At 40.6% G+C, this 1003944-nt stretch overlaps 1 protein-coding gene and 1 long non-coding RNA gene across 5 annotated transcripts; one reads left to right on the forward strand and one right to left on the reverse strand.

Moving 5' to 3' along the window:
* The first annotated feature begins 6422 nt into the window (after positions 1–6422).
* On the forward strand, positions 6423–936826 carry LOC134336513 (alpha-1,6-mannosylglycoprotein 6-beta-N-acetylglucosaminyltransferase B). 4 transcript variants are annotated; one of them, XM_063030784.1, is made up of 18 exons: positions 6423–6989; positions 9597–9724; positions 145266–145404; positions 382322–382452; positions 486810–486883; positions 543649–543813; positions 620942–621112; positions 631288–631457; positions 728640–728771; positions 812309–812442; positions 846584–846714; positions 858825–858980; positions 886121–886267; positions 912154–912270; positions 919056–919130; positions 930315–930592; positions 934094–934179; positions 936628–936656. In XM_063030784.1, the coding sequence occupies exons 1-17, from the start codon at positions 6874–6876 to the stop codon at positions 934146–934148; spliced, it is 2319 nt and encodes a 772-aa protein (XP_062886854.1). In that variant the 5' UTR covers positions 6423–6873; the 3' UTR covers positions 934149–934179; positions 936628–936656. The 4 variants fall into 4 exon arrangements, with proteins under 4 accessions (XP_062886854.1, XP_062886853.1, XP_062886855.1 ...); XM_063030783.1 differs by lacking the exon at positions 934094–934179 and having other exon boundaries at positions 936628–936826; XM_063030785.1 differs by lacking the exon at positions 934094–934179 and having other exon boundaries at positions 6423–6564; positions 936628–936826.
* Positions 917620–951418, reverse strand: LOC134336514 (uncharacterized). The gene is made up of 3 exons (XR_010015812.1): positions 951320–951418; positions 936710–936905; positions 917620–917899 (listed from the first exon to the last, which is right to left on the reverse strand). It is a non-coding gene; the product is annotated as an uncharacterized LOC134336514 (long non-coding RNA).
* Positions 951419–1003944: the final 52526 nt, after the last annotated feature.

Here is a 1003944-nt window from a genome sequence, read left to right on the forward strand (position 1 = left end):
ACAATACACAGCTCGAAAAATAGAATTTAAACAGAAATATGAGGTGAGAAAATCCAAGAAAAATTTAGAAACCTATAAAATAAATATGAGAAAATACAGGTTGACATTCACTAATCCGACTACCTGTAATCTGGTTCCTGTGATAATCCGCACTGATTTCAAAATTTCCGCGCAACTGTAATTTCAAATTTTCTGGGTCACCGTACCAATCTGCTGCACATTGTTTTGGTTGCGCTAGATCTGTTCATGTGTTGGTGCACTCTTGTAAGCACAGACAGGCGATTCCTGCTTGTTTTCCTGCATTTATTAATATCATTTGCGTGAGGCCAGGCCACCCGGCACCCACCCATCTCACCCGCCAGCGGCAGGCGAGCTGGCGTGCAGCACACTGCCCTCCGGCGTTGCCCGGCTGGCGCTCTGTTCTCTTCTGCCTACGACCTCAGATCAGACGTGGTGACCCGCTGAACTTAAGCATATTACTAAGCAGAGGAAAAGAAACTAACGAGGATTCCCTCAGTAACTGCGAGTGCAATGTAGTCTTTGGGGTAACTGCAAGTCTGTGTCTTTGCTATCGCTTTGCTCACACTTGAGTGCTGTTAGTGGGTGTGCTTTATTTTTTGCCGGTGGGGAGGGGGGATTTTTGCTCGCTGCCACTTACGTGCGTGACAGAAGGGAGCGGTGGGGGGACCTTAGGGGTTCTAACATTTAACTGTCGTTCATTCTTTGGGACACTCCTCTGTTTTCGTAGATGGTTGTGAAGAAAAAGCATTTCAGGATGTATATTGTGTACATTTCTCTGACATTAAATAGGAGGGAGGAGAAGATGACGGCGCGATGCAGTGCGCGCGGCCATTCCAAATGATATCGATATGTGTCAACTAGGGGGCCGTGCAAAATCCTGATTTGATGGAGACAGCCTTGAGAAGCACAGAGGAACATCTGGTAAAACTTCTGAAATGCCTGCTTCGCTGCTGCTGCTACTGTGCGATCGAGAATCTCCGGAGGGGAAGGCCCCAAATCCTCGGCTTTGCCTATTGCCTGTTGCTGGGGCCGGGGTCGAAGCGCTTGGCAGAGGTGGTGCTCGGTGCTTGGTGTCGGAGAGCTGGTTGGAGGTTCGGAGTTTTTGGACGGACTCGGAGTCAGACTGTGGTCGGATGCTTCCAGGATGCTGCATCGGCAAGTTTGCGGCGCTGGAGGTTCACCGTCTGCGTGAGATGATGGGACTTTCGAGAGACTTTGAGACTTTTACTGTGCCCATGGTCTGTTCTTATCAAATTACGGTATTGCTTTGCACTGTTGTAACTATATGTTATAATTATGTAGTTTTTGTCAGTTTTTCAGTCAGTTTGTCGTGTTTCTGTGATATCATTCTGGAAAAACATTGTATCATTTCTTAATGCATGCATTACTAAATGACAATAAAACAGGACTGCGTGTCCTCATAATCGTAAAAAAACTTTGAATCTTTTGACATTTTAAAGGTATGATGAGGTGGTTAGCTATTGCTTAATGTGACCCTTCTGTAACCTGGCATTTTCACTAATCCGGTACTCCTCAGGTCCCAATGGTGCTGGATTATAGAAGGTCGGCCTGTAATACATTTGTTCTATCCATGGGCATTGAATCAAAGTAAGCCTTTTGCTGGGCCTAAAAAGAGCACATTTGGTGAAGATATTCCTGGTTCTGAAGAGTACATCAAAATGCTCAGCAGAGGTAAATGTTGTTACTAAAGCAAGCAAGCCATAACAGGAGGGAAAAAATGTCAGGAAAGAAGTAAAAATAACATTGCGTGCTGGTTGTCTGCAGTTCAGTTATTTTATATGTTTTGATTTTGTTTAATAGAATGTAAGAAAATTATCATTTACTAATAAAAGCGCCGACATATGATAAAAGAAAACTAAATAAGATACATAAAATGTGAAGTATATTTCATTATTTACAAGTATTTATTTAAACACATACTTGTGCTCAAAACCCCATATATTTAGCCAAGAAGAATAGTTTGACATAAAGCCCATAGTTTGAACATGGGCTGCTGACCATGACATTCAAACACAAGGGCTGAAGTTAGCCTCATTTTGTAACTTAAGACATGGATAAGAGTTGTACTAATAGATGAGCTAAATCGCAAAGAACATTTGATTAGTTCTGAATTCATATACCATCAACACCCTTGTTTGTGTAATAGGATCCAGCTATTTTCAGCTACCAGCTGCAAAATGACATTTATCTAACAGGAACAAGTTTTAATTCTCTATGGCTTAACAGAAGTAGTGTCCATTGAAGTTGTATGTTGGGTGTTGTTAGCCACCCAATAATATCGGGGCTAACAGTGAATTTTCTTTATCCCCTTCATAGTGTAGAAATTTCAAAACTGGAGTTTGCCAGTTGGCTAGCTGATTGCACCTCATTGTATATGTAGGTTGGAAATTTCATAATGGCCCGTTTACTCAATAATTAGACGTGTATTCCATGTCCAACGCAAAAGTTTAATAATTGAATTTTTGATCAGGTTTTTTGTTAAATAATGAAGTTATAGTCTAGACTTTGCACCTCTGCTGTTCAGCATCTGTCCTCCTAAAATATCTTTGACAAGTCTAAGTCTTGGTGAACGGACACTTTCTTCATACTGGGAAAGGTCAGAGTCAGTGAGGGCTGTTTGTATTTCAACATTTAAACAAAATGGACTATATATGTAGAGAGTTGTATTTTATAACCGTGGTATCCATAAAATGATATTGCTTTAAGATATTAATCACTACTGTCATACTGATGTTCGCATGTGTGTTGATGTGTCAGTTTTACATATGCATCACATCTTTGTTGGGCAAGTGTAAGATATTCTTTTAAAAGAACAATGACTGGAAATTAAGGAAAAATTCCAAAATATGTGGATTTTATATTGGGGCTGTTGTTTAGTGTGTTGTATATTTTCTCTGGAATACAGTTTTTTTCCCCAACAAAACAGCATGATGGACAACTTCATTGTGCAGTTTCAGAATTAACTTAACTGTTTGCAGACTTGAATATTAGAACAAAGGCTTCACAGATAACCATTTCAAATTTGATCTTTACAACATCTTAAAATAATCACAGCTATAATTATTCTGCAACTGTAGTAAGCATCATAGTTATCAGGGGGAGGCAGAAAATAGAACCTGAAAGTGTAGAGAAAAAGATTTGAAACAGGAGACAGTATATTAAGGGATGGATGATCTCCAAGGTGTTGTAAGATTAAAATTATATGTATTTTTAAAAAAGTAGACACCATAGCAGCTTTATAATTGATTTTGGGTGACCTTATAAGATGTAGCTGGAATTATTATTGATCCAATTGTTAAATTTTCAAATGAAGCATTTGGTTGGGGGCTGGGTAGGGGCAATTTTAAATCCACTGTTTGTAATGGAATTGATGTGACAATGGCTTGAAAACTAGAAGATAATACAGAAGAATCAGTCTTGCTGGCTTTAGCAATACTTGTCTTTCAGCCTTTTAAAAGGAAGAGACTGGACTACAAAATCAATTAAGACATACCCGAAGGAAAATTTAGTGATGTACAAATACCTGAGGAAGTATTTTCTTTCGAATTTGTTTCATGTATCTAAAACGATATTTATACTAAAGGGAAAAATTAACACGACTCCATTGCATTATGTTCAAAGCTTTCTGAAGGCTTATGTTTGGCAGTGTTATTTGGGCATGTTATTTGAGGCCTGAGCATTTAATATCTGATCATGGGTACAGCTTCCAGTGTAGCTGCCTTTACCATATAGAGTGAGATGAACTTTCACACGTCATTGTGCAAGAAGGTTGCATCGTAGCCTAATATGTAAGCTCCAATGCACACATTCGCAGGTGGTTGCAGAGGGTGATAGACTCTACTAGTTCCAGCCCAGACACAAACATCCGCTCTGCTGAGGGTATCTTCAAGAGGCAGTACCTCAAGGTGGTATCCATTATTAAAATCCCTCACCATCCAGGACATGGCATCTTCATGTTACTGCCATCGGGGAGGAGGTACAAGAGCAGCTTTTAAGAACAGCTTCTTTCCCTCTGCTGTCAGATTTCTGAATAATTCATGAACCAATGAACACAACCTTGTTATTTGTCTTTTCCACTGTTTATTATTTTTGTAACATAGTTTTTTTTGTCTTGCACTACATTGTTCCCACAAACCAACAACTTTCATGATATATGTCAATGGTAACAAATCTGATGTTAATTCTGAAGATCTGAAAACGAGGATAACTTTGAATTAGCAAAGAAAGAAGTTAAGAAAAGAAAGGAGAAATAACAGTTGGGGAAGGTTTTCAAAGTGGAAATTGTTATTTATCTAGTAATAAAGAGTAACTCACTGAATTACACTGATAGCCAAAAATATACCGAAAACAAATAGCTGTCTGTGCAGCATTTACTTCTGTCTCTATTTTTCAATCCTCCATTCTCGTTCTCTCTGACTCTGTTTGTATCTCTCGCTCTTTCTCTCTCTCTCACTCACTCTCTGTCTCACTTCTCTCCCTCTGCCTCTCTCTGACTCTGTCTGTCTCTCTGACACTCACTGTCTGTCTGTCTCTCTTTGTCTATTTCTCCTCTCCACTAATACTCTTCTCCAAAAGATTCCTGGAAAACAGCCCTGCTGGAACTTTATTGAGCTGGAGGTTATGGATAACTATGAGAAAGAGTGTTATTGTTTCTCTTGGGTTACTAACAATGACAAATGAAATGTGCCTTTTTCTGCAAGACGCCAGCACAATCCAGGCGAATTGGCAATTAAAACGCTCTCATTAAACCTGGCCAAATTCATTCTGAAAAAAACTGCATACAAGTGATTGCGATGATTCTGCAGGTACATTTCCATACGAGAAAAGATTGGAACTCCTATCTCCTAGATGTCCCTACCTGAGCTGTTAACATACAGTATATCATGTGTTAGTTTGTATGCTGGAATGCTGCAAAAATAATTCAATGGTTTCTGCATGTTTTCTCTCTCTGAAGACAAGAGAAAGAAACATTTCCATTCAGGTCATGTCTCACATGGGCAAAGAACAAGTACGTTTGTATGAGATATTTGTCTTGAAATCCATTTTCTAATTTGCTCCCAGATATGACACACTTCCTTTTATATCAATTTTCTCTTCCCTTCATTCAGTTTATGCCTGTGGCCCTCCACTTCTAAAAACCTTCACGGCAGAAGCCGCATTAAAAAAAGGGGGTAGTTTCTTCAATTGCTCCCAGCAACCAAGCCATCACAAAGCAGTTTGCAAAACCAAAAACTCGCTCTCTATTAAGGAACACCAACCACAATTTAAGAATTGCTAAATGACTGAATTTAAGTGCATATATTTTCCATTTCTGGAGACATTTAAATGAAGTGAAAGAATATTTCCCAGCAGAATTCAACCATGTCAGCTCTCCCCCTGTGCATGTTAGCAAGGCCGGTGTGCACAAGGCAATCTAACCTCAAAAATAACTGAAACTTTAACCTTGTTTGAAGTTTCACATTTTATTTCTCAGCCCTGGTAAGAGCTTTGCATAAACAAGGGAAATGAACACTAAGCTTGCAACAAATGAAAAAGTAAATTTGTTATTTATTTTCCCTTTAAATGTATCTTCAAAACTAGAAATGCGAAAGCAGGAATGCCTCTGTTTCCATGGACTGGGGTTAAGATAAGGTATTACTTCTCATTCATGGATAGCTTAATACAAGCTAAGGAATTCAGCGATCAGATGTTTTATTGAGTGCAATCTTTTTAGTATTGTTAGCAGCTGAGAATATGGATACAAATATAAAAGGTTAGAAATTGAATCTATTTTTAGTCAAAACATAATTGTTCTGGGATAGAGAGCAGTTATTTGAAGGATCATTTTACAGTTCTATTTAAGATTTAAAAAAATGGAAATATCTTGAGAATGCAGCTGAATCATAAATTAAAAGTAATAAAATATGAATGGAATTCAAAGATTAATCTCTTAAAAACAAAATATTTGTGGCTTAAAGAATAAATGAAACTACTTTTCCTAAAGTTTGTATGGACGTTTTCAGACAATACTTTTGTTAAACTTTAGTTATCAAGATTTAGGACATTATTTTCCTGCAGTCCCTCAGAATTTTAGCAGAGTTGATAACATAAAAAACGTACATTGCCAATATACTAGATAGGAACATATAGAGTTAATATACCGAAGTGAATGAGTGCACCAGAAGAGCATCTTTAGAACACTAGGTGTTGCTGTAACACTATTTTTGCATCAAGGTAATGTAGCAGTTCATGGTTTGTGAAAGAAATAAAGCGGCTATGATAGAGAGGCTAATGCATTCTAGCTACCCTGGTTGGATTATGATCTGTCACTCAGCATCTTATCCCCTACCCTAATCATCTGTCCAAAAGGTTGAAGCTGAGGTTGTTGGTAGCTGCTTGTATTAGCTCTGGCGGCTGAGTAAAATGCTTCTCACCCCGAGGACTCTGAGGATGCCCTGCCTAAGTGTGTCAATGGAATAGTCATATGGCTCTGAATAACAGCAAGCTCTGAACATGAGAGGAAACAACCTTCAAGCAACTAAGGTGCGTTTTACCTGCAGTCTCCTTGACTCCTCTTTAGCTGATAATTTTGGGATATCTTCGGTATCTTGTATTCATCACTAGTTCCTGAAAAAGTCACCATAAAGCTAGGAGCAGCATCACTTCTGCTTGAACAAAGACTCACAGTGCAGATGGAAATCCTGGCACATTGGTTTTAAATCCAGCGAGTCAAAAGTTGTGGATGGATATTATGTGCTTTGACTTGAATAATTTCCTGAAATCTTCTGAATATCTGATATTATCAAAGTCTAATATTTAAGCGATTTAACTCATTTTACACTGGACAAGTTTATGTTAGAGGATAAGTATTTTTCTCAGATAAAGATGTACTTGCTTTCAAAAAATTCTGCAAACTCGGATGGCAAAATAATGGTGCGAAGGTTCCTTGTAACCTTAAGGCCTTTTAGGTAAGTTTTTCATTTTAATTAAAAATATATATCTGGATATTATTTTGCATTGTTTGCAGATGCTTAATTGAACCCACATGGAACTCATATGTTTTAGGTCTGTGTAAAGTAAAACTTGTACTTCATTCTCATTGCGCCTGCTGGTAATTCGTATGGCACTGTATCTTGCTTTAATTTTTTATGTATTAAAAAACAGCTTGATGATGGCAGAATTTGTAGGGCTTTCTTTAGTTATGTATTGAGCTTACCTTGAATTGGATATGCTTTCTACTGAATGTTGAAATGAGACTTAAGACTAGTGAAGAGAGCCACAAGAGATTAATTTCCCCTTATGTATTCCTTTCATTGAAAGTTACATTTAAAGTATTAAGGATGAGGTGTGAAATCATGACTGGAGAGCGGGAAGAAACAAGAGCCAGAGAGTTGGATAGTCGGATAAGGATCATTCACCTTTCCACTGTGGGATATTGTTGTCTTTCACCAATATATTCTCCAGTGATTGGTCTGTTTTCTTTAGGTCTATTTAAACATACTGTATATTCAGTACGATCTAGAGAGGGATTTTGTCTTGATGTTTATCTGTACCATTATAATAAAATCAAAGCAAAGGTATAAATTGTGCATGTCTGAAATGCTGTAGGTTATCCTTGGCCACTTGTACTAAATGTATACAGCTGTAAATGTGGCAGTAATGGACGTTATACTCTGCTATTGTGTATATACTTGGTGCAAATGCCTGAGGTTCTCATTCTCAATTTTAAAAAATGGATATGTCATTAATCTTGATTGTATTTAAATTATTATTTATTTCAGTTATTAGTAGCAATTAGCCAAAATTATTCCTCAAATTGATTAACTTTGCAAAGTATTAGATTGCTCCCTGCCAGCGGCTTTCACTCCTGTAGGGTTGGGAAAAGTTCTTAAGTATGAAGGAAGAGCTATTAAACATTAATGAACATTTTTTTAATATTAAGATTAAGGATAAAGTATTTTGACAATATTTGGATAGATTTGATTTTGCAGTATCATTTTATTGTTTACAACTGTGCAAAATTATATAACTTGACCCATGCTGATAACACTAGAAATTAGGCATTCTAACTGAGAGGATTAATGGTTTTGGGTAAAATATTCTTAAGAAGATGAATATAAGCATGAGAATATGCTGCTCTATTTGTTTCTGTTTTGCAGTTTTAGGTGCTCAGTACTTGCATGTTCTTTAAGACCTCAACATAATCTTATTTCATTGTCAATGTGTGGAACTTTGACAAAGGTAATAGGATCACTGTTATAGATGTTACCATGCCTAAATAAGGATAACTCTGGTATATCTCAGAATAAGTCAGCTGAGGATGTGCTTTCACATAATGTCTCTCATGTATTAAATTATTCACCCACTTCTTCTCATGCCTGAGGACAATAGAATGAGGGGCTAGGCTGGAATGATACTAAGCTTAAGGATTGATTGAACAAGAGTGCCATTGTGCCTTTATGCCTCAACTTGGACATAAAAAATGTGTGATCTTTTAAACCCATTACAAATAACAGCTGAAAACCATAATATGTTGTATAAATCTTTCAGATTCAATATACCTGTGTAGTCAGCGGAAATTCTGTGCATGGTACTCTTTCCAGTGTATGTATGAAAAAAATGGAGTGAAATAATACCTTGTTTAACATAAGAATAAACTGGAAAGAATGCAAAGAAGATTAACAAGAATGTTGCAGGACTCAAGAACCTGATTCAGTACCTCTCTATGATGTTAGGACTTTATCCCTTGGAAGGCAGGAGAATGAGAAGTGACTAAGAGGTGTACAAAATCATGAGGGGCATAGATGGGCTGAATCCCAAGGAATTAGAACCAAAAAATAGAGGGCATAGGTTTAAGGTTAGAGGGAAAAGATTTAAAAATAGATATAAGAGGCAACTTCTACATGCGGAGGGTGCAGCATATATGAAATGAGCTGTCAGAGAAGGTAATTGGGCCAGGTACAATAGCAATGTTTAAGAGACATTTCAATAAATCTGTGGTTAAGAAAGGTTTGGTGGGATAGAGCCTATGGACTAGCTTAGGATGGCACCTTGGTCAGCATCGATATGTTCAGCCAAAGGGCCTGTTTCTTACTTTATGTATTACGTTATGACTCTAATATAATTAGAAGCAGGAGTAAGTTTTGCTCTACCATTCAATATGACTATTACAGTTTTTTAAACCTCTGTACCAATTATTTGCATGAGTCCCTTAATTTCCTTAACATCTAAAAACTTAACAATCCCATTCTTGAGTTCTCGGTGACAGAGTCTCCACGGTCCTCTGAGGAGAGTATTCCAAATATTCATTATCCTCTTCATGAGGAAAGTTGGGACACAAATTCTCAACCCTGTCCTAAATGGTTCATCACTTGTTTACCATCCAACTATTGAAATACAGTATGTAATGTTTAAACAAATAATCAGAGCTCATAGATCAATTAAACAGAATTGTAAACCATTTTGCGACATAAAACCAGTCACGCAGCAAACACATTATTGGATTTCTAACAGTTGCAGATAATCTTAAGCTTTGAATTTGTATTTAGTTTAAGGCATATTTTGTTTTCTTCTAGGTTATTTGTGGCTGGAATTGGATTTTTTACCCTCTGTTTTATAATGACCTCACTTGGCGGCCAATTTTCAGGCAAGAGATTGGGAGACTCACCCTTTGGCATCAGGCAATTAGGCATCAAACCAGAAGGTAAAGCCACATTTACATTAAATGTAAAAGTAGATTAATCTATTGAGATGTGATATTCAATATAAGGTGAGTACCATCAAATTGTTTTAGTATTTGACATTGACCTTTTACATCCAATTGGAAGTCCCCTTATGATTGTTTATTCCTGTCTCATATGTCATAGTTTCATACATTGATCTGTATCGAGTTGCAATGCTATTTTATGTTTCCACTCTACTACAATGTGAAAGTGATTGAATTACCTGCTAACTAATTACTTTAAGGATTGGTAGAAATACCTAACCCCAAGTGTTTTATTGCAGAATACTGATCAAGTGAAAATAATTTCAGTACTGCTATTAGACTAACCCATAAATCATTTGATATCAAAGCATGGATAATATTCATTTGGTTCTGACCATAATAAATTGATCTTTTGAATTGGTGTTGTCCAGAAACTTTTTCTTCAGATTTTTTTTTAACAACACAAACTATCAATGAAAACTTTCTCAAATTTCAAATTTAAGATAGCATTATCTCCTATTTTTGCACTAACTTTAAAGATGCTAGGTGGTAGGTCTCTATCGATATTGATGCAAAACAATATGATATCATAAGGAATTACTTGTAGTTTGGACGGATCTTTTTCATTGTAGTGCTAGAAAAATCAAGATGACTTTCATTTTATCTGTACTTAGGTCACTTGCTTTGGACTTTTCCAATTCTGGCAAATTTTGCCATGACATGAGATATGTACATTATTTTGTTTTACATTCATAGTTTGTACCCTCATTGACTGAAAATATACAAAACAATGACACCTTAACATTAGTTAGTGTCATAGAGCACTACAACACAGAACCAGGCCTTTCAGCCCATCTAGTTCATGTCAAACTGTTATTCTGCCTAGTCCCATTGGCCTGTAACTGTCCTATCGCCCTTCTTACCTTTCCTGCTCATGTTCTTATCCAGACTTCTCTTAAATGCTGAAATCAATCTCGCATCCATCATGTTCTCTAGCAGTTTGTTCCACATTTGCACCACCCTTTGAGTGAAGAAGCTCCCTCTCCATTTCCCCATAAATATTTCACCTTTCACCCCTAACCTATGACCTCTACTTCTAGTTTCACCCAAAATCAGGGGCAAAAAGCCTGCTGGCATTAACCCTATCTAAAGCCCCTCATAATTTTGTATACTTCTATCAAATATCCCCTCATTCTTCTATCTTCCACCTCCTATTCTATTCATCCTTTTCCTTTAACTCAGCTCCTCATGTCTTGTTTAATTTCAATATAACATCCAAACTTCTGTACTGAATACTTTGAGTTATGAAGAGAAATATGCTAAAAGCTCTCTTTATAACCTATGTACCTGTGTCATCACTTTCAAGGATTATGTATCTATACTACCAGATCCCTCTGTTCTACTGCACTTCTCAGTGCCCAATCATTCACTTTGTAAGTCCTATCCTAATTTGTCTTCCCAAAGTGCAACCCTCACACATCTGTATTAAATTCCATCTTCCCACCTTCTTCCTCACCTGGTTTTACCTATCACTTGCCATCTTGTACTTCTTCCCTTCCCCCATCCTTATTTGTCTCAAGACAGCAAATGCTCCTTTACTACAGTCTGGACATGATTAATGACCTCATTATTCTTTTGCCTCAGTTCTGTAGACTCTGTGTGCATCTCCCCCAAGTAAATACAAACAGTATGCAAAAACTCTCATTTGAGGTCTCTCCATCTCTTTTGACTTCATGCATAAATGACCACGCTGATCTTCAAGAGGACCAATTTTGTACCTTGCTATCCTTTTGTTCTTAATATATCTGTAGAAGGCCTTAGGATTCTTCTTCATCTTGTCTGCTAGAGCAACCTCATGCCTTCTTTTCGTCCTTTTGATTTTCCGCTTAAGTGTTCCCACTTATATTCCTCAAGTGCCTCATTAGTTCCTTGCTGCCTATACCTGCTATACATCTCCTTCTTCTTAACCAGGCTTCAGTATCCCACGAAGCCTTTTATTCTGACAGGAACATACAACTCAGTACTCTTAAAATTTCACTTTTGAAGGCCACCCACTTACCAAGCATTCCTTTGCTAGAGACAACCTATTCCGATCTATACTTGTCAGACCCTTCTGATACCATCAAAATTTGCTTTTCTCCAATTTAGAATCTCAGCCTGAGGACCAGTCCTGTCCTTCTCCATAATTATCTTGAAACTAATGGAATTACGATCACCAGGTCCAAAGTGTTCCCCTACACACACTTTTGTCACCTGTCCTCTTTCATTCCTTAATAGGAGAACTTGTATTACACTCTCTCTAATTGGGACCTCTACATATTGATTAAGGAATCCTTCCTGAACATATTTGTCAACCTCTATCCCATCTAGATCTTTTATGGTATGGGAGACCCAGGAAGTATTTGGAAAGTTAAAATCATACAATCAAAGCCTTATTTTTCTTGCAACTGCCTTTATCTCTCCACTAATTTGCTCCTTTAAATCCCACTGACTATTTGGTGGTCTATAATATAATTCCATTAATGTGGTCATCCCTTTCTTATTCCTCGGTTCCACTCATATAGCCTCAGTAGATGAGCCCTCCAGTCTGCATTGTCTAAGCACTATCATGACATTTTCCCTGACTAGTAACGCCCCCTCCCCATTTAATACTTACTCCACCATCATGTCTAAAACAACAGAACCCCAGAATACTAAGCTGTCAGTTTTGCCCCTCCTGCAACAAAGTCTCACTAATGGCTATAATAGGAGGTTTGTACTCTGCCGAGGGCTAGATCAGTGGCATTTAAGTCTGGTGATCCAGCTCTTATTATTGCCTTCTAATGCCCGTACAGTCTCGCAATCAGTCGAATTGATTTCAACTGATTGTGAGTCTGTACTGGCATCAGAAAGCAGTAATAAGAACTAGTGGTGGGAATTCACCAGAAGTTGAGATCCAAAAGGGGTTCACTAGGGCTGCATTATCTCCCCTTTATTATTTAACATTTACTCAGAGGTAATCTTCAGGGTGTTGAATGATGAAGCTGGTTTCCAAATTCTGGAGTGATGGTGAACAACCTGAGGTATACAGATGATTCAGTGTTGTTAGCCAAGACTGAGGATGAGTTACTCAGAATAGTAGGTAAGATAAGTGCTGAAGGAGAACGATTTGGAATGAAAATAAATGCTGCAAAGAGGACGATGATGGTAGCATCACAGAAAAAAGAAGTCCCCAAAATCAGTATCAAAATTAACGGCATAGGCATACAGCAAGTCAAGAAGTTTGTGTACTTGGGACAGATGGTCACAGAGGATGGGAAATGTGATACAGAAATTAGATGAAAAATTGAGATTGCAAGATCAACGTTCTGCAGCCTGAGTGACGTGCTGTGTGGCAAGAGGTTGGACTTTGGGCTGCGTTGTAGAATTTGGAAATGCTACGTCTGGAGCAGTCTGTAGTATGGAGTCGAATCATGGACCTTACGCAAGGAAGCGCAACGACGACTGGAGGCATTTGAAATGTGGTGTTTAAGGAGAATGCAGAAAATTAGATGGGTGTTGAAGGTCAGTAATATGGAAGTGTTGAAGAGAGTGAGGAGAGAAAAGGAGTTACTGAAGAATGTGCAGAAAAGGAAGCTGGAATATACCGGGCACTTGTTAAGAGGTGGTGGACTGCAGAAATTGTTATTGGAAGGAATGATAGAAGGGTTCTGGCAAACTAGTAATAGAGGAGCAGAAGGCAGTGTGGACAGGGCCAGTGAACTTAACCTGTTCTTTAACAAATTTGACAGTGTGGCCCCTGCCCATCCCACACATGAGCCATCTGTTGTCAGCCCCCAACCAACACATATTCCCCTCTCCCCTCCTACCCCTCCTCACAGTCACCCACCCTGCTGTCATGACTATACCCCTTCCCCACACGAAACCACCATGGTGGGCTTCACAGCTCTACAGGTGAGAAGACAGCTGAAACGTCTCAACCCAAGCAAGGCTGCAGGACCGGATGGTGTCAGTACCAGGGTGCTCAAAGCCTGTGCCCCTCAGCTATGTGGAGTACTTCGCCATGTACTCAACCTGAGCCTGAGACTCCAGAGAGTTCCTGTGCTGTGGAAGACGTCCTGCCTCGTCCCTGTGCCGAAGATGCCGTGCCCCAGCAGCCTCAATGACTACAGACCGGTGACGTTGACCTCCCACATCATGAAGACCCTGGAGAGACTTGTTCTGGAGTTGCTCCGGCCTATGGTCAGGCCACACTTAGATCCCCTCCAGTTTGCCTACCCGCCCCGACTAGGAGTTGAGGATGCTATCGTCTTCCTGCTGAACCGTGTCTACACCCACCTGGACAAGCCAGCGAGCACTGTGAGGGTCATGTTTTTTTGACTTCTCCAGTGCATTCGACACCATCCGCCCTGCTCTGCTGGGGGAGAAGCTGACAGCGATGCAGGTGGATGCTTCCCTGGTATTATGGATTCTTGATTACCTGACTGGCAGACCACAGTACGTGTGCTTGCAACACTGTGTGTCCGACAGAATGATCAGCAGCACTGGGGCTCCACAGGGGACTGTCTTGTCTCCCTTTCTCTTCACCATTTACACCTTGGACTTCAACTACTGCACAGAGTCTTGTCATCTTCAGAAGTTTTCGAATGACTCTGCCATAGTTGGATGCATCAGCAAGGGAGATGAGGCTGAGTACAGGGCTACGGTAGGAAACTTTGTCACACGGTGTGAGCAGAATTATCTGCAGCTTAATGTGAAAAAGACTAAGGAGCTGGTGGGAGACCTGAGGAGAGCTAAGGTACCAGTGACCCCTGTTTCCATCCAGGGGGTCAGTGTGGACATGGTGGAGGATTACAAATACCTGGGGATACAAATTGACAATATACTGGACTGGTCAAAGAACACTGAGGCTGTCTACAAGAAGGGTCAGAGCGGTCTCTATTTCCTGAGGAGACTGAGGTCCTTTAACATCTGCCGGACAATGCTGAGGATGTTCTACGAGTCTGTGGTGGCCAGTGCTATCATGTTTGCTGTTGTGTGCTGGGGCAGCAGGCTGAGGGTTGCAGACACCAATAGAATCAACAAGATCATTCGTAAGGCCAGTGATGTTGTGGGGATGGAACTGGACTCTCTCACGGTGGTGTCTGAAAAGAGGATGCTGTCTAAGTTGCATGCCATCTTGGTCAATGTCTCCCATCCACTACATAGTGTACTGGGTGGGCACAGGAATACATTCAGCCAGAGACTCATTCCACCGAGATGCAGCACTGAGTGTCATAGGAAGTCATTCCTGCCTGTGGCCATCAAACTTTACAACTCCTCCCTTGGAGGGTCAGACATCCTGAGCCAATAGGCTGGTCCTGGACTTATTTCATAATTTACTGGCATAATTTACATATTACTGTTTAACTATTTATGGTTCTATTACTATTTATTATTGTAACTGTAACGAAAACCAATTTCCCCCGGGATTAATAAAGTATTACTATGACTATGACTATGACTATGACTATGAAAGAGGGAAAGAGGACGGCAGTGAACCACTTGGTACGATAATGTGAGGCAGTGGACTGGGTTGATTTATGCTGAGGCCAGAAAAAGAGTGCAAGGTCGAAGAAGATGGAGATGCATAGCCACCAACCCTGGATTTGGGACGGCACTCACTGACTGACTGACTGACTGATCCAGGTCTGTATAAGATAAATAGCTGTGATTTGTGGAGGGCTATTTCAAGAGCCAAGAAACAACTCTGGGAGAGGTTGGAGGTGACATTAGATGCACGTCAGCTCTGGTAGGTTTTTCAGGCCATTACTTCCTACAAATTTAAACTCAACCTCATGAATGACAGTGATGTGCCACTATCCGACGAGCTCAACGCCTTTTATGCTCACTTTGAAAGGGAGGATAAAACCACAGCTATGAGGATCCCTGCAGCAACCGATGACCTTGTAGTCTCTGTCTTGGAGGCCAGTGTCAGGCTGTCTTACAAGAGGGTGAACCCTCACAAGGCAGCAGAGCCCGATGGAGTACCTGGTAAGGCTCTGAAAACCTGTGCCAACTAAGCTGGCAGGTGTATTCGAAGATATCTTCAGTCTCTCGCTGCTACAGTCGGAAGTTTCCACCTGCTTCAAAAGGGCAACAATTATACCAGTGCCCAAGAAGGACAGCGTGAGCTGCTGCAACGACTATCATCCGGTAGCAGTCACATCTATGGTGATGAAATGCTGTGAGAGGTTGGTCATGGATAGAATCAACACCTGTCTCAGGAAGGACCTGGACCTATCACCAGAGCAGATGCCATCTCAATGGTACTCCAGGCAGCCTTGGATCACCTGGACAACACAAATACCTATGTCAGGATTCTGTTTATTGACTATAACTCAGCATTTAACACCATCATTCCTACAGTCCAAATCGAAAAGCTACAGAACCTAGACCTCTGTACTTCCCTCTGCAACTGGATCCTCGACTTCCTAACTGAAAGACCACTATCTGTGCAGATTGGAAATTACATCTCTATCTTGCTGACTGTTAACGTTAGTGCTGCACAGGAGTGTGTGCTCAGCCCACTGCTCTACTCTCTCTACACTCATGACTATGTGGCGAGGCATAGCTCAAACAGTATCCATAAATTTGCTGATGATACAACCATTGTTGTCAGAATTTCAGACGGTAATGAAAGGTCATACGGGAGTGAGATAAACCAATTAGCTGAGAGATGTCGCAGCAACAACCTTGCACTCAATGTCAGCAAGACTGAAAAGCTGATTGTGGACTTCAGGAAGGATAAGACGAGGGAACACAAACCTATCCTCATAGGGAGATCAGAAGTGGAGAGAGCGAGCAATTTCATGTTCCTGGATGTTAATATCTCTGAGGACCTAACCTGGGACGCAACATGTTGATGCTGCTATAAAGAAGGCAAGGCAGCAGCTATATTTCATTAGGAGTTTGAGAATATTTGGTTTATAAACTAAAACACTCAAAAACATCCACAAATGTACCACAGAGAACATTTTGACTGGCTGCATCACTGTCTGGCTACTGCACAAGATTGAAATAAGTTGCAGAAAGTTGTAAAATTAATCAGCTCTATCATGGTACCAGCCTCCGTAGTATCCAATACATCTTCAAGGAGCGGTGCCTTAAGAAGGCGGCGTCCATCATTAAGGAAGGAGGTACAGAAACCTGAAGGCACACACTCAGCAATTCAGGAACAGCGTCCCTCTGTCAGCTAATTTCTAAATGGACAATGAACCCATGAACACTACCTCACTTTTTTTATATCTACTATTTTGCACTAATTATTTTAACGTAACAATTTAATTGACATTCATATGTATATATACTTAATGTAAGTTTTTTCTCTATTTTTATTTATCATGTATTTCATTGTACTGATGCTGTAAAGTTAACAAATTTCACAACATATGCTGGTGTTATTAAGTCTGATACTGATTCTGAATATCACAATTCCATATATTGGACCATGCTCTAATTTCATCCGTCTTGTCTGTAGTGCTCCTTACATTGAAATAGACTCTAGTCATAACATTCTTCTTACCAAAGTTCCTGTCTTTGCATGTAGATTTAACATCACCTTTCCCCATAAGCGCTTCCTTATCTACCCTGGCACTCTGGTTCCCATCCCTCTGCAACTCCAGTTTAAAATACAAGATTGCACTTACCTTTTATTAAGCTGCATTGAAATAGACACAACTCAGAACACTCGCTCACCATACTCAACTTTTTGGTTTCTGTTTTTGTATGTAGATCTAACGTCATCTTTTCCCACAACTACCTGCTATCACACTCTGGTTCCAACCCTCTGCAACTCTAATTCAAAATACAAATCTCATCAAGAAATTATTTTGAATACTCAACACTCAACTAACCTAAGGATTCAAATAATAGTTGCAATCAATTTGAACTTTGATTTCACTGTTATAAACATAATTTCTTATAATTTTGTATTACCAGCATCATAGAAAAGTAAGCAATTCTAAAATTGGATAAGGGCCAACTATAGCTGTGTTATTTTCCTGACAACTAGAAGGAAATATACCAATCTGTATCATTATTGTCTTGTATTTCTGATAAACATACCTCTTAAGTTCCATTGCTTTTATTCTTTTTCTGCATACGTTTTCTGTTCCATTATATTTGCCTGTCAATCATAAAAATATAGCTATTAATTGCACATCTTTTATTATGTTCTTGCAAAAAACCAAAAGTAGCTGGAAATTAGATTATGTAGTGCCATGTCTTTCAGTGCTATTTCATTCGATTCAGTAAAAAAAATGTAAATGATAGTGAAAATTAGTGACTTATAGCGTTGATTGCAAGGACAGCAAATTTTCATTTCTGATTTGTCCATGCATCTGCTGTCTCGTGCACAGAGGGTTCCAGCTATGCATAGCTGTGCTTATCAATTTGCACTTCTATCCTGGAGATGAATTATGGGATTTTTATTCACATCGGAACACAGCCTGTTTGTGCAAAAGCAGACCCCTGCAGTTCCTTTTCAATTTAAAGGGAATCTTCTTGAGCAAGTCCCAGCCACATGGTACCCATCTTAAGTAGGGCTCTTTAACATTAACTTAGTAGTTCTTTTTATATATCCATTTATTCTCCCATCTCACTAGCTCACTACCTTTGCCTGACCTTGCCTAATCTTTCCGGCAACAATTGCCCTTCATGTTGGGGAAGTCCAGAACGAGGGGCCACAGTTTGAGGATAGAGGGGAAGCCTTTTTAGGACCGAGATTAGAAAAAACTTCTTCACACAGAGAGTGGTGAATCTGTGGAATTCTCTGCCACAGGAAACAGTTGAGGCCAGTTCATTGGCTATATTTAAGAGGGAGTTAGATATGGCCCTTGTGGCTACGGGGGTCAGGGGGTATGGAGGGAAGACTGGGGTGGGGTTCTGAGTTGGAGGATCAGCAATGATCATAATAAATGGCGGTGCAGGCTCGAAGGGCCGAATGGCCTACTCCTGCACCTATTTTCTATGTTTCTATGTTTCTATGTTCAATAGGTGTTTGTAGTTCTTCTCCTCATCAAACCTCATCCATGAATGGTGACTACAGGCCATCACATCTCCCAATCAATGACTGAAAACAACACTTGCCACAACTTTCCCTTCTGATCCTTGACATTCCCTACCACTCTTAAGGCTTTCTTCTTCACAAATCATGTCCTTTCCTCTGAACTAGCCATGGCATGAGGCATAAATGATATCATTTACAACTCTGTAGTGACGCAATGAATGAATGAAAGGCCTTATAAAACTGATTCAGTAACGTTCAAAATCTTGAATTCTATGCTAATGAATTTCTAAGCTAATGAATTTCTAAGTAGCATTACCATGACCAAGATAGTTGTTGGTCAGGCATGCTGTGAAGGTTTAAAAGATCTACACAAGTGTTGAGGTTTTAACAGATCAGAAATTAGAATACGGTAAATCATCATCATCATCATCAGGTGCCGTGCCCATTTTGAGCTTTGACTGCCATGGCCCACACACTCCTGTTTCAGGTTAAGTGGATCAATTCATTGGTATTCATTTCCAGTTCTCTGGCTGCTGTCTCCATCATCATTTGTCTTTGTCTTCCTCCTGCTTTCTTCCCTTCAATCTTTCCCATAATTACCGTGCATTCTAACTCCTCTTTCCGAATCACATGTCCAATGAAGTTACGTTGCCTTTTCATGATCTCATACATTATTTCTCTTTTTGTGTTTGCTCTGTTCATGACATCCTCGTTAGATATTCGTTTCGTCCATGATATTCTTTGCATCCTCCTCAAAAACTACATCTCTGCTGCTTCAATTCGTTTCCTCATGTTACTAGATATTGTCCAACATTCTGAGCCATATAATATAACTGGATAAACGTAACATTTCAGTACTCTGAGGCAGGTTGTCATGCCTAGTTTAGTATTGGTCAGTATACTCTTCATTCTCGTAAAGGTGTCTTTTGCCATCCCTATTCTCCTTTTGATGTCCATGTCGCACCTGCCATCTGATGTCACCCAGCTTCCTAAGTAGCAAAAGTTCTGTACTTGTTTTATGTCTTCCCTGTTTATTCTCAGCCTGCAGATAGGATTCTCCTTCTTTTTGGATATCACCATACATTCTGTCTTTTTGCAATTGATACGATATTACAAAAAATAAGAAACACCTTGGGAATCAAAGTTGGTGGTGAAAACGTCAATAATTTCTGATATGCAGATAACACTGTGTTAATTGCAAGTACGGAGGACGAACTACAAAACTTAATTGATTAATACAATAAATACTTTAACCTTTTAAAATTGTACATAAATTGGTGACTCGAACATTGCTGATGGGTTTTTCTATGGTTCATTGGCATGATTCAAGAATATATTTTTCACCAGTGCTTTTCACGGAGACTCAGCTTAGTTATTTTAATGTGCATGGTGTATTTTTATTATAATTACTGACATGCTGAAAGCAATTACAATGAAGTGCACCAAGCACTTTATATAATTATGACATGGCTCTTAGTTCAGTTCAGCAAGCATTTTAAAAGAATTTTTGATCTGGGGCATTTGTACAATAGTTAAGTTTTATTGAGCAAAGGCAAACCCGGAAGAACATGATGAGCCAAGCAGCATCTGTGGAGTCATCATCCCGAAGCAGGGTCAAGACCTAAACTGCTAGCTATCCTTTTGCCTCCACAGATGCTGCTTGACCTGCTGAGTTCATCCAGCAGAGCTTGTTCTTTTGCTCCATATTTCAGCAGTCTCTTGTGTACAAATTGATTATATTTGATTCCATTCCTAGAATTCTTCCCAATCGTCCCAAATGTTTCCATCCTTCACATTCCTTGCCATTCCATGACCATTTGGATTAATGGTTTTGAGTGGCAAGATGTTTCTCAGAAGTCATGCATTCAGGCCACATTTCAGCAGAGGATTAAATTTTCTCTATCCAAGGAAAGCTATGTTAATTTTGTTTTTATTCAGAAATATCTTGACCCTGGAAAATAAGGTGTTGGGAGGACTAAGTAATTGTGGGATGAGCAGTTGGAATGAGAGATACTGCTGTATTACCACCAACACGGTTCTCAACAAAATCCTCCAAATCCACTGGACAGATAAGTGAACTCACATGAACATCCTTTCCTGCCTACCATCTAAATTATACACAGTAGACTCTGATGATTGTATGCCTAATGGCAGACTCCCTACTTTGAGTTCCAATATAAAAAGGGATTAACACGGTACAGGAAATGAACCAAAGATGTTCTCAGTGCCTCTGTAACAAGGGATGACATCCCCGCCAACTCCTAGCAATCCTCGATCTTTGACCAATCAAAACAGAGAATGACCATTTAGAAAGAGATTGTGAAACTAACTCATCAATTCAGTGAGCGTATACAGAATTCCAATGTAAACAGTGAAAAGAGCTTTTCCAAACTGCTAAATTGCATCCTGAATGGCAGATTCTCCTCCTCCAACAGAAAATAGCTACATCCCAGCAGTTGTGTTTCTTTTCTAAACTTTATTAATATAATTCTTGGATACCTCCTACTGCTTTCATGAATTCTCCTTTCTAGAGTGAAGTAAAAGTGAAGGATATCTGATTATTCTATAAAGACACAGCAGCACCAATAGTTAAACCATATTTTCAATACAAATTATTTAATTTTCTGCCTGTCAATTCAGTAATATATTAAGGATACAAGTTCATTAATTTCTTAATTTTTGTTTGGGACATGTTTATTCATGCCTCTGTATTTCTTATTCCTACTATTTCAACTTCTTGTAAACACCAATATTTTCTGATTTTCCTATACCTTTGTGTGGTCATGTCATTTCGGGCTTTTAATCTTTTTCTTTGACAGCCAATTTTTTCTGGATCTTCATTTTTCCTTTCACAGTGCAGAAGTCACTGCAAATTTCATTATCTCCTCTTGACTAGGCTCTTTAATTGGATGACTGTTGTTTTTAATTAGCAATTTTAACCTGGTTGCAAATGAAAAAGATGTTATATTTCTGATTATGTACCTTGATTATAATTCACCATGCTGTATATACACTACCTCACAGAATGATCCGAAGTTTATTGTCGCAGAAGGAACTATTTAGCCCATTGTGTTCATGCTGCTTTAAAACGACCCAGTCTGATCGCATCACCTACTTCTCAGCTCATGATTTTTCAGTCACATTTTAAACAAATTGAGGGTTTCTGTCCCTACCATTTTTCAGGTAGGGAATTCAGAACTTCCACTGCTCTCTGAATGAGGAAAACATTTCTCATCATCACTGGGTGCAGTTACTATTACAAGAGAGAAGCTGCTCAAAAAGCTGAAAGACCTAAAAGTACGTAAGTCACGCGGACCAGAGGAACTTCACCTTGGGGTTCTGAAAGAGGTAGCGTTAGAGATTGTGTGGCATTAGAGATGATCTTTCAAAAATCATTGGATTCTGGCATGGTGCCAGAGGACTGGAAACTAGCAAATGTTACTCCACTCTTTATAAAAGGAGGAAGGCAGCAGAAAGGAAATTATAGACCAGTTAGCCTGACCTCAGTGGTTGGGAAGATGTCAGAATCAATTGTTAAGGATGAGGTGATGGAGTACTTGGTGACACAGGACAAGATAGTACAAAGTCAGCATGGTTTCCTTCAGGGAAAATCCTGCATGACAAACCTGTTGGAATTCTTTGAGGAGATTACAAGTCAGATAGATAAAGGGAATGCAGTGTATGTTGTATATTTGAACTTTCAGAAGTCCTTTGACAAGGTGGCACATATGAGACTGCTTACCAAGTTAAGAGCCCATGGTATTACAGGAAAGTTACTAACATTGGCTGATTGATAGGCCGCAGCAAGTGGGAATAAAAGGATCCTTTTCTAGTTGGCTACCAGTGACTAGTGGTGTTCCGCAGGGGTTGGTGTTGGGACCACTTCTTTTTATGCAGCATATAAATGATTTAGATGATGGAATAGATGGCTTTTTTGCCAAGTTTGCAGATGATATGAAGATTGATGGAGGGCAGGTAGTGTTGAGGAAACAGGTGGGATGAAGAAGGACTTAGACAGATTGGGAGAATGGGCAAGAAAGTGGCAAATGAAATATAATGTTGGAAAATGCATGGTCATGAACTTTGGTAGTAGAAATAAAAGTGCAGAATATTTTCTAAACAGGAAGATAATCCAAAATTCTGAGATGCAGAGGGACTTGGGAAGAACACCCTAAAGGTTAACTTGCAAGTTGAGTCGGTGGTGAGGAAGCATTCATTTCAAGAGGTTTAGAATACAAGAGCAAGGATGTGATGCTGAGGCTTTATAAGGCACTGGTGAGGCCTTTCCTTGAGTATTGTGAACAGTTTTGGACCCCTTATCTTAGAAAAGATGTGCTGGCATTGAAGAGGGTCCAGAGGAGGTTCACAGGATGATACCAGGAATGAAAGGGTTATCATACGAGGAAAATTTGATGGCTTACGGTCTGTACTCACTGGAATTCAGAAGAATGAGGGGGGATCTCATTGAAACCTTTCGAATGTTGAAAGGCCTAGACAGAGTAGATGTGGAAAGGATGTTCCCCATGGTGGGATAGTCTAGGACAAGAGGGCACAGCCTCAGGATAGAGGGGCACCCTTTCAAAACAGAGATGTGGAGAAATTTCTTTAGCTAAAAGGTCGTGAATTTGTGGAAACTGTTGCCACATGCAGCTGCGGAGGCCAGGTTGTTGTGTGTAATTAAGGCAGAGATTGATAGGTTCTTGATTGGACATGACACCAAAGGTTACGGGGAAAAGGCCAGGAACTGGGGTTGAGGAGGAGATTAAAAAAAAGGGATCAGCCATGATTGAATGGAGGAGCAGACTCGATGGGCCAGATTGCCTAATTCTGCTCCTACGTCTTATGGTCTTACGGTCTTATAGTTCTTTCCCTGTTCATTTTAATTCTGTGTTCCATGGTTTTTGAACACTGCTCAAAAATATAGTTCTTCTCACTTACTCTGTTTTAGCTTTGCATAATTTATGCATTTTCTTACTGCATTGCAAATAAAAGAATAACAACTTATCTAACCTTTTTCCAAAATTAAAATTCTCCAGTCCTGACATCATCCCATAAATCTTCTCTATATCCTTCAAATAGTGTCGAGCTAGCAACTCGGCCTCATTAAAAACCAGACAAAAATGCTAAAGAAATGGCAAGGTTTGCTGCCCGATACGCCACAATGCACAGAGAGGAACAACAACAGCTCTACACTTCAAATGTAGCTATGTCCAACATTTAACAAGGTTACCAGAAGTAACAGACAGGATAGACAAAGGAGAGTCAGTTGATGCTATTTACTGAGATTTTCAGAAGGTTTTTGACAAGTTCCCACACATGATGCTGCTAAACAAGAGCTCATGGTATTACAGGAAAGATACCAGCCTGAATAGAAGATCGGCTGACCAGCAGGAGGCAAAGAGTAGGGATAAAGGGAGCTTTTCTGGTTGGCTGCCAGTGACTAATAGTGTTCTGCAGAGGTTAGTGTTGGTATTGCTTTTTTACATGTTACAGTATATGTCAATGGTTTAGATAATGGAATTGATGGCTTTGTGGTCAAGCTTGCAGATGATATAAAGATAGGTTGAGGAGAAGGTAGTGTTGAAGAAGCAGGGTGACTGCAGCAGGCCTGAGACAGATTAAAAGACTGGGCAAAGAAGTGGCAGATGGAATACAGTGTAGGGAAGTGTGCTGTCATGCATTATGATAGAAGGAATAATGGTGTTTAAATCTCAGAAGCTGGTGTGGTTGGGAGCATCTCGTAACAATCTTATGCCTCTTTTGGAGCCATTTCTCTTTACACTGGTTTGACCAGCCCAGAGTGATGTCAGTAGTCCAATTAACTCTTGGATTGGGGGATGAAAGCTAGGGATGACTCAGAATGAGTGGTATTTCTGGGGAGCGAACGAGATGTAGACAGATTAACCTTCAGCTTTGGATACTCCATCCTTTTCATGGACTCTCGTCACTGTATGATTGAGCCAGCATGGACCCAGTGGGGTATCAGAGTCTGTCGTCCACTGTGACCAGCCGCAATGAAGGTACTTCCAGACAGAGCCTGGAGATTCATGACCTCCAGGCAGCTATTGGTCAATTTTTGCAAGGAGGAAACCGGAGGTCACTTGGGAGAATCAGTCAGTCCAGCTCTAGACCCAGTACATCTTCCAAACCTGGAGAGATTCGACAGTAACCTGGGTTTTTGCCGTGACTTCCTCATTTAATGCTTGCTAACATTTGAGCTTCATCATCCCGGTTCCCTTCAGAGCATGGAAAAGTGGCCTTCATTCTCTCTCTCCTGACTGGAAGAGACCTGGACTGGTCCACTGCGCATTGGGAACTTAGGTCAGAGTTCTGTGCGGATTCAGAGGAGTTCATGGCCGCCATGAGGAATGTGTTTCATCACCCTGCCGGAGCCAGCCAAGCTTCAGACTGCTTGATGTAGATTCGACAGGGGGGATAGTCAACAATCGGCTATGCGATTGAATTTTGGACCTTGCCCCGGGAGAGTAGTTGGAACAGGGAGGTTTTGGCCACACTACACTGCCACAGACTCCAAGATGAACTGAAGGACATCTCAACTTGGGAGAACCAGCAGAGAACTCAGAGGTTCTCATTGACCAGACCATCTGCCTCAATAATTGCCTGGCAGAGCAAAAGTGAGACCACTTCAGGAGGTCAAAAAGAGCCCCCCAAGCCCAGCCCCTACACAATGCAGTTTCACTCCCTAACCTTGGGCCATGACCAGTCTGTTTCCTGTCCAAGATCTAGTAGAGCCCATGAATGTTGATTGCACTAGACTCTCAGCCAATAAGAGGACCCAACATTGGAGTCAATGTTTCTGCTTTTACTGCGGGGAAGCAGGTCACCTATGGGCCGAATGTCCAAAGCTGCAGCCACCTGGGGAACTGCCAAGACCATCCGGTGTTGGGAGGACAGTGATGGTAGCAACCACTATGCCGAATCCCACAGATGCTGGTGGAGTTCACCTGGGGTAAGAAATTGAGGCAGGTGAAGGCTTTTGTGGACTCGAGGGCTGCGGGTAATTTTCTGGATTTTAAGACATCCCATTGGTTTGACATACCACTGTGAGAGTTGAGCAAGTCTTTGCCCGCAACTGTCTTGGACAGACAATCACTAGGTTCCGGGCAGATCGAGCAACAGACTGTGGAGTTGCAGATGAGGATAGGGGATTATGTGGAAGACATTAGTTTCCACATTATTGACTCACCACTCATACCCCTGATCCTTGGTATCCCTGGCTGTCCCAGCATAACCCATTCGTGGACTCAAGAGAGGGGAGAACCATTACTTGGTCCAGTCGTCATAAGAGGTTTCGTTTATGGCATGGTGTTCTGACACCCAGACTTTCTAGTGACTAACAACCTATTAAGGGCAGGATTCGGTGCAAGGGAACCTGAGACCTTCTGGAAACCTAGTCCAGTCCTCAAGAGTTCAGAAGCCGGTTCTGGCCAATGGAATAGCGTGAGTCCCGACAAAGTAGTTGGAATCCCACAGGAAATACAGTATAGAGAGAGAATTTCTAGGCCAGGGCACTCTATCAGCCGCAGAGAGAAAAACCATGGGGGACTACTTTCAAGTAGCTCTGCAGTCTAGGATTATTCAACTGTCCACATCTTCCACTGGGGCTGAGTTTTCCTTCATCACCAAGAAGGATGGTAGACTAGGGCCCTGCATAGACTATAGGGGGCTAAATATGATCACTGTTAAAACCCGGTACCCCCTCTCTCACTCTCTGTCTCTCTCTAAACAAGGCCTTCGGGATTCTTCAGAGAACTGCAATATTTGCCAAATTGGACCAGTGGTGTCTACAACTGCATTCGTGAGAGAGACGAATGGAAAATGGCACTCAACACATCTACGGGCCACCTGGGTCATACCTTTCAGGTTGGCAAACGCTTCAGCAGTATTTCAAGCCTTCACCGATGATATTCTCTGGGAAATGCTACAAAACTTTGTGTTTGTCTCCCTAGACAACAAACTAATTTTCTCCTGGTCCGCTCAAGAATAGATCCAGCACTTTAAGCGGGATCTACAACAGCTTCTTGAGAATCAGCTATTCAACCAACTTGAGAAGAGTGAATTCCACATATCCACAACACAAAATAATCTGCAGATGCTGTTGTCAAAGGAACACTCAAAACACTCTGAAGAACTTTCTTCAGAGTAAGGGTGTAGCTATGGGAACTCGCATGGGACCCAGCTACGCCTGCCTCTTCATTGGTTATGTGGAACAGTCTGTGCTCCAAACCTATTCTGGTACTGCTCCCCAACTTTTCCTTCAATACATTGATGACTACATCTGTCCTGAAGAAGGGTCGCAGCCTGAAACGTCGACTGTACCTCTTCCTAGAGATGCTGCCTGGCCTGCTGTGTTCACCAGCAACTTTGATGTGTGTTGGTCTATCTCTGACACTTCTCTCCCCTTTCTCGATCTCTCGGTCTCCATCTCTGGAGACAGACTGTCCACTGACATCTTCTACAAGCCCACTGACTCTCATAACTACTTCGACTATATCTCTTCCCACCCTGCCACATGCAAAAATGCCATTCCCTATTCCCAGTTCCTCCGTCTCCGCCGCATCTGCTCCCAGGATGAGGCTTTCTATTCCAGGACATCTCAAATGTCCTCTTTCTTTAAGGATCGTGGTTTCCCTTCTACGGTGATCAATGATGCCCTCACCCGCATCTCCTCCATTTCCCGCACTTCGGCCCTCACCCCATCTTCCCGCCACCACAACAGGGACAGAGTTTCCCTTGTCCTCACCTACCACCCCACCAGCCTCCGGATCCAGCACGTTATCCTCCGCAACTTCCGCCACCTTCAGCAGGACCCCACTTCTAAGCACATCTTTCCCTCTCCACCCCTCTCCGCTTTCCACAGGGATCGGTCCCTCTGCGACTCCCTGGCCCACACGTCCCTCCCCACGGATCTCCCACCTGGCACTTATCCCTGTAAGTGCAAGTGCTACACCTGTCCCTACACCTCCTCTCTTGCCACCACTCAGGGCCCCAAACAGTCCTTCCAAGTCAGGCAACACTTCACTTGCGAGTCTGTTGGGGTCATCTATTGCATTCGGTGCTCCCGGTGCGGCCTCCTCTACATCAGTGAAACCCGACGCAAATTGGGGGACCGCTTCGTCGAGCACCTCCGCTCCATCCGCCAAAACAGACAGGATCTCCCAGTAGCCACCCACTTCAACTCTGCTTCCCACTCCCATTCAGATATGTCCATACATGGCCTCCTCTACTGCCATGATGAGGCCAAACTCAGGTTGGAGGAGCAACACCTCATATACCGTCTAGGTAGGCTCCAGCCCCTTGGTATGAACATAGAATTCTCCAACTTCCGGTAATTCCCTCCCCCTCTCTTCCTCTGTCCCTATTTCACATCACCTCCCTCATAGTTCCGCCTCCTTCTATTGCTGCGCATTGTTCTCCTGCCAATCACCTCCCTGCTTCCCCTTCCCCACCCCTTTGTCTTCAAATTACTGTTTTTTTCAACTACTAGCATTCTTCAAACCCTCCCCAAAGTTCTTCCTTTAGTCCTGACGAAGGGTTTTGGCCCGAAACGTCGACTAATCTTTTCAACTGATGCTGACTGACCTGCTGAGTTCCTCCAGCACATTGTGAGTGTTCCACATATCCACAGTCTTCTTCCTTGTGTTTGTTATATTTAATGGCAACCTTCAAATGGATCTTGATAAGACCCATGCCATGCAGAATTGGCCGCAACTCACCTCTGTGAAACAACTCCAATTGTTTCTAAGTATTGCCAACTTCTACAGGCGGTTCATCCGCAATTTCAGTTCAGTTTAATTCAATTTTAGCTCACCAACCTTGCCCTTCCATTGGACCCTGGAGGCCAAGGCAGCTTTGCAGAGGTAAAGCAAAGGTTCACCTCCACACCTATCCTAGTTCCACTGGATCTGGGCTTACCTTTTGTGGTGGAAGTCAACGCATCAGACATGGGAGTAGGAGCCACCTTGCCCCAATGACCTGCCTTGGATAACAAACTGCATCACTGTTGCTTCTATTCAAGACATCTTTCTTGCATAGAGACAAACTACAACATCAGGAATTAGGAATTATTGGCTGTTAATCTGTGACTGGAGGAGTGGAGGCACTAATTGGAAGGGTCCGAACATACATTTATGATATTGATTGACTAAACAACCTAGCCTACATCCAGGATTCAAAGAGGCTGAATTCTAGACAAGCATGTTTGTCCCTATTCTTTTATAGATTCAACTTCCTTATTACTTACCACCCGGGATCAAAACATCAAAAAACAGACACCCCTCTCTCGACAGTTTGAAGAACCTGACAGGAAAAAGAACGCTTCAACAGTAATTCGCAGCTCTAGAGTGGTGGCACCCATCCACTGGAACATAGACTTGATAGTCCACCAAGCCCAAGAGCAACATGGGGCAGAGCTGGGTAGTGGCCCTCCTGGATGTATCGTTAGGAGGTGCTCAATTGGGTCATACATCAAAACCTGGCTGGGCACTTGGGGTGGCTCACACCCTAGAGTTTGTCAAGAGACGTTCCTTGTGGCTAGTCATGACTAAACATGTTTGGAAATATATTCTTTGTGTGTGAAATCTGTGTATGAAATAAAGAACCCTGAGCACAGCCTCAATGTCTTCTTTCTACAGACTTTGTCACTGATTTTCTGGCATCTCAGGGTAATTTGGTAATCATAGTGGTCATGGGCTGATTCTCCAAGGCCTACCACTTCATAGCCCCTCCTAAACTACCATCATCTTCATGGATTGCCAAACTCATGTTACAGAATTCTCAATCCCACTCCCCCCCTACCCTGGACATCATCTCCAATCTCAGCCCTACGTTTCCCTCTAGGCTTTGGAAGGCCCTTTGTGAGCTCATTGTTGCCTCTTCCAGTCTGCCATCTGGGTTCCATCCGTAGACTAATGGGCTATTGGAGAGGGTTAACCAGGATCTAGAGAGAACAGTCAGATGTCCAGCCTTGGGAAACCCTACCACCTGGAGTGAAAACCTGATCTGGGATAAGCTTGCACACACAGAACACACTTCAGCATCTGGCTTTTGGGATGTGCCCTTTGAATGTCAGTTTGGGTACCATTCTCCGCTGTTCCTGGTACAGGAAGCAGAGGTTGGGGGTTCCATCAGCAGATCAACTTGTCCAGAGATGTCGCCAGAAATGGGTTAAGGTGAGAGAGACATTGTGGCCAATTTGTAGCAACAATGAGACCAGCCCAAACACCGGAGAAGATAGAGACTAGCATTTCTTCCCAATCAGCAGGTCTGGCTCTCAACTAGAGATCTCCCCACATAGGGTGAATCCAGAAAATTGGCCCCTCGTTACATCAGTTCATTTAAAATCCTGTGACGTGTCAACCCAGTTACCTATTATTTCCAACTCCTGAGCATCATGCAGATTCACCCCACATTCCATGTTTCTGCCTAAGGTCCTTGAGTGCCAGATCCCTGGGTCTGGCTCCCAAACCTCCACCACCCCCCAGAATTGAGGGATAACCTACCTACACAGACTTTTGGACACCCGCATTATTCGAGGTAAAAGGCTGTGGATTGGGAGGGATATGGCCCAGAAGAGAGAAGCTGGATTTCTTCATGGGACATCCTAGACCCTACCTTAATAAAGGGCTTTCACCTGTACTATCCTGATTGCACTGGGCCATCAGGAGCCAGGCATGGAGTGGGGGGTGGTGGTGGTTCTGTCATGGTCCCAACTGAACAGTTGCAGGCATCCAAGTTTCATCACTCCAATTCCCCAGAGTATGGTTAGCTACTGCTCTCCCTTTGAGACTGAGTCTGAGTTAATTCTAGACCTTACTCTGAACTTGGGTTCACCAACATCTATAGCTCACCCGTTACACCAAATGACTCGACCACTTATAGTATTATTTTGAAATATTTTGATTCTACTGTAACCTGATGATCTGAAATTCATTGAGAACCTCATAGCCAGTTTTTGTATTATCATTTGCAAATATTTGTATCATTGGTCCTATATTAAATTTTAAACCCTATACGTTTTGGACTTCAATACTAACCCCCCTTGACTCTCAAGGCTAAATATGCACATTTGTTTTCCTTCTGGTTCCTTTGGCTACATTTTTGGCCTATTCTTGCTTGCAATTATGTTACTCCCACACAGTTTCTTTTTCTTCAGGCTTGGAAAACAGTAATAAAACAGCAGCAATAAAGGGACAAAGGGAATATAGAGAAGCTGACAGGCACTCTGCCTTGCTAATTATCAACACAAAAGCAGATCTAGAATAGGATTCAACTTTATTACATGGTGTAAGATGGATTCTATTCCTTTGATGTTCTTATTCCACATGTCTGAGACTGATAGAATGTGGGGTATGGAGTATCAGATATTGTTGAAATCAGAAAAACAGTAGACTGAAAAGTGCCATGATAACAAGAAGGGGGAAACAGTATAATTTTTGTTCATTATGTAGCTGTAAAGGTGACCTAAAGTAAACCTGAATTTTGAAAATCTACATTAATAATTCAACTTTCTGGATCATTAGGTGCTAACTGTACAATGTTACACTCAGGGAGTGTCCTCCTTTCTGTCAGTATCCGTACAGCTTAGAAACAAGGAACTGCCCATTGGCCTCATTATAACCCATAAATTTGCATAAATATATTTAAATATGTAGCACAGTCAATTCCCTGTATAATCGCACAGGCACCATCTTTCTGTGCTGCTGGTCTTTTAAAAGCAAACACTAAGAGGCCTCTGCATTGCTTTAGTATAAAAATGCATCCTTAAAGCTGAGGATGAATGGTTTTGGGAAAGCTATATTTTATTTGTTGTTTCTAAGTAAAGTATTAATATTTCTACAATGTTTTGATTCTTTGTTAAATGATGAGATGAAATTCATTTGCAGACCTCTAGATTTGGTATTACTGATGTTCCTACTGGTTATCACCGCCCCCCCACCATCTGTAACTACCACGTGTACGTCTCATTGCTGACTTGCATTTTGAGTAATAAAATCCCAAATATAGTTGTGCCCACTTTTCCATCTCTCCTTCATGAAAGGGTATCTGCCAGATGTGTATCAAATGGAATTTGCCCGATGTGTATTATCTTGAACAAGGACGGTTTCATGTAGATTACCCATTTACAATGATGTAGACCAGTGCTCATTTTGTTATGGAACAAAATCTGCAGCATAGGTTTAGGGCAAGGGAAACATGATTTAGTGAGAATTTGAGGAAAAGGAAGGATTAAAACCTGGAACCCACTGCCTGAGTTCGCTGATAGAGGCAGCTACTCTCATAACATTTAAAATAAAACATTTAGATGAGAATTTGAATTGCCATGGCATCGAACGTTATAGCCTCAGTGCTGTGAAACAGGATTAATATAGGTAAGGGCTTGCTGGCCTATAGGTGAGTGGGTCTGTCTCCATGCTGTACAATTCAATGAACTGCTACTTCTGCCGTAGAGATAACACCAAAAGTGAGTAAAATCATGCTTCTCCTTGTTATTATAACTGAAAGAAATTAAATAAAACATAGTAACCACAGGGTGCCATCACTGGAAGCTATATCTGCCTTTCAATATAAAATTAGTTGTGTTGCCATAAATACTAATTTTTAAACTGTATTAGTGACTTTCAAAATCTCAACCCTTAAAATCTAAATGGGGCTAAGAGCTCCCATAATGGGGAATCACACCTCCCAAAAATGCCTATGGGTATTGTGATATTTGGTTAACATGTTTGTCGTTCATGCAGCATGCCAGTGTTTGCAACCTGCTCACTTCAGTAGTTTAAGTCTCCAGTCAGTGCTACTGATCAACTGGAAGCATCAGCCAAATGTTGCAAAGCCAGGCCTACTTGATACCATCTTGCATTGCTTAAAGCTCGTCCATATCTCTGAAAGGATTGGTTTCCAGTGGCAACCTGTAAAGGATGTATGGTCTTTGTAAGTCATTTCTTTTAGAATGGATTGCCTTGTTGACTATCCTTGTGCGAAAATGGATGGCAAGCTTCAAGCAATTGCACAGTCCTTCAGTTCCAGCTTCAAACATTTCCACGTCTATTTGCAAAATACTCCATCTTCTTTTCTGAGGCTGCAGTTGCATTAAAAGCCTTCTGCCACAACCTCCACCTTTTTCACCAGCTTGTCCTATTTATCTGTCTGGTCATTTTTCTGGATGTGTTGTCTTCTCAGGGGAACTTCTAGTAATATATCTGTCTGGAATGTTTGTGAAGAAACTTGGCAAGCAAAACATCTTTCCTATATATTTTTGTAATTTGTAATTTGAAAAAGCTATAGTAAAGGTGAACACAAAATCATGGTGACAGACAGTAAAAGAATCAACCAACAATTAATCTTTACTTAGTGATGTGTCTGTTCTATGGCATTGATAGAGATCCCTTGTTGCTTTTTCAACAAGGTTAAGAGTACATCAGCTAGAATTTGGAGCTGCAAAGGGTAATGCTATTATCAAATAAATCTTATTTACAGATTGATCTGTCAATTATATCTGTTCACGACAAATGTTCACCATCAAGTGGTAACTCTGAAATGCTATCTCAGATCTCTTCCTGTGTAATGAGACAGGTAAAATTAATAGTCTTGTAGCTGGGATCCACTTGGAAAGAATGATCACATTTGATATTGTGACGTTCACTGATCTTAGCAATTAACTTGGAGACGTTTCATCACCAACCAAGGTGACATCCTCAGTGCACAGTTGTTGGTGTTCCCCTCTGGGAGTGCTTGTGTTTACATTGCCCCCATTTGCTTGTCTCGGTCTTGCCAAATTTTGCCAACAGGGGCTATATAAACACAAGCACTCCAAGCACTCCCAGAGAGAAACACCAACAGCCCTGCACTAAGGATATCACCTCAACTGGTGATGAAGCACCTGCAAGCTAGTTACCAAGCTGGGCAAACACTGCAACATCAAACGCCTCAACCTGAGCTACCAGTATGCACCTCCAACCTAGAGTGATCATAGTATTATTGAATTTCTCATGCAAATGGAGCCGGCAATGTTCACTGTAAAACCAGTGTATTATGTCTGAAAAGGGAAACCAAAACAGGTTGAGAGAGGAGTTGGCTAGTATAGACTGGGAACAAAGGCTGTATGGTGGGACAGTTGTCAAAAAATTGAAAACTTTCAAAGCGATTTTTGTACAATACTCAACAAAAGTATATTCTGGTTAAAAGCAAGGACAGTGAGTGTGGGGGAGAGCCAGCCTTGGATAACGAAGGAAATAAAGGAAGGCTTCAAACTAAAAGCTCATGCATGTACAGTAAAGTCACCAAGAGCAGTGGAAAACTGAAAGACTGGGAAAAATTCAAAAAGCAACAAAGAACTACTTCATGAGGCTTAGAAAAATAGAGGGCTATGGGTAACCCTAGGTAATTCTTAAAATAAGTACATGCTTGACACAGCATTGTGGGCCGAAGGGCCTGTATTGTGCTGTAAGTTTTTGATGTTTTCTATGTTTTCTTTTAACTACTAAGTAAGCAATAAGGAAAGGGGAAATAGGTTATGAAAGTAACCTAGCACAAAATATAAAAACAGATTGTAATTTTTTTGTAATTAATGAAGCAGTAAAGGATGGCTGAAATGAGCGTAGGTCCCTTGGAAGATGAGAATGTGGAGCTAATATTGGGTAATGTGGAAATGGTTTAGGTTTTGAACAGCTATTTTCTGTCGGTCTTCATGATGGAGGAGATATCTAACATACCAAAGAGAAATGTTAAGAATGTGATGGAAGGTTAGGACCTTGACATAATCACTAATACTAAAGAGATAATGCTGAGAAAACTAATGGACCTAAAGATGGATAAGTCTTTTAGTCCTAGTGGAATGCATCTCAGGGTACTGAAAGAAATGATGGAAGTTACAGTAGAGGTACTTATGATAATTACTTGGATTCTCTGCGGGTGCTGGAGGACTAGAAGACAGTGAATGTCATGCTAATGGTTAACAGGATGTAGCAAAAGGCAAGTAACTATAGGCCAGTTAGCTTAATATCTGTAGTCAGGAAAATCCTTGAAGCTATCATTATGGAAGAAATAGCGACACATCTTGGCGGAAGTAGTTCCATGAGGCAAAGACAGTATGGATTCAGAAAGGGTAGGTCCTTTTTGACAAACTTATTGGAGTTCTTTGGGGATATAATGAGCACAGTGGATATACAGGAACAGGTGGATGTTGTATACTTGGATTATATATGTAATCATGGAGTAACACGCACAAAATGCTGGAAGAACTCAGCAGGTCAGGTAACATCTGTGGGGACAAATAGAGTCCTGATGAAGGGTCTCGGCCTGAAACATTGACTATTTATTCCTCACCATAGATGCCACCTGACCTGCTGAGTTTCTCTAGCATTTTGTGTGTGTTACTCTGGATTTCCAGCATCTGCAGAATCTCTTGTGTTCATATCATCACAGATCGAGGATCAGCTAACCAATAGAAGGCAGTGTTGGATTAATGAGTGTTTCTCTGGTTGGCAATTGGAGCACCACAGGAGTTGGTGCTGGCCTGCAGCTGGTCACAATATACATTAACAGGTTGGAAGAGGGGACCCAGTGTGGCATATCTGGGTTTGCTGATGACACAGAATTGAGTGGAAAAGCAAACTGTGCAGAGGATGCTGAGAGTCTGCAGAGAGATATTTAGAGTATATAGGCTAAGTGGGTAGGCACGGATCTGGCAGATGGAGTACAATGTTGGTAAATGCAAACTCGTCCACTTTGGAAGGAAAGATAGATCATTATTTAAGTGGTGAAAAGTCGCAGTATGCTGTTATGCAGAGGAATTTTGGAGTGCTTGTACTTGAATCCCAAAAGATTGGCTTGCAGGTGCAGCAGGTTTTCAAGGAAGCGAATGGAATGTTAACTATTGAATTTGAGAGCAACTGTAAGATTTTAAGATTGATTTATAGAGTTACAACTGTACAGGGTACTGATGAGGCCATACCTATACTACTACCTGTACTTTTGTTTTCCTTAGTTGAGAAATGTTACACAGGCTTTGTAAGTAGTGCAGAGGAGATTCACAATGTTGATTCTGGAGATGGGGGAGGGAGAGAGTTAGCTGAGGAGGAGAGATTCAGTTGCCTGGGACTATACTCACTGGAATTCAGAGGAATTGAGAGGGGATCTTATAGAAACATGCATAATTATGAAAGGGATGGGTATGAAAGATAGATAGATAGATAGATAGGACTAGGATACATAACTTCAAGGTTCGGGGGAAGAGATTTAGGATGGAGATGAGGAGAAACAGTGTTTCCCTGAGAATAGTAAATCTGTTGAATTCTCCGCCTAGGGAAGAGTAGAGGCTACCTTATTAAATATGTAAAGACACAGTTAGGTAGATTTTTGCAGAGTAGGAGAGTTAAAGGTTATGGGGAAAAGGCAGCCAGGTAAATCTGAATCCATGGCCGAATCAGCCATGATTTGAATGAATGGCAGAGCAGGCTTGATGGGCCAGATGGCCTACTCCTGCTCCTATTTCTTATTTTTATTTATTCAGAGATACAATGTGGAACAGTTCCTTCCAGCCCAATGGGTCCAGGAAACCACCTATTTAATCCTAGCCTAATCACAGGACAATTTACAATGACCAATTAACCTGGTAACCGGTGCGTCTTTGGACTGTGGGAGGAAACTGGAGCACCTGGAGGAAACCTACGTGGTCATGGGGAGAGTGTTCAAACTCCTTACAGACGGCATTGGAATTGAACTCTGAACTCCGACTCCCTGAGCTGTAATAGTGTCACGCTCATCGCTATGCTACTATTGCACCCGGAATAATATATACCGTATGTTTTTATGGTCCCTTTATATATGTATGTGATATCTCATCATATGCTGAACAATTCCGTACTTTTTGTAGATACAATGTTAAAGATACTGGGAATTATAGAATCCAGAAACTGTAGACAAATAATTATAATTTCCCTCTGTCAGCACTTTGGGATATTTGAAACTGAATTAGAACTTGTGATCTTAGTCTAACCTGATAGTTTTTTTTCTCTCTCATGATAGTAACTGAGGTGTTTCTGGAGGCAGCAGGACATGACACTTTTTCTTTGATAATTAGGTCATGGATAAATACTAGACTGACAAGTTAATGTCCCCCACTATAAATTTCTTCAGTTTCAGCTCAGTTGAAAAAAGTGCCTTCACTCTTTTTATTTGCCCAATAAGGAGACACTAGGTTGTCTTCAAGTAATTTAAATACAAGTAATGGGTAATCTAATGGGAATGGTTATTTTTAAAGGGGCACCGCTAATAATCAGAATCAGATTTAATATCATTGGCATATGTTGTGAAATTTGTTGTCTTTGCGGCAGCAGTACAATGCAATACATAATAATATAACAAAATGATAATTAAGTCAATGAAAAAAAAAACAAAAGAAATTTACAGGGCTAGAAATTCATTCACATAGCTCCACTGAAACAGATACTGTGCTGTTTAAGGTCAGGGTAACCCAAGATAGAAGTATTACTGCGCACTCTTCTGAGAGTTTTAACAAAGTTTGTTACAATTCTTCTTGTACTAAACGTCTTCAAATGAGACCAATAGTAGTGCAATATATCCAGTCATTCTTTAGAGTGGATGGCCCAAAGTTTGGCTAATGAAATAATTAGTCTTTTAAGCAGGAAAGAAAAGTGGGTGGCCTGAGAAAGTTAAAACAGAAATTCTACAACTTTAGAACACTGGGAGATGGATAACAAACTGTATAATCATTTTGGAATCATTAAGATCAGAATCTGAGGGTCAAAAGAAAAGGGCTAGTGAAGACAAATGCAGGTCTCCTACAGTTAGAAAAGACAATATTATAATTTGAAACAAAGAAATGGTTAAAAAAAACACCCATACTGTAGTGACACACATAAAATGCTGGAGGAACTCAGCAAGTCAGGCTGCATCAATGTAGGGAAATAAACAGCAACGTTTTGGCATTTTGTGTACGTTGCTCAGGATTTCCAGCATCTGCAGAATCTCTTGTGTCTCTGTAGTTCTGTCTTCACAAAGGATAGCTCAAATAACCTCCCAGATATGTTGAGGAGAGGAAGGAACAAAAGTTGAAAAAATAGTGCTGAGAAAATTAATGGGCAAAAGCTAGCAAGTCTCCAGGGCCTGATAAGGTACATCTGTGTTCCGAAGGAAGTGGCCCTGGAAATAGTGGACAGATGGGAGATCATCCTACAAAATTCTTTAGACTCAGGACACGTTTGTATAGATTGGAAGGTGGCAAATATATCCCTATTGTTTAAAGAAAGGAGGGAAAGAAACAATAGGCAATCATAGAGCAGATATCCTAATATCAGCGGTAGGAAAGATCTTTGTTTATTGTAAAATAGTGGAATACTGGAAAACAATTACAGGATGAGACAAAGCCAGCAGGAATTTATGAATGGAAAATCATGTTTAACAAATTTACTTGGGATTTTGAGGATGTAACTGGTAGAATAGGTAAGGGAGAAGCAGTGGGTCTGATGCATGCAAAAGTGATTGGGTATATTATATCGGCATATGTTGATGTGGGGAATTAAAGAACAGGAATGAACAAGTTTTTTTCATGAGTGGCCAGCAGTGATTAGTGGGATGCTGCAGGAATCAGTGCTTGGGCTCCAATTACTTGCAATCTAAATAATTTAGATGAGAGAATTCAAGTTTACGCATGATATAACATAAGGTTTGGATGGGAAGTGGAATGAAAGCTGTGAGGAGAATACAGGGAGGCTTCAATGTGATTTACACAATTTGGAAATTGGTTAAGTGTATAAATATTTTGGTTCTGAAAACAGACAGATTACTAGCTGGATTAAAAGCAACACACACAATGCTGGGGGAGCTCAGCAGGCTAGGCAGTATCTATGGAAAAGAGTAAACAGTCAACGTTTCAGGCCGAGGCCCTTCTTTAGGACTCTTGTGTTTGTGTTTCTACTAGCTGGATTATGTTAGATTGGGAGGAAGGAGGTGGAATAAGTCATAGGTGTCCTTGTACACTTACGTTTGTGGGCAAGCATTTAGGCACAGCAACCAGTCATTAAGGTAAATGAGTGACTTGTGCCCAGGAGCTAGAGTATCTTGCTGTGACGGTAGAGAGTCTTGTGGTTTGTAAGAATCTGATCTCATCATCTAAGAGATCAGGTGGGCATGGCGTATGGGAAGGAGAGGTTAATACTCATTTGAAGAAAATAGGTTCTATAGAAATTAGGCAAGTGGGATTGAAGGGGTTGCTCTGGGCTGAAACAGAGAAATATAAAAATATGAGGGAGTGCAAAACAAGTTTACTCAACTGACTTCTGATTTAGCAGGATTACAGAGAAATTGGGTCTATTAAACCCTAAATATGTGATTGGAAGCATTATCAGGACTGCTGACTCCCTCCAGCATTTTGTGTGTGTTGCTCAAGATTTCCAGCATCTGCAGAATCTCTTATGTCTCTGAAACACGGACTATAGTTCTGTCTTCACAATGGAGGGTACAAATAACCTCCCTAATATGTTGGGGACAGGAAGGAGCAAGAGCTGAAAAAATAGCGCTGAAAAAAACTGACAGGCAAAAGCTAGCAAATCTCCAGGGCCTGATTGGAATCACACTTTGGCACCCAAATACTACACGGAGGTGGTGATATTGGGTTTCAGTTTAAGACAATGGACAGGAAATACATTAGAGTTTCTGATACAGAGGTGGTATTTATGGAAGTGACCGAACTCAATGATTTCATTCTTTCCAATTGTTAATTGGAACAAATCATTGCTAAAGTACTGGCTGTTGGAGAAGTCTGAAAATCAAGAGACAGTTGACAGGTCAAGAAAGGTGTAGTCCGAAAGAATGTTCTGGTATTTGAAAGGTGTAAATGGTGTGGAACAAAAAAATCAATTTAGTTATTGTCCTGTTGCATCAAAATGTATTTGTTGTGCGTTGTGAGACTGACCCTCTTTGCCTATGGCTGGCCCAGTTGGTCCTATGGCTGCTGAGGTGTGCTGATGCTGACAGGGGACATTTCTTGTGTTCTGAAGGTATTGGGAAAGGAAAAGGAAATGGATCAGTGCAGCAGGGATGTGGAGGTGTGGATAGCCGGCAGTACTGGATGAAGATGTGAGGGATTGGGGGGAGAATTGCTCGGGCATGGCGATGAGGATGTGACAGGGTGGGAATGGCAGTAAAGGTGGGATGATCACAAATGTGTGCATCACACAAAATGGAGATTGGAATGTGTTGGAGTGGGAGGCATATTTGTCGTTGAAGAATAGGATGGGAAAGGCCAAGGACAAAGGCAAGTATTTTTTAAATTAAGAAGTAGGCTTTCTTGGTCACCACCGAGGTAATAAAATCGACTTGTTCCATTAGTGCCCAATGACATTCATCCCCAGGATGATGTAGTCCAAGCTTTCCTGCAATGTTTGTATCATCACATGCACCTTGATGAAGAATATACATATAAGTGTAATTCATGGCAGGAAATGTCTTGATTCATTTCAAATTGGTGATTCATCCTGGAAGCTAACTCTGGATTAAATTAACTTCCACCTGCAAAACCCTGACAAAGAGCTGTCATGCGATATGATTTTTTGATGACTGTTTTGATATATTGCTAATGTAGCTATGAAATGTAGTCACTGTTGTAATGTGGGAGGTCTGGCAGCCTACCAGCATTCAGCTAGTTTCCATAAACTGTAGTGTTACAATGACCCGATAATCTATTATTTTTAGTGATGGTGTGTGATTGGACAGTACACTGGGGACAACTCCATGTTCATTTTTGAAACAGTGCTAAGGTAGTATTTACTTTCTACCTGAAATAGAAGATGGAGCTTTATTTTAACTCCTTGTCTGAAAAATAGTAGGTGCATTTGTAAACAAAAGAAAATCTGCAGATGCTGGAAATCCAAGCAACACACACAAGCTGCTGGAGCAACTCAGCGGGCCATGGAGCACCCTTGGAAAAGTGTATAGTCGACATTTCGGGCTGAAACCCTTCATCAGGAATGGCAAAAAAGATGAGGAGTCAGAGTAAAAATGTAGGGGGAGGGGAGGAAGAACCACAAGGTGATAGAGGGTTGAAGTAAAGAGCTGGCAAGTTGATTAGTGAGAGAGATACAGGGCTGGAAAGGGGGAATCTGATAGGAGAGGACAGCAGGTCATGGAAGAAGTAAAAAGGGAGAAGAGCACGAGAGGGAGGTGATGGGCAGGTAAGGAGATAATTAGAATGGGGAATAGTGTAGGGCGGCAGGGCTTTACAAGAAGTTCAAGAAATTGATGTTCATGCCATCAGGCTGGAGGCTACCTGTGTAAGGTGTTGCTTCTCCAAGTATGGCCTCATCACGACAGTAGAGAAGGCAGACATCCCACCCTGCAAAAACTCATTTCAGGGAGGTAGCACCATCAATTTGCGGGATACTCATGGAACTTCCGGGAGAAGTGGGATGTCTGCAATAGAGTAGCTCCTTAGCAGCTAACCAGCTAGTTTAAATAATGTTAGCTATGCTAATGAACGAATGACACCTGTTAAACTCACCTCAACATGTCTTTTACAGTCTTAACCCACCATGGACAATAGAAAAGTCACTGTTGCAAACAGTGCAGCAACTAACACTATCATTATTTTTGACCCCTATTAGGCAGGGGTACACTTTAGTGTAGTCTGGGGTGACGTACGTTTTATATTTTCTTTTTTTGGAACACTCTGCCATGGCACGCTCTCTCTCTCTCGCTCGCTCTCTCATGCGCTCTCTCTCGCTCTCTCACGCTCTCTCTCTCACTCGCTCTCTCTCGCTCACCTTTGTCGCGCTCGTGCTCTCTCTTGCTTGCTCACTCTCTCGCTCGCTGGCTTGCTCTCTCACGCTCTCTCTCTCTCACTCACGCTCTCTCTCGCTCGCTCTCAAAAAAATTGATTTCCAGGACATTGTATATAATTTGTGAGCATCAGGGAGTCACTATTAATATGCGGGAGACTCCCGGAACTTCCGGGAGAGGTGGGATGTCTGAGAAGGCCATAGACTGACATGTTGGAATGGGAATGGGAAGTGGAATTAAAATGGGTGACCACTGGGAGATCCCACTTTTTCTGGCGGATGGAGTGTAGGTACTTGGCGAACCAGTGTTGGGTCTCTCCGATATACAGGAGGCCCACTTGGGAGCACTGGATACACGTAGATGACCCTGACAGACTCACAGGTAAAGTGTCACCTCACCGTGAAGGACTGTTTGGGGTTCTGAATGGTAGTGAGGAGGAGCTGTAGAGGCAGGTGCAGTACTTGTCCTGCTTGCAAGAGTAAGTGGCAGGAGGAAGATCAGTGGGGAGGGATGAATGGACAAGGGAGTCAACGTAGGGAGCAATCCCTACGGAAAGCAGAAAGTGGGGGGCAGGGAGGGAAGGATGTGCTTGGTGGTGGGTTCCCACTGGAGATGGCAGAGGCACATTTGTTGGTCATTCATATCCTTATTGTTGGAATTTTTTTTGATTTACGTGTGAAATTTCAATAACCTATCTGTACCTATCCACAAAAAACTAAACATTCTGGAAACACTCAGGTATCATCTACAGAGAAGTAGATTTGTGTCAGTAAAAGGTCATTAACCTAAATGTTAATTATATTGCACCATTAATGCTGCCTGACCTCTGAAGTATTCAGAGAAAATTCCCTTTTTCTTTCAAACTCTAGGTATCTACAGTATTTTGTTTTTATATTGAAGTTTATAATGCAACTAAAACATATTGTGAACTAATTAAAGTCACTCCGAGTTGGGCTTCCTGTGCTGTGAAAATGCTTTTTGAAGTAGTTTGCACGCACCTGCACCTTTTCTGAAAATCATCCTATTCTTAGGAATTCAGATGCAATCAGAGATCCTAGATCAGTGAATGCTTTACCATGGTTATAAGTCTGGAAAATGTCTGCAGAATTTTGAGATTCTTAATTTGAATCTTTGAAAGACAGGAGAGGAAGTAAGAAGAAAGACAGAACAAAATTTAATTTATTAAAAACCAATTTGAGTGATTTTGATCAGTGTATGGCTCACTTTCTGTGAAATTTACAGAAAATCTATTTTGCTCTTTACGGATGCTTCATTTTTTCCCATTAATATGCAATTACAGTCTACATTAGTTCTGTAATTTCACATTGATTAAGTTGACCAAAGGTGAAATTTCAAAACTGCGAAAGATGGAGAGGTAATGTTTTTTGATCAATAACTCCATATTTTTGGACCTTGTGTTCTAAAATAACACATAACGATGATGTGCTTTGTAATGAAGCATTTCAGTTTAAGGTTGTTAGTGTATATAATACAATGATACCTGTTCTATTAAAGTTGGTCTAGGTGCTGTGTAATTGATTTGCTGTTTTCAAAAGGAGAAAGATGTTTATTCATTGAAATGGAGCTTAATTATTATAGCAATGATCTATCAGAATACCACCTATATACAGTCACAAATATTATTTCTTAGCTTTCTTTTGCAGAAAATAGCCAAATGTCAGGATTGTCGAATATTTCAACATAGCATTTTCAATCAACATTTTAATGCAATTTTAAATCAAGTTTACAATGTTCACTGTTACTTTCAATTGCGTTGAACACGTGTGACCATAAATTAAAATGCTCTGCAATTAGACATTTCACTTCTTTTGAACCTATGTATCTATAAGGGTTTCAGATACGTACTGATCAAAATAATATTTGTTTCCAAATTGTCAATATTTTCAATTAGGACAGTAGTGTCTACTTCAGTGATTTTTCTTTATAGTTAGCAGGAATTAGAGGAGAATAGCAGAAAATAATGGCACACACTTATTACATTTTTAATTTACTGTGCAAAATGTATCATAAATCATTGTAATTGGGCATTTTCCAATCAGATCAGACAAATGTAAGCATTTGCTTTTTTGAGTAAGTTCACAGTTTACTTATATTTGTCTAAATTATGTCGAAATAACATGTAATGCATTTTGGATGATATGGATGATTTTGTTTCTATTTTCTGTACAACTTTCACAGTCAAATTACACTGGACAACAAGTTTTTTCAAAAGTGTTGCTTCCTCAGAATTTTTTTTGTTTATGATAGACTGCTTGAAGATGAAGACAAATATAATTTCAGACTACTTGCAGTTCGAACGTAGGTAGGAAGGGATTGAACAAGGGGGGATTGCCATCCCCTTCTCGCAATTCCTCCCTCTCCGCTGCATCTGCTCTCAGGATGAGGCTTTTCATTCCAGGATGAGGGAGATGTCCTCCTTTTTTAAAGAAAGGGGCTTCCCTTCCTCCATCAATTCTGCTCTCAAATTCATCTCCCCCATTTCATGCACATCTGCTCTCACTCCATCCTCCCACCACCCCACTGGGAATAGGGTTCCCCTGGTCCTCACCGACCACCCCACCAGCCTCCGGGTCCAACATATTATTCTCCGTAACTTCCGCCACCTCCAACGGGATCCCGCCACTAAGCACATCTTCCCCTCCCCCCTCTGCTTTCCACAAGGATCGCTCCCTACGCGACTCCCTTGTCTATTCGTCCCCCCAATCCCTCCCCACTGATCTCCCTCCTGGCACTTATCCTTGTAAGTGGAACAAGTGCTACACATGCCCTTACACTTCCTCCCTTACCACCATTCAGGGCGACACTTCACCTGTGGGTCGGCTGGGGTGATATACTGCGTCCAGTGCTCCCGATGTGGCCTTCTATACATTGGCGAGACCCGACACAGACTGGGAGATCGTTTTGCTGAACACCTACGCTCTGTCCGCCAGAGAAAGCAGGATCTCCCAATGGCCACACATTTTAATTCTACATCCCATTCCCATTCTGACATGTCTATCCACGGTCTCCTCTACCGTAAAGATGAAGCCACACTCAGGTTGGAGGAACAACACCTTATATTCCGTCTGGATAGCCTCCAACCTGATGGCATGAACATTGACTTCTCTAACTTCTGCTAATGCCCCAACTCCCCCTTGTACCCCATCTGTTATTTATATACACACATTCTTTCTCTCACTCTCCTTTTTCTCCCTCTGTCCCTCTGACTATACCCCTTGCCTATCCTCTGGGCTTTTGCCCCCCTCCCCATTTTCCTTCTCTCTTGGCCTCCTGTCCCATGATCCTCTCATACCCCTTTTGCCAATCACCTGTCCAGCTCTTGGCTCCAACCCTCCCCTGCCTGTCTTCTCCTATCATTTTGGATCTCCCCCTCCCCCTCCCACTTTTAAATCCCTTGCTAGCTCTTTCTTCAGTTAGTCCTGACGAAGGGTCTCAGCCTGAAATGTCGACTGTACCTCTTCCTAGAGATGCTGCCTGGCCTGCTGTGTTCACCAGCAAATTTGATGTGTGTTGCTTGAATTTCCAGCATCTGCAGAATTCCTCGTGCTTGCGTCTTTAGTGACATGTTGCATTTCATGGTTTTATATGCTTGAAACATGCTTTCAACCAGCTGCATGTAGTTTGGTGCTCTGTAGATGCCGAAAAAAATTTCAACAACTTCCTTGAATGCCTTCCATGTGATTTTCTCCGGTCCCACTAGAAATTCTTCAAATTGCCTATCATTGATGACCTGTTTGATTTGTGGATCAACAAAACTGCTTTCCTTAACCGTGGCAACACACATAAAAGTTGCTGGTGAAGGGTCCTGACGAAGGTTCTCGGCCCGAAACGTCGACTGCACCTTTTCCTAGAGATGCTGCCTGGCCTGCTGCGTTCACCAGCAACTTTTATGTGTGTTGCTTGAATTTCCAGCATCTGCAGAATTCCTGTTGTTTGCGTTCCTTAACTGTGGTATCAGTTATTCTGGGAAGCATCTGTCTCAAATATCAAAATGCTTTATAGAAATTTTTGTGCCTGGTGATAGCAAATTCCATCCTTACAGTCCTGAACACAATAATTATTACTAAAACCTGTCCTGTCATGCAGCAGCTGCGCCGCCTAAGCCTGCCTGGACAAGATAGGAAACTTTACAGCTTACATTGTAGGCAACATTTTAATTGACTTTTGAATTATGAATTGAAATAATAAACATAAGTTTATTAAAAAAATGGTGCATGATAGGGAAATGTCATGGTGATTTTCATGATCAGTAGCCCAAAATTCATAAGATACATCTAAAGCAATTCAGGAAGCAAAATCTTTGTTGTCCAGGAGAGTGTGGCTCACTAACAGTGGATGCAGGAAATTAATTATCAATGATGGGCAAAGGGATAGGGATAATTAAAAGCATATATTGGCAAAAAGTAATGTAAATGTTTAGAAATCTTGGAAACATTGAAGAAAAGGGATAAAAGAGAGGGAAAGAATGCAAAAAATTAATTAAAAGTCAAAATATGGCAATCAACTCAAATGAAAGTCAAAGATGAGTTTAGTGTCACATGAACAAGTACTGTACTTATATGTATGCACAGGTGTAATGAAACACTTGTTTGTGGCAGCACCGCAGACATATAGCATCATATGATCAGCATTCACAAGAAAACATAAATTAAACATGAATTATACACTTTTTTCACAATTAGAACAAAAATATTAAATTCCATTCTAGAGCCAAGTAGTCAAGGCGGCCATTGTGTTGCTAAACTGTCATGATTAGGGTTTTGCTGGTGTAGATTTTTGAAACTGAAGTAATAAAGCGATTTCAATTTTTTAATATCCTTTTTAAAGAATACTTTAACTGCCAGCTGTTCTTAATTATTCATTCGATGTCAGAGGATGGGGTGAAGTAGATGTCAGAACTTTTATGTTCCTTAGAATGGAAATGCATTTGAGCTCACTAATCTGATAGTGCTGCATTCTGTAGTCGACAAAATTAATAACCAGGTCTTTATGAATGTCGTAAAATATGTTGGCAGGACACAGTGAGGAGAGCAGGATGGGAAAATAGATAGTAAATGCAATTTTTCAGCAGCGAGTGAGATAACGCATTTGGAAATAAAAGTAAGAAATGCAAGAATATTCTCTTTAGAAAAATGCTGAAAGATGATAAACAACAGAGGCATATGGGGTTCAAATTTACTAAGACAATTATTTTGGGATATTAAAAGGACCCAGAATACTACTTCTAGTCTCATGAAATAGTGTGATTGTGTGACAGTGTGGAGATATGTATCTACCAAAGGAGGAGTAAGGCACTTTTCCCTCCACTAGCCTGCAGATCACCCTTGGGCAAGGCGTAGCACCTGTTTAGCGCTATGATCAGGGTCATGTGAAGCCATGCGAGCAGGTGGTGGATGGTCGTATGAGCAGCTGTTGCACATCACAAGTCTTGCTTATGCCAGGCAGACTATCTCTGAAGAGTATTGATAATGGCTGGGGGTCACCTATCTTATAAAGACACTGCTCAGAAGAGGGCAATGGCAAACCACTACGGTTAAAAAATTTACCAAGAGCAATCATGCTCATGCGATCATGATTGCCTATGTCATACAACACGACACATAATGATGATGAGGATGATGAAATGATGTGAAGGCCCCACAGTGCATGAAGTTTGATGTTTGAACATAGATATACAAAATCACGGAATTGTAGTTCCTCAGAGAGATCTGTTCAATAAATGAAGAATGGCTGCAAATATCTTAAGGTTAGAAACAGAAGTCTTTGAACCATGAAGATTTTGACATCCTTCTGCATAATAGGAATTTGTCAGTGCAGTACCTAGTCTAATATCATTGGGCAACTTGAAGGATGTGTACCTAGTGAGTCTTTTTCCAGGTACTTTGTGGGAGGATTGGACATTTTATTACATTTCCTCTACAGTAGATCTGTGTATGCCTGAAGCAAAGCTCTAAATCAAATGGTATATATTAGACATCCGAGGAAATAAAGGGAAACATATCCACCCAATTCCCCTGTTTCTTTCAAAGGCATCCATATAGGCATTGCCAAGGTTAAAACTAAAGAAAATTGGACCCATAATTTGTTGACAGTGCAATTGTTATAAATCTATGAAATTGTAAACATTTCACTTTTGACAGGTGTTGACTTGGAGTACAAGACCAAAGAGGTAATAACAAATTTGTACATGGTAATGGTTGCAATTGAGAATACTTTCCAGATTTATGTATTAGAGGAGTTTACAGAAGAATTTATGGTGTTAAGTATACATCATAGATTCACTCATTTGAAATGAGGAAATATTGCTTTGAGATAGTGACAATAATGGGATTATTTACACAAGCAGAGGAAAATGTGTCGATTTAATAGGGCTTTTAAAATTATCAAGGAACCTTACAGGCTTAAGGAACAGATTATTTCTTTAAGTTGAATGCTCAGTGACAAGAAATCGATATAAAATAGTCATGGAGAGTTTGAGTTTAGAGGTTAGAGGAAATTTATTTACAAGGAGAGTTGATAACAGCAAGGCATGCTTCATATTAGGGAGTAACAGCACTTTTACTCTTTAATAAAATGAAAGCCATGATCTGAACCAGAGGAAGCTACCAGGCAATGGAGAACTGGGATTAATTTGAGACCGTTCAAACATTGATTCCATTGGGTGAATGTCCGTTTTCCGTTGGATATGTTTTTGATTCTATGAACAAATGAAAAAAAAGGTAATTTCAACTTTTTTACTTTTACTGGTGTAATGTAGCTTCAGCCCGGCGAAATGTGACAGTGATTATATTTAGTGTAGGCAGCAGTTGATGCCTCAAGAGTAAAACCTGATCTGTCACAACGAGCAATTGCCTTTGAGGAAAACCCAAACTCTTTCACAACAGCCAGATAATCAATATTAATTATTTCTATCATCTTAGATGGATGGGAAGTGAAAAGTAATTCCCTTGGCTATTGGATGAGTTGTTTATTGTATCTGACTGACTGCAAAGCCCATTGGAATTTAGTGAGTGGCCAGACCACTTTTATTTGTAGAACATTAAGTGTCAATAAACTTTCAAGTGTCACACAGACTGAAGTGATTTTCTCTGCTATTAACCATAATGCCTCTGGACAGAATTTTAAATTTGCTTTGAGGTTCTCAAACTAACAGGCTAAAGGGAACTTGACAGATACTTTAGCTTTGACATCCATTTAAAAAAAAATCTCAGTCACCTGGCTTCTTCACAATTTAAAAGACAAGGGTAAATTCAATTGAGTTTGATGAGAGTGTGAAACAGAGACAGGATCGCACACAAGTGATTATTCTCCACTGAGTGTATTTCAGAATACAGAAATGCTAAATGTAGACTTTAATGTAGAACTGTTTTATGATATGAATCAAGACATGATCCTTACTTATTTATATGAACACCATGAATAAAGAGCACATGCTACATACCATTAAAGAAATTGAGAAATAGGGTCAAAGAACCTTATTACACCAGGAGATGAAGAAATATATTAAATTATGCTGAAACTTCATGGCCTTTCTGGAGTGGCAAGATTCAAAGGAACTCTAATTGACATCTGGCCTAAATTGAGGATCACATGGATATCGTGAGGTATAACAATGCCCCAGTGAAGTACTCGACTTTCAGAAGGACTAGGTCTAATTTTAGATTCTGTGTCACAGTACGGACTAGATGGGAAGTGGTGCACGCTTGGATATCCAAACAGAGTGTTGTGACATAATTAAATTTCACGCAGGTGAAACTTGGCCATTCTGTGAAGGTGATGGAAGGTCCTGGAAAGCACTGCTTATCCTGCAGGGCTTATGTCATTAGTTGAGGATGCTCTAAATATATGATCAGGTGTGGACATCAGCTGCACATGGCAACACAGGATTCACCTGCTGGGATCTGGAGCAAAAAGTGCAAATAATTGGAGGAAGTCAGTGGGTTGAAGCAGCATCTGAGAGGGAAAGGAATTGTTGATCTTTAGTATTGAGACCCTGCATTGGGACTGATAGCTGGTAAAAAGCTGAGAGGGGAAGGGGTGAGACATGGTTGGTAGGTGATAGGTGAACCAAGGAGGGGTTAAAGATAATGGACAGAAATTGCCAGTGGGCATGTGGGAGGGGTGGCGCTGGAAGGCAGAGGCACGTAGCTGATAGGTCAAAGCAGGTCTCAACAAACACTTTCCTTCCACAGAAATGAATGTGATCTTATTGAACATAAAAAAATCTTATTGGGTTGATAGGATGGTTGCAGGGATAATTGACTTAATACCTGCCTGAGGTATTTAGATTCATGGATCACAGTTTCAAAATATGAGTTATTCATTCATCCAGAAGATATTGGGTATTTTGAATTTTCCTTCTAAAGGCGTCATGAAGGCTCAGCCACTGAATATATTTGAGGAAGATCTTCATGCATTTTTCAGTTTGCAGCATATCGAGGGATTGGCCAGGTAAATCATCATCCCTGCATCCACCGTTCTAATTCATCAGGAAAGTAGCATGTTAAATAAAAAAAATAGGCAATATATTGGCTTATAACAACCACAATACATAGATTCAGCCTTAAAGTAGGAGTGAAATAAGAAAATGTTAAAGCAAGGTGCTGGAGATGTATGTCTTATTTCTGAAAAAATTATGGATATTGGGTCAACTGAAATTTGCAAGGCTGAGATTGATGGATTTGTGTTAATGAAATATATCATTAAATATGGATTAGTGGATTTCAGGTACCTGCTGACTATAACCTTGCTGAGTTACAGAGCAGACCTCAAATCTTAAATGGCCCGTGCCTAATGCTATATGCTCAAATAATAAAAGAAGGAAGTCATACAATATAGTTGAATGCTATAATTATAATTATTCACTGCAGGTTATGTATGATGTTTAGAAACTTTATTTTCAACTTTGCTAGATCTGAAAATGGCAACTTGGCAATGAAAGAACTTACATTTGTAGTTTTTAAAAAATCTCAGTTTATTTAAAGACATTGAGATATTTTCCATAGGTGCTATTGTAGTAGATACAATATAGTAACTATTGTAGATAGTATTGTAATGTAGGTGCTATAGTAAAGGGAAATTGTACTTGGCAGATTTGCCAGAGTTCTTCGTGGATGTAGCAAACAGGAGAGGTAAAGGGAACAAGTAAATATACTACAATAGGATACAATAGGATCATTGGTGCAAAATATCGGGATCCCGTGCAAGATAAAAATCATATGGAATTGTGAGCAATATATTCAATTGATTAAGGATTGCTAACTGACAGAAAATAGAGGGTTAGGATGAATGGGTTGTTTTCAGATTGATGATTATTAACTAGTGCGGCGCTACAGGAATCAGTGTTGGGGTCTTCAATATTTCCAAATTATATTAATTACTTGGCAGGAGGCTTGGAATATATAGTAGCCAAAAGATATCAGTTTGTGAGGAGGATACAAAGAACATGCATGTACATGTTTAGATATGTCGAGTGATTGGGCAGGAAGTTAACAGATGGAATATTATCTTAGAACATTTCAAATTATTCATTTTGGAAGGAGGAAGACTGATTTATTTCAGTTCAAAGGGATTTTGGATGCGGTAGAGGGGAGAAATTGGTCCTTTTACATGATTCACCATTTTTGGTATGCAGGTACAGCAGGTAATTTAGAAGGCTGATGGAAAAATGGCCTTTGTTTTTAAGGGTGTAAGTTTAAAGGTAGGGTACTTTTTATATAACCTTACAATTCACTGTTGAGACCACACTTGGAATGTTGTATACAGTCTAGGATCCATACTTAAGGAAGTCTGCTTTTGCACTGGTAGCACTGCAGAGGATTCACGAGGTTGAATCTTGGTATGCGGGAGTTGACATCTGAAAATAAGTTGCGCAGAGCTGAGAAAAAATGACAGATGAGCTGATTGAAACAAATAAGATTTTGGGAAGGGGAGGGGGGCAGAAGAATGTTTTGCCTAATGGGGGGGTGGTGTAGTCTGAGCCAGGGGGCATGATTTCAGCATGGGAGATGGAGATGAGGAAGAATTTCATCTTTCAGAAGATCATGATTTCTTTTGATTTTCTATCATAGAGAGCTGAGCTTGACAGGTATTTTAACTGCTATGATGTAGGGTAGAGACGGTATCCTGAGCATGGCAAAGGACTGGGAGATGAAGGTCGATCTTGAAAAGGAGCTGGTGTTCCCACCAATAGTAGAGACCACACTTCGACCAGACATTCTACTATTGTCACAGAGTGCAAAGAAGCTCGTGGTGATAGAGCTTGGGCGACCCGAAGCCAAGAGGCTCACGAGAGGAAGCTTGCAAGGTACGAAGACCTGGTGGCAGACTGCAGACGGCAGGGCTGGCAGACGTGGAACGTCCCTGTCGAAGTGGGGGCAAGAGGATTTCCCGCCATGTCATGCTGGAAGATGATGGCAGCTTTAGGGATATAAGAGAGAACCAGGAAGAGAGACGTTAACACCATGGCCCAAGCAGCAGAGAGAGCATCCAGTTGGCTTTGTCTGCAAAGGGACGATAGTAGTTGGATGTCTGACCATCGGGGGTAGAAGACTGATCACTTTCTGCTGTCCCACCATCCCGAGGATGTTCCGGGTTAGGGGATGAAACGCCTGAAGACAGATGGACCCGGCTGATGACGCGATGGTCCAGCAGCAGAAACATGACAGCTGTTTAAGGTAATTGAGTGGTGTTGGGAGAGAATGTGAAAGAGTTGTTGAGGCTGGGTCTGGACTGCCCATGATCTCATTGAATGGTGGAGCTGGCTCACACAGTCACTCAGTTAAATGCTTCCATTCCTTGTGTTCTGAGAAAATGCTTCAGTCACCTTGCACACTAAGGCACCCAAAAAGGCAAAATGACCAGGCCATCTGCTTTTAAGATGTTGCCGATAACTAATAGTCTGTATTCAGGAGGTATTGAAAAACTCCCTGCTCTTCTCATTTTCAACTTCCTAAAACATTGAGGGTTAATTGAGATTCAACTGAGCATTTCATCTGAAAGCTCCTTCCCTGTCAGCAGTCCCACAGTATTGTACTGAAGTGTTAATTCAATGTTACAAAAATTGAAGTCACACAATAAGTGAAAGTTTTCCTGTAGTGCCATTTTCTGAATAAAGCTCTTGGCTCCATTGCTTGGCTCAGTAGGCCAGTCAGTTTCAAAGTCCTGGGGCTTGGTAAAAAGCGTATAATACACTTAAGTATATGAATAATTCATGGGAAGTCTATCATGAAACATATTAATTTTACAGATTTGTTTACAGTGGTTGGGAACTGAAAAACTTTAATTGTTCTGGACTGGACTGTTGCTGTGATTTTTTTAAAAACTGCCACTGTGTTGTTGATGAATTCATTGGCACAGTTTTCTTTGCATGTCTGATTAAGATTGTTTTTCTGAAAAATGTCATTATTTGTTGTTGTGCAACACAAAAATTCATAAGCCTGGAAGTGACCGTTTTGTGTCCTTCTGAAGAATAAATGCTACACTGCATTAGGATTATGTGCAGTGTTTAAAACCTGAAAAAGCTATCTTCCTGTTTTGAACACTACTGATAGTTGAAGTACTTCAACGCTCACACAACAGGGGAGCCAGTTACAACATTGCTGTAATCTATCTTCTCATAGCATTTTAAGGCCCTTAACCAGATATCCAAGACATTTTGAAACACCATGCAATAGTCGTATTTGATTGTGGTCAGTATTTTCAGACTGCAAATGGCCCACAAACAATGGAAATAAACAATAGTGACAGAAGTGTCATCTGCAGAGTGAGAGAGCAGAGAGGATTCATAAATGGCGCAAAAAGGATCAAGCTCCTTTCCTTCTTCAGCAATCTTGAGAATTTCAGAATGGTTAATGGAACCCGACTAATGAATAAGGCATGAAAGTGATGTGATAAAGAATACAGATGATTTGTGGATATTAATCTTCCCCCACTTGGAAGATAAGATCACAACCTGATTCACCGCATGCCCAAAGTACAGCAACAGCTAGCTACTACCAAGATAGTAAAGAAATGGTCTCCAGAGGCCATCTAGGCCTTGAAAGGCTTCTTTGAGGTTACTGACTGGAATGTGCTTTGTGAACCATATGGAGAGGACATTCATGGACTTACTGATTGCATTACTGGCTATACCAACTTCTGTGTGGTCACTGTAGTACCGTCAAGGACTGTTTGCTGCTTCCTTAACAATGAACCATGGGTCACCAGTGAGCTAAAGACTGTTCTCAATCATAGAAAGAGAGCCTTTAGATCAGGAGACCGGGAGGAATTGAAACATGTGCTGAGGGAACTAAAGGAGAAAATCAAGGTGCTTAAAGGGGAATACTGGAGAGAGCTGGAGAACAAACCTGGGCAGAGTAGCACACAGGTGGTGTGGAGAGGCATAAAGAACATCACTGTCTTCAATCAGGCTAGCTGTAGAGCCTCACAATGCAGCCGTGAATGGGCTAATGAGTAAAACCAATTCTTCAATGGGTTTGACAATTACCCTCTTGTTCATACACCCCTCAGCACACCAGTCCTGGTGCTGAGGCACCCAATGCCCCCTCAGCACCAATGCCTCCTCTCCTCCCTGCTCTCTCATCCCCCCCTCCAGTTCAACACAAGGATGAACAACATAGGCTATCACTATCTACATCCCCTCCTTGCCCTACACTTACCATCCACACCTCCACATACCGACTGCTATCATCCTAATCTTCACCTCCCCTAGCCCCCTCCTTCCACCAACTCCCTAGTCATCATGGAGTCACCTTCATTACTGAGCAGGTGAGAAGGTCTCTGGGGAATCTCAGACACGGCAAAGCATTGGGACCGGATGCTGTGAACTCCAAGGTACTGAAGAAGTGTGCTGAGCAGTTGTGTGAAGTTCTCCAGTGCATTTTCAGTCTGAGTCTCAGCCTGCAAAGGGTCCTGACTGTGTGGAAAATATTACGTGTGGTCCCAGTACCCAAGAAGGGCCAACCGTAAGTCTTGAAAGACTACTGTCCAGTGTCTGACCTCATACATCATGATGACCCTAGAGAGGCTGGTCCTAGCTCTCTTCTGACCCCTGGTCAGATCAGCCCTCGATCCTCTCAGTTTGCCTACCTGGAGAACATTGGAGTTGATGATGCTGTCATCTACCTGCTGAACAGAGCCTACTCCCATTTGGACAAGCAAGGTGGCACCGTGAGGATCATGTTCTTTGATTTTTCAAGTTCCTTTAATACCAAGCCCTCATTGTTGTGGGGGGGGGGAGCTCTGTTCAATGCAGGTTGACACTTCCATTGTGTCCTAGAGAATGGACTGGCAGACTACAGTTTGTGCGGCTTTAGATCTGTATGTCAGACATGACTATAATAGCAGATGGGCCCCACAGGGGACTGAACTGGCTCCCTTCCTGTTTACGCTGTATACTTTGGACTTCAGATACAACACTGAGTCAGTCACTTGCAGAAATTCTCTGATGACTCAGCAATAGTTGGGTGTATAAAGGAAGAATGAGAGGATGAATACAGGGCCCTGGTGGAGGACTTTGTCAAATGGTGCAAGCTGAATCATCTGCAGCTCAACATCAGTAAGACAAAGGAGATGGTGATGAACTTTAGGAAGACGAAGGTTGCATTATCCCCTGTTACTATTCATGGTAAAGACCTACGAGTACCTGGGGGTGCACCTGGATGACAGACTTGAAGGGAGCACCAATATCGAGGCTATGTACAAGAAAGGCCAGAGTCACCTCTACTTTCTGAGGAGACTAAGGTCCTTTGGAGTATGCAGACCTCTCCTTCACATGTTCTACTAGTCTGTTTTCGTCAGTGCATTCTCCTATTCATTGATGTGCTGGGGCAATAGCATTAACATGGGTGATGCCAACAGGCTCAATAAACTGATTAGACAGGCTGGCTCTGTTACAGAAATCAACCTGGACACATTGGAGGCTGTGGTAGAACAAAGGACCCTATGGAAAATCCTGGCCATTCTAGACAATGTTTCTCATCCTTTGCATGCCACTTTGGCTGAACAGAGGAGCACTTTTAGTAATAGACTAAGACAACTGTACTGCTCCAAAGAGCACTACATGAGATCCTTCTTGCCCTCTGCCATTAGGTTCTATAATGACTCAGTCTATAGCTGGGGAAGTGATGACCCCCTCCTGCTAGACTGTTTGAGGTAACTTATTTTTTATTCTTTCTTACTTCTCTTTTAATATTTGTATATCTGTGCAATTGTAGTGCTACTGTGACACTAATTTCCTTTGGGATCAATAAAGTATCTATCTGTCTATCTCAACTGAAATGGTATCACGAGTTAATATCTATGCTTGGCTTTAGATACAAAGTAACATAATTTATAATTAGCTCTTAGTTTCCTTGCAGTGTATCAAAAGGAATATTACTATTATATAAATAGCTCTGCTGCTGGCAGCACCTAGGGCCATTGAAAGAAATGTCAATGGCAAGAGTATAGTTTGCAAAATGATCCATTTATTTCTATATATGGAACAATGCAAATTTTCTTCCCAATCATGCAGATTAATCACAAGTGTTGTGGTTACATGTACATCAAAATAAAATTATGTTTTTGTATCCCAAATAAGAAATGCAGCATTCTTGAGATGGATGCCTGCTTTTCACTCAGAAATAGTTCAGATTGTAACAATCGCAAACAAAGCATGCTAACTTCGATAATGTATGACTTATGTTTGAACTCTTTTCTCTGTTGGGGTTTGGAAGGAGCCTGTTACATTGAAGTCTATATGTTTATAGCTGTTTTGAGCACCTCTCGTAGAGATATGGTCATGTCACAAGCAGTGTGACAATTTCTTTCTCAGCACTGCTGAAAAATTATTGATGTGATAAAGGAGAGGGTCCAAAGGAAGAGGAAGTTCACAAGAAATGATCCTAAGAATGAAAGGGTTAACTTATGAGGAGTGTTTGATGGTTCTGGGCCTGTACTCACTGGCGTTTAGAAGAATGATGGGGGATCTCATTGAAATCTATTGAATATTGAAGGGTGAATGTGGAGAGAATGGTTCCTATAGTGGGGGAGTCTAAGACCAGAGGGCACAGCCTCAGAAAAGAAGGGTGTCCCTTCAGAACAGAGAATAGGAGGATTTTTTTTTTTTAGCCAGAGGGTGGTGGATTTGTGGAATTCATTGCTACAGATGGCTGTGGAGGCCAAGTCTTTGGGTATATTTGAAGCAGAGTTTGATAGGTTCATGATTAATAAGGACATCAAAGGTAATGGGAAGAAGGCAGTGAATATATTAATATTTATATATTGATTCTATTTTGTTAGTTCCTCCTTTCTGACACTCTATATTGTAGGACTGTGGATGAGCCATTAATTTCTCCAATATTGCATTTCTTTATTTATTTCTGGGGGGCAAAATCAGTATTTATTGTCAATCCCTAATTTACATCACTGCACTACAACTGAGCTGTAGATAGTTAATTATCTTCCACTTTGCTCTGAGCTTGGCACTACATATAAACCAGACTCAGTCAGCATGGCAGGTTTCCTTCCCTGTAGAATATTAATGAACATGACATTTTTTTGAACAATAAATGGTAGATTTGTGGTCAACATGACTAGTACTAGCAATTTTTAAAGTTACAGATTATATTAATTATTTGAACTTAAATTACCCAGTTGCCTTTGAGCAGACCCATTCTTCTGTGTCCAGACCCATAGTACAGTAATTTTAACAATGTTCCATAGTACTCTTATTCAGCATTAGCTGCACCAACCCTATACTGCTTGGCTTCCATTCCACATGCTTCCTCAAACACATGGATTCATCCTTTTCCCTGGCAATTTACTTCAGGTTATTCTCAGCACAGTTTCACATAATGGATCATCATGAGCTGGATGTTGGTGGCAAATGCTAATATTTTCCCCTGCAGGTGGCAAAAATCTCAGGACTTGGTGGAATTGAGATGTGCTGAATTATAGACACTGGACCATGAGCCTCCTTTTCATCTGAACGATAAATGAGAGGACAAGGAAAATATGTGATAACTTTTTCTTTGATTAATTCAGTTCACTTCAATGATTTTTATTTGTTTAATGAGTTTTAGGTCATTTTAATTTATTTAGGTTTTTAAAATATCAATGAATTTTAAAGTTCATTAATGTTAATTGATTTTTTTTTGCAATTTTGATCCCTGAAATCCAGAAGCACTCATACAGATGCATTCAATACCTTTAATAGTGTTGATAGCTGGAAAATATAAGGCCTTTGCTGCTTGTCAGTGTCTGTTCTTCAGGGTTTGTGGTGAGGCTAATGTATGTTTATTTTTATCATGTTCAGCTATATTACATGACCTAGCCTTTTTGGAGTAGTCCATAAGGGTTAAGTCCATACCTTCTCTATTTGTTGGGATGTGTCGAAGTGTCTTGCCACTGTGCACGTTTGGTCTCAATGTATTGTTGATCTCTTTGGTTGAGCGAATAATTTGTAATGATAAATGGCTCTGCACATCTGAACTTATTTGTATGCAATATGTGGGAAGATAGTCTGAAAAGTTAGGACTAGATAAGTGCTGTATTTTCAAGGTACTTCCCAGATATGTCAGGATAATTTTATTTGGCTGTTTTGCATGTTCACTATACTTGGATTCATATTTAGTTCTGCTGTATAGGCTTAATTTCTGTAACACTGGCAATGTCTAGTAATAATATTGTCAAAACAGAGATATTGTAAATGTTAGGCTTAGATAAGAGAATTTCAACCTAAACGTAAGCATTAGGAAAAATCAGAGAAAGGAGATAAGAAAATGGGAGAGGTTTGTGAAATGAATGTAGCAGATGTAATCTGCTTGTATACTCAGAAGCCCTTTATTAAACAGTTGATTAGAATATTTGGGGCATAGGCAAAAGGTGAGTGGCAGTATGGATGCAAAGTTAGCACTAAGGCAGGAAACCCAGAGTTGTGATAAATGTAGTCAAAGCTAGGGTTACCATTTTTTAAATATGCATGACAAGTTGGTGAGCAGGGTAACATTACACCTTGTAAACAACACGCACTTTGAAAGGATGGTGAACACTTAAAATGAGTAGTAATAAACTACAAGAGGGCATAGATCACTCGGATGGGCAAATATTACAGTCTAATATGATATATTTTGGTAGAAAGAACAGGAGTCCTGGTTCTAAAGAGAATACAAAAATAGTGCATAAATAGAATGAAGTTCATATTTGTGCACAAGTCTTTGAGAAAGCAGATGCATATCAAGTTTTGATCTTCTTAAATAGAGGCATTGAGTATAAAACATGGAATTTGTATTGATTTAAAAATAATATGAGTTAGGCCCAAACTGAAACATTGCTTCAAATTCTGATCAAGTAACTTTATAAATGATATGACCATCCCATTACAGGTACTGAAGGTATACAGTGTGTTAGAAAGTTTGTGAACCCCATAGAATTTTCTCTGTTTCTGCATAAATATGACCTAAAATGTGATTAGATCTTCACATAGCTCATAAAACTCATTTGTTTTAATGTGAGGAGTTTTATAAGAAAGGTGGATGAGCTTAGAGCATGGATTGATACCTGGAAGTATGACGTTGTAGCTATTGGGACAAATTGTTTAATGGGAAGGATGTAATAATAAAAATGGAGGTCTTTTAAAGGTGAAATTTTGAGCGTACAGAATCTTTATGTTCCTGTTAGGTTGAAAGGAAAGGTTAAAAGTTTCAGGGAGCCATGGTTTCAAGGGATATTGGAAATTTGGTTCAGGAAAAGAGAGATATCTACAATAAATGTAGACAGCATGGAGTAAATGAGGTGCTCGAGGAATATAAAGAATGTAAAAAGAATCTTAAGAAAGGAATTAGAAAAGCTAAAAGGAGATACGAGGTTGCTTTGGCAAGTAAGGTGAAAATAAATCCAAAGGATTTCTACAGTTATATTAATAGCAAAAGCATAGTGAGGGATAAAATTGGTCCCTTAGAGAATCAGAGTGGACAGCTATGTGTGAAACCAAAAGAGATGGGGGAGATTTGAACGATTTCTTTTCTTCGGTATTCACTAAGGAGAAGGATTTTGAATTGTGTAAGGTAAGGGAAACAAGTAGGATAGTTATGGAAACTATGATGACTAAAGAAGAGGAAGTACTGGCGCTTTTAAGGAATATAAAAGTCTCCGGGTCCTGACAGGATATTCTGTAGGACCTTGAGGGAAATTAGCTTCTCTAACTCACATGTTTTGGTCATGTCCTTTGTTGAAAAAGTATTGGAAAGATATTTTTGATATTATTTCAACGGTTTTGAATATAGACTTACAACCTCACCCAATTACTGCTATTTTTGGGTTACCAATGATAGAATGAAATCATTTAACCTCTTCAGCTCGTCGGATGATTGCATTTCTTACTTTAATGGCTAGAAGATCCATTTTGCTGAATTAGAAAGAGATTAATCCTTCTATCACATTTCATTGGTTTTCTCAAACTATGTTGTGTTTAAATTTGGAAAAATTAGAAGTGTTGTTTATGACCCCTCAATTAAATTCAATAAGACTTGGAGGCCATTTATTCAGCATTTTCATATGATGTAATTTGACCATTTCCAAACTTATTTTACTTCTCTGTAATGTTGGTTGAGAGGAATGGAGTCGTCAACACTAAGGTTTTCTTTTCTCTTTTTTTTTAGGATGTTACTAAACAGCCCATGTCTTTTTTTTTTAGTTTAGTTGATTAATTCTGTTTAGTTTAGTTTTTTTTGGGGGGGGGTTATTATTTTTTTCCTTTTTCATGATTTTTTTTTAGATATTTTTCTTTGTTTTATATTACAGTATTCATTTGTATCCTATATGATTGGGAGTTTTATCATTTACGTGTTATCTGTCTTTATAATCACTCATGTTAATTATAACAATGTATTCCCAATAACTTTGTACTACTACCATGTTATGTTTATTTTTATGAAACTAATAAAAAGATTGAAAAAAAAAATAGTGTTCCTGGAAGGACACCACGGAGGAAACAACTGCTCTCCAACAAAAAACATTACTGCATGTCTCAAGATTGCAAAAGATCACCTGGATGTTCTACAATGCTTCTGGGACAATGTCCAGTGGATGGATGAGATAAAAGTTGAACTTTTTGGCAGGAATGTATGTTGCTATATTTGGAGGGAAAAAGGTACCAAAACCTCATCCCAACTGTTAGGCATGGTGGAAGGAGCATCACGGTTTGGGGCTGTTTTGCTGCCTCAGGGCCTGGACATCTTGCAATCATTGAGGGAACAATGAATTCAAAATTGTATTGAGACATTTTACAGGAGAATGTCAGGGTAGCAGTCCATCATCTGAAGCTTAATAGGATTTGAATAAGGCAACAAGACAATGATCTGAAAAAAACAAGAGTAAATCAACAACAGAATGATTTAAAAAGAAGGGAATTCATGTTTTGGAATGGCTGAGTCGAAGTCCTGAACTATAGAAATTTTGTGGAGGACCTGAAGCAAGCAGTTCATGGAAGGAAACCCACCAACATCCCAGAGTTGAAGCAGTTTTGTAAGGAGGAATAGCCTAATATTCCTCCAAGCCAATGTGCAGGACTGATCAACAGTTACTGGAAACGTTTGGTTGAAGTTATTGCTGTACAAGGGAGCCACACAAGTTATTGAAAGCTGAGGCACATACTTTTCCCAACAAATACATGTAATATTGGATCATTTTTCTCAATAAATAAATGACAAATATAATGTTATTTTGTGTATTTATTTAATTGGATTCCTTTAATCCAGTTTAAGGATTTACATGAAAATCTGATCACATTTTAGGTCATCTTTATGCAGAAATAGAGAATATTCCAATCTTTCCATGAACAAGGGAATTTAGCTTTAAGATTACATTAGAGAATAAGAATTTGTTTGCTTTTGATTAATGAAGGCTGTGAGAAAATTTGAGAGAAGTGTACAAGATTAGGACAGGTTTAGAAAAGTAAAAGGAGAGAAACTGTTGTCTGTCAACATTTTCAAAGGGGAGTTGAATAGATACTTGAGGGAAAATAATCTACAGGGATTGAATAGGGAAATAATGTTGAATACATTGTTTTGTAGGAAGGCTGAATGACTGCAGTCCATGCAGGAATATATTTGTGACTCTATGATTCTCAGTAAGTTTGTGTTGCCATTTTCTGAAAGTTGTCTGTGAACTACCATCAAAGGTCTCATTGTTTTGCTGTTACTACATTTTAAAGTGCCCACTGCAGAGTTACATTAATCCTATTTATTTTTCACAGTCACTGAACAGCCAGAAAAAATTATGATTTCAAACACTGAGTAGCATTTGGCTATCTAATAGCAATTTAAGTGTATGCATATCCCAAATGAGTTCATTCCCACTATGCACAGCACATTTCTGTTTATCCAACTGTACTTTTACATTGATACAGCTGTGGTATGAGTTTGGTAGAGAGCTCACAATTAGTAGGAACCTGCAGGGAAGCCTAGGAATGCAATAAAAATGAGTATTGGGAAATAGCGTTGACAGATTGGCACTGTGCCATGACAAAATGGTTCTAAGTTAGGAGTTTGAATTTCCCTGGAAGGAATTCTATGCCATGATGCTAAAATAATGAGCCTGTATGCTATTAAATAAGGACAGCAGCAGACGTCTCTTCCAGAAAAAAATGCAAATCTGCTCAGCCTCATCAGCATACCCATAATAAACAACTTAAAGGTTTGAAATAAAATAAGGAAAATTGAAAATCATCAGTGATGTTTAAAATCTTTAAAATATTCCATGCATTATTTTAATATTGGACAGCTGTTACAGTTGTACGTTTGCTACTGTTTCAACCTGTGTTCACAATAGGAATGCAATGAAGTGTGTTATTAAACTAATTTGTATGCATGATTGAAATTTTTAATCCAAAATATTTTAGGATATAAATATCCTAAAATTTTTAATCTTAAATATTTGTGACATTCCTTGATGGTAGAAGTCTAAATATAGATACTGCTGAAATGATGTGAAAATGTGAGTGCATCACATAAGCTGGTAACTGAATATTGGAATTCATCCTATAGATCTGGGCCTCAAACTTGGCTTTTCTATTTCTTTTTTCTTCATATAGTAACCACCTTTTCATGCTATGAAAAGCAGTGGGTGGAAAATTCTGAAATGGCAATGGGAGTGTGTTTGGAGAAAGGCAACTAATAGAAGGACCAGATATTGATTAATTTAAATTGGAAAAGCACTATTTTTAAAAAAATGTGGTTTATGATGCTTGATGAACCTACTTTTTAAAGTTAACATTGAAAACTGAAACTAAATGGATTTGATTCCAGTGGAGGAGATGGTAATACTTTTTTAAATTTGAAAATATTAGCTAACAATTCTAATTTTGTGATCTATCAGTTAATTGGACATTAATAACCAGCCAAAAGGTAGTTTCAAACTGATATTCATAGATAAGTTGAACCATAGAAACTACAGCACAGAAACAGGCCCTTTGGCCCTTCTTGGCTGTGCCAAACCATTTTCTGCCTAGTCCCACTGATCTGCACACGGACCATATCCCTCCATACACCTCCCATCCATGTATCTGTCCAATTTATTCTTAAATGTTAAAAAAGAACCCGCATTTACCACCTCGTCTGGCAGCTCATTCCATACTGCCACCACTCTCTGTGTGAAGAAGCCCCTCCTAATGTTCCCTTTAAACTTTTCCCCCCTCACCCTTAACCCATGTCCTCTAGTTTTTTTCTCCCCTTGCCTCAGTGGAAAAAGCCTGCTTGCATTCACTCTATCTATACCCATCATAATTTTATATACCTCTATCAAATCTCCCCTCATTCTTCTACACTCCAGGGAATAAAGTCCTAACCTATTCAACCTTTCTCTGTAACTGAGTTTCTCAAGTCTCGGCAACATCCTTGTAAACCTTCTCTGCACTCTTTCAACCTTATTTATATCCTTCCTGTAACTTGGTGACCAAAACTGAACACAATACTCCAGATTCGGCCTCACCAATGTCTTATACAACCTCATCATAACATTCCAGCTCTTATACTCAATACTTTGATTAATAAAGGCCAATGTGCCAAAAGCTCTCTTTACGACCCTATCTACCCGTGACGACACTTTTAGGGAATTTTGTATCTGTATTCCCAGATCCCTCTGTTCTACTGCACTCCTCAGTGCCTTACCATTAACCCTGTATGTTCTACCTTGGTTTGTCCTTCCAACGTGCAATACCTCACACTTGTCAGTATTAAACTCCATCTGCCACTTTTCAGCCCATTTTTCCAGCTGGTCCAAGTCCCTCTGCAGGCTCTGAAAACCTTCCTCACTGTCTACTACACCTCCAATCTTTGTATCATCAGCAAACTTGCTGATCCAATTTACCACATTATCATCCAGATCATTGATATAGATGACAAATAACAATGGACCCAGCACTGATCCCTGTGGCACACCACTAGTCACAGGCCTCCACTCAGAGAAGCAATTCTCTACCACCACTCTCTGGCTTCTTCCATCGAGCCAATGTCTAATCCAATTTACTACCTCTCCATGTATACCTAGCGACTGAATTTTCCTAACTAACCTCCCATGCGGGACCGTGTCAAAAACCTTACTGAAGTCCATGTAGATAATATCCACTGCCTTCCCTTCATCCACTTTCCTGGTAACCTCCTCGAAAAACTCCAACAGATTGGTCAAACATGACCTACCACGCACAAAGCCATGTTGACTCTCCCTAATAAGCCCCTGTCTATCCAAATGCTTGTAGATTCTGTCTCTTAGTACTCCCTCCAATAACTTACCTACTACTGACGTTAAACTCACCGGCCTATAATTTCCCGGATTACTTTTCGATCCTTTTTTAAACAACGGAAGAACATGAGCCACTCTCCAATCCTCCGGCACTTCACCCATAGACAGCGACATTTTAAATATTTCTGCCAGGGCCCCCGCAATTTCAACACTAGTCTCCTTCAAGGTCCGAGGGAACACTCTGTCAGGTCCTGGGGATTTATCCACTTTAATTTTCCTCAAGACAGCAAGCACCTCCTCCTTTTCAATCTGTACAGTTGCCATGGTCTCACTACTTGATTCCCTCAATTCCATAGATTTCATGCCAGCTTCCTTAGTAAATACAGACGCAAAAAACCTATTTAAGATCTCCCCCATTTCCTTTGGTTCCGCACAAAGCCGACCACTCTGATCTTCAAGAGGACCAATTTTATCCCTTACAATCCTTTTGCTCTTAATATACTTGTAAAAGCTCTTTGGATTATCCTTCACTTTGACTGCCAAGGCAACCTCATGTCTTCTTTTAGCCCTCCTGATTTCTTTCTTAAGTATATTCTTGCACTTTTTATACTCCTCAAGCACCTGATTTACCCCCTGTTTCCTATACATTTCATACAACTCCCTCTTCTTCTTTATCAGAGTTACAATATCCCTTGAGAACCAAGGTTCCTTATTCCTATTCAATTTGCCTTTAATCCTGACAGGAACATACAAACTCTGCACTCTCAAAATTTCCCCTTTGAAGGCTTCCCACCTACCAATCACATCTTTGCCAGAGAACAACCTGTCCCAATCCATGCTTTTTCGATCCTTTCTCATTTCTTCAAATTTGGCCTTTTTCCAGTTCAGAACCTCAACCCTAGGACCCGATCTATCATTGGATGATGCTTAATTTATAAAGTATGAATTTAAATAAAAACATTGTTATGTGTGTTATTGACAAAATTAACAAAAATGTCTGGGAAAAGCTGTTGGCAACAATATATTCGCACAGTAGCGTCTAACCTATTAAAAGACATCTCTAAGCTTCTGTAGTCCCCGATAGCAGCGAGCAACAATCCCCCTTCCCCATCTATTTATCAAGCACTTTTCATCAAATTACCAGCTCAGGATATAGGGTGTGGGGAAAGAAGTGTGTCATCTGTCACCTCAAGTCTCTAACACAATTCACTTCAGACATAACTGATTTATCTAGGCCTAACTCCATTTTTTTTTCTGACTGTTCACCATTACCATTGCTTCCTCAATAGTTCAAAAACTTGAAGAAAATGTACTATAGATGTTGGATATCTAGAATTAAAACAAGACATAATGAAACACTAAATAGGTCAGACAGGATCTGTGGGAGGAGGAGCAGATTTTTAGTTCAAAAATCTTTCATTGGAACTGGGAAAGAGAGTGACAAATACATTTTTGTTATGTTTTCTAATTCCAAAACATTCAACTAATTGGAAGAAAAGTAAAAGAAGTTTGAGAGAACTTGTATGCTTCATTTTTACTTTAAGTGAGGCATACAGATGTGAGCAACACACATAAAAGTTGCTGGTGAACGCAGCAGGCCAGGCAGCATCTCTAGGAAGAGGTACAGTCGACGTTTCGGGCCAAGACCCTTCGTCAGGACTAACTGAAAGAAGAGGTAGTAAGAGATTTGAAAGTGGGAGGGGGAGGGGAAGATCCAAAATGATAGGAGAAGACAGGAGGGGGAGGGATGGAGCCATGAGCTGGACAGTTGATTGGCAAAAGGGATATGAGGGGACAGGAGGCCCAGGGAGAAGGAAAAGGGGGAGGGGGGGAAACCCAGAGGATGGGCAAAGGGTATAGTCAGAGGGACAGAGGGAGAAAAAGGAGAGAGGGAGAGAGAGAGACAATACCTTTTGCCCATCCTCTGGGTTCCCCCCCCCCAACTCCCCCTTTTCCTTCTCCCTGGGCCTCCTGTCCCATGATTCTCTCATATCCCTTTTGCCAATCAACTGTCCAGCTCTTGGTTCCATCCCTCCCCCTCCTGTCTTTTCCTATCATTTTGGATCTCTCCCTCCCCCTACCACTTTCAAATCTCTTACTAGCTCTTCCTTCAGTTAGTCCTGACGAAGGGTTTTGGTCCGCAACATCGACTGTACCTCTTCCTAGAGATGCTGCCTGGCCTGCTGCGTTCACCAGCAACTTTGATGTGTGTTGCTTGAATTTCCAGCATCTGCAGAATTCCTTGTGTTTGCATACAGATGTGATGTGGCAGCATAATAACGTATGCCATTTACGTACTTTTACATACAGTATAACCCGCAATGAATTATGTAAACAACAAAGAATGCTTAATCAAGCAATATATTTATAATATTACTTAACTAATACTGAAATATTAAATACACAACACTCATCCTTGCTTAGTTATAAAGTCCAACTCAAAATGGAATACACATATACAGTATACTATATAATGCTACTATAAAGACATTTACAGCATAGTAAATTTTAAATTGTCCCATTCAGGTCTAAAGATTTAATCACTGTGGACAAGAAGGATTGGGGGGAATAACTCTGCTTGGCAGGCGAAGCTTGAGGCTCTTAAAAAAATCTCTGGTTCTGGGGTCTCCTCTGTGAAATGGTTCTGAGAACTCTGGCTACCTTTCTTCTTTAACAATTGACTTTGCTGTCCTCAGCTGATTGATGTGTTGTCTCCAGATGATATCAGATGCGATCTCCACTGTGTAGGAGAGTGGTCCAGTTCTGTCCTTAATATTTCCAAGCATGCACTTTTAATCACGTCTGTAGTCCCTTGCCAGGACTGCTTCTCCAGGAGTGGGACATCAAGCTTTCTTGTTTGAGGAGCCTTCAATTTGTCTCAGTTGTTTGTCCAGCTTACTCCTTCTGAGACTGGGTTTGAGGAGATTGAAGAGTGAATGCACGGGACAACCCAGGAACAGCATAGCTGGTGAATTGTTGATTGTGAATGCATTTCAATAGTTAAGGAGGAAATTGGAGAGTGTTTGATTCAGAGTCAGTGCTGTGTATTCTGCTGACAATACTCACAGTGCTTTCTTTAGACTCTGGACAAACCTTTTTATCAAGTCATTTCTAGCTAGGTGGTATGGTGCACATGTAATATGTTTTATTCCATTTATTTTCAGAAAAGACTGAAACTGTTCCACAACAAACAGTGGTTCATTGTCAATGACTAAGTATTCTGGAACACCAGTCCTTGAGAAGAGACTTCTCAACACATCAAGAGTGTGTGAGGCTGTAGTGGATGCTATTGGGAACACTTCTGGCCTCTTTGTAGCTGTGTTCACTACTACCAAGACATTTGTCCCCATGAATGGTCTGGCAAAATCTACATGAATCTTCTGCCTGAGCAATGCAGGCCATTTCCAGGGATGGAGAGGTGCTGCTCTTGGCATCTTCTGGATGTGTTGGCATCTCAAATAGTGCAAGGCAAGCTGGTCAATCTGCTTCTCTGTCCTAGGCCACCAGACAAAGCTTCATGCCACTGATTTCATTTTAACCACACCTAAGTGACTGGTGTGTAGCTCCTCTAGCAGCTTGGATGGTACAACAGCTGTCAATCCCCACGTAAGGTAAACTCCGTCAAGGGCAAGTTCATCCCAGTGCTGGTACAAATGGGGGAATTGGAGTGTGGGGTCCATTCTGGTTTTCCTTTGGATCATCTCTGCTGTAATAGGGAAACTTCCAATTTGCATTAGGGAGAATACGTCAGGAGAAGTGTCCTCTTTTGTGAATTTTTCAGATATTTCCTTTTTCAAGGGTAAATGGGACAATCCTTCAGTATTTCCATTATTAGTCGTCCAATTGAATTTGACCCTGTAATTGTGACCTCCAAGAAACAGAGCCCATCTCTGTATTTGTGCTGCTGCTGTTTGTGGAACACCCTTCTATGGACTGAAAATAGACAATAGTGATTGATGATCAGTAATGAGGGTAAACTCTCTCCCATTATAGATAGAGTAATACATCTTGCGATGCACTCAGACGCATCGTCAGTGATGTAACCTGGGGTCACAGGTTGTTTTGGGTCTTTCAACATCAGACACCCTCACCCGGGCGACCCAGCTGGGGTTGATCAGGCCCTGAATTGTGTCTGAGTAGCATTCTGCGAAGGATCTCTTCTCCTGATCCACAGCCATCTCGAGGCTCGCTCTGCTACCTCTATGGTGTTCCTGATGGCTTTCCTCATCTGGGCTCCTGAGATGTTATCTGGCTGTAGGCTTGGCAGAGGGACTGACCAGCAAACCCTCTGCAGCCCACCTCTGGGCACAGAGTATGCCTGCCACCCCTTGCTGTAGCACTGCTCTACCAAGTTTTGGTACCTGGTCTTTTTCCTTTCATGGGCCTCCTCTGGTCTTCCCAGGAAATGTTCAGCTCCAACAAGACCAGCTGTCCAACATGACTTTGACAGTGGCAATATGTCTGGCCTAAGCATTGTTGAGGAGATATACCCAGGGAATCTGTTCTGTTTCCCTAGGCCAACTCTCAATTGCCGGTCCTTAGCTGTTTCTGAGAGGCTAACATGTTCCTTGGATTGGGTTTGAGCCTTCTGCCCTGTCTTGATAAAATCAGTGGCTTGCTTTGTTAGGTGATGGTATTTGGCTTGGGTGATGGTTATGCACAAGGTGTCAGCCACCGTCTTCAGCACCTGGTCATGGTGCCAACAATAATGCCCCTTCCCCAGGGCTTTTGGGCCTCAGCTCGGGAAGTGCTCTAATGTCCTCTTCCCTCGGCACAGGGAGCACGCTGGTGTTTCGACCTTGTCCCAGCAGTAGAGGTTTGCTGGGCTCGGCAAGACGTCATGGACCGACTGGATCAGGAACTTGATGCAGTGGGGTTCAGCTCGCCAAATCTCCCCCCACAAGATGTTGCGCTCTGCTACCTGGTTCCATCTTGTCCACACGCCTTGCTGGCACGTACTGTAGCTCCTCTATAGCAGCTCACACCTCCTGCTGGACCAACTGGTGCCTCGCTCTTCTTTGCACCTTATTGTAGCAGACTGTTGGGAAGCAACCCAAACCTGCCCGTCGCGATGCCACTGAGCCCACCAGCACACTATGACACAGCTGTGCTTTGGCTTCTTCAGCTGCATCCTGCGCCCTCCACCTCACTGGCAGTATGTGAGACCTTCAGGTTGCTGGACTCTCTGTATTGCAGCACTTCCCTTGCATGGGTGAGCATGAACTCCTCTCTCACACTACTGATGGGGAGTTCCAGTCTGTTCTTCTTCCCGTACAAGGCTATGCTGCTTAGGGTCCTAGCCAGACCCAGCCACCTCCGTAGGTGCTGGCTGATTTTTCTCTCAAAGGTCTCAGCTGTTGACAGTGGGACATCATAGACTAGCAGGTGCCACAGAATCCGAGGGAGAGTCCAGTGCTTTTAAATCCAAGCCTTGAATTTATCTGGCAGCCCTGATTTCTCCACAGCAGTCAACCATTGCTGGAGCTCTTCCCTGTTGCTTTGATGGATGCTGTGTCCTTCAATGAGTTGTTAAACATCTTGTCAGGTCTTATAAACTTTCTGGTTGAAATGTTTTAACTAGACTAAAGGCCTCTCTGTCAATCTGTGCATAGTTTTTCTCTGCAATGGTAAGGGAATGTGATTTAAACACCATGGGGCCTTCATTTCCATCACTCATAACATGTGATATGACTGCACTTATCCCATAAGGCATGGCATCACAGGGAAGCTTCAGTGGACAATGTGGATTATAATGTGTGAGTTGTTCCACTATTTAAAAAAAACTAAATGGAGACCAGGAAAGTATAGGCCGGCGAGTCTGACATCAGTTGTGGGAAAGTTATTGGAAGGTATTCTAAGGGACTGGATATATAAGTATTTAGATAGACATGAACAGTTTAAGTATAGTCAGCATGACTCTGCGCGTGGTAGGTCATGCCTAACCAATCTTACAGAGTTTTTCGAGGATGTTACCAGGAAAGTGGATTAAGGCAAGGCAGTGGATGTTGTCTACGTGGATTTTAGTAAGGCATTTGACAATGTCCTGCATGGGAGGCTGGTCATGAAGGTTCAGTTGCTCAGAACTCAAGATGAGGTAGTAAATTGGATTGGACATTGGCTTTGTGGGAGGAGGCAGAGAGTGGTAGTAGAGAGTTGCCTCTCTGACTGGAGGTCTGTGACTAGTAACGTGCTACAGGGATTGATGCTAGGTCCTTTGTTGTTTGTTATCTACATCAATGATCTGCATGATAATGTGGTTCATTGCAAGTTTGTGGATGACACCAAGATTGGGAGTGTAGTGGACAGCGAGGAAGGCTATCTTGGCTTGCAGAGGGATCTGCATCAGCTGGAAAAATGGGCCGAAAAATGGCAGATGGAATTTAATGCAGACTCGTGTGAGGTTTTGCACTTCGGTAGGACCAACCAGGGTAGGTCTTACACAGTGAGTGGTAGGGCACTGAGGAGTGTGGTAGGTCAAATGGATTTGGGAATACAGGTCCATAATTCATTGTGAGTTTCATCACAGGTTGATAGGGTCGTAAAGAAAGCTTTTGGCACATTGGCCATTGTAAATCAATGTCTTGAGTACGGAAGATGGGATGTTTTATTGAAGTTGTATAAGATGTTGGTGAGGCCCAATTTGGAGTATTGCGCAGTTTTAGTCATCTAGCTAAACAAGGTTGAAAGAGTGTAGTGAAAATTTACAAGGATGTTGCCAGGTCTGGAGGGCCTGAGTTATAAGGAAAAATTGAATGGGTTATTTCTGTATTCTTTAAAACGAAGAAGATTGAGAAGAGATTTGTTAGAGGTATACAACTAGAAGTCATGGGTTAAGGGTGAAAGGAGAGAAGTTTAAAGGGAACATGAGGGGAAATTTCTTCACTCAGAGGGTCCTGAAAGTGTGCAATGAGCTGCCAGCACAAGTGGTGCATGCGAGCTCAATTTCAACATTTAAGAGATTTGGATAGGTACATAGATAGTAGGGATATAGAGGCCTATGGTTGATGGAAGTAGGCAATGTAAATGGTTTTGCATGGACTAGATGGGCCAAAGGGCCTGTTTCTGTGCTGTACTGCTCTTTGACTCTATAGCTCTGTCTGTAGGTAGGCCTCAGCTATGTCCACTTTGCTGAAGTGTTTCCCTTCGGAAAGGTTTGCAAAGATATCGTTTATCCTGGGCAGAGGTTATTGACCTACTGTCGATATTGAATAGATGGTGACCTTAAAATCACCACAGATCCAGCAGATCCATTCTCTTTCACTACTGGAACCACTGGTATTATCCATGGGCTCCACTCACCCTTGGAAAGAATTCCTTCAGCCTCTTTGAGGTCTAGCTCACTGGCTACTTTATCATGGATGTTTTAAGAAACCGGACAGCTTTGTAAAGCATGGGTATGGCAATTCATTAGCATTATTTTACCCTTGAACATGTTTGAGTTTTCCAGTGGCATTCCTGAACACTGCTGTGGCATCATCCAGTACCTTCCTTAATTCGTTTTGCATTGACTGTATTGCAGGGGATGTGGAATGTAAATGGCAGATGGATTTCCAATCAAGTTGTAGTTGTCTCAGCCAATCACGACCCCACAATACTGGCCCTTTTGTTTTTGCCACATATAAGCCCGACGTGGCTAGTTGGTTGGTGTATCTCAATATTATGAATGACATTCCCACAGGAATTTAACTTTTCTCCAGTATAAGTTCTTAATTAGATATCTTCAGGCTTAATTTCAGTATCTTTGAAATGCCGTTCAAACTCATTTTGAGGAATGAGTGAAACAATCGAGCCAGTACCAATTCCATTTAAATTAATTTGCCATTCACTTTTGGTGTAAGCCATTTTGCTTGTCTCTTATTAGTTTTCACATTTTAAATCTCAAGGCTACTTAGTCCTGTGTCACTCTCATTATTATCAGATTTTTCATCAAAAACATGCAGATTAGTGCTCTTTTTGAAACTGCAACTTGATTTTTTTTAGCTTTTTCTCTTCCCTGCCCAACATGAGCTTTGTATGTGTCCTACTTTGTTGCATTTTTTCCAAGTTTCATCTTTAAACCTGCATTGGTCTGGTGTACATATGTGAGCCCCTGCCACAGTAGTAACACAATTTCTTCAGCCGGGCTGGGTTTTGCTTAGGTACTGTCATTTTGTTCATGCTCACTTTTATAGCTGACTGCAAATTTTTTGCACCTCTCTGGTTGATTTAGCAATTTCTAGCGCTCTTTTAAATGTAAGTTGTACTTCAGTTAGGAGCAGTTCGATGGGAATAGGCAGTTTAGAATGGTTTGGCATGGACTAGATGGGCTGAAGAGCCTGTTTCTGTGTTGTACTTTTCTATGACTCTGTGACTCTATTTCTTGCTGCACTTTTTTTGAACTCGAACATCTTGCTGTACCTCAACACATAGGTATTCATCTTGGGTTTGTTTAAAATACCTCTTTGCCACTGTTCTGTTTTGTACCTCCAAAACATAGAACGAACTGGGTGGAAAACAAGGGGAGACTGGGAGAACTAGTTAGCTTCATTTTTACTTTAAATGAAGCATGCACATGTAAAACATGGTAACGTCATGATGTATTATTCATTTATTTTTACATATAACCCATAATGCATTGTGCATTCAACAAAGAATGCTTAATCAAACAATGTATTTACACTATTACTCAAATATTAAATAAACTCCGGTCTTGACCACACAACGTAACTCGTTCCACATATGCTGCTTGATTTGATGAGTATTTTGGTATATTCTGATTGATTCTAGTTCAGAAATATGTCTGTCACAGCCTTCAAATATTCAGTGGCAGCCTCCAAATATAACCTTTTTGGGGTATAGAAATACGAAGAACTTTTGAGATAAGAAATTAATCTGCTTCAAATGCATGATTCTTTATCCTGAAACTATTCCCCCTCACTCCCAATTATTCTATGATGGAAACATCCTCTTAGTATTTAACCTGTTAAACCCCTCTGCATTTCAATAACATTACCTTCCATTCTTCTAAACTTTGGAACATAGACCAACTCCATCAACTCTTTCTCATTGGACAATTCCTTTGCTGTAGGATTTCTTCTGGTACACCACAGGCCTTAGACCTCAAATCATAAAAACAATTTATGATCCTGGATTCTTAAATATATCACATTGCCATGGATAAAGACATTACCAAATTCTATGTAAACTACATTAACTGACAGCCCTTTTCAATATATGCTGCTGTCGTTTTGAACAGGCCAGTCAAGTTGGTCGCATGGGATTTCTCCCAACAAAATCATGCTGGCTGTCTTTGATTAATCCCTGCTCTTCCAAGTGTAATTTCTGCACAAGGCATCTACTCAAATGTAGTGTTGATTTATCAGGCAGGTGAGGAGTAAATATGGAGAGCTTGTTGCTGTTAAGAAACTCTGGACCATTGTATTCTTTCCTTTCCTTGTGCTGAAGTCCTGTCCTATTAAACAGAAGAAATGCTTTAATAGTATGACCTATTTCTTCCACATCAAAAATGTAATGGAGTTAATTAAATGAGGTAAACAAATTGTTTTGACCTTTTGAAATAAATTTATCTGTATTTCAAACCATGTTGCATAAGATTAAAAAAAGTGTAATGCTAATTATCCAGTCTTGATAATTACATTGGAAGAAGAAGTACTTGCAGGTGTGTTTGATACCATTATCTGGCATGCTGAGTGATGAGCATTGAATTAATGTATCATTCATTAAATTTTCCTGTTTTCAATATGTACTAATGTGAGCGATGTCAGTGATGATGAGAGCAACAATTTGCCATTTGTTGCATTTATGTTTCTGTCTTCATAACATCCTTTAACTTTTCACTGAGAATGTAATTTGATTTCATTCTGTAAAGGGCATTATTAGGTTTACCCTTTTGCTCATTCTTTAGAGAGACCTGCATCGTTTTTCAACTTTCTGAAGTAAGATTTCCAATTTAGTTTCTATCTGTGGGCAGTTTTTGATGTATATCTAATTCTTGAGGGATTTGGGTTAAAGTGTTAAAATTTACGAGATATACTGTAGGAAGAGAGAAATTTCATCCTGTGTCATTGGAATCTGTTGAATCAATATTTGGGCAAATAATGCACAAATCCAGTTCAGAATCCAAACACTCATTTGTGAATTGATTCTGTTTCTAGTTGAGATATTTGACTTAGGTGATGTCCCTCTTTTTAGTGAGTGGTGATTCCTAGCTAGCTTAATTACTCCATAAAGTATAGATATGGGTGGATCAATGCTTATTTAATTGGAGAAAGATGTCTGAAAAATCTGCTACCAGCAACTTTTATGCCAGCAGAGACCTTAATGTGATGTAGTAATGCAGTAGCAATTATAGTGACATTTCCACTCACTCAGCAGTTGTAAAGTAATTAATTCAGGATTTGCCTACTGTGTTTAAATTGTACTCAACATTGTTTTTCAATTAATGCTTTGTAATTCATGCAGGCTTCGTAAATTGCTACATTCCCCTTCTCACCGGGTCTTCATTGCTGTTGTGCAGTTCCCAATGCTTGAATAATTTGACCTAAACATGCTACTGTGAGCAGTTTACTAATAATATTACAGTAATGCAACAAACTTTATCCTGCTCACAATAACGTTGACTAAATTTTTTTATTTGAAATTTGCATATGCACCATTCTCCAGTGTGTTTCATTGGCTTGTAATGAATCTGGCATTACTCTGGCTTATTAGTACTGCCTGGATACATCTAACTTTTAAATATATATTCATCAGTCAAATAAGCATTCACAACAGCTTTAGGTACTCTTATAAATTTGACAGAAAATACTGATATTATTAAACAAAGAAAAATTATTAATACAGAATAATTATGTTATTATGTTCAATGGGTGCTGATCCATTGAAACTATTGATCTCTGATACCTATCTCTAATATTTCATCAAATTTCCTGTCTGGATCCAACCTGAAATTTGTAACTTGAATAAACGTAATTTATACTGTAAGGTAGGCAGTATCAGTTGTATGCTGACAATAATTTCTATTGATTTTAAAAAGTGTTTTGGAGACTTAAAGAATTCTGAGCATTTCCTGATTAATTTATTGAATTCTTAATTTTGTGGTCTTGTATGTTGTTTCAGATTTCAGCAAATGCCATTTTTGATAAGTTTTGCAATCTAACAAAGAAATATCACTTATATCATGATGTAATTTCAGAGAAGAATAATGTTTAGCTTTATTTTATTTCAAATTTTTTTAATCAAAATATTTAGGGATATGAAGTTCACCAGTAGCGATGGCACTGAGGAGTAAAGAGCTGTGATGGTCATTATGAAGTAGACATATGTTGTGATTTTAAAAAATGCAGATGTTGGAAATCTGAAATAAAATAGAAAATGTAGATAACATGCATTTAAGCTGTTGATGAAGCCACTTAGTTGATAGAAAGTAAATAAGCAAGGAAATATATAAAAACATGCCAGAAATGTGGAACAATCTCAGCAGGTGGCATGTCGTGGAAAAGAAAGAGTTAATTACAAATGGAGTACTTTTAACAGACCTGGTCAGTTCTGGTATATATAAAAAAGTAAATTCAGTATCGAGCTTAAAAGGCTGCAATGTGCCCAAGAAGAAATGAGGTGGTGCGGTTTCTCAAGCTTACCTTGGGCCATGTAGCACAGTGCAGATAGCCACAGACACATAGGTCAGAGTGGGATGGAGAATTAAAGTGACAGACAATAGGATGCTCAGGATTGCCCTTGTGTTCTTGGATGCATTTACTCCATGAAGCAATAGATATAGAAGAAACAAGATTGTCCACTAAATTAGACGAAGTCGGAGAGAATCACTGCATCACCTGCAAGGTCTGTTGGATCACTTGAGAATCTATGCTGAATTTAGCAACAAATGGTCTGCTGGAGGAACTCAGCGTGTTGAATAGCATCAGTAGTGGGGAGAAGGAATTGCTAATGTTTCAGATTGAAACCCTGCATCAGAACGTCTGAGGCAGGGTTTTGATCCAAGGTGACAATGAATTCTTTTCCGTTTCACCACACCCCTCCTTCCTCCAAACAGGTGCTACTTGACACACTGAGTTCCTCTTGCTGATTGTTTGTTGCTCCAGATTTTAACATCTGTCGTCTCTTGGGTCTCTTAAATTTAACAATCTTGGATAATCAGCCTTTCCAGTTTGTGTCAGTACCAGAGAGTTCTGAAATAAGGTCATCCACCTTTAATACTAAATCAATTTTCCCTTTACCAATGCTGCTGATCAGCCAAGTATTTCAAGCATTTTCTGCTTTTATTTTTGCAACATTTGGCTACTGCCAACCATGACAACTTACAGTATGTCAATTATGATTTAGATGTGTCAGATTATAATAATATCAATTAATTACTTCTCCCCCATGTCCGCAGCATAATATCTTGTTTCCTCAATGCTACCTGGATCTCCAGAACAGTTAAGCTGTCCTCTTCTCTTGCATTTTGTTCTTGTGTTCTTAGCTTGATCAAGGCCACAAGAGAACCAGATTCTAATACAGCAGGTAACTGATGCATTTACTGTATGTTGTTTGACTCTTACAGCGATAACATATTGAAGCACCTTCAATTACTCCAAAAGACTGAGGTTTGGTAAAATACTGAAAGGCTTTTATTCGCTGTACAGTACGACCTCCACAGTGAGTGTCTGCCCCCGGACTGAGGGGGAGGGGCAAGGCGAACACCTTTATACAGGACTCTGTGGGAGGAGCCACAGGAGCAGTCAGCAGAGGTGTGTGTCCAGACAGGTAACCGAGTTATAACATATATACATGGTTTACCACATTCACCCCTCCTTTTTTTAAAAAGAGTCCCGCGGGGTGAGGTGACTGACAATATTTACAAGAAGTATATTTACAGGTTAAGTCTATCAGGCGGTCGAGTTCGTCACTGTGATCTACATAGCACCGGCGATGGCGGTTGTGCTGGCTCCGGCCTGACTTCAGGTGTCAGCATGTTAGGCCTCAGTAATCCCTCGTGTGTGTGCGTCGCGCCCAGTATGGGAGTGTCGTGTGGTGTCTGTATAGGGTTTGGGGTGCACGGTGTCTTGTAGGTACATACATTGGTGGGTACGGGGTCAATAGTCACCACGGAGTGTTCAGGGTAGGGGCCCGGAGCTCCTGCGGGAGCCAGGTCGCGGATGGAGACCGTGTCCTCCCGCTCATCAGGTAAAACCACGTAGGCATACTGGGGGTTCGCATGAAGTAAGTGAACCCTCTCGACCATCGGGGAGTATTTTTTGCTCCTCGCATGTTTCCGAAGCAGCACTGGCCCCGGGGACGTCAGCCAAGTTGGTAGGGTGGTTCCAGTGGTCGATTTTCTGGGAAAAGAAAAGAGCCGCTCATGAGGGGTGGCGTTGGTGGCCGTGCATAACAGGGAACGGATGGAGTGGAGTGCCTCGGGAAGGACCTCCTGCAAGCGGGAGACCAGCAGTCCCTTTGACCTGAGGGCTAAGAGTGTGGCTTTCCACACCGTGCCATTCTCCTTCTCTACCTGTCCATTCCCCCGGGGATTATAGCTCGTGGTCCTACTGGTTGCAATTCCTCTAGCCAGTAGATATTGGCGCAGCTCGTCACTCATAAACGAGGACCCTCTGTCACTGTGGATATAGCATGGATATCCGAACAGAGTGAAGAGTTTGCGCAGGGCTTTTATAACTGACGTGGTAGTGGTGTCGGGGCAGGGGATGGCGAAGGGGAACCGCAAGTACTCATCAATTACGTTAAGTAAGTACACATTGCGGACGGTGGAGGGAAGGGGGCCCTTAAAGTCAACACTCAGTCGCTCAAAGGGGCGGGTGGCCTTGATGAGTGGTGCCTTTTCGGGTCGGTAGAAGTGCGGTTTGCACTCTGCGCAGACTTGGCAGTCCCTGGTCATCATCCTGATCTCCTCAAGGGAGTAAGGCAGCTTCCGGGCTTTCACGAAGTGGAAAAGCTGGGTGACTCCCGGGTGGCAAAGGTCTACATGTAGGGTGTATAGCCGGTCGATCTGCGCGCTGACACGTGTTCCCCGGGATAGGGCATCGGAGGGCTCGTTGAGCTTCCCAGGCCTGTACATGATGTCATAGTTGTAGGTGGCGAGTTCGATTCTCCACCTCAGAATTTTATCATTTTTGATTTTGCTCCGCTGTTGATTATTAAACATGAACGCGACTGAGCACTGGTCAGTTAGCAGGGTGAACTTTTTGCCGGCAAGATAGTGCCTCCAGTGCCTTATAGCTTCCACTATGGCCTGGGCCTCTTTCTCTACCGCTGAGTGCCGAATTTCAGGGCCTTGAAGGGTACGGGAGAAGAACGCCACTGGTCTTCCTGCCTGGTTGAGGGTAGCAGCCAGCGCAAAGTCGGAGGCGTCACTCTCTACTTGGAAGGGAATGGCCTCATCCACTGCATGCATTGCTGCTTTGGCAATGTCCCCTTTTATGCAGTTGAAGGCCGTGTGGGCCTCGGCAGAGAGGGGGAATGTGGTGGACTTGACCGGGGGCGGGCCTTGTCTGCATAGTTAGAGACCCATTGGGCGTAATTCTGTTCTTGAGAAGCGAAGCTCAAACAATATTATACAAACATTTGTACATTAAGGTATCCTGGGACTGGATCAACTTACAATGAAATAATGAAATGTCTATCTACTGAATTGGAAGCCTTTTACAAGTTCAAGACATTATTCATGAGAGAATGAACATACATATTGATTTAAAGAATAGGGTTTTGCGTAATTGACGTTTTTGGCTAACAGGTGGTTTTGACCTCTTGTGTGGTGCTCTACCACAATGGTGAATATAATTTTTAATAAAACCTTCCCAAGTAGACATATGGATATTCAGGGAATGGAGTGATTTGGATAATGTGCAGGCAAAAGACATTTAGTTTATTTTGGCAGTGTGTTCAGGTTCAGCAAGGACATCAAGGGCTGAAGGGCCTGTTCCTGTGCTGTATTTTGCAATGCTGCCTTTTCTTCCAGAACTTCCGCCATCTCAGTGGGATCCCACCACCAGCACATCTTTCCACATCTTTCTGCTTTCTCCAGGGTTCGCTCCCTACACAACTCCATTGTCCATTCATCCCTCCCCACTGATCTCCCTCCTGGCATTTATCCTTGCAAGCAGAATAAGTGGTACACCTGCCCCTACACCTCCTCCCTCAAAACCATTCAAGGCCCCAAACAGTCCTTCTAGTTGAGGCGACACTTCACCTGTGAGTCTGTTGGAGTGTCCAGTGCTCCTGGTGTGGCCTCTCGTATATCAGTGAGACCCGACGTATATTGGGAGGCCGCTTCAGTGAGCACCTACACTCTATCTGCCAGAAAAAGTGGGATCTCCCAGTGGTCACCTATTTTAATTCCTCTTCCCATTCCCATTCCGATATGTCCATCCATGGCCTTCTCCATATGATGAGGCCTCACTCAGGTTGGAGGAACAACACCTTATATTCTGTCTGAGTAGCCTCCAATCTGATGGCATGAACTTCGATTTTTTGAACTTCCAGAATTGCCCTCACCCCCCTTCGCCGTACCCATTCTCTTTTCCTTCTTTCATCTTATCTCCTTGCCCACCCATCGCTTCTCTCTGGTCCTCCTCCCCCCTTTTCTTTTTTCAATGGACTTCTGGTATCTCCTATTAGATTCCCCCTTGTCCAGCCCTCTATCTCTTTCACCAATCAACTTCCCAGCTCTTTACTTCACCCCTCCCCCTCCTGGTTTCATCTATTACCTTTTGTTTCTCCCTCCCCTCCCCCCACTTTCTAACTCTACTTATCATTTTTTTCCTCCAGTCCTGCTGAAGGGTCTCGGCCCGAAATGTCGACTGTTCTCTTTTCCAGAGATGCTGTCTGGCCTGCTGAGTTCCTCTAGCATTTTGTGTGTGCTGCTTGGATTTCCAGCACCTGCAAATTTTCTCGTTTGCCTTTTCTTCTATATGTTCCACTGTTTGTTTAATTAAATATTGTGAGACAATTATCACATCTAAGTATTATTTCTGAAGGCCTATAGTTATTCTTTTTTGAAAGGCTATGAGTGAACCATTTGGATTTGGAAAACAGTTTGTCATGTTTCATAACCCTAAAGTGATCACATTCATTGAATCTACTTCCACGGTTTCTTCTGTTGGAATTTAATACATTACTCTCCAGATTGATAGCACAGTACTGTAATCGCTTAGCTGACATATTCTATTGCAGTGGTTCCCAACATGGGGTCTACGTTAATGGTAAGCATCCATAGAATTAAAAAGGTTGGGAACTCCTGCTCTATTGTCATCTGCAGAAATTCTGGCCTCGGCTGATATAAAGGAGTGGCAGAAATGCCAATTTTAAGAAAATCTGATGTGGAATTTTAGTCCTGAGGAATGCATGTGAGGGTATGCATCACACAAAATGCAAACATTGTCTACTGAGCCAACCACGTAGGTCACAGGGTTTGACATGCAACAATTAATGTATTTTACTCTCCTGTTCCACACTTATTTTTTAAAAAAACCTTATTCTCTCTTATTTTCAATTCTTTATCTCTGGTCACAATTTAGAAAGACTAATAGTGCAAAAAGGGATCATAGAAGAAGTCTTGAAAGTACTTTCTATTTGATTGTAGTTCAGCAGTCTGATAGACTTTTGCGTATGAAGTAATTTCAGGTCTTGGCTTCTGTAAAGATTTGAAAATTGAAACAATATTGCCAATGGTTATAAACATAAGACATTCTGCAGATGCTGGAAATCGTGAGCAACACGCACAAAATGCTGGAGGAACCTCCTGCATTTTGTAAGTGTTGCTTAACTGAATTATTCCTGCTCAACTGTTTTGTGTACATTGTATTCCTGGGCCTGTTGGCTTAAGGAATTAATATGCAGACATTTAATTTGAAAAAATTGGGGCATTTTTGTGACATTTAGGTGTGCCCTGAATTGGTTCATTTTTGAGGTCATAAGATCTCTTGGTTTTCAAATGCATAAAGTGATTGCTAATGTTGAAAACAATCCACATTGGAGCAAAAGAAAAGTGCATGTGCTTGAAATCCCAATTTAAAACAGCAGATACTGGCAGTACTTGGTAGGTCAAACAGTGTCAATGTAGAGAGAAACAGAGTGGAGGATTTGAGTCAATGGCTCTTCATCAGGACTTATCTGTTCTTGTTACAGGCTTAATAATTCAATTGTCTTCCTTTGATGTATAATTCTATGAACTGTATTTAACTTAGCTTACATTATGAACCATTTGTGACTACTTCAGAGCAGAACAGTCAGGATACAATTAACTTGCGTTCATGTTCAGGAAGAAACTATCTTAAGTTTCACTAACCCTCAATAAATGTTGCTGTATGTATCAAATATCCCTCTAATGTCAGAAACAAAATCCTTCATCACATTTTCCCAGAAAATACATCTGGGAAATCTGATTAGAGAGAGGAGGTGAAAGCTTAGTCAGAGCATTCTGCTTTAATGATCAATCGGCTTTGTCCTGGTTTTGTTCTGTGCTTCAGATCTTGGTTTCCAAGATTCATAATCGTGTTAAAAAGACACTATTGTAGAGTGGTATTTCCTGCCCAGGCTATGCCTATACCATGGTCAGTTTTACTTTCCTCCAAGCAGGAATACAAATTCAGAACTTGAGGATGGGTAATAGTTAATAATCACTAGCACATTTTTATTGCCAATATTTAACCTGATGCCATAAAACCTCATGCGTGCAGAATCAATGTTGATGATGTCAACGTTGTGGATCGCACTACACACCTCCATCCCCCATATAAAGTCTTGGGGCCTTTCACCTTTTTTCTGGAACTATACCCAACGAGTTCTCCTCCATTAACAGTCCCACTTACATGGAAGAACATGTTCTTACAATAAACAACGTGTCAATCGCTTCCTCCCACTTTTTACAATTCTAAGATATAGTGATGGGTGCTCTGTCCTGCCCTTTTGTGGGCCCGTGAAACAGTCTTCATTCCCAAACTGCTCATGCAATTCTCTCCCTACTCACTTGCTGTTACATCAACAACAGTAGTGTAGTGGTTAGCACAACGCTTTGCAATACCAGCAATGCGGGTGTAGTTCCCGCTGCTGCCTGTGAGGTTCATTCTCCCCGTGACCATGTAGGTGTCCTCCGGGTGGTTCAGTTTCCTCCCACGGTCTAAAGGCGTATCAGTTGGTAGGTTAATGGGTCATTATAAATCGCTCCATGATTAGGTTAGGATTAAATCATGGGATTACTGGGCAGCACAGCTCAAAGGGCCAGAAGGGCCTATTTTACATTGTATCTCAATAAATAAGTTGCAGTAGCACTGGTTTCCTGCACTTGTGCAGAACTCATCAACTTTATTACTATTAAAATTAGCATCTTCCACCCTGCCCTCAAATTTGCCTGGACTATTTCTGACAATTATCTTCCTTTTTCTACACCTCTGTCTCCATCTCAGAACTCAAGCTGATATCTACCATAAATCCGTGGGCTCCTTGACTACACGTCCTTCCACCCCGTCTCCTGTAAGGATGCCATTCCTGTTTCTCAGTTTCTCTGCTTCCACTGCATTTGTTCTTGAGATCCAGTTTTCCACACTGGGATTTCAGAAATATCCAACTTCTTCTGGAAATGTGGCTCATGTGCATTTCCTTCATTTCCCGCACATCTACTCTCACAACCCATCCCTCCCCAGAGGTAGCTTCGTTTGTCCCTAATTTTTGCCCACCAGCCTCCACATTAAACAAATCTTCCTTCTTCATTTCCACCAGTCCCTATGGTAACACACACCCAACCACATTCCTCACCTCTCGATATCCTTTTCTGCTTTCTGTAGGGACTGGTCTCTCTATGACTCCCTGGTCTGCTCCTCCTTTCCTACTCAGCCCTCCCTCTCTATCCCCTGTTACTTTCCTCTCCAAGGTAGGAGGTGCAATATTTTTCCCTTCACCTCCTCCCTTGCTATCATCCAGGGATGTAAGCAGCCCTTCCAGGTGAGACAGAGGATTACTTACATCTTCTCTTATTTTATTTATGCCTCTTCTATATTGGCGAAACCAAGCATAGGCAAGATTCTGTTTTGCAAAGCACCAGGGTGCCATCATGAGTTTCCGGTTGAATGTCCATCAATTCCCTTTCCTATTCCCACACTAATATTTTCAACCTTCTCCAAAACCATGTAAGGCTAAACACAAATTATAAAAATAACACCATGTAGATTGCCTAAACCCCAATGGTGTGAGCACTAAAGTTTCCAGTTTTGGGTATCATGTGTTCCTTTACCATTCCTACCAGTCTATCCAGGTTCTTTCCCTCTTTTATTCACTTTTTTCATCCACATCCCTCAACTACTGCGACTCATTACCCTCCGCTACCATCTCCCATCACCCACATACCTATTCACCTCATCTCCCGACTTCCTCATCTGATTCCACCTATTACCCAGCATCCTCTTGCTCACTCTTCCCTCTTGTGTCTATATTCTTGGTCCTGATGCACATTCTGGACCTGACACACCGAGCATCCTTTTACCTCTGAGGAAGATGCACGACTCACAGGTTGTTCAGCAGTTTATTTCTTTTTTTGCTCTGGATTCCAGCATCTGCATTCTCTTGTGTACCCATCTGTGGATGCTCCTTCATACACTGTTTTCTGTGCTTTACAGTTACAAGTGCAAGCTATGGAATTGCCTTCATATTTTATAATTCAGTGATATCTGCAAAGTGCTACATTAAATAAACATGTAAGTCCCTTTGAAGATAAATACATATTTGAAATAACAAGCCATACTGTCATAATTATTGAACCTCTTAGTTATCTGGTGTTGAATATTTTAATCTTGATTTTTGATGTAATGAAGAGAATACTGGAGCCAGTTGTAAAGCTGTTGTCCTATAGCACCCGAGACAGATTTCAATCCTGAATTCAAATGCTATCACTATGGAGTTTTTATGTTCTCTCTGTGACCATGTGGGTTGCTTCTGAGTACTCTGTTTTTTCCACATTCCAAAGAACTATGGGTTGTTATTTTAATTAGTCACTGTAAAGTGCCCTAGTGTGCAGCTGAGCAGTAGAAGCTGGGAGAAATTGATGAGAATGTGGGGTTAATGTAAGATTAGTGAGAAGTTGATGGTCAGGGTAGAGTCAATGGACCAAAGATCGGTTTCCATGCTCTATTTCCCTACAGCTCTGAAGTAAACATACAACAGTACCCCAGGTTATTTTGAACACTGCATGTTACAAAATATGTAGGGCGTGACATATAAAATGTTATATGCTTACTTCCACAAAACATAAGCAGATTTCAATTATAGCTAGCTACAAACATGGCATTAGTTTAGTTATTGTACCATTGCATGGTACAAGGTTGGATTTCATTTCAATTATAAAACTTGGTTTACAAAGCAATGGAACTTGTGACACCATGTTTTGTAAACATGTTTGAAGTTTTCAGAAACTGATGATGCGGAAAACTACACTCGGCGGTTACATTGTCAGGATATCTGATTTTCCCAAACAATGTGAATCCAATGTCAGAATTCACCTTCTCACATTTTCTCCTCCCTGGCACAATGCCCTGCTAGAGCAAGAGACAGATTAAACTCAATCAATCTTGGAAAACAATGGACTGCCTTGCATCTTCTATTTATACTCAAATCTGTCTCCAAGGAAAAATGCATTGTTCAAAGGGAAAACATAGACATTTTATTTACACATTTGTGAGAAGATTTGTGGGCATGTGGCCAAGTGGTTAAGGCACTGAACTAGCAACCTGAAGGTCGTGAGTTCGAGCCCCAGCCGAGGCAATGTGTTGTGTCCTTGAGCAAGGCACTTAATCACACATTGCTCTGCGACGACACTGGTGCCAAGCTGTATGGGTCCTAATGCCCTTCCCTTGGACAACATTGGTGTCGTGGAGACGGGAGACTTGCTGGTCTTCCAGACAACCTTGCACAGGCCTGCGCCCTGGAGAGTGAAGACTTTCCAGGCGCAGATCCATGGTCTTGCAAGACTAACGGATGCCTTAAAAAAAAATAACTGGTGAAGTAACAGAAATAATAAAATGGGGAATTTTTGCTAAATTACAGTCAGGGGAAAAGGAAGCAGGAAACAGCAGTTTACAAGTCAACAGGACACAGGTACTTTTCAGCTGCATTAGATCAAATATAAACATGATAAATTCTGTAGATATTGGAAACCCAAAGCAACACAACACAAAATGTTGGAACTCAGCAGGCCGGGCAGCATCTATGAAAATGAACGAACAATCAATGTTACAGGCCAAGCTCTTTCTTCAGGACCTTCTGTAGTCATTAGAGAACATCAGCTTTATTCATTTCCATAGATGCTGCCTGACCTGCTGAGTTCCTCCGGCATTTTGTGTTGTGCTACATTAGACTAAATGTTTGCTTTGGATGTCATTGATGACATGAGTTGGGTTACTGCACTAAGTTAAAAGACAAAGTAAGAGTTCTCCTTCAGAAGTGCCATTTATTTGTTGAGAAACATTTGAAAATTATAAAGGTAACCATGTTAGTGATCATTGAGTCATTGCTGTTATCCTTTCATCTAAACCAAAGTTGAGTTGTAATAATGTGATTCAATAGAGTCTCATTTATCATCTCAGCTATGATGGATGGAATCATATAGCTACTGCACCACCTAATTCATCTGGAATTTTATTTTAATTCCTGTAATCTTTTGTACTTTATGCAAAGTTGACTCAAGTAATTTGGTAGAGCACCTGCACAGGATGAGCTGAAAACGCTGTGAAACCCTTTATTTTTCAATTATTTTGAAAATATACTTCCTGTGCATTATGCAGCTGGCATTTAGGACAGCAATGAAGGTTCTCTGTCTCTATCTTTATAGAAGGATTCTTCATTGCTGTTTCCATAACAATTGTTTTTTTAACCAGTTAGGGTCGTTAGCCCTGAGCTGAACTCTGAACCTCGAGGACTGGTGACCACTCTTAGTCTAGCCTTTACCCTTTGACCTATTTGGCATGGGTGACCCTACCAGGAGCCAAAACACAAGGCCTTAACTCCAGTCGACATAGCTCTCCAGGTAACTGAGGAACGCAAGTCTCCAAACCCTATGACAAGGTTGTGGTTCACTTGGAGGGTTTGAAAATATGAACAGATATAAAACAGTTTTTATAATACAAAAGGTTTTTATTTTGATGATTTTTTTCAGTATATCAATTTTTATTTCACTGGTTTGGACTTTGAGCATTTCCTGGTGTGAAAAGCATGTTGAAATGATATACTGTGTAAAAACATTTTGCATAATTTCACTATCAGCAGGAGAATTAATTGTATTTCTAATTTCTTTGTAGTGTCAGATGCAAATCAAAGAGAGTAACATATTTTATCTGGCATCACAAGCTTTAGATCTTTAGTATTATTTCTGTCCTCTACCTCTTGAGTAGATTAGAAACTACTATTCAATAATTTTATTTTTCTCCTGAGATGAGGAGGAATTTCTTCTCTGTAGTGTTGTGAATCTCAGCTGAATCGTAAGTATCTTGCAGCCTGAGCTCTTTGGGCTATTAAGGAACCTAGAGTTATGGTGATTGTACAGGGAAGTTGCACTTAAGGCGAAGATCAGACCAAGGCCATGATCTGATTGAATAGTGGAGCAGGTTTGGAGTTGTGCAATCTAATACTACTGTGCTAACCTAATTTTTCAAAATCTTAAAAAGGTAACCTTTCATGAGGCGTTTGCATTAACTCAACAATTTTATACCTGTAAAAATATTGAACATATTCTCCTGTGGTTTCCTTATATTTAATTTTATCAGGCTCTTATAGTGCTCCTTCTGGAAAACTTTGCAATTTACTGTTAATCACATGACTGATTGTGAGTTCTTTTCAAATTCTTCCTCAGCTATTAACTTCTCTAACGTTACTTTCTTGGTATAATGCACATATTGAAATCACCTTGAATCTTTTTTAACCCATTTCACAGAAAAATATTCTGCAATTATTATTGATTTACTTACTTAGACTAACCTCCTTCTTGATGGAGCAGTCCTGATGCAGGGTCTTGACTCAAATATCGACTATTCCTTTGTTGCACAGTTGCTGCATGATCTGCAAACTTCCTCCAGCAGTTAATTTACTGCAACCTTCTTCACAATTTGACAAAGTGACCTGTGCAGAAAGCATAGATAAACTAAAATAGGGGATGGACTAATATTGGTAATCAATGCACAGATTCTGCACAGAAATTAGATATTCATACAGCAAAACAATAAGGTTGGAATTTAACTTGTACTGAATATTCTTGGCCTTTATGCAGCAAAACTAAGAAATGATAGGTCCAAAATGCAAAATTATTAGTTTATGTGCTAAATGATACTCTCGAGTGGCAAGATAATGTGACTAAAATGCTATCTGACCAGGTTCAATGAATAAATAATTCTCTATTAAATGCTTGAAGATCACTTAAAATGCTGATATTTATTGACCATCCCTAACTGCCCCCATAGATTGGAAGATCAATTCAGAGGGCATTTGAGAGTTGATCACTTTGCAGGATCTGCAGTCACATATAGGCCTTAATTAGTAAGGACAGAAAATTTCCATTCTGAAGCACAAGTGAAACAAATGATACTTTCAATAGATTTGTAATTGCCTTTACTGATATAAGGTTTTCATTTTGGTTTATTTAATTACTTGAATTTATTTCCCCTTCTTATAATAATAGGATCTGTGCTTGTGTCTGTGGATTAATAATGCATGCTTCTGTTTACTTGTAAATTCAGCAGCACAATAGGGAATCTTGAAAAAATACCATTTGAACATCGCTGACCATTTTGTTATTTTGACCGAATAAGTAAGTATCAGAAGGTATTTTTCTCATAAGCAGATAGCTTGAAAAAACTGCTCTGGCATTATTTGGATATTCAATGTTTGTTTGAGCTCCCGGTGTTGTAGGAGTTTTAATAAACTGAAATACAAGTACTGTGCATCTGAAGAAAAATAATGGGATCAATTTTTCTAACCTAGTTATCAGAAGAATAAGCCATTCATGCAAACTTTATATAGTTAGTTTCCAGCCAGGCAACTATTGGGATTATTCTGTGTTCATGTCTTCATCAGTGGTAATTTAAATGGCATTGGCTTTGTTATAACTCTTCAAAACAGTTACTTGTTTTCTGTGTTTTTCTCTACCTCCTTAATCTTTCTAACACTAAGCCCAAGCTAAATTTCTTCTTGATGTCCACTTCACTTGTGGAGAAGGTATCTTTCCTTTTCTTAAAGCTCTCCTACCCTGATGCAACCAATATCATCAAACTCATCTTCGTCATCCCGGCCATCTCCTCACTTCTCCTTGTCCTATTTCTCTCATCACCACATGCCACTTAAAATTCTCAAACACATTTCTTATGGAAATGCTGTTATTGCTGTCCTCCCACAGGCTCTAGACAAAGTGGTTTCCCATTCTTTATGATTTCAGTCATCTTGGTTCATCTTTATTATTTTTTGTTCTTGTTCTCTATTTAACCCAGGGAACCTGTTCCTATTCTATACCTTCACAGTATCGTCTGGGTCAATTTTGATCTGGCCCAAGAATCCCCTCATAACAAGTGTCTATATCAAATTTTGAGCCACAGATCTATTTAGAACGTATAAATAGCCTATCTGACATTAATAAATGGGTGATTAATCCTTAATTAATGTTTCAGAGATCAAAAATCCATTTCAATAGATACCGGTCAAATTTGACCTGGAACAGCCTCAATGTACCAAAATTTGTAGCACCTGTACAAAAGTATAAAATTTTAAAATATTTTCGTTTTTGCACATTTTGGGTCACTTTAGGAAAAGTCATCAAATTTTGGCTAAAAAATGGCATTTAGGGTGTTATTACTGCTGTCAAATGTCAAAATGGGTCAAATTTGACCCGAACAGTATGTAAGGGTTAAACTATTCTGCACAGTATTTCCTGACCTTTTATTCATCTAATAGCCAAAGACACGCTCAATCATTAAAATTTTGATGACATTAGCAATTTACTACATGAGTGGAGAGGGGATGCATCCATCCATTGTAAACGTGATCCAAATAGTGTTCTAATAACCTATGGTACTTACTTCGGCACTTGTAGAACAGAACTTTTCCTCTGCTTCTTGCCCAAAACAAACTCTGTTAAAACTTAGACAAATCAACCCATTATGTTTTCTACTGACAAGGTAGAAGACGTGCATTGTTAGCAATATCAATTCAATTAAAAGGATGCTCAATAAAGTTGAACAGGTACCTGTAGTGTGAATATTGTGAACTTCCTTCCATTGCATTATTGAGATTTTATAAAAGCTGCCCAATGACCAATGATAGGAATGGTACGTGGTTATTAAATCAAACAAGATGTTCCAGTTAAATGTTACATGCAAACCAAGATATATTTTGTTAGTCTGCTTTATGCAAATGAGAATATTTATTTTTTAATAAAACACTGAGCATAAAACATGTTAGAATTTGACATTTTATGTCTGTGGATAAAAAATATTGAATATCTACAACTCGTGATCAGTGATAGAACTATAGAATCCAGACATGACATGTGAAAATCGCTTTATGTTTTCTATCAGTTCATATTATTTATGCTGACATTTCATCCCTGCTTCTCTTTATCTTTACCACACAATCTACTAGAGGGCCCAAGTTATCAGGAAAGGTTTTTATTCTTTGGAGTGTAGGAAAATGCAAGGTGACCTTAGTGTCATAGAATAATACAGCATGGATACAAGCTTTTTGGCCCATCGAGTCCATGCTGACCATGATGCACACTCGATTCTCTGTGTTTAGCCCACGTCCCTCTAATTCCTTCCCTGCCATGTACCTATCCAAGTGCTTCTTAATTAATACTATTGTACCTGCCTCAACTGTTCCCTATGGCAGGATGTTCATAAACTCACCAACCTCTGTATAGAGGAAATTGCCCCTATGTTCCCTTTTTAGTCTTGCCCCCCTCATCCTAAATTTATGCTCCTTAGTTTTGGTTTCCTCTACCCAGGGGAAAAGTCTGTTACCAGCCAAATTACCTTTGCCTCTCACAATTTTAAATATTTCTATAAGGTCATCCCACATTCTCTTATGCTCCAAGGAATAAAGTCCTAGTTTGTGGAGGCTCTTTACTCCTGGCAATATCCTCTTCATTTTTCTATGCACTCTTCCCAATTCAATCACATCTTTCTGATAACAGGGTGACCAAAATGTTCACAGTACTCCAAGTATGGCCTCACCAATGACTTGTCCAACGAACAACAGAATTCAACATTTTTAAGTAAATTTATTATTGATGTATGCATAGGTTACCTTGGGATTCATTTTCTTGCAGGCATTTACAGGAACAAAGAAATACAATAGTATTTTATTAAAAACTATACAAAAACAAACGAAGACTGACAAACATCAGTGTGCAAAAGAAGGCAAACTGTGCAAATAAAAATCACACTGAGAACATGTGAAGAGTTCTTGAAAGTGATTCTGTAGGTCATAGAATCAGTTATCTCACCACTACTCTGAAGTTATCCATGCCGGTTCAGGACCCCGGTGGATGTAGTGAAATAGCTGTTCCTGAACCTGGTGGTGTGGGACCTAAGGCTTCTGTACCTCCTGCCCAATGGTAGTGAGAAGAGGGCATTGTGTGGATGGTGGGGATCCTTGATGATGGATGCTGCTTTCTCGTGCAGCACTCCTTATAAATGTACTCACTAGTGGGGAAGGCTTAGTGTGTGATGGACTGGTCTGTATTCATCACTTTCTGTCGGCTTTTCTGTTCCTGGGCGTTTGTGTTTCCACGATGTAACTAGTTAGGCTACTCGCCACTGTCCATCTTTGGAAGCTTGTCAATGTTTTTGGTGACATGTTTGGTGACATTTACGCAAACTTCTAAGAAAGTTGAGGTGCTGCTGTGTCTTCTTTGTGGCGATACCTATGCATACCTATGATGATACCTACCTTTGTCCCAGGATGGATCCTCTGATATGGCAATGCCAGGGCATGTAAAGCTATTGACCCTCTCCAGCTACATTTCCCTAATGAGGACTTCCTCATGGATCTCCGGAGTCTTCTTCCTGTAGTCGATAATCAGCTGTTTGATCACATCTCCCATACTTGAAACCCTGACTGATAAAGGCTTCTGTGCTAAATGCCTTTTTCACTGAACTGTCTACCTGTGGCACCACTTTAAAGGAACTACGTGTTAGTACTTCTCTCGGTTCCCTTGCATGCTCAGCCATTCATAGTACAAGCTTTATTCTAATTAAACTTTCCAGAATGTATCACGTCACACTTATCTGTATTGAAGTCCATTTGCCATACCTTGGACCACTCCCAAAATAATCAAGATCCCTCTGTAATCTATTATATCCTTCTTCACTATCAACAACACCTCCTAATTTTGTGTCATCTGCAAACTTGCTGATCAAGCCTTGTGCATTCTCATCCAAATCATTTATATAAATAATATACAACAAGGGTCCCAACAGAGACCATTGGGGTACCCCACTAGTAAATGGACTCCAGTCAGAGAGTTGACCTTCAGTCATCACCCTCTGCTTTCTATTAGAGCCATTTCTGAATCCAGTTAGAAATAGCTCTCCCTGAATTCCATGAGACCTTACCCTCCGGACCAGTCCACAATATAGAAAGTTGAAGGTCTTGCTAAGGTCTGAATAGAGAGCATCCACTGCCATCCATCACCCTGTCCTTATCTACCCTTTTGGTTACTTCTTCAAAAAACTCCAAAGGATTCTTCAAGCATGAATTCCCACACACAAAACCTGTCACAATGGCGGGGGCATCGGGAGCAAGGGTGGACCCAAATGCAAGACACATCTCGTGAGGTTACTTAAATTTAGTTTGTTGTTCGAAACCAGGAGAGCAAGGCAGGAGTAGGAATAGCGAACTGGACAAGGAGTGAGGTCTACGACTAGGCTGGAACCAAGGGTCTGGGCTAGGACTCAGAATTGGCTCCCAGAACTAGAGGAGATGTGAAGAGGCTCAGGTATGGACTCTGAGCCCGAGACTGGGCAAGGACCCAGTACCTGGGTCTTGCCTCAGGCTTGGACCTCAGAACCAGGCATGGACATGACATGGGCTAGGGAGAGGAGGAACATGGGAACACAGAGCCTTGGTCTCGGGAGAGCAGGTACCTGGAACCATGGACACATACACAGAACACAGAGTCGGGACCCCTCCTTGGGTACAGGACATAGGGCCGGGACTCATGACCCTCCGCGGGGCGATGGCAAGACGGCCTGACTTACCCCACGGAGGCGAGGACAAGACACGACAAGAAATGACCCCCGCGGGGCAACGGCAAGATGGCCTGACTTACCTCACGGAGGCGAGGACAGGACACGACAAGACATGACTCCCCACGGGGCAACGGCAAGACAGCCTGACTTACCCCACGGAGGCGAGGACAGGACAAGACAAGACATGACTCCTTGCGAGGCAACGGCAAGACGGCCAGACTTACCCCACAGAGGCGAGGACAAGACAAGACAAGACCAACACGAATGAACATCAGACAGAACCTGTCTAGCTCCGGTAATGGAACTAGACCAAAGTGCAGGCGGGGGCTGCAGACGAGGGCTAGAGGCGAGAGGGGCAGAGAAGGGACTCAGACAAGGGGGTAGGACAGGAATCACAGACCGCCAGGGCCAGCACTAGACTCAGAACTGGAAGCTGCCAGGGCCAGGACTTGACATGGTACTTGAACGCCGCCGGGGCCAGGACGTGGACATGGCACTTGAACGCCGCCGGGGCCAGGGCGTGGATGTGGTACTTGGATGCCGCCGGGCCAGGACGTGGACGTGGTACTTGGACACCGCCGGAGCCAGGACGTGGACGTAGTACTTGGATGCCCGCCGGAGCCAGGACGTGGACGTGGTACTTGGATGCAGCCGGAGCCAGGACGTGGACGTGGTTCTTGGATGCTGCCGGAGCTAGGACGTGGTGCTTGGAACCTCCGGGTAGTGCTGAACTCTCGACTCGGCCGGGGACTGTAGACAGCGGCTCTTGATTCTCTCCGGCGGGTTAACTGACGGACCCACCTTGAAGAGGAAACTTTGCAGGCTTGCTTCGGCGAGGTAACTGGACAGGGTTGCTCCGGTGAGGAAAGGCGAATTACTGGCACTCGCTTCGGGCGGAGACAATGCTTGCTCCGGCCAGATGACATTGGCACGCTGTGACTTTGCAGACTTTGCAGACGCTCCCCCACCAAACGGCTGAAAGCCGGAGATTACAAACTACCGGTTCAGCCGAGTGTTAATTGCCCCTAATCACCAAAGTCGAGGAACACGGGAAAACAGGGAATCAACGGTCCCAATCGTAAGGTAAACAAGGTAAATTTAAAGGGACCCCGATCCAGACCATGACAAAGCCATGTTGACCCTTCCTAATCAAACTCTGTCTATCCAAATACTAATAGATCCTGTTCCTCAGAATTGTAATAATTACCCTACTATTGACGTTAGGCTGACCAGTCTGTAATTTCTTAGATTGTCCTTGCTATCCTTCTTAAACAACAGAACCACATTAGCTATTTTAGTGCCTTCAGGAACTTCACCAGGTTCCTAACGATGAAGCAGGTATCTCTACATGGGTCTTGCTAACTTTTTCTTTAGCCTTCCACATAGTCCAAAAACGCAGTCAGGCCCTGGGAATTTATCTACCCTAATGAACTGTAATGCTGGAAATACTTCCTCCCTGGTAATGTGAATATTCTCCAAAACAGCTTCATTTATTTCCCTTATCTCTTGAGTGACTATAATTTTTTCCTCAGTAAACATCGAGCAGAAATATTTGTTAAAAATCCCACCTATTTGCTGCAGCTCACAACATAAGCAACCCAGCTAATTTCAAAGGTAATCTATTCTCTCTCTGGCCACCCTTTTACTCTTAATATACATCACTGTGCAAAGGCTTTAGATGCATATATATAGCTAGGGTGCCTAAAGCTTTTGCACAGGACTGTAGCTATAAAACTCTTGGATTTTCCTTAACCTTGCTTGTCAGATCCATCTCAAACTCTCTTTGCCTTCTTGATTTCCCTTATCTTAATCTTAATCTTTTTACAATTGTCAAGGGAATCGCTCCATCCTTACTTCCTAGACCCGATGTATGCTTCCTTTTTCTTGATTGTAGCCTCAATATTTCTTACTATCCAAGGTTCTCTAAATTTGCCCAGTTTACTCTTCACCCTAACAGTAACATGCTACTCCGAGATACTTGCCATTCATACTTTTCTTTCCAACAGGTTCACCCAATCAGTTTCTTCTAGATCCTGCCTATTGTCAAATTAGTCCTTGGTCCAGTTTCAGACCCTAACCCATGGACCTGACCTGTCCTTTTCTGTCTCTATTTTAAAACTTATAGAATTATGGTCACCACCACTTAAGGAAATGTTTAAAATTATGAGAGGCATAGTTAAAGTGGTTGATAAAAATCCTTTCTCCAAAGTAAGGAAGACCAAAACTAGATGGCATCGATTTAGGTTGAGAGGAGAAAGATTTAAAAGGGAACTCTGGCAACTTTTTCCACACAGTGGACAAGGAGTACATAGAATGAGCTGTCAGAAGTGGTTTGGACAGATATAATAGTATCACTTAAAAAACACTTGGAGTGATAGTACGTAGAACATAGAAGAGTACAGCACAGGAACCGGCCATTTGTCCCACAATGTTGTGCCAAACCAGCTAAAAAGCAAAACAAAGACACTCAAGCACTAACTCCCCCAATCTACGTCATATCCATTTCCCTCCACCCTCCTTATAGCCATGTGTCTATCCAAAAATCTCTTAAAAGTCTGTAATGTATTTGCCTGTACCACTGTACCAGGCAGCACAACCAGACATCCACGAATCTGAGTAAAAAAACTTACACCTCACATCCCCCTTGAACCTATCTTCAATGCATGCCCTCTGTTATTAGACACTTCAACCCTGGGAAACAGACGCTCTTTATCCTCTCTATCTATGCCTCTCATAATCTTGTAAACCTTTATCAGATCTCCCCCCTGCCTCCGACACTGACAAGTATCAATGGAGAATCAATCTACGATGAGCTCAAGATGTATATTGAAGATAAAAATATTCTGATTAGCAACATGATTTCTTGTGCAACAAATGGAGCACCATATATGACAGGCTGCCATGCTGGCTTAGTGGCATTTATGAGAAAAGGAATCCCAAGTCTGTTTGCAATCCATTGTGTAATTCATCATCAATATCTCACAGCCAAAAACCTCAGCCAATGGTTTTTTTCAAGCATGACTCTTGTAATATCTGCTATCAACAAAATTAAAACTCATCCATTAAATAGCAGGGTATTTTGCCAGTTATACCAAGATAACAATAAAGAGTTTGAATGCTTGCTTTTTCACACTGAAGTGCGTTGGCTGTCAAAAAACTGCTGCTTAAAACATTTCTTTGATCTTTTTGACACTGTGGTTGAGTTTTTGCTCAAAGTCAACAAGAACTTGGGAAATAAGATTGAATTTCTACGTGGAGAAGTGGCATACCCAGACAATCTGCCTGACAAAATGAACATTCTAAATATGAAACGGCAGGGTATGAATTTCAATTTAAGCCAGCTAAAAAGCGCAGTGTCCACTTTTACTGGAAAATTGGAAATATATGAGCAAAACCTTAGGAGAAGGATGTTCTCACAGTTTCCCTGAATGGAAAGTATAGCACTTTCTTTCATAGATGGTGATTTGCAAGAGTACTGCTTACACCTGTAGTCGCTGAAGAAGGATTTTCAGGATTCATTCAGAGATTTGTTTGATCTGGAAATTTGGGGCAGGGTAATTAACCCATTTCTTTGCAAGGTGGAAGAACAGGAACAGAGCTTGCAAGTATGTGGCTGCAGTATCATTTTAAGTTTCCTGGTCTTTGGAGTAGAGCCAAGCTGCTCTTCATTGTATTTCCATCCTCCTACCTACTTGAAAGAGGCTTCATTGCAGTGAAACACATACTCACAAAAATAGAAACCACTTGGACATTGTTATGCATGCAAACTTAGGGCTTTTGCTGTCACAATTTGAACCAGATATTTCAGCTCTTGCTAAAAACCATCAAGCTCAAGGATGACATTGATATCGAAGCTGCTGTACAGTGCACAGGTACTGTGTAAGCTAGGTTTAAAAGACAAATAAGAATTTAAAGCAGTTTAAGCAGTTAAAGCAGCAAAATTAAAATAAGTTTTCTCACGTTAGCACATGGTAGACATGTTTTTACACTATGGGGGTGCTGGAAAGTATATTGTGCCTAAGAGGGGCGATGGCAAGTATGAAGGTACTTTGGGGGCTGTTGGCAAGTATGAAAGTGCTTTGGGGGGGGGCGTTGGGCTAAAAAGGATTGTGAAATACTGTTTTATACAAATGTACGTTGAGATGTTTCTCAAAACAGCTTGGTCTCTACTAAACAATGTCAAAATGCAATATTTATTTTGCAGAAATATGAATAATATTATTTGGTATCACCTCTATTTACTGAAAATAACTCATACCTATTCTCACTTACTATTGGAATCAGATTCTTTTCTTTAAATCTTTTTATTAAGTAAGTATACAAAAAAGGTAAGCCATATAAACATTAATACAATGTTAAAGTATAATAAAATTCCAAAAGATAACAATACCAAAAAGAAAATACTACAAACAATGTAATTTAAGCATAAGAAACCAAGATAACATAATAGTATACTAGATTTTATATATATCAATGGAAAAAAAGAAAAAAAAAAACCCCAAAAAAAAAACCCACCGTGCAACTAACTAAAAGCAAAGCAAAGCAATGGGCTAACTTGAAACCAAACAGAGTTAAACTTAAAATCACGTCCTCAATCCCGACCTCCATTAAAACAGTGAAAAAAAAACAAGAAGGGTAAATATTACATTAAATGAAAATATCGAATAAAAGGTCCCCAAATCTGTTCAAATTTAAATGAAGAATCATAAAGGTTACTTCTAATTTTCTCCAGATTCAAACATAAAATCGTCTGAGAAAACCAAAAAAAGGTAGTTGGAGCATTAAGCTCTTTCCAATGTTGTAAAATACATCTTTTCGCCATTAAAGTAAGAAATGCAATCATTCTACGGGCTGAAGGGGAAAGATTACTAGAAATTTTAGGTAGTCCAAAGATAGCAGTAATAGGGTGAGGAGAGATATCTATATTTAATACCTTAGAAATAATATTGAAAATATCTCTCCAAAAAGTTTCCAAAGTAGGGCAAGACCAAAACATATGAGTTAAAGAGGCTATCTGCCCCGAACATCTATCACAGAAAGGATTAATATGCGAGTAAAAACGCGCTAACTTATCTTTGGACATATGTGCTCTATGCACCACTTTAAATTGAATTAGGGAATGTTTAGCACAAATAGAGGAAGTATTAACTAATTGTAAAATCTGCCCCCAATCATCCACAGAAATGGTAAGCCCCAATTCCTGTTCCCAATCTACCCTAATCTTATCAAATGGAGCTTTCCTGAGTTTCATAATAATATTATAAATCATAGCCGATGCACCTTTCTGACATGGATTAAGGTTAATTATCGAATCTAAAATATATATAGGAGGAAGCATTGGAAAGGAAGGAAGTATAGTACTTAGAAAATTTCTAACTTGTAAATATCTAAAAAAATGTATTCTTGATAGGTTATATTTATTAGATAATTGTTCAAAAGACATAAGGGAACCATCTAAAAATAAATCCAAAAACCGTAAAATACCCTTAGTCTTCCAAGTTTGAAAAGCGCGATCCATAAAAGAGGGAGGAAAAAATATGTTACCTAAAATAGGAATCGCTAACCCGAATTGATTAAGATCAAAAAATTTTCTGAATTGAAACCAAATACGCAAAGCATATTTAACGATCGGGTTAGAGACCTGCTTAAGGCGTTTCGAATCAAAAGGAAGAGATGAACCTAAAATAGAACCAAGTGTATAACCCTGAACAGATTGTAATTCCAATGCTACCCATTTAGGAATAGATAGTATATCCCGGTCAAGTAACCAAAATTTCATATGTCGAATATTAATAGCCCAATAATAAAATCTAAAGTTAGGTAATGCTAAACCTCCATCTCTCTTAGCTTTCTGTAAATGTATTTTACCCAGTCTCGGATTCTTATTCTGCCAAATAAATGGAGAAATTTTAGAGTCGACTTTATCAAAAAAAGATTTAGGAACGAAAATTGGTAATGCCTGAAACACATATAAAAATTTTGGCAAAAAAAACATCTTAACTGCATTAATACGACCAATCAAAGTTAAATATAAAGGAAACCATTTAGATGAAAGTTGAGTAATATGGTCTATTAATGGTAAAAAGTTAGTCTTAAATAAATCTTTATGTTTACAAGTAATTTTAATCCCAAGATATGAAAGGTAATTATTAATCAATTTAAATGGAAATTTATAATATAAGGGAAGATGTTTATTAATCGGAAAAAGTTCACTCTTACTAAGATTTAATTTATAACCTGAGAAAAGACCAAATTGTGCTAATAACTCTAAAACAGCAGGAATAGATCTCTCAGGATTAGAAATATATAAAAGTAAATCATCAGCATAGAGTGATAATTTATGGGACTTTAATCCCCGAGTTATCCCAGTAATATTTGAAGATTCTCGAATAGCAATTGCAAGAGGTTCTAATGCAATATCAAATAATAGGGGACTAAGAGGACAGCCTTGTCGAGTACCACGAAAGAGAGGAAAAAAAGGTGAGTTTAAAGAGTTAGTACGAACCGAGGCTACAGGGGAGTGGTATAACAGTTTAATCCAGGATATAAATTTCAGGCTAAAATTAAACATTTCAAGCACCTTAAATAAATAAGGCCATTCTACTCTATCAAAAGCTTTCTCGGCATCTAAAGAAATAACACACTCAGGAACATTTTGTGAGGGAGTATAAACGATATTTAACAATGTACGAATATTATAAAAAGAGTAACGACCTTTAATAAAACCCGTTTGGTCTTCCGAAATAATAGAAGGAAGTACTTTTTCTAGTCTATTTGCTAATAACTTAGAAAAAACTTTAGAATCAACATTTAATAAAGATATTGGTCTATAAGATGCACATTGAGCAGGGTCTTTATCCTTCTTTAGTATTAAAGAAATTGATGCTCTATTAAAAGATTCCGGAAATTTACCAAGTTTCAAAGAAGCCCCAAAAACCTTATAGAGCCAAGGAATCAATAAAGAAGCAAAACATTTATAAAATTCAACGGTAAACCCATCAGGGCCAGGAGCTTTCCCCAGATTCATAGAAAAAATAACATTCTTAATCTCATCCATTGTAATGGAAGTATCTAATAAAGAAGACATATCCTGTGAAATCTGAGGAAAGTCTAACTTATCTAAAAAATCATTCATATATTTAGAATCTCGAGGAGACTCTGATTGATATAAAGAAGAATAAAAATCACAAAAGGTTTGATTAATCCCCACATGATCCAATATCAATCGATCATTTTGGTTATAAATCTGATTGATTTGAGATTTAACATAATTAGATTTCAATTGATTAGCCAGCAGCTTGCCAATTTTATCACTGTGAACATAAAAATCACTTCTTGTTTTCTTTAATTGGTTTACAATCGAGGACGAGAGTAGTAAACTGTGTTCCATTTGAAGTTCAGTTCTTTGTTTGTATAGCTCCTCAGAAGGAGCCATAACATATTTCTTATCAATTTCTTTAATCTTGTCCACAATTGCCATCTCCTCCTGCTTCTGTTTCTTCCTCAAAGCAACGGAATACGAAATAATCTGACCCCGAATATAGGCTTTAAAAGTGTCCCAAAGAGTGTTAACCGAAATATCTTCTGTATGGTTAATTATAAAAAAAAGCTCAATCTGTTCATTCATAAAATTAACAAAGTCCGAGTCCTGAAGCAATAGCGAATTAAAACGCCATTGTCTATTGTTTGGTATATTGGCCATAATTTTAATAGAAAGCTTAAGTGGAGCATGATCCGAAATGGTTATAGAATCATAATCACATTTAATCACTGAAGGAATGAGACGAGAATCAATAAAAAAATAATCAATTCTTGAATAGGAATGATGAACATGTGAAAAAAAGGAAAAATCTTTTTCCTGAGGATGCAGAAAACGCCAAATATCCGTCGACCCAGAATCAGAAAGGAAAAAATTAATCAAATTTGCAGATTTATTAGGTAAAGTCCGTAAAGGAGCCGAACGGTCCAAAGCTGGAGATAAACAGGTATTAAGATCTCCGCCCCAAATCAATGAAAACTCGTTCAAATTCGGAAACTGATCAAACAATGATTTATAAAATTCCGGACAATCCATATTAGGAGCATAAACATTAACCAAAACTACTTTTTTATTAAATAGTAAACCACTAACCAATAAAAATCTACCATTCGGATCAGAGATAATATCCTGTTGTATAAAAGTAACTGAGGAATCTATAAAAATAGAGACGCCTCGAATCTTAGCATTAGAGTTCGAATGAAATTGTTGTTCCTTCCAGAATTTGAAAAAACGTAGTCTGTCCCCCCTCCGTACATGGGTCTCTTGTAAAAATAAAATTTGTGCTTTAAGTCTCCAGAACACTTTAAAAACTTTTTTTCTTTTAATAGGATGATTAAGACCATTAGTATTCCAGGAGACAAAATTAATAATAGACTCCATAAATCCTAAAGTCAACCCACGACAAGGAGGATTGACAATAGGCGCGACCCACAAACCCGGAGAGGAAACAGAACATACAAAAGATACCGGGGAAAAGGACGCAACCAGTACTTCAATAATGTATATAGCCCAAAGAAAAATAAACTAAAACGTGAAGCCCCTCCCGCCACCCCCCAGCCCAAGACCCCAAGGCAAAATCTAAAGCAGACCCGCCAGAAAGAAGCAAGCGCTAAAACTACCCCCATGACTTCCGGTATACGCTCCCTAAAAAAAAAGGTATAAATATGAAAAGGATCAGCTAATTGTAAAACAGTAAAAAAATAAGTAAAAAAAAGTTAACTCAATTAGAATACACACAGAACAGAACAAAAGCCGGAAAATATATATTAAAAAAAACCACAATAAACCTCAAACTCATGAATAGACACAGCAACAAAAAAAAATAGGATTATTAACATAAAGTGATTATAAAAAGCAAAACAGAATAAAATTTAAACAAAAACTACAAAATTTAAGGCCGCACAGGAAATACGTAAGATGACAAAAGGGAAGTAACCACCCAGAATCCCCTGGGAAAAGAAAGAAATGACGCAGTTAAAAAGAAAGTTTAGTAGCCATATTAAGAAATCGAAAGTAAACTTTTCTGCCCAAATAGGGCACAGAAAAGTTAAAACCAACCAATTCACAGCCTCCGATCGACGGAGAAAATTAAAAAGAAAGCAATTAAGATGTTGGAGATGAAAGTTGATCCAGATAACTCTGGGCATCCGATGGAGAATCAAAAAAACGAAGGGCTCCATCTGCCATGCGAATCCTTAGACGTGCAGGGTACAGCAGCGCTGGTCTTAAATCCATCTTATAGAATTCCGACATCACGGATCTGTAACGGACCCGTTGGTCCCAGATTGGTTTACTGAAATCTGGAATCAGATTCATATGGTTATTTAACTTGCTCATGGAATTTTCAATTGTTGGAATAGATACAGTATATCTTGTAAATTCTTTCTTTGGTATTGCTGAATGAAATACGGAAGTTTGCATAGAAGTAGCTAATTAATAACTTGATTTTTTAATTCAAACTGAAGATTAGTTTAAATATCTTGAAGAATGGAAGGTTTAATTACATGGTTGCATCAAGTAGGTGCCACATTGTGAACATTATGCTCTTCAATTGTTTCATTGAGATTTTGGAAAAGCTCCGAGATTCTTAGTTATTCCAGCTACCCAGTTGGTTGTCATGCATTAAATTGCCTACTTTTAGCATGCAAATTGACTATTTTTTTTCTAGGATATGCTCTCTCTAATTTAATACTGGGATACAAAATGCTTTGATGAAACCAACAGTCTAATGAATGATAACATCATGGTTTAAAAGTCTTTTGGTGGCTCCTTAGTAATTTAAGTGGTTAAGATATGTTTCATTTTGGAGTTATATTAAGGTAAACAGATGAAGATTGTTTCAAACATTGACCTATGAGAGAGAATTAAAGAAACAATTGGTTTCTGATATTTGAAGCTCAGTGATTAAAAGTCAATAGAGTTGTGATTCAGATTTATTTATCACATGTATATTGAAACATGCAGTAAAACACATCATTTATATTAACAGTCAGCATACTTGCAGGGGTAGCCACAAGTATTGCCATACATTTTGGCCCCAACATAGTATGCCCACAATGTTTAGCAGAACAGCACGTGTTACAACAGCAACAACAAGACAGCACACTAGGATATTCAGGCCTTGACTACTGGACTCCCATGGACCGGTGGTTTACTTGTCCTCATGACTCCGACTCAGGACTCGCTAATCTGGGGATTGCTGGTCTCCTCAGCATCTGTCAACACAACCTCCAGGATCACTGCCTTTTCAACCATAGAGAACTCCGACCTGGTATCTCAACATTGGCTCCTTCCCCTGGCTATTCATTAAATACTCCTGATCTCTAACTCTCCCTTATCCTTGTTCCTGAACTTTAACCTTCCCCCCCAACTCCCCATTCTGTCCCAAAACCGTCACTATAATTTTAAAAAAACAACTAAATCTGAGCCACATTATTGACAGACATTACAGCTTGAAGCCATCTTGACCCAAATATAGGTCAAGATATAGGTCAAGACTGTAGCCATTTCTTTTCTACTCAGATGGCTATTCACTAATTGTCTGCATATATCTTATGATTTAGCATGAATTGAGGTAAAAGACTATTAGATGCTGCATTTTGGGAAGAGAAACGAGGGTGGACTTTCACAGTGAATGGTAGGGTCCGGAGGAGTGTCGTAGAACAGAGAGACCTAGGCGTACAAATGCATGGTTCCCCCTGAAAGTGGTATTGCAGGTATCAAGGGTGAAAGAGGATTTTGGCATGCTGTCCTCCTTTAGTCAGTGCATTGAATATAGAAGATAGGATGTTATATTGCAGTTGTAAATGACATTGCTGAGGCCACATTTGGGATATTCCATCTGGGGTCTGACCAGGGTCCTATATAGCTGCAACATTACCTCTCGGCTCCTAAACTTAGTCCCACGACTGATGAAGGCCAATACACCATATGCCTTCTTAACTACAGAGTCAACCTGCGCAGCTGCTTTGGGCGTCCTATGGACTCTGATTTCAAGATCCCTCTGATCCTCCACACTGCCAAGAGTCTTACCATTAATACTATATTCTGCCATCATATTTGACCTACCACTTCACACTTATCTGGGTTGAACTCCATCCGCCACTTCTCAGCCCAGTTTTGCATCTTATCAATGTCCCGCTGTAACCTCTGACAGCCCTCTACACTATTCAAAACATCCCCAACCTTTGTGTCATCAGCAAACTTACGAACCCATCCTTGCACTTCCTCATCCAGGTCATTTATAAAAATCACGAAGAGTAAGGGTCCCAGAACGGATCCCTGAGGCACACCACTGGTCACCGACCTCCATGCAGATTATGACCCATCTACAACCACTCTTTGCCTTTTGTGGGCAAGCCAGTTCTGGATCCACAAAGCAATGTCCCCTTGGATCCCATGCCTCCTTACTTTCTCAATAAGCCTTGCATGGGGTACCTTATCAAATGCCTTGCTGAGATCCATATACACTACATCTACTGCTCTTCCTTCATCAATGTGTTTAGTCACATCCTCAAAAAATTCAATCAGGCTCGTAAGGCACAACGTGCCCTTGACAAAGCCACGCTGACTATTCCTAATCATATTATACCTCTCCAAATGTTCATAAATCCTGCCTCTCGGGATCTTCTCCATCAACTTACCAACCAAGCTGAACAAAATGGCCGATTTCCATACTGTATGACGCTATAATATGTGTTGTCACACCCTTTCCCATATTCACCCATGACCAATTTAGCCACCAGATTCCTTTCTACCTCCCATCGCAACCACTCCCCATCTATTCCATATGCCTAGTATTCCCTAATGGTTCCCATTAACACCTTGCTTACTTCACGGATTCCAATACAGGCACCCTTTGCTTATCACCCTCCAGTAGCTCTTTCCACTGTCAACCGCCGCCCCCATGACTGCATGCTTGTCTTTTTCTAGATGTCACCCACCTGACTTCCTCTCCCGCTTCCACATCTCCATTGGCTCCATCTGCCCATTATCCGCTATCCCTCTTCCTATCACCTACCAGCCACAGTCTCACTCCTTCTCCCCCTGTCCTTCCTATACTGGCTCTTTTCACTCTTAGTCCTGGTGCAGAGTCTTGACTCAAAACATCAACGCACGTGGATGCTGTTCAATCCTCTGAGTTCATTTGGATCTTTCTGTTTTTGTCTCAACCTGTACAGATTGGATGGGTTGTAGCTGAGGTGAATGGGTCGAGGGGGAGCAATATCCTTGCAGGTAGGTTTGCTAGCATAGTTCGGGAGGGTTTACATTAATTTGCAAGGGGGCTGGGACCCAGAGTGATAGAGCAGTGAAAGAAGTGCATGGAGTAAAGCCAGATCTAACGTATAGAGAGGCTTTGAGGAAAGAGAAGCAGAATAAAAGGTGTAAAGGTAGTAAGGTAGAAGGGCTGAAATGTGTGTACCTCAATGCAAGAAGCATCAGGAACAAAGGTGATGAACTGAGAGCCTGGATACATACATGGAATTATGATGTAGTGCCCATTACAGAGACTTGGCTGGCACCAGGGCAGGAATGGATTCTCATTATTCCTGGATTTCAGTGCTTTATAAGGGATAGAGAGGGTGGGAAAAGGGGAGGAGGGGTGGCATTACTGGTCAGGGATACTATTACAGCTACAGAAAGGGTGGGTAATGTAGCAGGATCCTCTTTTGAGTCAGTATGGGTGGAAGTCAGGAACAGGAAGGGAGCAGTTACTCTACTGGGGGTATTCTATAGGCCCCCTGGTAACAGGAGAGATACAGAGGAGCAGATTGGGAGGCAGATTTTGGAAAGGTGCAAAAATAACAAGGTTGTTATCATGGGTGACTTTAACTTCCCTAATATTGATTGGCACCTGATTAGTTCCAAGGATTTAGATGGGGCAGAGTTTGTTAAGTGTGTCCGGGACGGATTCCTGTCACAGTACGCGGACAGGCCGACGAGGGGGAATGCCATACTAGATCTAGTACTAGGTAATGAACCAGGTCAGATCACAGATCTCTCAGTGGGTGAGCATCTGGGGGACAGTGACCACCGCTCCCTGGCCTTTAGCATTATCATGGAACAGGATAGAATCAGAGAGGACAGGAAAATTTTTAATTGGGGAAGGGCAAATTATGAGGCTATAAGGCTAGAACTTGCGGGTGTGAATTAGGATGATGTTTTTGCAGGGAAATGTACTATGGACATGTGGTCGATGTTTAGAGATCTTTTGCAGGACGTTAGGGATAAATTTGTCCCGGTGAGGAAGATAAAGAATGGTAGGGTGAAGGAACCATGGGTGACAAGTGAGGTGGAAAATCTAGTCAGGTGGAAGAAAGCAGCATATATGAGGTTTAGGAAGCAAAGATCAGATGGGTCTATTGAGGAATATAGGGAAGCAAGGAAGGAGCTTAAGAAGGGGCTGAGAAGAGCAAGAAGGGGGCATGAGAAGGCCTTGGCGAGTTGGGTAAAGGAAAACCCCAAGGCATTCTTCAATTATGTGAAGAACAAAAGGATGACAGGAGTGAAGGTAGGACCGATTAGAGATAAAGGTGGGATGATTTTCCTGGAGGCTGTGGAAGTGAGCGAGGTCCTCAATGAATACTTCTCTTCAGTATTCACCAATGAGAGGGAACTTGATGATGGTGAGGACAATATGAGTGAGGTTGATGTTCTGGAGCATGTTGATATTAAGGGAGAGGAGGTGTTGGAGTTGTTAAAATACATTAGGATGGTTAAGTCCCCTGGGCCTGACAGAATATTCCCCAGGCTGCTCCCGGGAAGAGATTGCTGAGCCTCTAGCTAGGATCTTTATGTCCTCGTTGTCCACGGGAATGGTACTGGAGGATTAGAGGGAGGCGAATGTTGTGCCCTTGTTCAAAAAAGGTAGTAGGGATAGTCCGGGTAATTATAGACCAGTGAGCCTTATGTCTGTGGTGGGAAAGCTGTTGGAAAAGATTCTTAGAGATAGGATCTCTGGGCATTTAGAGAATCATGGTCTGATCAGGGACAATCAGCATGGCTTTGTGAAGGGCAGATCTTGTCTAACAAGCCTGATAGAGTTCTTTGAGGAGGTGACCAGGCATATAGATGAGGGTAGTGCAGTGGATGTGATCTATATGGATTTCAATAAGGCATTTGACAAGGTTCCACACAGTAGGCTTATTCAGAAAGTCAGAAGGCATGGGATCCAGGGAAGTTTGGCCAGGGGGATTCAGAATTGGCTTGCCTGCAGAAGGCAGAGGGTGGTGGTGGAGGGAGTACATTTGGATTGGAGGATTGTGACTAGTGGTGTCCCACAAGGATCTGTTCTGGGACCTCTACTTTTCGTGATTTTTATTAACGACCTGGATGTGGGGGTAGGAGGGTGGGTTGGCAAGTTTGCAGACGACACAAGGGTTGGTGGTGTTGTAGTTAGTGTAGAGGATTGTCGAAGATTGCAGAGAGACATTGATAGGATGCAGAAGTGAGCTGAGAAGTGGCAGATAGAGTTCAACCCGGAGAAGTGTGAGGTGGTACACTTTGGAAGGACAAACTCCAAGGCAGAGTACAAAGTAAATGGCAGGATATTTGGTAGTGTGGAGGAGCAGAGGGATCTCGGGGTACATGTCCACAGGTCCCTGAAAGTTGCCTCACAGGTGGATAGGGTAGTTAAGAAAGCTTATGTGGTGTTAGCTTTCATAAGTCAAGGGATAGAGTTTAAGAGTCGCGATGTAATGATGCAGCTCTATAAAACTCTGGTTAGGCCACACTTGGAGTACTGTGTCCAGTTCTGGTTGCCTCACTAATGGAAGGATGTGGAAGCATTGGAAAGGGTACAGAGGAGATTTACCAGGGTGCTGCTTGGTTTAGAGGGCATGGATTATGATCAGAGATTAAGGGAGCTAGGGCTTTACTCTTTGGAGAGAAGGAGGATGAGAGGAGACATGATAGAGGTGTACAAAATAGTAAGATGAATAGATAGAGTGGATAGCCAGTGCCTCTTCCCCAGGGCACCACTGATCAGTACAAGAGGACATGGCTTTGAGGTAAGTGGTGGGAAGTTCAAGGGGGATATTAGAGGAAGTTTTTTACTCAGAGAGTGGTTGGTGCGTGGAATGCACTGCCTGAGTCAGTGGTGGAGGCAGATACACTAGTGAAGTTTAAGAGACTACTAGACAGGTATATGGAGGAACTTAAGGTGGGGGCTTATATGGGAGGCAGGGTTTGAGGGTCGGCACAACATGGTGGGCCGAAGGGCCTGTACTGTGCTGTACTATTCTATGTTCTATGTTCTAACGTTTATATTCCATTCCTTAATGTATGAAAGCAGGTATGTTATATGCCTTCTTCACCAGCCTATCTTACCCTTAGGTTTAGCTATACTACAGGAGTTAGGGACTTGAACCATAAGGTCCTTCTATTTGATATACATTTATTTTTCAGCCTGTCATATTACTGACCACAATACTTGCAACATCTACAGAAAGTTGCCTTTGCTCTGCATTGCCTATTTTATCTTTTGTCCTGTGCTTCACCACAAGCTATTAGAGTCAGAGCAATACAACGTGAACAGATCCTTTGGACCAACGTGTCCATACTGACTAAGGTGCCCACCTCATCTTGTCCCATTTGCCGCATTTAGCCTGTTTTCTCATAAACCTCTCCTATCCATGTACTTTTCCAAATGTATTTTTTAATGTTGTTATTGTACGTTATTGAGCCAGTTTCAGTGGCAGCTTTCCATATACATGCCACCTTCTGTGTGAAGAAATTTCCCCTCAGGGGCTTTTAAATTTTCCCATTTCGCCTCAAAGATTCCTTTGGTTGGCTATCCAATATCCTTGCGCTGGCCTTGGACTCCCCCTGAGCTATGTGCACTGTTCTAGAGTTAATTCTGTTTCATATTGAGCCATTCTTTTAAACTGGATTTCTCTCCTGAACTCTGATGATCTTCAGAAATGATTAATAAAGATTCAAAACATTTTTCTTGTTCTTGGTTGGAAGAACAAATAACCTCTATCTTGAATTCACTCAGTTTCAGCCCTTTGGGTTGTAGAATCCCTTAAATACACAATATTTTGAGTGAAGAAATTTCTCCTGAATATCCAGCAAAATTTCCAGGCTACTCTGTCCTAAATTGTCTTCCCTGGTGTTAGGTACCTCAGTGAATATAAACTTTACTTCTCTTACTTCTTGTAAGAATTTTCAATGAAATCATCTCTCACTCTAAGGTTTCGACCTGGTATAGACACAGCCTGTGTAATCAATATGTCTTTACCTTCATCTGTTCTGATTTACTTTGTAAAGCCACTTAAATATATAGTGCAAAATTTTCTTTCAATGTCTTCATTCTTTAATTAGGTTATTTGTCTGGAAATCCAACAGCGCAGGCCTTTTTATTTATTGCACTTGAATGAAACAGCTCCCTGCCTGTCATTGCAGGTCCATACATTATCTTAATTGGGAGGAATCTCACTTGATGTTCAGTGTTTGGATTCAAGCACTATATAGTATATTGGCATCACTCTCTACAATACCGGAGAATAGACAGTAAATTAAGCTGACTAAGTGCTTTATTAAACAAAAGTCTTTCATGTAGGGAAAGATAGAGAACATTTCTTTTTTTTATCATGCCAACTACCAGACAAGCAAACCCATTATAGTATGCTTCACACTAGAAACATAACAACATGAACAATAAGAACGAAAAGTGCTGGAAATACTCAGCAGGTCAGGCAACATCTGGGGAGAAACAGTTAATATTTCAGCCCTACTCTCAGCTCTGCTACCAGAAAGTTCAGTGGTGGAGCAAAATGTCAGATATATAACATCTGATTTCCAGTTTGTCCTTCCCTTCTGTACTTCAATGAGCAAGCAGTCATAAATTGGCTTAACCCATGAGGATGACACAGCTACCAGTACTATGAGATCCCAGAGAAGAGTGTGATTTGTTCCAATATTTGTTTGACAGTCTTTTCAGGCAATTTTTATTTTATTTTTAGAGATACAGCACAGTACAGGCCAAGCAACCCACCTATCTAACCATAGCCTAATCACAGGACAATTTACAACACCAATTAACCTACTATCTGGTATGTCTTTGCAATGTGGGAGGAAACACGAGCACCCGCATGAAACCCTCGAGCTCACAGGGAGGAACGCATTTACAGGATGACATCGGAATTGAACTCTGATGGCTTGAGCTGTAATAACTCTAACAAAGTTAGAAAAATGATTAAACTGATTTTACCTTTTCCTTTTTGAGCTGTCTCTGAAAGCTGAATAACCTGATTTTAAATTGGCTTATGCTAAGGAAGCAAAGGTCCAACATATGAGGCTTGAACAATTAAATTTCTCGGTCTTATAATGTTTGACGAACTGATAATTCTCTCATTTGGAAGCATTTTCAATGGTACTCATACTTGGGAAGTACACTTTAAAGCGGGGTGAGAAACTGCTTGTACCTTTAGTGAATATTTATGGAAAGTATAAATGAAGAACTGAGTTACAAAGTTTATTCCATCCCATCCTCACTTCCATATACTTTACTTGCCTGAAATGCTCATTGTTGTTTGGAATGGCTTTACCGGCGGTGCCCATGCCTACAGTGAGGAAACAAAATTACTTGAAATAAAATTATTTTCTGAGGAGCAAAACACCTTGATGGCGAAACCCCTTTTTACTGGGTGTTTCTGGAAATGCAGCTCGTTAGCACCTCGCAAACAGCAACTGAACTCTGCGCTGCGAAACCCAACTTTCTCAGGCTCCGTCCGTCGAGGGTGGATATGACTTTGGTCTGCCAAACCCGTGAAGCTGGGATCTCGCCCACCCAAACCCTGGTTTGTGTGAATGCTGTGTGATTTACTGTCCCCTGCAATCGCCCATCTGCAAGAAATAACTGACCGTACACTGCATACAATTATAAAGAAAATATATTCATAAATGTTAACTTAACCACAGAGTTATTAAAGAAAAGAAGGGGAGAAAAACACAAAATGGGCCCATTATACTTAAGCAGTCAAATATGCACTTAAGTTGGAGCTCATCTTGAAGTTGTCTGTAACTCACATGCTGGAACTTCGGTTTGCACGAAAACTCACTCCACCTTTGAATGTCGTTCAAAGTCCATCTCGAACAAATGGGCTCCGTCATGGAGTATTGGTCCTTCCTCCTTGAAGCCATTCATTTGCACAGAGCACCATATACAACAGGGACAGCATCCTCACCCGTTTTCTCTCCCGTCTTCTCCTAGTTCCTGCCAAAAAAGACCTTGACCCATACCAGTGTCTCTCACAAAATCTTTCTGCCCAGCATTGTCCAGAACCTCCTTTCAGTTCCACCATCCTGATTGGCTGACACCACATTCCTAAGTTGAACAACAAAGCCCCTTATCTCAGCTCAAACCCAAACAGACTGAAACCAGAACCGACTGCTCTTACAGAACTGCTGAAATGAAATACCTACAGCATAGCAGTAAAAATCTTAACCAGGGCATTACATTGGCATAACAATCTTCCTTTAAAATCTGCATATGGGGAGATTTAATTCTCTGGCACCTGTCCCAAACCTTTATCCCTCTAGTTTGTTTTCGTGCTTGAATTTCGGTTATGTATGAGCAGGATGTTTTTCCACCTAACCATTAGAAAATCTGAATCATGTTATTCTTTGTAGACTAACTCTCTCCATCTTCCTGCGCATTTGTCTGAGACTGAAGCAGATCATTGAAGCAGCCGTGTTACGCTGTTTGAACTGAGATAATTTGTAGACTCCCTCCTGTGCAACCTTCTGCATTCTGCCCTGCCTCAGGCAATCTGCTGCTGAAACCACTTGTGCCCTTGTTGAAAGTAGACATGTATTCCAAAGCTGTCTTGGCTAGTCTCTACCCTTGCACCTTCTTTACACATTTCCTGGCTAAATATGCACAGTCCATTTTTACAATCACCAATAACTTCTGTTGTAGTTTGCTCCTTATCCTGAAATGTGTTCATTTAAAAATTCTCAGCCCAGAATACCTTAGCTCTTTCTGGCATCTCAGACCTCCCACAGTCCTTCAGCCTGCCATGAGATATAAGATTCTAAGGTATAGGAGCAGAATTAGGCAACTCAGCACATCAAGTCCACTCTGCCATTCCTTCATGGCTGATGTTTTATCCATCTCAAACCCATTCTCCTGCCTTTTCCCCATATCTTTGTTGTCCTGACTGATCAAGAATCTACCTACATCTTCTTTAAACATACCCAATGACCTGGACTCCACAGCCATTTGTAGCAATGAATTCTATAGATTCACTACCCTCTGCCTAAAGAAATTCCTCCTCATCTTTGTTCTGAAGGTCTATGTGGGATCTCAGATTCTTGCTCATGAACAGCATTGCAGGTGTCCGATTTGTTATCGCATGAACAGAGTTCTGATACACAAAAAGGAAATAGTCCACCTTGTACTGTTGAGATATGTCTTCCTTGTCCATAGGTTTACTGGACTTCTTAAAGGTTTGGATAAACCTTTCAGCAAACCCATTTGTTGCTGGGTGGTGAGGAGCTGACTTGAAATGTTTGATGCCATTTTTCTTCATGAACAGTCTGAATTCTTCTGATGTGTGTTGTGTTCTGTTGTCACTCACAATTTGTTCTGGTAAACTATTTCTGGCGAAGATAGTCCTCAAAACAGAAGCAGTCTTTTCTGACATGGTTGACTTCATTGGTAAAACCTCTGGCCATCTCGAATGAGCATCCACGGCAATCAGAAACAGGGAGTCCATGAATGGCCCAGCAAGGTCAATATGTACTCTTTACCATGGCGATGACAGCCACTCCCATGGGTGTAACGGTGCCTGTCAGGGTGTATTTTGAACTTTTTGGCATCCCGAACAGCTTTTGGCCAAGTCTTCAATCTGTTTATCTATTCCTGGCCACCGCACTTAGCTCCAGGTGAGACTGTTCATCTTGACTGCACCCAGGTGTTCTTCATGCAGATTTTCTAACACTCTGGTGTGGTTACACAGGATCCAGCCATCAATGTCCTGTGACATACCAACAGTTAGTCTCGTCTCACTGAGAACTCAAGAAACATAGGGTTTACATGAGCTGGTCATCCTTACATAGTGATGTCATAAACTTTTGACAATGTCAGGCCATTCCTTGTTTCTCTTTGTATTTCCAAATTTGCTCCTGGCAACTGGTCCACCAGTGAAAGAAGACTTTCTTCTTCAGTTACTAACAGTGGAAGACATGTCAAGCCATCAGCGTGCTGTGTTGTTTGGTATGCTTGAACTCTATGTCATAAGAGTGGGCTCCGAGGAACGGTGTCCAACAATTGTAACTGGGTAGCAGTCATCACTGGAATTCTCTTCCTGGGATTGAAAATGGGCACAAGGGACTGGCGATCTGGCATTAGCGTAAACCTTTGTTCGTATAGGTTGTGGTGGAACTTCTTTATTCCCCATAGTAGACTAAAGGCCTCTCAGTCAATCTGTGCGTAATTGCATTCTGTGCTCGTTAGTGACCTCAAAGCAAATGCAATTGGACATTCAGATCCATCTTTCTTAGTGTGTGACAAAACAGCTTCATTGCCATAAGGGGACATATTGCATGCCAGTATGATGGGCAGGGATGGATCATAGTGGGTGAGTAGTTCATCAGATGTTTCCTTGAATGCTCTTTCACATCTTTCTGACCATTCTCAATTTGCTCCTCTCTGGAATAGTGCATTCGGTGGATGCAGCACTGTAGCAGTGTCTGGGAGAAGCTACTACCACTGGTTTACAAGGCTGAAGTACCACATGAGTTGCGACATATTTTCGGGTTTGGGTACCAATAGCCCGGCTTCAATGTTCTCTTGTGACTTATGTAAACCATGCTTGTCAATGGATTGTCAATGAATGAGATTTCATTCTTGAAAAACTCACATTTTTCTCTCTGTGTGCAGACCATACTCACTTAGCCTGGTAAGCGCTTTATCAAGATTCTGGAGGTGCTCTTCATCATTCTTGCCCATCACAATGATATCGTCAAGGTAACATTGTGTTCCTGGGATATCTTGGAACACTTGGTCCATTGCTGTTTGCCAAATTGCTAGAGGTGATATGATACCAAAGATGAGACAATTATACTGGAACAGTCCATTGTGAGAGTTGATTGTGAGGAACTTCCTCATTGACTCCGCAATCTCCATTTGCAGGCTTGCGATAAGTCAATCTTTGAAAACCTTTCCCCACCTGCCAAAGATGCAAAAATGTCTTCTATTCGTGGTAGGGGAATCTACACAATATACAGCACCAGGGAACAGCATATGGCAGTGGCTCCGGCTTCCATTTCTTGATCATTGGGATAATGAGCTTGGCTCAATTGCTCCACTCAAGCTTGGAGAGAATTTCGTATGCTGCCCCCAAGCTCTGAAGTTCAGGTTATACTTTTGAATGTTGTGCATAAGGCACTGGACACACCTCATGGAATCCTGGTGTTGCTGCTTCATCCAGTTCAATTCTGGCCTTCATGCCTTTGAGTTTACCAGTCCCCTTCTCAAACACCTTCTCATTAGAATTAAGCAGCTGTGACTGTCTCTGGTTAGTGCTACCATTTGGGCTGCAGTTGGCTGTTGACGACACATTGAGAGATTTAATTGTATGCTAGTCTAGTTGAATTTTTCTCAACTGTTCTTGTCTGAAAAGTGCTGGCTCTCCATTTTTCAACACATAAAGCTGTAACTGTTATGTTTGGCATCCATACATCACATTCAATTTCAGTTTGCCTTTGGGAAACACTTGTTCGCCAGTGTAAGTCTTTAGCATCACTGAATTCTTCTCTATTGGCAGCTTAGAAAACAGTCTGTTGTAGTCAGCCTCTGAAATTATAGACAAAGTTGACCCTGTATCCAACTCCATTTTCAGTTTTACAGCAGATGCATCTATTATGATCCATTTGATTTTGTGATCTGTTTCAGTTATACTATACAGTTCTAGGCATGACAGTTTACCTTTGTCAGAATTTATGTTGGCCGATTCTGTTTTACATTCAGTAACTTTATGCATTTGCTTAGTTTTATATTAGAGACTTTTTACTCAGTTGTGCTTTTTGTCTGCATTGCACATTCTCTCTATGTGACCTTGCCTGTGACACTTTCTGCAGACTTTTTGTTTGAACTAACAGTCATTTGCATCATGGAAGGATTTGACACATCGATAAGCTCTTTGGCTTTTTGCACCATTCAGGGACATTTTGTGCATTTCACATTCTAACCTCCTTTTCTGTCATTCTATTGCTTCCTTTGCTGCAGTGTCTAACGATATTACAATGGTCAATGCCTCTTCTAAGCTTAGGTCTCTTTCAGATTGCAGCCTCATTTGAGTGCTTTAGCTGTGCATGCCACATACAAGCCTGTCCTTTAATGCATCAGAAAGCCCATCTCTAAAATCACAGTACTGGGAAAGTTTGCAGAGTTCTGCAATGTATTCGGAAACGCTTTCATCCTTTGCCTGGTTCCTTTTGTAAAATCTAAATCTCTCAGCTATTACCAGCAGTTTACAGCTTAAGTAATTTTGTAACATTGTAATGATTTCATTGAATATCTTGCTTGCTGGCTTTGTAGGGGTTACTAAGTTGCATAAGAGATGGTATGCTCTTGGGTCCATTAAGCTAAGAAGTGTAGGAGCTTTCTTTTGCTCCTCCACATTGTTCATGTTAGAACACAGTTCCACCCTCTTGATCTATGACTCCCAGCCTTCATTAATACCATCAAATTCACCAACTTTCTCGACTAAAGCCACCGTCACGTTATTTTCACTTTAACTTGGTTAGTTTTGTGTCTCTCACTGTGTACTCTGCAGTTATTCACTTTGTTAACATCCTTGACAACTTTCTCCGTACGCTTTAACCCTTTCCTCTTGCTGTCTCGTACCACAACTGTCAGAGCAGTTAGTGATGTTGTCTAACATTCAGGTTCATACTCGTCACAAATTTGTTGTAACTACATACCAATTAAATAAAAGCACACACACGCGAAATGGCTTTAACTGGTGTATTCACACTGCAGCGAGAGAGTGAAAGAGACCAATCAATGCACATGCATAGACACAGATCAATATGCATGTGTGGACAACAGTCCATACATTGTGCTAAAGGGAGTCATGGCTCTAAAAGGAATAGATCCATACATTACACTTGTCTGCACATGCGTAGACAACAGTCCCTATGTAGTGCTAATGGGAGTCATTGTTTTAAAAGAAAATAATCCATACGTTACATGTATCATTCTTGTGAAGCTCCTCTGAATCCTCTTCAATGCTAGCACATCTTTTTTTAGATAAGAGGCCCACATCTGCTCACAATACTCTAAGTGCAGTCTGACCATTGCCTTATTAAGCCTCTTCATTAAATCCTTGCTTTTATATTATAGTATTTTTCAAATGAATGCTAACATTGCATTTGTCTTTCTCACCACCAACTTAACCTTCAAGTGAACCCTTAGGAAATCTTGCACAAGTGCTCCTAAGACCTTTTTCACTCCTGATTTTTGAATTTTCTCCCCATTTAGAAATTAGTCTTCGCCTTCATTCCTTCTGCCAATGTGCATGACCATACATTCTCCACACTATATTCCATCTGGCACTTTATTACCCATTCTCCCAATCTGTCTGAGCCTTTCTGCAGACTCTCTGCTTCCTCAATGCTACCAGTCCGTCCACCTATTTTCATATTGCCCACAAACTTGGTCACAAACCCATCATTTCTGTCATCCAAATCATTAACGTATAACGTGAAACACAGTAGTCTCAACACTGGCCCTTGCAGAACATCACTAGACATTGGCTGCCGATCAAAAAAGGGCTCTTTATTCCCACTCCTTCCTTCCTGCAAGTCAATCAATCTTCTATTCATGCTAGTATATTTCCTGTAATACCACGGGCTCTTACCTTGTTAAGCGGCCTCATGTACTGTATCTTGTCAAAATCTTTCCGAAAATCCAAGTAAACAACATCTACTGACTCTCCTTTGTCTTTCCTGCTTGTTATTTCCTCAAAGAATTCCAGCAGATTTGTCAGGCAAGTTTTCCCCTTAGCCACTCCACTTCCTCTGCCTCCCTGCCTGTCCTTTTGATACAACGTGTGTCCTTGGATGTTAAGCTCCCAGCTATGATCTTTCATTTACGACTCAGTGATGCCCACAACATCATACCTGCCAAACTCTAACTGCTTTATAAGATTATTTACCTTCATTCGTGTATTACGTGCATTCAAATATAGCACCTTCAGCCCTGTATTCATTACCCTTTTTGATTTTGCTCCTCTGTTACACTTCAACTCATCCCACTGTCTACAGTTTTGCCCTATCATCTGCTTGTCCTTCCTCACTGTTTCATTACTCACTGCATCTGGTTGTATACTATTTGCCCCACCCTCAGCCCAGTCACTCTGGTTCTCACCCCGCTGCCCAACTGGTTAAACCCTCCCCAAAAGTTCTAGCAAACTGGCTTGCAATGATATTGATCCCCCCTTGGGTTCAGGTATAACTTGATCTTTTAGTCCAGGTTATACCTTCCCCAGACAAAATCCCAATGATCCAGAAATGTGAAACTCTGCCCACCTACAACAGTTCCTCAGCCACACATTTTTTGTCAAATCATCCTATTCTTACCCTTACTGGTGTGTGGCACAGGCAGCAATACAGAAATTACTATCCTGGATGTCTGGCTTTCCAGTTTTCTATCTAACTTCTTATATTCTAACTTCAGGACCTCCTCCCTTTTCCTACCTATGTCATTGGCACCAATATCTGCTATATCTTTCGACTGTTCATTCTCCCCTTTAGAATGCTGTGGACCTGATCTGAGACATCCCTGACGCTGGCACCTGGAGGCAACAGATCATCCTGGTACCTCTTTCATGTCCACAGAACCTCCTGCATGCTCCTCTAACTATGGAATCCCCTATCACTACTGCACTCCTTGGAAACTGTGGCACACAGAATATCCCAGGCAGATAAGTTAAAGAAGAATCCTAGAGGATTTTTTCAGTATACTAAGAATGAAAATGTAGCTAGGGAGAGCATAGGTCTTCTTTAAGATCAATGTCGTAATCTATGTGTAGAGGTTTGGAAGATGGGATATTCTTAAATCTGGTATATACTTTTGGTATGCATTTATCATGGAGAAGTGAGTTCAGGGGAGGGAACAGTGATATCCTGGAACTTATCAACATTACAAAGGGGGAGATGTTTGCAGACTTGCACTGCATAAAGGTGGATAAATTCCTGTTGCCTGACCAGGGTATTTAAGGATGTTATGGAGAGCAATAAAGAGATTAATGGGATTTTGTATGTATGGATTTCTATATCCTGATTCGCCAAAGGTAAGTTAACAAAATGATAAGCTAATGTTTGTTGGATTCTGGTGTTTAAATCCAAGGTTCTTTCAGAAGTCAGGAAAGAGGCAAAAAACTTGTTGCTTCATGATAGTTTTATTACAAGTTGATAGAACAAAGAAAACAGGGACAGAATATAGGTTAGTTGAAGAAGCAAGAGAAACTAAAGATGGCACCTAGTATAAGACAAATATTTTACACTACAGTTAAAAAATTCATTCAAATTCATAGATAAGGAGCAACCAATTAGAAAGTACTTATTCGAATCCTGCAACACCGTGTTGAGAAAGCACTTATAAGCATGAAATATATTCAGCACCCACAACTATTTTCATATTTTACTGTCTCATTTTCTAAATATAAAATAAATTGAAGTAGGATTTTTTTGAACAAATCTACAAAACATCGTGCATCATGCCAAATCAAAAGAAAAATTCCAAAACCTGTCAGCAATTTACTAGAAGTTAAAAACCAAAATTGTGAGGCTGAGAAAATATCCATCCCTTTTATAATTACTAAGCTATGTTTCCTCAGGTGAAATGTACAGTATTACGTTATATGCTAACCCAATTTGATACTCTAGAAAATTGGAGGACCATCTGTTTTCAATGAATTTATAATATAAATACCCCCTCTCTCTGCAAGGTCCCAACAATATGGTTGAATTTCAAAAGACAGAAAGACAAAAGACAAAAAAGACAGAATTCCAAAATGAAGACAAAAGAGCATTCAAGGCAAGTCAGGGAAATATAATAGAGAAGCACAAATCTGGGGAAGGGTACAAGACCATTTTAAAGAGACTGAATGTATCTCAGAGCTCAGTGCAGTCTATCATAAAAAAGTGGAAAATATATGAAACCACAGCCACACTGCCTAGGTCAGGTTGACCCTCTGAACTCTTGCTTAAAAAAAAGCATATCATTGCCCATCAAGCAACACACATCAAAGTTGCTGGTGAACACAGCAGGCCAGGCAGCATCTCTAGGAAGAGGAACAGTCGACATTTCGAGCCAAGACCCTTCGTCAGGACTAACTGAAGGAAGAGCTAGTAAGAGATTTGAAAATGGGAGCACTTCCAAGATCCTTGCAAAGCTTCAGTGGCGCTGAATCACTGATACTCATTGCCTGACTGCTAGCCACAAACTATTTATTATCTACGGAATTAACTTCAACTTTTTTTTTTGCAATCCTTCTCTCCTCCTATAATACAGTCCTTAAAATTGACCTCTTCCTGTCTTTTATATCCTGTTGAGACTGTCCGTCAAATTTTGCTTGTCATTCTGTCCCATCAACAGAAAATTAATGCATATTGTTATTTACATTCAGCTTTCATTTGTTAAAGAAATAAACACTGATAATTAATGCAATACACAAGAAGACTGCAAGATTCCATTAAATTTCACCATTTTTTGTTCTAATAAAGTGATGCAAAGTCATTTCAGACATTAAAATTAATTGATTGAACAAAGTTGTATTGAATTAAAGCCAAGGTCTTGGTAGAAGGAGCAGTGTCAGTAGTAGTCAGTGTTATTCAGACATTCAAAGTACATGCCATAACTAATGTTAGCAAAGTGCACAAGCTCCAGATGCTCTATGGAATTGTGCACCTGATCCATAGCAACAACAGAGGTGTTGAAAAAAGTCTCACTTTCAAACCTCCAAAATAGTCGAACACACTTTTGGCTGAACTAAATTTAAATGTGTAAAAACAGCCTATTTCTTAAATTTTAGCATTCTTCCAGAAATTGTTGCTTTCACCCCATATTCCAGAAACTGCACGACATGGAGCCTGCAAATGGCAGCACTTTTACTGCTTTTCTGAATTGTGGACCTGTCAAAACTCAGGACAGACTAAAAACTATCCACGTAAGTTGCTTTCAGAAAATATCCATTCCAACCAATTCAAGGAAAAATAAAAGTTTAAAGGCCAGATGAATCATTTGCTCAAATCCATTTTGTATTGTGCCTTTCCAGGCAGAATCAAGGCAAGTCTGAATATTACAGGAAATAATAATAGTATTTTTATTTGCATTTCAACCAAATTCTAAGTGTGCTTAAAAATCCACTGTAATTCATTGACATTCTGTGATGAAAATATTACTGAAATGGTGCTGAGTTAGAAAATCAGCTGTGATAGTGGCAAATGGCAGAGCAGACTTGAGAGGCCTTTCAACGCGTTCTTGCTTCTGCTCTTCCGAACAGAAAACTGCATCCGTTTACCCTGTTTCTTTAAAAATAATCCTATTTGTGTATCATGGTAATAATATCACCTAAGGAAAGAGAACTAATGCTGAATGCTTCTAATAAAGTGGAACTAAAATTTCTCGGACTGTAATGTTTGAAGTTGAAAACCAAGTCGTAAAAAAAAGAGTCAAATAGTGCAGTGCTTAAAAGCACCAATCAGCCAGCACAGTGTGAATATTAATCCTATTAGCAGCATGGTAACTTGTAAAATTTATCCTGAAATGCAACAAACTCAATAGATTTAAAAACAGTCACCTAGGTATATATAGATTCTCAAACATTCTACAGATTATTATTGACTTTGCATTTGTTTCTTTTCATTTAAATAAATGGTCCTAACTTTGATACCAAACAGAATGATTATCAATGCATGTTGATGTCATCAGCATGCCAAATTATAGAACATCAACCTATATCTGAAAGTTATCCATATAGACGTGGACTTCTTCATTTACTGAGGAGTTGTAAATGGATTTGAATCTTGTACAATCATCAGAGAAAATCTCCATTTCTAACTTTATGATGAAGGAAAGGTTATTGGAGAAGTAGCTGAAGTTAGTTAGGCCTAGAACTCTTGTTCTGAGGAAGTACTGCAGTGATGTTTTTGGGGTTGGGATGATTGATCTCTGACAACCACATTCACTTTCATTTGTGTGAGCTATTTAAGTGTTCTCCATTGATGCTGAGCAACAACAGTTTCACGCAGGCACTTTAATGCTAAATTTGTTCAAATGCTTCTTGGGACAATTTTTTTACCTCGTCTCTGATTTCAGCTGTATGAATCATTAATGGAACAAGGCTATACCGAGATCTGGAGTAGTGTGGTCATAATGAAAAAGCAAAGTTGCACATTAGTAAGTAGATTAATGGTGAGTAAGTGCTGCTTGATGGCACTGTTGATGACAGCTTCCATCACTTTGATCAAGAGTGGACCAATTGTGAATTAATTAGCCAGATTGGATTTATCTGCTTTTTGTGAACTGTACATACCTAGTAAAGTTTTCTTAAAATTTGGTGTATAGTTTGTTTCAAATTTGGGCTAGAAGTACAGCTAGTTCTGGAATGCAGGTCTTCAGTACTACAGATGGGATATTGCCTTTGCTGTGTCCGGCAATATCAGCTATTTCTTAATAGCATGTCCAGTGGATAACAATGTGTGGATACTGGCTTTGTACAGAAGAGTTTTTGTATGACCGTGTCCTAAAGGTAGATGGCAGCTGGACTCCCCTTAACCTTCATTAAGGATGTTATTCTATCAATACTCAAATCTAGTGATATTGATGGATACCAGACTGTAGACTTGAGTCGTGAGTGCAGTTCTCCTTTAAGAAAACGGGAGCGGGGCAGGTTCGCTGGGCTACAGGTATGATTGGAATGCATAGGCATTAGGTGCCACTGCCAACTAAGCTGCTGGTGAATGTACAGTCTCTGGAAAATAAACATGAAGACCTCAGAGCAAGATTGCAGTACCAGAGGGATATTTGGAACTGCTGTGTACTTTGCTTCATGGAAACATGGCTCACACTCGCCATTTCAGAAACAGTGTGCCAGATCAATGGCTTCACCATTCTCCACAAAGACAGGAGAGCTCAGTCTTTTAATGATATGGGAGGTGGAGTATGCTTTATTATTAACTCATTGTGGTGCATGGATGTGGTGTTTTGTTTCACTCCTGCTTACCTGATCTGGAATACCTAGCAGTCAGATGTTGTCCATTTTATCTGCCAAGGGAGTTTACTGCCATTATCCTGGTAGTGGTGTAGAATCCACCTCAGGCCAACGTCAGGCAGATGCTGGAGGAGCTGAGCAACATGATCAGTGGTCACATAACAGTACACCCGGAAGCCTTCCCTATCATTGCGGGGGAGTTTAAATAGGCCAGCTTGAAGAAGTCTCTGAACAACTACTACCAACATTATCACCTACAGAACCAGAGGAGCCAAAACACTTGACCACGGTTAAACCACAACAAGAATGCCTATCGTGCCACTCCATGCCCACATTTTGGAAAGTCTGATCATCTGGCTGTACTTCTACTCCTGGTGTATAGGCAGAGACTAAAGACTGCAGCACCAGCAGTGAGGATCAAGAAGGTCAAAGGAGGTAGAGGACTGTTTACAGGATGGCTTTGAGTCAGTGGACTGGGCAATATTTAGGGACTCATGTTTGAATCAGAATGAATATGCCACTGATATCACCGACTCCATCAGGATCTGTGTGGATGAGTGTGTGTTTTCAAGAATATACTGGACATACTCCAACCAAAAGCCATGGATGAACCAGGAGATTCGTAGTCTGCTGAGGGCTAGATTGGTGGCCTTCAAGAACGGTAATCTAGAGCTATAACAAGAAGTCCAGGAATGACCTACGGAAGTCTATTTTAAGAGCAAAGAAACAATTTCAATTGAAGTTAGAGACAGAACCAGATGCACACCAGCTCTAGCAGGATTTACAGGCTACAAGGCAAAACTTAGCATCGTGAGTGGCTGTGATGCTTCACTTCCAGAGCAGCTCAACATCTTTTATGCACGCTTTGAAAGGGAGAACAAAATTACACCTATCCAAATCCCCTCAGCATCTAGTGACTCTGTGATCTCTGTCTCGGAGGCTGCATCAGAGCATCTTCAAAAAGGGTGAACCCTTTGCAAGGCGTTGGGCCCTGATGGTGTACCTGGCAGGGCATTGAAAACCTGTGCCAACCAAGTCAACCAAGTGGTAGGAATGTTCAAAGACATCCTCAACCTCTCACTGCTGCAGTTCAAGGTTCCCACCTGATTCAAAAGAGCAACAATCATACCAACGCCCAAGAAGAACAGGATGAGCTTCCTCAATTTAGATAGATAGATAGGCATCTGTTAGTCTCGTGAGACTATGGATTTGTGCCTTGGAAGGTTTCCAGGGTGCCGGCCTGAGCAAGGTTGTATGGAAGACTGGCAGTTGCCCATGCTGCAAGTCTACCCTCTCCATGCCACCGATGTTGTCCAAGGGAAGGGCACCAGGGCCGATACAGCTTGGCACTGGTGTCGTCGCAGAGCAATGTGTGGTTAAGTGCCTTGCTCAAGGACACAACACGCCGCCTCAGCTGAGGCTCGAACTAGCGACCTTCAGATCACTAGACCGACGCCTTAACCACTTGGCCACGCGCCAACACAACTTCCTCAATGACTGTTGCCCAATTGTACTGAGAGCTACTGGGACAAAGTGCTTTATGAGGTTGGTCATGGCCAGAATTAACTTCATGCTAAGCAAGGACCTGGACCCGCTGTACTTTGCCTGTCATCGCACCAGGTCTACATGGATGCAATCTCACTGGCTCTCCACTCGGCCGTAGATCACCTGGACATAGCAATACCTACATCAGGCTCCTGTTTATTGATTACAGCTCAGCATTCAATACAATCATACCTCCAGTTCTAGTCAACAAGGTGTAAAGCCTGGGTCTCTGTAGCTCCCTCTGCAACTAGATCCTTGACTTCTTCACCGAGAAACCACAGTCTGTACATATCGTTAATAATATTTCCTCCTCACTGACAATTGCCGCTAGGATGTGCGCTTAGCCTACTGCTCTACTCTCTCTACACCCACGACTGTGTGGCTAACCACAGCTCAATCAAAAGCCATATAAGTTTGCCAATGACACAACTATTGTTGACATATTTTCAGATCGTGACGAGGAGGTGTATCAGGGTAAGATTGATCAGTTGATTGAGCTGTGTCGCCACAATGACCTTGCAATCAATGTCAGTTAAACCTAGGAACTGATTTATTAATTCATGAAGGATAACTCAGGGGAACACTCACTAGTCCGCACTGAGGGATCAGCAGTGGAAAAGGTGAGCAGTTTCAAGCTCCTGGGTGCTAACATCTCTGAAAATCTATTTTGGGTTCAACATATTGGTGCAATTACAAAAAAGGCATGGCAGCGGCTACAAATGGCATGGCAGCGGCTATACTTCTGCTTGAGGAGACTTGGTGTGTCACCAAAGACTCTTGCAAATTTCTACAGGTGTACCGTGGAGAACATTCTAACTGGTGCATCACCGTCCAGTATGGAGGGACCACTGCATTAGATTGGAAGAAGATGTCGAAAGCTGTAAACTCCATCAGCTCCATTATGGGCTCTAGCCTCCCCAGCGTTGAGGACACCTTCAAAAGATGATGAATCAAGAAGGTGCCCCAATTAAGGGCCCCAATCATTCTATTTGTCTGGAGAATCAGTGTAAGCAGATCCTACCTTTTCAGTTAATCTCTTCAGTCAGAAAAGTGTTAATATCCAACCCGGTGGCTTAGAGTGTCAGATCAAATGACAAAATGCCTTCATCATCACCTTTTTGTTGATAAGATGGTGCTTTCTGGCCAGGTTGGTGTGTTTGATATCTGAAAGGAGAAAGTTACTGTGGCAGGGTTATGGTGAAGGGAGGAACAATGTGGTGGTGAACTCATGCTTGTACTGTTAGTAATTTATAAATCAGGTTGTGGGATACAATTGATGTGGAATGTGAGAAGGTTAACTATTGGTGTTCTGTCACATTCAAAGACTTGATTACAGTAATTGGTAATTGCCATTATCCACCCATATCCCACCCCTCTGAGAATGGGTAGAAAGTGGTATTAAAGAATGTAGTTGCCCCTGTCCTTTGTGCCGTATTGTTGCAGGTGCCAGTTGTGCACTCAATTCTTTCATGTGTTGGAGGGAAATTGTGTTGGTTAGCATGTTGCAATATATTTCAGTAAGATTCAACTCTCTGATTATATGTATTGACTGTATTGCTTGGAGCTGCATCAACTATGTGAATTCATAGAATATATGTTTGCACACATTGAAGTTGTGAGTTTTAATTGATACAGATTGTTGGCGATATGTCAACAGTTATTTCTTAAACATAAAATGCATCATGTCATTTTATTTGCAAAAACCTATATTGGTGACCCTTATACTTGTGATAGTTGGGTTGTTTAGATCAAATGTAAGTGTAATACTACATTCATGTAGATATGTAATTTGTAGATGTGTTCACTGATTTTTGATGACCTGTGTGACACCAACTAGTTTTTCATGTTCTATCCCTACGTCCTTGCAGCTTGACATTCATTTTGTCCTTGAAATCCAGCTTTTCCTTTTGCTGCTTTGATATTTGCATGCATGTCTTCCTGGCCTCCTGTTGGAATAGAGTCTGTACCTGTTCCTGTTAGAAAATATAAATGTCTGCTTGTGCTAAATAAAGGCTTCCAAGCAGCTTCAATTACTCATGTGAAATGTCTCCTATCTCCGGACACAGAGGACTTATGTTTTTAAGTGATGTAGGGTGGCTTTTATTGATGCTTGGCAGTTTGAACAGGTGCTAGCTAATCTAGACATTGTGTTGATGCTAACAACAGAATGTTTAGCTTATTTGGGTGGCTGAGGTCTTGGTAATGAGGCAGTGGCATGAATTTTCTGCTTCCTGCACCAGATTAATTGTCCATTGCATTCTCAACAATTCTGTCCGGTGATATTTAATGGCAGCATTGCAGATGGAAGTGTAAATGGGATTCAGTGGGTTTGCACGTAATTGTGTTGACTAATGATGGAAGATATTTAGGTCATGGTTGGAGTATCACATGCTGTTCTAAGTAATTGGGAAGGAAGCATATTGCAATCTTGGCAAAATGAAATAAGAAAAGTTCACTTGAATGGCATCATAAATGAAAGATTATATTAATAATGAAAGGCTCATCTGTAACCTTACCCAACATATATCCAGGATGCATGAATCCTTAACAAACTCCCAGGTGCTGGAACTGGAGATACTCAAGATCATCTGGGAAGCTGAGGGCTTCAGACATGAAACTTTTATTGAGGTGATCACAACCTAGGTAGAGATATTTAGTGATAAAATAAACTTGAACGAGGCAGTTGACTTTGAACTTTTAAGTGCGGAGGTGCAGATGGCAGCTGCGATTTTTATTGACTGTTTCTCCTCTGTGTTTACTAAGGAGGACATCACTGATGCCGAAGAAATGAGGGTAATAAGTAGTGAGGTATTTGATCATGTGTATCTTACAAAGAAGGAGGTATTTGCAACCTTGAAGTTTATTAAAGTGGGCAAATCCCCTGACCTAGTTCATCCCCAGACGTTATGAGTGACCGGGGAAAAATTCTGGAGGCCTTGTGGCGATATTTCCTTTGTTATGAGCTACTGGCAAAGTTCTAGAAGAATAGAGGATGGCTGATGTTGTTCTATTGTCCAATAAAGGTAGCAAGGATAGTCGAGCAACCACAGGCTAGTGAGCCTGATTTCATCTGTAGGGAGGTTACTGGAGGGAATTCTAAGGGATAAGATCTATCATCACTTGGATAGTGAAAGCCTTGTCAGGAATAGAAAGCAGGGTTTTGTGCATGGGAGGTCATGTTTGATGAATATTTTGGGCTTTTTCCAAGAAGTAACTGAGGGGATAGTTGAAAGTTGGACAGTAGATGTTGTCTATATGGACTTTAGTAAGGCTTTGACAAGGTCACCCACGGCAGACTGATCTGGAAGGTGAGGTTGAATGAAAATCCACCAGGCGAGGTGAATTCAGAACTGGCTTGATGATAGGAAGCAGAGAGTGATGGTTGAAGGCCAATTCTCTGACTGTAGGTCTGTGACTAGCGAGGTGCCCCAGGGATCAGTGTTGTGATCTCTGATTATAATTATGTATGTAAACGATTCATCTATCCCGGCAGTGTAGTGCACAGTTTGCTGAAAGTGGCCATGTAAGTTGACAGGGTAGAGAAGAAGGCATTTAGTGTGCTGACCTTTATCAATCAGGACATTGACTCTTGGAGCAGGGATATCATCTTTCAATTATATAAGTCCTTGGCGAAGATGCACTTTGAGTTTTATATTTATGCCCTGAAAACGAATTAATAAGCTTCAAGACCTGGCCTCAATATATCCTATGCAATTGGATCCTCAAATTCTCCACTTGCAGACCCCAGTTAGTTTGGATTGACAACAACATCTCCTCCCCAATCACAAGGCTTTGTGCTTTAGCTCCTGCTCTACTCACTTTATACTTGTGACTGTGAGGTCAAACACAGCTCTAATGTCGTATTTAGATTTGCTGATGACACCACTGTCACTGGCCAGATCAAAGGTGGTGATGAATCAGCATATAGAAGGTAGATTGAAAATGTGGTTCAATGTCAGCAAGACCAAAGAGCTAGTTACTGACTCCAGAAGGAGGAAACCGAAAGACTTGTGCCAATCCTCATCAGGGGATCAGAGGTGGAGACGGTCAGCGACTTTAAATTTCTTGGTGTTATCATTTCAGAAGATTTATCTTGGGTCAAGCACTTAAGTGCAATTACAAAGAAAGCACAGCAGCACCTCTACTTCCTCAGAAGTTTGCGAAGATTCAGCATGAGTATATTGACTGGTTGCATCATAGCCTGGTATGGAAACACCAATGCCCTTGAATGAAAGATCCTACAAAAAGTGGTGGATATGGACCAGTCCATCACAGGTAAAGCCCTCCCCATCATTGACACGTCTGCATGGAATGTTGTTGCAGAAAAGTGCCATCCATCATCAAGGATCCCCACCACCCAGGCCGTGCTCTATTCTCACTGCTGCCGTCAGGAAGAAGGTACAGGAGCCTCAGGACCCACATCATCGGCTTCAGGAACAGATATTACCCCCCAACCATCAGGCTGTTGAACCAGTGGGGATAACTACCCTCAACTTCTCTCACCTTATCACTGAATTGTTCCCACAAACTATGGACCCACCTTCAAGAACTCTTCATCTTATGATCTCAATATTTATTTCTTCTTTTTTTTTCGTTGTATTTTGCACAGTTTGTAGTCCTTTGGACATTGGTGTTTATCCATCCTGTTAGGTGCAGTCTTTCATTGATTTTGTTATGTTTCTTGGATTTGTTGAATATGCCCACAGAAAAATGAATCTCAGGGTTGTATATGGTGACATATATATACTTCGATAATAAATTCATTTTGACCTTTGATATTTGCTCATCCTTTTATAGGAAAGACATTGTCAAGCTGGAGAGGGTGCTGAAGATATTTAGAGGATGCTGTCTGGACTAGAAGCCGTAACTTAGGGAGAGGTTGGCCATGATAGATCCTTATTTTTTGCAGCACAGGAGAATGATAGGTGGCTTATAGAAATTTATAAAAATCATGAGGGATATGGATAAGGTGGACAAAATTTTCACAAGAATATGGTATGAGGTATTTTCACATGAAAGGATGGTTATTAACTTTTTCTGACCTTTCATACAAATTGGAAAATATTTCACCTTTAAGAGGACTGTTTGAATATTTTTTACAGTAAATTCTGTATAGAAAGTACTATCCAATGTCCCCTCTCAGCTGTGTGCTTGTGTGCACACACACATCTTTTGCTACTAGCTCACCCTCTTCCTCATTGTCCTGTTAAGTATATTTCACGATTGTACACAATCACATTTCCTTTTCCGGTTTCTGATGTGGACAGTGTTGGCAACATGGAGTTTGTAATGATTTGTCTGCAGATTTTAGAACTGGCTTATTTTTACTGTTTTTATTGAAGAAATTACTTCCACTTAAAAATTCAGTGCGCATATGTTGTCACTAGGCAAAAAAAAGCACAAGAATTTTGCACACGCTGGTCATTACAAGTTAGAAGGAACATTGATACTATCTTATTTTCACATGAAGGGATGGTTATTAAAAAATACAATTTTTTAGCATATTGCATTTGACAATATCGAAAGACATTTAAATCTTGTAAAAATCAATGCTCCATTAAAATAAAATTAATTCAAAAAGTGAAAAACAAAATATAGCAACAATAATAAACTTAATTACTTTAATATGACATTACATGTTACACCATTGTCACTTGCAGTCATTATCTTCTCCCATTGAAATGAATAGGCAGCAGATTCCATTGCATAAAGTTAGATTTGAAAATACTATATAGTTCAGATGTACAGAAAGAGATAAAAATTCACTATCTATGCAGTGGATGGAGGGGAGTATGAAGGTAGGAGACAGCTGCTGGAAGGAGATAAGTGGGTATGCAAAGTGCTACCGGTGCTGGATTCTGCGAAATAAAGGAGATGAGGATGGGAACCATTAGGGGAAAGGTGAACCACAACTCAACTAGAATCACATTGGGAAGGGCAGAAGTGGGGGGGAGGGAGGGAAACTGGTGTTAAATAGGTGGATAGAAGTCAGGAGGAAGAAGGGGGTGAAGATGGGTGAAAAAAGGCTGGGGGTTGTGTGGGGAGAAGGGACAGAAATGAAAGGACTGGAGGATTAGAAGGAGAGGGGGAAAGGGGAGAAGAGAGGGTTAACTAAAATTGGAAAACTCAATATTCATGCCTTTGTGTTATAGACTACCCAAGAGGAAAATAAGATGTTGTTCCTCCAATTTGCATTTGGTTTCATCCTGGCAGTAGAGAGGGCCAAGGATGGGCAGGTCTTTGTGGGACTGGGAAAGGGAGTTGAAATGGTCTGCAGCCAGGAGCTTGGGATGGCCAGTGCGCACTATGCATAAATGTTCTGTGAAATGATTGCCTAGTGTGCGCTTGGTTTTGCCAACGTAGAGGAGGCCACATCAAGAGCATCAAATGCAGTTGATAACATTGGAGAAGAAGCACGAAAACCTTTACCTCATCTTTACCTCACTTGGCACGTGGCCAAGTGGTTAAGGCGTTCGACTAGCGACCTGAAGGTCGTGAGTTCGAGCCGCAGCCGAGGGAACGTGTTGTGTCCTTGAGCAAGGCACTCAACCACACAGTGCTCTGCGACGACACTGGTGCCAAGCTGTATAGGCCCTTGCTCTTCCCTTGGACAACATCGATGTCGTGGAGATGGGAGACTTGCAGCATGGGCAACTGCTGGTCTTCCATACTATCTTGCCCAGGCCTGCGCCCTGGAGAGTGAAGACTTTCCAGGCGCAGATCCATGGTCTCGCAAGACTAATGGATGCCATCTAGGACTGTTTAGGCCCCTGGAATATAGTACAAGGGCAAGTGTTACATCTACTAAGAGGGCAGGAGAAACGGATGATGGAAGATGGGAGCACCAGTTGGCACCCAATTTAAATCCTCTATTGCCACGGTTGATGTATTTATAACCTTAATGCTACTGACCATACTCCTCTTTTCATCTGTCAGTTTCCTATCTTTTAATTGTGAAACCACAGGCTAATACACTGTCCAAAGCATTGCTATTTGTGCATGACTCAATATCAAATGATCAGTTCTCTAGCTATCTTTGCAATCTAACTCCAATCAAAAACTCACCTGTAAACGGAATGTCTGTGAATATCTAAATGATTCCTTCTAAAGCTTCTTACTGGCTCTTTTTAATGACCTTTTAACAGTCTATTCAGATAAGATATTGACTACATGGACTATTATTGATTCTCTTTCATTTGCTTTCTGGTGCATTTTCTTATTTTCCCTGCCGCTCCAAATGTACGGCAGTGGAATACGTTTATACCTTTTAGCATTTACAATCTCTTGTGAACAGCAGAGCTTTTACTTTCCAGGTTGAGATGTGTTTTAATGATCTATCTTTCTAATAGCTTAAAATCTGGAAGATCCTTTGAGAAAAAAAACAAGTACATTTTTCTGTCTTTGGGCTTCCATTTTAATCATACTTTATAGTGTAATTTCATATTCTTGCAGTTGAATGTGTTGAATGTGCTTGCGTTATATCTTTGTTTATTCAACACCTTATTAAAACGTGGCCACAAGCATTCATCATGTATGTGAATTCCTAATTAACTGTGTTTTATCTGATACCCTTTCATCAACAAACAACTGAAAGGTAAGCAACACACTCAAAAGAATGGTCTTAGCCCATCAGGCAGTATCTTTGGAGGGAAATAAACAGTTGATGTTTCAAGCCAATATCCGTCAACAAGACGAGAAAAAATAAACGACTGGGGGAGAGACCAGAATAAGTGACTTGGGGAGAGGGAGGAGCACAAGCTGATGGATGATTAAGTAAATCTAGGCAAGGAGGGAAGATTGGAAGGTGGGGAGAAGGGAAAAGGAATTATGTGAGAAGCTGGGAGGTGATAGGAGGAAGAGGAAAAAAGCTGAAGAAGAAGAAATCATAGCAGAGGGCAGTAGACAATGGAATAAAGACAACACACACAACATGCTGGGAGGATCTCATCAGGTCAGGCAGCATCTATGGACGTGAATAAACAGTCGCTGTTTCGGGCTGAGACCCTCTTCGGGACTGGAAAAGAAGGGGGGAGATGCCAAAATAAAAAGGTGGGGGAAGGGAAAGGAGGATAGCTAGAAGATGATAGGTGAAGCCAAGTGGTTAGGAAAGATGAAGGGTTGAAGAGGAAGGAATCTGATAGGAAAGGAGAGTGGACCATAGGAGAAAGGGAAAGAGGAGGGGACCTAGTGGGTGGTGATAGGCAGGTGAGAAGAGGTAAAAGGGTAGAGTGGGGGATAGAAGAAGAAGTGAGTGGGAGGGAATTTTTTTTCACCGGAAGGAGAAAATCAATATTCATACCATCAGGTTGGAGGCTAACCAGACCAAATATAAAGTGTTGTTCCTCCACCCTGAGGGTGGCTTCATCTTGGCAAAATGGGAGACTAGGGACTTGTCAGAATGGGAATGGGAATTGGAATTAAAATGTTTGGCCTCCGGGAAGTTCCCTATTTGGCTGATGGAATGGAAGTGCTCAGTGAAGCAGTGCCCTAAGTTCCGATGGGTCTCACCAGTGTAGAGGAGCTTTCATCAGGAGCCATGGACGCAATAGGCAACTCCAGCAGATTTGCAGGTGAAGTGTTGCCTAACCTGGAAGGACTGATTAGGGCCCTGAATGGAGATGAGGGAAGGGTGAATGGGTAGGTGTTGGACTTCTTCTGCTTGAGGGATAAGTGCTGGGAGGGAGATTAGTGGGGAGGGAAATCCCACTAATAGACAAGGGAATCATGGAGGGAGCAATCTGTGGAAAACAAAGAGGAGGGGAGGTAAGGATATGTTTGGTGGTAGGATCCCTTTGGTGATCATGGAGGCTGTGGAGGATGATATGTTGGATGCAGAGACTCATGGTAAGTAAGGACAAGAGGAACTTAAGGTGGTAGGAAGATGGAGTGAGCACAGACGTTCAGGAAATGGAGGAGATATGAGTGAGGGTGGCTTCAATGGTGGAAGGAGGAAAAGTTACCAGGTTCAGATATGGCCCAAGTCCGGAGTGAGGGACACTGAAGCAGGTCGACATTTCACTGACTTTAATGCGAACAGTATTAATGGGAAAATAAAACAATAAACGCTAGGCCAAACAGGGCCGTTAACTAAAACTCTCAAAAGGAAAATGAAGCCTACACTGCAGCTGAAAAGAACATCTAAACATTAAACGGATACCGCTAGTCTTCAGAGTCAGTTGACTCGACAGTCCAGTTTCTCAGGGAAGGCTGAATGCAAACAGACAGCGAAGCGTAGCTGTGATCTGTCCTGAGTTCAAGTCTCGGCAAACACTACGACGGAATGAATGGAGTTAAATAATAGCACAATGAAATAATGTCACGTGCATTTTCACGAGCGCAATTGCTGTATCTGCTGCGCTACCGAATCCATGGTTGTGACAGGGAATTCCCATTCTCTGAAGTAAGAGGACTGAGAAAAGGGAATAATATTCTTACAGGAGACCAGATAGGAAGAGGTATAGATGAGATACCTGTGGGAATTGGTAAGTTCATAAAAGTGTCAATCGACAGTTTGTCTCCGGAGATGGAGACACAGAGATCGAGAAAGGGGAGAGAGGTGTCAGAAATGCTTACCAGAAGTTAGAGAAATTAATATTAATGTCATCAGATTGGAGACTACCAAGGTAGAAAATGAGGTGTTGCTCCTTCAATCTGCACCTTACCTCAATGTGACAGCAGGGGGGGCCTTGGACAGACATGTCAATGCGAAAATGGGAAGTAGAATTAAAATGGCTGGCCACTGGGAGATCATTGCTGTTTTGACAGACGGAGCAAAAATGCTTGACAAAGCAATCCTCTATTCTGCTTTGGGTCTTACTAATTTAGAGGAGGCCACATTGGGCGCACTGGATATAATGAATGACACCGATGGATTCACATGTGAAATGCTGCCTCTCTCTTTAGGGCCTTGAATGGTGGAGAAAGAGGAGGTGTCAGGGCAGGTGTAACATTTAGAATGGTTGACAGATATTGGCAGAGACAAATGAATGGACAAAGGAGTCACAGAGAGAGCAAACCCTGTGGAGATGTGAGTTAAGGAGGAAGATGTTCCAGGTGGAGGGATGCTGTGGGAAATGGCAGAAGTTGCAGAGAATAATATACTGGATGTGGAGGCAGTATCGGCGCAGATAGAGCGAGCCGTTCAGAGAGGAGAAGACAAGACAGAGGAGTTCCGATGCCCATACACTCTGGACACCGAGCCGATTTTGAGAAATTGAAAGCAGTGAAAGCTGGGCCTGAAGCGAGTCGCTGGGCAGTATGTTCTAGTCCCAGAGCCTTTTGCTGCAGCTGTTTCCAGATCCTAGTGCGAGGTATGATATGCTGTTTGGGCAATGTAAACAATATGCTGGGAAGACAAGGTGTTGGGATTGAATACGTAATCCTGCGATGTTCACTCCTCTCTCCATGGTGCTGAGGCTATGAAGACTGCCCTGGCTGCTGTGCTCCATGCCCGCTGGACTGGTAAGTGAGGCTTTAGGCCTACTCTAGGCTGCTTCAGGGTTTGAATCTAAGGTTTGGAATGTTGTTGCTTACTTCTATTGTTTGCATAATTTGTGTTTTTTTTTCCATTCTCTGCACATCGTGAGTTGGTCTTTATTTTATTTATTTTTTAATTGGGTTCTAACAGGTTTCTTGCTTTGTGGCTGCCTGTGAGCAAACAAATCTCAAGGTTGTATAATTTTATACATTCTTTGATAATAAAAGTACTTGGAATCCTTTGAACTCTTTGAATCATCGGGTGGTAGGTGAGGACTATGGACCCTTACCCCCGTTATATGGAGGAGGGTGGGGATGTGTGGTGTGAGGGCAGACATGTGGAAATGGTAGAGATGCATGTGAGAGGTGTCTTGATAGCCAGAATTAGGTTTAATATCATTAACAAATGTCATGAAATTTGTTAACTTTGTGGCAGCAGTACAATGCAATACATGATAAATATAGAAAAAAATTGAATTACAGTAAGCACATATATGTATATTAAATAGGTTAATTAACATAGGTAGTGCAAAAACAGAAATGAAAATGAAACGTGAAGGTAATGTTCATGGGTTCAATGTCCATTTAGAAATCGGATAGCAGAGGGGAAGAAGCTGTTTCAGGATGATGAGTGTGTGCCTTCAGGCTTCTGTATCCCCTTCCTGATGGTAACAATGAAAAGGGAGCATACCCTGGCTGATGGGGGCCCTTAATGTTGGACACCGCCTTCCTGAGCCTCCACTCCTTGAAGGTGTCTTGGATTCTTTGGAGGCTAGTACCTGTGATGGAGCCAGCCTCTGTAATATTCAAAATATCTTAAAGGAGCAGTGTCTCAGAAAGACGGCATAACATTAAGGACCCCACTACCCATCCATTGAGAGGAAACTCCAGTTTCTGAAAAAAAAATAGAGGACAACTTCTATATTCTGAAATGGAAAGCCTCATCATGGGAACGTATGCAGCTGAAATGGAGGAACTATGAGAAAGGATTAGCATCCTTGCAAGTGTCGGAGTAGGAAGAGGAGTATTCAAACACTGGGGATGCTGTACCCATTTCCTGTTATGCAAGTGAACTCCATGAGTATTTAAAAAACAGCAAAGAATAGCCAGCAAGTACAGGACTTTACTTACTTGAAACCCCAAACTTGATGGAGCTAGGGCTTTACTCTTTGGAGAGGAGGATGAGAGGAGACATGATAGAGGTGTACAAGATAATAAGAGGAATAGATAGAGTGGATAGCCAGTGCCTCTTCCCCAGGGCACCACTGATCAGTACAAGAGGACATGGCTTTGAGGTAAGGGGTGGGAAGTTCAAGGGGGATACTAGAGGAAGTTTTTTACTCAGAGAGTGGTTGGTGCGTGGAATGCACTGCCTGAGTCAGTGGTGGAGGCAGATACACTAGTGAAGTTTAAGAGACTACTAGACAGGTATATGAAGGAATTTAAGGTGGGGGCTTATATGGGAGGCAGGGTTTGAGGGTCGGCACAACATTGTGGGCCGAAGGGCCTGTACTGTGCTGTACTATTCTATGTTCTATGTTGATGGCAATCGCACATAATAGTTTGGCATAGAACTGAGAGAACTTCATGACCAATAATTTCATTGACTGACATTGGTGAAAATTACATTTTTGGAATATCCTCCTTTTGCACTATTTTTTCAAGCTGTCATGACTTAGAAATTGCTTCACATATTTTTTGACATTGAAACAGCTTTGAAGATCATGCTAACATCAGTTGTGAAAGTTGCAAAATGTGTGAGAGCTTCAATTATATATCTTTCAGAAATGCATGGCTGGATTTCACTGTATAACACTGAGCTGAAACTCACATTCTGATATTCAGCGTTAGTATGTTGCCAATTCTTACGCAGTCACAATGTGGACATTTGAAAGAGACTGTATACGCTCGAATCTGGAGCAACAATCTGCTGGAGGAACTCAGTAGGCAAGCTGCATTTGTGGTGAGGGACAAAACCGCACACTAGGACATATTTGAATCTTGGTTCAAAACTGTACCCACAAGATAAACAACACCTTTTTGCTAAAGGGTTGTGTTGATATTGAATGAATGCTGCAATGGTGGGATTGGGGGAAGGATAATCTGAGGTTCAGGTAGATGCTTGGAGAATAGTTATTCTTTGCCATAGATGCCATAGTATTAAAATAATGAAACAACTTTATCTTGTTAATTAATAATTTAAAGAAGATTCACATTTGTATTATGATGGTAGAAAATGAATGTGATACATCTCTGCTCTAAGTAGTTCCATTTTAGGCAGAAGTATTAAAAGATAATTTGATAAAAAATATTGATGACTGGCAAGGATATGGTGAGTCTGTGTGAGAGGTGTGTTGCTGTCTCACTTATAGACTGTTAACAAGCCATAATTTATGAATTAGATTGGTCTATCAACCATGCACTTGGACCATTCTGTAAGTGACAGCAAGGAGATTTATGGTGTGCACCAAACCCCTTTGGAAATAACTAATGAAGTCCTTTATTGTTTAGAAATCAGGTATGATGTTTATTGTTTGTTAATGTATTTTGTGGGAATTTAGAAATAAAAAATTAAGAAAATTTGGAAAAAATGGTAATTGAAAAATTTTTAAAAACTGAACCTTAATTTACAGTGTGTCTAATATACCTGAAGTAAGTGTTTCATTGTAAATTTGCCTCCAGCTATTTACACAAGGAAGTAATTTGATTTCATTTTCAAAGACATCCATGAGAAAAATAATGCTTTTTGGACTTGCACTTAAAGTAACTCATTAAAATGTTTCCACAACCACATTTTCAAAAGTGTCATGGAGACTACAAGTAAAGAAATAGAGGTTAAATTTAGATTTAATTATGAGGCAAACAAGACTTTTAAAGTCCTGTAAAATTTAGAGCTTCTGCATTAGTTCATTGTTACAGTACTCTTTTTGAAGTAAGGTCACCTAGATTGCTGTCTGATCAAATTAATTCAAACATCTTCAATGGAAGTAACTTGTGAGGCTATTAGGTTTGCAAACATATAGTACTCTGGTTAGATTAATAATATACACCTAGAATAACTTACATTGTGATTATTTATTAAACCTTCAGTGATGAAGGTGTGTGCGGGATCTCTTTTAAATTAAATATGCTGCTAACAGATAGTGATAAATTTGATTCTCTTTGTGTCAGGCAAGTGACAAAAGGTGTTATTAATGCCTCAGATAGATCTTTACCACTTGCTGAGTAAACTTAGCAACAATCATATAAGAAATGCCACTGGAGAAATTAAAATAAAGCAGGCGATCCCATGTTAATAGCTGCTCTGATTACTGAAATTGCCCTTTACAGAAGTTACAAATTATTACCTAAGATTTGAAATACAAGATAAAACTCACTCTTACAAAATTGTGTGTGTGGGGGTGGGCATGGGGAGAAAAACAAAAGCAATACAAGGTTAATTATTTTTCAACTTGCTTTTCACATCAACAGATGATGCGGTTTCAAATTAAGGAAAATTTTGACATAGGAATGCAACATCCCCTTCATTACTTGGGGGGGGGGGTCACCTTGTGTGTATCTTGCTTTATTGATATGTGGGCAAGAATTTGCAGTTTTAAAAAATACACACAAAGCGTATCTTGATTTTATATTTATTTACAAACAGCAAATATCAAAACAACTTTTCACAGCAGATGCTTTAGTGATGTGACAATGTAACTAACTTTGTTACATTCAAACTAAATTACAGTAGGAAATATAATGTTTATAATCCAGATATATCGGAATGATCCTGAATTTTCTCTCTCCTCTCTCTTAAAATACTCTGCACCCTCTGCCCTGTGAGGAACTGGCAACCTTATTTTTCAACAGAGGTCCCCTAGTTTTAGATTCTCAAATAAGAGGAAATAACCATTTTACATTCATCTTGATAAGCACCTTTAGGTGTTTCAATCAAGTCAGCTCTCACTCTTCTCTTCAAGCGACACACATAAAATGCTGGAGGTACTCAGCAGGTCAGACAGCATCTATGGAAGTGAGTAAACAGTCGACGTTTTGGGCTGAGGGTCTCCAGGATTTTCTGTGTGTTGCTTGGATTTCCAGCATCTGAAGATTTTCTCATCTGTATGTCAGTCTTCAAAATGTTTGCACAGGCTAAACTTGCATAAATTCCTCATAAAGTAACCTACTTGTTCTATACATCTGTCTAGTAAACATTCTCTGTGTTGCCTCTGATATATTAATATCCCTCTGTAAAATAAAATCATCAATACTGGATGCAGTGCTCTTGCTGTATGGTCACCTATGTGCTGCATAAATAATGCATACCCTTTGTACTTTCATATTTATATATATATGTTTTATTTTTGCATTTAATTGCAATAAATAAGAACATTCTATTAGCTTTCCGAGTTACTTGCTTCACCGACATACTTGCCTTTCGCACAGCTCCTAGATCTCTATACATCTCAGCTAACCATGTAGAAGTATGCATTTTTAAAATTTGTCCTACAAAATGGGCAATGTCACATTTTCCCACATTATATATTTTTTTGATTCAGATTTTTGCCCACTCTCTCAATCTATCTATGTTCCTTTGCACCTTCCTTATGCCCTCTCCACATTTTACTTCCTACTTCTCCCTGCTATGGTCACGAAATTCTACAACCCCACCTTTGGTGCCTTCATTAAGCCAGTTACGTAAATTATAAAAAGTTGTGGCCCCAGCACAAGTCATACTGGCCGTCCCTATTTACATCTTGCCAACATGAAACCCAGTTATAGAACATAGAGCACTACAGCACATTATAGGCCCTTCAGCCCACGATATTGTACTGACCTTTTCATGCGCTAAGGTCAATCTAACCCTTCCCTCCTCTATAGCCCTTCATTTTTTTTTCCAGCCATTTAACTATATAAGAACTTTTTAAATTCCTGTATTATATCTGCCTCTACCACTATCCCTGGCAGGGTGTTCCATACACTCACCACACTCTGTGTAAAGAATTTACCTCTGACATTTCCCCAATACCTTACTTCAGCCACCTTAAAATTCTGCCCCTGATATTACCTTCAATCACCTAAAAATTTTCTGCCCTAGGAGAAAGTCTCTAGCTATTCACTTGATCTATGCCTTTTAACATCTAATTCATCACTATCAAGTCAACTCTCATCCTCCTCCACTCCAAAGAGAAAAGTCCAAGCTTGCTCAACCTATCCTCACAAGACATGCTCTCTAATCCAGGCAGCATCCTGCTAAATCTCCTCCGCACCCTCTCTAATCTCCCCTGCGCCCTCTCTAAAGCTTCTACATCTTTCCTGTAATGAGGTGACTAGAACACGCCTACTCAATCATGTCCACTCTCTATTGACTGTTCACAAGGTGATGTTTTCTTCACATAGATATGTAACATCCTACCACATGAGCTTTTGTTTTTCACCATTATGCAGCTTCTTGCCAAATGCCTTCTGAAAATCTAACTACAGCACAGTCATTGCTTGCCTTTATACACAACACACATGTTATTGCTACCATTCTGTTATACTGAATATTAACCTGCTTTGCAAAATGCACTCATTTCATTTGCAGCAATTTACTTATTTTGATCAAACATTCTGTAATTACTGTGGCAGCATGAGAAGCGACGTATTCAGTAAATGCTGTCTGAAATTGAGCTCTATTTTGCCAAAAAATCAATGATAAAATATATGTTCACATATCTTGGTTTTACATAGCAACTGCAGTATAGAATGTATTTGCTTTTGACAGCTCTTAAGCAATTTAGACAATTTAGTAATTTACAGATGAATAGCGTTTTACAATTATTCAGTCTGTTCATGGCTCATGGCTTACATAATTACCCCAAGGTTTACAATTGTGAGTAGAAATCTATTTCACCCTTTACAGCATTCGCGTTCCACTCAGAGCCTTTCTGCAAACTAAAAAGCATCCAGCGTAAAGCTATTATTTCACAATATTTTAGACTAGATAAACTATATGCATGCTGGATTTCTTGAAGGCTTTCAATGAGGTCCCATGCAGGTTAGAGCACATGGAACTGGAGCTAGTATACTGATGTGGATGTTGAATTTGCGATTGCACAGAAAAATCAAAATTGGAATAAACTAGTGGGGTGATACAAGGATTGGACACTAGCTATTAACAATCTGTATCAGCGATTTGGCTCAGAGGGTGAAATGGTATCTTTTCACCAGGTTTGCCGTCAACACTCAATTAATTGGATTGTTAATGTGGAGGAGTATGTAAAAAGATTTCACGGATATAGACATAGAAACATAGAAACATAGAAAATAGGTGCAGGAGTAGGCCATTCGGCCCTTCGAGCCTGCACCGCCATTTATTATGATCATGGCTGATCATCCAACTCAGAACCCAGCCTTCCCTCCATACCCCCTGACCCCTGTAGCCACAAGGGCCATATCTAACTTCCTTTTAAACATAGCTAATGAACTGGCCTCAACAGTTTGCTGTGGCAGAGAATTCCACAGATTCACCACTCTCTGTGTGAAGAAGTTTTTCCTAACCTCGGTCCTAAAAGGCTTCCCCTCTATCCTCAAACTGTGACCCCTCGTTCTAGACCTCCCCAACATCGGGAACAATCTTCCTGCATCTAGCCTGTCCAATCCCTTTAGGATCTTATACGTTTCAATCAGATCCCCCCTCAATCTTCTAAATTCCAACGAGTACAAGCCCAGTTCATCCAGTCTTTCTTCATATGAAAGACCTGCCATCCCAGGAATCAATCTGGTGAACCTTCTTTGTACTCCCTCTATGGCAAAGATGTCTTTCCTCAGATTAGGGGACCAAAACTGCACACAATACTCCAGGTGTGGTCTCACCAAGGCCTTGTACAACTGCAGTAGTACCTCCCTGCTCCTGTACTCGAATCCTCTCGCTATAAATGCCAGCATACCGTTCGCCTTTTTCACCGCCTGCTGTACCTGCATGCCCACTTTCAATGACTGGTGTATAATGACACCCAGGTCTCGTTGCACCTCCCCTTTTCCTAATCGGCCACCATTCAGATAATAATCTGTTTTCCTATTTTTGCCACCAAAGTGGATAACTTCACATTTATCCACATTAAATTGCATCTGCCATGAGTTTGCCCACTCACCCAACCTATCCAAGTCACCCTGCATCCTCTTAGCATCCTCCTCACTGCTAACACTGCCACCCAGCTTCGTGTCATCCGCAAACTTGGAGATGCTGCATTTAATTCCCTCATCCAAGTCATTAATATATATTGTAAACAACTGGGGTCCCAGCACTGAGCCTTGCGGTACCCCACTAGTCACCGCCTGCCATTCTGAAAAGGTCCCGTTTATTCCCACTCTTTGCTTCCTGTCTGCTAACCAATTCTCCACCCACACCAATACCTTACCCCCAATACCGTGTGCTTTAAGTTTGCACACTAATCTCCTATGTGGGACCTTGTCAAAAGCCTTTTGAAAATCCAAATATACCACATCCACTGGTTCTCCCCTATCCACTCTACTAGTTACATCCTCAAAAAATTCTATGAGATTCGTCAGACATGATTTTCCTTTCACAAATCCATGCTGACTTTGTCCGATCATTTCACCGCTTTCCAAATGTGCTGTTATCACATCCTTGATAACTGACTCCAGCAGTTTCCCCACCACCGACGTTAGGCTAACCGGCCTATAATTCCCCGGTTTCTCTCTCCCTCCTTTTTTAAAAAGTGGGGTTACATTAGCCACCCTCCAATCCTCAGGAACTAGTCCAGAATCTAACGAGTTTTGAAAAATTATCACTAATGCATCCACTATTTCTTGGGCCACTTCCTTAAGCACTCTGGGATGCAGACCATCTGGCCCTGGGGATTTATCTGCCTTCAATCCCTTCAATTTACCTAACACCACTTCCCTACTAACATGTATTTCGCTCAGTTCCTCCATCTCACTGGACCCTCTGTCCCTTACTATTTCTGGAAGATTATTTATGTCCTCCTTAGTGAAGACAGAACCAAAGTAATTATTCAATTGGTCTGCCATGTCCTTGCTCCCCATAATCAATTCACCTGTTTCTGTTTGCAGGGGACCTACATTTGTCTTTATCAGTCTTTTCCTTTTTACATATCTATAAAAGCTTTTACAGTCCGTTTTTATGTTCTCTGCCAGTTTTCTCTCATAATCTTTTTTCCCCTTCCTAATTAAGCCCTTTGTCCTCCTCTGCTGAACTCTGAATTTCTCCCAGTCCTCAGGTGAGCCACTTTCTCTGGCTAATTTGTATGCTACTTCTTTGGAATTGATACTATCCCTAATTTCTCTTGTCAGCCACGGGTGCACTACCTTCCTTGATTTATTCTTCTGCCAAACTGGGATGAACAATTGTTGTAGTTCATCCATGCAACCTTTAAATGCCTGCCATTGCATATCCACCGTCAATCCTTGAAGTGTCATTTGCCAGTCTATCTTAGCTAATTCATGTCTCATACCTTCAAAGTTACCCCTCTTTAAGTTCAGAACCTTTGTTTCTGAATTAACTACGTCACTCTCCATGTTAATGAAGAATTCCACCATATTATGGTCACTCTTACCCAAGGGGCCTCTCACGACAAGATCGCTAATTAACCCTTCCTCATTGCTCAAAACCCAGTCCAGAATAGCCTGCTCTCTAGTCGGTTCCTCGACATGTTGGTTCAAAAAACCATCCCGCATACATTCCAAGAAATCCTCTTCCTCAGCACCTTTACCAATTTGGTTCACCCAGTCTACATGTAGATTGAAGTCACCCATTATAACTGCTGTTCCTTTATTGCACACATTTCTAATTTCCTGTTTAATACCATCTCCGACCTCACTACTACTGTTAGGTGGCCTGTACACAACTCCCACCAGCGTCTTCTGCCCCTTAGTGTTACGCAGCTCTACCCATATCGATTCCACATCTTCCCGGCTTATGTCCTTCCTTTCTATTGCGTTAATCTCTTTTTTAACCAGCAACGCCACCCCACCTCCCCTTCCTTCGTGTCTATCCCTCCTGAATATTGAATATCCCTGAACGTTGAGCTCCCATCCCTGGTCACCCTGGAGCCATGTCTCTGTGATCCCAACTATATCATAATCATTAATAACAATCTGCACTTTCAATTCATCCACCTTATTACGAATGCTCCTTGCATTGACACATAAAGCCTTCAGGCACTCTTTTACAACTCTCTTAGCCCTTTTTAATGCTTGCCCTGGATTTGTCGGCCTGCCACTTTTACTTTTCCCCTTTGTACTTTTTGCTTCTACGCTCACTTTACACCCCTCTGTCTCTCTGCACTGGTTCCCATCCCTCTGTTGTGAACTAACCTCCTCACACCTAGCCGCTTTAATTTGATTCCCACCCCCCAACCATTCTAGTTTAAAGTCACCTCAGTAGCCCCCGCTAATCTCCCTGCCAGGATATTGGTCCCCCGAGGATTTAAGTGTAACCCGTCCTTTTTGTACAGGTCACACCTGCGCCAAAAGAGGTCCCAATGATCCAAAAACTTGAATCCCTGCCCCCTGCTCCAATCCCTCAGCCACGCATTTATCCTCCACCTCATCGCATTCCTAGACAAACAGAATGAGTAGAGAGAACAGAGCAGATGGAATATAATGTGGAAAAGTGAGTGGTTTTGCACGTTGATATACTAGAAAGGTAGATTTGTTAAATAGTAAAAGGTTATTCATGTTGAAAGGGAGCTACAAGTGTTCATACCAGTCACCGAAGGCCACCTTGCATGTACTAAAATCAATTAGAAGGGCAAACATTATGTGAACATATATTATGACAGGGTTTGAACACAAAAGTAACAAGGACTTACTGCAATTGTACTGTATATGGCTGTTGTGAGACTGCAGCTAAAGGACTGTAGTTTTGGTTTCCTTACCTATGAAGAGATGTTGTTGTCATAGACTGAACCTGGTAAGGATTCAGTAGACTTGTTCCAGTGATAGAATATTTGCTATATGGGAAGGGAATAAGTATTTTAGAACTATATTCCCTACAGTTTAGGAGAATGAGATGAGATGCCAGAAAAACGTACACAATTATTTAAATGAATTTTAAAAGAAATGATTCCACAGTCACATTTCTTCCCCATTATGATGTTTTTTTCTGAACAACAACTGAACCTCTTGACCATGTCTGCATGCTTTTATTCATTGAGTTGCTGCCACATGATTGGCTGATCAGATATTTGCATTAACAAGCAGGTGCACAGGTGTACCTGATAAAGTGGTCACTGAGTGTACTTACTGTAGTACAAAATAAAATTAGTGTAGTCGATGAAATACATATCACCAGCACACTGTAATGCTAAGTGATTGTCCGAATAAATCATGAGAATGTATTGGTTGGGTGAAGTATGATGAACGTTGTATATACTGGATCCAACACAGTACTTTTAATCCCATGAATTGATTAGTTTTTGCATTAATTTAGCATTAAACTAGTAAGTCAAAATAGGTTTGAAGTTTAACCCTTAGGTAGAAAACTGTTAACAGCCAGGAATTAGAAGGCTCAGCAGATTTTTCTACCAAGTGCTTTGATTTGACTGTGACGTATATCAAGTCTGAACTGATGTACAGCAGATTGAAAGTACTTCATTCTTTGAAATTCTGTAAACAGACACCAACATGTACCACAATCATGTTGTACAACAGTAGCATTTGCACAAGTGAGATGTGATTTCTATTTAGCTGCTAGCAATTCACTGTAAAATTACTCAACATCATATAACAAAATGTGTTTTCGTTTTGTATGCACAGTTAAAACAGTCTATTGCTACAGTTAAGTGCGGGTATGGGGTTTTGAGTGTGAGCGCTCAGGAAGATGGATAAGTTTCAATAGACGCCAGATCTTGAGGCTTGTATTTTATTGAAGAAGGTAAGCATAGAACAGGAAATAGGTTCTTAAATGTTCCTCTTTTCTGGAAAGCAGGATTTTAAAATAATCAAAAATTAGCATGTGGCAAATTCATTGTGGACTTAGGTAACAATAAATTAAAGGTAACATGAGTTTGTAAGCTTATTTAATAAACCAGTCTCCTTTAGACTTTCAGCAAAGTTGCGCAGATTTTGACTAGTTAAACTGGTGATCCAGCTCCCTTTTGAAATTTACCACGATTTACTTCCACTGGTCTTTCAGGCGGTTCAATTTATATCATAAACATTGGATTATTAAAAAATAACCTACTTGTTTTCCCACACATTTTGGCATTTACTTTAAATTGTGGGCCTTCGTTTATCTAGCTCTTGCTAGAGATGATATTTTTAAAAGCAACACCAACTGAAATGGTTTGGAAAATTATCTAATTATTTTAGGGCAAGGCAAATCACATTGCAAGTTGTGGTGGTTTATGCAACACGTTTTTTTTACCTTTCGTTTGCATCATTACCCCATTGTAATAAAAATGCATTCTTTCTTGCATTAAAGGAATTGGACTAGAATCCCGTACGCTGAAGAAAATGACAGATATGTTGGAAATAATACTGAAGCGAATGGAGCCTTTGGCTAAACTGGAAAATGTGAGCGACTTCAGAAAGCTGGAGGAACTGAGCTCTGCTATAAATCAGTAAGTGCCAAAGTAAAAATAGCCATTTTAATATCCTGTGTACTTGACAGTTGCCAAGTTGTTACATTCTAACTTGCATTCTAAAAACCTGTGTAATACTATGCTGCTCAAAGAGAAGGTAGAAATAGGGTCTTATGAAGAAACAGTGTAACTTTTAAGAAATGATCATTTGATAATGAATGAATCTATCCACCATCTCCAAAGTAAAACATTACTGGTTTCCAATCTAGTTTTAAAGAAAGCAGATCCATATTTAGGTTTTGGTTAAAATGATACAGATCATCCTGTTTTTAATAGCATGTTAAATCACTCTGAATTGAATGTTTCAATATCCAAAATATTGATACTTTACATTTTATTCCCTGTTGTATCTTGTTCTTCTCAAGGAGCCATTCTAAATCAAGGATGATAGGGACTGTAATTTTTCTAGTTTGCTTATCAGCAGCTCAACATGCTGAAGTTTGCCTTGTATATAATACTACATTTAGTATCTATTTGATTTAACTGATGGATGGCATATTTGACATGGAATTTGAAAGTTACAAGTTTCACTCTGTCCACTCTTCCAACCTTGAGCACTTAGTCTAAATGGATACGGATGAGGTGCTGTAATCTCTGATACTTCGTCATTTGCTTTTTTTTTGCTAAAGGGCATCTCTAATAAATTAGCAAACTATTCAGAAGTTGTGTATCTGCCTAAAACTACTCTTAATCACTGAACTAACATTAACAATTCTTAAAGATAAAATATAGTTTAAGGTATGCATTTGGAATTTGGTTTTTGCAATCTCTCTCGAAACCCTATCCGTCTCTTGGCAGTTTTTATGGCTTTTTCAGTGTGTCTGAATAGTGCTTTTTCCCTCAGAGCAAAAAGTTTGATTATAAAATCACTGTTAGAGGTTTTATTTTAGCATTCTTTTGTTGGAATGATAGAAGCTGTTGATTGGTGATCCTAAGGAAGATTCTGCAGTGGGCCTTATCAATGGAAAAGGGTTCCTCCCTTTGTGGTTTGCCTTTGTGTAATGACAGTAGTCTGACTGTGTATTTATAATTGAATTATTCAGGTCTGAGGGCCAATCTAATTTGCAAAGATAAGATTTTCAAAAGCTTTCTACGTTTGAAATTTTGATCAACAGAGAATGGTTGTCTCTTATTTTTGAAATTCTTTTTGTATTATGACAAGTGGCCTTCTTGTTAAAACACTCAAGTTTTTAATATCATTCAGCAAATTTATGAAATAAAGAAATCAATTCACAATGGATTAAAAAAACATATGAACAATGGGGTACTTTTCACCAGAACTTATTTTCTTATTTTAAAGTAAAGATACTTTAATTTCTTGTAATGATGCAAGTAGCTTTGTAATTGAGTAATAATCTATTTAAAGATGGTTTCCGATGCAAAATTTGCCTGAAGAAATGGTATATTAATGACAACATATTATAAAGGAACTATTTTGATCAGATGAATGCCATGTTTCTTTTACTCATAATGTATGTGGCAATGGCACAACATTTTCTTAGGTATTTCAGAGAAAAATAATCTGCATACTTAATCATGAATAATGTTGTTAAGATCTAGTTTAAAATTTACTGTAAGTTTCTTAAGAACAATGCACAATTACAGAATAAATAGTAGAGGAAAATTGATTAGTTTGCAAGGGAGGAAGATGAAGTGGAAGAGAAAACAGAAACTTCTAGAAATATATTTTCCTGCTCTAATGAATCTCTGCTGCCACATGATCAAGCCATAGGGTTAGATAATGTGACAAGAACACTTGTCTTGTTATTAGTGGGATTCTCAAAACATGAAATCTTAGAGAAAACCTTTTGCAATGATGCTCTTCCGCATTTCCAGTATAAATCCAATATAATAGTGGCATGGTGCAAAGAAAATAACCTATCCCTCAATGTCAGCAAGACGAAGGAATTGGTTGTTGACTTCAGAAGGAGTAGCTGACTGCACGATCCAATTTACATCGGTGATGCGCAAGTGGAACAGGACAAAAGCTTTAAGTTCCTTGGGGTCAATATCACAAATGACCTGACTTGGTCCAACCAAGCAGAGTTCACTGCCAAGAAGGCCCACCAGCGCCTTTACTTCCTGAGAAAACTAAAGAAATTAGGCCTGTCCCCTAAAACCCTCACTAATTTTTATAGATGCACCGTAGAAAGTATCCTTCTAGGGTGCATCACAACCTGGTATGGAAGTTGTCCTGTCCAAGACCGGAAGAAGCTGCAGAAGATTGTGAACACGACGCAGCACATCACACAAACCAATCTTCCGTCCATGGACTCACTTTACACCGCATGCTGTCGGAGCAGTGCTGCCAGGATAATCAAGGACACGATCCACCCAGCCTACACACTTTTCATCCCCCTTCCCTCCGGGAGAAGGCTCAGGAGCTTGAAGACTCGTACAGCCAGATTTGGGAACAGCTTCTTTCCAACTGTGATAAGACTGCTGAACGGATCCTAACCCAGATCTGGGCCGTACCCTCCAAATATCTGGACCAGCCTCCCGGTTTTTTTGCATTATCTTACTTTCCATTTTTCTATTTTCTATTTATGATTTATAATTTAAATTTTTAATATTTACTAAGTTTTACTATTTTTAAAATATTTTTAATATTTATTATTTGTAATCCAGGGAGTGGGAAGCGCAGAATCAAATATCACTGTGATGATTGTACGTTCTAGTATTTCAATTGTTTGGCGACAAAGTATAAAGTATAAAGTATCCCATAGTTTCTTGACTGATAAAAGGTTAATTAAGAACTTCCACTTTTGAGGGACTAGTACAATCTTGTACAATTCCCTCCCCATTTTGTGATGTTTCTTCCCAACTCTGTGTACCTCAATTATATAATAAATTATGGTATTTTGTAATATATTACTGCAGGCAGGTACTGTTATTTTTTGTTGTAATAACTGTGTTGTTATTTACATTTTTAAATTTTGTTTTCATTTATTCATTTTCAAGCACAAAATATTAGGGATCCTTAAATTCTGAAGTAACATCAGAAAATACTTGATGTATTGAGTAATCTAGTTAGCATCTGCAGATCAATAAACCGTTAAGATAAGTTAATGCTGTATCCAGAAATCATGATAAAATCCGAGGTCCTGTCATATTATCCAACCTTAAGCCCTGATAAAGAAACAGCCCAGAGTCACTGGTTCATTTCCCCTTTATTGCTGAATAATGAATGCTGTTTTTTTTTAATATATAGTACTACACTAATATGCAGCCTTAAAGGGTGATTTGCACAGTCCTACACAATGTTTACAATTCTGCTGCATAGAGAAAACTTGTATAAGACAAACTCAAAACATTGGTTAACAAATTGAGAGTGATTTTATTGCCAAATTTCTCCAGCACTGTTTATTATTTTCAACTTGTTGGAAGCCTCTAAAGATTCTAGTAAGGGTCTATACTAAGAACTGAAAATCTATGCACTTTTTATTATTTTTGCTACAATTGAGCAATTATGCAATTATTTGTACAATTTAATCTAGTAATCCCCTTGTTTCTATACATTCATCATTCAGGTGTATAGTAGCATAGTGAAAAAGAATCCTTCATCCATTACAATTTATACAAGGTTAAGAATCTGCTTCCAGCTAAAATAGTGTTCACCTTGAGTCAGGACAATACTATTAGACGAGAGAGAAAGTAATTAGCTTTAATGTAGTTGCTGATTTCTCTGAACTTCATGCTCAAATTAATTAACAACAAATCTGCCTTTCAAGCAGAAGAGAATTAGTCAGTTTGATGCCCTAGTTTCAGCTCTTTGAGCTATAGGTATGGATTAAATGTCTCATTTACTTTCCTCCCACTCCCATCATTCTCCCTCTCAAAGTACACTCTGAGTGACAGCAAATGGCCATCATCCATCATTTTCTGCTGAGGCTCTCAAAATGATCTTGATAGGCTAATAGTGCTTACAACTTCTGTATTACATCTCGTCCGTCTGCCAAAAGTTTAAATTACCTTAAAATTGCATGTACATAAAGAGATCTGCAAGTGGATCAATTTTTGAGAATGCTGGAGAATATTTCTCATTAACTATCCAATTTAATTCTAAGCTCGGATGGCTTATCAAAGTTCATTTAAGTTATAAAGCAACAGAACTTCAATTATTTTATTTTGACTCCAAATTCTAGAATAGTCAATTTAATTCACATTGGATACAGAAGCAATAATTATTTGCATTATTTAATATTATTGCATTCTGCTGTGTCCTGGTTTTAATTCTTTGTGAAAATGGTTCTAGCAATAAAGTAAAATATTCTGATTTAAAACTAATTTATATGGACTCTTGGAGCACGATGATGGTTTAAGCTGTGGCAGCAAAATGACTATAATATTTTATGTTTTCTTTGAACCAGAGAAAAATAGGAAAATGTAACATTTTAAAATGATCAGTTAAATTGTTGGTTATCACCACTATTGACTACTAAAAGCATCTAAGAAATCAGGTAAGTTGTCCCCACCCCCATCCTTTTCTCCCTACTTCTGATTTATACAGGGTCCACACACACCCTTTATTCCAAACTAAATTCCACTGGCTTTCTATCTTGCAGTTTATTTCCCTTTCTCCACCTACTGCATCTGTCCATCACCACCTACACCCCATTTGTTCACCATCCCTATTTTATTTGATCCCTCTTCACTTCCCATTCTTATCAGAATCCATAATCTGCAGCCCTTTGTTTCCTCCACCTATCACTACCAAACCTCCGTTCTATCTCCATCCTTCCCTCCCCACTTGATTCCATCTGCCAATCACCTTCTCCTCAGCTAGATCCACCTATCACATGCCAGGTCTTGTCCCACCCCTCCCCTTCATGTCTTTATATTGGCTATCTTCTTTCTACTCTATCAGTCCAAATGAAAGGTCTCAACCAGAAGTGTTAACTCTCATTTCCCTCCACAGATGCAGCATGACCTGCCAAGTTCCTTCAGCAACTCATTTTTGGCTTAACATTCTGGCATTAGGAGTCTCTTGTGTCTTTAAGAAATTATTCATGTCATTCAGCTTTTGTCATTAATTTAATCATAATTAATTACATTTTCCCATTATTAATTTGCATAATGAAGTCTGATTTGGACAAAAATGAGCTATTACTTCAGAGATATATAGACAGGTCTTGGTGAATAACATACAGTTTTTATTACTTCTGTTGCCTGTGGAATTGGGTGGAATTAACTACTTCAAGGAGATCTTGAAGTACTTCTAGTAAGATAGCTAGTTTCATTGTCTTTTTTAAAAGTAGTTTTTACAATCGTAACACTCTGCTGGACTTTAAGATCTTAAAGTACAGCAGTTGCTTATGGCAGAGAAACTGAAGGAGCTGGACTTACTGTGGACCATGAGGGTGCCTATGACAGAGAGGCATTCGTGCGTGACGAAGGTGTGCAGTGATCATCTTAATCACTTTTCTTGTGATCGCAAGTTCATATTGGACATTGCTGGTGTGAAATGCTGCAAGTCCAATTCATTGGTTTATTGGTGAACCGCAGGGTCAGATGGCAGAGGAGCTGTCTGTCCCCATTCATAGTGAGGACTTGGCCTCAAGCTGTGGTGTCACCTTTTTGCAGCCACTCGGGGAGGTGTGGGAGTTGGGCGCTCCACTGGGGTGCTGGAGGTGGTGTGATGTGGCATCAATGCTGGAGTCAGTGCTTCCGCCACCCCCCCCGGCCCCCAGTGCTCACTAGGCAGAAGATAAGCTGTATTGTGTTCAACTGCAGACTGCTGCAATGTGGATTCAGGGACTTGGGCTACTTTTTTTGTGTGTGAGTGTATTTTACTGAGATCTTTTCAGTGCTGCATGTGCCTTGTGTTGTGTATGACTGTTGGTGCTGTGTTCTTCTCCTTGACCCTGGAGTAACGCTGTTTCGTTTAGCTGTATTCGTGGATGAATGAAAACAAGCTGGAACTTGAACTTGAAATAATCGTTTTAATAATAAGAAGAAGACATGCTCTCTTCTCATTGTTACTATCAGGTAGGAGATACAGAAGCCTGAAGGCACACACTCAGTGATTCAGGAACAGCTTCTTCCCTCTGACATCCGATTTCTAAATGGACATTGAACCCATGAACTTTTTGGAATATTATTTCTGTTTTTGCACTTTTTAATTATATATACTTAATTATATTATATTTTAAATATATATATTTACCGTAGTTGATGTTTTACTTTTTAAAAAATTATTATGTGTTGTAATTTACTGCTGCCACTAAGTTAACAAATTTCATGACATCTGCTGGTGATATTAAATCTGATTCTGATTCTGAACATTGATGCTCTAGATTCCAGCATTTGCAGTCTCTTGTGTATCGAAATCACCTTCTTACCTGTGACTAGGTTTTCTACAAGGTCATGCATTAGTCATCTATCTCTAAGATTAGCTTCGCTTGTTCCTTCCCCTTCGTTTTTTCCCTCTGTTTGAGTAGAGGACATTCTCACCTTGACCTGCTGGGCATTTTCTCCTGTTCTGCATTTCACTAGTCCTACATTCTTCTGTTTCTTTTCTCATTCTCTATCTACTTGCATTCACCCATTGACCAGATGACCTTATTTACAGTTTATCCCCATGGTCAGCCTGGTTTTACCTTCACAGAGATCTTCCCTCTCTCTTCAACCATCTCTGAAGCTTAACAAGCTTCTTTTGTCTTCTTTTCAGTTCTGACCTGAAGTGATTCTCTTCCCTGGTGTTTCTCTTCGCAAAGTTGCAGCCTAACATGATTAAGTATTTCTAGCATTTTCTGTTTTAGATTTCCAACAATAGCATTTTTTTTAACTTTCAACTCCCTCTTTATGTTTTGGAAACCTCTTTATCACCATTGTTACCATTGTATGTCAATTATTGATGCTGATTATTGTTAGCCTTGGAAGAAGGGAGAAACCCTTACCTAGATATTTATCACTCTTTCATATGTTTATTGCCTATAACTTTATGGATAATCAGAAATACTTATTTATATAACAGAAATGTAATTTAATACCAGAAACTAGGTTAGTAGAGGAGATGGGTGGGGGGGGGGGTCTGGTGGATATACACACCTCATTCTTCACCCCACTGATAATTGAGTTCCCTACTATCACTACTTCCTTTTTACAGGTTTAGGTTTAGGATTAGAGAGGGGCCTGTGGGGCTTCTCTGTCCTGTCTACCACCTCAGATGTTTCCTGGTCATCTTCGAGCATCACTAGATGTTCAAAATGGTTGGACACTTCCAACTCTGGGGTTGATGCCCCTAGACAGTGTGCACCACGTACCCTGTGCTTCCTTCCCTTGATCACCCAGCTGTCTCTTTCCTTCTGGTCTGGAGTCCCAACCCGTGGCTCTTTTCGGGTGCACACTGTCTCCTGAAAGGACATCTGGAGCACATCTGCCAATTCTCTACAACATCACAGGTCAGCTACTTCCTATTCAAGTTCATAGCATTTAAGTTTGTAGTTGGCTGTAAAAATAGGCTGTTCCCCCTTCAAGACAGGAAAAAGCATCTTTCATAATGCCTAAATTATGTGGATTTTTAAAATTTATTATCCTTGCCACTCACATCTTTTCTTATCAATATTGTTTCTGAGCTTTGTGTGACTTTTCTACATTCCTTTCCAAGTAGTATGTTTAAAACTTGTCCTAAGCTTGTGTTGAACAATAGATTCACATTACTGTTCATTGTTACTCTTGTTACAGCTCTGCTGTAATGTGAGCTACTTTTGATAGTAGGAGATGGGCAATGTGACAAAAGAAGCAAGGTTTTATGCTAGATATTCTGCTGGTGTTTTTAGACCATAAGACAAAGGAGCAGAAGTAGGCCATTCGGCCCATCGAGTCTGCTCCGCCATTTTATCATGAGCTGATCCATTCTCCTATTTAGTCCCACTCCCCTGCCTTCTCACCATAACCTTTGATGCCCTGGCTATTCAGATACCTATAAATCTCTGCCTTAAATACACCCAATGACTTGGCCTCCACTGCTGCCCGTGGCAACAAATTCCATAGATTCACCACCCTCTGACTAAAAAAAATTCTTCGCATTTCTGTTCTGAATGGGCGTCCTTCAATCCTTAAGTCATGCCCTCTCATACTAGACTCCCCCATCATGGGAAACAACTTTGCCACATCCACTCTGTCCATGCCTTTTAACATTCGAAATGTTTCTATGAAGTCTCCCCTCATTCTTCTAAACTCCAAAGAATACAGTCCAAGAGCAGACAAACGTTCCTCATATGATAACCCTCTCATTCCCGGAATCATTCTAGTGAATCTTCTCTGTACCCTCTCCAACGTCAGCACATCCTTTCTTAAATAAGGAGACCAAAACTGCCCACAGTACTCCAAGTGAGGTCTCACCAGCGCCTTATAGAGCCTCAACATCACATCCCTGCTCCTATACTCTATTCCTCTAGAAATGAATGCCAACATTGCATTCGCCTTCTTCACTACCAACTCAACCTGGAGGTTAACTTTAAGGGTATTCTGTATGAGGACTCCCAAGTCCCGTTGCATCTCAGAACTTTGAATTCTTTCCCCATTTAATAATAGTTTTGTGAAATTTATATACCTTAATCACAGGGAAAGCTTAGTCACAGGTGGATGGAATGATAAAACAAAAATATGATTGATATTTTATGATTAATGACGTGTTTATTTTAAGATGACTGTCAGATTTTTACTATGACGGAAGGACCACCACCCCAATGGTAATCAGAACACCAATTGTAATTTTATTATAATCTGATTTTTTAGCCATTAATCCTTGTGGGCACTGCATAAGGCTTCATCCGTCAAAAAAAGTGCTTTTTCTTCAAAATCCTCCCAACAATGAAGTCTCCAAAATAAAATCCTACTGATTGTTAATGAAAATAGATACATCTAGAGGAGAGAATACACTAGTGGTAAGCTGTGTAAGAAGGGAAAGTGGTCTTGGCTTGGTCATGATGGGTCATAAGATCTGTCCAGTGATTTATGATATTCCTGACGTTCTTTTCAAGGAATCAGTTGTACGTCTTTGGAGTTGTATAGACTCTCTTTGATTGTTTCCTTCTTTCTGAGTGGTATTTCTGAGTATCCATACTGTTAACCCTAAGGCTCAGTTCTAAGATAGTCTGATTTGTCTGTGCTCTGTTTAGCTGAGATATCTGCTTTAGCTTAAGTTCCATAATCTTCCTTTGTCAAACTTTATCACATAACTTAGCAATATTCTTATAATTAATTCTTTCATTTTTTTCACTTTTGCTTATATCAGATACAGTTATTTTTCCACAGGAATAGTTCTCCTCTTTTCAATAGCTTTGGAGCTTTCCTACAAATGAATCTTTTGCTGTTTCTCCAAAGTTATGTGTCAGAAATGGCTGTGGTATTTAAATTGAAAATGATTTCAATTATAGACTTATGTAGCAATTATATGTGGATTGAAGTATTGTGTTCATGAATATTCTGAACTCTGAAAATTTATGAATTCCTTGAAATAATGAAAACATTCTTATTCTTAGCTTCCATTGTTCTTAAATTGGGTAATTTTATAAATGATTTCAAAGACCTGTCACTAGTGAAATAATTCATTGTAGACTGGTGTTTGCTTATGATAAACAGATCAAATTTCCACCCACATACTATAACTGAGCTAACAAAGAAACAATATTCAAATGAAAGGATGCTATTATGAATATAATTACACATTAAAATGTTCTATTACTAAGAAGCAGTTATTTCAAAGAAATGATCTCATAATCCAAAATCTACCTTTTGTGTTTGCAAAAATATATCTAAGCAGTCAATCAGCTAGAATATTAAATAATTGTTCCTGTTAAAATTTGATTTTTGTTTTGTTTACTCTTAATATCATTGTCTACTATAAGAAATGAAAAAGATGGGCTGGAGATTTATATGCAGTAACAAAACCTATCTCCACAGACTAGTTTCTGCTTCCAGCCTTTCCATCACAATTTCTCATCATTCCCCCCATTTTGAAATGTTTTCCCAAACCTGGAGTGGCATTGCCAACTCATTTTAAAACAGCCTCTGGAAGATGCTGAGAAGTAGCTTACTTCAAACAAGACGTCTGTTCATGAGGATCTTCTAGTTGTGACTTTGTCAACTTGGAAGATCTCTTTTGGCCTTCTCCCATTTAAAAGTATTTAAAACCAAATTGTGGACTTGCTGCCAGTTGGGATATTGGTCAGCACTGTTAATGAGCTCACTCCAAGGCAGCTGCACAGACTGCTGTGGAGAGGCGAGAGAATAATGAAAGAGTTATGCATCTGCGGTGGTTGGTTAGTTGGTGGGAGCACAGCAGAAGAGAAATTAGGTGTTGGTGTCACTTGAGAATGATTAAGACCATGAGACGTAGGAGCAAAATTAGGCTATTCAGCCCATTGAGTCAGCTCTGCCATTCTATCATGGCTGATTTATTATCTCTCTCAACCCCATTCTCCTGTCCTCTCCCTGTAATCTTTAATGCCCTGATTAATCAAGAATTTGTCAACTTTCACTTTAAATGTACCAATGACGTGGCCTGCACAGCCATCTGTGGCAACAAATTCCACAGATTCATCACCCTCTGGCTAAAGAAGTTCTTCCTCATCTCTGTAATAAATGGACATCTCTTAACTCTGAGGCTATGCCCTTTGATCCAAAGTTCTCCCACTATAGGAAAAACTTCTGCACATCCACATCCGTATCGGTTTAATATTATGCTACTGAAGATGTGTGAGAACTGACTGGCGGTTCCCAAAGTAAGAAATGCAACTAAATAATTAATTAATAATACTTTTTCTGTAAAAGAAGAAGTTTATGGTAAATGATGACCACAAACAATGAAGAAGCAAATGAAGGCAAAGCTGACTCGAGGTCGAGGCGTGCGAGTGCAATGCAAAGTTGGAGTGAGGTTGAACATGTTTAAGGAGAGGTGGTCGGAGCCAGGTTGAGACGGAGTCGAAGGAGTTTTGGAGCCCGTCCACCTAAACTGAGGGTGAGGTCTAATCAATCGATGTGCTGGGCCGATTTGGAAAAGTTGAGTACAGGCCGGAATGTGACAGCCGGCTCCAGGCTCAGAGCCTATTGATGTGACAGGGCCTATGTCTTCGAATGAGGTATGACCCGATGTTTGGGTGATTTATTTGCTAGGCTTGATGGATTCAAAAGGCAGGGTGTTGGGCACGTAGGTGAAGTCTGGGCCAGTTCTTCTTGCTACTATGCGACGTTTGCTCCGCTCTTCGCTGCTGTAAGGCTGAGGCTGCGGGCCTGTTCTAGCTGCTCCGGGCTTCATGGGCGCAGACTCCCCAATGCCTTACTCTGCTGTGTGGTGAAATGAAGCTGAGGCTGCGGGCCTGTTCTAGCTGCTCCGGGCTTCATGGACGCAGACTCCCCAATGCCTTACTCTGCTGTGTGGTGAAATGAAGCTGAGGCTGCGGGCCTGTTCTAGCTGCGCCAGGCTTCATGGATGCAGATTCCCCAATGCCTTACCCTGCTGTGTGGTGAACTGAAGCTGAGGCTACAGGCCAACGCCTGCTGCTCCGGGCTCCATGTCTATGGACTCACTTCTGTTCTGAATGTCGCCGATTGCTTTTATTGTTTGTGTTTTATTTCTCTCCCTGCACATTGGGTGCATGATGGTCTTTTTTTAATGGTTTCCTCTGGGTTTCTTGTTTTGTGGCTGCCTGTAAAGAGATGAATCTCAAGGTTAATAAATGAACTTTTAATTTTACCCAAATCTTTCAATATTTGATAGGTCGGAAAGAGATTCCCTCCCCCTCTCATTCTTCTAAACTCCAGTGAGTACAGGCCCAGAGCTATCAAACACTCTTCATATGTTAAACCTTTCATTCCTGTGATCATTCTTGTGAACCTCCTGTGGACCCTCTCCAATACTTGCACATATTTTCTTAGATAAAGGGCTCAAAACTGCTCAAAATACTTCGTTCGGTCTGATCAATGCCTCACCATGCCTCAGCATTACATCCTTGCTTTTGTATCCAAGTCCTCTCGAAATAATACTAACATTACATTTGCCTTCCTTATCACTGACACAACCTGCAAGTTAACCTTTAGGGAATCCTGCATAAGGACTCTCAAGTCCTTCTGCATCTCTGATTTTTGAATTTTCTCCCCATTTAGAAAACAGTCACAACTTTATTCCTTGTGTCAAAGTGCATGACAATGCACTTCCCTACATTATATTCCATCTCCCACTTCTTTGCTCATTCCCCCAATCTATCTAAATCCTTCTGCAGACAACCTGCTTTCTCAGAACTACCTGCTCCTCCACCTATCTTTGTATCTTCCACAGACATAGCAACAAAGCCATCAATACCTTCATCCAAATAATTGATGTACAACGTGAAAAGAAGCAGTCCCAACGCTGACCCTTATGGAATACCACTAGTCACTAGCAGCCAATCTGAAAAGGTTCCCTTTATTCTGACTCTTTTTTTCTATCCATGCTAGTACCTTTCCTGTAATACCAAAGGTTCTTATCTTATTTCTTAACCTCGTGTATGGTACCTTATCAAAGGCCTTCTGAAAATCCAAGTACACAACATCCACTGCTACTCCTTTATTTCCTCAAACAATTCTAACAGTTTTCTCAGGCAAAATTTCCTCTTTAAAAAACCATGCTGATTTTGACCTATTTTATCATGTGCCTCCAATACCACAAAATCTCCTCCTTAATGATAGACTCTGACATCTTTCCAGTCACTGAAGTCAGGCTAACTGGCCTATAATTTTCTTTCTTCTGCCTCCCTCCCTTCTTAAGGAATGGAGTGACATCTGCAATTTACCCGTCCTCTGGAACCATTCCAGAATGTAGTGATTCTTGAAAGATCATTACTAATGCCTCCACAATCTTGTCAGCCACCTATTTCAGAACCTTGGAGTGCAGTCTGTCTAGTCCACATCACTTACCTACCATCAGACTTTTCAGGTTCTCAAGCACTTTCTCCTTAGTAATAGCAGTGACTCTCACTTCTACCCTTTGACACTCTCATATTTTGACATTCTGCTGGTGTCTCCCATAGTGAAGACTGAAACAAAGTACTTACTAAGTTCATCCACCATTTCTTTCCCACTCATTAATACCTCCCCAGTGTAATTTTCCAGTGATCCGATATTGACTCTCATCTCTATTTTACTCCTTATATATCTAAAAAAAATTATATCCTCTGTAATATGATTGGCTAGCTTACCTTCATGTTTCATCTTTTCTCTCTGGAGCTTTTTCTGGTTGCCTTCTGTTGTTTTTTTAAAGCTTCCCAATCCTCTACCTTCTCACTAATCTTTTGCTTTTATGCTGCTTTTGTCTTCCTTTGTTAGCCACGGTTACCTCATCCACCCTTTGGAATATTTCTACATCTTCGAGATGTATTGTTCCTGTGCCTTCTGAATTTCCCCAATAAACACCGGCCATTGCTGCTTTGCTGTCATCCCTGCTAGTGTCCCCTTCCATTCAACTTTGGACAGCTCCCTCTCATGTCTCTGTAGTTTCCTTTACTCCATGGTAATACTGATACATTTGATTTTATCTTCTTCTCAAAATGCAGGGTGAATTCTATCATATTATGATCACTGCCTCCAAAGTATCCCTTTACTTTAAGCTCCCTAAGTCTAATCTGGCTTGTTATATAACACCGAATCCAGAATTACCATTAACCTAGTGGGCTCAACCATAAACTCTTGGGATGAAGCACCAACCTACTTTTCCTAATCTACCTGCTTATTGAAATCCCCCTTATTATCAGAATATTGCCCTTTTGCCATTCTCTTTCTATCTCCCATTGTAATTTGTAGCTATTGTTTGGAGGGGTCCATATATAAACATAGAAACATAGAAAATAGGTGCAGGAGTAGGCCATTCGGCCCTTCGAGCCTGCACCGCCATTTATTATGATCATGGCTGATCATCCAACTCAGAACCCAGCCTTCCCTCCATACCCCCTGACCCCTGTAGCCACAAGGGCCATATCTAACTCCCTCTTAAACATAGCCAATGAACTGGCCTCAGCAGTTTGCTGTGGCAGAGAATTCCACAGATTCACCATTCTCTGTGTGAAGAAGTTTTTCCTAATCTCGGTCCTAAAAGGCTTCCCCTCTATCCTCAAACTGTGACCCCTCGTTCTGGACCTCCCCAACATCGGGAACAATCTTCCCGCATCTAGCCTGTCCAATCCCTTTAGGATCTTATACGTTTCAATCAGATCCACCCTCAATCTTCTAAATTCCAACGAGTACAAGCCCAGTTCATCCAGTCTTTCTTCATATGAAAGACCTGCCATCCCAGGAATCAATCTGGTGAACCTTCTTTGTACTCCCTCTATGGCAAAGATGTCTTTCCTCAGATTAGGGGACCAAAACTGCACACAATACTCCAGGTGTGGTCTCACCAAGGCCTTGTACAACTGCAGTAGTACCTCCCTGCTCCTGTACTCGAATCCTCTCGCTATAAATGCCAGCATACCGTTCGCCTTTTTCACCGCCTGCTGTACCTGCATGCCCACTTTCAATGACTGGTGTATAATGACACCCAGGTCTCGTTGCACCTCCCCTTTTCCTAATCGGCCACCATTCAGATAATAATCTGTTTTCCTATTTTTGCCACCAAAGTGGATAACTTCACATTTATCCACATTAAATTGCATCTGCCATGAGTTTGCCCACTCACCCAACCTATCCAAGTCACCCTGCATCCTCTTAGCATCCTCCTCACTGCTAACACTGCCACCCAGCTTCGTGTCATCCGCAAACTTGGAGATGCTGCATTTAATTCCCTCATCCAAGTCATTAATATATATTGTAAACAACTGGGGTCCCAGCACTGAGCCTTGCGGTACCCCACTAGTCACCGCCTGCCATTCTGAAAAGGTCCCGTTTATTCCCACTCTTTGCTTCCTGTCTGCTAACCAATTCTCCACCCACACCAATACCTTACCCCCAATACCGTGTGCTTTAAGTTTGCACACTAATCTCCTGTGTGGGACCTTGTCAAAAGCCTTTTGAAAATCCAAATATACCACATCCACTGGTTCTCCCCTATCCACTCTACTAGTTACATCCTCAAAAAATTCTATGAGATTCGTCAGACATGATTTTCCTTTCACAAATCCATGCTGACTTTGTCCGATCATTTCACCGCTTTCCAAATGTGCTGTTATCACATCCTTGATAACTGACTCCAGCAGTTTCCCCACCACCGACGTTAGGCTAACCGGTCTATAATTCCCCGGTTTCTCTCTCCCTCCTTTTTTAAAAAGTGGGGTTACATTAGCCACCCTCCAATCCTCAGGAACTAGTCCAGAATCTAACGAGTTTTGAAAAATTATCACTAATGCATCCACTATTTCTTGGGCTACTTCCTTAAGCACTCTAGGATGCAGACCATCTGGCCCTGGGGATTTATCTGCCTTCAATCCCTTCAATTTACCTAACACCACTTCCCTACTAACATGTATTTCACTCAGTTCCTCCATTTCACTGGACCCTCTGTCCCTTACTATTTCTGGAAGATTATTTATGTCCTCCTTAGTGAAGACAGAACCAAAGTAATTATTCAATTGGTCTGCCATGTCCTTGCTCCCCATAATCAATTCACCTGTTTCTGTCTGCAGGGGACCTACATTTGTCTTTACCAGTCTTTTCCTTTTTACATATCTATAAAAGCTTTTACAGTCCGTTTTTATGTTCTCTGCCAGTTTTCTCTCATAATCTTTTTTCCCCTTCCTAATTAAGCCCTTTGTCCTCCTCTGCTGAACTCTGAATTTCTCCCAGTCCTCAGGTGAGCCACTTTCTCTGGCTAATTTGTATGCTACTTCTTTGGAATTGATACTATCCCTAATTTCTCTTGTCAGCCACGGGTGCACTACCTTCCTTGATTTATTCTTTTGCCAAACTGGGATGAACAATTGTTGTAGTTCATCCATGCAACCTTTAAATGCTTGCCATTGCATATCCACCGTCAATCCTTTAAGTGTCATTTGCCAGTCTATCTTAGCTAATTCACGTCTCATACCTTCAAAGTTACCCCTCTTTAAGTTCAGAACCTTTGTTTCTGAATTAACTATGTCACTCTCCATGTTAATGAAGAATTCCACCATATTATGGTCACTCTTACCCAAGGGGCCTCTCAGGACAAGATCGCTAATTAACCCTTCCTCATTGCTCAAAACCCAGTCCAGAATAGCCTGCTCTCTAGTTGGTTCCTCGACATGTTGGTTCAAAAAACCATCCCGCATACATTCCAAGAAATCCTCTTCCTCAGCACCTTTACCAATTTGGTTCACCCAGTCTACATGTAGATTGAAGTCACCCATTATAACTGCTGTTCCTTTATTGCACACATTTCTAATTTCCTGTTTAATACCATCTCCGACCATACAGTAACTCCCATCAGGGTCTTTTTACTCTTGTCGTTTCTTAACCCTATCCAGAAGTATTCTACATTTTCTGATCAAATGTCACCTTTTCCTAAAGATTTGATTTCTTTTTTTTTACCAACAGAGCCACCCCACTCGCTCTGCCTACCTACCTGTCCAGTAAATAGTAAGGGTAATTGTATTCTACTCTCCCAGTTCTCATGTTGCAGGCCATGCATAATTCATTGATACTAGGACCTTTGTTAATGCAATTACTGTCAGAAAATAAGAAATCTGTGCCTCACTTTGTGACAATGTCATTATGTGTGTGAAATATGATGGGGGAAATGACATCTAGGCTAGGTGAATCACCACAGGAAATGGCAATTCCAGTTTCCTGCTGGAGAGTGTTGTTGTTCGTCCATCGTTGGCGTCGATGAGGACCTCGACACCATAATGATGGTGTCAAGACTAGCGCGTGATTTGGATTTAAATGAGGGAGAGTTGTGCAGGGTCAGCCTCACTCTCTCTTCCCAATTCCCATCTGGATCCAGTGGCAAGACAGAGTCTAGACAGCTGGAGATGGGACTAGGTGCAGTGGATGACCAGGACGTCTGGAGAGTACATTTTCTGCAAATGGGCACAAACATTTTAAACCATGCTCAAATAGTATCTGCTGGTGATTCTGCATTTAAAACACAGGCACAGTTTGTAAAATCCTTTAATATTTCAGTAAAATTTGAGTAATATAGTAAATACTATTGTTTGACTAAGTATTCTTTGTTTACATAATTCATTAAGGGTTACATGTAGGAAGTACGTGAATGGCTTATGTCATCATGCTACATGTCATATGTGAGCGCCTCACTAAAATAAAACAAAGTAGACACATTTTCCTGGTTGCCCTGTTTTCCATTCAATTAATTTCTGGAGTTACAAATTATAACAGTGGTGACAAATAAGTTTTAAAATGAACCTGAGACAACTAACTACCTATTGAAATGCAGCACATTTTTCTTCGAAAGCGGGGAGAGAGATAGCCGAGTTTTGAAAAAAGGCGGAAAGCAGATGAAATTAAGAAGCAGTGAGTACAGCCATGGATTCATAAACAGGGAGTACCAGGTGATCATGATTCATTTAAAAAAAAGCAGAAATGGCTGGCTACATTGGCAAGATTGCACAACAGAAAACTGGGTGATGTACAAACGTATATTGAACAAGTTGAGCATTATTTTAAAGCAAATGGACTAGCTGATAAGAAGTGAGTGCTGTGTTGCTGAGTGTAATGAATAAAAGCATGTAGCTTGCCTAGAAGTTGGACTGCTCCAATGTAATTAACTTGCAGCACAACTTACAGCGATTTCAACTGCTCTCTGAAATGATCAATGGAAGCAGCAGCTAGAGAAGCAGTCAGGAATGAATGCGAGCATAAACAAAGTTGCATGAAATCTGCCTGGCTGAACAAATCATGTTACCATTCTTAAAGTGGGATTAGCACATTTACGTTTAGCAAATGACTTACCAGACAATGCTGATTAAAACTCATTTGGATGTCTGTGGTGTGGGTGCAAATTGGGAGGTGTGACGTTTGTGTTGTTGATACTTTGTAAATATGGAATTGTCCTTTGATGTTTAGCACATGAAGTATTGAGCCAGACATTTTGACTGAAAGCATCTGCATATGATGCCTGCTGTACTTAGTTTTTGAATAAAGAAGCTGCTTGGTATCTACTAGTACTTGTCTCCAGTAATTTTATTCAAGCAATAACACTATAAAGACAGGGACTCACATCCACCAGACCAAAGCAGGTTCAAAGGTGAAACTTGAAGAAAATTCAACACAGTAGGACACATATGTAATGGGTTGGATTAATCAGACCCAAACTATTCGAGTGTCCAGGAGATGTGGTAATAAGTGTAGAAGCACAAGTACGTAATTTAAGACTAATTTATTATCATAAAATAGAAAGCACAGATAAACCCTACAAAATACTATGTAGCAAGTCACAAAGGTTTCTGCAAGGCATACAGATTTCAAGACTCACAATTCTTAATCACCATTTAATTGTTACTGTTGTTGGGGGATTCCAAATTCCCAGCTGCGCAAGAAACCACCTCTGGGTCCTAGACACTGATCATGATTTCTGGCCCTTGGTTGAAGTCCAATGAAGGCGGGAAAGGCAACTCCATAAAGATGGGTTTCACAAGCACAGAGACAAACAAACTCTGATCTTTTGTCTCAACACAGCCTGCTTTTTTTTCCCCCAAGTACATCCTGTGTCTATTCACTTAGTGTTCAGCATACCCTCATAAATCAATTAGATATTGTAATGGTCACTCCTTGCATTCCTTTGACTTACGTTGACGTTTACATATAAGAGATAAACCTGAATCCAAAATGAATCCATCGAGCCAACTTTCAAACCAATTGATAGACGTTCGCATTTTAATGGTGCCTGAGACTCAGAATAAGTCCAGCTACTACCAACAAATATTCTACAGATACTAGCAGTGCTTACTGTACAGACCCCACATGCTACAATATCAGAAAGAGCTAAATTGTCATTTGACCTTCCAGTGTTTGACAAAATCTAGTATAACACAACGTACAAAGAGCATATTGGGCAGACAGAAATAAATGGACTGCACAGGGAAGATAAAAAGATAAAACATCCAGTTGCAGTCTTAAAAAGATCACTAATCTGCATGATGTTGATGAAGTATCTGATAATAGTGAGAGTGACACAGGATTGGGCAGCCTTGAGATTTAAAATGTGAAAACTAACAATAAATTGGCCAAGACAACTACATCTTGATTGGAGATCCATCCACCATTTGCATGCCACATCCCCTGCAAAAAGAGTCAACTGAAAGTGAACTAAAGAAGGTACTGGATTATGCCACAGCAGTGTTCAAGGATCGCAATGGAAAGCTCAAACATATCAAGGGTAAAAAAGTGTTAACTGAAAATGCCACAGCAAGTTTTACAAAGCCTGTCTGGATTCTTTTACCTTCCATGCAAAAGTAACTGGTGAGCTTGATCACATGGGGGGTGAAGGAATTCTTTCCAATTTTGAGTGGAGCCCATGTGCAATGCCGTTGTCACACTGCCCAAGAAGAATGGGTCTGTCAGGATCTGTGGTGATTTTAAGGTCATCATCAACTCAGTACTGAAAGTACATTAATACCCTCTGCCCAGGATAAAGAATAGATACCTTTGCAAGCTATTCTAGAGGAAAACACTTCAGCAAAGTAAGTAAGCTAAGGCTTACCTACAGATAGAGATGAAAGAAGAATCCAAAGTTTTTCTCACCATAAACACATAAAAAGGACATTATTACCAGTATAGGCTTATATTTGGAGAAGCATCTGCACCTGCACTCTAGCAGCAAGCTATGGACCAGGTGATGCAACATTGCCCAAGCAGTCAACATTACCTGGATGACATCATTGTTACTGGTGAGGATGACAAGGAACATCTCCAAAATCTCAAGGAAGTGTTAAAAAAGATTAGAAGATTATAAACTCAGAGCATGGTGCAATAAGTATGAATTCTTTAAACCAAGCATCACTTATTGTGGTCACACCATTGATGCACAAGATTTACACAAGTATGCTGAGAAGTTTCAAACTGTGGTGGATGCCCCAAGGCTACGGACTTGTCTGAGTTGCAATCCTTTCAGGATTTGTCAATTACTATAACAGTAGTCAAATCTGGCTACTGTGCTCCACCCCTTGAACATATTACTACGGATCGGGAAGAAATGGCAGTGGACAAAACAGTGTGAGTTGGCTTTCTGAAAGGTAAAGGAAATGGCAATATCAGACACTGTACTCACATATTATGATACACAATGTCCAGTGAAGCTTGTCTTTGATGCCTCATCTTATGGTATAGGTGCAGTCATGATGAGTAATGGAAGTGAACACCCCATAGCCTTTGCATCAGGCTCCTCTACCACTGCAGAGAAAAATGATGCACAGATTGACAGAGATGCCTTGTGTCTGGTTTGGGGTATGAAACTTTTCAACCAGTACTTGTATGGGAGAGAGATTACCCTCATTACTGATCATCAACCACTGACGTCCATTTTTCAGTCCACAGAGGGGTTTCCACTAAAAGCTGCAGCACGAATGCAGAGCCGGGCTCTGTTTCTTGGAGGACACAATTACAAGATCGAATTCAAGAGGATGACTGTTCATGGAAATACTAATGGATTGTCCCATTTACCCTCAGCAAAGGAACGACCTGAAAAACTTACAAAAGCATTCTTACTCTTCTTGATGTATTCTCCCTAATGCAAATTGAAAGTCTCCCTATTATGACAGAGATGATCCAAAGGGAAACCAGAAAGGTCTATATGGCAACCCTAAGTGTCTGGAATGTGCAGCAGAAATTCCAGTTCCCCAATTTTCACTATTGCCACGATGAACTGTTCCTTCATGGGGATTACCTCGTGTGAATTGAGAGTTGTTTTACCATCCAAGCTGAATGCTAAAGTGTTGGAGGAGCTAAATGCAAATCATCTAGCAATGGTCAAAATGAAGGTGTTGCTTTGAAGCTTTGTCTGGTGGCCTGGGATAGATTAGCAGATCGAGCAGCTTGCTGTGCACTGTTCAGGATGCCAACTCCTTCAGAAGATGCCAAGAGCCACGCCTCTCCATTCCTGGGAATAGCCTGCATTGCCCTGGCAGAGGATTTATGTGGATGTTGCCAGATCACTTTTGGGCCAGATTTCTTTGTAATAGTGGTTACAGCTACAAAGTGGCCAGAATTGTTCCCAATAGCCTCCACTATAGCCATGCACACCAGCCTTCTCAATGACTGGTGTTCCGAAACACTGAGTGGACCACAGTTTGTTGTGAAACAATTTCAATTATTCCTAAAAATGAATGGAATAATCTATATTACCTGAGCACCTTGCTACTCAGCTAGAAATGGCTTGGCGGAATGGTTTGTCCAGTGTCTAAAGAGAACACTGAGAGCAATGTCAACCAAAAAAAAACACTGACACTGAATCAGAAGCTCAACAATTTCTTCCTTGCATATCGTGATGCAGCACATTTGACACTGAAAAACTCACCTGGGTTGTCCCTTGTACTCACACTTGGATCTCCTCTAACCCAGTTGCAGAAGGAGTATGCAGGACAGATGGCTGAAGCAAATTGAGGGGCTCCTCAAACAAAGAGTTGTGATATTTCACTCCTGGACAAGCAATCTTGTCGAGGGACTACAGAGGTGATCAATAGTAGGTACTTGGAAAGATTAAGGACAGAACTCAAGCACTCTCCAACACAGTAGGGATTGTGTCTGATATCACCTGGAGATGACGTATTGATCAGTTGAGCAGAGCCGAGTCAATTGTTGGAGTACAAAGGTGTCAGAGCTCTCAAAATCACTTCCTGCAGTCCCAGAATCAACTCCTACAACTGATACAGAGGAGGCCCAGAGCCTGAGTTTGTTTCAAAGTCTCACGTGCAAAGCAGATTGACCCTCCACCCCTTTTCGAGAAAGACGTTATCCCACAAGAGTAGGAAATCCTCCACAGTCATAAAACCTTTAGGTAAGAATAGGACAATTTAAAGTTTACTATGCTGTGGATGTCTATATAGAAGTTGTATTATATAGTATACTCTATATTAAATGACTAGAGAGCAATACTTTACATATTTGAGTTGAGACATTCTATATTGAATTAGAATTTACAGCTAAACAGGGAGGAGTGTAGTGTACCAAATATTTCAGTAATAATTGAGTAATATCTTAAATGTATATAGTTTGATTAAGCATTCTTTATTTATATACATAATTCATTATGGGTTACATGTAAGAAGTACAGTACATGAATAGCAGATGTCATTATGTCACTGTGTCATATGTGAGCACCTCACAAAGGCAAAACTAATCAGACATGTTTTCCTGGCTCATGTATTTTTCTTTCAGTTAGTTCCTGGAGTTGCAAAGCATAACATTGTTCATAGCTGTGATTGTCCAATTCATTCTGAAATCTTTAATGTATTAATTCAAAATATTTTGAAGTATGCTAAGTTGAGCAAGGACATAAATAATAAACCTATCAGGCCGAGCTGGTAATTCCAAATGCTGAATTTATCTGGAATGGATTACATTCCATTGAATTTCTGCAGTTTTCTGACACATTTAGATAGAAAAATCAATGAATTCTCCATTCCAGGTAAATGCTCAAATCTTCTCAATTTTACTGAAAAGTGTTTTGATTGTGAAAATGGTGCATTTGGCTGCATTTACTATGAGAGCTATAAATAAATTGGTGAGACCTATAAGCTATGAATAGCTTTAAAACTTAAGAAATTAAAACAAAATTGTGTTAAATGTCAAACTTACTAGATTCTGTCTGCTTCTGTATTGATGCTAATCATATTATGAATTATTCACATACTGTAAATAAGGGAATTTAAAGAAAATATTAAGGAAACCTCATTGATTGGCAAGCAAATATTCATTAGGTTAAAGGATGTGCATTTATTATGAAAATGCACACATAATTCTACAGTTATCTGGTTTCACATTATTGATATTTCAAAACTAGTTGCAGTCTTTTTTCTTATAACTGATCCCAGAAATGAATGTTCTTTCTGTGTAGGTCTTGAATTATTTAGAATGATTTAAAAGACAGTATTGGTTTCCATATAAAGTTTGCTTTAAGTTTTACCGAAATGAAGTTTAGAATGAGCTATTTCCTTTACTGTTCTGTGTCTCCTAAAAAGTTGTCATGGTTCATGGAGCTTAGAAAAATAGAGGGCTTTGGGTAACCCTAGGTAACATATAAGGTAAGTACATGTTCGGCACAATATTGTGGGCCAAAGGGACTGTATTGTGCTGTAGGTTTCCTATGTTCCTAAATCTATCATTTAGTAGGAAGAGGACCAAAATCTACAAGTGGGACAAATATATAATCTGAATGTAGATGTCTATGTGATTCATATGCACATACATATTACGTATACTTGGTGTTCCAAAATAAGTAATATCTAACCTCGGCTTTTCATAAGTTCTTGTTACTACCTATAGACATAAAAATCTCTATATTATCAGTCTTGCTATGTTTTTTCTTGACTGGAATGGACACTTTATTCTACTAGCTGTCATTTTAATAGATTAGGGAATTGTTGTACAATCACATAGCTTGTGCTGCTTCTTGTACTGATATAATGCAACTCTATTCTCCAGAGTTTTAAATTGAATTGGAATAATGGAATATTTAAGCATTTTGAGGAAGGAAGGATGACAGGAATGGTTACTGGATTATACATCATCCTTAATGGGAATGAAATCTAAGAAATCAAACTTATCATCCTCAGGCACCTTATTAATCCTCAGTTTTGATTATGTAGTCCTCTTTGATTCTTTGTCAGTGTACATTCACATTGGTTCCATAGATTAAAGCCTAAAAATGTACTGAAGTAAGAGACTAGTTAAATCCACTAAATTCAAGTAGCTGCAACTCCAGGAAATTCCAAGAAGGTCATAAAAGCCAAGATATGCACCTATGAACATAACCTTTCTTTTCAAGAAGTTTTTGTGGAAATTAGAGCATTTCACTGTTTTATGTGCAAAAGTAATAATTTTAATGCTTAGACTAGTAACCAGCAAAAGTAAAGGTGTTCGCAATATGGAAATTGGTGAAGCGTAGCATATGGGCAGCAAAGCTTTAGATGAATTAAGGTTTACAAGGATTGATGGAAGATAATACAAAGTGGGTCTGGAACTGATGAAGGCAGGCTGTGTCAGTGGCATATGAAGGTGATGTTTTTGTAGTGAATTTGACTATCTTTGTGAAGATTATTGCATGAGCTAATATAGGTGAGGATTAGGATTATTGGCAGGGGCACATTGCTGGGAAACTAGTAATGTTACTTTCAGTCCATTTTCAGATCATCCATGACTAAATATGGGGCAAATGGCTCATGAAGGAGACATGAAAGGGGGCAGGGAGAAAATTCATAGTGCTTACAAGGTGCTGTCCTTGTGGAAAATATCTTCTTCCTATTACTGTATTAGGTCTGAATTGTCTTACTGCTTATTTCTCATCAACTATCAGTGACTAGAATGACAAAAATCATTGCTTTACGAAAACAAAGATATGCAACTGATGCTATTTAAAGACTGTTCTCTCTAGGCGTGGTGTAATGTCTATTGTACATGAAAGTGCATGTGACTGATACTAGATAGAAACTATCTGGCAACAGTCCCCTGCGCAATTTTGCAATGCAGTGTCCCAAATAAAGAAAGGGAATCCCAGCTATTTTCTCGATTAGTTTAAGAGTTGTCTGAAATGACTGGCTGCCCTGATTAATTGATGGCCAAATTAACCTGAATCCACTGCATGTGTAAGATGCACTATTTTGCAAGTACCACTAGAACTCCTCCAGGTCTAGAAAGGATTTAAAGCTTATGGAAAACACTCATACTGTTTTCCACACTTCATCCCTCATCTTAAAATGCATGCAATTGGGCAAGATTTTTTAAGCCAATCTCACAGTTAATGGTATTATTGAGAGCTTAAGGAAAGTTAATGCAACATGCTTTCAGCTTTAGAGAGTATAGTTAAGGACGTTCCAGCATTGTGTGAGAGATGGATATTTAACAGTGATTTGAATTATTTGGATAATATTAGGAGCTTTGGTTTGGGTGAAAGGACCAAACTTGGAGAGAGCTTGGATGTGGGTGGGTGGATTGAGAGAAAATAAAGAGCTGTAGTCTTTCCAGGCTAGTACGACTGGAATCCTGGGAAGAAGAAATTGCTTGCTAGGCAAATATCTGATGCCATAGTAGCAAAGAGGTTGACTTTTGAATTGATAAACATACAAAAAAAAAACTATGAGCTTCTTATAACTGAGTACTTCAGATGACAGTTTAAAGTAATTGAAAATGTTGATTTAAAGGACATTTTTTTAAAGAAGTTATCTTAGTTGTTCAGTTGATTTTGATTTGAATAGGGTGAAGGAACCTTGATCTAAACCAGCCAGGAATGATGACTAATGTCCAATGACTAACAGTTTTTCAAAGTTGAATTATTAAAGATTCTTGCTTCATACTGTGTGTAAATACAGGCCTTTCACAAATTAATTTACATCCTTCAATCATTATTACAATGAACTGGAAGGATTAGAAACTTCCTTCATGAGGGGAATGAAAGGTAGATGAGACTTGCCTTGTCATAGTCATGCATCTTCAGGGAGCAGGATACAAAGTTAATCATCTCTCACTCTTGGCAATTTTATTTGTGTAGAAAGATCTGTGAAGTGGGATGAACATATAAAATAAATCGTAATTAAGAACAAAATGCATCATGGGAATGCTATATTTCCTGTCTTTATGTAATGAAGTTCAATGAAATCACCAGATTTGCTTCAATAAATCAATATGGTTTACAATTTTTTTCTTAGCTGTTTTCTCTCTCTCTCTCTTTCACATACACACACACACACACACACACACACACACACACACATACACACACTCATTCCATTTCCCAATTGCGTAGGTGAGATTATAATCATTTCTTAATCTGCTAGTCACACCAGAATCATTTACTAGGACAAAGACATTTTACTAGATTAATTTATTTTGTGATTACTGCTTGTCCTGCAAGGAGAGTAGATACTGGAAGATGCTTCTTCTCTCGTGATCTAATTAAGACCATAAGACATAGGGGCAGAATTAGGCCATTTGGCCCATCAAGTCTGCTCCACCATTCCATCATGGCTGACTTATTACCTCTCTTAAACTCATTCTCCTGCTTTCTCCCTGTAACTTTTGACACCCTGATTATTCAAGAACCTATCAACCTCTGACTTAAATATACCCAATGACTTGGCGTACATAGCTGTCTATGGCAATAACTTCCACTGATTCACCACCCTTGGCTACATTTCTATTTTAAATGGACATCCCTCAATTCTGAGACTGTGCCCCCTGGTCTTAAACACCACCACTAAAGGAAAGATCCTTTCCATATCCACTCTAAATAGGCTATTTAATATTCAATATGTTTCAATGAGATGCCCCCCTCATTCTTCTAAACTCCAACGATTACAGATTCAGAGCCATCAAACACTCCTCGTATCTTAACTCTTTCATTCCTAGGATCATTCTTGTGAACCTGCTCTGAACCCTCTCCAATGCCAACATATTCTTTCTTGGATAAAGGGCCCAAAACTGCTTACTCCAAGTGCAGTTTGACCAATGCCTTATAAAGACTCGGCATTAAATCCTTCCTTTGATATTCTAGTCCTCTCTAAATGAATGTTAATATTGCATTTTCTTTCCTTACCACAGACTCAACATGCAAGTTAACTTTTACGAAATCCTGCACAAGGACTCTCAAGTCCCCTCGCAACTCAGATTTTTTGACTTTCCCCCTTTTAGAAAATAGTCTATGTCTTTATTCCTAGTGGCAAAGTGCATGACCATGCACCTCCCTACACTGTATTTCATCTGTTTCTTCTTTTCCAATCTCCCTACCTGTCTTAGTCTTTTTATGGACATGCTACTTCCTCACACTACCAGCTTCTCCACCTATCTTTGCATGATTCACAAACATGGCCACAAAGCCATCAATTCCTTCATACACATCATTAACACACAATGTGAAAATAAGAGGTCTCAACACCAGCTCCTGCTATACACTGTTAGACACGGGCAGCCACTAGAAAATGCCCCTTTTATTCCCACTATTTGCCTTTCACGAGCCTGCCAATCTTCTAGCCATGCTAGTGTCTTTCCTGTAAAACCATTGACTCTTATCTTCTTAAGCAGCCTCATGAGGGACCTTGTCAAAGGCCTTCTGAAGATTCAAGTGACTATCCTTTATTTATCCTGCTTGTTAGTCCCTCAAAGAATTCCAACTGATATGTCAGGCAAACTTTTCCCTTTAGAAAACCATGCTGACTTTAGCCGATTTTATCATGTGCCTCCAAGGACCCCAAAACCTCTAACAGACTCCAACACTTTTCTAACTGCTGAAGTCTGGCTAAGTGGCCTGTAATTTCCTTTTTTCTGCCTCCCACCCTTCTGAAAGAGTGGAGTGACATTTGCAATTTAAAAATTATTACTAATGCCTAAACAATATCTTAAGCTACCTCTTTCAAACCCTGAAGAGCAGTCCATCTAGTGCAGGTGACTTACCTGCTTTCAGATGTTTTAGTTTCCCAAGCACCTTCTATTTAGTAATAGCAACGACACTCACCTCTGTCTACTGAAACTCTCACATTTCTGGCATTCTGCTAGTGTCTTCCACAGGAAGACATCTCCCTTACCTATCTTGGTATTTACCTAGTCTATTTCTGACACCTCCCACCCCTTTATTGATCTCACTGTCTTTCTTTCTGAAGAGAGATTACCTACTGATGTCTATTATAAACCCAAGGACTCTCATAACTACCTGGACTATACCTCTTCCCACCCTGTCACTTGTAAAAGTGCCATCCCATTTTCTCAATTCCTCTGTTTCCGCCACATCTGCTTTCAGAATGAGGCTTTTCATTCTAGAACAAAAGAGATGTCCTCTTTTACAAAGAAAGGGGCTTCCCTTCCTCCACCATCAATGCTGCCTTCAACCACATCTCTTCCATTTCATGCATGACTGCTCTTACTCCATCCTTGTGCCACCCTACCAGGGATAGGGTTCCTCTTGTCCTCACCTACCACCTCACCAGCCTCTGTGTCCAGCACATAATTCTCCAGAACTTCCAGCATCTTCAACAGGATCCCGCCACTAAGCACATCTTTCCCTCCCCTCAACTTACTGCTTTCCACTGGGATCACTCCCTACACGACTCACTTGTTCATTCATCCCTCTGCACTGATCTCCCTCCTGGCACTTATCCTTGCAAGTGGAACAAATGCTGCACCTGCCCCTACACCTCCTCCCTCACTACCATTCAGGGCCCCAAACAATCCTTCCAGGTGAGGTGGCACTTCACCGGTGTGTCTGTTGGGGTCATGCACTATGTCCAGTGCTCCCAGTGTGGCCTCCTGTATATTGGTGAGACCTGACATAGATTGGGAGACTATTCACAGAGCACCTACTCTCTGTCTACCTGAAGAAGTGGGATCTCCCAGTGGCCACCCATTTTAATTCTACTTCCCATTCCCATTTTGATATGTCAATTCATGGCCTTCCCTACTGTCGTGATGAGGCCACAGTCAGGTTGGAGGAACAACACCTTGTATTCTGTCCGGGTAGCCTTCAACCTGTTGCATGAACACTGATTTCTCAAACTTCCAGTATTGCCGCCGCCCCTTCACCATTCCCCATCCCCTTTTCCCTCTCTCACCTTATCTCCTTGCCTGCCTATCACCCCCCTTTGGTGCTCCTTCCCCCCTTTTCTTTCTTCCATTTTCTTACTCTCCTATCCATGGTTCTCTCCTATCGGACTCCCTCTTCTGAGCCCTGTATCTCTTTTGCCGATCAACTTCCCAGCTCTTTACTTTACCCCCCCCCCCAGTTTCACTGATCACCTTGTATTTCTCTATCCACTCCCTCACCTTTCTAATCTACTCCTCATGTTTTTTTCTCCAGTCCCACTGAAGCATCTCGTCCCAAAACATCAACTGTACATTTTTCCATAGAGCTCCCTGACCTGCTGAGCACATTTTGTATGTGCTTACAAAATACTTAAGTTTGTCTGCTATTCCTTTGTCCTCCATTACTATCTCTCCAGCATCATTTTCCAGCAGTCCAGTATCCTTTCTCATCTCTCTTTGCCTCTTTGTATCCTCTTTTATATTATTGGCTAGCTTACCTTCATACTTCATCTTTCTTGTCTTTATGGCTTCTTTAGATGTCTTCTATTGATTTTTAAAAACTTTCCAATCCTCTAACATCTCACTAATTTTTGCAATATTATACGGCCTTTCTTTTGTTTTAATGTTACCTTTGACTTCCCTTGTTAGCCATGGTTGCCTCATCCTCCTTTTAGAATATTTCTTCATCTTTAGGATGTATCTTTCCTGTGCCTTCTAAATTTCCCCTATAAATACCACCCATTCTGTCATCATCCCTGCTAGTGGGTCCTTCCAATCAACTTCGGTAAGCTCCTGTCTTATTCCTCTGTAATTCCCTTTACTCCACTGTAATACTAGTACCTGTGCATTTTAGCTTTTCCTTCTCAAACTTAAGAAAGGGAATTTTCCTGGGGGATTTACCAACTTCAATTTTTTGCAAACTGAAATGGGAAATCATATTTGTATCTTATTTATTAAACAACAATAGGCTATTAATGGTGAAAACTGAATTTAATGTTTGTAATTAGACATGAAGCTTCATGTTGACCTCTGCATAACTTCATTAAAATCTCATTAGCGATGTGCTCTGGGTAAATTTGAATTTGTAAGAGAGAACGTGATCAAAGATAAACCCAATTAAATCAGAGAATAAATGATGGAATTAATTTAGTTACATTTCTGAAAGTGGAAGGACCAAACATATATATGATATAAAACTGTCCATTTGTAAGATGTGAATGGAAAATGTCCAGAATATTACTGATTTGCTTATGATTTCCAAATATTGTTAAATTTCTATTTGCATTTATTCGAAATGTTTTCAAACAATAACTTCCTCAGCTCATTTTAAATTCCCATCTGTGTTTTTTGCCTTCGCAATCAACTATTTTAGCACAATCCTGCTCAGCTTCTCATCTCCCCATCTCCCATTTGATAAACTAGATATCAGCTAGTTGTATGTTGTTCTCCAAATCTTGTTCAGTCACTCTCCTTACTGGTAGCCTTCACTCTGAATTCCCTATTGTAAAATTATTGCTCTCATTTTTTACTCCTTCATTGTCTGTGCTCTACTATCACACTCCACTTTTGTGCCTGCATTTCCTGCTCCACACTTCAAATCTCTTTGTTTTTATTTAACCTTGGTCATTTGTGTATTTTCTAGTCCTTCATCCATACTATTAGTACTTTGCCTTCAACTCTGACACCCCCATCTGGTAACCCCTTCTTAAATTTTTCACGTTCTGCAACTCTTGTTACAGTAGCTTACAGTAGCCTCCACGACTAAGACATTTTGTTTTTCAAAAAAAAAAGTTGGAAATTCTCAGTGTCTGTGGAAAGATAGGTATTACTGGTTACCCCTCCCCTGAGATGAAGATGGAAAATAAAGGAAATGTAAGGGTTAGAGTTGGACTATATGAAGGAGGGAGCAAAAGTAATAAAATATTTGAATTCCTATGAGTACCAATATAGTTACCAATTAGAGGAAAAGGAGTTAAAAGATGGTGGCTGTGTAGAACAGACAGAACAGAAACAATGACCCTTCCGCATAAGGATAGGTACAACTTGGGCCCATGCGGTGTATCATAAATGCATCTTAGATCTGGAGAAAGTGAGTGGTATTGAAGAAGTTCTGTCCATCAGAGTGAATTCAATGAAGTACATGATTAACTATGTACGTGAAGGGGAACTGTTTGGGATTCTATTCAAGGAAGAAACAAGGGACCTTGTTGTGGAATTGGGGTGTGAGGGACTGGACATATATGGGGAGATGAGCTGGCTGGGACATGGATACTGGAAACTATCTAGAGGTGTCACATGGGAAGGGACTAAATCAAGAGAGAAAGGACAGATCAAAGGGAGGGAGTAAGTTCAGTGGAGCAAGTGCAATTAGCAGTCTGCCTAGATGGTTCCCTTGTGGAGACATGAAAGACTGCAGATGTTGGAAGCTGGAGCAAACTTAATGGAGTTCTTTGACCATATAATGAGCACAGGGGATAGAAGGGAATGGATGGAACAGTTGGAAATCAGAGAGTTGGGATACATGATGTTACTCTGGTTGGCAATCAGTGGTGAGCGGTGTGCCACAGGGGTCGGTGGTGGGCCTGCAACTGTTCACAATATACATTAACAACCTGGAAGAGGCAGCCGAGTGTAGTGTATCTAGGTTTGCTGATAATACTACATTGAGTGGAAAAGCGAATTGTGCAGAGAGATATAGATAGGTTAAGTGAGTGGGCAAGGGTCTGGCAGATGGAGTACAGAGTTAGTAAATGCAAGAATATCTGCTGTGCTGAGGGACTTGGGAGTGCTTGTGCACGAATCGCAGAAGGTTGATTTGTAGATGCAGCAGATATCAAGAAGGCAATTGGAATGTTGGCCTTCATTGCTGGAGGGTTTGAATTTAAGAGCAGGGAGGCTATGCTGCAAATGTATAGGGTATTGGTGAGGCCACACCTGGAGTATTGCATGCAGTCCTGGTGTCATTACTTGAAGAAGGATATATTGGCTTTGGAGGAGATGCAGAGGAGGTTCACCACGTTGATTCCAGGGATGAGGGGGTTAGATTATGAGGAGAGATTGTCACCTGGACTGTACTCGCTGAATTCAGAAGAATGAGAGGAGATCTTATAGAAACATATGAAATTATGAAAGAGATAGGTAAAATAGAGGCAGGAAAGTTGTTTCCACTGGTAGGTGACACTAGAACTAGGGGACATAGTCTGAAGATTCAGGGGAGTAGATTAAGGACAGAGATGAAGAGGAACTGTTTTTCCCAGAGAGTGGTGAATCTGTGGAATTCTCTGGCCGATGAAGCAGTGGAGGCTACCTCAGTAAAAATGTTTAAGACAAGGTTGGATAGATATTTGCATAGTAGGGGAATTAATGGTTATGGGGAAAAGGCAGGGAGGTGGAGATGAATCCATGGTCAGATCAGTCATGATCTTATTGAATGGCAGAGCAAGCTCGACAGGCCAGTTGGCTTACTCCTGCTCCTATTTCTTATGTTCTTATGTAAAACAAAACTGTAGGAGGAACACAATAAACACATGAAAAATGCTTGAGGAACTCAGCAGGCTAAGCAGCATCTATGGAAAAGAGTACAGTCAATGTTTTGGACAGAGACCCTTTGTGTGTGTTGCTTGGATTTTCAGCATCTGCAGATTTTCTGTTGTTTGTGGAGGAAATCAATAGGTGAGGTAACCTCTGCGAGATAGTGTGATGTTTGTCAAACCACAAAGGTACTCCTATGCTGCTGGGTTTGATAATAAAGGTGAGGTTGATTCTTAGTAGTGGAGAGCTGCAAATTCAGAGAGAGGCTGGTTGGAGATTGTGAGGATGATGGGAAAATTGATTCTGTCAATGTTGCATTGGTGGTTAGTGGTGAATAGGTCTAGAGGGTCAGGAGACAGAAAGAGACTTCTCAGAATTTCAGCACCTGAAGTTGTTTTATTTTTGTTTACACTCTTTTAAGTCTATATTTTTTTTATCTCCAAATGCATTCTTTTGAGGTGTTTTGGTACATTTTTTACTGTGTAAAAAGATGCAAGTACAAACTTTTGAGATTATGGGCTGGATTTTAGTGTAAAATTAGCAGCAAGGTGAACTGTTCAATTCCTATTCTTGTCTAAAATATACAGAAGTGTCCGTTGACATAAATGCAGAAAATGCTGAACTTGTTACCTGAGTTGCAATGTTCTTCCAAAACTTTTCTGATCATGCATTTTCCCATTTGAATCCCTATTCATAGACTAGCATGAAGCTTCTTTACTTACTTCAAGAATACAAATTAAACTCACGGACAATTTTAGTGGAACAACTTACTCTCTTATCTCGATCTTTAAAAATGAATCTTTACAAATATGCTTCTCATTCCTTCAGGTTTTAATCTATACAGCTTTGTTCATACAGGTTCTTGGTGATCTACAGAGGGTACCAAGCTGTTTATCCGACAGCTTGCTGTGCAACATCATCTTAGAAAGACTATGGCAAAATACAACTCCAACAACCTCAGTGGTTGGAGGAACTTTTAATTCACTGTTCTTAAAGTGGATGTAGTCTATCTAGATCTCTAAATAATACTAAAAGAATACTTTTGCCTGGAAACAAACCATTTGCATCCTTTTTTAATTTTTAAGATGTGTGTTACTATAAGCATTTTTTCATATATTTTAAAAGTGATGACAGTCAATTCTGCTTCATTGCTTAACAGGAGAATTGTCGCATTTCAACTTAGAATGGCTGTCACATGCGCAATCCTGTTAATACACATAGTGCTCATTTCTGCCTTGCCTGACAAGAAATACGCCATTAATGTACAGCTTGCATCCAGTTTTTCACATACCAGAACATGGAGTAAGCTCTGCATCATTGCCAACGACATGTGGAATTAAAGTATCCCTTTTGAGAAATCCGTGATTTGTCTTCTGATTGTATTTGCATGAATGTTAATTGCATTGTGTGTTGGAGGTCAGTGCTGTGATCTTGCAGCATCACTAGACTATGCACACACAATCACAGGGGAATAGGTTTATGGCCACAGGCACTCAAAACTATGTTTCTCCTCTGTACTCAATCTTCCTTCTTTTCCAGTAGCCCCTCCACACGCTTGGTCTTTTAGCTCACCAACATGACAGACTTTATGCTGCAGTATTGTTGCTGTCATGGAGTGTGGACTTTAAGGCATTGACTTATAGCATTAATGTGTAACCTGTAAGCCCTGCATTCTTTTGTCTTTAGGATATATGCAAGCCAATTTAATGAAGGAAAAAGATGTGCAAACAACTTTAATGATATTTTAAAAGTATATTTCATGGATTAAACTTTCTTTGTTGATCCCCCAACTCAGTGTGAGGCCCAAATGAAGCATTCATTTCATAGACCTGTGATGGGGTCCTGAATTACCTCTATGAACTGTGCTTTTGAAAAGAGACAGAGAAAGAAAGAGAGAGAGAGAGACAAAGAATAACTTTTGGATTTCTGCTGAGGTTGGAGAGAGAGAGCATCGAGCAGCTCGTAAGTTGCTATGGTGACCGAGGGTGGCATTATTTGATGTACAATCGATGTTACGATTTTTCGACAGTGTGCTTATAGTTCCCAAGGCCATGGCATGCTAGTGCATTTCTTACACAGACAAAGGAAGGAGGAGTTATTTGAGAGACAGTTGGTACTTAGTACGGTGAGATAAATAGGAGGTTAGATGATAGACCTCAGGCATATGTTTTTGGACACTAAATGAACTTTGTTGTGCCCAGAGAAAAAGTGGGTTTTTGAAGGATCGATCAGTGGCTCTTGCAGTGAGAAAAGGGATTGACTGGTGGGGAGTTGTCCATGTGTCCACCCTTGCCTGTGTTGATGATTCCACCACAGAAAAACGGTCCTCTTTGTTGTGATCACAGTCGGTGACTTTTAAAGGATTTCAGAGGACAACCAGAAGATCAATGGCATCAGCTCACCTGAAGACTCAAATCTCTTTCCCCCCCCTTCACTACTCAACTCAACACCACGAACCGAAGTGAACTTTACTCATTGTCTTAAGACTATCTGTTTACCCCTAGACTTGAAGAAGCTTGGTTTTTCATATATATTTCCACACTTACTGATATACTTACTTATATAGAATCATTGCTAACTCTGTTTGATTTATCTACATTTATATTACTGTATTGCGTAGTTACTAATAAATATTATTAGTTAATAGCAATACTGGACTCCAAAGCGTTTTCCATTTCTGCTGGTTCTTTAACCCGTTACGGAGTACGTGACATACCAAAACTGGCTGAGTACCAATTTCTAACCACAGTTATGTTACACTCTCAGTATTCACTTTTGACTCATTAGTGTCCATTTTTAACAATCCGTAAAGTTTAACATTTGTTGCCATCATTCATCTTGGCATCTGTAACAAATTAAAGTTAACAAACAAAAATATTGTTAACAACAAGTAGACTATAAGCAAATGTACATGATGTGATTCAAAAGTCAGGTCTTTAACGGTGCGGGGTCTACACTGAATTTAAAACCTGTTGCTAGTAATTCTTGACAAGTGTTGGAGTTGAATAAACTCTTCTCGGGTTTTCAGCTGGGTATTGATATCAATTATAACTGATGTTTTGATAACAAACTCTACCATCTTCATCAGGGATATTCATCATATACACTTGGAAAGCACTAGATCCTTTTTCAAGAGTTAAAGTATTATAATCAACGATCTGTTGGAATGGGCAGGATAGACAAAGGAGGGGATTTTACTTGAACTTTGACAAGATGCCGCATGTAGTGCCTTGAATCAAGGTAAGAGCCCATGGTATTACAGGAAAGAGACCAGCTTGGATAGAAGATTAGCTTATTGTCAGAAAGCAAAGAGCTTTTGACAATAAGCTAAGGTTGCAATCCTGAGGCTTTTTAAGGGATTGATCAGACTGCACTTGGGGAGTATTGTGAGCAGTTTTGGGTCCCTTATCTAAGAAAGAATGTGTTGGCATTGGAGAGGATCCAGAGGAAGTTCATAAAAATTATTCCGGGACTGAATGAGGTAATGTATGGTTACATACATGGTTCTGTGTATGTACTTGCTGGAGTTTCTTTGGGCTGTGGGTGGTAATCAGTGGAATTCATTGCCAGAGATGGCTGTGGAGGCCACACCATTGAGTATATTTAAAGTGGAGGTTGATAGGTTCTTGATTAGTCAGGGTGTCAAAGGTTATGGGCAGGAAAATGGGATTGAGAGGGATAATAAAACAGAATTTGAGAATTGGAGGAGCAAATCTGTAGAAAGATAGCAGACTGATGTAAGAAACAGAATGTTGTAATAGTAGGGGATTTTAACTTTCCACACATTGACTGGGCCTCCCACACTGTGAAGGGGTTAGATGGCGTGGAGTTTGTCAAAAGTGTTCAGGAAAGTTTTCTAAATCAATATATAGAGGTACCAACGAGAGAGGATGCAATATTTGATCTCCTATTAGGGAACCAGACAGGTCAGGTGACAGAAGTACGTGTAGGCGAACATTTTGGGTCCAGTGACCGTATTGTCATTAGTTTCAAGTTAATTATGGATAAGGATAGCTCTGGTCCTCGAGTTAAGGTTCTAAATTGGAGAAGGGCCAATTTTGAGGAAATGAGAAAGGATCTAGGAAGAGTGGATTGGGATAAGTTGTTTTCTGGCAAGGATATGGTCAGTATGTGGAAGACATTCAAAGGCGAAATTTTGAGAATGCAGAGTTCCTGCCAGGATTAAAGGCAAAGTTAACAGGCATAGAGAATCTTGGCTTTCAAGGGATATTGGCAATCTAGTTAAGAAAAAGAGAGAGGTGTATAGCAGGTATAGGCAACAAGGAACAAATGAGGTACCTAAAGAGTATAGAAAATGTAAGAAAATACTAAAGAAGGAAATCAGGAAGGCAAAAAGAAGACATGAGGTTGCTTTGGCAGATAATGTGAAGGTAAACCTGAAGGGTTTCTACAAGTATATTAAGAGTAAAAGGATAGTAAGGGACAAACAAGAGGAATTCTGCAGATGCTGGAAATTCAAACAACACACATCAAAGTTGCTGGTGAATGCAGCAGGCCAGGTAACATCTCTAGGAAGAGGTACAGTTGACATTTCAGGCCGAGACCCTTCGTCAGGACTAACTGAAGGAAGAGTTAGTAAGAGATTTGAAAGTGGGAGGGGGAAGGGAGATGCAAAATGATAGGAGAAGACAGGAGGGGGAGGAATGGAGCCAAGAGCTGGATAGGTGATTGGTAAAGGGGATATGAGAGGATCATGGGACAGGAGGCCCAGGGAGAAGGAAAAGGAGGGGGGGGAACCCAGAGAATGGGCAAGGGGTATAGTCAGAGGGACAGAGGGAGAAAAAGGAGAGTGAGAGAAAGAATGTGTGTATAAAAATAAATAGCAGATGGGGTACGAGGGGATGTGGGGCATTAGCGGAAGTTAGAGAAGTCAATGTTCATGCCATCAGGTTGGAGGCTACCCAGACGGGATATAAGGTGTTGTTCCTCCAACCTGAGCGTGGCTTCATCTTAACAGTAGAGGAGGCCGTGGATAGACATGTCAGAATGGGAATGGGATGTGGAATTAAAATGTGTGGCCACTGGGAGATCCTGCTTTCTCTGGCGGACAAGGCGTAGGTGTTCAGCAAAACGATCTCCCAGTCTGCGTCGGGTCTCGCCAATATATAGAAGGCCACATCGGGAGCACCGGACGCAGTATATCACCCCAGCCAACTCACAGATGAAGTGTTGCCTCACCTGGAAGGACTGTCTGGGGCCCTGAATGGTGGTAAGGGAGGAAGTGTAAGGGCATGTGTAGCACTTGTTCCGCTTACAAGGATAAGTGCCGGGAGGGAGATCAGTGGGGAGGGATGGGGGGGAACGAATGGACAAGGGAGTCGCATAGGGAGCAGAGTGGGGGGGGAGGGGAGGATGTGCTTATTGGTGGGATCCCATTGGAGGTGGTGGAAGTTACGGAGAATTATATGTTGGACCCGGAGACTGGTGGGGTGGTAGGTGAGGACAAGGGGAACCCTATTCCTAGTGGGGTGGTGGGAGGATGGAGTGAGAGCAGATGTGCGTGAAATAGGGGAGATGCGTTTGAGAGCAGAGTTGATGGTGGAGGAAGGGAAGCCCCTTTCTTTAAAAAAGGAGGACATCTCCCTCGTCCTGGAATGAAAAGCCTCATCCTGAGAGCAGATGTGGCAGAGCCGGAGGAATTGCGAGAAGGGGATGGCATTTTTGCAAGAGACAGGGTGAGAAGAGGAATAGTCCAGATAGCTGTGAGAGTCAGTAAGTTTATAGTAGACATCAGTGGATAAGCTGTCTCCAGAGATACAGACAGAAAGATCTAGAAAGGGGAGGGAGGTGTCGGAAATGAACCAGGTAAACTTGAGGGCAGGGTGAAAGTTGGAGGCAAAGTTAACAAAGTCAACGAGCTCAGCATGCGTGCAGGAAGCAGCACCAATGCAGTCGTCGATGTAGCGAAGGAAAAGTGGGCGACAGATAGGTTCGGAACATAGATTGTTCCACATAGTCAACAAAAAGACAGGCATAGCTAGGACCCATTGGGGTGCCCATAGCTACACCTTTAGTTTGGAGTAAGTGGGAGGAGCCAAAGGAGAAATTATTAAGCGTAAGGACTAATTCCGCTAGATGGAGCAGAGTGGTGGTAGAGGGGAACTGGTTAAGTCTGGAATCCAAAAAGAAGCCGAGGGCTTTCAGAGCTTCCTGATGGGGGATGGAAGTATATAAGGACTGGACATCCATGGTGAAAATAAAGCGGTGGGAGCCAGGGAACTGAAAGTCATTGAAAAGTTTAAGAGCGTGAGAAGTGTCACGAACATAGATAGGAAGTGATTGAACAAGGGGGGATAAAACCGTGTTGAGGTATGCAGAAACAAGTTCGGTGGGGCAGGAGCAAGTTGAGACAATAGGTCTGCCAGGACAGGCAGGTTTGTGGATCTTGGGTAGAAGGTAGAAACGGGAAGTGCGAGGTGTGGGAACTATAGTGGATGGGAGATCCCCTGAGTGGATAAAGTTGGTGATGGTGTGGGAGACAATGGCCTGGTGCTCCTTAGTGGGGTCACAATCGAGGGGTAAATAAGATGAGGTATCCGTGAGTTGTCGCTGTGCCTCGGCAAGATAGAGGTCAGTAAGGGACAAAATTGGTTCCCGAGAAGATCAAAGTGGTCGTCTATGTGTGGAGCCTCATGAGATGGGGGAGATCTTAAACAATTTTTTTGCATCAGTATTTAGTCAGGAAACTGGCATAGCATATATGGAAGGAAGGGAAACCAGCAGCAGTGTCATGGAACATATAGAGACTAAAGAGGAGGAGGTGCTTTCTGTCTTACAGCGAATATAGGCAGATAAATCCCCCAGGCCTGACATGATATTTCCTCAGACCTTGAAAGAGACTAGTGTAGAAATTGCAGGGGCCCTGGTAGAAATATTTTAAATGTCCATAGCCATGGGTATGGTGCCGGGGGGTTGGAGGGTGGCTGATGTTGTTCCGTTGTTTAAAAAAAGGCTCCAAAAGTAAACCAGGTAATTACAGACCGGTAAGCCTGACATCAGTAGTAGGTAAATTATTGGAAGGTGTTCTGAGAGATCGGATATACATATCAGCCGAGGGCTGATTAAGGATAGTCAGCATGGCTTTGTGCATGGTAGATCTCTGTGACTAGTGGTGTGCCTCAAGGATCTGTGCTGCGACCATTGTTGTTTGTTGTCTACATCAATGATCTAGAGAATAATGTGGTAAATTGGATCAGCAAGTTTGCTGATGACACTAAGATTGGAAGCGTTGTGGACAGTGAGGAAGGCTTTCAAAGCTTGCAGAGGGATCTGGACCAACTGGAGGGGTGGGCCAGAAAGTGGCAGATGGAATTTAATGCAGACAAGTGTGAGGTGTTGCATGTTGGAAGGACAAATCAAGGTAGGACATACACAGTAAATGATGCGGAGGAACAAAGAGATCTGGGAGTTCAGATACATAATTCCCTGAAAGTGGCGTCACAGGTAGACAGGGTTATAAAGAAGACTTCTGGCATCCTGGCATTCATAAATCAAAGTACAGAGTAAAGGAGTTGGGATGTTATGGGGAAGTTGTATAAGATATTGGTGAGGCCAAATTTGGAGTATTGTGTACAGTTCTGGTCACCTAACTATAGTAAGTATAAGGGTTTTTTTTTGGTCACTGCGTAGTCTAATAAAAATGGCTTCTTTGTTATGTTATAATTAAAAGGGCTTCTTTGTTATGTTAACTGCTGAGAAAGTCCTTCCCACTAGCAGTTTGTTTTGGATTATCTATTGATAAGAGGACAAATGAACCAATTGCGATAGTTGTTATGCTTTTGGTGTGTCTGTAAGATATTGTATGCGCGGGGTTTTGGGCAGAAGGCAGGAGAGAGAGAGAGAGACAGAGGATGGACCAGGTGCTGTGAGTCCACTAACGGGGTCGGACCCTGAGCGGGGCGTTCGGCGAGGAGAGGAGACGGAGACGGACTCGTGTGGAGTGTCTGGTCGACCACCGTTGTTGGTCCCAGGTGGCCGGTCAAGGTGGTCCAAGGGGTCGCAGGGTGAAGAAGAAGGGTCCTGAGCTCCAACTGTTTGTGCACGAAGAGATTGAACTTTGATAAGTGTGGCTCCTTTTATTTTCCCTCTTAAATTTTATTCTCTATTAATTATATAGTTCCAGTAATATCTATAAACTGTAAATCATTTAATTGTATCTGGTGTATTGTCTGTTATTTGGACGGGTTAGGGTACATCACAAGGCATCCACACAAACTTATAACCCAGTTTGGCGGGGCCGAGGGCTGTTTCCCTAGATGACAGCGAGCCGAGCGACCCTGAGGCTGGCCAGGGGGGCTACAGAAGGATATCTGTAAGATTGAAAGAGTGCAGAGAAGATTTACTAGGATGTTGCCAGGTCTTCAGGAGTTGAGTTACAGGGAAAGATTGAACAGGTTAGTACTTATTCCTTGGACCGTAGAAGAATGAGGGGAGATTTGATAGAGGTTTACAAAATTATGAGGGGTATAGACAGAGTAAATGTGAACAGGCTCTTTCCACTTAGATTAGGAGAGATAAATATGAGAGGACATGGCTTTAGGGTGAAAGGGGAAAGGTCTAGGGGGAACTTCTTCACTAAGAGAGTGGTGGGAGTGTGGAACGAGCTGCCATCTGACGTGGTAAATGTGGGCTCACTCTTAAGTTTTAAGAATAAATTGGATAGGTACATGGATGGGAGAGGTCTGGAGGGTTATGTACTGGATGCAGGTCCATTGGACTAGCAGAATAATGTTTCGGCACGGACTTTAAGGGCCAATTGGCCTCTTTTCTGTGCTGTAGTGTTCTATGGTTCTATGGTTCTATGAAATGATGGCATAGCAGAGCAGACTCAATAGGCCAAATGGTCTAATTCTGCTGTTATGGTCTTATAGCCTAATTCTGCTCCTTTTCTTAAGGTCTTATTGTCTATGGTCTTTTCCAAATTTTCATTTTCTTAATCTTGCTGTGAAATTCAGATATATGAATCATTACCTGATCGTTTCTAATCATTACTAAATGCGCAGTTACTTTTGATCTAATATTCAGCTTGACTTCACCCAGCAGAAATTTACCAATTTTAGTTATCTTACAAGGGTTCAGAATTGTAGTTGTGAAAGAATACTTGCTCTCTTTATGTATTTGTGTGTACGTGAAATGTAATCAAAAATAATTTACTTACCAAACAAAAATTGAGATTGCTAAGTGTGAAAGGTAAGATGAATTCTGTAATTAAATATTAATTCACTTCTGGAGAGCTTTGCTAAATGACATGGCATTCAGAAAGAATCAATCACATACCAAGAACTTTCTCTAATATAGAGCCTAGCAGATGGAATGTGTAAAGAGGAAAGTAATTTCAATGTGGTAAAATAGCTCCTTTTGAGAAGTTCATTCATGCCTGCTAATTGAGGTTATTTCAGCTCATTTATACCCTATTTTGAGCTGATGTAAAAAAAAACTACTAATTATAAAGAAGTATTTTGTTCCATTTATTACAGCATTCTCTTAATTGGGATAAAATAAAATCTTTATTTCATTTTATAATTTTGTATCCTGTTCCCATTTTTTTAAATATTGGAGGGAAGCAAGGCAGAAGACGTTTGGAGGATTATGATTTCCTTTATTTTTATAAATCTGGAAGAAAATTTTATTTTGTCTCTATTCTGAGGGTAAATTTCTCAAGAAATGTAACTCCAGGATGTTGTAGGATCAAGTCCTTTTGTTGAAATTTACAGAAATATTTTAAAAGAGATTTGATAGAATTATGCAAGACAATGACTCATTTATTTTGGATAGGTAAAGGAGAGTTGCTGCAACTTTTTGGTGAAACATTCAAAGAGAGTGTGAGGAAAAACTTATTTACAAAGTGATAATTATGATCTGGAACATACTTCCTGTGATGCCAAGCAAAGCTATCGGATGATTGATGTTAATGAGAGAGATAAGAAAGACAATGGAGAAACATTCAAAATGCTAATAAGAGAGAAGAGAGGGATTAATGGAAAAGAAACACAATTCAGAATATTGACAGACCGGTTGCTTTGAACCTGAACTGTTTGAAGTTTGATGGACAGGTGATACCCCAGCAAGGGGATAAAAAGAGAAGGTTTGCTAAGGCACGCAACACACCACGAGACCCTGGAAAAAGCAGTGTACCCCCACAAGTGGTGGAAGTTTAGAGGTCCGGTTCGCAGGAACCGACCAGAGGCTCACAGGGTGTAAAGGTACAATCGATGGGAACCTGGGGTGTGTGTCTGCCCTTGCCTGGGTGCCGGGTTCATCGCAGAAGAACGATCGTATCCGGAACGTAGGTGTGACCACAGCGGGGATTAGAAGACACAAAAGGGTCTGCCCGAAACCAACTGCGAAGACATCAAAGGTCTGCCTGAACCAAATTGCATCTCTCTCTCTCTCTCTCTCCAACGGTACAACAACAGCAATTACTGCGAACTGCACTAAACTGAACTGAACTCTACTTCACTTAAGACTGATCATTTTACCCCTAGACCGTGATAGAGCTTGGTTGATTCCTATTACCCTATTTCTGTGTATATGTGTGTATTATCATTGCTAACCTGTTACATTGATATCCTTACGATTAGAGTACTGTGTTACTTATGTCTTTAATAAAACTTTATTAGTTCCTAGTAATCCAGACTCCAACGAGCATTCCATTTCTGCTGGTTTTGCAACCCAGTTACGGGGTCCGTAACATAAGTGGGGATCTTGTCCGGGACTTTGAACGCCAAATTTGGGACTGGTAAATTGATTGGGTTAAAATTCCCAAAAGAAAGAAAGGGCAAACAGCAGAAATGGAGATTGAGGTATTTCTAAAGGCGCCAACCTTGGAGGCATTAGAGGATGCCAGGAAATCAGAATTGGCAACTGTTACCAAACGGTTGAATCTTTTTAAGGGGAAGCCAACAATTAGGAGAGTGGAGATGCACAGAGCTATCATTGAGCATTATGTATCTAAAGGTGTGTTTCCCCAAGGGGAGCTGGAGGTGGTGTTTATGAGCAAACCCGGTGGAGAAGCAGTGCAGCTGCAGATGGAAAAATTGAGACTCGAGCACGAGTTCCGAATAAAACAGTTGGAACGAGAAGAAAGAGACAAGCAGTTAGAACGGGAAGAGAGAGAGAAGCAGAAGGAAAGGGAGTTTGAGCTGGAGAAATTAAGGATGATGCTAGAGAGGGGCCAAATGCCGAACCAAGGTGGAGGGTTCAGGGCAACCCAGGAGGTTAGGTTGTTTCCTCCATTTGAGGAGGCCGATGTTGTTTGGTACTTTCTACATTTTGAAAAAGTCGCTGCAAGTCAGGACTGGCCGAGGGATAAGTGGGCTGTTTTGCTTCAGAGTGTCCTTAAGGGGAAGGCTCGGCAAGCTTACTTGGCATTGTCCGCAGAAGATGCCCAGAGGTATGATGTGGTGAAAGAAGCTATACTCAGGATTTATGAGTTGGTCTCGGAGGCATACCAGCAAAGGTTCTGGAATGTGAGGAAGCACATATTTAGAGTTTGCCCGTGAAATACTGATGTATTGTGAGCATTGGTGCACCTCGAGAGGGGTCAATAGGGATTATGACAGACTGCTACATCTAATACTGATTGAGCAATTTAAAGGTTGTGTCCCTGAAGGTATGAGGCCCTATCTAGATGAGAAAGAGGCAGAAACCTTAGCCGCAACTGCTAAGTTAGCGGATGAGTACGAGTTAACACACAAAGCAAAGTTTACCCCGACTAAAAGCTACCAGAAGGGTAGTCGAGAGGGCGGAGAAAGTCCGCCGGAAAAGCCAGAAAGTAAGTCGGGGACTAGTGAGAAGGATACGGAAGACGGGAAGCAGTTTGGTAGGAAGTCTCCAGGGGTCATATGCTATAATTGTGGGAAAGCCGGTCACATTGCATCCAGGTGTTTTGCCCCATAGAAGGAGACGGGGAAAGGAAAAACGACGACTCCGACTGGCTGTATTGACCTGGCAAACAAACTGCTAGGGGAGAAGAGGTCTGATAGAGTTCAGGAAGGGCGCGAGAAGTTTACTTCAGCTGAATTGGTGTTGGTGAAGGAGGGGTCAAACCCAGTTCGGGTACGTACCCCGTAACTGGGTTGCCAAACCAGCAGAAATGGAATGCTCATTGGAGTCTGGATTACTAGGAACTAATAAAGTTTTATTAAAGACATAAGTAATACAGTACACTAATCGTAAGGATATCAATGTAACAGGTTAGCAATGATAATACACACATATACACAGAAATAGGGTAATAGGAATCAACCAAGCTCTATTGCAATCTAGGGGTAAAATGATCAGTCTAAAGTGAAGCAGAGTTCAGTTCAGTTTAGTGCAGTTCGCAGTATTTGCTGTTGTTGTACCGTTGGGGAGAGAGAGAGAGAGAGAGAGAGATGCAATTTGGTTCAGGCAGACCTTTGATGTCTTCGCAGTTGGTTTCGGGCAGACCCTTTTGTGTCTTCTAATCCCCGCTGTGGTCACACCTACGTTCCGGATACGATCGTTCTTCCGTGGTGAACCCGGCACCCAGGCAAGGGCGGACACACACCCCAGGTTCCCACCGATCGTACCTTTATACCCTGTGAGCCTCTGGTCGGTTCCCATGAACTGGACCTCCAAACTCCCACCACTTGTGGGAGTACACTGCTCTTTCTAGGGTCTTGTGGTCTCGTGTTGTCGCGTAGCAAACCTGCTCTTTTTATCTCCCTGCTGGGGTATCCCCTGTCCATCAAACTTCAAACAGTTCAGGTTCAAAGCAACCAGTCTGTCAATATTCTGAATTGTGTTTCTTTTCCATTAATCCCTCTCTTCTCTCTTATTAGCATTTTGAATGTTTCTCCATTGTCTTTCTTATCTCTCTCATTAACATCAATCGTCCGATAGCTTTGCTTGGCGTCACACCCCCACCCTTAAGAGGATTTTTACCGGGTAAAAATTATGGGCATGAATGCACATTATTAGATACACACTAATATACAGGTAGTCATCAGCTATTCAGCTAATACAGAGAACTTTAAGTTTTAACACCTTGACAGACAGTCAGCAATCACATTGTCCGTTCCTTTTATATGTTTTATTTTAATATCAAATTCCTGTAAGACCAGGCTCCAACTTAGTAACCGTTTGTTTTTATCCTTCATAGTGGCCAAAAACACTTAATAGATTGTGATTAGTGTAAATTATCAGTGGTTTCCGTGCCAGACAAATATAAACCTCAAAATGTAGTAATGCTAGTACGATTGCCAGTAATTCCTTCTCCACAGTGGAATAATTTCTCTGATGGACATTAAACTTCTTAGAAAAATAAACCACTGGGTGGTCAATCTCCTCTTTGTCTGTCAGTAACAATACCGCCCCGGCCGCTTCGTCGCTAGCATTTGTTGCTAGGGAGAAGGGTTTTGAAAAGTCAGGCGCATTCAATACAGGGTGGTGACACAAAATCGCCTTCAGACTCTCGAAGGTTTGTTGACAAAGGTCATCCCTCACAAACTTCTCATTCTTCAGCAAGAGCTTAGTAAGAGGGAGGGTAATATCCACAAAGTTTTTGCAAAACTTCTGATAGTACCCCACCATCCCCAAGAACCTTCTCAGGGCTCTCTTGTCCGTCGGGATGGGAACTTCAGAGATAGCCTGCACCTTAGCCTGCATCGGTGCCAGCTGCCCCTGTCCTACCGCAAATCCCAGATAAGTGACCTTCGTGTGGCTGAATTCACTTTTTGCGAGGTTCACTGTCAGGTTGGTTTCAGACAGCCATTTAAACAGTTCCTCTACTGTCACAATGTGCTCCTTCCACGTGTCACTCCAGACCACTAAATCGTCAATATACGCTTCTGTGTTCTTTAACCCTTTTATCACTGAATTAATCATCCTTTGGAAAGTCCCTGGGGCGTTTTTCATGCCAAAAGGTAAAACATTATACTTGTATAACCCGGATGGAGTGACAAATGCTGAGATTTCTCTAGCCCGGTCGGTTAAAGGAATGCACCAGTACCCTTTCAGCAAATCGATCTTTTTGATGTACTTAGCTCTCCCAACTTTATCGATGCAATCGTCTACCCTTGGGATGGGGTAAGCATCAGTTTTTGTGATGGCGTTCACTTTTCTGTAATCTGTACAGAATCGTATGCTCCCATCGACTTTCGGGACAACCAGACGGGGAGACGCCCATTCCGATTTGGATGGCCTAATAATATCTGTAGCTAGCATGTGTTCAATTTGTTTCTTCACTAGCTTGCCCTTTTCCAAGTTCATCCTATAAGTGTGTTGCTTAATAGGCTGGTCTGAGCTGACAACAACATCATGTACCGTCCCTTTGCATCGCCTCGGGACATCCGGACACACATCGGCATGCCGGTTAATTAGCTTTATCAGCGGCTCGCTCTGTTCGGGGGTTAAGTGAGAGACCTTATCAGCAAAATTGGCCAAAACAATAGAGTTCTCCAATCTGGTCAGCACCATATTTATCTTTTCAAGATGAGTTTTCCCCTTATCATTTGGCACCCCAGCCTCATTAATTTTCGTGATAACACCAACTAGGTCTGCTTTCTTATCGTGGTAAGCTGTTAACATATTAATAGGCTCTAACTGTGTCGGCTCACGTCTACAATACTCAATAATATCCTTCCTCATGTTCAGCCAGTAAAACTCTTTCATAATTCTATCGACTGTTTTTCTCACCCCAAAATGTCCACCGAGGGGTATCCTGTGGGCCAGGTTAAAAATTTCGTCCCTATAACTTTTCGGCACTACCACATTTTGTCTCTATTCTGAGGGTAAATTTCTCAAGAAATGTAACTCCAGGATGTTGTAGGATCAAGTCCTTTTGTTGAAATTTACAGAAATATTTTAAAAGAGATTTGATAGAATTATGCAAGGCAATGACTCATTTATTTTGGATAGGTAAAGGAGAGTTGCTGCAACTTTTTGGTGAAACATTCAAAGAGAGTATGAGGAAAAATTTATTTACAAAGTGATAATTATGACCTGGAACATACTTCCCGTAAAGCAGGGTGGATAGAGAATTGATCAGTCTTCAGAATGGAAATGGTTAGTTACTACAGTGATATTAATTGAGGTGTCCAACATTGCAGTAGAATTGGAAAAGACTGGCAAATAACTGCTTGTTTGCAGTTCCCCCGCTTATGTTTACCAAACTTAGTTGCCCTTCCTTGGACTATCCAGCCATGGGTATGAAATTTTGAGGCCATGAAAGAACACCAATGTTGATTTAAAAACAAAGAATGGCCTGCAAAAAAACAGGAGTTGAATGGCAAGAGTGCACAGTGAACAACTTCAAATCTCCGTTTAAAAATGTTTAAAATTTATATTTCTGTCATCTGAAAGCACTAAGTATTCATTAGAGGTTAGATGAACTAATAGCACAGACAAAAATAAGTGGACTTGATCTAATAGCTAATTGTAACGACAGTTAAGAGGGAATTTTCCAGAGTATTTGCTATTAAAAAAGAATAGATGAAATGGAAAAGAATGTGATTTAGCCTTTAGTGATGAAAGATGGAACTAAAGACAATAGCGATGAATAACCTTGGCCTGGAAAATTCTGAGGTAAAAACAGTATGAGTGGAGAACAGGAATAACAAGGGATGAAAATACTGACAGGTCTGGTAGATGGATCCTTATGTGCATCAGGATTGTTAGCTTTTCCAGTGAAAATACTTCTTTAGTCCTCTTGCATGAATGTGGATATATTGACTTTGATAGCTGAGCTCTGCCAGCCTTTTCCCAATTGTGCTCAGCTCTTCAAACCCTTCTGGAATCTATGGCAAGGTTAGAACATGCAGGGCATGCCTCATAACTTCACACCGTAACATCGAATCACTCATTTTTATTTGCTGATTTTGAGTGGTTTATTCAGGGTGATCGATGGCAACTGGGGCACTTCGGCGAAGAATAGCCCTGCGGCCTACATTGGCTAATGGCGCAGTGCTGAACTGAACTAGACAGTACTACTGGACTCCTGGTTTGATACTTGATATTCTACATCTTGTTTGCTCACTTTTTGCCATTTGTGCAATTTGTTCTTTTATTTCACACTTAAGACGTTTGATGTTTTCTTGAACGGGTTCCATGGGGTTGCTTTGTTTCTTGGCTGCCTGCTGGAGGAAGAATCTCAGAATTGTATTCTGCATACAAACGTTGATAATAAGTGCACGTTGAATGTTTGATAACGTCTGCTGGGGAATCTGTTATCGGACCTGGCATTGGCCTAGACCTTCCACAGAACTCACCCACCTGTTAGCTGATAGGGGTTTGTAGGGCATCATTGTAAGGGTGCCTGAAGGCAGGTCATGGGAAGAAGTTGGTTAGTGCTAAGTGCTTTGGTTTTTAATAGTTGTTTATTTCTGTGATTTGAGTTAAACTAATAAATGGAGGCTGCATGGCATGCCAGGTCTGTGGCAGAAACTGTACTAAATGGATCTCTAGTATGCTTCCTGTGGCCTGGTAAACCACAAATGCAGAAGTTGTCATCAGCTGAGGAGGTTGACCTCTGGGCTTTGGAGTTAGTGCATGGCTGACATTGCTGCAGTCACATCCACGAGGCTGAGCAATTTTGTTGATGGCACTTTTCAGGCGGTGATCACCCCAGGGCTAAGGAGAGGGCTTAACTGATTGCTGGGCAGACAAAGAGCAAGCAGGGTGTTCAGGAGATTGCTGATGGCATTGTGTCTTTGAACCAAACTGATTGCAGGGTGGTGAAAGGGGACAATTTCTATTGGGAGTATTGCCAACCATTAGCTCAGCTGTACAGAGAAACGGGAAAAGATTAAGAGAGAAACTGTTTAAGGGGATTCTTTAGTGTCAAGATTAGGGAAACATAATCTGGTTTTGCAGATGTGATTCAAGGATATTATGTTGCCTCCCTGTTGCCAGGATCCAAGACTTCCAAAATGGCTGCAAAACACTGTAGAAGGGATGAGTGAGCAGGAAGAGTCACCGTCTTTGTTGACATGACTACACAAGTAATAAAAAAGGTTGAAACTCTGTTAGCAGATATAAAGGAATTAGGAAACAGATTGCAGTGCTGTTCCTTAAAGGTGAATGCAGAAGGATGCGTAGTTGGAAGGAGGGCTCTAACTTCCACAGGTATTGGAACAATTCAGTGTTCTGAGGTCCAAAGGAATATACTAATGTGACCTATCTGCCATGTTGAGGGATCAAGAGTGACCCATTCGCAATACCATTCGCTGGCATTTTATACTGATTTACATAGATGGTAGGGCACCTTCACTACTGTTCAAATATTCAGTTGATCACCCCTTAACCAATAGTGAGTAATCCATCACTTCTGACACTGTCGCTGGATGATCGTCATGTGACTTGCAGACTTCTGCCTTTTGTTACGGTCAAGTGCTCTTCTGCCTAAGATGCCTCTTTATTTGGTTAAAACCTACACTCAGTTTTCATTTGTTATTCAGACCAAACATCGGAGTGGGGAAGAAATGTGATCTAAGTGACTTTGACCATGGAATAATTGTTGTTGCCAGTCAGGGTGATTTGAGTATCTCAGAAACTGCTGATCTCCTGGGATTTTCACACACAGCAATATCTAGAGTTTCCAGAAGACGGTGAAATAACCAAAACAAAAAAATCCAGTGAGTGGCAGTTCTTTGGGTGAGAATGTGTTATGAATGAGAGAGGTCAGAGGAGAATGGCCAAACTGGTTGAAGCTGACAGGAAAGCGACAGTAACTCAGATAACTGCACATTACAACAGAGCAGTGCAGGAGAATATCTCTGAATGCACAACACATCGAACCTTGAGATAAATGGTCTTACAGCAACAGCAGCCCATGAACATACATTCACTGGCCACTTCATCGGGCACAAAAGATACCTAATAAAATGGCCACTGAGTGTAGGTTACTATTATGATGGTATCAGGAGCATGACCATGATACTCAAGGACCACATTCCCCCTGAGGCGTTCTGGTCTCTTATTTCATGCAATGATTGATACCTGTATTTACTTGAGACAACAAGATTAAGGGTAAACATGCTTACACGAAGAAAAAAGCTTGAACTGCCAAATTTAGACCTCCTTGGGTGACCACATGTTGGAGGTCAATTAAGGGAAAATAGAGATGTCTACCTCAGACACGAAAACCTTAATATATGCAGAAAGCCCGGAAAGTGTAAAATTAAAAGAAAAATGTGAAAGCAATGGTGTCAGAAGGGGAGCATTGGGAACGGACCCAAGTGCAAGACACAGACACTGAAATACTAGGAACAGGACCGGACAAGACCTAAGGACAGGTCTGGTCGCAGACTAGGATTTGGGACAGGAACACAAACTAGGCTAGGGAAGCAGGACCAGGAAGAGGAACTGGGAACAAGGAGCCTGGGTGTGGACTCCAAGCCAGAGACTAGACAAGGACCCAGAACCTGGGTCTTGACTCGGGCTCAGACTCCGGGACTAGGCGGGGACATGACTTGGCTATGGGACTAGACAAGGCTTGGGGTCTTGAGGCTGGAGCTTGGAGACAGACTGGGAACTGTACATCAACATAGAGCCGGGACTGGTCCTTCGAAAAACTGGGACTCAACTTTAACACGACACTAACATGAGACTGGACAGTACATAGACATAGAGCCAGGACTTATCCTTAGACAAGCCAGGACTCGACTTTATTTCCACACCAAGGTGGGACAGGTCCATCCGTCAGGTAATGGCAGAATGGCCTGACTTACCGCACAGAGGCGACGACAAGAGGGGACAGATCCAATCGTAGGGTAACGGCAGAATGGCCTGACTTGCCTCACAGAGGTGAGGACAAGAAGAGGCAAACACCGAAGAACGACAGACAGTTCCATCTCTGCATCGGGGTTGCTCCGAGTCGCAGTTACGGCCAGCAACCTCAGCTGGCTACGGAAACTGCCAGATCCCTACCTAGCTCGGAGTGGCTGACGACCACTCAGCTGGCCCGGGAAATGGCCGAATCCATACCGCAAATACAGCTCCGACTACTGACAGCAAGGCTCCATGAAGCGATGGTTCTCCAACGCGGCTTAAAGATGGCAAGTGGCCACTCTAGCTTTCCACTGGCAGGTTGCTCCCAGGGAATCTTGCCAAGACAAACCAGCAGCCCACACTCAACCCCAAGGCCACTTATATTCCAAGCCCCAAGATGGGAAACAGGTGCCTATGATTAACCCAACCGAAACAAGGGACAGCTGGAAGACCCGGAGTCCTGAGTCTATGGACCAGACCATGACAAATGGGGAAAAAGAAAAAGCAAAATGAAAGCTAAAATCAACAAAAACTCAAAATTGTTTGATAAGTGCAAAATTATATGGCCTATTTGAGACCAAAGAGAGGCAAGTGAGGCAGAGAATGTACGTAAGATTATGAATGAATGCTTTCTTGCACATTTTCCAAAAAGAGGAGAGAAAGCATGAAATATTGGAGGATACATACATACTTTATACTTTATACTTTATTGTCACCAAACAATTGATACTAGAACGTACAATCATCACAGCGATATTTGATTCTGCACTCCCCGCTCCCTGGAGTACAAATCGATAGTAAATATTAAAAATTTAAATGATAAATCATAAATAGAAAATAGAAAATGGAAAGTAAGGTAGTGCAAAAAAACCGAGAGGCAGGTCCGGATATTTGGAGGGTACGGCCTAGATCCGAGACAGAATCCTTTCAGCAGTCTTATCACAGTTGGAAAGAAGCTGTTTCCAAATCTGGCCGTACGAGTCTTCAAGCTCCTGAGCCTTCTCCTGGAGGGAAGAGGGACGAAAAATGTGTTGGCTGGGTGGGTTGTGTCCTTAATTATCCTGGCAGCACTGCTCCGACAGCATGCGTTATATATAATGTGTGAGTGGAAGTTTCAAGATGTTCAGCATCTCTAACCATAATAAATTGATTGGTTTGGGTGAAATATATCTAAAGCTATTAAAAGAAGCAGAGAAGGAAATTGCAGAGGATCTGATAGTTGTCAGGAGTGGTGATAGATGATTGGAGGACTGTTAATATTGTGACATTGTTTAAAAATTAATGTGTTACAAAGTTCAAAGTAAATTTATCAAAGTGCATATAAAACACCGTATACAAACTTGAGATTTACATTTTGCAGGCATTTACAAGAAAATAAAAAAAAATAGAATTTATTGAAAACCATAAATAACAAAGAGAGAAACTATGAATGTGCAAAAGATTCAAAATGTTGCAGGAACTCAGCAGGCCAGGCAGCATCTATGGAGAAAAGTATAGCCGATTCTTTGGGCCAAGACCCTTTGGTGGGTCTTGGCCCGAAATGTCGACTGTACTTTTCCCCATAGGTGCTGCCAAGTCTGCTGAGTTCCTCTAGCATTTTGTATCTGTTGCTTGGATTTCCAGCATTACAGATTTTCTTTTGAATGTGCAAAAGATGAAAAATCATACAAATAATAAAAAGGTAAATAACTAATACAGAGTTGCAGAGTCTTTAAAAGTGAACCTATAGGTTGTTAAATCAGTACAGTGTTGAGATGAGTAAAATTATTCATGGTGGTTCAGGAGTCTGATAATTGTAGGGTAAAAACTGTTCCTGAATTTGGTGGTATGGCACCTAAGGCTCCTTGCCTGAAGATAGAAGTTAGAGGAGAGCATGGCCTGGATGATAGGGGTCCATGGTGATGGATGTTGCCTTCTTGTGGTAGTGCTCATTCTAAATGTGCTCAGTGATGGGGAGGGTTTTTTTTCAATGAATGACTGAGCTGTATCCACCACGTTTTGTAGACTTTTCCCGGGAATTGAAGTTGCCAATCCTGACTATGATGTAACCAGCCAAGATACTCTCCACTGTGCACCTATAGAAGTTTGCCAAAGTTTTAGATGACATATGCAAACTCTATACAAGCTTCTAAGAAATTAGAGGTTCTGTTGCACCTGCTTTCTAATGGCACTTACATACTGACCCCAGGAGTGAAGCCAAAGGGCTTCACTTTATGGCCAAATCATTGGAATCAGTTCTGAGGGGCAGTCTACTAAAACTTCATTTAGAATAGCAGAGCTTAGTCAACATGAATTTGTTAAGAGGCAATGTCTGACCAACTTGATAGGACTTTTGGGGAGTTCATGAGGTCAGCATATTTGATTTGGATTGTACTGAGGGATAGGACAAGGTCCCACATGGAAGGCTGTTCAAAATAGAAGTGTGTCAAATTGAAGGTAAAGTGGCAAATTGGATCCACAATTGCTTATTTGCTGAGAAGAAAAGGCTAATGGTTGAATGCTATTTTTGTTACTGGAAGGTTGTTACTTGTGATTTTAAAGGTCTCTGCACATTGTCCCTGCTTTTTGTAAACTGTATTAATGACTTAGACAAATGCTGCAGGGAATAATAAAGAAGTTGGCTTCTGAAACAAAACTTGATTATGTCTTTGAGAGAGGAGGAAAGCTTTAGGCTGTTGGATGATGTACTGTATATGGTCTGGTGATTTGGGCTGAAAAGTAGCGAGTAGAATTCAGGCCAGAAAAATAAGGTAATACATTTGGGGAGATAGAATAAGGCAATGGGCATAATAAGTGGGAGGTACTTGGAATGTGAGGCAGTGGATTTAAAATGCAGTGCCTGCCAGGGCTTTCCGCTCAGTTTCAGGTAGCAAGAGCCTAAAAGATGCATAGGTGTAAATTCATTGGGTAATTGGACAATGAAAAGAAATTACATTTAAGCGGAGTGGCCACAGTTGGATAGGATTAGAGTCAGGAACTGAGCCTTTGGCTCAAGAGGATTCAGCAGGAGGAGGCTGAGATGAGGTTTCTATTAAGTTCTCTTACTTCCTTTATTACTGCACAGATAGAGCAGTGAGAATAGAACCCAGGTCAGAGGTGTGCTCCTCTTGCATGATTTGGAAAGTCAGGGACGCCTGCATTGTCCCCGATGACTACACCTGTGAGACATGCATCCAGCTACCACTACTTACAGACTGCGTTAGGGAACTGGAGCTGGAGATGGATGACCTATGGATCATTCAGGAGACGGAGTGGTTAATTAAAAGGTGTTACTGGGAGGCAGTCACTCCTAAATTGCAGGATGCTGGTAACAAGGTGACTGTCAGGAGAAGGAAAGGGAAGAGGCAGCTGGTGCAGTGTACATTTGTGGCTGTTTCCCTCGATAACCATTACTGTATATAGTTTTGAATACTGTTGGGTGGGGAACAACTGAACAGAGGCAAGCCACAGCAGTCAAGTCTCTGGCATTGAGACTGGTTCTGTGACTCCAAAGGGAAGGGCAGAGAAGATGTGAGCAGTAATGATAGGGGATTCACTGATTATGGCAAAAGGCAGAAGGTTCTGTGGATGAGATTGAGACTCCAGGACAGTATGTTGCCTCCCAGGTGCCAGGGTCAGAGACATTTCTGACTGAATCTACAGTATTTTTAAGGAGGAGGGAGCACAGCCAGAGATCTGGTCTACAATGCTACCAATGACATGGACAAGCAGGATGATGAGACCCGCAAAATGAGTTCAGGGAGCTGTGTGCTAAGTTAAAGGACAGGACCTCCAGTGTTGCCATCTCAGGGTTGCTATCCATGCCACATGCTACTGAGGCCAGAAATAAGAAACCAATGCAGTTTAACATGTTTCTAAGTAGATGGTGCAGAAGAATGACTTCAGATTTTTTTTATCATTAGGTTCTCTTCTAGGGAAGGTGAGACGTACAAATGGGATGGTTTGCACCTGAACTGGAGAAGGATTAATATCCTCGCAGGAAGGTTTGCTAGAGCTGCTTCAAGAGTTTATATTAGAATTGCAGGGGGGGTTGAAACCAGAGTGACAGGTCAGTAAGTGGAGTGGCTCTATGGAAAGTTGATGTAAGGTCTACATGTAAATACATAAACCAAAAGGCGGGGTATGGTAGGACGAATGTTCTGAATTGCATATATTTAAATCCAAGGGGTATTGTACGTAAGGCAGATGAACTTAGAGCATGGATAAGCAGGTGGAACTAGGATGTTGTAACCATTACAGGGTTCCTTTGTTTTAGACATGATAGACAGTAGATATTAAACAGGGAGGGGTGGCATTACTTATTGGGAAAATGTCACAGTAGTACTCAAAGTGGACATACTGGAGAGCTCATCTACTGAGGCCATATGGGTGGAACAGTGGAATAAGAAAGGGTATATATTATAGATTTACCAATAATCAGCAATTTAGAGGAGCAAATTTGGCAGTTGCAAGAGAAATAAGGTTGTGATGGTTGGTTATTTTAACATTCTGCATATTGACTGGGACGCCCCTACTGTTAGAGGAGTGGGTGGGACAGAACTTGTCAAATGTGTTCAGTAAACTTCCCTTAGTTGAAAGGTAGAGGACGTGATACTGAATCACCTCCTAGGGAATGAAGCAGCACAGGTGACAGATGAGCGTGTAGAGGAGTACCTTGGATATAGTGATCATCATTACATTAGCTTCAAGATAATCATGGAGAAGGATAGGACTGGTCCTTTGGTTGAGATTCTAAATTGGTGAAAATCCAAAATTGATGGCCTCAGAGGAGAGGTGTGGATTGGGATAGGTTGTTTTTCGCTGAAGAGATGCTTAATAAGTGGGAGGTCTTCCAAATCTGGAAAACTGGAAATTCACATTTAGCATGTTCCTGCTAGAGTGAAAAGCAAAGCTAACAGGTTTAAGGATCTTTAGTTTTCAAGGTTAAAAAGAAGGAAGCATATATCAATTATAGGCAGTTCGGATCAAATAAGGCACTTGAGGAGTATATAGGAAATGCAAGAGAACACTGAAGAAGGAAATTAGAAGGACGAAAAGAGAACATAAAGTTCCTTTGCAGACATGGTGAAAGCGAATCCCAAAGTCTTCTCCAGATATATGAAGAGCAAAAGGATAGCAAGGGACAAAATTGATTCCTTTGAAGATCATTGTATTCATCTATACATGGAACAGAAAGTCATGGGGTAGATCTTAAATGATATTTTTCCATCAGTGTTTACTTATGAGATGGACAGAAGGTCTATAGAACTGAGGCAAAAGAAAAGGGAGGTCATTGACTGTATTTGGATTACAGAAGATGACATGTTTGCTGTCTTGAGGAAAATTAGGGTGGATAAATCCTCAGAGCCTGTCAAAGTGTTCCCTTGGATCTTGTGGGAGGCCAGTGCAGAAATTGTAGGAGCTGTGGAAGAGATATTTAAGATGTCCTTAGCCATGGATGAGGTGGCGGAAGACTGGAGGATAGCAAACATTGCTCCATTGTTCAACAAAGGCTCTAAGAATAAGCTGTGAAATTATAGGTCTCTGAACCTGATGCCAGTCATGGAAAAAATTATTGGATGAGACAGGATATATAAGTAGTTGAATTGACAGGGCATGATTAGCGATATTCAACATGGATTTGTGTGTGGTAAGTTGTGTCTAATCAACCCTATAGGGCTTTTTGAGGAGGTTATGAGGAAAATTGATGAAAGAAAGTCTGTGGATATTGTCTACATGCACTTCAGCAAGGCCTTTGACAAAGTCCTGCATGGAAGTCTGGTTAATCACATGGCATTCAGTATGAGGTAGAAGACTGGATTCAACATTGACTTAGTGGGAGAAGACGAAGTGTAGTAGTAGATAGTTGGTTCTCTGACTGGAAATCTTTGACAAGTGGTGTGCCACGGGATTCAGTGCTGTGTCTGATGTTGCTTATCATTTAGATTAATGATTTAGATGATGTGGTAAACTGGATCAGCAAATTTGTGGATGATGCTAAGACTGGGGCATATTGGACAGTGCGAAAAGCTATCAAAGCTTGAAGCATGATTTGGACCATCTAGAAAAATGGGATGACAAGTGGCCATATGGAATTTAATGTAGATAAAGTGAGAGGTGTTGCATTTTGGGAGGGCAAACTAGGATAGGACTTGTACAGTGAATGGTAGGGCCCTGAGCTGTGTGATAGAACAAAGGGATCTGGGAATATAGATTCATAATTTCCTGAAAGTGGTGTCACAATAGATAGGGCCATATAGAGAGCTTTTGGCCTTTATAGATCTGAGCATTGAGTCCAGGAGTTCGGATGTTATGTTGAAATTGTAGGAGATGTTGGTGACACCAAATGTGGAATATTATGTGCTGTTCTGGTAATGTGTCTACAGGAAAGATAACAATAAGAATAAACGAGTGCAGGGAAAATCTGCACACGATTTGCTGAGACTTGAGGTCCTGAGTTATAGGGAAAGGTTGAATAGGTTCGGGCTTTATTGCTTGGAATGTAGGATTCTTTCCATTCTTCCCATTTCTTGATGACTGACTTAACTATACTCCATGGGATATTCAGTGACTTGGGAATTCTTTTGTATCCATCTCCTGACTTGTGCTTTTCAATAACCTTTTTGCGGAGTTGTTTGGAGTGTAATTTTATCTTCATGGTGTAGTTTTTGCTAGGATACTGACTCACCAGCAGTTGGACCTACCAGGTACAGGTGTATTTTTAGTACAGTCAATTGAAACACCTTGACTACACTTGGGAGTCCAAAATCAGATCACCATTTTACTAATTATATGACTCCTAAAACCAATTGGCTGCATCAATGCTGATTGGTGTCATACTAAGTGGGGGTGAATACTTTTGCAATCAATTATTTTGTCTTTTATATTTGTAATTAATTTAGATCACTATGTAGACATTTGTTTTCACTTTGACACGGAACAGTCTTTTTCTGTTTATCAATGTCAAAAAAGCCAAATTAAGTCGACTGTGATTCAATGTTGTAAAACAGTAAAATGTAAAAACTTTCAAGGGGGTGAATACTTCTTATAGGCAGATGACAAGGGTATGGAGGGCTATGGTCTGGGTGTGGAAAGATGGAACTAGGCAGAGAAACAGGTCAGCACAGACTAGATGGGCCAAGTGGCCTGTTTCTGTGCTATAGAGCTCTGTGACTGTGTCTCTGAGATCGAGCGTTGAGAATGTGTAGCGTGCTCCTTAAAGTAGCAGAAGAAAGTGGTGCTAAAAATGGGCAAAATACTTCTGTTTATTAATAAAAGTTCAAACTATTAGATCAGGTGAGATAAGTAAGAACTGCAAGCAACAACTTAGAGCACATTTGAGTACAAAACAGGATGGAAAGCAAATTTTAAGAGTATGTTACTATGAGTGGAAACTTTTAGCAATGAGGAAAAATTAGACATGATGGGGTGGTTTGCTTTAGACTGGAGGAGGATGAGGGAGACTTAAATGATGCACATAAAATTATAGGAAGAGGTACAGTCGACATTTCAGGCCGAGACCCTTCATCAGGACTAAGTGAAGGAAGAGCTAGTAAGAGATTTGAAAGTGGGAAGGGGAGGGGGAGATCCAAAATGATAGGAGAAGACAGGAGGGGGAGGGATGGAGCCAAGAGCTGGACAGGTGATTGGCAAAAGGGATACAAGAGGCTCATGGGACAGGAGGCCCAGGGAGAAGGAAGAGGGGGAGGGGTGGGAAAGCCCCAGAGGATGGGCAAGGGGTATATTCAGAGGGACAGAGGGAGGAAAAAGGAGAGTGAGAGAAAGAATGTGTGTATATAAATAAATAACGGATGGGGTATGAGGGGGAGGTGGGGCATTAGCGGAAGTTAGAGAAGTCAATGTTCATGCCATCAGGTTGGAGGCTACCCAGACAGAATATATGGTGTTGTTCCTCCAACCTGAGTGTGGCTTCATCTTTACAGTAGAGGAGGCCGTGGATAGACATGTCAGAATGGGAATGGGATGTGGAATTAAAATGTGTGGCCACTGGGAGATCCTGCTTTCTCTGGCGGACAAAGCGTCGGTGTTCAGCAAAACGATCTCCTAGTCCCTGCTTTCTCTGGCGGACAGAGCACTCAGGTTGGAGGAACAACACCTTATATTCCGTCTGGGTAGCCTCCAACCTGATGGCATGAACATTGACCTCTAACTTCTGCTAATGCCCCACCTCCCCCTCGTACCCCATCCGTTATTTATATACACATTCTTTCTCTCTCTCTTTTTTCTCCCGCTGTCCCTCTCACTATACCCCTTGCCCATCCTCTGGGTTCCCCCCCCCCCCTTTTCCTTCTCCCTGGGCCTCCTGTCCCATAATCCTCTCATATCCCTTTTGCCAATCACCTGTCCAGCTCTTGGCTCCATCCCTCCCCCTCCTGTCTTCTCCTATCATTTTGGATCTCCCCCTCCCCCTCCCACTTACAAATCTCTTACTAGCTCTTCCTTCAGTTAGTCCTGACGAAGGGTCTCGGCCCGAAACATCGACTGTACCTCTTCCTAGAGTTGCTGCCTGGCCTGCTGCGTTCACCAGCAACTTTGATGTGTGTTGCTTGAATTTCCAGCATCTGCAGAATTCCTCGTGTTTGCACGTAAAATTATGATGGACATAGAGTAAATGGAAAAGATTTATTTCCCCCAGCTGAGTGGCCAAAAAAAAAGGAGCATACAGTACGTGCAAAAGTCTTAGGCACGTAGATATGTAGCTGAGTTGCCTAAGTCCTTTGCACAGTAGTGTATTTGTCAATGTGGAGTGGAGAGCGAGTTTGTAAGTCTGATGGGAACAAAGCTTGTTGAGCAAAGGATGGTGGAGTGCCACTGGAGGGGTGTGAACCAGGTAGCGGAATAGGAGTGCCAGTGGTGGGAGGAGGCGCAGGTGCAGACACACCCAGCCTTCAGACACAAGTCAAGCTAATTTCATTCCAAACAATTGGTTTATTGATAATTACAGAATGTTTCTAGGGCTTCCTTCTCCCTCCCCTCTCCTTTTCCCCTTTTCCCAACTATAATTCCCTCTCCCTGCCCCCTTCCCACTCTTAGTCCACAATAAAGAATCAGGTTTATCAACACTCACATATGTCATGAAATTTGTTTTCATTTGCAGCAGTATAGTACAATACCTAAAATTACTACAGTATTATGCAAAAGTCTATTGTGTATCTGAACTATATATATGTGCCTACAACTTTTGCACAGCACTGTGAAGTTACAATAATTGGTATAAGCAGCAGAAAGTGGATACATTTTATTCAGAAGGTGATAAGGGTCTAACATCTAAGACCTGAAAGAATCAGGTTTATTATCCCCGGCAGGTGAAGTGAAATTTGTTAACTTAGCAGCAGCAGTTCAATGCAATACATAATCTAGCAGAGAGAGAAAAAATAAATAAAATAAAACATAATAATAATAAATAAACAAGTAAATCAACTATGTATATTGAATAGATTTAAAAAAGTGTAAAAACAGAAATATTGTATATTATAAAAAAAGTGAGGTAGTGTCCAATGCTTCACTGACCATTCAAGAATCGGAGGCAGAGGGAAAGAAGCTGTTCCTGAATCACTGAGTGTGTGCCTTCAGGATTCTGTACCTCCTACCCGATGGTAACAGTGAGAAAAGGGCCCTGGGTGCTGGAGGTCCTTAATAATGGACGCTGCCTTTCTGAGACGCCGCTCCCGAAAGATGTCCTGGGTACTTTGCAGGCTAGTGCCCAAGATGGCAGAGGCAGAAACTTGATTACATTAAAATGAAGGTCTACCTCGGGTGATAGATGAATTAAATGAGTCGGAAAGAAAGTGGCAGAAGGGAATGTAATTGGGGAGAATTTGCAGTTGTGTGTTTTGTCTGGAAAACAGTAATTTTAACTGGTAAAAAAAGTGCTGCTGTACACTAGAAATTTGGTAAACTGGTCATGCCACAAAGCAATAGTCAAGCGTAGAGTCAAATTGAATGCAAGAGATACACTGACTTTTATTGCAAGTAGGTTTCAGTGCAAAAAATATAGGTATATTGCCGAGATTATGTAGGCCTCAGTGAGGCTAACTTTGAACACTATCATTTCTTAATGACCCTTTCTTGGTTCAGTGTACAAATAAAGAATCACAATCCTGTCATAGCATAGACTTCAGATGAATGTTTTGGGCTTTGCAGTCATCACCAATAACCATTGTTATCCAGCAGTCACTGTTTCAATTCCCTTTATGAATTGTGTGTAATTAGTTCAATGGACTTCTATAGGCTGAAGACTATAGCTGGAAAACTAGGGACCAGTCGTGTGTTTTGTTGTCAATGCCCACATATTTGGATGTTGTGAGACTGAACGTGTTTATATACGTCAGAGTTTGCAAGTAATGCCTTTGCCGCTGTATACATAGATATCAGTAACATATTGTACCTCGGCAACACGTTCCATTGAGGTTTTGGTGTTATCTTCAGTTGTAGTCCACAGGAAATTGAAGATAAAAAGAAAATCATTTCGTTGACATCCACTGGTAATTTGTGACAGTGCCCAAACAATGGTTGCTTTCAATCCGATTTCAGGGTCCTGTTTAAATAGCCGGCTGAGGTTGCAATCTACGACCGTCATTCCAGACTGACATTTCAATGCAGTACTGGGATTGTAAAGTATTGTCGCAGGTGCTACTTTCCTGATGGGTTTAAATTGATTTCTACAAGGTTTATAAGATAATGACACACTTCAAATATGCTAAGGGTGCACTGCAGGACTGTATACAAAATAAATCTCAGATAATCTGGTATCTTTGACATTTTGGTGGCAGTGCACAGGCAGATTTTCTGGACTAATGAACATTACTCCTATTAATACACCAACACCTTTTTAATTTATGTATAAGATGTTTTAATAGTATAATAAAGCTTACAGTTAACCAGGTGAATTTAAAGGAAGTGCAGGAAACAGATCCTGATCATTTTAAAGGGACTGTTGGAATATGGCCCAACTGAGATTAAAAAAAACATGGAAAAAGGGCCCCAATAAGATAAAAGGTAAGATGAGAAATGAGGTGCAGGTAAATTTAAGGGGAGCATGGAATTGGGGCACCTGTGAGCTGAATGTCAAACAACCTAGATATCTGAAAAACGGATAGCATGTTACCTAAGTTATACTGTGTTATGTAATCCATTTCCCTTGTGCCTAGTATGGCTTTATAATTACACAAGATTGCCGATTACCCCTGACATCTCTGACAGCTGTTGGTGATAGTTCTTCAAAGATATTTTCAAAATTATATTTTGTTCCTGTCTCAGACACCCCATTATGAAGGGTGCCGAATTCACTTCTCTTTACAGCACCACACTGTATATCGAGCTTGCAGCAAGATGGGAAGAGAACCATTTACTCCACAAAGCAATCTCCTGGTGCAGTCCACAAGCAGGTACAGTGCCTATAATAAGTATTCATCCCGTTGGAAGCTTTCATGTTTTATTGTTTTACAACATTGAATCTGAATGGATTTTAATTTGGCTTTTTTTAAAACTGATCAACAGAAGAATACTCATTTATGTCAATGTGAAAACAGATCACTACAACTACAAAATAATTGATTGCATAAGTATTCACCCCCCTGTAATATGATACACCAAATCATTACTGATGCCGTCAATTGGTTTTAGAAGTCACATAATTAGTTAAATGGAGATCTGTTTTTGGGGACCTTTGTGCAGTCGAGGTGGTTCAATTGATTGTAGTAAAAATACACCTGTATCTGGAAGTCCAACTGCTGGTAAGTCAGTATCCTGGCAAAAACTACACCATGAAGACAAAGTAACACTCCAAACAATTCTGCAGAAATTTTATCCAAAAGCGCAAGTCAGGAGATGGATTCAAGAAAATCTCCAAGTCACTGAATATCCCTTGGAGTACAGTTAAGTCAATCATCAAGAAATGGAAAGAATATAACACAGCTGTAAATCTGCCTAGAACAGGCTGTGTAAGGGGATGGGTATGGGTAACCCTAGGCAATTTCTAAAGTAAGTACATGTTCGGCACAGCATTGTGGGCTGGAGGGGCTGTATTTTGCTGTAGTTTTTCTATGTTCTATGGGACTAGTGAGGGAGGCCACCAAGATTCCTATGACAACTCTGGATGAGTTACAAGCTTCAGTGGCTGAGATAGGAGAGACTGCGCATACAACAACTGTTGCCCAGTGTCATAAGGGGGCGCTGGTAGTGGTACCAAATGCAAGACACAGACACTGAAGTTCTAGGAACAGGACTAGGTTTGTCAAGAAAGCAAGGAAAGAAACAACGCTGGACATTGACACAGGCCCTGGACAAGATTAGGATTCAGGGCCTGGGCTAGGACTTGGGCTAGAAGCACGTGACCCGGACATGGAACTAGGAACCAGGAGCCTGGACTAGGAACTCAGAACTCCGGAACCAGAGTCTGGACAAGGACCCGGAACCTGGGTCCTGGACTAGGAACACGGAACCAGAACCCGAGTCTAGGCAAGGACTCGGGACTAGGATCTTGGCAAGGACAGGACGTGGCTACAGGACAGGACAAGGAACTCCAGGGCAGAATTTGGCTCTTGGCCTAGGTTTGGCTTGGCTCTTGGACTCGGCTTAGTTAGGCTCTTGGATACGGAGCCGGGACTCCTCCTAGGAGTGCAGGTCCGGGACCCTTTCTAGGATGCAGGGCCGGGATGATTGCCGAGGTAAACTGCCAAGGATTTGGATGGGGACGATCCAGCACAGGATGAGGAATCTCCAGCACCGGGCTGAGCGAGGAACTCCTGGGCTGGGCGAGGCACATGGACTGGAAGAGGACATGAAGCTCAGACTTGGACAGGGCTGGAACACAGCACCTGGACTTGGTCTTGGAACACAGGAACACAGAGCCTTGGACTTGAGCACAGGAACAGGGAACACAGAGTCAGGACCCCTCCTTGGGAAGTACAGGACGTAGGGCCAGGACTCATACATGGAACACAGACACTAAACATGGGGACACAAAGAGACAGTTCCAAACTCAACAATAGATAGTTCCTTCTCTTGGCATGGCAAGGATCCAGTCTCACTCCAGCAGTTGAACTTGACAAGGTTGCAGGCAAAGGAAGGAGAAGGGAAGGGAACAGTCCAGCAGGGAATCCTTGGTTTGAGAGGTATTTATGTGCCAGCCCACAATGAGAATCAGGTGCCTCAATTAAGGCACCCAATAGAACAAGGGAGAGAACAGGAAACCCGGAATAAGGATCGATGGACCGGACCGTGAACCGGAATGCGGACTTCACGGACCAGACCATGACAGCCTAGGTGCTTCAGCAGTTGTAGCTTTATGGAAGAGTGGCAATGAAAAGCCACTGTTGAAAAAAACTCACATGAAATCTCAGCTAGTTTGCCAGAAGGCATGTGTGAGATTCTGAAGTCAACTAAAAGAAGGTTCTATGATCTGATGAAGCCAGAATTGAGCTTTTTGGGCATCAGACTAAATGCTATGTTTGGCATAAGACAAACACCACACATCATCAAAAACACACCATCCTTACTGTGAAGCATGGTGGTGCCTGCATCATGTTGTGAGGATGCTTCACTGCAGCAGACCCTGGAAGGCCTGTGAAGGTAGAGAGTAAAATGGATGCAGTGAAATACTGGGAAATCCTGGATGAAAACCTGATGTAGTCTGCAAGAGAATTGTGACTTAGGAGAAGACTTGTTTTCCAGGAAGACAATAAGCTTACAGCCAAAACTACACAGGAATGGCTTAAAAACAACAAAATTAATGTCCTGGAGTGGTTAAGTCAGAGTCCAGACCTCAATCCAGTTGAGAATTTGTGGCTGGATTTGAAAAGGACTGTTCACTCCCGATCCCCATGCAATCTGACAGAGCTTGAACAACTTTGTAAAGAAGAATGGGGGACAATGGCATTGTCCAGAAGCGCAAAGCTGATAGAGAGCCCCCCCCCACCTTCTCCATTCCCCGTCCCCTTTTCCCCCTCTCATCTTATCTTCTTGCCTGCCCATCACCTCCTTCTGGTGCTCCTTCCTTCTTTTCTTTTTTCCACGGACTTCTGTCCTCTCCTATTCGATTCCCCCTTCTCCAGCCCTGTATCTCTTTCACAAATCAACTTCCCAGCTCTTTATATTAGCCCCCCTCCCTGTTTCACCTATCTCCTTGTGTTTTTTCCTCCCCTCCCCCCACTTTTTAACTCAACTCCTCACTTTTTTTTTCTCCAGTCCTGCTGAAGGGTTTTGGCCTGAAACATTGACGGTACTCCTTTTCATAGATATTGTTTGGCCTGTTGAGTTCCTCCAATGTTTTGTGTGTGTTTCTTGGATTTCCAGCGTCTGCAGATTTTCTCTTGTCTGAGACTGAAGGCTGTAATTGTTGCCAAAAGTGCATCTACTAAATATTGACTTGAAGGGAGTGAATACATATACAATCAATTATTTTATGTTTGATATTAGTAATTAATTTAGATTACTTTGTAGAGATCTGTTTTCACTTTGACACTAAAGAGTCTTTTTTCTGTTGATCAGTGTCAAAAAAGAAATTAAATTCACTGTGATTCAATGTTGTAAAACAGTAAAACATGAAAACTTCCAAGGGGTGGTGGGTGAATACTTTTTATAGGCACGACCAACAGTGTCATTTCAGAAAAGTACAAGCATCAGACCATAAGACATAGGTGCAGAAGTTGGCGATTCAGCTCATCAAGTCTGCTCTGACATTCCATCATGGCTGATTTATTACCGCTCTCACGCCTTCTCCATATAACATTTGACACCCTGATTAATCAAGAAATTCGCAACCCAGCACAACGGTCTGTAGCAATGAATTCCACATATCCACCACCCTCTGGCTAAAAAAAAATCCTCAGCTCTGTTCTGTGCACTTTAGTCCTAATCTCCTCTACTATAGGAAACATCTCTACACATCCACTCTATCTAGGCCTTTCAATATTCGATAGGTTTGATTGAGATCCCTCTAATTCTTCAAAACTCCAGAGTGTACAAGTCCAGAGCTATCCACAAATGCTAACTCTTTAATTCCTGGGATTATTCTCCTGAGCATTCTCTGGATCCTCTCCAATAGCAGCACATCTTTTCTTAGATAAAGGACCCAAAACTGCTCATAATACTCCATGTGGTCTGACCAATCCTTTCTAAAACCTTAGCATTACATCCTTGCTTTTGTATTCTAGACCTCTCCAAATGAATACTATCATTGCATTTGCCTTCCTTACCACCAACTCAACCTGCAAAGTAACCTTAGGGAATCCTGCATGAGGATACCCTAGTGTCCCTTTACCCTTCTGTTTTTTGAATTTTCTCCCCACTTAGAGAATAGTCCGTGCCTTTATTTCTTCGACCAAATTGCATTCCAATTCATTTTTCTACACCATAATCCTCCTACCACTTCTTTTCTCCTTCTTTCAATCTGTTTAGGTCCTTCTGTAGGCTCCCTGCTTCCTCAACACTACCTCCCTCTCCACTTATCTTCGTGTCATCTGCAGTGTTGGCTACAAAGACATCAACTCCTTCATCCACTGTATAATGTGAATTGACGTATAATGTGAAAAGAAGCAGTCCTAACACTAACCCCTGCAACATCCACTAATCGCTGGTAGCCAACCAGAACAGGCTCTCTTTATTCCAATTCTTTGCCTGCTGCCAGTCAACCAATCTTCTATCCATGCCAGTATCTTTCCTGTAATACCATGGGCTCTTATCTTGTTAAGCAGCCTCATGTGTCTCACCTTGTCAAAGGCCTTCTGAAAATCCAAATAACAACAACCTTTAACTATGCTTTGTCTATCCTGCCTGTTATTTCCTCAAGGAGTTTCAACAGATTTGTCAGGCAAGATTTCCCTTTTAGGGAACCGTGCTGACCCTGGCCTATTTTGTCATGTGCCTCCCAAGTACCGAGAACCTTATCCTTAATAATAGACTCCAACATCTTTCCAACCACTGATGCCAGGCTCAGTGGCCTATAATTTCCTTTCTTTTGCCTCCCTCCCTTCTTAAAGAGTGGAGTGACATTTGCAATTTTCGCGTTCTCACGAATCATTATAGAATCTAGTGATTCTTGCAAGATGGTGCCAGTGACCGATGCTCCTAACGGCAGTATCCTGCAGACAGTTTACAAAACTACTTTTTTAAATTAAAAACACCTACTACTAATCTGTGTGCAATTTAAGCCTGTAATTTACATTTTGATAATGTATTTTTGAGCCAGCTGGGTGATCAGGTGCTTTTGCAGTCACAGCGAATTTGGATGGTTAACAGTGAGGCTAAGAACGGAGTGTGTGGCGTAATGACAGAGTGTAAACCCATCATTGGCTCCAATTCTCGACCAGCTCACCTATTAAAGCATCGAGCAAGATTGAAATCAATGAGGGTGAGAGCAGTAGGCGAGTGAGTGTTCTGCCCCATCTATCTGCGTTTGTTCAGTTTCCCTCTCCCTCTTGCTTGCTGCAGCCAGAGAAAGGTGCAGGAGTCTTTGTCTTGCACAAGGTTTAGTCGACACGGTTTGTGCATTGAGCTCATTTTTAGAGGACACTGTAGTTCAAGTTATGTGTGTGTCTGGTTACTCATTTCTCTGTTTCTGTTTTGTGTGATTTTGATTGTGGCAGACTGGCTCTGCGGCCTAGTCAGTGAATGTCACAGCACTAAATTGAACTGAAATGAACAAAACTAAACATCCCTAGACTGTTTCAAGGACTCTACAGTTTGATGTTTAATATTCTGTGTTATTCATTTGTTTCTTGCCATGATTTTTTCTTTTTTTTTCACGTTGGATGTTTGATGTTTTCTTTGAATGGGTTCCAGGGTATTTCTTTGTTTTGTGGCTGTCTGTAGGAAGAAAAATCTCAGTGTTATATACACTTTGATAATGATTGGACTGTGAATCATTGAATCTTTGAAAGATCATTACTGATGCCTCCACAATCTCTTCAGCTACCTCTTCCAGAACCATGACTTGTAGTCCATCTGATGCATATGATTTACCTACCTTCAGACTTTTCTGCTTCCCAAGCTCCTTCTCCTCAGTAATAGCAACTACTGTACACTCACTTCTGCTCCCTGACACACTTGCATTTTCTGGCATTCCACTAGGGCCTTCCACAGTGAAGAATGACGCAAAATACTTATTAAGTTTGTTCCCCATTTCTTTCTCTCCCATTACTACCTCTCTAGTGTTACTTTTCAGCAGTCCAGTATCCATTCTTGTCCCTCTTTTACTCTATGTATTTGAAAAAAAGTGTCCTCTTTTATATTATTGGATAGCTTACCCTTACATTTCATCTCTTGTGGCATTTTAGATTGCGTTATGGTGATTTTTAAAAGCTTCCCAGTCCTCTATCTTCCAACTAATTTTTGCTATATTAGTCAGAATGCCTTCCCTTTTGCCTTTTCACTGTCTTTGACTTCCTTTGTCAGCCACAGTTGCATCATGCTTGCTTTAGAATACTTCGTCATCTTTGGGATGTATCTATCTTGTGCCCTCCAAATTGCTCCCAGAAACTCTGGCAATTACTGTTCTGGCATCATCCCTGCTCGTGTCCACATCCAGTCAGCTTTGGCCAGGTCCTCTCTCATGTCTCTGTAATTCCCTTTACTCCACTGTAATACTGATACATCCAATTTTATCTTCTCCTGCTCAGGCTGCAGGGTGAACTCTATCATTTTATGATCACTGTCTCCTGAGGGTTTTTTTACCTTAAGGTACCTAATCAAATCTGGTCAATACATAACATCCAATCCAGAATTGCCTTTCTCCTAGTGGGCTCAACCACAAGCTGCTCTAAAATGCCATCTTGCAGGCATTCTACAAATTCCCTCTTTTGGAATCCGGCGCCAACCTGATTTTCCTAATCTACCTGCATATTGAAATCCCCCATGACTATTGTAACATTGCCCTTTTGACATACATTTCCTATCTCCCATTGTAATTTGTAGATCACATCCTGGCTACTGTCCAGAGGTCTGTACATAATTTCCATCAGGGTTTTTTTACTCTTGCAGTTTCTTAACTCTCTCGACCCTATGTCACCTTTTTCTAAGGATTTGATTTCATTTTTAGTAAAAGAGCCAATTAACCTACTCTGCCTATCTGCCTATCTCTTTCACATCCACTGAATCTGCTGTCTTCTTCTCAAATTATGGAATCCCCTATCACCACTGCACTCCTCTTTCCCCTTTTCCTTCTAAGCTAGAGACATTTTCGGTGCCAGAATTTAGGTCACTGCAGCTTCCCCAGTAGGTCAGTTCCTCCTAACCATATGCAAGTGGTTTACTTATTTATCCAGTACCTCCCTCCTGCAATATAGGGGCGCCTACCTCCCTGTAACTCCTATCTATCACTTTCTCATTTTCTCATATGAACCGAAGGTTACCCAGCTGCAGCTCCAGTTCCTCAACACGGTTCCTAAGGAGTTGCAGGTTGGTGCAGATGTAAATATTAGGGAGATTGGAGGTCTTCCAATGTTCCCACATCCCATAATGTTGAAAGGCATGGACAGAGTGAATGTGGCAAAGTTGTTTCCCATGATGGGGGAGTGTAGTACGAGAGGGCATAACTTAAGGATTGAAGGACGCCTATTCAGAGCAGAGATGCGAAGAAATTTTTTTCGCCAGAGGGTGGTGAATCTATGGAATTTGTTGCCACGGGTGGCAGTGGAAGCCAAGTCATTGGGTGTATTTAAGGCAAAGATTGATAGGTATCTGAGTAGCTAGGGCATCAAAGGTTACGGTGAGAAGGCGGGGGAGTGGGACTAAATGGGAGAATGGATCAGCTCATGATAAAATGGCGGAGCAGACTCGATGGGCCGAATGGCCAACTTCTGCTCCTTTGTCTTATACAAGCCACATACCACAAACTCTGGACCCAATGTCAGCCCGCTAGCTATGTACTAACAGAATAAAAAAACTTACTTAGAACCTCTGCCTGTCCAATCCTGTCCTTGCCCAAGTCTGTTGAGCCAAAACCTGACCACTCTAACACTGTCTCTACTGTCCTCACCAGTGCTGTGACATCAACTGGACAGCCAGCCAAACTCCATTAAAAATAAAGTTTGGGTATAGCCTCCTAGCTCCTTGGTTTTATTGCAGACTCAATGGCATGGCATGTTGAATAGGGAGTGAAAATGAAAAATAACAAATACAGTGCAATTACCACATTGTTCTTCTCACCCGAGTAAATACATGTATACACCAGTAAGTAAGAACTTAAGTTAAGTTTTCTTGCAGGTAAGTATTATAACATTCCAACAAGTAAATATTACAGGTAATATGTGTAAACTATTAGCATCCAGGTTGGTGTCTAAGAAGCTCAAAAATAACATTATAGCTCTCTTTAGACCTCGCACTATGTCACCGAAGAATGACCTTTCACGCTGATTGCAGCCTGCCAACACAACATATTCAATATATATTCAAGAATTATATTCAATATAATATACAACACATTGCATAATTCTTTTTCATAAACTTGCTGTAATTTAAGTGGCTTGTTGACCTGATTAAGGAATGTTAAAGGATGATCAGTACTAGAATTTTGTGATTGGCCGTTCGGTTTTCATCACTATGAATAAAATTACATTACTGAGAATAAAACAACTATTTTTTAAATAGGTCATACAAATCTTTTTAAGATGGACTATTAACCTGTTTCTGTGTTGGAGAAGTGTCATCTGAGATGTGAGGAGCAACGTAATTCATTGGATGTGATTTACGAAGCAAGAACTGTAAGAATGGTAACAATTGTATGAATAAAAGGAATTTTTATCTAATGACAAAGAGTTAAAATTCATCAACAGCCAGCATATCTATAGAATGGTCTGAATTTTTGTCTTCTATCCTTTTAAAGTAATATCTGTCTCCACAATCTAGAGCGTCAAATATACTTTCCAGGTGAAATAGTGATTAGCTTGCTTTCTTTTAATCTCATATACTCTAATGGTTGCTCACTATTGTTGAATGTGTATCTCTAAATGCAAAAGAGTTTGATTTGTGAGCAACCATTGTCAGGTTAAACGAATGCAAGCAATCTCTTGACTGGCACATGTTAAGGACTTTTCAGATAATCAATACTTCAAGCATTTTGTCATTTTATTATTATTAATTTTCACCATTGACTGCATTTTTCTTTGATTTCAGATAATGATTTTTAGTTTCTTTGCTATCGCTTCTGATAAAGTCCAATCACTCATCCTCATATCTTGTACCATCATTCCATTTGTCATTTAATCTCTCCCACTATCTATCTTATCATAAAATAGATTGTTCTGTTGTCCTCATTTCTTGTACCTTAAAACTTGTTTATCTCTGTTTTTCTCACATAATTGTTATTTGAAATATAGCATTTCTTTCTCCTTTGACGTTTTCTGATGTGGAGTAATAGCATTTTTTGATTTAATTAATCCTTCTGCTAATCTGTCATCATCTGCATAGTATTTAAGGTGGCATGCTCTTTTAATGAGAATTTAATGCTATTATAAATCTTGCAAGCAAATGATGATAAAAAGAACAGAAAGATATATATTGAGGAAAATAGTTGACAGCAAATCCTGAACAATTTGTCTCAGCTGGTTTGAACAAGTATATTTTTAAAGACTATTTAATAATGCTGGTTAATGCAAAATCAGATCTCTAACTATTTAATATCATATAATTTTTTGAAAGTTGCATTATAATTCTATAGGAATTATCCAGTGACACTACAGGTGGTGCAGCTTTCTCACAGTTCCATAGACCTGGGTTCAGTCCAGATCTCTGATGTTGTCTGTGTGAAGTTTTATTCACAGCTTGTCTGTGTCCCAACCCCACGCCCCCATGTTCACTTGGGTTTTTCCCAAAGGTGTTCTTGTGTAATTATTCCTAGTGTAAGTGGGAGGCAAGTGAACTGGTGGTGGGGAAGGTTCAAAGGTTCATTTATTATTGAAGTATACAACTCTGAATTTCTTCAATTCTCCGGGTAGCCATGAAACAAAGAAAGAAAAGAAAGGCAGGACGATCATCAATCCCCAAATCTCACCTCCCCAGAAAAATAAAATGTTATATAAATTGCCAATTGAAGAACAGCAGACTGCAAGGAGATGGGAATACCTTGAGGGCCTGCATAAATGTTGGGCTGAATGGTATCCTTCTGTGTTGTAAGAAAAAATGATCGGAGAGATGTAAAACATAACTTGATTTTAAATGTTAAAGATTTTAGCTGAGTTCAGTAGACCTGTATTTGGGTCACATTAACTTTGAACTGAAATATTATCCTGATAAATTTATGATTGAGCCATTGAACTAATGATTTTATGAATTATATGACACTATCATAAACATTAAGTTTGATTAATAAGAGCTGCTGTGGCTTTCTAATAATTGCACTGATGAATTCTGTAAAAATGCCAATGTATAATAAGATCTATTTAGAAATGCTCAACCATTGAATAAGAATTTCTCTCTTCAGTATGCATAACCTTGTTTTCTTTTATATGTTCTGGGCTCTACTCAGCTTTGTACTTCCAGCCAAATTGTGATGATGCATTGAAAACTGATAGGATTTTGAAAGCAATTACTCGAAATGCATATTTTTTCACAATTAACATGTTTGGAAGGCATGTTGGGACTAAACAGATTTTCTCATGCACCTAGCCCCCTTGAGGTGAAAGCTAATAATTGTTTTGACTGTTTCTTGCATGTTTCTATGAAGAAGCAAATGACACAGTAATATCTCCTTTAGTGTAATTTGCTTTAAATGAAAGTAAACTCAAAAAATATACTGAGTTATGTAGTTCCCTCTGTGCAGTATGGACAACAAATTGTAAACCAACTGTTCAATTTTATTACATGCTTGTCAGAAGTGCTAATAAGCTGCACAACGAATGTGGCTGGCCTTGTTAGTCAGTAAACTTGATTGTAATTATATATATTAGAACATTAAGTAATCATCTGTTGCTTCATTAAAACATTTCAGGAGTTAATTGATTCACATGTGGTTCTCAACACAATGTCCACAATCACTGGAGTTGCTTAATATACATATTTTTTGTTACTTGGCTTCTACAGATTTATTTCTAAAATGTAAATTTATTAAAGTCATCAAATGTTGTCTTTATAGCTTGGTGAATTTGACAGATGACCTGCTGGGGGCGTAGTGGCATCAGTGCTGGACTTCGGGACGAAAGGTCCCGAGTTCGAATCCAGCTGTCTCCCCTGCACGCTTTCCATCCATGCTGGGTTACGAGCTGGTGATCTCTTTGGAAATTCACCCGACAGAAGGCAATGGTAAACCACTGCTGTAACTTGCCTCGTACGCAGTTCCCCACTACGTCAGAGAGGCGTGGAGGGAATCGTTCGCTAACTAGAGAAACTCCAGATGCGACGTACCTTTCCTTTAATTTGACAGATACAGATTACTGATTACAGATAATACCAGATAATTCCCTGCAATCTAAACTTATACTACTAAGTTATCATATATGTTGCAAATAATTACTAAATTCTGTTGACATGTAAGAAACTCTAATAGTTTATGGTTACCAATTATTTTGTTCAACATCTGCTCTTAGTTCCACAGGTTCCATCATTGCTGATGGCTGTCATTCGATATGTATTATTCATGTTGGCAGATGAAAAACAATGTCAAAGCATTATGTCAGTTTCAAAATGTAAGTTGATGTCATTTGATTTTACCTCATCACCACCTTCATTAACATCTCTCCTGTCTCTAAATTGTGAAATTGTTTGACAATTTATAAGGAAGACTGAAGTCATGGCTTTTGAACCCAATCGCAAACAGTTTTCCTGGTGACCAACTTCATACCCATCCCTGGTCACTGTCTGAAACTGAACTTGACTTTTCATAACCTTGGTAGCAGACTTACACTAAACTAAATTTTGAAACTCATACCCGTAACCCTCTCTTAGGCCATTCAATTTCCATCTCTACAACATAGCTTTGCCTCTCCTCAACTCATTTGCTGTTGAAATGCTTATCCATATCTGTGTTATCTGAATCAAAATCAGAATCACGTTTATTATCACTGACCAATGTGAAATTTGCTGTTTTGAGGCAACAGTACAGTGCAATATTTTCTAACATTGTACCTCCTGTACCTTCTCTTTGATGGTAGCAATGAGAATAGGACATACCCTGGGTGCTGAGGGTTCTTAATGACGAATGCCACCTTTTTGAGGCATTGCCTTTTGAAGGTGCCAGGGATGCTGGGGAGACTAGTGCCCATGATGGAGCTGGCTGAGCTTACAACCCTCTGCAACATTTTTCATTACTGTGCAATGGCGCCTCCATACCAGATGGTGATGCAACCAGTTAGGATGTTCTTCATGGTACATTTGTTGAACTTAGCTGACATACCAAACCTCTAATGAAATTTAGCTGCTCCTGTGCCTTCTTTTTGGGCCCAGGATAGATCTTCAGAGATGTTGACACCCAGGAACTTGATGCTTCTCACCTTGTAGCTGTAGACTTTTCCAAAGCATTCCTGATCGGTTGTCCTTCTCTCTGCAAACCTGATTCGTTTAAAATATTTTCTGCCCTTGCTCTTACTTGCATCAAATCTTACTCATCAATTTATCCTTAATTTATTTATCTAAGTTACCTCCTAATTAAGCAATGTTCTGATGTTAAAGTTCTCATCCTTGTTTTGCAGACCCTTCCATTGCTCTGCAATCTCTAACAACATTGTAATCTTTTGAAATAACTGCTGACCTCTAAATCACGTATTTGGGGTGTAGTTGCTCCCAAAATTTAAACACAAAATAATCTGCAGATGCTGGGATCAAAGCAACACTCACAACACGCTGGAGGAACTCAGCAGGTCGGGCAGCATCCATGGAAACGATGAGTCGACGTTTCCACGGATGCTGCTCGACCTGCTGAGTTCCTCCAGCGTGTTGTGAGTGTCCCAAAATTTAAGTTGCTGCACTGTAGTGATCATTCAGCAGTCAAAGTCCAAAGCTCCAAAATTTCTTTCTGCCTTTTTCTGCCCTCCTTCAATGTAAGTGTGAGAAGTGTGAGGTGGTACACTTTGGAAGGACAAACTCCAAGGCAGAGTACAAAGTAAATGGCAGGATACTTGGTAGTGTGGAGGTGCAGAGAGATCTGGGGGTACATGTCCACAGATCCCTGAAACTTGCCTCACAGGTAGATAGGGTAGTTAAGAAAGCTTATGGGGTGTTAGCTTTCATAAATCAAGGGATAGAGTTTAAGAGTCGTGATGTAATGATGCAGCTCTATAAAACTCTGGTTAGGCCACACTTGGAGTACTGTGTCCAGTTCTGGTCACCTCACTATAGGAAGGATGTGGAAGCATTGGAAAGGGTACGGAGGAGATTTACCAGGATGCTGCCTGATTTAGAGAGTATGGATTATGATCAGAGATTAAGGGATCTGGGGCTTTACTCTTTGGAGAGAAGGAGGATGAGAGGAGACATGATAGAGGTGTACAAGATATTAAGAGGAATAGATAGAGTGGGCAGCCAGTGCCTCTTCCCCAGGGCACCACTGCTCAATACAAGAGGACATGGCTTTATGGTAAGGGGTGGGAAGTTCAAGGGGATATTAGAGGAAGGTTTTATACTCAGAGAGTGTTGGTGCATGGAATGCACTGCCTGAGTCAGTGGTGGAGGCAGATACACTAGTGAAATTTAAGAGACTGCTAGACAGGTATATGGAGGAATTTAAGGTGGGGGGTTATATGGGAGGCTGGGTTTGAGGGTCAGCACAACATTGTGGGCCGAAGGACCTGTAATATGCTGTACTATTCTATGTTCTATGTTCTATGTAATTCACTTTCACCATGTTTTTATTTATCCTGATAATGTCCTGATGAAGGGTCTTGTCTCAAAACATTGACTGTTTATTTCCCTCATTAGATGCTGCCTGAATTGCTGAGCTCCTCCAGAATTTTATGTGTGTTGTGATTTGGTTATCTGCCCTTTGTGGCAAGGCATCATTTTATTTAGTTTGATAATACTCGTGGGAGGCGTCTTGGGATATCTTCACTATGTTAAATAAAATAACTTATCCTTGACATCACATGGTGTTTTGTGAAAAATATCGACATCAGTCTGCCAGTACAGTACTTCAGTTGCTCTTTTCAATGATTTGACAAATTTATACATGGTTTCCCAACAAAAAGGACTTTTGACTGTCAGCGTGAGAAGGATAAGAAGGCAATGAAATCCACAAAGTAACAGTTAAGGCACCATTTACTGAAACCCACTTTGGACCTACAGTTCAATAAACAAGCTGTCTTTGTGCTATATAATCCCATCAGTGAAACTGCTTACTATCTTCAGTAAACATATTGCTTTGATTCTTAATAATTTGAGAACTTTGCTTAATGTGTGTTAAGTTTATAATATATATGTAATCAATGTCTTTTCTGCACAGACTTATTTTTCCAGATGGGTATGTAAGGTAAAATGTTTTTGGTATTATTGGATTTTTGGAAGCACATGAGCAACAAATTGAGAAATAAGCTCTCATTATCTAATGAAGCAAAAAAAAACAGAAATCTATTAAAGGCCCAACTAAAAAAGGTGATGGTGTGGAAATTGCAGGAATGTGAGTATGGAAATTGCAGGAATGTGAGTATGGAAATTGCAGGAATGTGAGTATCTATTAATGTGTGACGCCATTATAGAAGCTAACAGTAGCTTAGAATGGATTTGCTGAAACAAATCGAGTCAATAATTTTACTTCTTGTAAAGTATATTATATCATCTTACAGTGAGATGAGAATATGAAATAAACTATTAGCTAATCAGAATGGAAGAATCTGCTGGTTAGCACTGACTAGTCGGGGCCAAATGGAGTATGACGATATTAAGTTACATCAGAGTTTACAGTAGTCAACAGGGATAACTAAATTCAGACAATTTAGTGCAAACTTGCTATGACTTTTTTTTGCATGAATGGTCAAATAAAATCCAACTACTACTGTTTCAACGTTATTATCAAATGTTAAAGACTTGTTAACAAATCATAGGACCATAAGACCATAAGATATAGGAGCAGAATTAAGCCATTTGGCCCATCAAGTCTGCTCTGTCATTTCATCATTTTCCTTCTCAGCCCCAATCTCCTGCCTTATTCTGCATCCATCCATGGCCTGGCAAATCAAGAATCTATCAATCTCTGCTTTAAATATACATAAAGACTTGGCCTTCACAGCAGCCTATGGCAATGGATTCCACAGATTCATCATTCTCTGGATAAAGAAATTCCTCCTCATCTCTGTTCTCAAAGGACACCCCTCTATTCTGAGGTTGTGTCCTCTCGTCTTAGACTCTCCCACCAGAGGAAACATCCTCTCCACATACACGTTATCAAGGCCTTTCACCATTTGATAGATTTCAATGAGGTCACCCCTCATTTTTCTGAATTTGAGTGAATACAAGCCCAGAGCCATCAAGCGCTCTTCATATGACAAGCCATTCAACCCTGGAATAATTTTCGTGAACCTCCTTTGAACCCTCTCCAGTTTCAGCACATCCTTTCTAAGATAAGGGGCCCAGAACTGCTCACAATACTCTAAGTGAGGCCTCATCAGTACTTTATAAAGTCTCAACATTTCCTCATGAAATCATGGAAGAGTTCATTTTGAAATTCCATGCTTCTTTCTAAGTGACAAAGATAAATGAATAAAATAGTGATAAGATTGCCTTTCATTCGCCCATGTGCCAGGCTGCTCTGCTTTTTGTGCATGTTTCTAAGCAATCGATTGATACATGCCTACCTCTGAGATAAAGTGAGCAGACTAAGTGGTCTCTTGCAGTGAAGTGTTTTTGTTTTGATACTCTTCAACATTTATAACAGCAATGTGCCTGATACTTCCTTGAGGAAATCTGCATTTTCTGATAACCTGGCACATAAGGGAAAAAAAATACTTTCAAAAGGACTGAAGATACCCTGATATCAGACTTGTCAATAAAGGTAGAGAATTTCAGCAAGTGAAAGTTGTGACCAAATCTAAGCATTCATTTCAGCATGTTAACCCAACAACCACAATCTACGTGTTTATCTGAATGTCACTTTCGTGTGAGAAAAATGACATCTTGATCTGCCTCTATGAATGTGACATTCTTCACTTTTTCTAACTGCCTTTGAAAATCAATAGGTGGGTGAATACAGTGTGCAAATGTTTTGAAACAATGTTGGGTGCCACCATGGAAATATTCTCCACCTTCGCTCTAGCATTGGTCTATTCAATGATGTACCATGCTTCCAAGATTTTACCAAAATGTATCATGCACTACAAGGGGAAATAAAACCTTAGATCATGCCTACACAAATGAGGTTGATGCTTACAAAGCCACTACCCTCCCCCACCTGGGACAGTCCGACCATCTTTCACTATTTCTGCTTCCCAAGTATAGCCCGGTCATTAAACGTGTGAAACCACAATGAAGACTATTAAGATCTGGCTGGAGGGAGCTGACTCTGCTCTTCAGCACCAATTCCAGCACACAGACTGGAGCACGTTTGCTGCCCATGCCACCACAGACTCTCAGATTAACATTGACTTATATACCAACTCTGTCCTTGAGCACATCAACCAGTGTGTAGATAGCGACATCACAAAAACAAATAAAAGTTCTCCCCAATCAGAAACCATGCATGAACAGAGAAGTTCGCCTCCTGCTCAAAGCCAGAGATTCAGCCTTCAGGTCTGGAGACCAGGAGGCTTACAGCTCAGCCAGGGCCAACCTGAGGAGGGGAATCTCTCAGGCTAAACACATATACAAACAGAGAATTGAGCACTTCAACTCCTCGGACCCCCGGCGTATGTGGCACGGCATACAGGCCATTACAGACTTCAAACCACCTAGTACTGTGCCCCCTTCCAGCTCTGCCTCCCTCCCTGATGAGCTCAATTACTTCTACACTCGCTTTGACCGAGAGAACAAGGAGGTCACCCTCAAAGCGGATCTCCCACGTGGTGAACTGCTTCTCTCACTTTCCACCTCCGATGTTTACGCCACCCTGAGCAGGGTGAATGTATGGAAGGCAGCTGGTCCAGATGGAATAACTGGCTGTGTGCTCAGAGTCTGTGCAGGGCAGTTCGCCGGGGTCTTCACGGGACATTTTTAATCTGTCCCTGGCACAGACAGTTGTCCCCACAAGCTTCAAGATTGCTACCATCATGCCAGTGCCAAAGCATTCCACTGCCACGGGCCTGAATAACTTCTGCCCAGTTGCACTCACTACCATCATTACAAAGTGCTTTGAGAGACTGGTTCTATCACATCTGAAATTCTGTCTGCCCACTACCCTGGACCCCCATCAATTTGCCTATCGCACCAACAGGTCAGCAGAGGACGCCATCTCCACAGCATATCACTCTGCCCTGACCCACCTGGACAGCCCCATCTCTTACGTCAGAATACTGTTCATTGACTTTAGTTCGGCATTCAATACTGTGATCCCCTCCAAGCTGGTCGCTAAACTCCACCAGCTTGGTAACAGCTCATCCCTCTGCAATTGGACCTTGGACTTTCTGACTTACAGACCCCAATCAGTTAAGTTAGACAACCTCTCCTCCTCCACTCTCACCCTGAACACCGGTGTGCCTCAAGGCTGTGTGCTGAGCCCAGTTCTGTATTCCCTTTTCACCTATGACTGCATTCCTGTACATGGTTCTAACTCCATAATCAAGTTCACAGATGACACCACAGTGGTTGGTCTGATCAGAGGGGATGACGAGACAGCCTACAGGGACGAGGTCCAGCACCTGGCGGCATGGTGAGCTGACAGCAACCTTGCCCTTAACACCCAAAAGACCAAGGAGATCATTGTGGACTTCTGGCATGCTAGGAGCCACACTCATATCCCCATCTACATCAACGGAGCTGTAGTGGAGTGTGTATCGAGCTTCAAATTCCTTGGTGTCCACATTTCCGAGGATCTCACCTGGTCCCTGAACTCCTCCATCCTGATCAAAAAGGTGCAACAGCGCCTTTATTTCCTGTGGAGCATCAAGAAAGCTCACCTCTGTCCCAGGATACTGATGAACTTTTACCAGTGTACCATTGAGAGCATACTCACCAACTGCATCTCAGTGTGGTATGGCAATTGTCCTGTATCGGATGGCAAAGCACTCCAGCGTGTGGTGAAAACTGCCCAGCAGATTATCGGCACCCAATTGCCCACCATTGAGAACATCTGCCATAAACGCTGCCCAGGCAGGGCGAAAAGCGTTATCAAGGATGCATCTCACCCTAATCATGGACTTCTTACTCTCCTTCCATCCAGTAGGCACTACAGGAGCCTCCGCTCCCGCACCAGCAGGCACAGGAAGAGCTTCTTCCCTGAGGCTGTGACCCTGCTGAACCTCACATCACAGCGCTAAACAGTATTGCATCCGTATTGTACTGTCTCAGTACTTTTATATTTGTGTGCTGTAGCACTTATTTTTTATTCGCAGTTATTTTGTAAATAACACTATTTTTTGCATTTCTGGTTAGATGCTAACTGCATTTCACTGGCTTTGTATCTGTACTCGGCACAATGACAATAAAGTTGAATCTAATCTAATCTAAGTACTGTGCACCACTTGGCTACTGGCACCTGGAACAAGTGTTGGTTGTTCAATTAACTTTTGCTAAAAACAGAAAATACTCTGCAGGTCTGATTCCATCTCTAGGCTGAGCAACCAAGTTAATGTTTTCGGTTGAAGAGCCTTCATCAGGACTGGGAGGAGAAATAGAGAAGCTCATTTTCTCTCACATTTCTCACCTGAAATACAAATTCTGATTCTCTTCCAATAGATGCAGCTTGACTTGCTGAGTATTTCCAGCATTTTCTGTTTTTATTTTAAATTTATTCCATTTACTTTTTAAATTTGCAGTTTTTTAGAATTATCCATATATAATCTCATTAGAACTCTGAAAATTACACCAATTGTATGTATATCACTGTTGACCAAAATTGACCCTTCAGCCATTAAGAACAAATGAGCAGGTCAGGTAGCATGTGTGGAGGGAGAAACAATTCACCGTTAACCATCAAAACCTGTTGAAAGGTCATCAGTCTGAAATGTTAACTTTCCTTTGTGATTTTTGTGTAGCTTCTGTCTTTATTCCTGACCTATGGCTCCTGTGGCATTTTGGTTTTTTCACCTCCAGACAGGTTCCTCAGTGACTTGAGAGGTCTTTGGCATGACTGACTATCCTGACCTTCCATTCAGAGAGATGTACAGGATCACCAAGATTCTTGCTGATCTCTAGGACAACTTCATGGAGACTAAGAGAACCTAGCTATGTAAAGCTTGAAAGAAAGCATCAACTAATAACGTTATCTGGAAATTGAGGTTGATACTGAGCTCTTGGCCTGAAATACCGACTATCCCTTTGCCTCCACAGATGGCTGAGCTCTTCTAGGAGATTGCTTTTGTTTTCTTGTGCACAAAAAAAGCCTTCTGGTTTTTAGAAAAAGAAAGCAAGTTTCTAAATTGGGTCGAAAATTGTCGGCACTCTGCAAATTTTTGTTACTTGATTAAGGTCTGTGGAGTCTGTGGTGGCCAGTGCTATCATGTTTGCTGTTGTGTGCTGGGGCAGCAGGCTGAGGGTAGCAGACAGCAACAGAATCAACAAACTCATTCGTAAGGCCAGTGATGTTGTGGGGATGGAACTGGACTCTCTGAGGGTGGTGTCTGAAAAGAGGATGCTGTCCAGGTTGCATGCCATCTTGGACAATGTCTCCCATCCACTACATAATATACTGGTTGGGCACAGGAGTACATTCAGCCAGAGACTCATTCCACCGAGATGCAACACAGAGCGTCATAGGAAGTTATTCCTGCCTGTGGCCATCAAACTTTACAACTCCTCCCTTGGAGGGTCAGACACCCTGAGTCAATAGGCTGGTCCTGGACTTATTTCATGATTTACTGGCATAATTTACATATCACTATTTAACTATTTATGGTTTTATTACTATTTATTATTTATGGTGCAACTGTAACGAAAACCAATTTCCCCCGGGATCAATAAAATATGACTATGACTATGACTATGACTATGACTAAGGTTGCAAACTTGCAGACCGCAGTCAGTTTGGATTGGCAACAACATCTGCTCCACAGTCTCCACCAGCACAGGTGCACCACAGGGCTGTGTGCTTAGTCCCTTGCTCTGCTTGTTTCACGCTTATGACTGTGTGGCTAAGTACAGCTCCAAGGCCATATTGAAGTTTGCTGACGACACCACTGCTGTAGGCCAAATCAAAGGTGGAGACGAATCAGCGTATAGGAGGGAGATTGAAAGTCTAGTTGCTTGGTGCTGCAACAACAGCCTCTCACTCAAAGTCAGCAAGACCAAGAAGTCTTTGGTTATTGACCTCAGGAGGAGGAAACCATAGTCCATGAGTCAGTCTTCACTGGAGTATCTGATATGGAGAGGGTCAGCAACTTCATATTCCTCCAGGTTATCATTTCAGAGTGCCTGTCCTGGGCCTGGCACGTAAGTGAAATTATGAAGAAAGCATGGCAGTGACTCTGCTTCCTTACAAGTTTGCAAAGATTCGGCATGATATGAGATACTTTGACAAACTTCTAGAGAAGTGGTAGAGAGTATATTGACTAGTTGCATCACAGCCTGGTATGGAACACCAGTGCCCTTGAATGAAAATCCCAATAAAAAGTAGAGGATGCGGCTCAGTCCATCACAGGTAAAGCCTCCCTCTCCATTGAATAATCTATGTGGAGCACTGTCACAGGAAAGTAGGATTCATCTTCAGTGATCCCCACCATCCAGGTCATGCTCTCTTCTCCCTGCTGCCATCAGGAGGAAGGTGCAGGAGCCTCAGGACTTATACTACCAGGTTCAGTAACAGTAATTGCCCCTCAACCATCAGTGAGGATAACATCATTCAACTTCACTTGCCCCATCACTGAACTGTTCCCATCACCTAACTTTCAAGAAGTCTTCATCTCATGCTCTCGATGTTTACTGTATTATTACTTTTTTTTTCTTTTGTATTTGCAGTTTGTTGTCTTTTGCATATTGGTTGCATGTTCTTTGATAGATTTTATAGATATGTAAAAAGGAAAAGACTGGTAAAGACAAATGTAGGTCCCCTGCAGACAGAAACAGGTGAATTGATTATGGGGAGCAAGGACATGGCAGACCAATTGAATAATTACTTTGGTTCTGTCTTCACTAAGGAGGACATAAATAATCTTCCAGAAATAGTAAGGGACAGAGGGTCCAGTGAGATGGAGGAACTGAGTGAAATACATGTTAGTAGGGAAGTGGTGTTAGGTAAATTGAAGGGATTGAAGGCAGATAAATCCCCAGGGCCAGATGGTCTGCATCCTAGAGTGCTTAAGGAAGTAGCCCAAGAAATAGTGGATGCATTAGTGATAATTTTTCAAAACTCGTTAGATTCTGGACTAGTTCCTGAGGATTAGAGGGTGGCTAATGTAACCCCAGTTTTTAAAAAAGGAGGGAGAGAGAAACCGGGGAATTATAGACCGGTTAGCCTAACATCGGTGGTGGGGAAACTGCTGGAGTCAGTTATCAAGGATGTGATAACAGCACATTTGGAAAGCGGTGAAATGATCGGACAAAGTCAGCATGGATTTGTGAAAGGAAAATCATGTCTGACGAATCTCATAGAATTTTTTGAGGATGTAACTAGTAGAGTGGATAGGGGAGAACCAGTGGATGTGGTATATTTGGATTTTCAAAAGGCTTTTGACAAGGTCCCACACAGGAGATTAGTGTGCAAACTTAAAGCACACGGTATTGGGAGTAAGGTATTGGTGTGGGTGGAGAATTGGTTAGCAGACAGGAAGCAAAGAGTGGGAATAAACGGGACCTTTTCAGAATAGCAGGCGGTGACTAGTGGGGTACCGCAAGGCTCAGTGCTGGGACCCCAGTTGTTTACAATATATATTAATGACTTGGATGAGGGAATTAAATGCAGCATCTCCAAGTTTGCGGATGACACGAAGCTGGGTGGCAGTGTTAGCAGTGAGGAGGATGCTAAGAGGATGCAGGGTGACTTGGATAGGTTGGGTGAGTGGGCAAACTCATGGCAGATGCAATTTAATGTGGATAAATGTGAAGTTATCCACCTTGGTGGCAAAAATAGGAAAACAGATTATTATCTGAATGGTGGCCGATTAGGAAAAGGGGAGGTGCAACGAGACCTGGGTGTCATTATACACCAGTCATTGAAAGTGGGCATGCAGGTACAGCAGGCGGTGAAAAAGGCGAATGGTATGCTGGCATTTATAGCGAGAGGATTCGAGTACAGGAGCAGGGAGGTACTACTGCAGTTGTACAAGGCCTTGGTGAGACCACACCTGGAGTATTGTGTGCAGTTTTGGTCCCCTAATCTGAGGAAAGACATCTTTGCCATAGAGGGAGTACAAAGAAGGTTCACCAGATTGATTCCTGGGATGGCAGGACTTTCATATGAAGAAAGACTGGATGAACTGGGCTTGTACTCGTTGGAATTTAGAAGATTGAGGGGGGATCTGATTGAAACGTATAAGATCCTAAAGGGATTGGACAGACTGGATGCAGGAAGATTGTTCCCGATGTTGGGGAAGTCCAGAACGAGGGGTCACAGTTTGAGGATAGAGGGGAAGCCTTTTAGGACCGAGATTAGGAAAAACTTCTTCACACAGAGAGTGGTGAATCTGTGGAATTCTCTGCCACAGGAGACAGTTGAGGCCAGTTCATTGGCTATATTTAAGAGGGAGTTAGATATGGCCCTTATGGCTACGGGGGTCAGGGGGTATGGAGGGAAGGCTGGGGCGGGGTTCTGAGTTGGATGATCAGCCATGATCATAATAAATGGCGGTGCAGGCTCGAAGGGCCGAATGGCCTACTCCTGCACCTATTTTCTATGTTTCTATGTTCACCCTGTCGGACACAGTCTTTCGCGGATTCTGCCATGTTTCTCGGGTTTACTGAGCTTACCGGCAAGGAAACAAATCTCAGGGTTGTATGTGGTAACATATATGTACTTTGATAATGAAGTTAACTTTGAACTTTGAACAATATCTGCTGCAAAACTCCTGTAACACAGGAGTTCTCCAGCATGTATTGTGACAGATCTGATCAAATTTGGACTACATACAGCAATTTGCTCTCTTTACAAGTTTGATGTTGTGACACTTTCACTTCAAACGTTAAATTGACTGACTATTCTTAAACTGGATTGATAATTGTTGCCTCAAGTCAACCATGTCAAATAAATACCTGTGCTAATTTCTAGTATTCATAGTCATAGTTGATTTTACTCTTGCCTCTGGTCTCAATAGATTGGCATGTTGACTCTTGTAATCAGATTGTTCCTGAAAAATTTATTAAACTGTGCTGCTGGAATTAGATACATAGAAACATAGAAAACCTACAGCACAATACAGGCCATTTGGCACACAAAGCTGTGCAGAATGTGTCCTTACTTTAGAACTACCTAGGCTTACCCATTTTTCTAAGCTCCATCTACCCATCCAGGAGTCTCTTAAAAGACCCTATCGTTTCCTCCTCCACCACTGCCACTAGCAACCCACTCCACGCACTCACCACTCTCTGCGTGAAAAACCTACCCCTAACATCTCACCTATACCTACTTCCAAGCACCTTAAAACTATGCCCTCTCGTGCTAGCCATTTCAGCCTGGGAAAAAGCCTCTGACTATCCACACGATCAATGCCTCTCATTATCTTGTACACCTTTATCAAGTCACCTCTCACCCTCCTTCGCTCCAAGGAGAAAAGAGCAAGTTCACTCAACCTATTCTCATAAGGCATGTTCCCCAATCCAGGCAACATCCTTGCTAAATCTCCTCAGCACCCTTCCTATGGTTTCCACGACCTTCCTGTAGTGAGGCAACCAGAATTGAGCACAGTACTCCAAGTGGGGTCTGACCAGGGTCCTATATTGTGGAAGATGAGTGTCCATGTCAACATGTAGTACATACATGACACCTTTGATAAAGACTAACTAAAATTTCTTGCATTATCTCATCTACTAACAAAGGGAAAGGATTACTATTTTAACAATTTACAGTGATCTCATCCATCTTCAGATTCAGGTTCTTGAACTACTCAATGGCAATTAAGATCAAGAAAAAGTATAATACCTTGCAGTGCACTAACTACTCATTCAGGATTAAGGTACTTATATGTCCTGTAGCTGGAAATATCATTTTAAATAGTTTAATGATTCTTGTACTCGATATGGAGATGTGTCAAGGAACGTAATACATATTTTTAAAATCTTACTTTAGTTACACATCTCTCCTTTGTTTTCTATCCAAGTTATCTGTTTTCCACAGGTTACCTAGTTAAAGACATGTATTGACTGTGGACTGATGCTGATAACAAAATAGATTATGACTAACCAAATACATTTTACAGAGGAATTTTGTAACTAAAGGAGAACAAAATCACACAATATTAAAACAGAGAAATTATCAGTTTAGCTCATTAAGCTAAAGCATTTGAAACCAACTTGCCTGAATTGCAGAATAAATTATCCATCTTGCCTTACTCCTGAGGGCACCACAGTTGCAGAAGTCAGTTTTCAACTAATGTGATTCATGTGAAATCAAGAAAAGGGTGAGTGCATTGAACACATTGTGATTTTTGTGCTGAAGGCTAATCATCTAGAATGAGGCCTTCATTAAACCAAGTTGTTCTGTCTCATCCACAGCACCAGCATCAGCCCAGTAGCGGAATAACCCAGATCTTTTAAAGAGAGTTTAACGTAAAGGAATCCTTAGAGGGCAGTGATCATAATATGATTGAATTCATGCTACAGTTTGAGAGTCATAAGCATAAGTCACATGTATCAATATTACAATAGAATAAAAGGAATTACAGAGGCATGAGAGAGGAGCTTGCCCAGGTGGATTGGAGGGGGATACTGGCGGAGATGATGGCAGAACAGAGGTGACTAAAGTTTCTGGGAATAGTTCACAAGGCGCAGGATAGATATGCTCCTCAGAAGAAGTTCTCAAATGGTACGGCGAGGCAACCGTGGCTGACAAGGAAAGTTAAAGATTGTATATAGCCAAGGGAAAGGTATATGATGTAGCAAAAGTGGCGCAATCAACAGCAGGAGCAGGCCACAGCAACGAGGTTTCTCACAGGTCGGCGACACTTGTATAAAAGTACAGAAGGAACAAGCAGGGCGGCCATTGTTGGGAGTAGGCCAGTGGTGAAGGTAGGAGTGTCAGGCTTTGCTTAAAGGAGGCTTAGGCTCGAAAGAGGTGTTGGCTCTGGGTAAGCTTCTGCTGTGGTTCTTTTTTTTTTTCTCTCCCTCTTACTGTACCTAGTGTAGTAAATGGCTGTTGTGTATTCATTAGTTTCTGGATGTGGGAGATCTGGGAACAACACCTGCATGACATATCGTGTTAGGGATCTGGACAGCAGCTGAATAACCTTTGGCTTGTACGGGAGAGTGAGGAGATAATTGATCAGAGTTTCAAGGAAGTATTCACCCCTAAGTTGCAGGAGGCATGTAGCTAGGTGACTGTCAGGAGAAATGGAAATGTGAATAGGCAGTTAGCGCAGAGCACCCCTGTGGCCATTCCTCTCAATAATAAGTATACCGCTCTGGATGCTGTTGTGGGGGATGACCTCCCGGGGGAATGCCATGGAGACCGGGTTACAGGTATTGAACATAGGTCCAGGGTGCAGAAGGGAAAGGGAGAAGAGCGGACTCAATAGTCAGGGAGCAGACAGGAGATTCTGTGGACATGAACGGGACATCTGAATAGTACGTTGCCTGCCTGGTGCCAGGGTCAGGGACATGTCAGATAACGTCTACAGCATTTTGGAGAGGGAGGGAGAGCAGTGAGATGTCTTGGTACATATTGGAAGGAAATACAAAGTGGGCCTGAAAAGAGAATTTAGAGAGCTTGGTAGAAAGCTGAGAAGCAGGACCTCCAGGCTAGTAATTTCTGGATTGTTGCCTGTGCCACGTGCCAGTGAGGGTAGAAATAGGATGATTTGGCAGATTAATGCATGGCTGAGAAGCTGGTGCAGGGGGCAGGGCTTCAGGTTCTTGGATTATTGGGATCTTCTTCAGGGGGAGGTATGACCTATTCAAAAGTAGTGGGTTGTGCCTGAACATAAGGGGGATGATATTCTCATGGGCAGGTTGTTAGAGCTGTTGGGGAGGGTTTCAACTAATTTGGCAGGGAAGTGAGAACCAGAGTGAAGGGACTCAGGATAGGATGGATGCTAAAAAAGGCAAAGATATTGTGCAGTTAGACTGTTAGAAAGGGCAGGATGACGATGGGACAAAATATCAGCCAGCAGGGTGAGTAACAATGCATTAGGGATGCAGAATCAAAAATGATAGCAAATACAGTACTCAGAGTGTTAAATCTCAATGCATGGAGTTTAAGAACTAGGTGGATGATCTTGTTGCACTATTACAGGTTGTCAGGTATGATGTTGTGGCCATCACTGAATCATGGCTGAAGGATGGTTGTAGTTGGGAGCTGAATGTCCAAGGTTACACATTGTATCAGAGAGATAGGAAGGTGGGCAGAGGGGGTAGCATGGCTCTGCTGGTAAAGAATGGCATCAAATCAGTAGAAAGAAGTGGTGTAGGATCGGAAGATGTCGAATCCTCGTGGGTTAAGTTAAAAGAAACTGCTAGCGTAAAAGGACCCTGATGGCAGCTATATACAGTCCTTCCAACAGTAGCTGGGATGTGGACCATAGATAGAAATAGAAAAGGTGTGTCAAAAGGGCAATGTTATGATAGTCGTGGGAGATTTCAACATGCACATCGACTGGAAAAATCAGGTTGGTAATGCATCTCAAGAGAATGAGTTTGTTGAATGCCTATGAGCTGTTTTTTTAGATCAGTTTGTCATTGAGCCTACCGGGGATCAGCTATTCTGGATTTAGTGTTGTGTAATGAACTGGAAGCGATTAGGGAGCTTAAGGTAAAAGAACCCTGAGGAGGCAGTGTTCACAATGTGATTGAGTTCAACTTGAAATTTGATAGGGAGAAAGTAAAGTCTGATGTAGCAACATTTCAGTGGAGTAAAGGAAATTACAGTGGTGTGAGAGAGGAGCTGGCCAAAGTAAATTGGGAGGAAATACTAGCAGGGATGACAGTAGACCTGCAATGGTGTGAACTTCTGGGAGAAATAAGGAAGGTGCAAGATTAATGTATTCCAAAAATAAAGAAATACTCAAATAGCAAAATAGCACAACCCTGGCTGACAAGGAAAATCAAAACTAATGTAAGAGCAAAAGAGAGGGCATTTAACAAAGCAAAAATCAGTGGGAAGACAGAGGACTGGGAAGCTTTTAAAACCCTACAGAATCATTAGGAGAGAAAAGATGAAATATGAAAGCAAGCTAGCAAACAATGTCAAAGTGGATAGTACTGTAAAAGATTTTTCAAGTATGAAAAAATAAATGAGAGATGAGAGTGGATATAGGTCCACTAGAAAATAAGGGTGGAAAAACAGGGGACAGAGAGATGGCAGATGAACTAAATGAGTATTTTATATCAGTCTTCACTATGGAAGACACTAGCAGTATGTCAAATGTTGAAGGGTATGAGGGAAGAGAAATGAGTGCAGTTACTATTACGAGAGAGAAGATACTCAAAAAGCTGTAAGTCCTAAGGGTACACAAGTCATCTGGGCCAGATTACTGCACCCTAGGGTTCTGAAAGAGGTAGCGGTTGCGATTCTGGAGGCATTAGTGATGATCTTTCAAAAATCATTAGATGCTGGCATGGTGTCTGTCAGAGGACTGGAAAATTGCAGATGTCACTCCACTCTTTAAGAAAGGAGGAAGGCAGCAAAAAGGAAATTATCGACCAGTAAGCCTGACCACAGTGGTTGCGAAGATGTTGGAGTGAATTGTTAAGGATGAGGTTATGGTGACACAAGACAAGATAGGTCAAAGTCAGCATGGTTTCCTTAAGTGAAAATCTTGTCTGACAAACCTGTTGGAATACTTTGAGGAGATTACAAGTAGGATGGATAAAGGGGATGCAGTGGATGTTGTATATTTGGACTTTCAGAAAGCCTTTGACAAGGTGCCACACATGAGGCTGCTTACCGAGTTAAGAACCCATGGTATTAACGGAAAGTTACTGGCATGGTTATAGCATTGGCTGATTGGTAGGAGGCAGTGAGTGGGAATAAAAGGATCCTTTTCTGGTTGGCTGCCAGTAACTAGTGATGTGGGTGTTCTGCAGGTGTCGGTGTTGATGCCGTTTCTTTTTACACTGTATATCAATGATTAGATGGTGGAATGGATGGCTTTGTTGCCAAGTTTGCAGATGATACAAAGATTGGTGGAGGGGCAGGTAGTGTTGAGGAAACAGGAAGGCTGCAGAAGGACTTAGACAGATTAGGGGAACGGGCAAGAAAGTGGCAAATTGGACAACTGGAAAGTGACGGAGCACAAGTGTTGGGAAATGTATGATAATGCATCTTAAAAAAAGAAACAATAGTGTAGACTATTATCTAAATGGGGAAAAAATTGTAACATCAGAGGCGCAAAACGACTTAGGAATCCTCGTGTGAGACGCCCAGGAGGTTGAGCATGTGGTAAAAATGGCAAATGCAATGTTGGCATTTATTTCAAGAGGAATAGCAAGGAGATAATGATGAAGCTTTATAAGACACTAGTCATTCCCCACTTGGAGTATTGTCAACAGTTTTGGGCCTCTTATCTCAGAAAGGATGTATTATCATTGGAGAGAGCCCAGAGGATGTTCACGAGAATGATTCCAGGAATGAAGGGGTTAACATATGAGGAGCATTTGGCAGCTTTGGGCCTGTACTCACTGGTACCTAGAAGGATGCATGGGGATCGCATTGAAATCTAACAAATGTTGAAAGGACTAGATAATCTGGATGTGGAGAGGATGTTTCCTCTGGTAGGGATATCCAGAACTAGAGGGAACAGCCTCAAAATTGAAGGACAATCTTTTAGAATGGAAGTAAGGAGGAATGTTTTCAGCCAAAGAGTGGCGAATCTGTGGAATGCTCTGTCACATACTACGGTTGAGACCAAGTCTAAGGATTTATTTAAAGTGGAAGTTGATAGTTTCCTGTTTGGACGGAGCATCAAGGGATATAGTGAGCGGACAGGTGCATGGGGTTGAATGGGATCCGGAATCAGCCGTGATGAACTGGTGGAGCAGACTCAATGGGCTGAATGGCCTAATTTTGCTCCTACGGTCCCAATAAGACTCAGATTGCAGCAAAAGGAAGTGGGGAAAGAGTCACATTGCTCCTTCTGTCTACTCTTAATTATTAGCAAAGATGCCATTAATAGTCTGTGCACTTAACCTGCTTCCTGATACTGGGTCTGGGTTTACCAACAACATTTTGCTTGAGATCTCATTACAATCTTATTTTAACAAGGACAAAAGGAGCTGAACTCCAAGGTTGAGTTGAAATAACTGTTTTTGATATTGGGGCCAGTTTTTGCTATGTTAGGAAATGTTGTGGAAAACAGACAATCCATAGCTTAAGTAGTCAAATTTAATATGGTTCCTGTCATTTTACTGGGTAGGAAGAGCGTCCTCTTACATATCTTGTTTATTTTGAACTGCTAGTTGACAGGGCATTTTAGCCAAGAACATTAGATCATTTTTGTTGGCAAAAATAACATACAACTACCCAGATTCTTCTCTGGAATGATTTAGTTAGAGCAATTACTGGGTTTTAATAGTTTGTGTCACATGCCTTGTATCAGATTTAATTTAAGCCATATGTTATTTGCATCCTTGCTCTAGAATATCTGATTTGAAGCTTATTTGGTGTTAGCCTCCCTTCTAGGATGGAAAGTGGTTGGAGTTATAAAAATTCCGTTTACCTCCTCATTGGTGAAGCCAGTCTCTGGCTGTGCAGCTGAAAGGAGGAATCTCCTAGTCTCTTCATTAAAAGTCATCACCTGCTAGCAGTAATCCAGGCTCCAGGACAGGGGTTCCAAACCTTTTTTCTGCCATGGACCCCCTACCATTAAGTGAAGGGACTGTGGATCCCACGTTGGGAACCCCTGCACCATGGAGTTTTCACAATATGAGTGGCGGGAAGGCTGTAGATGACTGCTGCTCTGAGAGGAAATGTCTCAGAGTGAGGCGGGGGTGGGGGCAGGGGCGTGGGGGTTGTGGTTGCTCAGTACGAATTGAGCATTGCGTCAGGTTGGGCAATTAAAGTTCTCATATAATATGTTAATTGCTATTTAAAGTAGATCTTTATAAACGTTGTGATTCAATATGTACCCATTAGTATGTATAAATGAAACAGAAAAGTTAAACTTCCTGATCTGCATTAGCTGATTATTATAAGCTACATGAAATAAAATGAAATTTTATTGAAAAAGAAAATGTGCTGTGAAAGCATTCTGTCACTATTTGTAGTTTGACAGGGAAACTTAGGACGGAAAGGAAATGCAATGTTAGCATTCATTTCAAGAGGACCAGAATGTAATGCTGAGGTTTCATAAGGCATTGGTCAGACCATGTTTGGAGTAGTGTAGCAGTATTGGGCCCCATATTTTGGAAAGCATGTGCTGGCACTAGAGAGGGTCCAGAGGTGGTTTCCAAGAATGATCTTGGGAATGATAGGGTTAAGATATAAGGAACATTTGATGGCTCTGGGCCTGTACTCGCTGCAGTATGTAAGAATGAGGGGGGATTCTCATTGAAACCTAACGACTATTGAAAGGTCTAGATAGAGTGGATGTTAAGAGGATGTTTCTAATAGTGGGAGAGTTTAGGACCAGAGGGCCTCAGAATATAAAATGTTTCTTTAAAACAGGGATAAGGAGGTATTTATTTAGCCTGAGGGTGATGAATCTGTGGACCTCATTGCCACAGATTGTTGTGGAAGCCCAGTCATTGGTTATATTGAAAGCAGAAATTGATAGTTTCTCAGCTAGTAAGGGCATTAAAAGTTACAGGGAGAAGACAGGAGAATAGAATTGAGATGGAAAATAAAATCGGCCTTGACTGAATGATGGAGCAGACTCAATGGGCCAGGTGGCCTAATTTTACTGCTCTATCATATAGTCTTATGGTCTCTTTATTGGCTCTTTGTCTCATGGACCTCTGCACTTCCAATTGGAGGAGGGGTATATTTAGAAGTTGATGCATATAGGTTGATTACTTGCTGGTGTAGCAAGCCAAAACATTACCTACTCCTATGTTAAGCAGCAGAAGTTAGTTAGATAATATATTCAGTATTATTATCCTCTATAATCTTTCTATCATACCTTGGCTTAGAATTTCAATTATGTTCATACTAATAAATACTATCTCAACAAGATTACATTTTGTTGTATGCCCTGTAAAGTATTTACAAATCTAATGCAGAACTATGTAACATTTATTTTCTGAATGAATGATCAGACAGAATGTATTTATACTGAATTAGTTTGCAGGCAGAACAGCCTCATCATAAAATCAATATTTGATTTGATGTTATGTGCTCTGTTTATAGAAGTTTTCCTATCACCCATTCTGGCCTCTATATTGCACAATACTTCTCCATTTCAATTTTAATCTTGCTACATTACATGGCAGTTAAGCGCTTGGGAATCACAGGAATAAACATAAGCAAAATACCTACACCATTGGATTGAAAGACTTCAATACAGTTAATTTAGCATGGTTGGTTTTATCTCATTGGCACAATAGCATAAATGACATTTTAAATTTAGTGCATGGTCTAATGAAGTTTAAAGTTCAAAGTTCAAATTTTTTTATTATGGAAGTACATATATGTCACCATGTACAACTCTGAGGTCCATTTTCTTGTGGGCATACTCAATAAATCCATAGAATAATGACCATAACAGAATTAATGAAAGATCACACTAATATGGGTGTTCATACAGAGTGCAAAAGGTAACAAACTCTGCAAATACAGAAATTAAAAAAATAAATAGATAGGCAATAAATATTGAAATATGAAATGGGGTGAAGTGTCCTTGAAAGTGAGTCCATTGGTTGTGGGACCGTTTCAATAATGGCCAAGTGAAGTTGAGTGAAACAAAATGGCCTTTGGATCAAGATCCTGATTGTTAAGGGTAATAACTGTTCCTGAACCTGGTGCTGTGAGCCCTGAGGCTCTTGTACCTCCTTCCTGATGACAGCAGTAGGACGACAGCATGGTCTGGGTAGTGGGATTCCTTGATGATGGATGCTGTTTTCCTGTGACAATGTTTCGTATAGGTGTGTTCAGTGGTGGTGAGGGCTTTACTTGTGATGGACTGGGCTGTATGTACTACTTTTTTGTAGGATTTCCATTCAAAGGTCATTCAAGGATTATTGAAAGTCCAACTCAGAGATGTCATATAGAAATATGTGTCATATACTTGCACATAGATTGGGTGAATCAAGTTGGTCGAGGCCGTCTTGAGGAGTAGTGCATCTGTGGTGGCTTCCTTGAAGAGCATGTTACTGAACCTACAAGGGAACAGGCTATCTTATATCTGGTCCTGTGCAATGAGGCAGGTAAAATTGGTGATCTTGTAATTAGGTATCCTCTTGGAAAGAGTGATCACAGTATGATTGAATTTCTCATAAAAATGGATGGTGTAATAGTTCAATCTAAAGCCAGTGTATTATGCCTAAACAATGGAGACTACAATGGGATGAGGGAGGATTTGGATAGTGTAGACTGAGAACACAGGCTATATGCTGGAACAGTTGAGGAACGGTGGAAGACTTTCAAAGAGACCTTTCGTGGTGCTCAACCAAAGTATATTCCAGTAAAAAGCAAGGACAGTAAGGGTTGGGTTAGCCAGTCTTGGATAACTAGGGAAATAAAAGAAAGCACCAAGCTAAAAGTGTGTGCATACAAAGTCACCAAGAGTAGTGGGAAACTAGAAGATTGGGAAAACTTCAAAAAGAAACAAAGTACCACTAAGCAAGCAATAAAGAAAGGGAAGCTAGATTATGAAAATATACTAGCACAAAATATAAAAATGGATAGTAAAAGTTTTTATAATTATATAAAGCAGAAAAGGGTGGCTAAAGTGAATGTAGGTCCCTTGGAGGACAAGAAGGGGGAATTGATATTGGGTAATGAGGAAATGGCCGAGGCTTTGAATGACTATTTTGTATCGGTCTTCACGGTGGAGGACACATCTAACATGCCAAAGAGAGATATGATGGATGTGATGGGAGCTGAGGACCTTGATACAATTGTTATCACTAAGGAGGTAGTGCTGGGCAAATTTGTGGGTCTGAAGATAGGTAAGTCCCCAGGTCCTGAAGAAATGGCAGAAGTTATAGTAGAGGCATTGGTTTTGATTTACCAAAATTCTCCGGACTCTGGTCAGGTCCCGGCAGATTGGAAGATGGCGAATGTCACACCACTGTTCTTAAAAGGATGTAGGAAAAAGGCAGGTAACTAGATTCCAGTTAGTTTAACATCTATAGTTGGGAAAATGCTTGAAGCTATTATAAGAAGAAATAGTGAAACATTTGGAAAGAGATGGATCCATCAGGCAGATGCAGCATGGATTGAGCAAAGGCAGGTCCTGTTTGACAAACTTACTGGAGTTCTTTGAGAATATAATGAGCACAGTCGATAGAGGCGAATGGATGAATGTTATTTAGATTAGATTCAACTTTATTGTCATTTTGCTGAGTACACATACAAAGCCAATGAAATGCAGTTTCATTTACCTGTATTTCCAAAAGGTGTTCGATAAGGTGCCACATAAAAGACATCCATAAGATAAGGATGCATAGAGTTGGGGGTGATGTACTAGCATGGATAGAGGATTGGTTAATTAATAGAAGGCAGAGGGTTGGGATGCACGGGTGTTACTCTGGTTGGCAATCAGTGATGAGTGGTGTGCCACAGGGGTCGGTGCATGGGCCCACAACTGTTCACAATATACATTAAAGATCTGGAAGAGGGGACTGAGTGTCGTGTATCTAAGTTTGCTGATAATACTAAATTGAGTGGAAAAGCAAACTGTGCAGAAGATGCAGAGAGTTTGCAGAGAGATATAGATAGGTTAAGTGAGTGGGCAAGGGGTCTGGCAGACGGAGTACAATGTTAGTAAATGCGAGGTCATCCACTTTGGAAGGAAGAATGAAAGGGCAGATTATTATTTAAATGGTAAAAATTGCATCTGTTGCTGTGCAGAGGGACTTGGGAGTGCTTATGCATGAATCACAGAAGGTTGATTTGCAGGTGCAGCAGGCTGTCAAGAAGGCAAGTGGAATGTTGGCCTTCATTGTTAGAGGGATTGAATTTAAGAGCAGGGAGGTTATGCTGCAACTGTACAGGGTATTGGTGAGGCTGAACCTGAAGTACTGCATGCAGTTCTGATATCCTTACTTGAAGAAGGATATATTGGCTTTGGAGGCGGTGCAGGTGGATTCCAGAGATGAGGGGGTTAGACTATGAGGAGAGAATGAGTCACCTGGGACTGTACTCACTGGAATTCAGAAGGGTGAGAGGAGATCTTATAGAAACTTCTAAAATTATGAAAGGGATAGATAAGATAGAGGCAGAAAAGTTATTTCCATTGGCAGGTGGGACATAGCCCCAAGATTCAGGGGAGTAGATTTAGGATGGAGTTGAGGAGGAACTGCTTTTCCCAGAGAGTGGTGAATCTGCAGAGTTCTCTGCCCAATGAAGCACTGGAGGCTACCTGAGTAAATATATTTAAGACAAGGTTGGATAGATTTTTGCATAGTAGGGGAATTAAGGGTTATGGAGAAAAGGCAGGTAGGTGGCAATGAGTCCATGGCCAGATCAGCCATGATCTTAGTGAGTGGCAGAACAGGTTCGACAGGCTGGATGACCGACTCCTGCTCCTATTTCTCATGTTCTTGAGTGCTTATAACAACAACCTCTCACTCAATGTCAGCAAGGACAAGGGTTAATTGTAGACTTCAGGAGAAGAAAACCATTATCTCAGAGAGAACCTATCATGGATCCATCATATAAATATAATCACAAAGAAAGCACAACAGCGCCTCTACTTCCTCAGATGGCTGTGGAGATTTGGCATAACATCCAAAAGCTTGATAAACTTTATAGATGTGTAGTGGAATGTGTATTGACTGGCTGCATTATGGCCTGGTATGGGAACGCCAAAGCCTTTGAACAGAAAATCTCACAAAAAATAATAGATTTAGCTGCAATACATCACGGGGAAAGCCCTTCCAACCTCTGAGCACATCTACATGAAATGCTGCCATATGAAAGCACCATCTATCATCAAAGTTTCTCACTACCCAGATCATGTTTTTTTCTTGCTGTTGCCATTAAACAAAAGGTGCAAGTGCCTCAGGACTTGGACCACCAGGTTCAAGAACAGTTACTTCCCCTGAACCACTGCGTTCTTGAATAAAAGAGGATAATTATACTCATCTATTGAGATGTTTCCCACAACCAATGATCTCACCTTAAGGACTCTTTATCTTGTTATTTATTGTTATTTAATTATACTTGCCTTTGCACAGTGGTTGTCTTCAATGCTCTTGCTCTTTCATTGATCCTGTTTACAGTTACTATTCTATAGATTTTCTGAGTATGCCTTCAGGAAAAAGAATCTCAGGGTTGTACGTGGTGACATACATGTACTTTGATAATACATTTTACTTTTACTGTGGTGTTTTCATACCAGGCTGTGATGCAGCCAGTAAGTATACTCTCCAGAACACATCTATAGAAGTTTGTCAAAGTTTTAGCTGCCATGCTGAATCTTCACAAACTCCTATGGAAGTAAAGATGCTGTTGTGCTGGGCCCAGGATAGTTCCTCTAAAATAATAACACTGAGGGATTTAAACTTGCTAACCTTCTCCAACTCTGATCCTCCGATGAAGATTGGCTCATGGACTTCTGGTTTCCGTCTCCTGAAGTCAATCACCAGCTCCTTGGTCTTGCTGAACTTCAGTAAGAGGTTGTTGTTATGGCACAACTTAGCCAGATTTTCAATCTCCCACATATATATGCTTGAAGTCATCCTGTACGGTCATTCATTTACGGTCGAAAATGTAAAGTAAATTCAGTCCTTTGCTGAGGTAATGTTGTGCAATCACTCGAGCCAACTGTGATGTTCTCCTAAAGGGCTCTCTACTGGTGTGTCCTCAGGTGGCTATAGAGGCCAGTGCAGAATCCACATATTTTGGTGTAATATGAACAAGTAGTGTGAACAGTGCCTGTGGTTAGTGGTTGCTTGCTGAGGTATATATCAATATTTTCTAAATAGAGCATCATGTGCAGCTAGAATTATTTTCCCCATAAGCAAGAAAACTATGATGCCTGCAAGGTCTAGACTTTGAGGAGTTTGTACGTTCTTCCCGTGACTACGTGGGTTTCCTCCTACAGTCCAAAGATATACTGATTGGAAGGTTAATTCATCATTGTAAATTGTCCTGTGATTAGGCCAGGGTTAAATTGGGGGTGCTGGGCAGCGCAGCTCAAAGGGCCAGAAGTGCCGATTCTATGTTTCATCTCAATAAATAAGTAAATTAATCAATCAATAAATAGATAGATTGAAAGATAAATAGTTTAAAACAAATATTTCTGTTTGGAATTTACATTACCATTTTAATTTTAAGCTAGATTTGGTATAAAGGCAACAGACTAATGGAATGAATCTCTTGTTTTTTTTAAAAATCCTTTTTCTTCACAGGTTATAGATTTTGCGAACAAGCCAACAAGTAATGCCAAGATTTACTTAAGAGTGTGATACAGCTGAGTAGTTTACTGGATCACAGGTTACTTAGAACTTATTTTTGATTTCTTTTTAGAGACGTGTATATAACTGGAAGCAGAAGAAGGGAATAATTTGGGATTTTACAATTCAAAAATTCATCATTATTTGCAGTAATTCCTGCTTTTTATTTCCTTAAAGCAAGTACAAGTTTTCAAAGGAGAGCTGTTCTGTAGTTGTATGTATTTTCAAATTATGAATCAACTGTGCACTAATTTGAAAGCCAATTTATTTTTCACAACCTTGTTAATGGAGGCAACCTAATAGAGACCTGAACCAGAGATGGAACTGAATTGCCTTCAGTTACTAATTTGAAATGCTCAGAAAATTAGTTTTTTAATGGCTAGTATTTATTCCTATCTCTTAGTCCCTCTTTATGAAACTCAGTAATTGTCCATACCTGTTCCCCATTACCAGTCGGTGTTCACACAAAAATAGGCATTGCAAAAATGCCAAAACTTGTTAAATTTAGAAATGTGATTTGGCTTAGGCTGCCAGTGATTTACATTCTCTACTGCCAACATATTAGAGCCAGATTTAAAAAAAACAGTCCACAATACTTTAAATAAAAATTGGCTATAATGAAATATAGTTGATGCAGTACTTGTTGTGATTCTTTAAAGTTGCCATTGCTTTCAGGACAGAATCATGTGATTATATGCTCTAGGAGACACACACTCTGCAACAGAAAGATCCAAGGTTTGACTGTGAAAATCCATTTGGACAATCTGTGCATTCGTTATTTGACTACCCTGTTCTGTTTCAAATGAAGTACACTCACTAGGAATAGAAGTCATTAGGCTTTAAACCCATTAAGAATATGTAATTTTACAGGAAAATAATTGGCCATTGTCCTGGATCTGGAGTCTTTCTTTAAACAAAATCTTAAAGTTCGATTTTCTGAAAGGATATTAGGACTAAATTTGACAGCCCCAAGCAGTAAGCTTGAAGATTATGAAGTTTGATTAATCTATTTGTTTTAATCCTTGTATACTGCACTCTAACATTCTCCTTTTGGGATATTATAACAGAAGAATTGCATGGAGGCAAAGTTGATTAACATGCACCATTTTATTTAACAATCACCAGACACCTGTTCAAATACTGATACTGTACAGAATTTAGAGAAAAGCATAATTTTAGTGGTGGTGGTAAATGAAGCATGAATTATCTCCAACAAAAAATCATTTCCATGCTACTGCCTCTTGGATTGCAGCTCAGAATTTTGAGGGGAGGCTGCCGTGTGAGAACAATAATAGCACAGGTTCCAGCTTACTGAATGATGAGAACATACACAAACTCTGTGGTCAGATGCTTAGATGTGACTGACTGCAGAAGGCTGATGAAATCAAACAGTGAAACCTGTCACCAAACCTGCATTCAGTGTTCAGCAGCATGGAGAACTCTGTCATAATTTGGTATCAGGCTTTCCAGAGGGCTTAAATGATTTTTTTTTTCTAGAATAGAAATGGTGGCTGTTAATTACTACAGAGGCTGAAACCGATATTTGAGATTGGAACTGCTTCCTGCTGCAGCAGTAAATGCTTTACTGTTTTTGTGCCTGATTAGCTTTTTATTATGCACAATTTGAGAGCACTTGGAGAGCCAAAGCCTTGAAATTGGGTTCCAAGACAAATTGTAACTTGTTTTTTTATTGTCATATGTACCAAGGTAGAGTGAAAAACTTATTTTTACATGCCATCCATACACATTATTTTAACAAATTAACAAATCAGTACGTTGAGGTAGTACCAGGGAAAACAATAACAGAGTGCAGAATGAAATGTTACAATTATAGAGAAAATGTAGTGCTGGCACACCACAAGATGCAAAGCCGTAACAAGATAATGCACGAGAATGATATAATTTATGGATTTGGTTTGAAACAGATTCATGTTCACCTTGAGAGGTGAGCAATGAGAAAGGAGGTTTCAGTTCTTTGTGGATGGAGAGCTGACAATGCTACTTCTAATGCCAATACACTTACTGTATTATAGTCACGGGTCGTCTGGGACAGATAGGATGTGTTCAGGATATTTCTTTCACTCTTCCAACAATGACTGTCTACTTATGATGGGAGCATTCAGCAGACCACCGTGCATCTTCTCACGCACTGTGCCAAATATTCCTACAGAGTTTTCCAAGTCGGAGGGGGTGTTAATTTCACACGATCTTACCAGATTTTGTGAGGTGCACCACCTTCATTCTATACGTATTGCAAACATGCAACCATAGCAAATTAAAGTCACTGGTCATGTCATCAGTGGATAGCAGCAGACAGCTTCCAGCTCTGCTTTAATTTGCCATGATGGCTTTGATACAGCTGGCATCATCAAACTGCCGAACAAATGAGAGATGATTTCTCCAAGGATACTCAGTGTGAATCTGAGTGATTTACTGTCTGAGGCAGTTTTACATAGAGACCGTCATTACTGGATGCTAGACATCTCATATTGGTCCTTGCTGAGGTCTATATTGGAGAACACTATCAATGGATAGTGTGGAAAGCCCTTCCTCCCTTCTTTTCTTTTCCCCTGTGGCAGCTTATTATTTTCTGTGTGCCCTTTCTCAGGGCATCCAGTTATTTTGCTTTCCATATGTGCTGCAAATACATTTTTGGGCCGCAAGTCAGTACAACGCAGCTACGCAGGTCGACTCTGTGGTTAAGAAAGCATACGGTGCATTGGCCTTCATCAGTCGAGGGATTGAGTTTAAGAGCCGAGAAGTAATGTTGCAGTTATACATTACCCTGGTCAGTCCCCACTTTGAGTACTGTGCTCAGTTCTGGTCGTCTCACTATAGGAGGGACGTGGAAGCCATGGAAAGGATGCAGAGGAGATTTACAAAGATGTTGCTTGGATTGGGGAGCATGCCTTAAGAGAATAGGTTGAGTGAACTCGGCCTTTTTTCCTTGGAGCGACGGAGAATGAAAGGTGACCTGATAGACGTGTACAAGATAATGAGAGGCATTGATCGTGTGGATAGTCAGAGGCTTTTCCCCAGGGCTGAAATGGGTAGCACGAGAGGGCATAGTTTTAAGGTCCTTGGAAGTAGGTACAAAGGAGATGTCAGGGGTGAGTTTTTTATGCAGAGAATGGTGAGTGCGTGGAATGGGCTGCCGGCGGTAGTGGTGGAGGAGGAAACGATAGGGTCTTTTAAGCGACTCCTGGATGGGTACATGGAGCTTAGAAAAATAGAGGGCTATGGGTAAAGCCTAGGTAGTTCTAAGGTAGGGACATGTTCAGCACGGCTTTGTGGGCTGAAGGGCCTGTACTGTGTTGTAGGTTTTCTATGTTTCTCTAAGATTCTTCTGTACTTGCCACACCACCTCCAAAAGGCTTTTGTTACTTGTGTCAACTGTACAAGATTATTTTGCAATCATTGCACCAGCTAGTGAAAATCAGGCAGCAACAAGTATGAGTATTTTCATTGGGGAAAGCATGTTTAGCCATTTAATGAGGGACTTTGCCTGATTTGTTAAATGCAAATTCTCGATTTCGACCTACTTCACATTATTCCAGTGTACATTCTCTCTGGGCTTCAGTGCCCCCTCCAAAATGATGTGTGGTGTGATTTGCTCCACAAATATTTTTCCTCACTTCTAATATCATCTGAGAATTCCATGGGCACTCATGCTCAACAAAAGATGCTAGTGAGTCAAGTTCCTCATTCCTATGCCTTATCTCTTCAAAGTGCATTTCAGAAGAATGTTATCATTTAGATTTACCAGTGTATACTAAATTAAATTTGCAATCCCATTCCTTTTCACTTATTCTTTCATTTCATACAATTGAATGGATTTAGCTTCAGGCAGAATAATTCACTGCAAAAAACCAACACAGGCCTGCCAATTACTTCTCTGACAAAATATGATAATAAGCAAAATATTACTGCATTCGCTCTGCTTTGCATTTCAGAAAGTTTCCATGTTGCTCAAAATCTAATTCCACAAGGGTGAAAACTGGTAATATCAGTAGGATTCTCTTAATATTGGAACTGAATATATAGCTCTTGCATAAACTGTATGCACTTCACATTTTGTAGGGCAAGAAAAATATTCTGATCAAGTAGAAAGGATAGTAGGGCTAGGTAGCACACACAGATAAATAGGTGCATGATAGTCCATATTAACTCAGTGGGCAGAGGGGCCACACACAAAAAATGCTGGTGAACGCAGCAGGCCAGGCAGCATCTATAGGAAGAGGTACAGTCGACGTTTCGGGCCGAGATCCTTCGTCAGGACTAACTGTTAACCAGCATTTTTTGTGTTCGTTGCTTGAATTTCCAGCATCTGCAGATTTCCTCTTGTTTGCAGGCAGAAGGGCCTATTTCTGCGCTGATTAAGTTTGAATCCATAACAAAACTTAAAATAGCTTACTTCAAGATGTTAAATGACCATAAAGTTAAAATGAGTCATGCTTTATAACTCAAAGTTCAAAGTAAATTTATTATCAAAGTACATATACAGTACATCACCATATATAACTCTAAGATTTATTTTCTTGCAAGCATACTCAATAAATCCATAACTGAATAATAACCATAATAGAATCAATGGAAGACCGCACCAACTTGGGTGTTCAATCAGTGTGCAAAAGATAACAAACTGTGTAAATACAAAGAGAAAGAAATAATAATAATAATAATGATAAATAAATAGGCAATGAATATCAAGAACATGAGATGTAGAGTCCTTGAAAATGAGTCCATAGGTTGTGGGAACATTTCCATGATGGGGCAAGTGAAGTTGAGTGCATTATTCCCTTTGGTTCAAGAGCCAGACGGTTGAGGGGAATAACTGTTCCTGAACCTGGTGGTGTGAGTCCTGAGGCTTCTATGCTTTTTTGCTGGTGGCAGCAGCAAAAAGAGGGTATGACCTGGGTGGTGGTCATCTCTGATGATGGATTTTGCTTTCTTGCGATCATGCTTCGTGTAGGTGTGCTCATTGGTGGGGCTTTGCCTGTGACGGTTTGGGCTGTAATCATTATTTTTTGTAGGATTTTCCTTTCAAGGGCACTGGTGTTTCCGTACCAGGCTGTGATGCAGCCTGTCAGTATACTCTCCACCACACATCTATAGAAGTTTGTCAAAGATTTCAATGTCGTGCCGAATCTTTGAAAACCTCTAAGAAGATAGAATTGCTGCCATTCTTTCATTGTAATTGCACTTAATTGCTTGGCCCAGGACAACTCTGAAATGATAACACCAAGGAATTTAAAATTGCTCACCCTTTCCACCTCTTATCCTCTGATGAGAACTGGCTCATGGACCTCTCAGTTCCTCCTCCTGGAGTCAATAATCAGGTCCTTGGTCTTGCTGACATTGATTAAGAGATTGTTGCTGTGGCACCACTCACCCAGATTCATCACCACTTTTGATTTAGCCTATGACATTGGATTCATCAACAAACTTGAATATGGCATTGGAGCTGTGCATAGCCACACAATCATAAGTGTAAATTGAGTAGAGCAGGGTCTAGGCACACAGGAGAAGGAGATGTTGTTTCCAATCCAATCTGACTGGGGTCTGCATGTGAGGAAATCAAGGATCCAATTGCACAAGGTAGTATTAAGGCCAAGGCCTTGAAGCTTATTGATTAGTTCTGAGGGAATGATGTATTGAATGCCAAGCTATAGTCAATAAAGAGCATCTTTGCTGCCCAGATGTTCCAGGGTTGAGTGAAGACCCAGTGAGATAGCATCTGCTGTGTACCTGTTGCTTTAATAGGCAAACTGGAGTGGATCCAGGTTGCTTCTCAGGGAGGAATTGATATGTTTCATCACCAACCACTCAAAAAACTTTATCACTGTGGATGTAAGTGCTACTGGATGGTAGTCATTGAAGTAGGTCACCACATTCTTCTGAGGCACCAGTATAAGTGAAGTATACTTGAAGTAGGTGGGTAGCTCAGACAGTTGAAACAAGAGGTTAAAGATATCAGTGAACATGCCAGCCAGGCGATCTTTTACCTTGTCTGGGGTGGATGATTTTTTTGGGTTTACCCTCCTAAGGGATGCTTGCACACTAGCCTCAGAGACTCAAATCATAGGATCACTGGGGGCTGCGGGAGTTCATGATGGTTCCGTCATGTTTTGATGGTCAAAATGAGCATATAAGCCATTGAGCTCATCTGGAAGCAAAGTCCTGTTGTTGCCTGTGATGCTTAATTTTACTTTATTAGAGGTGATAGTTGAAGTCCGGGACTTCCACAACTGTTGAACATCCTTCGTTGATTCAGGTTTAGTCCAGAAATTCCACTTTGCCTGTGAGATGGCTTTCTGGAGATCGTACCTGGACCTCCTGTAACTTTCTTGGTCACCGGATTTGGATGTCTCTGACATGGCCCTGAGCACATTGCAGATCTCAAGGTTCATCCTGGGCTTCTGGTTGGGAAAGACTCCGAATGATTTTGTGGGAACACGCTTATCTACAGCTGTTTTAATAAAGTCTGGGACAACCATGGTATATTCATTCAAATCCACAGATGAGTGATTGAACAAGGCCCAGTCCACTGACTCGAAACAATCCCATGGCCACTCATCTGCCTTCTGTGACCACCTCTCTGTTATCCTAATCTCTGGAGGTTTGCTCTTTAACCTCTGACTGTATGCAGCTGGAAGGACAGCCAAGTGATCAAATTTACCAAAATGTGGTCCAGGCATGGAATGGTAGGCATTCCTTATCTTAGTATAGCAGTGACTAGTGTGTTGGGACCTCTGGTGATACAATTTATATGTTGATGGTAATTGGGCAGGGGTTTCTTCCCTGCAGCCTAGTTGAATTCCCTTATATGATTTGAACTGTGTTGGAATGGACTGGTTCTTGTTTGGAGATGGCATCATGCAGTATCTCAGGCACCTAATTATATTTTGCACTGGAGGTAGGTAAACTCCAATGAGAATCTTGGATGAGAACTTCCTGGGTAAATGGAATAGCATTTGACTGTTAGGCTATTCAAAGTCGGGGGGAACATGAGTTCGACAAAGCCACCACATCGGACACCACCGAAGGTTTATCATAAAATACACACCTCCACCTACTGCCTTTTCCGAATCAACTTAATCTTTTCTTTGAACTTGAAAAGCGGGGAGAGGGGAGGGAAAGTAACATTTCACTTCATCCTTGTGTGTGCTTTTTGCTGTTTTTTTTAACTTTATCTTTTCTCTCTAGATAATTTCCAAATTCAAGGTCTTGAACTGCATTTTTAACATCCATTTGCAGGCAAAATGAGACTTGCTGTCCTGTTTAAGATTTGCCTTGCTCCTGAATATGGGTTTTCCTTTTATTTCTTCTAATCTGCCCCAGAAAGCAGAAGGGCACCTTCACATACAAAGGTTCTCTAGTAATTTTGCCAACCAAACCTACATTCTGTCTTCCAGGAGTATGTTCACCATAGAAGATAAATTGAATCATTCTCACAATACCAACACTGTTACTTGGTCATCCGTGATCAGATTTTGAATTATTTCCTATCTCTGGCTATTTTATGTATTACGTTTGGAATCTCAACATAACCTCGCATTAATGTGAAACAGAGTGGGTTGTGATCATCTTCTGTGCTATATAGCATTCTATAATTTGTTTTTCCCAAACGGACTTGTACATTTTTAAAAAACATTTGACATTAGCAGTCCTTTTAACTCTATTTAAAATCACTGTTTTAAAATACAATGTTAAACTTTATTTGATACTAAATTATTTTTTATGAAACACATTGACCAAATATTATGAAGTGACACCAAGTGAATATTTTTCAGGTGAATTTTGATCATGTAAAGCAATCTGTGATTCTAATATATTCGGACTCAAATATTGTCCTCTAATCTGAAGGGATATTGCTGATACCACTCTTTCAATCTCAGATGGGTAATCTCAAGGAAAATCTCTTGGTGTTAGGATATTCCTCTCAATCTTTTTTCAGCTATTGACATCTTTCAACATCTCTGCTCTGTCAATAAAGTTCTAGTCAGTTTTCCTCTGAATTCATTTTTGTGTACCAAATCTCCCAGATAATTCCACACTTTTCTTCCCTTCATCTTCAGAGTACAAAGATCAAATTGAGAAATCTTTTCTCAGTATTATTATTTTCCATGAGTTCAGAGTATTGATAGCTTCAGTCCTAGCAGTCCTTATTTTTGCTGCAGTGGAAGATTTTTAAAAACCATTCTTGTTGAAATGCAACACTGCAATTTCAAAATGCATGTTCTTGTTTTCAAATTTCTCCATGATTTTGTTCCTGCCAACATTTTATTATCTCCTGTCCTATAATCCACTAAATCATCAGAACTTCTTTATTGCTGATATCATCTTCTTCTCCAAATGCATTTACAGAACCACTGGTGCTTGTTCCTTCTGCGGCTGAACCCCTAAACCCTAGCATTTCCTTTGTAAACTTACATGGCTGTGAAACAATCCAAGTTTGACCATTCTTTTCTTGTTGCTGATACCCTCAGCACAGCTACATTTTGTGTAAATTATTTGTCCATCACACAAGCAATAGAGGTCCTAGCATTGGTTGTAGAAAACCACTGGCCACAGACCTCCGTTGAGAATAACACACCTCTATCACTCCCCACTGCCTTCTGAATCCAGTCTCCCAAGTCTCCATGGATTCCATCTGCCTTAATCTTCTGGATCAGCCTGTCATGAATGACTTTGTTGAACATTATACTAAGGTCCACTTTTACAACATCCACAACTTTGCCCTTGATTAATCATCATTGTCACCTGCTCAAATAGCTTAACAAGTTTGCAAGACCTGACCTCCCCACACCAAGTTGATTATCCCTAATAAATCTCTGATTTTCTAGATGAGAGTAGATCCTGTCTCTAAGAATCTTCTTCAACAATTTCCTGAGCAGTGATGAAGGGCTTATTGACCTATAACTTCTTAGTTTATTTGTACTGCCCTTTTTTAGACAGAGGAACAACATTGGCTATTCTCCAATCTTCTGACACCCAGCTCTGACCAAAGAAGATACAAAGATCTCTGCTAAGACCCCAGCTGTCTCTTACTTCACCTCTCAATAACGTAGGATAGATCCCTCTATGGCGGGGATTTATTCGCATTAATATTCTTAAAGAGACCTAATACATCCATCCTCCTTCTTGATATCAACATTACCCTTAATATTAGTATACTCCTCCCTGATTTCATTTTTCTTCATTTCCTTCTTGGTGAATACCAATAAAAAGTACTCATTTAGTACCTCGTCTACTTTTTCTAGGTTCAAGCACAAATTCCTTCCTTTGTCTTTGAGTGATCCCTAGTTACCCCTTTGCTAATTTATGTTTTTTAAAAAATGCCTTGGGGTCTTTTTAATCTGTTCACCAAGGACATTTAATAGCTCCTTTTTGCCCTCCTGTTCTCTGTTTAAGTTCTCTCCTGTTCCCTTTACATTCCTCAAAGGATCTGTCTGATTTCAGCTTCTTAAGTCTTACATATTCTTCCTTTTTCTTTGTGACTAAATGTGCAACATCTCTTGTCATCTGTGGTTCCTAATCTTGCCATCCTTGTCTTTCTTCCTCCTAAGGACTTGTGGGTCATGAATTCTGAACATTTGGCCTTTAGCAACTCAACTAACAGTTGTTCCCAATTGGCTTTTCCCAGCTCCTGCCTAATACTGTTGTAATTAGCACTTCCCCTGAGGTCCAATAGGAACTCAGATCAAAGTTCCCAAAGTGGTCTCTTATTGAATCTCTGATCATCTGGCCAAACTCATTTCCTAATACAAGATCTAGTGTGTCCCCTTCCCTGGTTGGATTTTCTATATACTCTCTGCTAGAAACTATTCTGTCTCAACTAACCCTTTGGCAGTGAGGGAGCCCTAGTCAATATCTGGAAAATAAAAGTCAGCCACTATGCTATCCCTGTTAAAATTTAAAAAATTTTGTAAATCTCCCTACATATATCTATCTCTCACTGGCTATTAGAATGCTTATATTATAACCCTGTCATAATGATTCCATCTTTCTTACTCCTGATCTTTACCATATTGCCTCACTGGATGAGCCCTCCAGAATGTCCTCTCAAAGTGCTGCTGTGAAATTCTCCCTGATTAGTACTGCAACCCCCCCCCCCCATCCCTTTTACATCCATCTTTATCACATCATAAACATCTGGATCCTGGACCTTTGAGCTGCCAGTCTTACCCTTTGCTCAACTAAGTTTCTGTAATTATTACAACATTGTAGTTCCATGTAGTGATCTGCCTTCTCATAATACTTCCATTGAAATCAAGCAAACAGATGTGCACAATATTCCAGGTTCAAACACGAGGAATTCTGCAGATGCTGGAAATTCAAGCAACACACGTCAAAGTTACTGGTGAACGCAGCAGGCCAGGCAGCATCTCTAGGAAGAGGTACAGTCGACGTTTCAGGCTGAGACCCTTCGTCAGGACTGAGTTCTGATGAAGGATTCCAGGTTCAATCTCAATTTGTGGATCTACAATACAATGTCACCCACAGAATGTACCCAACTCCTCTTCCAATGACAACCATGAATCCAATTGACTTTCTAATTATTTGCTTCATCCATATGTTAACTTCCAGTGCTTTATATACAAAAATATCTAGGTTCTGCTAAATACCATAATCTTTCAATGCCTTATCATTTAAATAATTTGCCTTTCTCTTCTTTTTGACCGAAATGTATGACTTCTCGCTTTTCCGCATTATATTTCACATTGCCCATTCACATAGTTTGTCTATATTTACTCACAGACTTACATGAACAGCCACAATCCCATTAGTTACTGTCTGACAGGATTGGAATTAGTCTGTGTATTAAGATTTTTAGTACTTTAGATGATTCAAAATGATATTGCTTCAATTTTATATGCAGGATAAAACCGAACAAAACATGTGAAGCATAATTGAAAGTATCAATTGTAAGTTTGTACACAGTGGAATAACAACTTTTTCCCATCTGCCATCAGATTTCTAAACAGTCTATGAACCCTACCTCATTATTTTGCTACTTTTTGCACTATTTATTATTTATTATATATATGTATATCTATATGTGAGTGTATATGTATAGGGGTGTGTGTGTGTGTATGTATGTATATATTTGTACCGCAAAATTGCAAATTTCATGACATATGTCAGTGATAATGAACCTGATACCAACTCTGATTCTTTTATCAGGAATGTTGTGCTTTGATAAATCCTGACTCTCGTTGCAGAATGTAAAAATTCAATTTGATCTTCTATTTTTATATGAGGAGATCACCCAAGGCACTTGGGTGAGCTACAAGTGATTTGTAAATGGGAAGAATGAAAACTGTAAAACATTTTTGCTTACCTTTCTATCTTTGCTTAACTATATGCATTATCAGCATATGAGAAAACAAATTCCTGTGGGTGGTGAGAAAGTGGACTTAAAAAGAAAATGCTGGAAATACTCAGCAGTTCTGCCAGCATCTGTGGAGGGAAACTGGGTTAACATTTCAGGTCGGTGTTAATTGCTGATGGATTATTGACATCAAAAATAGCTGTAGCTGCTGTCTAGTAAGGCTCCATTCATTTGAATGAGGTCGCCATTTTTAAATTGGTGAGTGTTCCTTTTCTTCCCCCAAGCTTCATTTTAATCAACATTTCATTCTTGTATAAGTTGTTGGTGCGTGGTCTCTAGACGGTGTTTCAGGTTCCGCCTGTTGTGGTCTGCTGATTGCATTTGGAGTGTGCAGCCTTGAGGAGGGGCGCAGCAGGAGTCTGATGGGGCATTGGTCATAAAGGAAGAGTCTAACCACTGAGATGCCAGGTTTGGCCAAGCACAATCCAGACCAAAATCTGTTTCTATCTCCATCGATGCCGCCTGATTTTTGAGTAAGCAATTAGCTCTTTTTAAATTGTTACTAACAACTACATAGTACACAGTTCTCAGAGTATAGAACATTCCTTCAAAATTTTTCGCTGAAATATGGTACAATTTCTTATCATGGGAGAGGTTCTAAACCATAAGTTCTAATGTACATAATTTGAACAATGATATCATTCATGTATCCCCTGGCATGACTAAAATACTTTCATTAGCATATGCCAGTAATTACTTGTAGAGTTTAGAACTTCTGCTGTGTACAGTATTCCATATGCTCCCTTGTCAGAGAACAATAGGCAGTGAAGTCACACAACTGATGAACAATTACAACTTTGTTGCAATTTTCAAGGTTACATTATCACTGTAATTTTAGTTGTTTAATGTTTGCTTCCCTTTGAGTAAGAACATGGAGTAATTTTATAAGTATTAGTCCAATCCAAACCAACTTACTTACTGTCTGTATGGAAGGATTCTTCATTGTTGCTTCCATAACAATTGTTTTTTTTACCAGTAAGTTGATGGAGAAGATCCTGAGAGGCAGGATTAATGAAATTTGAAGAGGCATAATATGATTAGGAATAGTCAGCATGGCTTTGTGAAAAGCAGGTCATGCCTTACGAGCCTGATTGAACTATTTGAGGATGTGACTAAACACATTGTTGAAGGCAGAGCAGTAGATGCAGTGTATATGGATTTCAGCAAGGCATTTGATAAGGTACTCCATGCCAGGCTTATTGAGAAAGTAACGAGGCATGGGATCCAAGGGGACGTTGCTTTGTGAATCCAGAACTGGCTTGCCCACAGAAGGCAAAGAGTGGTTGTAGACAGGTCATATTCTGCATGGAGGTCGGTCACCAGTAGTGTACCTCAGGGATCTGTTCTGGGACCCCTACTCTTCCTGATTTTTATAATTGACCTGGATGAGGAAGTGGAGGGATGGGTTAGTAAATTTGCTGATGACACAAAGGTTGGAGGTGTTGTGTATAGTGTGGAGGGCTGTCAGAGGTTACAGCAGGACATTGATAGGATGCAAAACTGGACTGAGAAGTGGCAGGTGGAGTTCAACCCAGATAAGTGTGAAGTGGTTCATTTTGGTAAGTCAAATGTGATGACAGAATGTAGTATTAATGATAAGACTCTTGGCAGTGTGGAGGATGTGAGAGATCTTGGGGTCCGTGTCGATAGGACACTCAAAGCTGCTGCACAGGTTGACTCTGTGGTTAAGAAAGCATATGGCGCATTGGCCTTCATCAACCGTGGGATTGAGTTTAGGAGCCGAGAGGTAATGCTGCAGCTATATAGGACCCTGGTCAGACCCCACTTGGAGTACTGTGCTTAGTTCTGGTCACCTCACTATAGGAAGGATGTGGAAACCATAGAAAGGGTGCAGAGGAGATTTACAAGGATGTTGCCTGGATTGGGGAACATGCCTTACGAGAATAGATTGAGTGAACTTGGCCTTTACTCTTTGGAGTAATGGAGGATGAGAGGTGACCTGATAAAGGTGGATAAGATGATGAGAGGCATTGATCGTGTGGATAGTCAGAGGCTTTTCCCCAGGGCTGAAATGGCTAGCACGAGAGGGCACAGTTTTAAGGTGCTTGGAAGAAGGTACAGAGGAGATATCAGGGGTAAGAATTTTATGCAGAGAGTGGTGAGTACAGGAATGGGCTTCTAGCGATGGTGGTGGAGGCTGATGTGATAGGGTCTTTTAAGAGACTCCTGGACAGGTATATGGAGCTCAGAAAAATAGAGGGCTATGGGTAATCCCAGGTTATTTCTAAGGTAAGGACACGTTTGGCACAGCTTAATGGGCCGAAGAGCCTGTATTGTGCAGTAGGTTTTCTATGTTTCTATGTTAACTCTGAGCTGAACCCCCTGAACCTGGAGGTCTGGTGGACCACTCTCAGTTTGACCCGTTTGGCATGGGTGACCCTACCAAGAGCCAAAGCACAAGGTCCTGATTCCAGCCAACAGAGCTCTCCAGGTCATTGAGGCATGCAAGACTCCAAGCTCAATGCCAAGGTTGTGGTCCTTTTGGAGGAATCCAAATCAAGGAGTTATTGTAATACCCTTAGGATCTTGTATGCATTTAACAGGAAAACATAAAGATTATATAAATACAAGTCCAGCTATGATGCCAAGCCTTTTTCCTCATATGGCTTTACCACTAATTGAAATAAGAGATAATATTATTTATTCCTTTGTGTGAACAGAAAGTCATGTTTAGGTCTTTAACCTGGTGTGTGATAAAACACTCCATTGTATCAACACTGTTTACTCACACTGTAAATTGAATTTTATGCCATCACAGTAGTGTAAATGATTCTTAGGCTGCAGCCTATAATGTAAACATTATTCCAGCACATCCAGACAGCATACTGTAATTGACATAAATAGGACACCTCTACAGAGGGAAGGACTATTTTATTATTTAAGTGTAGTCACATTCTATTGACTTAGCCCCTAAAGTTTATTTCACATTTTAAGTAATTTGTAAGTTAAAGCTTCATATGATTTAACTTTTGAATTGATTCCAAAGTTCTCAAAGAAGGCAGTCCTCAAAAAATTTAACTGAGGACCTAGAAACTTTTACCTCTCATGGGGCTGAGCAGCTGGTTCTTTGTCAAGAAAAACACAGAGTTGAGAAAAATGAATAATTGTAATGGCTAAGTACAGTACTAGTAAAGATGCCAAAAACTCAAACTTCCTTTGAAATATCAGCAGTTGTGTGCCAGCTGTCCACTTCTACACAAACAAAGTCCTGAACTTGTTAACGAGTTCTACCTCTGCTTTACAGGCTGCGTTGTGACATCAGCCTATATCGGATTCACTGCAAATCTCCAAGGGACCACCCTTGGGAATATGCCACCTGAAGCTTTGCCAGATTACAAATGACCCAGGAAAATTGAGCTCATTCATTTTAAAGGAGCGAAATTCCTACAAGGGATAGGGGCAATTATGAAATAATTTATACTTTCCTTTTAGTTATTTGTTTGACTTTGCTTCAAGCATTAGGAGTGCTTTAGGTATTCTACTTTTATTTTTGACATGTTTAATAGCTTTTAATTTTCTTAAATTGATTTTAAGTTTATGAAAAATTCAGATGCATTCAACTTCCTTCGACAGCGACATAGCCTGGGAGCATGGCTTTGATACCAAAGTTTTTGTGGGTGAAGCTTGTTCTGGCCATCACAGAATGCCTTGATGCCTTGCAGAGCTTGCTGTTTCAGATTGGAATAGCTGTGGGCATCAAATTGATACTGGAAATGGCAAAGATAAATCTGTAGGTAGTTTATGTTTCAGCAACAAGCACGAATGAGCAGCTGCTGACAGCCACTTATGGCCTTAGAGTTTCACTTCGAAAGAGAATTTGACTTCAGTCATGAAGAAGTTGTAAACCAATAAAGCAAAACTGCTAAATGTTTACTAAAAATAAATTATCTTCAGTTGCTGTAAACCAGTGCTCCTTAGTCTTGTTTTGTGTCAGAACATTATTTCTCCAGGAATGTGGTATATACTATATCACAACATTAAATGGAATGCAGTTATAGGAAATTACAGTGCTCTCAATTTCAAAAGGTTAGTTTGCAGTACAGAACATTTGTGAAATTTGATGCTACAAAATTCTAATTTGTACTCCCTATTATTTGAATGGGGAGGTCATCATTTTCCAACTTATAGGTAGACAGTTATGTGCGCATATTTGTGGTTGGAGCAGTCTGCCTGAATATTATAAAGACCATTAGTTCATGTGACAATGTGCAATAAAAGGGACATCTGTGGTGGTTTACAGCTTTCCATCATTGTACTGCATCGGAAGCATCACAGATGCTCAGCTCGTGGAGAGTCGAATTCATTTCATGCTCCCTTGTCAGCGAGCTTGAAGCAGTGAAATCATACAACTACAGAACAATTACAGGCTTCTCAGCAGGACTGCATGTCATTGAGTGCACAAATGCTGTCTATCAACTCTGAAATGAACTGCAACTTCAATGTTTCCGCCCTTTGAGTGTACAGCTGGTATGGACTACAACCAATCTATCTTGATTGTCATTAATTGCTATCCAGGAAGCCCATTCTGTTTCAGTCTGTCATGTCCTGGCATCTCTGAGCTACCGTGCCACATTAAATGATGAGGGAAGTATTTTCATGGGCGTTCTTTAAGACGAATTGGTCACTTGTATCATGTTTAATTGGCCACAAGGACAACTGTAAGTGAGATATGGAAACAGTGGACATGAGGGAAGAAACTGGATGATTTGTACCAATGCTTAGCATCTCTGGAAGCTAAGACGTGGCAAGAAATGCAGAGCTTATCTGGATGAGGAGGCTGCCAGAGTATTATCTTGAAAATAAAGAACTGGATTTTAATTAAATTGATGCCTGACTGTGGGAGTTGCTCCTCAAGGCCAATTTGATTACCAGAGTCAGAAACTCATTGAAGGTTCTACGAAGGAGAGGAAATTCATTTGAAGCATACAAGATTCTGTTTAGAAAAAATGTTAACAGACTTTGTCCTGTTTCTAGAGCATTTAAAACTAGAGGGAACAATCTCAGAATGAAGAATTGACTAATTTAAGACAAGTGAAGTGAGTGATGAAATGGCAAAGGCTTGGACCATCATTTTCCAATCCTCTTTCATTACATGTTAATGTGCCACTATTGTTTACAAGGGGTGATGATGATTACTGGACAGTTTGTTGAATACTTTTGAGGAACTGTCAGTGATGCATGTTGAATATAATCAATATGGATTTCAGCAAGACTTCAGTGAATATCCCACATGATAGATGGATCAATAAATTAAGAGGCTAGGGAAAGCTGAGTGCAGAATAGTTGAGTGGCAGGTGGTGTACAGTAATATTCAAAGGGGATGTTGGTAACTAGACATCTGAATTCAGTTAGGATTCGTTGAGCTTTTTGTGATGCACATCAATGATTTAGGCTTAAATGTAGGAGCCATGATTAGAAAATTTGCTGAAGTGACTATAATTAGTAATGAGGTGAAAAGTAATCTTCAGAAAAAATGTGGGCTGTAATAAAACTGGTCAGGTAGCAAAAAAGTGGGAAACAAAATTCAATCTAGAGAAGTGTGAAATAGTGGGTTTTGGGAAGGCAATAGTATCCAAGTTAAATTGAAGAATGCTGAGAAATATTTACCAGAATATGGTCTTCAGTCTGTAGGTAGCAGGACAAGTGAATAAGGTAGTTATGGTGATATTGGTCTAGAATTAAGAAGCAAAGAAGTCTTTGAACTTTGAAAAGCAGCTGTTTGTTCACAACTGTAATGTTGTGTGTGGCTCCAATCATCATATCGTGTGAATGATGCGATAGCATTGTATGTGTAGTAGAGATTAATGATCTGAAATAATAAGCTATCTGCTGACAGAACTCGTATGCTGAGTAGCATCTGTGAGAAAAGAAAGAATCTGGCTGAGCATTTAGCGTAGTAACTTTTTGGGATATGAGAATAGTTTAAATAGTAACTTTTGATCAGCATGGGCATGATAGGCTTCAAGGTCACTTCCATAGTAAGAATTTATATGAACCTGCAATTCTTAGACTTTGAAGTTTTGATACTCAGAGCTTCTTGACTTTTTGAAATTCTCTATACCAGAGGTCAGCAAGGATGATGTAAGGTTAGATATCAATCTTGAAAGGAATCTTAGGTTTACAAGTTTAACAAATGAGTGGTTTGAGGGCAGTATATGAAGTTTGTTGGGTAGCTGATGAAAAGATGCTACTAAGCATGACTATATTTATGGAAACATTGTTCTATTTTGGCTGTACTTGTCCCAAATCCTTGGAGGTGCACTTGTTGCATTCACATCCCTCTAAGGCTTATTTCTAGACCCCTGTGGGTAAAACTCTCCCTCTCCTTACTGACCAAGGTCTCTGGTGCTGCATTGGAAAATTGTGATGTCTATCTCATCTTTGTTGTGATACCAGTTCTATTAGGCTGCAATGATCTTCACCTTCTTCTGAGGTGTTTGAAAAAGGTGCTTGAGTACATCGAGGTTCTTTGAACTGCTGCTGGCAATGATGTACACTGTGATGATATCCTCAGGCAATTAAGAACATGGTTACCACAGGCTGGTCAATAAATCATAACAATCAATGGCTAGCATTCAGTGCGTAGTGTTCACTGGGTTCATTGTGCATCAAGATTCACTATTATCCAAATAAGTCCCTATAGTACTTTAGTATTCAAACCATATTTGCACATGGATTAATTTCCATTTTATTTTATTCACCTTCAGAAAGCCATTAAATGAATGTTCAAAGTGTAGGTTGATAACCATGTTTTGACAGCTTATTCTGTGAATGAACTTGAGTAATATGAAAAAATATTATGAAAATAGACTTCTGGACAGAAAGAAAGCTAATTCCAAATCTTTTAGTTTAAACATTGTAACATGGGAATCATGAGAACTCTTGAGAATTTAGTACATCAAAATCAGGTTGTTATCACTGATATATGTTGTGAAATGTGTTGTTTTGCAGGCAGCAGCTTTACAGTGCAATACATAAAAAATACTATAAATTACATTAAGAAATGTAAAAAAAATGAATAGGTACTGCAAAAAGTGAGCTAGTTTTCATGGGTAAAGGGGGCATTCAAAATAGCGTTTGAATAAAATAGACATGAATGACTTTTTTATATTTACCCAATTACTATTGCAAGTCAATTTGTTGATGATCTTTTCACCAATATATAAACTTCTTTTGAAAAATATAATAAACTGCAGGTACTCTGTTCCATTCATTGTTGAATTTTGAAGAACTTTGGAGATCAAATCAACAAACAAGGTAATTTTCAATACAGTAAGTAGGCATTTCTGAAGAAGGCAGGATTGTAGATTCTGAATAATGAAACTAAAATAAAATTGCAAAGTACATTTTGAGAAAGGATGCAAGCCTAATTATCCCCCCTAAAATCTCTTTATGCATTTGAATATCTTCCTAATTTAGACAGAATAAATAATTGTTCCCTATCAATAGTTGACAATATCAATATCATTATATGTGTAACTACTTGAATGATAGAAGGTAAATAATATGACTGAAGTCACTTTTCATCTGGTGATTATTGCGTTTTACTCACAATGAGTTTGCTATACTTCAAAAGGAATTATAATGCTTTCAATTCCAACATTAGCTGAAGTGATCTAAAATATTCAACAGATTTATTAAGAAGCCAAGACTAATTATTTGCCTTACAAGATGTCACACAAATAACTGAATGCAATTTTTCATTAAATCAAAAATATTTGATATAAACTTTAGCAGCTGTATGTTTGATTTTGTCTATGGATTACAAGCAAGAAAATTAATCCAATGGATCCTTTTCTATGTTTGTGATAAACAAACCTGTAGCCCTGCAATTTTTGAGTATCATCACCAATTATGAAGACCAAAAGTCATGCTGAGATTTCAAGCTGATCATTTCATCCACTTATTATCTTTTATTAACTGCACCTCTTTGGAGATTAGACTATTAAGTACTCACTGTCACTTCCTCCAGTGCAGAAACCAATTTAACAATGACCTTGCTAACAGGTAGATCTCTGCAGAAAATTTGGTAAAAGTTTGTGGATAATGTTTAAATGTATACAAATTAAATTGCTAATTGACCTGTGGAAAAGTTGTATTATGCAAATATATTGATAATAAAACATACTAGTTTACTAAGGAATGATAAAGGAAAATGGATTTGGAAAAAAAATGTCATTTTTGTAAACATGTTGTTGATCACGTAACAAAATAGAAATTCTTTAAAATTTCTGTTTTCCACCATTGCTTATAATGTGCAGAATTGTGAGTCCTTCTTTTCCTGTAAGTGATCCTGTAGAGTTTCAGTCTCTTATGCTTTATTAGTAGAAGTGTAGACTGCCTGGCATATGCTGGGTCAAACCATCTTCAACTACTTGCTGGCCAGCTTTGGATATTACCATGTCGCTTAAATTTTCACTTGAGCTGTAGATTTCTGCTACAGTTTTTGTTTTCCTGGTGCGATTTAGTTTGGTGGCCATGTATGACAAGATGTGAGTTGCTTTCAAATAACAATGTGGCACTAAATGTTGTCTTTCATTATGCTTCTGTATCTCCATTCCACAAAGCTGTTCATTAAAAAGATGTATTATAAAGGATATATGATTTTTACAGGGCAAATATCATGAATCAGTATCTTTGAGTACAATTCAATACATATTTTGAATTTAGGTTCGTGTTACTTGTAATTGCTAGGAATCATTTTAAAAAGGAATGCAAAAGCTTTGTAAATATAGCTATGTAATTTTCTGAAAATGCTAGTGTTAAATTGGGTGTTAAATCCAGTGTTATTTTTGCCAACAGTACATTTTCCTTGTGTCTCAGATTCAGCTGGTGCGTTGAGGCTTAACTTAGCAATATTTTCCCTTTTGAGTTTCTACTCACTGATGTACATCAAAATAACCTTTAAGATGCAAGAAATAATAGTCATGTAGAAAATAAAGTGGCATCTGTGAAGTGTAATAATCTGCTGGAGAAGCAGTAGAATTTATTTATTTTCTATAATATTAAATCAATTGCAATTCCTCGTTAATGTTATAGATGGTGCACACATATAATTATCATTTTTCTATGCAAGCTGATACATTTTTATGCTTTCATTCCAGTTAGTAACAGAACATTCAGCACAGTTTTTAAGCATTATTGTTAGTAAGATCTGTGGGTCAAAGGTAAACCTGCTTATGTGTGAAATATATGTATGTAAGTTGGATTATTCTTGAGATCTGCAGCTGAGATCAAGGCCAAAGTACTGAGTGTGATATTGCATGCTTACATATGAGAGGAGGAGGAGAGAGCAAATGAAAGCTGAGCTGAAAGCTTCACCTGACCAACCCCCATGACACTTCTATTCCTTATTATTCTACCAACCTTACAGGGCTGATATAGATTTAGGTTCTTTCAATAGTTTAAGTGCATAGTTATAATGAAATAATTTACTTGGGAGAAAGTAAGAAAGCTAAATTTGTATCACAATCAGTGGTTCTTATTATGAGAACTGCACTAGTCAGACTATACCATTATTATTAACATTAGCGATCTGTGCTGAGGTTCTCCGACATTTTGTGTGTTGCTCCAGATATCCAGCAACTGCAGTCTTCCTTGTGTCTACATCAACCAATATCGTACTTAAGATGCACAGTCCTGAAACTCTTCAAGAGCAGACTTGTCAGATGGAAATTATTATTAAAACGAATTTATTAAGCATGTAGTTTTTCATATTCTACTATCTGGATGTTAAGTTTCTATGAGAGTCTCTGCTCTGAACAAAGAGGCAGTAGCAAGCGGGAAGATCCCAACAAAAGATCTCAGAAAGTGATTTAAAGGTCCAACAATGCTTTAGGTAGGTCAGTTTATTAGAAGTGTGATATGATATAATTTTCTGTGTAGTTCTGTAATTAAACACCATTGGAACTACAGCACTCTGTGACAGTGTCCATGTTCTGCACACATGAACAGTTTTTATTAAATCAGAGATATTTAATATTCAATGACAGTATGGTGTATATAAAGATATTCTACTTTTCTATTTTTGGACCTTTCTTCTTCTGCAATGTCTATCATCAGTCTAGTCATATCCTCATATAGCATAGTGTGCCATACAATGTAGAAACAGGCTTTCAGCCCACTTTTTCCGTGCCAAACGTTAAGCACCCATTTTGTTCTTCCCATATTTATGCCCTACAGTCATCTCTTGAACATCTAGATAACATAGACTCCGACATCAGACTTCTATTTATCAAACCTAGTTCTGCTTTCAACACCATAATTCCAAGCAAACACATCTCCAAACTCCTATATGTAGTACTCTGCAATCCCTCTGCAACTGGATCCTTAATTTTCAGAAAGACAGACTGCAATCAAAATGAATAGGTGACAACACCTCCTCCACAATAATTTTCAATAGCAATGCTCTGTAAGGCTATATTTTCAACCCCTTACTATAATCCTAATACACTCAGGATTCTGTTCTAACTCCACTTAAAAGTTTCCAGATAACATCACTTCAGAGGCTTGATCCCAAACAACGACAAGACGGAGTACAGGAAGGAATTAGAAAACTCGAAGCATAGTGTCAAGACAATAACATCCCCCTCAGTGCCAGCAAAACAAAGAAAGCTGCTTATCGATTTCAGCAAGTGGAATAGTATACACTCCCCTGTCTGTATCTAGTTCATTCTTTGAAATATATGGGTAAATTTATAATTTTCCTCAGTCTATGATATTTCACAGTATAATTGTATTCAATACAGCATATTTTACAAAACTGACAACTGTGTTCTATAATTTATGGATAGATCTTAAAATTTACAGTCCGTACTGAAAGATATTTTAAGACCTACTAGAGTTACTGAAAAGATCACATAACTAAAAGGCCAGGCACCCTTAATACAAATACATCTGTTGAGTGCCCAGCTGGAGCCTGAGGCCTTAGGCTGCACAATGAACATATAGAATATCCTAATTTACTTCATAGAATAATGTGAGGTTTAGATAAGGGAATGGATTACTGTGAGATAATTGATGGCTTGAAAAATGTAGGCCTTCAGGAGGTTGTCAAAACAGCAGAGGGAAATAGTTTCAGGTAGGGAATCTGAATGAGTAGAGGGTGAACACCAAAGAAAGGTGAATGGTGGTGGGATCCAGATTACTGATTCAGCAAGAGAATAAAACAGCATGGGCAGGCATAAATTGTATTTGATTGCAAAATCTTCCCTAGCATCTGACTTTCTTTCCCATCTAAAATTCTTAAACAGGTTGTCATGTAAATCTATTTCCACTCTTCCCTCAGTTCTGATTGAATCCCTCTGATTTGATCTCTGACCGTGACTCTGTAGTCATACAGACTCTTAGAGTCATAGGTAACATCTTTTGTGACCTTGACTGGTAAATAATCCGTACTCATTATATCAGTAGATTCCAACACAGTTTTTTGGTCACTTTCTTCTATTGCCCAGCAGGGCAGAACTGCTTATTTGTTTCCATTATACAGACTGCCTATTTCAATCTATACAGCATTACGTGCCTTTGCCTTTGTTTGACTTATTGGCCGCTGAAACCTCATTTATACTTTTATTATCACTGGACAACTGTTCCAAAGCTTTCCTGGCCAGTCGTTCATCATTTATTCTTTTATAACAAGAACCTTAAGATAGTGAAAATTGCCATCTCGAACTATTGCATTACTTGAGGTGTGGGTGTTCTATCAGTGTTAGTAGTGATAGAATAGGGATGAGTGTCTCCATGTCAGAGTGGTGCTTGGGTTGGGCATCTGAAAGTCTTGTTCTTTACTTGTTCCTTACTTGTTCCATCCTACAGTGGATGCAATCTCATTGGCTCTTTACTTGGCCTTGGATTACCTGAACAATACTAATACTTATGTCAAGCTGCTGTTTATTGACTAAACTCAGCATTTAACACAATTGTTTCTACAGCTATGATATAAAAGCTCCAAAATCTGAGCCTCTGTATCTCCTTCTGCAACTGGATCCTCAACTTCCTCACCAGAAGACCACAGACTGTGCAGATCGGAAATGACCCTTCCACCTCGCTGATAATCAACAGTGGCATAACACAGGGATGTGTGCTTAGCCCACTGCTCTACTCTCTCTACACCCATGACTGGGTGGCCAGGCACAGCTCAAATGACATCTGGAAATTTGCTGATGATACAGCTATTGTTGGTAGAATTTCAGATCATGACAAAAGGTGTACAGGAGCGAGATGGATCAGCTGGTTGAGTGGATTCACAGCAACAACCTTGCACTCAATGTCAATAAAACCAAAGAATTGATTGTAGACTTTGGAAAGGGTAAGACAAGGAAACACACACCCAACCTCATTGAGGGACCAGAAGTAGAAAAAGTATTTCAAGTTTTAGGTGTCAAGATCTCTGAGGATCTATCATTGGCCCAACATGTCAATGCAGTTACAAAAAAAGCACAACACTGGCTATATTTCATGAGCAGTTTGAGGAGATTGGGTAGGTCACCAATGACACTCATAAATTTCTTCAGAAGTACTATGGAGAGCATTCTAACTAGCTGTATCACCGTCTGGTATGGGACGGGGGTGGGTGGCACTGCACAGGATCGAAGTAAGCTGTTGAAAGTTGTGAAGTCAGTCAGCCCCGTCATTGGCACAAGCCTTACCAGCATCCAGGGCATCTTCAAGGAGCGATAACTCAAAAAGGCAGCATCCATCATCAAGGACGCTTATCACCCAGGATATGCTCACTTCTTATTGCTTCCATCAGGGAGGAGGTTCAGGAGCCTGAAGGCACACACTCAATGATCCAGGAACAGCTTCTTCCCCTCTGCCACCAGATTCCTGAATGGACATTGAACCCATGGACGCTACCTCACTACTTTTTTCTTCTCTTTTTGCACAACTTATTTAACTTTTTAAATGTAAGTAAGCTTCTTATTTTACAGTTTTTATTATTATATATTACAATGTACTGCTGCCACATAACAACGCATTTCATGACACGTGCCAATGATATTAAACCTGATTCTGATACTGATGCATGCTGATGTAGTTAAGCTCCTAGTCAGCAGCATTTAAAGCTTACTAAAATGCTTTGAGCCGCACATACAAAATGCTGGAGGAAATGAGCATGTCAGGCAGCATGTATACTGGAAGATAAATGGATGACGTTTTTGGCTGAGACCCTTCTGAGGGGTCTGAGCTCAAAACATCAACTGTTTATTTCCCTCGATAGATGCTGCCTGCCCTACTGAGTTCCTCTAGTATTTTACATGTATTGCTTTATATTTCCAGCACCTGCAAAATCTCCTGTGTCTATCACAATGCGTTGCAGCTTTAAAAGGAGACAATATATTGATGTGTTCCAGGAACACGGACTTTGCACTACATTGCCTGATTGTAATTCCATCCAGACCTTCTGGCCAGTTCTTCAGCATTCTATATCTGAACCACATGTGGTTGACTGAGATCATTATCTTTGTGACTCAATGTCCATGGTTCCTACTCCAAACACACTCTGTTTCTTATTTCTCTGTTAGTTTATCATTGATAAATTACAGGCTCACATCTTCTTGACATGTTTACACAACGTGCTTTGACTTCCGAAGCAAATTTTAATTGCTAGTAGCAAAAGATTCACACATTTTGAAAGTCCAGTGTTATGACTTTAAAGGGTAGGTATAGTGGTACACAGCTACAAGAGTTCATCAGGGTGGTATCCAACGCTCAATCGTCTTCAGAAGCTTTGTTGATGAACTTCCTTCTGTTTAAATGGGCATCTGTGCTTATGTTGTTCAATACCTAATTCTATTCTCATAAAATGAAGCAGTCCATGTGTACATATGATGATGTAGGCAGAAGCTGAAAAGTAACAAGTAGCGTTTGCATCACACAGTGCCCATACATATCAAGACAGATTCTAACCACTTATGTTTGGAATTTAGTGATATTATCATCTATAATGGATATGCATTTCCTGGGCCAGGGAACCTTATATTTTTGCCAAGCTCGGCTTTCTAAATACAGCAGCTGTCATTTGTAAGATCAAGCAGTGTAAGTTAAACTTACGACTGTATCCTTTGTTTAGCTTCTGGTCATAAACGGGAACCAGTCTTCAATTCCTAAAATGTAAATACAAGCAGGAATCAGTTTGAAATTAAAACAAAGCACTGTCTATACTGCAGCTTTGCAAACAAGTTGCGTATATAACAGGCACATTGTCTGTAGGAAGTAGGATTTTGGGTCACTGCATCTGTTTTATTGCTGCTGTACAAGTGCAGTATAAGATAATGGTATATTTAATTTGGCATGCTTCAAAACAGGTAAGCTGACTAAATTGTTTATTTCAAGGAAGATTGCAGACCAGATAGAGACAATTCACTTATCCTGTCAATAACTAATATATTAATAAGTTGGGGGTTTTATGTATTCAAGGAAGTTAGTTTTACTGCATTAATTGTGGTTAGCTGGGAACTGTGTCTTCAAGGACTCTTAGACCTTTTGTGTGAAAAGGGTATCTGAGGAAATATAGACATGTGAAGTCACACAAGTGGCAAAGAAACTTTATAAATGTAGAGAGCAGTTCAGGCTCATTAAGAATGTAGTAAGGAACATCAAGACGCATGAAGGGAATACGGGACGGACTAGAATACATTCTTCTGGCTACAGTTTCCGTGATGGATCATTTATTCATCTGTATCATTGGTGTGTCCTTTTAGTTTATGGGAATTGTCCCTATGTTTTGAAAATTTAGAAATGGTTTGTAATTTGGAAATGTTTAAGATAGAAGTCACTGGAGTTTTAAATGTATTTTAAGAATGTTGTTTGGATTTAAACATTTATCACTAAAGATAAATGAACCATATTTTAAACTGCTTTCTTAGCTGGAGGTATCTTCTCCTAGGTAGTGAGGAGGGACCCATTAGATCTTTCCTCACATTAGTGGGTATTGACATCTGAAGTTTCTGTGGAGAGAAAACAGGAAAGTGAACTACTATTCAAAGACTGAATACTTACAGTTTAATCTCCCGTTAGTGAGGGTACAGTTTGTCTGATAGGGCTTAAGATCTTTGCCTGAGTTTAAAACTTCACAGTCAATGAACACAATACCATCACACATCAACATGACCCACTATCAGTATGTTGGTAGGTTAAGACTGCCAAGAAAGTCAACTGGAACAAACAAATAAATACTGTAGGCACAAAAGCGGGTCTGCAGCTGGATATCCTGCTGTAAAGACTAATTTTCTGATGTTCCTTTTGCCTTTACACCATCTGCAAGGCAGTAGGCAAAAGCATAATGAAGTATACTTCATCCAGTCTTGATGATGGGTCTCAGCCCCAGTCATTGACTGTACTCTTTTCCATAGATGTTGCCTGGCCTGCTGAGTTCCTGCAGCATTTTGTGCGTGTTGCTTGGATTTCCAGCATCTGCAGATTTTCTCTTGTTCGTTAAGTATACTTTACTTGGCAGGATGACTGCAAATTGAAAAACGTTCAAGAAGCTCATCATATTCCAAGGCAAAGTAGCCTGAATGATTTATACTCTATCCATCACCCTGAACTTTAAGTTGCACTTCCATCAGTTTCCCTTTGTTGCAATACATACCATCTACAAATTATACTGCCTTTACTTATACTGGTTACTAGCACAGGATTTTCCAAACTTACATCTACTCCCACCAAGAAGGACTGGTGTGGGAATGGGAACACTTTCACTTGTACAATCCTATACTGATGTGGAAATATACTATTACTTGTTAATCGCTGCTTGGTCCAAATCCTGAAACTTATCAAATAACACAGACACAATACAACACAGAATCGGGCCCTTTGACTCAACTGCTCCATGCCTACCAAGATTCCCATCTAAGTTAGTCCCATTTGCCCACATTTGGCCCATATTGCTCTTAACCTTTCCTATACATGTACCTGTCCAAATAACTTCCAGACATTTTTGGTTTACCTGCCTCATCCATTCCTTCTACTACCTCATTCTATGCACCGATCACTCTCTGGTTAAAAATATTTCCCCTCAGATTAAATCACCTCTCCCTCACCTTTAGCTCTTGTTTTCCCCAACCCTGGATAACAGACTGTGTGCATTCACCCTCCCTATGCCCCTCATAATTTGGACACCTCTATAATTCTCCTGCATTCGAATGAACAAGGTCTCAATCCGCTCAACCTAACTCAGTCCATTGAGTGGTAGCAACATCCTTGTGAATCTCTTTTGCACTCTTTCCAGTTTAAAGGCATCTTTCCTGTAGCAGAGCGACAAAAACTGAACACAATATTCCAAGTACTGTCTCTCCATCATCTTGTACAACTACAACATGATATCCCAACATCTAGCCTTCAATCAGGGCATTGATTTTAGCATGCAAGAAGCCATCTTCACCACTCTGTCTAACTGCAATGCCACTTCCAGGGAACCATGTATCTATACTCCAAGTCCCTTTGATCTACAACATTCCCTGTGAAAGCTCTACCCTCACTTGTCTTCCCAAAATGCAACAACCTGCACTTCCAAATTGAACTCCATTTACCATTCTTTGCTCCACTTACCGAGCTGATCAAGGTTCCCTTGTAAATCCAGATAACCATCCTTAACTTTAACTGAGAAATTTAGAAATCTTTATTCACACAGTGGATCTTCTGGAGTCAGGGAATTTCTCATACAAAGTTTTATGTTTTTTAACCACAAAGATAACAATAAATAATTAACCACAGTTTCAATGACAATATTCACCTACTTTAACATTTTAAGTATAGTCAGATAATTTTACAGGATTACACATTTACAATGGTAGCACATCCCAACCAGCAGAACCCCTATGAACATTCTGTACTGGTAGCTGTTGTGAGGAAAAAAAAATCCAGTCACTCAAATATTGTCTTTTTGTTATAAAATTGAGGAGTGGCTCCCTGTTTATGCAACTAACCAGAATATAAAGTAGGTACTACCACTAGGCATGGGTCTCCAACTTTCCACCATCACACTCTGCTTCATATCATCAAGCGAATTGTGAATCCAATTAGCTTGCTCTCCCTGGACTTTTACACAGAATCTCATCAAAGGTCCTAGTGAAGTCGTTATATACTACATATAATACCCTGCCCTCATCAAATTTTCGAATTTCTTCTTCAAAAAATTCAATCAAAATTGTAAGATATGATCTCCCACACACAAATCCTGCTGATCTCCCTAATCAACCATTGTCTTTTCACATACTTTGATATCTTAACCTTCAGAATCCCCTCTAATAACTTAACTCCCACAGGCTTCCTGATCTGTGGTGAGATAATTGCTCACCACTGGTTTCTCTTGGAGAGTTAGAGATGAGAATGAATTTTGGCCATGCCAGTAACACTCACATCCAAAAAGGGAAAAAAAGTAGTTTATGCAAAGAATCAACCTGTCAATATTCTCACCCAAAATTGCACTGAGGCTTTTAATATATGCCGCCTGTTATGTTTTGCCTCTATTGTTAGGAAAAAGAACAATGTCATAAGATAGTTTAAAGCAAAAATTAGAATGTCAGCAGTGATACGCCTGCAATGTGAATTAAACAATCTTTTCATGCCGCATAAATTTTGGTGTAGTTCTTATTAAATTTAAGGCAACTGATTGTTCCTTTCACTCAGCATCAAATGTCTACATCAGCAGAAGCACAGCAGTGGTATATAATTTGGTTTCCAATGTATTTTTGATCTTGTAGTCTCTGCAACTGAAACTGCTGACTTAATTCTGAATTGCAGTGAGCATTTTGCACCATAGACACAATTCAATTAATGACAGTGAACTAATTTAGACTAACGGCCTTCAGGGAGACTTCAACTTAAGGCCTGCACCCGCTTCTGAAATATGAAAGATGTGTTATTTTTTTAATATTACCATCGTGTTTTTAACTTAGTATATTAATAGTTTATGCTATTAATTGGCCAGTACGTGAAGTTGAACTATTCCACTCTCAATCTTGTTGACATATTGAATACCACTATTGTTTGATGATGTCACATAAAATAGTGTGAACGTATATTTTTAAGTTAATTTGTCTAATAAACCTATTGGGAACATTTACAACTCTATCTAGCCATCTCCATGAAGTTGATCATTAGGGTCTGAAAGAGAGTTGAAGACAAGCTTCCTCTTTCTTCTGATAGAGATGATTTAAAGGTAGCTGGTTATCTTATGTGACATGGGAAAGGTAAATCAGAAAATTACTAAACCCTATCTTACTAGATTAGGACAAAAGAATATCATGTGTTTAAAAAAAAAGAGAAGTATTTATTACCTATTCTATAAAGTTATTGTCATTACAAAGAAAACATTTTCAAAAAGGGTGGTGGAAATAAAAGTTCTTGAAATCTTTATTGGAGAACATTACAGGACCTTTAGAGAGGTGCGTTAAAGAGAAATGGTATTTGTCATTTGTATTTATGCTTCCTTTTATAACTATTTAATGGTTAAGTTTCAAACATTATTTTCACTGTAGAAATTTGACTTGTAGTGATTTCACTTATGAAAAGTGGGTATTTAGTGAATTGCACCGCTTGAGCTAGAACTTAATTGACTATCCCAATATTCACCTGCAATTCAAGTGGGAAACTTTGAATTAGATTTATGCTTAGAGTCCAGTGTGCTTGGAACCACTTCCTAGCGTAATTACCACCAAGTTCATGATTCCTGCTTATGCAGAGGAGTGATGGAATCTCAGACCTGCTGGCCTGCATTTTCCAGCTTCATCTCTGACACAGGACTCGGACTCTGCAGGAAAAGCATCATGATTGATTCAAAATAAGAAGGCGCTGTGGATAAGTAGGACTACATTACATTTGGAGACTTAATTTTATGTAAATATTCTTCTAATTTTTCTATGTTTAACAGTTGGAAAAGCAACTTGTTATGTTTTGTAACTTCAAAACTTAAAACTAATTGAAAGAAGAAGACAGGAGACCAGGAGAGCCTATACATTTCAATTTTACTTTAGCGAGACTCCCACATGTGATCTGGCAGTGTAATAGAAAGATAGAAAACCTACAGCACAATACAGGCCCTTTGGCACACAAAGCTGTGCCAAACATGTCCTTACCTTAGAAATTACCTAGGGTTACCCATAGCCAACTATTTTTTCGAGCTCCATGTACCTGTCCAGGACACTCTTAGAAGACCCAATCATATCTGCCTCCACCATGGTCACCGGCAGCCCATTCCACGCACTTACCACTCTGCATAAAATGCTTACCTCGATATCTCCTCTGTACCTACTTCCAAGCACTTTAAAACTGTGCCCTCTTGTGCTAGCCATTTCAGCTCTGGTAAAAAGCCTCTGACTATCCACATGATCAGTGCCTCTCATCATCTTATACATGTCTGTCAGGTCATCTCTCAACCTCCGTTGCTCCAAGGAAAAAAGGCCGAGTTCACTCAACCTATTCTCATAAGGCATGCTTCCCAATCCAGGCAACATTCTTGTAAATCTCTTCTGCACCCTTTCTATGGTTTCCACATCCTTCCTGTAGTGAGGCGGCCAGAACTGAGCACAATATTCCAAGTGGGGTCTGACCAGGGTCCTATATAGCTGCAACATTACCTCTCAGCTCCTAAACTTAATCCCATGATTGATGAAGGCCAATGCACCGTATGCTTTCTTAACCATAGAGTCAACCTGCGTAGCAGCTTTGCGTGTTCTATGGACTCGGACCCCAAGATCTCTCTGATCCTGCACACTGCCAAGAGTCTTACAATTAATACTATATTCTGTAATCATATTTGACCTACCTAAATGAACCACCTCACACTTATCTGGGTTGAACTCCATCCGCCACTTCTCAGCCCAGTTTTGCATCCCATCAATGTCCGCTGTAACCTGTGGCAGCCCTCCACACTATCCACAACTCTTCCAACCTTTGTGTCATCAGCAAGTTTACTAACCCATCCCTCCACTTCTTCATCCAGGTTATTTATAAAAATCACGAAGAGTAGGGGTCCCAGAACAGATCCCTGAGGCGCACCACTGGTGATTGAATTCCATGCAGAATATGACCCATCTACAACCACTCTTTGCCCTCTGTGGGCAAGCCAGTTCTGGATCCACAAAGCAATGTCCCCTTGGATCCCATGCCTCCTCACTTTCTCAATAAGCCTTGCATGGCGTACCTTATCAAATACTTTGCTGGAATCCATATACACTACATCTACTGCTCTACCTTCATCAATGTGTTTAGTCACATCCTCAAAAAATTCAATCAGGCTCATAAGGCACAACCTGCCTTTGACAAAGCCATGCTGACTATTACTAATCATATTATACCCCTCCAAATGTTCATAAATCCCACCTCTCAGGATCTTCTCCATCAACTTACCAACCACTGAAGTAAGACTCACTGGTCTATAATTTCCTGGGCTATCTCTGCTCCCTTTCTTGAATAATGGAACAATATCTGCAACCCTCCTATCCTCTGGAACCTCTCCTGTCCCCATTGATGATGCAAAGATCATCGCCAGAGGCTCAGCAATCTCCTCCCTCGCCTCCCACAGTAACCTGGGGTATATCTCATCCAGTCCCCGTGACTTATCCAACCTGATGCTTTCCAAAAGCTCTAGCACATCCTCTTTCTTAATATCTACATGCTCAAGCTTTTCAGTCCATTGTAAGTCATCCCTATAATCATCAAGATCCGCATGTCATTCACGTACTTCTACATATAACTCGTAATGAATTATGTAAACAACAAAGAATGCTAATAAAACAATAAATTTACAATATTACTCAAATATTAATGATATATTAAATAGATAACGCTCTTCCCTACTCAACTCTAAACTCCTACTCAATATGGAATGCATCTCAACTATATACACAGTATACAGTATGTTATAGTACAACTCCGGCTGGTGGCGTAGTGGCATCAGCATCAGACTTCAAGACGTAAGGTCCTGGGTTTGAATCCAGCCAGCCGGCTCCCCTGCACACTTTCCATCTGTGCTGGGTTACGAGCTGGGGATCTCTTTGGAAACTCTCCCGGCAGAAGGCAATGGCAAACCACTGCTGTAACTTGCCTCGTACGCGATTCCCCACTATGTCAGAGAAGTGTGGAGGGAAATCGTCCACTAATCGGAGAAACTCCGGCTGCAACATACTATTCCATAGTACAACTACTAAATAGACATCCGGAGCATAGTAACTTTTAAATTGTCCCATTCAGGCCTAAAGATTGCTGTGGAGGATTTCTTATTCTTGTGGGGTAACATCTTTCCTGACCAGGGAGTTAATTCTGCTTGGCAGGTGAGACCTGGGACTGTGAAAGGATTTCAGGTTCCGGAGCCTCCTCCATGGTGGTTGTAGGAGTTGAATCTGGGACTACAGGAAGTGGTTCTGAAAGTTATGGACAATGCATGGCAAGTTGCTCGATCTGCTGATCTATCCCAGGCTATGAGATACAGCTTCGAGCCAATGATTTCTCATAACATGTGGTATGACTGCACCTGTACCATAAGGCACTGCATCACAGGCAAGCTTCACTGGATAAAGTGGATGAACTAGATGATAATGTGTGAGTACAGCATCTGGAATCATGATTTGCTTTGCCTTTGCCAACTCACGCTGCTTTGTCCATTGCCATTTCTTCTCGATCTGTAGTAATGAGTTCAAGAGGTGAGCAGAGTAGCCAGGTTTGGCAGGAACCTGTTGTAGTAATTGATAAATCCTAAGAAGGACCCCAACTGTGATGTATACTTTGGCTTTAGGACATCCACCACTGCTTGATATTTCTCAACACACTTGTGTCAATCTTGTGTGTCAATGGTGTTGCCTGGTTTAAAGAATTCACACTTGGTGCATCTTGCTACAACCCCATAATCTTCAAAGCTATTTACCAATGTTTGAGATTTTGGAGATGTTTCTTGCCATCCTCACTGGTAACAATAATGGGTTACACTGAGAGCCTAGGCAGCCTTGTAGCACCTTGTCCATCGCTTTCTGCCAGAGTGCAGGTGCAGATGTTATTCCAAAAATAAGCCTATTATAGCGATAGAACCCTTTGTGAGTATTCATGGTGAGAAACACTTTGGATTCTCATCTCCATTTGTAGGTAGACCTTAGCTAGGTCCATTTTGCTGAAGGGTTTCCCTCCAGAAAGGTTTGCAAAAAGATATCCTCTATCTTGGGCATAGGGTATTGATCCGCTTTCAGTACTAGGTTGATGGTGACCTTAAGCCACCACAGATCCTCACAGACCCATTCTTCTTGACTACTGGAACCACTGACATTGCCCGTGGGCTTCATTTAAGCTTTGAAAGAATTCCTTCGGCCTCCATGCTATCGAGCTCACTGGCAACTTTATCAGAGATGACATAAAGCTTTGTAAAACTTGGGTGTGGCATTTTTACTATTTCACTCTTGATATGCTTGATTTTTCCTTTGCTGTCCTTGAACATATCATCAGGTACCTATCTTAATTTGATTTCAGTTGACTCTATTACAGGGGATGTAGCATGCAAATGGTGGATGGATCTCCAGTCAAGTTGTAGTTGTCTCAGACAATCACAGCCCCATAATTCTAGCCCTTCTGTTTTTACCATATACAAGCCAAACGTGATTTGGTTGTTGTATTTCACTGTTGCAAATCTCAATCCCACAAGAATTGTCTTTTCTCCAGTATAAGTTCTTAGTCGGATGTCTGCAGGTTTCAGTTCAGTATCTTCGAAATGCCGTTCAAACTCAGTTTGTGGGATATCTGAAGCAGCTGACCAACTGTCCAATTCTATTTTAATTAATTTGCTATTCATTTCTGGCGTAAGCCCTATTGCTTGTCTCCTGTTAGTTTTCACAATACAGATCTCAAGGCTATCCAGTACTGTGTCACTCTCACAGTATCAGATTTTTCATCAACAGCATGCTCTTTTTGAAACTGCAACTTGGCATTTTATCTTTTTCTCTTTCCTGTGCATTCCACTTATTTTTGTCTGCCTGACATGCTTTTTGTATTTTGACTTCCACAAAGCCAGATATTTCACTTCTTTTATGTCTACTGCATTTGTTTTTTTTTCGTCTCAGGTGTGATTCTCGATCTGTTAGAGCCTTGTGATTTCATGTTTGGAATTGTTTCAGCACTCTGCAGTTACTGAGAGGATTTTGGGAAGCATAGGTAACGTGATGGAATCTCAGGGTGGGCAGGTTGCAAGCCAATGTTCGGCTCTATTACGCTGATTAAAGCTTCCATTGTTCGTCAAAGTGATGAGGGAGAATGACACATGGAGGTGATTGTAAAGGCTTGGAGATCGTTTGGGTGCTTCAGCGCTCTGCAGTCTCTGGAATACAGAGGGAACATGTGCGGACTTTGTGTCGAGAAGGCTGTGGGATGGGGCTTAAGCTGTTGTTTGAATCCATTTCACAAATCAAAGCTTCAGTTATTTGCTGCTTAAAGTGATGAGGGAAATTGAAGCATCCAGTTGGGTGCAGAGAGTGAGCACCAATTGCTTGTCTTTTAATGGCTCTGCTATGAAGAATGAAAGGTCTGCCTCTGTGTTTGGAGAATGGATGGTTTTCTGAATCTTGGATGTGGACTTGGACTATAGACTTTTTTCAGTTGTATTGTTTTTCTATATTCTGTGTGTTTTTCCTGATCTTTCTTGTGTATTTTCAGCAGGAGGAGAGCCCATGTGCCTGTTCTGTTTTGGTTCATTTTTTGTGCGGGGAGGGGAGATTTTGGGGATTGATGATCGTGCTGCCTTTCTTTTCTTTCTTGGTATCTTGGCTACCTGGAGAACAAGAATTTCAAGTTGTATGTTTTGATGATAAATGAACCTTTGAACCTTTGTATGTGTCCTACTTTGTTACATTTTCTGAAAGCGATGCCCTTAAACCTGTTTTGATCCGATATATGTGAGCCCCTGCCACAAAGGTAACACAATTCATTCTTCCAGGCAGTTTTCTGTTTAGACTTTGCAATTTTATTCACACTCAATTTCATTCCTGACTGCAACTCAATTGCAGTCAGAAAATTGACTGCAATTTCCATTGATACAGCATTTCAACTGCTCTTTTGTGTGTTAGTTATGCTTCAATTGGAGCCATTTTCGAATGCTGTCTTGTAAGATTCCACAAACTAAACAATCTCTCAGTATACCATTAAGTCCATCATTGTACTGACAATACTCCGACAATCTCTTCAATTCAGCCACATACGCTGAAATGGACTACCTTTCCTTTTGATTTCACTTATGAAATCTGAAGTGTTTTGTAATCAACAATGGGTTTGGTTCTAAATTACTTTCAGCAAAGCTCATTGCAGCTGGTTTAGTTGGAGCAGTTAAACTTATGAGCATTTGTACACTTCACCACCTACCGCAGTACATTGAGCACAACTGGCAAACGCTTTTCATTGTTTTTTTCATTTGATTCAAAATACTGCGCAATTTGCTCAGCCAGTTATTTTTTTCTGCAATCAAACACATTTATATTTCTGATCTCGCCAGTCAGTTCTGCTTATTTTTTTAAAAATTCTTGCATTATCTAGTCTTCACCTTTTCAGAAACTGTAAATTTCATCAGTTTCAGCCTTTTTAAAACTTGACCGTCTCACTCCTTTTGCGAAGAACACGTGCTGTTCCAAGTATAAAAAAATGCTGAGCTTTGTTTTAAACTCAAACGTCTCATTGCAGGTAGATAGTTGTCTTAGGTTCTTTTAAAAACTTACTTATTGCCACTGTTGTTTTGTAACTCCAAAACATAAAACTACCTCATTTTTATTATTTCTGTTTTTGCACTATTTTAAATTTAACTATTTAATACACACACACACACACACACACACACACACACACACACACACACACACATATACTTACTATAATTGATTTACTTATTTTTTCTATAGTAACATGTATTGCATTGTACTGCTGCTACTGTTAACAAATTTCATGACACATGCCAGTGATATTAAACCTGATTCTGATTCTGATGCTAATTGAAAGAAAAAGACACGAGCCCAGGAGAATGTGTATGTTTTCTTTTTACTTCAGCATGGCATAGGCACATGATGTCATGGCGTAATGACATGCATTTGCATACTTTAACATATAACCCATAATGAATTATGTGAACAAGAAAGAATACTCAATCAAATAATATATTTGCAATATTACTCAAATTTTACTGATACACTAAATACACAATATAACTCTTTGTCAAATGTCTGTTAATGGGAAGTGAGTCCTGTTTCTCTTCATTCCCAGCCTCCCACCACAAACTGCCCAGTGTTCAAGTAGTGATTTAAACATGTATTGCAAAATGATTGACATAAATGCTATGTACACAGAACTCTATGTCTGTAGGCATGCTGCTGGCAAGGAACCTGCCAGTCAAATTCTAATATACATTGTACTATCATGTTTAGTGAGTTATTTCATTCCTGAATTTGGTAATATGACAGAAAAGATAAACTACAAACAATGTTTTAATCCTTTGTGTTTTTAATTACCTAGATTGGAGATATTGATGATGCTCTCACATCCAAAAAAGTGGTTAATTTCCACTGATCTTGCAATCCCATAACAAAACATGTTTTGCTCCCGTCACTGTGGTACAGGCGAACCCTACCTACCCTTATCACCATGGGAGGTATTGGTCAGAAACAGCAGGCATCATGGTGGCACAGTGGTTAGCGCTGTTACTGCGCAGTGCCAGTGATCCAGATTTGATCCTGACTCAGGGTACTGTCTACATCCCCTCCTTGCCCTGCACTTACCATCCAGACCTCCACATACCAACTGTTATCATCCTGATCTTCAGCTTCCCCAACCCCCACCTTCCACCAGCTCCCTAGTCATCATGGACTCACCTTCATTACTGAGAAGGTGAGAAGGGCTTAGTGTAAGCTCAGACATGGCAAAGCATTAGGACTGGATGGTGTGAGCCCTGAGGTCCTGAAGGAGTGTGCTGAGCAGCTGTGCGGAGTTCATCAGGGCATTTTTAATCTGAGTTTCAGCCTGCAAAGAGCCCGACTGTGTGGAAAACATCATGTGTGGTCCCCGTGCCCAGGAAGGGCCAAATGAAAATCTTGAATGATTACCATCCAGTGGCCCTGATCTCACACAACATAAACACCTTAGAGAGGCTGGTCCTGACTCACCTCCAACCCCTGGTCAGATCAGCCCTCGATCCCCTGCAGTATTCCTACCAAGAACTATTGGAGTCTGTGATGCTGCCATCTAGCTACTGAACAGAACCTATTCCCATTTGAATAAGTAGGATAGCACTATGAGGATCATGTTTTTTGATTTCTCAAGTGCCTTCAATGCCATACAGCCCTCATTGCTGGGCCCTTGTGGAGGACTTTCTCAAATGGTGCAAGTGATAAGTAAGGCAAAGGAGATGGTGATGGAGTTTAGGAAGACTAAGCCTGCACTGCTCCCTGTTACTATTGATGATGAGGACATAGATGTGGTGAGGACCTACAAGTACCTGGGGGTGCACCTGGATGACAGACTTGAATGGAGCACCAACAGAGGCTGTATATAAGAAGAGGCAGAGTCACTTCTACTTCCTGAGGAGACTGAGGTCCTTTGGACTATGCAGGCCTCTCCTTCACATGTTCTGCCAGTCAACATGGGTGATGCCAACAGGCTCAAACTGATTAGAAAGGCTGACTCTGTTACAGAAATCAAACTGGACACTCTGGAGGCTGGGGTGAATAAAGAACCCTACAGAAAATCTTGGCAATTCTAGACAATGTTTCTCACTATTTGCATGCCATCTTGACTGAACAGCGGAAAACTTTTAGTAATAGACTAAGACAGCTGTGCTGCTCCAAAGAGCGCTATATGAGGTCTTTCTTACCCTCAGCCATTAGGCTCTATAAAAAGTCAACCTATAGCCTGGGAAGTGATAACACCCTCCTGTTAGACTGCTTGAGGTAACTTATTTTTTATTGTTTCTACTTCTCTTCTAATATTTATATATCTGTGCACTTGTAATGCTACTGAGACACCGTAATTTCCTTTGAAATCAGTAAAGTATCTATCTATCTATGTCTATCTATATATGTGGGTGCTCCCACATCCCAGAAATATGCCGTTTAGTAATTTAAATGGCTATTCTAAATTGCCCTGAATGTTGATGGATGGTAGGAGGAAAATTAAGAGGTCTTGATTAAATAGAGTTCTTTTTAAAAGGAGGGTGTTTCTGGTGGACTTGTTTTTTAAGTCTATATTCTGAGCTTTCCCTACTTCGAGATAGAACTGAGAAGCAACTATTCCATGTAAAATGTTTCAATCGTCTCAACAAGTTAATTGCTATTGTATGTTTTTTTTCACCACGGGAAGCAAAGATGACAAAAATCTTTTGCATGCATACAACTGCAACAAAATAGACTCTAGATGATTTTCTGGTTTGTTAATTTTGCTCACTGCTTTCGACTTTGACTTGATGTTTTCAACAGCTTTGAGAACATGGAGAGTGAAATCAATTTAGTTTGATTATATTGTATGAAAATGAGATATTGCCTTCCTTTGGCAAGCTAAACCTGCAGTGTATAAAGCACTAACACCCAATCAGAATGATGGAGAGAGTAAAAAAAATGGCAAAGTAAGACTCTGATATGCTCTTCATGTCAACAACACGTTCTACAGCTATTATTGAGGAGAAGGAAGCCTATACTTGTAGGGGAGAGGGAAAGAACTCCAAAGTTTACTTGAAGTGACATAGAGGACTTGGTGCAAGAAATGAAAGTCAGCGGGGGAGTTCCCTGCATGTTAAGAGACAGCACTGGATTAGCCTGGTATTAGGTAGCTGCAGGGGTATCCACTGAATGTTATGGAGAATGAACACTACACCACAGAAATAGACCATGCCAAAATTGTAAACATCCGGTCCCATCAACTTGCACCGGGACTATAGCTCTCCATACCCCTCTCATCTATTTACCTAACCAAATTTCTCTTAAATAATTTCAATCAAACCCACATCTACCATTTCCACTGGTGGCTCATTCCACACTCTCACCACCCACTGACTGAAGTAATCCCCCCTCAAGTTCCCCTTAAACATTTCACATTTCTCATTAAACTAAGGCCTCTAGTTCTGGCCTCATTCAACCTCAGTGGAAAATGTCTGCTTGCAATTACCCTATCTATACCCCTCATAATTTTGTATACCTCTATCAAATCTCCCCTCATTCTATGGAATAAAGTCCAAACCTATTCAATCTATCCCCATAACTCATGTATTCAGATCCAAGAAATATTCCTTGTAATTCCCTGTAATTGAAAGAGTTTTCTGCACTCTTTCAATCTTATTGACATCCTGTCAACAGAAGTCAACAGAAATTCTGCTGTTTCATACCGATACTTGAACCACACACTCTTGTTTTTACCCTCATTGCCTCACATTTATTTTCACTTTTTCTCACATGTACACTTTCTTTCACCTCTCACAATCTCAGAATGATGCTGCTCTTCCATTCCCTGTCTCTTTCACTTCCTTGCCCACATACCTCCGTCATCTCCATTTAGACAAAGGCAGCAGGAAGGGCACCTGTACAAGAGGAAGCCTTCCTGGCCTGTATCGTGGAGACAATCATGTACCTAAAGGGTAGATGGGCAGTTGACCTGCAAGATATTTAAAAAAAAACATCTCATAATCTAACTCCAACATGACAGTTCCAAGCTGCAAAAGGGGGAGGATTGGTCATGGAGCTAGGGATCAAGGGATCCTATTCTGGTTAGCTGCCGGTTACCAGTGGTGTTCCACAGTGCTTCGTGTTGGAGCTGCTTCTTTTTACATTGTACATCAACCATTTGAATTATGGAATAGGTGGCTTTGTGGCTAAGTTTGCTGACGATACGAAGATAGGTGGAGGGGCCAGTAGTGCTGAGGAAATGGTGAGTCTGCAGAGAGACTTGGATAGATTGGAAAAACGGGCAAAGAAGTGGCAAATGAAGTACAATGTTGGAAAGTGTATGGTTATGCACTTTGGCAGAAGTAATAAACGGGCAGACTATTATTTAAATGGGGAAAGAATTCAAAGTTCTGAGATGCAACGGGACTTGGGAGTCCTCATACAGGATACCCTTAAGGTTAACCTGCAGGTTGAGTCGGTAGTGAAGAAGGCGAATGCATTGTTGGCATTCATTTCTAGAGGAATAGAGTATAGGAGCAGGGATGTGATGTTGAGGCTCTATAAGGCGCTGGTGAGACCTCACTTGGAGTACTGTGGGCAGTTTTGGTCTCTTTATTTAAGAAAGGATGTGCTGATATTGGAGAGGGTACAGAGAAGATTCACTAGAATGATTCCAGGAATGAGAGGGTTAACATATGAGGAACGTTTGTCTGCTCTTGGACTGTATTCCTTGGAGTTTAGAAGAATGAGGGGAGACCTTATAGAAACATTTCGAATGTTGAAAGGCATGGACAGAGGGGATGTGGCAAAGTTATTTCTCATGATGGGGGAGTCTAGTATGAGAGGGCATGAATTAAGGATCGACGGGCACCCATTCAGAACAGAAATGCGAAGAAATTTTTTTAGTCAGAGGGTGGTGAATCTATGGAATTTGTTGCCACGGGCAGCAATGGAGGCCAAGTCGTTGGGTGTATTTAAGGCAGAGATTGATAGGTATCTGAGTAGCCAGGGCATCAAAGGTTATGTTGGGATGGCGGGGGAGTGGGACTAAACGGGAGAATAGATCAGCTCATGATAAAATGGCAGAGCAGACTCGATGGGCCGAATGGCTGACTTCTGCTCCTTTGGCTTATAAAAACCCTCGGCCACAGAAGTGCTAACAGAAATCTCCAAAGACCTCATTACTGGTAAGATAGGCTACAGCTGGGAACAGTGTGAAAGACTGGCCAGGATAAAGGACTTTCGCAAGCTGCTATCAGGGGCCTATGCCTCAGTAGGGGTGATCGTTATGTAAGTAAGCATTTCATAACCTGCTGGGTATTGTCTCCAATGATAGCCATTTTCCTTAAATCAATAGTTAAACCCATCATTATAATCCCTGCTGCTGCATCAATATTAGTATGTTTAGGCTGCAGTTTACGAGTACAGATTATCTTTGGTTTTGTCTTTGTAACATAACAGGATAATTCTCTTGTTTCCCCCCATTCCTAGAAAATGAATACATAGAGCAGAAAGGTTCATTGGAGAGTGAAGAGGAGGAAGCAAAGCTAATAATGATAAAGAGCGCAGTGTATTATTTTGCCTGACACTCCACGATATTCCCTCAAGAAATGAGGCTGTAGAGGAGGAGGATTTTATGTGAAAAGGACATGAGTCACAGTGGCTGCTTTGTCACATGTAAGAGGGGAGCCAGTGTGGGGAATGGAAGAAGAGAGAAGGGGTAGGGGTAAGGGGAAGGGGGAAAAATTATCGTAAGTTAGAGGAGTCAATGTTCACGTCGACAGGTTGGAGGCTACCCAGAAGGAATACAAGATGTTGCCCCTCTAACCTGAGAGTGGAGGAGACCATGGACTGAAATGTCGGATTGGGAATGGGGACTGGAATTTACCTGGTTGGCCACTGGCAAATGCTGCTTGTTGCAGACAGAGTGATGGTGCTTGAGAAAGTGGATGCCAGGTCTCTCCAATATAGGGGAGACTGCACTGGTAGCATCAGATACAGTAGATAACCCCAGCAGACTTGCAGACTGCCTTACCTGGAAGGACTGTTTGGGGCCCTGAATAGTGGTGAGAGAGGGGGTGAATGGGCAGGTGTAACATTTCTTCTGCTTGCAGAGGTAAGTACCAGGTGGGAGATCCGTGGGGAGTGACGAGTGGATAACAGTATCACAGCGAGAGTGATCCCTGCAGAAAGTGGAGAGTGGTTGGGGGGTGGGGGGAGGTGATGATGGGTTTGCTGGTAGGATTCTTTTGAAGTTAGCAGTAGTTGTGGAGAATAATGTGTTGGATGCTCGTGGGGTGGTAGGTAAGGACAAGAGGAACTCTATCCCTGTTTAGGCAGTGTGAAAGTAGGGTGAGGGCAGATTTCTGGGAAATGGAGGAGATGAGGGTGAGCACAGCACCATTGGTGGCGGAAGCGAAATCCTGTTATTTAAAGAAAGAGACCATCTCTGATGTTCTGGAAAGGAAAGCCTCATGCTGGGGACAAATGCAGTGGAGGCGAAGGCATTGAGAAAAGGGAGTGGTGTGTTACAGGTGACAGGGTTGGATAAACTATAGTCAAGATATCTGTATGTGTCAGTAAGTTTATAAGAGATACCGGTAGGCAGTTTATGTCCGGAGATGGAGACAAAGAGATTGAGAAAGGGAGAGTGGTGTCAGAATGGACCAAATAAATTTTAGGGCAGGGTAGAAATTGGAGGTAAAGTTGATGAAATTTGATGAACTCAACATGGGTGCATGAAGCAGCACCAATTGAGTTGTCAATATAGCACATTGGGGAGCATTGCCATGATATCTAGACTTCTTTTCCCTTCACTTAAGAACTACTGGTTCATGAAATATTTACAGTAGAGACATGTGTTCTTGCTGTTTCTGTGAAATGTTACCAAGTTCCAGTTAGAGGTTAGTTACCATCACATGGGAGCTGGTAGAAAATCTGAAGGAAAAATGACATGCCATGAAGGAGCATCTAGACTTCAGCATCAAACAAGGAGATGCCACTGGTGAACAGGTCACTTTTCTCACTGGGCATCGAGGTGCAGAGACTTGCCCCATCCCCTTTCCCCAGTGAAATTCCTTTTCATCATGAGAGGAATCTGGTTCTGTTGTAGAGATGGTTCATTCTGAAAAGGGTAAAGTCAACAAAGCAACAGACAGCTGTGATCCGAAGTCTATCAACTGTATGAGCACCAGGTATGGGTGTCAGGACAATGATGGTCAGGAAGTCACAGCAACATTGTCTATCAACTCCCTGGAGAAATTGTCAGGTGTACCAATTTAGAATACGTATATCACTCATCACAGGGGCATTAAGTAATTTCCTGACCTCTCAGCCAGAACCATTGTGTCCTATCAGTCACTGTTGTTTCAGTTTCAGCTGGGCAGCAGCCTGAATCTGACCAGCTCTGTCAAGAACTTCTTATGGGTAATCTAATCAGGAACGTACATCTTTCCAATATCTTATGATATAAGAAAGCTCAAGGCTGGGCATACTACTGAACGGTGTTTTAATTTATAATTTTTGCACAAATTGATTTTTTTTTGTCATCAGTAAGTGATATTGAGTATACTGATGCTTTTGAAATGCACCTTCATTTAGGGAAATCAACATCATTCATTTTGCAATGATAAGCCACATTGGCACGGCAGCTGCTGACGTTGCTATAGACCCTGCTTCTGGCAGAAAAGTTACTGAGGCACATGATAGCAGTTGGATGCTAAAGAAAGCAGCTTGAGTTTAGCACTTTTTTTGCAGTTTAGGAAGTGTTTGAACAGCCTGTAGTGAGCACTGAATCTGCTCAGTAAAATCTCCTGGTATCATCAGCGTGTCCCAAAGCAAAATGGTGTGAACGTGGTTGTATTGTCTTTTCCATAGAGGTTTTAGATTACACCATGGGGCTTCAAATTATAATTTTTAAAAAAGGACATGTGTGATGGGAAGCTGGAGAAACACCTCTATAGTCTGCAGAAATGTCTCTAGAAAGTTCCAGATAGGTTGCTTCTGAGGTGCCCCTGAATAAAAAGCAGACTCTCCTTTGAACTCCCTACGCCTTGTGCATTTGTAATAAAATAATCTGTGCACAAAGTAAAAAGTTTCTAAACTAGAAATTTTGGTCATCAAAATATTCAGTTAAGAAATCAACAAATGAGCAATGTTAAATACTTTAATGGCAAGAGCAACTAACTTTGACTTTTCAATCAATATATTGAGTTTGCTTTGTTATGTGTGGGTTAAATGTCCAATTTTAAAGTTGTAGCTTTGAGCTTCCCTGTAGCATGTGTATTAGCATATGTAGTGCACGCACTAGTGGCAGGAATCAATAATTGTTGCTTTGGCTTGTTATGCCTGAAAGCTTCATATTATGTGATTAACTGTTCTCTGGGCTGCAGCTATTGTTTATAGCATTCCTTGAGGAGTCCTTGGATAAAGAGCGTGCAGCTTTTGACTTTATTTGCAGGCATAATGTGTAAAAAGGACCTTCTTGGTTGTTAGGAATCTATAGAGAACACATAACTCAAAAGCCACATAGCACAAAGGATTTTCAAATGCAACAATAAATGAGAAAGTTGTTATCCACTTTGATTTCTAGACTAAACTGTAACTGAGAGTCATTCAGAATGAGCTGCCACCCCACATGGAAACAGTGAACTACTATGGCCTCTTGATACTCTCTAATGTAATGGAGTCATCTGGCACACCTCCTCATCTTCTCTTTCTCTATCCCTGAACTGTACACTTGGGGATATCAGAAAGTGAGTTGCTGTAAAAGCTGTCTCAAGAGTTGCCTGCCCTTTCCAACAAGGTTATTAATAGTGTCTGCTGCTGCCTGTCCAAACCCATCGGGGCTGCAGCTGATGGTTGTGTGATGATTTCAGATGGAAAATGATTTCTGCACAGTATTAAAACAATGAACACAAACGCGTGTCAAATCTCTGCTTTTTAATTTGAATACTGTATCTAGATATTACAATATAATATGACACTGGAATTCTTAAAATGGACAATGTAGCTACAGTGGAGGTGAGGTGTAGTTCATTTAAAATTAATAGTACTGCCTTAAAAATTAACCACAAACTTGAATTTTCATAATTTATTCATAGTACAACATCAATTACTGCAATGCCCTATATGTGAATTAGAACAAAAAATGTTTGCTCCCTTTTTTGGCCAGGATATTTAATCATGTCCTACTCTAGTGTGCATCCATATATTGGAAGATCTGTAGCTTAACGAAATGTGACAGTATAATATTAAGAATAAGACAAAATAAAATAAACATGTTTAGGGAAAGGTATGAATAGAACTCTGCAAATGATCTTCAAAGATTGAGTTGTATAATTTTTATACAGATTCCTTTAACAGGTGTTAAAATCCTTGTTTTATTACATTTAACATTTTATAACTTTTTAATTGCCTTTCGTTGTAGGCCGAGTGTGCATTTTATGTATATTCTATGCTACAGGAGCTTTATAACATGTTGAAAACACGTGGAAATAATGGCAGATCTGCATTTTAGGGCTTTGCTCTGGAATATAAAGATAATTTGTGGCCGTTGTCTGCTTTATATAGGTATTAGCCTTCTGCACGTGTACAAGGGTAAAAGTTCTCTACACTGGCTGATGGTGTGCGAAGCAAGCATTGAGCTTACTCCATTACAAGTCCTCAGCAGATGTTGCAGCAAAATTGTGGCCATCAAAATAAAAACACATGCATTTGAAGATTTATATGGAACCATGAAGAAAACAGAAATCTGTCCTATCTCCAAAGTACTCCAGAACTACCATGATAGCTTTCTTCTGTCATGCTTCATCTTAACTGTAAATGTGTTGCAAATGAGCACTGGGTTAAAATGAATAATCACTGAGTATGTAATTTTAATCCATGCGACTAAGGTTCAAATACATATATGTTCTTTGAAGAATTTTAAATTAAGTTACCCAACCTACTGCTGTGCATGAGGTTAGCAGAATTTATCCTCTATTAGGCATATCCTCAACTGTGTACTGTTTATAGGTGCACAGCAAAATCATTAGCAGAATTCTTCAAATAAGTGATGAAAGTTTTGAAATTAAACATAAATGTTCCTTTCATTCCATTGACTATAAGGCACATATATAAAACGTACTGAATTCATAAAAGTCACATTTACACCTCATTATAACCTGATATTGCACAATCCATATTTAGACCATAAGATATTGGAGCAGAATTAGGCCATCTGGCCCATCGAGTCTGCACCGCCATTCAATCAGGGCTGATCCTTTTTTTCTGTCTCCTCCTCAACTCCAGTTCCCGGCCTTCTCCCCATAACCAAATAAGAATCCATCAATCTCTGCCTTAAATACACCCAACAACGTGGCCTCCACAGCTGCATGTGGGAACAAATTCCACAAATTCACCACTCTTTGGCTAAAGAAATTTCTCTGCATCTCTGTTTTGAAAGGGCACCCCTCTATCCTGAGCTGTACCCTCTTGTTCTAGACTCTCCCACCATGGGAAACATCCTTTCCACATCTACTCTGTCTAGGCCTTTCAACATTCAAAAGGTTTCAATGAGATCCATCCTCATCCTTCAGAATTCCAGCAAGTACAGACCCAGAGTCATCAAATGTTTCTCGTATGATAACCCTTTCACCCCGGAATCATCCTCGTGAACCTCCTCTGGACCCTCTCCAATGCTAGCACATCTTTTCTAAGATCAGGGGCCCAAAACTGTTTACAATACTCAAGGTGAGACCACACTAGTGCCTTATAACGCCCCAATATCACATCCTTTTTCACCTCATTTACACTGCAGCCTTGAACACTTGAACACAGTACTGGAAAGCTCTCCACACGTAGTTAGTATCTTCCAGGAAACCTTCACACATCTGGTCAAAGATAGGGTTAAAGATGAGACATAACTGAGTTGAGCAGGGTATTAATAACAGAATGTAATTTTGACACTGCTATACTCTTATGTGGGAAGCTTTCAATTCAATAGTCTGCAAGTTTTCTTATATTTTACAGGGAGCCTGACATTCACCAAAAGTTTGTTTTTGGTGAATTATACCATTGCAAGGAAAATATCCTGAACAAAATATATTATTTATTTATTCATAATGTTAGATTCCAGAGGCACTTATGTAAGAGCATGTATCATTGACAGATTTCTTTACCTAGAGGTTGCCTTTGAATGTTTTATTGATAATCTGGTCTGCAATACTGATCTAAGTTTTAAATCTGGGTATTTGTTTAACTAATAAAAGCTAAGTGCTCCAGTATTGTTCCAGATATTGGCCTGGTAGTAGTTCAGATCTTTGGATTGTTGTTCCTGTAAGCTAACCACTATTGTATTCCACAGATGAGATGCCCACCCAGTTTTGAGCCTGCTCATCTCTGTGTTCCAAATTCTAAATAGGGCGTAGGTCACCTGACATTAAGAAGTTAATGTTACTGTGCACACAAATTTTACTGGTCTGACCAGTAATAGTACAACAGCAAATTCAATGTATTTTCAAGAATGAAGAAATTTAGAGAAGTAACAAATTTTTCAAAAATAGAAAAACATCTGGAGCCTATTTTACAGACTTTTGCCCAGTAATCACAACGATGTTTAAGAATAGAAATCATATGAAATAGTGCCTATCATTTATCAGTTGACTCCTTTGGTGCAAGGTTGATCACAGTACCGTCCTTGATGTTATTAACTGTTTGGTGAAATCATCAGAGTGCAGAAATCCTGAACAACCAGACAAGCATGGCTGTTCTGAAATAAATATTGCTTCAATACCTGAGACGCCACGTACTACAAGATTAGCAATTATTGGAATCCCGTTCTGTCATGCTGCATGTGCATTTTATAAAACCGGAACAACTAAAATCTATCAAGGTACAAAATGTGGCAGTGATGGTAGCATAGGTCTCGTAGCCAGACAAGACGGTAAAAATAACTGCTTGCTATATATTTCACAGCTTTGATGATGCGTTCAGAGTAATCACCCTGATTTCACTTTCAGTAGCCAAATGACAGTGCTCACTGCTGACCTTGAAAGCTGTCGACAGAAACCTAGTAATCTCTGTGACGTGGAGTTTCTTCATCTGTCACTGGTTGCTGTCAGGCATCAGTGAGACTAGGGATCCTTTGCTAGTATGAATGTAACCAGCATGTGAGATTATGTGGAAGAAAAATTAACATACATACATTAAAAAAAAACACAGAAAATAATGATCTGAGGGTGTTGCAAATAGTGAAACACACTTCTGCTTTATTTTTTCATTATTTGAGAGTTTGGCATTGTTAGCAATTAACTTTAAACAATGAACTGCATGGTAATTTCAAGAGGATAGTTAGGAATCAACAACTTTAGTGGGTGAAGCAGATGGATTCTTACTACACTCCAGTAATTTTGATGTCAGTGTTACAATGACAAGCACTTTTAAATATTTTACTGTATTTACTTTTTTTTGAAAGCTGTAGTAGTTGTTATGCTACACTTAAAGATTAAAATTCTGTTGCTACCTTAGTTGTACTCCATGAAAAACAAAGTATTTATTTTTTTCTCAGAGGGAGTAATCAGTCTATTGATTTTTGCAGATTAACTGAGAAGAGGTTGTAAAACAGTTCACAATGCAGAGAGGCAGGGAATTACGGATAGCAGCTTCTTGATTTTAACATTTAGTTACACATGTAAATGCATTCAGATGTTGCTGACAATATTTGACAGTTAGAACATAAAATCCTAATATCAAATTCAGTGATCAAGTCTGCCTTTTTTCCCCAACAGTTTGCCTTAATTTTTTTCAAATAATGATAAATTTTTAAGGCCTTCCCTCATTTTATAGTATAATTTAGATTCTTTTACTATCTTCCGTCATGAAGCCCTAAAACAATAATTGCTCAGTCTTTGCTATTTCCTTTTTTTAATTAATTCCCCAGACAATAAGGGACCAAACTTTAGCTACACCTCCTTTGTTAATATATAGAATCCCTTACTTGTTTACTCACTCTTAATTGTATTTTCTGGTTTTGAAATATTCTTAATTCCTGGGCCTGCCACGAAGTTTAGCAAAATGTTTATCTTTTCTTTCAATTTGATGGCATCCTTAATTTCTTCAAAATGAATAATAGAGATGCATCATCATTCTCAAAGTGCCTGTCATTTTCAGTAGAATACATCTTTATTGAGAATTAAAATGTTATATTTCTTTACAGTCTACCACTTAATAACTCGTATAACTTCTTTTTTAATGTAACTTCCCTGCCCAGTTCAGCTATTTCTGCTAGGATACCTTTATAATTGCCAATATAATTCAAGATGTGGCTTTTAGACCCTTGCTTCACACTCTCAATCTGAGTGTGAAGCTCTATCATATTACAATGTCCTTGACATGGATATCATTAAGTAATTCTGTCTCTACAGGTAACTAGCTCAAAAGAAGCCTATTCTCCAGTTGTCTCCACAGTTTACTCTTCTCTTTTGTGCTTCTTGCCCAATTTAAAAAAAAAATCTGGCTTCCATTTGAGTACTACTAGTTTCCTAATCTCCACAACCCTCTGGAGTAGAGAATCCTAGAGATTCACTATGTACAAAATTCCTGTGATTTTGGTTTTCAATGACATTTCCCTTGTCATGTTTAACTATGCTCTCTTTTTCAAGGTTCTCCTGATGGTGGAAACATCTAAACATCTACCTTGTCATTCCCTTGAGAATCTAATATGTTTCAATGAAATCACCACTTATTCTTTTAAACTCCAAAGAATACAGCTTCTTATTTCAACGTTTATACTCCCATACATTGGTAGTTAGGAAATATTAGGATTCAGACCCAGAGGAAGGTATGAGAATAGAAGGGGAATATGGAGATAGTGCTGCTCCCAGACATCTGTTGTTCCTGTCTTCTTCAAGGAAGAGTGATCTGGTATGTTGTCCTTCATTTGTCGGAGGATTGACTTCAAGAGCAGCGAGGTAATATTGCAGCTCTATAAAACCCTGGTTAGCCCACACCTGGAATGTTGTGATTAGTTCTGATCACCTCATTATAGGAAAGATGTGGAAGCTGTTCGGTGTTCTGCTCTTCCATCTGTTGTAGTGGAACGTTAGTCTTCTGCAACTGCTCAATGGTAGTTGTGTGAATATAGCACGGCCCAGATGGTACCACCTTTGATGGTGTATGTTGCTTTCTTCAGGCACATTCAAGACAGTGTGTTGAAGAGCGATGGAGGATGAGAGGTGACCTGATGGAGGTGTATAAGTTGATGAGAGTCATCGATCGTATGGATAGTCAGAGGCTTTTTCCCGAGGCTGAATTGACTAACACGAGAGGGAACAGTTTTAAGGTGCTTGGGAGTAGGTACAGAGGAGATGTCAGGGGTAAGTTTTTTACGCAGAGACTGGTGAGTGTGTGGAATGGACTGCCGGCGATAGTGGTGGAGGCAGATACAATAGGGTCTCTTAAGAACTCCTGGATAGGTACACGGAACTTAGAAAAGTAGAGGGCTATGGGTAACCCTAAGTAATTTCTAAAGTAAGTACATGTTCGGCACAGAATGGGCCGAAGGGCCTGTATTGTGCTGTAGGTTTTCTATGTTTCTATGTTTTTATATGCTTGGATGGTGCACGCAGTACACACCACAGTCGTTGTCCTCCAGTAGTGGAGGGAACGTACAATTGGTGTGACTAATTGAAGGTGATGGTGATGGCACAAATGTGGTAGCACGGTGGTGCAACCAGAAGACTTTGGAGTGTTTGCAAATCACTAATTTTGTATATGATTTTCCCTAAAACTGGATGAATGGAGAGAGTGAATGATAAGGAAGTGAATGAATCTTAGAAATTGACACAAGAGTGAAACATAGTTTTAATTTCACTGAAGAAGGTGTAAAATAACATCTTCAAAGTATATGACCATAAGACTGAAAGACATAGGAGCAGAATTAGGCCATTTGGCCATCAAGTCTGCCTGCCATTTCATCATTTCTCTCTCAACCCCATCATCCTCCCTTTTCCTGGTAACCTTTCACTCCTTGACTAATCAAAAACATATCAACTTCTGCCTTAAGTGCACTCAATGATCTGGCCTCCATGGCTGCCCGTGTCAACGAGTTCCACAGATTTACCACACCCTGGCTAGAAAAATTCCTTCTCACCTCCATTCTTAATGGACGTCCCTCTACTCGGAGGCTGTGCCCCTTGGTCATAGACTCTCCACGATAGGAAACATCCTCTCCACATCCACTCTGTCTATATCTTTCAACATTCAATAGATTTCAGTGAGAGGGAAATAATGAGATGAATGCTAACATTTCATTTTTCTTCCACATCACCGACTCAACCTGCAAGTTAACCTTTGGGGAATCCTACAGGAGGACACCCAGGTCATTTTGCACATTGGATTTTTGAACTTTCTCTCTGTTTGGAAAATAATCTATGCTTTTATTCCATATACAAAAGTGCATGACCATACACTTCACAACACTGAATTCCACTTGCCGCTTCTGTGTCCATTCTTCTAATCGGTTCAAGTTCTTTTGCAGCCTCCGTGGTTCCTTAGCACTACCTGCCTCTTGATCTATCTTTGAATCGACTGCAGCCTTGGCCATGAAGCCATCAATTCCATCCTACAAATAATTGACATACAACATAAAAAGGAGTGGCTCCAACACTGATCTTTGTGGAACACCATTAGTCACCGGCAGCCAATAAGAAAGGGCCTCCTTTATTCCCACTCTTCGCCTCCTGCCATTCAGCCAATACTCTATCCATGCTAGTATTTTTTTTCAGTAATACCATGGGCATTTATTTTGTTAATCAGCTTCATGTGTGATATCTTGTCAAAGGTCTTCTGAAACTCCAAGTACACAACATCCACCAATCCCTTTTTGTCTATCCTGCTTGTTATTTCCTCAAAGATTACCAACAGATTTGTTCAGCAAGATCTTCCCCTAAAGAAACAATGCTGACTTTGACCTATTTTACCATGTGCCTCCAAGTACCCTGAAACCTCATCCTTAACAATCGGCTCTAATATCTTCCCAACCACGGAGGTCAGGCTAACTGGCCTATAATTTCCTTTCTTCTGCCGCTCTCCCTCCTTGAAGAATGGAGTGACAATTGCAATTTTTTAGTCCTCTGGAACTATGCCAGAATCTAGTGATTCTTGAAAGATCATTACTAATGCCTCCACATCTCTTCAGCCACCTCTTTCACCTCTACACCCTGGGGTGTAGTCCATCTGTTTCAGGTGACTTATCTACCTTCAAATCTTTCAGTTTTCCAAGCACTTTTTCCCTAGTAATAGCAATTGCACTCACTTCTGCCCCCGGACACTCTTGAACAATTGGTATACTGCTAGTGTCTTCCATATTGAAGTATTTAGTTCATTTGTCATTTCCTTGTCCCCTATTACTAACTCTTCAGCTACATTTTCTGGTGGTACAATATTGTGGCGAGCGTTTGGTCCATAAAGACAGACAGAGAAGCTCATTGAACTCAACAACTGTTTTATTGTGATAAACACAAAACAGACCGGACCCCATGACCTGGAGAGTGAACCCAGCCAGTCTCATACAAACGGGGGAGGCGACCATCACACACCCTGGTTACAGTTACTGTGACCCACAAATAGACAAGCAAATAACTGTATAACCCAAAGCTAAAACGTAACGATAAATGAACTGGAACTTCTTACCATAACCCCACAAAAGCATTTCAACACAAGAACAGAAAAGAGCACTGGTCATTAGACATGTGGGGGGGGGGGCGGGGTGGCTGTCAACCACCCCCGCCCTGAGTGTCACACTGCCCCCACCCGAGAGGCCAGCCATCCCCAGCAACCCCAGAGTTCTAAACAAAGTCCGAAGGTCCCAGTGGGTGTTGATACTACCGCCTGTTTGTGTGTGGCAAGAGGCAGGGCACCCAGAGTGTCACTTCCTTCCTTCAGCTTGGCTGGGTTAGTGGTGGCCAAGGGCTGACACGGCGCCAGCTGGTCCCAGTGTAGCACGACTGCCTTCTGCCGCTCAGGCAACCGTACCCGATGTTCCACATCGGAGATGTGGTCAAGCACCTCTCCTGATGTCTTCCAGTGGCTTTCAAGCCTGGGAGATAGTCCCTTCAGGGAAACGTCGAGGGAATGTAGACCCATATTGGGGCCCCCATTGGCACCCTAGACTGGTGGTCTGGCCTCTTCTGGGATGTGCAAGCATGAACAGCTCTACATCCTGATGTAGCCAGGCCAGTAGAAGTTTTCACGCAGCCTGCCCAACGTCTTTGCAAGTCCGGAATGGCTGGCCCCCACCAGATCTCGCACAGAATGTAGCACCATGGCACTGAGTGTCCGGGGGACAACCAGATGCGAGAGATGTCTATCACCACTGGATAACTGCCACCGCCGGAACACCAACCCGTTGCGTACCTCTAGTGTTCCCCACTGCAAGTATAGTGCTTTGGTCTCTGGGTCCACCCACTCCAGCCATTGTCCCACGCTCAGCCATTTCCTTACCCGGGCCAGTACGGGATCGTTCACCTGCTCACTGTGCAGCTGTTTATGGTCCACAGTGGGGAGGTTGTCATCTGAAGCACTGTTGCCGTTGCTTACCTGTGTTTCAACTGTGTTGTGCTGGGCTGCTGTCAGGTGTGCTGCCCTGCCATGGGCCGCTGTGAAACCGATCATGGTTGTTTCCCTCACTGGGTCTGCTTCCTGGAGCTCCCCCTGCTGGAGAGCCACGGCTTCAGCACTGAGGTAGAGTGTTGCCCCCAGCACATCCCCACGGGCCCTCTAGCGAGACAGCAGGTCCAGGCCAATGATGCAGGACTCCCGGATGTCAGCGAGCCACATCTTGTGCTCTGCTGTGTTTCTCCCCACTGTGATGCGCAGCCTCCTCTTCCCTTTCATCGCCGCACAGTCGCCGGTGATCGTAGCCAGCTGGATTATTGTTGTTCAGCCAGGCGGGGATGGCCGGTCCATGCTGGGGAGAAAACCCGGACGGATGATAGTGATGGTTGACCCCGTATCCACCAACGCACGGCATCTGATGCCCTCCAGCACGCAGACCACATATAAACCTTGTTCCTCACTCAAACAGCCCACCCGGAGGCGCGAAACTGGAGAGGTTCTGCTGCAGGATTGGGGCTGCACTGCCAGCTCAGTGTTTCCCGATGGGGGCGTTGGGAGAGGCGTGGTGCTGGTGCGGGGTGATCCTGGGCTGAATGGCCTGCCTCACTGCACCGGTAGCAGAGGCCGTTTCATGGCCAGCGTGGCGCTGGTCGGATCCGTCTCATGGACTCCTCCTCGTCGCTTTCCTCCTCACCCACAGTGACACAAACCCTGGCTTGCTGCGAGCGGGGTGATGCTGGAACATTTTGAGGGGCTAAAATTGCTTCTGCCCTCTCCACCTTGGCCTGGGCCTCGTCCAGCGATGATGGCGACGTCAGGTGAAGTTGCTGCTGAAGGCGCTCCGGCGTCAGTGCCTTTACAAAGGCGTGGACAGCAAGCTCTTCCTGGGCCGCGAGACGGAACTCAGGGTAGCCATGCTGAGGCAAGGGGCGGAGATCTGCTGCAAGCGCCCTCAAATTTTCTCCCATACGGCGCCATCTGCTGCACAGTTCTTCCCTCATTGATCCCACCCATGGCCTCCGCTTGAAACACCACTCCGGTGCAACTACAAAGGCCCTGTAGTCACGCTGCTCTGGCGGCGTTAGGTCGAGGAGGGCCTGCAGGACATCTCCCTCCAGTGCCAGGGCATGGTGCACCACTGTCTTGATGGGGCTCCATCCATTGTGCCATGCAGCAAGTTTGACTTGCACCAGGTAAGGCTCCAGCCATTGTATCTGGGGAGCTCCAGGGTAGACCTTGAGGCGCAAATCATCAGGACATTTTGACCTTCCTCTTGCTCTGATGGCATCTGTCATGGTGCCTATCCTCCCATGGCTGTGGCGTCTCGAGTTCCCCGGTGCGGGTCGCGACAGAGATGAGTGATTGACTCCGCTCTGACTCTGGGTTGGGGAGCCTGGGTACACTTGCTCTGTCGGGGCTCCCTGAGAAGGCACAATGCTCTGTTCCCAGGTCCTCCCTCCGGGTCTCGCCTTCATGAGCCCTGTCTGTGGGTGCGGGAGAGGCATACTGCTCGGACCCTTGTCTTATTCCTCAGGTGTTAAGGCACTCTATCTGACTTCATAGCTCTTCAATCTTGTCATCGATCTCGCATCCCACTCCTGACACCAATGTGGCAAGCATTTGGTCCATAATGACAGACGAGGAAGCTCGTTGAACTCAATAAACACAAAACAGACCGGACACCATGATCCTGAGAGTGAACCCAACCAGTCTCACACTGACGAGGGAGGTGACCATCACACACCCTGGTTACAGTCCAGGTGACCCACAAATACACAACTGAATAACTGTATAACCCAAGCTAAAATGTATAACCATATAACCATTTAACAATTACAGCACGAAAACAGGCCATCTTGGCCCTTCTAGTCCGTGCCGAACTCTTACTCTCACCTAGTCCCACTGACCTGCACTCGGCCCATAACCCTTCATTCCTTTCCTGTCCATATAGCTATCCAATTTAACTTTAAACGACAACATCGAACCTGCCTCAACCACTTCTGCTGGAAACTCGTTCCACACAGCTACCACTCTCTGAGTAAAGAAGTTCCCCCTCATGTTACCCCTAAACTTTTGTCCTTTAACTCTCAACTCATGTCCTCTTGTTTGAATCTCCCCCACTCTCATTTGAAAAAGCCTATCCACGTCAACTCAATCTATCCCCCTCATAATTTTAAATACCTCTATCAAGTCCCCTCTCAACCTTCTACGCTCCAAAGAATAAAGACCCAACTTGTTCAACCTTTCTCTGTAACTTAAGTGATGAAACCCAGGTAACATTCTAGTAAATCTTCTCTGCACTCTCTCTATTTTGTTGACATCTTTCCTATGATTCAGTGACCAGAACTGTACACAATACTCCAAATTTGGCCTTACCAATGCCTTGTACAATTTCAACATTACATCCCAACCCCTATACTCAATGCTCTGATTTATAAAGGCCAGCATACCAAAAGCTTTCTTCACCACCCTAGCCACATGAGATTCCACCTTCAGGGAACTCTGCACCATTATTTCTCGATCCCTCTGTTCTACTGCAAACTTCAATGCCCTACCATTTACCATGTATGTCCTGTTTTGATTGGTCCTACCAAAATGTAGCACCTCACATTTATCAATATTAAACTCCATCTGCCATCTTTCAGCCCACTCTTCTAACTGGCCTAAATCTCTCTGCAAGCTTTGAAAACCTACTTCATTATCCACAACTCCACCAATCTTAGTATCATTTGCATACTTACTAATCCAATTTACCACCCCATCATCCAGATCATTAACGTATATGACAAACAACATTGGACCCAGTACAGATTCCTGAGGCACACCACTAGTCACCGGCCTCCAATTTGACAAACAGTTATCCACCACTACTCTCTGGCATCTCCCATACAGCCACTGCTGAATCCATTTTACTCCTTCAATATTAATACCTAACGATTGAACCTTCCTAACTAACCTTCCATGCGGAACCTTGTCAAAGGCTTTACTAAAGTCCATATAGACAACATCCACCGCTTTACCCTTGTCAAGTTTCCTAGTAACCTCTTCAAAAAATTCAATAAGATTTGTCAAACATGACCTACCACGCACAAATCCATGTTGACTGTTCCTAATCAGACCCTGTCTATTCAGATAATTATATATACCATCTCTAAGAATACTTTCCATTAATTTACCCACCACTGACGTCAAACTCACAGGCCGATAATTGCTAGGTTTACTCTTAGAACGCTTTTTAAACAATGGAACAACATGAGCAATATGCCAATCCTCTGGCGCCATCCCCATTTCTAATGACATTTGAACTATTTCTGTCAGAGCCCCTGCTAGTTCCACACTAACTTCGCTCAAGGTCCTAGGGAATATCCTGTCAGGACCCAGAGATTTATCCACTTTTATATTCCTTAAAAGCGCCAGTATTTCCCCTTCTTTAATCAGCATAGTTTCCATAACTTCCCTACCTGTTTCCCTTATCTTACACAATTCAATATCCTTCTCCCTAGTGAATACCAAAGAAAAGAACTTGTTCAGAATCTCCCCTATCTCTTTTGGCTGCATACATAGCTGTCCACTCTGATTCTCTAAGGGACCAATTTTATCCCTCACTATCCTTTTGCTGTTAATATAACTGTAGAAACCCTTGGGATTTATTTTCACCTTACTTGCCAAAGCAACCTCATATTTTCTTTTAGCTTTCTAATTTCTTTCTTAAGATACTTCTTACATTCTTTATATTCCTCAAGCACCTCATTCACTCCATGCTGCCTATATTTATTGAAGATATCTCTCTTTTTCCAAACCAAGTTTCCAATATCCCTTGAAAACCATGGCTCTCTCAAATTTTTAACCTTTCCTTTCAACTTAACAGGAACATAAGGATTCTGTACCCTCAAAATTTCACCTTTAAATGACCTCCATTTCTCTGTTGTATCCTTCCCATAAAACAAATTGTCCCAATCCACTCCTTTTAAATCCTTTCACATCTCCTCAAAGTTAGCCTTTCTCCAATCAAAAATCTCAACCCTGGGTCCAGACCTATCCTTCTCCATAATTATATTGAAACTAATGGCATTGTGATCACTGGACCTGAAGTGCTCCCCAACACAAACCTCCGTCACCTGACCTACCTCATTCCTTAACAGGATATCCAACACTGCCCCTTCTCTAGTTGGTACCTCTATGTATTGCTGCAAAAAATTATCCTGTACACATTTTACAAACACCAAACCATCCAGCCCTTTTACAGTATGGACCTCCCAGTCTATGTGTGGAAAATTAAAATCTCTCAGAATCGCAACCTTGTGCTTACTACAAATATCTGCTATCTCCTTACAAATTTTCTCCTCCAATTCTTGCTCCCCATTTGGTGGTCTATAATACACCCCCATCAGCGTTGCTACACCTTTCCTATTCCTCAATTCCACCCAAATGGCCTCCCTAGACGAGCCCTCTAATCTATCCTGCCAGAGGACTGCTATAATATTTTCTCTGACAAGCAATGCAACACCCCGCCCCCCCCCCGTCCCTCCAATTCTATCGCACCTGAAGCAATTAAATCCAGGAATATTTATTTGCCAGTCACACCCCTCCTGTAACCATGTTTCACTAATAGCTACCAATCCATGCTTTAAGTTCATCCACCTTTCTTATAATGCTCCTAGCATTAAAATAAATGCATTTAAGAAATTTTCCACCCCTTACTCTCTGTTTATCACTAATGGTGTAAACAACTTTACTATTTTCTTTTTCTTCCTTTTCCCCTACATTTGTTCCTACACTCTGGTTCCCCTCCCCCCTTGCATCTAGTTTAAATCCACTGGAGCCTCTCTAGTAAACCTACCTGCAAGAATATTTGTCCCCTTCCAGTTCAGATGTAAACCGTCCCGCAGGAACAGGTCCCACCTTCCCTGGAAAACTGCCCAATTATCTATAAATCTGAAGCTCTCCCTCCTGCACCATGTCTTCAGCCACATGTTGATCTGCGCTATCTTACTATTTCTAAACCCACCTGTACGTAGCACTGGTAGCAATCCTGAGATTGCTATCCTGGAGGTCCTGTCCTTTAACTTGGCGCCTAATTCCCTGAACTCACCTTTCAGGTCCTCCTCACTCTTCCTACCTACGTCATTGGTCCCTAGGTGGACCACGACATCTGGCTGCTCACCCTCCCTCTTGAGAATACTGAGAACTCGATCCAAGATATCGCGGACCTTGGCACCAGGGAGGCAACAGACCATCCGGGATTCTCGATCTCTTCCACAGAACCTCTTATCTGTCCCCCTAACTATCAAATCCCCTATCACTACTGCTCTCCTCTTTTCCGTCCTTCCCTTCTGAGCTGAGGGTCCTGCCTCGGTGCCAGAGACGCAACCACTGCAACTTGTCCCTGGTAGGTCATCCCCATCAAGTGTATCCAAAACGATGTACTTATTATTGGTGGGAATGGCCACAGGGGTACTCTGCTCATTCTGTCTATTCCCCTTCCCTCTCCTGACAGTCACCCAGCTACCTGTCTCCTGACTCTTAGGGGTGACTATCTCCCTGTAACTCCTGCCTATTTCTGCCTCTGCCTCCCGAATGATCCAAAGTTCATCCAGCTCCAGCTCCAATAACAATAAAAGAACTGGAACTTCCCACCATAATACTGTACAACAAAAGCATTTTAAGACAAGAACAGTGAACGATACTGGTCATTGGAAATGCAGGGGCAGGCTGTCGACCACGGCCTCCTCCCAGAATGTCGCAGTATCTATTTTGGCCTCTCTTTTATTCTTTAGTATACCTGAAAAAGCTTTTGTTATTCTTTTTGATATTGTTGGCTAGCCTACTTTCATATTTCATCTTCACTTCCCCCATGGCTATTTTTAGTTGCGTCTGTGAGTTTTTAAACATTTCCCAATCCTCTAGCTTCCAATAATTTTTGTTCTATTATATGCCCTCTTTGGCTTTTATAGTGGCTTTAACTTCCCTCGTCAGCCACAGTTGAATCAAATTGCTTTAAGAATACGTCTTTGTCTTTGAAATGTGTCTCCTCTCTGCTTTCTGAATTGCTCCCAGAAACTCTAGCCATTGCTATTCTGCCTTGATCCCTTCCACCTTTCCAATCATCCAGTCAATCTTGGCCAGCTCCTCTCTCCATAATTCCCTTTACTCAATTGTAATACTGCTATATCTGACTTTTTCTTCTCCCTCTTAAATGGCAGGGTGAATTCTATCATATTATGATTAGTGCCTCCTTCACTTTAAGCTGCTGATCAAATCCAATTCATTACACAACACCCAATCTAGAATAACTGTTCCATTAGTGTGTTCAATCAAAAGCTGCTCTAAGAAACCATCTTCTAAGCATTCACAAATTCTCTCTCCTGGGATTGAGAACTAACCTGATTTTCCTCATTACCCTCATACTGAAGTGCCCCATGACTATCATAACATTGACCTTTTGACATGCCTTTTCTATCTCCAGTTGTAATTCGGACACCACATCCCGGCTACTGTTTGGAAGACTGTACATATCTTGCTTCAGGGTCTTTTTACCCCTGCAGTTTCTTAACTCTTCTCACAAGGATTCTACATCTTCCGATCCTCTGTCACCTCTTTCTAAGAATTTAATTTCATTTTTTACCAACATAGCCACATCACATCCTCTGCCCTCCTGCCTTTCCTTTCGATACAATAGGTTTCTTGGATGTTAAGCTCCCAACTATAATCCACTTTCAACCATGACTCAGTGAAGCCCACAGTGTCATATCTGCCAATCTCTAACAGTGCTACAAAATCATCTACTTTATTCCATGTACAGTGTACATTTAAATATAACACCCCCAGTCCTGTATCCATCACTCTTTTCGATTTTGTCCCAAGTTTAGTTGCAACTCATCCTACTGACTGCAATTTTGCCCTATCATCTGCCTGACCTTCCTTGCAGTTTCACTGCACTCTGCTCTGCTCGGAAACTAAAAGCCATACCAGTCTGGTTCCAATACTCATGCCAACTTACCTTAAACTCTCCCCAACAGCTCTAGCAAACCTGCCCACAAGGGTATTTGGTCCCCCTCAGGTTCAGGTGTAACAGATCCCTTTTGTACAGGTTATTCCTTCCTCTGAAGAGATCTAGAAATCTGAAACCCTGCCCCTTGCACTAGTTTCTCAGCCACACATTCATCTGCAAAATCATTTTATTCTTACTATCACTGGTGCGTGGCACAGGCAGCAATCCAGAGATTGATACCCTGGAGGTTGTGTTTTTCAGCTTTCTGCTAAGCTCCCTAAATTCTCTCCTCAGAACCTCCTTGCTTTTCCTACCGATGTCACGTGTGCCACTATGTACCGAGACTTCTGGCTGCACAGCCTCCCTACTTACAATGTCCTGGACCTCATACAAGACATTCCTGTCCCTGGTACCTGGGAGGTAACATATTATCTGAGTGTCTCTATTGTGTCCACAGAATCTCATGTCTACTCTTCTAACTCTGGAACCGCCTATCACTACTGCAGTTCTCTTCTCCCCATTTCCCTTCTGAGCCACAGTGCCAAAGACCTGGTCATTGTGGCTACCCCTGTTAGGTTGTCCCCCTCAGCAGTATACTTATTATTGAGGGGAACAGCTACAGGGCTACTCTGTAATGACTGTCCATTTCCCTTCCCTCACCTGAGAGTCACACTTTTTCCTGCCTCCTGCAGTTTAGGAGTGACCACCTCCTTGTATCTCCTATTTATCATCTCCTCAGTTTCCCGTATGAGCTGAAAGTCATCAAACTGCAGCTCCAGTTCCTTAACACATTCTCTGAGGAGCTGCAGCTCGGTGCACCTGGTACAGATGTGGTTACCCGGGAGGCTAGATGTCTCCCAGAATTCCCACATCTGAGACAGAAAAACACAACACAGGCCCTGGAGCCATTCTCACTGCTCTAACTATGTACTAACAGACAAGGAATGAAGAATGATTGGGAAGAAGCCTACCAGATACATATCTTGTCAAAGCCTGATGACCCACTCTGACACTAATCCTACACAATGGCCGCTCGCTTGTCCCTGGTTTACTATTACTTGCTTTTGCTAATGCATGAGCCTGCTGCACCGATTCGACTGTGCACCAAATCCTGAGAAAGCTCCTTTATTTAAACCTCTCTCTCCCCAACATGTGCGAAGCCTGCTGCACCAATTCGACTGCAACCGCGTGAGGTTTTCAGCGCCGATTTGACTGCGCACGCGTAAGATGATCTGTCCTATTGCTGACATTAGGCAAATTATCGATAACTGAAGCAAAACAAACTCACATAAAGTTTTGGCCTTTGATGAAATAAAAGGAAATCTAACATGATGGTCAGTAGACCATTGTTGGCACGATGTTTAATATTGTTTTCTGCTGGTAAAGGTTCTGTTAGTTTTCTATGCCTTTCTTCTTATTACTGCCATCATGGAGGTGTTACAGGAACCTGAAGACACACAAAGTTTTGAGAACAGCTTCTTCCCTTCCACATCATATTTCTGAATGGTCTATGAACTTACAAACACTATCTCACTATTTTTCTCTTGATTTTGCACTGTTTGTTCATTTTTTACACATTTCCTTATAAATAATAAATAAAGGCATCCGTTAGTCTTGCGAGACCATGGATCTGCGCCTGGAAGGTCTTCACTCTCCAGGGCGCAGGCCTGGGCAAGGTTGTATGGAAGACCAGCAGTTGCCCATGCTGCAAGTCTCCCCTCTCCACGACACCAAGGGAAGGGCCAGGGCTCATACAGCTTGGCACCAGTGTCATCGCAGAGCAATGTGTGATTAAGTGCCTTGCTCAAGGACACAACACGTTGCCTCGGCTGGGGTTCGAACTCACGACCTTCAGGTCGCTAGTCCAATGCCCTAAACCACTTGGCCACGTGCCCACACATTTCCTTATGCATTGCACTATAATGCCGGTGCAAAACTTATTTCATGACATATACCAGTGATAATAAACCTGATTTTGGTTTTGATCAGAACTGCTTTTCTTAACAATATTAATGGTTTTTCTCAGTAGTTATGGAGAGAATTTTAAAACTGCAAACACGAGGAAATCTGCCGATGCTGGAAATTCAAGCAACACACACAAAAAATTGCTGGTGAACGATGCAGGCCAGACAGCATCTATAGGAAGAGGTACAGTCGAAGTACTGGAGAGAATTTTATCTGTTTTGTCTCCTGCTTACACACTTGTAAATGACTTACAGCTTTGTATTCCCCACTGGAAGTAAAATAGTCTCATTAATGTTTGGTATTATACATGAGTTGAGATGGTACAAATATAAAACATAGCCTGCTGCAATTACCTTAAAATTGTAAATTGATGCAATCAGTAAAAGGCCAGATAATAAAAAAGAAAGCATTTCCATATTCAAAGCTACGATAAAACAGGTATTTGTACCAATTATTTATTATGTTGGTTTATTTGTGTAATAGAGTTATTTATTATGTTGATTTATTTGTGTAATGGAGTAAAATAAGACTAAAATACATAGAAAATGCTAGAAGAACTCAGCAGGCCAGGCAGCATCTACGGAAAAGGGTGAACAGTCAATGTTTCGGGCCGAGATCCTTCAAGAGTCTTGGCCTGAAACATCGACTGTTTACTCTTTCCCATAAATGCCACCTGGCCTGCTAAGTTCCTTCAGCATTTTGTGTGTGTTGCTTGGATTTCCAGCTTTTGCAGATTTCCTTGTTTGTGATTGGGCTTAACTTAATATTTTTATTTTCACTTCTGAAGCAGCAAGAAAACGGCTTTATTGATTAAAAATTTTGTGTCCAAAGAGGATGGCTCCTTTTAATCTGAGGGAAAAGATAATGTGACATTTATTGTTGCCATTTAACGTAAAATCATTACTTCCTTGATCAATATCACTATTCAGCTACTTGATAATTTCTTTCGAGGACGACTTCCATAGAAATTCTCACGAGATACAAGGAGCAAATGGCAAGCTGTTCTACTTTCCCCTGTTGTACTTGTATTTGATTTAATCTAAAAATAGGCTAGAATGCTTTACTGAAAATTGAGGAGACAAATTATAAGTTAGCTTCAGGAAATAATGCCGAAGAAGAGTTGAAGTCTGGAATAAGCATGATTAAGTGCTGTTTAAAAAGTACTCACTCTACTGTACATTTTTTTCTTCCCAATTTAAAATGGACCTCTCACTTAACCAGCATGAATATTATAAATAACATCCGAAGACTATAATAAAAATATAACAAGGTTCTCCTAGGCAGTCAATATATATATACTTTTTCTACAAAATTATTGTGTTGATTGATGTGCTTCAGGCAGTTTACCAGGAGAATACTTGAACACAGTATGATCTGACTTTATTGTACATAAAGTGGTTAGGCAGTCTTCTACTGATGGTGAATATCATGGAAAAGGTGCACCAGGGTTTGTTTTCTCATTTTCACATAGAAGGTTTATTACCATTAATCACTCATTTCTCTTCCTTTTAAAAGAAATTCCCACACATTTCCTTCTTTTAACTTGGTTTACTGTATATTCTTCCTTCTGACCACATCCCAATCCACCCCACCCCCAGTATATAGAAAGGAAAAGTGAACAGAAGTATACAAAGTTCTGAAATTTCTAAATTTCTGCTCAGCCCTGATAAAATTATTGGCTTGCAGTTGCTGTCAGAGTTAAGAAATATATAGTTGGCAATTGAGCATCAGGAAGAAACGGAGTCATGGGCACAATAGAATTCTCATTGCAGTCATTGCCTGATACCAACAAAATTATTGGAGATTATAAAGATGCTTAACTGGAAACATACTAGTGCAATGCGTTAAAACTGTTTGAATAAACATCATTGGCTCTTGGAACCTTTGTCAGATCTGAATGTTCCCAACCCACCCAGTCTCCTGGCACTTTTCCCTGCAACTGCAGGACATGTGACACTTCCTCTCTCACCACCATTCACAGACCCAAGCTGTCTTTCCAAGGCTGTTTCCTGGCATTTTCTGTTTTATATTTCAGATTTTCAGCATATGCAGTTATTTGATTTCCAAAATTAAGCATTTCTTGAACTTTGAATCCCCCATTAAGAACATCCTGCTGCAGGGGAGGCATTGACTGGAAAGCTAACTGAATCAGCTGGATCGACTCTGTGCATTTAAGAGGAAGTAAAATGATTGCTGACCGTGACTCACTTCCTCAATCCACAAAACTTTTCTTTGCTCATAAGACACATATCAAGCAACACACATCAAAGTTGCTGGTGAACGCAGCAGGCCAGGCAGCATCTCTAGGAAGAGGTACAGTCGACGTTTCAGGCCAAGACCCTTCATCCAGCATCTGCAGAATTCCTGTTGTTTGCGTTTTTTAAAAGACACATATCAAGACCGTTATTGAATACTTTTCACTTGCTTGAATGAATGCAACTTAATAAAAATAACTAGAATTTATATAGCACTGTGAATATAATGAAACATCTCGAAACAGTTCACAGGAGGGTTATCAAACAGAATTTGAGAATAAATGAAATATAGGAATACTTGGGCAATGAATTCCCCAAAGAGATAATTTTTTAAAAATATCTGTAAAAATGAAATGAATTGGAGGTTTTATGAAGGGGTTTCCAGCACCTCGACTCTCAACAGCTGAAAGCATGGAGCTAGTGGTGGAGTGACTTAATCTGGGAATTAATAAGAGACCAGAGCTGGGAAAAGCACAAATCCCAAAGAAGTTGTATGGATGGAAGAAATTAACATGATGGAAATAGAAACAAAAAGAGAAGAAAAAAGCTAAGGATTTTGAAATTTAGCCATTGGCACGTTGGAGTGCATCCTAGGGCAGCCAGAGCAGGTGAACAAGGCGGTGCAACTAAAAACACAGTTGATCTTTTGCCAACCTATATAAACGTATTTTCTGATCAATCTAATCCTTTCCTGTCCCCTGCATAGCCCATAGCCCTCCTTCTAGGAGTCTTTTAAATATTACTATTGTATCAGCCTTTCCCACCACCCCCAGCAGTGCATTCCAGGCACTGACCATACACTGTGTAAAAAAAAACTGCCTTTGCTATCTTCCCTAATCTGTGTTCCACCACTCCCCTCTAACAGCTGTTCTCTGCTATTGACCATTGCCGCCTTGGGAAAAAGGTGCTGGCTATCCACTGTATCTATAATTTTCATAATCTTACACACCCTTTATCAAGTTCCCTCTCATCCTTTGTCACTTTAAACAAAAAAACTGTAGCTCACCATTTCTCATAAGATGTGTTCTCCATTCTAGGCAGCATTCTCTTCTGTGCTGTCTCTAAAGATTCCACGTCCTGTAATGAGGGGAACAGAACTGAACACAGTATTCTCAGTGTGGTCTAGTTGGAGTTTTACAGAGGTACAGCGTAACCTCACTGTTCTTGAACTCAGTCCCTTGACTGATGAAGGCTAGCAAACTGTGCGGCAACTTTGAGGGATCTATCGACTTGGACCCTATCTCTATCTTATCTATCCCTTTCATAATTTTATATGTTTAGGTAACATCACCTCTTATGATTCTGAATTCCAGTGAGTATGGTCCCAGTGAGTCAGTCTTTCCTCATAGGCTAACCCAGCATCTGCTGATCTTCTAAGATGAATCACTTCACACCTATCCAGATTGAACTCCATCTGCTACTTTTCCACCCAACTCTGCATCCTCTTTAGATCCTGTTGTAACCTATGATGATCTTCTGCACTATCCGCATCTTCAACCTTTGCATCATATCAACTTTACTAATCCAGCCCTCCACTTGCTTATCTAAGTATTTATAAACATTGCAAAGAGCAGGGGCCCCAGAGCATATTCCTGTTCAACACCACTAGATATTGACCTCCAGGCAGGGGTGCCACGGTAGCTTAGCATTCAATGCAACGCTCTACAGTGGCAGCCATTGGGGTTCAATTCCTGCCAATCTCTGTAAGGAATTTGTATGTTTTCTCTGTGATTGTGTGGGTTTTCTCCAGGTGCTCTGGTTTCTTTCGGGTGCTCTGGCTTCCTCCCACATTCCAAAGGTGTATAGGTTATGGTTAGTAAATTATGCGCATGCTATGTTGGCGTCAGAAGCACAACAATACTTGAAAGCTGTCTGCAACTGTTTTGGTCATTAATTTGGTCATTAATGCAAAATAACACATTTTACTTTATGTTTCAATGTTTCAATGTACAATAAATAAAGCTAATCCTGTCCCTCAGAATCATCTCCTCCAATTTGCCCACCACTGAAGTATGAATCACTGGTCTATAATTCCCAGGGTTATCTTTATTACTTACCTTGAACAACGGAACAATATTTGCTACCCTCCAACCTTCTGGTACAAATCCTGTGGCCAGGGAGAACTCAAATATCATTTTCATTATTCCAGCTTCCCCTGCTTCCCATAGTCACCTGAAGTATATCTGATCTGGCTCTGGTGACAGTATGTTTGAGATCTTCAAATTTATGAATTGTAGATCAGCATGACTGACCTGGAATACATTATATTAGTGATGACAAGGTAACAAATTGAAGATTTCATGGGCATAAAGTGAGGCTGGTATAAAGCCAAGTAATTGAGGATGAAATACAGTAGATCCCATTAATCTGACATGCTTGTGAGCTTTGTCAGTCTGGACTGGAAAACTTTGGACTGTTGGATGTTATTTCAATCAATACTCTGACAAATTAACTGTTTTTAGATGTAACATAATAGTTTATTAAATATTCCAGTGATTCCAGTAACTTTAAAATGAGCAGCACGGTGGTGTACTGGTTTAGCCTCATGCTTTACAGCAGCGGTCCCCAACCACCAGGCCGCGGACTGGTACCAGGTCGCAAAGCATGTGCTACCGGGCCGTGAGGAAACGATATGAGTCAGCTGCATCTTTCCTCATTCCCTGTCACGCACTGTTGATCTTGAACATAGGGTTGCCAACTGTCCCGTATTAGCCCGGACATCCCGTATATTGGGCTAAATTGGTTTGTCCCATACCGGACCGCCCTTGTCCCGTATTTCCCCCGCCAAGGTAGAGCATTCCGAGGAAACCTTTCATGCCGAAATGGCATAAAGCGAAGAAGCAATTACCATTAATTTATATGGGAAAAATTTTTGAGCGTTCCCAGACCCAAAAAATAACCTACCAAATTATACCAAATAACACATAACACCTAAAATAACTCTAACATATAGTAAAAGCAGGAATAATATGATAAATACACAGCCTATATAAAGTAGAAATAACGTATGTACAGAGTAGTCAGGAAAATTAAGCCAAAGCCGATATGTGGAAAAAAAATCGGCATGCACACGCATGCGCACGTCACATATGTGCACGTCACGCATGGGCACACAGGTGCCCGTGCAAGGCTTCATGGTCATGGTAGTCTTTCTCCGGGTAAACACAAGCGTTGCGCCAACACACACAAAAAATGCTGGTGAATGCAGCAGGCCAGGCGGCATCTATAGGAAGGGGTACAGTCGATGTTTCGGGCTGGGACCCTTCGTCAGGATTTGACTGCTACTTTTGTCCCTTATTTGGGAGTGAGAAAGTTGGCAACCATAACTGTAAAAGACATCATGTTGAGGTGAGTTTAACCCTACGTGAATACCCGCCCCCCCCACCCAGTCGGGCGGTCCGCAAGAATATTGTCAATATTAAACCGGTCTGTGGTGCAAAAAAGGTTGGGGACCCTTGCTTTACAGAACTAGCAATTGGAAGATTGCGTTTCAATCTCTGCTACCTTCTATAAGAAGTTTGTACAGCCTCCCTGTGACTTGTGGGTTTCCTCCAGGTGCTCTGGTTTCCTCCCGTATTCCAAATGATGCATCATTTAGCATAGTTCGAACCAGAAGCAGAGTAACACTTGAAAGCTGCCACAATGCAGCCTCATACCGTTTTGGTCATCAATACAAAATAACATAGTTAATTGTATTTGTCAATGTTTCGATGTACATGTGATAAATAAAGCTCATCTTTAATCTTTAAAGAGAGCATGACTTGTTAAAGGGTGTGTGTGAACTGTGAGCCTGATGTATTCAAGGAAATTCAGGAAGCAGGACGCAGAATGTGAGCAAGAAGATACGAGGGGTTGTTGATATGTTTGTGGCTTAAGGTGGAAGGAGTCAATTTTAGAAAACATAGCACATTTATTTTTCAACATAGCCCCCTCCTACATTTACACACTTAGTCCAGCGCTCGTGGAGCATACGGATCTTGGACCTCCAGAAAGTGGTCCACAGCAGGGGTGATTGATACGTTCATGGCCTAAGGTAGAAGGAGATGAGTTGTACAACTCTTGTTACATGTACATGCAGTTCAACTCTTTGAGTGATTATGCAGAAAGTTTGAGGTTAATAACACCTCTCCTTTGACCTTAGGCCACGAACTTGTCAATCCCCCCTGCTGTGGGCACTTTCTGGAGGTCCAAGATCCGTATGCTCCACGACTGCTGGACTAAGTGTGTAAATGTAGGGGGGACTATGTTGAAAAATAAATGTGCTAGGTTTTCTAAAATTGATTCCTTCTACCTTAGGCCACAAACTTATCAATCACCCCTCATAGAAACTAGCTTCCTGATGAGCTAAAGGGTTTGTGGGAATGGTGGCCCTGGTTTGTTAAAGGAACTAAGGAATAGAGGTCCCAGTTTGTTACTAGGTAGGTGGGTTGAAAGGGAGTGCAGGAATCAACACGTAGCGATCCAGGTGTTGAACCACTAGAATTTCTAAACATTTAGTCATGATTAGTTAAAGTTTTATTGTATATATTGGGGCCATGCATTTTAAAGTTCATTTTGTAGCCAAAAGTAATGAAGGCTATGGATCAACTTGGTCAGATTCAGGCAAAAGCCATAGTGAAGAATGGTGTGGATTGGAGAGCAGAGGCTGAGGGGCTGAAAACGATCATCGTTATGTTTGAGCTCCACCAAAGGTAGCTGTGGATTTATAGGACACAATATTCTTCTGTGCAATGGGAAGAGTCTGGAATGAAGTGATAATGTGCAGGAATGGAAAGATCAAGGTTTTTTTTGAGTGAGATGTAATGCCAGTAAAGGAGAGGTTCTCTTTAATAAAATTAGCTGATGTGGGCTCAGGGCTGCAGTTTAATGGTGTTCATTTATAACGATATGGGTCTCACAGATAAAATGATCTTGGGGAGAGTACAAGAGAGTTGGTCATTTGTTGAGCTGTGGATGAAGAGCTGGTGGTAATTTGCCTCTGCTGTAAGAGGGTGCACATGGAGGGTGGTGATGGAGAGGTTTGGGGTTAATGGACAAATAAAGAGACTAGGGAGCAGGGAGATAAGTGGCAGAACCGAACTAATATTTTTGCTTAAACTTAGTGAGCTACATGGCCTTCTACCATACCATAAGCAATTTTTAAGTATGTGTCAGAGCTGGATTATTGGATGGTCTCATTGGCACGGAAAATCATGAACTCTTTGTAATTAGAGGCAACAATTTTCATTAAGAAAATTATCTGGATGCTGTCTGTGCATTTCAAAATACAGCTGATATAGTAAGCAGCATGGGCAGCTATGAGGCACGTGCTATGGATAGAGGAGTAAAGACAGATTCAGTGGATGGTACAGATAGAGTGGTCATTATTAATGGTGAAACTGTTACAAATTGTGGAGTCTAGCCTAGTAGTGCTTAATGTGGTGCAGCCTAATTTGATGGATAATTACCCACCAGGTCATAGTCCTTGACAGAGGGAGTAGAAATGAGAGCCATAATTGAGAGTGGACATGGGGAGAGAGATCAATGGGCCAGGTTGCAGGAGTAACCAGCTTTTACTCCAGTAGCTCCAGGATTCAACTTTGTTTCCAGAATGAAGGCAGCTGGATCAGTGGAGAGGTTTAATTTTTGGCTGCCCGCTAGTGATCCTTTGCCATGCTATGGTTGCATGGAGAAATCTGAACAGCCATGCATTCAGTGATCTACAGTAGTTCTGCTGAGATCTAGCATAATTAAATGGCAAAAATGATATCAAGTCTTTAGCTGAGACTTGCTTATATTGGGACTTCAAGTCTGGGTGGTGGCAATGGTGTGAGGGAACAAAATGAGAGAAAATAAATTTGATTAATGGATTTGGTTACCAGCCAACCACATAATGGATGTTTTGGCCAATGCAGAAGCTTGTCCTATTATTTCTTTTTTGAGCATCATTTTTTTTTTCCAAATTCTCTCTTCTTCTAAGTGATTGCCTGATTACATTTCTATTAGATTTCTCAGCCGTGTCATTCCTGGGGAAAGGGGTGGTGGCAGGATGGCCATGAGATCATTTGTTATCCAAATGAAAAATGAGATGTTATCTATGGTTTCCACATTAGTTGCAAGTAAAATGAAAGAAGTGAAGTTATTATTGCACACAGGAGTGGTCACATGACATTCCTGCATGCCATGAACACCAAGTGTCATTGTGTGCACCTACTTGGTTGCTAGACTGAATTGGCAGTTTGACAGGCTCATCGTCGGATAATGGGTAGTGATCATTGCAGATGCAAACCATTGGGGAGTCATCAGCAGACGTGCTATTAGAAGATCCAGTCCAGTGCTTTTATAATCGGGAATAATGAGTAGCTTAATACTGTCCAGGATAAAGTAGCCTGCCTGGTTAACAACCTATTTACTGCTACCACCACTACTCTGAACTGCAGCATATTGTCCTTACGTGAGCAGTGCAGCAGCACAGTAAAATAGTTGCTGTTCTGATTTAACTGTTGTGCAAAATTTTTTTTTTGCTGTGGTACATGGACATCAATAAATTTACTTTGCCCCTGAGTCCTGTTTTGTTTTCAGTGTATGAGGTGTATGTACATTTATATTCAAATTGGATTTATTTGCTCGCCTGGTTAATGGCAGAGTTCCAATCTGTCCCGTGACTGTGGGCAACAAGATATGGACATTTGGTCAAAGCTGACATTACTTTTCACTCTTGGGAACATTTTATTCAAAAATTATGGAAATATATGGGAAGAAAATTGCTCAATATAACATGAAGCAATTTCTCCAGCATTAGAAAATGTAACAACACATATTAATAAAAATTTAAAAATGTAACAAGAAGTATTAACAAAAATTTAATCCAGGGTTTGGGAGTGAGCTGGTGGAGTCAGGTGGGGCATCTTTTATGGGTATTATTACAAGTATTGTGGGTGACAAAGTATTCATATTTTATGAACAGGACGTGGAAGCTATTCTTTCTGCTGCTAGTGCAATATCTTCAGGTGTGTGGGAACAAATTATCACCAGACATCAAATATCAGATATTTAAGCTGATATGTGTAACAGTTGTTGGCCACTAGGCTAAGATCGTCTGAACTGCAACGGTGCAGATTTGAAGTGCTCAAAAAAGCAGTTCCTTCCAACCTGTAATTTCAAGCAATCAGACAATCCATCATCTCTTTTCATAGTGCCTCCAACTATTTTTATTTCTGATCTTGCTGGAGAATTGAAGCAACACACACAAAATGTTGGAGGAACTCAGCAAGTCAGGCAGCATTTAGGGAAATGAATAGACAGCTTGATGATTTGAGCCCAGACCCTTCTTCTGAACTGGAAAAGAAGGGATAAGACACCAGAATAAAAAGGTGGGAGGATGGGAAGGAGGATACCTAGAAGGTGATAGATGAAGCAGAACGGGTAGAAAAGATAAAAGGCTGGAGAGGAAGGAATCTGACAGGAGAAGAGAATGGACCTATTTCTGTCCCTATATAGCCATCAATAAGATTTGATATGGCAACAGACATTAAAAAATTACCCACACAGTGACCAATATTTCATATTCCCATGTGATCATTTTTCCAGAAGTCAGCCTCCCTCACAGGAGTGAACATTTTTCAATGCCATCTCAGAACTTAATAGTAGATTTTACCCATTTCCATTAGAAAGAGTTAGTAAAAAGGGACATATTTTAAATAGGAATAATTATAGTTGAGTTGAACATGAATATAATTTATTTGATCACATATTTACAAATTATAATCTGTGGACTAATTGCACAGGAAGTGTGATTAACCTAAAATTTATTTCTACCTAGCATAAAAAAAGAAGAATGAGGAAGAATTGCCATTGCCAAAACCAACTTCCTAAAAATGAAAACTATTTTTACCAACAGACACATTTCTTTGACAACAAGGCTTTGGCTACTAAAATGTTATATCTGGTCAATCCTGCTGTATGTTTCTGAAACATGGACTATAACACCAGAACTCCAAAGAAACTTAGAAGCAACAGAAATATGGTTTCTTAGAAGAATGCTGAAAATATCATATAGGGATAGGGTAACTAATGAGACAGTACTCCAGCATGCCCATACAAAAAGATCTTTAATGAGAACATTAAATGAGAGGAAACTTAAATTCCTGGGCCATGTCATCAGAAAGGGAGAAATAGAACACCTTACATTACAAGGCCGTATGCCTGGGAGATGCAGAAGAGGAAGGCAAAGAAAAAATATATGGACACTGTGAAAGAAATAACAGATTGAAATGTGTGAGATATCATTGATGCTGTGAGGGATTGTTCGATGTGGAAAGCCTTGATCGCTCAAGCACGTAACGCGCAAGGCACATGAAGAAGAAGAAGAAGCATAATGTAATAGGCATAGATCCACCCCTCCACCCAACCCTGTAAATTTCTATGATTTCTGTGAACTGTAGTCTCTGCAATTAAATCCCTTATAAATGAGCAAAGTATAGTTTTCATTCTACTCCAGTAAAGCTATAATACACAAAGTATATCAGGACAGCACAAACTTTATGACAGCCAGGTAAAACCTGTCAGCGACTTACAGTTTCTAGATAAAGATTCTCAGAATTGTTAGAGAAAAAGGAAGTCTCTCAGGAGCTGTCCTTCCGATTGTGTGTGGACTGCCTATAAGTGACAGTCTCATTAAATAAGCATGTATTGACATGGTTGGCTCAGTTTTCATAAAGAGAAAAGAATCTGCTGTTAATAATGTGATAATTTTTGAGAATTCTGTCCCACAATGGGATTAGCTCAACTTTGTCAATTCTGCTTGCAGTTGGCCTTGAAAAATTAATTGAATTAACACTCACAGCACGCTGGAGGAACTCAGCAGGTCGGGCAGCATCAGTGGAAACGATGAGTCGACGTTTCGGGCCGGAACCCTTCGTCAGGACTGAACAAAGAAGGGGGGGAAGGATTTGAAGAATGCTTGTAGGTTCAGTTGAAAGACCAGTATTGAGTGTTGCTTTGATCCCAGCATCTGCAGATTATTTTGTGTTTAAAATGAATTGAATTGTTTCTTCTAATGAACAATGTGCTAGGTTGTGCTGACAGTTAAGTGTAGCTAGAAAGCCACTGACCAGCTGCAGTGCAGACGTCAGCATTTTCCATATTTTGGTGCCTACACACTGCAGTGTGGAAGTATGCTGGAGATCAGATGCTCTCATTGTGGTCCTGGATACACCACTGCTTTTAGAATGCTCCATAATTCACTGAACCAAGAAGCCAAATACATACTGTACCTTCCTATGCTAGTCTTATGCAACTAGCACAGCCCCATTTTTGAAAAACTGAAATTGCCACCCTTTACTATGTTCAGTTCTGGTCATCTCATTATAGAAAGGATGCCGGTTTTAGGAAGGGTGCAGACATTTACCAAGAGGCTGTCTGGATGAGAGAGCATGTCTTATGAGGAAAAATTGAGCAAGCTAACACTTTCCTCTTTAGAGCAAAGGAGGATGAGAGGTGACTTGGTAGAAGTCTATAAGATGATAAGAGGCATAGATAGAATAGACAGCCAATGCATTTTCCCATGGTGAAATGACTAATACAAGAAGGCATAATTTTAAGGTGATTGGTGGAAAGTAGAGCTGGGTTGTCAGAAGTTGGTTTTTTAACACAGAAGAGTGTAGGAGTCTGGAACACACTGCCAGAGGTGGTAGAGACAGATGCTTTAGGGACATAGAAGATACTCTTAGACACGCTGATGAAAGAAGAAACAAAGTCTATGTGGGAGGGAAATGTTAGATTGATCATGGCGTAGGTTTAAAAGTCAAAACATCATCGGCCAAAGGGTGTGTACTGTGCTGTACTGTTCAATGTTTGAAGATATGTTTCACATTCTATGTTGTATGTTTCTTAAAAATGTACAGTAAGTCAAATAACTGACTTATGTTTTACTGTGTCTAAGGTCTCTGTTTAGTAAACGTTGAAGAGGTTTTCTGATATTACTGGTTATTAATAGACCATCAGTTTGGTCCCAAAACAGGGTTTTAGCTTTTGTCACATGGCGGTTATGGATCTCCAGGTTGACCCCGGCTACTAAGGTTGGCAGTGCTTTCGGAGATGTAAAACCACATGAAAAGTCGGGGGGGGGGTGTGGCCACAAGGCACAGGTCCAATGAAGTAATCATTGTGGAGGCTTGGAGTGGCCCATGCATGAATGGCCAAAGCTGTGAGTGATAAGCACATGCACACAAAATGCCTGCCAAATGTATCTTTGAGCCTGCTATGTGGTCTGAGTTGACAATGTGGAAGGATAGGAGAATGGGCAGGAAAGTGGCAAATGAAATACAATGTTGGAAAATGCATGGTCATGCATTTTGGTAGTAGAAATAAATGTGGAGACTATTCTCTAAATGGGGAGAAAATCGAAAAATCGGAGATGCAAAGGGACTTAGGAGTCCTTGTGCAGAACACCCTAAGTGTTAACTTGCAGGTTAATTTGGTGGTGAGGAAGGCAAATGCAATGTTAGTATTCATTTCAAGAGGTCTAAAATACAAGAGTAGGGATGTGATGCTGATGCACTGGTGAGGCCTCACCTTGAGTATTGTGAACAGTTTTAGGCTCCTCATCTAAGAAAAGATGTGCTGGCATTGGAAAGGGTTCAGAGGAAGTCCATAAGGATGATTCCAAGAATGAAAGAGTTATCATATGAGAAACATTTAATGGGTGTGTACTCACTGAAATTTAGAAGGATGGGGGGGGGGTCTCACTAAAACTTTTTGAATGTTGAAAGGCCTAGACAGAGTAGATGTAGAAAGGATATTTCCCATGGTGGGGTGTTCTAGGACAATAGGGCACAACCTCAGGATAGAGGGGCATCCATTTAAAACAGAGATGTGGAGAGGGTGGTGAATTTGTGTAATTTGTCACCACCTGCAGCTGTGGAGGCCAGGTCATTGGGTGTATTTAAGGCAGAGATTGATAGGTTCCTGATTGGACATGGCATGAAAGATGAAAGTGATAAGGCCAGAGAGTGGGATGGAGGAGGGCAAAGAAAGGATCAACCATGATTGAATGGAAGAGCAGACTCAATGGCCCAAATGGTCTAATTCTGGTCCTATGTTTTATGGTCTTATGGAAATGCTTATATTCACCATACCATACTTAATTCCTGCTCTCTGCATGAGGTTTCCTAGTATCTTTAGAAATTATAACTGGGAACTGCTTTGCCAGAAATGCTAAAAGGCAACAAGACCAAAAACAACTATATTTTCCAAGATTCAAGATAATTTAATGACATTCCCAGTACACAAATTTAAAGGAGAATGAAATAATTTTCACTCTGTCTCAATGCAGTACTAAACCAAAACACAATAAGATAAAGAACACAATAATAACAAGAAAAAAATGCAATAAATATAAATACATAAGATGGCTTACAGCATATATGTAGATAGATTGTATGTCCATACAGTGACCCTAGGTGCAGGAATATCTGTACATTTGGTGACTACCAGGAAATGATAAAGTAATGGTGTCTTCCCCATTCCTTTCTGATCAGTCTGAAACATTGACTGTTCGTTAATTTCCATAGATGCTGCCTCACCTGCTGAGTTCCTCCAGCATTTTGTGCATGTTGCCAATGATAAGGTAGTAGTGGTTCGGGGTGTGGAGGGGAGATTAGTGGGTGGGGGTGTTGATCATCCTTATTGCTTGGGGAAAGTAACTGTTTTTGACACTGGAGCTCATGATATGGACAGTGAGTCAAACAATCCATGAGCAGGATGGGTAGACTCCTTCCTTATGTTACTGGCACTTTCCTGGTACCTGTCTATATACCTGTCCTTGATGTGCAGGTAGGCTGGTGCCGGTGATATGTTGGGCAGTTAAGACTACCCGCTGTATGGATGTACATAGTCCAGCTCTCTTTAGCCTCCTCAGAAGGTAGAGGTATTAGTGAGCTTTTCTGATTGTGTAGCATACAGTCTGTGACCTTGATAGTTGTGTGAGATATGCGCTCCCAGGAGCTTGAAACTGCTGAGTCGCCGATGAAATGAAGGGCGTGAGTGACATGAGTTCTGACGTCGTTAACCATCTCCATTGTCTTATTGACATCGAGGAGGAGGTTATTTGCCTGGCACAAGGCCTCAAGCTCCTTACCTCCTCTGTAGGCCATCTCATCGTTGTTGGTGATGAGCCTCACCAGTGTTGTGTCATTGGCAAACTTGACAATGTGATTACTCGTGTGTTTGGCCATGCAGTCATGTATGAGCAGAGTGTACAGCAATGGGCTCAGCACACAGCCCTGGGGGGGGGCACCCATGTTTTGGAATATGGAAGGGAGGAATGGTTGTGCTTCCTGACTATTTGAGGACTTTTAGTTCCAGCCATCATCACTAAAGCTGACAATGCTAGTAATGCCTTTAATCCCAAGACTTCTTTTTAAAAAGTTGACACTATGGCAACCTTTAAAAGTTTTGTTAGTATATTCCATTTCTATCTTGCCATAGCCCTGTGAATAGCAGTTGTTCCTAAAGTGGGTGATATCACTCCCTTGGGGGTGGTGGGAGTTTCCAAGGGGACGATGAAGATAAAAGGAATGGTGGGGGGTACTTGGTAGCAAGAGGGGATGCTGAGAGATTACAGGTTTAATTTAAGAAATTAATCACTTATTATTTGATCCTCAGTGCCACATAATTGATTAAATAATCACATAATCACTTCATCTCTTACTAAGCCAGCATTCTCTTTGACTTTGCTTGAAGCATGTTATAGTTGTTGAAAAGCAATGTGACTCTTCTGTATCTGGCATATCATGAGAAATCTGAACTGAAGAAATCATTTTATTTCCGTGCCCAACCCACACATTATTGCCATTCACTACTGTAGTGCAGCGTTAGTAAGATTCCCTTACTCTAACCACACAGCGACGTAATGACTGTGAATTAGGATATGGTGTTCAACGGGGTAAAGCTCAGAATATACCCTTTCAAATGGTCTTGACAGCATTTCTGTTCTTGGTTATATTTGCTTCATAAAAGATGAAAGCATGGTTCTAGAGTTGTTATTTGCTAGGGGACTCGAAAAAGATATGAAGATGGAGTCCTGACGAAGGGTCTCGGCCCGAAACATCGACTGTGCTTCTTCCTATGGATGCTGTCTGGCCTGCTGCGTTTTGTGTGTGTTGCTTGAAGGTGGAGTCAATATTTTAGGCTGTTGAGTAACTTTTCAAAGAGAAGGATATTCTGCTCACCAACATTCTTGCTTGTACAACATATGGGGCACCATCCATGACAGAATGCCATCATGGGGTTATTACTTTCTTGAAAAAAAAGCTGTACATAATATATTCACTATTTACTGTGTAATTCATAGACAACAGCTTGTTGCTAAAACAGTAATTGACCGGCTACACAAATCCTGTTGAATGCTGTTTTCACAGTTGTAAATAAAATCAAGACCCATGCTTTCAGCTCTCAACTATTTCAAGAGCTTTGTATTGAGAATGATGAACAATTTGAATGCTTGCTGTCACACACAGAAATCAGGTGGTCCTCAAACCTGAGATGCTTCTGTACACTTTTTGAAACCTTGGTAAAATTATTCGAAGAATTGATTGCTTCATTCAGAAATCAACTCAAGAATATTAGGCATGACATTGCTTATTTGTCAGAATTATTCACAAGGTTGAGTGAAATCAATCTTCAATTGCAAGAAAATAATGTGAATTTTATCAAAGTCAAATCAGTTGTCTCCATAGCTCTGTTCAAGTTAACCCCATTTAAGATGAATTTTGCCCGTTGTGATCCTTTTCAATTTCTGAGCCTCTCTGAGTTGGAAGAGAAAGAAAGAATATCAGATGATGACTTTCATGTATTCTGTGCCCACCTGGGTGAGCTGCATAAACACATGTCAGAGAGATAGTAACATAGAAACATAGAAAACTTACAGCACAATACAGGCCATTGTCCCTACCTTAGAAATTACTAGGCTTACCCACAGCCCTCTATTTTTCTAAGCTCCATGTACCTATCCAAAAGTCTCTTAAAAGACCCTATCATATCCGCCTCCATCACCATTGCCGGCAGCCCATTCCATGCACTCACCACTCTCTGAATAAAAAACTTACCCCTGACATCTCCTCTGTAGCTACTCCCCAGCACCTTAAACCTGTGCCCTCTTGTGGCAACCATTTCAGTCCTGGGAAAATTCCTCTGACTATCCACACGATCAATGCTTCTTATCATCTTACACCTCTGTCAGGTCACCTCTCATCCTCCGTTGTTCCAAGGAGAAAAGGCCAAGTTCACTCAACCTGTTTTCATAAGGCATACTCCCCAATCCAGGCAACATTCTTGTAAATCTCCTCTGCACCCTTCCTATGGCTTCCACATCCTTCCTGTAGCGAGGCGACCAGAACTGAGCACAGTACTCCAAGTGGGATCTGACCAGGGTCCTATATAGCTGCAACATTACCTCTCGGCTCCTAAATTCAATTCCATGTTTGATGAAGGCCAATGCACCGTATGCCTTCTTAACCACAGAGTCAACCTGCACAGCAGCTTTGAGAGTCCTATGGACTCAGATCCCAGGATCCCTCTGATCCTCCACACTGCCAAGAGTCTTACCATTAATACTATATTCTGCCATCGTATTTGACCTATCAAAATGAACCACTTCACACTTATCTTGGTTGAACTCCATCTGCCATTTCTCAGCCCAGTTTTGCATCCTATCAATGTCCCGATGTAACCTCTGACAGCCCTCCACACTATCCACAACACCTCCAACCTTTGTGTCATCAGCAAACCTACTAACCCATCCCTCCACTTCCTCATCCAGGTCATTCATAAAAAACACGAAGAGTAAGGGTCCCAGAACAGATCCCTGAGCCAGACCACTGGTCACCGACCTCCATGCAGAAAATGACCTGTCTACAACTACTGTTTGCCTTCTGTGGGCAAGCCAGTTCTGGATCCACAAAGTAATGTCCCCTTGGATCCCATGCCTCCTTACTTTCTCAATAAGCCTAGCATGGGGTACCTTATCAAATGCCTTGCTGAAATCCATATACACTACATCTACTGCTCTTCCTTCATCAATGTGTTTAATCAAGAAATCCAATCGGGCTCGTAAGACACGATCTGCCCTTGACAAAGCCATACTGACTATTCCTAATCATATTATAACTCTCCAAATGTTCATAAATCCTGCCTCTCAGGATCTTCTCCAGCAACTTACCAACCACTGAAGTAGGACTCACTGGTCTATAATTTCCTGGGATATCTCTACTCCCTTCCTTGAATAACGGAACAACATCCACAACCTTCCTGTCCTTAGGAAACTCTCCCGTCCCCACTGATGATGCAAAGATCATCGCCAGAGGCTCACCATTCTCCTCCCTCGCCTGCCACAGTAACCAGAAGATTTCAGGATCTTCTCTCGAACGAAATTCCAGTTTGGGTAATCAATCGATTCCTGAACACTTGTGATGAGGAATTAACAAGAAGGATGGAGGAAGAACTGATCTTGCTATAAAATGACTTTGAGCTGAAACCTAGGTTCAAAAAATCATATGAAGACTTTTGGTTATAGAAAGAAATCTCTGAACACTATCCTGCACTCTGGATAAAGGTCAAGATGTTCTTTATTGCCTTTCTAACATCATATTTAGTGGAGCGCAGTTTCTGTGCAGTCTTCCAACTTCTTTCAAAGCAACAAAGCCGACTGCAAATTACCGAACGTGGAGATGTGTGACTCCTGATTGACATTCAGCCTGAGGTTGAGAAACTTATATCACTGCACCATGCCCATTCATCTCATTGAAGGTGAAAAAGCAATGAAATAGTGAATAGTTGGACTACTAATAGATGCTGTAAAATTTTTGATGAAAATAGTTTACTGTAATTACAAATGTAAATAGAGAATAATTTTATTTGTAGCTTTTAAATAGATTTGAATAATTCTTGCGATTATTTGCCATTCATTTGAATTTGCAGTTCCTATTTTATTTCACTGTGTAACATAAATCAAAATTCTTTATTGCTTTTATGTAATGGCCAGAAAAGGTATGGGGGGGGGGTGTGCTGGTATGTGCTCTGGAAGCCAAGGGGGTGGTAACCCCAAAAAAACACTGCTCTAGAGCTTTAAGTTCATTAACATTATTGGCATGGTCAGCATTAATTGCCATCCCTAATTGCCTTTGGGAATGTGAGGGTGAGTAATTTTCTCTGCATTCTGCACTGAAGTTCTTTAAGCAGAGCTGTTGGATTGAACCATCAGATGTGGGCCTCAGTAATTAAACAGACTTTAATTCCAGGGCAGGATGGTTTGTGATGGTTTGTGGCAGTTTGTGGCAATACAATGCCCTTTTGATTTTGTTCTCCTCTATAAATGAGGGTAAAAATTAGAGAGCTGTTATGACAAATCTTTGGAAATTGTTGCAGCATATATTTTTCTTAGCCAATCCTTTAGGTTCAAGGATTATTTCTTCCACTTAAGTTTTGTTGGTTGTGAAGAGTCTGATGAAGCCAGTCTGGAAATATAGACACTTCCTCAGATGAAACTGGAGGTGCATGATGAGGTACAGTATGTAGATAAATAATTTGTGAGCTGCTATACTTCTTCTCTTGTCTGTCCATGGACTCAGTTCTCTTAACGATCCAGAATGCTCCTTTTCCATTTTGAGCAGTCATTGGCCAGGGATTCCCAAGAGTCAGTTGGGATATTTCTTTTTTTTTTAATGAAGCTTCAAACGCATCCTTAAATCTTTTACTCTATGTGTGTGATTATCTCTTCCCATGTCAGAGTTCAGAATAGTTGTTCAGTTTTGGGTTATTCCACCAGAGTTCCTGGATGTTGTTATGGCGTGAGAGAGGACACTCACTTGCTCATCCTTAAGGGAAGAGGTGCAGGATTTTGTAGAGACACTGACAATGGTTTGAGATGCCAGCAGCATTTGGTCAAAGTCTCAGAAGCATGTAAGAAAGCAGACATAATTGGTGGCCAAAGGGTAGTTAGTTTTATACCAGATTTGATGTCTTGATTTTCAAATGTGCAGGACAATTGTGTACCAATTCATTAAGTGGTGGGTAGTTGGACCCACTCACCAAAAACTGAGTTATTATCTTTCAACTATTTTCAGTTAGTGGAATCAATTAAGGAAACATCATTTAAGAAAAGAACTGAATCCACCAGCATAATGAGGGAGATAATAATAAGGGAGATTAAAAATCTAGCTGAATGATGTTATAACAAAAACCTTTTACTCAGTGTCAGAAAAACCAAGGAGCTGATTATAGACTTCAGGTGACAGAAACCAGAGATCCATGAGCCAGTCTTCATTGGAAGATCAGAGGTGGAGAAGGTCAGCATATTTAAAATTCCTGGGACCAGCACCCAAGTGCAATTATGAAGAAAGCATGACAGCTCCTCTACTTCCTTAGGAATTTGTGGAGATTAGGCATGACTTGTAAAACTTTGAAAAACATCTACGGATGTGTATGCAGAGTATGTTGACTGACTGAGCCCAAGGCATTATAGGAAAGTTACTGGCCTGGTTAGAGCATTGACTGATTAGTAGGAGGCTGCGAGTGGGAATAAAAGGATCATTTTCTGGTTGGCTGCCAGTGACTAGTGTTGTTCCACAGGGGTTGGTACTGGGACCGTTTCTTTTTATGCTGTATATCTATGATTTAGATGATGGAATAGATGGTTTTGTTGCCACATTTGCAGATGATACAAAGATTGGTGAAGGGGCAGGTAGTGCTGAGGAAACAGGTAGGCTGCATATGTCTTAGACAGATTAGGAGAATGGGCAAGGCAGTGGCAAATGAAATACAATGTTGGAAAATGCATGGTCATGCACTTTGGTAGTAGAAATAAATGTGCAGACTATTTTCTAAATAGATAAAAAGCCTTAGGGCTCTCACCACCAGTTTCAGGCACAGTTACTACTCCTTAACCGTCAGGCTCTTGAACAAAAGGTAATAACTTCACTCAATTTCATTTCCTCCATCATTGAAATTTTCCCACAAGTAATGAACTCACTTTCAAGGACACTTCATCTCAAGGTCTCAATATTTGTTGCTTATTTATTTATTTATATTATTTGTTTTCTTTTGTATTTGTGCAGTATGTTGCTTCTGCACTCTGGTTGATCACCCTAGTTGGGCAGACTTTCATTGATTTTGTTATAGTTATTCTTCTACAGATTTATTTAGTATGCCAGTATGCCCACAAGAAAATGAATCTCAGGGTTGTATATGGTGACATACTGTATATGTACGCTGATGATTAAATTGACTTTGAATTTTGAACTTGAACTTTGAACTTAATGGCAGTGATTCAATGAAAACGTGGCCACATGCAACAGGGCCTGAATAACATCTGTGTTTGAACTAAAAGGCAACACATTTCTAGGAAATGATTTGTTGATTTATGGCTCAAATATGAAAGTTGTTGATTCTTTTTACTTTGAAATATTTTAAAATATTGGCTAATTTTAGAACATTGTAGGGTATGGCCTAACAGCTATGTGTTCTTCAGTTATGTAAAAAATCAATTTCTAATAAGTCTTATATTCTGGTTTTACATAGCATCCCCTTTGTTCTCTATGAGATTAGAAATTATACTGAATAAACAATTGTCTAGAAGTAAATTGACAAATATTGATGTGCACTTTGCACACTTCAGATGGATTAGCAAAACAAAATTTATTGAAAGAAGTACTAAAAAGTGAGTTTGTATTGTGGTATTATTTTCCCAAGTGGTAAATAAGGTAAGATATATTGAATTCTTATTCCATAAAGTCTTGCCAATTCTAAAGCTGCTCTAAACTCTACTTTATAATAATATTGGAAGCAATCCTAAGATACTTGAAAGGATACAATTGACGGTCAATACAATACATCACATCAAGTATTCACATTATGTTTCAGGCCAATTAAAAGTTGAATTCTGAATAACTGAGACAAATGTATAAGGAAAATGTCCCAGGCATGGATCACAATCTGTGTTAACCAGAGAAGATGTTGTGCAATATGTTTGGCTTCAGTGGCTCTGGATTAGAAATTTTTAAAAAATACCCAAGAGTCCTGCTGGAGGACCATGCTGGTTATGCATCACAGCCATAAGCAACAAGACTACTGCTTGTACTAACTTTCTGAAAATATTTTCCAGGAGGATGAAACACTGTCATTGCTTCTTTGCTGAACCGTGTGATTTGCTGAGAGACTTAAGAGTGAAGATGATATTTGGGGAAATAAATTAATCATTTGTGGTGTCTCAAAGTTGGTGGCAGTGAATCAGGAGCTGTCGTTACACTCTACTTCTTTTTGTTGACATTCTTTCACCCGTGGAAAGTCACTTGTGCCTGCTGCCCCTCCCCGACCCCAGCCACCGGAGATCAGTATCTCAGGAAGCATCCAGCATCATTAAACTTACATTGACTCACAGAAACTACAGCAATTACATGGCTTTATTTCAAGACAAACCCTACCTTCATTCTGCTTGGGTCTGATCAGACTATTGGATGACTTCAGTATGACATCGCTTAACTTCCACCCTGCTGATTCAAGGATCTAAGTCAGCTTTCTGGTTCTCTTGCTGATTGCTGCATCACCGTAGCTGGAAACATTGAATTCAATATTTCCTGATATGCCTGAATTTCTTTCACTTTCATCCATAGCTATTACAATACCAGAGGACAAGAGATCACACTGGGTAGCTTTTGTTGACCTTCAAAAGGCATACAATACTGTCAGCAGGAATCATACTAATTAATTTCTATCTAAAATAAATCCATCATGCAAACTTCATAATGCAGTGAAGATAACCATACATTAAGACCATAAGACATAGGAGCAGAATTAAGCCATTTGGCCCATCAAGTCTGCTTCGCTATTCCACCATGGCTGATTTATTAGCCCACTCAACCCCATTCTTCAGCCTTCTCCTCATAACCCTTGATGCCCTGACTAATTAATTACCTATCAACCACCTCTTCAAATATACTCAATGACTTGGCCTCCACAGCCATCTGCGGCAATGAATACCACATATTCACCACCTCCTGGCTAAAAAAAAATCCTCCTATTTTCAGTTCTAAATGGATGTGCTTTCTGGTCCTAGACAGGGCAATTATAGGAAACTTCCCCTTCATATCCACTATATCTAAGTCATTTAATATTCGATGGGTTTCAATGAGATCTCCCCTCATTCTTCTAAACTCCAGAGAGTAAAAGCACAGAGCCATTAAATGGTGCTCATACATTAACTCTTTCATTCCTGGAATCATTCTTGTGAATTTCCTCTGGGCTCTCTCCAATGCCAGCACATCTTTTCTTAGATAAAGTGTCCAAAACTGCTCACAATACTCCAAGTGCAATGCCTTATAAAACCTCAGCATTACATCTTTGTTCTTATGAATGTTAACAATGCATTTGCCTCCCTTACCACTGACTCAACCTGCAAGTTAACCTTTAGGGATTTCTGCACAAGGATTCCCATGTCCCTTTGCACCTCCAATTTCTGAATTTTCTCCCTATTTAGAAAATAGTCTATGCTCCTAATCCTCCTTTCAAAGTACATTACTGTACAATTCCCCATATTATATTCCATCTGCCACTTCTTTTCCCATTGTCCCAATCTGTCTGCCCTTCTGCAGACTTCGTGCTTCCCCAACTCTACCTGCGCCCCCCCCCCCCAACTATCTTCATATCATTTGCAAATCTGGCCACAAAGCCATTAATTCCATCATCCAAATCATTGATATGTAATGTGAAAAGAAGCGGTCTCAATACCAACTCTTGTGGAACACCACTAGTCACCGGCAGCCAATCAGAATAGACCCCTTTTATTCCTGCTCTTTTTCTTCTGCCAGTCAGCCAATTTTCTATGCATGCTAGAATCTTTCCTGTAATACCATGGGCTCTTATCCTGTTAAGCAGCCTCACGTGTCAAAGGTATTTTGAAAATCCAATGATACAAATCCATTCATTCTCCTTTGCCTAATCTGCCTGTTATTTTCTTAAGGAATTCCAACAGACTTTTCTGGCAAGGTTTTCCCTTAAGGAAACCATACTGACTTTGACCTACTTTATCATGTGCCTCCAAGTACCCTGAAACCTCATCCTTAATAATGGACTTTGACATCTTCCCAACCACTGGAGTCAGGGTAACTGGCCTATAATTTCCTTTCCTCTGCCTTTCTTAAAGAGTGCAGTGACATTTACAAATTTCTCGGAATCATTCCAGAATCTAGTGATTCTTGAAAGATCATTACTAATGCCTCCACAATATCTTCAGTTACCTCTTTCAGAACCCTGGGGTGTAGGCCATCCCATCCAGTTGACTTATCCACCTTCAGAACTTTCAGTTTCCCAAGTACCTTCTTTCTAGTAATAGCAATTACGCCCCTGGACACACTCATAATTTCTGGACTACTGCTAGTGCCTTCTACAGTGAAGACTGACACAAAATACTCATTAAGTTTATCTGCAGTTTCTTTGTCCCCTAATTACTTTCACTCCACTGTCCTTTCTCTCTCTTACTCTTTCTCTATCTGAAAAAGCTTTTGGTATCCTCTTTTATATTATTGGCGAGCTTACCTTCATATGTCATCTTTTCTCTCCTTATGGCTTTTTAATTGCCTTCTGTTGGTTTTTAAAAGCTTCCAATCCTCTAATTTCCCACTAATTTTTGCTATATTATATGTCCTCTCTTTTGTTTTTACAGAATAAAACTTCGATGAAATTTAAAGTAAAGTTACGTCCCAGGCCCAAAGGCTTTAGTGTCTTCTTCTCTGTTCTTCAGTATGCTTTTGGACATGATCAACCTAGAGAAGCCTTTCTCAATATTTTTTCCCTGGAGGAACCCTTGAAATAATTTTCAGGTCTCAGGGAACCCCTGCATAAAAATCATTATAGGTGATCAGTAAGTTGGAGATATAATAATCTAACAATAATTATTAATGCTCTTTTGAGTAGAGAATGAACTTTTAGCCAACCTTTCTTGAAAAAAAGAGAGTTAAGCTTAGATTACCTTTCTTAGTGTTCGGCACGTGGCCAAGTGGTTAAGGGGTTTGTCTAGTGATCTCAAGGTTGCTAGTTCGAGCCTCAGCTGTGGCAGTGTGCTTGCGCCCTTGAACAAGGCACCTAACCACACATTGCTCTAGTCTGTGCGAGGAGTGGCGCCCCACACAGACTTCCAAACTGCGCCTTGTAAGGCATGAAAATGTCCGACACAGGCCTCTCATGGTCTGAGTTGACGCTCCCTCCCCCCCGACCTTTCTTGAAATGAATTTCTTCCTTTCCCTTTCAGAAATTTTAAAAACTCATAAGGCAAAACATAATGCATTTCTCAATTCTGGGTTGAACTTGAAATAAGCACACATGGATTTCACTTTCAATTGAAATGGGCCGATTTCTATCTTTGCTCTCGAAGTTTGTTAAACAAGAAGAAGCTTGCTCACACATATAAGAAACTGAAAATTGCAGCAAAATGTTCATTGCTTTCCTATGAATGGCAGGATACTCTGCTTTCACAGAAATCCAGTACTTGTCCAGGGGCATGTCAGTAAATCTCACCTTGAGCGCGTGATCAGAGTGCAGCTCACAAAGTTCTTCTTCTTTTAAAGTCAAGTTCTTGGGCCGAGCAGAAGATCCAGAGAAAGGGTCCCTCACCCAGCCATACACTTGTGTTGAAAGGGAGGAAAAATATGGTTCAACTTTGTTTTGTAGTTCTTTCATGTAATTTTAATAAAACTCAAGACATTCTGATATCCTTCCTGATTCCCAAGCCCAAGAAGCAGTGGAAACATTTCAAAATTCCCTTTTGCAACAGGAATTTTCCAGAGTCAGTTTCCTTTTAAATCCAATAATCTTGTCACTTGAAGTCAAAACATTTTCTCCAGGGCCTTACTAACTAGGCTAGGTACTGCAACCATTCTTCATCTTCAAAGCACACAGCAAAATCTGGCCTACCGTTTTTTTGCAACTACTCCTAGAATTCACTTTTCAACTCAAATACCCTGTTGAGAACTCTTCCTCTGCTAAGCCACCAGATTTCTGTATGTAGGGGGAGACTGGTGTGCTCTTTGTCCAAGTTTTCACACAGTTTTTAAAACATTCTGTAGTGAACTGGTCTTAAAGCCACTAAATAACTTGCTTCCTGAATCCCTTTGCTGACTGTGATTTTATTTTCAAGGGAGTTAATCTGTTTGTTTTGAGATTGTAATAGCTGTTTAAAATATTCAGCACTTTTATGTGTCATATAGCTGTGATTTGTAGTTAAATGTCTTTTCAATTTTGCTGGAACCATTGTGATATTTGTAAGTTGTTTGCCACAGACTAGGCACAATGGAATAGGGCAACCTGGATCACCAATCCGCGTAAAACCCATTTGATAAGTAGCTGTCATTGTAAAGATGGACTTTTTTGTGTCTGTTGTTGCACTGGTGCAGTGAAATGACTCAGAAGATTGTAATTCTTCATCAGTAACCTTATCAGATTTGTCCATAGGCCTAGGCCTAGAATCCTCCTCTTCCATCTCACAGCTTCTCTTCAAAAATCACGACACTGGACTGTCCTTAGAATGAAAATTTCCCTCCAATTTTCTACTAGATTGGTAGTTGTTCACTCCCATAAGTCAGTTGGCTGCATGTAAAGGGAAGTTGTAGGAGGTAATTCAGGAGGGAGAGGCTGATGTCACAGCCCAAGATGAGCGAGCCCAGTCAACGCTCAGAAAATGCACTTCAGGCTCCTTGTCAGCCTATCATCCTCCCCTCCATGCAATACAGCATTCACCAATTATCAGCGACCTCACCTATCCCTATGGACTCAGCCAAATGGTCCTTCTGTGCACTGCCACACTGGACTGAGAGACCTCCAATGAGATTGCCAGTGGAGCTGCACGGTCACTGCCCGAGCACTAGCGCTGTGTGCTGCCCGAAGTTCAAAAGCGATGGTTTGTTCATAATCTCTTGCGAAATCCCTAGCAACCTCTCAAGGAACCCTAGGGTTCCACGGAACCCCAGTTGAGAATCCCTGACCTGGAGTATCTGTTGAAACAAATACAGATGGTGATTTTTTTTTTAAACATCATATGGTCTCAAGGCCGAAAGACTTTATGAGACTCCACATCTTTTGCTTATAAAATCTATGTTTATATGAGCTCATTTTTTGGGAAATGAATTGAAGTTGATCATACTGGATCGTCTTTTTCTAAGAGCAAATATTGTAATGATTACTAAATTGTTACCCCACAGTAACATTTTCAACAGGCAATACAATCTTTTGAAACTACCTCACCTGTTTCCTGAGGATCTGTATTATAAATCAGAAAACTTATCTATATTTGAATGTTTGCAATTATTTCATCTTCAGTTTATGAATTTGTGTGATGTACTAATACAAGATATTCTACCATACACTCTGACTTTCCATAATTTCATTCTGATTTTAGCAATGCTTTCCGTTTGTGGTCCATTAAGTTTACTTTAGCTATGTTTGTTGAGCAATTTTACCAAAGTTCCAAATAAGAAACAGGCAGTTAATTTATGCACATAACTGGTATTTGAGAAACTAATGAGCAATTCACTAGGAAACTAAATTTAAGATTATACTACAGTATTCTTTGCAAGCATATATCGTGGTCTCTACAGTGAGTGGCAACTCCATTCCATCAACACATACATGAATCACACGTAAATATAAACAATAATAGCTTGCATAGTAGAATTCATTTCTAGCTCATGAAAATCAGACAGATATGTTCAGATTTTTCTAACAAATTTTACACTTCGTGCTTTAAACCTGAAATATACAGTAGTTATCTATGATATCTATGTATAGATATATGATTATATTATTAATATATGTACTTCCTTAAACTAAGAATACAAGCAATATACAAAGTATTTTCCTATTTTTTTGTTCCTTTGATGGACTCAGTAATGACATACCTTTACCTGTTTAGTATTCTGAAATTCTTCCAATGACCAGTTTGTTTGATGTCTAAGCAGGCAGTGAGAATTGAAATTGCAAAGCAAGTAGCTGATAACTGATGTGATCAACAATTTAAATAGAGGTAAAATGCTTTTGAGTTCCATAATAAAGAATTATATGAAACCTGTCTATTTCTGCAGCTGTATTACAATTCTTAAGATGCCCAGGTTTTCCAAGTGCTTATTAACTCTTTTCCGGACTTAGTCTAAACACATTAACAGAACTTGAATGTTCATGTTGAAAGGAGGCAGTTTATGATTTAATTGGTTTGATTTTAAAAAAATGTTTTTAATCCCAATACTTGACAAGTGCAGTTTACAATAACAGATGCTGAAACATTTGAAAAGGGCAGAAGAATAATCTGGTTGCTTTAGATTAGCATGGAAATAACTGCTTAAACTCATGTACTGACAATACAAGAACTGGGAACTACTTTGCTTAGGGTCTTAGATTAGAATTCCCCTCATTTTCATAACAGTCTTGCACCAGTATAAATAAACTCCTTAGAATATTGCATTTAGAAAGAAGTGAAGTTGGTAGTAAGTATTAGCTCAGCCTATTGAAATGTGCATTATACTTGAGGATAGAATACCTTCTGCTCATGAGATTGGTAACTTAGTTTGAAAGCATTAGTATTCCTTCTCAGTAATCCTAGATGGCGAGTGTTAGCAGGTTATCTAACTGTATAATAAAACAATGAAAAAAGGATTGTTAGAGGTTTAGTAAGATCCTGAGCTCCATTGGCTACATCTGATTTTGAACCATGAACAGCTTTGTTCTAAGAATGGATGGCTTTGCCATCTGTTGCAAGGATGTTTTCAAGTAACCTCCAAAAATGACTTTGTTTATAACAAGCCAATCAAACTGCACCACCTCATGTCCTGAAGGCTTATACATGTCATTATGGTCAATAGAGTCACAGAGTTATAGAGAAGTACAACACAGAAACGGGCCCTTTAGCCCATCTAGTCTGTGCCGAGACATTTAAGCTGCCAACTCCAGTCGACCTGCACCCCAGCCATCTACATACCTATCCAAACATCCCCTAAGTATTGAAATCGAGTTTGCATGCACCAGGCAGCTCATTCCACACTCTCACAACCCTCGGAGTGAAGAAGTTCCCCTCATATTCCCCTTAAACTATTCACTTTTCACCCTTAACCTATGACCTCTAGTCGTAGTCCCACCCAAAGTCAGTGGAAATAAGCCTGTTTACATTTACCGTAACTATACCCTTCATAATTTTGTATACCTCTATCAAATCTCCTCTCAATCTTCTACATTCCTAACCTATTCAATCTTTCCATATAACTCAGGTCCTCCAGACCCGGCTACTGTGTCTGTGTAACTAGATATTGGTTAAATAAAGAACGCACGCAGGAGATGTCTTGAACTGGTGTATTCACACTGCAGCGAGAGAGAGAGAGAGAGAACAATGCACATGTGTAGATAACAAATCAATATACATGAGCAGACAACAGTTCATGTGTATTGCTAAGGGGAGTCATTGGTCTAAGGAAATAGATCCATACATTACGCTTCCACACCCTTTATATTAATGTAATATAAGACTGTATACAGTATGTACAAAACATTCAATTTCTCTTTCATAAAGCCATATTCAAATAAACATGTTTTCACAATAACAGTCCATAACTAATTTCACAGCTCTAAAGGTTCAGTCTTTTGGGTGGCGCACTGTTTCTTTCAGGATAGTGCCTCTGGACCGGTGAAGTGATATCAGGTTTGGCAGGTGTCTTGTCAATGATACTGTTCTCGGTTGCTGGTGTCACGTTGCTATCAGTGACATGATCATCATTGAGAGGTAAGTCTGGTGATTGTAATGTGTCCGTCTGGTTGGATACAATTGACTCAGCTGTGGTCTTTGGTTGAGCATCCAGTATCTGGTCCACATGATATCTCTACGCCTGATCTTCAACATCCACTGTGTACATCAGTGGTCCAGTTCTTGTAGCTGTCCCACTGGGTGTCTACCGGTCTTCTCAGTAATCTCGCACTAGGGCTTCCTGTCCAACCTCAAAGCTCCTTGCTGCTTCACTTGGCAGCTGCTTATTCTGCACTTCCCTCTGTAAATCTGGTTTCAGGAGGTCTATGCAAGATCTCAGTTTTAAGGTGATTGGAAGTAGGTACAGAGGTAGTTTTTTTTATGCAGAGAGTGGTGAGTACGTGGAATGGGCTGCCAGCAATGGTGGTGGAGGCAGATACAATAGCTTCTTCTACGAGACTCCAGGATGGATAGGTACATGGAGCTTAGAAAAATAGAGGGCTGTGGTAACCTGAGGTAATTTCTAAAGTAAGTACATGTTCGGCAGAGCATTGCGGGCCAAAGTGCCTGTATTGTGCTGTAGGTTTTATATGTTTTCATCCACCCTAACAGTATCCAAAGTGGTATAATTGTTGTTGTGGGGGATGGCCTCAGGGTTACTCGGCAATGGCTGTTTAAACTGTTTCACCTTTCTGACTTCATCCAGCTTTCAGTGTCCTGCACCTTGGCTGTAACTATCTCTCTATATGTCCCATCTATTACCCCCTCAGCTTCCAAAATGGTCTAAAGTTCATCCAGTTTCAGCTCAAACTCCTTAACACTGAGTGTTAGAAGCTGCATCTGGATGCACTTCCTGTAGCTGTAGTCCTCAGGGAGACTGGAGGGCTTCCTGCCTTCCCACATCCTGCAAGAGGAGCATTCCTTAATCCTGCCTGCCATTTCTACTGTTCCCATTTGAGCAACTATAAAGAAGGAAAAACAATAAACTAGGAAAAGGGAAACTCTACCTACAGCTTTTTCTTGCCTTCTCTGGCTGAAGCCTCTCCTTGCTGAATCCTTGGAGAGCTAAAGCCTCAAAATCTCCACTCAAACAGTGCCCCTGCCTTACTTTAACTAGTTCCTGCCAATCAATCTCAAAAGCCGATTGGGTGCTGCTCAAAGCTCCAATGTGCCATGCGTCGCTTCCCTTTCTACTCAACTGGCAAACCTGAGTGAACTACATCTTCTCAGGCTCAATATTTCTACTTCCCTTTCCACAAAAGGGCAAATAACTTATATATGTTTAACTTAGCCTAAATCCACTGCAGTGCTTCATTTAGGAAAACACAAGGAATTCTTAATGGTGGTCAAGTGATCTTCTGAGCAGCCCATTCAATTCCTCCTTTGAAGCATCAGCAATGCACCAGGTCTGAGAAGTGATTCCTTCTGGAGTGGAGCACATGCAAGTTGTACAACTGTATGGATGTTTATAAGCATTGACAAAGACTGCTGAATCCTTAAGATTATGATTCGGGTTAATATTTAAAACTGTGATGGCGTTAGATAGTTCAGTAGGGGGTGGAAGGTACAGGTTTGGTGTCCATTAGAATCATGCTAGAAGCACAAAAAATGGTATATTGCATGGCGAACTAGACATTATAGTCAGCATCTCAATGGTTGAAGTTCAACTTAACATCTTCAATGTCTGTATTGCTGGAATATGGGTCTACATAAGGCATGAGAGGCATATATGGCAGTAATTAGTGTCAAATTGCATCAAGATATTTGCATTTATTGATGTTTTACTTTAGTTGTTTTGTACTTACTGTAAATACCTTTGCCTATTGGAATGCTGTAGTGATACGTAAAGCTCTGGCCTTGGTTGTCATCTCCCATTGGTGTGTTATATTGTAGTCTTATGGAGAGACTATCCTACAATACCATGGAGAGTATTCATCATTATAACAACTTCACTCAGCAGCATGTCCATTTTGGCAAACTTCAAACAAACCCTCTATCACAGCACATCTTACCATTTGTTAGAAGATCTAGACTGTTTCAATTTCCTCTGCCAGCTCATTAAATACCTCTCCATACAGATTTTGCAAACACTGATAACTATTGAAAAACTATTTAAAATCCTTTTGTGAGAAATAAATTATTATTCTTTGCCAGTAAACATTTGCCTTTGAGAATGTACCTGTTCAATATTTTTCTGCAGCTCTTTACCTGTTGGATAAGATACCTATACATCGGTTATTTTACCTCCATCTGGAACAATGCACATATGGAGTGAATTCTAACTGTGTTGCTTACAGAACTCTCAAAATTGCACCATGTCTGATATCCGCTACCTACATGAACTGATGTGCTGTATTTTATTCCCTTCTTTTCTTCCGCAGAAACTTGACCATCTCCCTAAGGTTTAGGAATGGTCTAACAAAGTGTCAGACATTATATTTCCTCTACACAATATGAAGTTCCATTTGTCTTGTACCTCAGCATGGCTTAAGAAAAGAGCAGACTTTCATTCCCATGTCCCATTATCGATCCATCCAAGGAAGTTGTAAATATGCATTCAATGGTCACTGCGAGTATGTTCATGGTATAGCCATCTATTTCTAGAAAACTAGGAAACTGGTGTAGACATTTCTATGTGTGACTGTACTGATTATGACTGGCATTGGCAATAGTTGTGTACCTAATGATCTCTTGGGTCATACATAGAGTGAAGGTAAGTTGGCACTGGCTGGTTGTTGGCCATTTATATATTTGAGCAATTCACATCGACATGCTCTTCTGCACACCATTGTTATAACACGAGGTGATTTGAGTTACTGTTGCTTTCCTGTCTGCTTGAACTAGTCTGGCCACTCTCCTCTGACCTCTCTCATTAACAAGATATTTCCACCCACAAAACTGCTGTTCACTGGATTTTTTTTTTGTTTTTTGCACTGTTTTCTGTAACCTGTTGTGCACGAAAGTCCCAAGAGATCAGCAGTTTCTGAGATACCAAAACCACTCTATCTGGCACCAGCGATCATTCAATGGTCAAAGTCACTTGGATCACATATCTTCCCTATATTGATGTTTGTTGTGAACAACAACTGAACCACTTGATCATGTCTGCATGCTTTTAGCCATTGAGTTGCTGCTACCAGATTGGCTGATTCGATATTTGCCTTGTTGAGCAGGTGTATAGGAGTACCTAATAAAGTGGCCATTGAGTGTATAATATATCAAATACTAGAAATACACAGCAAACTTTCTGCACTTTGAAATTTAATAAGCCAATCAACGTTTTGAGTATGGTGTCAGGAAACTTTTGAAACTATGTATCATGAAACATTATCTGAAATTGATGACACAGCTTGTATTAGCATGGGGGAATTTTAATTTGGAAACTTTGAAATCAAGATACTCTTCTATACTGAGGAGGTCTAACTTCCCAGCATGCATCTTTCTCTCAATGTAAGTTCTTTCACTGCAAGCCAGATGAATGAGGTACTTGGTTCCGTTTAAGCATGAGAGCTCTTCAGAGCATTGATCTGGTTGGGTTTGGATCGTGAATGTGGGGGTTAGATCCTAGGGTTGGTTTTGGGTGCTGGGGAGGGTGGGGATGGGAACCTCAATCTTGATTTCTAATTCCCAATCAACGCAATGCTAGTTAGACCCTTAAACTGGTGTGTGTATGTGTGTGGGGTGAAGCCCAATAACAGGTAAGAAGGTGGCTGAAAGATAAATGATACTGCAGATTTTGGAAACTGGAGCAACAATCTGCTGGCTCGAGGAGCATCTATGTGGAGTGAAGAATTGACAATCTTGCATCACGATTGAGTGGTGAGGTAGAGAGCAGAGAGGGAGTTGTGGGAGGAGGGCTGGTGGACCAAGGGTGGATGAAGGATGATGGGCAGTTAGGGGAGGAAGAGTGCTGGGGTTCTGAGACACAGGTAGGTGGACGAAAAATGATTGCAGACAAAAGAAAAAGGCAGATAGAGATAGCCAGGAGGGTGGGATAAGCAGGAACACAAATGCTTCCAGTGCAGGAAACTGATAAGTGAGGAAGGTTTTAATGGGTATCACTGGAAAAGCAATAGGCGGAAGGAACCAGATAAGAGAAAGGGGAATCTGGTGGGTAAAATATGTGAGCAGTAGGTGGATAGAACCAGAAGGTGGAGGGAGAATGAAAATGGATGATAGGAAACAAAGGATAGAAGAAAGGGATGAAAATGGGAGGTCTGGGGTTGGATAGCAATTAGATAGAGTGGACTGGATGTGGCACCACAGGTGTAGGTAACCCAAAACTGCAAAATACAATATTTATAATATTGGGTTGTTGACTGCCAAGGCAGAATGATAGGTGTTGATTCTCTAGTTTGAGTTTGGTCTTATGCTGGCAGTGGAGAAAGCCAAGGATGAACAGATTAGTATGAGAATAGGAAGGGGAGTTGAAATGGCATGCAACTGAGCAAATCTGCAGGAGAACTTCTTTTAACACCAAAGATCTGTTTATTCCTGTAGATTTTCCAGGGGACTGGGAAACCTAGCATGTCATGATTAAAACTCCTATGAGTTTAAGCTACCCAGCTGTATTCAGGTATTTATGTGACTAAACCACAGCCTGGGACAGTGTTTGACTGCTTGTCATCTGATAAATCTAGCAGTGGGCATGTTGTTGTTAATTTATTTTTAATTTCACTGTGTAGATTTCTCTAGTGAGGCTGGGAGTTGTTCTCATTTTTATTAGCCCCTCTGAACACAGTAATAAACTTAGCTATTTTGTAACTTCAAGAGTCAACCATATTGGTGGGTCTGAATTCACAGGTTAGTTTGCACCAGCATACCTTCAGGATGAAACTAAGCCCTTTAGGAAACTGGTGTAAGTACTTCAGTGTGTGACTCCCCTGATTATGGCTGGCATTGGCAATAATTGTGCACCTAATGACCTCACGGGGTCATACACAGAGTGAAAGTAAATTGGCACTGGCTGGTAATCTGCCATTTATATATTTGAGCAATTTACATCCCTTAGTACACAGTACACGTTTCATTCACTGCTAGCCAAAATTAGAGGAAGTAAAGAGAAATTAATTTCAGTGACAGCTTTTGAAAATCAAAAGACACAATGAGGAGTTGGGAAAAGAGCCAGAGGTGAGCTGAAAAGAAACTTGTATGTGCTGTGAGTTATGGTGATCTAGGATGCGCTGACTGCAGGCCTGAGGGAAGAAGCTTTAATGGGAAATTTTCACAAAGAAATTAGGTAGATATTTGAAGAGTAGTAAATTACAGGGTTATGAGGGAAAGATTGGTTTTGAATGAACTGGATAGTTCTTCTGAGGAGCTGGCACAAGCATATTGAGCTAAATGCACACATCATGTGCTACATGATTCTATGGTCCTATAATCAAATATTTCATTAGTGGTCTCTTATTGGTGTTTTAGAAGGCCTGTGGTTCTTTCTTGGCTTACATTTTAGTATTGATTTCATCATGAAGCACTGAAGAATCAAAAAAGTTTATCGAATGATGCATATTTTTAAGTAGATTGTATTAGAGGAAAGACATTCTTGAAATAAGAGACTGGAAAATGAATAATTAAAACTCATTAAAAAATTCAAAGGAGAGATATATTGGAAAAGAGAGCTGGTTATTATTATTCCATTTCACAGAATGAAGTACTAAGTGTCAAAGTGAGTTGAAAAAAAGTTGACAGGGGAAAAATATGAAATCTGGTCAATAATTTGTAATAAATGAAATGAAGGCTAGTAAAAGTGAGACAAATACTGGACTCCTTGTAGACCAGGAAGGAAGTTAACAATTTTAACATAAAAAGATTAGATTTTCTATCAATACTCTAAAATGAAATTGTTGCCTGACCTTTCAGTTTTTATTCTCAAGAGCTTTGTATTTGAAAACATAGTGATTTTTTAATCATTGATGTTTTCAAATATAAAGCACTGTTTTTGTTTTCCTTAGGTCGTCAATCGTGATAAATGAAGTGTTAATCAGTAAAGATTTGCTGAACTTTAAGTGATTAATTGCAAAATTTTTCTCAGAATTCCACCAAATAAAATATATACTGCTAAGGTAAAGTAATCTTTTAGTTATATCAATAGCTAGAAATCAGAACGTTACCTCATTTGAAACTTTTGTCAAATTAGATTATTGTAATCAGACAAGATGTGAATGTGCTGGTGACTTACTATATCCTTTTTTTCCTCACCCTTCACCTTCAAGCTTCTTACTTCTGTAGTTGTTTATGTGTGATGGAAATCCATATTAAGAACTTTGGAGTACTATTGGTAATTCCAGATATCCTCATTCATAATTATAATATCCAGTGTTTTTCTACCTAGAGTAAAGATGCCTGTCAGAGGAAGAAATAAGGACAATTAAGGCAGCTGAACAATGTATTTTCCGATTGCCAGCTCATATATCAAACATACTTGGCAGCTATCCTGTTCATGTGTAAATGTGCGCAACCACAACCTCCAGAATCTCAGAGTTAAGATCAAGGAGCAATGGTGCAGCAAAAAGATCAGAGATAATTAGAGGAGTCGGTGGGTTTGAGGGTGGTAGATGGGGAGGGGCATGGTGAGATCATGTCATGGGTTAAGGAATCACAAACAGGAGACTGGCAATGAGTTAGCCTGACCTCAGTGATTGGGAAGATGTTAGAGTCAATTGTTTTTTTTTACTAATTTTTTATTGCCACACTAACAAATTACATTCAATACAACCAATTGCCAATTACATTTTGACTGTTTAACCCAGCCACCCCCCAACCTTCATCACCATCCCCCCTCCACCTCTCTGTCTCCCCTCCATCCCCCTCCCCTCCACCAACCAACAGAATAGTAGTGCATACACAGACAAAGCATTCCTATTTTAATAAAAGACCTTTTAAGTTAGATATCAAATTTGTCCGCATTAAGATTGTGTTTGGTCGTGCATCATTTACTCTTGCTGATGAAAGTTCCAGGTGAGAAATGTCCAAAAAGCTCTGAAGCCAGTGAGTATCTGAAGTATCATGGGGAGGTTTCCAACGCTGGACTACAATCTTCTTAGCTGTAGTCAGGCCTGCCAGTTGGATTTTGCGTGTTTTTTCCGTAAGGGAAAGGTGAGAGTTATCATTTAGAAGATGTACAGCGGGGTCCATTGGTAATTGTACCCCTGTTAGTTCTGTGAGAGTACTGATAACCTTCCCCCACAAATCAAAAACCCCTGGACGTTCCCATACAACATGTATAAAAGAGCCAGTGGCTCCATGGGGGCAAAATGAGCAATAAGGGTCAGGAATCAGTCCCATTTGATATCTAATTCTCGGTGTTAAATATGCTCTATGATAAAATTTCAAGTGTATATACTGGTGATTTGGGTTTTTTGAAGCACCAGCAGCATTATCCCAAGTCGCATTCCAGTCTAAGTTCTGTCTCAATTCTGATATGTCCCTATCCCAGGTTTTCATTCCTGATGTGGGTATATATTTCTGGGAGTTTAATTTATCATAGATAAATGACATTATCTGTCCTGGAGCACTCTGTATCCAACTTAAAATGGGATGGTCCTTTAAATCTGAACCCCAGGGAACGCCGTAGGCTTTACAAGCTGATCTTACTCGAAAGTAGAAGAAAGGAGAATGTTTATCAATATTATATTGAGATGTCAGTTCTTGAAAGCGAAGGATAGTACTTGCCCCATTAATATCTTGAAGAGTAGTAATACCTTTATCCTCCCAAGTTCTGTTAGTGAATGGTTTCCCCCCTGGATAGGAAACAATTATTGTTCCATAATGAAGATGATCTGCACCATACGCTTTTAAATTTTAGGAATTTTTCTGCTGCTCTAAACACTTGTAGCATATGGGTTAAAATTGGACCGTAATACAAATCACATTTTTTGGTAGACATACCTATAAGGAGAAAGTCCTTCAACCTTATTGGTGCTATTAGCTTTTGTTGTATATTTTTCCATGATGAAAATTTATCCTCCTCCATCCAATAGCTAAGACTTTTTAATACAAATGCCCAGTGATACAGTTTGAAATTTGGACATCCCCCATCCGACTTTTTGAATTGTAGAGCTGACCATTTTATATTGGGTCATTTACCATTCCAAACAAATTCGTAGTAAGGCGTCCAGTTTTTGCCAATATCCTGCTGGAGGCGCAAGTGGGTTCATTAAGCTGATAAAATTAATGTGGGGTAAGTTGTCCATTTTAATGACCGATATACGGGCCGGGACTGATGCTGGCAGGTGTCTCCATCTATTAATATCTTCTTCTATTTTTTTCAAAATTAAAGAGTAATTTGTTTTAGCCACAGATGATAGGGAAGTATTAACTTTAATACCCAAGTAGAGGACTTCATTTGTAACTTCAATCTGGGGAGGGAGAGACACCTTACTTTTATCCGTATTAATCAGCATCAGTGCTGACTTTGACAAATTAACTTTGTATCCTGAAAGAAATCCAAATTGCTCCAGTGTTTTTAAAACATAGGGGAGAGTTTGTTGAACATTTGCCATATAAACTAGCGTGTCGTCCACATAAAGTGATATTGAATGTGATGTTGTACCTATTGTAATAGGGGAGATCTGAGGAGAGGTTCTAATTAAATGTGCAAGTGGTTCAATAGATATAGTAAAAGAAGACAAAGGGTCCCCTTGTCATGTGCCCCTTCCTATGTCAAATAACTCTGAGAAACCTCCTCCCACACATACCCGGGCTGAAGGATTAGCATACAGTGTTTGAATCATATCGATAAATTTATCGCCGAACTTAAATTCTTTTAGAACTCTCCAAAGATATGGCCATTCAAGACAATCGAACGCTTTTTCAGCATCTAGAAATGACAGGCCACAGGCAGGCGGGATTTTATGTGTTGCACTCAGTACGTCTAAGAGCCGGCGAATATTATCAGATGCAAGACGCCCCCTGATAAAGCCCGTTTGATCTGGGCTAATTATTTTCCCAACTACTGTCTCAAGTCTACTGGCTAAGACTTTGGAAAATATCTTGAGGTTGGAATTTATCAAGAAGATTGGATAGTAATTGGCACACTCCAAGGGGTCCTTACCAGGCTTAGGTATAACTGTGATCAGGGCTGTGTTTAGATCTCTATGGAAAGGACCATTTCCAAAAGCATAATTTAATGTTTCTAACCATACTGGTCCAAGAATATCCCAAATTGCTAGATCCACAGGTATGCCATCTATCCCTGGCGTACGGCCCTTATTTGTAGCTTTGACTGCTTTAAGTAGCTCATCCAGTGTAATAGGAGAGTCTAGAGTTTTGGTGTCCTCTAATGACAACATAGGGAGATCTAATCCATTAAAAAAATCTGTGAAGTCATTCTCAGAAGGAACTGAGCCTCTTGTATACAGTTCTTTAAAGTAATTCTTGTATGTCTCGTTTATTTCCTCTGTTGAAGGTACTATTCCACGTTTAGCACATCTAATCACTGGTATAGACCTTTCAGCTTCCTGTTGTTTGAGCATTAGTGCCAAAAGATGGCTCAATCTGCTGCCTTCTGCATAATACTTATGTTTGGTTATATAGATCATATATTCTGCCCTGCTTCTTAATAAATCATTTAATTCTGCTTGTTTTGTTTTGAGCTCGTTTTCTTTTGTTATGGTATATCTCCTTTTGAGATTATTCTCCAAAACCTTACATTGTTCTTCTAAGGTGGAAATCTTTTGAAGCCGGCTTTTACGTTGATGGGAACTGAACCATATGGCGTTATTTCATAAGAAACCCTTGATAGAGGCCCAAATCACTGTCACATCTGAGACACTATTTTTATTTAAATTTATAAATTCTGTCAGTTTTGTTCTCAGTTGTGATAGAAATTCATCATTTCTTAGAAGGGTGGAGTTAAACCTCCACCTAGTAGCCTTATTTTTAATTTTGCCATAATTAAAAGTAGATATGACTGGGTTGTGATCAGATAGATGTCTGGGCAAAAATTCTATTGAGTGTACCAAAGGCAGCAGACCGGAAGATATAAGAATGTAATCTATCCGAGAAAATGTTTTATGTCTTGTGGAGAAGAAGGTCTAGTCTTTAGCAGATGGATTATGCACCCTCCACACATCAGTTAAATTTAAATCTGTAAGAAAAAGGTTAAGTGCTTTGGAAGCAGATTTTTGAGAGCTTGATATAGTTGAGGAAGATTTATTGAGGTTAGTGTTTACCAAAGCATTCATGTCCGAACCAACATATAGTAGTCACTTAACTTCAGTAGTTGTGAGGTAATTGAGGGAAAAAAATTCAACCTTGAATATAGTTGGGGCATATAGGCTAATGAATGCAACTTTTTTACCCTGAATGAATGTGCAGCAAAAAGCTAGACGTCCTTTATTGTCAGTGCCAGTCCTTTCAATTGATACATTAATATTATGTCTCATTAATATCATATCTCCTTTCATACGAGTACCATCAGCTGATGCCACAACGGGTTTGAACCATGGGAATGTCATTAGGTTTTAGATGTGTTTCCTGTAACAGCACAATATCTATTTTCTTTCTGCGTAAGAAATCTAAAACCTTTGAACGCTTGTAGGGAGAGTTTAATCCTCTAATATTAAATGATACAATAGTAAGATTTTCTAATTTATCTGTGTTGCTTATCTTCCCCTGGATCTGATGTTGTAAGTTGGTGGTGGAACCCTGAGTTACCCCCTTCCCATCACCCCTCGCATTCAACCCTTTACTTTGTAACATCTCTGAGTGTCACTTAGCAATGTCAGACGCTGAACACTGACATCAACCGCCCCCCCCGCCCCGCCCAGCACCAACAAATTAGAAAGGCAAAGCAGTTCTCATAGACAATTATATCCAAGAGACAAGAAAAAAAAGCTGGACAAACCTGTTAACCTATATAATTAAAACCATTTCTGTCTCAAGTATAGTATAACACATAATCAAGGCCCCAACAGCTATCTTGCGAGAAATTGTTGCTTCAATAGACCGTCGCTTAGTGATGGCGCCAGTGACGTCTTATCTGGCGTCCAGGAACATAAACAAGTCTACTGGAGACATAAAGTTCTAAAGTTATTCAGAACAAACTGCTGTTTCTCAGCTTCACTCTTGATGAAGTATGACATTCAGGTATATTGAATATCACCTTAAAACTTTGACCTGCAATACTCAGAAACAAATTGGCCCCTTAATTAACTAAATACAAAAGTGCAACGAATGACTTTCCAATAAAAGAATAACCAGAAAACTCCACACATAGGACATTAACTTGCCTGTGCCTGTTAGATTGCGCATACAGGCTGGTCCGAGCTATTTATCACTTTGCTCTCTTTGGTAAGAAAAGACCATTTGCAGTGCTAGTGGTGTACTGCTATGCAATGTGGGTAAACGAAAAGAAAATGGCTGCAGGAAGCAAGGTGAGTGAAAAGTCTGAGGGGAGAGAATGAGAATGGATGGTTAAGAGAGGAAGAGAGAGGTGGATAAGACCAATTAACTTTTCTGAAACATAATTGCGCTTGAAAATGGCAACAATGTTTGGAAGTATGGGGCCATATGACAAAATAACAGGGCAATAAACGGAAGGATTTGAATATGTTGCACTGGCAAATCAGGTTTCAGATGATAGTTGTGTTCCAACTTTTCTGATTGTGATGGGTGCAGAAAATGTTTAATTTATTATGCACTCTAGTGCAAACTGGTAAGCCAGGCTAAAAGCCTTGTAAGGACGTAGTTAATGTCTTAAAGAACTTCCATTCACCTAAACCTTTGATTATTGCTGAGAGGTTTAGATTTTGTAAAAGGAATCAAGAGGAAGGCGAGTCTATTTCACAGTTTGTAATCGTGCCAAAGCTATTGTCTGAACACTGTGATTTTGGCCGGCCACTGAATGACACATTATGTGATAGGCTTGATTGTGGTCTGCGTTGTGAAGCGATTCAGAAACGTTTGCTTACAGAATACAGACTAACATTACAGGAAGTAATTGAGATTAAGTATCTATGGAGATGGCAGCTAAAGAAGCACAGCTATTAAGCACATCTTCCCATGTGCAGAATGTTTTACTGACTTTGAGAATAAAACACCTATTGGCAATCATTAGTACCGATGGGGAAAAACTGAGCATTCAGCAAAAGAATGCTGGTATAAAGGTTTAGATTGCTAAAGCTGTGGCAAAAAGGGACATACTGAATGCAACTGTAAAAGTAATAAGACACTGTCAACAAAATACACTGTAATAAAGAAAAATTACTTCTGGAAAAGCAAAAACAAGATGGAGCATATTGAGGATGAACTGAGTGACTCTCACTCAGTGCTCAAAGAAGTTTTGCATATATTATGTGTTTCAAGACACAAGGATATCTGTTGGGTGACCACGTGGTTGGATGAGGCTACAGTGAAGATGCAGGTGGACAGGGGTGCTGCAGTATCGCTGGTGTCAGAGATAATTTACAAGGCAAAACTGCAGCACCTCAGCCCAGAAGGAACAAGGAAGACTTTAAATGCTTACACTGGTGAGGTGTTCCAGTGAGGGGATCAGTACATGTTGCAGTGGAGACTACTGAACAGAGAAATAAACTTCCATTATGCTTTGTTAAGTCCAGTGTGTCTGAACCACTTGTGGTTGGAACAGCTCAAACTCAACTGGCACAAAGTACACTCGATTGGTGAGAACACTGGACTACAAAGAAACATGTAAAAGTATTCAATGGAGAACTGGGCAGTATGAAAGGAATCACTGTTACGATGGCTGTTGGGCCCAATACAACACTCAAATGCCTGAAGGCCAAGACCTGTTCCATACACCCTCAAACCAAAGACAGAGACTGTATTGGTCCAGAGTAAGGTATTGGAACCAGTGTGAATAAGCAAATGGGCAACTAAAGTGGTTCCTGTCCTAAAAAGGGGTGGCTGTTTAAGGCTTTGTGGAGTCTTCATGGTAACTATTAAGCAGGCTCATTCAGTAGAACAATACCACCTTCCCCTCAGTAATGACCTTTTTGCAGATTTGGCTGAAGGACATACTTGCAAATGGATGTGGAACCAGAGGCACAGGAACTATTGACCATAGTGAGTACAAAGGGATGTTCAGGTACTGAAGGCTTCCGTTTGATATCACCACAGCTCCTCCACTTTTTCAGTGGGCAATGGACCAGACCCTGACTGGGTTGACAGGCGGTTTTGGTAAGTTACTCATCACGGAGAAAAATGAGCATGGGCACCTACATAATTTGGATGCTACACTGCAAAGACTCAAGGAATATGGTCTAGGGGTCCAGAAGGACAAATATGAGTTCTTTCAACCTTCGATCGAGTATTTGGGTCATGTGATCAACAATTCAGGGCTTCACAAGGCACCATCAAAGGTGAAGACAATTGTAGAGAATCCATCTACAGAATGCAAGTCAATTAAGATCTTCCTTAGGACTACCAACGTACTATGCGAAGTTTGTTCTTAAACTAGCTAGCATGCTGAAGCTACTTCATGAACTTTTAAGTAAATCAACACACTGGTAGTGGACAGATTGCTGTGAAGAGGCTTTAAGAAGGCCAAAACGGCTTTGTCACAATTTGAATCACTTACATTGCCCATACAGTTGACTTGCGACACATCACCCTACAGCGTGGGTACAGTTATTTCACATATCATGCCATCCGGTGAAAGGGGCCAAATCACTTTTCATCAAGGACATTAAGCAAGGCAGAAAGCCACAATGCCCACATTGAGCGGGAAGCACTCTCAATTGTCTTTAGAGTTAAGAATGTTCATCAATTCCTCTTTGGTTGCCAATTTACACAGTTTTTGATCCACATGCAGGCATTTCTTTCCTGTCAAATGCAAAGTTGGGCTCTATCACGATCTGCACATCAGTATGATTCAAAGTACAGGAAATCCCAGCACCATTGAATGCTGATTAACTACCTGGATTTTCCTTACAGCACCAGAGCCATCCGCAAAAGAAATCTTTTACTTCCAAAGAACTACCTGCAGCTCTGATAACTGCGGCATAAGTCTGGAAGCACACGCATGCTGACCCTGTTCTATCTAAAGTGTGGACATAGAAAGGAGACCCAACCATGGAATTGAAACTTTACCTGGCTCGATGGAGGGAGCTCACAGTCCAAGCAGGATGTTTACTATGGGGCTACTATGTTGTTATTCCTCCACCATTAAGAAAGCAAGTTCTTGACGAGCTACATGCGTACACATGAAAGAAATTGGATAAAGCTACTTCTGATGGCCAGGACTGGATGTAACCATTAAAGACAATGACAAAGCAAGCCCACATTGTCAGTGAGTGAGAAATGTTCCTCAACTAGCTCCTTTGCATCCATGGGAATTGTCTGAAGAACCATGGCAAAGGATTCATAGATTATGCATGACCTGTAGAAGGTCATGTTCTTGGTTGTAGTGGACACACACAGCAAATGGCCCAAGATTGCCATCATGAAGAGCACTACATCTGAAAAATGCATTGAGGAGCTATGTTCCACCTTTAGCCATTCTGGGCTTCCTAAACAGCTTGTAGGTGACAATGGCCCACATTCCTGTCTGAAGAGTTCGAGGCATTTATGGAAGCAAATGATATTCAGCACATCAAGTCAGCACCACATCATCCAGTCACTACTGGCCTTGCTGAACGATTTGTATAAACAATGAAACAAACCCTCAAGACTTCAGTGGGAAGTAGATCCTCCAACCAATGCTTTAGCACTTTCTTGCTGATATACTGCAGCACACCTCATGCCACCACCAAAATGGTTCAGCGACTGCACTGATGAAAAGACAGCTTTGCACCCAGCTTTACCTGCTAGGGCAACCAGACACAAAACAGATTGTGCTAAATGAATAGAAAATCCAAGCAGAGAGACATTCCAAAGCGAAGTATGGAAGTTTCACAGTAGGAGAGATCACTTGCCCAAAACTACATCTCTGGAATAAAGTAGATACTTGTGACGGTGGTGAAACTAGCAACTACAACAAAGGCATGTTGATCAGCTGTTGCCCACTTCTGAGGCTACCAACACAAATTCACCAATTCAGATCCAGTTGTAAAAATGAGACTAGATTCTGAGACAACTGCAGAACCTCTGTTAAGATCAAATGACACAGTCGGTACTCCCCCATCATTTCTGCTCTCTGAGTGGTCCTCTACTGATAATGCAATACTCAAGCCAAGATCTATACATGCACCACCTAGAGATGAAATGACTCTGGTGTCATCCCCTGGTTGCAGATATCGTGACAGGAATGAGTGGCCTCCAGACAGAGACAGTCTACCCACTTTCTCTAGTTTAGAGAAAAAAAATTTTTGTTGTTGGTTGAATTTGATGATTACTCCATTGAACGTTAATAGATACGCAGTTAGTTTGTGTATGGGAAGGGGGAGAAATCTTTAAAATAAGGAGGGAGGGATATGTTATGTATTAATATATATTTCGACCCTATGGGTTGCTGTCAAGCTTCACTGAGTGTTACTTACTGAATGTAATGTGAGAATGCAATCTGGGCAGACGAGTTACAAGCAAAATAAATGGCTGCCTTCGTCTCTCCATCTCTCCTGTGTGTGTTATTCACGGCCAGCCAGCTTCCTCATTCCACAAACATGACACATCTAACTATGATCTTTTTGAACTGCAACCTTTCTAATGAAGGCATTCCCATGTGCATGTCTCCATCATCTTTGTTTGGACTTGAGGTGTTCTATCCTGTGAGGTGCATTGGAAATAGTCCTGGTGATTTACTTCATTGCGCGTCATGTTATATAGACGGAAGCAATAATGCTTCAGTGGCAGAGAGAGTGAATGTTTAGTGTGGTGGATGGAGTGCTAATCAAGTGGTTGCTTCATCCTAGTTGTCGTTGAAGTTTATAAATACTGTTAGGAGTAAGTGGAGATCATTCCATCAGACTCTTGTGTTGTGCTTCATAGACCATGGAGAGTTATGTGGTGAGTCACTGGTCACAGGATTCCCAACCATTATGGTCTAAGAGAATACCAGAACCTATGTGGTTGGACCAGCACCGGTTAATGATAATCCCTTGAGAATGCCATTGAATGTCAACAATGAATGGTTAAACTTTGCCTTGTTGGGATGGTGACTGCATGGCATTTATATGGCACTTATTACTCAAACCTGGCTGTACTCAAGGCTATGCTACACACCAGTATAGGCTGTATGTGACATGGCCTGAATACCATTAATTAAGCTGAACGTAACATACCATCAGCCAACATGGTCACTTTTGATTTTTATAATAAAAGAAGGATATTGAGGCTGCACCTGCAGATTGCTTGGCAATATCTACTGCCTTGATGAGGTTTTACAGCAGCCCTGCGGCTGTTATAATTGGCTTTCAATAACTATAACCATAGCACAATTTCTACTTTGCAGAGAATTCCAAATTAAAGGATAGTTAATATTGAGAAGAACATTAATCTCTAGAATGAGCAAAGTGTTGCCAAGTATTTCAAAGGAGGTAATGGGAGATAATTTGGTAGTAGATGAGACCAATTATTACTAATGAGGTGTGACTCTAGATGGAGTAGAGGAATAGAGCATCTTTGAGTACCAGTATAGCAAGCAGTGAAGGTTGTGGCAGAGATTAGCAAACCCACAAAAAATCAAAACAAGGACGGTTTTTTTAAATTAGTGGGAAAATGAGAGTTATGCTGAAAATCGACTGGACCTTGGTTGGACCACACTTTGAAGTATGGTGTGGAATTTTGGTTGTTTAAGATTAAAAGTTATAGAGGACGTAAGAAGTGTATAAACATGTGTTCCAGTCATTGGCAAAGAAAAGAAGCAAGATTATTTATTTTTTTCAAATTTTACTTCTTAACCCTTACATACTGTTCGGGTCAAATTTGACCTGTTTTGACAGTTGACAGCAGTAAAAACACCCTAAATGCCTTTTTTTTTAGCCAAAATTTGATGACTTTTCCGAAAGTGACCCAAAATGCGCAAAAATGAAAATATTTTAAAATTTTATACTTTTGTTCAGCTGCTATGAATTTTGGTACATTGAGGCTGTTCCAGGTCAGATTTGACCCGGATCTATTGAAATGGATTTTAGATCTCTGAAACATTAATTAAGGATTAATCACCCATTTATTAATGTCAGATAGGCTATTTATACATCCTAAATAGATCTGTGGTTCAAAATTTGGTATAGACACTTGTTATGAGGGGATTCTTGGGCCGGGTCAAAATTGACCCAGACTGTACTGTGGAGGTATAGAATATGAGCAGGTTGCCTGGGTTAATTGACTTTTGAGCCTTTTTAGCCATGAATATACTTGTTCTATCTCCAATTCAACATTAAACTATTTAGATTTGATGTTCAATTAATGTCTTTTTACTTGAATCTGTTTGATTTACATTATTGAATGAGTTAACTAAATAATCCCACAGTTGATCTTTCATTCATACAGACTGTGTTTTTGGCAATTAAATTTCTGTTACAATGTTCATGTTAGTTCACAGTTCAAGCAGAATCTATAGTGCATTCAAAACACATCACTTTTAAACAACGAACAAACTATCTATTGAACTAAAACTGCATCACCTGTTAATTTTCATGCTTTTGCACACATACTTTTATGAATCATTTTCTTTGTTAACAGAATAGAGCTCCATTGGACAAAAGTTTTGTGCACTCTCCTGCCATTAAAGTTAAACCTGTTAATTCGGAGGCCTGAAATAGTATTAGCTAGGGTATTACTCATCAAACAATAAGATAAATAGGTCAACTCTTTTTTTTAAATCCTTTGAGGAATTCATCAGGTTCTTGGTATATAAATACCTGACTATGAGAAAACTATACAACAGAAACATTTTGAATCCAGGTACAGTTTTCAGTAATATTCAAGGACATTGTTTTAAATAATTTCATCAATTGTCAGTGCAATTTAGTGTACCATGCATTGTTAAAAAGTGATACAAAGGAGTAGAACTGGTTATAATGAAGGAAACTTCTTGACAATTTTCTTTAGGAATCGTTAATAGTATATTTTTTTCAGTTTTATACTATTTACCTAAGAAACAGACTATAGGAAAACAACCGATTTATTTAATAATATATATATTCAAATTATGAAGATCTAAAATCACATTATGAAAACCTGTTGATGAAAAATTAATTCACGACAAAAACGACCTCAGGCTATCTGTGATAATTTATTTATTTATACCTTTCTTTTGAAGTAGATTTTCAGATTGGCAATGCTACAGTTTGGCGTGGTAATATGTTCTCTGTATGAAATATATTAATATCCTTATTTTAAATGCAGTGCTTAAATATTTAGGAGCATTGCAATGAAAATCAAAAGCTGCAGATGCTGGAAGTCTGAAATAAAAGCTTATCAGCACTTCAGGAGGCAATGGTAGGGAGGGAAACAGTTAAGTTTTAATGCCAAAGACCTGTTGCCATGGAGAAAAGGAAGATGAGTGGTGTAGAGGTATACAAGGTGGTAAGAGGCATAGATAGAGTGGACAGCCAGCACTTTTTTTTTCCCTAGGGCAGCAATGGCTAATGGAAAAGTGCCTACCCTTAAAGTGGGAAGTTTAGGAGAAAATCAGAACTAGGATTTTTTACACAGAGTGTGTAGGTGATGGTAGAGGCAGATACTTTACAGATGTTGAAAAGGCTCTTAGATGGAACACAGATGAAATTAGAAAGGAAGAGGCTACATGGGAGGGAAATGTTAGATTGATCTTGGAGTAGGTTAAAAGTTTGGGACAACACGTTGGGCTGAAGGACCTGTACAGTTCTGTACTCTTCTATGTTCTATTTACTCTGTTAGTCCTTTTCTTATCTGACTTACCAAACTGCAGTTCTTTTCACCAAGCTATTGGATGATATTAAGCTGGAAATGGTGAAGAAAAGATCCACAAGCCTGTTACCAGGACTGGAGAACCTGAGTTATAAGGATAGACTGGATATAAAATAAGACCATAAGACATAGGAGCAGAATTAGGTCATTTGGCTGATTCCATCATGGCTGATTTATTTTCCATCTCAGTGCCCTGTCCATGTAAACTTTGATGTCCTGATTAATCAGAAGCCTGTCCACTTTAAATATACCCAATCACTTGGTCTCCACTGCCATCTGTGTTAATGGATTCCACCGATTCACCACCCTCTGGCTAAAGAAATTCCTCTTCATCTCTATCTAAAGAGATACTTTTCTATTCTGAGGTGATGTCCTCTGGTCCTAGACTCCTCTATTACTGGAAACATCTTCTCCATGCTCACTCCATTCAGGCATTCAATATTTGAAGGGGTTCTGAGGGACAAGTATTTCACACAGAAGGCATTGGGTATATGGACAAAAGTGCTAGACGATGTGGTAGAGGTGAGAAGATTAGCAACGTTTGAAAAGAATTTAGACTGGTACATGGATAGGAAGGTTTAAAAGCTCCACGTGTCAGTTGATGGGAACTCGTAGCTCAGTGAAGGCTGTTGTAGTCAAGCTAATCTCTCCTCCATTCTAATTAACCATCAGGTAGAAAGTGAGATGTTTTAAATCTTCCATTAAGTGAGCTGGGTCTCTCCAGTTTCAGAGCAGTGATTGGAGGTTTCTGGCGAGGGAACCTAGGTAACTGGGCTGAGGTTTCTGCCTACATCTTCCTCACTTCTTCCCCTAGGGGGAATGAGAGGTAGTCAATGACCGTCTTACCTGCCTCTTGTGTATGGAACCAAAGGAATTTATTTATGAGGGTGGGTTCTGTGGATTACACTTTTATGCATTGGGGTATAGAGAACTGTTAGAAATTAAGATGCTGTGTTTGTTTGAAACCTGAAATTAATAAATAGAAAATGCTGGCAGTGCTGAAATAATCGTGATAGTAAGTCAACAGCCCAAAATGTTACCTCTGATCCCCTCTATTTGCCTGACTTTTGAGTATTTCCTGCATACTCTATGAAATCATAAGAGGCATAGACAGGGTGAACGGACACAGTCTTTTCCCCAGGGTTAGGAATCAAGAACTAGAGGCATAGGGCACAGTCTTTTCCCCAGGGTTAGGAATCAAGAACTAGAGGCATAGGTTTTTGAGAGGGGAGAGATTTAAAATGGACCTAAGAGATAACTGGGTTGTGGAACCAGCATTTATCTAACTTGCAGTGCAGTTGGTTTTTGAAGAGACACTGAAGGACTAAATGGACATGACAGATGTGGTCTTGGAATTCTGGGAGCAAATGAGGATCTTGTTGAGATAGAAGAACACATACCTGTATAGCATGTCTTGGAAGATTTCATTAATGAGGGCTTGGAAAATGACTGAACTGTTGAAGAGTCCAAATGGCATCACCAAGTATTCATAGTAACTATAGTGTGTTATAAACACTGTCTTCCACTCATCCCCTAGTAGATGTGGATCAGGTTGTACATACTCCGTAGATCCAGTGTGTTGACGTCCCGGACCCAGCAGAGTGTTTTGAATGTGCTACCCACTGAGGAAAATGGGTAGCAGTTCTTAATAGTGATCTTGTTGAGACGACGATAGTCAATGCAGGGGCAAAGACCACCACCTTTCTTTTTGACAAGGTATATTGTGTAGCTGCTGGGGACTGGGATGGTCGAATGAAGCTGTGCTGTAGTGTGTCAGCAATATAATCATTCATGGCTTGGGGTCTCAGGAAGGGAGAGGAGAAGCAGATAACCTCGAGGATGAGTGGTGGTGGTGCCTGGGAGGAGGTCGTTTGTGCAGTCTTGCGGTCTGTGAGGCAGCAGGGTGGTAGTTTCCCTCTTACTGAAGACTATGGCAAAGTCATGGGAGATTGGTGAGGTCCATCTCCATGGACTTACAGGGTGAAGTCAACTGAGGTTGCAGGCAGGTGGGTCCCCAACTCAGTAGTGAACTGGATGACCAGGCGAAGTGAGGATCATGAGTGGAGAGCCAGGGGTAACCCAAGATGAGAGGAGTGTTGGGTGAGTCGATCAGGAGGAATTGGATGGACTCGCGGTGTTCTCCAGTGCTCACGTACACAGGTCATGCGTGCATTCAGACCATCCCAGACCCCAAGGGATGTCCATCTATGGCCATGATGCAGAAGGGGTGAGAGATAGGGAATCCCAGCTGCACACACAGAAACTTGCCTGCTGTACCAAAATCCACCAGAGCCTCCTGTGTGCGTAGAATCATTGGGATGTGGAGAAGGGATGAGTGAGAGTGAGCTGGGCTATGGTGCTGGAAAGAAAGGCTGGGGGGAAGCTTACAAGATAGAAGGCCCCTCGTCTCTACCTTGTGGTGTCGTTTGATGTATGGGTGATCGGTGGCTCTGCAGTAAGCACAGAAGTTGTTTCTCCATCAACACTCACACTCTGAGGGAGCTGAGTAGGTTCCTAACTGCATGGGTTCTGGAGACATTGATGATGAGGTTCCTGCAGTCTGAAATGGTTTGGAGAACCCAGAGATTCCCAACCTTCTTTTATGCCATGGAGCCTTAACTGAGGGGTCCTTGGACCTCGAAATGGGAACCCCTGTGAGAATCAAACTGGGGTTCTTGCTGATGATATGGAGGGTCCTTCCATAAGATGCTTGTTAATTCAAAGGTCAGAGTGATGATAATTTTGAGGTTGATGGGTATCTCCTGGGTAGATAGTTAGTCTTTCAAACACTTCACTTCATGGGGCATTCCAGTCGCACTCCACTGCAAGGGTCCTGAATTCCACAGTGTAATCTAGCACAATGTCTGAGCATTGATGCAGGGAAAATATTCAATCTGCTGCCTCTCGTCCACTTCCCGGATGGTTGAAAATCTGGAAAATCTCAGCAGTGAATTCCTCATATTTATTGCAAATGCTGGTTTTATTGTCCTAGTTAGTGGCAGCCCAAGTCACAGCTCACCCAGTCGTAATGAAGGTATTTTTTTTAGATTATGAGAACACTCAGTCCTCTTTTATTGTCATTTAGAAATGCATACATGCATTAAGAAATGATACAATGTTTCTCTGGAGTGATATCACAAAAAACAGGACAAACCAAAGACTAACACTGACAGAACCACAAAATTATAACATATAGTTACAGCAGTGCAAAACAATACCATAATTTGATGAAGAACAAACCATGGACACGGTAAAAATAGTCTCAAAGTCCCCGAGTCGATCGAATCCCGAGTCCCCAATAGCAGGCGGCAAAAGGGAGAAACTCCCTGCCATAAACCTCCAGGCACCGTCAACTTGCCGATGCCTTGGAAGCAGCTGACCACAGCTGACACTGAGTCCGTCCGTCCGACAGCTTCGAGCCTCCGACCAGCCACTCCAATACAACCTCCCGAGCGCCATCCTCTGCCGAGCGCCTTCGACCTCGCCCCGGCCACTGAAACACGCAAAGCCGAAGATTTCAGGGCCTTCTGCTCTGGAGATTCTGGTTACCACACAGTAGCAGAAGCAGCGAAGCGGGCATTTCAGAAGTTTTCCAGATGTTCCTCCGTACCCTCACATCCATCTCCATCAAATCAGAATTGTGCACGGTCCCCTACTTGACAGATTACAGATATCAATCATTCACTGGAGAGACCGCGTGTGCTGCCGTCGCGCCGCCATCTTCTCCTCCTGAGGCAATCTTGTCTCAGTCCATAGAATACAGAGATTGCTGGAGCTCGAAGTATAAGATGAACTGGGACAGGAAGTTGTGGCATTGCGTTGGGGATCCATTGAAGTATTTGAGCACTGGAACCTGGGGCTCAGAGGGAGGAGGTTGACTGTCGTGGGGTTGCTGTATCGAGACAGGGATTTGGAAGATAGTTGCAAGCAGATGGTCAATGATTTCCCGCTGCCTCTGGATCATGTGCTCATGTCGATGGACAAGTTCCTTTAGGCAAGCAAACTCTGCTAGGTTGATCAATGGATTATTTATCCTGTCAGGAAATGTAGAGGAGGCTTAACCCAAAGGGGACCAATATCCTGGCGGGAAAGTTTAATAGAGCTGTTAGGGAGGGTTTAAACTAATTTGGCAGGGGCATGGGAACCGGAATGATAGAGCGGAGGAAGGGGAAAACAGAAATAAATCTAAGATAGTGAGCAGTAAAGATGTCAGGAAAGACAGGCAGGTGATGGGGCAAATGTGTAGCCATTGGGATGAGTTGCAGTGCAATAAAGTTGCAGTAAAATCAAAGCAAAAAGTATCAAATACTGGTCTTAAGGTGTTGTACTTAAATGCACGCAGCATAAGAAATAAGATGGATGATCTTGTTGTACAGCTACAGATTGGCAGGTATGATATTGTGGCCATCACTGAGACCTGGCTAAAGGATGCATGTCTCTGGGAGCTGAACGTCTAAGGATACACGGTGTATTGGAAGGATAGGAAGGTAGGCAGAGGGGGAGGCGTGGCTTTATTGGTAAGAAATGATATTAAATCATTAGAAAGAGGTGATATAGGATCAGAAGGTGCAGAATCTTTATGGCTTGAGCTAAGGAATAGCAGGGGTAAAAGGACCCTGATGGCAGTTATTTATAGGCCTCCAAACAGCTGCAGGGATGTGGACTACAAATTACAACCGGAAATAGAAAAGGCTTGTCAGAAGGGCAGTGTTGTGATAATTGTGGGGGATTTTAACATGCGAGTAGATTGGAAAAATCAGGTCGGCACTGGATCTCAAGAGAGAGAATTTGTAGAATGTCTGTGAGATGGCTTTTTAGAACAGCTTGTTGTTGAGCCCACTAGGGGATCGGCTGTACTGGATTGGGTATTGTGTAATGAACCGGAGGTGATTGGAGAGATTGAGGTGAAGGAACCCTTAGGAGGCAGTGATCATAACATGATTGAGTTCACTGTGAAATTAGAAAAAGAGAAGCCGAAATCTGATGTGTCAGTGTTTCAGTGGAGTAAAGGAAACTACAGTGGCATGAGAGAGGAACTGGCCAAAGTTGACTGGAAAGAGACACTGGCGGGAAAGACGGCAGAGCAGCAGTGGCTGGAGTTTATGCGAGAAATGAGGAATGTGCAAGACAGGTATATTCCAAAAAAGAAGACATTTTCGAGTGGAAAAAGGATGCAACCGTGGTTGACAGGAGAAGTCAAAGCCAAAGTTAAAGCTAAGGAGAGGGCATACAAGGAAGCAAAAATTAGTGGGAAGACAGAGGATTGGGAAGTCTTTAAAACCTTACAAAAGGAAACCAAGAAGGTCATTAAGAGAGAAAAGATTAACTATGAAAGGAAACTAGCAAATAATATCGAAGAGGATACTAAAAGCTTTTTCAAGTATATAAAGAGTTAAAGACAGGTGAGAGTAGATATAGGACCGATAGAAAATGATACTGGAGAAATTGTAATGGGAGATGAGGAGATGGCAGAGGAACTGAACAAGTATTTTGCATCAGTCTTCACTGAGGAAGACAGCAGGATACCGGACACTCAAGGGTGGCAGGGAAGAGAAGTGTGCGCAGTCACAATTACGACAGAGAAAGTACTCAGGAAGCTGAATAGGCTAAAGGTCGATAAATCTCCTGGACCAGATGGAATGCACCCTCGTGTTCTGAAGGAAGTAGCTGTGGAGATTGCGGAGGCATTAGCGATGATCTTTCAAAAGTCGATAGATTCTGGCATGGTTCCGGAGGACTGGAAGATTGCAAATGTCACTCTGCTATTTAAGAAGGGGGCAAGGAAGCAAAAAGGAAATTATAGACCTGTTAGCTTGACGTCGGTGGTTGGGAAGTTGTTGGAGTCGATTGTCAAGGATGAGGTTACAGAGTACCTGGAGGCATATGACAAGATAGGCAGAACTCAGCATGGATTCCTTAAAATAAAATCCTGCCTGACAAACCTATTACAATTTTTTGAGGAAATTACCAGTAGGCTAGACAAGGGAGATGCAGTGGATGTTGTATATTTGGATTTTCAGAAGGCCTTTGATAAGGTGCCACACATGAGGCTGCTTAACAAGATAAGAGCCCATGGAATTACAGGAAAGTTACATACGTGGATAGAGCGTTGGCTGATTGGCAGGAAACAGAGAGTGGGAATAAAGGGATTCTATTCTGGTTGGCTGCCGGTTACCAGTGGTGTTCCACAGGGATCAGTGTTGGGGCCGCTTCTTTTTACATTGTACATCAACGATTTGGATTATGGAATAGATGGCTTTGTGGCTAAGTTTGCTGACGATACGAAGATAGGTGGAGGGGCCGGTAGTGCTGAGGAAACGGAGAGTCTGCAGAGAGACTTGGATAGATTGGAAGAATGGGCAGAGAAGTGGCAAATGAAGTACAATGTTGGAAAGTGTATGGTTATGCACTTTGGCAGAAAAAATAAACGGGCAGACTATTATTTAAATGGGGAAAGAATTCAAAGTTCTGAGATGCAACGGGACTTGGGAGTCCTTGTACAGGATTCCCTTAAAGTTAACCTCCAGGTTGAGTCGGTAGTGAAGAAGGTGAATGCAATGTTGGCATTCATTTCTAGAGGAATAGAGTATAGGAGCAGGGATGTGATGTTGAGGCTCTATAAGGTGCTGGTGAGACCTCACTTGGAGTACTGTGGGCAATTTTGGTCTCCTTATTTAAGAAAGGATGTGCTGACGTTGGAGAGGGTACAGAGAAGATTCACTAGAATGATTCGGGGAATGAGAGGGTTAACATATGAGGAACGTTTGTCTGCTCTTGGACTGTATTCCTTGGAGTTTAGAAGAATGAGGGGAGACCTCATAGAAACATTTCGAATGTTAAAAGGCATGGACAGAGTGGATGTGGCAAAGTTGTTTCCCATGATGGGGGAGTCTAGTACGAGAGGGCATGACTTCAGGATTGAAGGGCGCCCTTTCAGAACAGAAATGCAAAAAAATTTTTTTAGTCAGAGGGTGGTGAATCTATGGAATTTGTTGCCATGGGCAGCAGTGGAGGTCAAGTCATTGGGTGTCTTTAAGGCAGAGATTGATAGGTATCTGAGTAGCCAGGGCATCAAAGGTTGTGGTGAGAAGGCTGGGCAGTGGGACTAAGTAGGATAAAATGGATCAGCTCATGATAAAATGGCGGAGCAGACTCGATGGGCCGAATGGCCTACTTCTGCTCCTTTGTCTTGTCTTATGGTCAAAAGCAGAGCAGTGGAGACAATTTAGCAGTGAGCGATAACTTTAATAAACAACTGCAAAATAACAAGCCACGAGGCCATAAAACAAGAGAGAACAGAAAACTGAACTCATAGGAACAAAGTAACTGAAGGCCAGGAGCAACTGGTTAAGGCTGGCTGGTTCATATTAGTGAACCAGGACTTGTGGATGAGAGCTGGGTTTAAATAGGCTGCAGGTGATAAGTTGGAAATAAGTGTCACGTGATTCCTGTTCGCTGGATGGAGATTGAGATCTGCCTGCCTTTGCAGGCCTGATATGCTCACACTGCTGTCATTAAAGTTGTGAATTGTAATGTAAATAAGGAATAAGAATCACATTTATTTTCACTGACTTATATGACATGAAATTTGTTATTCTGTGGCAGTAGTACAGTGCAAAGACATGAAATTACTAATCATTACAAAATTAAGTAAGTAGTGTTAAAAAAAAGGAATATTGAAGTAGTGTTCACAGGGTCATGGACTGTTAGTGAAAGGAAAGAATTTGTTTCTGAGGCTCCTGTACTTCATGCCTGATGATAGTAATGAGAAGAGGATACGTTGCAGATGGCCCAGCAATTTCACCATCATTAGATTATGAGATTTGTTTAGACAGTGGGACACAAACCTGCTATTTCTGCTTCCTATGGTCATGTATGGAATCTCTTTTGATCTGATGCCCTATGGAGTTGGCATGCAGTGCAGTTAGGCATACCATCTGAAAACCTGTAGTCGTCATGATTACATTAGTGAGGCAACAAATCTGAAGTCAGACATTAAATTTTGAAGAGCTAAAGTGCATTTTTCATTAAACAATTCATTCTATCAAACTGTCAAGAAACACCAGCCCAGGAGATTCTCGTGTTTTAGAGTGACAAGTTAACACTAAATTATCTGTCAATAGCACACCTCAACAAATATCCTCAGTTTGAACAACTTGTTACTAATATGATGCTAGTGCCTATATAATAGCTTATGTTTTACATTCTACTACAGTAGCCAACTACAAAACAGTCCATAGCACTTGAAGGAAGCTACCAAACATGAGCAAGTGCAGGTCAGTGAACAAAGGGATGACAGCAGAATGAGACCGAGGCAAGTTAGAAAACAGATATCATTATTTTGAGTGATCTGAAAACTGAAAATCTGAAAGTTATAGATAGAATTGCAGGTGGGGGGTGGTGGAGAGGAAGTAGGGGACAGCCTGGAGTTTACTGGAATATTACCTGGAGGGTTTAGCAACAGAGCCGTGCAAGTGAGATGAGAGAAATTATGGTTCTTTCTTTTCAGCTTCCTACCATCATGTCTTCCATCTATAGTAGATGAAATGTTAACAAGTATTTGCCAGTAATCTTCTTTACTCCAACCAACACCACCACAAACAAGCTCCGAATTTTCATCTTACTCAAAACTCCTTTGTGTCCCTCTTCATTCTTGACCAAGAGCCTCACATTCTGTTCTGTGGACTCAACTCCCAATTAACAACTGAGTGTTAGCTTCGTGATCTGAAATGCATGTCAAAATTGCGAACCTTATTTCCTTTATTGGGGCAGAAATGTAACCCTAAGCTCTTGCTGGAGGAGGGGGTTGTCAAATATAGCATAGTTTTACAACAATCGTTAGAAAACAAAATGGTTTTCAACCATTGACAAGGACAGAGATGAATTTCAGATGTCATTGGTGACTTTTATACGAGCTATTTTTGAATTCTGACAGGAGTAGAAGCATGATTAGTGGGAGTCAGATATATTTAGTGAACTATAACTATAAATTTGAAAGCTGCAAGACATTGGAGAAATCACAAGGATTTTGAAGTGGTAAGAGAAGTCAGAAATGAGAGTGAGTTTTCAAGGATGAACTGCACAAGTTTTATTCAGTGAAACTAATGGTGATGGAAAATGGAAAATTAAACAAAATTGGGAAGGTGACGGGAACTAGTGTGATAGAGCTGAGTGTGGGCCAGTTGGTAATCAACTAGATGCAGTCTGCAGTGAGACTGTCTGGGTGGACAGGCAGATGATAGGGCAAAATTGTAGTCAGTGGAATGAGTTGCAGTGTAACATGGGGCCAAAATCTAAAAAGGTGACAAATACTCGACTGAAGGTGTTATATTTCAATGCACACAGTATAAGGAATAAAGTAGATGATCTTGTCGTGCAGTTTGAAGTTGGTAGGTATGACATTATGCTGACAGAAGTTGGAACTTAACATCCAAGGATACAAATTGTATCAAAAGCACAGGCAGGTGGAGAGGAGTGGGATTGCTCAGTTAGTAAAAAAAAAATCAAATCCCTAGAATAAGGTGATAGATGATCAGAAGATGTAGAACCCTTGTGGGTAGAGTTAAGAAAGTACAAGGGTGAAAAAGACCCTGATGAGAGTTATATACAGGCCTCTAAACAGTAGCCAAGATACGGGCTACAAATTACAATGGGAGACAGAAACACATGGCAAAAGGCAATGTTACAATAGTCATGGGGGATTTCAATGTGCAGGTAGATTGGGAAAATTAGGTGGGTTCTGCATCCCAAGAGAGAGAATTTGGGATGGCTTTATAAAGCAGCTTGTAGTTGAGCCCACGAAGGGGAAGATCATTCTAAATTGGATGTTGTGTTATGAATTGGATTTGATTTGGCAGCTTAAAGCAAAGAAGCAGTGAACATAATATGATAGACTTTACTCAACAGTTTGAGAGGGAGAAGCAAAAGTCAGATGTATCAGTATTACAGTAGAGTAAAGGGAATTATAGAGGCATGAGGGAGTACCTGGTGAAAGTTGATTGGAAGGTGACACTAGCAGGGAAGATGGCAGAAGATCAATGGCTGGAGTTTCTGGGGGCAATTTGGAAGACACAGGATATATACATCCCAAAGAAGAAGTATTCTAAAGGCAGAATGACACAAACGAGGTTGACAAAGGAAGTCAAAGCCAACATAAAAGCAAAAGAGAGGGCTTATATTAGAGAAAAAAATTTAATGGGAAGTTAGAGGATTAGAAAGCTTTTATTAACCAACAGAAGGCAACTAAAAAATGCCATAAGGATGGAAAGGATGAATATAGAGGTAAGCTAGCCAATAATATCAAAAAGGATACCAGAAGTTTTTTCAGATGTATAAAGAGTAAAAGAGAGGCAAGAGTAGATATCATACTGCTGGAAAATGACACTGGGGAGGTAGTAATGAGGGGCAAGGAAATGGTGATGAACTAAATAAGATTTTTGCATCCATCTTCACTGTGGAAGACACTAGCAGTATGCCGGAAATTCAAGCATGTCAGAGGGCAAAAGTGAGTGCAGTTCTTTTACTAGGGAGAAGGTACTTGGGAAATAGAAAGGTCTGAAGGTGGATAAGTCCCCTGGACCAGATGGACTACACCCCAGTGTTCGGAAAAGGGTAGCTGAGGAGGTAGCTGTCTATTGCCACGTCTTCCCTATCTGTAGTAATGTGTTCAAGGAGTGGAACACAGTAGCTAGGTTTTGCAGGAAGCTGCTATAGTAGTTGACAAATCCTGAAAAGTACCACAGCTGTGACACATCCTTTGGCCTTAGGGCATCCATCACTGCTTGAATTCTCTCAGCATGCTTGTGGCTGCTTAACAAGATAAAAGCCCAAGGTATTGCAGGAAAGGTGCTAGCATGGCTAGAGGACTGGCTGATTGGTAGGAGGCAATGAATCAGATTAAAGGGGGCATTTCCTGTTTGGCTACAGGTGCCTAGTGGTGTGCTTAGTGTTGGGACTACTTCCTTTCATGTTATGTGTCAATGATTTGGATGAAGATATTGATTGCTTTGTAGCCATGATCTCAGAGGACTTGAAAGGAGATTGGAGTAAGATGGAAAGTTGGACATTGTTTGTGGTGACTGTCACAGGTAGAATGTACATCTCCTTACAAATAATGGCAGAATGAAACTTGGTTTGTTGACACTGTAATAGTTTCATGCTATCTGCTACACTACAATGCCACCTCAAATTAACTCCCTTGAGCTCCTGATGCAAGAAATCCTATTGTGCAGTTACTGCTTTTCCCCTGCCTCTTTCTTTGCACTCGGTATTAGCCTCTCATTCTGGTATTCTCAGCTGTGTTGGTTACCTTTTTTACCAGATCCCTCTTCACTTTCTGCTTGAGCCTATAGCTCAGCCAAGTGAATTCCTTCTTCTTTACCTTTTCAAAGGTGATGCTTCATTGTTAATGTTTGTTGATCTGTTCTGTATTATGTTTCTTTAGTCTGAGCTTCTTGTCTTTGGATATCTATTCATCCAGTCTGTGATGCATGGTTCTTTTAAAAGGATTCCATTTGTCTTCAGTTCTTGTGTACTGAATGTCATTATCCAAACCATTTGTCTCAATTCTTCCTTTTTCTCATCTCCTTGAATTTAGGCTTCATTTTGTTATAACCTTGACTCATTACTTTTGATACAATTGTGTCTGAGATCAGAATCAGGTTTATTATCACCGGCATGTGACGTGAAATTTGTTAACTTAGCAACAGCAGTTCAATGCAATACATAATCCAGCAGAGAGAAAAATTAAGAATAATAATAATAATAAATAAAACAAAGCATAATAATAAACAAACAAGTAAATCAATTACATATATTGAATAGATTATTAAAAATGTGCAAAAACAGAAATACTGTATATTAAAAAAGTGAGGTAGTGTCCAAAGCTTTAAAGTCGATTTACGAATCAGATGGCAGAGGGGAAGAAGCTGTTCTCGAATCGCTGAGTGTGTGCCTTCAGGCTTCTGTATCTCCTACCTGACGGTAACAGTGAAAAAAGTGCATGCCCTGGGTGCTGGATGTCTTTAATAATGGACGCTGCCTTTCTGAGATACCGCTTCCTAAGATGTCCAGGATACTTAGTAGGCTAGTGCCCAAGATGGAGCTGACTAGATTTACAACCTTCTGCAGCTTCTTTCGGTCCTGTGCAGTAGCCCCTCCATACCAGACAGTGATGCAGCCTGTCAGAATGCTGTCCACGGTACAACTATAGAAGTTTTTGAGCGTATTTATGGACATGCCAAATTGCTTCAAACCCCTAATAAAGTATAGCTGCTGTCTTGCCTCCTTTATGACTGCATCAATATATTGGGACCAGGTTAGATCCTCAGAAATCTTGACACTCAGGAACTTGAAGCTACTCACTCTCTCCACTTCTGATCTCTCTATGAGGATTGGTATGTGTTCCTTCGACTTATCCTTCCTGAAGTCCACAATCAGCTCTTTCATCTTACTGACGTTGAGTGCTAGGTTGTTGCTACTGCACCATTCCATTAGTTGGCATATCTCACTCCCGTACACCCTCTCGTCTCCACCTGAGATTCTACCAACAATGGTTGTATCGTCAGCAAATTTGTAGATAGTAATTGAGCTATGCCTAGCCACACAGTCATACATATACAGAGAGTAGAGCAGTGGGCTAAGCACACACCCCTGAGGTGCGCCAATGTTGATTGTCAGCGAAGAGGATATGTTATCACCAATCCGCACAGACTGTAGTCTTCCGGTTAGGAAGTCGAGGATCCAATTACAGAGTGAGGTACAGAGACCCAGGTTTTGCAACTTCTCTATCAGGATTGTGGGAATGACTGTATTAAATGCTGAGCTATAGTCGACGAACAGCATCCTGACGTAGATGTTTGTGTTGTCTAGGTTGTCTAAAACCGTGTGAAGAGCCATGGAAATTGTATCTGCCGTTGACCTATTGCGATGATAAGCATATTGCAATGGGTCCAGGTCCTTGCTGAGGCAGGAGTTCAGTCCAGTCATAAACAACCTCTCAAAGCATTTCATCACTGTCGATGAGAGTGCTACCAGGCGATAGTCACTAAGGCAGCTCACATTATTCTTCTTAGGCACTGGTATAATTGTTGCCTTTTTGAAGCAAGTAGGAACTTCTTCCCTTAGCATTGAGAGGTTGAAAATGTCCTTGAATACTCCCGCTAGTTGGTTGGCACAAGTTTTCAGAGCCAGACCAGGTACTCCATCGGGACCTTCCATCTTGCGAGGGTTCACTCTCTTTAAAGACAGTCTAACATTGGCTTCTGAGACAGAGATCACAGGGTCATCAGGTGCAGCAGGGATCTTCACAGCTGTAGTTGTGTTCGCCCTTTCAAAGCCTGCATAGAAGGCATTGAGTTTATCTGGTAGTGAAGCATCGCTGCCAGTCATACTATTGGGTTTCGCTTTGTAGGAAGTAATGTCTTGCAGTCCCTGGCAGAGCTGCCGTGCACCTGATATCACCTCCAACCTCATTCGAAATTGTCCCCTCGCCCTTGAAATAACCTTCCGCAAATCATACCTGGTTTTCTGGTACAGGCCTGGGTTGTCAGACTTGAATGTTAAACTTGATTACTCTAAGCTGAATGTGCCCCAGAGCTTCTTTAAGTTCCATTTCTTGTATTTTTTATTATGAATACCAGGTCAAGATGAGCACTGCCTGAGTCGTTTTTCTTGTACACTAAGTCAGAAAACATTTTGTGTTATGATTCTTTGAGAACTTGTGCATTACATTTATAAGATTCTTTCACTAACTCTCTCTCTTCAAATGGAATATAGGAGAGTAATTCTATCATATCATATTTACTTTTTAGTATATCTAAATCAATAAATCAATAACATTAAGTGCAATGATTTGATTTTATTTTATTCTCAGCATTTCAAAAATAAGAGATGTGCTCTTTCTGCTTGAAAACAAATTAAACTAACTTGGAAAAACTGGTGAAATCAATTTAAGTAGAAAAATATACGTGCTGGAAATTCAAAATAAAAGCATAAAATGCTAGAAACACTGGGCCAGGCAGCATCCATGGAAAGAGAAACCGAGTTTATGTTTGAGGTTGAAACCACCCCACCACCCTCCATATGTAATTCCTGTAGCTCACTTTTGGGAATCAAGTCAAAATATTGTGTTAATATGAGTATAAACGATATTGATTTCATCACCTCCCATATTTCCTTGTAAATTTTGTATATTTTATAATCCAAGTATTATATGATTTCATTTTGGGATCTGTATTTCACTAGAATTTCTAATCGGCGATGTTCTTAAGGGTATCTCAAATGCCATCTTATTTATGTCAGTTTATTTTTGAAAAGTTAAACCAATTCTTCCTCACAAGTCTAGAGAATAGTAATTATTTGACATAATGTGTGGGAATGGAGATATTAAAATTTTATTTATTCAAATATTTTCAAGAGACAGCTGAGTTCTTTTTTCCTCTCCAGTCTCAACATGTTTGTCAATTCCCAAAATGAAGGTGCATTACAAATTTTGCAAGAGATGTTTATGAAAATGAAATTGTCTTTGTGTCCTTTGTGAATTCCTTTAGAAAATTAAGCAGTTTGATGCTATTGTGATGTTTTAATATGTTATATTTGCAGGACTGAATTTAATCACTGGAGTTAATACAATGGCCAGGGAAAGTGCCTTGATTTTAGCTCCTGCACTGTTTTTGCTCATGTTCAAACAATTAAGGGCTTACTGCTGTGGGCACTGTTCAAAGCAGAACAGTCATATACAGGCAAGTTTGCTTCTCGCAGTGAATCTTTGACAATAATTATATATAATTATAAATAATCTTTGACATAAAACTACTGCACAGAAACAGGCCCTTCAGCCCATCTGGTCTGCGTCAGCCTGGCTTTATACCTAATCCCATCTATCTGCACCCAGACATAGCCCTCCCTATCTCTCTCATCCATGCATCTATCCAAATTTCTCTCAAAAGTTGCAATTGAACCTGCATCTATGAGCCCAAAACTTAAATCCATGTTGCTAAGGGTCATTAACCCAAAGATATTTTAGGATAATCAATATAAATGTTAATGTATAATAATGAAGATGTAAAACATTGTTATAAATTTATAATCAGCTGAATTTCATTTCAGATAAATAACTTCAAAACATTAAAGGTAAAAGACCAACCTACTTCCCATTTCCATTTAAATCAGAAAACACATTCAAATTAATTGACCATGCTAAGTCTGTCAGTTATGGCTGGGATAAAACTGAGGAGGGATGAGACAAACAGCCTGTCAGCCAGCATGATCAGGAACTGCCCGGGGTCAGTGCTGCATCCAGGGGCATAAATGGATGACGTGAAGCATCTGAAGACAGTCATTGTAAATGTTAATAATTCTGAAAATGGAAATACATTAAAGATTCTGACTCATAAGGAACACCTCACTGCCAATTCTCGTCCAACTACCAGTAAAAGGTAAGTATGCTTTGGCCAGTACTTCAGTGGGAACATCTAAGCTCAATTAATATATTGACAATGTGCAAGCTTGATAACTTCCTAATTAGCTTAGCAAGCCAATTAATCTGTCATATTGTAAATTATATGCTATACTGAATCCCTTTGGGTTATTAAACTGCTGGAACTAATTAAAATTGTGCTGAATTTTCACTTTAGCCTTTTTGACTTACACAGGTTTAATATCATCAACATCGAACCTTCATTGCATTGTTTCAGTGGACCCACAGAAGGCAATTTTGTCATATCAAAAGAACACTCTAGATATTCACTCTCGTTTTCACTTGCACATATATTTGTATTTTTAAAATATAGATGAGGAATTGTTTATCAGTATGTGAACCAAACTAGACAAAGTGATGCTTGACTGTGTGGCTCAAAATTGAAAATGAACTAAAATCAACTGTATTTGAATTTCCAGCATCTGCAGAATTCCTGTTGTTTGCGTTTAAAATCAATGAATACAAGGTTTGCAGAATCACTGGCTGCTCACAATAGATTATTGCTTCTTACCTTGTAGACTCTGATTCCATCATGTATGAATGCAGTAAATGTGAGCAATGCCTGCAGCTCCTGAAATTGTACCTTCACACATTACACGTGTTTGCAGCGGAGAGTTGTCGCACTGAACATACACAAAGATCATCGATCCTCATCTTTGCAAAATTGGGGCATATGTCCAAATATGAACTGTTTTCAGGCCCATGTTGGGTATTACCCTTTCATAACATCCATTCAAATCTGCGGCACTATTTAAAGGGATACCCAACCATACTTTGCACCATCATGCACTTTACTAAGCAGGAGATGGTTGAGGATCTAATCTTTTATTGAACTATGCATTTTTCAACAATTACCTTTGTTTATCAGAGTGTTCGAGTACTTGTCTTGCTGGACTTGATTCGTTCCAATGGTTTAGATGGGGCAGAGTTTGTTAAGTGTGTCCCGGACGGATTCCTGTCACAGTATGTTGACGGGCCGACTAGGGGGAATGCCATACTAGATCTTGTATTAGGTAACGAACCGGGTCAGGTCACAGATCTCTCAGTGGGTGAGCATATGGGGGACAGTGACCACTGCTCCCTGGCCTTTAGCATTATCATGGAAAAGGATAGAGTCAGAGAGGACAGGAGGAAAATTTTTAATTGGGGAAGGGCAAATTATGAGGCTATAAGGCTAGAACTTGCCGGTGTGAATTGGGATGATGTTTTTGCAGGGAAATATACTATGGATATGTGGTCAATGTTTAAGGATCTCTTGCAGGATGTTAGGGGTAAATTTGTCCTGGTGAGGAAGATAAAGAATGGTAGGGTGAAGGAACCATGGATGACAAGTGAGGTGGAAAATCTATTCAGGTGAAAGAAGGCAGTATACATGAGGTTTAGGAAGCAAGGATCAGGTGGGTCTATTGAGGAATATAGGGTAGCAAGAAAGGAGTTTAAGAAGGGGCTGAGGAGAGCAAGAAGGGGACATGAGAAGGCCTTGGTGAGTAGGGTAAAGGAAAACTCCAAGGCATTCTTCAATTATGTGAAGAACAAAAGGATGACAGGAGTAAAGGTAGGACCAATTAGAGATAAAGGTGGGAAGATGTGCCTGGAGGCGGTGGAAGTGAGCGAGATCCTCAGTGAATACTTCTCTTCGATTTTCACCAATGAGAGGGAACTTAATGATGGTGAGGACAATATGAGTGAAGTTGATGTTCTGGAGCATGTTGATATTAAGACGAGATGTTGGAATTGTTAAAATAAATTAGGACGAATAAGTCGCCGGGGCCTGATGGAATATTCCCCAGGCTGCTCCACGAGTCGAGGGAAGAGATTGCTGAGCCTCTGGCTAGGATCTTTATGTCCTTGTTGTCCACGGGAATGGTACCGGAGGATTGGAGGGAGGCAAATGTTGTCCCCCTGAACAAAAAAGGTAGTAGGGATAGTCCGGGGAATTATAGATCAGTGAGGCTTACGTCTGTGGTGGGAAAGCTGTTGGAAAAGATTCTTAGAGATAGGACCTATGGGCATTTAGAGAATTTTGGTCTGATCAGGGACAGTCAGCATGGCTTTGTGAAGGGCAGATCGTGCCTAACAAGCCTGATAGAGTTCTTTGAGGAGGTGACCAGGCATATAGATGAGGGTAGTGCAGTGGATGTGATCTACATGGATTTTAGTAAGGCATTTGACAAGGTTCCTTCAGAAAGTCAGAAGGCATGGGATCCAGGGAAGTTTGGCCAGATAGATTCAGAAATGGCTTGCCTGCAGAAAGCAGAGGGTGGTGGTGGAGGTGGTACATTCGGATTGGAGGGTTGTGACTAGTGGTGTCCGACAAAGATTGGTTCTGGGACCTCTATTTTTTGTGATTTTTATTAACAACCTGGATGTGGGGGCAGAAGAGGGGATTGGCAAGTTTGCAGACGACACAAAGGTTGGTGGTGTTGTCGATAGTGTAGAGGATTGTCGAAGATTGCAGAGAGACATTGATAGGATACAGAAGTGGGCTGAGAAGTGGCAGATGGAGTGGCAGGATGCTGCCTGGTTTAGAGAGTATGCATTATGATCAGAGATTAAGGGAGCTAGGGCTTTACTCTTTGGAGAGAAGGAGGATGAGAGGAGACATGATAGAGGTGTACAAGATATTAAGAGGAATAGATAGAGTGGACAGCCAGCGCCTCTTCCCCAGGGCACCACTGCTCAATACAAGAGGACATGGCTTTAAGGTAAGGGGTGGGAATTTCAAGGGGGATATTAGAGGAAGGTTTTTTACTCAGAGAGTGGTTGGTGTGGGCCAGCTGATGGCGCAATGACATCGGTGCCGGACACAGGAGCGGAGTTTCCCGGGTTCGAGACCAGTCGGGTCTGCTCCCGAGTACGCTTTCCATCCGTGCCCGGTTGAGCGTCGAGATCGCAACTCGACCTTGTAAAATATAGGGAAAATACTGCGAAAATGTCTGTGTGAGTAGTAGCGAGCCACACAGTCTCTCTCTCTCTCTCTCTCTCTCGTTCATCGCCTTGTAAAAAGCCATGAAAAAGACATCATCACGGATGCACGCAGACGCACAGACTCGCACGCACGCAGGCACACGCCAAAAAAAAAGAGTGGTTGGTGCGTGGAATGCACTGCCTGAGTCAGTGGTGGAGGCAGATACACTAGTGAAGTTTAAGAGACTACTGGACAGATATATGGAGGAATCTAATGTGGGGGTTGTATGGGTGGCAGGGTTTAAGGGTCAGCATAACATTGTGGGCCGAAGGGCCTGTACTGTGCTGTACTATTCTATGTTCTATGTGGACATACAGCACGAATGAGAATGAGAGAATGTGGGCAAACGTACCCAGAGACCCTGAAGGAGATGCAAGAGAGTAAATTTAACCGACAGATTCCCTCAGGAGAAAGATGTGGGTGGTCCATACCTTGACCTTAAACTGTCCTTGGATTCTGAAAATTCACCATCCTTAGGATGAAGAATTTTCCTCATATCTCTGTCCCAAAATTGTACCTGAAGTATAATTACCTGAATTATACCAGGTTTTTCTCAGTACCCCAGCCAGCAGCTACTCTGCTGAGTCTTGTAAAGGTTGTACATTTCAGTAAGATTAACTTTACATTCTTTCAAACTCCAGAGAGTACAAGCCTGCTCTCTTTTCATGTGACAAGCTCATTATTCTAGGAATCAGTTTGAGAAATCTGCACTACATTTCTCAAAACAAATATATCCTTCTTTATAAAAACAAGAAATTCTGCAGATGTTGGAAATCCAGATCACCACACACAAAATCCTGGAGGAACTCAGCAGGTCAGGCAACATCTATGGAATGGAAGAATTAGTCCTGGGGAAGGGTCTCAGCCCAAAACTTTGACTATCTATATAATTCTTATGTAGGGAGATCAGACCTAGATCTCTCAAAAACTGTACATGATTGGAGCAAGACATCTGTAAGCTTTTGTGTCAAATAATTTTGCAATAAAGGCCTAATTGCAAAGGACAGAGAGAATCAGAGATGGTGTCTCTATTTGAGACTTGTAAAACTTTCACTTCTTATGAATAAGGTCACAATTGTGGCAAAGAGGACAATATTTAAAATAGTGATTTCTAAATCAGGGTATTATGGTCTCTTTTAAACCTATTTTCAGTCCCATACAAAAATAATATATAGAGCTCTGTAATATGGTGTCTACCAGGAGTGTTTGATCACTTCGCCCATAGCAACCAGTTTTAATTGTGGCTATAAAACTGACAACTTTAGAGGTTGTGTGAAGTGATTATTAGCAAGTTTGCTGTCAGTCACAATCTAATAAGTTTTTGGTAAGACTTTGAATTTAAGTCAGTGATAACAATTTAGCCCTTGGGCATCCAGCTAATGTAGAATGTTTCATCTAATTTGAAAGAGCTGGGTACAGCATGTTCTGCGACATAGCCAGTAAACCTGAAATAGATCATAGCCAGAAGATATAATATGGTATTGAGCTATATTTATTTGTTATCCAAATGAAAGAATCTGCCAGGCTTGATGTCAGTATTTTCTATCATTCAGGTTTTCTTGTTGTAAATTATGGCATCGTGCCAAATCTGTCACCAGCTTGATCAAGTTTTAAAGAGGTATTCAAGGTTGTTTTTAACTCCAGCCTAGAAAGGGTGAAGGGCCATTGAAACGTAATGCCAGACAATTGAAGCCAGTTTTTGGAGGTTCAAGCTCTGTCATTTCTGGGATTCAGCAGTCAATTTCACATCAATTTTTTTGGCACCTCGATGAAGACTTGCTGGCAGTTTTCTACAAATAAAGATGGAAAATTTGATGGTTCCACAAATAAGATTAATCTAAATTGGATGCCAAAGAGAGCACATGGGGTTAGTTGGCAGATTCTACACGATGCCCTGCAGTGAACAGATATGTTTTTTTCCAAGGGCAGGAGCAGCGTGATTCTCCTACACTCAAAGAAGCAGGTAATTGCCCAGGAGTACCCTGTCTTAGAAAGCAGGCCAAATCCAGGTAGCTGATTAATGTAGGTCAGTTTATTCTCAGCTATCCCCAAAGTGATGGAAGCTACCTTTCAACCTACAATCAAGTATCTTGTTTTGCCTGACCACCGATGCTTGTTTAACATTCCACTGAGTCTATCTGCTTCAGATATAATTACATAATAAATTTAAATATGGGCAAGGTGTGTCATTTCTAGAGTTGAAGTGACTGTGCCTATCCTTGCTGTCAACATAGCACTTGAGCTAGTGTAAACTTAAGACTTGAAGTCAATTGTTTGAAAATCCTCCAAAAATGGAAACGACCAGGCATAAAGGAACAAGATATTGGTTTAAGATTATTTCAAGCAAGATTACATCAAGGTCCTGAAGGGGTGTGTTGAGCAGCTGTGTGGAGTTCTGCAGGACATTTTCATTCTGAGACTCAGCCTGGAAAGAATTTTAACTGTGTGGAAAACAACATGCGTTGTCCCAGTGCCCAACAAGGGCCAACCGAAAGTCTTGAATGACTACTGTACAGTGGCCCTGACCTCACACATCATGAAGACCCTAGAAATGCTGGTCCTTGTCAATAAAATTGAGAAAGTACAGAGGAGGTTTACTAAAATGTTACCTGGGTTTCATCTCCTAAGTTACAGAGAAAGGTTGAACAAGTTAAGTCTTTATTCTTTGGAGCATAGAAGGTTGAACACAGAACATAGAATAGTACAGCACAGTACAGGCCCTTTGGCCCACAATGTTGTGCCAACCATCAAACCCTGCCTCCCATATAACCCCCCACCTTAAATTCATCCATATACCTGTGTAGTAGTCTCTTAAACTTCACTAGTGTATCTGCCTCCACCACTGACTCAGGCAGTGCATTCCACGCACCAACCACTCTCTGAGTAAAAAACCTTCCTCTAATATCCCCCTTGAACTTCCCACCTCTTACCTTAAAGCCATGTCCTCTTGTATTGAGCAGTGGTGCCCTAGGGAAGGCTATCCACTCTATCTATTCCTCTTATTATCTTGTACACCTCTATCATGTCTCCTCTCATTCTCTCTCTCTCCAAAGAGTAAAGCCCTAGCTCATTTAATCTCTGATCATAATGCATACTCTCTAAACCAGGCAGCATCCTGGTAAATCTCCTCTGTACACTTTCCAAAGCTTCCACATCTTTCCTATAATGAGGCACCCAGAACTGGACACAGTACTCCAAGTGTGGCCTAACCAGAGTTTTATAGAGCTGCATCATTACATCGTGACTCTTAAACTCTGTCCCTCGAATTATGAAAGCTAACACCCCATAAGCTTTCTTAACTACCCTATCTACCTGTGAGGCAAATTTCAGGGATCTGTGGACATGTACCCCCAGATCCCTCTGCTCCTCCACACTACCTAGTATCCTGATGCTTACTTTGTACCTTGCCTTGGAGTTTGTCTTCCAAAGTATACCACCTCACACTTCACCGGGTTGAACTCCATCTGCCACTTCTCAGCCCACTTCTGCATCCTATCAATGTCTCTCTGCAATCTTCGACAATCCTCTACACTATCTAAAACACCATCAACCTTTGTGTCATCTGCAAACTTGCCAACCCACCCTTCTACCCCCACATCCAGGTCGTTAATAAAAATCACGAAAAGTAGAGGTCCCAGAACAGATCCTTGTGGGACACCACTAGTCACAATCCTCCAATCTGAATGTACTCCCTCCACCATGACCCTCTGCCTTCTGCAGGCAAGCCAATTCTGAATCCACCTGGCCAAACTGCCCTGGATCCCATGCCTTCTGACTTTCTGGATAAGCCTACCATGTGGAACCTTGTCAAATGCCTTACTAAAATCCATATAGATCACATCCACTGCACTACCCTCATCTATATGCCTGGTCACCTCCTCAAAGAACTCTATCAGGCTTGTTAGACACGATCTGCCCTTCACAAAGCCATGCTGACTGTCCCTGATCAGACCATGGTTCTCTAAATGCCCATAGATCCTATCTCTAAGAATCTTTTCCAACAGCTTTCCCACCACAGACGTAAGGCTCACTGGTCTATGATTCCCCGGACTATCCCTACTACCTTTTTTGAACATTTGCCTCCCTCCAATCCTCCGGTACCATTCCTGTGGACAATGAGGACATAAAGATCCTAGCCAGAGGCTCAGCAATCTCTTCCCTCACCTCGTGGAGCAGCCTGGGGAATATTCTGTCAGGCCCCGGGGACTTATCCGTCCTAATGTATTTTAACAACTCCAGCACCTCCTCTCCATTAATATCAACATGCTCCAGAACATCAACCTCACTCATATTGTTCTCACCATCATCAAATTCCCTCTCATTGGTGAATACCAAAGAGAGTATTAATTGAGGACCTCGCTTACTTCCACAGCCTCCAGGCACATCTTCCCAACTTTATCTCTAATGGGTCCTACCTTCACTCCTGTCATCCTTTTTTATTTCACATAATTGAAGAATGCCTTGGGGTTTTCCTTTACCCTACTCGCCAAGGCCTTCTCATGCCCCCTTCTTGCTCTTCTCAGCCCCTTCTTAAGCTCCTTTCTTGCTTCCCTATATTCTTCAATAGATCCATCTGATCCTTGCTTCCTAAACCTCATGTATGCTGCCTTCTTCCACCTGACTAGATCTTCCACCTCACTTGTCACCCATGGTTCCTTCACCCTACCATTCTTTATCTTCCTCACTGGGACAAATTTATCCCTAACATCCTGCAAGAGATCTCTAAACAGCGACCACATGTCCATAGTACGTTTCCCTGAAAAAACATCATTCCAATTCACACCCGCAAGTTCTAGCCTTATGGACTCATTATTTGCCCTCCCCAATTAAAAATTTTCCTGTCCTCTCTGATTCTATCCTTTTCCATGATAATGCTAAAGGCCAGGGAGCTTTGGTCACTGTCCCCCAGATGCTCACGCACTGAGAGATCTGTGACCTGACCCAGTTGATTACCTAGTTCTAGATCTAGTATGGCATTACCCCTAGCCGGCCTGTCCACATACTGTGACAGGAATCCGTCCTGGACACACTTAACAAACTCTGCCCCATCTAAACCCTTGGAACTAATCAGGTGCCAATCAATATTAGGGAAGTTAAAGTCACCCATGATAACAACCCTGTTATTTTTGCACCTTTCCAAAATCTGCATCCCAATCTGCTCCTTTGTATCTCTGCTGCTACCAGGGGGCCTATAGAATACCCCCAGTAGAGTAACTGCTCCCTTCCTGTTCCTGACTTCCACCCATACTGACTCAAAAAAGGATCCTGCTACATTAACCACCCTTTCTGTAGCTGTAATAGTATCCCTGTCCAGTAATACCACCCCTCCTCCCCTTCCCCCCCTCCCCAATCCCTTTTAAAGCACTGAAATCCAGGAATAGTGAGAATCCATTCCTGCCCTGGTGCCAGCCAAGTCTCTGTAATGGCCACTACATCATAATTCCATGTATGTATTGTTACGTACCGCGTAACTGGGTTGCCAAACCAGCAGAAATGGATCACTCAGTTGGAGTCTGGAGTACTAGAACTAAGAAAGTTTTATTAAAGAAACAAGCAACACAGTAATCGAAAGGATAATAAATGCAACAATTCAACAATGATAACCACACATGTGCACAGAATTAAGATAACAGCATCAATCAAGCTCTATCGTTGTCTAGGGGTAAATGACCAATTTCAAAATGACTCAAAGTTCAGTTCGCAGTAATCGTTGCCATGGCGGTGGACAATGTGGGGGAAGAGAGAGATAGAATAGGAACAACTCATCATTCAGAACGGCTTCACTCACAGACCAGCAGGATGGCTCACAGACCAGCGAGATGGCTCACAAACAGCTTTTTGGGCGGGTCCTTGGTGATGTCACCTGAGGTCACCGACTGTGACCCCTCCTCCAGATGCGGTCGATCCTCTGCAGTGAACCCGGCACCCAGGCAAGGGCGGACACACACCGGGTTCCCGCTGATCGTACCTTTCCACCCTTGTCGTTGTCTGGGACTTCTCACCCACTCGTGAGAAGCGCACCGCTTCCAGGGTCTCGTTACCTCGGGTGGCGTGTGTGTCTGTCTTAGCGAACCTGTCCCTTTTTATCCCCCTGCTGGGGTATCGCCTGTCCATCACTTCAAACAGTTCAGGGTTCAAAAGGGGGGAGCCGCTCCAGACAGCTCTTCCTCCCACATCCCTTCATTACACATCTCCAGACGCTGCTCCATTGTTCCTTATCTCTCCTTCCCCTGAGGGCAGGTGGCAGACCAACTGCTGATGCCACTGATGCTAGCCCCGGCCAGCAAACATCTTAATTTTATGTGTATTCTCGTAACAGTATCCAAGCTCTCAGTTCGTCACCTTTGTTCCTGATGCTTCTTGCATTGAGGTACACACACTTCAGCCCTTCTACCTTACTGTCTTTACACCGTTTATTCTGCTTCTCTTTCCTCAAAGCCTCTCTGTATGTTAGATCTGGCTTTACTCCATGCACTTCTCCCACTGCTCTATCGCTCCGGGTCCCATCCCCCTTGAGAATTAGTTTAAACCCTCCCGAACCATGCTAGCAGGTTAAGGGGGGACTTGATAGAGGTGTTTAAAATTATGCGGGGGATTGATAGAGTTGATGTGGATAGGCTTTTTCCATTGAGAGTGGGGAAGGTTCAAACATGAGGACATGAGTTGAGAGTTAAAGGACAAAAGTTTAGGGGTAACATGAGGGGTATCTTCTTTACTCAGAGAGTGGTAGCTGTGTGGAACGAGCTTCCAGCAGAAGTGGTTGAGGCAGGTTCGATGTTGTCGTTTAAAGTTAAATTGGGTAGATATATGGACAGGAAAGGAATGGAGGGTTATGGGCTGAGTGCAGGTCGGTGGGACTAGGTGAGTGTAAGAGTTCGGCACGGACTAGAAGGGCCAAGATGGCCTGTTTCCGTGGTGTAATTGTTATATGTTTACATGGCTCACTTCTGATCCCCGGTCATATCAGTCTTCGATCCCCTGGAGTCTGTCTACCAGGAGCACATTGGAGCTAAAGATGGTGTTAGCTACCTACCGAACAGAGCCTACTCCCATTTGGATAAGCAGGGCAGCACTGTGAGGATCTTATTTTTTAATTTTTCAAGTACCTTCAATACCATACAACCTTCATTGCTAGTTGGCACTTCCAATGTATCCTAGATAATGGACTACCTGACTGGCAGGCCACAGCTTGTGTGGCTTCAAAGCTGTGTGTCAGACATGGCTGTAAGCAGCACTGAGGCCCCAAAGAGGACTGTATTGGCTTCCTTCCTGTTTATACCTTGGACTTTAGATACATTGCCAAGTCATATCATCTCCAGAAATTCTCTGATGACTCAGCCATAGTTGGGGGTATATAAGGAGGACGGGAGGATGAACACAGGTCCCTGGTGGAGGACTTTGTCAAGTGGTGCAAGCTGAATTATCTGCAGCTCAACATCAGTAAGACAAAGGAGATGGTGATGGACTTTAGGAAAACTAAGCCTGCACTGCTCCCTGGTACTGTTGATGGTGAATACATGGATGTGTGGAGGACCTGCAGGTACCTTGGAGGGTGCATCTGGATGATAGACATGAGTGGAACACCAACACAAAGGCTGTGTACAAGAAGGCCCAGAGTCAGCTCTACTTCTGGAAGGAGACTGAGGTCCTTGGGAGTATGTAGGCCTTGGCTTCACATGTTCTACTAGTCTGTTGTTGCCACAGTCTTCTATGTGGTGGTGTGCTGGGTTGATGACACCAACATGGGTAATGCTAACAGGCTCCATAAACTGAATAGAAAAGCTGGCTCTGTTATAGGAGTCAAACTGGACACACTGGAGGCTATGATAGAACAACGGACCTTATGGAAAATTATGGCAATTATGGACAATGTTTCTCATCCTCTGCATGCCATCTTGGCTGAACAGAGGAGCACTTTTAGTAATGAACTAAAACAACTGCACTGTTCAAAAGAGCATTATATGAGGTCATACTTGCCCTCGGCCATTAGGTTCTATAATGAGTCAACCTATAGCCAGGGAAGTAATGACCTCTTCTGGTAGTAACACACATCAAAGTTGCTGGTGAACGCAGCAGGCCAGGCAGCATCTCTAGGAAGAGGTACAGTCGACATTTCGGGTCTCAGCCCGAAACGTCGACTGTACCTCTTCCTAGAGATGCTGCCTGGCCTGTTGCGTTCACCAGCAACTTTGATGTGTGTTGCTTGAATTTCCAGCATCTGCAGAATTCCTCGTGTTTACCTCTTCTGGTAAACTGTTTGAGGTAACTTAATTTTTTATATTCTTTCTTACTTCTCTTCTAATATTTGTATGTTTGTAAATCTGTGCACTTGTAATGCTACTGTGACAGTGTAATGTCCTTTGGAATCAATAAAGTATCTATCTATCTATCTATCTACTCACATTTTCAAGCACTTAGCCTATATGTTTCTATGCCTTGGCAATTCTAGGATCCATCCAGATACTTTTTACGAGTGTGCCTGCCTTCACCACCTTTCATGTAGGTTGTTCCAGAATATAATCATCCTCAGGGTGAATCTTTAAACACCCCCCCCCCACCAGATTCCTTCTAAACCTCTTATTCCTTGCGCTAGGTTTGTGCCATTTGCTTTTAGATGTCTCCATTTTAAAATGGAGACTTTTCAAAACCGGTAATCCTTGAATGGCAACCATCTATCTTATTAATTAAGTTCAACTTTCAATTCTCTAGGCTTGGAATTCACGTACAAATCATTGAATAAACAGAAATACTGAGATGGAAATCAATTTTCTTGGCTGATGCATTACAGCAGTCAAGAAAAGCTCAACCACTCTAGTGACTGTTCGATTAATGTAATTGTAGCATACAGAACTAGATGGAACATTTAGTTGCATTGTAAGATTATCCAAAGAGCTGGCAATTTTGAAAGGATACTTATACTCTTCAGGACATCTGCCTGGTAATGCTGTGCCAAAAATGTACTTGCACAAGGTCCTTCTTGTACACATTATTTTTCAGCGGGCTATGCAGGTTTGCCCTTCCTGCAGAAAATAATCTACCAATGTCTTCCCATTTTCAAACAAGCTCTTATTTCTTTTCAATATTCTACAGCTTCTTGAGATCAGAGCTGTGAGGTGGACCATAACATAAAATTAGTGATGCCCATTATTCACTGGACTGAATTATTATCCAAAGGGGCCCAAAGGCCCAGTTTATGAATAAGCACAAACAAATTTTACCATATTGCAGTAGCTTTCCAAACAAACTTGCAGCGATTGCTGATGTGATTTTTAACATCCTCAAAAGGGGATGAAGAAATTGTGAGGCCTTTAATTCAGGATATTAACTTGTTGTTACTCCATGGAGCTGATATAACTTGATCAGCAAATTGGTTATCATGAGATTATATTTCTAGCCTGAAAAGTAAAGGTTCTAAAGTGTTTACTATGTAATACATTTTTTGTTTTCTTCATTAAATGTTTTTATATTCATTTTTAGAATTGTCATCCTAATAGCTCAAATTTTTTTTCTTTCTTAGGTTCCAGCATGCTGGCTTACTGGAGAAAATTCAAGCTATTGCGCAGAATGTATCAAACCTGACAACCAAGTTGGAGCAGTTTATGCAAGCAAACCTCATGGCCAGAAGAGAAGTTCCCTTCTCTGGGAAAGGTACGTTACTTCACTGACATCCAGTTCTACTCTAAACCAGTGGGAAACCAATAAACAGAAAATCTGATCAGATTATTGGAATTTAGGAAGTGGCTTAATGTGTTTGCACATTCTTGCTCCATAAACCAAAATATGATTAAATATGTATTGATTTTTGAAATGGGATTCTATTTTATATTTGATTTATAATTCACAATTCTGAAAACTCTCATTTGATTTGGTCCAACTTATTTCAATAGCTATCACTGTTCTTACAGAAAACAGATTGAAATGCACTCAGGACTTCATTGGATGCTTACTTTGAACAATTCTTCTTCTATAGTTTCAGATTAGATTTAGTTACTCTACTGAGCAGTCAAATTAGTTGTATAGTATTATCAGTAAAAAAATAAGCAGCATCAATTTAAGCCACAGCAGGATTTGAAACACAATAAAATTAATTCATCTTGATTATAGGGTATAAATGGCAGAGTGAATGAAGTCTATTTTATACCCTACTCCATTTTCTTTTTTAAGCCCACATAATGGAAAACTGACCCATTGTGGCCATTTCATGCTATAACCATGCATTCTCAAGAACATTAAGCAGATCCTGTCCTGAATTTTATAGCTATTGCATTTCAGAAGATGTTAGATGAACATCAAATCATCTTAGTTTAGATTTTAGCTAAAAAAAAACTTTTTGGTGTAGTGTTGTTCTCAGTAGTCAATTTCCTTTCAATTGGTAACAAGTAACTAAATATCATTAATTGTCTTAAAACTATGCAGCATTTTAAGTACAGATCACACTTAGTTCAAACTGAGTTCCAATGAGTTCTCTTTTCTGCTAGTTAAAAAAAAATATTGTGCAAGAAATAGGTCTGCACACGAAAGTAAATTAGTTACTTTGGTAGTTTCTTGGAATTACATTAATTTGTGAAATCTATAAAATTAACTGCTTCTTTTGGCACTATCTCTGTGTGAGAGAGACAATTTTATTTGCCTCCATTTGTCATTTGAGCCTTGAAAGTGTTTGCAAGAATAGAAACAAGAAATGCTGGCAACATTTGCAGGTCGTGCAGCATCTGTGGAAAAATAAAGGTGTGATCAAGCATCTTCAGCCTGAAGACCTTATTCTGTTTCTCTTCCCACAAATGCAACCTGACGTTCAAGAATTTTCAGTTCAATACCAAAACTGCAGATCTGTAGTGTCTGCAGTTTTGGTATTTCCGAAGATTTTCTGGTCTAATTTTTTAGGTTGGTTTACTTAGAGAACATAAAACATTAGAGCGCTGTATAGGTTCTTTAGCGCACAATGCAATGTCGACATTTTAATCTACTCTAAAATCAATCTAACCCTTCCCTCTGACATAGCTCTTTATTTTTCTTTCAACCATGTGCCACTCTAAGAGATTTTTAAATGTCCCTAATGTTTCTGCCTCTGCCAGCAACCTTGGCAGCATATTCCATGCATCTACCAGTCTCTGTGTAAAAAAAAACCTATCTCTTGTTACAAGAATTACCCTTTGTGATAATAACTTAGATATGGGTGTGAATTTGGATGACCCATGGCTTGGATTGTGAAAAACAGCAATAGACTGCAACAATAAATGGGTCGTCAAGTAGAAGATGAATGAAGTGATACATTTTGTTCCAAAGGATAAGGAGAGACAATAGACTAAATGGCACAGTTCCAGAGTGTGTGCAGGAACACAATGACCTGGATGTGCATATGCATACATCTTTGAATGTGACAGAGAATACTGAGAAAGTGATTTAATAAAAACATAGGATCTTGGGATTCATAATAGAACCATTAGAATGCAAAAGCAGACATTATATTGAACAGTAGTTTTAGATTCATAGAATACTACGGCACAGAAACAGGCTCTTCTTCCCATCTAGTCCATACTAGTCTGATCTTCAGCCTAGTCCCATCTATCTGCACGTGGACCATACCCCTGCATACTTCTCTCATCTACTCTCTTAACACATCTCTTAAATGTTACAATTGAACCCACATTGACCATTCCTACTGGCAGCTCATTCCACAGTAGCACTGAGCTCTGACTGAAGATGTCTTTCTCCTCAGATTTACCTCAGTCAGGCCACAAAAGGAGTATGGCATTCTATTCCGGCTGCCACACATAAGGAAGGACGTGAACTTTCCAGAGAGGATCAAAAAAGATTTACCGGAATAGTTCCAAGATTGAGAAATTTTAGCAATAAAATTTACACTGATAAGCTGGGTTTATTTTCCATAGACCAAAGAAATTTGAAAGGAGACATGATGGGGGTGCACAGAATCAAGACTAGTTTAAATGGAAGTAACTTCTTTCCAGTAGTAGGTGATTCAAGCTTTAGGGGATTACATATCAAAAAACTGTAGGCAAAAGACAAAGGAAGGATGTGAGGAAAGTCATTTTTTACCACACGGAAACTAATCAGAATATGTAATTTAATGTCTATAAAGTAAAGAGTATTCAGCACCTTCTAAAAAGAAGCTAAGGGGAATCTGTGAGTAAATAATATGCAGGTCTATAAGGCAGAACAGAGAAATCGAACTGTTAGCATTGATATTCTAGACCTGCTTCCATGAAATAACAACTGTATGATTCAAATTAAATTACATTCATTTGGCATCATTATATATAATGAAAAAAAGGAAAAAAATTAATAAAAGATTGCGCTGCAATAAACTACCGTGGATGCTCCTACCACCCTTGGTCAGTCTTCTTCACTTGAAATTACCAAACAAAATGTGAAAGACCTGTCCTGTTGGTGCAAAGCATCATGGGAGTTCAAACATGAGGAACCTAACATTTGGTTCCAATATAAATATTTCTGAATGCCCCAGAGATTTAGAGACATTACAAAAATATTACAAATAAAATAAAAACAACAGGAATTCTGCAGATGCTGGAAATTCAAGCAACATACATCGAAGTTGCTGGTGAACGCAGCAGGCCAGGCAGCATCTATAGGAAGAGGCGCAGTCGACGTTTCAGGCCGAGACCCTTCGTCAGGACTAACTGAAGGAAGAGTGAGTAAGGGATTTGAAAGCTGGAGGGGGAGGGGGAGATGCAAAATGATAGGAGAAGACAGGAGGGGGAGGGATAGAGCCGAGAGCTGGACAGGTGATAGGCAAAAGGGGATACGAGAGGATCATGGGACAGGAGGTCTGGGAAGAAAGACAAGGGGGCGGGGGTGACCCAGAGGATGGGCAAGAGGTATATTCAGAGGGACAGAGGGAGAAAAAGGAGAGTGAGAGAAAGAATGTGTGCATAAAAATGAGTAACAGATGGGGTACGAGGGGGAGGTGGGGCCTTAGCGGAAGTTAGAGAAGTCAATGTTCATGCCATCAGGTTGGAGGCTACCCAGACGGAATATAAGGTGTTGTTCCTCCAACCTGAGTGTGGCTTCATCTTTACAGTAGAGGAGGCCGTGGATAGACATGTCAGAATGGGAATGGGATGTGGAATTAAAATGTGTGGCCACTGGGAGATCCTGCTTTCTCTGGCGGACAGAGCGTAGATGTTCAGCAAAGTGGTCTCCCAGTCTGCGTCGGGTCTCACCAATATATAAAAGGCCACATCGGGAGCACCGGACGCAGTATATCACCCCAGTCGACTCACAGGTGAAGTGATGCCTCACCTGGAAGGACTGTTTGGGGCCCTGAATGGTGGTAAGGGAGGAAGTGTAAGGGCATGTGTAGCACTTGTTCCGCTTACACGGATAAGTGCCAGGAGGGAGATCAGTGGGGAGGGATGGGGGGGAACTAATGGACAAGGGAGTTGTGTAGGGAGCGATCCCTGCGGAATGCAGAGAGGGGGGGGAGGGAAAGATGTGCTTAGTGGTGGGATCCCGTTGGAGGTGGCGGAAGTTACGGAGAATAATATGTTGGACCCGGAGGCTGGTGGGGTGGTAGGTGAGGACCAGGGGAACCCTATTCCTAGTGGGGTGGTGGGAGGGTGGACCAGGGGAACCCTATTCCTAGTGGGGTGGTGGGACCTGTCCTGGCCGACCTATTGTCTCAGCTTGCTCCTGCCCCACCGAACTCGTTTCTGCATACCTCGACACTGTTTTATCACCCCTTGTTCAATCCCTTCCGACCTGTGTTTGTGACACTTCTCACGCTCTTAAACTTTTCGATGATTTTAAGTTCCCTGGCCCCCACCGCTTTATTTTCACCATGGATGTCCAGTCCTTATATACTTCCATCCCCCATCAGGAAGGTCTCAAAGCTCTACGCTTCTTTTTGGATTCCAGACCTAATCAGTTCCCCTCTACCACCACTCTGCTCCGTCTAGTGGAATTAGTCCTTACTCTTAATAATTTCTCCTTTGGCTCCTCCCACTTCCTCCAAACTAAAGGTGTAGCTATGGGCACCCGTATGGGTCCTAGCTATGCCTGCCTTTTTGTTGGGTTTGTGGAACAATCTATGTTCCATGCCTATTCTGGTATCTGTCCCCCACTTTTCCTTCGCTACATCGACGACTGCATTGGCACTGCTTCCTGCACGCATGCAGAACTCGTTAACTTTATTAACTTTGCCTCCAACTTTCACCCTGACCTCAAGTTTACCTGGTCCATTTCCGACACCTCCCTCCCCTTTCTAGATCTCTCTGTCTCTGTCTCTGGAGACAGCTTATCCACTGATGTCTACTATAAGCCTACTGACTCTCACAGCTATCTGCACTATTCCTCTTCTCACCCTGTCTCTTGCAAAAACGCCATCCCCTTCTCGCAATTCCTCCGTCTCTGCCGCATCTGCTCTCAGGATGAGGCTTTTCATTCTAGGACGAGGGAGATGTCTTCATTTTTTAAAGAAAGGGGCTTCCCTTCCTCCACTATCAGCTCTGCTCTTAAACGCATCTCCCCCATTTCACGTACATCTGCTTTCACTCCATCCTCCCACCACCCCACTAGGAATAGGGTTCCCCTGGTCCTCACCTACCACCCCACCAGCCTCCGGGTCCAACATATTATTCTCCGTAACTTCCGCCACCTCCAACGGGATCCCACCACTAAGCACATCTTTCCCTCCCCCCCTCTCTCTGCATTCCGCAGGGATCGCTCCCTACACAACTCCCTTGTCCATTAGCTCCCCCCCATCCCTCCCCACTGATCTCCCTCCTGGCACTTATCCGTGTAAGCGGAACAAGTGCTACACATGCCCTTACACTTCCTCCCTTACCACCATTCAGGGCCCCAAACAGTCCTTCCAGGTGAGGCATCACTTCACCTGTGAGTCGACTGGGGTGATATACTGCGTCCGGTGCTCCCGATGTGGCCTTTTATATATTGGTGAGACCCGACGCAGACTGGGAGACCACTTTGCTGAACATCTACGCTCTGTCCGCCAGAGAAAGCAGGATCTCCCAGTGGCCACACATTTTAATTCCACATCCCATTCCCATTCTGACATGTCTATCCACGGCCTCCTCTACTGTAAAGATGAAGCCACACTCAGGTTGGAGGAACAACACCTTATATTCCGTCTGGGTAGCCTCCAACCTGATGGCATGAACATTGACTTCTCTAACTTCCGCTAAGGCCCCACCTCCCCATCGTACCCCATCTGTTACTCATTTTTATGCACACATTCTTTCTCTCACTCTCCTTTTTCTCCCTCTGTCCCTCTGAATATACCTCTTGCCCATCCTCTGGGTCACCCCCCCCCTTGTCTTTCTTCCCGGACCTCCTGTCCCATGATCCTCTCGTATCCCCTTTTGCCTATCACCTGTCCAGCTCTCGGCTCTATCCCTCCCCCTCCTGTCTTCTCCTATCATTTTGCATCTCCCCCTCCCCCTCCAGCTTTCAAATCCCTTACTCACTCTTCCTTCAGTTAGTCCTGACGAAGGGTCTCGACCTGAAACGTCGACTGCACCTCTTCCTATAGATGCTGCCTGGCCTGCTGCGTTCACCAGCAACTTTGATGTATGTTGCACAAATAAAATAAAATAAGTATGGTGGTTTGGTATCCAGCCTGGGCAGAAGGTATGGAGATCCTGAGATGTCCAGTAGTCAAGATCTCCCTTTTGGTCTCACCAGTGTAGTCCAAAAGAAAGCTTATGAAGCAACACATACAAAATTCTGGAAGAACTCAGCAGGCCTGGCAGCATCTATGAAAAGAGTACAGTTGACATTTCAGGCCGAAACCCTTCAGCAGGACTTATGAAGCCATACATTTGGCACCAGCTTGGCTGCAGGGGGTGCTGGAAGGATGTTCAATGATGTCCAGCTGCCTTAGGGGCTCCAGTCTGGATTTGCTGTCTGGGTTTACTCCCGTAGCCATCTTCTCTCCCGAGGCTGCTTACAAGGCAGTGGGGCTATTTACCCATAGCTAGGGATCTGGTTCATGAGCACCAGACACCGGTGGGCCTGCATGCTATGTGTGCAGGGGCCAACCCTCCCTCCCATTCTCTGTAGTTCAGCCTGAGTCCAAAAGGAATTCAGTTTCTGTGTGTTGCCAGCGAGGAGGTATTACATGAAGCTTGCTGTTGGAAAGGCTATGAACTGGCGGGGGGGAGATTTACACATTCAGCTCTCCTTTTTGCAAGACTGCTAGCCAGTGACGGAAGCTGAAAGTGAGAGTGACAAGCACTACCCACTACACTACCACACCAGATACATCACAACCACCAAAATAAGAATATCATTAATAAAAACAACTAAAATATTTAAAAATATTTGATTAAAAAATCAAAACAAGATGCAAATAATAAAAAAAAAGGACCTGACCTTCCTTCTTCCCAGCTTGTCTGACCCTTGAAATTACTGTGGTCATACTCTGATTTCCCCAGTTCAAATAATGTGGCACCTGGAAAACAAGCTCTATGCATGTGAACCTTCTGGTGTGAAGATTCTTCCTCTGCTGGTACTGTATGCTTCCCTTCAGAACCTCCAGCACTCATCAGCATAAATGAGCCATTCTTTTTCAAAATATTGTCTGATAATGCTGGTTAATATCATACTTTGCAAAAAGCTGGAGAGGTTAGCATAAATTCAAAAATAAAAAGGATTAAATGGAAATATGTATTGGATGACCAATTGCTGTCAAAACAGAGACCCTGGCTCATTTTTTGGATCACCTTTAACACTGGTTTCTATTTGCAATTTTTTAAGTAATGTGCATAACTGAAACATAGTTAAATCATAAATTCTTTCAATAAGATCTTTCTCTTTAAAAAGTGAATCTTTTTTCTTTAGTTACTATATTTTGGTAGTGCTTATTTCTCGTTCTAATCATCCTTTTTTGATTTTTTTCTTATAAAACATCCCAGAGGTTTTAGGCATTGAGAATAGTGATCTACTGGATACATCAGTAGGCCGTAGTTATTTAAATCTAATGACAATATCCCTAAAACATAGTGGGAAAGATCATTATTAACTGCTTGTTCAAGCAAATATTAGTAGTGTTGTTGAAATGAGGAATACAAAAGTTACATTGATTGATCATTGTCAACAAACTATAATTAGTAAAATACTTGTCTGAAGTTAAATGGCCTGGAGAATAGTTTTGTTGGTTTTAATTAAAAAATCTGGACCCCTGTGTTTTAATTGGATGACAGGGTGCAACTGAAGTGTGACAGACAATTGAAGATGAGGTTGTGTGCTTTAAATTTGCTTTGATTTTAGTTATGTAAAATAAAACAAATATAGTGGAGTGCAGTAGCTTGGATTAATCCTCAGAAAATTAAATATTTCTGAACTGTTATTAATAGTTAATTAGAGGACTTGAGAAGAACAAGACTTTTTAAGTGATCTATTGGTACAGAAAAGCAACACACACAAAATGCTGGAGGAACTCAGCAGGCCAAGCAGCATCTATGGAAAAGAGTAAACTACTGACGTTTCAGGCCATGACCCTTCATGAGTGCTGATGAACGGTCTCGGCCCAAAACGTTGACTGTTTACTCTTTTCCATTGATTCTGCCTGGCCTGCTGAGTTCCTCCAGCATTTTGTGTGTGCTGCTTAGAGTTCCAGCCTCTGCAGATTTGCTCTTGTTTGTTATTGGTACAGAAAGATAAAGTATCAAACCAAAGATATGTAGAAATAATATTCTGACAAATTAAAATCACAGTAAAGTCAACCACTGTGGCCTTTATATTATTAGAACAATTGACTGTCATCCTAGATCGTATCATGGAGTTCATATATTCTATGCTTTAATTAAAATATTATTGAGATTTTTGAGTACTTTTCATTTTCTTGAACTATGCGTAATGGGACCAGGTGGCAGATACTTGATGCTAAGGCACTGTTGCATTTTAATAGGGGAGAAAAAAAAACATAGTTGGTATTCAATGTTCAGGATTTAGTTGTTCTATTCAGTCAGCCATATGTGCTAGTTATTCCCCTTAGGTGACACAATTTTGCTGAAAAAAAAGCTACTTATTTTTATGTGTCACTGCAATACTTGTTCTCTTGCATCATTAGGTAGTTAGGATTTGAGGTGGATAACTTCAGGCACATTTTGACCATGCTTTTGTCTTCTATTGAACCAAGGATCCTAAAGGCAGCATATAGCAGCTTTGAAGAGCTTTCGAGCATTCAAAGAATGACACTAGTGTGTAGAACCTGTAAGATCAGTGGGCCTTTCTTACATCTGACTTTATTATCTGTTGCTAGTTGTAAATCATGCTGGGGTGCTGAGTGCCTGCTAACAGTAATACAGATAGTTCCAGCACACTGATGAAGCACATCATATTGTTAGCTGTCAGCGAGAGGCAGAATGCTATTTTGAAATAAGGTGACTGAAAATTTAAGTAGGAGAGAAACAATGGAAAATAGTGCTATAGATGAAATTAGTTTGGCATTTCATTGTATATGAGTTTTTCCAATTATAGTGCATGCAGGTTATTGAAACACATTACGTACTGAACTTGGCCAATATATTCTTCAATCAATATCTCACACCAAACTGGATATATTGTTAAATTTATTCAGTAAGAACAGAATGTCATTTCTGGTTTCAAATAAATCAGCCTCTTTTTTTCCATATGCATAACCTATGGTCCTTATAATACAATTTGTTGTTCAGTCGTTAAGTTGAGTCTGACTCTTCGTGGCCTCATGGACCACAGGGTTTTCATGGCAAGATACAGAAGGAGATTGCCAGGCCTTTCTTCTGCACAGATACTGCTGCTGCCCAGTTTGGAACCCGGCTGGGTTTGAACTCAGGAGTATCTGCCTTGAAGTCCAGTGCTGATGCCACTACACAACCAGCCGGATCTATAATACAATATCTTCCCATTAATCAGCAGCATTAGAATAAACTTCATCAAAAATGTCATCTCCATTTATGTTTGCTTCATGATAGCATGTAATCAGTGATCCTAAGCAATAACAACACAACAGAGCCCCTAGCAGTGCAGTTCCGTGACATGCAGAGCTGCATAGTTGAATGAAGAATGAATGAAATTTATTTCGGTCAATACAAACATAACAAAAAGCATCATTTTCAATGATGATTTCAAAGGAAAAAATTACAACAAAAGCATAAATATTCTTTAAAACAGACCGAAAGGGTGTAGGCTGAAGCTACAGCTTATTACGCCTACCCCTCTTACTTATACAACAATATATTTGGCTTCAATCATCACATCAAAAACAAAAAAATTCACAATTTTTTAACACAAAATCCAATTCCAAATATCATTTATCTACATTACTCCCATTCATTTTAAATCATATACTTTATATTTGTTCATTAAATTATTTTTAACTAATCTTTTAAACTTAAGTGTGGTGCATGTTTTTTAAATTCTCACTACAACTGTTCTATAGATTCACCCCTCTGACTGAAATACAATGATTTTGTACATTTGTTGTTATCCTTTGTTTTTGAAATATACATGTTCCTCTCAAATCATGTTGACTTTCTCTCATTTTAAACAACCTTTGGATACTTTGCGGTAGCTGTCCATTTTTTACTGTATACATAATTTGTATTATTTTAAAATCTACGAAATCTCTGAATTTTAAAGTGTTTTAATAGTTTAATACATTTTAATAGTTAACCCAGCACTTACCACAATGTTACTGCAATGCTGCCTTTCATCTCAACAAACAATCCGTTGGAGTGGAACTCAACCAAATGATTAATGGGAAAGTAATTCATCTGTGCAGCCTACACTGTAGATCCAAAGTCACCTCAACTGCTTGATCTGGGGGCGGGGTGGGGGTCCATAATTTGCAGATGAGATTGGGTATACATGTGTACAAAGGGTCACGCCCAAGTCCTCACCATCTCATTCACTAATGTGCATGAGAGGATGGGGTTTACATTCATCATTCAGTTAAACAGAGATCCTTAGTCAACTTGCCTATTGTCCAACGCTGCCCTTCAACAATAAAAAAAATCATAATATTGTGCTGGAAGATATGGACCACTTCCCATATTTCAATAGCTAGCTCTGAATAAATGCACATATCATTGATGAAATTTCTACTTCCTTCGGTGCATCAGTACAGCTTTTGGATATTCAAGGTAAATAATATCTGAATATTGAGACCTCAAACTTGGTACAAAGCTTTTGATTTACAAGACAACATGTGATCTTTGCCTCCTGGATGCTTATGAGACCAGGACTACCTCAACGTAATAGAAAGATTCCAAAATGTTCCTTTGTGAAATCCTCCGGCAACAAATGTAGGTGTCCTCCCCCAAGCCGACACCTCCTGCTTTGGGACCTTATTTGCACTCAGTCAAACCTGTAGCACCAGGAACCTTCACATATAAAGATCATGAAGCAGCCGCATGTAAATAGCAAAAGGATCAGAAGGCTACCCACTCACTCCACTTGCTCTGTCCTAAGGTGAGATCTGTGAGCACCTATATCTACCTCATAAGTCACCTTCAAATCCATAGGAGAGCACCAGAAGCAAGCATCCTTCATCCCAAGAGATGTGGACAGCTTCATTTGTTGAGGAGTTGAATATTCTCTAGTGATTAAAGAATTTTTCCACTCTGACCTTATGATGGAAAGAAGGTCACTGATGAATCATGGCTGGGCCCTGGTCACTGTCTTCCTGTGACTGGGGCTGGGATGATTGACCTCTGATAATCACAACTATCTCCCCATGTGAACTGAAGTGTTTTTCATTGATGCACGTTGACCAGTTTCATCATATCTCCTGAAGGCCAAGAGCCATCTCTTTCATTTTCAATTCAGAATTCGGTCAAATTTTGGACCATGGTTCTGATTAAATATGAGGGTTAGTAGTTGTGCTGAAACCCAAACAGTGCAGGCAGAAAACCATTTGATAACACTATTGAGGACGCCTTCTATCACTTTACTGACTGAATAGGCCACAGTAGCCAGTTTGGACTTGCCCTGCCCTTTTTTTCTGAACATGACATACGTGGGCATTTATGTTCTGTAAGGTATATTCCAGTGTACTGAAACTACATGGTAAGAGGCACAGCAAGTTATATGTGCAAATCTATAGTGGTATAGTTAAGATGCTGCCTGATTATCTTTTAAATTTCTTTAGATTTTTGGTTTTGTTCACTATTCTGCTTTTCAACACATTTCTGATTTCTGAATAGTCCTTCTCTGAGCAATTTCCAACTAGAACAGGAAATCTAACTGGCAATGCCACACACTGTAAAAGTTCAGTCATTTCCTCAAATTAATGTGCCCTGGAAGAAGTCAAATAGTGTTTTAACATGGTCTGTCAGAAAGATATTGCCCTCACCTAAAAGTATGTATTTTAATGCATTCCCCATATTCTTCATGGTCATTGGATAGGATTAATTGGATTGGATAGGATCAATAATCATTGAGCATATCTATGTGTAATGTTGCCATACAAAAGCAGCATCCATCATCAAAGATACTCACCCCAAAGGCCATTGCTCTTTTCTCACTGCTGTCACCAGGCGGAAAGTACTCACACTACCAGGTCCAAGAACAATTCAACTACCGGGCTCTTGATCAAAAGTGGATAAATACACTCATCCTGTTTCTGGTGTTCCCATGACTGATGTATCACTTTAAGAACGCTTTGCCTTATTATTTTACACATGTTACTTATTGCTATTTATTTATATTTGCATTAGCACAGTTTATTCTTCATTGATCCTGTTTACAGTTACTGTTCTACAGATTTGCTAAGTATGCCTGCAGGAAAAAGAATCTCAGGGTTGTATGTGGTGACAAGTATGTTCTTGGATAATAAATTTTACTCTGAACTTTGAGGATAGATACTTGCATAGTTCTTGCAGACTTGATGATATTTTGCTCAGACAAATGATTGCATCTTTCCAGAATTTATCCTTTATTCTTGTGTCTGTGAGTACTGAATTTGTTATGAATATTTATCTCCAAAACAGCAAAAATGTGTTGTCTAGGGAATCGAATAACACAATTATGCCAAGTATCTATAATTATGAAAGAAGAAGAAGAAATGTAACCCATTAGATAACAATTCAATTGCTGAAAGAACAGTGATTAGAGTTTCTCTTTTGACGAAAAGCTGAAATCTTATTATTAGAATTCCATTGCTTTGTAAAAGATTTGCAGTCAATAAATGTCTTGTAATAAATAAATATATCATTGTGAGTCAACATAAAAAATACATTTTTTCTAATTCAATTTCTCTGCAAATTCTGTAGTTGAAAAATCAGGATAAGATATTTTCTAATTTTCCTTATAATTACACCTTCAACCAGCAAATGGTATTCAATGTATTTTCCCCTTGAGGAATGTTTGAGTTCCTTTCATTATGCCAGCCTCAGCTTTGTACTTTCAAATAAAGGTACACAAGATGAAAGGAACTTGACCCTTGTTTTCAAATACTAATTGATTGGAAATATTAGTGTTTTAATCTCTTAATAATGTAATACAAGTTCAGATGAGGTAACTGTTGTTTTGTTACCAACTGATTTATGATGGTAACACTCAGTATTTTTTTTAGATTATGAGGACACTCAGTCCTCGTTTATTGTCATTTAGAAATGCATGCATTAAAAATGATACAACGTTTCTCCAGAATGATATCACAAGAAAGCACAGGACAAACCAAGACTAAAACTGACAAAACCACATAATTATAACATATAGTTACAACAGTGCAAAGTAATACCATAATTTGATAAGGAACAGACTGTGGGCACGGTAAAAAAAGTCTCAAAGTCCAGATAGACTCATCATCTCACGCAAGCGGCAGAAGAGAGAAACTGTCCCTGCCATGAACCTCCAAGCGCCGTCAACTTGCCGATGCAACACCATTGGAAGCACCCGACCACAGCCGACTCTGAGCCCGTCCAAAAACTTCGAGCCTCCGACCGGCCCCTTCGACACTGAACACTGAGCACCATCTCTGCCGAGCGCTTTGATCCCACCCTGGCCGCCGAGCAACAAGCAAAGCCGAGGATTTGGGGTCTTCTCCTCCGGAGATTCTAGACCACACAGTTGCAGCAGCAGCGAAGCAGGCATTTCAGAAGTTTCACCAGATGTTCCTCCGTGCTCTCACATCCATCTCCATCAAATCAGGATTGTGCACGGCACCCTACTTGACAAATAACAGACATCACCACCAGAGTGGCTGCTGCGAGCTGCATTGCGCTGCCACCTTCTCCTCCCTCCAATTTGTGTTACTTAAAACCATACTACTATGCAAGGCCTTACCAATTAGGGTCAGTTGATACTTAACAAAATGACAACAACAGTGGATTTGCAAAAAGCAAGTAGATAGTTTACTACATGGACAAATGGTGGAAAAGTTTGGGGAATCTCACTGCGGGAAATATATTTATTCCAAGTGTTAAAATCAATCAAATGTTCATTGACATCTTCGCTGAAGGATATCCTACTGCTACTCTTTATCCTTAAAGTTATCTATTCCGTTCAATATTGCACCACTGAATAGCTGTGAATTGATATACTTTGTGCTCTGCTGAATATGGTTAGTGGGATTCCAACCATTGAACTTGCAGAGGGATTGTTTTGGAGAAATTGTAAAATCTTTATGTTGAGGCAGTAAGATGCAGTAATGAACTTGCTGACTACAGATCTTTTACAAGGCAAAGAAATTCTAATCACAAGGTTTCAGCTTTTCTTAAAAGATTTTAATCACCTTTTTTTGGTAATTGAATTGTTATCTATTGGATTACTTTTCCGTTTTTCCTCATAATTATAGATACTTTGGATAATTGTGTTGCTTGATCTCCAGACAGCAGATTGTGCAGATTTGGAGACATGAATGGTTTATAACTGATTCAACTCTGCAGGGTAATTAAAAAATTGTTGTCCTCCAAATTGCTCTCACAACCAGCTAATCTGCTGACAATCTTTTGATAATTAAGTTAACAATTTATCTATTTTACTGTTGGTATGTTAAATCCTAGAGGCTTATAGGAGCAAGCAAGGAATTAAGTGCTGGCATTGTTGCTTTAAATTTAATATATTCCAGTGGGGATATTCTTCAGCAAGCATAATACCACGGTCAGTTTTCAGCTCTACATAAAGCAAGCAAAGTAAACAAAACAAATTTAACCTCCTACAGATTATATAAGTCCAAGGCAAAGACTCTCACCATTCTCTTATTATTGTGAAGCATGGTGGGGGATGAAAATATCTCACAATATTACAGGCTGTCTTTTATCTGTTTTGTTGCTTGCAAACACTCCACTTTAATCCTACCCTCTGTTAACTATGATATAAAGATTATATTGCCCAGCTAGTGCTTGAAAAATATTTAATACATACAGAGTTACGGATATTTGATGAATTAGTTTTTATTACTTTCTGCAGAATGAGAAATGTTTGCTCTTCAGAATATCGTCAAATATTGGTATTAAGTAGAACAAGGTTATTTATTTCCAAGTTATTTAATCAATTTCTCTGGATTGTCCCAGTGACTAAATAGGAAGATTTGCTATATCACCAACCCATTTGATATTCCTGACTAACACTGTATAAAACATTGGATAACATGTTTGAAATTACCTTTACAATATATTGTATTTAAATCAGATAAAGAAACTATGGCTTAACCACAATTTGGAAATCAAAGTCGAGTTTATAGTTGTATGCACAGGTACATGTATGGGTACAGATACATGCAATGAAAAACTTACTTGAAGCAGCATCACAGGCAAGTAGCATTATTCACAAAAAAACTAATATATTAAACTTAAATGATACAGAAATTATACACTATTTTTTACGAGTAAACACAATTAGAACAAAATCAAATGTCCACTTTAGTGCAAAGTGGTAAAAGTGATCATAGCGTTGCTAAACTGTAGCCATTAGAGTTTTGCAGGTTGGTTCCAAAACTGAATGGTTGCAGGAATGTAGCTGTTCTTGTATTTGGTGACATGGGATTTCAGGCTTCTGCACCTCCTGCCTAATGGTAGCTGCGAAAAGATGGCATGACCTGGATGGTGGGGATCTTTGAAGATAGATTTTGCCTCCATAAGGCAGCCCTTCCTGCAGATACTGCTACTAGAGGCAGGACATTTACTTACATTGTATTGGGCAGAGTCTATTACTCTTTGCAGCTTCTTGATTTACTATTCATTCAGATTGCCGTACCAGACCATGATGTAACCAGTCAGGATGTTTTCAACATACACACACACATATATATAGAAGTTCACTAGTGTTCGATGACAAGCCAAATCTCTTTAACCTCTTAAGAAAGTAAAGACACTTGCATGGTTTCCGTGACCTAAACCAAGGACAGGTCATCTGATATGTATCCCAGGAATTTTAAGTTGCTAACTGCTAATCCCACAATGTAGACTGGCACATGTTCACCCTCCTTCTCTTCCTGAAGTTAACAATCAGCTCTTTAGTTTTGCCGACGTCGAGTAAGAGCTTGTTTTTGTGGGATCAAGCAGCCAGATGACCCATCTCGGTCTGGTAAACTGACTCATTTGTCCAACAACAGTGGCGTCATTAGCAAATCTGAAGATGACATTAGACCTGTGCTTAGCCATACAGTTATATGTGTAGAGAGAGTAAAGGAGGGGGCTAGGGTGCCTGTGTTGATGTTCGGAAAGAAGGACATGTTGTTACCAATCTGCACTGATTGAGATCTGCCCATAAAGAAGTTAAGTATCCAGTTGCAGAGGGAGGTACAGAGACCCTCTGCTTGAAATTTAACGATGAGTTTTGTTGGGATAAGTGTGTTGAACACCGAGCTACGGTAGATGAACAACAGACTGATGAATGAGTTCCTGCTGTCCAGGTGGTTCAGAACAGAGTGAAGAGGCAGAGCAGTCGCTTCTGCTTTTGACCTGTTGTGGCAGTAGGCAAATTGGAGTGGATCCGTGTCATCTCTAAGCAGAAGTTGATGCACCCCATAACCAGTCTCTCAAAGCACTTCATTGTGGTTGATACAAGTGCTGCCGGATGGTAGTCAATGTAGACATCACCGCACTCTTCTTGGGCACCCGCACAATAGGTTCCTTTTGAAGCAGGTGGGAACCTCAGACAGCAGATGTAAGAGATTGAATATAGCCTTAAATACACATGCCATTTGGAGTACTTACAGACATGTTCAAAAAGGCTGAAGGTGAACCAACCACATTATCAAGTTCCCTGGGATTCTTGATTTTGCATTTACTACAGAATTAAATCTGTTTGCAATGTTGGAATTAGCACAAGGCTGTGTTTATACTGCACTGAGAATATTTTTTGGGCAGATTATAAAAACAGGTACTCCTCCTATGCAGACTTATTGCAGTTGGACTTGCCTTCAACTAAATGAGTAAGGAGTTCATTCAAAATATGCATAACTAAATCCTGGGAAGAAAAGGGCACAAATCATTGAGTTTGTGTGATGTGATTTATCTTTTCCCAGGAAATAAATTGGAGAGCAGGATCATCTTTGCAGGGTTGTTGGAGTGCAATGCACCTGCTGCGTCAAATCAAATTGAATTTGAATTTTCTTTGATGTTTGAAAATAAGTGAAAATTACCAGTGATATACCTGAGAATTTTTTTACAAGTGATTGATTCCAATTTAAAGTTAAAGTGATTGAAATAAAATGTTACTCTGCCTAATTCATGAGTTTTAAATTGGTAGGATGATAAACAAGAGAGCTTGCACCCAATAATACGCAAGGCTAATCACTTCAGAGAGAAGGCAAACCTTATTGCGACGATGAAAGGCAGCCTGAAAAATTAACATGAGAGCTATGTGAATGCTGTGGATGGTATTCTTGGATCTTGGGTAATCTAACCATGAAACTTCATAAAAGCTCAAAATCTTTGACCATTTTTTTCCATTTTGTTCAGTTGTAAGGGACAGAATAGTCCATTTTCAGCCCAGTTTTGTACCAGAACATCTGCCATAATCAGTTTGGCTCAGCCAACCCTCCACACCTCATCCTCACCTGATCTCTGTACTCAGTCCTTGAATAAAACCATGAAGACTTTAAGGAGATGCCAAGTTGATGCCTACAGATTCTCTCATTTATTCTGAAGTTCAAGATCAAAAATGCTCTTTATTCCAACATAATGTCAATCTATGGTTTGAGGGATTTGGATATTTGGGACTGAAAATTCTTTGGAATATTCGTGAATGACCTGTTTATTATTAAAGGCAGGTTCTTTCCTTTCTCATATTATCCTCACAAACTATAATAATAATGATAAGTACTTTATTGACCCCAAGTGGGAAATTATTTTGTTACAGCAGCAACATTTAAAAACACACATAGTAGTGTGCAGACTTAACCAATAATAAAGCACAAAATAATGATATACACAATAATAATCTACTAATGTGTAATTATGTGTAATAATAATGTACAGAATTATAAAACAGAGACTGTTGTACTATGATGTGTGTTCTCCTGTCACACAGAGTTAAACTGTTGTATATGTTTATTGCACTTGGTAGAAAAGATTTTCTCTAATGATCCTTGTGACAGTGGAGCTGAATGAACCTGTTTGAAAAGGTACTCCACTGCTTATTCAGTAGTCATGGAGAGGATGTGCCTGGTTGTCCATAATGGATAATAGTTTGTTTAGTGGCCTCCTCTCCACCACTAACTCAAAAGAATCTGGGTTGTAGCCAAGGACAGATCCAGCCTTTTTGATGAGTTTATTTAGTCCTTTTTGGATCACCGGCACCAATGCTCCTCCCTTTTTTTTATGAGGAGGAGATGGCGGCGTGACAGCAGTGCACGGCCTCTCCGGTGATGAATATCTGTTATCTGTCAAGTAGGGGACCGTGCACAATCCTGATTTGATGGAGACAGACGTGAGAGTACGGAGGAACATCTGGAAAACTTCTGAAATGCCCACTTCGCTGCCGCTGCTACTGTGTGGTAACCAGAATCTCCGGAGCAGAAGGCCCCGAAATCCTAGACTTTGCATATTTCAGCAGCTGGGGCGCGGTCGAAGGTGCTTGGCAGAGGATGGCACTCGGGAGGCTGTATCGGGGAGCTGGTCGGGGGCTCAAAGTTTTCGGACGGATGGACTCAGTATCGGCTGTGGTCGGCTGCTTCCAAGGCATCGGCAAGTCGACGGTGCCTGGAGGTTTATGGCAGGGAGTGTCTCCCTTTTGCCGCCACTATCGGGCACTCGGGGACTTTTGAGACTTTTTTACCATGCTCGTGGTTTGTTCTTCATCAAATTATGGTATTGCTTTGCACTGCTGTAACTATATGTTATAATTATGTGGTTCTGTCAGTGTTAGTCTTTGGTTTGTCCTGTTTTCTGTGATATCACTCTGGAAAAACATTGTATCATTTCTTAATGCATGTATGCATTTCTAAATGACAATAAAAGAGGACTGAGTGTTCTCATAATCTAATCTAATCTAATATAAAGCCGCAAAGAAGACTGCACTTGCTACAACAGACTGGTAAAAGATCTCCAGCCTCCAGCTGCACACATTGAAGGATCTCAGCTTCCTTAGAAAATAGAGTCTGCTCATCCCCTCCTTGTAAACAGCCTTGGTGTTGTTTTCCAGTTAAATCAAGTGAATTATATTGAAGTACAAAGAAGAAAGTATAAGGGAAATTAATGGGGTGAAAAGCAGACAGAATTCCAAATTTGATTCCCCTACCCTAGCACTTGGAGATGTAATTACAAAGATAATGGATGTGTTAGTTTCCTTCCCAAAGAATTCTCTCAATACCAGGACAGTCCCTATGGATACAAAGATAGTAAATTTAATCTATAGTATAAGAAAGGAGTGACAGGAAAATTGTGGAACTGTAGCGTAATTGTCTAAGTGTTAGTAATAAGGAAAATGCTAAAACCTACTCCTAGGCAGATGTAATAAATAGTATGAAAATCATTATTGAGCTGAGATGCAGCTTTATAAAACATTTTTACATCAATTGGAACTTTTTGGGGATACATCTTTTATACAACATCACCAATCCCACAAATTATTTGCCCCACAGAGGAAATCTGGCAGTTAGTAGTCAGAAATCCAGTACTTCGCCATGTATTCAACATGAGCCTGAGGCTCCGGAGGGTTCCCGTGCTGTGGAAGACATCCTGCCTCGTCCCTGTGCCGAAGATGCCACACCCCAGCGGCCTCAATGACTACAGACCCGTGGCATTGACCTCCTACATCATGAAGACCCTGGAGAGACTTGTTCTGGAGCTGCTTCGGCCTATGGTCAGGCCACACTTAGATCCCCTCCAGTTCGCCTACCAGCCCCGACTAGGAGTTGAGGATGCCATCGTCTACCTGCTGAACTGTGTCTACACCCACCTGGACAAGACAGCGAGCACTGTGAGGGTCATGTTTTTTGACTTCTCCAGTGTGTTCAACACCATCCACCCTGCTCTGCTGGGAGAGAAGCTGACGGCGATGCAGGTGGATGCTTCCCTGGTATCATGGATTCTTGATTACCTGACTGGCAGACCACAGTACGTGTGCTTGCAACACTGTGTGTCCGACAGAGTGATCAGCAGCACTGGGGCTCCACAGGGGACTGTCTTGTCTCCCTTTCTCTTCACCATTTACACCTCGGACTTCAACTACTGCACAGAGTCTTGTCATCTTCAGAAGTTTTCTGATGACTCTGCCATAGTTGGATGCATCAGCAAGGGAGACGAGGTTGAGTACAGGGCTACGGTAGGAAACTTTGTCACATGGCATGAGCAGAATTATCTACAGCTTAATGTGAAAAAGACTAAGGAGCTGGTGGTAGACCTGAGGAGAGCTAAGGTACCAGTGACCCCTGTTTCCATCCAGGGGGTCAGTGTGGACATGGTAGAGGATTACAAATACCTGGGGATATGAATTGACAATAAACTGGACTGGTCAAAGAACACTGAGGCTGTCTACAAGAAGGGTCAGAGCCGTCTCTATTTCCTGAGGAGACTGAGGTCCTTTAACATCTGCCTGACAATACTAAGGATGTTTTATGAGTCTGTGGTGGCCAGTGCTATCATGTTTGCTGTTGTGTGCTGGGGCATCAGGCTGAGGGTAGCAGACACCAACAGAGTCAACAAACTCATTTGTAAGGCCAGTGATGTTGTGGGGATGGAACTGGACTCTCTGACGGTGGTGTCTGAAAAGAGGATGCTGTCTAAGTTGCATGCCATCTTGGACAATGTCTCCCATCCACTACATAATGTATTGGTTGGGCACAGGAGTACATTCAGCCAGAGACTCATTCCACCGAGATGCAACACAGAGCGTCATAGGAAGTCATTCCCGCCTGTGGCCATCAAACTTTACAGCTACTCCCTTGGAGGGTCAGACACCCTGAGCCAATAGGCTGGTCCTGGACTTATTTCATAATTTACTTGCATAATTTACATATTACTATTTAACTACTTATGGTTCTATTACTATTTATTATTTATGGTGCAACTGTAACGAAAACCAGTTTCCCCCGGGATCAATAAAGTATGACTATGACTATGACTATGAATTAAACCACAGCCTTATCATACTATTTAAACAAGAACTTCAACTACTTACAGGTTTAAGTGTTGTGTAAGGGTGGAATCAATTACAGAGAATTGCAGAAGGTCGATCCTGTGCTTGACACTGTTCTTCTTGAGCAATTAAGGATCGCCTTTCATTGAAGAAGTGGATATTTTCATAGCAATTCTATGTAGACTTACCAGTCTGACCGGGGAGAAGAAGAAATCCTGAAGACCGGACATAGAGCTACTTTGGAATGGAAGGAATGGAGTCTAATATAGCTCCAGGAAAAGCAATTACAGAGGCTAACGGCAGTGGTGCAGTGCTAGCCGGAGTACGTCCCGCACATCTTTAAGAAAAAAGCCAAAATAGACAAGCTAATTAATTAGGTGCCGCCCAGGGTGATTTGAGTATCTTGGAAACTGCTGATATCCTGGGATTTTTACACACAATAGACTCTGGAGTTTACAAAGAATGGTGCCAAAAACAAAAATACATCCAGGGAGTGGCTGTTCTGTGAGTACAAACATCTTGTTAAATCCACTCGCTGGATTTTTTTTTTGTTTTTGGCACCATATTTTGTAAACTCCAGAGTCTGATGTGCCTAAAAATCCTAGGAGATCAGCAGTTTCTGAGATACTCAAATCACCCTGGGCAGCACCTAATTAATTAGCTTGTTCTTAAAGATGTGCCGGATGCGCTCCAGTGTGCTCTGGCTAGCACTGCACCACTGGCTAACAGTCTCATGTAGAACAGCCCATGTTCATAGCCTTCCCTGGTAAAACTCCCCAACTCTTCCTCCACTACATTGATGACTGCATTGGTGCTGCTTCATGCACCATGTTGAACTCATCAATTTCATCAACTTTGCCTCTAACTTCCACCCTGCCCTTAAATTCACTTAGTCCAATTCTGACACCTCCCTCCCCTTTCTCAATCTCTCTGTCTCCAGCTCTGGAGACAAGCTGTCAACTGACATGTTTTATTAACCTACAGATTCCCACGGTTATCTTGACTATACCTCTTCCTACCCTATCTCCTGAAAAAATGTTGTTCCCTTTTCTCAGTTCTTTTGCCTCTGCCACAGGATGTGTCTTTCCATTCCAGGACTTCAGAGATGCCATCCTTCTTTAAAGAACGTTGTCTCCCCCCCACCCCCGCCCCGCCACTATTGATGCTGCTCTCATCCACATCTCTTCCATTTCCTGGACATCTGCTCTCACCCCATCTTCGTACCACCTCAAGAGTGATAGAGTTCTTCTTGTTCCTTACCTACCACCTCGTGAATCTCCACATCCCACATATCATCCTCCACAACTTCCATGATCCCCAAAGGGATCCTACCACCAAACATTTCTTTAGCTTCTCCTTCTCTCTGCTTTCCACGGGGATTGTTCCCTCCATTCGTCCCTCCCCACTAATTTCCCTCCCGGCACTTATCCCTCAAGTGGCCAAAGAGCTTCACCTACCCATTCACCTCCTCCCTCACTTCCATTCAGGGCCCCAGACTGTCCTTTCAAGTGCAAATCTGCTGGGATCGTCTGTGATGTCCAATGCTCCCAATGCAACCTTCTCTACATTGGTGAGACACATTGTAAATTGAGGGAAATCGCTTCGGCGAGCACCTTTGCCCCATCCACCAAAAGCGGAACCTCTCAGTGGCCAAACATTTTAATTCCAATTCTCATTCCTGTTCCGACATGTCATCCCAAGATAAGGCTTAGCGTCAGATTGGAGGAGCAACACTTCATATTCCATCTGGGTAGCTTCCAACCTGACGGCATGAATATCGATTTCTCCTTATGGTAAAGAAAAATTCCTCTCCCTCCCCTCTTCCTCTGTTCCCCACTCTGGCCTTTTATCTCTTATGATCTGACGATCGCTTACCCTAGATCCCCTCCTCCTTTCCTTTCTCCTATGGTCCACTCTCCTCTCCTATCAGATTCCTTCCTCTCCATCCCTTTACCTTTCCCATCCACCTGGCTTCATCTATTACCTTCCAGCTAGCCTCCTTCCTCTCCCCCCACCGGTTTATTCTGGCACCTTCCCGCTTTCTTTTCAGTCCTGAAGAAGGGTCTCAGCCCAAAACGACGACTGCTTATTCATTTTCATAGATACTGCCCAACCTGCTGAGTTCCTCTAGCATTTTGAGTGTGAAGCTACAGAGGCTAAGATTGTCTATGGAAGATTGTCAGGCATCTTTCCCCAATGACTTGACTTGCAGAATCGTCAATGGCAATGAATTACACAGAATCACCACCCTCTGGCTAAAAAAACGTTTCTTCATCTCTGTTCTGAACGGACTTCCCTCAATTCTGAGGTTGTGTCCTCTGGTTGTAGAATTCCCCACATCCACTTTATCCAGACTTTTCAATATTTGATAAGTTGCAATGAAGTTCCCCACCCCCACTCATTCTTCTAAACTACAGGTCCAGAGCCATCACATGCTCCTCATATGTTAAACTTTTCATTCCTGAGATCCTTCTCATTAATCTCCACTGGACCATCTCCAATACCAGCACATCTTTTCTGAGATAAGGTGTCCAAAACTACTCACAATATACCAAGCATGGTCTGATCTATGTCTTATAAAGGTTCAACATTTACATTCTTGCTTTTGTATTCTAGTCCTCTTGAAATTAATGCTAACATTGCATTTGCCTTCCTTACCACCAACTCAATCTGCAAGTTAACCCTTAGGGAATCCTTCAAGAGGACTCCCAAGTCCCTCTGTGCCTCAGATTTTTGAATTTTCTCTCCATTTAGAAAATAACCTTTATTCCTTGTGCCAAAGTGTATAACCATGCACTTCCCTCCACTGTATTCCATCTGCCACTTCTTTCTCCCAATCAGTCCTTCTGCAAACACCCTCCTTCCTCAACACCACCTGACCCTTCACCTATAGTCTTATCATCCAGAAACTTGGCCACAAAGCCATCAATTCCATTATGCAATTCATTGACATACAATGTGAAAAAGAGAAACAGAGTTAATGAACTAGGCCGATAATGTTTCAAGGTTGTTGACCTTTTATCAAAACTTTGGAAGATCTAAACCAGAGATAGCACATTCACTACTGACGAAAAATCGTCATCCTGAAATGTAAAATTAATTTCTCGTTTCATAGGTGTTGCCAAACCTGCTAGATTTACAGAATTTTACAATTTTATTTTAAACATTCCAAATCTTTGTTTCCTCTCATATTTTACATGCTCTATCTTTATCAATTTTTTTGTTACTTAGGCTGGTCTCTTAAAATACTCCTGATTGTCAAAATATTTTTCTTTATAATTTTCTAAGCATTTTCCTTCAACCTGATATTTTCATCACCACATTTAGTCAGTCACTAATGGGTCCTTTTTTCCCTTACTTTCCATGAAATGTATGTTTCAAATACATCTCATTTATTTCTTTAAGTATCTGCTATTACTCATCTATCATTAAACCACTAATTCCCTGATACTTTTCCTAGCTCTCCCTGTGTACCTACAGAATTGTTTTTACTTATTTAGACTTTAATTTTCGACCTAAGATTTTTACACCTTTTACTGAATGTGAAATACGATCATTTTATTTTCATTCTTCTCTTGAGGAGGCTTCTCTAGGTGATTACCTGTTTTATTAACATTACGAAACTAAAATAGCCTGTTCACTGGTTGGGTCTGTAAAATATCTTTTTTCAGAAAACTCTCTCAATATGTTCCATGCACAGTTCACAAAATTATCTAGGTCAATTTAACTAACCCAGTTTATTTGGAGATTAAACTTGCTGGTAATTATCATATTACTTTTCTCATAGATCTCATTGCTACTTGATTATTGTTCTGTCCATCAGCACAATTACTATTTCGACTCTTGTACACTTTTCCTGCTATCATATTTCATATCCGGGTTTCTCAGGTGTATGCTGGCCATGGCTGGTGCATCTCATATAGTCCCATTCAAATGAATTAGCTTTCCTATCTTCTTTAGGAAAGTAGATGAACATTAAGATTTTTAAAATTTCGTTATCTATCTGTGTTTTAATTAATATACAATAGTTTGATGTGTTTTATCGAGGCGGAGCAATATCCTTGCAGGTAGGTTTGCTAGCATGGTTCGGGAGGGTTTAAACTAATTTGCAAGGGGGATGGGACCCAGAGCAATAGAGCAGTGAAAGAAGTGCATGGAGTAAAGCCAGATCTAACATATAGAGAGGCTTTGAGGAAAGAGAAGCAGAATAAATGGTGTAAAGACAGTAAGGTAGAAGGGTTGAAGTGTGTGTACCTCGATGCAAGAAGCATCAGGAACAAAGGTGATGAACTGAGAGCTTGGATACATACATGGAATTATGATGTAGTGGCCATTACAGAGAATTAGCTGGCACCAGGGCAGGAATGGATTCTCAATATTCCTGGATTTCAGTGCTTTAAAAGGGATTGGAGGGGGAAGGGGAGGAGAGGTGGTATTACTGGTCAGGGATACTATTACAGCTACAGAAAGGGTGGATAATGTAGCAGGATCCTCTTTTGAGTCAGTATGGGTGGAAGTCAGGAACAGGAAGGGAGCAGTTACTCTATTGGGGGTATTCTATAGGCCCCCTGGTAGCAGCAGAGATACAGAGGAGCAGATTGGGAGGCAGATTTTGGAAAGGTGCAAAAATAGCAGGGTTGTTATCATGGGTGACTTTAACTTCCCTAATATTGATTGGCACCTGATTATTGCCAAGGGTTTAGATGGGGGCAGAGTTTGTTAAGTGTGTCCAGGATGGATTCCTGTCACAGTATGTTGACAGGCCGATGAGGGGGAATGCCATACTAGATCTAGTACTAGGTAACGAACCGGGTCAGATCACAGATCTCTCAGTGGATGAGCATCTGGGGGACAGTGACCACTGCTCCCTGGCCTTTAGCATTATCATGGAAAGGGATAGAATCAGAGAGGACAGGAAAATTTTTAATAGGGAAAGGGCAAATTATGAGGCTATAAGGCTAGAACTTGCGGGTGTGAATTGGGATGATGTTTTTGCAGGGAAATATACTATGGATATGTGGTCAATGCTTAGAGATCGCTTGCAGGATGTTAGAGATAAATTTGTTCCAGTGAGGAAGATAAAGAATGGTAGGGTGAAGGAACCATGGGTGACAAGTGAGGTGGAAAATCTAGTCAGGTGAAAGAAGGCAGCATAGATGAGGTTTAGGAAGCAAGGATCAGATGGGTCTATTGAGGAATATAGGGAAGCAAGGAAGGAGCTTAAGAAGGGGCTGAGAAGAGCAAGAAGAGGGCATGAGAAGGCCTTGGCGAGTAGGATAAAGGAAAGCCCCAAGGCATTCTTCAATTATGTGAAAAACAAAAGGATGACAGGAGTGAAAGTAGGACCAATTAGAGATAAAGGTGGGAAGATGTGCCTGGAGGCTGTGGAAGTGAGTGAGCTCCTCAATGAATACTTCTCTTCGATATTCACCAATGAGAGGGAACTTGATGAGGTGAGGACAATATGAATGAGGTTAATGTTCTGGAGCATGTTGATATTAAGGCCTAGGAGGTGTTGGAGTTGTTAAAATACATTAGGATGGATCAGTCCCCGGGCCTGACAGAATATTCCCCAGACTGCTCCACGAGGTGAGGGAAGAGATTGCTGAGCCTCTGGCTAGGATCTTTATGACCTCATTGTCCACGGGAATGGTACCGGAGGATTGGAGAGAGGCGAATGTTGTCCCCTTGTTCAAAAAAGATAGTAGGGATAGTCTGGGTAATCATAGACCAGTGAGCCTTACGTCTGTGGTGGGAAAGCTGTTGGAAAAGATTCTTAGAGATAGGATCTCTGGGCATTTAGAGAATCATGGTCTGATCAGGGACAGTCAGCATGGCTTTGTGAAGGGCAGATCGTGTCTAACAAGCCTGATAGAGTTCTTTGAGGAGGTGACCAGGCATACAGATGAGGGTAGTGCAGTGGATGTGATCTATATGGATTTTAGTAAGGCATTTGACAAGGTTCCACACGGTAGGCTTATTCAGAAAGTCAGAAGGCATGGGATCCAGGGAAGTTTGGCCAGGTGGATTCAGAATTGGCTTGCCTGTGGAAGGCAGAGAGTCATGGTGGAGGGAATACATTCAGATTGGAGGGTTGTGACTAGAGGTGTCCCACAAGGATCTGTTCTGGGACCTCTTCTTTTCATGATTTTTATTAATGACCTGGATGTGGGGGTAGAAGGGTGGGTTGGCAAGTTTGCAGATGACACAAAGGTTTGTGGTGTCATGGATAGTGTAGAGGATTGTTAAAGATTGCAGAGAGACATTGATAGGATGCAGAAGTGGGCTGAGAAGTGACAGATGGAGTTCAACCCAGAGAAGTGTGAGGTGGTACACTTTGGAAGGACAAACTCCAAGGCAGAGTACAAAGTAAGTGTCAGGATACTTGGCAGTGTGGAGGAGCAGAGGGATCTGGGGGTATTTGTCCACAGATCCCTGAAAGTTGCCTCACAGGTAGATAGAGTATTTAAGAAAGCTTATGGGGTGTTGGCTTTCATAAGTCGAGGGATAGAGTTTGAGTCGCGATGTAATGATGCAGCTATATAAAAACTCTGGTTAGGCCACACCTGGAGTACTGTGTCCATTTCTGGTTGCCTCACTGTAGGAAGGATGTGGAAGCATTGGAAAGGGTACAGAGGAGATTTACCAGGATGCTGCCTGGTTTAGAGAGTATGGATTATGATCAGAGATTAAGGGAGCTAGGGCTTTACTCTTTGGAGAGAAGGAGGATGAGAGGAGACATGATAGAGGTGTACAAGATATTAAGAGGAATAGATAGAGTGGATAGCCAGCACCTCTTCCCCAGGGCACCACTGCTCAGTACAAGAGGACATGGCTTTAAGGTAAGGGGTGGGAAGTTCAAGGGGGATATTAGAGGAAGGTTTTTTCTCACAGAGTGGTTGGTGCCTGGAATGCACTGCCTGAGTCAGTGGTGGAGGCAGATACACCAGTGAAGTTGAAGAGACTACTAGATAGGTATATGGAGGAATTTAAGGTGGGTGGTTATATGGGAGGCAGGGTTTGAGGGTCGGCACAACATTGTTGGCCAAAGGGCCTGTAATGTGCTGTACTATTCTATGTTCTATGTTTATCAATGTATTGCTTGTTTCAGTGATTTAAAAAAAAATTTTAATTGATTAAATGCAACTCAACTATTTCCAGATGTCTCAAACAATCGAAAAAGTTTGGAGACAGTGAAGAAGGCCCATAATATTTTGAATTGTCAGAAGATCCTCTGTGTCCTGGGGTAGGACCTCAGATTCCATTCCCTAAGGGTGAGTCAATCTTTGCAGACCATTCTGCATGGTCAGATAGCCACAGGAGAGAGGCCTTATGACATTGGGAACCATGCAATCCCAAATGTCTATATGACCTATGGCTAACACTGAATTCTTGAATCCTGCTATTTCAAGTAAAACTTGGGCTAGCATGGCTCCATATATTTCTGCCACAGCTGAAGAGGTGGGAATGGCTATAAACTGTGAGATATAGATTTGAGTTTTGATATAGGCAATGTGAGGATGTTTTGGAGCATTTTATTGATAGAAAAGGATCATCTTATTGTTTATTGTCAAGTTAAAGGAGGCATATTGCAAAGAGAAGTGAGCTGAGACAGAAGTTCACTTGTCGAGACGTAGAACATATTGATTGTTTCCCTAGTATTGAGCAGAGGTTTAGAATCATTAAAAACACTGCATCCATGTTCTAGGTGCTTTGCTACTAGCCTTGAAAGTAATGCCTTTCACTCTCTGTTGGTTTCTGATCGACTCAATGGTATTTTAAGCCCTGGGTAGATGGATTTTCTTCTCCTTGCCAACAAGGTATCCAAGTCAAGCTGGAAAATTCAAATGTTCTGTGCTTTAATGGCTTCTAACAACTTTTGAAGATTTTTTGGAGTGATTTTACACGCTGATGGAGGCAATCAGTTTCTCCCTAAGTGATAGGGACATGGCTTCAATCAGTGTGAGTTGACTGCAATGATTGCCTTCCACTTCAAAATTGAGAATATGCCCAGATTTGTGAGTGGCCACCGTTAGGCAAAGCCAGCAGCTAGCTTGCCTTCACCTGATGCTGAGCCACAAAACACTGCAGCAGCCTCTGGTTGAAAGCTCTATACCTGATAATAATGGTGAACATTCAAAATCTATATTCAACATGACGAGAGTCAAAGTTGCATGTGATAGTCATGCATTATAATTCCAGTAAACATTTTCCAGTGTATCCTGTAAATTTTTCAAAACAATATATATGTCCCATGTTTTAATTGGGGACACATCAGATAGCAGAATTTATTATGATGCCGGTTTATTGACTGGTTTTAAAGCAAGAATTTCAAATCACTGAAAACTAGATTGTGTGGTTATGCTGCTCATGTATATTAAGCAGGTCTGTTCTGTTTAGATTTGCATTATCTTCTTTCTAGGATTGATATTAAATTTTGACTGTGTACCTAATCCTGATGTTGCACTGTTAAAGAATGCCAGTGATATGATAAGCACCTTTAGAGATAAACAGCAGAATTAATTCAGAATATTATATTTCATTCTCTTAGTCAAATCAGATAATTGGTTTATTTTTATTACGCCAAGAGAGAATGTGGTTTTGCAGATCTAACAGGCATATGGAAAATTATTTGCAGATTATTTTAACACAATCTGTCTAATAGTAATGGGTTTATTGAGAGCTAATAATACCCGGAAGCAACTGGAAGCTTCCCTGAAGAGAAAAGCATATCTTCCCAGTGGTACTGAGGCCTTCCTTTCGTGTTTGTGCATCATTTTCTCTTGATATTATTAAGAAATGACTCCAAATATAATAAACCAGTGAAATCTTTATTGAGTCTGTTCAGCAGAAATAAAATCAGTTACAGTAAACAGACATTTTCATTTTAAGTTCCTTGTGGAGTCAAGAAACAGAAGTTCAATTTTATTATCATAAGTATGCGTAACCAGGGTATAATCCCATGAACATTAGCTTCTCTGCATCAGCAGCACAGTACATTTACAAACATGACAGATATAAATTATAGCAAACCACAAAATGCTGGAGGAACTCAGCAAGTCAGGCAGCATCTATGGAAGAGAATAAGCAGTCAATATTTAGAACTGAGACCCTTCGACTGATTATTCCCCTCCATAGATGCTGCCTAACTTGCTGAATTCCTCCAGCATTTTGTGTATGTTGCTCAAGATTTCCAGCATCTGTAGAAATTCTGTGTTAAACATAAGAACAAAGAAACAGGAGCAGGAGTAGGCCATCTGAGCCTACTCCACCATTCAATAAGATCATGGCTGATCTGGCCATGGATTTATCTCCATCTACCTGCCTTTTCCCCATTACCCTTAATTCTCCTACTATGCAAAAATCTACCCAACTTGTCTTAATTATATCCACTGATATATTATATCCACAGCTTATGTAACATAAATTACACTTAACTGTCGTATAACTGTTGTTCATTCTTTGGAGGACTCCTCTGTTTCCGTGGAAGGTTGCAAAGAAAAAACATTTCAGGATGTATATTGTATATGCTTCTCTGACATTAAATGTACCTTTGAAACTTTTGTTTTTTCATGTCTATTTAAAAACCCAATAGCGGTGAAGAAGAAGCTGTATGATGTGGAAGAAGAAGAAATATAGCAAATGAAACAACCAGACCCTAGTATGGCTCTTCTGATATTTTCTTCACTAGCTTCAGTTATGTTTTGGAGTGACAGCGAGCAATCATTTAAGACAAGAAATGCCCAGTAAATAAAGGACATCTACAATAATTATTCCCTTCAAATCAGGATCTTGCAAAAGGCATTTGGCATCTGAACACATGAATCAACTGGAGCCTAAAGCAGCACTAACATGATTTAAATATTTTCATTTTATGTGTGGTAATTTAATGAAGAACGTGGACAATCAGCAATTGATTGATTCCTTGTGGAAAGTGAAGTAAGTGGATGAGGGCTAACCCATTCAAAGCAAGCAGCGTTAATGCTACTTATGGGGGGGGGAGGGAAACATTCCTTTTGAAAATCATTTACATGCAGTGCATTTGCCATTTATTTTCTCCAACAGCCAGCATCAGAACAATCCAAAAAACAGTGATGCTGCCATAGTACAAGGACCATAGAGCCTACTGATGTAAAACTGTCTACTGGCACTAACAATGTTGTTTGGTTCAGTGCACCGATGACAAATTTAAAATCTTTGCAAGTACAGGCTGATAAACATTGACACTGCGTTATGTAATTTAATCTCCTCCTTTCTTTGGTGACCTTATTTCATCTACAATGGCAGAGAGTATGATCCCTGATTCCTGGAATATGTATTCTAATTGTACAGCCAAATCAAGATTATTTAAAATGGTGAACGCAGCAGGCCAGGCAGCATCTTTAGGAAGAGGCGCAGTCGACGTTTCAGGCCGAGACCCTTCGTCAGGACTAAAGATGCTGCCTGGCCTGCTGCGTTCACCAGCAACTTTGATGTGTGTTGCTTGAATTTCCAGCATCTGCAGAATTCCTGTTGTTTTTGTTTTTATTTAAAATGGTACTGTTTTCTTAAATATAAACATTAACTTGATTAGATTCCATAATTCAAATAATATTACTTAGTTAAGTGGCATTTTAGTTCTTTTCATTGACAATATGTGTTGTTTGCACCCAAACCACAACCCTGTTTTTATTCTTTAAAGTACAAGTGACTTGGGACCTCAAGAACTGAATCCTGTAAATTAATGTATAGTGACACCAGCCACAGTGATTTCTTTATGAACCGTCCTCTGTATCAGTATTAGACTGACTGTAACTGGTTGCTTTGTGCAGAAGATTGAGGAAAACAAATTCCTCACCTAATGCATCATAAAATATAGAATCATAGAATTGACAGTTCGTGCTTATCTTTAAGGCTGGTTCTTTGAAGGAATTACCCAATTATCTCCACCCTTCTGCCCCTGTCATACTATTTGTCTGTTCCTTTATCCAGCTTTCTTTTGAATATTTCTATTAAACATTTATGAAGTGCTTTCCGGATGACCTAGTGTGTGCGGATTTTAAGAAGACCTTTGATAGCTGCCCCAGAAGGGGTTATGGAACAGGATTGGTTTTGGGAATTATATATTGGCATGCAGTGAGGATTGTTTTTGCACAGAAAGCAGAGTAGGAACAGATGGGTTATTTTTGGGTTGGGTGACTGCTACCAATGAGTACTGCGTCCCCAGATGTTTTATAATAGGATAAACCATAATATATTCAAGCTTCTGATGATACAAAGCTAAGCGGGATATGAGGAGAATGCAGAGAGGCTTCAACAACCACTTTAAACATGCTGCTAGTGAGAATTTTCTCGGCTGGAGTTATCTGTGTAGCCAAAGAAAGGGGAAGTCATCAACTTCCATCATAAGACAATAAGGTATAGGTGTAGAAATAGGTCATTGAGCCCACTGAGTGTGCTCCTCCATTAATGTGGGCACGTGGCCAAGTGGTTAAACTGCTGCTAGTTCGAGCCTCAGCTGTGGCAGTGTTTTTGTGTCCTTGAGCAAGGCACTTAACCACACATTGCTCTAGTATCTGTGTGAGGAGTGGCACCCCACACAGACTTCCAATCTGCGCCTTGTAAGGCATGAAAATGCCCGATGCAGGCTTCTCATGGTCCGAGTCGACGTTCCCTCCCTCCCTCCTCCATTCAATCGTGGCTTATATTTTTAACCCATTTGTCCCACCTTCTTCCTGTAACTATTGATGCCCTTATCAATCAAGAATCTTAAAAACAGTTGGTCTCCAGATGTCTTCATGGCAACGATTTCCACAGATTCACCACCCTCTGGCTGAAGATTTTTCTCCTCATCTCAATTTAAGGAGACTCCCTTTATTCTGAGATTGTGCTCTCAGATCCTAGACACTCCAATGAATGGAAACTCCTCTCCCTGTCCACTCCAGGCAACAGGAGGGCTGTAGGTTCAGGATGATTCATGGAGCAGCTGCTGCTAGTCCCCAGCACTGCCCCACTCACGGTGCCGGTGAACCACAGTCATGCGCCTTGCATCTCAATGGTGAGCTGCTGCAGCAGACCCTGCTACAACGCCAACCTTTGCAGGCATCCTCTGCGCCAAGCCACTTTTAACCCTTTCATTGCTGTGGGATCACCAGCAAAGGGCTGAACCCTGAATCAGACTGCCAACAGAGTCACATGCATGGCAGAAGCTAACATCGACATAGCTCTGCTTCCACCATGTCCGTTTATGTACAATGTTGCCACAAACCATTTTATGCTGATTCCTTTGCTGCCTGAATCAGAGTCAAAATCAGGTTTAATATCACTGGCGTATGTCGTGAAATTTGTTGTTTTGCTGCAGCAGTACATAACAATAAAAACTATCAATTACAGCAAATATATAAAAATAAATTTTTAAAAATTAAAAAATAAATATCTAATTAGTGCAAAAAGAGAGGGGAAAAACTGCTGAGGCAGTGTTCATGGATTCATTGTCCATTCAGAAATCTGATGGAGGAGGGGAAGAAGAAGTTGTTTCTGAAACATTTACACTGTGTCTTCAGGCTCTTGTACCTTCACCTTGATGGTAGCAATGAGAAGAGGGCATGGCCTGGGTGACGGGGATCCTTAATGATGGATGCTGTCATTTAACCATACAGGAATACTCATGAATACAGCCAAATGAGACAGCCTTACTACGGGGTCAAGGTGCAAAGACACATTGCCAGCAATCACACACAGTAAGCACACACAAAATCACAACCATGTAAAAAGAGTCCCAACGCCCACCTCCCCCTCCCCCCATGACACTGCAGCACGATGCCCAGTACTCGCACATACAAGTGAACAAACCAGTATAGAATACCAGTGAAAATACAATGTAGAATATGCAGTCAAATATATATGTATCAGTCCATTTTAAATCTTCAGTCACCACAACTGCGCTACGCCTCTCCCGGTAGAATGCGATAGCTTGGCGCCTCTTCCTCTGGCGGTTGAAAAGAAAGCGACCCTGCAGCTTGTGGCCAGAGTCCACTGAGTGCCACTAAGAAATCTCCAGTCGGACGCAACAGAGCTTGTCTTCTGCCGAGCAAAACACTGGGAGGGCAGTTCTGACTCCGACCTGGGCACCGTACCACGCCGTCCCTGGTGAAATACAACAGCTTCAGTCTCCTCACTCTGCTGCAAAAAGGTGACACCATAGTTTCAGGCCTAGTCGTCACTACAACTGAGGACTAAACTAAGGAATCAAACTTGCAGTGTACCTGATTAACATTGAGCATCTTGAACATCCCTGTCAAATCACTACTCATCCTCTTTCGCTCCAATGGGAAAGCCGTAGCTCATTCAAATTTTCCCCATAATCTAGGAAGCATCCTGGAAAATCTCCCCTGCACCCCTCTAAAGCTCCTACATTTTTCCTAAAATGAGAGAAAATAGTAAGGTAGTGTCCATGGACGATTCAAAAATCTCACTGTGGAGGGGGGAGAAGCTGTTCTTAAAACATTGAGTGTGTTTCTTCAGGCCCCTGTACCTCCTCCCTGATGACAGCAATAAGAAGGGGGCGTGTCCTGAGTGGTGGGAACCTTAATGATGAATGCCACCTTTCTGAGGCATCGCATTTTGAAGGTGTCCTCGATGGAGGGGAGGCTAGGGTCCATGATAAAACTCACTGAGTTAATACTTTTCTGGCATTTCTGATCCTGTGCAGTGGCCTCTCCATACCAGATGATGATGCAACCAGTTAGAATGCTCTCCACGGTATTTCTGCCAGTTAGAATGCTTTCCACAGCATTTCTGCAGAAATTTGCGAGTGTCTTTAGTGACATACCAAATCTCTTCAAACTCCTAATGAAATATAGCCGCTGTCATGTCTCCTTTGTAATTGCTTTGATATTTTGGGCCTAGGATAGGTCCTCAGAGATGCTGACAAACCAGAAACTTGACAATGTCCAACCTTTCCACTTCTGATTCTTCGATGACAACTGGTGTATATTCCCTCAACTTCCTCTTCCTGAAGTACATAGTTAATTCCTTGGTATTACTAACATTGAGGGCACGGATATTGCTGCAATACCACTCAACCAGCTGATCTATCTCATTCCTGTACGCCTGCTCGTCAGCATCTGAAATTCTGCCAACAATAGTGTGTCATCGGCAAATTTATAGGTGATGTTTGATCTGTGCCTAGCCACACAATCGTGGGTCTCGAGAGAGAGTAGAGCAGTGGGCTAGGCATGCATCTTTGAGGTGCGACAGTGTTGATTGTCAGTGAGCAGGAGATGTTATTTTCGATCCACGCATACAGTTCGGAAGCCAAGGATCCAGTTGCAGAGGGAAGTACAGTGACCCAGGATTTTGAGCTTGTTGATTGGAGTTGAGGGTATGATTGTTTTGAACATTGAACTGTAATCAATAAACCTCAGTTTAACATAGGTATTACTATTGAACAGGTGACCCAAAGCTGAGTGGAGAGCCAGTGAGACTGCATCCACTATAGACCTATTGTGGCAATGGACAAATTGCACTGGGTCCAGGTCCTTCCTTAGACAGGAGTTGACTCTAGCCATAACCATCTTCTCAAAACACTTCATCACAGTATATATGAGTGCCACTGGGTGATAGTTGTTAAGGCAGCTAACCTTGTTCTTCTTGGCCACTGGTATGATTGTCACCCTTTTGAAGCAGGTGGGAACCTCCAACTGCAACAGCGAGAGATTGAAGATGTTCTTGAACATTCCCACCAGTTGGTTGGCACAGGTTATTAGAGTTCTACCAGATACCCCATCTGAGCCTGATGCCTTGTGAGGGTTCACCCCCTTGAAAGATGTTCTGACGTTGGCCTCCAAGACGGAGATCACAGGGTCACCGAGTCCTGCAGGTGCAGTTTTATACTCCCTTTCAAAGCATTGAGCTCATTTGGGAGTGAAGCATCACAGCCATTCGTGATGTTTGATTTTGCTTTGTAGAAAGTAATGCCTGTAAATCCTGCCAGAGCTGTCATGTAACCAATTCCATCTCAAATCTCAATCAGGGTTCTTTTTCCTTCCCTGACGTAGCCTTCAGTAGTTTGTACCTGGTCTTATTCTACAGTTCTAGATCGTGGGTCTTGAATCTAGCCTTCAGCAAACTATGAATCTCCTGGTTCATCTATGGCTTTTGGTTTGGGTAGGTCCCCAACTATGATTTGAAATGAGTTGGGTTGGACTGTTACTTGTTTGGTGATAGCAGCATTCAATATCTCAAGTGTCTGATTAATGTCGGCATTTGGCAATATGTAAACTGTGGTCAGGATCATGGAGGAGAGCTCTCTTGGTAAGTAGAAAGGTTAACATTTAATCATCTGGGGAACAAGAATGCGACAAGACCATTGTATCTGAGCACCACAGAGAATTTATCATAAAACACATACTCCCACCTTTTGCCTTCTCCGAATTATCAGTCCTGTCCATCCTCTATATTGAGAAACCATCAGGTCTTACCGACATATCCAAGATGTCCAGAGTGCGTCCGTCTCCATGAAGCAGAGAACACAACAATTCCTAATTTCCCTCTGATACAACAATCTTTCCCTTGGGTCCTCAATCTTGTTCTTCAACAACTGTACATTTGCTCCTAAATACTGAGTAGAGGAACTTTCTTCCCTTTGCATTTCAGTCTGGCTTGGAGACCTCTCTTTGAGCCATGGAAATTTACCTTCATCCACTTAAAGGTGCCGTACCTGCATGCTTGAGAGTTAAGTCTGCCCAGTCCTCAGAAGATCGTGAAATCGCTAGTTCATTTGGATAGTTTTAAAGTACGTTGCTTAAAGGAAATTACAAGCTGCAGGTTGCAGTGAGAGTAATTCAGAACAGGTATATTTAGAAGTCTTGTAAGCAGCCCACAACACATCGCTGTGGTTGACCCGTACCATTTTGCAACTGATGTGGAGTCATCTTCTCAACTCCAGAGTATACAAACCATCCTGCTCAAATATTTCCTCTTCACATTCTAGTTGCTTTTGGGTAAGCCTCCTCGGAACTGCTTGCAAAGCATTGAAATTTCTTCTTAAATATGGGGAACCAACTGTACATTGTATGCTAGATGGGGTCTCACCAATACTCTATCTAGCTGAAGTATAACCTCTCCACTTTTCTGGTTAATCCTCCCAGCATTAAATAATTAGCTTTCCTTACTATTTTACTTTCCTGTCATCCTGGTATTTGCAATTAAACATTGCACATTCAGACCTCTCTGCATATCAGATCTCTGTAGTCTTCTGCTATTTGGATTATATACTTTTCTTTTAGCTGACAAAGTGGACATTTCAATGCTCTTATAATGTACTCCATTTTCCAAATCTTTGCCTGTACACGTCAAGCTCTATTTGTTATAGTGGTTTTAATGAGGATATTTCATTGCCCTAGGTGGAAACTCCAAAGTTTAGAATTGCGACACAGTATGATTTCAGTAGATTTGTTTGCTTTCTCTTGATGCAACAAGCTGACTGTGAAATGATAGTACTAATAAAGGTTGACCTTTTAGAAATGTGAAAAGACCAACCCCACCTAGAAAGGATATAATCTGGTGCTGTTTTGGTGTGATTATAATAGAATCATAGGCGAAGAAGTATTGAACTAGAACACAGAAATGATTCCAAAATAAATTGTATGCCCTGGATTACTATTGTTTTATCATAGATAAAGAATAAAAGCTTTCAGAGAAATATCATGCTTTGGACTTTTATTACCAGATAATTATGCTAGCATTTTATGGCAGGCCACATTAACTCCATTCTTTACCTTAACCTTCACTTCAAAGTCTGAAAGTAGATAAGTTTTTGTCATATGTTTGTATCAATACATTTATGAACATGCACCAACGCCTTTAGAGAACAGAGAAAAATTATAAGATCTCCTGATGGGGGGGGGCGGAGTGCGGGGAGTTGTGAAGAGATATCTGTGACCTCAGTAAGTATTGGGGCCAACAACATATCTCCTTGATCAATGAGCTGAGAGAATTTGAAAATAAAATGGAGGATGTTCTTGAGTTGGATAAGCAGGAGTATAAATAAACTCTAAGGTTCTAAGAAAGTTTAATAAACTGACAAATTCAGTAGCCTCTCATATCTTTCATGGAGATTGATAGGCAAATGCAGCTTCTGTGAGATTAATAGAAGAGCCTCAAAATCATTCATCCATTTTCGTTGATATATGTAAATTAATAGTGAGTGCCAAGATGCCCGTGGTTAATTTGCCATCCTAATCTAGGCAATTTACTTCCACCAGCTGGTGAAAAACTGAGAAGAAAAATCATAATAATCATAAAAATATAATGAAACGTGAAGTTCCTGTTTACCAAAGGTGCTTAAGATGCACAATTATATATTCTGATCATTGAAGAAACAAAACAGTTATGAGGAATTTAGATGAATCAAGGGAATGTTAATGGTGTGCACAAAAGAAAGTAGATTCAGTTTTGAAAAACTCCACAGCAAATCCAGTGGAATGGTGTGTATCATTATGTGGCTGTTTCTGTGAACTGTCCTCCAGTTGAACAAATTCATTGATTTGCCAAATGACCTAGCAGCGCAATTTCTCCTTTACTATTTCCAATCGGATACATCTTTTACAATAAGGCCTATTTGTTGGAGCACCTGAAATTAATATGCTACGGTTTCAGTGGTTTTATTGAATACCTTAAACGAATCATAAAAACACACCTCTGCCTTATACTCTAGATGGATTATTGGTAATGCACAGGGCTATACTTCTTGACAGAAGCTCAACCAGGATTTGATTGTTATTACAACTGTCTTTCAAGTATTTTAAAAGTATGGTATATTGCTGTGTCAATAATATTTTGTGTTCCGTTGTCAGTCAAAGATGGGATAAAGATCATTGCCTGGCTGAACCATGTATCAACTTTCCCAAAGTATAAGACAAATACAGAATGGTAGCAAATTTTGAGAGGTGGAGGTTACAACAAAATGCTAGAAACTAATAGAAAAATGGGAAGTTCTGCTCACTATGCTGTTGTTAGTAAGAGCTAACTGGTATCATCTCGCACTCCAGCTTTGTCCATATAAAGTATGCCTCTTCTAACAAAATTCCACTGTCTTAAAAGAGCCCAATGAATCTAATTCCTCCCCCCATTCAAACTGTGCAATAAAATTCCATATATGAAAAATCCCCCTTTCCATTCTGTTCCTTTGTAAATTATTTAAATACCGAATAAACGCTTCTTGGGCTTCCAGCTGAGTACAGGTATCGATTATAACCAACATTTTGATAACAAGCTTTGCCATCTTCTTCAGGGTTGATGCGTGGGTGTGTCTAGTCTGGTGGTATTTATACCCCTGTAGTCCGTGCCTCCTGATTGGTTAGTCCTCATCCAATCAGGGTTCTGCTCTCCCACCCTGTTTACAATTGAATTCTAGTTCTTACAAATGTTTGTATTTAGAATGAGACATTTGTCTTTGTTAAAATTTCCCTCTAGTATTATTTCAATGGCTTCCTTTGCCAGGTGGTCCCAAAAGCCATTGGCACGGCACAGTTGTTTTGTGCCATCAAAGTCAATCCTATGACCATCATGAATGCAGTGTTCTGCTACCGCTGATTTTTCCAGGTAACCCAAGTGGATACATCTCCTGTGCTCCCTGATGTAGGTTTCTACCATGCATCCAATCTGGCGGAAATATGCTGCTCTGCATTCACAGGGAATGCCAGCCAACCTAAGTCCCGGCTCATTTTGATCCACCTAAGCTGTGACCTGAGCTTTCTTACAGGTTTGTGGATGGTATTCCCTATATCACACTCTAAGTCAGAACTAGAATTCGATTGTAAACAAGATGGGAGAGTGGAAACCTGAATGAGGACTGACCAACCAGGAAGGACGGACTACATGGGTATAAATACCACCGGAATAGACATACACAGGCATCATCCTTGAAGATGATGGCAGAGTTTGCCATCGAAAAGTTAGTTGTAATCGATACCTGTACCTGGCTGGAAGGCCAAGAAAAGTTTATTAGTCATATACACTGAGAAAGCATGAGATCGTTATTTAAATACTGTTCACATTTTTCTCTTTCTTATCCAAAACTGGTGAGCAATAAAGTTCCCAACCATTTTCTGGTCAAAATAGTTGCTTTTTCTGTAAAATCCTTCCATAATTTTTAATCTGACTGGTTTACCTTCATTCAATTTTCTCAACCCAAATTTGAAGAGTTTTAGCTTCATTTTTAGTAAAGGCTTCTGTGCCATCCCAAGACATTGATTTACATTTCAAAGTTGCAGACCATAAAAATAGTCATAATGGGAACTTTAGGACAACTTGAACTTATATACATGCATAGTCGTACTACATAGAATAGTACAGCACAAAAACAGGCCCTTCGACAATTATGTCAATCCAAACTAATGTCATTGGCCAGCAGTCTCTTCCCTTGCTTCCTTCAGTATCCTTGTTTAGATCCTATCAGGCCCTAGAGACATTAATATTTTTGAAACCACTTTAGTGAAATGCAAAATCTAACATCTGTTGAAGATCTGGTGCAAATCACCTTCACTGGATTTCCTATTAACTCAGCATTGATGGAGCAATGGTTTTCTAAACTGAGGGTCTTAATGCATTCGTGTCCATTACTCAGTTTTATACCAGTGAGTGTTGGCAAAAGAATGGTAGTCATATTCATTTGAATGGAATAATAGACCCTTTGGGGGTTATAGTCCAGCTCACTGAGTGCTGATCCCCAAGTTTCCCTTCACATAGTGGGATTCGGATACCCACATTCCCTTTGAAACCCTGGGGCCCCAGTCCCAAGCTCCATGTCATCACCACAGCAACGGATTCCATATTCCATTTCACTCACCAAAACCCCAGATCTAATTCGCCCTTGAAGCTTGTTTTGTTCTCTTCCCCATGCTCCCTTAAATTGTTCTTGACCTCTGGAAAATGCATTTCTCTTCTGTTTAACACTTAAAAACTTGATTTATAAGAGTGTTAGAATATTAATAACATCTAATCATCCAGAAAGTCAACTAGTCTAGACCCACCTATGCGCATATGTCTGATTATTGAAGACCACTGTAGTCTCATTCCCCTTTTTTATTTCCCTGCTTCCCAGATTATTCTGTCTAATATTTTCCCAGCATCATCCCATTGATTCCATTTGGCTTTAAGGGATCATTTGAAATAGCCAGCTACTGAGCAGTGCATGTCGGGAGATGTGGGAGGAAAATAAATCCCACATAGATTAACGTGAGGAAATCTGCAGATACTGAAAATTTAAAGCAACACACAGAAAATGCTGGAGGAACTCCGCAGGTCCCAGCATCTATGGAAAAGTGTAAACAGTTGATGTTTCAGGCTGAGACTCTCCATCAGGACTGAGAGGGAAGTGGGGCGATCCCTGAATTAAAAATGGGGAAGGGGAAAGAGGCTAGCTAGAAGATGATGGGTGAAGCCAGGTCAGTGGGAAAGGTCAAGGGCTTGAGAAGAAAGAATCTGATAGGAGAGGAGAGTGGATAGTCAGAGAAAGGGAACAGAACGGGACCCAGGGGAAGTAATAGGCAGTTGAGAAGAAGTAAAAAATCAGAGTATGAATTGGGGGTGGGGGGGAAGTTTAGGAAATCCAGGAGAAATCCATATTCATATCATCAGGTTGGAGAGTACCCAAATGGAATATAAAGTGTTGCTCCTCCACCCTGAGAGTGGCCTCTTCTTGGCACAAGAGTATACCATGGATTGATACATCAGAATGGAAATAGGAATCAGAATTAAGAGGTTTGGCCACTGGGAAGTCTCATTTGTGGCGGATAGATTAAGATGCCTCCCTACGTTATTTGCCCCAAAGCAGGTTACCTCAAACTTTTCCTCTGAAGGTTAATGATCTGAAAATGCAATAGAAATATAAATATAAGAAACTACCCATTCCATTAATGATTGCAATTTGATTTAGTCAATCGAGACAGAATTATTAGAAGTGTAGATCTTAAATTTATTGTTAACATCAATATATATAACTTTTTTATTTGTTGCTCGGTTTTTTATTCGCTTTTTTATTTTTTTTTTATGCGCTTTTTTATTCCTGGCACTCTTTCAAATTTTTAATGCATTTAATCAGCAGGCTGATGTTATTTAATGCTTCATGCACTCACGAGCATTAGAAGCTTCTGCAAAATTACCCCAGCCACTGAATAATGTATGACACTCCACACCACTGATGGTAGATTAATGCAGATTTTTTTGTAAATATGAAAATAACAAAAGCTATGAATGATATTAATACTTGAATTTAACAGTGTACATTGAAATTAGGCATTCTGAATATACTTAAATTCAATCTATTTCCAAAAACAGTAGCTTTCATTTCCTGATGAAATCATGCCATTCGTGAAATTGGACTAGGCACCTTTGGCCAGAATCCAATGTTAGTGCACCTGATGCTTATCCACTATCAGACTGCCACTAAATTATGCTAATCAACTGGAAACACAAGGATGTAAATTGGGTCTTGGCATTCAAAGCTCCACAAAATGATTGTCTACCTACATTCAATCTTGTTCAGTACAACTCTGTGGGCCGAAGAGCCTGTATTGTGCTGTAGGTTTTCTGTTTCTATAGATAAGGCTCCTGTACCATGGAATCATCTTAGGAGAGGTAGGGGAAACATCATGCTATGTATTTGCTTCACTTGAAATTGAAATCGGCATGTTGTTGACATAGCGACACCTGTCAGGGTTTTTGGAGAATGCAAACTACAAGAAATTAATCAAAATTAAAAACAAAAACAAAAATCCTGTACCTCTGTAACAAAACAAAACAAAAATGCTGGAATCATTCAGCAGGTCAGGCGATTGTGGAAAGAGAACCAGAATTAGATTCATTGATAATTCTGCGTCAAAGACTTTCTATGATAATTAATGTTGTGTAAGTGAAGAGGAGAGGGTCTCTGGAAGGGCAGCTGACCTCGTGGTAGGAAACTCTACGATGAACAATGTCAAGATATTCCTCCTTGAAGTTTCCATGTTCCCCATGGTAGTCTGTGTGGTGTTCATGTCTGAATTGCCCAGTGGTTGTGGCTTTAAGGAGTGAAGATCTTTTTGAGAGTTGTGAGGTAAACTGTTGGAATCTTGGTCGCACAGATATTACACCCATTGAGATCTATTGCATTGTGATTCATGCCTCTTGTGAACTAGAAACCAGTTAATGCTATTGCATGTTATTATAATATTTCCTGATCTTCTGGGGAACTCAACACAACGTGATATTTTAGCATACCAAAAAAGCCAATTCCTAGGCCATTGTTTCATCCATCAATTATTTTGCACAGCAGGATTTCAACAAAAATGTAATGTAATTTTGGCTTGTGTATAATATCTGTTGAATAGAAATGGTTGATAATTTATCTGGCTTTTCTCCCTGTACATATAACACTTGCAACTCCTTGAAAACAACCCAAATGTAAATGCAAGAACATGCAAGGTGAAACAGATTTGTTTATGTTCATATCTTGATATTTTAAAACATTTTTTTGTGATTCTGAGGTTATTAAATCTCTTGGTCTAACTAAGGTTCTTTCATTCAGAAATTATAGATGTTGCAATGTTCATTCTGGCCATTGAAAATAAATAAGATGAGGCATAATATTTGAACTGTAATTATGTACAGGAATGTGGCATTTTATCACACTAACGCTTAGACTGAGAGTAAATGAGGAATATCAGAAGAATTCAATGAACCACTATTGGTTACCTACATATATTTACTTCCATTGTCACACCTTATAATTATTTATCTAATATCAAAGAAATAACATTGCTCTGCTTTTGCTACATTAAAAACAATATTCAGGTAGATGGTCTGGAAAGAGTGGTAAAGGATCACCTTTATCCATTTGAAGCTACAAATGGCAACTACATGACAACTAAGGTTCGGATGATACAGGCAATGCCAAACTGGCTCCATTTTGGTATTTAGCGCTGATTTAATGCCAGGCACTGTCAACTTGGAGTTCAAAGCTCCAGTTTTCTCCCGGTTTTAACCACATGATTTACATATGTTCAACAGCAGGAAGGATTGGCACAAGCACTTTTTGTTGCTGATTGATTTATAGTCGTTGTTGCTGTGAATTTATAAGTGCTTGCTGCTTTTCAGAAGTGTTTTGATTTGACAAAACCCTGCAGAGAGTGGTATAGCAGCTGCTAAAAGAGTCCTGACTTCAAGGATTCTGCATGAACCAGATTCTGGTTCATTAGTGGGTATTCCTTTTGAAGTACACTGTACCTGGCAGAAGAAAAACCTTGACAATCAAGGAGCAGTATTCCCATCTTAATCTCATTAAAGATTAGTATATGTGATGCCTGCACCCTAATAAGAACAACATTACTGCATTATGCCAACTGTTACAGCAGCAACATCGACTGTTGAGCAGAGTTTTTCATTCCTTTGCATAACTACAGCTTTTACAGCAGCAGAGTGGTATAGCTAGTAGATTTGCTGCCTCACAGTTCTATAGACAAAGCATCAATCCTGACCTCCAGCTAAATAAGGGTAGATCAGCAGATATTGTTTATTTGGATTTTAATTGGAGAGGGTTAGTGGAGGATCACAAGAATTATCCTGGAAATGAAAGGGTTAACATATGAGGAACAGTTGATAGCTTTGGGCCTGTACTTAGTGGAGTTTAAAAGAGTAAGGGGAGGGGATCTCATTGAAACTTATCGAATATTAAAAGGCCTAGATAAGAGTTGATGTGGAGAAAATGCTTCCAATAGTGGTAGAGCCGGGACTAACCCAGAATACAAGGATGTTCCTTTAGGACAGAGATTAAAGCAAATTTCTTTAGCCAGACGGTGGGGAATCTGTGGTCTTTGATTAGCAAGGGCATCAAATATTATGGGATGAAGGCGGGAGAATGGAGTTCACAGGGATAATAAATCAGCCATGATGGAATAGCAGAGCAGACTCAGTGGGCGACATGGTCCAGTTCTGCTCCTATGTCTCATGGTCTTTAGATCCCAAAAGGTGGACTTGTCTGGAAAGTTAGATAGCATAGGATCCTGAAAGAGCTAGTTAGGTGGAAATAAGGTTCAATTCAAGATGGCATCGAACTGTGGTTTTCGTTGAGATTGCAGCTCAGATTTAGCATTTTTTTTAGTCTTTTTTAGGTTCATAGAATAGCTTTGGGGACTGAGAGGAGAGTTAGGGGTTTTATTAAGGTATGGAGCCAGGGATATGGAGGATTTGGAGGACTAGCTGGAGTCTAAATCTAAACTACTTCTCCAAATTCAAAGGCCAGCGGTGGGAATAGAGTCTGATGCCTAATTTCCAAGATCCCATCATCGGTGGGTCCTGCTTTTGCGGTTTAAAGTTCGGCCCCTCATCCAGGGTTCTCATTTGTCATCTGCTGTGAATCCTGGGTCAATAGTGAAGATCGAAGTTCGAAGGTCAATCAGAGGTCCAGAAATCGAGGTTCAATGACCAGAGCCCAAATTAGAGAATCTTTGCTTGTCCACTGGCAAAGTTGAGACTCAGTGTCTGAGTCCACGAGTCTGCTGGAGGCTAAAGACGGGCAATTCTGGGGTTATAAGACTGTGTATCTATGTGGGTGGGTGGGTAGGTGGTAGGGAGGGATGAGTTTGTCTTGTTTTGCTGCTGTTGCTCTTTTTCTTGTTATATTCTGTTTTGTTGTCTTCTGTGTTGTTCTGTCAAGTATGGGGGGCATGCTATGTTGTTTCCAGAATGTGCAGTGACACTTGTGGGCTGCCCCAGCACATCCTTTGATGTATTGGTTGTTAACACAAATGAAACATTTCACTGAATAGTATGTTTTGATCTGTATGTGACAAGTAAATCTGAATCTGAGTCAAAGGAGTGGGGGAGAGGGATATGGGCCAAACACGGGAAATTGGGACTAGCTAGGTGTACATCAGCATGGTCTTTTTGTGTCAAAGGGGCCTCTATCCATGCTGCATTGCTCTATGATTCTATCATTCCATTGCTATCTGTGTGGATGTTGCTCTTTGTCCGTGTGACTGTCAGAGTTTCCTCCAGGAGCTCTGGTCTCTTCTGAAAGCTGTACCAGTTGATAAGTTAACTGGCCACTGTAAATTATTCCTTCTGCGTATATTAGTGATAGAACCTGGAGAGAGTTGTTGATAATGTGGGGATGAATGATTATTGCACATGAATATTTGATGGCAAACACAGAACAAGTGGCAAAAACAAGTGTGCTAAAGCATAGCTTTGTGAACACAGATGTAACTAAGACAGTTGGAAAACCCAGAGATGGATTACTAAATTATAGAACCTGATAAGAGACTGAAGAAGATTTCAATGACTGACTTTATATGTAGATAGGTAAATGCATTAAGACTATTTGAATCGAGTGTCCCAGCCAAACATCATTCAATAATACAATACTCAGTGATAACCAAAGTCAAACTTCTGAATTTATGATTTTATGATTATGAGGACACGCATTCCTCTTTTATTGTCATTTAGTAATGCATGCATTAAGAAATGATACAATGTTTTTCCAGAATGATATCACGGAAACATATGACAAACCGACTTAAAAACGAACAAAAACCATATAATTATAACATGTAGTTACAACAGTGCAAAGCAATACTGTAATTTGATAAGAACAGACCATGGCACGGTAAAAGTCTCAAAGTCTCTCGAAGGTCCCATCATCTCATTCAGACGGTAAATCTCCGGTGCCCCCAACTTGCTGATGCAGCATCCTGGAAGCATCCGACCACAGTCCGACTCCGAGTCCGTCCGAAAACTCCGAGCCTCCAACCAGCTCTCTGACACTGAGCACCAAGCACTGAGCACCATCTCTGCCGAGCGCTTCGACCCCGGCCCCGGCAACAGGCAATAGGCAAAGCCGAGGATTTGGGGCCTTCGTCTACGGAGATTCTGGATCGCACAGTAGCAGCGGCACCGAAGCAGGCATTTCAGAAGTTACTCCAGGTGTTCCTCCGTGCTTCTCACAACTGTCTCCATCAAATCAGGATTGTGCACGTCCCCCAATTACACATACGATATTCATTCAGAACGGCCGCGCGCACTGTGTCGCGCCACCATCTTCTCCTCCCTCCTGTCCAATTTAGTGTCCCTCTAACTGAAAAAGTCATTTAAAAAGAACCAGCATAACAGTTAATTTACTGCTATTGGAGGAACCTTGCAAGACATCATCACGTTGTATTCTGCCTTCAAAATTTATTCCATTGAAGTCAATAAAATTTATTTCCAAGGGAGAGCACAGCATGCTAGCATTAACATTTAGTGCATTTGGGGATGCCAAACAGAGGTGAATTTAAAGACATCAATATTTTGGAATTTGATCATTTCTATGTACTCATACTTCAGCCTTCAATTTTTTCTCAATACATTCTCACTTAACCGGCAATACAGCAGCACACAAAACCTTTACAGGCATCCAGATACTGATTGAACTTGCTTGTAACAAAAGATAAATTTCTTGGTTGTCAAGTCCCATTGCAATACCTTTAATTGTAAGTCACACACATTGTCATCACTGTTTAGATTACTAAGAGGCTGCACGGCTGCCAAGTGCGACCAATGTGAACATTAGCTTCTTCTGTCAATGGTGTCTCAGATACTGTAGAGGAAACAATAATTTTTTAATGTGAAATCTGACACAGAATTCACAATAAAGATTGTATAATTGATCTTAAAAGCTCTGATTAATAGTTTTAAATTAGATTCCTGAATGTCAATTAAACATGACTTATTTACTTTATATAATAATATTTTTATACAATTATAGAGTGCTGTGCTACATACAGGAAGATTCAAGAACATTGCAGACACAATTTAGGATGGTGTTAAAAGGGAATGAAGTACAAAACTTGCTTTGATCAAATAATGATCCTTTTTGCATTTGACTGATGCATTATGATAGAAATAGCCCCCAAAAGTACAATAGGTGAGTAGTCCAAAGAAGGAGATATACAAGATGAGTACTGTGAAAGCTCTTGAGTATTTTTAATGCTTCAAATACCAACTATTTCCAGAATCTCAAAAGGTAAATAAGGATAATACTGAAATGGAGCTCCTTATGTGTTTTTAGAGAATATTCTGTTACATTTCTGATTTGTGACTTAGAGAAGGTGTAAGGTCTTTGAGGAACTAAATACTGGGCTATTTTGTGCACAGTAATAATTACTCCCTTCAATATTAAGTTTACTGCTTTGAATACTGTTAGGGGGATAACCTACCAGGGGAAAGCTGGAGTGACCAGGTCTCTAGCACTGAGTCTGGTTCTTTGGCTTAGAAGGAAAGGGGAGAGAAGAGGAGAGTGATGGTAATAGGTGATTAAATAATTACAGAAATAGACAGGAGATTCTGTGAAAATGAAAGATACTCCCAGCTGGTCCATTGCCTCCCAAGTACCATGGTCCTGGATACTTCAAATCAGGTTCACAGCATTGTTAAGGGAAGGTTGAGCAGTCTGAGGTCATGGTACATATTGGTATCAACAACAAAGGCAGGAAAAGGGATGAGGTCTTGAAGAGTGAATATAAGGAGCTAGGTAGGAAGCTAAGAAGCAGGACTTCCAGGGTGGTAGTCTATGGATCGATGCCTGTGTCATGTGCCGGTGAGAGTAAGTTTACGATGATATGGCAGATTAATATGCGGCTGAAGAATTGGTATAGCGCTCAGGATTTCAGACCTGTGGATCATTGGGTTCTCTTCTGGGGAAGTTATGACACATACAAAAGGTAAAGGTTACACCTGAACTCGAAGGAGACAAATCTCCTTGCGAGCAGGTTTACCAGCTGATGGGTAGGGTTTATAGTATATTAGGTTGGCAGTGGGATGGGAACTAGAGTGATAAATCAGATGATAGAGCATTCAGTGTAAAGGTAGACACAATGTGTACAGAGACTGTGAGGAAGAATAGGCAATAGATAGGGCATAAATGCAGCCAGTTGTATGGATTAAAATGTGTTCAATTTAATGCAAGAAGTATCAGGAAGAAGGGTGATGAACTTAGATCATGGACGGAATATGACTTTGTGGCCAATACAGAGATTTAGCTGTCAAAAGGGTATGGATAGGTGTTGGATGTTCTGGGGTTTAGATGTTTCAAAAAGGACAAGGAATGGAGTGAAATAGGTGGGGGAATGGCATTGCTAATCAGGGATGGTATCTCAGCTGCAGAAAGGGAGGATGTCATGGTGGGATTGTCTACTGAGTTAGTATGAGTGGTAGTCAGAAACAGGAAGGGAGTAATTACTCTACTGGGAATGTTCTCTAGACCCCCCACCCCATTAGCAACAAATACACTGAGGTGCAGATCGGTAGGCAAATTTTGGAAAGGTGTAAAAACAATAGGATTGATGACTTTGACTTCCCTCATACTGATTGGCACATTCTTTGTGCAAAAGGACAGACAGAATGTGTTAAGTGTGTCCCGGAGGGTTGTTCAGAGAATATTTGGATGGAGTTGTGGATAGGCTTATCTCATTGAGGGGGGTAGTAGGACAAAGGAACCATGGTTGACAAGAGAAATGGAAAATCTAGTCAAGAAGAAAAGGAACCAGCTTTGTCATTGGACTCTACAAAGAATTAAACGTTGGAAAATTGTTGTGCAAATGCCAATATAGAGTGGCTAGCAAACTTATGCCTCAGGCAGAACTCATAGTTGAACTGTTGACATCTCAAAGCAGGTTCCAGCCCAACTATTCTCCAGTACATTTGAAATTAATTATTTTTCCTACATTTTGTATTTATTCTGTTTTTTGCCTCCGTATATTTTTATTGGTTTCAGACATCTACACAACCTATTGACAGCTAACTAAGCATAATGTACATAATATATATGCAAATTGAACTAAATTAATAACGTTTGAGAAGAAAATGGTTTTAATCAACCCATTGACTTTGTAACGCTTCACTGTGAATGATTAATCAAGAGGAAAGAATTAAAATTATGAAGTATGTGACTTACGTACGTAAATCATGAGAAAAAATATGAATTCAGCCCTCGGAATTGCACAATCAAAACTGCTGTAAGCTTCATTTACTTTTCGATGAAGCATTGATAGGACTATTAATTCAACATTGTTGTTGTGCTGTTGCTGGTCAAATATGCTATCTATTTGTTAGTAAAATAAAAGTAGTCTTGTTTAATTACTGGAACATTCCAAAGATTTGACAGCTAACCATGCTGGTGAGGGTATTTCCAGACGTCTTTATTTAACAATTAAACAGTTATAACACACAAATTACCAAGCAATAACACAATTTGGAACAATTTGGCAATCATACCCTGAATCAGGCAGAGAGCTGGATGACCAAAAAGCTCTCTTCCTCTAATTCCACACGCTGCAAGTAATTGATTCTTTTATGCTATTTTACAGGAATTTTGGGCCATAGTCAGAAACATAATCAGGTTTAATATCACTGGCATATGTCATGAAATTTGTTTTGCAGCAGCAATATATTGCAATACATACTAATAAAAGCATAAATTACAACAGGAGCATATATATAAAATAAATAAGTAGTCCAAAAAGAGTCTCTGATGATTCACATCTGATTTAAATGTTAAAATAACCTTAAAACTTCAATAAACAAGCATGTTCTAAATGTCTGGACTAGTTTTGAATTTCTTGAAAATCTTCTAACCTCGTAATCCCTTTTCTATGATAAGAACACCAAAGAAACCTTGTTGCAAACAGCTTAATAGTTTTTTGAAGTATATTCAAAGCTCGTTTGAATTCTTCGTTATCTCAAATTATGACTTCTTAACTTCTTTGCTTACTTGATTTCCTGTTTTTCCTCATTCCTTTTTTCTTATCATTTCTTCCATTTGGCTTCCAGAAGACACTCTGGTGTATATTTAAAATTACTTTATGATGGGAGAAATGTGCAGTGTTATCTTTCTTAAACCTTAGTTTATTCATAGGTTCTTAGCAAGACGTGAAGTTCAAGTACTATATTTCTGCATTTTAAGACACAACGACTGATTTCTGCCCATTGACACCCTGTTAATGTGGTCTGAACTTAAATGTTGTCAATAATTAGAAGTGGAATGTATACTTTGCACTATTTATCAAGAAATGTATTGTCATCTTCATTAATCATATTACTACAACATGATCTTAGTTTTTATAATACATCCTTAAGAGCACATAGGAGTACTGATAATGTGGTAGAAAAATGAACGTGGCCACTGTACTGCTTTATTAAAATCCACTTACAAACTGAGGCTTTATATACTTGAAAATGTGACACTTTATACAATTTTCCAAAGATGAATAGATGCTGACCTTCTCCTCTTAGTTGGCGCTTTCAAGGACCCACTTACCACAGCCGTGTCCTGATTCTGGTGCTTCCATTCTCCAATGTCCCCAATTACAGTTGTTAGAGTTTATGATCAGGGGTAATGTTGGTAGGTGGAGAATTGGGGAGAAGGTATCAGAGCCAAGCAGGTGGGTGGTATCTAGGGATCAGGCTAACTATGGTGATCAGAATTGGGAATTAGGCGAACAGATTAGGGAAAACAGCTGCAACCTGGGGAACAGAGGCCACATAGTAATATTGCAAGTAAAGCTTTGGAGAACGTAGAATACTACAGCACTGGACAGTCCAATAGGCCCACAGTGTTGTGCTGATCTTGATACTAAATGTTCTCCTTCAGTGTATCATCTATATCCCTCCATTCCTTTCATATTCAGGTGTCTATCCAAAAGTTTCTTAAACTTAACCAAGTAGCCTGCTTCCATTACTCCCTCTGGTAACCTATTCCAGGCACCTATCGCTCTCTGAGTAAAAGAACTTGCCCAGCACGTTACACTTAAACTTCCCCCTTCCAACCTTGACATTTCTACCCCGAGGAAATGATTTTGACTGTCTACCTTATAAACGCCCACATAATTTTAAAAACCTCTATTAGGTCTCCCTTCATCCTCCAGCACTCTAGAGAAAAACATCCCAAGTTTGTCCAACCTTTTCTTATTGTTGATACCTTCTAATCTATTCATCATCCTGGTAAACCTATTCTGCACCCCCTCCAGAGTCTTCTTGTCCTTCCTATAATGGAGCAGCAAGAACTGCATGTATCACTCCAAGTGTAGTGGACTAAGGTTTTATACAGCTGCAGCATGACTTCCTTCTCTTTCTATCAATACCCTTCCCAATCATTACAAGCATTTCTTTTGTCTTCTTTATCAACTTGTCAACTTGTCAACCTGCATTGACATTTTCAGTGAACTATGGACCTGGACCCCAAGATGACTTTGTACATTTATACTATTAAGGGGTCAACCATTAGTTGCTGTATATACATAATTTCTCCTTTCACTTGACCTCCCGAAGTGCAATACCTCACACTTGCTCAGATTAAGCTCCATCTGCTACTTCTCTGTCCATATCTGTAACTGATCTATATCCCACTGCATTCTCTGATAGTCCTTTACACTGTTCAAACTCCACCAACTTGGTGCAGGTGGTCACTTCATGAAATCAGCTTACAGATGTGTATCAAAATGTTTTTGGAACATGGAGACCTGGTTTTGAATGAGGTACAGGAAGACAAATGAAGGTTAATAGAAGACGACACCTATTACTATCAAGGTACCAATTCCAATAGTTAGAAATAAACCAAGTCCTCATCAGCCTGACGTCAGATATAGCAAAATGTAGTGTGGACTGACACACATAACACCCTACATAAGGTAAGGATATAATTGAGGAGGGTTTCCCATTTGGAGGAGCAGCTGCAAGAACAGATCTGGAAGATCAATCTGTTGACAATATGTATGGAAGATCTTTGCCAATAGCACAAAGAGATTAAAGGTTAATTTGAATTGTGTTTCTTTTTTTTTGACCCTTTGTGTTACCAAACGACAAACATAAACTTATGTAATTTTTAGTTGGACCGCTTCATGATTTTTACTATGTGACCAACTGTTCTCTTTTGTGTAGATATGGCAAAAACTTCCTGGAGCAGGACTCTTCAAAAGTTATCAGTCTGCTTCTAATAAGTTGCCTGGCTTGGTGATTATTGGCACTCTGCAGGGATACAGTAGTCTCACAAGAAGTTATTTTGATTACTTAAGCACTTTCTTAATTTAACTAAACTGCTAGGTACACTTCAACGTCAACTTCAATCAGAGTTATGATGTATTTGAATTGTCTGAAAATTGTTGAAGAACCTCCTAACTGCTACTGGTATATTGTGTTGTAGCTTTGCCTTTTGTTCATTGATTTCCAGAAAATGGCATATTGAAGGCTTGCTCTACAATTTGTTCCCTACACGTGTAGAAAATCAAATCCTCATCCAATCCATTAAAGCTTCACAAATTACATGGTAAGCATCTCTTAAATGGAAGCTGCCAACTTGTTTTGAAATTTTTAAGCTTTCATCAAGGCTAAGAAAAATTAAATTGAGCCTTTGATAGGTGATTCAGCCAACAGCTTGCCATTTTTTCCCATTGACACACAGTAGAAATATGAAGGGACAATTGAATTCACCTGCGCTTTTTAGATTCCAAATATACATGTGGTGATTGACTTACCACGATGTTTGTGTTCAACTCCATTGTTGACCAGTACCTCCCACTCCTATATACAATTGCTTTCTTTCTGACTCCAAAGTAACATTCATGATGCTTTAAATTTGTGATATATTTCATGAAAATAGTGGAATATTTTTCCGACAAACATGACTGTACATCTTGCTTCTGGTTACAAAATTGTCTTTATTTTGGAATAGAAATAAATTTTCTATATATACTCAGCATGTCAGCAAAGCAGGTAATAGAATTAATGTTTCATGACATTAACTTTTGTATTGTCTCCACAGGTGACCTGTTGAGAACATAAAGTATTTTCTTTTCTTTATTTCAAGTTTGCACCATCTCCAGTACCTTGCTTTTATTTTATAGGAGTAAATAGCTTTGTTGTTGCTGCGACAACATTTTCTTTCCCAGGGAAGATGAGGGTGTATTTTGGATATTTGAATTTAACTCTAAAGTACAAGGATGAAGTGAAGCAGATTTGCATTCTTTTGCATCTGCAATCCTCCTCGTATACATGTTAATTATTTAGACACACATGATTTATGTAAAGATAGCAATGCAAAGAATAACTTATTTTATTCCAAAGTACTGAACTATCATAAATAAGCTTTAAATATTGTTAATAATTTTTCACATCAGGAATTTATGGTTAAGGCAAATACTTCCAGCCAATCAAGTATAATGTCTAATTGCATTGTTTGTTATGTAAAATGGTATTGAAATGAGACACACATCAAAGTTACTGCCTGGCCTGCTGCGTTCACCAGCAACTTTGATGTGTGTTGCTTGAATTTCCAGCATCTGCAGAATTCCTGTTGTTTGAAATGAGACAATTGGCTCTTGTAGTCTGTGCCAGTATTTTGTCTTTTTGGACCTCCTTTCAGTGTGTCTAATATAACAGTATCCTCTTCACTCTGTTCCTTTTTGTTCCTCATTCCTTTCTCTACCTTCCTTCTAAATGTATCCCTGCTCAACTACTTTAGTAGCAAATTTCATACTGGGGCCACTTTCTGGCAAAAAGGTCTCTTATGAATTTTATTGTTTTATTCCTCCTTCCCCCTCCCCCATGAATTTATGATTCCAAAATAATTTATGATCCAAGGATTTGGACTGTATTCCAAAGATCAAAAAATAACTTCTCTATTCTCCTCACTCCTTGTTCGTTCATCAGAATATGCCATCTTTTGCTCAAAATTCATTTCCTCTTTCAAAATGTTGCCATTCTGTAAGTTTTCTGGCATCCTGAACTTCGTCATAGACTGCTTCTGGTGCTGTATCCTATAATATTGTTACAAGAATTGCCTCTTATAAGTGACATCTCCCTCCTCTTGATCCAAAGATATTTATCTTAAGATCATTATCCTCCTTTCATTCAGTTGACTGCCATAGGACTGCCATGGAGCCGTAGTAGGTATGCAACACTTGGATTCTATAAATAATATTAAAATTTACTAATTAAATTCACCCACTTTATACGGACAATTGTCTTTGCTATTTCATGAAAGCATTATCCTCGATTTTGTTCCCTTTATTTCAGCCTTCCATCTTCTCAGTTGATATACATTGAGCAATACAATTATGATGGTACTTAAAATTAGTACTACAGCAGCATGTGATGCTATTCTTATCCACAGACGTACTTGAACATTTGTCCCCCAATTCCAAAACTTACTCCAAAAGCCTGGGCCACTCAATATCTCATTTGCCTTACCAGTGTGTGTTTTAATTACTTTAGTGTGTTTAGTCCATTGATGGGTGATCTCACTTGCCTCCCCCACAACTCCTGTCCAGTCTGTGGTCAAGTGAGAAATTGGTGGCAATTCAGCAACAACAGAGTCCTGCAGATACTCATCTGTATCAGTGCATTGGATCTTGAAGTTCTCCTGTATATAATACAAATTTGAGTCCTCCATTTCTCCTTTGTTAGACCAGATTACCTATCTCCGTTATTTTTTTTCCCTCACTAAGTGTTTTCCAAGCAATGGTATCACAGTTGACACGTTTGTCCACTGTATTGGCCCTGGAACAAGACTGACCATGGCCCCAGTCATGGTAAATTCCATCGCAACAAAATACATTATTCTCTTCATGTTGAATTAAACCTATAACACACAAGGGTCATATCTGCTCTTACTTCCAGTTTAAATCTTAAATTATTTAAGTCTATATTTTGTTTTTGTTTTCCTAGACCATCCAATCTGGATTCCCAATTGCCTTTGGACTCAAGGCGTCCATTTTTCCTCATGCAATTTTGTTTTTGGGATAGGAGGGGCAAGGACTGGCTTATCTTCTTTTTCCTTTGATTTTTTTTTTGACAAAACTTCCCTGGTTCTCAGGATGAGGGGACTGAAGATCACCCCCTTGATAGGGCCTGTTCTCATTTTCATGGAACAGCTGTGCCATCCTCAAGTATCCCAAATCAGGGCTATCATGTTTATCAATTGTTATGTGCCGCTGGTGATAACATTCCTGTTTCTCCCCCACCAATTTCAGCTGGTTGATATGGTACCACCCACTTTTATCTGGAGAAGTCAGTACTTTGTACACTGAAGGACTTGCTTTGTCTATAATTTCACAGGGCCTCTGACATGTCTATCCACGGTCTCCTCTACTGTAAAGATGAAGCCACACTCAGGTTGGAGGAACAACACCTTATATTCCATCTGGGTAGCCTCCAACCTGATGGCATGAACATCGACTTCTCTAACTTCTGCTAATGCCCCACCTCCCCCTCGTACCCCATCTGTTATTTATTTTTATACACACATTCTTTCTCTCACTCTCCTTTTTCTCCCTCTGTCTCTCTGAATATACCCCTTGCCCATCCTCTGGTTTCCCCCTCCCTTGTCTTTCTTCCCGGACCTCCTGTCCCATGATCCTCTCATATCCCTTTTGCCAATCACCTGTCCAGCTCTTGGCTCCATCCCTCCCCCTCCTGTCTCCTCCTATCATTTTGGATCTCCCCCTCCCCCTCCCACTTTCAAATCTCTTACTAACTCTTCCTTCAGTTAGTCCTGACGAAGGGTCTCGGCCTGAAATGTCGACTGTACCTCTTCCTAGAGATGCTGCCTGGCCTGCTGCATTCACCAGCAACTTTGATGTGTGTTGCTGTACCTTTCCTGACCATGTTTATCTTCTACATATATGCCACACCCAGTTCTCCTCTCATCATCCTGTACTGATGAGGAGCTATCCACAAAAATTTTAAAGTATGTTTTTTCTTTTTCCTTTGTGTCTTTGTTCTCAGTCATTACTTTATCTGATCTGCCTCCATCCCCTCCTTTTCTGTTTTAATACAAATCAACCCTTGGGATCATTTGCTATCATAACTTGACACTCATGTTCACTTCCTTGGTACACCAGGTTATCTGCTAACCTTGAGGTAGTGTTCACTCGCTTTACACTAATATTTCTTCCTTGCAGCAGCAATGTCCATCTTGCAATTCTATTTCGACTTACTGAACCATCTTTAATCTTTCCATCTAACAGTAATTGTGTTCCGTCAGAATTATAAGTGGATTAAGTCCCATTGTGTAGGTGAAATGTTGAACCACCCAGAAAACCGCTAACAAGTGTTTTTCACAAACAGTATACCCCTGTTCTACTGGTGAGAGCATGCATGAAGCATACACTACTGTCTTAACTTCCCATGCGTCTCCTGTAACAGCAATGTTGAGAGGGTGGTATCAGTTGTGGCCACCTCCAATGCGAATGGATCATTCGGATTTGCGGTTTTGAGAACAGATGCAGTGGCAAATGCTTGCTTCAGGACTGTAATGGCCTGGGTGTGTTCTGATTTCCATCCCCACGCCTCGTTCTTTTTCAGTAACTCCATTAAAGGAGCTGTTTTGGTGGAAAATCCATCAATGTGATCTCTACAGTATCCTACCAGGCCGAGAAAGGACCGCAGCCCTTTCAGATCTCGGGGAATTGGCAGTTTCATAACCAATTCTACTCTTCGCTTACCAGTTTCTCTTTTTCCTAGTGTCAAGATCATTCCCAAATAACTAACTTCTTGTTTCATCACCTGTTCTTTTTTAGGCTTTACCTTTAGTCCCAACGTAAGTAATAATTGCAACAGTTCTATCAATAGCTGATAATGTTCCTGCTTGGTTTCAGTCTGTAGGAGTAGATCATCTACATATTGTACCAAGCACTCGGGTTTTGAAAACTGTTTTAACCCTTCACCTAAGCATTGGTGAAATATAGATGGGGAATTATGGAACCGCTGTGGTAGGGCAGTCCATGTATACTACTGTCCCTGAAAGGTAAATGCAAACTTGTATTGACAGTCTCTTTCTAGTGGGATAGACCAAATGTCCAAAAACTGTGAACCATTGTGCTCTTCAATTCTGTTTGACTACTCTCTCCGGATTAGTTGCTGAATTTTATTCAGCTCTCTATCGTCTATTGTCAACCTCCAACTACCATCTGGTTTCCTCACTGGCCATATAGGTGAATTATTAGTGGGGCCTACTGGCATCACCCTCTGCTTTTTTGGGAAACCCATATTGTTTCTGTGGCTTGGGGTCCAGACCTTGTACGCAAACACTGCCGGCTATCTTTCTGCAGTCATGCTTGTGCCTTGAAAATGCCCCTCAGTTCTGTGCAATGATTTGCTGCACCATCTGATCATTGTTCATCTCCTCCAGTTTTATCCACATTTCACCCATTGTGCACATTCTATTCTGATAGTCTCCTGCCAGGATCTGCATGTGGTGTATGTTATTCATGCCAGTTGGCATCTGCCAAATCATACAATTGACTGGGTCAAAACAAAAGCCCTGCTTTGGCCATGTAATCACTCCCCAGTGTATGTTCCTGCTCCCTGGGTAATTCCATCAACACTATTGAATGTGTCAATGCTATGTCTCCTATTCTAACTTCCAAAGGTAGACTCACATGTCCCACTTGTGAATGTCCTGTGAATCCACTTAGGATAACTTTACCTTGTATCTCCCAGTTTATGTTATTTATATTAGTGGTGTTGACGGTGGTTCGGGATCCTCCAATGTCCCATAAAAAGATAACAGGGCAGCCTCTGACCCTCCCGGTTCCATCCTACCTTATGTCACACACCCATGTTGCTGAGGCCTGACACTGTCACTGAAGCTCAGGGTACAATTCCCTGGATGGTGGTGTCTCCACCATGTTATGTTGTGGACTCCATCTTTCTGGCCCCTCCAAGCGCAAACCGCATTGCTCTGCTCTTTCTCATCTCAGGTTTGGATATTCTTTCTTAATGTGCCCATCTTGACCACAGTTATAGCATTTAATTACTCCACCTTCAGTTCTCCCTGTTACTGGCCCTGTTCCGTTTCCTCTGCCCTTCCTTGCCCCTTGATAGCATGGCAGGGAGGCCCTCGGGGTGGGTCCCCTACCCTCATTTCTCCATGCCTGATATTTAATAGGCATCACTTCCACATTTCACCTGACTTACCTGGGTCACCTTCTTACTGGTCATTGTAAAGGGCTACAACCAACATTGTTTTCTGTCTCTGCCCACCCCAGCCTTTTGTATATGTGCCTTTACACTCTGACTGGTCCAAACCAGTTAAATGAGGCAACCCAGATAGAGTCTAACAAGATTACAGATAGCTTCTTTGGTAGGTCTGGCATTTTACATAACAAGTAGCTACCCCTCTGAGAATGGTCTCCAAGAATTGCCCTGATTAGATCGTCTCAGAGTCAAGAATCAGTTGAGACATCAGCCCCAACTCAGAGTCTTGCCTGCAGATACAGAAACACCTAATTTCCCCCTCCTTTACAGTATACCACTATCACTCTCCCTGTTCGGTTTGCTCTCCCATCCCTTGAGAAGTATCCAACATAGTACGCTCGTAGACAGGGAAATGATCACATGGGTCCTTTGACTATACCTCCTGCTGATCACCCATCTGAACCTGCAGAGGATCCACTTCATTAAACTTGTTGTCTACTACATCCTCCTCATCCTCCACAGTGAGTCCATCCTCATTTTCCAATCCAGTTGATCTGCCAGCCGCTGCAGCAGGGAACACTTCCTGCAGCTATAACTGTCAGGGACATTGGAAATGTCCTTGATCTCCTACATCCTGCCAGAGGAGCTTTACACTGTTCTAGCCCCAACCTTTATGACTACTCCCTTCAACTAAGACAGTAACATAGAGTGAAAAAAAAGTTACCTCTCAACACTCACTCCAAACAGTGATGTCTAATCCTCAGCCAGCCCGACACTTTCACATTTGAGTATGTTGGTGAATCTCCCATACATCATTTCAATTTTAGTGTTACAACTGATGCAAGTTTAAAAGTACAGTCATGCATTTTCCTTGAATATTGGAGGAAGCCAATGACTGAGATTTAGTCAACATTTTAAGAAAATGTTTATCTTGTATTCAAAAATCCAAACTTGTCAGATACCTCTTACAAATGTGACAATTAAAGTTCTGGATTTCTTATCAAAATAACATCTCATTGATGTCTTCGAAAAGCTTAAAGGAATTCAGAGATCAATATGAAATTTTGTCATTTTAAGGAATTACTCTCAAAGACAATAGCTTTATAACTATTTATCACTTATGAATTTCTATTTCAGATCTGAGTTCTAATTATTTTGTCGTATTCAGTTCTCTTTATGTGTTATTCGAAATTAATTATGTAGTGTTTTTTCTCTGAGGATCAAGTTGAAGGAAGTCAGATCTTGGCTATGTCATTACATGATTTTTCTCTCAAATGTGCAGTGGCAGCTCTCTTCACACACAGTTCCTCCACATCCCATATTTCCTCACAACTTTCTGCCATCCACCATACATTGGAGGCAGTGTCCAGGTTTTAAAATAGTTCCTTTTCCATTCATCTCATTTCCTTCTGTTACCATAGGCCTTCTTCACACTGATATAACAAACTCTGGGAAATCGCTTCAAAAGCCCTAGTCTTTTGTTTTGGATCACCTTGCAGTTCACTCAAATGCCAAATCCCTGTAGCCTCTGTCAATTATTTTGGATTTTCCTATTCTCTTAGTGTCTTTAGTTTCTTTTTACACTGTCAGAATTACAATGTTGCTCTCGCACTCCCACATCTGTAGCTGCTTGTGTCTCTAGCACTGGTAGCATTTTTTAACCTTCATACTGTTGTTAGATGGTGGGATTTCTGCCAAAGGTCTGCATACTTTAGCAATATGATAACACCAATGAAAGAACCTATTGTTGGCAACTTTAGACAACTGGATAATAACTATTATAAATACCTGTGTTATAAACCCACCTGAGAAGGGTATAAATGATCCTGAATTCACACAAAGCCACTTTGTACCAGTTTTCTGTCTTTGTAGATATGTCATGGGATTAACTTTCATGCCAAGAACAGTCTCAGAATTTTTCACACAGTTTTAACCACATCTAGTCAAACTTAAGAACTAATTTCAAAAGCAACATGATTTTAACCATTACATTTATTCAGAGTCATTTAGTTTTTATAATAATTAATGTGTTATGTAAGGGAAATGGGAAGAGAAAATGAATAATAAAAATAAGCCACTCTTCACTACTTAATGAGGATGCATGTAATATCACTTTTTAATTGGTTATATATTTAATTTGTTGCTGATACATTTTCAGATGAAGTAATCTTTGCATGTTTGAAAGTGTTGTTTATATTGGCAGTGATTCCTGTATTAAGCAGCACTCTTGGAAAATAATTGCAAGATGTGAAAGATATCATTACACTGTTTCAAGAAGAGCAATTTTGTTAACTAACACTAACCAAAAAGGAGCTCATTTGCTGATTTATCCTGTTTACTTTTGCTCCAACTTAAATGGATCAAAAGTATGTTGACCAAAGAGTTTACATTCTCTGAAAGAGCATGATCTGATTTTCCAGGAATATGTCTAATCATTTTGAGTCATTTGCAGAATTCATTGGTGAGAACTCAAAATTGAGAAGCATTTTTCCCAATATAATAATGGTTTCTAGAAAATAATTATCTTCTGAATTAAAACAAAACTGATACTCTATTAATTATATATCAAATATGCATTAAAATATATTAAATTAAAATGTATTTGTATAACAGCCAAATCTGTTTATATATTGTACCTATATGAGTATTTTTTAAGAATTATAATAAAGAAATTACTGTTTTAAAACAAGAGCAAACAATTACAATGCTATTGAAGCTAAAACCAGCTATAGTTTTGTTTTCCATATAGGAGTATTAGAGTATAGTGTACCTGAACAAGCAGCTGAAAACTTTCTCTTAACTTGCAGCACTCTTAGCAAAAAGTACATTCAGCTAATTAAGATACTACTTATTCTAACACAGTATAAAGATTAGATTTTCAGTGACTTTGGTGTCTGCAGTTATAGATTGTATTTTGTAATGCAATGTAACCTTCACCTTGAGATATCCGTCAAACTTAATACTGACCAAATACTTTGTCATCTATCTTAATGTTTCTTTACAAGTTCCAGCAGTAATTTTAGTTTGATAATACAGTATATCTTGGGATTGTTACATTAATAAAACTTTATACAGAAGTTCTGTTGTTGTATAGGCTAAAGGTAACAAGTAAACATCTTATTTTTATCAATTATTCTTTTAAAAGTATTTCTGTGTAAATATATCTATTTTATTTCTTATTTCCAGATTTCATTAATAATTAGTAATTAATAACACACTAGCATTGGTTATTTATTATGTGTTAATTCATCATTAATTGGATCATTTGCTTTTATCTTCGATATCGAGGACTGTCAATGTATAGACCAGACTTCCGGTAATTCTTAAGGTAATATCTCAGATCAAGTAACCTGTTTCATAGAACATAGAACATAGAATAGTAAAGCACAGTACAGACCCTTCAGCCCACATTGTTGTGCTGACCCTCAAACCCTGCCTGCCATATAACCCCCCACCTTAAATCCCTCCATATACCTGTTTCATTGTCAGAACAATGAAAAAAATGGATCCCTAAGTATCTGGAATTCTGAGCAACTTCTAAAAAATCAATTGTCAATGTTTAGCAAATAGAATCAGAACCCAGTTTTTTGTCACCGACATATGTCATGAAATGTGATGTTTTAGGGCAGCAGTACAGTGCAATAAGAAATATTTAAAAATAAGTAGAACAAATACTGAGATATTGTTCATGAGTTCATGGACTATTCATAAAACTAATGGTGGGGGAGGGGGAATGAAGCTGTTCCTAAAACATTGAGTGTTTACGCTGAAACCCCTGTGCCTCCTTCTTGATGGGAGTGATGAAAGAAAGGTATATCCCGTATGGTGAGAGTCTTTAATTTCATTCTCACATCAGCCACATGAGTGCTCTTCATCTAACCCTGTCTTTCCTGATCCAGCTGGTACAGTACTGGTTAAACTAACAGACTAGGCATTTGGAGCCTGTACTAGTAATCCCGAAACAGAGATGAAACTCTGGAATTTGAATTTGATAAATCTGGAAGCAAAAGAAACCTATTCTCCAGGGCAGAGTTTGTTAAGTGTGTCCAGGATGAATTCCTGTCATGGTATGTTGACAGGCCGACCAGGGGGAATGCCATACTAGATCTAGTATTAGGTAACGAACCGGGTCGGGTCACAGATCTCTCAGTGGGTGAGCATCTGGGGGACAGTGACCACCGCTCCCTGGCCTTTAGCAGTATCATGGAAAAGGATAGAGTCAGAGAGGACAGGAACATTTTTAATTGGGGGAGGGCAAATTATGAGGCTATAAGGCTAGAACTTGAGGGTATGAATTGAGATGATGTTTTTGGAAGGAAATGTACTATGGACATGTGGTCGATGTTTAGGGATCTCTTGCAAGATGTTAGGGATAAATTTGTCCCGATGAGGAAGATAAAGAATGGTAGGGTGAAGGAACCATGGGTGACAAGTGAGGTGGAGAATCTAGTCAGGTGGAAGAAGGCAGCATACATGAGGTTTAGGAAGCAAGGATCAGATGGGTCTATTGAGGAATATAGGGTAGCAAGAAAGGAGCTTAAGAAGGGGCTGAGGAGAGCAAGAAGGGGGCATGAGAAGGCATTGGCGAATAGGGTAAAGGAAAACCCCAAGGCATTCTTCAATTATGCGAAGAAAAAAAGGATGATAGGAGTGAAGGTAGGACCAATTAGAGATAAAGTTGGGAAGATGTGCTTGGAGGCTGTGGAAGTGGGTGAGGTATTCAGCAATGAGAGGGAATTTGATGACGGTGAGGACAATATGAGTGAGGTTGATGTTCTGGAGCATGTTGATATTAAGGGATGGGGGTGTTGGAGTTGTTAAAATACATTAGGACGGATAAGTCCCCGGGTCCAAACGGAATATTCCCCAGGCTGCTCCACGAGGTGAGGGAAGAGATTGCTGAGCCTCTGACTAGGATCTTTATGTCCTCATTGTCCACAGGAATGGTACCGGAGGATTGGAGGGAGGCGAATGTTGTCCCCTTGTTCAAAAAAGGTTGTAGGGATAGTCCGGGTAATTATAGACCAGTGAGCCTTACATCTGTAGTGGGAAAGCTGTAGGAAAAGATTCTTAGAGATAGGATCTATGGACATTTAGAGAGACATGATCTGATCAGGGACAGTCAGCATGACTTTGTGAAGGGCAGATCGTGTCTAACAAGCCTGATAGAGTTCTTTGAGGAGGTGACCAGGCATATAGATGAGGGTAGTGCAGTGGATGTGATCTACATGGATTTTCATAAAGCATTTGACAAGGTTCCACATGGTAGACTTAATCAGAAAGTCAGAAGGCATGGAATCCAGGGAAGACTTGCAAGGTGGATTCAGAATTGGCTTGCCTGCAGAAAGCAAAGTGTCATGGTGGAGGGAGTACATTCAGATTGGAGGGTTGTGACTAATGGTGTCCCACAAGGATCGGTTCTGGGACCTCTACTTTTCGTGATTTTTATTAACGACCTGGATGTGGGGGTAGAAGGGTGTTTTGGCAAGTTTGCAGACGACACAAAGGTTGGTGGTGTTGTCGATAGTGTAGAGGATTGTCGAAGATTGCAGAGAGACATTGATAGGATACAGAAGTGGGCTGAGAAGTGGCAGATGGAGTTAAACCCGGAGAAGTGTGAGGTGGTACACTTTGGAAGGACAAACTCCAAGGCAGAGTACAAAGTAAATGGTAGGTTACTTGGTAGTGTGGAGAAGCAGAGGGATCTGGGGGTACATGTCCACAGATCCCTAAAGGTTGCCTCACAGGTAGATAGGGTAGTTAAAAAGCTTATGGGGTGTTAGCCTTCATAAGTCGAGGGATAGAGTTTAAGAGTCGTGTTGTAATGATGCAGCTCTATAAAACTCTGGTTAGGCCACACTTGGAGGATTGTGTCCAGTTCTGGTCGCCTCACTATAGGAAGGATGTGGAAGCATTGGAAAGGGTACAGAGGAGATTTACCAGGATGCTGCCTGGTTTAGAGAGTATGCATTATGATCAGAGATTAAGGGAGCTAGGGCTTTACTCTTTGGAGAGAAGGAGGATGAGAGGAGACATGATAGAGGTATACAAGATATTAAGAGGAATAGATAGAGTGGACAGCCAGCACCTCTTTCCAGGGCACCACTGCTTAATACAAGAGGACATGGCTTTAAGGTAAGTGGTGGGAAGTTCAAGGGGGATATTAGAGGAAGGTTTTTTACTCAGAGTGGTTGGTGCGTGGAATGCACTGCCTGAGTCAGTGGTGGAGGCAGATACACTAGGGAAATTTAAGAAACTACTAGACAGGTATATGGAGGAATTTAAGGTGGGGGCTTATATGGGAGGCAGGGTTTAAGGGTCGGCACATCATTGTGGGCTGAAGGGCCTGTACTGTGCTGTACTATTCTAAGTTCTATGTTTACGATAATCACAAAACTTCCATATGATTAATAATGCCCTTCACAGAGGGGAGACTGAAATCCTAATATGGTGTGGCTTATATGTGACTCCAGAACACAACTGAACAGGTGAGAAGACAGCTGAAATGTCTCAACCCAAGCAAGGCTGCAGGACCGGATGGTGTCAGTACCAGGGTGCTCAAAGCCTGTGCCCCTCAGCTATGTAGAGTACTTTGCCATGTATTCAATCTGAGCCTGAGGCTCCGGAGGGTTCCTGTACTGTGGAAGACGTCCTGCCTCGTCTCTGTGCCGAAGACGCCGTGCCCCAGCAGCCTCAATAACTACAGACCAGTGGCATTGACTTCCCACATCATGAAGACCATGGAAAGACTTGTTCTGGAGCTGCTCCGGCCTATGGTCAGGCCACACTTAGATCCCCTCCAGTTCGCCCACCAGTCCCGACTAGGAGTTGAGGATGCCATCGTCTACCTGCTGAACCGTGTCTACGCCCACCTGGACAAGCCAGCGAGCACTATGAGGGTCATGTTTTTTGACTTCTCCAGTGCGTTCAACACCATCTGCCCTGCTCTGCTGGGGGAGAAGCTGACAGCGATACAGGTGGATGCTTCCCTGGTATCATGGATTCTTGATTACCGGACTGGCAGACCACAATACGTGTGCTTGCAACACTGTGTGTCCGACAGAGTAATCAGCAGCACTGGGGCTCCACAGGGGACTGTCTTGTCTCCCTTTCTCTTCACCATTTACACCTCAGACTTCAACTACTGCACAGAGTCTTGTCATCTTCAGAAGTTTTCTGATGACTCTGCCATAGTTGGATGCATCAGTAAGGGAGATGAGGCTGAGTACAGGGCTACAGTAGGAAACTTTGTCAGATGGTGTGAGCAGAATTATCTGCAGCTTAATGTGAAAAAGATTAAGGAACTGGTGGTAGACCCGAGGAGAGCTAAGGTACCGGTGACCCCTGTTTCCATCCAGGGGGTCAGTGTGGACATGGTGGAGGATTACAAATACCTGGGGATACGAATGGACAATAAACTGGACTGGTCAAAGAACACTGAGGCTGTCTACAAGAAGGGTCAGAGCCGTCTCTGTTTCCTGAGGAGACTGAGGTCCTTTAACATCTGCCGGACAATGCTGAGGATGTTCTACGAGTCTGTGGTGGCCAGTGCTATCATGTTTGCTGTTGTGTGCTGGGGCATCAGGCTGAGGGTAGCAGACACCAACAGAATCAACAATCTCACTCGTAAGGCCAGTGATGTTGTGGGGATGGAACTGGACTCTCTCACGGTGGTGTCTGAAAAGAGGATGCTGTCCAAGTTGCATGCCATCTTGGTCAATGTCTCCCATCCATAAGACCATAAGACAAAGGAGCTGAAGTAGGCCATTCGGCCCATCGAGTCTGCTGCACCATTTTATCATGAGCTGATCCATTTTATCCTATTTAGTCCCACTGCCCCGCCTTCTCACCATAACCTTTGATGCCCTGGCTACTCAGATACCTATCAATCTCTGCCTTAAAGACACCCAATGACTTGGCCTCCACTGCTGCCTGTGGCAACAAATTCCATAGATTCACCACCCTCTGACTAAAAAACTTTTTTCGCATTTCTGTTCTGAAAGGGCGCCCTTCAATCCTGAAGTCATGCCCTCTCGTACTAGACTCCCCCATCATGGGAAACAACTTTGCCACATCCACTCTGTCCATGCCTTTTAACATTCGAAATGTTTCTATGAGGTCTCCCCTCATTCTTCTAAACTCCAAGGAATACAGTCCAAGAGCAGACAAACGTTCTTCATATGTTAACCCTCTCATTCCCGGAATCATTCTAGTGAATCTTCTCTGTACCCTCTCCAACGTCAGCACATCCTTTCTTAAATAAGGAGACCAAAACTGCCCACAGTACTCCAAGTGAGGTCTCACCAGCGCCTTATAGAGCCTCAACATCACATCCCTGCTCCTATACTCTATTCCTCTAGAAATGAATGCCAACATTGCATTCGCCTTCTTCACTACCGACTCAACCTGGAGGTTAACTTTAAGGGTATCCTGTACAAGGACTCCCAAGTCCCGTTGCATCTCAGAACTTTGAATTCTTTCCCCATTTAAATAATAGTCTGCCCGTTTATTTTTTCTGCCAAAGTGGATAACCATACACTTTCCAACATTGTACTTCATTTGCCACTTCTCTGCCCATTCTTCCAATCTATCCAAGTCTCTCTGCAGACTCTCCGTTTCCTCAGCACTACCAGCCCCTCCACCTATCTTCGTATCGTCAGCAAACTTAGCCACAAAGCCATCTATTCCATAATCCAAATGGTTGATGTACAATGTAAAAAGAAGCGGCCCCAACACTGATCCTTGTGGAACACCACTGGTAACTGACAGGCGACCAGAATAGGATCCCTTTATTCCTGCTCTCTGTTTCTTGCCAATCAGCCAACGCTCTATCCACGTATGTAACTTTCCTGTAATTCCATGGGCTCTTATCTTGTTAAGCAGCCTCATGTGTGGCACCTTGTCAAAGGCCTTCTGAAAATCCAGATATACAACATCCACTGCATCTCCCTTGTCTAGCCTACTGGTAATTTACTCAAAAAATTGTAATAGGTTTGTCAGGCAGGATTTTCCTTTAAGGAATCCATGCTGAGTTCTGCCTATCTTGTCATATGCCTCCAGGTACTCTGTAACCTCATCCTTGACAATCGACTCCAACAACTTCCTAATGTACTTCCTAATGTACAACTACATAATGTACTGGTTGGGCACAGGAGTACATTCAGCCAGAGACTCATTCCACCGAGATGCAGCACAGAGCGTCATAGGAAATCATTCCTGCCTGTGGCCAACAAACTTTACAACTCGTCCCTTGGAGGGTCAGCCAAAAGGCTGGTCCTGGACTTATTTCATAATTTACTGGCATAATTTACATATTACTATTTAACTACTTATGGTTCTATTACTATTTATTATTTATGGAGCAACTGTAATGAAAACCAATTTCCCCCGGGATCAATAAAGTATGACTATGACTAGAAGCCAGTCAGTTCTTAAGCAACTGGAGATCAGTAGCGAGTGTTACCCAGATCCTGAAAAGTGAAGATAATCTACTTTGCTATTCAAATTTATTCTGAGTTTACTTTTATTCTTTTCCCTGTAGTTTTTCAATAACTGTTGAATATCATTTGAATCTGTTTTGTTATTTACACTTTTATGCCAATAATCTATATTTCATGCTGATGGTCTGCTCTTTCATACTTCAGTCAAGGAGCTTAAAGAATACATAGACTCAAACAAAGTTTTGTGGAGTTGAAGGTACAGCTTTATTGGGTAGGTCAATAATTGCTTTAAAAAGGGAATGTATAAAAACATTAGCAAGAATAATGTAGGAATATTGTGAAAGCATAAAGCTTTCTGAAATGCTCTTTGATAAAGTCAACAAGAATCATTGATCTAAACACATACTTTTCTACAGTACTATTCTCAGTAGCAGAAGACACCAGTACTAATAGAAGAAGTAGGGAAGCAAATTCAGCCTAATGTTTATACGTAGCCCTTGACGTTCACGCAGATTTTCTCCCAGTAAAAGCATTACATTGGCTTCTGTTTAAAGTAAATTTATTATGAAAGTACTTATATGTCACTATGTGCAAACTTGAAGTTTATTTTCTTGTGGCCATTTTCTTGACCTCTAACGTATTTATACACTCAGCACTGATCTCTTTATCCTTGGTAAATACTGAAGCAAAGTACTCATTAAGAACCTCACTTACACTCTCTGCATCCAAGCAAATGTTCCACCCTTTATCCTTGAGTCATCCTATCCTCTCCCTAGTTATCATCTTGCTATTGATATATGTATAGAATGCCTTGGGATTCGCCTTAATCCGACTTGACAAGGACTTTTCATGGCCCCACCTGGCTTTCCTAATTCCTTCTTTAGTTATTTTCTGGCTTCTTTATACTCTTCATGTGCTTCGTCTGATCCTATCTTCTGAACCTTTACAAACTTTTCCTTTTTCTTCTTGACTTAATTCATCACCTCTCTGGACATTCAAGGTTCTCTTATCTTTTCATCTCCGTCCTTCCTTCTAACAGCAGCAAACCTTTCCTGTACTCTGAATAATTGATCTTTAAACATCCTCCACATGTCTGGTGCGGCGTTGCCAGAGAAAAGGTGTTACCAATTAATTTTTCTTAGTTCCTGCCTTATGCCCTCATAATTTTCCCAACTTTAATTTAAAATTCTCCCACAGGGACTATACCTATCCTTATCTATAGCTATCCTGAAATTTACGGAGCCTGGTCACTCTTCCCTAACTGCTCACCCACTGAGAGGTCGGTAATCTGGCCAGGCTCATTACCCAGCACCAGTTCCAGTATGGCCCTTCCTCTCGTTGGACTGTCCACATATTGATTTAAGAAACATTCCTGGATACATTGAACAAATTTTGCCCCTTGCAATAACAAGGTCCCAGTTTATATTCAGGAAGTTGAAATCCCCCATGACAACAACCCTATTATTTTTACACATTTCCTTAATCTGATTACATATCTGTTCCTCAATGTCCCAGAGGCTATTAGGTGGTCTATAGTACAATCCCATCATTGCGATTGCATCTTTCCTCTTCCTGAGTTCTACCCAAATGGACTCAGTGTCTGACCCCTCCATTTTGCCTGTCCTGAGTACAGCTGTGATAATGTCCCTGATTAGTAATGCAATTCCTGCTCCTCTTTTACCCCCTCCTCTAGTTTTTCTAAAACTTTCAACCTTTATGGAAAACTCTTTATTCCTACACATATGTCTGAAAGTGGCATCCAATCCTTGGGTATTAGTTTCAATATGAATTTATTTATCTGACAGAATTAACAAGTGGTCTCTTCAAAGGTATCCTATTTGGTGCATTGCAAGTTGGTGCTGAAATCACAATAATTAAATTTAAAAACTACTGTGTATAATTCTAGGTACAAATCTTAAGTCTCTTCAGGGCATTATTGCAAACTAACACATGCACCACAATGAAATTACATTACCAGCATGATTTAATTTTTTTAAATCCCTCACTTATTAGATAAGGGTGTTGCTCGTAATAAAACATTTATTATGACCTTTAATTACTACTGAACTGAAAGGACAGTTAAAAATTAACCACGTGTGTAAATATGAATGTGACACTTCCAGATATCAGAATTTGCAGCAAGATGAGGCTAGAGTTGGTTGCAAGAATTCTAATTGCGCAATGAGACTAGCCTGGTCTTGATTTAATATTTGCAGCTCCCCTCTGCTGCATGATCAGCTTCTATGTATAGGTCTTCCTAAGCTTATGAATGTCTGACTTATGACAACAGGTACATAATATCTAGTGCTTTTGAGACTAGTGGGATGGATTTTCCGGTTACTGAGGAATTACAGTCATCTTCTGCCCTGTGACAACTGCTTAATTCTAACACATTCTGTAAAGGGCTTGTATGTTCCCTCCGTGAAGTGCATGGGTTTCCTCTGGGTCCTTCAGTTTGCTCCCACAATCCAAAGGTATACCAGTTGTTAGGTTAATTGGTCACTGTAAATTATCCTGTGATTAGGCTATTGTCAAATAGTGGATTGCTGGGTGGTGTGGCTCATTGGGCCAGAAGGGCCTTTTACATGCCTTTTCTCTAAATAAATAAACAAACACAATTTACGGCTATATTTCTGAATTGCACTTTTCAGCTTATGGATCCCATAATTTCAATCACAATGCAAAATAGCCCCATCTTGTAAGCCACAGCCTAATAGACCATAGCTGTAATTTTAGTCTTAACCCCTACCTGTATGCTGCCCAACCAACCACTCCTCCTTCTTCAGGATGTCAGCACCTGGCTTGTCTAGTGTAGGTAGCGGCAGGTCCTGAGAATTCCTGGTGAATTTGTTCACGTGGAAAGAAAGAAATGCAGCTGTAAACTGAATGCTGGGCAAAGAAACATGGAAAATGAGAGAAAATGACATGGGTAGACAAGGAGGGGCATACCGGGAGTAGTAGTTAATGGTAGAAAGGCGGAGAGAGATGTAGAGCAGCGAAAGCAGGAAAAAGAGCAGAAATAGAATGAAGAGTACATTGAAAACAACATGTTTTGAGAAAGAAAGTGATGGAGGACAGGAAGAAGGTAGAAACACTGAAAGTCCGAGAGAGTCCGTTGAAAAAAAAGGTGTCAACAGAATCTCAAAGGAGGTGAGGTTAAGAGTTGATGAAGAAATGGAGACATCTCGAATTGTAAGGACTTGTTAGATTTTATAAAATCAGGATATCCTTTATAACATTACAGCGCTGCAGGTAATGATATTCAAACTCTGCCAACCTCCTAATTATATCTCCAGTGGTATTGCTGAAGAATGAATGTATTCCTCTTGCAGACAGGACATTCCTCTTGCATTGCTATGTCCCACCAGGCTCTTCAGGTCCTCTCCATAAACACACCCTGTGTTCTGGACATACTGGTAAAGCCACAAACCATAAGCACTTCAATTACTGTTTAAGTGCTTGAGGTATTGTGTGCATGTGCTTTTAAGGGCTGGCTAATGAGGTCTTACTTGAGTGGCTCTTCAGTAGAACCCCCTGGAACTGAAGCAATGTGTATCATAAGAGGTCCAACAGCATTAGTTTTTGAAAACATGTGAGATAATAATATAATGCTTTCAGAGTTTTAAATAATGGAACTAGAGAGATACATAGTGCAGTTTTAACACCAGAAATGCTGAGGAACATGAAGCCTATAAAATATCCCATTGCTCATTGGATTCCATCTGATTGTTAAACACGCTGGCTAGAATATCACAGGCCAAGTAGACTGTCTACAAATGCAAGTTTCTGGTTGCATGGTGTTGATATTGAGGATGTCACATGCTTTGTATGCAAAGGTCTTTTAGCATTTTTTTGTTGTTGTTGATGGACAAATCTAGGTCCATGTGCTGTACCTGATGCAAATTGAGCAAATTTGAGTTATTGCATTGACCCCTGGGTAAAGGTCAAAGTTCAAAATAAACTTATTATCAAAGTACTGTGGTGAACATTCAGTCCATGATGACAGATGAGAAAAGCTCGTTTAACTCAACAACCATTTTTATTGCGGCAAGCCAAAAGTAGATGGGGTGCTATGACCCGGGAGTGAACCCACTCACTCACATACAGATGGGGAGGTGATTATTATACACCCCGGTTACAGTCAGGGTGACCCACAAACCCACAAGCAAATAACTGTACAACTCAAGCTAAAATGTAACGATAAATGAGCTCAAACATCCCACCATAATCCTACGAAAGCACTTAAAACAATAAATACCGCTGGCCACTAGGAATGCTGGGGCGAGCTGTTGACTATGCCCCCCCACCCCTGAAGCGCTACTGTACATACCTGTCACCATATACTACCCTGAGATTATTTTTTTGTTTGTCATTTACAGAAATTACAAAGAAATGCATTAGAATCTATGAAAAACCACACATTAAAAAACAAAGAAAATGTGCAAAAGACGACAAACTGTGCAACTACAAAAATACAAAAAAAGAACACACAAATAAACAACTAACTAAATTAATAAGCAATAAATATCAAGAGCATGAGATGAAAAGTCCTTGAAAGTGAGTCTATAGTTTACAGGAACAGTTCAGTATTGGGGTGCGTGAACCTGAGTGAGGTTATTCCCTTTGGTTCAAGAAGCTGTTGGGTGAGAGGTAATAACTGTTCCTGAACATAGTGGTGTGGGTCCTGAGGCTCCTGTACCGTATCTCCTACTGATGGCAGCACTGAGAAGAGAGCATGGCCTGGATGATCGAAGTCTTCGATGACGGATGCTATTTTCTTGCAACAACGTTCATAGTAGATGTGCTCAATGGTGGGGAGGCTTTACCTGTGATGGACTGAGCTGTGTCCACTGCCCTTTATAGACTTTCACTTCAAGAGTATCGGTGTTTCCTTTGATTTTGCTGCCATTAAGTGAGATGTTGCTGTGGTGGCACCCCTCAGCCAGATTTTCGATTACCCTCCTTTTTGCTGCTTTGTCATCATCGTTGATTCGGCCAACGACAGTAATGTTGACAACAAACTGAAATATAACATTGGATCTGTCCTTAGCCACACAGTCACTGTTCCCTTTAAGCTGCATGGCTGTACAGTAACTGCAATGCTCCCGCGCAAACAGCCTTTGTTTCCGCACAGCTGACGTTGGGCACAGGTAGAAAAAGTTTACAACACGTGAAAGGTTTTCTTTGTTTTTCTGTATTTCATTACACCCTTCAATTAATAAATAAAATCAAATGTATGTGATTTTTAAAAAATTTTCATTCTAAGTATTCAGAGTATGCATATTACAAAAAACATTTAAAAATGCCACGCAGTTTTCAGGTTGTGTAAAAAATTTCTTGCTCAGAGTAATGGTTGGTCTGCACACCTTAAAAATTTAGAAGGAATGTTACTCACAGTCAGAAGTATAAAGTAAATAGATCAGTGGGTAAGCATGCAGCCTTGTGCTGATGGTAATCGATGGTAATTGCTGATCCTTTTGTCAATCCAAACTGACTGGAGTCTGCTGGTGAGGAAATCAAGGAGTCAGTTGAACAAGGAGGTACAGAGGCCTAGTTTTTAGATGATGACAGTATTGAATGCAGAGCAATAGTCAAAGAAGGGCATCCTGATGTGTGCATCTTTACTATCCAGATGGTTTAGCGTTGAGTAAAGAGCCAATGAAATGGCACCTGGTGTTGACCTATTGTGGCGGTAGGCAAATTGGAGTAGAATTCAAGTTGCTCTTCAGTCAGGAGTTGATATGTTTCATTACCAACCTCTCAAAGCACTTCATCACAGTAGATGTAAGTGCTATAGGATGATATTCATTGAGACAGGTCACCACGTTCTTCTAAGGGATTGATACAATTGAAGCCTGTTTGAAGTAGGTGGGTACCTCAGATTGCTGAAGCGAGAGGTTAAAGATATCAGTGAATACTCCAGCCAGTTGATCAGCACGTGTCTTCAGTACTTGGCCAGGTACCCCGCCTGGCCAGGTTCTTTCCATGGGTTCACCCCCGCCCCACACCCTCCAAAGGATGCTCTCACTTCGGCCTCAGAAACTGAAATCACAGGGTCATCAGGAGCTATAGGTCAGTGATCTGTTACATGCTATTAAACATGAAGCATATCAGCTCTATGGACAGATCAAGTCTGACATAATGTCTCAATGACCCCCTCTAATGGCACAGCAATTCTAGTTCATGTTTCTTGTCATTCAATCATACATAGGCATGCAGCGAAATGAAACATCGTTCCTCTAGGGCCAAGGTGTAAAACACAGTGAATACTGTATAGTCACACACAGCACATGTAGTTATGATCCGACACATACAGTTACAAAATAACATTAGCAAATTGTATTAGTAATAATTAATGCTGCTGTCTCAAAGCTCTGGAGATATAGATTTTCTGCTAACCTCGCACTGTTTGTGTAGAGGACACATCGTCTTTTCTAACCATGTGTGTTTCCACCAGGTTATCTGCTTCTTCCCATGCGTGGCCCAATGGAGGGTGTCTTTGGACTCTCTCTCCTCCTCCTGCTGGTATTGCTGGAAGAACAACTTTTGGGTGAAATAAGAGCCTTCATCTTTGCACAATAAATCTTCAATTATTTCAACCCTAACATGCAGCCTAACTGATACAAAAAAATCCATGTTGCATCTCAAACTTCAAAGAACTGACAGTTGCTGGAAGAACTGATAAACGGCACATGCAGAAGGCTTAATTTCATCTCAGTCAAGACAACCTGTCTGTGGTTAGCTAGTCTCACAGGATAGACCCCAATGGGGTGAGATTTGAGCATGTATTCATCACACATACAGCTATGTGACTGAATCTTTTACTCTGCATAGGGTTACAATATACCACAATGAATTTTGAGCACTAACGCGGTCCGTAAGAAGTTGATGCTCCGCTGTTGATCATGATTGATTCGGTCTTAATGACCTCATCTTCCATTTGTGTAGCAATTAGTGTAGTTACCACATTGCTCCAAAGTTGTGAGTTCACTCTTGACTGACAATAGGACCAAACAACATCAGCAATGGCAGTGGATGATCATAGGACCATGAAATTATTTGGAAACATGTTGATTCCCACAATGAATTCTCTGGCCATGCTCCTCCAGGGTCATTCTTACCCTCAGCTATTAGGCTGTATAACAAGTGAACCTATAGCTGGGGAAATGACGACTCCCCCCTTCCCCCCGCTAGACCGTTTGTAGTAACTTACTTTTTATTCTTTCTCCTTCTCTTCTGGTATTTATATCTGTGCACTTGCAATGCTACTGTGACACTGTAATTTCCTTTGGGATAAATAAAGTATCTATCTATCTACCTAATGTGGAGGAACGACAGTGCAGTTTTAGCTCTATGAAAATTAGTTGTGCTGGGTGTGCAAGGAGGGTTTTTGTGAAGGGATTGGCTGTCTTTTCAAGCCTACACGTCTTTTCAAATGGGAAACATCTTCAATTCTAAAGATTTAGGTATTGTGTTTGTAATGGGGTGTTTCTTTTCTCCAGGCATGCAATAAGTACAGGTGTTGATGATATATTGAGGGAGATTAAAGATGATCATGAACAGATTAATCTCAGCTCTCCATTCAAAGTCCAAGTATTAGGGATGAGCTAAATTTATTCCATTAACTTTGCATGAACTGAAACATCCTGTCATTTTTATTTTCATTTGAAATTCTGCTTTCCTTTCAGATTTCTTCCTTAGTGATTGGATTGTTAGACCATCAGAGAGAATGTTAATTTTGTCAACTATGTTTTCCAGCCATAACTGAAGTCATACTGGCCTTTAATCTCCCCGGTGAACAGATGCAATTCATCTGCTTGTCTGACAAATTGATATTATTTCCAACTGCATCATACAGCTAACAGGAATATTTTTTAGTATTCTTTTTTACAGTATTAGATCTTTTGCTGTGAGCTGCAAGTTTGCTGCATTGTTTATGAACCTAAGGTCTATCAATGAGGGATCTTAGAAGTTAATTAGCAGGCAAAATTATAGGTTTAAAACAAACAATTCCCACATGGATATTTTGAAATTTTATTCAAGTTAGAAATAGAATCACTTAAATATGAAACTGATCCTCTGCAACTATACCTGGTAAAAACTGCTCTTTGGTCATTGGCATTAATGGACTTGATTAATATTGGCAACCGATTGTAGAACATCTCCAACTCACTTTCATTGAATGTAATTGTGACTGATGTTGTTGTGACCGGTGCTCTCAAATTTCTGGCCTAAATCTTCTTAAGTTTACACCGTGCATTTCTTTGTATAAGAAACTGAATCTTATACAATGATTAAGTGTGATATAGTAGAGCTATTTGTTGAATATATTGTTATCAACTAGTTGTTTTAGTTCTGAACCATAAACCTAAAGCACGAACTATGCAGAGAAAATTAACAAAACAACCAAAGTATTATTAATATGCTGTTAAAAATGAGATAGAGTGAAATTGTTTGCCTCCATTAGTTTCAGATTTAATGTGAAAACTCCAGAACAGAAAAGTGTGTTAAATACTTCTGGGGAGCTTTTTATATCCTTTATTCATGAAGGTAGTGGAAAGGAACAGTTCAGGTAATTTCAGGTAGTATCACAGAACTAGGCATTTGGGATGGGTTCCAGCATGATGGATTTGCTTTCGCCATCTGTTTGCCTGCTCGTGTACAATTATGCACTGTCTCCCTTCCTGCCCATCTCCCTCTTTCTGTTCTCACCTTGCTCTTGCTTCTTCTGTATTGTTGCTGACTTTTTAATGCATATGAACACGTGTATTAGGCATGTCTCATGTTATTTCTCAGACTTACCCCTTAGTTACGTTCTTCTGGTAATGCTCTTTTCAAATATTGGACTTTATGAAAGAGTTGATTTAAAATTCCATTTCTATATTGATCATCCAACTCATCTTTCTCTAAACTTTCACCATCTACAACGGGGTCCTACCACCAAATACATCCTCACCTCCCACGCTCCACTTCATGCAGGGAATGCTCCCTCAGTGATTCCCTTGTCCATTCGTCCTTCCCCACTAATTTCCCTCTTGGCACATACCCCTGCAAACAACAGAAATGCTGCACCTGCTCATTTGCCTCCATTCAGGGCCCAAACCAGTCCTTCCAGGTGAGACAATTCTTCACTTGTGAACCTGTTGGGATGGTCTATTGTATCCAGTGCTCCCGATATGGCCTCCTCTACAATGGTGAGACCTGATGTTGTCGTGGTTTCTCGTTTCTTACAAACAACAAGGAGACGCAGAAAATCCCTCAAGACGTTTTAAACTTTAATTTGCAAATCAAAGCTGAGACAATCAGAAAGCTAGTAGCTGACTGCCCATCGAGGCTTGTACACAGCATTTTTATATAAATCTCCTATCTTAGCTACATGATCATATCCAGACGGCCTGTGATCACATATCATCAATACATCCGCTCTCGACCTTCCACTATTGTTTTACTCCCCAATTTAATTATGTCCTAGTTTACTTTTTAGACCAGGTGTCCCCTCATCCCTATCCACAGTTATTTCTTAATTGGTCTTGTTTTGACAGACTGCCACATATTTCATTACCTTACTCGCCACCGTTATCTTCCTACTTGGTTTCATTCTAGTTCTCTTCCTGAATTAATAGTGATTAGGTCAAAAGTCATGGCTACATAGTGAATACCCTCTATTCAGCTAGCAGTGGTTACATAGTAAATATAGAAAATATAATGTGTGCATTTCAGTAAATACTGAAATACTGTTGAGTAAATAGTGTAAATACTGTAATACATAGAAAATACAATGTATGCATTTACATTTTCCAATAATGTAAACTGGGGGACCGCTTTGTTGAGCACCTCCACCCCATCTACCAAAAGCAGAATTTCCTGGTGGCCACACACATAAAAGTTGCTGGTGAACGCAGCAGGCCAGGCAGCATCTGTAGGAAGAGGTGCAGTCGACGTTTCAGGCCGAGACCCTTCGTCAACCATTTTATTTCCTATCCTATTCCCATTCGGACATGTTGGCCTGTGGCCTCCCCTTTTGCCATGATGAGGCCACTCAAAGGTTGGAGGAACAACACCTCATAGTCTGTTCAGGTAACCTCCAACCTTTTCCAAACTTCTTTTCCTGCCTGTCACCTTCCCCTGCTGTCCCTCATTCTTCCCATGGTCCACTCTCCTCTCCTATCAGATTCCTTCTTCTTCAGCCCTCTACTTTTCCCACCGACCTGGCTTCACCTGTCACCTTCTAACTGGCTTCCAACCCCTCCCCCCAACTTTTCATTCTGTCCTGAAGAAGGTTTTCGACCTGACACATCGACTGTTTATTCATTTCCATACATGTTGGCTGACCTGCTGAGTTCTTCCAGCATCTTGTGGATATCAAAATTGTGTTAAGGCAGCTCAGTCCATCATGCAAATGAGCTGCCCCTCCATTGACTCAGTCTACACTTCCCATTCCTTGGGAATGCAGCCAACATAATAAAGGGCCTCTTCTACCATGATCATAACCTCTATTCCCCCCGTCCCATCAGGCAGAAACTACAAAAGCTTGAGAGTACATACAAACAGGCTATTGGCAATTTCTATCTCACTGTTATCAGACCGTTGAACAGGCATCTCATATGTTAAAAGATGAACTCTTGATCTCCTGATCTGGTTCCTCATGGCCCTTGCACTTTACTGTACCTGAAATACACTTTGTCTATGAATGTGACACTATATACTTCATACCATTTTCCTTTTTACTGCATCAATGTTTTTTGTAGGACATCACAGCTGGATGGCATGCAAACTGAAGTTTTTTTTTAACTGAATCTTGGTTGAGCTTAAGACTGGAAGTCACTACAAAGGACTGTGAGAATGGCTGAAAGGATCATAGAGGTCTCCCTACCACCCATCGGGGACATTTATCAGGAGCGCTGCATATGCAGGACCCTTAGTGTTATCACAGATCCCACCCTTCCAGCCAGCAACCTCTTTGGCTTTCTGCCATCAAGCAGGAAACTCCAGTGCATAAAGAGAAAAATGATCAAGATGGAAACAGTTTCTTCCCTCAGGCCATTAACATTCCATTCAAAGTGACACTGGTTAATCTGTTCTGTACCTTACAATATTTGATTTATGCACTTTATTTTGTTTATTTATGAGTAATTAATCTGTAGATTTTATCCTTACCTTCCTAAGTTATTGAGTATTATATGTGTGTTACATAGTACTGTGCTTTATCAAAATATATTATTAAGTTATCAAATGCTTCCATTTAATATCAGAGAATGTACACAATATTCAGCCTGAATTTCTTGCTTTTCACAGACATCCATGAAAACAGTACCCCAAAGAATAAGTGACAGTAAAAAACACTTGAAACCCAAAGCCCCCTTCTCCCACCTTATTTGCACAAGCAGCAGTAAAGAATCAATCCTCCCCTCCCCCACTTATTTCAGCAAAAAACATCAGCATCACCACCCTCTAAACAAGTGACAGCCAGGTCCCCAAAGAGAGACCAAACTAATCGTTTGTCCCAGCAATTTGGCATGTTGCAGGCTCTCTCTCTCCCCCTGATAAAGAGGCAGAGAGGTGTCACACAGCCAGAGGGGAGATTAACAAAACAAAAAACACAACTTGTTGATTGGAAAAAGTATGCTGTGTCACTTTTGTTCGGAGTTCTCCAATTTGAGAATTGACAGCAAACTCTCCCACACCATCGAGAGAGAGAGAACAATCTGAATACGGAAGCCTCCGACAGTTGATCCGTTGTTTGCTGTGCTACATTTTCTCTGCTTCAGTCAATGACACCGGCTTGGAATCACCTCGTCCACGGGGCCACAGAGCCTCAGAGACCTAAAAGTGTGCATGTCTTCCAGGCTGCGTCCTTGGGATATTGAAAAACGGCCAGTCGGTGAGCCTGGGAGCAGGCACTTTTGCCGTAAAGAACTGCAGTTTCAGTGCAGCTGTAGATCGAGGACTCTGACAGAACCCCACCCAGTTTGAAAAGGAAAAAAAGAGACAATAAGGAAAGAAATTAACCGCTTTCACAGATGAGCTTGAAAAAGCTGCTCTCTGACACCATCTTAACTTCCCCCATCAACCTGGCCTGGAGAAACATCTGATTTGATGGTATACATGTATATGGTTAAATGACAATAAACTTGACTTGACTTAACTTGGTGTGTTGATAATAAACTAATTCCAATTCTACTTCCAGTCGTAATGGTGCAAGTGCTTATTGATTTTGATTGTTAAGACTCAGAGTACAGAAGTCCATCAGCTAATTGTTGAACTACCTTATTAAATATTTGCAGGAATAGCAACCAAGATTCAAAAAGTAATTCTCTCACCCTGCTACAATTACATCTATTGGTTACTTGACTTCTGGGATTAGAAATTAAAGGAGTTTCACTTTTTTATACCTTCACCTGAAGTTGATACTTTGTTTTTAAGAAAATGTTTTTGTACCTCCGTTAGATTCTATCCTACTGTTAAAAAAATGTATGCACTGTAGAATCCTTTATGGAGATACTCAAACCGTTTTCTTCAGAGAGAGAGCTAGTAAAGTTTACCCCAGAGGGAGGATCACATTTAATGCTGTCGAACCAGGTATTCAAACTTGAGTCTTTTGAACAAGAACCTGAAAATGACTCGAAATGTGGTTTTTGTTCACACCCGCACAATTCTGCAAACGTTGAAAGTCGCAGGGAACTGGTAAAGATAATAAATTAAATTGTGAAATTCAAATATGGGAAAAATATGGTAGTAGTGTATTGTGTAGCAGTTACATGTTGTGCTTAATGACCTCTCTGCAACTCTGTGCCAAGTATTCAAGGTCATCACTGACTTTGCTTTTCAAGTTCCACGTGCGAGCCAGCAGCTGTAGCAAAAGAGTTTGTGTTCTCACCTTACATTTCATAAGCTGATGGATGGTATTTATTCAGTGCTTCTCTTTTTCTGGTGGCTATGATTGTGCACATTCTCACTCTAACAGGGCATTGAACTTCTGTTTCGTCATGCTATGACACTTCAGGACTGGCTTTGATAGGCATCCATTAGTCTCATGAGACCATGGATTTGTGCCTTGGAAGGTTTCCAGGGCGCAGGCCTGGGCAAGGTTGTATGGAAGTCCGGCAGTTGCCCATGCTGCAAGTCTCCCCTCTCCACGCCACCGATGTTGTCCAAGGGAAGGACACTAGGGCCGATACAGCTTGGCACTGGTGTAGTCACAGAGCAATATGTGGTTAAGTGCCTTGCTCAAGGACACAACACGCTGCCTCAGCTGAGGCTCGAACTGGTGACCTTCAGATCACTAGACTGACGCCTTAACCACTTGGCCACGCGGACTGGCTTTAATGGCAATGAAAATTGATTGGGGTGTAAAACAGGGAGATAGCTCTGATTAGCTTCCCAAGAAGAGGCTTAGGTTAAAGCTGCATATATTGTTTCATTAATGTTGCAGGTTGAGAGTTCTACTGATTATAACCATAAATGTATTTTGCCCATATTTTAGTCAGCCAATGTCTCCTCTGCCCTCTTTGCTCTTTCAAGCATCAATTAGACTGAAGCATATCCATTTATATTAAATGAAATTCTAAACCTCCTGATCTTGTGCAGAGTTATTATGATGTGTGATTGACAGCTCAGAACACCTAAATATGAATAAGTTTAAGAAAGGCTGGAAATGACATGGAAAAAGAGACTGGTGTGTGATGGAGAGGACTGAAACTTTGGCTGTGGAGCATTATGTTGGATTGCTAATTAGGATATTAGTTGACCAATCCAAAATGCTACCTAAGAAAAATTTGTTGATTTTGTCTATTCTCATTATTAACAATTAACTATGTATGTTTATCTTGTGATTTGTTCATAAGAAAGATTTCAGGAAAGTCTTTCCCGAAATAATTACTGTTTATTTATAAACATGCACACAGTGGCCATTTTATTAGATACATCCTGTACCTAATAAACTGGCCACTGAGTCAATGTTCTTCGTCCCCTGCTGCTGTAGCTCATTCACTTAAAATTTCAATGTGATGTGAGTTCAGAGATGCTCTTCTGCGCACAAAGTAACATGTGGTTAGTTAAGTTATTGTCACCTTTCTGTCAGCATGAACCAGTCTAGCCATTCTCCTGTGTACGCTCTCATTTACAAGCCAATTTTTGCCCACAGAACTGCCACTCACTGGATGTTTCTTCTATTTTGCACCGTTCTCTGTTATCTCTAGAGACTGCTGTCCATGAAAATCCCAGGAAATTAGCAGTTTCTGACGTACTCAAACCACTCCATCTGGTACCAACAATCATTCCACAATCAAAGACACTTAGATCACATTTCTTCCCCAATCTGATGTTTGTTCTGAACAACAGCAGAACCTCTTGACCATGTCTGCTTGTTTTTATGCATTAAGTTGCTGCCACATGATTAGCTGATCAGATATTTGCATTTCACGAGCAGGTGCATCTAATAAACTGAGTGTATATTCCATCCAAAAGATTAGGGAGCCTATGGAATTGAAGTTGGCTGTCATCATATGGTTTGGGATCTATCTGATAGACAGTCACTTGCATGAATCTGGTGGAATTCTCAAAATGATTTCCAAATTGATGTCATGATAAATATTAAGGTGGGATGAACGCTAGAAGAACAGCAGGTGAAGAATGTGTTGAGACAGTTTCTTCTAGTTTATCTGCCACTGAAGAGGAAGAATCATGGTCAATATAAGTAATGATTATTTATTTATGGCCAGAGCAATAAAACCCGTCTTAGGATCTTCAGGTAATTTTGTGATTCCTGTATAATCACTGCCATGACACAGTAGCAAAGCAGGTAGCACAGTGTTTTTCAGTGCCAGTTGTACGATAAGAGTTCAATTCCTGCCCCTGTCTATAGGAGTTTGTATGTCCCCACCTCATCCCCCTATGACTGTGTGGGTTTCCTCTTGGTGCTCCAGTTTCTTCCCACATTTCAAGACATACAGTTGGGATTGGTGAGGTGGGCAAGCTATGTTGTCACAGGAAGTGTGGTGATACTTGTAGGCTGCCCAGCACAATCTTCACTGATTTGAGGCAAAAACCTCTCACTTCAGCAGTGTGTCCCACCCACCTGCTTCAAGCAGGCTTCAACTATACCAGCGCCCAAGAAGGGTGCCTCAATGACTATTGCACAGTAGCACCTCCATCAATAGCGATTAAGTGTTTTGCAAGGTTGGCGATGAGACGTATCAACTGCTGCCTGAGAAATGACTTAGATCCAGTCTAATTTGTCTACTGAGAGACAGGTCCACAACAGATGGCATCTCATTGTCTCTTCCCTTAACTCAGGGACTTCTGGACAGCAGAGATGTTATATCAGTTTGGATTGGTAACAAAATCTCCTCCATGATCTCCATCAGTACAGGTGCACCACAAGACTGAATGCTTCGTTCCCTGCTCTACTGCTTTACACCTATGACTGTGTGGCTGAGCACAGCTCCAATGCTATACTTAAGTTTGCTGATGACATGGCTTTGGTGACATAAATCAAAGATGTTGATGAATCAGTATATAGGAGGGAGAATGAAAATCTATCTGAGTTTTGTGAAAACAACAATCTCTTACTCAATGTCAGCAAGACCAAGGAGCTGAATAAGGACTCCAGGAGAAGGAAACTAGAGGTCTGTCCATGAACCAGTCCTTATTAGAGTATCAGAGATGGAGAGGGTTAACAACTTTAAATTCCTAGGTGTTATTATTTCAGAGGACCCATCCAGAGCCCAGCATGTAAGTGCAATTATGAAGAAAACACAGCAGTGTCTCTATTTCCTCAGAAGTTTGTGGAGATACGGAATGACATCTAAAACTCTGAGAGACCTCTGGATGTGTAGTGGAGAGTATATTGACTGGCTGCATCACAGTCTGGTATGGAAATACCAATACCCTTGAATGGAAAATCAAATAAACAGTGGTGAATATGGCCCAGTCCATCATAGGTAAAGCCCACCTTAGCACTGAGCACATCTACATGAAACGTTGTCACAGGAAAGCAGCATCCATCATCAGGGAACCCCAGCATTCAGGGCATGCTCTCTTCTCACTGCTGCCATCAGGAAAATGGTACAAGAGCCCCATTACTCACACCACCAGGTTCAGGAACCGTTACAACCCCTCAACCATCAGGCTCTTGAACCAAAGGGGATAAATTTAATTGCCCTGTTGTTGAAATGTTCCCACTACCAATGGGCACACTTTCAAGGACTCTCCTGTTTTCGATATTTATTGCTTATTTATTATTTTTTTCTTTCTGTATTTGCACAGTTTTTCTGCATTCTAGTAGAAGACCTCAGTTGGGTGGTCTTTTATTGATTCTGTTATGGTTGTTATTCTATAAATGTATTGAGGATGCCCGCAATTAAAAGAATCTCGGGGTTGTATATGGTAACATATATGTACCTTGATAATAAAATTTTGACTATCACCACCCTTCCCACCACTGTCAACCCCATTGACCTCCATGGCAACCAGATCCTGTCAGTTACAGCATAATGCTCATTTGGAATATTTAACTTACCAGTGTTTTAACATTAAGTTTTGCTCCTCAAAAGATGGAAGAGTCTCTTTAGCAGGAATAGATGAGGGTTCAGCCGGGTTGTCACCATTGTCTTTCTGGGGTTAAAAATTGCCTTTTTATCTTTTAAAAGAAGTTTATGGGACAAAAATCAACATAGTAGCACAAGCTTTATGCTAATCAGGTCAAATAGTAGCCAGAAAACCAATGTTTGGAGAGTCTTACATCATTTCACCTCCAATGGAAGGAAAACAAGGAATCATTTTTTTCCTCTGAAACATGCTTACTTTAATGCCTAATAGACTACTTAATCCTAGTATTAAAAAGAAAATTCAGATCCCACCATAATCTTACTTTTATTTAACTTTTATGAGGAGCGAAGGAAGAATGGCTTATTGCAAACTGATTTAAAAGTAAGGACTTTGTCTTGATTGGCCCTGCATTGAAAGTTAATGGATTAGGAGTATTCTGTTTTACAGTCTATTGTACATGAAAGTAAAGAGAGTAAAGCACGGAAATTAGTCCAGTGAGTTTGATCCTGCTGGGCAACTAGCCATTAGAGATTCCTGAAAACTTAAATAACAGTGAATTGATATTTTTCACTTGTGCAATGTCAGTGATACCTTTTAATCTAATTTGGAATGCTGTGGGAATTTTAGATATATTTCGATTTACTTGATTAGCTTTGCTGCTAACTACAGTTCCAAATGTGCAGATTTAGACTAACTCCACCTTCTATGAAGAAAGCTTCCAAATTTTCCTAAATGGGTATCAGTATTTATGTTTCCATTTGGCTAACAAATCTAACCTATTCATCCAGAGTTAATGAATTTACTGCAAGAGAGATCTTCTCATGCTTCATCTATGATGCAAGTGGTTTTGACTTTATTTCTTGAACTGTGAAGTATTGAAATAATTTGCATCAAATTACCATTTTAATTATACCAGAAAGATGATTGGATTTGGAGGAAACTTTATCTCCTTTATTTTCAACCAGGGATCAGTTACATTTTTTTAAAGTTCTTCCAGAATTAATTTGCTCAAGCAAGACATTATCCCACAGGTTTCTGACTAATGCAATTATCTATAAACTGTAATTAACTAATTAGCTATTGTAAAATAAACAAGTAAGCTATAACATTAAAATAGAGCACAAAGCAATGTTTGGAACCAGTTGATTAGTTTACTACCAGAGCAAATTAAAAGACAAAGGCTTAGACATTTATCCCACTGTATTCCTGGTTACAAAATAACTCTGTCAATCATCCTTCTGCTCTGTGTGGAAATGACATATATACTAAGAGCTTCCAATACAAGATTTACAATCTAGTGGTGCCTATTTCCATATTGACCTTGACATTGTCAGTTTCCTTGTGGTGTTTACTATTGTTGGATTCTGACACCTTTAATCCAAGCTTCTTTCAGAAGTTCAGAAAGAGGTATTAAACTTGTTGCTTCATGATAATTTTGTTAAGTGCTAATAGAACAAGAAGAATAGGAAACCTAGAGCTGCAAAAGTCTAATAGCTAAGGATACAAAGAACAAGGTAACAGTAAAATTTAAATTTGTAGATAAGAGTTAGCCAATTAGATAGCCCCTATTTAAATAATGTGATGCCATGAAGCTTCCAGAAAGAGACAGAACTGTACCACCAGAGTTCACACTGAACAATTGCATATGTGTATTATAACACTAGAAAGCATACTAGATAGTTGTATAGTTCTAAAGAAGCCAACTGAATGGGAAGACCAAGATTAGAGTTATCAACACATTGCTCTACCAGTCATCAGATAGCCAGCTGCAATAGTGTGCTGGCCAAGGAATGAACTGTAAGCCACTGACATCAAGACCTGAAAACCACCAACAATATATGGAGGATTCCACCTAAAGTCCAACATTCACTCTATACCCGCTGGAATAAAGGAGGACAGGGACTTGGAAGTGTCAAGGCCACAGTCCTGGAAGAAATGTGAAACATACATGCGTATGTCAGGAAGATGGCCCCTAAGAATACCTCAGACAGCAGGCAAGGTACATAGGAATGGAAGTGAGTGAAGCCGAGCCAGAAGACCAGAGACCATGACAGGACAAGCCACTGCACGAGATATACCATCATCAGTTGTCAGAGGTGGCTGATGTAGGAAAATCCTACAAATGGCTGGAAATGGCAGGGCTGAGGGACAGCACAGAGAAAGAGCCATTGAAGCAGGGGTCTATCACACGGACAAGACCCAAGATGCAGACTGTGCAAGGAATCCATTGAAACTATCAGGGTGCAAGATGCAGGCAGGGACAGCATACACTGAATAGCACAAGCAAGTTGCAGGAATTATGTACAAGAGCATCTGTGCTGAATATGGATTGGACACTCCCAGGTCTAAATGGGAAACACCCAAGAAAGTTGTGGAGAATGACAGAGCTAGGATCCTGTGAGACTTCCAAGAACAGATTGTAAGTAGGTACTGGCCAACCAGCCAGGCATTGTAAAACTGGACAAGAAACAGAAGAAAGCAATAGTAATAGATGTGACAATCCTGAATGACAGTAACATCAGGAAAAAAAAGAATATGAGAAGCTGGAGAAATGCCAGGGCTTGAAAGAGCAGATAGGAAGGATGTGGAAGGTTAAAGTCAGGATAATCCCGGTGGTGATAGGAGGACTTAGGGTTGTGACACCTGGACTGGGAGAGTGGCTCCAACAAATCCCAGGAACAAGATCTGAGATGCCGGTCCAGAAGAACACACTACTAGGAACGGCAAGAATATGCACCGAACCCTCAAGCTCTCAGGCCTCTGGTAGAGGACCCAAGATTGAGGGAAAAATACACACACACTGCCCATAATGTGTGTGTAGTTATATAAAATAGAAGCCGGCCAAACTGATAAACTGAAAAGAAAATAATAATTAATATTCTAATCCAACACTTAATATATTTATTATTGTGACAACTCTCAACAGGTTTCCACTTCACTGGTCCAATCAGCTCATCTTTAGCATGGACACAATCCTGGTCTGTTTCTCTGGTATGGGATGACAACAACGGAACTGTACCCTGTGCTCACATAGAACTCAATAAAGCCCATTGCCTTCACATTCTGGATCACTGTATCCATGTAGGGCGAAGGACTAATAACAAACTTCTGTTACAAGCCTAGAGACTCCCACAGGGATCGCTCTTCTAGTAACATACACTAAATGCTCAGTAGGCTAGGTAGCATCCATGGAAATGAACAAACTGTCAATTTTCTGCTTTCTGCAGGGATCTCTCCCTACACGACTCCCATATCCATTTGTCCTTTCCCACTGATCTCCCTCCTAGCACTTACCCTTGAACGCAAAGCAAGTGCTACACCTTCCCCTACACCTCCTCCCTCATGACCATTCAGGGCCCCAAACAGTCCTTCCAGGTAAGGCCACACTTCACCTATGAGTCTGTTGGGGTCATCTACTGTATCCAGTGCTCCTGGTGTGGCCTCCTATGTATTGGTGAGACCTGACACAAATTGGGAGACCGCTTCACTGAGCACCTACACAATATTGCCGAAAAAAGCAGGCTCTCCTAGTAATTCCACTTCCCACTACCATTCTGACATGTCAGTTTATGGCCTCCCCTACTGTCGGGATGAGGGCTCACTCAGGTCGCAGGAGCAACACCTTATATTCCGTGTGGGTAGCCTCCAGCCTGATGCCGTGAACAGCGATTTCCCCACCCTCCCCCACCCCCTTCACCATTCCCCATTCCCATTTTCCTCTCTTACCTTATCTGCTTACTTGCCCATCATCTCCCTCTACTGCTCCTCCCCCTTTTCTTTCTTCCATGCCCTTCCTCTTCTATCAGATTCCTCCTTCTCCAGCCTCGTTTCTCTTTCACTAATCAGCTTTCCAGTTCTTTACTTCACCCCTCTGTCCCCCAGGTTCACCTATCACTTTGTGGCTCTTCCTCCCCTCCCCCCACTTTCTTACTCTGACTCCTCATCTTTTTTACCCAGTCCTGATGACGGGCCTTGGCTCGAAACGTCAATTGTACTATTTTCCACAGATGCTGCCTGGCCTGCTGAGTGCCTCCAGCATTTCGTGTGTGTTGGAAGAAGATATGATCTTTAAAAAATAATTCTTAAAGCATTTCAACCTTTCACTGATGGGAGTTTAGTGAATGATTTCTTGTTAATAATGTTATTTTGAGTGATCCAAAGCATTGGCTGCTCAGGCCCAGCTCAGATGGCAGTGTTGTTATATTGTGTTAATGAATGAGACACCTCCTAAGTGGCAAACAGGCACAGACATCTCTCTCTCTTGCTCTGGGATAAAGTTATGTCATTGGGTTTGGAATGGGGAAAACCTTGAAAAGTTCTTGAAAAGTTGTTAAACTTTCACCAAAATCAGTTGGCACTTGATATAATCACTGGAGAAACTTCTGCACTGAGATCCAGCCAATCATTGGTTCTTGGAATTTTATTTTGGTCCAATTGACTCTTTGCCATTAAGAGGACACTTGTTAAAAGCTGCTTCTGAAGTGCACATGCCATTATGCGTCTCTCCTGTGAAGGCAGTTTCACTCCTGTGTTGAGCCATAGCAGTCCAACTGTTCGAAAAGAGGCAGAAAGAGGAAAGTCAAGATTTCCTCAGGATTGTAAAACAGAAGACATGCAGGAGTCCCAGAAAGAAAGTTATGTCTGAAGCATGGAGAAACCCTTTTTTGCTAGGCATCTCTAGAGATGCAGCTTGTTAGTCCTTCGCTAACAGCCACCAGACTCAGCGGTGAGAAAACCACCTTTCCCAGACTCCGTATGTCTAGGGTGGATATCATTTGGGTCCCACCAAACCTGTGAGGTTGGGATGTCTTGCCCACTCAAACCCCGATTTGTGTGAATACAAATCACCCAACGGCAAGAAATAGCAGACTGTACACGGCAATTATTAAGAAAGTATATTTATGAATGTTAAGTTGGGGGGAACGTCAACTCAGACCATAAGAGGCCTGCGTCGGGCATTTTCATGCCTTACAAGGTGCAGATTGGGAGTCTGTTTGGGGCGCCACTCCTCGCACTGACTAGAGCAATGTGTGATTAAATCACAAACACACTGCCACAGCTGAGGCTCGAACTAGCGACCTTGAGATAACTAGATAACTAGTGGCCTTAACCACTTGGCCACATGCCCAACACCAATGTTAACTTAAACAAACAGTTATTAAAGAAAAGAAAGAAAAAAAAAACAGAAGGGCCCATCATAATTAAACAGTCAAATGTGCACAAGAGTTGGAGCTCATCTTGAAGTTTTCTTTAACTCACACACTGTATTCTCGGTCTGCGTGAAAGCATTCGACGTCCATCTCGAACAAGCAGGCTCCCCCACAAGTGTATAGGTCCTTCCTCCTTGAAGCCATTCATCTGCACAAAGCACCTTGTGCAACAGGGATGGCATCCTCAGCCATCTTCCCTCCTGTCTTCCCCCATCTCCCGCCAAAAAGACCTTGACCCACACTAGTGTCCGTCACTAATACCTCTCTGCCTAGCACCCTCTGGAACCTTCTCCCAATTCCACCATCCTGATTCGCTGACACAACATTCCTAAGTTGAACAACAAAGCTCCTTTATCTCACCTCAAACTCAAACAGGCTGAAAGCAGAACAGACTGCTCTTACAGAACTGATAAAATGACACACCTACAGCATAGCAGCAAAAATCAGGGCATCAGAATGGTACTGTGGTACTAAGGCAATCAGATTCTTCCAAGTACAGTCCCACAAATCACATTTCAATATCGACCACATAAAGGTTTAATTTTGACTGGGGGATAAATGTTGGTCACTGCAGAGGAGAACTCCCTGTATTTAATTTAATTGCATTGGATTTTTTACTTTTCTGTAAGAGGCAAAAATGGATTTAACTCTGCATCTGAAAGATAGGACCTTTAAGACTGCAGAACTCATGAGCAACTGCATCAGAGTGTAAGCCTAAATTTCTCTGGGGGATTTAAATCCATAACCTTACAATTCAGAGACAGGAGAGCTACACTAAATTACAACCTACTCTGAGTTTCATCAAGTTTGCAGCAATTGAGATTCAATTGAAGCCTTGAAAGTTATCACCAAAAGTTCTGATGCTGAAGTGACCTTCCAGCTTATAACTTGCCCCACGTTTGACTGAGACTTTAGATGCTGGAAATCCAGAGCATCACAAAAACAAGCTAGAGGAACTCAGCCAGTCAGGGAGTGTCTTTTGAAGGAAATGGATAGTCTCTCTATTTTGGTGTGCATTTATAGACAAGCAGATGGTTGCATATAGGAGGTTCACCTGGAATGTCATGTGGGGTATTTTCTGTAAAAAGGCCATTGCTGTATTCATTAGTCAGCTTTTCAATGGTTCTAGAATGTAAACTAATTACAGATCCTATTTAGCCAGTCACTCTTAATCGTGGAACATAGAACAGTAACAGCTCAGGAAGAGGCCTTTTGGCCCATAATGTTGTGCTGAACCAAATAAAATAGTAATCAAATGGCCAACTAAACAAATGCCTACACAATGTCCATATGCTTCCATTTCCCTCACATTCATATCTAAACATCTGTTAAAAATCCCCAATGTGCTTCTACCACCACACCAGGTACCCATCACTCTCTGCGTAAAAAACTCGCCTCTCACGACTCCTTTGAACTTACCTCCTCTCACCTGAAAAGCATGGACTCTGGTATTAAATATGTCAACTCTAGGGAAAAGATACTGTCTGTCTACTCTATTTATGTCCCTCATAATCTTATAAATTTCTATCAGATCTCCCTTAGGCCTCTGTCACTCCAGAGGAAACAACCCGATTTGACCAACCTCTTGTCATAGCGCATGTGCTCTAATCCAGGCAGCATCCTGGTGAACCTCTTCTACACCCTCTCCAGAGCCTTGTCATTGTTCCTATAATGGGGTGACAAGAACCAAATGCAATACTCCAGATGAAGCCTAACTCGAGTTTTACAAAGCTGCAACGTCCTTACTTTTGAACTTAATACCTCAACTAATAAAGGAAAGAATGCCATATTCATCTTTAACCATCCTATCAATCTGTGTATCCACTTTCAGTGAGCTATAAACCTGGACCCCAAGATCCTTCTGCTCATCAATTTTGTTAAAGGTCTTACCCTTAACAGTGTACTGTTTCTTCATATTTGGGCTAAACTCAATCTGCCATTTCTTTGCCCATGTCTGCAACTGATCAATATCCCACTGTATTCTTTGCCAGTCTTCTACACGATCAACAATGCCACCAAACTTCCTGTCTCTGCAAACTTACTAACCCACCATGTACATTTTCATCCAGTTTATTTATTGTTACGTACCCCGTAACTGGGTTGCCAAACCAGCAGAAATGGATCACTCAGTTGGAGTCTGGAGTACTAGAACTAAGAAAGTTTTATTAAAGAAACAAGCAACACAGTAATCGAAAGGATAATAAATGCAACAGTTCAGTGATGATAAACACACATGTGCACAGAATTAAGATAACAGCATCAATCAAGCTCTATCGTTGTCTAGGGGTAAATGACCAAATTTCAAAATGACTCAAAGTTCAGTTCGCAGTAATCGTTTCCATGGCGATGGACAACGTGGGGGAAGAGAGACAGAGAGAACAGGAACAACTCATCATTCAGCACGGCTTCACTCACAGATCAGCGAGATTGCTCACAAACAGCATTTGGGCGGGTCCTTGGTGATGTCACCTGAGGTCACCGACTGTGACCCCTCCTCCAGATGCGGTCGATCCTCTGCAGTGAACCCGGCACCCAGGCAAGGGCGGACACACACCGGGTTCCCGCTGATCGTACCTTTCCACCCTTGTCGTTGTCTGGCACTTCTCACCCACTCGTGAGAGGCGCACCGCTTCCAGGGTCTCGTTACCTCGGGTGGCGTGTGTGTCTGTCTTAGCGAACCTGTCCCCTTTTTATCCCCCTGCTGGGGTATCGCCTGTCCATCACTTCAAACAGTTCAGGGTTCAAAGGGGGAGCCGCTCCAGACAGCTCTCTCTCCCACGTCCCTTCATTACACATCTCCAGACGCTGCTCCATTGTTCCTTATCTCTCCTTCCCCTGAGGGCAGGTGGCAGACCAACTGCTGATGCCACCGATGCTAGCCCAGGCCAGCAAACATCTTAATTTTATGTGTATTCTCGTAACATTATATACATCATAAATAGCAGAGCTCCCAGTACAGATCCCTGCAGATCACCAGTACTCACAGACCTCCTGCTAGAATAAGTCCCTTCAACCATTACTCTCTGTCTTCTATGGGGCAAACCAGTTTTGAGTCCAAAGGGCCAATTCACCATGGATCCCATGCATCTTAATCTTTTAGATGAGGCTCCCATGAGGGAATTCGTCAAACGCATTACTAAAATCCATGGACAGTACATCATCTTAGCTCTACCTTCATAAGTCATCTTCATCACTTCATTAAAAAACTCAAGCAAGTTTGTAAGGCATGACTTGCCATGTGCAAAGCTATGCTGATTCTCTCTAACTGGGCCATCGTTTTCAAAATGCTCATAAATTCTATCCCTAAGTAGAATTCCCTACCACAGATGAGAGACTGTCTGGTCTACAGTTTCCAGGATTATGCCTGTTTCTCTTCTTGATTAATGGAACATCATACAAGGTGTACCTTTATATGCTCCTCCAGCATATTGGCTTGATTATTTTAGGTATTAACCACTGAACTTGAGTCTACATTGTACCTCTGATTGGTATCTTCCATTCTGAAGTGCTGTTTTCATCTATTTCTGATAAGGGGTCGTGAGGGAAGGTCTCAGCCTGAAATGTCAACTCTTCCTTCCTCTCTATTGATGCTACCTGACATGCTGACGTCCTCCAGCATGTGGGGTATGTGTTACTCATCTTCTTCCTTTTTTTTTCTGAGTAGCAATCATTTACATACATGACAAGGAAAATAATTAAAGAAAGAATAGGGGCAATGATGGTTTAAAACCTCTGGAGACATTTGTTTAGTTTCACCAGATGTGTCTTCAGGATGACAATGACTGGGTAAAATAAGGCCTTCATTCATTGTTTCTCTCTTAATTTATTTTTGTGCACGCTGGCCCTACAAGAAAGAAGGGAATAGTATTAGTGAGATGAGAACTATTCATAACTTGCATTTCAGAAAGAATATTATGATTTTGCCATTACCACTTGGCTCCCTATCTAATCAAAACCTTGGTCACAAACATGGACCAAAGAACATAATTACAGCAGTTAAGTGTGAGTGAATGCCCTTGGCATTAAGGCAACATTTGGTTTAGTATGGCAACAAGAAACACTGATAAACTGGTCAATGGGCATCAAAGGGAAAACACCCCAGTTTCACCCTGCATCGAGGAAATTGTTTTTGTTGTTGGAAGTCAATTTTCCCATCCCCAGAACATCACTAAAAGAGTTCTTGAGGATAGGATCTTAGGCCCAGCCATTTTTAGCTGCTTTATCAATTCCCTTCCTCCAATCATAAGATTAAAATTCAGAGTTTTGCTGATGATTGTACAATGTTCATTTCAATTCGCAATTCATCAGGAAATGGGCCTTCAATGAAGCTGGACCTTGAAAACCTTCAGACATGAGCTGATAAGTGGCGAGTAATACTTTCATTACAAATAGTGCCAAGCAATTCCAACAAGATTCTAACCATCAATCCTTCACACGCAGTGATATTACTGTCACTAACCCTTGTGCTATCAACATGCTGTGAATTATGACTGACCAGAAACTCAGCTGAACATGTCACATAAATACTGAAATACAAGAGTAACAGACACAAAGTGCTGGAGGAGCTTGGCAGGTCAGGCAGCATCAATGGAGGGGAATAAATAGTCAATGTTCCTGGCCAAGACCCTTCATCGGGACTATAAGTGAAGGCGAAAGAAGCCAGAATAATGGGCTGAAGAAGAAGGAATCTGATAGGAGTGGAGAGTGGATCATGGAAGAGAGAGAAGGAAGAGGCACACCAGAAGGAGGTGATGGGCAGGTGAGGAGAAGAGAAGGGGTAAGAGCAGAGCAAGAATCGAGAGTAGAAAATAGAGCCGGTGGGGGGGGGGGGGGGGGAGAAATTACCAAAAGTTATAGAAATCACTTTTCATGCTGTTACAAAGATTACCACTCAATAATTATGATCAGTTAGACACAGAGAGGATCTGCATTTACTTACAAGTACCTTTATTAGCTCAGTTCACAAGCAGGTGAATTTACAGAACCGAATACCTGTGGGTACACCTACCATGTTTCCGTTACTCTCCATGACCAGTCAAAGAACAGAAAAGGTTAATCCCGGGAAAAAGAGTCTACACTAGCCAGGCATTCTTCTGGATCCCAAAGTAATCTCCATGTGTCCGATATGGGCTCCTCCACATCTGTAATGATTAGTCTCCAGAGAGATGTCACTGCCTATGCTCACGAAATCCTCCATTCTTATTCTTTTCCTTATCAGATCAATCTCTGATGTTTCAGTTCTGTTGGCTCAGGTCATCTAACTGACTTGTGTCAGCTTCTGATTGGAAGAGACTCATTGCTCTTCCTTCAGCCTTTTGCTTTAGGTAATTCCTTTTGTTCTTTCTAACCCAAACCAATTCATCAGGTCAACCAAACACTGGACCCACACCACCAGATGACAGGCTGTTCCTTCTGCAAGCCTGTTTTGCATAACAGAGAGCTTCTTATCTGACAACGATTTCAAGTTTATCACATCATCAATAAAAAGTCATTGTGTTCATGTTCAGTTGCTCTGATTATGTTATTGCTGAACCAGTTTACCAAACAGTTCACAAAATTGCGGCTGCAGGGACAGTTTCACAGAAAGGCCACCTCCAATCCTGCGAGCATGCGGCAAGATAAAGACTTTTGCTTTGTCAGTTTCCACTGTCCTTACCTCATTCCTGTTCATTGATTTATAGAATTTAGTTTTTTCTGGCCAACAATACCGTCAGGTTGGAGGCTACCCAGATGGAATATAAGGTGTTGCTCCTCCAATCTAAGAGTGGTCCCATCATGGCAGAAAAGGAAGTCATGGACAGACATGTTGGAATGGGAATGGGAAGTAGAATTAAAGTGGGTGGTCATCAGAAAATCCCATCTTTTGCAGCAGACAGAATGAAGGAGGTTGACACAGGGGAGGCCAAACTATGTGAGGTCTCCCCAATGTAGAGGACACTGCACTGGAAGCACCATGTGCAGTAGGTGAAGACAGATTTGAAGGTGAAGTGTTGCATCACCTGAAAGGACTGTTTTGGACCCTTGAGAGAGGAGTTATAGAGGCAGGTGTTCTTTTTGCCCAGCTTGCAGGGATAAGTGGTCAGGGGGACGAGTGGACAAGGGAGTCACATAGAGAGCAATCCTTGTGGAAAGTGGAGAGTGGGGGGAAGGGAAGGATGTGTTTAAGGTAGAATCCTGTTGAAGGTGGCGGAAGTTATGGAGAATGATGTGCTAGATGTGGAGGCTTGTGAGGTGATAGTTTAGTTCAAGGGGAAATCTATCTCTGTTATGATGTCAGAAAGATAGGGGCAGGAGATATGAGTGAGGAAAACATCTATGGAAACCCCATTCTTTGAAGAAGCAGCTGTGGAATGGAAAGCCTCATCCTGAAAACAAAAGCAGTGGAGAAACAGGAAATGCGAAAAGGGAACAGTCCTTTAACAAGTATAGTCAAGGTAGCTGTGATTGTCAGTAGGTTTATAAAAAATATAAAAACTCGACAGAGATGGAGACAGAGAGATATAGAAAGGCGAGAGATTTGTCAGAGATGGAACAAATTATCCCAGGAATGAAAGGGTTAACACATGAGGAGCGTTTGATGGCTCTAGGCTTGTAATCGTTGGCGGCGGGGATAACATCGAAACCTAACAAATATTGAAAGACCTGGATAGAGTGGACATGGAGAGGATGTTTCCTGCAGTCGAGGAGAGTAGCACCAGACGGCACAGCCTCAGAATAGAAGGACATCCCTCCCAAGGTCAGAGATGAGGAGGAATTTCTTTAGCCAGAAGGTGATGAATCTATAGAATTTATTGCCACAGATAGCTGTGGAGGCAAAGTTACTGGATATATTTAAAGCAGAAGTTGATAGGTTCTTGATTAGTAAGGGTGTCAAAGGTTATGGGATGAAAGCAGGAGAATGACATTAAGAGGGAAAATAAATCAGCCATGATGAAAATTGCAGAGCAGACTCAATGGGCCAAATGACCTAATTCTGTTCAAATGTCTATGGTCTAATTTGAAGACAGGGTGAAAGATGGAGATAATGTTGCTGAAATTTTCAAGCAGCAATGTCTCCACGACACCTCTGCTACCTCTTTCGGAACTTTAGGGTATCCTCCATCTGGTTCCAGTGACCCATAGTATCTACCTTAAGATGTTCTAGCTTCCCAAGCATCTTCTCTTTATTATTAGCAATTACACTTACTTCTGCCTCCTGACTCTTGAATTTCTAGCATGCTGCTGGTTTCTTCCACAGAGAAGACTGGTGCAAAATACTTACTCAATTCAATCGCTGTTTCTTTATTTCCCATTACTACTTCTCCAGCATAATTTTCCGGTGGTGCGATATCCACTCTTGCTTCTCTTTTACTCTTTATACATCAGAAAGAAAACTTCCAGTCCCCTCTTTTATATTATTAGCTAATTTAACTCCATATGCCACCGTTTCTCCTTTTACTGTCTTTTTAGTTGTCTTCTGTTGATTTTTTTTAAAAATTCCGAATTCTCTAGCTTCCCATTAATTATTGTTATATTATATGCCGTCTCTTTTCCTTTTGTGCTGTGTTTGATTTCACTTATCAGGCATGATTGCTCCACCCTCCCTTCTTTCGGATGAAATTTGGAGCAAAAAGTAAGCTTTTGAAAAAAGTCATTGAGTCAAGCAGCAACTGTGGGGGTAAGGAGCTGTCTGGTGTTTCAGGCTGAGGCCTGAAATAAGTGTCGAGGGAAGGTAATCAATACTGAATGTAGAAGTGAAACAGAGGGTGGAGATAGAGCATAAGTTTCAGGTTCAAGGGTATATCTATTATCAAAGCATGTATACATTATACAACCTTGAGATTTGTCTCCTTACAGGCAGCCACAAAACAAAGAAACCCCAAAAGAACCCATTAAAAAAAGACCATCAAACACCTGGTGCACAGAGAGAAAGAAAATTATGCAAACAGTAAAAGTAAGCAAATAGCATTCGGAACTCAAAATTTACAAAAGACACAAAGCCAGGCATTATTGCAGCTGGAACTGCAGCTCGTCGAAGAGCTGAGTAGACAATGTGTGACCACAGTCACAAAGCCAAGCATCGCTACAGCAGGAGCAGCCACAGACTCAGTTCAGCACAGAGCTGAGTACACATCACGGAGCAAAGAGCAGAACAGGCAGAACCATTCCGTCTCTCACTTCTGATCCTGACCTATTCAATCTGGTCCGGTGCTTCAACCATCCAAACATCAGTTAGTTCCTCGCTGTCAGGCAGCTTCGGGGCCTGTTCCCTGCCGCCAAAATTCAACTTGTACCCGACCTTTCCAATTCCGCCTGGCACTTAATTTGATCAGGGGTTGGGACTTTCCTCACTCCCACCTTTACTTGCCTCTGCCATGCCCCGCCTTCGCCTCCACCTCCTCTTCCTCCTCCCACCTCCACTCACCTAGCCTCGCCTCTGCACGCATCTCCATTGTTAACGGTAATCGTTATTAATAAAGTATTATTAATAAAATGTTTAGTAGCTTTCTTTGTTTTGTATTTTGTGCCGATAAGTTGTCACTGGGCATCACCAGTGCCATCTTAAACCAGTTAGAGGGTGGAGGTGAAACCAAATAATATAGTGATCATAGGCTGGTGGAACCAATCTACCTAGGATTCTAAAAATGCAAACACGAGGAAATCTGCAGATGCTGCAAATTCAAGCAACACACACAAAATGCTGGTGGAACACAGCAGGCCAGGCAGCATCTATGGGAAGAGGTGCAGTCAAAGTTTCAGGCCGAGACGTCGAGTCCTGGCGAAGGGAATAGGGTTCCCTTTGTCCTCACCTACCACCCCACCAGCCTCTGGGTCCTACATATAATTCTCCGTAACTTCCACCACCTCCAACAGGATACCACCACTAAGCACATCTTTCCCTCCCCCCCCCCGCCCGCTTTCCGCAGGGATCGCTCCCTATGTGACTCCATTGTCCATTTATCCCCCCTATCCCTTCCCACCGATCTCCCTCCCGGCACTTATCCTTGTAAGCAAAACAAGTGCTACACATGCTCTTACACTTCCTCCCTCACCACCATTCAGGGCCCCAGACAGTCCTTCCAGGTGAGGCGACACTTCACCTGTGAGTTGGCTGAGGTGATATACTGCATCCAGTGCTCCTGATGTGGACTTCTATATATTGGCGAGACCCAACGCAGTCTGGGGATCGTTTCGCTAAACACCTATGCTCTGTCCGCCAGAGAAAGCAGGATCTCCCAGTGGCCATACATTTTAATTCCACGTCCCATTCCCATTCTGAAATGTCTATCCACGGCCTCCTCTACTTTCAAGATGAAGCCACACTCAGATTGGAGGAACAACACCTTATATTCCGTCTGGGTAGCCTCCAGTCTGATGGCATGAACATTGACTTCTCTAACTTCCGTTAACGCCCCACCTACCCTTCATACCCTATCTGTTATTTATTTATTATTTTTTTTCTCTCTCTCTCCCTCTCTCTCTCTCTCTCTCTCTCTCTCTCTTTCGCCCTCTGTCCCTCTCGCTATACTCCTTGCCCATTCTCTGGGACTCCCCCCTCCCCCTTTCCTTCTCCCTAGGCCTCCCATCCTATGATCCTTTCATAGCCCTTTTGCCAATCTACTTTCCAGCTCCTAGCTTCATCCCTCCCACTCCGCTCTTCTCCTATTATTTCAGATCTCCCCTCCCCCTCCCACTTTCAAATCTCTTACTATCTCTTCTTTCAGTTAGTCCTGACGAAGGGTCTCGGCCTGAAACGTCGACTGTACCTCTTCCTATAGATGCTGCCTCGCCTGCTGCGTTCACCAGCAACTTTCATGTGTGTTGTTTGAAATTCCAGCATCTTCATATTTCCTCGTGTTTGCACTATCCTGCGTTATTGTGCCTGCAGTTAAAAGCATTCCATCTTTAAGAGGATTACATTTACATTAACGACATTAGCAATCACCCTCTTTCCCTATCGTGTCCTCCATTACCACTGGATGAACTTCCAATCAACAATGCAACAATTGCTATTTTAATTTACTGTAACATCAATTAGAAATTATTGGTCCACCTGATTGTTTGAAGTGTAGCACACATATTGATCTGAACAAATTTAAACCAATTTTTTTTCTTAAGTTCAATTTGAGACTTTTTATCAAGATGATAAAGAGTTAACCATCATCAACAGCAAGAGCTCTCATTTGTAACACACTTTAAGTAATGAGACTTCTCAAAATGAACATGAACATGATCAAGCAAAAACTGAGCCAGGCCACGAAAGAATAGAGTAGCGCAAATTAGACAAAATAGATTTTAAACCGGGTGTCAAAGGAAGAAAATTGGGCAGAATGTCAGTGACATTTGGGAAAAAGTTAGAGATCTGGTCATTGAGAGCTGCAGAAATGGCTGACAAAAGAACCAAAGACAAATTCTTTCCACCATTAAATTATTGGTCACATCTTCGTAGTCATACAGCGTGGAAACAGGCCTATCATTCCAAATGGTCCATGCCAAGCAAGGGTCCCAACTAAACTAGTCCCATTTATTTGTGCTTGTCTCATATTCCATTGAACCTTTCCCATTTATGTACAGTACCTAAGATGTATCAGTTACACGGAAATGTTACTAGCTTTGCTTTGAAGTTCATCCCTATCAAAGTGAAACGCCTTTTTGCCGCGTGTCTGTAGAGATGTGGCTCGTTAGCCGCTCGCTAACAGCCACTGGACTCAGCTGTGAGAAAACCATCTTCCTCTAGCTCCGTACATCAAGAGTTGGTATGACTTGGCTCCCACCGAAACCGGGAAGTTGGGATGTCTCAACCTCTCAAACCCCGATCTGTGCAAATACTGTGTAAGAACTACCCCCATGCAATTAGCTGTTGGCAAGAAATAACAGATTGTACACTGCATACAATTATAAAGAAAGTATATTTGCAAATCTCAGCTCTAACAGTTAGTAGGAAAAAGAAAAGAAGAAAAGAATAAAGAGGCCCATTACAATTAACCCAGTCCAAATCTGCACATAAATTGGAGCTTATCTTGAAGTCTTTAACTCATGCACCAGACCCATGGTCTGCGTGAAAGCACACATCACATTCTGAATGTCACTTGAAATCCTTCTAGAACAAATGGGCTCTCCCCACGAAAGTATTGGTCCGTCCTCCTTGAAGCTATTCATCTACACAAAGCACCTTGTGCAACAGGTATGACATCCTCAGCTGACTTCTCCCAGCTCCCGCCAAAAAGACCTGGACCCACACCAGTGTCCGCCTAGCATTCTTTAAAATCGTTTCCCAATTCCACCATCCTGATTGGCTAACACAACATTCCTGAGTTGAATAACATAGCCCCTCATGTTTAGCTCAAACCCAAACATGCTACAAGCAGAACACACTGCTCTTACAGAGCTACTAAAATGAAATACCGACAGCATTGCAGTAAAAATCCTAACCCGGGCATTACAAAAGCAAAGCAGAAGAAAGTGAAAAGTAACTATTTTCTTACAGTAAGTATTTTATTGGTAACAATGGAAAAGTAGAGAACACATGGATCCTTTTGGGTTACTTGACAGTGTGCCATATACTGTACATGTTGAGTGCACTCTTAGGGTGGGTTGCTATTTAGCACAATCACTAATTATACTTGAGTGTTTCAGCACTTTATTTTTCTTTGTAATCAATTCACTCTTTGGAAAGTATTGATGAAGGAGAATGAAGTCAGGTCAGAAAAGCAAAATACAATATCCTAGGGAAGAAAAGTCTTTCATTTGTATTGGTCACTGGGCAAAGCCCCATGATAAATTATTGCTTTTGAATTGTTCCTGCAGTTATATGTTATGCAGTATGTAGTTCTTGGGAGTTCCATTTTTAGCTTTTTATTTCACTTAACTTGAGAGTATTTTTTTTCTTTTCAATAGCTTTCAAAAATCACAAGTAGAACTGGGACACTGTGAAGAATTGACAATTTTGTTTACCTGCATTTTATGACTTCTGAGTAACTGCAGTTGATTATGGAGCAATGGCAACCAACAAGATATAAAATAATCTCTTTCCAACCATGATGCCATGGTTTCAATTTCAATTGCACAGTAGTGATTTTAGCTGAGTTCATGGGGAATATCTGAAATCATACATGTCCATGAGTGAAAATTCAACAGGAAGATCATGAATTCAAAAATGATACACCAAGTGTTCCTGCATTCTGCAGATAAAAACATCTGCTTGTCTTTGCAGATGCTGCTCACTTTGACAAAGGTACAGGGACCATCATGCTTGAGAGTTGTGATATTGAAAGTTGCTGTAGTGGACTTAAATCTTATGGGTTCCTGTACCTTTTGGAAGCTAAATGTGGATATCTCCATTCTATTCCGAATTTTGTCCTGGATATTTTAACTAATGTTTGCGTTAAGAGCACAAAAGATGCTTTTGAGTTAGAATAGAGAAAACTTCAAGCACTGAACATAAATTTTTGCAGGTCTATAGTCTGAAGATAAGACCAGGCTTGTCTATGTGGTGCCATTTTTTTCAGAAGTCTGAGGATATTCATTGGTGATGCCCTTACATGAAGAATAATCACTGAATTATACTACACTGCAGGGCAACCAACCAATTGTTTCTAGTGAAATCTTTAGGGATGGGGAGGAACACAGAGAAAAAAATGTAATTTGGTATTTTGAGATCTTTGTAGAATTGGTATTTCTGAATTGTGAATCATTGTGCAATGTGCATTGATCATTAGTTTATAAGCCACATGTCATGCCATTAATTCATTCTGAAAGCTGCATTTGTATGGTTTCTTGCAAAACATGGAAATTCTGTGTATTTTTCTAACTTCAGCGGTTTCTCACTGACCATCTACAATGTAAAGTGATTGGTTTATGGGGCTTTTTTTCAGTATAATTCACCCGGTCAGTGAAAAACATTACAGAAATTTAAGCATAAGTTATCCACACCATAACCTGAGCTTCCATGGTCATTGACATTAGCTTTCAAATGGGATCATATAACCACCATCCACAGAGCTGTCCATGTCTCCATAGTGAATTAATTAACATTGGTAGTTTACCTTAACAGTGGTCATTTGTTCCAAGAATTTAGCAAGATCTCTTGAGTGCGCAAAATTCTGGAAGATTATAACATCATTTTTTTAAACAAAATCTTTCTAATTTTCTGGGAAAATAGTTCTACATTTACTTTTAAAAGACATTTCCAGTAATTTAAAATTGGTTGTTCAAAGGTTAATTCTTGTGAATAGCTCATTTTTAAATGTATTACATGTTAGGTGTAATCATACATTAGCAAATATTACAATTTTAAATTTATCAAGGGTACAATTTCAAATTTATGAAGGAATATTTTTAAAGAAATTTACTTAAAATATGTTTAAAATGCTGTTCTAATTGTATCGGTCTATAAAAGAGTGTATTTGACATCCATACTTTGATCGCACTATTTTAAAAAGCATTCATTAATCGTGTGGGGTGGGGCACTTTATTTATAATGAAAACAAAAGCAAAATTTGTAAATATTTGAACTCTGAGAATAAATAAGAAAAAAAATGCTGGAAAACACACAGAAGGTTGGGCAGAATCTGTGGCGATAGAAAGATAATTAATTATATAATTAATATTTCTGCTTAATGACCCTTCTGCAGAACTGCAACAACTACTAGCCAATTCTGAATCTGCACATGCAGATTAAGTTTAGTTTTTCTTTCTCTTTCTGTCATCTGTTTTCAATATTGATTACATTTTTTGCATTGTGAGATAAATTGCTCCCTTTTAAGCTATAGAATAAACAGTGATTCCAGCAAATTTATTGAGTAAATTATTTACTAAATTGTTTACTCATGTGCATGATCTGGATCCAGTCCAAAGTATGTATAAAACTTGGAGTTAAGAGCATCATCAAATGAAGATCTATCAGTTCAAGCCACTCTTGGTGATGTCAAATTGGTTAGTTACATGTGATTGGTTTTAATTTAGTTGAGCGATGTAAGTGAAACCTTGACATTTGGTCTTATCATGGTTGAAAGACTCAGGAAAAAGATTAGCTAACTCAAATGACAGATGGATAGTGCCAAGTCTAGCTCTTAAACTCCACAAATTCATGTAATTTGGGTATTTAAGTGAGAAACTGTGAATTATATTTAATACATCAATGTGAAGAGATAGATTTAAAGGAGTTAAAAAACAGGCAGGGGAGGCACTGTAAACCACTTACACCGTATCTTAAAACAAACAGATTTACTGTTCGATAATTTAAACTGCAGCTTTAAAATTGGTAATAATAATTGTATTTGTAATTTGAAGCAAAATCTGAAAATTCTAATGTGCTTTCATATATTTTCTTTGAAATTTTGATGTCAAACAGTGAAGGGGAAAGATAGTAGCCAGTGTGAAATTCCCAGAGATCCACATTTTCCTGATTGCCTTGGGAAGATTGAGGTGAGTAATCAATAAGATTTTTTTCCAATATTACTGCAAAAGCTTCTGGCAAATGTATAGCTATGTAACAATGCAAAATTCCCAGGAAGTCAAATTTTAATGGAAAGATATTGGCAATCATAATATGACTTACAAATGTATTATTACTGCTCCATTTCTTCACTATGGATTTATTTTATCAGTTTTCAATGAGAAAGATGCAAATTTGGAATTTAGATGAAGCTATTCCAATAAGTGAGGAAGGTCTGATGAGCAACCTGTACTTAATGCAGGAAGCCTTGCAGATAAGGCAGGTAAAGTCAATACAACTCTTACCCAAACATAACTGAGAGATGGGCAGGACTAGCAGCTCAAGTGTTCGGGGTTGACAATGCTTCTGACGTGACAGAGGTGAAGGTAAGAGAGAAGGGAGAATTGCACTATTAATCAAGGACAACCTTACAACTGTACCTAGAGAAGATGTCCCACAGGGGTGGAGTGAAATGTCCAATGAGGTTATATAAGTAGACATGAGGTGATAGAAACATAGAAACATAGAAAATAGGTGCAGGAGTAGGCCATTTGGCCCTTCGAGCCTGCACCGCCATTCAGTATGATCATGGCTGATCATCCAACTCAGAACCCTATACCTGCCTTCTCTCCATACCCCCTGATCCCTTTAGCCACAAGGGCCTTATCTAACTCCCTCTTAAATATAGCCAATGTACTGGCCTCAACTGTTTCCTGTGGCAGAGAATTCCACAGATTCACCACTCTCTGTGTGAAGAAGTTTTTCCTCATCTCGGTCCTAAAAGGCTTCCCCTTTATCCTCAAACTGTGACCCCTTGTTCTGGACTTCCCCAACATCGGGAACAATCTTCCTGCATCTAGCCTGTCCAATCCCTTTAGAATTTTATACGTTTCAATCAGATCCCCCCTCAATCTTCTAAATTCCAGAGAGTATAAGCCTAGTCGATCCAGTCTTTCATCATATGAAAGTCCTGCTATCCCAGGAATCAATCTGGTGAACCTTCTTTGTACTCCCTCTATGGCAAGAATGTCCTTCCTCAGATTAGGGGACCAAATCTGTACACAATACTCTAGGTATGGTCTCACCAAGGCCTTGTACAACTGCAGTAGTACCTCCCAGCTCCTGTACTCAAACCCTCTTGCTATGAATGCCAGCATACCATTCGCCTTTTTCACCGCCTGCTGTACCTGCATGCCCACTTTCAATGACTGGTGTACAATGACACCCAGGTCTCGTTGCACCTCCCCTTTTCCTAATTGGCCACCATTCAGATAATAATCTGTTTTCCTGTTCTTGCCACCAAAGTGGATAACCTCACATTTATCCACATTAAATTGCATCTGCCATGAATTTGCCCACTCACCTAACCTATCCAAGTCACCTTCCATCCTCTTAGCATCCTCCTCACAGCTAACACTGCCGCCCAGCTTTGTATCATCCGCAGACTTGGAGATGCTGCATTTAATTCCCTCGTCAAAGTCATTAATATATATTGTAAACAACTGGGGTCCCAGCACTGAGCCTTGCGGTACCCCACTAGTCACTGCCTGCTATTCTGAAAAGGTCCCGTTTATTCCCACTCTTTGCTTCCTGTCTGCCAACCAATTCTCTATCCACATCAATACCATACCCTCAATACCGTGTGCTTTAAGTTTGCACACTAATCTCCTGTGTGGGACCTTGTCAAAAGCCTTTTGAAAATCCAAATATACCACATCCACTGGTTCTCCCCTATCCGCTCTACTAGTTACCTCCTCAAAAAATTCTATGAGATTCGTCAGACATGATTTTCCTTTCACAAATCCATGCTGACTTTGTCTGATGATTTCACTGCCTTCCAAATGTGCTGTTATCACATCTTTGATAACTGACTGTAGCATTTTCCCCACCACCGACGTTAGGCTAACCGGTCTATAATTCCCTGGTTTCTCTCTCCCTCCTTTTTTAAAAAGTGGGGTTACATTAGCCACCCTCCCATCCTCAGGAACTAATCCAGAATCTAAAGAGTTTTGAAAAATTATCACTAATGCATCCACTATTTCTTGGGCTACTTCCTTAAGCACTCTGGGATGCAGACTATCTGGCCCTGGGGATTTATCTGCCTTCAATCCCTTCAATTTACCTAACACCACTTCCCTACTAACATACATTTCCCTCAGTTCCTCCATCTCACTGGACCCTCTGTCCCCTACTATATCCGGAAGATTATTTACGTCCTCCTTAGTGAAAACAGAACCAAAGTAGTTATTCAATTGGTCTGCCATGTCCTTGTTCCCCATGATCAATTCACCTGTTTCTGACTGTAAGGGACCTACATTTGTCTTAACCAATCTTTTTCTTTTCACATATCTATAAAAGCTTTTACAGTCAGTTTTTATGTTCCCTGCCAGCTTTCTCTCATAATCTTTTTTCCCTTTCCTAATTAAGCCCTTTGTCCTCCTCTGCTGGACTCTGAATTTCTCCCAGTCCTCAGGTGTGCCGCTTTTTCTGGCTAATTTGTACGTTTCTTCTTTGGAATTGATACTATCCCTAATTTCCCTTATCAGCCACGGGTGCACTACCTTCCCTGGTTTATTCTTTTGCCAAACTAGGATGAACAATTGTTGTAGTTCATCCATGCGATCTTTAAATGCTTGCCATTGCATATCCACCGTCAACCCTTTAAGTATCATTTGCCAGTCTATCTTAGTTAATTCACATCTCATACCTTCAAAGTTACCCTTCTTTAAGTTCAGAACCTTTGTTTCTGAATTAACTATATCACTCTCCATCTTAATGAAGAATTCCACCGTATTATGGTCACTCTTACCCAAGGGGCCTCGCACGACAAGATTGCTAACTAACCCTTCCTCATTGCTCAATACCCAGTCCAGAATGGCCTACTCCCTAGTTGGTTCCTCGACATGTTGGTTGAGAAAACTATCCCGCATACATTCCAAGAAATCCTCTTCCTCAGCACCCTTACCAATTTGGTTCATCCAATCTATGCGTAGATTGAAGTCACCCATTATAACTGCTGTTCCTTTATTGCACGCATTTCTAATTTCCTGTTTAATGCCATCCCCAACCTCACTATTACTGTTAGGTGGCCTGTATACAACTCCCACCAGCATTTTCTGCCCCTTAGTGTAATGCAGCTCTACCCATATCGATTCCACATCCTCCCGGTAATGTCACTTTGATGGGATTATACTATAGGCTCCCAATAATTTTCAGGAAGTAGAGAAGCAAGTATTCAATGAAATTACAGATGTGTGTTGGAATAATGTGGTTGTAATGGTAGGTGATTTTTACTACCGTAATATTGACTAGGACTACTGGAATGCTAAGGGATTTGATAAGGCAGAATTTGTTAAGTGTATTCAGGAAATATGGCCCTATTAGAACTTTCAACTGCATTTAATATCCCCTGAGGAAATGAGGCAGGGCAAATGATGATGTGTCATGTGGAAGCCCTTTGGGACTATTAACTGTAATTCGATTAGTTTCCAGATAGTAATGAGAAAATATTGGACTGGTCCTTACGTTGAATTCCTAAATTGGGGAAAGGTTAATGGATACTTCTAATATTTATCTATCAAGGAGAAGGACATGGTAGTTAGTGAGATCAGGATAGGGCACGTATCAATATTGTAAAGGAAGAGGTGTTGGAGTTCTTGAGGCATATAGAGGCTGATAACTCCTCAAGACCTAACTAGGATGTTAAGGGAAGCAAGATAGAAGATTTCTGGGGCCCTGGCAGACATTTATATGTCCTCATTAGCCAAATATGAGATGCTGTGAAGCTGGAGGATGACTAATGTTGTATCTTGAGTATTGAGTGCAGTTCTGGTCATCACTTTGTGGCAAAGATATGATTAAGCTCAAGAAGGTACAGTAAAGAGTCACAAGGATGCAGTCTCGATTGGAGGGCTTGAGCTATCAAGAGAGATTGGATAGGTTGGATCTGTTTTTCCTGGCGTGAAAGAGGCCAGAAAAGACATAATAAAGTTATGTAAAAATACGAAGGGCATGACCAGGGCAGATAGCATGAGTCTGTTTCCTGTGACAGGGGTTTCTAGAAGGAATAGGTTTAACATGTGAGGAAGGAGGCTTAAAGGGGACCTAAGGGGTAAATTTTTCACAAAAAGAGTATTTGATAGCTGGAATGAACTTCAAAAGGAGGTGGCGGAGGCAACAATATTTAAGAGACATTTAGATAGGTACGTGAGTGAGCAGGGCATAGAGGGATATGGAATTAATGAGGGCAAGGGGGAGTATTATAGATGGTTGTCATAGATGCAAAGGATTGAAGAATCCATTTCTATGTTGTACAACTTCATGACTGCAAACATTTTGAATATTAGGAGAAACTGAGATCAACAGAATTAATTTGGCGGACTGTTCACCCAGAGAATGTGACCAATAGTGATCAAGTATTTTTCACTGTTGGTTCTTATCATTAGATTTGTAGTTTTCCAATTTTTTGTAGGACTTTACTTGTTGCTTTCACAGGCACTGGGCCCTCATTATGACCCAGTTGCCTTCTGCAGCAGATTTCAGACCTGTTCACACAAGACTGTTCATCAGTGCTGGGGAAGAGAGAAAACATTTTAGTTTTCAGAAGGTGAAGCAAAGATAGGTGGAACAAAAGGATTATCGCTGACAGGGCAAAACCTAATGGGCTGTTGTGACAGATTGAAACAAGTTATGTTTGTTTCTTCACACAATACAGATAAATAAGTAGACAAATGTATAATTTATTCCTTAGACACAGTAAGTGCTGAAACCCTATTGCAACATATTACGCATAAGCTCTTCTCGTGCTTCCAGCAGGATACAGGTGTCTGTTTTAACTGATGTTTTGATGACAAACTCCACCATCTTCATCTGAGTAAGAACTGGAATATGATTTAAACAAGGTGGGACAGCGGTAAACCTGATTGGTTGAGAACTAACTAATCAGGAGGGACAGACGACGGGTGGGGGTTGGGTATATATGCCACCAGACTGGACATGCCTTGGAATCATCCCTGATGAAAATGGTGGAGTTGGTCATCGAAATGTCGGTTAAAATCAACAACTGTACCTGGCTGGAAGCTTGAGAAGAGTTTATGCATCGTATATGCTGAGGAAGCACTAGATCCTTTTTCTTCTGAACATATCGTCGGCAGGCTGATAACACTGTATTGTAGCAATTTTTGTTTTAAAATTTAGAGATAGCTTCTTAATGAATTTGATTTTTTGATTAATTAGATAAAATGCCACTAAACTGATACAGTTTTTGTAGAGAAGCACCCAACATTAATACTACATGATCTGATCAAAACTTCCTATTTGAAAAGAATGAGATTTGGAAAGGAAGTTTTAAGATACAGTAGTATATGATATCATTAGTAGAAGATATGTTAACAATATTAGTTTCAGGTTCATGATGATTGTCACTTTATATGCTTTTAATTTCCCCCACAGCTAGACTTGCAGTGTGATATAATTGCCATATTGACAAAGAAGGGTTTTAATATGTATATAGCTCAGTTCCAAAACTTATTCCCTAATTGACCGATTAATTCAGCTTTGACCTTTTTAAGCATTTTTTCTGGGCTTTGAAAAATTATTTTCATTGGCTTCAGTAACATAAGCAATCTTACTGTTTTACTTTATTCTTTGAAATTTGCATAATGTTCAGAATGAAGCCAAAAGTCAAATTGTATAGAAAAAAAAGGTAATTGAATAATTTTCTGTAAGGTTTCAATTTCTAAATATCAAAGAAAACTCATAATATGCTAATTAAAATCCAAGTGAGAGTACCATTCATCTAGCAAAGATCAAACTGGGCAAATGGTTGATTTTTACCTCTAAATAATATAAAATATTCCTACCTAAGGAATATTTCTAAATCCAAGTATCTGGATTCCCAGCTGCATTTAATAATAATGCCATTATATGTTGCAGTTTAAGGCTACCAGTGCTCATGACTTTCTGATCCTTCTTCACAATGCACCTGATTAAACTGCCATTTTTATGAAAAATAATCCAGGCAATAATCAAAAACAAAAATCCAGAGAATCTTCTATCTTATAGCTGTGTATCACAGACATTGTTTTAGACACTTGTCCAACACTTACAGAAGCATATAGAATAACATGGAATAAAATCATCAACCGGAAAAAGCATCTAATTTCTTACCCAACAATGAAATTACATGGTGTTTTACCTATTTTGAAAAACCACAAACAAGACAGGCAAACAACCAATGTGCAGAAGACAACAAACCGTACGAATAAAAAAAGAAAGAAAAACAAAGTAATGGTAATAAATAAATTAGCAATAAATATTGTGAATATGACAGGAAGAGTCCTAGAAAGTTGTGGGAATAGTTCAGTGTTGGGGTGAGTTCAACAATGAACTGTTCAAGAGCCTGATTGTTGATGGGTAATAACTGTTCCTGAACTTAGTGGTGTAGGTCGTGAGGTTTCTGTACCTCCTTCACAATGGCAGCAGCGAGAAGGGAGCATGGCCTGGATGCTGAGCGTCCATGATGATGGATGCTGCTTTCCTGCAACAGCACTCCATGTAGATGTGCTCAATGGGTGGGAGGGCTTTGCCCATGATGGACTGGGCTGTACTCACTACTTTTGAAGGCTTCTCTGCTCAAAAAGTAGTGGATACTACAAGTATGCATTACCTGGTGTTCCGAGACACTTTAAGGTCAGAATCCTAGAATGGGGGAAATGAAATGTTAATGAACGACTGAAATGTAATGTATTTTTAAGCAGTCAGTCTCTTTGGTTATTTTTGACATTATCTTTTATATTCGAATGAAGACTTTCAATTTCTGATGCCTGTGAGATATATTGCACACAGGGAACAGTGTCTGTTTTCTTCAGTTATTTTCAAGTTCTCATGCACTGCACTTCCTTTACAAAGCTCAGGTAATATGTAATGCGTTTAAGCACAAGGCATAACATGATCCCTTTTGAGTTAGTGAGTTGTAGAAAAGGATTGACACGTTGGCCATATTTAATGTAGCTGAACGTCACTACCAGTCTGACACAGTTAGTAGTTGTCAACGCCAGAATTATGTTCTGGGCAGACACTTAGCATCTTTATGCATGTACGGGGTGGTATTCAGAGATCAATCTTCAAGAGAGGGGACTCTTCAAGTAATATTTAAGATAAGCCAAAGGATGTGAGTGAGAATGTTGTGAAATCATCTTCTTCTGAGCATTGATAGATATGGGAAACAAATGAAGACCTGATTCTGAAGTTCTGTTACCGCCTCAGTTGTGATAAGGAATAGACTGGGTCTGCTTCCACTTCCAGAGAATGAATATTTTAAATTGCTGCTGTGGATAGCAGAAACCAGCTGGTTATTAAAGTGAAAGTGACAATCTAATGGCAACCAGTTTAGATTCATATCAGAAACAAAGTTGAAAGTCATCTTCTCCGTAGTGTTGAGTTAAAGAATTTATTGAATCAGTATTTTTATACAGTAACATCCAGGAGGTTTTCACTGATAATGTGGTTTTGCTGATAATCTGTATGCCTTCAGCCCTATTCACACTACATAATGAATGGAGCACAGTCAAGAGATAAAGGTGGAAACTACTTGAGTGAACATTATTCAACTACAGCTTACCTGTTCCTCATACCTTCATGGTTTCCTTTCTTTTGATTGAAAGTTTTGGTTTTAGATTGAAAAACATCATTTAAGAATCAAATGTGAAATTCTATCATACTGTGATTGATCTTCTTAGAGCACTTTATCTCTGTGAGTTGATTGTTTCCTTATAATAAAGCGTATTAATTTTGAAACCGAAAATAGCCTCTTTTACAAAATAAGTCGCACGTCAGAGTGTAGAAGATGTCATTGTGCATATGGCTGTTCTGAGAGCCAGTCTAACAAATACACAGTCTTTGTGTGTGACATATTAGGAATTTATCGTGCACATCCCTAATATCATTGTGACACTATGTATGATCTGATGGTGTACCATTGATGGAAATAAAGCCCCAGGAGGACAATTATCCCATTCTCCTTTTATCAAATGATAAATCCACAGCTGAATCATGTTTGATTGCAACTTTCATGAATATTCTAATTTCTCACAACTCTAAGTGATGAGGCATGAGAAGTATTTGCATTTTTCTTTACAGTGAAGGTCTGATTTCAATCACAGGCTAGTTGAAAAGTGAATGCCAGAGGCTTAGTGAAAGTTTAGGACCAGTAGATCCATATTGAATGTTAACAGACAAGAAGAATCCTGTATTCTATTTTATGAAAAATCATTTATGCATGGAGACAATATCGTATTTGATGAGCAACAACTTTTTAATCTGAATTGTATTTTTGCTTCAGTTCCTTTGCTCAACTGAATACTTGCAATTCAACTCAAGTAGTTAAAGGAAAGACCATAAATGGACATCCTAAAAAAACTGAAAGGATATGATTAGAATTGTAGCTATTATGCAGGATAAACTCCACTTCAGATGGGATAAACTGAACTACCTGATGTTATTGCAGTTTCCATGCAATATTGCATAACTTGCAACCAAAGGTGTGACAGAGGCTCAGCTGCTAAGTATATTCATGACAATGCCTATAGGAGCAAATTGAAAGGTCACAGCCATGGTGGAATGGTGGAGCAGACACAATTGGCCAGATAACCATTTCTGCTCCTATGTCAAATGGTTTTATAATTATGACTGCTGCATTGTAAAATACGTAATTTTAAAATTAAATTTTGAGGTTGCCTGCATGCAAAAAAGTACACTGTAAATTGTCATGCAACTCAGTTACGGACCATGTATATACCAGGCAGAAATCGGACCATGCAAAGTTAAATAGATTTGAACAACAGTAAACAGCCCCATATTTATGCTATTAAAGAGGCCCATTCCTTAATTGTGGATTTGCAGTGGGTTTATTTGCTCGAGAGCTGGTTGGGATTGGCTGGATTGCAATTTGGAACTGCAACAAATGAGGACCTTTGCTCTCTGCCATTTTTCACTCCCATAATGGCCTCCAACATGATCATGAAAAGGGAGATGGCACAAGAGCACTCCTTAGTGTTGGAGCAAGTAAGATTTGGAGTAATAATCTAGTCTGAATATTCTCTGCTCCAGAGTCTTCTGGAAACAGTGCTACCACGTTCACTTCTCCCTGGAGCATTGTATCAGAAGGTGAAAATTCAAAGGCAGAGTTGAGAGTTATCAGACAATGAGACATAGGAGCAGAATTGGGCCATTCGTCACAAGATACTGCTCTGCCATTCCATCATGGCTGACTTATTATTCCTCTCAACCCCATTCTCCTGCCTACTTCCTGTAACCTTTGATGCCCTAACTAACCAAGAACCTATCAACCTCCACTTTAAATATACTAAATTTCTTGGCATCAACAGCTATCTGTGGCAATGAATTTCACAATTCACTACACTATAGCTAAAGGAATTCCATGACATTTCTGTTCTATTCGGACATCCCTCCATTCTGAGGCAATGCCCGCAGGTCCGAGACTTTCTCACTGTAGGAAACATCCTCTCCACATCCACTCTATCTAGGCCTTTCAATATTCAAAATAATCTGCAGATGCTGTGATCAAAGCAACACTTTCAGTACGCTAGATGAACTCAGCAGGTCGGGCAGCATCAGTTAGAAACGATGAGTCGACGTTTCGGGCCGGAACCCTTCATCGGGACTGAAGAATGAAAGATGGTGAAGGATTTGAAGAATTCTTGTAGCTTCAGTTGAAAGACCAGTAATTTGAAAGACAAAGGTAGTAGAAGAAGGAGGCAGAATAATGAGGGGCTGGGGGAGGGGGTAGCGTGAAATAGGGATAGAGGAAGGGAGGGGGAGGGAATTACTTGCTCCTTCTACCCATTGTTTTCAGGGCTATGACATCAATGCTTCCCCTCCTCCACCCCTTTGTCTTTCAAATTACTGGTCTTTCAACTGAAGCTACAAGCATTCTTCAAATCCTTCACCATCTTTCATTCTTCAGTCCTGATGAAGGGTTCTGGCCCGAAATGTCGACTCATCGTTTCTAACTGATGCTGCCCGACCTGCTGAGTTCATCCAGCGTACTGAAAGTGTTGCCTTTCAATATTCGATAGGTTTCAATGAAATACCCTCTTATTCTTCTGAACATTATCAAGTAAAGGCCCTGAGCCATTAAATGCTCTTCATACTTCACAACCCTTCATTCCCAAAATCATTCTTGCGAGCCTCCTCTGGGCCCTCTCCAATGCCAGAACATCTGTTCTTTGATAAGGGGCCCAAAACTGCTCACAATACTCCAAGTGCAATCTGACTAATGCCTTATAAAGCCTCAGCATTACATCCTTGCGCGTGTCCTAGTCCATTCAAAATGAAAGCTAACATAGCATTTGCCTTTCTAACCACTAACTCTAACTAACTAACTAACGATAACTAACTAACTAACTTGCAGATGCAAGTTAACCTTTAGAGAATTCTGTATGAGGACTCCCAAGCCCCTTTTCACCTCTAATCACCTCCCTGATTAGAAAATAGTCTACGCCTTTATTTTTTCTATCAAAGTGCATGACCATGCACTTCCCTACACTATATTCCATCTGCACTTCTTTGCCCATTCTCCTAATCTGTCTAAGTCTTTCTGCAGACTCCCTGCCCCTTCACCTACCTTTATAGCATCCACAAAGCTATCAATTCCTTAATCCAAATCATTGATATATAACCTGAAAAGAAGCAGTCCGAACACCAACCCCTATGGAAAACCATTGATCACTGGCAGCCACTGAGAATAGCAGCCCCCCCATTCGCACTGTTTGCCTCCTGTCAGTCAGCCAATCTTTATCCATGCTAGTATTTTGCTGTAATACCATGCACTGCCGCCTCATGTACAGCGCCTTGTCAAAGGCCTTCCCAATAACCAAATAAACAACATCCACTGACTCCCGTTTATCTATACTGCATGTTATTTCCTCAAAGAATTCCAACAGATTTGTCAGACAAGATTTCCCCTGAGGAAAACACACTGATTTGGCATATTTTAACATGTTCCTCCAAGCATCCCAAAACTTAAACTCTCATAATAACTCCAACCTCTTGCCAACCACTAAAGTCAGGATAACTGGTCTCTAAATTTCTTCTGCCTCCCTCCCTTCTTAAATAATGGAGTGACATTTGCAGCTTTACAGTTCTCTGGAACTATTCCAGAACCTATTGCTTCTTGAAAAATCATTATGAATACCTCTACAGTCCTTCAGCTACTTCCTTCAGAACCCTGGAGGGTAGTCTATCTGGTCCAGGTGACTTACCTGCCTTCGGACCTTTCATCTTTCCAAGAACCTTCCCCTTCATAATAGCAACAAGGCTCACTTCTGCCCCTTGACACTCTTGAATTTCTGTCTTACTGCTAATATCATCCACAGTAAAGACAGATGCAAAATACTTATTAAGTTCATTGACCGTTTCTTTCTCCTCTATTACTACCTCTCGAGCATCATTTTCCAGTAGTATCATGTCCATTCTTGCCTCTCTTTTAAACTTTATATATCTGAAAAAATCTTTGGTCTCCTATATTATATAATTGGCTAGCTTACCTTCATATTTCAATATGTCTAAGGGCTTTTCAGTTGCCTTCCGTTGGTTTTAAAAAGCTTCCCAATGCTCTAACTTCTCACTAATTTTTGTTTAATATTATATGCCTTCTTTTTTCCTTTTATTTGTCTTTGTCTTCCTTTGTTAGCCATTGTTGTCTCATCCTCCCTTTAGAATGCATTTTCTTCTTTGGAATTTATCTATCCTGCCCCTTCCGAATTGCCTGCAGAAACTCCAGTCATTACTATTCTTCCATCATCCTTCCAGTGTTCCCTTCCAGATTCTCTTTCATGTCTCTATAATTGCTTTTACTCTGCTGTAATAAAGATACATCTGACTTTATCTTCTCACTCTCAATCTGCAGTGTGAATCTTTCATATGAGGGCTATTGCCTCTGCAGAGTTCCTCTGCCTTAAGCTCCCTAATCAAATCTCATTCATTCCCCAATTCAGAATTGCCTTTCCCCAGTGCATTCAACCACAGGCTACTCTAAAAAGCCATTTAATAGGCATTCAACAAATTCCCTCATAAACACAAAATAATCTGCAGATGCTGGGTTCAAAGCAACACTCACAACACGCTGGAGGAACTCAGCAGGTCGGGCAGCATCCGTGGAAAAGATCGGTCGACATTTCGGGCCGGAATCCTTCATCGGGACTGTAGAGGGAAGGGGCAGAGGCCATATAAAGAAGTGGGGGGAGGGTGGGAAGGAGAAGGCTGGTAGGTTCCAGGTGAAAAACCAGTAAGGGGAAAGATAAAGGGGTGGGGGAGGGGAGGCATGGAGGTGATGGGCAGGAAAGGTGAAGAAAGAATAGGGGAAAACAATGGGTAGTAGAAGGAGGCGGAACCATGAGGGAGGTGATAGGCAGCTGGGGGAGGGGGCAGAGTGACATAAGGATAGGGGAAGGGAGGGGGAGGGAATTACTGGAAGTTGGAGAATTCTATGTTCATACCAAGGGGCTGGAGACTACCTAGACGGTATATGAGGTGTTGCTCCTCCAACCTGAGTTTAGCCTCATCATGGCAGTAGAGGCCATGTATGGACATATCAGAATGGGAGTGGGAAGCAGAGTTGAAGTGGGTGGCTACTGGGAGATCCTGTCTGTTTTGGTGGACGGAGCGGAGGAGCTTGATGAAGCGGTCCCCCAATCTGCGTCGGGTTTCACCGATGTAGAGGAGGCCGCACCGGGAGCACCAGATACAATAGATGACCCCAACAGACTCACAAGTGAAGTGTTGCGTCACTTGGAAGGACTGTTTAGGGCCCTGAATGGTGGCAAGAGAGGAGGTGTAGGGACAGGTGTAGCACTTGCGCTTACAGGGATAAGTGCTAGGTGGGAGATCCGTGGGGAGGGACATGTGGACCAGGGAGTCGCGGATGGACCGATCCCTGCGGAAAGCGGAGAGAAATGGAGAGGGAAAGATGTGCGACAAATTCCCTCTCTTGGGATTCAGCACCAGCTTGATTTTTGTGAACGACTGAACCTGCATATTTAAATCTCCCATGAGTACCATAACATTAACTTTTTACTTGCCTCTTCAATCTCCCACTCTAATTTGAATCCCACATTCTGACTACAGTTCAGAGGCCTGAATATAGCTCCTATTAGGGTCTTTTTACCCCTGTATTTTCTTAACTCTACCCACAAGGTGTCTACATCACCTGATCCTATGTCACTTCTTCCTAAGGATCTGATTTCTTTCTTTATTACCAATAGAGCCATCCATCCCTTCTGCCTACCTGCTTATCCTTTCAATACAATGTGTATCCTTGGATACTAAGCTCCCAACTATTACCTTCTTTTAGCCATAACTCAGTGACACCCACAGCATCATTCCTGCCAATCTCTACCTTCACTGCAAGATCATCTTCCTTATTCTGAATACTACACGCATTCAAACATAACATTTTCAGCCCTTTCTTCATCACCCTCTTCAATTTTGCCCCTATATTACACTTCAAAATCCCACTGACTGCAATTTTGCCCAATCACCTATCTGTCCTTCCACACAGTCTCATTACACACGGAATCTACTTGTATACCAACTGCCCCATCATCATCCCTATCACTCCAGTTCCCATCCTCCTGCCAAATTAGTTTAAACTCTCCTGAATAGCTCTAACATACCTGTTGCCAAGGATATTAGTCCCCGTTGGATTCAGCTGTAACCTATCCCTCTTGTATAGTTCACCCTGCCCCAGTAAAATTTCCAATTATTCAAGAACCTGACACCCTGCCCTCTGCACCAGTTCGTCATTCACTCACTTATCTGCACTATCATCCTATTCCTGCCCTGACTAGCAAGTGGCACTGGGCGTAATCTAGAGATCACTATCTTGGAGTTCCTGCTCCTCAGCCTCTTTCCATAACTCACTTTACTCTCTCTGCAGGATCTTTTTCTCCTTTCACCCTATGCCATTAGTGGCAATGTGCACCACTGCTCCCTGACCGCTTGAGAATATTCTGCAGCTGCTCTGAGACATCCTGAAGCCTTGTATCTGGGAGGCATTGCACCATCCTGGCATCTCGTTTGAGGCTACAGAATCTCCTGTCCATCCCCCTAACTTTCAAGTCTCCTATCATTATTGATCTACCTGACTTTAACCTTCCCGGCTGGGCCTCAGAGCCAGCGTTAGTCCCACTGACCTGGTTGCGGCTGCTCTGCCCTGATAGGTCATTCCCCCTCCCTCCCAACAGTATCCACAGGGGTATACTTGTTGAAGGAAATGGCCACTGCAGATCCCTGCACTATCTGCTTACTCCTCCTGGTGGTCACCCATCTGTCATCTGAAGCCCGTACTTTGGGTGTGACCACCACCGTTAAAGTCTCATCTATGAGATTTTCAGACTCCCAGATGGTCCTGAGTACATCCAGCTCCAGTCCAGTTCATTGACCTTGTCAGTCAGGAGCTGAAGCACATCCTATAGACAGTCATCAGGGAGACTGTTACATGCCCTGCATTCCCACATTTTACAGGAGGAATATTCTGCCATCTTAACTACCATCCTGCCTACACTTACTGTACCTTTGGCTCTAACTTCTTAAGCTAAAGTTCTACAATGAACTAAATGATTCCAAACAACTCAACACCCTTAGCCTCTGCTTTTTCTTACTGACACCTTCCACTCCAACCCTGGCCCATTCACACAATGGCCGCTCCACTTAAACTTCACTTCTTTTTCTTGGCCCTTGCTAATTTACCAATAACTCAAGCAATCTCCCTCCATGCAGACAAGTCCTGACAGATTCCGGTCACTTTCTAAACCTGGTGCATAAATTCCGTAAGGAACTGTCTCCAAGCTTGACCACTCTAACTATATCTGCTAGCTTATCCAGGCACAGTTGTACTTGTGTATTCTTGTCTAGACTCTGGACATGAAGATGAATTTATTAGCTCCTGCAACACTACAGTCCACAGTGGCTCATTTGTGTCATATATCATAGTTTGCACATACTAACAAGGGGAAATATCCTTCTCCTTGATGGGAGGCAGCAGGCAGATTTGGGTCAAATGTTCTAGGTAGTGGGCTGAATGAAGACCTGAAGTAATAGGCTGTACACAAGCAGCAGTAACAGCAGATAAGACCTAGAGGTGACTGCAGAACTCACAGTACGTTTGCAATCGTTGGCAAGTGAGAGATATGAGTAGGCTCTGAGTTGGACAATCCACACCCAGGGTGCGTGAAAATAGCTACTTATTAATCAGGGCGGTGATCAAGATTTTGAAGGCAGAGTTTCATGGCATTTTTTTGGATTTGAGGAGCGACCAATCAACAAGTGGGATTCATTAGAAAGGGCCAATCAGTGCAGGCGGAGCGGCCATTCTGTTAAGTGTGCCAGTCTTTAGAGTGGCATTTGTTCATCAGGCTTGGGCGACACCAGGCTTGGATGAGGTAGATTGTCCTATAAGTTATTCTCTCTGTTTTTATTTGTTCATTCCTCATCTATCAGTTCGTAGTATAGTGAAAATGGCTCCAGGGGTAGTGTTTTATATTTTGTGTGAGATGTGGCACTGAGCGGTAGCTCTTGAGAGAACATATTAAGAGCTGAAGCTCGATGACCTTCGACGCTTACAGGAGAATGAGGAAGTGATTAGCAGGAGCTACAGGGAGGTAGTTACCCCTATCTTGAAGGAGACAGGTAACTGGGTGACTGTCAGGAGAAAGGGGGGAAATGCACAGCCAGGGCGGAGTACACCTATGGCCATTCCTCTCAATAATAAGTACATAACTTTAGATACTATTGAGGGGGATAACCTACTTGGGGGGGGGGAGGAGCAACAGTTACCGAGTCTCTGGCACTGAGTCTGGTGCTGTGGCTTAGAAGAGCGGAGGTGAAGAGGACTGCAGTGTTGATAGGAGATGCCTTAGTCAGAGGAACAGAGACAAGGTATTGCCTCCCTGGTGCCAGGATCAGGGATGTCTCAGATCGTGTCCATGGCATTCTCAAGGGTGAGGGTGAGCAGCCAGAAGACTTGGTACATATTGGCACCAATGATATAGATAGACAAGGTGAGGAGGTCCTGAAGAGAGGTTTTAGGGAGCAAGGTAGAAGGCAGAGAAACAGGACCTCCAGGGTAGTAATCTCAAGATTGCAGCCTGTGCCACATGCCAATGTGAGTAAGAATAGGATGATTTGACAGGTGAGTGAGTAGCTGAGGAACTGGTATAGGGGGCAGGGGTTCAGATTTATGGATCATCAGGATCTCTTCAGGGGAAGGTATGACCTGTACTAAAGGGATGGGATACACCTGAACACAAGGAGGTCCAATATCCTTGCGGGCATGTTGGCTGGAGTTGTTCAGGTGGGTTTATCCTAACACAAGGAATTCTGCAGATGCTGGAAATTCAAGCAACACACATCAAAGTTGCTGGTGAACACAAGGATCGCTCCCTACACGACTCCCTTGTCCATTCGTACCCCCCATCCCTCTCCACTGATCTCCCTCCTGGCAATTATCCTTGTAAGCGGTACAAGTGCTACACATGCCCTTACACTTCCTCCCTTACCACCATTCAGGGCCCCAGACGGTCCTTCCAGGTGAGGTGACACTTCACCTGTGAGTTGGCTGGGGTGATATACTGCGTCCGGTGCTCCCGATGTGGCCTTCTATATATTGGCAAGACCCGACGCAGACTGGGAGATCGTTTTGCTGAACACCTACGCTCTGTCCGCCAGAGAAAGCAGGATCTCCCAGTGGCCACACATTTTAATTCCACATCCCATTCCCATTCTGACATGTCTATCCACGGCCTCCTCTACTGTAAAGATGAAGCCACACTCAGGTTGGAGGAACAACACCTTATATTCCGTCTGGGTAGCCTCCAACCTGATGGCATGAACATTGACTTCTCTAACTTCCACTAATGCCCCACCTCCCCCTCGTACCCCATCCATTATTTATATACACACATTCTTTCTGTTGCTCTCCTTTTTCTCCCTCTGTCCCTCTGACTATACCCCTTGCCCATCCTCTGGGTTTTCCCCCCCTCCCCCTTTTCCTTCTCCCTGGGCCTCCTGTCCCATGATCCTCTCATATCCGTTTTGCGAATCACCTGTCCAGCTCTTGGCTCCATTCTTCCCCCTCCTGTCTTCTCCTATCATTTTGGATCTCCCCCTCCCCCTCCCACTTATAATCTCTTGCTAACTCTTCCTTCAGTTAGTCCTGACGAAGGGTCTCGGCCTGAAACGTCGACTGAACCTCTCCCTAGAGAGGCTGCCTGGCCTGCTGCGTTCACCAGCAACTTTGATGTGTGTTCCCTGGGTTTATCCTAATTTGGTAGTAGGATGGGAAACGAAGTGATAGTGCTGAGGGTCTCGGCCTGAAACGTCGACTGCACCTCTTCCTACAGATGCTGCCTGGCCTGCTGCGTTCACCAGCAACTTTGATGTATGTTGATAGTGCTGAAGATGATTTACAAACAGAGGCAATGTGTATTAGCAAGGAGAGGCTGATAATAGGGCAAAATTGCAGTCAACAGGATGAATTGCAATGTAAAAGGTGGACAAAATCGAAAAGGTGAATACAGGACTAAAGTTGTTATATTTGAATGTGCGTAGCTGGGAGCTTAATATCCAAGGATACACATTGTATCAAAAGGACAGGCAGGAAGGTAAAGAGAATGGTGTGGCTCTGTTGGTAAAAAATAAAATTACATCATTAGAAAAAGATGTTGAATCATTGTGGATAGAGCTAACGAACAGCAACAGTAAAAAAGACCCTGGTGGAGGTTATGTACAGACCCCCAAACAGTAGTAAGGCTGTGGTCTATAAGTTACAAGAGGAGATAGATAATGTATGCAAAACGGCAATGTTACAATATTCATGGGGAGATTTCAATATGTAGGTAGATTGGGAAAATCAGGTTGATGCTGAATTACAGGAGGGGGAATTTCTAGAGAGTCTACAACTTTTTAGAACAACTCATGGTTGAGCCCATTAGGGGATCAGCTATTCTGGATTAGGTGTTGTGCAATAAACTGGAATTGATTCAAGAGCTTAAGGTAAAAGAACTCTTGGGGGAAAGTGTTCATAATATGTTCGAGTTCACTCTGAAATTTGAGAAGAAGAAGCTAAAGTCAGATGTATTAGTATTACAGTGCAGCAAAGGAAATTACAGAGGCATGAGAGAGGAGTTGGCCAGAATTGATTGGAAAAGAACACAGGCAGGGATGATGGCAGAGGAGCAATGGCTGGAATTTCTTGAAGTAATTTGGAGGGTACAGCATATATACATCCCAAATAGGAAGAAGTATTCTAAAGGCAAGATGACGCAACCATGGCTAACAAAGGAAGTCAAAGCCAACGTAAAGGCCAAAGAGAGGACATATAATAGAGCAAATATCAATTGGAAGTTAGGGAATTGGGAAGCTTTTAAATACAATCAGAGGTAACTAAAAAAATTATTAAGAAAGTAATAATGGAATATAAAAGTAAGCTAGCCAATAATATTAAAGAGTATACCAAAAGTTTCTTCAGATACATTAAGTGTAAAAGAGAGGCACGAGTGGATATCAGACTGCTGGAAAACAATGCTGGAAAGGTATTTAATGGGGGACAAGGAAATGGCAGATGAACTGAATAAGTATTTTGCATCCGTCTTCACTGTGGAAGACACTAGCAGTATGGTGGAAGTTCCAGGTGTCAGGGGTCATGAAGAGTGTAAAGTTACCATAACTAGAAAGAAGGTTCTTAGGAAACTGAATGTTCTGAAAGTATGTAAGTCACCTGGACCAGATGGTGACTGAAAGAGATGGCTGAAGAGATTATGGAGGCATTAGTATCGATCTTCCAAGAATCACTAGATTCTGCAATGGTTCTGGAAGGTTGGAAAATTGCAAATATCATCATCTCTTCAAGAAGGGATAAAGGCAGAAGAAAAGAAATTATAGGCCAGTTAGTCTGATCTCAGCGGTTGGGAAGATGTTGGAGTCAATTGTTAAGGGTGTGATTTCAAGGTACTTGGAGGTACTTGGAGAAACAGGTCATAGTCAGCATGGTTTCCTCAAGAGAAAATCTTGCCTGACAAATCTGTTGGAATTCTTTGAAGAAATAACACACAGGATAGATAAAGGAGAATCAGTTGATGTTGTGTACTTGGATTTTCAGAAGGTCTTTGACAAGGTGCCGCACGAGGTTGCCTAACAAACCATGAGCCTATGGAATTACAAGAAAGATTCTAGCCTACATTATATGTCAATGATTTGGATGATGGAATTGATGATGTGTTTCACATTTTGCAGATGATACAAACAGAAGTGGAGGGGCAGGTAGTTTTGAATAGGGAGGCTACAGGAGGACTTAGACAGATTAGGAAAATGGGCAAAGAATTTGCAGATGGAATACAATGTTGGGAAGTGTATGATCATGCACTTTGGTGGAAGAAATTAAAGAGTTGACTATTTTCTAAATGGAGAGAAAATACAAAAATCTGAGGCACAAAGGGACTTGGGAGACCTTGTACAGGATTCCCTCAAGGTTAGTTTGCAGGTTAAGTCAGTGGTGAGGAAGGCAAATGTGATTCTAGCAGTTATTTCAAGAGGACTAGAATATAAATGCAAGGATGTAATGTTGAGACTTTATATAACATTGGTGAGGCTTCACTTGGAGTATTGTGAGCAGTTTTGGGCCCCGTATCTCAGAAAGTATGTGCTGAAACTGGAGAAGATTCAAAACAGGTTCACTAAAATGATTTCCGGATTAAACAGCTTTTTAATATGAAGAGCTTTTGATGGTGCTGGGCCTGTATTCACTAGAATTCAGTAAAATGAAGGGTGACCTAATCGAAATCTGTAAATGGTGAAAGACCGTGATAGAGTGGATGTGGAAAGGATATTTCCTATTGTGGGAGTGTCTTGGACCAGAGAACATAGCTTCAAAATAGAGGGGTGAGCTTTTAGAGCAGAGATGAGGAGGAATTTCTTTAGCTAAAGAGTGGTGAATCTTTGGAATCCTTTGCCACAGGCAGCTATAGAGGTCAAGTATTTTTGCTTATTTTAAGCAGGGGTTGACAGATTCTTGATTGGTCATGGCATGAAGGAATACAGGGAAGGCAGGAGATTGGGTCTAGGAGGAAATTTAAGCAGCCATAATGCAATGGCAGAGCAGACTCGATGGGCCAAATGACCTAATTCTGCTTCCATTTCTTATAGTTTTATGGTCTTATATAGAAAACCAGTCTGGTATAATGGGAACAGGCCATGAGGTCAAGCTGCTACTTTTGAGCTCACATAGTGGGCTTCGGTGATTGTTAGTCTTCAGTGAGAATGGTAAATAGTGTTCAGGTGTTTAAAAATTCCCCCACTCTCTCAGCAAAAGGTATTGAGGATAACGGATACAGAAACAGGGAATGATGTGCTTCTCCTGTAGTTTGTAGGAGATCAGGAACATTTTTATTTCACCTGTTGATTTTATGTGTGGGAAGTGTGTCCAGCTGCATAGAGTTATTGGGTCTGTGACTGGATTTGCTGTGGAACATCTGAGATGCAGAAAGTGTTGTGAAGCATCGTGCGTGCAATTTAATAAGCTCATCTTGCCACAGGTGGCAATAAGAAGCCAATATTACCAATTTTTCTATTTCTTATTAGGAGATTGTGATCTTGGATCTATAGGTTCCTCAGCTGGGAAAATATTCTTCCATATGACACACCGAGACCTGTGAAATTTTGTAAATATCTCAATGACATCTTCTCTCAATCTAAATGCTGTTAAGTACAGGGTTTATTTATTCAATGCCCCATGACATACATCGCCCTTGAAACCAATCAAATGAATTGCCACTACACTGCCTCAGTGGTAAATTCAGCAATGAGCCTAAATTATATACAACACTCCATGAGTGATCTCACTGTAATCCTGTATGATTACAGTAAGGCATTCTCACTCCTGTATTCACCTTGCAAAAGGAGACAACACACTGTTTCTCATCTTAGTTGATTGCTGTATGGGTATGTTAGCTTTCAGTAATTTCTGAACAATTGGGACAAGTGACAAATCCTATTGTTAGGATGTCTTTTAATGAACCAATAATATGGTTTGACAAATCACAGAAGTGCATGTATTTATTTTACAGTCTGATGTACTGATACAAGGAAACAACCAAATTGTATTACAATATTTATATGTGCATTTGAAAAAAACTAAAAACTTATTGAAAAGGGATCTAGCGTTTTCCCAGGGTATATAACAAATAAACTCTTCTTGGGCTCCCAGCCAGGTAGAGGTATCGATTTTAACTGATGTTTTGATGACAAACTCTGCCATCTTTATCTGGGATGATGCCTGGGCACATCTAGTCTGGTGGTATTTATTCCCCCATCGTCCATCCCTCCTGATTGGTTAGTCCTCATCCAATCAGGTTTCTGCTGTCTTACCTTGTTTACAATTGAATGGCAGTTCTTACTTAAAAAACTTATTCTTCAGCTTAGTAATGAGGGTAAAGTTATGGAGTCCTGTAGTTCTTTACCATTCTGCTAGGAAAGTAGAATAATATGGTTTTATTTTTAAAAATGCACGCTTATTATATTTATTTTAAAGTCACCTTGGACTGTTTCCTCATATCAGCACAACAGTTTATAAAATATACTTTTATGCTTCTGTGATTTGTTAGATTCGACTTGGTTTTACCACATAACTGGTAACAGGACTGTATGCAATTTGCCCTTGTTTAAACACTTGTAACTCTCTATTTATTGCAGCCAATTATTTTCCCACTGTCACTGTCAGGACCAGACACATGCGGCCCAACAATTGATTCGATTTATTTCACTATGCTTGAGGTCTGGGAACCTGGGAAGAATGGAAACCTCATGTTCTTGCTCTCTTACTTTAGAGTACACAATAACAGTAATATAAAAATCTATCCAGGATATACTGTTGATACAATGACTTTTTCTTTTTCCAGAGCACACAATTATTCTGCAGCAGGCTATTTATTTAGTTTGTGCATTTATTCTATGGTATTTCCTGCATCTAGGGTACTAACAATTACACCACCGTACATCGTTCTTCCACCTGTTCTCCTGTAGCCAATGCAGTCATTAAACGTGATACGTATTTTCCTAGTCATATCATTATCTCGCAGAACCAGTAGAACACTGCACTAAATCTTACAATGCTGATGGCAAGCAGTACTGAACACTGTTGGCAAGGCCAGAAGTCGTTATCCATCTTTGATTTCCCTCGAGCCACTTTCTTGGACCACAGCTGTCCTTCTGATTGGAGATGCTTCCGTAATGCATTTGGCCAAGGAGTTCTGGCATTTGGAACCGAATTACATTGAAGAATCACTAGGATCTGCAGAAGCTGGAACCTGCAGCAATAAACAGAGGAACTCAATGGATCAATCAGCACGCGTGGGAGGGAAAAGGAACTGTCAAATTTTCAGGTTAAAACACTGTATCAGAATTGACACAGTGTCTAGATGCATGTTTTGGGTCAAAACATTGACAGTCCCCCCCCCAACACCCTCACTTCTCCCACTTCTCTCCACTGATATGGAGGATGCAATATTAGATCTCCTATTAGGAAACGAGTTAGGACAAGTGACGGAAGTGTGTGTAGGGGAGCACTTTGGTTCCAGTGATCATAACACCATTAGTTTCAACTTGATCATGGATAAAGATAGATCTGGACCTAGGGTTGAGGTTCTAAACTGGAAGAAGGCCAAATTTGAAGAAGTGAGAAAGGATCTAAAAAGCATGGATTGGGACAGGTTGTTCTCTGGCAAGGATGTGATTGGTAAGTGGGAAGCCTTCAAAAGAGAAATTTTGAGAGTGCAGAGCTTATATGTTCCTGTCAGGATTAAAGGCAAAGTGAATAGGAATAAGGAACCTTGGTTCTCAAGGGATATTGCAACTCTGATAAAGAAGAAGAGAGCGTTGTATGACATATATAGGAAACAGGGAGTAAATAAGGTGCTTGAGGAGTATAAAAAGTGCAAGAAAATACTTGGAAATCAGGAGGGCTAAAGGAAGACATGAGGTTGCCTTGGCAGTCAAAGTGAAGGATAATCCAAAGAGCTTTTACAGGTATATTAAGAGTAAAAGGATTATAAGGGATAAAATTGGTCCTCTTGAAGATCAGAGTGGTCGGCTATGTGCGGAACCAAGTGAAATGGGGGAGATCTTAAAAGGGTTTTTTGCGTCTGTATTTACTAAGGAAACTGGCATGAAGTCTATGGAGTTAAGGGAAACAAGTAGTGAGATCATGAAAACTGTACAGATTGAAAAGGAGGAGGTGCTTGCTATCTTGAGGCAAATTAAAGTGGATAAATCCCCAGGACCTGACAGGGTGTTCCCTCGGACCTTGAAGGAGACTAGTGTTGAAATTGTAGTGGCCCTGGCAGATATATTTAAAATATCGGTGTCTACGATGAGGTGCTGGAGGATTGGAGAATGGCTTATGTTGTTCCGTTGTTTAAAAAAGAATCAAAAAGTAATCCGGGAAATTATAGGTCGGTGAGTTTGATGTCGGTAGTGGGTAAGTTATTGGAGGGAGTACTAAGAGACAGAATCTACAAGCATTTGGATAGACAGGGACTTATTAGGGAGAGTCAACATGGCTTTGTGCATGGTAGGTTATGTTTGACCAATCTATTGGAGTTTTTCGAGGAGGTTACCAAGAAAGTGGATGAAGGGAAGGCAGTGGATGTTGTCTACATGGACTTCAGTAAGGTCTTTGACAAGGTCCTCATGGGAGTTTAGTTAGGAAAATTCAGTCACTAGGTATACATGGAGAGGTGGTAAATTGGATTAGACATTGGCTCAATGGAAGAAGCCAAAGAGTGGTAGTAGAGGATTGCTTCTCTGAGTGGAGGCCTGTGACTAGTGGTGTGCCACAGGGATCAGTGCTGGGTCCATTGTTATTTGTCATCTATATCAATGATTTGGATGATAATGTGGTAAACTGGATCAGCAAATTTGCTGATGATACAAAGATTGGAGGTGTAATGGATAGTGAGGAAGGTTTTCAAAGCTTGCAGAGGGGTATGGACCAGCTGGAAAAATGGGCTGAAAAATGGCAGATGGAGTTTACTACAGACAAGTGTGAGGTATTGCACTTTGGAAGGACAAACCAAGGTAGAACATATAGGGTAAATGGTAAGGCACTGAGGAGTGCAGTAGAACAGAGGGATCTGGGAATACAGATACAAAATTCCCTAAAAGTGGCGTCACAGGTAGATAGGGTGGTAAAGAGAGCTTTTGGTACATTGGCCTTTATTGATCAAAGTATTGAGTATAAGAGCTGGAATGTTATGATGAGGTTGTATAAGGCATTGGTGAGGCCAAATCTGGAGTATTGTGTTCAGTTTTGGTCACCAAATTACAGGAAGGATATTATTAAGGTTGAAAGAGTACCAAGAAGGTTTACAAGGATGTTGTCGGGACTTGAGAAACTCAGTTACAGAGAAGGGTTGAATAGGTTAGGACTTTATTCCCTGGAGCGTAGAAGAATGAGGGAAGATTTGATAGAGGTATATAAAATTATGATGGGTATAGATAGAGTGAATGCAAGTAGGCTTTTTCCACTGAGGCAAGGGGAGAAAAAAACCAGAGGACATGGGTTAAGGGTGAAGGGGGAAACGTTTAAAGGGAACATGGGGGCGGGGGGGCTTCTTCACACAGAGAGTGGTGGGAGTGTGGAATGAGCTGCCAGACGAGGTGGTAAATGTGGGTTCTTTTTTAACGTTTAAGAATAAATTGGACAGATACATGGATGGGAGGTGTATGGAGGGATATGGTCCGTGTGCAGGTCAGTGGGACTAGGCAGAAAATAGTTTGGCACAGCCAAGAAGGGCCAAAAAGCCTGTTCCTGTGCTGTAGTTTTTTCTATGGGTTCTGTGATGCTGCTTGACCCACTGAATTGACATGGAAAGGCAGAACAGTGTTATGTTTACAAATCGGGATGTTGTGTGTTTGGAGGGAAACTTGCAATTGGTTGGTTTCCCATTGCTGTTGCCTTAGTCCTGTTGATAGTAGAGATTGCAGATTTAGGAAGTCACTGATTCTTGAGACTTCGCTGAAAACATGTCCCACTAAGAAAAGTGCTAATTCCGTAGAAAATGAATAACATTTTCTTATTTAAAATAATCAGGGTTGATCATCTGAGGGTCTTTTGCACAAATGCAACATTTTTTCATATGTTTGTTTTTAATTTTATAAATTATATGATTATATGATAGCCCAGTACCCTCAAAATCAGTTGTCCTCAAACAAAAGATTATCATTTCAATTTGATTAAAAGTGTGAAAAAAAATCATTTAAAATGTATAATATATATGCCAGATGAAAGAGTAGAGTGAAAAACCTCTTTAAAACCAAAAGCAGTGAATTTTCAACAATATTTACTCTTATTTTGTGGTTGCTCAAATTGTGTCCCAAGTTTTTGTCAACACCGTCAAGATATTTTACTTTACTTTATTGTCGCCAAACAATTGGTACTAGAACGTACAATCATCACAGCGATATTTGATTCTGCACTTCACACTCCCTGGATTACAAATGTTAAATATTAAAAACATTAAATATAGATAACATTAGTAAATATTAAAAATTTAAATTATAAATCATAAATAGAAAATAGAAAAATGGGAAGTAAGGTAGTGCAAAAAAACCGAGAGGCAGGTCCGGATATTTGAAGGGTACGACCCAGATCCAGGTCAGGATCCGTTCAGCAGTCTTATCACAGCTGGAAAGAAGCTGTTCCCAAGTCTGGCCGTACAAGTCTTCAAGCTCCTGAACCTTCTCCCGGATGGAAGAGGGACGAAAAGTGTGTTGGCTGGGTGGGTCGTGTCCTTGATTATCCTGGCAGCACTGCTCTGACAGCGTGCGGTGTAAAGTGAGTCCACGGACGGAAGATTGATTTGTGTGATGTGCTGCGCCGTGTTCACGATCTTCTGCAGCTTCTTTCAGTCTTGGACAGGACAACTTCCATACCAGGTTGTGATGCACCCTAGAAGAATGCTTTCTACGGTGCATCTATAGAAATTAGTGAGGATTTTAGGGGACAAGCCAAAATTTCTTTAGTTTTCTCAGGAAGTAAAGGCGCTGGTGGGCCTTCTTGGCAGTGAGCTCTGCTTGGATGGACCAAATCAGGTCATTTGTGATATTGACCCTGAGGAACTTAAAGCTTTTGACTTGTTCCACTTGCACAAGTTCCAATGTGTCCTAAGTTTTTGTCAACACCATCAAGATATTTATTAAAAAAACAATAAAATCAGGCAACCACATGGTCAACTATATTCCTGAGGACTCCCTTTTCACCCTTCACATCTGCTAAACGCAACAAGGTCAAACAAGCTCCTGTAAGTTTGCTATTTTTTCAATAATATTTACATATTTATTGATATTGCTACTGTCACAACCATGATGTCTCAACGCTGTCTCTTTTGTATAGGAAGAATTATTTTAAATTATGACATAAATTTATGCATTTTAAGTAGAGGCTAGAGGCAGCTAGCAACAGAGGGAAAACAAGATGGCCCCTGTATACGACTCATGCATGTCATGTAAAAGAGTGTGTTTTTGTCACCACCGTCAGGTTTTCTGTCTGATGGTGTTGACAAAAACATCCAAATCATCCTCATGGGGGGCTTGAATATAATTTATGATTACAAGAAATAGTAATATGGCTTTCATTAACCTCCTTATTTATAATATACATAATTTCCCCTTTATTCCACACACAGGCCTACAATATTTCCTTACTATATGTCTCCTCAATGACAAAACCATAAATGAATTTAGTTGCACCATTTCAGAATCATTTTATAAAATTTCACCAAATTAAACATAAATAGATTCATAGTAATTTTGCACAATTTCATAGTAATGCCATTAAATTCTGACCTTCCTTTTATGTATTTTAGGAAGTTATGGCTAGGCAGCAGCTACCAGTGGAGGAGCGAAGGAGAAGAAACAGGGAATACCAAAAAAAGCATAGAGAAAATATGCAGTGAGCTAGAGTTAAAGGAGGAATACCTGAGAAAGGAAAAGCGAAGATGGAAGAAGAGAGTAGAGAATGGGAAGATAAAAACAATCAGTGATTTGAACGAAAGGGAAAAGAGGAGTAAGGGAAAAGTGTGGAAATGTAGACTGCAAGAGCCACGAGAGAGTAAAAGAAAAGGCCCAGAATGCCCAGAAACTCCCCCAGATAGTTCATTGGATCAGACTATAGAGGAACACGCTCGCAGTAGGCAGTCTATAGCGGAGGAAAGGGAAAGAAAGAAAACAAGCGCAAGATACTTGAGAGAGATGAAAGCTTTGAAAAATGTGCCACCAACACTGGGTTTCCAGAGAACAACCTGGAACTTCTTCGCCACTTCACATGGGAAGGAAGCTCCAGATGGCATTGGGGAAACTGTGAAAAGGACTGCAGACAGCCTTGTACTACGGGGGAATGACATTGTGGATGGCATGATCTTCCATGAGATAGTTGGGGGAAACCTTTGCAGCACTTATCTCTATCATATTGCTGAAGGTGACATCCAGACATATGATGCACTCCTTTCTCAACCACTAAAATCTGTACCAGCAATGAGGAAAATTCATCAGGTCATACATTACGGAAACAACATCCATTGCAGATCATTGTCACGTTTCTGCAGTGAGCCACAGATGTGCCAATGTTTCAGCCCAACAACATTTCAGTTAACAGGGTACAGGCTGAGGAGAATGATGGCCTTACCACAATGGGAAAGAACAGAGGGCCTTTGGCAATGCTGATGGAGAAAATGGAGCAGGAACCCCACAGTGGTCCTGACGGGACTACGACAGATATATCTGCTGGTGTCATTAATTGTGGAGATTGGCTTGCAGTCATTTATGACCGAAATTGGTGGTTAGCAAAGGCTGTCACTGTGGATGCTCATCATCAAGATGTTCAAGTGGAGTTTTTCCACCCTCATGGGCCCAACACCTGCTTCCATCCAAAACCAGGTGGAAAGGATATGTGCTTCATACCAGTTGAAGATATTCTGGCCGAACTGATGGAGCCATCATCACCAGGTTGTACAAGCAGGATGAGGGAGATCTACCACCTGTCTGCCGAAATCATGGACTTCATAGAGGAGGAGCATATTAATCGTCTACTTCCTGATAAAGCTGACTGAACGTTTTCGCAGATTTTCAAGCCCAGAAATGGATGGAATTTTTTTTTTTTAGTTCCTGGTGTGTTTTCTGATGTTTATGCTTAAACATTGTAGTTGGACTGTAGTTTTTATTTTGCTGTTTACTGTTAATGTTAACATTTACAGAAGGTTAAAATGTACATGACAAGTTCTTTGTTGTACCAAATTGTTAAATAAAGTTGTTAAGCAAGGAAGCATTGACTTGAGTGGTGAAAAAGTTGGAATTGTTTGTTGTAATTAGGCCACTGCCAACACCGCCAGATGGAACTTTCTTTGTTTTAAATTAATATGCTTACAATCTGTTCCTCCAAAAGAGTTGATTTATTAAAGTAATTGTCTCTTTAAAATTAGCAATATTTTTATGTCCAAAATTGTTATTTTATATATTTAATGCTAATGATAAATGTTGCATGATGTAAGAGTTTTTAAACGAGTACATGTGAAGTAGTATAAAAAATGAACAAAAGTGAATATTCAACATTTAACAGCATATATGTGTACCTATGGTGTAGACACAATGATTTAGAAGCTCTAAAGCTGTATAAGACTAAATAAATAGGCATAATTAGCTACATATTGTGTCTGACTGTGTTGACAAAAACTAAGCAATGACAGGAAAAACACATATTTTATGAAAAAATTACAAAATCAGGAGGTTGCACCGAAATGTTGCTTGAGTGCTGAGACCTTGTTCTATAAACATATAAGTTTAGATTTCTTAACATTTAATTTTTTTTCTTTTCAAAATTAAAACTTGTTTTATCCAAATTCTCAAGCATCAGTGAAGTGGTATTGGAATAACCTGTAAATTGTATTTGTAAATTGTACACAATGTAGTAATATATACCATGGATGGGGGAAAATAATGGTTTACGTGTTGAATGAGATTCTATCAACTAAAGGTTTACCAGTTTGCTGCTGAATTAGAGGCCATGTGCTATAAGGAGTGGTTCGACAAATTACGGTTGTTTTCTCTGGAACCATGGATGCTAGTGGGAGACTTGATGGAAGTTTTAAAAAATTATAAAGTATAGCAGGTATTTAAGGTAACGGGCGAAAGTTTGGAGGAGATGTGTGGGCAAGTTTTGTTTTTTTAATGCAGAGAGTGGTGGGTGCCCAAAATGCACTGTCAGGGCTGGTGATAAAGGCAGATACAATAGATGGATTTGAGAGGCTCTTAGATGTACACAGTACAGCACAGTATCAGCTCTTTAACTAGTGGGAGACTTGATGGAAGTTTTAAGTTTGTGCCGAAATTTTAACTGACTCTAAGATCAATCTAACCCTTCCCTCCCACATAGCATTCAACCATGTGCCTATCTAAGAGTCACTTAAATGTCCCTAATGTATCTGCCTCAACCACTGTCTCTGGGAGCACATTCCACACACCAGCCACTCTCTGTGTAAAAATCCTACTTCTGACTTTTCTACTATACTTGCCTCCAATCACCTTAAAGTTGTGTCCTCTCATTTATTGCCTTTTATCATCTTATCAAGTTTCCTCTCAGACTCCTTTGCTCCAAAGAAAAAAGAATCTTTGCTCACTCAACCTATGCTCAGAAGACATGCTCTCCAATCCAGGCAGCATTCTGGCAAATCTCCTCTTCACCCTCGTAAAGCTTCCACATCCTTCCCATAATGAGACAACCAGAACTGAACACTATATTTCATTGTGGTCTAAGTAGAGTTTTATAGAGCTGCAACATTATCTTGCATCTGCCGAATTTGATCCCCCAGCTAATGAAGGCCAACAAGACATATGCCTTCTTATCTATCCAATCCACTTGCACAGCAACTTTCAGGGATCTATTGACGTGAACCCCAAGAACCATCTGTTCCTCCACACTGCTAAAAATCCTGCCATTATTTCTGCATTCTACCTTCAAGTTTGAACTTCCATGATGAATCACTTCACACTTTTCCAGACTGAACTCCATCTGCCACTTCTCAGTCTAGCACCGCATCCATTGTAACCCTTGACAACTTTCTCTACTATCCACAACACCACTAACCTTCGTGTTATCTACAGTCTTACTAACCCTCCCTTTTACTTCCTCATCCAAGTCATACAGTTTGTTTATAAAAATCACAAAGAACAAGGGTCCCAGAACAGGTCCCCGCAGGGCACAACTGATTACCGACCTCCAGGCAGAATGTGCTCCATCTACAATCACCCTCTGTCTTCTGTGGGCAAGCCCATGTATGGGGAGTGGAAGGATGTGGACCATGTGCAGGTAGAGGGGATTAACTTAATTAGGTGACATAAGTGCAATAAGTCTAGTACAACAGGGCCTGTTCCTGTGCAGTGCTCTTTTAGATTCTATGTTTTAAGCTTTTCCCTGGACTGTGATGATTATTTTAAATGTTGGAGCTACTGTATACTCATCAGGAATGTGGAGAATATTCCTTCACACTCCTTACTAGGTCCTTTTAGGTGCCGGAAAGCTTTTGGGGATATTAGGTGGTGAGTCAGTGTCACAGAAAACTAAGCTTCTAACCTTTTCTTGCAGCCATAATGGCAATGTAGATAATCCAATGAGATTTTCTTCAGTGGCTACTCCTGGCATGCTGTTATGGGGGACACAATAATGGTAATGGCATTGAATGTAAAGGATAGAGAGCTGAATTCTCTTATCAAAAATGGTTATTTTGAGTTGCTTTGATGGCATAACTTTGTATGTTATATCTATGTTATATTTATGGCCTGAATACCACATGCAGGCAAGAACTGCTTCATTTTCTGAGGAACTCTAAATGGAATTGTACAGTGCCCAATGGAATTGTACTGATGTTATGATGGAGGGAATGTAATTGTTGAAGCAATCCTTGTGTCATGAGTACTTCTCTGAGGAGCTACTGGTACTGGGACTGACATCCAACAGTCACATCCACCTTCCTTTGATGCCCATTGATCTGTTTTACCAAGAGTTCTTGGTTCTGCTCTTGGTTCAATGCCGTCTTGATGTCAAAGTCATGATTCTCAGCTTACTTTTGGAGTTGAGCACCAGGAATGGACCAGGGCTGTGGCAGTATCTGTAACAGAGCAAGAAAACCAAAATAGCCATTAGTGAGAAAATACAGGAGAGTGGGTATCACTTGACAGGACTGTCGATGGCATCTTCCATCACTTTCTGAATGACTGAGGGTAAACTGTTTGGTTGATAACTTACTGGATTAAATTTGTCCTTTTTGCAAACTTGGAGATACCAGCATTACACCTGAAAGAGTTTAATTACACTTCAATCTACAGTACCTGGCTTCTGTATGTAATGCCCTAATTAAGATTGTACTGCTAATGTTATAGGGTATTTCACTTAATGGCTTTCTGTAGAAGCAGTGGGTTCTGTTGGTAGTGTTTCAGTTACCATTAAAGGTAAGGGGTTGTGAAGTTCATGCTTAGGAATGGAATGGTGTGTCATCCACTCAGGATGGCAGAATTGGGAGAAAGTTCTAGAGAATACTGGGTGGAGAGGTTTTGTAATGGGCACTGAGGTGGGTCGAGGTCTTTTTCAGAGGGAGATGAAGAGAGAAGAAGCTCGAGAGAACCACCCGTAGGATTCGATCAAACTTGAATGCGCAACTCGATGGAGTCCAAGTGGGGAAATCCTACTGGTGATCAGTGAATAGGAGTTGGTGCCGTGAGTACATTGGACATATCAGCTTTTGGAAGATTTGAGCTCCAACTTGTGCACATTTGACTGTTTTAGTTCTGCTAGGCCTTGTTTGTTTTTTCTTTTTTTTCTTTCTTCTTTAACAATGGTTTGGTTAATAAGTTAACATTTATAAATATACTTTCTTTTTAATTGTATGCAGTGTATGATCTGTCATTCCTTGCTGGTAGGCAACTGCATGGGGCCAGTATTTACACAGTATTCACACAGATCGGGGTTTGGGTACGTGAGACACCCTACTTCTCAGGGTTGGTGGTACCCAAGTCATATCAAATTTAGATGGAAGGAGTCTGTGCACGGTGGTTTTCTCACTGCTGAGTCCAGTGGCTGTTAGCGATAGGCCAACGAGTTGCATCTCTATAGATGCCTGGTAGAAAGGGGTTTCACTATGGGGGCTCCTCCGGGATTTAATTTGTTGAATATTGCGTAATTGCTCTAAGAATTCATTTCAGTGGTTTGTGTGTTTAAGTTTGTGTTAAACTACTGTCCGGGAAAGTGATTAAGATACATGATTATGGATGCCGCAGGGATGAAGCATTGGTGCAATTCAAAAAGAGTACTCATAACTAAAGCTTGTGTTCTGATCAGGGTGGATATCTGCAACCTGGATGAATTGTTGATTAGGGTTTTAAGTACCACTAAATATTAGTCTTGTCTTGTCCATACTGCACCAACCGCCGCCTCTGGGCTATAAACGTGCAGGAGAAATGTGGTTAAGTGCCTTGCTCAAGGACACAATACGCTGCCTCAGCTGAGACTTGAACTCATGACCTTCAGATCACTAGTCCAACGCCTTAACCACTTGGCCACGAGGTCATGGATCAGCAGTCTGACCAAACGGCAGGCAAAGATGTCATTATATTTTAGACTAAAAATGATGCGACAGGAGTGGATCTGCCTATTATGTTGAGCTAACTGGAGATGTCGGGCCATGGGCCATCCATACTTTCAGAGAAGAGTGGAGTGCTGTGATTGTTCTGAATTGGAAGTCCAGTCTTCCATAAATGAGGGGTGGAGACTTTAACAACAGGTTGCTGTTGTTTCTACAGAGTGAAGGGCAGGAGTTGCCTGATGTGGAGGGTCTAATGAATTCTCCAGTGAGGAGTGAAAAGTCTGAGATAATATCGGTAATTACGTCCCTGGTGGATAAATGGCAAAGTGTACCAGCAGAGAGTCAAAGTTATCGTAGGCTGAGAATGTTTTCGGGAGTGAAGCCCACCCCTGAGAGGAAAGAGGAATATGAGACTTCGGCTGAGCAGACATCTTAGACACGGGACGAGTGGCAGTGCTCCAGTAATGTGAAAAGACAGTGACTGGTCGAGAGTCTAAAAAGTCCAGTTGCTGAGGTGCTGAGGTCCTTGAAGTCAGAAAACCCATTAGTCACTTCCGCAGGCTGCATGCACGAGCTAGAAAGCATCTTTGGCACGACGGGAAGCCCAATGAAGCTTATGATGGGGTATAGGTGCATGTTTTAGGAGAAAGGGGAGAAACTTTCTGCCTACATTTTTTTGGCTAGAGAGACAGCTACTTTGCTTGTGGCATAAAGGGGCCATTCAACTGGCTGATGTGAATCAATTAACGATGGACCAAGTGGCAACGGGCGCGCAGTCATGTGAGCTGATTGCTTTAGGCCTCCGAATGTCTTGTAGGATGCATTCCCTTTCCTCACTTGTTGAGCTGATCAAAGAAATAAGAGAGGAGGAAAATGCAACGGAGGAGCCGGAGGCCTCCGTCAACAGTGCACAGCCCTCGGTAGTAGCCTCTTTTGCTGAAGTGACTCCTGATGTCACACAGGTGGGGCTTTCACAAGATTTAGTGAAAGATTTAATAGTTGAGGTATCTCAGTTGATATCGGCTAGTGCTGCCACCAAGCTTGGCAAAGCAGATAGGGAGCCGGAGCCACTGGTGGGACATACGAAGCAGAGGGCTGCTACTGAGTGGGCTCCCTTGAAGAAGGGAGCCTCTGGTGTTGTCTGTTACAACTGTGGTGAAGAGCGACATTTCAAGGTGAAAGTGAACCAATGGTAACTTAAACAGAAGCGGTAGCTGGGAAACCTTGGAGAGACCCAGTGAAAGGACCGGGCGTCTCAGGGCCAACACGTTTCAATCAATTCATCAAGGAATGTCTGAGATTGAAGAAGTGGAGGATGGGATAAGGAGGTCTCAAAAGGGTCAGGAAAATCCCCAGATAGGCTGGCCTGTGACCCACCAGGAGAACAGAGTGTGTTGTCTATCGCCGTAGTGACATATGTCACCACCATTTACAAATGGATTAGAGGTCATGACATCACAAAAATCCATTATTAATGATGGGTTTGTAAATTTCAAAGTTATGAGGACATGAGTATTTTTGGTGGGGGAGAGTGTAACACCCTGGTTAAGATTTTACTGCTAATGTTAGGGTTAATCCCCTGGTCTGGTGATAATAAAAGAGTAAGGAATAGGCCATGAGGTAACACATGGTGGTGTGTATATTTCTTCTGCCTTTAATGCTCCAGAGAGCCTAACAAATTCCAAAACTGTGCTGTCAGATCTCTTCTGAGCCTAACTCATTGTGTAGGATTGTAATGCTCCACAACATCAAAGAAACCATCCTCACTGTGAAGTCTTAATCTAAATCCATAGGGATTGTAAGTGATCACTCAGGTAGATTGGCAAACGTGAGGATAGGTAGGTGTATTTTTCGTGTTGGTTCATGCACTGCCTGCCACATATCTAGTATGTATTACAGCTGGTGTGTGTCCTTCATGGCCCAGTCAATTTGGTCTGTAATGATGCTTGGTTACTCCTGGCAATGGACATTTGAAGTTCCTATCCAGATTGCATTCTCTGCCTTCACTATATTCAGTGCATCATTTAAAGACAGTTGAGAATGGCAAAGTATAGTTTCATCTGCTGGAAAAGGAAATTAGATGGTAATCAGGAGGAGGCTTCCTTGATGCCTTGATACTTCATGGAGTTATTGTAGAGGTCTCCTTCCTGTATACCAATATGCTTTTAACTCTGGTAGGTTTGTTCTTAAGAAAGGACATTCCAGAAATTGTAATACAGGAGTCTGATGTGTTGACAATTCTCTTCTCATCAATCTCCTGTTAATGTAAATGAACATACACTTACATTGATTACATAGAACATAGAATAGTACAGCACATTACAGGCCCTTCGGACCACAATTTTGTGCTGACCCTCAAACCCTGCCTCCCATATAACCCCCCACCTTAAATTCCTCCATATACCTGTCTAGTAGTCTCTTAAACTTCACTAGTGTATCTGCCTCCACCACTGACTCAGACAGTGCATTCCACGCATCAACCACTCTCTGAGTAAAAAACCTTCCTCTAATATCCCCCTTGAACTTCCCACCCCTTACCTTAAAGCCATGACTTCTTGTATTGAGCAGTGGTGCCCTGGGGAAGAGGTGCTGGCTATCCACTTTATCTATTCCTCTTAATATCTTGTACACCTCTATCAAGTCTCCTCTCATCCTCCTTCTCTCCAAAGAGTAAAGCCCTAGCTCCCTTAATCTCTGATCATAATCCATACTCTCTAAACCAGGCAGCATCCTGGTAAATTTCCTCTGTACCCTTTCCAATGTTTCCACATTTTTCCTATAGAGAGGTGACCAGAACTGGACACAGTACTCCAATTGTGGCCTAACCAGAGTTTTATAGAGCTGCATGATTACATCACGACTCTTAAACTCTATCCCTCGACTTATGAAAGCTAACACCCCATAAGCTTTCTTAACTACCCTATCTAACTGTGAGGCAACTTTCAGGGATCTGTGGACATGTACCCCCAGATCCCTCTGCTCCTCCACACTACCAAGTATCCTGCCACTTACTTTGTACTCTGCCTTGGAGTTTGTCCTTCCCAAGTGTACCACCTCATACTTCTCCGGGTTGAACTCCATCTGCCGCTTCTCAGCCCACTTCTGCATCCTATCAATGTCTCTCTGCAATCTTCGACAATCCTCTACACTATCTACAACACCACCAACCTTTCTGTCATCTGCAAACTTGCCAACACACTCTTCTACCCTCACATTCAGGTCGTTAATAAAAATCATGAAAAGTAGATGTCCCAGAACAGATCCTTGTGGGACACCACTAATCACAACCCTCCAATCTGAATGTACTCCCTCCACCACCACCCTCTGCCTTCTGCACACAAGCCAATTCTGAATCCACCCGGCCAAACCTCCCTGGATCCCATGCCTTCTGACTTTCTGAATAAGCCTGCCGTGTGGAACCTTGTCAAATGCCTTACTAAAATCCATGTAGATCACATCCACTGCATTACCCTCATCTATATGCCTGGTCACCTCCTCAAAGAACTCTATCAGGCTTGTTAGGCACGATCTGTCCTTCACAACGCCATGCTGACTGTCCCTGATCAGACCATGATTCTCTGAATGCCCATAGATCTTATCTCTCAGAATCTTTTCCAACAGCTTTCCCACCACAGACGTAAGGCTCACTGGTCTATAATTACCCAGACTATCCCTACTATCTTTTTTGAACAAGGAGACAACATTCACCTCCCTGCAATCCTCCGGTACCATTCCCGTGGAAAACGAGGACATAAAAATCCTAGCCAGAGGCTCAGCAATCTCTTCCCTTGCCTCGTGGAGCAGCCTGAGGAATATTCCATCAGGCCCCGGGGACTTATCCATCCTAATGTATTTTAACAACTCCAACACCTCCTCTGCCTTAATATCAACATGCTCCAGAACATCAACCTCACTCATATTGTACTCACCGTCATTAAGTTCCCTCTCATTGGTGAATACCAAAGGGAAGTATTAATTGAGGACCTCGCTTACTTCCACAGCCTCCAGGCACATCTTCCCAACTTTATCTCTAATGGGTCCTACCTTCACTCCTGTCATCCTTTTGTTCTTCACATAATTGAAGAATGCCTTGGGGTTTTCCTTTACCCTACTCGCCAAGGCCTTCTCATGCCCCCTTCTTGCTCTTCTCAGCCCCTTCTTAAGCTCCTTTCTTGCTACCCTACATTCCTCAATAGACCCATCTGATCCTTGCTTCCTAAACCTCATGTATACTGCCTTCTTCCACCTGACTAGATTTTCCACCTCACTTGTCACCCATGGTTCTTTCACCCTACCATTCTTTATCTTCCTCACCGGGACAAATTTATCCCTAACATACTGCAAGGGATCTCAAAACATCAACCACAAGTCCATAGTACATTTCCCTGCAAAAACATCATCCCAATTCACACCCGCAAGTTCTAGCCTTAGAGCCTCATAATTTGCCCTTCCCCAATTAAAAAATTTTCCTGTCCTCTCTGATTCTGTACTTTTCCATGATAATGCTAAAGGCAAGAGAGTGATGGTCACTGTCCCCCAGATGCTCACCCACTATGAGATCTGACCCGGTTCATTACCTAGTACTAGATCTAGTATGTAATACCCCCTAGTCGGCCTGTCAACATACTGTGACAGGAATCCTTCCTGGAAACACTTAACAAACTCTGCCCCATCTAAACCCTTGGAACTAATCAGGTGTCAATCAATATTAGGGAAGTTAAAGTCACCCATGATAACAACCCTGTTATTTTTGCACTTTTCCAAAATCTGCCTCCCAATCTGCTCCTCTGTTTCTCTGCTGCTACTAAGCGGCTTATAGAATACCCCCAATAGAGTAACTGCTTCCTTCCTGTTCCTGACTTCCACCCATACTGACTCAAAAGAGGATCCTGCTACATTACCTACCCTTTCTGTAACTGTAATAGTATCCCTGACCAGTAATGCCACCCCTCCTTCCCATTTCCCCACTCTCTATCCCTTTTAAAGCACTGAAATCCAGGAATATTGAGAATCCTGGTGCCAGCCAAGTCTCTGTAATGGCCACTACATCATAATTCCATGTATGTATCCAAGCTCTCAGTTCATCACCTTTGTTCCTGATGCTTCTTGCATTGAGGTACACACACTTCAGCCCTTCTACCTTACTGTCTTTACACCGTTTATTCTGCTTCTCTTTCCTCAAAGCCTCTCTGTATGTTAGATCTGGCTTTACTCAATGTACTTCTTTCACTGCTCTATGGCTCCGGGTCCCATTCCCCTTGCAAATTAGTTGAAAACCTCCCGAACCATGCTAGCAAACCTACCTGCAAGGATATTGCTCCCCCTCGAGTTCAGGTGCAACCCATCCAATCTGTGCAGGTCCCACCTTCCCCAGAAGAAATCCCAATGATCCAAAAATCTAAAACCCTGCCCCCTGCATCAACTCCTCAGCCACGCATTCAACTGCTATCTCCTCCATTTCTTACCGTCACTGTCACGTAGCACTGGCAGCAATCCTGAGAATGCCACCCTTGGTATTTTGACTGGCCCACTAAGATTTGGGGTATTCCATTGCCATGCTCCCGGTATCACAACATGACCCTGAGCATGTCAACACACCTCTGGACGAGCCAGAGGCCTCTGCTGTTACTCCACCCACGGAACATAGTACCCAAGCTGGGCGACTCCTCCGTGCTCCAGACAGGCTCACAGTGCCAGTTTTAGTGAATTCTAGGGGCCCTGTGTAGGGTAACATAATTGGAGGAAACGCACATAATTCACAACCACCAACACTGAGTTGGGGTTTCATTTTAAGAGGCTGGTCTGACGTGATGATGTAATTACGTAAAGGGTTTTTACCGCGTATTGTGTTCAGTTTTTTGGAGTTCAATAAACGAGCTGTACGTTTTTGTCTTAAACATAAAATGTCATACGTTGTTTTATTTGTGAAAACTTTCAGGTCCACCTGTTCACTTGCTCATTAATGCACATATCTAACCAGTTGATCATGTGGCAGCAACTCAATGCATAAAAGTAGCGAGAGGTTCAGTGGTTGCTCAGACCAAACATCAGAATAGGGAAGAAATGTCATCAAAGTGGATTTGACCATGGAATGATGTCAGACAGGGTGCTTTGAGTATCTGAGAAACTATTGATCTCCTGAGATTTTCATACACAACAGAATCTAGAGTTTATAGAGGTTGGTGTGAAAAACAGAAAAAAGCACTGAGTGGCGGTTCAGTGGTAGAAAATGCTTTGTTAATGAGAGAAGTCAGAGGAGAATGGCCAGACTGGTTCAAGCTGACAAGAAGACAACGGTAACTCAAATAGCCACACATTATAACAGTGGTGTGCAGAAGAGCATCTCTGAACGCACAACACATTGAACTTTGAAGTGAATGGGCTACAGCAGCCGAAGACCACAAACATACACTCAGTGGCCACTTTATCAGGAACCTCCTGTACCTAATAAATTGGCCACTAAGTGTATACAGTATAGCCTTGAAATAAAGGAAATTTCAAGGGATTTTACCACAAGTTCTGAGGAGAAAAATAGATGCAAATAATCAAAGGATAAACATGATCCATTAATTTATAGGAGTGAAAGTCAAATTGATCCTACAAAAACTGTTAGCATTATTTTTAATTATACACTTCAGGTTATAAAATTGTTGTTCTCCTTATTTGTACTTGCACTGATTAGGAGATTCATTCAACTCTTTAGAAATATTTGCATTAATAATTACATATTTCTTAGAACATTGGTACTGTAAATAATTTATCAGACAAAATGGAGTGTAAATGTTGCTGAATCAGAAGATGAAATGAGGCAGAGGAAAACATAAGAACACGTAGAATGATGGAAAGCAACAGATGCCATTCTCTGCTTCCAGAATTACACAGAGTCTGTCTATCTTGCAAGAACCATTTCATTTTCTGTTGAATTTATCACACAAATGCTCTTTGATTCTCAAAGATTAATCGAGTAGTCACCCAAGTTCTAACAGAAAATTGCTTGAGAAGCACAATTCTCTTCCTCGACAAAAGTCCCAGGGTAGATTTCCAAATAAAAACTGACATATTTGATTGAATCCGTGAGCATTTAACAACTTAACTAAACAAATATTCAAGACTCCTGAGTACAGGCTGAAGTCCATTCAGCACCAGTCAAATGTCTCCCCTCAGATACCTGGACTTCAGTGGTCAACTCCTCATGGAATCAAACTGGTCAGCTTAGACTTCCTCAAATTTCTTTTTTTTTTAATTTTATTTTTATTTGGATAAGGTATTCACAAGTAATACACAAACTTTTTTTTACACATATAACCTTTTCCATTTTTTATGTGAGTAAATCTATATTAATTTGTACGTTCACAAGTGCACATTGAGATAATATAGAAAATAATTAGGCGCTCAAATAGATGTTAATGTGCAATTGTAATTCCACTCTATTAAACTAAATGATAATAGTTGTTATAAAAAATATTAATAATAGTGGCTGAATTCTAATTTCCATATATCTCTTCCGGTCCATTTCTTTCTGGTCCAAAATTTCCCCAGATCTTTTCTTTACTTGTGTTAATTCCACATTTTTCAAAAAAAAAGAACAGTAAACATTCGAGCCAAGGGTGTTTACGTTAACACTATTACTATGTTTGTGAGACAAACAGTATAAACCATTCGGAGAGTCATCTAAAGTCTGCTGGCTCTGGGGTTATAAGTTCAATCCATTTATTCCAAATTTGATAAAAATTGTCCTTTTGAAGTCTCAGAGAATAGATCATCTTTTCCATTTTAAATATTTCCAAAATGGTTTCATGCCAATCTTCTAATGTAGGTGATGTTGGATTTAACCACTTTCTGGTGATTGATTTCTTACTTGCTGCTAAAAGGGCCTGCAGCAGCCTTATATCTTTCTTCTGTTCCAAAAACAATACATGCCCCAAGTAGAGAATCTCAAAGTTCAGAGGTATCTGAGTCTTAAATACCTTAACTAATGTTCTGTGAATACCTTCCCAATATAAACTTAATTTAGGGCAATCCCAAAAAATATGGAAATTATTTGCCACCTTGGAGCCACACCTTCTCCAACATGCCATGTTTGTGTCTCCATATTTTTCCTGGTATGAGGTCTTGAAGTATCTTATAATATTTTTCCAACAATGTTCTCTCCAAATCAAAGAGTTAGTCGAAGACCACTGGAAGTTGCATATTTTCCCCCAAATCTCCTCTGAAAGTACCAACCCTGCTTCTTTCTCCCACATCTCTTTAACATACAATGTGTTTTCATTTTTGGCATGAGAGAGGGCATTATATAATCAAGAAATTGATTTACTTGGTATTGAACTGTAAGCCGAATTCAGAGACTTCCTCAAATTTTCAAGCTCAGAGATTGGGAAATACATCTTCTGTACTCGCACACAGGTTTACCTGATGCAAGGACAAAATAGCAAACATAGGCTTTTACTTTGTTCTTTAGTACAGGAAATATGTGCTTAGATTTACCTTGCAGAGATAACTGTTTTCAACAGATAAACATTCATGTTATGTTGAAGTTGCATACAACATTAGTGAGTCCTAATCTGGAGTATTGTGTGCAGTTTTGGTCATCTACCTACAGGAAAGATGTAAACAAGGTTGAAAGAGTACAGATTAATTTTTACAAAGACGTTGCTGGGTCTGGAGGACCCGAGTTATAAGAAAAGATTGAATAGGTTAGGATTTTATTCCTTAGAAGGTGGAAGGTTGAGAGGAGAATTGATATAGGTATGCAAAATTATCAGGGGTAGAGACAGGCTAAATGCAAGCAGGCTATTTCCACTGAGGTTGGGTGGGACTACAACCAGAGGTTATGGGTTAAGGGTGAAACGTGCAAAGCTTAGGGGAATGAGGGGAAACTTCTTCACTCAAAGGGCCACGAGAGTATGGAATGAGCTGCCAGCACAAGTGGTACAGGGCATAAGCTCAAGTTCAATGCTTAAGCAAAGTTTGAATAGATACATGGATGCTAGGGGTATGGACAGCAATGGTCCCGGTGCAGGTCAATGGGAGTAGGTAATTTAAATGGTTTCAGCATGGACTAGATGGGCTGAAGGGCCTGTTGCTGTGCTGTACTTTTCCATGACTCTATGTCTCTCTTCTATGACTCTGTCTAAACCAATAGAGCTTTGACCAGCGGCCAATCTGGACTTCGGAAGTTTGGAGAGGAGGGGACTTCAATAAGGTCCACTTTCTGAGGATAAAAGGCAGGAGTGGTCACAGCAGTGTAACAGAGCTTTGACTAATGACCACTTACCATTTGGGATTGATTAGTAAGAGCAAATTAAAGGAAGGCAGAGGCAAGCATAGTGCTTGTTGTCGCAGTTTCTGTCATCTGAGTGGATATAGTCGGAGTGGTGATCTTAATGCTTTAGCTCTTCAAAGCTTCCGCAAGGAGGGGCTCCACTCAAAGAAAGCAAAGACAATAGACAATAGATAATAGGTGCAGGAGTAGGCCATTCAGCCCTTCAATCTAGCACCACAAAGGAAAGGGAAGGTTTTTCGTTCTCTTCTTTATATCTGTTCAGCTAGGACATTAGGAATGACAGGCAAGATAGTGAAATGCACCTCTTGCGGGGATGTGGGAAGACAGGAAGACCTCCAGTGTCCCTAATGACTACACCTGCGAGAAGTGCATCCAGCTGCAGCTTCTAACAATCCATGTTAAGGAGTTGGAGCTGGAACTGGATGAACTCTGGATCATTTGGGATGTTGAAGAGGTGATTGATAAGACATATAGCGAGGTAGTTCCACTCAAGGTTCTGGACACAGGATGCTGGAGAAGTAGCAATGGGGACAAGTAAATGACGGGCAAACTGAGTAAGTGTTTTGCATCAGTCTTCACTTTGGAAGATACTAGCAGTATGGTGAAAGTTCTAGGTGTCAGGGATCATGAAGTGTATGAAGTTACCATAACTAGGGAGAATGTTCTTGGGAAACTAGAAGGTCTGAAGGCAGATAAGCCACTTGTGCTAAATGGTGTACACCCCAACGTTCTGAAAGAGGTGGCTGAAGAGATTTATCAAGGTCCCAAGATGAGGCTGCTTAACAAGCTATGAGCCCGTGGTATTACAGGAAAGGTTCTGGCATGTAGAAAACAGTGGCTGATTCACAGGAGGCAAAGAGAAGGTATAAAGGGAGCCTTTTCTCGTTGGCTGCTGATGACTAGTGGTGTTCCACAAGAGTCTGTGTTGGGACCGATTCGTTTTACATTCTATGTCGATGATAAGGATGATGGAATTGATGGCTTTGTTGCAAAATTTGCAGATGATGTGAAGATAGCTGGAGAGGGAGGTAGTTTTGAGGAAGTAGAGAGACTACAGAAAGACGTGTACAGATTAGGAGGATGGGCAAAGAAATGGCAGATGGAATACAGTGTCAGGAAGTGTATGGTCATGAACTTTAGAAAAAGAAATAACAGGGTTGACTATTTTCTAAATGGAGAAAAATACAAGTTACAGAGGCATAAAGGGACTTGGGAGTCCTTGTGCAGAATTCCCTAAAGGTTAATATGCAGGTTGAGTCTGTGGTGAGGAAGGCAAATGCAATACGAGCATTCATTTCAAGAGGACAAGAATATAAATACAAGGTGAGGCCTCACTTGGAGTATTGTGAGCAGTTTTGGGCCACTTATCTTAGAAGGGATGTGCTGAAACAGGAGAGGGTACAAAGGAGTTCAAAAAAATGATTTCAAAATTGATTGGCTTGTTATATGAAAAGCGTTTGATGGCTCTAGGCCTGAATTTGCAGGAAATCTGAAGAATGAGGGGTGACCTCTTTGAAACCTATAGAACGGTGAAAGGCCTTGGTAGAGTATATGTAAGAGGATGTTTTGTATGGAAGGAGAGTCTAAGATCAGAGGACACAGTCTCAGAATAGAGGGGCGATCTTTTAAAATGTTGATGAGGAGGAATTTCTTTAGCCAGAGAGTGGCGAATCTGTGGAATTCTTTGCCACAGACAGTTGAGAAGTTCAAGTCTTTATGCATATTTTAAGGCAGAGGTTGAAAAATTCTTCATTGGTCAGGGCATGAAAGGATATGGTGGGGAGGCAAGAGATTAAGGCTGAGAGGAAAATTGTCTCCGTAATGGTGAAATGGCAAAGCAGGCTCGATAGGCCCAATGGCCCAATTCTGCTCCTATATCTTCTGGTCTTATAGACTTATTCAACTAACAGTCTTGTCTTGTACTTCACTGTCGCAAAGATTAATTACATGGCACATTTTGTAACAGGCAGCACATATACCATGCAATACAAAATAGAGAGCTCTTGCTTTTTTGAAAAAAAAAATTAAAATCCATGTCACTAACAGTGAGTTTCACATATCAAATTATGCAACATTATTTCAAAAAACAGAATCATCATCTTCTTCATTGTTTCTTACCTATGCAATTAACTAGGCAGTTTCTACTTCCTGCATTGATAATCCCAATGGATTTCTTCTCCAAGTACTTCACAAATAACTAATTACACAACCTGTGTTATAATTATTATCATGATCCCATATGATTATAATACATAGTGCTGCACATATTATCTAAAAGTGAATTGTGAACACAGTTCAAGATCGATTATGTATCTATTAACTGAGACAGCAATATATTTCTACATTATTTCTCCTATCTTGATTTCCCATGGATAGAGTAATAGAAACTGCAGCAGAGAAACATTCCCATTGCCCCACCTTGTCCTTGCTGAACTATTTACCTACTTAGTCCCATCAACCTGCACCTGGACCATAACCCTCCCTACCCCTCCCATCCAAATTGCTCTTAAATGTTGAAATCAAATCCATATCCACCACTTACACTTGCAGCTCGTTCTATTCTCTCACCACACTCTGAGTGAGCAAATTCCTCTTCGTGTTCCCCTTAAACATTTCACTTTTCACTGCCCTACCAGTTACCATGCAAGTCCTATCCTGGTTTGTCCTCCAAAAGTGCAACAACTCACACTTGCCTGCATTAAATTCCATCTGCCATTTTCAGCCCATTTTTCTGGCTGGTGCAGACCCCGCTGCAAGCTTTGTCTTCCTCTTTATCCACTACACCCTCAATCTTGGTGTCATCCACAGATTTCCTGACCGGGTTTATCACATTGTCATCCAGATTGTTGCTGTAGATGCCAAACAACAATGGACCCAGCACCGATCCCTACAGCACACAATAGTCGCAGGCCTCCAGTCGGAGAGGCAACTATCTACTACCAGACCATATCATACCTTTTCCTTCTTCTTTGAGATCATTGTTTCTGAATTGTCCTCTGTGGATTGTTGACATGCTTCAGCCATAACTATTCTAAACCTTGTTTGGTACACATTGGCTGCATCTTATTGATCTGACTTAAGTACATCAATTTAGTAAACCATTTAGAGCAATAATCAGAGCTTCCAGATGAGGCAACACTTCAGCTGCGAGGCTGTTGGGGTCACCTATTGTACCTGGTGCTCCCAGTGTAGCCCCCTCTACACCGACAAGACACGATGTAGATTGAGGGACCAGTGTTGAGCACCTTTCCTCCATCTGCAACAAGCAAGGTTTCCTGATGGCCAACCATTTAAATTCCAATCTCCATGTCCATTCTGACATGTTGGTCCATGGCCTCCTCTACTACCACAATAAGACACTCTCATACTAGAGGAGCAACATCTCATACTCCTCCTAGTAGTCTCCAGCCTGACACATGAACATTGATTTCTCTACTTTCTGATAATTTCTCCCCCTGTCATTTCTTTCTTTTTTTTCATTCCCCTTTCTGTCTCCCCTCTTACCCCATCTCCTCCTCCCCTGCGTATCACCTCCCTCTGGTGCCCCTCGTACTTCCCATTTTCTAATGGTCCACTGTCCTCTCCTATCAGATTCCTTCTTCAGCTCTTTACCTTTTCTTCCATCACCTCCCTTCCCCACTCACTTACCTTATCCTTCACCTGGCTTCACCTATCACCTTCTAGCTTCTGACCTTCACTTCCTCCCACCTTCTTATTCTGTCTTCTACCCCATTCCGTTTCAGTCCTGATGAAGGGTCCCAGCTGAAATATCAACTCTTTATTCCTTTTTAAAAACACTGTCCAACCTACTCCAGCTTTTAGTGTGTTTCATGCAAATCAAGGATTAATGTTACATCACCTATTGGATCTTCAGAAGTCTTGAATTCCTTTCATTTCACAATCCTCCCTTGAGGATCCTGCCCAACCTGAGCTTGACTTGATCCTTTTACAAACTTGAGCAACAGAAAATTGATAAATGTCATGCTTTTCCAAGACACAGTCTCACCCATTTAAACTGACTTCATTGAAAGGGCTTGTTTCAACTCCATGTGCTGAGCTCCTCACCTGCTTTTATTCAGTGGATTCTTGCAATGGTGCAGCTATCATGCCAACATTAACTGGCTCATACAAATGCCAAGCATTTAAACAACTTGCCTTTGAAAACTACTCCTTACTCAGAAAAAGAAGAACACCCTACCTTAGACTCAATTTTCATTGATGACTGCTTATCACTCCCAGATATTTCGCCCTGATTTATATTTTTAGTGTTCCTGATGCAGTTTCCTCAATCTCATGGCCTCTGCAGATGATTCCACAACAGACCCCAACTGTCCAAGTATCTTCTTCAGTTGTATTCATCTAATATTCAATACTTATAGCAACATTAAAAAAAAAGATTATGCAGACCTTTAGATACATCCTGGCTCATTTGAGAGCAGTTCCATTTCTCCTTTCTTAAACTGCAATATTTTTAATTCTACTGCAAAGTAAACTTGTGCATAGGAATCAACACTGCAAACCCGCCACTTGTGCGAAACATTCTGGGAAATGTCAGCCAACTCCCAGACAACTGGCAACAGTCTTTCCAAGAGCTGTGTACACGATGAACACAGAAATCCTAAAGTTGCTGTCGGCTGTCTGTTGGAGTTTTTTTAACTGCAGTGCTAAGTCAAAAAAGAAGAAGTGCCAATTATCCTGAACTTATACTCTGAACTAGCTGTGAAAATCTGTGCCAAGTGGGACCTGGAACAGAGTCAGCTTCTTTAATGATTTAATGCACTGTGAGGGGCTATGGACAAAGGCAAGTTTTAATTTTATTAATATTACTGAATTAACTTTGTGCTCTAGTATGTTTTAAAAGATTTAATGTTTTTAATAGCTTTGATTTTCATGAATGTTGGTTGATTCTGCATGGCAGAATGTCTTGGTGAAGTCTGGATGGAACTGTCACCAGAAAGTGCCTCATTATAATGGAGACTAGACTAATATCAGAATAATAAGCTCATCACTGGCTGCAAATCTATAGCTATTGTGTATGATTGACAAAATTTTTTTAAAATAAAATGTATTTAGTGTATGTAAGGGCAGATTTAGAAGCGTCTTCTATATATGCTGAATGCACAGTGAAGTATACATGCAATGTAGAATACTATTTCTGAAGTCTTCTTCCATTAAGTTGAATTTAAATGACAGAAATGGAATTTCTGATTTAAATGCAAAGTGATTATTGTTAATATTAATAGTTCTAAATGGGGAGTTATGATTAAAGGTTTGTGGCCCAGGGATCAGATCCCATTCCCATACTGTTCTCAACTTGGATTCTTAACCTAGCAAATTGTACTAAAAGTAGAATATCTATAATTGCATATAATAAAGATATCTGAGGTAAGGATAATGGATAAAATTCAAAACAGTCCCCAGAGCATAATATGCAATGAGGAGTCAAGAGAGAGAAAGAATTATTTAATCTGTCAAGCCTGTTCCTTTCATTGATATTAAAATCTATCATATCTTTTCAGCAACAACAACTTGTAATTCTACAGTGTTTTAAAGATAACCAAATATCCCAAGAGCTTCACAATAGCAGTATCAAACAAATTTTAATATCAAACAACGTAAGGTAAAATAATAAAGGAAGAGTGTTTTAAGGAATATTTTGAAGGTGGAAAGAGGTGATTAAGATTAAGGATGGAATTCCAGGGCTTAAGAGCTTTCTGGATAAAAGCACCAAGTACAGTGAGAGAGTGATAACATTTGAAGATGATAAAGAAGCAAGTTTTGGAAAAGAACCAATGTCCCAGGGGCAAAAGGACTGGAGGAGATTGCAGAAATAGGTACAAAATCATGGGTTCTGAGTGTAAGGCTGAAAATTTAAAAAATGGGCCTTGCATAATTGAAATCTAACTTAGGTCAATAAGCATGAAGATTGTGTATGTGTTGTCAAGTGCTATTTGGAAACAGGGAGCAAAATTTTATTGTCCTCAAATTTTATTATCTTCAATTCATGGAAGATTGAATGAGGGAGCACTGCCAGGTGTTTTGGAATGATGAAAACTTACAAAGCCAGTAATCAAGAATCCGGTGTATGGGCTAGGCACAGGCAGTGTCTTATCAATTAATATTTAAATAGTCCTTAAATTTACCATAGTTGTCATAATTCATGTGAAATGCATTACACTTTACACCATAAATACTAATGATACAACTCTTTACAATGCCTCACGGAATAAACAAGTTGTCTTTCCTGACTCATTTACTGACATTAAATTTTGAAATATAAAGGGGATTAATCATATTGATGGTGTTAATGATGGGTTCTCACAAGGAATGAGCTTGATCTACTGATCCAAGTAAATTCTCCTCCAGTGGCTTCAGATTGAGAGGTGGAAAACCTTATACTCTTGAGATGTTTGTGGTTGAAATCTCCCAGAGTTTGGACCTGAAAAGGTCTAGTTGAAGCTTCCAGCAAATCTGGGTCAAATAAAAATTCTCTAGTTCAAATCTTGCTCACCCTGGCATTTTGCCACTTTCTTGACAGATGGCAAAGTTTCAAATGTGCTGATATCTTGAGAGAGCAAAACTTTTGACCCCTAATGCATAAATGAACTAAGTATTATATTTCAACTTGTCACTGCACCAGCCTAATCACTAATTAAGAGTATACATAAAACCAACTTTTCTAAGTTACTTCAGTTTTCCTCTGACTCTCCAACTGTTCTAATTCAGTTATAACATAAAATATCAGATATTGCTGTGCAGCCTGGCACGTTTGCCAGTACAGGATTGGTCCAGTTGATTCAGGCATCTGAATGCTTTCTTACTTTAACATCCTGCCGGAAGATGCTGAGGATGTTCTACGAGTCTGTGGTGGCCAGTGCGATCATGTTTGCTGTTGTGTGCTGGGGCAGCAGGCTGAGAGTAGCAGACACCAACAGAATCAACAAACTCATTCGTAAGGCCAGTGATGTTGTGGGGATGGAACTGGACTCTCTGACGGTGGTGTCTGAAAAGAGGATGCTGTCCAAGTTGCATGCCATCTTAGACAATGTCTCCCATCCACTACATAATGTACTGGTTGGGCACAGGAGTACATTCAGCCAGAGACTCATTCCACCGAGATGCAACACAGAGCATCATAGGAAATCATTCCTGCCTGTGGCCATCAAACTTTACAACTCCTCCCTTGGAGTGTCAGACACCCTGAGACAATAGGTTGGTCCTGGGCTTATTTCCTGGCATAATTTACATATTACTATTTAACTATTTATGGTTTTATTACTATTTGATTATTTATGGTGCAACTGTAATGAAAACCAATTTCTCCCGGGATCAATAAAGTATGACTATGACTATGACTATTACTGAGGACACCACTGTCATAGGCCAAATCAAAGGCAGTGATGAATCAATGTATAGGAGGGAGATTGAAAATCTGGCTGAGTGATGCCACAGCAACAACCTCTTACTCAATGTTAGTAAGACCAAGCAGATGATTACTAACATAAGGAGGAGAAAACTGGAGGCTCATAATCCTGTCCTCATCTGAGGAATAGAGGTTGTGAGGGTCAGCAACTTCAAATTCCTCGGTGTTATCCTTTTGGAGGATCTGGCCTTGGCCCAGCATGTAACTGCAATTATGAAGAAAGCACAGCAGCGCCTCTACTTCCTTAGAAGTTTACAAAGATTTGGCATGACATCTAAAACTTTAATAAACTTCTATTGATGTGTGATAGAGAGCATATTGACTGGCTGCATCACAGACTAGTATGGAAACACCAATACCCTTGAATGGAACATCTTTTTTAAAAAAAGGGTAGTTGTAAGGCCCAGTCCATCATGGCTAAAGCCTCCCACCATTGAACACATCTACACAGAGCGGTGTTGCAGGAAAGCAGTATCCATCATCAGGGACACCCAAGTCACGATCTTTTCTCACTGCTGCCATCAAGAAGGTGGTACAGGAGCCTCAGGATGCACACCACCATTTTCAGGTGCAATTATTACCCCTCAACCATCAGGATCTTGAATTAGAGGGAATAACTTCACTCAACTTCACTTGCTCCATCGTTGAAATGTTCCCACAACCTATGGACCCATTTTCAAGGACTTCATCTTATGCTCATCTTATTGCTTATTTATTTATTATTACGATTTCCTTCTTTTTGTATTTGCACAGTTTGTTGTCTTTTGTACATTGGGCGAATGCTCAAGTTCGTGTGGTCTTTCATTCATTCTATAATGGTTATTATTCTGTTATGGATTGATTGAGTATGCTGACAAGAAAATGAACTCAAGGTTGTATATGGTGACATATATGTACTTTGAGAATAAATTTACTTTGAACTTTGCATCGAGTGAATTAGTCAATCTGGCTGTTCTTGTAGTGAATTTAGAATTAATTTTTATTTTTCAACATTTGAGTTTCTATTTCCAACTTTTTTTCCTCTTGCATTTTTTTTCTGAAATTGATGTACCTTCTTTCTTATTTTGTTGGACCTATTTTGTATTTTACTTTACCTACTGGTGCCGAATGAATTCAGTGTTTAAATCTAATATTTTGATTTACAAGGGGTAATATATAACTTTTCCATTATGGAACGAAACCATTTCACATTTTTTAAATCTAAGAATAAAATGCCATGCAAGAAATGATTGAAGATCAACAGTAAAGCTATATGATTTAATTTTGTCCATGTTTGATCAAATTAATTTAATGTGTGATAATTCATCTCGATTTGCATGTATTAATTTACTGCAGCAACAGTAACTTAAAAATATCCACATTAGTTTGCTTAAGTAGTATCAAGCTATAGCTAAGTAGGGTTTAAATGCTCACAGATGTCCATGGTAGCATAGTGGTAAGTGCAACACTGTTACAGCTCAGGATGTCATAGTTTGGAGTTCAATCCCAGCGTCTCCTGTGAGGAGTTGATACATCATCCTCGTGAATTGTGAGGGTTTCCTCCGGGTGCTCTGGTTTTCTCCCACAGCCCAAAGATGCACTGATTGGTTGGTTAATTGGTCATGTAAATTGTACCATAATTAGCCTAGGGTTAAATTAAGGGGTCGCTGGCTTTGCAGCTCAAGGGCCTATTCTACATTGAGTCTCTAAATAAATAAATATGCCTTTCAGTGCATTTTCTACATACAATAAATCATTTTGTGCAGTTAAATTTGGCCTTGGAATGTCATTCTGTCATTAGCTGTGTAATGATAACTTTATTCTCAATACACTTCCCTTGATTTTGCCATTTCTAATCACAAATGTGTGTCTTTGTGCCCCATGGTGAGTCAACCTGTGAAGAGGAATCAGCCTTTGAAATTAGCTGTGAACTGAAATTTGGATCCCTTTAAACATCTGAAGTAACACAAAGATAGGCAAGGCAGTTGTGAGCCCTGCTTTAGGAAAGCTCTACACTTTTGGATTCCAAGGCAAGGTTATGCAGAACACAGCACAAGAAGATGTCCCTCCAAATTCTGATTGATCATCCTTGAAGCCATTCTCAGACACTTCCCACTTCAAGTGCTGTTTTGCAGTGTCAATAAGAATCTCAGTAATGATATTGATATAAGAAGCCACAAGTTCCTTGTTATATATTTGTTAGGCCGATTTTCATATCTGGTGCAAAGGAAATAATCCCTGGAGATTAAGAAGATAAACCATCTTTGGACTCTACTTTCTCTTAAGATAAAGCTTGTAGAATCAATTCTTCATGGCAAGTGCATTGCCATGCTTGATTCTACTATGGTGTTAAAAAATTAGCTATATATTCGGGAGTGCAGTTTCAGTTAATGAAGTCCACGGCATTATGGATTTGGCAGCTGCAAGGTTACAATCAGTCAGCCATATTACTTATGGGACACTAGCAGTGCAGTGGAATTGTGAAGCCATTTCAAGCTGCAATTGTTCAGTGGTGAATGTTATAGAGGCTCTGCATAAAACATCAGTCACTTTTCTTGAAGCGTGTCTGAACACTGGGCTGTCTAAAACTGTAGATGTTCCAAGAATTAGCCAGAAAGAAACGAGAATACTAAATACTGAAAACCACATTGACTTTGATGGGTAATAACACTGTAATTGAGATTGCAAATGCTGCTGTTTGAGACGGCACAGCTTGGTTTTATCTTCCTATAAAGCTTTTGCCTTCTGAGCATTTCTTTTCAGTAAATTGAAGTAAATGTGCCTGGGATAGAGTATTGATACCTTGCACAGTGTTATCAATAACATTAAGCTGCTGATCCTCTACCTGAATTATGTGCAGTGCCAGTGGGTGATCTGCATGCAATTCCCATTGTACTAAGTATATAGATATTCTTCAAAAATCAATAGCTTCCTGAGGTAGCTATTTTACAACAGATGCTGTCTCATTAACATTTTGAATTTGATTCTTTCTTTAAATCTCAAACAAGCGAGCGTTAATAGATTCTGTATAATTTTTCCAGCATTTCTCATTTCACTATAAGATGTCTTCTTAATGTTAGCAGTATGAATTTGGAGATGGATCTATGGGTGCAAGGTATCATGGTTAATTGTTTAAATGATTACTTACTTCCTTTAAGGTTGAGCTGATGATTTAGTTACTAATTGTTAAATAATTGCCAAAATTGAGTGGCAGACAGTGTTTCCATATCCAACTAAAATCTGTGCTGGGAAGGTCTCTTAAGTAACACAATGGCAGACTGCAGTGCTTTTAACAGCAATGTTTTCAGGCTTCTGCTTACATATTCACTTTTTGCAGTTACTTTCCTGTTTATTTCAGATTATACTTAGCTTATGATGAGTCCACACAGATGCCTCAAACTATGGCTGCCAAATTAATCATAAATTGCTGAGTTGGTTAGTTTCTAGCTATAGTAAGTAATGGTTTCCAGTGAATTAGTGAAATCTTGATGACTGTGATTTGGATTATTGGACAGATTGTGCCCTGAAGTTGAAGTTTAACTTCTGATTTATTAACTTTATCTTCTGCCTCACATTGATCCAGGTGTTCATTTTAACACATAAAGGAATGTGCCGAAATATGTGACTTCTTTGCCAGGTAGCAGATGCAAAGGCAGTTCTGCAGGCAAATCTCTAACTGATGCTTGCTAAATGTGACAGGAGGCACATTTTGGTTCTCAATGTACAAGAGATTCTAAAACTTAATACGCTGTTAGTCCATTTATAATATGTATCAAAGTTAAAGCTCCATTTGCAAGGAGTAATTTTTCAGTTTTCTTGTGAATAGAAATCAAATATAGAAGTTCATAGGCACAACTTTAAAAATGATCTATATACTTAACAATGATTTTACGGTACGATGAAATATATTGGAGCACTATTATTAATTAAGTACTTCAGTGAAAAAGGATTTGAGTAAATCAGTGAAGATATCTTATTCTGGGCCCTGGAACAACTGCACTTAGAATGTCTGTGCAAGCCTGGTCTCCTCATTTTAAGAAGAATATGTCTGTGATAAAGGGAGTATATCAAGGGATAGTGGCATTGACAACGACATCCAGAGCCACATCAAACAGGCATCAGCTGCCTTTAAGAGACTTCAGCGTAGAGTCTTTCAGAACAGGAGCCTTCGTCCCTCCATAAAGGTTGCCATATACCAAGTGGTCTGTGTCATCATCCTCCTTTATAGCTGTGAAGCTTGGGTAACCTACAGCCGTCACATCAAGTCCTTGGAGCGCTTCCACATAAGCTGCCTCCAGCGCATCCTGGGAATTAACTGCCGTGAGCGGGTGCCTCACACTGAAATACTTGTAAAGACTAACTGCAAGAGTATTGAAGCCATGATCACCCAGTGTCAGCTGCAGTGGCTAGGGCACGTGATAACGATGCCCCCATGTCAGCTACCCCGCAGAGTGTTATACGGCCAGCTGGATCATGACTGACGCTCAGCTGGAGGGCTGAAGAAGTGCTATAAGGATCAGATGAAGGACGCTTTAAGGATGTGCAAGATCAGACCCGAGGACCTGGAGGATGTTGCTGCTGACCGTACCACTTGGCAACAGCTGTGTAGGGGCGGGGTTCGTATTCTGGAGATGGAAAGAGCAACCAGAAGACAGCAGAAGAGAGCCAGGAGAAATGCAGCCATGGTTGCCACCGCTACCACATATACATGTCCCACCTGCAACAGAGCTTGTGCGTCCAGGATAGGACTGTATAGTCATCAAAGATCTCACCATTAAAGGAGTGGACATTGTCATTAGATTTCGATGGACTACCGAAGAATATCAAGGGTTTTCTGGTTGATTCCTAGAATGGGAAATTGAGGAGAGATTTAGCTTGCAAGACTTATACTCTCTTGAGCTCCAAAGAATGAGAGGCTATCTCATATAAAATGATGCAGAATATGACATGGTACTTTGAGTTATTGAGCCATTGAGTAATACAGCCCAGAAACTGGCCCTTCTTCCTTCCTGCTTCATGTTGACCACAACATCCTCCCTGCTAGTTGCAGTTGCCTACATGTGGTCCATAATGCTCCAAGCTATTCCCCCCGTGCTCCTATCCAAATGCCTCTTAAATGTTGCAGTTTTACTTGCTTTACCCACTTCTTCTGGCAGCTCATTCCAGATATTTACTTCCTTCTATATAAATAAGTTACTTCTCAGGCTTCTTTTAAATCTCTCCCCTCTTATCTTGTATCAGTGCCCTGTAGTTTTGGATTACCCCTCATAAAGTTGTAAATCTCTCTTAGGTCACCACTCATTCTCCTGCTGTCCTGGGAATAAAGATGCAGTGTGGCTAACCTTTCCCTGTAACTTAGCTCCTCTAGTCCAGGCAGCATCCTCTTGGATCTCTTCTGTACCTTTTCTAGTTTGACGATGTTGACCAAAATTGTACACTGAACTCCAAATGTGGCTTCACAAATGACTTACATAACTGAAGCAGTATGTTCCTTCTCCTAAACTGGACGCCCTGATTGATGAAAGCCAGCATGCTATACACCCTCTTCATCACTCTATCTATTTACATGGCTCCTTTCAGCAAACAGTGCACTTGCTGTTCTTTCTGTTCCAGACCATACATTAGTGCCCTGCGTTCATTGTATAAGTCCTACCCTGGTTTGCTTGTCTGAGATGCTTAGTTAAATTACAAACCATTTGCCATTCCTCTGCCTATTTACCAAAATGATCCAGATTTCTTTGCATTTCATTGTAACCTGCTTCACTATCAACAAAGCTTGCTAAGTTAGTATCATCAGTAAATTTGCTCATTGTGGCATGTACATTCATATCGAAGTTATTTCTATAAGTAGTCACTAGCAGAGGTCCCAATACTGATCCCTAGCGCTCCCCACTGGCACAGGACTCCAGTCAGAGAATTGACCTTCAACCACCACCCTCTGCGTCCCATCGTCAAGCCAATTCTGAGTCAACTTTATGAGCTCCCCTTCAATCCCATGTTAATTCCTAACCTTCCAGATCACCCTGTCATGTGGGATCTTGTTCAAGACCTTACTAAAGTCCAGACAGACAAACTCCTCTGCCCTGCCTTCATATATCCTCTTAGTTACCTCCAAAATATTCAACAGACATGATCTAGCACAAACAAAGCTGTGCTGCCTATTTCTAATCAGGTCTAGAGCATCCAAATGATGGTAAATCTTGTCCTTCTGAATGCCCTTCTGTAACTTCTGGACAACTGGAGTCTGTGTCGGCAGTGTGTAGTTTGCTGTCCAGACCTTGGGCCCTTCTTCAACAATGGACCAGTAGCCACCTACCAGACTTTTGGAACTCTGTCAGTGGCTAATGGTGAAGTAAGTATCTCTACAAGGACTTCTGCAGTTTACCCTCTGGCCTTCCACAAGCAATAGGGTGCATCTTGACAAGCCATAGGGAATTTCCTCCCTGAAGGCAATTCAAGGCTGCAGATACCTCCATCCTTGTAGTATGCATATGATTCAAGACTTCACTACCACTGTGAACAGTTTTTTGGCTTTATTTGGGCTTATCTAATAAAGGATGTGCTGGCATGGGAGAGGGTCCAGAAGAGGTACACGAGAATGATCCACAGAATGAAAGGGTTAATTTATAAAGAGTGTTTCAAAGGTTCAGAGGTCTAATTTAATGTCAGAGAAATGTATACAATATACATCCTGAAAGGCTTTTTGATGGCTCTGGGCCTGTACTCACTGGAGCTTAGAAGAATGATAGGAGATCTCATAGAAACCTATTAAATATTGAAAGGACTGGATAGAGTGGATGTGGGAAGAATGTTTTCTATCATGGGGAAGTCTAGGACCAAAGGGTATAGCCGTAGAATACAAGCACGTTCCTTTAGCACATAGAAGAGGAGGAATATCTTTGGCCAGAGAGTCATGGTCTCAAAATTAACACCCAAGTCTGGGGTGGGAAGAAATGTCTTCACCCAGAGCATGGTGACTCTGAGGTAATCTCTGCCCAGGAAAGCTGTGGAGGCTCAGTTATTGGGTCTATTCAAAATAAGAGAATAATAGAGTTTTTTGATATTTGTGAAATCAGCGGATACAGGTTTAATGCTGGCAAGTTACAATGAAATTAAAGAACAATATTGATGTAATTGAATTGTGGTACAAGCATGAGGAATGGAAAGGCCCCTGCTGCTGCTTTGTTTTTGGGTGTTATGTTGTGCACAGTCCATGAAATTCATTTACCCTTGGTTGAAAGACTGTTTGAAATTGTGCTTTGAAATGTGTACAGTTCTGTAAAAATATGCAAGAACATTAGAAGATTACAATTGAAAATAATGGATCTTTTTTTCAATCTCTGCTTTCTTTCACTGTGTGGATTAATAAAGTGGATGAGAGCCCGGTGGACGTCTGACCCTTGCTATGCGTATTATGGTGTAGATGGCACAGACTGTTCCTTCCTTGAATACCTCAGTGAAAGAGAGTGGTTCTGTCCTCCTTTACCGTGGAAGAATCGAACAACTATCCCTACCAGAACTGAAACAAAAGTCCAGGTATGCTGGTACCTTAATGTTAAAGAATAATCAATATACTAAAAACAAAAGGAGTATTCTAAGATCATTGAAATATCAGAGCCATTTATTTCTTTCATTATATTTTTTATATCTGAATTGTTTAAACAAGCAATTTATTGTAAGTGTTTCCTATTAATTGTTGATGATATTATTCCAACAGAACCTGCTTAACTTGTGTTTTATTACTCAAACATACACACAGTGGCCACTTTATTAGCTACCTCCTCTACCTAGAAAAGTGCCCACTGAGAGTATATTCATGGTCTTCTGATGCTGTAGCCCATCCTCTTCAAGGTTCAATGTTTTGTGTGTTCAGAGATGTTCTTCGCACACCACTGTTATAGCACGTGGTTATTTGAGTTACTGTCACTTCCTGTCAGCTTGAACCAGTCTGGCCATTCCCTGCTGACATCTCTCATTAACAAGGCGTTTTTGCCCACAGAACTGCAGATCATTAGATTTATTTTTGATTTTCCCACCATTCTCTTTAAATCCTAGAGACTGTTGTGTGTGAAAATCCCAGGGGATCAAAAGTGTTTGAGATACTCAAGCCACCCCATCTGGCACCAACGATCATTCCACAGTCAAAGTCTCATGATCACATTCTTTCCCATTCAAATGTTTGTTCTGAACAACAACTGAACCTCTTGACTATACCTCCATGCTTTTATGCATTAATTTTCTGCTACATAATTGGCTGATTAAATAATTGCATTAATGAGCAGGTGTCATGTGGACCTAATAAAGTGGCCATTGAGTGCAAAGGAGATCTATATTCAGAACCTAGGTATCTGAAAAACATATATGTTTGATCCCATTCCACTTTGAAGCTGTTACAAGTTAAAGTTTCAGTATTTCAAAATTAAGGTCTCTACCTGCTGCATTGCATACGCAGAGGTGACTTTGAGTTATCAGATGATGAATCCAATGTTGGTGATATTGTCATTGACGTGACTGAGTCAGCCCTCCAGGCTTATTGTTAGGAAATAATAATCGCACATAATATGCTTCTGATAGTGAAGCTATGTGCATAGCTACTGTGTAACTGAAACAATGAAATACTGCCAGTCAAATCACTTTCCATATCAAGGTTAATAATACCCTTTGTCCTGAACCACAATGAAATAACACAAAGATAATCAGTAATAAGAAATATACTTAATCAAAATTCACTGCCACAAATTACAAATAAGCACACAAAACTATGTGAAAACTTTGGGTAACAATCTATTCTCTGGAGTTAGAAGCTCAAAATAAGTGCTGAAGAACTTGCTGTTGTGTGCTATCATCTGAATCTCCAAATTAGATTTCTGCTTTGTAATTTACTTGCTATTATGCTCTCGATTTTGACAGCTTATTTGCAATACAATGCTCCAAATACTACTGATGGAATGGCTAGATAGTAATACATGTTGTGATAGTTTTTCTAATGCCACTGATTTATGTATTTCAATGCCCTGTGGTGTGTTGGTTTGCTGGAAAATCTTCAGATCTTTTCCAACACAAGGAAGACATCCATCTATACAATCCTCCTGCCAATGAAGCTGAAGGTGCTTGCATACTGCATGGAAGTATTGGCACCTTTGGTGCTTCCTGACCCTCTACTAGGCTGTCTCCTATTGCATCCAGAAAGATGAGAAAAATTAGACTCCCATTGGAAAATCCATTGCTGGCATTAGCGGCTGTGCTGGGGAGCATTTCCTCGATAGAGCCATTATCAAAAAGACACAGTTAGACTTGTAGGATGCTTTCAATTTTTCTGGAGCAGCAAATGGCATCTTCTGCCAAGTAACCAAATGGAATACTGCCAGATTAGGATTTACAATTCTACAATATAGCCACTATTTTAAAGCGTCAACTAAACTCAATGAAAGCAATCAAACGTTGTATGAGGACTTTGCATTTAAACAGCCAGATGGCAGCTTCATCGGTAAAGATCAGATGGCTTTGTTCTGTCTGGAGAGTTCATAATCCAGCAAATGATGTGTTGTCTTTTATATTGATCATCTTTATTGTGTATCTATATTAGCAGAACTCAGCAGTTAGGATTCAATGAGGTAGCACCTCATTCTTCTGAATTCTAGTGAATACTGACCCAGAGCCACCATGCGGTCTTCATATGACAAGCCAGTCAATCCTGGAATAATTTCCGTGAACCTCGTTTGAACCCTCTCCAGTTTCAGCACATCCTTTCTAAAACAATGGCTCAAAACTGCTAACAATACCCCAAGTGAGACATCACCAATGATTTATAAAGTTTCAATATTACATCCTTGCTTTTATATTCTAGTCCTCTTGAAATGAATGCTCACATTATATTTGCCTTCAGAACTATAGGCTCAACCTGCAAATTAACCTTTAGCGCAGGGGTCCCCAACCTTTTTTGCACTGCAGACCGGTTTATTATTGACAATATTCTTGCGGACCGGCCGATCCCGGGGGAGGGGGGGGATTACCAACGGAAAGAGTAGCAGTCAAATATGTTGTGTTTACCCCGAGAGACTACAATGACCATGAAGCCTTGCACGGGCACCAGTGCGCATGCGTGTACATGCCAATTTTTTTTCTACGAATCGTTTTTGACGATTCTGTTTGGGTGGGGGGGGGGTTATCATGACCGGAATATAGGTCGACTTCATTTCTAAAAGAGTTTATCTAACAAATTTAATATTAAACACACAGCGTATATTTTCCTTGCATGAATATAGTGATAAGTCAATTATCGGGGAGGACACAGGAGCTTGAACTAAGTGTTGAACGAACTTCCAGTAGAAGTGGTTGAGGCAGGTTCGATATTATCATTTAAAGAAAAATTGGATAGGTATATGGACAGGAAAAGAAGGGAGGGTTATGGGCTGAGTGCAGGTCAGTGGGACTAGGTGAGAGTAAGAGTTCGGCATGGACTAGAAGGGCAGAGATGGCCTATTTCCGTACTGTAATTGTTATATGGTTATATAAATCACTTATAAGTCAATAGCATCATAGCATTTTAAGTAATGTTTGGATATTAAACACACAGCACATATTTTCCCCGTATGAACATATAAAATCATTGCAACACACCAATATCGCTGAATCAGTGGGAGCCCTGGGCTTGTTTTCCTGCAACAAGACGGTCCTATCGAGGGGTGATAGGAGACAGCGATACTCAAAGGGGTTTCCTGATGTCCAGTCTATTCCGCAATTTAGTTTTCGTTGCATTCATTGCAGAAAACTCTGCTTCGCAGCGATATGATGTTGGAAATGGAAGCAACGTTTTCAGTGCTTTCGTGGCTATCTCAGGATATTTAGCCTTGACTTTGATCCAGAATGCTGGCAGAGATGTTATGTCAAACATACTTTTCAGCCCGCCGTCATTTGCAAGCTTGAGGAGTTGATCTTTTTCTGGTGCTGCTAACTCATATCGCCAAATCATATTGTTTCCTCACGGCCCGGTAGCGTATGCTTTGCGGTCTGGTACCAGTCCGTGGCCCGGTGGTTGGGGACCGCTGCTTTAGCGAATCCTGCACAAGGACTCCCAAGTCCCTTTGTGCCTCAGATTTTGTATTTTCTCTCCATTCAGAAAATAGTCAACCCTTTCATTTCTTCGACCAAAGTGCATGACCATACACTTACCAAAACTGTATTCCGTCTACCACTTCTTTCCTCATTCTCCTAATCTATCTAAGTCTTCCTGTAGCCACTCTACTTCCTCAAAGCTACCTGCTCCTTCACCCACCATCATATTGTCTGCAAACTTTGTAACAACGTCATTAATTTCCACCATCCAAATAATTGATATGTATCGTACAAAGAATCAGTTCCAACACAGATCCCTCTGGTACATCACGATTCACCGGCAGCCAACCAGAAAAAGGCTCCCTTTATTCCCACTCTGGCTCTTGCCAATCAGCCACTGCTTCATCCATGCTGGAATCTCTCCTGTACCACCATGGGCTCATAACTTATTAAGCAGCCTCATGTATGGCACCTTGTCAAAGGCCTTCTGAAATCCAAGTATACAACATCAACTGATTCTCCTTCGTCTATCCTACTTGTTATTTAGAATATAGATAGAACAAAGAATGGTACAGCACAGTACAGGCCCTTCGGCCCACAAGGTTGTGCCGACCCTCAAAATCTGCCTCCCATATAAGCCCCCACCTTAAATTCCTCCATATACCTGTCTAGTAGTCTCTTAAACTTCACAACTGTATCCGCCTCCACCATTGACTCAGGCAGTGCATTCCACGCACCAACCACTCTCTCAGTAAAAACCCTTCCTCTAACATCCCCCTTGAACATCCCATCCCTCACCTTAAAGCCATGTCCTCTTGTATTGAGCAGTGGTGCTCTGGGGAAGAGGCGCTGGCTATCCACTCTATCTATTCCTCTTATTATCTTGTACACCTCTATCAAGTCTCCTCTCATCCTCCTTCTCTCCAAAGAGTAAAGCCCTAGTTCTCTTAATCTCTAATCATAATGCATACTCTCTAAACCAGGCAGCATTCTGGTAAATCTCCTCTGTACCCTTTCCAATGCTTCCACATCCTTCCTATAGTGAGGCGACCAGAACGGGACACAGTACTCCAAGTGTGGCCTAACCAGAGTTTTATAGAGCTGCATCATTACATCGCAACTCTTAATCTAACTCTATCCCTCGACTTACGAAAGCTAACACGCCATAAGCTTTCTTAACTACCCTATCCACCTGTGAGGCTACTTTCAGGGATCTGTGGACATGTACCCCCAGATCCCTCTGCTCCTCCACACTACCAAGTATCCTGCCATTTACTTTGTACTCTGCCTTGGAGTTTGTCCTTCCAAAGTGTACCACCTCACACTTCTCCGGGTTGAACTCCATCTGCCACTTCTCAGCCCACTTCTGCATCCTATCAATGTCTCTCTGCAATCTGCAGTTATTTCTTCAAAGAATTCCAACAGATTTGTCAGGCAAGATTTTCCCTTGAGGAAACCGTGCTAATTATAGCCTGTTTTGTCATGTCCCTGCAAGTACCCCGAAACTACATCCTTAACAATCTACTCCATCATCTTCCCAAACACTGAGGTCAGACTAACTGGGCTATAGTTTCCTTTCTTCTGCCTCTCTCCCTTCTTGAAGAGTGAGAGTGACATTTGCAATTTTACAGTCTTCTGGAACCATTTCAGAATCTGGTGTTTCTTGAAAGATCATTACTAATGCCTCCACAAGCTCTTCAGCCACCTCTTTCAGAACCCTGGGACGTATACCAACTGGTTCACTTATCTACTTACTTTCCCAAGAACCTTCTCCCTAGTAATGGTAACTTCACACACTTCATGACCCCTGACACCTAGATCTTCTACTATACTGCTAGTTTCTTCCACTGTGAAGACTGATACAAAATACTTATTCAGTTCATCTGCTATTTCATTGCCTTTCCCATTACTACATCTCCAGCATAATTTTCCAACAGTCCAATATCCATTCTCGTCTCTCATTTACACTTTATGTACTGAAGAAACTTGTGATACCTTATTTAATATTATTGGCTAGCTTACTTTTGTAATCCATCTTTACCTTCTCAATTATTTTTTTTAGTTGACCTGTTGGTTTTTAAAAGCTTCCCAATCCTCTGACATCTCACTAATTTTTGCTCCATTATATGCCCTCTCTTTACTTTTATGTTGGCTTTGACTTCCCTTGTAAGCCACAGATGTGTCATCTTCCCTTTACAGCTATATAGGTCAGACCCCATTTGTTATACTGTGCTCAGTTCTGGTCACCTCACTACAGGAAGGATGTGGAAACTATAGAAAGAGTGCAGAGGAGATTTACAAGGATGTTGCCTGGGTTGGGGAGCATACCTTGTGAGAATAGGTTGAATGAACTTGGCCTTTTCTCCTTGGAGCAACGGAGGATGAGAGGTGACCTGATAGAGGTGTATAAGACAATGAGAAGCATTGATTGTGTGGATAGTCAGAGGCTTTTTCCCAGGGCTGAAATAGCTAGCACGAGAGGACACAGTTTTAAGGTGCTTGGAAGTAGGTACAGAGGAGATGTCAGGGGTAAGGTTTTTATGCAGAGAGTGGTGAGTGCGTGGAATGGGTTGCCAATGATGGTGGTGGAAACGGATACACTAGGGTCTCTTAAGGAACTCTCGGATAGGTACATGGAGTTTACAAAAATAGAGGGCTATGGGTAAACTGAGGTAATTTCTAAAGTTAGTACATGTTCGGCACAGCATTGTGGGCCGAAGGGCCTGTATTGTACCATAGGTTTTCTATGTTTCTAATACTTCATCCTCTTTGGGATGTATACTGTATATCTTGTGCCTTCCAAATTGCTTCCAGAAATTCCAACTATTGCTGGTCTGTTATCATCCCTGCCAGTGTTCTTTTCCTATCAATTCTGGCTAGCTCCTCTCTCAAGCCTATGTAATTACCTTTATTCCATCCTAATACTGATGCATATGACTTTAGTTTCTCCTCCTCATATTTCAGGGTGAATTTGATCATATAATGATCACTTGCCCCTAATGATTCTTTTACCTAAAGCTCTCTAATCAGTTCTGGTTCATGACAGAACACCCAATCCAGAATAGCTGATCCCCTAGTGGGCTCAACCACAAGCTGCTCTAAAAAGCCATCTCATAGGCATTCTAGAAATTCCCCCTCTTGGAATCCAGCACCAGCCCGATTTTCCTAATCTACCTGCATATTGAAATCCCCCATGACTATTGCAACATTGCCCTTTTGACATGCATTTTCTATTTTCCATTGTAATTTGTAAACCACATCCTTACTATTGTTTGGGGGTCTGTATATAACTCCCATCAGGGTCTTTTTACCCTTGATGTTCCTCAGCTCTGTCCACAAATATTCAACCCCTTCCGACCCTATGGCACCTCTTTCTAATGACTTGATATCAATTTTACCATCAGAGCAATACTACCCTCTCTGTCTGCCTGCCTGTCCTTTTGATACAATATGTATCCTTGGACATTAAGCTCCCAGCTATAATCTTTTTTCAGCCATGAATCAGTGATGCCTAGAAAACCATACATGCCAATCTGTAACTGTGCTACAAATTTACCTACCTTATTCTGTATACTGCGCCCATTCAAATATTACACCTTCAGTCCTGGGTTCACCCTTTTTGACTTTGTCTGCCTTTAACATTGCAACTCATCCTGTTGATGGCAATTTTGCCCTATCATTACCCTCTCCTTACTAGGAGTCTTACTGCACATTGACTGTGTTTGTAAACCAACTACCTCATCTTCTGCTTCCGTTTTAAGATGACACCTGTGAACCTCTGCGACTTCTGGCTGGTGGCTAACGAAATAAGGATAGTAACTAAATACTTTGATACCCACACTTTTTCTAGCAAATGATCATCACAGGTAATAGTCTGTAACCTCCCTTTGGACTTGGAGGCAATTTGATGTGGCAGAGCCAAGGCAAGGCGAGGCTGCGGGCCCATTGGCGAGACTGCGGAAGAGCATGAAAATCTGGCACAGGCCATATTGAAGCCATGGGTTCCAGGCACCAGACTCAACTGAGCATGATATGAAGGTGGAGATTTACAGGCCGAATTGAAGCGGCGAAGTCTGGCGTATCCAAGCAGTTGTTCAGATGGATATTTAAGCACCAGGACAGATCGAAAAGGTCAGGGTATTGAGGCCCAAGGCGAGGTACAGGCTGGTTCAGATAGTTGCTTGAAGCGGCAGAATCTGATGTTCAGTTGGAGAGTTAAGCACTGGGCTGATTTAAAACAGTGGTCCCCAACCACTGGGCCGCAAAGCATGTGCTACCAGGCCGTGAGGAAACGATATGAGTAAGCTGCACCTTTCCTCATTCCCTGTCATGCACTGTTGAACTTGAACATAGAGTTGCCAACTGTCCCGTATTGCTGGGACATCCCTTATATTGGGCTAAATTGGTTTGTCCCATACGGGACCACCCTTGTCCCGTATTGCCCCCGCTAAGGTAGAGCGTTTCTATGAAACCTTTCGTGCCGAAATGGCATGAAGCAAAGAAACAATTACCATTAATTTATATGGGAAAAATTTTTGAGAGTTCCCAGACCCAAAAAAAACCTACCAAATCATACCAAATAACACATAAAACCTAAAATAAAACTAACGTATAGTAAAAGCAGGAATGATATGATAAATACATAGCCTATATAAAGTAGAAATAATGTATGTACAGTATAGTCAGGAAGATGAAGGCAAAACCGATTTGTGGGGGAAAAAAATCGGCACATACGCGCATGCGCATATTACATTCACACGCCACGCATGCGCACACAGGTGCCCACGCAAGGCTTCATGGTCATGGTAGTCTTTCTCGGGGTAAACACAAGCGTCCCGAGATTTGACTGCTACTTTTGTCCCTTATTTGGGAGTGAGAAAGTTGGCAACCCTAACTGTAAAAGGTATGTTGAGGTGAGCTTAACCCTACTTGAAGCCCCCCCCCCCACCTGGTCGGCCAGTCCGCAAGAATATTGTCGATATTAAACCAGTCCGTGGTGCAAAAAAGGTTGGAGACCCCTGATTTAAAAGATCAAGGTGCCGGAGACCAAGGTGAGGCACAGGCTGATTAAGATCACTGCTCCACAATGTTTACTCGGCTCTGCGCTGAACTATCGGACTCTCTTATGAACTTCAGTTCAGAAACGCTATTTGCTTGCGGTTACTGTTTGCATGATATTTGTTTTCATTGCACATTGCGTGTTAGGGATGGTCTTTCTAATGGGTTATTTTATTCTTTTATCTTCTTATGGATATGATGCAGTCTTTTATTATTCTCTATACATTGGGTGTTAGACAGTCGTTTTTCATATATATGGGGTTTGCTTTTGGGTTTCTTTGTCTTGTGCCTGCCTGTTAGGAGACGAATCTCAAGGTTGTATAATGCATACATAATTTGATAATGTACTTTGACCTTTGAACTATCACTTCGGATTCCATCCCCCTGCCACCTGTACAACTCTAGCCAACCTGCCCGTAAGGATATTGGACCCCTCCAGTTCAGGTGTAACCCATCGCTTTCGTACAGGTTGTACCTTCTCCAGAAGATCCACAAATCTGAACCACGAACCCCTTCCCACTGCACCAGTCCCGCAGCTATGCATTCACCTATTAAGTCATCCTATTCTTGCCCTCACTGGCACATGGCACAGGCAGCAATCCAGAGCTTACTATCCTGGAGGTCCTGTTTCTCAACTTTCTACCTAGCTCCCTAAAATCTCTCTTCAGGTCCTCCTCACCTTGTCCACCTATGTCATTGGTGCCAGATGTTCCAAAAGGGGACAGGGAGGGAGGTTAAAAAAAAAGGGGAAGGAGTGGCATTGCTAATCAGGGATAGTATCAGTATGCAGAAAGGGAGGACAACTTGGAGGGATCATCCACTGAGGTAATGTGGGTGAAAGTTAGAAGCAGAAAGGGAGAAATCACTCTGTTGGGAGGCCTTCCTTTAGCAATAGAGACACTAAGGAGCCGATTGGATAGCAGATTTTCAGAAGGTGCAAAGATAATTGGGTTGCACCTGAACCCAAGTTTAAACTAATTTGGCAGGGGAATGGGAACCAGAATGAAGAGACTCAGGAGAGGATGGATAGTAAAAAAGCGAAGGTAGCATACAGTCAGACTGTTAGGAAGGGCAGACAGATGATAGGACAAAATTACAGCCAGCAGGGTGAGTATCAGTGCATTAGGGATGCAGAATCAAAAATGGTAGCAAATACTCAAAGTGTTATATCTCAATGCATGGAGTATGAGAAATAAGTTGGATGATCCAGTTCCACTTTTACAGATTGTCAGGTACGATGTTGTGGCCAAAACTGAATCATGGCTGGAGGATGGTTGTATTTGGGAGTGAATGTCCAAGGTTACACATTGTATTGGAGAGATAAGGAGTTAGGCAGAGGGGATAGCATGGCTCTGCTGGTAAAGAATGGCAGCAAATCATTAGAAAGATGTGACATAGGATCAGAAGGTGTTGAATCCTTGTGGGTTGAGTTAAGAAACTGCAAAGGTAAAAGGACCCTGATGGCAGTTATATACAGGCCTCCAAGCAGTAGCTAGGATGTTTACAGATTACAACAGGAGATAGAAAAGACACGTCAAAAAGACTATGTTATCGCAGTTATGGAAGATTTTAATATGCAGGTAGATTGGGAAAATCAGGTTGGTAGTGGTTCTCAAGAGAGTGAATCTGTTGAATGCCTATGAGATGACTTTTTAGAGCAATTTGTCATTGAGACTACTAGGGAATCATTATAGTGGATTTGGTGTTATGTAATGAACTGGAGGCGATTAGAGAGCTTTAAGTAAAGGAACCCTTAGGAGGCAGTGATCACAATATGATGGAGTCCTGCTTGAAATTTGATAGGGAGAAAGTAAAGTCTGATGTAGCAGTCTTTCATTGGAGTGAGGGAAATTATAGTGGTATGAAAGAGGCGTTGGCCAAAATAAATTGGAAGGAGATGCTGGCAGGGATTTCAGCAGAGCAGCAATGGCGTGAGTTTCTGGGGAAAAATGAGGAAGGTGCAGGAAAGATGTATTCCAAATACAAAGAAATACTCAAATGGCAAAATAGTACTACTGTAGCTGACAAGGGAAGTCTAAACTCAGTGGGAAAATAGAGGATTGGGAAGCTTTTAAAAACCTACATAAAACAACGAAAGGAATCATGAGGAGGGAATGAAAGCAAGCTAGCAAACAATATCAAGGTGAATTGAAAAAGATTTTTCAAGTATATAAAAAATAAAAGAGAGATGAGAGTGGAAGTAGACGTCTCTGAAGAACTAGCCTAGGTCCAATATATTGATCCGATTATGAAAAAGGCCTGCTAGCTGCTATATTTCATTAGGAGTTTGAGGAGATTTGGTATGTCACCAAAAATTCCAGCACATTTCTACAGATGTACCATGGAGACCATTCTGACTGGTTGCATCACCATCTGGTATGTACGGGCAACTAACCAGGATCAGAACAAGCTGCAAAGGATTGCAAAATCAGCCTAATCCATCATGGACACTAGCCTCCCCTCCATCGAGGACACCTTCAAAATACGATGCCTCAGAAAGGTGGCATTCATCATTAAGGTTCCCGCCACTCAGGACACGCCCTCTTCTTATTGCTGTCATCAGGGAGGAGGTACAGGGGCCTGAAGAAACATACTCAATGTTTTAAGAACAGCTTCTCCCCGCTCCACAGTGAGATTTTTGAATGGTCCATGGACACTACGTTACTATTTTCTCTCATTTTAGGAAAGATGTAGGAGCTTTAGAGGGGTGCAGGGGAGATTTTCCGGGATGCTTCCTAGATTATGAGGAAAGTTTGAATGAGCTACGGCTTTCCCATTGGAGCGAAAGAGGATGAGTAGTGATTTGACAGGAATGTTCAAGATGTTCAATGTTAATCAGGTGCACTGCAAGTTCGATTCCTTAGTTTAGTTCTCAGTTGTAGTGACGACTAGGCCTGAAACTACGGTGTCACCGTTTTGCAGCAGCCCAGAGTGAGGGGACTGAAGCTGTTGTATTTCACCGGGGACGGCGTGGTACGGTGCCCAGGTCGGGGTCAGAACTGCCCTCCCAGCGTTTTGCTCCGCAGAAGACAAGCTTTTTGCGACCGACTGGAGTTTTCTTAGTGGCACTCAATGGACTCGGCCACAAGCTGCAGGGTCACTTGCTTTTCAAATGCCAGAGGAAGAGGCACCAAGCCATCGCACTTTACCGGGAGTGGCATAGCGCAGTTGTGGCAACTGAACATTTAAAATGGACTGAGCGTTCTAGGCTATATACATATATATTTGTCTGCATATTCTGCATCATATTTTCACTGATATTCTATACTGGTTTGTTGATTTGTATGTGCAAGTACTGGGCATCGTGCCGCAGCGTCTTGAGGAGAGGGGGAGGTGGGTGTTAGGACTCTTATTACATGATTGTGATTTTGTGTGTGCTTACTGTGTGTGACTGTTGGCAATGTGTCTTTGCACCTTGACCTAGTAGTAACACTGTCTCATTTGGCTGTAAGCGTGAGTATTCCTGTATGATAAATGACAATTAAACTTGACTTAAATTGAACTGAAGATGAGAAGAAGCGTAGCTGGAATGGATAACCAAAAACATTTTTCCAGGGCACAAATGGCTAATAGGAGGAGGCATACTTTAAGGTGATTGGAGGAAAGTATGGGGGGGGGGGGGGATGTCAGATGAAAGTGTTTTGCACAGGAGTGTGCTGAGTGTGTGGAACACGCTGCCCAGAGTCGTAGTAGAAGCAGATACATGAGGGACTTTAAGAGAAACTTAGCTAGGCACATGGATGAAACAAAAATGGAGGGTTAAGTGGGAGGGAAGGGTTAAGTTGATCTTAAAGTCAAAGGATCGGCACAACATAGTGGACCGAAGGGCCTGTACTGTGCTATGATACCTCCAACTGCACTTATACTTCTGTTCCAATCCATATCTATGTTCCTTATTACAAAGAAAGGAGAGAAATCACATTATGAAAGAGCCTGTGCGTGCAAAGATTCCATTCCTACTGAAGCTTCACAGGGAACAGCAGTGTTAGTAGGGATTATTAAAAAAGGATGACGTACCTTGGAAATCAGCAAGAATCTCAAGCAAAAAGTATAAAGGCTTAAAATTCTGAGGGAATGAGAGCAAATGACAGCTTCTAAGAATCTATCAGCACCTTTGGAAAGATGTGGCAGTGTGTCAAAAAGGAGAAACAAAGTCCACTCTGAACCCAGTACCAGTGATCCCACATGCATTTGGAAGCATGAAGGATGCAGCTTTGGCTTTAAAGATTTGGCAAGGTGTCTTGAGGGGGCAAGGAAATAGTACCTTGACATGCTGCCCAAACATTGCCGCATTCTCTGTCACAATTATGACTGAGACAGATAAGTTATAAAGGAAAATTCTCATTTGTCTCTTTCTAAGGAGGAATGAAGAAAGGTTACCAGTTTTATTTGATTTTTTTTCATTGTGTGTTGAATTTCCTCAGAGAATCGAATCTTGGCATCTCTGGAACATTGGTTTCACCAATTATTTTTATGTGGTTCTGCAGCGCTCCAAATCACTATCATTATAGACTTCAAAAACTATCATGCATTTCATTTGCCCGGAGAATGCACCGTAAAACAAAAAAAAATCATTATTTGCTTTTCTCTTAGGCTAACTAATATTGTACCATTAAATCTAATCTTTTAAACACAGAAAAAAATGTACTTTTCAACATCACCACTTTTTTTAATATAATCATTGGATTCAGCAGTTGTTGACCTCCCTAAATTCTTTTTATAAGTTGGTGGTGAGCTGAAGTTTTTGAACTGATGCAGTCTATGTGACAAAGACACCTTCCACATCTGTAAGAAGAGGTCTAGAATTTAACTGGTGGCCACTTTATTAGGCACACCCGTACTTCGGCTCATTAATGAAAATAAATTATCAGCCAGCATGTGGCAGCAACTTGCTGTATAAAAGCATGCAAGCATGGTCAGGAGGTTCAGTTGTCCTCGTATCGTACAGATGTACCATGAAGAGCATTCTGACAGGTCACATCACTGTCTGGTATGGGGAGGGCGGGGTGCTTCTTCCCCTCTGCCATACAATTCGTAAATGTCCATTGACCCCATGAACACTAACTCATTTCTATTATTTCTGTTTTTGCATTGTTTTAATTTAACTATTTATATATATATAGTTACTGTAATTGATTTACTTGCAATATTTTTTCTGCATTATCATGTATTACATTGAACTGCTGCTATTAACTTAACAAATTTCATGACATATTCCAGTAATATTAAACCTGTTTCTGATTCGTCAGACCAAACAATGAAACGAGGAAGAAATGTGATGTAAGTGACTTTAACCAAGGAATAATTGTTGGAGCCAGATGGGGTGGTTTGAGTATCTCAGAAACTGCTGATCTCCTGGGATTTTCACGCACAACAGAATCCAGAGTTTACAGAGAATGGTGCAAAAATAAAACAACAACAAAAATCCAACGTGCAGCAGTTGTGTGGGCAGAAACATTTTGTTAATGAGAGAGGTCAGAGGAGATTAGCCAGACTGGTTCAAGCTGACAGGAAGGCAGCAGGAACTGAAATAAACGCACCTTACAACAATGGTGTGCAGAAGGGCTTCTCTAAATGCACAATACATCAAATGTAGAAGTGTATGGGGTACAGCAGCAGAAGATCATGAACATACACTCAGTGGCCACTTTATTAGGGACAGGAGCTACTTCAGAATGGCCTATGACTTGAAAGGAACATATTATAAAATTATATCAAGTTCAATTTCCAGTTCAATTAAATACTAACTACCTATTTTCATATTTCATTCATTAAATCATTGGTTTTCATAGGACAGCAGACTAAAATTTTAAGTGACTCCCCAAGAAAATATACTAAAACCCTAAAATCCAATATAATATAAAAGGACTTAGCTCATTCATTTGCCCTAAAGCAGTAACCTTTGTTAGAGGCTTTTATTCTTTTTCTTTGGTTATGCAGTCAGTTATCAGCTTTCTATGTGTGTGAGATTTTTTCCAAAGCTGATTATCAGTTTTCTTCACAGAAAAAAAAACAAATGGAATCTGAATGAATTCAGAAACTCCATTGTGAATAACCGTGAAATTATTCATTTAATCTTTTATGTATTAAATGAAATTTCAACTGCATTTGATGCCTTTGCAATCCTATACACATATTAAAATAGTCACAGTTGCCCTCTTGTAGTAGCTTGCAACAATATAGGAGATATGGCAGTATGACTCCCATTATTTTAATGAAGTTCTGAACCATTTCTATATGAAATTGCAAGGACCTGTAGTGTCTAAAATGGAACATAAGAATTGCCTGTCTTTAACTGTTTTATTATGATATCTCTGTTTTTACTTTTAAGTAGAAAAGCTGAAAACACTAGAAATACTGAACAGGTCAGATAGCATCTGCAGAAGAGAAACTGCTTTAAAACCATTTTTTTCTCTTCAAAGCTGTTGGATGAACTCAGCAGGTTAGGCAGCACATATGCAAAGAAATGGACAGTCAATCTGTTGGGTTAAAGACCTTTCAGCTGGTCCAGATGAAGGATCTTTCATCGGAAATGTCAACTCTCCATTTCCCTTTACGGATGCTGCCCGACCTGATGAGTTCTTTCAACATCTTATCTGTTGCTTCAGATCCCACATCTACAGTCTCGTCTCCTCCTCCCCCCCCCACACTTTTGATGAAAAGTCTTTGAATTGATATGTTAACTCAAATGTTAACTCCATTTCTCTTTCCCCAAATACTGCCTGATCTGCTGAGTGTTTCTAGCTTTTTCAACCTCTGTTTTAGATTTGCAGCATCTGTATTTTTTTATTTTCTTATCTTTAAGCTCCCCTCACTCCTCTCCTTCTCCCCTGGGTCCTCTACCCCTTCCACCCCCCCCCCAGCTTTCTCCCCCTTATTGAATGGCTTAGAAATACATGATGTATAGGATGGAATACCAATGAGTGCTTTAGTAATGAATCTTCCTGAGAATAAAAATCTGAACCATACGGGTGCTGGAAATCAAAAATAAAAGGCAGAAGCACAGGAAACACTCAGCATATCAGGCAGCTACTGTGGGGGAAAGAAAAGCAGAGTTTGTAAATTTGGAGAGGTATATTGGATTGGTGTCATTACCGTGGCATGGGAAGCAGAGTCTCAGTGGAGATCTAATAATGGGATGGAACTTGCTCTAAAGTTCACCTCTACACAACACCGCTCCTGTGTATTCAGAAGCTCAAAGCAGCTGTGCAATAGAACCACACAGGTTAATTTCGCCCAGCAAAAGCAATCAGGTTATTATGTCAATACTCAATTCAGAAAGAGACAGATCTATGGAACACAATATGCTGGAGGAAGTGGCCAGTCAAATTTATGGATTGATATGGTTTGACCTGTAATCCTTTTGTAATTGCATTTCATTCTGGCAAGGATTTGATGTGCAGATGTGTAAAACTGGAAGAAACACTGCCAACCTGCTACCAGATTGCCAATGTGGTTTTCAAGGGAACTAAAGTATATGGAAGGTCATAGGCTCTATGTGAAAAAACCTGCAGACAATAATCAGCAGAGACATAACCATCTACAGGAGCAATTGCTAATTTACATGTGATTATTGCTTATTTCCTGAATTTTCTGAGTTTAACTCATGAGTACACAGGGTTCCCAGGTTCTGTGATCTCTCAGTGAAACTGATGGCAACAGAGCAGCAGCTAACCGGGTTTGAGGCACTGAGTACCTGATTCACCATAAGTATTTGTGCTTCACTGCTGGTGGCTTTGTGAAAGGCTTTCTTCACAACAGTATTGGTTTGTGAGGCAAATAACTTTTGTCAACTTTGGCTATGTAGTTTCGGCCCTTTAGCACTCTTGCTTTCTGCAGTTAGTAGGTCAAAAAAGTGCTCTTCGCAATTGATGATCTTCATACTGCAGTACCATGGGAACCAGGGGAGGAGCGAGATGAAAACAGCCTTGGGAACTACAGAATGCTACTACATAGATGTCCAGTCTGAATGGTTCTGATACCCGGACAGCTGGACATGAAATCCAAAACACACAACAAAAGTAACTGCTCACAGAGAATAGAAGCTTAGTTTCCTGACTGATTTGGAGCATCACGTCTTCGAGGTTCACGCTGTCACAGCATGTCTTTCCTAGAAAAGGGTTTTGTGCTTCCAGTGCTTCCAGCACTCTGCTGGAAACACATGCTGATTTCATGTTAAAGCTTTGTAAGTATATCAGACCAATAAATAATTTTTTTTGGCACTTACGAAAACTTCATCGCCAATGAATATGAAGCAAATATTTGCTTTGTGAGACAATTACCAAATTTGCAGAAGGTCATTAACTGTACTCATGACAATATGTTTCTCACCTTTGGAAAGGCTGAACAATGCATTAATTGGAATCCCATTCAATTAGTATTAAGTTGTCTCCTACCACAGGAGTTTTGGTAATGACTCAAATGACTGTAATCATTCTTTCTTCCTGTGGCACTCTACCCTCCCTGATGTGCCTAGTGCCTTAAGTAGACTTAACCGCCAAGGGACACCTAATGAATTTTAACATTGAAATGGAAGAAGCTTCCCCTGTTTCGTAAGGTCTGTTTTTGAAAATGCTTGCATAAACTAAGGCACATCCTTTATTGAAAGCAGTAACTCTGTAGGTTTCCGCAAATAAAACAATGTGAGGGGTTTTATGTTTAATGAAATCCATAACTCATTTTATTGAACTCCAAAACCTAAATTAAAAAACATTAGAAATCCTTATGTAACAATGTCATCAAGTCAGACCAGCTTCTTAAAGGGCTGGCTGGTGGCGCAATGGCATCAGCGCCAGGCCCCGGAGCGAAGGCTCCCGAGTTCAAAACCAAGTCGGGCCACCCCCCCCCCCAACGGAGCACGCTTTCCATCCGTGCTGGGTTGAGTGTCGAGCTAGCCGCTCAGCCTCATAAAAAAAAAGGGTTGAGTCAGGAACGTTCATATCGTGACCCAGTTAATCCGAAAGGAGACCAATCCTGACACCACGCGCTAGACAAGAATGGCTGACTGTCTGGTGCGACATGCTAAAAAACAAAGCTTCTTAAAGCGAAACCCCAACTCATTGTCGGTGGTTGTAAATTATGTATGTTTCTCCCAATGACTTCACTAAAACTGGCATTGTGAGCCTGCCTGGAGCTTGGACCAGCGGTCCAGCTCGGGTCCTGTGTTTCACGGATGGAGAAATCGCAGGTGCCTCTAGCCGTGCAGAGGTGTGTTGGCACACTCATGGTTACTTTGTAACGCCTGGGTCCTGACAACGGAATACTCCCAATCTTGGTGGGCCAGTTTAAGGTGATCTACCAAAAGACATTCAGGTTTACCCCTCTTATCTATGACAAAAGTCTTTTCTCCCCATTCCAAAACACAGAATGGGCCATCGTAAGTGGGCCTAGGGGGATGCTGGTGCGGTCAAAGAAAACAAAAACAAACCGGGCAGAAAGTAGGTCAACGGGGGCGCAAGAGTGCTGTACGGCATGACGGGAGGTAGGAATAGGTGAAATGGAACTGAATTTACTGAGGAATGTGGAACGCTGTGGAGAGGCCGACCAGGTGGTTCTGGTGTCAGGAATGAAATTGCCTGGCACTTGTAATGGCTGCCCATATACCAACTCAGCCACAGATAATTGGAGGTCCTCTTTTGGAGCAGTTCTGAGCCCCAGCAGGACCTACGGGAGGTGATCACGCCAACACTCATCAGTCAGCAAAGCCACCAGAGCAGCCTTTATGGAGCAGTGAAACCACTCACATAGGCCTTTGGACTGCAGGTGATACACCATGGTGTGATGTAGCTTAATGCCGAGGTTCTGGGTCATCACAGCCCAGAGCTCTGAAATGAATTGGGGACCGCAGTCAGAGGAAGTATCAGATGGGGCAACAAACTGAGCAGCTCAGCTGCTGATGAACGCCTGAGCCACGTCTGCGGCCATCTTCGATGCTAGGGGGATGACCTCTGGCCAGCTGGTAGTAGGGTCCACTGTGGTAAGGAGGTACGTGAAACCATGGGAGGGGGTAAAAGGACCAACAAGGTCCACATTGACATGGTCAAACTGTCACTCAGGGACCTCAAAAGGTGACAATAACACCTGAACATCATGGTTATTTTTTTGCCCGCTGGCACTCCACAGAGGCTGCAGTCCAATCACACACATTCTTTCTGAGGCCATGCCAAACAAATTTTAGTGCACCCAGTTTCTGTGAGGCCTTCCGGCCCAGAGATGAGAGATCATGTATGGAGTCAAAAGCAGTCCATCTCCAGTTTGTGGGCATGATGGGGTGAGGGCAACTGGTTGAGACTTCGCACAGGGAGAAACCCCATCTTCCCTGAATTTAATGTCAGCCAACCGCAGGCCCATGCCTGCTGTTCGGTAAATCTGGACCTCTGGGTCAGTAACTTCGTTGGCTGCCATGTTGGCATAGTCAACCTCTTTAGTTGACTCAACTCCTGTTGCTTTTTAGTAGTATGGGGTGGTGGGAAATCCAGAATAGTGGCTACTTTCGATGGGAGAGGTTTCACACCTTTTGCAAAGATGCGATGGCCAAGAAAGTCAATGGTTGACAACACAAAATGGCATTGAGCAGGGTTAATAATCAACCCATGCTGGCTTAAGTGCTCAAAAAGTGTGCGGAGGTGAGATACATGTTCAGATTTGGATGCACTGGCAACAATTATGTCATGCATGCAAATAAACAAAAAGAAAATCTAAGTCTTTTAATACAGAGCCCATCAGCTTTTGGAAAGTCTGTGCTGCATTTTTCAGTCCAAACACCATGCGCAGAAACTCAAAAAAGGCCAAACGGGGCATCATGGCTGTTTTGGGAATGTCCTCCAAGCACACAAGCACCTCATAGTAACCCCTAACTACATCGACTTTGGAAAAAATTAACTTTCCGCTAAACGAGCAGTAAAGTCTTGAATGGGTGGGGGGGGGGGGGTCCAGTCTATGCTTCAGGATGTGACTGGTGAGTCAGTTGTGGGAAAGTGACTCTCAACCCCATGTTTTGTGACTGTTGTGGAGAAAATCGGCTGGGTGAGGTTTTGAAATTCACATGCGGTGGTGCATGCTTTTGACAGAGTCATTGTGGAACTTACTGGGGGAGCAGGGTAACAACCAAAATTCCTTGATATCCACAAGTCGCCATTTCTTAAGGCTGACCAACAGTCCTTGGGCACACAGGAAATCTGCACTGGGGAGAGGTCTATCCACTTTAGCCAGGACGAAGTTTACTGAAGCAGAGCATCACCCATCGTGTCCCATCAGTCTATATCTTGCTGCTGTTGGTGGCCTCTTGTGAGGTTTTTATCATCCTGCCCCTCTCATCAGTAGATGATGCGGGCAGCGCACTTGAGTACCTGCGTCACATAAGAAAACGTGTCTGTAATGTATAGTAGAAGACCCTAGCAGCTGGAATCCACAGTGTTCACAGAACTCTGATATCCCATTGCACTGACAGTGTTGAAGCTGTAAAGCAGTCGGCATTTCCTAGCGTTCCTACCAAAGCGTGCGCGATAAAAACACAGACCCGGCATCATCTGTTTCACAGGCGTGGGCGTCCTTCTGTTGAGGGCCCTGCTGACCGGGTTTATTGAGGTAACAAAAGGTGGAGGAAGGATGCACCACTGCCTAGATGAGTGTAGACCATCAGCCATTTTAGCAAGCTCCCTATAGTCTTTCTCGGGTGCATTAGCAAGGACTATGTGAACTGGAGCAGGACTTACTGCATGTAGAGTTCTTTAAAAATAAAACAAGGGCGGTGATTTCTCAGGAGAGACAGCATTAGATCCAATGACTTAGCACCGCCAAGGGTGAGCAAGGAGAGCAATTGTTTGGTGCATTCAAACTCTGATAGTCCAAAAATCTATAAATAGTGAGTTTTCAGGGATCAGTATTTATCGTGTTCAGGCGAGTGTTCTAGTAGACTCAGCACTCTTGCAGCCGTGAAGTTTCTGAGCGACTCTGCCACATAGTAGAGTTTGGTGTTGCCGGTGGAGGTTTCTCGCAGAGCAAGTTTGGCCTTGGTTTGTACAAGCCAAGCAACGGCATTTTGACCCCAAAACTCCAGCAGTTTCAAAGCAACTGCATTGGTTGACATGTTCAATAACTCTGGAATCATCCTAGAGCATCAGGGTCATCAATGAAGTTTTAACGTAAATAAAATGACATGAGTCGTTTAAGAAAAAAATTGTGTTTTATGCGCATTATGTTTAAGAAAAAAACTGTACAACTCATTTATTGAACTCCAAACACTGAACACAAAGCATTGTAAAAGCTCTTTGCATAACTATGCCATCACATCAGACCGGCCCCTTAAAGAGAAACCCAACTCAATGTCGGTGGTTGTGAACTATGTACATTTCCCCCAATCACATTACCCTACAACTCACAATCAAATAGCAGTGTCTAGGTATAACAATGCATCAAGAGTCACACAATATGATTAAAAACATGTCTTAAATGTACCCAATTCACATGCACTATATTTCTTCCCCAATTAAAGAGGTAATGAGCCAATGGTGTCAATTCAACCATCTATGTAAGTATAAAGCTGTCATATAAAATTCCAGCTATTGTTGTTTTGAATACATTCAGATAGCAGACAGCAAACAGATACATACTGGCAATTTAGGATTTAGATTAATGGGGGAGGGGTTGAAAGCTTTGGCCCTTCAAAACTTGCTTTCTTAAATAGTCAAAGGTGTACTGGTGCATGGAAACAACATGTAATTCATCAGCAACAGCTGCCTCCCAATATGGCTCCCATAGTGATCACAACTTCAAGGGTCTTTATGTCACTTATTGGGAGGCTGTGAGAGTACTTTGTGTACAGGACTGGGTAACTGAGGCTACGTCCACACTACGCTGGATAATTTTGAAAACGAAGCTTTTTCTCTTCGTTTTGACCCACCGTCCACACTGAACCGGCGTCTTCATCCCCCGAAAACGGAGATTTTCAGAAACGGTCTCCAGAGTGAATAAATCTGAAAACGCCTAATATCCGTTGCAGTGTATACGGGGTAACAGGAGCTTTTAAAACTGCTGTCATGACGTGCCGGAACAGATGGCGGCAGCGCGGCATTTCATTGTTTTATTGTTATTATTTTTATTATTATTACAGTAGACACAAGAAGGTGATGAGTCTCTGCAGGCAATTCTGAGAGAGAAAGAATGTTGTCTCAGTTGCCAAAGTCAAAGGCTTTTGTACAGTGGTTGGTGCTCCTCCTTTCATTTCTTTTGCAAAATTTTCAGTTGACATTTGGCCTTTTTGTCACATTTCCATTAAAGTTAATGGTGAGCATGACCCAGATCCTTTATTATGGGTTGGTGTGAATGGTACTCAGGTCAGGAACAAAGCTACAGCTGAATTCTTTAAATGAGTGCTGACTGTCTCTCTAGCCATGGTAAATTCAACTTTGTCTTTGGCTTTTAGCAGAGTGGGCCATTGTGTGTTTGAATTGGAACAACTGTGCCAGCTTTGAACAATATGCACATTATGTTTATAAGGGAATTACTGCATCTCTTAGTAATACACACAAAATGCTGGAGAAACTCACCTTTGATTTGGCCAACGACAGTAGAGGGGTAACAAACTTAATTATGGCATCAGGGTCAAGCTTAGCCTCACAGTCGTAAGTGTAAAATGAGTAGAGCAGTGGGCTGAGCACACAGGTTTATGATGCAATTGTACTGATGGAGGTTGTGGAGGAGATGTTGATGCCAATCTGAACTGACTGAGGTCTGCAAGGGAGGAAATTGAGGATCCAGTTGCACAGGGAGGTGTTGACGCCGAAGTCTTTTTAATAATATTCCACTGAAATGATAAACAATCTTTAAACCTTGGTCCTTTTCAATCATGAAACACTGGTGGGATACCAAAAATAGAATTGGCAATTGAAACTTAAAATTTCATTTGTCCAGGTACCATCTAATTTTTATTTTATCTTTAACCAAGTGGAGGCGAAGGAAGTCACTGATGAATACAAATGACTTTTGGTTTCTGTTTCCATAGTGTTCCCAATGTCATTTACTCCTTATTAAGAGCTTAATAAACTGGAAGGGCTAAAAGACACACAGATAAATACATACACCTTTTCACCTGTTTGTTAACACAGATATTTAATCAGGCAATCATGTGGCAGCAACTTATAATGCAACATGGTCAAGAGGTTCATTTGTTGTTTAGACCAAACATTTGAGGAAAGAAATGTGATCTAAGTGACTTTGGCTGTGGAATGATTGTTGTTGTCATAGAGGGTGGTTTGATTATCTCAGAAACTGTTGATCTCCTGGGATTTTCATGCACTACTGTCTCTAGAATTTACAGAGAATGGTATGAAAACAAAAAAAAAATTCCAGTGAGCAGCAGTTCTGTGGGCAAAAACCCCTTGTTAATGAGAGGTCAGAGGAGAATGGCCAAACGGGTTCAAACTGACAGGAAGATGACAGTAACTCGATCATATGTGCAGAAGAATATCTCTGAATGCACAGGACTTTGAACCTTGAAGTGGATGGGCAGTGGAAGACCATGACCATACACTCTGTGGCCACTTTATTAGGTACCTAATGAAATGGCCACCGAGTGTATTTTGTACAAGATCCATTCCAGATGTGAAATGTGAAAAATGTTTGCTGCTGCTGTTTATTTCTCACTAGTCTAGCACTTTAATGGTTTGATAAAGTCTTAGTCATTGCTAACTGATTAATATCCTGAAATGTATTTAGGTGTAGACCTTGGGCTATGCTGGGAAAATTGGTAGACTTATGGAAAGATCTAAAGGTTACCACTGTATTTCTGGACAAGGTCATGCTTTTTATTCTAGTCTAACACAGTCCTGCTGAAGGGTCTCGACCCAAAATGTTGACTGCACTCTTTTCCTTAGATGCTGCCTGGCCTGCTGAATTTCTTTAGCAGTGTGTGTGTGTGTGTGTGTGTGTGTGTTACTTGTGAGCATGGTACCAATATGCATCGCTTGCATATATCTACATAATGACATCATCTTTTATACCCATATGAGTTATTTGCAAAAATGCTCTTTCACAGATTCTTGTAATGTATTGATATCCAAAAATGAAGCTAGTGCTAATAGGATGAGTATTGTGGTATGCATTAACATTTAGTGACATACTTGATGTAAAAAGAAGTGCTTTATAAAGCTTGTACAATGGGATTAATTCTCCAATTCAGGATCAGTTTCTCCCTCTCTGCCATCCGATTTCTAAATGGACATTGAACCTGTGAACACTACCTAACTATTTTTTTATTTTTATTTTTGCACTACTTATTTAACTATTTTATATATTCTTACAGTAATTCATGTTTTTTTTCTATTATTATGTATTGCATTGTATTGCTGCCACAAAGACAACAGATTTCAAGATATATGCCAGTGATATTAAACCTGTTACTGATTCTGACCCTGACAGAGAGCTAGAAAGCCTGCAAGATTGATTGGACTAACAGTTTTAGATTGCTCCCCATGTTCTACAATGTATTACTGATGGAGACAAATATCAAAATAAAATCTTAAACTCAGCAGATAAATTCTTTGAAAAGATAAAACAGAGTTAAATTTGTTCGGAATTGAACACTTTTGTAGAGCTTGATAAGTTTTCAAAATCCACTGAGGAGTATTCCTTGGGGCATCATTTATCACAAGTACCTAGGTGACCAGTGAATTCTGCCACACCTTTGTGCAGCAAACCATTTATTTTTCACAAACTTAACAATGAAGGTATGGCCTTCACCATTTTTTGTGAGATAAACTGAAAATGATTTATAACTACATAATGGATTCAGTCAATCTCCAATTTTGAGATGGATGTAAAATGTCAAATAAAATTAATCCTCAAAAGGTAATTATTCTATCAGAGGATCTGGAATTATCTTAAATGGGTAAATGTAATGTTACTTGTGCATGCTGATAATCTCCATTAGAATAACGAATCTTATAAATGAATGCCTTCTATTTTTTCTGATAAATTCAATTACTGCATCAATTTATTATCTCTTTTCAGTTTCCTAGACTAACCACTACTTGTATATCTAGGACCCATTCTGTTGCCACAAATGCTATAGAAATCATGGATTTTTTTTTTACTTCATTATATACAATGCCTTGAAAAAGTATTCAACCCCCGCAACTGTTTTCACATTTTACTGTCTCATTTTCAAAATTTAAAATATTTTAAAGTCGGATTTTTTCAGCGAATCTACAAAACATTGTGTATCATGTCAAATCTAAAGAGAAGTTCCAAACCTGTCAACTATTTTGCTAAAAATTAAAAACCAAAATTGTGAGGCTGAAAAAGAATGCATCCCCTTTATAATTGCTACACTAACTTTCTCTGTAGCAATATATTACCTGACAGCTCACCCAATTTGTTGATGTAGAAAATTGAACGATCACCTGTTTTCGATGAATTCATAAGCATGCTGTAAATACCCTTTTTCTCTGTAAGGTCCAACAGTACAGTAGATTTTCAACAGACCAAACCAAAATGAAGAAAAAAGAACATTCAAGACCAAGTCAACTCAAGTCAAGTCGCTTTTATTGTCATTTCAACCATAACTTCTGGTACAGTACACAGTAAAAATGAAACAACATTCCTCCAGGACCATGGTGCTACATGAAACAACACGAAACTACATTAGACTTCAGACCTACATGGGACTACATAAAGTGCACAAAACAGTGCAAGACAGTACAATAATTAATAAACAAGAGAATAGGCACAGTAAGGAACAAATTACAGTATAATAAATGATGTAAATGTAAACAAAAGTTTAGCAGGAATTGAGAAAGAAATGAGCAAAAATTACAAAGGGAGTGGAGTGGTGTTTAGTTGAGTGTGTGTGTAGGTTGGTGTCAGACTAGACTCTGGGAATTGAGGAGTCGAATGGCTTGGGGGAAGAAACTGTTACACAGTCTGTGCGTGAGAGCCCAAATGCTTCGGTACCTTTTGCCAGATGGCAGGAGGGAGAAGAGTTTGTATGAGGGTGCGTGAGGTCCTTCACAATGCTGTTAGCTTTGCGGATGCAGCGTGTGGTGTAAATGTCTGTGATGGCGGGAAGAGAGACCCCGATGATCTTCTCAGCTGACCTTACTATCCGCTGCAGGGTCTTGCGATCCGAGACGGTGCAATTTCTGAACCAGGCAGCAATGCAACTGCTCAGGATACTCACGATACAAAATCTGTAGAATGTGGTGAGGATGGGGGTGGACAAGTCAGGGAAATGAGAATAGAGAAGCATAAATCTGGAGAAGGTTACAAGACCATCTCAAAGGCACTGAACATACCTTGGAGCTCAGTGCAGTCCATCATGGAAAAGTGGAAAAATATGAAACCACAGCCACACTGCCTAGGTCAGGCCACCCCTCTAAACTTAGTCGCCGGAGAAGAATGGGACGTAAGAGAAGCTACTATGACAGCAACAATCACTCTGAAGGAGCTGCAGTAGTTAGTGGCTGCAACTAAATAAAAAGTTCATGGCTCCACAATCTCCAAGGACTTACACAAAGAGGGTATTTATGGATAAGTGGCAAGGAAGAAGCCCTTGCTGAAAAAAAAACATATCATTGCCCGTCAAGACTTTGCAAAGCGTCACTTAGATGATACTGTAAATATGTGGAAGAAGGTGTTGTGGTCGGATGAAACTAAAGTGGAACATTTTGGCTACAACACTAAGTAGTACATGTGGTGTAAATCTAATACTGCACATCAGCCAGATAACACCATCCCTATTGTAAAGTATGGTGGAGGTAGCAGCATGCAATGGGGATTTTTTTTTCAGCAGCAGGGACTGGAAATCTGGTCAGGATTGATGGGAAGATGAATGCTGCTAGATTTGGAGATCCTGGTTAAAAACCTGCTAACCTCTACTAGAAAGCTTAAACCAGGGAGGAAGTTCAACTTTCAGTAGGACAATAACCTAAAGCACACTGCCAGAGCAACCACGGAGTGGCTTCAAGTAAAGAAAATTGATCTCCTTGAGTGACTCAGTCAGAGCCTTGACCTTATCCCATTCGAACATCTCTAGCAAGACCTCAAGATTGTTGTCCACCACAGCTCCCCGACCAACCTGGTAAACCTTGAGCAATTTTGCAAGGAGTAATGGGTAAATATTGCTCCATCACATTGTGCAAAGCTAAAGAGATATATCCAAAAAGACTACAGGCTGTAATAACTGTGAGAAATGGTTCAACTAAGTACTGAGGAAAGGGGAATGAATATTTTTGAACTGCTGACGTTTCAGTTTTTGCATTTTTACTTTTTCATGCTTTACAATTTGTCATGTTTATTTTCTCTATTTTTCTTGGGCTCTACTGTGTAAACAGGAACCATGTGACTCACAAATAAAAAATGATCAGAATTCTTGGTTGTAATACTCATTTATTTGAGCAAAGGGTTGGGGGCTGAATACTTCCACATGACACTGTATGTGACAATAATTTTGGGAGAAGACCATTTCTACAGAGATATACCTTTCTTAATGGGATATAGGTAACTATATCAAAGTACATTTATTATCTTTTCCAACACAAAAAAAGTTGTGGTGAGGCATTTTCCTTTTGGCAGGGTGTCCACAATTTAGAGCAGTGATGATGAAGTGACAATATATTTTCAAGACAGGCGGTTAAGTGATTTGCAGGGGAACTGCTGATAGCAGTGTATCTATATATCTCCATAGTGAGTCATAGAGCAATCCAGTATTGAAACAGGCTCATTGGCCTAACTTGTCCCTGGCGACTGAATGCCCATCTGACCCATATCCCCCTAAACCTCCTCTTCTCCTTCTTCCTGCCCATTATAACACTGGCGTTTAGGGCAGCAATGAAGGTCCTCCATCTCTGTATGTCCATACCGTCGCACACAGATAAAGACGTATTCTTTATTGCTGTTACCCTAACAATTTTTTTGACCAGTCAGGGTTGTTAGCCCTGAGCTGAACCCCTGAGTCTGGAGGACCAGTGAACACACTTAGTCTGGCCTTTACCCTTTGACCTGTTTGGCACAGGTGATCCTACCAAGAGCCAAAGCATAAGGCCCTGACTGCATCTAACATAGCTCTCCAGGTCATTGAGACACGCAAACCTCCAAGCCCTTTGACAAGGTTGTGGTCCACTTGGAGGTCTAAACTTTTCCTTGTCCTTAAAACATAGAATTACACATTACAGGAATAGACTCTGCAGTCCACAATGTCTGCCCCAATCATCATGCCAATCCAAAGTAATTCCCACTTGCACATGGTCTATAACCCTCCATTCCCTACCTGTTCAAGTGTTTCTTTGAATGCCCCTATAATTCTATCTTTTTCCTCTCCCTCCCCTGTTGGTGCATTTCAGACACATGCAATTCTTTGTGGTAAAAGAAACTGAGTCATAAATTTCCCTTAAACTTTCCCGTCTTATCCTAAAGCTCTGCCTTCTGGTATTTGATATTTCCATCCTGTCACCTGCATTCTAACTATCTAAATCAGGGTTTCTCAACCGGGGTTCCTTGAGAGATTGTGATTAAAAACAAATAAACATTGTTTTTTGAACACGTGATGCTAGTGCTCACAGTGGTGGGTAGTGACCGTTACTGCTCCATTAGCAATTTCAGCCCAGTACAGCAGTGCACAGTAGGACCGTGTTTATTTGGTTGAGTCCATTTTCAGTTTTTGATACAAGATAGGGGAAGTCGTTGATAATTGGTGAGCGCTGTATTGCACAGAGGGGAGGATGGTAGGCTGATGAGGTGTGCTGAATTGTACAGAGGAGAGGGTATGCTGATAATTGGTGAGCGCTGTATTGCACAGAGGGGAGGAGGGTAGGCTGAAGAGGAGGATGAAGTACATTTTGCGAGCATTGAATGGATGTCAGCCTCTCCGTCACGAATTACCTCCTCCAACTTCCCCTTACTGACTTATGGGAGTGAACAAACTCTACTGGTGTAGTAAAAATTGGAGGGAAATTTTCACTCTAAAGATGGTCCATTGTGGTGAGTTTTGAAGAGGAGGTGTGAAATGGAAGAGGGGGATTCTAGGCCTAAGCTTAGGTCTACAGACAATTCTGATAAGATTAATGATGAGGAATTACAATCTTCTGAGTCATTTCACTGCACTAGTGCAACAATGGACACAAGAAAGTCAGTCTTTACAATGAAGGCTACTTATCAATGTGTTTTACAGCCATATGACACATAAAAGTGCTGATTATTTTAAACGACTATTGGAATCTCGAAACAAACGGATTAAATATTTTGAAAATAAAAGTCACAGTCAGTAAAAGGGTTCAGGAAGCAAGTTATTTCGTAGCTTTAAGACCCGTTCACTAGAGAATGTTTTAAAAACTCTGAAAACCTGCACAGAGAGCACACCAATCTCCTGCTACATACAGAAATCCGGTGGCTTAGCAGAGGAAGAGTTCTCAACAGGACATTTGAGCTGAAAGGTGAACTGTAGGAGTACTTTTAAGAAAATAGTAAACCAGATTTTGCTGAATGCTTTGAAGATGAAGAATAGCTGCAGAAACTAGCCTACTATGCAGACATCTTTCATCATATGAACCAGTTGAACAAGTCTCTGCAAGGCACTGGAGAAAATGTTTTGAATTCAAGTGACAAGATTCATGGATTTAAAAGGAAACTGAATCTTTGGAAAAATCCTGGTGCAAAAGGAAATCTTGAATGTTTCCACTGCTGCTTATGCTTGAGAATGAGGAAGGATATCAGAAAGTCTCGAGTTTTATTGAAAAACCATCTGGAAGAACTGCGGAATGAAATTGAAGAGTATTTTTCCTCCTTTTCAACACAAGTGTATGACAGGGTGCGAGATCCTTTCTCTGAATCTTCTGCTCAGCCTGAGAACTTGACTTTGAAAGAAGAGGAAGAACTTCGTGAGATGCACTTTGATCATGCACTCGGGATGAGATTTACTGAACTGTCGCTGGACAAGTTCTGGATTTCTGTGAAAGAAGAGTATCTTGTCATTCGTTGGAAAACAATGAGCATTTTGCTGCAGTTTTCAATTTCGTACTTGTGTGAGCAAGCTTTTACTTGTTTTACAAGCATCAAGAACAAGGACAGAAATTGTCTCATTTCAATTGAATTTGAAATCTGTGTGTGCTTATTTGAAGTTCAACCTGGAATTGAGAAATGCGTTATGTTTGCCTTATAGTTTTTTAAATTTATGAAAGGGAAAGAAGAAGATTAATTTCAAGAAAAGTAAGCCAAAATTCATTCTTTACTCAAAAGAGTATTGACATTTATTTTTGGATTATTATATCTACAACTTACTGATCACACTAGCAGGCCATGTGCTGTAGATATAATAATTTTATGCAGGGGTTCCCTGAGACCTGAAAATTACTTCAAGGGTTCCCCCAGGGCAAAAAGGTTGAGAAAGGCAGATCTGACTTATCTTTGGTTCTCACAATTGTATATACTTCTACCAGGTCATCCCTCAGCACTTTGATGCTCCAGAGAAAACAATCCAAGTTTTCCCAACCTATCCTTATAGATAGTACTCTCTTGTCCAGGCAACATCTGGTAAACCTCTTTTGCATCCTCTCAAAGCTACCATATCCTCCCAATTATGCAGCAGCAGAAATGCATACACATTTTTCCAAATTAGCTTAACCAAAGTTTTATACAACTGCAATACAATTTCCCGATTATTATATCCAACAGACTGAGTGATGAATTCAATTATACCATTCTTTATCTCCCCATCTACTTTTGTTTCCACTTTCAAGGACTAGCACCTAAAGATCCCTCTGTACATCAACGCTGTTATGGGTCCTGCCATTTACTGTATATTTTCTTTCCAAACATGCAACCCCTCATATTTGTTCATCTGCCATTTCTCTGCTGACTTTTCCAGCCACAGTGTACATCATGCACAAAATACACTGCTGAATCTTTTGGCAATTGTCTTCATTATTCACAACTTTACCAATTTTTGTATCTTCTTCAAAGCTTACTAATGTACTTTGAACCTTTTGCATTTATCAGCCCACCTACATTTTTATCCTAATCATTTATATAGATTACAAACAACAGAGGTCCCAGCACTGATTGTTGATGAACATCACTTGTCACAGAACTCCAGTCAGAATAACATTTCTCTTCCACTACCTTCTATCTTCTATGGCCAGGCCAATTTTGAATTCCACCTACTAAATTTCCATGGGTCCCATGTGCCTTAAACTTCTGGATCAGAGTATGATGAGGATCTTTGTCCAAAGCTTTACTAAAGTCCATGTTTTCAACATCCATTGCCCTGCCCTTGACGATCATTTTCATCACCTCTTCATAACTCCCCTGCACAAAGCCATGCTGACTATCCCTAATAAGCACATATTTGTCCAGATGTGAGTAGATCCTATCTCTTAGAATCTTCTCAAACAGTTTCCTTACCACTGATGTAAATTCCTGGTTTGTCTCTGTTGCCCTTCTTAAACAAAAGAATAGCACAGGTTAATCTCCTTCAAAGTGAAGATAGCAGGATTGGAAGATGTAGTCAGAATAGCGCTAGAAAATAACTGCAGTTACCAGTTACCTTACCAGTGGTGCTGTTAATGAACATTTAGGGTGGTGAGTTAGAAGATAGATGCACCTTGAAAGAGAAAAAACATCTTTCACTTAACTAACTTGTCTGCAATCGGCTACATTTTTTTTCAGTTTTATTTTCCTGTTTTACATTGCGATCATATGCTGCAATGAAAAAAAAACTAAATTATAAAAGCATTGAACCAGAGGATAAAGGTTCAATAGAATAAATGTAATTCAAGGACTCTTTGAGCACAGATGCTAAAATTAATAGTGATGAGCTAGGTCAATAAAGTTGCTGGGTTGCTTTAAGAACTGAATTTCTGAGCTGTTCATCCAGTTATATTGTCTTGTGCTCACGAATCAATTGAATGTAAGTGTAAAATCCTTGTGTTAGTGTATTGTTCATAACAATTGCATTACAAGTCATTTTAAAACAGCATTTGCAATGTTCTGCCGATTGGATTCCAATGAATATTTTGCCATCTGTTTATTAATAATACATATGCTTTTGTCATCCAACACTAATCAGATTTATGGTGGTTCTCCAACGTGTCTGATAATGACAGGAAACCTCTGCCGGAGAATTTTTTAAAAAGGAAAAGCTATTGCACTGGAGAAGATCCATTCTCTTGACATTAGAGTTCTGGATCCAGTGGTAGGAACAAGCATCACAAGCTGGGGACTTCCTTGGTTGTAGTGAATGAACACGACATCTTCTGTGCCTTGTCATGCCCTTCACTCTCCACGGTGTATTGAGGTACTGCTTTCTGGGTGTTGGATCTCATTGTGGATCTCATGCACCCAGTCCACCAGAGCTGAGTTTGCACGCTAGGACAGGCATGCCCCTACTTCACTGGGGTAAGGGGCTGCCGACTACCTTCCACTAGGGAGGTGGTGCATTGCGTAGTGGAATATGGTTCTTGAAAATGCATTTTCTGACTCTGCCCATACACACAATAGCCTTATTTTAGTTTTGTTTTGCAGCATTACATTCAAGTTCTTGGGGCTAGATTGGCATTGACCATCACAAGTACTATCTCATTACTATCTCATTTTCTCAGGGGTTTCCTGAAATGCTTCTTAAGACCCTGTGAGTAGATCATAGAAATGAAATTCAATCACATAAACACATTTTAATTACTATGTAATTAAAATTTTGAGTAAAAATTGATCAGTGAAATTGCATCAAAACCTGTTAATGGAAACACAAATGCCCTTGAACAGAAAGGCCTCCAAAATGTAGTGGATGCAGCCCAGTCCAACACTGCTAAAGCCCTCCCCATTATTGAGCACATCTACAAGGAGTGATGTCACAGGAAAGCAGCATCCTTCATCAAAGCGCCCCCACTATCCAGGCCATGTGTTCTTCTTGCAGCTACCGTCAGGAATAAGGTACAGGAGTCTCAGGTCCCACATCACCATATTGAAGAACAGTTATTAACACTTAACCATCAAGCTCTTGAACCAGAATGGATAACTTCACTCACCCCAACTCTTAAGTAATTCTACTTTCATTGATTCTATAACTTTGATTTGAAATATGTGGCTCAAAGATAGGTGTGGGAAAAATGGGTGTGAATTTGTGGGACATTGGCACCAGTACTGGGGAAGGAAGGGGCTGTTCCAGTATAACGGGCTCCACCTGAACCATGCTGGGACCAGGGTCTTGGCAAATTGCATAACTTGTGCTGAGTTTAGGGCTTTAAACTTAGTAGGGGGTGGATTCGACAGCTTGGAAAAGTATGGATAAAGTAAAAGAGAAGGAAAGTGCAAGCAAGATTGCAGAATGAAAAAATAAGACAAAAAGTTTAGAAAGGGATACGAATTGAACTCTAGGCAGCATGGAGACAAAAATGAAATAAAGAGTGGTGAATACGGGACTGAACGTATTATATGTAAATGCACAAAGAATACAAAATAAACTAGATGATTTTGTCGCAGAGTTTGAAATTGGCAGGTTTGAGGTTGTGGATATCACTGCGTCATGTTTGAAAGTAAGTCATAGCCGGGAGCTAAGCATCGAAGGGTGCGCATTATATCAAAAGGATAGGCAGCCATGCAGAAGGGTGGGATGGCTCTGCCGGTAAAAAATGAAAACAAATCCTTAGAAAGAAGTGACGTAGGATCAGAAGAGATAGAATATTCATGAGTAGAGTTAAGAAACCGCAAGGGTAAAAATACCCTGGTGGTGTTATATACAGGCCTCCAAACAATAGCCAGAATGTGGGATGCAAGTACAATGGGAGACAGAAAACGTACATAAAAAGGGCAATGTAATAGTGGTCATGGGGGATTTCACTGTGCAGGAAGAGTACGACAATCAGCTGGGTGCTAGATCCCAAGAGAAGGAACACAGAGAATGCCTAGAAGTTGTCTTGACCCTAGTGGATTCGACCACAAGCTGCTCTAAAAAGCCAGTTCTGGATTGAGTGTTGTGTAATAAACAACCTAGGGTAAAGGAACCCTTAGGAAGTGGTGATCATAATATGATAGAATTCATCATGCAGTTTGAGATGGAGAAGCTAAAATCAGATATATCGTTATTACAGTTGAGCAAGGCAATTCCAAAGGTATAAGAGAGGATCTAGTCAATATTGATTGGCAGGGATGACAGTAGAGCAGCAATGGCTGGAGTTTCTGGGAGTAATTCGAAAGATGCAGACTCTGTTCATCCTCAAGAAGAAGAGGAAGAAGCATTAATAGTGATCTTTCAAGAAATCAGAAGGTTCTGAAGGACTCGAAAATGTCACTCTATTCTTTAAGAAGGGAAGGAGGTAAAGACAAGAAAATATAAAACAGTGGTTGGCAAGATGTAAAGAATCTATTATTGTGGATGGGGTTTCATGATTTTTGGAGACACAATAAAATCAGACAAAGTCAGCATTGTTTCCTTAAGGGGAGATCTCCCCTGACAAATCTGTTGGAATTTTTTGAGGAAATAACAGGCAGGATAATCAAAGGAGTATCGGTGGATACTGTTTACATGTATTGTCAAAGGCCTTTGTCAAGATGCCACCCATGAGGCAGCTAAACAAGATATGTCCCCAGGGTATTATAGAAAAGATACTAGCATGGGCAAAAGGTTGGTGATTGGCAGAAGGCAAAATTGGCAACAAAGGGGGCCTTCCCTTGTTGGCTTACAGTGACTAGTGGTGTTCCTCTAAGGTCCATGTTCAGTCTGCTGTGTTTCACACTATATGCTAATAATCTGGATGATGAAACTGTTTGTCTTGTGGCCAAGTTTGCAGATAATACAAAGATATGTAGGGGGCAGGTAGTGTTGAGAAAGAAGGCAGAAGGACTTTTTCAGATTAGGAGAATGGGCAAGGAAGTGGCAAATGAAATACAATGTAGGGAACTGTATGGTCATGCACTTTGGTAGAAAACCAAAGACTTAGACTTTTCTAAACAAGGAGTGAATTCAGAAATCAGAGGTGCAAAGGGTCATGGGAGTGCTAGTGCATGGTTCCCTAAGGGTTAACTTGCAGGTTGTCAGCAGTAAGGAATGCAAATACAGTGTTAACATTCATATTGACTAAAATTTCAGACAAGGATGAATTTCTGAGGCTTGATAAGGCATTGTCTAGACCACACTTGGACTATTATAAGCAGTTTTGGTCCCCATATTTAAGAAAGGATGTGCTGGTATTGGAGATTGTCCAGAGGAGGTTTATGAGAACGATCCTGAAATGAAATAGTTAATATATGAGGAGCATTTGATAGCTCAGGGCCTGTACTCACTTGGTTTAGCGGAATGTTTGGGTTGGCGGGGGTGGTCTTGTTAACATCTACCAAATATTGAAAGACCTTGACTGAGGATGTTTCCAATATGGGAGAGATGTGATGGAATTTCTATAGCTACAGGGTGGTGAATCTTTGGAATTCATTGCCACAGATGACAATGGAGGCCAAGCCACTGGGTATATTTAAGAAACACACATCAAAGTTGCTGGTGAACGCAGCGGGCCAGGCAGCATCTCTAGGAAGAGGTACAGTCGACGTTTTGGGCTGAGACCCTTCGTCAGGACTAACTGAAGGAAGAGCTGGTGAGAGATTTGAAAGTCCCGCTTTCCAATCTCTTACTAGCTCTTCCATCAGTTAGTCCTGACGAAGGGTCTCAGCCCAAAACGTCGACTGTACCTCTTCCTAGAGATGCTGCCTGGCCTGCTGCGTTCACCAGCAACTTTGATGTGTGTTGCTTGAATTTCCAGCATCTGCAGAATTCCTCGTGTTTGGATATATTTAAAGCAGAAATTGATAGATTAGTAAGGGCTCAAAGACTACAGGGAGAAGAAAGGAGAAATGGGTTGACAAGGAAAGTAAATCAGCTCTGATTGAGCAGACTCAATGAAACAAATGGTGTAATTCTGTTCCTATGTCTTTTATTTTTATGGGGAAATCAGTTTTTGCTTTCTGGACAGCTCCTAAAATTATAGAAACATAGATCGCAGAAACATAGAAAACCTGTAGCACAATACAGGCCCTTTGGTCCGCAATGCTGTGCCGAGCAAGTACTTACTTTAGAAATTACCTCGGGTTAGCCATAGCCCTCTATTTTTCTAAGCTCCATGTACCTATCCAGGAATCTCTTAAAAGACCCTATTGTATCTGCCTCCACCACCGTTGCCGGCAGCCCATTCCATCCACTCACCACTCTCTGCGTAAAAAAACTTACCCCTGACATCTCCTCTGTACCTACTTCCAAGCTCCTTAAAACTGTGTCCTATTATGCAAGCTATTTCAGCCCTGGGAAAAGCCTCTGACTATCCACATGATCAATGCATCTCATTATCTTGTACACCTCTATCAGGTCATCTCTCATCCTCTGTCGCTCCAAGGAGAAAAGGCCGAGTTCACTCAACCTATTCTCATAAGGCATGCTCCCCAATCCAGGCAACGTCCTTGTAAATCTCCTCTGCACCCTTTCTATAGTTTCCACATCCTTCCTGTAGTGAGGTGACCATAACTGAGCACAGTACTCCAAGCGGGGTCTGACCAGGTTCCCATAAAGCTGTCACATTAGTTGTCCGCTCATGAGCTCAATCCCATGGTTGATGAAGGCCAATACACCGTATGCCTTCTTAAAGACACAGTCAACCTGTGCAGCAGCTTTGAGTGTCCTTTGGACTCGGACCCCAAGATCCCTCTGATCCTCCACACTGCCAAGAGTCTTACCATTAATACTATATTCTGACATCATTTGACCCACCAAAATGAACCACCTCACACTTATCAGGGTTGAACTCCATCTGCCATTCTCAGCCCAGTTTTGCATCCTATCGATGTCCCTCTGTAACCCCTGACTGCCCTCCACACTATCTACAACACCCCCAAACTTTGTGTCATCAGCAAATTTACTAACCAATCCCTCCACTTCCTTATCCAAGTCATTTATAAAAATCACGAAGAGGAGGGGTCCCAGAACAGATCCCTGAGGCCACCAACCTCCATGCAGAAATTATATGGGCCCTTACAAAAATAGACCATGATTTATGCGGTTGATGGGTATGAAGGCATGTACACATGGAGATCATTGCTTTGCAAGTCCAAGTATCCTCTTTGAAGCAGCATTTTAGTACGAAATTAAAACGAAAGATTCAAGTCCTTGGCTTCCCTTCCTTACTCCTGAAATCAGTGGCTCAAGAGGAAACCGTGGAATCCCCTCCATCCTGTGTAGAATCATTCATCAGTTTCCTAAATGAGCTTCCATAGAAGAATGCCTCTCAGCTCCTGCCTTCAAGCAGCATGCATTGGATTTAAGACTTGTCAGTCATCTTTAAATAATACCATCTACTCAGTACATTGCCTGCTGGTCAAGCTGAAGAAGTGTGATTTGCATAGATTGCACACGCAAATCCTACAAGTGAACATGAAATGCAGGTTATTGTGCTAGTTGCATTGAAACCAATGGTCAGGATTCAATTATACAATGCAGTGTTCATTCCGATGCCATAGAATGCTGTCCCCACTGTGTGGATGACTTAGAGGTTTTCTTGTCACTAGCTGGACAGTTTTTAGCATTGGGAAGTAGGAGATGTGGAGGACAAAAGATGAAACATGAACTTAATTGAAAAATAGATTTTATTTTTAATGCTTTAAAATTTTTATAGAGACAGTTTTCATTCTTTCGTGTTTAGCTGTACAAGATATGTATTTGGATGGAAATGTCAGAGAGATTCTAATACAGGCAATTACTTAAAAATAGTATTACATACACTCTAAACAATGAGTTTGTGTGTCATTCAAAAGAACATTCCCTAGAAAAAAAAATTGAAGCTGCAGTCATACTTGCTTCCCTTTATGATTGCAAGCAAAATGCATGATTGATAAATAACTTCCCGTTCATCCTATCATTGTTTAATGCACTGTGATGCTGATTATTAAGCACACATTACGTAAATCTTTCAGGATAAAACTTAGGATATTGAATGCCTGCCAGTTTATACTCTTCTCAGTGGAGTTAACTAAATCAATTAAGATGATTGTAGAATTTAAGTGTAAATTATATCAAGAGTGAAACAAGTTTTATAACTTTTCATACTGATAACTTTTAATACCTCTTCCAAAGCTAGCCCTGCCCATTGGAACTAGCTACAAATTGGAACAGTTTCTGCATGCAGTTAGACTTCAGTTGTTCAGTTTTACAAAATCATAAAACAGAACATGAGCTGACAGTCAGAATTAAGTGAGACAACTTTCCAGGTTGGCAGAAAACTAGTGCAGACTTAATAGAGCAGGACACAACAGAGAACGGTGTTGCACGGTGCTGTTCCATTTTCACTGAACCGTCTTAGAAGTGAATGGCTGAGGAATTCATGTCTGTTGGAAACTGGGTGTACTATAAATCATTCAAATTTGAATTTGCATCTCTCAACACATCTTTGTTTCATGTAGAACAGCAGGTATCAAAGAAATGTGTCTCCAGCATTTGCAGCATCCTCAGTAGATTTTAATTGCCTTCTGTTCCAGAGATTAAAGAATATGAATAGATTTTCATACAAGATTCGCTTTTCCATTACGATAATTTGAACTGTTGAATATAGAAACTGCAAACTACTGCAACAAGAAGGAAAGGAAGGTCATTTTAAGCACACTTAGTCAGCCTGGCAGTGGCAAAAATATATTTCAAATGATCATTTCTTCCACCTAAATGTTCCACAATATTGACAAGTAATTGATGGTCAATAAGTAATTTTCTTAGCTCCAAGTCACCAGTCAATACTTCCTTATCTTCAAGTGTCTGATATTTTGTGGACATCCCATAAATCTCCTTTAAGTGACTGCAACGTCTGTAAGTAATTTACAGACATTGAAGATACACTTCTAGACATTTTCTATTCAGGAAGAAGAAGGATATTACTGGATGGTTCAGATTTTGGTTGAAGTGAATCTGACTTTCATTGCTTGTGGTTTCTTATACATCTTACTAAATCCCTGATTCATCTATTCTAATGCTGGTTCTGAGAAGTGAAGTAGTGCCTTTGATGTAGTGTTCTCTGCAATACACTATTTTACAGGCATTCTGACATGTATTTTCCCTGTTAATTCTATTATAACACATATTAATAGCAACTGTTTATGAGAATGCTGGCTCATTGGTATTTTGTACCATAGGTCTTTATGCATGCAAACCCAAGTATATCATCTGTGTGAGGTAATGTCGTTAATAACATGTTACAAACTTTAAATGAAGTTTGTGCTCTGCTGCAGTTCAGGCCTTTCTGATAATCACAGACAGCATTCTAAATGATTAAAGAGGATGAAAATAGACTAAATATTTTATTGTGACTTACTCTCAATTCTAAATTTTTGAATTTGCATTGAAGTTTTCTAAATACACATATATTGCTTAAGTATGAGAAGGGGATAAACTAAGTAACTGATGATCAGTTTTCAGGAAATTACCAGAATATCAGAAGCTGATAAATTGATTGAATAAATATGCTAACAACAGGAATTCTGCAGATGCTGGAAATTCAAGCAACACACATAAAAGTTGCTGGTGAACACAGCAGGCCAGGCAGCACCTCTTCCTAGAGATGCTGCCTGGCCTGCTGCGTTCACCAGCAACTTTTATGTGTGTTGAATAAATATGCTACCTGTAATGCTAAGATGAAAAAGTGCACTATTTGCTCATATTTATTTTCCATATTATGGACTCACAGCCTCATTACAGCACAAAGTAGCCAAACAACTCATTGGGTTAACTTGCCATGGGGCAAACTGCTCAATCCATTGCCTGCCCTTTCCTTTCAGCCCTGCAAATTATTGTCAGATACACTCAGTGACAACTTTACTAGGTACTTCCTGTACCAAATAAAGTAGCTACTGAGTATATGTTCATTGCCTTCTGCTCTTGTAACCCATTCAGAGTTCAAAGTAAATTTATTAACAAAGTTCATATATGTCACCATATACAACCCTGAGATTTGTTTGCTGTGGGCATATTCACTAAATCCAAGAACCATAATAGAGTCAATGAAAGACTGCACCAACAGGGTGTACAAATGGGCAAAAGACAACAAAATAGTGCAAATTCAAAAAAAAAACAAAAATGAAGTAATAATAATAAATAAATAAGCAATAAACATTGAGAACATGAGATGAAGAGTCCTTAAAAGAGAGTCCAAAGTTTGTGGGAATGGTTCAGTCTTGTGGCAAGTGAAGTATTCCCCGGTTCAAGAGCCTGATGGTTGAGGGATAATAACTGTTCTTGAACCTGGTGGTGTGAGTCCTGAGGCTCCTATACCTTCTTTCTCATGGCAGTAGTGAGAAGAAAGCATGACCTGAGTAGTGAGATCCCTGATGATGGATGCTGCTTTCGTGACAGTGTTTCATATAGATGTGCTCAGTTATGGGGAGGGTTTTACCTATGATGGACTGGTCCATATCATTTACTTTTTGTAGGATTTTCTGTTCAAGGACATTGGCTTTCCCATATCAGGCTGTGATGCAGCCAGTCAAATTTACTCTGCATTACACATCTATGGACATTTGTCAAAGTTTTAGATGTTATGCCAAATCTTTGCGAACTTCTAAGGAAGTAGGTGCACTGCTCTGCTTCTTTCGTAATTTGCACTTACATGCTGGGCCCAGGACAAGTCCTCTGAAATGATAGCACTGAGGAATTTAAAGTTGCTGACCCTCTCCACCCCTGATCCCCCAATGAGGACTGGTTCATGAACCTCTTGTTTTCTCCTCCTGAAGCCAATAATCAGCTCCTTTGTCTTGATGACATTGAGGGGTTGTTTATGTGGAACTACTCAGCCAGACTTTCAATCCCCTCCTTTATGCTGATTCATCACCACCTTTGATTCAGTTAACAACAATGGTGTCATCAGCAAACTTAAATATGGCATTGAAGCTGTACTTAGCCACACAGTCATAAGTGTAAAAGGAGTAGAGCAGGGGGGGTTAACCACACAATTTTGTGGTGCACCCTGTGCTGATGAAGATTGTGCAGGAGAGGTCCTTGTCAATCTGAACTATAGAGGTGTGCAAGTGAGGAAATCCAAGATCCAATTGCACAAGGATGTATTGAGGCCAAGGTGTTGAAACTTATTGATTAGTTTTAAGGGGATGATGGTATTGAATGCTGAGCTGTAGTCATAAAGAACATACAGATGTTTGTATCTTTGCTGTCCAGATATTCCGGGGTTGACTGAAGAGCCAATGAAATGGCATCTGCTGTGGACCTTTTGTGCCATTTCATTTCAAGGTTTGATGTGTTGTGCATTTGAAGATACTCTTCTGCACAAAACTGTTGTAATGCGTGGTTATTTGAGGCACTGCTGTCTTCCTGTCACCTTGAACCAGTGTGACCTCTGATCTCTCTCATTAACAAGGTGTTTTCACCCACAGAACTGCTACTTACTGGATGTTTTTTGGTTTTTGTGCATATTTTAAAAAAATTCTGGACTCTATTGAGCATGAAAAACCTGGGAAATCAGCAGTTTCTGAGATACTCAGACTACCCTGTCTGGCACCAACAATCACTCCATGGTCAAAGTCATTCAGATCACATTTCTGCCCCATTCTGATGTTTGGTCTGAACAACAATTGAACCTCATGATCATGTCTACATGCTATCATGCATTGAGTTGCTGCCATAAGATTGGCTGATTAATATTTGCATTAACGAGCAGGTGTATGGGTATACCTAATAAAGTGGCCACTGACTCTATGCACCCAGGTCTTGCCTCTTTAGATGTGCATCATAACTTGGAAAAAAATAAAGAAGTAAGGGGAGGTGAGGGGCACAAAGCCCCTCTGGCCTGATCTGCTCTTCACCAAGACAAGTGTTAATCTAATCATGACCTCAACTCCACTTCTGTTGTTCTCCATTATCCTTGATTTTTTCAAACAGATTATTCCATGAGTGTCACAATCGAGCTCAGTGTTATACTTGCAAGTATATGTATGCACAGGTACAATGAAAAATTTGGCTGCAGCAGCATCAAAGGCTTATTAACATCATATGAGTAGCAGTCGCATAAATTATACACTATCTTTAAAAGAAGGGACACAATTAAAACAAACAAAATCTAAGTTCATTTTAGTGCAACATGGTCTAAGTGGCCATAGTGTTGTTGTACTGTGGTGATTAGGGTTGTGCCAGTTGATTGAGAATTGAATAGTTAGAGCATAGAACATAGAACAGTGCAGCTCAGGAACAGGCAGGTCAGTCCACAGTGTTGTGCTAAACCAAATAAATTAGTAATCAGATGGCTAACTGAATGAATCCCCTCTGCCTACGCAATATACACATCCTTCCATTTTTCTCATATTCGTGTGCCAATCTAAAGATCTCTTAAAAGACTCTAATGTACCTGCCTCTACCACCTCCCCAGGCAGCGCATTCTAGGCACCCAACACTCTCTGTGTAAAAAACTTGCCCCTCATATCTCCTTTAAACTTACCCCCTCAAATCTTAAATGCATACCCTCTGTTATTAGACCCTTCAACCCTGGGAAAAGGATACTGTCTGTCTACTCTGTCTATGCCTCTCATAATATTAAAAACCCTTTGTCAGATCTCACCTCAGCCCCTGCCACTCCAGAGGCAATAACCCAAGTTAATCTAAGAATTAAACAGTTGATTCTAACAATCCTCCCTTTGATTCTAAATCACGTGTTTAGAAACATTTACATCTAAAACTCTAGAGACAGAAAATCTTAACTTATCTAGGTTAAATATAAAATAATCAAAAAAGTTATGAAACATCAAAGGGTATACTGCATATTCAAAATATTCATAAGGCAGATAAAGAGTTTGAACTATTCTATTAATGATCACCTTAAAAAAGATGTAAATTATGAGAAGGCAAATTAATATGAATAATATAACTTATAATATTGAGTAACCCTAGTTTTCAAGACATAAATGAATCTAGTCAAAGAAATCCCATTCATCAGATTCATGTATTTTAGTTGTTTCTTTATGAATCTGATCTGCCAAATATGTCTTCTGACTCATCAGGCATGTAGATACAACAATCTTTGCCTATAACTGTACATGTTCCCCCGCTGAAATGCGAAGTGAAGATCTAACATCATACGATTTTGAAGAACCACCTAACGCATGAAGACCATTTCTGTTGTTACTTTTCCCAAGGCTTCAGCAGAGTCATTGCTAATTCTTTCAGTCTCTCTAATGCTCCTTGCAACACCATAAAGTGGGAATAAAATTAATGCAAAATTATCTCCTTCTGAAATGTCTTGTTTGCTTCTAGACTCAGGAGATAAAGGTAAGGTGCGTGTCTATCTCATCCAGGGCAAATATACCTTAAATAATAAACATGAGAAAGTCTGCACATGCTGGAAATACAAAACAACACACACAAAATGCTGGAGGAATTCAGCAGATCAGGCAGCATCTATGGAAATGAATAGATAGTCGATGTTTAGGACAAAGACCCTTCTTCAGGACTGAAGAAGAGTCTTTGTCCTAAACGTCGACTATCTATCTCCTCGGTCTGACACATCAACAATCTGATTTCCATAGATGCAGCCTGCCCTGCTGTATATCTTAAACAACAAGTTCCTAAACAGTTACATGGAAGCGAGGTGTAGGCTCCATTTCCACATATGAAGTCTGTATGGTTTAATGAACTTGGATTATTTCCTATTACTTGACAGGAGCTTGGTTGAATTGTAACATATTTCTGATTGTCATTGACAATTCTAGAGTCATTACCCCATTTAGGACAATGTAGAATATACTTACATGAACTGTGCCCTACTTGAATGGTACTTTATGAACTCAGGCAAATGGAAGCTATTGTCGTGAACAGATGAAAAGATGTAACTGCTTTGTCATGAACATTAGATGCAGAGATATCCCAAGATAAGACATGAATCGGGTCAAATGTAATATTCCTTAAAGTATGTTATATTTACATAAATGATCAAGTTTAAGATGGTACGTGGAGGTCATGATCATTACAGATGTATGTCTCCCTTGACTGTAATGAATCATAGGCATAATGTGAACATTTTCATTGCTAGAATGTTTAATAAAGAGGGCACATGTTTGTTGTGGATCTGAAGGGATGTCGAGCATTGGTGAATATTTTGAAGTGTGTGGTATATAGTGACATACTCAACAGTGACAATCATCAACAGTGTCAGCAAATTCATGTGATGCTGGCAAGTATGCAATATGAGTCATCTCAACTGGCATATTACAAGTTGGAAAAATTGGCAAAGATATAACAACAAATAATATTAGAAGAGACTTAATAATGTTCAGTAGTTGTTGATTTGCTTGAAGTCTTCTAACTGGTTAGTGATTTGCTCACTGCAGCCCAGCAGTGTAGACACTGTGGTCAAGAGGTTACTAGTACATTAACCCAGGCAACCTATTCATATTCTATACCTTCACAGTATGGTCCAGGACAATTTTGACCCGGCCCAAGAATCCCCTCGTAACAAGTGTCTATACCAAATTTTGAACCACAGATCTATTTAGAATGTATAAATAGCCTATCTGACATTAATAAATGGGTGATTGATCCTTAATTAATATTTCCGAGATCTAAAGTCCATTTCAATAGATATGGGTCAAATTTGACCTGGAACGGCCTCAATGTACAAAAATTTGTAGCACCTTTACAAAAGTATAACATTTTAAAATATTTTAATTTTTGCACATTTTGGGTCACTTTAGGAAAAGTTATCAAACTTTGGCTAAAAAAAAGGCATTTAGGGTGTTTTTACTGCTGTCAAATGTCAAAACGGGTCAAATTTGACCCGAACAGTATCCACTTATTTTTACCTTCTGCTTTCTCCACTGAGTTGGTAATTGACTGTGCTTGATAAGGACCTTCCCACTGAGCTCTCAATAGTTCTTTATGTGGTTTCCTAATCAGGACCCATTCACCAGGAATCAGGGTGTGTCCTCCTCCTGTTGGAACACTCCAAGTGGCAGAAACTGGTTGAGAAACAGACAGTACAGTCTGAGTTAATTTCACACAACAGTTAACAAAATTATCTGCTATAATGTGTATATCAGCCTCTCTGTGATTGAGGACCCCTGGCAGTGACAAAAGATGTCCTGTTACTAGCTTGAATGGACTTTGTTTAGTTTTCTTGGTTGGGATTGCTCTGACACTGCACAAGACCATAGAAAGAACCATTGTTCATGCTACATCTTCCTCATGATACTGGGTCAATCGTTGTTTGATGGTTCCGTTCATTCAGCTGACTTGTTCAGATGGCTCTGGATGATGTGGACAATGGACAGGCTATTCAGTGTTCATCAGTCAACATAATTCCTGACAAACACTCCCAGTAAAATGTGTTCCTTGGTTAGAGTCGATGGAACATATAATCCCCATCTAGTGGTATAGTCCTTGAACAGAGTTTTTCCTGTGAGTGTGGTTTGTGGCTTTCTGGAATAGTTTCTATCTATCTTGAAAACTAATCCACTAGTACCAGTGCACCTGAGTATCCCTGACACTTTGACAAAGCATTTTAGTCCACTTGTAAGTAGAAAACTGCACAGGGGTACCAGGAGTCACGCCTCCTGATGTCAGCTCTTCAGTTTCAGAAGCAACTATTCGAATTCCCCTCTCAATCATTAAAGAGCCATCAATGTACAGAATCAGATATTTGGCAGAGTAATAATCAACTGGATGTTGTCAATGTAATTGAGTTATTACTGCCAGCATGTGTTACTCTTTGACACACATGGTAATTGAATTACTTGTATCAGGGATTTTTAATGCATACATATGCAGCAGACAAAGTCACCTTTAAATTGAAATTCAAAGCACATTTATCATCAAAGAATGTATAAGCTAAACACCTTGATATTTGTCTGCTTACAGGTAGCCACAAAGCAAGAAACCCAAATAACACAATTTTTAAAAAGACCATAAATCACTGCACAGAAAAGAGAGAGACAAAAAAACACACACATTATGTAAAGAATAGAGGCAAGTCAGCAGCATTCTGAACCAGACTAAGTCTCTAGATTCGCTCCTGCAGCAGCCAAATTAGGTCCAAGCCTCAGTCCTATTTCATCACACCAGAGGGGCAAAAATACACAGTAGCCAGATCAATTCACAGCCTTGGCGCCACGGAGAGAGTGAGTGTAATCAGCCTGACATTCGCAGGAGAGCGAACAAAGTCAGCCCAACACTTGCCTCCATTCCTGACACTGGGGCTTTCAGTCTATCTTATTGTGCCATCACTATCATTCTTACATGAGTCACTAGGGTCACTGTAGAGTTCATGCCATGTCTATTCTTTAATTCCACAGAATTCAGGTGGTGTCGCTGTCTTGGGAGACTATCTGAATAGGTCTATAATTCCTTGGGCAGAGCTTCAGAAGTATATGTTTTCCTGGGTGAAGCACGAGCTTCACTAGCAGGATGACCCATTTGAAGTCATGGTTGCACTTTTCCGTTTTGTTTTAGTTTACTTCTAAGCTTTGCACAATGTACTTGAATTGAATTACAGTGTTGCTCTTCCTCCTGCTCGGTTAATGCAAAGATTTGCTCTTTAGGCTGTTTATTGTCTCTATCATGCTGTTTTTGTAGTTTCATGCAAGTTGCATATTTCTTTCAATTAGTAAGAGACTTTACTCATCCCATTAACTCTCTCAATTGTTCACACATTTGATCAAACCGACCTCGCAGTTTTATCTCTAAATCAGTAGCAGGCATCAGTATGGGTCTTATCCCATACTTTTACTATATCATCTAAGAGCTGCATTTCATTAGATTCAACATTGATAGTGTATTCCATATAGATTCTCTCATTAACCTTATCAAACCACAAAGTTCCATTCAAGTAGGAGCCCGAACCATCAGTTATATGTTCCCATGTAATTGGAGATTTTGTAGTTGCTCTCACAACTTTGGGCATTGTTTTGACTTGATCTTAATTCATATGTACTTTTTATTACTTGAATCGTGATCTCAAAATATTAATAGTTTGCAACTGAAATTTTAATAGGCTATCCTGCAACCTGAATTTAATTCTTTTTTCCCAATGCTCTGCTAGTTCGCATGTATTTATGTTTTCTTACTCACTCTACTGGTTTGCACGAACTTACAGTACTTTTTTATCCATGCTCCACTGCTTGTGCAGTAATAATTTAATTTAATTTTTTGATGCTCCACCAGATTGTGCAGCTTTTTTACCGATCTGTTTTTAAAGTTGCATTTCCTTACTCCTAAATCCCATCCAATGATGTAGAAGCCAGAACTAAGTATTCTCAGACAAATTGGAACGTAAAAGGAAGTTCTTATCCCTTTTGTTTCATGCTAAAATTTTCACATTGCCATTGATTGTTCTGAGTAACAAAGAAATCTACACCGACTACGCTACTTCCTGAACTCTAGTGTTTTAGATCCAATGTTATTTCTGAACTCAGGAAAGAGACTTCACAATTGTTTTATTTGCTTTGGTAGAACAAAGGAAACGGGGCAGAAGCAAGTAGGAGAAGGCTTAAAGATGATACTAAGATAGGTGGAGTTGTGGATAATGAAGTAGGTTTTCAAAGCTTGCAGAGAGATTTAGACCACTTAGAAGAGTGGGTTGAAAGATGGCAGATGGAGTTTAATGCTGATAAATGTGAGGTGCTACATTTTGGTAGGACTAATCAAAATAGGACATACATGGTAAATGGTAGGGCCTTGAAGAATGCAGTAGAACAGAGGGATCTAGGAATAATGGTGCACAGTTCCCTGAAGGTGGAATCTCATGTGGATAGGGTGGTGAAGAAAGCTTTTGGAATGTTGGCCTTTATAAATCAGAGCATTAAGTATAGGACTTGGGATGTAATGTTGAAATTGTATAAGGCATTGGTAAGGCCAAATTTGGAATACTGTCTACAGTTCTGGTCACCGAATTATAGGAAAGATGTCAATAAAATTGAGAGAGTACAGAGGAGATTTACTAGAATGTTGCCTGGGTTTCATCTCCTAAGTTACAGAGAAAGGTTCAACAAGTTGTGTCTTTATTCTTTGTGGTGTAGAAGGTTGAGGGGGGACTTGATACAGGTATTCAAAATTATGAGGGGGATAGATAGAGTTGATGTGGATAGGCTTTTTCCATTGAGAGTGGGGGAGATTCAAACAAGAGGACATGAGTTGAGAGTTAAAGGGCAAAAGTTTAGGGGTAACATGAGGGGGAAATTCTTTACTCAGAGAGTGGTAGCTGTGTGGAACAGCTTCTAGCAGAAGTGGTTGAGACAGGTTCGATGTTGTCAGTTAATGTTTGACACGGACTAGAAGGGCCGAGATGGCCTGTTTCCGTGTTGTAGTTGTTATATGGTTATATGGTTAAAGACAAGAGACTAAGATGCTAAGAAGAGTCAGATCATGCTGCTTTGTGTTTAGCTATGTATTTTATACCCATAGATTCGGAAAAATTCCATTCAAATCAGAGTAGATATTGAATTGCTGGTAAATGATACTGGAGAGGTAGTAATGGAGGATGAGCTGAATAAGTATTTTGCATCAGTTTTCACTGTGGAAGACACTAGCAGTATGCTGGAAGTTCAAGTGTGTCAGAAGGAAGAAGTGTGTGAAATTGCCATTACTGTGGAGAAGGTTCTTGGGAAACTGAAAGGTCTGAAGGCAGATGTCACCTGGACTAGATGGCATACATCCCAGGGTTCTAAAAGAGATGGCTTCAGAGATTGTGGAGGCATTAGTAATGATCTTTCAAGAATCAATTGATTCTAGCATTGTTCTGGAGGAATGGAAAATTCCAAAGGGCACTCCACTCTTCGAGAAGGGAGAGGCAGAAGAAAAAAATTATAGGCAGTTAGTCTGACCTCAGTGGTTGGGAAGACGTTGCAGCTGATTGTTTCAGGGTACTTGGAAGCACATGACGAAATGGGCCATAGTCAGCATGGTTTACTGAAGGGAAAATCTTACCTGACAAATATGTTGGAATTCTTTGAAGAAATAACAAGCTGGATTGACAAAGGAGAATTGTGGATGTCATTTGTTTGGATTTGAGAAGGCCTTTGATAAGGTGCCACAGATGAGGCTGCTTAATGAGTATTACAGGAAAGATATTAGTATGGATAGAGCATTGGCTGATTGGCAGGGGGCAAAGAATGGGAATAAACAGAGCCTTTTCTAGTTGGCAGCCAGGGACTAGTGGTGTTCCACAGGAGTCTATGTTAAGACTGCTTCTTTTTATGTTATATGCCAGTGATTTGGATGATGGATTTTGCGGCTTTGTGGCTAGGTTTGCAGACAATGCAAAGATAGGTGGAGTGGTAGGTAGTTTTGAGGAAGTAGAGAGGCTACAGAACAGGATTCTCTAGAAGTTAATTTGCATGTTGAGTCAGTGGTGGGGAAGGCAAATGTGTTGTTAGCATATATTTCAAGAGGACTAGAATATAAAAGCAAGGATGTGGTGTTGAGGCTTTATAACGCACTGGTGTGGCTTCACTTGGAGTATTGTGAGCAGTTTTGGCCCCTTATCTAAGAAAGGATGTGCAGACGTTGTAGAGAGGTCAAAGGAGGTTCACAAAAATGATTCTGGGATTGAAAGGCTTGTCATACGAGGAGTGTTTGATAGCTCTGGCCCTCTACTCACTGGAATTCAGAAAAAGACAGGTGACCTCATTGAACTATATGGAATATTGAAAGGTCTCGATAGAGTGGGTGTGGAGAGTATGTTTCCTGTGGTGAGGGAATCTAACACCAGAGAACACAGCCTCAGAATAGAGGGACCTCCTTTTAGAACAGAGATGTGGAGGAATTTTTTTATCTAGAGAGTGGTGAATCTGTGGAATTCATTCCCACAGGCAGCTGTGAAGGTCAAGTCATTGGGTATATTTAAGGCAGAGGTTGATTAATTAGTCAGGGCATGAAGGGATATAGGGAGAAGGTAGGAAATCGGAACTGAGAGGGAAAATGGATCAGCTAGGCTGAAATGGTGAAGCAGACTCGATGGGCCAAATGGCCCAATTCTGTGCTTATATCTTATGGTCTTATGGTCCAAGTTTATAGATAAGAGTCAACCAATGAGAAATGACTTACTAAAATGCTGCAGAACCAAGTTAACCAATGAGAAGGCACTATTTCAAATAATGCAGAAAATAGAAGCTTTCCAGAATTATACTTCATATAGCTACTAGAGGCAAATTAAACTATTACATGCATGTTAAAAATACCTAAAATACAAACAGATAATTAACTGTTAAACTGCAAAGAAAATATCAATTATACATTTTAATCTAAGTATTAAACGGTCAAATCCAATAATCACCACTCATTTTCTAAAATCTAATCACCAAATAATCAATCTGCTCAACCTTTCCTCATTAGACGACTCCATTCTCACAGGAAATCTTACCTTACCGACTGCAAGTATATCCTTCCTTAAATTAGGAATTTAAAATTGTACACAGTACTCCATATGTGGATTACTCTGTATAGTTGTAGAGGGATCTCCTTACCTTTTTCACTCCATTCCTTTTGTGACAGAGGAATAAATTCTATTTGCCTTCCTAATTACTTTCTGTGTTGAATGTTAACTATTTGTGCTTCAAGTACATTTATACCCTGGCTCTTCTGTGCTACCATTCTGCAGTTTCTTTTTTAAATGAAATGCTGCATTTCTAATCTCTCTCACATTTTACCACATTGCACACTATCAGCCTGAGTTTTCTAGTTTACTTAAACTTCTTGTATCCCTTTACAAATTGCTTGCAGCATTGATTCGATTAGAACTTTCTAAATGTCCTGCTACTGCCTTTTTAACAATGGATTCCAGTCTCCTCCTAATGACAGTTTCCCAGCTAACTAGTCTATAGTTTTCTGCATACGCTCTCCCACCTTTCTAGTAAAGGAGAATTGCCGTTTTCCAGTTTGCTGTGGCTTTTCCAGAATTCGAGGAACTTAGTAAGATCACAACCAATACTTCCAGTATATTTGCAGCCACTTCTTTGAAAACATAAGGATGCAGGTCACCAGCCTTTTGTCCCATTGCTTTGCTTGGTTCATTTTCTCTAGACATAGCAGTAGATTTACATTCATCTCTTAGTTTTGCTGTCTGATTTTATATTTCAGGCACTTTTAAAATCTTCTGTTATAAAGATAAAAGTATATTTGTTCAAAATATCTGCCATTTATTTATTTATTATGAATTCCCTAGTCTCATCCTCAAGGGGTCCAAGATTTACCAGAACTTCTTGTTTTTCTTTCTTTCCATATACCTGCACTAATCTGTTTCTATATTTTCCACTTGTTTTAATCTTAATCTGTTTTCTCCCTCTTTATTACCTTATAAATTATCCTTGGCACATTTCCAAATTTTTCCTAATTGTTTGGCCTTTCACTAAACTTTGCAACATTATGAGACTTTTCTTTCAATTTCACGCAATTCTTAATTTCTGGGTTAGCCACAGATGGAACAACCTTCTTGAATAGTCTTTGTTTTCTAATGGAATACACAGTACTGTGTAAATTTTTAGGCATGTATACATGTAACAAGGGTACCGTATTTGTCAACATTGAGTGGAGAGCGAGTTTGTGTATCTGGTGGGAGCAAAGGATGTTGGGAATGGTGAGGGTGGAGCATCATGGGACAGGTGTGGGGGTAGGGGGTGGCACAGATGCAGACACACCCAGCCCTGAGACTCCAGGCAAGGTCACTTGATTCCAAACAATTGCTTTATTGATCGTTACAAATTGTCTCTCTGGTGCTTCTCGCTCCCTCCCCATCCTTTCCCAACCATGATTTCCCTCTCCCAGCCCCCTTCCTACTCTCAGTCCACAATAGAAGCCCATATCAGAGTTAGGATTATCATCACTCATTTATGTCATGAAATATGGTTTTTTTTGCAGCAGCAGTACAGTGCAATACATAAAATTACTACTGTGTGCATACATCTATTGATGCTTCTGGACACACCTTCAGTGATGTTCCTGGAATCATCGGGTGTTTCGGGTCTTTCAACATCATACAACCTCCTCCAGGTGACCCAGCCGGGGCTGATCAGACCCCAGCTTGTGTCCAGATGGCTAGCTACTTATGACTCCATGGCTGCCCTCTTTTGAGCCACAGCCATCTTGAGGCCCTCTCTGCCGCATCGGTGGTACTGCGGATGGCTCTCCTCTTCCTCTCTCCCTCGATGCCCAAAATGCTGAAGGCTCTAACTAAAGAACGGGCTACGAATCCCCTACAACCAACCTCCACTGGGAGACACCTCACTCTCCATCCAGCCTGCTGACAGTTGCTGACCAGTCCTGCATACTTGAAGAGCTTCCTTTCAAAGGCCTCCTCCAAGCTATCTTCCCATGGGACTGTCAGCTCCAGCAGCACCACTTGCTTAGTAGACTCAGACACTAGGACAATGTCTGGTCGCAGGGTGGTGGCTGCGATATGGTAGGGGAACTTCAGCTGCCCTTTGAGGTCCACCAACAGCTGCCAGTCCCTTGCAGAGGTCAGAATGCCTGCAGATGTTCTTTTGGCAGGTATTGGCTGCTCCCCAGCTCTGACAAAGGCAGTGGTCTGCTTGGAGGGTCGGGACCGCTTCGCCCACTCAACTCCTGCACTGACGGCTTCAGCGATGATCTTCAGGACCTGATCATGCCTCCACCTGTACCGTCCCTCACCAAGTGCCCTTGCACAGCCGCTGAGGATGTGCTCCAGGGCTCCTCGCTTGGAGCACAGTGGGCACGCAGATGACTCTGCCTTGCCCCATGTGTGCAGGTTTGATGGGCTTGGAAGCATATCGTACACTGCCTGGATGAGAAATTGGATGCGGTGTGGTCCGGCTTTCCAAAGATCAGCCCAGGTCACTTTCCTCTCAACCGCATTCTCCCATCTTGTCCAAGCTCCCTGTTGCTTCATTCACACCGCCTTGCAAGCTCTCATCTCCTCCACTACTGCTCTTACCTCCTCCTGAACTAGACGACGCCTTTCCTTCCCTCTGGTGTCCATTTGGGGAGTTGGAAAGGATCCTAGCCCAACTCGGCCTTGTGTGACCACTCCCACCAGCCTCCTGTGACGCAGCCTCGCCTCTGCCTCCTGAACAGCTTCCTCTGCCTTCCACTTCCTGCCAGTGCTTACTTGGATTCCTGCTCTAGCCACCTTCGGGTCACTTGAATCCCTGTACTGCAGCACTTCTCTGGCTCTTGTTACCTTGAATTCTTCCTCCAAGGATTTGAATGGCAGTTGCAGTTTGTTGTGGTGTCCATAGAGTGCGATGCTGCTCAGGCTCTTTGGCAGCCCCAACCATCTCCTGAGGTGGTTGCTAACCCTCCTCTCTAAGGTTTCGACTGTAGAGATCGGAACTGCATAAACGATGAGGGGCCACAGGATTCTGGGAAGAATGCCATGCTGATACACCCAGGCTTTAAACTTCCCAGGTAGGCCAGAATTGTCCACAGATTTCAGTCAGCTATCCAATTCGGTGCAGGTTGCCTGAATGGATGTTGTGTCCCTTAAAGAGCTGTCAAAAACTTTGCCTAAGCTCTTGACTGGCTTTTCTTTGATGGTTGGGATGGCTGTGCCTGCGATGCTGAACCGGAACTTGTTCTCCACCTTCCCTTTCCTCAGCACCATCGATCTTGATTTGGCAGGTTTGAAACGCATCCGGGCCCCCTCCACCAGCTTTTCGAGCCCTTGCAGAATCCTCCGGCAGCCTGGGACTGATTCTGTGGTGACTGTGAGGTCATCCATGAATGCCCTGATAGGTGGTTGCTGTTGAGCGGAATTCATTCTGGGCCCTCTGCACTCTGGTTCAGCAGACTTAGTGAGCATGTTCATGGCTAGGGAGAACAGTGTCACTGAGATAGTGCACCCTGTGATGATGCTGATCTCCACCTTGTGCCAGGTTGATGTAATTGCTCCTGAAGAGACCCTCATCCTGAAGTTGCTGTAATAATCAGCGATAAGGTCTCTGATTCTGCTGGGGTCGTGATATTTGGTCAGTGTGAGCTGCACCAGCTTGTGCGGAATGGAGCCATATGCATTCACCAGGTCGAGCCACAATGCTGACAGGTTACCCTTGCTCTCTCTGGCCTCCCTGATGAGCTGTGTCACCACACCGATGTGCTCCAGACAGCCCGGCATCCCTGAAATGCCACCCTTCTGGACTGATGTATCAATATAGGTGTTCTTTGCTAGGTAGGTGCACAGCCGGTTAGAAACTGCACTGAAGAAGATCTTCGCCTTGACACACAGCAGGGAGATGATGCGAAACTGATCTATCTGGGTGGCATTTTCCTCCTTCAGGATCCACACCCCTTCAGCCACTCTCCACTGCTCTGGGATCTTCCCCCTTCTCCAGAAGATTCTCAGGATCTTCCACAGACGAAGCAGGAGTTTGGGGCAGTTCTTGTACACTTTGTACGAGGTGTTGCTTGGTCCTGGAGCCGAGCTTGTCCTTGCTTTGCGGACGAACTCTCTGACTTCGTTTAGTTGCAGCTCTGACATGTCGAACTGCACATCCGGTTCAGGTGGGTCTATTAGGATGTTGCACTCTCCCAACTCCTGCCCTCTTTCAGGGTCATTATATATCTTCTTCAGATGTTGGTCTATGTCTTCCTGCGAACAGGCCAGTTTCCCACTGCGCTTCTCCCCCAGCAACTCCTTGGTGAACTTGAAGGGGTTGGCGATAAAGGCAGCACGTTTTCGGGCCCTTTCACGATGCCGCCTCCGATGCCACTCTGCCCGGCGGAGGACTCTGATCTTCTTTCGTAGTATGCACATCAGCTGGGCCAAGCCAATGCGCTCCTCTTCTCCTGCCTCCTTGTATTGGGACTTCAACGCTTTCATCTCCTGCCTGATGTTGTGGATCCTCGATGCTCTTTGGTTCTTCGAGTAAGATGTTTTGGAGCCTTCCTTCTCCTCTTCTCCAAACCGTTCAGCTGCAATACTGACGATAATTGTTGTCATGGCTTGCAGCTTCCTATCAACCCCTCCCTTCGCCGTTGCCTCCAACAATACTGTGCAAAAGTCTTAGGCACTCTGGCTATATATATGTGCCTAAGACTTTTGCACAGTACTGTATCTTTGTTGAGAATTATAAAACAAATTGCCCATCACTGCTTATCTGATATCTTATGTCTTAATCTATTTTTCATCTGAAAGCAAAAAGCTGTTGCATATCAGTTTTGGGAATTGGTGGTGATATTTTGACAGGGATTTTTACTTGATCAGGAGATAGGAAAATGAATGGCAATGATTGTAGGATTGAAATCAGTACTGTACTGGGATTTCATCTGTCCATCATGTACACACATTTGAGTTGCATTCCCAGGAAAGAGCACACTGATGGAATCTGTGCTACAAAGGGTAATTATAGCATTAACTCTAACAAGTTGCATTATTGATGGCACTGTTGTGCCTGAAGTCTGGTACAAACCCCTACCCTCACAGCTATTTTGGGCTGAAAAAAAATGGTGAATGTGCAATTCAGACTGCACATTCAGAACATGAAGTCAGAGGCACAAAAGAGAGTATTAACTCAGATTTCTAGATGGATCCTATTTGGATTGATGTGTTAAAAATAATGTATTCACAAAATTTCCATCTGTTGCCTTGGACTACAAAGGGCTCAAGATGCGACTGCTTTATAAAAATCAGCATGTAACCAGAAATAATAGACAAATGCTTTGTTTTATTCATTCAAGGGCTGTGGGCTTTGCAGACTGTGCCAGCATTTGATCACCTATCCCTAATTGCCCGTGAAAAGATGGTGGTGATCTCTCTTCTTGAACCATTACAGTCCTTGAGGTGTGGCAATATCTACAGTAAATGCTGTGAGGGAGCGACCCTTTTTGGGAACTTTCAGGATTTTCAGGGATTTTCAGTGATGGTGAAGGAATGACAATGTATTTCCAAGTCAGGATGATCTGTGGCTTGAACAACAACTTCCAGGTAGTGCTCTTGCTGTCCTTGTTCTTCTAGCTGGAGGAGAATGAGATTTGGAATCTGAATTTTGACATTTTTTTAATTGTCAGAATTCAAATCATATTCCATGGACTTTCCAATTCAGCACAAATTTCAATCATTTCTGATTGACCAAAAGTATGGCAGAACTAATTCTGCTTTCCTCCTGAATGGTTACTTTTAATCTATTTGATTATTGTACTTTTCTCTTTTTATGTTTAATGAATTGAGCAGGCAATAAAGAGAGCTTTCTTTTAATTCCTGCAATAATATGTAGATATTAATAAATTACCTTTATTTATCAAAATATCAAAACGTACAGTGAAATATGTTGTTTGTGTTAAAGGATTGTGCTGGGCAGCCCGCAATGTCACCATGTTTCTGGCACCAACATAGCCTGTCCATGACTCACCAGCCCTAACTGTTTGTCTTTTGGAATGTGGGAAGAAACTGCAGTGCCTGGAGATACAGTGAATGTATAAATTCCTTACAGGCAGCGATGGGAATTGAACACTAATCTTATAGCTGGTGCTGTAAAGTAATGCCTAACCACTGTGCTATCAGTCAGGCTCTAAGTAATTATAGCATGATGGAAAATATTGAATTGAGAGTGTATAACATAAACTCCAACAAATCATTTCAGAGGAAGTACAGCTCACTAGCAGAATGTCAGAAGAGGAGTTCTCTAAACAGTTTTCTAAAACTCCAATGCCAAAGTAATGTTCGTCATACTTGAGCAATATGATTATTCACATTTCAAATTCTTTTATTCTTTCAGAATTTGTGAAATCCCAATCAAATTACATCCTCCAGAATGATATTGTTCCCTACTTTATGTTTTCAGATGTCATTAGTGGTTTGTTAATTACATAAAGATATAAGGGCGATCTTGTTTTTCTTAAATCAGAGGTCCATAGAAAAGCCCAAAAAGCTAACACTCTTAGACAGACAAAAGAAAACATGCAGTGATTGGTGTATTGGCTCTGATTAGCAACTTGTTACACTCACGTCAGTAGTAGGAAAAAAATACTGCAAACTATAACAAAGATGCAATGAGAGAGTGCTAAGAAAAGAATAATAAGAATTATAATTTTGCAGAGAGTCAGCATGGATTTATGAAATGGAAATCATTTTTTTCCATTTTATCGGAGTCGTAGAAGAGTCCACTGGAACCAATGGATGTGCTATATTGAGATTTTCTCACAGGACATTCGATAAGATCCCACACAGGAGGTTAGTCAATGAGGCAAACTGGCACAGCCTGAGAATTGTTTAGCACACAAAAAGCAAAGAGTGGGAGTGAACAGGTGACTGGCAAGTTACTGGGTTGTGAGAAGTTGTTGCTGCAGGAATCAGTGCTTGGATGCCAGCTGTTCTCAATCTGCAAATAAACTGGCTGAGGGGACCAAATGTCATCTATTGAAGTTGGCTAACAAATAACTGAGTTGGGAGGAAGTTGGCTTCAAGTGGTTACGGATGAGCAAACTGAGTCGGCATAAGTGGCATGTGGAGTATAATGTAGAAAAATGTGCGACATGAAATACTGCAAATACAGGTTAAGCAGTGTCTGTGGAGGCAAAGGGATCGTTGGCATCTCAGATTGCGATGCTGCCAGGAAGGAGTATGTGGAGGGAAGCCAGGCAGTATAAAGAGTTGAAAGGGAGTGGTGATACAGAAGCTGGTAGGTTATAGAGGTAGAATCAGATGAGGGGAAAATAACGGCCAAGTGGTGGACGAAAGGAGAGTTAAGAATCAGAGACTGATTCATGATAGGTAGAAACAAGTAAGAAAAAAATAACAAAAACTACAATGAACAGAGAGGCACAGGCTAAGGTGAGGTAAAGTAGAAGGCAATGGTAGAGACAGAGGCTGGAAGGTGATAAGTAGAATCAGGTAAGGGAGGGGTGATGGGCAGATTGAACCAGATGAGTGAAGGGATAGGGAGGGTAATTGATTTAGAAAACTCAATGTTCATATTATTGAGTTCTAACCTACCCACGTGGAATATAAGGTGCTGCTTTAGGTGTATTTGGCTGCACTGTGACAGAGGGATTAGAAAGGAGAGTTGGAATGACAGGCACCAGAAGCTGAAGTTGGCTGGTGTGATGCTCCATAAAACATCATCTGCTTTACACTTGGTTGTGCCAGTGTCAGGAAAGTCATATCAAGAGCATTGTATGCAGTTGACGAGGGGAGAGATTAAATGACAGTTTAACAACAACTCAGAAGGGGTGAAAATGCAGACTGGTTATCTGAAATTACCACAAGGAATTTGGATAAAAAAAATGCTGGAAATCATGATCAGAAAAGCTGGAAAGGTGACAGTTTGAAGTTATTTAACTCAGCATTGAATCTGGAAACTCATAATGTGCCTTGTCAGAAAATGATGTACTTCTTCCTGAACTGTGAACTGTATCAAAATAATGGGTGAGGCCAGAAGCACAGAAATCGAAGTGGGAATGAAGCAGAAAATTGGGAAAGAAATTGAGTCCCTCATTTCATCTGGTGGACTGTACTGAAATTGCTGGGTCAGACATCATAGCAAGCTCATCATTTCTTCTCATGCTGTTCCGCAAGGATCTTTACAGGAACTTCTGCTGTATGTGATGTATATAAATGATCTGGATGAAAATCTGGGTGAGTTGGTAAGTTTGCAGTTGATACCAAGACTGACAGTGTTGTAGATAGTGTAGAAGGCTGACAAAGAATCCAGTTAGATACAGATCAATTGCAAGCATGGGTGGAGAAATGGCAGATGGAGTTTAACCCAGACAAATGTGAAGTGTTGCACCTTGGCAGGTCAAATGTAAAGAGAGAACACATTGTTAAGGCCAAGACCCTTAACAGTGTTGATGAGCAGAGGGATCTTGGGGTCCAAGTTCATAGTTCCCTGAAAGGGTGATAGGGTGGTTAAGAAGGCATGTTGTATGCTAACCTTTATTAGTCAAGGCAAGGAGTTCACATGTCATGAAGTTATGCTGCAAATTTATTAAATTCTAGTTAGGCCACATCTGGAGTATTGCGCACAGTTCTGTTTGTCCCATTGTTATAGGAAGGATGTCAAGGCTTTGCAGAGGGTGTTGAGGAGGTTTACCAGGATGTCGCCTAGATAACCAGGCATGTACTATAGCAAGAATTTGGACAAACTTGGGTTGTTTTCTCTGGAATGGCGGAGGCTGAGGGAAGATCTGATTGAAGTTTTTAAGATTATGAGAGGCATACACAGGGTTGAGAGGCAGTGTCCTTTTCCAGAGTTGAAATGTCTAATACCAGAGCGCATACATTTAAGATAACAAGTGGTAAATTCGAAGGAGATGTGAGGGGCAAATTTTTTATACAATGGGTGGTGGAGCCTCCACTGCACTGCCTGAGGAGGTGGCAGATGCAGATACATTAGGGACTTTAACAAACTTTTAGATAGGCACAGGAACATGAGGGAAATGGAAGGATATGGACATGGTGTAGGCAGAAGAAATTAGTTTAGTTGGTCATTTGACGTGGTTAGACTTTTTCCATTGAGAGTGGGGAAGATTCAAACAAGAGGGCATGGGTTGAGAATTAGAGGACAAAAGTTTAGGGGTAACATGAGGGGGAACTTCTTTACTCAGAGAGTGGTAGCTGTGTGGAATGAGCTCCCAGCAGAAGTGGTTGAGGCAGGTTCTATGTTGTCGTTTAAAGTTGAATTGGATAGATATATGGACAGGAAAGGTATGGAGGGTTATGGGCTGAGTGCAGGCGGTGGGAATAGGATAGGGTAAGAGTTCGGCACAGACTAGAAGGGCCGAGATGGCCTGTTTCCGTGCTGTAATTGTTATATGGTTATATAGTTTAATTGGCTTAGCACAGCAATGTAGGCCAATGGGCCTGTTCCTGTGCTGTACTGTTCTATGTTCTTTGGTGTTTGATTGGAGATTGTTAAGAACCATAATACCTGAGGGATATTCCAAACCGTAGAAGGCCACACAAGCTAATGTTTAGAAGTAGGGCCACCATTCCATTTAATTAAGCTGAATTGATTTCTATTTTCTATTATTAACTGCCCAGGATTGATATGGGTAAGGCCTGTGTCATTAACAAAGGCTTGCGTGGCCCTGCTCTCTTCTTTTGTCGTCTATTCTGCTCATGCTGCTTTCTTATCATGCAACCATGGTCTGTTGAGACAATCACAGTATTAAATTGTATTACAAGCATTTAACTTACTTTCATAGAGTCCCTTGATCCAAACTCATATTCATATGCACCCATGCAGTGAGTAGCAGTGTCATTAGTTATTAATTCTGTCTCTGTTTACTCATGAAGTGCACAAAAAAAAACTTATACCAGACAGTAAAGTTTCCCAGCTCAAAAAGAAACTCTAAACAGAACAAAGAAATGAAAATAAGCAGCTTGCCTAAACTAGGTCTGCACAAATAGGATTTGGTATTGACTTGCTGATGTACCTGCTGGGTCAACAAACCAAACAACGCAGACTGTGTTCTTCCAGATAAATTCCAGAAGAATATCTGACAGCTTATTGAAATATGTAAAGCCTTTAAATTCCCTAAAATTGCCTTCCAAGAGGAGAACAGAAAATCTTCTTGGCTTTGAAGGAAAGGTCACCAAGGGAAAGCTTTATGGCTTTCTCTTTGTATGTTTAGTAACGTGAAAGACATTTCCAAAAGTTAATCAGTCTAGTTTTGTGGGAATTCATAAAATTGCATAGGGTTATGCAGGACATACAACCTGCTCTTCAGCCCACTCAGCCCATGCTTGCCCTTAACTCTACTCAAGTTTCTTTCTGCCACCTTGTTTCCACGTAACATAGAAGAAACTGATTTTTCCCATCTAATCTATGACAGTTCACAGAGCAATCCAATTCACCTGCTAATTTTCCATGCACTGTATTTTCCCAACATTCTCATTACCTCCTCCCTCCATTCCCTCCATCCCTAAATTTTACTACTAAACCAGGAGCATAGAGTCGTTGAAAAATACAGCACAGAAACAGACCCTTTGGCCCATCTAGTCCATGTTGAAGCCATTTAAACTGCCTACTCCCATCTACCTGCACTGGCACCCGAGCCCCCCCCCATACCCCAACCATACATGCACCTATCCAAATTTCTCATAAATGTTGAAATCAAGTTCGTATGCTCCACTTGTTCCACACTCTCACAGCCCTCTGAGTGAAGAAATGTCCCCTTATGTTCCCCTTAAACTTTTTACGTTTCACACTTAAACTATGACATCTGGTGTAGTTCCACCCAACCTCAGTGGAAAAAGCCTGCTTGCATTAACCCCTCATAATTTCGTATACCTCTATCAAATCTCCTCTCAATCTTCTACATTCTAAGGAATACAGCCCTAACCTACAAAATGTTTCCTTATAACTCAGGTCATCAAGTCCCAGCAGCATCCTTATAAATCTTCTCTGTACTCCTTCAACCTTGTTTACCTCTTTCCTGTAAGTCGGTGAGCAAAACTGCACACAATACTTCAAATTAGGCCTACGAATATCTTATATAATATCAACATAACATCTCATCTTCTATACTCGATACATTGATTTATGAAGTCCAATGTGCCAACAGCTTTCTTTATGATCCAATCTACCTCTTACCTCACTTTCAATGAAAAATGGACCTGTACTCCCAGATCCCTTTGTTCTACCACACTCCACAGTACCCTACCGTTCACTGCGTAAGATCCACCCTGAATGGTGCAACTGAAGTGCAACACCTCACACTTGTCTGCAGGAAATTTGATCTGCTATTTTTCAGCCCATTTGTCCAGTTGATGCAGATCCCTTTGCAAGCCATGATAGCCTTCCTCTCTGTCCAATCCACTACAGCCCCCAATTTTGGTGTCATCTGCAAATTTGCTGATCCAGTTGACCACATTATCATCCAGATCATTGATACAGATGTCAAACAACATAGGGCCCAGCACTAACCCTGCGGCACACCACTAGTCACAGGCTCCTGTCATCTACTACTAATCTCTGGCTTCTCCCACAAAGCCAATGTCTAATCCAGTTTACTATATCATCTTGAATACCCAGTGACTGAACCTTCTTGACCAACCTCCCATGTGGGACCTTGTGAAATGCCTTGCTAAAGACCGTGTAAACAACGTTCACTGCCTTGCCTTCATCCACTTTCCTGGTAACTTGCTCAAAAAACTCTATAAGAATGGTTAGATATGATCTACCACGCACATGGCCATGCAGAATATCCTATATCAGCCCATGTCCATCCAAATACTTACACTGTGTATCTAGACCCTTAGAGTATCTTCCAATAACTTACCCACAACTGATGTCAGACTCACCAGCCAATAATTTCATGGTTTATATTTAGAGCCTTTTTTCAAACAGTGGTATAATATTGGCTGTCATCCAATCTTATTGCTAAGGATGATTTAAGGATGCTAGGAGGCCGGCAATCTCTGAAGTTGCCGCCCATAGGGTCTGAGGGATCATCTTGTCTGACCCTGGGGATTTATCCACCCTGATTTCCTTCAAGTTAGCAAACACCTCCTCCTCTGTAATCTGTACAGGGCCCCTGAAGCTGATGCCACTTTGTCTCACTTCTATAGACTCTGAATCCATCTCGTGAGTAAATACAGATGCAAGGAATTTATTTAAGATCTCCTCCATCTGTATTGGCTCCACACATGGATTACCATTCTGATCATCCAGAGGATCAATTTTGTCCTTTGCAACACTTTTGCTCTTAACATATCTGTAGAATCCCTTAGGATCTGCTTCATGTTCTCTGCTAGAGCAACTTCATGTTTTCTTTTAGCTGCTGATTTCTTACTTAAGCGTTCACTTTCATTTTTTATACTCCGTAGGCACCTCATTTGTTCCTACCGCCCTATACCTGATATGCACCTCTTTTTTTCACTTTACCAGGGCCTCAATATCTCTTGAAGACCATGGTTCCCTAGACTTGTTATCTTTACCTTTTATTCTGACAGGCACTGATAAGCTTTGTCATCTCAAAGTTTCACATTTGAAGACCTCCCACATACCAAGTGCACGTTTGCCAGGAGACAGCCTGTCCCGATCCACCCTTGCCAGATCATTTCTGAGACCATCAAAACTGGCCTTACTCCAATTTAGAATCTCAGCCTGGGCACCAAACCTATCTTTTTGCATATTTACTTTGAAATGAATGGCATTGTGATCACTAGATGCAAAATGTTCTCCTACACAAACTTGTCACCTCCCCAGTCTCATTCTGTAATAGCAGCTCCAGTATCACACACTCTCTTGTTGGGATGTCAGTGAGCTGATGAAGGAAACTTTGCTGAACACATTTTACAAACTCTATCCCATCTTATGGGATTCCCAGTCAATACGTGGGAAGTTAAGGTAACCAGGTGACCATTGAATATAATTTTTTATTGTTAAAATGCACTTATATATTCACCCTGGTAATCCTAAAATAGCTACCTGTGCCTTTAAGAGAAAACGGTGATGTCTTTATGCATGTGTGGAGCAGAAGGAAGAGTTACAATGTCCTAGAAGGACATCGTGTGCTAGTCGTAAGACGTGGAAAGATTTTTGCGAGTAAGGTATCGGCGCTGGATAGTGTGATTGTGCAAAGTTCCTTATTGGCCTTGTCGTGTGAGCAAGAAGAACCCGTTTCAGGATCTAGCCTATATGTGTTTGGAAGTTAAGCATGTGTATGCCAAAAATTGCCACTACCGTATTGGTTTTGTATATTTTGTTTTATTTATTTTCATACTGCATATGTAACAAGTGTGTGGACCGAAATTAAACTGAGATTGTAACAGCGGGAACTGTGTTTATTTTAAATTCACTTTGTTGTTTTTATTTTGATAGCCTCTTTCTGCATTAAAATGTCTAAAACAGATAAAGGATTTAAAGACCCAAAAACGTATTTGTTATCCTGCATGTATATTTTTCCCTTAGGCTACAAAATTTAAAATCATCTGCTATTACAACCTTATGTTTCTTGCAACAGTCTCCAAATCTCTAAGTCTCTTGGATTGTTGGATAGTCTATAATATAGCCCCATTAATGAGGTTATACCTTTCTTATTTCTCAATTTCACCCATAACACCTCACCAGACAAGTTCTCCAGTCTGTCCTGATGGAGCACTGCCATGACATTTTCCCTTTCCAGTAACACCACCCCTCTCCCTTTAATCCCTCCCACTCTGTCACGTCTAAAAGAACAGAATCCCGGAATACTGAGCTGCCGCTCCTGCCCCTCCGGCAACCAAGTCTCACTAATGCCTACGCTACCGTAATTCCAGGTGTTGATCCAGGCTCTGAGCTGATCGGTCTTTCCAATGATAGTTTTTGCATTAAAATATACACAGCTCAGGGCACTAGTTGCACCATGCTCAAGCTCGACCTTTTGACTCCTGACTTTGTCTGAGATCTTACCAATATCTGTCTCCACAACCTGTCCACTAACTGTTCTGGCACTCTGGTTCCCATCCCCCTGCAACTTCAGTTTAAACCCCACCATGCAGCATCAGCAAACCTTCCCCCTACAATATTAGTCAACTTCCAGTTCAGGTGCAAACCATCCCTTCTGTTCAGGTCCCACCTTCCCTGAAAGAGAGCCCAATGATTTAAAGAACTTATACCATTCCTCCTACACCAACTCCTTAGCCACATGTTAAACTGTATAATCTTCCTAGTTCCGGCCTCACTAGTACCTGGAATGGGTAACAATAGAAACATAGAAAACCTACAGCACAATACAGGCCCTTCGGCCCACAAAGTTGTGCCGAGCATGTCCCTACCTTAGAAATTACTAGGCTTACCTATAGCCCTTTATTTTTCTAAGCTCCATGTACCTATCCAAAAGTCTCTTAAAAGACCCTATCGTATCCGCCTCCACCACCGTTGCTGGCAGCCCATTCCACGCACTCACCACTCTCTGTGTAAAAAACTTACCCCTGACATCTCCTCTATACCTACTCCCCAGCACCTTAAACCTGTGTCCTCTTGTGGCAACCATTTCAGCCCTGGGAAAAAGCCTCTGACTATCCACATGATCAATGCCTCTCATCATATATCAGGTCACCTCTCATCCTCCGTCGCTCCAAGGAGAAAAGGCCGAGTTCACTCAACCTATTCTCACAAGGCATGCTCCCCAATCCAGGCCAAATCCATGTAAATCTCCTCTGCACTCTTTCTATGGCTTCTACATCCTTCCTGTAGTGAGGCGACCAGAACTGAGCACAGTACTCCGAGTGGGGTCTGACCAGGGTCCTGTATAGCTGCAACATTACTTCTCGGCTCCTAATTTCAATTCTATGATTGATGAAGGCCAATACACCGTACGCCTTCTTAACCACAGAGCCAACCTGCGCCGCTGCTTTGAGCGTCCTGAGATTACAACTGTGGAGGTCCTGCCCTTTAACTTAGCACCTAACTCCCTGAACTCCCTATGCAGAACCTGGTCACTTGTCCTACCAATATCATTGGTGCCTACATGGACCACAACCTTCTGCTGTCTACCTGTCCACCTGAGAATGTCTAGGGCTCGATCCGAGTTGTCCCAGACCCTGGCACCCGGAAGATAACATAGCATCCGGGAATCTCATTCTTCCCTGCAAAAATTCCTGTCTGTTCCCCTAAATAACAAATCCCCTATCACCAAAGCACACCTCTTCTCCCAACTCCTCCCCCTTTCCCTCCTGAGTCACAAAGCCAGGGTCAGTGCCAGAGACCCGATGACTGTGACTTTCCTCTGGTAGGTCATCCCCCTTCACATTATCCGAAGTGATATACCTGTTGTTGAGGAGATGATTGCAGGGTACTCTACACTGGCTCCTTAACCCCTTTCCCCTTCCTGACTGTCTCCCAGTTTCCAGGGTTCTGCACCTTGGTCGTAACTCCCTCTCTATATCTCCTAACTATCTCCCTTTCAGCCTCCCGAATGATCCGGAGTTCATCCAGTTCCAGCTCCAGCTCCTTAACGTGGATTGTTAGAAGGTGCAGCTGGATGCACCTCACAGTTGTACTTGCCAGGGACACTGAAGGTCTCCCTGCCTTCCCACATCCCGCAAGAGGACCTTGCACTATCCTGCCAGGCATCTCTGTTGTCCTAGCTGTGCAAATGTCAAGAAGGGAGGGGAAAAAAAAACATTCTACCTACAGCTTTTCTTTTTGGCCTGCAGTGACTGAAGCCTTACCTCGCTGAAGCCTCGAAGAGTGAAAGCCTCAAAATCACCACTCTAACTTTATCCACTCCAACAATGGCCACTGCGCTTGCCCCTGCCTTTCTCTAATTTGTTCCTATTAATCAATCCCAAACACTGATTGGTCATTGGTCAAAACTCCAAGGAAATAACTGCCATGAGTTGCTGCCTTTTTCTACTCAGTCAGCTGGCCTGAGTCAAACTTCCTTCTCTCAAGTCTCTGATACTTCCAATTGGTCGCTGGTCAGAGCTGCAAAAAAAGCGCTGTGCGTTGCTGCCTTTTTCTACTCCATTAGTGAGCAGGAGTGAAATTCCCTCTTCTCAAGCTTCTCATCTCCCGAATGGTCACTGGTCAGAGCTCCAAGAATACCGCTGTGACTTGCTGCCTTTGTTTACTCCATTTTAGCAAGCCTGAGTGAAATTCACTCCTCTCAAGCTTCTGATCTCCTATCAGTTGCTGGTCAGAGCTCCAAGAATCAAGCATCTGTTAGTTGTTAGTACCAACCAGCGTGCCATGTGATGTGAAAGCAAACTGGAGCACATGGGGGAAACACATGCAGTAACAGTGAGAATTTGCAAACTTCACATAGGAAGAGGTCGGGATTGAACCTAGATCACTGTAGTTGTGATCCAACAGCTCTACTTGCTGTGTTACTAAATTTATTGTAACTAAGGTGCTTGTCAATCTTCCATTCAGTCACAGAGAAAAAAAAATTGGACTGTAGTTTCCATTTGCACTGTTCATACAATATTTCTAAAATTTGGTTGCTTCGGTTCTTAAATAGAAATTAGCCTTTGAGAATAAATTGCAAATTTAAGAATACATTATAAACCATAATAGAGTATAAATTGGTCAGAACTGAAGAAGAGTCTTTGAAATGTTAACTTTATTTCTTCTTCCATATATGCCTCCTGATCTGCTAAGTATTTCCAGCATTTTCTTTTTATTTTCACTTGGTCTTTTGTTTCTTTTAAATATATTTTCAGTGGAATGTTGGCTGAGTTTGGTGCCATCATGCCATAGGTAGCTCACCTCGGGTTCAAATATGCCTGTAATGTGGAGAGTGTGTGGTTGGAAGAGATTGATAAATGAGTGAGTTGTGAAGGCAAGGAGAACCTTGAGCACAGTTCAGATTTTAAAGAGATGTTCTTGGGGAGTGAAGGCAATGTGAATTTCAAAAGGAGGAAGTGGTGAATTGGAGAGGCATTCAGTGAGGAGCTAGTGCTGCAATGTTTCAGAAAGATAACCTTTTGTGTAAACTGAAATAAAACTTGTTTACTTTTGAATTATCTTAAATGTATGTTATTGTGTCACTGCCTCATCAACAGAGGGAACATTTGGGAAAAAAGAACTCCTTTTCTTTGGGAGAACATTATCAAATTTCCTCTTAACCTTAACATTCTAATGAAAGCTGCTGTGTTTTCTTTTATGATTCACTGTTATTATCTTAAATTCCTGCTATCATTTTTGAGAACCTCTTCTTCACACCCTGCAAGACCTATTTCTTGGATAATGTACTTCCAATTATGCACACTGTTTTAAATTCGGGAGCATGCTATGCTGCAATTTTTTTTCATCATTAATTTCACTCAGTTGAAAGATGTAGTAAGCCTGTAACCAAATAGATGGTAAACATTACTATCGGCTGAAGCTCCAGCTGGGAGAGTGAAATTATTCTTCAACTGTTATTGAAGAAAATGAATTAGTGTTCATTGATAAATAATATGAACACAAAAATATTCTCCATAATAATTTGTGCTATAAGATAGCAAATTATGCTAAGACTGAAATATAAAAGGATTCTGCAATGATTGGCAATGTTTTTTTTTACCAATTCAGCTGTGTCTGTAACTTCATCTAGATATACTCAGAGTGCTAATAACAATGAATGTATCTCATACTGAGCTTGTTGTCTAGGATTCCTGGCATAATGCACGAAACCACTTTGTTCAATTGGAGCAGACCGTCAGGGATGTCAACTCTGGACTGCAAAAGAAAAAAAATGATTTATTAATCATTTATTTAGTCGACTGATTTTGACAATGAAGGATTGATTGTATAGGGATCTATTTGTGACAGAAAGCCTTGGGGGTCACTTTAGCAGCCTATTGTAATTTTACTGACCTAAATAAGATCTTATAAGTCTAATTTTAATCAGAAATTATGATTTAGCTTGGATCCTGAGGTATATGCTCTTTATGTTTTTGTTTGTATATGTTCTATCTCCATCATATTCTACACTCATGTAAAGTAAAGACAATTCCAGTTTTCTGCTCTGATCCCCTTTGTATATGGTATTTTCCTTATGGATTTTGTGGTTTTTGAACTAGCTATTTGCTTTGCAGTGAAAAGTTTTCAATAGCTACAACACTGCAGATTACATGTAGCAAAGTTTTGAAGACGGACGCCTCCATCAACAGTTTTACCCATCTTGATTTGGATGACAGTCATTTTATGATATGCAGCGCTATCACAACCTAGTCGCTCAGTAGTGAGGGTTTTTGTAAATTACCCCTGTATTGATAATACAGTCATGGAAGAAGCTAAACTGTCAGATCTGAGAGTGACAGCATGTGCGCATCAGAGTCAGAAGGTTGTAGGCTCAAACATTGTTTCAAAACTTCTGCATGTGACCTGAGAACTATTTCAGTGCAATTTTAATGTGCACTGTACTTTGGTGAAATATTATCTGTATAAGGTAAATAGAAGTGCACGTGAACACAACACACACGTGAACACAACACACACGTGAACACAACACACACGTGAACACAACACGCACGTGAACACAACACGCACGTGAACACAACACACACGTGAACACAACACACACGTGAACACAACACACACGTGAACACAACACGCACATGAACACAAGAAAATAGGAGCAGGAATATACCACCAAGACCCTCAAACATATCCTCCCCCCAAAACAATATGATCGTGGATGATCTACACCAGCTTCAACTTCAGTGCCAGTTCCACAAAAACCCTCAATTCTTTCATCTTTCTAAGATAAGGCATATCAACGGCTTACTTTGTTAGGAGTTTGAGGAGGTTTGGTATCTCATCAATGGCACCAGCAATTTTCTACGGATGAGTGTGTTCTGACAAGTCACATCAGTACCTGTATGGAGGATGTGAAGGATCAAAAAAGGCTGCAGAGAGTTGTAGTTTCGGCTAGCTCTGTCATGGACACAACCCCCGCCCCAAATCATCAAGGACATCGTCAAGAGGTGGTGCCTCAAGCAGATGTGTTTTTTTCATTCAAAACCTCACCAACTAGCATGTGCTGTCTTGTCATTAATACCATTGAAGAGGAGGTACAGGTGCCTAAAGCCACACTTTAAGGAACAACTTCTTCTCCGCCACCATCAAATTTCTGAACGGACCATGAGCCCATGGTCCTCTTTTGAGCTAATTATTTATGTAACAAATTTTGTGACATGTCAGTGATAAAGCTGATACTGATTATGAAGTATTTTGATGACGCCTTTGTCACAGATGTGGTTTCAATAAGGCCTTTGACAAATTCCCACACGGGTAAATAGTTCAAAAGTCTCAGGCCTATGGGATCCAGGGCAAATTGACAAATAGAATCCAAAATTGGCCGAGCAACAGGGGAGCGAGGTTGATGATGGAGGGTTATTTTTGCAATTGGATGTCTGTGACGTGTGCTGTTTCGCACAAATCAGTACTGGAACCTTATACTTTGAATGTTGTTGTAGGAGGTATGATAAGTAATTTTGCAGATGACATGAAGATCTGTGGTGTTGCTGATGGTGTGCTGTATAGTCTTACGCTACAGAATAATATCAATGTGATGGTGAAATTATCCTGATGCATGTGAGAAGATGCACTTTTGGAGAACCAATGAGACTAGGACTTAACCATGAATGATGGTCCTGGGGAGTATTGAGGAGCTGAGTATGGAAATCCTAAGGTCCTTGAAGTTGGCAGTGCAGGGTGATAAAGTGGTTAAAAAAGCATATGGAATTCCTGCCTTCATTAGTTGTTGCACTGAGTACAAGGTGTTTGGTGATGGTGGTGGTGGGATGGTTTATGCTTCAACTTTATAAAATATTGATCAGACCTCAAATAATTCAGCACTGATCACAATGTAGGAAGGATATAATAACACTGGGGAAGGGTGCAGAGAAGATTCACCAGAATGTTGCCTGGAATGGAGGGTTTCTAAAAGACCATAAGATAAAGGAACAGAATTTGGCCATTTGGCCCTTTGAGTCTGCTCTGACATTTCATCATGGCTTATCCAATTTTCCTCTCAGCTCCAGTTTCCTGCCTCCTCTCCGAATCCCTTCATATCCTGACCAGTCAAGAATCTATCGACCTCTGCCTAAGTGTACATAAAAACTTGGCCTCCACAGCTGCCTGTGGCAAAGAATTCCACAAATTCACTGCACTCTGGCTAAAGAAATTCCTCCTCATCTCCATTCTAAAAGGACGTCCCTCTATTCTGAAGCTGTGTCCTCTGGTCTTAGGCTCTCCACATCCACTCTATCAAGGCCTTTCATCATTCGATAGGTTTCAATGAGGTCACCCCCATTCTTCTGAATTGTAGTAAATACAGGCCCAGAGCCATCAAACGCTCTTCACATGACAAGCCATTCAATCTTGGAATCATTTTCATGAACCTCTTTTGAACCCTCTCCAGTTTCAACGCATCCTTTCTAAGGGACCCAAAACTGTTTCAATTATAAGGACAATTTGGAAAGGTTTAGTCTGTTTTCCTTGGAGCAGAGGAGTTTGTGAAATTACATAATGGAGGAAAATAAAATAATTAAGGTAAGACTGCAGGAAATTTTCCCCCTTATTAAAGATGAAAGAACATACAGAACAGAACTTTAGGTAAGATATTTAATGCTCAAACAATTAGCTAAGGGAAATGGCGTAGGATGGGAAAAATACAGCACAGTACAGGCCCTTCAATACAGAATCTGCTTTTGCTTTTTGTGGGAAAGCCAAGTTTGTCTGGATCCCATGCCTCCTGGCTTTTAGAACGAAGACAGAGCAGAACAGTGGGCTAAGCACATGTCCTTGAGGTGCTCCTGTGTTGATTGTCGGCAAGGAGGAGATGTTGTTACTGATCTGCACTGATTGTTAACTCTTAATGATATTCAATCACTGGAAATAGTGTTTGTTCATTCACAGGGCTGGGGTTCACTGGCATGCCATCAGCAAACAGTTCCATGAAACTGGGTGCATAGCAGCTCCTTGAAAGCTCAGACCACCATTTAACAAAAGTAAAACAGAACATAGCATGACTAATTCAGGCAGCGCTATTTTGAGACCTGTAGAAAATGACATCCTGTCATCTGACTTTTCAAAACAAAATTTTGCTTAAGTTCCACCTTGTTTCCTTAAAAAGAATGAGGTACGTTAGCCATTTTCTTCCAAAACCATGGACCTTTTTCAATCCTGGACGGGACCACAGTTAATGAATTGTCTGCTGCCAATGTTGCACAAGAATCTTTTCATCTCAGTTCATTTTGCTGTTCTGAGCGGCAAGAAATAGGGCATTCATCCTTCATTAAGTAAACAAATTGGTTTCCAATGGTATTCTCAGGCCCCAGTGCATTTAAGCTGTGATGTCAGAAAGGAAGACACTGGGGGTTTTCCAGAGATAAAGATGACAGTGAGGAGTCATTTATTGATTGTCCTTCCTTTCCTGGGCTTTCTCCTTCATTACATTTTTCTCCTTTATTATGCTTTTATCAGTGAACCTTTCTTTGATTCAGCCGCAATGAAAACATTCTTGCAGCAGTATTACACACACATAGCATCATATACACAATACTCACAAGAAAAACATGTGTAGCCCCCCCGGCCTCCCTTAGGGTCGCTCGGCTTGCTGTTGTCTAGGGAAACAGCCCTCGGCACCGCCAAACTAGGTAATTAGTTTGTGTGGATGCTGTGTGATGTACCCCACCCCGCACAAATAACAGACAATACACCAGATACGATTAAATGATTTACAGTTTATAGATATTACTGGAACTATATAATTAATAGAGAATAAAATATAAGAGGAAAATAAAAGGCCCCACACTTATCAAAGTTCAATCTCTTCGTGCACAAAACAGTTGGAGCTCAAGAACCTTCTTCTTCACCCTCAGACCACCTCGACCAGCCGCCTGGGACCAACAACGGTGGTCGACCAGACGCTCTACACGAGTCCGTCTCCGTCTCCTCGCCAAACGCCCTCCTCAGGGTCCGATCTCGTTAGCGGACATCACAACACCTGGTCCATCCTCTGTCTCGCTCTCCTGCCTTTCCCCCAAAACCCCGCGCATACAGTATCTTCAAATGCACCAAAACCGTAACAACTATCCCAATTGGTTCATAACATCCTCTTATCAATACCGTGATTAAACAAACTGCTGGCGGGAAGGACTTTCTCAGTGTTTAACATAACAAAGAAGCATTCCCAAGTATAACATAACAAAGAAGCATTCCCAAGTATAACATAACAAAGAAGCCATTTTAAATTTAACATACAAAAAAAAGAAAGACCCCGTACACATGCATTAACAACATAAGCTATGTACATCAACTCTACAAAATTATACACAAAACAACACTATTAGAACAATAAAAAATGGTCATAGTGCTAATATAGAGGTGGTAATTAAAATTGTGCAGTTTGGTTGAAGAAATGAACGATTGAAGGGAAGTAGCTATTCTTGAACCTGGTGTTTTTGGGACTTCAGACTTCTGTACCTTTTCTCTAGCTATCAGAAGGTGGCATGGTCTTGATGATAGGGATAATCAATAATAGATGCTGCCTTGAACCTATTGATGTTGTGTCCACTGGCAGAAGCTGGATCAGATGTGTTGGTGCCTGACATCCACAGCTCTCCAACTTCTCATTGGCAGTGCAAGGACATTGAACTGGATGTCAGCACTAAAGTTGGAAAAGCAGTGGTCTCCTATGGAGCTGCTGTTCACATTTTAATAATAACTCAAAAATTATTCATGCAGTTTTAAGCATATAGATTATGTCCAGATTCTGGATTACCTGGAAATGGGCATTAAAAATGATGAATTTGAGTAAATGCATGTCAAAGAAAAACGAGTAAAAAAATTGAAGACTGTTCTAAAATTTAAATGTAATAGATTGTTCATTGTTGTACTTAATATTGATATATAGATTGGTGGCCTTTCTCTCGAACCTTTATATTCTAGGTATACATTTTCATTATTTGTAGCACTTGAGTTGAATTCTTTTTGCCTAAAATCTATTTACATTTATTCTGTAGCCTCCAGGGTTATTTTAATAATCCAGTCAACTATTCAATATGAGTGTGGAAGGATGTAGTATGACTTTTCCTGCAAAGAAAAGTATTTCATAATTCCTTCCAAATAAATTATTCAACAGTCTTAGTGAACCAAAACAGCTAAACTTGACTTGTCTGAGTATCACAAATAATGATGAGTGCATTCTTTTTGAAATTGCTGGAAGATTTGCTTTTAAATTTTAATGCAGCGGCCTTACAGAAAAATAATAATTAAATGTAAATATCTGTACAAAATAGGTCACGCAATCGTTGGAGATATTTTTCACTTACTGTTGAATCTTAGCTTAAAATGTATCTGAATCAATAAAATTCAATTATTTCTCTTATAATCTAATATTACTGTCATTTATGAATCTTCTGATAAGTACTGATGCTAGATTTCTGCATTGCGACAAGAAATGATGGGTTTGTTTTTGCAGTTTTTGTGCAGTGTAGCAATATTTTAATATACAAGTGACAAGCATGAAGTATTATTTCAATACAATAAATATGCTGTGTTAGCAATTTATATTGTTACCTTGCAAACCTTTTTTTATTCTCAAATGAAAGATGCTGAAAATTGAATTCATCAGTTCGAAGTATAGGGATACATGAAATATCACAGTAGTTCTTTGAAGGACTGGGTCAGAAATTGTAACACAATCTAGAAACTGTGACAAGTAACAATTGTAAGAATAAAATGCCCATTTCTTTGCTGTGCTTCAAATATTATTCATCAGTTTCAATATTGCGTCAATCCTATATGGAGCTGCAGTATTGTGATTGAATTCATAATGGATTCATCTCACATTTCTAAAATCCTGCATTAAACTAAAGATAAGTGAAACACACATGAGCAGTTGTTCAGATTGATTTGATCCACTCAAGCAAACCCATCAAGCTTGAACCTGGTAGCACATGAGAAAACCACTTTTCCCTTTTTAATTCATGCCAATTTAAATGTTTCATTATCACCACAAAGAGAATTAACTGAAAAAATAGCTTGCATATGTGAAGGACTTTGTACTGTTTATATGAGCACAATAATGTGCATCATTGGTACTGGATAGATTCAGTTTACTTTCTGAATATTTTATAGGTATCCAGAAACCTTACAATTTCTTATTTTAAAATAGAAGGAATGATAATCAAGCATTGCTCAATGTTGGTAAATATTGGTGGGGCTTGTGCTGAGATACTTGTGAAGGTTTTGGTACTCTGGCTCATATGGGAGCTAGTTTTCATGCAGAAACAAGAACATGAACATCAAACCCTTCTGTACAGTCACAAGAGTGTTTGTTCTGTCTCATACACATTTATAATCAGAGCAATGAAAGGGTCTTCATGGCACAATAATACAAAAGTGTCATTCTAGACATGTTGTAAATCTGAAATAAAGAGAGAAAAAGTTATAAATATTCTACACATCAGGAAGCATCGGTGGAGAATGAGTCTGATGATGAGTGAAATATTATCTCTACTTTTCTCTCTAAGGGTGCTGCACTTCACGCTGAGTACTACCATTTTCTGATTTTATCCTTGCATTTTTGTCATATCTAGGGCAATACTTTAATCACTTTTTTTTTGTATTTTCTTAATGTTTATTGTATCAATAAAAGGTGTAATTTTTAGTTAAAATGAGTATATTATTGAAATGCATAATGCTGTTGCCCTGGGTTTGTGGGTAGTGTGATGGCACAGCTGTTAATTCTGCTCCACAGCTCCAGTAACCCAGGCAGAAAGTGTTGATGGGCAAGTACGGGAGATAATATTTTTCAGAACTATGGGGAAGTAGGGGAGGGGGAACGGGACTAATTGGTTTGCTCCACTGGGTGAAGGTATGAGACCAAACAGCAAAATGTCTTTCTTTAGTGATGAAGTAAGAATACACTGGCACAATGGAAAGGAGGCATGCAAGGGAAATAAAAGGCAGATCTCTAATTCCAGGTCACAGTATCTATTCACCATGAATGAATGATTTCCCTTGAATTGAGAGTGATAAAAGCATGTTTTATAACTGACACCTAGAATGTGCTTATAATATTAGGACTGACACAGGAGCTATGCAAATGTGTTCCATTACCTTTTTATTAAAGTGTATATTAAGTCAGTAAAAGTTTCAACTTTTCACTATGTTTTATTTCACAGAAAGGGTGAAAGTTTAGAATGCCTATGCCAGAAGGCATAGATGCTCAAGAGGCTATTTTATACAGAGATCATTAGTACCTTGAATGCTGATGGCATTAAGGAATAATGCAGGGAGGTGTACTTGATGAAGAAAATCAGTCTGGAAGGCTGAGCCAGCCAAACAAATTTCTTCCCTGAGATCTTCTGCAACATTACATTTGCTTGAATTTTTTTGCTGATGGTCTTAGTAATTTTATAATTCAAACTAACGTACTACCCTCAAAGGTGGCTGATGTGTACAAAATTTAAATGTCTTTACTGTGCCATTTAATTTTCCTAGCAACACTCAAGAGGATACTGTCACAGTTCTCCATGGGGTGCACCTAGACAATGCAGACAGAGTACAAAGCAGTTATATAAGTAGGCCTTATGAACTTCAAGGTACAAGCTTTGGAGCTAATTTGCTGTCCCATTATCATGACAAAAAGGACACAAAATTAATCCCTGTGTCACTCATGGATAAAGATCCTCTGAATAATGTATCCTTTGATTCGGTCTCTTTACAGAATTATAACCAGTAAATGAGCAAAGATGTTGGCTTAACCAAGATGATAATCATTAGCTTTATCTGAATCAGATGGTTTCATCTCATGTGTGCAATTTATAGTATTTCTCATTAACAGCAGACTGAATTTTCACAACATTCCTACCATTCCTTCTTTAAATAAGAATGGTCTTTGACTAAGTTAATAAAGCAAGCAATATGCCTGGGGATAATCTTAGGAAAGATATAAATGAAATAGACTTGCTAATTTGATTTGCACTAACTCTGAGCTCTGACTTGTTTACTCTGTTGCAAGGAAACTGACAGGAATATAGCATCCCTTTATTTGTAGGTTTAAATTTGACATACTATAATTTTTAAGTGAATAGGGTCAGGAAGTGCATTCTTGGCAGTAAAAACATGAAATTTCATCAATTTTTGTGCTCTACGGTGTTCTGCAAATTAACACTGTTCATTGTACCCATCATTCATAATATTAGTGGTTCATGTGCCAAGGTGCACTTGAAAAGAACCTTGCCATGAAAGTTGGATCCAGAGTTGTAGGTAACATTAAAAATCACTTTAAATGTCACTCACTCATGCCGCCAACACATGCATCACAATTCACCAACCCACTGCCAGCCTACTCCACAGCTCAAAGTGTTGTAAGATTGCTTTTGTCTTGTACTGCTTTCAACTGCAGTCATTTCATCTACCAAGTTACATATTTGGATTTATATAGAAAAAATGAGTGTTGCCCCATTATTGTGCATATTAAAATAATTCTAATGATTAGATTTCAAGAAAGTAACTTCGAGAACTGAAAATGTTATATTGTAATTTAGGGATTTTTTTTCTGAACTGTTTTATATCTAATTACCTTGCAAGAGACAGGTTCTTTTAATTCAGATGTTTAATAAATTAATCAATATAATCAATAACATCTAGGTTTTTTGTAATTCTATAGGTATGTTTATGCAAGCATTTCAGAATCATGTAGAAAACTATCTCAACAAATGTTTTATTTATTTATTTCCTATTATTTTGTTTTGTTAACTGTCAAAATGAGCAGTTTTTCCTAAACCCTTCTGATCCAGTAAAAGCATTACTTTCAAGCCACTTTCATTGCTATAACTTATTCTTTGTATCATTCTACAGAGATTTGACATCATTATTTTCTTACTTTGGTGTACTTCACCTGTGATTGGACTAATATCTTAATCCTCTTAAGTGCTGCCGTCTTAAATATGTTTTTGGAACTAATAACAATCCCTGTCGTAACTTGTTGGGTGAAGATGAAAAAAGTACAAAGAAATGGCAAAATCCTGTTATGTGTCATAACATCATATCCTCTTCCAGCATATTCTGTCAAACAGATTGGTTTGCTACCTGAATGAATAGGTTTATTTTCGTGAAAGGCTTTCTTCAGCAAATCCTAATTGGAATTATAGGAAAGGTGTTTTGTACTATTTTTTAGTGATTTCACATTGATCATATGTTTCTTTTACAGCAGCAGGCATTTCACCGGAAGGACTTTACACAACTTCTTGAACTCATGGGTAGTGGAAAGGAATCTCTAATATTTATGAAAAAACGCATCAGGAGGTTGTCAACACAATGGATTTTGGCTGCTCAGAACCTCAATCAGAAACTCGAGATGAGAAAGAGGCAACGGAAAAAGGTGACTAGATAATAAAATCAGAGTAAGATGGGCAATGATTTAGGCATAACCTGATCAAGTGCATCGTTCCACTTTAGCCAAAAAAAATTGTAATGTTTCTGGTAAGCTTATTCTTCTTTCATTGAAGTTTTTAATTATGTTATCAGTGGACAGATTAGAGATGTAAAAAAAGATTCTGTTGAGAAGATTGCATCGAAATTGCTGCATCTTAAGTACTTTTCCCCTAATAGATTTGTCCTTTTTTTTATATAAGCTTCCTTCTCCTAATAAATTAAATTTATCTACATTGTTGAACACTTCTGTAGTCCTCAATCCTACCTGCTGTCAGATAATGATCAAGTGCCATCTCAAAAATGCTAATGGATTCCAAGCAAGGGGAGATGTTTTTTTACCTATATTTCCACCATCTTGTGAAGGAGGAAAGTATATATTCCTAAAGCTAATATTGCTCAAACTCAAAAACAATTTGCATTACTCACTATGACAAGCTATTAGAATGGAACTTTGACAGCTAGTTGAAAAATAAAAGCAAAATTAAGTGAGGATTGAAAGACTATTTGAAATAAACTGCTTATGAAATGGTTTGTGGAACTCAAATAGTATTTTTCTCTGTACACATCTGTTTCTCTAATTCTGTTGAATTTTCATTACATTTACTGATTTACTGTCCCTATTCCTACGTCCTTTTCAAAGACATTGTGTTCTACTTGCTTCTTTTTAGCTTTTTGTTAATTTTTTGATTGCTGCAACCTAGCTAACCCCACAGCCTTTAACCCCATTTTCAAAAATAAATCACAAAACGGGAATTCTCATAGATAATTTAGAATTGTCATTTATAGTAGATACAAATGAGGTTTGTGAATTGCAGATGATTTGTAATTATCTGAAAGATATCCACCAGACACTCACTTGTCGAAAATTACCCAGTACTGTCCTGAGTATCAGATACTCACTTGTCTTAGATTACCTAGTATTATCCTGAGTTCACTGTTTTAATTTTTGGTCTGTTGAGTAAACTGTCCTCAGGTGTTAAGACAAAGTAATTTGTTAAAGTTGCTGTTCCTCAAAATGAACAAAGGACAATAGAAAACATATGTTGGAAATGACTGAGTAGACATGCATCCCTGATTGGTAGAACTTGATGAGAGTTGGATCTGTACTGCAGCATCATGCTTATGTTTCATATAATTGCCTTACTTTGGAGTGAAGCACATCAATGGCATTTTCAGGTCAGTTCACTTCAGATCTTTGCCTGCACACCAGGATCTGCCAGTCTGTACATCTGACATGATAAACTGTGTCAATTGCACATCAAATTACAAAACCTCCTTTCCATGATTCTCTTGGAGTTGTGCAGGAGAAATTAGACCAATCATCCTAGACATGAGATTGCCATAACATAGAAACAGGCCAAGTCCTATATGTACCTGTAATCCTATGGTGCTCCATCCATCTATTAATCTCCACCCTAATTATTTGCCACTCACTCCCTCCAATCCCATTCAGTCCTGTAATCAGCCTTAGAGTGTACAGGCCCCAATTCTCTTTGTGGTTGTGACTGCACAATTCTTCTTGGCTTGGAGCAGGTGTTCCCATCCTGCAGTCCATGGACCCCTTGCTTAATAGTATTGGTCAATGGCATAAAAAAGGTTGGGAACACTTGGCCTAGAGTCTACACCCACATAGGCCATGGCATGACCTCCCTTTACCGCCCCGCCGAATTCATAAATCAATCTCTTCAACCCTCTGATTGGATGAGTGTCAATGATCCTGCAAGGTCCCAGGTGAAAACTCTGAACTCAACTGATTGCAAATTCCGATTCCTCTGATCGCAAGCTCGGAGAGAATTGGTGGCTTTGTGGCTAAGTTTACAGATGATACAAAGATAGATGGAGTGTTGAAGAGGAAGGGAGTTTGCAAATTAAGAGAATGGACAAAGAAGCGGATGATGGAATACAGTGTTGGAAAATGGATGGTCACGAACTTTGGTAAAAAGAATAAAACCATTGACCATTTTCTAAACAGGGAGTAACTTGCAAAAATGCAAAGGACTAGGGAGTCTTGGTGCAGGATTTCTGAAAGGTTAACTTGCAGGTTGAGTTGGCAGTAAGGAAGGCGACTGCAATATTATCATTAACTTCAAGAAAACTAGAATATAAAAGTAAGGATGTAATGCTGAGGTTTTATAAGGTGTAGTGAGATAACATTTGAAGTATTGTAAGCAGTTTTGAGCCCCATATCTAAAAAAAGGATGTGCTGGCATTGGAGAGGGTCCAGAAGAGGTTTACAAGAATGATCCTGGGAATGTAATGGTTAATATACGAGGAGTGTTTGATAACAATGGGCTTGTACTTGCTGGTGTTTAAAAGAATGGGGTGGGGAGATATCATTATAACCTACTGAAAATTGAAAGGCCTGGAGTAGATGTAGAGTGGACGTTTCCAGTAGTGGTACAAGCTAAGACCAGAGGGCATAGCCTCAGAATAGAAGAACATCCCTTAAGGAGGAATGTCTTTAGCCAGAGGATGGTGAATCTGTGAAATTTATTGCCACAGACAGCTGTGGAGCCCAAGGCATTGGGTATATTTGAAGCAGACGTTGATAGGTACTTGATTAATAAGGGAATCAAAGTTTAAGGAGAAGAGGCTGCGAATGGGGTTCAGAGGGTAAAGAAATCAGTCATGATCGAATGGTGGAGCAGACTCCATGGGCTGCATGGCCTAATCCTGCTCCTGTGTCTTATGGCCCACAACTTATTTAATTTAACTATGTAATATGTATATACTTACTGTAATTCACATTTTTTTCTCTCTATTATCATATATTGCATTGTAATGCTGCCAAAAAGTTAACAAATTTCACCACATTTGCCAGTGATTTAAACCTGATTCAGGTTTTATGGTCCTCCTGCTATTCACACACTTCAGCCAGTTACAGAGTCAAACAGGACAGAAGGGGCCCATTGGCCCAACTGATCAATACCAACCCTTTCTCTCACACACTCTGGCCATTTTCTTGACTGCCATCCAAGGCTACAAATAGTAACATGACCATTGCTCCACTCTCTCTCAGCCTCAGCCTTAGGAGACATATTTTAGTGGCTGAAAAGTTGTTTTATGCAAAGGAAGATTTACAACGACGGACCTCCAACATAATCTGTCATTGAAACATTGTTGTTTTGACTACCAGGCATGCCCTTGTGAGAGCACTGAAGTTACTAGATCCCTATATTTGAGCTTCAGCATGATGCACTCCACCTCGTCAACTTGGTTTCATTGCAATCAATGTGCTGTTGTGACTGCTTATGCATTGAACTATACAGAGAAAGAATAAATTCACTGGTGATAGAATCATTTTGTACTGGTCCTGTACTATCTGACAGAATGCCAGCTTTTATTCAGTAGACTCAAAGATGAAATCCAGATACTTCTGGAGGTGTCAAATGCCAGTGCTCAACACAGTGCAAAAAAAAGTGATGAATTGTTTTGAAAAAGGAAGCAGATGAAAATACTGTACAAAACAACAAAGTATATAAAAGCTAGGCCCTTATTTACACTAATGTGGATGCCATACAGTCCGCACAATGTTATCTGTTATATAGGGTATCAGACTTATTTTTGACTTACCAAATAAACAATGTGCTTTGTGAAAGTTGAGAGGAGAAGAGCAAAGAATACCCTTTAAGCGCATGGATATTCTCAGATTATCTAACACCATGTAACATAAAGCACAAGACTAGACATCCAAAATGATTTTTTATGTGAAATCACCTAGGGAATGCAAATTACTTTCCTTTGAGAAGAGCACACTGAACGTAGATTCAGCACAAAAAAAAAGACATTCGCCCATTGCCCCTGAGCACCAGCAGTGTCTTCTCTTTCATTGCATTTTAATGTTCTTGAGGAATTGTGTATTGTCTTTTACATTGGCCACATAATAATGCCATGAGAAAGGATAATCTAATAACAGAAATAAAACCATAACAATTATTTCGTTCTCCTTTACACTTTTGTGCTGGAAATGACATTAAACAATCTTGAACGGGAGCAGAATTATGCTGTTGAGTCCGTTGAGTTTGCTCCAGCATTTGATCATGGCTGATTGATTTTCCGTCTCAACCCCATTCTCCTGTCTTCTCCTCATAACCTTTGACACCCTACTAATCAAGAATACCCAGTGACCTGGCTTCCACAGCTGTCTGTGGCAGATTCACCGCTCGCTGGCCAGAGAAATTCCTACTCTTCTCTTTTCTAAAGGCATTTCCTTCTATTCTGCGGTTGTACCCTTTTGTTCTAGACCACTCTGATTATACCTTGCAAAATTTGTTGAGTTTCATTGAGATCTACCCCCCCCCGCAACCCGCCACCATCTTCTAAACTCCAGCAAGTACAGACCCACAGCCATCAAATGTTTTGCATACATTGACCCTATCTTGCTAGGATCATTCTGCTCCGGACCCGCTCCAATAGCGCATCCTTTCTTAAATATTGGCCTCTAAAACTGTTCATAGTACTCCAAGCGTGGTTTGACCAACACCTTATAAAGCCTCAGCATTATATCCTTGCTTATATGTTGTAGCCCTCTTTAAATGAACACTAAACTACAGAACCAAACTGCAAGTTAAACTTTAGGGAATCCTGCACTAGGATTCCTAAGTCCCTTTGTACTTCTGATTTTGGAATTAACTCCCCATTTAGAAAATTGTCAATACCTTTATTCCTTCTACCAAGAGCATTCTGATGAGGTATGGTTGGCATCCATCTGTCTCGAAGAACAATGGGTGATGACGATCATCATCACAGGCCTGGACAGAAGGTATGGAAATCCTGAGATGCCCAGTCATCAAGATCCCCCACTCGGCCTCACCAGTGTAGCCCAAAGGAAAATTTTTGGCACCAGCTTGGCTGCAGGAGCTGCCGGGAGGATGTTCAATGACATCCAGCCACCTTAGGGGCTCCACTCCAGATTTATTATCTGGGTTTACTCCCATTGCCTTCATCTCTCCTGAGGCTGCCCACAAGGCAGTGAGGCTATTTACCCATAGCTGGGGATCTGGTTCATGAGCACCAGGGCGTGTCCACACACCGGTGGGCCTGTGTGCTATGTATGCAGGAGCTTGGCCTTCTCCCTGTCCTCTACGTTTCAGTCTGAGTCCGAAAGGAGTTTAGCTTCCGTGTGTCACCATCGAGGAGGCACTACATGAGGCTTGCTGTTGGAAAGGCTATGTACTGGCGGGGAGAGACTTACACATTCAGCTCTCCTTTTCGCAAGACTGCTAGCCAGCAACGGAAGCTGAAAGTGAGAGTGTCAAGCACTATCCAACTACACTACCACACTAGACACGTCACGACAACCATTTTGACACCTGGTGTAATATTAGAGTGAAAAATATAAACATCTAGTGGTAATTGTAGGTTTTTTGGGAGGAGATATGATGGAAATTCATCTTAAGTGATGTAGGATTTTCTGAGTGATCAGCCCTCCCTCCAGTTAGGGACAATGTAAGACACAAATCTAGAAACTCTACTGTGTCCAAATTCAATCCTTATTTCCTCCAAAACACAGTTGTGCCTGGGGCTAAAGTCTTTGGTATTACTCAGTAAGCATTGAACATTTTCAGGACAAAGGCCAGATTTAAGGGGATTGGAATTGCCAGTAGCCATAGCTGGAGAAGATAACTTGGGCTGAGAATTGGAAGGAGAATATAGTAATGCTGGAAAGGATGACTGGTGGCCATTGACTGGTGGAAGGAGTCACAACTGGAGCTATGGGCTGTGATTGGGTAAATTGCGGGAGGATTAGTTGGAACCTTCATTGATAATTGGGTATGAATGGATCAGAGGTCAGATTGTTAGGTCTGGCCATTAATGAACCAGGAATACATGGAGGGGTGTGGTCATTTGGCCAGATGGATAACAACCAAATAAATGACATAACCAACAGGGATCTCGCTCTCATGCTGTGTTTGAAACACCTAGTTGTTCAGGACGGCAATGACTGCTGCAGGGAAATGTAGTCTAAAACCCCTTGAACACACCAAAAGAAATTGTTCTATGTGCCTTGTTGCAGAAATCGTATTAGGCCACAAGGGTGACTCATGTTTGAAAATGTTTCACTGAACTTCAAGATTGACATCAAACCACACTGAAGCTGTAGTTATTATGCTTCACTCCAGAAAAGATTGATTTTCAATTTCATTGGAGAAAACTGTTGGCTATTTAAATTTCTGCGCTATTACATTGTGATGGTGATTACCATTTGTTTCCCAAAAAAATTTACTTGACACATTTATAAATAAATAAATAAGATTAGCAAACAACAACCTTTACCGTTCTTGGGAATGTAAACTGAAAACTTCATTGCACAAAGCCGGTAGAAGCATTACAGTGGATTGCATACAGTAAACTGGATGGTCATAACAGGATGTAAGGATTGCAAATCAGGACTAATTATACTCACATGACCTGGCATGTGCAGAATAAGTTCATGGCTCCTGCTCATTATTAGGATTACATCTTCCATCCAGCATGAAGTTTTTTGTTAAATAACTTATTGGCTCTGAAGGGGGTAGAATGTTGTGAAGAGACATCAATAAAAGCCATCCTATACCTTTTAAAGGGGAGGTGCATTGTTTTTGCAATCTTATGTTCAAGCTGATTGAGACTTGGCGAATGGTTTCATGGCCATGACCTCAAGTAAATTGGCTCCATAGTTTACAGACAGTGTACTAAAGGCCTTGGTCCATCAGTAGTGAACTGCTGCTACTTTTCAAACAGAAGGCAATGAGAGGATTCCAATGCCACAAATCAAGACCCTGGATGTGATATAGAAAGGTGCACAATGGCCTTGCACGTGATCTGGGTCGGTTAGTATATGCCGAATCCCACATCAGCATCCTCAAACACTGATCAATGAGACATTCATATCTATTTACTTATGCTTATAAACATGAGATTATCGAAATGTTTACACACGTTCATTCCATAATGTTTCCCTTCGAGAGCTGTCAGACTTAAATCTCTCAACATTACCTTGACTAATATGAGAATTAAGTGGACGTCAGTGAAGAACAATTCATGCCACAGAGATTACTGGTGTTTTGTAGATGTCCTTCATGGAGGCCAGTGTTAAGTAGCTTCACATCACTGCAGATTTGGCACAATGAAAAACATGGCCATGCAGATTCTACAACAGATTAACCTTTTTTGGTGATGAAATAGATTTTGCTCTAATCGGATCTCCAAGTGTGAATCATCAACCTTACTTTTCTGCAAAGACCTCAAATATATGTACAGTGGAGTTGCTCCTATCACTGCTGGTCTTTTAATATATAGTAACTTCCAGATTGCTTCCTTTAGCACCAATTATCTTTTTGCCTTTTTTGAAGCTGTTTTGTTAATTCCAAACGGACTTTTTTTTAGATTATGAGAACACTCAGTCCTCTTTTATTGTCACTTAGAAATGCATACATGCATTAAGGAATGATACAATGTTTCTCCAGAGTGATATCACAGAAAACAGGACAAACTAAAGACTAACACTGACAGAACCACATAATTATCACATATAGTTACAGCAGTGCAAAGCAATACCATAATTTGATGAAGAACAAACCATGGGCACGGTAAAAAAAGTCTCAAAGTCCCCAAGTCAATCGACTCCCAAGTCCCTGATAGCAGGCGGCAAAAGGGAGAAACTCCCTACCTTAAGCCTCCAGGCACCGTCAACTTGCCGATGCCTTGGAAGCAGCCGACACTAAGTCCGTCCGTCCGAAAACTTCAAGCATCCGACCAGCCCCTCTGATACAGTCTTCTGCGCGCCATCTTCTGCCGAGCGCCTTTGGCCTAGCCCCGGCTGTTGAAACAAGCAAAGCCAAGGATTCAGGGCCTTCTGCTCGGGAGATTCCCATTACCACACAGTAGCAGCGGCAGCGAAGCGGGCATTTCAGAAGTTTTCCAGCTATTCTTCTGTAGTCTCACGTCCGTCTCCATCAAATCAGAATTGTGCACGGTCCCCTACTTGACAGATTACAGATATCATTCACCGGAGAGGCCACACGCGCTGCCATCGCGCCATCTTCTCCACCACATGCCTACCACCACGCCTGTCCACCTTTGTCCATCCCTTTCATTCTATTAAGTGTGTCCAATTTGAGTAGGAGGTGAGGTGTAGGGCAACTGGTGTGAACACAAACCACCCATTACCTGTCGGTGTATGTACAATTTCCTTTCTCGATCTCCCTCTCTCCTTGCTGTCTGGCAGAAGAGCTTGTTTGTCTTCGATGCTTATTTATAGTTTATTCACTGCACTGTTGTGATCTGATCTTCAGCACATTCTATCTGCACCTTTTAAAACTGTGTGAAGAAAAGAGCAGAGGAAGGAGTGAGGGAAGAGTTGGGGTGGGAATGGGAGTGTAATGTTAATTCAGTAAGAATAATGGAGTGAGTTCTTGTGGGGGGGGCAGGTCGGTGGGAGTATGCCCATGTATTTGAAAGAGACAGGAGGTGCTGTGACAAATGGTATTGCATTTGCACTGCAAACTTTTGCAATACCTTATTAAACGCTTTATCACAACCAAGATAAAATGCTGTTACAACTGGACATGGTTGGCTGTGCTGTGATGTTATTGAATCATTATTCATGCCACTACCATATCCGGTTTACTAACCAACAGATCAGATAAGAATGCACATTATTTTAGGAATAAATGGACATTTCAGTAATAGTTTATTGATTTTAATTGGTCATTACACGTGGGATGGACAGAAGTGACATGCTGCTCAGATTGGGTGCAGTTTTGCCTAATAACGAGATTATTTAAAATTCCTGATGAACCATGTAAACAAAATCACTCAACACATTAATATAATCATGAGGCAAAGAGGCAACATAATTAATTGTGATTTGAATTTGGACTTTAATTAGCATGTGGAATCAAATTTCTGTTCACTATGGTTGCAGATACAATGAAATACAGGCCAGAATCCTGACAGTGCAACTAAATGATTCCAAGATGAGCTTTCTTGTTGCATGAAACCTTTATCTCTCAGATCTCATGCATAGATTAGATCCAATTGCTGATTCACATTGATCAATCAAATTCTTGTTGTTAAACCTTACCTCAAATGGTTCAACTCTTATTAGGATATATAAAAGTATAGCACAGGAACAGGTCATTTGGCCCACAGTGTTGTGTGGAACAAGTGAAATTAGTAATCACATGCCTATCTAAAAAGCTCTTGAATGCCTCTATGATGTTTGCCTCCACCATTATCCCAGGCAGCACATTCCAGGCACCCATCACTCTGTATAAAACAAAACTTTCCCTTTGAATTTACCCCTTCTCACCTTAAATGCATGTTTTCTGGCGTCAGATAATTCCACCCTGGGGAAAAAACCCGATATTGGCTGCCAATTCTATCTATGTCTCTCATAGTTTTATAAACCTCTATCAAATCTCCCCTCAGCATCCACCACTCCAACAAAAACAAGCCCAGTTTGTCCAATCTTTCCTGATAACACATGTCCGTAATCCAGGCAGCATCATGGTAAACCTCTTCTGCATGCCCTCCAAAGCCTTGACATCTATCCTATAATAGGGCAACCAGAATTGAATACACTACTCCAGATGTAGCCTAAAGGCTGATTTATACTTGTGCGTCAAATGGACGCCGTAACCTACGCAAGTGGCCTACGCCCGTTGTGAGCATTTATACTTAGCATTGGTGTGTCTGCGTCGCTCTGCAATTCGGGCACGTCACGCATGCGCACACACCTGCCCATGCAAGGCTTCATGGTCATGGTAGTCTTCCTTGGGGTAAACAAGTTTAAAGCGAGCGTCTTTTTTCGTAAAAGCGAAATGTGTCCATAATTTCAGAGGTCTGTAAAGCTTTATGGAAAGCATTGCAGCCAGAGTTCCTTCCCTGCCCTTCAGTCACCCAATGGGAAGCTATTGCAGCGTAGGAAGAAATGCAATGCTACCAGGCGGACCAGTCACAGTTGTTGCAGTCTGCGTTGCCGCGACGCGTAGTTACATTTTGGGAGAGGTGCGCATCAGGCTACAGTGTAGGGATCTGCGTAGGCTCTGCGTGGGTTCACGGCGACACACATGTATTCATCAGCCTTAACTTGATTTTACGAAACTACATTTTTGTGTAACATTTCTATCTTTACAGATTTTGGTCCATCTGGGTTTCTTGACAGAGGAAGCAGGAGATGTTTTCAGCCCTATTGTATCGAAGGGTGGTCCATTGGGCGAGCTGGTTCAGTGGGCTGATATCTTGGCCACACTCTATGTGTTGGGCCACAGCCTGAAAATTTCAGCCACTCTAAGGGAGCTCCAGAGGTATTGTAACTTCAATCACTTCAATACAAAATGTGTGTGTGTGTATGCGCGCTTCTGTCGGGAGCGATGAGGACCACTGACATCCTTGGCTGGTGTGTTTGTTATTTGTGACTGATGAGTCCAATCTAGGCAAAGGAAGTACCTCCTACACATGGAGCATGTGTGTGAAGGTTCTGTAGTTAAGTTGCCTGCTGCTCGTTCTTTCCGCTGATGTCGTTTCCTAGTTGCTTCAGCGTTACGATTCCCTTCAGCTTTGATGGCTCTGGTATTCAGAAGGCTGAGCCACTATGAGCGATTCAAGGCTGCATGCTCCCTAGGAGTGTGATCGATCTCAAGGGCCTTGAGTGAAGTCTTGAGTGTGTCCTTAAATTGTTGAAGGACAAATACAAATTGTTTCAATACAAAATGTACTGTTTTATGTTTACAGGATCTTCTTATTATGCAAGATATATGTACCTCAGATATTGAGTATCTGAAATTGAAAACAGAAACCTTGTAAATGGCCAATATGTCATGCAAACATCAATGAAGATATTCTCACCATTGTCTCCACTGTGCCAGCCTTTACCCATCTGCTGGAAATCCAGACCTGAGATCGAGACCTCAAAACTAGCACAAAGCTCATAGTCCCTGCTGACAGCGGTGATTGCTGTAACCCAATATGTTTCTGAAAAGTTGCCTGCCAGGAATATCAAAACACTGAAGAGTCACAGAGTCAGAGAGAGATGCTGTCCAGAAACATTCGCTTCGGCTCACTGAGCCAAATATCAGTCTCAAGCACTGTCTCACGCTAATCCCTTTTCTTTATTCTCACCACATCCCTTTAATCCTCCTCCGATTCTACTACTCACCTACACATCAGGATAGTTTACAATGGTCAATTAACCTATCAAACCGCACTCCTTTGGGAGTGCGAGGTCACAGGGAGAATGTGCAAGTTCCACACAGAGACCAGTAGATATCAGGATCGAACATGGGCCATTGAAGCTGCAAGGCATACATTCTCCCAGGTGTATGCCATTACCACTAGTGCTATCTGCACAGGAGCCATGAAATCCATCGGCAATATAAATGAATCAATGGCAGCATCCCCTCCTTGGTTAACTTTCCCAACACTGAGGCAAAAGAGGCTCAGTTTATTGCATGTCCCGGACAGCAAACCTCTGAAGTAGACATCTTACTCCAGGCCCCATGAAGGCAAGAGATTACCATGTAGATATTAAATGATTTAAATATACTGTTAAAACTTTGTTGAAATAATATAACATTCCCATCAATTTCTTGAAATATTCTTGGCCCATAACCACTCAAAGTGAAGAAAGGGTTTTTGGATTGGCATTAAGAACCTTGTCTAAACAGAAGTGCAGGATAAATAGCAAAGGCATGCACCACCTCACCAGCTACCCATTTGTTCACCTCTACCTCACCTGTGGCAGTCTACAAATCCAACATCAGTCTCATCAGCCTCTTCAGAAATCGGAATACTGGAGTGAAAGCAAGTCATCCTTAACTCTTAGAAAAAAAGAGTACTCATAGACATGAAACTGCTTGAAATCTTAGGCAACACACACACGCAATGCTTCTGTCCCCTTCCTTTCCAGTCCTGATGAAAGGTCTCAGCCTGAAATATTGATCTCCTTCCTGATTTGCTGAGTTCCTCCACCATTGTGTGTGTGTTGGAAAAGAGCGCTTTTTTTTCTTTCCATCTGCAAGTTTTACCTGCTGAATCTCTCAAGCATTTTCAGATAATATTTTGGCTCTGTTAGTTCCATGATTGTCTGAGAAATATTGAATACAATACTTATTTCATCTTTGCACTTTTTATATCAGAAAATGCATTTATAATTTATAATTTTACGATTTATTTAACTTATAATTTTTTAACAGACTTCTTTAATGAAAGCTGTTTATGTTGCTCATGTATGGTAATATTTTAATTATATAGTCATTCTTTTAGGATCTCTGCATCACTGACAAAACCATATTTATTACAAGTCCCTAATTGCCCTGAAAATGGTGGTGAGAAGGAGGCTTGAATAGTTGCAGTCCTTTTGATGATTGTACTCCCACAGTGCTGCTGGGGAGGGTAGACTGAGTGTCACTGAGCAACCAGTGATAGAGTTCCGAATCAGGATGACGTGCAGCCTGGGGGGCAGGGACGGGGGTTGGAACTGCAGGTTGTAATGTTTCCCTGCACCAAGTATTGTTGTCCTTTTCAGTGGTAAATGGTGCAGATTTGGAAGGTGTTGTCAGAATAATTCCCTCGGGATCAATAAAGTATATCTATCTATCTAAGTATCTACCTATCTAACCCAGGCAAGTAACTATAGTGCATTTTCTTGAATGTCCACACTGCTGCCATTGGGTATAGGTAGTGGAAGAAATGAATGTTTTGTTTAGAAGACAGGATGCAATCATGTTGACTGCATTGTCTTGGATTATTTTGACCTTCTTGAGAGTTTTTGGTGCTGTACTCATCCCAACAAGTAGTGGGTGTTCAGTCACACTCCTGATCTGTGTGTTATAGATGGTGAAACAGTTTGAGGGGTCAGGGGGAGGCAAGTCATTCACTGTATGATACCCAGCCTCTGACCTAATATTGCAGCCAAAGTATTTATGTAACTGATCCAGTTAAGTTTTTGGTCAGTAATAATCCTTGGTATGTTGCCAGTGAAGGATTCAGTAATCGTAATGCCTTTGATTGTCAAAGGTAAATGATTGAGGATGTTCATTGTCAAGCAATTCCATGAGACAAAGTTTGGGAATACAACAAAGGTACTTGTGATAGAGAAAAAAAAGTCGGTAGAAGTATTATGTATTGTAAATTAATTTACTATGTACTTTTGCAAGTTTAGCTACTTAATTCAATTTGGCTTGCCCGATCAGAGTCTGCATGTTAGGAATGGACCAGTACTCTTTTTTTTTGGCCTGGATTTGTTAACTGAACCTTACGTGAAGAATAGGTATATATGATGTCTTAGAATTCGACAAACATGTTGAAAGCCTGAATAAGCAAAGAGGAAATAGAGCATCAAATTAATGAATGTTCTACATTTAAAACTGCTTATAACTATACTGGGGTACTAGTTCTCTTCACAACCAGTGAAATTTATCATGTAATTTGCTGGACATGTAGCTTAAGGAAATGTTAATTAGGTTTTCTTCATCCAAATAACATCAGCCAGATGTACTAGCTTAACCTGCCTTAGTTACCTTCAACTCTATTGATTTATATAAAAATATATATAAATTAGCATTTCAAATTTAAATTTCAAAGTTCAAAGAACATTTATTATCGAAGTATGTATACTATATACAACCTTGAGATTTGTTTCCTACAGGCAGCCACAAAACAAAGAAACCCAATAGAAGCCGTTAAAAAAAGATGGTCAAACAACCAATGTGCAGAAAAAAACAAATCATACAAACAATAAAAGTAAGCAAATAACCTTCAGAACTGAAGTTCACAAAAGTGAGTCCACAGCAGCTGATTCAGGAGCCCAAAGTTGCAGGCCACAGCCTCAGTTCAGCACAGAGACAAGTAGACACTGCGGGTCAGCGAGCTGAACCGGGCTGTCCTTCACCTCTGGCCTCAATGCCTTGACCTTTTCAATCTGGCTCAGTGTTTAAATCGGGTAAACCTTGGATGTTTCCTCACTCTTGGGCCCAGGCTCAGGCCCCGCCATCTCAATTCAGCCTGTAACCGATCTTTCCAATTTGGACCAGCTTTTAAATCTGTCTAACCTTGTGTCTTGCCTCGCTATCTGGCCCGAGCCTCCAATCACCTCACCTTGGTTCTGCTGCATCAAGTCTCCTCCAAATCCGCTCCAGCAATGGCCAAACATTGGGTCATTCCTCGCTCTCGGGCCCGAATCCCACTGCCTTGATTCAGCCTGTACCCGCCATGCTGCCAGCGTCCTGCACCTTTGAGACTTCAGTTCATTCTGCAAAAATGGCAGGTCATACAATTCATATTTGCCATCTCATGTTATCCCAGAAGTGAATATCAAGTTAGAAGTGGAATATCTGAGATTATCCATCTTACGTTTTTCTGAAGCAACGTGTGAGCAATGGGCCATTGGGTGAAAAACCAAAACATCAATTATGTTTAATCAGACTAAACCAGAATGGAGCCTAGTAGGGAAAATAAAGATGAGAAATAGGTACACTAAATCATTGGTGTATTAAGTACTAATGCCAAATCAGGGCACCCTCAAAAAAAAATCAAACACTGTGACAGAATCACTGAAACCTGTCCAGAAGTTGCCAATGGGGCTGTATTCACTTCGACCCAGCTGCCAACATTTGTTGTGTATTGATCACAGACAGGCCTTTTTAGAAACATAATCCCCCTGGCAACCCTATAGCAGCAGTCCTCATGATGGCTGTCTTGGATGAAATAAGAACTGTGGGAGAGGGGGGAAGAGATGTACACACACAGGTGCGTGGATACAAAATTATATGCAAACACACACACACACACACACACCCTCCAAAGACAGGATAATGAAAAAAGAATACCTAATATCTTTCATTTACTTATTTCCAGTGAAAATATCTGGAATAGGAATAGGAGGGAGGGCATCCATATGGGAAATGAACTTTCACACCTGCAAAGCTTAACCATGGGTACCACAGCCGGGCAAACCATTTCATAAGCAGAGTATGAGCTACTAGGTACACTCCCTAGCAATCGTAATGACTGAATCTTCTTTGATTCGATCAGTTGCAGACACCCATTTGCCATCTGTGCTGCTGCATCACAATAAAGGGTATTTTGGCTGGAGCACACAAGTGCAAATATTTTGTGTCTTGTCTTTGCAGGGCATCGGGAGAAGCTGCTTGTTTTGCTGTCTTTAGAAGGGGAGATTGTAGAGCAAGAGGGGTCTCGCAGAGAAAGTTAAGGGGTGGAGTAATGATCATGCTCTGGACACTACCCCAGAAACTGACACCGTGACAGATGAGCACATTACATTAGAAGGATATGTACCACCAGGGAGTAAGTGAGTTGTAGGCTGCCATTAGCCCTGTGCAGTCTCGTCTGGGGTTGCCAGAGGGAAGGTGTAGGCTGCTATACAGCCGCAGAGGATTCAAATGAGGGCTGTTATTTGTTTGCCTTTATCTCACAGCTGATAGTGGTGTACATTTCACACCACATGAAGCAAATAACAAGGGATTGTCATCTTGATGCCAGGGGACAGGATCTCTCTAAAGTCCATGAACACATATTTCTAGGATTTGGCAACAGTCCCATCATGAGGTATCCACTGGGGTCAAACTACAGATTCTGTGGAGTGCTTTTGCTGCTTCGATGCAGTCCCAGCCTATTCCTGGTGGTGCTCTGATCTCTGTCACACAACCTGTTACTCTTGTTGAACAGTGACATCCCATTCATCAGCAGTCTGCCACCCTCATTGAGTGAAAGGATCTTCCCATGAGCTTCTCGTGGTTCTGCAAGCACACAATGCTACTGTACATCAACAACTAGATGGTCTCCACAGGGTGGCGGGAGATATTGCACATCAATGCCAAACTGTCTTGCATGACCAGTGGGATGCCACTCCTCAACAGTTTGCTGTCCATCAGGGACAAAGCTGTAACAAATGGGGATTCACCACCCCTTCCACCATTGTCAGTTCCCCAAAGCTCATGGATTTGTACAATGCAAAGTCCTTCTCAGATTATGCTGACTCCAAGAAGATGGCTGAAGAAAATGAACCAGACTGCGGATTGACGTCTATCAGCCAGGTCAATTCCAGGTCTGAAAGTTGAAACAATGGTAAGTTGACCTGCTCACTTTGCCTACCCAATGGGGATTTGATGGGATATGTTCAGGGCACTGACGTGCCCCTAACAATGACACCAGGTCACCCCAACCACAGGCTCTCAGGAAACACTCTTCCAGACTGTACATTCAGTTGATTCGAGAAAGGAGTCTGAGGCAAGCCCATCTAAGGCTAAAGTTTCTTGCAGGCTACCATGTGTGACCATGTGGATGAATGGAAACTGCCTCTAAGCACCCAATCTGTAATGCTATAGGCAGCTCTGGAATATAGCAATTGGTCATCAAAACTACTCTACAAACAGTAATTTACATCTCACAGCCAAATATCATGATCTAACATTTTTATTTTATTTGATGGAACTTTATTACAATGAACTATCAGAACACCTTCACTCTTTAAATCTCCTTATTTGGAGCAGATAATACCCTTTATTGTGTGGAGCTAACCCATACTAATGTGGGAGCTGCTGGTATCGCCGCACATTCTGTCATGCCATACTCGGTAGCATGCATTTCAAGTCATTATGCTCAAGTAGGTAATATTTCTCCTTAAGAATTAGAGTTTCACTACGATGCATCGAGAGATTGTGAAATAATTGGGCTGATGCTGCAGCTGTTCTCATTCCGACACCGACTGCATGTGATCTCCAAAACAAAGTTGCTTATTACCTAAGTGCTCTTATACCCTGCCAGTTTTGCTGTAAGAAAAGCTGTTATTGTCATTTTCGAGGGAAGGCCTGCCAAGAAAGACAGAGAAGTGTGAGGAATGTTGCATGGTGAAAAGAAACATCTGATTGATGTTGCCCTTTCTCTAGGAGATCCTCTTTAGGCAGAGAATTGAAAGTAACAGGAATAGATGAGGATATATTAATGTGAAGAGATTGCTTGTACAGAAAAGAATGATAATACCATGGTCAGATCCAATTATCGCAAGCCAAGTGAAAAACTATGCTTCACCCACTGATTGTTCATCATATACCTTAAAAGTCATTGGTAAAATGGGTAAAAAAAAATTAGGTTCCAAGGGAGCCTCGTGAGTGATTCCCAGTTCTTAATGATTGTGAACTTCATTTGGTTGGTCTCTTTAATATGTTGTGATGTGCATTGCTTGATGAATTTAAATTTGGTTTATAATTTGATATTTAAGAAAAATTTAAAAAAAAGAAAATCTTGTCATTAGTAATGGTCACCACAAGCTACTCACCCAGAGCGATCTTTAAAACTGAGTAGGGTTCCAACCATTAAACAGAACACGACAATGTTCCCCCTAATCCCATCAATTTTGCAAGATCTTCCTCATAAATACTTTGGGAATGGTACTTAAATAGGAGATGTTAAATGACAGCCATATCTTACAGCGATATAACGGTCTCCTCCTCCACAATCACTGAGTACCTCCCGTCACACAGCAGAACAGGCGCACAAGAGGGGTTATACATTAGTGTACTGGAAGTAGGGACTGACAGTCTGCAATATTGATCCCATGAAGATATATGGCATCTGGTCAAACATCTGCTGATTACCAGTCATTGTCCTCCCTCAGATGATGAATAAATGATGCTCCAGTATTTGAAAGAAGCACACATAAAGCCAAAAAAAAGGAAAGCTCTTGGTAGAGGTTTTATTTCCCCTCCCTTCTTTACATTTGCTCAGTGAGGACAGTAGAGATGCCAGGCTGGATAGTTGAATGCTCCTCTTGCGGGATGTGGGTAGGCAGGGAGATCTTCAGTGTATCTGTTAAGTACAACTGAAAGAAATGTATCTAGATGCAGTTTCTAATAATCTACATTAGGGAGTTGGAGCTGGAACTGGATGAACTCCAGATCATTCAGGATATTGAAGGAGCGATAGATAGGACATATAGAGAGATGGTTATACCCAAGATGCAGGACACAGGAAACTGAGTGACTGCCAGAAAAGGGGAAGGGGTTAAGGAGCCAGTGCAGAGTATCCCTGTGGCCATCGCCCTCAACAACCGGTATATCACTTAGGATACAGTTGGGGGAGATGACCTAGCAGAGGAAGGTCACAACAGTTGTATCTCTAGCACTGAGTCTGGCTCTGTGACTCAGAAGGGAAGGGGGAAGAGGCACACTATGATGATAGGGGATTCATAAGTTAAGGGAACAGAAAGGAGTTTCTATGGGTGAGAATGAGATTCCCACATGGCATGTTGCCTCCTGGGTGCCAGGGTCTTGGACATCTCAGATCAAGTCCTCAGTATTCTTAAGTGGGAGGGCAAACATCCAGTGGTCATGGTCCACGTAGATACCAATGACATGGCTAGGACAAGTGACGAGGTTCTGCATAGGGATTTAAGGGAGTTAGGTGCTAAGTTAAAGGGCAGGACATCTAGGGTTGTGATCTCAGGATTGCTACCTGTGCCATGGGCTAGTGAGGCCAAAACTAAGAAGATTATACAGTTTAACACATGGCTAAGAAGCTGGTAGAGGAGACAGGGATGTTTGGATCATTGGGCACTGCTCCTGGGAAGATGGGACCTGCACAGAAGAGACAGTTTGCACCTGAACTGGAGGGGGGCTAATTTCCTACCAGTAAGGTTTGCTAAAGCTGCAAGGTAGGGTTTGAACTAGAACTACAGAGGGATGGGAACCAGAGTGCCGGAACAGCTAATGGAGAGGTCGTGGAGACAGATGCTGGTAAGACCTCAGACAAAGTCAGAATTCAGAAGGTTGAGCATGGTGTGATGAGTGTCCTGAGCTGTGTATATTTCAATGCAAGAAGTATCATAGGAAAGGTGGATGAACTCAGGGCGTGGATCAACACCTGCAGTTATGGCATTGTAGTCATTTGTGAGACTTAATTGTAGGAGAGGCAGGACTGGCAACTCAATATCTGGGGTTCCATTGTTTTAGATGTGACAGAGCAGGAGGAATTAAAGGAGTTTGTGTTACTAGTCAGGGAAAATATCATGGCAGTGCTCCATCAAGACAAACTGGTGAACTCATCTAGTGAGGCATTATGAGTGCAACTGAAAGGTATCACCATGTTAATTTTATGTTTCCACATGCTGGCTGGGAATCCCATACTGTAAAGGGATTAGATGAGAAAAAGTTTGTAAAATGTGTTCAGGAAATTTTCCTTCATCAGTTCATACGTAGAAGCCCCAATGAGAGAGTGTGCAATACTAAAACTGCTATTAGGGAATGAGGCAGGGCAGGTGACAGAAGTTTGTGTAGGAGAGCACTTTGCATCTAGTAACCACAATGCAAAAAGATGGGTCTGGTCCATGGGTTGAGATCCTAAATTGGAGAAAGGCCAATTTTGATGGTATCAGAAGTCATCTGATAAGAGTGGATTGGAACAGGCTGTGAACTGGCAAAGGTGTACTTGGTAAGTGGAAGGCCTTCAAAAGTGAAATTTTAGGAGCACAACGCTTGTATGTGCCTGTCAGAATAAAAGGTAAAGATAACAGATGTAGTGATCCTTGGTTTTCAAGAGATATTGAGATCCTGGTTAAGAGAAAAAAAAGGAGGTGCATAGCAGGTATAGGCAGGTAAGAACAAATGAGGTGCTTATAGAGTATAAAAGATGCAAGAGAACATTGAGGAAAGAAAGAAATTAGGAGGGCTAAAAGAAGGCATGAAGCTGCTGTGGCAGACAACATGAAGGAGAATCCTAAGGGATTCTACAGATATGTTAAGAGAAAAGGGATTGCAAGGGATATACTTGGTCCTCTGGAAGACTAGATGATAAGTCATGTGTGGAGACAAAACAGATGGGAGAGAGCTTAGATAATTTTTTGCATCTGTATTTACTCAGGAGACAGACACAGAGTATATAGAAGTGAAGCAAAGCAGCATCAACTTCATGGACCCTGGACAGATTACAGAAGAGGAGGTGTTTGCTACCCTGGGGCAAATCAGGGTGGAAAAATTCCCAGGGTCTAACACGGTATTCTCTCAGACCTGATGGGAGGCAAGTGCAGAAATTGCCGGAGCCCTACAAGAGATACTTAAATCATCCTTAGCGACAGGAGATGGTCCAAGGGATTGGAGGATAGCCAATGTTGTACTGCTGTTTAAAAAAGGCACTAAACATAAATCAGGAAATTATAGACCAGTGAGTCTGACGTCAGTTGTGAGAAAGTTACTGCAAGGAATTCTAAGGGAATTCCTTGGAATATATAAATACTTCGATAGACATGAACTGATGTCTAATTAATCAGGTCATGTCTAATCAATCTTATAGAATTTTTTGAGGAAGTTACTGGGAAAGCTGATGAAGGCAAGGCAGTGAATGTTGTCTACATGGATTTCAGGAAGGCATTTGACAAAGTCCCTTATGGGAGGTCAGTCAAGTAGGTTCAGTCGCTCAGCATTCAAGATGAGGTAGTAAATTGGATTAGACATTGGCTTTGTGAGAGTAGCCAGAGAGTGGTAGTAGATGGTTGCCTCTCTGACTGGAGACTTGTCACTAGTGGTGTGCCGCTGGGAAGAGGGCTGGGTCCTGTGTTATTTCTCATCCATATCAGTGATCTAGATCAGGCAACCTTTTACATTCCATGTGTCAATTTTTTCACTCTCGAGTTCAGATGCGCCATACAACTCTTGTACCTCCATTCAATACTTGTAAAAATATGTTAATATAGAACTCGTGCATGAAAAATCACATCTGAACTCTGCGTGAGAAAATTGACGCATGGAATATCAAAGGTGGGCCACCTCTGATCTAGATGTTAATGCGGTTACCTGGATCAACAAATTTGTGGATGACATCAAGATCGCGAGTGTAGTGGACAGCAAGGATGACTATCATGGCTTGTAGAGGGATCTGCATCAGCTGGAAAAATGGGTTGAAAATAGCAGATGGAATTTAATGGAGACAAGTCCGAGGATTTGCAATTCGGTAAGACCAACTATAGTAGGCCTTACACAGCGAATAATAGGTCACTGAGGAGTGTGATGGAACAAAGGGAACTGCCAATACAGATCCATAATTCATTGAAAGTGGTGTCACGGGTAGATAGAGTCATAAAGAAAGCTTTTGGCATATTGGTCTTCATAAATCAACATATGAAGTACAGGAGATGGGGTGTTATGTTGAAGTTGTATAAGATGTTGGAGAGACCTAATTTTGAGTATTGTGTGCAGTTTTGGTCACCTACCTACAGGGAAGATAGCAATAAGATTGAAAGAGCATGGAGAAAATTTACAAGGGCGTTGCCAGGTCTGGAGTACCTGAGTTATAAGGAAGGATTGAATTGGTTAGGACTATATTCTTTAGAACATAGAAGATTGAGAGGAGAATTGAGAGGTATACAAAATTAAGAGGGGTAAATGCAAGCAGGCTTTTTCCACTGAGGTTAGGTGAGACTACAATCAGAGGTCATGGGTTAAAATTGAAAGGTGAAAAGTTTAAAGGGAACATGAGGGGGAACCTCTTCACTCAAAGGGTCCTGTGAGTGTGGAATGAGCTGCTAGCACAAGTGACTCATGCAAGCTCAATTGCAATGTTTAAGAGAAGTTTGGATAGATACTTGGATGGCAGGTGTACGGAGAGCTATGGCCCTACAGCAGGTTGATTGGAGTAGGCAGTTTGAATGGTTTTGGCATGGACTAAGTTGGCCAAAGGGCCAGTTTTGTGCTGTACCTCTCTATGACTCTATGACACTGAAATTAGCATGGGAATAAAATGTGTGGAGTGTCAATATCTACACTTAGTGGCACCATCACATACTGGGCCAGCCAAGCCTGAACCTCGTAACTGCTTAATTGTGTTTGCAGTATGCAATGACTGCATCAACTTGAGGGATAAACCTACTTTAACTCATCCTCGATGATCTATCTGAGGATCAATAATAACCTTCAATAATATCATTGATAGAAGTGACCTACACAGTCCTCTTGTCACACTAAAGACAACATAATCATGCTAAATGGGATAGACAGAATAGAAGTGGCAATTCAGTATGGGGCTTGTTAGAGGCGCTCTGGATCATCAGCAGGCGCAGGTACAGTTTATAACCACGTACAGTTTATAAAAAAATGTGTACTTTTACAGCCCAGATTTCTCACACCCTGCTGTCTTTTTAATCAACCCAGAGAGTCAACGCTCTGCCACTGTAGCATACAGAATGCCATGTCAGGAGTTGCGGCAGGTGTACCGAGAAGAAACTGAAGTACCAGCCCGGTGAAGATGAAATGTGGCACTACATGTCTAATAAAGAATAAGAGCAGAATGCAACAGACTATGCAATGCCACAACTGGTAGACCACATCAAAGTTCTGCCATATCTTGTCATCAGTGGTGGTGGACAATGAAACAGTTAATGGGGGGGGAGAAAGTTCCAAAGGGACTCCATTTCATAAATGTTAGTACTAAAGACCAGATGAAAGCATTCTCAACCAAGTTCAGCTAGGGGTACCAAATGGTATTCCAATCAGGTTTCCTTTGCCATCACAAAAGCCAAATGGGTTGTTGTTGCTGGTGATCAATCATAACAGCCCTCAGGCATCCCTATAGGAGTTCTTCAGAAAAGTGTGGTGGCCCAACCATCTTCTGCTGCTTCCTCAATGACTTATTATCCATCTTCTTTCTTTCTTTTCAAATCGTTTTATTGTTATATTATACAAAAGAAATAACACGAGTACATTGAAGTAACAACACTTACAATGTCTCAAAAAAGACATTATCTTAAAGATCGAAAAAAAGATTTGTGATAACAAAAAAAACCTACTAAGCAGAAAAAGTGAGAAAAAAAAGAACCCATTAGGTGTACAACCCCGGAGCCATGCATCACATAAAAAGCTTCTAAAAATAAACATCAAACCGCCAGCAAGAAAAGAAAATATACTAAAAAATTTACAATTAGATTGTGGAAAAAATCTATCAATTAGCTCAAATGATAATAACGAGCAAATAAGTTATTTTCCATCTTAAGGCTGGAAAAAGGGATGTTCACTGTTCAACTCTATTGAGAATTCTTCAGTTAATGGAGCAACTCCTGCCAACATGTCACACATCTCAGAAACCTTGTGCTTTGTCTGATGAATGTCAGGCAAGGACCCTGTCCAACCACCTACAAAATTCAAAGCATTAGCATCACTAAGGACTCTTCCCCCCCGCCACCCCCAACACACACACCAACTCTCAACATCTTAGGGATCACTTTTGACGAAAAGCTTCAAGACTAGGTAAAAGTTTAGTTGTGACAATATAGTATATGTTAATTATAAGCTGGCAGCACTAAATCGTTTGAACAGAAAATATTGTTCATATAAAAGTAGTTCAGATGAAATCAAAATCTATTTAATATCAAGCAACTCATCTGCCACCAATCACACCATTAAGTGTCCTTATATTTCCATTATTGTTTAAGATAAATATTAATTACAGCTGCTAGTCAAGCTGGAATTTGGGTGAATTATTATTGGCTCACTCAGAATTTCAAGTCAGTCATGGAGGATCCCACATGTAACCTAACTCTAATTGAAATAAAATCAGCAATCAGAAATATAATTTTTTAAAAATGTTTTGTAACTGTATGTCAATGCTACACAATCCAAAGATGGTTTAATAGATGTCAAATAACATCATTTCCTAACGATGTTAATTAATGCTTGCAGTGTCTGCAAGTCCTTCAGAGCTGTATGTGAACATTCTTTGGGATACTTTTAAAGCTTATATTCGTGGTCAGATTATCTCGTATTCTGCTGCTTTGAGGAAGAAGCTGAAGCAGGAGAAGCTGTGGACAAGATTAAGGAAATTGATAAGAAATATGTTACAGCTCCCTCTGAGGAGTTGTATAAACAAAGAACTGAACTTCAAGTGGAACATAGTTTATTACTTTTGTCTTCAATTGTAAACCAATTAAAGAAACAAGAAGTGAATTTTATGTACACAGTGACAAAATTGGCAAATTGTTGGCTAACCAATTGAAGTCTAATTATACTAAATCTCAAATTAATCAGATTTATAATCAAAATGATCGATTGATATTTGATCATGCGGAGATTAATCAAACCTTCTTAGATTTTTATTCTTCCTTATATCAATCTGAGTCTTTACGAGACTCTAAATATATGAATGATTTTTTAGATAACGTAGATTTCCCTGAGATTTCACAGGATATGTCTTCTATGCTAGATACTCCCATTACCATTGATGAGATTAAGAATGTTATTTCCTCTATGAACCTGGGGAAAGCTCCTGGCCCTGATGGGATTACCGTGGAATTTTATAGGTTTTTTGCACCTTCATTAATCCCTTGGTTCGGTAGGATTTTGGTGGCTTCATTAAAACTTGGTAAACTTTCCGAATCCTTCTATAGAGCGTCAATCTCTCTAATATTAAAGAAGGATAAAGATCCTGCTCAATGTGCATCTTATAGACCAATATCTTTATTAAATGTTGATTCTAAAATTTTTTCTAAATTATTAGCAAACAGATTAGAGAAAGTTCTCCCTTTTATTATTTCGGAAGACCAAACGGGTTTTATTAAAGGTCGTTACTCTTTCTATAACATTCGCACGCTGTTAAATATTGTTTATACCCCCTCACAAAATGTTCCTGAGTGTGTTATCTCTTTAGATGCTGAAAAAGCTTTTGATAGAGTAGAATGGCCTTATTTATTTAAGGTGCTTGAAATGTTTAACTTTAGCTCGAAATTTATATCCTGAATCAAACTGTTATATCATTCTCCTATGGCCTCGGTCTGTACTAACTCTTTAAGCTCACCTTTTTTCCCACTTTTTCGAGGTACTCGACAAGGTTGTCCTCTTAGTCCTTTATTATTTGATATTGCATTAGAACCTCTTGCAATTGCCATTCGAGAATCTCCAAATATTATTGGGATAACTCGGGGCTAAATTCCCATAAAATATCACTCTATGCTGATGATTTACTTTTATATATTTCTAATCCTCAAAAATCTATCCCTGCTGCTTTAGATTTATTAGCACAATTTAGTCTTTTTTCAGGTTATAAGTTAAATCTTAGTAAGAGTGAACTTTTTCCGATTAATAAACAACTTCCCTTGTATCATAACTTTCCATTTAAATTGATTAATAATTATTTCTCATATCTTGGGATTAAAATTACTTATAAACACAAAGATTTATTTAAGATGAATTTTTTACCCTTAATTGATCATATTACTCAACTTTCATCTAAATGGTTTCCATTATATTTAACTTTGATTGGTCGTATTAATGCAGTTAAGATGTTTATTCTGCCAAAATTTTTATATATATTTCAGGCATTACTGATTTCATTATTTGGCAAAATAAAAACCCGAGACTGGGTAAAAATACATTTACAGAAAGCTAAGAGAGATGGAGGTTTAGCATTACCTAACTTTAGATTCTATTATCGGGCAATTAATATTCGACATATGAAATTTTGGTTACTTGACCAAGATACACTATCCATCCCTAAATGGGTAGTATTGGAATTACAATCTGCTCAGGGCTATGCACTTGGCTCTATTTAAGACTCCTCTCTTCCTTTCGATTTGAAACGCCTCAAACTGGTCTCTAACCCGATAGTTAAATATACCTTACGTATTTGATTTCAATTCAGAAAATTTTTCGATCTTAACCAATTTGGGCTAGCGATCCCTATTTTAGGTAACATATTTTTTCCTCCCTCTTTCACGGATCGTGTGTTTCAAATTTGGAAGACTAAGGGTACTTCACGGTTTTTGGATTTATTTTTAGATGGTTCCCTTATGTCTTTTGAACAATTATCTAATAAATATAATTTACCAAGAATACATTTTTTTAGATATCTTCAAGTTAGAAATTTCCTAAGTACTATACTTTCTTCCTTTCCAATGCTCCCTCCTACATATATTTTAGATACTATAATCAACCTTAATCCATGTCAGAAAGGTGCAACGGCTATTATTTATAATATTATTATGAAACTTAGGAAAGCTCCATTTGATAAGATTAGGTCAGATTGGGAACAAGAATTGGGTTCTATTATTTCCGTGGATGACTGGGGGCAGATTTTACAATTAGTCAATACTTCCTCTATCTGTGCTAAACATTCCCTAATTCAATTTAAATTTGTTCATAGAGCACATATGTCCAAAGATAAATTAGCTCGTTTTTATTCTCATATTAATCCTTTTTGTGATAGATGTCTGGGGCAGATAGCTTCCTTAACTCATATGTTTTGGTCTTGTCCTACTCTGGAAACTTTTCGGAGAGACATTTTTAATATTATCTCAAAGATATTGAATATAGATATCTCTCCTCATCCTATTACTGCTATCTTTGGATTACCTAAAATTTCCAGTAATCTTTCCCCTTCAGCCCGTAGAATGATTGCATTTCTTACTTTAATGGCAAAAAGATGTATCTTACAACATTGGAAAGGGCCTAATGCTCCAACTACCTTTTTTTGGTTTTCCCAGACGATATTATGCTTAAATTTGGAGAAAATTAGAAGTAATCTTTATGATTCCTCACTTAAATTTGAACAGACCTGGAGACCTTTTATTCAATATTTTCATTTAGTGTAATTTTTTTTCTCTTTTGTTTCATATTTATATTCCCTTCTTGATTTTTTTTAACTGTTTTTAATGGAGGTCGGGTTTGAGGACGTGATTTTAAGTTCTTTAACTCTACCTGTTTCCAAGTTAGCCCATTGCTTTGCTTTGCTTTTAGTTTAGTTGCACGGTGGGTTTTTTTGGATTTTTTTTTTTCCTTTTCTCTATATATATATATAAAATTAGTATACTATTATTTTACCTTATTATTTTATGTTTAAATTGCACTGTTTGTATCAATTTTTTCTGTATTAATATCTCCTGTAATTTCTAACAGTGTATTAGTGCTTATATGGTTTACCTTTTGTATACTTATTCAATAAAAAGATTTAAAAAGAAAGAAAGAGCTGTATACTGAGGCAAAACTAAGGTAGGGCTAACCAACAAAATATTCTTTTTTTAAGGATTCAACTTCCAATTGATTTCAATGGAAATGCTACAATGTATAACATACCACATGGTACAGTCGTTATTAATGCCATGTCGACTCTTGTTCACTAGTGGATTCTAACCTGTGCAGGATAGCTAAAGTACATTGTTACATTTCCTTTTCTATCTGGAGTCAACAAAGTAAATTATGTGGCAATTGATGTTCCTTTGAGAAAGGTGTCTTTATATTGGCATTTGCTGATGAAAAATAATCTTTTTAAGGTAATGACCAGATAATCAAGGTCTGAAGAGCCAAGCATGAAATAATGTCTTCTCAGTCTTTAATTTAAATTAATTAGTTCTCATTTATTACAGATTGAACCTCATTATTACCATTTTCCATGTGCAAAACTTTCATACCTGACACTCAAGATCGACAATGTATGTTGTAATTAATATAATATCAAAATTGACCCACTAACTAAAGGCTGTTGATAAGCAAAACCAGTAGATCATCATTCTGTGCAACCACAGTGGATTCCGGTTCATTGGGCCATCGGTTAATTGGTGCAGTCACTCGTTTGTGACAACTCTTAAAAAACAAAAACTAACCAAGGAACTGCCACTTAATTGCTACAGGAAATTGTTGCCAAAGTTTCTAACTAGCGTCAGTCGCATGCCAGAAATGGCCAGTAGTAAAAATGGAACAATTTCACTACTTCAAGAAATTAGGAACTACGAAGAATTTAAAGGTATCAACAATCATCTTAAATGTTACAAGGAAAATGAGAATTTGGAGGATGGAATATTATGAAGACAGTCTGCATAGGTGTCTGCTCTGATTTTGTTCATTCAAAATCAGTCAAAAGAACATAGCAGTGTACACTAGATAAATTCCTCTGTTGATAACATTTAGGAACTAATACAGCTTTATAGTACCATAGCAGTATTGTTGATATTCTAGTTTATTCTGTCTTTGACTTAAATATATAATTTCTTAGTTATTTAAATGGTAGCTTGTCTTTATTATTCTGCTCTGATTTTGTTCATTCAAAATCAATCAAAAGAACATAGCAGTGTACACTAGATAAATTCCTCTTTTGATAACAATTAGGAACTAATACAGCTTTATAGTACCGTAGTAGTATTGTTGATGTTCTAGTTTATTCTGTCTTTCACTTAAATATATAATTTCTTAGTTAGTTAAATGGTAGCTTGTCTTTATTATTCGTTTTAACTATTTCCATGAAACTTTGGCTAATTAGGGTATCCACTTAATTGGGCCAAAATCTGTGGGTCCCAATCTGTCGCAATTAACCAGAATCCACTGCACCTATAAAAGCAATTAGTAATATTTCTATGGATGTTTTGGGTATGCCCTCAAGAAAATAAATCGCAGGTTTGTATACAGTGATATATATACTTCGATAATAAATTTATTTTTGAACTTTAATTGTGCTAATTTACTGTATCCGGAAATGAGGGAATATATTTTAATGCTAACTCATAGGTTTGAAAAGATGTTATTGATTGTATTCTGAGGCAATATCCAAGATATTTTGTATGCTTTATATAACAGAATCAAAATTAAAATTAAATGTTCGGAGAAGACTTGATAAAAATCTAGTTTCTTTTCAACCTATTGAAATGAAAGGAGAGCTAGTCCTTCCAGAAGCAAATTAAATAGAACATAGTCATGTAATCACTTTATTCTGGTAAGCGAAGAACTACTGAAACTGACTAAAGAGAAAATATCACTTTCATTTTCATGAAAAAATTATCGATGTCTGACTTGTGTTTAGTGCAGAATTTGATCATTCCATATTATTTGACAAATCCCACACATCATCCCACAAGTATTGATCAGATTAGTTCTTCCATTTCCTTTCTGTAGGCTAACTTCTGAAGCATGGCTTTAATCAGTTCCTTAATTGTAGATTTAATGTAGCATTTATTGATGCCAAGAGAACTCTAAATTCTTACTAAAACTTTGCAAGATTACCTTTTAATTCATGTTTTTATTAGCAATGATTGTGGTTTAAGCTTGATAAATTGAATGTTTAATTAACTCACATTTAATAATTTAATATTGAAGTGCTTTAATCAAGAAAACATGGATGTGTGAATTACAGAAATGCTTACTGCCACTTTCAAGAAAGTAGAGGGTATCCTTTGCTTGCTTTTGGATGCTGTTAAGTGGAAATAAGTATTAATGTGAAATGATTTACTCCATATCACTCTCTACATCCTGATGGAAATTATGAAATATGCTTGGTCATATATTTGTCATGATTTTATCAATAATTTGGGGAACTGGATTGAGGCAATTGCAGTAACAGCTGGCATAGACCCAATGGACTGAATGGTCTCCTACATTAAGGAGACCAATCCCTCCAATTTGTGAAATAACATATATTGTGAAATAGAATTTGGCTAGAAATTAATCTCAAGATGTAACGGTTTTCTGGATGTTATCTGAAAGTTCTCAGAGCCCTGGACAGAATATGCCAAAAGCACAATGAACAGTTTTGAATATTGCACCTTACGGATTGTACATTGACCTTGGAGAGAGAATGGCTCAGATTTGTCAGAGTAGTATTTGGACTCCAAAGGTTAAATTATGATGAGTGATTCCATGATTCCACAAACCAGAGTTGATATTTAGTAAATTGTGAAGCGATTTGGTTAGAGTTTTTGAATAAATAAGGTGGATAGAGAAACTATAATCAATGGTTAGTAAGTCAACAATTTGGGAATATTTTCTAAAAGTTGGAACTGGCACTTTCTGTAGTGAAATTGCTGGACTCTTCTATGCTTAAAGAGTGGTGAACAGATTTTAGTTCTAGGCTGGCTATTTTAAATCTGAGATGAATAAATTTATTGTGTGCAAAGATATGAAGAGACTTGAGACAAATGTGAGTGTAAAAAGCAAAATAGCTATGCTTCCATTAAATGATGGTACAGGCATGAGGAGCTGTAGGTCCGACAAAGCTCCTACAAATCACTTGGGACGTTTTCAAGATGAATTTTAGTGAACTCTTGAATATATGACGCTGCTACTTTATGCAATTCCCATGTTTGTCTCTGAGTGGATTGATATCAAACTTGTCATAATTGGAGGCAGAAATCCAAGTGCTTTGTGTTATGAATTGACCATGAGGAAGGGCGGATTTTACTGTCAGGTATACATTCATTGTAACGAGAAGAATTTTTCAGTTTTTTTTTAAATATGTTGAGCACAGTATTGAGAATCTGGTCTCAGTCACCTTATGGATTGTTATTTTAGGATTCATGCTGGAAGTGCATTTAGCATTTCATTGTTTTATTCAATAAAACATTGAAGTAGTTGATTTGCATTTTCATCAAGAAAATGTATCTACTTTTGCCTTTCTCTCTTATCAATATTTTAAATGCATTTATTAAATATGTGTTTTTTCCATTTGCTAGCTTATTTGTATCTCTATAACCTTATTATAAATAACAGGAAATGTTTTCAAATAATAAGTACAACAAAATCTCATTCTTTTGGCATCAACTCAATCTCATGTAAGCAAATTGATTCATGATCTGAACAAGTGTAATGGAAAAACAGGAGAGTATTGAGCAGATTAACCTCTGGATAGACTAGTACAGCATCAAAACATACTTATCTGAAAGAGCCTGTGATTCACCCATGGTATCACACATAGTAGGCTACAGGATACAGAGTAATACTCCTCTTTTCAAGCTTCCCTTGCCATGATATCAATATAAGACTTCCTTAAAAATTAAATGCTTCTATTTCTTATTAACTTTACTTTTTATTTAGACATACTGCACGGTAACAGGCCCTTTGGCCCAGTGCGCTTCTGACATTTACGAGTCCAGAAGGCCGTACCCCAACACAGAAATCAGAATGCCTCAGGAGCAGATGGCTCTCACTTCAAAATCCAAACTCACCTATGAAAACCATTAGTGACGTATTCACAATTTTATCACATTTACTTTGGAAGAAAATGCTATACTGGAGACATCAGAGATACTACACTTATCGCCTGTTAGCCCAGACTTAGCAACCAAAATTAAAAAGACAATATCAGCAATTACACTTGCACTGATGCACTAACTTTCTTAAGGCTTTTACACTGGCACCGGTTGTGAAACTATTTAGGACTACAGTATGCAGCATTAGGAATCTGAGAGCATTATAGGAAGCAACTTCATAATTTTAGAATTATTAGTGAAATGTGAAGTAAGTGTTCAGAAAGTGTAAATAAGAATAATTAATTCAACCATAACAACATGCAGAAACAAAATAAAAAGTTTGAAAGAAAGATGGGATCAAGGAAAAGACAAACTGAAAGCATTTTTTTTAGTTTGGATCTCTTTTCTTCAGTAAACTTGGAAGGAATGGGACTCTGTGCTCCCAAAAATTAATTTACTGGTCCACAGTGATTAAGTGCTAACCTTGAGCTCAACATTTGCATGGCCTGAAATGGATATGGCCAGACTCTTCCTGATGAAAGTAAAGATATATTTTAAATGTGCAGTGACAAATCTCTTTTGATAAGGTACTTTGTATTCTAGCATCTGGAAGAGCAGGGCAGCAGACAGAAACATTGATTTCTAAGTTCAAAAATGTATTCACAATCACAAGGAGGTGCTATCTAATTTACACTCTGTACTATCTAACACGTAAGTTTGACATCACTTCATGATGTATTTGATCATGTCTATATTTTGTTCATGTGCACAGTCTGAAAATAACCTCAAGCAATCCAAGTACATGTTAGACTAGGAACACTGCAGGGAATATACTGGAGACACGTGAGGAGAAAGAGAAAAGAATTGAAGCTGCCTGAACTAAAGAGCCATCAAACTTACACATGCTAGTAAGGCGAGTCAGAAATTAGTAAAAGGAGATTTCAAGCAATGACTCAAATGGTCAAATTTAAGAAAAAAAGAAATAATTGAATTGAATTGAATGATCTTTATTGTCATTATACATAGGTACAATGAAACTCTGTTTGGCTTCCTCTCAGGCAATTAAATAAAGCGGTAATAAAGGGTGGTGCGTATGAACCACCAAATATAATCAGAATCAGAATCTGGTTTAATATCACTAGCATTTGTCATGAAATTTAATAAAAATAACTATAAATTACAATAAGTATATATAAAAACAATTAAATCTTAAAGTAGTGCAAAAAGAGAGGAAAAAACACTGAGGTGGTGTTCTTGGGTTCATTGTCCATTCAGAAATCTGATGGCAGAGGGGAAGAAATGTGAGTGTGTGCCTCAGATTCTCTACCTTGTTGATGGTAGCAATGAGAAAGCAATAAAACGGCTGACGACTGAATTGGGCGAGATGGCAGCTCAGAAGGTGTCCAGATTTAATGGGGAAAATCGATCTCAATGCAGTCAGTTTTTATGCAGAACAGATGGAGTTGTTTTTCATGGCAAAGAGTATTATTGAAATCACTAGAGGGGGAGACTGGCACTGTCCACAATAAAGCAATACAAGAGCATAATGAAAATATCTTTGCTATCAGAGATAGCCTTATATAGTATGCCATTTGTCAGATCAAGTCTGAGTCACAAGTACTGATGCAAAAAAAAAAGACCAGAGGGAGAATCTCCTCCCAATGTTAAGGAGATTATTCATTGCTAGTAAACCTGTTCACAGCAGCAAACTGCTTCAACTGCACAATGAAAGGAAACACAACCTTAGTGTGTGATTCTGGACTTTTCTCAATTGTAGTCAGAGTTATGTGGATCAAACATCTTAGCTGTTGTTTCGCATGGCATGCCCTAGGAGCGGCAGAACCGCATCAGTCCATTCGGGAGCTGGTGTTGGATCACTCTTCATCTGGCATCTCATCCACAGCTGTTCCAACATGGGTGGCCCTGAGTTGGCATCGCCTGCTGGAGTCCTAGAAGTTGCCTCCATAGGATGCCAACGTGTTGATCCAGATTGTGGAGTAACATCATAGCAAAGTGGCATTAATAAAAAAAAATGCTGAATGTGAATACATAATTTGGCTTGACATAGAAGTTCTTAATTAGGACCATAAGATATAGAAGCAGAAATAGGCCATTCGACCAATTACATCTGCTCTGCCATTCCATCATGGCTGATTTATTATCCCTCTCAATCCCATTATCCTCCCTTCTCCCTTTAACCTTTGACACCCTCACTAATCAAGAACCTATCGACCTTTGCTTTAAATATACTGAATGACTTTTGTTAATTGGTTGTTATGTTCAGCTTCTCATAGTAGCTAACCACTGAAAACAAACCAATGCTATTACAAGTAGATTGACTTAAAGGATTATAAGTGGATGGAAGAATATATTTGATGTGAACTCTCTTCAGCCAGATTGAAGTAAGCTTCTAGAGCAATATGGAGATAGGTTCAATGATTCATAGGTTGTCATTAAGGAGTACAATGCTTTCATTGGGTGGTAGGGTGGAGATATGTCTTTACCAAAGGAGGTGTAAGGTGCTCTTTCCCTCCATTAGTCTGCAGTCACCCTTGGCCAATATGTAGCACCCACTTAGGCCCCCTGATCAGGGTCATGTGAAGCCATGAGAGTAGGTAGTGGATGGTCATATGAGTGGCTGGTGCATATCACGTCCCAGTTATGCAACTGATGCCAGGCAGATAAGCTCTGGAGAGTACTGAAGATGACTGGGGTTTCCCATCTTGTAAAAACACTGCCCAGAAACAGCAATGGCAAACCAATTCTGTAGAAAAATTTGCCAAAAACCATCATGGTCTTGGAAAGACCATAAATGCCCACGTCATACAACATGGCACATAATGAATGAATGAACGATGTTCTCATATTGTGTGCATAGACCACTATCATATGCAGGGAATGTAAGAGAAACAACTAGCAAACTTGAATAAACATGTACAGGTCCAAGAAAGGTTTGAGGCCAATGTCAGGGTTATAAAACCTATGAACTTTGTTCCATTATTGTGCTGTTTCTGCCAGACTCCTAACACACCTGAGAGACCTGCATTAACTGCTGAACAAGGAACAACTATGACAACTGGGAAAGGGCTTATCCAGCCTTTGTAAGAAAAGTTTTGGTAGTGAGCCACTGTTGGGCCATCTTTGCACCACTCACACACGAAAGCTTGTTTATCCTAAGGTGAGACATCAATAAGCCACATTGTGGTCAATGGCCAAGCAAAGCCCAAATACCTCAGTGTTACATAAACCACCAAAGTGTAAAAGGAAGAACGTTGAAATATGAAAGAAGAGATAGAAAGTTATATTTGGCATCTCAAGTATACACAGCTTCTGGTTAGACAGGCTACTAACATTAGTCACAAACTATAACTCTTTGTTGGCCATTTAAGACTCAGGTCTGTAGTTCCCACAATGGCAACTTCAAGAATTCAAAGTGGGGGCGTGGCATCCTTTTGTCCCAATTATGATATCAAACACTGAAAAGCTGAAATATCGGAATGTACAGTGAAAGAGACTCTAAAACAAAATGTGCAAAGCAGATCAGATCTTGTGAAGAGTGAACTCAACAGATTTTCTTGGTAAGCTATAGATTGATGCTGGATACTTCTGAGGACATAACCCCACATGAATGCTGATGTATGGAAGACTTATTCTTAGTTGGTTGAATCTAGAAGGAAAGATGGCTGTTAAAGCAAAGCAAACGTCATGGCTCATTTTATAAAGGAGAGGGATATTCAGATTACAAAATTATTTTTGTGTTAATGCCACTGAGCAGGTTGCAGATGAGAAAATGGGTTATTAAATTGAATAAATGTCTGGTTCTTAGAATTATCTTAAAAGAGTATGCAACACACAGAAAACTCCATAGAGATCACTTGGTCTCACTGCAAGATACTGTGAATAGTAGCAATATGACCAATAGCAAATACATCGACAATATATAAAACCTCAGTAACAATTCCATTCTGTGCCATTAAAAATGGGATAAAGTAGGTATAAGCAGTTTAAAATGAAATGATGGTAACCTGAACTGTTTCTTTTCCCTTTTCTCCTTTATACTGGGAACATTTCACAGACATTGCTTTTTATAACAATAGGAACATTGTGGGAGTTAATCTGCAAAATGTCTCTCAGCTACTAAAGTGAAGCAGAGTGCAACTTAGCATATCCTTTTAGAAGTGCAGATTGCAACTTTTATGTCTCTCTGAGTTGTTTAGCCTATTCAGCAGATCCACAAAGGGAAAAATGGCCTGACCGGCTTATTTTTCCATTGTCAGCCCAAAGGTTAATTAAATTATACTTTCTGTTTTGGTGTTGATTTTCCATGTGTTGGAAATGACTCAAGATATTTGATACTTCTGTTGAAGGAAATATTAGACTGAAATTGTGCCCTTGATTGATTCCTGAACAGTTTCTGAACATATAGGTAGAGGCAGCAGGCTAAAGGCATAACCCTATGATCTCCAATTATAATAATTAATGTAGTTCTATAGGTGGTACTGATAAGATTCCACTATAGATTTTGAAACACATTGAACGGATAGCACAAATCTTCTCATAAGCACAGCAAAAAAAGGTCTGCGCATCCACAAACATATTAACCTTCATTCTCATTTTAAGTTATTTTTTACCTGAAGTAAAAACCCTATCCAACCAACTCCTGCCATGTTTTAAATCATTTTAGAAAAAAAGACAATTGAATTGCTTTTAAATTTGACTTACAACCGAAGGAAGCATGAAACTGCACATAGTTATCGTTCCTTTATTATCCCTTCCAGATTGTATCAATGTAATTTAGGCAAAATTACACCACACGCTACCTTGCACTTCCACAATTATGGAAAGGTTAACACTCTCTACGCCTTCAGGAACTTTAAATTTAGCACCATTATAACCCCAGTTCAGTGTCTAGTATCTAGTATCTTCCATCATAATAGTGCCTCCAGCATTGAACCATCACAAGGTTTTTCTCCAGGTACTCTGGTTGTCTCCCACATCCCAAGCTTCTGCCATTACATTAAGTGATTACTTTTTGGTGTAAGATGTCAGAGAAATATTAAAAGTGACTCAATGGGCATACATGAAAGAAAATCGGTTACAGATGTATGAGGGCTTATGAAAGAGGTAATAGTACTGATGAGGTTGTTCCCATGTGAGGTGGCATGTTCTGATGAGCTAAATAGCTTCCTTCTCTGTTAGTTTGGTAAAAAAAAAAGTTCTAAAAATAGAATGCAGAGGGGATGAATAAAGTTTGCAGTAATTGATATGAGAGATGAGAGGAAAAAATCAAAATGACCAAATAAAGCCATAGGTTGTTAAAGATGATTCGTTTTCCTTTCCTTGATGAAGTTAAAGCATATATGCAGGAACACAAGCATTATCAAAACTTTGATTATCCTATGTGTCTCAGTTTGCATAATGTCCTTGAGTAATGTACTGTCATAAAGCTCCTCTGTTAGATTGGGTCCTAGTTCATCAAAAATTTGGAACAAATCCAGGACCACCCTGTATCAGTTAACTTAATTATGTACTAGGTAATCCATTACATAATTGAGTCGTTTGGAAGATTTAACAACAGACACATTGCAAAACCATTGTTTACCATGACCCCTGTATCTAGAATTATATATTCTTTTCAAAAAGAGTTCTGTCCCAAAATGACTTGATTCATAGCGAGTGACATATCTGAAACTCTTTTGGAACACATTTCCACATTTCCCTCTTAGTAGTTTGTTTTTATTTACTCACTTGTTTGGGAAAACGGCATCACTGACAGATAAGCTTACTGCCGAACACGCATTGCCCTTGAGAAAATGGTGCTAGGCCACCTTCCTGATCATCTCCTTTCTCTGCGTGAATAGAATTTGTGTCACAAGATTTAGCAGCTGTATTGCACTTACAGAGATAGCAGGAATCTAGGGCTTCAGAAAAAAACAATCATTGTAAATAAAGCTGATCAATAAATTGAAAATAAGCTTGTTTATTAGCCCATGAATTCCTTTCAATTGCAACATCAGGTATTAAACCAAGGGAGATTTTGTAGACCAAAACATTCTTAGGAAATGTGTTCCAGTCTGAATAGACTCTTCTCGGGCTTCCAGCCTGGTACTGGTATCAATTTTGACCAATGTTTCGATGACGAACTCTGCCATCTTCATCAGGATGATATACGCTGTCTGATATATGCTGCATTCACAGGGAATCCTGTAAACGCCAACTGTCCTGAGCCCCAGACCATCTTTGGCCCACATAAGCTGCGGTCTGAGCTTCCTTATGAGATTGTGCATGGTATTAAATCCAGTTTTTCTTCAGGATCCTGGTAATCCTTCCAGAAAACATGGAAATACAAGGAAGACAGACAGTAGCGACAGGTTCCTTCTCGTTGTTAGGTTTCCTGGTTTTTCTGCGGCCCTTTTAAGGGCCTGATTGATTTCCTTCACCTTGTAGCCATTCTGTAGGAAAGTGTGCATTCATTTTCTTGTTTCTTCTTGGAGACTCTCCAGATCCAAAGTAGTTTTTGCATGGTTAGTCAAAGTAGAAAGAGCCAGTCTACGTTGGGAGGCATGATGGTGGCTATTATTACTGAGTAGGTCTCTGATAATCACTTTGCTCAAGGCTACTGATCGGTTTCCATCATATTAGAATGTCCAGGAATGCCTGTCTTCCCTATATTTCCACAGTTCCTGGAAGGATCCCAGGATCCTGAAGAAATACCAGAATAATACCATCCACAAACCCTCAAAGCTCAAATCACAGCTTATCTGGGTCAAAGATGACCTGGGACTCAGAACGTCTGGTGTTTTAAAGGATTTCCTATGAATGCTGAGCAATGTATATTGGCCAGACAGGATGTGTAGTGGAAACCTGCATCCAGGAGAACAGGAGGTGGATCCACTTGAGTTACCGGTGAAATCAGAGGTAGCAGAACATTGCATTCACAATAGTGTTAGGATTGAGTTCAAAGGCACAAAACTACTGAACTGCATGCCATTGGGTTTTGGAACCACATGGTGAAGGAATCCATTAAAATAAAACCAGAGAAAAAGACAAAGGTCTCACTCTAAGTAAGAACAGGAATTCGATTGTAAATAAGTTGGGACAGCAGAAAGCCGATTGGATGAGGATTAAATAATCAGGAGGGACAGGAAACAGGGATATAGATACCACTGGGCTAGACCTGCCTCGGCATCATCTCTGATGAAGATGGCAGAGTATGTCATCGAAACATCAGGTAAAATTGATACCAGTACCCAGCTGGAAGCCCGAGAAGAGTTTATTTGTCATTTACGCCAGGAAAACACTGCATCCTTTTTCATGCTCCAGTCCCCTAAATGTGGACTAGAATGGGTTTCCTAACAACTAGGCATTGTCAAGTAGAAAATACTGCACAACATATGTTAAAAGAAAATAACTGTTGAAGTTCAAAATAGATTAAAAACATTAAACATGCAAATATCCAAACTTCTCAATAAGTGCATTAATGGTGTGTGTCCAGCTATTAAAGTGAAACAGCATGAAGCACAGACTACTGGATATGTATTGTTCCCACCAAGTTTCAGTATAATGTTCCCATTTTCTGATAGAACATAGATTAATTTCTCTACAGATAGATTAACCTCTTCATGTGGATAATCCATAAGAACAAAATCACAGCAATAAGTTTATGATTATTTTTGCATTAATTGGCAATTACTGGGATTAGCTAAAGTATATTAAAATCTGACATCTATAATTACTTCCTGTCTCCTTCTTTGATCATAAAGTTCTATATCTACATTTATGATGGGAATCAGCCAAGCTTGAAATTGGGAAATTATCTATTGCTCACGCTGACCAATGTGCATTACACATTGTACTTTCCTTATAATATTTAGTTCCATTCAATGTAACTAAAAATCAAGAAGGGTCTAAATCAGACAAGAAATCAGCAGTGCCTTACAAACGCAGATTACAAAAATGGGCATTTTGTTCTGAGTTCTGTGATGACAGGATATTAGCAAGTGGGCAATGAAAATGTTCAAGGATGTTCTCAAAGTTTTAAAGAGATATTGTATCCCCACTGACTCTTGGAACCTCTGACCCATATCCATTCAAAGTGGAGCGGAGCACTGAGAACCTCAGAGTCACAGGAGGACACAGAAGCCCTGAGGAAATGATAGAAGACATGAACCAACTTAGAGAATTCCTTATCCATCTCCAGAAGAGTCTGTGGTTCCCAGATTCACCTCATTGGCCACCATAGAGCCCATAAAATGGAAGTGGAAGCAAATCATGCTTGATCTCAAGTGATTTTCTAAGAGAACGGAAAGAGAGAAATATCTTATGCACTAAGAAATGAAGTACAATTTTTCCCTGGCCTATCTCTATAACATAATTCTACTAGCACTTGCATTACAAAGGAGAAACTGCAAAAGTAGGTCAGGATAAAAAAGGAAATAGGAGTTTATAATCCTCTGACACCTCTGACTCTTTCAGATTTAAGCAGAGTTCAAAGTAAAATTTATTTTCTAAGTACATATATGTCACAACCCTGACATTCATTTTCTTGTGGGCATGCTCAATAAATCCATAGAATAATAACCATAACAGAATCAATGAAAGACCAGACCAGCTGGGTGTTCAACCAGTGTGCAGAGACAACAAACTGTGCAAGTACAAAAAGAAAGAAATAACAGCGGTAAATGGTTGGCTGGCATCCGTCTGTCTCAAAGAACAATGGGTGATGATCATCATCATCACAAGCCTGTGCAGAAGTTATGGAAGACCTGAGATGCCCAGTCAGTAAGACCGCTCTCTCGGCCTCACCAGTGTAGTCCAAAGAAAAGTTTATGAAGCAGTACGTTTGGCACCAGCTTGGCTGCAGGAGCTGGTGGAAGGAGGTTCAATGAGATCCAGCCACCTTAGGGTCTCCACTCCAGATTTGCTGTCTGGGATTACTCCCGTAGCATTCGCCTCTCCCGAGGCTGCCCACAAGGTAGCAGGGCTATTTACCCATAGCTGGGGATCTGGTTCACGAGCACCAAGCCATGTCCATACACTGATGGGTCTGTGTGCTACATGCGCAGGGGTCAGACCTCCATTCCATCCTCTATAGTTAAGCCCAAGCCCAAAAGGAGTTTAGTTTCTGTGTGTCGCCAGTGAGGAGGTACTACATGAGGCTTGCTGTTGGGGAGGCTAGGTGCTGGCAGGGAGAGGCTCACACATTCAGCTCTTTTCGCAAGACTGCTAGCCAATGGTAGAGTCACAAGTACTACCTCTACACTACCGCACTAGATGCATCACCACAACCGTTTTAACACCAAGAATAATAAATAAATAAACAATGAATATGGAGAGCATGAGATGAAGAGTCCTTGAAAATGGGTCTACAGATTGTGCGGATATTTCCATGACGGGGCAAGTTGTGATCCTGGCTAAAGTAATCCAGATGTTTGAGTTTGTAATCCATGGAACATGAAGCAATCGCAATCCCATTTGTCTGAGCTATTATTAATTTCTTCTTTCACAGAAATAAAAACACTGCTTGAAATATTCAGAAAATCAGGCGGTTTTCATGGAGAGAAACAGAGCTAATGTTTTGTTACTTAAATAATTTCCATCAGAAGTGGGAAAAGATCTTTGTGAATTACAATGAACTTCTTTGGGGAGCAAACATCGTAGAAATAGGACTTTATTTAAGACACCACTGAAAGCAGGAAGCAAGACCACTTAGTATTCAGGTTGTGGTGTTAATATGAAGGAAACATGGATTTTTTTGGAGAAGTGATAGAACAGAATTTTGAAATATTCTTTTTGTATTTGAAGTCAGTAAACAAACTTTTAATTCAAGGAGTTGTCAAGAGGGGACAAAACCTAGAAGCAAACTGGGCCTGACATTGATACAATCATCAATTGAGAAGACATGTGAACCCAGCATAGGTATGGGGGATGTACTAAGCTGAGAATTAAGAATGCCAAAACAGCATTTGTGTCTAAGATCATTGAAAACCATGAAAAGATTGGTCAAAGTTTGAATGGCACTAAGAAAAGGGCTAGTATTTCAATGTGTGGTTAATCCGTGTGAGTTCGAAATGCCCAAGTCATGCATCATATCCGTGCGCCTCTCTCAGAATCAATATCATCACATCTACTCTGTGACAATTGCTCTGCTAATTGCTTGGTTGGATATCCATGGGGCATACTTTTGTCAGTTACTGACACTAATTGAAGCTAGATGAAGTTCAAAGCTGAACTCAGTTTGCTCACTGTCTGCAACTGTTAGTGATGGGAATTCCAATTGTTTGGGAATCTACTTGTCAAAGTGAAAGTCAAGAGTAAGTTATTGACAAAGTACGATGTGTTACCATGTACTACCTTGAGATTCATCTTCTTGCAGGCTTTTACAGGAAAATGAAGAAGTACAATACAACTTACTGAAAACTATACATAAACTAAGCCTGACATCAAAAGAAGACAAATTGTGCAAATAAAACTGTTGAGAACATGAGATGCAGAGTCCTTGAAAGTGAGTCTGTAGGTTGTGGAATCACTTCAGAGTTGGGGTGAGTGAAGTTATCCACACCAGTTCAGAAGTCTGTGATAGTATTGGGTTCACTGTCCACAAAAGTCTAAATTAAAAGAAGATTTTAAGCCCTATCCAATATGGACATCTACCTTCTATTTAGGGAGGTTATACTGTATCCACCTACTCTTCAAGATCTAGCTTTCTTCCCTGTCTAGTCCCTGCAGCAAAGTCTATCTAAGGAATGCTTGAGTGCTGGACCCCCTCCCTACCAAGGGGGAGATACTTCTAGCTGGTGAAGTAGTTTAAAGACAGTTTATTTTATTTTTAATAATACACATTTAAATTTAGACATATAGCTCTTAGTACACATTTAACACTCAGAGAATTTTTAATTTATAAAGTATTTCCAAACGCAAGTACAATTCTTACAAACTAAAGTGACATATCAACAAGTTGCAGATGAACAAGTTGTCCATCACAGAAACCGAAAGTTGTGGAATGAACTCCAACTCTTCTTTCTGCCACCCTGTCTTTCTGTCACTCATAACAATCTTTTATATTGTTTTGCTATTAGTTGACATTATTTGCATTATTCTCAGAAACATTTGCTGTGACAAAGTAATTAACGTGGATGGTCTAAAAGCTTCTGATGACAGAGTTCCCAGACACCTAAAATTAATGGTGACTGAGTACACAGATATCCCAACCATCGATCATACTTGTAACTACGTTTGATGTATTAAATGACATAAACCCATTGTCTTATGTATGGCTAATGAAGGCAAGAGGGTTCATGGTCACTTCACTTCCAAACCTCATTTCTTAGCAGCCAGCCACACTACCCCCACCCTGCTGTAGGCCAGCAGCCTGAGCTCTGTAACACTGCTTGCAAAGCTGTGCTTTTAACTTCAAACTGATAATTGCTTGAAGTTACATTAAGAACAGAAGACTGGTTCTTGTTTACAACAAGAGGCTGAGCAAGGAATAGTGCTCAGAAGTTTAACTTTGTCTCAAACAACTCTGACCCTTTGGAAAGGTCAAGCCACAGTCTGAGAAAGCTGAGGTTAGCAATAAGCCTCTCAGGCCCTGCAAAAGTGAAAATCCATCACAGTTGTAGGGTAGTAACTGTTCCTGAACCTGGTGATGTGGGACCTAAGGCTCCTGTACTTCTTGCCGGGTGATAACAACAAGAAGAGAGCATGGCTTGGGTGGGGGGAATCCTTGGTGTTGGATTCTACTTCCCTGTGGCAGTGCTCCATGTATGTGTGCTCAATAGTGGGGAGGGCTTTGCCTGTGATGGACTGGGCTTTAACTACCACTTCCTGTTCCTGGGCACTGATGTTTCCCTACTGGGCCATGATGCAATCAGTTAGGATACTCTCCACTGCGGCAGTTTGTGAATGTATTGAACTTTGTCACAGTTTTCGGTGACATGCTGAATCTATGCCAAGTAGAGGTGTTGCTGTGCCTTCTTTGTGATGGTACTTCTGTGCTGGTCCCACGACAGAGCCTCTGATAGGATAACGACAAAGAATTTGAAGTTACTGATCCTCTAATGAGGACTGGCCCTTGGCCCTCTGACTGCTTCCTCCTGTACTCAGTAATCAGCTCTTTGGGAGCTGTGGTGAATAGATGAAGAATGGGGGCTCTGCCTTTTTGTCATTGTTCTGGATGCTGCAATGGATGAAGCATAAAGGGCAAAAGTCCTCTGTGCTCAGAGATACTGGAAGCCAGCTGAGACCATAGTAAAGCACAATGGAAATATGTGATGCCGCATTGCAAAGATTGTAATAAACTCACATGCATGGTAAAGGTCACTGAAGACGTAACAAATCTATTTGGCAGCAATCATATTTCTGTCCCTTTCATGCATCCCCATCGCTCATCCTATAACAGTCTCTAGTAATCACAGCTAGCCTAACTTCCATATGCTCCATCACACATTTTAAATAACTGCAGTATATACACACACACACACACACACACACACACACACACACACACACACACACCTCTTGTCACTTCCCTCCCATATTCTGTTCATTTGTTGTTGTTGTTCATTTCTCAGTTCTGGAAGCCAAGAACTCCCACCTGGGTGAACAGTAATAGAGCAAAGAAGGAAGCACCTGTCATTTGATCAGACGGTTGCACCCACTGACTCAGATATTGGATCTGCTTGTAGTGAATAATTGAGTATGAGCAACCTTTAGCTGGGAGGAGGAGTTCAGGAACCTGGAGACTGCACATTTTACACCAGAGGACTTGGATGATGACTTCAAAAAAATCCCGCAACCAAAGCTGATGGACATGCAAAGTCAATTTGTTTTGAGCCGAAGGCATGAAAATTTCATGCCATTGTTATTTTGGTGGTTACTGAAATGGCAGTTCACACCCTCTAGCATATTTGCAGGTGTGGATGCAGTGCTGGCAGATTTCTGTGAAGATCTCCGTGGAGAAACAAACTCTCATTAAATATTTCTCCCTGGATGTCTTATTATCAGAAAAATTCTTGGATGATACTCTGGCAGGGCAAGGCCTCCTGACCAAAAGCTTTTCCTGTTTTCTTTCTGTCTCTCCTGACACATCAGCATGTTGTCTGGGCTCTCTTTCCCCCCTCCCTTTCACACAGAGAGTGATGAGGTACAACCATCAAAACCTTTGTCCCTTTGAAGTTGTTGTTTTCTCAAGCAGTGTGGGTTTAGGCCTCAATGGTCCCTAACAATGCATTCTCCAGCTAATCATGTCATTTCTAATACAGTCACATTAAATCCTCCTGTCATTGAGGATCATTTAATTTGCAGTTTTGCTGCTCGGTTCAGTCTTGTGTGTAAGGTTAATTAATATGTGATGCTAGCATGTAGATGTTGAGAAAGCAGTTATGAATCAATGGTGAATGCAGTTATTAGCGAGAGTGAATTTGTTCCGTCTTTCATGAACTGGACATATCTGGACAATGTCCTACATTGTCCAATGGTTATCAAGGTTGGGACAGCTTGGCTAAGACATGGAGACTCTGGACTGAAAAACAACAATACCACAGCCAGGATGTTCTCTGTTCCCTTAAGCTTTATCCAGTTCACTGAGCTATTTTTGATATCATACAAAGTAAATGAACTGGCTGAAATCTGACACCTGTAATAGTAGGGATTTTAGGAGGATGCTGGATTATTCACTTGGCATTCCTGGCTGAATATTGCTGTGAATGCCTTAACCTTTTCACCAGCAATTTTGGACTGGCTTCTGTTATCATTTGGTTGTCAGTTTCACCTCCTCTGTTAGCTGTTTATGTGTTTACCGCTGTTCCTGCTGGAGTGTGGCAGAACTGCAGAGTATTCATCTGATTCATTAGTTGTAGACCCAGCACATCCTTGGGTCTGTTGGTTGTTAATGTAAGTGACACATTTCACTAAATGTTTTGAAGTACATGTGATAAATAAATCTGAATTTGAATCTGTCTTAGCTTTATCCATTGCAAGCTATTCTTGTGACTTTGATGGAATCGGGATGTTTCCATTGGCTTGATACAATGGCAAGGTAAGGAAAATGGTAGGTGTTCCGTTTACAGAGTGTGTCGGTGCATATTCCTGCTGCTATTACTGCTCCTTGGTGCCTCATGCATACTCAGTTTTGAATCGCTGCATGTCTTCCAAATCTGTGCCATTTACCACAATTATAGTACCATGCAACATGATGGAATATGCTCAATATGAAAGCAAAACTGCGTGTTGATTATTTAGATCACATTGTACTGCTGAAGACATGGTTGGACAAGTTTATCCTTCATGTTGGTTTTCTCACTCCCTGATGCAAATCCAGTCTGACAGCTATGCTCTTCTAGGGACTCAACTAGCTTAGGGAGTGGTGATGCTCGTAAGCCATTCTTAGTGATCTTCTTTAAAGCCCCCCATCTTGACTTCGTTCTATGCCTTTGCTGCTTTTGATACTGCTCTCAAATGCCCAAGATGGAAAGTACTGATTCATCAAAGAATATAAATTAGTCAAGTCATAAGACGGCTACATCAGGTATATTTGCCTTTATCTACTTCATCAGCTGGGATTTTGTTAGTCAGTTCCAGACATCATGCCCAGACAACAGCAGGACCAATCACTATAGTAGAATTAGAATCAAGTAAGAATCAGATTGAATATCGCTGGCATATGTTGTGAAATTTGCTGTTTTGCAGGCAGTAGTAAATTGCAATGCATAATAATAAAAATAACGATAAATTACAATAAGTAGTATAGTAAGGGGTTTCTTTTTTTATGTCACTGCGTAGTCTAATTAAAATCGCTTCTTTGTTATGTTATAATTGGAAGGGCTTCTTTGTTATGTTAACTGCTGAGAAAGTCCTTTCTGCTAGCAGATTGTTTTGGATTATATATTGATATGAGGATGAATGAACCAAATGTGATAGTTGTTATGCTTTTGGTGTGTCTGAAGATATTGTATGCGTGGGGTTTTGGGGCAGAAGGTGGGAGAGAGAGACAGAGGATGGACCAGGTGCTGTGAGTCCACTAACGGGGTCAGACCGCGACCGGGGCGCTCGGCGAGGAGAGGAGACGGAGACGGACTCATGTGGAGCGTCTGGCCATCCACCATTGTTGGTCCCAGGCGGCCGGTCGAGGTGGTCCGAGGGGTTGCAGGGTGAAGAAGAAGGGTCCTGAGCTCCAACTGTTTGTGCACGAAGAGATTGAACTTTGATAAGTGTGGTGCTTTTTATTTTCGTTTTATATTTTATTCTCTATTAATTATATAGTTCCAGTAATATCTATAAACTGTAAAGCATTTAATCGTATCTGGTGTATTGTCTGTTATTTGGGCAGGGTGGGGTACATCACACAGCATCCACACAAACTGATTACCTAGTTTGGCGGGGTCAAGGGCTGTATCCTTAGACGACAGCAAGCCGAGCGACCCTGAGGCTGGTCAAAATTAATTAAATATGCAGTGCCAAAAGAGATGAAAAGTATACTGAGATCATGGATTCATTGTCAATTTAGAAATCTGATGACGGAGAGGAAGAAGCTTTTCCTGAGTATGTGGCTTCAGGCTCTTGTATCTTCCCTCTTAATGGTAATAATGAGAAGGGGGGCATGTCTTGCATGATGGGAGTCCATAATGATAAATGCTGCCCTTTTGAAGGTCCCCTCGATGCTGTGGAAGCTTGTGCCCAAGTTGGAGATGGCCGAGTTTACAATGTTCTGCAGCTTTATCTAATCCTGTGCAGCGTCCCCTCCATACCAGACACTGATACAACTAGTTAGAATGCTCTTCACGGTACATCTGTAGAAATTTTCTAACGTCTTTGCCAATGTACCAAATCTCCTATGAAATAGGAGTTCCCTGACAGCACGTACTGACAGCGGTCTACATTCCCCCCCAGGCGGACATGGAGTGTGCTCTGAACATACTGTATGCCAACATCAGTGAACTTGAGACCAGGTATCCAGAGGCTTTGCTCATTACAGCTGGGGACTTTAACCAGACCAACCTCAGAAAGGCGCTGCCAAAGTTATACCAATATGTCTCTTGCCCCTCTAGAGGCCCGAATATACTTGACCACTGCTACACAGCAGTCAAGGATGCCTACCGTTCTGTCCGACGACCTCACTTCGGAAAATCGGACCATCAGGCCATACTCCTCCTCCCGGCTTACAAACAGAAACTGAAGCGGGAGGTCACGGTGTCAAAAGTGGTGTCGCATTGGACGGAGGAAACGGATGAGGTCCTCTGTGACTGCTTTGAATCGGTGGACTGGTTAGTATTCAAGGACTCGGCAGCTAACCTCGATGAGTATGCCTCAGCTGTCACGGACTTTATCTGGAAATGCAGAGGACTGTGTGTCTTGCAAGACGATCCTGGTATTCCCTAACCTGAAACCTTGGATGAATTATGAGGTTAAGTCCATTTTGAAGGCTAGAGCTGTGGCTTTTAGGTCCGGGGATACCAGTCGCTACACGGAATCCAGGCGTGAACTCCAGAAAGCCATTAAGGGCACCAAGAGGCACTATCAAACCAAGTTGGAAGCCCAGGCTAACCAGAGGGATGCCAGTAGACTATGGCAGGGTCTAAAAGAGATCACTGGGTACAAAGGAAAGGCTGGGAATATCAATAACAGTGGCGTTTCTCTTCCTGATGAACTTAACGTATTCTATGCAAGCTTCGAACAGAAGAGCAGCATCCTGCTCCCTCCGGATGAACCGGACCTGGTGACATCGAGATTCATTGTCACCGAGGAAGACGTTAGAGGGGCCTTCCTGAAGATAAATCCAAGGAAGGCGACAAGCCCAGGTGGCGTCCCGGGACGGGTTCTCCGGGCCTGTGCAAGCGAACTAGCTGGAGTGTTTGCTGACATCTTCAACTGCTGCTTGCTTCAGTCTAATATCCCCTCATGTTTTAAGAAGGCAACATTAATCCCAGTGCCGAAGAAGAGCAAGGTGGCATGCCTGAATGACTATCGACCTGTGGCTCTGACATCAATTGCTATGAAGTGCTTCGAGAGATTGGTTATGACACACATCAACCACAGCCTACCGGTCAACCTCGACGCTTTGCAATTCACCTACTGGAGCAACAGGTCAATGGCAGATGCCATCTCTCTGGCCCTACATTCCTCCTTAGAATACCTGGAGAATGAAGATGCATATGTAAGGCTCATTTTCATTGACTACAGCTCTGCCTTTAATACCATCATTCCAAATAAACTGATTACTAAGCTCCGGAACCTGGGCCTTAGCACTTAAATCTGCAGCTGGATCTTCAACTTCCTCACAGATAGGACCTAGACTGTAAAAGTAGGGGACAAGCTCTCCTCTACAATCACTCTGAGCACCGGTGCCCCACAAGGCTGTGTACTCAGCCCCCTGCTGTACTCACTGTACATCCACGATTGTGTAGCCAAGTTTCCATTGAACCCAATATATAAGTTTACTGATGACACCATAATTGTAGGCCGTATCTCGGGTAATGATGAGTTTGAGTACAGAGGGGAAATTAAGAACCTGGTGGCATGGTGTGAAGACAATAACCTATCCCTCAACGTCAGCAAGACGAAGGAATTGGTTGTTGACTTCAGAAAGAGTAGCGGACCACCTGACCCCATTTACATCAGTGGTGCGCAAGTGGAACAGGTCAAAAGCTTTAAGTTCCTCAGGGTCAATATCACAAATGACCTGACTTGGTCCAACCAAGCAGAGTCCATTGCCAAGGAGGCCCACCAGCTCCTTTACTTCCTGAGAAAGCTAAAGAATTTTGGCCTGTCCCCTAAAACCCTCACTAATTTGTATAGATGTACCATAGAAAGAATTCTTCTAGGGTGCATCACAACCTGGTACGGAAGTTGTCCTGTCCAAGACCGGAAGTAGCTGCAGGAGATCACGAACACGGTGCAGCACATCACACAAACCAATCTTCCATCTTTGGACTCACTTTACACCACACGCTGTCGGAGCAGTGCTGCCAGGATAATCAAGGACACGACCCACCCAGCCAACACACTTTTCGTCCCTCTTCCCTCCGGGAGAAGGTTCAGGAGCTTGAAGACTCATACGGCCAGATTTGGGAACAGCTCCTTTCCAACTGTGATAAGACTGCTGAACGGATCCTGACCTGGATCTGGGCCGTACCCTCCAAATATCTGGACCTGCCTCTCGGTTTTTTTTTTGCACTGCCTTACTTTCCCTTTTCTATTTTCTATTTATGATTTATAATTTAAATTTTTAATATTTACTATCAATTTGTACTCCAGGGAGCGGGAAGCGCAGAATCAAGTATCACTGTGATGATCGTACATTCTAGTATCAATTGTTTGGCGACAATAAAGTGTAAAGTATAAATATAGCCACTGTTGTGCTTGCTTCATAATTGCAACAATATGTTGGGCCCAGGATAGATCCACAGAGATGTTGACACCCAGGAACTTGAAACTGCTTAGCCTTTCCGCTGCTGATCCCTCAATAAGGACTGTTGTGTTTTCCCTTGACTTCCCCTTCCTGAAGTCCACAATCAATTCCTTAGTCTTACTGATGTTGAGTGCAAGGTTGTCATTGTGACACCACTCAATCTGCTGATCTATCTCACTCCTGTATACCTCTTTGTCACCATCTGAAATTCAGCCAACAATAGTTGCGTTGTCGGCAAATTTCAAAGTTCGAAGGACATTAATTATCAAGTACGTGTACTATATGCAACCTCGAGATTCGTCTCCTTACAGGCAGCCACAAAACAAACCCAATGGAACCCATTAAAAAAAGATCATCAAACACCCAATATACAGAAAAAGAAAAAAAAACACAAATCATGCACATAATAAAAGTAAACAAATGGCATTCAGAACTGAAGTTCACAACAGTGAGTCCATATCTACAAAGCCAGCCACAGCAGATTCAGGAGTCCCTTAGCTGTAGACCAGAGCCTCAGTTCAGCACAGGGACGAACATACCATATGGAACAGCAAGTTGAACAGGCTCGTCCTTCACCTCTAGCCCTGACATTCTGACCTTTTTAATCTTGTATGGCTCTTAAATTGTCCAAAGCTTGTGTTGTTCCTTGCTCTCAGACCAGGCTCTGTCACTTTGATATGTTCTCAGGTGTGGGCCCCGCCACCTCGATTTGACCTGTACACGACCTTTCATACTTGGCTTAATGTTCAAATGGACTGAACTTCAGGTCTTTCCTCGTTCTTGGGCCCTGCCTCCACTCACGTCACCTTGGTTCTTGGTACATTCGTAGCTATGTGCCTAGCCACATAGGCATGGGTGTAGAGAGAATAGAGCAGTGGGCTAAACACACAGCCTTGAGGTGCACCAATGTTGATTGTCTGTGAGGGGGAGATGATATTCCTGACCACAGAGACTGTGGTCTCCCAGTGAGGAATTCAGGGATCTAGTTCCAGAGAGAAATACAATAACGCAGGTTTTGGAGCTTGTTGATTAGAATTGAGGGTATGATTGTTAAATGCTGAGCTGTAATCAATAATCAGTAGCCTGATATTAGTATTACGTTTGTCCAGGAGCTTCAAGGCCAAATGGAGAACCAGTGAGATTGCATCCAGTGTAGACTTATTGTGATGATAGACAACCTGCAGTGGAACCAGCTCCATGCTTAGACAAGAGCTGATTCTAGTCTTGACAACCCCCTCAAAGCACTTCATCTAGGTAGATCTGACTGCCACTGGGTGATAGTCAGACAGCTCACCCTGCTCTTCTTGGGCACTGGTATCATCGTCACCCTTTTCAAGCAGGTGGGAACTTCCAACTGCAGCAGTGAGAGTTTGAAGACGCCCTTGAACAGTCCCACCAACTGATCAGAGATCACAGAGTCACTCGATGCTGTAGGGATTCGCTCAAGTGTAGTTTTATTCTCCCTTTCAAAGTGTGCATAAGAGGTGTTGATCTCATCTGGGAGTGAAGTATCACAGCTATTTATGATGTTAGGTTTTGCTCTATAGGAAATAACGGCCTGCAACCCTGCCAGAGCTGACATGTGTCCGATTCCATCTCTAACGTTAACTGGAAATGTGCAGGTAGTACCTGGACTTCTTATATAGTTCTGGTTCATCAGTCCTGAATGCCACAGACATAGTCCAAACCAGACTATCCATCTCCTGGTTCATCCACGGCTTGTGGTTTGAGTATGTCTGGTATGCTCATGAAAGCTTGCACTCATCCACACAGGTCCTGATGAAGCTGGTGACAACTGTGGAGAATTCATTCAAACTCAAAGATGAAATCCTGAATATTGTCCAGTCCAGTGACTCAGCTAGTCTTGTAAGAGCTCTGTTGCCTCCTCTGACTATACTTCTTAGTCCTCACCTCTAGTGCTGTGGTCTTAGTCTCTGTCTGTGTGCTGGGAGTAGAAGTACAGCTGGGTGATTGGACTTTCCAAAGTGTAGGCGTGGGATGGCGTGGTAAACTTTCTTGATGGTGGTGTAACAACGACCAAGTGTGTTGGCCCTTCTGGTTCCACAAGTGATATGTTGATGGTAGTTGTTCAGAGACTTCTTCAAGCTGACCTGGTTGAAATCTCCCGCAATGATAAGGAAGGCATCACGATACACTGTTTTGCTGATTACAGTACTCAGCTCCTCCAGTATATGCCTGACGTTGGCCTGAGGCAGAATGTGAACCACTACCAGGATGATGGCAGAAACCTCCCATGGCGCGTAAAAAGGACGACATTTGATAGCTAGATGTTCCAGGTCAGGTGAATAGGACTGAGATAGAACTGCCACAGCTGTGCACCACACTGAGTTAATCAGAAAGCATACTACACCTCCTCGCCTTTAAGAGGCTGAGCTCTCCTGTCTTTGCAAAGAACGATGAAGCCATTAGGCTGCAGCGCTGCATCCAAAATGGTGGGGGGCAGCTTTGTTTCTGTGAAGCAAAGTACACAGCAATGACATCCCTTTGGTACAGCAATCTTGCTGTGAGGTCTTTATTTTTATTTTCCGGAGGTTGTACGTTCGCCAGCAGGAGAGTCAGAAGAAGTGGGGGGTGGGGTTGGTTCTAAGGTTTCAGTATTTCAAATCATACATGTAACCAATGCCCTATCCCCTTCTGTTTTCTTTAAGCGGAACTGCAGTCCAGGATCCGTCGATTTTGAGTATAAATAGATATTCTAAACATCTTTAAACAATGCCGCTTACTGTACTGCCCACAACTGTGACTGGATTTCAGTTGTAGTACTCCTAAACGGGAACATTTGACTCCTTGACGTGAAGGGTCGCCATTTATCAGCACCATCTTAATCGGCTTGTCCAACCGTGACATGTCTTTCATGTCGCAGCACAATTTCTTACACTTATATAGATCTCTTGACAAATAGCATTCCGTTTTGTTACATATCTTTAACAATGCAGTACCAAAACAGCAAAGTTATAGACATTAATCTTTCCTCCTTCCCTTTCGCATTATTTGCAAAAGGGGTTGTAATGCCTTTGCAATGTGGTGATATATAAGCCAAATACTGGACTGATTAATGACTAGGCTATTTCTAACTAAGTAGTCCTCGAGATTGATGATCATGCAGTATACAATTACACCATGCTAAATACTACAGTACTGTCAGTATTGGAAAGAGCAACAGAAGAATCCAATGATTGAGAGGGGTATGAGACAACCCTCCCCCACCCATTACATGTTTCTTTTATCTCTTTCCCATGTCGGAGGAAAAGTGTGTTCTTCTTCCCACAGATACAAACTGACTTGCGAAGTGTCTCAGGCACTTCTTATTTTTTATTTTATGTTTCCTGTGCAAGTTTACTCTGCTGGCCTTAAAAGTAGGCAGGAAGACAAAATACCCAGTTCTACAGTCTAACAAGTCACGACCTCAATGCAATGCCTGGCCAAGGCAAAAGACAACTGCTATGTGAGAGAGTGGTTTTCCATCCACTTGCCAAAACTATAAATCTACTTCAAGGCTAATTAATAGGTTTGCAGTGAGCTCACAAAAGCATAAAAGAGATTAATATGTACTATTGAATTCAAGGTCTATCTCTAAATGTCAAAGTACAATATTAAGCTCAAATAAAAGTCTAAACTATAATTATGAATTATTATGGACAATCAACTAGTAATATTTGTTATTGTGACTGATTTAACATCAGTCTCGATTGAATTATCATCAAAGTGTTGAAACTATGAAGGATATGACCCAAGTAACTTTGAGGTGCATTTGCAGACAACTTGGAAATGAAAGACAGATGGAAATTTACAAATGTTATTTTGGCAGCACTTTATTTCCACCGTTTTCTGTTTTTAATTTTAGAACATCCAGTGGGTCAGCCAGTGGTATTTTACTGAAATCATTTTCTTTGTTGTTGTAAACAGAAGAGTTGGGGTAGACGAGAGAGAAATTTCACGGTAGGTTCAGGAGAATGAACGCTTCCTCCTCCATTTAGTAGTGCATGGCTTGGTTTAATTCTAATCATGATGACAACTGAAAAAAAAAGGATCTTTTCCAGCAACAGAAGGAAGAAACCTCCCACTGCCGCAGTGAAGCCATGACTGAAGGTGGCTAAGCGTATCAAGCAGACGGAGCTATATACTCCTGAGTTATCTGTTGGAATCACTTTCATAACCCAAACAGATTAGGAAAATGAAGAAAAGCATATATTCCCATGTACATTACTTCTTCCCTTTCTCTATTAAATCTACTCTGTAGCCTAACCCTTTATATCTAGTTATACTGTAAGAGCACCCATCATTTCCCTCCTTGTAATTCCTATGTGTTTTTACGCAAGTTAATGCCTTCCCACGACCATTGAAATCTGCATATGGTGGGATAACACCAGCCACTCCAATCACATCTATATTTCGATGAGGAAAACACAAAACACTCGTGAGAAAACCAGAGGTAGCCTGCTGCAGATTTCCTTGATGATGGGAGAGGGGTCACTATTAATGGCATTTCAGTGTGCCTCTCCATTACAGGTGGAAAGCCACAGCAATTGGTGACAGAATTAAATGGCAATGACCATGGTTTTATACAGCACTATATTTTATTACTTCATTTGTGTGCAGGTTAGTTGAAATATTCCCACATTGCAAGCACTAATTTATCTCTTTTCTGTGCCAGTACCTTACGATCACAGCAGAAGTCAATGACCTCTGGAATGACGTATCTTATTTCTTTTGTGGGTCACAGGATTTTTTCATATTTTCTACTAGTACATATACTTTCTTAGATAAGTAGTTGAATTTTTACTGGTGACCAACAGATTACAAGTGAATAAGCACAGACACTTGTGGTTGTACATGAGCTTGAGTGGGTCTCTATTTTCATCTCCTTAGCATTCCTTTCTTCTCTATTTCACTCACCTGAAATCTGGGGAAGTTTTTTTTTCCTTCATTTTTTCCCCAGTTCCAATCCTCTTTACAGTGCAACATTACATTCCACCCTCAGCTTTGCTAGTGAATAGTAAAAAGGTATTTCCAGATCTGTTCAAGTATCTCAATCACATTTTCAGCCTGATGTTTCTTTACTCAGCAACATATTTGAGGCTGTTAACGTGCCAGTATTGAACTCCTTTGAAAAATTCTTTGCCTTCTTCTGGCACCCAGTATTTATGTGTGGAAGCAAAGATGGTGCAGGTGAAGCTGTTGATGGGCCCAAGAGCAGGGAACGATCAGAGGTATGATCAACTTAAGCGCCAGACCAAACTGGAAAAGTTGGTTTCAGGCTGAATCGAGATGGTAGAGCCCCGACCTGAGAGTGTTTTAAAGTGGCAGGGCCTGGGGTCAGAGTGTATCGAAGCAGCAGGGCCTGGATTTGAGAGCAGGTTACAACTCAAGGTTTGGACGATTTAAGCACAAGCCTAGATTGGAAAAGTCAGGGTGTTGGGGCCATAGGCAAGGGATGGGCTGGTTCATCTCACTGCTCCACAAGGTTTACTGACCTGAGGCTGTGGCCTTCGACTATTGAGCTTCTATATTGGCTGCAGTGATGACTGGCTTTGTGGCTGTGGACTCACTTTCGTGAATTTCAGTTCTGAATGACATTTGCTTACTTTTATTGTTTGCACGATTTGCTTTTTTTCTGTACATTGGGTGTTTGATGGTCTTTTTTAATAGATTCTATTGGGATTCTTTGTTTTGCAGCTGCCAGTGAGGAGCCAAATCTCAAGGTTGTACTTGGTATACATAGGTACTTTGATAACAAATGTACTTTTTGAAATAAGAGTTTTGAATGCTCTAGGACAAAAAGTTCATTAAGCACTTAGTACAGGCTGGAATTAATCTTTCTTTGTGGTTGTACATCAGTGGAACAATGATTAAATCATAGCTATTTCGTTTCACCAATTCACGTAACTGATCCAATGTACAAGGGTTGCCACATGTACAATCAATGGAATCTTAAAACAACTATCATACGATCTGAGTGTCCACTCATTCTGGCTGATAACATCACAGGCAAAGTTAATATCGTTGTCAGCCATCAACATTGATCTAGCTGCCTTATGCATTTAAATGAAGCTGGCTGGGATATTCTAGATACCACCCGTGCCCTTGTATCTGTATACAGGACAGTCAAGGTCGTTGTCATTGCCACTGGCCTTGTATGGATACTGGTTCTTCTAAATGCCTACCACAAACTATCATGGTAATCTGAAATGAGTGTTCTTATAATACATCAACAACTTTGGACCATGCCTGTACCTACTGCCGCCAATGACCTTGCCTTCCCTCAAGGTTTATCATAACTGATTATTCATGGTGGTCTTGACCATCATCTGAGATCCTCTAGTCAAGGTACAACCCTTTCTGGTCTTGAAAGCCCAAAGCACCTCAGTACTTAAGAAAATCCTGCCTACTGGCTGTTAAGAAAATGAGTTTTTGTGCCTGTACTTAATTTGTAATGAACTCCTGAATCGCTGTGCAGTCCTTTTACTTAGTTGCAACACACATCAAAGTTGCTGGTGAACGCAGCAGGCCAGGCAGCATCTATACGAAGAGGTACAGTCGACGTTTCGGGCCGAGACCCTTTGTCAGGACTAGCTGAAAGAAGAGCTAATAAGAGATTTGAAAGTGGGAGGGGGAGGGGGAAACTCGAAATGATAGGTGAAGACAGGAGGGGGAGGGATGGAGCCAACAGTTGGACAGGTGATTGGCAAAAGGGATATGAGAGGATCATGGGACAGGAGGCCCAGGGAGAAGGAAAAGGGGAAGGGGGGGAAAAACACAGAGGATGGGCAAGGGGTATAGTGAGAGGGACAGAGGGAGAAACAGGAGAGAGAGAAAAAGAATGTGTGTATATAGATAAATAAATAACGGATGGGATACGAGGGGGAGATGGGGCATTAGCGGAAGTTTGAGAAGTCAATGTTCATGCCATCAGGTTGCAGGCTACCCAGACGGAATATAAGGTGTTGTTCCTCCAACCTGAGTGTGGCTTCATCTTTACAGTAGAGTAGGCCGTGGATAGAATGGGAATGGGATGTGGAATTAAAATGTGTGGCCACTGGGAGATCCTACTTTCTCTGGCGGACAGAGCGTAGGTGTTCAACGAAACAATCTCCCAGTCTGCGTCGGGTCTCGGCAATATATAGAAGGCCACATCGGGAGCACTGTCTGAGACCCTGAATGGTAGTGAGGGAAGAAGTATAAGGACATGTAGCACTTGTTCCGCTTACAAGGATAAGTGCCAGGAGGGAGATTGGTGGGGAGGAATGGGGGGATGAATGGACAAGGGAGTCGTGTAGGGAGCGATCCCTGCGGAAAGTGGGGGGGGGAGGGAAAGATGTGCTTAGTGGTGGGATCCCATTGGAGGTGGCGGAAGTTATGGAGAATAATATGTTGGACCCGGAGGCTGGTGGGGTGGTAGGTGAGGACAAGGGGAACCCTATTCCTAGTGGGGTGGTGGGAGGATGGAGTGAGAGCAGATGTGCATGAAATGGGGGAGATGCGTTTGAGAGCAGAGTTGGTGGTGGAGGAAGGGAAGCCCACTTCTTTAAAAAATGAGAACATCTCCTTTGTCCTGGAATGAAAAGCCTCATCCTGAGAGCAGATGCGGCGGAAACGAAGGAATTGCAAGAAGAGGATGGCATTTTTGCAAGAGACAGGGTGAGAAGAGGAATAGTCCAGATAGCTGTGAGAGTCAGTAGGCTTATAGTAGACATCAGTAGATAAGCTGTCTCCAGAGATAGAGACAGAAAGATCTAGAAAGGGGAGGGAGGTGTCGGAAATGGACCAGGTAAACTTGAGGGCAGGGTGAAAGTTGGAGGCAAAGTTAATGAAGCCAACGAGCTCAGCCGTCAGAGAAAGCAGGATCTCCCAGTGGCCACACATTCTAATTCCACGTCCCATTCCCATTCTGATATGTCTATCCACGGCCTCCTCTTCTGTAAAGATGAATCCACACTCAGGTTGGAGGAACAACACCTTATATTCCATCTGGGTAGCCTCTGACCTGATGGCATGAACATTGACTCCTCAAACTTCTGCTAATGCCCCACCTCCGCCTTGTACCCCATCCGTTATTTACTTATTTATATATACATATTCTTTTTCTCTCTCTCCTTTTTCTCCCTCTGTCCCCCTCACTGTACCCCTTGCCCATCCTCTGATTTTCCCCCCCTCCCCCTTTTCTTTCTCCCTAGGCCTCCTGACCCATGATCCTCTCATATCCCTTTTGCCAATCAACTGTCCAGCTCTTGGCTCCATCCCTCCCCCTCCTGTCTTCTCCTATCATTTTGGATCTCCCCCTCCCCCTCTCAAATCTCTTACTAGCTCTTCTTTCAGTTAGTCCTGAAGAAGGGTCTCGATCCAAAACGTCAACTGTGCCTCTTCCTAGAGATGCTGCCTGGCCTGCTGCGTTCACCAGCAACTTCTATGTGTGTTGCTTGAAATTCCAGCATCTGCAGATTTCCTCGTGTTTACACTTTTACTTAGTTTCTATGGCAAATTTCAAGAGGTCTAGGAAATCCTTGTATATGAAATTAATTCAAAATCTCAAATTGTAGCTCCTTTAAATAATATCAGTGGTAATTTGCCTTGCTTGATTGGGTTATATATATTCATCAAAATGCCCTTGGATTAAATCTGACATTGAAGCTGATTTCCAGCTGAATTTTTTGATGATTTTAACAAAACTTGTGGCCTTTGCTGATGACATTTCTCTGAAAATTTGTCTGTAGAATCAGACTTCTTTGCAAATACCAGTTCAAGTAAAAACCTAGATCAGATTACTAAACGCTTCCATAAATCCAACAGAAATTCATACAAGCCCAATTCACATTAAGACCAAAACTGTAACAGATGCATCAACAATTAACTGGTGGACGCATTTTGTGTTCACATTAATCAGTTCAGTGTAAAATTTAAGGACTGCACATCTGGGAATTTAAGAAGGAGCTGGCTTGTTCCATCATCTTAATGTCTGTCACTGTTTTTTTGAAAATATAATTGATCACAGCATTAATGGAGATAAGAGTATTGTAAATCATCAATGCCAGCAGAAGAGAGCTTCTAGTTTGATATTAAAGGAGTTCATTATCAATATCTCTTCCTATCTTTCACTTATTTAAAATTCATTTTTAAAGAATATGTATGTTTAAACTTCATACTTCACCTGATCAAGTTTCAAGGATGTGAGCTTGCGATCAGTTTCTTGCAGAATTTTATCCACTCCAAAAGAACTGAGAATGATTCTTTATTTCAAATCCCTCTTGCAGAGACAGGAACAGTGTTAGATCAGGGCTATAACATATTCAGGAATCTTATGTGCTATAAAAATAAGCTTCTACAAGTACCAGCAGCATACTCAATTATACATATATCATTTATGCTATTGATTTCTCCCTTTCCATTATAATTAAACCTTTGCTCTGTAGCGTCATATAAATGACAGGATGATGTGAGGAAATTATCTTGGTGAAAAGTAATATCTCCTGTTTATAAGAATAATCAATCTTCTGGAAAATTTATGAGTTCATACCTACACGATAGAATTCAAATCCAAATCCCAGAACAACTCATGGTGTCACTTACATCATCTTCCTTCACTTCTGACTTCCTGAGTGTTGTTTTCCTCCCAGCAAAGACAATTCATAACACCTAGCAAGCTGTATCAGAGAAATTTTTTTGTCTTATTGGTGCACTTCTGTAACACAGTGGCAGGGTAATCTAGTACTACTAATAACACGAGAATGCAGGTGGGAAGAATTGGAGGGAAAGAGCTTTCTGTATCAACAGTGTTAGAAGCTACACAAAGGGCCCTGATGCTACCTCACATTGGCACAATACCATCAATGGCTTACACAGAAAAATAAAGAATATTTATCAGTTTTGTTTCTGGTCATCTGGCAACTAAAAGTATAGTAAGTTTGCAAAATGATGGGATAACAAAGATTAACTACTAATGACAAAAAAATGCACAAAAGTGAAGAAACTGAATATTACTTTCTGAAAGAGAATGATTTTAAGAACTTCAAACCAGAATTGCATTTGGATCACTCCAGATTATTTTAATGACAAATGATATTACCTTGCAGAGAAGTGGTTTCAAAGATGGCAATAATGAACCCGTTCTGTTAGTTTGGTGGATTAGTGGTGTAGTATTGAACTCTACAGATCAGAATGACCTCTATTTCAATTACTGTTACTGGTTTGAGCTAAGGTGGCAGACAGAAATGCACAATTGGTCTTGATTCACACAAAGTGGTAAATGGAAAATCAGCCAGAGTTCCAACTTCTGATTGCTATCCATTGTGAAATTTAGTTGATGACAAGATTAGTCTGTGTATGAAATCTTCCAACCCCTATCACACTCACACATGACAAATGACCATCTCAGAAAATTATTTCTGGACTGCAGGCGCAGATGTTCTTGCAGCTATTTTGCAACACAAGACACCCTTTTAATAGTCATAGTCATAGTCATACTTTATTGATCCCGGGGGAAATTGGTTTTCGTTACAGTTGCACCGTAAATAATTAAATAGTAATAAAACCATAAATAGTTAAATAGTGATATGTAAATTATTTCAGGAAATAAGTCCAGGACCAGCCTATTGGCTCAGAGTGTCTGACCCTCCAAGGGAGGAGTTGTAAAGTTTGATGGCCACAGGCAGGAATGACTTCCTATGTCGCTCTGTGTTGCATCTTGGTGGAATGAGTCTCTGGCTGAACGTATTCCTGTGCCCAACCAGTACACCACGCAGTGGATGGGAGACATTGTCCAAGATGGCATGCAACTTGGACAGCATCCTCTTTTCAGACACCGCCGTCAGAGAGTCCAGTTCCATCCCCACAACATCACTGGCCTTACGAATGAGTTTGTTGATTCTGTTGGTGTCTGCTACCCTCAGCCTGCTGCCCCAGCACACAACAGCAAACATGATCGCACTGGCCACCACAGACTTGTAGAACATCCTCAGCATCATCCGACAGATTTAAAGGACCTCAGTCTCCTCAGGAAATAGAGATGGCTCTGACCCTTCTTGTCGACAGTCTCAGTGTTCTTTGACCAGTCGAGTTTATTGTCAATTCGTATCCCCAGGTATTTGTAATCCTCCACCATGTCCACACTGACCCCCTGGATGGAAACAGGGGTCACCGGTACCTTAGCTCTCCTCAGGTCTACCACCAGCTCCTTAGTCTTTTTCACATTAAGCTGCAGGTAATTCTGCTCACACCATGTGACAAAGTTTCCTACCATAGCCCTGTACTCAGCCTCATCTCACTTGCTGAAGCATCCAACTAAGAATGGGATCTTAAGGTACATCACACAACCTAACTTAAGAACATCCTTCAAAGCCATTTCTGGTTTTCTTTACTGAAAGTCAATAGCTTTCTACTAGGCATGTTTTAACCACTGGTGTTGCACTGTGTAGGACCACAGGGATAAGGAGCACAAAAGACAGTCAACAGGAGAATGAACAAAGATGATTAGTTGATGCTTGTATTATACTTGGCAAGTTTTCATTAATCAACGAGGTTTTGCGTATTGATTTTTTTTTTACTTTGGCATTGTGGTCAGTGATAGAATGAAAGCAAAGCTATCAATTGTTGGTGAATGTGGAATTACATAGGTAGTATTTCTTGGTAGTGCACGCAAACAATTTGTTCTATAAAGTACGGCTATGCCTCGGTTGTACCATTGCTTCCTTCCCCAACATCTTCTACTCCCTGGCCACCTCATCCTTATTCTTTTCACCATAGTGATTAACATCATGCCACCATGGGAAACTCAAATAAAGGTGAGGGCAATATAATAGGATGGATAGAGGAGTGAGTAAAGGAAAACAGAAGTGAAATAAATACATGAATTCAGTAGCTAGTAAGAAGCCATGGTTATCAGGGGTGGGTAAATTGTTTTATTATTTTCACGTGTACTGAGGTACAATGAAAAACATGCCTTGCAAACCATCTATACAGATCAATTTATTAAAATGGTGCATGAAGGTAGTTCAAGATAAAACAACAACAGAATGCAGAATGAAGTGTTACAGTGCTTAGAAAGTGCAGTGCAGGTAGACAGTAAGTTGCAAGGTCAAAAGAAGATAAATTCTGAGATTAAAAGTACATTTTACTGTACCAGGAAACAGTTCAATAGTCTTATAGCTGCATGGTAGAAGCTCCCCTTGAGTTTGGTAGTATGCGCTTTCATACTTTTATATCTTCTGCCTGATAGGAGAGGAGAGAAGAGAGAATGTCTGGGGAGGGTGGGATTTTTGATTATGCTAGCTGCTTTACGGAGACAGTGATTAGTGCAGATAGAGTCATTGAAGAAGGGCTGATTACTGAACTGTGTCCACAGCTCTGCAGTTTCTTGCAGTTGCGGGCAGAACATTTGCCATACCAAGATGTAATACATTTGGTTAGGGTGCTTTCCACGGTGCATCGATAAATCGGTGAGCATCAAAGCAGATACGACAAATTTCTGAGGAAGCAGTCTTAAAAATGATTGTCAATTGTTTGATCTTAATAATGGAGAAGGATAGAGGAGGTGTCAGAGAGATTCCATTCAACTTTTGAAGTTGGAGATAAGTTTATCAAATTGCAAAAGCATTTTCTTTGTCAATGGTTTAATGACAATGTTTGAGGTGGGCTTCGTGAACTGCAAGTTCTGAATAGTGTATTGTAGTGAAAGGGCATAATAGAAAGATTGGGATAGTTGCTAGTGTACTCTAGTAGTTCACAACTTCCTCAAAAGGAAATAAATTTAGTATCAGAATGTATTCTTCCTGCTGAAAGAGCAGATATGTAATTGTAATACAAGTGCCTTGTACTCTAGCTTGAAAGATATTTGGTATATAAAAGATCATGTTCATGTTTGCCTTGACAAACCATTCTCATCTTCTAGTCAACCTGGTTTTCCAGCTGGAACATGTGGTATGTTTTTGCTCAGTGGTTCTAATTTAGGCTGATGTCAAAGAATTGGTCACAAAGTACGCTGGGTGACATGGTCACTTGCTTAACCCACATCTTGTTCCTCTGATTGTCAGCTTCCAGCATATTTTCTGCTCCCCAGGTACTATATTCATCTGCCTTGTTATGATGTATTGCAGGGAGAATGCCTTTGAATGCATCCATTTCTGAGAGGAACTGTTTATTATCAAAACCCTGAAGTTAAAATTAGCTTTGCCAGCCTTTGGTTTCCATCTGCTGGAGAATTTAGCAACTTTGAGAATGTCTTGAAGGATCAAACATTAGTTGGTGAACTAACTCAGCAGCTAGTTGAAGCCAGCCAACAATTAACCTGCAAATAGTGATTGATCCTTTTAAATAAAGCTGGCAGGTTCTCATTTCTGCTGCTGAACACTTCTTCAGCTGTTCAAGGCTGACGTACATTGTTGGCTGTGATGTTGGCTTCCAGTTTAGCAGTGCTGGTGTGATTGATATCACAATCTGCTTATTCTATGCAGTGCCAGACTTATGCCATGTATGTTTGTGCACATATCTGTTGCCTTATTGGAACCAATTCAATATCCATTGCATTCAAGTAATGGGCACTAAGCAGCTAATTTTTTCAGTGCTTAGTGCTTATTACTTGGATGTAATGGATGCTGATTTGAAGGTCAGTGAATTCTGTGAGCACTGCACAAGGGGAACTGAGACAAAGATCCAAGAAACTACAGGAGCTGAAATCTGGGGCAAGCTATTAAAACAACCTATTGCCAGAAAGCAGTCACTGCAGAATCAGGAACACCTGAAGATCTTCCAGTGAGCACAATGAACAGGAAAATAGGGGGCCAATAAGGACTTTAAAGAGTTTAAAAGAGTGGAATGTGGTGAGATAAAGGCTATTCCACTACATTTGAGAAGAGTGGTTGTCAAAAATACACACAAAAAGAGCAATTTCAGTTAGAAAGCCTGAGCAATGTTTGAAAGTCAGAATGCAAATACAGTGATCTATAGAAAATGTCTGAATGGAGTAACAGACAGGTATTGCACACAAACAGGCCCTTTGCCTGAAAAGAACATGCTGACTATAAACCACCTATTTACACTAATCCTACTCTAATAATGATTGTCTCTGTAGATCTCCCCACGTTCTCATCAACTCCCTCTTGACTCTACCATGCACCTGCACATTAGAGGCAATTAGCGACCAATTAACTAAGAGCTTGATGTGTGAGGAAACTGGAGCACCCAGAGGAAATCCGCATGGTTATTGGGAAAACAAGCAAACCCCACACTGCCAGCACCCAGAGTCAAAAATGAACGCAGGTCTCCGACATTGTGAAGCAGCTCACAGTGACTCCTAACTGCACCTCTTTGCTAGCCCCACTGAACAGTGTGCATTGTCCCAACCTTAGTCAAAGTGAACTCACAAGTAACTACAGAGAGGATTGAGGTTTCATAAGAATAGTCCAGATTTGAAGAGCAATGCTCTTCAAGAGAGAACCAACACTAAAGCATTCAGAGCTAGGTCCCAAATCCAGGAACTTTAATCCTGATGACTGAGTAAAACCACTTGGTTTAGGTAAAGGCTCTTCCTTTTTCATAAAAGTTGCTGGTGAACGCAGCAGGCCAGGCAGCACCTCTAGGAAGAGGTACAGTCCACGTTTCGGGCCGAGACACATTTTAATTCCACGTCCCATTCCCATTCTGTTATGTCTATCCACGGCCTCCTCTACTGTCAAGATGAAGCCACACTCAGGTTGGAAGAACTGTACCTTATATTCCGTCTGGGTAGCCTCCAACCTGATGGCATGAACATTGACTTCTCAAACTTCCGCTAATGTCCCACCTCCCCGTCGTACCCCATCTGTTATTTATTTATTTATATACACACATTCTTTTTCTCTCTCTCTGTTTTCTCTCTCTGTCCCTCTCACTATACTCCTTGCCCATCCTCTGGGCTTTCCCCCCCCTCCCCCTTTCTTTCTCCCTAGGCCTCCTGTCCCATGATCCTCTCATATCCCTTTTGCCAGTCAACTGTCCAGCTCTTGGCTCCATCCCTCCCCCTCCTGTCTTCTCCTATCGTTTCTGATCTCCCCCTCTCCCTCCCACTTTCAAATCTCTTACTAGCTCTTCCTTCAGTTAGTCCTGACGAAGGGTCTCGGCCCAAAACGTCGACTGTACCTCTTCCTAGAGATGCTGCCTGGCCTGCTGCGTTCACCAGCAACTTTTATGTGTGTTGCTTGAAATTCCAGCATCTGCAGATTTCCTCGTGTTTGCCTCTCCCTTTTTCAGTTGGTGTCTCTTTCTCTTCCTGCTGATAACATATTTCACCTTGAGTACCACCAAAATATTTTTAAAGCCATATATCAATAAGCTAATAATTCATGGAGTAAATTCTTCCACCATAATAAAGTAATTACTCGTTGAGTGGAGCAGGAAACTAAATTGAAAAGACCATTCATGAACTACAACATTATGAACTAATTTGTCGAGTCTGTATGAGCAATGTCTGAGAGCCCCTGTGCTATAATTGGAATGTTATTGACTCCCGTTCAACATGATCCCAAAGTAAGTTGATTTTAAATTTGTAGCTGCAAGTCAAATTGCTAATTTAAAAATGCAGTAAATTACTGCTTATCACTTATAATGCATCATGAACAGCATAAAGTCATAAATTATGTATCTTGTCTTAAATATTCTCTTACATACACTCGTACTGTTTGCACTTATAAATTGTCTGAATGTCCTATATTTAAAAGTGTTGTGACATTTATGCAAAGGTGATGTAAAATATGACCTTTCAATTCTTTTAGATATCCGTTCTTAGACAAAAACTGCCAAAGGACTGACATTTATTTAATGAATTGTGGAAGTTACTTTCCTTCAAATTTTTAACAACCTAATTATTGAAATAGGAAATAATTATGAAGCGTGGTAAATCTGCAAGCAGACACTTCTTGTCAACTTCAGAAACCATCAAAGCATAGAGCAGGCAATTAGTAATTCCGCCGTTACAGTAGTTGAAAGGTCAAAATCGTCTACATACCTAACATTTTGAAATATTACCTTTTAAAATTCTGGATGAATTCCAATTTTTATAACAGAATGTGAACAATGCTATCAAAAGAGATGTTTGTTGTCTGCTCTGTTGAAAATTTATCTGCAGGATCATTAGATTTTCTCATAGTTCCAGCTGTTCTATATTTGATTAGAAGGCTATTTCAGAGAATTCGGCAATGATGGTTTCATAACGGATATAATTAAATCACACAGGAACTCTGATATTCAGGAAACTTATGACCATTATATCTGACTTAAATGCCTCAACTCCAAAGCACCCACATTACTGAAGTCCTTTGTTTTGCAATTCAGTTTTACTGAATATCTGAAGTGGAACTGCAATGCACTTTAATTATATTACAGGATACCTATCTATAAACCCGATAATATCATGTTTGTATTAAATAATGAAATGATGCTTCCAAAGGAAGAAATCATTAAATTAATACTATAATACTATATTTAGAATGTTTTTAACCCCTTCATTTACATTCTTATTTGGTGCAATATTTCCTGGTGAGTTATCTATATTGCGCCTAATGAATCAACCCCAGTAGTCCACAAAATTATCATCAGATAACTGGCAAAATCTACTAACTTCCCCTCATCTTTCTTGACTCTGTTCGTCATGTGAGTTGCCTGATAATAGAGGATCAGAATGTTTGGTAAACCTTTTAGTGTTGAAATGGTAGAAATTTTACCAAGCATGCAAAACCGAACATCCATCATTGAATCATAGTTTCCAAGAGTGGGAATTAGACATGCAATCAAAACTGCAGTACACAAATTTTTAAAATACATTGGATGTACTGACAACATTAAACCACTTGACTTGTGCGAATGGATTTTTTTTTAATGTTATTTTTGTACAAAGCAGACAACATCAAAATGTCCAAATCTGCTCACAGCTGCAAGTAAAGCTTTATGGTAGAAAGATGAGGGTAGAAAGGGGCAAGGATGTGGGAGGAACTTTAAATACACAAATATGAATTTTGAAGTTGAATGAGGGAATGAGGAGTCTGAAGCCTTACAGCTTACTTTGGGATAAAATACAAGCAGCAGAGGTTTGGATGCGTTGATTTTTGTGCAGTGTGGAAGAAGGCATACCAGCCAAATATTAGAATAGTTTCACCTGAAGGTGGCAGAATCACAGATGAGGTTTCAGCAGCAGATGGGCTATCACTGGAACAAAGACATGACATGGAGTTGCAATTAATGCCTTTAATGAATTTGTAATAAATTTGGATCTGCCTTCAATTACATACTACTGAAAATCAATATAAATTTGATGGTGTTCTCTCTGTAATTTGCAAGTCCTCCATGCATGAATCTCATTAATATTTTACACAGAGGTATTTCCATGTAATGTAATTTACAATGATATTTATAATAATTTTGAACTGAGAACATTACTTTCTTAGCCAATCCCTCAAGGATGATTTTCACTCCACTCAAGTTTTGTGGACCTTGAGGAGGCTAAGGAGGCCAGTGTGAAAACTAGAAGTGGAGAATCTGTAGCTGGCGATGGTTTGTGAGTTGGTCCACTCTTTCTAGTTAATGCAGAGCCTTTACGTATCATGGTGCATGGTCCTGAGGTGTTCAATATCATTCCCAGTGCTCCCTCTCCACTTTTAATCTTATCAAGTGACAGAAGTTCCCAAGAGTCAGTAGTGACGTTGCACTTCTTCAAGATGGCTTTCAGCACATCCTTGAACTTTTTTCCTCTATCCACCTGGTAATACCTTTCAATAACAGATTTCAGGGAGCTTCAGCACAGAGGCGAGTAGAAATCACTGCTGCATTGAAGGAGGTGGCTCACAAAGTCAGGAGATAGTCCCATTTTCCAGGATCTTACGTGAAGCTTAATTGTCAGAGGGTTTTGTGATGCAGGAGGGGCAGGTTGGTCGAGGATCTTGTAGGTATTGAAAGCAAGGCTCACCCTTTCACGTGCTTCAGTGTAAGTGTCAATAATGTCAACAAACTTGGCCTCTGAGCACATGTCTATCTAGCAGCATGTTGACCCCACCGCTTTATTTTCACCATGGATGTCCAGTCCCCATATACTTCCATCCCCCATCAGAAAGGTCTCAAAGCTCTCCGCTTCTTTTTGGATTCCAGACCTAACCAGTTCCCCTCTACCACCACTACTACTACTACTACTACATTGACTCAGGCCTAGGGGGCCGGCGACGGGCATGATGATGGACTCTCCACTTCTCCCTCTCCCTCATCAGTGTGTTCAGTTCATCTACATTAGCCGCACCACTGTCTTCTAGGAGCAATTTGACCATAGTCTTGGGAGGGCACCCAGGGTTCATCCTCCCATGCTTGGGCTCCCATATGATGACTAGCAACACTCCGTGGAGAGCATCGGTAGGTTGTTATAGAGCTCAACATTCGTCATGTACTGTTGCCAACTCACATCAAGAGCCATCCGGATCATTCGTGTGTAGCAACCATCTAGAGACTTTCACATCAACTTGGTGACTGTCCACGTCTCGCATCCGTACGTGAGAATGGACTCTATAACTGCTATGAAAATCCTCTTTTTAAGCCCTCTGGTCAGGTTCGACTTCCAGATTTCCTTCGTGTCGTTCATAGCCCTCCACACCAGCGCCTTCCATATCTTTATGTCCTTCTCTGACCTCATCATTCTTGACCCAAGGTACCTGTAGTCAAAGACTTTCTTAATGCTATCATTCTCTACGGTCTAGAGAGTACCTTCGTCGCAGTTAAACGCCATGTACTCTGTCTTTTTAGCATTTAGGTGAAGTCCAACTTTATTGCATTCTATTTCCACTTTTGTCAGTAGCTGCTGTGCTTCCTCCATCTGAGCAGGACTATGTCATCTGCAAAATCGAGATCTGTGAGTGTAACTGGTCTGACCATTTTGGTTCGCCCTGGTTGTATGGTAAAAACCAAGCTTGTCATGATCTTTGGTAGCTTGACGCAGAGCGTAATCAAGGACGATTATAAAGGTGTAGGGTGCCAGAGTGTCTCCTTGCAGCACACCAGCTAGGAGCTCGAACACTGCTGTTTCTCCGTCCGGTGATACAACTTTCGCCATGGTTTTGGTATAGCTGGACTCTATTGCTCTCAGTAGGTGGTCTGGCACTCCGTAAGCTTTCAGGATCTTCAGCACTTTACCTCGGTGAATGGAGTCAAAAGCTTTGCGAAAATCAATGTAAGTAAGCACGGCTGGTAGGTTGTTCTTCTTGACTTCCTCGATGATCCTACGGAGAGCAAGTATTTGCATTACTGGTCTGCGCTTCTGCCGAAAACCATTCTGATTGAATCTTAGCTTAGGGTCAATGGCAGTGCGAATCCTGTTCAAGATCATCCGATTGTATAGCATTGCTAAGATGCAGGTCAAGCTGATACCGCAGTAGTTATCTGTCTTTGTGAGGGATCCAGACTTGGGGACTGGGATAATGTTTGAGAGTGACCACTGTTCTGGTTTGTCGCCTTTCATCAGTGCCGTATTACATATGTCCAGCAAGATGTCATCTAGGTCGCAGTTCTTCAGGACATCTGGCGGTATCCCATCTGCTCCAGCACTCCTGTCCTGTTTGAGTGCATATTTGACCTTCTTCAATTCCTCAATGGTGAATGGGCTGTCATCGATGTCGACTTGCGTTAGTATCATGGGTATGTCCTCTTCTTCTTCCATGATCATTGAAGGGCTTCCCAGCAGGTTCTTAAAGTGGGCAAACCATGTCAGGACACGGTCCTCTGCTGTTTTACCACTTATTTGACCTAATGGGGACTTCTTCCATCTACTGATCTCATTGACTAGACGCCATGCTTCTCCATGCTGCATGTCTTCATTAGCAGCTTCTATCTCTTTAATCCTCTCAGCTAGTTCCTCTTCCTCCAGTCGGTCGTAGGTGGCAAAGAGATTCTTCTTTGCTGTCTTGAATTTGTCCCTGAGCTCTTCTGTTTCGCTCCTTCTAAGTTCGGCATGACCAGCACTGACCACACTTCTTGCTGCGACGACGTCAGGATGGTTCGAGATCCGACTCTTCTTGATTTGCTTCACAGTAGGCAAACTCTTTGTTGCATCTGTGTGTGCGTCTATGAGCCATTGATAGCGGTTGGTGGCAGTCTCTTCCTCCCTGCTTTCCAGTGGGCCGAAGCGATTTCTCACCTCCACTGTGTACTGAGCTTGAAGAACAGGTTGTGAGGAGAATGCCTTCCTGTCTATCTTCTCCTTGGGACCTGTGGCTTTGGGTTGCCGCAGGCTCGGTTTCACTTGCATTGACACTACTCTGTGATCAGAACTGACAGAGTTGAAGGTGCTGTAGGCTTCTGTGTTGATCACACAATTACACCATTTTGTTCTTACGAGGATGTAATCGAGCTGTTTCCTGTAGGTGGAGGCTCTGTTTTCATATATCCACAATTTACCAGCTCACTTCTTGAATTGTGTGTTGGCGGCAATGAGACTGTGTTCCTGGCTGAAATCAACTAGATATTGTCCATTTCTGTTGGTAAAGTCTTGGTATAAGTATGGAACATCTTCCAGTCTGACCTGGGCATTAAAATCGCTGAGCACAGCCAGGAAGTTATGTGCCGGTATTGAAGTGACAGCTTCGTGAAGTTTACTGTCGAAGGCCTCCACCTCCTTCTCCTCGCTGAAGTTGTGCAGGGAGTAACAGATGATGACAGAGGTCGCCGGGTTTCCGTCAAATTCCGCAGTAAGGATTCTGTCACTGACTGAGACTACGCCCCTCAGTGCCTCCTTCACCTTGCAGTTCAACATCAGCCCTACTCCACCTTGTGCTGATGTTGTCGGCTCTCTCCATGCAGACAAGGTGATGAGATGCATCCCCTCTACCTCTGTAAACCTTATCTCTTTGTCAGAGTGTACATGACGGTGTTCTTGGATCCCCAGGATGGAGATCTCGTAGCTGCTTGCCTGTGATGCCAACTCTGTGCATCGAGGCAAGAGGCGGATGGTGTTTGCGTTGAAGGTTGAGATGATTGTTTTTACCTTACAATGCAAAAGAGATGCAGTTCGTTCAGCCCCCTTGTCGGACTCAACCCTCCCCGTGGGGTTTGAGGTTGCATCTTCATACTGCCTGTCTCGGCCAGGGTCTGGGCGTTCCGTGGAGTTCCTGAGCACTCCCAGCTCTGGAAGTTTAGGGTTTGTTGGGTTGTCTGGCATCATAATGCCTTACAAGGCGCGAAACGAAAGACTGTGTGACGTGCCACTCCTCACACAGACAGTAGGTGGCCATTGACTCACAAAGAGTTCATCCGCCCTTCGACAGGTTTTGTTTTTAGTCCTGCTGGGTACCTACACACCCTCCTCCCCTAGTTAACCGAAGTGCACCAGGGGGTGAGCCGGTTGAGTCGCCAACAACCCGACCCGAGACAGGTAGTACCGGGCTACGTGGTACCAATAGCAAGGCAAGGCCCTGACCTCCTCTACCACCACTCAGCTCCATCTAGCGGAATTAGTCCTTACTCTTAATAATTTCTCCTTTAGCCCCTCCCACTTCTTCCAAACTAAAGGTGTAGCTAAGGGCACCCATATGGGTCCTAGCTATGCCTGCCTTTTTGTTGGCTTTGTGGAACAATCTATGTACCAAACCTATTCTGGTATCTGCCCCCCACTTTTCCTTCGCTACATCAATGACTGCATTGGCGCTGCTTCCTGCATGCATGCTGAGCTCATTGACTTCATTAACTTTGCCTCCAACTTTCACCCTGCCCTCAAGTTTACCTTGTCCATTTCCGACACCTCCCTCCCCTTTCTAGATCTTTCTGTCTCTATCTCTGAAGACAGCTTATCTACTGATGTCTACTATAAGCCTACTGACTCTCACAGCTATCTGGATTATTCCTCTTCTCACCCTGTCTCTTGCAAAAACGCCATCCCCTTCTCGCAATTCCTCCGTCTCCGCCACATCTGCTCTCAGGATGAGGCTTTTCATTCTAGGACGAGGGAGATGTCTTCCTTTTTTAAAGAAAGGGGCTTCCCTTTCTCCACCATCAACTCTGGTCTCAAAAGCATCTCACGCACATCTGCTCTCACTCCATCCTCCTGCCACCCCACTAGGAATAGGGTTCCCCTTGCCCTCACCTATCACCCCACCAGCCTCCGGGTCCAACATATTATTCTCCGTAACTTCTGCCACCTCCAACAGGATAACAGGATCCCACCACTAAGCACATTTTTCCCTCCCCCGCTCTCTGCTTTCCGCAGGAATCGCTCCCTACGTGACTCCCTTGTCCATTCGTCCCCCTCCATCCCTCTCCACCGATCTCCCTCCTGGCACTCATCCTTGTAAGCGGAACAAGTGCTACACATGCCCTTACACTTCCTCCCTTACCACCATTCAGGGCCCCAGACAGTCCTTCCAGGTGAGGCGACACTTCACCTGTGAGTCAGCTGGGGTGATATACTGCGTCCGGTGCTCCCGATGTGGCCTTCTATATATTGGTGAGACCTGACGCACACTGGGAGATCATTTCGCTGAACACCTATGCTCTGTCCGCCAGAGAAAGCAGGATCTCCCAGTGGCCACACATTTTAATTCCACTTCCCATTCCCATTCTGATATATCTATCCACGGCCTCCTCTGCTGTCAAGATGAAGCCACACTCAGGTTGGAGGAACAACACCTTATATTCCGTCTGGGTAGCCTCCAACCTGATGGCACGAACATTGACTTCTCAAACTTCCGCTAATGCCCCACCTCCCCATCGTACCCCATCCGTTATTTATTTATATACACACATTCTTTTTCTCTCTCTCCTTTTTCTCCCTCTGTCCCTCTCACTATACCCCCTGCCTATCCTCTGGGGTTTATCCCCCCTCCCCCTTTTCTTTCTCCCTAGGTCTCCTGTCCCATGATCCTCTCATATCCCTTTTGCCAATCAACTGTCCAGCTCTTGGCTGCATCCCTCCCCCTCCTGTCTTCCCCTATCATTTCGGATCTCACCCCCCCCTCCCACTTTCTAATCTCTTACTAGCTCTTCTTTCAGTTAGTCCTGACGAAGGGTCTCGGCCCAAAACGTTGACTGTACCTCTTCCTAAAGATGCTGCCTGGCCTGCTGCGTTCACGAGCAACTTTTATGTGTGTTGCTTGAAATTCCAGCATCTGCAGATTTCCTCGTGTTTGCATGATGACTGAGGTCTAGTTAAACCAGGATCTGGAGTGTAGTTGCTATAGATTGAGCAATTTCTCAATACTTCCACTGCTGCAGCAAGTTTACTAAAAGTGGGATACAACATTGCAGCAAGGAAAATTAAGGGATGTGTTGGAGCAATGAAGTTGCTTGATCTGTTTGACACTGATCTTCACTGAGAATGGTTCTGTTAAGACCTCACTGGTTAATCAGGTTCTGATATAGAGCAACTATAAGATGGAGATGAATTTCTATGGGTAACTGAATTTGAGAAGATTCACATAATTAAGAAAAGGATGAGGAGAAATGTTGTGTCTCAAAGGGTGAAGAATCTTCATAGTTCTCTTTCCAATCACTGAATATATTCAAACAAAAATAATCAGACGTTTAACTGGAAGTGAGGCAAGAGTTATGGAGAGAGAGTCATGAAGGACTCTTTATTTTATTTATCTCATTAAGAATCATCACCATCTGGGACATGCCATCTTCTCATTACTATCATCAGGGAGAGGTACATCCCCTCCGCTATCAGATTTCTGAAGAGTCCATGAACACTACTTCAGTATTCCTCTTTTGCGCTATTTATTTTTGTTGTAACTTACAGTGATTTTATGTATTGCACTGTACTGCTGCCACAGAACTACAAATTTCACAACATACGTTAGTGATAATAAACCTGACTCTGATTCTGAAGACAAATGAAACTGCAGGTTCTGTAATCTTGAACAAAACAGAATTCTGAAATAACGCAGCATATCAAGCAACTTCTGAGGAGGCAAAAGATGTCAGCAGAAATTTTGAATCAAGACCCTGCATAAAATCTGAGTGGGAAGATGAAGAATTGCCAGAATTTAATAGTACAAGGTAGTGGGGAGGGGGAATGATAGTGGTGTGGGTAGAGAAAGGATGATGACTCATAGAGTTACAGAGTACTACAGTACAGAAACAGGCCCTTGCCGCATCTAGTCCATACTGAACTCTTATTCTCCCATATCCCATCAACCCCCACCTGGTTCATAGCCTTCAACACCGCTCCCATCCATGTAGTTATCCAAACCTCTCTTAAATCTTACATTCAAACCAATGTCCCAAAATTAGATGATAGGAGGAATTTAATGGGGCGGTGATGATGAACAGGTGTAATTAGATGGGGGAGGTAAATGGGAGGGATGAATAAAGAAAGAAGAAAACAAGCTCACATATAAGGACTGTATGTGGGAGAGCACTGGGAGTGTGCTTGAAATAAATTCATGATCTTACGAATGTTGCAATAGGCCTGAGGATCTGTTTGTCCTCCTCCTGCTCCTTATTTACAGTTTACCAGAAAAAAAGGCTACAGATGATTTTGTACTGTAGCACAAATTCTTGAATTTAAAAAAAAAGACAATTCTTTTGTTCATGCTTTCTGTTGAAATCATGAAAAAAATATCTTTTGTATCCATGTTCAAGTTCAGGTTTAACTTTATTGTCATTTTAGCCAAATGAAACTATGTTCCTCCGGACCAAGGTGCCCAACACACAGAACACATAAAGTAATATTACCACAAATAAATTTACAAATAATAAGGTGCATCTACATCACAGATTAATAAAGTAAATAGTACAGGTGCTTCATATGTGGTTAATCTTCATGAATACTTAAAATGTATACTTTATATGAAATTAAATTGACACAACCTTTTGCACTTTGTTTATAGTGGAATTTATGTATTAGGAGTTTTACAACTGTCATCTTTAGCTTGCTTGAAACCTCCTTGAGTAATTTTAACATTTTTCAACTACCACTTTTCCTGATATAAGCACATGACAAATAGATTATTTGATAGAATTGAGTCATAAATATAGTCCTGCATACATCCTGCAAGATTTACTGTTGTTGTTAGTTCTGTTGTATGATCTCTTCTCCTTCATCTCTAGAGATGCCCTTTATTGGTCAGAAGCAGAATAAATGGCAACAGTATATAAGGAGAATTTTCTTGTCTGTGACTATTCATGTCAGCTCAAACGTGAAGTTACTGACAGAGCCGATTTGGGAACTCGACTGCCTGCCACTGCATTTGCAGCGAAGAATGAAGATAGATTTTTTTAAAAATGTCTGTCTTGATAAGCTCAACCAATTTAATTTACAAGATTCACAAAAGAAATGCTTACACTCCCGCTTAAAATAGCCTTTTATATATACAGAGAGAGTGAATGCAAAACAACATAAGCAGTGATCCCTAACAGACTACAATGACCATTTTAGGAACATTGCCTCAGTGGTCTCAAAATAACTTCTTTGCTGACAGGACTATTGCTTGCAATTTCCACAATTTCATTCCCTTCTACAGTTCTTACTTTCCACTTAAGCATTAACTCCTCAGCATCTTAAATAATTGGTTTCAACTGAGCCACACAGAAGAGGTGTTGGATCTCCTAGTACAAAAAAAAATGACTGTCAGTAAGTAAGGATTGTACTTGTGTGTGCAAGTGGACAGTGCAAATCATTTGTCCTTTGACCACTTCATACATGCTATATATAATACACATCCTTGTATTTTTTTTTACAAAATCACCAAATGATATTTAAAGATGTTATCATCCCTAGTATCATTTTTAATAATCATGGCTTTAGTGACGCTGTAAATGGAGTATTGTTCATAAACCTGATTTCTGCAGTCTTAGTTCACTGGTTTCTGTAGAATCTGGCAGTTCCCTGAGGAGATATTAAATTTATTAGACCTGAATTTGCTGAAGTTTAAGATAATGAGAGGTGCCTTCATTGAAATTTACAGAATGAGTGGAAACATACTGTATCTTTACCCTGGATGTGGGTTCTAAAGCCAGGGTCACTATCTTGAGGAAAACTGAGATAAGGAGATGTTTCTCAGCATGGTGAGCCTGAGAAATTCTCTAATTCAAAGATTGTAGATGCCAAATCACCGAATATACTTCAGAAAGAGATTAGATTATGAGGACACGCAGTCCTCTTTTATTGTCATTTAGTAATGCATGCACTAAGAAATGATAGTGTTTTTCCAGAATGCTATCACAGAAACACATGACAAACCGGCTTAAAAACTAACAAAAACCACATAATTATAACATATAGTTACAACAGTGCAAAGCAATACTGTAATTTGATAAGAACAGACCATGGGCACAGTAAAAGTCTCAAAGTCTCTCGAAAGTCCCATCATCTCACGCAGACGGTGAACCTCCAGTGCCACAAACTTGCCAATACAGCATCCGACCACAGTCCAACTCCGAGTCCATCTGAAAAATTTGAGCCTCCGACCAGCTCTTCGACACTGAGCACCGAGCACCATCTCTGCTGAGCACTTCGACCCCCTCCCCAGCAACAGGCAATAGGCAAAGCCGAGGATTTGGGGCTTTCCCCTCCGGAGATTCTCGATCGCACAGTAACAGCAGCAGCAGCAGCGAAGTGGGCATTTCAGAAGTTTCTCCTGGTGTTCCTCCGCGCTTCTCAAGGCTGTCTCCATCAAATCTGGATTGTGCACGGCCCTCTAGTTAACACATACGATATCAATTCAGAGCGGCCGCACGCACTGCGTCACACCGCCATCTTCTCCTCCCTCCTCATGGATAGATTTCACAATATAAAAAGGCATCAAGATCCTTTGAAAGAGAGTGGGAATGTGGTATTGAGATAATGAATTAGCCTTGATGCTGATCATTACCAGAGCATATTTGAAGGGCTACAAATGGCCTACTGCTGGCTCTATATTTCTATGTGTCCTTGTTGAGTTTACTTAGTGTTTTTAATTATTTATTTTTAATGTATTAAAGTTCATTTTACTTTATTTTTTTATTATTTTCAGTGTTTCTGGATATCAGGAATGTCTAATTTCTAAAACTGATGAGTAGTGTGGACTGGTCAGCAAATACCTTTGTTGATGTTGTTCACATTTTTCATGCCAGGAAAATCTAAGAAGAATTGGATAGAAAATGCTGCCACTTCTGACTTCCTCTGCTGCTAAATGTAGCCTGAAATTGAAAGCCTGCCATCTGGGTTGACCCATGCTTCTCATTGTTTGAGCCAGACATTTCCTCCAAAATGTTGACCAATCAGACTGCTGGTGAGCCTGTTTCCAGAGGGAACTGCAGTTATGCTGCGGTACATCTGTCAATGTTATCTGGATTTTATAACTATGGACACCCCATCACAGTGTGCAGTTTTGGTCACCTACCTACAGGAAAGATGTAAACAAAGTTGAAAATTTTCAAGCATGTTGCCGGGTCTAGAGGACCTGGGTTATAAGAAAAGATTGAATAGTTGAGGACTGCATTCGTTAGAACGTAGAAGATTGAGAGGAGATTGGTAGAGGTATGTAACATCAAGAGGGTACAGATAGGGTAAATACAACCAGGCTTTTTCCACTGAGGTTGGTTGAGACTACAACCAGAGGTTATGGGTTACAAGTGAAAGTTGAGAAGTTTAAGGGGAACATGAGGGGAATCTTCTTCACTCAGAGGGTCATGAAAGTGTGGAATGAGCTGCCAGTACAAGTGGTGCATGCGAGCTCAATTTCAACATTTAAGAAAAGTTTGGCTATTTACATGAATGGTAGGATTATGGGGAGCTATGGTCCTGGTGCAGCTTGATGGAAATTGGCAGTTTAACATCTCCCTAAAGTTATATACTTATTATTGAGGGGAATGCCCACAGATGTACCCTGCACTGGCTGTGCATTTCTGCTTTTTTTCCTTACAGTACCAAGCTACCTGTCTCCTGCAACCTAAGGGTGACTACCTCCCTGTAGCTCCTGTCTATCACCTCCTTATTCTCCCGTATGAGTCAAAGGTCATCAAGCTCCAGCTCCAGTTCCAGTCCAGTTCCTGATCCTTAATACGTTCTCTCAGGAGTTGCAGCTTGGTGCACCTGGTACATATGTGTTTATCAGAGAGACTAGGGGTCTCCCAGATTCCCCACATCCCAATCACAGTACAAAATGCTGCCCCTGGAGCCATTCTCACTATACTATGCACTAATAGATTAGGAATGAACAAATAAGTACAGAGAGAGAGAAACTTACAAGACAACCTACCTCTGATTGAGCCAAAGACTGGCACACAATGGCCATTCCAAGAATGGCTGTCCCACTTGCACTTGAATTATTCCTATTGGCCCTTTCGAATGAATCTCTCTTGCTGATTGGTTGCTCCTCAACTGAGAGAAACTGCTGCAAATCTCTGCCTTCAAAATCTCGATTGGCACCCTGATTTAAAAATAGCTCTTTTTATGCACCCCTGGTGTGGATCACCCAACTCAGAGAAAACTGGATCAGAAGCTCTGCTTTTTAAACCTTGAACGTGGATCTGACTGAAAGGTAGCTCATCCCAAAGTTATGGCAGTAGGTTAAATGGAATCTGTAGCTTGCAGTGTTGGTGAGTGGCAGGAGAATTAGGGGAGTTGATACTGAAGTAAGCTACAGGGAAGTAAGTGAGGTAATACTACAAATAGGAGTGCTAGCAGAGTCTCAATGGGCTGAAAAGCCTCCTTCCCTACCATAAGGACATATTAGATATGTGCTGAAATACAGAATATTGGACCTATGCCAGGTTTTCGTAAGGCCACAGGAGAGCAACTTTTTTCAAGGCACCACATGATAAATAGTATTTACACAACGAGCTGCCAGGAGGAAGATTTCAATTATCTTAAAATCATCATTACACTAAATGGTCTAATGTTAAAAATGAATATTGACATGGCTTTGGTATGCTCAGTAATGATGCATAGAAGCAGATACTCAGCAATATAAACTGACTAGTAGGCTTTGGGCAAAATAATTTGCATGGTTCTGAGTTATGGCAAGAAGATTGTAGACAACACAATGACCATCACGCCTGGGCAAAGATTGGTTATAGGTGCTTCACTTCAACTCGGCAGGAATCGGTTGTTTAAGTATTGCACAATCAAGGCCGAACAAATTATAAATATGAGAAAGTCTGCAGACGCTGGAGATCAAAAGCAACACACACAAATTATAAGCCTTGTTTAATAATCCATACAGTGATCTTTTAGGTACAAAGTCCTCATCCAAATCCACTAAGGTGCCAAGGATATCCACTATCAGCTTGGGTCAAAAGGGGCTATGAAATCTGGGACATACAGAGTGCTGGTTAAGGTCCCGAATAGTGTGTGGGCAAGCCCACTTACTGTAGTCCTCTAGTCAGACAAAATGGTGTCAGAAAAAAAACTTGGTCATCAACAATATCAAGTGCATACATCATAGAATACATATGAAGCATTGTTTACATTAATGTTCCTCCTGCACTCCACAGAATAGTACCAGAAGGACCCAACACACACAGCTTTTTCCGTTGAGCAAGGTTTGGGAGTGAACCAATGTGGGAAAAGTGAGAGTATTGGAAGGGTGAGAAGGTAGGTCATTGACGATAAAGGGAGGTTGGAAATTATCAGTGAATTAATTAAATACTTGCACCTGACCACAACCCAGGTAAGATCAGACCCTTTTCAATTTGCTGCCACTGCCTCTGCTCAACAGTTGCAATTTGAAACAGGAGTTATATACATGTATGTCCCACATATAAGTTCTTGGTGCATTGCTGGTGGCTTTCCCAAATAGAAATTATCATGAAGTATGCAGAAATGCTACATTATACAAAATAATTCACACAGCTAGTGATAAAGTGAACTTGCTGTTTAGAAGTATAATGGAATTATTCAATCAGGATTTTCTAAAGAAAATTAAATAGAAATCTGAGAACAACTTACAAAGGGGAGGAAGCAAATATACTTTGCTGCAGAGAGTCAGGATGTCCTCTGTGGTTTGACTGGCCTACTTCTGTGCTGTAACTATTCTGATTCAATAGGCTAAGTGCTCTCATTAAGTGGTAATGACAACTTTGGTTAAGTTAGATGGGCTGATGCATTAGAATATATCAGGTTGAAATTAAGATTTAGAGATAGATCCTGCTGTACATCGAAACTTGATTCAACTAATTCCTAACCTGGTGGATGATTCCTATAACTGAAAACAATACATGCTCAAAAAACTTACAAAGTTCAGAAGTGTATGAATTTGAATTTTTGTATTAACTCAACTGCTTTATTCAGTCAAAATATTATCGATGGGGGCGGGGAGCCTAACTTGAGATGATGATAATTATATCAAGGCTCCTGGAGCAACACCAAAAATAGAAATTTGGATTACCTTCAGAATGCTTCCTATGGACACTAACATTGGAATCAACTTGGACAAAGAAAGGAAGTGATCGGTGGACACTCAAAAGCTGCACCAGGATACAGTGTTAAATTATTTACTGTCATTCTGTGGGTTGTCAAGGTCCGCAGGGCAATTATTTTCCCTTATGATGACAGGAAGAAGATGACACCAAGATGTGGCAGAAGGTTGGCATAGTAACCAGCAGCTGGAAAGTGGAATCAGTGTCATTATTTAATTATCTCATCAAATCAAGTAAGGTGAGTGCTGTGACACATCCATCTGCATCCTAATGTTTGAATTACTCTTATCCTGTCAATCTTCACTTGATATCTCACCCATCCTTCCTTACACATACATCTGACCAGCCACTGCAGCATTCACAGTATCTTAATCCACCGCCATATCTCTTCCTCATTGTAACTATTAAACATTAACTTTGTACATCCATTTGACAGGTCACTCCTCCCACTCATTGGCCTTTTTTCTCAATTGTAAGAGGATAGCAGTGAAAACTTAATTTTACTCAGAGCAGTGAAAACTTAGCTGCACTAAGAATTAGTACATAGTTTACAAGCGATATACAGTGTATCGCTTTGTCACAAACCCTCAACAGGAAGAATTTTCAGCAAAAGCAACAAAAGAGGTTAAAGATCACATCAGACCAAAAGCAAAGGCTTACAATGCTGCAGTTGGAGTAAGTCTGAGGACTGAGAAAAAGAAGAATTTCTGCAAGGGAATTGCCACTTCACCCGTGAGATGCCTTTCTGGAGATTATACCTGAACCTCTCGTAAGTTCCTTGGTCACCAGATTGGAATGCCTCCGATCTGGTTCTCTGCAGATTGAAGATGTCACGGTTCATCCAAGACTTCTGAGAGGGAAGACTCTGAATGATTTCATGGGAATTCACTCATCTACAACTGTTTTAATAATGTCTATGACAACCATGGTGCATTAAATTAGATCCACAAATGAGTCCTTATACACGGTCCAGTCCGCTGACTCAAAGCAATCCCACACCTGCTCCTCTGCCTCCCGCTACCACCTTTTTGTTGTCCTCATCTCTGGAGCTTTGCTCTTTAGCCTCTGCCTGTATGCAGGTAGAAGGAGGACAGTCAAGTGAACTGATCTACCGAAATACAGTCTCGGTATGGAATGGTCGGCATTCCTTATCTTAATATAAGAGTGGTCTAGTGTGTTTGGACCTCTAGTGCTACAGGTTATGTGCTGATGGAAATCGGGCAGGGTTTTCTTCAAACAATCCTGTTGAAGTCCCTGACTATGATTTGAAATGCATTGGGATAGACTGTTTCTTGTCTGATGATGGCATCGTGCAGTATCTCAAACACTTGATTATCATCAGCTACTGGTGGTATGTAAACTGCAGTCAGGATTATGGAGGAGAACTTTCTAGGTAAATAGAATGGATGGCTTGTCCATTAGGTGTTCAAGATCGGGGGAACACAAGTTCGAAAAAACCACCACATTGGAGCAGAACCAAATTTTATCATGAAACACATACCTCCACCTTTTGTCTTTTCTGGGTCAGCAGTTAAGTCCATTTGGGAAATTGAGAAGTCTTCCTGTTTGACCACTGTATCTGGCATGCTGGGAGACAGCCAAGCTTCATTCGGACATAGAATACAGCAGTTCCTCATTTCCTTCCTATACAGCAATCTTGCTTTGAGGTACTCAGTTTTGTTCTCCAGCGACTACAAACTTGCTGACAAGAATCTGGGTAGATGGCCTCATCCCTCTGCATTTCGACCTGGCTTGGAATACCCCCCTCCACCTGCCTTGCTTCTGGCCATGGCAACTAATATTCAAGAGGATATCTGAAGACGCTGGAAATCCAAGCAACACACACAAAATGCTGGAGGAACTCAGCAAGCAAGGCAGCATCTATGGAAAAGAGTACAATCAACGTTTTGGGCCAGGACCCTTTAGCAAGACTGGAGAAAAAAAGCTGAGGAGTAGACTTAAAAGGTGGGGGGAGGGGAGAGAGAAACACAAGGTGAAAGGTGAAACCTGAAAGGGGAAGGATGAAGTAAAGAGCTGGAGAAGGCAGAGTCTGACAGAGGAGGAAAGAAGGCCATGGAAGAAAGAAAAGAGGAGAGGAGCACTAGAGGGAGGTGATGGGTGATTAAGGAGATAAGCTGAGAAAGGGAAAAGGGGATGGAGAATGGTGGCAGGGGGGAGAATTTCGAGAAATCGATGTTCATGCCATTAGGTTGGAGGCTACCCGGACAGAAATAAGGTGTTGTTCCTCCAACCTAAGTGTGGCCTCATCACAACAATGGAGGGGGCCATGTATAGACATATCAGAATGGGAATGGGAAGTGGAATTAAAATGAGTGGCCACAGCGAGATCCGGCTTTTTCTGGCAGACGGAATGTAGGTGCTTGGCGAAGCAGTCTCCCAATCTACGTCGGCAAATTAATTAAAATGGAATTGGACACTGGTTCAGCTGTTTCAGTCATTCCACAAAATGAGTTTGAGTGGTATTTAAAAGATACTGAACTGAAGCTTACAAATATCCAACTAGGAACTTAAACTGAAGAAAAGTTAAATCCTGCAGGAATGACATTTGTAACAGTGAAATACAACCAGCAAACTTTGCATGTGGCAAAAACAGGAGGGCCAGCATTACTGGGATGTGAGTGTCTGAAACAACTACAACTTGATTGGAGAGTCATCCACCATTTGCGTGCCACATCCGCTGCAATAGAGTCAACTGAAAGTGAATTAGGATAGGGAATGGATGATGCCACAACTGTCTTCATGCGGTACACCATGAACTGTTGCCCAACAGAGGGCAAACAGGTGTTGGTGCCAACCTCCGTGCCTCTGGTTGGAAAGCATATTTGACCAAGGAGGGACCATGCTGCTCAGAGGAATCGTAATAGTGACCAAAGCAGTGGTCCATTAGCTTTTGTAGGCAACATATCTGAGAAGGCTTCTAATATGCTAATCAATCAGTTACTTGAGAAATATGGCTTGGTTTTAAACTGGAAGAGAGTTCAAGGAGCTTCAGGAAAAAGGATGTAATATTTTCCTGGCATATATGACGTATAAACTCTTTTCAGGCTTTCAGCCAAGTCCAGGTGTCATTTTAACTGACATTTATAATTTATAGGCCTCATGTATAGTAAAATAGAAAGTTAGACTTGCTTTGCAGACTGTCTTGTTTTTAGTTTCTTAGTGTTATGATTCAAACTTACAAAACATAACATGAAACATATAAAATCTCGATCAGGTTTGAGAGAGAGGATGCAGAATTGATGTTGCCCTTGGCAAGGATGTCTGGAACTAGAAGCCATACTATCAGAATAAAAAGTTGCCATTAAGAACAGAGATGCAATAAAATTTCTCCACACAGAAAACAGTGAATTTAAAATGGTCTGTGGAGGACAATTTCTAGATATTAAACAGATCAAGGGTTAGTGCAAGAAAGTCATATGAGATAGTCTATGTTCTTAGTTGATGGCAGAGCAGGCCCTGAGGCAAAATGACTTCTATTTATATTTTTACAACTTCGAATTATGTTTAAAACATTAGAGCTGGGAGGTAACAAGAGATAACTTCCCATGATATCACTGTGGAAGTGACAACCCTGGAGATCATTGGCATGACGCTTTATTCGAGGTCTGGAATTCTCACAGCTACACAAAAGCAGAATTTTACTACTCTGTGTCCATTTATCCTGTGCTTCATGACAGTCTTTAAAAATTACCTTGATAGTTCTATTCATGTTTTAAATCTGCTGCAGGGCTATCACCTGATATAACACACAACAGGGAGAAACTATATTCTCCTAAGTGTAGTTCCCTCTCTCTGAAAAGGCTCACAAGAATTTCCACCACACCAACTCTGATACTCATTTCAGTTGGATTAGTAACGTGAACAGTGAAGACAAGGACAGAAACGAGAAATCTTCAGTGAAGAGCGAAGCACAATCTGCTTTGCACATACTAAGCTTGGCTCTGCTGAACATCTACCGTGCCCCAGGGGACAGCCTGGAAACAAGATACTTCTGGATGAGCAGCAGAAAAAACTGTGTTTAGGTGGTCGCAGACTTTTCAGCTGAACAATGCATGCTATTGATTAGCTGAAAATGTAGAGGAATTAAGGAGCCTGATATCGGAGAGCTGTGATTACATGATTCTCCTTGGAATGTGAGGCCACCTACAAAGAGCTTCAAACATAGTAATCAAATGAGAGTCACCTGGAGCTTCTGCACGATAAGTGTTACCACTGTACGTTGCATCAGGTGAAGGCTCTATAGCAGGCTAAAGCCATGAATTAGAGCTGTCGGTAAGCACAGTAGAGTTGGTTGTAGACAAGTGAGGTTCTGTACATACTGTATGTAGTGTAGTTGGAAGATGAATACTGGATATTTAAGCTTTGACTGTTCAGTACCAGGCTGACACAAATTGTTCACTAACAAATTGCAAATAGGGAAGAGAAAAGGGATGTAAAGGTGGATAATCAGGGATTTAATTAAAGTTCTTTTCCCCCAATGCATTCTCCCATTCACCTTCATTCAATACCCCACAAGCAGCTGAGAGATCTGATTCTGCCTCTTCATAGGTGTAGGTATAATAGAGTACAATTATGGAAGGGCTTGTATGCCTACAAACGATGTCAAACAAGAGCGTCTCAGTCATTAGACCAAAAACTATGAGCAACTTGCCTTTTCTCTGAGGAAGTTACAAAAGTTCACCATGGAGGAACTGTAGGAAGAGGAAGAGGCAACATTTGTCATAAAAATAGCAAATGTTGGGAATACCCAACGATTCAGGGAGTGTCAATAGAAAAAAACCAAGTTAGCATTTCAGGAGACAGGCTTTCATTGAAATTTTCCCTTGCTCCCTGCCTAGAGTGTCGGCTATCTTGGATTGCAGAGATTTTTCCATTGTCATACTGAATACAGTCTTTCACCCAGAGGTCCCAGTTCAATGGTCTGTGGTGTAATATATTACAGTGGCCACAATATGAAAGTGTCAGTCATTGGCCACAATACGAAAAGCCTCAATTAGAGGTTAGACCCCAGCACTGGGTGTACCAGCTGTCAAAGTTGCCCTTTATATGACAAACGTTCATAGCACCTGCCAAATACTTTTTTTAAAAAGCAATATTTAAAAAATAAACCTTTTTGTACATCAAGGATGGAAAGTCTCAGACACAGAACAGTTAAAGAAACTGACTTAAATCAAAGGTCTACATTGTTTTCCTAACAACCACATGTTCCCTTTGATTTTGATGAGACTGCTGTAACTGGGCAAACTCCGAACTTCTAAATTCCAAACTTCCCAAGAGCTGGAAGGTTTGCTGAAGTTTGTACTTCCCTCTTGTGCACCTGCAGCACTGCTGAAGTTGCTGATCTCGGGCTTAATCCAAAACCAGGATGTCCACAGAGAAACATGGGTAAGTCTGGCTGGCTCCTGTTTAGTTCCTTTGGGACTGAAATTAACTGTGTTTATTCACATGATCCTCTATTTTAGGGTATTAATGTATTTTAGGTTGTGCAAAATAAGGAGATTATGGACTAATGGTGGGATAGTCAGGAGCAGAGAAGTTATAGATGGATGACAAGATATTACTGGCTATTTGCAGGGTTGATTTTTTGAAGGATGCAAAGGGTAAAGTCTAAGCAACAGATTGTGGAAAAGACAAAGGCTAAATTAATTCTGATGTAATGAGGACATTCTGAGCATTCCCAACAGCAATATCCTTTGACACTACCTGCTACATCTTCCTCCTCCTCTGCCTTTCCTTCCTCCCCTTTCCTCTGTTACCTTCAGCAGTGTCATTGTCTTCTGTATGTCATGGTGTTGTAGAGAGCACTGGATGACCAACACTATTATTGATCTACCTGGAACATTGAGAAAGGTACCTCTAGTGTGGTCACGTTACCCAAAGTGTACTTTCATTATGTTTGAGGCTTGTCTTAATGGCAATTTGTGGCCCAGTGTCTTTTTATATCGCGCTTCTCGGCTTTCTCAGTTTTACTTCATTGGGGTCATCAGCTATGTTTTCAGCGGTGCCTTTGAGATTTGACAACATGATGGAAGAATAAGTAAATCACAGCACTGAAACTTATGCACATTTGGAGGAAGATGCTCTAGTTGCATATAGTGTGAATTTTAAATGATCTGAATTCTCTCCAGCTAATGAACACAACTGAGAATACCTTGAACATCACTTGCAGTCAGCCAACTAAGGTATTTGCAATGGAAATAAATCTCCAGTATTGGATCTAATGGGCAGTCAAATGAATGCCACCCACTCAGTAGCACTGCAGGGGGTGAATTTCTACCCCCATATGTATAATTTGTGTGTGAGAATAATTAATATATATGTTAAATTATGCTCTGTTGGTATAAACCAATTTCTTCTGTTTCATACTTTCTTTGTATTTCCATCTTTTTTTCATTATTAGTGATCTCTGACTGAGAAAGGCATTGAACTGGATGAATTACAAAATAATGGCATCTTGCACTAATAATTGGCATTGCCTGCATTGTATTTTACATCAATCGAATGCATTGTGGTTAATGGTATTTGAAACTATGAGAAGATTACACACAGAAATTGCATATCCAGGAAAAGGTGCTGTTGCTAGAAGTAGTTGGGACTATACTAATGTTTGATCTATATAGCAAATGCTTTTTGCATTTTGTTAATAATTCAGATATTGAAAGTAGTTTCCCTTTCATCTCCCCGTACTACATCCACTGATGCTGAAGTTATTGCCATTGATTAATAGCTGTAATGTACCTGTTTTGATGTTTTCCTTGATTTTCAGGGTCATATTCTCCACTGCTCAAACAGTGCTGTTCATTCTGTATTTGCCATTACAAGTCAGACTAAGCTGATCTCCCAGTCCCAGATGGATCTTTCTTTTTCAAATACTTGAAAATATATTCTAACTCAAGATTTCTTAAAAGATTTGACTAAAATTTCAGCAGACAAAGACATAAACTTGCATTGAATCATTCACAAGGAGCCACTAATTTTTGGCTGAAGAACATATTTTATCCTCGTATTTGAAAACAAACATCGAACTGTTTACGTCATGGACTTTGCATCCAACTAACATTCTTGTAGTTCTTTTGATTATGATAGCTCTACATATCCAAAATCAGTAGAAATAAAGTTAAGATGTCCAAGAGTTAATCAGAAATGCTCTACCTTAAGTGACTCCAACTTTCAAATGTGGGATTAATATGCACCTATTTCATCCATGGAATCTTCATTCGGACAATCCATTTTCTAAACAGCATTTTAGCTATGCTGTCTGAATTTTTATCTGTCTTGGCAGTCATTAGGCTGATGTTTGCCTGTAGGCATTTCTTTACCAATGTAAGCTGCCTTTCGTTACTTCTAAAGTCAGTGTTTAGGACTGCCTCATCAACACTCGTCCTAATGCTCCCTGTTGTTAATCTCCTTCCTTTAACTTAATGATACACATAACTGAGTGAGCCGACCAACTGAGTAATGAATTCCCTTACAGAATTATCATATGTTTTGAATTCTTATACCATATCTTGTATAAACGTACTTGTAGGTTTGTTGAACAAATCTTCTGGATCTTACAGGGAAATTCTCAAATTCTACATACTAAATCCTCGTTATATGTTATAAAACAAATAGGTTCAGGTAATCTTTTTCAAAAAATGATTTTATAATGCCATTGTACAGCATGCCACAGAGGTGTAGTGGTTACTGTGACAATATTGCAGCTTAAGGCGTTCCAGAGTTTGAAATTCAATTCTGCCAATATCTGTAAAGAGTTTATACTTTCTCTATGTGAACTGCATGGGTTTCCTCCGGGTGCTCTGGTTTCCTCCCAAAGCCCAAAGACGGTCCAGTTAGCGACATCCGTAAGGAGTTTATACTTTCTCTATTTTCTCTATATGAACTGCATGGGTTTCCTTCGGATGCTCTGAGTTATCCCACAGCCCAAAGATGTACCAGTCAGTAGATTAATTGATCATTGTAAATTGTCCTGTGATTAAGCTGGTATTAAATAGGTAGGTTTCCAGGCTGGAAGAGCCTATTCTGTGCTGTGCCTCTAAACAAAAATAAATAAATAAATACACTGGACTTTATGGTGATCATTAAACCAAAATGATCAGAATCAAATTTATTATCATAGACATACTATAAATCATGAAATTTGCTGTTTGTGGCAGCAGCATAGTACAATAAAAAATATTATAATTACAATAAGAATCTATTTAAAAAAGTACAAAAAGAGAGAAAAACAGTGGTTTCATGTACCATTCAGATATATGATTGTGGAGAGGAAGAAACTGTTCCTGGAATATTGAGTGTGCATCTTCAAGCTCCTGTTCCTCCACATTGATGGTAATGATAAAAAAAACAGTTGGTCCCGAATGGTGAGGAGCTCTTCATGATGGATGCTGCCTTCTTCAGTTATTCCCTTTTAGAGTCAGAGAAGAACATCACAGAAACAGGCCTTTCGGCCCATCTAGTCCATGCCAAAAAAAATTAAACTGCCTACTCCCATCGACCTAAAGCAGGACATCAGCCCTCCATACCCCTATAATCCATGTATCTATTCAAACTTCTCTTAAACATTGAAATCGCACTCACATGCACCACTTGCACTGGCAGCTCATTCCACACTCTCACAGCCCTCTGAATGAAGAAACTAGCTGTCATATGCCCCTTAAACTGTTCACCTTTTACCCTTAACCCATGACCTCTGGTTGTAGTCCACCCATCCTCAGTGGAAAAAGCCTGCCTTTATTTACCCGATCTATAGCTGTCATAGTTTTGTACATCTCTATCAAATCTCCTCTCAGTCTTCTACATTCTAAAGAATACAGTTCTAACCTAGTCAGTCTTTCCTTATAACTCAGGTCCTCCAGATCTGGCAACATCCTTGTGAATTTTATTTGTACTCTGTCAACCTTGTTTACATCTTTCCTGTAGGTAGGTGGCCGAAACTGCACACAATACTCCAAATTAGGCCTCACCATCATCTTATACAACTTCAGCATAACATCCCATCTCCTGTACTCAATACATTCATTTATGAAGGCCGATGTGCCAAAAGCTTTCCTTACGATTCTATCTACCTGTGATGCCAAGTTCAATTAATTATGGAGCAGTATTTCCAGATTATGTTGTTCTACCACACTCCTCAGTGCCCTACAGTTGACTGTGTAAAACCCACCCTGGTTGCTCCCACTGAAGTGCAAAACCTCACACTTTTCTGCATAATATTCCATCTTCCATTTTTTGCCCATTTTTTTCAGCTATTGCAGATCCCTCTGCAAGCCATGATAGCCTTCCTCTCTGTCCACTACACCCCCAATCTTGGTGTCATCTGCAAATTTGCTGATCCAGTTGACCACATTATCATCCGGGTAATTGATATAGAAGACAAACAACAAAGGACCCAGCACCAATCCCTGTGGCACACCACTACTCACAGACCTCCAGTCAGAGAGACAACCGTCTTCTACCACTCTCTGGCTTCTCCCACAAGGCCAACTTCCAAACCAATTTACTACCTCACCTTGAATGCTGTGACTGAACCTTTTTCACCAACCTCCCATGCAGGACATTGTCAAATGCCTTGCTGAAGTCTATGTAGACAACATCCACTGCCTTGCCTTCATCTACTTTTCTGGTAACTTCCTCAAAAAATTCTATAAGAATGATTAGACATGACCCACCATGCTGCCTATCCATAATCAATCTATATCTATCCAAATATAGCCAGTCCCTTAGAATACCTTCTAATAACTTGGAAGTTGGAACAGCTTCTTTCCAACTGTGATAAGACTGCTGAACGGATCCTGACCCAGATCTGGGCCGTACCCTCCAAATATCCGGACCTGCCTCTCATTTTTTTTTTTGCACTACCTTACTTTCCCTTTTCTATTTTCTATTTATGATAAGTAATATAAATTTTTAATATTTACTATCGATTTGTACTCCAGGGAGCGTGAAGCACAGAATCAAATATCGCTGTGATGATTGTACGCTCTAGTATCAATTGTTTGGCAACAATAAAGTAAAGTAACTTTCCCACAACTAATGTAAGGTTCACCAGCCTATAATTCTTGATTTATGTTTAGAGCCTTTTTTAAACAGTGGAACCAAACTGGCTATCCACCAATCCTCTGGTACTACTCCTGTTGTTAAGCATGATTTAAATATTTCTGCTAGGTCCCCAGCAATTTCTGCGTTTCCCTCCCATAGTGCCTGAGGGAACACCTTATTAGGCCCTGGGGACTTATCCACCCTGATTTGCCTCAGGAAAGCAAACACCTCCTCCTCTGTGATCTGGACAGGGTCCAAGAAGTTGATGCTACTTTGCCTCATTTCTATAGACTCTCTGTCCATCTCCTGAGTAACCACTGATGTAAACAGTTTATTTCAGATCTCCACCATCTATTTTGGCTCCACATATGGATTACCATTCCGTCCCTTGCAATCCCTGCTGGTAACCTATTTGTAGAATCCCTTAGGATTCTTCTTCATGTTGTCTACTAGAGCAACTTCATGCCTTCTTTTAGTCCTCTTGATTTTTTTCTTAAGTATTCTCCATGAGCCCCTTATTCGTATCTACCTGCCCATACCTGCTATGCACCTCATTTTTTCTCTTAACCAGGGCCAGGGCCTCAATATCTCTAGAAAACCACGGATCCCTACACTTGTTACCTTTGACAAGCACAAACAAGCTTTGTAGAACATAGAACAGTACAGCACATTACAGGCCCTTCAGCCCACAATGTTGTGCCGACCCTCAAACACTGCCTCCCATATAACCCCCCACGACTCTTAAACTCTATCCCTCGTCTTATGAAAGCTAACACCCCATAAGCTTTCTTAACTACCCTATCTACCTGTGAGGCAACTTTCAGATATCTGTGGACATGTACCCCCAGATCCCTCTGCTCCTCCACACTACCAAGTATCCTGCCATTTACTTTGTACTCTGCCTTGGAGTTTGTCCTTCCAAAGTGTACCACCTCACACTTCTCCGGGTTTAACTCCATCTGCCGCTTCTCAGCCCACTTCTGCATCCTATCAATGTCTCTCTGCAATCTTCGACAATCCTCTACACTATCTACAACACCACCAACCTTTGTGTCATCTGCAAACTTGCCAACTCACCCTTCTACCCCCACATCCAGGTCATTAATAAAAATCACGAAAAGTAGAGGTCCCAGAACAGATCCTTGTGGGACACCACTGAATGTACTCCCTCCAATCTGAATGTACTCCCTCCACCACGACCCTCTGCCTTCTGCAGGCAAGCCAAAATTTTGTACTCTCAAAATTTTACTTTTGAAGGCCTCCCATTTACCAAGTGCACTTTTGCCAGAAGGTCCCAAAACACTCCTGCGAGATCATTTCTGACACCATCAAAACTGGCCTTATTCCAATTCAGAATTTCAACTCATGGACCAGACCTATCTTTTTGCATATTTACTTTGAAATGAATGGCATTGTGGCACTAGATGCAAAGCGTTCCCCTACACAAACTTCTGTCACCTGCCCTGTCTCATTCCCTAATAGCAGATCCAGTATCGCATTCTCTCTCATTGAGTCTTCTACGTACTGATGAAACAAACTTCCTGGAACACATCTGAAAAACTCTATCCCATCTAGATCTTTTACAATATGGGATTCGCAGTCAACATGTGGAAAGTAAAAATCACCTATTATAACTACCTTATGTTTCTTATAACAGTCTGCAATCTCTTTACAAATTTGTTCCTCTAAATCCCTCCGACTGTTGGGTGGGTCTGTAATATAGCCCTATTAACATGATTATACCTTCCTTATTTCTCAGTTCCACCCATAACACCTCACTAGACGGGTTCTCCAGTCTGGCCTGATGGAGCACTGCTGTGACATTTTCCCTGACTAGTAAAACCACCCTTCCTCCTTTAATCCCTCCCGCTCTGTCATATTTAAAACAACAAAAGCCTAGAATATTGAACTGCCAGCCCCTGCCCCTCCTGCAACTAATTCTCACTAATGGCTACAATATTATAATTCCAGGTGTTCTTCCATGCCCTGAGATCATCTGCCTTTCTAATGATACTTCTCGCATTGAAATATATGCAGCTCAGGACACTAGTCGCACCATGTTTAACCTTTTGATTCCTAACTTCATCTGAAGTCTTACCAATATCTGTCTCCACAACCTCTCCACAAACTGTTCTGGCCCTCTGGTTCCCATCCCCCTGCAACTCTAATTTAAACTCCACCATGCAGCATTAGCAAACCTTCTCGCTCAAATATTAGTTTTCTTCTAGGTCAGTGCAAACTATCCCTTCTGTACAGGTCCCACCTTCCCTGAAAGAGAGCCCAATGATCCAAAAATCTCATGCTATCCTTCCTACACCAACTCCTTAGTCACGTGTTAAACTGTATGATCTTCCCTGTCCTGGCCTCCTTAGCACATGGCACAGGTAGCAACACTGAGATCACAACCCTGGAGGTCATGAGGTCATGCCCTTTAACTTAGCCCCTAGCTCCCCTATAACCACAGTGCGCCTCTTTTCACCCCTTTCCTTCGGAGTCACAGAGTTAGACTTAGTGTCAGAGACCTGACCGCTGCGACCTCTGGCGGGTCATTTCCCTTCCAACAGTATCCAAAGTGATATACTTGTTGTTGAGGGGGGTGGCCACAGGGATACTCTGCACTGACTCCTTAACCACTTTTCCCCTACCTGACTGTCACCTAGTTTCCTGTATCCTGCGCCTTGGGTGTAACTACCCCTCTATATGTCCTGACTGTCTCCCATTCAGCCTCCCAAATGAATGGGACTTCATCCAATTCCAGCTCCAACTCTTTAATGTGGAGTGCTAGGAGCTGCAGCTGGATGCATTTCTTGCAGTTGTTGTCATCAGGGACACTGGAGAACTCCGTGCCTTCCTGCGTCCCTCAACAGCAGCATTCAACTACCCTGCCTGGCATCTCTACTGTCCTAGCTGAGCAAATGTGAAGAAGGAAGAGGGAAAAAAAGTCTACCTACAGTTTTTTCCTTATATTTTGTGCTTTCGCTGACTGAAGCCTCGAAGAGCTAAGGAGCTAAAGCCTCAAAATCATCACACTGTCCATGCCCCTGCCTTTTTTAATCTGTTCCTGCTAATCAATCCCAAATGCCAATTGGCTGCTGGTCAGAGCTGCGAAAACACTGCCGCGAATTGCTGCCTTTTTCCACTCCATTCACAAACCTGAATGAAATCCCCTCCTTTCAAGCTTCTGATCTGCTAGATCGCTGGTCAAAGCTCCAAGAAAAAACTGCTATGAAATGCTGCCTTCTTCTACTCAGACAATGGACCTGAATGAAATTCCCTCCGCTCAAATTTCTGATCTCTCAGTCGGTCACTGGTCAACGCTCCACAAAAAATCTGTCGTGAGCTGCTGCCTTTTTCTACTTGAATGGCGGACCTGAGTGAAAATCCCTCCTCTGAAGCTTCTGATCTCCCGATTGGTTGCTGGTCAAAGCTGAAGATCATCTCAATGGTAAGGAGGCTAGTGCCTTAATGGAGCTAGCTGAGCTCAGCAGCTATCTTCAGTGGATCAGTTGCTCCATACTGGATGAGAACGCTCTCCACAGTACATTTGTAGAAATTTGTTAGAGTCTTTGGCGACATACCAAATCTCCTCAAATTCCAAATGAAATATAGCTGCCTGTCTTACCTCTTTGTAATTGCATCAGTGCAAAGATAGATCTTCTGAGTTGTTGACAGCCAAGACTTGAAGCTGCTCACCCTTTTCACTACTAACCGCTTGATGATAACTGCTGTGCGTTGAAGACACCAATCAAATCTTGGTCTTACTGATGCTGAGCACAAGAATGCACCACTCAGCCAGCCAATATGTGGCAAAAATAATTTTTAAAAATATTTGTGCCATATACCAATTCATCAATGCAAATCAGTGATTGGAATCCAGTTCATGATTAATAAATTACTTTAAATTTTCATTGGATGCAAAATGGAAGCGTGTTTGAAGCAAGATGTATGAAGATGAGTATGATATCCAAAATGGTGCTTCTTTAATTAAGATTTTAAATACAAGTGCCAGGAGATAGCCTCTAGTTACAAAATTACTCTAAAATTCAAAATTGTTACAAGACTGCACAATGCCTAAAATGGCTTATTCTGTTTTCCTTTTCAACTCCATTGTTTTTCAACCATATAGGTATTGATTTTCCCAGGAATCTTTATGCCGATGGAATATATAAAAAAATTACTTCCCGCCCATATCCTTGGTTCATTAGCTTCTTTATGCATACATAGAAATGAATTTGTTTAAATGCTTCTCACCAACCTTCTCATTATAGAAACCAATATATAGATGATAATTCAGTTCAATGATACATGTCATTGCCAGTTCTTCAGATGGAGCTGTTCGCTTTAATTCCAATTTTCTGCCCTTTTTCTAAATCATATATTGCTTCAAACACTTAACCAATTCTTCTTTAAAATGGATAAATTCCATTTCAAGAGCCATGGTAAAGTACTTGAAATGAACATTTTAAAACCTCGTGAAGTGATTATTTCAGAAAGTCCAAGCAACTCTGATTGCTAAGCAAGATGATAGTGATGGAATTCATTACCACAGGCGGCTGTGGAGGTCAAGTCATTGGGTATGTTTAAAGCAGAGTTTGATAGGCTCTTGATTAGTCAGTGTGTCAAAGGTTATGGGGAGAAGGCAGAAAAATGGGATTGAGAGGGAAAATAAAACAGCCAAGATTGAATAGCATAGCACACACGATGGGCCAAATGGGGTCCTATCTCTTATGGTCTTAAAGGGACTACCTTCTATGTTGCGTAAATACTCTAATTTTATAATTTTCAATTTTGCCCTTTGTGATTACTTGTTCCTCCCCTTCCTTGTTGTGGAGTTACCAGTAGAAATATCTTGTTACTATTTACTCATTAGTTACTGACTTAAAGCCTAAATAATATGGCTTTGGAGGGTTAAAAGGCCCACCCTTTACATTCCCTACTCCTGTCCAAGGCAATAAATCAAATTTTCAATTATCTTGTCATAATTCCAAACTTTCATTGTCATTATAAATTACAGTTTATTTCTTTGTATATCAATCTATTTCACACCAATGTATCTGTAAAATCTCCTTTCTGTGCATTTGCTTTCTTGTGGCTCTATACATTTTTGGAAGATCCATATATAAAATATTCACTACAGTTTTTATTAATATGATCTTATGCCTGAAGATAATAGTTTTTAATGTAACATGTCTTTTTCAAGTCCACTGCATATTTTCGTACTTCCTCCTAGATGAGAAAGATTGGGGGAATGACTACCCAAAGCTGTGATGTGATTGACAGCCTTTGCTGACTTACTGTTTTTTTCAAAGATGTGTTGCCTCAGCTATACATCTTCACATTCCAGTCACTCTATCTGGTAGCTTTTGTAAACTTTCCATTATTATTTTGTTGCTCTGTTTCTTCCACAGTTTACAAAGGTCCTATTTTCTTGTTTCCGTCTTTCTCCATAGAAAACAAGACTAAATGCTAGTTAGACATATTCACTTTTCCTTCAATCTCAAATGTAACTCCATCTATTTTAAGTGGTCTTGATTTTCTCCTCATATGCATTCCAAGAGCCTCTTCCTCTTTCCGTATACTCTATATCATCTCCCAGGCTTCCTCTGTATTCCTTCTTCACGTTCCTGATCTCCTTTCTATATTTTTGTTTTTCAGTGTTTTTCCTGCAATTGAGAAGGATGCTTATATTTTATTACATCTTGTTAAAAAGTGGTTTCAAAATCTACGTGTATGGGACATAACTTATTGATGCTCAGTGTGCTCAGTAAATACAGTAACATTGAACACTTACAAAACAATTAGCAATAATAAAAGTAAATGTATCTCAGATCATCATATGTCCTTTGGTGTCAAAGATGCTATCAAAAGGCATCTTTTGTTCTTCTTTAGGACAGATAAGATCAAATTTTATTCGGAATGAACGATCACAGATTGCACAGTTGTTCCTGAAAATGTTGAGTTAGGAAACCTAATTTTCCAAGTAAGACTTCCTTAACTGCCATGTCCAGAGCAGAAAGGCTCACAGAACTTGGAGGAGCCTTATTTACAAACTTCCTGAGGAGTTAACAGCTGCTGTCGACAGGAAGCTGCCAGTGTAAATAATTCTTCTCATCATTTCCATATTTCCTCATTCTGCCAGTCAGTAAATGTTCAGACGACAGGGAGGGGGTCTGGCCCCTGCACATGTAGCACGCAGGCCAGCCGGTGTGTGGACATGCCCTGGATTCCCAGGTACGGGTAAATAGCCCCACTGCCTTGTGGGCAGCCTAGGGAGAGACAAAGGAATGGGAGTAAACCCAGACAACAAATCCAGAGAGGAGCCCCTGAGGTGGCTGAATGCCACCGAACATCCTTCTGGCAGCTCCTGCAGCCAAGCTGGTGCCAAACGTATTGCTTCATAAGCTTTCCTCCGGAGAGGTAGGAGAGGGGGATCTTGACGATTGGGCATCTCAGGATCTCCATATCTTCCACTCAGGGTTGTGATTGGTGATAATCATCACCCATTGTCCTTTGAGACAGACGAATGGTAACTAACCAAATGTTCAAAATGAATAATATACTGTTATACATTAATCAGGTTTAAAATATTTCTGCCACCTTCAAATCACATAGATTCTTAAATGGAAGTAAATCAATAGTTACTTTCTGTTAACCACTACTTTAAAGGATTAATTGTAATGTTTATTGGTAAAGAGTACCATGTATTATCTTAGAGCAGTGGTCCCCAACCGACAGGCCGCAAAGCATGTGCTACCAGGCCGCGAGGACACGCTATGAGTCAGCTGCACCTTTCTTCATTCCCTGTCACGCACTGTTGACCTTGAACTTAGGGTTGCCAACTGTCCCGTATTTGCCGGGACATCCCGTATATTGTGCTAAATTGGTTTGTCCAGTATTTCCCCCACTAAGGTAGAGCATTCCTATGAAACCTTTCGTGCCAAAATGGCGTGAAGCGAAGAAGCAATTACCATTAATTTATATGGGAAAATTTTTGAGAGTTCCCAGACCCAAAAAATAACCTAACAAATCATACCAAGTAACAAATAAAACCAAAAATAAATAACACTAACATATAGTAAAAGCTGGCATGTTATGATAAATACACAGCCTATATAAAGTAGAAATAATGTATGTACAGTATAGTCAGGAAGATGAAGGCAAACCCGATTTGTGGGGGAAAAAATTGGCACGCACGCGCATGCAGACATCGCATGTGCACAGGTGCCCGCGCAAGGCTTCATGGTCATGGTAGTCTTTCTTGGGGTAAAGTGTCCAGGGATTTGACTGCTACTTTTGTCCCTTATTTGGGAGTGAGAAAGTTGGCAACCCTAACTGTAAAAGACATGTTGAGGTGAGTTTAACCCTACCTGAACACCACCCCCCCCCGGGTCAGCCAGTCCGCACAATATTGTCAATATTAAACCGGTCCACGGTGCAAAAAAGGTTGGGGACCCCTGACTTAGAGTACCACAAATGGTTCTCAGTAGAGTATTTAAAACTACTAATGGTTTCATTTTGATGATTTCTCATTTTGATGCCAAAAGTAACTGCTCAGAGTAAAAACAATTCTGATCTGATGTTCTTCCATGAGATCTTGTGTTCATTCTCAGCAGTATTTAAAATTTACGAAGGAGTGTTTGTAGACTTCAGTTTTCTGCAGATTCATTATTATTTCTGTGCTATAAAAATCAATTTTAATTCCAGAGTGAACAAATGAACATATATACAGTACGTTTGAAGAATCAGGTTGAAATTCTTCTCAATTTCTCACTTGTAAATATTTATTAATATTAATCAGATCTGGTTATTGCTTCTGCTGAAGGTAGAATGTACTTAGAGCTGATAAAACTGTAACTTAAGTGAAAAGAAATGAGATTTCACCTTCCCCCCCATCCCCATGAACACCAAGGAATGATACTAAATGCTGAACTGCTAATGACGTCCATATCCAAGGAGTAAATAAGATTGAAGACAACAAATCTTCCTCTTTCACCACAGTTCTTATATTTTTATGCATATTCATATTTACTATAAATTGCAATACACATTGACATATTAAACATTTCTAATGATTTTGCAAATACAACGGAAATGTAAATTCAATAGACAAAAGGACAATAAAACCAAAGAACCATATGGACATAAAGCAGGTATGACAGGTTAAGTATGAAGGATTTCACAAGCTAATTGATGAAATCCAATGACCGGTTTAAGTTGTGAAAGGTAGTACCATAGATTTTATTTATAACTGCCATAGATTTAACTAACTCAACATATGCCTCTGATTGACAATCTCATGTTAACACAAGGTAAATTATGGTGCATTTTGCTTGACTATTTCTGCATGAATAATATATTAGCATTGTATTGATCCAAATAGCTACAGAATATTATCATTTAAGAATATATGCATCAAAAATATCATTCGTTCATCTCTTTCATGTTTTGATACAGGATTCTGCTTGGCATAGCTTTGGTAATAATTTAGTTTCAATGTATGTCATATCTAATTGCCACAGACAAATTGAATTAAGGTCTACATAAATACTTTGTTTCAGTATTCAGTATTCAATGTAGAACAGACTGATGTGCTCGAACATGTCAGGGTTATGAAAGAGGATACGCTGGAACTTTTGAAAAACACTTGGATAAAAAAGTCTCCAGGGCCAGTTGGGATATACCCAAGATTGCGATGGGAAGAAGGAAAGAGATTGCTGCACCATTGGCGATGATCTTTGCATTCTCACTGACCACAGAAGTACCAGAAATTTGGAGGGTGGTAAATGTTATTCCTTTGAGAAAGGTAATAAGGATAATCCTGCAAATTATAGACCAGTAAGTCTTACATCAGAGATGGGAAAACTATTGGAGAAGGTTCTTAGAGATAGGATTTATGAGCATTTAGAGAAGCATAGCCTGATTAAGGGGCAGATTGTTCCTCACAAACCTGATTGACGTTTTTGAGAAAGTGACAAAACAGATTGATGAAGGTAGAGCAGAAATAGATGGATTTTAGCGAGGAGTTCGACAAGTGTCTCCATGGTAAGCTCATCAAAAAGTGAGGAGGCATGGGATCCAGAGAAACTTGGCTGCATGGATTCAGAATTGGTTTGCCCACAGCAGGCTGAAGGTGGTAGTAGGTGGAGCACATTCTGCCTGGAGGTCGGTGATCAGTGGTCTTCTGCAGGGATCTGTTCTGTGACTCCTGCTCTTTGTAATATTCATAAATGACTTGGATGAGGAAGTGGAAGGGTGGGTTAGTAGGTGTGCAGATGACACAAAAATTGGTAGTGTGGTGGATAGTGCAGAAGATTGCTGTAGGTTACAGCAGGACATTGATATGACGCAGAGCTCGCCCGAGAAGTGGCAGAAGGAGTTCAATCTGGAGAAGTGTGAAGTGATACACTTTGGAGGGAAGGGTTAGATTGATCTTGGAGTATATTAAAAGGTCAGCACAGCATCATGAATTCATCAACCAAAGGCCTGTACTATTCTGTGTTCTCTTTTCAAAATAGAAAATTAGACTATCATGGCCAAGTACCAAAAATAAATACTAGTAGAATATTCATCTTCATATTCTTGATGGATAAAATGTAATTTGCATGTACTAGAGCAGAACACGTGGTGTACTGGGAGCAGCTCGGAAACTACATCTGTAGAAGGTATTAGATCTCTGAGGTGATAATGTGATACCTTTACCAGAACAATCCCTCAACTCCAAAGTTAAAATACAAGGCAAGATTATACAGACTAATAAAGGATACATCATTAATCTATTTCAATAATGTAGATTAATATCATTTTTAAATATTGGACCAAATAACACTAAATGAATATAGTAAGTATTGAACATCATCACACCACCTAATTTCTAAGTTAAGATCACCCCAAAAGAAGAGATATCATTTACAATTCACAATGTGACCACTAAAATGTATGAAAAGGATTACAGAAATGATTGTGTGCACTCTTATTTAAAATTGAAAATGCACAATAATTTTTTAATTAAAGAGAAAATGCCGATCATTAATTCTACATCCTTCTGATCCAAATATCGAATTTCAATCAACGAACTTGTTTATCATTATGAAGGTATAATGGCAAATCTAGAAGTTTAGGGCAGCAGGAGATTGTTTTCACCCTCCTTATCTAGTTACTAGTTGATGTTATGTTCTTTTACCGTTTCAAGTGGGAACAGATTAATTGAAAATCCTTCTAGAGAAAGCTAACCGTTTATTAGTATTCTTCCTCCATGCTGAGACTGAGCAGTAGAACAGTTGACCATAAGTTCACATGTCAGTTTTAAAGGCAGTTACTGACTCAGTGGAGATTTATAGCTTTAAGATTCAATTCCTAGGAAAGTCATGGACAATGAGTCTTGAAAACTCCTTTATATGAAGTTGTGATTACCACAGGGATTTATTGTGCTGTAGCAGCTGCTGACAATGCAATTTAATTCTTTAGAACTACTTTAAATTTTAAAATGGTAGGATAGATAGGTTGAGTCTGCACAGATCTGCCACTGGGGGATTGAGAAATCAGGAATGAAGATTTTACTTCTCTGCCTCTTGAGCAGGCCTCTCTGTTACATTTTCCAATAACATAGAGCACATGACAGTCTAACTATCATCAAGATTTTCATGTAGGTGAAAAATTGTTGCAGTTTTCCACTTTTTTTAAGAACAGAGGATGGCCCTACTGATTTGTAAGCCCAAATAAATTTAGCGTTTTCCTGGAAAGCCATGGTCTAGTCTTTGAAATTTGAATTGTCAGTATATGTACTCCTTGCTTTTGTAGATAGTGGTGTTATCCAAGTGTCCTCTGGATTCCTAGAACTATGTTTTACAGTAACCATAATATTGTTCATTGATTAAGCTTTAATTTTAAAATTTTATTTTTACCTTTTTTCTTCTTGCTACTCTCCTTACCCTAATTGGTTTCCAACAATATTTTCTGTTATTTTTACTACTGTATTTAAGTTCTTTTTCATATTTCCTTTTGATGCACCTCTATACATCCTATGGTTGCTTCTATAATTAGATATTTAAATGCTATAATTTAGCTCACTCCCAACTTAGATTTGTCAGCAAAAGAGAACTGAGAATCTGTTTTCCATACTTTACGCACATTAGCCATTGGCCATAAAAGGGAAGGCTAGCAAATTTCCTCACTCGGAATTTCCAATACCTGCAAAATTAGCTGCATGATAATAACCTAAAAGGATGAAGTTAAAATAAAAAAGTGGCCTCAGAAATTTTGAAATAATGAGGAAAAGATTAGTCTGTGTTCTTACTATTTATTGCTGCTGTCAATATGAGCACCTTCAGTGTGAATAGGTTTATAACATCTATGATGTAATTGTGGTCGAGAGTCTGCCAACAGTTATTATAAAGACACTTGAAGGTAAAATGGCCAGGCTAATAAAATGGTGGAGGGTATCACAATCCATGAAAACATATGCCAGAAACACGACCACATTTTCACAGAAGGAACAGAAGGAAGGAGAAAATTGGCCACAATGCAGGGAAGAGATAAAAAGGCAACACAGCTCCCATCTGCTAGGAGAATGAATACAATTGGCTTATAGCCATAGAATAAATTCATAAAATTAAAACCTTCTTTCAATATATTTAGATTACAACTGAAGATCCTTTTAGTATCCTGGTACTGCACTCTTTGTGACTGTCCAGTGAAATAATAGAAAAAACAAATGTATCTACCTAAATTAAATTAATGTATTAATACGAATATTGGGCACCATAAGATCACTGCATGACATTGCATAAGGTTTGTTTCCATAGACACAGCTGCAGAGCTGAATAATTATTCAAAATGTGGGAAATACCATTCATTTTAATGCAAGCCACCAGATGGTGATGTGCCACTGTCAGTGATCTTGACAGTACTGTTAGTTATATCTACTGGATATGAGGGTGCTATGGAGCACAAAGATGAGGGGTCATTATTGGGAAAAATTCTTTGTCTACTATATGTATATTGAAGAAAAAAACCAAATGAAATTCTAATTTATTTTCTCAGACGTCGTTACAAATTGATACACGTAACCAAGTTGCTCAGGATCGTTTAAGTTCAGTTGTATTCAAATCCCTACAAAGCTTTTGATTAAAAATACTAAATTTATATATCCACCTTATTAATTATCCCTCAATCAACTAGGTCTTCAGAATTTCCTTCATGAAAATTGTATTCAGAAAAGGTTATTTAGCCAAGAGGCAATAGAGTGATGACAAAGGGATGGCAATAGATTTACAGTAATGTGAATCAAAGAGCACTAGCTCTGAACTGTTTTATGTGGCTTGGTGCCCAAGAATGGTCACTTTCACAATGGCTGCTCCAGACTTCTGGAGGACAAGATTATAGCAATTTGGGAATGATTATTTTGAAAACATTTTAGAAGTTTTTTTTCACCATTTGTTTTATGTCTTTTGGTTCCTAGGTATCAACTTCCCTGGGGATTTCTCCTGGGCTCAACACATTAGTATTGTTCTTGGGTTATTATTGTCCTATGAACCAAGATACAGTGAAAAGGCTGTCTTGCATACTGTTTGCACAGATCAAATTATAACACATTTAGTGTATTGAGGTAGAAGAGGAAAAACAATAACGATGCAGAATAAAGTGTACAAGCTACTGAAAAAGTGCAGAGCAGATAAATGATAAAGTGCAAGACCATAATGAAGTAGATTGTGAGGTCAAGAGTCCAATTTAACGTACAAGAGGTCCATTCAAGTGTCTTATAATAGAGGGACTGAATCTGTCCTTGAGCCTGGTGGTAAGTGCTTGAAGTATTTTCTGCCTGATGGGAGTGAGAAGAGAGAATGTCTGGATGATTATTCTGGCTGCTTTACTGAGACAGCGAGAACTATAGACAGCGTCCATAGAGGGGAGTTTGATTCCTGTGATATGCCGACTTGTGTCCACAGCTATCTGCACTTCCTTGCAGCCATGTGCAGAGCTCTTGCCATCATGTTGACACAATCACAAAGAAGGTATGCCTTCTCAAGAGCTTGAGGAGTTTGAGAAGGCTTTTGAAATTGCTCCAGATGTATAATGGAGACCATTCTGACTGATGCATCATAGTCTTTATGGAGGCTCCAAAGCACAAGATGAGACAAGAAGCTGCAGAAGTTTGTAGACCCAGTCAATTCCATCATGACACAACCTTCCCCAACATCTTCAAGAGACAGATGTCACCATGGTTCAGATATGGCCCAGGTGTGGAGTGAGAGACTCTGAAGCAGGTCAATAGTTCACAGACTTTATGCGAACAGTGTTAAAAGGGAAAAGAAAATAATAAACGCTAGGCCAAACAGGGCTGTTAACTAAAACCGTCAAATGGAAAATGAAGCCTACACTGCGGCTGAAAAGAACAACTAAGAATAAAACGTCTACCGCTAGTCTTCAGAGTCAATTGACTCGACAGGCCAATTTCTCAGGCAATGCGGAATGCAAGCAGGCAACGAAGCATTGTTGTGTCCAAGCCTCGACAAATACTATGACGGAATGAATGGAGTTAAATACTATCACAATGAAATAATAATTCACTGACATGTGCATATTCACGAGTCCAATTGCCGTATCTACTGCGCTGCCAAATACATGGTTATGACAACAGTACCTCAAGGAGACATCATCCATCATTCAGAGACCTCACCATCCGGGACATGCCCTCTTCTGATCATTACTATCAGGGAGGAGGTACAGCAGCCTGAAGACCCATAGTCTATGATTCAGAAACAGCTTCTTCCCCTCCACTATCAGTTTCTGAACAGTTTATGAATGCTACCTTATTATTGTTGCTTTTGCATTATTTATTTGTTTTGTAATCTGTAGTAATTTTATGCCTTTGCACTGTACTGCTGTCACTAAGGAACAAACTTCAGAGAATATAATACAGTGATAATAAATCTAATCTAGATTCTGATGTCATTTTATTTCCATTAACCACAGTATCATAACCAAAAAAAATCTAACCAGTTCCCCTCTGTGCACAAATATTTCATTCAACTGTCAGTACCACTTATTATTTGCCAATTATAATAAGACTCTGGCCTCAATGATGGTTATATTACGGATATCATGGGGTAAATAGCACCCTTTCCACTTGTCCAAGGTGAGCTAAACTAAGATAAACTGGAACTGAAAACAGAAGTTTTCCTGGCCATAGTTGAAATCCTCGAAAGTTTTTTTAAAAACAATTAAGAGTCTCATTTGAGAAATTATCTTACCTCTTCTCTCCAAAATGTTGTTCAATTTTAAAATTTTAATTCAATTAGAGCTTTAATAATGAGATTAAATTGTAGGAGTCTTGATTCATTTAAATTCCACAATTGTACCAAACTTCTGGTTCGTACGGACTTTACAATATGCATATTTTGCTTATACTTTAATTTAATTAAGTTATATTCTGTCAATTTATTGTTCAAATTATATCACAGAATAAAATAAATATGTAATATGTTGGAACTTCTTACAATACCAGAATCATACTGTAAGACTGGGAATTAGGAAATATTAGCTTACAGCTCATTGAAATATCTTATTTAGTGGTTTTGAGTCAGGAAAGTGATTTGATCCACTCTTCTTATTGGTAGCATGATGTTCATGGGTTGTTTTAAAAGCTCTCATGCACTTTGTAGAAGGAAATCTCAGTCAGTCTGACCAACATTTGATGGCAGTCACAAAGTGTATTATGGATGAGTATTAGCTGTGTCTTCGATGTCTCAGAGGTGGTGCTATGGCACCACAAGGTTACTCACCGCCTCTCAGAGTAACCATGGAAATAAATGTAGCCTTGACACCAGTCCTCACAATTCTAGATAAATTAATATAGTGTTTGGGAAGATGTTAGAGTTAATTATTAAGGATGAGGTCTCAGGGTACTTGGAGGCACATAGTAAAATTGGCTACAGACAGCATGGTTTCCTCAGGGGAAAATCTTACCTGACAAATCTATTGGAATTTTTGAAGAAATAGCAAGCAGGGTAGACAAAGGCGAATCAGCTGATGCCGTGCACTTGGATTTTCAGAAGAAATTGACAAATTATCACACATGAGACACGAGACTCCTTAACAAGCTGCGAGCCCATGGTATTACAGGAAAGAAGCATGGATGAAGCAGTGGCTGATTGGCAGGAGGCAAAGGGTGGGAATAAAGGAAGCCTTTTCTGCTTGGCTGCTGATGACTAGTGGCAATCCACAGGGGCTGTTTCGGGAATGAATCTTTTTAGGTTATATGTCAATGACTTGGATGATGGAATTGATGGCTTTGTTTGCAGCCAATATGAAGATAGGTGGAGGGACAGGTAGTCTTGAGGAAGTAGAGAGTCTAAAGAAGGTTTCAGACAGATTAGGAGAATGGGCAAAGAAGTGGAAGATGGAATGCAGTGTTGGGAAGTGTATGGTCATACACTTTGGTAGAGGAAGTGAAAGGGTTAACTATTTCCTAAATGGAGAGAAAATACAAAAAAACTGAGATGCAAAGGGACATGGGAGTCCTTGAGCAGGATTCCCTAAAGGTTAATCTGCAGGTTGAGCCTGTGGTGAGGAAGACGAATGCAATGTTAGCATTCATTTCAAGAGGACTATAATATAAAAGCAAGGATATAATGTTGAGACTTTACTGATGAGGCCTCACTTGGGGTATTGTGAGCAGTTTTGGGCCCCTTACCTTAGAAAGGATGTGCTGAAACTGGAAAGGATTCAAAGGTGGTTTACAAAAATGATTCCAGCATTAAATGGCTTGTCATATGAAGAGCATTTAATGGCACTGGGCCTGTATTCACTGGAATTCAGAAGAATAGTGAAAGGCCTTGATAGAGTGGATGTGGAGAGGATAGTTCCTATGGTGGGAGTGTCTAAGTCCAGAGGACACAGCCTCAGAATTGAAAGGGAGCTGAAGAGGAATCTCTTTAGCCAGAGAGTGGTGAATCTGTGAAATTCTTTGCCTCAGGCAGCTCTGTAGGCCAATTCTTTGTGTACAGTCAGCCTTCCATATCCATGGGTTCCACATCCGCAGACTCAACCAACTGCAGGTTGAAAATATTCGAAAAAAAGAATTCCAGAAAGTTCCAAAAAGCAAAACTTGAATTTGCCGCGCACCGAGCACTACACTGAATCCACGTGAATGAAGTGATGTGTAGGCATATCCTGCTGTAGCCTCCCGCCATTTCACAGATCCTCAGTCTCTCTCCAGCATTTGTTGTTTAAGCATTGTTCACCTCGTGTCTCGTTCGTTCGCTACTTGTGTTGTGAGTGAGAGGAAGGAGTTTAAGGCTAGTAAGGGATGGCTGGCTAGCGATGTAAAGCGCTACAGCCTCAAGAACTTAAAGATCACGGGAGAATCGGCATCGGCTGATGCCGAGGCAGCATCAGCGTTCTTAGAAGAGCTACAATGGTTGCGTCTGTACTCAACGTGTACAGACTTTTTTTCTTGTCATTATTCCCTAAACAATACAGTATAACAACTATTTACATAGCATTTACATTGTATTAGGTATTATAAGTAATCTAGAGACGATTTAAAGTATACGGGAGGATGTGCGTAGGTTATATGCAAATACTATGCCATTTCATATAAGGAAATCGAGCATCCGCGGATTTTGGTATCCGCGGGGAGTCCTGGAACTAATCCCCCGCGGATACCGAGGAACGACTGTATATTTAAAGCAGAGGTTGATAGATTCTCGATTGGTCTGGGCATGAAGGGATATGGGGAGAAGGTAGGAGATTGGGGCTGAGGAAAATTGGATCAACCATGATGAAACGGCAGAACAGACCCAATGGGCCAAATGGCCTAATTCTGCTATTATATCTTATGGTCTAACATAGAACTTTTGCAAAGGTGAGTTTTCTATATTTTCATCATGTTCTGTAAATTATTTTGTTGAATTCCACAGTGTACCTTTTACAATTTATTTGTTCCCTGTGTTGATTCATTTACAGCTCTGCCTCATGTATGCTGGTTGATAATAAATGACCTAATGTAAAAGTAAAAATATATTGTGGCCACTTCTATTTGACAATACAAGCTATGTGTATATTCCCAACAGTAAATTCTAGGTCCCTCATAACATTGCAAATAAAATACAACTCCCACTGAGTGCAAATATCACAGTAAATGAAGTGTGTGAGAGAAACCAGTGCCTCTGTACCTGCAATATCTAGACACACTCAGCACTGCAATATCTTTAGCTGCATCTGTATACACATGCTGACTGTTGAGTTTTATGTCAATGAAGAATCATGATTGATTAATCCATTTTATTTGATTAGCTGTCTCTAAGTCTCTGAAGAATAATCAATAACAGTTGAGTAACAACTTGCGTTCTCATTGGTGAGGCTTCAGAAGTTCCCTCCTTGGATAATTTATTGATCACCTTCCTCCTGGGGCTTTGTGCAGATGAGGCCCAGAGCATGCAACGGATACTTAATGCCATAATCTGTTTGTGTTTTAGAGATTACACACAAAAAGACAAATGTTTTTTTTTCCTGGAAATCAGAAATCTCTGACTAAAAATTCAGCCCGCAGTCACTTATGCTAAATGCACAATATAGTGATTTCCCTTGTATTCAGATTCTTAAATTAGGTTCAAAGTAATTAAATTTATATCTTACCACTCAAGGATCTTGTTAAGATGAAGAAGCCTGATTTGTAAAAGATATGCTAACATACTTTTCTGTGCATTTATTGTTCTTGCTGATTAGTTTCCTAGGTGTACCTCCTGGGAGAGGAAGTTGCCCCCTGACTGGACCATTGACCTTTGACATCATTTACACCGACTATCATGGACTTCAGCAAATGAAACAACACATGGGTCTCTCCTTCAAAAAATACAAGTAAGTGGTAAAATTTGAATGAATATTCAAAAAATATGTAAGCAATGTAACATCATAAAACTAACAAAGCATTTAACCTGTCATATACATATTCTGCTTTATTCAAAAATGCATTTGTTTGTGTAAACTAGAATATGCTTGTGTAGCCTTAATACACAATTAATTGTACAAAGCAATTTGAAAGATAACATCGAAAAAGAAAAGTTGTTTTACCTTAGTAATGGTGATTTAGAGCAGTAGTATCTCATTTGTTTCTTTTGCTGTCAAACTCAATTGTTTATTGACTATGGTCATTTTAGTTGTTTCAAAATTCTGAAATAATGATACTAATACAATGATATGGATAATGTGTAAAAAAAAAATCACCGATTTCTTTAAACGAGTCTGGATTTTCAGTTCATCATTAAGCCACTTGAACTAATCAGTTCACTCTCTTTGATGCACACAAGGCCTTATGAAGTGAAGAGCCTTTTCAATCAGAGTCTACTCACCAGAGAAGCTTTGAGTAACACTTCAGTCTTGGCCCCAAGCTTAAGACTGTCAAATTATTAGGAGCCTTTGCATTTGTAAACATTCACATAAAAAGTGAATTATAATATAATATTCATTCATAAAAGTGACATTTAAATAAAGAACAAAAGTGTTAGGAGTATCTGGAACAAGCTGCCAGAGGAAAGGATAGAAACAAATACCATTACATTTAAAAGGCATTTTGAACAGGTATTTAGATGGGAAAGACATAGAGGGATATAGGCGTAATATAGCCTGATTCCCTCTCTATGGCTTTCCTATCCAAGTGGGATTAACAGAGACAGGCAATACAGTCAGCATGAATGAGTTGGGCCAAAAAGGCTATTTCTGTGATCCCATGAGGGAACTATTAAATGTATTTAAATAAACTCAATAAGAAAAGGAAATTAGCATGTAATTATGTTTCTCTCCAGTTAATTTTTTTTTTAATTAAAAGGGTCTCCTGGCTTTCTCAAGTAGGCAGATTTCCAAGCCTAGCACTATGAATTCAGTGAAAGTTCATTGTTCTTCACTGAACTCCATGAAAAATCAATATGTCCTATTGGCACCTGTAAATCCTAAACTTCCACACCATCTCAAGGTATATGCGAGTGTTCAACCTTGTATATTTTCCGGTGTGGGGATAACATTTATATAAAGTAACACTGCAACTATTTAATTTGGAGGCATTTTATCAACTAAAAAAGGCCAACAATTAATGTTGCTGTGGGGCACCAAATATTAGTTTCAATGTAGTTAATCTTTAAGCATTGCAGAACTTTCTGTCATGTGTTTCCACTGAATTATATTCTTATTAATTTCTTAGTTTTGACCTGTAAATGTTACTGAATGTTGCACTGTTGAAACAAAGGAACACAGTGGAACTAAAATACATACAGTGGATTCCGGTTAATTGTGCCATCGGTTAATTAGGGCAGTGGCTTATCTGGAACAATTCTTAAAGAACAAAACAGTTGAGATTCCTTTTGTTTATCTGGGACACCATACCGCTTCACTGGGGCAGGAGACCGTTGCCAAGCGTTTTCTAACTAGCGTCAGACACGTTGTGTGGCCATTAGACTCTATACCATGATTAGTGAACTGTTTCTAAATAGCATCAGTTGTGCGTGCTTGAGTTCAAAAAACAGCAATTTTTGTTACTGTTAGTTGGCAGGAAGTAAGCATTAAAACAATTGGTGTTACCAGAAATGGCTGGGAGTGAAAGTGAAATGATTTTCACTATTTCAACAAGTTATGAACTATGAAAAATTTGAAAGTATCAACAATCATCTTGATTACAACAAAAATAAAAACTTAGAGGATGCAATCATCCATAGCATTGTATACAGCAGTGCATTATCTACATTTGGTGTTGGCACTGATTTTGTTCATTTACAGTCAATCTAAAGAATGTGGCAGCATACACTTAATGAACTATTAACTAATACAGTTTTATAATATTATAGTAGTATAGATAATGTTCTCGTTTGTTCTGTACTTCATTTAAATACATAATTTTTTACTCAGTTAAATGGTAGTTTATCTTTTTTTAATACCTTTTTAACTATTTCCATGAAACTTCAGCTAATTGGGGCAGCTGCTAAATTGGGACAAAATGTACTGGTCCTAATGTGTCTCAATTAACTGGAATCAATTGTATAACATGCCATGAAAAGGAAAATCTTCCGAACATGTAGATTTGGAAGTTGAATATGGAGGATTATTGGGAATGAAAAACGTCATACCTCTTCACAACAAGATTTCAAAATCCACAGTTTTTTATGACTTCTGAATCTGAATTATTAACAGGAATGCAGCATTTTAAAATTTATGTCTTGCAAAAAGAATCTGAATAATAATATATAATGTATTTGGTACCCTGGGTGAGCCATTATAGTAAATGCACAACTCCTTCAGAATGTCAGTGCAAGGGATGGAGACAGATAAATATTAGTCACCTTCCATAAGACTTACATAAAAGTTGTCCAGGAAAACTTGCTTGCCTCAGCTTCACTTTTGGTCACAGATGGTCTGATAGCATCAAAATGACATTTTTCACTTTGCTGATGACATTACCTGGTACAGACTGTTTCCATCTTAAGATAAAAGGCATCTAAATCACTATAGGCAGAACTGAACAGTAGGCCAAAAATAGTGCTGGCTTGAATGTCAATAAGTCCAAGTCAATTCCACTGTTAAGAAAGATGAATCACAGAATAGGTCCCTTTACTCAACTGAAAAAAACGCAGACATTTGACTCTTCGCCTCTAAATCACATTTTGCTGCCTTGAAGCAATACAAAACAAAAGCAAAAATAACTGGAAAATGTAGGTTGTGGAAGGCATCCTAATAGTTTTCTTTAAAGCTTGACTTACAAAATAATAGAATATTGGAGATCAAAAATACTGCAGATGCTGGACATCCAAAATAAAAATAGAAAATGGTCAACAGGCTGAATCAGTGGGAAGAGGAATAGAGTTAGCATTTCAGGTCAAAGATCTGCTATCAGAACTAGGAAAGGGATAAAGGATGCTTGTTAAGCTGCTGGGAGATAGGGAAGGAGTTAAACTGGGAGTGATATCAAGTGTTGTACAGCATGCTGTTGGGAAAATCCATCTGTTAACCTAAATTCAGAAAACTCAAAAAAAAAGTTAATAATTAATTTGATGAGAATTGTCTGCTTCATGCTTGAGTATATCTCCTACAACAGTGAAAGAGTGTTTGCGTTCTTAGTTTTAAAGGATATTAACAGGAGCCACTTGCAATGCTAATTCAGGTTTCTAGACTCATAACAGCAACACAAGCTATACAAATCTAAAAAAAAAATCAGATTGCAGCTACATTCCCTTTTCCCCTTTTCTTAAGGCCCTCGGCTTTTTAATGTATTCAACTGATTAAAGCAATTAATTGCTTCCCTTGGGTTGCTGAAGTATGTGGTAGCAATCTACGAATAATCACTTATGATCTAGTGTAAAGCCTTTCAGCATTTTCAGCATTGCAATCTATTTGTCTTGTTTAAACAAATCAGTTGTACATATGTATTGTAGCTAATAATGACAGCAATATAGAAGCATACAAGTGATTATTAGTGACGTTTGTAATGCCTAAAGTATATAGAAAATAATTAACACCCTCAATGTTGCAAAAACAAAGGAGCTGGTTGTGGACTACAGGAGGGATGGAGACAAGCTAGCCCCTGTTGACATCAATGGATCTAGGGTTGAGAGCGTGAACAGTTTAAAGTTCCTCGGCATAAACATCAATGAGGATCTCACATGGTCTGTACATACCGGCTGTGTGGTGAAAAAGGCACAACGGCGCCTCTTTCACCTCAGACGATTGAAAAAGTTTGGTATGGGCTCCCAAATCCTAAGAACTTTCTACAGGGGCACAATTGAGAGCATCTTGACTGACTGCATCGCTGCCTGGTATGGGAACTGTACCTCCCTCAATTGCAGGACTCTGCAAAGAGTGGTGCGGACAGCCCAGCGCATCTGTAGATGTGAACTTCCCACTATTCAGGACATTTACAAAGACTGTTGTGTAAAAAGAACCCGAAGGATCATTGGAGACGTGAGTCACCCCAACCACAAACTGTTCCAGCTGCTACCATCCGGGAACTAGTACAGCAGCATAAAAGCCAGGACCAACAGGCTCCGGGACAACTTCTTCCACTAGGCCATCAGACTGCTTAATTCATGCTGGTGCAACTGTATTTCTATGTTATATTGACTATACTGTTGTACATAATATTTATTATAAATTACTATAAATTGCACATTACACATTTAGACAGAGATGTAATGTAAAGATTTTTGCTCCTCATGTATATGAAGGGTGTAAGTAATAAAGTCAATTTAATTCAATTCAATTCTGTTTTAGAATAAAGGGTACATGAAAAGCTTTACAGAAGTGATAGTGATTTATCCATTGACAGGTTAATTGGTAATTTCTAGATTTTCTTGTTAAATGAAAACAATATTACAACATATAGAGAAATTCAGTTCATATAGGCAAACTCCTAAAAAGCAAAATTCCCCAAAATTCTGAAGTACTTTGTAGTAATTTACTTGGACTTCAGAACTCTGATATTGAAAGGTTCTGGCTTGCATTGTTAGTAAAATGCTTGATCATTAGACAATGGATATAGATCAATCTAGAGATTAGTTTCATGGATAAAATTGGATAAAATTTATTCTATATTAAGCTGAATAATTCAATCTCTATTCAAAAGAACATTCAAAATCTCCTAACCAATAGAAAAAAAGGACATTATATTAATTTAACAATCCCTGCCTGTCACACTTTTGACTTTAAGGACTACATATGAGATTCTCCTAAATTACACTCAGGAGACTGTATCTAATAAAGAGGCCACTGAGTGTACATTCGTGGTCTTCTGCTGCTGTAGCCCATCCACTTCAAGGTTCGATGTATAGTGTATTCAGAGATGCTCTTCGATACAGCACTGCTGTAACACATGGTTAATTAAATTACTGTCACGTTCCTGTCAGCTTGAACTAGTCTGGTCATTCTCTTTAGACCTCTCTGATTAAGAAAGCTTTTTCACCCACAGAACTACCGTGCACGGGATTTTTTTTTTGTTTCTCGCACCATCGCACCATTCTCTGTAAACTCTGTTGACTGTTGTGCATGAAACTCCCGGGAGACCAGCAGTTTCTGAGATACTCAAACCACCCCATCTAGCACCAACAATCATTCCACAGTCAAAGTGGCTTAGATCATGCTTCTTCCCCAGTCTGGTGTTTGAACAACATCTTCAGGCCAAACAACAACTCTTGACCATGTCTACATGCTTTTATGCATTGAGTTGCTACCACATGATTGGCTGATTAGATACTTACATTACTGTGCAGGTGTAAAGGTGTACCCAATTAAGTGACCACTGAGTGTATGTGCAGAGATCGTGATACAAGATTAACCTTTCATGTTGAGTGTAATGCAGTCAATACAGGAATGGTGTGGTGTCTGCTCATCATAATGAATGCACTACTTGTCCTGACATAGTCATCTATTCTTTGGCTGGAACATAATAAAGTGGATGACCTGCATGCTTTAAATGGTGCCCACCACTCTTACAGTTAAGCTGCAAAGTATTTAGGGTGGCTACTATTTGACATTGTACAACAGAAACAGTGCAGAAGAGCAAAGCATGGATGAGAGCTAGTTCCAATTTTTCTCGTTGTCCCATTGAAGATGGAAAAGAGGACAGAACGTGAGCTCCTGATCTTTCTACAGCTGCTGTTTGAGTACTTCAGTATTTTCTGTTCCTTTTACATTTCTAGCCAAGGGAGATTTCGCTGTGTTTTCATGAATAAGATATCTGATTTTCTATAAAGTTGCCTCAGTAAAATCCATTAACTCCTGTTGCCACAATTGTCATCTTTGCTGGACTTTCTGGTCAAGAGTTATCTCAAGCTGACACGTTTAGATGTGAAAAACAAAAATGACTGTCAATGCCGGAAATCTGGGATGAAAATAAAAAGGTACTGGAAACAATCAGCATGTCGGGGGGTGCCTGTGGAAAGGAAAACAGTTGATACTTCAGGTTAAGGGCCCTTCAGTTCGATATGCCTGTATACTTCCAACCTAGAGCTGCATCTCAGTTTGCTGTTGCTATTACATAAAGGGATTTTATGATGGCTATTTATTCAAAGAGAGCTGACCATGTTTCAGTCTCCACCTGGAGAATCAAACATGATTTACAGGCTTACTGCTGTCGGGTCTCATTTACTGTGAGCACATTGTTTTGTATGTTCCAAATATCCCCATTCTAAAACCAAAAAGGGTTCCAATTTTTCTACGTCCAATTGATATTCTGTGCATTCTGTGGCTGCTGAAACGTAGAGCTAAAAGAAAAGAAGGCAGTGAAGTAATCGGAGAGGGGAAGTTAAGTTAGACAGCCCTTTCTGTCTGGACAGCTCTATGAAGAACTCAGTGCCTCATGTCTGAGCCCACAGACTTATGAATGTCAAGCAACACACATAAAAGTTGCTGGTGAACGCAGCAGGCCAGGCAGCATCTCTAGGAAGAGGTACAGTTGATGTTTCGGGCCGAGAGCCTTCGTCAGGACTAACTGAAAGAAGAGCTAGTAAGAGATTTGAAAGTGGGAGGGGGAGGGGGAGATCCGAAATGATAGGAGAAGACAGGAGGGGGAGGGATGGAGCCAAGAGCTGGACAGTTGATTGACAAAAGGGATATGAGAGGATCATGGGACAGGAGGCCTAGGGAGAAAGAAAGGGGGAGGGGGAAGCCCAGAAGATGGGCAAGGGGTATAGTGAAAGGGACAGAGGGAGAAAAAGGAGAGAGAGAAAAAGAATGTGTGTATATATAAATAAATAAATAATGGATGGGGTACGAGGGGGAGGTGGGGCATTAACAGAAGTTAGAGAAGCCAATGTTCATGCCATCAGGTTGGAGGCTACCCAGATGGAATATAAGGTGTTGTTCCTCCAACCTGAGTGCGGCTTCATCTTTACAGTAGAGGAGGCCGTGGATAGACATATCAGAATGGGAATGGGAATGGGATGTGGAATTAAAATGTGTGGCCACTGGGAGATCCTGCTTTCTCTGGCAGACAGAGTGTAGGCGTTCAGCAAAGCGGTCTCCCAGTCTGCGTCGGGTCTTATGAATGTGGTGGGATAAGCACAAAGCCATTTACAGTGTAGGTGCCACACACCTCCATGTTCCTTGACAGATGATGCAGTCAGTTTGGCAGGCTTTATTTCACTGTACAACCCCATGGCCATCTTCCTTACACTGAGCTATCAAAGTTCTTATCTGACATCCCTGCAGAAAATATTGTGTGAAGCCCTTCAGTGATCTGGCACTTTTCCCTCTGCCTTAGTTCCGAGTTATTCGTGCGTTGGAGAGAAAAGTGTGGGACAGTCACCAGTCTAGGCTTAGAACATAGACTGTACCACATAGCTGACAAGTCACGTGTGTTGCTCCAAGTCATTCTTGCCTGGTGTCTCAACAGAAGGAGATCCCCCCCTCAGAAGGAGATCCCCCCTGAATTAAACAACAGGAATTCTGCAGATGCTGGAAATTCAAGCAACATACATCAAAGTTGCTGGTGAACGCAGCAGGCCAAGCAGCATCTATAGGAAGAGGCGCAGTCGACGTTTCAGGCCGAGACCCTTCGTCAGGACTAACTGAAGGAAGAGTGAGTAAGGGATTTGAAAGCTGGAGGGGGAGGGGGAGATGCAAAATGATAGGAGAAGACAGGAGGGGGAGGGATAGAGCCGAGAGCTGGACAGGTGATAGGCAAAAGGGGATACGAGAGGATCATGGGACAGGAGGTCCGGGAAGAAAGCCGGGGGGGCGGGGTGACCCAGAGGATGGGCAAGAGGTATATTCAGAGGGACAGAGGGAGAAAAAGGAGAGTGAGAGAAAGAATGTGTGCATAAAAATGAGTAACAGCTGGGGTACGAGGGGGAGGTGGGGCCTAGCGGAAGTTAGAGAAGTCAATGTTCATGCTATCAGGTTGGAGGCTACACAGTAGGCATGAACATTGACTTCTCTAACTTCCGCTAGGCCCCACCTCCCCCTCGTACCCCAGCTGTTACTCATTTTTATGCACACATTCTTTCTCTCACTCTCCTTTTTCTCCCTCTGTCCCTCTGAATATACCTCTTGCCCATCCTCTGGGTCACCCCGCCCCCCGTCTTTCTCCCTAGGCCTCCTGTCCCATGATCCTCTCGTATCCCCTTTTGCCTATCACCTGTCCAGCTCTTGGCTCTATCCCTCCCCCTCCTGTCTTCTCCTATCATTTTGCATCTCCCCCTCCCCCTCCAGCTTTCAAATCCCTTACTCACTCTTCCTTCAGTTAGTCCTGACGAAGGGTCTCGGCCTGAAACGTCGACTGCGCCTCTTCCTATAGATGCTGCCTGGCCTGCTGCGTTCACCAGCAACTTTGATGTGTGTTGCCCCCTGAATTAAGCAAGGATTCAAAACTTGAGCTGATGCCACAACTGCAAAATGAAGTAAGGCTGCAGCTTCTGTACTACTGTCTGATTGCCTCTCCACCACTGCTTAAACCAGTTTGCTGGACAAATGAAGAGCAGAAGAGTCGAGGGATAAGGCATAATCTGGGGTTGGGAGGCAAAAATATAAAAGTAGCCAGCTAATGCAAGCAGCGGTTTGCAAGTTAGTGTGGATTCTAGCGAGGTGTGGGAAGGAGACTTTGGTCTGAGGAAACCATTGCCCTTGATGCTTTCCGTCCATTAGCCAGCACCATACTCTGCATGAGGTTTAGAATAATCCGGCACTTATGTCCTCGCTCCATCACAGTGAACTGTTAGGTGTGGGTCTGAGGTTTCTAGCAGTGCTTATTTTGTGAGAGTGCAGAAAATGAATGGTTGCTAGGTATGAGTCCTGATTATTTAACTTTACTACCATGTGATTGAACAATTTGTGAGACTCATGGTGCATTTGATAGGATGATTGAAAATTTATTCACTGCCTTTGATAATATGTGTGAGATAAAACACACAAAATGCTGAAGGCAGCATCCATGGAAATGAACCAACAGTTGACATTTCAGGCCAAGACCCTTCTTCAGGACTGGAAAGGAAGGGAAAAAATGTTAGACTGTTGAGTGAGGGGAAGGAGGACAAGCTAGATGGAGATAGGTAAAACCAGGAGGGTAGGGAGTACCTCTTCTCCTCACCTACCTATTAGCTCTCCGTGGTGCCCCTCCTCCTTCCCTTTCTACCTTGATCCACTCTTCTCACCTATCAGATTCCTTCTTCTCCAGCCCTTTGCCTTTTCCACCTATCACCTCCCAGCTTCTTAATTCATCCCCTCCTCCACCCACCTGGCGTCATCTGTTAGCTTCTAGCTTGTCCTCCTTCTCGTCCCCGACCTTCCTTGGCACCTTCCCCCTTCCTTTCCAGTCCTGATGAAGGATCTCAGCCCAAAATGTCAACTGTTTATTCATTTCCATAGACGTTGCCTGACCTCCTGAGTTCAACAGAATCTTGCGTGTGTTGTTCTGGGTTTCCAGCACCTGCAGAATCTCTAGTGTTTATAAACCTGATTGTGAGCTCCATTTGATCTTACTACAGATGTTGCCTGAGTATTTCAGTATTCTCTGCTTTTTTTTTCATTTCCAGCAAGGGGAATTGTGTGTTCATGTGTAAGATACCTGAGCTTCTATAAAGATGCCTCAATAAAATGCATCAACTTCTGTAGCCACCTCCTAGCTTGTCCTCCTTCCTCTCCCTCCACCTACTTATTCTGGCGTCTTCCCTATTCCTTTCCGAACCTGACGAAGGGTCTCAGCCCAAAACAATGACTATGTATTCATTTCCATAGATGCTGCCTGACCTGCTGAGTTTCTCACATTCAGGTTGATGAACTCCCATTGGACTTCTTTGTTTACCTTTCTGCCAGAGATTCAGCTTTTACTGTATTAAACATTATCCTTCACTGAACTCATTAAGGAGATGCAGCTTCCTCTTGTGAACCCTATTCCCTTCTCCTGTATACCAACAGCATGTTGCTGTCTGTATAAAAATCCTGTCTGTTTATTCTTCTGATTATTCTGCACTGTCTTTCTGATATACATGCTTGCGAGCAGCTGGTATTGGCTGCAATATTTCCAGCTGCCCTTGCCCCACCATGCCCCATGTACTTAGACAACTTGTGCCGAATTTAGTAAGTGCCAAACACTCGAAATTTGCAGCAAAAGCAAAAAGAAATGAACCAACAAGACTGGCCTCTGAGTAGTTTATTTTAAATATCTCATTAAATAGCACTGATTACCAATCCCTCCTGCTGTTTTATGCTTGCATAGCTTCACATGGTTAAGGGAGGGCACTGGTGGAGGCATCAGGCTTTAAAATGGCAATATAGTTGTCGAATTAGAGTTACACATTTATTTTCATCAATATTTGCCCGCTGTGTTTATTTCCAATAGGTGTTCTGTAGGTAGATACTGACACTCACCATTATAGCATTTCCCAGAACTTTGTGACATAAATTAAATAAGATTAGATTAGGTTCAACTTTATTGTCATTGTGCAGAGTACAGATACAAAGCCAATGAAATGCAGTTAGCATCCAACCAGAAATGCAAAGAATAGTGTTATTTACAAAATAACTGCGAATAAAAAGTAAGTGCTACAGCACACAAATATAAAAGTACTGAGACAGTACAATACGGATGCAATACTGCTTAGCACTATGATGAGAGGTTCAGCAGTGTCACAGCCTCAGGGAAGAAGCTCTTCCTGTGCCTGCTGGTGCGGGAGCAGAGGCTCCTGTAGCGCCTACTGGATGGGAGGAGAGTAAAAAGTCCAGGGTTAGGGTGAGATGCATCCTTGATAATGCTTTTCACCCTGCCCAGGCACCAGGTTCGGTTCATCCGGAGGGAGCTCCTGTTCTGTTCGAATCTTGCGTAGAATACGTTAAGTTCGTCAGGGGAGAAGCGCCACAGTTATTGATATCCCCAGCCTTTTCTTTGCGCCCAGTGATCTCATTTAGACCCTGCCATAGTCTACTGGCATCCCTTTGGTTAGCCTGGGCTTCCAACTTGGCTCGATATTGCCTCTTGGCACCCTTAATGGCTTTCCAGAGTTTACGCCTGGATTCCGTGTAGCGACTAGTGTCCCCAGACCTAAAAGCCGCAGCTCTAGCCTTTAAAAGGAACTTGACCTCATAATTCATCCCAGGTTTCCGGTTAGGGAATACCCGGATCATCTTGCGAGACACACAGTCCTCCGTGCATTTCCAAATAAAGTCCGTGACAGCTGAGGCATACTCATCGAGGTTAGCTGCCAAGTCCTTGAATACTAACCAGTCCACCGATTCAAAGCAGTCACGGAGGACCTCATCCGTTTCCTCCATCCAACGCGACACTACTTTTGACACCGTGACCTCCTGCTTCAGTTTCTGTTTGTAAGCCGGGAGGAGGAGTACGGCCTGATGGTCCGATTTTCCGAAGTGAGGTCGTGGGACGGAACGGTAGGCATCCTTGACTGCTGTGTAGCAGTGGTCAAGTATACTCGGGCCTCTAGTGAGGCAGGAGACATGTTGGTATAACTTTGGCAGCGCCTTTCTGAGGTTGGCCTGGGTAAAGTCCCCGGCTGTAATGAGCAAAGCCTCCGGATATCTGGTCTCAAGATGTGTTTCGAGATAGGATCCCATTGAAGTTGTGGAGAATGGTGTGCTGGATGTGGCATTTTGTATGTCTTACTCTGAAATGGGAAGTTCATGTTTAGTTTTTTTAATAGTGATTTGATCTCATTGTTTGTGTTCTCATATTCCACTGCTGAGATTACCTTCGGACTACAATCCACATCCTTCCTGCTGAGTTTCTGAAATGTCACTGGCCCAATTCCTTTCTCACCATAAGCACAAAAGATTCTGCAGATGCTGAAAATCCAGAGCAACAGACACAAAATGCTGGAGGACCTCAGCAGGTCCAGCAGCACATTTTGGGCCAATACCCTTTATCAGGACCTTTCTCATTACTGTTCCCCTCAGGCTGGTTTCTCCCTTGCATGCAACTGTCTGCTAATTTCCCATTCTCACCTCTTTTTATGGTTCTTCCCTGCTGCTTTCCAGTTAGATTTCATATTACAGGCCTTCCCCTTATCAGCTCTTCAAACCCAGAATTTTGATAGACTGTAAATCACAAAGGATTATCAAATGTGTCACTACTAGCTTAAAACAAGGATCACTTATATTTTAAAAACTAGCAGAATAGTTTGGATTGACAAGGAAATAAACTTTCAATATTCTGATCCAACTGTTACCACGTATTACCTTAAAGATGGGGAAACCCGAACTTCAAGATTAACTGGTGTATTTTTGAAGGGGATTCAGTTAAGCTCCTGATCAAAGGTACATCTTCGGTCCCTAGAACATTTGGATGAGATTTGCAATGGCAATGCCACTGAACGCCAAGTGAATTTAGTCATACCCTCCCTTGTTGGAGAGATCATTGTTTGGCACTTATTCATGCAATTAATCAAAGAAGCTTATCCATCTGCTGCAGTATGTGTCCAAGAACTACCTCATTATCTGAAGGAATGTAAATGGAACTCATCACCATACATTCATTAGCAGACATCCCATTTTTGATCCTGTGATGGAGAGGGCATTGATGATATAGCTGTCACGCTGACCTTAACTCACTCAGCTGAGGAATTGCTGCAGGTATGTTCAGTTACAATGATAATTGATCTCCAACAATCACAAGTATTTTCCTTTGTATGAAGAATAGTTCCAGTCAACTGAGAGCTTTTTGCTTCATTTCCATAAAATTCATCGGCCAGGCTCTTTTAGAGTTCTACTCTTTATCCATACTTGATCAAGACTGCCTGGGAGCTATTTGATCCAAACAAACACTTTTGGTGAGAGGTTTATTGGTAAGGAGGTGCTGCATATTGATATTGACTTCCATCACTTTGTTGATGGTTATAGACTAATGAAGCAATAATTACTTGGATTTATTTGTCCTAACTGAAAAACTTAAAACCTCCCTAAATATCAATTTACACACATAAAAAATGCCGGTGAACGCAGCAGGCCAGGCAGCATCTATAGGAAGAGGTACGTCGACGTTTCAGGCCAGGGACCCTTTGTCAAGACTAACTGAAAGACAAAGGGTCCCGGCCCGAAACGTTGACTGTACCTCTTCCTATAGGTGCTGCCCGGCCTGCTGCGTTCACCAGCGTGTTTTGTGTGTGTCGCTTGAATTTCCAGCATCTGCAGATTTCCTTGTGTCTGCGTTTTTAAATAACAATTTGTTATTTTTTTATGAATTAATAAATTTCTTTCTTTCAACTTTGTTGCAATTTTATTCGATCATTTATTTCAGTCTATTTCATTATTTTAATCAACATCCCTTTGGGGTATCATAATAAAAATATATTTGCTGTATGCAGCGTATTTCCCCTCTCATTATTAAGCAATGTATTGGACATAACAGTGTACATATCAGGGAATTTCTACCTGAGAACAACAGAAATAGCAATGCTATTCAAATTAATCACTGTAAATCAATATTTTTCGTTTAAAATCATTTATTTCACTTGATCACTCTGGATATTACATTCTTATATGAGGAATGGCTTAAACTTATCATTTAAGCTTGCATCTTTAGAGATTCAAGTCTGAACAAACATAGGGATAGGAGTAGTAATATAATTTGCACTTGTGTGATAGCCATATTTAGAGACTGCTCATTAAACTGCACTGTGTCAATTCATGGAATCCTCTTCATTGTAATACGAAAAGTAATTGTATGTAATAAGGTAAGAGGCAGTCCAGGTCTCTCTTACGAAAAAAAAACCACTTAAATTGTGATTTTGCTTTTCTTAAGGACTTGTAATAGAACTCTGTTGAACTTCTGAGCACATTGTATTTGCATAAAGCACATTTTGCCAAAATGTTCAAATAATTTTCTCTAGGGGTTTGTTGTGCATAAAAATTGCAAGATCAGAGCTGGATTAGAAGGTCAGGAAGTCCTGTGATGAGGAGCCATATGCAAATCTGAGTCCCATCATAAAACTCACTGTAAACAATGTTACCAGTCTTTGTGGATTGATCACCAGGAGTGAAATAATGATTTCCTCAGCACAACTGTCAGTAACCCAGGCAAAATATGTGGAGATGGAGTTTGCTGTACTCTGTATTTGTGGGCCTTCTTTGATGGCTCCCAATAGTTTACCGAATTTCTCAATCAAGACACTTCAAATTCTAGCCTTATAAGAGATCGCAAAAGGTCAATGCGGAGAAATCAAACACCCTAACAATGGCCAACATCACAGAGAATGGTCTAGGATTAGTAATGGGTTAAATTTGCAATAATAGCAGGTATGTCTATGAATAGCTTAATTATTTATGATAATTACAGCATTTCTTTTTGACCCTTTGATTATTCAAGCCTAATGTTAAAGAAATGTCATTCTTTCTGCTAAAAAAACAGCTTGATAAATTAAAGACTAGAGAAAAGAATTTAATACCAGGGAAACAATTACTTTGAGGAGTTGGTGCATGTAGAATAACCGAAATATATATATATGTATAGGATTGTTCTTGCTGTGAAATGACTGCCATTGAGATATTCACTGATTTGGTATATAGTTTCCTTAATTCTAATTAGATATTGACAGTAAATTATTTCCATGATGTAATAGTGAAGAGAGTCTGCATATTCAACTCACAAAAAGAAAAAAAAGATACGTTATTTTATATTGTTGTGTATGTGTGACAAGAATAGGCACCTCAATCTATTTATAGTGCACTGTGTTATGGTTTGCTTCAATATTCTGGCTATTGTAAACAATTTATTTGCCCGTTTCTTCATGCACTTTGTATAAGTATCTCTGTCTAAGATACTGGTGGATATTAAAGTAACAGAAATGTATTACATATAAACAACCAGGTAGCTTGTCTACAGGGAGGTAGGCTTCTGGAACTTTTTCCCTTAATAAATATATTTTGCAATTTTTGTGCAGAGGAGTTAGCTGCATATACCTCATATTACATGGACCAAATATGTTAAGACCACTTTCTTTAATTATGAAAAATGAAAAACTAAAACAGTATCAGTCCAGTCTCCATGCGCTTGGGCATCAGCATCTCAGAGAACTTATCTTGAGCCCAACTCATTCATGTAATCATGAAGAAGGCACCCAGCAACTTTACTTCATTAAGAGTATGTTGACGGGCCGACTAGGGGGAATGCCATAGTAGATCTAGTATTAGGTGACGAACCGGGTCAGGTCACAGATCTCTCAGTGGGTGAGCATCTGGGGGACAGTGACCACCGCTCCCTGGCCTTTAGCATTTTCATGGAAAAGGATAGAAAGAGAGAGGACAGGAAAATGTTTAATTGGGGAAGGGCAAATTATGAGGCTATAAGGCTAGAACTTGTGGTTGTGAATTGGGATGATGTTTTTGCAGGGAAATGTACTATGGACATGTGGTCGATGTTTAGGGATCTCTTGCAGGACGTTAGGGATAAATTTGTCTCGGTAAGGAAGATAAAGAATGGTAGGCTAAAGGAACCATGGGTGACAAGTAAGATGGAAAATCTAGTCAGGTGGAAGAAGGCAGCATACATGAGGTTTAGGAAGCAAGGATCAGATGGGTCTATTGAGGAATATAGGGAAGCAAGAAAGGTGCTTAAGAAGGAGCTGAGGAGAGCAAGAAGCGGGCATGAGAAGGCCTTGGCGAGTAGGGTAAAGGAAAACCCCAAGGCATTCTTCAATTATGTAAAGAACAAAAGGATGGCAGGAGTGAAGGTAGGACTGATTAGAGACAAAGGTGGGAAGATGTGCCTGGAGGCTGTGGAAGTGAGCGAGGCCCTCAATGAATACTTCTCTTCGGTGAGGGAACTTGATGATGGTGAGGACAATATGAGTGAGGTTGATGTTCTAGCATGTTGATATTAAGGGAGAGGAGGTATTGGAGTTGTTAAAATACATTAGGACAGATAAGTCCCCGGGACCTGATGGAATATTCCCCAGGCTGCTCCACGAGGCGAGGGAAGAGATTGCTGAGCCTCTGGCTGGGATCTTTATGTCCTCATTGTCTACAGGAATGGTACTGGAGGATTGGAGGGAGGCGAATGTTGTCCCCTTGTTCAAAAAAGGTAGTAGGGATAGTCCGGGTAATTATAGACCAGTGAGCCTTACGTCTGTGGTGGGAAAGCTGTTGGAAAAAATTCTTAGAGATAGGATCTATGGGCATTTAGAGAATCATGGTCTGATCAGGGACAGTCAGCATGGCTTTGTGAAGGGCAGATCGTGTCTAACAAGCCTGATAGAGTTCTTTGAGGAGGTGACCAGGCATATAGATGAGGGTAGTGCAGTGGATGTGATCTACATGAATTTTAGTAAGGCATTTGACAAGGTTCCACACGGTGGGCTTATTCAGGAAGTCAGAAGACATGGGATCCAGGGAAGTTTGGCCAGGTGGATTCAGAATTGGCCTGCCTGCAGAAAGCAAAGGGTTGTGGTGGAGGGAGTACATTCAGATTGGAGGGTTGCGACTAGTGGTGTCCCACAAGGATCGGGTCTAGGACCTCTACTTTTTGTGATTTTTATTAATGACCTGGATGTGGAGGTAGAAGGGTGGATTGGCAAGTTTGCAGACAACACAAAGGTTTGTGGTCTTGTGGATAGTGTAGAGGATTGTCAAAGATTGCAGAGAGACATTGATAGGTTGCAGAAGTGGGCTGAGAAGTGGCAGATGGAGTTCAATCTGGAGAAGTGTGAGGTGGTACACTTTGGAAGAACAAAATCCAAGGCAGAGTACAAAGTAAATGGTAGGATACTTGGTAGTGTGGAGGAGTAGAGGGATCTCGGGGTACATGTCCACAGATCCCTGAAAGTTGCCTCACAGGTAGATAGGGTAGTTAAGAGAGGTTGTGGGGTGTTAGCCTTCATAAGTTGAGGGATAGAGATTAAGAGTCACTAGGTAATGATGCGGCTCTATAAAACTCTGGTTAGGCCGCATTTGGAGTACTGTGTCCAGTTCTGGTCACCTCACTATAGGAAGGATGTGGAAGCATTGGAAAGGGTACAGAGGAAATTTACCAGGATACTGCCTGATTTAGAGAGTGTGCATTATGTTCAGAGATTAAGGGAGCTAGGGCTTTACTCTTTGGAGAGAAGGAGGATGAGAGGAGACATGATAGAGGTATACAAGATATTAAGAGGAATAGTGGACAGCCAGCGCCTCTTCCCCAGGGCACCACTGCTCACTACAAGAGGACATGGCTTTAAGGTAAGGGGTGGGAAGTTCAAGGGGGATATTAGAGGAAGGTTTTTTACTCAGAGAGTGGTTGGTGCGTGGAATTCACTGCCTGAGTCAGTGGTGGAGGCAGATACACTAGTGAAATTTAAGAGACTACTAGACAGGTATATGGAGGAATTTAAGGTGGGGGGTTATATGGGAGGCAGGGTTTAAGGGTGGCACAACATTGCGGGCTGAAGGGCCTGTACTATGTTCTATGTAAGAGGAGAGCATTCTGACTGTTTGCATCACTGCCTGGTATGGAGACACCAACCTGCTGGATCGAAAGAGGCAGACTTAACTGGCTCTATCATGGGCACAACCCTGGAGGACATCTTCCAGATATGGTGCCTCATGAAGGTGACATTCATAATTAAGGACTCTCATCATCCAGCACATGCCCTCTTGCCATTACTACCCTCAGGGTGGGGGTACCAGGAGCCAAAAGACACACACTCATCATCTTAGGAACAATTTCTTCCCCTCTACCATCAGACTTCTGAACAGTCCATGATCACTGCCTTATTATTCACCTTTTGCACTACTTATATATTTTGTAACTTTTATGTCACTGCTGCAACAAAACAACAAATTTCACGACTTATGTCAGTGATAATAAACTTGATTCCAATCCTTCATTTGGGCATAAGGATCTCCAGATAAAAGAAAGCCTGCAGTTGCTGGAAATCCAGAGCAAAACACACAAAATGCTGGAGGATTTCAGCAGGACAGACAGCACCTATGGAAAAGAGTAAATTGTTGACGTTTCGGACTGAGACCATTCTTCAGGCTCTCGGCCCAAAACGTTGACCGTTTACTCTTTTCCATAGATGCTGCCTGACCTGCTGAGTTCCTCCAGCATTTTGTGTATGTTGCTTTAGATCTCCCGATACTTGGGTTGGTGGACAGTGCATTGAGGTCCACCCTCTGGGTATTCCTTCATATGGATCCTCTTATCCATTGTGTGATCTGGGGGTTGAAGCATAATCATCAATGCCTTCTGCTACAGTGGCGTTCAGTTTGATGTGGGCTTCAACTTCACCTTTCCTCAGTCAGTGAGGCAAATCTTTGGCACTGCTATGTTAGTTCTGTTATGGTTTTTTTTAATGGCTGCCTTCAGAGTTCAAAGTAAATTTATTATCAAAGTACATATATGTTACTACATTTTATATTGAGATTCAAAGGTATGGGACTGACAAACAACTAATGTGCAAAAGAAGACAAACAACAAATGAAAATAATAGTGAGAACATGATTCTACATGCAGGAATGTAGCATCCACCATCAGGGAATCATATCACCCTCTTCTCTTTGCTGCTGTCATGAGGCCTCAGGACTCACACCACCAGGTTCGGGAACAGTTATTAACCCTCAACCATCAGGCTCTTGAACCAAAGGTGATAACTTCACTCAACCTCATTTTCCCCATCATTGAAATGATCCGTTAACCTATTGACTCACTTTCAAGGACTTTTCATCTCATGTTCTCGATATTTATTGCTTATTTATTTATTGATATCATTACCTTATTTTTGTCTTTGCCTCATTTGGTATCTTTTGCACAGCAGTTGATGCCCAAGTTGGTGAGGTATTTCAATGATTCTATTATGGTTATTATTCTATTATAGATTTATTATGTCAGCAAGAAGATAAATCTCGAGATTGAAAATGGTGACATATATGTACTTTGATAATAAATTGACTTTGAACTTTGAACTTAAAAGAGTCCTTGAAGTTAAGCCTGTAGGTCATAGAATCAGTTCACAGTAGTGGTAAATGAAGTTATCCATGCCAGTTCAGGAGACTGATGGTTGCAAGATAACAAGTTTTTCAGAACCTGGTTGTGTGGGTCCTAAGGCTGCTGTACTTGCTGCCCAGTGGTAGGAGTGAGAAGGGACTAGGGCCTGGATGGTGGGGGTCTTTGACGAGGCATGCTGCTCTTTTGTGGCCGTATTCTACGTAAATGTGCACAACGTACTCAGTGGTGGGGAGGTCTTTGTTTGTGATGAACTGGGATGCATCCACTGCTCTCTGTAGCAGGAACCTTGCATGCCATATATTTTTCAATACATTCTTCTTAACTGCAGTTTTTCCACATACTGGTGCAGCATATATGATCATTTCCACATCTTATTCACTTGATTTTGTGAAGTGAATTTAATTCTTTTCACATCTGAAAGCTGGAAACCTATAAGAAAAGCATTCATACTTGTGTGTTTTGAGTCATTATTTGCTTACCTGAGAGAAACATGTAAGTAGTTCGGCCACACTGAGCAAGTCACATGCTGCACACTCAACATGTGCATCTGCAGTCTGCCTTCATTCCACTTTGAGGTAGGATAGAAGGCAAGTTGTAAGTTGTTCATCATCCTATTAAGGGCAGGGCCAAGTTGAATGAAACCAAGATAAAAATATATTAAAGCACTAATTCAACTAAAGTGTGAATCTAAAAATATATGAAATATTATCTCACAGAAGTAATATGTGCATTATTTACATTGTTTTCAAAACACGGCTCTTAAAAAAATCTTTAAATATTCATAGCACCTTTATGAGGGGATATGATGTCTTCACATAATAACTAAGCACTGACAAGTATCATCCAAGAAAATTCCAAGCCATGTCTACAGATCTAATTAATTAACCTGACATGGCTGTATGGGTTTCTGAAATCTTTTCCTTTTTAAATTCAAAGAATAATAATATAACTACATGTAGCCTACTGGAGATTGTGAAATTCAAACTGTACAGGCAGTAGCTCAGTCTGACATTCCATAGCTACAATATGAATGGTTTATAAACATTTATTTGTAAGTAGGTTAAAATTGTGAAGGGATTGATTCTTTGGCAACTAAGTGTAACAATGTGAAGATATCTTTATTAAATTTTCATCAAATATATTACTGCAGCTTTCCATTTTTTACTGTGGTGGAAATGTAGCTGATGAGGAATCTAGAGCATAAGCAATGAAAGATTAGTGGACAATATCCACACTCAGTGGCCACTTTAGGTATATGTACTTGTTAATGCAAATATCTATTAGTCAATCATGTGTCAACTACTCAATGCATAAACGTATGCAGACATAGTCAAGAGGTTCAGTTGTTGTTCAGACCAAACATCAGAATGGGGAAGAAGTGTGATCTAAGTGACTTTCACCATGAAATAATTGTTGTTAGTGCCAGACAGGGTGGTTTTATTATCTCAAAAACTGATGATATCCAGGGATTTTCATACACAACTGTCCCCAGAGTTTACAGAGAATGGTGTGAGAAACAAAACATTCAGTGAGCAACAGTTCTGTCGGCAAAAATGATTTATTAATGAAGGATGTCTGAGGAGAATGGCCAGACTCGTTCAAGCTGACAGGAATGTAGACCATAGAACATAGAATTTTACAGCACATTACAGGCCCTTCGGCCCACAATGTTGTGCCGACCATGTAACCTACTCTAGAAACAGCCTAGAATTTCCCTAGCACATAGCCCTCTATTTTCTAAGCTCCATGTACCTATCTAAGAGTCTCTTAAAAGACTCTATTGTTTCCGATTCCACCACCACTGCTGGCAGTGCATTCCACGCACCCACCACTCTCTGTGTGAAAAACTTACCCCTGACATCCCTGTGGTACCTATTTCTAAGCACCTTAGAACTATGCCCCCTCATGTTATCCATTTCAGCCTTGGGAAACAGCTTCTAGCTAGTCACACGATCAATGCCCCTCATCATCTTATACACCTCTGTCAGGTCACCTCTCATCCTCCGTTGCTCCAAGGAGAAAAGGCCAAGTACACTCAATTTCATAAGATACACCCTCCAATCCAGGCAACATCCTTGTTAATCTCCTTTGCACTCTCTCTATAGCATCCACATCCTTCCTGTAGTGAGGTGACCAGAACTGAACACAGTACTCCAAGTGGGATCTGACCAAGGTCTTATATAGCTGTAACATTACCTCATGTCTTATGAACTCAATCCCGTAGGTGATGAATACCAACATATCATAGCCCCTTCTTAACAACACCGTCAACCTGCGCAGTAGTTTTGAGTGTCCTATCAACACTGACCCCCTGGTCTCCCAGATCCACCACACTGCCAAGAGTCTTACCATTTATATTATATTCTGTCTTTAAATTGGACCTACCAAAATGAACCACTTCGCACTAATCTGGGTTGAAGTCCATCTGCCACTTCTCAGCCCAGTTCTGCATCCTATCGATGTCATACTGTAACCTCTGACAACTCTCCAGGCTATCCACAACACCCCACCCACCCTTTGTGTCATCAGCAAACCTACTAACCCACCCATCTACTTCTTCATCCAGGGCATTTATAAAAATCACAAAGAGGAGGGGTCCCAGAACAGATTCCTGTCAAAAACCACCGGTCACTGACCTCCATGCAGAATATGAACCATCTACAACCAGCCTTCGCCTTCTGTGGGCAAGCCAATTCTGGATCCATAAAGCAAGGTCTCCTTGGATCCCATGCCTCCTTACTTTCTGAAGGAGCCTGGCACGGGGAACCTTATCAAATGCCTTACCGAAATCCATATACACTACATCCACTGCTCAACCTTCATCAATGTGTTTTGTTACATTGGAGGGCAATAGTAGCTCAAATAACCATACATTACAACAATAGAATGAAGATCATCTGAGTGCATATCATATCAAACCTTGAAGTGGATGGGCTACAGCAGCAGAAGACCAAGAATACACACTCAGTGACCAGTTTATTAGGTACAGGAGGGGGAGGGCTTTTTTTACTGGAAGGAGGATTTGATATCATTGTAATCAGCTTGGAGGCTACTGAGATGGTATATAAGGTGTTGCTCCTCATTGGAAGGCCATGGTCAGACGTGTTGGAACAGGAATGGGAATCGGAAATAAAATGTTTGGCCACCAGGAAGTTCCCCTTTGGGCGGAGGTGCAAGACAAAATGGTCCCGAAATTTATAGTGTGTGTCACCAATGTAGTGGAGTCCGCATTGGGAGCACTGGACGTTAATAGATGACCCCAGCAGATTCACAGGTGGAAGGACTATTTGTGGCCCTGAATGGAGGTGAGGGAGGAGATGAGTGGGCAGGGTGTAGCACTTGGGTCACTTGCAGGGATAAGTGCCGGGAGGGAGATTGGTGGGGATGGATGAATGGACTAGGGAATCATGGAGGGTGTGATCCCTGCAGGAAGTGGAGCAAAAGGGAGAGGTAAAGATGTGTTTGGTGATGGAATTGCAGAGAATTGTGTGTTGGATGTGCTTGGACAACGGTATATCCAGATCTTCAACTGTATGTTGTTAAGCACAGATTTTTCACATTTACTGACAGATTTGATGCTCCAAGTCTGTCAGTTCACTATGCCACTGTACATCCAATGGAGCTCAGTCTCACTCAGATTCCATATTATTTAACTCAGGGTATAGCCTCTATCTCTGTACCAGGATTGTGCTGGTCCAGTATCAGACATCCAGGTGACTTCAATAGGGATTGTAAGACTTCTGCTTCAGAACGAAAGGATGGCATTTCTTTTGACTTCATTATTTTGCTCCCAATTAATGTATTTTGGTGTTTGAGTTAATTTTAAATTTTAAAAAATATATTTTAAATTCTATTTACTTTGATTTTAACACTTCTTAAAAGTCTCTGAGTGTCCAAAACAAAAGGATTTAAAATTACCATTACACTTACAGAAGGTAAAGCTGAGGTTGAGCTTTAATGCCTATCTTGGACTATCTTCCTGCTCAAAGGTCCGGCTACCATTAATACTATGCCATTAAAGTCCAGGGTGCTGTTGGACAGCAAGAAAGGTCTTCCACACCTGGGGCAAAACTTTGTTAAATAAATTCATGGAGAACAAGCAAAGCTCCACCTCAAACTCTACCTGCTGTAAAAGCTATGAAGGTATTCATTATGTGTCCCTGAATGTCAAAAACTTTTAAGTAAAAAGTAATTGCACACTTTTTAAAAAATATAAAAAGTTTATCTGAAAGCTCTTAACTAAAACGTTAACAAATGCAAGATAATTAAAACAAAAGGAATACTGTCATTTTGTTCCTAAGCTACAGCCTTGCAATTGCCATTGTAATCACTGGGGCCTCTATCAAAACCATGAATATTATGCAGCAATGGTCACCAAATTGAAGAGAAATACATTGTCAGGACATGAGACATTGGGCCAACATTGCTGTGAATTTTAAAAAGTGTTTGATACCTCTTCCTGTTCCCAATGGGACTTCACTCTGTCATGTCTTGCAGCCTACTGAACCACATGTCACAAAGAGAATAGATGGGGATGCACAGATATAGATATAGATATCTCTTGCTTTCTTGTTTTTAGCATTCCTTATAACTATCCACAGCCTGACAGTGTTTTAACATACTGCAACAGGGAAGTAGCCTCTAACCCTCTACCTATCCAATCTCTCAGAATCTTACATGTTTCAATGAGATCACCTTTCATTATTCCAAACTCCACGTGATGTAGGCCTAATCCCTTCTCGACCACAGCTCAAAAGATAATGCCAGACATCCCACCTCTCCCAGAAGTTCTAGGAGTCTCCCGCATATTAATAGTGGCTCCCTGATGCCCGCAAATTATATACAGTATCACAGAAATCAATTTTTTTGAGAGCGAGCGAGCACGAGAGCGACCACGAGAGAGAGAGAGAGAGCACGCCATGGCACAGTGTTCCAAAAAAAGAAAATATAAAATGTACGTCACCCTAGACTACCCTATAGTGTACCCCTGCCTAATAGGGGTCAAAAATAATGACAGTGTTGCTCGCTGCACTGTTTGCAACAGTGACTTTTCTATTGCCCATGGCGGATTAAGACTGTAAAAGACATGTTGAGGTGAGTTTAACAGGTGTTATTCATTCATTAGCATAGCTAACATTATTTAAACTAGCTGGCTAGCTGCTAAGGAGCTACTCTATTGCAGACATCCCACCTCTCCCGGAAGTTTTGGGAGTCTTCTGCAAATTGATGGTGCTACCTCCCTGAAATAAGTTTTTGCAGGGTGGGATGTCTGTGATACCCACATTTCTGCAATCAATTTAAATATTCTACTCTGTGCTGCTGACAAGGCAAGTATGCCCTTCTTCAATGTAAGGGCCAAAACTGTCGATATGTACTCAGCATATATAGTTGCAGCATGTGTAGTTGCAACAAACATCAGAACTTTGTATTCCAATTTCTTTGCATTACAGTTTTGATGGGCCAAATAACCTAATTATGCTCCTATGTCTTATGGTTTGGCCATGTGCTATTGGCCTTCCTGACTGCCTATTGTACCAGGGTGTCAATGAGGGAAATAGACTGTTTAGCCATTCATTTTACTGACAAGAATAATCTACCTGAGATACAATAATGGTTCATTTTTCATCTTAAAATACATGATCCCTTTTATAAACTTCTGTTCACATCTCAGTTCAATTTGTTCATATATATCTGTCAGTAAAAAAGTGCATCCCATAAAGTCATTAATAATGATTGTCCATCACTGATTGCCCAACACTAATCATGCGACTTCCTGCAACTTGAACATGACCTACAATATATAATCATAATATGTTTTGTGCCCTTTAATCAATGTTCCATCCCAATGTGATGATATTCTATCCCAATCCATAAGCTGTGGTTCTATGGAACATCTTATCTGGAGGCTAACAAGTAGGATAAGTGTCAGGTGACCAGGTCGATAGGCCATACACCTGGACCAGCACAACTGCTATGAAATTTAAATTTAGTTAAAAATCTGGAATTCAGAAAAGGACCAAATTCAGACACAACAAAGTCAATCTTGCAGAGTTCTCTTCACAAACATCTGGTGACTTCTGCCTAAATTGTAAGTTCTCCCATTGATTTGTACAGCAACAACCTGAAACAACTAAATAAAATAAGAACAAAAACATTGCAAAAATCTCCTCAATCATAATCACTGGCTACGTCTTCCTTCATGATCAGAGGGGCTGAACAATGAAACACACAGCTCTCCACAATGATTCCAGGACACATCAAGTCTCTTTGCATAAGGTTAAAGATAAACAATGATGATGCCTATTGTCTTATCTTAGATAATGAATTAGTGATGAGCACAGAATGGCAAGAGCAGAAAATGGCTCTGAATGGGGGACTTCAATGCCCATCACCAAAAATGACTCAGTAGCTCCGCCACTGCCTGAGTTGACCAAGTGTTAAAGGACATAACTTCCAGATTGGGTCTACAGTAAATATTGAGTGAAGAACCATACTTAACCTTGTCTTTACTAACCTGCACATGGCAGGTACTTATGTCCATTGTAGCCTGTTAATTGACCTCCATTCAGACCCTTGAAGAGATAGAGTCAAATCTCTGCACCAAGCACACCTTCAATCATGTTGACAGGCACCACAATTATGCCAAGTGGGACAAAGCAGACAGCAGATCGAGCAGCTTGAATCTAGATGTCCATGAGCAGCAGACTTTTGTAGTCTCATGACCCAGCACAATCAGTCTATTCTCAATCATCTAAAGTGATAGTGGCTTCAGGTATTGCAAATAACATGCTTTACCAAAAACCAAACTGAAATTCACTGCTCCAGACTTATCACAGTCTTAGCTCAATTATAAAGGCTAAGTTCTAGAGAGAGACTAAGAGTAACTCTCCTTGATATTAAGGTAACATTTGACTGAACATAGTATCAAGGAATCCTTGTAAAACTATGGTCAAAGGTTTTATTCACATCTCACACAAAAGAAGCTCTCCTCTACAATCACTCTGAGCACCAGTGCCCCACAAGGCTGTGTACTCTGCTGTACTCACTGTACACCCATGATCATGTAGCCAAGTGTCCATCGAACTCAATATATAAGTTTGCTAATGACACAACAATTGTAGGCCGTATCTTGGGTAATGATGAGTTTGAGTACAGAGAGGGAATTAAGAACCTGGTGGCATAGTGCGAAGACCTATCCCTCAACATCAGCAAGACGAAGGAATTGGTTGTTGACTTCAGAAGGGGTAGCAGACCTCACAACCCAATTTACATTGGTGGTGCGCAAGTGGAACAGATCAAAAGCTTTAAGTTCCCCCGGGTCGATATCACAAATGACCTGACTTGGTCCAGCCAAGCAGAGTCCACTGCCAAGGAGGCCCACCAGCACCTTTACTTCCTGAGGAAACTGAAGAAATTTGGCCTGTCCCCTAAAACCCTCACTAATTTTTATAGATGCACCGTAGAAAGCATTCTTCCAGGGTGCATCACAACCTGGTATGGAAGTTGTCTGTCCAACACCAGAAGAAGCTGCAGAAGATCATGAACACAGCGCAGCACATCACACAAACCAATCTTCCGTCTTTGGACTCACTTTACACCGCACGCTGTTGGAGCAGTGCTGCCAGGATAATCAAGGACACGACCCACCCAGCCAACACACTTTTCATCCCTCTTCCATCCGGGAGAAGGCTCCAGGAGCTTGAAGACTCGTATGGCCAGATTTGGGAACAGCTTCTTTCCAACTGGGATAAGATTGCTAAACGGATCCTGACCCCGATCTGGGCCGTACCCTCCAAATATCCAGACCTGCCTCTAGGTTTTTTTTTGCGCTACCTTACTTTCCATTTTTCTATTTTCTATTTATGATTTATAATTTAAATTTTTAATATTTACTATCGATTTGTAATCCAGGGAGCAGGAAGCGCAGAATCAAATATCACAGTGATGATTGTACGTTCTAGTATCAATTGTTTGGCGACTATAAAGTATAATTCTTGTTGTTTGATGTCAGTCCTCCAGTTCCAGGATATTACTGCTGAAATGCCTTAGGGCAAGTCCTAGGATCATCTATCTTCGGCTACTTCATTAAAAGCCGTTCTTCAATCAGAAGAGCCATTGAGACATTGTTTTATGTAGAATGGAAAAAGGCACTACAGCACACTGTCCAGACCAACCATTGAGCATCCAATTAACAAATCTTTTTTTTAAGACAGAATTTACCACTTAGAGATTATTATTTGCAGCACAGTTGAGAGCCGTGATATGCTGGTGCAACCCATCATATGGGTTGTGTCATGGTAATAAGGACAGCCACATGGTTTGTTGCTTCCCGGGTGCCAGGGTCCGGGATGTCTCTGACCAGGTGCACGACATCCTGGTACGAGAGGGAAAGCAACCAGAAGTCGTGATACATGTTGGTACCAACGACATAGGCAGGAAGAGGGAGGAGATCCTGAAGTGTGAGTTTCGGGAACTAGGCAGAAGGCTGAAAAACAGGACCTCAAGGGTGGCGTTCTCAGGATTGCTGCCAGTGCTACATGACAGTGATGGTAAGAATTGGAGGAGATGGCAGTTGAATGCGTGGCTGAGGAGTTGGTGCAGGGGGCAGGGTTTTAGATTTTTGGATCATTGGGATCTCTTCTGGGGAAGGTGGGACCTGTACAGATTGGATCGGTTGCACCTGAACTCGAGGGGGAGCAATATCCTTGCAGGTAGGTTTGCTAGCATGGATCGGAAGGATTTAAACTAATTTGCAAGAGGGATGGGACCCAGAGCGATAGAGCAGTGAAAGAAGTGCAAGGAGTAAAGCCGGATCTAACATATAGAGAAGCTTTGAGGAAAGAGAAGCAGAATAAAGGGTGTAAAGGTAGGAAGGTAGAAGGGCTAAAGTGTGTGTACTTCAATGCAAGAAGCATCAGGAACAAAGGTGATGAACTGAGAGCTTGGATACATACTTGGAATTATAATGTAGTGGCCATTACAGAGACTTGGCTGGCACCAGGGCAGGAATGGATTCTCAATATTCCTGGATTTTAGTGCTTTAAAAGGGATGGAGGGGGGAAGGAGAGGAGGGGCGGCATTACTGGTCAGGGATACTATTACAACTACAGAAAGGATAGGTAATGTAACAGGATCCTCTTTTCAGTCAGTATGGGTGGAAGTCAGGAAGTTACTCTATTGGGTGTATTCTATAGGCCCCCTGGTAGCAGCAGAGATACAGAGAAGCAGATTGGGAAGCAGATTTTGGAAAGGTGCAAAAATAACAGGATTGTTATCATGGGTGACTTTAACTTCCCTAATATTGATTGGCACCTGATTAGTTCCAAGGGTTTAGATGGGGCAGAGTTTGTTAAGTGTGTCCAGGATGGAGTCCTGTCACAGTATGTTGACAGGCCGACTAGGGGGAATATCATACTAGATCTAGTATTAGGTCACAGATCTCTCAGTGGATGAGCAGCTGGGGGACAGTGGCAACTGCCCCCTGGCCTTTAGCATTATCATGGAAAAGGATAGAATGAGAGAGAACAGGAAAATTTTTAATTGGGAAAGGGCAAATTATGAGGCTATAAGGCTTGAACTTGCGGGTGTGAATTGGGATGACGTTTTTGTAGGGAAATGTACTATGGACATGTGGTCGATGTTCAGAGATCTCTTGCAGGACGTTAGGGATAAATTTGTCCCGGTGAGGAAGATAAAGAATGGTAGGATGAAGGAACCATGGGTGGCAAGTGAGGTGGAAAATCTAGTCAGGTGGAAGAAGGCAGCATATATGAGGATTAGGAAGCAAGGATCAGATGGGTCTATTGAAGAACATAGGGTAGCAAGAAAGGAGCTTAAGAAGGGGCTGAGAAGAGCAAGAAGGGGGCATGAGAAAGCCTTGGCGAGTAGGGTAAAGGAAAACCCCAAGGCATTCTTCAATTATGTGAAGAAAAAAAGGATGACAGTAGTGAAGGTAGGACTGATTAGAGATAAAGGTGGGAAGATGTGCCTGGAGGCTGTGGAAGTGAGCAAGGTCCTCAATGAATACTTCGCTTCGGTATTCACCAGTGAGAGGGAACTTGATGATGGTGAGGACAATATGAGTGAGGTTGATGTTCTGGAGCATGTTGATATTAAGGGAAAGGAGATGTTGGAGTCATTAAAATACATTAGGACAGATAAGTCCCCAGGGCCTGACAGAACATTCCCCAGGCTGCTCCACGAGGTGAGGGAAGAGATTGCTGAGCCTTTGGCTGGGATCTTTATGTCCTCATTGTCTACAGGAATGGTACCGGAGGATTGGAGGGAGGCGAATGTTGTTCCCTTGTTCAAAAAAGGTAGTAGGGATAGTCCAGGTAATTATAGACCATTGAGCCTTACGTCTGTGATGGGAAAGCTGTTGGAAAAGATTCTTAGAGATAGAATCTATGGGCATTTAGAGAATCATGGTCTGATCAGGGACAGTCAGCATGGCTTTGTGAAGGGCAAATCATGTCTAACAAGCCTGATCGAGTTCTTTGAGGAGGTGACCAGGCATATGGATGAGGAGACTAAGGTCCTTTAACATCTGCCGGATGATGCTGAGGATGTTCTACGAGTCTGTGGTGGCCAGTGCTATCATGTTTGCTGTTGTGTGCTGGGGCAGCAGGCTGAGGGTAGCAGACACCAACAGAATCAACAAACTCATTCGTAAGGCCAGTGATGTTGTGGAGATGGAACTGGACTCTCTGACGGTGGTGTCTGAAAAGAGGATGCTGTCCAAGTTGCGTGCCATCTTGGACAATGTCTCCCATCCACTATATAATGTACTGGTTGGGCACAGGAGTACATTCAGCCAGAGACTCATTCCACTGAGATGTAACACTGAGCGTCATAGGAAGTCATTCCTGCCTGTGGCCATTAAACTTTACAACTCCTCCCTTGGATGGTCAGACACCCTGAACCAATAGGCTGGTCCTGGACTTATTTCCTGGCATAAATTACATATTATTATTTAATTATTTATGGTTAAATATTGCTATATTTATACTCTATTCTTGGTTGGTGCAACTGTAACGAAACCCAATTTGCCCCAGGATCAATAAGGTATGACTATGACTAAGACTATAGTGCAGTGGATGTGATCTATATGGATTTTAGTAAGGCATTTGACAAGGTTCCACATGGTAGGCTTATTCAGGAAGCCAGAAGGCATGGGATCCAGGGAAGTTTGGCCAGGTGGATTCAGAATTGGCTTGCCTGCAGAAGGCAGAGGGTTGTGGTGGAGAGAGTACTTTCGGATTGGAGGGTTGTGACTAGTGGTGTCCCACAAGGATCGGTTTTGGGATCTCTACTTTTCGTGATTTGTATTAACGACCTGGATGTGGAGGTAGAAGGGTGGGTTGGCAAGTTTACAGACAACACAAAGGTTGGTGGCATTGTAGATACTGTAGAGGATTGTCGAAGATTGCAGAGAGACATTGATAGGTTGCAGAAGTGGGCTGAGAAGTGGCAGATGAAGTTCAACCCGGAGAAGTGTGAGGTGGTATACTTTGGAAGGACAAACTCCAAGGCAGAGTACAAAGTAAATGGCAGGATACTTGGTAGTGCGGAGGAGCAGAGGGTTCTGGGGGTACATGTCCACAGATCCCTAAAAGTTTCATCACAGGTAGATAGGGTAGTTAAGAAAGCTTATGGAGTGTTAGCTTTCATAAGTCAAGGGATAGAGTTTAAGAGTCGCGATGTAATGATGCAGCTCTATAAAACTCTGGTTAGGCCACATTTGAAGTACTGTGTCCAGTTCTGGTCACCTCACTACAGGAAGGATGTGGAAACACTGGAAAGGGTACAGAGGAGATTTACCAGGATGCTGCCTGGTTTAGAGAATATGCATTATGACCAGAGATTAAGAGAGCTACGGCTTTACTCTTTGGAGAGAAGGAGGATGAGAAGAGACATGATAGAGGTATACAAGATATTAAGAGGAATAGACAGAGTAGATAGCCATCACCTCTTCCCCAGGGCACCACTGTTCAATACAAGGGAACATGTCTTTAATGTAAGGGGTGGGAAGTTCAAGGGGGATATTAGAGGAAGGGTTTTTACTCAAAGAGTGGTTGGTGCATGGAATACACTGCCTGGGTCAGTGGTGGAGGCAGATACACCAGTGAAATTTAAGAGACTACTAGACAGGTATATGGAGGAATTTAAGGTGGGGGGGGTTATATGGGAGGCAGGGTTTGAGGGTTGGCACAACAATGTGGGCCAAAGGGCCTGTACTGTGCTGTACTATTCTATGTTCTATGATGCTCAGTGGAAAAACATTGAGGAGAGGATATTTTCCATCCCCATACAGGCTATTTTGGCTGATAACAACCTACAGAGTTACATAAATAGTTTTGACAACCCGTGGGTGAAATGGACTCGTAAAATATGGAAAACTATTATAAAAGAATATAAACTAGAGAGAGACATTGCAATTCTTAAATAGTGTGCATATGACTGGGATTTTACTCTGAATAAACTGGATGCTAGATTTAAGGGCTGGACAGCCAAAGGAATAACAGCTATTTGCAATATAATGAATGAAGGAACACTGTTCAGTTTTGAAATGCTCAAAGAGAAACACTTATTAGAAAAACAAAACATTTACCAGTATTTACGGATGTGACAATATGTAACCAAGGCATTTACCGATATTTACAAATGTGACAATATGTAACCAAGGCAAGTACATGTCTGATAGAGCTATTTAGAAAAGCATATAATTCAGACAACGGTAGTAAAATCATTTCAAGCGTGTATAAGGGTTTGTCAAATCTTAAAACACATTCGACTTCATACATTAAAGCAAAATGGGAGAAGGAAGGAGGGATAATAATATCTGAGGAAGACTGGACAATAATATGGAGGTATCAATGGAAGTGTACCAGTTCACAGAAATGTAGGGAGTTCGGGTGGAAAAATTGATAAGGTATTTTATTACACCCTCTCAGAAATCCCATTATGATAGTAACCCCCTGTTTGCTGGAGAAAAAGTGGAAATCAAAATGCAAACCATTATCATATTTTCTGGGAATGCCCCGTTATCAAAGACTATTGGAGTGGGATACATAATACCCTACAAGACATCCTTAAATATGAAATACCCTTAGAGAGTAAGACCATATATTTTGGGTATATACCTCAAGAATGGTTGAAAAGAGGTAAATATTTAATGAATGTACTGCTGGTGGCTGGTAAAAAGACCGTTACCAGGAAATGGTTATCACAGGAGAGCCCAACTTTAAATGTATGGATGGAAATTACAATGGACCTTTACAAAATGGAGAAGATAATAGCATCTGTTAATCATAAGTTGGAATAATTTTATTCATGCTGGAAAAAAATGGTTTAACTACATAACACCTCATAGGCCTGACTTTATTCTCACAAGTCAAGGAATAAGTTGTAAAAAAAATCACTCCCTACTCTGTACATAGTTTTCTTCTTTCGATTATTCTTTCTTTCCTCTCCTTTCTATAAGTGTATACCTCAGATAAATATTATGTGATTTGTGATAAATATGATTATATGACATATATGTACAGTATCTGAAATACATCTTATTGAAATGTGTGTTTGATGATCAAAAACAAATTACAAAAAAAAGACAGAATTTACCTCCTTACATACAACACCTTTCCACAATCTACTGGGCATAAGTCAAAGTTCAAATTTCAAAGTAAACGTATCATCAAAGTACATCTGTGTCACCAAAAACCACCCTGAGATTCATTTTCTCGCAGACATTCGCAGTAGAACAAAGAAATACAATAGATTCAGTGAAAACCTATACACAGAGACTGACAGTGTGCAAAAGAAGACGATTTCTGCAAATTATTACCCTTCAACCATCGGGCCCCTGAGCCAGTGTGGATAACCTCACTCACCTTAACAATGACCAACAGGCTCTCTTTCAAGGACTCTATAACTCATGTTCTCAGTTTTTATTATTATTATTAATATTTTTATTTGTATTTGCACAGATTGCCTTCTTTTCACAAAGTGGTCTTGTGGTACCATTCAGCCAGATTTTCAATCTCCTTCCTATATGCTGATTCATCACCACAACTGAATTAGCCAGCAACAATGGTGTCAGCAACAAACTTGAATTCCCCATTTACCAAAAGTGGTATGGAGAAAAGTTCTTTTACATAGCAAATCATTAAGAACTGGAATGCAAAGCTAGGGGGTTGTAATGGATGCAGATGAACCTGCAGCTTATTGAAAATACCTTAAAGAATTTGCAGACCTATGTGGAGAACATAGAGGACACAGCAAGAAGAATGCCCTTCCTCTGTGCTGTAAGCCTCCTGTGATTCTGGGACTGGATTAGATAATACATTTAAGATTTCATCTGAGAAGTTGCATATTTGACAATTCAACACTCCCTTAGTACTGTACTAGCTGTCAGATTAAACTTTATGGATAAAATCATATGCCAGAGATGAGCATGTTTTTAAGTAATTGCAAATACCCTGTTTTCCATGTCAGATGTCAGGCACTCCTCATATCGAAATTCCAGGAAATGATGTGTGGAATTCCTGCACTAAATTGACTGAGAGATTTAATTGGTAGCTTCAGTTAATACAAATAAAATAACTGTTTTGAAACTAAAACCACAGGCACTAATGATAGATTAAATCTTTACAGTCAGGAATGATGCCTTTGATTGTCATTAATAATATTTTGATATATACATGGTAATATTCAACAGTAAAAACTCTGCTTTCAAAAGAATAGGGGTCATAAAAGAAAATATTTATGAAGTGTAAAACATGACAAGCCACAAGATTATAGAGCCTGAGAAAGACTGAGTGGTCACAAGGGAAAGATCTGTGAAACAGAGAGAAACCCAAAACGAAAGCACATTCATTTCTAAATAATAGAGGGAAAAATGTTCACCAGAGCAACAAATTTCAGGAAGAAAAATACCTTATATCAGATGTTTTTTGATAGACTAGCAAATGCATTTTATTGAGGTAGAAATATAAAAAAGCACAGGGTACTGATGTCTTAGACAGAATATGATTTATGGCAGAATCTATAAGAGAATGAAATAGCCCTGTCAAAGAGATAGATGGCAAAATCTGTTCGGAGAAATGGAAAAGTATTGTATTGGTGTGAGATACTGAGTGAGTATTATTAGGAAAGGAAGAAATTGAAAATGTTAGATAGGTTTTATTATATTAATTTCAGATTAAAATGTGAAGAAACTTAAAATTGAGCAGAGTGCATGATTGAAAAAATGCTAATACAGTATTATCAAGAATTCTTCAAGAAATGCAATGGGAAATTTAGACAACCAAATAATAAACACAAAAATTCTAAATTTTGCCTTTAATTTTTCTCAAAGATCACTGAGAACTAAATCCACATACATTCTTGATTGGTATAGCTGTATTCAGAATCAGAATCAGAATCAGGTTTATTATCACCGACATGTGTCGTGAAATTTGTTAACTTAATAGCAGCAGTTCAATGCAGTACATAATAGAGAAGAAGAAGAAAAAATAAATTAAATAATAACAAATAAATAAGTAAATCAATTATACATATATTAAATAGATTAAAAATCATACAAAAAACAGAAATAATATATATTAAAAAGTGAGGTAGTGTCCAAGGGTTCAATGTCCATTTAGGAATCGGATCGCAGAGGGGAAGAAGCTGTTCCTGAATCGCTGAGTGTGAGCCTTCAGGCTTCTGTACCTCCTACCTGATGATAACAGTGAGAAAAGGGCATGCCCTCCCTGGGTGATGGATGTACTTAATAATGGACACTGCCTTTCTGAGACACTGCTCCTTGAAGATGTCCTGGGTACTTTGTAGGCTAGTACCCAAGATGGAGCCAACTAAACTTACAACCCTCTGCAGCTTCTTTCGGTCCTGTGCAGTAGCACCCCGCGCCCCCCCTCCCCATACCAGACAGTGATGCAGCCTGTCAGAATGCTCTCCACAGTACATCTATAGAAGTTTTTAAGTATATTTATTGACATACCAAATCCCTTCAAACTCCTAATGAGGTATAGTCACTGTCTTGCCTTCTTTATAACTGCATTGATATGTTGGGACCAGGTTAGATCCTCAGAGATCTTGACACCCAGGGACTTGAAACTGCTCACTCTCTCCACTTCTGATCCCTCTATGAGGATTGGTATGTGTTCCTTTGTCTTACCCTTCCTGAAGTCCACAATCAGCTTTTTCGGCTTATTGACGTTGAGTGCAAGATGTTTGCAGCGACACCACTCCACTAGTTGACATATCTAGATCCTGTACACCCTCTCATCTCCATCTGGGATTCTACTCCCAATGGTTGTATCATCAGCAAATTTATCCAGTTATTTTAAATTTATTCAATTGCTTTAATATGGAGGGAGTTCTGGAAGAGGTTGTGGCCACTTCAACTATTTGCATTTATGTAAGTAATTCAGCTTAAAAAAAGCTAAAGCATTCCATAGAAGGGTATCCATGAAAAATGGGTTCTGATTTAAATACTTAGAAAGATCACCTAAAACGAGGACAAAGTTGTGTGAAGATGGTGTCTAAAGTGAAAGATACAGATACATTAAAAATGAAATTAGCTTCCACTACTGACATTCCTGAAGCCAATTTTCTTTGCATTTTCTACACTCTCCCCGATGTGCATGAAGGTAATATATTTATTATCAGTGTACAGCACTGATTTGCAGCTGTAGTGCCAGATTGGATCTCAAAGATGCAAACAATATCATTTGTTTAATTTTCATGCAGAAGGCAAGCATTTGGCAGTGGAGACGTTTCTCTGCCTGCCATATTTAAAAGGATCACACACTACTTGCTGGCTTGTAAAATGACTTACTTGAGAAGAAGTACTGGCTGCTGGTTGCAGACCTCAGAACCATTTCCGAAGTCTCTATGGTGTGTTGCAGTGTAGCAGAAATAAGAAAAGTTCTCTGGGTGCTAAGTTTTATTCAATCCTATTGTTCTTGGATATCATTGTTGTCTCTGGGGACAAAATTAATAGAAGTCATCTAATTTTCGCCATTCTGCCTAGGTATAGAGTTGTCACTACCTGCACCCAAGGTGGTTGATGAAACAGGTGATCAGCAAGCATACATTCATATTGTGTATGGGGTGTCAGGGAGGGGTAGCACCTCTGGTGGGGGAACATGTTGCATCCTTTTCAAGGCGGTTTGTCCACCTTTGGTCCCCACCTGACACTCAGCTCTCACCTGTGGCTCCCTGTAGCTGTTTGCATGCGACAGTGGCCACACCCCGGGCAACGGCTTCAACAGCTGGGTAAACCAGGTGAGGGTAGCCGATGGGTCTCAAACCCTCAGTGAGATAGGGAGTTGTCTATCCCAGAATGTGAAGACAGACTGCAGCTGATTGAGCGGACGAGACCAATGATAGGTCCAACGGTCAAGAAAGTTGTCTCCGCAGGCATCGTGGAACGCGTAGAGCAGGACAAGACACGGAAGATGTCCTGGTCATCCACTGCGTCTAGTCCCATCTCCAGTCGTCTCGACTCTGTCTTGCCACTGGATCCAGATGGGAATTGGGAAGAGAGAGTGAGGCTGACGCTGCGCAACTCTCCCTCACTTAAGTCCAAATCAAGCGCTAGTCTGGACACCATCAAGCTGGCTGGTAGCGCAGTGACATCAGCGCCGGATTCCGGGAATGAAGGTTCCTGAGTTCGAATCTAGTCGAGCCGCTCCCGGGCACACTTTCCATCCGTGCTGGGTTGAGTATCAAGCTAGCAACGCAACCTCATCAAAAAAAAAGTACTAATGGTGTCGAGGTCTTCATCGATGATGATGGACAAACTTTATTCATATTGTGCATTATCTCCAAACTTCTTGTAATATAGCATACTAAGAATGTAAGAAATTTGTTCTTTTAGGAATCTGGATCAAAGGCTTAATGTTAGACTGACAAGATGTAGCTCTGGTAGCACTGTGCATTATCTCTCTCCTGCAGTTATCTCCTATCTTCACAATCCCTTCATTCCACCATGCTCCATCTGTTGTTTTTCTTTTTCTTTTCTTTTTGGCTGCTTCCATCTATCATTCCTTTATGAGTCCTTAACTTCACCTCCCACTCACCTGCCCTGCATGACATTACCTGCCTGTCATCTTACACCACTCCTCGGTCCACCAATCACCTGCCATTCTCCTTTCCTCTCCGCTGGACGTCTCGTCTCTGCACTCTCAGTCGTGCTGCTGGGTTTTGACCCAATCATCAACAATTTATTTCCTCTCACTGATGCTGCTTGTCCTGCTGAGTTCCTGTAGCAGATTGTGCATTGCTTCAGATTCCAGCATCTGCAATCTCTTGTGTCTCTCTGAATGAAGTAGTACTTCTAAATTCAGGTAACAAAGAAAACTCCAGTTATTGAAAAGCATTCAAAAACCATCAATTATTTATTTCTTCTAAAAATATTTGATTTCATTAATTCTAAAGGCAAAAGGCTTCTGCAATGCTAAAATGTTTTGCCATGAAAACTCAGAGTTGAGGTCGAAATTCTAATCATGTCTGAAGGTAGTAGAGAAGAATAATTAACATTTTCAAGCTGGTGTCCATGAAAGAAAATGGGCCACTCAACCATGTACGTTTGTGATATCTGCAAATCAAACTATGCCATCTCTCCCATCTGCGAAGATAACGAGAATAGACAGACTGGTTCAAGGATAAGTATAATGGGACTGTCTTGCAATGAATTTTTATACAGTAAACCCATATGTAATAGGCAAATGGTATTCCTGGTTTTATAAAGAATGATAAATAGTATTACAGTATTAAATATAAAGGTAATGAAATGAGTTGTAGCCAAAATTTTGTATCTGTCGGCACCTACCCTTACTGCAAAGATTTGCTAGAATAGTAACAAACATATCAACTTTCATCATAATTAAGAGAAAGACTCCCCCCACCAATTGTAAAAAGAGTTGGGTGAAGGACACCTAAAGAAAATGCAGACTTTTAAAAGAAATTTAAAAAAATAAAAAGGGACTGAGATGTAGTATTAATACTGTAAGAATAAAGAGTAAGATTAGAATTTGCGGATGTAAGTAATTACAATAAAAAATGTTTTGCGATAAACAGCTTATCAGTAGAAAATATATTGTTTTAAATGGTACTGCACAAAAATGATTGAAGAGAAAGAGTTACAGTAATAAAAGTTGTCCAGAAAAATAAGATCAAAGCAGAAGGCTCAGCTGGAAAATATAGGACTAATCCAGTTATGGTCAGCTGAATGATATCTACTAAGATGCAATTTCAATGGTTCTACCTTCCAAGTTCAACAAAGGATTCTAGTAAGGATATAGAGGTGGTTTGCTGCATCAGGCAGAATCACAACATGCTGAATTTATGTCCCGTTCAAGTTGAAATGGAAATTCTGATGGTGGAAGGAAGTTTCAGTAGAGAACAAAACCAAACACATTTTTTATTGAGACCTTCATTGTAATCAGACCTAGTCTGCCATTGTTAGATCAATAGATTTTGCATTGTTGAAATGGTTTGTGGTTTCTGTCAGAGCTTCCAAGTTCTCCTATAAGTTTATTACTGATCTACCCCTGAAATAAAATAATGCTGCCAGAAATGAAGAAGCTTTCATTTTCGGTCCAATGTGATTTTGAACACCAGATCAGACCATTGGCTGAGTGGCATGATGTTGGCTCAATTTTCTGGTGCCAGACCAGGATTTAAGATGGGGTGATAGGTATAGCAAGTCAGTAGAAGCAATTGCCATGATATTATAGCTCCACTCCTTTTATATCTGAATTTTCCAAATCACCGAAGTAACATGGTAATTGCATTGTTAATTATTCTATTGCAAACCTTTCAATTTGAGGGTAGAAACAGGATGATTTGGCAGATAAATGTGTGACTGAGAAGCTGGTGCAAGGGACAGGGATTCAGGTTCTTAGATCATTGGGATCTCTTCTGGGGGAGGTATGACCTGTAAAAAAGTGACTGGTTGCACCTGAACCCGAGGGGACAAATATTCTCGTGGGCAGGTTTGTTAGAGCTGTTAGGAAGGCTTAAGCTAATTTAGCAGGGGGGTGGGAACCGGAGTGAAGGAACTCGGGATAGGACGGATGGTAAAAAAAGCAGACATAATGTGCAGCCAGATTGCCAGGAAGGGCAGGCAGATGATAGAACAAATTTGCAGCTAGCAGGGTAAGTATCAACGCATTAGAGATGCAGCATCAAAAAAGGTAGCAAATACAGTGCTCAAAACTTTATATCTCAATGCACGGAATTTAAGAAATAAGGTGGATGATCTTGTTGCACTATTACAGATTGTCAGGTATGATATTGTGGCCATCAACAAATCATGGCTGAAAGAAGGTTGTAGTTAGGAGCTGAATGTCCAAGGTTACACGTTGTATCAGAGACATAGGAAGGTAGGCAGAGGGGGTGGTGTGGCTCTGCTGGTAAACAATGGCATCAAATCAATAGAAAGATGTGACATAGGATTGGACGATGGTGAAGCCCTCTGGGTTGAGTTAAGAAACTGCAAGGGTAAAAGGACCCTGATGGCAATTATATTCAGCCCTCCCAACAGAAGCTGGGATGTACACCACAGATTACAGAGGAAAATAGAAAAGGCGTGTCAAAAGGGCAATGTTACAATAGTCATGGGAGATTTTAACATGTAGGTCGATCGGGAAAATCAGGTTGGTAATGGATTTCAAGAGAGTGAGTTTGTTGAATGCCTACAAGCTGGCTTTTTAGAGAAGTTTGTTATTGAGCCTACTAGGAGATCAGCCATCCTGGATTGGGTATTCTGTAATGAACCACATGTGATTAGGAAGCTTAAGGTAAAAGAACCCTCAGGAACCAGTGATCACAATTTGATTGAGTTCAACTTAGAATTTGATAGGGGAAAGTAAAGTTTGACATAGCAGTATTCCATGGAGCAAGGGAAATTACAGTGGTATGAGAGAGGAGTTGGCTAAAGTAAATTGGAAGCAGATGCTGGCAGGGATGATAGCAGAGCAGCAATGGTGTGAGTTTCTGAGAAAAAGGAGGAAGGTGCAGGATAGATGTATTTGAAAAACAAAGAAATACTCAAATGGCAAAATAGTACAACCATGGTTGATGAAGGAAGTCAAAGCTAATGTAAAAGCGAAAGAGAGGGCATACAACAAACAAAATTAGCGGGAAGATAGAGGATTGGAAAGCTAAGAGAGCAACTAAAAGAATCATTATGAGGGAAAAGATGAAATATAAAAGCAAGCTAGCAAACAATATCAAAGTGGGTAGTAAAAGCCTTTCAAGTATGGAAAAATTAAAAGAGAGATGAGAGTAGATATAGGATGACTAGAAAATGAGGCCAGAGAAATAATAATGGGGCAAGGTGATGGCAAATGAACTAAATGAGTATTTTGCATCAGTCTTTACTGTGGAAGATTCTAGCAGTGTGCCAGATGTTGAAGGATGTGAGGAAAGAGAAGTGTGTGCAGTTACTATTACAAAAGAGATGATGCTCAAAAAGCTGAAAGACCTAAAGGTACATAAGTCATCCAGACCAGATTAACTGCACCCCGGGGTTTTGAAAGAGGTAATGGTAGAGACTGTGGAGGCATTAGTAATGATCTTTCAAAAATCATTGGACTCTGACATGGTGCCAGAGGACTGGAAAATTGCAAATGTCACTCCACTCTTTAAAAAAGGAGGAAGGCAGCAGAAATGAAATTATAGACCAGTTATCCTGACCTCAGTGTAGGGGAAGTTCGTGGAGTTAATTGTTCAATAAGGTTCAATAAGTACATTTGATGTCAGAGAAATGTATACAATGTACATCCTGAAATTCTTTTTGTTCAAAAACATCCACGAAAACAGAGAAGTGCCCCAATGAATGAATGACAGTTAAACATTAGAACCACAAAGCGCCCCCCAACTCCCCCTCCTATGCAGCAAGGCCACAACAGCCACCAGCCCCCACCAACAGCAAAAAAAAAGCTTCAACGCCCTCCACCAAACACTCTAAGCATGCAGCAAAACATCAACGACTACTCATTCACCCAGTAGTTCATCATATCACAGGCTCTCTCTCCCTCATAAAAGAGAAAGGGATGTCCCCATTTCACAGCGAACGGGGAGACATAACAAATAACTCACTGATTACGATGTTGAAAGTCTGCTGCATCGCTTTTCCTGAGCTCTGTGCCCGGAGAATCAGCTCCAGAAAGGCTCAGGTCTCTGGACACACAGCAGGCAGCTAACCTGTTGCCCTCGATGTTTCGTGTTCTGCTGGGATGCCTCAGTCAGGGGCACCGGCCTTGAATCAGCCCATCTCCAGAGTCACAAAAATCCAGCACCCTGAAGGTACGCTAGCCTTCCAGGCCATGTCCTTGGGATATTAAAAAGCGGCCGGTCGTGAGGCTCTGAGAGCAGGTCCCATTCCCACAAAGAACCGAAGTCAGAGTGTAACTCCAGGTCAGGGTCTTCAAAAGAAGCTTCAAAACGGAAAAAAAAAAGAGATATCAAAGATAGAAATAGAGCTGTTAAAGATGAGGTTGTGGAGTAGTTGGTGACACAGGACAAGATAGGACAAAGTCAGTACAGTTTCCTTAAGGGAAAATCTTGCCTGATGAACCTATTGGAATTCTTTGAGAAGATTTCAAGTAGGATAGTTAAAGAGGATGCAGTAGATGTTTTATATTTGGACTTTCAGAAGGCCTTTGACAAGGTACCACACATGAGGCTGCTTACCAAGTTAAGACCCCATGGTATTGCAGGATAGTTACTATCGTCTGAATGGTAGGAGGCAGCGAGTGGGAATAAAAGGATCTTTTCCCGGTTAGCTGCCAGTGACTAGTGGTGTTCTGCAGGGGTCAATGTTGGGACCGCTTCTTTTAAGGCTGTATATCAATGATTTTGATGATGGAATGGATGGCTTTGTTGCCAAGTTTGCAGATGATACGAAGATTGGTGAAGGGGCAGATAGTGTTGAGGAAAGAGGTAGGCTGCAGAAGGACTTGGATAGATTAAGATAATGGGCAAGAAAGTAGCATATGAAATGCAATGTTGGAAAATGCATGGTCATGCACTTTAGATAGTAGAAATAAATGAGCAGACTATTTTCTAAACAGGGAGAAATCCAAAAATCTGAGATGCAAAGAAACTTGGGAGTCCTTGTACAGTACACCCTAAACGTTAACTTGCAGGTTGAGTCACTGGTGAGGAAAGCAAATGCAATGTTAGCATTCATTTCAAAAGGTCTAGAATACAAAACCAGGGATGTGGTGCTGAGGCTTTATAAGGCACTGGTGAGGCCTCACTTTGAGTAATGTGAACAGTTATGGGCTCCTCATCTAAGAAAAGATGTATTGGCACTGGAGAGGGTTCAGAGGAATTTCACAGAGATGATTCTGGGAATGAAAGGGTTATCATACAAGGAACATTTTATAGCTCTGGGTCTGTACACACTAGAATTTAGAAGGATGAGGGGAGATCTCATTGAAGCTTTTGAATGTCAAAATGCCTAGACAGAGTAGATGTGGAAAGGACGTTTCTCATGGTGGGGTAGTCTAGGACAAGAGGGCACAGCCATAGAATAGAGAGGCATCGATTTAAAACAGGTGCAGAGAAATATCTTTAGCCAGAGGGTGGTGATCTTGTGGAATTTGTTACCACATGCAGCTGTGGAGGGCAGGTCATTGGGTGTATTTAAGGCAGAGATTGAAAGGTTCTTGATTGGATATGGCATCAAAGGTTATGGGAAAAAGGCCAGGGAATGGGGCTGAGGAGGGGAAAAAAGGATCAGTCATGATTGAATAGTGGAGCAGACTCGATGAGCCAAATGGCCGAATTCTGCTCCTATGTCTTATGGTCTTATGGTCTTACAATTTCGTAATGCATGAATTATGCTAACTTCCAACTTGTCCTTTATTAATTTTGGTATTTCACTGTTTCCTGTGGTTCACAATGGCAAAGGTATATTTGGTTACAGGGTTAACTAGACTGACAGCTTTATCAATAGATTTGTGACCATGGATAGTTCTTTGCATCCAAGTCAGGCTTAGGTATATTTCAGCTAGTTCCTGCTGTGAGCCACTTAGCAGAATGAGGACATTGAAAGTTTAGTTCTTTGCTGAAAATGAAAGATCAGTAAATTTGTTCTGGTGCTTATTTAAATCCAGCTTTAGCCCCTTTGACAATGGTAATTTGTTAAGCATTTTGCTGGAGAAGGGACAAGCTTTATTGGTTTCTGTAGCACTGCATTTGACATTTTACAAGTGAATTTCAAACTGCCTGGGGACTTTCTATTGCCATTTACTGCTAATTACCATTTCTCACAGGCTGCAGCCTCCTACATTCTCCCTGCAAGATGAGGTCTACCTGCCATCAATTATTTGTGTACAGTCACTGGCCACTTCTGAATATTACATTTGCAAGTTTCAATCCACTAATAAAATTCATAGACACATTCTTGGGTCAAAATGATTAGCTTTCCCTTGTCTTGCTGAGAGAAATTAATTCTAGGTGTTCCTTCACTGTTTCAAAAATAAAATCAAGAAAAATAAAATTCACCAGAGACATGAAGTGGTTTGCAAATTTATTATTATTTGTTTTGCACTATTGGAGATAGTCAAGAACTAGCCTACTGTGTTGATGAGTGCCTTGATGAAGGAAGTGATCTAAGTTATTATCACCTAGCAATACAGTTATTATTCAAAGATCTCCAGCCATGGTGTCCCATAGGAAAAGGAAGATTACAAACTATTATGAACAGTTTGCAGACACAAAAGTCTTGCTATTCAACTTGTTCTTTGTTGGTTTGAATTGAAGAAGCTTGTGCTTTCCACCCACTTCTTGTAATGGTGAAAAATCAGCAGCTGCCAAGCATGAAAACACACAATATTGTTAAATAAATTCCGTGTGTTAATATACAAGTTCAAGTCTCCTTGCGTACTGAAAGAAAAGTATTTATAAGAGCGTATCTTGATGCAGGATATCAGTTCTTCCATCAAATTCTGTGCCAAATTTAAATTCTATTTGCCCAACCACTAGTGAGTACCATATGTACCATATACCATGAGAAGTTAAACAAAATATTCACATTTATCTTTGAATAACATTATATATTGTTGTAACGAAAGAAAAAAAATGGAGGTGTTGACTAAGTTCTGGGTTGAGTATCGCAATATGTCTGGGTTGAACAGCAACCTTGCATGATATCAGCAGTGTGAATTTTAACTCCTGAACCTAATTTTCAATGACTGATGGACTGTCTACTTGATCGCTTTGGAAACAAGCAAGCATCAGTTACTCTGTGCAATTTATCCTGGGGAATCATTTCTGCAAAGGAGATTGCAATCTCTGCTTTCTAAAATTGTTTCACCATTCTAGCAGGACAAATGAGTTGATATGTTGCACCGTGCTTGCCTCGTGGCTCTCAAATGGTTAAATCCAGTTACTCTCTCTCCTACCTTTCACTAGTTATGTCCAGTGTATGGGAGAGAGACTTGCCTAACATCAAATATATATATCTTTGAATACTTTGCAGCAGGTCTACATTGAGATGGATGATATGGGCATTTCCAGCGGCATCATTATCGTGTTTCAATGTACAATGACCTCAACTAACAAAAATGAATGCAACCTTTCATCAATCATGTCTCTCAACAACATCCACACTTTCAGCAATTATTCTCCTAGTCACGTCTTTTAATATGCAGTCAGGGAACATATTACAATTTGATCTCTTTTGCATTAAAAATACATTCATCTCATCCTTTACACTTTCTAACACTGCACAATGAGCATTTCTGTCTTCCTTCATATTCACCATAGCTGGTTTAACCATTGGCTCTACCCATCCCCACCTTCAATCCAGTGTGCTTTGTCTCCAGCTCTCCATACACAGACCTTACATATCTTCATTAATCTTTTAGTATCGGTTCCATATACCTGCCCTTTCATTTATCTGCACAAGACAGTGTAATGCAAGAAGGAAGATAAGAATTTTGTGTACAAAAAGATTGACTGACATTTGGGTAGCAAGTGAATGAGAACCTATTATTATGTCAGGAACTGAATTTTTCACTTTTATTTGATTGTCCATTTTGATCTGTAGTTTTGTATTGCAGCGGCTTTGAACTGATCAGTATGTCTGAGTATTTTCACTTTAGTACAGTACAGGTTTTAAAGAATGATGAATGTGAATGGTAGTAAGTATATTCATGTGTAAGAACTTAGTGTAGATATACTGATAGCTTTATAACGAGGATACGAAGCATTCATTAACCATCATTATGAAGGTAAGTTAGTATGGAGCAGGTTAAATGGGAGTCTTTAGAACTGACTAGATACCTGAACTACAATTTCAGAAACTATGGTGATGTATTTGGTAGTCATCCAGGTAAGCCTTTGACTTCTGCTGTTCAGGTGTGAAGAGGTGATCACGATCTTTGTGACTACTGTCTTCTGCACTAGCTTTCAATTCGTTATGTTTCTGAAGGAATCAAACACTGTATGTCACCATTTACCCTGACAGCCTACAATGCCCCTTTCACAATTATGGACGTAAGACTGGACTTATGATGAGTGAACCCATGGAAAGCATTTGGCCTAGATGGTGTCTCTGTTTGTGTGCTTGGATCCTGTGCAGATCCGCTGGAGGAGGTGGGGGTTATTTTTAACATCTCCCTGCTTTAATCTGTAGATCCCTCCTGATTTTTGAAAATCCACTGCCATCCCGGTACAACATACTGTGCCTTAGTGACTATTGCTTCTAACATCATGCAGTGCTTCGACAGAATGGTCATTGCACACACTAATTCCAGATTTCCAGACAACTGCAACCAACTGTAAGTCACCTACTGCCAAAACAGGTCTACGGCAGATGACATTTCCCTGGCCCTACTGGAGATCTGGACGGTATAAAGAAACCTATGTAAACTATAGCTCTGCCTTAAGTACTATAATTCCAAGAAAGCTCATCACCAAACTCTGGACCCTGGACATCAACGTCCCTCTCTGCAACCAAATCCTTGACTTACTGACCAACAGACTGCAATCAATAAGGATAGGAAACATCACCTCTGCCATGATTCTAAATACTGGTGCACTTTCTAAATAATCTAAATAAGATTGCGTCCTCAGCCCCCAACTTTACTGCCTGTGCACTCGTGACTATATGGTCAGATTCTGCTCTATCTCTATGTGCAAGTTTGCAGATAATACCACTCTAGTGGGCCATAATCTCAGGTTGTGTAATCTGTTCATTGCTGAGGTGAGTGAAATTATCCATGCTGGTTCAGGAACCTATGATGGTTGAAGGGTAATAACTGTTCCTGAACCTGGTGGTGTGGGACCTAAGGCTCCTGTACCTCCTTCCCAATGACAACAGTAAAAAGAGAGCATGGCCTGTATGGTGTGGTTCCTAAATGAAGGATGCTGTTTTCTTGTGGCAGCGCTCCTTGTAGATGTGTTCAGTGGTAGGGAGGACTGTTCCTGTGGATGACTGGATTTCTCCACAACCTGTTCCATTCTTGGAGATTGGTGTTTCCATTCCAGGCCACAATGCAACCAATCAGGAGTCTCTCCACTGTGCATCTATAGACATTTGTCAAGGTTTTAGATGAGATGCTGAATCTGTGAAAATTTCTAATTAAGTAGAAGTGCTGCTGTACCTTCTTTGTAATGGCACTTACATGGACAAATCCTCTGATATGATAACAACAAGGAGTTTAAATTTACTGACCTTTTCCACCTCTGATCCCCAAATGAGGATTGGCTGATAGACCTCCAGTTTCCTCCTCCTGTAGTCAATAATCAGCTCTTTGGTTTTGCTGACATTGAGTGAGAGGTGGTTGTTGTGGAGCCATTGAGGAGGTTTTCAATTTCCCTCCTGTATGCCTAGGAGTATAGCCTAGGAATATAGTTCCTTGGAGTGAACATCACCAATAGACTTTTCTGGTCCAACCACATAGATGCTACAGCCAAGAAAGCTCACCAATGCCTCTACTTCCTCAGGAGGCTAAAGAAATTTGGCATGTTCCCATTGACCCTTACTAATTTTATTGACTCACCATAGAAAGTATCCTCCCAGGATGCATAGTGGCTTTGTACGATAACTGCTATGCATGTGACTGCAAGAAACCACAGAGAGTTATGGACATATACTGTATCAGCACTTCACAGAAACCAGCCTCCCCTCTATAAACTCTGTCCATACTTTTTCCTGCCTCAGTAAAGCAGCCTGCATAATCAAGGACCCATCCACCCCAGACATTCTCTCTTCTCCCCTCTTGGGCTAAAGATACAAGAGCCAGAAAGCATAAACTACCAAGGTCAAGGACAACATCTATCCTGCTGTGATAAGACTATTAAATGGTTCCCTCGTACAACAAGATGGCCTTTTAACCTCACAGTCTACCTCATTATGATCTTGCACCCTATTGTTTGCCTGCAGTGCACTTTCTCTGCAGCTATATCATTTCATTCTGCATTCTGTTACCATTTTACCTTGCACTACCTCAATGCACTGTGTAATGATTTGATCTGTATGAAAAATATGAAATTCAAATTTTTCACTGTCTCTCAGTCCAATAGTAAATCAATTCCAATTCCAGTTCTGACAACAATTACAAGGCATACGACTGGCAGCTAACCTGAATATCTTAAGCAATTCTGTGTGATCAAGAACCTGTCAAAAAGCTGGAAAGGATACAGAAAAGGTTCACAAGGGTGATCTCAGGACTGGAATGCTTGAGGTATAAAAAAGAGACCAAATAGCCCTGGAGTTTTTCACTGGAGCTTTGGAAACTAAGTGGTGATTGTATAGAGGTATATAAAATCCTAAGGGGAAAATATAAGTGAATGAACATAGTAGTTTTCCAGGGTAGAAGAGTCTAGAACTATAGGGCTTTGGGTTATGGTGAAAGCTGATTTCACTGAACGTAGTAATTATATTGCTTTACCATGGTGACCTGTTTAACACATCTGCGTACTATAGAATGGTGATTATAACTGACGTCCTCTGAGGCAGGTTGAATGGGGTAAGTGTCACAGAGTTTGGAGATGGAAAGCCAGTAGCAAAGTATGACTTCATGGTCCAATAATCAAAAGGTTTTTTTTAACAGAAGTCACACAAATCTGTGCCACCTGATGTACTGATCTTCAAATAAATCTTATTGGTTGAAGTAGGGTAAGGTAAGCTTGAACTCTTTGTTTAAGTCTGGCTAATCCTCTGAGAGCACTTCACAGTGTTCACAAAAGGCTACATGACGGTCAGCCCTGTGTGATTATTGGTATATGTCCAGTAAATTTCAGTTCGTACACTAACTTAAATTTACAAATTCATCATTAGGAGAAGTTTCTAATGTTCATCTGGGAATAGGGTACCACAGTAGAATGCGATGCTATTAAAGCTGGAGGATTCAGAGTCTGGAGTTCAATTCCGGTGCCATCTGAAAGGAGTTTGTACGTTCTCCCCATAACCACATGTGTTTCCTCCGGGTGCTCTGGTTTCCTCCCACAGTTCAAAAACATACCAGTTAGTAGGTTAATTGGTCATTGTGTACTGTCTGTTACTAGGCTAGGGTTAAATAGGCGGATTGCTGGACCGGACGGGCCTGTTCCATGCTGTATCTCTAAATAAAAAGAAAACGTTTCTCCAGTGGTATCTTCTATAATATTTTGTAGCATGCTACATTCTAACCAGAATCTCGTTACGATCTAAGCTGAACCCAAAACATCTCCTCACTAAACAAGAAGGCGCAGCAGTGTCTACAGTTTCTGAGGAGATCAAGGAAAGCAGATCTACCTGCCCCCATTCTGACAACTTTCTACGGGAGCACCATCAAGAGTGTCCTGTCTGGGTGCCGCATTGTGTGGTACAGAAGCTGCAAGGCATTATACCACAAGACCCTACAGTGGAGAGTAAAAAACTGCCAAGAGAGTCACCAGTGCCTCCCTCCCCTCTATTTGTGACACCTACCGGGAGCATTGTACACGAAGGGCCCAAAGCATTGTTGAGGATCCCTACCACCCATCACACAATCTCTTTGACCCACTACCATTAGGAAGGAGGTGCAAAAGCATCAGGACTAGGACTGCCAAACTGGGTAGCAGCTTCGTCCCTCAGGCTATGAGACTAATGAATACCCTGCCACCACCGAGGTCTCACCACTAGGACAGGAAGCTGTTTCCTGTTTACTGGTTACCTGTGCTACACGCTACACACACTTTGAATGATATTTTATTAACTTATTTCTAGTAATATCTTTGTTTTATGTGATGTGTGTGATATTTGTTTTGCGGGTGCACAAAATGTTTTGTGGTCCGGAGGAATGTTGTTTCATTTGGTTGCATATATATACAGTCAGGTGACAATAAAATTGAGTTTAATTTGGCTTGATTCTATGTTGACAAATGTTCTGTTAATTAGAGTAAATTAAGATTTCACCTTTGTACTGAACTTTACATGTATTTATTGCTAAATCTGAAAGCTAAGGCAAACAGATCAGTACAATAAATGAATTATTATAGTGAAAGACTTTTGCTTCTACAAATTACCACCACAGATATTTTTACGTTGACTGGTGCAATGTAAGAACATCTACTTTATCATAAGAAGCCTCTATTTATTGCATTTGTTCGGCACTGCAAAGTGGAAGTCATTAGGACATACAGAATTGAGACTAGAAGCTCCATTAATGCAGTCACCTGATGAAAAATCACTTTATTGATTCTTCGAATGCACAAGCTCTTAAGGACGCGTTTTGTTCCTCAACATTTATGGCTAGTGCTAGGGAAAGGGCAAGTTCTAGGTATTAGCCTAGATTTTGTAATCAGCTTTGAAAGAGCTTCACTTGTGATTGATTTCCACAGAAGCTGCTCACAAAGATTTAATGAATTCTATTGTTTTTATTTCTCATATTTCAACATGATCTTCACTCTGCCAGCATCTATAGAGGGATCTGTACCATTTAAAAATATAGAAGCCATCTACCTGTTTGAGCATCCAATAAGATTGAAAGATACTCAGAGATAGTAAACTCCAAAATATAAGATACTGATAGTAATTAATATTCATACTCTATAAATTAAGTGATGATTTGAATCAGATATTTTTGCACAAGGCTGCCAAAGAAATTCTCTGAAATTCTACCTAATTATGGTGCAAAATCAACAGAAACTCTAGAGAAACAGATTTCGCTCATTTTTCTGAAAGCACAAGTGGAAGAGTCCCACAAAAAAAAATCCGGATATTGTTGTTGCATATGGTCTTTTCAGAAAAAGGAAGAGTTAAAGAACTAAGATGTAATAAAACTAACATTGATTATGATTTTCAGGCTATTGTGCAAGCCATTAATCTTTTAATAATCAATGTAACTTATACCCACACCAAACCTCGTAATCTTCCGGTCAGATATCATGCATATTATTAGTCAATTGTAAAAGCCTAGCTGCAAAGTTCATTTTAACAATAAAACCAAATCCTGCACTATTTATTCAATAATAGTTGATTAAATGAAAATATTTCAGTACTAAATTTCAGTATTAGTTGGTCTTTTCCTTTCACACATGTGCAGTTAAATTTAAGATCATGATTACTAGTTATTTTGAAGATCAATAATATGCATGCATGCTTATCTCGTTCTATGGCACTGCGCCAAGAAATAAATAAGGGGACTTAAAACATTTATAAAGCATGCATTAGGGAGGCATAGTAGCATAGCAGCGACCTGGGTAGAAATCCTGCCATTGCTGGGAAGGTGTTTGTACATTCTCCCCATGACCGTGTGGGTTTCCTCCAGGTGCTCCGGTTTCCTTAAACGGTCAAAGGCATACAGGTTAGTAGGTTCATTGGTCATTGTAAATTGTCCCGTGATTAGGCTAGGATTAAATCGGTATTGCTGGGCTTGAAGGGTTAGAAGGGCCTATTCCGCACTGTATCTCCAAATAAATAAATGCTTAAGTAACTAAATATCTCAGTTTACAACTGTATTTCTGACCTGCTCTGTTCACCTAATGGAACACATAATTTCATGGTTGCCCCCTAATCACAATGCAAAATACCCCCATCTTTTAAGCCCCAGCCTAATGGACCTCAGCTGTAATTTTGGTCTTAACCCCAATCTGTATGCTGCTACTCCTCCTCCGGATGTAAATAAATGATCAATATATTTCAAGGAAATGAGAGAGGAAGCAAGACAGAATCCCTTGGGTGATAACTCCTGAAAGCAGGGGAATATTAACTGAGTTATAGATGCCAATGATGGATTGAAGTGAATCATATGAGTGGAGTGATGATTGGCTTTCAAAAAGCAGTGGGGTTAAAAGTTGCCCTTGTGTTGGATTATGTATGAACTATTTGACATGACTGATGCCTGGAGAATGCAGGTTTAAACTTATCAGAGTGGGAAGCGTTGACTTTCATGCTGCTAACAGGTTTACGTCTATGTGTCACCAACATTTTCTGCAATGATTGAGGCTGACAGAAATAATCGCAAATATATATTTGCTTGCTGTACGATCTTTGCAGAAGTTTGATGGCATGTATGGAATTTTATATCAGCTTACTGAAAAGTTAGTAACCAGAGCCTGTGGGAAAATACGATTTATTTCTAAACAAAGAATTTTCATAATCCAAGCTGCCTTCTATGAAGATCTGTAGAAAGTAGATTTGGTAGTAATTTTCAAAAGAGAATAGGAAATTTCTTTATAATAAACTGAACTATGGGGACAAAATAGGGATTGTTAAAGGTCTTTAAAAGAGCCAACACAAGTATGGTGTGAAAGAGCAGGGAAATGCACATTTCTGTACTGTACAAATCAAAGTTTCAAAATAATTTAATAGGAACCCTTGTAATAGTGCTGAAGGAATTTTGTGCATTTCTAATAATAACTGTAGTATTCAGAGAGTCTGGTCTTATGTTTATTTTCATAAAGTATTCTACATCGTGTTCGTTGGTTCTTGATAAGTGAGCCATGATATAGGATGTCTTTGATCTACTTACAAACCTGCAATGTGACTGCCTTCTGTCTTGATCTGTGATACTGAAATGTTTTAATGTTTGCAATTACTGCACGCCTGTGAGCTGATATAGGAAGGGCTGGCAGGTTTTAGATTATGAGAACACTCAGTCCTCGTTTATTGTCATTTAGAAATGCATGCATGCATTAAGAAATGATACCATGTTCCTGCAGAGTGATATCACAGAAAAACAGGACAAACCAAAGACTAACACCGACAGAACCACATAATTATAACATATAGTTACAGCAGTGCTAAGCAATACCATAATTTGATAAAGAACAAACCATGGGCACGGTAAAAAAAAAGTCTCAAAGTCCCGAGTCGATCGACTCCCAAGTCCCCAATAGCAGGCAGCAAAAGGACAAACTCCCTGCCATAAACCTCCAGGCACCAACAGCTGCCGATGCATTGGAAGCACCCAACCACAGCCGACACTGAGTCCGTCCGTCTGAAAACTTTGAGCCTCCGACCAGCCCCTCCGATACAGCCTCCCGAGCGCCATCCTCTGCCGAGCACCTTCGATCTCGCCCCGGCCGCCAAAAACAAGCAAAGCTGAGGATTCGGGGTCTTCCCCTCTGGAGATTCCAGACCACACAGTAACATCAGCAGCAAAGCGGGCATTTCAGAAGTTTCTCCAGATGTTCCTCCGTACTCTCACGTCTGTCTCCATCAGATCAGAATTGTGCACAGTCCCCTACTTGACAAATAACAGACATCACCACTGGAGTGGCCGCGCACGCTGCGTCGCGCCGCCATCTCCTCCTCCTCCATTTGTCTATTTTTCTCAAATTATTCATAAAAATTTCTTTAGCTGAATGTTGTCAATAACATTTGTCAAAGTATTGTCAGTCAGTGCAATGGTGCATGTCTATTCTAAGGAGTTTTGTCTCCTTAACAGATTAATTATGATAATATAGGAACATCAAGGTAAACTACAGATGCTGCAAATTTAAAACGTAAACAGAAAGTATTGGAAACACACACTGGGAAAGGGTGCCATTGGTGGAATGAGCAACTGATTAATGTTGTGAGGGTTTCCACAACAGGTAAGATGAGGCAAATGTTGAAACTGTGAATGTTGTAGAAGTGGAATTGGCAGTCTTAGTGATGAAAGAGAGGGATGTCAAAGCTTAGGTCCGTCCTTTAAGTTAAACAATAGAATTAACATTACCTAGGGATCTTGAAAAGCTGTCTGTTCACGCATCAGTTAAATTGGTGCAGCTTTCCAGAGCCCAGCCTGCAACAATATAGAGACAATACACTTTGACTACCCAATATACAAAGCAGTAAAATGTAAAGGATACCAAGACAGATTATCTGTTCATTTAGATTTGATAAAAGATTCTGTTAAAGCTTAATCAATGATTAAAAAGTGTGGTGTTAATTTTTGTGATTTCACCTACTATCAGCCAGGTGTAACAGACAGTATTGTGGCAAGGGCTGGCTTCGTGACATGGGTTGTTATGTCTCAGCAAGGAAGTTTGATAATTGGATGCTTGTCATGTGATAGTGCTCCAGGCTGTTCTTCATTTGAATAAAGCATTCTCACTGAGGACTACAGTTGAATTACAACTCCCATCTTCATTGCAAAATTTACATAATTGTGCCAAGAGTGTGCTATGCTACTCTGCCAGTAATTGCATCTGAGCCCCCCATACCACACAACTGCCATCTTCTCAATATATTTTTCCTGCTTTTACTGAACTCACTCCAAGCCACTGGTGAAGCAGTAAATTATAATGGCAGTTGCTTCAAGAAATGTAAAAGTCTTCTGCAATGTAGCTTTGCTGTGCTGAGGCCCCATTTTAGATTGAAATTATCTGGATAACTCATAGACAGAGTGCGTTGATTTTGTGCATTGAGTTGCTGCCATATGATTGGCTGATTAGATATTTGCATTAATAATGTGTGCCTAATAAAGTGGCCACTAAGTGCATATTAATCATTCATTTAGGGTGATATTAACATGAGATTTTCAATTCAACTCAGAAATGCTTTAATGAGTTTCTGTGTTTCCTGGAACTCATAAGTGAAATCTAGACAAGAACATAGTGAAACAAATTAAGCTTATCTTCAGTCGGCAGTTCAACCACTGGCTATTAATTCTCTGATATCCAGAGCGTTTGATATCCATAATTACTGCCCATTATGTCGCTGGTGTTTAGCGCATCATTGAGGTATTCCATCTCAGTCTGCTTTTGGCCATCTCTTCTATGTGCTCCAGTTGTCAATCAGGGTCCTCATTTCCTCCTCTACGGTACTGCATCAGGTTGCCTTTGGTCTCCCTGTTTCCTCCACCTTTCAGGGGTCCACATAATTGTGATGACGGAATTGGCTTCTCTTCTCATCGTGCGCCCAATCCGTCTCTAACAGTTCCTCTTGATGATTGTGGCCACGTCCTCTTGATGACACAAAAGAAATATGGCATGGTTGGAGATCTTCCTAGCCCAAAATATACAGAGGATCTTCCAGAGGCTCGAGGTGTGCAATCTGACATCCATGCAAGACCATTAAAAGTGGAGGTCATCTGATGTTTTGATATCTCCTGCTGAGTCCACTGGTACAGCATTGACAGGTTCAATAAAAATGACCGAAGCATTCACTTCACATCCCACATTCTCAGATTTATAACGCTTTGGAATTACCGGAGAAACCGCAACCCCAGTACCACCCCGCCCCCCATTCACTTAAGCGGTACTTTTGATCTTGTGGAGAAAGTCAGTTTTGGAGTCATTTTATTGTAAAGTTTTCAACAATTTATTAGTATTGTGGTTTTATTATTTCACTCACTTTAATAATCTTTGTATTTTTAATTATTTATACATATCTAAACAACCCCTTTTGCTACGTACTGACTCTTGGACATAGAGTCAGCTCTTCAGGGCAGGCAGGCCAGATACAAGATCATCCGGCCGCCTAGAAGAGACTGAAAAATTTACCAACAAATCAACAACTAAGTAATAATGCAGAGCTGGTTCCTTGTCGATAAACACAATTCACTGCAGCATTGCGGCTAACACTGCTACCTCAACATTCCAGCAGCTCAGGTTCAATCCTGACTTCAAATTTTGTCTATGGAGTTAGAACATTTTCCCCATGGCCCTTCAGGGCTAGCTAGCAAAAGATTCAAAGGGGAGTAATGGGCATATGAGAGGAATAAAGTGCAGTGAAATAGGAGGGTCATTTGACTCTTAGAATTTCTGGGTGCCAATAGAACTAAGGCTTACAATAGAATCAGTGAAAATCTACACACACACACAAAGACTGACAAAATGTGCAAATATCAAAAGAAGCAAGTAATATCAATAACAGCCAGCCAATGGTATAGTGGCATCAGTACCAGACTTCGAGGTGAATAGTCCTGAGTTCAAATCCGGCCGGCTCCTTGAACACTTTTCATCTTTGCTGGGCTAAGCGCCAAGCTAGCAACTTGGCGTCATAAAAAGCAGTCAAATGCTACGGAAATGGCAAAAATACTGCTGAAGAAGAAAAAACAACAGTGATAATAATACTGAGATAAGTAAATAAATAATATTGAAAGCTTGAGTTGTAGAGTACTTGAAAGTGCATAGGTTGTGTTCAATGATCAGTTCAGTGTTGTGGTGAGTGAAAATGTTCACGATGATTCAGGAGCCCAATGGCCAAAGGACTGTTAAGGCCCCTGTACCTTCCTGCTGATGGGCCGATGGGGGTCTTTGATGACGGATGCTGCTTTCTTGTGGCAATACTCTTTGTAGAGGGACATCAGAGACTGCTGTGTACTGTGCTTCACCAAAATGTGGCTCAGCAGCACCATCTCAGACACAGTGCTGCAGCCCAATAACTTCACCATCCACCACATCTACCAGTGGGGTATTTCAACCAGGCCAGCTTGAAGAAGTCTTTGACCAACTACCACCAACATTTCACCTGTGGAACCAGAGTGGCCAACACAATTGATAACTGTTGCACCACCATCAAAAGGGCATACAGTGACATCCCACGTCCACATTCTAGAAAGTCCGATCACCTGGCTGTACTACTTCTGGCATACAGGCAGAGATTGAAGACCTCAACACCAGTGGTGAGAACAATGAAGCTATGGTCAAGGGAGGTGAAGGAGTGCTTACAAGACTGTTTTGAGTAGGTGGACTAAACAATATTCAGGGATTCATCTCTGAATCTGAATGAATATGCCAACTTCATCAAGACCTGTGTGGATGAGTGTGTGTTTCAAGAACATACCCGACATACACAAACAAAAAGCCATGGATGAACCAGGACATTCTTAGTCTGCTGAGGGCTAGATCTGTGGCATTCATGACCGATGATCTAGAACTATTTGAGAAGTCAAGATACAATCTATGGAGGTTGTCTTAAGAGTGAAAAAACAATTCCAATGGAAGTTAGAGGCAGAATCAGATGTGCATCATGTCCAGCTGGGTTTGCATGTCATTACTTCCCAGAAGGTGAAATCTAACATCATGAATGGCTGTGATGCTTCACTCCCAGACAAACTCAATGTCTTTTAGCCACACTTTGAAAAGAAGAATAAAACTACACCTGAGCAAATAACTGCAGTTCTGGTGACTCTGTGATCGCTGGTTTGGAGGCTGATGTCAGGATATCTTCCAAGAGGGTGTACCCTTAGAAGGCATCGTACCCATAAGACATAAGACCATAAGACAAAGGAGCAGAAGTCAGCCATTCGGCCCATCGAGTCTGCTCCGCCATTTTATCATGAGCTGATCCATTCTCCCATTTAGTCCCACTCCCCGCCTTCTCACCAGAACCTTTGATGCCCTAGCTACTCAGATACCTATCAATCTCTGCCTTAAATACACCCAATGACTTGGCCTCCACTGCTGCCCGTGGCAACAAATTCCATAGATTCACCACCCTCTGACTAAAAAAATTTCTTTGCATTTCTGTTCTGAATGGGTGCCCTTCAATCCTTAAGTCATGCCCTCTCGTACTAGACTCCCCCATCATGGGAAACAACTTTGCCACATCCACTCTGTCCATGCCTTTCAACATTCGAAATGTTTCTATGAGGTCTCCCCTCATTCTTCTAAACTCCAAGGAATACAGTCCAAGAGCGGACAAGCGTTCCTCATATGTTAACCCTCTCATTCCCAGAATCATTCTAGTGAATCTTCTCTGTACCCTCTCCAACGCCAGCACATCCTTTCTTAAATAAGGAGACCAAAACTGCCCACAGTACTCCAAGGGAGGTCTCACCAGTGCCTTAAGGATAGAGCCTCAACATCACATCCCTGCTCCTATACTCTATTCCTCTAGAAATGAATGCCAACATTGCATTCGCCTTCTTCACTACCGACTCAACCTGGAGGTTAACCTTAAGGATATCCTGTACGAGGACTCCCAAGTCCCGTTGCATCTCAGAACTTTGAATTCTTTCCCCATTTATAGTGGTGTACCTGAGTAGGGCACAGAAAGCCTGAGTTAACTGACTAGCGGAGTGTTCAAGAACACCTTCAATCTCTCACTGATGCAATTGGAGGTTCCCACCTGCTTCAAAAGGGCAACAATTATACCAGTGCCCAAGGAGAGCTGGGTGTGCTACCTCAATGACTATCACCAGTTGCACTCACATCTGCTGTAATAGAATACTTTCAGAGGTAGGTGATGGCAAAAATTATCTTCAGCCTAAGCAGGGACCTGGACCCACTGCACTTTTCTACCACCACAATAGGTCTACAGTAGATGCAATGTTGTTGTCTCTCCATTTGGCCTTGGACCACCTGGACAACAGCAATGCCTATGTCAAGCTGTTGTTTATTGATTACAGCTCAGCACTCAACACCATTATACCCTCAATACTAAACAACAAGCTCCAAAACTTGGGCCTCTGTACCTCCCTCTGCAACTGGATCTTTCACTTCCTCATTAGGAGACACAATCAGTGCAGATGGGAAATAACATTACCTCCTTGCTGACAGTCAAAACAGGAGCGCCTCAGGTATACATGCTTAGCCCATTGCTCTACTCTCTCTACATCCACAACTGTGTAGCTAGACACAACTCAAAAGCCATTTCTACAAACTTGCCAATCACACATGTATTTTAGATGGTCATGAGGAAGCACACAGGAGTGAGGTAGATCAGCTCGCTGAGTGGTGTCGCAACAACCTTTCCCTCACCATCAGTAGGAGCACGGAGTTGATTGTGGACTTCAGGAAGAGGAAGGAGAGGGAACACACACCAGTGCTCATTGAGGGATCAGGAGTGGAAAGGGTAAGCAATTTCAACATCTCCGAAGATCTATCCTAGGCCCAACATATTGATGCAATGACAAAGAAAGTTCAATATCAACTATATTTCATTAGGAGTTTGAAGAGAATTGGTATGTCACCAAAGTCCCAAGCAGAGTACCATGGAGAGCATTCTAACTAGTTGTGTCTGCATAGGATTAGAACAAGCTGCAGAAACAAAATTTCCTTCCTTAGTGTGACAGTTCCCTTACATAGAAAGCCAAAGTACCAAAGCCTTTCTTATTGATTATGGTGCCAAAATAATTACTTTCTGTATTTCATGAACCTGCACTCCAACGTTTCTCTATGAACTTTTACAAAATTGAAGAATTAATATATAAGTTACAAGTACAACATATTCATATGACACCAAAAGATGGTCCAATGGGTAAAGTAGTCCAGCTGAAACTATCATGCTATTTTAAAGGTAATATTAATAAAAGGAATAGATGCCATAAGTCAAGACAAGTTTGTAGAATTCAGCGTTAAAGAACCAAGGCATTCATAAGGTAAGAAAAAGTAAAATATGAAAGTAGACTAGCATGTTATATAAAAACAGACAAAGAGCTTGCAAAGCTATGAAGAAAATTTGCTTGCAAATCCTATAAAAACTGAATATTTTGTATGATAATTTTTGGATGTAAAACTATTTTCAAAAAAGTTTTTCAAATGCCTTTGAAATGTGTTTTATTTTTTTACCCCCCAACTCCTCCAATGTGAGTTGCTTTCCTTCAGGAGTTTTGTGCAGAAATCTTACGCAGGCTAATTCTCAGTGCATCTTTGTGCCTCTAGGGGATTCTTTCATATTAATTTCAAAAGCTTTTCTGTTCTTCATATTGTTGAGATGTTGCTGCATTATAATGCTTTGATCTTAAATTTCTGGCAGTGTTGCTTAAAATTAAAATTTCATTGGGGAAGGAGAATTATTTCCTCCTTTTGACTGTAGTTCAACAACAACAAAGATGTACACTTTGAGTAGCAGAATTTATTGCTTCATTTTGATGGTTTGTTGTAGTCAAAGGGTATTACTTATCTTTATATTAGGCTGGATGTTGGCAATTTTATTGTTTGTAGATGTCGTTATTGTTTTGTGGATGTTTTTACAGCACTGTTAATTCTCTCCAAACCTTTCAAAACAACAGTGATCCATTTCATTTGTCTAATTACATTATTCACAAATGTAAAGGAAATAAATATGCAATTTTATTTCTGACCCTTTCCTGCATTGTAAAATATGATAATTTTATTCAAGATTTAATGGATTGATATGGAAGCAAAATAAAGTTGAGAATGAAATAACGTTTAGAATAATAATAATCCCTATTAAATAGACTCTATAATTAGCTGTTAATGGTTAATAGATAATTCAGTTAAATTTGTTTTATTTTCTTCTAATATGGTTCCATTTATGGGCACCAAAATAATGAAAGAGCTACTAAGCTTGCTACATTGCTAGTCTTTTAAAACATAAGCACAGAAGTGCCATCAGTGACAAAAATGTGACAAATGCCAAGTTTATATTGGAAAATTTATAGGTAGTTCACTTGCAAAAGGATGAAAATGCCCACCATCAAACTGGTTTGAACCCATCATAATTTCTTGGAATGAACAGCATAGTTACTCTGCTCATCCTGAACCAATTTGGCAGCTAAAGTCAAAATCAATCCAAGATTTGTGATTTTCACAAGAGATGTCAGCATGAAGTTTGTCCTGCCTGCCAAAACAGGATTTGAAAAATTCTACAGTCAAAGGTATTTTGAAAGGCCCATAGAGCTGATTCCACATTTATAGCGAAGAAAAATTTTATGAAAATTGTGACAGCAAACTGAAAATGTTATTTGCATGGTTTCAGTAATCCAAGTCACTGCATTGATGAGTTTTAGAAACCAGTAGTTTTATCACCAGAATAATCAATTCCTATAACCCTTACCTTGATTGATTGAAGCTGCTTCCAGATTAACAGTCAATATAGTGATGAATTTCAGTAAGGTTATTTTATTACCTCTAAGAGCTGGTGTTTCCTAATTTGTTTAAAAATTGATTTTACCTCAGAAAACAGTACTACATTTCAAAGTCCAGTCTTGCATTTTCATCACTGATTGGTCTATTCCCATTTCACAGTTTAACATGGGTACTTGTCCTCCACAATCACAAGTACAAAAAGTAGAGACCAATCCCTTCAAAAAAAATTATAAAAATCAGAATAAGTTATTGAGTCCAATATGCTTAGAGGAAGCAAAGAGTTTTTATCTTCCTGTCAGTTAATTTTTATCTGCCTGTTTATTCATGTGGGGAGAAAACTGTCAAGAGAGTTACTATTGTTTGGAATTTTAAATGCACGTTAGGAAAAGCTGCCTCTATTCCTGAAAAACCATGACAGAAAATCCAATGTTTGATGCAGTAGACCTGATTCTGTTGAAAAATATAATCCCATTTTATTCAGGCAAGATTATTAACTCTTTTGTACAGTTACATTAAACATTCCTGTTATGAGCATGGGCATTCTATTCTCACTGTAAATATAGGAGAGCTGAAATGCTACTATGGTCCTCAGAAAAACAATTAAGTCCCCTCTATAATAGTATCTGCAACATACTCAGCTGTATTAACGCTACAGTATACCTTTTATATGTTTCCACATTGTGACCCATTATCATCTTCCAAATGACAGTTATGAAACAGACTGAGCAAAGGATTAATGACGGCACTGTCAATATATGAAAATCTAGTGATGCATCAGCCTCAACCTTGTTCTGGCTGACAGCCCTGCCTGAGGAAAGTGGTTATCAAAATATGACAACATTTTATCAAAGAAATGCATTCATACCTCAAATGTCAACCTGAAAACTGCAAAATTAAAATTGTCTTTCTTGCTTGGCAATAATGAGGAACTTCTTTTGTCACATATAATTTGATGAAATTAGATGAACTCAATTGTTAATTGAACTACAAATAGCGAATATTTTATATCTTTGGTTCAACTTATTAAAGATTCACTTTCTAGACAAACTGTGTCATGAATTGAGGATAGGGCAGTGGTTTTGTAGCTTTTAATGAACTAAAACCAATCTTTTAACCGCTGTTTTATCCTACTGCATTAGATTTAGTGCAGATTTCATTTTAATAAGCTATGGTTTATTGATTGGTCTTGTTTCATATTGTCTGGCTGTATCACACTTAGCTCTCAGAAGGAGATGATGAATTTTACATTCAGAAAAGCAATCATAATAGATACAGTAGATTAATGAGAGTACATCCAAAAGGAGAAATTGGATTCTTTGCTGGAAAATACGTGTTGGAATCATAATATACAAGAATTGTGCCAGATTGATTCAGTACAGGTTGCATGAGAAGTTCTGCAAGATTGAAACAAGCTATGCAATTTTTAACAGTGAAGACTCTGACTCATAGCTAATGTTCACATGTTCACCCATCCTCACACACTAACCAAAACAATATCACTTGAGTTTTGTATCCCATACACCACTAGGGATTCAACTTTGGTCTAACCCTTCAGGGAAGAGGGTAGTGTTGGATGGAAGTCTGTAATAGGTGGTGCACAACAGGGATTAGTGCTGAGATCTTTGATCTGAGGGGTAAGCTTTTCACACAGATGATGGTAAACATTTGGAATGAGATGCAAAAAACGCGTAGTGTGGACAAGTACTATTATGATGTTGTTGGGTTCTGGTGTCTTTGATCCTAGATTCTTTTGGAAGTCAAGAAAGAGCTATAGAACTTGCTCATGATCATTTTATTCAGTGCTAATGGAACAAAGAGAATCAGAAATGGGGAGTAGCTAGAGGCGAAGAGGGGAAGGAAAAAAAGAAGCAAATAATAGAAAAAGATGGCGGGCCAACATACTCAACCCTTCTTAGACCATAGATATGATTCATTCCAATCAAATGTGTAGATATGATTGCCTCCATTCAAATAATGTGATATCAGAAAGAAATAGAGCTGTAACCACTCGGGGACACAATGAACAATTGCATATACATACTGTGGCCACCAGGTAAAACATACTGAACAATTATATGTATATATATATATATAGTTAGTTAGTTATATAAAATACAAGCAGGCATAAATTGTTAAACTGCAAAGAAAATAGCAAATATACTGTTTAATCCAACATCCCTCGCTTGATTCTAAATCACACATTTAGAATCATTACATCTGAAAATCCAGAGACAGAAAAACTAGAGGTATCTACATTAAATATAAAGTAATCACAATTCTACCTAGCTTATGGAACTATCAAAGGATATTTATAGAGTTTTGTCATGGTTAGGTAAATTAGTAGGCACAGTTACATGAGTTTGAAATATTCTATTAATAATGACCCTGAAACAAGTAAAAGAGTAAATTATGATAAAGCATATCAGGCGAAATATTATGACTCATTTTAAGTAGGGAAAATTGGCAAAAATAATACAACAGCAACTAATATTAGAAAAAGCTTCATAATTTCCAGTAGTTGTGAACTTTATTTGCAAACTTTTAGCTGGTTAGTGATTTGCAAGTGGGTAGTGGTTAGTACAACAGCATAGGCACTGAGGCATAGGTTACTAGCACATTAATGACAGTGCCTAACATCCTCGTCAGGTACCACTTCAGCTCACCTGCCATGGATGTCCTGTATGTACTTACCTTTGATTTTCACCATCGAATTAATAATTAACAGCACTTGATAAGGACTTTCCCATCGAGCTCCCTGTGGTTCCTCATGCAGCTTCTTAGTCAGGAGCTACTCACCAGGAATCAGGGTGTGTCCTCCCCCTGTTGGATCAAAAACCTGTTAAGAAGCATACTGTACAACTTAGGTTAATTGCACACGATATCTGCCATAATGTGTATATCAGTCTCTATGAGATATAAAGCTCCTGGCAGTGAAATAAGATGCTTTGATACCACCTTGAATTAAATTAATTTAGTTTCCTTGTTCGGGGTTGCTCTGATGCTATACAAGACCTTAGGAAGAGCTGTAGGCCATGGTACATCTTCCTCAAGATACTTAGTCATTGTTTGATGGTTCCATTCATTCGTTTGACTTGTCCTGATAATTCTAGGTGATGTAGACAATGAAAAGACCATTCAGTGTTCATCAGTCAACATAATTCCTGACAAACACTCCCAGTAAAATGTGCTTCTTGGTCAGAGCCGATATGGCATGGCAGTCACATCTAGGAATATAGCTCTTGATTAGAATTTTTGCTGTGTGTTTGACAGTGACTTTCATTGCTGGATTAGCTTCTGCCTATTTTGAAACTCGTCCACTCTTACCAGTACGTCTGAGTGTCGTTGATACTTTGGCCAAGTCATGCAATCTACTTGGAAGTGTGAAAATAGACCAAGTAGGGCAGGAGAATTTAATTGTGGTAGCTTTTCCACTGCTCCAGGATTTGTTTTCTGGCATGTCATACACCTTTCAAATGTTTGTCAAGCTTGTGCCCTGAACTTTGGATTCCATTAGGAGAATCTGTTGCTCATCTTTTACACTCCAGTATGTCCTACAGAGTGTATCTGCTGTGCCAGATAAGAAAGCAACGTAGTTGGAGCTACTAGTCTGTGACTGGTTCCATAGCTCCATGTTCTATCACTGTTCAACCTCTCACCAGTCTTCATTCAGAACTACTTTTCCTGGTTAAAACACTGAACTTGCATCTCTTGAATATCTTATATGTTTATCTGTGATACAGAGTACAACTTCATTTCCATAATTTCAGTTGTCGGGTGCACTAAATATGTTCTCAGTACTTCTACTAATTCCTTGAACACCTTTTACACCTTTTATTTCTTTTATTTCTTTCCATGCTGCCTTTTTCAAAAAGAAGCCCACTTTGTCTCCATACATTTCCAAAATCGTGAACAACTCCAAAAGCATGTTGAGAATCAGTGTAGATATTAGCTGATCTTCCTTCTGCCAATGTACAGGCTTCAGTCAGAGCTTTCAGTTCTGCCTGTTATGCAGTGGTAGCAGGAACCATGCTTCCTGATACCAGCACTTTATTTTCAGAAATAATGGGTCATCCAGCTAGTCAAATTTCTCACTTAATCGTTAGGAGCCATTGGTGTACAGAATCAGAGCTTTATTGGAGAAATAACCAAAAGGACTCTGTGGGTCTCCATGTTCTTGAGTTAAGACTGCTATTATGTGTTTCTTATTGACATACAGGGCAAATGGTTTGCCTGTATCAGAGATTCCTAATGCAGGTGCAGTATGCAATGCCACCTTTAGAGTTCAAAACACTTTCCGTTGATCTTCATTAATAGATATGGTCATCTGAGCACTTCCTGCCCTTTAGCGGATTGTTGAGTGTTGGGCAATTTCAGCATATAAATCAATTCATGCTCTGTTGTAGTTACACAAACCCGGAAATGATTGGAGTTGCTAGAATGTTGTGGATGGCTTTCCTGACTTAATGGCTTTTGCACCGATCCTCAGTGATTTACCACTTACCTTGGGAAATTTCCTGTCCCAAGTAACTTACTTCTTGCAATTGTGCCTCGTCTAGATTTGCTTTGTCACCTTTGGAGGATAATTGAGAAAAATAAAGCACATTATGTTCATATTGGTCTATAGCTTTGACGCAATCAGGACATCATCCACATAATGTATAATGATGAAATCAATAGCTGGTAAGTTCTTCAGCTATGTGATAGACAGTGGGACGCTTATGGAACACTTGTCGTAGCCTTGTCCACTGATATTGTTGACCATCAACTGTAAAAGCCAACCACATTGACGTTCAAGCACCAGTAGTACAGACCAGAATCCTGTGGACATATTAATAACTGTAAACCACTTGTGTGACGGTTTCAGGTTATCCAAAATGATTGATGAATCTGCCTCTAGAGGGGTTAGCTTGTCAATACATTGATTAACAAGCAAGTAATCCACTGCCAGTCACCTTTCGTCAGTTTTGTCTTCAGTCCTGCATATCTTCACTTCCTTAGTCTTTATTGGAGCAAGCCATGACATAGCTGCCAATCATCATTGTCATCCTCACTTGAGTCGCTAGAGTCTATAGAAACCATAGAACCATAGAAACTACAGCACAGAAACAGGCCCTTTGGCCCTTCTTGGCTGTGCCGAACCATTTTCTGCCAAGTCCCACTGACCTGCACACGGACCATATCCCTCCATACACCTCCCATCCATGTATCTGTCCAATTTATTCTTAAATGTTAAAAAAGAACCCGCATTTACCACCTCGTCTGGCAGCTCATTCCATACTCCCACCACTCTCTGTGTGAAGAAGCCCCCCCTAATGTTCCCTTTAAACTTTTCCCCCCTCACCCTTAATCCATGTCCTCTGGTTTTTTTCTCCCCTTGCCTCAGTGGAAAAAGCCTGCTTGCATTCACTCTATCTATACCCATCATAATTTTATATACCTCTATCAAATCTCCCCTCATTCTTCTACGCTCAAAGGAATAAAGTCCTAACCTATTCAACCTTTCTCTGTAACTGAGTTTCTCAAGTCCCGGCAACATCCTTGTAAACCTTCTCTGCACTCTTTCAACCTTATTTATATCCTTCCTGTAATTTGGTGACCAAAACTGAACACAATACTCCAGATTCGGCCTCACCAATGCCTTATACAATCTCATCATAACATTTCAGCTCTTATACTCAATACTTCGATTAATAAAGGCCAATGTACCAAAAGCTCTCTTTACAACCCTATCTACCTGTGACGACACTTTTAGGGAATTTTGTACCTGTATTCCCAGATCTCTCTGTTCCACTGCACTCCTCAGTGCCTTACCATTAACCCTGTATGTTCTACCTTGGTTTGTCCTTCCAACATGCAATACCTCACACTTGTCAGTATTAAACACCATCTGCCATTTTTCAGCCCATTTTTCCAGCTGGTCCAAGTCCCTCTGCAGGCTCTGAAAACCTTCCTCACTATCTACTACACCTCCAATCTTTGTATCATCAGCAAACTTGCTGATCCAATTTACCACATTATCATCCAGATCATTGATATAGATGACAAATAACAATGGACCCAGCACTGATCTCTGTGGCACACCACTAGTCACAGGCCTCCACTCAGAGAAGCAATTCTCTACCACCACTCTCTGGCTTCTTCCATCGAGCCAACGTCTAATCCAATTTACCACGTCTCCATGTATACCTAGCGACTGAATTTTCCTAACTAACCTCCCATGCGGGACCTTGTCAAAGGCCTTACTGAAGTCCATGTAGACAATATCCACTGCCTTCCCTTCATCCACTTTCCTGGTAACCTCCTCGAAAAACTCCAACAGATTGGTCAAACATGACCTACCACGCACAAAGTCATGTTGACTCTCCCTAATAAGCCCCTGTCTATCCAAATGCTTGTAGATTCTGTCTCTTAGTACTCCCTCCAATAACTTACCTACTACTGACGTTAAACTCACCAGCCTATAATTTCCCGGATTACTTTTCGATCCTTTTTTAAACAACGGAACAACATGAGCCACTCTCCAATCCTCCGGCACTTCACCCGTAGACAGCGACATTTTAAATATTTCTACCAGGGCCCCCGCAATTTCAACACTAGTCTCCTTCAAGGTCCGAGGGAACACTCTGTCAGGTCCCGGGGATTTATCCATTTTAATTTTCCTCAAGACAGCAAGCACCTCCTCCTTTTCAATCTGTACAGTTTCCATGGTCTCACTACTTGATTCCCTCAATTCCATAGATTTCATGCCAGCTTCCTTAGTAAATACAGACGCAAAAAACCTATTTAAGATCTCCCCCATTTCCTTTGGTTCCGCACAAAGCCGACCACTCTGATCTTCAAGAGGACCAATTTTATCCCTTACAATCCTTTTGCTCTTAATATACTTGTAAAAGCTCTTTGGATTATCCTTCACTTTGACTGCCAAGGCAACCTCATGTCTTCTTTTTACCCTCCTGATTTCTTTCTTAAGTATTTTCTTGCACTTCTTATACTCCTCAAGCACCTGATTTACCCCCTGTTTCCTATACATTTCATACAACTCCCTCTTCTTCTTTATCAGAGTTGCAATATCCCTTGAGAACCAAGGTTCCTTATTCCTATTCAATTTGCCTTTAATCCTGACAGGAACATACAAACTCTGCACTCTCAAAATTTCCCCTTTGAAGGCTTCCCACCTACCAATCACATCTTTGCCACAGAACAACCTGTCCCAATCCACGCTTTTTAGATTCTTTCTCATTTCTTCAAATTTGGTCTTCTTCCAGTTCAGAACCTCAACCCTAGGACCAGATCTATCCTTGTCCATGATCAAATTGAAACTAATGTCTGTCATGTTCCCTCCTGTAGGGCCTCGGAGTTCAGATGGTGGCACTGCCTTGAAGGACTGTCCAACATAGGGGGGTGTTTCCCAAGTCATCTTAGGGGATGTCACCCAAGTCTTTGTAGAGGATGTCTCCCAAGCTGTCATAGGGAGTGTTTCCCAAAGAAAAGCATCAGAAGTGTCACTAGCAAGTCCACCTACTTGAGCTCCTTGCTCAGCTTTTTGATATTGTTTCAGTTTGCTTCTTAGCCCCATACAATGCACTTTGATTCAATTACACTTAGCATGTTGCTTTTTTACTCATTCTGTTAATGAAAATTTACTCTTTAGACTTATTACTGTCTCCATCATGCTGCTGTTGTAGCTCATCGCACACTTCACGTTTCTTTCCCATTCAATTAGTGAACTCCTTTACTCACCCAGTTAACCTTTTCAATCGCTCACACATTCGAACAAACTGACCTTGTACCTTTACCTCACACATTCTAGTTTTCTTCCTTTCCCACAGGCATTCTCTGGATCTCAACACATGCCTTCTTAATAAACTTAACAATGATGATATTTTTCATCTGAATTCTTTCATTAATCGCACCAAACTGAGATGCTTGGTTTCACGACTTTGGCCATTGTTTTAATTCAATTTGTGTAACACTTAATTTGTACACTCTTCTTTAATTACTTTGACCATGATTCAACATATCAATAGATTGCAACTCATAGATGGTCCTGCAACCAACGTATAAATAGATTGCAACCAAGGTATTTCTCCATACCCTACTGCTTTGTATAGCTGAGCATGATATTAATTTCAGGGCTTGTCTGATTTTTACAAATGTATAGTCGCTTCCTCACTCCTACACTTCCACCAGATGGAGCATTGAAGCAGAACTAAGTGTTTTTTCTCAGACAATTTGGATTTGGAAGAAGCTCTTACTTCCTTTTAATTTAGGTACTGAAAAGTTCCATTTCATCTGAGATTCTTCTGACTCCTTAAATCTTCACAGCCATCCTTGCTGATTATGCCAAATTGTTGAATTCTGATGTATTTGCTTGAAGGTTCCTTTGAAAGTCAAAAAGAGGCATAGTAATCGTAGCTCCGTGATCATTTTTTTAAGCATTCATAGAACAAAGAGAATTGGAACCAGGGAGTAGCAAGAGGCTAGCAGGGGTCAAAAAAAAGCAAAGAACAGAAAAAGATTGAGGCCAACATGCTCAGCCTTTCTTATACCATAGATAAGAGACATTCAATTCAAATTTGTAGATAAGAATTTACTAGTCAGATAGCCCCTATTAAAATAATGTGATATGAGAGAAGCTTGCAGAAAGTCATAGTCATAGTCATACTCTATTGATCCCGGGGGAAATTGGTTTTCGTTACAGTTGCACCATAAATAATTAAATAGTAATAAAACCATAAATAATTAAATAGTAATATGTAAATTATGCCAGGAAATAAGTCCAAGACCAGCCTATCGGCTCAGGGTGTCTGACCCTCCAAGGGAGGAGTTGTAAAGTTTGATGGCCACAGGCAGGAATGACTTCCTATGACGCTCTGTGTTGCATCTCGGTGGAATGAGTCTCTGGCTGAATGTACTCCTGTGCCCAATCAGTACATTATGTAGTGGATGGGAGACATTATCCAAGATGGCATGCAACTTGGACAGCATCCTCTTTTCAGACACCACTGTCAGAGAGTCCAGTTCCATCCCCACAACATCACTGGCCTTACGAATGATTTTGTTGATTGTAATCACTAGGGGACACACTGAACAATTGCATATACATTCTGTGACCACTAGGGAAACGTAGGTAGTTATATAAAATACAAGCAGGCTAATTATAAACCTAATCTGACAACTTTTAAAAGGCATTTAGACAGTTACTTAGTTAGGCAAGGAGTTGAGGGATATGGGCCTATTGCAAGCAAGTGGGCTTAGTGGGATTGCACAGATGTGCTCTGTCATGAAGTGCATTTCTTTGCTGTACTTTTCCATCTAGCAACCTTACTACTGAGTTACATTCCCACATCTTCACTAATACAGATCGCTCTTCTTTGTAGGAAAAGGTAGCATGCAATTGCTACCAGTAGCAGCCGAAGATTGACTGCACTCATTGATTAGTAGTGTGCAGGAGTGATTGGCCGTCATTATGTAGCAGCTATGACAGAACAAATGGCCACCAGTGGCATAGGCAATTATGCTCATAGCTTATCACACCCCGCTTCCCTCCAATGTGATTTATAGCTGTCTCTAAGCACAGCATCTACCACATGTAGCCTACAACCAAGGCAGAGGTGGAAGGTGTCTCAGGTGATTGCTCCTTGAAGGGTGAAGTTGCACAGACAAGTGAGATGAGAGCTTTTCGATAAGACCATGTGCAAACAAAACCTGAATGGCATGTACAATGAAAGACTAGGAGTATTTGCAGGCCTAACTGAACCCTTACATGAAATGTCAAGGGAGATGGTGGAGGAGACGTTGTTGCCAATCTGAACTGACTGAGGCCATGGTCTTGAAGCTTATTGATCAGTTTTAAGGGGACGATACTAGTGAATGGCAAGCACTTGTCAATGGAGGGTATCCTAATGTATGCATCTTTGCTATCCAGATGTTCCAGGGATGAGTGAAGAGCCAATGAAATGGTATCTGCTCTTGACCTATTACGACGGGAACCAAACTGGAGTGGATCCAAGTTGCTTCTCACACAGGAGTTAATATGTTTCATCACCAACCTCTCAGAGCACTTCATCACAGCGGATGTAGGTGCTATAGGATGGTAGTCATTGAGCCAGGCTACCACGTTTTTCTTAGGCACTGGTATAATGGAAACCTGCTTGAAGCAGGTGGATACCTCAGACCGAAGAAGTGAGCAGTTAAAGGTATCGGTGAACTCCGCACCCATTTGATCAGCACACTCTTTAGTACTCGACCAGATACCCCATCTGAACCGGAAGCTTTCCGTGGGTTCACCCTCCTGAAAGATGCTCTTACAATGGGTCTCAGAAACTGAAATCACAGGGTCAATAGGACCTGTGGGAATTCGTGAAGGTGCCTCGATGTTTTAACAGACAAAGCGAGCATAAAAGGCATTGAGCTCACGTGGAGCGAGGCCTTGTTGTCACAGACATCCCACCTCTCCCGGAACTTCCGGGAGTCTCCCGCATATTAATAGTGGCTCCCTGATGCCCACAGATTATATACAATATCACGGAAATCAATTCTTTTGAGAGCGAGCGAGAGAAAAGCAGAGAGTGCGAGAGCGACCATGCGAGAGAACGCGCGCGCGAGCAACAGCAAAGGCAAGCAAGCGAACGTGCGAGCGAGAGATTGAGAGAGCGAGCGAGCGAGAAAGCGAGAGAGAAAGCAAGCAAGAGCGAGCGAGCGACCACAAGAGAGAGAGAGCGCGAGCGAGAGCGCGCCATGGCAGAGTGTTCCAAAAAAATATAAAACATATGTCACCCCAGACTACACTAAAGTGTACCCCTGCCTAATAGGGGTCAAAATAATGACAGTGTTGCTCGCTGCACTGTTTGCAACAGTGACTTTTCTGTTGCCCATGGTGGGTTAAGACTGTAAAAGACATGTTGAGGTAAGTTTAACAGGTGTCATTCGTTCATTAGCATAGCTAACATTATTTAAACTAGCTGGCCAACTGCTAAGGAGCTACTCTATTGCAGACATCTCACCTCTCCCGGAAGTCTCCCGCAAATTGTTGGTGCTACCTCGCTGAAATGAGTTTTTGCAGGGTGGGATGTCTGTTGTCATCTATGTCACGTGGTTTCATTTTGCTAGAGATGAGAGCTTTCAAGCCCTGCCACAGCTGTCAAGCATCCTTCAGTGATTCAAATTGGGCCCGGAATTGTCACTTCACTCGTGAAGTGCCTTTCTGCAGATTGCACCTGGACCTCTTTTATGTAACTTTGTTATCAGACCTGAATGCCAGTGATCTAGCCCTCAGCAGATTGTGGATCTCATGGTTCATCCAGGGTTTCTGGTTAGGGAAGATCGAATGATTTTGTGTGGACACACTCATGTATGACTGTTTTTATAAAGTCTATGACAATCCACTTATATTCGTTCAGATCCTCAAATGAGTCCTTGAAGACAGCCTAGTCTACCAATTCGAAGTAATCATGTAGTCACTCCTCAGCCTTCTGTGACCAATTCTTTTTCGTCCTTATCTCTGGAGCCTTATTTCTTATTATTTTGTATTTCTTGTGCAGATGGTGAGAAGCTGCCTTCTTGTTCCACTATAGAGTTTGGGTGTAGCTACTTCCAGAGTGCTATTAGATAGAGTCCCAGAATATAAAACTGACAAATTATGAGATACTCTGAAATTAGAATCTTATCTAGCTTGGGTGAAACTTTGCATATGATGATGCACATAAAAAAAATCCTGCATTCATCTATAATTACTAGACTTTCCATGCTTTGTGCTGTAGCCAGAGAAATTTGTTGGTCAACAATGCAAAATAGTTTATGGAGGTGCATTCAAATGCACTAAATGATGTCAGGCTTCTTCAAGGTGGTTGGAATTGGGCTCACTAATGCAAATGGAGAGCACTCATCTCCAAGCCTGCTAGTAGATCATGAACAGGGTTTGAGCTGTCACTCCAGCACTGCAGAATACTCTGCCTTTCAAGTGCCTTTGAAATCAAGTGCCTATGAAATCAAGTGCCTACTCCTAATCTCGGAGTCCAAAATGAGGAAGTCAGCAGTAATAATATTTTTGAACATAATGGGAAAATTGCTTGTCTTTTTTTAGACATAGGCATTACATAATTGAGTGCTACAAATGTAATTTGACATTTTAATCAGTCTGTCAAGTATTGATACCTGCAGCTACTGATTTGTCTCACTCTCTGGTCATGATCATTTTGAATTGGCTCCTCTTCTCAGTCATACAATTATGAACTGTACAGCATGTCCAAAGAGAGCTTCTCATTGCTCTCTTCTACTATAATTTCTTCCTCATGTACTTCAATTTCCTTCCCCTCCTACCTCACTTTATATGGGTCCATGTTTCTAAATTATGTCTGCAAAGTGCAGCAGGCATCAATGAAGTGAGAGAAGCCCTCAGGTGTGTTTAACAGAGTATCCCCTGACTGGTCCGGGACTTTGAACCTTTCTTTAAAAATTCCATTAATCTCCGCAATTATTTTTTTATTTAGAGATGCAGTACGGTAACAAGTCCCTGCCAGACCCACGAGTCCGTGCCACCTAACTATATCCATGTGACCAATTAACCTACTAACCCGTAGGCTTTTGGATTGTGTGAGGAAATTGGAGCACCCCAAGGAAGCCCCACATGGTCTTGGGGAGAACGTACAAAATGGCTTGCAGAATTGACCCAGGACGCTGGCATTGTAGAAGTGTTACACTAACGTGCTACCCCACTTCATGAAGATGATGAAATTGTCACCCACGCATTCTTCTGCCTGGTTCTTCTCCCCCACCTGCCTTCCCACCACCCTCACTTGATGCCATGCTTCACCTTCCTCTCCCTTCAGATTCCATCATCTTTAGCCCTTTCTCACTTCCACTTGCCAACACCCAGTTTCTGTCGCGATCGCCACATTATCCTCACCCGTTCATTGTCTGGATCCATCTGTTGCCTGCTCACTTTTGCTCCAGTCCTTCCCTTCACATTTTCCTGGCTCTTTCCTACTGGCCAGATAAAGGCTGTCATCTCGAAACATGGGTCCTTCTTGACCTGCTGAGTTCCTCCTACATCTTCTGTGTTACATGGGGTAAGCTATGTTCATCAGTAGATTTGATGAATAGGGATGACAATATTTTGAATATTCATAAATGAAAGATTTTTTTACACAATATGCTGTTTAATGTAAATTAATCAATTCTTTTCCCTATTTGTTGAAAGTTAATGCTATTCATTAGAAAATAAGTGCAAGAATGTGGTTATTTTCTTATCATTTGCTACTTCTTACTTTAAACTATATTGTATATTAAAAACCACCATCATTTTGTAGCTCGAATTTCAATGAAGTGAGTTGTTTTCTTTATTTTTATGTATACCTGACCCCACCTGCCGCTGGTGAGCTGATGGGCAGAGATTTATTTAGCTATTACTCAGGAGAATCTGCAACTTTGCTGATAAACTGTGTCTATGATGTCCAAAGAATATATTCATGAAGGATTCGCTCTGGAAGGATTAAAACATATCTTCTGCTTCTCAGTTATTTATATTATTTCATTGACATTCATTGACCTGAGCCATGCTGGGAAATGGTACTGGCAATTTGCATAATTAGGGCTGTGGATAGGGCCTTAAACTAAATAGAAGGGGGTGGGTTCAACAGCTTGAAAAGGAAAGATAAAGTAAAAGGGAGATAAAGTGCAAGAGGGGTTACTGAAGTCTCCAGAATAAATAATAAGACAAAAAAATTAGAAAGGGAAGTTCAGGCAACCTGAAGACAAAATTGAAAGCAAGGCAGGTGAATGCAGGACTGAAGGTGCAATATTTGAATGCACGCAGTACAGCATGAAATAAGGTAGATGATCTATTAGCACAGTTAAAAATTAGCAAGTATGATGTTGTGGCACCAATGAGTCATTGTTAAAAGAAGATCACAGTAGGGAGCTTAAAGTCCAAGGATAGACATCATATTGAAAGGTCAGGCTGGTGGGCAGAGGGGGTGAGGTAGCTTTGTTAGTAAAAGAAGAAATCAAATCCTTAGAAAGACCATAAGACATTGGTGCAAAATTAGGTCATTCAGAAAATCGAGTCAGCTCCACCATTTAATCATGGCTGATATATGAATCCTCTCAACTCCTTTTCTCCCACTTCTCTCTGTAACCTTTGTCACCCTTATTAATCAAGAACCTATCAAATTTTGCTTTAAATATACCTAATAACTTGGCCTGCACAGACATCTGTGGCAATGAATTTCACACCCTCTGACTAAAGAAATTCCTCCTCATTCTTTTTCTAAAGGGATATCCTTCTATTTTGAGGCTGTGCCCCTGGTCCTAGACCCACCAATGGAAACTCCTCTCTACATCTATTCTATCTAAGCCTTACAATATTCAATAGGTTTCAATGAGAACCCCCTTATTCTGCTAAACTTCAGAAATTACAGGCCCAGAGCCATCAAATAGACTTCATATGTTAGTCATTTCATTTCTGGGATTATTCTTGTAAATCTCCTCTTCTCTTTCCAATGCCAGTACATCCTTTCTTAGATAAGGAGACCAATACTGCTCACAATACATCAATTGCAGTCTGACCAATGCCTTAATTGCCTCAACATTACATCCTTTCTTCTACATTCTAGTCCTGTCGAAATGAATGCTAACATTGCATTTCCTTTCTTACTACCAATGCAACCTGCAAGTTAATGTTTAGGGAATCCCAAGTCTCTTTGCACTTCCAATTTCTGAATTTGGTCCCTGTTCAAAAAATAATGGTCATTGAGGAGGTTACCACATTCTTTTTGGAAACTGTTTGATTGAAGCCTGCTTGAAGCAGGTGGGCACCTCAGATTGCTGAAGTGAGAGGTTGAAGATGGCCGTAAACACTCCAGCCAATTAATCAGTATAGGTCTTCAATACTAGACCAGGGCCAGATGGTTACCATGGATTCACCTTTCTGAAGGCCGTTCTCATGTTGAACTCAGAGACTGGAATCACTGGGTCATAGGAGACTGTGGGGGTTTGTGAGGTGCCTCCATGTTCTGTAAGTCAAAAAGAGCATAAAGGCATTGAATTCATCTGAGAGTGAAACTTTGTTGTCATTTATGTTACTTGGTGATGCCATTGAATCCAGCTACAGCTGTCAAGTATCCACCTGTGATTCAATTTTAATTCTGAAATGCAACATTGCATGTAAAATGGCCTTCCAGAGGTCATATCTAGATCCCTTGTAGAGTGCCGTGCACAATTCTGATTTGATGGAGGCAGACGTGAGAGCACGGAGAAACATCTAGTGTCACTTCTGAAATGCCTGTTTCGCTGCCGCTGCTACTGTGTGATCCAGAATCTCCAGAGGGGAATACCCCGAGTCCTCGGCTTTGCTTGTTGCTCGGTGGCCGGCGCTCAGCAGAGATGGTGCTCGGTGCTCGGTGTCGGAGGGCTGGTCGGAGGCTCGAAGTTTTCAGACAGACTCAGAGTCGGCTGTGGTCGGGTGCTTCCAGGGTGCTGTATCGGCAAGTTTGCGGCGCTGGAGGTTCATGGCAGGGAGAGTTTCTCCCTTCTACCATCTGCGTGAGATGATGGGCTATCGGGACTTTGAAACTTTTTTTTACCGTGTCCATGGTCTGCTCTTTATCAAATTACGGTATTGCTTTGCACTGTTGTAACTATATGTTATAATTATGTGGTTTTTGTCCGTTTTAGTTTTTGTCTGTCCTGTGTTTCTGTGATATCATTCTGGAGGAACTTTTGTATCATTTCTTAATGCATGCATTTCTAAATGACAATAAACGAGGACTGAGTGTCCTCATAATCTAATCTAATCTAGCCCTCAGCAGATTTTGAATCTCTTGGTTCCTTCAGGGTTTTGGGTTGAGGAAGACTTGGAGTGATCTTGTGTGTCACTGTGGAAGATACTAGCTACATGGCACATTTTTGAGATAGTCAGGGGGTCAGAAGTGAATGTATTCACTGTTACGAAAGAGAAAGTGTTTGGTAAAATGAATGGTCTAAAGATAAGTAAGTCACCTGGACCAGATGGGCTACACACCATGATCCTGAAAGAGGCAGCAGCAGAGATTGTGGATGAATTGATAGTGATCTTTCAAGAATCACTAGATTCTGGAATGGTTGCAGAGAACTGGAAAATCGTAAATACCACTCTACTATTTAAAGAGCAAGGGAAGCAAAAGACAGGAAATTATAGGCCAGTTAGCCTAACTTCAGTGGTTTGTAAGATGTTAGAGTCCATTATTAAGGGTGAGGCTTCGGGGTACTTGGAGACACACAATAAAATATTCTTCCTTAAGAAAAAATCTTGCCAGTCCAGACGGACTGGAAATCTTGCCTTAAGGTAGGTGGATGGGCAGCCAGTATTGATGAAACAGGGGGTCGGCAGAAGGAGAATGGGCAAAGTGGCAGATGAAATAGAGTGTAGAGAGGTGTATAGTCATGCACTTTGGTCCAGAAATAAAAGCACAGAAGTTTTTCTAAAAGGGGAGCAAATTCGGAAATCAAATGCAAAGGATCTTAGGAGTCCTACTATAGAATCCCCCTAAAGGTTAACTTGCAGGTTGAGTTTGCAATAAGAAAGGCAAATGTAATGTCAGCATTCATTTCGAGAGGACTAGGATATAAAAGCAAGAATGCAATGTTGAGGCTTTATAAGGCATTGGTAAGACTGTATTTGTCTGTCTGACTTTGGAGAGGGTCCAGAAGAGGTTTATGAGAATGATCCCAAGAATTAAAGAGTTTTTATACAATGGCTCTGGGCTGTATTTACTGTAGTTTAGAAGAATGAAGGGGTATCTCATTGAAACCTACCAAATATTGAAAGGCCCAGATAGAGTGGACGTGGAGAAGCTGTTTCCAATAGTGGGAGAGTATAACAACAGAGGGCGTAGCCTCCGTATAAAATGGCGTTCCTTCAGAACAGAAATGAGGAGAAATGTTACAGCCGGGGGTAGTGAATCTGTGGAATTCATTGCCACAGATGCCTGTGCAAGCCAAGTAATACCTATTTTTAAAGCAGAGGTTAATAGTTTCTTGATTAGTAAAGTAGTCAAAGATTACAGGGAATAGGCAGGAGAATGGGGTTCAGGGGGAAAATAAATCAACCATGATTGACTGACAGAGCAGAATTAATGGCCCAAATAACCTCATTCTGCTCCTATATCTTATGGTCTACAATCCTCCACTGAGAAATTTGTCACAGGCACTGTTTTTAAGTAACACATTTATATATTAGGCATCTGCCAATGCTTGCCAGTGGCTATATGTATTTTAAAAACTAATTCCATTGCTGACTACTAAATAAAAGATAGTAATTATTATCATTCCAGTAAAAGAAAGCAAATTAATCAAAGTCCACAAGCTAATGGCTTGATTTTGTGTGCACCGTTAACTCACAGTCCCTGCAAATTTGTGTGTCTGTGTTTTTGCCTTTCTAAATCCTTCTATGCTCTTTATTTAAAGGACAATAATATTGGTGAATACAACATTTTTCTCTTGCACCTAATGACTTGTCTAGCACTCTTTTAGTATATTTCTGAAGTGTTGGGTTAGAGACAGCTCAGACAACCTTCTTAATTATCAAACATTTTACTTTAGGAATACTTTATAGGCTGAGCTGATAACGGAACCTGTTTTAATGGTAACACACTGAAATAATAACTGCCATTGTTGCATTTCGTGCAACATGACACAAGGTTCATGCTATCTGATTAATGCTGAATGTGGCAATAAATCTCTCCTGACTCCATCGCCATCTGTTGAAATTGATGATTGTATGCTTTATAATGTTTATAATGTTCTCCAATACATTTAAATATTACTACCGAATATTGATTTACACAAAATCCAAATTACTCCAAAAAATATCCTTCCAAAATTTGAAGTTTTTAGAATATTTTCATATTTAGAAAAGCAATATATCAAGATAATTCAGTCCATACAAGAACCCCTGAAAAGATGCATGCCTTCTTTCTGCGTCAATCGTGTCAACTGCATTTCACTCTGCAGCTGAATGTAAGCAACATCTAGCAAGGTCATCATGTCCTGGAGCAAGGAAGAAATAGCATGCAATGCTAAAGTGGAAATCGTGAATTTGATTTAAGTCAAATGTAAAAATAATTGATTTCTTATAACTTAACTAATATTAAATTGTAATTGTACTTTAGTCTTGAAAAACTCCCTTTATGATATTTCCCCTAAGAGTTATACAAAAATGAATTACAATGACCAGTCTTTAATAAAAATAATTACACGTTGATCATAAAAGATGTCAAACTGGTGATTAAAATCTATCATAAGGTGTGATAGAAGGGAGCCGTTGATTTTTTTTTTTACATACTGTATTAAACAATATAACTTGACATTAGAGTCTTGGAGAACAATGCGAAACAAGCACCTAAAATTTTAAGTTTCATAGTTATGGAAAATCAGCACTGAGGTCACAACAAAATATTGAACTGTATGCATTTTAAATGACAACCAATGTGTAGTCAAGGTCATTTAATACATTTTCAAATTCTATCTCCTCTCCTATCTCATGCACCCTCATCACACATCAACCAAAAGCTTCCATCAATCAGGAAGTGAATGTAACAGTACTGTCTGTCACAGCCTCACATATTTACCACTTTTCCAAGCCTTCCATCCACAATTCACATCACTTAAACACCTCTTTTAACAATGCCCACCATATTACCATGTACGTTGTGCAATAATGACACTTTTCAACACTTTTATTGCACCACTATTCAACCATCCCAATCTACCTCACTTCCGTATGCTTCCTAGTCACCATTGGTGATTCTGCAAATATTTATAGATAGCATTTCAGCTCTTTCTGGCCACAGAGTTATGACTGTAGCGAGACTAGAGCAGCAGGTTCTACCGCCATCCCTCAGGTGCAACCATGTTGATTGTCAATGAAGAAGAGATGTTATTTCTAATCTGCACTGACTGTGGTTTCCCAATGAGGAAATCAAGAATCCAGTTGCAAGGAGAGGTACAGAAGCCCAGGTTTTAGAGCATAAGACCAAAGGACATAGGAGCAGATTAGGCCATTTGGTCCATCGAGTCTGCTCCACCATTCCATCATGACTGATTTCTTATCCCTCTCAACCCCATTCTCCTGTCTCCTCCCCGCAACCTTTGATATGCTAAGTAATCAAGAACCTATCAGACTCTGCGTTATATATACCCAATGTCTTCACCTCCACAGCCATCTGTGGCAATGAATTCCACAGATTCATGAAAGAAATTCCTCCTCATCTCTGTTCTGAATGGACATCCTTTAATTCAGAGGCTGTGCTCCCTGGTACTAGGCTCCACCACTGTAGGAAGCATCCTCTCCATATCCAGCTCTTTCTGGGCCTTTTAATATTGAATAGGTTTCAATGAGATCCCCCTCATTCTTCTAAACTCCAGCGACTAGCCATCAAATGCCCCTCAAACTTTAGCCTTTCTTTCCTGGAATCATTCTTGCACACCTCCTCTGGTCCCTCTCCAATGTCAGCACATTCTTTCTTAGATGTAGGGCCCAACACTTGCTCAGAATACTCTAAGTGTAGTCTGAAATAAATGCTAACGTTACCACCGACTCAACCTGCAAATTAATGTTTAGGGATATACTTCCAGTTTAAGATGGCACGACTGAAGTTGTGCAACAGCCCACCGGTAGTTCAGATCGCAAGAAATATGACTAAAATGTTACTAATAACACCTTTCCTGAAGTAAATTGTGGTCAACAATCACCGCCAATGAAGAAGCAAGCAGAGGCGAAGCTGATCCGAAGGATGGGGCATGCGAGCGTATCGCAAACCCAAGGGACAACCTGATCGAGACACGGTCACAGATGGAGTTCATATCGCTGTTGCCGTTGGAGTGAATGATTTCGCTACCTAACCCAGGTGTGAGATTGGATCACTCCAAGCTCTGAGCCAATTTGGTGAGATCGAGAACGGCTTCGGGCTGTGAAGCCCAAGCATGTCGCTGCATCAGGGCCCAGATCCTAGAGCAAGACATTACCCGCTGCTTGGATAATTAAAATGCCGGCCCAGATAGACTGGAAAGTCCATGTGCGGAGATGAGGGTCGGGCTGATTTCGCTTGCTGACCCACAATGTTCATTCCTCTCTCCAATGGTTGCCGTCTCTGCAAGTATCGTGGCATTTTTGCCCCGCTAATATGCTGAACTGAAACGGCTAATATGAGCGGGATTTGGCCTACTCCTCCTGCTCTGGGGAGCAGGTCTAAGCACTCAATCTGATTTGGAATGCCGTTATTTACTTCTCTTGCTTGCATGATGTGTGTTTTTCCCTCTTTTCTTTTTTTTTAATTGGGTTCTTTAGGTTTCTTGCTTTGTGGCTGCCTGTAAACAATCAGATCGCAAAGTTGTATAATTTGTACATTCCTTAATGATAAATGTTCTTAAATTTGAATCTTGAATCCTGCACAAGGATTCCCAAGTCCCTTTGCACCTCTGATTTTTGAATTTTGCTCCCCGTTTAGAAAATAATTCACAGCTTTATTCCTTCTATCAGAGTGCATGACCATAGACTTCCCTACACTATGTTCCATCTGCCACTTCTTTGCCCATTTTCCCAATTTGTCTGTCCCTCTGCAGACTAGAAGGTTGTTGATTAGTACTGAGGAGATGATGGTTTTGGGTATTGACCCGTAATCAATAAGCAGCAGCGTGACATAGGTATCACTGTTGTCCAGATGGTCCAAGGCCAAGGAGTGAGTTAGTGAGATTCCATCCTCTGTGAACCCATTGTAATGGTAGTCAAATTGCAGTGGGTCCACATTCTTGCTTAGGCAAGAGTTAATTCTAGCCGTGACCAATCTTTCAAAGCACTTCATCACAGTACGTGTGTTTGCAACGGGGCGATAGTCACGGAGGCTGCTCACCCTGCTCTTCTTGGGCATTGGTATGGTTGATGCCCTTTTGAAACAGATGGAAACAAATGACTGTGGCAGTGAGAGAGTGAAGGTGTCTTTGAACACTCCAGCCAGTTGGTTGGCACAGGTTTTCTGTGTCCTACCAAGTACACCATCGACGCCTGAAAAGATCTTTTTGGGAAGGTTTGCTCCACCTTATCTTCCTTTAACTCAATTATTTTGATGCATGGCCCTTTCCATATTTACCTATCATGCTGAACGCTGAAGTGGCCAATAATCTCCTTAATGTAAAAAGAGCAAAAGATGTGGTAAAAGCCCAAAGGATGTTTGTTAACATAAATACCATATGTTTGAATGACTACTTCTTTACAGTTAGTCACTATTGAGTGATGAATCTCTTAATCCCCATCTACATCAATGGAGCTGTAGTGCAGCGTGTATCAAGCTTCAAATTCCTTGGTGTCCACATTTCCGAGGATCTCACCTGGTCCCTGAACTCCTCCAGCCTGATCAAAAAGGTGCAGCAGCGCCTTTATTTCCTGCGGAGCATCAAGAAAGCTCACCTCTGCCCCAGGATACTGATGGACTTTTACCGCTGTACCATTGAGAGCATATTCACTAACTCCCTCTCAGTGTGGTATAGCAATTGTCCCATATCGGACTGCAAAGCACTCCAGCATGTGGTGAAAACAGCCCAGTGGATTATCAGCACCCAATTGCCCACCATTGAGAATATCTACCATAAATGCTGCCTGGGCAGGGCGAAAAGCATTATCAAGGATGCATCTCACCCTAACCATGGACTTTTTACTCTTCTCCCATCCAGTAGGCGCTACAGGAGCCTCCGCTTCCACACCAGCAGGCACAGGAAGAGCTTCTTCCCTGAGGCTGTGACCCTGCTGAACCTCTCATCACAGCACTAAGCAGTATTGCACCCATATTGTACTGTCTCAGTACTTTTATATTTGTGTGCTGTAGCACATTTTATTTGCAGTTATTTTATAAATAACACTATTCTTTGCATTTCTGGTCAGATGCTAACTGCATTTCATTGGCTTTGTACCCGTACTCGGCACAATGACAATAAAGTTGAATCTAATCTAATCTAATCTAATCGGCGTGAGTTAGGGCTTCTTCTTGTCACTAACAGAAGGTTCACCATAGTGCTTGAATATAGGAAATATTCTATTCCAATGATATCAAGTTTGGATTCTTCTCATATTAACAACCTGTGAAGGTTGATATCACAGGTATTCTTCCAATGCATACTTCTAATTTTCATGACTCTGTGCTCTCTCCAAAATGCAAATAACATCCATCGTCCCAAAAGGAATGGAAAACTAAACAAATATTATACCAGTATCATGTTCTTTGTATGAGCAAGATGCTAAAACTTTAAAAGATAATAACATTGTATATTTAAACTGCATTAAACCTAAATTCCCGTGACCTGTAATTTTAACTAAGTGTGGCGCTGATAAGTTAAATTGCCTTGATAACTTCTACATTACATTTCTGACAGCTCCATTTTACTGGAGAATCTAATTGTTGCTGAAAACCGAAATAGAGCTTGCAAAATCCCCAATTGCTTCAAATACTAAGTTAATCTTAAAATTATTTTCATTTTATTGTTCCTGATGTTAAGCAGCTGACAGGGTAAGTATAAATCTTGTCCTAAATTTACAAAAATGAGGAAAGGTAGTTGCTGCTTTAGCTTTGTACTGTTCTTTAACAGGATGAACCCAATCTTATTTCTAAGTTTAAAAAATGTTAAATGTAATGTGCATAGTTAACTAGGAAATTATTCAGAATTTTCCTCTTTCCCAATGCAAAATATGCTTAAAATTAAATTGATGATTTGCTTTCTTCCTTAAATTTGTAGTCATGCAGAAAGTAAGCCAAATTGAAATTTGCTGCCAACAGGACATTATAATAGAGCAACTTAAAATATCTCACTCTATGACCAATACATTTTCTGAGGAGTGACCATTGCAAAAATTCTAAGAAGCTGCTGATCTGTTTCCACGTTCTCAATCTTCTGAATGTATATCTGCAGCAGACAGCAAGAGAATAAAATATTCGAGATCAATGGAAATTTTACTATGCTCAGTGTATTTATTCCTCTCTTTCTTTATATGTTTTAACAAATTTTGAGAACAGTAAGCCATTTTGCACATGAATCATCAGGCATAATCTCATGTACTGCCATTTGTATTTCAATAATAAGGAGAAGCATTATTTTATATCCTATGGAAAATATAGTATATTTATTTCCTGCGCCTTTACTACATAATGGCTCATGCACTGTTTGATGTTTCCATATAAATCTGACTGAACTGAGTGACAGACAGAATTTGTACTAAAGGCTCACAGATAACAGTGGGCTTTCACACTTCCGTTTTGATTTTCAGATGCCGGATAAGAGTGATTGATACATTTGGCACAGAGCCAGCTTACAATTTTGATGATTATGCAAATCTCCGTGGTTATCGAACAAACTGGGGCCACTGGAATCTGAACCCAAAACAGTACATGACTATGTTCCGTAAGTAATTATTGGATTAAACTTTTTAGAAAAGGGTGGCTTTCTATATCTGACCAATGGAACTCTTCAATACAAATCATAAACACGAGATTTTGCAGATGCCGGAAATTCAGAGTAAAACACACAAAATGCTGAAGGAACTCAGCAGGTCAGGCAGCATGTAGGGAGCGGAATAATCCCTCACCATAGATGCTGCCTGGCCTGCTGAGTTCTTCCAGCATTTTGTGTGTGTAACTGCTGCAGCAAATTCATTTATAATCCATTTTAAACATACTTCCTTCATTTTAATTTTCAGATGTTGTTCTATCATCGGTTGATGTGTCATAGTAAAAACTATACAGTCACTTGTTCAAACAAATCTAAATCATTGAAATTATAGGTAACCTAAACATTCATATATTATTAGAGTTTTCTTTTAATAACCTCTGGCAAAGCAAAATCACTTATTTATGAACAAATGCAAGTTGCTAGCCCAGCTTTTGAAGAACAGTATGTTTAAAAGGCCATCATCTCCAACTGATAACTAAATTTAGTGAATGTATTTCTGTAGAAATAAGTGGGTTGCAGAGCATATAACTTTGCACACAGTGACCTTAAGAACATTTTTTTCAGTTCAGAGATAGTTCTCATTCTCAAATTTAAACACCAGTAACACTTTTAAAATTAGTCTTCCACAGTCCTGTAGACAAAGTTGATTTATAATGCTGCTAAAACAACTGGTACTATGTTTTTTTCCACTTGTCTTGCAATACGAAAACATTTTCAAAGACAACGGGTTGGATTATGTTGATGGTGAAGATAAAACTTTATTGGTAATTTCCTAAACAGAAACAATCTGCTACAGCAGCAGTTCCCAACCTGGGGTCCACAAACCCCTCAGTTAATTGTCGGGGTCCATGGCATAAAAAGGATTGAAAACCCCTGCTGTACTGCCATTTTGCAATTTTACTGATTTCCTTCACTGCAAAGGCAGGATTCTCGACAGTGTGATAAAACTGAGGGATTTTGGGGTCCACAGATCTCGCAAAGTTGCCATGCAAGTTGATTGGATGGTTAAGAAGGCCTGTGGTGTGTTGGCCTTGATTAGATGAGGGATTGAGTTCAAGAGCCACAATGGTTTATGTTGAACAGTTCATATTATAAGTTTGGATACACGCTCTCGTGTTCTTCTGTCATTCCCCACTATCTGTGGCACTATATGTGTGGAGTTCACAGCCCTAGGAGAAACTGAGTATCTCTGAAAGGGTAAATTGAGATAGACCAGATAAATCCCTTTTCATGGAACTGAATGATTGATAGATTAATGAAGTCAGTCAGATTACTAAAGTGAAAATAAAAGGGATATGCGAAAGATGTGAAACACTGTTGAGAGCTGTTGCTGATTCTGCTGGAAACAAAAGAAAATCTGCAGATGCTGGAAATCCAAGCAACACATACAAAATGCTGGAGGAACTCAGCAGGCCAGGGCAGCACCTAAGAAAAGGGTACAGTGCTAGATGCTGCCTGGCCTGCTGAGTTCCTCCAGCATTTTGTGTGCATTGCTAGGATTCTGCTGGAAGTGCAGTTTGTACCTGGAGCCACAGGAAGTGGACAAGGTGCCAACTGAGTACATCAGATGGTCTGATTGACAAGGTTGTGGACAACACAAAAATTGATGGAATTATGAATAACTCAAAATGTTGTCAAAAGATACAGCAGAATATACTGTGGATCATTTGGAATTTAGGGCAAAGAATAGTCAGATGGTACTTAATACAGCCAAGTGTGAGTTGACATATTTTGAGAGGTAGAATGCAAGACGGAAGTATTCAGTAAATGGGAGTACCCTCGGGAGCATTGACATACAGAAGAATTTTGTGTGCAAGCCAATAGCTCCATGAAATTGGCAATACAAGTAGATATGATGATAATGAAGAAGTGGAGCAATGCTGGCTTCATAAGTCATGGCATTGAATATAAGACATTGAATATGAGAGTTCGCAAGTTATGTTTTAAGTGTATAAAATCACATTTGGAGTTAGACCACACTTAAAGTATTGTGTCCAGTTCTAGTCTCCACACTACAGAAAGGATATGAAGGCTTCGAAGAGGGCACAAAGAGGTTCACCAGGATGTTGCCTGGAATGAAAAGAATTGGTTATAAGGTGAACTTGAAAAACTTGAATTTTTTTCACTGGAGAAAAAGAGGATGAAGGTGAACATGATTGATGTATATAACTTTATTGGAGGCACAGATAGGATAGATTTCAATTTTTTTGTTCAGGATGGAAATGTCAAATACTAAAGGGCATAAGTTTAAAGAGTGGGAGAAAAGTTTATAAACAAAGCATTTTTGCACAGATATGATAGCAACATTTAAATGCATGAAAGAGGATCTCGTGCTTACCTGGTGTATATGATGAATAAACTCTCCTCTGACTTCCAGCCAGGTATGGGTATCGATTATAACCGACATTTCAATGTCAATCTGTGCCACCTTCATCAGGGATGATGCCTGGGCATGCCTAGTCCAGTGGTATTTATACCCTCGTAGTCCGTCCCTCCTGATTGGTTACTCCTCATCCTATCAGGTCCCCGCCTTGTTTACAATTGAATCCCAGTCCTTACTTAGAGTGGGACCTTTGCCTTTGTTAAAATTCTTTTCCTCTAGTTTTATTTCAATGGATTCCTTCATTGGGCAGTCCCAAAAGCCATTGGCACAGCACAATAGTTTTGTGCCATTGAAGTCAATCCTATGGCCATTGCGATTGCAGTGTTTTGCCTCTGCCGATTTCTCTGGATAACCCGAGTGGATACACCTCCTGTGCTCCTTGATGCGGGTTTCCACTGGAGAAGTCAATGGTAGCAGAACGCTGCCATCAGATTGACTTCGACTGCACAAAACTACTGTACCGCGCTAATAGCTTTTGGACCCTGGTGTAAAGGAAGCCATTGAAATAAAACTAGAGGAAAGCAATTTTAACAAAGACAAAGGTTTTGCTCGAAGTAAGAACTGGAATTTAATTGTAAACAAGATGGGAGTTCAGAAACCTGATTGGATCAGGACTAACCAATCAGGAGGGATGAACTCTGTGGGTATAAATACCACTGGACTAGACATAACCAGGTATCATCCATGATGAAGATGGCAGAGTTTGTCACCGAAACATTGGTTACAATCGAAACCTGTACCCGGCTGGAAGGCCGAGAAGAGTTTGTTCAATTAGGAAGCATCTTCCACAGGCTCATGAGCAAACAGGGACGAGAGGGATATGGGCCTCGTGCAGACAGATTAGTTTCATTCAGATTGGCATCATGGACAAAAATCCTATTCCTGTGCTGTACCATTCCTATGCCACTCAGTTAGCCACTCCCATATGGGAGGAGTTCACATATTGTATGTCCAATCAGAGTTATCAATAAAGTTCATCTAAATAGCCTGCATGCTGTCCTGCTAGTGTGCTCTGTACTCTCCCTCAATATCAAACACAACAATATTAAGAGCATTTGCTTTATTGCTTCTCATCTGGACAGACTTTGTAAGGTGAGGAGATACTGTAAGTGCTTGGAAGGTATGGATATCCAGTTTTGATCGTATGGGTAATATAAACACTCTTCGGTTCTAGGTAAATATTGGGCAGTATGAGATTAATTATAAAAAAGGCTGATGTTACTGAACAGAATAGGTGTTTGAAATAGCTTTACATTCACAAACTCCATTTCATATATATCATATATTTCATATATATCTGATATATTCAATAATTGTAAATAACTTGTCCTCTGTTAGCCTCACACCTAGCTTCAATGATCATAATGTGTAAAAAAGAATCTTTTGAAGTCATCACGAGCAATGTAGCAAGTGTGAAAGCATGATAAAAATATAAAAATATATCATTCAGTGCAGACACGAGAAAATTAAAAATAGAAAGACAAATTATTAAAAGAATAATTTTCCTGCAAGCTGCAATTTAGCTGGAAAAATATTTTCTTCCATTGTTATGGGGAATTTGATTGAGAAATTGGTCTGTAAAATATCCAGATATGCAAATACATTACAGCTCTGTTACATTGAATTGATTAATGTGCTGCATATTTGCATAATCTAATGAGAAAAGATTTTAAAATTTACTTACTAATCGCCTGAAGATTCAATAGGAACTGCATATTAATAAAAACCGGATAAAATAAATTTATGATTTTGTCCAGTGTTCCAACAATCAATTTTGTTGTTATCTAAATGTATGCAAGATGTAAATCCAAGTTTACATATTTTTACTATCTTTTTATTTTGCAATATTTCAATTCTGTAGGAAAAGCTGAAGTATTATTTTATAATAATTTACATTGCTAGTGCCCTGCAGCGGCAGAGGCAGAATTGTTACATGGAATTGCTGATGCTGGATGTTGTTATTATTAGAACAATTGTTTCATTTAAACTGTACTGAGTATTTTATGCCACTTTGATGGTTGGCTGAATTATAAGCTCCACCTACCAACTAAATGAGCCATAAACAGCAAAATGTACAAAGTAAAAAAAAAATCAGGAAAATATGACTCAATTTGCTTTTGAAAATAAGTAATATCAGAAAAGGACATGAGCCGAGAATTTGGATCACATGTTGCCCATTTTTTTTGGAGTAATACAAAATCTAGTTTGAGTTCAACTGGAGCAGATATCTCCAATTAATTGCTACAGGATTTTACCTGAGATATCGTAGACAGTACTCCATTGCTGGAGGTCACATCAACATCCCTGGCAATCAGGGCTTGTGATAAGAGGCAACAACATAGCCATCTGCAAGCACCTACTCTTACAGAACCTCCAAAGACACGACACTATAGCAAGGCCTCACGTTTGATGCACAGGTTCAGATTTTCCAAATCTACCGTCAATGGGACATGGGAAGTGCTGTGTGCACAGAGCCCTCCGCATTGTCAAGGATCCCTCCCATGCATCCCACAATCTCTTTGACCTCTTACTGTCAGGCAGAGGGTACCATGGTATAACAACAAGGACTGTTTTGGCTGGGTAACAGTGCTTCCCCCAGTCTCTGAGAGTATTGAACACTCTGCTACCACCCAGTACACATCATTTATGACAGCATCAACAACAGTAATACTGTTGTATAGTTAACTATATGCCATATATGCACTTTATGTCAACTTGTACATTTACAGAATACTTCTCAATCTGTTAATATTATTACTGGTTTAATATTATTTTTGTGTTGTATGTGATATATGTACTGTATTTTGCATCCTGGTCCTTGAGGAATGTTGCTTAGCTGTGTACATGTCTGGTTGAATGACAATAAACTTGAACTTAATTCACTATCTAATCACAGCAATCGAGAGTTGGTGCAATGTTAGCCAACTGAGTATAACAGATTAATGAGTGAATAACTACTCCATTTAGCTTTGTTACAATATCTCTCTATTTCTGATTTTAAAAAGTAATTTTTGTTGCCTTTCTACACTGTAAAATAAGCAATGCTGTGTAGGTCATGAAAATCTCTTTCAGTTTTGCTCGACGTGGGGATTCTGGTTTCTGGAGGAGATAACTATTGCCATTCTTGCCTTTCCTTATGATGTATTTCCTTGTCCTCTTCATTCACAAGGTCTTCTTCCTTCATTCATCCTGTTGATCGGGAATTACATTTCCCTTTGGGTGACAGTGGCAGATATATCCCTCTCCCTTGCAGCCTTGACTCCTCTACAGCAGAGGAGTCTATGCTGCAGTCTATGCATGCCTCTGTGGAGCTGTGATGTGGAATGGGACCAAGGACTTACTGCATTTCTCTTTGAAAGTTGTGCAGTATTGTGTTGGAAGAAGTGTGAAATTAGGTGAAACGCCATCAGGAATTTTGCAGGCAACACACACAAAATGCTGGAGGATCTCCGCAGGCCGGGCAGCATCTGTGCAAAAGAGTAAAGCCGACATTCGGGCCATGACCCTTCAGCAGGACTGGGTAAAAAAAAATGAGTCAGCGTAAGAAGGTGGAGGAAGGGGAGGGAGAAACACAAGGTGATAGGTAAAACTGAGAAAGGGGAGGGGTGAAGTAAAGAGCTGGGAAGTTAATAGATGAAAGAGATACAGGGCTGGAGAAGGGGTAATCTTATAGGAGAGGACTAAAGGCATAGAAGGAAGTAAAGGGGGAGGAACACCAGAGGGAGGTAATAAGGAGATAAGGTGAGAAAGGGAAAAATGGGAATGGGGAATGATGGAAGTGGGGGGGGCCATTAATGGAAGTTAATTTTGCAGGTCTCATTTAAGAGTTTGTTCCAGGGAAACCATGCTAACTTTATTTCAAGCAGCATCTTGGCTAAATTGATGTCTGCTAAATCAGCACTGAAGTCATCCATATCCTGATAAATTAAAAATGGATTTAATTGAATTTGCAGTTATCTAAACTTACAGTATGGTAACAAACCAATCAGCCTGACAAAACCTTGTCAGTGACTACCCACCACAGGAATTGTAGGATTATCTCTTTAATACTGTCAGGTGGCTACCTGCAGTGAAACATCATAGCTACAAAAAACAGTCCTTGCAATTTCAATGTTAATCACCACTGTTATTATCCAAATCAATACATTTTTATGATGGCTACCTATAGGTGGAGCCACAGAACATGGACTTCATTTTAAATGGACACTTCTTGTCTGCATTTACCACGAAGAAAATCATGGAAGCTCAGGAATTCAGGAAAGAGATTCGTGAATATAGAAAAAGAATAGGTACTAGAATGTTTAAGCACATAAAGCTGGATTTAATCTGCAGTACCTAACCAAGTGTATCCCAGAATGATGTCAGAAATAAGAACTGAAATTTGCAGTGGTCCTTGCAGTGGTTTTTATATCTTCCTTATCATGGTTGAGGTATCATAAAACTGGAAGGCAGCCAATGTTTATTTTAAAAGTTTGTAAGGACCTAGCAGGGAACTGCAGACTCGCGAGCCTAACATCAATCATGGAGAACATTCTGAGAGTCAGAATCTGTCTCTCTTTGGAAAGGCAAGGACTGACTTTTTTTGGTGGGAAATCATGTTTCATGAATTTGACTGAGTTTTATTAAGAGTTGACCAAGGGGGCTGACAAGGGAAGGGTGCCGATCTTAGATCGGGGAGGGTGGTAGATTTTAGGCAATGCTCTTGGCAAGATTCTCCATGGTAGATTAGTCTTGAAGGTGAGGTCAGATTAGTTCCAGGTTAAGCAAACTAAGTGAATGCATAATTCTAAACTTGCTGGAGTTTAGAAGAATGAGGGGGTATCAAATAAAATAAAATCAATCAAATCAAGCTTAATTATCATTCAAACCATACATGGATAGAGTTGAACAAGACAGCGTTCTTCTGGGTCCCAGGCATATAACATGCATTTGACATAGTGAGAAAGAGAAAAATAAACACTCACACATCGTTACGCAAGAACTCCCGGCCACTGGCTTCTCCTTCTCTGAATTGTCCTTTGGCCCTTTTGACATCCCGGCCAGCTGCTCCAAACAACAAGAAGCTCACTGATACAGTAGACCTGCTGTACCTGTTGTTCTTGGAGTCCAATATGGTCTTATGTTCATAAAAAATACATTTTAAAAAGTAAAGTGCACATTTGGTTGCCCCCCCGCCCCCATGAGATGCCCCTGAATTTGAACATGCTGCCATCTTACCTGAAGGATACATCTCATTGAAACCTATTAAATATTGAAAGGCCTAGATAGAGTAGACGTGGAGAGGATGTTTCTGGTAGTGGGGTAGTCTAGGACCAGAGGGCACAGCCTCAGAATACAAGGATGTCCCTTTTGAACAGAGATGATGAAGAATTTCTTCGGCCAGAGGTTGGTAAATCTGTGGAATTCATTGCCACAGGCAGCTGTGGAGGCTAAGTCATCGGGGATATTTAAAACAGAAGTTGATATGTTCCTGATTAGTAAGGGTGTCAAAGATTACAGGGAGAAGGCAAGAGAATTGGTTTGATAAAAATCAGCCATGATGGAATGGTGGAACAGAGTTGATGGGCTGAATGGCCGATTCTGTCCCTTTGTCTTATAAAATTGATAGAAATGGCAAATGGCTTGGTGGAAGGACCTTATGCAGTTTTATAAAATTGTGAGGAGCATAAATAAGATGGGGAGCCAAAAACTGGAGGGAATAGGTTTAAGGTGAGAGGGGAAAGATTTATAGGGGACCTAGGAGACAAGTTTTTTCTCACAGAAGTGGTCACTATATGAATTGAGCTGCCAGAAGAAGTGATAGAGGCAGGTATAATTATATCATTTAAAAGACTTTTAGACAGCCACATAAATAAGAAAAGTTTAGAAGGATATGGTCCAAGTGCAGGTAAATGAGACTAGCTGTGAAAGGTATCTTGGTCGGCATGGACATTGGGCAAAAGGGCCAGTTTGCATTATTGTAATACAGTATAGATGTTATCTGGAAGTAGTTTAAAGGCTGGCTTTATTCGTGCATCTATCAGTGATTGCTATCTTAACTCTATGTCCCCTGACATCTTTCATAGCTCCTAACCTTCACAGGTCATCTCCAATATCCGTAAAATGCAAGAAAAAGAAAGCAGATTAGGTTCTACTGTTATCAATACATTATTCGATTTCTATGAAATAGCCTTAGTAGGGCTGATATGCTGGGGAAGTAAGAATCCCCAACTGTACCACGAGCCCAAACCAGTGGTTGTCATCTTTGTGGTACACTGGTGGTCTCCTCATGGGCCCAATTAGTGGCTGCTAGCTCTATGACACACTGGTGGTGCCCCATTGAGGTCAATGAGGCAGCACAAACTTCCCAGGCTTCTCACCTCTTTGTCCTGTGCCAATATTAATCTGACACACGTACAAATGGAAAATCCAGCTGCTAAGCTGTTTTCTTCTTCTTAACTATCCATGGTAGTTGAGCTGCTATGATCTTGGATTGACTAGCACAAAAATGGCTTAAAGTTGAACATCACTGTGAGTCAATTAATTATTTTTGAACTCCTTTTAAGAATGGTGGAGAGAATTATGGAACTTAGCCCATATTCCATGAAATATTATTTTGAAAATGTTCAAGGATTGGACTTTACTCTAAATTCTGTCAGTGTACAATCTAGAGCATCTTGATTTACTTTTTTCTTTTTGAGGCATACCACTGATGTAGGCATTCTTCTGGAACTGTGTAAGTAACTTCTGTTTCGGTATACCTTACATGGTTCTTCAGAAGATGTTTTTACCATGGCAACAGTCCATCTATCAACATTTAGGTATTGAAGAAATTGTTAGAAATACATTTTCTTGCAAGATCCAGGTTCTATCAGTCTAAATTGTTGGAGGTGATGACGTTTAGCAGACATAGCTAAAATGATATTTATTCACAAGACATCAATTACAATATGGTCATTTATATCTGCAGATCAAATCTTGCTTGTTAACTTAGATCAATTGTCATATCAAGCAGTTTCATTATTTTCTTCCAAAGTTTTATCCCTTTCATTTTTGTTTTTGCTTAAAATCTTGTCCTTTATTTTATCTTTAGTATTCTTTCTTATCCACTGATGTTTGTGATTGTGATGCAGTTATTTTCTCAGTCTGTGTGTTTCATTGTTCTCACCTGTGGTGTTTTGGTAGCTTAATATTTGTTCAATTTTTTTCTCCTTTTCAATTTGGCTGTATCATTAGCACTTTCATTTTCCATGGCTATTCAATATAACAGGTGATTGAACAGCATATTCATAATGGAAGTGGATATTAAAATCAATTGGGGAGCCATTCATTTTGAAGGAAATCCAACACTCTGTGGCAATATATATAAACACTGTCCTATCTTCATGGATTTTTAATGTGTGTTGTTAGTTTTCTATTCTAAACTAGATTTGTCAGAATTGTTTATTTACTGAAGCTGTCAGTGGGTTACATCTTTACAAAATTCACAGTTCATAGAGAAAAATCAACATGATAGAAAGTATTAGCAACTATTGTAACGTCAAGACTTATATCTTTGCTGTAACAATATTGATTTAAGAACAGTTTTACTGTCTTCCAGTGTTAATCAGGAGCAGATCCTCCATAACAGCCAAAGTGGATTAATAGTTGGTTCTATTTAATTGTTAAAGCAGTGAAAATGCCTTGGAGTTGTTAGTGAATCCCTCTGTCAGAGCCTCGTAAGTCCACACACAAACTTCCTCCCAGCCAAACCCAGGTACAGGCCCTTTCGTCCTTATCCACACCCTGAGTTAAAGTTCACCATTGGATCAGGTCTTCATTCCCTGTCCCTGTCAGCAAACTAAAATCAAGCTACTGTATAAGGTGTATGTGATATTGGTATGAATACCTGAGTATTGATTTCATAATGGATCTTAATTGAATATTGTGTGCTGATCATATTATTGGGTCAAATCCCATGGAACAGTTCTGCCTGAAAATATGACAATGTGGGTAAGATAGAGTAGCACATAGCTCTTAAATAATCTAATCACTGGAATAAATTCAAGCTGAATTATTCAGCTATTTCATACTGTTCGCTTTTTAACCATCTCCATCTGCACGTACTTATTAAACAAACATATATCTTTCTTTCTTATTATTTTATGATGTTTAATAGTACTATTTACAGAAACACATTTCCATAAAACATAAAATACCAACAATAATTGAAGAATATCATTACTAACTGTGATATTGAAAGCAGTACCACAGGAAGAGGGTCCAGTGTATTAAAAAATGAAACGTTGGCTCTTATTCTGTATGTACAGTATGCAGCTAGCAGATTACAGACAAAACAACCTGACATTGAATAATGCTGATGAAATTCCAATCTAGGTCATACTTATTCTGAGAATGATGGGCAAAAAACTTAATTTTGGACTGCATCCTTCCATATATGTTGCCAAGAAATTGGGGCTATCATTGTGAAGATGTTGTGAATTTATTTTGACTAATTGAGTCATCCATTTGTTCATAACAGGATTAGTTTAAAAGTGAGAACTAGGAGACAATAAGTTAACTTGCATAAGTATAGTGTTAGTTAAATGCTGGGAGATGCTTCTTTTCACATGCAGTCATCAACATAAGGAATAAGTGACTGGCACATGATATTAGTTTTGGTGGGCTGAAAGGATTTTAAAAAAGAGCTGAACATTTTCCTGGGAATGATCAACATATAGAAAACAAGAGAAAATCTGCAGATGCTGGAAACCCAAGCAACACACACAAAATGCTGGAGGAACTCAGCAGGTCAGGCAGCATCCATGGAAAAGATTACAGATGATGTTTTGGCCCGAGACCCTTCGGCAGGACTGGAGAAAAATTATGAGGAATCAGAGTTAAAAGGTGGGGGGAGGGGAGGGAGAGGCACAAGGTGATAAGTGAAACCAGGAGGGGGAGGGGTGAAGCAAAGAGCTGGGAAGTTGATTGGTGAAAGAGATGCAAAGCTGGAGAAGGGGGAATCTAATAGGAGGGGCAGAAGGCATGAAAGAAAGAAAAAGGGAAGGAGCACCAGAAGCAGGCAATGGGTAGGCAAGGGGATAAGGTGAGAGAGGGAAAAGGGGATGGGGAATGGTGGAGGAGGACATTACTGGAAGTTTGAGAAATCAGTGTTCATGCTGTCAGGTTGGAGACTACCTAAATGGAAATAAGCTGTTGTTCCTCCAACTCGAGTGTGGCCTCATCGTGACAGTAGAGTAGGCCATGAATAGACATGTCAGAATGGGAATGGGAAGCATCAGATTGGAGGACCAACACCTTACATTCCATCTGGGTAGCCTCCAACCTGGTGGCATGAACATCGATTTCTCAAAATTCTGGTAATGGCACCCTGCCCCAACCCTTCCCCATCTCCTTTTCCCTCTCTCACCTTATCTCCTTGCCTGCCCATCACCTTCCTCTGGTGCTCCTTCCCCCATTTCTTTCTTTCATTACCTTCTGTCCTCTCCTATTAGGTACCCCCTTCTCCAGCCCTGTATCTGTTTCATCAATCAACTTCCCAGTTGTTTATATCACCCCTCTCCCTCCCGGTTTCACCTATCACCTTGTATATCTCCCTTCCCTCCCCCCACCTATTAACTCCGACTCCTCATCTTTTTTTCCAGTCCTGCTGAAGGGTCTCAGCCCGAAATATCAACAAGTAGAAGATGGGATATCTTTGAGGAATGCACCATCAAGCAAGAATCAGGGAATCAGATCCATTGGGAATCAGGGAATATGAGGAACCCAAAAAAGACAAGCATTTAATAAATCTTTGGTCAAGCTTTGAAGAAAATGATTATTAAGTAAGCATGTATTTGTGATGGTCTCAATAAAAATGTAGTGTGTGCTTATTAATAAGGTCAATGTTTTTTCCGAGTGAAATGTGTTCTGAAATGAGTGAAATACTTTTGGCTAAGTGACTATCCCATATAAGATGAGTACAAAGGCTTCAGTAAATTAATTCACTGTCATACATTGTCATTTTGTTGCTAACGTATGTAAGTGTAGAAATTGAATGTAAAAAGTAAAGAAAGGTCACCGTCTGAGGAGAAAAGTTGTTTGAACATGATGTCTCATATTTGACTTATCTGGACAAGTTATGAAATTTCCTCCTCTTTGAATTCATGTTCATGCCATTGCATTGCATGTCCTTATGGAGATGGTCCCTGTGGGCTGCCTTCCATCTCTTGCACAAAGCAAATCCCTCCATTATTCAATTGCGTCCACCAGGGCTTTTGCATCTTTGAAAACGCTGGAGACTTCTCTTGTTGCATTTTCAAACATGTTTCTTACTTCAGTGCATTTGGTGATGTTGGAAAATCCCCTTTGAGGCAGTGACCAACACTGTTTGGCTACTCAGTAAACATTTGCCTGGTCTTTGATCTGAAAAGCAAAAGTCTGAAATGTATGTAGAAAATACTGGAGACCCTCCGCAGGTCCATCTTATGTGGGAACAGAAACAGTGTTAATGTTTCAGATCAAAGTCCCTTCATTTGAATTGGGAAACAAAGAAAACAAGTTTGTTTTAAATTGCAGAGAGGGTGTCATGGGGATGAATAGGACAACGGGATTATTCCTGCCAGGATGAAGCCAGGGTTGCTGTGAGGATAAGCTGCTGATGAAGCCATCTGGTGGAATGATTAAAGTTAAATTAGAGAGACATGAAACAACAGGGTTTATAAAAGCTGTATAATGCAATCCAGAGCTGCAGGAAGTGCTCAGTAGTGGGGAGAGAGAGAGAGAAAAAAACGTTAATATAAGAGGGAGATCATTTACAGTGGAACTGTTCAGTTCTGATACAAACAGAAAAAGTAACTACCTAAGTTCTGGTAGTTCTTTGCTGTGTTCTGTGTCATTTTGCTGAGCTTTGCGGGCAGGCTATGTTGGCATTGGAATGTGCGGCAACACTTGCAGACTGCCCTCAGCACACCCTTAGACTGCGTTGGTTATCAATGCAAAATAATGCATTTCATAGAAACATAGAAAGCCTACAGCACTATACAGGCCCTTCAGCCCACAAAGCTGTGCCGAACATGTCCTTACTATAGAAATTACCTAGGGTTACCCATAGCCCTCTATTTTTCTAAGCTCCATGTACCTATCCAGGAGTCTCTTAAATGATCCTATTGTATCTGCCTCCACCACTGTTGCCAGCAGCCCATTCCATGCACTCACCACTCTCCGCATAAAAAAAACTTACCCCTGACATCTCCTCTGTATCTACTTCCAGGCACCTTAAAACTGTGCCTTCTCATGTTAGTTGTTTCAGCCCCGGGAAAAAGCCTCTGACTACCCACATGATCAATGCCTCTCATCATCTTAAACACCTCTATCAGGCCACCTCTCATCCTCCGTCGCTCCAAGGAGAAAAGGCCGAGTATTTCGCTGTATAGTTCAAAGTACTTTTGCTAAATGAATGAGTCTGAATCCAATACTAAATCAGAATCTGAATTTGTTGAATTCATTGTTGGTTTCCATGTGCCCAAGATGGAAGTTGCAGTGCAGTTTCTCAAGTTTGTGCTGTGCCTCAAGCAGGTAGGTCAGAAGGGGAATGTGATTGGGAATTAAAGTCACAGGCAATGGCAAGTCAGCAAAAGTGTACCATAAAACTGTCATCCTATCTGCACCTGGCCTCTCCATTGTAGAGGAGATCACATTGTGAGCAAGAATTCTATTTAGATCAGGACTAGCCATTGCTGCTTGCCATTCCAGTGCTTTTCTTTACATTTGTATATTCTGGCCTACTTGGCACTAATCAGTAGGCCAGACTATATACTGTATATCACCCAAATATCACCTTTGAACATTACAGTGACAAATGAGCTTAACTGTCCATTCAATGGCTGTTCATCATTTCACACAATTACTGATAACTCCTTTGTTCCACAACACCCATTACCCTTCTACCCCTTCTCTGCGACCCAACTAACTTCTCTTCCCCAGTTCAGATGAAGGATCTACAACCTTGAGCATGAATCTTCAACCTGTTGAACTCATTAACAGACTCTCATTGCAGTTTCTCTTTCAGATTCCAACATCTCTAGATTTGTTTTCCAATCATCCCATTATGTTCATTATAGTTAAAGAGTTACTTACATTAATCCCACTTTCCAAGTGCTGGCCCTTATCTTATCGGATATTAATTCCTCATCCAACTATTATTTATAAACTGAATCATGGCTGAAGGATGGTTGTAGTTGGGAGCTGAATCTCCAAGCTTACACGTTATAGCAGAGGGATAGGAAGAAGGGCAGATGGGGTGGTGTGGCTCTACTGGTAAAGAATGGCATCAAATCAGTAGAAAGATGTGACATTGGATCGGAGGATGTTTAATCCTTGTGGTTTGAGTTAAGAAACTGCAAGGGTAAAAGGACGTTGATGGCAGTCATATATAGGCCTCCCAACAGTGGCTGGAAGTTGGAGCACAGGTTACAACAGGAAATAGAAAAGATGAGTCAAAAGAGTAATGTTATGGTAGTCATGGGAGATTTTAACATGCAGGTCGATTGGGAAAATCAGGTTGGTAATGGATCTCAAGAGAGTGAGTTTGTTGAATGCCTAAGAGATAGCTTTTTAGAGTAGTTTGTCATTGAGTCTACTACTGGATCAGCCATACTGGGTGGGGCGTTTTGTAATGAACTGGAGGCGATTAGGGAGCTTAAGATAAAAGAACCCTTAGGAACCAGCGATCAGCATATGATTGAGTTCAGCTTGAAATTTGATAGGGAGAAAGTAAGTCTGATGTAGCAGTATTTCAGTGGAGTAAGGGAAATTAAAGCAGTATGAGAGAGTAGTTGGCCAAAGTAAACTGAAAGGAGCCACTAGCAGGGCTGTCAGCAGAGCAGCAATGGCGTGTGTTTCTAGGAAAAATGAGAAAGGTGCAGGACATATGTATTCCAAAAATGAAGAAATACTCAAATGGTAAAATAGTACAACCATGGCTGACAAAGGGTGTCAAAGCTATTGCAAAAGCAAAAGAAAGGGAATACAACAAAGCAAAAATTAGCAAAGATAGGGGATTGGAAAGTTTTTTATAAACCTACAGAGAGCAACTAAAAAATTAGAAGGGAGAGGATGAAATATGAAAGCAAACTAGCAAATAATATCAAAGTGGATAGTAAAAATTTTGTACAAGTATGTTAAAAATAAAGGAGAAAAGAGAATGGATATAAAACTGCTAGAAAATGAGGCAGGAGAAATAATAACGTGGGACAAGCAGATGGCTGACGAACTAAATGAGTATTTTGCATCAGTCTTCACTGTGGAAGACACTAGCAATATACCAGATGTTGTAGTGCGTGAAGGAAGAGAAGTGGGTGTAGTTACTATTACAAGAGAGAAGGTTCCCAAAAAACTGAAAGACCTAAATGAATATAAGTCACCCGGATGAGAGGAACTGCACCTTAGGGTTCTGAAAGAGGTAGCGCTAGAGATTGTGGTGGCATTAGAAATGATCTTTCAAAAATAATTGGACTCTAGCATGGTGCCAGAGGACTGGAAAATTGCAAATATCAGTCCACTCTTTAAGAAAGGAGGAAGGTAGCAGAAAGGAAATTATAGACCAGTTAGCCTGACCTCAGTGATTGGGAAGATGTTAGAGTCAGTTGTTAAGGATGAGGTGATGGAGCACTTGGTGCCACAGGACAAGATAGTACAGCGTCAGCATGCAAACACGAGGAAACCTGCAGATGCTGGAAATACAAGCAACACACACAAAAGATGCTGGTGAACGCAGCAGGCCAAGCAGCATCTATAGGAAGAGGTACAGTCGACGTTTAGGGCTGAGACCCTTCATCAGGACTAACTGAAAGAAGAGGTAGTAAGAGATTTGAAAGTGGGGGGGAGGGGGAGATCCAAAATGATAGGAGAAGACAGGAGGGGGAGGGATGGAGCTAAGAGCTGGAAAGTTGATTGGCAAAAAGGATACAAGGCTGGAGAAGGGAGAAGATCATGGGACGGGAACCTAGGGAGAAAGAAAGGGGGAGGGGAGCCCAAAGGATGAAGAACAGGCAAGGAGTTATAGTGAGGGGGACAGAAGGAAAAAAAAGGGAGAGAGAAAAAAAAGGGAAAAAATAAAAAATAAGAAATAAATAAATAAAGGATAGAGTACGAAGGGGAGGAGGGGCATTAATGGAAGTTAGAGAAGTCAACGTTCATGCCATCAGGTTGGAGGCTGATGGCATGAACATTTAGCCTCCAACTTGATGGCATGAACATTCTCGTCTACTGTCAAGATGAAGCCACGCTCAGGTTGGAGGAAACACATCTTATGTTCTGTCTGGGTAGCCTCCAATCTGATAGCATGAACATTGACTTCTCTAACTTCCATTATTGCCCCTCCTCCCCTTTGTACCCCATCCCTTATATACTTATTTCTTATTTTTTCCCTTTTTTCTCTCTCTTTTCTCCCTCTGTCCCTCTCACTATAACACCTTGCCTGCTCTCCATCCTCTGATGCTCCCCTCCCCCTTTCTTTCTCCCTAGGCTTCCCGTCCCATGATCCTCTCCCTTCTCCAGCCTTGTTTTCCTTTTGCCAATCAACTTTCCAGCTCTTAGTTCCATCCCTCCCCCTCCTGTCTTCTCCTATCATTTCGGATCTCCCCCTCCCCCTCTCACTTTCAAATCTCTTACTATCTCTTCTTTCAGTTAGTCCTGGCGATGGGTCTCGGCCTGAAACGTCGACTGTACCTCTTCCAATAGGTGCTGCCTGGCCTGCTGCGTTCACCAGCATTTTTTGTGTGTGTTGCACAAAGTTAGCATGGTTTCCTTCAGGGAAAATCCTGCCTGACAAACTTGATAGAATTCTTTGAGGATATTACAGGTAGGATAGATAAAGGAGATGCAGTGGATGTTGCATATTTGGACTTTCGGAAGGCCTTTGACAAGGTGCCAAGGCTAGTTACCAAGTTAAGAGCACATGGTATTACAGGAAAGTTACTAATGTGGTTAGAGCATTGGCTGATTGGTAGGAGACACTGAGTGGGAATAAAAGGATCCTTTTCTGGTTGGCTGCCAGTGATTAGTGGGATTCTGCAGGGGTCGATGTTGGGACCACTTCTTTTTATGATGTATATAAATGATATAGATAATGGAGTAGATGTCTTTGTTGCCAAGTTTGCAGATGATATGAAAATTGGTGGAGCGGCAGGTTGTGTTGAGGAAACAGGTAGGATGCAGAAGGACTTAGACAGAATGGGCAAGAAAGTAACAAATGAAATACAATGTTGGAATGCATGGTCATGCACTTTGGTAGTAGAAATAAATGTGCGGACTATTTTCTTAACTAGGAGAAAAACCAGGAATCTGAGATGCAGAGGGATTTGGAAGTCCTTGTGCAGACCACCCTGAAGGTTAACTTGCAGGTTGAGTCCGTGGTGAGGAAGGCAAATACAGTGTTAGCATTAATTTCAAGAGGTCTAGAACACAAAGGCAAGGATGTGATGCTGAGGCTTTATAAGGCACTGGTGAGGTCTCACCTTGACTATTTTGAACAGCTTTGGGCCTCTCATCTTAGAAAAGATGTGCTGGCATTGGAGAAGGTCCAGAGGAGGTTCACAAGGATGATTCCAGGAATGAAAGGGTTACGAGGTATGTTGATGACTCTGGGTCTGTACTCGTTGGAATTCAGAAGGATGAGGGCAGATCACATTGAAACCTTTTGAATGTTGAAAGGCCTAGACTGAGTAGATGTGGAAAGGATGTTTCCCATGGTGGGAGAGTCTAGGACAAGAGGGCATAGCCTCAGGATAGAGGGGCGCCCTTTCAAAACAGAAATGTGGAGAAATTTCTTTAGCCAAAGGGTGGTGAATTAGTGGAATTTGTTGCCACATGCAGCTGTGGAGACCAGGTCATTGGATGTATTTAGGGCAGAACAGGTTGAGGAGGAGAAAAGAAAGGATCAACCATGATTGAATGGCAGAGCTGACTTGATGGGCCGGATGGCCTGATTCTGCTCCAATGTCTTATGGTCTTATTATTTAAATTGGAGAAAAGTAAAATCTGAAAGATCATGCCTCTCACAGTGAAGAATAGCATTTGTCTAAATTTTTACACTCAAGGCAATATTGCTTGATTTGAACCCAAAATCTTTGGATTCTGAGACAAGAGAGCTACCAGTAGCTGAAAGTGTGATCAGTTTATGTCTAAATAAATATATTCAGCAAGGCATAATATATTCAATAAGTTTCCAATAACTCATCATATTTGCAGTAAATTTAAAGGAACTATTAAACAGTCATTCACATGAATAACTCTTTAGAGCACAGTAAAATATTAAGCATCTGCATAAACATTGGAGTCTGCATATCCAAGGCAATTACAAACTGAGTTATTGCCCTACAATAGGCTTTTCACCTCTTGCAAATTTGCAACTTAAAGATGTAGACTGGTAGCTACTCCACCCTTTCCATTTGCAATGAGTCAGTAATGTGAATACTAATGCCTGTGTGGTGGTGCCCACTGTATAATTTTAATAAATGACAACAAGCCAATATTCCTCATACTGCAGTGAAATGCCTTTTTATCAAGTTGGCAGTATATCAAGGTGACAGTTGACATTGCTATTGCCTTCTGTCCCCCTCCCTTACTATAAACTAAGACCTTGATTGTGCTCACAGCCATTCCAACAGTCAAATCACTAACAATCCCAAAAGAAACAATCTCCCATGAATGATAATTCACTTTGCTGACTGCAGCTCTGACCTAGCGAATCACTGTTGACTTTTTCTGGGGAGTTATTCCTTTCTTTCTGGCTCCAGGTACAGTTCTGACAGCATTAGCTTCGTGCTTAAGAAGTGTCACTTTAAAGAAAAATCTCACTACTGAAAAATATTGGAACTTGCAGATGTCTTGGAGAGGGTACAGAGAAGATTCACGAGAATGATTCCGAGAATGAGAGGGTTAACGTATGAGGAACGTTTGTCCGCTCTTGGACTGTATTCCTTGGAGTTTAGAAAAATGAGGCGAGGCCTCATAGAAACATTTCGAATGTTAAAAGGCATGGACAGAGTGGATGTGGCAAAGTTGTTTCCCATGATGGGGGAGTCTAGTATGAGAGGGCATGACTTCAGGATTGAAGGGCGCCCTTTCAGAACAGAAATGCAAAGAAATTTTTTTAGTCAGAGGGTGGTGAATCTATGGAATTTGTTGCCACGGGCAGCAGTGGAGGCCAAGTCATTGGGCGTATTTAAGGCAGAGATTGATAGGTATCTGAGTAGCCAGGGCATCAAAGGTTATGGTGAGAAGGCGGGGCAGTGGGACTAAATAGGATAAAATGGATCAGCTCATGATAAAATGGCGGAGCAGACTCGATGGGCCGAATGGCCTACTTCTGCTCCTTTGTCTTATGGTCTTATGTCCCTTTGATGCAACATGATTTTCACACTTCCGTCCCTTCCATCACTTCTGTCCCTTCTATCTAATAGTCCTTCAGCATCTCACCCACCATCCCCTGCCCTTTCCTATTCTCAACTGTTATCAACATTTTACGCTATAATAGCACCATTTTAAATTGTTGCCAGGTTTTCATTAGTTGTTATGTTTACTTTGATACTTTAGAATTAAAGGAGTAGTTCTATAGATTTGCATATTTGTAAAATAAGCTTGTTTAAGTGATAAAATATGCTAAAGATCTTTCGTACATTTTTATTGAAGCAAGCTAGTTCAAGTCAATAGTCTAAAAATATCTTGAAGGACAAAACCTAAATCTCCAAGTGTTCACATGCATACATTTTAAAACCCTTCCATATACTTTATGACAGTAATTTGAGGGCTTAACAGTTCAGATACACAAATACTCCAGGCTTGTCAACTCCCCACTGTTAAATAGCTGCAGTTTCTTGCAGTGCCCTCAGAGCTCTCTAAAAACTTGGCTCTATCAAGCATAATCGGGAGGGTAAGCACAATTTTTTAACTGTTTCCAGAGTTGTACAAATAATTTGCACAGTACATCTGCAACCATTCAGCCTTTTAGCACAGATGCATTCTGCCATTCTTCCTGCAGGTACCATTGATCTTTTACGAGAGAAAATCTGCAGATGCTGGAAATTCAAGCAACGCACACTAAAACGCTGGAGGAACTCAGCAGGCCAGGCAGCATCTATGGAAAAGAGTAAACAGTCAACAGTTGACTGTTTACTGTTTTCCATAGATGCTGCCTCCCTGCTGAATTCCTCCAATATTTTGTGTGTGTTTCTATTGAGCTTTTAAACGCCCCACATAAAATATGTAATACTGCCATAAAGGCTATTGTCTCTCAGATTTGTTTTAATTAAAGTTCAACTGCTTGATATGTGCGTAGTGTTAATATATTCTGATATACTGTGTAATCAGAAGTTACTTTCTTCCGTTCAGGAGTTGTGAAATAAGGAAGGATTTGTTTGTTTTATAAATGCAGTGAACTCCGGGCTCATGTCAAGCAAAGAGCCAAAATAAAAGGGGGAGAAAAGGAGAACTAAAGTTGTTGTAATGAGCATCCATCACCTTTTCCTCAAATAATCTTTGCTGTGAGAATTTGAGAATCATCCGAACAGATGGTACTGGGGAAATAGTTGCTACCAGGTGGTCAATGGTGGCAACTTTTAACTTGCATAGCTCATTTCAAACAGCGCTGCCTGCAGTTCATCTTGCTTTAGGTCTTACGTATCTTTCAATACTGTTCTCACAGACCATTCATGGCTTTATTTTATTCATTTCCCCAAAATGACAATTTCAATATCCTCATCTTTATTAGTTTGTCCAAAGCTTTCGTGCACCCTACCTTTTAAATGTATTCCAGCCATATGATTTTATGTGTACTCACTTGTTGATCTTACTGATATATCTTACACTATCATCTTACTGATATACGTGCATTTACTCTCCTATAACACTTCCAATAATGTCTTTCTGAGAAACCCATCTGTTCCATAGTGCCTGCCAGGGTATGGCTTCAAACTGTGAAAAGACGTTTGATGTTGTGGTCCTTGTAAAGTGCTATCTGTGAGTTTCTTTTTCTGTTGATGCATATAAACAAATGAGGCTTTTTCTTCTTCATAAATTTTCATTATCAAACATAATGGCTGAACAGAGGAGCACTTTCAGTAATAGACTAAGACAACTGTGCTGCTCCAGGGAGTGCTATATGAGGGCATTCTTACTCTCAGCTATTAGGCTCTATAATGAGTAAACCTATTGCCAGGGAAGTGATGACCTCCTTCCTGTTAGACTGTTATTAACCTCTGTTAACCAGAGCTCTCTCTGTATAGCACACTCTGTGTGATATTGTGCAACACTACCATCACTTCTTATCTGGACGGTATGCATGTGCACCCGTTACTGTATAATATTATGGTATTTCTTGCATCTTATCAGTGTGAACTTGGAAATCTTGTAATCTTTGACTTGTAAATCTTGTACACTTATTTTTAAGGTAACTTATCTTACTTTACTAATATTTGTATATCTGTGCACTTGTAATGCTACTGAGACACTGTAATTTCCTTTGGGATCAATAAAATATCTATCTATCTATAAGAGATGGACAGAGGATTAGGCCATTCCCATACATGCTTTATCATTCAATAAGATGATGACTGATCCTCAATGCTCCTCTTTAGTTTTATTTTATTTTTCCATTTGGCTATACAGCATGGAGTAGGCCCTTTCAGCCCTTTGAGCCATGCTGCCCAGCAACCCCCGACAAACCTGATTAGCCCTAGCCTGATCACGGGACAATTTACAATGATCAATTAGCGTAACTGTTATGTCTTTGGAATAGTGGGAGGAAATCACATCACCTGTGGAAAACCCATGCATTCCAGGGGGAGGATGTACAGAGACAGAATCGAACTCCAAACTTCAGAGTGCCACGAGCTGTAATAGTGGTGCCCTAACCACAACTTCCGGTTACACATCATTTCAACTCTCCTACTCCTTCTCACTGACCTATCTGTTTTTGGCCTCTTCCATTGCTACAGAGAGGCCAAGCACAAAAGGGAAGATCAATATCTCTGAATCTGCTTGTGTAACTTACCATCAAGCGGTTTGAAATCGATTTTTTTTTTTGCATTTTATGATAATCTACAATCCCAGTGTGGATTACCACATGCACTCAACTGTTTACTTATTTTTCTTCTCCCTATGTTCGCCTTCCCACCTCCTTTCTCTTATCTTTTTCCATCTGCCCATCATCCCTTCCCATCTGGTTCTACCTATCACCTACCAGCTTCTGTTCCAGCTGTTGTATACAGGCAGCCTTTCCTCTTCCCTCTCGGTCCCAATGCAGGGACGCAATCCAAAACGTTGGCTTATAGCTTTTGCCTCTGCAGATACTGCTGGACCTTTTGAGTTCTTCCATCATTCTGTTTTCTTTTTTTCCTAACTCCAAATTCTTGATTCCTTAATATCTAGAAATCTACTTGAGTATTAGCAACTAAGCCTCCAGAGTCCAACTTGGGTAGTAATTTCCACAGACAGATGTATTTCAATGATCTCAAATTTGATCTTGTAAGCAGAAGCTTCAGGAACATCTGTGGCCACAGATATGCCATGTCGTATTTTTGGCAGATTAAAAGGAAATCCGACTCCGCATACCTCATAGAGCACAAAACTGTTGTGTGGTATTTGGAGAATGAAGACATCAAAAGTTCTTTTTTCTGAAGCAAAACTCTGATGAAATTAAGTCACCAGTATTGTTATTCCAGCTGAGGTACCACTGTGAATCAGATTTTAAAATTGGAAAAGTGATTTAACTTGCCACTAAAATATACAAAGAATAGAACAATTCAAGTGGAAAACATGAACACCTTTTCAGAATTTCCATACTTAGAGTTTTCCAAACTGGTAACATGATTTTTCTTCCTGTACATTGCTAATATAGCATATTACAATGCATCTGTTAAACAGCACTCCTCTGAGCCCTGCCACTCACTGTTTGGCCTCCCAAAGTGCAACACCTCGAACTTCTCTACATTAACTTCCATCTGCCATTTTTCATCCAATTTTTCCAGCTTGTCTAGATCTCACTGCAAGCTCTGATAATCTTCCTTGCTGTCCACAATATCCCAAATCTTGCTGTCACCTTCAAATTTGCTGATGCAGTTAACCACATTATCATCCAGATCATTGATATAGATGATGAAAAGCAACAGACCCAGCACTGATCCCTGTGGCACAATGCTAGTCATCGGCCTCCAGTCACAGAGGCAACCATCTACTAACACTCTCTGGCTTATCCTCCAAAGCTAATGTCTAAACCAATTTACTTCCTCATCTTGAATACCAAAGGACTGAACCTTCTTGACCAACCCCACCCCCCATGCAGGACTTTGTTAAAGGCCTTGCTAAAGTCCATGTAGACAATATCCACCGCTTTGCCTTCATTGACTTTGCTGGTAACTTTCTCAAAAGACTCTATGAGATTGGTGAGATATGACCTACCATGCACAAAGCTATGCTGACTATCCCTAATCAGTCCCTATCTATCCCCCAAACACATATATCCAGTCCCTTAGAAAAACTTCCAATAATTTACCCACTACTTAATATCAGGCTTACCAGCCTATAATTTCCTGGTTTATTCCTAGAGTCTTTTTTAAACAACAGAACAACATTAGTTATGTTCCAATCCTCTGGAACCTCACAATCCAACCACAAACTGTTCCAGCTGCTACCATCTGGGAAACGGTACCACAACATTAAAGCCAGGATCAACAGGCTCCAGGACAGCTTCTTCCACCCAGTCATCAGATTGATTAATTCACGTTGATACAACTGTATTTCTATGCTATATTGACTGTCCTGTTCTACATACTATTTTTTACAAATTACTATAATTAACACATTGCACATTTAGATGGCGACGTCACATAGAGATTTTTACTCCTCATATATATGAAGGATGTAAGAAATAAAGTCAATTCAATTCTATTCACCCTTGGCTAAAAACATTTTAAATAACTCTGCCGAGGCCCCTACAATTTCTGCACTAGCCTTCCACAGGAACAATTTGTCAGGCCCTCAAAGTTCAAAGTAAATTTATTATCAAAGTACACATATGTCACATATGACACATATATCACCCTGGTTTATTAATTTTCTTCTGGGCATTCATAGTAAATAGAAAGAAACACAATAGAATCAATGAAAAATCGCACAGGACAGAGACAGACAAATAACCAATGTGCAAAGGACAACAATACTATTCAAATACAAAAAGAAAAGAAAAAAATAAGAAAACTAATGAATAAATAAACAAATGTTGGCAGCATGAATTGTAGAGTCCTTTAAAGGGAATCTATTCAGCCAGATTCTCCATCTCCCTCCTGTATGCTGATTCGGCCCACAATAGTAGTGGGATCAGCAAACTTAAATATGGCATTGGATCCGTGCATAGCCTCACAGTCATAAGTATAAAGTGAGTAGAGCCGGGAGCTAAGCATGCAGCACCTGCGCTGATGGTAGTTGTGGAGAAGATGTTGTTGCCATTCTGAACTGACTAGAGTCTGCAAGTGAGGAAATCAAGGATCCAGTTGCACACGGGGGTATTAAAGCCTAGGTCTTGGAGCTTATTGATTAGTTTTGAGGGGATGATAATATTGAATGCGGAGCTGGAGTCAATGCAGAGCATCCTGATGTATGAATCTTCACTTTCCTGAAGCTGCAGAGCTGAGTGGAGAACCGATGAAAAGGCATCTGATGTTGACCTGTTGTGACAGTAGGCAAATTGGAGCAGATCCAAGTTGCTGCTTAGGCAGGAGTAAAGATGCTTCATTACCAACGACTCAAACCACTTCATCACAGTGGAGGTGAGAGCTACTGGACGATAGTCATTGAGGCGGATTACTAAATGGGCACCGGTACAACTGAAGCCTGCCTGAAGCAGGTGGGTACCTCAGACTGCTGAAGTGAGAGGTTAAAGATATCAGTGAACACCCCAGCCAGTGGAAAGGCATGGGTTTTCAGTACTCGGCCAGGTACACAGTCTGGGCTGGATGCTTTCTATAGGTTCACACTCCTGAAGGATGCTCTCACATTGGCCATAGAGCCTGAAATCACAGGACCATTGGGGGCAGTGGGAGTTCGTGAAGGTGCCTCCATATTTTGACAGTCAAAATAAGCATAAAAGGCATTGAGCTCATCTGGGAGAGAAAACTTGTTGCCATTTGTTTTCACTTTGTATGAAGTGATAGCATTCAAGCCCTGCCACAACTCCTGAGCATCCTTCAGTGATTCAAGTTTGGTCCAGAAATCCCACTTTATATGTAAGATGGCTTTCCAGAGATTGTGCCTGGGCCTCTTGTATCTTACTTGGTCACCAGGCCTGAATGCCACTGATCAGGCCCACAGCAGATTATGGATCTCTTGGTTCATCAAGGTCTTCTGGTTGGGGAGGAGTCTAAATGATTTTGTGGGGACACACTTATTCACAACTGTCTTTATAAAGTCCGTGTTAACGGTGCATACTTATTCAGAATCTCTGATGCATCCTTCATTGTGGCCCAGTTCACCGACTCGAAGCAATTCCGTAGCCACTCCTTTGCCTCCCACAACCCTCTCTTTGTTGTTCTTACTTCTAGAGCCTTGTTCTTTAGCCTCTGCCTGTATGCAGATAGGAGGTGGACAGCCAGATGATCACATATCCTGAAATTAGGTTTAGGGATTGAATGATAGGCATTTCTAATTGTAGTATAACAGTAGTCAAGTGTGTTAGGATCCCTTGTGCTGTCGGTGATATGGTGATGATAAATGGGCAGAGATTTCTTCAAACAAGCCTGTTTGAAGTCCCCAATAATGATTTTAACGGCCCTAGGGATTCATCCATCCCTAATTTGCCTCAAGACAGCAAACACCTCCTCCTCTGTAACCTTTGTATTGTCCATGACCTCAGAACTGCTTTACCTCACATCTATACACACCCATACCCGAGTACAGATACAAAATTCCATTTTAAGATCTCCCCTATCTCTTTCAGCTCCATGCACAGATAACCACTGCGATCTTCCAGAAGACTAATTTTGTCCCTTGCTATCCTTTTCCTCAAGATATACAGGTATGTGTTGCTTAACGACCACGATACGTTCCGTGAAATCGGACGTTATGTGATTTGGACGTTGTGCCAACACCATATTATATACTTAGCAAACCTATATGGAGTACTGTAGTATATCTGTATTGACTAAATCCATGTCATTAGCAATTTCTAGGTATCCAGTATAGGCCCCTCTCACATTTTCGTGAGCCTTGTAGTTTTCAGTGAAGACAATCTTTTGTTTTTCTTTGTTTTTCAGGATCGTCGTGATTGTTCAGTGCGACATGCCTAAATCCTGAGCAATGGCATTCACTGGTTTTCCACCTTCATATTGTTTAATAATCTTTTGTTTCACTTCCAAATCAACACTTTTCTTTTGCCTCTTGCTGCTGCTCTCACTAGGAGTGGTTTTGCTGCATTTGGAAGCCATGTTGCACTTTACAGTAATATTTTCGAAAGAAAATTAAACAGAGAGATAACGCTACTACATTCGAGACGCGCAATACATGAGATTGGTTACGTCGGCTACATCACGTTCTCCAATCGGGACTATGGATGTATATGCGATCAGACGTTGTCCAAATGGACATTAAGCGGGGCACACCTGTATTTGTAGAATCCATTTTGGATTCTTCTTCACCTTGTCTGCTTAGGCAAACTCATGCCTTCTTTTAGCCCTCCTGATTTCCTTCTTAAGTGGTCTCTTGTATTTCTTATACACCTCAAGTATCTCATTTGCTCCTTCCTGCCTATACCTGCAGTGCACCTCATTCTTTATCTTAACCAAGGCCTCAATATCTTTCAAAAATCAAAGTTCTTTAAATCAATTTTGCTTGTCTTTTATTCGGACAGGAACATACAAACTTTGTACTCTCAAAATTTAATTTTTAATGCTTCCCACTTACCAAGTACACCTTTCCTATAAAATATGTTATCCCCATCCAAATTTGCCAGATCTTTTCTAATACCTTCAAAATTGCCCTTTATCCAATTTAGAATCTCAACCCAAGGACTAGACCTATCCTTCTCCATAATTACCTTAAAACCAGTGCATTATGATGTAAATTGTTCCCCTACACAAAATCTGTCACCTGCCCTGTCTCATTTCCCCAGCAGGAGATCTAGTATCAGACTCTCTCTACTTGGGGCTTCAATGTACCGATTAAGGAAGCTTCTCCGAAACCATTCGACAAACTCTATCCCATCCAGCCCTTTTACAGTATGGGGTCCCTGTCAATATGTGGAAAGTTAAAATCACCTACTAACACCACCTTATGTTTCTTGCAACAGTCTGCAATCTCCCTACAAATTTGCTCCTCTAATCCCCATGACTGTCAAGTGATCTACAATATAATCCCATTTACGTGGTCATCCCATTCTTATTCTGCATTTCGACCCATATTACCTCAGTAGATGAGCACTTCCATGACATTTCCCTGACTAGTAATGCCACTCCTCTCCTTTTAATCCTTCCCACTCTGTCACTTCTAAAACAATGGTACTCTGGAACACTGAACTGCCCCTCCCACCCCTTCTGCAACCAAGTCTCATTAATGCTACAAAGTCATAATTCCACGTTCTGATTCATGTCCGAAGCACATTCGCCTTTCCCACAATACTCCTTGCATTAAAGTATAGACAACTCAGAACATTAGTCCCAATGTTGAAACCTCTCAATTCCTGCCTTTGTATCTAGGTTTAACAACATCTTTCCCCACAACCACTCCACTGGTACTCTGGTTCTCACCATCCGCTACTCTTGATTATTTTGTGGACAATTGGTCGAGTTACCCCTCATATGTAGTGTAAATGCCAACATTTCTGCAGTGTCTTCCCAGGTCAAATTCTGAGAGATTCCTTGCAAAATCTGTTAATTCTATAAATCATCTGACTAAGTCAAGAGAACCAAGATATTTAAATTTTCTATGCAAAAATGCTATTCTGGGATACCACTGGCCTGCAGAATTTTGCACAGTTAAAAATGTCCAAAACCTGTAATGCAGCATTGCTAAATTCCTCAGAATGTTGTAGCATGAATTAACAAACTCTTTCAAGGGGTTCATAGCCAGTTACTACCTGAGTTGATTCTGCTTTTTAAAAAGAGTTGCTTTTCTCTTCCGTCTCCATTTTCTCAACTGGAGCCTCTACAGACCCCTGTGGCATTTTGCTTTTGAAATTTGACTTATTGTTTTTTTTTAAACAGTGAATGTAAGAAGGAATAATGGAAAGAGGCCAGGCTATGTACACAAAACTATAGCATCTAATCAATAATAGTTCCAACGGAAATTCAATTCAACTGTAATTCCATATAAGTTTTCGTACAGTAAAAGAGTTTTGTGTAGCTTTCAACAACCTGTAGATAGCTTGGGGGAAATTAGAATAGTTCAGAGGGAAATTTCAGTATTTCAAGATTCACAGCTTTTGTTTTACCTTCTCTATCTTCATCGTGGCATGTTAAGTTTCATAGCAGCAGCTGAAAGATCCATCGAGTGGATTATCAGTGGTTGTATGAGGAAGTAGTGTAGATGCTGCCTTATAAATATAACAATGCATGGAAGAATACAAAGATAAAATAATTCAAAGAACTGACCATTTTTGCTGCTGTCGAAGAGATTGTGTAACTTATTTAAGTGGGCTCTTAGGCTTCTGGGCTTCATTTAGCAACTACATATATCTGCCTGTGGCAACAATGAACAGAGCAATCTACTGTAAATAAGACTTACAAATCAATAAATCTTGTCAGTTCTGCATCAATTTGTGGAGCAAACTTGTTGTGATGCCAACCTTCTGTTTCCTAATTGTTCACATTTTCCCAAAGAAGCATGCAAAATCCCTTTCCATAGTATGAAGGTTAGATGTTTAAAAGTCAGTTTCTATTCAGTCTATTGCATGCATTAACATCTGTACTTCAAAATCTGTAAAAACATTGAGTTTAATCAAAACTAGCTCCAGTCTAAAATGGCTGGGCTCTTCATTACGTCAGTTATATATTTGCAGCCTTTATTAGAAGTTGTATGAGGAACAGAGCTACTTATATCCACTTCCATTTCAGTGCAATGGGGTGAACAATTCCTAACTGTCTGGTTTTTGGAAATGAGAATTTTTTAGTGGCCATTCCTTGAATGAAGACTCCACCTTAAAAGGGTTGCCCAACACATGGGATTAAACACAGATACATTGCTATTTTAATATAATCATTTGCTGAATCCATTATTAAGTGAAGGTTCTACTTATCTGCTACTTTATGCTATCATAAATCACTGTTAAAATACTCTAACATACATATATCTTTTTCTTTTGATGAAACCTTGATATTTGCAAATCCAGCACAAATTATAATCATGATGTGGACTAGAAACAAAGGTCAATAGAATATACTCAACAGATAATATCTTCATGAAGTATTAAATGTATTCCTCAGTAAAAAGATTACTTCTCTAAATGATGACTAAGATTGATGAGGGCTAGCTTAAACAAAGCTTTGGAATTTAAGTTTGTGAGAGAAGATGTATTCGAAAACGTTAGCAGGATCTAAAACCTGTAAAAATTCTTGCAAATAAATTGTTGATTCTCTAGGGAGGTAGGAAATGATTACATTGTTATTTAGTTGTCATCTAGTGTTACGGGACAATCTGTCGTCTGTTTATTATTAATACCTGCAGCAAGACAAAAGTGCCTCAAAAAGTATCAACTCATCTGACAGAGTAATGGCATTGAGCATTACTGTTACTGCTGGTAATAAATTATTTAAGCTTCCTGTGCTGGACATTGCTGTGGAAGGAATTACTGCCGTTATGATGGTGATTGGTTTAGTTGATAGACTGAAAGTGAACATTAAAATCAGAAGGGCAGATACAGATTAATTTATTTATCACAAGTACATTGAAACATAGAGTGAAATGTACCATTTGCATGAACAAATGACACAACAAAATGATGAGCTGCGGGCAGCCTGCACGTATCTCCACACATTCCTGGACCAACATTGCATGTTCTCAATGTTCAGCAGAATACAGGCAACAACAACAACAACAAAACATGCCCCAAAAGTGATCATAATGCTATCTTTATTATCGACCCACTGAATAGTTTCTCCTATCCTCTCCTTCAGAAGAATTTATCCCAGTTGAAGGTTAAACCACTGAATTCAAGTGGTCAATTCCCCTTTCATTATTTTATATTTCTTATGTACACTCAGCGGTCACTTTATTTTTTAGCTACTCTACCTAATAAAGGGGTCATTGTGTGTATATTTGTGGTCTTCTGTTCCTATAGCCCATCCACTTCAGACTTCAATGAGTTGTGCATTCAGAGATGCTCTTCTGCACACATCACTTTTGTAATGTGTGGTTATTTGAATTACTGTCGCCTTTCCTGTCAGCTTGAACCAGTCTTACCATCTTCCTCTAACATCTCTCGTTAACAAGGTGTTTTCACCCACACAACTACCGCTCACTGTATTTTTTTTTGCACCATTCTCTGTAAACTCTAGAGTAGAGATTCACAATCTGGGTTCCACAAACCCCCTTGGTAGGGGTCCATACATTAAAAAGGTTGGGAGCCCCTGCTCTAGAGACTGTTATGCATGAAAAAAGTCCAGGAGAGCAGCAGTTTCTGAGATACTCAAAAGACCCCGTCTGGCACCAACAGTCATTCCACAGCTAAAGTCACTTAGATCACATTTTTGCCCTGTTCCGATGTTTGGTCTGAACAATAGTTGAACCTCTTGACCAAGTCTGCATGCTTTGATGCATTGAGTTGATGCCACATGATTAGCTGATTAGATATTTGTATTAACGAGCAAGCATACAGGTATACTGAGTGGCCACTGAGTGTATTTTATAATGGTACGGCAAGTTAATAATAAAGTTGGTGTTCCAACTATGTGGACATATCTGAACCACACAATAATCCTGTCTGAGGAATCATTTTGAGGTTTTTTTTCTGTGTGGTATATATTGCATTGAAATTCAATTCTGACACTGATACTATGGCCAGAGGGGAAAGAACTGAGTGGCTCCAAAGTTGGTCTCAATCAATTTTCAGTGTTTCCAACATCAGACAGGAAAGAGAATATCTGGGCTATTGATTAGACCAACTCTTCCATTTTCATTTATCAATTCATGCAATGTGGAAATCAACGAAAAGGTTGAATTTTTATTATCTACCTATAATTGGCCACTCAACTGAAGTGAATTCCTTGCTATATTTGAGAAGACAGCTAAGAGTCATTGTCATTAGTATTAGTATATCAGCATTCTAAACCAAGAGAGGTATGAAAGGCATGTGAATCAGGTGGATTTACTCTAAAACTCAGTAGTTTCATGCTCACCATATTGATACTAAATTTGTATTCACATTTAGTTAATTCCTGACTGAGATGGTGGTATTTACCTTCAGGTTTTGATACTTGCCCAGTAATATATTCATATTAGCCTTTTGTTTGAATATGTATTTGAGAGGCAATTCTACTTCAATTTAAAATTGTGGCTTTTGTGATATGCACTTGCCAGCATTTCTTATTTCTGTTCACAGTCCCATCTGAAACTAAAAGGATATGACTAATAGGTCAAGTGAGCACAAAAAGCTCTGTCATAATCTAGGAGTAATATGTGTGTTTTGTACAGGAATTTTTACTGTCGTAGAACAGCTGATAAAATACTTCTACTCTTTTCTCGATCCAGTTAACAGAGGCACGGAACACATGTACTGTAATTAGCCCATTTCTTGCACATGTCTGTTAAGAGATGCCACATTCATACATAATTTTAGTGACCAAGCAACTCCCTGTGAGATTCAATGCTGTAGTATTTACATGCTTCATTGTGACATATGAGTGACAACTGGAAGACAGATGATGGAAATGAAGTTGAAATGTCCTATAGTGTAGTACAATGGAGACGTAAGAGACTGCAGATTCTGGAATCCAGACCTGATGCAGGATGTTGACACAAAACATCAACAGTTCTTCCCCCACCTCCCCCCCACCCCAAACTCTCCAAACACCCACCCCACCCGTAGATGCTGCTCAACCCACTAAGTTGCTGCAGCAGATTTTTACCTCATAAGCTGCCCTGATGGTCTTCCAATAACCTTCAGAGGACTGTTCCGGCATTTCAAAATGATTTTTGAAATAAAATTAATAAAATATTTTAAAATGCCACACTCAACTTGCATAAGTTCATAAGAAAGTTAATATTAATTTACAGATCACTTGCCTTCACTTTTTTTAAGCTCTGACTGCATAAAGCTGAGGAAGTAGATTCAATGGATGATCTGAACCATCAGCTCAGTACCTTATGTTTCTCACGTAACAGCTTTGATTGGTCAAATAAACTTGTCCAGACTTCCAGACAAACCTGTTGGATATTTAATATGATTTAGTTATTCAAATAAACTTAAAATCCTGGTGTTCTACAGCACAGCAACAGTCACTTCAGTCCAACGTGTATCCTCATGCAGTATAAAAATAATGATGACTTTATATCTTTGGCAAAATAATGCAGACGCTGGAATGTAGAATAGGATTAGAAAATACTGTAAGTACTCAGCAGAACTTATTGATATAAAGACATCAACATGAAATACTCAGTCTTTTATTTTGTCCATATGCATTGCTTGAGTTATTCTTTCCAATATTTTCAGTTGTAATTAATTTTTTGGAATTGATTATTTAAAAATGCATGGAATGTATTTTTTGGCATGAAAAAATGCGGAAGTTATATTTTACCAATCAACATAAAAATACATATACCTCTGTGAAAAAAGGTGTAAAATAAAAGGCAGATTCCACCAAATAAAATGGAAAAAACAACTCAGCCTGTCAGGTAACACCTGTGGACAGAGAAACATTAGCCTTTCAAGTCCATGGCCCTTCATCAGAACTCACACCAGAAAGGAAAATAAGTCATCTATTGCAGCACCAAATGTAGTGAAGAATAAAGTGTAACCATGGACCACGAGACCTTTGAGATGAAATGAGTCAGTGTTGTTGCAGAGAGAGCATGTATGTGCCAATGCAAGACATAATGCATAAACTCAGGCGGTAATGAGATTAGTCTCAAAAAATGCGATAGAGTTTGACCATACATTAATCTTCAGTGGGTCCAAATTGTGAGTGGTGTTGTTTGAGTAGAAATCCACATAAGACGAATTTGATATATTGACATTTGCTAAGGAAAGTAACGTAGCAATAAGAGTAAGATTTGGTTAACACCTTACAGAAAAATACAGGGAAAAGAGAAACTATTGAGGGTGAATAAGGCAAAAGGGACAGACAAAAGTCTTGTCAGACACCACAGGAGAAGGTTGACATTCCTGGAAGGGAAGAGGTAATCAATTATGCAATAAGTGAAAATATAAAAAAATCTGCAGATGCTGAATATCCGAAGTAAAATCAAATAATGCAAGAAACATCGATAGGTTACACAGGATACTTAGAAAGACCTGAAACATTAAATAATTTGCTATCTGATGTGTTGTGTTCTTCTAGCATTTTCTGTTTTAGTTTCAGACTTCTTGCACCTGCAGTTTTTCAATACAAAGAATGAACATTCTTGTCTTAACTGCAATTTTATGAGAAAATTATTAAAAAATTAGATAATCTTGTAAATTGTCTTTTTTTTCATTGTTTTGTTTCAACATATTTTTAAGATCTGTACATCTGCTGTTTAATAGAATGTGTGTAATTTGTCTCCTGATAGCACATAGTCCTGACAATTCATTCATGGGTTTTGTTGCTGAGATACTGAATGAGACTGAAAAAGAGGCGATCCAATCAAGCAAGGTCAACAACATGGCAGTTGTCTATGGAAAAGATCCTAATATGTGGAAGGTAGGAGAAATGTATTATTACTTTATGATAAGTGTATTGCTCTCATGTGTAGTCTGCAAGATTCTAATCCCAAAAGTTTAAAACAGGAGAAAATACCTTCAACCCAAAACTGAACGGATGCAATTCTTTTTTTTTAATTTATCTTCCAATGAATTCCATCATCAAACAAACATCTCCACAAGATGCACCCCAGACGGATGCAATTCTATAAATAGTCAATAATGGATTCTTCTTAAAATTTAATTCCAGAATTCCAAGCTAGGATCTCACTTGTTCTTTCCTTAATGATAATGCACTTTACTGAATTATGTTTCTACACCAGTGTTTGTGTTTCCGATTTTCCAGGTAATTCCATACTCTTCAGCTCTACCTATTCCCCTTCAACTTGAGCTGGCAGTTTAAATGAGCACATTACTAAGCAACCAAAAATATTACTTCACAATAGGTATAAAGTACCTTTTAATAGTCATTTGTTCAAAAATTGGGATGTTTAACATGAATTACTTGGATCCTTTGAGTGCAATAGGAGCTCCAATGGATGTTTTGTGCACTTATGCGCTGATTGTCCTGTTGTTTGGGGAGGTGGATGGAGATACAAAGGAGGTACAACACATGCCTTCCCTCCGCCTGCCTGCAGGTCACCCTTGGGCAAGGTGTAGCACCTGCTTAGCTCCCTGATCAGGGCTATGTGAGGCCATGGAAGCAAGTGCTGGATGGTTGTATGAGCAGCTAGTGCATATCACAAGTCAAGGTTATGTAACCACTGATGCCAGGCAGACAATCTCTGAAGAGTATTGATAATGGCTGGGGTTACCCATCTTGTATGAAAGAAGAAGGCAATGGCAAACCACATCTGTAGAAACATCTTCCAAGAACAATCATGGTCGTACAGATGGAAGCAATGATTTCCCACGTCATACGAAATGGCACATAGTGATGATGATGATGATGCCGTGTTGATGAGAGGATAACACCTGCGATGTGAACATCTGAAAGAGTGTGGACAATGACTTGAGTTATGATCATCTGCAGATTTGACAACAAAAGTGCCATTTTAAGCTCAAAGTTATGATAAGTGCCCTCTCTTAACCTTACGTGGTTGAATTATCATTAACAGAATGCAATCCTTTATCTCAGACGTTTTTTTGAACTGGTTATCCACCACTTGCAACAAAGTGATGATTTCTGTTGAAAAAAAATTGTATCAGTGGACATTCCCTGTGAAATAAAGCACTGGTGTGTGAATTAGCAGTAGACACATAGTAAAGAACATACTGAAAGAGAAATGAGAAGGAAAGGAGGAAGTTCTTGCAGCAGCAGGTTATATCAGCCCAGAGAACAATTCTCCAACCTGGAGAACAATGAGGATCAGTACATAAGAACCAATTTCACAGCAAAGATGTCCTCTGACATTTGTTGCAGCAATAAATGCCACCTCAGTGTAGAACAAGCCATGCGTTCTCAGTTGTTATCAAGGTCACTGTAGAAATTAACTTGGGTAGCTGGATCCTTTCAGGATGGGAATACTTACAATTCCTCAAAATTACCCATCCATAATCACGTATGGGAGATCACTGAGACTTTGTGTTCAGGATGTCTAATGTATTTCTATTCCAGAGTAATATTCAGCACAAAATACATACTTTGAAAGCTGTACTCATTTGTGATATTGTAGTCAGAGCTACTGCAGTTATTAATCACACATTTTTATAACTCCCCATATTCCTATTACATATATATATTAAGCTCTCGATTCTTTATTTGTTTTTTGAATGTGGCTGTTGCAGGAAACTGCAATAGTTGACTGTCACTACTTAACATGATGTGAATTGTGACTGCTGCAGTTCTTCTATAGTATCCTCATGTGATGAGGGTATGAGGACCTGAACAGAGCAGATGCTGTTCCTATGAACTTGCTTCTTTGTCATGAAGAGGGGATGTGCAGCCAGAAAATGTTATTTGAAATAAGCATATAGAGTTTCTACCTGTGCGGCGTAGTGGAAAGGAGTAGGTAATGAATGCATCTACAATTAACCACACTGCTTTACCCATATGACACTGAATTTTTGAATATTCATCAACTGCATCTTTCAGGTAAAGTGACACCACTCACTTGTCTTGTAAACCACAGGTTGCATTAAGTAGTTAAGAAGGGACCAGTTTGTTGCTACATTGCCAATCTCTGCCTTGTCTGTGTGAGATACATCAGTTGTGCTTTAGAAGCAGTATCAACATGTTATAGGTCTCTTACCCAATTACTGTATTCTACTATGTGCTTATATAACCTATTATAAATGATGCTAATTCAAACAACTATGAAATTAATCATTAGCATCTACAGTAATTCAAAATTTGTTAATAGTTAATGTAATTACTTATGCTCTTTGCTTTGCATTCATAATTAAATATGTCAATCAAACTGTGTCATAACTGATTAAATTTTAATTTTAATGTGTTCATAAATTATTAATTAAAATACAAACATTCAAATGATGAAATATTTATTTCCATGTATCCCTCTGTAATTCTAGTAGAAAATTTTAAAATCTGCAGAATCCAGATAGCCGGAACAAAAACAGAAAATGTTGGAGTCACTCAGTAGCTCAGGCAGTATGTTTTGACAAAACATTTTCAACCTGAAATGTTAACTTTGTTTTTCTTTCTACAAAAGCTGCCTGATTTGCTGAGTTCCCAGCATTCAGTGCATGTTGTCATCCCTCTCTTCTTCAGTGTTTGCAGCATCTGACTTGAAGCTCATCTGGATTTATTTATTTTGCTTTTAGACGAACCATTCTAGCGATTAATAAAACATTTTCAGCATCAATGTACAGCGTGATTTATTCCATAACATGAGAATTGTCCCCTAGAAGAGAGGAAGATGAATTGGGCAGTGACAGCTGAAACATATTTACATGTTTGAAGTCTTCAATAAATCATTTTATTCGATCTAATTCAATAAATACACAAGCAGGCACAATGTTCTGACTTGTAAGGGATGGCTAGGCAGAATATAAAATCAGTAAGCCTGAGGCAAGATGAGAGGTGAGTTTTGTTTTGTCAGAGGGGCTTATATTTAACACAGAATCACAGGAAACCCAGATAATCTTGTCCGACTGATAGTTGGAAGAATATCTGAAGAGATGTGAAATTAAAGTTACAGGGATGAGAGTGATGGTCAGGGGCAGTTTCAGTGAGGGGTCAAATCAAAATGAAATCGGTGCATTCTTCATGCTTGTTATTAGTGCTGGTTTGCCATTCTGAAATCCAGTGCTCCAAGTTGTAATAGCTTTGTGCTAACCGGTACCCTACTGTGGCGCCCCAATCTGGCTGATTTTATATCATGGAGATAAGAGATTATTTGTGTAAAATGTAATTTCAAATCTCCATATGGATGTACCAAATGTTCTTTATTTGTCACCTAAAACAACATGGAATAATAATGGACTCTCTGCCCACCCAACTGATAGTGGAAATGAGAAATTTCATCCCCTACTGCCCAAAAGACCTTTGGTCATAGACAGTTAGAAATCTTTAAGGTTCATTTGTTTTCTTCTTTCCAAATAAGGGCATTATAATGAAAGAACCAAGGTGAAAACACAGAATTATGATACAGGTCTGCCTTGAGCCAACTGACTGGTGAAATAAGCATAAAGCGTGAATGACCTGTTAACGTTCCTACCTTTCTAATTAATGACTGTGTACAATAGGAATAAATTACAGGTATCAGATTGTCATTATACTGTAGCTAAATCTTTAAAGGAGATCTCCGGAGACAATAAAGCAACACACTGATGCACTAATGGCATCAAGACACGTACTATAATAGATTACCTTTGTAAGATAAATCATTTATACTACTGAGTGGTGACCTAGCCTCTTCTATCAAAATGAATTGGAAACTTCGAGGCCATGTTATTAGGTGGAGTTAATAATAAATATTTTTAAGCACCGGGCTTAGAGAATATTGATAGAACTTGCTGTCTATACTGAAGCGTACATGGTTATACAACATCCCTCTTTCAGTACAAATCTAAGACGTCACTTACAAGAAGCTCTCTGATGACTCTGCAGTGTTTGGGTGTATCAGAGATGGGATGGGCAGAGTACAGAGGACTGGTTAACAAGTTTGTGGAGCGGTGCAGGAGGAATCACCTGCTCCTGAATGTAGCCAAAATCAGAGAGATGGTGATTGATTTGAGGGGGAAGAGGACTGTGACAAGTCCTGTGTACATTCTGGGAGAAGATGTTACAGTAGTGGAGGAGTACAAATACTTGGGTGTTCACCTCAACAACAGACTTGACTGGAAAACCAACACCAAGGCTGTTTACAAGGAGGGGATGAGCAGACCCTATTGTCTAAGGAAGCTGAGATCCTTCAATGAGTGCAGCAAGATGTTGGAGATCTTCTACCAGTCTGTTGTAGTGAGTGGTTTTGCGGCTTTATGTTGGGGGAGCAGCATCAGTGCCGGTGATGCAAAAAGACTAAATAAATTCATCAGAAAGGCTGGATCCGTCCTTGGCTACAACCCAGACTCTTTTGATTTAGTGTTGGAGAGGAGGTCACTAAACAAACTGTTATCCATTATGGACAATCTGGCACATCCTCTCCGTGACCTACTGAATAAGTAGCAGAGCACCCTTTTGAACAGGCTCATTCAGCTCCACTGTCACAAGGATCGTTACAGAAAATCATTCCTTCTAAATGCAATAAGCATATACAACAATTCATATCTGTGCGACAAGAGAACACATCATAGTACAATAGTCTCTGCTTTATTATTTCATACATTATTATTGAACATTGGTAAATTATTTTTGTGTTTATTATTATTCTGTACTTTATTATTACTTAATATTATTTTATATTTATTATTACTTACGTATTATTATTATTGCTAAGTGTGTTTTTAAATGTTGCTGCATAATGAAATACCCATTTGGGATCAAAAAAGTACTACTATTATTATGATTATGATTATTATTATTCACCTCCCAGAATTACAATGTGAATTCAGTCTATCAAGAGGTACAGTAGACCTTCAACATATGACAAATCCAAAATAAAAATGTAGATAGCAGTATCAGTCACTGTACATGGGCTTTTCTAACAATATAAGTGCCTTCAATTTAATTAACCAAGATAGTTTATGAAGAAACTTCCTCACATATGTCTTCTCAGAAATTCATTGTCGTATAATGAAATGCTGCAACATGATGATATGCAGGCTGTGATCTTGTGATCATTGTGGACATTCAATCCCAAAGGAAGCAAGGTAGTTTTTATTGCATCAAATCTTATTTCAATCTTGAAATTCAAAAATCATACATGTAAAATGCTGGAAATGCTCAAATATTTAGCACATCAGGTATGGAAAGAGTTAATGTTTCAGGCTATCAGAACTGGGAAAGATTTAAAGTTCTGATTATACTCAATCAGTTGCTAAATGGCAGTTTATGATACCTATTGCTAAACTCCCAGACTATGTCAAATGAAGAAATTACTAGAAGAATAGAGAAAGTACTCAAGGATGGTCGTATATTCCTCATGAAAAAGAAGATATATCCTCACTAACTCATTGGAATCTTTGGCCCCTGATCACTCAAAGTAGAATAGCTCAAATTTCTATGACTAGACCATAATTACCTTCCACCCTATGGAACTGCTTTAGGAGAAGAAGATGACGCAGAACTCAATTTTAGGGAACCGGGTAGTTATTATGAACTACAATGGAGAGTTCATAACCAGTATCAGCAGAATATCACCAATTTTGTTGCCATGATTCCCAAGACAATTCTTCAAATGTTAGCTGCAAAGCTTCCCGACTCCACCTTTATAAGGTACATTAATCCCAACTGTAGAAAAGTCATTGCCAATGCACTCTTTTTGTCCTCATGACACTTGAGTACCATTTGTCTAATCTAGTGATTGCTTATTACCAGTGGTTTTCATATTTACATTCTGGATAGAGAATTGCAGGTAAATTATAACATTATGGAATGATGATGGGTTATGGTGACGTATGCAGTGGTAAAATTAAATTTTCACCCTTTATCTGAGTGGCAGCACCCTGCTAAAGAGAAGCTTATCGATCTCTTTTAATATTGATAAGATTGATTTAATGTAATGCTTTCTGGTAACACCTTAGCACATGGTGTCTTAGTGGGTCAAGAAAGATGTCACCAGAAAAAGGAAGCTCTCCTTCTGTCCTGCCATTCAAAATCCAGTTGAAATAGAAGTACATAATCTAATGTACTGATCTTGCTCATACTGTCTGGGTTTGCTGCTGTGATACCCAATTTCCTTCTGCTTTCCTGACTGGTTCACAAGGCCAGTGTCTCATGCATCATAATCAAATCAGTTGACCCAGTCTCTGACATTCCCAAAACAAGCATTACAAAGCATTTCAAACAATATTAAATAGAAAAATAATTTTTAAAGATGTTTCGTTTCTGATTTTCTAATTACAATTCAATTAGTATGCTTAAACTTTTGTGTCTAAAGCTTTATTGATCTCATGTTTGGCTTAATAATATTCCATCAGAAATTAACTTTAAAATTGTCATAATAAATCTTGCTAAACTACAGATTAAAGATAATCCTTTCTATTTAAGAGAAAAAGTGGAGGTGGAGCAGTTTGCTGAGCTTCTTTAGTCTGTTCCTTTATTCAATTGGGTCTGATTCTTATCTCCATCTACCTGGCACCAGCCTGTAATAACCTTTCATAACAGAATTCTCAGCCTTTAGGGGAAAAAATAAATTTCCACTACTTCAGTTTGAAAAAAAATGTTTCTTGATATATTTGTTCTAATTTTTGAAGTTTGGCCATTTGGCCTCTTTTCTGGTTATCTTGTTGCCTGACTTTACAACTGCTTTTCTTTCCATCGATACTGACCTCTGACCTTCAAATTTTCTGTCATTACTCTTCAAATATAACACAATCCTTGATTCCTTCCATCTTTGCCAACTATCACCAATCTCCAACATCTTCCACATATTTTCTAGAACTCCAATACTTCATATTACTGATACATCCCTTATGAAAGGTGCAGATAATAATCTCTGTGAGTGTGCCAGAGATACACTCAGTTTTGGGCCATTTCCTGCCTTCCAAATGGGTAACACCAATATCCTCCTCCTATTCCTTTCCACCTCTGCCCCCTCTTTGGTGAATGTGCACTTTTCTATTTACATTGCTTTTCTCCTGTAAAAATCAGGGTCCATATCACAGCCATGCTCAGAGGGGATTTAATGGGGAGCTCATCCACTGAGTCTACTTGGGCAGAAATCAATAATGGGAGAAAGGTGCAATCACTCTGATGGGATTAATACTACAGTACGGGCACCCAATAGCCCATGGACATTGAGGAACAGATATGCAAGCAGATTAGGAAAAGATATGAAAGCAACGGATTGTAGTCGGGGGTGATGTTATGTTTTATAACTCCAAACCTAATGGGAAAAAAACACATGTGAAAGCCAGGGATTAACTCAGATATGATCAGTTTAATTTTGCTTTATGTGAGGCATACACCTATGACGTGATGTGTTTTTGATGATGTGCAGTGTTTGGCTTACAGCAAACATAGCTTTTAGTCTGATGGCCAAAAATCTCAATTTTGGTTTCATCAGACTATTGAACCTTTTTCCAGCTGACTTGAGAGACTCCTACGTGCCTTCTAGCAAATTCGAACTGAGACTTCATGTAAGCTTTTTGTTCAACAGTGGCTTTCTCGTTGCCACTCTGCCATAAAGTTGCATCTGGTGAAGCACCTGATAACAGTCGTTGTATGCACAGTCTCTCCCATCTCACCCACTGAAGCCTGTAACTCCTCCAGAGTTTCATAGGTTCTTTGTTGGCCTTCCTCACTAGTCCCATTCTTGCGTGGTCACTCAGTTTTTGAGGATGGCCTGCTGTAGGCAGACCTACAGCTGTGCCATATTCTTTCCATTTCTTGATGATTAACTTAATTGTCCTCCAAGGGATATTCAGTGACTTGGAAATCTTCTTGTATAAATCTCCTGACCTGTGCTTTTCAATAACCTTTTGATGGAGTTGCTTGGAGTGTTCTTTTGTCTTCGTGGTGTAGTTTTTGCCAGGATACTGACTCTTCAGCAGTTGGACCTTCCAGATACAGGTGTATTTTTACTACAATCAATTGAAGCACCTTGACTGCACACTGGTCTCCAAAAACAGATCTCCATTTGACTAATTATGTGACTTCTAAAACCAATTGTATTTGAATTTACTTAAATCTTACATCCATCTCACAACATGAGGGTGTAAACATCTTTGCGTTGTGACTCCATCGCAAAGTACAGACATGTGAATTTATAATTCTAATGGCTTGTAGAAAGAAGCTGTCCTGCAGCTTATTGGTCCTGGTTTTAATGCTGTGGTACCATTTGCCAGATGGAAGCAGCTGAAACAGTTTATAGTTGGGTTGACTGGTGTCCCTGGTGATCTTCCAGGCCTTCTTTCTGCACCTGCTTTTGTAAATGTTTTCAATGGAGGGAAGCTTCACATCCACAGATGTGCTGGGCTTTCTGTACCACTCTCTGCAGTGCCCAGCGATCAAGGTTGGTGCATTTCCCATACCATACAGTGATACAGTCTGTCAGAATGCTCTCAATGCTGCTCCTGTAGAAGGTCTTGAGGATTTGGGGGCTCATGCCAAACTTCTTTAGTGAGGTAGAAGAGATACTGCTGTGCTTTATTTTCCACACAACCAATGTGTACAGTCCAGGTCAGATATTCAGTGATATGTATACCAAAGGACTTGAAACTACTCACTCTTTCAACTGCAGACCCAATGATGGTGATTGGGCAAGCCTGTCTCCATTCCCCCTGTAATCCATAATCAGCTCTTTTGTTTTCTGGACAATGAGGGAGAGGTTGTTATCGTGGCACCACTGTGTCAAGGTATCAATCTCTGTAGGCAGACTCATCACCGCTGGAAATAAGGCCAATCAGTGTTGTGTCATCTGCAAATTTGATCAGCAGATTGGAGGTGTGTGTGGCAGCACAGATGTGGGGTGTAAAGGAAGTAGAGGAGAGGACTCAGGACACAACCCTGGGGGGGGGGGCACCTGTGTTGAGGATCAAAGAGGCAGAGGCTGCACCAGTGATAATTTGGTGTGTCATATTAAAGGGGGTGAATACTTATGCAATAAATATTCTGTGTTTTATATTTGTAATTAATTTAGATCACTTTGTAGAGATTAGTTTTCACTTTGACACGAAAAAATCTTTTTTTGTTGATTGGTGTCAAAAAAAGCCAATTTAAATCCAGTGTAGGCAGAAGGGATTAGTTTAACTGTGCATTTGATTACTAATTCAATTAGTTCAGCACAACATTGTGGGCCGAAGGGCCTGTTCCTGTACTACAGTGTTCCAGATTATGTGTTCTACATTCATTCTGAACTAATCATTCAGAGCCAGTGAATGGTTGTGGGTCCAGTGAGTTCTTTTTCCACTCCCATACAGATGACACTATGCAATATATCTTCTACTCGATGAGCCTCAGGAATTCTATACAAAAGCATAAAGTTTGCTTCAACATTTAAGCAGATAAAAATCATCTGTATGTCATAAGGTGGTGGCTGGGAACGGACCCAAGTGTAAGACCCAGACACTAAAGTACTAAGGACAGGACTAGAATACAGGGTGAGGGCTAGGACATGGACAAGAAAACCGGAAACCCGGAACAGGACTGGACAAGAGAGCTAGGAGCCAGGGCTTGAACTCCGAGCCAGAGACAGGACAAGGACCCAGAACCTGGTTCTTGCCTCTGGCTCAGACCCCAGAACTAGGCAAGGACGTGACTTGGCTGGCAGGCAGGACGAGGCTTGAGACCAGAGACTTAAGGCTTGGAGTCTTGAAGCTCCTCCTGGGCAGGGCGCGGATCTCCACCCAACGGAGGTAAGGGACAGGAAGGGACAGAACCAACCGCAGGGTAACGGCAATACGGCCTGGCTTGCCCGACAGAGGCAAGGGACAGGAAGGGACAGAACCAACCACAGGGTAGCGGCAAGACGGCCTGACTTACCCGACGGAGGCAAGGGAACAGGAAGGGACAGAACCAACCGCAGGGTAACGGCAAGACGGCCTGACTTACCCGGCGGAGGAAAGGAACAGGAAGGGAGCTAGGTACAGGGTGGCTCCAAGACAAGACTACAAGCAAAGTGTGGCAAGAGTTACCGACAAGACAAAGCAGGGCTTCAGGTGAGGAAACAGAAGGCAGGGGAAGGGATACAAGGAGTAAGGGCAAGAACAATCCAGCAGCCGCGCCCTGGTCTCTCGAGGTATTTATGCAGCCAGCCCCAACGAGCATCAGCTGCCTCAATTAGTGCTCAACAGAAACAGAAACAGAGTAGACAGGAAAACCTGGAGCAAGGGTCGATGGACCGGACCGTGAACCGGAATGCGGACTTCACGGACCGGACCATGACACTGTAATGTTTCACTTTTCTTCAGCCCCCCCTCCACCCCCTCTTCCTTTAAATTATCAGTGTGTGTGACTGTTATCCACTATGTGATGAGATTCACCATTTCCTTCAAAACACCAGCATAGCTTTTGGTCAATTGAGCTGAAGGGTATTTGAATGTCAAGACTTTAGTCATGGCAGAAAACTTGTTATCTACTCAGCAGCAATGATCCCTAGATGATTTGTGAGCCATACTAACAATAGCAAAACCCTCAAGGTGAAGGAAAGAATGCACTAATTGCGTGTTCACAAGACAATACAAATTCTCTGAAAGGGAAGGAAAACCAAAAACAGCAGCCCATCCAAGGGATTCATTCCAACATTGTGGTCCTAGTCATGGACAATTGGCAATTTTGGGTAAGCCACAATGCTTGCATGTCTGACACCATGCTCCCACAACAGATCCTCTATTCTGAGCTATGTCACAGGAGGAGATTAGATTAAATATATTTATTAATCACATGCACATTGAAAAATACAGTGAAATGCTTCATTTGTGTTAATATCAACATAATCTCAGGATGTGCTGGGGGCAGTCCACAAGTGTTGCCAACATGGCATGCTTACAATGTTCAGCAGAACAACATACAACCAACATACAACGAGCAACAACAGTAAAATTTCCTGGCAATTGAAAGAAATAATTCAAGGATGTGCTTAAATCCTCTTCAAAAAATTTAGCATTCCCACGGACTCCTAGGAATCTCTGCCTCATGTTCACTAAAAGTGGAGAGAGAGTGGTGTTGAGAACCTCAAATACAGACATCTGATGCACATAGTGGTCCTGCAAGACTGGAAGGAGTAGCCAACTTGTTTTCAAACCATACAGCGACCTATCCCAACAAGTACCCTCTTTTCTACCTTGGACCATTCTGAAGTTCGGTATTGGAACAACTGGACTACAAAGTTCTCACAAAGCCTTGAGCAGTATTACATTGAGCAGTCTCTGCATTCCGGCTTTCTATCAATGCATCAAGCAATGCATTAAACTCTATATACCCACCCGCCATCTTGTATAGGATTCCAAAATCTCCTGCAGAAGTTCTGTGAACTGGAATTCAGGCAGACGTAATGTTTTTTCACTACATGATTGAACTTCATCTAAACTTGGGTCACTAAATCTAATTGGCAACTCCAAGCACACACAAACCACTTCAGAAAATAGTTGTGAGTGTGTCCATGCAGGCTATTGGTTATGTGCTATAACATGCGGTCAGCTTGCAACACATGATTGCTATTCGTATTTTATACCGCAAATATGAAAATCATGAAGTGCCACCACTTTAACTTTCTAGTCTTTAGCTAAGAAAAATATTTTAAATACTTAAACAACTACACAAATGTCCAGGTACTGGTTGCACTCTATACTCAAATCTACAACAACAGATGTGGGATACAAGTCAACATATTTAATGCAGTTTATTTCATTCCGTATAGTTTTCATTCAAATGTTTGCTTAAAACACATACTTCATGATAAAGTTAAACCGCAGAGAGGTTTGACTGGTGTTCTGTGTGAACAATACAAAAACAGCTTGTGGCTCCTCATTGTTCAAATATACTTTATTCAGTCTAAGATCATTTGTTTAAATATGCCTATTGATACATTCATTTCTGTCTTTCAGGGGAAGGCAAAGTATCTGGAAGTTATCAACAGATATATGGAGATCCATGGAACTGTTTACTATGAGACGCACTGGCCACCAGAGATGCCTGTTTTTGTCAAAAACCATGGACTGTTGCCTCAACATGAGCTACAGAGACTTCTAAGGAAAGCAAAGGTATTTACTGGTGACAACTGTATATAAATCTTCTTCCTCTGCATCATAGTTTTATCTATATCACTGGATAAATGCATTTTTCTAATAAAATTTTAGTTTTGATTGAAATATGAAATTAATTTACTTGGTGTATTTATATTACATTTCTATTCCTCTTGCCATGAGTTTGCAGCTTTAAATTATTAATTAAAGAACATCTTGAAGTTAGATGCTTTTAACATTGGTGACTTCTTTGAGAAAGTTTACCATTAATAAGAAAACTATTTGGATTAATCTTCAAAAATCAACCCATGCTTAGAAGTTGAGAGATACGGTTCAAATTATGTGTTTAATGATCATCTAGCTACTTAAATTTTTAGAAGGACAAGTTAACCGTTCTTTGCTCCACTGAGATACGATCAGAACAGTTATTTCAAATTGAAGTTTGATTATAGTCATTACTGTTCTCAATAGGAGATGATTCTTTCCATAGCAATCTATGAGAGTTTCTCTTTAACAAGCTGTTTTATTTCCCAAGTTACCTGAGGTAAGGGAACATTATGGTTAAATTAATGGACCAGGATCCTAAAGCCTGGACCATTGATCTAAAAATATTAACTCAAATTCCACACATTAAAGAATTTAAGCCCATAATGTTAGTAAAATCTAACTGATTTACTAATGTCCTTTGAGAGGGGAAATCTGCCATCCTTGTCTGGTCTCGTCTGCAGATTACCAATGTTGTTCATGTGTAATCACCTTCCAAAATGATCTGACAAGCAATCTGTAAAATGCTAAAAACAATGGACAAAGGAAGCAAGATTTACCAGCAATGACTACATTCTATGAACAATTTAAGACAAAAGTTTGAGGATGTTTTTGTTCATATCTTTTAACAAGAGGTTTTATGTCTCCTGCCTAAGTACTTAGCAAATAAACATTTTCATTTTACCCATCAAGCTAGCAGTCGGGTTAAATGCGGCTTGACTTTATACGAGTCAATAATATGTTTTTTTAAATGGAGTCCATGTTTTAAACCTGGAGAATCATGGCAGCCTGCTTTCACACAACAAACCCTCACAAACAGCAGCATGATAATCACAAGATAAAAGCCTGCAGTATCAGCCATGATGAGGCATAAACTGGAATTATGATGTGCGAGAGCTTCACAGCAGCTTGAACTTCATGTGTATGGAGCTTCACTATAATGATTGCCATGTTCAGACAGCAAAAGTCATGCTGTGTAGCATATTGGTGAACATTCAAAAGACCCTACCACCAGTTAAACTTACCTGGGGTGTTTTAAACTAATGCACAAACTCTATCCAAGTAGTGCTGATCATAAGATTTCAGTGTTGAATGAACATTCAACGGTAGATGTAATGATATACTGTAATTAACTCTTTTTTTTTAATGGTTGTTCACGTGTGCTCATGAAATGATCAGTAATACAGGATTCTAGTTCCTCTTTACCTTTTTCAATGAAGCACGGGTCTCACTGGCAGGTGAGTATGCAACAATCCCTGAGAAGTTGGTGAGGAGGTGTTTGATCTCATTGCTGATGATTGTAATCTGTCCTACAATTATGATCCAGTAGACACAGTGATGATGTCTATCAAGTCAGATCTTACCCTAACTTTCAACGTCACGTATGACTTGAAAGCTGCCTCTTAAGTGCCTAGCCGAATGCTGCTTTAGTATTTCAAGGTTGAAGAGGGTGAGCTTTTCCATGGGTTGTCAAGGAAATCTGCTGTCATCAGCCTGCTCGATAGAGATTGCAATCATATTTGCTAAACTAAATTAGACATTTAAATTATCCCAATTACTGGAATTTTTCCCTTTCCCAATTGAGGCCTTCATTTTGATTACACTACCACAGAAATGAAATATATTTATTTTCTGTCATTAAGCTATTACAGCATTCTTAAAGATTTAGGCTCTCTCTTATGTACTGATAGGAACATACAGAAATCCCAGGCACGTCGAAACCGGCTGGTTCACTACTAAGACTCAGCACCATTTTCTTCCCTCATTCTTTTCACCTCTCTCAAACCCAAAGAAAAATTAACATCAATGAATACTTTAAGGGGAAAATGCAGAATAAAATCACTTCACCTGATCAAACTAAATCAACACAATCACATGGCATTCACCATGTACATAATATGATCTTTGTCCCTGTTAGAAGCCAATCTAGTTTGCACTAAAGCAATGCAGAGATTCATGCTATGACCAAAATATAGCAGGCTCACAATTTTCTGATTAAAGATCAGCCAAATATTCAGTCTATTCCTAGTCTTCAATAGTTTGCATTCATATTCATCACAAATATGCTAAACAGGAATAATCTATCAACAGAAATGTTTTTCAGCTATTTAATGATTTCTAGATCTCTATCAAGTTTCTTTTAGTCCATATTACTTTGAAGTAAATAGCTGGAAGCCTAAAGTTATTAGCCTAATCCTTTCATATTCCCAATCTTCTTTCTGTGAAGATTCTTGCTTAAATCTCAATATGTTCAGGTATCCTGTACTTTTTCTAATCCTTTGTATTTGCTCATAACCCACGCTTCACTGACTATAGCATACGCTAGTTCAACTGATTATGGAAATTGCCCAGAGGCTTCAATTACAAAAAAACAGATGTGAAGAATCTTATCAGCAGAATTCCATTTCTCAGACCTTGTGTAATATCTTTATGCTGTTTATCCATTAAAGCATCTGCCTGCCCCTAAAAATATCATTGGAATTTCTGGAAAAAAACAGTTCTGCTTGATAAGTCATCGTCCTGAAACATTAACACCTTCCCTCATTTTTAGCATTTTCTGGTTTATTTCAGATATCTAGCAAATGCATTATTTTGTTTTCAGTGGAAAATATTTCCTTTCTACTATTTCTTTCCAGTTGGCTTATGACTTAGAGATGTGCCAGATTCTGATTGCTGGACTACATTGTTGCATTTCCCATTTATGTTTGGTCCTATTTTTCAATTCCTAGCCTGTTTTTGCGTGGTTAATTTCAGCAACGGCAGCAGTGAAAACTCTTTAATTGAACAATTAAGAGGAAACTGGGCCAGAGTACTTGCTCCTGGGTGCCATTTTATTGCTTGAATACTCTCTTACAGGCAAACCAAGAATTAATATCAAAGCAAAGATTTTGCATCTTCAGAGCAATGGGGAAGAGGAAAATTGGAGGGAATAAATATTCATTCCTGAAAATAATAAGACCATAAGACATAGGCACAGAATTAGGCCATTCAGCCCATTGAGTGTGCCCTATCGTTCCATCATGGCTGATCCCGGATCTCATGCAAGAGGATAGTAAAGATTTTCTTGAAGATTATTAAATTCTTGAATCATTTATTCAAAATGAAAAAGCAAAGATTAAATATCTGAAAAAATATTGAATGTTCTACATTCAATGTGTAAATTGAAAATGTTCTACTTTCTTGCATCATGAAATGTTTTCATAAATTACAAATACCATATTTGAAAGTCATTATACAGAAACATCTTTAAACTGTTACTTTCCTTTAAATTCATATATGAAAATTTAAAACAGGATGGAAACAACAGTCAAGTTGCATATACTTATTTAATTTGTTTAGCCAAGTGCAATGGATATACCTTGAAATATTTTGCATGGATTAGCTAAATCCTTCAAAAATACCTCTGTTTATCTATAGGAATTACGACGTAATTGAAAAAGCAGCAGAGCAGTCCATTATTAACATACTGCATTGCACAAAGATATTATTTTACAGTTTATCAAGAAATTGAATCTTTAGTCATCCATGTTTTTTGGAAGAATGCAAAATTTCATTAACTGGCTGCAGTAATAGAGGAGATGCAGCTGAAACTGGGATTGATCTGCCAATCAAATCAATGTAAATACAGTCATCTTTCCATTTTAATTGGTCCTGGATTTGGCAGTTAATATTGTGCTGGAGAAGTAGATTAGCACAAATCAATATTCTATAATTTTTCAGAAATTTTGCAAGGTGAGAAGCTTGACTTTACGCATTACAAGTAAGATTCCTTTGAGCTAACATTGGTATTTGAGTGGATGAAATTCTTATGATGAGGCTGTTGTTGAATACAATAAATGATTGGGAATGTGACAATTATCTTCATACTTCATAACTAAATATTGAAGCTACCTACTTATTGGTGGATAAGTGCTTCATGCGAAAACCAGCGCAATCCTAATTAGTCTGTTCAAATTCAGTTATGCAGTGATACCCCTGTCTGAGGCCAATTTGTACTATTTACTTTTAAACACATTAAACTAGATTATTCTAGACTTTGACATTGCACAAAATGGATGATTGAGGATGATTTTCAATATTATTCCGACCATTCCATTGAAAAATCTTGCAGCCGTAAGCTTAAATGAAAGAAAACTAAACAGGTACGGTTTAAATTTTGTTTTTATACTTTGCATTTCCTCCTTATGCCTGTTTGCTGCAGTTTGTAGGAACAATTACTGAATGTGAGCATCAGCGGAGTTATTATAGTGAATTACTCCTTTTGAGTGGGGTCATGGCAGTAGAATTAAACCATCTATTAAAATGTTTGTACTGTCACCAGAGGTCTCTGTTAACCAAACTGTAGCAGACACTGTGGTTAATGTTCTGTTTCCTGACTGAAGAAATAAAGCTTTCTTTAGAAAAAGCTTCTGTGTTGCCACAATTGAGGTCAGCTAACCAACGGCAAGCTATGTATTTAGCCTTTATCCTTCCTGGCCTCTGTACATAGCAAGAATGTGTTTTTCACTGAGCTGTGAAAATACATTAACTTCCCAGTGAACTGGGAGTAGAGGGGGCTCCCAGCCAATGGTGTGAAATATCCATCACTTGTAACATTGCTAAAGAGCAATCAATGCTATTTTTTCTGTCATACCACCTTCAGGACTGTGTTACTTGACTAACTGCTCCTCATGTTATTGCAAAAATGTTTAGGATGGGAAGTTCAAAAGTCTATCTGCTTTTTAAGAGAAAACTGCAATAAGGAATGGTTTCCTGACAGTATCTTAGTGAGCAGTACTGAGACAGGTGGGAATCCAGTTTTTATTTTAGGCCTCTTGTTTATTGGATGAAATTTAACTAAGCCACTTCAATAATATTCCAGTTCAGGGCTGGGGGTTGATTTGGGTTCGATCATCCATAAGAGGAGTGAGCACAATGACTGTGCACTGACTCCGTCTGAATTACACTGTAAACATCCACAGGGAGGGTGAAGGAATGCTCATAAACATTAAGTTACAATATAATATGACTTTGTGATGTTAGCTTTGTCCATGGAATGGATGGCCAACTGCAGGGAAAACTCAACATAACAATTCTGTAAGTGGCGCAAACCTCACCAAGACCTCTATATATAATAGAACATTGGAAACCCAATCCTAGCTCTTCAAGGCCCACTGACATGCAGAAGTGCTTTCAGCAGCTAATTGCCAGGATAAAAATATAAGAATCCTCTAGGGGAAATGATGAGAAGAAAGTAATTCCCTTTATCATCTATTTGCACATTTTAGAACTCCCACTTACTGCCACATTATTGCCCCCAGTAGGTGGAGATTTTCATGGAGCAAAATGTCATGGGCTTCAAAATGAAAAGAAGAGCATCTTAGCTAACACTGCATGAATCTGAAGAATGCACAGAGATAACTTAGGGCATATTACTGCAAGTAAGAGGAAGAGGCAGATACATAAGTAGATGTACATTGTTTGAATGTTAAGTTTTTGTTGATTGCAAACAAAAGATGGTGCTTGACTCTGCCTCCTGAAAATTCAGTCATAAATTGCATTATGCATACAATTGATGAGTGACTTCATGAGTGAAACATGAGATGACCCTTTAACCAGGCACTTTCTGCTGCAGGCCAGCCTTGTGACCCAAACAACAGGAATTCTGCAGATGCTGGAAATTCAAGCAACATACATCAAAGTTGCTGGTGAACGCAGCAGGTCAAGCAGCATCTATAGGAAGAGGCGCAGTCGACGTTTCAGGCCGAGACCCTTCGTCAGGACTAACTGAAGGAAGAGTTCTCTTCCTTCAGTTAGTCCTGACGAAGGGTCTCGGCCTGAAACGTCGACTGCGCTTGTGACCCAATGTGACTTTTAAACCAAGTTGAAAAGAAATGGCAGCAGTCCCCTCTGAAACACGCCATTTGGAACATGAACCACATTAAGTGGCATAGGTGATTGTTAGAGAAATAAACTGGTATTATTCCTCTAACACCAACATTGGAGAACTCCAAAGTAAATAAAAGGCATGTTCTCATCCTTGTCACCCAACTCCTCCGACATTAAACTAACTCCTAAGCACATGTTGATCCCTAGTAATCCAATCTTCAGCATATCTACAGTCCTAGTGATTTCTCCCCCATAATGCATCCTATTGGAGATTGGAGATTGGAGCGACTGGACTTGTGTACATTAGAATTTAGAAGGATGAGAGGGGACCTGATTGAAACATATAAGAATATTAAGGGATTGGATACGCTAGAGGCAGGAAACATGTTCCGGATGTTGGGGGAGTCCAGAACCAGAGGCCACAGTTTAAGAATAAGGGGTAGACCATTTAGAACGGAGTTGAGGAAAAACCTTTTCACACAGAGGGTTGTGGATCTGTGGAATGCTCTTCCTAAGAAGGCAGTGGAGGCCAATTCTCTGGATTCTTTCAAGAAAGAGTTAGATAGAGCTCTTAATGATAGCGGAGTCAAGGGATATGGGGAAAAGGCAGGAACAGAGTACTGATTGTGGATGATCAGCCAGGATCACAGTGAATGGCGGTGCTGGCTCGAAGGGCTGAATGGCCTACCCCTGCACCTATTGTCTATTGTCTATGCGATCTGAAGCCTCTGACTCATGCTTCCACTACTGCCCTGCAATGCCCTGCTCTTCCTCCATTCCCTGGCCTCTGATTTATGTGCCTGTGTTCATTGTCCTCCCTCCCATCCCAGACAACATTATCTTCCTTCTTGGCTTCCCTTCCTCCATTTTCCCCACTCAACAATTGTCAGACTCCTCACCACCCACCAACCCTTCTTTACTCCTCCCCAACAATATCAGACCGACAGTTTGGCTGCCAAAGTTCTCTCCCTTCACGCACCCATCCACATGAGTCTAACTGCCAGCAAGGCCCTAATCACTCCAAGCCCTGTACCAAATGCTGGATCCAAGGCCTGGCTCCAACTGTGCCTATGGCCAACCACGTGAGCCTAACCGCAGGAGATAAAAATCAATCAGCATTCTTCAAATGCAAAGATATCTAACATCTTGTTTTATGCAGGCCTCTGACACAAGTGAAGCCTTTGAAGCCTGATTCAGTGGCACCAGATTTAAAAAATACAATGGCACTGGCCCAAATGATTTGTAGCATTCCATGCAATCTCTAGATTAGGAAAGTGGAGTCTGTGGACTGATTCTGAACCTTAGGAGTTGTCAAACTATGTATGGGTGTTGGCAGGATTGGGAGAATTTCAGGGTTCACAAAATCATGCCCGCAGGTTAAATTCAAAATCTGCAATTATAATTATCTTTAGTCAGCAATTAAATTAAATTATTTAGTTGCCTTTCCCTGTGTGTGGGTTCCCAATTGCTGCTTGACACATTTGGGTTTAATCTGGAAATTGACAGGTTTATGTCGAGATTGCAAACCACCAACTGCATTCTTGTCATTTAGTATTCTGCTGACTGCAAAACCCACCAACTGTGAGTTGTTAAAAATCCCTCTTCCTCGCTCCTTAAACCGGCCTGTTTTAGACCTTGTAAAGTAATCACGTTCCGGCAGTAATTTTCTTCTGATCTATTTTTCATGATCTTTCCCAATGGAGGCAAAATTTTCAGTGTGCTTTAGTGCAAACATGTTCAGTTCCTTGCCAAACTAGGGGCAGTTTTTGAAGCAGATTTCTTTGGTGTGGGAAGAAACAGTGGGAAGTTCTCATATTTATCCATGAGTTAAGTATCAAATAATCTAATATTAGTTGAAGTTTTTTATTCACTACAGGGCGACATGCATCTAGAGAAATCTACTTAAATAAGAATATAAGAAGCAGAGGCAGGCAGCGTGTGACTACTCTGTCAGTTATTAAAATTGTATCTGATCCCTTACTTCAGGTTCATTTTCTTGTATTGAGCTAATTTCTGACCCGTGCCTGAAATGTGCATAGCAATTGTGCTTAAGAGCCCTTTTGAGCAAAGAATTCCAAGGATTCACCGCACTCTGGGTGAAGAAATCTCTTCCCAATTCTTTACTAAATGGCTAACTTGTTATTTCCAGGCTATGGTTCCTGGTTCTAGACACCATAACCAGGAGAAATATCAGCACTGCAACTACTCTGTCCATGCCCAGTGAAGAATTTTGTCCATTTCTACGAGGCCATCTCTCATTTTCCTAAAGTCAAGAGAGTTGTGGTAAACCATATATATATGTTGTAACTGGATTACCTGTCTGGACACGCCCCTCCGCTGACTGCTTATGTGGCTCCTCCCACAAAACCCTGAATAAAGGCGATTGCGCCATTGCTCCTCCTCCTCAGTCCAGGGGCAGATACTCAGCATGATGGAGGTCACACTTTACTGCTCATAAAAGCCTTTCAGTATTTACTCTACTTCCAGTCTTTTGGAGTTATTGATGGTGCATCAAGAGTACAGGCCTAGTCTGCCTAATTGGAAACATTCATATAACAGGAGTTAATCTGATGCCCTTTCACTGCCCAGTTCTCTACAAAATATTTGAAATGAGGTCCTACCAAGGTTGAATGGAATTGGAGTGATGTTTCTACTCTTCCCAAAACTTACTGTAATCAAGTCCAGTATGCAGATAGCTGTCCTAATTAGTTGTAAACCTAAAAATTAACATTCCTTGATTTATCACAAAGACACACAGGTGTGGCTGAACAAAAAACATTTGTAAATTTGCACTGTCTAAAAAATACTCTACCTACTTACTTTTTCTGTCAAAGTGGATTGCACATATTTCTGCTTATTACAGCATTTCAACCCAAAATTGACCCATTTATTGCTTCCCTTTGTTTTCTATCTATTAACCAATCCTCTATCTAACTCAGTATATTGACCCCTCCCCTACACTGCACCCTAACTATTTTATTAGTCTCTGGTGCAGCATTTTATCCAAGGACTTCTGAAACTCCATATACACTATATTAAATCATTCACCCTTTTCTATTCTGCTGGCAAAATCACAAAAATATTCCAATAGACTTATCAAATATGGTTGTTAGAAAAAAAACAAAACCATAGAAAAACTACAGAACAGAAACAGGCCTTTTGGCCCTTCTTGGCTGTGCCGAACTATTTTCTGCCTAGTCCCACTGACCTGCACACGGACCATATCCCTCCATACACCTCCCATTCATGTATCTGTCCAATTTATTCTTAAATGTTAAAAAAGAACCTGCATTTACCACCTCGTCTGGCAGCTCATTCCATACTCCTACCACCCTCTGTGTGAAGAAGCCCCCCCCCAATGTTCCCTTTAAACTTTTCCCCCCTCACCCTTAACCCATGTTCTCTGGTTTTTTTCTCCCCTTGCCTCAGTGGAAAAAGCCTGCTTGCATTCACTCTTATCTATACCAATCATAATTTTATATACCTCTATCAAACCTCATTCTTCTACTCTCCAAGGAATAAAGTCCTAACTTATTCAACCTTTCTCTGTAACTGAGTTTCTCAAGTCCTGGCAACATCCTTGTAAACCTTCTCTGAACTATTTCAACCTTATTAATATCCTTCCTGTAATTTGGTGACCAAAACTGTACACAATACTCCAGATTCGGCCTCACCAATGCCTTATACAACCTCATCATAACATTCCAACTCTTATACTCAATACTTCGATTAATAAAGGCCAATGTACCAAAAGTTCTCTTTACGACCCTACCTACCTGTGACGCCATGTTCAGGGAATTTTGTATCTGTATTCCCAGATCCCTCTGTTCTACTGCACTCCGCAGTGTCTTACCATTTACCCTGTATGTTCTACCTTGGTTTGTCCTTCCAAAGTGTGTGTTCTTTGATAAATAGTTCATAATTCTGTCCAAGCTACTTGCCACTTTCTTCATAATATATTTTAGCATTTTCTCTATTACAGGTGTCATGCTAAATGGTCTATAATATCCTATGTTTTTTCTCTCCTTCCTTTCTTAATTATGGGGTTGCAATTTGCTACCTTTCAATCTAGGAAACTATACTATACAATGTATTTTGGAAGATAGCAGTCAGTATACATCTCCATAGCCACCCTTTCAGAACTACAAGATGTATGCTATCAGATCTTCAGGATTTATTGCTTTTCAGTCAAGTTAATTACTAGATTTTTATTAATGCTGCTTTTTGTCCTTCTTATTTAGTTCTAGTCTGATTTTCTTTTCAAGTTTCTCTTTAGTCTCCATTCATCTTCTACTTTTCCTCTCATTATCAATACCGTGATCCTCCTTAGCTGAATTCTGAAGTTTTATATCATTGTGCTTAAATGCTTTTACTTGGAAATGTTATTTATAAACCTTTTCCTTTCATCAAATACTGTCTTTTGCTTCTCTTCATAGCCGCACAGCTATTCTAGTCTTTCTGTTGAGTTTTTCTTTTCACAACGGCATGGATACAATTTGGAAATGTTTTGTATGTTAGCCATTGTGCTCTCAATTTTACTTTGTGATACTGTTTCCCCATTTCCGACAGCCTAGCCATGTCTCATGCCTTCATGGTTTGCTATATTCAAATTAAACAAAGTCACTTTCAGTCTTTGTGTAAATGTCTATTATATTGTGATCACTCTTCCCTAAAAGCCCCACAATCACCAGATCATTAGTTAAGTCTTTCTCATTACACAAGACTAGATCTGAACCAGCCTATTCCCTTATCAACACACACAAAATGCTGGAAGAACTCAGCAGTTCAAGCAGTGTCTATGGAAATGAATAAACAATCCACTTTTCAGGCTGAGACACTTCATCATCAGTTCTGATGAAGGATTGCCAGCAGTGTCCACTGTTTATTCATTTCCATAGATGCTGCCTGACACCAGAGTTCCTCCAGCATTTTTTGTGTGTTGCTCTGGACTTCCAGCATCTGAAGAATCTCTTGTGTTCATTCCTTCATCAGTTAACATATTGGGAATTACCTCAAACCGAATAATCAAAATTGCTGTTAATTTTAGTTAAATCCAAGTGTGGAAGTCCAATTTATTAAAATATTTGCTAGTAACCCCAATGTGGAAAAATTGCTAACACTATCTTCACTGCAGTATAGCTTATGTTTTATAAGTTAGGTGTTGTAAAATAATATTGGCAATGTATTGATTCCAAAACGGGAAGCATATTTGCAAGCATACAGTATTAAAAATGCTTTAAGAGTTCCTACTTCCTTAAATGGGTTTGTTTATTGATGTAAAGTCAATTTGCAAAAGGTCAGTTCAATCATCTAGACATGTTTGGCAACTGTGCATCTGTTACAGTCTTTGTGTCTTTTACAAAATAAAATGTTTCATGGCCAGATCATTTATCCGGCACCAATTATAGAAAATCAAAGTAAAACACAGTGGCTTTGGGTTGTTGGTGGCTTGTTTTTAATTTATCACAGCTTTCTTTTCCTCATTAAAAAAATATTATGTGCAATGTGTCAAAGGATAATGTTCATTAATATTGTACATTTAACAAATCAATTAATAATGAGATAACAGTAGTGATTTGTAGCATCAATAGAAGTTGTACAAAACAAAACTTGTTATTACAGTCTCATTCATCTCTCTAATACACAATTTCTTGCTGCCTATGATGGGTTTAAAAGCTACTGCATTATCTCGGCACTTCTCATCATTGACTGATTTCACAGAAGTTTATGAGTGGGATTATTGAATGGGGATTTACAGTATATTACTTTCATAATGAATGTAGGTCCTCTACTGAAAGTTGCTGGTGAATGCAGCAGGCCAGGCCGCATCTCTAGGAAGATGTGTGTTGCTTGAATTTCCAGCATCTGCATAATTCCTCATGTTTAAGTCCTCTATTGACTACGTCAGTGTTTTTTATGCATGCATCTATAGGTTTCTGTGGATAACTATGGATATTGGGATGATTAGCAGTGGTGCAGCAAATAGATGTAAAAACCAAATATGCAATCGGTACATTTTTGGTAAGATAATACATGAGAGTTCTGTACCAGGTGGAATCATGTGGGATGAATTTGGCAGAATGACCATAAGCCTGAAGTGGCTGATCATAGATTTATTACTATTTAGGATGTGAGTGGAGACTAAGAGGAATTGTTTCTGGGAACTTTGACAATTACTATTTTTACTAAGAACAAAGTTATCATTGCAAGGCAATGGACACAAAATGCTGGAGAAACTCAGCAGGTCAGGCAGCATCTACAAACAGGACTGAGGGAAGGGAATAATCTGCCATTTTTCAGGCTGTATCTGGAGATGTGAGAGAGCAGGTGTGCAATTCACACTCGAATTGTCATCAGCTACTAGTAACACAGGCTGATTTACGTTGAGATTCAGCACGTGCGAGGCAAATGATGGTTAAATATGTATTGTTATATATGTAAGAAAACAATGCGATAATTACAATATATCCTCCAGGGAAGTGAATCAATGCAAGCTTGGAAGAATGGGATCTGGATGTTTCTGAATAATAAAAGCAAATGGCTAATGCTATTAAACCATGGCTGAAATACACAAGATTAAAGAGCTGATTAAATAAACAGTTCAGTTTGCAAAACAATTGAAAAGCCTTAATAATACTTTCCCACTCTCTCCTCTTGCCCTCTAATTCTGTTAGTATCTTGGTTCCCATTATTTATATACACACATTCTTTTTCTCTCTCTCCTTTTTCTCCCTCTGTCCCTCTCACTATACCCCTTGCCCATCCTCTGGGTTTTCCCCCCCTCCCCCTTTTCTTTCTCCCTGGGCCTCCTGTCCCATGATTCTCTCATATCCCTTTTGCCAATCACCTGTCCAGCTCTTGGCTCCATCCCTCCCCCTCCAGTCTTCTCCTATCATTTTGGATCTCCCCCTCCCCCTTCCACTTTCAAATCTCTTACTAGCTCTTCTTTCCGTTAGTCCTGATGAAAGGTCTCAGCCCAAAGCGTCGACTGTACCTCTTCCTAGAGATGCTGCCTGGCCTGCTGCGTTCACCAGCAACTTTTATGTGTGTTGCTTGAAATTCCAGCATCTGCACATTTTCCTCATGTTTGAGTAAAGTTATCTCCTTTGGTTCAAGAGCCTGATCGCTGAGGGGTAATAACTGTTGCTGAACCTGGTGGTGAGAGTCTTGGTTCTTCTGTACCTAATTCCTGATGGCTGCAGTGAGAAGAGAGCATGATCTGGGCAGTGGAGGTCCCTGATGATGGATGCTGCTTTTCTGCAACAATGCTTCATATAGATGTGTTTATGGTGGGGAGCGATTTACCCATGAAGGACTGGGCCAATTCCACTACTTCTTGTAGGATGAAGTTTGTCAAAGAGTTAGGTGTCATGCTGAATCTTCGTAAACTCCTAAGGAAGTAGAGGAGCTGCCGTGCTTTCTTCATAATTGGACTTACGTGTTGGGCCCCGGGCTGGTCATCCAAAAGAATAACACCGAGGAATTTAAAGTTGCTGACCCTCTCCACCTCTGCTCCACCAATGACGATTTGCTTGGGGTCCTCTGGTTTCCTCTTCCTGAAGTCAATAACCAGCTCCTTGGTCTTGCTGACATTGAGGGAGAGGTTGTTGTTATGGCACCACTCAGCCAGATTTTCAATCTCCCTCCTCTAGGCTGATTCATCACCACCTTTGATTTGGCCATGACAGTGGTGTGGTCAGCAAACTTGAATATGGCATTGGAGTTGTACATAGCCACACTGTTGTAAGCGTATAGCAAGTAGAGCAGGGGGATAAGCACACAACTCTGTGGTGCATCTGTGCTGACAGAGATTGTGGAGGAGATGTTGTTGCCAAAATGAACTGACTGGGGTCTGCAAGTGAGGAAACTGAAGATCAGATTGCACAAGGAGGTATTGAGGCCAAGATCTTGAATCTTATTTATTAGTCTTGAGGGGATGATGGTATTAAATGCTGAGCTGTATCCTGATGTATGCCCTTTACCATCCAGATATTCTAGGGTTGAGTGAATAGCTAATGAGATGGCATCTACTGTGAACCTGTTGCTCTGGTAGGCAGATTGGAGTGAATCCAAGTTATTTCCCAAGCAGGAGTTGGAGAGAAGGAGGATGAGAGGAGACATGATAGAGGTGTACAAGATAATAAGAGGAATAGATAGAGTAGATAGCCAGCGCCTCTTCCCCAGGGCACCACTGCTCAATGCAAGAGGACATGGCTTTAAGATAAGCGGTGGGAAGTTCAAGGGGGATATTAGAGGAAGGTTTTTTACTCAGAGAGTGGTTGGTGCGTGGAATGCACTGCCTGAGTCAGTGGTGGAGGCAGATACACTAGTGAAATTTAAGAAACTACTAGACAGGTATATGGAGGAATTCAAGGTGGGGGCTTATATGGGAGGCAGGGTTTGAGGGTCGACACAACATTGTGGGCTGAAGGGCCTGTACAGTGCTGTACTATTCTATGTTCTATGATATGTTCCATCACCAACTTTTCAAAGTATTTCACTTCAGTGGATGTAAGTTCTACTGGACGATATTCTTTGAGGCAAGTCACTATGTTCTTCTTAGGCACCGGGATGTGAAGTCTGCTGAAAGCAGGTGGGTACTTCAGACTGCTAAAGCAAGAGGTTAAAGATCTCAGTGAATACTCCAGCCAGTTAATCAACACAGGTCTTTAGTAACTGGCCTGGTACCCCATTAGGGCAAGATGCTTTTTCTGGGTTCACCCTCCAACAGGCTGCTCACATGTCGGCCTCAGGGACTAAAATCACAGGATCCTCGGGGGCTATGGGTGTCCATAATAGTTCCTTTATTTATTGATGGTCAAAGCAAACATCGAAGGCATTGAGCTCATCGGGAAGTGAAGCCCTGTTGTTTTCTACGTCGCTTGATTTAACCTTGTAAGTGGTACTAGCCTTCAAGCCCTGCCACTGCTGTAAAGCATCCTCTGTTGATTCAAGTTTAGTCCGAACATGTCCAGTCCACTAATTCGAAGCAATCCCATAGCCACTCCTCTCCCTCCTGCGATCATCTCCCTAGAGCTTTGCTCCTTAGCCTCTGCCTGTATGCAGGCAGGAGGAGGACAGCCAAATGATCCGATTTTCTGAAATGCAGTCTGGCTATGGAACAGTAGGCTTTCCATATCTTAATATAACAGCGGTCTAGTGTGTTGGAATCTCAGTTGCTATATAAAATACTTTCAGTTGAACAATATGATTTGATTAAGGTTTATAAATCAAAGGGATTTACATAAATCAATTACCTAAAGTAAAAATGTTAAGCACTTGAATCATGCTTAATGGCTAAACATGAGTCACGTACTCCAGATGCACTCCATAAATCTCTCCCCATCTCTTGTACTTGCAAACGCCTGTATCACATAGATATCCTATAATGCAAACCAGAGTAAATGATTGTCTCAATTGTTGGCAATAGATAGAGAGAAATCTTCTATTTTTCACCCTAATTGACCTGAACCTTTTTTATTAGCTCTTCCCCATGGTGCCTAGTGAATGAGGAGAATATGAAATTTATGTTTTTTCTTATTGCAACTTAAACGATAAGATGAATTAATCTTGTCTTGCTTTTTATTTGCCAATAAAACAGAAGTGTTTTCTTTCTGACTATTCAATGCCCATCCAAAAATCTCCCAGGAAACACCACCTCCTTATTACCATTGTATTTTTAATAAATTATCATGAAACAGGATTCTACAAGTGCATCAATTCATATATTTAAATACATACGATTGTATTAATGAAAATATATGCATAAAATATATGATTATTGATAAAGTACATTTCTCTCAAAGTGACATGATTAATCCTTGTGTTACTTTTTTTTTATTCCATTACTGGCATCCCTTCCTGTTGCTTAATATTCATTTTGTCAGTGCTTATTTAATGAAAAGTGACAGAGTTTCATTTTTCCCATAGATATGGAAAAAGTCATCCTTTTCAGGTGCCACGGCATGAGTCAGTTATGGGTTTAAGTTAAAGAACAGTCAGAATCACCACAACTATTGAGACATTCTGTTTATTCTGCGGAAAATGGTTTCTGACAGACCTTTGAGGGTATCCTTAAATTAACTAGGAGACATACTCCCAAAAGGTGTCTTGCTACAAATGAATTATTAATTTTGATTTTGACTTTAATATCAGTTCTGTGACCAAGAAAATCACTATTCATAGCTATTGATGAAAAATGTATTACAGGCTGAGAACCCTTTATCTGAAATGCTTGGTACCGGAGGCGTTTCGGATTTCAAATTTTTTCGGATTTTGGTATATTTGCATACCGTACATATAATGAAATACCTTGGGAATAGGACGCAAGTCTAAACACAAAATCCATTTACATCAGCTCACATGTATACCCTGAAGGTAGTTTTATATAATATTTTAATAATTTTGTGCATGAAACAATAATGTGTACATTGAAACATCCGAAAGGTAAACTAACAGTACCTCAGCTGTCCAGGTGGATAGTCAGTGGCTGTTTGGCATCGCTAATCACTATCACTCCTGACTCTGAATTTATGTGGTTTTTATTTTACACTTGTTCATCACACATATGTACTGATGCAGTCGTTCAGCATGTTAAACTTTCGTCAACAACAATCTTGGCAAACTTATTATTGAACTTCTCTGCTGCTTCGTGACCAGCAGACACTTTATCATCACAAATCTATAAAAATTTAATGCCTTGTCTTTTCTTAAATTTCTGCAACCAGCCTGCTGAATATTTACAACTACCTTCATATTCAGTTGGTTGTGATAGATCTTTGCCTGTTTCATGATCAGCATTCCATTAAGTAGTATATGTTCACTCCGACACAGATGAATCCACTCTTTCAATACACAATTGGGATCTTAATTTTCCACTTTATGCAGTGTTTTTCTAATTTCCATTAACTTCTGTTCATTACATATGTGAGGTCACTTCTCAAACCTATCTAGGTGCACAGAGACCTGTGCACCACCCGGGAACCTTCCCAGCACTTTATGGAATTTTCCATTTGTGATATCAAAAAAAATTTCAGTTTTCGGATTTTGGAATTTCAGATAAGGGATGCTCAACCTATACAAGTTTGGAGCACCCTTGGTAAAATAGTAGGAAGAGTTACTGACTTTGCCATTTAGAAACTTCAATTCTGTGTATTGTACAGGTTCAATTTCATTTCCAGCATCTCCAAATTGTCTCTTCTTTTCAATTTCATTGTTAAGTGGTGCAATTTCTTTTTGATTGTTTGCGTAGACCAATTATCTTTCACAGACCTCTCTAACAATCAGATCAGAATAAGAGTACATTTACTGCTCAAAATAGCTGGAGGTGCCAAAAGGTTCGGTCTTCTTTCTTGTGATTTCTGCTGAAAGTTGTGATGAGCCATGTTAGTTTTAGTCAGACAGCTGGAAAGACAGAATAGGGAATTTCCAACACATTTTGCTCCAGAACTCGTTCCAATCAATAGCAATAAAATAGTAAGGTTTTAGAATCTCTGACACTCCTGGAAAAACAAGTAAGTAGAGATAAATGTGTAATAGAGGGATATTGTTTAATGACCTTGCTTTAGGGGCTCTCATTTGCTTACAGCTTAATCTTTAAAGTTCCACTTTAAGGGTTTGATATGTGTTATAATGTTTATTAAAAACCAAAACTGATATAGTTTTGTATGTTTTTATGAATGATACTGTAATTCATGAAAATGCTGGGGTATCTCCTAATATTTTTTATTATTGTACTCACTTAATATTAACCATTAAAAGTTGGTAATTATTCATGATGGATACTATCAGACTTCTAAGTCAAGATTCAAGTGGTTATATCATCCTGGTTCAAGGCAATTTTTATCTAATTATACAGTATTACATTATTACTGCAAGTCATAGGTAGCGCAACCATCTTAACAGGCTGCATATACTTTACTGTCTTAGCTTATGGCTGAAGGCACAGTAATCATTTTAGGATTTTGGATGATTTGAGAGTATTGAGCATCCTGACTGGCTGCATCACTGCCTGGGTATGGGAACTGCATTTCCCTCAATCGCAGGACTCTGCAGAGATTGGTGCGGACAGACCAGTGCATCTGTAGATGTAAACTTCCCTCTATTCAGATTATTTACAAAGACGGGTGTGTAAAAAGGGCCCAAAGGATCATTGGGGACCCGAATAATGCCAGCCACAAACTGTTCCAGCAGCTACCATCTGGGAAGCGGTACCGCAGCATAAAATTTTCACATTGCACTTTTAGACAGAGAAGCAACGTTAAAATTTTTACTCCTCATGTATATGAAGGATGCAAGTGATAAAGTCAATTCAATTCATTTTCTCTCCCCCTCTCTGTCTCTTTCTAATAATTGGCACTATATAGGGATACTGTTGCCTAATGTCAAATATTAATTAACTTATATACCCCGTCTCAGTTATCCAACATCCAGCTTTCAAGAGAACTGTACCTACAGCAGTTTCCTTACAGTTAATTTCTTTCCATATCTTTGATAAGTTCGTTCTGTTAGATTCTCTAACATTTGACCATAAGGTTATTCTTCCAACTTCTTAACAGGTTTAGCTACAATACCATGTTTCTAGACTAACTGGTGTGCCCTCTCTATGTTGAAAGTCCAAAGAGTTAATTGACCCAGAGCCAGTGGATCTATTTAGTGTGTATAACAATCCATAGAAAAGTACAACTTTCCACAAATATTGTAGAATATTTTCAATTGAAAGTACATTTGTGTATGTATATTGACTATGCATTTCAATTACCATAAATAATCAACATTAGAGATAAAAATATAGAGGTGATCAGATCAGCTTTAAAATTCTTTTAAGACAGTAACTTTACATTATTGTCACACAAATAAATCAAGCGATAAGACCTACCAGGATATATGCAGTGACAATTCTATCAAATAAGCAAATGTTCCAGACAACGTCGTAATAAATTCAAAATCTCTCATACAATGAAGCTAAAGCAATGTATGTATCAATGTATTGGCTTAAGTTATTTTTATCAAAATATGTTATCATTTTGCAATAAATGATCAGCAGCAACTTTACACGGATACGTCTAAAATGAGTTATAGTAATTAAGAAGTCTACTCCATCAAAATATATTGAGAAATGTTGGGAAGTTATTACATCCAACATGGTTACAAATCAAGTAATATGGCCAAAATTTGTGTAATTACATAAATGCATGCCAAAGATTTTCTATTCAAAACTACCTCTTACCAATAAAATTTAACAACACCCTCCCATCATAAAAATGTTTCATAGAGAAATTTAAAAATGCATGCTGAATAAAATTGCTTCTTAAACAGTGTCAGAGATGTAATATAATTAATTAGCAAGCTTAGACAAAACTCTCCACCTCTTTTCCTAATCACTGATAAACCTACTACTTCTAGAAAAGGAAAATAGTATTTCACTAACCTCAGTTACAATGACATGAAGAAGATGAAAATATAAAACTTTTAGCTGAAATATGCGGCAGTATTTTCACACAAGTAATGTGTAATGCCATTAAAATATTGCGAAATGGCAAGAGACTGGCTAATTCACCCATTTCCTTGCAAGGCCTATCATGTCTGCTTTATGACTTATTTAATTTCCTGACAGAGGTGTCTAACCACAGATAAAATTTCATGAAGATAAACTGGTGTGAAAAATTCTCGAAACTAATCAAATGAAACTATAGCTAATGTTACAATTTAACTGGTTCAACTTTGTCATATTCTGTAGTTAGCAGACCAATTTGGAATCAAGTCTTAGAGCAATTGTTCACCTGAGACCACTTGTCTTTATAAACATTACTCCCAAGCCAAATTCAGCTAACTCTGTGATTAATTGCACAAGTGTTCTTGCATAATGAATCCTATTGATACAGAAAGTCTTAAGTTGAAAAACAGAATTTGTTGCAAAAAAAGACAGGAATTGTATCAAAAACTGATCTCAGGAAAATGGTTTCAAAGACATTAAAACTCAAAGCGTACTTCGACCTTTCACTTCTTGACCATACTGGAAAATGAGCTTTCATATTAGAGAAACAAGCGTCATCCCAGGAGGGCCACCAGAGACTTGCTTGATAGATGAAAAACCGCAGTATATACCACAGGAGAACTGATTAGAGTTATAGCTTCTAGTAAAATTAGATTTGATTAGATTTTGAGGACACTCAGTCCTCGTTTATTGTCATTTAGAAATGCATGCATTAAGAAATGATACAACGTTCCTCCAGTATGATATCACAGAAACACAGGACAGACCAAGAATAAAACTGACAAAAACCACATAATTATACCGTATAGTTGCAACAGTGCAAAGCAATACTGTAACTTGATAAAGAGCAGACCATGGGCACAGTAAAAAAAAGTCTCAAAGTCCCGATAGCCCATCATCTCACGCAGACGGTAGAAGGGAGAAACTCTCCCTGCCATGAACCTCCAGCGCCGCAAACTTGCCGATGCAGCACCCTGGAAGCACCTGACCACAGTCCGACTCTGAGTCCATCCGAAAACTTCGAGCCTCCGACCAGCCCTCTGACACCGAGCCCTGAGCACCATCTCTGCCGAGCACTTCGACCCCGCCCCGGCCGCCGAGCAACAGGCAAAGTCAAGGACTCGGGGCCTTCCCCTCCGGAGATTCTGGATCACACAATAGCAGTGGCAGCGAAACAGTCATTTCAGAAGTTTCACCAGATGTTCCTCCGTGCTCTCACATCTGTCTCAATCAAATCAGGATTGTGCACAGCACCCTACTTGACAGATAACAGATATTCATCACCAGAGTGGCCGCTGTGTGCTGCGTTGCGCCGCCATCTTCTTTGAGATGCAGCTTCCTCTACGGGGCAACCAAAGGTGTTATTTGTTGTGTATTTAATAGTTCAGTAGTATTTGAGTAACATTATAAGTATATTGTTTGAGTAAGCATTGTTATTCTTTATATAATTGATTACGGGTTTTATGTATAAATACAGGAATTGGATGTATCAGCACACTGCCATGTAATGCCTCGAGGTTAGACTCACATTTTCAGACTCCCGTGTCTTCCTTTGTATTAGTTTAATGTTTTGAAGTTACAAAACGTAACGTTAGTGATGAGGTATGTTTTAAAATGAACTCTAAACAGCTACTGACCTGTTGAAGCACAGCGAGACGTTCAAACTAAAAAATACTAGCGAGGAGCAACAAGTGAAAAATGCAACCCAATAAGTGCAGACTGCTAAGTTTTTTTTAAAAAGCTATGTAACACACGTTATTCAGAAGGGAAGACATGATTAAGTTTTTTTTAAAAAGGGTGCAAACAGAGGAATGCACAGGTTCATAGGAAGTGAATACTGGGTGATAATAATCATAGAAAAAGGGCAGAAATTGCTGGCTATATCAGAAAGATGTATTTGATTACACAGCAGATAATTGGATCTTATATAATGAGCAAATTGAGCAGTATTTTGAAGCAAATGAAATAACCAATGAGAAACAAGTACCAATTTTCCTAAATATATTAGGTTTAAAGGCATACATTTTGCTTCAAACAAACAAGCAGAAATGAGCTTTGCTGATTTTGTAAAAATAATATAAGAAAGTTTAGAACTGATGCAATTGTTGATTGCAGAACACTTTTGGTTTCATGAGTGGAATCAAAAAGAAGGAGAGTCCATTTCAACATCAGTACTTCACTGAATGAAGAGATTATCTGAGCATTGTCTGTTTAGTCGTGGACTTAAAGATGCACTGAGAAATCACTTAGTTTGTGGAATCTTACAAGAAAGCATCCATAAATAGCTCTTAACTAAAGCACAACTTACATTTAAAAGAGCAGTTGAATTTACTGCTGCAATGAAATCGCAGTGATGCAATCGAGTTGCAGTCAGAAATGAAAGTGAGCGTGAACAAAATTGTAGTGTCTAACAAGAAACCAGGCTGGCCATGGCCAGACAATTGTGTTACCATTGTGGCAGGGGCTGACATGCAACAAACAAAGTTAGATTTGTTATATTTCTTCTTGTGTGACTATATTTACAGCTATCTAATGTGTGCTATCCGTGCCTTATGCTGTGTATGAGTGTTGGAACTGTGTTTTGCACCTTGGCACCAGAGGTACGCTGTTTTGTTTAGCTGTATTCATGGATAGTCATGTATGGTTAGATGGCAATTAAATTTGAACTTGATATCTGAAAATAATCTATTGTATCTAGAAGATTCTGTACTAAAGCACATAGAGACCAAATGCTTAGTTTGAGTGTTTGATTTTATTTTGCTTTTTGTTATATACTAAAGTCTCATCAACAGTCATTGAGGTCCAGACAGGCAAAAAAAACGGAAGGGCCAGGATGCAGTCGAGATGGTTGAGTCACCTATGTGCTACAGGGATCTGGTAAGGACAGTGGTGTCTGGTCAGGTGGGACTGGGCAGCTTCCCTTCAACCCACTTCAACAGACACAGAGCAGAGACTTATCCAGAAAGAGGTGCAAACAGCTATCGAGGACGTGCGTACTGGGGCAACAGGGAGCTTGGACAAGGTGGGAGGGTGTGCTGAAACGGAAGATCTCCTGGTCCAGCATCTGGCAGGCAGAATCCCAGTGCATGCTTCGTGATCCAGGCTGTGTACGACATCCTGCCTAGTCCAGCGAACCTTGTCACCTGGCAGAGGGACCCAGGAGCACCTCTCAACAGCTGCCCAAAAGCCCGAGAAGAAGGCTACTACCACTGATGCCATGGCCCAGGTGCTTCTGGGGACTGCAAAGTAAAGATCCATTGGGAAATATCTCCTCGGCAATTAACAACCGTCAGCATCTCTGCCAACCCAGAAAGCCCATAGCCTTTGTCACAGCTGGAGACCAACCACCGTCTCAGCCCTGATCACCAGCAGGCTTGCTCGCTATGGCGTCTGACTGACAACTGAAAGTCGATCTTGGAAAGCATTTAAAGTTCCCTGACTTCATCGCACCATCATCCCTGATGCCTGGTGTGGTCGTTCTGTCAAAAACCTCAAAGCAGGTGACCTGGCAGAACTGCACCAATTCCTTGAGGAGGCATTTGAGTGTAAGAAAGCCAAGTACCAGGAGCTGGTAGAACAGTGCCAGGGACAGGGGTGGAGGACCCAATGCGAGCCTATAGAGAGGTGGAGTGCACCTCTCTCCTTGGCTTTATGTGGACTGCAAAGATAGAGCCATTAGAACGATCACGGAGGCTGCTGAACAAACCTCTGTGATGGTGCTGATGGCTCTTCAGATAGCTATGGATCAAGAGGTGTGACTCGTGGACAAGTGCAGCTGGGACACAAGACAGGGCCCTATCAACCCTAGCTGAGTCTCCTGGGCGGGAGTGTCTGGTGTTAAAAGACCCTCATCACCGATGATGTGTCCCAGGGCATCCTAGAATGTATCTTAGCTTCAAGGAATGATGGAACTCATCATATGAAAAGTCAATTTTTTTAAACAATCGACCGTTTCAAGGTTGTATCACTGTAAGGATTGTATCATATGACTGACTGATATTAACTATTTATTACTAAGAATGCAAGAAGAAGATGTGGGCCATGTGGCTCCTCAGTATTGTCCCTTCATTCAGTGAGGTTGTGACTAATCTGATGTTGCACTCAACACTTACTCTTAACTCTTGACCACGTCCCCTCCTCTCACCTCTTCATTAGTGAAAAATCTGCCTACCTTGACTTTGATATATTGTATGTTTTAGGTACACAGGGGAAAATAATTCAGAATTATAATCCCCTCAGTACTAATTCCTTCTTGTCTGCATTTTAAATGGGGAATGTCTTATTCTGAATCAAAGTTTCTTAATTCCTGCTTCTCTCACAAGGGCAATATCCGCATGTCGTCAGTGTTGACAGTCACATCAAAGCTACTCACATTTCACAGTGTTTAAATATGTTTGAGACAAACGGGCTGAATACTAACAAGGAGGATTACCTAGGGTGGAAGGTGAAGGTTTTAGATGGGAAGTGCTGTGTGATGGAGTTTAAGCTCCAAAGTGTACCTGCTTGATTCTTCAAAGTTGCTGGTGAACACAGCAGGCCAGGCAGCATCTCTAGGAAGAGATACAGCCGACGTTTCGGGCCGAGACCCTTCATCAACACACATCAAAGTTGCTGGTGAACGCAGCAGGCCAGGCAGCATCTCTAGGAAGAGGTACAGTCGACGTTTCGGGCCGTCGACTGTACCTCTTCCTAGAGATGCTGCCTGGCCTGCTGCGTTCACTAGCAACTTTGATGTGTGTTGCTTGAATTTCCAGCATCTGCAGAATTCCTCGTGCCTGCTTGATTCTTGATTGTTTCCTCCCTATGAAAGTTAACCTGATTGATAACTTTGGCCAGCCATGTGCAAAGGATGCAGGGGCAGATTACAACAGTAACCATGTCCAATCCACACCTCCAGAAGAGCTTGTTCACAAGGGCATCTGATCCTAGTCTCCATCTAAAGCTATATCGCTGATTGTACAAGGAACAGTCTGGACTGTTCCCAAATGCAGCACATTCAATCCAGGAAACATTCCTCCTCATCCTCCTCTTGGATTGCAAGCAATGCCGAAAAAAACTTACCTCCTCACTCCCCCCTTCCCACCCCCAGGTTTCTAAAAGTAACCAACTACTAACACTGACAAAGCCAGTTTTCAAAAATAATTAAATTATTAACACACCTCATGGAAATAGATTAAAGGACAATCATTTTGCCCTGCCTCCACCAAGCTCAGGTTCAGGCTCATGGCCAGCATTAGATTCTTTTGTAGTGAATGAATAAATAACCACTTGGAAGATCCTGGAGAAGTTATTAAACCCCATGAACCTAATTCAACAAGAGTCTATGGCAGGCAACAGGATGCAGCAGATCTTGGTTTACAATATATTTATACTTTTAAAAGAAATGTAGAAATCCTATAATTTACAGAGTTGATTTTCTGAGGCTCGCTGCCATAATGTGACATTACCAGAAAATTGCATCCTGCAGACCCTATGTTAACGAGTTGGTTAATCAAACTGGTTACTCACGATATGGGATACTGTACTTCAGGTTTGGAAAGATTTATTTTATTGATTATGCTTAATAACTGTTAAGATTTTGCAGGGATATCTACTGACCAATGGGTGAAGCAATGAAGATTTTGTTTAATAGTTTCAGATCCTTTTTGATCAATTCTATTTTTGTATGTGTGGTCACCTGCACTGCAAAGAACTAAGTTTCAGCTTTATTTTTCAAATTGATGTGAAAATGCAGACTGTCAGTCTCCTAACCTTATGTATCTGCCTGAATACAGCATAGTAAGCAGATATTTTTTCTTTTGCTGTTGACCTTCGGGACCTGGGTGCCAAAAACCTGTCATAAAATGAGTGAGTGTGTACTCATCTCCCTGAAGATTTAATTTGTAGTTCCTGCAGAGATAAACAGTGTTTCAGAATAAGGCTTGGTCAGATTTCCAGCTTTCATTCCTTAAGTCACAAATCATTTGCATTTGAGTTAATGTACATTAATATCTGTAGTAATCACATACTCACTGATTAATCGGAGTGAGAATCATTGTAAGATTAGTCTATAAGTCTTTCTATATCCCAGAAGAATTGAACAATGTAATTGGAAAAGTGGAAGAAGTGGAAATAGCTGCACTGGTCTTGGGAAGAGCCAGCGCAGACATGAAGAGTCTTCTTTTTTACCATCCTATGATTCTTTTTAGAATCAAAAACAGATTTAATAAATGTTCCAGTTTTAATGAAAAGTACTTGATATGAGATGTTCATCTTAGGTTTCAGCGTATACACTCTTTTATTTTCATCCTTCCCTCTTTTGACTTCACTTATGAGACCGCATTTGAATCTGATATATTCACTCTAATTCAACATCTTTCCCTGGAGTTCAATGTTATTTTATCTTCATCATTAAGCCTTAATGATTAAGGGGATATACTGGCGATCTGGTCTTTCACTGAGATTGCAAATGTCTTATCCAACTATTCATTTGTACTTGCTGCAATTATGTAATGTGCTGTGTACTAAGATAATCTCCCTCTAGTTCTCTCTTGCACATATGTATGCATGCTGCTAGTAGAGCATTTGATTCTAAGCTAATAGCAAAACAGTCACATCTGGTACATGGAGCTTAGAAAAATAGAGGGCTATGGGTAACCCTAGGTATTTTCTAAGGTAAGGACATGTTCCGAACAGTTTTGTGGGCCGAAGGGCCTGTATTGTGCTGTAGGTTTTCTATGTTTCTATCTGAAAAGTACATTGCTGAATACACCTAAGATTTTCTGTTTTGATTTCCAGTTTCCAGCATCTGCACTCTTTGGCTTTTTAATGCAAAATTGGGGGTTTTCATCAGCACAAGAATTCATTTTTAATGTTAATATTCCTGTAATATATTTGCAATCAAGCAATATAATTTCAATTTTTGAACTATATTTTAAATAAGTTTTGCATGCACTCTATAAAATAAGCTATTGAAAGATAAGTAACTCATTTGGTGCAGAAAATAATTGTTTTTTCCTCAGTAATGCTATTGCAATAAAACTATTTGCTTCATTAGATAAAATTGTTTTTGGTTTTATAAATTATATTTGTGGTTCTTCCATTTTATGTGAAAGGCTTTGTACCAAACTGGAGCCTTAAGTGTGTTTAAATAGTATCATTATAGCATTCATTTGTGTAAATGGTTCTGTGTTTAATGTGCCATTAAAATAAGTGGTTAGATGAATTTTATATCAATGTGTTTTGGGTCCTTTTTAAGATACGGAATCACAACTGATGGTCAAAATGTTGAAAACTTTGACATAAAAATTTAATGTGGCATTTTGTATTGCACCACCATTCTGCTTCTGATAGAGATTTAAAACCCAAAGAAGCAATTGGACAACAGAGTACTGAAAAAAGAAATCAATCTTTCCTAAGCAATGTGCAATACCCTTATCAGAACCCAAATGAAACTGGGCCTCTTTGGTCTTGGCTTCTTCCTGTTTGAGCATTGACATGACAGCTAAGCAATCCTAATCATTTTCCTTTTCCTTCTGATTTTAAATTTCAGCTCTTCATTGGGTTGGGATTCCCATATGAAGGACCTGCCCCACTGGAAGCCATTGCCAATGGGTGTATTTTCCTGCAGCCTCGCTTCAATCCCCCTCACAACTCAAAGAACAACGAATTCTTCAGAGGAAAACCCACATCAAGAGAGGCAAGTATAATACTCAAATATTTCTATTGAGGTGATTATATTAGAAGTAATACTTGTCACAGAAATTACCACCACTAAAATTATACCTATTATTAATCAACACTAAATATTTGGTAAACTCCATCATTATTAGAATAACAGAAAGCTGAAATGTAATCACTTTAGTCAGAGAATTTTGGCCGAACTGGTCCATGTCTACCAAGATGCCCATACAAACTAGACCCATATTCCTCTCGATCTTTTTAGACCATAAGACATAGGAGCAGAATGTGGACATTCGGCCCATCAAGTCTGCTCCGCTATACCATTATGGCCGATTTATTATCCCTCTCAAGCCCATTCTCCTACCCTCCCTCCATAACCTTTGGTAATGGTGCTCTAATTAATCAAGGACCTATCAGTCTCTCCTTTAAATATACCAGACACCTTGATCTCCACAGCCTTCTGTCACAATGGATTCCACAGATTCACCACCCTCTGGCTAAAGAAATTCCTCCTCGCCTCTGTTGAAGGGATGTCCTTCTATTCTGAGGCTGTGCCCTCTGATTCACGAGTCCCCCACTATAGGAAACATCCACTATCTAGTCTTCTCGATATCTAAGGGGTTTCCAAAGATAGACCCCTCATTCTTCTGAACTCTAGTGAGTACAGGCCCAGAGCAATCAAGCACTCATATATTAACCCTTTCATTCTCGGGATCATTCCTGTGACACACTCTAAATGCTGCAGGAACTCAACAGATCGGGTAGGATCTATGGAAAAGAGTACAGTCGATTTTTCCAGCCAAGCCCTTTCATCAGGACTGGAGAAAGGGTCAGGGTAAAAAGGTGGAGGGAGGGGAGAAAGAAACACAGGGTGATAGGTGAAACCGGGAGGGGGGAGGAGAGGTGAAGTAAAGAGCTGGGAAGTTGATTGGTGAAAGAGCTACAGGGCTGGAGAAGGGGAATCTGATAGGAGATGACAGAAGGCCATGGAAGAAAGAAAAGAGGGAGGAGCACCAAAGAGACGTGATGGGCAAGTAAGAAGACAAGGTGAGAGAGGGTAATGGGAATGGGGAATGGTGAAGTGGGGGCCATTACTGGAAGTTCCAGAAATCGATACTTCTCCAGCATTTTGTGTGTGTTGCTTGGATTTCCAGCATCTGCAGATTTTCTCTTGTTCATTCTCATGAGCCTCCTTTGGAACATCACATTCTTTCTTCGATAAGGGGCCCAAAACTACTCACAATCCTCCAAGTGCGATCTAACCAATGCCTTATAAAGCCTTAGCTTTTCCCCCAGATACCTGTCCAAGTGTTTTTGTATGTTGTTAATGTACAGTATCTGCCTCAACCACTTCCTCTAACTGTTCATTTCATATACAGACCACCCATTGGGTATTAAAAAATGCTTCTCAAGTTCTCATTTAAAAATCTCCTCTCAATTAAGCCTATACCCTCTAGTTCTTGATTTCCCAGCCTTGGGATAAAGATTGTGCGTGTCCATCCTATTATCTATACCTCTAATGATCTTATACATCTCTGTAAGGTCACCCCTCATTCTCGTATGTGCAAATGAGTGAAATCCTAGCCTGTTCATCTTCTCTCTATAGCTCAGTCCTTTAAGTCCTGACAACATACTCGTAAATCTTTTCTGAGTTCTTTCCAGCTTGATGGCATGAAACCTTTAGAACCATTCTGTATTGTAAACTGATGTAAAGCCTCTTTCGGCAATCATTGATATCTTTTGATGGAAATCTTGCTATTTTTAGTACATTTGTATCCTATTTATTCACTACTTTTATTAACAGAGCTTGGGTCAGTGAGTTGGCAGCAATGAGTTTTTGCAGTGGAATTACCAATGCATTATGCATTTTGTGATTTCTGCATCCTTGACAACAGCAACACAAGAACATAAGAAATAGGAGGAGGAGTAGGGCATCAGGCCCATCGAGCCTGCTCCACCATTCAATAGCTGATCTGGCTGTGGACTCAGAACCACCCACATGCCCTTTCCCCATAACCCTTAACTCCCCTGCTATGAAAAAGAAATTATGCATCTTCAATATATTTAATATGATAGCCTCTACTGTTTCCTGTGCATAGAATTCCACAGACACACTACTCTGGGAAAAGTAGTTTCTCCTCACCTCCATCTTAAATCTACTCTTCTGAAACTTCCGGCTGCACCCCCAATTCTAGTCTCACTTACCAGTGGAAGCAACATTCCTGCCTCTATCTTATTCTTCCCTTTCATAATTTGACGTGTCTATAAAAGATCCCCTCTCATTCTTTTGAATTCCAGCAACTATTGTCCCAGGTGGCTCAATCTCTCCTCAGCCTAACCCCCTCATATTCAGAATCCACCTGGTCTACCTCCTCTGTACCCTCTGTAAGGCCAGTATATCTTCTCAAGTAAGGAGACCCGAACCGCATGCAGTACTCCAAATGCAGCCTCACCAGTACCCTGTATAGTTGCAGCATAGCCTCCTTGCTTGTAAATTCAGTCCTGCTTACAATGAAGGCCAACTTTCTATTTGCTTTCTTGGTAAACTGTTGCACCTGCAAACCAACTTTTTTGTGATTCATGCACAAGCATCCCAATTCTCTCAGCAAAACTGCAATCTTTCACCATTTAGATAATCTGATCTTCTATTTTCCCCTCCCAAGTGGATGGCCTTACATTTACCAATACTTTGCTCATCTGCCAGACCTTTACCCCTCACTTAACCTGTCTATGTCTCTTTGCAGACTCCCTGCCTCCTCTGATGTATTTTTCAACTAACTCAATTTAGTTTCATCAGTAAACTTAGATGCGCTACACTTGGTCCCCTCTTCCAAATCATTGATGGTGTAGCGTGATCAATCACAGGCCCAGCACCGAACCCTATTGTACTCTGCTCAACACTGACTGACAACCAGACAAACACCCAATTATTCCAACTGTCTTCAGTTGGTTAACCAATTCCCTCAACCCTCAACTCCATGTGACCTTATCTTATGAATAAGTCTATCAAGGGAGCTATATTCACTTTAGCCACCAATTTCTACTCCATATGATGATATAAATAAATTCTACTGTTTTAAAATTTTGTACTAGTTTACTTTCATAATCTATCTTCCCTTTCCTTATTGCCTTATTAGCAGTTCTTTGTTGCTGTAAATCTTGCTGCTTTAAAGATTTCCCTGTCTTCCAGTTTTGTACTACTCTTGCAACTTTGCATACATGAGCTTATAGTTTGATGCCTTCCTTGATTTTTTTAGTTATCCAGGACTGGCCTCTCCACTCCTGCCGTCCTTGCTTTTAACTAAAATATATTTTTTGTGAGCGCAATGAAAAGTTTCTTTGAAAGTCTTCCACTGCTACTCAACCGGCCACCCCATATAGCCTATGTTCCAAGTCCACACTCGCCAGCTCCTCTCTCGTCTCATTGTAGTCTCCCATAATACACAGGTTTTAAATCTAACTATTGCATCCTCGAAATGTTAAGAAATTTAATTCATTTATCACTCTTTCCAAGTGAATCCTAACCAAAAGATTGTTAATTTTACTTGTCTCACAGCACAGGACCAGATTTAAGTTAATGTTTTTCCTTGTAGGTTCACTAACATGCTGTTCAAGAAAGCTATCATGGATGCATTCTATGATTTCCTCCTCAAGACTGCCTTGACCAATTCACCAATGTGCAAATTCAAGTCCCCCATGACAACTGCCTTTCCATTCTTACACGCATCAGATATTTCTTGGATTACTGCCTGTGCCACTGTAATGTTATTATTCAGTGGACTATAGGCAACTCCCAATGATTTTTCCCCTTTTGCTATTTATTCTTAATGTTTGCTCAGATGGACTCAACATTCTGCTCCCTATCTCTCACTGTTGCCCGGTCCTCATCATTAACTAAGAGCGCTACCCCACTTCCTTTACCTTCCTGCCAATCTTCCTGTATTACCTGTTACCTTGGATATTTAATTCCCAATCATCTCCACCCTGCAGCCATATTTCTGTACTGGCCACTAAGTCATACCCCTTTGTGCCACAGGTTCGCTGAACTTGTTTTGATTACCATGGGCATTCGGATAAAGTGCCCTTACACTCATTGCCCTTTTAGAATCTAGAAACTTCTGTGTCCTCTGCATTTGACCTTTCTGTACTCCCCTCTGACTTTTCTCTTTTCTAACGTTTCCTTTGGTCTCTGCATTACTTCCCTGTCTTTCCCTGGATTCCCATCTGCATGCCATACTAGTTTAAAAACTTCCCAACAGCACTAGCAAACAATCCCCCTTGGACATTTATCCTGGTCCTGCCCAGATGTAGACTATTCTGCTGTACAGTTCCCACCTCCCCGGAAATGATTCCAATACCTCAGGAATGTAACATCCTCCCTTCTGTACCACTGCTCAAGCCACATATTCATCCCAATTGCTTCTATTCCTTCTCTGACTAGCACGTGGCACAGGTAGCAAACCTCATACTATTACCTTTGAGGCCCTACTTTTAAATTAATTTATTTAAGATTAGTTCAACTTGTAGAACCTTCTCCTACTATTTTCTTATGTCATTGGTACCTACATGTACCATGACAACTGGCTGTTCACCCTCCCCTTCCAGCCGGTCTGATTCATCCCTAACTGCACCTGGAAACCACCATACCAAACATGAATCCTGTTCACGACCACACAAGCTCCTGTATTCCTCTTACCATGGAGTCCCCTACCACAATAACTCTGTTTCCTGCCCTGCTGTGCAGCAGAGCCACCCATTGTGCCACGAACCTGACTACTGCTGCCTTCCCCTAATGAGCCATCTCCCCCAACAGTATCCAAAGCGGTATATCTGTTCCAGTGGGAGCTGACCACAGCGGTCTCCTGCACTACTCTCTTGCTACCGTTCTGCTTGTTAGTTACCGATTCCTTCCCTTTCCTTAGGTGCCTAAACTGCAGTGTGACCGACTCTCTACGTGTGTTATCCCCAACACTCTCAGCATCGCAGGTGCTCCAAAGTGAGTCCATACACAGCTCCAGACCCATCATGTGGTCAGTTAGGAAATGCAGCTGGACACTTCCTGCACACAATCATCAGGGATTCGGGCAACATCCTTGAGTTCTCCACATTTCACAGGAGGAGCATGACACAGGAAAGAGCTTACCTGCCATGACTAAAAGATTTTAGGGGGTGGAGGGAATAAGGGACAAAAATAAAAAAGTCTATCCTCCTTAGTGCTGCTCACCCTCCACAGCAAAGCCCACAATGAGACAACAAGCAACACTTTCACAAAACAGCAGTCCCTCTCAATGATTTTTTATCTTCTTCTTCTCTTCTTCTCCTCCTGCTTCTCCTCCATTATACCCACCTTCTGAGCATCATGCAAGCATATCAAATACTTTTCTTCCAGAAAGTCTTCCACCACCGCCCATTTTACATGTGTACATTTATGTCATTACAACCCCACATAGTACTAAGAACAATAAAATCCCCTGACCGTTAGCTAATAAAGTTCTTGTATACCATTGTAAAAAAACTAGAAAAAAAGAGAAAAACATTAGCAATCCTTCATAGAAGTCTGAATATTATTTCCCCTCCTTATAAAGCATCATTAATAACTTCTAGACTCAAGCTTTTTATCTCTAGATATTTTTCTATAGCTTGTATTTTTTTTTACATCCGGCTTTAAGTAACCAATTTTGGTTTATCAACAATCAATCAAATCCTTTGGTATAAAATCATGCACTTTACACACTGACTCTGAACTATCTGTAATCTGTATATTAATAGGTCCCATTGACACAGCCTTCTGTACTTTCTGAAGAGCCTCTACTGTACATATGATATGGCCATTTCTACCTGTACATGCTGTACTTCAACAGCTTTCTTATATACAGGACACCCTGCATAAGGAGAGCTATGTTCCCCTCCATAACTTCTACATCTTGGCCAAAGTCTTTCTTCATAACAACCACAATTATCTTCTCTAGGACATCTCCCACACTGCTTTTTACCCTGGCACACTGCTGCTACATGACCAAAAACTTCTGGCATTCAGGAACATTTCAGAGGGGCAGAACGTAGGCTCAAACCATATAACTCATATAACCTAAATTAATCCTATCTGACAGCTTTTATTCATCAATGTTAATCAACATTGGTAAGCTACCGGTTCTTACTCCACCGCAAAGCCCATTTAAACACCTAGCATCTATAACTTTTCCCCCGACTAAATAAATTTGGTCCATGGATACATCTAGAGGCACTCCAGGGATTACCCTCCAAAACCTTTGTCGTTCAATATATAACTCCTTGCTGTTACTTTCCTTCTTTCCACAGCTTTTAACCCTAGAGCTTTCTTAAGTAGCTTACTATCTTTACAAAACACTATGAATACCCCATCTCTTAAAGGTCTTGTGCTCATAATATCACCTAACACTTTTCTCATATCCTTAGTTAATCCAATCAGATTGATATCAGAAACAGACCCACATTCAAAACTCAGCAACGCCTTAAACTCTTCCTTTCTTCTTTTATTTAAATCCTGTCCACTGCCTTCATCACTGGATGACAAGCCACTACAATCCTCAGTTTGCTGCTTATTTTTCCATTTCCCACAAACCTGCCATTTGCCTTCCTCCATACAACTCCTATCACCCATTACCACTTCCTGTTCACTACCTCCATCTTCTCTGTCACTTCCTGCCACTCTACCCACCATTCCTGCATGAGTGTGACTCCCAAAGGCAGATTCAGTCCTTCACTCCAGCTCCAAACTCAACTGAGCTGCAGGAGCTGCTGCTCCATGGCCACTCTGCTTGACACTAACTTCTCCTCCTCCTCGTCTTCCTTGCATTATCATAACCTTCTGAACTGGAGTGTGGGTCAGGATATCTTATCTCCATACGTTTATATTTGTATCAAATTCTATGGAAAAGACCTGTATTCTTTAGGAAGTGCACTATATGTTTAAAGCAGTAATCCTGTGATCTATTCTGCAAAATACGATTAATGTTAAATTGTATATTATTCTGTGATAACTTTAAAATCAGCCATCCCCTCTTTTGATTATATCTTGTACACCTCACCAGTACATGCTGAACCATTTCTTGTTGATTACAATACTCATACCACCCATTATTGTGTTTCATCATCAAAAACAATGTAATTTTTAGCTCAATCACCTCCTCCCTCCTGCACTCCTCCACCATCTCCCTTCTTTCTGGATATTGTAAAGATATCTTCCTGTTCTCTCTTCATCCCATTGTTTTCTCCACATTTTTTATTTCACTTTTAATAATGTTTTTTTTTATTTCTCCTTCATCGTAATTTATTTGAATGTCCACTTGTGCTCATCGAGTTGCCTCCTTTGCTGATTTATCAGTCTGCTCATTCCCTCTACTACCAACATGTGCTGGAATCCACATAAAACACAGGCAGAGTCCCAACGTTTTAAGTCTAAGTGAGGCTTGTATTATCTCACACATAATGTCTAGTCTTGCCTCTGAATGCAAAATCTTTTAGACTCTTGATTACTGTGCTTGAATCAGACAATATCACAGGTCTCATCGTTCTCACTTTCTCCACCCACTGCAAAGCTAATAGTACAACTGTCATTTCACCTGTCTACACGGAGAAATCATCATTTATCCACACCTGCGTTTTAATGTTCAAAACAACAATTACAAATCCTACCTCTAATCTACAATTACCATTATTGAAGCATCTGTGTATATTTGTAAATATTCACAATAATTATTATTTACACAAGATTCAACTATATCTAGATTTAAAATTATTTCTCTATTTTTCTGTCTCCTTTCGAATAATTTAAGATCCTCCTCTGGTGCTTCACACAGCCATGGAGGTTCCCCGGGAAAAGAAACTGTATTACTCACTGCCTTATTAATAATTCCTGTCCTTTCTGCTTTTCCTTCAGTAGTCCATGCAAAATTTCTGGTTTTCTTTCTTTCCTTTTCCCAGCATGAATCTAAAAGCTATTTAGTTGGATCATTTTCTCCATGCCCTTGTAGGTTTACCCAATGTGTTAACACAAGCTGTGTTTTTCTCAGTTCCAGAGGTGTCTCCCCCAACTCCACCCACATTGTCACCATTCATGTTGTCCTTATTGCCCCACTGGTTAACCTTAATGCTTGATGTTAAATTATATCCAGTTTCTTGAGCATATTGTATGATGCCGATCAATATACCATACTTCCATAGTCTAGTATTGATCATATTAATCCTATATATGTTATGTTCCAAGATTACCTATCAGCTCCCCATTCCTTTCCTATTAAACACCTCATAACACTTAGCGCTTTCTTACTTTTGTTTATTATTTCCTTAACGTGTGTTGACCATGTGCGTCATTTATCAAACCAGATTCCAGACACTAACTTAATTTTATTGGCTTCTGATATTTAGTTAATTGGCCAATCACCTATTAACTAGCAATCAGCTGACCTACCCTTTTTAAATTCTGCAAATGAGACTCTCGAGCAATAAACACCTCTCTTCAATTCTCCTGCTCTTACTCCAAGTGAAGCTATCAAACAGTAATAAAGAAAGAGAAACTGACCAGAAATTCACCGTAGCCTCTGCTTCTTCTCACTAAAGCTTCAATTTCCGACTCTAACCCCATCCATTCCCACAATGGCCGCTCCATTTAAACCTGTTTTTTTTTATTGCCCCCAGTAAAACTCACAAGCAATGGAACTTGCTCTTTCAATGCTTCCTGCTCTAGCTCATGATCTTCCAAAGTGAAACCATGCACAGCTGCAGAACCATTGTGCATTCTGTCAGGAGTTGCAGCCGGATACTTTACCTGCACACTTTGTCATCAGGGACTCTGACAGCCTCTCTGAGTCCCGAGGCAAAACTTGCTGCCCACATCTCTTTTTTTTTGGCGTGTGCATGCGTGCGTGTGCGTGCATGTGCGATGTTGGTGGGACGATGTCTTTTTCATGCCTTTACAAGGCGCGGAGCGAGAGAGAGAGACTGTCTGGTGCGCCACTCCTCACACAGACATTTCACAGTATTTTTCCCTCTTATTTTACGAGGTTGAGTTGTGATCTTGACACTCAACCCAGCACAGATGGAAAGCGTACTCGGGAGCGGACCCGGCTGGGTTCGAACCTGGGAACCTCCGTTCCGGAGTCCGGTGCTGATGTCATTGCGCCACCAGCCGGCCTTGCTGCCCACATCTAATGTTCTTCTGAAGGAGGCAGGGAGTCAACCTTATCCATCGGCAGACCTTCTGATGAAGCTGCTTCCATAATGTAGTAAGGTAGTGAGATCCAGGGTTCTGATTCAGTGATGCTGAAGGAATGAAGGAATAATATGTGACCTAACCTCCTCTAATTGTCTTCCTTGATGGTAGTGGCAGCAAGTCTGGGAGGATTTTTTGAAATTATGATTCTGATTCAACATAGCACTGAAAAAGTTTCCACATTCACAACAGAGTAGCTAGGGCAATACATCTGTAAGTTTAAAATGTTAGTTTGGGTACTTCTCCTTAGAAAAAAAACAAGGTGAAGAAGAGACTTAAGTATGGTAAATGGTGAGAGGCTGCTTCAAGTAGTAGATGATTTCGGAGCAGAGATTTTAAACTTAGATCAAAGGATGCAAATGGGATAGGAGGAAAAATTCTTTATGGTATAGTTATGATCTGGAACTCACTGTGGGATACTTGAAGTGGAATTATTAAAGGCTTTTACAAGGGAACTGACAGGCAATTAACAGAGAATAATTATGAGGAAAAACTACAGGTTACTCTCATGTTGCAGTCATTTGGATTATAACAATTCACTCTTACAGATTACCACACAAGAAATTGAAGTATTTGCTGTCACAGAATTTATATGGATAAAATAAATAAATAAAAACAATTTTTCCAACTTGCATTTCTTGGCCCATGCACAGATGATGCAACTTTGTACTGTAGAAAATATAAACCAGATTGTTTTCTAGCAATGCAAACCCTCCACGTAACACAGGGGTCGGGTCACCTGCAGAGATTCCTCTGCCAGAGGTGAATGGCTGAACCGTCTCTCTAAGTACCACAACACTATGATTTTATTTTCTGGCTAAATATGAGTAAATGTTGCTTATAAAGGATTAGATTATGAGGGCACTCAGTCCTCGTTTATTGTCATTAAGAAATGCATGCATTAAAAAATGATACAATGTTCCTCCAGAGAGATATCACAGAAACACAGGACAAACCAAGACTAAAACTGACAAAACCACATAATTATAACATATAGTTACAACAGTGCAAAGCAATAATGTAATTTGATAAAGAGCAGACCATGGGCACGGTAAAAAAAAAGTCTCAAGTCCCGATAGCCCATCATCTCACGCAGACGGTAGAAGGAAGAAACTCTCCCTGCCATGAACTCCAAGCGCCGCAAACTTGCTGATGCATTGGAAGCACCGGACCGCAGCCAACTCTGAGTCTGTCCGAAAACATCGAGCCTCCGACACCGAGCACCATCTCTGCTGAGCGCTTCGACCCCACCCCAGCCGCCGAGCAACAAGCAAAGCCGAGGACTCGGGGCCTTCCCCGCCGGAGATTCTGGATCACACAGTAGCAGCGTCAGCGAAACAGGCATTTCAGAGGTTTCACCAGATGTTCCCCCGTGCTCTCACGTCTGTCGCCATCAAATCAGGATTGTGCACGGCACCCTACTTGACAGATAACAGATATCACCACTGGAGTGGCCGCTGCGAGCTGCGTCGCGCCGCCATCTTCTCCTCCCCAGTGCTTTCCTAGAGTATATGATAAATAAACTCTTCTCGGGCTTCCAGCCGGGTACAAGTATCGGTTTTAACTGACGTTTTGATAACAAATTCTGCCATTCCTGATGAAGATAGCAGAGTTTATCGTCGAAACATTGGTTAAGATCGATATCTGTACCTGGCTGGAAGCCCGAGAAGAGTTTATTTGTAAACATTGCTTATCTTAGATTCAGGTAAATATACTGCTTCATGGTGATACTTGAGCAAAAGCATGTGCTTAGACATAGCCAGAGTATTACTGACTTCACCATCTCTCACAAAAAGAGCTCCTGCATGCTCCATGGCCTTTCCCTATCATTTAGGGTAATTTTTCAGAAATGCCCATTCGTAACATATCTATAAAATAAATTATATCAAAGCGAACAGTTTTACATAGTTTTGAGACAAAAAGAGCAAAAAGTAAGGGATGTACGGATACAAAGCCTTTGAGGCTTAGAAAGACTTACAGAAATGCACAAAATGCTGGAGGAACTCAGCAGGCCAGGCAGCATCTAGGCAATGAGTGCAGTCGGCGTTTCAGGCCAAAACCCTTCGGCAGTCTTGCCTGGCCTCCAGCATTTTGTGTGTGTTGCTGAAATTTCCAGTGTCTACAGATTTTCTCTTGTTTGTGAGTGAAAGACTTGGGGGAGTTCATTTATGGATCTTCTGAAAGAGGAACTCAAAAGCAGTCCTACTAGAATTAAAGTGCATCAGTTACTATTGAATCTTGGAGCAACAGCTGACAAATGCAAGCATGCTTGTTAAGTCAATAAAAATGTGTTTGTACTCAGGCTGGGTAAGAGTAGAAAGACTAAGACGAACAAAGTATTACCCTGGCTGCCCTGCTACAGATTTTCAAACTATTCGTTGAAAGTAGCATCACAGGTAGATAGGGTTGCAAAGAAGACTTTTAGCACATTGACCTTCATAAATCAAAGTATTGAGTACAGGAGATGGGATGTTATGCTGAAGTGATATAAGACATTGGTCAGGCCTAATTTGAAGTATTGCATGCAACGTTGGTTACCTACTTACAGGAAAAATGTTAGGTTAGGTCAGTCTGCATTACACCAAAGCTTTTGAGCATAAAATCCTTCAAAAGGAAGTGGATTTGGCTCAGTACATAATGGGTAAAACGCTCCCAACCATTCAACATATCTACATGAAACGTTGCCGTAGAAAGGCAGTGTCCATCAGCAAAGATCCTCACCACCCAGGCCATCCTCTTTTCTCGCTGCTGCCATCAGGTAGAAGGTACAAGTGCCTCAGGACTTGCACCACCAAGTTCAAGAACAATTACTACCCCTCAACCATCAGGCTGTTGAACAAAAGGGGATAAGTACACATTGTGTATGTGTACAATTACAAATTGATTAAATAAAAGCACACGCGTGGGAGATGGCTTTAACTGGTGTATTCACATTGAGGCGAGAGAGAGAGAACAATGTGCATGCATAGACAACAGCGCATGTGCAGACAACAGATCAATATGTAGTGCTAAGGGGAGGATCATCACTCTAAAAGAATAAATCTATATATTTTACTTCCTCCCACTTTAGATTAATGCAACATAAAACTGTATACGTACAAAACATTCAGTTTCTTTTTCATAAACCCATATTCCAAATAAACATGCTTTCACAATAACAGTCCATAACTAACGTCACAGTTCTAAAGTTTCAGTCTTTCAGGATAGTGCCCCTGGACTTGTGTTGTGGCATCAGCTTTGGCAGGTGTCTTGTCTAAGACAACGTTCTCGGTTTCCGGTGTCACATCATCACTGAGAGGTAAGTTTAGTGACTGTAATGTGTCCTCCTCGATGGATGCAGTCAACTCAGGTGTGTTTTTCAGTTGAGCATCCAGTATCTGGTCCACATGGTGTTTCCATGTCCGATCTCCAACATCCACTGTGTACATCAGTGGTCCAGTTCTTGTAGCTATCCTACCGTGTGTCAACTTTTCTTCTCAGTAATCACGTGTTCGGACTTGCTGTCCAATCTTGAAGCTCCATGCTGTTTCACTTGGCAACTGGCTGAACTGTTTATTCTGCACTTCCCTTCATACATCTGGTTTCAGGAGGTCTATGCGAGATCTCAAATTCCTATTCATGAACAGCATTGCAAGTGTTTGACTTGTTGTCGCATGAACAGAGTGGCGATACACAAAGAGGAAGTTGTCCACCTTGTGCTGTAGGGAAACGTTCTCCTTGTCCATCACTTTAATGGACTTCCTGAAGGTTTGGATAAACCCTTCAGCTAACCAACTTGTTGCTGGGTGGTGAGGAGCTAACTTGAAATGTCTGCTGCCATTTTTCTTCATGAACACTTGGAATTCTTCTGACATGTATTGTGGTCTTTTGTCACTCATAATTTGTTCTGGTAAGCTGACACTGGTGAAGGTAGTCCTCAGAGCAGAGACTGTCCTTGCTGAGGTGGTTGACTTCATTGGTATGACCTCTGGCCACTTCAAATGAGCATCCACAGCAATCAGGAACATGGAAACCATGAATGGCCCAGCTAAGTCAATATGTATTCTTTGCTATGGTGATGACAGCCACTCCCATGGGTGTAAAGGTGCCTGTGGGGAAACATTTTGAACATTTTGCATCCTGAACAGCTTTTGGCTAAGTTTTCAGCCTGTTTATCTATTCCCAGCCACTACACGTGTCTCCAGGTCAGACTTTTCATCTTGACTGTACCCAGTTGTCCTTCATGCAGATGTTCTAACACTCTGGTGTGCAGTTTAGAGGGAACCACAACACGAGATCCACAATCCACACATCAGCATTCTTTGACATACCAACAGTTGGTCTCGTTTCACTAAGAACTCTGGAAATATAGGGTTACTATGAGCTAGCTATCCTTGCATGGTGATTTCATAGACTTTTGACAATGTCAGGTCACTCCTTGTTTCCCTTTGTATTTTGGAATTTGTTACCGGCAACTGGTCCACCAATGCAGTGTGGAACAACTCTGCTGGGTCACAGTATGACACTTTTCTTCTTCAGTTGCCATTAGTGGAAGACATGACCATCAGTATTGCTGTGTTGTTTGGTGGCCTTGAACTTTCAGTCATAAAAGTGGGCTTCTAGGAATAGTGTCCAATGTTGTAACCGGGTAGCTATCCTCACTGGAATTTCCTTCCTAGGATTGAAAAGGAACACAAGGGGCTAGTGATCTGTTACTGACGTAAACTTTTGTCCATAGAGGTAGTGGTGGAACTTCTTAATCACCCATAGTAGACTAAGGGCCTCTTGGTTGATCTGTGTACCATTGTATTCTGCACTTGTAATTTTGAAGCAAATGCAATCGGACATTCAAATCCATCTTTCATAATGTGTGACAAAACAGCTCCAATGTCATAAGGGGATGCATCACATGCCAGTCTGATAGGTAGGGATGGGGCATAATAGGTGAGCCGTTCATCAGATGTTATTAGTCTCTTTATTTCCTTGAATGCTTTTTCACATCTTTCTCACCATTCTCACTTTGCTCCTGTCTGTAAGAGTGCTGTAGCAATGTTTGGGAGAAACTGGTGGTAGTAGTTTACAAGGCCCAAGTATCATCTGAGTTGTGACACATTTTTCGGTTTGAGTGCCTGTAGCACTTCTTCAATCCTCTTTTGTGACATATGTAATCCATGCTTGTCAATGACATGTCCACAATATGATATTTCATTTTTGAAAAACTCTCATTTCTCTCTCTTTCCATGCAGACCATACACACTCAGCCTGGTAAGCACTTTCCCAAGGCTCTGGAGATGCTCTTCATTATTTTTGCCAGTCATGATGATGTCATCAGGGTAACATTGTATTCCTGGGATACCTTCGAGACCTGGAACAGTCCCTAATGGGTATTGATTGTGAGGAACTTCCTGCTTGACTCCTCAATCTCCATGTCTTCTCTTCATCACAGGGAATACTGCACAGTATGCAGCACTGGGTTGATGCTCACCTTAAAATTCCCACATATGCAAACAGCTCTGGCCTTCCCTTTCTTGATCACTGGGACAATGGGCATGGTCCAATCACTCCACTCAACCCTAGAGATAATTCCAGATGCCTCCAAACTCTGCAGTTCAACATCCACTTTAGGATGTAATGCGTAAGGCACTGGACACACTTTATGGAATCTAGGTATTGCTGTTTCATTCAGTTCCATTCTGGCCTTCATGCCTTTGAGTTACCAATCTCCTTCTCATTAACATTAAGCTGCTGTGCCAGTCTCAGAGTAGTGCTGCTGTTGCTTGTTGATGTCACACTGAGAGCTTTGATTGAGCGCCGGTCTAGTTGGATTTTTCTCAACCATTCACATCCAAAAAGCACTGGCCCTCCTTTTCTCAATACATAAATCTCTAACTGTTGTGTTTGGCCTCCATATGTCACATTTACTTTCAGTTTGACTTTGAGAGACATTTCTTTGCCCATGTAAATCTTCAGCATCAGTGAGATTTTCTCTACGGTATCTTAGAAAACAGTCTGTTGTAGTCTTTAATTCTGAACAAAGGTGACCCTGTATCCAGCTCCATTTTCAGTTTTACACCAGACACATCTATTGTGATCCATATTATACTGCAGACTGCCTCCGTAATACTATGCAGTCCTGGGCATGACAGGTCACCATCGTCGGACTCTATGTTGTCTGATTCTGTTTTACATTCGCTAATTTTTCGTATTTGCTTAATTTTGTATTCGAGACTTTTCATTCGGTTGTGCTTTTTGTCTGCCTTGCACACTCTCGCTATGTGACCTTGTCAATGACACTTTCTGCAGACTTTTTGTTTGAACCAACAGTCATTTGCATCATGGAAGGATTTGACACATCAATAAGCTCTTTGGCTTTTTGCACAGTTCGGGGATATTTTATGCATTTCACATTCTGACCTCCTTTTCTGTAGTTCTGCTGAATCCTTTGCTGCAGTCTCTAACAATATTGCAATGGTCAATGCCCGTTCTAAGGTTAGGTCTCTTTCGGAAAGTAGCCTCTTTTGAGTGCTTTGGCTGTGCATACCACATACAAGCCTGTCCCTTAGTGCATCAGAAAGTCCATCTCTAAAGTCACAGTACTGGGAAAGTTTGCGCAGATCTGCAATGTATTCGGAAATACATTCATCCTTTGCCTGGTTCCTTTTGTAAAATCTAAATCTCTCAGCTATTACCAGTAGATTATGTCTCAAGTGATTTTGTAAAATTGTAACAATTTCATCAAATGTCTTGTTTGTTGGCTTTTCAGGGGTTACTTGGTTGCATAAGAGGTTGTGCATTCTTGGGCCCATTAAGCTAAGAACTGTAGGGGCTTTCTTTTGCTCATCCATGTTGTTCGCATTACAGTACAGTTCAATCCTCTCAATATATGACTCCCATCCTTCATTAGATCTATCAAATTTATCAACATTCCTGACTGAAGCAATCGCCACGTTATTTTCACTTTAAATTCAGTGCATTTTTCAGTGTTGCTATGTATTGTATTCGCGCATTTGTTAGTGTCTGTAACAGCCTTCCTGTGCTGTTTAACTCTCTCTGTTTTTTGTCTTACTACTGTCAGTGCAGTTCGTGATATTTTCTGACATTCAGGTTTGTACTCGTCACCAATTTGTTGTGTCTGTGCACTACCACATATAGATTAAACAAAAACGTGCCTGCGGGAGATGGCTTTAACTGGTGCATTCACATTGCAGAGACAGGGAGAGAACAATGAGCATGCATAGACAACAGATCAATACATAGTGCTAAGGGGGTGTGGGACGTTTCTCTTAAAGAAATAGATCCACACATTATTACACTCATTTAAGGACTCTTTTATCTTCTTACTTCATGCTCATTATTAATTGCTATTTATTTATATCTGTATTTGCATGGTGTGTTGTCCATTGATCCTGTTTGCAGTTACCGTTCTACTGATTTGCGAAAAAGAATCTCTGGTTTGTATGTGGTGAAAGTATATACACTGATAATAAATTTTACTTTGAACTTTATTCCTTGGAACATAGAAGATTGAGAGGAGACTTGATAGAGGTACACAAAATTGCGAGGAGTATAGATAGCATAAATGTAAGCAGGCTTTTTCCACTGAGGTTGGTTGGGACTATAACAAAAGGTCATGGGTTAAGGATGAAAGGTGAAAAGTTTAAAGGGAACATGAGGGGAAGCTTCTTCATTCAGAGAGTTGTGAGGGTATGGAATGAGCTGCTAGCACAAGTGGTGCATGCAAGCTCGATTTCAACATTTAAGAGAAATTTGGGTAGGTACATGGATGGTAGAGGTACGGAGGGCTATGGTCCAGCTGCAGGTTGATGGGAGCAGGCAGTTTAAATGGTTCAACATGGACTAGATGGTCCAAATGGCCTGTTTTTGTGCTGTACTTTTCTAAGACTCTATACCTCTATTATAGTGCAAGTTTACATCAATGGGAATGTGGAGGTATTCCTGGTCCTTTCAGCTGATGTGACAGCATTTCTGAATGAGCTTTTCCCCCCATTATTCAATTCCCTCCAAGTGGGCCTAGTGGTCTGGATGAGCAGGATGCTCCATTCTTCTGCCCAATGGTCTTTTGGCCTGTTAGTACTGATGTTGTCAGTCATGGGATAAAAAGCTGATTGTAAAATTCGGAGAATGAAATAACAGTAGCTTTCTTCTCTGGTTGTCCTGCATCTGCACCAACTCAACGTATTTTCCATGAAATTCCATTGCTCATATTCTACACAAGTTACACATTTTGAAATTGAGCAGACATATGGAACCTATGCGTATCGTCCTCTGCAGGCACCTTCTTTCATAAAAGTTTAATGCACTCAAAGAAAATGCTGCCACAACCCTAAGTTCTCTTTAAGCAGAAAATAAGCTAAAACAATAAAGAGGTTCATGGGCAGCTTTATCCTCTTTCAATATTTTTATTAGTTTCTGCATAGAAGAATACAGAGTACAAGAAGATATCTATTATAAGTCAAAAGAAAAAAAGTACCAAATACATTGCATTAAAAATACAGTTACAATCACAAAACTCTGTATTCATAAAAATTTTTTAAACTTTAATTAAATCATACATGGGTAGCTTTATAATCAGAAATTTAAAATATCAGTTGAATGCTCACAAAATCAAAAACTAATATTTTTCTCATCCAAAGAGCACCTCATTGGTAATGAGCTATAGCTCACTCTCCTAGTTTAAGTTATGAAATAGCACTGCTCATTTATTCTGTGACCAAGTATGTATATGTCTGTGCCAGGACGATTTACTAATGTGTACCAAGCCACTTATTCCAATTAATGAGAGCCACATTGATCACTTTAAAATCTCTTACCATGAAGAGAGTGGGTTTGGTTAATCATGTGTAGGTTTGTGTTTGTTATCTTATTTCAACACGGTGTTACTACACAGATCTATTAATTGTCCCATGTATGTGTAATGACAAATATATTAAGTTATCCACTGTGCTTTCAGTGATTAATTGGAAGTTCTGTTGTTTAGCTCAATTATTTAGTTTTGATTGAAACACAAAAAAAGCCTCATATCAGTCTTTGCAGCCAACAGCTGCACAAAACAGATTTGTTTTCATAACATGCATTGCTTCACAGTCATCTCAAACAGGCTCCCTGTATGTTTACAGTGAGTCAGTGAATCTTACAGAGCTGCAAATTCTCTGGGTACTTTGCTGAATAATTAATACTAACCTAATTATTGTGACTTTTTAAAAAATCCCAGGGATGAAACTAATATAGAGCATTAGTCCAAATAATAAATTGATTGTTTAGTTGACATGCTGCCAAAAGCATATCAGCTGAAATATTTTGCATGTTGTGTGACAAGGAAAGAGGTGAGATGAAGAAAAAGGCGCATCATTAAACTGGGTTATTTTAAGTCTGAATGGAGCAGCTACCCTTCTGAAGTCTTTTATTTTTGTATGCAACTTTCCCCACCAGTGCACTTTGTTCCGTCTCACATTAACTGCTATTTCCCTTCAGTTCTCCCTCTCAATTTTCTACTATTTCTTCAGAATTTAGCCATCCTTCCCCTTTGTTTTCCTGTTTATACTCGCCTTGCACGTAGAATACCAGAAGGTCCCCATAGCATGCTGCTATGTACCACAACAAAATAACTACCATTTCCCTATGACCAATACTCAATGCTTCACCACAATTTTCTCTTGAAAAATTCAGCCAGCAGAAATTGTGTTTTTAAAAGACCAAGTGCAGATCATTCCCAGTGTAAGTATTAATGTGAAAATTCTTGTACACATGACAGTGCAACACAGCTTAATGCATAGAAGAATATGCAACTGTTGTTTATTTTTTTAAATCAGGCTTGCAGAATAAAATGGATTCTGTCATGAAAAAATAAATAAAATTGTTAATTGTTGCAGAAAGATGCAAGGGAATAATGGGAAGATCATAACAAAGGAAATTCCTTTTGTTTAATTAATGGGATTCACGAGTCCTACATTAATGAACCGGCAGTCTATATGATGATATATTTTATTGTCTTGTAATGGGTCAGATTTTACACGTAATATATCTGATATTATAATTAATACATGCAAACATTTTGTGCAATCATGTTACACCTGCCACAAACAATCAATTTTTTTTCATATTGTGAAAAATTAGATAATCTTGCATGATATATTCTGTCTCTCTCATTATAAAGCGATTTATGGTTATGAAGCATTGTGCCACTCTGATTATGTAGTTTATGGCACATACACATGAAGAGTGGTTCAGCTGCCTGTTGTATGAAAACTCCAATATTTTCACAACCTCAAAGCAACATACACCTGTATTAGCTGCACAATGTAATTGGATACACAGAAATTCATGGAAATTTGATCAAGGTAAAAGTAGAACAGAGAACAGTTCTTTACAGGAACAAGCCCTTTGACCCACATCGGTGCGATGAACCAAATAAATTAGTAATCAAATGGCCAACTAAGCTCATCCCTCATGCCTACACAATGCCCAAATGCCTCTATTTTTCTCACATTCATGTGCCTATCTAAATGTCTTCTAAATGTCCCTTATGTATCTCCCTCTACCACCACCACCTCAGGCAGCGCATTCCAGGCACCCCCCACGCTGTGTAAAATGAATTACCACTAACATCTTTAAAATTTCCACCTCTCACCTTAAATGCATGTCCTCTGGTTGTAGATATTTCAACCCTGGTAACAGGATACTCTCTGTCTACTCTGTGTACGCCACTCATAATCTCTGTCAGATCTCTCCTCAGCCTCCGCCACACCAGAGAAAACAACCCAAATTGTCCAATCTCTTATTATAGCACATACCCTCTAATCCAGGCAGCATCTTGGTAAACCTCTTCTGCACCCTCTCCAAAGCCTTCACACGTTCCTTTAAAAGGGTGAGCAGAACTACATGCAACCCTCCAAATGTGGCCTAACTAGAGCCTTATAAAGCTGCAACATAACTTCCTGATTTTTGAATTCAGTGCCCCAACTAATAAAGCCAAGCATGCTATTTGCCTTCTTAACTACCCTATCAACCTGTGTAGTCACTTTCAGGGAGCCACAAACTTGGACCCCAAGATCCCTCTACTCATCAACACTGTTAAGGGTCTTTCCCTTTACATTTGACCTACCAAGGTGAAACACATCACGATTGGCCAGGATAAACGCCATCTGCCATTTCTATGCCCATATCTTCAACTGATCTATATACCGCCATACTCTTTGCCAGTCTTCTACGCTATCCACAACACCACCAATTTTCGTATCATCTACGAACTTACTAACCTACCCAACTACATTTTCATCCAGGTAATTTATATACATCACAAACAACAGAGGTCCCAGTACAGATCCCTGTGGAACACCAGTAATCACAGGTGTCCAGCTAGAATATGTCCCTTCAACCACCATCATCTGCCTTCTGTGGGCAAACCAGTTCTGAATCCAAGCAGCCAATTCACCATTGGTCCCTTGCATCTTAATCTTCAGGATAAGCTTCCCATGAGGGACCTAGTCAACCACCTTACTAAAATCCATGTAGACAACTTCCACAGATTTACCTTCATCAATCACCTTGTCAAAACACTCAATTAAGTTGATAAGACACAATTTGCCCTACACAAAACCATGCTGCTCTCCCTAATTAGACCATGGTTTTCCAAATGCTCATTAGTCCAATCCCAAACAGTTCACTCTAGTAACTTCCCTACCACAGATGTGAGACTCACCAGTCTGTAGTTTGCAGGATTATCCCTGGTTCCCTTCTTGAACAATGGAACAGCATGAGCTACTCACCAGTCCTCCAGGATCTCGCCTATGGCTAGAGAGGACACAAAGATATTGGTCAAAGCCCCAGCAATCTCTTGCCTCTCTCAATAACCTGGAGTATGTCCCATCAGGCCCTGGGGACTTCTCCATTTTAATGTTCTTTATGAGACTCAATACTACCTTCTCCTAAATTTTGAAAGGCCCTAGCATATTAATACTCTTGGTACTGATCCCCCTATCTTGCACATCCTTCTGATGTAAAGTATTTATTAATGACCTCACTCACACCCTTCACATCCAATTAAATGCACCCCCGCCCCTTTATCCTTGAGTGGTCCCACCATCTCCCTAGTAATCCTCTTGCTCCTGATGTATGTATAAAATTTCTTGGGATTCTCTTTAATTCTACTTGCCAAGGACCCTTCTTGAGTTCTTTTCTGTGTTTTGATGTTGTGTATTAATGTATATAACACACATTAATGTGTATTAACACAAACATGCAAAAATCTGAAGATGCTGGAAAGCCAAAGCAACACACTCAAAATGCAGTCCTGATGAAGGATCACGACGTGAAGCGTTGACTGTTTACTCTTTTCCATAGATGCTGCCTGGCCTGCTGAGATCCTCCAGCATTTTGTGTGTGTAAATTTGTATTAATATTGCTTTCTGCTAGTTCTGCAGTTCAAATGCAATACACTGTTAGTAAAGGGGAATCAGACAGTTTGCCTTGTCAATGGAGAATGTGAGTAAGGCAATTAAAATCTCACAAATTTCTATGCTTATACTAAAGTGAGTTTCCTGAGCACAGGTTGTGCAAAGCAGCACAAAGGCACGGAAACATGATAATGTTATCTGTTGGTCCAATCAGATCTATGATGAGTCAGTTGGTACCCATGAGTAACCATGATCTTCATTTCAGGTTTGCTGTTAGCATTAGCTCTAAGATTACTGCATAACCAGTGCAAAAAAAAAGCAAAAGAAGAAGAATATTTCAATTCTAATTTGCATATATTCCTATGTAATCATTCATTACCCCTTTCATCTTCTCTCTGGGGATTTGTGTAAGGATGACCAGAGATGCAATGGCAAGCCATATTCCCTATCTAATTTATCATTTTTGCATTTATTCAATAGAACATAAAACATTGCATGAACCCAAACACCCCATCAAAACCCAGGGTCCTTTTTTTGATGGTAATTAATTGCCTTGCTACTTTTGAAAAGAATACTAATAGAATAATATTATATGGAAAATACGGAATCAACCGTATTATTTTGGAATGACTGCACATCAGCATGAAGACCAAAGATCTTGTTCATATCTGTTCCAAATCAATCTATTTGACCCTAGCTTTACCGACCATGAAACACACTGAAATTTGAATGAATGATGAAAACATATTAAAAGACATCTGAACTTATTTGCACTCATTTTAAGGCTATGATATTAGAAAAATGAGATTAACTTAGGGACTTACATTCTGAAGTCCTGAATGCCCGAAAATAATCCACAAATGGGGCCAGAATTTACAGGTTAGAAAAGGAGAATTGGTGACTGGTTTGTTATTTTCACTTGTACAGAAATACAACATAAAGGATGTCAACCAGACAGAGCACTCCATTCATAAATATATCAAAGTAATACAAAAAGAAGAGAATAGAATGCAGAATGTAACAGTTAAAAATAAACTGCAGTGTAGGGCTATGATGCAGTAGGTCAAGAGATCAAGAATTCATCTTTATCATATAAGAGGTCCAATCAGAAGTCTTATAAAAGCAGGATGGAAGCTGTCCTCGAGTGTGATTGTACATTTTCTCAAGCTATTGCATCTTCTGTCTCATTGGAAGGGCAGAACCTGGGTGGGAAGGGTCCTTGACTATGTTTGCTGCTTTCCCGAAGCAGTGGAATGTGTAGACAAAGTCCACGAAGGAGATTTTCATGATGGACTGGCTATGTTCACAAATCTCTTGGATCAAATAATTGCTCTACCATGCTGTAATGCATCCAGATAGGATTTTTTCGGTGGTGCATCTATAAAAATTGGGGGAGTCATTGGGACATGCCAAATTTTTTTAGACTTCTGAGGAAGTAGGGGTGCTACTCCCTACACGACTCCCTTGTCCATTTGTCCCTCCCATCCCTCCCCACTGATCTCCCTCCTGGCACTTATCCTTGTTAGCAGAACAAGTGCTACACATGCCCTTACACTTCCTCCCTTACCACCATTCAGGGCCCCAGACAGTCCTTCCAGGTGAGGCGACACTTCACCTGTGAGTCGGCTGGGGTGATATACTGCGTCTGGTGCTCCCGATGTGGCCTTCTATATATTGGCGAGACCCGACGCAGACTGGGAGACCGCTTTGCTGAACACCTACGCTCTGTCCGCCAGAGAAAGCAGGATCTCCCAGTGGCCACACATTTTAATTCCACATCCCATTCCCATTCTGACATGTCTATCCACAGCCTCCTCTACAGTAAAGATGAAGCCACACTCAGGTTGGAGGAACAACACCTTATATTCCGTCTGGGTAGCCTCCAACCTGATGGCATGAACATCGACTTCTCTAACTTCCGCTAATGCCCCACCTCCCCCTCATACCCCATCCGTTATTTATTTTTATACACACATTCTTTCTCTCACTCTCCTTTTTCTCCCTCTGTCCCTCTGACTATACCCCTTGCCCATCCTCTGGGTTCCCCCCCCCTTGTCTTTCTCCCTGGACCTCCTGTCCCATGATCCTCTCCTATCCCTTTTGCCAATCACCTGTCCAGCTCTTGGCTCCATCCCTCCCCCTCCTGTCTTCTCCTATCATTTTGGATCTCCCCCTCCCCCTCCCACTTTCAAATCTCTTACTAACTCTTCCTTCAGTTAGTCCTGACGAAGGGTCTCGGCCTGAAACATCAACTGTACCTCTTCCTAGAGATGCTGCCTGGCCTGCTGCATTCACCAGCAATTTTGATGTGTGTTACTTGAATTTCCAGCATCTGCAGAATTCCTGTTGTTTAAGTAGGGGTGCTGCTGTGTTTTTTTTTGGCCATAGCAACTACGTAGCTAGATCAGGACAAATCGTTGGTGATATTTACACCTTTGAACTTAAAACCCCCAGCTATTTCCACATCAGCACCATTAATACAGAGAAGGGTATGTACTCTACCAAAACTCAATAACCAGCTCTTGGCCACTTCTCCATGCATACAACTTTGTTTTCAATGGAGCTACATAATGCTTCCAAGGTCGATGTGCACTATTTTTCCATTCTGACTGTACTGAGACGTTGTTGGTGGCCCTTCTTGGACCAGTACAGACATAGTGGTGGTGATGCTTCCATTAGTTATTACATACATTAAAGATGAAAATGTGTCACATCCATGATGTGCAAATACCTAAGAGTGTCCATATGTTCATATGTGTTTCTTTTTGTTATAATGCTGCAGTCTTGAGAGGCTGCTGCTGTGAGGCCCCAGAAATGGCAGAATCGAGATGTATAATTAACAGAGGTGTTTGGTTTTTCATTTGTTATACAAGTAATTGTGAATTTTCCAATATACTGCTGATTGGGTATAAAGATTGTATTTTGTATTCTAAATATGGTCGGTGCTGTCCCTGCAAAGGAAAAGCTGCACACCACAATAATTGAAATGGAAGTTGAGGATCAGGTGCATTTAGTATATTGAAGAATTATTTCACCCTTATCGCAAGTACTCAGCCAGTTCCATCTCTCTTCCACCGAGGACATTGACAATTAACGACATCTCAGAAAGGCACCATCCATCATTGAGGACCCCCACCACCCAGCTCATGCTGTCTTCTCATTGCTGCAAGCAGGAGGGAAGTACATGAGCCTAAAGATTCACACCTCAGTTTCCAGAACAATATCTTTCCCACTACCGTCAGGTTCTTGAACTGATCTGAAAATCCTACTTCTACCTCAGACTATATTTCCTTCATATTGCATTAATACTATTTATTCATGTTTATTTTGTCAAGAAAGTTACGTGTAATTTATGCTAATTTAAATTTATGTATTTCATATTTATAATTATTTATATGCTGCTACTCCAAAAGGCTAATTTCATGGCATTTATACCCTAGTTATGTACTGTATGCCCATGACAATGAACTTGAATTTGAATTGAGCTTGAATGTGAAAAACTCAACAAACCAGGTTATTGTGATAAACTGATTATATGAATAGAAGTTTCATTTATATTCTGCTGTCCCACCCCTAAAAATTACTGTGGGAAAGGAACAAATGCTGTTAGTCAACTTGTTCCTATCTGTTTTATTTCCACTAATTTGGTTCTGTGAGTTGCTGGGGCTGACAGGTACATAGGATGCTGCCTCTACAGGAGATCTGGGACCTGAATAAAGAGGGTAAGCAACTACACAGCTCCTGAGCTCCTTAACCGGAAATGTTCTGAAGTTGACAACCACAAATATTGAAGAAAAGTGATAGATGACTCAATGTCAAAACCGACACAGAATGAAAAATAAATGCAAAAAGAGATTGGGGTGGAGAAAAAAAATGATACGAACTCAGTGTTTTTATAAAATCACCAACAATTAACACCTGATAGAATGAAATTGCGCAACAGTAAAAGCCAATTTTCAGTGACAGAGTGGTTAATTGGAAGTAATTAACACTCATCCTGTTGTTAAGAAGATTAAAATGGACTTAACTCTCTGTGGGCAGTTTACCTTTCATCTACTTCCTAAATACAGGAAATTAACTTTATTCAAATTAGTTTCATGGAAAGCTAACAATGAAATGCCGTTTTCATGAAGCCAACATAAAAAGAACATATCCAAAGCAAGTTTAATTATATACATGAGGTGCCCAGGTTGTAGTGGCATTTTCAGCAAGACATTTGGAACAAAAGGTATTTACATTCATGTTTCCCTTCATTTAAAGGTTTCATCACAACATCCATATACCGAGTATTTCATCGGGAAACCACATGTTTGGACAGTTGACTACAATAATACAGAAGAACTGGCAGCTGTCGTTAGAACAATTTCAGTAACCAAGGTTTGATTCTATTTCAAACATTGTTAACTTTAGTTTTTAACCTATAATGTAAAGATAGCAGCCAGAATGATGTATATTGGCCTGGGTTTTCCGGTCAACAATGAAGTTTTGGTACTCCCCACTATGACCATGGGAACAGTTGCCCGAACATACTAAGCGGTCTCTGAATCATCAATTTTCCTATTTCTGATATTAATTAAGTTCTGTCAGCAGGTGTCGAGTTTTCTGAAGTCTAACATGCACAACCATCAAGTAAATTCAGTAGCTGATTAGATTAAGAATACTCAAAATACTAAGTAAAAAGGTGTAACTTAACTATTTTAGAGATATATAAAGATTAGGACATAGATGAGTTTGAAAGAGTACAGAAAAAATTCACAAAGATGTTGCTGGGATTGGAGGACCAGGGTTATAAGGAAAGATTGAATAGATTAAGACTCTTTTCCTTGGAACGTAAAAGATTAAGGGGAGATTTGAAAGAGGCATACAAAATTGTCATCTATAGATAGGGTAAATTGCAAGCAAGGTTTTTCCACTGAGGTTGGATGGGGCTACAACTAGAGGTCATGGGTTAGGGTGAAAGGTGAAAAGTTTAAGGGGAACATGAGGAGAAACTTCTTCAATCAGAGGGTCGTGAGAGTTTGGAACAAGAAGCCAGCACAAGTGATGCATGTGAGCTCAATTCCAATGTTTAAGAGAAGTTTGGATAGGTACATGAATGGTAGGGGTATGGAGGGCCATAGTCCCAGTGCAGGTTGATGGGAGTAGGTAGTTTAAATGGTTTGGCATGAACTAGATGGGCTGATGGGCCTGTTTCTGTGCTGTATTTTTCTATCACTCTACAATACTGTGAGGGGTTGTGGCAGAAGTTAAAGTGATCATGAATAAACTTGAACAAAACAATTATGTTACAAAATTTTAACTGTTTTTTTATGAGATACAGGCTCCAAACATAAAAATGTTTTTTTATGACCAGACAGGCTGTGTACCATTAATTGGGGCTTGATGTGCAGATAAAACTTCTATTCCTCCTCATTCAATACTGAACATTTTCAATTTTTCTTTTACAATAGGAATAGTGGATGAAACGTTCTTATAAAAGCAATAATTTCTAATTGATTCTACAAAGTCTGATATGACGTGGAAAGTTTTAATTAGCAGAACTGTCTAGATTTCTGCAAGTACATACTCAGAATCTCTTGTCAGATTTCTTCTAGTATAACAGTACCTGCTTGCAGCCTTGGCATCATTCTCATTATATTTTTGAGCTCAGACTTTAAGGTTGCATTTTGCTTTGAAGTTGATATAAAGTATGTTGAATAGAGTTTAACCTCATTACTTTTGGAAGTTACCCAATTTCCAGTCCATCATGGGTTCTGCAATTGAACTGAAATACAAATAATTCTTGCTCACAGGAAACTATACTCTGTACAGTCTATGGTGTCTCTGAGTGGCAAAGTAGTAATGGTGAAATATCACATGTCAAAGAATGAATACAGCAATACAGTATTTTATTCAAATTTTGCAGGGTTTGTTTCAAATAGTGTAATCTTTTTCCGTTGTTTTCCAGTAATTTTATACATTACCTAGGTATTGGTTTTCACCCTTCTTAGGTTGACTAAATGAGTGTTGCATATAGACTAATGACCAAAATGTAACAAAATAGTGAAAGTGGCCAAAGCTACACTATAATAAGTGTGAAGTGTTGCACTTTGGCAGGACAGACTAGGGAGAACTTACATGGTGAGCAGTGGGGTGCAGTTGAACAGACATATCTAGGAATACAGATTCATAATTCCTTGAAAGTGGTATCACTGGTAGATAGGGTCATAAAGAATCATAAAAAAAGCTCTTGGCACATTGGCTTTCATAAATTAAAGTACTGAATACAAGAACTGGGGTGTCATATTGAAGTTGTATAAGACATTGGTGAGACCTAATTTGGTGTTTTCTGTTCAGTTTTGGTCACCTACCTACAGGAAAGGTGTAAACAAGGTTGAAAGAAAGCAGAGAAAATTTGCAAGTATGTCGCCCGGACTTGAGTACCTCAGTTATAAGGGAAGGTTGGACAGGTTAGGACCTTACTCACTAGAGCATAGGACAATGAGGGGAGATTTGATAAGGGTAGACAAAATTATGAGTGAGATAGCTAGGTAAATGCAAGCTGGCTTTTTGCACTGGGGTTAGGTGAGACTAGAACTAGAGGTTGTGGTTAAGGGTGACAGGTAAAATGTTGAAGGATAACCTCAGGGAGAATTTCATCACTCAGAGGGTGCTGAGAGGGTAGGGTAATGTAAGGGGTGACAGACGACACATATTGTTCATAATAGAAACTGTTCTACAAAATTCACCAACACCATCATTGAGTTATTGTGTTCACTTTAAGAGACAATGTCTGATATAATGACGTCAGTGTAAGGCAACTGCTTTTGGTTTGTTCTCAATGGAAGTAAAGGGCTGCAGCTATTGTTAAGCACGTAAAACAGCTCTCGTGTGTTTTACTCACAAAATCCTACAAGAGTGTGGAACGAGCTACCAATGGAACTGGTGAATACAGCTTCAATTTCAATATTTAATAGACCTTTGGACAGGTACATGGATGTGAGGGGTACAGAGGGCTATGGTCCGGTGTAGATTGATTGGACTAAACAGATTAAGAGGTTGACACAGACTAGATGGGCTGAAGGGGCTGTGTCTGTGCTGTAGTGTTCTTGACACTAACAATTTACACTCAGAGTCACATGGTGAAACAGGACCCTGGTAATTCCTGAGAGAAGCTACTTGAAATTTTCCAATTGTCACATCTTTGTCAATATGAGCAATGGTAAGAATATCAGTACATAAAGAAACTTTCCAATGGTGCAACCACAAAGCAATTGCATGAACATGGTGATCTTCTGAACGTGCAGTCACCCCATGCATAATCACCTGCTGTGATGAGATTTTATTCCACAAGTAGCCCCAAACCACTGCAATGTGCAATGTGCAATGTGCAATGTGGGCCATCACTTCGTTTGCTGAGACAGCAGTTGCTTGGAGCAGCTCTGCTGTGCATCATTTTAACAGGCTACCATCAAGGACTAGAACAATAAGTAATGTGCTTCCAGGTATTGAAACTACATCTGGCAAGTTCTTTCTGCAAGAGATCAGTGTCTTTGTGCAGACATCAGAATCAAGACCATTTAATTGGCATCTCATGGCAATCCCAGCACTCTACACTCTTTGTTCCTTAGCAATTATTCAATAATGAAGATTACACACAGTAAAACTCCAAGTTGTGGCATGCACAATATGTGAAAAGATTAGTTTCATGACTAGCAGCAGAAAAAATGGCATGTGGAGAACCCGAATCAATTTCACCAGGCATTTATTATCTAACCCAGATCTAATTATTTTGATGCATGATTTGTTCATGATATACTAGTGCTAATCTTGGCCAACCCAACCATCCTCTCCTCATCCCTATCAAATACTCTCCTCCAAACTGAGACAAGTTTTCATGTCTCTCAATATCAGTGAGCCTTCCCAATGTGAAGTCTTGTTTCTAGTGCCATGCAGACCAAAGTCCCTGTTCCCAGGGAATAGTTGGCCTTGGATCAGAGCCAAATTGAGCATTTTGCAATTTTATTGGAGGAATTGTTTGGCCTCTCAGGCACGTTTTATTTTATTCGCTTGAGTGGATATATGTATTTCCTTGATGGTCTGTATTATTCTTTTGCAAGGCACCAGAAATTTCAATCAGGTTTTGTTTATTTCATTCATTGTTTTACCAAAAAGGAGTGGGAGTAATATAAACAGGTTCCTGGGGAGCGCAATTGGACTTGGAGGTAGTTTCAAAATGGACAGTGGCAAATTGGCACTCTGCGTTATATCTCTTATTCCTTATCATTCGCTTTGTTGATAAAGGAACAAGACTGAATGAAAAACAGCCAAGTATCTCCCTACCTGGTAGCCATCCTGATTGATGGGCTTGTCTTTTGTACAGAGAATTCCCCAGAGGAAAACACAGCAGGTAGCAGTTCTACTGCTCATTCACGGTCACCCTTTCTGCACTATTTCCAAGTTAAATTTTATCCCTTGTTTTTTTTCTCTCCAAACCAAATCTATGGAAAATTAATCATGTTCCCTTGGGTTCAGGAGCTTTTTAATTCAAGGTTTGCCCTGCATTTAAATGTCCTTGCTGATGACATGCATGCATGCAGTTTGCGGTGCTGATCTGTAATTAACATTACAAATCATGTCGGTGCTTCAACATTTTTAGAGGTTAACACAAAGTCATTGAAAATCAGTTTGAAGAAAGATCACAAGACCAGCACAACCTATGTTCAACTTCTTGGCCAGTGCATTAAAAGACAAAAACAGGATAGATTTACATAATTTGTACATTTTTTCTGGGCAAATCAGAAACAAGAACAGGTGAATCCAATATTAATGGAGTCACTAATAATCCAATGCTAATCAGCCCAAACAAAAATCACTGTTTTCCCCGTAACAGTGGTTTATGATAAGTGGATTGGGTTTAGAAAAACTGATGTGGTGACGTCATGCTCCAGATCAAGGTTCAAGAGGTTCATGACTATTTAATGTCATCTCCAGTAATCGAGTTTAAAGAAGAACAAAAAAGACACAATAATATAAAGAACGCAAAAAACAGGAATTCTGCAGATGCTGGAAATTCAAGCAACACACATCAAAGTTGCTGGTGAACGCAGCAGGCCAGGCAGCATCTCTAGGAAGAGGTACAGTCGACGTTTCAGGCCGAGACCGAGGGCCTGCTGGCCTGCTGCGTTCACCAGCAACTTTGATGTGTGTTGCCATAATATAAAGAACACAACTTTTAAAAAACATATTGAATATAAATACATGAGATAGCTTATACATACTGATTGTATGTCCATAAATTGAGACTTGGGCACATGACTGTCTGTTGATCAGCCTTACTGCTTGGGGAAAGTAAATGAGGGAAGATACTGATAGAAAGAAGAAAGTAACCTTATTTGTCTTCCAACAAATGTTGCTGTGGGGCAACCCACTCTCAATGAAAGAATAAAGAATAAGTATTTTCTTAACATAAATTAATCCCAGATGAAGAATAAACTGCACTTGACACCTTTAACAGATGCATCCTTCTTTTGCTCATGTTTTCTTTTTCATGTTGCAATTAGTACTTAGAGTTCAACTCAAGAGTTGGCTTGGACATCCTTTCATGGCTATATAATGCAGTACACCACTAACATCCAACCATTATACAACACAGAACACTTTTAATATAAAATCAAATTCTTGCATTTTAGCTTATATTAGAAGCTATAATTCCAGAAATTAGTCCACATTTCTCAGCAAACAAATTGATCACATGGAAGATCAGCAATTGTTATATAGCAGCAGGAAGTTGTTGCAAAATTTTGGTGTCATACAGGTTTTGGATATTTGTCTTTTGATTAGTTCACTGGGCATGTGATGGTTTTGTTTTGGGGGGCTGGGGGGATCCTGTCACTGAATGACAATCTAATCTGTGTGGATAGTGCGTGCCATTGGCCTCTGAAGAAAGTTGTCCACAAAGTTTCAGTGGCCCTGGACTGATGATTTTGTCTTTGACTGCTCGCCTGTGCTTTCCATCTAGACCTATCTGTAGGGGAACATGGGAACACAGAAACAATGCAGTTATTAAGCAGGCTGGGGTATTGATCAAGTTAAAGAATTCTCATAGATGACAAACCAGGAAGTACAAAGTATGGACTACTCTTTCTATATATTTTTCAGAAATAGCATTAGGATCTGAAGATGGACTTAGGTTATAAGCTAAAATATTGCAAACTTTAAACAAATTAAATTTAAATTTAATTAATAAAAAATTGACTTTTATCATTGAATAACAAACAAGGTAAAAGTTATTGTCAGATCTGCATTTTTGTACACTTATTCAACATGACCTTGAAGCATGGCTATGAAGTGCTGTTGCTCCAAATTATCGCATACTGATGCAAACTTAGTGCTAAGTGTTAGTTCTAATGCATAGAGACATTTCGTCCACAGTGTGCATTTAATTTTGACTACAAACACAGCCGCAGGTGAATAGTAATGAATTTGAGAAAGAAAATACAGTTGTACTTGAAAAATAGGTTATTTGAAAAGTCACCTACGACGAAGAAAGATCAGGTGTCTCAAAGACACTGAGAAAAAATCAAATATTGTTACACAGATATAACTGAAATATCTCAGTATCCTCCTTTAATGGTCTAAGCATGTTTACTTCCACTCAATTATATTACAGGCTTCTACTGTAACAAATATATGCATTCTAGCTCATCCATAAATATACAGATAAGTATAATAAAGTTGTTTAATGACAGCTAAAAGTTAAAGAACACAAGACAAGTGCATTTAATTTTTAAACGGTGAATTTATTCTGGTTTGGCACTGCAGCTATTATGTATCTGTCTGATGGCATTAGGAAGAACTGACATGACGGAGTTCATTGCTCGAAGTACTGAAGTGAAAAGAGTTCATTATATTTCACTCAAACATACAGGCCCATAATTGAGAACTCTCTATTTCAGGATATGCTTCAATTATCAAGAAATATCCAAAGCAGGCTTAGTGAAAATGTTTTAATTACCTTTTATTTATGCCTAGCAAATTAATTTACACATAGCAATGGAATGTTTATAAATGTGGCACAATTTTAAGTTAGCAAATTAATTACTAACTATTAAATTTAGTCAATATAATATATTATTCATCTAATTTCATCTAACTGTGATACATTATTTTCTGCTTATTAGGTTGAACCTTATCTTCCTTATGAATTTACTTGTGAAGGAATGCTGGAACGTGTCCATGCTTACATTCAACACCAGGTCTGTCAATCAAGTTCTCTTTCTCTTCTTTCAGGTCTCATCCTACATTTTGACAAGTGGCAATCTTCTAAGTCTACGCCAGTGTGTTTTAAACCCATGAATATCCCCAATGTTTGATAGTATGGAGGTGTTATTCATAAAAGTTTAAGTCTTATCAATTCTCTCATATCTTCAACATGAAAATAGAAAGGAAGTTTTTTTTTAAGGATTCAAAATATTTCACTTTGGCACTAGCCAAATTTTGTGGAGATTCCCCAGTGAACAAGTTGCTTCTCTTCTTGTAACAGTCATGGAAGTTCCTGAAGTAGCAATTACCTTTTCACCAGTGTCCTGCCACTATGTACTGATGCTGGAGTCACGGGGATTTGGGTACTTTGCCCTGCACTTACACTCCAAGCTCAGTACGAAGATCTGTGCCAGGTAGTATCCAGTGCAGGAAATGTTTTCCATTAATTTCAATGGAAGAGAACGGCTGAAAAGGACTTGGGTAAGTAATACATAATTAAAATTTTTCCTAATTGTTTGAATCTAAATAAATCATTTATATAAATGTTATCAGCCCTTAGATTTTTTAAATTTTGCTTTTAATAGTGTATCTTTTGATGACATTTGAATATTTTTAAAAGTTTTTGGAGTCAGTACGGTTTGCAGATAGTGGTCAAAAGTTTTTTTTCAGCTATGTCATGGGTGGGGCTTGTTCTACCTCTTTTTCCACCCCCATATATCTAAGCCCCTATCACCTTCCCCTCCATGTGGGCCTATTATATCTCAAAAAGCCTTGTCAATATGCAGAACCACAACACAATGAAAGAAGGAGTTTCTAGCTCTTGACCTCCATCTGGGAGTTGGTGGACACAATTTACATTTTTAATAGGGGTCCGTGGTAATTGTAGGCAACTTTCCACTGAGTATGATTTCTGAGTCTATATTCCAGATTTGTACAAAAATTGATGGGGCACATGTTGGATCATTGAACAATAAAAGAATCTTAGCTTCAAATTGTAATTTTTTTAAATTGTCCATTGGTTCTTAATTAACAGTAATCATAAAATAATTATGCATAGATACATTTTAATTTGCTTCCACCATTATGTATTTAACCTGTTGGTGCCATTAAATATCTGCCTTTTTTACCCAACCTCACAATCACACACCCACCTTTCCATTCACGAATCACGCCCCTCAGCATACAAGACAGGAATAAAATATTCAGCTAGAATTCTTCTACACATAATTATAAACAGTCAACCTTTGCTGCTTTGAGAACTCCTGCCAGTGCAACTGGAATGAAAAATGCAATTGTACTTCTAGAAGGAAAGCATATGCATACTTTAAGCAAGCAATGCATTATTCCTTGGTAACTCAATATCCTGCACTTACTGAGCAGTGGTATAGAAATTGATGCCAAAACTCCAGCACAGCTGTAAGATTTTGACTTGCTGCTTGATCAATAGCTGCATGTGAAATTAAACTGATCATGAATTATGGCCCTCGGTTCACTGATACAGATCTCTTCATCCTCGGGGACAAGATGTAGAGGCAGAGGGATATATTCTGCACAGTTGAGACCAGGAGGGCTCCCATAGCTGAAGCAAAGTGACAGTGGCAGGAGGATGCCTGGGAGATCAGAGTCAGCAGCGATTCAGTGATTATACCGGGATCTGTGAGCAAATGCTAGCAAGGCAGCAAAAAAAAAGCTATGACCTCAATTGTTCTGTCAAGGTTAATATTCAGAGTCTTCTAACTGTAGCTGACAAATGTAAATTTGCAGTAAATGCTCTGTCTACAGTAACTGCACTCATACAGCTCATAATAAACATAACACAAATATACAAAACGTACTCATGCACCTGCTCACAAACACACACACATGTGTGTGTGTGTGTGTGTGTGTGTGTGTGTGTGTGTGTGTGTGGGGGACTTTTGCACAGAACTGTACTTGTCAATGTCGTCTGGAGAGCAAGTTTGGAGAGTGAGCAAACAATGTTGGGAATCATGGCGGTGGTGCGCAGCGGGAAGGGTGTGGGACCAGAGGGAGAGAAGGAGTGCCGGCTTCCGGGGGTGGTGCAGGTACAAACATTCCCATCCCTGCGACACCTGGCAACGTCATTTGATTCCAAACCATTAGTTTATTGATCATTGCAGAATGTCTCTCTGGTGCTTCCCACTCCTTCCCCTCCTCCTTTCCCTTTTCCCAACCACGATTCCCCTCTGGCTGCCCCCTTCCCACTCTGTCCACAATAGAGACTCATATCAGAGTTATCATCACTCACATATGTCATGAAGTTTGTTTTTATATATATATACAACGCACACAGAAACATGCCTAACCTCACACACCAAATCACATAACTGTCACCACACACACATATGCAGGCATGTATCAACAGCACATTAATATTAAATTCCCTTTTTCAGTATAGGACAATCATAAATGATTCTGACCGGGCTGGTGGCGTAGTGGCATCAGTGCCAGACTTTAGGACGAAAGGTCCTGAGTTCGAATCCAGCCGGCTCCCCTGCACGCTTTCCATCTGTGCTGGTTTACGAGCTGGTGATCTGTTTGGCAACTCACCCGGCAGAAGGCAATGGCAAACCATTGCTGTAACTTGCCTCGTACACGGTTCCCCACTATGTCAGAGAGGCGTGGAGGGAAATCGTCCGCTAACTGGAGAAACTCCGGATGCGACGTACCTTTAAATGATTCTAGCCAGCCAGCAGTACTTGTCACACAAGAACCACCCCTCTATGGACTCTGTCTGTACTTCCCTCTGCCTCCATAAAGTTGCTAGAATAAACAAAGACCCCACCCAGTTCAGACATTCTCTCTTTTCCCCTCTCCTTTTGGGCAGAAGATACAAAAGCCTGAAAGTACATAGCACCAGGCTCAAGGACAGCTTCTATATCACTGTCATCATCGTAGCTTGTCACACCAGACAGCCAGCCACTCTAGTGTTGTTTGGTTGATGCTGAGCAGGTCAGTATCAGCTAAATCAGGTGAGAGTGGGCAGTTTAACGTGTTCGCCACACTCACAGGATTTGCTGTTACTAGTATTGAAGGAGCTATATGCCAGTCATCTAGGCATGGTCAAAACAAAAGCGTTGGCTCGAAGCTTTGTCTGTTGGCCTGGGATAGATCAGCAGATCGAGCAGCTGGGCATGCACAGTTCAGGATGCCAAGACATCCAGAAGATGCTAAGAACAGTGACTCTCCAGCCCTGGGAATAGAATGCATTACCCTGGCAGAGTATTCATGTGGATTTTGCTGGACCATTCATGGGCACAAATTTCTTGGTAGTAGTGGATGCAGCTACAAAGTGGCTTGCACACTGTTGGTGTGTTGAGAAGCCTCTTCTCAAGGACTGGTGTTCCAGAACACCTAGCAAGTGACAACGGATCACAATTTGTGGCAGAACAGTTTCAGTCATTCCTGACAATGAATGGAATAAGACATATTACATCTTCACTGTACCAGCTGGCTCCAAATGGCTTGGCAGAAAGGTTTGTCCAGAATTTAAAACGAGCACTGTGAGCAATGTCGGGAAAACACACCACACTGAAACAGAAGGTGATAATTTCCTCCTTGCATATCACAGTGCAGCACACTCCACAACCAACGTCTCACCAGCTATATTGTTCCTGGGTCGTCCCTTGCGCTCATGCTTGGATCTCCTCAAACCCAATCTCAAAAGGACAAACAGCGAAGACAAATTGAGGGCTCCTCAAACGAGGAGGTTCGATGTTTCACTGCTGTACAAGAAGTCCTGGTGAGGGACTACAGAGGTGATCAGAAGTGGGTATCTGGAAAAATTAAGGACAGAACTGGACCACTCTCCTACACAGTGGAGATTGTGTCTGATATCATCTGGAGACGACATATCAAACAGTTGAGGAGAACAGAGTCAATTGTTAGAAAAGAAAGGTGTCCAGAGCTGTCAGAACCACTTCTTGTAGTCCCAGAGTCAACTCCTACAGCCACCACAGAGGAGGCCTCAGAACCAGAGATTGTTTCACAGCCACAAGTCTCAACTGTCAAGCAGAGTGATCCCCCCCACCACCACCCCCAGGCTTGAATAGGACAATTTAAAATTTACTATGCTGCGAACATATATATATTAATTTATTATATAATATACTGTAGGCATATGTATGTGTGTGTGTGTATATATATATATATATATATATATATATATAAAACTAGAGAGCTATACATTACGTATTATTTGAACTGAGATGCATTCAATATTAAGATATTGATTTGGTGTTTATAGGAAAGCAGGGAGACTGTAGTGTATTTACTATTTCAGCAATTTTGTAAATATATTGTTTAATTGAGCATTATTTGTTTACATCATTCATTACAGTTTATATGTAAAAAATACATGAATAGTATACATCATTACACCACCACCAAAAAGCGCCTCACTAAAAAAGGAAAAAAAACTAAATATATGAGTTTTTTCTTTCAACTAGTTTCTGAAGTTACAAAACCTAGCAACCTTCCCTAGTCCACAGCAGTTTCCAAATTGCATACTGTAGAAATAATTTTAAAAATAGCCCATCTTACAATGCAACTGTCAGTAGAGGTCTATGAAAACCTGACTCCCAATGTGACCCCTATTATATTTCCAAAGCAGAAAATCTCATGAAATTTTATCTGAAAATGTTCCAAGTAGGTGCTGCATGCTAACTAACATTATTTATGTGTGTCCTTCAGATCAAACACAAAACATGTAGCAACACAGAAGTTCCTGGTACCAAACCACATTTTGTGAATCTCGCAGAACAACTTTGTTTCCACAGTACCTACATCAAAGGAGAGAAGTTCATCCAGGCAACACAAAAAAAAATCTAGGTCGCTATTGTTCTAGAATGTAATATTTCTTTTGAGGGTTCATATATCATATCCCTCTCTTCCTCCCTCCCTCTCTTCCTCCCTCCCTCTCTTCCTCCCTCCCTCTCTCCGTCCCTCTCTCCCTCCCTCCCTCTCTTCCCCATCCCACACACACACAAACCACTCTCAGATAGATTCCAATTAGTTACATTGCTTGTTTGCAGAAACATCAAATTGTGTTTTGTGAGCACACTGTTCTCATTAAAATGTGAGAATATTCTCCCCGAATGTAAGATACCCTCCCTGAAGTTATTTGCCTTTGAAGTTCTTTGTGCTGGTCATGCTGTTAAAGAAAGTAAGATAAATACAATAGATTGGCAACCCTCAAAGTTACGTTGGTCTGTAGTGGGGGCAGATATAGCGGATGGATGCAGCTGCCTGCTAGAAGCTCACCTTTGCTCTTTATTTAAATTCATAATGAAGTATGGTTTGCACAAAATGGTTGTTTGTACACACAAAGTGGTCATCAAACAAGGTTCCATTTAATCCCGAGTAAAATCAATTATGCAGTATCAGTTACCAGTGCCTTTATTGGATTCAACACAGATCCTTTGTTCAATGCAAAAAAAATGGCAGAAACATGAGAATGCCTCCAGCTAAAAATCCAGCAGACGGCAATTGCATTGAAAAGATGTTAATTTCTTAGAACATAGCACCACCTTGCTTTGAATGTGGCATACAGCATTAATAAAGGAATGACTCCTATCTGCTTTAAGCAAATGCATAATATTCAACTTTCTCAAATCATTTCTATGTTCAACTGTATCAAGCTTCAATCCAGCCAAACCTTTTAGGGTAAGCTATAACAAAGCTTTTCAGACACTGAAACCTAAACACATGAGGCAGACTGTTGGTTTCATGCTGATTATAAATGTTTCGTACTATGGATACAACAAATACAGAAAATTCTGGAAATAGGGTGTCACAGCATCAGTCACCGTATTCTCTTTATCGCTGAGTATTTTTAGCATCTTCTGTTTTTATTCTAGACTTACAACATTTGCTGTTGCTTGTTTTCCAAAAATTCAATAAATTTAATTTTAAAACCATTGGAGGGATATATAAAGTTCCCAGTAAAGTAATCTATAAGAAGTTACTTGCTACTTGAAATCAATAAGAACGTTAAACCCAATTAACAACAAGAATGGCTTACATTAAGGTTGTGAAATGTACCAAGGTGCTGTACACACAAATGCTGACACCAGATCATGGGAGGAGATTGTAAAGAAAGTGATCAAAAGCTTTGTGTAAGAGGCAGCTCTTGGGGAGAGCCTTAATAAAGAAGAGAAGCGAAGGAGAGCAGAGAAATATTTAGAAGGAAATTCTACATCTCATGACCTCAGCAGCCAAAATTGGATCAATAGGATTCAAGGGTGTACAAGAAGTCAAATATGGTACAGCACACAGGTCCTGGAGGTTTGTCGGCATGAATAAATTAATAGAAGTGATCAGGGATGAAACCGCTTTTTGAAGCAGGGATATATATTTTAAAATTGAGAGACTAATTAACTGCAACAATGGAAGTGACTGCAGAGATGAACATGACACCTAGATGTTCCGAAATGTGTGGCAGAGTTTTTAATAAATTCAGAGTATTTTAGAGCATAAGGTGAGATGCTGAACAGGAACACATTGGAATAAAAGAAGGAAAATATGTAAGTCTTATGTTTATATAGCACTTTTCATGACCTCACAGCAGACAAAGTATATTATTTCCCAAGAACTACTTTTGAAGTGGTGTCTTACTTTCATAATATAGGAGCCTACAGTATTGCACAAGGAAGGCTCATTAAAACCCCAGAATAATAATTCCTGTAAGTTTGTATGTTCATGTTCTCCCCGTAACTTTGTGGGTGTCCTCTGGGTGTTCCAGATTCTCCCATATCGTATGGGTTAGTAGATTAGCCGGTCACATCGCTGTAATTGGGTGACGTGGTTTCGCTGAGCTGGAAGAGGCTGCTGCTGTGCCGTAACTCAAAATAAAATAAAAATAAAAGGAATAGATATTGGGCAGAGCGTGAGAAAATCTCCCACTCTGCTTCAGAATAATTCCATAGGATCTGTTAAATCTAAGCAAATAAGGACTCCTTTTAGTATATCTGAAAATCAGATCCCCGGCTGGTATAACAGCCTCGATATTGCAAAGTAGCACTGCCTAGAATAGCGTTTAAATCTGTAGAATTGCTGAGTAGCTAAATGGCCATGTTGCAATGGAACCAGACATCAAGCGTTTAACAGCAGAAAATCTGATGCAGTGATGGAGTTTGTAACAAGAGCAGAGCCAAGGATTTCAGTCTCACCACAGTTAATTGGAGAAAATTTGGTCTCATCTATTATAAGCAGTGTAACGTATCAGGGACAGTGGTAGCATTAGGAGACATGGTGGTGAGGAAGACTAGGGTGTCATCCGAAATTATAAAACCTGACATGCTTCGGGCTAATGATGCAGAGGAGCAGTGTACTGTTGAGAAATAGGAGACAAAGATAGATTCCTGAAGAATTTCAAAGATAAAAGTGAGGGAGTGGAAAGAAAATTCATAATTTTCTGTTTCTCAGACAAGTAACTAGATATAAAAGGAACTCAACAGTTACAGAGTCATCAAACCAAATGAAAAGGCAACAGCACTTTGAAGGAGGGTAGGAGAATCTCAAAGGCCATCTAGTTGGAACAATAAAGCTAGAAGCCGATGTGTAGAAAGGTTAACATAAACTGTGATGAAACTACAGCGAAGGAGAGTTTGCATGGTGCTCAGGGGGAAAAGTAGTTGAAATAGCTTAATGAGGAATTTTTTATGGTACTTGACTGGGTAGTAAAAGGCAGATTCTAATTGGAGGTGACAGGGTTAGCAGGGAAAGAACAAAGTTAGATGCTGGAAAGAGTGGACAGGAAAAGGGTTACATTAAAGGCAAGGGTTTCAAAAGCCTTCCTGACAAGTAAAAGGATGTTCTGCAGAAATGAGTGGAGAAGCTGATACAACTGAAACAACATTAGGAGCAGTGACTGGAACAGGCAAGAGATTGCCTGGATTAACCCTCGGAGCTAACTGAATGGGAAAATTGTTGTGAACGTACGATAGGGCAATTGTGCCTGTTGCTCATAAGGAAGCAGCAATATGCCTCTCTCACAACACGCTGGAGGAACTCAGCAGGTCGGGCAACATCCGTAGAAAAGATCGGTCGATGTTTCAGGCTGTAACCCTTTGCCAGGACTGTAGAGGGAAGAGGCAGAGGCCCTGTAAAGAAGTTGGGGGGGGGGTGGAGAGTGGGAAGGAGAAGGCTGGTAGGTTCCAGGTGAAAAATCAGTAAGGGGAAAGATAAAGGGGTGGAGGAGGGGAGGCAGGGAGGTAATAGGCAGGAAAGGTGAAGAAAGAATAGGGGAAAACAGTAGTAGAAGGAGGTGGAACCATGAGGGAGGTGATAGGCAGCTGGGGGAGGGGGCAGAGTGATATAGGGATAGGAGTAGAGGAGGCCATGTATGTAGTGGGTGCGCTGCCTCCCATCCCCCACCCCTTTATCTTTCCCCTTACTGGTTTTTCACCTGGAACCTACCAGCCTTCTCCTTCCCACACTCCCCCCACCTTCTTTATAGGGCCTCTGCCCCTTCCCTCTACAGTCCTGACAAAGGGTTCCGGCCCGAAACGTCGACCAATCTTTTCCACGGATGCTGCCTGACCTGCTGAGTTCCTCCAGTGTGTTGTGAGTGTTGCTTTGACCCCAGCATCTGCAGATTATTTTGTGTTTTGTGTAGCAATATGCCTCAGCCTTCATTGTGCAGGGTACTAGGAGGGGCATAGAAGGATGCTGTAGGTTTATCAAACAGGGAATCAAGGCAGAAGCTGGCAATTAGAAATGGTTAAATCTTTTGAATAAACAACATACATCAAAGTTGCTGGTGAACGCAGCAGGCCAAGCAGCATCTATAGGAAGAGGTGCAGTCGACGTTGACTGCACCTCTTCCTATAGATGCTGCTTGGCCTGCTGCGTTCACCAGCAACTTTGATGTATGTTGCTTGAATTTCCAGCATCTGCAGAATTCCTGTTGTTTGCGTTTAAAATCTTTTGAATAGTTAGGATAAGAACTTAGGCCATGGTAGAGTACTGTTTAGTAGCACATTGCAATTACAGCTCAAGGTCAGAGTTCAGAGTTCGGAAAGTATGTTTCTATATATCCTCCCCATGGAATGTGTGGTTTGTTTCCTGAGTGCTCTGGTTTCCTCCCACAGTCCAAAGACATACCAAGAAGGTTAATTGGTCATTGTCAGTTGTCCCGTAATTAGGTTAGGTTAAATCGGGGTTGGCAGGGGTTGCCGGGGGCGGGGGGGGGTGGTGCTGAAGGGCCAGAAGGGCTAACTCTGCTCTGTAGTGAGAAATAAGTAAATAAACATCTAAGGGGGAGAGAATGAGAAGAGGTCTAATGAAAGTGTAGAGAAGATAAAAGAAGAAATAAACACAGGAGAAAAAAGGGAGAAGGAATCAATAACAGGAGGAAATCTGCAGATGCTGGAAATTCAAGAAACAGACGCAAAATGCTGGTGGAACGCAGCAGGCCGGGCAGCATCTATAGGAAGAAGCACAGTTGACGTTTCGGGCCGAGACCCTTGATCAGGACTAACTGAAAGAAGAGATAGTAAGAGATTTGAAAGTGGAAGGAGAAGGGGGAGATCGGAAATGATAGGAGAAGACAGGAGGGGGAGGAATGCAACTAAGAGCTGGAAAGTTGATTGGCAAAAGGGAGAGGATCATGGGACGGGAGGCCTAGGGAGAAAGAAAGGGGGAGGGGAGCACCAGAGGAAGATGAAGAGCAGGCAAGGAGTTATTGAGAGAGGGACAGAGAGAGAGAAAAAAGAATAAATAAATTAATTAATTAAGGAAGGAAGGAAGAATGTGGTAAGAAGGGGAGGAGGGCCATTAATGGAAGTTAGAGAAATCAATGTTCATGCCATCAGGTTGGAGGCTACAATAAGCCAGATTTGGCACAGCAGCCAAAATGCAAGTATAAGTAGCATATAGGAACTCAAATTACATTAGCATAGTTACCTTGCAAAATCAGGAAGGCACATATAACTAGGAGACAATGGAAGAGAACTACTCCTAGTGTAAATGGCTGGTAGGAGAATTGGGGGTGTCGATGGGCATCTGAGAGAGAGTAAGTTACAGGGAACTAAGTAGGGGAATGAGTTTGGGGGATTGCTCTAAGAGCTGGCATCAATATGATGAGCAAAATGGCTTGCTTACCTGTTGTGAGAAACATGGGAGTACAGATTTAACAACAGATGGGGGAGAGTTGATAATGACAGGATATAATGAGGTTGGAGCATTGAGAACTTGATGGCCAGCTTGGGATAGAAGTGTAAAGAGTGAATGAGTCCATAAACTATTTGAAGGGTAGAGCGGCAGAAGTCACGGCACCTCTTAAGATTCACAAACATGAGAAAATCTGCAGATGCTGGAAATCCAAGCAACACACACAAAATGCTGGAGTAACTGACCAGGCCAGGCAGCGTCTATGGAAATGAGTAAACAGTCGACGTTTCGGGAAAAGACTGATGAAGGCTCTCGGCCCTGAAACATCGACCGTGCTCTTTTCCATAGACACTGCCTGGCCTGTTGAGTTCCTCCAACATTTGGTGTGTGTTACCTATTAAGCATCATATTTTGTGCCTGGGCTTTATAAATCAGAACTTAAAATGACAAAAAAATTATTATGAAGACACCAAAGTAGTTATGTGACTGTATGATTTTTATAGCATTTTGTTTAAATAACGTTTATAAATATCCCTTATTTGACAAGTGGTGTCATTGAGTCACTATCACCTCTCGATACATTTGTGAACAAGGATTTGCAGGTCATGTAGGAGTGATTTTATTCTTTATTTACTTTGCGGAAAGCTCTTTTCCCCCTTATTTAATCAAGAAGTTGTAAAATTTATGTACGAAAAGTTAATCATGTTTAGGATTGATTTCTCATTTATAGAGCAGGTTCAATTTATAGAACAGCTTTACTTGTCCAGATTACTGTCATGACATTTCATTGCATAAAAGTACCAAACTTAATTTAAGATGAATTCTGCTCCAGAGCATTAGCTGATGCAATTTCTGTTTTTTTATGAATTTGGTTTTCATTCATACTTCTAAATAACCAAATCTGTTGAAGTCATGTGTCTGTAGATCAAGGTTGCTAGCTCCCTGATTATTCCTCCTTAAATCAGAATTATCCAATTAGATTTTAATGGCCAATTTAGTTGCAAGATGAATACTAACCATCTTTTGTTTCTTGTTTTGTGTTACAGAATCTCTGTGAGACAGTATTTCCATCATTCCCTCAGAATTATTCAAGGCTTTTTACATCCTCTCCTAATAATACAAGCCTATTCATCTTTCCTCAAAATGTCACTGGGATATTCTGGTCCCCAAACACCAACAAACTGCTCACTTGGCCTCCTATAAGCTCAATGCAATTACAAGTATCAGCGACAGCACAATCTTGCACTGAAGCTTGTCAAGAGCACGGACTCATCTGTGAACCAACATTCTTCCAGTTTGTTAACAATAAAATCATCTTCGAACGGTAAGAACCTACTTCATTTTTTTTATTCATGAGTTGGAGATTTTAGGTAACTCTGTTTAGGTGCCTGAAAACTGTCCAGACAAACCTTTTGATAATTATATTTGGATTATTATTTTAACAGAAAATATATGTGGCAAATCATAAACATGAGAAATTCTGCAGATGCTGGAAATCCAAAGCAACACATACAAAATTCTGGAGGAACTCAACAGAACTCAATTCCCATTCACTGCCACCAACCTCATAGTTCTCTTACCTTGCACTGCTCGCTTCTACCTCCTATCCAAAGAACTCCCAAAGAAAAGGGTTTTCCTTCTTCCACTCTAGATACCGCCCTCACCCGCATCTCCTCCATTTCCCCATCTTCCCATCACCTTAACAGTGACAGAGTTCTTCTTGTCCTTACCTACCACCCCATGAGCACAGCATCCAATACATTATTCTCCGCAACTTCCGCCGTTTCCAAAGGGATTCTACCACCAAACATGTCTTTACCTTCTTCCCCCTCACCCCCACCACTTTCGGCAGGGATCACTCCCTTCATAATTCCCTCGTCCATTCATCACTCCCCATAAATCTCCCTCCTGATGCTTGTCCCTGCAAGCAGTCGAAGTGCTACACCTGCCCATTCACCTCCCCCCTCACTTTAACTCAAGGCCCCAAACAGTCCTTCCAGGTGAGGCAACACTTCACCTGCGAATCTGCCGGCGTTATCTATTGCATCCACTGCTCCTGATATGGCCTCCTCTACATTGGTGAAGCCTGTTGTAAATTGGGGGACTGCTTCGTTGAGCACCTGCACTCCATTTGCCAAAAGCGGAACTTCTCGTAGGCCAAACGTTTCAATTCTGATTCCCATTTCCATTCCAACGTGTCAGCCCATGGCCTCCTCTTGTGCCAAGATGTAGCCACCCTCAGGGTGAAGGAGCAACAACTTATATTCCATCTGGATAGCCTCCAACCTAATGGCATGAATAACGATTCCTTCTTCTGGTAAAAAAATTCTCTCCCCTTCCCCTCTTCTTCTATTCCCCACTTTGACCTCTTTCCTGTTCTCTTCTGCCTTTCACCTCCCCCTTGGTCCCTTCCTGCTTTGCTTTCTCCTATGGTCCATTCTTCTCTCCTATTAGATTCCTTCTCCAGCCCTTTACTTTTTCTACCCACCCGGCTTCACCTATCACCTTCTAGCTATCTTCCTTCCCCTCCACCCACCTTTTTATTTTGGCATCTTCCTGTCTTATTTCTGTTCCTGAAGAAGGGTCTCAGCCTGAAACATCAACTGTTTATTCATTTCCATAGATGCTACCTGACCTGTTGAGTTCCTCCAGCATTTTGTGGCGTGTTGCTATTAAGTTGTGGCTCAATATAACTCTCATTGTACTTATTTACCATGATCAAAAACCAGAAAGGCCAAAGTTTTGGGGTGATTCGTTTCATCTCAATCAAGGTGTTTTTTTTTTGGTGCGATACTTGTCATGCCCCTGGAGCCATAAGAATAAGAATATAAAGTAATGCACAAAATCTGTAGATTCTGAAAGTCTAAATAAGAACAGAAGATGCTGGAACTACTCAGCAGGTCAAATCACTTCTGTGGGAAGAGAAACAGGATGAAAACAATTCATCGGAACTGGGAAGGAGATCAGAATGGCTTGTTAACATGCAGGGGCTGTAGCGTGATGGATATCTCCGAGAGGATCAAACCAGAGTGATTATGAGGATAAATCTAATCAATGAGAGGATGGCAGCAGATCGAGGGTGAGAACATGAAAGTCAAAGTTGAGTTTATTGTCATAGGCACAAGAACCTGTGCGCACAGGTACAATGAAAACAATATTTACAGCAGTACCACAGACGTAGAGCAGCATTCACAAGAAAACCATAAGCATAAGTTATGTAGCATTTTAACAAGACCTCTGAATATACCTCTTGCCCATCCTCTGGGTCACCCCGCCCCCCGTCTTTCTCCCTAGGCCTCCTGTCCCATGATCCTCTCGTATCCCCTTTTGCCTATCACCTGTCCAGCTCTCGGCTCTATCCCTCCCCCTCCTGTCTTCTCCTATCATTTTGCATCTCCCCCTCCCCCTCCAGCTTTCAAATCCCTTACTCACACTTCCTTCAGTTAGTCCTGACGAAGGGTCTCGGCCTGAAACGTCGACTGCGCCTCTTCCTATAGATGCTGCTTGGCCTGCTGCGTTCACCAGCAACTTTGATGTATGTTGCTTGAATTTCCAGCATCTGCAGAATTCCTGTTGTTTGCGTTTAAAAACAGGCAAAGTCCGTTTTTTGTGCGAAGTGCTCAAAGTGGTCATAGTGTTGTGAAACTGTAGTGATTTGAGATTTGCTGGTTATTTCAAGAACCAAATAATTGAAGGGACATTGCTGTTCTAGATCCTGGTGATATGGGACCTTAGGCTTCTGTACCTCCTGCCCAATGTTAGCTGTGTAAAGATGTCACGGCCTGGATGGTGGTGATCTTTAATGATAGAAGCAGGCTTCCTGAGTCAGTGCCCCCTATTAAGGAGGGATGAGCCCATGATGTATTGTCAACTAATGCCTGCAACTTCTTATGTTCCCGTGCATTCCAATTGCCATACTAGAGCAAGATGCAACCGGTCAGGATACTTTCAAAAGTGTACCCGTAGAAGCTTGTTAGAATTTTCGGTTACAAGTCAAACCTCCCAAACCTCCGAAGGAAGTAAAGTAACATATGCAAAATGCTGGAGGAACCCAGCAGGCCAGACAGCATCTATGGAAAAGAGTAAACAGTCGATGTTTCAGGTTGAGGTCCTTCATCAGGGCTGATTTTATGTGTGTTGCTTTCGACTCTAAGCATCTGCGAATTTTCTTGTGTTTGTAAGGAAATAAAGTCACTGCCTTGTGATTGCATCTATGTGCTGGGCTCAGGGCAAGTTATCGAATATGTTAGCACCCAGGAGTTTCAAGCATAATCCCCACCAATTCCCCCAATGTAGTCCGGCACATGTTTGACCTCTTCCCCCCCCCCCCCACAAGGTTAATAATCAGCTCTTTAGTTCTGTTGATGTTGGATAAGAGGTTGCTATTGGAGCACTACTCAATAAGGCACCCTACCTTGCCCTGGTAAGCTGACATTGCCAGCTGTGATTCTTCCAAAAACGATGGTGTCATTGGTGAATTTGAAAATGGCTTTGGAACTGTGCTTAGCCATGCGGTCATGTGTTTCTAGAGAGTAAAGAAGGAACTTCACTACACAGCCAAAAGAATGTAAGAATATAAAATGCACATACACAAAATTACTATTACTTATCTCTGGGTCCCCTCCTCCTTCTCTTTCTCCTGTGGTTCACTCTCTTCTCCTATCAGATTCCTTTGTCTCCAGCCCTTTCCCACCCAGCTGGCTTCAACTATCACCTTGTAGCTAGCCTCTTTTGCCCACCTTTTAATTCTGGCATCTTACCCCTTCCTTCTCAGCTCTGAAGAAGGATGTTGACCCAAAACGTCATCTATTATTCATTTCCACAGATGCTGCCTGAACTGCTTAGTTCCTCCAGCATTGTGTGTGTGTTGCTCTAGATAAAAGAATGTGGGAGTTGCAAAATGCTGAGCAGGTAGGCATGATCAACATTTTGGACTGTCATAGATGTGCAACTGCTACAGACAGAAATTAAATTTCCTAAAGTTGCAGAATCCAACATTGTCTGTAAAGCAACACACATAAAAGTTGCTGGTGAACGCAGCAGGCCAGGCAACATCTCTAGGAAGAGGTACAGTCGACGTTTCAGGCTGAGACCCTTCGTCAGGACTAACTGAATGAAGAGCTAGTAAGAAATTTGAAAGTGGGGGGGGAGGGGGAGATCTGAAATGATAGGAGAAGACAGGAGGGGGTGATATACTGTGTCTGGTGCACCCGATGTGACCTTATATACATTGGTGGCCTTCTATACATTGGCGAGACCTGACGCAGACTGGAAGATCGTTTCGCTGAACACCTACACTGTGTCCGCCAGAGAAAGCAGGATCTCCCAGTGGCCACACATTTTAATTCCACGTCCCATTCCCATTCTGATATGTCTTCCACGGCCTCCTCTACTGTAAAGATGAAGCCACACTCAGGTTGGAGGAACAGCACCTTATATTCCGTCTGGGTAGCCACCAACCTGATGGCATGAACATTGACTTCTCAGACTTCCGCTAATGCCCCACCTCCCCATCGTACCCCATCCGTTATTTATACACATACATTCTTTTTCTCTCTCTCCTTTTTCTCCCTCTGTCCCTCTGACTATACCCCTTGCCCATCCTCTGGGTTTTCCCCCCTCCCCCTTTTCCTTCTCCCTGGGCCTCCTGTCCCATGATCCTCTCATATCCCTTTTGCCAATCAACTGTCCAGCTCTTGGCTCTGTCCCTCCCACTCCTGTCTTCTCCTATCATTTTGGATCTTCCCCTCCCCCTCCCACTTTTAAATCTCTTACCAGCTCTTCTTTCAGTTAGTCCTGGCGAAGGGTCTCGGCCCGAAACGTCGACTGTACCTCTTCCTAGAGATGCTGCCTAGCCTGCTGCATTCACCAGCAACGTTGATGTGTGTTGCTTGAAATTCCAGCATCTGCAGATTTCCTCGTGTTTGCGTTGTCTGTAAAGGCTAGAATGAGCCCAGATGGAGGGATGAGAGGTTATTTCTCAGGCTGGTGATGAGCCTTGCTGTAACAATGCAGGAAGCCACAAGCCAACAGGTCAGAGTGGGATTGGGAACTTCAGTAGCAGACATCGGGAAGTATCAGCCCTGCAGACAGAATACGGGCTCCTGGTCGTGACAAATTTTCAATTATTTCTGCTGCAAAGAGGTGGTTGACAGCAAAAAAAAAAGGCCACTCGGACAGAACTTGTTCTTGCCGTTTGAAGTGTGTGCCAGCAATAGTGTGCCAAGCTGGAGAAGATACAATTGCTCTACTAATCCAAAAATATATACACAAAAATGCTGCCTATATTTCAGAACACAAACAAATGAATTTGAGAAATATGAAGTAGGCTTGCTGTTTCAAATAATAAAAAGCTTGCTCCAGGCACTGAGGAAAAAATAATTTTTCAGATAAAGATGAGCTATTTTCTGATCATTCTGAGGCAATATATTAGTTTCTGTGCCTGATGAATTAAATATATTAGACCAGACTTCACACAACATGCATTACATTGGAAGCAGAGCCAAGGCAAAGGAAGATGAGAGAATGGTGGTGTAATTAGCGTATGTTTGATTCATCAGACCAGCACTGCGGGTATGGCTAGTGTGAGGACATAAGAAACAAATCTGGAAATCAGTGCATGCTTTTGGATACCTTTACTTATCAATCTGTAAAATGAAATACAGTAAAATTACTAATGTCAATTATGTGCCATTTAGCAGATCCCACTATGTAAATTACCATTTTATATACAATTAGTCATTGTGCAAGGCAATAGATGTTATCTTCAGGACCACTCTATACAGAGTACCATGCCACAGATAGGCAGCTAAAGTTGTTTTTTATAAGTGAGAGCTATAGCCTATCTTTTTAGCCTAGATTCATAGAAATTTATGCCCCAGGAGAAGATCATTCAACCCCTTGTGCCTATGTTGTTCAAAAAGAGAGCTATTGAGACAAATGTAACTTCCTAGCTCAAAGAAAAAATAAACATTGGTTGCTGGGAATTCTCGGCGTGTCAGTCAGCATCCGTGAGAAGAAAAACAGAGTTAATTTTTCAAGTTAAAGATCCTTCATCAAAACTGAGAAAGAGGATATAAAAACAGTTGTAAGTTACAGAGAATGTGGAGGAAGGGATAGATAAAACAATGAGAATATCCCTGGTAGGTTGATATCGGGATTCCATGGAGATGTCCTGTCAATGGGACAATTAGACAGTTTTCATTTAGCTTTGTTAGTTCTTAAGCTGTGTATAATATGGCCTTTCTTAAATGTGATAATGGTTTCTCATTTTTATATCAAGTAAATTTATTTTATTCTAAAATCATTTTTAAATGATTGTCATAACCAACATAAAAACTCATACTTTGAATTCAATAGATTTCAGTTCGTCTGTGACAGCATTGAATCTGAAGCTAACCATCTTTATCCTGCCTTTGAGGAAATAGCACAGGACTGTTACCTTCAGAAGCAGGTCCTGCTTTTCAGCTGTGCAGGTCACCATCCAAAATTTAGGCGGCTCTGCCCCTGCAGGGACTTTCGCAAGGAGCAAGTGGCACTCTGTAAAGGATGCTTGTGAGGTTTCAAGTTGTTTAAATACGAAGACTGAACAAAATGAAGTTCAGCTATCCCAATGGTGCAGATGTTCAATAAGGCTCCTACGAAACACAAAGAATGCATCATGGAGAGTGTTTCTTCATCATCAAGACAACACTGAAAAGACGAAAGAAAATCTACAATAATGCCAGTACATGGATTGCTTTGTTGTGAAAAGGGCAAACTGAATATAAACAGCCAGTATCCAAGCTGTGAATAATTTGGCAACTTCTTTATTATGTGTTTGCTTTTGTTGCATGCAGGTGAGAAGTGAACATTTTTGACTTAAATAATGATTATTTAATGATTAAATGATTAACATTTTTGACTTAAATAATGTTTCAGACCAATCCTTCTGTCACCAATAATTCAAAACAGAAATCTGGATCGAGAATCAACAATATTAGACTTTATTGAGGAGTTATTTCAGTGAAGGGTCAATTGTAATTCTGGGGATCATTTCTATTCAAATATTTGTTATATTTGTTACTTGTACAATGTTTCTGAATGTCATGGGATCAAGGGTTTCATTTTAGATTCAATGTAAAAATGCAATTTTTGCTTAAATATTCAATTGATACAACTTTATGCTGTCTGACTATAGTCAGGGAAGTGATTTGATCAGTAAGCAAGTATTTAGAAATTCCAATACTTATGAAGTTTAGAATGTCTCTTTACCCCAGTCACTATTAATTTCTAATGTCCTGGCCAAATTTCTTTTGGAACAAGTTACTTGGCACAATGATTCAGTTATGTTACTTATTCGAGCAATACTTAGGTGGAGCAGTTTTTGATGGAAATGATTGCAATTAGTAGTTTAAATGAGGTTCCGTTAACACTGTCTGTATCATGTTTTCACCAGAAACTCCACTGAGCACATTTATAAATGTAAAGTAAATATAAGAGTTTAAAGATGGGTAAATACTTATTGCTAATATATTTTAGATGCTGCAAGACCACTCCTCGGTGTGTGCTTGTTGTACATATGGCACAAGAAAAGCAAATCTTTGTATCATATTGAAATAGTCTGTTGTGATAGTGCTAAGAAGATATCTATAATCTTAAAATTATACCATTGAATAAAATGTACAAATAATCTTTTCAAGTTCCAAACTCAGCTATAATCCTGTACTAACTGTAATAACCCATTTTGCCTCCACTAAGTCAATGGATGACTTTCAAACAAATTATCTGAATTATTCCCCAAACTCATTTTAAGAACTGCAATTTCAATTGTCTTCCTCAAAGGGGAAGCTCGTTGATTGTGAAGTTTAAATTCAGCTAATTTAGGAAATGGTAATAACGCTACTTAACACTTCTAATGTTCTTAATCAAATTACCAGATGTTAAAAGTTTATTTTATGGAAGCATTTAGTTAAATTAAACACATGGTGAATAAATATTGGAGTTTAAAATTACATTACTCCCTTGAAAGACGCAGGGCTGTGAAATATTACATCTAACCAAGTGTTAGCTTTGCTGAAGAGCAAAAGAGCAATTACTTTATAAATCACAACACAGCCAAACTGAAATATTGCTCCTTTTCTAGATGAAATCCGCCTCAAAGAAAATAAATATCTTGTTTGTAGGGATGGTTTTGGGGACAGAGCCGGAAGTTGGGGGTCAGGTTCGGGTTTAGTTGTTAGTTGTTCGTTTATAGGTTTGAACGGATGGTTTTGAGGACAGAGCAGGGTATTAGAGGTCAGATTAGGGTTTAGGAACAGGGATGAGGGAAAGTGAACAGAAGGGGTAGGAGCCGGTGCTCAGAGTCCACGCCAGACCTCTCCGAGCAGACCAACAATGGAAGGTCAGTGATCGCAGAGGTCAGGTCAGCATGCACTGACAAGATCAACAATCACTAGATCAGAGGTCCGTACAGTCATGAGGGTCAGTGAACTCCCCGGGTCACCAGCATCAGAGGTCCGTGCGAGTCCAGAAGTCAAGGCCCAAAGGTCAAAAAAAATGATCGACCATTCCTGGGGTCGAGGCCCCAAGGCGAAACCAGTGATCACTGAGTCACAAGGTCGATACCCAGAGGTCGGTGAAGTTTGGAGTGTAAAGCCAAAGGTCAAAGTCCAAAGCTTGGCCAGTCCAGAGACAGAAAGCTCGACAATCGAAGACCGACATCAACAAGTCCAGAGGTAGAGGCCCGAAGGTCAAGTCTGCAAGTCTGAGCCAAGGACTGGAGGTTGGAGGCCCAACAGAAACATAGAAAACATACAACACAATACAGGCCCTTCGGCCCACGATGCTGTGCCGAACATGTCTGTGATTCTGGGGCCAAGATGTGAAAGGGACTGCTTTACTGTCTTTGTTGTTGTTGTTACTGCTTGCGTTGTTCTGCTGGACATTGTGGCCATGCTATGTTGGAGGTGGAATGTCTGGCAACATTTGCAAACTGCCTAGCACATCCTTGGGTGTTAACTCAGCTGACACATTCTACTGTATGCTTTGGAGTGCTTGTGATAAATACCAGTAAATCTGAATCTGAATCACAGCGTAGGCTACTCACTATAAATCCTGGAAAATAGATATTCAAATTCAAAAATGCTGAATGTAGGAATTGTTGAATAAGCCTGAAGAAGAAAGGATTTGTTTTGATTCAGGTGTGGGGTATTTTTACTGAACAGCATTGTATAGGTACTGCTATTACATTGTGCTCGACTCTATAAAAAATATTTTAAAATCCATTTATCCCTGTTATCGTAAAAACTCATGTACAAGTATTCTTCGATTCTTCCTCAAACCAAAGTACAAAAAAATACCAGACAAAGGTAAGGCAGAGCAGAATCTATGACAGCAGATTTCATATTTAACATGTTTAATGATCTGAGATCAGCAATAGGATAAATTAAGCATTGAACTATATTACGTTAAAGAGACCATAAATCAGAGGAAGTCAGGTTGACACTGCGCAGTGGCACCAACAAATTTTTTTACCTGGCAATAATGAGCTGACCAGATACACAAATCATGGTCCAATAGGAACACACCAGGTTGAGATCCCAATGCATTTTCTAATGAATTGGGGTCAAAGGAAGTGAAGTGCTTATCTCCATCAAGATGTTCCATTTCAAGGTTTTCCAAGATTCTTTCTTCAGTTTTCTAGTATTTTTAACAAACTTTCAGAATAACTTCTTAAGAGCTTTGGGCAGACTTGCAAAATTAGGTATTTGTGTTTAATGTGCAATATATTCAAGGATATGCATTGTATTCTGTTTCCATTAAAGACAGTAGAGATAATTTGGAAGGAGAGTACAACCTGCAGTCAATACCATACTGCTGTTCAATAGGGTCTTTTAAGAGACTCTTAAATAGGTACATGAAGCTTAGAAAAATAGAGGGCCAAGCAGTAGGGAAATTCTAGGCAGTTTCTAGAGTAGGTTACATGGTCAGCACAACATTGTGGACCGAAGGGCCTGTAATGTGCTGTAGATTTCTGTTCTATGTTTCATACTGTTAGTAGAAGTGACTGAGGACAAACTTTTTGCCTGTATAAGTTAATTATTCAATTTCCCACCAGTATAGTTAAGACATTTGGAATGGGATAAAACAAAAGTGGTTACAGAAGAAAAGTCCTTAAGTGAAGAGCTGTGAAGATTAGGCTATATAAATAATGTTCATTTCATTAGGGTTCTGAAGATCTTTAAAACTCAAATATTGAAGTTTGCAAATAAGGTCACCAACAAAACCATAGATAACCACCTTGTTTTTATTTACTCTGTCTTTGAACTACTGACAGTCATCCTGGCTAATAATTTCCAAGATGCTTTCTTCAGTTTTCTGGTACTTTTAACATCCTCTCAAAATAGCTTCTTAAGGGGTTTGAGCAGGCTTCCAAGCTCAGGTACTTGTGTTTAATGTGCAATATATTCAAGAATGTACTGATTAGAAAGAGGTGACATAAGGTCAGAAGGTGTTGAATCATTGTGGACAGAGCTCAGGAACTGCAAGCATAAAAAGATCCTGAAGGAAGTTGTATACAGAACCCCAAACAGTAGTAAGGATGTGGCCTACAAATTGCAACGGGAGATAGAAAATGCATGCCAAAAGACTAATGTTACAATAATCATGGGGGATTTCAATATACAGGTAGATTGGGAAAATTAGATTGGTGCTGGATTCCAGGATTCAAGGAAGGAGAATTTCTGGAGTGCCTACAAGATTTTTTTAAGAGCAGCTCATGGTTGAACCCACTAGGAGATCCGCTTTTCTGGATTGGGTATTGTGCAATGAACCAGAATTGATTAGAAAACTGAAGGTAAAAGAACCCTAAGGGGAAAGTGATCATAATATAATTGAATTTGTCCTGAAATTTGAGAAGAAGTTAAAGGCTGATATATCAGTTTTACAGTGGAGTAAAGGGAATTACAGAGGCAAGCGAGAGGAGTTGGCCAGGATTGATTAGAAAAGAACACTGGCAGGGGTGACAGCAGAGCAGCAATGGCTGGAATTTTTGGAAGCAATTCAGAAGGCAAAGGAAGAGGTAATCTAAAGAAAAGATGACAGAACCATGGCTAACAAGAGAAGTCAAAGCCAACATAAAAGCCAAAGAGAGGGCATACTGTATAATAGAGCAAAAATTAGTGGGAAATTAGAGGATTGGAAAGTTTTTAAAAATCAACAGAAGGCAATGAAAAAAGTCACTAAGAAGATAAAGATGGAATACGAAAGTAAGCTCACCAATAATATTAAAGAGGATACCAAAAGTTTCTTCAGATACATAAAGTGTAAAAGAGAGGCAAGAGTAGATATCAGACCACTGGAAAACATTGCTGGAGATGTAGTAATGTGTGACAACAAAATAGTTGATGAACTGAATAAGTATTTTGTGTCAATCTTCACTGTGGAAGACACTGGCAATGTGGTGGAAGTTCCAGGTGTCAAGGGTCATGAAGTGTGTGAGGTTACCATAACTAGGAAGAAGGTTCTTGGGAAGCTGAAAGGTCTTAAGGTAGATAAGTCAACAGGACCAGATGGTATACACCCCAGGGTTCTGAAAGAGGTGGCTGAAGATATTGTGGAGGCATTAGTAATGATCTTTCAAGAATCACTAGATTCTGGAATGGTTCTGGAAAACTCGAAATTTGAAAATGTCACTCTAATCTTTGAGAAGGGAGAGAGGCAGAAGAAAGGAAAGTATAGACCAGTTAGTCTGACCTCAGTGGTTGGGAAGGTGTTGAAGTCAATTATAAAGGATGATTTCTCAGGGTATTTGGAGCACATGATAAAATAGGCCATTAGTCAGCATGTTTTCCTCAAGGGAAAATCTTGCTTGACAAATCTGTTGGAATTCTTTGAAGAAGTACCAAGCAGGATAGACAAAGGAGAATAGGTTGATGTTGTGTACTGATTTTCAGAAGACCTTTGACAAGGTGCCGCACTTGAGGTTGCTTAACAAACTACGAGCCCAAGCTATTATAGGAATGATTCTAGCATGGATAAAGTAGTGGCTGATTGGCAGGAGGCAAAGTACGGGAATGAAGGGAGACTTTTCTGCTTAGCTGCTGGTGACTACTGGTGTTCCACAGGGGTCTGCATTGGGACCGATTCTTTTTATGTTATATGTCAATGATTTAGATGATGGAATTGATGGCTTTGTTGCAAAGTTTGCAGACGATATGAAGATAAGTGGTGGGGCAGGTAGTTTTGAGGAAGAGAGAGGCTACAGAAAGACTTAGATTAGAAGAGTGGGCAAGTAAATGGCAAATGAAATACACTGTTGGGAAGTGAATGGTCATGCACTTCAGTAGAAGAAATGAGGGAGTTGACTATTTTCTAAATGGAGGGAAAATACAAAAAAACTGAGATACAAAGGGTCTTGGGAGTCCTTGTGTAGGATTCCCTAAAGGTTGAGTCTGTTGTGAATGCAATGTTAGCATTCGCCTCTTATCTTCGAAAGGATGTGCTGAAACTGGAGAGCGTTCAAAGAAGGCTCACGAAAATGCTTCTAGGATTGAATGACTTGTCATATGAAGAGCATCTGATGGCTCTGGGCCTGTGTTCACTAGAATTCAGAAGAATGATGTGTGACCTCATTGAAGCCTCAGTGAAAGGCCTTGATGAAGTGGATGTGGGGAGGATGTTTCCTATGGAGAGAGAGTCTCAAGCCAGAGGATACAGCCTCAGAATAGAGGGGTGTCCTTATAGCATGAAGATGAGGAGGAATTTCTTCAGCCAGGGAGTTGTGAATCTGTGGAATTCTTTGCCATGGGCAGCTGTGGAAGCCAAGTGTTTACATATATTTAAGGCAAGTGTTGATAGATTCTTGATTGGTCAGGGCATAAAGGGATACAGGGAGAAGGCAGATTAGGCTGAGAGGAAAATTGGATCGGCAACAATGAAATGGCCTAATACAGCACCTATATCTTAATGGTCTTATAATGCCTCAAAAGGAAATGTTTGAGTATAATTGAACTCAGTGCAAAAGAAAATTGACCAGTATGCTATCACCTTTTTATGTTACTATACAGAAGAAAATTGTTTTCTCCACATTTTTTAATATTGTTCCCTATCTTGGATAAATGGAAAAGAGTAGGTATGTGAGCAAATGGAAATCTTTGGCCTTGAAAGAAAATGATTGATACTACAGTAATGCAATGAATGAAAGGGTTATCGTATAAGAAGCATTTGATGCCTCTGGGCCTGTACTCACTGGAATTTCGAAGCATGACAGGGCTGGGGGAGGGGATCTCATTGAAACCTATCAATTGTTCAAAGGCCTAGATAGAGAGGGTGTGGAAAGAATGATTCCTTTGGTGAGGGAGTCTAGGACCAGAGGACACAATATCAGAATATAGAGACATTCATTTAAAACAGAGATGAGAAGGAATTTCTTGATGGTGAATCTGTGGAATTTGGTGCCACAAGCAGCCATGAATGCCCAATCATGGGCGTATTTAAGGAGGAGGTTGATGAATTCTTGATTAGCAAGGGCACAAAAGGTTACGGGGTGAAGGCAGGAGAATGGGAGTGAGAGAGAAAATATATCAACCATGATGAAGTGGTGAAGCAGACTCAATGGACCGAGTGGCCTAATTCTGCTCCTATATCTTGTGATCTTATGATCTTATAAATTTGGAACACTTTAAATTGTGGAGATAGAATAAATCTGGAGTAATTCTCCTTGATAAACTTTGATATAGGGCCAAGAAATTAAGATATGGTTAGTCAGTTTAGAGCAGGCATTAAGAATGCTTTTGTGCCTTGGCTAATGTTCTGAAACATTTTCCATACATTATTAAAGATCCAAGTAAATGTTATGATAAGGTTATTGTAAGTTTATGCTTTTCTAGCTGAGTAAAGCTTTCTCTTTTGTAAGAATATTCCTGTTTGAAAGCTTGGTACTTCATTTGGGATATAACTACAGTATGTTACTACATTCATGCGGATGCAAATACCTTTGAGGAATCATCAATCAAGTTAGCAGTCCAAGTCAACATGATTTATATACACCTCTATTAAGTAAATACACATTGCCTGCCTTTCAGATCAACTGTGTATGTTGTAACTTCAAATGAGTTCAAAGCTTTTTTGAATTCGTTTGGAGTTACACTTAAGACTACATTTGAAATGCCATTGCAATTCACAAAACCTTCTGAGATTTTCATTAACATATGTTTCAAGCTATGAGAATCAGCTTGCTCTGCTAGTGGTGAAGTTGTAGGTAAGGCCACACTTGGAGTCCGATGTACAGTTTTGGTTAGCCTGTTACAGAAAAGACATAAGACCATAAGATATAAGAGCAGGATTAGACCCATTGAGTCGACTCTACCATTTCATCATGGCTGATCCAATTTTCCTCTCAGTTCCAGTCCCCTGCCTTCTCCCCATATCCCTTCATGCCATGACCAGTCAAGAATCTATGAACCTCTGCCTTAAATATACATAAAGACATAGCTGCCTGTGGCAAAGAATTCCTTAGATTCAGCACTCTACGGTTAAATAAATTTCTGCTCATCTCTGTTCTAAAAGGACGACCCTCTATTCTGAGGCAATGTCCTCTGTCCCCAACATCATTAAGTTGGAAAGAGCACAGAGGAGATTTACAGGATTGATGCTGGAGTTGAGGGCCCGAGTTACAGGAAGAGGTTGGGCAGGCTAAGACTTTATTCCTTGGAAAGAAAGAAACCGAAAGGGTGACGTTACAGAGGTACACAAGATCATGAGGGACATAAATAGGATGAATGCATTCAGTCTTTTTCCCCCAGGGGAAGGGAAACAAAGCTGGAGGACATAGGGGAAAGATTTAACTAGGAGCTGAGAAGCAACTTCTTCATGCTAACCCCCTACCCAATGCCCTCTGGTTACACATATCATCACTAACAGGAAACATTTCACACCATCTCCTCCCAATCAGGTCACTCCTCAGACTACCCCATTCCAAGGAATATAGTCTCAGCCTAATCAGTAACTCCTAATTGCTGAAGAGTTCCTTTTTAGACGACACCCTGATGAGTTTCCTCTGCACCTTCCCAAAGCGAGGGAACGAGAACTGCTCAGAGTAATCCACGTGTGGTATATGTATATTGTATGATAACTTCCCTGCTTTTATACACTATTCCCTGGCTAATGAAAGTGAGTATCTTATGTGCCTTTGTCACTGCCTTATTTACTTTCTATGCTGCTGCCCTTCCTATCAGTCACTATGTATATCATAGCTTCATTAGTCCTCCCAAAATCTAAAACTCACATTTTTTCAGTGCTCCCAGCTGGGAGTGCGATTCTTGGCTGTTTATCAGAGTTTATTCATGTGTGCTTTTGGCTCTGTGCAATCCAATAATAACTTTTTTCCTGATTAATTGCTGGGTTAAGCAACCAGAACAATGACAAAAAAAAATTTGCCGGATGACCCCAAGTATTTTGCATTATTGAAGCTGTTTTTCTTTTCAACTTTAAACAAATGCTTGCTGACTTTCCAAATTTGAAGCAGTTAAAATGCTAATAACTTAGCTGTAAAAAAATGGTCAGGCAGGCCCTCTGCCTAGAATCTACCACACAACAATGCGCTATTCAGGCACTCGAACACCTTTTGCTGTTGACTTGCCCACAAGAGGGAGCTGTAAAAGGTCATCCTGGGCTCCATCCAATTAATGCACGGCAATATAAAGCAACCAGATCTCCAAGGCAGTAACTGGCACACAAATGCTGGTTTATCGCATTATAAAGAGCAACTGAAGACAATAGCCTCCCTCAGATTTCCACATGAGCTCTTTTGTAATACTAACAATCTCTGCTAGAATTCTCTTGAATTCTTTCACAATAAGAAGAGCTCCAGTTTGCTCAATCTTCTCTGCTTGTTGCATCCTGCCACAGACTGTACAATCAGTTGGACCGGGTGCTGCAATTACGTCTGCTGGCATTCAGGGCACCAATGAACGTCCTCCTTCTCTGCCTGTCCTTGTCCATCTCCTCTATTGTTACCCCAGGTGTGGTTCAAGGTCAGCCACGCAAGTCCCCGGTGGAGACTCGGGAATACTGTTGCACACAGATACAGAAGGATTCTTCATTGCTGTTTCGGTAAGAGTTTTCTTTGACCAGTCAGGGTCACTAGATCTGAGCTGAACCCCCAAACCTAGAGGACCAGTGGACCACTCTTAGTCTGGCCTCTACCCTTTGGCCTGCTTGGCATGGGTGACCCTACCAAGAGCCAAAGCCCAAAGCCCTGACTCCAGTCAACATAGCTCTCTGGGTCATTGAGATACACAACCCTCCAAACCACAACAATATTGTGATATACGAGCACTATGTTATTTCCGCAAACACGAGGAAATCTGCAGATGCTGGAAATTCAAGCAACACACAAAAATTGCTGGTGAACGCAGCATTTTTTGCGTGTTACTATGTTATTTCACTTCTTTTGTGTTCTATCTCATCAGAAATACACAATAGTATTTTGCATTCTTTATTGAATTGAATTGATTTTATTTCTTACATCCTTCATATACATTAGGAGTAAAAATCTTTACGTCTCCATCTACATGTGCAATGTGCAATTTATAGTCATTTATAATAAATAGTATGTACAATAGGAGAGTCAATAACATAGAAATACAATTGTATCCGCGTGAATGTCTGATTGGCCTGGTGGAAGAAGCTGCCCCAGAGCCTGTTGGTCCTGCGATTGAGCGAAGTACAGTTCCCATACCAGGCAGTGATGCAGCCAGTCAGGATGCTCTCAACTGTGCCCCCGTAGAAAGTTCTTAGGATTTGGGGGCCCAGACCAAACTTCTTCAACCATCTGAGATGAAAGAGGCGATGTTGTGCTTTTTCACCACACAGCCTGTATGTACAGGCCACGTGAGATCCTCAGTGATGTGTATGCCAAGGCTGTTCACCCTCTCAGCCCCAGATCTATTGAAGTCAGTAGGGGTTAGCCTGGCTCCATTCCTCCCGTAGTCCACAACCAGCTTTATGATCTTGTGTGCTGCTGTTAATTTCAGTAGTTTAAATATCTGAATCACTAAATGTCTCTGCTCCTCTACTGCCTTTACTTTCTTCCTTTTAGTGAGATAAGTTTCTCTACTATGATAAATAATCTCCCACTGCAGCATTGAATTTCATTTCCCACTTGTATATAATGTCATCCTGTATTTTGATAAAGCCATCCATATTATTAGTTTTAGCTCAGTTTTGTATAATCCGGAAATCTTATTTGCATACTTCTGTTTCTTGAGTCTAATTAATTTTCTCGTAAAACCGCAAGCAACAGCACTCAGAGTCAGAATCAGGTTAATATCACTGGCACATGTCGTGAAATTTGTTGTTTTGCAGCAGCAGTATATTGCAATGCAAAGTATTTTTTAAAAACTACAAATTACTATAAGAAATGTATTTAAAGGTAAGTTGAGTAAGTAGTACAAAAAGGGAGCAAATCAAATAATGGGATGATGGTCTTGTGTTCATTGTCCATTCAGAAATCTCTTGGTGCAGGGGAAGAAGCTGTTCCTGAATTGTTGACTGTATATCTTCTGACTCGTACCCAAATCCCAAGCAATGCGAAGAGGGCCTTAACGATGGATGCCACCTCCTTGAGGTATCCGCTTTTGAAGGTGTCCTCGATGCTGGGGAGGCTAGCACCAATGATGGAGCCGGCTGAGTTCACAAATTTCTGGCAGCCTTTTCCGATCCTGTGCAGTGGCCCCTCCATACCAGACGGTGTTAGAACACTCCCCAGAGTACACCTGTAGAAATTTCCGAGAGTATTCGGTGACATTGTTAGTATAAATCTACACGATTTCCTTCTTTCAGTGGTGTGAGAAGCTTTCTGGATTACCTTCCATCTATCACATGATTGTAGCATTCTTCATTCATTCCGACTAACCCGATCGCAGACTTCGTACATCCACAAACACTGAGTACGAATCTCTTGTGTTGTGTCTAATGAAAGTCAGACTCCATGTATATTGCATGAACAACATTATCCTTGCCTGCTCTTTCTGTTAATCCTTCAACATGACCTTCATTTTCGAAATCCACATTTACTAATTTTTGTTACATTCTCTGATTTTTGTTTATTTTGGTTACTCCATCAACATTTTGATTATTTGCACTATTTTAATCATATATATATACTTACTTACTGTAATTGATTTACTTAGTTATTTATTTTTCTTTCTGTATTACCATGTATTGCACTGTACCCCTGCTGCTAAGTTCACAAACTTCACAACACATGCCAATGATAATAAACCTGATTCTGTTTCAGATTCAATCTTCTCATGAAGATGCGATTGCACATAATGGCATTAAGCTTACTGCTCCACAATTTCATGGATGAGCTTTAACTGTTTTTTTTTTGTCAGATTGATATAATTCCCTTTTGCTTTGAATTTTTATGTGAAGATATTTCTTTAGTTTATTTTGCTATCCATGAATGTAGTCAACCTGGGCCCAGGACTTAATAAGACAAGAACAAAATGAGAACTTTGGATATATCAAAATTAAATAGAATTAATTCCCTATATTTATTATAATGTATAGACATAGATTCACACAAAGCGATGTAATTTGCATTAATAAATAATTAAATATTTAAATGTAAGTTGCTCGTGGCGCTTACAATCATGTTTCAAAACGTTTGTGATGAAGTTAGGTAATATCGCCATCTAGTGATCATTACAAGTAACTACAAATAGGGTTTCTATTCCAAATGCTGAAATGGGCAGTTTTATTATTACAGTAATTGGCACATGAAATAATGAGTAAATGTAACAAAAGGAAACAAACACACACAAAAATATCTTGTATTTGATAAGATCTGCTGTTCAATATTGTGTTAAAATATTTAATCATTGACACATATGTAAATATGGAGTATTGTAAATTTCATTATTTTTTCATGCAGTTTTGTAATTTTGATATACTTAGGTTGCTATGACAAATTAATTTCAAAAATATGTGTGGCAAAATGAGTGGATTGTATCTCCAATTAATTACTTCAATCGTCATTTGTCATAATGCTGTTCCTGTTTAATGTCATTAATGTATGTTCAAATATAATGTATAAATTTCCTTATAAACTACTATGCATCTTGACAGTCATGGACAAAGTAAACAGTAGAAAATTGATGGGAACAGTTATCCTGTTATGGAAGCTAGGACTTATTCCTCACTCTGATATAATGCTATAATGATACCATGTTCCAGAGGATGTACCACTGAAAGGAGGATAATCCAATCTGAGCCAAGGGTAGAGTCTTTCAAAATGTCAGCTGGGTGCCTATGACTTATGTTGGCCTTTGAGTGCCAATATACCAAACAATTGGATACAGAATGCTCTGAAAGTTCTACACAGAAGACCTTTAGAAGACTTTAGTCATCCTCCTGTTCGCGTTTGTGTAGAACATTTTCAAGTTTTCCTTGGTCCTACTCATGTCCCTTTCTAGCTCTCCTAAGTTCCCTTGTCAGCTCCTTCCTGGCTACTTTATAGCTCTCTCAAGCCCTGCCTGATCCTCGTTTCCTAAATCTAAAGTGTGCTTCCTTCTTCCTCTTGACTAAATGCTCCGCCAATCTCTCGCCAATCATAGTTCCTTCATCCTATCATCCTTTTCCTGCTTCATTGGGACAAACCTGTCTCGAGCCCCACACAAGTACTAGATGGACAATTTCCATATTGTTGTTGTACTTTTCCCTGAGTGCATCTGTTCCTAGTTTAAACTCCCATCTTCCTGTTTGACAACGTCATAATACACCTAGCCCTAATTAAATATTTCCCCATACCATCTGCTTCTATCCCTGTCCAAGACTATGCTAAGGCTCCCAAGAAACCTTAAGGCATTAAATTGTTTTACAAAATACATCTGAACGCTGTACGTACTGGGTCTTTTCTGCTAAGAAAAATATCCCATCCCTCATTCTTAACGATATCTGGGCTTAGAGGGTAGCCAGATTCATTACATTGCAATTGCGAACAGAGCACTCATTTTCTACCTCTTCTGGCCTATCAGCTAAAAATTAATGAAACTTTCAGAAGCAGTTACTGTTCTGCCTATAAATTCCTCCAGACTTCAGTGGATCATAAGCCAATTTGGAGAGTAACTGGGTGTCAACCATAATGCTACAGTCTAAATACACATAAAGATCTGACTGAGTAAGGATCATTGTCATTAGCAAAGCAGGTGGAGTGTTGTAGCACTATGATAGTTTTATGGCCATGATTGCTGGCACATATTATTTATATACTTGATAACATATTTTAAATTCCTCTGCTGGCACAGCAGGGTTTAACCTGATTACTCCGTGTCAACAGCTTAGGCCTTTGGATACTAGAACAGTAAATTGAGCACAGTGCTATGACAAACTGAAGTTGTTAACTCAAAGAATGGTCTTTTCTGTGCGGACATTATCATTATCCCATGCACCCCCAATGATTTATTCCGCTGCTATTGTACAAAATGTGCCCTTTAAGATTATTAATTCTAATTGATGCTAAGTAAATGCAGAGGAAGTTCAATCGAAGGTTAATTGCTTTTGTGGTGAAAAGTAGAACCATGGCCTTCCTTCTAGAAGGTTCAATTAAGAGCCTAGATAGGTCATGCCTTTGTTATTTTCTGTTTCTGAAATTTCTTATACACATATATATTGCAAATGATTATTTTGAATTATTTAGGAATGTAACAGAAAATCAGAGTAAGATGTTTAAATTTTGAATGACAGTAAGTGCATATATTAAACTTCCAATTACATCATAAAGAAGTCTGAAAATAAGGCAGATCTTCAAATGTACACTGCCAATATACTTACTCTGCAGTGACCCAATCTTGACATAAAAGGAATTATTTTCTGTCTGGTTTCCCTAACCTCAGCACATATTAAGAATTTAGACAGATAGATCCCATTAGGAGAAAGAGCCTAACCATTAATGTTCAGTGAAAAACTAAGTTTTAATAGTAATGCAAGACTGGAAAATTATGCCTAAGTTTTCCTTACTGCATTTTGAATTTGGTGCCCTGGTCACTTTTTTTCGGTAACTTACAGTATTGGTGAGTCCTTATGAAAAAGGGTCCAGAGATGATTATAATTCTCACTCATTTAATTGCCTGAGCATGGAGATTTCAGGAAATGAAGCCTTTACTTGTGCCATCCGTCTTCACGTGAGCTATAGACATGGTATAATCACATGACCCAGAATTTTAAGGGAGTACAGATTCACCAATATTAAGGTAGCATTTCCCTTAGCAGCTAATAGATATATACCTGAGTGGTAACATCCCTGTGGGCCGGATCACAGTGATTTTTAGACGTCTGTTTTAGAAAGAAGCAGTGACTGGCTGCTACGCAGATGTCATTATTTTCCAGATTTCCCCACTAAAGGGAACGAGCTAGTGGAGCCTAGATTCACATCTGGCCTCTCCCGTATCCCTGGCTAACGACAAAGTCCAAGGTGAGATCCCCTCATGGCCTGCGCTAAGGGGAATGAACATATCCATCAGCTTCATATCACCAGGGCTGAAGGATCTAGCGTAATCCATTCACTGAAATTGGCTTACAGAACTTTACCTTAAAAAACTAAGTGAATGCAGGTGTTTTAATTCATGAGGCAAATGTGGTTTTAAATGAATTATTTTTTTTGTTTTAGTTAATACTTCTGCTTTAATTATTTAAATGACATTGAGAATTGGCAATAATTGCCTTCTTGCAGTGCATTCTGTCAGATGCTCTATAGTGGAAACCACCTGAGGCCTAGTTTTTGCTTTATGGCTTAGGCAGTGCTGCAACAGCACTGGGACTGAGGCCAGGAGGACACTGGGAAAAGATAAGTGCAACTGTGCATACACCCCGGTACACTGCAACCCAAAATCAGTTCCTACTAACAAGGCGGACTGACTGTGTACATGCAGGGTCAAAGGATGGGCTTCTGTTGCCTTTGTACGCCTTCTGAGTGTGACAGAAAAATAAGAGGCAAGCCACAAGATATTTCCCAATATGCATACTTGCAAATTATGTTACCCTAACCCAGGAAAGGTCTCTCAAATCCTGCTTTCAAAAAAAGATATTTTGTCTAGAATGAAACAAAAAATGCCAGGAATATTCAGCAAGTTGCCGGAATCTGTAGGTAAAACAGATCAAAGCAACATTATGAACCCTGCCCTCCTTGACAAACGATCATTGACCCAAATCTTTGGCACAAATATTGCTGGGTGGAGCAAGCAGTGCTCACAGGTAGGGTTGCCAACTGTCTCGTATTAGCCGGGACATCCCGTATATTGGGCTAAATTGGTTTGTCCCATACGGGACCGCCCTTGTCCCATATTTCCCCGGCTAAGGTAGAGCGTTCCTGTGAAACCGTTCGTAAGCCGAAATGGCATAAAGCGAAGAAGAATTACCATTAATTTATATGGGAAAACATTTTGAGCGTTCCCAGACCCAAAAAATAACCTACCAAATCATACCAAATAACACATAAAGCCTAAAATAACACTAACATATAGTAAAAGCAGGAATGATATGATAAATACACATAGAAACATAGAAACACAGAAAATAGGTGCAGGAGTAGGCCATTCGGCCCTTCAAGCCTGCACCGCCATTCAGTATGATCATGGCTGATCATCCAACTCAGAACCCTGTACCAGCCTTCCCCCCATACCCCCTGATCCCTTTAGCCACAAGGGCCATATCTAACTCCCTCTTAAGTATAGCCAATTAACTGGCCTCAACTGCTTTCCTGTCGCATATAATTCTGAGAATAACACAGCCTATATAAAGTAGAAATAATGTATGTACAGTGTAGTTTTACTTAACAGAATCAGGAAGATTAAGCCAAAACCGATTTGTAGAGAAAAAAATCGGCATGTACACACATGTGCCCGCGCAAGGCTTCATGGTCATGGTAGTCTTTCTCGGGGTAAACGGAAGTGTCCCGTATTTGACTGCTACTTTTGTCCCTTATTTGGGAGTGAGAAAGTTGGCAAACCTACTCACCGGTCCCATTAACAGTCAGCTATTAAAACAAACCAGTAACTCTTCTACATACCGCACCTGTGCTGTCAACCATAGACGCATGAGACTCACTGGCTGATAAATAGTGCAACATCTGGTCTTACAAGGAGACCTGTCGTGGAGCTCAGTTTTACCAGGATCTGAACCTTGTGCTCCACAATCACTGCTGAGATCCTTTACCAGTTCAGCTCCCTCATATGATCTCAAATGCCATGGATTTTAGTGTGGATTCTAGGCAGAAAAAGAGGAAACAAAGGAGATGTCAAATCATTTTTACTTATGTCTTTCAGTTAACTTTATCTAAAATATATTTTAGGTGATAAATCACTTACTTAAAGCTTATCACCTGTTAGAAATCTCTGCAAGACAGAGAAATTCAATAACTATAATTTTATCTAACAGCTTTAATTCAAGATAGAGCACTGCCTCCGAGCAAGGAAAGGTTCACCTGAGGCCTAGTCACCATCTCAATCTCACTACCAGACTCAATGGTGTGGAAAACCAATGAGATCGCCCTCTGCTGGGACTAGAGGGCTACAAGAAATCTAAAGCACAACTCAGACAAATAACTTGGTTTCTATCTCTGCACCAATGCTGCCTGATCTGCTGAGTATTTCCTCGTTTTCTGTTTTCTTATCAGATTGCAAGCATTTACAGTATTTTGCTTTTGTCATTTCTATCTGTGATATCTCTTCATTATGATACTTTCTGGATTAAAATCAGGTTTTTTTTAGATAAATAACTGTCTAAATAGCTGGATATGCAGTAAAGTCTGATTTAAGAGATGTGTTATAGAATAAATCAGCCTTTTGTCAGGAAATAGTGGCTTAATAATTTCCCTTGTTAGGAGGAGAACTGTAAAGGATATGGAAATTCACCACAAATTTATCCCCTCTTTTAATACATAGTGTGTAACATAAATCCACAAGGTCCTTTGCCAGACAGTTCACCATCTGGAAGATGGGAGAAGTTCACACTGAGGTCTGTGTGAGATTACAGAACCCAGTTCAAATAACAAGTTCTGTCGTGAGTTATCAGTTCCAACTGGATATTTCCCACTTAACTCACTGGGAATGGTTTTCATTTCAAGGAGATACTTTTGGACTGAATCAAACCGGCCTCTAAATGAGATGATGCAGACCAGATCGGAGCCAAGAAAACAGAAAAATAACTTGACCTAAACTATATGTATTCTGCTATTTAAAAACTCTGAAACCATTATTAAAGCGGGAAAGTTACAGAACCCGAAATCTATAGTATTCCCCTCATCTTTCTAAAGACAAGACATTCTGCAGATGCTGGAAATCCAAAGTAGCATGCACAAAAAGAGATCATGCAGATCTACGGAAGGGAATAAATCGTCAATGTTTCGGACCAAGACCCTTCATCAGGATTCGTGTGTGTTACTCCATCATCTTTCTCGCAATTTGTAACCTAAGGATCCCAAATCAGCAAAAGGAGTAAAAACATGCTTTTTTAAAAAGGTGAGTAAAATAATGATTTTTGTACCATCAGTGTAAACATTCTTTTTGTTATCGATCCATTTTTTTAAAAAAAAGGTAAGGTGTAGAGATCCAAGACAGGTAATATCAGTCAGGTTACCTCCTCTTACTCAGATTCACACCTCCATGGTACTGATGGGTTGCTTTTCACTTTGACATCCTGATCAACCTTTCAACCTTGGCCCCAGCTCTCATTTGTCCTCTGGCTTAACTGGTAACGAAGGTCGTGACTCCCAACGGGAAACCAACCTCGAACTACCATCCACCTTCCTTGACATCCCTTCTTTCAGACTGGAACCCAGTCCTGAATTCACCTGATAGATTCCTTTTCATGTTCCACCACATCACAACCTGCACAGAAAATGACAAAGAACTGCTCATTAAGATCCAAAGCCTGAACTTTGTTGTGGTAAGTTCACAACCAAAATGATTGTTGGTGAGACACATGATCACTTTAGCATACTATTTCTCGGGAGCCAAATACGTTTGTAATTTCTACCCTATTGTTTTTACCTTGAATGTATTTGGCAATTGGAAAACAAATTGAGGATTGTCAAAGATTGCAGAGAGACATTGATAAGATGCAGAAGTGGGCTGAGAAGTGGCAGATGGAGTTCAACCCGGAGAAGTGTGAGGTGATACACTTTGGAAGGACAAATTCCAAGGCAGAGTACAAAGTAAATAGCAGGATACTTGGTAGTGTGGAGGAGCAGAGGGATCTGGGGGTACATGTCCACAGATATCTGAAAGTTGCCTCAAAGGGAGATAGGGTAGTTAAGAAAGCTTATGGAGTGTTAGCTTTCATAAGTCAAGGGATAGAGTTTAAGAGTCGCGGGGTAATGATGCAGCTCTATAAAACTCTGGTTAGGCCACACTTGGAGTACTGTGCCCAGTTCTGGTCACCTCACTGTAAGAAGGATGTGGAAGCATTGGAAAGGGTACAGAGGAGATTTACCAGGATGCTGCCTGGTTTAGAGAGTATGCATTATGAACAGAGATTAAGGGAGCTAGGGCTTTACTCTCTGGAGAGAAGGAGAATGAGAGGAGACAATGATAGAGGTATACAAGATATTAAGAGGAATAGATAGAGTGGACAGCCAGCGCCTCTTCCCCAGGGCACCACTGCTCAATACAAGAGGACATGGCTTTAAGGTAAGGGGGGTGGGAAGTTCAAGGGGGATATTAGAGGAAGGTTTTTTACTCAGAGAGTGGCTGGTGCGTGGAATGCACTGCCTGAGTCAGTGGTGGAGGCAGATACACTAGTGAAATTTAAGAGACTACTAGACAAGTATATGGAAGAATTTAAGGTGGGGGTTATATGGGAGGCAGGGTTTAAGGGTCGGCACAACATTGTGGGCTGATGGGCCTGTACTGTGCTGTACTGTTCTATGTTCTATGTTCTAAATTGCCCCCTAAATCTCACAAGTTTCGAGGATTGTTTCTTTCCTTCAGTTTACCTTTCCAACTTATTTGCATATTTCTAGATCTAAATCTCATCTGTGTCAGTGCAATCTGCAACATTTTGGCATTTAAAATTTCTATCTGATTTACATAAAGGAGCCTTTATGTAATTATGTGTGGTAACCTGGTGCAAATTTATTAACACAGTTGCAAATGCATTTAACACATAAACAAATCAGTTTAAATTTAATCCAATGACCCATGAATTACCCAATTCCAATTAACTGAAAATAAAACTAAAACCTTTTGCCATTTATATTGGTGAACAATAGTCAGAATTTTTAAAATCAGGGTTAAAATATGTATTTATTTAAAAACACTTAAAGCACTACTACTCCCGAAAGAGCAGCTTATTTTCAAGATGTTCTGCAAAAGGGCACAATTAACAAAGGCGCTTTATGGTAACTAATTTGATCAAAGAGCTTGGTCAGTTGTGTGGGCAAAACCAACTACTCAACCAGAAACTCAAATTTGCTCCAGATGAAATTACCACATTAAATTCTAAAATTTCTTGTACCACTTTGACCAATTCTAGCTGGATTGCAGGGAAAGCAACTAGGCAAAGTCAAACAAAAATTGCAGACCTGGTACCTCAAGCTTGGCTTCACAAATAGGAGATTGACAGAGTCTAACAACTGCTATTTGCTGGTTCTTTTGGACTAGAAATGGGCACCAGTACAACATATTAGAGAAAAAAAAAGACACAATTCCACAAGAATGATACCTTGATTCAGATTTCAACTGAGGGGACATGGAAAAGAAGATAAATGAGAAAGCACTTAAATATCAGAATTACCATTGAATGGACAATCCTGCAGTATGCTGTTAGATACATAAGGACTTCACTCTTTTGAGAAAGTTTGGTCCAAAGATTTAACAGGAAAGCTGTCATGATCTCATTTATATCTGCCAGATTTCCCCACTTTGCACTGCAGACTTGGACCTCACCTCATCTTACAATGAAACAGAAGACCATTCAGTCCATCAAATCCATGCTAGCTCTCAGCAGAGCAAACTCAACATTTGCACTCCCCCTCTAATTCACTGTACTTGTGTGACTTATTCTCTATCACACACATCCATCGACTCTCCTTTGAATCATTTTAGACACTAATCTGCTCTCAGGGGTAACTTACAGTAACCATTTACCCTACTAGCTCGTCTTTGTGTTGCGGAAGGAAAGCAGAGTTACCTAGTGGAAATCCACACAGAGAGGAAAACATGCAAACTCTGAACAGGCAAACAATCAGAAATGCCCAACGCATTCGCAAAATGGAATTTCAATAATGCTATTGGTTTCTGACAAAAACATTTCTCCTGTAATTTAGATTCCTGCTTATACCCCACATTACAGTTCTTGGTTCGCTTGTCCCCTTTGTTTTCCTGCTCATTTTCTTTTATTCCTCACAATGTGGGTTTGAGAAATTAATTGACTAAATTTCCACTCCTGGCCAGCTAATCTTTTGGTACAAAGCCTTTGGTAACCCAACAGAAAATGAACCCACCATGCTGAGGTTCTGTTCCTCACCCGACCCACCACCACACCCCACCCGCACCCTCATCCACAGTTAAATGTACACGTAGACGGTGTTCTGACAAAGAGAAAACTCATCCATGTGTGTAGAGCCCTAACTATATTAAATAAGCAATCAATAGATTTGCTGATCTGAATTAAGATGAGTGCTGAGTGTCATTCAGAATGTCATAAAATCAATTGGTAAGTGGTAATGGTTCAGTGACTCTGCTGTGACTAGAAAGAGGCAGTTCCGGTGTTGCAAGTCTAATTGCAAGTTGAATTCAAGTAATAATTCCGGTGAGATGCTGTTAAAATTGTATAAAACTAAACGAAACGTTGATCTAGTCACTTTAAAATGGTAACAAACGATTAAAAATTGCCAAAGTGCCCCTTCCAATGCCTGTAACTTTCATCCACACCTAATCCATATTTACAGTAACTTAATTTTGAAACTTCCTGAATCTCGTCAATCCATGCACTCATTTTTAAAGAAGCTAATCAGCTTTGCTGTATAGCACTTCCAACTGGTTATAATTTCTTTTTCTGGGCAGTGTCTTACAAGTCGGGTGACTCCAGCCATTATTAGCTCTCTTCTGGCATCAGTGGTTGCCAGGACTTAAGATATGCTCCAGCTGCTCAAACAACCATCCACCACCTGCTTCCTCGGCTTCATGTGGCCCAGATCATGGGGCTAAACAGGAGCTACATCTTGCCCGAGGGTGACCTGTGGGCAGTGGAGGGATAGAGCGCCTTTGGTAGAGAAACCACCCAGAAACTGTGCAAAAGAAGTCAATGGCAAACCACTCCTGCAGAAAAAAATTATCAAGAACAATCATGGTCAAGGGAAGACCATGATTGCCCACATCATATGACATGGCATATATGGATGAACAGTTACAATTTTGAACATAGAACATAGAAAATTACAGCACATTACAGGCCCTTCGACCCACGATGTTGTGCTGACCATGTAACCTACTCTAGAAACTGCCTAAAATTTCCCTAGTGCATAGCCCTCTATTTTTCTAATCTCCATATACCTATCTAAGAGGCTTTTAAAAAACCCTATTGTATCCGCCTCCACCACTACCGCCAGCAGTGCATTCCACGCACCCACCACTCTCTGTGTAAAAAAATTAATCCTGACATTCCCTCGGTACCTATTTCCAAGCACCTTAAAACTATGCCCCCTCATGTTAGCCATTTCAGTCCCGGGTACAGCCTCTGCACAATCAATGCTCCTCATCATCTTATACACCTCTATCAGGTCACCTCTCATCCTCCGTCACTCCAAGGAGAAAAGGACAAGTACACTCAACCTATTCTCATAAGGTACTCCCTCCAGTCCAGGCAACATCCTTGTAAATCTCGTCTGCACTCTTTCCATAGTATCCACATCCTTCCTGTAGTGAGGTGACCAGAACTGAACACAGTACTCCAAGTGGGGTCTGACCAAGGTCTTATATAGCTGTGACATTACCTCATGGCTCTTGAACTCAATCCCATGGTTGATGAATGCCAACACACCATATGCCTTCTTAACAACATTGTCAACCTGAGTAGCAGCTTTGAGTGTCCTATCGACACAGGCCCCAAGATCTTTCACATCCTGAACACTGTCAAGAGTCTTACCATTTATATTATATTCTGTCTTCAAATTGGACCTACCAGAACGAACCACTTCACACTTATCTGGGTTGAAGTCCATCTGCCACTTCTCAGCCCAGTTCTGCATCCTATCGATGTCCTGGTGTAACCTCTGACAACCCTCCAGACTATCTACAACACCCCCAACCATTGTGTCATCAGCAAACATACTAACCCACCCTTCTACTTCCTCATCCAGGTCATTTATAAAAATCACAAAGAAGAGGGTCCCAGAACAGATCCCTGCAGAACACCACTGGTCACCGACCTCCATGCAGAATATGAACCATCTACAACCAGCCTTTGCCTTCTGTGGGCAAGCCAATTCTGGATCCACAAAGCAAGGTCTCCTTGGATCCCATGCCTCCTTACTTTCTGAAGGAACCCTGCATGGAGAACCTTATCAAATGCCTTGCTGAAATCCATATACACTACATCCACTGCTCTACCTTCATCAATGTGTTTTGTTACACCCTCAAAGAATTCAATCGGGCTGGTAAGGCATGACCTGCCCTTGACAAAGCCATGCTGACTATCCCTAATCAGATTATATCTCTCCAAATGCTCATAAATCTTGGCTTTTGGGGTCTTCTCCAACAACTTGCCCACCACAAGTTAATCTTTCTTCCATACTTTTTTTTAGGGGAAGTATGCACCAATTGGCCTCAATATGAAAAAGAATTTCAGGAAGTATATTGTATACATTTCTCTGAAATTAAATGTACCTATTGAACCTATTGAATATGATTTATAATTTTCTGTTTATGATTCTATCAGCACACTATTTATTTATTTATTTAGAGATACAGCACAAAACAAACTCTTCCAGCCCAGTGAGCCCACTGCCCAGCAACTCACCTATTTAACACTAGCCTAATCACAGGACAATTTACAATGACCAATTAACTTACCAAATGGTAAGTCTTTGAACTGCAGGGGGAAACCAGAGCACTCAGAGGAAACCCCATGGTCAAGAGGAGAACGTAGAAACTCAACTCATGATTGGGCCCATTTACTCTCCTGGCTTCCATTCCACAATGCACACCGCATGCAACCTAACAAGTTGCTGGCTTATGTGACAATGACAGGAACCAACATTAAAAGTAAAGAGAAATCAAAAAGGTTGGGAGATCACTACTTCCCAACTTCAAAAGAGTCATAGAACCAACTTATATCATCCAGTCCAGAATATCTGAAATGGAAACTTCTAAAAGCATGATGACAACATCAGTTAGCAAAGCACTACCAAGGGAAAACTAAATTCATAGAGGTCTTTGTGTATTTCAGAGTTTGATTGGGTAAATGTTACAAAGATCAGGGAGAATAAAACCAGGGATAATTACTAATAGAGCATTAAGGAGAAACTTCTTTAACAAGAGTGTGGTCAGAAGTTAGAAGCATGTGAAATAGTTTTACATCATTTCATTTTGAGGTATAGCGCAGTAACAGGCCCTTACAAGCCAACAAGCCCGCGCCAGACCATTAAATCCATGTGATCAATTAACCGACTACTGGTAGTTAGTCCTTGGAATGTTGGAGGGATCCCACAGAGGCACGGGGAGAGTGTACGAACTCCTTCTAGACAGCGACAGAATTGGACCCGTGTTGGTGGCACTGCAACAGCATGACGTTAACTGCTATGCTGCCATGATGGCCTGCTCTCCAACCAAGCAACTATTCATCTCAACAGCTAGTTGTTGCAAGTCCAGCCACGTTTAAAGAGAAACTAGTTAAACATGCTTGGAAGAAAGGGGTAGAGTTAGGATGGGGGGGATGAAATGGCTTTGTGAGAGGAGTTGTATGAAATATAAACAGAGACATGGTCTATGTCGTCTAAGTGGCCTTTTCTTGGGTTGTATGTTACATTTAATTCTATGAATAATATATGCTGAGTTGAACAAGGAAGCTGATTCTCATATGAAATCATGAAACAAGAAGAAAATGTCATGATATTTAGACCAAAGCGACCATCATTTCATAACTTATTTCAGTTCTTCTCATGTATTCCTCTGGTTTGGTAACAGTTGAATTTTATTTCTTGATTTCAGTATTTTAATTCCAAAGGGAATTAAAGCAGCTATTTATGACTCAGTGACAGAACCTTGAGCACAAAGGAGCCATTTCCTTTCCCGACTAAGTGGACACAAAACAGCACTGACGCATGTGATGCTGTTAAAGGACATCAGATGTAAATTTAGTTCAATATAAGTATTCATCCAAAGAATATGGTACAATTATCTGTTTAATAGTAATTAAAACTGACACACTGTATTCAATCAAGAGATTTTCCAGCAATTAATATAAAATAGTTAACACTGAGAAATGCTCTATGGTATTTCACAAGTATAATCAAAAATAAACTTAGACATGTAAAAAGTAGGAACAAGATAAGGCAATTGACCCTTAGGAGTTGCTTCCAGGTTCAATTGATCATGGCTCAACATTCAGTTTCTGATTTCGTCCAATATCAGTCAATTCCTTTAGCATTAAGAAATACTGTATTCAGTATCTTCCTCCTATCCCAACATACTTAATGACTGGGTAGAGAATTCCACAGGTTCAACATACTCTAAGTGAAGAAATTTCTCCTGATCTTGAAATGATAAGTCCTCATGTCATTTAGAACCACTCTAGAGAAATTTGCAGTACTATACAAAAGTCTTAGGCACGTATACAGTGTATAGCTAGGGTGCCTAAGACTTGTGCACAATATTGCACTTGTCAAGGTGGAGTAGAGAGTGAGTTTGTAAATCTGGCGAAAGCAAAGGACGTTGGGAATGGCGAGGGTGGAGTGTCGCGGAAGGGGTGTGAGACTGGCGGCAGAGGAGAAGTGCTGGGGCGTGGGAGTGGCGCGGGTGCAGACGCACCCAGCCCTGAGACAGCAGACAAGGTCATTTCATTTCATACAATTGGTTTATTGATCATTACAGATCCCTCCATTCCCCTTTTCCCAATCATGATTCCGCTCTACCTGCCCCCTTCTCACTCCCAGTCCACAACAGAGACTCATGTCAGAACTAGGTTTATCATCACACACATAAAAGCGCTACAGTACTATGCAAAGATCTTAAACACCCTGGCTGTACACATGTGCCGAAGGCTTTTGCACAATAATGTAAATGAAATAACAATTAAAACATTTTTTTAAAAACCTGCATCTAGTCTGCCTAGTACTGTTAATTTTACGGGATTTTCTTTCATTCTTCAAATTTCCACTGCTGAATAATTGATCCATTCTCTCCTCATATATTAGTTTTACCATGCCAGAAATCAATCTAGTAAACTTCATCCCAGACCAGAAACATCCTTCCTCAGATAAGGAAACAAAAACTGTACAAAAAGTTTCAGAGTAGTTTCCAGCACAGACAGCTGCAGAGAAACATCCTTGCTCTTGTAATATTGTATATCCAATCTGCCTTCCGAGCTGCTTTCAGTCATTGATATACAAATGTAGAAGGACACAGTGTGCTGAAGCAGGGGAAGATGTATGTGGAAGATTAGCCAAAATTTGGTAAAGATGTAGATTTTAAGGATTATACAGATGAATAAAAGGGTGTTTTCAGATCTGCAAGAGGTTTTGATAGGTTTATTCAAGGAATCTGGGCCCAAACCTTGAGAAGGCAATAGTGAGTTTCCTTCGTAAACTGCTGCAGGTGTGGGCATACTCACAATGCTGTTAGGGAGAGAGTTACTGAATTTAGACCCAATGACAGCAAAGGAATGGTGATATATTTCCAAATCGGGGTAGTTCGTGGCTTTTGGGGGTTGGGGGGACAACTTCCAGTTCATCATAAAGAGTGTGGTGAGAAACAAACAGATTAGAACGAGTATTAAATAAAGTATCGATTCATCTAATATTTCCAAATCCTCCACTAATGTTTTCAGCATTAATTGAGAGATTCAACAGATCAGAGACACATTGGAAACCCACTCATTATTATTCCATGATACTTGCAATTGTTTAAGACTGACAGAAGGAAGAATTACTCTGACTGACATCTATAATCTAATTAATAGAACAGGAGTTTGGTTTATTATACTGTATATAATGCATTGACAAAACCATCATAAGTACACATCTGAGCAGTCAAAGCTGCTTTCAGCTTTCAAAACACTATTTAATCTCTGGGATATTTGGCAGATGATGTTCTATAGATGTCTAATGAAATTTAAATTGGAACTGCTTCAAGCAGAGTTTGCTTTAAATATTTATATCTCAGTAACATTCATAATATTTATAGATTTACTTCCATGTGTGTAAAATCTATAAAGGAAAGAATGGAAAGTTCTACATCACTGACTGCATGAGTAGGCTGAGGTCTTAGTTCATTTGACCTACAAGGGAGCAGCTAAGATATAGCCAGCAAGTACCGGGTTGCATTATTAGCTTAAACTAGAGTAGTCATAGAGAAGTACAGCACAGAAACAGGCCCTTCAGCCCATCTCGTCCATGCTGAAACTATTTAGACTGCCTACTGCCTTTGACCTGCACCGAGACCATAGCCTACTGTCCACGTACCTATCCAAACTTCTTTTAAATGTTGAAATCAAGCTTGCATACACCATATATGCTGGCAGTTCATTCCACACTCTCATGACCCGCTGATTGAAGAGGTTTCCCCTCATGTTCTCCTTACAAGTATCACCTTTCACCCTTAACCCATGACCTCTGGTTGTAGTCCCACCCAACCTCAAAGGAAAAAGCCTGCTATCTATACCCCCCATAATTTTATACAACTCTGTCAAATCCCCTCTCAATCTACTATATTCTAAAGAATATAGTCCTAACCTATTCAATCTTTCCTTATAACTTTAGGTCCTCCAGATCCAGTAAAATTCTTGTAACTTTTCTCTGTACTCTTTCAAACTTGTTTACATCTTTCCTGTAGGTAGGTGATCAAAACTGCGCACAATACACTAAAATGGTCCTCACCAACATCTTATAGAACCTCAACATGTTATCCCATTCCCTGTACACTGATGAATGCCAATGTGCCAGCAGTTTTCTTTACAACCCTATCTACCTGTGAAGCAATGAAGTATGGACCCAGATCCTTTCATTCTACCGCACTCCTCAGTTGCCCTAACGTTCACTGTGTAAGACCTACCCTGATTGGTCCTACTGAAGTGCAAAACCTCACACTTGTCTGCATTAAATTTCATCTGCCCTTTTTCAGCTCATTTTTCCAGCTGATACAGATAACTCTACAAGCCATGACAGCCTTCCTCACTGTCCACTTCACCTCAATATTGGTGTCATCCACAAATTTGCTGATTTAGTTAACGACATTGTCATCCAGATCATTGACCTAGATGAAATACAACAAAGGACCCAGCACCGATCCCTGCGGCACACCACTAGTCACAGACCTTCAGTTAGAGAAGAAACCCTCTACCACTACTCTCTGGCTTCTCCCACAAAGCCAATATCCAATCCAATTTACTACCTCATCCAGAATGCTGAGAGACTGAACTGTCTTGGCCAGCCTCCCATGCAGGACCTTGTCATGTGCCATACCAAAGTGCATGTAGACTACATCCACTGCCTTACCTTCATCCACTTTCCTGGTAACTTCCTCATAAACTTATAAAATTGGTTAGGCATGACCTACCATCCACAGCCAAACTGACTATCCTTAATCAGTCCATGTCTATCCAAATACTTATATATCCAGTCCCTTAGAGTAACTTCCAGTAACTTTCCCACAACTGATGTCAGACTCACTGGCCTGTAATTTCTTGTTTATGTTTAGAGCCTTTTTTAAACAGTGGAACAAAACTGGCCACCCTCCAATCCTCTGGTACCTCTCCTGTTGCGAAGGATGATATAAATATTGCTTCTAGGGCCCAGTAATTTCTGCACTTGCCTACCTTACTGTCTAAGGGAACACCTTGTCAGGCCCCAGGGATTTATCCAACCTGATTTGCCTCACAATAGCAAACACCTCCTCCTCTGTACTCTGTACAGGGTCCATGAAGTTGATGCCGCTTTGCCTCTCTTCTATACACTCTGTGTCTGGCTCCTGAGTAAATATAGATGCAAAAAAAAATCATTTAAGATCTCCCCCATCTGTTTTGGCTCCACACATAGATTATCATTCTCGTCTTCCAGAGGACGAGTTTTGTCCCCTGCTCTTAACTTATCAGTAGAATTCCTTCGGAGTCTCCTTTAACTTGACTGCTAGAGCAATTTTGTGCCTTCTTTTAGCCTCCCTGATTTCTTTCTTAAGTGTTCTCTTGCATTTCTTATACTCCTGAAGCACCTCATTTGTTCCTACTTGCCTATACCTGCAATGCACCTCCTTTTTTCTCTTAACCAGTACCTCAATATCTCTTGAAAATCAAGGTTCCCTAGACTTGTTATATGTACCTTTTATTCTGACAGGCACATACAAACTTTGCGCCCTCAAAATTCCATTTTTGAAGGCCCCCCACTTACCAAGTAAACCTTTGCCAGAAGACAGTCTATCCCAATCCACACCAGCGAGATCATTTCAGATATCATCAAAATTGGCCTTTCTCCAAATTAGAATCTCAACCTATGGACTAGACCTATCCTTTTTACATATTTACTTTGAAACTAATGGCATTGTGTTCACTGGATGCAAGGAGTTCCCCTACACAATCTTCTGTCACTTGCCCTGTCTCATTCCATAATAACAGATCCACTTGACAAACTCTGTCTGATCTAGTCCTTTTACAGTATAGCATTCCCAGTCAACTAGGTTTACACTTCATGAATCACAGCCATCCTTTGAAGTTGCGTAATGAGTAACAATTTAAGAGAAGCATTAATCTATCTCTTTTATTACATTAAGTGCAATAGCTGGCAAACAAATTTCATGAAAACATTGTAAGCATTTGTATGTTAATCAAAGTGCAATTCCAGGGTCCGGTCATCCAGTTGTGTAGCAGTGGGCATTAAGCTATTACAGTGCCATTGCCCCAAGTTCAATATCACTACTGCTGTAAGGATTTTGTACGTTCTCCCTGTGACCATGTGGATTTCCTCTGGGTACTCTCGTTTCCTCTAATGTTCCAAAGAACTACAGTTTAGTAGGTTAATTGGTCACACTGGTGTAACTGGGTGGCATCGGCCCACTGGGCTGGAAGGACTTGTGCTCTATCTCTAAATAAAAAGAAAAATAAGACGAACGGTGGGATGGCAAGATGTATCATTGCTGAATCGGTGTGATTCTTAATTACTACACCAAAGGAAAACAGAGGGAGAAGATGGCGGCGCGATGCAGCGCGCGCGGCCTCTCCAGTGAAATCATATCGTATTTGTTAAATAGGGTCCGTGCACAATCCTGATTTGATGGAGACGGACGTGAGAAGCAAGGAGGAACATCTGGAGAAACTTCTAAAATGCCTGGTTCGCTGCCGCTGCTACTATGCGATCGAGAATCTCTGGAGGGGAAGGCCCCAAATCCTCGGCTTTGCCTGTTGCTGGCGGCACGAGCTGTGGTCGAAGCGCTCGGCAGAGATGGTGCACAGTGCTTGGTGTTGGAAGGCTGGTCAGAGGCTTGAAGTTTTCAGACGGACTGAGAGTCGGACTGTTGTCGGGTGCATCCAGGATGCTGCATCAGCAACTTTGCAGCACTGGAAGCTCGTGGCAGGGAGAGTTTTCTTCCTTCTACCATCTGCGTGAGATATTGGGACTTTCGAGTGATTTTGAGACATTTTTTACCGTGCCCATGGTCAGTTCTTCTGTCAAATTTCGGTATTTCTTGCACTGTTGTAACTATATGTTATAATTATGTGTTTTTTGTCAGTTTTTCAGTCTTGGTCTGTCTTGTGTTTCTGTGATATCACACTAGAGGAACATTGTATCATTTCTTAATGCATGCATTACTAAATGACAATAAAAGAGGACTGCGTGTCCTCATAATCTAAAACATTATTTTCTAACTGTTCAGAATCTTGGAAATGCCCTTTGTCCACTGTAGCCTTGGGTTAAAGATCACTATTTTTTTGGCTGGGTGAAGTAGAATATGGCATTCACACAGTAAAAAGAGAAAATCTTGGAAATGTTCAGTAGGTCAGGCAGCATCTTTGGAGCGAGAAACAGAGTTAATATGTCAGGATAATGACCATCCATCAGAATTGGAAAAAGTTGGAGACCAGTATGTTTTAAGATGCAGAGAAAGGGGAAGCGAAAGGGTGAATGGAATAGATTGCAGCAGCAACTGAATGGCAGTAATGGATGACAGCGCAAAGTGGAACAGAAGTTGAATGGGACAAGTAAGGCAAGAGGAGGTAATGTAGCAGTTATAGCAATTGCTTTATAGCACCAGTGATCACCAATTGGGATTCGATTCTCACCGCTGTCTGTAAGGAGCTTGTATGTTCTCCCTGTGACTGCACAGTTTCCTTTGGGTGCTCAGGTTTTCTCCCACATTCCAAAGACATATGGTTAGGGTTAGTAAGGTGTGAGCATGCTTTGTTGGTGCCAGAAGCATGGCGATACTCGAGAGCTGACCACAGCATAATCATTGCTGATTTGATCTGATGCAAGCAATTCAGTTCACTGTATGGTTCAAAGTTTTGATGTCCATGTGACAAATAAAACTAATCTCATTTTTAGGTGAAATAGAAAATGATAGAGACATTTCTCCTCATTACAGTCTTGACAGGTTTACCATTTATATCCTTCATCCATAAGCACTAGTTCTGGACTCCCCAACCATCCACAGCTTAATTTCTCATCTAATCTGTCCCCTCTTGTTAAAACTCTGTAGATCTTGTCACTGCCACCTGTCTTCCCTGTATTACCATGGTTTCTGGAAGGATTGCCAGGATTCTGAAGAAATACCAGATTAATACCATCCACAAACCCATAAGGAAGCTCAAGTCACAGCTTATGTGGGTCAAAGGTGACCAGGGACTCAGGTTGTCTGGCGTTTACAGGATTCCCTATGAATGTGGGGCAGCGTATATCAGCTAGACGATGGAAACCGCATCAAAGAGCACAGGAGGTGTATCCGTTTGGGTTACCCGGAGAAATGGGTGGTAGTGGAACACTGCATTTCCAATGGCCATAGGATTGACTTCGATGGCACAAAACACGGACCCTTGATATTCATTAGCTCTGGCCATGAAGATTCAACATTAGGGTTCTCAGAGCTAATATCCTTCCTGTTAAAGTATTAATGGAATACGAATATCCTTTGTGAAAATTAATTATCCCTGAATGTCCCCATCTATAAAACCATGACCATAAGACATAAGAGGAGAATTAGGCCATTAAACCCATCTCTGCCATGCCATCATGGCTGATTTATTATCCCTCTCAACCCTATTCGTCTCCCCTCTCCCCATAATCTTTGATGCCCTGACTAACCAGGAAGCTATCAAACTCTGCCTTAAATATACACAATGTCTTGGCCTCCACAGATGTAACACAATCTGGCTAAAGAAATTCCTTCACATCTCTGTTCTAAAATGATGTCTCTCTATTCTGAGTCTATTGCCTTTGGTCCTAGTCCCCCACCCCCCACTCACTCAATATAGGAAACATTCTCCCCACATCTATTCTATTTAGGCCTTTCAATATTCGAAAAATTTCAATAAGATCCCCCATTCATTGTTCTAAACTCCAGTGAGTACAGACCCAGAGCCATCAAACACTCACCATTTAGCCATCCTTCCATAATGGCAGCTATAATGTATCTATCTGCACAGTTAATTTGTCTGCCTAATTGAGAAAACATTGCACATTGACCAGCAATGCCATCAGGCTTGCTCCTTTACCATTCCTAATCACCCTACCATTATTTTACACAACAGCTCTGCTTGCCTCTTGCCCTTCATCTCTCCATATTTCACTTTTACATTTATATTTCCTTTCTTTCATTTGTATCCTTGTTTCGTCCCCCTAATTCTCCCTTTTTTAGGTTCCCATACCTCTGCCATTCTGGTTTAAATCCTCACCACCAGCACTTGTAAGCATTTAAAAATAATCTAACAACATTCACTAAACCTAAAGGTAGGTAGCATTTTGATAGTTACTGCTGCTAGGAAATGGACAAGGGCCTGCCAGTGCACTATGTATTAGATTAGATCAGATTATGAGGACACGCAGTCCTCTTTTATTGTCATTTAGTAATGCATGCATTAAGAAATGATACAATGTTCCTCCAGTGTGATATCACAGAAACACAAGACAGACCAAGACCAAGACAAAAACCACATAATTATAACATATAGTTACAACAGTGCAAGCAAGACCGTAATTTGATGAAGAACAGACCATGGGCACGGTAAACATAAAGTCTCAAAGTCTCTCGAAAGTGCCATCATCTCACGCAGATGGTAGAAGTAAGAAAACTCTCCCTGCCATGAGCTTCCAGCGCCGCAAACTTGCCGATGCAGCATCCTGGAAGCACCCGACCACAGTCCGACTCTGAGTCTGTCTGAAAACTTCGAGCCTCCGACCAGCCCTGCGACACCGAGCACCGAGCACCATCTCTGCCGAGCACTTCGACCCCAACCCCGGCCACCAGCAACAGGCAAAGATGAGGCTTTGGGGCCTTCCCCTCCGGTGATTCTTGATTGCACAGTAGCGACGGTAGCGAACCGGGCATTTCAGAAGTTTCTCCATATGTTCCTCCGTTCTTCTCACGTCTGTCTCCATCAAATCAGAATTGTGCACGGCATCCTACTTACAAATACAATATCATTCACTGGAGAGGCCACGCATGCTGCGTCGCACCACCATCTTCCCCTCCCAAACCAGCAGTATATTTAACAAGTAGTATCCCTTTTGAATGATATGAAGCTTAATTGGTGAAAGGATGCCCTCAAAAACCTGAAGATGCATGATCGAATTGCTCTCACTTATGGCGACAGAGGGAGCACTATGTTCTCTGGTCATCTTTCATTCTAATCATGGAGAATGAGATTCTGGGGTAGAGATCATAATGTTCCTCTCTTGAGTTTCAGGCATCTGGCAATGGGGAACTATTACATTCAGCTGATTCCAGGAGCCTTCAGACCCAGAGTCAGCTAAATGGAATAGTTTAACATCAACAGCAGCAACCTTGGCTAATAAATGAAACACTCTGTTTCTGTCAGCTGTGTAAGTCTGGAGGAGACAATCTCCAGCCCCACCATGTATTGAAGGTGGAAGTGCAAGCAAGCCACCCCCCCCAAAACCCCCTGTTTATGCGGATGATGTGTAATTCGTTACCCTGTTACAAATAAGGTCCACGAACTAACAGACAGAACACCGCACACAATTAAACAATTTAGCTTTATAATTGTTAATTTTATTAAAGGGTTAGTAAAGAAAAAGCAAAAAAAAAGAAAAAGGCCTATTTTAATAAAACAGTCTAATGTGCACAAGTTGGCGCTCACGGTTTCCCCTTCGCTGATCCTCCTTCGATCGTCGGATCCTGCCCCACTCGGGGTCGAGTGCTACGACCGCTTCTCTCCGGCGTCTTCTCCCTTCATCTCCCACCGAACAGAAGTCCCAGCTCACACCAGTGTCAGGCACACAACACAAAAAGCACACTCCCTTCATTGGATGGCTCACATGCCAGAACACCTGTTATCTCTAACCCATAACCCAAACACTGCTTCTGCAGAAAGACCATTATGTTAGCAGTGAAACCTTTCCCAGGGTGTTACACAAAAAATAAAAATATTCCGCAGATCAAGCTGCATCTGTAGGAGGAGAAGAGCGCTAATGTTTCAGGATTTGTTCTGACAAAGAGTCTTCAACCACTGCTGTGTACATACATCTACTGATGCTTCTGGACACATCTTCAGTGATGTTCCTGGAATCATCGGGTGTTTCAGGTCTTTCAACATCATACAGCCTCCTCCAGGGGACCCAGCCGCGGCTGATCAGACCCCAGCTTGTGTCCAGATGGTTAGCTACTTATGACTCCATGGCTCCCCTCTTTTGAGCCACAGCCATCTTGAGGCCCTCTCTGCCGCATCGGTGGTACTGCAGATGGCTCTCCTCTTCCTCTCTCCCTCGATGCCCAAAATGCTGAAGGCTCTAACTAAAGAACAGGCTACGAATCCCCTACAACCAACCTCCACTGGGAGACACCTCACTCTCCATCCAGCCTGCTGACAGTTGCTGACCAGTCCTGCGTACTTGGAGAGCTTCCTTTCAAAGGCCTCTTCCAAGTTATGGTCTCCAGAAACATCAGCTCTCTTTCCAGAGGGAAGTGAAATGTTGGACTCAAAGTAAATGCTGGAAACACTGAGCAGGGCCAAGAAGCATCTATGGGAATAGAGAAAGGATTATTGTTTCTGGTCAAAGTGCCTTCATCAAAACTGGAAACCTGAGCCAATGTTTATTTAGGGAACAGAAAGAGAGTGAAGGAGAGATATTTAGAGCAGTGGTAATATTTTTGTGAAGGTGAGTTTAGGGATGTTTTCATTGTAAGATTTTGTTGCAGTCCATCTGGTTGAGAGATTAATGACAGTGGTTAGAGAGAAGAAGGAAAGGAAGGGGCATGTGAAACACACACGTAGCTTTTGCAATGCAGAGCTGTGGGAAGAGCCAGCGGGTCAGGTCATGTTCACGAAGAAAGCAAAACTGACTCAGTGTTACCAGTGCATAACCTACAGCAGAACTGGCTAGCAAACAATCTGCTGAAGGAAATTAGTGGGTCCAGCAGCTCTGGTGGGGGGGAATGGGATTGTCAACATCTTGGGTTGAAACACTTCATCGGGGCTGGCCAGTTCTGATACCAACAGAGAAAGTTAGTAAACTGAAGTTGTACAATTCAATGTTGAGCCCCAATAGCTGCAATGTTCCCAGATGGAAGATAAGGTTCTGTGTCTGAAGTTTACCTTAGAACTTGCCACAACATTGTAGGAGGCCGTAGACAGATGGGTGGGAATGAAATAGAGAATCAAAGTGTCAGACAACTGGAAGCTCAATGGCGAGACAACAGACCGCAGGTGCTGACGGGTGCATCACCGCCTGGTATGGATGCATGGGATCACAAGAGGGTTGTAGACACAGCCAGTTCCATCACGAGCACAATTCTCCCCACCATTGAGGGCATCTTCAAAATACAGTGCCTCAAGAAGGCAGCGACCATCATTAAGCACCCTCACCATCCAGGACATGCCCTCTACTACCATCAGGGAGGAGATACAAGAGTGAAAGCCCACATTCACATTTTAAGAGCTACTTTTTCCCCTCTGCCAACAGATTTCTGAATAGCCCATGAACACTGCCTCACTATTCCTCATTTATTTTTTTTTGTAACTAATAGTAACTTGTCACGCCTGCGCTGTTCTGCTGCCACAAAACAACTTTCATGATGTATGCCAGTGAACATTAACCTGGTTCTGACTCTGAATCTAGAACAACACACAAAAAGCTGGAGGAATTGTGCAAGAGAAGAGGATTAGATTGATCTCAAAGTAGTTTAAATTGTCGTTACAGTATCAGGAGCGGAAGGGCCTGTACTGTGCTGTACCATTCTATGTTCTAACTCGGAAGATCAGGCAGCATCTGTGGAGGGAAATGCACAGTTGATGTTTCAGCAGTCAAAGCAACAGCTGTCCATTTCTTATGATTGAGGCTGCCTGACCCATTGAGTTCCTCCAACTTTTTGTACTTGGGCTGAAAGTTCTTGTTTGTCCCACTTCTTTGGAATTCTCTACCCCTAAAAGCAGCAAAGGTTCAATTATTGAATGCATTCAAAAGAAAGGAGAATGTTAAAAGGATGTGAGGAGTCATCTCCCATCTCCTTCTCTTCTCCTCCTCCTCCTCCTCTCCTCCCTCCACTTCATCCCCTCACCCGCAGATATGTTGCAAACAAAACTGAAAATAGTTGCACATGTAAGCTGTGCCAAAGAAACTTTTACATGGATTATAATGAGGGAATTTACTGTCAATCAACAGAGATTAGCCATCACGATGAAACATTTATGTCAAACTTACCTGGCAGATTTCCTATGCACTCTGCTCTGTGTGTCCTCTGCCCATGAGCAAGCTGGTCTCCTCCAGCCTGGTAAAATGTTAGATTCAAGTGGCCTTCCCGGAGCTCTAGGTGACCTCCCTCCCATTCTGTCCTGCCTAGACTGAGTAAAGGAAATGAAGAATACTGAGTAAGTTTTTGATTATCCTTCCTTTGAAAACTTGATTTCAATGTTGAGTTGGAATATGAATGGAGCGATGGAATGGAATCCAATGGGATGTTGGGGCAGTGGATAAATAGCAGAGTGATTAACATTTTGTGCGTGTTGCTTGAATAAGGGTAACTGTATTAAAAAAAAATTATAATTGTGTGTTCCTCATCCTGACATATCTAAAGATTTAAAGATTAAGATTAGCTTTATTTGTCACATGTATATCAAACCATACAGTAAAATGCATCATTTGCGTCAATAACCAACACAGTCCAAATACATGCTGGAGGCAGCCCATAAACTTTGTCACGGTTCTGATGCCAGCATTGCATGCTCACAACCTAATCCATACGTCTTTGGAATATGGGAGGAAACTAGAGCACCCGGAGGAAACCAACACGGTCATTGGGAGTATGTAGCCGTGGGATTTGAACCCTAATCATTTACACCATAACAGTGTTATGCTAGCTGCTCTATTACCATGCTGTCTCTAGATATTAACAATATCTAGAGAGCTTATTAAATTTCTTGCAGCTTTACTCCATGACATAGGTTTCTAGTGCCCTTCTGCCAAGCTTTCTAAGCATCCCCACTGGTATATAACTAGCTTGTTAAGCCTTTGATGCCCTTTTCCAAAAATCTCTTTCCCCTGAAGCTTTTCTCTCAGCAATGACAGCCATAATTGAAGGCCTGATACCCTCCTGTTATTAATATGTAGTAAAGGGACAGCAGTCAAGTTAATTTGAGCCTGGTCCTGTTGAGAACGTGTAGCACTACAACACAGCTTCTGCCTCACAGCCCCAGCGACCTGGTTTCAACCCTGCACTCCAGGACTGAACCTGGCTCCTGCTGTCAATGTGGAGTTTGCACGTTCTCCTTGTGACTGCTTGGTTTCATCCAGGTGCTCCTGTTTACTTCCACATCCCAAAGACATGCAGGTCGGTAGGTTAACTGAGCACTGTAAATTGACCCTCCTGTGGATGAATTGGGATTTTGGGTTGGCATGGGAGGGAAGCAAATGGGAGTAGGTATAGTGGGAGAATAAAATTGGTTAGGATTGAGTTAATGTAATTATAGGTGCTTGATAATCAACAAGGACTCAGTGGATCGAGGAGCTTGTTTCCTTGAAACTATCGCTGAGAATATGCAGGTCCAATGTTAATGCCAATTTCTAGGTACAGTACAAACCATCTCAAAACTATTTCAGAAACCTTTTCAATTAGCTCAACAATTTTTTCTGCAGAATCTGACTGGGTTTTAACACTAAGTGCAACTATATTTTGGCACATCAAAAATAGGGGCAATCTGATTTCTAAGCAGAAATCTTTCAAATGAGTGTTCATTCAAATGGATGCAATGAGACATTATAAGAATGCAAATGTTTATTCTATATTTGTTGCACATAAATGTTTAAGATGTTTTATATTTCACGTTTTGAAGAGTTGGCCATTAACTTGTGATGTTTTGGTTTCAAAACTACTTGGACAGAATTTGTGCCACTGAGATTTTACCACCTGACCGAGGACTCTCTATGTGGTTCAACAGTCCTTCCTCTTTCAGAAATAGTCAGCAAATTCTTGACCTCCAAGTTTCCCAGTTGCCTTGATCCACCTTTTCAAAAGAAGTGAAACACATTGCTCTGAAACACTGAACAACATGAGGGATTTTAGCAGAGCAATATAACATGTGGGGCCGCTACACACTCAGGAATTAGTATTCCTTGGGATTACATGGTTTATGAATCAAATTCAGAAAACAAAGATAAACGAGTGACCCACTGTGCATTCCTTCCATCCTCCCTGTTCTACGGATAATATAAATCTGTTTCAGCAGCAGCAGGGACGATATGAAGTATGAAGATATAGACAATATGAAATATAAACTAAACTACAGGGCAGGAAAGATTAGTGGTATCAAAGCGCATTTAAGACTGAATGAAATGCGGATTGTTACTTTATAAACTATAGCTTATACACTGAATCTTATTTAAAGTCACACCTTTAGAGTACTTCACATTTCAATAGCACATTACTAAGAAAGACTGTGTGAAATGGCTTCTAAATATTGCTGCCTTTGAAAGCATAAGTAATTCATTAGCCAATGGAATGGTAATTTACCACATCAACTCAACAAGCAAGCATACATTGAAAAATTCATGTTTTGTTCACAATATAAATGACCTAATAAACATATGTATGTATACAAAGCAGAGGAGGGAGTGAAAAGAAAACCATCTCCAGCTGATAGAGAGGTTATCATAAATCATAATTTTGACTTTAATACTTGTACCACCTAGCTCAATTTTGAGGAATCTTCTTTTGAATTTTCGGATCCTCTTTTTTACAAATAAATCTAATTAGAAAATCAGTAAGGATTCCATTCCTGATCGTAGTGCTTTTAGGTCTCATTACAGAATGAGTTCTATTATATTGCAGTTTTAAAATAACATCGATTTGTCTGGCTTAATTTATCACAGAATTGGAATGCTGGTCTTTATAAATTCGTGGTGAGACAGTGACAGGAACTGGAAAGTACTTTTTAAGCCTGGTCTTTATAAATTCGTGGTGAGACAGTGACAGGAACTGGAAAGTACTTTTTAAGCCTGACATTTGTGGTTCTGCCAAGAACTCTGCAGCTGTTGCAGTTGTATCGCACTGCTCAGTGTCAATCCAACGCCTGCCCAGGGTAGAACCTGGAATCAGCAACAGGAAAATTTCTTACATTTTCTTCCTTCTGAGAACCCACTCACAGTTAATGGCACATTCAAGCATCCTCCCCTAAACTGCAGGTACTCAACCTCTTCAGTTCAAACTGAAGTAAAAGCTCCATTCTCTCTCCATATTGGAAGTGAGTGGGTGGATGCTGAGGTAGGAAGCAATCTGTGCTGATTTGGTAAGGTGATTTTAACTCTTGCCTACCTCCAGTCAGTTGTGTGATCAAAGCCACGGAAAGGTGGCCAGCACGTAGGAATGCTATGTTAGGCAGCAGAAGGTCACAACCAGGGTCTGAAGGAATGGTCTTTGTGTGTAGGCAAGTTATTGCATTGGAGTTTCAGAAGGACTTCATAATCAGAGTCGAGAAACTCAGGGCAGGAGACGCATGAATTTTCCATATGAGACCAAGATTATTCTTCTATGTTGCATTCCTCTAATGATACTTTCCACCTTTGCAAACATTTCATGCAGCTCTCACAGACCGTAGCTCTGTGCCGTGTTGGTATAAAGCTGTAAGGTCAGCTATCTGGTGAATAGAATGCCTCAGAGAATGTTATGGAATGCTGCTGGATTCAATGGTGACTGATGCCCGGAGTACACATACAAACGCACACACACACGCACTGCAGCAAGCTAGCAGTTCCCGATGTTACCACTGGCTTGCTGTTGGCAGGATCTGCCCAAAATGTTTCTCAGTGTTTTTTTTAAATCATTTAAATCCATTTCACTTATTTTTTGCATCTCTCACAATCAGAGAGATTTAAAAGCAATACAAAATCTTTCGACAGCTGCCTGGGGACTACTCACTACTTGGAACCTTTCCATCTTCTCAGACACCTGTGAGCTTTGGAGAGTCAATGTAAAGGACCACTGCAGAGCCCTTGAACGTGTGATTAATTAGAGAAAGTCACTGCTGTACAACTTAGTACAAATGGCATTAACAGTGCTACCCTACCACCTTTTCCTTCCCACTTGTCCTTCCTAAGAATCAAATATTCATGAACATCAAGGGTCCCCTTTGATCCTCTTATAACCAAGTATACAAATTCACCTTCTTCTGTGCCATTAGTTCATACACTTTGCAGGTATGTGTGTGTGTGTGTGCGCACAAAGATATAAAGGCTTCAAACCTGCCTGTGTAATCATCTTTCTGTTTTTTTTATCATAGCCCTATTTGCCTGATGGCCTTGATTTCCTTGCTTTTCACTATTGCATACTGAAGTCCTGACTTCTATTTGAGTCCTTGTTCTTTCTCCCATGTAAGAATCAAAATCATATTTAATATCATTGGCATATGTTGTGAAATTTGTTATTGTGCGGGACCAGTACATTGCAATGCCTAATTTTTAAAAGCTCTAAATTACAATGAGAAATATATAAAATTAACTTAAATAAGTCGTGCTAAAAGAGAGCAAAAAAGAAAAAAAGAAAGGGAAGTAGTGTACATGGGCTCATTGTCCATTCAGAAATCTGATGGCAGTGGGAAAGAAGCTGTTCCTAAAGCATTGAGTGTGTGTCTTCGGTTTCCTGTATCTCCTCCTTGATGGTAGCAATGAGAAGAGAGCATGTCCTGGGTGATGAGGCTCCGTAATGATGAATGCCGCCTTTATGAGGCGGCGCCTTTTGAAGATGTCCTCGATACTGGGGAGGCTAGTGCCCACGATAGAGCAGGCTCAGTTTTCAACTTCCTGCAGCTCTTTTGGATCCTGTGCAGTGGCCCTCCATACCACATGCTGAAGCAGCAGTTAGAATGCTGTCTCTGGTACATCTGTAGAAGTTTGTGAGAGTCTTTGGTGACATACCAAATCTCCTCAGACTCCAAATGAAATACAGTTGCTGTCACATAATTGCATCAATATATTGGGCCCAGGATAGATCTACAGAGATGCTGACACCCAGGAACTTGAAACTGCTCACCCTTTCCACCGTTGATCACTTGATGAGGCCTGGTGTGTATTCCTTTGCCTATCCCTTCCTGAAATCCACAATCGTCTCCTTGGTCTTACTGATGTTGAGTGCAAGGTTATGTTGCACCATGCCTAGTTTCCCCTGCCATTCAAGTTTAAACCTTACCCATAGCATTGACACTGATCCCTCTCGTACCTCACAGTAAGCCATCCCAGTTGTACGGGTGCTACCTTCCACAGAACCTGTTCCAATATCCAAGGAATCCAAACTCCTCCCACCCATACCCTGCCCACCACCCCCCCCCCCCCACACACCCAATATATTCATCCTGGTCAATTCTCCTGTTCCTAAACTCACTAACGCATGAGGTAATCTTGAAACTGCTGCCTTTGAAGTTCCTACTTCTTAATTTATCTTGCAGAGCATATCTTTTTCATTAAGCAATGTCATTAATACTGATACTACAACTCAAGTTCTCAATATTTATAATTTATTTATTATTATTATTATTATTTTGTCATTTTCATTTTGTGTTTGCACAATTTGCTTTCTTTTGCACATTGGTTGTTTGCCCAACTTTGTTGTGTACAGCTCTTCATTGATTCTATTGTGTTTCTTTGAATTTACTGAGAATGCCCGCAAGAAAATGAATCTTAGGCTAATACACAGTGACACATACGTACTCTGATAATAAATTAACTTTGAACTGATATGTACTGCAGTCAGCCTGCCCATTGATGATGCTGCACAGCCATTCCATGACATTCTTGACCCTTGCAGCAGTGAAGTGCCATACAATTCTGGAGTCATACGTGTAGTTGCTGAAACCCTCCTCCACTGTCCAATCATTGTAACCCTATGACTCTTTTCCCTTCCTCTCCTGAGCAGCAAGATCGCCATGAAATTGGCTCTTGCTGCTTTCCCCTGAGAGATCTTCAAAGTACAAAGTAAATTTATTATCAAATCCTGTATACGTCACTATACAGCATACTACCCTAAGAATCATTTTCTTGCCGGCATCCACAGTAGAGTGAAGAAATACAACAGAATCAATGAGAAACTACACACAAGGACTGACAAACAATCAATGTGCAGAAGAATACAAACTTCTAAATACAAAAATAAAGAAAAAAATAATGCCAACACCATGAGTTGTAGAGTCCTAAAAAGTGACTCCTGTGGTTGTGGAATCTTTTCCAATACTATCCATTCCTATATACCTACTGGGGAGGGGTGATGGCCACAGGGTAATCACAAGATTGAAGATTCACATTTATTGATCACGTGTACATTGAAATATACAGTGAAAAGCGTCACAATATCTGCCTTCCTCAACTTTGCCTAGTGGCTACATGTTCGTTTTCTGCCTGTTTGTTTTGTACCTGACAACCCCACTGAATGTCTTGTCCACTCACATCTCAGCATTGCAACTGCTCTATGTGAATCCATCCACCTCTCTGTAATGCAGTTCACCATTTGCTGCAGCTGGAAACACTTTCTATATATGTGGTTGTCATGGACACTGGAAGTGTCCCTGGCTTCCCCATATTGTGCAGGAGGAACATCACACATACCAGACCTCTCCTGCTGTAAATTATCCTCAAAATAAGCTCCTCTTGAAGAATACCAATTATGCTAGAGAGCTTATTTTACTGCAAATGTTACTTAATCCATAAAATGTCTTTCCACATTAGTTAATGAACTGTAGATTGTGGTAGAAATCAGCAGAATATAGATCTGCAAAAACAACACAAGACCATGGCTGTTTGTGTAATTCCAGCATCTGTAATGGTTGGTGTAGATTTGTCTTTGTATTGTTTGCCATGCTAAACATGTTGATTTAGTGATCAACCAACAATCTGCTCCTGGGAACCATACCTTTTCCCTTGATGACTTCTGTGAGTAATGTCTACAACACATTCCATTAGTAACTGTGAAAAAGCAGTGCAAATATGCTATAACCACAAGTTCTGAAGGAAGTGCAATTGCAAGCCCACAACAAGCTTTGTGCAAATCTTTTTGTGTACTGGCTGTATTACTAAAGGGTGGATTTTCTGCAACCCATTTCCATTTGGATTACTGTTATACGGCAGATAGAGCTACAGTTGATTCTTAGATTGGGGGACCACTTTGTCGAGCAGGATTTCCCACTGGCCAACTATTTTAATACTACCCTTGATTTTAACACCAACATGTTGGTCTATGACCTCTTCTACCTCCACAATGAGGTCACTCTCAAGTTGGAGGAGCAACACCTCATACTCCAACCTGACGGTATGAACATCCATTTCTCTAACTTCTGGTAATTTCTCCCTCCTCCATCTTCCCTCTTCTTCCATTCCCCACTCTGACTCCCCTTACAATTTTTCTTCTCCTCATCTGCCTATCACCTCCCTCTGGTGCCTCTCCTCCTTCCATTTTTCCCATGGTCCGCTCTCCTCTCCTATCAGACTCCTCCTTCTTCAGCCCTTTACCTTTTCTACCTATCACCTCCCAGCTTCTCACTTCACCCACCCTTCCCCCACTCACCTACTTTGCTTTGCCTGTCAACTTCCCCTCCTTTCAGCTTCTTATTCTAGCTGCTTCTCCCTTCCTTTCCAGTCCTGATGAAGGGCCTTGCCCTGAAGCATTGATTGCTTATTTCTGTCCATAGATATTCTGAAAATCTGTGCCAACCAACTGCTGGAAGTGTTGAAGGACCTCATCACTCTCTCACTGCTGCTGTCAAAGGTCCCCACCTGCTTCTACAGAATGACAACCATACCAGGGTTCTAAAAGAGCTGCCTGAGCCTCAATGACTATTGCCCAGGGGCACTCACACCTACTGTGATGAAGTGCTTCAAGAGGTTGGTCATGGCTAGGATCAACTCCTGCCTAAGCAAGGACCTGGACCTGTTGCAACTGGCCTATTGTCACAATAGGACTACAGCCTTGGATCACCTGGACATACTAATACCTGCATCAGGCTGCTGTTTATTGACTGATGATGATGATGATGGCATCCACCTGTCTGAAAGACAGTGGAGTTAGTGACCTCTCCGGGGCACAAGCCCGAGGCTGCCCACAAGACTGCGGGGCTATTTACCCATAGCTGGAGATCTGGTTCACAAGCATCAGGACAGTTCTGCATGCCGGTGGGCCGGCGTGCTGTATGTGTTTATTGACTACAGCTCAGTTCTAATCAACAAGCTCCAAAACCTGTGTCTCTGTACCTCCCTCTGCAGCTGGATCCTTGACTTCTTTACTGGGAGACCACAATCTGTGGGATTGGAAATAACATCTCCCCTTTGCTGACAATCATCACTGGCGCACCTCAAGGACGCGTGCTTAGCCCACTGCACTGCTCTCTCTACACCGGTGACTGTGTAGCTAGGCACAGCTCAAACACCATCTATAAATTTACCAACAACACAACCATTGCTAGCAGAATTTCAGATGGTGATGAAGAGGCATATAGAAGTGAAATAGATCAGCTGGTTGATTGGTGTAACAGCAACAACCTTGCACTCAACATCAGCAAGACCAAGAAATTGATTGTGGACTTCAGGAAGAGGAAGTCGAGGGAACACACACTGGTTCTCATCAAAGGATCAAAACTGGAAAGTGGATTAGTGAGCAGTTTCAAGTTCCTCGGTGCCAGTATCTCTGAAGATCTATCCTGAGCCCAACATAGAGATACAATTACAAAGAACGCTCAACAGCGGCTATGTTTCATTCAGAGTTTAATGATAATTGTCATATCGCTAAAGACACTTGTAAGTTTCTACAGATAGACCATGGAGAACATTCTAACTGGTTGCATCACTATCTGGTATGGAGGGGTCACTATATGGGTTCAGAAAAAGCTCCAGAAATTTGTAAACTTAGCCGGTTGCATCATGCATAGTATCCTCCCCAGTATTAAGGATACCTTCAAAAGACAATGTCTCAAAAAGGCAGCATCTATCACTAGGAGCCCCCATCAGCCAGGACATGCCCTCTTCTCATTGCTGCCATCACTTGATTGGTCAAAGCATTAAGTGATATGGGACAGGCAAAGGTGGGAGATTGGGGCCGAGAAGAAAATTGGATCAACCAAGATGAAATGGCGGAGCAGACTCGATGGGCCAAATGTCCTACTTCTACTCCTATATCTTACGATCTTACGATCTTACGATCTTATTCCACTGTTCATTAATAGATCTCACCATTGCAGCGTTTGCATCTATATAATTGGCAGTAGTAGATTATATATATCATAAATATCCTGCAATTCCTTTTAACCATTGTTTACTTTTTTTCTTACTTCATTCCAAGTCCTATCTTTGTAATGTAGAATACAGTGAGGATGTTTTTTCTACAGTGAGGGAGTCCAGGACCAGGGGGAGCAGCCTCAGAATACATGGGCATCCCTTTAAAACAGAGATTACGAGGAATTTCTTTAACCAGAGGAGGGTGAATCGGTGGAATTTATTGCCACAGGTGGCTGTGGAGGCCAAGTCATTGGGTATACTTAAAGCAGAGGTTGACAGGTTTTTGATTAGTTAGTGTGTCAAAGATTACAGGGAGAAAGAAGGAGAATGGGGTTGAGAGAGATAATAAATCAGCTGTGATCGAATGGTAGGGCAGACTCGATGGGCCAAATAGCCTAATTCTGCTCCTGCATCTTATGGTCTTAATACTAATGTCAGTTCTCCAGATCTGGAAAATCAAATGGGGCTGGGCAATAAGTCCATGCAGCGGACAGAATCTAGAATGATCTAGTCCATTCACGAAACAGCTAAATGGTTAGGCTGAAGAACTTTTCTGAGCACACCTGCTGTGATGATTAGTCCCTGACAACCATAACTGTTTTCCGTGATTGCCTTTAGATCTGACTTCAGCTACTGTAGGCTTTTCCACTTAACTCCTTTCTGAAGAAAGTGTGTAAAATAATTGGAACCTGCTGTTTTTGTTATGATTATATTCCTGCCAATTATATGCTTGTGTGATTCTATATTACAAAGCATGCTTCTACTTCTCCTCAGCATTTTCACATATATGATACTTTAAATATGCTGAATACCTATTAATATCACACAAGACATGGAACATGAGTTACTGACCAATATGATCTACCGAATACTATCATAAAAGCTTGAATTCGATGAGTAAGCAGGTTTCGAGAGCTCACACAGAGTACTTCAGCAATGAAAATGAAAGGAGAGTTACAATCATACTACCAAGATTAACCTCAGGCTTAGAGACAGAACCTAAAGCCAATAGCTTATGTAACCCTTTGCTCTGCTAATAAAAAATTATCTCTAACTCACAAAAAGCACTTGAAAGGAGGTGACCTTTCTGTGTGAACTGATGGATTTTACAGAATTCTTCAGAACTTTGCACAATGCATGCAGTAACCTTAAAGACAGTTAATGCCCCAGCATATATGGAGTCAGTAACGAAAGTAGATTCCATTTTCTCAAGTCAAAAATATCAGTTCCCTCATCTGCCCTACAGTTGCTCCCCCTAAAGAAATTAACAGATATATCAACAATAAAACTTAACACATTGAATTCAAACACAGTTATTAACTTATTGTTTTTCCTATTTAGAATTTACATGTTGTGAATTAAAAGAATAAATGTTGGATGCATACCCCAAAGACATAATAACCCATCTCTGAGTATATGCCCAAGAAAGTACAACTAGTTATTGCCCTTGATTTAGTAAGAAAGACATGGATTCAAGCCAATGTCCAGTCTGGAGATATAAGCACTTAATTTGGGCTGACATTTCAGCATAGCACATAGGGACTGCTGCATTGCCTGAGTTACTATATTTCATAAGACCATAAGTTATTTAACCATACTGCTGAATATAAATTAAAAAATTATCCTTTTCTGGCTAAGGTTGAACAAGTTGGGTCTTTATTCTTTGGAACGTAGAAGGTTGAGGGGAGACTTGATAGAGGTATTTAAAATTATGAGGGGGATAGATAGAATTGACGTGGGTGGGCTTTTTCCATTGAGAGTGGGGGAGATTCAAACAAGAGGACATGAGTTGAGAGTTAAAGGGCAAAAGTTTAGGGGTAACATGAGGGGTATCTTCTTTATTCAGAGAGTGGTAGCTGTGTGGAGCAAGCTTCCAGCAGAAGTAGTTGAGGCAGGTTTGATGTTGTCATTTAAAGTTAAATTGGATAGCTATCCAAAGGAATGGAGGGTTATGAGCTGAGCGCAGGTCGATAGGATTAGGTGAGAGTAAGAGTTCGGCACGGACTGGAAGGGCCGAGATGGCCTGTTTCCGTGCTGTAATTGTTATATGGTTATATGGTTATAATCTTTATCTTCCAATAGTGCTTATCCTTTATTCTTTAATGTTTTAATTTATCTGACCTTTTCTTTTCTTTCTAAATCTTTTTATTAATTTTTCAAAATTACAAACTCAATAACAAAGTTGGTACAAAGAGATTGGAAAAATGTTCATCAACATATATAAAATGAATTTTAAGTAACGTAGATATAAAAGACTTCCAAACTCATAATGAGATTAAACATTAAAAGAGAAATAAAAAGAAAAAATATATATAAACAAAAAGAAATCCCAAAAGAAAAAAAGAAAAAAAAACCCAAAGAAAAAAAACAAGACAGGGCTAGACCAACAGCTTATATCGGACATGTTCAATAATGTCGTTAACTCCGCTCCTCTCATCATATAATTCAAATTTAGAAAAAAGATTCCGAAAGGTCAGATTACATCATATGAAAATGTTGCATAAAAGGTTTCCAAGTTCCTTGAAATTCAACCGAAGGGTCAAAAATATCACTTCTAATTTTTTCTAAATTTAAACTTAATGTGGTTTGAGAAAACCATTGGAATGTAGTTGGAGGATTAGTTTCCTTCCAGTTCAACAAAATAGATCTTCTCGCCATTAAAGTAACAAAAGCTATCATTCGACAGGCTGAAGAAGACAAAGATCTATGCTCGACCATTGGCAATCCAAAGATTGCCGTAATAAGATGGGGTTTTAAATTGAAGCATAGAACTGTTGAAATAATATCAAAAATGTCTTTCCAATATTTTTCCAAAAGAGGACAGGACCAAAACATATGAGTTAAAGAAGCCACTTCAGAGTGACATCTATCACAAGTAGGGTTTATATGGGAATAAAAATGAGCTAGTTTATCTTTGGACATATGAACTCTGTGTACTACTTTAAATTGTATTGAAGTATGTTTAGCACATTTAGAAGAAGTACTAACTAATTGAAAAATTTTATCCCATTTCTCTGTATGTAGGGAAAGTTGACATTTCCTTTCCCATTCATTTTTTTTATCTGACCTTTTATACTTTTATACTTCCCATTGTGGGAGAGTCCAAGCCCAAAGGGCACAGCCTCAAGGATGTCCCTTTAGAACAGAGATGAGAAGGAATTTCTTTAGCCAGATACTGGCGAATGTATGGGATTCATTGCCACTGAAGGCTATGAAGGCCAAGTCATTGAGTATATTGAAAGAAGAGGATGCTAGGTTCTTGATTTGTAAGAATGTCAAAGGTCATGTGGAGAAGGAAGGAGAATGGAGTTGAGAAGGAAAATAAATCAGCCATTATCAAATGGCGGAGCAGACTCAATGGGCTGAATAGCCTAATTCTGCTCCTATGCCTTATGGTCTTATTGCCTTCAACTGGTAGAAATCTAATTATCTGTTCCAATGGGATAGATCTTGCCCTGTGTAGAAGTCTAACATGCCTACCAGCCTATAGCTCTTCCAATAGGTGCACTAGTAAAGAAGAGATTTAAGGATTAAAGATTAGCTTTATTTGTCACATCTACTTTGAACATACAGAGAAATGTGTCATTTGCATCAAATAAACAAGGATTGTGCAGGGTAGCCCACAAGTGTTTCTATGCTTCCAGTGTCAACATAGCATTCCCACAGCTCACTAACTCTAACTAGTTATGTCTTTGAAATGTGGGAAGAAAGCAGAGCACCAGAAGAAACACATGTCACCATGTGGAGAATATACAAACTCCTTACAGGAATTAAACCCTATCTTATATCTGATGCTGTAAAGCGATACGCTAACCGCTGTATTATTGTGCCACCCTAGTGCAGCCCAGGGCACTTCCCAGCCCAACTGGCCTGCTGAATTCCCAGAATGGCTTTGATGGCTCGTGAAGCTCACATACCCCAAGTCTCACCGGTTATAAGAACTGCCACTGAGATTGAAAGTTTTTTAATATCAAAGATATTCCAAAAACCTCATAGGAACTATAAAAAAGAAATATTTTAAAATATAATGAATGTGTTTAAATATGAAATCACTGAAAACTTAAATCAAACAGACTATTCTACATTTCATGTCTCAGCAGAGAGTTTTCTTGCCAGAGAGCTAGACGTCTGCCAAGCTTTACATCGTCTCTTCCAATGTACCACAGAGGCAGCCAGCAGTCGAGGTGGCAGAGTAAAAGATGCCACTGCTAGGTTGAACCAAAGCTAGCTCTTGGGCTTCTACAGAGAAATATAGGTAAGTCCCCACATCAGGGTTAGCACCTATGCAGATGTGCCCCATTGCCTGGGTATTATTTACAGGGCCCCGCTGTGTCCAAGTTATCTTCATGCTTCCGTACACTTCAGGAGACATAATGCATAGATACAATATGTGATGTATGTATCGAATAGGAAGTAAATAAATGCAGGCTATTATGCACGGTAGATTCTTAGCCATCAGTTTTCCAAACATGCTAAAAGTAAAATTGTCCTTCCAGAAAACCATTCATTGGTTCCTCTTCCACCACCTGAAACAACTAAAATTGAACAATAGATACAGATAAAGCCGATGACTGAGGTAAGGCTGTAAGATGATTATTTGGAACAATTCTTAATACCCAATAGTTCACCATGATACATTTCACTTGTTATGTTGTTTTCATTTCATAATTAATCCATGCAGTTTTATCATTTTTTAAATGTTATAATTATTGTTCTGTCAGGTACTGAAGTTATAATCTATTTTATTTATATGTTATGAAACAATAATATATTGCATGCCCCTGTTATAATTTTTAGTATTGGAAAAATTCATTCATTCAATATATACATATATATGTTTTGTCAAATCTTAAACCTTATCAATTGCTCATTAATTATTTTTAATAAGTTCATGTATTGCGCTTTTGTAATGGAGAGTAAAACCAATGATCTTGTTCCCCTTGAAACACATAAGCCTGAGGATTTTCAACATTGTATGCGAATGAATGAGATGACAGATACTAGGAGAAAAGGCTTGAAGTTAAAAAAAATGCAAAGTGGAGGATAGCACAAAGTAATAAATTTAAAGGATGGTATATTTTCAGCAGAAATGTATCCTTTTGTTAATTTTGAGGGGTGTCTGTGTGATTCGGTCATATTTATAGAAACATAGAAACATAGAAAATAGGTGCAGGAGTAGGCCATTCGGCCCTTCGAGCCTGCACCGCCATTTATTATGATCATGGCTGATCATCCAACTCAGAACCCCGCCCCAGCCTTCCCTCCATACCCCCTGACCCCCGTAGCCACAAGGGCCATATCTAACTCCCTCTTAAACATAGCCAATGAACTGGATTCAACAGTTTGCTGTGGCAGAGAATTCCACGGATTCACCACTCTCTGTGTGAAGAAATTTTTCCTAATCTCGGTCCTAAAAGGCTTCCCCTCTATCCTCAAACTGTGACCCCTCGTTCTGGACTTCCCCAACATCGGGAACAATCTTCCTGCATCTAGCCTGTCCAATCCCTTTAGGATCTTATACGTTTCAATCAGATCCCCCCTCAATCTTCTAAATTCCAACGAGTACAAGCCCAGTTCATCCAGTCTTTCTTCATATGAAAGTCCTGCCATCCCAGGAATCAATCTGGTGAACCTTCTTTGTACTCCCTCTATGGCAAAGATGTCTTTCCTCAGATTAGGGGACGAAAACTGCACACAATACTCCAGGTGTGGTCTCACCAAGGCCTTGTACAACTGCAGTAGTACCTCCCTGCTCCTGTACTCGAATCCTCTCGCTATAAATGCCAGCATACCATTCGCCTTTTTCACCGCCTGCTGTACCTGCATGCCCACTTTCAATGACTGGTGTATAATGACACCCAGGTCTCGTTGCACCTCCCCTTTTCCTAATCGGCCACCATTCAGATAATAATCTGTTTTCCTATTTTTGCCACCAAAGTGGATAACTTCACATTTATCCACATTAAATTGCATCTGCCATGAGTTTGCCCACTCACCCAACCTATCCAAGTCACCCTGCATCCTCTTAGCATCCTCCTCACTGCTAACACTGCCACCCAGCTTCGTGTCATCCGCAAACTTGGAGATGCTGCATTTAATTCCCTCATCCAAGTCATTAATATATATCCCTGAAGGGCAACAGTATTCACTCCAATTTGATTCCAAGTGCCAAAAATATGCATGATGTTTCAATCAGGACATAATGTTGGTCCATGAGCTAGCTTAATGTCATCATATTTAGAAACTGCAGGACTTTTTGTTTCTTTTTTATACATTACTTTCTGAATTTTAACGCGAGTTACAGTTTAAATAATATAGAAGAAATTCCCCATGTAAAATGTTGATCTTAAGTTACAAGATTTTGCCACCTAAAGTAAGAAAATGTTCTCTGTTCTTTCAAATTGGCTCAGGTATGAGTTTTCCTATCTCTTCTGGGGAATTAGGTGGTCTTAGTGGGAAGAGGAATGTTTAGATTGACATGCACAGGCACATTAAAAAAGGCCAGATGGACAAATGAGTCTTTTGTACTGCCTCATAATAGTCTGTTCCAATCCAATGTTGTACAGTATAGAATTCCTCCAATCAATCATTCATTAGACACCAAAATGGATTCTTTATCCCTCACCATGTTCGTTGGGAAGTGGTTGGTATCCAGAAATTGTATACTCAGTCTCCTCAACCTGACATTATCTCTTAATTATATCAGAATTATTCCAAAATGACAGGATCCACCCTGGGACAAATATCAGAAAGCCAGGGATCTCATAAGCCTCAGTATTAATGTTTCTTGAAATGTCCAAGTGCATGGAATGTACAATAAGATTTTTAAACTCCACAATATAAGTGAGACTACACTTTGAAAGCATGGAACTACAGGGCACTTTGGAACACTCTGACAAGGACATTCCTTTAGGACAAAGATGAGGGGAAATTTCTTTAGCCAGAGGGTGGTGAATTGGTGGAGGCCGAGTTATTAGGTATGTATGAAGCTGAAGCTGATAGATTTTAGATTAGTTAGTGTGTCAAAGGCTATGGGGAGAATAGGGTTGAGAAGGATAATAAATCAGTCATGATAGAATGGTGGAGCAGACTCTTTGGGCCAAATGGCCTAATTCTACTCCTATGACTTATTATCTTATGGAACATAGAGAAGTGTGCAATATGCATTTTTTCAAAACCAAATAGCGAACCCTGGTGTAAGAAGCTATGACATACCAAGTGCTGGCTAATTTACAATTGAACTCAGACAAAATTACAGCTCATGGCTTTAAAATCTCAAAAATCCTCAACAACATTGATAATAAACCCAACAGGATTTGCTAACGCAGATTTCTTTCCCAACTCATTGGCTCGATTAACTCTGCCGGATTATCTTCTTGTCACCGGCATCCATCATAAACCATGAATGCAACATTAAAATTCCTTCATTCTGCCACTCAATTAGTTCAGCTTCCACCATGACTGCTCCTTGGAACATTAGAATTTGTTGCTGGTCGACATTGCAAAGTCGTTGAGAGGTTGAGAGTTTTCAGATGTTCTTTATTTTTAACCTAAGTTTTACAAAAGTGACAATAAAATTACCTTTGTGGAAGATTTATTGCAGAGGAATTAAAATACATAAAAGCAAATGATGGCCAGGGGAGACATTTTCTTTCGATCGAGGTTTCAGAACAATCATTTCAGGAATGAAATATGCTCCGTGTGCAATAAAGTGATTCTGAAGACTCTGATTTGCCTGCCTTTGCATGACTGACCATGAAATAAAACTCATAATTACAGATTTCAACATTTATTCATGATCCAGAAAGAAAATCCTAGTAGGAACAAAAATTTTAACAAAATTAATTTTAAATTCTGATAAATATTGATCTAATTCACGACCTCAAATATATTTTCATGTAAATGCATGTGAAAAGCAAAGAAAATTTCATTTTCAATATTTGCTTTCAAGGGTAGAGATGTATGGACAGAGGCACTGGATAAAAATGCATAATTGCACCTCTCTACAATAGAGCAATAGACAGGAGCCAAACACTAGAACAAAGCTGAACAAGCCACCAAATTCTAGTGATCGGTAGAAGCAGTCATTCTATTTTCTCTTCTTGTTAAGAAGTAAATTGCAAAGTATTTTATGTGCAACCAATATGTGGGGTATCTAAGCAGGTGATTATAATGGCAATAGTTTATCGATATGCTATTTGCACAATAATATAAAATTTAAGGCTTGATCCCAGATTAGAGATACAGTTTCTTTCATACTCAGTGTTAAAGTCAAAAAGGGAAAGGCTCCCACCCTGCCTTTGTGTTGATGCCAAACCACAAATTGAATGGATTTGGAATGCTCTGCCCCCATACCACAGACTAATGAGAATCTTTATAGAGAAAGGCAGGTTTCAGTTGAGCAAGTGACAGTCATCCAATTCCTGCCCAAGACCTGCCACTAACTTAAAATTGCTGTTCTGGATGGGAACAGCCCGATGAGTCGAACAGTTTCTTACTCTCATTAATTAACACCAAGTGATGTCTCAGCCTAGTCCGGGGACAGTTTAATCACCAAAGCCTGGTAAAATGAAGGGCTTGTCAGAAGCACTTAGTCAACACTCCGCTATGTGCACCAGGTTTAAGATGAATGTCAAAGGAATCAAAATATGAACATTTAATTTCAACCCCCCCCCCCACCACCACCACCACCACCTCCTGTCCCAGTGACTGGTGGTTGTTTATAGTGAATGTCAACATCTAATAACATGATGTTTCCCAATTTTTATTGCAATATTTGAGGGGAACTGGAGATGTACCAATCATGATGAGAAATTCTGCATGTTTAACAATGTGAGACAGCATGGATTACCAATGTCCGTGCCTTTGCTAGTGTTATAGTGTTATAATAATATTTGTATGCCAGCTCTCAGTACAACTCCATCAGTCTCATTCCCCTGCCTCTGTCGAGGCAATCTACGGTATCACACACACACACACACACACACACACACATACATACGTACACACGCACGTATCCATCAGTTAGTTTGTACATAAAATATCATTGCAAAAATAAACAGAGTCTAAGAAAACCTAAAGCCTCAAAATTATTGATTTAAATACCAGAATAGACCTAAATCAACAGGATATAATTAGTCAATACATGACTTCTATCAGCTAATCTATAATTCCGTAGTCTTCAAAATTGCACTGGTCTATGGTACAACACACCACACATCCACAGAAAAGAAAGCTTCCTGTTTGTTTTAAAGTTTGCTATTTATTTTAATGCATACATTGTAATTTAGTTCTTCAAGATTTAAGGAGCTTCCCATAATTGATATTACATAAACCAATACAGTCAGACTCTAATTTCACTTTTCTGTACTTCATGATTAATATTAATTAATTTTTGTCTTCAATTTTGAAGTGTGTTAAAATAGTATAATGTTGTTTCTCATATAGGGAAGATTAATTTGTAGGTGAAATATGGGTTCCTAAGGTTTGCTTCATGTCAACATGCATAGCTGAACAAATAGAATGTATTTTGCACTGAAGTGAGATGGTGATTGGGGGGGGGGGTTGGATTTCTGTAGGCTTACTTTGCCCCACTTGTACAGAATAAATCTGTTTAGTATCATGGGGGGGAAGCACATAACCATAGAACCATAGAACCATAGAAACTACAGCACAGAAACAGGCCCTTTGGCCCTTCTTGGCTGTGCCGAAACCATTTTCTGCCTAGTCCCACTGACCTGCACACGGACCATATCCCTCCATACACCTCCCATCCATGTATCTGTCCAATTTATTCTTAAATGTTAAAAAAGAACCCGCATTTACCACCTCATCTGGCAGCTCATTCCATACTCCCACCACTCTCTGTGTGAAGAAGCCCCCCCTAATGTTTCCTTTAAACTTTTCCCCCCTCACCCTTAACCCATGTCCTCTGGTTTTTTTCTCCCCTTGCCTCAGTGGAAAAAGCCCGCTTGCATTCACTCTATCTATACCCATCATAATTTTATATACCTCTATCAAACCTCCCCTCATTCTTCTACGCTCCAGGGAATAAAGTCCTAACTTATTCGATCTTTCTCTGTAACTGAGTTTCTCAAGTCCCGGCAACATCCTTGTAAACCTTCTCTGCACTCTTTCAACCTTATTTATATCCTTCCTGTAATTAGGTGACCAAAACTGAACACAATACTCCAGATTCGGCCTCACCAATGCCTTATACAACCTCATCATAACATTCCAGCTCTTATACTCAATATTTTGATTAGTAAAGGCCAATGTACCAAAAGCTCTCTTTACGACCCTATCTACCTGTGATGACACTTTAGGGAATTTTGTACCTGTATTCCCAGATCCCTCTGTTCCACTGCACTCCTCAGTGCCTTACCATTAACCCTGTCTGTTCTATGTCGGTTTGTCCTTCCAACGTGCAATACCTCACACTTGTCAGTATTAAACTCCATCTGCCATTTTTCAGCCCATTTTTCCAGCTGGTCCAAGTCCCTCTGCAGGCTCTGAAAACCTTCCTCACTGTCTACTACACCTCCAATCTTTGTATCATCAGCAAACTTGCTGATCCAATTTACTAAATTATCATCCAGATCATTGATATAGATGACAAATAACAATGGACCCAGCACTGATCCCTGTGGCACACCACTAGTCACAGGCCTCCACTCAGAGAAGCAATTCTCTACCACCACTCTCTGGCTTCTTCCATCGAGCCAATGTCTAATCCAATTTACCACCTCTCCATGTATACCTAGCGACTGAATTTTCCTAACTAACCTCCCATGCGGGACCTTGTCAAAGGCCTTACTGAAGTCCATGTAGACAATATCCACTGCCTTCCCTTCATCCACTTTCCTGGTAACCTCCTCGAAAAACATTGGTCAAACATGACCTACCACACACAAAGCCATGTTGACTCTCCCTAATAAGCCACCGTCTATCCAAATGCTTGTAGATTCTGTCTCTTAGTACTCCCTCCAATAACTTACCTACTACTGACGTTAAACTCACCGGCCTATAATTTCCCGGATTACTTTTCGATCCTTTTTTAAACAACGGAACAACATGAGCCACTCTCCAATCCTCCGGCACTTCACCCGTAGACAGCGACATTTTAAATATTTCTGCCAGGGCCCCCGCAATTTCAACACTAGTCTCCTTCAAGGTCCGAGGGAACACTCTGTCAGGTCCTGGGGATTTATCCACTTTAATTTTCCTCAAGACAGCAAGCACTTCCTCCTTTTCAATCTGTACAGTTTCCATGGTCTCACTACTCACTATAAGTAGATATGTTGTACCTGACTTCCATGGTATTTTTTATAGGCATCCGTTAGTCTTATGAGACCATGGATTTGTGCCTTGGAAGGGTGCAGGCCTGGGCAAGGTTGTATGGAAGACCAGCAGTTGCCCATCCTGCAAGTCTCCCCTCTCCATGCCACCGATGTTGTCCAAGGGAAGGGCATTAGGACCCATACAGCTTGGCACTGGTGTCATGGCAGAGCAATGTGTGGTTAAGTGCCTTGCTCGAGGACACATGCGCTGCCTCAGCCAAGCTCAAACTAGCGACCTTCAGATCACTAGACGAACGCCTTAACCACTTGGTCACTTGGTATAGGGTATAACTTAAATAAGGTTTGAGGTGCTCACTAGTGTGCCAGCAGACATTTCTACCAACTCTTAAACTACTGCAGAGCAGTTTGCAGATCAAAAAGTCTCTACTTCCCTGGTACTTTATCTGCCTTATTATTTTAAGATCTTAACTCTGCCATGAAAAAAAATGTGTGCATACTTCAAGCCCTTTCTCCAAAAACTAACCAAAGAATAATCCAGACTACAGATATCTGCAACTGTCTCTGGCAGCGAGAGTGTTGAACAAGGTTCAACGATGGTTTCAATCTCTGTCCAAGTGGGGACACTTTTGATCTTTGAACAGGCTATTGACTCTGGTTTGATTCAGCAATGTAAACCAAAATGAAACATTCCTAAAATCCCGACTGAGTCCAGTCTTTCGGCAGTGTCCATTTCACAACGTTCAGGTTTATTCTGCCAACGTTTGCATTGTGCAGGTGATTACACTGGCACGTTGCCTACAATCCTGCCATCCCATAAAATGCCTCAATTTGTAAATAAAAAATTAATGTACCCAATTTTATTTTGTGTTCAGGTCATGTGCCATTTAAACAAATGGGTTATTTTATAAAGTCATAGATTTATACAGCCCAGAAACAGGCCGTTCAGCCCAGCTTGTCGATGCCGGTCAAGTTGTCTACGCCAGCCAGTTCCATTCGCTTGCACTTGACGCATATTCCCTAAACGATTCCTATCAATGCATCTGTCTAAATGCCTTTAAAACCATGTACTTGCCTTCTCCACATATTTTCCGGATTTAAATATTATCATTTTATGAAGTACATTTATTTTTCTTGTACGAGTCAAGTTAGTTAATAAAAGTTCCTTACAGAAAATGTGCCATCTTTCAAATAATATCAATTGTCTTGAATTGAAGCGATACGCATCAGTGTAAAATGACGAAACGAACAAAATTATCACCTGGTGGCGCCATTGTGTTCTGCAAAGCAGGCGCTGTAAACAGTCCTTTCCTCCTCAATACTGTCTCCATCTATTTCCGACAGTACGTTTCTTATAACATTTAACCTTCTCATTTAGTTGACAATATTAAAGTTTGTTATTAAACAGGATATCCTCCCACTTATCGGGAGATGATACCAGTCTATCAGTTACGATAGTTGACTCTTGGAAAGCTGCAAACAAGACATTTCCCCAATCACCATACATTTTAATTCTCTTATTCTCTTTAGAAACGAAATAATTTTTGTTTGAAATTTTTATTATCACAGTAAAATGTATCATTCATTGAAATTTCTATAATATTTATTCACACTTACAAATCTTAATGTTTAGAAATAATTTTGTTGTATTTGTATACACTTTAGACATGAAACTTCATTTCAAAATCTATTTTTATAGGTTTGTTTAATTAGACATTGAGAATAACTCATAAACATTAATCATTTATTTATAACTTGGGTATGTGACCCAAGCGCCATCCATTCGTGCCTGACCTCGAAACGAATTGTGCATACTTGCTGCAATAATTCTGTTCTTTAGGGTCGTGGTTTGAATCCAAATAATGGTTCGATCACACTCAGACGATATCTTCAGGATCCAATGAAACGATCATTTGGATCGTTGCATGGTGCCAAAGGCATGGCAAAACCCTGTTTGCATTCTTGCACAAAATGAGAATGCAAAATTCCGCGGATGATGTGCGCGCGAATTTCGGTAATTTGATTACACGTGAATTGGTTATAGGAAGTTATATTAAACCACTCACATTAGTCGCCCGGTTAACAGGAATGAACGTTATTTCGGAGACTTAAAGGGTTTCTGAACGTATTTATTGAAGAAATAATTTGCATCGGGGGCTTATATTGTGAAGCTCCTGGCGGACTATCGCAAGGCAAGGAATTGCCTGGAAATGTGTGCTCTTCTGTCAGCTGTAATGATGGGATATCAAGTTCTCGATGAAAGTGCCACAGGATCGCCCCATACTGCAAATTGCGTATAGGGAATGCTGCCAATTTACACTCAATTTTAAAATAATAATGTGTTAAGATGCAGCCTGGCTCCAATTATTGTCTCAACAAGCAGATCACATCTTGATGGGAATCTTCAACAGCAAATGAAGGAGCTGCCCTTTTCTAGAGTGGTTTATAAAATCTTAAGGGGCAGAGGTAAAGAGGAAAGAGAAAGTGAAGAAACAGGATATTTCCCATTTAGATTCTTGTTTTGTTTATTCGTCACTTTACTTTGTTTATACAAGTCTAATCTGATAGTTTGATAAAACACTTAAAAGATAACCATCTAAACTGATTACGGTCTGATTTCCAGCGACAGTTTTTATCACTCGCGTCAGCGCTCTCCAATATCTGCGCGTTATGTTTGTCTACTAATCAAGTCCTCCAGAGAAACTGTGACAAACATTGGATGACTGCAGATATCTCAGTCATCCAATGTTTTATGAAGTGTCCTATGAAGTGTGAAAGTAGTTATAAACCGCTGACTTGGGGAAGTCAACGTTTTTATTTTCAAAACATCCACTTAATTCTGTTAAGAGCTGAGTGACAAGCGTTTGCCCTGGGTTCAGTTGCGCCCGCCAAGAGTTCCTCAATGTTTGGACATGGCTAGTGGTTGTATGTCGAAGTTTTGGCTGTTTTCAGTAACGTCGTGAACTTGTTATTCTGGGTTTCTAAATCCTCGACACTGTCGATGCATTAACCTTTTAAAATCTTTTTTGTCTATTTAATTAATTTTGTCAAATCACTAGATGGAGATTTCACGTAACGTCTAAGCTAATGTGGCCGACCTAAAAGATACCCTGCGCGATTTCAGAAGGCAGTTTCGAGTCGATCATGTGGATGTTGTGTTCAGTGCCACCGAGGAACCAGTATGGTCTTATGACAATCCGATAATTTCATTGACGCCATCAATAAACCTGCAGTTGAAATTCTAGATGTATCAATTAACTAAATGTAAATGCGAAGTAAGTGGGATCTGAACACATTTCACCTCGTGAATTCGGGCCTCGGTATTGCGATTTCAATGAATAACCTTGTCCTGCGTAATGCAAATTGTTATTTAGAACGGCGTCACTGTTCTTCACAGACCGTAAACCAGTAGCAGATTTTTTTTTAATCACTGGAAGTTAACTACCAAACTATTACTCCTATTGCATTATCGTTTTTGTGTGATGAGTCAAACTTATTGGGAAATGATAAACCACGTGTTACTAGATTGTACGCTATTCTCTTAATCTAGTTTCAATAATAATTGTTCTCCATCACATCCACTATAATATAAATAAAAACAGAAGTGCAAGGGTTTCTGCAGATGCTGGAAATCATTTTTATAAGACTGCCTCCTCCTGTGGCAACTGAAACTCTTCAGGAAACGGAATTTCGAGCATTAAATCTAAAATGCTAACTCAAAAAGCAATCAATACAAGAACAAACATGTATATATATACATGTATACTCCATACCAACGCAGATGGATAACGCAAGAACTTCACGTGAGCATACATATACTTGCGGGTACCCAGAATTTACCCATATTTACGCATTTCATACACACAAATTACGCTTGGAGTTTGATACAAAATCCGTCTGGTATCTTCATTTGGTAGTTATTTCAGTCCTCGTTCAACATGGGTAAATTTGGAAAGAGGTTGAATCTGTTTGCAGGTGTATTTAAATTCAAGTGGAAAAGAGCGTGATTCCCGCATCTTCACATGGTCTCAGACTGGTTATGACTTGAAGAAGTAATCTTCGATAACCTGTGCTGCAAAACTCGGAATTAATATAAAATATCGCAGATTACTGCGCTATAGGTGACGAGCCTATGAACGCTTTCAGTTTCCAACCTGAACTTGGCGCCTATTTTTAAAACTGCAATTGTATCTATATAAAACTATTGTTTTTAGGGGAATGCGTATGGTAATTAATTGTATGCTGATTGCATTTCCTGAAACGTCGTTTTACAAAGTTACGTTTGTTCATTAATGTAGCGAAGCAAGCAAATTTCTAAGGATAAAATTCTGAGGAAGTCTGACAATTGGCGTTTCGTTCCGGTTGATTTCAACTTGTTCTCCGAGATCCGCCCCCTCCCTTCCATTAAAATGAAATTATTAGCAAAAACATTGGCGTGTTGACTTTGGCAGAGTTTATAAAGAAGGTCGAAACCACACAACAAAGATTTCTTGGCAAACTGGCCAAAAGAAAGTTATCCAGAAGAGACGATAGATGCGGGTATCTGTTCTGGGTACAACACTGGTGTCGGCTGTAAAATTCAGGTTAGTATCACTCTTCTTTCCCCTTCTGTCAGGGGAAAGTCGACATATCGAAAAGCGTACATATTAGATAGAAAATGGTTTTGGTTGGTACCCATTAGGTTTTAGACTGCTGCTTGGTCCAAACTTGACATATTTAATAGCTGAAGGCTGTGCAGTCAAAGATGGGATGCAAACACGTGTGCAGCCTTTAGAATGCTAAATAATGGGAAATGCTCTCGCTGCAATATGTGCACCGACTGGTATCTCCACAGAATTGAAAGTTTAGTCCCTGTTCTTCTTGAAGAGGGTGTTTGTTTAAATCTTTCTTAAAACACATAATTTCACTTCGAAGCTTCCTCGTAGGGTCTCTTGCACTGAACAGCTCCTCGTAATTAATTTGGCATTTTAGAATAGCGACTGGGCTGCATAATGCCCGCATTCATCCCTACAGTCTCATCTAAAAAAAAACTTTCAGAAAAGCTTTCAAAAAGCCAGAAAATACCATTCCGTTACTGTTCAAAGGAACTGTCAGTCCGCGGAATAAATCGCCGCCGATTACTCGCTGCTTATTTAAACAGGCCTTCGCGGATTTCCATAACCCTACAATTACTTAGCAGCACTTTTTTGTGTGTGTGGTGGGGATGGTGGGTGTAAGGGTGGGGTGGGGGAAGGGTGCTGGCTGGATTTCACACAAGGGTGCGTAGCAGTGTGGTAGAGATTGGTCTGTAGGGGAAATAGCATAGAAAGCTAACTTTGCATCTGCGTATTAACTGCATTTTAGCGAGAAGAGACCATCGGCCTCCCAAGTCCCAAGGGGATGATACAAAGATGGAGCGCTGAAAGCCCTCTGGTCCCTCAAAGACTCTCATTTGCTAGAAAGTGCAATCGGCCCTGCAGTCCTTAAGTTGGGCAATACCAATGCAACTTTTCAACCTACTTTCGAAGGTTGCCTTTAAAAGGATGTTCCGATTTATTTTTGCCTCGTACTTGTATTGCTGACGCACCTTGAGGGAAAGAGGAACCATTATAGCAGAGGGAAATTTAATTCTGACACGATCTAATGTTCATCTCATTCGAAGTAACCTTTACGTGGTGGGGTAGTAGGTGTGAAGGGAGAATCACGCGACCCATCAGTCTGCTCTAGCCAGTTCTGATTTCGAGGCCTGTTCCATTGGAAATTCGTGTTTCTAACACACACACAAACGAGAAAAGAAGGGAGAGAGAGAGAGAGAGAAAGAGGAGTTTATTTTATATTTTGATGCATTGCCCCATACAGGGTTCTGGTTCTATACTAATCGTAGGTTATCAGAAATCGAGATATACTTGCTTTAAATTAGAGACATTTCATGTTTTAAAAAGAAACACATCCGCCAAGAGAATGAAGCCGAAAGTTAAATATAGTTCATTTAATTTTTCATTAATGCGCATGAAACGCGAGCGCATATTCCACTCTTGATCAATAGCATCTTCTTAAAACATAACGAGCATAGTAACATCTATAAAAAAAATACGCGAGGTAACTTTAAGTGTTCATCCCTGGATTTGTAAGAATGAAAGGTATGATGAAAGGTATGTTCTCAGTATAGTAAAAAAATTAATCAGAGGCAATTTATTAATCTACACATGCAGTAAAAAGTGAATAGATAGTGTTTATGACACAGACTTATCTTGTAAAAATTAGCATTACAGTTGTCATTTCAATAAAAAGCGACACAACAGCAAATATTGGCGGATATTTGGAAAGTTGTTTTTGCGCATTGGCTTATGCGAGAGTCAGTGACCTGCAAACTGAAAGATGTGGACTTTAATTTTATCCACCCTGCCAAAATACATAATAATTTAAAGGGGAGGGGTGGTAAAATTCGATCAACACAGTAAATGGACGTGTGGCTATCCGCCTGTTCTCACAGGTGGGAAGTAAACACACTTTGAATTATTATAACAGTAATAAGCTGTAGCAACAAAAAAAAGATGGTATGACTCTCCGATTGTTTCATCTTCAGTTTCGATACGCTTCATTGATATATCTCTTCATTTTTTTTATCGACCGGGGTAGAATTCACAATGATTCGGTAAAAGACTTATCCGATTTCTGGTTTTACAACTAAAGGTAAAGAATATGCAGGCAGCTACCTCAATGAAGGCCGACCTAATCATAAAACAAAGGTTATGTACCCTGAGCGATGGTAAATTATCTCAGATGTTAGGTCCTTTTCTATATCAATGTTAAGGAGTGATTCAAAGTAAAGTCATCAAAATGACAACTTTGGTTAATGATAAGGTTGTTGAAAAGTCGTGCTTACTTCTAAAGTAAGGCTTGTACGATGCTGAATAGTACACAAAGATGACCATGAGTTCTGCAGTAAACTGTCATTTTAACCAAGTGCAATAAAAGAAGAGCCGAATCTTATGATAAGACACGGTTGCATTTCGATACCCAAGTCAATAAATGAAACGCCTTTTAAAACCCCCGGTTATAATTAATTCTGAATAGAATCACTTTTGTTGTGCTCTGTTTTGTACTACAGCAGATTGGAAAATCTTTGAAACGTTTCAGTGGCCTTATCATTTACATTAACTTTGTGCAGTTCCAGTAAAATAAAAAAGAACCACTGCACAAAAGCTGGTCCCGCTTTCCCTGGCAGAACAAACGTTTTGCTGATTGTCTTTAGTTGCAGCAGAGTGCGAGGCTGGAATACAGTGCTCAGCCAATTCAGTGTGTTTGGACAAGCCGAACATTGTTCTTGCCATCAACAAATTGGAGAGGGGTCATCTGGCTCGTCCCTTGTGTTATATTCACTGTGTGCATCTGAGACCAGATACGGCTGATGTGAAAATCACCCGCTTTGACCGTAAGGACAAATAATAGGCATAAGAATACATCAATAAGACCTGTGCTACCACATCAATGAGGCAGATTTCCAATGGCAAAAAGTGACTTTTTCTCCAATTGCTAAATAGTTATTTAAAAGTTTCCGATCTACTCTATCTACATTTATACTTGATTCATTAATTCATACCGAATTACCATAATTCTCAGCGTCTGCATTTTTTTCCATCCAGGTAAACTTCTCATGACATTCATTTCTGTTTGGGAAGAAGAGCAGTACTGTATATGCTGAGCAATAAATAAGTTTTTTATTGTAGTAGATCGAAATTTCATTGTACATTAAATTAAGAAACATAATTTATTTTCCTATAAAATATAAACTGGGAGTAAACTATATTTAGAAAGTTCATTTGTAAAACATAGAGGAACGAGTCGGTCAAATGTGAATTGATAAAGCTGTCACTTTTCCGCTGCTGTTAAATAAATATAACACTGAGGGCAATCTCCCAACTACCAGGTTGATTAAACTGAATGCCTATTTGGAACAGGGGACTAACACTACAGCTCGTTCATTTTACAATAATTAACCGGGAAAATATTCGACCAAAAAGTTGGTGTTTTTAAGCAGATGCCCAGCAGCTTGTTGTTTAAATTGCTTTGAGTTCGACCGACCATCTAATTAGCTGGTGAGTTACAAAAATAAAGAACACATTTTACAGAAGTGTACTGTAATATACTGTTTAATATACTGTACTTTTAAACGTTGTAAATTTCAACCGGATAGATTCCAAAAGTTAGTGGATGTGTTCATTGATTAAAACGAGTTGCTAAATGAAGCACAGGTCTTACTGAATATGCAAAACTGTTTCCAAAAGAGAATGTTTAATTTAAAGTGAAATTTTATTTGTCCTTGCGGCTTGGGTTGGGGTACATTTGTTTAAGAATCAAGAGCCGAAAGTTTTCATCGATGTAATTCGATAAAATAAATCAAGTATTTTAAATCCTTAATATAAATTATTCGCAATAACTTCACTCAAATTATTAGATTCTTGCTGCAAGTGTTTTCTTTTCTGTTTGAAGTTCTTTATTTGCATACATTTTCATTTTACCTTAAATTAGGGGTCACATCAACGCGTTTAACCGTTGCTGATTAAGATATCTAGAAAGAGATGAATTATTTCAATAGATGCTGCCGACAGATTTTTCAATTAGTGGAGCCTTTGAAATGGTTTCACGCTCAGAAATGTTATCGGATTGACAATGCAATGTTTCGAACTAATGCCAAATCATTCAATACAAAATTCTGTCACCATTAATCCTCAAATTGGGATATAATACTGTGTCCCTCAAACGTACATTGAACCCTTTGAACTTCTGGTTTTAATTTTGATTTAAAATACTTTTAAAAGATCAATTGATTGTAGGTGTATTACGAAAATAAAATCAGACTCTTCTTATTAAATGGCCCCTGGTTACAAGCTGTTATTATTAGTGTTAATGATTTGTCTTCTTCCTAATTGGGATCTAGGTAGCGACCCCAATGAGTCCGGGGTGATGGTGTTGTAAAAACGATTTGGGTAAGGTATTATGGGCTATTTCACGGTGAACAGTTAACAAATCCTGCAGCATGCTGACAGGGGACAGGCCACGCTGCTGAGCCGGGGCTTTCCTGCGGGGACAGCGGCTGGAATCCCAAAGCCACCCCACTGAGAGAGCAGGACTGAGGCGAGATTAATCAGGGACTAATTCAATTTACAACAGCCCATTTATTCAGCCTCCTTTTTTCAAGCAGAGCCTCACAGAAGCATTGTCGAAGCAAATTTGCATAGTCCAAATCTGTAGTTCTGATTGCCACAATAACAGGTTCTTGATTCCCTACCCCCACCACTCCACCTTACTTTGCAAGCAAGATCACAATAATCTACTTTCAAACGAGTTAATGTGGTTTACCTAGAAACAGAAACGCAGCTACATTTCACGCACACGCACACTGCATCCAAGATGCGCAGCTATACTAGAATTGCTTTATAGATAATTTCTGACACCCTTTCAGCAAGGGTTTAAGGCTGCATGTATAAAGAAATACTTCTGGAAACTGCAGTTCCTTTCTCGCTTTTGTTTGGGCTGCGTGAGCACTTTTTTTTATTCAGCAACTTTTTGGAAGCGGCCCTGCGCTGTCTCCGAGTTAACAATTTCATTGCAGTGTCAATCATCGTTTACATGTGAATTTGTAGCAGCCTTTTGTATTGTAACAAAACTGGCGCGGAATGCCTTCCTCGACCATTATTACACGCATTAACATTTTAATTGCACTTTTTGTAGTTGTATCTTGATATGCGTTAAATTCTAGACCAACAAGTCGTGTTTGTAAAGGGCTTCCTTTGGCAGTTCTGTGTATCCCACTTAATTGGGAGGGGGCGATACCGATGACACTGTAAACCAGCATTTGGACGAGCCTAGTTGCTTTTCAGAGAACATGCAACTAAACAAACGACAGGTGGCTAGGGGAAATCAATTCGTTTATGTGATCTTATACGTTGTGTGAGGCATAGTTTTCGTTTTTCAGTCGTACTCACGGTTTGAGAAATAATTTTGATATTCTTATGTCAGCGGTCTCTTGGCATGTAATTCGACACATAATCACGTATTCTAATTTCCACGATGGAAACGCGTGGGTATTGAAGGGAATCTAATTATACACCAAATAAATGCTTTGAGGATATGTTACTCCATTTTAAGCACAAACCATCATATTTTAAGTCTTCATTGCACTCCTGCCACAGATTTAAAGGAAGGAAATTTGACCATGAAATAAACTCGTGATTTCTGCTGATGTTGGGAGTGTATAAATTGTAATATATTGTCGATCGAAAAATAATATAC

The sequence above is a fragment of the Mobula hypostoma genome, chromosome 22, assembly GCF_963921235.1.
Source record: "Mobula hypostoma chromosome 22, sMobHyp1.1, whole genome shotgun sequence".
NCBI lineage: Eukaryota > Metazoa > Chordata > Chondrichthyes > Myliobatiformes > Myliobatidae > Mobula > Mobula hypostoma.

Coding starts and splice junctions, on each gene's coding strand:
- LOC134336513 (XM_063030783.1), top strand. CDS start 6,874: ATGTTAGAGGATAAGTATTTTTCTCAGATAAAGATGTACTTGCTTTCA. Junction 543,814..620,941: donor GAACTGAAACAAAAGTCCAG/GTATGCTGGTAC, acceptor TTTCTTTTACAG/CAGCAGGCATTTCACCGGAA. Junction 846,715..858,824: donor AAGATCCTAATATGTGGAAG/GTAGGAGAAATG, acceptor TCTGTCTTTCAG/GGGAAGGCAAAGTATCTGGA.